The sequence below is a fragment of the Halichoerus grypus genome, chromosome 5, assembly GCF_964656455.1.
Source record: "Halichoerus grypus chromosome 5, mHalGry1.hap1.1, whole genome shotgun sequence".
Lineage (NCBI taxonomy): Eukaryota > Metazoa > Chordata > Mammalia > Carnivora > Phocidae > Halichoerus > Halichoerus grypus.
This window is the reverse complement of record NC_135716.1, coordinates 120,387,065-121,425,159: the sequence shown is the minus strand read 5'-3', so window position 1 is coordinate 121,425,159 and position 1,038,095 is coordinate 120,387,065. Positions and strand designations below refer to the sequence as shown.

The 1,038,095-nt window shown below is 36.8% G+C and overlaps 1 protein-coding gene, 1 long non-coding RNA gene, 2 other non-coding genes and 2 pseudogenes across 26 annotated transcripts; 5 read left to right on the top strand and 1 right to left on the bottom strand.

The window, feature by feature from the left end:
• Positions 1 to 63,319: 63,319 nt before the first annotated feature.
• On the top strand, positions 63,320 to 672,516 carry ADGRL2 (adhesion G protein-coupled receptor L2). Of its 23 annotated transcripts, none has more exons than XM_078072852.1 (28): positions 63,320 to 63,670; positions 161,275 to 161,455; positions 186,701 to 186,769; positions 303,934 to 304,039; positions 453,716 to 453,757; positions 520,094 to 520,266; positions 587,835 to 588,048; positions 616,132 to 616,241; positions 622,393 to 623,193; positions 630,182 to 630,475; positions 631,007 to 631,110; positions 631,990 to 632,175; positions 633,011 to 633,049; positions 635,914 to 636,097; positions 645,539 to 645,664; positions 645,937 to 646,142; positions 647,243 to 647,416; positions 648,588 to 648,797; positions 649,736 to 649,956; positions 651,277 to 651,343; positions 659,848 to 659,939; positions 660,763 to 660,807; positions 661,777 to 661,945; positions 664,538 to 664,666; positions 665,172 to 665,268; positions 666,991 to 667,119; positions 669,729 to 669,781; positions 670,483 to 670,645. In XM_078072852.1, exons 6-27 carry the CDS (start codon positions 520,194 to 520,196, stop codon positions 669,764 to 669,766), a joined length of 3,708 nt encoding a protein of 1,235 aa, XP_077928978.1. In that variant the 5' UTR covers positions 63,320 to 63,670; positions 161,275 to 161,455; positions 186,701 to 186,769; positions 303,934 to 304,039; positions 453,716 to 453,757; positions 520,094 to 520,193; the 3' UTR covers positions 669,767 to 669,781; positions 670,483 to 670,645. The 23 variants fall into 23 exon arrangements, with proteins under 23 accessions (XP_077928978.1, XP_077928977.1, XP_077928979.1 ...); XM_078072851.1 differs by lacking the exon at positions 669,729 to 669,781 and adding an exon at positions 667,967 to 668,018; XM_078072838.1 differs by lacking the exon at positions 669,729 to 669,781 and adding an exon at positions 81,195 to 81,253 and having other exon boundaries at positions 63,326 to 63,670; positions 670,483 to 672,516.
• Positions 207,887 to 208,524, top strand: LOC118525808 (cytochrome c oxidase subunit 7B, mitochondrial pseudogene; annotated as a pseudogene).
• LOC144381913 (uncharacterized) lies at positions 398,072 to 485,184 on the bottom strand. The gene is made up of 3 exons (XR_013448105.1): positions 484,702 to 485,184; positions 400,640 to 400,792; positions 398,072 to 399,621 (listed from the first exon to the last, which is right to left on the bottom strand). It is a non-coding gene; the product is annotated as an uncharacterized LOC144381913 (long non-coding RNA).
• LOC118528597 (U1 spliceosomal RNA) lies at positions 400,632 to 400,795 on the top strand. The gene has a single exon (XR_004912324.1). It is a non-coding gene; the product is annotated as a U1 spliceosomal RNA (small nuclear RNA).
• LOC118525815 (U6 spliceosomal RNA) lies at positions 440,388 to 440,493 on the top strand. Its single transcript, XR_004912326.1, has one exon. It is a non-coding gene; the product is annotated as a U6 spliceosomal RNA (small nuclear RNA).
• A 195,261-nt stretch (positions 672,517 to 867,777) lies between the features above and the next one.
• Positions 867,778 to 868,204, top strand: LOC144381763 (small ribosomal subunit protein eS24 pseudogene; annotated as a pseudogene).
• The last annotated feature ends 169,891 nt before the right edge of the window (positions 868,205 to 1,038,095 follow it).

Sequence of the window (1,038,095 nt, the reverse complement as noted above, 5' to 3'; positions counted from 1 at the left end):
TCTTCTGTTTCTTTGTGGTTTCATGTGCTATCTTTGACTAGGGTCATCTGTTTCAGTTTGTGTGTGTGTAAACATCCCATGCTTTGTTCTCTTCAGTGATGGGCAGCCGGTTTTAAATCTATAAAAGACTATTTTTTATATAGTCTGAATTATTTCTTACACTCCTCTATTATTGTAACTATGAAGGAAATCAGGTGACCCCTACCAGCTACCGAATATCCCAGTGCAGTCTGGATTTGCTGTCATTTTGTTCTTTCTTCATGTACACAACTTTTACTGTTAACCTAATTGAAAAGGAGCCGGGGAGAAGAGAGAAACTGCCCTACACTTTAGTTGTGTAGAGCTACTGTCTTTGCTGTAGTGTGAGGGAATCTAATTTTGTCTGTGAACCTGGGACTACACCAGAGGCAAGTTAGCCCCTTCCAGCACTTAGGAATCCCTCAAACAGCTTATGCTGACCTAGAGTCTGAGTGATTGAATCACCTTAGCCTACAAAAAAACCTGATACAACAAACAAACAAACAAACCTGCATATTTTAAGTAGATTTAAAAGAAGCCTACAGTTTGGGAAACCAAATAAAACTTTTGCGGGGAGAAAAATCCATTTGCCACATAGGACTCTGTAACATCAAGACGGTGTCAGTGCTGTTGAATTTCTTCTCTCAGATCCAAGCATATCATTCTATGCAGAATATGAGCCTTTGGCTGTCTGGGATTCTGAAAATTCTGTTTGTGAAGCAATGAACAGTGTCAAATTCTTTGTTCAACATTCTGAACACCAAGTCTCACATTGTGAATTCTGTTTTCTGGTTTCTAAATCGTGAGTGGTTGCATGCAATATATATGTGGGATAAAGATTAGAAAGATTCTCTCTCTATAAATTCTTACTCCTTCTAAGTATGTGTTTGATTGGGTGAGTGTGACTCAAGTATATCCATGCTCATTTTTTTTGATGAGTAATTTCGATTCTTTGATTTACATTTTATCAAATATACTTTCGACATTAATACACAGTCTAAGGCTCTAATACTGAATATCATTTCTGGTTTAGATTTGGTGTCTTCTAGATCATGATATGACCAAAAGAATCTTCATTAACAAAATGGTGAATAAAACACAGGGATAGATCATGAACACGTAAGAAAGAGAAAACCAACAGTCTTCAATGGTGAGTTTGTTTTTCAGTAAGATTGACCTCCCACTTAGTACAATGCTCTCCTTCCTCATATATATTTCTCTTCAAGGTCGTTTCTTTTCCATTTATACATAAAAATATCAAAAGCTAGAAAATTATATTTCTGCATTGCCGTCTTTAGAATTCAAAATCTTGCCAATTAAAGTCATTCATCCAGCTGTTCAGGCTGAAAAATAACATATAACGTTCTTATAATTTTCTGCATGGTGATTACAACTTCAGAGAAAGCTGCATTCAGCAAACAACAATGAAAAAAGTTGGCTTAAGACTTTTAAATTCACTAATAAGTGCACTTCACAGAATAAATGATGGCAAATATAAAATCAACCTGAATCACGAAACCAAATCTCTCCTCTTTTAAAATGCAAATGTGTCATCTCTGTTTATATAAATGGACTATTACTTTCCCCCTCCTTTGTAAATAGACTTTATTTTTTAAAATAGTTTTAGGTTGGGCGCCTGCCTTCGGCTCAGGTCATGATCCTGGAGTCCCTGGATGGAGTCCCGCATCGGGCTCCCTGCTCGGCAGGGAGTCTGCTTCTCCCTCTGACCCTCCCCCCTCTCATGTGCTTGCTCTCTTTCACTCTCTCTCTCTCAAATAAATAAATAAAAAATCTTTAAAAAATAAAAAATAAAAAATAAATAAAATAAAATAGTTTTAGGTTAACAGCAAAATTGAGCAGAAAGTGTACAGAGTTCCCATAGCCCCCTACCCCCACCCACTCGCAGCCTCCCCCACTATCAACATTACACACCAGAGTGGTACATTTCTTGCAGTTTATTTTTCTATTTGTTAGTGAGAAGAGACAACTCTTGGGTATTGAATCCACTGACACTCTGGTAAAAAAAGAAAAAGAAAAAAAGAAAAAAGAAAAATCCCATCTTTAGCTCAGTTTCACCTTGCTGAGGTGCACTCTTCCAAGAGACAAATAATAATACCCTGAGTGCTGCTAAATTCGTGACAGTAAATGAGTTACTGAGGATATATTGTGTTCAGTGCATGATACAGAGAGGATGCTAAAAGTAACAACTTGGTAAAGATGTCACTAAAAACACTAGCTGGTTTTTAGATGGAAACTGACAAATGCCTGGCCAGAGATGAACACTGTGGCTGCAGTACAGCCATCGTGGAGACTTCTCCTCCTTCTGCTACTGGCAATTGCTTCCACCTGTGTGTGGACAAAAGTCCAGATGTAATCATTCGACGCTCAATCCTGTTTCCTCAATCTGCTTCCTAGTGGGACTATCAAAATGGAAGCTCAGCAAAGAAATTAAAATGAAGTTGCATATTGTCTTAGGAAAAAATAAACTAATTTTTAAGCCAAACAAATCTCAATTTGGGAGAGCAACAAAATAAAGAGCAGAGACTTCAGAGTGGATTGGACCATCTGAAAGAGATGATAAGTGGAAGTCATACATTCTTGGATAGCCTGGGTGTTTTCAGAGTGTCATAAGCTTATAAACATGCTCTGTCTGTAAATCAATGGGGGATCTTTCTAATAGCAATCCCAGGATGGATACCGATTCTGAGCATTAAATACGGTGTGTTGCAGGTGCTTGCTAATGAATCGCAGAGTATTTACCCTGTTTGTTCATCTAGGTCTTGAATATTAAATAGGAAAGCCTTAAAAACTTGGTTCCATAAGCTTTTATTATATTGGAGACAGATGTATATTTAGTGAATTAAGACTATGAGTATTGATTCTATCAAAGAGTTCTGGGAACATTAACAGAAAAGATATTCCCATGACATCATGTCCCTCAACATAATGCGTGCATATAATCCACGTGGGCCATGTATATTTTATAAAATTATTGATGAGGAAAGAGATTCCTTTAAGCCTTTACTCTTTAAATGGTGTTTCTCCACCATCCTCTTATCTTGTTGCTTTGAGGCTTTTCTAAGTGCTTGCTGGTTCATGTATCTACTCAGCTTTCCCACCAGCATCTTCTTAAGAATTGTCCTAAAGCTTCAGCCAGCCCTTATTGTGCTCTCCCTCTATACAGCTTCCCATCTTACCCTAGTCCCACAAACCATTTACAAATAATTATTATTTGAGAGTCAATCAAGCATTCATGATACTCCTACTTTGCAGGAACATTGGCAGTGAAATAGAAAAGCTGATGCCATCATCAAAATATTGTAACACTTATGATGGAGATTTCAATTTCAAAGCCAACAATATATAGCCCAAAATAAGTTATATTTTTTACTTCCTGAAACTACTTTCTTATTGTGCAATATCTATGGAGTGCTAGTGGTATTTAAGTCATTTCTTATAACAACAACTTATTTCCACTTTTATCTTCACCATTTCTTAAATTTTGGATAAGCAAGATCATTGATGTATCAACCCTAACACACAAAAGATGCTCTATCACTACTCATTGTATGAATGAATGAGAGAAAGGTTTCCATTTGGCTTTTGGGGTTTTCTTTTCACAAATAAAGTATTTAATGAAGTAAGTATGGAAAAGCATTACCAAATCTTTATGTGTACTTACCACAAAATACTTGGATGTTACTATTTCTTTAAGGATTAGATGTACTTTTTTTTTTTTCTCCAGTGTGCACAAGATAGTAACAGGTCTTCTGTATCAGCATAATGTTGTCAAAAATGCAAGACTGTAGATAAGAAAAGGGGGCCTTTTCTTCGTAGTGGCGCTCTGACAGAAAGAAGGGATTGGTGGTTTCAATCTGTGTGCTACACAATTGAAGGCAGGCAGTTACTTAGGGCTCATTATGTGTGGTTTGAATGGCTAAGAATAGATATGTTCAAAGCATAGATATCAATGTCTTAAAAGCCACTCATGGGATAGACAACAGCTTCTTCTTTAAGCCACTTAATTTTTTTGTCTCGCAATTAATATTTCATTATTCCTCAGAGCACTTGACATGGTCTTTATGGTTTGGAGATGTACAGCAACCACCATACAAACTAATATTAAGCTGCGTCTTTAAAACCCATCGAGAAGGTGCTACAACTAAATGCTTTCGCACATAACTGCAGTAATTAACTGTGGGAGACAGATTTAATGCTATGATGGTTTATTTTAACCAAGGACAAAGGTAGAGAAAGGCAGGGCAGCAGAAGAGATGGATACAGTGGGAAAGTAAAAAATTAAAGAAATGTCAGTGTTACCCATGTCAGGAAAAGTGGTTCCCTGCTACTTTCTGAACTATCATGTTCAAAGCTGTTGATTTAGGCTCCTGCTGGTAAACAGGTTTTTTTATAACTTCAACTCATCCATATTTCACACAAGAGACTTCATAAAAGAGACAGATTTATAATTTTCTGTCACTGAATTCAAGATTACCAATTATTTCTTTATTGAAAATTTTGCATCCTTTACTAGAATAGGTATTCATAGCTTTATAGACCTTTTCTTCTTTTTTCCTCAGTCACTCAATTTAGATTTATGAAGCCAAAGAGTTTTCTCCTGTAGCAACTCACAAAAACATTCTACTTCAAACTCACAGTGCCTCAATCAATGTCATTATTTCCAGGCACAAGCCACAAGTTTTAGAATTTATATGCTTTAATAATTCTATATTCTTGGATTATGACATGATTTTGCCTGAATGGAAAATAAGGATTTTTGAGGGCAGAATATATGAGAATATTTAAAGATCGCTTTGTAGATTAATTGTACATATATATTTAAAATTTTAACTTTTCTCTGTGTACAATCCAAGATTTAAAACTCTCCAAACCATATCTGGGGCGCCTGGGATGCTCAGTCGTTAAGCGTCTGCCTTCGGCTCAGGTCATGATCCCAGGGTCCTGGGATCGAGCCCCGCATCGGGCTCCCTGCTCGGCGGGAAGCCTGCTTCTCCCTCTCCCACTCCCCCTGCTTGTGTTCCCTCTCTCGCTCTCTCTCTGTGTCAAATAAATAAATAAAATCTTTAAAAAAAATAAAATAAAACTCTCCAAACCATATCAATAGCATACTTTCAGAACACTAATTATGTTGATGTTTGCAGAAATAGCAGAGAATTTCAACTCAAATAGTATACAGTGAAACTGTCATGATGGGGATAAAAAAGTTTATGAAATGTGTGTAATCTTTTGACCCTGAGAGCTTAAGGGCAGTGTCCACAAAAAGATGAACAGCATGTTAGACCATCCTCTGTGGGCACTACACTCTGTCTTGTTGATAGAGTTTTGTCCCTGGTGCCGTTCGAATATGTGGTGGAATTTGTGGGGGTGTTAGAACAATATGAGCAGGCACAGTCCCTGTATTATAGTCTGAGAAATGGTGAGGACCTAGAGGAAAACTATCTAAACTATGTCTTGAGGAACCTGGCATTTCTTAGAGGGCCAAGAATGATGATGCTATTTAGCCTGAGGAGATGAGTGGTGGTCCCAAAGGAAGGGACTCAGAGTTACCTCATTCTTTGGCTTTTGAAGACTGGGAAAAAGAGCCCCCAACTCCAAACAGAAACAGCAGCTCCCTCTCTAGGGCATATTTCCTTTTGAGTTTTTTTTTTTTAGTTTTATTTATTTATTTTCTCCATATTTTTATTTAAATTCCAGCCTGTTAACATACAATGCAATATTAGTTTCAGGTGTAGAATTTAGTGATTCATCACTTACATACAACACCTGATACCTGGTGCTCATCACAAATGCCCTCTGTAATATCCATCACCTGTTTAACCCATCCCCCTGCCCACCTCCCTCCAGTAACCATCAGTTTGTTCTGTATGCTTAAGAGTCTGTTTCTTGGTTTGCCTCTCTTTTTCTCCCCTGATGTTTATTTGTTTTGTTTCTTAAATTCCACATATGTGTAAAATCATATGGTATTTGTCTTTCTCTGACTGACCTATTTTGCTTAGTGTATTTACTCTCTAGCTCCATCCACATCATTGCAAATGGCAAGATTTGATTCTTTTTTATGGCTGAGTAATATTTCGTGTTATACCATATATATATATGCCATATATATTTTTTATGGCTGAGAAATATTTTGTGTTATACTATATAACTTCTTTATTCATCAGTCACTGGACATTTAGGCTGTTTCCATAATTTGGCTATTATTGATAATGCTGCTATAAACATCGGGGTGCATACATCCCTTTGAATTAGTATTTTTATATCCTTTGGGTAAATAACCTAGTAGTGCAATTGCTGGATTGTAGGGTAGGTCTACTTTTAACTTTTTGATAAACCTCCATACTGTTTTCCAGAGGGGCTGCACCAGTTTGCATTCCCAATCAACAATGTAGGAGGGTTCCCCTTTCTCTGCATCTCTAGGACTTACTTCCTGAGGAACAGAGAGAAGCCTGAATCTCATCCCTCCCGGCGTTAAGCACCTAAAGCCGGCATCTCTCGATTAGGTTCCAGGCGGTTCAACAGCGAGGACAGGTACAGAAAGTGAGACCCAGAAACCTATTCTTTCCAGACGTCCCACCTGAAACACTCCCTAATGAACACCTTGGCCAATGCCCATTGCTCAGAATGGGAATATTAAACAAAGGTTTGCAGAATAAATAAATAAAATAGAAGTAGATGTCTATAAAAGCGGAAGAACCACAGATTACTCCTAGGAACGAAAATTATTTGGATCTAATGCTATGTGTCTAGCTAAGTACTGCTCATATAAACTATATATACATGCTTATAGTTGATTTAATCTTCATGTTGGAATCTTCACAGCAACCCTGTGAATAGACAGAGCCCAACATTTTAATCCAAATTTTCATATTAAGAAACAGTATAGTTCAAAGAGGTTAAGTGGCTTGCCTAAAGCTACACAGCCAATTAGGTAGCCCCACAAGTAGAACTCACGGTCTGAATGCAAAAAAGAGACAGTGAGGGTTATTGAGGGTCACATATGAGAAACATAATATTTTGGATTTTGAGAAGATCTAATGGAATGATTATTTTCAGCTTTTGCTGAAGATGGTTGAATAGGAGAGTCCATGGAAATGATGGAAAGGTCTTCCACAGCTGTGTGAATAGTTCTTTTTCTGGTTTCCTTTATCTTTCAGACGTTTTCCAAATATACAGTAACTCACATTGCTGTCACCATGTTTCTCAGTTTGTTTGGTTTGTCCGTGAATGTGTGTGTGTCTGTGAGGGTGTGTGTATAATTTGATGTTGTACGCAGGACTAATACAGTGAAGGAGCTCCAAAATAAGATACAAGAATAAAGATTTAAAAAGAATTAACTTTTTTGGTGAAAATTGCTAATAAAGATTATTATAAGAAAGTTTATAAATAGTATTATAGAATCATTAATGATCATTCTCATAGGTCAATTTTGATAGGGTATTCTTCAAAAAAACAAAAGCAATGAGAGTCTCACATGTAAGTGACTCCTCAAGTCATTTTGTTCACTTGTGTTTGTCCAGAATTTTTTTAATTACATGAAAATCCCAAATTAAGTTAGATGGCCTGTAAGGCTACATATTTTCTTAAAATGTCATGAAATGCAAGTCTTAAAATTCTTGAGATTCTAGATGTAGTAGAAGAATTGGAAATATTCTGTTTTATGAGTGATATAAGTGTACTGTATGTAATGTCAAACAAGCCACATTGCAAATGAGTTGAAATTGTGCAATTCTGAGTTTTTGTTTATCCTCAAGGGTGGATTGTTTTTATATTTTAAAAACATAAATAAAAGAAAGCACAGTATCAGAGCCCCCCTTTATAGAGTCCCATTTAGTGGTGCAAACTCTAAGTTGCTATAATATCAGAAACACAGTGTAACTTGAAGGTAACAAAGCAGAAAAACAAGACAAGAAAAAGAAAACATGCATTTTATATAAAATATTTTGGCTTACAGTATTCTAAAGAGGGCAAAAAAGTGTTGGACTATAACATTCACATATTGTTTATGAACATACTAACAGCAAGATCTGGGATTCGCAAAACCCGTCTCGGTCCATTTATTTTTCATCAGTACTTCTGTCCTTTACTCTAGCCTCTAAACAATATATTGAAAAGAGGGGACATATAATCAGTGGTTTTCAAGATTCATTTTGATAGAAATAAAATCAAGTAAACTTGCTTGTATTTTCCAGTGGTGAACCACACCATATTGTATTCTAGCTTCTCTTAATGTATTGTTGTTATCCCTTGTCAGTGTGGGATCACTTTAAAGAAATAATTTTGTAACTAGTTTTAAAGTAAAAAATTTACATCTCAATTTTCATCTGTTTTTGGTACTTTAGAATATGAAGCAATTTTTAAATACTGTAGAAATGAGACACATAATAATATAAAATGAACAATGAAAGAGAAATCTGGGTAGTAAGAGTTTGATATGTCAATAGATTAAGAACTATTTGGTTTCTGATGCTACATTTGCAGATTTTTTTTTTTTTAGGAGAAATCTTCTCTTACTTTCTTCCTTTCTCTCTCTTTTTTTAATAAGATTTAAGAAATCCTCCCAAGATTCTGCAAGCTCCTTTTGGGGGCTTTTGATAATATAAGAGCTGCAGGCTGTTACTTCAGGTGACTGTGAAATCTTCTTCATAGAAGTCAGTTGAAATTATGCTCATAGTAATCATACTGAATTTACTCTGAGAATAGATAGAGCAAATAAATATGTATAGGATCAATTTTTTCATTCAATTAAATATTTGCATTTTGCTCAAATAATTAACATGAGGATGAAAATGATCTTGTGAAGCACATTATACACATTTATATAGCATGCAATACTTTACCAGGGTTAAAATATTATCATTATGCCTGATATGCACATGTGAAAGCAGATCTTAGGAATGAAGCATTTATAGTAAACATCCATATGTTTTAGTAAACACAATTGCATGCTTCCCAGAGTAAACAAATGTGTGAATTCCTTAAATGGTATGGAAGAATTAAAATAGTCACTCTTTTTATATCCCTAAAAGAAAAAAAAAACAAAACAAAAAACTAAGTAGCATGCTTTGAGATTGCAACAACAAAATAACAATGATGAAAATAGTGGCAAGCACTTATTTGGATTTAACCCAGACACACACACACACACACACACACACACACACACGCACACGACCATCATACCAAGCCTACAATTTAGATCCTATTATCCTCATATTTTCCAGAAGTCACCTAAGAGAGAGGCAATTTAGTAATTTTTAGATGATAACTGACCTAGTAGAACATAAGATCTGGTCTTGAAGAACTAGCAAATTATAACAAAGCTAACGCTTTCAGAGTATTTGCCAATTCGAGACACTGGGCACTTTCCTAAGTGTTTTCCATATATTGATTCATGTAATCTACCCTATTTGGTTGATTCCATTATAGTCTTCATTTTCCTGATGAGGAACCTGAGACATGGAGTGACTAACTTGACAAAGACCTTGCAGCTAGTGAATGACAGTAGGAATTTAAGTGCAACCATTCTAGCTCTGAAGTGTATCTTAACTGCACTTTGGCCTAGATGCAATTTTGTTAATTTAGGTGGTTTTAAACTGATCTGATTCTAATAATTCACAAAGCCTTAATTTATAAATACTCCCCAAAATTAGATGTCACAGGATTCTTTCAGCTGTGCTTCCATAGGGGAAGGAGGATTCTTCCTTTACCTTTCAAGGTCTTCCAACTGGGTGAAGAATTAAATTTACATGAGACAGATTAACAGGAGAAACAACAACAACAAAGTTTTATTACCTGCATACAGAGACCCAATAATGAGATTGAGACCCAAGAAAATGACCGAGTCAGGAAGCTTTTTTATACATTTTATACAAACAGACAATAAATTTGTAAGGAATTTACAGGATAAGAAAAACAGATGTTTGGAAGTTTTAATCAATAAGGAATTGCAAGTGGAATTTGGGCTGAAGTAGTAGATTAGTAAAAAAGGTAACACAGTTTCTTTTTTCTTTTTTCTTTTCATTATAAAACTCAATTAAATTTTTATTTTTTTCCAAACAATCCATTATGTAAAATTTATTTTTTTCTTTTTCAAATTCTTACTTAAATTCTAGTTAGTTAACATATAGTGTAATATTGTTTTCAGGAATAGAATTTAGTGATTCATCACTTATTTGTAACATCCAGTGCGATTTCTATACCTTTCTAGACTTTAAAGTCCCTATCTCTGGTGATAAGAATGTCTTTTTACTTCTTAGCCCAGATAGGGAATTTTTCATATGGGATATTAGTTCCCTGCTTTCAGGGTGACAAGAGAGGCTTTGAGTTTTCTTGCACTGGTTGTTTTTCAAGGAGCTTCAATTCAAAGTAATCAATACACCATTGTGGTACATTTTGGGATGCCTACACTGGGCAGCTAGGCTTCCCTCTCTGTACTGGTATACTGGGATTCCCAGTGGTAATAAAAAGGGTGCCATTTCTCCCCTCTTTCAATTAGGCACTTCATTGTCATAAGACCCTTCACATTTTCAAGACTTCATGATCTCATCAACTGGGGGTAAAATTTTGCCCTTCGTTAAAAGTTTACTTTTGGGGTAGCTGTAAGTAAGGCAAATACTTTTAAATTGTTAGGCTGTCTCTTAGAGAGAGAAATCACAGGGTATACAAAAACATTACTATGAAGAGTAATGAAAGTACTTTGCATGAAAAAGTCACAGGAACTGAACTATGGCTAAAGCAAGAAAAAAGGAACTATTATATGAACTCAATTGCTTCATTAGCATCCTCCCAGTATCTCTGGCCTCGCTGCATCCTTAGGCTAGGAATTAGGGGGATCAGGACTCAGGCAGAAGTTCAGGAATGTACCACCAGGCTCTAGCAATGCCTTTCCTGCCTCATATGAGCAGCAGGGTCAGGATGCAGGTCACTCTCTACACCCTCCCCGGGTAAGACAGGCTCGGGGAGCATCACAAAACCAATCATTTTAGGTCGTATGGGGATTCATTTGTCACATGCGTCACTACATCATTTATTACAGCTGTAGGAACAAACTTTCTTAAATCTCTTTCATGTTTTCTTATGCAAAGCAAAAAGCCTAAAGGAAGAAAATGGCTTTTTTATACCAGTGACTAAATGTCTTCAAGCTTACCATCAGGGCCTTTTGTCCCTGGGCTGGGTTTCATCCATAACTTCCAGCTTATGATTTTTGAATTGCATTCACAATTAGCCTCACAACTCCACACCTTGGTTCCTGATATAATCATTTCTTCAAAACTCAAAACGCTGAAACTTCTTTTTCACTGAAATTCTGTAATACCTTGAGCATCTTTTTAAAATTTTTTTTATTTTTTATTTTTTGAAAGCACCTTTTAAACTGATTAAAGTGGATACTAACTTTTTATATTTTTTAAGTTTTTTTTTAAGATTTTATTTATTTATTTGACAGAGAGACACAGCGAGAGAGGGAACACAAGCAGGGGGAGTGGGAGATGGAGAAGCAGGCTTCCCGCTGAGCAGGGAGCCCGATACGGGACTTGATCCCAGGACCCTAGGACCATGACCTGAGCCTACGGCAGATGCTTAATGACTGAGCCACCCAGGTGCCCCAGGATACTAACTTTTTAAATAGCTGTCCAATTTTCACATTCAAAGAGTGATGTTTCCCCATAAGGAATATGTGAATGTCCTCATAAGAGCAGGAGTACATTGCGTGTTAATAACTGTTGACACAAGCTCCTTCACTCTTTTGCAAATTTTAAAATCTTGGCCAACTCTAGACATTTCTGGTTCACCTATAACAAATTATTTTTCCCGTAAACTGAGGGAATATTGTCAAGCATTGTCAACATTTCTGAGTATAAAACTAAATTAGCCTTCAGGATGCTCTAGCAACTTGGTATTTTTGATGTATAAATACCAAATGTTACTGTCATAGGTTATTAGTAAAACAAAACAGAACAAAAACCTCTTAGTTACAAGTAAAGATAAGATAGGTCTATGGAATAAGGCCTGATTTTTCCTTAATGTTGAGAGGGACATCCTGTACATTTCAGTCAGTTTGAGGCTATGTGGAAAGTCCCTTAAAGCCCACCAATGGGGCACAGAACATTTTTCAAGAATTATTGTGGTAGACTGTATTTATGCTTATCTCAAGGGAGTAAAGTTAAATGGCCCACCTCCATTTTATCTCAAGTTATACTATTTTTTTAAACAATAGAAATTGCTTTTCATGTCTCAGAAGTGTTGTGGACTTTATGGGGAACGCAAGAAGATAACATATCTTCCGAATTTTGAAAAACTTTCCCTTGCACTCCAGCTGCACTCCCCTGACTTTGCATTCCTTGTTTGGTGAAATAACACCATTCACACAACTATTCATGTGCCAAACCTCTCTTTTCTTCTTCTTCTTTTTTTTTTTTTTTCTCTCACATGAGTGAATACTGTCACCTCTACCTATAGATGTATCTCAGATTTACTCACTACCAAGTTATCCAAGCCCTGGTCTCCCCTGGGTGCCTGCAATAGCTGCCTGATTAGACCTTCTATTTCTCTCTGTGCTTCCTTTCTCTCCCTGCCCCACAGAATGATCTTTCCAAAATGAAAATCATATCATAATACTTCAGTGGTCTCAACCACCCATGGCTGCCCATGACACAGAAACCCATATCCTTCCCCATCAGCCTCATCTCCTAACCTTGTTCTCCTCACTCCCTCATGGTAGGGAGTCACATGGCCTCCTTGCTATTCTTAGAACAAACCAGAAATGTTCCCACCTTAGAGCCTTCACCCTTGGACTTTTCTCTGCCTGGAATGCTTTCCCTAGGACTATGGCTTGCATCTTTGCTGCATTTGTGTCTCATTCTTATGTCAGTTCCTCAGAGATCTCTTTCCCAAACAGCCTATCCAACATGCACTCCTGTCACTCTTCATTCCTTTACCCCACTTCATGTTTTTCTGCCTAGCCCTTGTCACTACATAAAATTGTATTATATATTCAATTCCGTAAATGTTTATCAGCTGTCTCCTCCACTACAATCTAAGTTCAGTGAGGCAGGGACTTTTTATTTTATCTCTGTATCCCTCATTTCTAAAAAGAGTTTCTCATGTAGAGAACATGCTCAGCAAATATTTCTTAAGTGAATTAATGTCTATATTTACACTTACACTTAGGTCATTGTTGGGATTGATTTAGATAACTGCCTAATGCCACATTCAGGTAGCAAATTACTGGAGAGTTTCTCTAGAATTCTTACTCATTTGTAGTACACTTGATGCTTTCCTAGACTCCCTGAGACCCAGTGACTTTTTTCCAATCTAGCATGAAACTAGGAGGACGGGGGAGGGCCGATTTCAATTTCTCTCATCCACAGCTAGCTGGACACTTAGCTTTCCTGATTTAATCTTTTATTAAAAAAAAAAAAAAGCTATCTCCTCACAATCTCCCCACTCAGGCACACTCTCAGAGATTTGAACCTCCAACCAAAGATGCCCCATTCATAATTCTGAATGACGCCTATTGTAGCACACTCTTTCCCCTGATTTTGCTGCTCCTGGGGAAGAAAAACAATGTTTAGGAGCCCAAAATTTTAACCAGCCTCTGCTTTTATTTCATATGACACTTTGACTTGCTAGATAGAAGGATTGCAGATTGGAACTGAATTATATTTTAAATGAGCCAAATATATTCCAAGAGGGGAAAAAATATTTAAGAGACATATCCTGGAAAAATCATGCAAATCTAATCCAATAGGAACTTTTTCAACTTTTCAAAGTAAAAGAGTTTGGATTTTTTAAAGATCCATAACCACTGTTATAAATAATTTTACTGAAAATAAGTTGAATAATTAACATCAGAATATGTCATAATAATTGGAAACATGGAGTAGGAAATAGGAGCATTTTATGTTTTTATATTAGTGATGGCAATAATAAGAAAGATAATACTAACTATAATACCATCTGACAGGGAATGTTTCAAGCACTTTATAATCACTCTCTTCAAACTTGAGGCTGGCAGCACTGTCTCTTGTGTGGATTTATTCCAAGAGCTTCACTATCTGGTCTATCTGCAACTGCCCTTGACCCCTACAACCTATTTTCAGTGTAGGTGCCCAATGACGCTTTAAGGAATAAGTCATACCATATCACTCTCCTGCTAAAAACTTTCCTGCTTTGATGACTTTCCATCTCTCTTAGAGTAATATGACAAGCCCTTATCATGTCTTGCTAGATCCTACGTAAGGCGGCCCCCAGGACTTTCCTGAAAAATCTCCTCCTTGCTCACGCTGGCTTCTGGGCTGCTCCTTAAACCTGCATGGCACACTCTTAACCCCCTGGGCCTGGCACTTGGTATTCTCTCTGCCTGGAACACTTCCCCCGGATGTGTGCATGACTGCTCACTTTTCTTCCTTCAGGTCTTTGCTCAAATGCCATCTTCTTCCTAGCACCTTCTCTGGCCACACTGTTTACAAATCGCAGTCCCCACTTCAACATTGTTCTGCCCTCAAGTTTCTTCCCCACTGGCATTTATCACCAGCCTCCATATACATTCACCACTAATTTCATTGTTTCCAGCCTCCACCAACTAGAAGACAAATGGGGGGGGGGGCGCTTTTTTCTTTTTGTCTGTTTCATTCCCTCCTGTAACCCCAGTCCTTAGAACAGGGACTGGTACAAAAGAGCTAATAAATATTTTTTTAAAAAATAAACATATTAAACAACAATAAGATATCATTATCTATCTCTTTGAATGGATACCAATCAAAACACTGATTTGACAAACACAGCAAAAGGTGTGAAACAACAGGATCACTCATTCATAGCTGGTGGGAATGCAAAATGGTACAGCCACTTTGGAAGACAGCTTGGCAGTTTCTTACAGAGCTAAACATACTCTTACCATATGACCCAGCAACTGTGCTTTTATCCAAAGGAGTTGAAAACATGTCCACACAAAATCCTACGCAACAATGATTATAGTGACTTTAGTCATAATCACTAAAACTGGAAGCAACGGACATGTTCCTCAAAAGGTGAACGAATAAAAAAAACTATAGCACATCAACAGCAATGGAACACTATTCAGTGATAAAAATAAATGAGTTATCAAGTCACAAAAAGTCATGGAAAAACCTTAAATATATGTTGCTAAGTGAAATAAGCAAGTTTGAAAAGGCTACATACTACGATTCCAACTCTATGACATTCTGGAAAAGGCAAAACTATGGAGAAAATAAAAATATCAGTGGTCGCCAGGGCTTTTGTGGAGGGAGGGAGGGATGAACGGGTGGAGCCCAGGACATTTTTAGGGCAGTAAAACTATTCTGTATGATATTGTATTGGTGAATACATGACATTATGCATTTGTCAGAACTCATAGAATGGTAGAACACAAAGGATGAATCCTAATGTGAACTATGGGCTTTAGTTAATAATAATGTGCCAATATTGGTTTGTCAGTCATAACAGATGTACCACAGTAATGCAAGATGTTAATAAGAGGGGAAACTGGGGGCAGGAAGTACATGGGAACTCTCTGTACTTCCTGCACAATTTTCCTATAAACCTAAAACTACTAAAAAAAAAATAGTCTATTAAGTTAAATAAAGAAATACATTTATGAGGTGCCTGGGTGGCTCAGTCAGTTAAGCGTCCAACTCTTGATTTTAGCTCAGGTCATGATCTCAGGATCATGAGATAGAGCCTTAAGTCAGGCTCTGTGCTGGGCATGGAACCTGCTTAAGATTCTCTCTCCTGAGGCTCCTGGGTGGCTCAGTCGGTTGAGCATCCAACTCTTGGTTTCGGCTTAGGTCGTGATCTCAGAGTCCTGGGACGGGGCTCTGTGCTCAGTGGGGCATCTTCTCCAAATTCTCTCTCTCTCCCTTGCCCCTCCCATCCCCCTTGCACTCTCTCTCTCTCTCGCTCTTAAAAAAGAAATACATTTAGTTACGAATTTGGTAATAAACAAATAGATTAACATTGTTTAATCCTCACAAAATCACTTTGATGTAGTTTCTTTTTTTTTTTTTTTTAAGATTTTATTTATTCATTTGAGACACTGAGATACAGAGAGAGAGAGAGAGAAAGCACGAGCAGGGAGAGAGGCAGAGGGAGAGGGAGAAGCAGGCTCCTCGCTGAGCCAGGAGCCCGATGTGGGGCTTGATCCCAGGACCCCGGGATCATGACCCGAGCTGAAGGCAGACGCTGAACCATCTGAGCCACCCAGGCGCCCCATTTGATGTAGTTTCTATTGTTGTCTCCACTTTGAAAATGGGGAAATGCCCTTGCCCAAGTTACCTGACTCTTGCCCAAGCTCATATGGCTAAACTTGGAGGCAGTATGTGTGGAACCCAGAATGGATCATCACCAGAAGCAGCACTCTCGATTTTACTCTCACCAAAGGCATAAATCTACAAGACAAATAATGCGATAAAAGAAGAGCTCGAAGACGTGGAGGCTGCAGGGGTTTTCCCACCACATGTGCAGAGATGGTCTGCTCCTTGTGGTCAGAGTGAAGGCAACTGTACGGAGTAGCTGCGCTGAGAAGAAAATTACCATTCAAGAAGGAAGCCTGATAGTTTGTTGTCACTGCTTATTATCTCTGCTGTTGCCTTTGAAAACAATTTGATCGCTGTTGACATACATAGTCTTGATGATAAATAGGAACATTTTCTACAGTACTGCATAGATCTCAGTACAAACAGATTCAGAGACACATCTTTTCTATTTTGAATTTTAATTCATCTGTGGTCCTAGCATGTGTGTGCTATAGGAGGAACGATGGGTTATCTAATTTTTGTAAAGGGCTTTTAAATATACCTGAGGTGACATTTATGTAGAATTAAAAATACGGCAGGACGAGTCACTGAGTGTGAAACAGAATTCCAGTTGACTGATGAGCCCCCCAGGCACATCACTGAGGGCTTTATGTTATTCTTCTTTAAAGCAGTTTCCAGATATTCTGTTATCATGACAATCCTCCTCAAAGTCTGGATCTTCAAAGTGACCTTTTCCCTGCACTGCCCAAAATAGAAATTTCACTCCATCTCTGCCTGTGGCAGTAATAAAACAACCCTGATATTCAGCCTCTTTCCAGATTATACAGTTTATAATAGGATATCATCATAACTTCTTTCCAAAGTATAATATCTATCCAATTAACCTTGAATATTTTTAAAGAAAGCTCACAATAGAAAAGATAATTGCATAGTTGTCAAAAATTATGACTAACCAGGTACAATAGGGTCTGTAAAATAATTCCTATCAAAAGATTAACATTTACCATGTTGCACTAATGAAACATATTGTAAGAGATTTAAAAATAAGTAATTGGAAAAAAATGGCAAGTAGTGATTGCATGCAAAACATACAAACAAAATGAACTAAAAAGGTAGAAAAATACATTCAACATAAAGAAATACATTTTCTATATTTGACATAAGACTATGTCCTGCCATATAGAAATAGAAATTATTCACCCTCAATACTTGTTAAAGAAAGAACATGTGAAATAAAATGCTTTTCTTGACCGTTTGTGGTGTCACGAGGTTATTCTATGAAACTTTCTACCGTATCCCCTTAGTAAAAGTCAAAGCCTTTAAGGTACGGTCCTTGGTAAGAAATAGCAAGGAAACCTTTCACACATATAGAATGGAGAAAATTGCTAAAGAAAGAGAAAAAACCTCCCTTGACAGATAAGCAATAGCTCTGCTTACACAGTAATTTATGGTAATATCAGAAAGCTTTTGATAAAATTTCACACATATTGCAGGGTAGGACATTGGAGAAGATAAAGGACTCAAAGAGATAGGGGAAAATTAAACCATTTATAAGAGGGGGAAGTATTTTGTAAAAAAAAATTTGGCAATTGGTTTTGATAGTCATAACAATTTATGTAATTTCTGTGTGCATTAGGTACTTGCTGCCTGAGAAAGTGGCAGCCTAACATTTCCCCCATTGCTACAAAAAGTAATTTTTGAGAACAATAAATATGGAAAGCTTTGAAAATACACACACACACATGCACACGCACAAAATGATAGTAACACATTCAGGAATGTTTGTGAGCAAAACTTCCATCATTTGACTAGTTTGGGCCTTTTAAACGCTTATCTTTGTTTTATTTGATATCAAATCAATTTTCCCATAAAATAATTTTGCCTTTGGGGTAACATAATGAAAAAACCATTTAAAATATATTCCTCTAAATACCGAAAAGTGTTGTCATACTAGATATACAGTAAATAAATGAAGAAATAGTCACACAAGTTGCTACTTCCCTTCTTTTTATCGGAAAAACATAGTGAGCCTTAAGTTACACATGTCTCCATCAACTCCTGAAGCTCTTATTAGGGTCAGAGCCTGAATATAACGTATTTGTCATTCTATAGAATTTTATACTTTGAATTTTAAAGTACCATTTGATGCTCTGATTTCACCAGCTATACTAAAATATATAAATGGCATCATCAAGCAGTTTTCAAATGTATTTTAAAAATCTTCTTCAACAACCATGTTCAGGAAAGTGACTCTGTCTTCCTCTGAACTACAGTGTATTTTTGACTTCTGATTGTCATTCTTACTCAATGATTTCTCAACTCAGTTTCTGACCACAGCCGCTATGGAGATCTTCACTTTAGGCAACATAAAAGATTCTGTCGTTCAAAAAAAGCATATTATGAGAACTCTGTTCTTTGTTTTTGAAGAATACTAACAGGAAAATTTGGAAGAAGAAATGCCAGCCTGTCTCTGTTCTCCCTAACACATTTCTCCTGGGGCAGAGCTTTAATGAATAGTTCTGGAAACTTCTTAAACAATATGTGTCACTGACCAGAATGGTTGACCCTTTCAAGCTGGCTGATTCTATTCAATAAAGATACTATCAGAATCTGAAGTAACTGCTTTGAGTTTTTAAGGCATTTTGAGGAAATATTTTGTAAGAGTGGGAAGCATATTTGAATGCCATTCCCATGTTTCTTTGAGAATGAAAGCTGATCTGCAAGGGCGTTGAAAGTATTATGGGCTCATTTCATTGCAATTTTGGGAGCTGTGAGGGAGGCTGGGAGAATCAGGAGTTGGGTGGGGGTTCAAGAACATTGAGGTGAACACTATTGACCCTCTGGAAAATTGCTAAGTGCTGGAACCCACCCTAGAAGGCTCATGTTATGAACTTTTAACAACAATTGTGCAGCTCTCTTGAAAATTTACACTGTCATTTTATTTATAGCAGATGTCTCTTAAAGCAAATATTTTTACTTTATACTATACAAATCTTACGGAGAATTGCAAACATAATGTGAGTTTTGGTCATGCTGTAGAAATCTACAGTATTTTCTATAATGGATTGTGAGCAAGGGGAAAAAGCTGATACTGATCTAAGGCTGAAGGATAAAGGGTAATCAAAACAAGGCTTCTGTGGATGCTTTTATGGAACGTGTTTTAAAAGAAAAGGCAAAAGTTGAAACTGTGGATTAAACCAACTAAATTAAATCATCTTGTATTCAAAATACATTCTGCACTTCAGAATAAAATGACCAGAAGTCAGTGTGAGCCTTAAGAAAGAAATTCAGTTGCTTAGATAAATCCCCTGTCTGGGCTGTTTAAAAAGAAGAAGGAGAAGAAGGAGAAGGAGAAGGAGGAGAAGAATGAGGGGAAGTGGGAGGGGGAGGGGAGTTTGACTTGGATTTTCCCAAGTAAAACTTTTATTTGTTTCTTGTGTACATTCAGTGAAAAACAAAATCTAAAAATGCATTTTATTCTTCTAGCTAGTTCTGAATTGTAGTTATCCTGTAACTCAATGTTGGGTATAGGTACTTAAATATATGTCCTGTGGCTGCTTAGCAGTAGTTCAACTGCTGATAAAGAAGTTGTAACATTCGAAATTCAGCTTTTAATATAAAGATATAATGTGCAATTAAAGGAGAAAGTAAATTCTGTTTGGAAAGTCACACTAGGAAATAGAAATAGGAAAAAAAACAAGAGATATTACAATTTTACAGAAATAAATGTCAGCAACTTTAATTTTCCAAGGAATAGTTGATCCAGGTACAAATATTTACTCCTATATTTGTTTTCCTAATTAGCAGAAGTTAAAAATAGAGAATTATATAAATTTTGGAAATTGAAAGCCAGATAAGTAAAACCTGTATTTCTGAGAATACGCTCTTCATTATGCAGGGTTTGTTACAAGACAAAAAGTAAGTCATTAAAGTAATGTGGCTGTTATGTTTTCACAGGACTTTATGAGAGTTTGAACCAATACAACAGCATAATTTCTCTGGACTTTAAAAACACAAATCCGTGACAAGGACATAAGATTGATAGAATTAGTAATCATATATTTTTTTACTTACGTAATAAATTTATCATTTCAAGGACACCATTTGAAATGACACCCCGTGCATTACAATGTGTGGATTCCTATGCTGTTTTGCATTAATATGTGCAGACAATTTTTACACTCTTAACAATCTGCCATTGGTGTTTCATTGGGCTACTTACTATTATTATTCTGGTCACAGATGAGGGTTAAAATATCTCTAACCTTTACAAATGTATTACGTGGCACCATTGACATAGCTTTTATTGCAGATAAAATCTATGACAAATTTTCGGTATGACAGAAGAAGAGCATGATTTCATATTAAACTCTGATGATAGAGACATATTTCTCTGCTTGTACTTCTGAAATGTTTTGGGTATAGTAACAAGGGGCAATACTTGCTCTTCCATTACATCAATAAAATCTCAAAATCCACTTCATTTTTATGGGTCCAGAGCTTCAGTAAGTATTTCTTAAACAGAACTGAAAAACAGTGCAAAAAAATTGTTCAGAATTTGGCTCACTTCTAACCTTGCTGATCAAAACAGACAAAACATTCCTGGTTAGACATAATGAGAAGCAGAAAGAGGAAGCCACAAAAGAACCTAGACATTGAGTGTTGCCATGAAGATGTACAAAAGCTTGAGCAAAAGTTTCTCAAATACAAGTGTCAAGATAATGGCAGGTCCCTCTGACAGTCATTTAAAAGAAATCATAAAGCCTATTATAGTAACTTTATGGAGTTATAAAAGCATTTGAGTTTTAAGGGAACCACAGACTTATAAAATGTTTCTGACATTCCATCAAAAAGTTGGTATTATGACATTTTGTCATAATACATAATCATATAGTCAAGGAATGATTAGAAGTAAATCCATAATAGCAGATTTTTTTTTAAATAAAACAATCTCACATTGCATTCCAGACATCTTTCTCTTCTCTTTCCTTAGTTTTAATGAAGAGAAAGGTAGAGAGAGAAGTCCATTGTTTCTCCTGATCCCTTTCCCAGACAATCCCTTGGAAAAGATGCGACTTCTAATTGGTCCATAATTTTTTCAGGTATTGGATTGTGAAGAAGCTCAAATAAGTCCATGTCTGATGACCTAAACTATCCAATATTATACTGAACACCCCCCTCTTCAAAGTTACCTAGTTAGAAGAATGTGTCCCTTTAAATTGCCAAGATGCCTCACAGCTAGATCAAAAACTGCCTGGATTGTGTTCAAGGTTCTGAGGATGTGCTGAACCTGAGTCTCCATCCACTGCTTTCTCTGCATGGCACTAGAGACTGGCCCTAGACTATTTTGGGAATAGGTCTTTAATCATAAGATTACCTGAAACCAGACTCAAACTTAACATATGGAGTAGCCAATAGTCACATGAACATGAATATGGCTCTCCCTGGCCCCCAAAATGTAACATGTGGCTTTAATTTTATTTAATTTATTTATTCTTGCAATTTACTTAAAAAAAAATCTTTGCCCATTGCCTAAGCCTTTGGGCACATGTGTATAATAAAAAACACTGCTGAACATAAATAATGTATATTAACTTTGTCTATTAGGATTCTCCAGAAAAGTCCATCAAAGTGACTTATTTTATAGTCAGGAGTCTCAATTGAAAATCTATTAGCAAAATAATTCTATTAAGTTGTATGATATTTCTAACATCAATTAATTACATTTATATCCAGCTCTATAGTGTAATGACTTCGCAATATTAATTTCGATTTTAATTTAGGAAGAGAATTTGTAAGTTTGCCTCAAGTTTTAGTGTTTAATGGATTTTGTACACTTAGACTGTCCAGAAATTAAGACTTTTCTCCATTTTTTTTCTACTTGAACAACTGGTCATTTTAAACTTTCTCTTTTATGAGTTTTTTTTTTTCTGAGTTAAACAACTTAATTTGCTTTGGGACAGTAAAGAAACTCAGTAAATAGACAAACTAAAAGTTCCTACATAATAATGGTTCTCTTTTGCTATGTACCTACCACTATGTGACCAGTAACTCATATTCACAAATACTGGAATTTCCTACAATTGAAGATGGACAAATGCAATAATCTGATTTTAAAATAAATATGTCATACCTGACATTAGTTAATAAAACCAACTAAGATGTCTATAGGTCAGCACTAAGTTGATTCTTTCCCACAATAAACAAGTTTTACATCTGGTCATTTCAACCAATTAAACTAACTCTGAGATTACCTGCATCCTGATCCCAGCTCCTCCCTAGGGAAGTCACATAGTTGTCTGTGAATCTTCTTTCTTCATTTCTAACAAAAAAGTTTGATCATGAAATGAGGTAGTAGATGAAAGTGCTTAGAACAGAGACTCCCACAAGAAATCAGTAAATGTTTGTTACTATCATTAACATTATCATTCAACCTAATATTGTTCAAGCTTTCGCTTTCAACGTGTTACACTCCTTGCCTGACATGATCTGCCCTTCCCGTCTTGTCCTTGTAAATTAAATATTTTCTTCATGCCTCAGCTAAGCACCAGTCCAACGTGATCTCCTCTTCTTGGAACTCATGTCGCCCCTCTCTCCCCATCACAGCTTAGGATATGTATTATTCTCTTAACATTTCTTATATTCACAAACATGTACGAGTTGCTTTAAGAAAGGAATACTTGCTATGTTTCTTGTGCCTAAATTTGACATGTAATACATGCTCCACAACCAGGTCACAATTAATGCTGCACGAATCCAAAGAGTTCACTAGCCACTCTTTCAGACATCAATTACTTGTCCTGGGCAAGTTAGAGAACCACATTGTATCAGCGGAAATCTAGCTTGTTTTGTTTTTGTTTAAAAATAACAATTCATGGGCGCCTGGGTGGCTCAGTCGTTAAGCGTCTGCCTTCGGCTCAGGTCATGATCCCAGGGTCCTGGGATCGAGTCCCACATCGGGCTCCCTGCTCTGCGGGAGGCCTGCTTCTCTCTCTCCCACTCCCCCTGCTTGTGTTCCTGCTCTCGCTATGTCTCTCTCTGTCAAATAAATAAATAAAATCTTTAAAAAATAAAAATAAAAAAAATAAAAATAACAATTCATATTCCTTTAATGGCAACTCCATAGCTGCCTTTGGACTACAAAACACAGACTTATGCACTAAAATTCTTTGGATTGAGTCCAACAAAGCCCAAGATGATACAGTTTCTCTCTATAATGCAGAATTTCCAAAATAGCTTATAATGTCTTATGTTGCATTATAGAATAGAAATAGAGATTCTTGGATATATCTGTCAGGATCCTTCGATTCCCTGAAGCCAAAACAGATACGTCCACTATTATTGACTCAGTTCAGGGTTACAACTATTGGGCATAGTGTTTATATACTTGCAATTCTTGTTATCACCAATGGGAGTTTCAAGTATTTAAGATTTATACAGGGATTTCATTTGAGTCCATTAATTGGCTCGGATGAAGGGAAGGTAGTTGTTTCAATGATAAGATGCCTAGAAGATGATCTTTTAAGTGTTTTAATGTCCTCGCATTACTAAAAAATCTGTTTGCATATTAAAATGAGACCACCAAAAATCTGATTTCATTGCTTATTTTGTTTTGTTACTTTGCTAAAAACATAGCTCTTATCTAGTTGTCAATCTTGTCTTCTCATCATAAACCAAGTTCTTTAATTCTTCCACTGTGTCATAAAAGATTCAATAAATTCTGATTTGCATTTCAAATTCAGGTCTTTCTTTAGAAGGACATCGGATTCAATGACAATTACATCACTAATCTCTTTAGCACTGACAGTGGGAAGCCAAGCTCAGGCGCCTGCTGACTGAAGTCCCAAAGATGGAAGGTCATATAATGTTCTTCATCAGTAATAGTGATATTTTTGTGTGAATTCTTCATTTCATTTTTCAATCAATATGTGCTCATTTAAGCCATTTGCTTGGGGTAGATATTTTATACTGTCTCCTCATTTTATTAAGAAATGTGTATCTTATTATTTTTGCTACAGAAAGAGGAAACTTTCCAATATTATCGGCCACGTTAATTTTTTCATTATTTTGTTCTTCTAAAAATATTACTTGAGGAAATTATTTCTATATAATTTTAGGGAGATGTTTTTCCATTTTGGTTTTGTTATTGTTTAAACAATTAAAATGACCAAAAGTTTTAAGTACTCATATATGAATGTGTATATGTTTGTTCATGTGTGTGTACACATACTATCTATAAATATTTTGGCATTCAGTACCAAGGAGAAAGCTAAATTTAGCCCTTGAATAAATGCTCTGTGAATCAGTCATTGCTACTCCAGATTCCATATAATTTTTTCCTCTACTTTCAAACACTTGTCACAGTTACAGCAAATTTTATGGCAGAAACTATACACAGTTACAGAAATTGTATTTCTAATAATAAATTTTTCTGATTCTGTAAATAAATAAACAATATAAATGCACATGGAAGTCATTATAACAATTTAGTATAAATTAATAAAGTGACTATCAAATATAGTGTTATGCACATAATATGGGCAATGGATAGAAACGAGAGAGGAATTTTTAAAAGGAGGTAATATAAATTTCCAAATTATTTAAGTCACAATTTTAAGATGTTTGAGTTATCCAGACAAAAGCTATTAACTAATAAATATTTTTAAATTCTAAATTTTCATCAAATAAGATACTTGCATAAAAAGTTTATTTTAGAAAGCATAGGGATAAGGTTGAGTGGAGAAGTACACCCAGATCACAAAAACAAAAAAGCATAAATGTCATTTCTGTATTTTTAAATCAATATATCTGCTTTGACTGCATTGAAACTTGTAGTTAACCCAAACAGCTATTGCATATGCATATCATTTCAAATATAAAATGGGTACTTAATAAACACTTGTTAAATTAGATTAAAGGGGGGAAAGTCAGTAAATTAACTTATTGTGACAAAAAATTCCATTATTATAACAGAAAAATCTAGTTAATAGCCTAAAGATTTGGTTTTATTCCATAAAATGGGGTGTGTGTGTGTATGTGTGTGTGTAGACTCAAGTTCAGAAAATTTTAGAAATAGTATCAAAAAGAAATCCAAATAAAAAACAAAATCCAGAGGCGCCTGGGTGGCTCAGTCAGTTAAGCGTCTGTCTTCGGCTCAGGTCATGATCCCAGGGTCCTGGGATCAAGCCCTGCATTGGGTTCCCTGTTCAGTGGGAAGCCTGCTTCTCCCTCTTCCCCTCCTTCTCCCTCTATCTCCCTCTCCCTCTGTCTCCTTCTTCCTCTGCCTGCCACTCCCCCTGCTTGTGCTCTCTCTCTCTCTGTCAAATAAATAAAATCTTAAAAAAAAATGACCATGTAAATACTTAGGAAGTTAGAAAGAGAGGAAGAAAATTTAAAAATTGATTAAACAAATAAATATTCATTTATCAAAAATAATATGTTGATACCAATGATGTAATAAACAGTAACTTTTCTTGATAACGAATACTTATAATCACACCAATATAAGACTAAGTAAATGTTTCTTTTGTCCTCCCCTTCCTGTCTAAATGCTTTAATTTGCACATTTTATAAGAAAATTAAAAAATGAATTTTGCAGCTACTATTTTTATATATTACTGCATGATAAAATAAAATAATGTTTATTTGTTAAAACAGTTTTATGAATATCTCTATTACTTAATACATAGAAACTTATAAAAGTACATATATAAATATATACATATAAAGATTTATTGATTGTATGACATTTAGAATAAAAATAAATCCGTGTGAAAAAAATAAATCTGTGTGATCAACTGAAACTAACTTTTTATTTCTTAGAATCAGTCTGATTATAGAAAAATATCAGCAATGTGGTCTCAGTGAATAAAATACTCTCTAGGTGTTAGTAGCAAAGCTGTGACTACTGAAACCAGAATAACTAAATAAAAAAAAAAAGAGAGATCTGTATCATTATTTAAACAATACCCATTCATCCAGATATTAAGAAGCAGTTGTTCAATATCTTCTGATTAAACAAATAATCAAAAAATGGTGTCTTGTCAACTAAATAACTGAATGATTTGACTGAATCTTTCATCAGGATGTTTGGGCATTGTGTGGACATAAGTACTTGTTAAAGACCTGGATGAGTTCCAGAAAGTTGTTTACACACACAAAGATAACGCAGTTGTATATGACTTTATTACCATATATGACGTGAAGAAATTTAAGTCTGGGGGAGATTAAAAGTTTTCTAATTTTTAGGGGGAAATGTATAAGTATATTCTTGTTCAGAATTGTCTCCTTTCCTTCAACCTATGCAGCTACGAAAAGAGACCAAAAAATGTCTCCTGTGGAAAAAGAGACTAATGGGAGGGCATAGTTGGCAAGCAATGGAAGAGATGGTTGACAGGGCATAAACAGAAGAGACCCCAGGGCAGAAAGTATGTGGGAACAGTGTTGCATGAATGAAGGAGTAGGTGGGGATTATACAAATTTAGGGAAGACGGAACTGTACTGAAACTAGAGCGCCTCTAGTTCTCAGACCTAAAATGTGCACATTCACTTGCCCTGGTTTTCTGGAATTTCAATATTCTAGACATAGACATTACCACGCTGCTTTGAAAAAGTGCAGAGATTAAAGCAGAGTATGCATTTCATTTACTGAATTTATCGGAAAGCTTTTGCCTAAATAACTACCCTTTCATTACAAGTATAGGAAAACATCGTTTGAGATGTATATTCTTAGGCAGAGGCAAAAATCAAAAAGCAGAGGTTTGGTTAAGATGCCACGGAATCAAAAAACTATTTTAGGGCGCCTGAGTGGCTCAGTCGGTTAAGCGGCTGCCTTCAGCTCAGGTCATGATCCCAGGGTCCTGGGATCGAGCCCCGCATCGGGCTCCCTGCTCGGCAGAGAGCCTGCTTCTCCCTCTCCCTCTGTCTGCCGCTCTGCCTACTTGTGCTCTCTATCTCTGTTAAATAAATAAATAAAAATCTTAAAAAAAAAAAACAAAAAAAACTACTTTAATGCAACTCCAGCTATTCACTTTGTGATTTTTATGGACATGTAGATTTAACCAGAAAAATAAGTAACTAGAGAAAGAGAAACCCATCGGTTGTGTCTTCAAGAGAATCTGAGAAATTAGACTCAGAAATAGGTTTGTATAGACAGACTACCTTGGTAATTCCTGTGTTTTCAAGGAAGAGTGTTGGAATTACGTGTGTCCTCATCCACATCATATTTCACTCTGTAGAAAGAGGTAAGCATTAAAAACCATCTTTTAAATTCCTGAGCTTCTGCAAATCCTGCCATCACCAACTAACCACCAAGCTTTCCTCCAAAAGTGCTGCCATTGATTTGCTCTTACCAAAGTCTTTATATTTCCTGGGAAGGATCTTTAATTGTATGTAAATAATAAAGAAACACAATGAAAATATGAAATGAAATACAATGTAACAAAGTTCTGTTAGGCTACCCATAACCCTTAGCAACTTTCTTTTAATAAAAATTTAGGCCTTTCCCTTATGGTCTTAAATTCACATTTTTGTACTTAAGATACCTAGGGAAATTAGTAGACAACTGAATGCTCTAAATAAACCCAGAGAGCAGAAAATGTGTTGGACTCTATTGTAAAAAGGTGTCAGAAAAAATTCTGAGAAGTGTGGTTTATCACAGTGCTCAACAGTATTTAAATAAATTAGTTATAAAAATAATAATAATAATACTGAACATATTGAACTGATTTGAGTATAACAGTTTCAAATGTTTTCAGCCAGGCACTTGTCTGACATTCAAGTAAATTTCATAGACTTTGCTTTTTGTTTCCTTTGCTTTTCATACCCCAAGGCCAATGCTTAAAATAACTCCAGACTCAGGTTCCCTATATCATCCTCATCTGTGTTCCCCAAGACATTTCTTCTATCCCCTGTTCTACCTACATTTCTCATTCATCAAAAGAGCTATCCATGTTGTTTTCATTTGCACTACATTCTCACTATGCTATCCTTGAAATCCATTCTATGGGACCATGTTCGATGTAAAAGTGTTATAACAAGATCCTTCGGGTTCATTTGGTAATAAACCCATCTGGATTTGATCCAACATGTACTAGTTTGATAGCAAATCTGACCTACTAGGGCTAGAATTACACTAAGGGTCCATTCCACATTGTTTCTTAGTTAAATTATGATCCAGTCATCAAGGATTTTTTTTTTTTAAGATTTATTTATTTATTAGAGAGAGAGAGAGAGAGAGAGAGAGGTGGGGGGAGGGGCAGAGGGAGAGAGAGAATCTCAAGCAGACTCCCCACTGAGCACAGAGCCCGATGCAGGGGGCTCCATCTCACAACCCTGAGGTCATGACCTGAGCTGAAATCAAGAGTCAGGTGCTTAACCGACTGAACCACCCAGGTGCCCCCAGTCATCATGGATTTTAGGCAGCAAATTATGAAAACTAAGTTTACACAAAGATAATTTAAAGAACACTTTACTAAGTGTGACTTTCCTAGAGCCAGAGACAAAGACAACCTAGTTTGAGGTGTCCTGCTAATTAGAATAGTAGCTTTCAAATTGTTTTGACCTGCACTCATTTCAACAAGGCAAATGGCCCTGAAACTCACTTAATTTTCCTGTTCTTAATTTCCATTGAAAATATTACTCCATGATGACAGTGAAATATCACTCACTGTACAATTAAATTTGGGGGAGGAGGTTAGGATTAGATAATATAGATGATTCATATATGATTCAGAGTACATACCTTAAAGTCAAGTTATTATAAGATTAGAGGACAGAAAATTAGTAGCATAATTATGCTTTAGAGTTATAAATCTCACTATAGAGCACGATTAAATAAATACACAACAATGTTGTTCATGATAAGCCTAAACCTGAAGGAACTTATACATAAAAGCCAAGAATAATAATTGAAAATCATCACCAACATAAGATAGGCTTTGCAATATTTCTACACGCAGCCTTCCTGAGGAAAAAGGAAGGCCACTCATCTCTAGAAGCTTCTCAGAATCTCCAAGCTGTGTGAGACAACCGGACCACTTAGTAAAGAAAGAAATTCAGCAAATATAAGATTATACAAATTTTGGCTTATAAACACTAAATCATGGTCACTCTGAATAAATTACATAGTATTTTACTGGTAAGTAGGCTTTAATTGTACATTAAAATGAAATTCTTTGGAATTGCACGCCATTGCTCCAAAAGAACAAACGAAGAATTTAATATATTGTAGCAGTTCAAGACCAGCAGTGGACCAAGAAACTTAATTTAAAAAAAAAAAATCTGCTGGATTCCTGAGCTACTAAAAATTTAGATGTATGTGTAGTATGGTAATCTAACCATTTCTCAGGAATCATACTGTGAATCATCGGGATGAAAACTCCATAACCAAATACTGTAGCTCACTTTTGGCTCCCAAATACACATTTGTGTTCAGGATGTCACTGGATCAAATTGCATCCCTTTAATTGTCTAAGGCTAATGAGAAATGTGCATCATAGACAAATGAAAGGTATCTTCTCAGAAAAGCCCAACTAATTTCATTTGAAATCCTCAGGAAGATTTTTCTATAATTTGAATATAGAAAATGGTGAGCAAATTAAGTCATAATAAGTGATAAGCTAGTACTGGCATTCCAAACTCAGAAGAGTTTGATTATCATTTAGGTTGTAAGCAGCAATTTAAGTTCCACAAACAACTTCATCTGTCCATTAAATTAATGATCTTAATTTAAATTTTATTAGTTTTGTAGTTTTTATTGGCTTGAACTTATAAAATTGTTTTTCTTATACATAGTTATATAAAACCGATAAGCACACAGAGTTTATACCTATTTTTATGTTTAAATGTGTTTAAGGAATACTATAATAAGAATAATTAAGTCAAAGCTTGGGGTCATTAAAAACCTTGGCTCTTAAAAGGGGCCTGCACAATATGCCCTGATTTGTGGTAGAGAGAAGCAGCTATTCGGCCTACTCACAGTCTGTCTCAGCTAATCCCCAAAAGAACAAAGACGAAATGAATGGAGCAGGCTGAACCTAAGGAGAAAATGGGAACAGAGATTAGGAAACATTTCTGTAATCAGCTGGGAGGATTTTAGTAGGGAACTGCTGAACAAAAAGCTTCCCCATGCCCTCTGAAAATTTCTAGAATATCATCTCCAAGGAAACCCAGCAAACTGGCACTTCCTGGTTCTTCTAAGGACTTCTAAAGGCCCCAAAACATCTTTCTCAAACTTTCAGAAATATCACAGTTTGCAAGTTCCCACTTGTCCTCACATCAAATCAAATCCCCAGCCCCGTTTACCTCTACACTGTGGCCTGGGAAATTCTCCTCATCATTTCCACTGTCATTAACCATGGTCAAAAACAATGATTTCTCCCTCAGGAAAACAAAGGTAATCCCTCCAATGGGTCTTTAATATGAACTCTTCCTCAATTGCAAGTAAATGCAATTTACATACCTTGCAATGTTCCCACGGCAAAGTTCAGATCAGTTTAGTTGCCTGCTCTAAAAGCCATGAATGTTCCAGATTGCCCACTAAATTAGGTATTCAAGGCAATCATCCTAACATTCAAAATCTTTTATGATCTGGCTTCAATCTCTCTCCCCAAACATGTTCCCCAATACATCTAAACTCCAGTAGTAAATTACTAAGTATTCATACCTATCACTTTCCCTCTGTGAATCTGTACAAGCTGTTTCCTTAAAAAGAAATATTCTCCTACCCAAGTGTCATAGGACAGATTCCCTAAAAAATGGGCTCTGAGATTCCAAAATGTATAGATAGGGGTTTAATTGGAGAGTGCCCTCTGGAATGGTACCTATAAAAGAGCAAGGGAAATAGGACTGTTCAGGTAGAGGTTGAAGTTCAAGTTGGATAATTTTGCAACAGGAGACTCAGCAAATCTTACAGAGAACTAAGAATCTGTGGATGCCTTTCAGACATATCCCCAATCTAGGTAGAGGAGCCAGGCAGGCATTTGTACCGCTATGCAAACTGCCCTGGAAATGGGACATAGACTTTAGCAAGGCAGCTTTCTTCAGCTGAAAGGAAGAGAGTGGGATGTAACTAGGTGTAAACAGTCAATAGCCACCAATCAGGTAGATCTTAAAAGCAGATCTGCATAAGACAACACACTCACTTCGGATGACCACTTCCTTGTGCCACTCGGAACTACTTTCTTCATAGAGCAGGTTCATCCTACCTAGGAAAAGCTCTAGAATTCTGTTTGGTCTCTTTTCCTGGGGCAACTCAGGAGAGGCAGGTTAGTGGGACAAAGTGGAGCCCAAGACTACATCTAATATTCATTGTCCTTCGTCCAGTATCTGCTATAGATTCCCCAAACTCTAGTCTAGCACCTCTGCTAGTTTATAGGTTACATGTAGGGTGAACTAAATCCTAATCCCTGAAGAGTCTTGTCCCCCAGTCACCAATTTCTCAGACCATGGCTGGTCTACTTTTTTTTTTTTTTTAAGATTTTATTTATTTATTTGACAGAGAGAGAAGACAGCTAGAGAGGGAACACAAGCAGGGGGAGTGGGAGAGGGAGAAGCAGGCTTCCCGCTGAGCAGGGAGCCCGATGCGGGGCTCGATCCCAGGACCCTGGAATCATGACCTGAGCTGAAGGCAGGCGCCTAACGACTGAGCCACCCAGGCGCCCCTTTTTTTTTTTTTTACCATTAAGTTATGTAGGGGAGTTCCAAGAAATGCCCCAGTGGATGACCTGCTCTATTGTTCCTTACTCACATAGCAGTCCTACCTCCTCCTGATTATAACATTACAACATTATTGCTCTCCTTATCTGTAGTTCTCTTGGCAAAAAGTATCTGATGTGAATGGGCAGGAGCCATCACATAAAAGATTAATGGAATTCATGAGATCTCCCCTGAGGAAAATGTTCCCCCTCTAAGAACTATAATTTCTAGAAATACAGAGCCTAGAGTTACAGTTGTGGGGATCACAAACTCCCCAAATAGGTCCTTGTGAAAAATGGGAAGTAAGACCACTTGTATTTCTACCCTTGATTCCCAGACTTATGTATTCCACATATCAGGGCTAGGGCACCCTATAATGCTAATTTATTTAATTGAATATTACATTCCACGGGGTGGTACATATCCACACCAGGTATTAGCAGCAAATTGGCACCTCTGTTGTACTTTCAAGAGACTATTCGGTCAGCAACAACTGGGTGGTGCAGTATTTGACAGGACCAGTGTATTCCATGACCATGTGCCCACAGTCACACCTCCATGGTTTAAAGAAGCTTCTTTGATCCAAAAAAATGTTAGGATTCTGTGTTCATGGGCCAAATACTCTCAGGTAATAGTGCTGGCTGAGCTTCTGCAAGCTGGAAATAGAAACCCATGCTTGGACTATATCATGATTTTAGGCATATCAGGAACAGCTTCTTCCAGAGTAAAAGGAATCCTGTGAAAGGAAGTCAATCCAACTTTGAAACACATTGAGCCTTTTTTTTCTCTTCCATTGCCTGGTCATAGTCCACCTCTTGTGGACATAGGTGTAAGGTAAGGAAAAGGTGACAATGCAACTGTGATAGATGATACGGGGTCCTGGGCAACCTGTTCAAGCCTCTTCCTTGTACCCCATGGCTCCACTCACACCCCATCCCAGATGAATCACTTCCATCTTATAATGGTCTATGACTTGGCCTGCCCAAACTTATGACTCAGTGGATCTGCCAGAACTCAGCTCACAATGGTTGTCTCTGGACCCATGAATATTTGATGTTTCAGAGTCAGATTCTCTACATCTACCAGAATTCAGGAGCTCACAGGGAGTTGTTTATTTGAATAGTGTATAGCACTATGCTGTAGATGGCATGACTGGCACCAGGTAACAGCCTGTCTCTATTGTGATTCTCTTTTGGAGTTTTACCCACCACAGATACCTATAATACCGGAGGATGGGCCAGATTGTATAACCCAAGCAGCAAGGCTGCTTGAATTGCAGCTTGGATTGCACGGAGCATATTCTTTAAAGGTGGCAGCCTTCCATGTCACTCAGTAAGTGGGTTGGATATTCCTAAATGTGAATATTCTGCCTCCAGAATCTGCAGAAGCCTACCAGATACCATATTTACTTCTAGTGGTGGGAGTATGAGATGCAATCATTTGTCTTTATTTTAGAAGAGATGTCCTGGCATACACTGGTCCCCTAAAAATTTCACTAATGAGTTGGTACCTTGACTCTTTGGTAGATTTCTCTCCAATCTTTCAGAGTTCGCATACTTACTAAGGCCTTCAGTGTACTTGCCATTTTATGGTCAATTGATCTGATTAACATGTATCATCAATATAGTAGTCCAATGAGCTATCATGTGGCATGTATGGATGACATATTTAAATCTAGATCCCTTCTGATTATATTCTGCTAGAAAGCACAAGATATGGAGCAAGACAGTAAGGAAATATTCTTGTCCACCTTATGAGAATTCACCTTGCTTCTAGTCCTCTTTCCTGATGGATATTGAAAAGAGTACACAGTCCAATTCAGTGGTAATATACCACGTGACTAAGGCCATGTTAATCTTTCTATTAAAGACAGCACATTTGACATAACAGTTTCAATTGCTGTTACTATTTGGTTGAATCTGCAGAAATCTGTTGTCATCTTCTAGGTTCCATCTGTTTCCATGGAAACTAGGCTGGTGAATTGAATGGAGGGTATTATGAAGACCACCATCCCTGTATCCTTGAGTCTTTAATACTGGCACAAATATCTGTCATTCTTTCCAGGATACAGTATTGTTTTTGATCGACTGTCTTGGCCAGGGTTTTGAGGGAACAGTTTCAAGGCTTCTGCTTGACCTTCCCTGTGACAGCTTTTACTCCATAGAGTAAAGGAATCAATGTGAGAGTTTTGCCCACTACCAAGTATGTCTCTTCTTGGACCTCATAAACTCCACTCTAACAGGTATCCTGGATATCAAGATCACCTGAGACCTTGTATCCAAAAGTCCTCAAAATGTTCAATGGCATAGGTGTTTAGTTAAAAGAACTAGGGTGTTAGTTATTATATTTACTTGCTATAGTATTTGCAGGGTCTTTCTTCCTGTGACTTCTTTAGTCATTGATGACTCCAGATCGGAAAACAAATGGTCATAGAAATAGAGCAAGGGATATGATTTATTTATGGTAGCTGCCCTTGCAGTCCTGGTTATCAATTCTTTTTTTAAAAAAATTGCATAAATAGACAGTACCCTTGATGGCTGCGCATTTACCTAGAAATAACATTATCTATTAATCATCTCCATTTGTCTCAGCAAATCACACATGGCCTGGTTACACATCCTGGTTACAACACCACCTTACTTTCATCACATCTTATGTTGCTTCCAAAGTACCTAATATTTTGGAATCTTTATATGCCCTTTGTTATCAAGGTATAGTTCTTTTTGTCAGTTAGCAGGCTCAGCACTTATCCACTAGATTTATTATTGTGATTTGACCTTATTTATTGGCCTGGTGGCCAGGAGGGAAGGTAGGGTTAGATCCAGAGGGTACATATGCTGTCTTGCAAAGCAGAAATCTCTGCATCATCTTTAAGCAGAAGCCTTTAACTGAGAGCAGTGGACCACTTCTGTAGTCCCAGAGAGTTCAGAGAATCTAAGGATTCGAGAACTTTAGAACAGAAACTTAGATATTCTTAACCCATTTCTCACCTTGGCATAGCAAGTTTGCTAATACGGAGAATTCAACCTTTACACTTAGCTTATAACTGGCAATTACTCTCAGCCTTCCATTGGCTTACTCCAATATATAGATTCCCCCAAGCAACAGCCATCCAATGCCACAACACTTTTAATTACAATTTTCCTCAAACCTCTAAAACACCTGAAATATTGCACCCACTAGTGCATTCCTTTCCCTCAATATCCTATCCTAAGTCCAATTTACTGTTGGACTGTTGAAAGTGTTAACAACTGCCCTGCTTGTATAGGATGTCATGAGCTATCCATATTCCAATCACCACCAGTGATGGAATCCTCATGTCTATTCAGCTCCAAAATTCCATTTTGTGGTCCACTTTCTAGTACCACTCCCAATACCAACTGACTCAAGTTGGGTCCTCCAGGAAACAGACACTGAGATCCTAAGATTTGTGTGCAGAGGTTTATTGGACAGTGTTTTTGAGAACACCTGTAAAGAAGGAGAAAAGGAAGTAGAACTGGGCAGAAAGGAGGAGTGAAAATGTGATATAATTGCAAATATGGCTTCAGCTGATCCCCTTAGAAGCTCTGAAACAAATGATTTTTAGAAGTTACCTCAATCCAGGCACAGGGGCCTGATCTTTATAATGTCACATTAACTAGTCCCTGGTTGAGGGCTCCCCTCAACCCTGGGAGGTGGTGTAAACTTGGGAATGATGTGGTCCTTTCAGTCAAAAGCAGTTATTGGAGAGGGAGAGGGCTCTGAGCTCTTAGCACACAATACTCATTCACAGAATCTGAGGGAATAGAAACCTTGATCACCAGAGATTTGGATGGTACAACCCAACATTCACTACACCATCTCTGAAAGCCTCCATCAAATTCCATCCTTGTTCTTCTAAGAGGGAAATATCCTTATTTTTCTTCTGAACTCTCACTGAACTTTGCTATATATTTCTTAATGACACTTTCTATCTTCTACTATATTTATAGATAAATCTAACTTAACCTTTTATATTTAAAATTCCTTGGGTGCAGAATTTGAGTCTGATTTATCTTGAGTTCTTTGCTAAGTCTATTTCTCTTTCTCATTGTTTAATCAATATTTGTTTCATCTTGTAAACTTCTATTCATCTTCAGATCTCCGCTTACAAATCATTTCTTCAAGAACTTCCCAGCCTCAGAAAGGTTATCAGCGTTCATAACATCTTGTACATGTCGATCATTGCATTAATTACAATTACACTTAATTTGTCACAGAAGTAGTTGCTGATAGAAAAAAAATCATGAAGGCAAGATCTATGTCTCCTTTGTTCACCATTTTATCTACAGAAATTAGCACAGGGCCTAGTGCATAACTAGTTGCCAAGTAAATAGTTATTGAGTAAGTGAAAGGTTGAATGAATTAATGAGTAAAGAGAATTCCCTTCAGGATGAAAGTCCCTTGGTAAAGAATGGAAATTAACAGTCATTATTGAACTGGTTCATGAGCTTTCTTTCCTCCTAAGACCATGCCAGGATCAGCAGCACCAAGGAGCTGCTTTGATGAGGAAATGAAAAGATCAAAGTATCTCAGGCATTTTGATTTCAGGGCAGAGCTGAGTGAAAGACTCCAGAGAGGTTGGTCGTCTGGAAAGCATGAGGACCTTGAGCCTCTGAGGTTATAGATAAGATAAAGGGACAGTTTGCTATGAATCAGGAATGTAGGAAGGAAAATAATACAGTTGAAGCCAAACTTTGTCTTCTGTGCTACTTGACCACATCCCTCCACCAATAGAGGACTACATTTTAGTATTATTTTATTTTAGTATTTTTTTAACTTATTCTTGTAGAGGATGGACTTTAATGTCAGAATATCTAGGTTCAACTCCTGTGTAGACCATTTGTAAAATGAGCTATTTTTGAAAACTCACTTGGGCTCAGTTTCCTCATTTATAAAACTAAAATTAATAGAAAAAGTTACGTCAGAGCTATTGTAAGGAACACACTTAAGAATCCATACAAAAGCACTTTGTAGGGGATAAGTCACCACCCCGATGATTAGCTCTGATAGTGACGGGCCAGGGTCAATAAAGAACATCAAGGCACTTACTGATAAGGTTATGGACTTCTTTTTTGTGGATACTTTATTTGGGGCAAGTTAAAAGCACCCTCATAATCTAAATGATTATTTTAAATAATAAAAATGCTTTAGAAGGAAGCACTTAGTATTAGCAGGGTGCTAGTAAACTCAATGACTGCCTGCTGACCGATTGGTTGATGTTCATGGGGCACATTTTCAGTTGTTGTCAAGCCAGGTAACTAGTAAAATATCAATTATAATGTCTCATTGTATATTGAGATTTAGGAAAATAATCGGCTTACTTCTCCAGGTCAAACTATTTTCAGAACTTGTCTTAGTTTTCTCATAGCCAAATATAACGTATTTCTTATGTCATTTCTTTATGAAAAAGTCTTGGGGTCTACAGGTCTGATTGTGTTTCTGCTAAAGAAATCTGAGTAAATTTGTGACTGCAGGTAGCCCCTTGCCTTTTTGCCCAGATGACTGTACTATAGAGCACAGGCTGAGCATCAGTAAAGCTCTCTTTTAGCCCTAAATCTTCTAGGTAGCACTACGAACTTGGACATGCCAGGCGTGCCTGTGTTCTCCTCTATAAAATTAGAAATCTAGTTCAACTAATATTTCTCAAGCACCTACTACAATCAAGAAACTGTGCAGGGAAGAGCTTGTGATTCTAGGATGCCTTCGATTGTCACACAGAACCTAATATCAGTGGCCTATTTTTTGAGTCTTGAGGTTGCTTCCTTCCATTTTCAACCCATTTTCTTCACATTTCTCCTCCTTCCATTCACTGCCTTATAATATATATGTACATATATGTGTACATATCTTGTTTTCCACTCAAGTAAGAGCTCCTTTGAGTGCAGGGACTCTATGATAATATTATTTTTACCTCCTATTCTCACCCTTGGCTTTGGCAAAGCAGTTAGACATGGTAGACACTAGATGAACTTATAAATATATAAAAAAAGCAATAGCTATTATCAAAGGGGACCTGGTAAATGTCATAATGGAAGTTTAAGTAATTTACTCTGAATAAGTGGAGTTTATTAAACTTCTAATGCCATTATCTCAGAAGGCAACTCTAACCAAACCAATGTGAGTTCACTTCTTGGTAAGTCAGAAACTGCACCAGGTTGAGTGGTCACACAAAGAAGACTTTATTTGCAGCAAATAAGGAGATCATGGGGAATGGCTTCCAGAGCTGTGACTCCCTGCACAAGGGTGGATGAGTTCCTTTTATCTAGGGTTAGGATGAATATTTAGATAGGGAAGACTTGTCATCAGATGTAGAGGGGAGCATAAGGTCAGGTCACACATGCACCTTAAGGAAACATGCCTATTCATACATTGTATGGTATATAAGTGAGGCTTGTGCTCCTCCTTGGGTGGAGATTTTAGTGTTATAATGAAGTAAAGGTAGTCATTTGTCATTCTAGAGGTCACTCCATGGTCCATCTGCACAGGCATGAGTCAGGAGTTAAACTCAAACTGTCTGGGTGGTCTGGGCCAGCTGGAGGACTTGTCATGGCAGTCAATATTGCTCAAAGGCAGTTTCTCTTTACATGTGCCTGAGTTAAGATATAAGCTGTAGGGTCGCCTGGGTGGTACAGTCGTTTAAGTGTCTCTTGTTTGATTCCATGGTCGTGGGATCAAACCCTCATGTCAGGCTCCTTGCTCAATGGGGAGTCTTCTTGAGATTCTCTCTCTCCCTCTCCCCTTCCCCACCTCCTCTCTCTAAAATAAATCTTTTTTTTAAAAAAGATATGAGCTGGAAAGAAGAGCTCAAGGGAAAATGTAGGACACAGGTGGGTGACTACAAGCAGGTGGGCAGTAAAGGTCAGGTCTCGGCATCTAGTTGGTGACACAACTTCATGAGATAATTAAATATCCTTATCTTGTATATAAAGAATTCAAACTCAGAGTAACCTGATAATTTGTAGATCAATCCTGGATTCAAACAAGGGTTTGTCCAATGTTAAGTCCTATAATATTTCTACACCATCATGTTTTCCAGGGTATTACACATGAGAAAGAACATATCTTAGAGGGAAGGATTGGAAAGAGTTTTCCAAAAGTGATGATATTTGAAATAGATACTAAGATTAGATAGGATTCTGCAAGAGAGATAAGACAGAAACATGTTCACCAAAGGGAATAATACAGGCTGGAAATTGGGGAGCTTGCCATAGGATTAGAGAAATAGTAATCCAGGTGAGCTATAGTTATGGTACATGACTAGTAATCAAAAAATATTGTGATTGGAATATGATGCAAAATTATTCATATACTTTTGCTATTTAAAAAATATATGTAACAAGTTATGTTAGTCCCCTGCTCAGAATGCTCCAAGGTACTTCCATTTCACTCAGAATAAATCCAAGACCCTTTCCACATGATCCCCATGGCTGCCACACCAAATTCAGTAACTACCACTTTTTCTCTCTCACCTACTTAATTCCATTTATACTAGCTTTTTTGCTTCTTTTTCAACCCACCAAGGCCTCACTTCAGGGTGTCTACATTGGCATTTTCTGAGTCTAGAAATTTCTTTCTTTGGACAGTTTACTTAATCTCTTGATATAGCCTAGTTTCTGTTCAACTGTCATCTCCTCAAAAGTTGGCTTACCTAGCCATGCTATCTGAAATAACAGCCTCCTTTACTCTCAAACCATTTACTTAGCCTATTTTCCTTCCTATTAGTTGTCTCTACCCAACATTAAAATAACTGTCAAGGTCATCAGAAACAAGGGTCATCTGAAAAAATGTCACAATGAAGAGGAGCCTAAGGAGACATGACAACTAAATGTAATGTGGTATCTTGGATGGTATTCTGGGACATTAAGTAAAAACTAAGGAAATCGGAATAAACTATGAACTTAAGGTTAATAATATATCAATGTAAGATGTCAATAATTAAGGAAAACTATGTATAAGAGCTCTCTGTACTTTCTTTACAGTTTTTCAATAAATCTAACTAATCTAAAATTAAAATTTATTTTTAAAATAGTTGTGTGTGTGTGTACTGTTTGATTATTGCCCATTTTCTTGGAAACTTGTTCACTGCTCTATTGCCAGTCTTAGAACAATGCCTGACACATAACAGACATTTGGTAAATATTTGTCTAACTAATTCATCAGTTAATTATGTCACTTATACCTCACATGAACCCTATGATGGGCTCAAAGATCTTCAATAATATTTGCAAGGTTATACAAAGAGCAAGAGTTAGAACCAAGATTTAAACTCAGTTCAAGCCAGTTCCAAAGTTCGTCTATTTAACCAGAATCTGGGACTGAAAAGGGAATTCGGAATACTGAATTTGTATTTAGTGTAGGTGCAGTAGGGAATCATGGAAGGTTTTGAGCAGAGATAGTAGCAAAGTGGATCTTCAGAGTGAAGAATGAATTAAGAAGGGTAAAGCCAGTGATGGGAAGGTCAGTTTGAAGATAATGACACTGAGGCAGAGGAAAAGATATGATATCTAAGCCAGGTGGCAATGAGAATAAAAAGAAATAGATGGGTGTAAGAGAAATTTTGGTCTAGGAATATATAGGACTGACAAATGACTCAAGGTAGTAAGCAAGGAGAAAAAATAGAAATTAGACTGAAGTTATAAATCTGAATGACCAAAAAAATGCTAATACCATCAACTGGAATGCAGAATAGTAATTCCTTTCTGACCTTCCTACATATCTACATACTTCATTTGGTTTTCATAAGCAGTAAATGAATATAAACATACAAAAATAAGAAATTCTTTGAAAAAGTTAAAAACATTACGCAAAATGTAAATTATTTTTGAAATGGTTTTCTTTATAGGATTCCTAAGCAAAAAGCCAGAACAGAGTTTATAATGCCATATTAGTATATGTTTTGCTTTATCTGACAGTGTGAAAGGTTTTAATTTATTCATGTCTCAGGTATAAAACTTTGGTAATTAAAAAAAAAACAAAAACCCTGTAGAAAGAATTCTGAAACCGCTGGAGTTCACATCAGTCTTGGGGTTATTAAATGATCATTATAACTATTACTTAGTATCTGAGTCTAACATACATACAACCTACAGAACAAATGAAAGATGTTATGGAGCGGGGCACCTGGGTGGCTCAGTTGGTTAAGCGACTGCCTTCGGCTCAGGTCATGATCCTGGAGTCCCGGGATCAAGTCCCGCATCGGGCTCCCTGCTCAGCAGGGAGTCTGCTTCTCCCTCTGACCCTCCCCCTCTCATGCTCTCTCTCTCTCTCATAATCTCTCTCAAATAAATAAATAAAATCTTTAAAAAAAAAAAAAAGAAAGATGTTATGGAGCAAAGTAATTTTTTTTATGATCAATAGTCTATCATTAGCCTAATGTTTATCTTACACATCTGCAGATTTTTGTCACCTGAATTGTGGTTTATAAGTATTAACCTATTGATTTTGCTGCTCTTCCATCTGCTATAAGAGTTTCTGATAAACATCACTACTTCTTTTTTTTTTTTTTTTTTTTTTTTGTAGGTGAAGGACAAAACAATAAAGCCAACCTCTAGATATCTGATGACTGGACATGGTTATAGGAGATTCAGAATCCAAGGTTGTCTAACCACATAAATTCCTCAAGCTATCCTAAATGCTTACATTTTAGTTTATCCATAAAATTCATGCTGATAATATGTTCCTTTCAGTGCAAATCTAGAATGAGTACAATAAAATAACATACATATTTTACCCAGCATCATGACTTGTGACTTACATATGCTTCATAAATTATCAAATAACAGGCTGAAAATGTACTCAGTCTGTTTCACAAAGATCTACAGCCATTTATTTTCTTTTGTATTTTTTTTTCAAGTTTTAGCAGAAATTTCTTAAGCAAGATATCCTGATTTCTTCCCTGGAAACGTGTGTTTCCATTCTTTGGGGAGTTCATTACACTGGATAGCAATCTGATTTCATTTAGGCAGTGAAGATCTGCTCTTTGAATAACCAAAATAATGTATCCTTAAAAATAATAAAAGAATACATTTACAGGAATCTAAGAAATCCATTACTTTTCCTAAATTTTTTTTTAATTCAGTTTGTGTGCATTTTCCAATAGAAGGCTTTATCTGGTCCATTTTTTCTCTAATTTATTTTGCTAAAGTAAACCTGACACAAGACTGAGTCCTGGGACCAACATTTGAGTTATATTTAATGAAAATTTAGAGCACAAAAGCACTTCAATTATTCATATTTCCTGACTGATACTGAAAAATGGGTGCATATATGTGTGTTCTTTTGATAGGGTTCAAATTAGCAGTGAGCTTTTGAAAACTGGTCCTTAGTAACTTCCACAAATGTCTTTTTACCAGCTTATCTTGAGCAAAACAGAGACTTTTAAATCAAACTTCTATTTCATCTATTTCTTTCTTTATTACTGAAATGAATAAAGTAATTTTGCATGGAAACTTAAATGCTTATCAAAATTGGGAAGCAATAAGTACAACAATAAAGCCATTTGTTAGAGGCTTCATATATTATTATATTATATTATCACGACTAGAATGATACATTTGTCTTTTCATAGGGAGTTACGTGGATTTTTTAAGCTGTGAACCCACACGTCATGTCTGTGCAAGGCAAAGAACCAAAAATTATGTCCAGTTGAACTCACTGAGATTTGTTGATGCAAAGAAACTTTCGAACTAGGAACCAACAGCCCTTCATTTCATCACTTGCAACACAGAGCAAGACTCTCAATCATAGGCTTGACAAATCCACATTCAGGTCCATATGGTCATTTATCCTCCCTATGTCTTTGAAAATAAAATACTGTGAAGGCGGCATTTGAGTTTTTGGTGACAAATTACTTTTCTCAATGGAATCAAAGGCTGTGGCCATCTGCAGTGAAATAGATGAGCCACAGCTGGCTTTCACAATAATCAATCCTGATTGTGGCAGGACCATGGCACTTCCGGATTGATTGTGAGGACCCTCTGTGACAAACAATACTGACCAATTCAGCCACATAGGCAACCAGTTATTTCTCATGTTTAGACGCAGACTCTACCTCATGTCATCAGAGGGGAGGGAAGAGATGAAAATCATCCAATATACTTTGGTCAATAGTGGAAACCCGAAAATTCAGAAAATTCTTAAATCATATTTGGAGATCTGAACTGCCTACAAGATATGCCAATAGTGAGACTAGATGTATGCTATGGCAGTAACATGGGGAATCATAGTTGACTGGGAACTTCCACCATGCCTCCTCAATCTACACATGCATCCTAAAGAATACTTCCTTATGAATAACTCCTGCTTTATGCATGGTAATTCACTTGATCTCATTTTTTCTCTTACGTCCCCCCTGGTGCAGCTGATTCGACCAGGGTTGGACACCAATGAAAAGGCAGGCAGTTCATAAGCATGGTAGTGACCTGTGGCCCAAGCCTATCAGATCCCCTTTTGGGAATTTGGAATGGAGCATCTAAGACACTGTGTTAGTTAGCTGTGAAGAATTAAGCTTAAAAGCTACATAACCTCTAAGATTGGGTAAACTGGTATAGGCCAAGAATCAGTGGCAGAAAAGGAAGAGTAACAACGGCTAACAAATGTTGAATACTTACTCTGTGCCAGACATTATGTTGAATATTTATCATCCACTACCTATTCTAAGCCTTATATCACTATTAAACCTGTTGATAGATGCTGTCTATATCCCTATATAAATGATGAAAATTCTGAAATTTGGAGAGATTAATTAAACTCCCCCACCATGTGGATGTAAAATAAAGCCAGACTGAAATTAATAATTCTATTAGAATTAAATCCTCTTGACTGTTCAGCTATAGAACTGGGAATCTTGGCAGGAGGAGGGGATGGAGAAAGAGAGAGAGAGAGATAAAACAGAAGCAGAAATAGCCTTATTATATATCCTTGAGATAGTGGTCTTCTCTTTTCATAGCTTCTGAGCTGCAGTTCCCCTAGGTCTAAACATTCGTTGATCTCTGTCCTTAGGTCCCCATGGCTCCCCACTGTGTCTCTAGATTCATGTACAGTACACAATACTTTAGGTAGAGCTAATCGAGAGAATTAAAACAAAGGTCATATTTGTCTTCATTTCTTCAGATACCCATATCGATGTTTGGTAATTCATTTTGATTTCAAAGATTTGACTTTAGTATTGTGTGTTTTCCTGAATACAAGATAACCAAGTAGTGACTGTGAGTAAATGTGAAATTTGGTTTTTTTTCAACAATTTCTTACTTTTCAATTTATAAGGAATTCCCAAGACCAAATCAGAAAATGTTTATTTGTTATTAATAATCTACATGATTTAAATATACATGTGCTTCCTCTTCCCTATAGAATCATTTTCATGTTGCGATATATTAAATCTGTTCCAAATGAGGAGATCACTAATGGTTTCAGACTATTGTAATGTTTCAGTCTTGGAAATAAAACCCCAATTTGGAGATAGAAGAGCTGGTCTCTTTCTCCGCTTTTTAGCAACTAGTTAAACTGTTACTCTAAGGTATTGGGGGATTTTTACCCAATATTCTTTTCTCAAAGCCTGGAAAAGAAGAAAGCATGGATGAGTCAGATAGCCCAAAATTTCTGAAGAAACCTGCTTTCTTATGTAGGAGCGACATTCAAAGGAGAACAAAACTTCTTTATGATGTTATGGCTTACATTGTTTGTGCATTTCAGTTGCCTAGATTTTATTATCTTTATTATCCTTAACTTTGTTAAAGATGGGAGTTTTAACTTCATTGCCCAGTTGGGTTAATTCAAGTTTCAACTGTTAAAAGGCAAGATTCTGCAAGGGCTCCAACACCAGCTGCATGGCTCAGTCTGGGCCAGGCCTCCATCCTGTCTGGGGGTCCATCAGCATCTGTGTGCTCCATGTTCCACAAGCAGACAGCACAATCACTGTCTCTTTTCCAGAGAGCCGACTACTGCTATGTTTGGCAGTAGTTAACTGTTTAAGCAAATGTAGAATACTGGAATAGCAATTGAAGATGTATAATGAGACACAGAAATAGTTCCTTAGCATTTTCCACTACTTTCATAATGCTTCGCCATCATTCTCCCTAAAATTGTTTCTCTTTGTTTTATAGGGGGGAGGAAAGAAAAGGTTATTTATTGCAAAAATGTAAAGACCCCTCTATTCTCTTTGATACTGTTCACAAATTCTGTGTCATTATAGACAAATTGTTGAGAAGATTTGCAGATAATCTTGTCCCAATTTTCTTAAACTCATTCTACTGTATTTTTCCCTTAGAGTAATGTCCTCACTGTAACAGAATTTCAAATATATTAGCAGATATTGCTATTGATCTTCCTCCACGTTAAATGACTATTAAATGTATACGTTGTATTCATATAAATAAAAGTGTAAAAATCATTCAAATATATACATTTATATTTTACATAATTCCACTCATTTCTATAGCATATTTTTGAGGATTAATGATCATTTTGCATTTCTTTGAGTTGTAGGGCTTTTGCTACACTGGAAAGTTCACACTGGGGCAGGAAAAAACAATTCAGCAGAGTATATTGAAAGAGAAATTGAGAAGAATAATAAACTTGTGTGCTACTTAAAACCCAACAAGATCCAGCTCCTTCATTATACACATATATTGAAATGTCTAATCAGGATTAAACCAAGGTATGCTGGCTAATTTTATATATATATAAATATAAATATATCATTTTTTTTAAGGATTTTATTTATTTATTTGAGAGAGAGAATGAGAGACAGAGAGTACGAGAGGGAAGAGGGTCAGAGGAAGAAGCAGACCCCCTGCTGAGCAGGGAGCCCGATGCGGGATTCGATCCCAGGACTCCAGGATCATGACCTGAGCTGAAGGCAGTCACTTAACCAACTGAGCCACCCAGGCGCCCTTATATATATTTTTTTTTTACATATAATTATATATATATTTACACACACATACATACATATGCACACACAGATACACACACGTGCACACATATATAAGAAGAGTCTACTGAAGTAATATTACATGTTCACATCGAATGTTTTCAGAAATATTAAAATGTCTGCTTATGATAAGTATTATAAAGATAAGACAGAATAAGAGGGCTAGACAGTGATGGAGGCATCACATTGTCACGCAATCAGGGACAGCATCTGTAACAAGGCACCATTTGAACACCAAACTGCCAAACAGACTCTGTTTTCAGTTTGGGGGAAGATCATTCCAGGTGGAGGATGCAACAAAGTCATGCTGGTTGTGTTCAAGGACCAGTGAGGGGGCTGGGGGCGTTGGAAGGGCTGGAAACAGTAAAGGGTGGTAAGACTTGTGGTCAGAGAAGGACCAGGTCCAACAGTGTCTCACAGGCAATGGAAGGGATTTGCATTCTACTCGGGGAGAGAGGGGCGGATAATAGGAGAGAGTTCTAAGCAGAGGAGTAGCATGATCTGATGCATATTTTTAAGGCTTACTCTCTGATGTTTGGGTTTTTTACTTACTGTGTGTGTTGTGAGCTCGGGCAGGGCATGCACTGCCCAATTGGCTGTCATGTACTATGCTTACTCCATTGTCTAACATGAGGCCTGCTCCATTCATTCACTTTACCTTCTCTTTTATTTTATTGAGGTCAAATTGGTAGACATTATATTAGTTTCAGGTATACAACATAATAATTCAATATCGGTATATACTACAAAGTGATCACGTCAATAAATCTAGTTACCATCCAACACCAAAATGGGATCCCCTGAACCCATTTTGCCCACCCCCCCTCTGTTTGAAAACTACTTATCTCTTCTCTGTATCGGAGTTTTGTTTTGTTTGTTTAGTTTTTTACATTTCACATATAAGTGAAATCATATGGTATTTGTCTTTCTCTGTCTGACTTACTTCACTCAGCATAAGGTCGATCTGTGTTGTCACAAATGGCAAGATTTTCTTCTTTTTATGGCAAAGTAGTATTCCATTGTATAGTATATCACCTCTTCTTTACCCATTCATCCATCAGTGTACACTTAGGTTGTTTTCCCATCTTGGCTACTGTAAATAATGCTTCAATTAACATAAGGGTGCATATATCTTTTTGAATTAATATTTTCATTTTCTTTGGATAAGTACCTAAAAGTAGAATTGATGAATCAAATGGTAGTTCCATTTTTAACTTTTTGAGAAACCTCTGTACTCTTTTCCATAGTGACTATACCAATTTATATTCCCACCAACTGTGTATAAGGGTTCCCTTTCTCCACATCCTCTCCAACACTTGTTATTTCTTGTCTTTTTGATAATAGCCATTCTAACAGGTGTGAGGTGACATCTCATCGTGGTGTTGATTTGATTTTCCTGATGAATACTTGCTATTGAACATCTTTTCATTTGCCTGTTGGCTATTTGTATGCCTTCTTTGGAAAAATGACATTTAGATCCTCTTCCCATTTTTTAATCACATCGTTTTTTCATTGTTGAATTGTTTGAGTTCTTTATATATTCTGTATATTAACTCCTTACCAGATGCATGATTTGCAAATATTTTATCTCATTGAGTAGGCTGCCTTTTCATTTTGTTGATGGTTTTCTTTCCAGAAACTCTCTAGTTTGATGTAGTCCCACCTGTTTATTTTTACTTTTGTTGTCTTTGCTTTTGGAGTCAGATCCAAAAGTTCAATGCCAAAACATGTCAAGGAGCCTGCTGCCATGTTTTCTTCTAGGAGTTTTATGATTTCAGGCCTCACATTCAAGTCTTTAATCCATTTTGAATTAATTTTTATGTATGGTATAAGATAGTGGTCCAGTTTCATTCTTTTGCAGGTGGCTGTCCAGTTTTTTCAACACCATTTATCGAAGGAACTGTTCTTTATCCACTATATTCTTGGCTTTTTTGTCACAAATTCATTGGCCATATATATGTGGGTTTATTTGTAAGATCTCCACTCTGTTCTATTGATCTATGTGTCTGTTTTTATGCCAATACCATGCTGTTTTGGTTACTATAACTTAGTTGTACAGTTTGAAAGCAGAGGCTATAATAACTGCAGCTTGTTCTTTCTCAAGATTACTTTGGCAATGTGGGGTCTTTTGTGGTTCTGTACAAATTTTATAATTATTTCTTCTAGTTCTGTGAAAAATTTCACTGGAATTTTGATAGGGGTTGAACTGTAGATTGTTGTGGGTAGTACAGACATTTTAATAATTTATTCTTCCAATCCATGAGCATAGAATGTCTGCTCATTTATTTGTGTCTTCTTCAATTTTTTTCATCAATGTGTTAATAATTTTCAGTGTACATGGCTTTCACCTCCTTGGTTAAATTTTTTCCTAGATGTCTTACTCTTTTTGATGCAATTGTATACACAATGATTTTCTTAACTTTTCTTTCTGACAATTTGTTATTAGGGTGTAGAAATACAACCAATTTCTGTATATTAATTTAGTACACTCTAACTTCACTGAACTCATTTGTTACTTCTAACAGCTTTTTGGTAGTCTTCAGGGTTTTCTATATATAACCTCATGTCACCTGCAAATATTTCTTCCTTTCCAATTTGGATGTTTTTTATTTCTTTGTCTTGCTTAATTGTTGCAACTAGGACTTTCAACACTATATTGAACAAAAGTGGTAAGAGTGAGCATCTTTGTCTTGTTCCTTAAAGGGAAAGCTTTCAGGTTTTCAGCATGCAGTATGATGTTAGTGTGGTTTTGTCATATATGGTTTTTATTATGTTGAGGTACATTCCCTCTCTACACACTTTTCTGAGTTTTTATCATAAATTGATGTTGAATTTTGTCAAATGTATTTTCTGCATCTATTAAGATGATTATATGATTTATTTTTTTAATGTGGTATATCATGTTGATTAATTTGTGATGTTGAACCATCCTTGCATCTCTGGAATAAATTCCATTTGATCACAATGTACGATCTTTTTAACATATCGTTAATTTCATTTACTAATATTTTGTCGAGGATTTTTGTATCTATGTTCATCAGGGATATTGGCCTATAATTTTCTTTTCTGTGGTATCCTTGTCTGGTTTTGGTATCAGGGTAATTCTGGCCTTGTAAAATGACTTTGGAAACATTTTTTTCTCTTCAGTTTTCTGTAGGAGTTTGAGAAGGCTAGCTACTAAATCTTCTTTGAATGCTAGGTAGAATTTACCAACTAAGGCATTTGCTTCTATACTTTTTTTTGTTGGGAGGTATTTGACTGATTTAATCTCTTTACTCATAATTGGTCTGTTCAGATTTTCTATTTCTTCATGACTCAGCCTTGAAAGATTGTATGTTTCTAGGAATTTATCCATTTCTTCTATGTTATCCAATTTGTTGGCATATAATTGTTCATGATAATCTCTTATGATCCTTAGTATTTCTGTGGTATCAGTTGTAACTTCTCTTGCATTTCCAGTTGTATTTATATGAGACCTTTGTCTTTTTCTTGGTGAGTCTAGCTAAAGGAAACTAAGAGCTAGAGCTAAAGAACCAGCTGTTAGTTTCATTGATCTTTTCTACTGTTTTGTGGTTGTCATTGTTGTTTATTCTTATTTTAGTCTCTCTTGCATTTATTTCCACTCCAATGTTTATTATTTCCTTCCTTCTAACTTTGGGCTTTGTTCATCTTTTTCTAGTTCCTTTTGGTGTAAAGTTAGATTGTTTATTTGAGATTTTTCTTGTTTCTTGGGGGTAAGCCTGTGTTGCTATGAGCTTTCCTCATTGAACTGCTTTTGCTGGATCCTATAGATTTTGGATTGTTGCATTTTCATTTCATTTGTCTCTAAGTTGTTTTTCTTTTAATTTCCCTTTTGATTTCTTTATTGGCTCATTGGCTATTGAGTAGCATGCTGTTTAGTCTCCACATATTTGTTTTTCCAGTTGCCTTCTTGTAATTAATTTCTAACTTCATACCATTGTGATTAGAGAAGATGCTTCATATGATTTTAATCTTCTTAAATTTACTGAGACTTGTTTTGTGTCCTAACATGTGATCTATCCTGGATAATTCCATGTCCACTTGAGAAGAATGTGTATTCTGCTGCTTTTGGATGGAATGCTCTGTATATATCTATTAAATCTATCTGGTTCATATGTCATTTAAGGTCAATGTTTCCTTATTGATTTTCTGTCTGATCATTCACTTTACCTATCTCACCCCCAGTGGCACTTGGATTTGTGACTCTTAGTCCAGGCTCTTACAATTTCTGCCTTTTGCCACATAATAGGAAACTATCCTTAAAACATGAACTCAAGCTGCTACCCTTTATGTGTCATTTTTTTTCTTTCAATGCACCAGTTTTCCTCAGACATTGCCATATTCACATTCTGAATTATAAAATAATTCTAAAACTTCCAAGCCTTCTGGGATTTGCTGTGGCATTCAGAATAGTTTAGGCCTAAAAACTAGACATACCAGAGATCTTGAGCTTGTTGCCAGCTAGAGACCACATTGGTTCTAAAGATCTTTTAAATTTCTCTTGAAAAAGAACTGGGACAGGACTCATACCTAGACAAGGTTAAGGTCATCCCTAGGGAATGAGGAGGTCAGCCATAGTGTCTCATAAAATATACTCCTTGACTCCAAAACATACTGTTATAGAAATAACAGTTGAAAATTCGCTTCCAATACAGACTTGCAGAGGGAAAGAAATATCCAAAAAGCAGACTAAATATGTTTAGAAGTGGAAAGAAAATGGTATCCCTTTCTTCTGGTAATGACATGTGTAAGAGTCAAGTTGCGGGGAGGGAAGGCAGAAAGAACCTCAGGTTTATTTTTCTTACAACATTCCCTCCATTCAGCTTTCTTCTTGAGTACCAAGCCTGTCAGTAGAATTCAGAACTCTCATTACCGTGCACAGGACCTACAAGACACCCCAATTTAACATTTCACAGAAGATCAAAATGTCATATATTAGCATTTAGTTTACCCTCATGGGATTCCTAGCACTGGCTCAACAATACTCTAGAATTGAGCTCATAGAGTCTATAAAATTGTCCAAGCAAATTTAATTTTTATTTGCTCTGTTTAATATGCATTACCAGTTAGATTTATTAAGCATGTACTATGTGTCAAGCACTCTGGGCTCTGGATATTAGGCCTTGGGTATAACAAGATTAATAAAAACTATTCTTTCCTTGATGAATGCATGTTCTAGTAGAGTAAACAGAACTATAAATAGATAAATGGTGATGTAGTCTATTAAGTGTTATTACTGAAGTAAAAATAAACTGAATACACAGAGGACACTATCTTGCTGAAGAAAGATCACATGCAGAATTGAGCACCTCACTTTTCACTTGTCATTTTACATCTTAACTCATACTAGCATCCAGGAAAAAATAATTTCATGTATCACAAATCCTATAAGGTATTTTTTTTATTATTACATTATGTTAATCACCATAATTACATCTTTAGTTTTTGATGTAGTGTTCCATGATTCATTTTTTGCGTATAACACCCAGTGCTCCATGCAAAACGTGACCTCTTTAATACCCATCACCAGGCTAACCCATCCCCCCAACCCCCTCCCCTCTAGAACCCTCAGTTTGTTTTTCAGAGTTCATAGTCTCTCATGGTTCATCTCCCCCTCCGATTTCCCCCCCTTCATTGTTCCCTTCCTGCTATCTTCTTTTTTTTTTTTTTAACATATAATGTATTATTTGTTTCAGAGGTCCAGATCTGTGATTCATCAGTCTTACACAATTCACAGCGCTCACCAAAAATCCTATAAGGTTTTAAAGGTAAGATAGTAGATGGGCTTCAATAACATCTTAAAGACACTGAACTGCATGCTATAGCAATGGGAATCCACTGAGAGTGTTTAAGCAGAAGAGATACTTGATTGTAATTACATGACCTCATTTATATCCCTAGACCAGGCCTCTCCTCTGAGCATCTGATTCATATGTCCAACAGCTTATATTACTTACTTCTCTATTTGAAGGTATCATGGATCTTGCAAACATAACATATTCAAAATTCTTGATTTCTTTCTAATCTAGTTCTTCCCTGAATCTTCGCTGTCTCTGACAGTGAATGACATGACCATCTATGCACTGCCTTAGAAGCCATTCTGGAGTCTTCCTTTTTCCTCATCCTCCATCACCAAGTCCTTTAATTTTTCTACTTCCAGGTTGTAATTTAAATCTGTCCATTCCTATTTTATTTCCATCACTATCACCCTAGTCAAGCCACCCTCATGCTACATTTTTACTATGACAAAGACCTCCTCCTAGGTTTTTCCACTTCCACTTATGCATCTCTCCAGGACATCCTCTATAGCAGCCAAGAGTCCTCCTCTTATTTATACCATAGGGCCTAATTCACATCCTTCATAAAACATATTGCAGCCTATAATTAGATAGATGATAGTAATGCGTGATAGATAGCTAGATAGATAGACAGAAAGGTAGACAGATAGGTGGCTGTTATTTGCTTCTTTAATATCTGACTCCACCATTAGACCAATATACTGCAACCTCCATGGGGTCTCTTTTATCCACTGGATCCTCAACATCAAAGTGCTCAGTGAACTTTCGTTGAATGAATGAAATACACCTTTCTTTTTTTTTTTTTCATCGTTTTCCTTTGAATTTATGTAACTAATTTTCATATACTTCCGAGTTATTTTACTTAGATGTCTAAAAATTCCCTCCCCGACAACTTTTTACTAGGCACAAAGAAGAATAGAAGAGATAACATTTTATCTACCCCTTTTCACTGCAAAGCCCTAAGAAAACAATATTGCAGGGCATTTTCAAATACTATAAATGTGTTTTTTTAAAACTCCCACTGATCACTGAATTTCTTGTTTTCCCATACATGACCAATTTCCAATTTGCTGGAATTGGATATTTAAATAGATATTTGTTTAATCTACCATCAAAATGAAGCAGATAGTTAAGTCTGCTTCTCTATTGTTCTTGTCTTGAGCAAAATAAAAAATAAAACAATTCCACTCAAACATTGCTTAAATATATAAGCATTATAGGTAACTTTTTTTTTTTTTAAAGATTTTATTTATTTGATAGAGAGAGACACAGTGAGAGAAGGAACACAAGCAGGGGGAGTGAGAGAGGGAGAAGCAGGCTTCCTGCCGAGCAGGGAGCCCGATGCGGGGCTCGATCCCAGGACTCCAAGATCATGACCCGAGCTGAAGGCAGACACCTAACGACTGAGCCACCCAGGCGCCCCTATAGGTAACTTTTCATTGCAAATACACATAAACATTTTTCTTGTGTTATTTCACTCCCAGCTTCTAGCCAAAACATTTAAAAAAAGACTATTCTTGCAATCCTTGCAGAATTTCAAGCCTTAGTCAAAGAAGAAAATCCCAAAAATCTTTTCAGAAATCCTATTTGGGCGCTATTCCCAGCCTAATTTTGCAGACCAAGATGTTTGGGCAGTCCTGGTATGCCAGGGATAAGCAGTTGAGGATTTTTATCTGAATCAAACCCAAACTCCAACCGTAATTAAAATACCACAACACTATTAACTCCTTGACTATGTTAGACGTTGGTTTAGTTGAACTAATTCCACTTCTGGAATATAGCCTCTCATTTATGTTCCTGCTGATTGCTTATATTTTCATTTCAGCACTCCCATTGCTTTTCAAACGATAGAAGTATTGTCTCAGTTTTTGTTGCTATGCAAACATCTCTGGAATTACATAAAGAAAGCAAAATTACTAAAGCCGGATAACATAGATATGGTAACAGAAACTTCTGGAGCCTTCTGTTTTATCCATTTTTCTTCCTCTGATGACTGAGAATGGTGCAAAAGATGTCTTGTGACACTTTATATTGTCCTGTATATTTTGGAGAAAGGAATACTGACTATATATATATATATATATATATATATATATATGTATACCTGCAAGTGCATTGATGTTGACATTTAAGTTCATAGTCCCCTGTGTAGGAAGTATGAACTGGCAGGATCAGTGCAAACTCTTTATGTGTTTATACAACCAAGTATATATGTAATTGATGCTTAGAAGTTGCCATTCTGTAAAAATATGCCCTAAATTCTTTGAAATACCGCCAAAGAAAATCAGCAAAGGACACATTCTCTGTCCCTCATCCCAAGACCGCTTTACATGCATATCCACCTTTTGATCCTGTTCCCTTCAATCCTTCTTTAAGCCCCTAAATTTTAACTTGCATTACCTGTTGCTAGCACTGCTGCTATTCCATTACTGTTTCACTGGGAGTTCTGGAGCCTGGTATGAAGTCAAATATAAAGTGACAAGAGAAAACCAAGGGGTTTCAAAGTACAAATTGTATATGATCTTCTTGCCATAACAGAATAGTGTCATTGTCCTGTAAAATTAGAGAATCTATGCTCTTCTACTCCAGAGAATTAGCAGTATGAATGCTATTCGACAGCTAATAGGAACTCTGGAGAGATTTGGAAATGTTCCCCAGTAGCAGAAGTAGGAGTTCCTAGATTTCCCATATACTTTCCTCAACTCATAAACATATCATTTATTAAAATAAACAGTTATTTACTGGCCATGTCTCCTAAGTGCTGGGCAAAAAGCAATGAGAAAAGCTCCCAAATTTCTCTCTTATGGAGCTCATATTCTACTTGAGAAGATAGTTAACAAACAAATGAATAAGTACAATATATATTAGCTCAGAGGATAGCAAATGCTGTAGAGAGAAGTAAGTCAGGATAGGGGGACAAGATTGAGCTGAGAGTGGAAATGTTGGGCAGTAAATGGAATTTTAATAAAGTGATCACTCTCTGCACTCACCACATAAAAGACATTTCATAAAAGTCTTGAGTCATGCAGGCAAGGTATCTGGGGGAAGGACATGCTAGCTAGAGGGGACAGTGAATCAAAGGACTTGAAAAAGGTACATGCCTTTTGTGTTGGAGGCACATCAAGTAGGCCAGAGGTCCAAGTGGAGAAGGTAGGGAGAAGGTGTAGGATATGATTTCAGAGGGGTCAAAAGTAGGAGGAAAGGAGTCCAGGGAGGGACTCGTTGGTCAATGCAAGGACTTTGGCATTTATGCTTTAGTCTGAATGAGACAAGGAGCCCTTGGAAATATATTGGTTTCTAGGACTGTCTTAGCAAATTACCACAAACTAAGTGACTTAAAACAAGAGATATTTATTCTTTCTTAGTTATGGAGATCAAAAGTCCAAAATCAAGGTGTGTGCAGGGCCATGCTACCTCCAAAGATTCTAAAGGAGATTCCTTCCTTGTCTCTTCCTGCCTTTGCTGACTCTAGGCATTCCTTAGCTTGGGACAACATCAACACAATCTCTGTCTCCGTGTTCACGTGATCTCCTCTGTGTCACTCTGGTGTCTTTTCCTCTTCTGTCTCTTATAAGGACACTTGTCATTGGAGTTAGAGCCCACCCAGATAATCATCTCAAGATCCTTAACTTAATTATATCTATAAAGACTTTTTTTTTTCCCAAATAAAGTCACATTCACAGGTGGCAGAGGTTAGCATGTGAACATATCTTTTGTGGGTCCATATTCAAATCTGTTACATGGAGTTCTGAGTAGAGGAGTGGCAAGATCTGGCTTGTGTTTTAGCAGGTTCATTCTAGTTCCCGTGGTGACAATGGACTAGGGAAGAAGGACAACAGTGCAGTAGAATCTGACAGACCATAGGACACAAAGCAAAAATTCAGGTGAGTATGTGGCCTGTACCTGAACAGTAGTAATGGAGGTGGTGAGAAGTGGTTGGATTCTAGACATATTTTAAAAGTAGAGATGACAGAATTACAAAAGATTACATGTGAAATGTAAAATAAAAGGTAGAGTCAAGGGTGAATCCAAGGTCTTGGGCTTAGATATTTGTGAGTTACTTTTGATGGATATGATAGGAATGCCTCTGTTTCTATAAAGCTTTTATATTTGGGGGGTCAAGGTCATTAGGTAGCTGCTAGTCCTCATCCATCAGGTCTCAGGATGGATGTCATTTCCCTCTGGCAGCCTTCTCTGACTTCAGTAGGTTAGATCAACCTGTCTCTATGCTCTGCACATTAAGTTTATCCTTATTATAACTTTTCTGGTCATTTATTTTAGTTTGCTTTTGCAAACTACCCCCAGAAGTTAGTAACTTAACACAAACAAAAAACATGTATTTAGCTCACGGTTTTGCAAATTGACTACTGGCTTATCTTGACCATGCTTCTGGTCTGGGCCACCAACTGCGGATCTTGTCTGGACTTGCTCATGCATCTACAATTATCTAGCAGGTCAACACGAGCTGGCTGACTCATAAAGGCCTCAGGTGAGATGACTGTGATGACTGGGGTCTCTCTCTGTGTGGTCTCTCGTCCTCCACAGGCTGGCCTGAACTTCTTTACAAAGCAGTCCGAGAGTTCCAAGAATGTGAGAGCGAAAGCTGCAAGGCCTCTTGAAGCCTACTACTTTCAGAATTGGCACAATTTCTCCTCCATTTTTAGTCAAAGCAAGTCACAAAACCAGTCCAGCATCAAAGGATGAGGAAATAGACTCCCCCTACCTAACGGAGAAGTTACTAAATATTGGCGCGGTTTTTGCAATCTATAGCGTCATTTAATATAACTGCTTGTTTTTGTGTCTCTCTTCCCTGCTAACTACCCTATAAGCAGGGACACAAGGCTCTCCTGTTCACAGCTGTATCCCAGAACAATAGATGTGGAATACATATTTTTTTTTAAAGAAATGAATGAGTGAAAGAATGAGTGAGAAAAAAAAAATCTGAACTAATGTGGGCATTCGCAAGAAATGGTCAAAATAAGCATTTTTTCTAAATTTTTTTAAACACAATACATATTTGGAATAACTTTTTAAGGGAGCTTGATACTCGTTGGCTTTATATTAACCTAGAACAATGATTTATTTTAGATTGCTTCTGGAATAGTTGTATTTGTATATACAAGTTAACAATACACTTACCTCTTGACTTGTAGCGGGTGTTATAAAGAGCCATTTTTCTTTAAGGGTTAGAGTTCAGGTAAATCTCATCTTTGCATAAGTCACACGGGTCTCCTTTGGAATCCCTTGCAGAAAGCAAAGTTTTTCAAAAGCACTCTTTTGTTCTTCACTGATGTTCATCTTAGAATCTCATACAAAGGATTCATTAATGGTGATGTGCCTTTCTTGTTAAACAATACTATTGTCTGGGAAACTCCAAGTGTTTTACAAATGGAATGCAGAGGCAAGTTGCTACCCTTTTGCAGTGGAAACATACAAATGCCTTGGTGACAGAGATAACTACTGAATTTAAAATCTCAGTGCTCAGTCATTTCCACTAATGACTTCATTCCCAAAGCCCCATCCGTTTTTCTCTGTTACTGCATGCATCATAAAGAATTTACACTACTGAAGGAGAGCAGGTTTTGTCACCCCAAAATGTCTCCTTGGCACGAGGATTATTTTGAGTGAAAGGCAATCAAACCCAGGAAAAGCTCTTTATTTCCCTGGCAACTGCTTAAATTTACATTGGAAAGGGGCCTGTACCAGGAAGATAGCCATCACCAGAGACAACTTTTTTACTGAACATCTTGTATCTTCATAACAGGGCAACCTTTGCTTTCCAAACACCTCCTCTGCCTTCCTGTAATGGCTTTCCTTCTCTTTGTAGCCCCAATCCTCAACTCCTTTCCTTAGCTCAGGATGTTATATAAGCCTCAGTTGCCTGACTGCCTTTGGGACTCACATTTTTATGGGGCTCCCATATGTAGGAAATTAAATTTGGCTAATCTGTCTTGTATCAATTTAATTATTAGCCCATCCAAAGAACCTAGGAGAGAAAAAGGCAAAGTTTTTCCTCCCCTACACTACCTATCTCCCTTACCCTAACTCCTTTTAGACTCTCTTACATCTTTCAAACCTTCCTTAATGTGAACTTCTTTCAGCACTGAACCTGAATGTCTTCCAGAGCCTTATTGATCTAAATACATCAACATGTTGTTTGTGCTGATTGTCTGTCTGCTGCAGTTAGTCTAATAAGCCTATTGGACTGTTCAATTCTGTGTTTGGTAGCATCGTTGTGTTTTGTACTCAGTACGTCAGAGGTGTGGAAACACAGTAGGAATCTGAGAAGCCATTCCATGAGAGCAGCTCCTGGAGAATCTTCAGCTCTCCAAAGAATCTTTTCTTTTTCCAAGAACAAAAACAATTGGAAAGTTAAAACACAGTGAGGAGCTTTCTAGGGGTCCTATCGATAAATGAAGAGTAAGAGTTCAGTTCTTCGGAAATTGAAGGGAATAAGAAATAAGAAAAAAGAAAGAAAAGTTGGTTCTGCATCAAGTGAATACATTGTGGACTATTAGGAACTTGCATCTGCTGCGAAGCGAACACTGAGAGGAGTTGGGGGTCTAAGATGTCTATGAGGGACCCAAGCCTGCGAGAGTCAAATGCCGGGAGAGGCAGGGTTGGGCAGGGAAAGCCTCAGAGGAGTCCTGCACTGGGCAACACAGCCCGGCCTTCAGAGCCCCATTACACTCAGTCATTGTCCAAGAGCTGCCTGAGGAGGGGAACTGGGTGGGTGCTAATGCCCGCTGGTTGTCAGCTCCCTTCCCCCCTTGCTGCAGAGCCCCAAGGTTCTCCCTGACGGGAGATCCAAGTGGCACCCCTCCTTGGCTGCCAGAGAACTGGAAGTAGTTTGAAAATATTGGGGAAAGGGCTGAATGCTGGACTAACCAGAACTCTTGTCACCTCCACTGGGTGGGTGGAAGGCAGCACGAAGGCAGCAATCGAAAGATAATTTAAAAGAATCCTAATGTATTCAGTCATTCTGTTAATCAGCATAATTTTTCAATCATTTGTGGTTTGTGTGCCCTTTTTGGAGGTCTTACTAGTCATTGTGTTTATGGGAAATTGACAGTTATTAATTGTTTTTAAGCTTGAACCAGTCCTTATTAGAATTCAAATATATTTCCCACTACTGGGTCCAATATCTATGTAATCATTTATCTTATAGTGAATTTTACTGTAAGTGTAATATTTACAAGAAGCAATTTGTCATTCTTGGGTTAAGTATAGAAACTTCGATATTTTCTGGATAAATGTGTCAAAATAACTAAGATTCAAGCAACAGAAGAGAACAGGAAGCTTATAATACAGCATTTTAGATTAGAGTTGGGAGGTTTGCTATCCGGTTTGACTCCGTTATCGTTACTGTTTTTATAAATATGATTTTCCAATTATTAACCATCATTAGTATTAATGGCACTAATGCTGGTAATCTGTCTCACTAAGGATTTCAAAGTGCTGTATTTTTTATATGCTAAATGAGTTTCAGGGCTCCAGCAGTGATTCCCACCCTGATTTGCTACATCCCCAAGTCTCCAAACACAATTAATTTTAATTCATAGATGAATATGCCATTCAGCACTGTAGGTTACAGTATGGGGTGGCGGCCCCTCACAAACGATTTCAGAATATTTCAATTCCCTACAGACTTAAATCTCTAATCTAATTGGCAATACATCCCCCCTTTCCTCACCGGGGATAGCACTCCTTTTCATTTAAACGTTGTCCTCTGTATGTGTTCCCAGGGCTGGGGAGCCCGGGTGAGTGCATGCACGAGGCATACGGAGGCAGAGGAGGGACAAAGGTCCAAGGCTGAGGCCCAGAGTCACAAAGGATCTGTCGTGCTTGCGCCCCGTGTCTCCTTCCTGTGACCTGCTCCTCGGTTCTTTCTAACATTGCGGTCACATCTCTCCACGTTTCCCACTCATCCTTCTATCCTCTGCTCTGAGCATACTCAATTGATTTTCCCAGCTGGTTGTCTCTCTCATGCCGCCCTGCCTCCGCACCCGTGTTCACTCGACCTGGCACACACTGCAGCCTCGCCAGCTCCCCTTGCTTGTCCAACAGCGCCCACTCTGCCTTCAGGAGTCACATCAGGCATTGCCTAGCTTGTAAAGGCCTCCTTAATCACTCCAACTGTGCTTTGCCTTCCTTGCTTTCTTCGCTCTGTACTCTTTTCCTTTGTACAGATGTCCAATATTAGAATCAGTCTGTTTCCACGCTCGCTTCCATCATCTCCAATAAAAATGAGAGCAAGGACTATCTCTTTTGAGATAGGCAGCCCTAGCTTCTTGCCAACAAAACACTCAGTGGATATTTGCTGAAGGAATGAATGAATGCACCCTTGTTCCTTGTTCCAGCACACGGGGGCGGGGCTGAGGGGTGGGAGCTGGGTGTCGAGCACCTGCACATTACTCTCTGAGCGCCTGCTGCAGGATCTCTCACATCCTGGCGGATCCAAGCGTGCCCAAGGGCAGCTCTAGCACTTCCCTTGTTAGGATCGCATCCCCACACACTGTCTGGTATACACCAAACGAGCTCTCTCTCCACCTTCATTGAAATCTGGCTTTTCCTTGGCGTTGTTGGTCTTAGCTAGTTACTAGAAGAAAGTATCTCTGATACAATAATTAAAATAACTATGAATTCATGTGTTACTCTAAGTGTAAACTTGTTAATGTGTTAATTCTGCCAGTAGTATGTGCATTGAAAAAGAGAATGGGAAGCCAGTAAAACATAGAAATAAACTTCTAATGGTGGCATTTCAGGAAATAGGAGAGGACAGATGGGAAGATATTTCTGGACCAGGAGCTTCTGGATGCCCTTCACTTTGTACCACACAAGCCATTTCCTATTCCTGTACAGAAGGTTGGATCTGCTTGCTACAACACTCTCTAGCTCTCCTGAGAATAGTACCTCTATTTCTGTCTTTTATAAAAAGGTAGAGGCACCAGTCCTTCTGGTTGTCAGGGACCAGGAAGGAGCCTTCTTCATACAATGGCAAGAAAAAGCCAAGAACAGACAAAGAAGTCATCTTTTTTTTTTCCTACATCCAATAGACACTGTAGTGACACTTCCCAATTCAGAGAGAGACAACCACGTTGAATGGAAACAGATTCAAAATAATTGAACAATAGCTTACACTGATTAGGTATTTACCCAGGTGCTATGCTAAGCCCTTTCTTTTATTCCTTACATCAACCATATAAAAAAGGGATTTTTAAAGAGAGAAAGAGAGAGAGCACGAGGAGGGGGAAGGGCAGAGAGAGAAGCAGACTCCCTACTCAGTGGGGAGCCCGACTCAGGGCTCAATCCCAGAACCCCGGAATCATGACACGAGCCGAAGGCAGATGCTTATCTGACTGAGCCACCCAGGCGGCCCAATAAAAGGCATTTTTTATCCCCATTTTACACACAAGTTAAGTAACTTGCCCATGGACACAAAGGCTGATAATTTTCTGAGTTAGCACTGGTGCCTAGAAAGTTGTGACTCAAATCCTAAACACACTTTCTGAAAGGTACCCCCTGGTATGAGGAAGGGGACACCTAATTAAGCTTCCATGCCAATATACAATCTAACACTACTTGCACTGTTATTATAATCCCATAATTGGCAAGACATTTTCATGGTATTTATTTTATTTCCTTTTATTTCACGGAGGTACAGAAGACATCACAATTTATGAATCCAATTTTTACTTTAAACAACTGGTATACAGAATATGAGTGCTTTACAGTTATTTCCAGTATCTTCTCTGCAAGCATTCACAAAATATCTCAAATATGTAAAGGATACTTTCAAAATATTTGGGGAGATATTTTACTTATTTTTTTAATTTATTTTTAAAGATTTTATTTATTTATTTGACAGAGACACAGTGAGAGAGGGAACACAAGCAGGGGGAGAGGGAGAAGCGGGCTTCCCCTGGAGCAGGGAGCCCAATGCGGGGCTCGATCCCAGGACCCTGGGATCATGACCTGAGCTGAAGGCAGACGCTTAACGATTGAGCCACCCAGGTGCCCCATGGGGAGATATTTTAAAGGATATTATATGGTCCCTGACTCCAAAGAGTTTACAATCTGAAAAGTAATATTAAGACCCCAATAACCTTCCAACGCCAACCTGTGTGCAAGCTGTATCCAAATTGATATCAGAAACCTGAGAACTCACCCATCCACTCAAAGAGCAATCAGACCATCGGATATCAGAGACATAAAATAACTATTGTCTTCACCCTTTTACTTTCAAGCAATTGTTTCCTAAACACTGTTATAGTCACTAAATCTGCACACTTCAGAAATTCCAGATCTTCATGAGATCTCATGAAAATGTGTGTTGGCATTTTCCCTTAGATTTCTTTTAAAGTATCACTTCTGTCCATCAAGGCAGAGTTCCTGGAAGTAAATTGCTTTTAAATTCTTTCTCTTTCCTGACCAGATATGGGTTCCCAACAGCAGCAAAAATCTGACTGGTCCCTTTACTACTCTCTGCAAATATCCCACACATGTGTATGTTGAGAGTTTTAATGTCATTTGTTGAAATATATTTAACCAATGTCATTTGGTTCACATCAAGTTAATAATGGCTTCCCCAAGGCTATGATCAATTCAGTCAACCAACTGGTTTGACTGATTTTTCCTTTGCATTGACCTAATTGCCTGCCTGTTTGGGCATCTGCAGACACCTTTACACAAAGAGAAGGCAGGCTTCACGTTAACTTGCCAACTGAGGGTTATTCTTTTCTTCTGAGATCTGCCACGGACTTACTGAGTGACTGTTGGCAAGAGTTCCAATCATATTCCACTCCCTCTTTCTCATTTTTAAAATAAGAATAGGAATATATAAAACGCTGATGATGCTAAATGGAAAAGCAAACAATCATTGTCTGTTTAAAGATACATCTGTACTGTAGAGAAAGAAGGATTTCTTCTATTCTGAAATGCCAGCAAAAGACAACATGAAGGGGGGAAAGAAAACCCAATTAACAATCTAAGGAGATTAAAAAAAAAACAAAAAAAACAAAAAAAAAACACCACCACCAAATTCCCTTTCAGTTGTGCATTTGGGTCCTTTCAGGGAATTAATCATTAATGAATATTCAATGCTATTTTCTTTTTCGCACTGCAGTCTATAGCACTACCTCTTTAAAAGTTAACAGGGACTAATTCTCTTTCAAAATACACATTCTCCTTAACAAATTGTCTACGTTCCTTCACTGACATACACGTACGCCAATCAAGTCAAAGCTCTGATCTCAGTCAAAACTCAAGAGTTTTATCCAAATGTGTTTACCTGGCTCCTAATAAAAGATTTTTCTACATGCCATCTAAAATCCTGATGACAAAACAGAAAGACTCCTCAAAGGTCCACAAAAACCGGCTCAGCTAGAGCACCAGCTACTCTGGGTATATTTTTCCCTATGATTAACCAGTTCTTAATGACAACATTGCTTATCTTACAACTGTGACATGAAGAGGGAGCTGTAGCTCTTCTGAGACACAGTTCTGCAAGCACCAGCTTATCCACGCTCTCCGATCTCGTGTCTATTTCTCTTTCTCTCTCCCTCTCTTGCGCTGTCCCTTATTCAGTCACTCTTCCATCTTTTTGCCATTGTGCCAGCTCAATTTAAATGTATCCGCTCTGTATCTGTTCAAGTGGAGATAATCCATGCAAATCAGGAGCAGAGGTTTTCCATGCTTGGTTCACAGAGAGGACTCAGCTTGAGGAGGTCACTCGTTCACAGCCGCTCCTCCCATTATATTTTTCCCCTTATTGCAGAACTGCTGTATGTATACAGTGACTGAAAGGACTCAATTTACTGCAGCTGCCGCCTGTCTTTACTTACAACTTTTTTTTTATAAAGGAACTTACCTCCATCTGTCTCTTCAAGGTAGGAAGTCTGATTCTTCTAAAGACGTGTGTAATGCCTCCACTGTCTGCTCATTATCAAATGTCACTTGAATGCTTTATATTGTTGCTGGCATTAGGCACAAATGCTGGGATTCCAGGTGCCTCACGCTTTTGTTACTTAACCGAAGAGGTACAATTGTTTAAGTGTCGGGTATTGTAATGTTTATTTTCCCTGCAGCCAGCTTCAGTTTTACAATGTCAGAAAGATGATAGTGTCCACTCGCTCATCTAGAAATACAATCCTCTCTCAAGTTTTCCTTCTTAAAAAAAAAATAATCTCTCAGTATGTTTTAACTTCTCATGCATCCCGGCCAAGCATAGTCAAGGGTAAAATTCAACCGTGTTAATTTTGGGTTTTTTTTTTTTTTAACCTGGCACCTACCTGCAGCGTTTTCTGTGAAAAAGAACTAACTGTTGAAATGTTTTTAACAACAGCCAGAAAAAGGATAGATTTTACTTCATTCTGCTGCAAAGCAAGAAGCTGAAGGCCTTATTGCTAACAGGCCTGTCAAATAGATTTATTCTTCACAATTTACAAATTGTTATGAGGCTATGCAGAAGTATTGTAATTAGCCAGGATTCAGTTCCTGTGATTGTACATGCGCTTATTTATTGTTTTGAGATTCAAATTAGATTATAAAAAAGTTTAATGTCGCAGGGCTAACAAAAAAGCTTGTTTATACAACATTGTTTGATGTCATTTTTTTAAGGCTGATTTCAATAGCCAAATGGTTACATTTAGATTAAAAATGCACCTAAGAGGCTAACAGAATTGACGATATCCATGCTGATTTATGAAGTCAATTTCTGGGCTTACATGACTTCATATGTGTTTCCTTGAAGTTACTTGTAATAATATTTTAATCATTCCTTAGTCATTCCAATTTTAAAACATACTAAATGCCATAAAATTATAGACTCGAAAATCTCTTTTTGATTAGTACAAATATAATTATAACATTCCAGTTATAATTTAGTTTTCAATAAATGTAATACGTCTTTGAAAGCAGTCCCTATTAATATAATTTTACATTTATTACCTTATTTTCCAGAAGGTTTGACATGTAGCTATGACAAGACCATTTAATCTCTTGTGTAGTATGGAATTGAACATAAACAGTAAACAAAGTTGACAGTCCTGAAAAGAAGAAAAAATGATCCTCTGGTATACTGAATAGTTCTGATGACATAAATCTTAGATTTCATCTTCCAGGTAGATACTTGTAGTTAGTGGAGTTCAAGGGAAAAAATTTATTATCCACATAAAATATCTCAGTGCCAAAAATGTGCGGTTCTTTTTCTTTCTGATACAGACTCTTCTACTGAAGAAAAAAAAAATGCACTCTGATTTTTGAGTACAGTACAAGGCATGAAGCCCTGTCATTGTTAGCATAAAGAAGACATCTACACAAGCATTACTGTGCAGAGGGCAATCTTTCTGTCTCTGGCATTTGTTAGGTTACTGTACATAGAATTTAACAGATGAATATGTTCTGCTTCGTGGCATTTTAGTGATCCTACTGGTATGCAGGCTACTCTGCTAGGATAGCAACAGAAAAAAAAAAGGGGATATATGTTTTATAGCAGTAGTGATAAAAGCCTTACACAGGGAAGAGAAGAAGAATTTGACTTATTTTCTGTGCAGTAATTAGAATTTCTTTAAAACTCTTTGAAATACTGAGTGGTAAAGTAAACTGAGGCTTCTCCAGGAAGGGCTAATTGAATGTATCTATTCGAATCATGTAGTTGCCCATGAATATCTTCTTCCCAGACACTGTCACTGGAGGATTCCATTCACATCTTCAGGATTACAGGGAAAGAAATGGATTCGTCACTCATGGTAGAGGGTGATTCTTTCATATTTAAAACGAGTTTGAGAAGAGCACCCGACACAGGAAAACCTAAACAGATGGAAAGGTGTGTGAGGTTGTCTGGTTGTGTGAACTTGAGACTAGTGCAAAACCAAAGGATGCCCCTTCAGAACAAAGGAATGCCATGCAATACTCTGTCAGCAGTCAAGCTGAGCAGAGATATAAAAAGTGGCCAGGGAGACCTTCTGGGGAGAGAGAAAATGCAAACAACGAGGCATTCTCTTTTCAACCAAATTACCAGTATTTGATAGGTATGACGGCATTCCCCCATGGAATTTCAACCCATCATTTCACAGCTATTTCAAAATCACATATTTTATAGACTTACACATTTGTTTGTAAACCTCCTAGGAAATTCTCCAAAGACCTAATAACTTGTATGCCTTAAATTAGGTTTTACTGTGCATCCTAAATAAAAAGGTCACAGCCTTTAACTCCCATGGGTTTCTTTTGCTTCGTCTGTAAACTTGCCATTCCTTCAGTAACTCATTCAAGCAACTGTTCGAGATAAGTTACATTTTACTCCATTTGAGTGTGCCTTGCAGCAGAATCTATAGAACTGGTAAAACCTGTAGCTATATATAATACCATGTTGTTATTCCCACCTGGCTCTTTTCTGCTGGTTTTACTGAGTGCAGTTTAAAAGATAAATTATCATCTTAAAGGGATACTATGGAGGGTGTTAATAAGTTCTCTGTAACTTCGGGAGAGTTCAGTGGTGCCCGGGAAACGCATCCCTGCTTGAGGAGAAATGATGTGCTTCATCAGCAGACATTCAATGCCTATATCATCTGTAGACGTGCAAAATTCCTCAAGAAGGACTATATCGTGCCATACATATTTTCTCAATCTTGAAACATTGCTGTGTATGGATTGATCATAATTATCAAGTGAACACTCAGCAGATACTAATTGCTTTATGTGTATTAATTTAATCTGCATGACACTGTGAGGTGGATGGGACCATCATCTTCATTTCACAGATCAAGACATTGAGGTATAGGGAGCTTCAGTGATTTAGCCAAGGCCTCGCAGTTGTGGTAGAATTGGGATTTGAACCCATTTATTCTGATACTGGTTTCAAAACATCACACAACAATGCCTCCCTGGCTAATTAGCTCAGATAACTAAATATGATAAGGATACCCCCCCCCACCACCACCAATAGCAAAAACGTTTCTATTGCCCTGTTTATAGTCTTGATTCTAATATCTGATTCCAATTTTTCAACTCTCGCCAGAGCTCTTTACATCTGTCTGTATTACCATTATAGCAGAGGTTGTTTGGTTTTTTTTTAAGTTCTTTCATTTAATGCATGCCAAGAACATTACAGAACATTTGTCTTTTACCTCAAGGAGTTAAGAACTAAATCAGATCTGTAATTGACTGACTTGTCTACTGACAGCCTTTGAAGCACTGTCCCCCCCACCTTTATTTTTCATTTTTTTTTTTCTTGTCTAAAGAACAAGATTGACATCTCTTTATATGTTTGGAATTTTTCAGTGGTGTAAAGTGTTTGGTAATGATGGAAATTAACCTGAGGCTTTATCTAACTACCTTTCCTTGTAACTCCATTGAAGTTCTGGTAACAATTAAAATTTTCATGCAAACAACTGTTCCCATCAGAAAAAAAATACTCTTCCGTCTTGTCATATCACCCTTCAAAATCTCCTGGGTAGAGGAAAAGCCTCTCTTTCTGTTGGGTACATCTGAATGAAAATTTCCCAAGTTGAAATATACCAACACATTAGAAAAGCAGATAAAGAAAACAAATGGAGTGAAAATTCATCTTTAAATGGTCGGACTCTACACTGAAATAGTTATCTGTCCTTGCATTAGAAGGTGTTATGTCCTCAAGGAGAAATGAGCAAGGACAGGTCCATACAGGGAAGCATTTGCAGCTTTACTTCTGTCTGTTTATTTGGGATAGCTTGAACTGTCTCCCAGTGTTTTTCTACGCAGTGTGAGAAGATGAACTATTATACATGTAACTCAGAGGAATCTGATTCAAAGACTGTGTTCGTTTGACCTCTGAAATATCCAATATGTAATGTAAACAAAAATCTGAACAACACCAACACATAATCAAGAGGCAGAAATGTGGGGAACGTGGGTCAGTAGCAATTGAGCAAGCTACACATTTCTCGAGTAACAAATGAAAAATAATTTTGATGCCATCCTGTGATACCAGCATTCTTTTTAGATCTTATTTGAAGTATCAGGCAGATGGACTGCCCTATATATCCAGAACCCCTATCTGCTGCAGGCAGAAAGCCTGAGAACCTAGCTTTAAAGTTATTTTAATATATCAGTTTTGCCCGGATTAGCTAAGTTAGACATCGACCATTGGTACAGGAAAGGTTGGGAATTAATTTAAATTTGAGCTTACTCTTCCATCATCTCTTGCTGAGTGAGTTTCTTAGCCTGTGAGACATTCCTTTCAGATTTGATTTCTCCATTACTTGGTGGATATTCCTATTTTGAAAGAAAAGGAGGGGGCGGGAACAGATCAGGGCATGGTGGTTACGAGCTGTGTATTGATATAAGCAGTCAAGGAAGTTAAAACTGACCTCAAACCATGTGAAGACTCTGTCCCTGGTTGCTAAATTCTTCAGCTGCAGAATTGAATTTCTTATCCAAAAAGATGTCAATTTCCTGAAATTAAAAGTAAAATCAAAAGATTTTTCTCATTGTGGAAAGCATGTGATATGAGCAAAAAATATTCAGATAAATTAATTCTCAAATGTATTAGCACTGACTGGACAGTTAGCAATACATCCGAGCTCAAAAAATAAATAAATAAAAAATAAACAAAAAACAAAACTTCACTGTCTAGTAAGCTCTACAGTTTGGAAAGCAAAGCCAACACTTGTACAAAGCCTTACACCAGGATTGGAAATTCTGTTTCCAGCTGTTGTTATATATGTTACTTTCCTATCAATCCTCTTCCAGAAATATTAGTTAAGTGCCCTTCCCACAGTCACTGTGACCTCTTCCCTGTCTGTTCACTGCGCCTCCAGTTTACATTACAGAATTCAGCCTCTAACTGTGTCCTTTTCTCCTATTTCCCTGGTTGTTTTATGGGTCATAGTCTTGTATCCCCAGTAGCTTGTAAACTACTTAAGGGTAAAAATCATACTTATTCTGTGTCCTTCACAGAACTTGGCTCAGTGTGAAGGCCAGAGATCAGTCTTGATTAATATTTGAATGATTGATGGAATTTTTTAAAAATCTAGTTAGTGCTAAGGTTATATATATATGTACATATATATATATTTTTTAAATTTGTTTCAAGGGCAAAGTGAGGAACATCCATCCATTCAAAACATTTCTTAAGACCTAGCTAGATTCCAGACACTGGACCCATGCTCTGATAGCATATGATAGTTTACTCATGCTCAATTTTAAGAAAATAGCAATAGGAAAGGAGATTATTCCAGTAGATAAAATTATATCTATATATCTATATATCATATACATAGATATAGATATATGATATATATTACATATATGTGTTCTCTCTATATGTATATGATTTCTCATTTTGGAACTTAAAGGTGCAGGTGACTGGTGGGAGAACTAAGGTGGAAGGTGAGAGCAGGAAGAGAACAAAAAAGAAAGAAATAAGGCAGAAGATGGTAGAGAAATGGGGAAGAGAGACATGTCTTGAGGGATGAGGAGGGAAGGGTTTAGAAAGTTTTAAAGAATGCAGACCTTGGCATTTCTTATGAACCACACTTTACAGCTTTTTAATTCCTATCATTAAATCTCCATACACAATAAGTGGAAGAGAAATTGTAATTAATCTCAAAGAGAAATTATTCTTTGGCCTCAAGATTTGGCTCCCTAGGAATGGATATACGAAACGGGGTTGGGGTCCTAAGTAAGGATGAAAGCAAAGAAGATATAAGATGGCTTTTAAAGCAAACTCTAAAATAGTCAATCCAACAAGAGATCCCACACAGGGAGCTTACAACCATAAATCAAATTCTAAAAAGAATTTGGCAAGCCCCGTCTTCCTCAGGCAGACATCAACACCTAAGCAGCGTGGAGATGGAGCCCTGTCCGAGGAGTGGGCAGCTTCAAAGGTGTGACCATCAGCCAGCGTGCTCCTGGAAAAAGGCTGGGGTGCGTGGAGTCAGTCATAGGATTCAGGAACCAGTGCTGGTAGAAGAGAAACAGGAGAAGCAGTTCGGGGGTCACCAACCTGGGGCAAAAGCAAGGTCTCCCATCCTTCTGAGTCCCCAAACCCAGGGAAACAAAAAATCTCCCAGTTCCTCAGAAGATTCGCTGTGATCTCTAACCACATGGCCGCCCCTCCTCACTGGGGTTCTCTGGCCTCCTGTTAGGGGCATTTGGTGGTCTCAGCGCTCAGTCATTTCATCTTTCCGCTCTCAGCCATGGAGATGGTAAAGACTATTTGTGAGATCCTTCCGCTGAGCAAATGAAAAGCCATTGCATCCTGGTTACCGGGAATCCTTTGGCTTCAGTGAGGGACAGAGCAGCCTGCAGGAGACTGTAGATGCATATTTCTGATTAATGAAAGAAATAGAGGACCATGGTTTAAATCAACATCCTTCTTGGAAAACAACAATCAAAGGCATTTAAAATCACGTGAACTGAATTTATAGAGGAAGCATAATGAAACAGAAAGAACACTAGCTTCAGCCCGACAGACCTGGGTTGGAATCCCAGCTTTTGACAATAGCGCTTCATTTCTCTGAGTTACAGCTTCCTCGTCTGTAAACTAGAAATAAAAATATGCACTTCTCAGTTATCTAGTAAAAAATTAAATATCTGCTATAGGCCCCCAAACAATGCTGAGCTTATGAAAGACGTTCCACAATACTTCACCACATTCACTTTGTTTTCTGTCCGAAATCACATTTACATGACCCTGGACCCCTCTCACAGACACAAGTATTTTGATGTTCATGGCTTAATTTTAATTTGTAGCTAGGAAAAGAAAGAAGATTCGTGGGACAACAAAACACTGATCCTGTTACTAAACTAGTATCTAAAGATAGTGATACTTAAAATTCTCAGGTCTTCTCAGAGGGCAGTGAGGCGGATCATAGCCACGAAGAGCAAATGTTTCAAGAAAGATGCTTCTCGTGCTGGGGGTTATATTTATAATTTGAATTGGAATTACTATTTTCACCTACCTCTGCTTCTCAGGTCCCGACTGAATATATCCTTAAGGCCTGATGCCTAATGCCCAGCATGTGTTAATTTTCACAGCGTTTTGAAACGGCCTGCGGGTGAGTGCTCCCAGGCACTCAGGTAATGGGCTCGGGCTGCAAAGTTTGCCGAATTCCTTCTGAGTAGGTTCTGTGCAGACCACTATGAGTTTCCAGTACCCACGCTCAAAAACCAGATTGAGAACTTTTGGAAGGATTGACCATGAATTAGCCAAACCTAAAATCCCTCCTAAGAGGACTCTTATTTTTAGCTTCTTCTGTGTGCAAGATGAGCACAGGGCCCACATCAGAAAGCAAGAAGCATCAGGGACATGAGAGAATCAGGAGGGCATTTCACAGCTTTGTAGGATTTTTCTGATTTCTTTGGAAACTATGTAAATGAATTCCTTAAACACAGGCTGTCATTGATTTTTCCCGATGTTCATTGATCCCCTCATCATTGCTTCATGTATGTGTTCTCCCAAAACATCTAGTATCGGTATTTCTCTCCCTCAACTCTGTCCCCAATCCATTATAAGTATATCATTAAAACCTGTTTAATTTCCTATGAAAGATTATATTAAGTGCACTTTTAGTGTAATTATGTCAATAGTGGAAGATAAACATGTATTAGGCAGTGCAAAATGCTGATTATCTGTCAGGGTAAATCTGTTTATTTGAGATACAGCAATCTGACAACCCCCTGGTGTCACTCGGGAAAGTACATTCTCCTTCCAGGTACGGTTTGGTGGCATCTGACAGCAAAATGCTGTCAGTGGCCTCCTGCTGTGGCATAATCTTGGTCATATATAAACCCATATACATGTGGCCCTAAGTAATAAAATACAGACGTGCGGATCATGTGTTTTAGGCATACGTGATATGCTTACATTTGGGCATTTTTGTACGGGTAGAAAACTAAGTTGACAAGTTCGAGAGGGGGGAGAGTGGGTTACAGGATTAGCCTGCATTTTCATTTTTGCCCAGGGCAGGGTTTGCCCTCCATAATGGCAGCTCAGAACCATCTGCATTAATCCCCAGAAAAAGGAAAGAGCCGGTGCAAAGAAGGGGAATCAAGGAAGGTCGGTCTGGTAGAGGGTGTGGATCCGATTCTCAATGCAAACGTGCTTCTTTGATTCTTGTAACTTTTTCCTTGAGGTATTGGCTTCTAAATATATCCTAGAGATACCACTGCCGGCCAGCTGTGATTGGCCACCGAGTTTTTCTTTAAGGAGATAAAACAGGATAGGAAGGCGACAGGCCGCACGTGCTATGGCTCAATTCCCCCAGGTTTTTGTGCAGCAGAAAATGAATTGAAATGAAAATGGCTTGAATAGTCAGGCACAGTGTGCCAACCCCTCTGAAAAATAATTTTTTCTGACTTTATTACATTGGGATTACTTCCTGAATGCCATAAAAATGCTGAATAGAATAATAAAAATTGATATGTATATTGACATTTTAGTTTTCTAAATAGAAGCTGAGAAAATATAAACAGCATTTGGTCTTTGCAACTCTTCGGACCAATCATTCGTATGCTGACTAATTCACTTACTCTCAAATACCTCATTCGGCCTTAATATAAATGTCTTCTGAAATAATTTCTCCCCAGTAGATTATGCACATCTTCAGTTTGATTCAGAATTTACATGTGTAGTTTGCATATTTTTGCATCAGAGTGTCTGCTTTAAATTAGATAAAGGTCACTGTCATTCATAATCAAGAAGAAGGTGGATTAAAGGTCACAATTCAATAAAAAAAATCTGATTAGATGTAGAGGTTTGTTCATGTGATTCAGTATCATTGGATAAGTGGAAATCATGAGTCAACAAATTAGCCTCAGGATAATGGGTGACTTGCTTCACTGTGATCAAAAACATTCAGATTTTTTTTTTCCCCACTGTCTAACTTGTTTCTCTCTGTGTTGCAGTGACAGTTCCTTCTGTTACTACTCTTACCATTAGGTGTCTTTTATAATGTCACTTGGTTTTAGGAGTGACATGAATGGCAATTTTATCTCCAAAATAAAGTATTAAGTTATAATGAATTAATAATAGACAGATGTGGATTAGGAAGTCCCTGAGGACCTATGGTTACTTCTACCATTTTTCCCCCCGAGGTAGTTCCTTGTGCCTCCACTCTTTTGAAAAGATGGAGATGTCACAACACATTTCTTCCCTTACATAACTACTTTCTACTTCTCACAGACACTGAAAAGCCCCTATAAACCCTTCCAAATTTTGACATCTACTCGGTGTTTCTGTCTGTGATTAGAAGGGATATGTATAAAATAAGTACAGCCAGTGGCAGTCAGGCTTTGTCAACTGGTTGAACTTTTCTAAGGTAGTTTGACAATGACTTGAATAAATGAAAAGCAGTTGGAAACAAACAAATGCTAAGTTGCGGGATATCATTGTTTGGGCCATACATCAATCTGCATACCTGAAGGGGAAAAATTGATAGACTTTTCATATATATTTGGAAGTTTGACATAAGTACTCAGGTGTTACACCAATGCTTCATGTAACCAAACTTACTACCAAAAAGGAAAGAGTCTGACTTGCTCATCTTAAAATATTTCTTTTCCTTTTTGCATGTGCTCTTGACTTAAGGGGAAATCTTATTTCTCCCACTGAATTATTTGTCTACTCTGTTTGCTATATTGGCACCTTAACAGATCATCAAAAAAAAGAAAGAAAGAAAGAAAGAAAGAAAGAAAGAAAGAAAGAAAGAAAGAAAGAAAGAAAAGGAGAAAAGAGAAGAAAGATAGACAAGAAGGCACCACCTTTTTAAAGCACATTGTTTATTTTTCCAAAGAAAATCAAACATTTTTATAGGAACTATAAAGGTTAAATGGCTTAAGCAGATTATAATTAGTTAATTTTGTTAAACATATATTGGATCAATTTTACATTATTTTAATTACCTTTTGGAATAAATGGTTTGGTGAACAAATTCACTTGATGTTCAGGATCAAACAAAATTACCTTTCCTCTGGGTAGGCTTAAGTTTCACAAAATGATTTGGAAATGACCTCCTTTGCTTTCATCTAAAAATATCTTTGGATTTAGAAAATGATTAAAGTTGGATATATTGTGTTTTAAGCCAATCATATTTTATCATTTTCATGGCTTGTTCTTTCTTTAAAGAGGAGTGTAATCAAACTTCACTACACAGATGTTCCCCCTTTAAGGAGACTCTTGTAATTCATGCAATATCATGGTATTTGTAAGGTTGATTCAACTCTTATTTTTGCCAGAAGACATATAATGTATTCTGGTAAGTTTATGAAGTTGTGTTGTTTGTTTGTTTGTTTGTTTCTGATAAGATATAAGAATGAAAGCTAGATAGTCACTAAATATCATGGTCAAATCAGAAATATTCTGATTTCTGTCTCTGTGGTGTATGTGTGTGTATATACCTACACTCATACCCGGAAATAGTCAATCCCTAAATTGTAAATACTGGGTCCCAAGTTGTTGAATAGTAAGTAGAAAACCACGTAACTATCTCTCACCCACCCCAATTTAGGGCATCTAGAGAGCAAATCAGGAGAATGTAAATACAATTTGCCCCCCCACCCTTTTTTTTGTCTATGTGGAGTTAGCAAGTTAATCTAGTGCCCAAAGATAGCTATCTCTCTTTTTGCTTACAGAAGGAATTCTCATTTTTTTGTTGGGCTTGGTGGGGAGAGGTGGGTGTTGGTATTACTAACATCTAGCTGGCAGAGGTCAGGCGTGCTGCTAAGTACATGGGAGAGCCTTCCAAACAAAGGATTATCCTGCCCAAAATGTCAATAGCTCTGAGGATGAAAAACCCTCCCTTGTAAGAAAGAGGGAGATTTCTTCATTATGTATCTCAACTCTACAGCATCTCTTTTCCCATAGCCCAGTGTTCCATCATCCTGACCTGCATCTGGCTAACTTCTCTTCATCCCTCAGAACCCTCAGGGCAGTTATCACTGCATTCTGAATAGCTCTGCTGGTTTGTCATCTGATTATGATTATACACCTTTGTGTAATCACACCACTATATCCCTCTAAACTTGATTGATGCTTTTCTGTATCCCATCCTAGACCATAAATTTCCTGAAAATTGTACTTTTTATTGCTAACATCTAGCATGGTTTGTGGGACATAACTGTCTTATTAAGACTTGGTGTTGAATGAAATCAAGCTTATCTCTAGAAACCATACTGTACAGGGTGTTTGGGTTTAGCTTAAATAGCACTTAAGGTACTACCTCAGGTATTGTGGATTAAACATATAAATTGTAGTTGCTGGCTAAAAGGATAACTTAAAAAATATTTGAAGCACAACCATTTGTAAGTAGGGGGTCCTGCCTGCATATTTACTTATATCTATATAGCTGGATGTGTTTTAAAGCACAATCATGTATGTGTGAAACATGGCATAATTGCATGTATATATATGTTTTTTCAATAAGGTATACATTTTAATGAAGGCACTCCACTATATTATCATATATATACACATATGTAAATGAAGCATACTTCTACGTCACATTAGTAAACTTTCCAAGCTCTAATGACTGTTTATGCTTAATATGCCAAATATTATACTTGCAATAAAGTAGGGAAGAGCACTGTCCACCTCTAAAGAACATGGATGCCTTTCAGTCACTTCTCTCTGTTCTATGTTTTCTTGATCTCTGTGTTTTGGGTCGTGAATATGGTCAATAACAGTATCGAATTATAAAGCTACATCTGTACAATTGAATATTAAGTGTTTGGTTAATTTACTATTATTATTAATCAGTGAGAACCCAGAACTACCTTTACATCTTTCGAAAGTAATATTGATAACTCTGCATTTGGCAATACCGTGCCCTTTTATCATTCCACAAAGAGAAAGAGTGAAGTCAAAATCTGGCAAGTCTCTGATTAATAAATGTCAGCGTAAGTAGCTAATTTGGATAAATAAAAAATTTACTTCCCTAGAGCTTAGAGATCAAGAGCACAGCTTCAGATCCAGAAAGATTTGTGTTCCCTTTCTGGCTCTGCCGTGTAGAAGCTTAAGACCTTAAGCAAGTTGTTTAACTCCCTAAACCTCACGTTCATCTGTAAAATGGGAATAATGCTGACATCTACTAATACCTCATGTGGTTGTTGTATAGATAAATGAAATGATATGAAAGAAAGAATTGGTAGGTGCCCCTAGACACAATAAGTTAGTGCAATAAGTGATGTCTATTTCTAACATAGTAGTAGTTACAGAAGTGACCATCTGGTAATAATAGCAGTGGTAGGGCCCTACAAATCCAGGCTTTCTTTTATAATCTGGGAAATATACCTAACAACACTTCTATAACTTAAAATTGGATTTATATTAGAAAAAAATTACAGAAGAAATACTTTTAATGTTTTCTTCTTACTGCAGTCATGATATCCAACTGCATTCATTCTCTGATGCTGTCTGTCTGCTTTCTCTTACTTCCATCCTTCTGTTGCATGGAACATTCATTTTATCCCCCATCAATTTTAAGATGTTTGCAAGTTTGAAAGAATTTTTAAGAGCAAGTTTCAGACTTACACTTCTCTAGTAAACCCAATGGCATTTTGTTCTCCATCTCCATGTCTTGACATGGCTCACCAGAACAACATAATTATAAATGCAAAACCAGATTTGTTTTGTTTTGTTTTTAAGATTTTATTTATTTATTTGAGAGACAGAATGATGGAGAGAGAGAGCATGAGAGAAGGGGGGAGGGTCAGAGGGAGAAGCAGACTTCCCGCTGAGCAGGGAGCCCAATGCGGGACTCGATCCTGGGACTCCAGGATCATGACCTGAGCCGAAGGCAGTCGCTTAACCAACTGAGCCACTCAGGCACCCCCCCTTTTTTTTAAATGAGGTGCATCATAGTTAAGAGAGGCTGTGAAATATGTAAGTTTTCCATCAAACCAGGAGAATTCCATCGATTTCTCCTCCTCTGATCCCAGAAGGCCAAAGTGTCTTGAGAATAGCATTTCTAGGAGGCTGATCATAGAGGTGGAGCTCAGCAGATGTGTTTAAATGGAACTGGAATGGGCGCCTGGGTGGCTCAGTCGTTAAGCATCTGCCTCAGCTCAGGTCATGATCCCAGGGTCCTGGGATCGAGCCCCGCATCGGGCTCCCTGCTCCGCGGGAAGCCTGCTTCTCCCTCTCCCACTCCCCCTGCTTGTGTTCCCTCTCTCGCTGTGTCTCTCTCTGTCAAATAAATAAATAAAATCTTTAAAATAAATAAATAAATAAATGGAACTGGAATAATGAGCGTTTCTAGGGAATGATTCTGTAGAGCCTAAGATAATCATGAGTCCAATGATCCTGAGTTTGTATTGCATTCATTAATTTTATTTCTTGGAATAAGGCAGTAATTAAAGAGGAAAATAAGACCCATGTACCATTTTTTCTTCTAGGCCTTCTTGGTCAAATTTTTCTTGGAATTATTCTTTGAATCTTTATATTAACATATATAGCTGAACTTCTTCATAGGATGCAGTTATGATTAGACTTTAGCAACTTTTTTTGTTTTTAATTAATTTTAAAATAATGGAGACATAACACTTATTTCAAAACTTAAAGAAAGAAAATGCTTTTGACTATATATTTGGATGAACTACTACCATCTTATCAATGTATTTTAAAAAGCAAATGCTAAAATTTTTTAAAAACTTAAAATAAGTTTATTAAATATATCCATGATACACATTACATAATTTTATGTACATAAATTACATATATAATTTAATGTATTTTTATTTATATAAACATTTTATTTGTATAAGCTAATATATATATAATAAATCAAATACTGGGATCCTTGACCCCTACCTGGGGCTAAGAATGGGCTAAAACACAGAGCTTTATCTTTGGCCCTTGCCTTTGTTACACTGAATGTGAACAAAGAAAATACATTTATCCAGATTACACATGAGACCAACCTGAAAAGGATAATCAGTACTCTATGTGACAACAAGCAATAAGTGTAACTTAGTGTAAGATAAATGATAATTCTGAACATCAGTTAAAAACATCAAATGCACAATTTAAAATGAAGCTCTCTAGCTAGGAACCTTAGTTAGGGAGAAAAAGATTTATGGGTTTTAGTTAATCGTAAGCTTAATATGCACCAATGGTGAGATGGTATGCTAAAACAGCATACCACCACCTTAGGCTAAATTAATAGACATTGTAAGAAGGACATTGGAAAGAATAGTCCCATTAAATTCTCTAATTATTAGATCACATCTAACATACTGCAATTAGTCCTCCATATTTAAAGGAAAAAATTGGAAAACACAATGTGTCAAAAAAATGTGTCCAAGTTGGAAAGGAGTTTAAAAACTGTCATGTGAGAAATAGCAAAGGAACCAAGATGTTTGGTCTAGAAAAGAGAAGACTAAGGGAAATGTAAGAAATAATTGATATAGATATCTTTCAACAAATATTTATTGACACCTTGTTACAAACACTGTGCTTAAGTGTGAGGTAAACAGAGAAAATAAGAAATTGATCTTTTATCCCTTAGTTAATGGACTTTAAAGTCAAGAAGAGGCGACGAGACTTTAAATAATCACACAAATGAACATTAAATAACAAATAGCGATAAGAAAAGAAAAGAAAAACTACAATGAAAAAATAAACTGATCTAATTGGGATGGAGCATAATGTCAAGGAAGGCTCTCTGAAAAAGTGACACTTAAATCAAATAAATAAAGGTGGGGGAGGAGGGAGGGCAGGCTTCGTTCCAAGCAGTGATAATGGCTATGCAAAGTCTCATAATCAGAGCCCCTAAGGAGGAAAAAAGCTTAGCAAAATTGAGGAATGGAAAGAGGAGAGGGTGATTAGAGCATATTAATGAATAAGGAAAAATGGTGTGAGAAGAAACAAGGGCTAGATTGTTGTAGCCCTTTGGAGGCTACAACATTATGTCTTCTATTCTAAATGCCAGGAGTAGCTGTGGAGGCATTTAAGCACAGAGTAAGGTAAGGAGATTTGCCTTTCACAAAAATCACTCTGGCTTTGTTTGGATAATGTATGGGAAAAGGGCTAAAGGTGGTGAAGGATCTACTTCAGAGGCAATTGTGGTAGAAGAGGCAAGAGAGAAGCCTCATTTGACCTACACTGGAAAAGAAGATTGAATAACACAGATTCAAACACATTTTGGAGGTAGTATCAAGCGTATCTGATGATGGATTGAATGTAGGTGCAGAGAACAAAATATGGTACTGAGCAAGATCCCTATTTTCTGATATATGTAAGGAGATTAATTACTGAGAAGTGAAGAAACTTTAAAGCAGTTCAAATGCCTTGGCTTGGCCACAGTAAGTTTGAGAAGCAGGATCAGTTGTTTAAATAACAACAGGGGCTCCTGGGTGGCTCAGTCAGACAAGTATCTGACTCTTGATTTCGGCTCAGGTCATGATCTCATCACCGTCATGAGACTGAGCCCCCCAGGGGGCTCCATGCTCAGTGGAGAGTCTGCTTGAGATTCTCTCTCCATCTCCCTCTGCTGCCCCCACCCCTCGCTGGCACTCTCTCTCAAATAAATAAATAAATAAATATCTTAAAAACAACAAAAACTATAAAGTTTTCTATTATTTGGGTGAATATCTGGTGAATTGTCAGGCAGAGGAGAGAGCAGAATTACTTTGTCTTCTTCAAAAAAACAGATCCACAACCACAATGTCAAATTTACAAGAAGGTCAGGTTCAACGCAGTCCACGAAAGAATGATTTTTAAGAACTAAACCATCCAAAAAAAATGAAGACTGGCTTGGAAGGGGGTAAGTTTCCCCTCACAGTAGGTCTACTGGCAGAGATCAAAGGACTTGGGTCTCTTTCAGTAATATTGTGTTTAATTCCAGGAATCATATTTTAAAACCTTGAGAAGAGGGGTGCCTATGTGGCTCAGTCTGTTAAGCCGCCAACTCTTGGTTTCAGCTCAGGTCTTGATCTCAGGGTCATTGAGATGGAGCCCCATATAGGGCTCCTCACTCAGTGCAGAGTCTGTTTGAGATTCCTCCCCCTCTACCCCCTCCCTCCCCCGCTCACGCTCTCTCCCCCCCCAACTCTGAAATAAATAAATAAAATTTTTATAAATAAATAAATAAATAAATAAATAAATAAATAAATAAAACCTTGAGAAGAAAACAAAGAAGATTCTCACTTAGGTCACTGCTGGTATTCAGTAAACCATTTAATTGCTGATTGCTACTGGGCATGTACCTGGCACCTTTCTACCAGAAGGATTATTGATTACGTAGAGAAACTAGTGGCTGTTTATGGAAGTGTGTGCTTAACTTTCCCTCTTGGGTAAGCTAAGGTCAGCACCATGCCAGAAATGGACTGCATAGGTTAGAATTGGAGACTTCTCTTCTGTTATGACCCTAAAATTCTCCTCATGCAAATGCCACTAATTTATTATGGCTTGCTTTCTTGCTGTACTTAAACTTAGCCTCAAGCATCCTTTTCCACCTAGCATTCCCAGACAATCAATACCTTCTGACTGACATTGTCATTTGAGATGATATCCAACCCAGCTGTCAGGAGTACTCAACCCCAGGACTCACAGCTCTTAAGGGCATCTACCCTCACAGACTCCCCAGGGAATGAGAAGCTATGATGATTTCTTCTAGGACTGGAGCATCTCACTGAGAATTAATGCCACTTGCCAGTCTGAACAGTCTTTTCTTTTTTTCCATTGGTACTGCTTCATTTTTCCCCCCTGAAAAAGCTTTGTAAATTTAAGACCATTCTGCAGTGTGGTCTGTATAAATACATGCAGGTGGACAAATCACTCTATCTTTAGGTTTGTCATAGTAACTTGGTATGTGATCCTGCGTTAAGTGGAGAATGAGAGAAAGAATTGGCCATGTAGCCAGCATCTCATGATAGACACTGTACCTAATCAGAGCGAGAGATTTGAGGCAAAGCACCCCAGTCCTCAGGGGGGAAAAAAAGGCTTATTTTTCTTTTTCATAGACTTTAGCCTTTAGTAATAATTGTGTGCTTTGTGATTGTGGTTCAGGGATAGTACCTATCACATTAGAGTTCAATTTTAATATATCTAGAGCTCTTTAATAAGACAGTCCGTTAAGACTAGGGCACTGACTGATTAATAAGTTGGTTCAAGTAGACTTTCGTTCGGTTCTCAGGAATAAGTGCTCTGTCTAGTTGATAAATTTCCACACTAAACACAAACGTTGTTATTTGTCATATACTAACTGTTTTAATGGGCCATTCTTCATGATCTTTAACAACTATCAATTGATCTCTAGAACTCAGATGTCACACTGCAATCCAGCTATGTTCGAAGAATCTAAGTTTAAGCGAACTACAATATAAAAGAAGTTAAAAAAACATATTAATTTGTTCTAAGGACAGAAAATATATTAAGCACATTAATGAAGATGTGAACAAGCAGTGACTCAGGGCTGTTATTTTCCTCCACAGCAGAAATATATTCATCAATCCAGGCACTTATATCTTCAGATCCTCAGGTTTTAATAAAGGTAAGTCTAAGAATTCTACTTAGACTTTCAGACCATTACATCTTGAACCATCAGAAATAATCAGATATGTTTAAATCATCTGGGAGATAAACTGAGTGATTTCATACTTGTAAAACATAAACTCTAGAGGTAGCTTAATTTTCACATTTATCATTTGTGATCATTCTTCCAGTTCCTCCTTGCCTAAAAAACTATTATCAAACCCAGATTTCCCTTCAGCAGACTGGCAGGACTAGGCCACTTAATACAAATAAAACCCAAAATGCTGAGAAATGAAATGAGTTGTTTTTTTGTTTTTTTTTTTGAAGAGGTTCAGGGCAAACACCTATGCCCCGGAGTACAAAGGGATATGCCTATTTCTTCATCTGAGAGTCTCCAGTGCTGACATTAGCACATCGATGTTTTATGCATTTCATACATAATACGCCTTGTGATTATAAAATCCAGACTGTAGAGCTGAATTAAGTTTGCTGAGAATGGAATGGGGCTGGAGGAAGAACATGTCTATTGAGAAAAATCATCCCATTGCTTTATCTTCTAGGAGATCTGTGGAAGCCTTTCTTTTGGAAAGTGCTCAAAGACAGATCAAATGTGATAATAAAGGTTCACTATCTGAGCAGGTCTGCCCTAGAAATAGTGCTTTAGAAATCTGAGGTGGGAAAGAAAGGCAGCCTGTGCCAGAAACTGATTAAATTTCAGTCATCTATCCAAAGAAGTCCCTAGTTGCTTGTAAAATGCTCCATATAATTACAGTAACGACGGGTTTTAAAGGAATTTACACATTAGCCTTTATCATGGGACTTTCTTTGTGGGTGCATTTCTACTTTAAAATCAATATCTCTAAAATAAACTTTAATAAGATTTATTAATTTTATCTATGTGGACATTTTAAAAGTCAATATCAAATATCTTTCACCAGATTCTTCTTGGCATTTGAAGAAGCTTAGATATAATCAAATGTCATGCCCTCTGTATGTTAAACGATCATTGTTCTATGACTTTGCTCTTGTATACAACGCAGCCCGATTTTAAACTTTGAAAGAGTTGTGAATCAATACAAAGACTGTTTAAAATGTATGGGTCATCCTGATACACCATCTCAGTACTGTGGACAAGGCTCATTAGTTGCTTCCTGAGCTATTATCTTGCTCAGTGTTAGATTTGAATAACCCAGGGAAGGAGTTTGATGGCCCCCATTTGACCCTGCACCATGGTGGCTAAAATCACTTTTTTGAAACATCTACACGCTCTACAAAAAACAAAAAAGGTTTTTATAAAGTTGTGTCCCAGAGAACAAGCTTACTATCTTTCATTGAAAGTAAAGAGCATTTATGGGATATCACAGCTTTCAAACCTTTTCTTTTTCAAAAGAGACTTGGCACTAGCATTTCTTCTCAGTAAACCTTGAAGGGGAAGACTCCCTGCCGACCACACACTCGATGGCTTCATGTTGGGTGGCTATAATCTTAATCCAAAGAAGAGTGGATTTATATTTTCATTGAAAGGAAGACTTCTGAGAAAGTCAAATGTTAAGATCTACATCGATGCCAGAAGAACTCTATCATTAAAGCATAAAGGCAACATCAAATTTTGTTGTCCCCTGAAAATGAAACCTGATTTAATCTTAAATCTTAGATGTTTGTAAACACAAAACTCAGGCCAACTTCCCGTCCCTAAAAAAAATAAAATAAAATAAAAATTAGGTCTTAGTACTAGATTGGAAGCTTAATTATGTTTCCTTTTTTCTGTCTTTACCCTCATGATGTCTAGTTTCCTGAATTATAGTTTCTATGTAATAAATTTGTATACTATCTTGGAAAACTTACTATAAGGTGAATTCATAATATTGAAACCATACTGGTTAGGCACACCATAAAAATATAATTTAGTAATTAGTCAAGGTAAGCATCTTATCTTTCCACTCGGATAACATGGAGAGAACGATATTTCAGTACTTGAACATGGCTAACTGCCAGGGATAAAGATCACTTCCATTTCAGTATCTATAGCTGCCCAACTCAACAATAAGCTATCGCTAGCCACCGTCCCCTTCTTTGCACACACAGAAAAAAAAGTGCTATTTGACACTGCATTGACTCAAAACATCAAAGGGTACAGATGTACTTAATTATCATTTTATAGTCTGCCCTTTACCTCGACTATTTAAATAAGGTTTTTATTTCCTTCCTTATTTGCTAGTAAATGACATTTTACATGATCTATAGAGGATCTATCAACCTATATTAGGACTGGGTCTAGTTATTATCATGTAAAACCGAATTAATAGCGGCTGAAACCACCTAATATTTTTTTCATGCAAAGGAGTCTGGAGTTAGTCTGCCCATGAATAGTATGGTGGTTCCACAGTTACGAGTCACCCATGGTCCTGTTGTCTTTCTGCTCCGCCACCCTGCGTATTGGCTTTCTTTAAGTTTCTCTCCTGTTTGCAAGATAGCACTAACGCTCTAGCCATTGCATTCTTTTTCCAAACACCAGAGAGGGCAAGGGGAAAATGGCCTGCCAGATCATCCTATTGCATTTTTCTCAAAATACCACCACCACTACATACCCAAAGAGTCATATTTATATCTCATTTTCCACCCCTATTTTGAAAAGAGGCTGAAAGATAGTTTTGTAGACATACACTTTGCTCTTCCCAACAATATAGGGATTCTCTTCCTTAAGAAGAGAAAGGGGATATGTATAAGATGGGCAGGTAATAGTTTCTTCCATACTGTCCTGAAATTTGCTCCTTTAAACATGCTTTCAAGGTGGCTTATTTGGGGACCTGTAATCCCAAATCTAATGCAAACTATTTTTCCAAAATCCAGATGGAGATTCTGCTAGCTAAGATCCTTTACCTTCATCTGCCTGCTTGACTAGCGTTGTATTTTAGAATTAAATGTTCCAAATTTAAACTGCAACTTTAAAATACTTTGATTTATCAAACCCGTTCCAACCACCAACTCTTTTTTTAGGTGTCAATTTATTTTTCACTTGTGAAACTTTGAGGTGATAGGCACCTATGGTTATTTTCACAGCTTAAGAGAATCAGAGAGAAAAATTGTTGGTTTTACATTATATATGTTTTTATTCTGTTTCACCTCAAATATGATAGTTACCAGCACATGATTATATTGCTCTAGAAATTATAAACTTCACAGACTGTCATCTGACAACTCTGCTAGTGCAGATGTCCTTCTGTGGCTTTTCACATTTTCGATGATTAGTTTTTATTTTGAGTTAAGGTGAAATAGAAAAAAGAATTTCATTTTGATTAAATTGCTCATGTATAAATGGCAATGTTTTTGGTCATCCAAGAAGCTTTTTAGTTTCTAGTTGGTATTTGCCATAAGCTAATAAACTAGAGCATCGCAAGATTAAAGGGTATTAAAATATGGATTTTCCTGGCCATCACTATGATGAAGACGACCAAAACTCTCTGAAATATGCTGATGTTTTACAGAAAAAGAGGGTCAGAAGATAATCTCAAATGCTGACCCAATAGGGATTAATTCAAACAGATTTCTAAAAGCATCAATGCCACTGAATGAAGCACGTATCACCCGCGGCCTGGTCTATGACATCTGTAGCTGATAGCCGATTAAAAAAAGAGGTTACACTTTTTTATGTTAACGTGTTTGCACACTTCTTTGGAGAATATTCCACAGCTGAAGACCATACAAAGAATGCAACTCTAATTTATCTAAATTTAATCCAAAAATATCTACGATATCTTATTTGATCAGAGACAAAGAATGCTGGGGTTAATTATCTGGAGGGCTTGGATGTTCTTAGGTCAAATATTATTTTAAACCGGGATACCTTTGAAATGCAGTCAAATTAATGGATCTTTCCTCTTATACCGTGACATTACCGCTGAAGTACACACAGCTGTTAACACGTGGTGTACCTGATCATCACCACTCCCTGCTGCCAACAGATGTATGAGTCAACAATAAATATATTCAAATCGTGTCCTGGAAAGAACGGTTTCACACGTTTGGAGGCTGACATCTGCACCATGTAGAAGTGAAAAAAAAGTGTGTAAGATCTGCATTTATTACTACTTGCTGTGTGCATCTGAGAAAACATGTAAGGGTTGCCCAAAGGATGTTTTAAGAACACATGTTAACAACTGTTATTGGTAACATTTTAAAGTTTAACGACATAGATTAATTTGGTTGGTAAGTACATACATGGCTGAATCCTACATTTCATGAATGCCGGAACCATGTCTTAAACTTATTTGCATGTCCCATAATGCCTGGCACAATGCTGGTAAATTGTAAGCTCTCAATAAATATTTGATGATAATGAGTATTTTACCTTATATCGACGTCAAACCAAAACATCAACTGAAAAGGGGAAGATTTTTGAAATTTAGATCTCTTAACTTCCTCATATTCATTTCTCATTTAATTCCTTTTTAAAAAATCAAGTAGTATGGGACTGCCCTGAATAATAAGAAATAGGCAAGAACACTAATGACAATAAATAAGTTACAGAGAGATTTTTACATTTGCAAGCAAAATGGATGGTTTGGGAATTAATTCATGTTACTAGTTTGGCTCTGAAATAATGATTAGGTAAATTTTGACCCTTTGTGGGTATGTTATTTTTTCTTTATATTGGGACCACGGTACCCGGCAATACAAATATAGACAATAATATATCAAGTCACAGGCATAATAGAGCAGTGAATAAGTGCTCATCTTTTTCACGATTATTACCTCTATGTTATATTTATTTTCCCCAAATAATTATTAGCTTTATATAAATAATATACTTTATTCCCTTGCTAGTGGAAAATGATGTTTGACATTAAGGAAAGGTCAGATATCATGAATGGGAAACCACAATGAGGATTGCCTTTAAGGATTATTGAATTAAGAGGTACATATATTTGACAAAGTATAGAAATCAAATAACTGCCATGTTAGCAGTGCCCTTTTATGTGCTATAGATTTATTGACATTTACTAAATGTAAAAAAAAAGTTGAAACTGTGAGTGTTTAGTATGCATTATGATGAAAAACCTAATATCACTTCCCTGAAGATTATATGACAACATTTTAACCAGGGTAAGTTCACTGAATGATTGGACGTCAGATTGGAACATAAATTAAACTGGCCAGTTAATTTTAGAAAATATACACACAAACAAGAGTAGGTAAGTCACTATGCCAGATAAGTTGTAGCTGGTGACCTGGGTACAAGTGAAATCCCTGTTACACCCACATGCACGCATACTTTCCATGGGGCCAGGTCACACTGGATAGTTCAATGTGACAAATGGATTCTGCAAGTCACGAGGGTGCTTACTGCTATAGATGTCATGGTAGCAGCTTTCCAGCTCAAATGGAAAAAAAAAAAAAAATTGTCCAACTCCACACCTTTCATTTAAGTGCAAAATCACAATGTAGATTTTACCTTCAGAACTATCACGGGAGAAGTCAAAACAAATATTTACATTCAAGGTTCTAGAGTAATTCCTCTTACAACTTCACTTCCTTTTCCTTTTTTTTTTTAAGATTTTATTTATTTATTTGACAGACAGAGAGAGCACAAGCAGGAGGAGCAGCCAAGGGAGAAGCAGGCTCCCCTCGGAGCAGGGAGCCTGACTCGGGACTCGATCCCAGGACCCTGGGATCATGACCTGAGCCAAAGACAGGGACTTAGCTGACTGAGCCATCCAGGTACCCCTATTTTTCCTGATAGATAACACACTTTTTGCCCTAAATTCTGGAGTGTCCCATTTAATTATTGGTATATTTGACAGTAAAGGAAAGATTTTTGCAGAGATTAGGGGAAAAAACCTAAGAATCTTTACAGAGTTTTCATAGTTTTTCATATGCCAGTCAAGCTGGATAAGTACCTAATGGGGCCAAATTGATTTATATTCATCAGATTTAGTGCTATCTATATTCCAAAAGTTTAAAAAACATTAAATTTCCTCATGAAAATACAATTTAATCTCAGGTAAATATTTTTATTTGCCATTTCCTGTTGGTTACATGGCCTTTGAAACTTATACAAGCTTGAAATGTAGCCAAAATGTCAGACTCCTCTGAGGAAATACATATTTAAATGCATAGCAATAATGCTTCATAGGCAATCAAACCAAAAACCTGAAACATAAGTGCCTTTGCCTTATTTTCTCTAGTAAAACATTAAAGCAAGAAAGTTTGCTTTAAAAAGAGGGAGGAGGGAAAAAAAAAAAGAAGAGGGAGGGAGGAGTGCCTGGGTGGCTCAGTCGGTTAAGTGTCTGACTCTTGATATCAGCCCAGGTCTTGATCTCAGGGTCCTGAGTTCAAGCTGTGCATTGGACTCCACCCTAGGCGTGGAGCCTACTTTAAAAAAAAAAAAAAAAAAAGAGGGACGGAGGTGGACTTATACATGAAATTTGAAAACACTGAAGTCAGAAGTTCTTGTTTTTGTTGTTTCATTTTATAAAACTGTATGTTTGTCTCTAGTTCTGTTTTGTTTTTTCTCCTCAGAGAAAAATGAACCATCATGAGATTGTAATATTTCACAACGAAGTGACCTTAGAGTCCAACACTAGAAAGAACAGTGGACTGAGAATTAAGAAACCAGTTTCTAAAACGAACTCTACCATCATCCAGTTGTATAGTTTTGGGCACGTCAAGAAACTTCTCTAGCCCTTATAGACATTGTTTAGGATGTTGTAAAGGGAGGATATCGGAACAAATTATTGAGCAGCATTTATTATGTTAGGGTTTTGTTTAACATCTATTGGCTACATAGAGGACTCAAAGAGAAATAACCTACATGCATATTTTTTATTGCCAACTGAGGCTCCTATCATGAACCTGCTCTCTTACTTAGAGAAGGTAGGCTGAAAAAGTGGAGAAATACCAGGGAGCCCTTTACTGCTTCCTTCTCAGAGCCTAAGCCAGCATCAAACCAGAGGACCGAGGCTTTTAGCAGCCTTTACCCCAGACGCCTCTCGTACCTTCTTAGCCTTCCAGAGCTAAGTGTTCCCCATGTCAGCCCCCTCCCCTGCAAAAAGATGTCATTCTCAATCCTAATGGAAAGTGAGAGACAGGAGAATGTTCTGTGATAGTCCATACCCTTGGTACATTTTGACTCTGAAATCTATCAGGAATCTTTCCTGTCTACTTTATGTCCAAGAGCCCCATTTGAGTAATATAAGTGTGGATAGAAGTTTCTCAATATTTTCAACTTGAATGGCATCTTTAGGCATTTCAAGGTTAGAGCAGAATGATTAGATACACAGCTCTACAATCAGCCTGTGCCCTTGTCTCAACTTTGTCATTCATCACCTATCCTACTGAGCAAGTTACCTCATTTCACTAAGCCTTCCTTGCCCCATCTGTGAATTGCACATCATAGGAGACTTTCCTCATAGGGTCTTCTGTAACATATCTCGTCTTTGACCCCATGTAGCCTTGACTCCATAATCCATACTCTTTAATACTATAGAGCTTCCTACCCATTGTGACATACTTCCCTCAATTTCCATAAAAATGATTCTCTTTGACATGTTTGACACTTCCTAGAGCAGAGCATAGGGGCCATATGGAATATACTTTTTTTCTTTGAGTAGATGAAAACATAATCTAGGTTTGGCATACATTTGGTACCAAATAAATATTAGTTAAATTTCCTGCTTTGGGCAGCACCTAGCACAGCACCTCTCCCAATATAGAAATTTAATATAGCTATGGAGATTAAGTAAGGTCTCTACTTCCCTCAAGAATCTCTTGCAGAGGGGTGCCTGGGTGGCTCAATTGGTTAAGTAACTGCCTTCGGCTCAGGTCATGATTCTGGAGTCCCGGGATCAAGTCCCACATCAGGCTCCCTGCTCAGCGGCGGGTCTGCTTCTCCCTCTGACCTTTCCCCTCTCATGCTCTCTGTCTCCCATTCTCTCTCTCAGATGAATAAATAAAATCTTAAAAAAAAAAATCTCTTGCGGAAGGTGGCTAAATGCTGGACTTAACATCTTCCTTAACCACAATGGCTTGCAAAAATCACTGTGGCGTGAGGTATGTTGGCCAGGAATATGGTCAGGAATGCAGGCAGATAGATCTGGAAATGATGTGGGCTTCCAGCACTCATTCATCCACCATCCTTTCATTCATGCAACAAATGCTTACTGTGATTCTATGGGACTGTCAACAATACTTTGGCCATTACAAACATTGTAAGTAGCAGAGACATTCAGTAAACAAGGAAACAAATAAATAAGCCAGTTAACATTGAATAGTAAGTGCTTAGAGGACAGTGTTTTTGAGGTAATGTGAGGGACAGTGATGAGGGTGGAGTGAGGGACCTCACTCAGGTGATGAGGTGGCCTTGAGCTGAGATCTCAGTGACAAGGAGGAGCAAACACAGGAAGATCTCAGGAAAGAACATCCCATTCAGAAAAGCAGCAACAGAAAGAGCACTTGGAGAACAGAAAGAAGATCCACGTCTGGTGCTCAGTGATCAAGGGAGGACATGTGTTAGCAGATGAGGTCAGAGAGTTGCTTAGAGCAAGACTTGCTCAACAAGGAATGACAGGTAGAGAAACCAATGTAACAAAGTAGCCAAAGCCACATTTGAGTACATTTGCTTTCAGATCTCTGATCTATCCTTTCCTAATTGTGAGACCCTGGACAAGTCGCTAAGCCTCTCTGAGCTTCGATTTCCCTCAGTTGAATGGAAATAGAGTAACTGCTCCTCACAAGTCTTGTGAGTGTTGAACGACACAGTGAATGTGAAGAGCCTAACTTGGCACCTCAATAATCAAGTACAATAAGCGCTCAACATTTACAGTAATATATCATTAAAATTCTTACTGTGGTCATGCAGTAGTGATGCCATCATGGTGGATGGCGGCAGTGGTGGTGATTTCCAATTTTCTTTTTTTCCAAGATATTTGTTACCGAAGTAAGTTCAGTAAAATTTGTATGGAAATTTAACCAACTACAAAATGATTTCACTATCTCTATTTATACAGGAAAATATGAAAACGTAAATCCCTTATACTAGATTCTGGTCACGAGAAGAATACACAATACTTTATTAGTAACCCCCATCTAATTTTATCTGGATATGGGTTTGCTTACAATCCCAGCCTCCAGATCTAGCTTTCATGACAGGACTGAAGAAGCAGCAAATATGGAACCTTTCCCAATATCTCAGAATAGCATATGGTTAATAGCACAGGCTCTGGAGCCCGCCAGCCTGGGTTTTGATCTGGTTCCACCATTTACCCGCTATGAGACTGTGCAAGTTGCTCATCCTCCCTGTGTCTTGGGTTCTTCACCCCCAAAAACAATACCTAGATTTTAGTAATCTTGTGAGCATTAATGAGATAATGCATGTAAAGTACATGTTATAGGTTTTTTTTACATAAAATAAATTCTCAAAAATGTTAGCTATAATTATTATGACCCATGAGCCAGTCTTTCTACCATACTAGCTTCATTCCTTTTAAACACTGTTAATTTTAGGATGAAAGGTTAGAAAAGTATTTACATGTTGCCACCTCCCCAAATTTATCCAGATATTACCATTTCAGTGGTTTAAAAGAAACACCAATTTTAGTTATGATTTTCTGGCCAATACATTGGGAAGTTACATGAATACATTTTTCCCCAAGGTCTTAATAAAACAAACAAACAAAAAAACAAAGAAAGTAGTTTGCTAACATTTAAATGGAGCCATTAAATGGTAGTAGGATTTCAGATGACTTTTACTGTATTCTTTTTTTTATATGACCCATTAACACATTTATTTTCCTAGAATTGGCACTTGTAAAAAATGGTTGTTCACCCCTGTGTTAAGTCCTTATCACACATTGATTAGCAGTCAACACCTTAGAGGGATTAGTTGCCAGTCAGAGACAGACGGTAAGAATTCCTATAGGACGGATGTGAGGAAGACAGCGGAAGATGAAGGGCAAGGAAAAGTGTCCTAGGAAAAGGAAAAGAAAAATATCAAAGGTGGCAATTAAAGGAAGTGGGGTCTGTCAAGGACTGAGACAAGGAAGAGCCAAAATATGAAACCAAATAGGTTTGAATCCAAAGCCTTATAACTGCAGTGATAACAAGAGAAAGACACATTTTTAAAAAAAATACTTGCATGTGATTTGTATTTTTAAAAATGTGGGGGGGGAATCATTTCACCTGATTGTAACCAAAAAAGAAGAAAGAAAGAAAGAAAGAAAGAAAGAAAGAAAGAAAGAAAGAAAGAAGCCTGTCGAATATCATTATTCTATTTTGCAGATGAAATTGCAAAGCTCAGAGTGTGCAAGTAATTAAATTTCACATAGCCAGAGCTGGATCTTGAACCCACAATTTCTGACTTAGTCCAGTGTCTTTCCAGTACACCAACCTGCTTCCATTCATTAATTGATTGCATACACAGAATATCAAAATGAAGTCCATAATAAACAGTCCCTCACCCCCAAACCAAAAACAGTGATCCTTGTTTATAAAAACAGATAATTTAGTGTAAGAAATAAAATTTGCACGTACAAAAGAATTTAAGATCCCTTCCATGGAGCAGATGAGCAAATATAGGATTAAATGTAATTTACACGCATGATTCCAACTGCCCCTCACACACTCCTCCCACCTCTATGTTTCCCTAGTATTGGTCATTCAAAATCAATTTTGGAAGAAGGAATATAATGCATGCATTTTTTTTCCACGATCTGTCTCAGTTTTCACTGATTTGGGGATTCCTTCCTGACTTCCTCCATTCTACATTTATTAAATCCTACTAATAGCTACGCTCCTGAACTAAGCCCTGGGGCTACAGACACACAGCACCTTTCCCACTCAGGGAGTCTACCAGTTCTTAACCATGTTTAGTGGAAAACTTTAAGTTCGGTAAATAGTACAATTAGTTGGAGTCTAGATCTCAAAATTTCCTAACCCTTCCTTCTCTTCAGCAAGTCCCTGTTTTAAGTGCAAGGCTGCTTTAAGTGTGGATGTTTGTGAGACAAGAACAGTTACTATCAAAGTCGCATTGTGATGACCTTCGCTTTATCATTCCTTTCCTTCCTGATTAACGTTCAGCAGACTTGTCAGAGTTTCTCCTCTACTGTGCCAATCCACCGCTTCCAGACCTGTTTCACCTCCCTTTCTTGACTGTAACATTCAGAACCGGATTTCTGAAAATTGTTTGTGCAAGCTGTAGTAATGCTACTTTTTAAAAATATACTGATAAAAATAGGTCTGAGACTCTGATACTAACCAAGGATTGGAAAAAGGAATAGTTACACAGTAAGTCATTGCAAACTCCCCTTTATTTCACTCTTAATGTTCAGTAGGAATCATTTTCTAGTTTCAAATATTAGCCAGACACACAACCAGGTGAGACTAAATCTTCATGGAGCCAGTTAATTGTATCCATCTCCTTGATGTTGCATCTGAGTTGGGAATATGTGTTCATTGCCTTGGTAGTTTTCTTGTGCTCATTGCCCAGCTCCCTGAGGGTTGTTGAGATGAAGTGCAGGTGGGCCAATGTATCTATGGCTGTCAGTGCACAAGGTTATTCTGTAAATAGCATAATCCTCAAGAGTGGGGAGAGAACATCCCCATTTGGGGTGTCTTGGTGGTCTGATCCTTCTGGAAAGAGTTCATAAACTTTTGCATGTGTCATTCTAGCACGATGAGATCTCTCATCTAAATATCATTTGTTTTAAACTGGAGGAAACAGCCATCCTTTGGCTTCCATGGCTGCTAATATATGGTCTTCTTCCAAGTTCACCAGCAAGTTATTCCACTGTCCAGATTTATTTTCTTTTAAGATTGCTATTGGTCTATAGGATCTGGTTGAAAACAAACAAACAAAATTGCTATTAACAGTTACCATACATTTTATACGCTGGCATATACTTCTGTTCAAAGGAATTCTTAGAACATAGGACTCTATCAAATGGTCATTTCCAGTCATTGGAGGTTCTATGATGTGCATTATAATTCTGTGATTCTGCTCAAGTCTTCAGTCAGATAATTTGCAAATGGAGGTCAAAATAGGGCCAAAATTCTTAAGTCTGTAAAATATGACTCTCAAATTTCAATTCTTATTTTTTTCAGTAACCTTCTCTAAGTAGGGAAAATATTTAGTTATATGATTATTTTAGAAATTGTCTACCCTGAAGGAATGTTGACTTAACACAATTAATACTCCCCTTAGCATACAGTCAACAAACTTAGTTTGGCATCTAGTCTAGACGAAGCACTAAGATATTAACTCATAGTACAAAGGTTAATGCTCACTGGCGGCTATCTTTGCGTTCATAGTGATAGAAATTAAATGACTTAACTAAGAAAAGGCAAAGAATGCTCAGGGCACACACTATCACAGATGTTACTTTGGGCTAACGCCACCATAAGCCTGGGAATTTAATAGCAATAGTTAATAATTCCATAGCATTCAGCATGCACGATGCAGACAATGTTCTGTGTAATTCCTTACTCCTCCCATGGGAAATATTGGTATCTCTCTTTAGCAGATGAGGAAATTGAGCTACAGAGTGATTATGTCACTTAACTAAATTCAGACAACCTCCAAACGGAAGATCTAGAATTGAACCCAGAGAGTTTGACATCAGTGTCAAACTTCTGACAAGTACATGGTACAGCCTCTCCTTAAACTCCACTCTCCACCTCTGGGTCTTAAAATGCCCTCTTCTTACTCTTGTTTTGGGAGTTTCAACTCTTTTCTTATTCTTTCTTCTCATTACACTATCTTAATGCCTGGAATGTTTTTCTCCCCATCTTCTTTGCGGCACTAACTTACTCATCCTACAAAACTCAGCTCATAATTTACTCTTTCTCTTGAATCTTTAGTCTAATTTAGATGTAGCCTGTGTTCCCGTAATACCTGTGTATGCATGTGTGTGTCATAACTGATATTTACAGAGCATTAATATGTGCCAAGTACTAATGCCTTTCCATGGATTATTTTGTTCCATCTTTGCAACATCACTGTAGGGAAGGCACTCCATTTCACAGAAAGAATACTGAAGTACACCAATAAGTAAGGAATTTGCTTACGATTATAATTAATCAATTAACGATAACTGAAAAAAAATCAGGATTCAACCTCAGACAGCCTGATTCCACACGACTTAAGCACCATATCCATATAGATGCTATACACACACACACACACACACACACCCCATTATAATCATACCACTTGCTATATTGGTTTCTCCCCTTCACTGAAAGAACCCCGAGAGTCAAAGCCATGACTGATTTGATTTTGTCTCCCCACTTCCTACCTTGGTGTGTAGCAAATAAATATAGCTTGAAATTTTAGCTGTTGTAAGTTTTCTGATTCTTCCTTATTGGATCCCTCCTTTTTACCTTTAGTCCCTCACCTTCTACTTAGTTCCCAGGGCTTCAGTCCTTAGAAGGTCTCCTCACTCTAGGGGAGACTCACTGCTGTGGCTGTAGGTCCCACCTGCATCTTGTGATTCCCTAATTCACAGTATGAGGACTGACGTCTCCCAGCATTTGTCCTTCTTCCCACCTTCATACACGCAGACCCTTCCGCCTGGGATGCCTTTCTTTCCTTTCTCTGACAGGCACACTCCAAGTTTTTCTTCTGAATTCAGCTTAACCTTGAGCTTCGTTGGGTTCAGGAGCTCTTTCCTCTGTATTTTGTATTCATGTTTCTATGATAGCGGGACTCGTGATTTGCATCGTGTTACAATTCTATGTTTACCTGGATCTCTTCCTCCTCGGAGACTATTGAAAGGAACTTATTCATTTCAGTACCCAGTGCCTGGAAGAATGGGTCACATAAAGTGTGCTCAAAAATATCATGTAGTAAATGAATAAATGAGAAATCTGAAGAATATACTTTGAATAACATTATCTTTACAAGAGGTCCCTTTTATTGGAAAAGTTATATGTTAGTGTTCTGTCATTTTCTAATGAAAGTAATTTGAAGATGCTGTCACCAACAAATAATATGTTATTAATTCTTATTTCAAAATATAGATTTAATGTAAGAAGATTGATATTTTATTCTGTCTTTTTCATGCTTTTTCAGTATATAATTAACAATAGGAGGACACGTTAACCTTATCGCTACTATCCAAGCCTCTGCTTTTTAAAGAGTCAAAATCTTTTTGCCCAACTTCTGCTTGGGTCACGAGTCCACATCAATGCTTCTGGTACAGAAGCAATCTTTTCTCTCTTCTAGGGTACAGGGTCATCTGATTGGACTTTCCATGGTCCTGGCTGAATAGGAAGGGAATTAAATTGCAGTGTCAAAGGAAATTACTCATTCTAAGAAGCATTCACACATTATCTATGGCCAAAACCATCTCTGACACTCATTTATGATTAAAATTAAAAGAAAAAAAAGAAGAGGCAGTTTGGCAGTGTTTCTATGACAATAAAAATGTGAAGACCAAATTAAATCAATGGTACAAGTCTGTGGTACACCAGATAAGAAAGTGGTTTTCTCAGTGGTGTTTTAGAATTTTGAGGCATACCCAGGAGAAAAAAAAAAAAAAAGAAGAACTGTATGCCCCAGTGTGAGATGGTCTATATAGAACTTCATTCTAGAACAAACCTTATTTAGGATGATGCCTGATAAGTTCAAATCACCCAGCATTCTTTCGTGGGAAGTTTTTGAGGACCAAAAGTCTTTTTAAATGAAATCCTAAAGGTCTTAAAGGTAAAACCTTCTCCCAAACAACCTCATTCTTCACCTTGTCAACAAGCATGTACTATTCTGCTTACTTTTATTTTTAACATAGTCCTAAGCATCTATTTGAAACCTGCTTACGTTCTTAAGGTAATGGGTGGTTACAACAATTGGTGAAAAAGATAATAATTTCTTGATAATGTATCCCTGAAACAACATGGAGCTGAGGTAGAATGCATGTTTTAAGACCAAAATTATACAGCCTGGCTTAAAAATTGTGCTCAATCCTATGTCCGTAGAAGAAACAAAATTGAAATTTTAGATTTAACAGGAAACTTAAATTGATTCTTTTAAGAGTAAAAATGCTTTTTTTTGAAAGGTCATGGGACTATTTTAATTCCTGGAATAAATATAGCAGCAAAGAGAGTTTAAATGAGAGAGGCACCTAGATTTATTTAAAAGACATGTCATCCCTTTGGCCTATTCACACAGGGCAGGCAGAACAAAAATGATTTATCAGCTGGGTGATTTGCCTTTTAGAAAACCATGATTTATTTCTTATGTAGGCCTATTTTTATACTTTTATTTCATTGCTTGGCATTTAAACACTTAAGCGTCTTTTGCTTCAAACATCAGTTTTCTCTACCAACTGAACATTTATATTCTCCTTATAAAAGCAGGTTCTTTTCAGGTTTGAAGTAACGGTTTAATATTTTATTCTGATTCTTAAGCATTTTAATGGAAGTGATACTTATGTTACTTTCATGTGATCCCATTACTAGATGATTCTATATTTCCATAAAAATATGTTTGTAGAGCTCACTGGGAGTTATATACATTTATGTATCCATTATGTAACTATCTGCTAAAAACCATCAAAACTAATGGAGAATTAGTACCAATTACTGTGATAAATGTTAGTAATTATATCTATGCTGGATCAAAATTTAAACTAGAACAAATGCACATTCAAATTTTAAGTTTTTACATTTTCCTGTAGAAAGTGTGAATCGCATGAAAACCAGCTATTTCCTGAGGGAAAAAATAGAAGATGAGTAGTGGTTAATGTTGGTTAGGCAAATGTGTTCCCCTCAAACTGGGTTGCCAACTATCTCCACGAGGGGAACAGGGCTTTCTGAGATAGCGACAGCAGATTTCCTGGACACAGAACTTGAGAAACAAAGATTGTTTTACACCCCACTACATAGCTGGAATTATAATATACCAAGCATAAGTATTTAAGAATAGACAATTTTAATAACAACCAAAATTTCCTGCAATTTTCCCCCTAATAAACTTCTCATTATAAATGCCCAAGTTAATCCACTAAAAAATCACTTAAATGTCCATATGTTATAGATCCTATGTTAAGAGTCTATAGAAATTACAGCAAATATTAAGAAACATGGAGTTACACTGGGATTGATCAAGCCAAATTAGATCTGTATTCTAATTTATCACATGGCTTTCAACAATTTTCTGTTTATTTTGTGATGACTTTGAAAGACACTGATTGGCTTTGTCTGAATTTGGCTGTTCTACTAACTGGTATCAAGCTATGCCTTCACTGTGATTCATGGGTCAATTCACCATTTTACAACAAACGATAGCTAGAAAGTTTCCATCTGGCTATTTGGATATAATTTTAGATAGGTGTCAGTAGAATTCAAATTTACTTGAGTCAACCCCGTCAGCCAGGCTTTAAAAAAAAGAAAATTGAAGTAATATAATAAATTTTAATTTTCCATTAAGTAACTTTATTTTTCCTAATTGAATTCTTAATGCATGTGTTAAGTATGTATTTAGTGTCTTATTTTATCTTTATAATAGCCTAATGGAGTCAGTATTATTGTCCCCCCCCCACCCTATAGATGAAAAAAAATCAAAGTCCACAATGTTGGCCAACTTGCCCCCTGACATACAGCTAGTAAGTTGTGCAGTTTAGATTCGAGCTTAGCTCTTTCTATTTGCAAAGTCTGGATCTTTACCACAACATCAATGTTTTCCAGATTGCACTCTGTTTTTCTAGAAATGTTAACAAGTAACAAGTAAACAAGTAAAATGCAAGTAACCTATTTTTTTCCTAAAATAAAAAAATTAAGGTATATGTAAAGAAAATAACTACACTTATTTGATTATTATTGTACAACAATCTTCTTTTAATAAGAAGTTACTTGTTATAGTTTTAAATGTATACAATAATATTTTTTTTAAGCCAGTAAAAGATTAACAAAAATCAGAACTATAGTTTCTTCATGTCTTAGTCTGCTCAGGTTGCTATAGTAAAATGGTATAGACTGGGTGGCTTAAACAGCAGACATTTTATTTTTTATAATTCTGGAAGCTAAGAAGTCCAAGATGAAGAGGGGCTGGAAAATTCTGTTCTTGGCAAGGGCGCTCTTCCTGGCTTGCATATGGCTACCTTCTCGCCATATCTTCATGTGTTGGAGACAGTAAGGTCTGGTAGCTCTTTCTTTTCTTTATAAGGACACTAATGCCATCACAACAGCTCCACCCTCATGACCACTTCTAAACCTAATTACCTCTCAGACACCCCACCTCCTAAGACCTTCACCCTGAGTGTTAGGGCTACAACATATGAATCTGAGGAGGACACAAACATTCATTCCTTAGTACCTCAGGTAGAAAATAATTACGTGATAGTTTAAGGAAGTAAGACACAAAATGTGTAAATTGTTGCCAATAGTCTAGTTTTGGGGTTCAGTGACAAATTGACCTGGGGTAAGTATATTACAAAGACAAGTAAATAAATAAATACATAAATAAATGAAGGACGTGCATGGATTAATGATGAGGGTGAGTCGAGAGTTACAATTTGTGTGATTTATGATTGATCCAATTTTGTGTGCCTGAGGTGAGTAAGGTTGTAGGGAAGGGAAAAGAAAAAGAGAGTAAAACAATTTTTGCCATATTGAGAAACCCAAATATTCAAATGGGACATCATCTGATTCACAAAAGGATGGTGTTGTTCAATGTTCATATTTAAGCTTAGGCAACCTTAACCAACTAACCTCCATGCTCGTTTATGGGCTATGTTACATATTTTGTCTTCTAACTTTAATAAGTATTTTGGATTGTTAATTATATAACAAATGTTTCCCATGAATTTGTGATTGGTAGAATATTTTAAATGAAAAGAATACTGTGTCTGCAGCAAATAATGAAAATTGGAACAAGTCAAAATAAAAATCAGCAAATTCAGCTTTTAAGTTCTCAGAAATTATAAAGCAATTTTTCTACATGAAACAATTATTTTTGAAGCATCCAAATTCACTGTGCAGATCATGTAATTAGTGATTTTCTTTCCCTTAACACTCGGTACTCATATCAAACAGCTAAATGATGGTTTTTGTAATCATTTTCTCATTAAAAAAAGATCATTTTTTTCTTGCATGTAAAATTTTCCCCCAAAATGCAAAATTAATTATGCTTTTTTTATCTTATCTTTGTTTTTTAAAGATTTACTTACTTATTTTTGAGAGAGAGAGAGAGAGCACGGGGGGGGCGGTTGGCAGAGAGAGAAGGAGAGAGAGAATCTCAAGCTGACTCAGTGCTGACAGCAGAGCTCAACGTGGGGCTGGATCTCACAACCCTGAGATCAAGACCTGAGCTGAAACCAAGAGTCCGACCACTGCACCACCCAGGCGTCCCATTTTTATTTTATCTTGATAAGATTTTTCTTTCATTCTTAAGAAAATATGATGATTTTTTATGTTTTACTGAGAGTTTTTGGCTAATATAAAGTTTGTATGATTATGAGCTATCTATTGCTGCATAACAAATTATCGTAAGATGGCTTATAACAGCAATAAACATTTTTGTCTCTCATAGGGTTTATGTGTCAGGAATCTAGGAGTGGCTTAGCTGGGTGATTCTGACTCAGGCTCTCTCATAGGGTTGCTGTCAAGCTGTTCAATAGACTTTTTTTCTTTTTTTAAGATTTTATTATTTATTTGTCAGAGAGAGAGAAAGAGCAAGCAAGTACAAGCATGGGGGGCATCAAGCAGAGGGAGAAGCAGGCTTCCCGCAGAGCAGGGACCCCGATGTGGGACTCGATCCCAGGACCCGGGGATCATGACCTGAGCTGAAGGCAGCCGCTTAACGACTGAGCCGCCCAGGGGCCCCTGTTCAATGGGTTTTAGTCACCCAAAGCCCCCACTGGGCCGGTAGCAGTGGTGAGCTGGAGCAGGCTCACGCGCCTTACAAAAGAGGGCTCTTAAATTTTCTGAAATTTCACAAGCTAAATGTTAAATAGCCAGTATTAAAAATTAAATTATATTAAAGTTATTGAAGATATATTAAATTATATATTTATTAAATTAAGATTTATAATTAAATTTACCATTAAATTATTTTTTTCAAGAATTGTCCTAAACTTTTTTTTTTTTTATTTTGTTATTTAACATACAGTGCAATATTGGTTTCTGGAGCAGAATTCTGTAATTCATCACTTTCATACAACACCCAGGGTTCATCACAACATAGAAATGAATTATATCAAAATCAAAGATAAAAAATAATCAAAACTAATCACTTTCTAATGTAAATTTTAATGTTTTACTACAATCAATGCTTTTGAGGTTATTTAGTTCTTTTCTATCTGTATGATGGAAATACTATAGAGCTTTGTGCAACTGTGCATCTCTTCCCACGTCCACATTTTGTGACATAAATAGGTAGGTTTTAAATGATCATGGTGTGAGTATTTATACAACAGAAAGGGACAGACCTTATAAATTGGGTCTTGATTTATTGTTTTGTTAACTGCCCAGGCTTAGGAAAGTGGTGCAGAAAATGTTAATAATGCAGACTATATGTAAAAGTGTATTGTATTCATAGCTGTCACATTATTAATCACACAAAAAATATTGAGGAAGTATTTTTCCAGTATTCAAAAACTACTTTCTAATTCATCAGAGAAGTCATTCATGCTATTGATGAACAAGTGAAGTTCCAGCTTATGTGTTTGTTTTTTTGCTTTTGTTTTAGTCATTGATGTAAACAAAAATATCAACCAGCATTCATTTCAAAACTACACTCATTCATCAATGAGTGATTTCTTTGCTGACTTGACCACTAATCAATTTATCCAAAATCTGATTTTGTAAGCCTTGTTGGAGATAAATTACAAAAACTGATAATAAAATTTGCAAGAAATAGGACTGATCACACTGAAGTGTAGGGATATAGAATTTATAATAAAGACTATTTTATATTTTATTATTATTGGTAAAATTTTATACTATAAATTTTTTAAAGATTTATTTATTTATTTGACAGAAGAGAGACCACAAGCAGGGGGAGCAACAGGCAGAGGGAGAGAGAGAAGCAGGCTTCCCACCGAGCAGGGAGCCCGATGTGGGGCTCGATTCCAGGACCCTGGGATCGTGACCTGTGCCGAAGGCAGACGCTTAACCGACTGAGCCACCCAGGCACCCCTATACCATAAATTCTTTATAAGAAACTAATGTGGGTATATGCACATGTTGAAATAAAGATACATGCATTCCTTTTCAGAGAACAGAAAAACATTTACCGGCCTACCATTGAGCTGACTAAACTTCCACTGTGGCTCACTCACTAAGCTGGGAAGTTGATGCTGGTTGTCATCAGGAGGCCCTGGTTCCTCATCATGTGGCCTCTCCACAGGGCTGCTCAACATGGCATCTGGCTTCCACCGGAGTGAAGGAAGCAGGAGAGGAAGAGCCAGATGGAAACTACCCTTTCCATGACCTAGCCTTACAACTCACATGGCATCTTCTCTCTTTCTTGAAACAAATCTAAATCTAGGGCTGTTCTCAAGGAATGTTTGGTTAGATGTAAGTCACTGTTATCGATGGATTGGATGTCTGTGTCCCACCACCTCCCCTCCCTTCAGATGTTGAAGACTTAACCCACAATGGGAAGGCAATAGGAGGTGAGGACTTTGGAGGCACTTAGGTCATGAGGGTGGAGCTTGATGAAAAGTCTGGAGCCTTATAAAGGAGGTTCCCTGGCCACTTCTATCATGTGAGGTTACAGTGACAGGATGGGCCGGCCATGAACCAGACTCTTAAATCTCCCTGCTTTGATCTCAGACTTCTCAGCTGCCAGAACTGTGAGAAATGAATTTCTGTTGTTGATAAGTCACCCCAGTTTATGGTATTTTTGCTATAGCAGCCCAAACACTAAGCCCGTCACTAAGCCTAGGCCACAACCAAGATCTCTCTCTCTCTCTCTCTCAGTCTTATTCAAGGTGATACATTTAATCTCAAGAATAGCTGCTGGATTCCATCAACCCATAATCATTTTTAAAGAACCACACTTTGGCCCAATAAGTTTTGAAAGCCATGCATCCTGCTACATCGTCCCATCTATTCCTATCCCCACAAACCCCTTTCCAGAAGTAATGGGAAGACTAATAGTATTTTGCTAAAATATCAGAAAGAGAGATGATAAGTAAATTATCCATTAATGCCAGAATGAAAAATACATATACAGAACAAATTTCTCTTTATAAATATTAATGTCAGAGAATCTGTACAGCACCTGGAAAATTTAGGTGAGCTGCTTTTGGCCTATTAGCCATAACTGTCCAAGATTTAGAATTATTTAATAAGGGGCGCCTGGGTGGCTCAGTCATTAAGAGGCTGCCTTCGGCTCAGGTCATGATACCGGAGTCCTGGGATCGAGTCCCACATCGGGCTCCCTGCTCAGCGGGGAGCCTGCTTCTCCCTCTCCCACTCCCCCTGCTTGTGTTCCCTCTCTCGCTGTGTCTGTCTCTGTCAAATAAATAAATAAAATCTTTAAAAAAAAAAAGAATTATTTAATAAAAAAATGAGAAAGATAGGGAAAGGCAGAAAGGAAGCTAAGAAGGAAGAAAACTGTAAAATGGTGTAAAATTTAATGCAGGAATTTTTTACTCATATTCTAAAATTTGTTAGTAAAAATCTAGATATTCAATTGAGATTATGAAGTTTGGAATATTCATTATATATTCTATTCACTTACCTAAGTACCATTTCAAAGGATTTGAGCTTTTGTTGGATCTGCTCTTGGATTCTGAATTTTATGAATAAATAATTTTTTATAGTTCTAGCCTCTATTGTTTCACATTTGATTTTCTGTGACAAGATATAATACAGCAACAGTAATACTTTGCTTTTCCATAACACTTTCTGCAGCAAGTTTATAAAAGTATTGTCTGTTAAGCCAAAGCTAAATTGCATGCTGAGAAATGTGACAGGTATTTGGGGGGTGGGGAGGTAAAAGGGGATGGAGTGGAGGATACTTACCTGGGAATATAATGCTTCGTATTCAGGCTTGCAAAATATTTGCAAAAGGAAAGTTATCCATCATATTTATGTAGAAATAGGTCATAGCCACATTTTTGCAGTTGTTCTAATCCTTTGGCTAGTGTAAACACTCATTCCACATTTGTGGCATTATAATGTCATAATCAGAAGGAACAATTTGGCAAACCATCTTTACTTCAAGGATATGACCTTCATTCAAATTCTACATACTCCACATTCCAGATTCTATGACAACAGCATCAGAGACTGCCATGGGCTGAATTTTGTCCCCCTAAAATTCGTATGTTGAAGCTCTACTTCCCAATGTGACTGTATCTGGTGATATGGTCTCTAGGAGGTAATTAAGTTTAAATGAGGTCATAAGGATCTCTAAATCCAACTGGAAGGACTGTGGCTGATAGCAAGAGAAAGAAACCTCTCCTTGTCCCCTTCCTTCTCTCTCTTCCTGCTGTATGAGCACACAACCCAAAAGCAGCATCTGTAAACCAGAGAGGTCTCACCATAAACCAAATTGGCCAGCACCTTGGTATCAGACTCTACAGCCTCTAGAACTGTGAGAAATTTCTGCTGTTTAAGCCACCCAGTCTGTGGCATTCTGTTGTGGCAGCCTGAGGAGACAAAGACAGATGTTTTTACTGAGAAGTGGGGTGTTGTTATAACATATCTAAAAATGTGGAACTGGCTTCAGAACAAGATGGTGGGGAGAGATTGGAAGAGTTTTGAGGCGCATGCTCGAAAAAGTTGAGATGTCTATGAAGGGACTGTTAGTAGGAAAATGGATGTTAAATGTGAGGTGAAGGAAAAGAAGAGAGCTGGAGGGGAAACTTCCATAGACTTAAAGAATGCAGGCATAATCAGAAACAGAATGTTGGTAGAAATATGCACCTTAATGGCCACTCTGATGAGGTTTCAGATGGAAATGAGGAACAGGTGATTGGAAACTGGATGATTGGTTATTGGAAGAGTGATCCTTATTATAGAATGTCAGAGGACCTGACTGAATCGTGTTCTAGTATTTCAGGGGAGGTGGACCATGAGAGTGGTGAGGTTGAATATCTAGCAGAGGCGATTTCTAGGTAGAGTATTATTGAAGCTGAGGCCTGAATTCTACGTACTGCTTATGGTAAAATGCAAGAAGAAAAAGACGGATTGAAGAAGGAGTTGTTAAGCAAAAGGAACCATAACTTGGGAGGCGTGGAAAATTCTCAACTCATCCGTATTGCTAAAAGCCAAGAAAGTTTGATCTCAATTTTCTCCTTCTTCTCATTTGTTCTCATTTTCTCAGTGCTGAAGAAAACACTAAGTGTGTGGCTGAACAACCACTAGATACAGAGATCATGAGTGCAAATCATGACTTGCAGCCATCTGAGCAGAAGCCAGACAGAAAGATTATACCAAGAGAGCCACTGTGAGTCGGAAATGTAGGGCACTGAGAGCGCATGACGCGATGCAGGAAGGCTGTGGGACTTCGGGGATTCTCTAGGACCAGGTCACAGGGCTATTTGTCTGCAAAACATGCCATTTTTCAAGACAAAGTAAAAACAACGCTGAAGCATTCAGAGATTATTCGTGCTGCCACTCCCACCACTGAACCTAAGGGGTGGGGCCACCCTGCAAAGCCATGGAGGTGCCACGGAGGTGCCTCGGCCACCCCAGTGGGCCTAGAGAACAGAGCAGAGCCCCCAAAAGGATTAAAGCCTTGGAGTCTAACAGATTTTACCTTCTTCTATAGCTAAGATTCTAAAACACACACACACACACACACACACACACACACACACACACCCTACCACCACTGTTACCAAACACACACTCATCGCTGACTTAGTTCAGCTACTCTTGGTGTTTTAAAATGGGATCGGGACAGAAGCATCCTTTGGGACTGCAATGTTTCTAAGTGCTATGGAAACCCTAACTTCATCAAAGTTGCCACTCCTTTACATCTGCTCCACTTCTCTGACAGTAAAAGGTATAATTCCTACGTTAGGTGTATAACAAAGACAACTTGATTAAAAACTTGCAATGATTACCCTGAGCCTGGCTAAAAGAAGCAAGAAGTGAGATGCAAATTCTTGAGTTGGAGAGCCAGATTTTAGAAATGTCAAAAAAAGAAAAGAAAGCCCAAGAGCAAGTAACAATAAAAACAGCCACAACAAAAAGGGTGCACAGTGAATAGCTTTCGAAGACTATGCTTTCTCACTGTCATTAAAAAATAAAAACTTTCTAAATGAGCACAGTATGAAATATGAAGTGGCCCAATCAAGCCTTTCCAGTGTAATACTGGGAAACAGTAAACAATTACATTATATAAACCAACCATCTGAGCAGAAATAATAATTAAAGTAATGCATCTGTATGCTTCATTGATTTATGAATTTGTTTAATGATTTTTGTTCTGAGTAGCAAAAACTATCACGCATTCGCTGGTTTTTAAAGGCAAATATATAACTGCACGACCTTTTGTTGCACCAATGGAAGTAATATGCAGTAATACTCCGAGAGATTCAAACGGTCACACTGATTTTTGATTACATTTTAACCCATATATATTTTTTTTCTTCACTGAAAAAGTTTTACGAGTGTGTATTCATAACTATTGATTGTTTTGGAAAGAATCATGGCACCCAAGCAAAACTGCCTCCCAATAGCTAAGGTTAGGCTTAAATCAATGCAAGCAAAGCCATTAACCATGGTGGGGGAGCCTGGCACCAGGCCCTTTCACAGGCCCCACTCCACGGCTGCTAAAGAGATGGCTGCTTGTAACCAGATGCTGCTGGACAAAGGCCGTGATGGGTGGTTGTTCCTATCAGGGAATTTCTTTGTTTATATGGTGTTCGGTCACAAGCTGCTCTTTCTCTTCATGTCTTGTGGTGTAAACTTCCTTGCTTGTTTTCACTTCTTTTTAACCTGGTTGCCAGAGCAGCTTGGCACACAGCTAACCTGAGAAGAAAAACCAGGAACTAAGTGATGACAAGAATGACAGAAAAGTAGGGGTGATATCAGTGCTCTGAATTTTGACCTCTTTAAAAGCTTCCATCTCTCACGTTCTCTCTCTCTCTCTCTGTGTCTCTCTCTCTTTCACACACTTTCTCTCCTCTCTCTCTCTCCTTGTACCAGTCTCTCCAAAAAATGCAAAGAAGGAGATGCTAAAGAGGGACATACTTTGCAAGCTGCATGCACACACACACCAGCTTTCATTCATTCAGGAAATCCAAGCATTCTCTCCTCAGCGTGGCCATGCTTGACTGGAAGCAGATACAAGAAAACTATAGAAACAGCCAATTTGCCATATCAGATAAGACCACATATTTATCTTTTTCTGTACCTTGCTTTGGGAGTGACCAGTTTCTGATGTTTCATAAGAAGGTGGAGGGGGGATCAAAAAAAAGAAATAAATACTTTCTACAAACACTCTTTAGATACTCCTTCCCTAGTTAGGATAGCACTTTATAATCTTGTCTTCTCCTGCTCTTTTATTTTGTTCCCCTGCACCTTCCTGTCCATATCAAATTTAAAATAATTATTGAAAGTATCATCTGAGTATTCCATGAAACATTTTGGCAACCTTACAATTTATTTTGCACCTTTCTTTCATTCCTCCTGTGTTGAGACTTACCCCTGTTGAAAAGCTGATTGTGTTTTTAGGAATTAATTCCTAAGAAAAAAACACTAAGCGTCAAATAACTCTCTTTGATTTTGTTAGTGCATGGGTATAATTTTGCCGCTCACCACTTTCTCATAGGATGGGCTGTATTAAATGATGCACTGTTTACCCTACCTGAGAATGTTCTGACAAAAATACATGGGCTTATTGCTATCAGAAATTTGCATGAAGATGTTTGACGTTGATTCAAGTGAATATTTGCAAGACATTTTTTTCCTATAAGCCAAGATTAAACTGGATCCTCAAGGATTTCAGGAAAAACTACCAAAAATTACTTTGGAGGCAATTTAAAAAGAATTGCCAAGATTTGAATCTAAAGAATAATCGGTAAAGAAGCCGATGTAACAACATCAAATATTGAAGAAAGCCATTGCCAACACTTGACTATAGAATTTCTTTCATAACTCTAAGACAGTTTGGACTTCATTAACAGAATTTTGGGGACAGACTGCATGGAAATACAAAGAAAGCACCGGAGCATAGTCTACTTGATTTTATAGTAATAGCATGGATTTTCTGTCAGCATCTCTCTGATCAGGGAAAGAAGAAATTTGCTCATTTTTATTGACTTATGACTCAAAAGGATGGTTCTAAATAACAATGTCCATTATGTTTTCATTGATATTTATGATTAAATGTAAAATTACAAAAACAAAAATATTTTAAATCTGGGACATATTTCCCACCAGATTATGACAACTTAAAGCTCAGTCAAAATTTGACCCTAAATTATTTGACAGTGTCCCTTAAGCCTTTTAAGGGTCACTTAGCATTTCCATTACAAATCTCGACTTTCAGAGGTTTAAGGCTTGGCAGTTTAAAGTTGCAGGAGTCTGGAACTTATACAAGTTGTCAGACCAGATGTTTTTTATTTATTTGAGATTTTTTTTTCTTTTTACCCTTTCTTTTCTTTCCTGTTGTACTAAAAGTGTTTCTAAAACTGCTGGTACCTTCCAAAGTACACAAAAACTAAAATCTTTAAGCTTTTTATTTTTCTGCACCAGAGCCATCAATATTTTTATTTAAAAATATGATAATATGGAGGAATCTGCTCCCCACACCATGATGAAAGTAAGCCCACCTGATTCCAGAATTATTTATATGTGTTATGATAAAGATGAGAAATAAAAATGAATTTTAAAGACCAATGATAAGTAACAATCTGGTGATATTAAACCAAATGATGAAATCCTACTGAATGGACAAGGTATTTGACAAATGCACAAAGAAAAAAAATGAGTTCAGATTAATTGTGGAAAAGTCTTTGATGTCCTTTACTGAGCGTGTAAAACCTTCAGGTTGGTGGAGGGAGGTCTGCATCCTAGAGGAAAGGTGCTGAATGCTCAGAATCAAGTTCAAGTCAAATCATGTTTTTAGTGCTTACATTTTCTGCCAAAAAAAAAAAAAAAGTATTCGTCTTACCGACTGCACTTGTTTTTTTAAGAACCTGAATGACTGCATAGGTGACAAAGTTATAAACCCCTTCAAATAACTGACAAGTGTCTAAGTCAGTTTAAAAAGATTAAGAGTGGCTCCCTTGTTGTGAAATTATATAAAAGTGCCATTTCACTTTTGAAGCAATTTGAAAGCCATTCATTGCAGTGGCAGGTAGCCAAAACACAAAAGCCAGAGAATGGCAGCAAAGATGTCATACGGGCACATGCGCGTCTTTTCCAAAGGCTTGTACTGCTTCTAACCTCAAAGGCACAACCTCAATAGGTTGCATAGACAAAAGAGTCACAGCAAAGATCTGCGCCAGGTGCACACATGTGTCCCGGGTTCTGGCTTGCCCTGCTTTGCTCTCACCGATTGCCATTTCTTAGCTGAACTCTTGAGCCCGGTGCCCCATTGTGGGTGCCTGGACGCCCGTGAAGTTGCTGGCGATGGAGCAGAATTTGCAACATCTCAAATACCTGATGGACAAAGTCTCAATACACCCGTGAACATGCTGCCGGACCATACCTGAGTTTCAGATTCTGAAATCTTCTTGCAGTGTATTGACCTCCAACCTATCCACTGGAACGACACAACATTGAGCAAAATACGTGCAAGTCATACTCTATTTCTCCTCTCCACCTAATATAGCTGAAACACAACTTTGTACAACAGGTTTAAGCCTTAACTATAAAAACTTGAATTTGAACAGCCTAAATACTATAAAGAATAATTTAAGTTGTAGGTCAGGCAGTGTGCTAGTTCTGGAGGTTCCAGGGAATACTAGAATCCCCAGTGGGGGTGGGCCCAACAAGATAATCTTGGAAAACTTGAAAAATAATGCTGGATTTCATAGTAATAACTTAAATTCTTTTTTTAAGATTTTATTTATTTATTTTACAGAGAGAGAGAGAGAGCACTAGTAGGGGGAGCAAAAAGCAGAGGGAGAGGGAGAAGCAGGCTCCTTGCTGAGCAGGGAGCCTGACATGGGGCTTGATCCCAGGACCCTGGGATCATGACCTGAGCCAAAGGCAGACGCTTAACCAACTGAGCCACCCAGGCACCCCAATAACTTAAATTCCTAAAACCAATGGTGGTTAAATACTGTTGTGTGTTACTGCTGTATGCCCTTCCTCCTAATCGAAGATGTGCCATGTGAGAAAGTGGTGATGTTTTTAAAGCTCTTTTGGTTCATCTTATGTACCTGTCTAGTTCATAGCCATTTCTTCTAGTCATCTAGACCCTTTCCCTGTAGAAAGGAGAAATACATCCAAACAATTTAGTAGAATTAAAGCAGCAGTAGTGGAAGTGAAGGGAAAGAGTATTTACATTTGACTGGTTAAGTCAAGAGAGGCTTCAAAAATGAGATGACATTTAATTTAGTGTTTAATAGGAATAGAAGGATTTAGTCAAGTAAACAAATCAGGTTAGGGAGTGGGATAAAAAGAGAAACAAATGTTTTTAGAATATTCAGAGATAGTAATGGTGGAACTTAAATTGAGTGTTGGGGCTGCAAAGAGGGTTGGAAGAAGTATTGAGAGCCAATGTGTAAAGATTGCTTACTACTTATCTGGTAATATTCTGTGTGTGTGTGTGTGAATTAATCATCACAAGAACCTGATGGCTGGGTGCTATTATTAACCTCACTTTACTTGCCAGGATTTGTACCCAGGTAGTCTCTCTGCCAGACCCTTGCACTTAGGCACCACCCATACCGCCAATAGTAATACTTGAGACTAGACTACCAGGGAAGGATGAGAGGATCATGAGCCTTGTTTGGCATGATGGAAAGTTTAACTGGGTCCTTTTATTCTATAAATATTAGGGAGATTTTGAATATTTTTGAGCAGGTGAATGTCATGATCAGATTTGTTATCCAAAACAAGGACAGATTGATGAGGAGCAGGTTTGGAAGGAGATGGGCCATAGTGTAGGTTAAAGGCTCTGATGACTGGGCCACTGAACACACCTGAATTTAGAAAGATGCGGATTCTTGGGCTCCACATCACCCCTACAAATGACCATTTCTGGGATGATGAGAGCTTTAATAAGTGAAGCAGCAAGAACACTAGAGAAAGGGAAGTGAATTTGCAAAGAAATATGTAAAAGAAGATTTAACAGGACATGATGATTGATTGGAGGTGGAAAGATGAGGAAGAGGAAAAAGTCCAGGTTGACTCCAAAGTTGGTGCCTGAAGGCTTACTTGGGCAACAGTGTCTTCAAATCTAAGAGGGAGAAAAGGATGGACGTGCTGTGCTTTAAATGGCTTTGGGATGACAGTGTGAACATGTCAGGGATGTTGTGGTTTTGGCACTCACAAGAGAAGCTTTGGATGAAGTTACAGATGAGCAGTTGGTAATTGCCAATGAACCGATGGTAGTTAAAACCATTGTGAAAGGAAGAGTGTGTCCCAGGATAAAATATGTGGAGTAAGAGAAGAGGGCCAAACATGTGCCTATATAGCATGAGTAATCTGAGAAGGAGTGTTGGAAAAGTGGTAGGGTTGAAAGGGGGAGAAACAGCACCAAAGAAAGATGGAAGGTGGAAGATAACATGATGGGAAAGGGAACTTTGGAGTCTAGCAGACTGGATTCACACTTATGGGGCAAATACTATAAGCCAAGTACTGTGTGAGTACTTCCCATGCATTATTTCATTTAATCTTCACAAACAGCCCTAAAGGTAAACTACAATTGCCAGTCGTTTTTTTTTAATAAAGATTTTATTTATTTATTTGACAGAGAGAGAGAGAGAGAGCATAGGTAGGGGGAGCGGCAGGCAAAGGGAGAGGGAGAAGCAGACTCCCTCTGAGCAAAGAGCCCAATACAGGACTCAATCACAGGACCCTGGAATCCTGACCTGAGCCAAAGGCAGACACTTAACTGACTGAGCCACCCAGGCGCCCCTACAATTGCCAGTCTTACCTCACTAATAGGGGAAATAAATATTAGAATTAGGAACTTGCTCAAGGTCACTTAACAAGCTACTGATGAAGCTAGGACTCCACTTCTTCCCCCAGAGCCAACACTCCTAATCAATCATATCCTTAACTACCTCTGTAAATTCACACTTCAAATGTCAAAATGTAGATCTTGTTGAACACTGTATTTCCTGACACCTAATGCACTACCAGAAACAGAGTAGGTCCTCAACAAACATTGACTGAATGAAGGAAAGAATAAAGGTTGAAGTGTAACTGTGTCCTTCCTCTCATCTTCTTGGCCCCTTCCAGAATGCCTTCCCACTAACCTTACTGGCAACCAGCATAATTCCCTTTGTGAATTCTTATATCTTGCTTCAAAAAAAAAAAAAAAAAAAAGTCAGGAAACGACAGATGTTGGCGGGGATACAGAGAAAGGGGAACCCTCCTACACTGTTGGTGGGAACGCAAGCTGGTGCAGCCACTCTGGAAAACAGTATGGAGGTTCCTCAAAAAGTTGAAAATAGAGCTATTGTATGACCCAGCAACTGCACTACTGGCTATTTACCCCAAATATACAAATGTAGTGATCCAAAGGGGTACGTGCACCACAATGTTTATAGCAACAATGTCCACAATAGCCAAACTATGGAAAGAGCCAAGATGTACATCAACAGATGAATGGATAAAGAAGATGTGGTGTATATATATAATGGAATATTATGCAGTCATCAAAAGGAATGAAATCTTGCCATTTGCAATGACGTGGATGGAACTAGAGGGTATTATGCTGAGCGAAATAAGTCAATCAGAGAAAGACATGTATCATATGATCTCACTGATATGAGGAATTCTTAATCTCAGGAAACAAACTGAGGGTTGCTGGAGTGGGGGGTGGGGTGGGAGGGATGGGGTGGCTGGGTGATGGACATTGGGGAGGGTATGTGCTATGGTGAGCGCTATGAATTGTGTAAGACTGTTGAATCACAGACCTGTACCTCTGAAACAAATTATACATTATATGTTTAATAAAAAAAAAAAAGATAGTAGGAAGGGAAAAATGAAAGGTGGGGAAATCGGAGGGGGAGACGAACCATGAGAGACTATGGATTCTGAGAAACAAACTGAGGGTTCCAGAGGGGAGGGGGGTCGAGGGAGGGGTTAGCCAAGTGATGGGTATTAAAGGGGGCATATATTGAATGGAGCGCTGGGTGTTATATGCAAACAATGAATCATGGAACACTACATCAAAAACTAATGATGTAATGTATGGTGATTAACATAACATAATAAAATAAAATTAAAAAACAAAAGCAGGCTGCAAGCTTTGCACAGAAATTTGTGTACTTCTGTATTCTTCAGGTCAACTAACCCCGTGCCTTTTACCAGATAGGTCTTAGTAATTGTCTGCTGATTGATTTAACTGGTTAAAAGCAGAATATTAAATAGCACGTAACCCATGGCTATGTCACAAATATCACTATACTCCCTTCCTCTTTTTCAGAAAGATTTTAAAGACGTAAAATATAGATTTTAGCAAAAGCAACTGTATTAGGAAAAAAAAAAATACGTGCCAGACATTCACAGTTACCCTTGGTAATGTTCTTTGCTACTTACTGTTACAGCAGACAACCTTTTGCTATGACTTAATAAATCCCAGTTTTGATGTCTTATGCATTTCGAGTTATATTTAGTTGAAACTTGGCATGCAATTTTAAGCTGCAAATATGTATGTATGCATTCTCGTAATCTATAAACTTGTTTGGATGTATGGCGCAAAAAGTCAATTACCAAGTACTTCAGGTGCCTGGTCGGAGACGATGAAAGTGAGGGCTGTAGCCGTGCATAGAGGGAACGTCGGCGGGCATTTGGGAAAGAAAGCATTGCAGTCCCAGAAAGTACGCTGCAGACAACAGCATGCAGAACCTTTTGTGGGAAAAGAGAGGTGATTAGAAGCAGGTTCATTGGGCCTGCAGCTTTGCCGGCTCTCACACACAGCTTCTGAATTCTCACAGGTGTTTTGCGAGCAATAAGGGCTGCTTTTTATCTGCCATTACCCAGTGAATGGTGACCTACTCCTTCTGGGCCTGACCTCGTCACTGTCTTTGTAACCCCTGGATTAGACTATTGCTTTGCATTTATACAGATAACACTGACGACTGCCTAGGAGCCCCATCTTGTACAAAAATACGAAAATGTTTTCTTATTGCCACCATGACATGTTTTTCTCTCCTGGTATTATTCTTTCTATCTTGGGTAGGATATGAACATTGTTGGCTTAAGGAATCTTGACCAAATGCTTCCCAACTGACATGAAATTAGTCTATTGGGTAACAGTTTAGGTAGAAATAGAAGGACTTGAGAGAGCACTCCAGGACAATTCTCAAATGCCTCCCTCTCTCCCACACCTAATATTTATACAATGGCTTTCCTCAATTCGATTAAAATGAACTAAGGGAAATGGTGTCATCTCTAACAGGAACGTTAAAAAATTAAGCATGCTGAATTCACCCTAAAATTGCACTGAGGCTTAGGCTATCCTTTGCAAAATGCTATCTCCTTTCAGGGGAAAAGAAAAAAGATTCTCAGATTACATTGAAAAAAAAAAAAAGGTGTGGATCAATGAAAATAATATGGGATTTTTGCCAGGCGTGGATTCAACTTATGTCCCCTCTGTTTACTGTATGACCTTGAGCACATTTCCTAAGTTTAAAATTAATTTTTGTTGAAGAGGGGACTGAAAAAATTAGAAAGCAAAAAAAGATTAAGGAGAAAGAAGTGAGAGGGTCACATCCAATTCTCTGTGAAGGAATCTTTGGTTATTTTCTCAGTGTTATAGACCGATGTGTACTAGAGTCTCTTCTGACAGAAACCTCGTAAACATCTCAGTGGGATGCTTCAGTCTGCCTTCAAGGGAGCATTAAGAAAGTTTTCTTTTTGAAGCCCATTAAGAGTCACAGATCTCCTTTCATCTCAGCTGCTGGATATTTAAAGCTCTTCTGTCCAAGAGATGCCCAGATAATAGTTCCTCACATCCAAAGACCTTCTGAGAAAGTGTAAACATAGCAAGACTTGCCTTCCCAAGTTGGCCCTCCCCTTTAGCCAGAAGGAAGAACACTGAGTCTTTGGGCCTTGTTCTTGTTTTGCTTTATTGTTTGGCTTGTGCTTTACATTCACAGACTAGGAGAGACTAATATTTGTGATCAGGCCTCCAGACTCTTTCTCTCTTTGAGTTCTCAGGTTGCAAACATACCACATCTGAAAATACAACACCTCCCCACCCCGCCAACCCTGTAAATATTCATTCTAGGCTCCTCTACGTTCCATTGATTGCTCTGCTAGATCTACTAAAAGCATTCATCTTTACTCTTTGATTAGCTGTTTCTTTCAGAGTCTCCAGTATATTTGTTAGGATGTAACTCCAACAGTTTTTACTCTTGTATTTATTGTTATATAGCATGGTATTATAGAAAAAATACTGGGCTTGGTAAAAAAAAATTCTTAGCACCATTTAAATATATATTTTTTAAATTCAGATATGTCTTGTTATTTGTTCTGTACAACAATGATTTGAGATGAATAACACTCCCATTTTGCAGCTGAAATAAATGAAGCTTGGCAGGAGTGGGGAATGAGAGGGAGTTTATAAGTAAGCTGCCTAAGGTCCTAAAGCCGGTTACTAATAAAATCCATATACAAATTCAAGCTCTCCTGACGCTAATGTGCATACCCTTTTCACTAAACACTATTATGCCTCGGAAGTTATTTAAACTCCTTAAGCCCTAATTCATTCATTTACAAAATGAGGATATTAATCTCTGCATAGCTCAGAATGCTCTTGTGAAAATCAAAGAAGTGAAAGTGCTTGATAAACATTAAAATGTTATAAAAATATGAGGTAATAAGAAAGTAAATTAGCAAATGTGGAATAACAATCATTTTCCTGTAAGTTATTATACATATTAAATAAAAGGCACTTATTAATTAGCCATTTTTACTTAGAAGAATGAAGCCCCCAAGTATGGAAATTAGACCTCTAATTCCCTTTTCAACATAATTAAAAAAAAAAAATCGCAAAAGCTAATTTATGGAAACAGGATAAATTTTACACCTTTAAAACTGTGTGACAGAGGGTGAATTTCCAAGGCAATGTGCGGAAAGACAGATTTTTCATAAGCAGGTATGAGAATATTTTTCCCACATCATGTGAATAAGGTGCAGTGAGAGAAAGCAGTGACCTCACCTCTCTTGAAATGAATGTGCCTTGATGACTAAGTCCAAGATGCCATTGCATGCCCTCTGTGCTCGGGGTAAAGTACGAGCACTGAATCTAGATTTTCTGGAAGCTGATGGTGTCCTAGATTTTTATTGTATTAAATTCAGTTTGAATCTGAATAATCCAATTTAAAAACAGATATATGGAAATGCTGCTTTTGTGTTCTTTAATTTCTTCAAAGATACGGTATATGTGAAATTTTCTTTCTGGGGAAAATCTCATGGATAGGTTTATTAATTTCTGTTGGTACAGCTAAACATCAGCCTGAATAAAACAGCCTGTTTGTTTTTTTTTTCTTGCGTTTTAGAGATTCCATGATTCTTGTCACTTTGGAAATCATGAAGGTATTTGATTTATATAAATGCCTACTGTTGTCCTCACCTAGATACAATGGTGAGCAAAACGGACCTGTTTAGATTATAATGGAAAATTAAGATCTCAGTTAAACAATTACACAAATGTATAACTGGAAATTTTAATAACTTCTCTATAGGAGCATTATCAAGTGATAGAAGAGAGATCTTCTCAGTGAGATCAAGAAAAGTCCACTGAAGAAGTGATGCTGAGGCTAAATTCTAAAAAATTGGCAGGATTAATTAAAGGAAGAGGGTAGAGGAGCAGGAAGAGAGAAAAGAATTCAGAAAAAGGAAAACAGCATATGTAAAAGCCCTGATGTGGAAAGGCCTTTAGTTCTCCCCAAAAGATAAAAATAAACCCCACTAAACAAGTTAAAAATGGCTTCTGTCCACATAAAGCTTAGAGTCTATAGATTCAATCCATCTTTGGTTACCTATGTTTTTTAAAGAAAAAGAAACTCCAGGTTTTGAGGTAAATCCCAAATTTCAATAGTAGCTGTTTAGATGTTACATTTCATTCATTCATTCATTCATTCATTTTGTGTCCTCCATTTTGTGTCCTCCATTCAGGAAAAACTAATGGCTCTGGTTACCCTTTCAAAAAGAAGCTCCACAGATCATCTCTTTATACAGATTACTATATGCACTAATTAACAAAAAATTCTTGATCAATTGAGGTATAATTGTATGTGATGTATGTGAGAGAAAGAGCAATTTAGCAAGCTAGATCTTTTAGTCTAAATTCTAAATTTGTTCATGGATCTGGTTTAATCATTTCTGAACACTCACGATTGCTCTGCCCATTCTTTTCCCACTAGATTACAATTGTGTGCAGAGATCTGGGTGTGAGTTCCCAGCAGGTGTGATAGGAAATCCTTAGGGAATTCGTAAGTGATTTCTGCTGTGTGAAGAGCTAAAGCAAAGCATTAATAATATGGCACTCGTGACGTCACGGTCATTGGAAAGTATTGATTTTTCCTTTGGTTATGAAGTTGTAGGCTGCATTCTTAATGTTTTCCCCAGTCCTCTGCCACTAATCATAAAAGAGACAAGATGAGGAGGATAAGTATGCCACCTCCTCAAGTGGTAGATGAGAAGAGGGTGACTAATCTCATGAATTTATGATAAAGTTTCTATTTTCAGCCTTGATCTTGCCCCTGAGCCCCAGCCTTGTATGTCTACCCGCATCCTTGTCATCTCGACCTAAATATCTATTCCTCATCTCAAACTTAACATACCCATAAGCAGAACTTTTTATGTGCCCTCACCAACTCTTTTACTCCCAATCTATTTCTCTCCTGGTTTTCCACACTCAGAGAGAGAAACAATCATCTTGTTTTTCCAGCCAAAAACTTATGAGTTGATCTAAATTCTTCTCTTTCCCTTAGCAAGTCCTTTGAGCTCTAAGTCCAAAATTTACCTAGAATCTATCTTCACAGCCATCCCTCACCACTACAATAAATAACAATCCTTTCTCCACACGCCAGGGTGACCACACCTAAACTCTTCAATTACTTCCCATTTGAATAAAATCTGGACATTCAATGAGGCCTCCAAGAATCTCTAAGATCTACTCTTTGTTTAGCTCTCCCACTTGTCCTCATACAATGCTTTCCTCCTTTTGTTATCAGCTTCACCCATGTGAACTATTTTACTATTGCTTGAACAAATCAAACAGGGTATTGAACTTGCTGTTTCCTCCACTTGGACCTCTCTGACCCCTGATGTTTGCTTCTTATGTGTCATTCAGTTGTCACTTCTAGTATTAGTTCATCAAAGATATTTTTCCCAATAACAAATATGACATAGTATTTTGCTCATCCAAATCATTCCCTATAATTGTATATAGTTTTGTTTTCTATGTTGTTGTTACTATCTTTTTGTAAATGTGCTTACTTTCCCTATTCCAAGTAAAATATAAATTTTATGAGAACAGGAATCACATCTATCTTTTTCATGTCTATATTTCCGGTACCTGGAAAAGTGATTTATAAATACTTATTTTAAAAAGGATGGGAGAAAGAAAAAAAAGGAAGGAAAAAAATGACAAGTGAATGAACAAATGAAGGGGAAAAGAAAATACATAATTATTGTGTCCAATAAAAACAAGTTGGCATCCCTTATATTTCATTATCAGTCTTCAGTCTAGATATAATATAAGGGGGAAATATTTCTCCCAAAGCATTCCAAAAACATTTTAATGCACCCTGGGGAAAAAGTCTACTTATGTAATATCTACATTTTAAAAACTGAGTAGTAAATCTATGGATAAAACAGAAATGCATATGACAAGAGAAGCAGGAAAAAAAAAGAAAAAAGAAGGAGCTAATGTTGCACTTTTGAGCAGTGTTAGTTGCATTATCTTACCTTCTCCTTAGTTTTATTTTAAAAAAAGAAAGACAACAAACCACAATGACAATTCAAATGCATGTTTATTCTGTTGGGTATCATTCAGTAGATGATACACTGGGCTACGTTCTCAACAATGTGATTCTTCCCTCTGAGTGGAGCTCCATTGATTTCAAAGTCTCAAAGCTGCCATTTTGGAGACTGCTGAATGCAAATATTATAATGCCATTTGAGATACTCTAATGTGCTTTTGGCAAAAATAGTCTCTCAATAATACTCAAACTTACCCTGATTGGGGTTTGGGCTACATTCTTGCTGAGAGAAGATGGCTCAATCTGCTCTTATGGCTTACTTTCAGCACTTTAAATTTGACAAATCATATCAGAGTTCTTGCCTAAGATTTCACTGATTCTACACAGGGTGGCCCAAAGCTTTGAAGAAGTCCTTGGGTAAATGCTTCCTAAGGACAGGACTCTGTGGTATAAATCACTGTATCACAAAGAGGACTGGCACATTAGAGGCACTCACTATATGTTTGCTGAATAAATATATCAATATTAATTTCTGAGTAAGAAAAATGAGCAATCAGCCCTGTTAATCTGATTTTTCCACTTCAGGCACCCAAGAGTGAAATAGAAACTTCCTTCAGAAGTGTCAATAGTATAAACACTTTCTTTTCCCTGATCTTTTTAACAAAACAAACACTTAATAACCACGTGTTACATGCATGGCATTGGAATAAACACACAGCAATTAAGACATTTTCTGCCCTCGAAGAAAACCTATTCAGAGACAATCCCACTAAGACCCATACCTATCTTTAGGAATTCTTCCTGCCTCCCCTTAATAATTCCCTGCTCTAGTAGAGTTCACAATATTTTTTTCAAAAACAAATTCCCTGTTGGTGCTGCCCTCCATTCCTGGAAAGGCTTTGGTTTTTCTGGTCTATGTTTAATTAAGGATATAGAGTCTATTCTTCCTTCAAGCTTTAATAGACACTGTGTCTGGCTTAAGGTATCCCAAGAAGCTAAACATTAAATGATAATTTGGGGCTCTCTATAGGATTGCCTTCTCCAAGATACTTTGTATGGTGTCCTAGGCTTTTTTTAAGCTGTCCTATAGTAAAACACTATAGGAATCTTACCTTGACATTTAATATAGGGAAGTTTTTTGAGCATGATTTTTTTTCATTATATCACTCTGTGTCCCCTCTCTCTATGAAGTGTCACATGAGAAGATTTTTCAAAACTAAGAGCCATGTAAATCGCTGCCTCCCCCGAAGAATCTTTTCATTATGTTCAAAATTAATCTTACAACTTTGGCAGCTTTTTAATTTTTTTGACCAACAAAAAGCTTAGATTTGGAAATACAACTAAACTTTAGTCATTACACTGATTACATTGTCTTTCTAACATTATGCTAATTTCTCCACAAGATAAGAAAATAGGGGTCTCCAAATTTATATGTAAAAAGTTTTTAGCAAAATCTAATTTCAAAAAATACGTTTTTCACTTTTTGAGGGAATAGAGCAGTAATCAGTACAGATCAAAAAGTATCTGTTCTCATAGCATTTATTGTCTTTGTATTTTCCCTTCCTAATTTTTTAACTAAAAGGAGTGGCAGAAAAATGCCCATGCTTTGATCATCAAATGATCACATATGGCTAATATTTTGTTACATCTCCTCAAAATCTGTTTAGATATAAAGCTTTTCTCAGGTATAAAACCTCTTCTAAAATGATCAAGTGATATTCCATTGAGTGGATATGTCTAATTTACTTACCCTATCCTAACATCTTAATTATGGAGGCTCTTTCCTATTTTTTATTCATTGTAACCCTGTTATGTTTTCATGTTATCAACCTATAGGACTTTCTACCACTTTTCTTGTTAGATTATTCCAGATATACATACACTTATTGTATTGTATTCACCACATTGGATTCTTCTCTCATTTATCAGCATTCATATACTTGCTATATGTATTTATATACTGGTAGAAATTTATTAAGCAAAATGAATATCCTGTCATTTAAGTATTTGGATGTAATTATTGACATGAAAAAATACATTGCAATTAGAAGACAAAATTTAGTAATGTGTAGTATTCCTGACAGCTATAAGATCAAGAATAGGAAACTTTGATTTAATCTTGGAAGACGAAGCTCTCTGTGATATTTTAATAATCTTGCTACAGTCAAGCATGCTAAAGGGTAACCTAGTCATTATTCAAATTAAGCTATTAATGAGTCAATCCTATGGGAATCCAACTGAATAATGTTTTCTCTAGAGACGTTTATACATAACAAATTTTCCATAAAGTTTGACAAATTAAAAAAAAAATGTGTTCTAGTACAGAATTACCCTTCCTCTGAGGGGAAGCAGGACTACCAACTGGGTAGAATTCTCACATAGGAGTGGTCACCAAGGAGCTTAAAACTATGCTAACCCTAGGCATAAACAATCGGTTCATTTGGTCAAATAAATAACAAAAGTCATCCAGTATACTGCTAATCAATCAAGTCATTTAAATGTCATCTCTGTGTAGCAACAATGTTAAGAGAGTTGTATTTTATTTTATTTATTTTTTCCCAATTCAGAGAGGTAGCTTTCTTATTTTCCAGGTTAAGAAATTTTCTCAAATGCACATTGGGATATAAATTAATGCCTCCATATACTATAGGGAGGAAACAATAGCTTAATGATAGAAACCTATGGAAACATACATGGTATTTTTCCACCTGTCCCTCTGATAATGTCTACTCTATTAATACACTCCTATTTCTAATATGCAATGAACAATTAAAATTAAACTCCCTTCAATTAAACTGCATTGCAAATGGCTTTTATTTAATGTTGTTGAAAGACCTCTGTTTCTTTGTGAAGGTGAATCGTTTTTACATTCAGTATCTGTAGAGGACTTAACTCGTTCCTCAGTGCTTGTCTCTGCTGTGTTTTTGTTTTAATAATCTATTATTCCAGCTCTCTCTTTCCTCTCACTCTGTCCCTTGCTTCCACCACTCTAAAAACCAACAGAAAGCCAGACAGAAAGAAAAACTTAGAGGGGGGCGGGTGATTTTTTTAATAGAACAAAGAAAGGATGAGCCCTGAAATTTTCTATTTTTATCATTTTTATGGTTTTGTCTTGGCCCAGGATCATGCTTTCTTTTCTTAACACTGGAATGGAAACCCACCAATTATATTTTGGCTGATTTCTATATCCCAAGTACAGTTCCTCATGGGTCATATTTATTTATTTATTTATTTATTTATTTGACAGAGAGAAACACAGTGAGAGAGGGAACACAAGCAGGGGGGGTGGGAGAGGGAGAAGCAGGCTTCCCACTGAGCAGGGAGCCCGATGAGGGGCTCGATCCCAGGACCCTGGGATCATGACCTGAGCTGAAGGCAGACGCTTAACAACTGAGCCACCCAGGCACCCCAGGTCATCTTTGCAACCAAAGATTTAACTTATGTATTCACTCCATGAGTAAAAACACAGAAAAATAAAGCTACAAAAGGAGTTGAAAATTGATCATTTTTAATGTGATGGACCAAAGTGTAGGACAATTAGATTGGCAGATATGGATGTTTAGCTCTGCTGTCTAGACCTAACCATTCTTAACATGAAATGTAATGAAATACTTGAGAGGTTAAGACTGTACCTTCTATTACCTGCAATGCTGTAGTGGGGAAAAGAGGAGTGAAACAATTAGTAAAAACTGCAAAATTCTAAGCAGTACTCTGGTAATCAGTCACCAGAAATCTTCATGTCAAGAACAATGAGGTGCTGGTAATGAATATTTTGAATCTGTGACTTATCTGATACTAGGATTGTGATAACCAACATTTATTTGATTTTATTTGCTTCTCCATCCTATCTGACAGCTGATCAACCTGAGGCTGGAGCTCAGGTGGAGGTATATTGGACCAAGACTTACTGGGCTTCCCACTGGGACATCTAACTAAGAGGGGTATGAAATTTTAACAAAAAGTCCAGTTGTGTGTGGTCATACTGGGTCAAGCCAGAAGCAAGGCAGCAAATAATGAATTAGGAGATGAAGTTGTTTAGACAATAAGTCACACTGAACTAAGGTGGAGACCAAAGCAAAGACTAGTGGCACAGAAAGTAGATATGAGGTTAAAAGTTCTCCAAATATAGGGAAAGTAATTAATAGAATTTATCAATACCAATCTTTCATTTGCACTTCTATTCATATATAATATCTCACTTTCTCACACTCTCCTTCAAATTGGAAAAAAACAATGGTTATATATGCCACCCTCCCTGTTTATCTCATGGCTAACCCCACTTCTGTGATGTTTATTTCTATCAAGTGCTTTCTTCCTTTTCAAATCAAAGAAGTGAGACCCTCCAGCTTTGTGACATAAAAGACATCTCTTCATGGCACTGAATTATTGGTTGGGAACAATACTGGAGAATCTTCATTTGATGACCACAATATCCACAAGCATGATTTCAATGACATCTACATTTTACTGCCCTGATTCAATTTTTACACTTATTCAACCTTATTTGAAATCTGTTGGATTTTAAACCATACCACTGACATTGGGTAGTTTGATTTTAAATGATATCTCTATCACTGACTAGCTATCTGATTTTCAACACATTACCTGATTTTCCCAAGGTCCGGTTTATTCATTGGCAAATGGGGTAAAATATCTTTAAAAAATTGTTTAAAAGACTAAATGCATCTATTAACATATATGGGCACTACTAGCAGAGGGCACAACTCCTCATAGGTTCTTAAAGAATAGTAGTTTCTATTTATTCTCTGCTGCTCCAGTGAATTTCCTTCTCTTCTGCTGAATAATGGAGACATGCAGGATTGTATGTTGGTTCTCAGCAAGTATTCTCACACATTCCTCTGAAAATATTTATGAAAATCTTTAGCCTGGCTCTTTCAGTCATCATAAATTCCCTCTGTTTTCTTACTTTTGAATAACAAGTGACCTGGTTACTACACTAATGTTTAAGATAAGTCATGTAGGTAAAAGGAAACTCATGCATCTCCATTATCTCCCTAAACTCTTTACTAGGGAACTTGCGTGGATATAATACATATGGCTCCAGAAAGAGAAATAGGAAATCCAATTTGGCATGATGTAGTTTTTTTTTTTTAAATCACATTTATTTAAAGAAGCAGGTTCAATGCAGAAATATTTATAGGAACATGCCAGAAATCCTACAAAACCTCAGTTGCCAGAAGGTAGTAAAACAAAGGATTGTAAAATTAAATGTAGAACTTATTTTATACAGATTCTAAGTTTTCTAATTTTCTTGCTTCACTGTGACTGTCTTTATGCTTTTCACTGGCCCAGGATCACATATCCTTTAATACATACCAAGAAGATATTTCCCTGTCAATCTCTTAAACTCTCTGGCTTCTGATTTAACACAGAAATATTTTGCACTAACCTGAATTTCACAGTTAGACTGTGGATTCAACTAACATCCCTTTGAGATAAAATAATATGAAATGTCTCAATATTTAAAGTTTGTCCTTATATATCTTTTTAAACTCTAATGAATTTTAATTACTTCTTTTCAAATCTATGATTCTTGAAAGCCTCCCACTCATTGGGCTCTGTGATATAAGACTCTCTTCATTCTTCTAGTTCTTTGACCATTTCTATCTTTCCTCTTCTATCTATCTTTAAGTGTTGTTGTACCTCCAGTGATTTATCATAAGTTTTATTCTCTCTTAATGCTATTTATTTTCCTGAGATGATCTTACTCACTCTCTGAATGCTTATGATTTATATGTTCTCCTACCTTTAGCTTCCCCTGAGTTCTAGACCCAGACAGCCAACTGATTATCTTATAGCCACACACACTCAAAATGTCAGTAGACAAATGGATAAGGAAAACGTGGTATACATGTACAATGGAATATTACAGAGCCATAAAAAAGGATGAGATCATGCCATTTGAGATAACACAGATGGACTTAGAGGGTATTATGCTAAGTGAAATAAGTCAGACTGAGAAAGACAAATACCATATCATTCTACTCATAAATTGAATTTTAAAAAATGAATGAACAAGCAAAAAGCAGAACCGGAACTACAAATACAGAGAATAAACTCATGTCTGCCAGAGGGGAGAAGTACTAAGTGAAGGGGAAAGAGAGATACAGGTGTCCAGTTATGGAATGAGTAAGTCATAGGAATGAAAGATACAACATAAAGAATACAGTCAATGATATTGTAATAGCAATGTAATGGGACAGATAGTAGCTATACTAGCGCTGTAATGTATAAACTTGTCAATCACTAAGTAGTACACCTGAAACTAATGAAACATTATGTGTCAACTATCCTCAAATGGCTAGCAACTTTCCTACCAGCCCTGTTTTTTCCTCATGTATCTTTTATCTTGGTGTCACAAATTTCCTTATACTTGAACAAACCTGTAATGAGGCAACAATTTTGTATCTTGTTTTTCCTTTCCCCTTACCCAATTATTTACCAAGTCTTATCAATTTTGTCCTTAATGTCTTCCAAAAATTTCAGCTAACTCCACCTCCGTTGGCCATTTCCTTAGTTAAGGCCTCCATATTTCTCCTTGCCCCAGCCAGCTCTACTTACCACACATCTTCTTGAGTGATGAATCTAAATGTACATCTGGATATGTCAACCCAATGTTTGAAATCTTTCAATAACTCTCTGCCAGGAATGGCCAGCAATCCCTGTACAGACAGATCAAAGATGACTCCAAACTTTGCTGTGAAAGAGAGAAGGCAAGGGGGTCAACGCTCAGAGACAAAGACCCTTTGACCTTCTTTGCTCCTGCTTTTATTGGTCCTTCAGGATAATCACAAATCCTTATCACTGTTTCCAAGCATGTGATGTGTGACAAGGGGTCTTACTGGAACTAGAAGGATCTGTTTATGGGAAAGATATGATATGCTAATCTGCGTGTTCTACAAGTTTTGCTAAACATAGCCTAGGGGACAATACATACTTCTCTTAGATCACAGCGGGGTTGTTTGGGCTAAGAAAGCTTCGGGAAGGCAACTCCCCAAGGCATTTCAATGGCAGAGTGGTCATGAGGGCCTCGGCATTCCAAAGGCCCAGGCCCTTCTCTGAAACCTCCACTTGCCCCCAGCAGCCTCTGTGTTACATTTTAGCAAGCCAGGCATTATGGCTGATTTCATGCTCTACATTAACCCCACCAACTCTCATTTAAGATAAAACCAAAAATTTGTATCAATGGTGTACAAAGACCTTTACCATTTGATCCCTAATGATTTCAGCATCTGTCTTTAATGTCTCTTCTTCAAAATTTACATTCATATAATACGGAGCTGCTAGCAATCTGTCCCACTATCTTTATGCCCCCATTTTCCCACCACACTGTTTTGTATCTCTCCATTCCACTGAATGTACTTTACTGATGCACAGAACGTGTTCACTGACATCTCTATATGCCCATCCACTTGGGGAGCTCGTTCTTACTATTCTACTTCTTTTCAGGCATAATTCCCATTCAAAACCTTCTGTCAGTACAAAAAATCCTACAAGAAAATTTCCTCCTCCACCACCCAGATCTGAATCTCCTATGAATTTTCATTGTGATACCTAACATATATTATACTAATGTTTATATTAAATTAATGTTTGCAGGAGTGTGTGTCCGTATATGTGTGTGTGTATGTCAGACAGAGACAAAGAGAGATAACAAGGTAACAAAAGGTAAAACAGACAGAACAAGAGAAATGGGGACAGAAAAATAGAATGCACAAATATACATTCAGGGATTCAATAAATACAATATTTGGCCACAAGAATAAAATTATTATTAAAATATTTGCAGTTTGGGCTATTGTTTCTCCTTGAAACCATACTCTCTGAGGATTCACCAAAAGGAAACCCTTAAATATTTATAATTTTCAGCAGTATAAAAATATTAGCTCATGTACTGATAGCTTAAGTATAGTTTATGTTTTGCTAAGTAGATTTTTTTAAATGAATTTTCCCTTCAAGCAAATTCTACAATGTTTAACTGCATGCATTTTTTTAAAAGATTTATTTATTCATTTGAGAGAGAGAGTGGGGGGGGAGGGGCAGAGAGAATCCCAAACAGACTCCCCCCTGAGCGCAGGGCCTGATGGGGGGCTCTATATCATGACCTGAGCCAAAACCAAGTCAGACACTTAACCAACTGTGCCACCCAGGTGCCCCACTGCATGTATTTTTGACAAATGACAGCTAATATATGGTGATGTAAAGGTATGTTTATTCTTCAATCAAACTAGATATATCAGAGATAAAATAAAGAATGTGGGGGCGCCTGGGTGGCTCAGTCGTTAAGCGTCTGCCTTCAGCTCAGGTCATGATCCCAGGGTCCTGGGATCGAGCCCCGCATTGGGCTCTCTGCTCAGTGGGAAGCCTGCTTCTCCCTCTCCCACTCCCCTTGCTTGTGTTCCCTCTCTCACTGTGTCTCTCTCTGTCAAATAAATAAAATCTTTTAAAAAAATAAATAAAGAATTTGTGTGCTTGTGTGTATATAGATAGATACATAGAAAGATGGATAGATAGATACATAGATACATTTACATATAGCTATATATACATATGTGTGTGTATAAATATATGTGTGTGTACACGCACACACATTAATTGTCTGAGACTAGTAGCCACTTGGCACATTTCCAGGGTTGTTTTGTGTTTGAGTTAGGGTTAAAGGATTTAGCATAAAGCATTTTTTTTTTTTAAGATTTTATTTATTTTTGACAGAGAGAGACACAGCGAGAGAGGGAACACAAGCAGGGAGAGTTGGAGAGGGAGAAGCAGGCTCCCGGCCGAGCAGGGAGCCTGATGCAGGGCTCGATCCCAGGACCCTGGGATCATGACCTGAGCCGAAGGCAGATGCTTAATGACTGAGCCACCCAGGCGCCCCAGCATAAAGCATTTAGATTCAGTCTACTTCTGGCAAAATACATGCCTCCTTATACAAAGCTGTTGTTCTGTTTCTAAAACCAATCTTGCTTCAGCTGAATGGATGACTTCATTCTGACGTGATTGGCTCATTTGAAAGTATATACTTTTTTGTTTTTTCCACAAGCAAGGGAAAACTAGACTAAATGAATGTATCGTTCCTATGGACATGAAAAAGCAAAAGAAAAGAAAAGAAAAAAAAAAAAAAAAAAAAAAAAACCCTGGGCTCAGAAAACCCATGGCAGAAAAACATGTTACATTAAACAAGGCATCATTGAGTTTGAGCATTAATCTGCATGAAGCACTTGTACTCTTATAGGAAGCGCTAGACTACTTTGGTATTGGGATTAGGTATTTTTATTTATTTATTTTTCATTATCACTAAGCTTTTTGGTACTGCAACCCGACAACAGCTTGTACTGATTTCCAAAGCCAGTGGAATAGCCTTGAGAGTTTCCCTCCTTACAGGGTGATGTCATCAGTTAGCCAATTTCCGTCATGCCATCCACTACCAAAGAAGTTCCTCTCTGTATTAGTTCTACCTTCACCTGCCAAGAAAAGAAAACACACAGCTTCCTTTATTCTACAGTGAAACAAAGTGGTTTGGACACAATTTGGAGGAGAACTGCCAGAAAAAACAAAAAAAGGCTTTAACTTAATAATGTTTCCATACATTTAGATGCTCTTCCAGAATATATGACTTTAATTGATTTTTACCTTTTTTATGGAATACAACCGGTATACGAGAAATTGAACTTTGGCATTGACCCAGAATTTTAAAGAAAAGATATAAAACTTTATAAAATCCAAAACTTAAATAATTGCTGGGGGAAATTTTTTTTTTTTTGCCTTTCATAAAATAGCACAATGCTTCTTGTTAACAAAAAATAATCCTAATTTTATCTGAGGTAATGTTTTTGTCTGTTTTATCTGAGACAAAATTTTAAAGAGGGTGATTTATTAAAACCATATTGTGTACCAAAGAAACTGAAATAATTGCTATTGTTTCTACATGGAAATTATTATAGTCACAAAATTATGTGTACAACTAAATATAGGCATCCTAAAGATACTTGCGTGTTTCATTCTCAGAAGACTCTCCCTTGCCAAAAAAAAAAAATTTTTCAGATATTAAGCTCTGAAGACAGTTAAAACTTATCTTACCATCAGAATGCTTAGGGCAGAGTACTTCAGAAATTTTGAATGATTCCAACCCTTTTAGAAATAACCCTGTAGCACTTAAAATCATCTCATCCCTCATTAAATATGATTTTACCCCCTGTGCTTTAAAAAAAAAAAAAACTTCACTTTATGTAATAAATTTTCTTTTGGAAATACCAAGAGAATTAAGTTACACTAAGTATAATAGAATCATTGATATTAGAGATGAGAAAAATGTATTAGGTCTACCCTTTGAAGTCTCATGAAGGACAGTTTTCAATATAGTGTGTGACTTAGTAAGATCTCTAGTCTAGCGTTTAACGGGAATTTTCAGTATGCTAATAAAATGCTTTTAAAAAATCTACCTTTTGGGGCCATGTGTACCCAAGTGAGGCAGGTGTTACTAAAAAGTGGAAGAAGTTCTCATTTTCTGTAGTTCTTTAATATTGGCCATAAGTGGAAAAGCAGCATCTTTACAGTCTCCATCACCTACAGAACCATTAAATGAACCAAGGCAATGAGAAGCAACCACCACTCCCTTTTCTGCCTATTTGGACCACAGCCACAGGGATAAAACCTTAGTGTTCTGCACAAATTGGGGTAGTTATTTCCCCAAATTGTACTTTTACATATACCAAATTAGGTTGAAATAACATAAGGCAGAAAAATTAACCAGAGCTGGAGAAAGGCAATTAAAAGATGGAGAATAGGATAAAGATGAAGGAAAAGTATAAATAAAAAGGACGAGTTTGTGGAATTAAACCTGAACTTCCAAAACTAATGTTTCCATTAAAATTATTAAATATATCTACTAATATTCTCACTTCTAAACATTTGCTTGTTTTGGACATAGAGGGAGAGAAGACTTGTAAAACAGCACCATCAATGATGTAAAACCATCATTTACATTTTACAGTACATTACATTTACATCATTTACAATGATGTAGAACCATCATTAATCATTTTTGTTCTTTATCAATGAAATGTTCTATCATATGCAAGGAGTAACCTGAAATGCAGTGTAAAGGTATAGACTTAAATCTCTGTGTCCGCTTTTACTGCAGTTGTTTATTAGGAAATAGAGAGGTTATTTTTCAGAAAGTATGCCATGATTTTGAACAAGAAAAATCATGTACTTCATCATCCAATCATTCACTCACATATTCAATAAATACTTATGAAACAAATCATCTCTCCAGCATGGTATTGACTACCGGGCACAGAAATGAACAGAAAACCCAGTATGTTCAAATTGCAATGGACGTGGCAGATATAGCAACAGACAAACAAAGAACAAAGGAGCAAGTGTTGACATGGGGGTCTGCTGTAGGGACAGCTGAAGGGCGGTCATGGGAGAAGAGTCAGCACAGGAGGTCTAGAACACTGTGGTCTCTGTGCCCCCCCAGTAGTAAGCTGTGGCGTAGAGATCTTAGATACCACACACCAGTGTGAAACAAACAACCTGTCCATTGTTCATGTGAAAAGAGAAGTCATCCTTGAATCTGCCATGTCATTTAAGACTTTATACACTGTGCGTCAATCAACTAAAAAAGAAACCTAGAAACTATTACAGCAATACTTCAATTAGTGACACATCTGAGAATAAAGATGAATGAAGTCAAACTGTGTTTGTAAATAAAAAGTCAACAAAAGTCTTTGTAAATTATTCAAAGAATATTAGTGTATCATAAAACTCAGGAACCATGTCCCTCTAAGACAGGATGGTGTTGGGCAAGGCTAAACACTCTCATCTTCTGTAAGGAGGTCAAAGAGGGCAAGGAATATCAATACAGTCAAGTTTGCTTTTCTTATTTGTACCCTACTTGCCTCCATTTGCTGGCTCTTGTACAACCTGAAAAGCCTACCTGTTGCTGGACTAACTGATCATAATTTAGTTTGAATCCATTTCAAGATGTTGCTTCATCAGATTTTGGCTTTTTATAGTTATCACCCTCTAATTAATTAGTTGACGAGTTTGCTGTTTGTTACCCCATCTCATCCCAAAAACGTTTTTGAGGTGACTAATTTTCTGATGGCTTAATAATAGATTTTACCCCCTGTTAAAATAATGTACATCAACAAGCAGGTGGAGAGATGTTTTCTTTCCATAAGGAAACCCTTGTAACCAAAGTATAACTGTCCACCTGTATGTATGACTAAACCCCACAGATTACGATGCACAACCATATCATTTTGGTTAGTGACTCCTCTATCCTCCAGAAGCATGTTGACAACAACAGCATTATAACACTCTATTTCCCTACACATGTGTCTTATTCCGGGAGTTCTAAAGTTTAATGTCTATCACCGTAATTCTACAAGGGGACAAAGTTTATTAAAACATAGCTTCAGGAGTTTCTGTAGTTCCAAAACATACCTACCGATTTCCAAATGATGCTGATACTGCTAATTTGGGGATCACACTTTGAGAACCGCTGTCCTATCCAATACTTGGTAACTACCTAAATGGTCGTCACCAAGTCTTACTTCTGTACAGAACCTTTGAGAAAGAGCTTAATCAATGTCGAAAACACTAAATAAATTAATGAATAATTGTACCTCGGTTCCTTTTCCACCTGGGTGGAAAGATCTCATTCAAAATGTTGGCCTTTGAAAAACCCTAAGGAGGATGAGTTTGAAGGCAAGACCATAGTGAAAGCTAAAAACCTACAACTGGAAATGTTGAACAACATTTCAATCTTCAGTTTCCTCAATGATAGACAAAGGAGCTCCATAAATCCTTGGCAAGATTCAAAACATGTTACTAAAGGGATGGGTTGTGAAAACTTAGAAAAGGGAAGCAGCAATGAAAAGAGTCTTATCAGTTCATCCATAACGGAGGCTGACTGGCAGCATTTTTTTCCTTAACAATGTAATTTGCGGAGTACATCAAGGACGTACAATAGCTATAAGGTACCTGGGGCCACAAAAAGGCCTTACTTCTCAAGTACAACATGGAAAAGTAAGTTAGAGGTCCAAAAAATTATATAGATGAATTAATAAAGACCTAGATGAATATATCCATGTCAGCCTAGAAGATGATTTCTAGTGGTATGGCACAGATATGGCACTTCATTCCTTAACCCAAATGCTTGATTTCATCAAGAGTTTGGGCAATGACATGGTGGGTAAGCCACCAAAATTGCAGATGTTTCAAAGGGGGGGGGGGAATCAGCAATTTAGGAGACAGAATATTAATCTGGCAGTATCCAGATAATCTGAGGTAATAAATTGAAGCAAAGATTACACTTAATAAATCTGATAGTCTGAAAAAGTAGTGAGTCCAAAGATTAATTACATAAACCTTAGATTCAGTATACCATGTATGAGAAAGGCTGATAATCAGCAATATGTTCAACAAGAGCCAACAATATGTTATTTAAATATATATGAATATAAATATATATATAAAATATACAGTTGCACATATAAATAGACATATATAATATATTACAAAGATACATATATATATAGAGAGAGAGAGTAGGATAATAGATACATTCTTTAAGATACTGAGATTTATCAGACTAATCAGAGTACTTAATCCCATCCTTTTATCCTATTATTGATTCAAAAACACCTATTAAAACACACAGAAAAGCCCCAATATATCAGAGTGAGGGGGATAAAAATGTTGAATTCCATCATGGATGGAGCTAGAGAGTATAGTGTTAAGTGAAATAAGTCGGTCAGAGAAGGACAAATACCATATATCACTCATATGTGGAATTCAAGAAACAAAACAAACAAGCAAAGAGAGAAAAAAAATAATCAAGAAAAAGACTCTTAACTGTAGGGAACAAACTGATGGTTACCAGAGGGGTGGTGGGTGGGGACATGCGTGAAACAGGTGAAGGGGATTAAGGAAGGCACTTACTGTGATGAGCACTGAGTAATGTATGGAAGGGTTGAATTACTGTATCGTACACCTGAAACTAATAGAACACTGTAAGTTAACTAACTGGTATTAAAAAAACTTTTTTAAAATGTTGGATTCCATAAAATGCAAAACTGCCTTGTTAGGAGACTAATGAAATGAGTAGGGCAAACCCGCCGGCTAATCCACTGGCCGTTCTGGGGATCCTGGCATGCAATTCAAACAGGTGCAGGGTCCAACCATGGTAACAATTGCCCACTCTAGCTTACATACCCACTCTGTTGTCCACACTGGATACCACATCCATTTAGGATCCTGGTCTTTATTGAAAATTTCAGCACAGTCACAGCTAGTTCAGGCATTTCCTGATTATTTGGCATCCATTTCATTATCCCCATGCAGGTAGGTAAGATGAGAGAGTACTGGAGACATGGATATCCATTCTTTGCCTTCCAGTTCCTGAATGGAGAATACTCCTTCTCAGTCAGCCCTCACTGGAGAGCAGGGATGGGTAGAAGACCGTGCCCAGCACCAGTTATGTTCTGTCTGCTTTAGGACTCCCAAGGAAGCCAGCTATCATGGAGTTTTGTTCCAGACAGCATGCTGGCTACCTAGCCCCCAAAGATAAGATGTCTCTATCTTCAGGAGGCTTGTAGTCAAATGAGATGTGAGTACCTATGAGCAGGTTTTGTTTGATACCTGTTTTTACAAGTACACTTTTACAAAGTGTAATGGCAATGGCAACAAGATTGACCACTTAAGTCTGGTTCAGGGAACCGAGGAAGTCTTCATAGAGGGGGTATCATTAAACCTCAAAATGAAAAGATGAATAGGCATTTGATAAAAGACAAGTGATCAGATTTCACCATTGAAAAGCCAGAAGATAAAGCTGGACAGGTAAGTAGGACAAAATGATGAAGGACCTTGAGATGTATTCAAAAGTACCTAAGAAAACAAACAGCAGCAAGAACTGATATCTATCATAATACATGGGGATAAGCAAGAAGAGCAATTTTATTAAGAAGCTCTGAAAGAACTAACTCTAGCAACAAGTATCAGTTGAACATTGTGTTGTCAGAAACATTTGTACAGATGGAAAGAACATGTTACTGCTTACAAGCATACTGGAAACATGACCATCTTAAGGAACTTCTGACATTCTACTACCTGTTCTAGAATTAGGGAATGTTAAAGTAGAATGTTGCAAGGATATCAGTGCGTGGAACGATTTGACATTATTTACTCAGCGTTCTGTCTTGGATGACTCCTCGACTATGTTTAACAGTAGTCCCTGAGTAAGTGGGATTTCTGGACCCCCTTCTGAGGAGACTTGCACTAGATTCATGCTATAATGGAGCGGTGGCCTCAGGGAGAAATTCAGCTCTGCTCTATCAGTTGGACTTAATGATTTTTTTTTTTTTTCAAAATGCTATCCTTGATGCTATTTTTAAAACCAAGAATACATCCTTTGACATTCTGTTAATTAGAACAAAGAGACCTATATTGGGTCCTATCCTTATCATGTTCAATAAAATAAATGAATTCATTTTTTAATACTATAATAACAACATCATTACCAAGATAGCAGTAAATACCAGCTTCCGCTCTCTGGTGGATTGGCCCCTGCCACTCCTGGCACTGGCTTTGTTCTCTCTTCTTTCACTAGGCTGAGTAATAGAGATATCTTTAGCCTTTCTTCACGAGTCAATTTACAATGTTTTAAAAAGTCCGTTTTGTTCAGCTCAAAACTATGAAGTCCAAAGCTGGACATACTGGTTTCTTGCTAACCTATTCCAGAGAACCATCAGGCATTTACCCAGCTGCCTGTGGGATAACTTTTACTTTTCACACTTTTCCAGCTCTGAGAAGGGAACAGCAGAATAGTGCCAACCAAGAAAACATTGCCTTGTGGCTTGGTAATCTGGGATTTTTTTCCAGCCTGCTTTATGGAAGTAGCGCAAACACCATAGTGTTCTCAACGTGCTTGACTAGGTTGACAAAACCTATAGTGATTTCACACAATTGTACGTTACAACTTGTTAATAAGATTCTCACCACTTCCTTTCTTTCCCTCCTTCCTCCCTTCTTCCTTCCTTCCCTCCCTATGTCTGGTGTCCTTTCCTTATTTTCTCCTTTCCATATCTCCTATCAATTATCTACACCCCAATATTTTGTGATTTGGCGTGAGGTCCACTCTACCGATGCATGTTGCAAGAGGCTGAGCACCCCAGGACCTGACTGGCCTCTTCACTGAGACCCAACCAGACCAAATACGAGTTGTGATTGTTGGAGGTGTAGTGTGGTCAGGCAGGGGTTGCCAACACTAATAGCACAGGGCTTGGTCAAGAAAGTAAATGCATGTCTTTTTATATTTATCAGAAACAACCAAACTGGAGCAAAGAGATAAATAGATTTTCAGGAAAAAAAGAGACCAGTCATCCACAAATATATGAAATAAAGGTATTACTGTGAAGTTACTCTGAAAGCTGAATGCACAAGAAAAAAAATGCAGAAAAGTATCCAGTACATTGTCTGGCATTTAATAAATGCTTGGTAAATGGTGTTAGCATCATCCTTACCACATCCCTCATGCCTTAGTTGTGGTCAATATTGAAATTAGTAAGATACTTTTTTAAAAAATTATTTATTTATTTGTTTGTTTGTTTGTTTATTTGACACAGAGAGAGAGAGAGCACAAGTAGGCAGAGCGGCAGGCAGAGGGAGAAGCAGGCTCCCTGCTCAGCGGGGAACCCGAGGCGGGGCTCATCCCAGGACCCTGGGATCATGACCTGAGCAGAAGGCAGATGCTTAAGGCTTAAAGACTGAGCCACCCAGGCGCCCCTGAAATTAGTAAAATCTTAAGGTGGAATCTCTTTTGGTAAAATCATATTCAGATATTAGCTGGATGTTGCTTGGTATATACTCACTCTAAGACAGCAGGAGAGGTGTTATCCCCGAAGCACTTTGGGCAGGAAAACCCTCAGATTCATCAAGGTTTACACTACCTCTGAGATTCCTGAAGGGACCATGTTACACTCATCAGCAGCCCGAGTGCTGGTTGGTTGTTAGGCTTCCGGTCAGTGTGACACATTTGTAATGGCATAACATGTGTGAATATTTTAAATTGCCTGACAGTTGTTCTTCATTTTAAAAATATCTTAAAGTATTATGCCTTAATTTTAAAAAGCTTCAAAAAAAGAAAAATGATGAATTATCTATCGTGCCACCTTTATATAACATCTCTCAGCATTTTTCTGCGTTTCATTTTGGATTTTTATGCACTTTTTAGAGTCATAATAATGTGCATATGCTATCATAGCATGATCTTTCACATTAGGTATATTACAGTGATTAAGACTAGATTTTGTCATCAAAATGTCCAGGTTCAAAGTACAACCCTGTTGTCTATTATCAATGTAATCTTTACAAGTCTTTTAACCTTCCCAAGACTCAATTTCTGCTTATGTAAAAATGAAATAATGGTAACAATAATAATGCATACCTCATTGTGAGAACTAAATCAGAGAATTCATGTGAAGTCCTCCTGCAATGCCCAGAATACAGTACTTGATAAACCTTATGCATTTTAGTGTTTGAGAATAGTCCCTAAACTTTTAGCCAGCTCTGCCTGGTTGTTAATGTCTAATAATGCAATTTTATAAATGATGTTATAGGTAGCAAAATTCCAGGTTCACACCACCCTTTCCTATCAATGAATTTTTTTTTTTACTGTTTTGCTGATGTTACCATGGAAAGATAGTGTCATATTTTATATTTGTTAATATCACTCTAAGCTGTTTATTAAAATTCTTCAATTTAACTAAAGGAAAGAATGTCACGCTTACCAATTTCTCTTCCATCCAAGCTTCCCTTCTCTGTGCCTCCCCCACCGCCCAGCCCCTTGTGCCCAGGACACCTTTAGGGAGAGAGCTGCAGGACACAGCGGGTCCTATGACATGGTTTTCTCCTGCTATTTCACATCTCACCCTGTCCCCAACACAGAGAAATCCAGGGACTCCAACTATTTCTACTCCCCTTCTCTTTGCAGAAGCCTAAGTTACGAAAACAAACTGTAACTTTTCATTTTTTCAATCTCAGTTGAATTTGCATTTCTTTGACTACTAATGAGGTGAACATTTTCCCATATGTTTGTTTACTAGTTGTAGTTCCTCTTTGGTGAATTGTCTGTTCCTGTCCTGTGCCTGATACTTATGAATTTGTATGTTTTTTTTTTTTTAATTGCAAAGTTATTAACCCTTTGTCAACTATAGAGTGAGGTATTCTTTATGAAATAAGGATTTTTTAATATTTATAAAACTAAACTTAGTGGCATTTTTTCTTTATGTTTACTTTTTAATCATTTATAAATTCAGTCTTCTATCCAAAAATCTAATTGTTTTTTTTTTCCAATTTTTTTTCTACCTTAACAATGGTTTGATTTTTTTTTCATTTTCACATTTTAATCCATCTGGAACTTTTTTGGGAATAAAATGTGAGGTAAGAAAATACATGTTTTTTTCTGAGTTGCTATTTACCCTTGACCACTTTTGATTAAGCCTTCTCCTCCCCCATTTTACTGATTTACAATGACTTTGTTACATATGGCCTTTTTACAAAAAATAACAATTATTTTTTAGCTATTTATTCTCTTCCATTCAGCTGTCTATTTTTATACCAAAACCATAAACTGACTTATTATAAGTTTATAATGTGTTTTGTAGTGCTAGTGGTGGTTGTTTCCAATTTACCTTGATAGTCTTGCCTATTTATTCTTTCTAAATGAATGTTATGTTAGAAAGAAAAAAAAAAGTTTTAAATTTCCCCAAGAGCTCCTAAAACACAAATAAATGTGGGAATTATATTACACATATAAATAAATGAGGTTCACTCAGCTCTTCCAGAATCATGTTTTTTATCCTTAAAGATCTCAATAAAGTTTTTAATTTTTATTATATATTTTACTTATAGTGATTATAGCTATATTTGTAATTTTCTTTACATATGATGTAGAGATTTCTTTTTAAGATTATCCTATGTTACTGATATCTTTTATTGATGTTTTGATCGTGAATTCTTCTTTTAATCATATTTCTAGCTTTATATTAAACCCAATTATATTTTAAGTGATTTCATATAACTCTTTGGGGATTACAACTGTCCAATATTTATACTCCATATTTCGTTTCATGTTACATTGGTTAATCAGAAATCCCCAAATAGTAATAAAAATTAATGATGGTAAGGGGGATTGTTATCTTATTTCTAGGTTTAACCATTATATAAATACTGACTGTTGGTTTAAAATAGTGACTATCATGTTCAAGGAAAGTCTCTTATTCCTTTTAGTGTTTTCATAATGAATGTCTGTAGATGTTTTCAGTGTCCTTTTCAGCACCTTTTCATATAAACATATCATTTCCTTCTAATGTATCAATTTGCTCTTCTCTATGAATAGATTTTGTGATACTGAATCATGCTTCCCCTCCTGAGATTAAACCTCACGTGGCTGTGGTAAATTATTTTTCACAACACTCCAATGGTGGACTTATAACCCAGGAATTTAAACAAATAATAATTGTTGTATCAAACATTTCCCTAAAGTCCTGCTCTTACAACCCCACTTGCCTTCCTTTATCCACCAATTTGGTAATCCTACGAAAAAAACCAATTAAGCTTGTCTGGCCTGATTCGTGCTGAGGAAGGTCGTGCCCTCCATTGGTCATGATTCTTTTGTCCAAGAGTGGTTTAGATTTTTCTCCCTGGATATTTGTTCCTCTGTTTCACTAATTTTTGACATAAAAGAATTTCATAGATATTCTTCCCAAGCACTGGCCTAACTGAGCCTTTCTGTGCTTTAAGGTTCTAAGTAAGTCTGGGTATACCGTGACATACATGACATAATCATCATTCCATAGTATTTTCCCAGGGGAGTTATTCTGCTGTTCACCACTCCCTCTCAAACCAAATCACATCAGCATTCATTGTTAGAATGCAGGTTTTGTTCTCCTCTGCCTGATTAAAATTTAAAAATCACCCAGATTCAACATATGGGATTTTTTGTTATCCCATTATTATCGAGACTACTATTGCTATTTGAGTTTAAGATAATAACAATCTGAATGCCCATTATGGACTAACACACAATAGGGGTAGCTGTTGTGAGCTAACCACTTGTTAGCCATATTGTGTACCTGGTGACCCAACATGCCTAAGATAAAAATGAACTATTTTCAATTACATGGCACTGGCTAGACAACTTTATTTAGAACAGTGAAAAATCCTTCAGACAAGAGTTTGTTGGGCGCCTGGGTGGCTCAGTCGTTAAGCATCTGCCTTCGGCTCAGGACATGGTCCCAGGGTCCTGGGATCAAGCCCTGCATTGGGCTACCTGCTCAGCAGAGAGCCTGCTTCTCCCTCTCCCACTCCCCCTGTTTGTGTTCCCTCTCTCGCTATCTCTCTCTGTCAAATAAATACATACATACATACATTCATATATTATCTTTAAAAAAAAAAAGAGTTTGTCCAAGAGGTACAACTTCTCTGATAATTAAAGAAATGCAAGAGATATATTTTTATAAAAATCTAAAGGCTTTTATATTACTCAGTCTTGATCAAGGCTTAGGAAAGCAGAGTGTGGACTGTTGTGAGAAAGCAATGTGGGCACAACATTTTTAAAGGGAAATTTAACAATGCCTATCAAAGCTAAAAAATGTACAAACACTGTCAGTAATTGTACTTGTAGGAAATTTTTTCACATGAAAATTCTCATGCAAATGTGCAAAGATATAAGCGACAATGCACACTATGGCTTTGTTTATCACAGAAAACAACTAGAAACAATCTAAATTCCCATCAGTTGGGAACTGGTTAGACAAATTAGGGTACACTCATACCATGGCATGTTATGGAGCCTTTAAAAATGAAAAAGGTCTAGATATACTATATGTTGGGAGATAGGTTTTGAAAAGTGATTAAAAATAGGTTCTAGAGGGGAGGGGGGTGGGGGGATGGATTAGCCTGGTGATGGGTATTAAAGAGGGCACGTGCTGCATGGAGCACTGGGTGTTATACGCAAACAATGAATCATGGAACACTACATCAAAAACTAATGATGTAATGTATGGTGATTAACATAACATAATAAAATTAAAAAAACTAACGATGTAATGTATGGTGATTAACATAACATAATAAATTAAAATTTTAAAAAAACAGGTTCTTAAAGTATAGTACAATCTCATTTGCACAGAAGATATAGGGGTGTGTGTATGTGTGTGTGAATGAGTAGAAGATACCAGAAAAATATTTAGGAAACTCTTAAAACTGGTGACCTGGCTAGGGAGGTGTTCTGAAGAGGTGGAGAAGGATTCTTATACTTTGTGCCTCTTCCTATTGTTTAATTATTTTAGCATTTTAAATTAATCTTTAAATAATGAATCATTGATTTCTCTTTTTGAGTTCTAGAAAATGACCAGTTTATAACAGATGTGAAATCAGGAGGTACGATTTCCGCCACTGTCACTATAACTCTATACGTGTTTTTGAAGTTTTACTGATGCGTGATCTGAAACATTTGAATGCCTTCTGTATTATTCTGCTGGGCTGTCATAACGAAATACCACAGACTGGGTGGCTTAAACAACAGACATTTATTTTTTCACAGTTCTAGAAGGTGGAAGTCCAAGGTCAAGGTACCAGTGGGGTTCGTTTCTGGTAAGAATATTCCTGGCTTGCAGATGGTTGCGTTCTCACTGTGTCCTCTGTGTGGCAGGATGAGAGAGAGCTCTGGGGTTTTCTCTTCTTCTTACAAGGGCCCTAGTCCTATTGGAGTAAAGTCCTACCCCTATGATCTTTTTTTTTTTTTTAAAGATTTTATTTATTTATTTATTTGACAGAGAGAGAGTGAGAGCAGGAACACAAGCAGGAGGAGTGGGAGAGGGAGAAGCAGGCTTCCTGTTGAGCAGGGAGCCTGATGTGGGACTCGATCCCAGGACCCTGGGATCATGACCTGAGCCGAAGGCAGACGCTTAACGACTGAGCCACCCAGGCGCCCCTACCCCTATGATCTTATTTCAACTCAGTTACCTCCTTAAAGGTCCTATCTCCCAATTCAGTTACGTTGAAGGTTAGGGCTTCAACATGTGAATTTGAGGGGGACATAATTCCACCCATATACCTTCTGAACGTTTAAAACACTGTAAGTGACAATGTATCAGTGATGACTCATATATTTGAAAATGTGGCTTAAAAAGTCTACTTCATGATACACCTGGTAATAGATGCAGGCAAAAGAAACAGCTGCATTATCAATTTTATCCATATTCACTTGAAGTGCAGGAGGTTTCACAAATAGTTTTCAGTTATATATTATCTTCTTTGCTGATTGTTAATGCTTATGAAGAAAATGATTTTACCTTCCTCCCATTTACTTTAAACCCAGTTGCTACCATAAGCTCCACAGTTGTCCCACAAGACATCAAGTTCTATATATGCTGCCTGCAGTCAGGTAGTCTTTGATAAATAGATAAAAAGGGGACATGGTATTCCATTCCTTTGTTTCTCTGCTATACCTGAGGAGAATACTTAAATTTTATCAATACCATTTCCACATATTCTTTTATTATATGGCCATATAAAAGTGATGGGCCTATAAATTTATTTAAAACTCACTATTTTCCTTTAGTGAGATACTCCTTGGGTGAGTCCTGGAAAATCATAAAGCCATGTGAATATAACCCTGGCATGAAAATACAGTTTTTAAACTGGCTTTATTTCCCCAAGTTGAAATATGTTCCAAAGGCTGCCTGAAATGAGAGCTAGAAAGATGTCATATGACTATGTTTGTGAAATGTGGAAATTTATGAAAATTTGATCTATTCACAATAACTGGTTAATGTCAAGTAAATTAAATCCAAGGGAAAAGGCAGATGAAGTGTCATATCAATGAGAAAGAATAAACACAAGAATGATTTAAGCAAGACATATAGAAATATTCCCTGATACGTAGGGTTATTAAACATTGTTTTGGAGAGAGTGGCAAGGAAAACGTCCTTTGCTATTATTCAGTGAAACTGGAATGCCTGCCCTAGAATTACAGAAAGTTATGGTGATCATTTAGGAGAATTGGAAAATAAGTTAACAATGTACTGATAATGAAATATGGGCTTCATGTAATTAATAACTAAAATAAAAACTAAAAATGATCTGCAATATTTATATCAAGATGATTCCTGGGAAGAAAACTAAAGAGAGAATTCTACTTGTCTAATCTAGAATTGCCACAAAGTAAATAAAAAGATTTGCTCAGGAGCAAAAGAGAATGATCCCCAAAATGATTGCTAAAGAAAATGAAAGGTCTTCAGAAACCAGGAAAATAAGTGTTAACTTGAAGTCTGAGACCACATAGCTCAGTATGTTTCTATAATTGTCTAATGTCCTTTAGGAACTTGTGGCTAATTACAAAAAAAAAAAAAAAGACTCCAGAGCAATCTTAATTTGTTTTCTGTTTAAATAGCACAATCTATTAGGTTTCCATGTCTCTAATTTGAAAGAATTTTATTTCTTTTTCCTGAAAAAAGTCTTATTCTTTACCATAAAAAATGACAAGTACAAGGTCAAATTCAAAGGTAATCTAATGACATGTCTGACTATTCTTCTATCTAAATGAAATAAAACAGACATGGGCTCTTTTATAAAGGACCTAATAAGATCAACCTAGTAAGCAGGAAATCATTTCATTTAGTTTAGTTGATTTGGCCTTGGTTTTAAAGGTGACCAGCATCCTTGGTGTGTGGTAAGTTGGTAATTGAACTGGTTTTGTTTGCTAGACTCAATAATGCTTTCTCTCATGGTTTGTTTGTTTGTTTGTTTGTTTTGAATTGTGCACCAAAATATCTTCAAGGTATTTCTTTCTCCTCTCCTCTTTGGTAATCACATGATAGCAGATGCCCAGTCAAGACCAAATGAATGTACTATTACTCACCATGATTTTCTCTGCAACAGCTTAGAAGCATGCATTGTCTTTGTGCTGGTACCCTGTATTTTTGGTGGCCCTACCTTGCAAAAGAATATATATTGGGCTAATAAAAACACATTAAAAGAAATGGTGTGATGTGCATTCACTAGGTTTAAAAGATCCTTGACCAATTTGGTGCAAACAATTGGTGCTAAATAAATAGACATTGAATCAATGGTCATTATGGAGTATAGCTTTGCTACAACTCTCATGAGTAGAAGCACACTTTCAAATTGCACCCTGTTAAATCTTCTATCATCTCTAACTGTCTTTAATAATGTCTTTTTCTACTCTGTTGTCTATCAATTATCTGTCTATATTGCGTGAGGACAGCTGAAACCAATGTTTTGCCATTACCTTGAGGAGTGGTTAGGCAATATGTTACAATATTAGACAGTCGTGGCCTTTTTTGAATTGATTGTAATATAGTCCTAACTTTAATAGCAGGTGAACTTTATTTTCAAAATTAATTTCAGGTAGCATCACTTGTGATTTAATATTCCACAGGAAGTTACCCATTCTCCAGAAGCTGATAATGTTAGCAAAGTCGGTCATGGAATGATGCATATTAATGCATTTTGAACTTGTGCAACAATATACCAGTACTTATTGTTATCATTATTGCTCTTTTGAGTCTGTGCCAAAACTTGTAGAACATTTTGTTCACCAATAGTTTTCTAAAATAATTCAAAATCACAGACAAGCAGATTATACCAAAATGTGTCTATTGTAGAGCTAAACTTTTAGAAAATTGGGAAACTAAATGAAGACATTTTTCATACATAAATGCTTCATCATGAAAATAGTCTTTTTATTTTTTATATTATAACAACAAAGGTAGTTTACATTTATTATGTTGTTTTCCAAGTAAGGTACTATTTCACATGCTTTAAAAACTTACTTCTTTCTACCATCATATGAAGCCAATACTATTATTATCCTCTTTGACTGATAGAAGAGGAACCTAAACTTGGAGAAATGAAGTAACTTGGCCTATGTCATATAACTGAAGGGCAGTCTCACCTGAAAGCCCTCAGTCTTCAGGACAAATTGGTTCATTTCTCCAAAGTTATTTGTTCATTGACTGCTATATTCTAGGCACTGAGTTCTTGCAGTCTGCAGCTTCAGGATGATGTAGGTAGCATGCCTTTCTTTCTATTTGTCCTGCCTGGGAATTTTCTAGATCTTGCCTGTTTCAAGCCTGAGGATTAGTATCTTTGTTCAACTGAGAAAAATTCTCAGCCCCTTTTCTCTCCAAATAAGGCCCATCTGGTCCTCTCAGCTCACCTCTGGGCACCTAAAGTACACTCCAATCCTTCAGTCCTTGCCATACATTGTTACCTTTTCCTATTTCCCATCTTTTTATTTCTCGATGCTGTGGTCTGAATAATTGTCTTGATCTACATCACTGGAGTTCCATGTCTTGTTACATTTGTCCATTGGATTTTAGTCTTGGGTTTCAAAGTTTTCTTTTCTAAAAACAATTTGAGGTGATACTCTTTTTCAGATCCTCTCTGCCACTTTTTAGAGTTTCTATTCTCTGCAGCGGTTCTCAGCCTTACCTTTTACTTCCTCAACTGTGGTGACTGTTGAGTGTCTCTGAATGTCTGAAGTCTGTAGACGTGTCCCTTCTGACTGATGTCACTCTCGGCAGTCTCTCCGAGTGCCTTCTTTCCTGGGGTACTGAGTCATGGGGATTCCTTGAGGTCTACCACGGAGGTGCGTTCCTCCGGAAAAAAAAAATATGTTCATTTCTGCCAGACATCTAGAGGCACTAATTGTTTGGAACCATCTCAAATCAAAGATTCATAGATTGGAGATTCCCAGACTGCCAAAGCAGTGCATAGTGCAGGCTGCAAATCTTTAAAAATATTCACATGTTCTCTAGGACAGGTTATTTTTCTCTTTCCTTTTCTTGTTTGCTCAGTGATATGCCAAACCATCCTCACTGCAATCCTTTAGGAGCAGGAAATGAAAAGGCAGAGACATTGTTCCTGCAGGTTTCCTTGTCCTTTGAGGGTTAGGACCCTTTGGGGCACCAGCTCAACATAAATAGGATGTCCTTTTATACTCCCTTACTTGGAGACCCTCAAAGGATCTGCCAAAGCTAGAGCTCTCATTTGACAAAATACAGAAATATCCTTGGGACACAGGCAACTTAAGTACTCCATGCTCTACTCGCTTTTCTATATCCCCACTTTTTCTTCAATTTTGTCCTGTAGACTTTACTATCTTGTCACCTCTTAGATGCTTTTCAGAAAACCTTTTTTTTTTTTTTAAGATTTTATTTATTTATTTGACAGAGAGAAAGAGACAGAGAGAGCACAAGCAGGGGGAGCAGCACAGGGAAAGGGAGAGGGAGAGGGAGAAGCAGGTTCCCCCACTGAGCAGTGAGCCCAATGTGGGACTCAATCCCAGGACCCTGGGATCACGACCTGAGCCGAAGGCAGATGCTCAACGACTGAGCCACCCAGGCGCCCCCAGAAAACCTTTTAATACAGATTTTGTTTTCAACAAGAAGATTTCTCTGAATAATGTAACCTTTATTGAACCATTCAACATTCAATGATGTAGACATTATTGAAAAGAGAAGCCCTATAAATAATGGGACAAGGTCTTTTTCCTAATAGGGATTGCATTCTAGTCAGAGAATTGTACCAAGAAGGATGTAAAAAGAAAAAGTGATTCTGAGTTAGGGTAAGAACTATGAAGAAAATGCACAGTGAGCTAACAAGGGATATTTAATGGAGGGATGCAGAAGAGTGGATATTGTATAAAAGCTTACTGTTTTTCTTAAATTCAAAGGAACCCAGAAAATCAAAATAATCTAGAAAGGAATTTAAGATTTTATAGAAGTTAAAATCAAATTAAATGCCTTGTAACTGATGACTCAGGCACAGTATGATTTAGGGTATAACAGTAAGAGGCTAGATGGGGAATGAGGTTTCAGGGATGGAACCCATGTGTCATTTACCTGCTGAATAATGATCTTGGAAAAGTCATCTAATCTAGTCAGTATAATTCAACCACTAATTCACTGCATGGTTTCAGGTTATCTAGAAACACAAGGCACTGGGCTTGGCACTAGATGGAGATGGTCGAAGAAAGTGAACATGAAGGTGAGCAAAGGAGGGTTTTTGCACTTCCTGCAATATGGAGCTAATATAAGTCCAAGGGGTGGGGGGGAACAAATTGTATGTATAAAATTTCACGTCTGCTAATCTGAAATCTAATCTCAACACTGTAGTTTGACCTCGAGTCAACCAGATGATCTGATAGTGTAGATTGAGGTGGTGGTTTTCACACTGGGCTCCCCAGAACATTAAGTGTTCTGTGGATTCCCTCTTCCACCCTTGCTCTCCTCACTCTGACCTGAGGCTACCCACAGCAAGGGAAGAGGGGAGTTCTGAAGCTTCGCTCGGAAATCAACACAAGCATTCCCCGTTATCCCTCCTAGTGTCAGGCTTTCCTATAATACTTCCTGAGCATGCACAAAGAATGGGGCAGGTCGCAAACATTTGAAAACCTGCTGGTTTGTTTGTTTATTGATTTTTTGTTGTTGTTGAAAAAGGTAAAAGAGTTATAAGAATTGTGTAAGACTGGTTTTCATTTTGGTGATGAAAGCACTAAGGGGGAATTGCAGAATTATCTCAAAGGATTTCCACTTGGAGGCATGGACGAAACTTCAGCTACCAGCAGAACATATTGGTCTAAAGCGAAAGGGGAAAAAATCTATATATAAAATCTCTATATAAAAATCTATATATATATCTATATATAAAATATATAAAGACATAGATATAGAATATATAATTCTATAATTATAATATTATAAAATATATAGATAGATAAAATAGAGAAAGAGATGATACATACATAGATATGCCATTTCGAGTTTTAAGATACAAATAATTCATGCTCATGAGGCAAGACTTCAAACTGTATGATAAGTTATAATGTGAAAAGTAAATGCTCCTTTCCTATCACATTCATTTCAATTTACTCTATATTCTTCTAGAATCTTTCCGTACTCTTCCCCACAGACTTACTCAGCTTTTCATACACAAAGGAAATTATACTGTACGTTCTGGGCTGCAATTTGATGTTTTCTCTTAATATACCTCGGACATTTTTCTGTATCAGTACATATTGTTCTACCATCTCCCTTTTTAGTACTGTGAAGTATTTCATTACGTGAGTATAGCATAATTTATTTAACCCGTCCACTATAGACGGACATTGATTACATTTTTATAACCTGTCTCCAGTTGTTTCTCTAGTACAAAGATGCTGCCACAAACACCCCTTTATGCTACCAGTTTCGAATAGAAGTGGGAGCTGCTTTGGATGCCATGTCATGTATTTTCTCAATCAAGAGATAATTCAAGTACAAATACTCATGAAAATTTTTGACGCTTAAAGGAAATACTCATGCTAAAATCATTTGGTAACTACTGGGTCAGAAATTCATTTTGAGTTTCAGTTTAGCATATGCTGTTTTGAAGTATAACAGGCAATCAAGTTTGTTAACAAATGAGATAAATGAATGCCCTTATCTGAGACTGATCGAAATTGATTCATTGATGCAGCCAGCTCGTTTTCTGAGCACTTATTCTGTGCTCAGAATTGGTGATACACGAATAAGATATGGCCCTGTGCTTGTAGCCCTTGTGGGAGAGACAGTCCTGTTAGTGTAAATTGCAGTACAATGTGGCAAGTGTTGTCATAGGAGAGCTGCCCTGTGATTCCACTATTTTAATGTGAATGCTGAAAATGATGAACTACAGCTGCTGCACTCTCCACCCGTGTCTGCAGTCACTCTTCAGGCATTTTCAGTAGCTGTTCAATGTCCTCTGTGGAAGAAAACAACAAAAACAACAGAGAATTTGGCAAACAAGCTTCGGTTTTCATGTACTTCGCAATCATTTCCTGTCTGTGGCTCACATATTTTTTCCTCCAAAATAAAGGAGGGATCTATCTCTCTACTCTTACCTCTCTAGCAAGTCCTCTGCTCCTTTATTTTATCTTTATGTGCCCTTCGAGAGCAGCAGAGGTTTCTCCTTGCAGAAGTCTGTCTACGCTAAATTCAGATTAATGCTTAACAATTTAGCCACTTACATTTCACCCTCTAGCCAAACCTGTGCCACGGCGAATGCTATGTAGTCTTTTCTCTGATCAGAAGATGTCCATTTGTATTCCTTTTCTAGGAGCAAGTATTTTACTGTGGTCAATGAGGCTTTGAAATACATCTAAAATAGGGCGCCTGGGTGGCTCAGTTGGTTAAGCGTCTGCCTTCAGCTCAGGTCATGATCCCAGGGTCCTGGGATTGAGTCCTATGTCAGGCTCCCTGTTCAGCGGGAAGTCTGCTTCTCCCTCTGCCCCTCCCCACCACTCATTCTCTCTCTCTCACAAAAAAACAAAATAAATAAAATCTTTTTTAAAAAATGAATATATCTAAAATAACAATAATAATAATATAAATAATAATAGCAACTATTTATTAAATCCTTACCACTGTGATAGTGCTTTACATACTGTACTAAGCACTCTATCACCTTATTTGATTTTCATAGCAATCATTTTCTCTGATTTCCTCATGAGAAGCATGAGGCAAGGAAAAGGTAGCTCATGAAGTCATAGAACATGCAAACTGCAGAGCCAAGATTTAAATCCAGGTCTGTCTATTCCATTGTGCATACTTTCAACCACTACACAATACCTCCAATATTAAAGATTGTTTTCAAATCTGGCGGGTATTGATATTTCTAAACCATGTGCAAAAGCATCAAATGCATACTTCTCACCCTTCATCCCAACCCACCCCCATTACAAAAAAGCAACATTTCCTGGACTTAAGAAGACACTTCCTGCCTGGATGCAATGAATAAAAATAAAGTTTATTTTTGGAGGACAGTTTTGAATATATTTGAGATATTTAAGTTTTATACCTATTTTCCCATGTTACTTTGTTTCCTAAGGGTCTTTATGGATACTAAAGTCTCATCTATTTTTACCAATTTCTACTAAATTATGCTGGAAGAGCAAGCTAATGCTAACAAAGAAGCTAGCTTGACAGATAAAGCCTCAAGGAAGCAAAAAAAAAATTTTTTTTTCTATATTAGAGTAGTATTAGCCTAATCCCACATCCCAAAATACCATACTTGGATTAACCAATCTCTCTTAGATAAGCAGGATATAAATTAGCAATGGAAGACTTGGCCCAACCTCTCTGCTGGAAGCATATTATTAAGAGACCATGCCCAATAGTATTAGGGGGAAATGTGTTTGACTACAATCCTGAAATCCAGTGGGAAAGAGTGCCAACTGGCACAGTTTCTTTTTATTAGTTCAGCCTCTCTTGCTTATATAATGTGGTGAGGGTAAAACTTTATGTTTCATAAAGTCAGTCATCTAGTATAGACCATACCTATCACTGAGTTAGAAAATCTTTTGCAAAACGTCGCTCTAATATAATCTATCTCATCTTATTGATTCACAAGGTTTTTCTGAAAACGGACAAGTGTAACTCCTTGTGCCCCATCCAACCAAATCACCCTTCGATAAAATTGTTTTCCTCTTCCATTGTTTGTACACATTTTTTTGATTGTCTGATAACATCTGCACATGGGAGTGTAAATTTCAACATTGTTGATGTTTCCAAATAGTTATAAGTTCCAGCTGTTAGTCCTTTTCTCTCCAACCGAGATCTAACATTACAAAGGAAAAGAGGAAGAAAAAAAAATATATAACTAGTTCCCTAGTCTCTCATTACAGAAGAGATAAATTGCATGGTAAAAATTTTATTAGCAATTACATTTCTAACAAATCAGAAATTCTCAGCAAGCAGTATATAAATATTCCCAGTTGTCTCTATCATTTTGAGGTGGGGAGATCAGTGATTACAACCTGGGTATGCAGAAAGTTCAGATAAAACACAAAATTCCATGCCCCAGAAAAATTGTTGTATATATGTAGAATTTCATAAAAAATATTCTCCTGAAATTCAAGAATATTTATAAAGTAAGCACCAGTTATTTTGTAGGTGAGGCCCTTGATAATTAACCAGTTCCTCTTCCTATTGCTCTCTACATGAAATCTATTCCAGCTTCACTTTTGGGGAGAGGATTCTACAAGTTACTTCTCCCTTTTCAATTACTTGAGGGTTATCATCTGTCTTAACTTAGCAGTGAGGAAGAAACACCAATAAGAGGCCTATGTGATTTAAGAGGGAGGAAGGCTACCTATTACCCACCTCCATCATGTAAAATCCCTACATGATCACCTGGCCAAAGTTTAATATTGAGGAGGGCTGTACCGAATAGATGCTTGAGGATAATAGATAGGGAATCCACTTCATAAAATAGATACACATCAATCAACCAATTAATAATTGAACACCTTTTATGCCATACCACTGTCCTGCTCGTTTTGAGAGTGTTTATAAAAACCTGACTTTCTAGAAAAAAAAAATTTTTTTAATCAACTTTAGGAAACGTCTTCATCATCCATAAAGTAATTAAACAGCATCATTTTCAACTACCTGCTTGAACCCAATATGCATTCGTGGATTGCCTATTTAGGGGAATAAAACCCACATAATTATGTCCCATTTTTAACTTTTAAATTTAATATAAAGTAAGTACAAATATACATTATGCTTAAATCCCTAGAAACATTCTCTGCTGGAAGGTAGTCACTCGTTCAACCATACAGAAGAAATAATATAACCAGGCTTTCTCTCTAAAGGATTAAAAGCAGATTTAAAATTATTTTTTATTTTTATTTTTTTGCAATTCCAAGGTAGTAAACTGAATGGATATGAATTGGCAACAAAAGACTTAATAGATGGCATGGTTTCTTTGTAACCAAATTAGTCTATCTTTCTTCATTCTCACAGACCAGTGAAATCTGGTCTTGTCTTGACTAAATGAGAAGATAACTATCTCCCTATGCCATAAGGTTATGATAGGATTCTCACTGTTTTCTTAGCCTGGTGCTTTTCCCATTGAGTATGTCATCCACAAACAGACTACTGAGTGTCTTTGGGAAATTGAGGTCAGGAGGGAATATGCCACTCTGCCTGCCAGGCTCCCCAGTCTGTTATTTCACCTGCTGGGTACAGAAACTACTCTCCAGAGTTCAACAAAGAAAGTGCTTCCTTGATTAATCACATACGAGTTCCTGCACCCAAGGGTCAATGGGTGATGATTCCTTGATACATAGCAAAAGAATCCACCATATAAAGGTGATATTACTGTGGCCATCAACACTTCTGGTATACATTGTTCTAACCTGCAGGTTCTAACCACAGCCAGCTTGTTTTAATAAGATTACAGAAAGGGACTCAACTCGAAACTGCAAAACATACTGCAAAAAATATCTTAAAATTCCCTTTTAAACGTCCTATCCTCCTAGGAAAAAAAATAATTCATGTTTTTTCCTTAAAGCAGATCTCGTTTTCTCGATTTTCTTCATTTTTCTGAGTTTTATCTTTCCATATTTACTATTTAAAACAACCACGAGATAGTTTTGTTCACAGAGCATTCTTATTCACACAGCTTCCACCCTGTCACTAACATGCAACCAGTCTTTAGCTGAACTACTCACCACACCAACATCCCGAAACAGCCTTGTCAGAGGCCAGTGACTTTTGCTTATTCGTTTGGTAAACGTTTTACTGAGCAGTTATCCCACTCCGTGCTGGATATCATTCTAGAGTTCAAAGAATGAGCAAACCAGAAGTAATTCTTACATTCATGGAGCTTTCTGTGGAGTGCAGAAGACATTCATTTTTCAATCATTTTTTAAAAATGTGTGATTAAAGTGGTGACTTGTATAAAATAGAAAAGTTCACATAGTTGAGAGACGATCTAACCGACAGGTATAATCTACTCAGAGGAATCAGGGAAGATGTTCTTGACGAGATGACCTTGGTAACAAGCTATTAATTCCAGAATAGTAACAATAAAAAATAAAGTATCTACTGGAATTTGCATGACACTTTTCTTTAATGATAATACCTCCAGTTTCCATATCAAAATTAGTGGTATTGTCAAAGAATTCAATAAGTGTGTACTCTTAGAAAGGAAAAATGGGTTTAAAAATAGTTACCAGGAAAAGAAAACACACATTTAGATGCATATTTGCAGTTTATGTATTTCTGTATTTTGGTCATTATCTACCACTCCTTCCTAAAATGTCAGAGATTGTAGATAAAGTCAGTGTCCTTGTTTTTTATCAGAAGATCTTATTTGGTAGTTAAAAGTTCATGGCTAGATCTCATGCCCTATTAGCTCACCCTAGAGCACAGTGAAGCTTCTGGCCCCTGGAATCAACCTTACAGAATACCAACCCCTTCTCCACCACCTACTAGTTTTGGGGGAAATTACATCAATTTGGGGGACCTCAGTTGTCTTTGCTTTAAAATGAAAACAGTGTGTTGTTTTTTAATCAAAGAGAGTTTCTGTGAGAATTAAAAAGAACATGTTTTAATAAACATTTATATAGTGGTGAGTATGTCTCAGAGTTTCAAGAACTTTCCCAGTATTTATTCAATCAATCCTCCTAACATACCAGTAAGGGAGGATCTATCAGGACATTTCATCACATTTTACCTGTGACCTGACCAAGGTGATACAACTAGTAAAAGGCAACACTCACAATCAAACCCAGAACTCGCTCTCTCTACCATTTCACATGGAGGCACTGAATGAAAGTGCTTTATGTGTATCCATAGGAAAAAAAAATGTGAATTACTATTCTCTTCAGCTATGTATGTATCCATGTTCTGATGAGTAGTCATTCCAACTTGCCCCAGACTACTACTATGTTCCAGATGCAGAACTAGACCTCCTCTTCCTTTTCCTCCACTTCTCCCCCTCACTCTTCCAACAACATTCTCATTCTCTTTCTCTCTTCTCTCTCTTATGGGCACTCTCATTAATTCCTTCTAGGGGACAGATATGTGACCTCTCCTTATTTTTAATTATATTATAATAGACTAATAAACAAGCCAAGAGTATTATAAAATGCTTACGGAAGTCTATAATATCTGAATTGTGTGTAAACACAGCTTATTTAGCAATGATTCTAAAAGCCCATGTTTATATTCTAAGATAATTTTTCAGGCATTCCTCAATAGTGTTGAGATTTCAATACCTGCCCTAATCATCCATTGTCTTCTCAACATAGAAATTACTAGGTTAGTTTATGCCACAGAGCACAGAAATTTCACTGAAATTTATAATGGTTCGGTAACAAGCCTAAAAGAGTTACAAGTACTTTCTGAGGAATGCCCAGTCGGGGGGGGGGGGGGGGGGGTGTGGCTGAAAGCATGCTCTAAATTAAATTTCATTGAGATATTATCACTTGTGACTCAACACCACAAGAAAATTAGAAGGATGAAGTCTTCCTTTGGCATCTGCCAATTATTCTCTGTGAACTTAGAATTGGATGATCTATTCAAGAAAGGACAAAACCTGGACTTAAGTCTACTTCCACACATTCAGGGAACTATTTGGAATATTGAAATATACTATTTCATACCTTAAACAAAATATATCACATCCTCAAAATAATAATAGAGACTATTTTCATAAGGCTTTTTGCAACTTTCCAATATGTTAAAAATCAGTTGAGCCACCTCCTCCCCTCTGCAAAAAAAAAAGTCATTGTGGAATCATGATTATGGCATGTAAGGGAATTGTTCTTATATAATACTTTTATTTCATTTCCTTTTAAAATCTAATAAAATGTTATCTCCTCATGAAAAGTTATAAAATTTTAGTCCTCTTGAAAAAGATTATAATTAATCTGAGGTTTCAGACACATATTTAATCTATTAGTAGAAAAATGTTCCATCTCTACTGTAATTATGTTGAAAAAGTTTGAGATGAGACTTTAAAAAATCTTTACCCACGCATTAAACAATTTTGAATATTGCTCTCTTTTACTGAGAACAGACCAAGAGGAAGTACAATCTTAGCAGCAGTATAAAAGATTTAGGCTAGTGAGAGAAATGGCCTCTGGTAGTTCTCATATCATGGAATTTTTTTATCAGTGGAAATCACAGACCCTCTGTGTTAAGGGCCTCACAATAGAATTTTCACCTTTCAAGTACAATTTAGGTTTAACACTGTTTTGAGATAAGGCGTGAACTGAGTGACATCTTAGCATCTTTTGATCCCTCACCTTGAAGGACTGCACCAGACCATAATAGCACCAATCTTGAGTAGAGAAGTGGAACCGATTTTGCTAAAACATCTGAAATATACTCTTCCTAAATAGTAACACCTGGTCATGCAGAAAAGTCCCAAGGAGTCTTTTTTCCCAGGAGATTCCCCAACCCAGTTTTCTGCTACCCGAGAGGCTCCAGTAATATGGCTCAGGTCAGTGAGGCGCAGCCATGGGTCCAGTCTCTGGGCTCTTCTTTAAATCGAATTGTTTCTCTGACTCTCCTCACTCTCAGGTTTTGACTACAATGCAATTTCAACTATTCCTATCGATATTTTTCTGTTAATTAAAAATAACAAACGACATTGTTGTCTGAGAGGAGTTATGCTCTCCATGGTAGATGCCACCAGAGCCTGAAAATCACTGGCTTTGGGGAAAGCAGAACTCTGCGCCCCAATCAGCAACATCTGCAATATGAAAGGGGACTCCAGAGGTTAAAACCAATTTAAGCTTGTCAGTCTCTAGGCAAATGCCGCAGAATCTTCAGAAACAGCTTGTGATGAGGGCGTGTTGAATGGAAATAAGCTCAATCAACCTTCCGGTTTAGATCATTGGGAACGCTGGGATTTTTAGAAGTGTATTTATTTATTATTATGTTTTGTCGTGTTTTGGTTTTGGTTACATTTGGTTTAAGCTCCTTACTCCTTGTCTGGTGTTACTTGAAGAAATACGTGTTCCTGCGAGATAGATTTCCTCCCGTTTCCAGAAATCTTCATGGACGAGAAGTTCATTGCTACCATCTGTACTTGGTTTAGGAGAGCTTTGATTAATAAGGACCACCCTATTGTTCATTTGTTTGACATGTGGAAATATTTGTAATCTGTTCCTGGTGAGAGAGATTTCAGCAAGGACCTGGCTTGACTTTCAAACCCACATTGCCAATGAAAACCAGCCTCCTGAATCCAGAGGTCAGTGGGGAACAAGCAAAGGTGTTTTATCCGCCCGTCACCCCCTCCCGCAAACACCAACACCTGTTAGAAGTGAGGTTGAAACGATCCTGTTGGAACTCCGGGACAGAGACCCAATTCCAACCTGAAAGAGGCTCTGATGTGTGGTGTCTAATGAGAGCTGGGGACTGCCCACTGCTACACATCATTATCATTCAGATCATGAAAGAAAATGAAATGGTTCAAGCAGATAACAGCTGTTTTTATTCTGCTTTTCAAAGATTCTCTTAAACAACCTGATCTCATTGCTTTTATTTAAGGGTGAACACCCAATTGTAAACATCGGAGAGATGCATTCTCATGATGTCAGTAATAAAAGCATGTATAAAGCAGCATGTGTATTCTGGAAAGCTAACTAACCATTAAAGCCAAGAAACATAGTCTGGCACAAATCTTATTATGTGTCCAAGAGGACTTGATGGTATGCACATAAGAAAATGTAATGAAACAGCGGGAAGAGGAAAAGAAGGGAGGGGAAGGAGCCAGAGGGTTGGGGCTGCGGACTTTTCTATCTGTGAGATGCTAGCAAAATTAGAGGAAGGCGAAGCTGCCAAGATCATCCGAGGAAAGGGTTAGCATAGCAAGTAGCAATGCAAGCAATTGGGTTTCTATTTCATTGTATATTGGATTACAGAATCACCTCTTTGCTTTTTTATCTATTAGTTATAGACAATGAGGCAGTTACACAAGACACGCACAGGAAAAAGGAAGAGGCCCAGTTTTCCTTTTATCAGGCGTTCAGATCTCATTTGGGGCAACATGCATCTATTGTGTTTATAATTGCTCCGATTATTATGATAAGCATCCAATGTAGCTTGTTTGAGGGACTCAGCATCACACATTGGTCATCAGAAACCTTATAAAATTGATATTCATCATAATTCTTCATTTTTGCAAAAATATAGCAAGAAAATAGGCAATCTGTCCTAGGCACACTATATGATGATGGTGCTCACTTTTTAATGATTTCTTATTTCAGCACAATGGGTAGCGTCCTTTATGAAATGAGTCCTGTGTACTAGTAAAAGTAGAAATAGATCATCCCTTTACTATACTTGATAATAAAAATTTTGTGTCTGAGGGAAGCATATGTATGTATATACATACAAAGCTTACACCTAACGTTGGTTTATGACCTGCATAAATTATGACATTTGACCAAAAGATGAGTTCAACAAGCACTTTCAAATGGGAATCTGCTGTTCATATGCTTACGCCTGTGCTTTAAAAAAAAAAAAAAAGTAGAAAGCATTAAAAATGTCAGCTCCGTAGACTTGCTGCTAAAAAAATTCTTGTTCACCTGTGCATAAAATACAACCACCCCCAAGGGTGTGCAATTTTACAAAGGCAAATTAATCTTTCATCTGCCCAACGTTCAAACTACAATATATTTCAAAATTGGAGAATATAAACCACTAAATATGAGATTGTTTTAGATAGCTCTGCCAAAGAAAAACTATATTGCATGGTTTGGAGTCCTGAATTATAGTTGGATTTTCTGCTCTCGGATGTTCATTAGTTTATGTCGGAGGAGGCCAAGGAACTAACGTAGCAATACCTTATACCACTCTATGACTTTCTATTTCTTTGAATGAAATAGGAAATAATGTGACAAACACTGTTTTGAAATGGCATTTCCAGCTCAGTTAGGAACAGTGTTCAGATTTAACTGCAAAAATTTTTCATCAGTGTGAAAAATGCTGATTCCATGGGCTTATGTTAAAATATAGCAGTAATGTGCGTACGAGCATGCACACGCGCACACACACACACACACGAATACACACACACAAGTGATCATTCCTAATGGCTTAAATTGATACTCAAATATTCTATTCATTATCGACTATGGGTATGTTAGTTTTCCAGGTTGTGAGCTATCTGCATTCCAAACTCCTTTTCTTTTTCTTTCCTCCTAAGCACCTGGGTAGGGTCATTCTGCTCACTGGTGTATCCACTACTGAGATGTAAGTGCAAATAAAAGGAGACTATAAAGAAGATACCCATTACCCTGGAGAGGAAACACAAAAAGTATACAGATTTATGTTGATTAGCAGCTCTAAATCTCTGATGAATACATGGTTTTAAAAAATACACCAAAATAAGAATTTTGAATCTGCCAATATATCCTGAAACACTTAAGCTGCATAGGTTAGGCAGCCAGGGGAGGCCAAGGGTATAGCTCTGAAATTCAGAGGATTGTTTCTATTTATGACACATTAGATAGTCACATGGCTGTGAGACATGAAGTTGGTTGCCAAATGAATAACAAGTTTGAAGGCTGAGTGCCAAGTGACTTTAAACATCTGTGAAGTGAAAATATCCTTGAACCAAGGCATGCTACTCTATTGAAAACAATTACTGTTATTGATCATTTTTCTGCTTTAGATAAAGTACATCTCTTTTGGTGGGAGCAGGTGTACTAATGGCTTTGCGAACGGTAACTAATCAAATCACAAATGGACACAACCCACACACACACACTTTTTTGATAAATCCATGCAAACAGAATCACAACTTCTTTGCATCTCAAAGAAAAAAAATTGTGATTTGTTACCAAAGAAGGATAAATTTCACCTTCCCACTTCTCCAAGATTCATAGTAATCCAAAATCAAGTGAGCAGAGACACACTGAAAATCTCCCCCTTTCCCCCCTGCTTTTGGGATATTAATGACCACAAGATGTCGACTGCTTATCTGAGCAGGAAGAAGAACTGCTTGCCAGAGGGAAGGAGAAACTGGGAACAGACCCAGAGGAGCAATAAGTTAGTGGACAGGTCTAAAGAGCTCTCAATATCAGCACGTTCCGGAGCTTAGGAACAAAGCTTAGACTATCGCACAAACTCTCCATCTACGTCAGCGCAAACATTTTCTTTCAATAGGACTTCTAGAACATGACTTCTTTTTCATAAACAAGTATTTTTCTTACCCTGGAATTCATTGTACGATGCTAACAATTAGCATTCTGACACTGCCTACTTTGTCCTGGTCATAACAGGGTTTAAAGAATCAGAAAGAAGGGGGAAATGTGTATGTGAGGCCATGCATTAAATGTAGGTTCCTCTTTAAAGAATGGGGTAGAACAGAAATGCCCTGCTTTCAGAATGCTTATTTTGATTTTGAAGAGTCCTCTTGCCTGGGTGCCATTCTTTTCTTCGCTTGCTTTTCTTTCAGTTGTCTCTCTTTTCTCCACACATCCCTGATGCAGATTAGCACAGGCCTCCAAGCCCCAGGCATCAAAGGAATTAGGTCAGACCCGGAAGAAATCAGGTTGCAGGCCAGAAAAAAAATTTAATAAAATAGAAGCTATACCAGCCTAGTACTTCTGTATTCCTTCAGGCAGACGAAGGAGCCCTGGCCTTAGATGTGACAGTATTAAGTAATAGGGATGCGGGGAGAAAAGCAGAAAAGATACTTGAGAGACCAAAGATTTTAACAGTATTAGCAACATGATGATAGGCCGAATTTATTTAAAGCTAGTCTGTATATACCGCTTGGGTTCTCAGCCTTAAAAACAATATTGGCAACTAAAAATGATTCCAAGAAAGATCTAGTGCAGTATCTGTTTTCCTGTGGTTTAGGTTTTGGAAAAAAAGCTATTTTGTATTTGTATTCCACCTGGGATTAGTGGTCTTCTAAAGCATATATTATCCGTCTACAGGAAAGTCATTTTATATTAGCATGTTTAATGCTTATTTATTCAAATAGCACTATCTTATCTGTTTTGGGGTTATTCTAAGGACAAAAAAGAGAGAGAGAGAGAGAGATTTTGTTAGAAGATGTCCATGCTCAGTTCATTCTCCAGATGACCATTTTAGTTGCCATTATTACTGCCTCCGAAATGACTGGAGGAGTAATCGAATCCAACCTATCCCATTATCCAAGGGCACTCTATGAATAGTAGCAACCAGAGCAAGTTCTGACAAAGCTGCCAGGGCGGCCTATCAAAGTCAGCAATAACGCTCAAGAGTGTTTTCCAGAGTTAGCGAATGCAGATGAGAATATTTATAGGTGATCTCTCAAACTATAGAAAGTATTTTGGGAAAGATATTTTTCACAATCCTTAGATTAGCCATTATGTATTTTTCTAAGCGTTTTAAAGGGGCTTGGGGAGGCTGAAAGAAATCTCTGGGTGCTGCTAGCCACACTTACACATATTATCCTGTTCAGTCCTCCCTGACGCCCCCTGGGGAGATCTTGGTGTCTTTAGCATCTCCTTGTATGATGAGAAAATGCAACACAGGCATTAAGCAACTTGCCCAAGACCCTAGAAGGCAGCAGAGACAATATTTGAACTCAGGGCATTGAAACGAAGCTCCAGTGCCTTCTCCATCTTGCTGCAAGCAGTTTTAAGTTTTAGAAAAAGGCAAAATCTCTTTGGAGTTCTGAATGTAGTAAATCTCAGCTCATGAAAGCTTTCAGACATAACTTCAAAAGGTTAAAAAAAAAAACTATTGTCATTATCAGCACTATTCTTATCAATACGATAATTTTAACAAAGGAAAAATATTATCCTAACTAACATATACTGAGAGATTATTTCATGACAGATATGGGTGTTTTTCTTGTATAAGTTAATTTAATACTCACTATACGGGATATAATATTATTATTCCCAATTTGAAGAAAGAGCAATTGAGTCAAAGAGACGTGGAGTAATTTCCCCCAGGTTATCAGTGGAAAGGGGAAGAGCCAGGATTTAGACCAAGGATGTCTGGTTCCAGAGACAGTATAAATAACCACCATCTCTATTGCTCGATTGTTAATCGAATCATTATATCACATTGTACATAAAGGAGTGGCGTTTCATTAAATGATTATGATGCAAATATAAATGAATACCAATTATTAAGAACATGTTTTACATATGCATGGCTTTTGTCTAGAATTACCTTTTCTCTTCACTATCTACCTCATTCTTCTTACTTATCTTTTAAAATCCAGCTTTAACCTTCGCCTTCCCGGAGCCATCAGCGTGATTTACAAGCCACTCTGTCATCCCAGAGTAGTGCCCTAAAAGCATCTGTCACACTGTGCAGTATTGATACACTTAACTTTTTCTCCAACCGGACTCTAAGCATCTTGAGGGAAGGCACCCCGTCTTTTACATCTTGTAGTAGTGCTTGTCATGTAGAAGGTGCCCAAAACTAGTAGTGCTTGTCATGTAGAAGGTGCCCAAAACAGGTTGGGTTGATGAATGAATGAATGAAAAAATAGTATGATGTGTAAATACTTTGTTGGAATAGAGAGATGACTGGATGAAAGATGGATGAGAGATGGATGTATGGGTGGAAATATAAAAGAATAACTGACATATATATACAGGAAATACATGGATCAGTCCAATGTATGTGCCAGACCTTAAATGAACAGAGCTTCTTGGACATATATCTTTAAAAAAATCCATTTTGCTACTTGACCTTTGAATACCGCTCTTTCTTCTAGTGTTTTTTTAGTAGTCATTAATTATGATTCAGCAAGTTGGTGTGGTAAATTTGCTCCTGGAAATTTTCTCTACTTGTCTGTTATAATCTGCCATTCCAAATGGCAGATTATATTTACCAACCTGTCAGAGCAAGGAAAAAACAATGTTTTCCTCATTAATAATCACAACATTGTAAGAAAACATTAATCTCACCAAAAAAAAACCCCACAGAAATTGCAAGCTACCATCAGTTGCCTTTATGTTACCATTTATGAATATAATTCTCTGTTTAGAATACAATTACAAGAGAAAAATTTCTCCACGAAGGATTTGGGGTTGTTTAGAACAGAGATACATTATCCACTGCTTTGAGAGTTGCATTGGACAATTACTAGTCAAAGCTTAAAAATACAAAAGCAAGGAAAGATTGGCCTTTTACATGAAGTCAACAGTTCCCTGATTTTAGTCAAGAAAAAGAGTTTGCTGGATTTCCTTTTACACCATCAAACAGCTTTTCATTTTTGATCTGATAGACTAATTATTTTTCCACAGTGGTATAATTTATCCCTTCAGTTATTTCTTCAGATTTTGATAGAGAGCCTACCCTTTGTCAGGCACTAAAGTGTGATGTATTTTCTGACTAGTGGTTAAATATCTTGTTTCTCTCTCACTATGTTTTTGCCCTCAATGACCTAGTGTTTATGACTACACAAACTAGCCAGTCAAAGTCTCCAAATAAGATAACACTGGGGGCAAAATATACATGTGTGAGAGTTTATTTTAATTAAGAGCAATAGCAGTTTGCAGCTTACATAATATTAAACTATTAGAGATTTGAGTCAGCTAAAGAACACATAAATTCAAATTGTTGTTGGTTGCTACTGAATGGCAAGTGGGGTAACTGGAGTCTTGCCATCTTCTGGTTATGTAAATTAGAAAATATGCAAAATCTCCATTCTTGTTTTAGCCAAATATTAGTTTATAAAATTTAGGCACTGCCACAGAATGGGAGTGTGTGTGTGTGTAAGTCTGTGTGTGTGTGTGTGTGTGTGTGTGCATATATATATATTTGCATATATATTTTATATATATATATTTTTATATATATATATATTTTTTTTTAACTATGACACTATATATTTGCAGTAGATGTGTTCCAAAACCTATGTAGGATGCAAACAGCAAGAAATCAGAACCACAGTGTAAGAAGTTTGTCCAAGTGGCCTGAAGACAGATGGACTCATACACAAAAGTCCTCACAGTTTTTGAAGGCTACCAACATAATCTTTTAAACCAAATTAAAAATTACAAGTTGGACAATGTTTGTGGGTTATCAAAACATTCTTTATGTCTGGCCTGCTCTGTGCTGACTCATATTCTTGCAAGTCTCATGGGATGCTTCTTAAACACACTTCACCTTTCTTTCTTCAGTTTTAGGGTAGAAAGAGTCCCTTTAACTCCTGAAGACAGCAAATCACAGTTTGTATGGTGGTTCTCAGAAGACACTTAAAGAACTGAATTGGATGCTCTACATAGCACCCTTGCCAAAAGAGTTTGGAAATGACTTCCAGCTTCCCACAGTAATAAAATGGCACTGTTTGGCATCTTTAAGGTAATAAAAGTGAATTTTTTCCATTCTAGCAAATGAGAAGAGAGGTCTGGTTGTTTTAAAAACTGATTAAAATTCATGTGTTTTCCTCAAATTATAGAGCATGATATGAGCACACTTACACGTGAACTTGGGACCACCTCAGAGCATTATTATAGCCAGCTCTCTGAGGGAAACCGGATGTGCCAGTGGGTCAGTGCGAGGGAGCCTGGGAAGGACCCATCAGGTGCTGTGAATACTGAGGCCATGGTTCAATAGGTGGCACTCTTCCCTCTGAATCAGTGGTGAATGCGTTCGAAGTGTGCTCTTTGGAGAATATTATTTGGCTTGAAGGAAACATTGTGGAAGTTCGTAAGTGTTTCTGGCACTGTTAAACAGCTGCTGAGTCTCCTCACAGACTCTGGCTGTATTTTGGTGATGGGAAAAGCTCTAGAAAACAGGTTTTGTGTCTTTAAGAAAGAGGCTTATGCAAGGCATTATCGTCATTTGTATACAAGACATTTTAAATTCAGTTGCTCTCTCTCCATGTTTCAAAGGAAAATCTTTTGTCATTCCTGTGACTCATAGGGTCTAGGAGGAAGTCTGATCATCTTCCATTTCCCATCTGGGTATTCATAAGGCACCTGCATCTCTGGGATTTCTCCTAGACTACACAATGTTACCAACTGACAACAAACATTGTGTAAAGGAAGAGCACCCTTCAGAAAAGGCACCTGTACTTTAGAAGCTTGTTAGCCGAAGGCGCAGGATGTAGCTTTCTCTCCTTATTCCTTATTTCAGCTGTACCAGCAGTAGAAATTACAATTGTGCTGGCCAGAAAACACAAGACAGATACTTTTTACATGTAGGGCAGCCCACATCCGTCTTTGTTTAATATGCTGCAATTACAAGGCTATTACAAACAAATTAGTAGTATCACGGAAGAATTTTTAATGAGATACTGATTTCAATTATTGCCAAATACCTTCATCTAACCGTCACCTTCTTAATTAAGTGACACCAGTGTGTGTGTGTTTACATAATCTCATTGTTAAAATTATGCAGTGGTGGCCTCAGCAGTTAGGGGCTGGTCCATTTATTAAGTAGACACAACCATCAAAGAGGTTTAGCAGATATTACAAAAGAAGCAGGATGTAGACACACCCAGTTGAACAATAGTGGGGAAGGAGGTGTCCTTAACAAAGACATGATAAGAGGAAGGGGAAATATCCCTGCAACTCTTAATGATGGTCTCTAGACACTTGAGTTCATGTTTATTAAGCCTCTGCCAGCTCACGTCAACAAAGACAGAACTAGATGTACATGCTAATGCCCGTTGCTCACAAATACTCCCAATGAGTATGACCCAACTCAGAGCATCCGACTTCAGTGGGTAACCATCTGTGATAAAAAAAAAGGGGAATGTTTCCTTCTGGGCTAGCCCAGAAATACCAACGGAGACAGTGTTCCTGCAGCTAGTCCTTGATTTTCACCTTCAAGTATGTATTTACCTATCAAATCATGTGGTCTCTGAGCAGACTCATCGCAGAGGTTTAAGAAAGAAAAGTGCAGCCCCTGATACACTGCTAATCATCCACAAAATATGACACAACATGTTTAAAGACCTGTATTTGCCCTTATCCCTCTGTCAAGTGATTTAGCCATTCCTCTCAATACTTTGGGCTATGAGATTTTCATGGCCAGGGAACATACTTAACTACGCGCAGAATAGTAAATAGTCAATCAGTAAGTATTTGCTGAATGAATAAGTAAATGAAGAAACATATAAAAGTGAGTTTCTCATTTTTCTCATTGCTAAAATGGAAGTAATCTTACTTGCAGCAACTATGTAAGGGTAAGAACATTCATGTTCTTGATTTTTTTAAGTGTAATAAATTTATCCCTAAATATATAAACTGCACTGTGCTACCCTAAACAACCTTCCTGATTAAGAATATTAAGAGTTAAAAGAAATTAATAGCTAGCAAATTCAACATCTCTCTATCTCTCATGTTAGCAGGAACTTTCTAAAGAGTTTCTAATTATATTTCAGTTTGTCCCCTCATCCCTCACTGATTACCTCCTCTGTAATTTATTTATTTATCTTCTATATTCCAAATATTACTATATACTTGTAGTAGATAAAATAATCAGTTTCCTTTAAACATTTCTAATGGTGATCTTCTATTCTAACATATCTGTTTTGTATTCAATGGATAAAATTCCATTTATCCATTCACTTCACATTCATTGGTTGAGTGTCTACCATGTGCAAGATAACCTACCAAAATTCAAGGATGCAACAGAAAACAATCAGTTTCTCTTTATTCCACATGTTTCAGAGTTCACCTAATCCCACCAGTTTACTTTGATTTGGCCAGTGATCCTAAGTGATCATACAGGCTAAAGACATGCCTTTACGAGAGTGATTCTGAAAGTTGTCCGTAACTAGGAAGCATCTGTGACTATGTAGGTAGTAAAACAGGTTCTGAATTTCATTCCTCTGGAATCAGGCTCAGTAGATCTGGCACAGAGCCCAGAAATCTGTGGCATTTCTCACAAGTAGCCCAGGTAATTCTCAGGCAAATGGTCTTTAGAACATGCATTAAGAATCACTGTTTTAAGAATTAAAGATATTTTTTTTCTTTTCGTGCCATGCTTTATTCTAGGTACAACATGTATCTTCTCTTATTTCCTCATAATATTTTCTCTACAAAATACAATTTAAATGTTCCTGAATTGTGTTCTATAATTACAGAAGAATCTGTTGTGACCCATGAGGACTACTATAGTATTTTTTGTACCTCTAAAAGGGATGGGGATTAATGAGGAGTATTAAATGTAATTTTAAAAAAGAACCTCACATTTTGATAAGAAAATACTTTAATTGCCATCATTCAATTCTAAATTGATAATTCATTATGAGGGAAATGATGAATTTGTGGTCATTAACTTTGACTATCATTTTACAAAATAATTTTCAGAAGTTTCCACTGAGTACTTTTTTTAATGATTTCTTTTGTAATTTTCCCTCAAAATATCCCATTGGGTCCTAATATGAATCTTGCCTAGGCCCTTAGAAGAGAGTAAGAGAAGTACGAGCTATTTTCCTTCTTATGTCAATAATGCCTTACTTCAAACTCTTCGCATGAATTATTTTTCTCTATACGTCCTTCAGTAATATGGCATCATGTCATGAGTTGTGAACAGAAGGACATTATTTAAGGTCAGAGTAGACAGAAAATTTGTGACCAGCCTCTACTTCTTGTATTAGGGTCTATCATCCTCCCTTAGAACCGTTGGCTTATTATTTCATAATTTGAGTTCCAGACATGGTTTTCTTGCTACTAAGGTTGATAGGTCATTTCGTTAAGAAAACCTGATATATTTCTAACCTTTTCTAATTTGGACGGTGTCATTGTGTGATCTGGTGACTTTTTATTTTTTTTAAATTCAAGGTTTTTTTTTTTTAATTCAAGTTTAATTAACATACAGTGTTATATTAGTTTCAGGTACACAATATAGTGATTCAACAATTCTATCCATTACTCAGTGCTCATCACAGTAAGTGTACCCTTAATCCCCTTCACCTTTTTCACACATTCCCCACCACCCCGCCAGCCACCTCCCCTCTGGTAACCATCACTTTTTTCTCTGTAGTTAAGAGTCTGCTTTTTTGTTTGTCTTTCTTGCAACTTTTTTTTTTTTTTTAGATAAGTCAGTAATCCCTAAGCTGCATTAGGAGATTTCAGTTGATATTAGCCTGATGGCAACCTCCGGTCAAACGTGGTACCATCTAGACACATTCTTTACATAACAATACACATTTACTTTTATTTTTTTCCTCCTTTTTTTAAAAAACTTGTTTTAAGAGGCTCACTTGGAAACAGCTCATAGTAACAGACAATTTTGAAATGTTCAGTTTCTTTAAGTGCTCTAAGCACATTCACCTGAATAATCCAGCTCACTAAAGACTGAAATCCATTCTAGCTATTTGTGAAAACATGGTGTCGGACACCTGGCTATCCAACAAGTATGTTAGGGCTTATCAAAATAAAATGAACCATAACATCTTCCCCTCTAAAAACAAACAAAAAATGGATTTTTATTTTGAAAATTTAAAAGACTACATAAATTTGAAATGCCATTTTAAAATATATATTTCCACATGATAATATGCCCTTGGGCCTGGAAACAATTACAATAAAATTTTGTGGAGAAACCCCCCCCCCCACTGTTTTTGTGGTGGCATTTCTGCCATGGTTCCAATTAGAACTCCTATAAATCTTGGAATTGAGCAAATAGGGAAATAAAAATCTCATAAAATACCTGTCTGTTTTCAAGCTGAAAAAATGAATTTGGATAGGATTCCAAATCAAACTTTCTAACTTGTTGAAGTTGATCCATTTATACCTGTTTTCCAATTTGTGGCAACTTATCTAAACAGTTCCAAGTTAAAATCGAATGTATACTTTGATCATTCCTTTTTAAATGAAATCATAGTAATTTTGGCCCAATTCCCTACACTAATGTATTCATTTCCCCACATGGGATTCTGTTAGGACCTACAAATAATAAACAATTGAAATGTTTTCTCCACAAATAATGCTGAGGCTGAGAATGCAGGAATCCTGTGCACTGTGGGCCAGGGCCAGACCAGACAGTGGAACTCAGGCTCAAAAGTAGACAAAGAAACTTTTGATCAACGCCTTTACAATGATAAAATGTAAGGTAGAGCACATTTACACTTTTTTGGACTGTTTCTTTTTCAGCAACCTCATACAGAAAGTCTTCTTTATCTTTTTAAATGTCATAATTGCAGGGGCGCCTGGGTGGCTCAGTCGTTAAGCGTCTGCCTTCGGCTCAGGTCATGATCCCAGGGTCCTGGGATCGAGCCCCACATCGGGCTCTCTGCTCGGCCGGGAGCCTGCTTCTCCCTCTCCCACTCCCCCTGCTTGTGTTCCCTCTCTAGCTGTCTCTCTCTCTCTCTGTCAAATAAATAAAAAATAAAATCTTTAAAAAAAAAAAATAAATGTCATAATTGCATAATTTTAAATTCTACGCAAATTATCTATTATCTATTACTTGCTGAATGACGGATCTAAAATACTAAGCATCATCAAACTTTGGAAAATGCATGAGTATCTCTAGGACAGTATTTTCAAATGATGCATAGAGGTAAATACAAATGCTTTTTTGAACCATGGGCAAAGCCTTTAAAAAAAAAAATCTTTAAACAGGAAAATCCCTTGAGGAGCGGCCTGACTCTCACTTTATGAATGAAAAATGCTGCCAAGAGGTAGAGAGGGTCCATCTGGTAGTTTTAGTCCATCTAACCGCATCAAAGATGACACCACTAAAGTATGTGTCTCACAGTGAAAACATCTCACGGTGAAGGTCTACTTGCCTTCACGGTCTTCTAGGAATATGTTATTGGAAAAGGAAAATATTCTTCGCCTACCCTAAGCAGTGGAGAAAGTAGATACAGTCATAACTAGGCAATGGTTGTTATCAGTAGGCCTGTGATTGTAATGAAAGTTCATAATCCTTTTCTTTTCTTGTAAATCCTCATTTACAGATATTAGAATTATATATGGACAAGGAAAGAAAAACAAAGAAAAAAGAGAGAGAGAGGCAACCTAGCCTATAATCTGCTTTTTAATCACTTACCAATAATGCCAAAGTGAAACAGATTATTAAATTAGATAATGTTTGGATAGGAAAAATGTATTTAAAGCACTCTCTTTGAAAACAATACCATAATTCTCATCAGTGTATTGGATATCATCCTTCCTCCAAAAGACTTCAATCTCATTAGATGTCTATCTCTTATACTTTAGTTTTTGTGAAAGGTTCTTTGTTGTTGTTACGTATTTTGTCTGTCTTCTATCAACAATCCATCCACCTATCTAAATATCTGTATCTCGATATTTACCTAGATACCTCCTAAAATCGGAGGAAAGAAGCCTTTTCAAATACCTTACCAAAAACCTTCCACACTATTAAAAGCAAGTCAAAACTATACGAAGATGAGTTCATCTTCTAGGTTTGAAACAGGAGACACGTCTATTCTTTAAAATGACTTCAACCCAGCATGATTTTCCATATGTTTTCTCAGTGTTCTTCTGTTAATGAGATAAGGTGCCTTGTTTTGTCCTCCAACACTGCAGTGATGTTAACACAAGGAGCTTTGATTTAAGAATCTTTATGTGGCATAATTATACATTCTGTCCTGGACTCCATTGACTTGGGAAGTAAATGATTTCTCTCCTTCGGTGGTCGTGCTTGGTGGAAAGGCCAGATGCGTCCAGTAGCTAAAACTATAAAAGAAGCTCTCCCAGTTCGTTGGTGGGAAGTTCAGTATTATCGCATCCCTAATAGCAGCTGCTTCTGTTTGAACTCAGGGTTATGAAAGATGAACTGCATTAAATGCTAAATCATTACATATCAGCTGAGTAAAAGCACTGTGGTGTGTTCCCTGCTTAAATCACCAGCGTCTGTTCTCACATGCAAAGAGTTGCTCTTTACAATCATGCAGCGAAACACTGACAGAAGGGCCAAGGCTGAAACCGCACACAAAACCTGAAATAGCATCTTTTGGGTTTTCAGTTGGTGAGTAAATGATCATCAGCAAATATTCAGCAGGGGAACTAAGGCACAGCATTGCATTTAACACAGCTATAAAATATTTAGGAATGCATAATCCCTTTAGAGCCTCATTTTTTTTCCTTCTATTACATGTTTATTCTTCAGGAAAAGAAAAACAACTGTTTAAATTATGTCCACCTAATACCTCAGATTTACTGCAAAGCCTACAATTTGCTGGTTTCCTTTTACTATTGATCCTCTTTTTACTTATGGGGATGTGAACATCATAACCAGAGATATAGCTCATACTTATTCAAAACTAAAACTGTACAATAACAGATGCCATAAAGTAAGGTTGCAGGATGTTAGAAAAATTAGACCCTTCTCATCTACTTGAACTAGGCAGCAGAATCATCTCAAATGGCAATTATAGCTGTAATATTCCACTCCCTGCATGGCGCAGCTTTATAGTAGTAAGTACACTCAAGACTGCAAGCGGTGTCCTAAGACAACGGACTTCCTTTTTCTTCATGCCGCATGGGCTTTCCCGGTGCTTTGCCCCACCGTGGGTTTGTCTTCTCCACCCAAGTGTTGGAGCTGTCATGATGGGGTCATACTAGCTGCCAGCATCGTGGCAAGATACTGGAGGTAACCACGGAGCATCTCAACTACATATGCTTTTAACCTCCCCTGAATACACAGTCTACCAATCATTTTTATGATACACTTTTTTTGAAAATGTATCCTGTCATGTCATTCCCACACGTGTCTCTGCTGGAAACATATTACTTTCTATAGACGGTAGAAAGAGGGTCTCTAAAGTGTTCTGAGTAGTTATACTTACAGACTCATTTCACTCAACAGATGAAAGGAAGAATTTTCTTTTCAGTTCTATTAAAAGATGTCATAAAATTATTTTTGTATCGGTTATAAACAAATGAAATTTTGAGGAAAAAAATTTTCACGAATGCCCTACTTATTCTAAAAATACCTGAAAGTTTAAAAGAACACACATTTAAAAAAAATAATGATAAAAAGATGAAAGAACACACATTTTTATATCCATCAAACTTCCTTTTTATAGGAATTGTATTATTTTAAAAGTTATAAAGATGTATTTTATCATAAAAACAAATCTGTCTCTTCATTGTTCTATTGAATGGCATGTACATCCAGTAAGAATATCATGGAATATCTCATACGCACAATGCATTATTTTCTTTAGTGAAAAGCAATTATACTCTTGTAACAAACTCTGAGGACTTGGAAGATCATCTTATTGTGTGACCTTAGGAAAATATTTATCAGCTATTTGCCACCATTTGCTCATTAGTACCGTGGCAATAATAATGCCAAACTCACATATGTGTGAGAATAAAATAATAAAATAAAATAAGTAGTTATCATGATACCTGGCACATATTAACCTCTTAGAATAAGTGAAATGTTGGTTTTGTTCCAAAACACATATAATGTGTTTCAAAACTTTACTGTACAGTTCACCATGTTTCCTGCCGCTTCTGCTCATTCCCTGCTCTGCTAGGCATTTAGTAAAAAGACTCCTTTTTATAGCTTCTCATTCCACATGTATTATCCACTGGAAATCTTTCAGAGACCAACCAGCGAGACCAACTTGCAAAAATATATAAGAGAAAACATATATGGCATGTGGTTAGCTCTTTTGGGACATAAATAGACAAACAGAAAATGTCACTAATGTCACAGTGTCATGTTTTAGAAGAAATATAAATCTCCATGAACTGTTGGACATGATTTTGCTAACACAAAAAAGAAAAGACAACAATTTTCACAAAATTAAACTTAACCCTCTGGGACACGGTTATCTTCATGTTTGCTGCTTTTAAGATTTTATTGGCCTACACTCACATTCAGGTCAAACTGAAGATAGTCAAATATTATTTAGTAGCATTGGAGGGGGATTGAGGGTCAGGCAGGCATGCCCAGGACATTGTCTAGAGCACAGAAGCAGGGTGTATACCAATTATTCAATGCTGTCTTATCACTGTGTTAAAATATATACATCCAGACAACCCAGAATGTTCATGGACAGAAATGAGGCTCTAGAACCTGTAAGAGTTTGTGTCCCTGAGAGGAAGAAACATGAGTCGGTCATAATTTATAACGGAATCCGTAACTCGGATTCTGAATACTGAATGATCTAGCACACTACAAGAATCAGTGAGTGCAGTGTTTCCAATCTTTGTCAATCAACTTCCTCCTATTCTCCTGTCCCCATAATAATGTTCTACATATCCATGTGCTGTATAAATAACAAAGATAGAAGCTTAAGTATTTCATGGTAAAATGCCACCTGAAATGTAAAAAGAAACCACTTAATTAATTCTTAAACCACTTAGACTAATTTCATCAGAGATTAAGTCATTCAACAAGTCATGTCATTACTGAAGCCAAGGTTAAATTGCTCTTTCTAAAAAATATAAAGCCAATCTTTAAAGAGCTTTACAAAAATGAAAGAACTGATTGATCTTGCCTCACTCTCCTCCTGAAAGGAAAGCGATCTATCCATCTACCCAATGTATCAGGCTCTCTATCTAGTTACTTGCTCTTTTTCGTGCTGGTCACAAAGTTTCCAAGGACAATACATTTGAGTATGATAGTGCACATTTCATTTCATAAGGACGCCTCAATTTCGTCTCATTTTTGGAGGAGGATGACTTTCGTCACTGAACATTCCAAACGCATGTTGCTTAAAAGGAGTCAGTTGCTCACCAGCACTTATGGAAATCCCAAGCTTGGGTGTCAGAGGGCATCCAAAAAGGGATGAAGCATCACCCCACAACCGCCATCTGTTGAGTGTTTTCCTGACAGCTGTATCTCTTGACCATCACAAATATAGAGGATCACGAGGGGCACGAAGGGACTGCACAGCAGTCAGACGCAGAGCAAAATGTTCATCTGTGGAACAGCATTGCTTTTAATTGCCCCATAATGATTTTCTAACAGACACAATGGTATGTAGTGCAGTCTTAGAGTTGATTTAAAGCACACAATAAACCACAGTGCAGCTGAAAAACCAATTGAGACTTCTCAGTGCCAGGAAGGTCTTTGTCCTACGTGAATACTTAAGAGCATTTTCACCAGCTCCTCTGTCCACAGTCCACTTTTACCAAAAATAACTGCCTCTATCCTTGTGCTGGGACAGTTTTGAAAAGTAAATGCACATGTTCATTTCAAATATCAGTGAAGTTAAGCTTCGGTTTTATTTTTAATCTTTGAGATTTACAATCCTAAAATAAGTTCATTGGCTAGGTGATGGCCCCAAATCACACTTTTCTGATTTTTTTTTAAACCATCTAATGTTTTTATTCTTACCCTTCAGTGTAAAAGTCCTACTGTCGTCAGTCTTTGCTTCTTCCAGAACATTCTCTGACATAGCAGCTGAGGCGGTATTGAGATGGTGGAATTGGCTCATCAGACACTGAAATCCTTAGCTTTTTAATGGGGGTAATTAATAACAACACTAGAAGCTACCATTATTGGAGGCCCCACTATGGGGCAATCTTCCTCTGAGGACTTCAGAGCCTTGAACTTGAAAGATTCCAGTCAAAACGACACTTTATGTGAAAGTCTGATACTCTGTTTCTGGGAATTCAGTTGTCAGAATATGATGGATTAATCAGCAGAGGCTTTCTAAATCCCCCGCTCCATTCCATTCTGTAGCATAAAAGAAAGAGAGACCCAGAGAGAAAGACAGAAAGACAGAGAGAGAGAATGAAAGGAACTTCAAAGATCAACGCTTTTACACTTTCCATGAATCCCATCATCATTATTATAATAACCGACATATGTTAACCCTATCACATATATACACAACACAAATGTACACACTAAACTCTCATTTTCTTCACCAATTGCCAGATCTCACTTATTTGTACACCATCATGTTATGACCTGTTACTGCTACTCAGAAGTGTGGCACCAAGAGCAGATATTGTACCCAAATTAAAAAGAAAAAAAAAAATCTGTGCAAAGCTTGCATTAGGTGCATTTTGGGCTCATTCTTTATTTTTCGGGGGAAGAAAATCTATGCCAAAATGGGCCCCACATGCCCATAAGTGATATTTTTAGAGAAAAAAAAAGTCAGAGTCACCTAGCCAGGATGGCACGAAAACTTGGAAAATACACTTTTGACACCTACTACCTACATTTGGGAACTCTCCATAATGCATTCCAAAGGCAGCTTTTTCTACAACGCCCCGCTGTTCTTCGTAGTAAGGCCTGTCTATGAACCTGACTTCCTGGTTCTACTACTTCACCGTGAATAACTGTGAGAGACAATAGCTAAATGTGCTATTTACTTTTTTTTTTAATCCAATAGATATTTGCACCCTCATATTCTCTTGTTGTTGGTAAACATTCTCGTTTAAAAAATAATTGCATACACCATCCAAGAGGCCCTAAGGAGCCATGCCTTGACTACATAATTCAGTTATTTGGGGAGGGAGAAAGAGGGTGAAAATACAGCCTAAATATGCTCAAAGAGTATTCCTTGTCTCTAAATCAGTAGTGGGACACGTTTTCGGCCTACCATCAGTGTGTTGCCAGTCCTCAGAAGCACAAATCTCACAGCTGCTGTGCAAAATCAGTTGCCGTTAAAGACCGCATGCGCCAAATGTCTCCTTCCTTCGGGGGCGCCCTCATCTTTGCCTAAAGGACTCTTCGATCCTTTTCTTAAAACAATGGTTTCCGTACACCGACCCGTGCAGGCCCTGCGGACGTCTTCCCTAATACGAGGAAAATAAGGACCATGAAATGATACACATCTATAAACGGAACAGATAAGTACGGAGTGCTTCACAGGTGCCAGCCATGTTTTGGGTAGTGGAGAAAAAGGGGTGAAAAAATGATCTGAAGCCCCCGGCCTTGTGTATTTTATGTTGTTAACGGGAGACACAGATGAGGAGCAAACACTCACTAGCCAGGTAGTCACAAATACTGGGCCAAGATGAAAGCGAAGTAAGGAACTGGAGAGGAATGGAATGAGAGGAATGGAAGCAGGGAGGAGGGTTTGCTGGCTCGGGGTCTGGGGAGTGGGGCTTTAAACAGTGTGGTTAGAGAAGCCCTGCCTCTTGTGGTTGGATTTGAGTGGAGAGCTCTGCCAATGTCCCAGGGAATAGATTTCCAGTCAGTGGGACGGCTGGTGCAAAGGCAAGAAGGTGGAAAGGGGCTTGGCGTGTTTCAAGAGCTGGCTGTTTCTGAAGGCCTTTGTGGTATGTTGGTGTACAAGTTGCCAACTCCTCATTCTTGTAAAAGCTGTCTTGTATTCTAAGATTACGGCTTTCTTCCTTCCTCCCACCCCCCGCTGATGTTAACATGTCCTTTCTTTAAAGAAATGATGTAAGATTTCAATGTTAGTTGTTTTTTTTTTTTCTTAAGTAGCCTAACTTGGCAATATAAAATGTTGGCAACCTTATGTTGTTCTCTTTTTCTTTCCTTCCCCCCCAAACTAATTCATGAAATACAAAACTCTGTTAAGCTCTGGCTTAAGACGACATGTACTAAAAGTGCCAAATCCCTCCCCGCCCCCACACCGTGCCCATGGAAAACTCCATCTTAACGGGCTCCTTCGTGTTTGCTTTATTTTACTAATGTTCGTACTTACTTCTTATTTTCCAGGTTTATTCTGAAAGAGAATGAAAACACTGGGCTTCAAAAATGCACATTTTGTGTGTTTGGTTTATTTTAGTTTGTTTTTAACATGAAAAAGTGGTAGTAAAATTTATCCCTGATTCTTTAATAAAACAGCATGTCACCAGAACAGGTACAGGAAATGGGGCCCTCCCAAGATCTTTTATAGACTGACATCAAAATTAAATTGGGATGTTGAGAACATCTGGGCCTCTCCTCCTTCTCTGTCTCCCCCCCAGGATTTCCAAGGGATATCTATGTTTGTTTTGTGTTTGTGTTTTGGGGGTAAGGTGGAGAGTCTGGAACTTTTTTTTTTTTTTTTATCTTTTTTCTTCAAGGGGAAAAGAGAAAACCAGATATTTTCAAGGGAATTGACTAGTAGTGGCCAGTATAACAAAGAAACCCCACTAAGCCTAACCACAACCTGACAGAATGAAAAGTGATTCCAGAGCTGCCACTCACCACAAATCCCCACGAAACATGCCAGGAAATCAGCTGAAAGCAGTAGAGAGGCTGCTTCTCAAGGGCCACAAACATGACCCCCAGAGAATCTTCTGGTCCCATTCAAATTCAAAGTTGCGAAAGGAGGGGGGGCTGGTGGTGGTGGAAACAGGAGGCAGAGAATTAGCAGCCCTGTGATCACTTTCAGGGTTATGATGGAACTGATTTAAAATGCAAAACCGCGTTCCATTGTAAACCCCGCGACAAACTGGAAGCTGAGAGGAAGTAGGATTTCATTAGTGATTTTCAATTTTAGGATTGAAATGGGGGTGGAAAGATCCACGCTATTTATTTTTCCAGAACTGAGATTGCCTGTTCCTTTTTTTTTTTTTTTTTTTGTAGGATAAGTGAACATGGACTGATATATTACTTCTTTGGGCTTCCATGCTAATAAGGCATACTTCCCACAGAATCTGACAGAAAGGATGAATACCTTGCTCTGCTAATGGTTAATTTGTAGTGGCATGTGTATTTCTTGAATGTACATGAAGTTTTCTAATTCATCAGCACACAATTGGGCTTTTTTCCTCCCTTTACACAGAATGAAATGCCGAGAGGGCAAGAGGTTCAGGGTGTTGTATTATCCCTCAGCCAATGTATTTACTACCCAAAAGTTATTGCTAATTTTTTTTCCACCTCAGGAATAAAATTGTTCTTTGGCAAATAATTTAGTACTGACCACACTTTCAAATGTTTATTACTGTCGAATCTGTCACAGATTGCATCAAGCCACAGAGATGCTAGTCTATCTCATATATTTGAAACTCCTCTGGGAAACATATATTCGGACTTACTGCTGAGTGAACATGACTGTTAGGATTATAGAGACCATACACAGTGAAGAAAAGCAGCATCGCTTTTCTGACTGGAAAGTAAACAATAGGGCGATTGTCGGCTTACACATTGGGGCTAATAGCCCTACTGCTGAGGAGCTCTATGTAAAAACCAAGATCAGCAAGCAGTCTTGATGTTTTCTTCTTGGAGTTGGATGTTGTCAAGGATTCAGATGAGCCACCCCAGTGAGTATGCAGGAAACAAAACAGGATATTCTTGTTTAAGGGCTGCTTTCTGTAATTATGTTGATTTTTTATGCAACACTTGAACTTTTAAAAACTCAAGGATGCATAAGAAGTACTCCAGAGGAGAATAAATGATTGGGATTTTGTCTTAAGTGAAATGTTATCTTGCGTTCTTAACAAAATTAACTTGTTTGTATTTGTGAGTGGGTCTATGAATTAAGTATACTTAGACTATGCCTGTTTTGTCTCCCCACCTCACACACTCCCCCCCACCACCATTTTCAAACAGGAGGTCAAGTTGTCTTTGGAACATCATATTTCCTGCTTGGAAAAGGCACTGGATTGTATAATAGTCTGACAGGAAAGTTTCAAGAGTACCAGGAGTTTCCCCTGGAAAGCTTGAGGGGGTAGATGTGCAGCATCTATAAAGTTCTTTCCTTTGAGCTATCATGAGCTGTTCCATTGTTGTGTATACAAAGTCTTCAGAATGGAAACAGCTAAACTAAACTGTAAATACTTTAAGGAAAAACGTCTTTGGAAATATGCGCTGTGGGCTTGCTTGGAAACATTGTACTTTTATCTGTCCTTCCTTGCTGAGGAAGGACCATCTGGCTCAGCCACTTGCGGGTGAATGCTATCATGCTACAGACATCCGGTTACTCCTTTCCCATCCAAATATCAGTTCTGTGGATTAGACAAGGGCTGTAACATATTTGTATGCCAAGAAATCTGATTTGGTGACAATTATTTGCCTTTTATTTTAACAAAATTACTTCATGCTCCTTTTCTTTAATCAAAATGCCATGCGATTTCCTACTTCACTTGAATAATTCTCATAATTTTACAACACAATGAAAGGATTATAGATTAGCACAGGTCAATCTCCTCCATATTCTCCTTATTTTTCTTAAGATTCCAATCCACAAAAGGTCTTGGACCACATAATACTTCCGGGTCAAGGACACCACAAGGTCTCTTTGAAAAGCACCCCAGCTGAGCAATCATATTCCAATGGCAATGTGCCTTGAGTTTTAACCATTGTGATTCAATGGAGAAAATGAAATGTAAACTAGATGTTAACTGCCGACTTTAGACAGGGACATGCTGAGAATGCTGATTTCACTCTAGGGGTGAGGCTTATAGGATAGAATGTAAAATGGAGCTTGGGGGTCAGCCTGACTGGGTTTGAATCCCGATTATACCATTCGGCAAGCAGATTACTCAGCCTTTCTTTCCTTAGGTTTTCTTCTTTATAAAAGGAAGATCATAATCATTCCAATTATTCATTGCTGCATAACAAAACATCCCAAAACTTGGTTTAGACCAAGTAGGTTTAAACCAGCGATTTATTATTATCTTTCACTTTTCTGTGAATGACTATGCTCCATTGGGTGGTTCTCATTTGGGGTTGGTCATTCTCTTGGGGTCGGATACCCACTGGATAGTAGGTTTGAGGGGGCTGGCCATCCAATATACTTCATTCCCACTGTGGGCTGGCAGCTCACTTGAGGCTCACTTTACACCTCACCTCTTTATGTGGCTTGGGCTTTCTCACAGCATGGAAGCCTTAGTCTGACTTCTTCTCACATGGCAGCTCAAGGTTCCAAAGGAACAAGGCAGAAGTCCATACTTAGTCTATTGTCTCTTCTGCCTCATTTATTCATCAAGCAAGTCACTAAGGCCAGCTCAGACTCAAAGGGAGAGAAGTTAAACCCTACCTCTCAATTTCAGGAGTAGTTAATAATTTCCCAACGTCTTCAATCCACCACAGATACCAAACCTACCACATAGAATCTTGTAAGAATTAAATAATTCATCTACATAAAGTGCCTAGACAGTGTCTGACCCTTGTCATATGTTTTCAATAAAAGTCAGTTATTCTTATGTTCTAGTCCTGACCCCATTTTATTCTTCTTCTCTGCATTTATTGCTATTTGAGCTTACTTGTAATTATGTTTGTATATATGTACATGTATGTTTATTTTCTCTCTCCTATCCAAATATAAACTTTATAACCATAGTGACTTCATTTTTTTTTCCTCAGGGCCTAGAAAAATGCCTGGTATATAATGAGAGTATTTGTTGAATGAGTAAGTGAACAAACCCTTGGCCAATATAGAACTCGGATGTTTGGTTGTGGAAAATGGGAGTGTGATTGGGGTTGGGGGAATATTATGATCAGAGAGAATCAGAGAGAATTGACATTCTGATTTATTTAAATATTTTAGAAATTAGGATATCATCTGTTATCTAGAGCAGCTTTTAACTGAAACTGTCTTAAGAAACACAAGTATATGAACAAGTCCTACTTTGCCTCCAGAATAGCTGACAATTGGCACAATTTGAAAACTGCCCTGTGCCACCCATGGGCCTTAGAATCTGACAGGTCTGGGTTTCAGTCCCTGCTTTGCTGTTTGCTTGCTTACTGACATGACAAGTTTTTGTAAACTTCTCTGGGTTGTAAATATGCAAAATCAGGCAATGAGGAACCTCTTCATGGGGTTCCTATGAGACTTAAATAAAGTTGACAAAGGGTTTCAACACAAGTACAGGACGCAATTGATAAACAAGTACCAATTTCCAAAAATATTGATGATAAACTATCGATATGACTTTTAATATACTTTATGTTAGAGGGGATGGCTTTTCAATTTTTATTTTTCAAAAACTCCTCTTATGTTCCAAAATACATTTTAAAGTATTAAAATAATATTAAGTTCACTTTTTGCAAATTCAATATTTAATCTGTGAGCATATCAATCCGTAAATTGACCCTTCTACTCCACCCAGTATTTGACACAGGAATTGAAACAGAATATTGCCTAAGTCTTAACAACCATGTTAAAAATAAATATTTACATTTATCAAGAAAAATTGTGACATAAAAGGAAGTAAACATCATGTCCAAAGTACACTTCCTAGAATTCAAGGGAAATTCCCCCACCCCAGCCCCTTCATGAGGATGTCCAAAAGTCAGTTACTTAATCAACAGCTGGTACTGGTTGAGAGCTCAAAAAATTCAAAGCACTTGGAACTTTGGGAATTTTTTAAAGGAAACCACTTCTCCTTGGTTTTTAGTGTACTTATTATTTAAAAATAAATTTACTGACCAAGATAAACTGATAAATATAACAATTTTCTTTCCTCAACACACACACCAAAAAAATCAATTCAAGATGGGCAATTTATGGATACACGCACATATTATATAAATTTGTAGTGAGTAAATTGGACAAAATTTTTTTTCTGTTTTATTGTTTTGGAAAAACTCTCAAATATTTCCTACTTTGAAAAACTGTTCTAGAATATGTGAAAGATAGAAGCTAGGAAAAAATGACTTAATAGAGAATCTATCATATGTCTTTGAAAGGACAATATTCAGCACTGATATTACATATTGCTGGCAGCTAAACAATACAGCATATATTCCCTTCTCCAAGGAACAAAACACCAGAGCGTGCACATAGCGAGCACAGCTCAGTACCTCCAACGTGAGAGAGAAGGTACTTGCAAAAGTCACAGTGTGGCATAGTAAAATATAATTGATTTGTTTTTGTTTGGGCAGGGGAGGATGTACAAATACAGGTTTGATACCAGATAGTGGCTACATTAAAATTACATGTGCCTGAGAAATAATAGGTGATTAGTAAGTATCAGTCTTCTTTCCGTCTTTCTTTTGAACTATATTTTCTTTTTCATCTATTACCACAATACCTGAGCTCTGTAACTAAGAGTATAGCCACCTGGGCTAGTATCATCCTATGGTTCTTTGTTCTCAAGTCAACAAACCTAATCTTGGTTAAGCATTAACAATGGCAGGTCAAGGACCAGCGGTTCTGTCAAGAACCAGTATGCGGAAAGCAGAAACCCAGATGAAATAAATATAAATTAAATTCATCTCAGCATTTCCGTTCCATGTTTAGTTTCTTCATAATCCATATATTACAAAGATAAGCAAGCCAGAGCTTAACATGAAAGGGGGAACCCCTGTTTTTCCCTGTCAAGATCTGATCAGATTTATATAAGGCTTCATATGGGCAGATACTGACGTTCATGCCGCCACTGTTTTTACTATACAGATGTGCTAACGGAAAGGAACTTTTGTTCTGTTTTTTCCTCCTTCCACGCTTTACCCCTTCCAGAGAATGTCTCTAATTCTACTCTTTAAAGCAGTAAATCCAAATGGTAAGAATTCTCCACAAAAGGCATGCCTAAACATTTACCTCTTGCTTCTGTATTTATAGCAGTGATCACTAATACCTATAGTTTGGATTATAATTTGCTCAATTTATCCAAACAAGACAAAAGCCCTTTAGGGGAATTTCACTGTCTAGTCTATTATTTAACCTCATGAACAAAAACACTGTGTTGTCTCACTTAAAAAGATTCATTGCAAGGGTTAAGGGCAGATGAGACGGGCGTCTGCAGTCTCCTGGAATCACAAATGTACAAACAAGGGAACTAATTTTTCTCTACTGTTTTTACAAAAAAAAGGAAAGCTTTTTTTCACACTAGGCAAACAGCAACTGGTTTAGTCTCATAAATTTACATCTCCTAAGTAGTGTCAGTATTCAGGCAGATTAGTTTAACAGGCCTTGTGTTATCATCCAAAGGGGAAAAAAAAAAAAAAGGAAAATATATCCAAAGTCATCTGGTTAATTGGAGGAGGTGGGGAGATGAAGTTGCTTCCATTAGGTTCTTTTGGAACAGTTGCAAGATCCACAAAATCTGTTTTTAGCTCAGTCATTCATCCTGTTGGATGTGTGATGTGTTTTCAATTTAATGATAATTGCCCTTTCCATTTCTTTGATAATTGCCCTCTCTATTATCATTTATGGAGATTCAAATTATAAATCAAGACAAGACAGCCAGAAAAATATTATGATTGTCCCTTCTGAGGCCACAGCACTCAAGTAACACTGCCAAAGTCTGAGAGTTTGAGCCATTTTCATTTGCATGTTTCTGAACATTTTATTTTAGGGTCCAGTGATTTTCCTAAAGAGGAGGTTGCATGACAATCATAGGACTGAATGATAATGGATACAGAGAATATAAGTTTAGCTTCAGTGCAACAGTTTTAAATTTGTATTTGAGACCAGAATCTTGCTCTCCTAACTGTTTGAAAGCAAAGGTGAAAAAATGGATCAGAAATGTTTGCTATCAGTTACCTGGTGTCCCCATGGAGGACATTGCACAGGCCTGCCTCCCCCAAGTTCCTCTCTTCTACTCCTTCTTGGGAAAAAAAAAATGCCTTCTTCTCATTGAATATGCTCGATGATCCACACAATAAGTACAAAGACATGAGTGAGATTTTATCTAAGAGTCCAGGAACCAATAATAAAAACCTGCACATAACACATGGTTCTTTGAGGTGGTGCCAGCTTGCACCTGCTCAGGAGTTCCTATTATTAAGTTTTCAGGACTTTGGCAGGCTGTCTGTTCCCCCACAGAGCCACTATTAAAAATTAATTGTATACATTTTGATTTAAATATGTTATATTAAAAACAAAGTCAATAAATACACAGAACTCTTCACTTCCTAATTATTGCAGTACATTGCACTGTTCTCTGTGTTCTTGAGGGTGTTACCGCTTATTGCATTTGAATGTTAAAAATATCATAACATGATGTGATAGGGAGCATCTCTTCCCAGTTCTGCATTGGTAACTTGGGACACATGAGTAGTTTAAAATCCACGATGGCAATTACACCACTAATATCAAAAAATGCTGCAAATCATTGCTTTCCCCCCAGGGATCTGATTGTTAAACATTTTGCCACCCAGCTCTGGACAGTAATAGAGTTTTGTGAGAGGGAGGACCTTGGAGCTGGCATGATCTGGGTTTCCTTGGGGCTCAATTAGCAGCTGTATGATCTCGGCCAGTTTCCTTCAACTCTCTGCGCCTTAATTTGTCACTCTCCTGCTTAATCTCCTTCAATACCTTTCCACTACTCTTAGGATAAAGTCCAGAATCCTTAGGGCCTCCTCTCCCTTATCTTTGCCCCAGATTTCTTTATTCCTTGAATCCTGTAAGTTCCTCCTGCCGAAGAGCCCTCACATCTGGAATGCCCTTCCAGATGTGAAATGTCACTTTCTCAAGGTAGACTTCCCTGATAGCAACCCCCTGTACCTCCCACATAATAGGTTAGGACCCCCCACGTATAGACTTTCACAGAATCCTGAACTTGTCCTCACAACACCTGTCGAAAGTGTTAACAAAACTATTTTGCATGTCATCATTTGCTTAATATGAAAGCCCTCTCTGTGCCCTTGTTTCTCATGCATGTTGCTTTACCTCTCAAGTTCAGCTCTACGCTTTGCTAACCTAACCACTTAAATTTAATCTGTAGGATATCTGTTTTAGTAAAGAGCAACCCTCTTTTCATAATCCTTTGTTCCACCTAAGAGGCACTCCAGCCTAGTGTTAAGGACAGGGCCTCTGAGACTCTATCTCCTATGAGCTGTGTGGCCTCAGCAACCTCTCTGTAGTCCCATTTCCTAATCTATGAAGTAGGGTTAATAACAAAATCTGCTCTCTAGGGGTCGTTGTGAAAATGAAGTGAACTGACCTCCCCTAGAGTGCTCAGAGCCGTGTTGATCACGTAGGAATCAGTATTTACCTGGTATTATTTCTACTTGCCTTACCTCTCTCCCTTCCCCCTAATGACATCATTTCCCAGAACCCCCACTTCGATGGAGGCCCCACTCTTCCATTACCTTTGAGGATTATAGACAATACCACAGCTTTAACTGTCCATCAGAATGACACCCAACTGTCTTGTGCTAGTTTCTCCCCTAATTTATAATCTTACAGTCCCAGCTACTTATTGTCACCTCCATGAGACTTTTTGACACAGAAAACACAAGGTACCACACCCGAATCCATCATTACCCCATCAAACTACTTGGGTCTTTTGACATCTGTATTTCTCTTAACAGCATCCCGATTTCTTCAGTGAGGCTCCACGTTTCTAATTCATCTATGTCTCTTCCCTCTCTTGTACTGCACATCTCAGCGGTTGCCAATTTCTATTGATTGTCTCTGAAATACCTCTTGCATTTTTCTTCCTTTTAATTCCCACAGCTTCCACCTAGTCTAGGTTCTCATTAATCTCTTACTTGTCTAGACTATAACAATAGCCTACTATCCAATCTTCACAGCTTTAGACTCAGCTTAACATAAAAAGAGCATTCTTCTAAAATTAGACACTCTTAAAACACAGGTTTCTCTCCTCCCTCCCTCCTTCTCTCTCAATTGTGTGATGTTTTATGTCTGTTTTCTGTCTGTGAAAATAGAGACCTTGACCAACTAGTTCACCTCTGAATCCTCAGTATCTAATCGTACCAAAAAGAACTATTTATTAAACTTAGTACTACTACTATTGAATATTATTATAGTATGAACAGACTATATTATTAATATAGAATATCATTATTAAAATAGTACTATCAAATGTTAAACACTGTTCAAAGTATTTGTTGGGTTAATTATTGAATAAATCCGTTTTCTGTCCTTGCTCTGATCTATAGTACACACACTTCATCTACTTAAATTGGATTTCTGGTTAATTCACTCCCTTGCTCAAACATCCTCAGCCCTTCCCAATTGATTGCCTACTGTCTAATGTCCCCATCCTGGAATATGAGGCTCCAATTAAGAGGCCAGTCTTGCTTCTATGAAAGCTCCATTCCACTCAGAGTATTCAGAGTTGTTGCTGTTGTTTAAATTAGGGAAAGGATAATATTAGTTGTGACCTCAAAAGCCTCCTCAGCCTACATCGTGCAGCGGAACAGAGAAAGCGGCAGAGCTGATCTTCCCTAACAATTACACTTGCTTCTGAAATCGAAGGTACAGTTAGTTAAGAGTTTTAAGAGTCGATCATCATAGTTCCAGCAGAGGCCACGGAAAAGACAGGACCTCTTTCAATAACAAAATATTAAGGCTGTGGAGTTTCCTCAAAACTTCTCGAAATAATTTTGCCTTATTTAATTGTAAAAGACAAAAAAAAAGATAAGACTAGAAATTTCCCTCTAGTTTACTTAAATTCATTTCATTGCCCTTTTTTCTCTGGATAAGATAGCATTGGATGCACTTTTTCTCTCAACTGGCTTCTTTTCATTCTTGAGCTTTTTTTCATATTGAATTATATCCTCCCTTCTCAGTATATACTCAGAATTATAGTTTCTTCATTTGCATCTTGATGATCAAAATGTTGCTTTCATATTACTTGGAATTTATTTCTTCTTGAATCTCATAGATTTCCCCCTAAAGTATGGTTTAAAGAATACTCATTCTCAATTGACTGGTAAAGTCCTGGCCTTGCATTTTTTTTTTTTTTAAATACTGATACCACCACTACAGCACAGATAAGAATTACTCAGATGTCAGAGTTCTTTGAATGCTATTGTTTTCAAATTGGAAATTTTCCCAAAGAAACTGACTTCAAAATTTAAAGAAAGTACACAAAGAGTAACTCTTCTTAAAGAAGAGGGAAATTTTTATTCAACAACTGTAATAAATGTTGTATTCAAGGGTAACTAGCAAGACCCCTTCTGATATACATAGAAGGCATTCTCAAACTTTAGCAAAAATATTTTGTACATTTGACCACACCTGGTTAATGCTGCCCTCAATAGGTTTGCTCACAAAGTTAATATGTATGTTATGTATGTAAAAGACATATATAAAATTAATTCTATTTCTGTAACTTTCTAAATTATCCAATATGGTATGCATTGAAATTTTAAACCATGTGCCTAAACTGTCAAGAAAACATTGAAAATTTTTTGAACTATGCATTTTCAAATATAAATGCATATTAAAAAAATAGAAGTCTGGCTGTCCATTCAAAAACTGTACTCAATACTACAGTTATCAACAATTACTCAGTTACCTTTGATCTCTTAAACATAGGATAGTTTGATAACCAATATTAATTCATCCTACAAGATAAGCTTCTTTTTTTTTAAAGAGATTTTATTTTTAAGTAATCTCTACACCCAAAGTGGGGCTTGAACTTACAACCCTGAGATCAAGAGTCGCATACTCCACCGACTGAGCCAGCCAGGCGCCCCTAAAATGAGCCTCTTTATTACAGATGAAAATATCTTTCTTTTACAAAATTACATAATCAGATGTCCATTATTTCTATGTTAATTTCATGTCTATTAGCTAACCATGAGATGAAGAAATTGGCAAGAAAAAAAACCTTAAGTGCTACTTTATTCCTTTAGCTTTTTCAACCATGGGGGTCTAAGATATTATGCTCATCTGTAAGTGGACATAACCAAGGACAGTATGAAGCCTGGGAATGAGTCTACCTAGCATACTTTCCTTTGTTACTCATCGTAGAGCCCTTATAGCTATGTGGGACCCTCATCATAAACCATGGTGCTAGGGACAAAAATTCAATATTAGACTTGGTTGAACTGCATCCAAGGACCGTCATTTTGATGCAAGGTCACATGGAAGAAGGGTGTATGTCCATTTTTCATCAACCATTTTAAGGTCAAGCTTTGCAGCGTCCCTCAGCCATCTCATCAAAGCCTTTGTGTTCATAAAACACTTTTTAAAAAAATCCTGCTCCGTTTCCCATCAAACTTACAGTTTGTTGAAAAACTAAAAATGACCAGTCTCCAAAAACTTACTCTCTTGCTCTCTTTTTAGTAATTTATACATATAAAACCATAAGAGAACCATCTTCTTCACAACATACTTTCATCAAGGACACAAATGATATTAATAAGTCCTTTTACATTCAGGAAACAACTAATACCTCATCTAGCCTCCAAAATGCATTATAGTTAGCCCATCTTGGAATTCTATTGTTTAAAAATTCACTAAATAATGCTTTTTTAATAGGCACTCATTTCTTGGTCTGTTCCCTTGATTAAACTATGTCCGTTTTAGGCTGGAAACAGTGCTTGATTTTCTCTTGCAGGTATGACTCACTTGATGGAAAATCCATCCATCTACACACTGCTGCATTAGGAATGAATTTTAAGTATTCAGAACCTTCATATAGTACCTTGATTTTTAGAGCCTAAAGTAAACATAAGAGAGAGCAGTACTTAACAGGCCACGAGTTGGATTTACCATCTCAGCGCTTTGAGAAACTGTAGCTAACTGCTACATCTCACCGTTTCTCTAAGTTAGCATTTCACTCCTTGCAAAATGTTTTTGACTGGAATAGGCATGTTCAACAGAGAGAGAGAGAAAACTATTACTCGTAGTAAAATAAATACTGCTTGGATAGTAATAACTGATAAATAATAAATATGCCTTCCATCAAGTATGTACAAGGTAAATTAAACATACTCATTTTATTAAGAGAGAAATGAATACTTATCTGCTACAAAGGTGGAATGGTGTGGAGTCTTCCCCTCACACGTGTGATGTCGGCTGAGTGTAGTTAGTGTCAGGGGTGAGAAAACAGTCAGGAGGCCCATTTACAGCTGCCGTTTGCAGAGGCTAGAGAAGTAGACACTGGCTTCTGAGGAAAAAGATCCCATTACCAAAAAAATAAAGTTTCTTCCCTGTCTACGAATGGTGAGCAGGCACTTTCTTTGCTTTAGGACATGTGTAATGTTTCTTTTGAAATTTTAATCATTGTCAACTGATACTAAAGTGAGCCAGGTAAACCTTTCCTTATGCTTTTGGAAAAGAATAACTGACAACTGAAAAACAGGCCATGGTCCCCAAAGACCATTCAAGCAAACACAGAAAGTTTGTGTACTCTGTGTGTTTTTAATACACGGCCGTGTCAGATCTGAGGGATACGGTTACCTAAAGAAAGAAGAAAAATCCTTTGAGCCATTTTATTTTTTCCATTTAAAATGTTTCTTGCGTTCACATTAATATTAACTTTATGACCTCCTCACATTGTGATATAATCATCGAAGAGGAAACCACGCACCCTCCCTTCCCTGGGTAAAGACTTGCTTTCTGATTTGCCCTCGCTCACATCCGTGCTTACTGAAGGAACAGATGCTCGGCTTCTAAGTGTCTGACTCTGGCCTTTTCCCTCGTATCACCAGAGCAGAAAGAAAGGGGGATCCCAAGCAATGGTGGCAGCTTTGCAATGGCTGGCCCGTACTTTCACATTGAAAGTAAGCAGGTGGCATCAGTGGGCTGTCTAATGACTAACAAGATAAGAGCACAATTGATCTTTGTATTAACCCATGCCCCCAGGTGGGGGGGTGGGCAGCCTGCTCTTCCCTCCTGGGTTCAGTTACACTGCTCAGTTCCAGGAACATTTTAGACCCATTCGTGTTTTTGTCTGAGCTGATTCTTAAAGCACAGGGGCACCAACACAGATATCCCACGTCATCTAAATTCTATCTTCTCTGAAATGCCGAACTAGTAAATGCCTTTATAATTTGCATCTGACTCAAAGCAATATTTGATGTACATTGAAAATGTATCTTCAATCCTATTGATATTCTTTTCATGCTGAATTTGAACTGTGGGTTTGTTTGTCTTCCTTCTAGGTCTCAGACAACTCACTCTAAACCACGCAACTAGTTCTGAAGAGTATGGAGCCTACATAGATTCATAAGGTAAATGATTAATTTCAAAATATGACATTATGGATTCAATTATAGTATGAATTCCAGCATTGTGTAAATGTGTTGTTTTTCGTTCATCTGTTGGAGACTGGGTTGTGCTGTGGGAACAATAAACTGCATCTGCAGGTTGGCTCTTTCAGTGTCAGGTTATGTACAGTATGTTGCTTAAGGCTGGCTACCTACCTCAATTTTTTATGGAAGTCTTCTCATGATCTTAAGAGGCACCTGCCCTGGGGTATGCCAGAACATCACAAATCACATAGTCGATTGGAAAACGATTCGAGCCGTTATTTGCATACATGAAGCCCAAAAGTATTGGGATGCATTCCTTTGTAGAAGTAGCAGGAGGTACAAAACATCCCATTAAGGCCACCTCTACCACGGGCAAAGTCAGATGAGGAAGTATGTGGTAAAGGAATTTATAGAGGATGGCCTCGTATTTTTGTTTCTCTAAATCAGTCATCATTTGCTTTCCTGCTTGTTAAATAATTGTTTATTTCTAGAAGGTATCGAATCCATATGAAGGTACATACAGGATCTCTGATATCACCTATAGCGAAATGGTGAGAAGACTCGGCTTCTGAGCCAACCTAAATTCAAATTGCGGTTCTGCCATTTACTGGCTATGACACGGTGGGCTTTGATTTTCTTATCTACAAAGTGGGAGAAATAATAGTACTCACTTCCAGGAGCTGTGGCACAGTATAAACAAATGAGTAGATGCAAAACATTTGGAATATTGCCTAGCACCTAGTAAACACTAAATTTACTGCTTAACTAAAGGGCTTTTATTCTACCTCCTCACTTTGTTTCAGCTTCTTCATTTTCCTTTAGTCCAGAAACTTGGTGGTTGTGGGAATTATTAAGGGAAGCAAACTCCCAATTCCCTCTTCGCAACCTTTCTCCTAAACGAGATATATTATACCTTTCATGTAAATGCCAGGAAGGGAAATAATTGGCATCCCGTTGCCCTTTGAATGGGTCCCTGGCTAGCCCTAGGTGGTGGGACGTGGAAAGTGACCTGAAAGCGGGTGCCTGCCAGCTCAGCAGCACAATGGAGCGGGAGATTCAATTAGAAGACTCATAGCCATTTCAGAAACATGCAAACATCAATTGACATAGAGTTTCAGGAAGCAGAATAAAAAGGGATCTACAAAACAAAAACCTTTCAAAGGGATGGAGGCACCATTCTTCCAAATCACAAATGGATGATTATGATCACCATTAGAGCTTAATGAGCCTATATTTGGCTAATGACTTCATCTCTCCAGTAGATTTGCCAGGAGTCTGTGTTTCCACAAATATCTGTCCTTCTCTTCTAATAAACTTAACCATCGTGCTAGTTGGTCAGAACAAGTCCTTGGATTTCTCCCTCCTCCATGAGCAAAAGCGTGTTTCTAAAATCTATCATCCCCCTGTCTGAGGACTGAAAGGAACAGAACACAGAAAAGAAAATAAATAACACCACTGTATGGTTTATAGAACCTTGGAACACCTAGGTTCAATTCTGGGTCAGTAACTGCTCTCTGACCTAGTTTTCTCATCTCCAAAATGCAACTGATCACTCTCCTATTTCTAAAGATAACTTTGAAAATATAAATATGTGCAACTGATCTTTTAACACATACAGGGATATGGTTTATTTTACATAATTTATATATTTCTTACAAATGCCATCATTGATTATGGCCATATTTTTATTTTAATAACCAAAGGTAGAAAACGGTAATTATAAGTTTTAAACAAGTTACCTGCTGAGCTATTTAAAGACTATTGATTTGAATAAGAAGTAAGACCTAAACTGAAGTTAGAATCTTTTTTTTAATTAACCATACTATTATAATATTTAGTTCATAGTGATACTTAGTGTTAAAATCATTTAAACAGGCAATATTTGGCAAAGTAGAAATAATGATGTATCTTTTAAATAATAGGTATTAATAATAGGCAGTCTATTGGAAAAATAATAGATACCATTCCCCATCATGGCTTTTACTCATATGTTGGTTTGAATAGTTCTTTCATTTTCCTATTTTCAAAATATATCCAGTAAATACAGTAGATCTCAATATAGGCTTGAATAATGATCACACAAATATTATTGTCTTAATATAATCTTGAAAAAGATCACACCACTATAATATTGAAAGTAAGGCATGAGGCACCTGGGTAGCTCAGTCGTTAAGCGTCTGCCTTCGGCTCAGGTCATGATCCCGGGGTCCTGGGACCGAGCCCCGCATCGGGCTCCCTGCTCAGTGGGGAGCCTGCTTCTCCCTCTCCCACTCCCCATGCTTGTGTTCCCTCTCTTGCTGTGTCTCTCTGTGTCCAATAAATAAATAACAATCTTAAAAAACAAAAAAAAGAAAGGCAAGTAATAGTTATGGTGGAAGGGATAATACTAGCTATTAAGACAATGCTTTAGTGTAATACTTCAGAAATTTTAAATTGTTTTATGCTAAAATATTCCAGCATAATTTTTCTGGGGTCTTTATGCTATAAATAAACTTTGATTGCTATGGTAATGTAAGAAACATGAATGGATAATGTCTATTCCCTATAACCAGCATATCAGGTAAGTGTCATGGTGAAAAATACATGGCTGGGATAGCATTTTTGAATTCTAGTCCCAAACCTCCAACTGAATTTTCCGAGTGATCTTGAACAATTAGCAATGATCTAACTAAAATTTTTTATATAAAATTTGAAGAAATAAATAAAGGAGTTTCAAAAATGAAGGCTGATTTTTAAGAAAAACTTCCAAGCAACAAAAATGTCTAGCAAATTCTAACAGGCACCAAATCCACATTCTGCTCTCAGGCTTTCCTTCAACCTGTCTGCCCCTTCCTCTTACACACTGATTCCATCATCTCAAGAATGAAAGGGTTAGTTTAAAATGAAGCCTGTTCATATTCACTAGAAACTTTAAAATCACAAAAAAAGTACAAGCTAAATGTATTATTTTAGTCTCACTGACTAGATGTTTAGAAACCTCTTTTTTCTTAAGTTATTTAACTAATTTTATTGGGGGGTCTCTAATATCTCCACAACTGTTCACAACAAAGAGTATAAAAAGAGTATAAAGTGTGACCCCTGCTTTCTGCAGTTTATTTATAAAAGTGAAATCAACATATACAAAATAAACACTATCATCACAAAAAATATATGTGTGTGTTCATCTCAGTATTATAAATTATAAATTCTGTAGGAATTTACATGATGGATTTATGATGGAAGAGGTGGGATCCAGGATGGGGATTTTAATAATGAATAGAGCTTGGATATGTAGTTCTTCTCAAGGCCAAATAACCAATGGTCCTGTATTTATATTATCCAGGGTCCATGGAATGAGCTATTTGACCACTAAAAACAAAGCAAAGGAGTAGTCAGATGAAGGGGCTGGTTCATTCACAGTGAAAGCCAGGTAAATCCCAACAAACAGGTCTTTCACTCTTCCATGCCCACTAGAGAATAGACATCCCATCAAAATCCCAAACTTACCTGGACTATGAGGCTCCCCTCTCACATTGCAATAGTGAAGATTCCATCGTGGGTAGAAAGAATTCAGTCCCCTCAGGAAGAACTAGAGCTATTGTAGCTGAGTTCAAGTCTTTGAACTTGTTGAACTCAAATGTTGGCCTTGGACATAAAGCTTCCTGAGTAACCCCACCTATCCAAAACAGAAATGCAGCGTCTCAGAGCTCATCAAGCATACACATTCTCTCCCTGAGGACTCAGGCTCCTCGGCTGTCCCTGCTGGCCCATCACCTGCTCTCTTTGGGTTTCTGACCAGCCCCAAAATGAACCAATTGAGGAAGAGAAAACTAATACCATTGGCATTGATAGGGAAAGATTTGAGAATACAGAAGATAAGTCCCTGAATTCATTCTATGAGTTAACATTTGCCATCTAAGGAAAAAATGAGATCATTTATATTAATAATCCAAAACTTGATTCACACAAAGAAAATTAAAATTAGATACTGTTCTTGAAACTCTGATTTGCATTATGTTGTGAAAGTAAACTGTGAGTATGCCGATGGCAGTGATAATCATAGCTACCATGGGTTGAGAGTTTATTGCATGTGTGGCATTCTGTCATATGCTCTAATTTATGTATATCTCATTAAATCCTCACAAAGCTTATATATAGGAAGAAGGTAATGTCCCTGGTTTAAAGATAAAGAAATGAGGCTCAAAAATTTAATTTGATCAAATTTAGCAAGGAGAAAATAGCAGAGCCGGGACTCGAACCTATGTCTATCTGAGGTCAGAGGGCATCCTCTTTCCATTATGTGCACTACCTCTCAGACGGTGCTGCCTCACTGTCTAATGATGCTTTTCTTATATACTCAGGTATACCAGGAAGATGACTAAGTTGACAGTTTTATTGCATGTATGTACATTAACATCAACCAATACTTATTATTTAGTCCCATGAAGTCAATGAATGTTTTGCAAGAGATGGGCTACAGATTCAGAAAAATCAATGAGTATTTGACTAAGCAAGTGAATTATGAAGAGTAAAAGCATCATATGTGCTTTTTCTTGGAAGTAAAGGGAAAGCAATGGTGTTAATAAAACGGACCCAATGCTAATGACTTCAAGCCCCCCTCACATACCCGCTCCAAGTAGAAATCAATCTGACTCTAAGGTTGATTTTGCTCATTCCATAGACTTATTTCCCAAAGGAGTTCCTTAATTTTGACATTCAAAATACAGAATCCTGTCGTGGCTCTTTACTTTTAGATTCAAGGCCAGTTTACTTCCTAATCTCTTCTCATTTATTATTCACTTTCATATAAAGCTCATTTTGTCTTGTTTTCACATTCTTCATGTTCTTACCCACTCCTAACTGACAATTCTCACTGTCTGGAAGATCTTCCATTGATCTTACCTTTTCTTCCTCGTGTCTCTTAAGTCTTCACTGTATTCAGCTTCCAGGATCTGTGGTTCTGATTTTGCCTAAAGCTTTCCCAACTAATTAGATATAAAACATTGTAATCCTTCTATGGAAATCATCTTTCCTCTATAGCCAAAGGCATTACCAATGGTAAAATGTACTCATTTTGTATATAACAGTAATTTCAACCACTAGATTATACTTTTCATTGATCTTTTTTTTTTCTGGGTAGAGTAGAAGTGCTATTGTTGATGATTTATAAATTTCAAAACATACAAGGAAGAAAATAAAAGCCATTGTTTATGCCAACACCCCAAGAAAAACATTGTTAACATCTTGTTATATTTCTTTCCAATTTTTTTTCAACACATTTGGTTGTGTTTTAACTTTAATTCTCCCTGCCTTAATATATTTTTATCCTGCTTTGTTTCTCCTAAAATTAGACCCTCTAAGATTTGGATTCATCCAGTTCCCTGGATTCATAAAAGCCAAGTGACCAGTCGGGGGGTTGACCATTAAGAGGTCTAGTGAAGCATTGATTCACAGAGGTCTAGAAGTAGTCTTAATTCTGGGCTTATTTACAAAGATCAGGTCTTGTGTGAAACTCCTGGGTAATTCTCTTTGCTTCCATTATGTGTTAACTTCCTGTTAATTAAAACCACTCTGTTTTATTGCACAGAAGCTAGAAAAATATATTAATATTAGGTTATATAAGACATGGTATTATAAAATAATACATCGATCTTCTTGATTTCTAAATTAAATTAAAGATCTAAAAAACTATTTCGTGTTCATCTAATGTTGAAAATGCCCTCTGTGGGTTTTATCTCCTGCCCATAAGCCCATCTTAACTACATGGAAAATGAAATTTTCTTGTTCAGATATCTAGCCTTTTTATCCCCTCAGCTCATTTTATCAAGAGTGATTCATCAGTTTTTATCTGGTGAACAGACATTGTCTGAAAACTTAACTTTTTCCATGTGACTAACCTGCCTAATTTTTGGGTTCGTTTTTATCCTTTAGACAATTAGGAAGGACTTTGCTTTTATGTAATTGCTAAGCATCTCATTTCTTCCACCTATGAAAAATAATGTTTGATTATTCTGCCCAGATTTAGACACTTAACCCAGTTTGGATTTATTTGATAACCAAACTTGTAAGGACACTAACCAACATTTCCCCAAAAAGCATTAAAATGTGACCTCATAGGAGAAACAGCTTTTCAGTCTTACTGAATACCTTCCTCACCCCCCCCCCCATATAAGGTGTATCCTTAGCAACTAGCACAAAGCATACCATCATCAGCTATTTGTAAACAAATGAATAATACCTTTCAAGGCATCAAAACCCATCCCCAAGAGAACACGACAAAGGTTATGAAGACTAAAAGTTTCCATAGCTTGCAAAATCTTTTTGTTCCAAAAAATATATATACTTCCTTAAATGCTACCTATAAGCCTCTTGCCTGTGAGAATAGCATTTCTCACACCTCTTTTTTTTTCCCCCTCACATTACCTAAAAGAGATATGAGGGACTACCCAACTTAAATCCTGAGTCTAAAAGTATTGAGAAACAGCTAAGTATATTCATGCCTCTGTAGTGTAGATTTTACAGACAAAGATAAAGAAGCGGAGGTATTAGTACCATTGATGAGGCTGAGAACTGAACCCCTGTGGGTGTTGAGGTTTCCCAGGCAATGGGGGTTCAGGAGGATGATCGGGAGTTGTCAGGACAATCAAGACACTACAATATTTTAATCTGCACGCTTTCGGCGTCAGTGTAGATACTGCCCACAAGAGGTCTGTGTTTTATTAAAATCTAAACTAATTCCCCTTGTTTTATGCTACTGAACAGTTCATTTGCTGTGGGACCCTCAGGGTAGTAAAAGGGAGGGAAACAAATTAAGTCAAAACTGCAGACTTGTTAAGACTACATAAGGTGTATCTAGCTCTCTTATTGTTACATGACATGTTGGGAGAAAAAAAAAAAATCTCTGGGGGGCGCCTGGGTGGCTCAGTCGTTAAGCGTCTGCCTTCGGCTCAGGTCATGATCCCGGGGTCCTGGGATCGAGCCCCGCATCGGGCTCCCTGCTCAGCGGGAAGCCTGCTTCTCCCTCTCCCACTCCCCCTGCTTGTGTTCCCTCTCTAGCTGTCTCTCTCTCTGTCAAATAAATAAATAAAATCTTTAAAAAAAAAAAAAAAAAAAATCTCTGGGAAATCCACCTTGATTGATCAAGGCAACCTTTGAAACATGCATTGAAAATGCAGAGAAAACCATGTGTAATACGAAATAGCATAAACAAATCGTTGTCTCACTTTCTGGAAATGGTGTTGGCACTAGGATGAGACATGGATGAAAAAATTCCAAGAAAAGCAAAGACATCTCTTGGTAAATCAGTAAGCTTACTGGTTAATGAAGAGCCAGGCTTTGCTATTAAGGACTTGACAGTCAGTGGTTATGAGCAGATCTTTCTAGAATGGTTGCCACTGACGAGTGCTAATGAGGGACTCGTATATGTGCCTGAAGAAAGAAGGAAATAGCAACATTTATGACTTCTGCACCACCCAGAATACACAAAAACACACCCTTACCTAATCCCTGTCTATAAAAGTTTATTTATGTAGTTGTAAATTGGAAAATCTCAAGCATAAAACTCTATATCTATTAAATATACAGTGGTTTAGTGTAGTGGAGACAGGGCAGCCTGCTTTATTTGTGCTTTTTCTGTCAGCGATGACATGAGATCATAGGGAATCCATATCTCTAAAGCCAAAGAATAGCTCCCAGTCATTTGTGGCTTCATTAGCAACGTCGTGATGTCCCTTAAGGACAAAACACATAAATGTTCTCCTGTCACTTACAATTGTGTCAAGGAGAAAACCAAAATGAACTTGCAAAGTCATGCACCAGCTCAATTTTGGAAGGAAAAAAAAAATCTTCCTTTGAAGGAAACGAAATCAATCCCCAGTTCAAATTAAATTTGGACTATTCTGTGAAGCTCCAATACACAGCTCCAATAACAATCAGTACTTACGGACTTAAAATGCAGGCAAATAATGTTTCATTTAAAAGAAATTGAATGAGGATTACTGACAGAGAAAGTTTTAATGCTATTTTATCATTAGTTAAAGTTAAATCGTGCCATTATTGGCTCAGTCGTAAACATCTCAATCCCCACTCTTTTTTTTTTTTTTTCCCAAATGTTCCTAGAAGCCCTTTGCCTGGTTGGGCTTGTGTTTTCATCTTATTAAAACCTTGTCATGCAAATGTATCATAAGTGTAGCCTGAAGACTTCTGTCTCATGCAAAATTTAGCTTAAATTCTACTGGCATGAGATACTTTGTTATGCACAAACCTTCTGTTTGGTTTGCTGACATTCTTCTTAGTCGGCTCTCATGGTGATTCATTATCTCGTGATATAGATTTCCAAGTATCATCTTTGTATTGATTTTTATATCTTTAATAACCACTCCACAGAAGATGGCTCTATGGTGTCATTGATCGCATCAAAAATTCAAGGCTTACAGAAATACTAGAGGGCTAATTGGTAGCAGAACATTTCAGACTTAATCTTAATGCAGTCTTAATCTTCTGCATTAAACCTACCTGAAGGTTTCCTTTTGGAGTCGACGAGGGGAAGTTTAGTGCTTCGTTGAAAAACACCTGGCGAGAGCCAGCCAGAACAGCAATAAATGGACTACAGACTTGGAAATGTCACTTCCCAAACGCTCAGAAATTAAGAGCACTCCCTTCATCTGGGGCCTTCATCATCGGAATGCTTCTTGCTTTTCTTTTCCCTCCACAGAGCCAGGTTTGTTCATATATTTCTGTGAAAGAAAAGTCCCCATGATTCTAAAGCACATGCGCCGCTGGGATTTGAGAATTTCCCAGTTTACCAGTAGAAGGGCTTCCTCTGCAGAAACTTAGAGTGAACATCCTGTTTGTGTAAATGACTTTAAACAAGAAATTTAGGACTGCCGGTATGGACCTGCAAGTCTGGAGTCCCCGTATATGACGAGGAATATCATACTCCAGCTTCCTTCTCGCACCCTGTGGGTGGAGCATGCAGATGGGCTTGAGATAATCAGAAACCTAACCAGAAGACACAGGAGCTTTCTGCAACACTTAAGGGTAGCTTGATTATAAAGCTGAAACAGGATTTACTGTATTTTTGCCAAAAACTTTTTGTGAACCTACTCTGTGCCCGTCCCTATATCAAAGCACAGCTGAGGAGAGCCTGATAGTTGCCCTAGAGAACCTTAGCTTCAGAAGCCTATTGGTGGAAGGTGGAAGCAAACTAAGGCATATGGGATAACTAACTAGAAGGAGGGATATATAAGGATGTGGCTTTGGAATGGGCCACTCCTGAATTCTATTCCACCTCCAACACTGTGCTGTGTGACTCTCGTTGCCTCCCTGGAAAAGGGGCGATAGTTAAAAGTTTCTTGCTCTTGAGAATAAAAAGTGACAGTGCTTACAATGCTGAATATGAGGCACATCATCCAGGAACCTCAGAGGCCTGTTACTTATTAGAAAACGGTAAAAGAAGAAGCCGCGTGTTGTTGTTTTCCCCTCTGTGTAGGAGTTGGAGGAGTCCTTTAAGAGCAGGTAGAAAAGAGAGATCAATTTAAAAAATTACATATATTCTTCTTTTTTGGCAAAGTTTAGAAGAAAGAACTAAACGTATACGTATACGTTATTTCAGCATTATAGATGTGGCATCAAACACTGAAGGGAATTTGGAATTTTAAGACAGTTGAAGTTCAAGTCAAGGCTTTAGAAAGACTGGGAAGAAAAGGGATGAATCAAGGATGGAGGCCATCGTGAGATTTTCCAAAGGTCATGGTGAGTTTTTGAGGTATAGCATTTAGGTACTTGAAACTTGAATTCAAATAACTTTTAAATCACCAGAAATTACAATCACAAATTTCCAAGTTTCTCATTTTCAGAATGAGCTGTAAAAAAATCTCGTAAACAAAAGAATAAATATATAAGGGTCTAGGCAGTTGATTTCAGTATCGATGCACTGATAGACTTTACTGCTGAGATTATCTTCAAAGTGTAACATTCACAATTTAAGTGTGGATTTCAAGTAATTTACCTAGGATATGACACATAAAGAAATAGAAAATGCTTGTAAGATACAAATTATTTTTCTATTCAAATCATTATTCCTGTTGCAGTTATTCGCCTCACAGAATTTAGTCACGTCCCTGGTCCATAAATACCCATTTGTTGATGAAACTCACTTTACATTTCCATTGCACCCTCTTTCCCAAATAAGCAGCAACTTTCAACCCAGGAGAGTAAAACATTTTCAAGTGGCTTCATTATGGATGTTTTTATTTCATTGTTGTGTTTCTGCCTGTCAAGTTGCCTTCCCACAAAATAGTTCCTGGTTTTACAGTGTTCCAAAGAATTCATCCCACTTGTTGCCTCCTTCTTTTGCCTTTTATTTTCTTCCTTTTTACTCCCTTCTTCCCCTTTCCTTCTCTGCTATCTTTTTTTTTTTCTGTTATCACTGCTTTTCTCCACTTCACTTCTCCGTCTCTGCTCCCTCCCTCCCTTAGTACATTATTACTTGACCTGAAACCCAATGCACAGAATTGTAAGTTTGATTCACATTTTATTTATCCTTTGGATATTTTATTTTATTTTCTACAGTTTTATTTAGGGGGCGCCTGGGAGGCTCAGTCAGTTAAGCGTTTGCCTTCGGCTCAGGTCATGATCCTGGGGTTCTGGGACGGAGTCTCACATCAGTCTCCCTGCTCAGCAGGGAGTCTGCCTCTCCCTCTCCTTCTCCCTCTGCTCCCTTCCCCAATCATGCTCTCTCTCTCTCTCTCGTACTTTCTCTGTCTCAAATAAATAAATAAAATCTTTTTTTTTGCCCGTGCAAGACCTGGGGGAGGGGCAGAGGAAGAGGGAGAAAGAATCTCAAGCAGACTCCCGCTGAGCTCGGAACAGGATGTGGGGCTCCATCTCATGACCTTGAGATCATGACCTGAGCCGAAATCAAGAGTCAGACGCTTAACCGACTGAGCCACCCAGGTGCCCCTATCCTTTGGATATTTTAAATAACAATCCAAGGAGTCCCCCAGTATGGTGCTAAATTCATTTTCCATCTGTCACAAGAGAGGAGTAATGCATGAAAGGGAACAAGAATTCTACGAAACTCATATGCTGCAAAATGCAGTAAGGATAATCTCTTTTTTCCTTAACCTTTACTTTTTTATTTTTCCCTTCAGTGTAACAAAAATTCAAGGTCTCTAAAGTCTTCAGTACAGAAAAAAAAAAAATGCTTCTGCTCAATATTAAGTTAATATGGAACACAAACAGTAATTTTCCATTCTCTATTTTTAAAAACATCAAAATATTACAAAAGGAAAACATAGGTATCTACTTTTAATACACTAGGAAAAAAAGACATTCAATATTAACCAGCTTTTTCTGAAAGTTTTTCTTTATTTTTTAAAATAGTACTATTTATCCCTTACCGTTGTCAGGGAATTAAGTTTTTGTTTATTAATAAAATAATACTGTTAACAGTATTTGATTCTTGACCAACAATCAAAAGATTGGAATATAGTAAAATACCGCTGATAAAAATATACTTGTAATTTTTCCTTTTTATTACATTCCTTTGTAATAATAATAAAAATACCCAAACAAACCTCTACAAAACAGAGTTAACAGAGATATCCAGCCAAGTGAATCTTTTAAAAAAAAATATTGGGCTTATATATAAAATGGCCCAGAGGTGAAATAAAAAAGTTTTGACACTTTCAAAGTGTTCCCTTTCAAGGGCTTTCTTCTGATTACAGCTCAGTACTTGTTACACTCTCCAAATGGAGGCCCTGTATCATTCCACAATGGGAGCCACCTTTGCGATCATTACTGACCCTAGGCCTGAAAGCGTATCACACATGCCTTTCAATTTGCCTCTGTGGAATTTATGTAACTTCAAATTATAAATTGAATGCCCAATGGACAAAACTGGCTTCCTAACTTTTAGTCACATAGTAACAATAACTGCCACCTTTTAAGCAACTATGATGCTTTCACTTGTATTATCTTGAATTCTAACAAAGACCCAATATGAGAAATATTATCGTCTTCATTTTACAAATGAGACAACTGTGAATCAGATAAATAAACCAATGTCGTCGTCCAAATGCACACAATAAATAATCATCCCACATAAACTCTCTGTTCTGTTTGGCAAATAACAATGTCCCGCAACATTGCAGTTTGCCAATGATTAGTGAATGGTGTTGTTTCACTTGGTTTCATTTGTTGTAGTAAGAGCATTTAACATGAAATCTAGCCTCTTGACATATTTTTAAGTGTAAGATACAACAATAGGCACAATGTTGCACAGTAGACCTCTAGAACTTACTCTCTCCCCTAAACTGGGAGCAGGATTGCTGTCTTCAACATGTCCCCCCCTCCCACGGGTTGGATATGCCTTAGGGGCTTGAAGAGTCATCCCTTTCAACTTTACAAATGATGAATAAAATGGTCCGAAATGGGGCTGGAAACTTTTTCTCTCCTGGCTCCTACCGACTCGCCTCTGAATGCCTCTCTCACCAGGCAAAAGACGTGTCAGGACACAAGCTATTCGACACATTTCCATGGCTTCAGTCTTCCCTGCGAAACTGCTGGAGTTTTCGCTGCTTCGGGACCATCTATCTTGCACGCATCAGTCAGGTGTACGTTTTCTATCCAGTTCAAAAGGAAGCAGCAGTACTTCCGCAGATGTATGACAGCATATGGTCAGGATTTAGATGAGTGAATACTTGCACCTGGAAATCAAATACCAGCACGGGCAGCCCCCTCCCGCTTGCCCAGGGCAGCAGCTTCCTAACCGGGCAGGGGGAGAGAGCTGCCAGATCAAACGCAATCCAGATGTCTCTTCCGTCTCCTCCTCTTCCCACACTACCTTCCATTGTTTTCTTTGTCCTTTGGCAATATTTCTACATTTCTAAAGGAGTAAAAGAGCCCAGAAAATCGGAAGAAATATGTGTTTAAAGCCGCACAAACACACCACCCATTGCGCAGTTAAGGCATTTTTGAAAAAATAGTTGGTTTCAGCTTTTTATTAAAAGGTTTGTTTTCATTCTCTTTTTCAAAAGCATCCGATTTTTGTAGTAATCTTTGGTCAAAGATTTAGAAGGAATCCTTAGCTTGATTTTCAGATTGCTCAGGCAACTTTTGTGAATGTGCCATTTTGGATGTCACTGGAGTCAATAATGTCCCAGCCACCTGAACAGATTCTGATGTTTACATATTGCTAACTGTCCACTTATTGCATTTTACTCTGAAATCTAGTGTGTTGCTTGGGGTAGCTCTCTAGTGAAGGATCTTGTTTTATCTTTTCAAAACACTTGTGTTTTTTTTTCCCCCGAGTCAAACCTCTTTGTACCTTAATATCTCTATATATACTTCAGAGATAAAAAGGTAAAATATTATAAATGTGTTGAGAGCTTCTCATCACTCTGAAGCAATAATTAGTCATTCAAAATCTCTGATGTAAAGATAGCTTTATAAAACAGGGTTGGGGGGGTGGACTTGCCCGGGAAAAGGAGTAAATAAAACTTAAAACTAGCCAGTAAATGTGAACTCTTCACAGCATAAATGAATAGCTGATAGCCCTACAGAAGAAGAAGAAGGAGAAGAAGAAGAAGAAGAAGAAGGGGAGGAGGAGGGAGAGGGGAGGAGAAGGAAGAGAAGAAGGAAGAAGTAGGAGAAGAAGAGGAAGAGAGAGAAAGGAATGAAGAAAGGGAGGGAGGGAAGAAGGAAGGAAAGGGGAGAGGAGAAAGAAAGAAAACGTTGGCTTTATTAGTCCATGATTGCTCTTCACAGTATGTGGACAAAATGCCCACTTAGAAACAAACTTCAAGTAATGAAAGGTGGCAGCTTCTGGTGATTAATTTTTTTCCTATGTGATCTACAAATGTGGCATTTGACTTCAAGTTATCAGGTAGTCTGTCTAATTCTTACTCAATTATTCTGTTACTAGAAATAGGCCTTGTTCATATTAGCACCTTGCTCCTGTATTAACTCTTTAAATATTTGATTTTTATGACTTTCTGGTTAGTCAAGATCTAAGAAAGCTATCTATATTCTCAAAAAAAAAAAAAAAAAAAAAACCCCAGGCCGTTCTATTTATTTTGTAGAAAATCATTAAGAGGTGAGAGGGCAGAGAAAATTAACAGAAAAACAAAACAAATTGTATCAACTTTGTATAAACATATTAGCAACCATTGTCTCCTGGATGTGGATGCATATGTAGCAGGGGGAAGTTGGTGTCAGACAGACATAGGTTGATTTCTCACCCCCTCCTTCACTAGCTGCACTCTTGGTCTCTCTGAGGCTTCATTTTGCCCTCAGTAAAATGGTAAAATTGATATAATAATTTTTGTGAAGGTTAAATCAAGCAGGAGAACACAGACAAAGCACTTGGGTACTCGGTTCCCTCTTGTTAAATGTCGTTTCTCCTTACTAATTTTTTTTTCTTCAAAATATTTGTTTCTTATAAATGACGGTTCCCCAAACTAAGAATTTTATTACAAAGCAGTTCCAAAGACAGCCCTGGAAACTCCAACCGGCAGCTGTCGTGCGATTTCAAAACGAAGAGAGGTTCTCCTCCAGCTTCTTTCCCCACCTTGCTGAGCTAGAGGGGTGTTGGGAAGAACTGAGCCTTGTTTTTATTTGTCATAGATTCTCTTCTCGTGAGATAGCTACCTAAATTAGCCCGTAAAATATACAGACAGCAAATGAACCAGAAATGCAATAATCCCCTGCCCAATCAGCCCTGAACTACTTCACGAGGTGGCGCTGAGACTGTCGCAGGAGATTGATGTGTGTGAAAACAGTTGAAGTTCTTTGCGGGAAAGTATCCTTAGTGTCATTATTTCTTACTAGCAGGAATGAAAATACCACCACTGCTCTCATTAACGAACTTTGTATTGAAGCCCACTTTAAACCTGTTTCTCAGATTTGTCCAGATATTGTGGAATTGGGGGAAAAGTTTCTTCTTTCCTTCTTTCTCTCTCTTTCTCTTTTTTAATACAAGCAAACCAAAAAAAAAAAAAAAAAAACCCTATTAGTGCTCCTATATCCAAAGGAAAAGAATCGCAGGCGTGCGTGCATGTTCACACACACACACACACACACACACACACACACAGAGTCATATTAGTAGTATGCCCCATCAGGAAATCTCGAAATGATTGATATTTAAAGTATTATCATCTCAGGTGGAAGCTCCCATCAAGTACAAATTTATACAACAATTGCATTTTTTCCCTTCTCTTTCTTTTCCCAAACCTGCTAGCAAGCTTTCTTTTTTCTCTATTCAGTGCCTTCCTGTGCTCTCCACCCCCCTCATGACCCAGCCCCAATTGGTACACACACTCCCTCCTGCCCCACCCCCACCCCCATCTCTAGTGGTGTGAAAACAGAAAAGCGTCTGAGTATCCGGGCAGCCTATGAGTTTGCCAAGGTTCATTTTAGCTAATCCAGACATCCCGCACAGCAGGGGGAAAACTGCTCTATCTAGTGAAACAAGAGCATGAATAATTAAAACTCTGTTATTAATGAACTTCCAGTCGTTATGTAAATGAAACTGATTTCAAGTCTAATTTGTCAGCCTGAATTCTTTTTCTGTTCTCCCTTTGTCTAGGACAAGAGCTCATCATAATGGACCCGATAATAAAACACTAGTGTACATGCTGTGTGCAGCGCCCATCTGAGTTAGAGCTCTTAGCGTGGCTGATTGATACACTTACTCCCGAACAAGTCTATAAGGCATTTTGTGTGGCTCTAAGTTTTAAAAGCCGCTCTTTTTCCCTTTGACAGGGCCGCCTATTCTTCGCACATACCTCATTATCATTTACCTTTACACGAGGGGTGGCATATAATTACTGCCCAGTAAATAGTTTCTTTTGCAATATCCATGATGTTCAAAGACAGCAGAGTTCAAAAAGGTCCAGGGGAAGGGAAGTCTGTAGTCTTCTGAGAATAACAAACAGCCACCAGGGAGAGAAAATAAAAGGAAAGAAAAAGGAATACTTGACAAAGCGCGAGATCACTAAGTACCAGGGGCCCAGTGTTCCACCATCAAGTGTCACTCATGCTATTTGGGGCATTGTCCAAGTGATACCCCAATGTCTGTGGCTACATATTTCAGCTGCACTGTTTAGGTCCACCGTATTGTTTGTGAAATCGTTCACTATTAGGGTGACAGCTTCAAATTCTACAGTCTGACTTCTTAGAGTTACAAATATTTTACACAACATAAAAGCAATCATTCTTTCGACAGAAAGCAACTCGGCAGTGTCGATTCATTGAGAATTTACTGAGCTGGAATCTGTGCGTTCGAATTTGGAAAATGCTTCTATACTATTGTGAGGGAAATGTGTAAGTTAGATATCAGAATTAATAGTTTGGATATTTGGCAACTGAGTTTATTTCTATAAGACATTGTGTAAGTAAAATAACAGAAATTAACTCCTATTTTGTATATCTGTTACGTTAAAATAATTAATTTTGCTCCATGTTTAGAAGGAGGGAAAAACTCAGAAAAATTCGTTCAGAAAAATCCTAAATCTTTCAAGCTGCAGGTGCTAACTACTACCACGATTCTTGCTAATCCAGTAGATTTTTCATTAACGGAATCATAGTGCACAAGAATATTAAGAACTAAAAAACTTCTTTAGGCCCCCCAAATATTGACGTACCAGCTCCTAGGGAGTTTTGCATCCCTATATCAACATCTGCAGCTCTTTTGCATCACTGAGATTAAAGAAGTATTGCAGGCATTGTTTACTTCTGCTATCTTTTGTTATTTTGTAACATTGCTTTGTTTATAGTACCAAAGAATAAATATTATCTTAATCACTTTTGTCCAAACAAAGAAAAAATGGACATCTCAGCATCTGCCCAAATGATATAATCAATCCTTCAGGAATCAGAGACTCACAACATGGATTTTCAGTCGCCTAAAATATGCCAGACACAGGGTTAAGCAATGGAAACAAAAATATGAAAAGGGAACAATTGTTTTCAAAAAGGGGGAGAAAAGTCAGTTAACCAATATTTATTACTCGTTGTGAAAGGTATTTTATATATATATATAAAATGCATATATATATAGCATACATGTATGGTATGTATACATATGAATATATAGTGTACAAAGAATGTGTAAATTGTCACAAACCCCGAAAGTGAGTTAATTTGCCAGGAAGCCAGGAGACAGTTCAGAGAATACTGTCCTCTCTACTTAGTCTAGTGGCAAAATTTTATCTAGCCCAAGCCACTGTCAGTGTCGTCAAATGCAAGGTCTGGTTTCATTTGATTCCTTTTCTTCTAGATGCACTATGTAACAATCTATGCCTCAATTTCCCAGCCAGGAAAAGGCATACAGTCATTCCAAAACCTATCTGATTTTCACGATGTCAAAGTATAAGTAGAAGATATAGGTTAAATAAATTCAGTCCCCTGCGATTTCACAGGGACGTGACTAGACCCGTGGCATCACAACAGGGACGGCACAATTTAAGGTCGGATGGCGCCCCACTCCAGCATGCTCAAGGAACTGTGCCCCAACTTACAGCAGGCTTGCCTGGGAGAGGTCTCGTGCCCATTGTGCCAGCGCCAGACCTTGCTAAAGCCACTGCTCGCTCTCAAGTTTTGATTAACCCTGGAATTCCTCTGAGTCCATCTAAACCTAAACGAGTACCTACATGAAAAGACAAAAGCAACGCAGTGATAAGTGCAAGATGTGTGATGACATGCAACATAGGATAGCGCACACACGTACACGCGGGCACACACACGTACCTGCCTACTTCCGATGGGTAATACGGCTCAGGGGGCTAGCAACTCTATTCATCCCTAGCCAACTCCAGAAAAAGTCATAAAAATACGTAATCTGGAATTAAAGTCAATTAAACTACATTGCTTCTTCGGAAAGTGAAAAGGAAAACACACATAAGTAATAGAAATCAATTATTGTATATTCCCAGGCCTATTCTTATAAGCTGGAGAGGTAATCGATCACTCTAGAGATTTCTACAAGGTAATTACTGTTTATTCTTTAATGATACTACCGTCTTCCTCTTCTTTCACACCAGCCCCCTGCAGCTGCCCCCTCACAAAGCAAATAAGCTGCAGTTAAAAAAAAAAAAAAAAAAAAGGCTGAAAGAAAGTTGGTGTTCTGCATAATGTGGACAATAAGCCTGCAGACCTTCATCCCTCTCTGTGACCTGAGGCTACAATACTTTATGGCCCATGCTGCATGTACACATCATAACTGCTTTTTAGTAATAAATGTGGCCGTGGCTTTGAGAGAACACTGCTGCATGGGGGGAATTAGTGGGAAATATCCTTCTTGTGGATGTCTAGTCACTCCAAAGAACGAAATGTGAAAATAATAAGCAGCTGAATAAGAACGTGGACCAATTAAGAACTTAAAACAACTAGCATCCAACTAAGAATCTTCCCCCCTCTTTAAAAAGAAGGGGAGAAAAATAAAGAGTAAAAATAAATGCTTCTGCTATTATCCAGAGCCAAAAGCACTAACCAAGAGATTTCACAGCGCTTCAGTCAGAGCTAGGCTAATGAATATAAGTTACCTTAGCTGGTTTTAGCTGACTTTGAAATTAAAGTTCCAAACCCTTGCATGCAGGGAGAGCTGGATTTGAGCAAAATGGACTTAATAAACTCCATTGTGCGGTTAGATCCCTAGTGAGATTTCCTGCCCATCCATGACCAATCGGTATTATTTTTCAGTGACTGGTACTTTTGTGAGCAAGATTGGGATTTCTGGGAGTGATTAGCACTTTTCACCATTGATTGACAGGTTCAAACAGAAATGAGACAATAGGAGGAGTCATTAGGAATTCAAATGTAAGGTTAGTGTTTGCAGGCTTTGCGATTGATTTTAATAGAAAAAAAACCCTGTATGTAAGGAAAGGAATTAATGTTTAAAATGTTAATTTAGGAAGTATAAATCAATCTGTTCAATTTCAAAAAAAAAATTCAGAATTGAAATTAATCAAAACTAATAAGAAGATGAAATAGCAGTGTTTTAGGCATTCTTTCTAGAAATTTCTAATGTCGGCCATGGATATATTTAGTTTTTGCTTTGGATATTTAGGACGAAAGATGTAAAATCTTAGAGACATCCTCAGTAGCAAAGATTTAGATTTGGTTTTCTTGTAGATGAAAAATCTTGTAGAAAAAAAATAAAAATTGTTTTGCTAAGAAAAGAAATATGATGAAACTCTCCATTATATCCAGGGAAGATTCCTTAGGGAAATAATTACGGTGAATGATTCTAGCATTGACCAGTAATTGATAATTGGCCACAAATAATTAGGGTAGAATATCTTTACTGGTGTAAATTATGCTAATAGCTCAGCCTTGTCCCTAGGTGCTGATGTTGGTTTCTTATAAGTAATTTTGTTTTAAATTCACATTATAAATTTAGCATACTATACTTGAAAATTTAATCTTGTTTGGCATCAAAGCAAAGGCAGATAATACAGAATTAAGCAAGCCTAATCAAAGAAGAAAAATAAGATGCACACCATCATTTTTCAGGATGTTTTGCTAAGGGTTGACTTCTCGTGGGAAAAGAAGTTTTCTGTGACAAAAATGCACATGAACTGTGTTTTTAAAAAAGCAAAACCAAATTGGAGCAAACTCTGTGACTTGGAGTCACCTCCCAAATTTGGATAGACTCATTTCCAATACCTCATAAGTTGTTAATATTTAAAGGACGATGGCATAAATCCAATACCCGGTGAACGAAATAATCACTGCATCAGATTTTTATGCATATCCTGTGTGCAGCTCAGCATTCAACCTGCATTTTTTGAATATGTTGTGACTAATTTATGCCAAGTTTTCATCAACCTAGCATTTTTCATTTTTCAATTGACCTCCAAAGTTCTGTAATTTGTGTGCTCAGTATGTTAATATACTGAGATAGTAAGAGAAAATTCAATGCATCACGATAACAAAAATAAACTGTCAGGGAACCTCGGTAGAAGTGAGAGGTCAAGAAAACAAGCACAATCCAGTGAGTGGCTAGTGTTAGGATGTGTGTGGGTCATTAATAATGCACACTTCTGTATCACGAGATGATTTTGGTCATTCTTTTTTAACCAATTCATTCACCATCTGCTCTTCAAATTCCCTCCAAACATTCAGGGCATGCTCTATAAATAAGTGGTTTTCACACTTTGCTGCAAATTGGAATCACCTGCAGATATTTAAAAAATGCAGAGGCGTGGCTCCTACCCTACACACTCTGATTTCTTGGTGTGGGACACAACGTAAGCATCAGGAGATTTCTCTAAGCTCTCCAGGAGATTCTACCGTGCAGCCAAATTTGGGAAACACAGCTGCCAAGGCTCTTTGCCTCAGTTTTCTCTGATTTGGTCTGAAGAGACACCGATGTCCTCTCTTATACATAGTTATAAAAAAAAAAAAAAAATGCTTCTCCATCTTGCCGTTGATTTCAGGCACACAGCTCCTTGATCTGCCGTCTTTTGAGAAGGATCCCATCACAGTGCTCCGTGCTTCTGGCAAACTCACTTACAGCCTCTCATCTGCTCTCAACTTCTTTCTTATTTTCCCTTTATACTCTTTCATCCCCCAAACTACTACACATCAACTGTTATCCTTCTGAGTTTTCAGTTCTTATCCAATTTCCTATCTTCAGCTATCTTTGGTATCTCATTGCCAGTTTAAGCATGAAAACGTTTCCTTTTCAGTGTTACCCATTTCTTTCTCGTTATCTGAAAACCCACAGGCAGGCTCTACTCCTTTCTTCAATCTTCACCCAAGAACGAAGTTAAGACTCAGTGATTTTTTATCTCATTAGAGTGGACTTCTCTGGTTCAGACTGCAGTTTTCTGTCTGTCTCATCCCAAAATGCTCATTGTTTTCCTGTACAAAACGCTACTGTCAGACTTCTTGTTATTTCTTTGCTCATTATGAACACCTCGCCAGTTTGTTTCTTAAACACATCCTATCCAATTGTCTCCCTATTCTCTTTCCCAGAGCCTCCTTCGGTTCCAAGCTAACCTCAGAATTATAGATCTGGAGGAGCGTCTGCCTTGGGAACTGATAGCGATACTTCCTAAATGCTTGTATACCAAATGGATGCATGCAGAGGACTGTTCCACGATGAGGATGACCAAAAGCCTCTCTAGATTTCCTAGAATTACTGTAATCCTTAGAAACACAATTGTTCTTCACCCCTGTTCTTCTTCCTTTCCTCAACTCATTTCATCCAGACTCCCACTGGTAACACTGAGCCAGGATCATCCAAAGGGCCACGAAGGAATACATCGAACTGAGAGTTATATACATCTATGTCTGGGTGAGAGGACTTAGCACGAAGCTGTAGCAAACCAGCCGCTGTAGCCACACTGTTCTGTCTCCAGCTTCAGGATGTTTCCCATGGCCAAAAATACCCTAAGTTGTCTCTGACTTCAAAGCATTCAGCAAACAATGGCAAGGCAGAGCCACCAGAAACGGACTCCTGATTTCCATGACAAATACGGTAATGCTGCATTCGCTAGTGGAGACACTTTCTGTGTTGCTGTATGGGCATATACAGCAACACAAACTGGAATAGAATGGAACCTGTCCCCTGTCGGCAGAGGCACCCCAAACGAATGGAGAGACCAGTAATCAGCCCAGCTGGTGTAATACTGAATTGTTTCAAAACCAACTCATAATTGATGCCAAGTAAAAGCACTGTGCACCCATTAAAATATGGCATGATTGAAGAAATGAAGTGCATTTGGATCCTTAATATATATATATATATGTACATCTATGTCTGTGTTCTATTCTTTGTCAGATTATGCAAATTATACACTTACATGAAAAACTGTAGAAGGAAGGGATGCCCTTTGCCTTCCACCTAAGGGCCTGTTTCCCACTTGAACTGAGCTTCGTAAAACCCATCGTTATCCCTGTTTCTGTCCCCCACCGCTGCCTCCCACCATCTCCTGTCTCATCAGATCCTACACTCAGCTTCTTCCTGGCCTCCCTCTGCCCTTTCTCGTCTCCATTACCCTCTTTCAAGTTCTGCATTCTCGTTTAGCAGGTCACCACCACCTCGTATTTCTCAACTCCCTCCTGTAAATTTACTTCTTGCCATGATGCTTTTCTATGACAGCTTTTCAAAGCAGTCTTCTTTCAGAGGAAAAGAAACAATTTTTTTAAGTCAAAGAATCTATACCAGTGAGGAGAAACCTATCTTCTTTCTGGATGCACTTCGTTTCGAAGTTATTCACTGCACACGTGTCACATGATTAGGAATGTCAATCCCGGATGTAGAAACAAGCTCAAAGTAACACCCAAGAATAATAATGGCTCAAGAATCAATAAGCAAGATTTGGTTGTCACAAAATCACAGAATGGGTTTTTTAAAAAGCGAGTTAAACGATTAATATGATTATTTTTAACTTGTTAATTTTAAAGGAAGTCATTAGCATGTAGATTTGGGTATTAATAGAAGTGTGGTTTCTCTGAGTTTGGACTTGGGAAGGGGATAGATTGGTTTCAAATCCTGACTTCACTTGTGACTTCAGCAAGCAATTTAACCCCTCATGGTCTGTTTCCTCACTGGTAACACAGAGGTGTAAATTTTCTCTCATTTGGAGGATATTTCCGAAATCTAAGTGAGAGGATATCTGTTAACCGCATTGCAGGGCTGGGACGTGGCAGGAGCTCTGTAATGGTTGTTGCTGCGCCCTAGTTGTTACTTAAATGTTACTGTTGATGTGCCTTTAGTACACCTGTTACCAAGTATCTAGGTGTTTTTCCTACTTCTTGAGCAACTGTGATAGGATTCTTTTTCAGACCATCCCAGATCCATCCCTGGCTTTTAACGTATCAACACAAATAAATTGTATACTTTCTTATCAATACCTCAACATTATTCAGTATTAGGTATACTTTGCCCATTTTTCATTTAAGAACATTTTAAATGGAAAACATTAATACTCCATGTGCTTTCAATATAGTATATCTGTTATCAGCCTCTATAGCCACTAGATGTCAATGCAATGTTTATCTGGGAAGTTTAATAAAGACTCATTAGTATCCTATTTAATGATTAAGTAATGTATTTCTTTTGCAAGATATGTTAATATTGAAGGGTTTCAGAACATTTCACTGTCATATTTATGGAAATCACTCCACCAACAAATGAAATGCTTCACCTCATCCAGTTGTAAATAGTTGCTGAATAGAAAGAGTTTTAAACCTGAATCAAATTAAAATTGCTAAGAAAAATGTATATAGGCAGAATATAATTGCCCTAATTGGATTTTCTCCAGGTACTTTGCTTGCAGCAACACAATGAGATCTTTATTATTCGTAACTGGATAAGACCTACATTTTATAGTGTATTTTAAAGGCAGCATCTTAACTTTTCATAGTTAAAATAGTAATTCTGAGAGAAGAAATAATCTAAGGTATTTCTACAATCATTTCCTTCAGGATATTGGCTATTTTACTGTTTGGCTAAAGATCATTTAAATTCCTGTCAAAACTCAGCTTTGGAAGGCTTGAGTATTTACTCTTCAATCTTTAACCCTCAAATTATAGTCAATAACTTTTTCCTGAACATACGAAATAACTATTATTTTTTGAAGCCTCTTACTGATGTAGAGAAATGTAATTCAAATCTCCTTTCCTTTGACATTAGAGTGTCATGACTTATATGCAAATTAGAAAAGGATCTCAAAACAAACAAAAAATAAAAATCAGATAAACAAAGAAGAAAAGAAACCATATTATCTTTATCTGGGAAAATTATTAGATGTGCTTTTTTTCCTCCTCAACTTTCCGTGTTTTTTCTTTCAATATGTCATATAACCTATCTGCTCATTTTAGAAAGAAAAAAAAAAAAGCTAACAAAAAACTTGGAAAATCTATTAACCTAAGACAAATTTTGAGTCTAATCTTTAGTCTCAATATTTCTTGTTGTGTGTCCTGGTAGTATCCTACATTGCTAACCCCCAACCCTAAACAAAATTGTACTGTAATAACATTTTAGGACAGGAAATGAAATTTTAGGACAATATTAGGAAGCTTTCATTTTTCTTTGCCTGTCTTTCCCCATCCACCCTGCACATTGGCAATGTTTTACTAAGATTATAATTAACATATTAAATACTTTAGGAAGAAAGAGAGAGTAAAAACAGTAGGGAGGGAGGAAAGAAGGAAACTGAGGCCAAGGGGGTCCATCTGAGACCACTCATTAATTTCCCAGCCATTTTATGAAAATCCTCTTTACAATGAGGAGCCCAGTGCATGTGTTATGTGATGGATCACTGTAAGCAGAGCAGACACAGGGAGAGTGGAGAAGGAGGAAATGGCCATGTGGAGCATGTGAGGAGTGGCAGAGGGAATGGCGTGGTGGGCAAGAAAGATTTGTGTAGGTTCAGAATGCTCAATTGACCTATCTAATTGCCCCAGTGTATTGACTGTGGTACAAAAGGTGAGAACAAAAAGTGGTACCCCACTTTCAAGGGAGGCACTAGCCCATTGTTGTCCACCATGGTAGGTACTAGGTACATGAGCCTATGGAGCACTTGGAATGTGGCTAGTTGAACTGAGATGTACTGTAAGTATAGAATACACACCAGTGTTCAAAGACGTGGTATGGAAAAAAGAATAGGAACTATCTCATTAATATTTTTGTATTAATTATTCATTGAAATACAATTTTGGATTTATGTGGATAAATAAAATGTAATAGTAAAATTAATTTCACTTTTTTTTTTGATTTTTTAAATGTGGCTCCCAGAAGATTTAAAATTACGTATGGGGTTTGCACTGTATTTCCACTGGACAGCACTGCACTACACTATCCATGAAGGCCTTGCTAACAGATAGCAAAAATGGGTCTGTGACCTTTATACCATCATCCACCCCCACCTTAATATTGTAAGATTAATTAGAAAGCAAAAAATGCTTTGTAGAGGAAAAATTGAGGCCTGTCAGGAGTAGCACTGTGGCATCTTCCTTCCATTGAGCGAGGGCTGTGCTTTCTCCCACTTCAAGTCAAGCAAAGAACTTCAGAAAACGAACCATTTGTTTAGATCTCCTCCTGAAGAGGAGACAGACACCTCACTCAAGGGCTGCTGAAACGCTTAGGCAACTCTCTCCCCTGGTACATGGAGCTGAAGGTGGTAAGAGTGCTCTTAGAAAAACCACCTTCTTACAGTTTGAAGACTTAGTGATGGGAGGAGAAGGGAAAGCGAGGAGGTAGAAGGAAGAGGCTAGGTCTCCTGTCCCTAGTGGAGGTCCTAGTGTGGGCAGGCTTGAGTTGGGGAAGAGAAAGGAGCTTTGAATTGGATGTGAAAGAAACATTTTGGCTTGCACAGAACTGTACTTTTTAATAGCTGAAAGTGACATGTTTAATACATGTAAAAGCAAAAAACCTATGGAATATGTCTGAGTTCCGAAGCAGGTAAAGATCTACTACGTTCCTTGTCTGTCTCCCCCACTAGAATTTAAGCTCCAAGAAGGCAGGATTACTGTGTCTGTTTTGTTTTTTTTCACTTGCATAACCTAAGGGGCCTAAAATAGTATTTGGTCACATAGTAGATAGGCAATAAATATTGGTTAAATGGATGAATAAATGAATCTGACATAATATGATTAAAGGAAGTAATTGGAGAGAAAAATGTTTCCTATTGTACCTATAGAGTCTTGCACATTCAATAAACTCGACACTTGTATTAAGAAAAGCAATGCCTATGTCATTTAATGAGCATGAAGTGGCTATTGGATAAGGGGAGGGATTGCTGGTCAGTTCAGCAAATGCAGTTCATTTTAGAAATTATAGAGTATAGTCAAATCACTGCATGATGCTCTACTATCAAGAACTCTTTTAAATTTTCCTTACCAACAGTCTCACATTAAGGCTTGTGGTGCTTAAAATATTTCCAGTGTTTTAGAGTTATTGAACTTCTTTCAGTCAGTAAGATCCTTAGTGAAATTTCTTCCATCATTCATGGCCAATTACCTTTGTTTTTTCAATTACTGGTCATTTTGTTTGAGATTGGGTTTTGAGTATGATGAACACTTTTCATCATTATTTTATGTAGATTCAAGTAACAGTGAGAAAGATTGTAACTTTGACAAAGATAGATGCTGCCACCTGCACGGTTCCTAATCAGCTCTAACAAAACACCTTGTTAGGTGGCATGTGATTGCTGCACTGAGGACCCAGGGCTTAAAACCAATCAGAGTAGGGGTGCTGGGTTCTTAAGTTTCTAAGACTTTAGTGTTCTATTTCTGTAGTTTTTTAGAACTCACTGACACCAGTTTTTGTACTTCAAAGTCAATAAGGGTATGATAAAATGTTAAACTTCTATTTGAATAAAGTTTGTGCCTGAAGAGTTTTGAAAAATATACTAATGCGCATAAAAATATACTCATGTCGTATTCATGGCTATTATATTTCAAAGTATGTCTAAGATGGTTATGATTGTTTTACCTGGGTATGGGAACTTAGCTAAAAATATGTGTGCATAATCAGCCCCTCCCCCGAGCACAGGTCGACCATCACAGTTTCCATGACTTTGGTTCATGTCCTGACATCTCTTTCTCTTTCTTCATTGCCTGACATTTTTGTTAAAAGGTAACAACCAGCCTTTAGGCTATATAGATGCAATGTTTCTCCAAAGATTTTAAAAGCATTTATGCATATTTTAGAATATTTTATGAAAGGGAATTAGGAATCTCTATTTTTCTATTTATTGAAATAAAAATTTGGCCAATTTTAGTCTAATTGCCATCCTTTCATGGACTGTAGGAAAAGAATGTTGTAATCTTTAATAATTCTGGAAATGATTTCATCTTCCTTAAGGAGAAAAACCACAGGGAGCTGTCATGCTAGAAAGGATAATCTATGAGAGGAGATGGGCAGAGATGTACAAAAGACAAGGACAGCAGTAAGGGATATAGATTGGGGCAAGTAGATCAAATGGATAGAAAAGGAAACAAGTGTAGGGATATCAAATTGTTGTCAACTCAAGCATCAGCTTGCATTAAGAGTGGCTTTCCTGGAGCAGGTTGTTTTGAAAAATTTTAAGACTATTACAAGCTGTGTAGGGAAGAGAGTCTTGATCACAGTGCAGGAAGGGGGGGTTGGGTCACAAAAGCCATGTACTTCCAGACTCACAACCAATATCAGAGAATCCTAGCTATGTCGACATTGGAGAACTAGTTCCAAATTTATTTTGTTCACTGAAAAAAGAAAACTCTTTCCACTAGGCATTTAAATTTAAAACAAATCTATGGTTGGAAAGAACATAAACCAAAAAAGATGAAGGAGGAGGAGGAGGGGAAGGGGGGGAAGGAGGAGGAGGAGGAGAAGGAGAAGAGGAAGAAAAAGGGAAGAGAATAAGATCATTTGGCTATTTTAGAGTAGTTCACATCTTTGAGGTCTCCATTATTATACTTTAAACTACTGAGAGAACTTGAAGAGATGATTGGTGGGCCACCGTAAGTAAAAAGAAAGAGAAAGAAAAGAAAGAAAAAAAGAAAGAAAGAAAGAGAAAGAAAGAAAGAAAGAAGAAAGAGGGGTGGAGGGAAAGAGAGAGAGGAAGGAAGGAAGGAAAGAAAAAGAAAGAAAGAAAAAGAAAGAAAGAGAAAGAAAGAGAAAGAAAGAAAGAAAGAGAAAGAAAAGAAAGAAGAAAGAAAGAAAGAAAGAAAGAAAGAAAGAAAGAAAGAAAGAAAGAAAGAAAGAAAAGAAGAAAGAAAGAAAAAAAGGATTATGGAGAGTACAGAAAGTGTTATAAATCTAGGTATAAGGCAAATATTCTTCCAGTGCTCAAAAAGAGGAGAAAGAGATGAATTGTACTTACCATGGAAAAATGGCCTTTCTCCTCTTCAAAGTGAAAACCTCCACCTGTGTTCCCTCTTGTTGTGCCAAAATCCTTCCTTCTTCTCTAACTAGACAAATTTAGTGAAAGAATAGTTTGCCCAGTTACCTTCCTTAGATGAAAAATGAAAATCTTCTATGACCTCTTAATTCCTTACAGTGGATTCCATTTCATTCCACTGGAATCTCACAAATCTCCTACTTAAAGAATTGCTAACTGTCCAGCTTGTAGTGCATCATTAAATATCTTTAATTACACTGTCTTTCAGGTAACATTGTGTTACTTTAATGTACGAGACCATATGCTTGCCGGTAGTCACCCTATACCTTTCTCAAGTTCCTCATCTGGCCTCTCCTATTCTGACTATAAGTATTCTCTTAGACTCTATCCTCATTCAAATGTTTGACCTCAGAAACTATGTTCATGACAACCATGAATTAAACTATGTTTTTATATCACCAACACTCAAGTCTACCTGCTTAGTCCAGACCGCCTAAATGTTGACCTTGTGTTTCAGCTGCCCACCAGAAATATCCACGGTTGTCCCACACATACTTCAGTTCAACTTGTCCAAAATCAAATATATCTTCTGTGTTCAGAGACCTGCTTTTCCTTTTGTTCTCTAGATTGGTTGACCATTTCTGGTGACCTACTCTTGAACCAATACTCTGTACCCTGCATGCACTTGCTAAAGTTGACTTGTGACATATCATAGAATAAGCACAATCAACCTGTGAGATGGATTATGATAACTATTTTACGGATGAGGAAATGGAGGCACTAACTGGGTAAGGAACTTGCCCGAGAAAATATTAGGCTATCAGGTTGTAGTGTCAGAATTCCTACTGACAATTACTATCTCAAGAGACAATAACATTGTTGTGTGACCCCGAAGGAAACGAGTATGAGGAGACGTGGGTTTATTCTGTTTCTACAGAGGGCAGAACTGGAACAATGAATAGAAATTATGTGACTACGGACTTCAACCAATTTATCAAAGAACTTCTTTAAAAGTGGCATTATAGGGCGCCTGGGTGGCTCAGTTGGTTGGGCGACTGCCTTCGGCTCAGGTCATGATCCTGGAGTCCCTGGATCGAGTCCCGCATCGGGCTCCCTGCTCGTCAGGGAGTCTGCTTCTCCCTCTGACCCTCCCCCCTCTCATGTGCTCTCTCTCATTCTCTCTCTCTCAAATAAATAAATAAATAAATCTTTAAAAAAAAAAAATAAAAAAATAAAAGTGGCATTATAAAAAAATAAATAAATGAAAGTGGCATTATAACACAAAGAAAAAAGTTTCTGGCAAAGTCCAGACTTAGGACTATTGCAAAAAAAAAAAAAAAAAAAAGTCTTTTGGATAGAGAAGAAATTTAGATCACACAAACTCCTAAAGTTCACAATAAAATAATGTTCCCTGCCTCATTTGGATAATAGATTCAATAGTCTGTTTACTAGTCACATGAAAAACTAAACAGATGCACACGAACATTTAATGAATGGAGTGCATATCGGATAATCAATGTACTATGTACTCAACAATCTTAATAATTTTAAGTAGGAAAAAAAGTGGGTTTTTTTTCTTTCTTATTTCAGTGGTTCAGCTGCTTTAGGTCATGTCATGCTTTCTGTCTTTGAAAAGCAGCTCCCACAACTGCTGCAAATATTTCTAAACGCTCCATCCCTATAATGTAGTTCTGGCTGGAGCATCGCACTGTGTGGTTTCAACAGGAAGAGGGGTGAGCAGGGTGAGTGGAACAACCCTGAAACTGTGTTGGGAGATTGAAAAGAACATTCCTTGTGTGTTTGGGTATGATTATTTTTCCCCCCCGTAGGTGCAGTACATCTGCATTTTATGTAGTTTGGGTTTTCATTTGTTTGTTTTTGTTTCTTCAAGACTTTAATCTAGTTTATATTGTTTTAATCTCTGCTTTCAGCAAGGGTCTATGCTTAACACTTTGCATCATGTAGATCATTATCACTCAGGAGAACCGGTAAATAGGGGCAAGGGGTGAGAGGAGTCATCGTCTCCAACTAAAACCATAGCGGGGAAAGTATGAAAGGTGAGGTGCCGGATGAGAAATGCCGGAATTCACACGTGGTTCCCGTGGCCCCGCAGGCCGGGCGAGATGCCCAGGGTTCTCGCTGATTCTGCGGAGACCACTGGCAGGTGCCTACAATAAGACTGTTCATCCCCTTTAATTAGCACCTCATCACTTTCAGCTTGGTGTCACCCAGCTGGCTAGAGCACGGCGACACCTCCAGCTTGAACTGGGCTCCATTCCATTTTCTTGGGGCTTATGGAGACATGTGGTGCTTTCTTCAAGTGCAGCTGGTGCTGGCACTTTCATTGTAAATTTAAATCTCTGTTTGGAAAAAGGTGATAAGAACAGTTTGTTTCAAGACCCTGGTGTTTAAGCCTTAAGCAATTCCCAGCAAATACATTCAAGGCTCCTTCTGGTTTGGTCGGCTACAATTTGTAGTCTTATTAATAGTAGCGGTGTTCAGATCCTCCTTAAGGATATGCACCCCAAAGGAAGTCTATACACTGCCATCACTGCTTCTCTGTGGTTCAAAGTTTGTGCTGATTGCTTTTAGCATTTTTGGTGGTGCTCGTTGATCAGTGCAAGTTATGAGAAAAATGCTGGCATCTACATGCATTTATTTGAGAATTTTTTTTCTTGTTTCAATGGGACAAAAATAGGAGACTTACTAGGGGTGCTCCATTTTATTGCAGTGCTTCTTCAATAACACAGGTGCTGATATCTAAGAAGGAACATGTAAGAACTTTAGGTCTTCTATTTTTCTAAACAGTATTGCACCATCAGCCTTTAACTCCTTTCTTATAAATTATCTTGATGTGTATTGTGCTCGAAAGTTATTACATAAACAGCATTTTTTATCTATTTTATAATCAACCTGTATATCTCTTGGCTTTCGTCCCCAAGATTGGAGTTGTTGATTAAAACATTTGTCTTTTCTTTGATTTCTTTGTAAACCTCTTTATATGCTTTTTAGGCATCAGGTAACTGAACTTTGGAGATAAGGAATGAAATTGCCAAAATAGAGTTACTTCAATTTTTTATATAATATTCTAAGCCCCCTACCAGATGTCTTTATTTATTCTCTCAACTTCACAATCACTCTTTTAAAATGATCATTGCATGTCATAATGATACCTTAAATTGTATGCATAGTGTTTTCTGGACGCTATTTTATTTGGTTCTCATGACAGTTCTGAATGTTACGGGTAAGGAAACAGAAATTCTGACAAGCTAAGTTGTGGGCTGGGGTCACCCAGCTGATGACAGTGTTGGCAGATCCCAAGCCCGGTGCCTGTTCTATAACACAAGGCTGAAACCCACTAAGGAGTTCTGAACGGACCTACTTACCTTCATCCAGAATCTCTTACCTAGTAAACCACCAAGGACAACTAACTAGAAGCCCTTACACATCAGGAAGGGCCTCAGACATTATCAACCATATTACTTTGGCCTAGTAATCGAACTTTTCAGACTCTAGTTGAGTATTTGTAAAATAGAGAAATGCCGTACTCGCGTGACTATTATAAAGTCTAAATAAGGTAAAAGGGCAAATATTTAGCTTGGTAACTGTTAGTTAACTTCATTTCTCTTTTATATCAAAAATCTAGACGCCCAACCTAATATTACTAGGTGAAACTGAAATTGTCTCAGTTGTTCAGCCAAGCACTGTATGATGTTCAACTTGACAATTCGTCCTGAAGCAGTGTGAAATATAAGTTTTATTTCAAATAGAAGATTTATTTTAGAACATATAGTGTAAGACTACCCTGCCTCTGTATAAAACAGATGAGAAATATTTTTCTAAAGAGTAGAAGGTATAGATAAACATACTGGGGAAAGGAAGTACACGGTTTTTAAAACTTTACATAATTAATAATAATAATGATAGACTAGTAGCAATAGCCAACATTTATTATGTAATCACGAAGTGTTTTTTATAAACTTATTTTATCCTCACAACAAAATTATCTGATGTATAGTTTTTATTAAACCCATTTTGCAGATAAGGAAATTGAGGCACAGAGGTAAGGCCATCCAGTGCAGGAATTTACACCAGTCTGATGATCATGCCCACATCCAACCATTGTGATATATAACCTTAAAATAAACTATGACTTTTTAAGAGTACTAACTCTTTGTCAACATATAGATTACAGTAATGAAGAGATGCTCTGAAATCTTAAATTCCCAGATTAGAACTTTTGTGTATTTCAGCATTTATGTCACTTCTTTACTTGTTAACATCAGTCATTGTCAATAGAACTACTCATTAAAGTTGAAAATAGATACAAATTGAAGACATTTAATTTGAACTTTAGATAACACTAAAAATATTTGTTCATTAAGTATTTTCCAGTTATTTCTATCAGTATCTGGTGGCAGTTATTTTAAACATACTAAAAATAACTGCAGATATTAGAAAATAATTTGTGAAAATAATAAAGGAGGTAATTGAGATTTCTAAACTGAGAAACCCAATAAACTGTCAATAGGGAAATAATTTCACAAAATTCAAGCTTTAGGAAACACAACTGTCCTATTCAAATTTTCTGAGATGTAAAATCCCATGAGACATATGTTCCCCATGGAGGTTATGCATTAAGTACATAAAGAGAGAAAGAAATTGGAAGAATGCAATATTCAACATCACTTTCAATGCTCTAGTCATCCTTTGCGGTTGTTTCCACTGTTATTGGTGAGGTTGCGGGGAGCAGTGTGGCCCTTAGCTCAGAAGCCCCTGGGCAAATGGGCAATTGCCCAGGGCTCAACCAGCTCTGTCAGCCAGGAGCCTTCCTCCCCCTGATTTGGAGGAGAACCAAGAGTTGTGTTTTGTTAATCTGGGTAACCTCATTTTCTTCTCATTTAACTAGTGGGAGTTAATTGAACTACCTGCTGAGATCTCTGGCACATAGCTAAATAAGGTGAAATGAGGTTACAATGTTCCCTAACCCACTTTTGGCCCCATTTACAGTATGGACTGGTTTTCAAAGAGGGTCAGAAAACACTTTGAAAAAGGCAGATCCCATCCAACTACTTCGTAGCTATGCCTATATAGACTCCTTGTTTTCCTCCTTAACTCCACCCTCCACCCTAAATATTTAGTCCTTCCCTGTTTCTTCCCTCCCTCTCACCCCTATCCACTTCCCATCTTTCCAAGCCAATTACCAGCGAATCCTTAGGACCTTTCCACATCTCTGTGTCCCACTGATGTTTCCAGACACACTGGGTCCACGACTTCTGTTTTCTGCAGCTCTCTGTCTCCTAACGGTCCTTACTAATCCTTCCTTCAGCCTGCAAAGACTGTATCTATACAAGGTTGAATGTTGCCTTGGGAAAAAAAATCTAACCCATGTACTGCTTATATTATTTTAAAATATCAAACTGTTAGATATTTTAGCAGTGTTATGAGTGCATTAATCAATTATCAATTACTTGGGGTTCAGTAGAAACAGATACTGGTTATTTCTGACATCAAGAACAGAATATAGTTTGTGGCCCAAAAAAAAAGTTTGAATAAAGCATTGCATGTTTCTGCCTTGTTTTCCCTTGGGAAAGTGCTAATGGGGGACTCATTTCAGTATCTCCTTAAAAATGTATATTTTCCTTTTACTACCCAAGTAATGCACGTTTATCAGAAAAAAATTTTTAATTAAAAAATATATAATCACTTTTTTTCTTGTCTTGAACTTGCACATATAAATGGTTATAAAGAAGTGAGACAAATAGCCATTTATACCTTGTTTGATCTGTGTGATTCTGAAGATGAAGCCAAAATGCCTGAAATTTCCAGAAATTTCCACTTCATACTGTAAGAATTCACTGAGTATTCTTCCTTTACTTAAAAAAAATATTATTGAAATATAGTTGACATACAATGTTATATTCGTTTCAGTTCCTTTACTTTTAACCTGTGTTTCCAAGTCCATCACTTGTGCTTTTTGCTAATGGAATAGTAGCAATTATAAAACTGTTAAAATATATCACAGCATGAATATATCTTTACTTCATATTTATGAACCAGCCGATATTAGCTAGTGTTGTCTTTCTAGATGTGACATAAACAGTTCCTTCTTATGAATGATCATTTTAAGCCTTACACCTACATTATACACATCCTTACCTTTTATATTAAGCACATAGAGACTTATTGTATACCATTCTGTTTTTATTTAAATTGGTCACCATCTCCTCCTTGACTTCTCCTGCTCCCTCCAAAATATATGTATGTTTGAATTTACCCAAATTTGTGGGTTATTTGTTAAGTTACCCAAGCTTATTTGGCTTGTCTCCAAACTTACCATAGAAAGTTGACTACCACATGACACCACAAAGGGAAACGAACTGTCATCCTCAGGACCTGGACTCACCAATAAAACAACTCTCCATCAAGTGTTTTATGAAACCTGAACCCAAACTAATGGGAATGTCATAGAATTGTTCCTAAAACTATGTCTGTTTTATGCAGCCTCCCATGGAACAATCTTTAGACCTTTAAGTTCAAGTTAGGAGTGATCAGTGCCTTGCACATTGAATGTTATTTAACCCATTCAAAAAACATTCGTGGTTGTTACATCCTAACAAGATAGGACAGATGAAGCCGTCAGGAAGAGTAAAGAGCAGCCAAGATGAATGCTCAAGCACCTTTGTGCATTTAGAAACATAGAAATATATTGACAAATAACAATATTCCTGGGGTAAATTGAAAAGGCGAAGGGTGGAGGGAGAGAGAAGAAGTGGGAGCAGAACAGTGTATATGGAGCCAATCATAATCTGATAAATAGCTATTTCTATTTCAGGGTAATTCATTCTTTCACTGATAACCCTAAGTAAAACCCAAGCCTGCATAGGAATATATATTCTTTTCCAGAAGAAAAAAATAAGTCTTAGCAATGTGTAAACAGAATCAAGAAACCAGACATAGTGGTCTTACTCACATTTCCACACATACTGTCAGGCACAGAATGATTAGAGTATAAAAATAAGAGAGATGTTGACCAGGTTATTTTTCACATTGGATGTGACTTGAAGTTTGAGCTTAAACAAGGTATTTTCAAGCATGTTTCCTTTCATAAAACTTTTTAAAGACATATGGAAAGACACATGTTTAACAATTACAAGATAAGTTCACTTGAAACTCTTTAGAGTAGGACTGAACTTCTCTAAATCATGGTGTCTCTGATTTTCAAAAGACTAAATCAAATCCCTAAAAGAAAGCAATTGTGATGGAGTTAATTAAGACAACTTTGTGGCTATATTTGATCATTTTTAAAGAGTGTAAGTTTCTAAAGGGTATAGGTTTTCATGTTTTAAATTGTGTGGGTCTTCAGTATAAAAGGGCCAGTTCCCTCACCAGATGTTTGTGTACCCCTGCCGGGGGCTACTTAGACACGCATAATGGGAGGGGACTAAATCCCCTGATGATCTGGCTTTAATAAATTTAAATTTAAAAATAAATTTGAAGATTAATTGATCAAAATCACACAACGAAATAAAAAAATGCATCTACATTTCCTTGCTAAATCTGATTCTTTAAAGAGCATTTTTTTTTTTTAAAGAACACACTCTTAAATCTTAATCTCTTTTCTAGTTCAAAAGACTGATTGGACTACAGAGGAATGAAACAGCTTGCCCATGTCATCAGATCATTTTATTTGGGCTCCAGGTTTCTGAATGAACTTCCACACATGCCCTTGTAGACATTTGAACTCCATAAATCCACAGGTGTTTAAGGAGCCCTAAAGCCTGGGTCAGATAGCAGACATGCTCCACTATGACTCAGTAAGGATTTCATACTGTGTAAACAACACTTGCAAGGATTTCTCTTTACTGTTGGATAAAATCAGTAGCAGGAAGAGCCACGTTTAGTTTTTTTTTCCTTAACTATGATGTGGTTTGGTTGTATTTCCGTTATGAACTCTGTAGAGTAGGTTATCTTGTCCACAGTGCAGACGGCATTTTCGTTCTTTACTTCATAAAGAGGACAGCCTGGCACAAAACCTCTTAAAAGGAAAAAAAAAATAGCCATCTTAGAAGAGAAAATGTATTCTGTTGTCATGATTTTCCATCTTTCCACGTACTATACTAAGAAAACAATTTTGAAATGCCCAAATAGCATTTATTTGTTCTTCTTTAAAACCGGGAAGTTTGCATATCTCAGATACCCTTTCCATAATGGAAATTGGAGTAAAGTTAGTATAAGCAAATGACAGATTATACCCATAAAATGTCTGAAAAATCTAGTTCTGTTTTGTTTTAGTAATTATGCCCAAAACCAAATTTAGAGGACAAATTCAGAAGAAAAACAGAAAGCTTCATAGAAGAATAAATATACAATATGCCCTGAATGATATGACAAACTATAATATCCAAATGTTCCTCAATAAAACAGTGTTAGTTCAGCTTAGGCTAAGAAATTGAGTCTAAAGAAGAAAAGCAAGGAATTGAAATGGGGAAAAATATGCTTGAAGAATGAAAATAAGGTTACCTACCTTAGTGGCATTCAGTAATTAGAAACTAGGGAAAAAAGAAAAGTCATTAGGGAATTCTCAAGACCAGAAGAATTTAGAGGGGGATATATAAAGGTCTATAAGAAGAGGTTACTTGAAAAGGCATAATTACCTCAAATAAAAAGCCTGGAGTGTCCATATTGCTCCTGTTTTAAAATTTTAAGTAATTTCAGAAATCTGTTTATGATAAAAGTTTTCTGTCACATATTAAAATGGTATACTTTGAAGTGTATTTGAAATTGAAGCAGAATAAAAACATGAACATCAAAATGTTCCTTTATATGGTCTAAATGGTATTTCCGTGCCTTGCTTTAAATGCAATGTTTTTATTTTTAAAAAGATGTTTCTAGGATGCCTCGAGAGCAATGAACACAAGTCTCCTAGGGAAATGATAACTTCTTAGACAGCATTCCTGTAGAGTACACATAGGTATCAACAAGTACCAAAGAGTCTTGTGACCTTTCAGCATTAGAAGGTTGCCGAGAAACACTGCCCTTGCCTCCATGATGAATACACAAACATTTAGGAAATAGAGAATCAGATCCACTCAAGTAAACATTGATTAGCAGTCCAGCCTGATTCACCTATCAATGAATCATGTATAAATGATGAATCAAGTGAGCGACTGAAGATCAAAGACCATCAGCACATAAAAGTAAAGACTCAGAGTTAACCTCCACGTGAGATTAGACATCTACTGAGCCAGCACCTCTGCCCTCCGTACAACACCCTCCTCATGCTACATGTGCATGTGCAGCCTCAATAGTTTTCTAATGCCTTCTATATTTAAACCACTGTGCTAACTTTCTTAGGAAAACATGCCAAAATCTTTCCTTTGAACGTCCTCAATGGGAGGAGATTGTAATTTCTGAGAGGACTTTGGTTTTGAAAACAGGTAAGAGTTACTTGTACCCTTGTTCAGTGAATCAGATGAAAAAACAAACCAAATGATGCATGTGTAAACAAAACCCATATGTGCACATCCTTGTCTTGAACTTCACTGTACTTTATTGGCGTCATCTGTTTATAACGCTGATCTTCACTCTAGACCATGAGCTTCTCAAGGTCAGGAATCAAGCTATTGCCATCACTCTGTATCAATTTCTAGCACATGGCTCATTGGTTGAAAAGAACTGATCTGGGTCATCTGCTTGGCTCAGTGGGTTAAGCGCCTGCCTTCAGCTCAGGTCACGATCCTAGAGTCCTAGGATCTGGAACCACATCAGGCTCCCTGCTCAGTGGAGTCTACTTCTCCTTCTGCCCTTCACCCTGCTTGTGCTCGCGCTCTCTCTCAAATAAATAAAATCTTTAAAAAAAAAAAAAAGAACTGATCTTTTTGTATGGTTCATAAATTGCCTCTGAAGGCAATCCAAAAGAGAATAATAAAACATGAACATCTTTGTAATAAGTATTAACTATTTGGATGAAAAAAAAACTATACATGTTATGAAATTTTAAAAGTGAAATCCAGTTATTTATAGATCAATGCAGAATGTCTACTTCAAATTGATAAAACTTCAATAAAGTGTATAGTGCTGATGCAAATTATTTAAAATGCTATCAAGTTATATATCATTATTTCTTTTTTTTCCCCAAGTGCCATGTATAACTCTGAATTCATTTCTCACTTCCAGAGTTATAGAAATCTTCCTTCATTGCCTTTTCTTCCTTTAGACAGCACAGAGATGTGTTTTTCATGCTTTGCCTGAGTTAGAAAACCTACCTCATGTTTGGCAGATTTACAAATGATAAATTTCTAATTTCATTTCTAATTCTCATTTAATTTTTAATTCTAGTTTGTGATTATTGATTCAACAGGGGGAAAGTAACCATCAAAATGTACACCTGTTTGAAAGTATCTTAAGACTTTTGGGGCACCTGAGTGGCTCAGTTGGTTAAGCATCCAACTCTTGATTTTGGCTGAGGTCATGATCTCAGGGTGGTGAGATGGAACCCCACATGGAGCTCTGTGCTCAGCCTGGAGTCTGCGTGGGTCTTTCTCTCTCCCCCTCTCCCTTTACCCCTTTCCTGCTCTCTCTCAAATAAATAAATAAATCTTAAAAAAAAAAAATAGTGTCTTAAGACTTTAGAAAGGAGGGGTGCCTGGGTGACATAGTCAGTTAAACGTCGGACTCTTGCTTTTAGCTCAGGTCCTGATCTCAGGGTTATGAGATCAAGCCCCTGGAGGGGTTCCACGCTGAGCCCGAAGTCTGCTCAAGTTTCTACCTTTCCCTCTGCCCCTTGCCCCCACACACTTGTGTGCACTCTCTCTCTCTCTCTCTAAAATAAATAAAGAAATCTTAAAAAAAAAAAAAAAGACTTTGGAAAGGAAGCAGGATGTGATAAGTTTACCAGATAGAAGTAACGGGGAGGGCTAATAGTTATATCAATTTAAACCTGAATAAATAAATAAATGCAAAATAAAAGGGGCTTAATCACATCTGAAGTTCTAGCAATATAAGTCCATTTAAAGATATATTAGAAAATAGGGAATATTGCTGAGGTAAAAAGGAGCTGAAGTTGTATATTCCATAACACTGTCAATTCCTATGATCATTTAGGGTTATACTCCAGAGTTGAGGCAGAGGTTTTCTGAATAAACATTTACTTGAAAAATGGACAGGCTGTAAGAGATACAGAAAAATGTACACAAATGTCAGTCTAAAGTATATTTCCCTCACAAATACTTAGAAATTGCTGGGGTTTTTTTAGCTACACATGGTAATATCTTTATTCAATTCAGTGAAATATTTTGGTAAAGAGTCCATGCGTTCTGTTTGTTTCCAGGAGGATATAAAACTGCCAATCTCCAGTGGTATTCCTTCCATCTTTTCCAATAATATTTTATTATCTTTACCTAATAGGTTGAAAACTCTCATGACTTTGCATAGGTGATTTGAACTAATTTAAAAAAAGGGGAGAAAAAGATAAATGTGGAACATACATAAAAGGCATTTTTACAAAAATGTCTTTGTAAAATGACCAAAGAAGTGAAGAACAGTTTAAATTCTACTCACTTTTTCTTATCAATTTTCAAGTAGATTTGTGTATCTTTCATAAGTTCAAAATTCAGTTAAATGTAAAGAACTTTATTCTGATAATGACAGTCTATTGACCGAGAGCACATGGGAATGAGAAATGTAATACAACCTAGAAATACTTAGATTGTTGCTAGAGAAAAATGGGCTGTAAATGAGGGCTTCTTAGGCCCAGACGTGCTATAGTATGAATGTGTTTCTAATCATTGAAAATCATCACTGTGCGATATTCAGACTAAGAATGCTTCGTTTCTAAACTTGGAAAAACTGATTTCATGTGAATAAAATCGTCCTCAAAATTGGATATAATGTTCAATAATCTGAGTTCAGAAAGACATTTTAAACAGCAAGGCATTTAATATTGCCATCCAGATACTGTTCTGATGTGCTGAGTGCAGTGGATAGAGTGCGCTGCTGACGTAGTTGGGAAATTTGCTGATGTAGGAACTGATGAATAGACTTCCTTTCTGAATTTCTTCCTCATCCAGAAACAGAACAGGAAGGTCATTTGGGGGGGCGGGGGGGAGAGGCACAATAGAAGAGTATGTGAGTAGTATAAAATGACTTATTTGGATTATGATCTCTTCTGACATTGAATATGTAATGCATATTTTTTAATCTAGAAAGAAATATAAAATATATGTAAGTGATAAAACCTGCAAAGAAGAAATAAAAATTCATTTTAAACAATAGATCTCTATATATAAGCCTAGTGCTAGTGAGAAATACCAACATCTAAATGTTATATGCTCTAATCATTACAAGAGGCAAAATCATCAACATCAAGGAGATCTATAAACCATATTTCAGGAGCAAGCAAACAAACAAAATCCTAAAAAAGTAAATGCAATAGATTGATAGCTAAGCAGATGCAATATCAGGTTGCCCAGCATGTCACAATTACAAGACAGTATATTACAGTAACCAAAAGCTAAACTACTAGCGAAAGAATATTTGCTGTCCATCAAACATAGGCCGAGAAATAAACATTTCTCTCCATATATCACTGGCTACCTGCCTATCTTTAATTTCAGGCCTTTGAAATTTTATCTCATGAAATATTAAGATATGCTTGTGCTCTCCTATTTTTAGTCCTATTTCTCAAAAGCGTTCTATTTGTATAATACATCAAAAAACAGAAGACAGTGGCTGTATGTTTCTTCCCTTTGTTGGGATATGTGGAAGGAAGGGAGTGGAGGTTATTTTGGGCGTGAGTTTGTCTCTGGTCAGCTGAAACACATCAGTGAAGTAATTTCTATTTAAGTCTTGGCTTTGCCACTCAGTTTATAACACGCCAGAACTATCCCACAGAAATCAGGACACAAATCAGTAATGGTTGCCAGAGAAAACAGACAGAATCAGAAGAATTACATTTATAAGGTGGAGGAAGTGGTCAGTGGTCATTCACAGCACAAGCCAGCAGGCTCATCAGAAGTGAGGGTCAGTAGATGCTATATACTTGTTCAAAAATCTCATAACTGTGTAAAAGACAGGGGCAGCTGGGTTGTTCTCCATCTCATTCTTGATGGGGAGAAAATAAGAGGAATTATTGGGTGAGAAGGACAAGACTGAGGCGCTTTCTGAAACAATTTTACATTAATAGCTCTCTTCACTTTTAAATGAGCTGAATACCAAGAGAGTGTCAACATTCCCAAACTCACGTCTCCTTCATGTTTTGACAATGTTCACTGACCTAATAGCATCAAGTTTTGCAAACTCTCTTGCCTAAATGGCAATTCTGCATATTAAGTCAGCTCTGTTTTGCTAGGGGTGTCAGAATCTTGCTGATTTTCACTCACTGAAGTGGAAGACTTGCTTCTATCAATCAGCAACATCCTTAGCAATTTATCCATTCTGTGTAAACTGAAGCAAGATATGGTGTCCCATTTTTAAAATTTCGTCCATACTCATCATTTTTAAAAGTGTAATCAGAAGGCTCGGAGCCCCTCTTCTGAAGGTGGATGATTTATTTGGAAATGGCTTTTCCCTGGGCAAGATCACACGCCCATGGGAAAACCAAATCCATAAAGTAACTTTCCCATCATCTGCAGTGTGTTTCATGGGAATAAATAATATGGTCACACAATTTTACTGGTAGAGGAAACCTTAAATATCACCTATGACATTCATTTCATGTCACTGCAGAGGAAACAGAGGCCCAGAGAAATTAAGTAACTTTCCTAAGATGAGTAAATCACACTTTGGTGGCGGGGTATGAGCGGGCACACAGAAGTCTTCATTCTTAATCTGGAATTCTAGTCTGAATTCCTATAAATGTTACCCTAAAAAGTGTACATCATGACTTCTTTTTTTTACAAATTTGCTCTCTTCTTGCTCTCTCTCACTTTCTCTCCAGTTCTTCAGTTTTACTTTTTCTTCACCTCAAGAAATTTAGAATCAACAATTCTTTTCCTGGAATACTTTGTTTTAGTACAAAGTATTAAAGTTACTTTTTTTTTTCAATGCCTGAGCTCAAGGCCATTAATAACAAAAGTGTTCAGAACTACACATCCCATATAATGAAGGTGCTAACCTGCATTACCATTTTTTACTTAACAAAATTAATCTGCCCATGTAAACCCTGGGTAGGCAAGTTTGCACTCAGAACACATCAGAGAAACACATTTGTGACATAGATAACTATTAACTCCTTTTAAGCTTTCAAGTGCCTCCGAATGTCGGAGCAAAGGATCTAAAAACTGCAGATCGTATTCAAATGAATCAGGATAGAGCAGATGGTTGAAGAAGGCACACAAGCAAGAAGGAAATCTCCTGTTCTCCCTTTCTGATTGCTTTGCCCACAGAGGAATAACGATTCAAAGAAAATCAGGAATCATGGCGGATGTCATTAGCATATTCCCAATAAGGGAGCTTACATAAAAATTCCCAGAGAAAAGGAATGACTGCTTGAAGATCAATGTGCAAAGAGCACATTTCCAGCTGCCTGCCTTCTTCCAAAATGTGAGCTATTTAAGACTTTTAAAAATTAAAGTTTGTAAAAGGTACGGGCAAATACTGAAGGTTGTTTAAATTAATAATGATGATGATTATAAGCAAAATAAAGCAAGTATATTTGCAAGTTGGTCAATGCAATGATTAGAATGCTTTAGTACCTTATCCTTCACATTTCTTGATTAAATTCCATTTGGGCTGCAGCAAAGTCCAAAGACTTATTAAAATATTGAATATCCCTTTTCTTCTCACCCCTGTGTAATGGAGGATTAAACGAACTACAGTGAAGCACCTTCATTGCTTTATCGTGAATCCATGTGGTAAAATGTGTTTTTCCCCCTCTTGATTGATGAGCAGAAATCATTAAAACAACACATCTACTCTAAATAAAAACTTGCATGAAACAATTTTAAAAGGGGAAAAATTCTAATTCAGGTAACTATGGATCTAATGTGTCAATATTCAGAAAAAAACCTTTTGGGAGATGTGCTTTTAATGAAATGCTAAGCAAGAAAACAATAGGTGCTTATTTAGAGTCCTATGCTACACACCTGATCAGAGTTTGTCATTGGTATACATCCCTTGTTGCGTTCTTGTACCGTCCATAGATTTTTAGTTACTGAAGGGATACAAACAGCCATTTTTTGTCAAGCTGAATATTTAACCCTCAAACATGAGACTAAAGTTTTTCCCCTTTATAGGAAGAACAGCGGTCACAAAATATATAAACACCTTAATCATAATAAATCTCCTCGTAAATTAACCATGAGACACCATATTGGCAGGTCTTCTCGTTAACTAGAGAGGACCTAGGTAATGTTATCATTGATTGGACCAGTAGGAGGCAGATGGTTAAATAACACAATAGGAAATGTCACAATAGTTTTAATTTTATTATTGAAACCCAAACTTTCAATGGCGGTAGACAGATTGCCTTCATTTTTCATCCATAAAACAGCCATCTTGAACATTTCATCAAAAAGAACTTTTCTTACACTGGCATTGCAACCAATAAAACCTTTTATGCATGGCAAGTTGGCAGAAACTATTAATAAAATGTCTGTCAACTGCACATCTCTCTTTTTTCTCTTGAGCAAAAAAGGGGGGAAATCATTAATTACAGTTTCTGTCACACACAAAAGACGCAATGATTGTTCTGGTTTCTTAACAGCCTGAATTCACCTAGTGACCACCTCTTCTCTTGCATTTGAAGAGGATTAGGTCCTTATCCATCTAAACAAAAAGCTACAGAGCCATCGTAACACATTGCCTGTGTCTGCCTGGGCAACAAATGTGGTATTTTAGGTTGACTCTGAAAGAAGATTATGAATATGGATAGAATGCAAATACTTCATCTATCTTAATCAGAATACAGGAATTCAAGCTGTTGAGGAAAAAAAAGACCTTAGAATTCCCATACAAGGAAAGAAATTTTATAGTGCTTATTGAATTTAGAAGACAGAGATTAGAAATGAACTTAATGAATCCGTTCATCAGGAGGCAAGCAACAGACTTAGCAACAAGTGTAGCTCAATTACCCTGATGACAAATAAATATAATGAACTTTCAGAGAGGGAAACAACTGTTTAGCACAATTAAAAAAGAAAACGATTTTTTTCCCGCTTTGGCGAATTTGCTCTGTCCTGCCTTTCTACCTGACACAAAGTTTTTTTTCTTCTATTCACTATTTTTAAAACCCTCTCCATCCTCCTAAAATGATCTTTTCTCACACAAGTTTTGCAGCATGTCAGTAGAAAAGAGAAAGCACAACTATGCAATTTCTGTAACAAATATAGAGAACAAAAGGGCCAGGAATGACTTGCATAGGTTCTTTCTGAATTTGCAACAAGGTTTTAGTAATAACACGGTGTAGAAAGCTGCCAGTTTTCTTTATTATTTCAATTTATCTGCTCCAAGTAAGTCAACAAAAAGGTCTAGGTAACCAGGTTCAACCTGTCTGGGTTCCCCATTTCCTTCACATTTAGTGGATACATTTGCTCCAGGCACTGGAGTATTGAAATGCAAGAGCTTTCTCTTTTTTTTTTTTTTATTTAAAGAAACTTTTCGGTTTAGTGCTCTTCTTAATATGAACACTAATAATTATCGGTCCACAATGCTATAGGTTTTTAAAATATACACTATAATTATTTTATGAATTTTATGAATCAGTCTACAGTTTGATGACAACTTTATGTTGTAACAGATCTGTATTCAATTTCCAGCTCCATTTGTTATTAGCTGTGTAACTTTGAGCAAGTTGTTTAACCTTTCTGGGCCTCAGTCTCCTCATCTGAAAAGGAGGAAAATACTAGTAGCTACAGCATGTAAAGATTAAATGATTTAAAGTATATAAAGTGCTAGAACAATACTGGGACATAGTAAATGCTATATAATCGTTGGCCATTATTACGAACCAGTCCATTTTCATTTGATCCAAAGCCAACAATGAAAAGATGTGAACTAAGTTTAACAATAACAAGATTAGTGCATACACTGAATCTTTTCTCATTTTTGACTACTGACGGAATAGGTATGGTAAAAATTCAATAAGAATTTTACAGAATAAAAGTAGGGACTACGTAACTTGAAGGGGATATTGTGAGCAGCTATTACATTGGGAGACTGAAGACCACAGAGGACGATAATATTGGTAATGTTCAAGGATGTGTTGTTTCATTTCTATTAGAAAAAAAAACAGCTGCAAAAACCTGTCCAGTATCAGAAATGATATTATCTTGTTTATAAAATTTGAATCCAAGGTAGGAGGTGACCATGCTGTTTCTTACTCTATGTAACATATGCGTAGGTACATATGATATATATTGATACACACACACACACACACACACACACACACACACACACACAGTGTATGTCATCCCTATAATCTTTTTTCAAAAACCTCTGTTGAATAGAACTTTATTACCACTGGTTAAAAATGTCATATCACAAGAATCTGGCAAGCATTCAGAACCGTTTAATCTTTCATCAAGGTTTAATCAGAAGAGGTTTATATCTCTTTTGTGCATTGTCAAGTGCCCACCACAATTTGTCTCCCCCATACTGGACTGACAGATTGAGCGAATAAGCAAAGAGCCGGAACATTCGAATATAATTGCAGTGTCAGCACTGTTAACTGTATTTATGAGAAGAGAGTTAACACTATGACATTAATAATTTCATCAGATTACACATGTTTGCTTGACAAACAAGCAAGCTATTCTCTTTAAATTATCTGTGACTAGTGCCATTTTCAGCTGGAGAACAGCCATGAATTCCAGCTTAAAAAGAAAAATAAACTCACCAAAACACCATTCAACTTATTTTGTTATGTTTTGGGAGAGGGAAAAAAATTAAGTCTTTAAATATTTGCATTGAGCCAGACTTCATAAATCCTGGTTTCCTGTCAATAAGAATGAAAAAAATGGCTAGGAGCGTACAATAAAAAGGAAGGGCCAGGAAGTACAATAATTGTGTCTAGCTGTACTGTAGTTCAAAAATAGCTTCAGGCAGAGACACGAAGTCTTTTAGTTTGCCTTGACTTTTTAAACCACTAGATGCTCACCTGCAGTGGTTTCTGTGATTTGTGGCAGCTTACCAAAGGCACAGGATAATAAAGACAGTTTGTTACCCTCTAATTTTGGAGGGGTATAACCCATGAAGCTTGTACAGCAATCTCTTACCTACATATTTCACTCCATAAGGGGAAACAATAAGAGAGAACATGACATGTATTAGAGAAGTAAATTACAATGTTATACTCTTTGGTCCAATAAACCATTGTGGGCTGTCATGCTCCTGACTACTGAAGTGTTGTTTTATGCTACAGCTTAATCAGCTGGGTCTAGGCTGTGCTTTCATACGCCAGCGCCTTAGGCAGCATAGATGCTATGATTCACACACATGATCGCAGGAGCCTATGTGGTGAGGTCTGCATGACCTGCCATGAAATTATTGGCCTGGGTGATGAATCTCCTTGCACTTCATTTAGAAGAGGGAATGGACTTGAACCCAACTGTTAAAATTATCACAAAACGTCAAGCTACCTGTTTGTCTTATTTAATAGGAGCATCTTGCTGGTGTTGGTTCTAACAAAGGTAATGTTTCATCATTGGAGCCTAGAATCTATGCCCTTGTGAGAACCTCGCAGGCAGAAAGCATCCGTATTTATGAAGGTTGTGTGAGGCAGCGTAATGTTGACCCGAATGCAAAAAGTTAAAAAGAGGGATATTGATTGCATCACTAGTGAGCCCCAAAACAAAACCCACCGCTTCTACAAATACACACAAAATCAAGCGTCGAAAGAAAGTATTTGGACTACCTTTTTTATAATTATGATAGTAGTTTTATATTCACTTTCATTATTCTTATGCCAGTAAGTATTGATAACATACGAAAAACAAGTAACATGATAGTAATCAATTACACACACATACACATAATCCCTGGTACAACACATAGAGTATTACTATGCTGTCTTGAACAAAACTAATAGATCTGGTGAGAAAGACGGAATAATATATTTTTGGACTGAAAAATAATCTCAATTCAGTATCGGCAACTTAGAAATCATATCTAGAGTTTTATACAAAATGAAGAAAAATATTTATGAAACATAAAGGCGAAGCAAGGTTTCCCACTAAAATGGCCATTATCAAACAACAACAACAGAAAACAAGTGGTGGCAAAGATGTGGAGAAATTGAAGCCCTGTACATTGTTGAAGGGAATGCACAATGGCGTAGCCACTGCAGAAACAGTATGGTGGTCCTCAAAAAACTAAACACAGAACTACTATATGATCTAGCAATTCCACGTCTCAGTATATATGCAAGAGAATTGAGAGCAGGAACTTGAAGAGGTATTTGTACACCAATGTGCATTGTAGCATTATTCACCATAACCAAAAGATGGAAACAAATGTCCATCTACAGAGAAATGGACAAACAAAATGTGGCATATACATAAAATGAAGTATTATTCAGCCTTCCAAAAGAATAAAATTCTGACACAAGCTACAACATGGACAAACCTTGAAGACTTTCTGCAAAGTGAAATAAGCCAGATACAAAAGGACAAATATTGTATGATCCCACGTATATGAGATAACTAGAATAATCAATTCATAAAGACAGAAAGTGGAATAGTGGTTATCAGGGGCTGGGAAGGTGGGAAGGGGTGAATGAGGAATTATAGTTTAATGAGTACAGAGTTTCAGTTTGGGTTGATGAAAAAAATTCTGGAGATAGGTTGGTGGCGATAGCCGGCAAAACAATGAATGTACTTAATTTCACTGTACACTTAAAAATGGCTAGAGTGGTAAATTTTATGTTACACATATATATTTCACCAAAATAAAAAAGTAAGTTTCTTAAAAAAAATAGAGCCCCTACCCCCCAAAACTAGTTCATATTCAGAACTAATAATTTAACTCTATCAGAAGGGAACTAATATAAACGTACTAACTTCAATTATAGTAAAATCTCAAAGTGGTGGATCTTCAATTGGTGGTAATATGTTCAAGCTAGATCAAAAATTCCTATGTATTGGAGTCATCCCTTGGTCCTAGAAACTAGAGATGCTCATTAGTACCCACAGGATTAGTCTCTGGGGCAAAGTTCACTGCTGCTTCAATGTTAATTGTTCAAGGGTAGATTTGATGCCCATATTAGAGAAATGCCAATATGAAAGTATTTATATTTATAAAATTTATTCAGTTCACTTCTTTACACAAATGCAGCATTTTAGCCCTCAAATTATGAGTAAATTTTTATGGGTTTTACCAAAGACATCTGATGATTTGTCTAGAAGTCCCTCCTAATAACTTATTTGTATACTGTTCTGCAATATCTCTGCTATATTATTTTTATTAACTGTCTGGTTCATCTCCTGTGTGTGTTGAGAGTGCAATGTAAGTTATTTCTGCTGCTATAACTTGACATCTGGCTTCAGTAATAGTTCACACTCTGTTCTGAGAGTGTATTGTACGCCTTATCGTGTTTGTATTTTGGTTCACTCATCTAGGTACAGAGCGTGTCTCTGTTTCAACACGAACATCAATTACAACAATGGGATCCTGAAGCCTGGGATTGAGAAACCCTGACTTCTCATTTTATTTTATTTTTACTTTCTTACATCTACCTCAGTTTCTGTTCATTAATATGGGATCAATATCATTATGCCATTTTCATTCAAATCCTTTAGAAAGCACCACATTATGCACAAGATGGGCCTTAATATTGTGCTAAAGATCATTAGGTGGAATGGGTCCTTTCCTTCTGCCTGGGGGAATTTCTGTTCCTATTCTGAGAGATGCAGACTGATGAGCATGCAGAATTATAGGAAACGCAGAAAACAGTAGGTCCCAGTAACCAAGACTGTGGCATTTGTATCAAATACAGTTTAAGAGTAAACTTCTTTTAGTGTGAAATGCAAGAATATAATGAGTCTGGAAAGAGCAAGACCCCAATGGCAGCATCTTTCTAATCAGCCCAAGAAAGGCTGCTTCATAAAATATTAAGAACTTGAAGGGAAGAGGTAGATTTACTCTGGTAAAATGTTCATTTAAAATTCTGTGAGGTCAATAAATTACCACTTAAGATGACATTTCCCAAAATGTGTTCCAAAGAGTACTTGTTCTAAGTGGGAAAAAAAGAGTCCTAGGGTCCAATTGACTTGTACTTTCTATCTCTGTTAGAGATTGACAATGAACATTGAGCTATCAAAGGCCTATTAAGTCCCGCAATAAAGAAGATGGTTGTGTTTTGTTTAATCTAGTCTTTCCCAAACTTCTTTGACCTTCAACCGTTCCTTCTCTTCTCCCGTCCCCTATTCATCAAAGATAAAATAATTTAGAAAGCTGAAAAGTTTACTTTATGGACTTGGGGATACATCCCATTTCCCATTTCCCTGTTAGAAATATTTCCTAGGGGCACCTGGGTGGCTCAGTCGTTAAGCGTCTGCCTTCGGCTTAGGTCATGATCCCAGGGTCCTGGGATCGAGCCCCGCATCGGGCTCTCTGCTCGGCCGGGAGCCTGCTTCTCCCTCTCCCACTCCCCCTGCTTGTGTTCCCTCTCTAGCTGTCTCTCTCTCTCTCTGTCAAATAAATAAAATAAAATCTTAAAAAAAAAAAAAAAAGAAATATTCCCTAGTTCATAGAGGGCCTACGCCAGTCAGGCAGTGTTCTAGGCTCTGGGGATACAGCAGTGAACAAAAAACAAAGACTTTGCTTTGTCAATTATATTATTAGGAGAAGACAGACACTGAGCAAAACAAGTACTATATATAATGTGTCAGAAAGAGTTAAGTGCAATTGAAAAAAAAATTCAGATAGCAAGGGGAAAGGGTTGCTTTTTTAGAGAAAGTGGTCAAGGTTGGGATGACAGGAGGCACAGGTGAGAGGTGCTGATTTGATCAGTTGCTGGGGGACCAATGGCAGAAGCCGAGGAATATGAGAACTAAATACTCCCCTCGAGAGGGAGCCCCTCCGTACTTTCTCTTCAACAGAAAGAGGCTTAATATTGATAGGAAAGTTCTACACGGACACACTAGCATTAAGCAATTCTATTAAGGGACCGATTTTACCAACGTGGATGGGTAAATGGCTTATCTTCTAGTGGGTAAATTAACTATTTGGGGCTTCTAGGGCATTGTTCAATGGCTAATTAATTTACAAATTGTTTGTTCCTTGGCTTCTAATTAGTGACATTCGCCTCAGTGACTGCATGTTCTGGAAGTGTGCTTCTTTCAAGTCCTCCCTTTCACATTGTACAATGGCCATTCATCTTGCTCCTCACGAAGGAGGTAGCACATCGGAGCAACTGGTCATACATTATTTGTCATAACCAGAAAGGTAGCTATCAAGTTGCTGAGCTGTGTTGAGTAGAACAATGACAGGGCACTGACATGTTTGCTGCCTGAGTTGATTCTTGAGACCAAAAGAAGGGGTTCCATTTACTGTTGTTGTGATCAAGATTGAATGACTCCTTCAAAGATAAAAATAATTTAGAAAGCTGGAAAGTTTGCCTTATGGTACTTGGGGACACATCCCATTTTCCATTTCCCTGGTAGAAATATTTCCTAGTTTCAGAGACAGCTACATAGTTTGTGGAGTTCTGTGCAAAATTAAAGTGTGGGCATATTGTTCAAAAAGCAGGGGAAAGTGGTATTAAAGGTCCTAAAATACACAGATTTCTTTTCCTTTCCTCCATAGCCTCATTCTTGTGACTTATGTTGGTGTTTATTTGCTATTTCACGCCATTCTAAGTAAATTTTAAATTAGCATGAATTTTACCATTCAATTTTATATTGCGCAATGCCCATTTTAAATGCAAATATAAGAGCATTTAAGTCACATGGAAACACTGAAATCACACAATTCCTATTTTGTAACTTAGATATGTATATGCATTTTATTCTTACCAGAACAGTGGAAGCTAACTCAATGGTTTTCATTTCACTCCTTGATACATGCACATTCTATAGTCACTCTGTATCTTACTGAAGAGTAGGAAGAGTTGAACAGGAAAAGAACTATGTGTGGCCCTATATTTTAGTTCCGTTCTCTGTCGTCATCATCACCACCACCTCATGTGACCCCTTACCTTGTGCTCACTTTGAAACTCACTGAACTCCCACACATTATGGGTGCACTGGAATTCAGTGCCCACTGGGGCACCACAAATGCTCTACATGCATGGGAGATCAGGAACACCAGACACGTGTACTGCATACATCTCCTCTGGTTTTGTCCATGCTCCATCATTGTGGCGGAGTTCACTTCACACAACACAAGTTCAAAGATAAAATTATTAAGACTTTCATACATCAAACTAAAAAGTTTCTGCACAGCAAAAGAATTCACAGAATGAAGAGGCAGTGGGAGAAAATGTTTGTAAACCATATGTCAGTAAGGGTTTAATATCCAAAATATATAAGGAACTCATGCAACTCAATAACCATTCTCATCATCATCATCTGAGTGAAAGATATGCAACTTGACTAGACATTTTTCCAAAGAAGACACAAATGCCAAGAGCACATGAAAAGATGTTCAACATCACCAATGATCAGGGAAATGTAAATCAAAACTGAGATTTTGATTGAGATATCACCTCACACCTGTTAGAATTCTAGGCAGTTATCAAAACAAGACATAACAAGTGTTCACGAAGTTGTAAGAAAAGGGAACCCTGGTGCACTGTCCATAGGAATCTGAATTTGTATGCATATTATGTAAAACAGTATGGAGTTTCCTCAAAAAAGTAAAAATAGAGCTGCCATATGAGCCAGCAATTCTACTTCTGGGCATATATCTGAAGAAAATGAAATCACTATCACAAAAAAAAATCTGCACCCCTATGTCCATGGCAACATTATTCATAAGAGTCAAGACATGGAAACAACCTAAATGACCATGGAAAAAGAAAATGTGGTATCTGTATATATGACAGATAGATATCATATCTATATACATATATAGATATATATGGAATACATATTGGAATCTTACTCACTCGGCCATAAAAAAGAAGACAATCCTGCCATTTGCAACAACATGGATGGACCTTGAAGGCATGATGCTAAGGGAAATAAGTCAGGCAGAGAAGGACAAATACTGTATGATATCACATATATAGGGAATCTAAAAAAAAAAAAGCCAAGCTCATAGAAACAGAAAATAAAATGGGCTGAATGGGCTGGGGGTGTGGAGAAAATGGGTGGATTTTGGACAAGGGTACAAACTCCCCCTGAGAAGATGAATGAGCTCCAGGGATCTAATACTCAGTGTGGTGACTATAGTTAAGAATCCTCTATTATGTACTTGAAAGTTTAAGAGGGTAGGTCTTAAATGTTCTTACCACACACTAATAAAACACAATTATGCGAGGTGATGGATGTATTAACTAACCTTATTGTGATAAACATTCCACAATAACGTATCAGATTATCACATTGTACATCTTAAACTTACACAATGTTCTATGTCAATTATATCTCAGGAAAAATGGAGTGGGGAATGAAGTTTACAGAAAGAGGCTAAAAAGAAAGCCTAATTAATGGGAAATATGTCCTGATAAATCAAATTGATTCCAATCTTAATAATCAATTTAAATAATGGAATTGGTTAATAGCATCAAATTTGGGTTAAAGAAAGGGAGAAGAAACAAGTTGTTTCAGTACAAGACATTCACTGGCTGATGCCATATTATATCATCTGATTATACCATTCATAATAAAGCATAGTCCACAATTATAAGAAAAAATTAGGAATTTCAAGACTGCGACAGCAGAGCCTTAAATGCTGAGGACATGTGTCCAGGTCGTATACCCTGGAAGCAGGCCCTGCCAGGTTTATCCAGCGCAATGTGGGGACCACAGATGAGGGTACAGACATCTCACAAAAATGTTACAAACTCTGTTCCTTCATTTATTTTCCAGATCTACCTCTGACATAACCTTTAGAAGGTGAAACATTCACCAAGAATATATATTAAATATTAGTTTGAAAATAGCTTTAGGACTTAGTTTGAACAACTAAGCTCAAAATGCTCCCAGCCCATGTGCCCTTTTTCTGGAGGCTCAATTCAAGAAGTTTTTGATCCACTAATGGAACGATTTTTCCACCTTTTAATGTACGCAGTATCATAGCTCCTCTTTCCCTCTTCGCCAGCTAAAATCACATTGTGATTAAAGTCGCCCTTTGCTTCCTCCTTTCTTTCAACCACTGCCACATTCCTTGGGTATCAAATCCCTGTCTTTCAGAATGATTAAAATCTAGAGTAATGGAGGGCCGCAAGTGCCAAAATGAATCGGAGATCGATGCGCAAAAACACACAAAGCCAACAAGCCTGCTCGTAATTCTGACACCCCATTAACTGCATCTTAAGGTCTGGCGGCCTATGCTTCTCTTGGGGACAACATAGCCCTCGTTCAGCTCAAGGTGTATTGTCTTCCTTTCGTGGGAAATCACTTAGAAAAAAATACATCAGTGACATGGCAAAAAAAAAAAAGATGCCGCCTCTCTTAGGAACAAACAAAAAGCTGCTTCCCGGCTCCTTCTTCCCCACTCCATCTGCCGTCCGACACTGTATTGACCTTCTGCCCCATTCACATACGTGCTTTGTCACCAAAGAAGAAGAGACAGCATTTTGACAGACAGTTTCCTATGCATTTACTGTAAACGTGGGGCCTGCCTGCATTGTGGTAGAAATCATATTACCAGATTCCCAACAAGAAGCCTTACAAGGTTAAAAACTGTTAAAAAAAAAAAAAAATGAATGAATGAAAGAGGACTCCTTTGCACGGAGCCCGAGGACCGAGTTCACGTGACAAAGCCCTATTTTCCATCTTTTATGTAAAGCAAATGGATTAAGAACGGGCACGAAGCTGAACTGCCGCCCCGACTCACTGTGCCAGGCAGGCTCTCTATGGGATTGTTTGCACCAGCCATTTCTTGTGTGCAAACAGGAGGAACTTGTCCAGGCAGCAGCCACTCTGAACGGTAAGCGAGCAGTTAGCGAAATACGTGCCCGGGACCGCTTTCTTAATCCTCGCGAGTCTGCCCGACCGAGGCAGTGCCAGGGTGACGGCAGATGAGTGAGACCGCGAGTCTTTCTTGGCACAGACGCTCAAGTCCAGAAAAGAAAGTTCGTGGAGCTTTGTGAGATATTCAGCTTCTGTTCACTCAACAACCACCACCGTGAGGAGCAAACGTGTAACGGCTGATGGTAATAAACAGGCTGGTACTACCCACTGATGAGAGTGTCGTGAGGCCTCTTTGGAAATTAAAGGCGTTATCCTGCTAATGAGCTAAATTAGACTGAACTAGCATTCATGTTAATAATTATTACTTACAGAGCTAGCTGTGTTCGGCGTGATAACAGTAATGTGAAGGCTGAATGTAATACTATTTCTCAGGTGCATATCCTCCGGTTGAAAGCAGATTCGACAAGGACCCGCGCCGCCCGGGTTTGCAGACTGGAGGGAATTTGTTTTCAGAGTATGGACGGTAGGTTAGGTCCTAGGTGAGCAACGAAAAGAGGGCTGAAAAACAGAATTCCTTATTAAAACCAGAAGTGTTAACCTGACAAACACACTCATTCAAACTCTTTAATACTATATACGAAATACATATGGTACTCATTTTCCGTTAAAATGAGCCATAATAAAAAACAATTTTATATTCTCAAGGCTAGAACCAGAGAAGATATGCATTGGTGATAATATTGATTTTTTTTTTAAGTTCTACTGAAAGGCTATTACTAGACATAGGTTATAGTTACAGTGAAAACCAAGAGCTGCTTTTAATCCGCTGGGGGGGAAAAGTTATGTTGGCTCCTTTTTGTCACTGTCAAGGTGTAGAAAGAATGAAAAATACTTTGGTGGGTTTCATTATTAGTACACATGAACAGTTTGAACTCTCCATTATTGGATTGTCTTTTTTCATAGTCAGTGCCTTTTTCAGGCTCCTTTTAAAAAACTGTTTGACAAGGAAAAAATAGCTTTCTGGGTTTGATATGTGAGTACATACAAGTTTTCACAAGTTTTCACAAGAAAGTAAATGAAGAGCATGCCCTGCAAGCTTAATCATATTAACTCGGAACACAATAAAAGCTTCACATCTTAACCAAATCTCAGTGCTTCGTGTGAGTGGTAAACAAAAACTGGATGGAGCTATTTCCTGATCTTGGACAAAACAAAACAAAAAATTAATAAATAAAATAGATCCCTACCCTTCAAAGTAAACATTCTATTAAATCTAAAATAACATGAAATGTCTCAGGTAGCTGCAGCCAAAATAAATGGTCATTGGCAAGCAAAATGCTACCGGTACACTTTTGGCTAAGGGCACAACTAAAGAAGACCACAGACTTTTCAACACACGGATGACTAGGGACTTTACCTCTCAGTCCTCTAAAAGCATTGCTGTTAATAAGTATAGGTACCCTGCACCTTTTACTTGCTTTGCGTAGGGAAAAGGGATTTTTTTTAAATTATTAATCTTGATATTTCCATCAGAGTTTAATTGTTTGATACGATTGTACTTTCCACATGTTTCTTCTGTGCTGCTTTGTCTTTTAAGGCAGGCAAGGTGAAGCAAAAAGAAAAACATATTTCATGTGAATATTTAACTTTGACACTATTTGGACCAAATTATAGAGAAAACAATGTTCTGGAAATGATTACTTTTTGTTACACTTATGAAGTGTCAGGATAAGCCTTAGTGAATCAAGCAAGCACATTTTTCAAATTATTTCAGTAAAGGATGGGGAGCTGTAAAAACAACTTCTTAAATCTCAACACTGTGGGATAGCTTTGTCCATGTTTGTTGTAGAGGAATGCTATCTCTTTAATATGGAGGTGTTTGTCCATGATGCACATCTGTGTGAACTTAGCATGGGTTTTACCTCATCGTGCTAAATGAGCAAACCAAGTGATTTTAAACATGTGAGCTTCCTACGTTTTAATATGTGAGTCTCTAGCCTGCTGTGGGTAGTCAACAGTTTATAGTGTGATGTTTCACATCAGTTTAAAAAAGATTAGAGAATGGGTTACTTGAAGAGTTTGTTTCCTTGTAATCAACTGTAAAGAGACCAAGGTCATGTAACAGATTTCTTCTTCTTTCTGTCTTAGCCAGGAAGACTATGTGAATGCAAATTGCTTTATTGGTGAAGGGAATTAAGATTATGAAAAGCCAGGCTTAAAGAAGTGCAAAATCAGGGCTGTGTCGGAGCAGGGACAACATAATTGTGGTATGGTTTCCCATATGGGACTAAATTATCTAGATTTTAGTAATGTCAGCAGTTCTGTGGAGTTGCTGGAGTGCGGCCAATGTGCCATATTTGCTTCATTTTTTAAGATGGTTCTGATTCTACACAATTTTAAATATGCACAAAGCTAAAATTGTTTGGGTATTTTGGTGGCACTTCTCAGATACATGTCTATGCCTGTCAGGAATTTTATTTGATTATGAAACAGGAAGTGACACTGACGTGGCTTTATTTTTCTAAACAAAATGCCATTTATTATCATTTCTATCTAGGCTATAAAATCTTCCCAGTAGAGGAAAAAAAATACCCACTTTTGTGAGTACACATCAAGGTTGTCTTCCTTTACAGTGTACCATTCAGTGATACTGTTTTGTAGCAACTCAATAAAGCTGATAGTTTTTCTGGGTAATTACCCACAGCCCCCTGCAGGACAAATTAGCATTCATGACCTGAATAATGCTTACTAGAAAGAGTTCAATGGAATTTACTTAATCAGAATCATTGCTTTCCCTTGGCTAATTTTTTTTTACCTTGTCCCCAGTGCCTGGTAACAGCAAATATCTCTCAAGCCAGTGTTTGATACCCGATAGAGGAAAAAAAAAAAGCATGAATCTTTAAGTTTGACATGTAATTGTGGTCTTGGAAAAAAAAATGTATATTTTTATGTGAAAAATTAAAATATCTACCTTCCTTAAAATTTTCTATTTTCTCTTTTAATGCTTACTGGTTTTGGAAAGAGGGGGGAGGTTTTTCATTTTCTAATTATTCCTCAACAATTTCTCCATTTGTTGAGGACAAACCTACACAATTGGTCATGATTTTGAAGTGGATGCTTATAATAGCTCTGTATTCCTGGGCATCAAAAATCAGACAATTTCCCAACAGACTATGGGTGTTGTTTTTGATGATTTAATTTTTGCTCGTTTTTGATTATTCCGTTTTTGAAATCCCGGACAATATGGTTATTAGAATATTCAAAGAAATGAGAAGGAAGAAGTCACACTCACTGAGCTTTTACTATGTACAAAACACTGCCAGGTAAACTGTTCATTCTATTTCTTATTCTTGAAACAGTGCCGTGAAGGAAGCACTAGTAGGTCCCTATTTACAAAGAAGGAAAATGAGCTTCATAATTTAAGGTACTTCTTCCAGTTTTTACATAGAGTTACCAAAATGTGATCCAAAAGCCTCCTGAATCAAAAGCTTCCACTTTTTTTGTTTTGTTTTTGTGTTTATGTGTAACGATTTTGCATTTTTAGAAAGGCAAGCAAAAGGCAGTCTTAAACCAATTCCATGTACTGAATCTCTAACTTGGAGAAGATTTCTAACCTGAAGAATGAGATTTCTAAAATGCAGTTGCACGTCAGTGTCTTTGAAGGACAACCACAGTCCAATAAGGGTAGAGTGGTCCATAGCAGTGGAACCGTCCTGCAAAGGTTATGTTAACCTACTTCTTCTCGCTGTTACCTTTTGTGAATCCCCTGTCCCAGCAGAGTCACAGAAAGGTGTGAACACCTGGAACACAGTTCCTCCATGGAACTTCACTGAGGGTTGGAAAGCAATGCAGTTAAATCAAGCGAAAGGTTTCGGGTCGGAGATAAGATCCCAAATAACAAAGCAAAATCAGGGTGGTCGTCAGTGTTTCTCTGTACTTAACTTGGTGGAGACACAAGAATTTCTGTAGGATTGAGGAAACTTGTCGGGAGGCTCAGTTTGTGTAACAACCTTCAAGTTTTTACTTACGTGGTATGGTTGTTTGGGTTTGCATATTATGTTTGTTTATTGTTTATTTATTGTATGTTTATTGGAGGTGACTTGAGGGGAAGCTGATGGAGATGATATGAGGTAGTTAGAGTCCCAGAAAGAAACCTCTTGGCTCCACCACTGATTAGGGTCCATACTTCCAAGGTACTAAAGCCGTTCACAAGAACTGCAAAGGGAGGGTTCACTCATTCAGGCCCCTGTGCCACACAGTGCTGAACTGAATTTGGTATCTAATTAAGTTTCCTGGGGTGCAAAATGGTTATCCCATTTCTACATCTAAATACATCAAAATGTTTTTTCAACTTTGGGGGTTTCAGAAAACCCGCAACACATTTCTGCACAGATTTTCCTTCCAAACACTGGAATATCGCAAGGAAAATTCAATCCATATGTTTCAGATTTACTTAGAGTTGTATCAAAATCTTGTGTTGCAATTGACATTTGATGTTCGTGAAGCTTTCTGAATGCTTTTTATTTGCCTTTAACTCAAGAACAGAAAGTTGATTTGTCAAGCTCATATGTACCAAAACCCCAAAATATTAAATTTGGGTGGACGACAACAAACTTTTAAAATTCGGCACCGGGCATAAAATTTAATAAAGCATTTGTCTTGCCATGTCTCCAGTGTTGGGGACTTGCAGACACACCTATCCCTGGCCATATGCAGTCTATAGATATACTTTTGATATTGACCTGGTGAAATGAAGTGGGACAAGGAAAAGAAACAAGGTCAAATATATATTTTTTTATTTTGGTATTCCTTCCTGATTTAAATATTAACAGTATATTATCTGTAATGGGAGGCAAACGATATATGCAGTGACAGCCTTTTCCTAATTTTCTTCTGTCCTTCCAACAATCTCCCCTCAGTCTCTGATTGGCACTCGAGCTCTTCGTCTCCCACCCGGATGTGGGAGATGCTAGATTTTCTGGTCAGTGGTGTTCCTCCCTTCACCAGACAGATAAAAATGGGAGGAAGACAGGGGCGCCTGGGTGGCTCAGTTGGTTAAGCAACTGCCTTCGGCTCAGGTCATGATCCTGGAGTCCCGGGATGGAGTCCCGCATCGGGCTCCCTGCTCAGCAGGGAGTCTGCTTCTCCCTCTGACCCTCCCCCCTCTCATGTGCTCTCTCTCTCTCTCTTTCTCATTCTCGCTCTCTCAAATAAGTAAATAAATAAAATCTTAAAAAAAAAATGGGAGGAAGACAGGCAGGAGTGAAAATAAATAATTTAAACTGCAGCATTAGTGTCTTAGGGAAGGTAGTATAAAAGAATCTGCATTTGTGGCTGATAGTGCTATTTTAAGGGCTTCTAAAATGATTGCTTCCCTTTATTCATGGCTCATAATGTGGTTCTGCCTCTGCTTAGAGCATGACAATGGTGCCTTCAAACCAGAAGCCATTCGGAAAGAGGCATTCTGTTTCTAAGGAGCCAAGCACCTCAGGAAAAGAAAAAAAAAAAGTTTTCTGTTAGCAGAAAATGAATCACCATCTTCTGGTGTTTGTTTATGGCCGTGTCTACAGACAGTGTAGGAGTGGGCCTTTCGCTTTGCTGTGTGATCTGCATGTGCGCCATCTTTCATAGTTTTCACTATTTTTACTTCCAAAGTGTCCTCTCTTAGAACAAAACTGATACGGAGAAAAATAATTTTTCAGTGTAGAAAAATAAAATGTATGCAACCAGAAGAAAATAAAAAATTCCCGAAACCTCTCTTCCCCAAATAACTGTTGTTTACATTTGCCATATATATGTCCTTCTATCGTATTTTCTATACACAAACATGCATGCATTCTGTTTTTTACAGAAATGATGTCATATAGCGCATACCACCTTATTCACTGGCCGTACAGGGTAATAGATGATTATGCTATATTTTAAATGTCTCCCTGGTATTCCACTGTTGGAATGAACTATTTAATCATCCAACTATCCAAATATAATTATTCAAATTTAATATTAAAATATTAGTTTTCAGGTTGTTCCAATATATGGGCTACTGGTCACATAAATAGCACAACAAATATCATCTTTACTTAAAATCTTTGCTCGTGTCAATAGTTATTTCCTTAGGATAACTGTCCAGAATTGAAATGATTATTCAAAATGTTAAGGCTTATGAAGCATATTTACAAAAATAGCATGCACTTTTAATTTTTTTCTTTCAAAATGACAATGGATGTAGGGGCCTGTCTCCATGACTTCATCTGATCCTTGTCAGGATCAATCACCCACCTTTGCAAGATGGCCAGGAGGTTGGAAGGTAGGAGGTGGTGGGTGGCCATGAATGTCCAAAGGGGCTAACACAGTGTTGTACCGACACTCCTTGTTGATATTCAGATTCCTGTATTTCCTTTCTTCATCTTCCTGCATTATTACTTTCCTTTACCTTACTCAAGACCATTATCACTCTTTCTAAGTATTACCTGACCTTTAGGGTCTATTTTAAGCCTCCCCATGAGCCCCATGTGTTGTCCATGAATACAGACCATTTTTTTTTTTTAAAGATTTTATTTATTTATTTGAGAGAGAGAGAATGAGAGAGAACACATGAGAGGGGGGAGGGTCAGAGGGAGAAGCAGACTCCCTGCCGAGCAGGGAGCCCGATGTGGGACTCGATCCAGGGACTCCAGGATCATGACCTGAGCCGAAGGCAGTCGCTTAACCAACTGAGCCACCCAGGCGCCTGAATACAGACCATTTTTATAGTGAACCTTGATGGTTTGATAAAATAATAGTTAATTGTAAGGAATGTTTTCAGTGTTCATAAAAATTCATTTTTTTAATTTTTAAAAATTTTTTAAATGATTTTATATATTTGAGATAGAGAGAGAGAGAGCATGAGGGCAGGGAGGGGCAGAGGGAGAGGCAGAGGGAGACGCAGAGGGAGAAGCAGATTCCCCGCTTAGCAGGAAGCCCCATGCGGGGCTCGATCCCAGGACCCTGAGATCATGACCTGAGCATGACCTGAGCCGAAGTCAGACGCTTAACTGACTGAGCCACCCAGGCGCCCTCATAAAAATTCTTTTAAGTCCAGCATTGACCAGCTCCATGTAAGGGCGTAATCCTCTGTGACATCACTGTGGAGTGAATAGGAATGAGGTGATCAGCGAATGCGATCACTCTATCCCTGCCTAGGAGACGGGACAGGAGAGCCAGTGGAGACATATATATACCTTTCAGAAAAAGACCCAGGGTTTACACTGTGTGACTTTAAGCAAAAGGCGCAAACTGTCTGAGCTTCAGCATCCTCTGTCAGAAGCTAATAATACAATCTTCATATCATTATGTAGAAGTCCGTGGTGCTAGCAAAACACCTTGTGTGCAGTGAGTGCTTAATCAATAGTAGATCCTTTAGATATATTTAGACAGGCAAGGTACAAGGTAGTCATCGAAGGCCATTTTAAATGCCTTTAGCCCATTTCAGCCAGAGGTCATATTGATTAAGAATTGTGCTCTGCCACAAGGAATAGAAAAAGAGTAACTTAAATAAATAAGGGACTTATTCTTTCCCACATAATCCCATACTCGGAGGTAGGCCTTGTTGGTGTTGATTAGTGGCTTAAGGATGTCAGAACCAAGCTGTTTGGGATTAATTTAGCCTTTTCCCTCAGCCATAACATATGGTTGCTGCTGCCGCTTTAATCCCACGTCTTTGTTTCTGAAAAGGAGAAGGAAGAAGTGACCAGGAGGGAGGTGAAGAACCCACATGAGAAATCCAGAGCAGACTGTGACTATCTCATGGGCCACTGCCACTCCTCACTGCAACAGAGGCTTGGAGAGCTGCCATTTGCTTTCCTAAAGAAAACCAGAGTAACTGTCTGCCTGCCAGAGATGTCTCTTCCCCTCCCCCCACCCCATCGGTTTTTGGGGGGGCTTTTTTGTTTTGTTTTGTTTTGTTTTTACCATATCTCTTTCTTTTACTTGCTTCCTGTCTGAGACAGAGTAGGCTCAGTTGCATGAGTTGAAAGGTATTGCAAATCCCACCCAGTAATCTTTCCTCACCCACCAGTTTCTGTTAATGTCCTAACTTTTATCATCTGTGAATTAAACTATCACCCCTGTATGTTCAAATGCATTTGTCAGCACATTGCTTCATTTCTGTTATTAATAACTTACATAGTCAATAAGTTCATTGATGAGACCCCTTCAAAGAGGAAACTAATAGAAACTGGGTTTTTAGCTAGAAGAATGGAAAGCTTACTTCTGAGCAACAAGCATGAGCCAGGCAGGCACAGAGCAGGGAAGAGAGCAGGACGGGAGATGTGAAGACACAGAGGGAATGGAGCTGCTATAAAACATTAGATAAGCTCATCAAAGACAAGCGCCACCTTCTCCACAATTGGTCCTAAGGATAGATTGATTGTTCTTTTCTCTTTAGTCCTCAACACCTGCGAATACGTGTGATCACACACAAAAGAAAAGCAGCCCAGCCTACATCAGGTATCCCCTGAGCCCCTGCTTCAAGTTCATGTGGCTGCACTCAGAACCCTCTGTCCAGGGGAAGAGGAAGTGTGGGCTACACAGGTGGCTACTTAGGTCAAAGTCTTCTGATTTGATGTTAAGGTATTAGGAAAGAGGCATTCATCTTAGCATTTTTTAAAAACACACAGAAACAGTATAGCATTGGGGTTCAGCCTAGGCTTTCTGGAATCAAACTGCCGGGGTTCAAATTTATAGCAACTGTGGGAAAGGTATTTAACATTTTTGCACCTCAGTTTCTTCATCAAAATGGTCATAATAATGGTATTTATCGCCTCAGGGTACTTTGAGGATTAAATGAGGTAATAGCATTGAAGTCCTGAGAACTATGTCTGGAAGGCAGAAGTATGTGCTTTATTAAGTTGAAAGCATTCTTCTTTCTTTTTAAATCTCTGACTTTTTCCATAGATACCTATAGTCATCTCTGTATCTAGATTCCTTTACAATTTCTGAAGTGTTGCCTTATATATTTAGTCCTTGATGTGTAGGTAGGCTGTTTCTATCATCCCCATTTTACAGGTGAGTGAAAGGAGTCACAGAGATTATGCTCATGGCCAAGCTCACACAGATGGTGACAAGACAGAAATCTCAACCCAGAAATGTGAAGACAAGTTTAATGAACTTTCTGTTATGCCACACTGATTTCTATTTGGGAAGAAGAAGAAAAAAGGTTTGAAACCATGGCAAAATGAACACATCTCAGGACTGATTCTGTTTGAAGGTATTAATGATTCCCAGAAGCTGAGTCTTCCTATATGTGTAGCCCAGTATTCTTGCCAAGAAAGTATAAGGAGTGTTTGACTTCCTGATTTCTATGTAATTTTTGTGGTATTCCAGAAGGGCCATAATTTATTCCACTAATATTGAATGACGCAGTAATTACACTTCTAGTAGTATACCCAAGAAAAGAATGCTAAATGGGGGGGAGGGTAGTTGTACAAAGGATGTTAATTTTTATTTTTTATTTTTATTTTTATTTTTTAAAGATTTTATTTATTTATTTGACAGAGAGAGACACAGTGAGAGCCGGAACACAAGCAGGGGGAGTGGGAGAGGGAGAAGCAGGCTTCCCGCTGAGCAGGGAGCCTGACATGAGGCTCGATCCCAGGACTCTGGGATCATGACCTGAGCCGAAGGCAGACACTTAATGACTGAGCCACCCAGGCGCCCCAAAGGATGTTAATTTTTAGAGTTACATATAATAACCAAAAAAGCAAAAACTAACCCTAAATATCCTTGGCATAGGATCAGATACATCAACTCAAGGAAATAATAGTCACGATAACTAGCATATATTAAACATCCAGTATGAGCAAAGCATTCTACTAGCTCCTTTCAAATAGCATCTCTTCTGATTTCCTAGGAGTTGGGCATCATTGTCACCCCATTGCATAGATAATGCTACAAAGTCAAGGTCATATTTCAAGTGTGACAGATGAAGCTAATGACTCATCCTTCAACCATTCTGTATCCTTATTGCTAATGGAGGTCTGATTTTGTTTGAGAAGAAAGGTAAATAGCCCCAAGAGATGAATCGAGAATAGTCTAAACTGATTAGAGTAGTCCCAACCTCCTAACCTCCTTTGCAAGTAGTTAAGTCTAGGGTGGGCATATGATATAATTCTGGTCAATGAGATTTAAGAATTTGCTGGGGGCTTCTTGAAAATAGCTTCCTACAACCTTTTTTTACCCCTCTTTTCTGCTTCTTTTCTTCTTGCCTTTATACATTTTTATGTAAGTAGATGATGCTAGAGTCTAAAACAACCATTTGGGGATCATGAAGGGATTAGAGAAAAAAGATGAGAATAACTAAGTAAACAAGGAAAATAATCTAGGTTCTTGCCAATTGCAGTGAGCTGCCAAGCCACACTGGTATTGCCTGCCTGTGAGGATTTTTTGTTGGTTTTGTTTTCTTTTGTTGTTATGGGAACAATACACATCTTTTTGGTATAAACCACTCTTCATCTATTATTTGGCACTGAAAGAATTTATCAGTTAGAATTAGATAAAGCTGTGAGTGACTTAGAACTTGTCCAACTTAACTGGGACTTAAACATGTATAAAAGTCTCTATCAGAAAAACCCACGGTGGTAGGCAGTCTGGGGTAAATATGGCATTCCGCAAAGTCAGCAGAAACCCAAGCGTTTCTAGCTTTGCTCTTGCCACTGGGGTCAAGATGGCTGCTTGAGCTCCAGCCTTCATACATGCATTCCAGCTAGCAGAAAAGAGGAAGGGGCAAGAAAGAGCATGCTCATCCTTGCTTTTAAGACAAAGTCTTACTTTTAAGATAAAGCCAGGAAATTTCATACACCATTTCACTTACATCGTATTGGATAGAACTGCTAGCTATAAGAAGGCAAGAACATGTCATCTTCATCCTGGGAGGTCATATACTCAGCTAAAAATCAGCAATTCAATCAGTAGGGATAAAGTGAAGAACATATAGAGGAAGACACATATGGCTGATGAACCCACATCTGTCTAACTCCTAAACCATGCTATATATTACTGTCTCCCGTAGCTGATTAGACTATATAATGATGGGAGAAGTCTGTTATTTTATATGCTTTCTTTTTAAACTATTTTACCATTCAAATGTACTATAAAAAGGAAAATGCCTTTAATACGTTATGCAGGATAAAGTTTTATGTAGAATATATATGGGTAAAATTATTCTATCAAAATATTTGAAAGAGAGGTTGTGTTGGAATTTAGGAACATGAATGAATCAGGGATTTGTTCCTATACTTCTCTATTTTTAAGGCTTCTTTAATAAGCAAGTAATAATTTCATAATAAAAAGATCTTACACTCATGTATATATATACCATATTAAAATCATATGAACCACACAGAGAACGTTTTTTATATATAGCCACTAAGCAGAGTGTATAAGTGATGAATTTTATGAAGAAGAAAAATGATAAATAGCATGTCATTTGATGCTTCATAATTTTTGGTTTGTAACTTTCTGGGTCACTGATTTCTCAAAGAGTTTTCATTCTTTCCGCACATTAGTTAGGTGATTGAGGAAGGTGTCAGGCTACTGAGACATGGGAAAAGATGATGTGGAAGAATTAAATTCTTCTTTTCTTTTGGCTGAGTATACAAAATGCACAGTGTGATTTAGTAGTCCTTCCCCTGTGTGGGTTCACCTCTGTCCGCTGTAGGCAGTGTTGAGAAGACATTGTCATCGGCATCTAAATGAGATACATCCTTTTTTTTTTTTTTTTAATAGACTATGTGCTGATTTAATAAAATCAACACTAAGGTTTGGTAGAATGGTAAGGACCAAGAAACTTGAGAAAAGGTTAGAAAAAATTGCTGGTTCATTGTGATTAAGGAGTACGTTGAAATAGGGGAAGGAAGAAACATTATTGGAGGAGCCCTGGGACTATGATAAGTCAGCTCACGAGATCTTCATCTCCGTTCAGTTCGTGCACATGCAGTGTTGCCTAAGTGGTAGCAGGGGTGGCCAGCAGCCCATATCAAGAAGGAAGAGAATCCCCAGATTGACCTGTAATAAAAGTGATACACACCTTAAAAATGATAGGTATGTGTAGTTTAAGCAGTGCTTTTCTTGTCTTCTGTGTTTGCTTGCTTGCTGACTTTTTGAGGAAAAAAGGCACAAAATCATAACATTTAAAATGATTAAATCAGTGAGTTAACATGTAATTATAAGAGATATAATCGATATTTTGCCTTGTAAGTTGTGAGAATGATAAAGCTAATTCATGTGTGGTTTGTATCCATTTTCCAGTCCAAAAAACTGAGTATAGAAACCTGACTCTTATCCAATAAGAAGTCTATGGCTCATTTCTAGTCATTTATTTACAATCAAAGGCTCAATAGAAATTTCATCTCAATATGTTCTGGGGAAGATGTCCTACTTTTCAATTTTCCAACTATGTCATTCAAAACCTGTAAATTGTAGTACAATAAAAGTTTGGCTTCTCAATAGCAATAGAAAAAAATCCAAAATATCTGTGAAAAAATTTAACCAAAAAAATGAGCAAACATCGCATGGTGAAACTTTAAAAGCTACAGAAGAACAGAAATGACTTGAGTAGATAGAGAAGCATACAATCTGATGTTCTTTGATAAGACACACATCATGAAGATGTCCATTATCCTAAGTTTACCTATAAATATTGATCCTAATATAAAACATCAGTCCATGTATCTTTGAAACAAGATAAGCAGACGCCAGAGTTCATGTGAAAAAATACACAAATAGAGCCATGAGAAGTCTTTTTTAAAAAATATTTATGTATATATCTATGTATGTAAGCTCTACACCCAACGTGGGGCTTGAACTCACCAACTCAGGACTCTACCAACTGAGCCATCCAGGTGCCCCACATGAAAAGTCTTAAAAAGAAAAGTCATGAGAGGGAACTCCATCTTCCAGTTATTAAAAGGCCTTGTAATGCTTTAATAACTAAAGCAGTATAATATTGGCATGCACATGTATACACACGCAAATACATGAACTTATGCAAACATAAAAAGAACAGTTTTAAAAGTCCAGAAAGATACAAAAGCATAGAAGAATTTAATATGTAAAGATGGCATATCAGACCAGTGGAAAAAAGAGTGATTATTTAGTAAAGGATATTGAAAAAGTAGGATGGTCTTATGAAAAAATAATAATTTGGATACATAACTTATCTTCACCATATATCAAGATTTAAGGGGCACATAGGTCGCTCAGGCGGTTAAGCATCCAACCCTTGACTTCAGCTCAGGTCATGATCTCAGGATTGTGAGATCAAACCCTGCATCAGGCTCCACACCCAGTTTAGGATTCTCTCTCTCCCTCTCTCTTTGCCCCTCCCCCCACCTCAGTGTTCTCTCTCTCTAAAAAAAAAAAGAAAAGAAAAAAAAAGAAAAGATTTAAAAATTGTCCAGTAACTCATGGGTAAAGGAAATGTACTGAAACTTCATAGAAAAGCAAGCACTTTTAAATAAAATGAAAGATGATCAGTATCACTCATAATCTGGGAAATAAAAATCAAAGTCATCTTGAGATTTTTATTCCACATATAACATTAGCAAAGATCCAAAAGTTTGATAATACTGAAACTGAAATTACACATCTAGGAATTAATTTGAGAACGTATTTTAGACTATATATATACATGTGCAAAACCACACATATAAAATGTCGTAATGGGAACTTTGGGCGTGTGTAAAAGCAAAAAATAGGAAATAACCTAAATAGACCCACATCAATAGGAGACAGCCATACAATTTAATACTTATGCAATTATAAAAAGAATAAGGAAGGTATTATCAAACTCAACACCCAAAGAACAAATGATCCAATCAAGAAATGGGCAGAAGACATGAACAGACATTCTTCCAAAGAAGACATCCAAATGGCCAACAGACACATGAAAAAGTGCTCAACATCGCTCGGCATCAGGGAAATCCAAATCAAAACCTCAATGAGATACCACCTCACACCAGTCAGAATGGCTAAAATTAACAAGTCAGGAAACGACAGATGTTGGCGGGGATGCGGAGAAAGGGGAACCCTCCTACACTGTTGGTGGGAATGCAAGCTGGTGCAGCCACTCTGGAAAACAGTATGGAGGTTCCTCAAAAAGTTGAAAATAGAGCTACCATATGACCCAGCAATTGCACTACTGGGTATTTACCCCAAAGATAAAAATGTAGTGATCCAAAGGGGTACGTGCACCCCAATGTTTATAGCAGCAATGTCCACAATAGCCAAACTATGGAAAGAGCCAAGATGTCCATCGACAGATGAATGGATAAAGAAGATGTGGTATATATACACAATAGAATATTCTGCAGCCATCAAAAGGAATGAAATCTTGCCATTTGCAACGACATGGTTGGAACTGGAAGGTATTATGCTGAGCGAAATAAGTCAATCAGAGAAAGACACGTATCATATGATCTCACTGATATGAGGCGTTCTTAATCTCAGGAAACTGAGGGTTGCTGGAGTGGTGGGGGGTGGGAGGGATGGGGTGTCTGGGTGATAGATATTGGGGAGGGTATGTGCTATGGTGAGCACTGTGAATTGTGTAAGACTGTTGAATCACAGACCTGTACCTCTAAAACAAATAATACAGTATATGTTAAAAAAAAAAAAAAAAGATATTAGGAAGGCAAAAATGAAGAGGGGGGGAATCAGAGGGGGAGATGAACCATGACAGACTATGGACCCTGAGAGACAAACTGAGGGTTCTAGAGGGGAGGAGTGTGGGGGGATGGGTTAGCCTGGTGATGGTATTAAAGAGGGCATGTACTGAATGGAGCACTGGGTGTCATACGCAAACAATGAATCATGGAACACTACATCAAAAACTAATGATGTAATGTATGGTGATTAACATAAATAATAAAATTTAAAAAATGTAAAAAAAAAGAATAAGGAAGGTCTTCATATATAAATGTAAAACATTTATCAATATGTATTAACAACAACAAAAGGTGAAAAACAGTATGTATAGTGTGTTACCATTTATGTTTTGAAAATGAAGGGATGGGCTGTATACACTTGCATAGAATATTTTTGTGTAGATACACAACACAGATACAGAAACTGACAACATTGTTCATCTCCAGGGAAGGAAACTCGGTGGCTAGGACACAGAGGTGATAGACTTCTCACAACTTTTGTATCTTTTGAGTCAGAATCTTTTGAGTGTATTAATATTCAAAAAATATATTGTAATATAATAAACTTTAAACACCTTAGCCTGTGACTAACAGTTACACCCCATAACACAGGGTGACTGGTTGCAAGCACATATTTTCTAATTAAAGGGAGAATGGCTCAGCGGTGTGTTGGAGCCAGCTCCCCTCAAACAGGTATGCTTGAAATCTACATACCAATTAGAGAGGCAGGGTTTAAAAAGCACCCAGAAAGAACCTAATACTCTACGCCTGGAAAAATGTCAAAATGGACATCCTAAGTATACTTTCTGACATAATTTATAAAATGTCTTCCCAACTCAGTGTTTCAGTGGCATTGTGTTGGTAGCTTGCAATCGACTCTGATGGAAGCATTTACCCCAAGGAAATCAGCAAACACTAGAAATCAGGGCATTATGAACATCGGGGACAGGGAGAACCAGTGGTTAGACACTTCCCAGCACAGCTTCGACTCAAATGTTCTAACTCTTGCCATGATTTTCTTTGAGACTTTCTAATTACTTGTCATTCTTTCCTGGTAACTGGGTTGATATTTACTTGATGATGAAGCTGATAAGGAAATATAAGCATGGAGTACTAATAATTAGAAATAAATCCTCACCTTGATGCACAAGCAGGGGCGCTCATTGAGAAGAATGAAAGCATGGAGATACTATTCGTTGTGCCTTCCCAGTGTAAATGTACAGAGAATTTTCTATGTCTCATTTTTAAACAAGTATATAAAAACTAAAAAGATAAAATTAAGCAGATTTGCAAGCTTATTTTGTTTCTTTCTATCATATATTGCATCTCATTTAATATTTGCTTGTTTTATTAATAATTGAAAGCAACTTTACAACACATAGGCATGCAGAATAACTTTTGACCCTATGGGAATTAATGTCTAGTGACAGTGGTCCAGAAATGATACAAGTTATGATAATAAAAACCCTGCTCAGCTATTTTGTACTTTATGTACTGTAGATATTTTCCCCACAAGAATGCCCCCCTTCATATGGAATTTGTACAACTAATTTATCTAGATGTAACAGCTTGATAAGTAGCAAACTACTTGTAAATAGATAGATGGCCATAAAATAAAATTAACCCTTTTAAAATAAATGTGATGAAAGAGAAAGCAAAATGTCATATGCATCTTCAAAGGAAAATTACCTTGAATGTGGAAAAAAAAGGAAATGTAATGTTTAACATCATTCTGTGTTAAACTTTTATAAGCCCCAATTAGGACTCCCTTCTACTGAGTTTTTCTCTGAAGTAAATATATGTTCAAGAGGGAAAAAGATTTTGTTTTGGGCGAATGTTTATATTTTTCTTGCTTCAAAAACAGCTCTTGCTGATGTAAATATGCCTACCTTGACATTACGTGCAACAGCACTGCCCAAAGGGCAGTTCATTTCAAATATACAAACTCTCCATATTTGAGAAATAAAAGTTAAATCGGACCTTTTTTCTATTTGTTTGTTACTAAAATTCTGGAGTAAGTTCGCCTAAGGACAAAGCTAATACAAGTCCACCTATTTATACAGCTTAATGCACATACTTACCTTATTTGAAAGAGTCGTTTTGACCACTTTGAGACACCTCTGACAGACATTTCTCTGGCTATCGGGTTAAAGGATATGTTTGGGGGTACAAATAATCAAAAGCCAATGGTCTTTCAATCACTTCCAGCTGTAAAAGTTGCAAAAGCAAAACCAAAAACCCATATACAAAAATCAAAATGTTTTTAGGCAAGAAATTCAAATTGAGCACTTAACCTGTCAGGTACTGTGAGCATCACCAAAAACTCAGCTACCAGGGATCTATCTGCCCTTTAGGAACATTAGAAGACAAAGTAGGTCATTTATCAGCTGCATGAAGCTGAGTAAGTCATATGGCCTCCTAAACCTCAGTTTCCTCGTCTCAAAGTGGTGTTAATGGGATAAAATAAGCAACGTGTGTTTTGTACCAAAATTAGTGATGCTGTGAGTACTGTGGGGCTTAGAAAGGGGACAACTGAGATTCGTTAGAAAAGAAACAGAGCCTTGTTGTTCCCAGTAGTCAAAGCCCTCGGCATAGTGCCTGGCATATAGTGAGCGCTCAGACCACTATCGCAGGATCAAAGCCATCAGCCATTCATTGTTGGTTGATGTAGAAAGAAAATCTATGGGGGCACCTGGGTGGCTCAGTCGTTAAGCGTCTGCCTTCGGCTCAGGTCGTGATCCCAGTGTCCTGGGTTCGAGCCCCGCATCGGGCTCCCTGCTCAACAGGAAGCCTGCTTCTCCCTCTCCCACCCTCCCTGCTTGTGTTCCCTCTCTTGCTGTGTCTCTCTCTGTCAAATAAATAAATAAAATCTTTTAAAAAAATAAAAATAAAAATAAAGAAAATCTATGGATAAAATAGAATTTTAACTCCATCTTGAAGGATGGGCAGGATCTGTATTGATGAGGAGAATAGGAATGGATATCGTAAATGGGGAAAATAGCAGAAACCAAATTCAGGAGAGAAAATGAGGAGAGTGTGTTACAAGGACAATGAGTAAGGTTTCCGGACTAGAATAAAGAGCACGTGGAGCCAAATGTAAACGTTGTTAGGAAAGGTGAAAAGAGATTTATGAAGAGCGTTAAAAACCAAGCAGAGGAGTGTGGGCTTTATTGGGTAAGTAAATGAGCAGTGGGGGAAAGACAGGATGAAAACTGCTGTTTTAGGGAGTTAACCTAGCAGTGGGGGGGGGGGGGGAAGGGGGGAGGAATCCAGGAAGGAAGTTGGAGCTGCTGGCCCACCAGGGGAGGTTGGAGCAGCAAAACAGCTGGTGTGGAGGTGAAGGGCAGTGGAAATGACAAGGGAGGAAGAGATCTGGAAGAGATGCTAAAGTAAGAATCCAGAACATCTAGTGACTTGTAATTGAAGCATGAGGATGAGAGGCCAGGAAGACAGGATGCAACTGGTGCTAATAATGGACCGTAGCAAGAACAGACAGCCTGTCTCAGATGGGTCCTGTGGCACTCTTCGGAGAATAACTGCATTATTTGTTACAATGAATCATCCAATATATATATTGGGCACAATTATGTATTTATTGGATGATTACTCTTTGTCCAGTCTGTACGAGGTACTATGGGGAATATCAAGGAAGTAAGTCAATGACATGGATGTCCTCAAGATACTCTTTATAAAGATGAATAGTAAGACTATTAAGAGCAGTGTGTATTGAGCACATAGTATGGACTAGCTACATTAAACAGACTTTTATTTATTTATTTATTTATTTATTTATTTATTTATTTATTTGACAGAGAGACACAGCAAGAGAGGGAACACAAGCAGGGGGGGTGGGAGAGGGAGAAGCAGGCTTCCCGCTGAGCAGGGAGCCTGATGCGGGGCTCGATCCCAGGACCCTGGGATCATGACCTGAGCCGAATGCAGATGCTTTACCGACTGAGCCACCCAGGCGCCGCCAGACTGTCTTATTTAATCCTCACAACCACTTTAAGAGGAGGTACTACAATTTATCCTCGATATACTTACACAAGGGGGCACCTGACTGGCTTTGTCAGTAGAGCATAAGACTCTTGATTTCAGGGTTGTGAGTTGAGCCCCATGTTGGGTGTAGAGAGTACTTAAGGAAAAAAAAAAAAAAAATATATATATATATATATATATATATATATATATATATATATATATATATATAAACTTACACAGAAACTGTGTCTTACAGTGGTGGGTTAACTTGCCCAATGTAACAAAGCTGGAAGATAATAGAGTCAGGAATAAAATCCCATCAGTGTGACCCCAAAGCTCACAATCTCATCGTGTATAGAAGTCGGTAATGGATGACAAAAGACTGGATATGACTGAGGAACACCTGAATCATGAATTTTGTTTCAGGGCAAGAAGGAGAGAGACAGGGCTTACAAGAGAAGTTATGTAAGTGACCGCACAGAAAGGAATGAAAAGTGGAAAGATTGGCCTGACTGTTGCATGAGAGTGAGTAATGAAGGGGAGACCTGGAAGGTGTAAATTGGGGCCACAGGATGGTTGCAGGGCTAACTGCCTGGAACAGAGCTGTGGCTCAGTACACACTGGAATACATCGACTCATAACTACTCACTGATCACCAGTCATCTTTCCAATAGAGGCAGGCCCAGGAGTTCAGGACGAACAGGGCTCTCCTCTCCCATTTCCTGGGCTTCCGCTTTTCCTGCACATCAGTGCGGGCTCAAGATGCAGTCCATCCTTATTTCAGATCAATTCAAGCTGCTCCTTTCTCTGGATGGCACCAACCCAAAAACATCCCTGCAACTTTCTTCCTCACACTCAACCTCATTGCATTCAGCCTTATTACACTGGGACAAAACCTCCAGAGGAGAGGTGTTTTCAGTATATGGAATGGATCGGAGAGGAAAAAGAAGCAAGTGGCATAAGTGCCTAGCACTCTATCTGAGGCATATCTGGTATGCGATAAATATTTGTGGAAATAAGAAGAAAACTGAAAGAAAGGTTTTCTGATAATCAGAGTTTGAGGAGACAAGGACTTGTGCTAGCAGAAAAGGGGAATTAGGATTGAAACAAAAGACATTTCAGAGGGAAAATTCAACACAAGAGACTAGATATATGAAGGAAAGAAAAAGGTCATGGCCGGTAGGAAGGTTTTGAACTTGTGTATTTGAGAGGAGGTGATGTAACAAACAGAAATTTCAAGAATTAAAAGTTTCTTTAGGGTAAGTTTATCTCTGTGGTTCTGTGTCGTAATCTAGAACTGGCAGCATACTTAATACATACTGGACAGGCAATAAATAATTAAGGCATTGAATAAATAATACACAATACTAGTTTTTAGAGTCTCACTTCAGAGCAATGACATTTACTGCCAGGAATATATGTCTTAATGAACCACTGTTATGGAAGGGACTTTTTATATCCTTTCATAAGTTAGAGCAGAAAAAAGCAAAATAATAATAATAATCATTGTTATTAAAAAGTATAAATTATTATTATTATTATTATTATTATTATTCAAGTACCACCGCCCTAAGGCCTAGCACAAATGCTTAGTGATATTGTTGATTTAAGGTTAGGATGAGAATCCTAACTCGAATGAAGGGCCTGGGTTAGGTGTTATGTGTATTCCTGAAACCAGCTAACTCCAAGATAGATTTATCAGGAAGGTCAATGGACCCCTCACTTGCATGAGCTCCTATATCTAATTTTTTTAGTTTCTTAAATTTTTATAGGCTACAGATCCCACCATACCTGGACCCATCTTTGAACCACAGCCACATATTAGGTTCAGCTGGTGCAAGAAACTATTTGAATATCTCTGTTGCCATTTCATCATCCCAGATAACTGAAGTTTACACCATAGACTTTGGGTTGAGTTAGAACTGAGTTTGAATTCCAGTTATGCCATTTATGAGCTCCATGGCTTTGGTCCACTATTTCTAATTTCCTCATCTGCAAATGGGAATACTAATAAATACCCTTCAGGGTTATTATAAAGCTTAAATGTGCATAAGAGTTCAATAAATTGCAGTTCTATTATTATTACTAATTAGTCCAGTGATTCTTATCCTCATTTTTCCCATTTCCCATTTAAAATTTTATACATAATTGACATTTTGTTATAAATCCTTAGAAGCCCATTAAATAAGATTACCATAACTTTTCCTTTACTTTTCAAGTTCTCCTACTAGGAAAGTTTCTGGATATGTTGACTTGCAAGCGTTATGTATCTAATTCAGAATGCATATTTCCTTTTCTTAAATTTTTGCAATCTCAACATCCATTGAGCCTAAATCTAAGCTTAAGCACTAAACTTTTATGAATAATAATTTGGCCTGCAGATTTTACCCTCTCATCAAGTTATTCCAAGGAATTTTCAGGCTGAACAAAAACTAAAATCACAAAATAATTTAGTGGTCATTCTTACCATCTGGAAACCCAAAAAAGCCATGTGAAATCTATGAATAAAAGAGTATAATTTGTATCACAATAATCACCAACTGAAGAGTGATTAGAATTATTTGCATAATCATCTTTTAAAGAAATGTGGACTACTCACACACTTTTTAAAAAAGATTTATTTATTTATTTGAGAGAAAGAGAAAAAAAGTGTGAGCGGGCATGCATGAGTGTGCAGAGGGGCGGAGGGAGAGAGAATCTTCAGATAAGAGAAGTGAGGTTTAGAGATTAAATAGCTCGTCCAAGTTAGATTGAATTAGTGTCTGAGGCCGATACCTAGGGAGGTCTTCTGATTCTTGAACTCATGAGTTTCTGGCTACACCCCACTGACCCCACTTCTTTAAATCTAGGATTCTAAGTCATGTCCCATCTTAGAAATACTATACATGGTTTATGCCTGAGAATATTTGGTGTCTGGTAAGAACAGAAAAATGCCACTGTTCTTTAAAGTTTTTTCAAAGGTTACAGAATCAAATGCAAGTTATTTTTAAAGATTCTTTATTATTTCATATATTGGGTGAAAGCTGTGATTTTTTTAAAAATTTCATGACGAGAGTATACATTTGAGAAGCTTTTCCCTTTTTTCTCTTAACCCACAATCAGGACTTGCTGGTTCTAAGCTTTTTGGCATCTCTGGATGAATCTTAGTGATTTGAAATCGCCACTACTGAGCTGTTGCTTAGTACTTGAGTTCAAGTCTGCTCTAAGTGTGTAGAGCATAGAAAGAGTTATTTTCTGAGGACTGGGACTCTAAGCTTCGAGAATTGTTGAAGGGTTTTGTTTTCCCAGAGCTGTCAAGTTTCTTTGAAAGAACTGAAAAGAAGCAACAAAGGAAAATGTGAGAGTGATTTTAAAATATTTTAAATATCTCTTTGGTTTTCCAATCTTTTTCAAATTAAAGATCTGTTATTAACCATTCCATAGCTAAATGTCTCTATCTTTGGAATATTGCTCTGTAATAATGTACCCTTCTTTACTGTACATGTGTGTGAGGGTAAGAGTGTGTGTGTTCTGTCCTGTCCTGTCCTTTCCTCTCTTTTTTTTCTTTCAGCCTTTTCTCTGAATGGTAAAGTTTTATCAGAGACCAAAAACTTATCTTTTCAAAGAATTGAATTTGTAGTAAAAATGGTTTGATTCAGACATAAAGATGGAGATGCCATGAAAATATATGTAACATTGGAAAAAGAAGAAGAAGAAACAGACAGCAGACCAAAATGGTACAGCAGACCATGCTTAAGTGATTTACTTGGGGTTATGTGTTTTTAAAAGCAATATATAAATGCATACCAGGGTTTTGGCAGATGAAATTGTGCTGTGTTTACTTTAAGGCACTCGACGATGATAAACAGTTATTTAGTACAAGTAGTATGCCTATGGTGCAAAGAACACTGAATTGGATACAGTTCCTGCAAAGTAGGTTAAAATCTAGAAACAAATTGGAGAGGCAGAGTATAAAATACCCAGTAAAAGCCTAACATTCTACACATGTAAAAACATCATCAGGGGCATTCTAAGTGTACTTTCAGACCTAATTTGTTAAATCCCTTAACTGTACATACAGACATTGTAAATAGAGTCATACTTACACAGATCCGATATGTGCACAGATGTAAGCACATGGATCTCAGATGTGCAACTTAAGGATGATAACGTTTAGCTGTTAACTACAGGCATCCACCTGATAATTGCTGTCTTTCCTGCTCATCTACCTTACATTTTTAATTCTTTCTAAATTCTTTTTTAAATTACAAGTTTGCATTAACATGCAAACATTTGTTGTTTCTGAATAATGTATGTCAAGCAGATATTTGAGTGAAATTTCCTCTAAATAATTTTAAAATTTTGTATTTCATCCCTGTAGTTGCTGTTTTCTTACATTATGAAAATGTTCTACTTTTTTTTAATTGGCAAAATGGAAAATTGAAGAGCTGTTGAGAAAAAAAACCCAAATTCTTCATGTGAACAACTGTTTCACATTGATGTCTTGAAACAAGAAAGATTTCTGCTATTTATTTACCAGAGATGAGTACAGATAATTTCATTGTACATCGATTTTCTCTAAGGAGGGAGGAAGTGTGGTCAGCTAAAACAAAGCACTGAAATGGGGAATCGGCAACCACGACTTCTATTCTCATCTCTATCTTTGGAATTTGCTCTCTTAGAAACTCACTTGATTACCAAGATTCCAGTTTTTTTCATTTCTTTCTTTGTTTCCTTTGGTTGTTGTCTGCGTGTGTGTTTTTAATGGACAAGATCAGACTTATAAATCGAATTCTTTGAGTTCTTTTGTTGGAATATTTTAATTGGTCTGTTCTATAATCAATATAATGATAAAATGGGAGCCAATGCAACTGTACATCATTCAGGAATATAATCACTCAACATTCATGTAACCAAACATTTAGTGAGTGCCTACTGAATGCAAGGCACTGAGCTAGGCACTGCATAAACATATTTGGTCCTTAAATCACAACATAATTATGAAACTGTCATTATGTGAAAATATAAACTTTCTAGTAAGCCAATACCATATGAATTAAGGATAATTACGCCCAAAAAAGATCACTGTTCACTTTAAATACAAAGGAACTTTATTTGTAAAAAATACCTGTTAAACACATAAAAAATTTCAAGTCCCTTAACCTGCTTTTATTCTGTTTTCAAATTACTGTTTTTAAATTTGTGAGATTTATCTATTGTATACATTTGGAAACTTGGCATGGTATTGTATCTATTTGGGGATTTTGGATGCTTATTTATGTATTTACATATGTATATAAATAGAATAAAAACATCATGCTTATGCCTGAAACACATGTCTGTACCTTTCTAAATTATGAATTATAACTCACAGGAACACTATCTCTAGTTAAGATTATTTTATCCTTATAAGAAGTGAGCCTGTTCTTTTACCTATTCTCAACTTTTTTATGCCAGTTCCGTATTCTTGGTTACAGTAAAAGAAAACATAAATTAATTAATTAAACATCATTTTCCAAGTTGTTGGTATTATATTTATGCTGGCTTTTAATTTATCATTGAAAATGTTTCTGGGATTGGCTATTTAACAAGAAATTCCGGGGCTTGTGCTACATTTTACTTATATTTTGCTCTTCATGTCTATATTAGATGAAAATCTACTTAAGCTGTTACAACAACAAAAAAACCAAAACACAGAGGCTCAAACAATATAAAAGTTTGTTCTCTCTCACAGAACAGTTTAGATAGGCAGCAAATGGCCGCTCTGTATCACAATTTCTGGGGACACAGCCTTTCTCTAATTGCTCTGTCATCCTCAACTGTGACTTCTGTCTCCTGACCCAATATGGCTACTGCAGCCCCAGCTCTCATGTCTGCCTTCAGCCAGCAGGAAAAGAGAAAAGGGTAGAGGAATTCATGCTTTCCTTGGAGGGCATGATCTGAAATTTTCACACATAACTTCTGAAATGATTCATAGCAGATGTTCAGGCACAAGCACTAGAAGACACTAAGAAGTAGTGAGATGTTTGAACCTGTACACACAATGTCTGTGAATACAGTAGCCAGAAATGCAGCCTCAAGACATGATACTGAGTTATGTAGAAGCAGCATTCCAGTGGGTGATTTTCTAAGATGGTGTGCAATTCTTAGTAAAGTTTGCAATAAGATAACACAAAAGCTCTCCTCAATTTACAATGTCTTTGCTTTTCTGAAAAAAATCATAAGGGATGTAGATCAGTTCTTCCTGTATGGGGCTTTCCTCTACATTGCAGGACGTCTACCATCCCTGAGGCCCTGACCTCAGAATTCCCTCCTCTATTTATTGTAACCACCCAAAAGAGCTCCACAAATTTCTAAAATGTCTCCAACGGACAGTACAACTCATATACACAGCTCTAAAACTACACCTGGTGTTGGCACCTGGTCTAACTTCCCACATACCACAGATAAAAATTTTAGCACAGATTTTGCAATGGTCTAATGAAGGGTCATCAAATTTCTAACCATTATTATCATTGCCACCCCTCACCCAATGTTGCACAATCAAGAATTTTTTTTAGGACAGCATGCCACTTATAGGTACCAAATCATGTACTTGTTATAGAAAGGAGCCCTAAACTGGACAGATGTTTATTTCCCTCTCACGGACAAGTTTTCCCAGGTATTCCAGGACTAATAAGGTGGATTGATAATTTGGAGATCCAGGATGCTGCTCTGTTTTTGCTCTGCCATTCTCAACATATATGATTTTCATTTCATGGATCCAATGTGGCTGCTTTAGCTCTAGCCATTACATTTGTATTCCAACAGTGAAAAGGGAAAAGATAAAGGAAAAAAGCATAATCCTTCCCTTCAAAGGCAAATCCCCAAAGCCACACAGACAGCTTCTGCTTTCTCCAAAACTCAGTATTTTTATTTTTGAGATTTTAAAATTATAGGTTGTTGGTAACTCTAAGCATCTAATAGATACTGTTCTACCAGACAGGTGGCCTGGTGAAATGAACCCCAAATTAGACACGCTAATTCTGGCCATGCTGCTAATCAGCTTTGAGGTCCCAGGCAGATCATTTCACTTCTGTGATTCTGTTTCTCTAACTGCAAAATGAGAAAAGGGGAGTTGAATAGGTTATTTTCAAATTTCCAAAATCCAGAGTGTACTATAATGCTTAGGACATCTTATAACTAAACTCAATCTTAAAATTCCCCCCCCCAAATTTTCCAGTCCATTCATTGTAGGTTATTGATTTGTATTTTCAAAAGCCATGCCAGTTTTACAAAGTACGTTAGGAAACTAGAAGTTTTGTTTTTTTTAAATGGCCACAGCCCAAGTCCATTTTGATTGGTCAGTGGTGTGCTGGAGCAGCTACTAAATATACTTTAATGTCATCACAGCTTTGTACCAGATTGTTGCCATTCATCTCCAATAGGGGGCTGTTTTGTTTTTTTAAACCTGTTCCCAAACTCAATCTCTTCTCTCCTCAACTACAATCCTAGTTGGAATGGCCACTGTCTCTTCTGTATTACTGCATTAATCTCTTATTCGATTTCCTGCTTCTACTCTTGGATCTTCTTAATTCACACTGCACAAAGTGACCAAATAATCTTTATTTAACCCATTTTTCCCACCTCTCACCCTGCCTCTGGCAACTACGAATCCATTCTAGTTATCTATTGGCTTGTTTCGTCCCTGCTGTTGTTTTGTTGAAGTATACTGGACACACAAGGCTACATTAGTTTCATGTGTACAACACAGTGATTCCGCAAACGTATTCCTTATCCTATGCTCACCACTGCTATAGCTACCATCTGTCACCATGCAATGCTATCATAATATTATTGACGATATTCCCTATGCTGTAATTTTTATCTCAGTGACTTATTCGTTCCATAACTGGAAGCCTGTATCTCCCACTTCCCTTTGCCCATTTTGCCCATTCCCCCACATATATTCTTTTTTTTAGATTCCACATATGAGAGAGAGCATACTGTATTTGTCTTTCCCTGTCTGACTTATTTCACTTAGCATAATAACCTTGAGGTTCATCCACATAGTCACAAATGGCAAGATTGCATTCTTTTTTATGGCTGAGTAATATTCCATTGTGTGTGCATATCATATCTTCTTTATCCATTCATCCATCAATAGACGTTTAGGTTTTTCTATATCTTGGCTATTGTAAATACTGCTGCAATGAACATGGGGGTGCATATATCTTTTTGAGTTAGTGTTTTCATTTTCTTTGGATAAATACCCAGAAGTGGAATTGCTAGATTATACGGTAATTCGGATTTTTAATTTTGGGGGGAACCTCCATACTATTTTCTCTGGTGGCAGCACCAATTCACATTCCCACCAAAAAGTGTTCCCTTTTCTCCATATCCTCATCAACGCTCGTATTTCTCGTCTTTTTGATAATAGCCATTCTAGCCATCCTAACAGGTATGAGGCGATTTATATCACTGTGGTTTTGATTTGCATTTCCCTGATGATTAATGATGTTAAGCATCTTTTCATGGCCCTGTTGGCCCTCTGTATGTCTTCTTTGGAAAAACGTCTATTCAGATCTGCCCATTTTTAAATCGGATTGCATGGTTTCTTGCTTTTGAGTTTATGAGTTCTTTATATATTTCAGCTATTAACCCTTATTAAATACATGTTTGGAAGATATTTTCTCCCACTTACTAGGTTGGCTTTTCATTGTGTTGATAGTTGCCTTTGTTATGCAGTAGCTTTTCAGTTTAATGCAGTCCCCCTTGTTTATTTTTGCTTTTGTTCTTTTTGTTTTTGGTATCAAATTCAAAAAATCATCGCCAAGACCTATATCAAGGAGCTTATCACCTATGTTTTCTTCTAGGAGTTTTGTGATTTCAGAACTTATATTCAAGTCTTAATCCATATTGAGTCCATTTTTGTTCAGGGTGTAAGATAAAGCCTACTTTCATTCTTTTGCATGTTGCTGTCCCATTTTCCCAACACCATTTATTGAAGAGACTGTCCTTTCCCCACTGTATATTCTGCCTCCCTTGTAGTAAATTAATTGACCATGTATGTATAGGTTTATTTCTGGGAGTAAGACAGAATTTAATGAAAAAAAAACTTACTCTGTCTTTGTTGTACTTCCTTTAAACAAGTATGTATTGACCACTTACTATATGCCAGACACTGAATTACACACTGGAGATATAATGGTAAGCAAGATTGGCACAATCCCTTCCCTTATACAGATAAATAGACAGAAAACAATTGTAGTTTATAGCAAGTACAATGAGAGAAATGTTAAATGTCTAAACATGAGACTAACAGAGGTGACCAGCTTTACATAGGGCCATGACAAAAGACCAAACAGAGAACTTAGATGAGAATGAGCTGGCTATGCAAATCGTGGGGTTAAGGAGAGCATTCCAGGCAAAGAGAACAACCTTTGCTAAGGTCGCAAGACCTGGGAGGAGGGGGTGGGGCTGTGGAAAGAAGGACCAGTGGGGCCAGAGACTAATGAGGGGAGAGGGAGAGGGCAAGTGACCCAAGAATGGAAAAATAAATAGGGACCAGATCATACCGACACTGATAGGCCCTAGTACGAAATTTGGATGTATTCCAGTTTACTTCCAAGGAAAAGTTAAGACATTGAAGGGGTTCAAACAAGGGAATTATGTGAATCAATTTCCTTTTCTTTTCTTTTTTTAAAGATTTTATTTATTTATTTGACAGAGAGTGAGAGCACAAGCAGGGGGAGTGGCAGGAAGAGGGAGAAGCAGGCTCCCCGCCAAGCAGGGAGCCTGATGCGGGACTAGATCCCAGGACCCTGGGATCATGACCTGAACTGAAGGCAGTCCCTTAACCGACTGTGCCACCCAGACACCCCTCAATTTTCAATTTAACATCACTTTGCTTTTGGTGGAACAGAAACAAAAGAGAAAGCAGAGAAATCAGTAATCCAGGGAGAAATGGTAGCAATTAAGACAGAGAGGTGGCAATAAGAGAGAAAAAAAACCTTTAGAAAGTTTAATTTAAATGTTTAATTATACCTAATACTACATGCAATCAACCAAAAAATAATCACATTTTGAGGACCCACCATATGTCTAACATGGAAGTGTAAAGATACACGATGTATTGTTCCTGCCCTCTGAGAACTTATAATTTATTGGGGGGGGGAATTAACATATTAAAAAACCTCTATCTGACACCTTATAAAAGGTTATTTCTTTAGGTTAACAGGGAAAATGTGTAGAAATCTGAAGATAATGTTTTGTGTTAGGTCATTGCTGTTGCTTATAATATTTGTAGCCTGAATTTCCTGTGCCAGTAACCAGAATGGGAGTAATGTCCAAGGAGGCTATTTTGCTATTTCCACTTACCGTATTTTTCCTCATTTAGGCCAGGTTCTGGACATGGGGTAGGCCCCAGATTGCAGCAGGTGGTGGAAAGATTAAAAGAACATTCAATTTAGACTTTACCAGTATATGCCAAGCTCTCCCTCACCCCTGCCTATGGAGATCCTGAACTCTGGCTTCCTCGCAAGATCCACTTTTTGCAAACACTTCTACCTAAATAGGAGACTGATGGCCAACATAAACTATTTGCTTTCTAGAAATTATACAAAACTGTTTTAATTGAAATAAGCTAAGATGATCAAATGTAGCAACGATCTCATTTAAAATAATCAGTGAGCGGAGTTAGGCATAACTTTCAGAGCAATACCTTGAAATAAACCAAGTAATTTGCCTCAGACTTAAAGGTCCTAGACGGAAAGGACTATACTTTTGCTGCCTGAATTATTCTTTAAGGCAAATTTTCAAAAATGACTGACGCTGGAGAAATTCTTGTGATAGCCTCACGCCAGCGGTGTGGGAAACTACCCGACTTTTGCATTCCTCACGGTAATCCCAGTTCTCGTCCTCTGAGTCTGTCAGGAACAACTGGAATAAGAGAAAGAAAAAGAAGCCAGAGGTCTAACACTTGTGACCATTATCATTCCCAGAGTGCCTTTTGCAGGAGTAGGGAATGGTAATTCTGATATCCTGGAAACATTTGGAACTGAGTAATAACACTTTGCCTACTTAAATGCCCCCTGTAGTTTCAATTAGCTGGGCATGCTTCTGAACATTCTTTTGCTGTTAGGCGAGGCATGGTTACGGCCAGCATGTATTGCTTCAGCAGTGAATAAAAGGGTGTTCTCATCTAGAACCAACTTCTCAAACCTGTGCAAGGGCAAGAATATAATTTAAACATTTAGGTCCTCATTTGCAAGACATTTTCAGAATAGTAGGGTCAATAATACTTGTATAACGTTTCTACTCCTGGAAGAGGTATAAAATCCAAGAATATAGTGGCCTATTATTTTGACTATCAATTCAGTAAGTGGAATCACGGCATTATTGCTATTGAATGCCTAGTTAATAACCACATGGTAATACTCCAAAGCTCAAAAAGAAATATGAAAGATATTCATATCAATGGATTAGTCAGATTTTAGAGTAGATATCTCTCAGAAAATAATACCAGTTATAGAAATCATATTTTTCTAACTCAACATTTCTCTCACAGAAAACTGGTGTCCTTAGAGATCTTCGTAGATGTCCATCACAACAGTTAATGTTACTTAACAAGTTTGAGATGTGCTGGGTTAAATCAAGTTAAAAACACTTTATTTTGTTTCACAATGCTTTAATAATGTGTTAAGGCTTATTTTGACCTCCAAGAAAAGAGATAGAGTAGGTAGGACTATCTTTTCACAGTTCATGTGATTATAGAACCCTGGAACATATGTTACCATATCTGGTATGTATTTGCACTACTCATTCTCTCTGCTTGGAAGGGTCTCTCCTTGAGGACCACTGCGTTTGCTCTCTCATTTTCTTCCAGTCATATCCTCAAAGGCTACCTTCTCGGCGGGACCGAGTCTCACTCACCTATTTAAAATACCAACATCTGCCCGCACCCACTTAGGCATCCTGATTCCCCTTATCCTGCTTTACCTTTTACCCATTGTACTTATCATCTACATAAGTAAGTAATTTATTATGTTTATTTTCTGACTCCTTCCATTAGACAGGAATTTTTACTTTTATTTTTCTAGAACAGGGACTAGCATATACTAGGTTCTCAGTAAATATTTGTTGAATGAAGGGAAAAAAAAGAATGTTTTCCATATGTTTTTAAAATCAAGATGTGTCATATAAATGATATGTTTTCTTTTTTTCCTGTTAGAGAATTTATGATGTATGTGACAGTTATGTCTTAGAATCTAGGAAATATGTATCAGGGGACCCTTGCATTGTTCTGAACTCATTGCTGCCCGAGTTAATTTAATATCTGGTAAGAAAGAAACAGCTTAATGTCATACATGACTTTTCTTTCTCTAATTTTATCACTTGCCTTCCTCCACCTGAAATTAATTTTTGCCAAGTTGCGAAGGCCTTCCAACTCTATTTCAATAATAACTTCCTCATTAATTTCCGTCCCTCCTTCCCTAATTTCCGTCCCTCCTTCCCTACTAGGAAAGGCACATGGAGGGGGTAGATGGCAACAATCCCGAAGAGGAGGCCAGAACCTTAACATAGGTGGTCTTCGAGACAATTAGACCTTCTGTGGGAAGTGATAGCCACTATCTGGAAAATTTTTAGAAACATCAGAATTTGTAGAAAGATATCTCTGACAGATATCTTATTGGTGTTGGTTCTGACAGTGATGTATCAAATGGCCTGGAGGTCAGCATGATTCTCATTTCTAATTCCATACTAACTCTTGGTTTCCCTTCTCGTGATGCTCTTTCCATCAGTTTTGCATCTGCTTTCTCTGAGGCTACCTAATCCCATCCCAGACCCATTAGTTCTCCAAGAATGTCTGGATATGCAACAAAGACACAGGCTCAAAGACATCTTTATTGCATCTCTTCTGAAATCTTCTGGACTTCTTAACCACACCAACTGGAAGACAGGTCAAGGGAAGAAGGGGGAAAGTGATGAGCTTGACATGTATTTCTTATCATAATCTCTAAATACTCTCACATACTGTGAGTTAGTCCCACTTTACAAAGGAGGGGGATTTAGTTCGAAAAAAAACTTAAATATTTTATGGAATTTCATGTAGGTAGTCAGGTTCAAGCCTAAAGTTGCACCGAAGGATAAACGAGTAAGATTGGCTGATGAACCCATTCTCAGTTCCAGATAGTGTGATGCATGCTTCACATGAATTGTCACATTTCACTTCCAACAACCTCATGAGAAGTTTCAGTTCTTTCCCCCATTTCACAGGAGGCACAAGTTAGGAAGATTCTACAATTTGTCTAAGGTCACACAGCTAGGAGATGGTGTTTCTAAGCACTACAGCCCATTTTATCTGACTGAAGTGAGAAGTCCCACCTGCACTTTATCGATAAACTCCACTCTTTCCAATATTTCATCTTGCCTCCAGTGGTATGAAAAGCAAGGACACATGCTGGCCTGGCCCTGACCTGCACGATGGTCTGTCAGCCTTGGGTGTTGGTGAGCCCTCTCCTCTCCCTGCTTGTCAACATGTCTGGACAGCCGTGGATCATGCCGGTTGTGTGGGGGTGGGGGGGCGGGGATAAGAATAACTCTGGACAGATCAGTGCCCTGAACAGAAAAGGTCTTTTTTACTGTCTCTTTTCCTGTTTCATGTTAACAATTTATATCCCCTACACATCCACCACCATCCCTCCCCTACAACTGTGGGGAAGAGACTAAACTCTAAAGGTTAAGACACAAAAATTAGAGTTGAATTTCAATTGACTATCAAAGCAGAAAGGTCCTCTGCAAACTTAAAAAATTTACCATTATTTTCCTGTCCATCACTGTGGATTACACTGGGGCTGGGCAGCATTTTATATGGAAACTCAGAGACTAGCTTCCTCCCTTTTTTCCTTCTTTAATATTCATTTGGTGTTGGTTCTATAGTTTCAGTTTGGGGTAGAGACATCTAAATTAGTTGTTAATTTGTATCAAAGAAGCTGTTATTCAAAATACTCCATGACACAGAGACTGGAGCAAATAAAGACTTAGAAAAAGTCAATTCCCATAGATATAATGATATAATGCAATAATAATGATACATCAGAAAAATCTGAAATGTATTTTCACTATGCTCAGATGTGCAGAGAAATGAGGATTCTTTACTTCTTTTTAAATGATTGGGTTTTCTCCACAATCCTACACCCACAAAGTAGTTTAGAAAAGTTGTTTTAGTTAAATTGTCAATTCAGTCTTACTTGGTAATTCAACCCCTCTCTTTATGTAACCCAGTTTCTGCTTAGATGAGTCAGGGAAACGCTTGTCAGAGTTTTGCCCTCTCCACCTGGATACCTGTAGGATGACTGAGGTGTACGTAATCTTAGGGGAGGAGGAGTCCTGGAGTGCATGAGGTATCCTCCCAGTTCTCCTGGTTTGGCCTACTCCCACAGCTGAGAATATCTCAGGAGTGACTTGTCCATACCCTGGGCATTCTGATGCGCCCACTGCTAAAAACTGCTTTGCGCCATAATCGGTCATATTTTGTTCACTCAACTCTGACAGTGCTATGGGGCACCATTTCCTCTTGGAGATCGGGCCCTGTCTCCACTTTCACTGACAACGTGTATCCCTGACACAGGACCTTGACTCCCAGTTGGGCCTTGGTCTGTGGTGGATGGCTTCCTTCCCCTTAGGCAACCTCCTTTGGCAAAGCTGCCAGGCAGGTCTTTCAATTAAGTTCAGCTAGATCCTTCTAGTTCATTCCACAGGATGCTTAGGAACTTCTGGATAGCTTCACACCATACAGGAGCTGAAGGAGACTCTAAGAGGCTTCAACTTAGACCTTTCTGTAGAAAACCATGTTAAGCCACTGAATTTAATTTGATGTAACAGCCCCCCAAGTTTAAGCAGAAGCCTATGGGCAATAGCTTCCAGTAGCCTCTTGGAGGGCAGCAGCCACTTTCTCTTCACCATTCCCCTCAACTTCTCTAGAACATCTCTATACTTCTCCTCTCCCACTGAACCCTCACCTCCTGGAATTTCTAAAGAGAAGAAAAACTGAAGCCATGCTTTCCTACCTCTCTGCCTTCCACCCAGACTCCTTCAGTACCTGAGAAGACAGCATGTCCCACTTCTTCCTAACTTACCCTGTCCCCCTCTCAGTTAAGACTCTCTACTGCTGTTTGTCTGGCCAGCTTCTCAATATGTTAAAGAAGAGACAAAGCAATTTAGAAAATCCTTTTCTTTCTTATAACCCAAATTTCATGACTGTTGTTTCAGAAGAGTCAGTTTATGAGATCTAAAACTGATCAATGGCTTCTTTGTTCTAACTTGGGAGAACCCAGCTTCTTTCCTGGGGCTATATGCTCAGTAGGTAGAAGTTTGTAAGGGATCTTGATGTAAGGGAGAAGAGTAAGTACTTTGATTTATTATTTCAAATGATTCAAATATGATTTCAAATGTAAATCCTACTAAAATAACAACGACATTTGTTTTTCACTATGTCAGATACTGTGCACCAACATTATTTTGTTTTCCAGTTAACTCTTACAACAACCCTGTTCTGTCAGTCTTCTGACACATATTTTCAGAGAAGAAAACCAAGGCACAGGATGATACACACAGCTGGTAAGGAGCTCTTGCCCTTACCCACCGCGGTGTAGAATAGTGCTTCTCAGTTTGACTACAACTCCAGTAAGAAATACAGTTTATGTCACAATCAAAATACATAACCAAAGCAGAGTTTCACATAACGATACTTAACCACTCTTTTCCTATATTCCATGCAACTGTATTTCTCTATCTCTCTCTTTCTTTCTCACTTTCTGTCCTTCTTTTCTTTTTAATGCTGGGCACAACCAAACAAATTGATTTTACAACCTACTAACAAGTTGAAATTGACACTTGAAAAATGCTGCTCCAGCACCTGCAATATCAATATTACTGAATTCTAATAGAAATTACATCAAACTATTTAGTCATTTAGAAATAGGCTAAAGTAATTTTTTGTGTACAAGTTGTAATTGGGAGAGCTTGAGTATGAAAGATTTAAAGCAAGTAAAATAGTGAGTAAAATGTCAATTAAATACTGTTAAGTAGCTTTAAAACTACTTAGTAAGAGGAAATCCAGAAGCTGAACAAACATAGATTTGTGGTTTAAACATTTAACATTTTCACAAAGTCTTCTTCAATTTGGCCTTCAGAACTTATATCTAGATATTTTCACCCTTCACTTTGATCTACAGGACTTAATTATTATGCCCCAGAATTTTAATTTTTCTTCCAAGGATTTAGATTAAAACATAGCATTCGTTCCTTCGATATTGTATTCAAAATCTCAAAATAGCTTCAAAAGAGAAAGGCTTTCCTGAGTTCCAAATTCTTAGATGATAAATAATTCGAATCAACGGACATTCTTTACTTAGAATAAGCAAAACAAACATGGACTGAGGATGCCAATGAATAATGTGGGGATGAATGAGTGATATTTCAGGGAAACAGAAGGTTCAGAAAATGTTCAAGAATTTCAAGATCATAAAACCTAGAAAGAGTCAATAGATTTCTGCCTTTTTCAGCAGGAGGATCATTAAAAGGTTGTGTGCTGGAGTACTTTGCTTTAGGCAACTTCCAAGTAAATCAAGAAATGAGCCTTCCCCCATGTTTATTGCACTTTAGTTCTCACTAAATTATACCTTTGACCTCTGAGACATTTGCAATAGCACCAGGATGTGGTTACAAATTGGATTAGTATTGCCAAGCAGATCCTTTCGGCAAGCTGGAAGCTCTAATCCATCGATTATCTACTGAAGCCCATGGATGACATTAGTAGCTCTCAGGGTTAGGTTTTTGAGATATAAACAGATACTTTTGAAAATAGGGAAAAGAAGCTATTCAAAACACAGTAAAGGGTACTTGAATAAACCCTGGAAGACCTGAGTTCTAGCCCTGCAACCACTGCAGGTTAGTTTTGGAAGCCCTACAGAGTTACTTGGCCTTTTAAACTTCAGATTTCCCACCTGTAAATGTCCCCCATAGCTTATCTCCTGCCAATGGTCTCATAGCGACCAATGCGAGGCCAAATATTCAGGATCCATTATTACCCTCACATGGCACATGAGATCGAAATCACCACTGCTGAGTCGTTTTTCTGAATATTTCAGAGAATACTAGAAATAACCATCCTTCTGGATTCCAGCAAATGGAGAAAAACCTAGCACTAGTCTGTTTCTGGAGAGGGTTAAAAAACCCAAAAAGTATAAACAAGATTGTGGGAGGAGAAACTCATATAACCTGCAGGGGGCACTAAGGTACTTTTAGAGAAAGAACCATGAATGGGCATGAGAGGTACCTGTTACCCCAAGTGTAAGGAGGCATATGAGAAGAAAGGAACAGAGAGATATCTCATTTATCATTCTTCATATGATTCTGTTACTCCCTGCCTTCTATCTCGAGTAGACTGCCTAGACACAATCTGTGATTATAAAAGATAAACTGCTAACTGACAGAAGGAAAAAATTCCGAAAATAGAAACTTCTTTCTAAGGGTTTGATAAATGAGCCTTTGCTACCTAATAACTTCAGGATTTACCATTTAATCAGGATTAGGAAATCCAAGGAGAAAATGTTCAGCGCTCATGACATATGATTATTGGCTAAGATGTGGTAAATTACAGAGAGAACTCTAGAAGTCTTGATTCTTCCTTTATAGGGTAGGGTCAAAAGGATATCACAGATGGAAGACTCAAGTCAAGGCCTTTATATTGCAAGATTGCTTCTCAGGAAGGAATGAATCAGCTTAGGAATGATGCCCAGAAATGCCCTTAACGTTTGTATAATACTTAACAATTTGTAAAGCCCTTTTATGTAGAAATTATCTCACTTGATCCTCATGATGACCATTTTATATTTGAAGGTTTAGGGAGGTTAAGTGGCTTGCCCAAAGTCACACAGTAAATTTCAGAGAGGAGTCTTTAATGGAAATATTGATTTCTGGTGATTTTTAACAGATCATTGGGCTGCTCTGCCAACCAAGTGTGTTTCGGGGGACTTATTCACAATGGGAAAATTCTGTTACAAACCCGAAGAAATGTCAGTTTATGTTTTAGAGTGAAAATCAAATGGTAGATAGTCACAAAGCAAAATAAGGAAAATTTCTCATCACATGTTTTGTAGTTCCAAGAAGCTAACAGGATTTTTCACAACATCGTGAAGCCAACACAAATGGCTAATCTTAACAGTACGCTAAATTGGCAGTCATGTCGTCTGCGTGATCAACAATATGCCATGCTGCTTTAAATTTATCCTGTTACAAGTCCTCTGGGTAAAGGTATCATTTCCAAAGGTCCCTGTCAGAAACGAAATAGAATTCTAGTAATAGAAGTTAATAGAAGTAGAACCATGTATGCCTTCCATTTCCCACCCTCCCTGCAACACCCCACCAAAAAAATTCATTACTGTCTATATTCCAAAGTGCCACAGCCCCAAAGCCAAAGGGAATCAGGTGCCAAAACAGGAAGAACAAGTTTGGGCGTGAACTGCACCTGGAAGTCTCAGGGCTCAGGATGAGACATAATGATGTCATGAGCTTAAGGAGGGGCTTTGAAGTCAGACCTGGGTTTGAAATCTAGCTCTGCCCCTTGGAAGTAGTTAGACTTAATGAGCCTCATTTTCATATATGTGAAATGGAAATAAAATACTGATCCTGTAAATTCATGTAAGGATCAGAAACAACACACGTAAATGTATGGCACATAACAAATCCTCCATGAGTGGTAATTAGAATCTTGGGATGCCCAATGCTTGGTGGGAAAGGCGGCAGAGAGCAATGTTGAAAGGCCTGAAGACAAGTTTGACCGCCTCCCAAGCCTACCTAAAGCTAGCCCTGACATCAGGTCTTGGGTGGGTCTGCATATCCTCCAGGCCAAGGACTCTGTCAGTGTCATTTTACATTCCCAGGTGTAAGGATTTATTGTACTTTGATTTGTACTAGTGTTCCAAGATCAAAGATGGATTCTGAATGTTAGTTGTCAAATGAACGAACGATTGTGGAAATATAAAAGCAAAGCAATTCATGTTGCCTTAGGAATAGCTCATTTGCAATATCTAATATGCTATTACATTGACATAGTTCCTCATTTCATCTATTAAATCTTCCATTTTAGTAAAACTAGTTTGTCACAACCAAATGCTACACTTATGGACACATTGTATGTCTATAGTCTGCTTAGAGTGTCTAACAAATGCTGGGATTTGGGGGGGAAAAAAAAAGGAAATTAAGATCCAAAGAAGAATAACAATCTCTGCTTCTCAAATATCTTTGAGTGTGGCTACATTTTTAAAAAGTGCTTCCAAAATTTATAGCTTTCTAAAATTTTAGTTCTAGCACATCAATCCACTAAACTAGAAATTGTTCTTAAAAAAAAAAAAAGTCCAGCTGAAAAAGCTAGGAAGGTAGACATCATGAATTGAAATGCCTCAGGTTAAAATGCAGTTTTTAAATGGCCACTCCTGTGGGATATGGTCCTGGAGAGAGGGACTCACTTTCCTGTTCCCTGAGCTTTTGCTCTAATCCTCCACCCAGGACTTGGCCTATTTTATTTGAATTTACTTGCGTATGGCCTGGGAAAAATGTTTATGTCAAGACTGACCTCTCTCCAGGTCTCTCAGCAGCTTGTTTGTGGTATGGAGGAGGGTGCTCCTTCAAGCTCCTCTGTTCACTGTTGACTAAGACCTTGAAGTGTTCTTCAGCCCCCACTAGGCCCGAGAAGAGCCTATTGAGACTTTCAGCCTTTTTCTTAACCTGCCAAGTTACTTTTTTATGAGGCTGATAAACTCCTGAATTGTTGAAAAGCAGCAGTTCAAAAAAGGATTTCGCTTATTCTCATGGGGTTTCTGGATGTGGGAGAGATAGATTTGTGACTGGGATCCACTGGTCCCCAGCACAGTGAGACATGCACAACCTCTCTTTCTGACTCTAACAAGGTTTCTGGAATGTGATGGAAACATAGCACCACTTTTCAGAGAAAGCCATAGCCACTCAATCAATTTTTTTTCAGTGTCCCATCTCATGCGGATATTTCTGTATAAATGTGAGTCTTTAAAATTAGGATTTCAGTAATTTGATGTTCACCGGGTGAATGCTAACCAGATAGGGTAAATGCAGCTTTGCTAAGAGAAAGAAAGGAAAAGAGAAGGAAAGAGAAGAGAGAAGACCAGGGGAAGGGTGCGGAAGGGAGGACGAGGGAGGGGCAGGGAAGGCAAAGGAGTTAGGGGAGAAAAGGCAGGGAGGGGAGGGCAAGGGAGGGCAAGGAGGGGAGGAGAGGGAAGGGAAGACAGGAAGGGGAGGGCATGGAAGGGAGGAGTAGGGAGGGAAAAAACAAGACAGAAAGCTCAGCCACAGTAGCATGAGTCCTGACTAAGGCTAAGTCTGGTCAGATGCCTGAAAGGGTTTAAACTGTTAATTTTCACATATTGCTCAAGTAAGCAAAACTAAAAGCATTTAATTTTTCTAATAATCTCAGACATGGTTTCCTCCTAATGTACTACACATTCTGTATTGATTACTCTGTCGGTGAGATACGCATTTAATAAACATGTATTCCAAAGTGAAGCGTAAAATCAAAGTTTAAATTACTCTTTTTGAAAGCCACTTTTTTCCCCCAGTGTGTCAAAACAAAATGTAGACTGGGGGGTTGGGGAAGACTTACATTTCAATTGTTTCTTGAGAAACTAATTCATAACAGACATTAAGATGAACAGGGTAAAAACAGGCAGCAGACAACCATAGGAATACATTTCGTACTTTTTCAAAACAAGTTGGATGTAGGGGTGTCATCCATGAGATCTTTTGAGGACAAAAAAGAGCTTAGCTGGAAGTTATAAAGGAAGAATAAACTTCTATGCTTCTGAAAAACAAATAGAATTTTCCAGTATTATTTTAAAATTGTTGAATTGATAAAGGCATTTAAATATTGATCCACTAAATATTCCATTTATATGCATGTAATAAAGATTAGATTATAAGCTTTTAGCATTATTTACAAAGGGCAGTATTTACATATAAGAGCAACTACTTTGTCAAATTTAAGCAACCAGTTTCTGAACTTTTAGTATCTCCCAAAGCAATATACGCAGCTATGCAAAATTTTACACATTTTTAATGCTCTTCGGAAGGGCTCTATAGGAAAGGAAATTGTAAATGTACAAAGTGGTACATAGAAGGGGTGGTTAAAAGGAAAAGCAAATATATATTTGTAGTAGTGGAGGGTACTGTTGTTTTTGATTTGTTATATGCTTTAATCTGGTATGCTATTTCACCCTTCATGACACACATCAATACCTTCTTTATATCTGGCTATTACCACTCATTTAAAAATCTATTTTACGTGGTTCTTTCAGCCAAAAATGGACCATAATGACACAGAATACAGCATGTGCTTCATAAATTCTGTAAGAATCAACACTTTGGCTGGAAATTTGTCAGTCTCTCAAAGTTATGCATCATTAAACTTTACTGTTATTACAGTGGACTCTTCTTCAAAGTTCAGTACCTAGCTCATATTGGAGAGATGCTTTCAGAGCCAGGAAAGGTTGAGAGAAGCAAAGGCTATTCGCGATGGGATAGATACCCTGAGATGATGCTTAATTTGCAAAATGCAAATAGAACAACAGCTATTTTGCTTCTGTATGGATAGGGAGTTTATAAGATTCAGGTTACGTTGATCTAAAGGTCACAGAGATGATATCCAAACAAGTTTGGAGACTGAAGAATATTCATCTACTGAGCAGATTCCACCTCTCTTCTAATACTCTGACAATTTTAGCATACAGGAGAAGAAAGAGATGGCACCTGGACTCTTCCCCCATTTTACCCCGCTCTCTGACTCAACCAGTTATGAGATCACCTTTTGTTTTGTCCTCTGTGAGAGGCCCTTGGTGTTTGTCATGATGACTGGCCTGTGTAGACACCTGCTCTTTAGGCACACCTATAGGCATTCCAGCTGTAATCTTGTCACCTACCAACAGCCTCAGGAGCATCAGAAACAAATATTGGTGGAGTTCCCTTCGTGAGCTGTCTCCTGCTTGCCACTCCACTCACATCAGGCAAGGTCTCACCATTCTAATGAGAATGAGATACTGAAAGTTCCCAAAACAGACCGAGCTCTTGCTGATGGGTTCAAGGCCTCGGCTCCTGTAGTAAATTTCACCTGTCCTGCCCTTTTCCCTCTTAACTGTTACTTTCTTTATGATTTAGAATATTTGTCACCTTCTCTGGGAAGTTCTCCCTGATCAACTTAGATTGAGTTCGGTACCCCTCTATTCTGGTGAGCCCCCCTATATTGCCTTAGACTGTATGTGTACCTAATGAAATATATTTATTTATTGTCTGGCTTCTCTATAACTGTGACAACTTCGGCAAAAACTGTACTTATTTACCATTGTACTCCCTCACCCAGTCCACTGCCTGACACATAGTAGGTGCTCAAAAAAATCATCAGTTAGTAAATGAATGAAGTCTTCCATGTGCCGAGTGAAAGGGTAAACACTAAAAATCTCAAAGAGGTACAAAACTTAGCTCCTGTTTTTGAGGGGCTTACAACAGGGTAAGGAAAACAGAGCACAGACCCAGACTTTTTTTACAAGAAGAAGAAAAGAAACTAAGAAAAAATTATAAAAATGATTTTTATCAGCTTCGAGAAAGTCTTACTTTCTTTGTAATGATAGCCCCAAAAGATTATTTCTCAAACTAGTCATTTAGAGACTACATGAATAAGTAAAAAATAAATGGCCACTTGAATGAAGGAATTATATGAAGCCATAACAGCTTTTGTAAGTATGTTTTCGCTTATTCCCGTGGCTGAAATGTCTCCTCCACTGGTTTGCTGACAATGCCTTCGGGGCCACTTTGCTACATGGGAGACTTGGAGGTACAACAATTCTTCTATATTTATTCCTTTACCCAAACTTGCAGCTCCAGCTCTATTTCCAAGTTGGGTCTAAGCTCTTAACATTTGTTCTTAGGAAAACACCAAAAAACAAAACAAAACAAAACAAAACAAAAACCCCAAAACCTGATTCTCACTTCTTCAATGCGAATATAACAAAGTGCTCAGGATAGTATCTGGCACCTGGTTAACTTGCAATATGTGTTTGTTTCTCTTTTCATACTCCTTGGTATCTTCAAATTACCCTTTCAGAAGCACAGCCTAAGCTTAGAAGCAATACACATGGAAAAGGAAAGGGATCTAATGAACCTTGAAGCCAATTCTGGGACTATTTTGCGCATTTGAAATTAGAGTTCAGAGCTTAGTCATTTGAATTGGCTGCTAAACAATAGGAGCTGTGCCTGGTCTGGGTAGGCGTAAGCAAGCTGGAATCTGGCACAGGTTGGATCCTCACTAGTCCATCATTCTGGCTGTGTGCCCTCTTACTTCCATAATCTTCAGCTCTGATTTTTCTATCAGCCTGCAAGGGGCCTGGGAGTAGGCCATCCTCCCACCATCTGCTGAGAGGGCAGCCTGGCATGGTGGGCTTGGGAGTCAGAAATTCCTGACTCAAACTGGCCCTACTATTTAGCCTCCTCAAACCTTTTTTATGATTTGTGAAGATGCAATTAATAACCCGTCATACTTTAAAATCTTTTGAGGATAACTGCTAATTAATAGAAAAGTAATGGCATAGGTATGCTCTGATCTTGATGAGAGAAAATTCTCTTCTAAGTAGGTAACTGATGAATGTCAGTTGTGATGGATATAAATACTATAAAAAGTTGGTATCATGTACAGTTCAATAGTGTTCTCATGCATTACAGTAAATGGTCTGTGCCCAACAGACTATGGTCCATATTTTTAAAAATATGCCTACCTGGGTGCCTGGGTGGCTCAGTCGGTTAAGCATCTGCCTTCGGCTCAGGTCATGATCCCAGGGTCCTGGGATCGAGTCCCTCATCGGGCTCCCTGCTCAGCGGGGAGTCTACTTCCCCCTCTCCTTCTGCCCCTCTCCCCTGTTCTTGGGCACTCTCTCTCTCTTTCTCTGTCTCTCTCGCTCAAATAAATAAATAATATCTTAAAAAAAATATGCCTACCACACAATTTTGCACTTGTTCAGAATTCAACACGTGTTTTTTAACTGAATAGAATTGATATAATAAGAGATGATCCTAAAAGAATGACAAGAATACACTCCCCAAAGCTTTAGTGTCTTATTACCATTCAAATAATAATTTTCAACATTGCTGAGTTATTTGAGTTCATATGGAAGATTTTGAAAGAGTCTACCAATAAAGCCCCAAAAGGTCTTGTAGAAAAGAAATGAGTTTTTTGACCTACTATGAGTGTTGTATTTTTCATCTCTGGGGAGCAATGTTTTATTTTCTTTTATTTGGCTCATATGGCGGTGTCATGTGCACTGCCATGGACTTCACTAGGGCATCACATCTAAGGGATAATATTTACATTATAAACACCTTTAATATCTTGGCTTTCATATATATTCTACCTTTGCACCTGTGAATACATTTTTGTATTTATTATGACCATTTTCCAGCAATGGCAGTTAGATATCTTGCTCTTCAAAGATCAGAATATTACAGTAATTTCCTGCCAGAAGAAAGTAAAGTATCTTCAGGAATAGACACGTTTTTTCTAATTCACACAAAGATACCATAGAGGCCCGCAGCTACTCTGTCTCCTCAATGCCTAACAGCACTGAGAAGACAGTAGATTGGTAATAAATACTTGGTGAATGAACAAGTGGATAAAGAAAACATTTCAAAGAGTATGGGTACTGTAAAGGATTGTAACAATAGAAGGCAGTATTTTGAATGGTCAAGATCCCAAACCGTGGAGTCAAAAACACCTGAGAACTTTTAGTTCTGAGAAGTTTTAGTTCTTCTATAGCTCGCTGCCTGCATATCTTGGATGGGTTATTTAACCTTCCTGTGCTTCATTTTTCTCATCTTTAAAATGAAAAAAATAATAGCATCCATTTTATAGGTTGCTGGGAGGACTGAGTGAGTTAACGCATATAGAACACTTAGTATTGTGTCATGTTCAGTAGTGGTCCAGAGGACCATATTCTATAGTCAGAGTCGATAGACTAGAGTCTCTGTTTTTTAAATGTGCCTGAAACACAGTTTTTCACACATCAGGAATCCAACACATATTTTTGGATTGAATAGAAATGATGAGAAGAAGAAAATTGTGAAAATACACTCCTAGAACTTTAGAATCTTATTATTGTTCAAATCAAGACAAGTGTTCAGTAAATAAATGCCTTGACAATGAAGGCGACCTTGGTGAAGGAGGAGGAGGCAGAGGAAAAAGAGGCAAGGACGAAAAATTGGTCAATCAGGAGTCAGTCAAAGTCAGTCTTCACAACGGCTTACAAGTCCCTCAAGATCTCTGCCATCACCCCATCCCCCAAACACGTTACCCACCAGCCTATCTCCCTTTCCCTCCTCTTTCCCGCCTCCGTTTCAGCCACATTCACCTTCTCGCTGTTCCTTGAATGTATCACACACACTCCTGCCTTAGGGCTTTCACTGAAGTTATTCTCTCTGCTTCAGATGCATTTTCTTCAGCTATTTGTTGGAACAATTTCCTTCTTTCTTCGCGTCTTTGCTCAAATGTCACTTTTTCAGTCTCCTATTAAATACCAGCTGGGTCACCCCTACCCTCACCTTGCCTCCACACACACTTCCATTCCCTGGCTCTACTTTTTCTTTTATCTTTGGCACATATCACCTTCTAACACATTATATAGTTTATTTGTTATGTTTGTTATTTACTGTCTCTCTCCCTTCACCAAGTGCCCCTCCCCCCATGGGAATGTAAGCCTAAGGAAGGTGGAATTTTTGTTGATTTTATTCACTGAATAATCCAAGGACCTGACACAGTACCTGACTCATAATAGGTGTTAAATAAATATTAGTTGCAAGATTTCTCATTTTTTTTAAGATTTCTCATTTTTTTTAAAACCCTTTTTCCTCTTGCCAATGTTTTTTTCTTTCTGTTTAAATCCAATAAGAATTTTCATTTTGCACCGATATTACTTTGGTTATAGGATTTCCATGAAACAATTAACATTCTGTATCCTGGCCTAGTTCTAATATGAGCAAAGACCATACAGAGCTTAGAAGAGCAAGATTTTGCTTTGCTTTGTTTTGTTACGTTCAGCCAAACTTCACGCCTTTCTGGGCAAGTCACAAAATACAAAAGTTTGCATCACCTACATAAAAACACTCCTGATGCAAATCTTTCTTGAAGAAGCTAAAATATTTTTAAAAATATATAGTTTTCCAGGTACAAGAACAAGTGCATAAATGGCTTTCCAAGGAACCTAATCAACATTCGCAATCATCAATATGTATTTCTGGTTGTAAAGAAAAGTACAATTTAATAAATAATGAATAGAAGATAGGACAAATATGAGTAGATTGGGGAACTTTTAGGAGGGGGTAGTTAGATAAAATATACAGTAATTTAAAACTCTTGAGACTTTTAGGTAGGTAAGCAAAGCAATTCAATTAGAAATACCAGTAACTTTGTTCTGTATATACATTCTCAAGTGTGTGTATATATATCCACTCCATCCACACATATTTTCATTAAAAGACTAGGAAATAATTACACCCAGACTGTGTACGTTTGGTGTACTATATAACTAACAGACAAAGATTGAGAAATTAACCCTTTTTTCCTAATGTGAATGTTTCTCTATACCTACACTTAAATTTTTCTCATGCTCAATAAACGTAAGTAAATTTTATTTGTTTCCACTTAACCCCAAATATTAAATTATACACTGTCAGCTGGAAAATATAATTTATATAGAGACTTTGTTAATTTGCTACTATTTCCTAGTAGATATTTCTATTTAAGAGTTTAGCAAATTTCATCTTTAATTTTTTGTAAACTGTGTGAGTTTTTCAGGTTTTTTTGGTTTGTTTTTTAAATATTTATTTACTTATTTTAGAGAGAATGAGAGCACAAGCAGGAGGCGCAGAGGGAGAGGGAAAGAGAATCTCAGGCAGATTCCCCCCTGAGCATGGAGCCCAAATTGGGGCTCAATCTCACGACCCTGAGATCACAACCTGAGCCAAAACCAAGGGTTAGAGGCTTAACTGACTATGCCACCCAGGTGCCCCTGTTTGTTTGCTTTTTAAATTCTATTTTTAATCTCTACACCCAATGTGGGGTTCGAACACACAATCCCAAGATCAAGAGTAGCACGCTCCACCCACTGAGCCAGCCAGGGGTCCCAAGTTTTTCAGTTTTCAAAAAAATATTTGGTACCATAATTCTGTGAATCCTAGGAAATGTTTTTTTATATTTACTGCCGGTCTAGTAGATTGTTTAGAGAATTGTTTTTCTTATTCTGGGTTAATTGTTGTTTAATTTCTAAGTCCAAGGAGTTAATGCCTAGAAACTTAAGTATTATGGAAGAAAAATGAATTTTTTCGTTAATATTATTTCTATAATATTTCATACAAACCTATCATTCTGGAAAGCATTTCATTCACTAGTCATTCATTCACCCATTCAACAAATATTTCTATATTCCTTTTTACCAAAGCAAAGCTTGGCTTTTTGACTTTGATTTGTGGAAGTTCATTGTTAGGTAGATGCCACACTGTGCAGGATGCTGTGATATGTTGTATTTAGCTGTCAATATCTATAAACATTTCTCAATATGACCTGTGAATGTTAAGCTGTTTACAGTATTTCCTGCAATTATCTCTTCAGAAATGTGACAGAGGAAACGGGTTCATGTCACCCATAGGATTTGAGAAGCATCTAATGAAAATCATTGTCGCTTGGCTTCTATTTTAAGACATTACATGCCAGTTATTATCATGCACGTACATTATTTTTGTGTCTTGCCAAATATTTTAGAATGGCTTTATTGTTATTCCTTGACATCCTCCTGGTGTTTAGGACATTATTATTTACATTTTTAGTGGGAGTTTTTTGATTACCTAGGTTCTTCCTATGCAAAGGAATGGCTTATATGTGTTCATTGACATTTACAAAATGCTAGTGATTGATCCTTTCCATAGGAATAAGAATGTTAGGAATGTAAGACCAAATGGGTAGATGTAGTTAATATCGTTAAATTCAAGTTAAGGGGTAATTATTACAAAAATAGCTAATAGTTTCTGGGTGCCTACTAGAAGCTAAACATTTTTGTTTTGTTTTCATGATCTAGCTTTAACAAGCACCTATGAAGCAGTATAGATAGATAGTTTTATGAATGAGGAAAGGGAGGATCAGAGATACGGAATAACTTCTCCAGTGTCTTAGAGTAGTAAATGGCAAATCCAGACACAGCCCAGATGTTTCTAATCCCAAAGCAATGATTTTATCCACTATGCAGTTTTCATAGTTACTGGCATCAAATCCGATTCCAAAATTAATTCTGGATAGTGGGATGGGCATTGTGTGCATAAAGGGTAGGTAAAGGAATCCTATTAGTGTATTTGTTATATATTGTTATGTAACCAATTACTTCCACAACCGAGAGGCAACAAATACTTCATCTCACAGTTTCTGTGGGCCAGTGATTGGGGCACAGCTTAACCGGATGCTCTGGATCAGGTCCTCACAAGCCCCAAATCAAAGCCATCCCCAGAGCTGCATTCACCTCAGGGTTAGATTAGAGGCTCACTCAGATGGTTGGTGACAAGATTCAGTTCCTCATGTGTTGTTGGACTAGAGGCCTCAGTACCTCACGAGCCATTGGCTGGAGCCCCCCTCAGTTCCTTCCCACAGGGCAGCCTGGAGAATGGCAGCTGGCTTCCATCAGGATGAGCAAGCAGAAAAACAACAGAGGCAGGTAAGACAGAAGTCAGTCTTTTTGTAAACTCATCTCAGAAGGGACACACCATCTCACCTACCATATTTTATTCATCAGAAGCAAGTCCCTAGGACCCTCCTCATACTCCAGAGGAGGAAATTTTACATGAGTACTAGGAGGAGGGCATCACTAGGGGCCATCTTAGAAGTAGCCCACCCTCGTTAAGAAAGTGTTCTCAGAGGATGCGGAGGACCAAAGTCTCGGTTGACTCTTGGTCTACGTCTAGCAAGACTCCTGAAGCGAATGTCCTTCAGTAGCCTCCATCCTAATTCACCCAGAGTTTCACGTCATGCAGATTACGGCAATATAGGCCTCCAGCGTAGCCTGAGAAACAGTATAGGTCTGCCTAGGGGGTCACATAGACCAAAATTCCTTTATTTTTCCAGAACTAAATATTCATTTAAAACATCAGAAAAATAAAATGGTAAGTGTAAGTAACCATTTTTTTTTGTATATTATAATGAAAAGAAGGCCTCTTCTGGAATCTTCTGTCCATGTTTGAAGATACATCCCTAATATGCCGGCTGTTCGAACACAGGCAACTCCCTTACCCCTCAGCGCTTCAGCTTCCGGACTGTGGTTCAAGGACATACTAACTCTCACAGTGCTACTACGAAGATTCAATAAGATGATCTGTACGAGATCATTTTGTTAACTGGAAAGTACAACATATAAATACAAATTTTGTCAGTACTCCCCTTAGTGACAGAACAGGGCAGATTGTTAAGAACAGCGGCTTAGCATATTATTTAACTGTCTTATTAGAGCAATAAAAATCTTTGGAATATGGATGATAAATGGACTGTGTTTTTACCGTATTCAAAGTATCATTAGTAGCCACATTTGTTGTTGAATTACTAAAGAGAAGAAAAAAAAAAAAAGATTTTCAGGTGGTTTTTGCTTCAGAGGCACTTGTGTTTCCAGAACTCGCTTGGCTGACCACACTGCAGAGATTTCAAGGCAATGCCTCAACTTTCTACAGTGTCAAAACAATCTGGCAGCGTGCACTTCCTTCAGCCGTTTTCCTTCATTCTACGCTGCCCCCCCGCTGAAATGTTCTCATCGTGTGTGTGGGTCTTTGCCTTGAGAGAAAACATTTTTCCCATTTCATGTAAGAACTACATGGAGTTTAAGCCCCTGATGGACCAGAAGAGTACATTAGCCTTTCTTCTTTAGTGGCCCCGATTGAAATCTCATCTAATGTTTTCCCATTAGAAATGAGATGGCTAGATATTTTCTGGGAAGTGATTTAGGTATACTAAAACAATCTATAAGGATCTATTGATTAGAAGTAGACTTGACTCAAACTTGATTTGTGTGCAGGGAAGTACCTTGGGAGGTGATGTGATTGACAGTGCAGAATAGATTTGGGCCTGGAATAGTTAAGATACTGCAGCTCTTTATGGGGTACATGGACAGGGCTTATCTGTAGAAAACAAAAACTGAGAAAGAAAAATAAGGAATTCAGAGTACTGAAATACTGCAAACTCTGTGGATTTGGTTGCATATATCAATTCAAACAAAGAAACGAAAAAGGATTTGCATACAGAGAGTTGTAAGAGAAGGGAAATTCCAGGGTATTTCAATGAACTTAAAAAATATTCCTATTCCCACAAATATGTATTGGTTGCCATTAGGTTATTCCTAACTGGCTTTGGTCAATCACATAGCTTTAAAATTACTTTACCAGCAGATAATAATGGCATTACCCATTTAACTGGAATCAAACAAACAAAAGACCTTTAAACTAAATGTCCTGCTCATAATCTTGTAAGACAACATTGTAGAAACTAAAAACAGATAAAATGATGATTTAAGAATTTCACAACTAGAGTAAAAGGATAAGAAGTATATTAACATAATAAGTCAAACCCAGCCAATTATAAAAATGCAGGAGTCTTGCAAATTTTGTTCTTTCCTTTCACTCCACAAATTTACTTGAACTCAAGTCATCATGTAAGCAACATTTAAATAATATGATATTAGGTATTTCCAGGCATATTTTGCCTAAGACAAAGCTGAAACTAATATTTTACTTTTTCGTGTAAGTAGAAAATTAAGATCTGATAGCATTTTATTTATTCTGAAGATAATTCTTATAACTTGTTTGAAGAAATTTTAAACTAATCATGGCCTTGAACAAGACAGAAACCCAGTTATATGAATAAATAATAAATTTGAAACAATTAAATGTAAATTTAATTTTATCTGAGCAGCTCAACTTTTTATAGAAAGCAGTTAAATACATCTTGTAGTGTCTGTATATGCAAAATACCTCAAAGAACAGACATCCCCTAGCAAATTTAAACCTGTAGTATTTAAAAACAACCCCCCCAAAATAAAAAATTAAAAATAAATAAATAAATACAACACAAAGGTTGATGTCTTTAGACATTATCTATGTAGGAATAAGAATGGCCGGAGCTACCAGTGGAGACAATTGTTGTGCAAATGGCTGTTCTTTTTGAAAATCTGGTCATAAACTCACTGTTCCACGTGGTAGCCACTAGCAACATGGGGCTATTTAAACTGAAACAAATTAGTGTAAGTAAAATTAAAAATCTAGTACCTCCCTTGTACTAAGCACACTTCAAGTGGGCAATCGCCACGTGCGGCAGCTGCAGTTTGGGCCAGCACGGGGATAGTGCATTCTCACCACTGCAGGGTACGCAATCGGACAGCACTGAAGTCTACTTCCCATTCGCCATGGCCCTATGTATGGTCTGTGTCATGGGTAGAATCAGAAAACTATGAAGAGCACTTGATATTCTGGCCCAAGTGCTGATAATTAGATAGCATATCTCTTCCTTTTTAAAAGTTAGTGAACACAAAATACTTCATGGCCCAAGGTGTTCCATTAAACTACGAAATTTATAACAAAACGGGTGTTGGAAATACATATCGGGTTCAATGAAGCACTAAAATATGCTTATCAAGTCTCCATTTGTCCTCTGTGTTTGGAAAGCAGTTAATGGAAAAGAGCATATTTGTTAAAATACATTTTACACTAATGAAACAATATTATCAAAGAAAGTTCTTAATGTGTATAAAGATTAGAATGTCACTGAAACAAAATACCTGAGACAGTAGAATCGGGTTCACTTTACTGGGGGGAAAAAAGAAAAAAAGCTTTTTTCCTCCTCATATTCCAATATTTTGTTCTTGCAAGACTTAAACTGAATGTTTTTAAAGATTCAAAGTCATCAATAATAAGATAAGCCATAGTATTTTTTTGTATCTGAGCAGTAGCTATCCGAGGATCTCTAAGTAATACATTGCCTTGCTGTAAAACATTAAAAAAAAAGAAAAAAGTCAGCGTGCCCAATTTTTTCCTAGGCTTCGCTGCTGGTTGTGGTGTTAAGTGAAATACAATGGTTTCACAAAGAAAATCAAGAATTCTGAAACCTCAAATTTAACCATTAATATGATGACTTAAATAGAAGGCAGATTTTTGTCTAAAAAAATATAGTGGTGTTTTTCACTGTTAAAAAAAGAACAGCTGAAGCAATGGCTTTTCTTTGTATAGTGTATTTCTAGAAACAGGATCATTGTCTCTGAACTTTCCTGACCTTAGCCTGTTCTTTTTTGCTAAAGTCATTAAAATGATTAGAACCTCAAGGAGGGTTACAGTGTTCTATTCTTTCTTTCTTTTTAACTTACTCTGAACTGAATCAACCAGCTTTAAATCCTGCCTACACCCTATTAATCCCACCTAGCTCTTCTGTCTGTCTGGATGAGTTTCTTCAACAGATTCCTTAAATATGCGTTAAAAAACATAAATCACTGGATTAAACTTGTAGAGAATGATGAAAGCTAAATTCGTGTATATACATGTGGTGGGACAAATGGACCCTTTTATTATTTAACCTGAATGAAAGCAATAAATTTGAAACAGGTTTAACTGATGATATTGGTAATCCACAACAGATTTCATAAGTGTTTTTGAATGAACATCGGTTTTGTTCAATAATCCCCTGGATTAAAGAAGGGTTAGATAACTCAAACAACCTGCAAAGCATCATATTATTTTGCTATTTATCTTTTATTTTTACCAAAAAAACATTATGTGTGGTTTAGGCTTTAGCAAATTAGACCAAAAATTACATTTGTCATTGTGTTTTTTAAAATTTGTGCTCAGGGTTAGACTATATAAGTTCACCTGTTTTCTCGGGTAGCAGCCTGTTCTTCTTCATCCTCTATTGTTTTTATATGTAATATTATGCAGAACTAATATATATCTTGTTTTCCAATATAATGACAATGGCCTTTTCTCTTAATTACTTGCTTTACTGACCCTTCCCTCATATCTAGTTGAGGTGTTCTAAGTTGTATAAACTCTAGGATGTGGGATAAAAGTCCTTTAAAATTCTACTATGGATTCACTTAGTTGTTAAAAAACAAAAAGAGGTTTGAAAGAATTCTTGCGTGGATACTTGGAGTCCATTCTAATGATAATTAAAAGCAAATAATTGCTAACATTTATGTAACAGTTACTACCTCCTAGGAAGTCTTTTCACTCATTACCTCATTGAATTCCTCACAACAATTCTATGACATAAGGGTAAATTATACCCCCATTTTTCTAAATGAGAAAACTAAGTAATAGAGCTAATAATCTGCCCAAGGCCATGCATCTAGCAAGTGGTAGATCCAGGGTTCAAACACAAGTTGTGTGACATCAGAGCCCACATTCTCATACACCATGTTAGTTATCTTTTTTTTTTTAAGATTTATTTATTGTAGAGAGAGGGAGAGAGCAGGCCCGCACATAAGCACACATGTGCAAGCAGAGGGAGGGGCAGAGGGAGAGGGAGAGAATCTCAAGCAGACTCCCCACTGAGCGCAGAGTCCGATGTGGGGTTCGATCCCAGGACCCTGAGATCATGACCTGAGCGGAAACCAAGAGTAGGATGCTTAACTGATTGAGCCACCCAGGCACCCCTACCATGTTAGTTATCTATTGCTGCACAATGAATTACCCCAAAATTCGTGGCTTTAAAATAGTACACAATTATTATCTCAGAGTTCTGAGGGTCAGGAATTCAGGACTGACTTAGCTGGATGGTTCTGCCTCCGGGTCTCTTAGGAGGTTGTGGTGGAGATGTCAGCAGGAGATGCCATCATCAAAGGCTCAACTGGGACTTGAGGGTATGCTTCTAAGGTGGCTCACTCACGGACGTTAGTGGATTGCCTCAGTTTCCTCATCAGCTGTTGGCAGATGGCTCAGTTCCTTGTCACACGGACCTTTCCAGGGAGCTGCTTGAGCATCCTCCAGACATAATAGCTGGTTCTTTCAGAACAAGACAGAAATCACAATGCCTTTCATGATCTAGACTCAGAAGTCACACTCCATAATTTCCACAATGTCCTATTGATTACACAAGTCAGCCCTATTCTGTGTAGGATGGGACTACACAAGAAAGTGGATATCAGGAAATAGATCACCTTGGAGCCTGCCTATAATATGTACTAAAGTATACTACCTCCAGAGACAAGCCCTATATTTCCAGCATAGAATATTAAAACTTAGACATAAAATTTAGACATTCCAGTTTTTCACATCTATACTTAATATTGAACAAAAGAATAGCAGTGAAATGGAACTCCAAATGCTACTGATTTAGCTCTTTAATGAGGAGAATATTATTTTTATTGGATAAGAATTTCCAGAATAATATTCTCATCACATTCAAATATAGGAACAAAATTATATCCAAAGGGAGATGTTAAATGTATTTTTAGTGATCCATCATTTTGCTCTTACCCAAACTACGAGGGTTATCTATGCTACTGTTATAAAGGTCCAGGTAGTCAATATTTTCAGCTTTGCAGGCCATATAGTCCCTCCTGCAACTACTCAACTTTTCTGCTGGAGCATGAAAGCAGTCACAGACAATATGTAAGTAAGTGTAGCTGTGCCCCAATAAAACTTTATAGATTTGGCCCACAGGACATAGTTTACCAACCATTGGTCAAAACCATTCTTTAAGTGGACTTTTGACCAGTTACTACTTTGATTTAAGGTAGCTAAACTTACTTTAAATTTTATGTGACAGAATCATATTACATGGATTTGTCCTGGCCCATAAAGTATTGTACAATTTCAGGAAAGTTTGCAGCATTGTCAAGATAGAAAAGGTGAACCGCTGTAAAAACAGAGCAAAATAGATAAGACAAACAATTTACACATGAAATCATCACTCTAAAAATATCAAGACATTCTCCAGTATAAACTAACCTGGGGGGGTTGAAATTTTGAAAATTCTTAATTCTGTTGATACCTGTCTGATGAATATTTCATATTTTTGTCTGACCTTGAATTGTCTAGACTATACACTGTGCCCAGCATAGAATAGGCATTCAGTAAATATTTGTCGAATGAATTAAATATCTTACCTCTTTTACCTCTTCTGTACCACACATTCCTCATCCCCAGGCCTTTACTGCCTTTTCGCATCTCTTCAGTAAGTTTCTCAGAGCATATTATGATATATGAGGTTCACTATGAGTCTGCTTTTAAGAAGTCATTCAACAAAAAGTAAAGGGCAGGTAAGAAATAGCTATTGGAAGATAATTGAAGATATAAAGACTTAAAAACAAATTGGAAAATTACAGAATAGAATGAACATTGACTTCCAACAGACCGGCTAACAGGAGCAATGAAACATCAGACAATAGAGTAATTGGTGAGGAATTTACTGGCCTCTGACAAAGCTATTAAAGACCAGTTGAATTTAGTCATTCTCACTTTTACTTCCGTTATTTTTACTTTGAGGCCAAAATTACATTCTAATGTGGTTCTATCCATAACTTAAAAAGATGTCTACTACAGTGTTCATTTATTCATTGGAACAAATATTCACTGAGTGCTTACACTGTACTAAGCACCATGCAAGTTCTGAGATACAATGGAAAACAAAACATGGATGCTGCCCCAATACACTTAGAGGCTGAATACAGAAAAATAGGCATGGCAAACACAGTGACATAAGGTATAAGGCTCATATCTAACTTCAATGAATTGCGCATTAAGCAGACATATTAAACTTTAATATTCTGGTCCTGAAGTCAATACCAACCGTGTAATTCAGCTATTTTTACTCTTCAAAACAAAAACAACAACAACGAAATGATAAGTACTAATACTGGAATCCACTGCTTTATAACTGTGTTCCAGAAAATGCAAACTATTAAGTGTTTTAAGGAGAAAAAAAGTTTCATAGCCATTTTTTTTTTTTTTTTTGTAAAATGCTGGATTCAACATAAATAGGTTTTGTTTTGTTTTGTTTTTCCTGTGAGGGACTTCTCAGTGCCTGTAATATAGTAATAATAAGCATTGTGACTTCCTCAGAAGGCAAATATGATTTGGTGTCTTAAAATGTATTTGATGAGAGCATGCTTTTTTTAAGGAAGCATCAAATATCTAGCAGGATATTAGCGTTTCTTAGAACATAGTCTGAGAAACATTACCACATATAATTTCACACACTTTAATCAAATCATACTTATTATATTCTAGGAGAGAATATAATATAATTCTTTAAGTGAAATATTAAATAAATCTTTTTGTTAGGTAACAAACTGTTGTTGCAAAGTTTTCTAATTCTGCATCTTTCAAATCCAGAATTTGGTTGCTTTGCTCTTTTTAAAAGAAACATTTGCTGGGTGATAGACATTGGGGAGGGTATGTGCTATGGTGAGCGCTGTGAATTGTGTAAGACTGATGAATCACAGACCTGTACCTCTGAAACAAATAATACATTATATGTTAAAAAAAAAAAAAAAAAAAGATAGGAAGGGGAAAAATGAAGGGGGGGGAAATTGGAGAGGGAGACGAACCATGAGAGACTATGGACTCTGAGAAACAAACTGAGGGTTCTAGAGGGAGGGGGTGGGGGGAGGGGTTAGCCTGGGGATGGGTATTAAAGAGGGCACGTATTGAATGAAGCACTGGGTGTTATACGCAAACAATGAATCATGGAACTCTACATCAAAAACCTAATGATGTAATGTATGGTGATTAACATAACATAATAAAATAAAATAAAATAAAATAATAATTAAAACAAATCAATTGAAAAAAAAAAAGAAACATTTGCCATGGTCCCATTAAAGACCATCAATTTTGCTAATCCTCAGCTAATTATGAAACAGCATTCAACGGAGTCCAGCTAGGTAGCAGAGACATTTGTGATCTCAGCCTGCAGAGGATGAGCCAAAGGATGAGTGCATTAAGCCAATTGATGGTAGCCCTCAACTGTGTCCCCATCTTAAGCACCCCTTTTCTTTGCCTTCCTCCAACTTTTTCTCTCTTCTTCTTAACCTCTTTTTTCTTCCTTTTCCTCCTCTGTTGTTTTTGATTATCTATTTTGTTTCATTTCACTTTGCTCCTTCTTCCTTTTACTCACTTCCCTTAGGAGTGACAGGCCCATCTATGGCCACCAAAGGTTTAAATTTAACCCTATGGTGGCCATCACAGCAACAATATTTCAACAGTATTTTATAATTCATATGTGGGAATGGAACTAGTGAAGTAGGCAGCTCATTCATAGTAACGGAAGGGATAAAGACCCTGTCATTATCGGCACAAACTGACATCTGGTTTCCCAATCTCTTCTCTCTGGCTCTTTTGGAAGTTAAGACTGCACTATCTCAGTGCATGTGTGTGGAGGGGAACTTCTTTCCAGACAGGATTTGACTTTCACAACATTTGCCTCCCAATCTGGCACCTGATATTTGAGCTGTTTGTATTTTAAGGTGCTCTCCTCAAACATTTATTTTGAACCATAAAGCACTGTTTGGAGAAGACACAAAGTTGTAAAGATAACTCCAATGAAAATCATTTCCGAATTGTTAAGGAAGACTTTAATTGAATTGGTAAAAACAAGAAACAAAGAAAACTAATGCAGACTATATTTCTGGGGAGTCTTGCTTCATAACTGCAAGTGGTAGATAACGTAAACAAATCTTTATTCAGATTACTTAAAAATATATAATAAGTTATTATATAATGGGGATCAAATGGACACCTACAAAGTGAATTTTTGAAAAAGTTATAAGCACTTTTAAAAGAAGCCTATGGGAATCCCTACAGGCTTAAGCAGGAAAATCATCTAACATGCAGTGAATACTTATAGAAGGGGGGCCGGAGGAGGGGTATGAAAATGAAAATGGTTTAAGCTAAAGAATGAAGGAAAATCAGAGATTGGTAACTGACCAAAGGAAGCACCTGCTTTCCGGAAATTAAAATCATGTATTAGGCAGCTCTGGCTTAATTGCCAAATGGGGTGCAGCCCAGTCTCTAATGTAAAAGGGTCCCAAATTATAATTGGGCATCATGGATTAAAATTCAATACCTGAAAATTTCCTCAGAAATGAATAGGCTACTGGGACAGACTGCAGAGCCCAGTACAATATGCTTCCCGCAGCTGACACTGGCAGGTCACTTTATTTGGCACCAAATAAAGTTCCCAAGTGGTCTTTAAGGGCATTCAGCTGCTGAGTGCTTATTTCATTCATCCCTTATTGTGCTGCCAGTAGCAGATCCAAAGAAGTAGCATGAATCAGCTCTGTGGATGAAATTTTCTCAGGCTGAGTGATGGAGATGCAACTGGACTAACTTCCCTGCTTCAGTGGGACCTCTGACAGCAGCAATACCAGCATTGTGGGAAATGTCTTTCACACAATACCGGCCGTTCAACGGGGAATTCGGGGAAAGGCAGGGTAAATGAACCCTAGGATACTTCCAAACAGATATGGTTTAGTGAGGAAGACGTCTTTTTAAGGAGAAACTTCATATATTTATTTGTGATTATCATATAACTTAGAAAATTGTGAAACAAGGCAGCGGTCCCCCTTCATGTGTACCTCCAGACACACGGGAGAGGCTGACTCCTCACATTTCCTACATTAAGACTAAAACTGTGGCATTCTAGTTAGCTCTATTTAGCGGCTTCTTTTTAAGATACCTAGAGGACTAAGTCAATCCATTCAATGTCTGTATTTTTATATGTGCTCATTTCAGAGCATATACTCAATATGGGAGTACATTTCCTTGTTTCTGACAATTCTAGTAGAATTTTCTAATCATAAAATAATATTGCATGTCTTCTCCCATGCCGGCTTAAGAACTGCAGGAGCTACAGCAATTCCACTGAGGTCATGAACCTGTCTGATGAACTACAGATGAATGTAAAATATTCTTCCAAGCTTAACAGTCCTTATTAATGTGCAATTCCAGTACACATTTTTTATTTAAATTCATGGAAAGGTTAAAAGGCAGTAGTTTTTATTATTGTTTTGCCTTTGGTTTAGGACAAATTCTGCGTGTATCTACAACAGAAACAGTCTGCTAATTATTTCATATAAATCACTGTTAGCAGCAGTATCTAATGGTGCTACTATTACTGAATATTAAGAGTCTTACATTTCCATTAGAATTAGGACCAAGGGCTAATTATTTTAGTTAAAGCTAAATTTGATCTAAACGTGAAGCATATTTGGCATTCAGTCTAGAAACCTAGGGCTGTTATAAAAAGACTGCTTGTGAATGCGGAGAGTAGAAAAATATATACAGATCTTTTGGTTTTTCCATTTTTAGGAGAATAATATAGTTACAGTGGGATCATTAACATAAATATAGTAATATAATATAATTAATGTAAGATGTTCTGTTCTCCTGTTTATGGCCAAATTTTGCAGTATAAAACAAATTAATTTTCCCAAATAAATTTGTACAAGATCTAACTGCCTCTCTAAATTGAATTTCTTTTAAATTTTCCTTATGGAAAATTCCAAATTTACACGCAAGTAAATAGAATAGTATAACGAACCCCCATGTACCCACTATTCAAATTCTATGATCACCAACACATTATCTTGCTTTCTCTCTACCCCAACCTTTCCTCACCACATTTTTCCTCTTGAGCAGACTAGATGTGCAAGACAAATAGTATGGGATTCTACAATTGGTGGGACTTAAGTTTTAAAACTGATGCGTGCTCGGTTTCAACCATTTTACTTAAAAATATACCGTTTCCCAGTTTACCGAGGAAAGCAGTGGTGTACTATATCCACAACATGAAAGGATGGATGAGTGGATATTTAGTAAAATCATACCTCAAACACAAGAAATTCAATGATCTGGGTTTTCATTTCCTGTGAATTTTCTAGGTAGTTGATATGATGCTTTTTTTCGCCACTGGAATTTCTAGTCTTTAAATTCTACTGCTCCTCTAAACCTCTCAGCCTTTCCTTTTTTCTCTCCTTATTTATTTTTGCCTCTCTATAAATCTTAGATAATAATAGTTCCCACATCATAGCTTGTTAGATTTTAATGACAGCCTCCAAGGACAGGTGTCAGTTAAATGAAACATATAATTAAAATTTGTGCTATTCTAAAATTGGGTTACTTGGCAATACTCCAGTCAGAAACTAACCCCATTCAGATGACAGGCATGCAGTACTCATCTGGGTTACAGAATGTGTGGCAGATTCCATCGAAGCTGGTCTTTGCTAGGTGCCAAAAATATGACGGAATGCCTAGTACTGCACACCCACATTTCAGATGTTTCTACCTGGTCCCTGAATAAGGGTTCTATGCCTTGGGACTTTGGTAACCCATGCTCTTGTTCTTAATTAACTCAACATTGGGGTGAAGCTTATATATGTTTACCAAGCAATTAATTCAGGTATAGGGATATACATATATGTATGCAATCACCATACTTATGCAGTAAGTACGATATTATAAAGTTCCTTAACCTCCAGTACTTCCTCACTAAGAAATAAGGAGGCATGGTCTCAGTATCAGTCCCGCACATCCACATCATCTTGTTGGATCCCATGCTTGTCATTTCAGGCATAGTTATCATTTTCCTACAAGGAATATCCCAGCTTGTAGAAGCTCCTGAGACTCTTTTGGCATTTACTCAAAAGTAAGCTCTCTGACTTTGTTACTATCCCTGTTAATTTTGCTCAGGTAACTCTTTAGCCTTTAATTGATTTCTGTATCTTTGGGTTTGCCATTTTTGCCTTGTTCCACTCTGCCAAGGGAGAAACACATACTCTCTAATGAGTTGGAAAAGTCATGATCTTGTCATCTGTAGCCCTCAACTATTGACACCCTGCATGAATCTCTGCCAGGTTCTCATCCTCTTGGCCCCACTAACCATGAAGATGCATTCCCTTCCACTTTTGCATTCCTGAGTCTTCAGTCTGTCTGCTACACATGGTCCTCCAACAAGAGTCTCCTCTGCCTATACAGTATCTCAGACAATATGCCAGAAGACTGGCAGGTCTTCTCAATATTCTCGCCATGCTCCTTGGTGATACACAGCCTGGCAGACACATCAACCGGACTCCGCTCTATTTTGTAGCTGAATCTTGAGTCTCAATGTCTCTGGCCTGCCTTAACTCTTTAGCCTGGGCCTCTGCAAATTAGCAGTCAGACTAGGAAAAGTTCTTTTCCACCCAATGAGGTGTCACTTGCAGGATTATCTTGTTAGGAAATTAGCCCCTTCTCTATGCTCATGTATGCAGTTTCCCATTTCGAATCCTTCCCTTCTCCCATAACTCCAGGCAAAAATTTTCCAGGGGAAAAAAAAGTCAAGTTGCCACTGTTCAACCGGAAACACCTTTATTTTTAAATTATTTAAACGTTCAATCTTCCTGCCTCACTGTGTGTGGGTTTCATTCTAACAAATGCACTATAGAAAAATCTAGATGTATATTTTATTTGACTTTCTTTTGAATCCATCTGGATTTTTTTTTTTTTTTAAACAGCAAGAAAAGGCACAAACCATTAGGAAAGCATTCAGGGTAGATTAATTGCTTATCAAGTTTTCATTCTCCCTTCAAACTATTTTGAACCACTTGTTTTACATGAATTACAAAGGCTGGCACTAGCTTTCACTTCAGGAAATAAATGACACAGGGTATTATATTTTAAGGACCATTAAAACCTTGAAATTGCACAGTGACTTAAAAAACAAGTTATTTAGCCTGGATAGCTTTGTAATGGTTATACCGTGGGGAAATTCATTGTTAAATAACCCTCCCACTCTAACCTCACACACACTGCTTGGCAGGAAGAGGAAGGAGAAAGGAGACTAGCATCCGGGTCCTCAGGCTGTAACGTAAACGGCGTAGGAACGTTACGGGTCTGCGTACTACGTGGCGCGGGGAGCATGCGCCCAGCCTTCGTCAGGACCTTGGGCTCGCCGACCCATGGTTGGTGGTCGGAAACTAGTTTTGCCTGGATTGATGACGCTAGTTCATCGCTGTTGTCATAAATCCAAAGCTCTATACTCTGTTCCAGAAGTTGCTCTTATCTGTATGTTCATATGTTGGAGATAAACAACAGAGGGAAGCTGTAATATCGTTACTGAAACCATTCTAATACATGATTTTGGAATTATAGTAAGTGGTATTTGAAGCTGATGCTTCTGTTGTCTAATTTATCACCTTTCTAACCTTTTCTTTTACACCTTCATTAGAACATCTAGGAAGGTAATGAAACCTAGCTACCAGATCAAAGGCAGAACATGCCACGTCCTAAAATAACAAGAACGGTAACATAAAGAATTTTTTCGAGCAAAATTACAAACCACCACCAACAATAAACAAAAGCAAACCCCACCTGTTTTTATGATGAAAACCAAACTGCATTTGGGTCTATAAAGAAACAATACTTGCTTAACTAACCAAAGTGATACAGTTCATTATTTTTCTATTGCACGTTTATGTAGTTTTTCCCCCTAAAGCACACACACAATTTGGGTGTTTGTTTGTTCTTTTTAATATGATTTACATATGGCACTTGAGGAGAGATGTTTTAGAAAACCATGAAGTGTTCTTCCTTGTAAAAGCAATGTCCTTTCTTGTTAATGCCAAGGATGCTTTTCCCCAAGCTCTCATTCCCTGCTCAAGACAGTGTAGCCACTAATGAGGAAAACACGGCAAGTACCTCAGTTCAGTGTTTTCCTTTGTTTATCTACAGGGAGTTCATTCTGCAATGGGAAGAATCCCTTAGTATCAATGAGTCTGAAAGTGCTCAAATTCTGCCAAAAGGAAAGTTATAAAGCTTTGTGTACCCGCGGTTTAAATTAATCTACAGCAATGGAAAGGAACTCTTATCATCCCAAAGAACATCAACCACATTGTTTCCATTGTCTTCATTTATAAAATATTCCTTCTTATTTACTTACATAGGTCCTATTTTCAGTTATAGGGTCACTAGGCTGGCAATATTAGAAGATGCACATCTAAAATGACAAACTCTGTTCCTGGCACTTGCCACTTATTAAAGGGATATGATGTTTTTCAGTCTATTTGGGGTTTCCAGAGTAGTACCAATTACTGGCAATCAGTCCTTGAAAAATGACTCTATGCCCAATAATAATGAGCACCTTCAGATGGATTTTTTAAAAAGGTGGCATTAATTCAGAATATAAATTAAGAGAATACGTTTGATGGTGAAAAAGTACAAACCTACCCACACATTTTGGTTTCATGTGTAAAATATAAATAGCATATGAACTCTCCCTTGTGTCCTCAGAGAGAGCCGCAGCTTTTTTTCTTTCTGAAGGGTGTTCAAAATATGCTATTTTAAACATAATAATCCATAAATAAAATACAGTGCTTGCCAAAATTACTTTTTCACCCATACATATAGGGCCTTTAGACACTGTTCTAAACTCTGATTTTCTCCTGAGATACAATTTAAGAGCTTTAAAAATGTCTTTAAAAGACTTCCTATGAAATATGCAGGGTTTTTAAAATTTGTGTTTCTATATGGCCAAATTGCTCTGTTGTTATAAATATTGTATGTAAAATTACCAGATTTCCTGGCATTCCATTTTTACAGGGGATACTGCATCATTAAGCATTGAAAGAATATAATATAACTATTGAAACTGCTTAACATATTTTGTAACCATAAATTATTATCCAAAAATATTTTTCAAGTAGATAAAAAGAGTTGTCAATTCTGCATAGTGAATGCCTCATAAGGGGCTCGTTTGTGGTTGAAAACTGAATAAAAGCAGTAAATTAAGACCAGACTTAACCATAGAGAAGCTGTAATCCACTGCAGATTTCCTTGGTGAATGAAGTATTGTTATGTGGATTTATCCTCTTTGCTTGTACAGTTAACCAGTCACATCTGGGGCCAAAGTGCTGTCTGTGCTCACAGACAACATGGGTTCACTAACCCCAAAGAGGTGAGCCCACTCTGGTTTGCATTGTACTGATGGGTGAAAACTAAACTTCACAACCGTTTCACACGGGGGCTGCCTATGCACAGGCAGATAGGATATTGAACTGCGCTATTGTTAAGGATGAGAGGGACACCACGAAATGAGCGAGCCCTGGAAAAACAGCAAGTGACTCTGGGTGTCCAGTTTTCTAATGGAATGGTGTTAGCAGAGGGCCCAGGATGAAACCGAGTGAAAGGTGGGTGTGAACCAAGCACCGGGTGCATCTGGGCTTTCTGAACGCAGGCAGAGTGGAGAACTGATGGAAATATGGTATACATTAAAGAAGCATCACTCATCATAAATATTCAATTTCAAGAATTTAAATAGTTTACAGACATAGAAGCCCTTGATGATTATTTTATCCAGCATTGTTGATTTTCCTCTGTTGTTTGTTGGCAGCCACCATAATTAATGAATAAGACCCTGGAAGTCTTGACAATGAGTCGGTTTAGTCTTAAGTCTGTGTATTTTTCTTTGTGATTACATGCCAATAACATAACTGATTTGCCTTTTTGTAAATTAAACTAGGGGGAGCCAAATAAGTGATATTTCTGCTATTATTATTTTTTTCTTTCAGAGCCCAATGTTTCCAAAGGACATTAACTTTGATTTCTCTGATGAAGGCTTGTGGCTGCCCCTCATGCTTTACAAAATACGACCAAGTCAGAGCCGAAAAGAAAACCGTAAGTGAATGTTATTTCAAGAACAGTTATTTTTCATTATTTAGGAAAAATTTCTCAGATTTCTCTATAATTCATGCCAATAAGCTTACTTGGTAAGAAATGTGGGAAAAGAGGAGAGACAGAGAATACACACATGAAAACCCCTTTTTATGCTATGGAGGATTGATATTTAACAATTATAAGACCCCAACATCTTTTTTAAAACAGTATTTTTTATAAACAAGGTCAGCTTTACAAGAAAAAAAAAAGCTTATTTTGGAACCTGTGCCTTACTGTTCAGGTAAAATGTACGTAAAGTATGGACATACTAGCTTATTCCAGGATCTGAATCCTTCAGATCAAGGGTTTGTGTTTTTTTTTTTTTTCAGCATTTTGCAAAATTAGAATATTGCTTTTCTTTAAGAGGGAAAATACTGAGGCTAATGAAACCTTTAATAGATTCAGTAGTTCTACTAAAGTATAAATAGGTTACCTGCTCCAGGAAAGACCACTGGGACTTAGAGTAACATGGATTTCCTCACATTAGTAAAGAGATCCCAGAAAACATTAACTCTTCCAAATATGTGCTAGATTTGATTTGATTCCTGAAGAATAAAGTTTATCATTTCCAGCTCTATTTAATTAAAGAAAACCATGACTTGATTATACCCATTACATCTTTACAAACATGTCTATTTCTGAGGAAGGCATAATCTTAAAATCTCTAACACTACAGGAGATATATATATATATATATATGTATGTATATATATTCCATCAATAATACTTCAGAAATTTCAGAGCTTTTCCTTCTAGTAGTTAAAAGGGGTGCTGTGCTAGTTGTCTGTAAATTTAGTTCAAATTGCCTGCAAATACTGTGTAAGTGCCTGAACCTAAAGAGGATGTTCTTTAGTCAAATACAACTGTTTAAATCACCCATCCCCTTCCCCCACTACACATACATCCCTTGGAAACCAAAGGGAGAAAACTTCAGTAGAAACTGTTATTAACAGTAAATTACTCTTTGGTGCTTTGGAATTCTATTTTCTAAAATGGTTGCAGCTTGATCAAAAAATAATGATTTATTGTTATACTTTTCCATGGCTTCTGTGTATTGCAACAATTTAATAAAGTAATAGGACTTCCCCTTAAAAGAAAAGGTGCTCATTAGCGTTTGTAATTCCATGTTGTGTGGCGTGGTAAGTGTTGTGAAAAGGTTATGGATCTACTCACTGTAGCATCAAAAGTGTAAAGGTGATAGGTGAGATTCTCTTTGTTGCAAGTGCTGAGAAATAATCATTTAAAGGTCAGTTGCACTCAAAAAAAGGAACATTTGTTTAATAAGTAACTCATTTTGGGATATGCTGCACTTTTAAAGGTTACAGAGTAGACCAATTTGCCAGTGATGTCAGCAAGAAGTACTATTAAAGTCACTGGTCCTGTTAAAACAATCCTTCGTAAAATTCAGATTGTATGCCTTCTCACATAGCCCAGCACACATCAAAAAAGTGCCTAAACTGTTTATCATGTGGTTCCAAGGGGACGTTGCCTTTTGTACTTTACCTTAAGTACTCATCCTTTCTTAAAAGCAACAAAGGAGTATTAGGTGGGAAAATATGTTAGTACACACACACACACACACACACACACACACCCCACTGCACATCAGATTTACTCTGTTTTGCTTCATTCTTTCAGTTTTATTAATTTCTAAGAACGTGCCTATATGTCATGAACGATAAGATTTCTCACTGTATCATATACCAATAACCATCTTGCTAGAAACTCTTATATAAATGAAATAACTATTGAGTCAGCTATATAAATGAAAAACGATTTCTATCCTTTCTTATTCCAAGAGCAAGTTTCCTCCTCAAAAAGGACAAAGAGAATTTGGTTTGGCAATAAAATGGGATATTAATTTCATATGGAGACAAAAGAGAAGTGACAATTATAATATGGATAAAATTTGTTTAATACCAGAAGGGTTTTTTTTTTTTTTCAAGAGCTGAACAAAGGTGGTGGTTTATTTAATATAGCTTTTGTACTATTAAAATCTTTGCCTTTAGGGAACTGATGCACAAGAAATAAAAGTTATTTTGTTTTTATATTTAACACTTTCGAAGTAGTGTTTTAAACTGGCAATAATTTTCTCTAGAAGATTAGCTCTTACCTTGAGATGAGTATATGAATAAAAAAAACTTCAAGAAAAACCTCTGCAGAAAGTAGTCCCTCTGAACACTTGATTGTTTAAGATTTACATTTACTTTTTTACTTTTTACATAGGTTGCAAAGCTTCCTAGTTGTGACATTTTGTTGGTGGTAAACAGTGAGTTCTTAGATTTTTATAAGAAGTTGATTTTTAACATATGCTAAATAAGAAATTAAATTACAGTTTTAAAACAATACATTTCCATACAAACTTCTAAGATTCGTTATTTAGACCAAAGGAACTAGAAAGTTTATAACTCTTATCCTACTGTAGAGTAAGAACTGTCTTTATGTACAGAAGATATTTGCAGTTAGAAGAAAATACGGCACTCTTATTTCAAGCAACTTAGCTAAGAATCAAGTTATTCTCTTCATTTGCCTTGCTTTTCATTTGAAAGAGAGCAAAATCTATTTCCTGAGCAATTTTGCAGAGCAAAGATATTAATACTTTGGGGTTTAATTGTATCCTGTGTTTAAATACACTGTGGGTGAAACCCCAGACCTCTGCTTAATTGCTGTGAGAAAATAGCCTGATTTCTCTGAGATTAGGCACACGCTTATGTATACTTTGACCCAAGAGTGCCTCCTTCAGAATTAATCTTCTAAGGTAGAGGGATTTGCTTTTATATGTGCAGCAGGGCCATTCGTGACAAACGGGGCCTAATAAACTACCTTCACCCCCCAGACCTTGCTTTTGCTGTCAACGTTTTTCTTCATCTATTCATTTCACACATCTCTTGTCCAGTGGCTTATTAGCAAAACACTAAGCTGGGCAAGAGGAATAATTTTAATGGTGTTTTTAATTAGAGGACTTTCAAATTTAAATAAAATACTTCAGAACTAAAATTGTAAAATAAAAAAAACTTTCATTTTTACTAATAAAACATAAAGTGTTCTAAAATAACTCCACTTAGGTAAACAACATAGCCCTGTGAAAAGATAAACAATTCATATTTACTTAAAATTTTGTTCTGCAGCTGTATTTTGTTGGATTCGTCTAATGCATGAAAGCACTTTTTCTTTCCCATCAGCTACATCAGAATTGTTTTTGCAAGATGTAACAGAATGTTCTGGTTTTTAAATATTTATATTAATCAAAGTTAGGGCTGTTTATATTTTTTGGCAATAGGGCTTTTCTTTAAAAGTGATGCACTTCCATTTAACTAAACAAAAGTGTTGAAATGGCCTATCATATAAACTTCAACACAGTACAGTTGGTAATAGAGATTTTGAAGACAGGAAGAAAGGGGCACTAGTTTCTAGGCTTCAGGTTAAACATGGATTAATAAAATGTGCAACACTGGTAATTTCTAAGATTTTCCTGAGGAAATGTCATTCATTGCCACTTATAAACTACAAGAGTTACCTGGTTGAAAGGTTTGCATTCAAGTTTTTTTGCTCTGTTTTCTTGGGGCATTGGCAAGTCAAACCTAAAAACTGGCTAAAAAATGACACACCACTGAAGCTTGGGGCTTACTAAATCATTCAACTCATAAAAAAAACTCCTTTATATTTTATATATTTATAAACTATTTTAGTAATGAAAATTACTTCACATTACTTACCTGCAGTCTTCTCTATGCCTGAGCAGAAATAGCTCAAACTAAAGCATTTTTCAGGTCATATCTCCAACTGTTGTTATTGCCATAGGTTTGATGAGTTAATACAGAACCGTGTGGTCTATCTAGACTCTCATAAGGAAATGTAGTCTTTATTAAAGACATCTAAACAGCAAACCAACCTTGATGAAATTCATTCATAATTAGATATAATTCTTTTGTCGTTTGGACGATCCCAAATATTTTGGAAGCCAGATGAGACACAGCTTTAAATTGATTGGTCCAGTGGGGTTTTGTTTTTATTGTTTTCACTTAGTAGTTCGAATTATATTGATTCACTTCTGTGGACAGTCATCCTAAACAGGAAGAATGGGACCAGAGTACTTAGTTCCTAAAATGAAAGTTATAAATGCTTTTGTTTTCAGGGAATGGTAAGCACCTATCAAACAAACAGGAAGTATTATTATGCATTGCAGGCAGAAAGGCTAAAGGTCTCCTGTTCGAACTTTTGGCCCTTCCAGAATCCTGATCCTTCATTATTTTTTTTAACTTGATGTAAGTCTTGACCAGTAGCTGACTCTGAGAAAACATTCCCTGACATCATTTTCACAGGTGATAAGGGATTATTATGCTTGCCTTTTCATTTTGGGTTGAGAATGAAAAGTCCTACAGTGGTTTCTGGTTAATACTTCATACATGGTTTTTTAATTACCAGGTCAGGCTAATTCATTCGTTTGACCTTCAGCACTACAACTTCATTTTCAAACATCGGTTAAAATAATCATCTACACACACACACACACATTCACAAACACACAAACACATTTAAAGGGGCAAAAATGTGCCATAATGGAACAAAAGAGAAGTAGACTCTTTATAATTACTTCATTCATAAGATAAAGTGTGAGAGAAGAGCAAAAAAGGTCAGGGTACAATAAATATAAAATTTAAATCTCTAAACTCATTTACTTTTTTTATTATACCAGCTATAGCCAATGAAAGTAAATACGTATTCCATTATGTCACACTGCTATGAATTATTATTAGTATCTTGTTTCTAATTTTATGCAATTTTGGTATAATCCAAATCTGTGCATTAGCCTGGGTAGGGGGTTTTGCTTGAGGTAATTGACATTACATAGTCCAAAGGACAGAAAGAAGAAACATATCTATAATCTTTACCCATTTCCAAACAGAGGGGGATAATCAGACCAATTCTTCTATTGTGTGCCCTCCCTCTTCATTCAGAGTTTCCTTTGAAGTCAGAGGGAGCTGGAGGAGCCAGGGCTGAGAAATGTGGCTGGAGGAAAAGAATGAATATTATCAGGTCAGATTCTTATAACCAGTTTTATGCCACATTAACCATTGAGTTTCCTATAATGCAGAGGCTTTTATTATCATGTTTACCTTCTTGTTTATTTCAAAATCACTAAAGCAATTTCTAATAATATACTAGGGATTTTCTTAAGTATATTTATTTAAACTTCCTAGGGTTAGATCCACAACCCAGCCCCTCAAAAATATAAAGAAATAATGGTTCTTTTAAGAAAACTCTGAAAACTTGGCACACCTGGGTGGCTCAGTCATTAAGCATCTGCCTTCGGCTCAGGTCATGATCCTGGGGTCCTGGGATCGAGCCCCGCATTGGGCTCCCTGCTCAGTGGGGAGTCTGCTTCTCCCTCTCTCTGCCCCCTGCTCGTGTTCCCTCCCTCGTTGTGTCTCTCTGTCAAATAAATAAAATCTTTAAAAAAAAAGAAAGAAAGAAAACTCTGAAAACTTAAAAAGCACCATTTGCTGCTTAAGTGGAAATCTAGGTGAATCAGAAACACTAGCCGAACAAACTGGCCTTCAGGATGACTACGATGTAAAGACGTTCTGAAGAAGGTTGGGGGTTATCCTGGTAAAGCAGGTTTCTCTCAGTTCTCCTTTGCTTGCTACCACCTTCAAGGAGAGATCAAATATAGGATTGTATTTATGTCACCGAGCTACATTTCAGGCTTGCTCTTGCCCCTTGGAAGTATATTTCTTAGCCCTGTTTGTTACAAGTCACAGGGAACATGAACTTGTGTGAAAGTATAGCAGGAAAAGTTACATAAACTCATGCAGTAATGGACTGAAGGTGTGGACAGTCGTGTGGTTTAAATGAACAGACAGTTGTCCAAAGACTCTTCAGTTTCCAAATCTCCAACAAGAGGAAAATGATCAAAGGCAAGAACTAGAATAGAACTGACCAGAGGTGCCTGGGTGGCTCAGCTGGTTGAGCGTCTGCCTTTGGCTCAGGTCATGATCCCAGAGTCCCCAGGATCAAGCCCCGCGTTGGGCTCCCTGCTCAGGGGGGAGTCTGCTTCTCCCTCTGCCCCTCACCCCACTCTTGTACTCTCTCTCTCTGTCCCTCAAATGAATGAGTAAAATCTTAAGAAAAAAAAAAAAAAAGAACTGACTAGCCTGTCAGGTTGAGGTTCTTTCTAAGCTATCTAAGAACCAGCCAAGAAAGAGTACTATGCTAAGCAATGTGATCATTAGTACAGATACAAAAACATATTACATGGCCCTTGAAGAATTTTAATTTATGTGGGGGAGAAAGACATGTTAATAAACAATCACAAAAAATCTGACAAGCATCATAACACAGGCGAGTACTTGATGTTAAAAGAGCACAAAGAAAGGAGTTATTAATTCTTCCTGGAGTTTGGAAAAAAGTTCAGAGTTGGTCAATAATAGCTTCACAGAAAAGTTGATAAATAATCTGTGTCTTCAAGTATAAGCAGGTATTCACAAGGAGAAGAGGAAAGAAGAACCATCCCAGGCAGAAGGAATAACACGGATTCAAACCAGAGCATTCCTTATTCAGGGACTAAGATGCTGTTCAGTCTGACTGTCGCACGTGGTGTACGGGCTGTATGGTAGGGGGAAGAGTCTACTACAGTTCAGTTCAAAATTGCAGCCCAATAAACAAAGCCTTGCATGTCATGCTGAAGACTTGAGACTTCATCCAGGAAATAGTGTAAAGTCACTAAGTGTTTAAAATGTTTCATCAGGGTGGCATGATCAGAATTGCATTTTAAAAGATAGTTGACATCAGTATAGAAGAAGTCTTAGAGAGTAACAAGAATAGAATAATGGTCTTCAGTTATAGTAAAGTTGAGAATTGATGAGTGAGAGCCTTTGCTATGTTAATAAATTAAGGAGAGATTTTAGGAGGAAATTTTTTTTAATTGGCAACCTCAATCTATATAACTTTTCATATGCATACTATCCAGTTTGAGTCAGAACGAAATGGGTGAAGAAAAGATTGTTCCAGTGTAGTTAATAGTAGAAGATGGTATCTCAAGTCAGAATTCCTAGAAATAGGGCTTGAGATTGAAATGCTTCTGAAAATGATTTATTAAGGGAGTGCTCTCAGAAGGGGAGCCAGGGAAGCCAAATAGGCAAAAGCACTTAGCCAAAAAGGATGTGGTCTCTGCTGAAAACTAGCATTAGCTTAGCCTTGTCCCTTGGGGGACTCCGGGACATAAATTGTACCATAGGGTTAACGCCTCTCATTCCCAGGAAGGGCAATTCTCAGCTGGGTTGGCACTGTTCAGCTGAGGGCAAATCTTTGTGAAGAGTACAGCCACGAGCTGTTAGCAGCCAAACACAGCCGCTGGTGGATGGGAAAGACGCCAGCCACCACCCCTGCAGTCCATCCCTTAATGCTGCTCAGACCCACTTGCTTCTCATATCGAGCTCACTCCTTTCAGGCTCAGCTGCTTCAGCACTCTGGTGAGCCACATTTTCTGGGCTGATGTCTAAGAGAAGAAGTGGCAGAACAAATGACAGCTTCCCCTGCTGCAGTTTGTTCCAAGGCTGTGACATAGTCATGATCTCCTTCCTTATGGGCTGGTACTTCTGCAGGTCTAAGCAGATTGCCTGGAAAGTAAGCCAAATGATCAGCTCTAGGGTGCCATGCCCTAATCAGGTTGTGGTTGCTCTACTTGCCCACTACAGTTAAATAAGGAACGGGGATACCAAAAATGTCCCAACAGATCACTTGAGCGACAAGCACATCGCTCCTTGCCTCTGATATGTGGCATCACTGCCATCTCCTCATGGTAATCAGATCAGTTTCTCTGCCAATGTAGTCACTTTTTTTGTGGTGCCAGCTTGTCTCCTGGCACAAGGAGCCCAGAGTAATCTGGCAACAGTTTTATGTTTACTGAGACTCTTGCTATATCCCCTGGTGGAAGTTTCCCTCCACTGGGGCCTAGGAGCTCTAGGCTCACAAAACCTAGATTTGCAGAGATGGCTCTCTGGAAGTGATAATGAGTTGGGTCCATTTTATGTCTACCTTTTAATTCCTGGATTCATGTATTCTACCTATTGGGGAAAGAGCACTATATAATAGCTACTGGTTTAAAGTGTATACGGGGCACCTGTGTGGCTCAGTCGGCTAAGCGTCTGACTTTGGCTCAGGTCATGAACTCAGGGTCCTGGAATCGAGCCCAGCATTGGGAAGGGGGGTGGTTCCTGCTCAGAGGGAGTCTGCTTGTCCCTCTCCCTCTGCCCATCCCCCCACTCATGCTCTCTCTCTCTCTCTCTCTCTCAAATAAATAAAATCTTAAAAAAAAAAGATTTATTTGAGAGAGAGACAGAGATAACAACAGAGAGCACGAGCCAAGGAGGAGAGGGAGAAGCAGACTCCCCACTGAGCAGGGAGGGAGCCTGACGCGGGGCTCGATCCCCGGACCCCAGGATCATGACCCGAGCCAAAGACAGACACTTAACCGACTGAGCCACCCAGGCGCCCCTCAAGTAAATAAAATCCTTTAAAAAATAAAGTGTATATAATACCCTGAAGATGGTACCCATCCTCGCAGGATATCATCTCTAAGTCGGTATCTTAGTTGCACCAGAGTATAGTAGGGCCAGTGAACCTTATGCTCATATGTCCACTGCCATACTTCCTTTGCCATAAAGTAAGTTCCTTGGTCAAATTAGCATGATGTTATCCATATAGTGCACACACATGATGTTCTGCAGAATGTCCAGACAGTTCCAGTCCCTTTAGACTATATTTTGACTAAGCTAGAGAATTAACATAACACTAAGACAAGACCATGACTGCTGTTGTTCATCCATATGAATGCAGACTGCTTCTGATCCTCCTTCTTGATGGGTATTGAAAATAACATCTTTACCAGAACAATAACCACATACCGTATATCCAGTTAATTTGCCCTAGTGCATATATCACATACTGCATGGCAGCTGCAATCAAAACTACAACTTGGTTAACTTGGCAGCTTTCCACTGTCATCTGCCATGATCCATCTAGCTTGTGTATCATCTAGACTGCTGAATTACATGGAAGAATGATGGGGATCCTCACCCCTGCATTCTTTAAATCTATGAGAATGGTACTAATCTGTGCAATTTTCCCCAGGATGTAATCATTGATTTTGATTTACTAACTTGGCAGAGAAGATAGTTTCAAGGACTTCCACATGGCTTTTGCTAATGCAATAGCCAATCAAGAAAACAATGGTAGAATTCTACCAATTTCTAATGGATCCACTCAATTATACATTCAAGGACTAGGTAAATGACCACTGGGTGAGCATGTAGACCCAGTTGACCCACCATGAAATGAATCTGGGGCAGGACTCTATTCACTTCCCAGTATTTATATATTCCCACTTTCACAGAGACCCATGAGGTGCTGTAAGCATCAACTCATACCTTGAATCTAATAGTCACAGAAAGGTCTGGGTGTCTCTTTTCCCCTAGTGTACAGTTTCCTGAGTAAATAGCTCTCACCCTTTGGAGGAAGGACTAGGGAGCTATACTTGCCATAATGTTGCAGTTCCTTTCACATGAGACCCAGAATTTCCTTCAGCCAGTGGATTCTGGGTCTTAGTGCTGGCTCAGGTCTGAAGACAGAGCAAGAGATTAAGACTTTCACTCAGTTGCCTGACCTCAGCCTTTGCCCATCTATTTTTTAAAATCTCTTTTGATTATATATACAAATAATACCCTGGATGGCTGCCCATCCCTCTTGCCTTTACATAAGGTAACCATTTCCATAGGTACTTTGGAACACATTCCACCCCACCCACAGGACAGCCATCCCAACCTTGCTTCCCTTTGTGGTGATTGCACTCACTTTGCTTCTGATAATTCAGTGTTGCCCTGTGGTTTCTGGTAATCTGGAACCTACCTCCCCATTGCTATTCAGTGTACTCCAGTCCTGTAACAGCATCTCCAACTACCCCTGGCCTAAAAAGAACTATGCTTTTCCAGTGTTGGAATCCCCTTCATCAACAGATTCCTCACCATGTTAATAAACAGACCGTCCTGCAAGCCCTCCTGAGGAACATAATCAAATATGGATTTTTCAGTCTTACTGAAGGGATCCATTTTTCATGTCTATTTCCTATCTGCTTTTTCCTTCTTCCATAGTCTATTACTAGAGCGCTGGGATCTTTAATTCATTTCATGTGAACCATCACTTTTTCCCAGCAACCAGGAGATAGCCCAGTCTTATATTAGACATATCATCGAGGGCCTTGCCAGGGTGTTAAATTGAGTGTGATGCGAGTTAGCCCTTATCAGTGAACAGTCCATATTGCTTTATATTCTGCCCACCTTGATCCAGATCCCTCAGGGTCCACTGCCAGGCATACATGTCAGCCAACTTGGTATATAGCTCATCTCCTCCCTTAGTAGGCCATTACTTTCCTACTCGAGATACACTGAGATACAACCCAAATTATCAGTCTGACTCCTGTGATGGAAAGTACAGACAGATCCTGAAAATTGTCTTGTAAGGAACCTGCCTCATCTGAGACTTCTTTATAGTCTTCAAAACAGACGATCTCTTTTCCAACAAGAGAGGAGGGGTTTACTAGCAACTGCTGCATCCAGGGGTAAGGTTCTCAACTCCCCAAATACCCTTATCCCAAACTTCAAGATGTTACTCCTTTTCTTTCAGGGCTCTGACTTTGGCCTAAGAGAGTTGCCAAGGCTGAGAATTAAGCTTTTTTTTTTTTAAGTTCTACCACTTTTACAATCATGATGTGAGCCTGATCTTCAAATGTGTCTGCCCTCTAGCTATGAGAGATGAGTGTCTCTTTAAATGCTTCTGATGAACTTTTCTGACTCCCACAGTTTGCTTTAAAGTCTGAATAATAGATCTGAGCCTATGTGGCAGACAGACTCTTAGATGGCTCCCAATGAGTCCTGCCTCCTAGCATTTATATCATTGTATAATCCATTCTCTTGGGTATGTGCTGGCCTTGAGACTTGCCTTTAACCAACAGAATATGGCAAAGGTGATGGGATGTTACTTCCATGATTAGGCTACATCAGATTGTCACTTCCTTCTTGCTAGCAGAATCTCTCTCTTGCTGGCTTTGTTGAATTAATCTGACATATTAGAGAGGCCCATGTAACCAAGAACTAAGGATGGCCTTTAGCCAACAGCTCACAAGGAACTGAATCCTGTCAATCACAGTGGCTTCCAATTGGATGCTTTCCCAGTCAAGCCTTCAGGTGAGACTGTGCCCAAAATGACACATTCATTGCAGTCTTCTAAAAGACCCTATAGCACAGGACCCAGTAAGCCATCCCTCAATTCGTGACCCAAAGAAACAGAGAAGTAATAAGTGTGTATTGTTTTAAGCTGCTAAATTTGTAATCATTTGTTTCACAGCAGTAGTAACTGATAGAGCATGTCCTTTTCTCTCTTCAATGCATCAGTGATACTAGCAGTTACCCAAATCCATAGTCCTCATAGTTTCAATTTCCTTATACCTCGCAAAGCCAGAGACATTAGACTAGCTACAGCATCCCCTTCTACCCGTATTTCAATCCAACTTACCACCATGAATGAAAATTTTAGCCTGGAGTTAGCAAAATTTTTCTAAAAAGGAACTGATAATAAATATTTTAGGTTTTGCAGGCCATTCGGTGTCTGTGTCAAATACTCAGCTCTATCTGACAATGCATATACTAATGATACAGTACAATACTAATGAATGTGTTCCAATAAATAAAACTTTATTTACAAAAAGCAGCAAGCTGGATTTAGCCCAAAGATCATAGTTTGCTGACTTCTGATCTTAATCACGCTGCTACAGAATGTTATCTACCACCAGTGACATAGAGGACTCATCGCCATCCACCTCCAGGATCCCATCTTAGACTCTGCCTCTTGGGACCACTTCTAGTACAATCCATCTTGGCTTGGGTTCTCTCAAAGTAGAATTTAAGAAAAAGATCCTCATAAAAATGATTTATTGAGGCAGTGCTCTTAGGAGAAGTTGATGGGAGGAGCCAGAGGAGGGCAAAGGAAGAAACTAAGCAAGGATGTGTGTTCAGCTGAAAATTGTGAGAGCCTTGTCCTACAGGAAGATCTAGAGCACCAGAGTTCAATCCACTCTTCAATTCACCTTTTACATTCCATATATATCAGTTAATCATGGCCGCTGGCTGCCCCCATGGGGGAACATTCCAAGCAAGGCAGCTTCCCTTCTCAGAAAATAAAGGTAGTTGTGAACTTTTAGTAACCACCCCTCACAGCAGCTGGAGAATGGGAACTTCTCTATTCCTCCCCTGGGGTGAACTTTACCCCAATTAAACTCTTTTTAATAGCTTGGAAACATTTTTCATTAATTTCTAAAATATGGAAATGAGGTGGTTACAATACAAGGGGTTGTAGTAATATGATGCTTAAAAGAATGCAAAAACATTTCTGTTAGTTTTTGTTATATATTTTATAGTGCTGATTATCACTTTCCTTGGCCTTATGTCGGACTACAGCCAACATAGTCAAAGTGGATAGAATTGAAATGACAGTTTGGGGAGCAATTAAGGAAAACATGGGCAGTACCAAGATGCAAAACAAATAGCTCAAAATTCTCATATCATCTGGTGTTCACTATCACATAGTATAACAGCAGTCACCATGGAAACCAGCTGCTTCAGTTTCTCTCCCACTCCATCCCATACTAGCTGTGTGAACTTGAGCAAGTTACCTAAATTTTTGTGCCTCCATTTTCCCATCTGTAAAATGGTGCTAATATCACTATCTAGCACCTATGGTCACTGTAGGGAGAAAAAAATGAATTAATACATGGACTGTTTACAACAGTACTTGGTATGTAGCACACACTTAGTGAATGTGCACGTTATTATTATTGTTGTTGCTATTACATTTGTTGTGACCACTAACTTACCTACTGTTACATTTAAGAAATTTTTCAGTGTACCCTTAATTGCACTGTGTGTTATGGGCCCTATTTCTTAGTCCTGCACTTCAGAATGCTAGGAAAGAGAATTAGATTAGTCTGCTCTCAAGCAAAACTCCAAACCTCCTTTCTAAACCCCAAGAGAAATTCTGCAAAGAGCCATATTCTTGAGTCCCCTCTGTAGAGGAAGAGTTGGAAGTGCCCCCATGCTTCTAAGCGAAAACCAAGAAAAAGTTTTTTTTTTCTCTATCCACATCTGAGATAATTATCCTTTAGTAATAAAACTTCAAGAGCCTCCAATTTTGGTAAGGTAAAATTATGCCTTAATTTTCTTATCCTCATTGTCTGTCTAGCATTTGTACTTCTTCTCTTCATCTTTATAAATCACTACCTCTCTTCATCTTCATAAATCACTGCTCAATAAACAAGAAAATAGGAACCAAGCAACCAGGGAGATTTGGAAGAAAGATCACAATTATTTGACGAGTGAAACATCTGAAAAGGGATCATGGCCTCATTATCTTTCAAAAATAGTTAATGAATCTCTTCTTTTAGTTCACCGAAGAATTGTAAGTGGAAGTGCTTCATCAAACATTAACTAAGAAAATGTATGCCAATGCTTTGGATAAGTCAAGTTGTCATTCTGCTCCATAAATATTTATTCTGCAGATGGTTTTTAAACCAATCAGTTTCCTTTTTATAAGGAAAAGTTAAGTTGGTATATTTATTCTAGATTATATTACAGAACTTTTCAACAGTTGGGATATTTAAAAACATTTATTCAATTCCTTTTCCTATTTAAAATCAGTGGCTTGAATTGAACAAATCATAATGTAGTAGGAATTCTCTAACTTATCAGGTGAAAAATTGGTCTCACCTATTACAAGTCTCACTGTTTCCTCGGCAATGTAAAAATCTGTTTTAAAAAAATTAAAAGTCTTTTGAAATCCTGCTCTTCAGAAAGAAAACATTTAAAATCAATAAGCCATTGGACAGCAAACAGCCTTTGAAAGATAATTAAACTAAAGAACTAAATTATTTCAACCTAAACGTGATTATGCCTTTCTGGTTTAAAAACTCATTCTTTTAATAAGGACTTAAGTATAATATAATAAGGAACAACTGGTGTCATGTGAGCCAACAAACACATTAAACATCAACACACTGCATTGTGTCTATTTGATTCAATCACCAAACACTTATTGAGCACCAACTAAATGCGAGGGACTGTGACAGGTGCTAACAATGCAAAAATGAAACGGTGGTTACTGCCTTCAGGGAATTCGTAGTCTAATGCAGGCGACAGCCACTGCGGCAGCTATCTATAATCCAGTATGACAAGTGCGTACTAGCCGCATCAGCTAAGTATTATGGGAGCGGGGGGGGGGTGGGGGGAGGGGCAGAAAGTGACTGCCCAAATGTGGTTTAAAATTGGGAAATGCAATAAGAACTTTTTAAGAGGCAAGGATCACACACACACACACACACACACACACAAAAGGCAGTGAGTATATGAATGAAGATTAGCAAAAGCCTTCCTGGGAACAAAGAGAGAGGAAAATTCTTCACTGTAACCTCCCAGGAAAAGCGGGAGTAAAAACACTTAAAGAGCCACCAGATTGTGAGAACTGTCCCTATTTTAACACCTCAGGAATGTTTTGATGGGAACTAAATTGTGACTCTAATGACCGACCTCATTCTGTGCAATAGTATTCCTGTAATTATGAATGCGCTAAATTTCACTAAAATCATTAACAATGACAAAATATCATTATTTCAACATGGCAGTCGACCACATGCTACAAGTAAACTAGCACTGTGGTGTATTCAGTTCTGGGATAAATGTGGTCACAATGGATTGATATCCAAGAAAGTTACGGTGTGACAAAAAGGTGACATGCTCAGCTATTCATTCAGTTAATAAAACTCATTTAGTCAGCAAGATATAATTGGATGAACCTGTAATATGAATGTATTGCTTTGGCATTTGCTTTCATACCTTTGTAGGCTGTTAAATAGATTACCAAACACTGTTCTTTATCTGACTTATCCTCTCCCCCATTTTGCTCCCAGAATGAACAAATTTTACTTTTCTTTCTAGACAGGTTTCTGAGCAAGATAGTCAAAGGGTATCAAGCGATGAAAACCTCTGGCTTGACATTTTTTTTTCCTGAAAAATTTCCCGTGCATTTTATTTGGGAGGTAACACACAAGGTTGAATAGTCTTTAATTCTCTACCTCAATGGTCAACTTGCCCTTTGGATGGTAAGAGGCCACTGCTATGTAAAACTGCAGCTTCTTAAACTCTTCCCTCTGTCTATCTCTGAACCGTCTGGTTTTGGTCAGTAAGATATTTTTTTTAATCTTTCTGAATATTTGAATAACATGATTAACTTTTAAAAGCACTCTACAAAATAAAGATTTAAATACAGTCCCTGCCCTGTGAATTTATAACATAATGAAAAGGCACCTTCCAAACAAAGAAAAGATGGAAAGATATTCTTCCCTAGAAAAGTAAGTGACAATAGGGAAAGCCAGTTGTCTCTTTTTTAATCCTTTGTCTTTGACATCTGTCATTTTGGGGAGAGGGTTATGTGGGTGTTGGGTGGTATTACAGTAGTAGTTGAAAAGTTCTCTTCACCTTGTGGTGCTAATTCTCTACCCTTTGTCAATAACTTTCTATCTTACATTATTATTTTCAGATATTTTTCCCTTTAGAACACACCTAAAGATTATATTTCAAATATTTTACACACCTGAATTAAAGTTTGAAAAACACAATAGCAACAGCAATAATAATGATTAAAATGAATGAATTTATTTAGTGTTGCACAATTTTCAAAGCATATATGTATTATCTCATTTGATCCTCATTGATAACTATGTGGCTAGGGAGGGCAGGTACTATTGTTTCCATTTTACACGTGAGAAACATAAATACTTTGATTGGGTTCCCCCCGAAGCTTATTCTAACACAAGGATTCAAGGGCAGGTACAGTAATCGCCCCTTATCTGAGGCGGATACGTTCCAAGAACCCCAGCGGATGCCTGAAACCACGGTAGTACCAAACCTTATGTAGACTGTTTTCTCCTGTACAACATACCTATGATAAAGTTTAATTTATAAATTAGGCACAGCAAGAGATTAACAGTAATAACTGATAATGAAATGGAACAGTCATAACAAGATACTGTAATGAAGGTTATGTGAATGTGGTCTCTTCTTCTCAAAAGACTGTATTGTACTCACCCTTCTTCTTGTGAAGATGTGAGATAAAACACCTCCGTGATGAGCTGACGTGAAGCGAATGACGTAGGCATTGTGACAGCATTAGGCTACCAGTCATCTTCTGACAGTACCTCAGAAGGAGTATCATCTGTTGCCAGACTGCCATTGACCGCAGGCAACTGAAGCCATGGAAAGTGAAACCTGGTTGAGGTGGGGGGACCGTTGTAATTTATTTGGGAGCTGATCCCAGGAAACACTGACAGGGAGTGAGGAATGAGACAGAGAATGGAAGAAAGCCAATAAAAAGTGCATTTCCAAGGCAGTTCCAATTTGGCAACTGGAGCTTAGTCCTGCTGGGGACCCCTGAAGGATGGTGTAGAACACAACTTAGTATCAGCCCAGCCAAGGGGCAAAGAAGCTGGCATATTTATCTACCAAATCCCCATCCATCTTTGGTTGAAATTGGCCTCTGGAGAAAACAATTCTAGGGAATTTCTGGCTTGCTTTATTTGTAAACTGAGCTTATCCTTAGAGCAAAAAAAAAAAAAAAAAAATTTACATCCTCAGCCCCAGAGTCGCAGGTGTTCACAGAAAATAAGCAGTCTTCAGGTGCAGAGGTGGATGCTGAGTGAACATGGGCATGGCAGAACGAAGTCGGCTGACCAGCCTCCGTGAGGGTGGGATTAATCAATCCAAAGTCATACAGTTAGTGTAGGCAAGGCCAGGAAGGGACCAGGTAAATTCCCTGATCCCATCAGATAGATGGCAGTCCTTGTGCTCAAAGTGTAGGTTAGGAGAGAGAAGAGAGAATATACTAAAAAATGGAAAATTATTCTTGCAGTAACCGAAAATTTAGTCACCCTGTACATATAATAAAATTATTCAAAACCTGCAGTTTTTATAGAATGCAAATATCAATATCAATACATGATCCTTTACACAGCAGACATACTAATATCCTGCCAAAATACATTGCCAAAGTTTTCTGTCTAATTGAGGCATTTTGCCAGGGACACTAGAGCCAATTTTAGTATTTACAAGTGCCATAGTACAGTTAAAGGACACGTATAGTGCAGAAAATTATGACACACGAGTGGTTAGGCAAACACCCTGTAGACGAGTCACAGCCAACGTGTTCGTGCCACCACTTGATGGCCTCTTCACATCGGCAGCGCTCGCTCACCGGTAGTAGTGGGTTTGCACAGTTGTGAAATATTTGCATACAGATGTGAAGGTATTCTTGTGGCTTACTCAATAAACCAGAATGGAGCTTTATGCACCCCTGAGTTTTCAATTAATGTTTTTGACAGAATGAATGGCTATTTATGCCTACCAGCCTTTCATGTTCATTCATTGTACACAATACCTAAGTCTTACAGACCTCATCTAAATGCCTCCCCTCTTAGGAGAGGTGCTTATGGATTCCATTGTATATATAGGGTAGCATAAGGTTCAATGATTCTATCTAATCAGCAGAGTGGACCTTATATTTTAGCAAAGCCTGCTGAAGCCTTTGTTCTGCAATGGGGCATTATCCTTCAACTTTTACAATAAGTCGAATATCTGTACAAAGATCTTAGGCAACCGAGGCCTGAACTTAACTTTCTCAAGTATAAATACCCCATCCTCACTATCTCCCAACACTCTGATATTTGGGAAAAAAGATATACCTACACAGGAAAATTGTTTTCCTACTTGTAGTAAATCCTTAGTCTACCCATCTATCTGACTGTGTGACCCAGGGCCGAGCACACAGTTGGAGGCCAATAAATGCTTGCTGAACTTCATCAACAAGCAAGTTGCAAAGCTATCAGCCTTGGCCACTGTATGTTCTAAGCTTTCTGCAACATGGTACAGTTTCTGGGACAGGAAAGGTAAAAGTGAAGAACCTCCTTCACCCCACCCATCCTACAATCTTTTCAAGCAGGGAAAGGAATGTGAAAATGTGATCTGAGAAAGATGTTCATGGTAGATGCATGGAATTCCACCTTTCTACTTGGATTAGAAATGGATAATTCCATAGGGTGTAGTCATTATTCATATATCAATTAAAATCAAAACAATAATTTTCCTTCTATACAGATCTACTATTTTAAAAAGAACTTTCACAAATATATGATGTCTTGTTAGTCGTACATCAGCCCTATGAAGTGACTAAGGATTACTGTCTCTATTTTTCAGATGAGAAAACTAAGTCACTAAGCTTAAGTGATGGCCCCAGACTTACATATTTAAGTAGAAGAAAAGCCAGAATTCCATGCAGATGACATCAGAGACTGGGGTACTGATGTAAGCTTATCATACATAATCTAAAACACATTTTAGAAGTTCAAACTACAGTTTCCTAAGTTTCGAGATGCCACATAAAAAATGCAGACATGTTTGTTTACTTCTGCAAAGCAAATTAAATGTGTAGTCCATGCATTATTGATGTCTATTATTTTAATTCCTAAGAAGTATGTGTATCAAATTGCCTTTACAAGAGAAACTATTAAAACAACTTGTATTTACATGCCTTTTTAGTTTACACTCAAGTATTTATTTTACTGCTAACTTCAGGACAGTGATATAACGTGACACTATTTTCAATATAACGTGACACTATTTTCAAAATCCGATGTGCTGTTTCTGTAGCACAGATCAGTGCTTGCACACCAGGGAACTCCAGCCTGGGCTAGGAATATACAAGGCTGGAGGCTCTTCATTAAGGGTTCCTGGGCAACAAGCAAAGAAGTCAGACCAAATGGTCACCAAAGGCCTTGAACTGTAACCTAACCTCGGAGGATTTTTTTTTTGGTTTTTACATTTGCCCAACATTTCTAGAAGAATCTCAGTGATTCTAACCCATCTGTAACTTCTTATTCTTTGCAAGTATGGTTCATTCCTCTTGAAATCTTTCTCCTGTTCTATGGCCAGCACAGAGAAGTAGGGGCAGACAGGCCCAGCATAGACCCCAGGTCTCTTAGAGCTAATTTAGGGCAAAAGCAGAGAGATGCCTCAGGCAAATATTCACAGGGCTCTCAGGAACTCCAACAGCCGAAGAAATCACTGCCTGATTTACAGTGATACACTATGACTATCAGAATTTAAACATGAAAGATAAATTAGAGATTATTTAGAATAACATATTCATTGAATAGATTAGGAAGCAGGTCTCCGAGAACGTCTATGACTTGGCCCGAGTCAATGGCAAAGCTAGAGATAAAACACCCCACTCAGAGTGAAATACAATATATTTATTTGCTTAAAAACATAAAACATGATCAAGATAGACCAGTGGTGAAGCTGGTGGACCAGACTAAAGAGCACAAGATTTCCAAGTAAATCTTTATTTACTTAGAAGCCTTGAGACAGAATACAGCAAGTCTGTTTGGCCTCCCTGCCTAAAGAATGAGGTTAATATTTATTTCTGAAAAGGCTTAGATCTATCATCTCAAGCCTTAAATCATATCCATTCAATGCCAGGCCTAAGCATTATAGTAATGAAAAGGAACAGCCAGTCTGAAACACAGAGGCTGATGATAGATGCTAAAATAATGAGTACGCTTCCACCCCGTGCATAGGTGATCATTGGTGAGGGAAGGGCATGGCTAGCAACGGCTTTCTCCTCGGTGCTGTGTAGAGTTGAGCGGGATGATTTATAAACCTCAACACATTGAAGACCAAAAAAATAAATCATTAAGTAGCATGGCTCATGATTCAACTTGCTTTTATTTTTTTTCTGACATGGGTAATAAATTGTGTGGGCTTTAATAATTTATAGGAGATGTTGTTATAATGTGAGAATATTAACTTTGGTGGGTCTTTTAATTTGCTTGTGAGGTCAATAGTGTGTCTCTGCCGCAGGACAGCAGCACCGCCGGGGCACAATTGTATTTTGACACTTCAGTCAGGCTCCTGGGGACTAGAGGAGACAGTTCACTCTAACACTGAGCTTATCAATTTGGTGCACGTCCCTCAGGAATTACATGCCACAAAGAGAATTAAACAGAATGGTTTGAAAGCACTTAGAGTCGTATTAACACATTCACATACAACCCTCTCCCCCCACGTCCTGGTGGAAGCATAACCTGACAAAGGCCATTTTATTTCTGCCCAGGACTACTCCTCGGGCAGGCAAGGGGAGAAAAAAATAGATAAAAGAGAAAATTTAAAAACTAACAGAATGCAACGCCAGGAAAGCCACTGAAATATTCTGGATTCATCTGGGAATGTGCCAATCTCTTCCCAGTTAATAATGTCCTTCACTGATTCCCTCAGATGTGTGACAATAGGGACCGTCTCTTATTTCAGACATCATTCCACACTGTCCTGCCTATGTTTTCAGTCTGGAAGGAAAGAGCCATGTAACCATTTAGTGAACATCAGAGCCAGAAAAACATACACACAGAGGAAAAAAAGAGGCAGGAGGAGAGAAAAAGGAAGAGGAAACAGTTCAAGAGATAATGTGTGAGAAAAGAGTGTCTGGGGGACAGGACTGAAGAGGCTGACAGCATCATCAAGGCTCTGTTCCCAAATTGTAACTTTAATCTAGAAGCCATACCATATAAATAAAGACCTACATCGTTTCCTATTTCAAATCAGCATCTCTCAATATATAGTTCTGAGAGATTAAAAATGAGGAAGAAACCAGCAGAATGAACAGCACAGAAAGCCTTGGTGGTGAAGTGAGGAAGGCTGGTGCCACAATATCGTGAAGGTATCAATACCACGTGATGGTAAGAGGTTAGTGAACGAATGGAAAAATGAACAGAATCGATGACTTACACCTTGGTCCCTCCACTCTTTTGTGTTCCTAATGGCTATTCCTGTGTCTTTGAATTTTCATTAGAATATCTTTCCTTTGACCTGAAATATTTAGTTTCTCTCTCCTAACCTGAACCTAACCTGAACTTCGGCTTTTCTCTCATAACCTAATCCCAAGAAATTCTAACCAATCTCAGTTGGCTGTTTGTTCTTTGACCTCAGCACTTTGTCCTGCTTTCGTTATAGGGTCTAGCTCAAGGTTTGGTTCTTTCCAAAGATGGGGCGTGTGAGTGTGTGTGTGTGTGTGTGTGTGTGTATGTAATGATGTGTGCATTACAATATGTTTACTTGTTTTCCAGAAAATATAGATGCATTATCTATGCAATAAATCTCTTTCATAACTAAATCAACTTATAATAACACCAGGTCTCTCTGCCAATGGCCAGGCTGACCCACAGTATACCATACATTTCTGACAGACTAAGAAAAACTTTGAAACTGCAAGCTCTTAAAATTGTTTTCTTGTATTTGACAGTCCTACCCCTTAATCAATCCCCGACATTCTGAAGAATGCTAACATGTGGACTATTACATGGTAACCCGTGCCATCAGAAAGAAAGGGAAAGATGCTCAGGAAGAGGGGACAGCTGGGAAAAATATTTTACAATTACCAACATTTGACTACTAGTGCAGTATTTTTTTATACCCAACAAAAGAAGAGGGAAAAGTGAAGGTCTCTCTGTCAAAGGCTAGTCCTACTCCTTCCCTTTTCTTAAAGGCAGTCTGGCTTATTTATTAAAGTCTAAATAAAGTTAGCAACTTCATTAAGGCTATGGTTCTTAAACTTTGTTTAAGGAACATCTCTTTTTTTTAAGATTTTACTTTTAAGTAATCTCTATACCCAATGTGGGGCTCGAACTCACAATCCCGAGATCAAGAGTTGCATGCTGAACCAACTGAGCCATCCAGGCACCCCTAAGAAACATCTTTTTGCTGGTCAATGTAACATAGAACCCACTATCTTACACAGAATGTGGAGGAGCTACTTTGGTTGAAATGGTGAGAGGAAATCTGGAGCTCTCAGTACTTGACTTCCTGTGGGCAGGGCTCTCCATGGACTCCTGGAGTTCAGTGGGGTACAGTCTGAAAACCCTCAGGTTAGAGCATAGCACAAAGGTAAGCATAAGTTGCATCCCAGCAGAATCAAATAAATAGGTAAAGTCAAATCAGATTGTCAAAGCAACAGGCAAGAGTGCCAACTGCAAGCAACTATCTCACACTGTTCAGCTTTCATGAGCAAGTGCTAAGAAATGAGAAGCAATCAAGACCAGAACTGTGGGGTTTGGGGATGAAAAATTTTCATTGCTAAAACTGGGACAGTTTTGGGCAAATCAAGACGGTTGGTTCCCCTACTGAAGGGACCCTCTATGAGGGTCCAGATAATAAGTCAACTCATGTCTTTCAATATTGAGAGGGTAGAAACAGCAACATCTTCCCACTGAGAACACAGCCCATTAGGATTCATCTGAGCCACGTGTGGTTAGCATTAGAAAGCCCTAGGTTCTCTGATGGGGAAATGGGGGAGGAGGAATACAATGAAAAGGTACCCCTGTTATAAACCACAACACAGAGGGCAGGTATACAAACACACTCATACACTTTGAGAAAGTCTTAATGTGTTTATTCTTATCACCAGTTGGTTCTTCCTGTAACAAATAAATGTGTTGTAATGCACACATCATTACACACACCTGCACACCCACACACACACACTGCACACACACCAAAGACCAATTGGAGATCTTTTCACTCCAAATTTAGTGCCCAGTGTCCTACTAACCACATCATCTGGGATGTGATTTAGGGTCACTGATGAGGACAGTGTAGGGGCAGCAATTCCCTCAGATGCTATAATGTCTGCCATCCAAGGTCAACACAAAGAGCCCTTCCCCAGACTGTAAATCCTTTTGTATCAGCCCTGCCTGTGGAGACCAGGCTCTGCTTAATTACAAGGCTGAATTCTAAATGTGCTTGGTGTTTGTCAAGTCAGGAAGAGAGAAAACTATCCTGTCTGTGATTTATGTGTGCCCAATGACAAACTAGATTATTCAAGTGAGAAGAGCAGATGGCCCCAAAACAAGACAGTTATGGCCCACAATTATAATAATTATAGCACCCAGTGGATCTCCAGGATATCAAGAGAGCAAGGAATCTAACAGTCACCCCAAAGACACTTAAAGGAAAAGGAGTTTAAGCTAAGCCCCAACTAATAAAACATGTCGAGACCCTTCTTCATCAAGATGAAAAGGTTTATTTCCTCATAGTGGAAGATAGCACCATAGGGAGACTGTGCCGTGAGTAGACCATGGCCCCAGGCAGGACTTGCAGTTTCTCTGGGAATGTCATCAGCTACTTCTGTGAACATCAACTTTGTGAGCAAGGACATTGCACTGATTTGGGTTATCTTGGGAGAAACCTAACTTCTCAAGGGCTGATTTACATCAGTCATTTTTGTCCCTTATTTCCATTGCTGACAGTCTGATTCTATTGTCTGTGACGATTAGATTTTGCAGTTTTGAAAATAGCCATGCAAATTACCAAAATGTTTTCCATTTCAGACCTTATACATATTTGAATAAAATCAACTCTAAGCTGTTAAATGGAATTAAATGAAATAGGCTAAATCTGATGACTGAAATTTTAAAATTTCTGCAAGAGGCTCCCCCTATCCCAACCCTTTAATAAATGGCCAATTGTAAATGACTTTCACAAATGGAAACACTATTTGTCACTTTTTTTAAAAACAAGTACTGCACTCTACTGTCTCAACTCCCCCCCACTCAATTTAAGCATCAAGATTTATAGCTCATCGTGAGCTCCTCTGTCTTTCTGTTCCTTCTTTGTACCTCTCCAAATGCTCAAGCAGCTTTTTTTAGAATAAAGTGAAGATGGTTTTACTGAACTCACGCTGAGCATTCTGAGACTTGACTTTCAAAAATTTGTATTCTCCCCCACAATATAGTTTGTGCTCCTTCTAACTCCTGCCCTGGCATCATCATATTCTATATGAGCCTACACTTTCTTTCAAATTTCCCACTCTGTATATCTTTGGTTTTGTTTTGGGGTTTTTTGCTACTTTGAAACCATTCTGTATGTATAATCTTGATTGGCCATTAAAGATTTATTTGCCACATAGCAACCAGTTACAGTAAAAGTTCCAAACTATTTCATTTCACTTCATCTTTCTGCAAGGTGTGACCAAGTTTTGGTCATCAGCAAATTCTTTAGTATTTACTTTATTTATATAGAGGAGAATTTTATCAAAGATTACAGACTTCTGATACAACGTGTGCATAGGTCAATAACACAGTACACTACCAAGAAATGACTCCTATGTACATAAACACACACACACATCTGAGGCTTCAGTTTAGCTTATATGAATCAAGTATCAGTTTGCTTTCATTTGGTTAATTTATTTATACCAGGAACCCAAGAATTTGACTATGAACCCAATTTTTGCTCTCTCTGCCTATCTCTTTATTTTACTTTTCTTTATTTCTTCCCTCTTTCCTTTTTCTTTTCATCCCTCTCTATACGCCCTAATATAGCTACGCAAACACACATGCAAATGAATGTCTCAAGAAAAAGAAAGTGTGTGTATGTAACCTAGATCTTTCATCTATTTGTTTATTCATTCTATAGCTTTCACATAAGTATGTGACCTCTACAGTCACGTGACTAGAAAACCACACAGCAAACTGTACATTTCAAAGAAGCAAACATCTTGAACAATGAAATGCCTCTCAATCATCTTAGACTTCCAAACCAAAAGCAATGCTTTCGTGAAGTGAATCAATTTCTACAAACTTGCAAAACTCAAGATTACTTCAAAAACTTCATCTCTTAAGTTTTTAATTTCTAATTTCCATAATTCTTAAACTAAACTCTTCTTTGAGTTCTGGTTAAATTACCCTGGAGCCAATCCCAGGAATAGATCTTTCTCTGACGCTAGTAGATATATGAACATGGTTAATATTTATGCTGATGTATGTTTTCCCAAATGCAATTTTGGATATCAAAATGTAGGTTATATTCTAGTTAAACCTAAACTATAGAGTCGACCAATTTATTAAGCATCTATTTTCTGCCAGACAATTCATTAGGCTCTGGGGACTAACCAGTGAATGAGGTATATGTGGTCCCTGACATTTTGGAGTTTATAATCTAGCAGTGAGTGGGCAATTAAATACACAACCAAATGTGATAAGGGAAGTTACAATGGGGACAACTGACCAGGTTCTTCTAGACTAGGTGGCTGACTCAGGGAAGACTTGTCAAAGTAAATGTCATCAAAACCGCAGACTGAATGATGAATGGCAATTAGTGAGACAAAGATGAGACCAAAGAGCTCCTGGTGGAAAGAAAAGCACATATGAAGGTGGGGGGCTAAGAAAGAGCACATTCTCTTTGTTATTGTTTTACCTTTGCACACATTCATAGGTCCCTGGTGTTATTCAAACATTTAATGTTTAGTTATATGCGTTTTGGGGTATTTATATTTTAGGAATCTCTCCCAAAATATATTTGCTTAATTCTCTGACTTGATTTGATTCTGTTAACTAAAGATAATAAGAGAAGGAAAATGGTCATCTTTTTTTGGTACTTACTGAGTTTAGAAAATTTAATTCAAATGTTTTAGTTGCAATATTATGGAAAAGAGATAGAGACAAAATCCATTAAAAGTAGCTTTTCTTTTCCTCTCTCTCAATCCCTAGAGTTTATTCTCAAGGGCATTCTCAAGGCCATAAACTCATGAACCCTACTAAAGTGAAACACCTTCATAATATTTCTCCCAGGGCCAAGAAAAGGAAGCATTGAGCATGTGTGAGTATTAGGCTGATCTTTAAAAGGATGTAGTAAGTGGGTTTCACTGTACTGGCAACTCTCATGGGTTCATTTTTTCTGCTACACTGGGTAGCACGTTCATATCCGATTTTCAGTGCATGATTGCTTCTAGTTATCTCTCCGTATTCCTGCTTCAGGAAGGTTCAGCCATTCAGCCCATCTTCCTTTCTCTGGGTGAAGGGTGGGTCAGAAGGTAGAAGTAGACTGAGAGCTGTTTCCCTGGCTGCTTCAGAACCCAGTAGCAGATGCCCTCCATGCCTGAGGTGCGTGGAAAGGGAAGGTTAGACCCTTGCCCCAGAGCTAGCTTCACAGGATAATGAAAGCACTGGTATTTTCTTTGCCAGTTTCCTATCCACCACCTTTATGTTTTTCTAAAGCCCTTTTCAGAGTTTGTTAATAAATGTCACAGAGAAAAAAAGAGTCCCATGTTCAAATAAGTTTGGGAAGTACAGGGTAAAACAAAGTTAACAAGGTGTTTTGTTGTGTGTGTGTGCGCCTCTGTGTGTGTGTGTGTCTGTGTATTGCGTGTGTTCCCTAAAATACCTCTCAGAGCCTTTAATATGCTCATGTGCATGTAGATATTTGAGGGAGAGGTTTATGTAGTCCTTATCAATCTTATTGAACTACTCAATATGTTTTTCCTCATAGCACTTCACCGCGCCAGTATTCCACGAAACACATGTTGGAATCCTAGCTCTACTACTTTTCTCCATTGTCTGTTTAAGGCTAAGGACTCTTTTGTCCTCTCCATACATTTATTCTTCATTCTTCTCCCCGGTTTTTCGTACCCATTTCTCTGTTCTATTCTCTTTTTTTTTAAGAGGGAGAAAGAAAAAGAGAGTGTGAGCAAGCGGGGGCAGAGGGGGGCAGCACTAGTATGGGCAAAGGGAGAGGGAGAGAGAGAATCCCACGCAGGCTTCACCCCCAGCACAGAGCCCAACTCAAGATTCAATCTCATGACTCTGAGATCATGACTTGAGTAGAAATCAAGAGCTAGACGCTTAACCGACTGAGCCACCCTGGCGCCCCTCTGTTCTATTCTTTTTACCTTTCCTTCTCCCTTCCCTTTATTCTATCTTTGGAAATCTAAAATAGCCATTGAGTGACTGAAATAGTGACTCCTGGGTCCCAGGTTCTGGTCAAGGCTCTGGGAAGAGATCACCTAAGACCTCTGCTCTTGGGAAATTTACACTGGAGTCAGGGAAGCGGCAGAGGAGATACTAAACAAGGAAACAAACATGCAAGTGAATTTTATCTTCTAATTCTTATAAACCAAGCCAAAACCCATCTGGGATGCACAAGTCTTGGGCTCTCTTTGATAGATCGCAATTACCATCATAAGCTTTGAGAGAGATAAAGGTGAGCTACTCCCTCTACAACCTTGCTGTTAGGTTATAAATGAAAGCAAGATTCACACTAACTCCTATCACACACTAAGGACTTTATTAAATAAAATGGATTAGGAAACAGGCTTCCCACAGTTAATGAAACCTGTTCTGTGGCTTGATGGAGTGCCACCTCTCTGTCCTTTCAGATATTCCCATCACTATCTTCCATTAAAGGTTTCCTCAAGATAGATATGACAATATCCCAGAGTCAGGATTCTGCTGTCCTCATGATCAGCAGCAGGCCATCAAGTCTTCTAAACCAATAGCTAAACATGGGAGATTTCAAGATCAGGTTCTGCATTCCAATTCCAAGAAGAAAGTGTTTTCTAGGTTTCTATGCCTTGTGCAAGCCAGATTGGGGGATATAACCAAAATGTTTTTGGCACATCCACCTTTAATTTTACCAGTGAGAGTCCATCTCTAGCATTCATCATGTTAATTAACAAGGCACTAATTTCACCAATAAAAATCCACTTCTCGGGACGCCTGGGTGGCTCAGTGGTTAAGCGTCTGCCTTTGGCCCAGGTCATGATCCCAGGGTCCTGGGATTGAGCCCCGCATCGGGCTCCCTGCTCTGCGGGAAGCCTGCTTCTCCCTCTCCTGCTCCCCCTGCTTGTGCGCGCTCTCTCTCTTTCTCTCTATCAAATAAATAAATAAAATCTTTTAAAAAATCCACTTTTCCCATTTACAATCCTAATGAGCAAAACATCTTTAGCGTAAAGATAGTGAAGTGCTGGAAGTAGCCTTCTCTGGAGTGTGGACTTTCTGAACAGTGTTAGCTAACAGCCTCCCACCCTCCTCTGGGAGAGTGAATTCCTGATGAGTGTGCTGTGTGCACCTGGAGTGTAACTTCCACTAACTCACCCTTAGATCACAACACCTATTCAAATACATTTTGTGTAAATTACAGTGTGGCCTCTCTCAGTCCTAGAAAGAAAACAAAACAAGTTAGGGACTTGGAGTTTATTTGAGAAGGTCCCTGGGAGGAGAACGGGTGATACCTAAAGATACTCAAATTAGTATCTGAAGGAAGAAGGCAGCTGGACTTAAGAACATCTTGGGGAAGTGCATACCACGCAGAGGTAAAAGAATACAGAGTTTCCCATGCAAAAGTAAGCTTGATGTGTTCGGAGCTGACACAAGCCCAGTGTGACTAGCGTGGGGAGATGCTGTTTGGAATGAGGGGAGAGGAGGTGAGAAGGACCAGGAGAATCTGGATCATGGAAGGCACATGTTAAGGAATTTGGATTTTATTCCAAATATAATGGGAATTCATTGCAGAGTTCTAAGTAGGGGAATGACATGAGACTTACATTTTAAAAGAGGTCTCCTGGCTAAGTGAGGAGAATGGACTGCAGGGGGGCAAGAGAGGAATCTGAGAGACCACAGTAGCTTTTGCAGTTTATGAAAGAGATTATGGGGGTCTAATTTGAGGAGGAGGTAAGAAAGGAAGGTGGAGAGAAATGGAAAACTGTAGGATATATTTGGACTTTGAGCCAATTGAACTTAGTGATTAATAGGAATTAGGAAACAGAGTGAGGGTAAAATGAATAAGAACCTTAGTTTGGACTGTTCAACTAGGCTGCTTGTGGTTCCATTTGTTAAAATGGGGAGGGCTGAGGGAGAAATACAATCTTTTGGGGAGCAGATGGGAAGCAGAATCAATATCCTACAATGAGATCTTCAACATATAGATCAGGATCTGCCTGTAGGGCCACAAATTCTAAACCACTGGTTCTCAAGCCAGTTTCTTCCACTGAGCCTGGCAGATTTTTTTAAGGTTTGTGGAAATTGCTGGAGGCATACTAAAGCCTTCAGCAGCATTATGCTATCCATTCCAGTCAGCAGTCTTGCAATAAAAAATCCTATCCTTCTTATCTAAAAATCTAAAAGCTTTGTGAAAATGAAATGTAGTTCCTTTTCATATAAAGACTAGAAGTCCTACTGTGACAGTCATAGGCCACAAGGCAGTTATTGAGGAACTGAATACATCATGGCCTTGGGATTCAGGAGATATGAGATCAAATTCTGGCAAAGCTCCTGATTCACACTATGACTTTGGACAAGCCTGGCAGCCTCAATTCTCTCATTTGTAAAAAGGAAGTAATCGACGAAGTGAACACTGAATAAAATAATGTATGTGAAAAAAATTTTAAACTTAGTAAAACTTCTATATAATATTAGCCATCACTTTTATTACTATAAAAAAAATTCCCAATAACGCAGGCCTCCTTTGTGAATGTAATAAATATGAAACTCACTCATTGAAACTACATCGAAAGCCCTCATTTTACAAGACTTTGCCATGTATAAATTAACAATTTTAACAAAAATATATTCTCCTGAGCCTCCAAGAAGTGAGCCTGGATAATAAATGACATTATCTCTTACCTAAAATCATTTCAGTGGTATACAGAAATTCACTGCAGCAAAATCACCTGGGGAGCTCTCAAACACGCTTGCCGTAACTTGCAGAATCCAAATCTGTGAATGGACCCCAGGAATCAATATTTATCAAATACTCCCCTGGTGATGGTGATACAGCTGGTCCACAATCCAACACTTGGGAAGCCAGTTTATAGGTAAGATAACTGAAATTAAGAGAAGTGAATGACCCAAGAACATGGTTGGATTGAGAGCCTTCTTTTCCAGTCTAGACAAACAGGCCTTCCACTGCATCTCATGGGCACCATCCAGGGCCTGGGTCTTGCTGATCCTTCTAAATAAAAAAAACCTTGAGAGGTAGCAATAGTAAGAGCCAATCCTCTTCAGTACACGAATCTCTCTGTTTCATTTAATCACAAAAGTAAGCAGGTACCCATGAGAGTAAAGCTGAAAGTGAATTAGAATGGGCTCAATAAAGTAGATCCACAGGCCTAATGAAAGTTAGAGAGCCTGCCCACGTTTATCCATATACTTGGTCTCTCCCATGCATGTAAGTTGGGGTTCATTGGCAATTGTTGGAGAACCTACAGACATTTTATGCCTACTTCCTGTCAGATGAGAATGCAAAATGGTACATCAAAAAGAGTGGGGGGCTTTAGAGACAGATCTATATCATCTTAAAAATGTTTCTCAACCCTCTAAGCCTCAGGTTCTCCCATAGAAGCTAAAGATGATTTTACCCACTCTGCAATGTTTGTGAATAATGCACACAAAAGTACATGTAAATTCCTTAGCACACAATCAGCACTCATTAAATATTAATTATCTTTGTCCGTGTTATTATTATTATTATCAAGCTGTGTGTACTACGCAAGGTACTGTAGATGTTAGGTGATCATGACATGGTCCCTGGCCTCAAGAAGCTTACACAAGTAGGGGAGACAGACAAGGAAACACATTTTTTTTTAAGATTTATTTATTTGAGAGAGAGAGAGAGAGCAAGAAGGGAGAGGGGCAGAGGAAAAGGGAGAGAATCCCCAAGCAGACTCCCCGCTGAGCTCAAGCACAGAGACTGACACAGGACTCTATCTCACAACACTGGGATCATGACCTGAGCCGAAATCAAGAGTCAGATGCTTAACCGACTGAGCCACCCAGGTGCCCCAAGGAAACAAATTATTTTAATAGTATAATTTTTTAAAGTATGGACTCTGGAAGCAGTTTGAATCCCAGCTCTGCCACTTACTGGCTTTGCAATCTTGGGCAAATTACTTAACCAAATATGTAATTTTCTTATATATAAAACAGATCATTATATTTGCCCCCTAAGATTATTGTGATGATTACAAAGACAACGCATGAATATACATAGCACAGAGTTTGGAACATAATTAAGTGAGAAGTGGGCAATGTGTGTGATGGCAGTGCCAAGGAACAAACCAAACTCAGGGCTGGGGATGGTTTATGTGCACAAAAGCCCATGAAAGAAGAGAGGCCAAAACTGAATCTTGAAGGTCATATGGAGATAACCCAGAAAAGAGACAGGAGTAGAGCGTTGAGCAGATGGTGCAGTTAGTAATAAGGTGGGATGCAATCAGGGAGCTACAAATAATTCCGCCTGGAGGCAATAAGGAGTGCAGAGCAGACAGACATGTGAAAGAGACCGGGAAGATGGACAAAAATAGTGAAGGAAAGGTTCCCTACAGGCCTAAGGAGCTTTGATTCCATCCTGTAGAAAACCCAGAGCCTTCCAAAGATTTTAATCAGGGGCGCCTGGGTGGCTTAGAAGCGTCTGACTTCGGCTCAGGTCATGGTCCCGGGGTCCTGAGATCGAGCCCCACATCGGGCTCCCTGCTCAGCGGAGAGCCTGCTTCTCCCTCCCCCACTGCCCCTGCTTGTGTTCCTGCTCTCGCTATCTCTCTCTCTGTGTCAAATAAATAAATAAAATCTTTTTAAAAAAAAAAGATTTTAATCAGAGGAATGACATGATCAGATTTGTATTTTAAGTGATAAAAATAAACAATATAATCCAGTGGGATAAAAATAGCTAGGAGTGGGGAGGGGTTAGCACTTATAAATGTGAGCAATGCCTATGAACATTTTCTGAGCTAAATGACTTTTAAAACAATTTCCATTGCTGATTTAAGATACTTTGCACAGATGTGAAAGCGCTTTTTTTTTTTCTGACGGAATCTCATTTCTGCTCTAAATTCTTTATATCCTTTTGTTTGCCCTCATTTGTGTTTACACCACCTGTCAATTTAGTATAATCTGTGATTTTAATGTGTTTTCTCCCTCTTCCAGATCATTATTAAATGCGCTAAATAAAACCAGACCCATCACTGCCTCTGGCACTTCCCTCCCTGAACACTTCCACCTAGTTCAATATGCTGATTGTTATTGACATAATACTTCTAAACTCCTTGAAACTTGCTTAGTCCACTCTAGTCCATACCTATGAACAAGATAGATAGATAGATGTTTTCTCTTTCACTAGGCAAGACCAGGGCTCTCTGGCTTGGTCCTATAAGGTTTGGCCCTCTTGATTTAATCTCAAACAAGGGTACATATATGGAGTCCAAAAAAGATGTTACTTGATGATACACATGTAAATCAATAGGTTCTTGTTCTATGTGGTCTTCAATGCAAATGTCCTAATGGATAGACCTAATCAATATCTTCACTCCATAGTACAGTGATTGAGGAGTGTGTGTGTGTGTGCGCATGAGCTTCCGAAGCCAGATTTTATGGCATCAAAATCTTCTCTTCTTTGCAGAGAAGCCAGGTTTCTCCCCAGTGGTCCAGAGATTTTTTTTTTTTAATGTAAGTCTGGAAATGCTTGAGTAAGTCACAAACATCTTCTTAAGCATTCTGGTCACCACTGCCTCTCCATTTCTCACGTCCACCTCCAGTTCTACTCCTAAAGTCCAATTCTTTTGGAAGTCAAAGCCGCCAGTGTTTGTGGACATACTAGGATGGCATAAGAAATGATGTAAAAAAAGAGTAGAGGTTGTCCCATTGCAAGAGGCAATTCTAAAAACAGATATCAATAAGTCAAAAGGCAGTAAACATAAACACAGAATACTGCAGACCATTCTGCAGACTGCTAGATTTGGCCTTCCCATTCATCCCTTCAACAAATATTTTTTGAGGCCTAGTCTAAGTGTTAGGCCTGGTGTGTGCTCTAGGGACCACAAAAATGGAAAAATCAAGATTGAAAAATGAAGAATAGTTGGTCTCTAGCATTAGGAAGCTAAATCTAGCTGGGAAGAATGACTAGGGGAAAGCAATCCAGAGCTTATATTTTTGTGCATTTTAATTTTTTTCCCATAACCAAAATGGCATCTCAGAGATGATCCTATTTTAGACATGCTTTCACTGAATGAAGTTGGGAGTTTCAAAGCAGGCAGCTTTAGATTGCATATGCCAATCATTCACTCCACCATGCTCATGCCTTACCTTATTGCATACCCATACCTAATAATTTCCCACTTCCAACCAAAGTCAAGACCTGAAACAGTCAACCTTGCTCACTGGTGCCATAGTCACCTACAAAGCCACCCTAGAGGTGTTTGGAGCCTGGGCATCTCAACCAACACAGGGCCTACCCCAAATCATCAAGAGGAAGCCATACTGTAGACAACTCCTACAGGCTCCCTAAGAAACTTCTGCAACTGAATTTTAATGAAGTTCAGAAAGAAGGAATAAGGTATTATGTTTCCCCTTTCCCCCACTTCTCTTCCAACAGACAACAAGCACAGGACACAGGGAAGCTGCCTCAGTTGCCCGAAACAAGAGGCAGGTCCGATCATCTGAGTTCATCAACAGTATTTGGAATTTTGCAGTCTGGCTGTTTCTAGTCTGCGGTTGCCTATTTTTCTCTTTTTGCCTACATTTTCTCTTTTCAGGTCCTGTCCCTTCACATTCAGCTCAGTGAGGGTAGAGGAGTTTTTTGAGGAATTGTGCTTTCATAGTTGTTTACTCCTTAAGGTCAATTTGCCTCAAGTGCTCTATTTTATAACGCTACTACTTCCAAGTCTTCAGCACTGTGAGTCCTTTTACCTTGTGAGGATACCTACGCATTAGTACCCAATTCTAGTTTTCAGAGAGGTCAAACACTTACTACCGTGGGCAAGTTCACTGAACATCAGTCTACAGGACTGTTGGAAAGATAACAGGCAATACCACCCTCAGGCATCCTCCACCTGGGTTACCTACTGCCAATGTCCCAAATGACCCCCAGAGTAGTTTCTTTACTGGCTTTTGGTAATAAACTTAGTTTTTCACTTCCCATTTTGCTTTTAAGTACTTAATCTCCACCTGGGATGTGAACAACCATGGATTTACAATTATGTCATTGATAGGGGGCCCACAATCCACACAAAGAAGCTTCTCCTTTTCAAGAACAAACTTGGCTTCTTAGGTGTACCAGGAAGGTAGCAGAGCTCAGATGCTATGTCAGTGTTTCTTCACATGGTGTTTTTCGTTGCAAGCTCCGTTCCTGCAGCATAATCTAAAATAGTCCTTGTGGAGTTACCTCCACGAATAAACACACTTCAGTAAGTAGCCCTTTGCCAGGGTCATTGCAACTAAAATGAACAATAAAAAAATTCCACCCACTCTGAGTTCTGATGGTGACCTAGTATTACCCTTGAAATGTGGAAGGAGCAACACCCAGAGCATAACCTTCGTTGGTTATGGACCTTTCCCTCTGTTATAACACTCCTTTACTTTCAGTTGCTGAATTTTTACAGCTACATAACAAAAAGCTTTATGGTTAAAGGCCATGTTGCCTGTTTTCCCTTCCAATTAGAAAGATTATAACTTTGTCTTTGCAGCATAGGAAAGGTAGAGCGAGTAAAAGAGCATTAAGTAGGTATATTAAGGGATTTATTTTTATCATAGGTAGTTTGGATTATGGCACTTGACATTGACATTTGACTATATCAAAGCATCCAGAAACAAAGCTTAAATAGTAAAGTTTTAGTAGAAAACTCAGTTCTGGGTCACCATATAATAGTTTTGTGGAACCCTTGCCCCTGAATCCCTTGCCATCACTCATAATACACTGTTCCCAGTCCATTCAGAGGCTACTGTCTAAACAAGATTGACTATTACAAGAGGAAGAACAGAAAATTTCCCATGTAATGTCACCAATTTTTTTTTTACATTCTGAGAATCCTTCCCCAGGCACCAGCACAGTTTTAAAGGCAGAAAGGTGACCATATATTTATGACAGTTTTTTTTTCCCTTGGTCTGAGGTTGGAGCACAAGAACAAAATAGCTCTTTTTGTTCATTGTACCAAGAAATTCCCTCCTGGATCTATCAAGTGTGACTGTTCACCTAGCAAATAGCTTGGACATATCCAGACATAAACACCATATGAATAAAACATGTTGCAATTGTTGGATATAGTTATGTTTTTACAAAGACAAGGTGTTCTGCTCTACCTGATCTCCAGAAGTTCAGGGTAATCATTCTCAACTGTGACATTTTATCTTATTAACTGAATAAAAATACTTTTAATTATCTCAGTTAACTCTGTTTATTGTGACAGTATATGCATCATTAATTTGGAGGAGTTTTTTTTTTTAACTGTTACTGTAACATAATGGCGCTCTGGGTTGGTTATGAACTAGTTTTTTTTTAAAGGCTGAACATTTGGTTTCCACATTTCCACTGAGACATTTATTTATATATTTTCTTTTCCATTAACTTGAAATGAAGTCCTTTAAAATGAAAACTGTTTGGAGGGGAAGGACCATTAATTAGTCATACCTTGTTGTTTTACTGATAATCAAAAGGTCCAGAAAATAAACAATTCTGTCTAATCCGAATTGCTGTACCATGTCTAAGGAAAATATAATCCCTAAAAAAAAATTAATCTGGGCCACACAGTGATGTATAGGCTGAGATCAGCACTTTGATTTGCTCGACCAGGCTGAAGAAGCCAGAGCATATCACCATTTATGAGTGGACCGCCAGAGCCCAGCACAGTTGTGGATTTTTTTTTTAAGCCTGCCTTCAAACCACCTGCCGTGCCTTTAGTACCTCATTGCCCTGGGCACTGACCCAGTGGAGATTTCCCTATTCACCAACAATCTAAAGCAATTTGCACTTATTGACACCATAGCAACTAATTGGTCTTCATGACCTGCAAACTTTCAGGAAGGTCAATTTAAGCCACCTTTGTTGTGTCAGGGATCAATGTAAAATTCCTCAAATCAGATGCACTTCTGCTCTCTAACCCCACTGGAAAGTTGTCTGAAGTTGTTTTAGTTGCCTCCATGAGAAGGCAACAGACATATCCAGTCTAAGGCTTAAAGATTGATATAACACATTTTGTGATCCCTACATAAGGATGAAACAAAATATACCAATCTATCTTCTAGAAAGATCACTAAATTGTACTGAATTCTTTCTATAAATTAGGTCTGGTGCTAGGTAAGGTGTGCGTGCGTGTGTGTGTGTGTGTTGTATTTTGCTTTGCATGTAATCTTCATAATACCAGATTAAACCAGGGAAGCAGTGCATGAAGTAGTTAAGGGAACATCCTCTGGAGTCAGACTGTCTGGGTTCAAGTTCCGGATCCTTGCTTAGCAGGTGTGTGATCTTGAGCAAGTTACCTAACTTCTCTGGGCCTTCATTTCCTTGTCTGAAAAAACAAGGTGGGTAATGACATAGGATTGTTTGGCGGATTTAATAAATGAATATGTATAAAATACTTAGAGCTTTACCAGACACATAATGCTTAAGGATAAACACTAATTGTTAGAACTATTGTCCTTATCTTGTATTTTACGGCTCAGAGGGCTAAGGTCTAAAAGAGATAGAGCCAGATTCTGAGAACAGAAGTGTTCTGCACTATGCAAGTAATTCCCCACAAGTTGGTTAAGCACTGTTGGTGGGACAGGAAACATCTGTAGGTGGTAGGTGGATGATACTTTATTTCAATATTAAGTACTTTTCCTGTGAAGTTGAAAAATGTAAAATGTGTAAGTAGCCTATGAAGTACATGGCTTCAGCATACTAGTGTTTAGGTTAAGGTCAAGTAAGATTCAATTTAAAGAAAAATATTACATAAAATGTAGTATAAGAAAAACACAAATGCGGTCCCCAAATTAACTCATTATACATCAATATCTAGAGTTCAGGAATACTCCGCTATAACATACTGTTATATTCTCCTCAAAAACAGTAGTGTTCTGAATTCGGGTTAAGGACCACTATGGAAGTGAAGTACCTGTGCTCCATCCCTATTTTCTGAGTTTAACCAATTAATGAAACTAAATTATACACTTGTGATATACTCAGACATCTGGTTTATAGTAATGTAAGAACTCTGTCCTCGAAGAAGGAATACTTTAATTGAGCAGAAAAATCCAAAAGATGTGAAAGAGAACTTATAAACTGCCTAACCTGTGTGGTGGTATTTGTAAGTCAATCTTCAAATACTGATGTTCAGGGTAGGGAGACATTAGTATGCACTGGAGTAATCAGAAAAGGCTTCATGTGAACACGGAAGCAGAGTGGGGCTTGTAGAGGCTCTAAATATGTAAATGGAAAGGGTAAGTCTTTCTGCATGTTAGGAAGCATGGAGAAGCTCACCAATATTCACTGTGGAACTTTGAAAAAATGGAAATACCAAGGTTGCACTCCAGACTTTTATGTCAGAATCTCCCAAGGTGTGAAGCAGGATGTTGTGTATCTTTTTTTCCTATGCCCTGGTGGTTTTGTTGTAGATGTGGCTATGTCATTTTCTGATTATTCTTGCTTTCTGAAGGCTGAAGAGCTTTTTCTCTTTGGCTTCCGAGGAGAGCAGCCCCTACCTGAAAAGGCCTGAGGAGGGAAGAGACTGGCTTTGGGGTGAAGTCCATTTTTCCTGCTCTTTCTCTTATTGTTTCTTAGAGACTTCTCAGTGTGCTTTGATTTGTGTGGTAGGCAGAATTCCAAGGTGGTCCCCTGATCTCCATGCTCTGGTGTTATGATCTATCTGTCCTTCAGTGTGAGCAGGACTCTACCTTGCTTCTAGCTAATAAAATATGTAAACTTGATGGCATGTCACGCCTCTCTAACATTCTGTCTTAGCAGATTAGAAAAAGAGATTTTCCTAGAAGCCTTAAAGAAGCAAACGGCCATGTGTGTGCTCCCTATGGAGAGAGCCATGTGGCAGAGGACTGCAGGTGGCACCTAAGGCCTGAGGGCACCCAACTGACAGCTAGTGAGAAGCCAGGGTCCTCAGTCATATAGCTGCAAGGATGAATTTTTCCAACAACCTAAATGAAATTGGAGTAGATTCTTCTTTAACTGAACCTCCAGATGAGAATGCAGCCTAGCCAACACCCAAATTAAAGCCTAGTGAGACCCTAAGAAGAGAACCCCAGTAAACCATGCCTGGACTCTTAATCTACAGATAACCTACAGACATATGAGATAAGAGATGTCTGTACTGTTTTAAGCCTCAAAGTGTGTGGTGATTTGTTATACAGCAATAGGAAATTAACAATCTGACTTTAGCCTGAATAAATGGAGGGACAAAATCACACTGGTATCTGAATCAGAGACACCACTTGACTCCCTCTGTCTCTCTCCTCTGTGACTAGTTGTAGTTCACCATACATTGACATTTTTTCTTTGGTGACTTGCAGGAATGAGTAATTCTGGGGAGCATATCTGGCTCAGTCAGTAGAGTGTGCCACTCTTAATCTTGAGGTCATGAGTTTGAGTCCCACGTTGGGTATAGAGCTTACTTAAAAAAAAAAAAAAAAGCATAGTTCTACCATAGGTCAAAATGGTCTCCCTCTTCAATTACCATTTTAAAATACATCCCATTCCCAATATGCAAATAAACCTTAAAAAGTAGAGAAACATACATTTATATGAGGATTTTTTATAACTTCTCTTCTCCTTATTACAGAACAAATATGTGTTCATTGTAAGAAGTAAATCCTAACAGGAGAGGAGTCATCTAATACAGCAGCATGAAAAATGTCCACTGTTAATATTGTCCAATATTCATCAGTCCTTTCATATACGTCTGTACTCAAAATTGGCACCATGTATCCTTTAGAACCAGCATTTTTAAATTAACAATATACCATGCATGTTTTCCAAGTTATTTAACAATCTTTGACATCATTGTTAGTTTTATAATGTTTTTTATATGATATTCCACTTTACATATTTGATTTAACTTATTTAACCAATCTATATAGAAGTAGATTTGAAGGAACTTTAAAATTTTCCAAGGGCACCTGGCTGGCTCAGTTGGAAGAGCATGGAATACTTGACCTTGCGCTCATGAGTTTGAGCCCCACATTGGGTATAGAGATTACTAAAAAAATAAAAATAAAAAAATGAACTTAAAAAAATAAAATTTTCCAACAAGTAAAGCATTGGAAAAATATTAAATGGGTATCAATTTTATCCTGAACCACTTCAAGTTTGTCAGACTTTAAAGAACCTCACCTGGTGATCTCATTAAAATGCAGATTCTAGTATAGAATCAGAATCAGGTCTGGGTGGGGCCAAAATTCTTATTTCTACCAAGCATGTAGCTGAAACTGATGATCCCAATCCTTGAATCACACTTTGAGTAGCAAAGGACTAGGTAAGGGAGAGACTAGAATCGATAACTAACTTGGAATTAAAGGCCTGGCCCAGGACAGACACAGGGCAATGGACAGTAAAAGAAGTTGATGAATATTGCAAAAGAACAAACAATGCAACCTCATGACAAAGTGAATCTAGAGCGTAAGAGTGGTAGAAGCATCATAATCAAACACTTCAAGATTAGTGATACCATTCAACAGAAATGAAGACAATTTCAAAAGACTGTAGTGAAGTTCATTTGACCATGTTGAATATGACATAAGAGTAGGTTATTGTTGTGGGTTGAATTGTGTCCCCCCAAAAGATATGTTGAGGTCCTAACCCCAGGTACCTGTGTAAATGACCTTATTTTGAAATACGGACTTTGCAGATGTCGTCAAGTTAAGATGAGGTCATACCAGATTGAAGTGGGCCTAAAATCCAATGACAGGTGTCTTTCTAAGGAGACGGAGATTTGGAGACATGGATATACACAGGGAAGCAGGTCATGTGATGACAGAGCCAAAGACTGGCGTGACAGAAGCTGCAAGCCAAGGAACGCCAAGGATTGCTGGCAATAATCAGAAGCTAGGAAGAGGCAAAGAAAAATTCCTTCCCAGACACTTCAGAAGGAATGCTGCCCTACCGACACCTTGATTTCAGACTTCTACCTACAGAACCATGAGAGAATAAATTTCTGTTGTTTTAAACCATGCAGTTTGTAGTATTTGCTGTGGCAGCTCTAGGAAACTAATATGGTTATCTAACTGTTAAGGTGTGAAAACAAATAGAAGTATGAGATTGAAGAACACACTTGTCAGAGATAGTGGTGCCAATTTTAGAAACTTTAGAATAGAGATTATAGTTCAAGCTTAAATAGTTCAAGCACCTAAGAAAAGAAGCATATAGAAAGAAGAATTGACAGCCTAGTCTTGAAAATCACTCACAGTTGAGGAGACTGAGCAGGGAAGTACAGTAACCCCAAAAAGTCATTTAATGTCTCTAAGTCCCACTATCCAATTCTGCATTAAAAAAAAGGGGGAGGGCTGAATTCAACAGTCTGTGAGTTCTTTTGCAGCTCTATTATTTTACATCCATCATTAAGCTACTACTTCGGCTAGACACTGGGAAGCTAAGAAGCAATAAGAGGGAGTACAGAGTATGTTTGGTGATAATGACAACAATAGGAATACTTTGTATTGTGTCTTTCTGGGGAGTTCAAAACGTTTTTATCTATAATATACTATTAATCCTAACACCTTCACTATGAAACAGAACAAGCATTATCATCATTTAAAGGATAAAGAAACAGAGACACGGGAGAGTTAAATGAAAAAGAGTCTTCAGTGTAATATATTGCGTGAATGAGGCAGAATGCTTATCAAGAGAAAAACTAATGACAATATAAAGAGCATAGAAATATTGCTAGAAGACGCATCGCAATCTCCCGCCCTCCCCCCACCTTCCTTCTCTTCTCCCTCCTCCCTCCCTCTCTCCTCTGAATTACCTTGCCCCTATTTGTAAAAATAGATTTTCGGTTACAGAATATTTGATACTCAACAAAAGAGAAATAATTTACATGTTGGGTGATCTGGGAAATAGGTATTTTTCTTCCTGGTTATTTCAAAGGTTCTCTTTCTTAGGGTTAATGAATAAAGAATAGTTATGTTAGATACTCTCTCATTTCTGTAAAGCTGGTCAGTTTTCTCCAGTCTTTAAGGACTGGAGCCTCTATCAGTGGTATTTTACTTATGGAAAGAAACTACAGAGCTGCCAAATCTATGTCGTGAGAGTTAGGCCTCATTTTGTTCTTTAGAAAAATTCAATTCCTAAGCTGTCTCACCCCTTCAAAAGAGACATTCCTGATGTGCTTCAACAAAGTATTAAAATTTTACCCTTTCTTTCTATAGTTGCATTCTTTGGGGTGCTATTACCTAAAAGTTGAAAAACAACAACCAACATCAAACAATTCGTATTAAAACACACAGGCCACCAGCAACCATCACTTCCTAATGGCAGAACCATCTTTTTTTTTTTAAAGATTTTATTTATTTATTTGAGAGAGAGAGAATGAGAGAGAGAGAGAGAGCACATGAGAGGAGGGGAGGGTCAGAGGGAGAAGCAGACTCCCCGCCAAGCAGAAAGCCTGACACGGGAATCGATCCAGGGACTCCGGGATCATGACCGGAGCCGAAGGCAGTCGCTTAACCAACTGAGCCACCCAGGCACCCCTTGGCAGCACCATCTTAGGAGTAAATTACACATAAACATAAAGGCATGCCTTGCATGAGCTAAACTGTGGACTAGATACAGTTAAAAGTTCTTTGTTTAAAAAGCTGTCAGAGAAGAATTTTCATTCTTTCATTTGCCTTTGAAGAGTGACTAGCCTGCAGCAATCTCAGCTATATTTTTTCCACTATGACACAATAACAATCCCAAGTGATACACCCCCCGAATGACTGGAAATTGGGTTAGGCTGCAGGAACTTGAGACCCAAAACACAGTGGCTTAAACATCCTGCCACAAAGCCCCAACAGCGATGGATGGCTTTCTAACATGGTTTTCTAGTGGTACTTCCCTGGAAGAACTCCATTCTTTTCCACCTCTAGTAAATACCAACGACCAACAAACAACACCAAAGACCAAGGTAGTGGTGATGCCCACCAATCAGTGAACTGTTGAGTCAGGGACCTGCTACACTTTCACAAAAGCTGTAAAATAGGACAAGTGTTATCATCATTTAAAACACGTAAAAACTGACACATGGGAAATTTGATTGAGAAGATCCTTCACTCTAACGTAATGAACTTGCCAGAGGAGTGGACCTAGGAGACATTCCAAGGCCTCTGGACTAGATGGTCCAAGAAGGAATATTTTTCTTCAGTTCTTTGACCAGTCCCTCTGAGAACGCATTTAATAAATATTTGCTGGTGTGGAAATGAAAGCACTTGTATCTATACTTTATCAGTAGGAAGAGAAAATTGGCAGTTACACAGTTTAATGATTCCTTACACACTCATGAACACTGGAATGGTGAAGGGCATGGTGGGTGGAGGGGCAGGGAGAGCTGAGTTAAAGATGGGGGAAGGGACAGCTCTGCTCTTTTTGCTTTGATACTTTATTCATTACAGTGATGCCAAACCAGATACACATACTACTCAGAGGGTTTTTGTTGTAACCTTTAGTAATTATCAGTAAATGTTAGCTATTATTCTTATTACTGATATTATTATTCTAGAAATGGGTAATGGGTTCAAAAGTCATGAAAACTGAATCCATCTTTCCATAGCAAATGTGACTACAAAGGCACATGACCATTAAAAAAAAGTACTTGAATGTATATATCCAGTTTATCCAACCAGTGTGATGCCCTTAATGGCTTTCTCTTCTCCCACAATATGAACTCAGAACACTCTATAATAGGTTCCTTACCCAATTAATAGTTGTCGAGGATCCCCTTTTTGATAAATAGGCCTCTACTTGAGCTGTGCACAGAGGTAGATTGGGCTGCTATGAATAATAATAATAATAATAACTATAACTTATTAAGAATTTCCTATGTGCCAGGTGACCCATTGCCCAGTCTATTTTCATTATCTTATGTAATCTCACAACAGCCCTACTGGAATGTACTATTACTACTTCCACTTTCTATAAGGAATCTGAGGCTCAAAAAGTTAAACAACTTTTCCTGTGATCATCATGGAACTGTCTCATTCTGAGTAAGAGCAGACTCAGATGCAAGGGCAAATTTAATATAGTAAGACAGAGAGCTTGAACTGGATGAGAACTCTAAGACCAGACATATCTTAGCTAAGACAAAATCTGAGCATGGAGCCTTGAGAGGTCCCTTAAAGCTCTAAATTTATACAAGTTCCCAAGCCTCAAGCTCTAAGGTCTTGGCCTCAGTATACCACAAGATTTCGGAGCCTGGCTCTGGCCTGCTGCTGGGGTATGATCCTGAGCAGCTGGGAACTGTCCTTGGCTAGTTGATGAGAATTACCTTCGGTAGTTTATATCTTCTTTACTTCTTGGCAAGCCAAGCTGATAGCCTAACAATCATGTTAGTTGCAGAGAATCAGAGTATTTTTCAGAGTTCCTCTTTCCATGTTGCCTTCAGGTCCTGTATCATAATTTTTTTTTTAATAACTTAACCTTTTAAGGTTGAATTAGACTTTTAGAACCATGTAAAATCATTGAGATCTAAGTCTGATGAGAAAGGTACAGCTGGGTAAATACTGAATAACATCAATAGTAAAATGTGACTATGAAGTAAAATTTCTTCTGAGGGCAATTCCCAAAGTGGAGTTTTGAAGATGTTTGGAGCGAGAACGTCATCACTGGACTCTACCTGTGGCATCTCTGAGCTACTGTTTGGCTATGGAAGTCTCCGTGGGTATGTTAAATAATCAGAGACGTTTCCTATGGTTTTTATGACTTGTCTTACCAAGCACGCTAAATGTCCTCTCTTGATGAATCTTGACTGATGTAAATGAACATTTACTGAGTGTCTACTGAGTGATAATGAGCCAGACATTCAATGTATTATCATATATTTTTCTCACAACAACCCAGTGAAGTTAGGATTATTATCCCAGCTATAAATAAGGAAACTATAGTTCATAAGCAAGCCCTATGCCACACACTTCTTTGGTAGAATTAGCATTTAAATCCAGGTCATGCTTAGGAGGATGCTTTCTTTCCACCACTCACAACTGTTTCAGCCTTGGCCTTTCTAAGTCCCTCTCCAGGAAGAATTATTTGTAGAAGACACAATACTTCCTCATTTCTCAATCAATCAAGTCCAAACATATGTCATAACCTCAAGAAGAAAATGATTTTTTTAGGCTTAAAAACTGAAGTTCTTTTGCTTCACAAATATTTATGGCCTATATTAGGTATCTTTACTTCTCAAAGAAATAACAAGAAATAATGTGATTTATTTTAGATAAGGTTTTAAGATTGTTTAAAAGCTTTTACATTTAGAGGATAGTACCCGAACCACAGATTGTATATTATTCCCAGGTCTCATTAGAGTTTTCAAGGAGAAAGTCATCCTTATATCTACCAGCCAGTAGAGTATCTGCCAATAGAATTTATAGTGCAAGAGTGACCATTAACTCCTACTGCTTTAAAGCACATTTTCTCTTAGAGACCCTGTCAGTTTAGACATAGAGCAAAAGCTCCATGTATTGACTTCTAGTTGAAGAAGATGAAAAGGATATTTTTTAAAAAAATACTAATAAAAATAAAGGTTGAATCATATAAGCCTTCAAGGAAGAAGATAATAATACTATGCATATGTCAGTTATATATTTTTTCTTTCATATTATTATATCATATTAAATGCCTGAAGATATTAACAAAAACATCCTTAAAGCCTATAAAATCAGGCTTGACACTATCTAAGGCAATATTTTCAAACTAATGGTTACAAGTCTCAAGCACATTGTTAAATCAATTTAGTGGGTCGTGAACAGCATTTTTTTTTTAAAAAGGAAGAGAACACAATAGAGTATAAAAGAAAATATTAGAATAGAATACAGTGTATAAGCCTACATAACACATGGTAAAGTTAAATTTTGTGTTATAAATGTAAACTCCATTTTTACTGCTATTTCCCCATCAAATAGAATAGAGAACAGTGCTTGGCACATAATAGGCAATAGATAAACATTTGTTGCTAAATGAATGAATATGTGTGTGTAGGTGTATAGATTTTTATTAATCTTCTATACTGGATCAAAATGTAAAAAGGACTTCTTAATGTAGGGCAGGATAAAAATTTTGGAAAATTTTGTGTGTTATAAATACACACACATACGTATACATGCATATACATACACATACATCCATATAATACATGATAGTCAGGCATACAGTGTCTTAGATCAGATTTCCCAGAAGCAGAGTCTGAGACAGGAGATCCTGGGCAAGTCATATATGGAGACTGTTTTTAGGAGACACCTATGAGGGAGGAGGATGAGCAAGACAAGGAAGTGGAGAGAAAATAAGGCAAAGCTGTAGTTTCAGAAGTCTAGCCTCCCAGTTTTCTCTAGGAAAGGCAGTTCCCATCAGCCAAGGGCAACCCCCTTCCAGAGAAGGAGGCAGTGATAAGCTCCCAGGCAAAAAACTGATAATTATCCATTCATTTATTCAACACATACTTACTGAACACCTACTCCACGCCAAGAATGGTGGTAAGTTCTTGAATCTGACCCCACCTCATCGAGATTATAGTTTAGTAGGTCAGTGCCCAATTGCATTTTTTGAAAACGTAGGCTACTTATGATAAAATACTTTATAATAGGAAAGGGGGCCATTTATATCGCAAATCAGACTCCTTGGATAATCCTCACATTTCTCTCACTTCTTAGTTTTCCTGCATTTTCCTCACCCTTCACAGTGAAACTAGCACATGCATTTAGAATGAGCTAACATGACTGTGAAGGTATATATTAAGCTTGATTAGCAGCCTAGAGGAATTTCTGAATATACCAATACTTCCTTAAAATATGTAAAGTGTGTTACAACTTTAAAGTTTGCAATTGTTGAGGGGCGCCTGGGTGGTTCAGTTGTTAAGTGTCTGCCTTTGGCTCAGGTCATGATCCCAGCGTCCTGGGATCGAGCCCCGCATCGGGCTCCCTGCTCAGTGGGAAACCTGCTTCTCCCTCTCCCACTCCCCCTGCTTGTGTTCCCTCTCTTGCTCTGTCTCTCTCTGTCAAATAAATAAATTAAGAAAGAAAAAAGTTTGCAATTGTAAGAATAGTTATATGAAGTGGCAAAAAAAAAATGTCAACTACGCTATTGACATGGAAATAAAAAGTTACATTTCTGAGGAAAAGAACTTAGCAGCATCTTAACAAAGCTAACCAAGCAAAACAATTTCTAATCTACGGTTGGCTTCTACATATTCTCCTAATTTTAGGTGATGTTTTTAATATTTGGATGATTAAAATAATAAGCTACACAACCTAATTCTGAGACTTGTGGACATACAGTAATAATGAAGAATAGTGAAAAAAATTACTGCTTATTCTGATTCTTATACTAGCCTTATCTCATTATTGTTTTTTTTTCAGGAGTGCATCAAGAATTTCTACCTAGTCAATCTGAGCCTAAAATACAGATTTAATCATGTCACTCACCAGCTCCAACACCATCACTATCTGTGGCTCTTTTACAGTCTGGAACCAACCTACCTTTCCAATGCCATCTCCCACCAGTTGTCTCACACTGGATTTAAACCTTGCCTGGATCCCTGTTCTTTTAACTGACCTCTTCTAGAGGTAAAACCATTTGTCCTCCACTTGAATGACTCTTATCCCAAACCCACTCCCAGGCTTTGGATCTAACTCTGACCTAAATCAGAAAGCAGAGTGAACATAGCAGATTTATGGTCCTCTAATTGTCCTCAGGGACTTGAGGGTTAATGACCTTATCTCCTGCCTGGTTCTGATCTTGTGGTCTATATTAATGCTTCTCAAATTTCAATGTTCATCTCTTGTTAAAAATGCAGATTCTTATTCAGGTAGAGAGGGATGGAGCCTTCAATTCTGCATTTCTAACAAGTTTTAGGTAATGCCGGAGCTGCCAGTCTGGGGACCACATTTTGAAGAACAACCGCCAGTTTACTGATTCTCAAATTTGTCTGCACCTTGAAATTACCCACTGGACCTGGGTCCCTCCCTAGATATCCTGACTCTATTGGTATGGGGTGAAATCTCATCATGGAGAGTTTTAGAAGTTGCCCAGTTGATTCTAATGGACAGGAAAGTACTGATAGTTAGGTCCCTGATTGTTCCACTTTGCCTGAGATCTAGTTTCAATAGTCCACACAATATGATTACTCCCATTCTTTTTTTTTTTCAAGATTTATTTATTTATTTGAGAGAGAGAGAGTGCAAGCGGGGGGAGAAGCAGAGGGAGAGGGAGAGAGAGAATCCTTAAGCAGACTCTCCACTGAATGCAGAGCCCAAAGAGGGGCTCATTCCAAGGACCCTGAGATCATGACCTAAGCCAAAACCAAGAGTTGGCCGCTTAACCCACCGAGCTACCCAGGTGCCTCTGATTACTATCATTCTAACTTCCTCCTTCTCCAACCCCTACCCCTGGATCAGACACTGGAGCTCTTTCCCTAAATGGCTAGTGGCAACCCACTAAATTCTGAGAGATTTCCTTGCTGATTATAGGGCCTGCTTGCCTAGATCTTTGAATCTAGGCTCTAAGATTTCCTATCACAGCAGATTTCTCCTACCCATCAAATATTTTTTATGTGGCTTTCTATAACATCCCATAGTCACATAAGAAATATTTGATAAAAAAAAAAAGAAATATTTGATAATATAAATTTTAAAAAGAATCATTTGTTCATTTATTTATTCAATTAAATCCTTACCAAGTATCTTTCATGTGTCAGGCAATTTTCCAGGAGCTGGAGATACATCATTAAACAAAATAGACCAAATAAAGCCCCTAGCCTATTGATGCTTATATGCTAAAAAGAAAGACAGATAATAAGAAAATAGATACATAAACTAGGCTCAAGTGGTGATAAAGTTATGAAGAATAAACAAAGAAAATTAAAAAAACAATGACAGAGTCTGGTATTTCACATAGGGTGATCCAACGACCATCTCCTATGGCAGAAATATTTGAGCAAGACCAGAATATTTGAGCAAGGCTAGGGGAAAAGCCACACACATATCTGGGAGGAAGAATGCAGGCAGAGGAAGCAACAAGGGCAAAGGATCTGAGTGGGCAACTTGGAGTGCTTAAGGCAGTTAGGAGACTATTGTAGGTATAACTGAGTGAGGAAGGGAGCTGTGCTGGAAAAAGGGTGTAGGTGGGCAGAGACCAAGATTGGAGATAATCAGATCATATATAATTAGGACTGTTATTTAAATAAAATGGGAAGTCTTTGGAGGTATTTGAGCAGAGGATTTAAAAAGGACTGACTTGGGGCACCTGGCTGGCTCAGTCAGGGGAGCCTTTGACTCTTGATCTTGGGATTGTGATTTTGAGTCCCGCATTGGGTGTAGAGATTACACATACATAAATACATAAGACAAAACAACAACAACAACAACAACAACAAAACTTAAAAAATAAATAAATAAAAAGGACTGACTTGGCTATCATAGATTTTTTACATCAAAATCTATTTGATAAGGATACCCTAATGTTTTTGGTGGCTAACCTGCCTGTGAACATTTTAGGATATCCTGCTTGGGAGTGTTTATCAGCCCATATCATCTTCTACACTTTCCCAAGTGTTTAATAGTTAGACAACTATTCTTCAGTTCTGAGTCCCAATATACAGAGAGAAGCAGAGAGCCTTTATTTTAAATCATTCTAAAATCCTCATTTAGCTTTTAGTTTTTTTAAGAATTATTCATTTGTGAGAGAGAGAGTTTGCACACGTGCGCCGGGGTGGGAGTAGAGGGGTGGAGGGAGAGGGAGAGAGAGCATCTCAAAGAGACTCCCACCGAGCACAGAGCCCGATGTGGGGCTTGATGTCACAACCCTCAGATCATGACCTCAGCTGAAATCAAGAATCAGCTGCTCAACTGAGCCACCCAGGTGTCTCCTCATTTAGCTTTTTAAATACAACTATGGATGAGGGAACCTCTCCTTGAGATGGAGCACTCCAATACCTCACACATCCTATTTGGATGCCTAACAGTCATCTCACACTTAATACAGTCAAAACAGAACCATTGATTTTTCTCTACTCCTTTCCATTTCAGTAAATAGCACTATTGCATATCCAGTTGTTCAGGTCAAAACTAAGTTGCCATCTTAGATTCCTCCTGGTGCTCACATCTAATCCATCATTAAGACTTGTGGGCTAAACCTCCAAAATGTTTCATGAGCCAACCACTTTCACCACCTCTACACTTATAACCTTAAGCCCTACCACCACTTGCAAGGGTGAGTAGAATCAAGGGTTCAGTTTTTGACATGTTAGGTTTGAGGGGTCAGTCAGACCCCCAAATGGCAATGAAGCTGGTAGTGATGTAAATGACTCTGGAGTTCAAGAGAGAGGTCTGGTCTAGAGATATACATTGGAAAGACTTATGGGTGCCAGTGGTATTTAAAGCTGGAAAACTGCCTGAGATCACCCAGGGAGTATATGAAGATAGAGAAAATATCCCAGAACCGATTCCTGAAACACTCCAAGAAAGGAGACTGGGGAAGAGTGCCAAAGAAGTGGTGGAAGAATCCAGAGAAAATGGTGTTCTGGAAGCTAAGGCAAGAAAGTGTTCCAAAAGAAAGTGATCAATTATGTCAAATACTGTTTATAGATTGAGTAAAATGAAGACTAATAATCTACCATTGAACCTGATTGACTATGATACTTGTCTGGACTACTGCAATGGCTTCTTAATCCATCTTCCTGCCTCTTGTCTTGCCTCCTTCTAGGCCATCCTCCACAAAAAACCCAGCTCTCTCTAAAGCTTGATCTTATCAGATCAGTTCCCCACTTCAAATCCTCCAATAGCTACTCCTTGCAAATGGACTTAAAACTGGCAAAGTTATACATATCTAGCTTCTGCCTACCTCTCTGAACTCATTTCCCTTCATATCCTCCCTACTATACTACAACCAAGTTATCCTTGACTCATACTCCGTGAATGACAGACACTGTTGGTGCCCTGCCTCATCCTCCCTGCAGCTGAAGAGTTTTCAGCATACTGACAGTTTCCTAACTCTTAGCACCCATGTTTCTCTTTTATTTGCCTGAGGACTTTCTTTAGTTCTTTAGGAGTTTGCTTGATCTCCACAGGTACAATCTGAAAGTGCAAAAGAGTGAACACCCTGAGGTTAATAGCCAGTGGGAAATGGGAGAAAGCAGATACATGGCCCAGCCTCCCAAGCTCTCTTGTTAGGATGATTATGGGGTGAGTTCCAAATGATTTCTCTAAAGGGCTCCACCCCAGGGGAAATAAGCCCCCATTATCCATAGCAGTGAACCTCTTCTAACACAGCCTCTACTGGTTTTTCTCTCTCCTTGCCCATGTTCTCCATTTCCTCTCTGGTGCTTTTTGGGGTGACCTCCCAAATAAACTTATACCCTGTCCTTATCTCAGGGTCCACTGTGAGAAACCCGAACTAAAACACGTATCAAGCCACTTTCCATCCTTGGGCTTTTGCAAGTTGTTCTGCCTTCAACTTAAAAAGCTCTTCACTCAAACCTTTGCATAGCATCCTTCTTATCAGTGGGCTTCAACCTGAATGCTTCATCCTCAAAGAGCCTCCCTGACTGTCTGGCTCCAATAGCTTCCACCAGTCACTCCATCACTGTCATATCTTCTTCACAACATTAATCAGTGATAAAAGTTATCTTATTTATCATTTTATGAGTTTATTGGCTCTCTCACTTCTCCCCTCCTCATGCTCAGCACACAAACCGCCCCCCATGCATCCATGACACAAAAGGCTGTAAGAATTCTTTAAAGGCACAAACTCTGCCTCCTTGCTCAGCTCCAAAAACAGTACCCAGACTAGAGAAAGCAGTCTGACTGACAGACTTAAGGCCTTCCTGCTCACCCTGGAGTACATGTCCTTCTCCCATGTCTGCTCGATATTGTACAGGGAGTCTGTGTTTATATATCCAAAAAGCATGAAATATGACACATCATCCAGGAATATAAATTAGATCAGAAAAAAGTACATGTATATATATGTGTAGGAAAGCATTAAATCATTTACTTTTCAATAATTAAAATTTTTATTTTTATATTTAAACAAACAGATACCTTATGAAGTAACATGGGAGGGTCTCATGGGCTTTCATGATAAAATGAGTGTTCAATGTCCCTTGCTTTAGGGGTACTTAGATGGGAAAGTCTGAAAGCCTTCCTCTAAGGGATCCATAATCTAATTGGAAAAAGGGAGGAAACTCTAATGGGAATGGACGGCTACACAAGCTATCCCTACTTTTTTTTTTCCTAAGCTTTTCCCCTGTTCTCAAGAGCCTTAAAGCCATTACCCATACTTCCCCATTTTCTGGCCCAGTTTTCCCCAAACTAAGTTCCCTAGAACCATTAACTTATGTTCTCTAGAGATTAAAGAAAATCTGTGCTCAAAGAAGATTGGAAAACACCACATTAAGTCTCCTTAGAACCTTTAATATACTAATGTGCATTTTCTTATACCAAAGAGAGGGACTGAGTATGTGCTCTTCACCCAAACTTACTTGACCCTGAAATCCTTTTTAGAGTTTTTTGAAATCAGGTTGGGAAACACTGTGCTGACCCATGAGGAAGAAGATGGTATTTCAAATCCTGAGCACATTTCCTAGTCAGGTACCATGCTAAATGCTTTTCATAGGAATTTGTATACCTGTAAGGTAAATGAGTGACTATTTCTCTTTCCTTTAATCCTAGAAAAAAAAAAAAAAAACCCAAAGCCCTTCAAGATAGGAATTATAATTTTCAATTTCTGAAGAGAAAATTGAGAAGTAAAATAATTCGACCCAGCTAGTAAGTAGTGGGGAAAGAATTTGAAACCATGTTGGTCTGGTTCCAAGGGCCCTTTTTTCTATTTAGCATTGCTGAAAAAAAGAGCTGGAAGGAACTTCTACTGAAGCTAAAGAAGAGGATTTCCAGATGTTCTCCTCAAAAATAAGGGACTTGGCAAAGGGGAGGTGGTGAATAAAAAATTTAATATTTTAAAACTATTACTCATTTCAGCTGATATTTTTATTTGCTGTTTGTAAAATATTTGCTTATGTTATATTCTTCCTAAAAATAATTAGTTTCAATAATTTCATGGAATTTTGAAGAAAAGTCAAAATTTCAGTTTGAATTTATTTTATATAATCAGTCCACACATAGTTTGTACATTGAAAATTAAATTTTTCCCCCTATGGAAGCATTTAAGAGTGAAATCATGACTATTTCTAAAGTAATTATAAAAATATAAACTTAAAATTAAACATACAGTAATGTAACTAGCGTAGGGGACAAGGGCAGGCCACCCCAAGATGGGCCACTTTGGCATGAATATTATTTTGAGTTAAAAGCAATCAAAACTTAGCAGATGCAGGAGAAGTTCTTTACCTCTCCCTCAACTACCTACCTGCACTAAAACGAGAGCTATTAACAGAAATTTCTCTTTACTTAATAAATTTATTTGCATAATAGGGCAACCTTTGTTTTCCAAACATCTCCTCTTATCTTCCTGCTAATGGTCTTTCTCCCCTTTATATCCTCAGATCTCTACTCCTCTCCTTAGCTCATATAAGCATCATGTTGCCACAATGTCTTTGGAATTTCTATGTCTGGTGGATTCCATTAAATTTTATTTTCTCCTGTTAATCTGTCTCATGTCAATTTGATTCTTAGTCCAGCTTGAAGGACCTTGAATGGTATAGGAAATTCTTCCTCATCAACACTAGTGAATGTCCTTCGTTGGCCTAAGGAAGCACCTTATGAAAGGTACCACATTTGTCTACATACCAAAGTAAGGAAGCACCTTATGAAAGGTACTACATTTGTCTACATACCATAGTTTATTATCATATACATGTTTTTAATTCAAATTTTTTAAAAGTCCAAATAATTTTTTAAAACTTCACATGCTCTGTATTTTTTTTTTCATTTTACCAGAAAAAAAAGCTAAAATATAGGACTGTATAATTCTAGTTACTGAACATCTGGCAACCCTATTGAGAAAAGCTAATTGGGAAATTTTTTTTTAAACATGAAGACCAGTTTTCTGATGGTAGAATAAGCTAAGTGGCATCACTGAAACAGCCCAAGTTCCATTTCCAAGTCTTTAACTTTTCTTCTTCCATTCATATTTTTAACCTGGAGACCTTGAGGTAGATATATCCCTGCCCCTATTGGTAGTAGTAGCAGTAGGTCAATTTGATGATCTAACAAAATGTTGAGGAATTGATAGCACATTGTTGGGGTAAACCATACAATCCTCTCACTCACTGAGCAGCCATTTATACACTGTTTCACAGTTGATTATTTTCTGACATCCTTTAGGGAAGCAAATAGGATGACTACGTTCTTACTTTCAAAAGAAACTATCACTAAACGTTCTGAAAAATAAAGCAACTGAGTGAAACTGTGGAGACCTCCCTGTCTCCAACTGAGTGACTTTAGGCAAGTCATTGACCCTCTCAGGCTCTCCATTTCCTTCTTTGTAAAAGGAGGCTGTTGGAATCACTAAAAATGTATCTAAACTTCTATAAGTTCCAAAATTCTACGATTCTTTGTCTCAGGTCTCCAAAGTATGTTACAGCATCTCTGTTATCCCCTCTGTATCTCATCTTCCTCTTTGTTTTTAATTTGCAGAAGTTCTCACACAAGAGTACTGAGGAATGGCATGACAGAGTTCAATTCAACAAGAATTTATTGTGCACTCTTATCGATGTGGCAGCTGTTGTCAAACATTTTATCATATTTATTTTTACCAGCAACCTGGATAAGAAAATATCATTCTTCCTATACTATATTCAGATTTTTCATGCAACTTTTAAGGGGCAAACTGGGATATAACCCAGATTTCCTTATCTGGAATGCACTTTCCACTACATCACAATTGAATGTCTTTTAGTTGTTTAATTAAACAAAATTTAATAAATTTTCTTTGCAAAAGCCATTTTCATTTTGTTGCTATCAGAGCTTAGGCTGGTATTATTAAAGTGGAAAAGCCACAAAGAAGACATCTAAGAGCCATTCTTTTGCCTTAATCTCCCACACTTCTCAGTAGTTCCTGCTCTTATAGTTGAAAATTTAAAAGGAAGATATAAAATAGACTCTTCTAACTGGTCTGAAAGTGTGTGAATCAGATTGTCAGCTTTTGTCCTTGAAGTCACCCTTTCTCAAAAGTTGTTCCTGCCCTAACCCCTCACCCCATTTCCATAAGAGTAATAGCATCTTGCATTTGCACAGCAGGGAATTTTAGCAAGATGTACCGGCATTCTAAGAGTGAGCCCCAAATTGTAGAAGAGGTGCTAGAACCAAAGTCAGGAGATCCAAGATAGCACTCCATTTAAAGCCCTAATAAGCAATGTGACCGTCAGCAAATTCTTCATACTTAAGAATAAAGGGGTGGCTTGTGCTTAAAGCCTTTTGAGCCCCTTATAGCTCTCACATGCAATGATTCATTTTTGATTTTTCAGAGTGCCTATCAATTAGGTGTTAATACACGTACAGTGCATTCCTTCCTTTTTAAATATATGAATACATTCCAATAGAAAAATCGAACATTACAGTGCTAAAATCTCCTTCAACTACTACTCCCCAATTTTAGACCTAGAGGTCATTACTTTTATCCATTTTAAGTATGTCTTCTAGTATATTTTTGTGCATTTCCATATATATATATACAGATATACATACATATATATATATATATATATATGTACACACTAAGGTTTAAGGGAGAGATGTCATTTTTTTTAAAGATTTTTGTTTTATTTATTCAATTGACAGAGATACAGAGAGAGAGAGAGCATGAGCAGGTGGAGAGGCAGAGGGAGAGGGAGAAGCAGGCTCCCCACTGAGCCAGGAGCCTGATGTGGGGCTTGATCCCAGGACCCCAGGATCATGACCTGAGCCGAAGGCAGATGCTTAACCATCTGAGCCACCCAGGTGCCCCTGAGATGTCATTTTTTAAACTTCTCAATATGTATTAACTATCTTTCCATATCAGTATATATTGATTGTCTTTATTCTCTACAACTACTACCAAGTATGTCATAATATGAATGTACTCTATCCGTGAAATTATTCTTCCTTTGCTGGACAGTTAGACTGTTCCTTTTCTCTTTTCCTATAATAAAGAATGATGTGGGGGTGCCTGGGTGGCTCAGTCCGTTGGGCGTCTGCCATCCTGGGATTGAGCCCCACACTGGGCTTCCTACTCAGTGGGCAGTCTGCTTCTCCCTCTGTCCTTTCCCTCATTTGTGCTCTCTTTGTCTCTCTCAAATAAATAAATAAAATCTTTTTTTAAAAAAATGATGCATTGGACATCCTAGCATATGTGTCTTTGGTCATATGTATAGTGTATATCCTTTGGTTAGATATTAAGATGAAATTTATTTTTAATATACTGCCAATTTATCCTCCAAAGCCACTGAACCAATTCACTCTTCTCACCAGCAGAATCTGAGAGAACTCCATACCCTAGCCAGTATTTGATGTTATCAAACAACTTATGTCAAACTAAGGTAAGAATGTTATCTCATCCTTGATTTCAACCATTCTTTTCTGTTCTGATCTTCCCATCACAGTTTCTGGTCTCTATCTCTCCCAACTCCCCTACAAAGGTTTGGTTAGTGCCCTTCTAGTAAATCTTTCCTCAGGAAAGAATCTGTATCTCTTGCCTTCTTACAAATGTAAGTCAATTAGCTACTATTCTTACAGATATTTGCATTCCAAGTTTCATATCTAACTGCAGAATAAAAGACTGTACAGCAATTTTTAAAATCGTATAAGAGGAGAATTATTTCTTGGATGAAGGGGTTTTCATAGCTCCAGAAATCACACTATTAAAGGTCTTAGACAAGATTCACTAGGAATGACTTACTGATGTGTGGAAAATCATGATGTTCTGGTTAGAAAATGCTTGTTTATGCCGATTGCTATTCAGATCATCTCAGTATCAGAGAATTTTTCAAGTAGCAAATGCACTAAACTCTCTTCTGAAAGGCAACGTGGTATGGCTATTGAGGGAAGATGAGATGCTAGAATTCTGCAACAAAATTCATTTATATTAACAGGAACCCCATTGAAGTGCGGTTGTATATTTATAGATCAGAAATATTTCCTCCAAGTTTATAAGAGGAAACAAACATTTCAACCACTCAGCAGATGCATTCTTGGATTAATAAAGCTCTTCCAGGGGGCACCTGGCTGGCTCAGACAGTAGACCATGCAACCCTTGATCTCAGGGTTGTGAGTTCAAGCCCCACTTTGGGTGCAGAGATTGCTTAAAAATAAAATATTTTGAGAAATAAATAAATAAAGCCTTAAAAGTAAATAAAAATAAATAAAGTTCTTCTGAATCTTTTGTTAGCAAATATGCTGTCTCTGAGGACTGCCTTTGGATCTAGGATTCAGTTTGAAGAAATGTCTGACTCCAATCACTCTAGATCTCAAATTTCTCTTAAATGAAGGTAAAATGCCTTATCAGCCTCACAAGGTGGTAAGAGATTAAAATGCTATGCAATATGTGAAAGTACTTTTATCAACTGTAAATAGGGGTTGTAATTATTATTAAGTAAATAAACAGGTAAAACAATATTTTTGAATACCTACACATACCTAAGACTCACATTTATATTCACAAAGATCTTGTGAGATAAATATTGTTGTTCCCAAAAGAACGTGGAAGCTCAGAGAAATTGAATATCATGTGTAAGGTAAATCTGCACCAACAACAAAATTTACATAAAAATCTTTCTGAGTCTAAAATCTAGATTTTACCCAGCACGTAATCTGCCTTCATCACTTTACAGTGTATCACACCTAGTAGGTTGAATAACTGTATTTTAAGTGAACACATAAATGAACGTTTACATTGTGTTTAAATGCAGAACTCTGAATGCCATGAGATTTCACTTCATTTAAATATGCAAGTATCTAAGTTATAACATTAGTCATATTAATGTTCCTCACAATGCATAAGTTTCAAGGTTCACTCCCAACAGAACGGCATCTATCGATAGGTAAGGCACTGGAATTTGGGCTCACAAAACGGATGGGAGGCCTGACAGAGCAACGAGGAAGTTGCTATTGCACACAATTTCCCCAGGCTGGTGCCAGTACACATTCTGGGGAGATGTGATAACAGCGCATTTTACATCTTCGTGTGTTGAAACCAATAAATCTTAGTCCTTGCAGAAGCACAGCCCTGCTTTGGGGTGAAATTGCAGCCACTGATCTACAGTTCAGCTATGACTTCACTTTCTGCCTTTTTTTCTTGTCTTGCAACCTCCACCTATTTAGATGTGGGTCACTGGGTGGCAAAATGCAAAGCAAACCAAACGTGGGGGATGATAAGAGCAGTCAATAAGTTAGCATGCGGGGATTTCTGCTTCTAAATAAAGGCTGAAAGAGAGGGATTTCAGAGCAAATGCTTGTTATATCCCAGAACCAGCTGTGAGATCAGAACCAAGGGGCTGGGGCTGCTAATTTAAAGCTGAACTCAAAACCACCTTGATAGCAAGGATGACTGGATCACGTCAACTCAGAGGATTAGAACCACAGACCAACCGAATCTGACTCCTTCATTTTATAGATCAGATAGCTGAAGTCCAGATAGGAGACACAGCTGGGATTCAAACTCTGGGCTCAGTTCAGGGACCTCTGTCCAAAGGTGCTGCTTTCAGCTACCCACCTCCTTCTTAGCTGTGGTTTCGCACCACTGATGTTGGAACCTAACACTTTATAAATTATTTCTTTTTGCTGAGGCAAAACCAAGGAAAAACACACCTTCCTTCTCCCAAAAGATTGGGCACAAGATCGCACACAGATGCCGTGGTTAATTGCAGTTAAAATGTAATATCATGAGGAAGGATTGCAGTAGATGGGAAGAGGGGAATGAAGAGTTAATATGCTCTAAAGAGAACCTATTTTCTGATCCTACTTGAAGGATGGGTTAGCTGGGGGCTTCCCACAGCTCTTAGGATACATGTTACATAGTGACATTTCCATAAGCCTCCAGTTTCATTCTAACCAAAGCTTTTAGTAGTAGTGGGGAAGAGAGGTACTCCTGGGCTTCCTAGCTTGACATGTTTCAGAGAAGATATGTAAAGGTATAATTTAAATAATGAATGCAAGCAGGTTTCAGGGAGAAAATCAGCTCCGCACTCCCCAGGATTCTGATTCATCCTACCGGACAAGTGTCAGCCCGCACAGTCCTTGGACACTTGGGACCAGGGTGTTGTGCTGTCCTGGAGGGTTTGCTCTGACCGAGTATCCCAGCTCAGGCATCAGCACCATTCCAGCAGTGCCAAAGGCAAGACAGGAGATGATTTTTATTGACACCAAGTAGTTAACAATCTCAAACTCAATTGCAAAACAAAGGAAGTTTGTTTAGTTTATTTTGAGCTCTCCCACATTTTCCAGATTCTTCTTCCCTCTTTTGGAATGCCCTGCCTCTTATCACCCAAGCACCTGGGGCCCTCAGGCTTCCACCGCCCTGGCCAGAAGCATTCTACCTTCTATCCAGTTCTATCTCTTCTAGATCTACCCTACCCAAAGTGCACGAAAACCCTCTTCCTTCTCCTTGCTGTGCAGGAGATCTCAAATAAGATATTATTTGATTAAAATAATTTATAACAGGCCAATCACAGAGAAACACTATCCCTTTGCTCCTCCTACCCTCAAAGATCTGCATTTAAAACATCTGTTGACTTATCCTAAAGGAATCTCTCAAAAGGTGGAAAAGGTATTTTTGTGCCGAGATCCCAGATTTCCTTGGACACCCCTATTCCCAACACTTGTTCTGACCAGGAAGATACACCAGCGGTGAATTTCCATTTCTCTTCTCCTAGAATATCTCGTTTCTTTTATTCCACTCACCTGAACTTTCTTTGTTTTTAAAGAGTTCTGTAAGAAAGTTAACCAGGTATTTCTGATCCTGCTGGAAGGATGGATTGATCTAGCCTAGTTAACCCTTTCTGAGTCTGGATTTTGTACTAAGCACAAATCTTTTATTATTTACTTTTTCCCCTGCAACCCTCTGAGGGATAGTCTATCATGATCTCCATTTTAGAGAAAACAGGCTTAGAACCATTAAGTAACTTGCTCAAGGTCATGGTAAGAAGCAGACCTGAGTCAAAACTAAATCCTTCCGATCCCAGAGCCCATGTTCTTAACCACTGCACCATCGTGAGAAAAACACTAACTCCCAGTCAGGAGACCCAAATTTTAGTCATAGCTCTGCTAGTAAGCAATGATAATCACCAATTTCCTTAACTTCTCTAAAACTCCTTTCTAATCTGTAGAACAGGCTAATAACAATACTTATCACGCTGGGCTAACGTGAAAATTAAATGTGAAAAGAGATTTACAAAATGGTGCCAAATTCTCACTGATATAAATATGGTATACCTCTTCTTTTTTTTTTTTAATCACCTCTCCCCAAAGGAATTATTTCTATGTTTATGTGAATTCTACAAAAGATGGACCTGGAACATAGATGATAGTATCCTGAGACCCTCTCTGTCTTATTCTTCACTCAAGCTCTTCACTCAACAAATACTGGCTAAATAAAGGAATGATTGATTCTTGCTTGGAAAACAAAAGGGGCATGACAGGTGAAGGGAGAAGGTTTTCTTAATTAAGAAATTGTCACTGGTATAAGGAAACACTACTGACTTTTATCAAGCCCTATGTCGCCAAGTAGTAATAAGATGTACTCTGATATCACATTAAAATGAAAGAGATCTTGTGTTAGTATTTATCAAATCAACAGGGTTTTCAAGGTTTGACTTGTAGCCCTACTTTGACCTGTGTTTAGCCCCATTTAGGCTTGCTAAAGCTACCTTAATCCTACTTGAACTTTTGGACCCCCTTTCCCAGTGATTTGCAAGTCTTTAAAAACATGGCTGTATGAAGAGTGTGTTTGTTTAGTCCAGTTCCTTTCCCCACCCCCACCTCCATTTGCTATTTTCGGCTTTCACCCTCCCTTCTTGTACCTGGCATGTTTCCCAAGAAGTGCTTCAGTTGCAAAGAAGGAAAATACTGACAGTGCATAATTTAAATGAGAGAGATGTGCCATGCCACATTTTCATTAAAATTACAGAAAAATCCAAGCTGTGTGGAGTTTAAGGGAGATCAGAATAGAGTCCAAAGTACTATCATTACATTTTGTAGTGTTTTTTTTTAGCTCAATAAAGCAGCTGTCCTATATTTGCAAAATAGCTTAGAAATTGTTGGTCGTAGAAAAGGAAAGATGCACACTGGGTTTTTTTTCTTTCTTCATTTCAGTTTAGAGTTCTCTACTAGTTACCAGAATTAGAAAAAAAAAAAAAAAATCCAAGTGCACAATTCCTACCATCTCTGTTAGCTTCTAAATTTCAAACCAAGAATATGTTGAAAACAGTTTGTAAAAGTGGATTGGGACAGAGCCTTGCTAACAGATTAACAAATTCTTACTCCCAAATCAAATACTCCTCTGGTCAATAAGCTTAATAAAACACCGACACTTGTTTATAATGGCATTTCAGGAACTAAAATTTTCTGTGAACTTACACAAAGCAACCAAATAAAGATGTGATTTAAAAGACCTGAAGCAAATGTGGAAAATAAAGAATACTGAAACAATACCTATTTCCTCAGTCATGGTAAGGATCCCCTACTCTTGAACTCAATCATCCTTTAGAACTGAAGGCTCATTATACCAGGCATCAGTTTGTCATATTTTGGTATTAGTAAGAATAACAGAATGCTCCTGTTATCAACCAGGAGATTTTCATCTCAATACTTGATAACTTTCCTGTACGCAGCCAATGCCCATTTTCTCATACTATCTTAGGATCTAGACCCAAGCATCAGAGATATCAAATTAAAAAAAAAAAAATTCTGAGATATTTGGGAATCCAACAGAAAAAAAGCAAGACTGCTTAGGATTATGAGAGAAAACAAACTTACAAGCTAACTCATTTCACTGGTTCTGGAATAAGCTACATTTCTATGGTTTTCTAACAGAAAATGTGTAATTATGTGACTCTGGACACAATGTCCTTATTTATTTATATAAATATAAATCCATCTTCAGCTTTATTAATAAGTGGGATTGCCACTCTAACATACATTTAGAACTTCCATTCTGCCAAATCACCCCTATGTCCTATGTTTCAACTTTTTTATCTTTTAATGTTATATTTAACTACACAAATAGCACATGAACACATTACTGTAAAAAGAACAAGCAACATGGAGGGAGAAATTTATCACTCAAGTGGTTCCTTAAATACTACAATTTAAGTGTTGCCATTTTTGAATTTTTGAAGTCTCTTTAATCACAGTTCCCTTCCAACTCTCTCTTACTCTTTTTATTATTGTAATTTGTTGAATAAAATAAATAATGTAATCATTTGTCCTAAACAGATGCCCCCCAATTTGGATTTTATTGATTGCATTCCGGGTGCTATTCAATATATTCCTCTGTTCTCTGTAATTTCTATAAATTGGTAGTTGATCTAGAGGCTTATTCAGATTCAGTGCCATGCCAAAAATATAACATATATATATATTATATATATAATATATATGTATTACTCATTCAAAATTCTTTATAAGTTATGGGGTATTCTTTATCAAGGCATTGTCTTTCTTGGGGCACCTGGGTGGCTCCATCGGTTGGGCATCTGACTCTTGGTCTTGGCTCTGGTCTTGATCTCAGGATTATGGGTTCAGGCCCCATGTTGGTCTCCTCATGGAGCCTACTGAATTTTAAAAAAAGAACTTGTCTTTCTTGCAACTTATTTTTTTACTTAATATGTCTTGCAGATTCTTACCCTCTCAATATATGTTGGTTTACCTTCATTCTTTATTCCATAAAATGATTTATCATCATTTGTATTGTCTTCTTCCTGATAGACCTTTATGTTATTTTCAGTTTTATCAACAATGCTACATTGAACATCCTTATCTACATACCTCTGTGCACATAAGTGAGAGTTTTATAGGGCAATGAGGTCTTTAATCCTTTTTCTTCTGTGTGCACTAAGAGACTCTGAAAAGGGAGATTTTCATTCATAGGAGAAGGAATAGTTTTATTCATTTGTTCATTTTGTTCAGTGCAAATGCATTCAGGTTCCTTCCCAACACTGGAAAGGGGTTGAAGATATTGCTGTGGTCTCTAAAATGAGGTATATGCCTATCAGAGGGTACTCAAAAACATCCATCGGGGCATAGGAAAAATATTGGAATTTCTATTATTTTCAACATGCATCTTTTATAATGTACAATAGTATATGCAAAGAATTTATCAATAAATATATGTGTAATACATATATATATACAGATATGCATATATGTATGCATATGTATACATTATGTAGATATGTCTGTATAAAGCAAGTATGTGCTCAAGATATTTAATTGAAAAGGACGTCCTGAGGAGAAAAGTTAAGATACTGTTGTATGTCATATGGAGCTGAGTTCCTGCAAAGCTGATTGCCTTCTGTGTATCTCCACCTCAATGATTTGTCATCACCTCAAACTCAGTCTGTGAAAAAAAGCAGTCATCATTTTCTCCCTCAAGGTCCAGTTTCTCCGTCCGATCTGTTTCTATTGGCGATGTCAGTTGCATGCTCCCTGTCACCCAGCCTGGAAACCTCAGTCATCTTTTGTTGGCCGCACTTATCTCAGTGGCTTCAGTAGCTTTTCCAAGTGTGTTTCCTCCATCCTGCTCCACGGCCACGGCCCTTTCTCAGGCCCACTTAAAGACTATTGCAATAAACGTCGAATTGGTCTACGCTCATTCTCTCTTGTTTTAAGCTAATATATCCTAAAAGGTTCATTTTTCGGAATCATGTTTCTGATCACATCACAAGCCTGTTGCAACTCCATATATAACTAAAAATTGCCAACTGGAAAATGTCAAAACAATCCCTAAGCATGGTATTCAAGAGCCTTCATATGGCTTGGCTTCAAACTCTCTCTCTCATTTTTAATGCTATGATTCATTCAATTGAACCCTCACTCTGTGCCTGACACTTCACTAGTGTGGGGGAAGAAGAATGCTCCTCGATCCTCTTCGGGTCTCTGGCTGGGTCTGAAAATTAAACTGACAGAAACAGATTAACAGGAGAAAAGTGCATCATTTATTTAATATAAGTTTTACACTCTGTGGGAACCTTCATAAGGAAATAAAGACCCAGAGAAACAGACCTGAGTACATTTATGCTAGGTCTGATGAATAGTTGGCAGTCGTGTACAAATATGATAGTTTAAGGAGAATGAAGTAAGTGTAATAAACTGGGGGAAACTTAGCAAGGCCTAATTGCCAGGTTCTTCTTGGCATTTCTTTGCCTTATGAGATAAGGATGCACCTTCCCTCTGGGCAAAGAGAGGGCCCCTCCCATGAGGGTTTTATGACCTGTTTCAGGAGAAAAGGAGGTTGGGGGTGGGGACTCTGACCTTCCTGCTTCTGCCCATTTTCTCAAGCTCCTTCAGCTTAATATATTCAGTTTGGAGGTAGCCTGTCCTGACCCCATCACTGAGCCTATCAGGTGTTGTCTCATTTAATTCTTGCCATACTGTATGAGGTAGATGGCTGGACTTCTAATAACTAGGGGGATTCCAAAACCAGAACGCCTGGATTCCAATCCTTATCTTATCAACTGTGAGACAAATGACTTGTTAGACAAGTTTGTTAACCTCTCCTGCCTCAGTCTCCTCACCTGCAAAATATGGCAGTGATTGCATCTACTTCGGAGGATTCTTGTGAAGACTGTGTTAAACGCCTTTAAAATGCTTAGACCCATGCCTATGGTGCTCAATAAAGGTTATTGTGTCCATTTACTATTACCATGACTGTTATTATCAATATTAATATCTCCGTTTTCCAGAAGAGGACACCGAGGCTCATAGAGGCTAGGTCTATTGCCCCTGCTCACACAACTGCTGATTGTCAGAACAGGAACTCTAACCTACACCTGTCTGGCTCCAAGAGCCATGTCTTCACACAGTGTTTCACCGCCCCCAGTTTCCAGACCCATCTCTCCTACTTCCTGCACATCTGTGCTCACTGCACCAGTTGAGTTAGCTTACTTACACATCTCAAAGATGCTTTGTACTTTTTCCTTCCCTTTTCCTTCTTTTCATGTTTTGCCTTTCCTCCCGATATGTTTCTATTAAAATGCATTTCATTCCTCTCCTTCCTCTTCAGTGGTGATCTCAGCCTTTTAAAATCCTGCCCGTTCCTGTGAAAGGCCACCTTCCCTCTGATACCATCATTGACCCTCTTCTGCCCTTTTCCATGAAACAAGCAACTGTGTGATCTCAATCTCTGTCTGAATGGACCTATATGCTCTGGTTGTTATCATATTCATGCCTTTTAGTACAGATATTTGTGTACCTACAATAGAAACCTGGATTTTGTGTTTGAAAATCCCCCAGAGATCGTCTTGCCTGATGACTGTTTTCGTAGTTCCAGGGTTCAAAGGAGGTTCAGAGGAGGACAGTCCAGGACGGCCGAAGGCGGCTGGGAAAGCCGGAGTGGGCAGACATGTGTGACCTTACACACACCCACAGCCCTTCACACAAGAGTGTCCCCTTTTTATGTTTCGCATATTGGGGTAAATGTCTAAACACCTCCTATAATAAGTTATTGTCTTCTCTCTCCCACTACATCTCCAACACTTTGTGGGAGGAGAGAGTCTTACGGGAGTGTGTCTCCAGCAGCACCTAGCTCAGGGCCTTGACAGACTGCTCATTCAAGGCAGGTCCATGGAGGGAAGAGACTCTGTGCTCAGCACTTTAGCAGAGCCTGTCTCGAATATTTAACCTCCAGACAGTCATGCAATGTAGGCCTTCTCTCCATTTTAGAAATGTGTAAACGGAGACTAGCCTCACCAAAGTTAAGAAATCTGCCCACGTTCACACAGCTAGTGAGTGATAGAGGAGATTTCAAACCAAGATCTATCTGGCTCAGATTCTGAATTTGGATGGACCAAGATTCAAATCCCTGTCTATCTCTAGCTAGCTCTGTGATCTTGACAAGGTATCTGAATCTTACCTTTACAACAGGCATAACCATACTTCTAAATACTGTTGCTAGGATTGGATTCTGTATGCCAGATGTCTGGCTTTCAACCAAAGTTGGCTAATGTTATTTCACTGTACCATCTACCATAACGTTTTCTGGGAAAACACTCAGTATCTTAGTCTCTGAATCTTCTTCAGCAACAGGTACTAAAGGGCAGCATTCTGAGACATTTTGCCATGTACCCTATGTAATTTTAAAACGTTCAGAGAGCCATGCCATGTCTATCAGGGGGAGGCAGCAATTCAAGACTCCAATATGAACCAGTGATATAGTGAGTTCTGTTTTACAACACAGCTTGAGGTCTGGTGAATCTGGTCTGCCAATGGAATTCCCTCATGGTTAAAATATCCTAAGAAAAGTAGCACTTCTGCTCTCTTCCTACTAAGCCCCTAGGTAGCCAGAATCTCAATTCTCTTGCCAGGAGGAGCAGTCAATGGTGAGAAATGTGTGTGTGTGTGTGTGTGTGTGTATGTGTGTGTGTGTGACCTTAGTGCATGTGTGTCCTTATTTCACTGTTGTGAGGATGGGTAAGTTACTTATAAAGCATAAAAATAGAAAGAATGGCAAGATGACAGGCCTATCTGTACCTGACAGAATGTTCTTGTCTATTTTTAAATGCTTGCTTTTTTATTTATTGAAATTCAATTAATTAGCATATAGTGTATTATTAGTTTCAGAGATAGAGTTCAGTGATTCATCAGACTTATGTAATACCCAGTGCTCATTACATCATGTGCCCTCCTTATAAATGCTTGCGTCTGATATGAAATTTGCTTTATTAAATGTTTATTAGTTACAATTTTGAGAAGACAGTGATGAGTATTTGTTGCATCTGTCCAAAAAGAGCATGCAATGGGAATGAAAGAAGTAAACCTTGAACCAGAAGGGAACTATTCTGCAGAAGAATTTAGTATAAAATTTCTTTCCTGTCTAAGTCTTCCACTCCTAAAATCTGGATTTTCCACCTTTCTGAGAACCCAGTAAAAATAAAGCATTCTTTTTATCAACCTTCCCAGAGAACATGTTCATTTTAAAAATGAACTGACTGGCAATAGAAAAGGAAATTTGAAAAAAGGGATTGACTGGAGTGCCTGGGTGGCTCAGTTGGTTGGGCATCTGACTCTTGATTTCAGTTCAGGTCATGATTTCAGGGTCGTGAGATCGAGCCCCGCATCAAGCTCCCTGCTCAGCACAGAGTCTGCTTGTCCCTCTCCCTCTGCTCCTCCCCCCATTCATGCTCTCTCTTTCTCTCTCAAATAAATAAATAAAATCTTTAAAAAATAAATAAAAATAAAAATGGATTGACCATAGGATGAGCAGCACCTGTGACCCTAGAACATTGCCATGTGTGGAAGAGCTCTTAATAAGTATAATTTCCTATTGCTGAATGACTAACAGGTGGCTGTTACATGTCACTGTTAGCTTCTTCATCATGCTTTCTTTTAAAGCATCCAACTGGTTTACCACATTTTAATAGAAGTTCCTATAACTGGGGCGCTTGGGTGGCTCAGTTGGTTAAGTGCCCAACTCTGGATTTTGGCTCAGGTCATGATCTCAGGGTCGTGGGATCAGGCCCACATAGGGCTCTCCCCTCAGGGTGGAGTCTGCTTCTCTCCCTCTCCCTCTGCCCCTTCCCCTGCTGGCATGTGTGTGTGCGCGTGCGAGCTCTCTCTCTCTCTCTCAAATAAATAAACAAATCTTAAAAAAAAAAAGAAGAAGTTACCGTAACTTAATTTAACAGAATGTATCAAAAATATTTCTAAATTACTTTCTTTTCCTGGCATTAATTTAGGTAGTGAGCCATGAATCAATGTTTATTAGAAAAACATAATTTCACATACAATGAAAATGTGCCTTTGTGTGTGAGAAAGCACATTTTTGCAAAGAAAACCATTATTTCCATATACAAATATTTTCAGAATCTATCACCCCGCAAATGCCTAATGTGATCACTACAAATGATTTTCAGATTGATCTTTGCCGTTTTGACAGTCCATTATCAATATCACATGGCCATATTTTCTTCCTACCAAGCCCAGAGTCCGGTAAAGAATTGGATGTATTTTCAGAATTTGGATTTAAAGTTTCCTTCACTATGTATGCCCATTTTGGAATTGTGGTCTAAAGGGGACATATGACAAAGGGACATTTCCTAAATTGACACTTGTTCATGGGTTCAATTTCTTTTTTTAGCCCTCTGCAAAATAAGAAAGTGCTGTCTTTTGTGTACGAGATCTGCCATCAGCTGCTTGTTTTCCAAACTGTTAATAGGTTGTACTGAGTAATCTGCACTCTCTTTGTGACCCAAGAGAAACCACGGAGCTTAGAGGTACAGTCGGTGACTCTGGGGCAGTTTCTCTCTGTGTAAAGCTAATAAAACCTGCACTCTTACCCTTATTAGTGCTGTCCTCTCACCAACTGAGCTAACACCTCCAAAAGCAAATAGATGATTTGCGCAGAGCCATATTCACATCCAATTTCCAAACCAGCTCTTCCTGTGTCGCAGTGGAGAGGTACCCTACAGTGAAAATTTATAGAACTTTTAGTAGTTTTTATAAGCTTCCTTTTCCAGGTTTAGTGGAAAGGGGATCGTTGAAAAAAGTCAAACACAAAATTCAAAAGAAAAGAGAACCTGGCAGAAACCTAACAGAGAGGATTAATATTCAAATAGAGATGTCTTATTCTGTCTTCCTAAGCTTGTCATCAACGTGAATATATTTAGTAAAAAAATATTTATTGAGTATCCACTTCAGGTCAGACATTGTAATTTAATGACAGATAAAGCACAGTTGGGTCTTGCAAAGCACACAGTCTAGTTGGGAACATAAATAAACAGTAACAATTAAGTGCTACAAGGGAATTCAGGGGGAAGTTACAGGATTCTGGGAAGGCTTTCTGAAAGTGTGAGCAAATTATCAAGTGCTGAAAGTTTTCCAGTCAGAAAGACCCACTTTTCTTCCATTTTATTTAAATATATTTTTCTGTACTCTTTTAAACACTACATTTAATTCTGTGTTCTAAGACTCTTTACTTCTCCTCTTTTGCCTTCTTTATTGTTACAAAGCTCTTGAAAGTAAAATATTTAAACTTAAACCTTTTAGGTGTTTTTAAAGTATTTCCATAAGCCCTCCCTAGGAAATTAACAAGTGAGCTTATCACCTTTGTAGCAATGAGAAATTAAAGGCACAGTGAAAGTAGGCCCTACTTGGTGCTGATTTTAAAGTCAGAACAATATTCCAGGTTCCTTGACTCCTAGTCTAATGGTCTCTCCATTTGGCTTCAAGCTTTCTACATCTTGCTTATTAATCATTACGAGTTTTTTGGTTGCCCAGGAAATTGTATTACTATAAGAGTTTTAGATGATAAGAGCTTTTAGAAAAATAAAAGTGAAGAATCCTGAACTAGTCCTTGAAAAAAAGTATATAAATACATGTCATCTAAACCAGAGAAGATAGAGGAGCAAGATGTTTTGAGTCAATGACATGATTTTCAAAGACAAGCTAATCAATTATGTGATCCAAACTTTAAAAGCCTTACCTAAAAATAAAAAATAAAAAATAAAGCCTTACCTTACACAGATTGTATACAACTAACTTCACCAATGTGTCTTGACTAATTTTAAATTGTCCGGTTATGGCTAATTATTCATAGGCTGATCTTACATCCCAGTTTGCCTGGGATAGTCCCAGTTTACACTAATTGTCATAATTGAAAATAGCACCCCCTTTCACTTGAGAAGCACTGAGTTTCAATAATAAATCATACAGTCACCCTAGTTATTCACCGTATTCTGGTCAAATGGGTTGAAAACAACAGGATTGTGCCTCCCTAACCCACTCCAGCTCTCCACTGCCTATCTTCTTATCATCTGTATATAATTTTGAATACCTGCCAGATAAGTATAACCTAATTGTGATAGAGTACAGGAGAAAAAAGAAGGAGTGCAGTCTACTCAAATGTTCTTCAAGTATTGGTGGCAAAATTACTTCCAAATCGTTTGGTAATAGTACACTGGTCTAATTCTTTAACTAATCACTGTATTTTGGTTGCTTTGCTAAGTTAGTCCTGATTGATTGCAAGATGGCGTGGGCAGGTGGTGAGCATTTGGCCATTTGGTCTTGCTGTTAAATGTTCCATTTGTAGGGTGCAGACATTTGCTAACCATAGTAATTGTTAAAGTCAAGTTTAGAAGCGTGATAAGGGAAGAGAATATGTTCTTTAAGACTTGGCTCCTTATTCTCATAGTACTTCCTGTATGTGATTTATAGGTTTTTTTCAAGTATGGCAAATAAATTTGGTAGATAAAAGTTGAAAATAAAATATTTAAACTTAAATATTAATATGGTTTTGATTGTTGAAGGGGGAAGGAAGAATGTCCATCTTAGGATTTAGGTAATCATATGTTCACAAAGCTAGAAGGATCATTGGTAAATTGTATATCCTGCTGCCCTAAAACACGACTGCAGATTATAAAATATCTCAATTGTCGTTGGAAAATACTGTATCTAAAGAAGCTTTTTACTTACCATTCTATTTTGTATTTGTATTTCTAAATTATCCATATCTAGGAAATCTTTATATTTTCCAGTGCCCAGCATAATGCCTTATAACTAATACTCAAAGAAATACTTATCAAGTGAACAAATAAAAGGATTCTTCACATCTTAACAGGTACCTCAGATTTCTAATATATATAATACAGTAAGGTAAACTGTATCCTGGATTAAAAATATTTTCTTATGTTTTCATAATTCAAGGGTATGTTAAGATCTGCATGTATATGTGCATTCCTCTCATAAAAGCAGTAAAAATTTTTCAAGCAGAAAAACCTGTAATTCCCTTCTGGTTCCACTATAGTAATGCTGATGTGCTTTTTTCTGAAATAATCAGTTCCTTTAAACAACAACAACAACAACAACATGTAGTGATTAGAGTATGCATTCCATGAATGGTACCAAACCTTTTTGTGAATCAAACTCTTTCAATTCTCAAGAGTTTCCCTAACCAGGCATAGATTCAAGAAATTTCTCAGTGATTGCTTTGCTTACTAGAGAACGATTGAAAAAGAACATATACTAAGCCTCCAAATTCCGACAAGCGTTCTAAGGGCACAAGTAATTGAGACAATTTAAGAAACCTCTTTTATTGGGGCACCTGGGTGGCCCAATCAATTGGATGGCTGGCTCAGGTAGTGATCTCGGGGTCCTGGGATCAGGTCGTGCGTCAGGCTACATGCTCTGTGCGGAATCTGCTTGTCTCTCTCCATCTGCTCCTCCACCCTCCCCCACTCGTTCATACTCTCTTTCTCTCTCTCTCTCTCTCTCTCTCTCTCTCTCTGTCTAAAATAAATAAATAAATAAGATCTTAAAGAAAAAAAGAAACTATTTTCATTTTAATCCCTGAATGAGAATATCGCATTATCATTTTCTTCTCTCTGTCCCTCTACAGTCCTAAGGTATCCATAAATATTTTGTCTTTGCCTAAGCTCATTTAATTTGTTTATTATATTTATTTGGGTAGAACTTTAGTCTGAAACGGATTTGATAAATGTGATGTTCAGGCCACATTCATTTATTTTATAGGTATTTATTGAGTCACTATGTTGTACCAGGTACTGAAGTTGATGTGAGAATACAATAAAAAATGAATCTGACATGGCCTTCCCATAAGTATATCATAGTCAGAGAGGGGAGGAGTGTCAATAAATAATTAAAATAAATACTGTGTGGCTCAGACAATAAGAAAGAGTTGATCAAGGCACAGTGATGGCACAGAAAAGAAAGTGATTCATAATGAACTTTGTGTGGAATTGTAAAATAAATCTTCAGAGATAGATAGGTCAACTAAATCTTTGAGAATTAGTAGAGTGAGCCAAGTAAACATAGTTCATGAAACTATTCCAGGTAGTGGACATTCAAAGGTACACTATAGGAAGACCCTAAGTATCTGGAAATCACAGAGGAAGTATTCTAGTGTATAAGTAGCATTTTCTTTTAAAAATTTATATCTTATGTGTTTTCTATGCAAATGATAAAACGTTTGGTCCTTTTTGACCATTCTCTTTAAATAAATTAACATCTAAGCTGAGAGGCACTTCATTTCTTATTCAGCAGTGTAGGCAACAAATTCTCATGAAGGAATTCCTAATCCCAACTCCAATTTTAAAATGTCATTTTTCGTACAATTATGTTTGTCCCCAAAATGAGTAGCCAGAGTTGATACTGGGTCTCCCACCCTTAGGAATCTTAGTCTACGAAATGGAGGTTGATATTCCTTTGAGAAACATGTTACATAAATATCGTATTCTCCCTGTATAGGAACTTCTGGATGTTATAAGTCGTCAACCTCTGAATGAGATATTGTATCTAGAAACCCTCAGTATTAACAACAATGCAGGTATCCCTCTACAGGGAGATGTTTAAAGTTTCTTCCATTTCTTGCACACCATGAACACCATGTTCAAATTGCTTTATGAATCTGTGGAGGGTCTAGTTCACATCAGTAACCTCCAGGATACCCTGTGATACTCCGAGTGCTCAATGTAACCCTCCATACGACACCTCATGAAGTCAGCTGAATGAAACAGAAAGAATTCCTGTGAATCATGACCTCACTTGTTAGCTCATGGGTTTCTTTCTAGTCAGAAAACAGTTTCCTGCCTAAAGCTGAATGGCCAGGCTAAGTCAGGCAGGGTTGTAGAAAATCCCTAAACAGACAAAGAAACAAGCACAACCTAGGAAAGCTACTGCCCTGCCAAAATGGGATGTGTCTTTTTAAATCAATTTTGAAATTAGACTCTCAAGAAAAGGAAATGTTACTGCATGTCCCAATATCTGCTAAAGTGCATTTACTTCCAACAGAAACAATGGGACAACTCCATGTGGCACTTAGCTTACTGAAAAAGGCCAAATTGCTGCAAACAATTGAGATACTATAAATAGACACGGTAAACGTTTGTCAACTCCAGTGGAGTGGTTTCTGTGGACTCTGCACTTTTCTGTGCCCCCTCCATCTCCTCACTCCTATAATAAGTAAGTAAGTAAATAAGCAAATAAACAAAACTACTAAAAGGAGGGAACCTGAATATAACCTTTTCAGCAAGAGATAAAAACATATTGATTGGTGACTGCTGAAGGACATCATTAAACTCTCAATGTTTGATTTCATTTCTTCTTCTCTTATTTTATTTATTTATTTATTATTTGGTCCCCCGCAGGCATCTCTGTACTGACTGACCCTGCTAGTTCAACTATTAAAGAATTTCCCTCTCCAAGGAGGCCTGATGTAAACATGATAATCTGTTTGGCGGCTCCTATGATGGTCCATGAATAAAACATATGACAACCCAGTTGGAGTTCAAGCAGTTCACTATTTGTTACCAAAGAGAATGTTTGGAAGCTCATGGAAAGCTTTACCATGCTTAATCCCAGAGGCCTGGAATCCTATTCTTGGTTCAGACTAGGCCACAAGAATTGTGACTTAACTATTGGCCTTATGGTCAACCACCCTACGATATCTTACTAAACAGACCTAATGCTAGCGATTGGATTTGAATGTGCCTCTAATTGTGACAAAAAGCAAGTCTCTGCTTTTAGAATGTATATGCTGTATCTGTGACAACAAAAGAAAATATTGACTAGGTGAGATTTGGAAAGAGAAGTCTGAAAACCAAAATGAAAGAGCTAGAAAGCAGCTCTATCATATTTGAGAGTGCACACACTGAAATCAGAATGCGAAGATACCTACATGGGTCTTTATAACATTGCAAAGAAGTGATTTGATATTTTTTGCCCTTGATTACCGGTATAACTATAAAAAGAAAGGGTTGTGCTATAATCACTGCACTAACAAATCAAAGAGGCAAAACCTGTCCCTGCTTGGGTGGATGCTGTTGGGTGGATAAAATCAGAGAGGAATTATTTAATGTGACCTTTCCCACACAACAAGAGAACAATTGTTGTTATAATTCAGGTTTGTTTTTAAAGCATAGTCATTAAAAAACTGCTTATAACACATTTTTTTCCTGGAAATCTCTCCCATTGTGCATTGTCTCTGGCCATTAATTCTCTAATTATGTTCCTGCATATATTTAATTTTTGATCTCCTGTAGAAGGAACCATAAAGTGAACATTTTATATAAAGACAGTTTTATATTGCAATGTAACCGCTGCTATTGATGAAACAACTTTCCTGGGACTGTCTTTTGTCTGTCAACAAGTTCTCCTTATCATCTCTGACATACTTTGTACTTTTTACATGGTTGTCATTATTCTTATTTCAAAAAAAAAAAAAATTAAATGCAATTCTGGATACTAGCAACATTTGGAAATTTAAAATATACTTTTGTGTTCATAGTATACTTTAAAGTAAGTGTGATTTTGAGGGTGTATGTGAGTGTATAGTTTTTGTAAAATTCAGCATTCTATAAAGAGCACTGCCAACATACAGGGGCATAATTAATGTAAAATTGTAAGTTAATGTCCAGGACACTTCTACTTTTAAAATATTATAAATAATAAAATTTGCATCTACTGCATATGTATAAGATCTATTCTATATTATTTATGCACCTCCGTTGTAAGATTTAGGTAACATAATTTAAATATGCTGTCTAACTCTCATTAAATCATTATTGGAAAAAAAGTTGGATTTTAAAACTTTGAAATCATAATGAAATCTCTTTCCAACAGTTCTTTGAAAAAATCAACATCTAAATATTCCTTAGGATATTCGGTGAGAAGGGGCACCTGGTTGGCTCAGTAGGTTGAGCATCCAACTCTTGGTTCCGGCTCAGGTCAGGATCTCAGGGTCCTGGGATCAAGCCCCGCCTCAAGCCCTTCCTCCAGCCCTGCCTAGAGCCCCACGTCGGGCTCCACACTTGTTGCAGAGTCTACTTGTTCTTCTCCCTCCCCCTCTGCTCCTCCCCCCACCTCATGCTCTCTCTCTCTCTCAAATAAATAAAATATTTAAATAATAATAATAAAAACAATAATAATATTCAGTGAGAAAATTGCAGTAGTGCCTAATTTATCGGCTTCACCCTGGAATATGATGTACCACACAAACACATTTTTCTGACTATTGCAGTTTAGCCCCTCCTTTTTTTATGAAAATCAAGTGAGATAAAATATAGTAAAGTGCTCTATAAACTTTAAAATGCATTACAACGGATACTGTTATTTTTATTATACTACAAACTTGCTTTCAGATAATTTATTTCTGAAAACTTTCCAAAATATTTACTTTCCTGCCTTCTTAAGCAGCATATATGGAATACAATTTTCCTGTATTTTCTAATGGAGATGTATAATTATCACAGTAATTGTGAGATTATGACATTTTACAAAGGTACCGTCTGCAATATCTTGCCCCTGATAATGGCTCCACATTGTTACATTCTTTTTGTTGTTGTTGTGATGTTCTTTCAGTTCTTTTATCTGTAGTGTTCTATCCTCTCACTCTGTGAAACTGTCCGTCAAGTTGGCTTTTTTCACCCCCTCTTTGTTCTCCTCCCTTCTTTTTCTTTCTAGTTTACTACTTGGGTCTGTGATAGTTTAGGAAAGGAGATAAACAATCCCCTTAGTTGTGTCTAAACAGTAAATTGGTCTGGGTGAGGATCCAGTAGTTTCCTCTAAATTTTGGTGGATGTGTTTTATTATACAAGTTTTCGGAGTTTATATTCAAGCTACTAAATATGAACTTACGGAACAAGTACATACTGAGTGGCCAGTGTGTTTCAGGTACTTAATTATACAGACGTAGTCCTTGTCTTCAGGAAGCTTACAATCTACTTAGAGAGACAAAGCTAAAACACATGATTAGCCAAATATTTAATCAGACTGGATAGGTGCTATGGAGAAGAAATGCAGGATGCTCTAAGCACACTTACAACAGGGCACCTAAGCTAATCTAGGAAGGCTTCCCATTTCTTTTTTTATTTTTTATATGTTCAGTTAGCCAACATACAGTGCATCATTAGTTTTTAATGTAGTGTTCAATGAGTCATTAGTTGCATATAACACCCAGTGCTCATCACAACACATGCCCTCCTTAATACCCATCACCTGGTTACCCCATCCCCCCACACCCTCTCCTCTGAAACCCTCAGTTTGCTTCCGGGAGTCCAGAGTCTCTCATGGTTTGTCTCCCTCTCTGATTTCTTCCCATTCAGTTTTCCTTCCCTTCTGCTATGGTCCTTTGTGCTATTCCTTATGTTCCACATATGAGTGAAACCATATGATAATTGTCTTTCTCTGCTTGACTTATTTCACTTAACATAATCCCCTCCAGTTCCATCTGTGCCGATGCAAATGGTAGGTATTCATCCTTTCTGATGGCTGAGTAATATTCCATTGTATATATGGACCACATCTTCTTTATCCATTCATCCGTTGAAGGACATCTTGGCTCCTTCCACATTTGGCTATTGTGGACAGAGGGCTTCCCATTTCAACAGAGACCCAGATGAGGGGTGGAATTAAGGGTGCCAGATGAAGAAAATAGTGTATAAGGAAAGTGAGTAGTGCTCAGAAAATGTTTCCAGAATCTTCTAACTAAGTGAAATGGCTAATTTTAAAGACCTCTTAATAAATGGTTAGCTTACTACATAATTTCTTTCAAGGAATTTTAAAAATTCCTTTGATGATTGGCTGTATTTCAACTTCCTTTCACTTGCTTCTCCTTCTCGAACTTGGGGGAATTCTTCTCTAAATTCTCAATGCATTTGCTATTTAACTGTGGAGTATGGCTCTTCTGGAACCAGCCACTTATGCTGCCTTCCCTTGAGGACAAATGTCCAATTCTAGGCTGTACTCAGCTCTCAGTCTGATTGTAGAACTCCCACTGATGGCAGTGGGCGCCGAGCCCATATATCTAGGAAAGTACCCTGCCCTCTGTGTCACTCTCAACCTCCTCTGGCACACAGCCTGGAAGCCCGAGCATCCATGTGAGTCTCTAAGGAAACGTTGCTCTCGGCGGTGCCACACCAGCAAGAGTGTGAATGGAAGCAGAGAAAATAGATGAAAAGGAAGGGCATGGCATCAGGACTAGCACCCGTGATTCTGCCAACCAGGGCAGTAGGAGGAGGGGTGGAAGGAATTGCAAACATTTTTTTTTTTTTAAGACTAGACTCTCTATTTCATATAATCGGCAACTTACAGCCACAGATTGATTTTTAATAATTACCATACTCCCTAACATATGCAAGGCCTGGGCAAGAGTACAGATGGAGGCCTGAACTGGGGACAAGCCCTACCCCCTTCCCACCGCCGCTCCGTTCAGGAGCACAAGGGGCCTACTAAACGTCTGTGCGGCCTCCATCTCTCGCCTGCCCCCACCCCAGACAGCCACACCCTTAGGAGAACTGACCCAGGGAAGAGGCCCAAATTGGCCCTGGAAGCGGGCTTCAGGCCATTTGGACAGGGAATTTCTGGAAATCTCTTAACCACTCACTAAACTGTACTGCCCTTCAATAATGGGGAAATTCATAATGGTTTGAAATTGAAGATGCGTGGGTTTTAAGGATGAGAGAGGGCTGTGCAACTTTTAAAATGTGCTTTCAAGTCAGTGCTTCTCAAACTTAATGTGCATGAGAATAATCCAGATATCTTGTAAAAATGCAGATTCTGAGTCAGTAAGTCTGGGGTGGGGCTCCAGATTCTGCATTTCTAACAAGCTCCCAGGTCATATCTGTCTATAGCCCACACTCCGGGTAGCAAGGCCTATGAGAATATTAGTGGTTTCAGTTGTGTATGGGTGTGTTTGTGTGTGAACATGCTGTTATCTTGGGATGGGAAGTTTTAATACTGAGTGTAAAAAGGAAAATCATACGGTAGCCTGAGTTTAAAAGACACAGCTTTTAGATTTATCATTATTAAGACTCTCGTCTCCGATGAGATCCCAGACAACAGCCTCTCATATCTATTCCTCCTCCCTATTAATCTGATATCAGTGATGTCACCGAGTCTTATCTTTGAACTGGGCTCTCAAGTGTCTCTGTAGCAGCCTTCTAAAACCTTACAGATTGCTAAGATACGTATCAGAGCCAATGCAAGACTAAATGTCTCTTGGTGTAGAAAAGAAATTTTGATTAGATTAAACAGCTGTCATCTCTGAAATTTCCCTCTCTCAATCATTTCCTGCTCTCAACAAGCTCTTGTATGTTGCTTTCTTGGATGGATGCTGCTCTTGGTACCCTTCTAACTACTCACGTTAACTAGGACTTGTAGCATGGAACTGATCGATACTTAAGAATAGCTTCCCAGCTAAAACGCCGTGGCACTTGGCTTAGAGAGATTTTACTCTGGTATCTTCTTTTCCATAATAGATGTCACAGGTTGCACTGCTAAAGGCAGGTTTGAAGCCATCACGAAAGTTGTCACTTTTCGTTTTACTTAGATGCAGTGCCATCTAAAGTACATACGTTTTCAAAAACAACTTAATCTCAGTGATCAAGGTCCCCGGAATGGTGAGACATGGCAATTTAAAAAGGTCACATTAACGAAGATTACATAATGGAAAATTGACTAATGTTTTAGGGATAAATATATTTCTAGATTGTGTTAGGCTCCATTTTTAAAATAAAATGTGAAATATTCTGCTGGGGAGTGGACTAAAGCCTCGCCCTGAGAATTTATAGATTATTAACTGAAATGGCAGTTTTCTTGTTAGCCATGATCAAAGTGATTTGGGAATGTCTAAAAACATGTGAAAGTTGATTACACATTTTATTACTGGCACCACATTGACTGGCCACCCATAGGATGGAGCAATTGTGACTGTGGATTAGTTCCAACTAGCCTCGGGGAAAGAGCACACTGAGTTGAGACCTTTAGAAAGCATTTATTTGCTTGCCTCATTTAATCGAGTGACTTTTATAATTTTCCAGCTTTTACCCTTATTTATTTCACATGAGAGAGAAAAAATATCTTATTTCTGTACTTTAAACAAAAGATATCCACCCTTCAAAATTTCATTTCAAGACACAAACACCTCTCTTTTTTCAAGAAATGTATCTGTTTTGTTTTTCAATGAGACAAAGACATCCTTAAACAGAGGAATTCTACTTGATCTTGAAGTACCCATCATTTGTCTTCAGAGTCACACTTACCTATCAAAATCTTATCCATGTTTTGAAGGCCAGTAAAATACCTTCTCTTTTAGGAGATCTGTATTCCTCTAGTCAGAATTACTCTCTCGTTCTTTTGTATTCTGACGGCAGAATTTATGCACAGGTAATAATAAGTCCTTTATATAATCTTTGTGGAGTGCAACTAGATATGTTTGGTACTAGAAGGTGAGCTCCTGGGGAACACTAATCAGTATATATTACTTATTTCTTATTTAATGTATTTATTTAAATGTATTTTTATTGTTATTTTTCCAAAAGAGCATAACCCAGTGCTTTCTCATAATAAAGGTATAGTGTATAATGCTTGAATTAAATCTTTCTAATTGTCAATGACTATGGATGAGTGCATTGTGAATGAATTCATTAAGATCACCCAATCATCATATTGACTTTTTAAGAAATCACCTAAGGTAAATGATTATTATAAAGTATTAGAGCCCTGGCAATAGTTCAAAATTTAATATTTGAATACAATTTGGATAAAAGAAAATCACAGTTTAAAATATGCTTTGTGTCTAATGAATCTCTTTAATATGGAAATTTTAACCATTTAAATGGTGTTTTTCTTATTTTTAAAAATCCATGGAGCATTTACCTCTCTTGTCTTGAAAATAAATAGAATCAAGTATACTCAATGTATAGCTCATAGGATAGCTGGTATGTCAAGATCCCTCCATTTGCATTCCAAATAGTATTTGTAGTTTGCAAAATAGTGTACTACTCAAACTAACACATAAATAAAAAAACACATCCAATGAGCATTTCTGCATACTGTTTACTATTGTAGGAAACTAAATAAGACAGGCCAATAGAGAATCAGAGCCAAAATTAATGCTTAACCCCCCGCTCAAGTTTTAACTTTCATTTATTGCAATAAAATATATGGGTTTATATATTTTCTTTTCTGCTTTCCTTTTTCTTTTAATGGGTGACCTTGGCAAATCTTCCATTTTCCCTATTTTTAGAAAATTGTTAACAAGTCCACAGGCATCAGAGGAAATATACTCTCTGGAGTATTAGAACTCAAAAAATGGTATAATGATAATCTACTCCTTTAATTCAGAGAACTCCTTTACAGTGGCATGAAGAGGATTTCAGATGAAAAAATATACAAATTAGTCATTTAAATTCAGGCACTGAAATGAGAAAAACCTGGGTTTACTGACCAGTTCTCTCAGTTACTACTTGAATGACCTTGAGAAAGATACTTCATCTCCTCCAGCTTCAATTCCCTAATCTGAAACAATGGAGATGATAACAAGACCTTTGCAGGTTGGTTGGAGGATTCTAACTCATGTAAAGCACTTACCACCGTGCCTGGCACAGAGCGCATCCTGAAATCGGGGTGACATTGTGTGGTGGGAAGATCTCGCTCCTGACAGCCAGACCTTGCCATCCATCAGCTAGTCAGGCACTGAGCTCCTGAGCCTGTTTGTCTCTTCACTGAGTGTTTCTGTTTTTGTTTACTCCCCAGCAAAAGGGGACACCACATTGTAACAATTAGAAGAGAAAGTGAGAACCCTCAAAGTCAGAGAAAGAAAATCAAAGCAAAGACTTAGTCATTAAATCTTCCAGAAGGAAGGAGAAAGAGGAGCTAAAGCTTGATGGATTACATTCTGAATGCAGTTTCTTAAAAGGAATTTTTTGTGGTAAGGGACAATGGAAAGATACCAAGTTACAATACAAACCAAAGGGCAAGCCTTATGGAAATCAAAGAAAGTGACACTAGGAGCACATTGTAGAATAAGGGAATGTTTGAAAAGAGAGGGCTATGTATTTACCATTTTGCTTGATCTACATATCAAAAGCATCTTCCCACTGTGTATAGAAGATCCTCGCAGGAAAATGTTTCATATGAAAAATAAAAAAATAAATAAAATAAAGTAAAAAAGAAAGAAAGAAGAAAGTGCTGGAGGCCATGTCATTTTTTTTTTTTCATCGTATTCTCTTTCACAGATTTCAGGCCAGGTGTGACTAGCTCATGCAAATGAATACCTTCCCAATCGCCACAAAAGCAAAAGAAGATACTGGGAAATACAGCATCCCCTGTACTTAGAATGAGATAACCTAACTGAGAAATGGAAATGACTGAGGAAAATTAAGTGGCCTCAGCATGAAAAAGCACAGCTTATTTTTTTTTTCCATCTAATAACCTATTATGTAATAAATAAAAGTCCACCGTGCTTGTTAGGAAAAAAGAAACTTTTGCTTAGCTAACTATAGAAATATTTTTATTCGATAATATATTTTCCTAAGTATTTTGAATCAGTAATATTGAAATACTGAAAGTCAAATCTCCAATGAGTTGAAATCAAGTGATTAGCTATTTGAAAACCCATTATTCTACCCATGTATTAGGCCTCATCTCTATAGCAGAACCCTTTTTGGCAAAAATTTTTCCTTAGCAAAGAGATGTCAATTTTTTACTACAAGCCAGTTAATGGGAGTTTAAGTTTGTTTTCTGTTATGTTGTTGTTTAGCAGGAAAAAAAAAAATCTAAAAATTTTTAAAAATTAAAAATAATAATAAAATAGTCTGGTATTAGAAAAAATAAATTATTTCACTCAAAATGAAAGTCCTAACACTCATGAGTCAAATTTGTGATTTACTTTGATTCAAAATTCATATCAGGGTTTTAACAGGGAAATTTCGTTAATGCTACCTGCAGGATTACAGAAAAGTGTGGAGAACACACTGGCTTTTAGAAGACGTGGATTCCAATCCCGACTCTACTGTGTTCTAGTTGGGACACTGGGCAACTGTCTCACCCGTCCTGAGTTCCATATAAAATACTGATATAACTGCCTATTGTTTATGTCACATTGTTATTGTGAGATTTGAATAAACTAACAAATGGAAATAACTCATTACCGTTCCTGAAATATTTGGAAGAAAAGAACATGTTAATATCATTTCCCCACAAGAGCACCGCTATCTAGACAACTGTTCAAGTTAACCTCCCTCTTCCAACCTATTGTATTAGTTGTGTTAGTTATTAAGTTCTTACTTTCTACCTCCTTTCTCTCCATTGCATCTTTTTCATCTTCTCTTACACTTCCCAAAGAAATACCCTCATTGCCTTATGCCTTGACTAAAAGGATGACCATGTAATTCACCCTTACTTACAGACTCAACTTCTGCCAACCCATTCTTTATGCAGAATTCTTTCTGGTAGAATAAATATAATTATATTATTTTCTGCTTAAAACTCTTCATGACTTCCTGATGCCCATAAAACAGAATTTAATTTCCCTAGAGTGATAAAAGAGGCATTTACGATTAGGTAGTTCAACATCAACTTCTACTTATCATATACGCTATGTAATAAATGCACTATACTATCCTTTCCCATGGATTTCTATCTTTGCACTTGCAGTTCCCTTTGCCTATGATGTATTTCCCACCCTCTGACAGTGGACAACTATTCGTCTTTAAGACACAGCTGAAATGTCATCTCCCACATGTCACCTTCTCAGAGCACATAGGAAGAATTTATCATTCCTGTAGGACTTATTTCCATTATACCACACCATATTTTATTAATTACTTGTTTACATGTCTGTCTCTACACTAGACTATGAGCTCCACTGTACGGCATAGAGCCAAGAATGTGATAGGTAGTATTTGATAAATATTTATTGAATTAATGACTGGGAACAATAATAAAAAATCGATGATGTTACAATAGGTCTGCTCATGAATTAACGTCCCGATTTTGCAAGTGCCTTCTTATTTTTACTGTATATTTGTAGCCTCTGTCCATACAGGGGACCAAAAGAAATGGAATTGAGATCATTTTTTAGGGAAGTCTAAAAAAAATAAAAATAAAAAAATAAACAACTTTTGAGTCAATTATATTGATATTACAAGCAAATGTATCTTTGGCCTAAATTGTCTCACGTTGAAATGTCTCAATTTACTCTGCTTGTTTAGACACAGCATGAACACAGAGGTATTTTTATTATTCTTAGAAAACACAAATTTGAGATAGTCTATTCTTTCCCTTTGTGGGCAAGCACCAAGGGAAACAGGACATGCATGCAACAGCAAACTGATGTTTATATATGGCTTCATCACCGAGTCTCAAAGAGTTCTCATTCAGCACACTTTGTACCTTGGTTCCCCTTTCTACAAAAAGTACCTCTGCCCTGAAGTCAGTTGGTCTGAACAGCGACCTTTAATTTCTCTATTCACCCAGGTTGCAAATTAATGAGGGGTGACCAGCGTGTGATCACACTCACCAGCAGCTGAGTATTCGAGTGCTGAGCACTGGCGTGCCTTGGGGTTTTGGGTGCTGAAGTGCTGAAGGTTGGTGCTCGGCAGTGTGGAGTTTTAAAGCAGGTGGCGGCAGCAGCTCAGCCCCGGTAGAGGCTGTTTTCCTGGAGAACGGTCAGCCATGCCGCAGCAGGGATAGAATGCGAAGTTCCAAGGACCAGTGGCCACCATCCATTTGGACTGATAACCTAGGCTTCAACAGTTGGTGTGGAAATGATGCTTACCTTGTGCTGAGATTCAGAGAAGCCATTCTTACCAACAATAGAGCCAACAAATATGTTTGGCAACCTTTTTCTAGGATCCAGGCACTCTTGGTGTCATTAAATTCATGAGTCTTCTAGCATTGCCCCTTGCCCAAAGGAAGTTTCTCTAATTTTTAATATAGTCCAAATTTTTTCTGTTGGGTGAGGGTTTGAGTTCTTTAACTGGAAACTTAATTCTTCCCAAAATTCTTATTTCCATGCAATTACCATAAACATAAAAAAAAAGTACCTCTACCTTTAGGATGCTGTGGATTTTAATGAGAAGATTCAATGGCAACTTTTTTTTTTTTTTTAATCAAGAAAATAAGAGAGAGGGTGCCTGGGTGGCTCAGTTGGTTAAGCGTCTGCCTTCGGCTCAGGTCATGATCCTGGGGTCCTGGGATCGAGTTCCACATCGGGCTCCCCCAGCTCTGCGGGGAGCCTGCTTCTCCCTCTCCTTCTGCCTGCCACACCCCCTACTTGAGCTCTCTCTCTCTCTGTGTCAAATAAATAAATAAAATCTCTAAAAAAAAAAAGAAGAAAAAGAAAATAAGAGAGAAAATGAAAACGTCTTAGAGGAGGCCGGCCTCAGTAATTAACTTCATTTAGTGCCTAGCATAGTGCTGACAGTGAATAAATGTTCCTTGCTGGTGATGAAATACTAAACATAAGAACCTGTGTTTCCAGTTCTGCACTGTCTTAAAGCTGCTATTATTCAGCATTTATTAGGTACCCACAGAGTCTGAGGCATAAACATGACAAGTAGAAAACACACAGTCCCTAACCTCTAAATTACAAAAGACAGATGCACAAGAAAGTAGGTGGACCTCGAAATTGTTTCCAAATGGCTGTTTGTAGGAGGATTTAGAGAGTAGGAAAACCGAAGGGTGGCAGGGTGGGGTGGACAGGATGGAGTGTTAGGAAATGGGAGGAGTAAGAGGAGTTAGTGTTTTCCTAAAAGGAACAGGGTAGGAAGTCAGACCAATTTCCAGAAGCATGAGAGTGAACAGGAGAGATCCACTGGTGATACTGAAGAACCCAAGGGAACAATGAGGGAAGAGGTTTTTCTATTGTCTCTCCACGTCCTCTTTGCTAGTAGGGACTCTTCGTCTAGCTTCTCTGATTGGCAGCAAGAGAAGAAGCATGATCATTTTGAAGTAAGACACTCCCATGCTAAATGAATGGGTTTGCCATTTATTGGCCTCAGTTCCCTCATCTTTAAAATGGAACAGTAATACTTCAAAGACTTGACCTAAGAAGATGAAGCATGTAAATGACCCACACTGGTGCTTTGCACATCCTTCAGGAAGCAAATCCAGAGCCCCTGGACACTTAGGCTAGTATTCTCATCTGTGACATCCCAATTTCCTGCTTTGTTTGCTTTCTCCTTCTCTTTGTCAAAAGGAGTAAGATTATCTTTTAGAAAGACAAGATCAAGTTTAAACAAGCAATATTAGTAAATATGTAGACGGGATTCATGTTAATGCTAGGCTTCGTTTCTTACTGAATTTAGGGCCAGTGACATTTTTAACCTAGTTAGTAATTTCTTTTTGCCAGTCAGATAGAGACAAAAAAAAATCACAGTGGGAGCCTTGTAAAATGGCTCTTGGGGCCCTCAAGGGCATTTCTCTCAGTCTTTTCATCAACAGAGCTGGTCTATATCGTAAGTCTTATTTATAAGGAGGCTTTCAGGCAATTTCACACTGCTTTTCTTGGATGCAGCCCCCAAAACATGTAAACCCAAGGGATTAGTAGCGACTTAAAGGGAAAATAGTGTAAAGTTACACCGTGAACTGAGGCTGTGCAGTTCCCCTGGGCTCCTACCGTGAATGAAACTTATCTAAGTGGCCCAGTCCACTCCCACACTGCCAGACCTGCAGCCCTTTGTTACAACGTGCGGGAGAATTGCTCAATCTCAGGGGGCAGCCGAGTCCGTAACGACCTGCTTTGTAGAAACACACAGGAGTTCTCTATCTAGGAATGAAAACTTAAACCTCCTTTTATATTTCTTTGTTGACAGTTGCAAGCAGGGCTGTGTAGTAAACAAAATGTTTATTCTGGCAGTGTTGCTTTCCTAGGCGGTTCAGATACATTTATTGAATAGGGCAGCAGCCTGAAATGGAAATGAAATGGGAGTATCATCTGAGGACCATGGAGAAGTCCTGAAAAAGGCTGACTGTTCCCCAAATGCAACCATCGTGAGGCTGGCATACTTACACCGATGATCTCATCCGACCAATAATTAATAAGCGTGAATTAGGCTAATGAAATCAGATAGGGTAATGCAAGGCAGCCTCCTGCTTGTTAGCATTGCTATTTTCTTCATTATTTAATCTCTGACAGAAACCGAATTTGCTGCTCGAGGTCTAATTGGGCCTATTTGACTTTGAAACAATTTTTTTAAAAGTGTTCCAAAGAGGCTTTACGAAGGTATAATTGTGAAAATATTAAGAATCTATAGGATAACATGCAACATCGGGAACATAGATCAAATCAGAACAACTGCAGGCATTTCCTGATCCTTTGATAAGACTAAATTGCAAGTAAAGGAAATGATGAAGCGGAATTTTTTTTCAAGGCTGGGGTTTTTAAAAGGCAGAGATCCTCCATCCCCAAACACCAGCTTCTTTAATTTTTGACACGCACAATTTAGTAAATAATCAAACTGTAACATCTCTCTCTCTCTCTCTGAGGGTAAGCACTATTGTATGATCTGGAAAAGTAATGGGGATCCAAACTGAGTCCTTTGGCCTACAGAATGGAGTGAAGACTTGACCTGGAAATGGAAAGGGGAGACCACCTTCTGTGATGAGAATGTATCAACTGCCACTGTATCTTAAATCTGCAAGAAAAGGGTGGCTGTGAGTCTGAGGTGATTTGGTTCTGACTTGAGGCTCCTCTTCCAAAGAAAGCTCGAGAATCTGCAAAAGGAATCAAGGGCAAAGGAAGCAAGCATGTGCTTTGCATTCTTCTTCCCATTAAGCCGCATGCGATTAAGGGGAGCCCCGTGCTAACTGGAACTGTTTGCAGGCCATTCCAGTGACTTCACTTTTTCTCCTGTCTTCCGTTTGAGTACACGTGCCAAAAAGGAGACAGGAAGTATGCATTTGTGAGTAAGGGGTTAAACCCAGCAGGATGTGTGATAGAATTACAGCATATTTCCTATGTGATAATATTGGATCTATTTTGAGATTACTTATCAGTTGGTTATTGTGCTAATAATTGCCATTAAAATTAATCCTACATTTTGGGAATTAGACAACGAGCTAACAAGTTTGCTTTTACACAGAGCTCTCCAAAAGCAATCTGGGTAACTTGTTTCTGGAATGCAGCTGTGTAAGTTTTCATTAACATCTTGCAGGTGGAGCCTAATTTTAGTTCAGCCTTGAGAAGGGGGAATTGTATTCCTCACGATAGGCCCAGACCACAACAGCAGCAAGGCAGGTGGGGCTTCACCGAGCACTTGTTTACTTTCCTGTTTTTTAAAAAAAACAGATGATTCATGTCGTTAATCATACAGTTTCTACTTGATTTTAACATGTCTTCAACAGAAGAGTCTGGAGTACATTTGACCTACAGTTACTCAAATGTGAAACAAAAGCAATGAAATGGAAAATGATAAGAAAATGAGCATTGACTCCTAAATATAGTGGAGGAGAAGCCAGTGAATGAAGTAAAATTTAGAAATACATCTGTTTGGCTACAAAAGCTTTTCAAAAAGCAACCTTCCAGATTCCAGTTTGGCAATTTGAAATTGGCTCAGTTAGAAAGTTCAGTATTTTTTTTTTTTTTCTGCCATTGCAAGGAGGAAACTCTTAGGGGAAGGAAGCAGTTGCTGGGGAGAGGGGAGATGAGGGGTCAGAAAGGACAACTAAGATAGGGATTGTTTTCTCTTGCAAGTTTCTACCCCCCCCCCCCCCCAAGCAATCCTTTGCATCTCAGGGAATGACTGGTAATCAGCTTAAATTTTAGGTCCAAGGAAAAAACATTCTAGGGATTCAGAGAGTGATTAATGACAGTAATTCCTCTTCTAATTTGTTTAGGAAATATCTTAAGCTCATGTTAGACTTCCAGGGCACAGCCCCCGTATCTTTGCTTTGTTTAATGTGTTTGAGCACAGTGAACCTACTGTGTGTATCTCTTTGGGTGTGACCACGGTGTGATATGGCCACAATACTGCGTCGAGTCTCCTGGTCTTCTGGCTTAAACAAGCGCCTTTGAATTCTTCTGCCCTGTGGGGTGTGCATGAAAATTCCATTACCTCCACAGAGAGGTGGCAGCTCCGTGTGCATATTTGTTTCTTTCAATTCAGTCTCTTGGAATGGGTGGAATTTGTGATTATGTTGTATAGGCGTCTATTGTTCTAAACCTTAAAATAAACCTTTTTTTTTTCCTGAAAGCCCTCTTCTGGACCCTGAAGGTCACTGTTCAAGGGCTTCGCCTTTCTAAAAATTCTTAACCTGGGATACAGGTTTGTCCATGAATGAGCTTCAGGGTACTCAGGAACAAAGTTTCTTGTGTTTTTTTTTTTCTTTAATAGTTTTTTTGAATGTGCATTTTTGTCTCAGGACAGAGTCCATAGCTTTTCTTGGGTTCCCAAAAAGAATTTATAACCCCCAAAATCTTAAGACCTATTGCCTTATACAGAATGCTTTCAAATAAATATAAATCCTTATTTAATATGAAGGAAATACGGTAGCTTCCTTGGACTAATGATTTTAACTAAAATATACTATTTGTCAGCCTTCCTCATATAATGAATCTCAGTCTGAATTAGAACTAAGCTCACACTATAAGTCTGCCTCGTTCCCTCCCCTGGGATATCATCATTCTTCCCTTATCTTTAACCTGTAACTATGCTAAATGAGCATCTAAGAGGCTATTACATTTTTAGATGTGTTTCTTTATCCAACATATATTTGTGAAGCACCTATTATATTGATTTCAGAAATATCCTACAGTCTCTCTCTTTAGGGTCCCAGATCTGTGGCAAAAACAATCAACTAGGAAAAGAAACTCCACTGACTGATATGTTCGTAAAAGGGGAAAACATTGTGTGAGGCTTCAGATTTTCAAAACATGTTGTACATCCTCCTTTTGAGACATAAAAGCAAAGGTTAAAAACAAATGACTGTGACCCTTTGACAAGAACCATACCACACCCAAACCTGTTTGTTCTGCCATCCCATTCCACCCACCCGCAGACTTGGCAGGGGAGGGGGCCGTGTGGGTGACAGAAGGGAGGAATGGACCTTTAGAAGTGGCTCCCATGAGTGGAATGGGAGGAAAGGTCATCAAAAGGCAAGGAGGAACCAGTTTGTTGGAGATTTAGTCTAAGTAACTATTTTGGACTGATTTGATCTTACGGATTGCCTAGAGTTCCATCAGATGGTGATTTTGCAACTGTCTTGAGGATCGTGCTACTGGAGATTTCACACAAACAGAGGCCTTTCCATTTTCTCGATAAGACCCTATATTTGGATGAGATCCATCTCTCCTGGATACCTGGAAACTCAGACTTTGCTGCTGTTTCTTCCATTCCCCAACCTCTGAGGCTCTTCTCACTCTGTCCCCAATTTTTCTTTGACTCCAACATATCCACAGGAGTAGGAAGACAAAGAAAAAGGGAAAGAAGTTGATAGGAAGCAGGAATGGAGTACTTCCAATTCTCTCTGGTGATGACCCAGACTACCAAGAACAGATGCCATAGATTTGATCTTCTCAATATTCAGTTTGCTTTTAGCCTCATTCAGAATGTAAAATTCAGTACCCAACTTCTATTCATCATGAAATCCAGGACTATCTTGGAGAGGATGAAATGGAGTTGCAGCCCTATTTCCAAAAACTATAAAAGGTTGTTTTGGCTATCTATAGAGAGGGCTCAGTTTTTGAACATTCCTAGTTAAAAATCATAGAATTGGCAAGCTGCCTTCCTCATTTCTAGGTTTTTCATTTCTTTGTAAATTTTTCCTACACTCCTCTCCAGGCAAACCTACACTTTTCCTGCTGAGATTCCTTAAGTCATAGAGTAAAATGTCACCTACAGGAAACATGTGATTCATTTCACTCTTGCTGGTAGGTACATTCAGGATTCGACTTCAAGAGGGTTATTTCCCTTTTTTAATCTAAACCTTATTGTGCTGCCTGCAGTGGGAGCCTCAACCACAGCTGCTGAAATAAAGTCTTTATAGAAACACTTAAAGAAGACCTGTTTGTTCTGGTGCTGCTTCTGAAGAAGTTCCAATCAGCAGCAGGGTAAAATTTATGGGATGCTTATGAGATTTTGGTTTCTAAAAAGAGCACACATGCCACAGAGAATCTGAATATATTCTATGAAAATTGTACAGACCTCTCAACCAGCACAAGGACATGCACAGAAAATTGGAGAGGTCACGGTTTGGCAGGACCACACTCAAATTGTCCTAGACAAATGAGATAAATCCTGTTTAAAGACTTAAAGGAAAATAAAGAGAATCTGCAACTTCAACTGGGAGCCCTGCCAGCGTCAGTGTTATCTTTAGTTCTAGGACCCCGTCTTCAGCATTTATTGGTATCAGCTCTGTTTATTTTCTTTCTTTTTTTTTTTTAGCCTACAAATTGGGTAAGGATAAATGAAACTTTGGCCCAAAACTCTGTAAGTACGTGAGAATCTCTACTTTGTAGAAAAGAAATAATAATATAAAAATAGAGACTATTTTGATAGCTCATACCAATATGTTTGGGTAGGGTCTACTCTTAGTTTTCTTTTTAGACTTTTGATTAAGCAGGGTTATGTAGGTTGAGACAAAATGGCTTTCATATACATATACATATAGATCTTTATAGTGTAATCAAATTTGATGATATATTTTAAAAGTGTTTATACCCACCCTACGGCCAAAGGAAGAGCCGGTGCTCAACTAACTCAAATCAGGTGGGATAACACATGTGCCAACCCACGTTCACCCAGCAGTCAACGGTGTTGGATGCATTCCTCTGATGTCAGGCTGTGGTGTGCCGTGCTCTTTTTTGGATTACTGTTAGATAAAAGTAAAGATGGGGTAGAGTAAAATGAGACAAATATTGGCTTGTTTAAAAAAATGAGAATTGGGCGGCGCCTAGGTGGTTCAGCCGGTAAGCGTCTGCCTTCGGCTCAGGTCATGATCCCAGGGTCCTGGGATCGAGCCCGGCATCGGGCTCCCTGCTCAGCGGGGAGCCTGCTTCTCCCTCTCCCACTCCCCCTGCTTGTGTTCCCTCTCTCACTGTGTCTCTCTCTGTCAAATAAATAAATAAAATCTTAAAAAAAAAAAAAATGAGAATTGGTTGGGGCGCCCGGGTGGCTCAGTCGTTAAGCATCTGCCTTCGGCTCGGGTCATGATCCCAGAGTCCTGGGATCAAGCCCCACTTCGGGCTCCCTGCTCAGCGGGAAGCCTGCTTGTCCCTCTCCCACTCCCCCTGCTTGTGTTCCCTCTCTCGCTGTCTCTCTCTCTCTCTCTGACAAATGAATAAATGAAATCTTTAAAAAAAAAAGAGAGAATAGGAAATTTACATCAAGGCTTATAGAATGGTAATAGGCATTATTTTTGCCAGTATAATATTTAATAAAACACTAAACTAGTTGTCCATACTTTAAAAATTGGAGATTTCACCAAAAACAAACAAACAAACAAAAAAAACTGGATAGCTGATTTCTCTAGGGTAGTTGAAAGTTCTACTACCAGTGGCCACCACATGCCCCATGGCAACTCAGTACCCTGCTTCCTGTTGCCTTGTTCCCAGTCTCCTCACTCATTAACCTTTACTTACTGGGCTTTTTTAAGCATTTGTTTTTTGCACCCATAGTGCAAAAAGACTTTTATACGGCCGTCTCTTGAAGTCATGACAGAGGTAGGCCTCCAATACAGGTCTACTGCTGCATTTTTTTTTTTTTTTAGATTTTTTTTAATTTATCTGACAGAGAGAGAGAGAGCACAAGCAGGGGAAGTGGGAGAGGGAGAAGCAGGCTTCCCGCAGAGCAGGGAGCCCGATGCGGGGCTCGATCCCAGGACCGTGGGATCATGACCTGAGCCGAAGGCAGACGCTCAACGACTGAGCCACCCGGGCGCCCCATAATGCTGCATTTTTTAATCATAAAATGTTCACGCTGGACCGTGTGGTTAACACATTCTTCTCTACTCCAAGGACTTCCTGCTCCACTGAACTTCCCACAGTGACCTAAGAGGACCTGTGCCCTGTGTCCCCATGTGGTTGGTGTTCCTGTATTTTGCACACTGCCTGCTTGCCACTCTCCCCTCTTTTTTTTTTAAGATTTATTTATTTGTTTGTTTGTTTGTTTTTAAAGGGGGGAGGGGCAGAGGGAGAGAGAGAGAATCAAAAGCAGACTCCCCACTGAGCACAGATTCCGACTCAGGGCTCAGTCTCACGACCCTGAGATCATGACCTGAGCTGAAATCAAGAGTCAGATACTTAACAAACTGAGCCACCCAAGTGCCCCAGCCACTCTCCCCTCTCTTAACTAAATTTTATTCTAGTGTTCCACTCAAAAGTCTCCTGCTCTCTGCAGCCATCTCAGAGCCTGCCCACAGCTTCCCCCCTCTCTTCCTGTCATGGTTTTTTCAGCCTCTCATTTATTCAATAAATGTCAGATGAGTGGATAAAGAAAGCAAAGAGTACTATCATGGCAATGCACTAGTTTGCACTTGACTTTCTCTTCTTCCCAGGTCTATGTTGGGGTGAAAACACAGCTTCCTTCTCTGTTTAAACTATGGGTCACTTTACTTAATAATAAAGACTTTTGGGAAGAATGATATTGAGCCACATCTATCACAGGCACTATGGTCAAACTTTAGGCAACTTCTCTTTGGGGTAATCCAACACAAAACTTGTTGATTCGGTATTTTTAATATGTTTATTAAGAGTACCGCTAGCTTGAGCAGAGAAACTCATGTTTCCTTACCACTTTGGTAAACAGGAGAAAACATGAATTCAAAGTGTAGAGAAGGCAATACCCTGCTTTCCCCCCAGCAGGAGACAAATTGGTGCCTGGCAGGGAAAATTATGTGTCGAAAAATGATGCAGAAAAGATAAGGGCTAGCCCCAGTTATTGATTCATTACCCAAATGTTTGTTAACAGCTATTGCATTTCAGCACTAAGCTAGGCCCCGCAGAGAAGTAGATATGTAAGTAAATAAGAGCCGTGGATATTTTGGGTGTAAACAGGCATCTGAACAGGGTACAGGGGATACAGGGGAGACAAGGGAGACAGCACTAGGCCCTGCTCAAAGAGATCAACAAAATCCATAAATAAGTTGACCCTGGAGCTAGCCTTAACAGATGAAGTATATTTTGCATTCACTTTGAATAGGATATATTTTATTTATTTATTTGTCAGAGAAAGAGAGAGAGTACAAGCAGGGGGAGGGGCAGAGGGAGAAGCAGGCTTCCCACTGAGCAGGGAGCCCAATACAGGGACCTGGGACCATGAGCCGAGCCGAAGGCAGCCGCCTAACCAACTGAATACTCAGGCATCCCTTGAATAGGATATTAAGGACTGGTTAGCATTACAAAATAACTTAGAAAGATGGATTCTTCTTTCATGAGGGTATAGAGCATATGAAAAACACTTAAGAACATAATGGGGACATAGAGAAAGCACACAGTGGACGCAAAATAAATGAGTAGTATAGTCTCCACATTCTACCTGAGTTTTGTCCTGGCTCAATTATTTGCTAACAGTGTGACCTTGGACAAGTTGCTAAACTTCTCTGTGCTTCAGTTGCTCTCTGTTTTAAAAGGAGATGATAATATTATCTACTTCATAAATTGTGGCAATAAATGAGATAATGTATGTATTTAGCACAGTACCTGGCACACAGCAATAAAAAAGTTAGCTATTAGAATTATTATAATATAATGCAGTGTAAGCCCATATAATATGTTGCTTTGAAATAGCCAGCATCAAAGAAAAGATCATGTATTTCAAAGCACTTATTAATGAAAACTTAGATAATTAAAACAAAAAAGAAATCTAATACCTAATATGCTTTGCATCATTTATGTTTCAGTTTTGCATTTTATTCTCCCTCATCTTAGATAATGAAGCCATACCAGGGCTCATAATTGCCCTTCTGCAACTAACTGTTCAGTATTCAGTTTCTTGAATTTTTCAGCAAGGTTCATCTTCCAGCTGTAATGCATTAACATAATACTACTGTGCTGATGCTTCCAATACTGCATATTACCAAAGAGAAACATTCTCAGCAACAAATTTTTACTTTCAAGCTGATTAAAAATTGTGAAAATTTTTTTGTCACATACCCACACATATATACACGTATCTCTTTTAATAATGCAATATATACATTATTTGATACTCCCCATCAGAATTAGTTTTATTATTAAACATATTTATTAAGAATAGTTTAGGAATATTGAAAATAATATTATATGTGTACACGCACAATGTTCTTCTGGGGGAAAAATGGTCTTAAGAAGCCTTTTACTTCCTGACAATTCTTTGGTTATTTCTGTGAAATTCATATTAAACTGATGCTTTAGTCTTTTCTAGCTAGAGTAAAATAACATTTTAAAGAGTCTTTCATATCGGAGGACTTGACATTCTCTTGATAACTTATCTTCCTTTCACTCTCTGCTTACCCACCAGAAATAATCTTGGGCTTTTCTATGTAATAAAAATATATAGTACTCCATGAAAGAATGCAACTCTTAAAAATACAGTGTAATGAAAGTACAATTAGGGAAAAATTATATCGTAGAATATTATAAGAAGATAAGGGCTTTATTATTTTCTAATATCCACTCAAACTGGAATAACAAATGTTATGCCATAGAAGTTCTTTCCTCTTTCAAAGGTATTTTTCATTTTACAAAATTGGGATCACCCACTATCCTGAAGAAAAGGACGCTGTCCTCTATTAATCATTTCCGTATCACCTCTTGGGCTAGCACAGCCATGTTTTGAGATTTGTGTGTAAGCAGCTTCAGAATTCTTCCGTCTGTGTTCCTCTGTTGTGTTCTGGGCTTTCTGCATGTTCTTGGGCAGCACCTCATACCACTACACTTTCATATCTCTTCCCTTCTGCCCAGGTCCAAGTTTATTTCCCAGACTGACAAACTGTTCATAATTTTTTATAGGGAAATTTAGCCTTCCCTTTATCTAATGTTGCCCATCAAGCTATGCCCAAAAGGACCTTGACTTTCTCAACTTGAATATCTCATCCAGATTTATCTAGTTTTTTTTTCCTTAACAAAAGAATCATTCATGTGTGATATAAGTGTTGCTCCTCCCAAGAAGGCAAAAAATAGGGGTCTTCTTTCTTTTATATAAAACAAGATTGTAGGGCTTTTTTCCTCTCCACTATGCTGATTTTTTTTCCAACAAATATTTAAAAGTGTGTTCAACATGTAAAACTTGGTGCAGAACAATTCAGTCTTTATTTTCAATAACTCACTTTACAGGACCGAACCCCAAGAAGGTGAAACAGATAGCTACATAAATATGTTCTGGTGTCTTCAGGAAAGAAACAACTTCAGATGTGTTTATAGAACCTCTGCCAATTATTTCTGAGGTATCATGGAGAATGGGGAAGAATCAAGAAAACTGAAGATGAGTCTATGCTGATCTGATTTTATTAGAAAGGAAAAAAGGTTCTGTGAACTGCAAACCAATGAGTTTGACATCAGTCTCTAACAATATGTGGACAAAATTATTAAAGTAAAAGTGAGCATTTTGAGATGATGTCAGTGACTATTAAGAATCAGTATGGGTTTGGGGCGCCTGAGTGGCTCAGTCGGTTGGGCGTCTACCTTCAGCTCAGGTCATGATCTCAGGGTCCTGGGATTGACCCCACTTTGGGCTCCCTGCTCAGCAGGGAGCCTGCTTCTCCCTCTCCCTCTGCTGCTCCCCCTGCTTGTGCTCTCTCTCTCTCTGTCAAATAAATAAATAAAACCTTAAAAAAAAAAAAAGAATCAGTATGGGTTCACTAAGAACAAAGTAGCTCCAGGTAAAGTATATTACTTTTACTCTTAAAAAAAAAAAAAAAAAACAGTATAACTGAATTTTGGTAAGTCTTTTAATCAAAATTCTCATACATTCTTAGAAGATAAGTTAGACTAGTTTATAGGATGGTTAGAAAGTTTCCAAAAATGGCAGAATTACCTCTTTAAGAACGATGAAGAATGAATTTTGGAGTCTCAGAACCTCGTCGGTTCAAATTGAAGCCCTGCAATTTATCAGCTATGTCAATTTGTGCAAGTTGCATAAACTTCCTGAACCTTAATCTCCTCAACTGTAATGAGGGATTAAAACTATCTATGTCATAAAGATGTTGTGCTTCTTAAATGATATAATGTACATGAAGTGCTTTTTACCTATCTTCACATAAGTGCTCAATAAAAATGATAGGTGTTATATTTTATTCTCATGAGCTAAGGGTGATGGAGTGTCAAACTGAAGAGAGATCTCTGAGAATTGTACTATCATTTTTTTTTTTTTTTTTGCCAGTGATTTGAAAGAAAACATGGAAGTCATAATAATTATATTGGCAGTGTCCTTGCTTTGCTGTGAGCTTTTTCAGCAAAGTGACCGTGTCTCTTTGCCTTTGGTATCATCACTGCCTGATATCGTGCCTGACCCATAGTAGCCACGCAGATGTTTTTCCAAGAATGACACAAAATAAAATATAGTAACTAAGATATCGGGTAGTAAAATCAGGATTCAAAAATGCCACAAAGAATTAGAACAATGACCAGTACCAAATATGAGCTGTAGTATGCATGGATATAAAGTCCTCTATTTCCAGGGGCACCTGGGTGGCTCAGTCGTTAAGCGTCTGCCTTCGGCTCAGGTCATGATCCCGGGGTCCTGGAATCGAGCCCCGCATCGGGCTCCCTGCTCCGCGGGAAGCCTGCTTCTCTCTCTTCCACTCCCCCTGCTTGTGCTCTCTCTCTCGCTGTCTCTCTCTGTGAAATAAATAAATAAAAACCTTAAAAAAAATAAATAAATAAAGTCCTCTATTTCCATCCAAAACTTCAACGGCAATAAGAACACGTCGCCAGAGGCTGGATTAGAAAGAATTTGGTATGAAAAATATTTAAACATTTTAGTTTTGTAAAAGTTCAAGAACTAAGAATATGATAATGATGCCAACCCCTCCTCAGAATGCATTTCCTGCCTTCATAAAACTCTAAATTATTAGAAATAGAGTGCAGAACAAGACAGGCATCAGTATCCACGTACTTTGCATAATTAGACCATGTCTCAAGTAATGCATTCAGTTCTGATGCCACATTTAGAAGAGACAGGGACAAACTGGAATCTATCCAATATGATGAGAAACCTTAAAAGCCATCTCATATTAGAATGATTAAAGGAATGTTCAGACTGAAAAAAAAGTAGACTTAGGGAAAAATGATAGCCATTTTTCAAATAGTTGGATAACTTTCATGTGGAATAGGGATTAAATTTATCCTCAAAGCTTCACGAAACCTCAGAAAAAATTCATACCAAAGAATAGACAGTTCAGGAAGATATTGGTCGAAAATAAGGAAGATCTCTATCTAAAATCAGAATGGATCATCTTAGACTTACTAATGTATTCTCTTCAAAGTTATTTAATTTCAATTTATTTAGAAAATGATTACCATTCGCATTGATATGCAAACCTTGCAGAAGCCCTGTACAAGAAGGAAACCTTCAAGAGTTTGCAGGTTAGTTGATTTATATCATTTACAGTGTCCACATACACAGTTATAAATGTACCACTATTTACTTAGCAAAAATCTATGAAATATCATTATGTACATGTCAGTTTTGTGCCAGCTAGTGGGCAGGTTGAAGAAAAGGCAATATTACATAAGAAATTTTTCCTTTGGGTAGCATATTGGGCCAAACTTTGATATTTGAATTTAGATCAATCCCCCCTCCAAAAAAAGGAAGAAGAGTTTTCTTGATTTAAATGTCACTGAGGGGGATACTTACCTGGCAGGGGAGATACCATGATCACGAAGGTGGTTTTCCCAAGGCGAGGCTTATCCATTGCACTCCGGATGTGCTGACCCCTGCGATTTCTCCAAATGTGGGAAACTCGACTGCATAATTTGTGGTAGTGGGGGACTGCGTTCGCGCTTTCCCCTGGTAAAATAAAATAAAATAAAATAAAATAAAATAAAATAAAATAAAAAATAAATAAATGTCACTGAGGAATTGAGGAGTCTAAAAAATTAATAGCCCACCACTTCCAGAGTATACTGATAAAATGGCTAGAAATTTTAAGTCAAAGACATGCCATTTATATATATTGAGCTCCTTATTTTCTAGACTTTGTTGTGATCATGTTATACTTACAAGGATTAATAAAACATATAATGCTGTCATGTTTCTAAAATCTTCTCTTGCCACTTACAAACCTGAATTCCATTTATACATACACCTATAAGGAGATATGCAGTCGATCAACTTTTTTTAAATACCACCATTAATTTAAAAAAAAAATTGAGTACCAGCTGTCTATTGTTCCTTAAGGTGTAAAAGAGTCCCTTTTCTTAAGAAGTTTACAGAACACTTCTCCTATATCCTTCTCCCATAAGACGTAAAAGAATCATAACTAACAAATGTATTTAATTTGCTATCAGAAAGTTTAAGAGCAGAAAGTACAACATATGCAGTCATGTTCATTTTAAAATTGTTTGGGGAACTTCAATTTTCTTTGCCTTTTGTTTTGCAAGTGCTTGTTTAAAAAAAAGGTTAAAATATAGTAATTCTCTATGCTTATGAAAGCTATATTTTTAGGGAATGAACATCAAAAAGAATATATTTTTACTAAATGGTTAATTAGAAGAGGATGGTTTCTAAAAAGGAAACAAACAGAAAGCAGTAGAACCGCCTAGTCCTGCTCAGTGCAGCCCAATCCTGATTCAGCAAATAGGTATTTGCCAGTAGCAATGAGCATTGTGTACTACAATGACGGTGCTGCTTAACTCGATACTGTTCCCACACCTCTGTTAGTCGGACCCAGTGCGTGGGTAACTCATGAAGTCACTGGGTACCTGAGCGAAATTTTGAAAGCATGGAGGTTATGAGGGTTTAGAGACAGGTGGAACTGGCTACATGATCACAGCCACGCCCACCTCTTAAACTGCACTTGGCAACGAAATTCATGCCAATATGACACCTGTCTGCGTAGGAAATTCATGACAAGACAGAAGGGCAGGCTTCGGATCACAATAATAGTGACTGTGATCTCCCCAGAAGCCTCTCCGGGAAAAACTCAATACTCCTTTCTCACTTGTATGCCAACTGGAATTTGAAGGGAGCTTGCTAACTGATGTTCTATGTGGACCCAGAAGTACTACTGATAAGGTAAGGGCAATTATATCTCTTGGTTTGATCACTAGAGATTGATTATAAAGGGATTCCCTGCTCGATCTTTCCTTTCAAACGTAGATTACTGGGGCAATCTTCTTGGCAGTGTATTTCAGGGTCTTGAACTTGAGGGATAGAACTGTTTGGTGCCTGCTCTAAAAAGAGACACCCAGCCCCTGCGAATAGTTATCTGTGCAGTTTCTGGCTAATGGGATACAGAGGAATGAGGACGATGGTGAGCTGTCGTTGAGTGTTAAGGAGTGATTTCAGAGGAATGTGTCAAAGCAGCTCATCTCCCGGGCACTACATGACAGTGTTTTTTAGTAGCCACCTGTATCCAGAGATTTAAATTTATGAAAGGAGAATCGTAATGATATCTTAATTGCTCTAAGGATGTCTTTTCAAAAGAATTGTCACAGAAACAGTTCCTTCAAAGGAACTGAGAAACCAAAGGGTGATGGCTTTATTATGGAAGAGCTGAGGAAACCCTCGGCCCCTAGAAGTTAACGTTTATGGATCTCTTTGGCAAATAATAGTCTCCGTTGCAATACTGCTGTGTTTGATGAGGATTCAAAAAGTCTTAATCAAATCTAGCAGTCATTCCTGCTTCTTTCTCTCCTAATCTTCCTGATCCTGAATTATGAGAGCCTTATCTATGAAAATAAAACACCATTTGTTAAAGCCTTTTCAAAATTAAGACAAAAGCCATCAAAACTAATTGTTTGCTACTATCAAACAAACAGATTTTTTAAGTTTGATGAATTGTTTGTAAGCACTAATCAAGTGGGTGGAGTCATAAAAGAGGGAGGGAACCAACTGAGACAATATATGTAATTTGTTTGCATTATTATTTGAGATAATTACAAAGCAGGCATTCAAAAGCTGTTCTTTATCTTCATACCAAAAGGGAGAAAAATAGGGAGGAGAGGAAAAGCACAAGAACACCCAGCCATTGTCAACTGCAATCTAAAATATTGCGGGATTCACAATTGTCGAACATTAGCATTACTAAGAATGCCAGGGACAGAAGTGTCACGTTGAATGTGGAGTGATGACTTCATAGGAAGGCAAAGCTGAGGATATGACCAGTTTGCAGTCACAGAGAAATCAGCTTTAATTAATTTGAGTGCCAGCTCTGTGTATAATTACACAGCATGAGAGTTTGCATGCAAATGCGGAAATGCTGATTGTTCAAATACTTGCACTTGCTCATTAATACGTTGGGACTAAGCAGGGCTGGCAAGCAGACCGGGTACAGCACACACACAGTGCCTGCAGGCTAATTTGTATTATACTGTAGTTAGCAAACAGATTTCAGATGTTTCTCCTTTCTTTAAATAATAAGCACAAAAATATGTGTGTCATTTTCATCTGTGACATACCTTGTTTTCTTCTTGATTAAAATAAAATGTTTTGGGTTTTTAAAAAAACTGTTGAGGGTACACTAAACATTGCTGAAAGGCCGATTTATAACAATTGGATGGCAGTAACATTTATACCGGTTAGGCTCTTTCTATTTGACATTCATGTAATTATCCGAAGAGGTCATTTTTCATAATTGGTGAAACTATATTCAAAAAAGTTTCATTGATAATTAAATCCTGGGAGGAATAAAGCAGTGGTCACAGCTGAATTGTCTACTTGTCTACCAAATCTAGTATCTTGTGGCTAGCTTCAGCTAGGGCTAGAGGCTTCAAGAAAAGGACTGCTTTCTTCAGGAGAGCATCTAACCCTAAAATGTACTGAGGTGAGATTTTCCAATCGGACCACTGAATCTCTTAGCAGAGATCAATTTCAACCAAATTCCTAACTTCCTTGACAACGCCTCAGGGAAAAATCTTAAATCACAACCCCAGGAATATGTGATACTTTCTTCAGAAAATAGTATAAGAAAATAAGGAATTTGCCAAAGTCCCCAAAACCTGGTACTACTATCAAGTGCTACCTATTTCCTTGGCCACATTTCATGCATTTCAATTCTACAAATATTTAGGGAGCACCTCTTTCTGTCAGAGGATAAGAAGTAAGGAAGATAGACAAGGTAACTGCCTTTGCCGTCTCTCTTCTCTCGGGAGTTGTACAAAGGAACCTAACTCAGTTTCTCTGGGAAATACATGCTATTAGCAGTTATTACCTTGTGGAGAAGCCCACATTACCGAAACTTGAATCTATGGCCTTCCATAAAGAGAGTTCTCATGGCCTTTCTGGGAGACTAACTCCCTTTCTGACTTTTCTTTGACCCTATTGTGTTAGATAAAGGGAACTGCCTCTTCCCCCAGGGCTGAATGGATACGGTGATGGATCTGTCAAACAGTCTATCAGGCGAGCCCCAAAGTCCATCTATAGAAGAATAGATTGAAGAGGAAGGCTGTCAATATCCTTTTCTGAAGGCCTATATCTGTAAGAATAGTCATTTCTCAAGGAGGCAAGTTGGACACATCCCATGGACGGATATAGGACACTTCACACTATTTGGTCTGACCAAAAGTAAGCAGTCATCTACTTGTCTTCTCAGCTCAGTATATGACATGCTGGGGATAAAGTGTTCACTAATACGACCCTTCCTTCCTTCCTTAAAAGTCTGTTCAAATACCCCACTGCCAAAGATTTCCTACAGATATGAGATATGTATATGTATAAAGAAAAAAGGGGAGAATAAAAACATTCATACCCACCACCGAGGCTCCCGCTTCACTTTGGGGCCGGTCATAACCCTTTCATCCTACATATAAAAAATGTGCAAGGAAGGAAGGAGAAAATCCAGAGTAGTGCAAGAATTCAAGGGTGTCCCCATGATGTGTACATGGTAATCTGGAAACAGCAGTTTTCAATGGCTAACTATAAATTCCAAGTACCCTGAGCTGAAATAACTTTTCCTTGAAGCTCTATCATGGTCAGACACCCATAAATCAGAAAGCAAAACAAAAATAAGCCAAAAATAAATTCCCCAAATATATATACATTAAGAAAATTCTATCTGGCTGGGATGAAAATATTATATATATATGTGTATATATATATACACATACACACACATATATTTGAGATGTGGATATATTGGTATCTTTACCAAGGAGAGCAAAAAAGTCTTAGAGGATGTTACCTTCAGAAAACGACTTCTAGTGTGGGGTTGTGATGATATATGAAAAGACCGCTATTGGTGGATGATGCAAGTGATTTCATGCAACAATTACAGGGTCAGAAGGAAAGAGAATAAATGTGTAGAGAAGAAAGAAGAGGACTTACTATGGAGATGGAAGGTGTTCAGGAAATCTGAGGAAGCTCTAGGCTGTAATAGTCATGAAGAAAGCTCGTAATCCCGTGTAGAGGCACAACACACCAGGGTGATTCAGAATGGTCTACTGTGCTGATTATTACAGACTGAGAACCATAGATGGGCTGGCAGCAGCTAATGATTCAGCAAGGCTTAGGTCAACAAGAACTGTTTCCACAGATTCATGGGTACAGAATACATCCTTCAAGGGCATGAGAAGAATGAAGGTGACAATAACTAGAAACAGAAAATGTGTGGAATCTTTATTCAAAAAGTGAAAGGAAAGAAGTGAGGCAAGAAAACTTTTCTAGGAAAGTGGAGAGTTGACCATGCTTGTAGAGGAGAAAAGAGCTGCTGGAGCAGGAACAATTTGGAGTGCAGGAGGAAATGTCTCCTTAATGGGGCAGGAACTGGGAAGAGTCCAGCTTATTATGCTAGCTATAGAGATTTGTTAAAAAAAAAAAAAAAAAAATCTTATTCCAAGAAAAAAAAGGAAAAGAAGATGGTGATAGAAAAAATCTGGGGTGAAGATGAGGGAAGTTTCGAGACTATGTGCCAGATGCCTCTGATCCTAGTGAAGACGTTGGTGAGATCATCCCCTGGGAAGGTATGAGAAAGGATGGACATGACAGGGAGATAACAATGACTTTACTTTCTTATTGAAAAAAAAAAAAGGTACAGCAAAATAATTGACAATGAAATTAGCTGAAGAAATGAGGGACAATGGAGAAATGGAAATGGGTTATTGTAAAAGCTTCACTTAGACATGAACTCGCCCCAAGGTAAAGTGAGTAATAGGACTGGACTTGTAATTACCTAACAATCTATAAGTTTACATTCTCCACTATCAGTACGCTTAGAGTAGTTGTTTACAGTGTAGCACTCTTATATTCCACAGCGAGAGAGGAGCTGTGAGGAAGACGTGCACATGAAGTAGAAGAGACATTTAATGCACAAAAGAGCTTCATCTTTGGGAGAAAACCTATCATCTCTCTGGTGTTTCCCTTTCCCTCTGCTCTCCTGCATCCTTGCTGGTGACAGTCAATGTATTTATTGAACAAAGGAGAAATCTGTATGCGACTGCCCAAGTTCCCCTTTATCGTAGTACTTTCTTCCCACAGAACCCAGATTCCTGTTGGCTCACACCCCCACCAGCAGGGCAGCATCTTCCGAAAAACCCGTGTTTAGGACAGTACTCATGTATCACTTGGCAGACAGAAGCCCCAAAAGTCTAACTCTCTGCTTGATATGTCTGGAATGACCATCAGCATTTCAGGACAGGTGCATTCTTAGGCTTAGCTGGCTCTTCCAGTTTTCCTGCCAGAAGACAGGAGCACAGCACATCAGTCATTGAGTGGCTGCCAACGGACACAGGGCATTCCCTGGGAGTGGCAGGCCTGGGTGTGGTATAACAGGGGTACCGAGCATTCTGAGATTCCTGGAGAGATTGGTGGTTGTGGTATGTGCATGTCTGGGCCCCCAAGGACCAGGCGGCACTCAGTAGGCAAAAGAACAATATAAACATTGTCTGAGAATGCTTCCAGCCTGCCACTTGCTGGGCTTCTCTCAGTTTCCTTTTTGCTTGGGCCTCTTCCCCTGCCTTCTACTATCCTCTTGCCAAGCTTTCCCAGATCCCAAATCTAAGGGTTCGATTGACCAGGTAAAAGTTCGTGGGGTGTAACAAATAGGGAATGTTGAACTAAACAAAGGAGTGATACTAAACCCAACCCCCAAATCAAAGATTTCGTGAGGTTCTACTTTATGTCAGTCACTACAGGGTATGTTGGAGATTTGAAGTAGACGTATCAGGCCCTTTACTTACGGAGCTCACTATCAAATCAGTCTAACCTGTTAGACTAGAATACTTAATGATATAAAGGCACCAACAAGAGAGAGATTTCTTCTGTAGGGAAAGAAAAATATTAGCGAAGCAAATGACTAAAGCAAATGCCTTTAGATAAGGAAATGTATATTAACATGAAAAAACTCTGTTTTAAAGAGAGCTTTCTGGGATGCCTGGGTGGCTCAGTCCATTGAGCATCTACGTTCAGTTCAGGTCATGATCCCAGGGTCCCGGGATCAAGTCCCGCACCGGGGCTCCTTGCTCAGCAGGGAGCCTGCTTCTCCCTCTGTCTGCCGCTCCCCACCCCCCCCGCCCCGGCTTGTGCTCTCTTTCTCTGACAAATAAATAAATAAAATCTTTAAAAAAATGAAGAGATTTTTCTGGCAGCAACATATAAAGTGGTTTGAATGCAGAAGAGCCTAAAGAACATCTATGAGGCTATCGGGATAGTCTATAGAATGGGTGGAAAAGAGGATGTAAATGGCAGCAATATCTCAGAGGAAGTATTGACAAGGTTTTGCAAATTATTGTGGAAATGAGCAGGAAAGTGGTCATACTGACTTTGAGATTTCAAACATTGGTGATGACATTTAAAAAAAATAGGAAACATGAGGAGGAGATGGAAATGTGAGAAGGAAGACACTAAATTCAATTTGGATAACATGAGTTTTTCAAGGTGCCGGAGCCTATCTTTGTAGAGAAGTGTACAGGTGGACATCTGTATCCAGAACTCTGGGGAGATGACAGAACGATGGCGGTCACTTGCAGTCAAGGCCCAACTAGTAGATGAGATTATTAGGAAAGAGAGAGAACACGCAAGAAGAGGGCTGAGGAACAAATTTTTAGATCACATATATGAACGTGTGAAGAGGAAGGAGACAAAAGCTTCAGTCACACAGTTAGAAAGAAAACTGGGAGGGGCGCCTGAGTAGCTCAGTTGGTTAAGCATCCGACTCTTGATTTTATCTCAGGTCATGATCTCAGGGTCGTGAGGTCAAGCACCACGTCGGGCTCTAAGCTGGGCATGGAGCCTGCTTAGGATTCTCTCTCTCCCTCTCCCTCTGCCCCTCCCCCCACTGAAAAAGAGGAAGGAAGGAAGGAAGGAAGGAAGGAAGGAAGGGAGGAAGGAAGGGAGGGAGGAAGGAAGGAAGGAAGGAAGGGAGGAAGGAAGGAAGGGAGGAAGGAAGGAAGGGAGGAAAGAAGGAAGGGAGGGAGGAAGGAAGGAAGAAAAGAAAGAATGAAAACTGGGAATGTCCATAGAGAGGAAGGGTGGAGAGTTTCCAAAGGAAAGGACTGGTCAGGTGAAAAGGAGGATACACAGACACGGAAGATGAAATATGAAAACACTGGATGTCACAATGAGTTAGTCATTGATGCCAATAGGAGAGAGGTTTCACTGAAATTATGGGAAGAGAAATCATATTGCATTTGAAGATATCCAAATATCTTCAGTGTATTTGAATATTGAAAGTAAAGCAAAGCATTAAGCTTTCTAGGAGTTTACTCTTAAATGAGAGGAAGAAGAGATAAGGATAAGAACTACCTCAAAGAGTGAGGCAAGTGACACCAGTTTAACTTGGTTGGCTGCACCATTTTACCCAACCAGAGGCCTGTTGTAATTCTAGTTTCTCTCAAGCTCTTACTTCCTGTTGTTAGGTGAAGGTGGGTGGCAGTTAATGGGGAAAAGTTGATGATGTTCAAAGATGACTAAGGCTGTAAAAGACAATCAGGCTCTTCCTACAATTCATGCTTAGGAATTAAAAGAATCCCCCCACCCCCAACCTTCCAGAAAGTCATCTCTACTCCACCCACTGTCCTTGGCTTATTTTATCTTTTTGAACACAGTTTACCCTTGTAGATGTGGGTACTTGTCTTATGTGGCAAAACCATTTGAAAAGACCTTGATAACAACCATTTCATTTAAAGGTGTGTTCTTCAGCTACTAGTGATTTCTAAAGGCTACAGAATTCTCAGAATAGCTTGGCTATCCAAGTAGCAAACTCAGTGATCAGTCTCCCTACCTGATTATGCTTCCCTTAAGAAATAGGCTAATCTAGAAAATCCTAAGTGAATGTACATCTTTCCTTGGCTTTTGCTTTGTTGTATCCACATGTTGTAGTGCTCAGTGCTCAGACCTATACAAAGCAATCAGATAACGAATAGTGCCATGGGAGTAGAAAATTATTTTTAGGGCACCTGGGTGGCTCAGTCAGTTGGGCGACTGCCTTCCGCTCAGGTCATGATCCCGGAGTCCCGGGATCGAGTCCTGCATTAGGCCCCCTGCTCAGCGAGGAGTCTGCTTCTCCCTCTGACCCTCTCCCCTCTCATGCTCTCTCTCACTCTCTCTTTCTCTCAAATAAATAAATAAAATCCTTTTAAAAAGGAAAAAAAGATTATCTCTTGCCCTATTCAAACACTTTTATTATGAGACACCCACAAATCATCTTAACTATATACTGATGCCTGTTTAAGTGTGCAGCTGAGGTGTGGTATCTAGACTGTTTGAAGAGAATATAATTATGTGTTTATTTATGTAATCTCTCTGTTACCAAAGAGTTATGTATGGGAAATATGGATCATTTGTGTGCCATATTATCATAGTGTTCGATTGCACATCATTTGTGTTCTTTTCAAAATACAAGTAGCTATGTGATATGTCTAGCCTTTTTCTATATTTTTAGTTGCAAGAAGATCTCTGTCTCACATAATTCTACAGGATTTTTCTTTGTCTACATATGTATATATATATATATATACACACACACACACACGCGCGCGCGCGCGCGCACGCACACACACACACTGTCAAGCACTCAGGGAGGCACCTTCATAAACTTGCCCTGCATGGCTGTTGGTTTATCTGTCAAAGAAATTCATTACCAAGAGAATGCTTGCTTTATATGCTTACTAAATTTTTAAAAAATGTTTTTCATTATATTTATGCAAACGTACCTTGGCCAGCTCATAATTTACCAAATGTGAGCATTTGTCAGGGTTATTTCCAATCACTCAGAAAAATGTGTCTTTGTGTATTTTGATTATTTAAAGCAATTTTGTTTCCATTATGCATCTGTGCGGCCAGAACAGCATGACTGTCTTGACTGAGGAAGTGGGAATGCTCTTAATTTTCATACGTGCATCTGCAGAAGTACTTTTGATTGTTTAACCAATGTACAGATAGTGACATGGGCATAAATGCTTTTGCACACATTTATTTTCCTTGGCACTTCAGAAGAGAAGGGTAATGCAAAAGAAAATTACATATGCTGTTGTTTGCATTAAAAATATATATAACCGATTGTAAGCTGAGGATAGGTTTAATATTTTGAAGCATAAATATTAGGATACACTCTTTATATAGAAATCTCTGTCTTGTGATCACATCTTATTTATACATTAGCTAAACGTCTGGAATTTTTTTCCCTTTGGGCTTGTGCAAACTTTATACCAAACTCTGAAGTTCTCAGGGATCAAATAGTGTCATTCAAATTTGCTTACTTTGCCTTGAAGCAAATCAGCTTATTTGCTCATTAGATGAGAAAATAGTGGTATTTTCCAATGAAACAGGAAAGGGAAATAGAACCAATTCAAGGCATTAAGGACCACTATCCTGACTAGGGTGTCACCATATGACTGTAGAATCAAGTCTTATGTGGTTTTCTGAGATACTATGTCTCATTGAATTTAAAATGCTATCAATAGTAAGATGCACCAGTATTTTATATTGTACAAAGAAAATTTAAAACTATGCCAATGAAACTATGATATATCATTGATTGAATAGCCTTATCCCAATTTCAGAAATGTTAAAACAAGGGGGAAAAATGTATCTCACAATGAATAAAATAGCATATAAGAAATAATTACAGAGCTTTAGATCTTGGGTATAGTATATTAACTACATCAGCACAACTAAAAGACGTTCTTTTCTTGGCAAGAGAAGATTTATTATCTCCTTCATTCAGGGGGCCAAAAATATGTACTGTGTATTCCAAACTGTTTCTACTTTTTCTCATTCATAGAGTTATCAAGAAGATACTCTCTCTTTTGAAAGACTTGACTTTTTTTTTTCAGGTTTATTGAAGTATCATTGACTAAATGATACTTAATATATACATAAATAAAATTGTAAGCTATTTAAAGTGGACAATGTGATGATTTGTATAGTGAAAGGATTTCTCCCATTGAGTTAATTAACACATCCATCCCCACACATATTTACTTTTTCTTTCCCTTTCCTTTTCTTCTTCTTCTCCCCCTCCTCCCCCTCCTCCTCCTTCTTTTTTTTTGGTGAAGACTTTGTCTTGAAGGAAGCAAAATGTAATACAAAAAGGAAAAAAGAAACCTTACAGTTTAGAATTTTTTAAAAGTTCTGACTTGATTCGTGTGAGACTTTAGTCTGTAAATTAATTTAGATGAGACTCTGTGTCCTCACTCACTCTGCCCCCTCAGGTTTCTGTTTTTCTGTCCATCAAAGCTCCCCCTCCATAGCAGTCTAGGACTAATAGGTATTCAAGGTTTTATGACAGGAAACTGAAAAAGAGGTGGGTCCTAAATATTCCTTAAAGCACAATGATAAAGCAATATAAAAAACAGTCAACCAAAACTTGTTAAAGTCTTCAAAAGGTGTTAAAACTATTTTATCCCAAACACGTTGGTTGTAAAATATATAAACAAGTAAATTCTTTGACTTGGCTGTCAAATAATGAACTTTAAGAAAAATAAACTATTTCATTGTCCCTCTCATCACCACTGATATCCAACCTAGAGACAGGCAAATGGTATTTTCCCAGTAGATGTTTGTTGAATAATTTAATTAAATGATAAATTATGACCAAAGAGTCTTTTTCCTTATCTCAGTTTTGGAGAAAGGCATTATGAGGCAAGAAACAAGGGTAGACAAATAGTAATAATAATAATAAATTGCACTGTAATTGATTCCTTACATATTGCATATCAAGATATTTTCTATTATAGTAAAGATTTTTTTCTGGCATTATATACAATATTCAGTTACTTTATCAACCATCTATCTATTGAATAAATATGTATAAAATACCTAGTGAATAATAGGCATTTTGGATAGAAAGATGAATGGTGGTGTCCTCTGAAGCAGTGATTCTTACAGTTTTTGGTCTCCGCATCCATTTCCATCCTCAAAAATTATTGAGGATCCCCAAAGCTTTATTTGTTGATTATAGCTCTCAATATTTTTCACATTAGAATATCAAAAAAGTTTAATATTTATTCAATTAAAAATAGCAATAATAAACTCATTGCATTTTGGCATAAAAACACATTTTTGGGGCGCCTGGGTGGCTCAGTCAGTTGAGCGTCCAACTCTTGATTTCTGCTCAGGTCATGATCTCAGTGTCTTGAGATCAAGCCCCATCTAGGGCTTCATTATCAGCAGGGAGTCTCCTTGAGATTCTCTCTCCCTCTGCCCCTCCTCCCGCTTGTGTGCTCTCTCTTTCTCTCTCTCTCTCTAAAATAAGTAAATTTTTTTAAACAACCATATTTTTATGAAAAATTTTTGTTTTCAAAAATATAGTCTGAAAATTGACATCATTTACCTTTTTTTGCAAAATCTTTAATATCTGTGTTGAAAGAGGACATCCAAATTCTCACATCTACTTGTATATCAATCTATTGCAATGTATTGTTTTGTTTGAAGTATATGAAAAAATTCAGCCTTACAGATATTAGTTGAAATGAGGGGGAATTATTTTAATAGCCTTTTGAGATAAATGCGATATTCTTCGTTGGTACTAAACTAACTATGAAAGCATATTAAAGAACATTTTAAAATCTGTTGCATTAAAACACATTGGTTTAGTGTAGTGTTCCATGATTCATTGTTTGCATATAACACCCAGTGCTCCATTCAATACGTGCCCTCTTTAATACCCATCACCAGGCTAACCCCCAACACTACATCAAAAAATAAATAAATAAATAAATAAATAAATAGGGAAAAAAAACCCCACATTGGTTTATCTTACATTTTTTTTAAAGTAATCTCTGTGACTAACGTGGGGCTCAAACTCACAACCTCAAGATCAAGAGTCACATGCTCTGCCAACTGAGCCGGCCAGGCGCTCTGGTTTATCTCACATTTTGCATAGATCTTTTACCCATGCATTACTTGCATGATTTTATAACATGATGGAAAATACTGTTTCACTGAATTATGCAGATTTCCCAAAAGTCGACATAAGTCATAAAACTTATTTTTTTTTTAATCACCACTGTTAATATCACCACCAAGCTTACCAGAAAAGTCCGTAAGTATTGGGAAATTGTCAAGTTCACAGTAGCAGAGACAAATTGTTCTTTAGATTATAGTTTTAGCAGGAATGTTTGAATTTTATCATTGGCAATAAATACCATCGGTTGTTTTCCTTGAATTAACTTGCTTGCTTTCATTCATCTTTTGAAAAATATCTGTGAAGTACCCAACTCTGAATAACCATGTTTTGTCTCAGTTACTTTTTAAAGTAAAAATGGTATGCCATGAAAAGATGCAACCCAAATATTTATCTCACAAGTGCTTGACAATCACCATCCTTCAGTTACAGTGTGAGTGTTTTTTATATACATCCCATTTTGGCACACAGAATATTAAAGATGTGTATTCAGGAATTTGGACTTTATAAAATGAATGTTAATTTTCATTGTTTTTAAAAGGGCATTGTTAACTGAAATTGGTATGTTATTTTTTGTTCTTTGTTTAGTATTATTTTGCTTTTGTGTTATTGCAAGTGTTAGGTGATTAATATAATGACTACAATACTACAGTTTGATGTACAAATTATACACAAACTAGTTTGGTGCCACTTAATTCAAAATGTTACCAGTTTTATACACCAATGCTTTTCGATCCTCAGTACATATGTCAATAGAGTGAAATAGACAACTAATGTCTTAGTATTATTTTGAAAGTAGATTTGACTTTGCAAATCCCCCTGAAAGGGTCTCAGGAAACTTGAGGAGTCTGCTGATTTCACTTTGTGAACAGTTACTCTAGAGATTGAAAGGTTAAGGGAGCACATAGATAAATGAACATTAATTTTCTGTGGTTTGTAATAAGTACAGTGATAGAGGAAAGCACGGAGTCTTTGAGGAACATTTCCCAAAAGAGAGAGAATGTGTCTGACTGGGATCCTGAAGGACAACTAGGTGTCAGCCAGGTAAAGGATGGAGTCTGGGTGATTGAATCCTGTGCCTCACAACATTGTTTCTGTTTTCATTTTACTAATGCTCTTTGTAAAGTCTAAAGAGATCTCAGCCATATGGTTCCTATATGGCAACTGGATTCCAAAATCATGCATGCCTAGTCAAGTAAGGTCATTAATAAGCTATTACCACTCAAAGCTGAGTTACTATGGGAATTTGAAAGAGAGAACCTGGATAGTTGCATGAGGCTCCATGTTGTGTTGCACAGACATTTTTATGTGTTAAGCCAGATGTCATCTATTTTATGTGCTTTTGGGCTCTGTGTCTCCACAGAAATAAATTCAAACTGGTCTTCATCAATGTGACCTGGTTAGGTATCATGAACCATTTTAACTAACACAAAAAAGAGTGTAAAATAACTGACATGGATTGAATTCCTAATATGTGAGTTAGTGGGCTTACCGACATGATCACATTTCATGATCAAACAATTTGATAGGTATTTATAGTATCCCCATTTTTAAGACCAGGAGACTGAGGTTCAGAGAAATTCAGTAGTGTGCCAAAGGCCATAAAGTGGGTAAAAATGCAGAACTGGCTTCTAACCCAACGAGGGGGTCTCTGTTCTTTCTCAAACTGGGGTAGAGGTAACCCCGAAGCAGGCAGAAGGGTATCAACAGTGTCAGGAGCACACATTACCCATCTCACCGGAGCACAGATTTGCCTTGGGCAAATTTTTAAAACATATTAAAATTCAAGACAAAAACAGGTATGTAATGAAATAAAATGGAAGCCACTTGAATTTTGAAGAATCAGATGGAGACTTCTAAGAAATTTTCTCTCAGGAGGGGAGAATCAGGCATTTTCCCAGATGGTCCAAAAGTCAGAGATCATACTCCTCTGCCTTGAGGGCACTTCTGAGATGCACTCTGAGGCACTCATGCCTATATCAAAATGAACCAATGTGTTGCCCCAGGAGCTAGACCAAATGCTGCCCAGGTAGTGTTCAACACAGTCTCAGTCTAAAGTGCTCCTAATTCCTGGTTGTTATGGGTACAAGGCAAATTTCTAACCATCTTCCACACATGTGACATGAGTACTAGAAAAGGTGATATTAGAAAGAGAGAAGAAATTAGCTCTAATATTTACAAACAGCCTCTAATGGCAGACGATAATGATGATCATGAGAATGAGTGTGACGAAAACTGTATTTTTGTGTATTTACCATGTGCCAAGCACTATGCATAAATTCATCATCTTAAGTTAACGGCACAACAATCTTATAAGGTGATCTTATTATCCCCATTTGTGTATGTACCCAGACATAATACTATAGCATTCATGTTATCCCAATAAGTCTATGAGCTATTATTATCCATATGCTGTTGATGACAAAATTGGTCTCAGAGTAGATAAGTAATTGCCCGAGTATACACAGTAAGTAAATGATGGAAATATGCACAGACCCCCATGGGCTTGTCTCAAAAACCTCAGATCTTTTCATGCCATGCTGCCTTGATATTAGGTAGGCATAACTATATAATTTTGATCTAAACTTGGATGCCTCTGAGAGTAAAAGGGATGCTATTAATAACTGTGCCAGAGCAAGAGACATAAGTTGGGATTGCCCAGATGAGGGATAAATGGTTACCTTATTATTAGGCAAACATAGGGGCTATATGATATCAAACTTCTTAAAAATAAATGCATTTTGATATTTCTTTGTTTTATAGTATTTACTAATCATTTTACCTTAAGCAAAGTTTTGTAACTTAGGGGCAAACACTTTTGTGTACGCTATAATTTATAGCTGAGAAATAATTTTTACCTAGCAATTTAAAAAAGGACAGTAGAGTAAAAAAATATGCATAATTTTTGATACATTTTTAAACACAATGAAACAGAAGTCAGGCATAAAACTCTAAAGGGGATAAAGAAGATTTAGAAAACTCTAATTCAGTATTAGAGTTTAATGAATGTGGCACTTGCTGTGTTCTGAAATGTTATAACTTACTGATTGAGGGAGAAAATTCTGGGAAGTATGTTGCATACTTGAGTATTTTCCTATTTCAGAAATAATCCTGTAACAATAACTTGAGATGGTTTTACATAATTGTGGCAGGTAGCTACTCCACCTTGATCCACATACAGGTTTGGACATTTTTTTTTCTTTTATAGTTGCTTCTACTCCAGTGTATCATAGGTACAAGTCTTAATTTCTTTCCAGTAAAAGAAGAATAGCATATAATTTCTTTTGTTTCTTTTTCTCTGATGCAAGAGTTCTCTCCTCCCAGTTTTTAACCTGCTTTGTTCAGTTTCTTTTTTTCTGCTTTCATTTTTTTTCCTCCTCAGTAGATTTACATAAAGTTAAATGACTTAAGCTGTTTATAATATTATTTTTGGATTTTACTGCTTCTTGCTTTGACTGTTCCTGATCATATCCAGATTTGTTTTCTAGAAGAAGCTAATTTAGTAAGATCTTTTGTTTTGGGGGGGTTGTTTTGTTTTATTGTAAAATAAGTACTATAAACTTTCAACCAAACAGGCCACTCAAAAATACAGATACATTCACAAACAGATGAATTTTTCTTTTTTCTTTTTTTAATTCTGAAGAGACATACGTATATTCTTGAGTGATACAATATGTACCAGCTTTGAACAAACATTTTATGCAGACTTTAGGTCTAAACAAGAGAAAGAGCAACAGCTCAAAGAGTGTATTTTACCCCTGTGAGATTTTGCTCTCTCTGTGTGTGTATCTTGTAAATTTTTGTGCTTAGAGTAGCCTTTCAATCTTTTTAAATCATCCTTATGAATCTTTGCAGTTGGCTGGACATAAGAAAAGAAGGCTTTTCTCTTGAATGAATACGAGAATTATTATGTTAAGCATTGAGTAAGAGTGTGCTGAGTACTTAATGCAACTTGACATGCATGGTACTCCCCACAAGCTTACCTTCAAAAGGATGAGACAGAGATAAATACAGATCTGCATACATGTCAAATTGCCAAGTGCTGGGGAAAATCTCTCTTATCCCCCCTGCTTTCTCTTTCATTGTTTCTTCATGAAACCAGGGGCACATAACATAATGAGGAACAGAAGTCAAAGGAAGCAGAGTTCTTATGTCCAGTGTACACATTAGTAGAACCTGGTATTATAATTGAGAGCTGAGGTTTTGAGACCAACTAGGTCAAGGTAGGCGAGGCATCCTGTACCCACAGACACCAGTAAGCTTGGCAATTCTAGAGTTAGGGATGGTTTGTTTCTTCCCTTCACTTATGACAACCACTGCCAGACATCCCAAACTCCACAATATCACAATTGTTCAAAGTACTGAAATATATAATATCATTTCACATAAAAATGGGACAAGAGTGGACAGAAGGAAGATGCAAGTGATAAGGGAAGAAAGAAAGAAAGGCAGTTATGCTATTGTATCTTTTCTTTTAAGATTTTATTTATTTATTTGAGAGAGAGAGAGATGATGAGCAGGAGAGAGGAGTAGATGGAGAAGCAGATTCCCCGCTGAGCAGGTAGCCCGATGCAGGACTCGATCCCTGGACTCCATCCCAGGACTTGATCCCAGGACCCTGGGATCATGACCTGAGCTGAAGGCAGATGCTTAACCTCCTGAGCCACCCAGGCGCCTATGCTATTGTATCTTATGCTAATGATCTTCACTTTTTGTCTCTAACAGAGTTTGTCAGATCCTAAAAGTTTATCTCTAGTCTAAAAGAATGTAGCTTGGAAGAATTAATATTCCTGGATATGGAAAGCACAAGGTCATGGAGACAGAAAGATCTATGTTGGATCAGTTCTGCTATAGACTTTTTGTAATCTTAAACAAGTTCTTTAAATTGTTTGAGCTCCATTTCATTATCTGTAAAATGGTTACAATAATACTCCACAGTGTTGTGTGAGTCCTGAATGAGTTTCTATACCCAAAGCATCTAGCATAGGGCCTGATATGAGTGTGCACACATTCATTGGCTATTTTTATTGTTGTTAAAAATATAATTATATTCCCAGAAATTACATTTTGTTACTGTCAGAATCATATAGACCAATAACAAACAGAGGAATCTCTATTTTCTCTTCCATATATGGTCAGCAATTTTAAAGAAAAATCTCTTAGAGGGAAATAAGAGCAGAACCAACTGTAATTGGCCAGGGTCATACAAAGAGCTGCATGCTCCCACCAACAACAACAAAATCATAATCTAAGACCTAAATTAAACCAGGTTAAAAACTATCAAAAGCAGCATAAAAGAATAAAACTAAAAAAACCAATGTATATCCCAAAAAGTATGTATAAAGGGCAAATTACTTTCTTGGTGGTGGTGGTGGTGGTGATTGTGTTGGGGAGAATTGAAGGGAAAGACAGTATTTAAAGTGGTTAAGAATGTTTAAAATCCAACTCCACTACACAGCATTTGATCTTCAGAAAAATAGAGTGCTATATGGTTTTAATCCTCAATCTTCTCATCTGTAAAATAGGGACAATAATAGACCTACTTTATAGGATTGTGCAAGGCTTATATGGGATAATGCATGTAAAGCAATCACTATAAGCCTAAGTAAGCACTCAATATTGCTATCTGTGCTTGTGGGCCTTTTGCTTCTGTTTAGCTAGGTCACATTGCCATTTTCTCATCTGGCTGTTTCTCTAAGTCATTAGGACTTCCCAAAGCATAGTCCTGGACTGTTTACTTCCAGAACCCTTTGTGCATTTGAGAGCTCCATGAGAGTGAAGCATTTTAAAGTGTAAATCATGAGCTAGTCATATATGATTCCCTGCATAGACCCACAGGAACCTGAGGCTGGGCTTCTCTTTGGAGAAAGGCATTGCATGGTTCCCAAAAGGCTAACTACAAGCCAAAGGTCATGCATCATGTTTTGACATTTCACCATCAAAAATCATCTATTAGTGAGACTCAGTTCATATGACTAATCTTGTTTGATTTGGCAATGAGGTGAAATGTCAATAGGCTTCCTATTTTGACTGAAATTGTTGAATATACCAAAGGGAATATTGCATGTGTGTTAGTCATCCCAGAATAAAGATGAGCATACTTTCCTGAAAAGTTCAGCTACACTAATGGGATAGTGGATCACCAGAATACTTTATATTTGAAATGGGTACTTTGTTCACATTCTTGCTTCACTTGGAAAATTGTGTCATTGTTGCCAAAGTCTTGAGTTTCCTTTACCCCATGTCTGGATTCTCCATTGACACTAATGGGAATTTCACCTTCAAGCACAGACAGTATATGGAACTAAAATGACAATAGCAGAAGGTAAAGAATACATTTTATACATTGTGCTACATAATATTTTTCTTGACGGTTTCTGTTATAGTCATTGACTATTGCTAAAAAAGATCCATTTGGAAATCTGAAAACATATTGTCTCTAGGGGCTAGTCTTTTGAAAACACACTTTTACCCATACATGTCATCACAAATTATATAAAAGAATAATTATAGATCAATCTACATAATTTTAATTTTGTGGTTAGTTAATTACAAAAGCATATCCCTCTGGCACTGCCATTTAGTCTATAAGGTATGTTTGATTTTTTTTTTTTTTTCAATTTAAAGGAACGACATTTTGGAGAAAAAAATTGTCCATATTTTCTTAAGGAAACATAATGCAAAATTTGCCACTTGCTGAAATTTAAAGTACGATGAACTCTTTGTAGTTCATGTTCACACATGAGCAATAACCTGTAGAGCTATGAGCTGTTAGAATGTAGCATTAAAAAAGAAACCTATATGAAAGGAGAAATATAAAGCCCATTTTTATGAGTGACCAAATGTCAAAAATGTATTAAAGCAGTTTACAGGCTATCCTGTTCATTATTTTGCTGACTTAGAAAACTTGAAGTGTTTTGTATCCATTTCATTATCTGCAAAAGTATGAACTGTAATGGAATTTACATAAAAATCCTGCTAGAGAGTGGGGACTTTACTGCATAGTCAGCTTTGCCTCCTAATCCAATCTTCCCCAATGCAGTTGGTAAGGCAGTTGCCAAACTCAAACAGCAGGATCTCTTTTATAAAGAAAAGTATGAATTTGAGCTGTAAAATGAGCACAACTATTTTTCTATTACTCTGGATGCTTCCTCTTGCTGAGTTTACATAAGAAGTCTAGCAGGAGGTGTTATTAAATAGCCACAGAAATTAGCCCCAAAACAATTATCTTGGTTTAACTATGGAAAAAGACACAAGAGACTTAATGAAAAGAGCATTTAAATTTTTGTGATTGAATATCTGTTGGACACCTCTGTAGTTATTAACCCTTGTGGGCAGCATTTCAGATTTTTTATTATTTTTAATTGAATTGTTTTTGGAAAACTGCAGATTAAAAACCATTTTCTCCCCTATGTTAGTCAGAGATCCCAGGGCAAACTGTGAAATAATGGGTTCTTTAAAAGTTTGGTTTAAGCCTCACTGCATGGCAAGGAGCATACCCTTGTTCAACATAAATTTGAATTTACATATTATAATAGATTTGTAGAAATACTAAGTAGGAAAAAAGATCTCCGGTCGTATCACTCACCACTCATTCCTTACAATCATCTTCCAACACCCATGGCTTTCTTTGTAGTTAGAAGTAAATTTGCCATGAATTAAAGCTTCCTACAGTCTCCTTAAGAAAATATTTCAAAAGTTACTATTTGTGTTTGTTTTTCATTTTCCCCATACATAGCCAGAATTTTGGATTTCTCAGTATTGCTTATTTTCCTGCGGTCTTTTGTCATTCCAAATAATTTCTCTGTCTCAAGTCTCTGTCTTAGTATTTGCTATTTTAAAATATTTGTTGGCTCTTATCATGTCAGATCTTAAAACTTACTTAGTCAGTTGCTTTAATCTTTCCTCCCAAACCCCCCTCCCAACCTCACCTCCCTAGTCACTTCGTCATTTTTTCCCCCTCTTAACTCTCTCCAATCTTCTACATATTTCTGGAATTGAGTTTATCCAAACTGAATGCACTTTTCCAGGTGCATCATATATCATTCCCTAAGTCTGGGATGTGATGGCTTTTTGTATACAGCCCAAATGCTAGCAGAGTTTGTTTTTTTGTTTTTTTGTTTTTTTGGGTTTTTTTTCCTGATCACTGTCAGTACGTTGACTCAGAGTGTTTTTTTGAATATTTCCCACCGATTCCTGAGGGAGCCTTTCTGAAAATGGGCTATCTTCTACTTGGTTAGTCTATTTAAAGGATATGAAATGGGAGAAAATGTAATTTTGTAAACTGTGTTAGAAAACATGTCCGGTTACCCCACCCAATCCCCTGCCACTTGCAGAAACACATCTATTTTCTTGGCATTTCCCTCTTTGTTAAATATATTTCATTATGAAAATGGAATGGAAGCATATGCAAACAAATTGCTGTGAAGTTCATCAGAGCAAAAGGGGAGAACTCAACTCAACTTAGGGCATGATGATTCTCCTAGCTGTATTACAGATGTTTAAAAGAGAAAACAAACAAACAAAATACTTGAAAACGTCTGCACAAAATTAAAGCATTCTTTATGTAATGATAACAAGTTGGGTCTTTACATTTTCTTCACCTATTCCGTACAGTTCATTTTAACTACCTTTTCTGACCTTCAAAGCCAGTGATAGTAGGTATAAATTAGGGGAGAGAAATAAGAGAAAAGAAATATAAAATTAAATATGGCACATCAAAATGTTAGCAATAAATTACACAAATTTCTTTCTGTATCATCATAAGAACTATGACTAAATATGAAAAGACTTATGTGTAAGTCCTAGTGAGCTTATGTATCCAATTATTGGATAGAAGCAGGCTACACCAAAATGAAACACAAGCCACTTCAAGCAGTCCACAAAAGATCATAAACACCTATGCATCAGTAAAGCAAATCTGAGAATGTATGAGCTGATGAAGATGGGGGAAAAGTTATTGTCCTCCCAATGTTTTCTATATTAACATAAATATGTATCATATTCGTAGATTCTAAGAAGCTATCAATTATAAGAATCTACTCCCACTGATTTGATAACAGCTTTTCAGAAAATAAATGACGTGAAATTTACACACAAGACTTCTGTTTGCTAAATGGCAACAGCATACATATATCTATATAATTACGTATCACTCTTGTATTTGAATTACATAGTTTGACTCAAAATCTTTTTTATATCCTTGGAGTCACTTTTGAGCCTTGATGGTGGCATCAAAGAGACAACCATGATGCTTTTCAGTTAATTCCCCTTCAGTTATATATCTCAGTCAATACTCCTTCAGTTATATATCTAAACAACCTAGTAGCCCCCAAATGATCTTGAGCAAAACGGAAAATTATTGGCTTTTGTAACTTAAAAACCTGTAAATAGTCTTTAGGCACTGCCAGTTCATGGACTCCAGAAACATCACCATGATCTCATTTCTCTCTTCCACGCGGTTTCCATACTCAGCAGGGTTGTCCCTTGTGGAAACTGCACTAGCTCCAATTTCAAATCCTATTTTATTCCAATAGAGTCACGAGAACCTCTCTCTTTCAACCCTTACAAGAGTCCTGGTCCTGGCTCTCACCAACCTGATTGGATCATGTGTCCTCTGAATTCATCACTATGGCCAGGCACATGGGATTTCCTGAGTTACTTAATTCCACATCACAATTCAAAAGAACTTCCTGTGATGATGGAAATGTCTATAATTTACACTGTGCAATGTGGTAGCCACTTGTCATGTGTGGCCATTGATTACTTGAAATATGCATGATGCAACTGAGGAACAAAATTTTAAATTTTATTTTAAGCAATTTAGATTTAAAATAATAGCCACTACTGCACTGAACATCATAGCCCTAGAGTTCGGTGTGTGGGCCAAACCTACATGGATCACATGAGCTGAGAAGGGGTTCCCCAAAGGAAAGGTTTTTTTGTAGAAAGCAGGTCCTATTTTCCAGAGTGGGAAATACAGATGCCAACGTGTAAAAACAACAGATGTTCACTATAATGTGCCCTAAAACTTGAACTTTTTATTAACATCTTTTGGACTGACAGTTTAATTTCATATTATATGGCTTGCATTATATGACTTACAGTTGTTCTATTTTCGATTGTTTTGTTTGTTTTCCTTAACTAAAATGCATACAATGGGAACTTTGGACACAGAGCTATTCAGGCTTGAATGAGAAACTATTGTTAGGGATCCACTACCTTTATTTATTTATTTATTTATTTTAAAGATTTTTTATTTATTTATTTGAGAGAGAGAATGAGACAGAGAGAGAGCATGAGATGGGGGAGGGTCAGAGGGAGAAGCAGACTCCCTGCCGAGCAGGGAGCCCGATGCGGGACTCGATCCCGGGACTCCAGGATCATGACCTGAGCCGAAGGCAGTCGCTTAACCAACTGAGCCACCCAGGCGCCCTAGGGATCCACTACCTTTAATTAAATTGTCTTTTAGGTACACTGTGCTCATCTTTTCAAAGGACATTTTAAACAATATATATGGACACAAACAAGTTAAAATTCATGTGGCATTTTAGAGACAAATAGCTCAACTGGAGGGACGAAAGTATTAATGAGCTTATAGGCAGCCTTAATGTCAAACATACACAGTGACAATTGTACTACAATGTACTCCTTTGTCTAAAGGATGGACGTTTTCTTTTTGACACGATCACATTCATTGATGCAACTAAGTTTCTAACACAGATTCCTGCCCGCATTGAGCTCATGATTCTCAATCTTAAAAATACAAAAATGTGAAACATCATGCATCTTCCACTTGAAGAAAACGATATCAAATTAATACAGGTTCATTACAGAAAATCTAGAAACATGGAGACATAATATGAGCAAAATTAAAATTATCTATAATCTCATCATACAGAGGCAACGACCAATACTGTTTTCTTATATATTTATTTTGATTTAAAAAAGTATATGTGTGTGAGTACTCATCTCACTATTTAAACTACTTGAACAATTTTTCATAAGGATGAGAACCTACTGTAGTTACTCCTTTATAACCTAATACTTAACCTAACATTATATTCTTTAAAAACATGTGTTTAATGGCAACATAGTATTCCATTGCGTGAAAAAAATACATATACATATATCTAAAAACTACCACTTTTAGGTTAAAAGGATATGTACAGCTTTAAACTTTTGGAAAAATACGTAGGTTCCATGCAGGCAGATTTCTGTCTGTTTTGTTGACTGCCAAATTTCAGTGCCTAGAACAGTGTCTGACATCGAAAATACATTCATTAATATTTGTTGAATGAATGAGTATTGGTATATTTCCTATTATAACTCCAACACCCAAGTGTGAGATGGCCCATTTCCCTAAACCCTCATCAACTCTAGGTTTTTTGGTTTTTTTTTTTTTCTTTTTTTTCAGTTTCATAGACAGAAGATGGCATCTTATTACAGTTTTTCTTCTAACCTCTGTATTTCTACTAGAAGTACAAATTGTGTCACATCATGCTTACTTAGGCAAAAACACATTATGTAGAGGAAGAATTTGCAGCCTAATTTTGGATAACTGTTTCAAAATCTTAAAGTTTTGACTAAGCAAAATCTAATAGGAGGATTATGTGTTTGGAAATCATATTCCAGTCCACTAAGAATCTGTATGACCTGGAGAAGTTACTAAACCTACTCATTCCATTATTATGTGTTGACATGTAGCGAGCCTATAAATGTAGGTATTGTGTTTTAATAAATTACCAAATAGAGTAACTTAAAAGAAGAGAAATGTATTGATTCTGCTTCATATTTACTTCTCCCCCTAACTTCTGCAGAACCTTGCCTTTTCTCCATGCCCTAAATTTAACTCATAGCATAATGTTTAAGCAAATTGAAGATTATCATAAAAACTGTAAGGAAAACTCCCAGAAACCCAGGATGGGGACTCCAATCAAACCTCATGTGAAACCATAACCATATAGAACAAGAGAAAGTTTCATGGGGGCAGTCTCTCATTGAGTATCTGCTTTTCTCGTGTGCGTACCCTCTACCTTTCTTGCTTTTGCCCCTCAGTCTCTCTCTCTCTCTCTGCATCTCTCTCTCTTCCTCCCTTTCTCTCAAGTGACTTTCTCTGCTTCCACACATGCACATGCTCAAACACAGCCCTGCACTGACTTCCCATCCCTTTCCTATCCCGCCCTTAATTAACTGTGCTTCAGTTCCACATTCTCTAGAGAGAGAATCAGCTCTACCCATGTTAGGGCAGATCTTTTTCACTCTGTCCTCAGTCCTATCTGCTATGATGACAGGGAAGGATCACCTCGTTCAAATACGGGACCTAGCATTCACTATAGAAATGGGACTAGTTTTCGAAGAAGAGGATTAGGACTAGTAACCATCCCAAAAGGTATACGTCATATGTGCTTTCACGTATTAGATGCTGGGATTATAAATGTAGTAGAAAGTGGCCCCTATTATGTAATAATTCACTCACCTAATTTGAATATGTAATTTTAAAATATCTTCCAATCTTCACCATTTTAAAAATCATTTATGATAATCAGGGTTTTGTTTTGTTTTCAATCTAGTTTTAATTCTATGGCTAAGCTTCTTTACATTTATTTCTTTTTCAACTTAAGTGTTTTGCCTTTTGTCCCTGCTTGAGATCTTTGATTCCTTAGTAACAAAACTTTTTTTTAAGTTTATTTTTTGTTCTACCAAGGATAGCTTACTATTTGTAGTTATTTTTAACTGGGATGCTGTGTCTAGCAATTTTGGTAACTTCTGCCGTACTGTTTTTCTCAAAATTATCTGACTTTGCAAAAAATTTTTAAAGATGAACAGAATTACCTTTTGCAATGCCACATTTTAAGCATTTTTGGAGATAATCCATTATTAACTGTGCTCTCTACACTAAGCAAAATGACTCATCTGAACTAATGACTTGATGATGTGTGTATTTCTTCCATATTTTCAGTTTCTTTGCATTTCATAATTTTTATATTTTTCTCCTTCAATTCTGATGTAATTTAAATCTGTTATGAGATAGACTAAATCATTTTCTCTTTCTTAGTTAAGTAATTTCTGACAGTTAATCTTCCCAGTCTCAACCGTGGTTCTTTTGAGGAAAAAGGAAATAAATTACACTTAAGTTACACCTGTGGACAATAAACTATTTAAATCAAGCCATCTCCATCATTAATATCCATCACCCTGGCCATCGACTCTAGATCTTGTAATATGTGATAAATGGCTAAATTTACGGGATTGGCCATGTTGCAGTTTCATTGCTTCCACTATTCAGACATGTCCTCAAATTATGGCAATATGCGTGAAATGACAGCCTTCCTTAATGACTGATGGGGATGGTCTCATCATGGTTCTGGCCACTGTGATGAGCATCAATCACAAAGACAGCCAAAGATGTCAAATCTGCTGAGATGCTCTTTAATCCTGTGATCCTAGAAAGTCACAACTGTCAGCACAGATCCAAGCAATTGTCTAGCTCGATGGTCCCTAACCTTTTCCAGTTAGAAGAATGTATTATACCAGAAAACATTGTTGAAGAATTCCACTTTTCGTTTTGTTTAAAAAAGCATACAATAGCCCTAACCAGGCACATTGTCACAAAGACCCTTTGAGATGTTTTGCATTTTGCACTGCCTTAACTAACCCCTCTTCTCTGAGAACTGCTCCCACATCTACAGAGGTGGTACTTTGTGCTATATTTGAAGTCAGAAATATTTGTAAATGAAATTTTGATTTTCGAAGTATCATAACACTTACTTATTCCAAAAAAAGTGTGAAACATACTATTTATTCAGTCAACAGATAGTGCTTATTTTGTTTTAAACAAGATAAGAACCACTGATCTAGAAAATGTACTCTTTATAAAACCCACTCTTACCTTAATGATTCAGGTAATTGAGGGAGAAGTTTTGTTTTGTCATTTTATTCTTTACTCAACATTATTGATTGACTTGGTTCTCTAATTCACCTACACAGCCAAAGCCTGTGATTTTATAGAAAACCATGTCTAAGGTATCACAATTACTCTCTCATGATTCAGGGAAGGGTAAAATTATGAGTGTGTTTCCCTAAAGTGCAGTAAAATAGTTTATTTATTACTACTTCCTCAATGTCTCACTCACAGGTGGTTAGATTTTGAAAGATTATTAACTGGGCTTGTGTAGGCAAGTATAACAATTTGACTTCAGGAAGCCATCATCTGAGCCAGCCTCCCTTCTGCTAGGGCCCAAGGATATTATTTACAGAAATAAACCATTGTATTATGCTTAATACATTCTTAGAACATTTATACATATACTATATCAAATTTTCCTGTTTCTCTGTTGTATGAGTTCATTAAAAAATTTGCCCACATTATTCTGTCCCTCAATTCCATTAGGCTTTTCAAGTTCCTACAGTGGCTTCCTAATCTATCAATTTTGTACTTCTTACCAAATGAGAGTTCACACTTTCTTCACAATTGGACTGAAAACTTATTTCCTCCAAGACCTTTCACAATATATTGCATTTGATTTTGCATTTCCTCTAGAGACTTCCTAAGATTTCAAATGTCCTATCATTGGTGGTGGGGGGAGGGTTGGGGAGGTAACAGCATAGGTACCATGTTTATATATTCTGTTTGAACTGCTTGATGGGTTGTGAGATATATGTAATTGCTGTTACTTCCTTATTTCACAGATGTGTGTCTGTGCTTGTTCCTCTCTCTGCATCTTGATAATGCTTTGCTTGAGCCTGAGGCAAAGTGGCCTATGTGTTTTTTGTTTTTTGTTTCAATTCCGCCAGATGGAGTTCAGTACCATTTATCACTGTTGACTAAGCAACTAATAATATTTTTCCTAATGAAGAGTGGTGATACATTTTGCAGTTTGCTCATTCACTAATTTACCCATTAAAAATTATTTATTGATCACCTCCTGGGTGCCTGGCACTGTGCAAGCGCCTGGGAAGCAATGACAGAAGAGAGAAACAGTTCTAGACCAAGAAGTCTGTTCAAAGCACTTGAATCCTGATGTTTTCCAGGATCATTCCAACACTCACATGTTAGCCAAAGAGATTAGAGTATCCGTAGCCTTGTCTCCCTTGCTTTTCTCAGTACCCTATTTATTCATGTTAACACAGTGAAGAAACATGTAGATTACAGTAACGGCGAGAAATCCATGAATTTTCAGAGGGAACTGAATGGTGGATCACATATTCATTGTCTTGACCTTGGAGCAGGTCAGAATAGACACAGAGGAAAGGAATGCTACCTGCTGCCAACTATTGTTAAGAGAGTACAATGTGAGATTCACCCCCAGAGTACTGGTTGATGTATTGCCCTAAAATCTCTAGATATGCCAGTCATAAGTAATACGTCAGATAAATATCTCAACAATAAATATATTTGAAATCATACTTGTCAGAGAAAAGCTTAAGAGAACTATATACGCTTCTTTAACTTAATCATTCTGGCTTTCTGTTTTAGAGGTTGACGATATCATTATTAATATTTACCATTAATTGTTTATGTATATTATTTGAACACCAGCATAGGCTTACAAATGTGGTGTTTTTAATGACAAAGATAATGATAACTGAATTGGTGATTAAAAATACACTATAAGCTTAGCACCTTCGTAAAAATCCCAAAGCTGTTTACAAAAGCAATAGAACAATGAACTAAAATAACAGCTGTGCTAATCATAAGCTAGTTAAAAAAGATAACACTTAGGAGTTTAGGGTTTTTTCAAGCCCATAAATTAAAAGATGCAAAGTTTCATGCTCATGAAGGCTATTTTTAGAATTTGTTAATGGAAGATGGTATAATAGGTAACTTAATATACAAGTGAAATGGCTCTTAAGTTGAAATGGGGTAAAATATCATGTATATGTCTGAGGACTTTTATTTTACTTTAATAACCAAAATTGTCAATTAACCAGATTTTTTTTAACATTTACCTTGCAAAAGGAAAAGGTAGATCACAAGAAAATAAGCTTATAATAGTCCTCTTTAATCTAAATCCTCTATACCTTCTAGATTTCACAATAACCATACTATTCATTATGATGGTCTGAGATACTACAGAATTTTAGTTGTCAGGTACTTGACTATATTCACTGTGCTTCACTTAATTCAGCTACAAAATCAAGCAGAATTTCAGTAAAGTGGCACTACCTACTGTATTAAGTAGTATCTGAGCAGGATACTACTCACATTGTAAGGTTACTGCAAACAAGGGATTCATGAGCACACTCTAAGAAGTCAGATTCCAAATGATGAATCACTAAATTCTACCTCTGAAACTAATAATACAGTGTATGTTAATATAAAAAAATTAAAAATAAATACTGTAGTGAAAGTGAAAAACAGAAAAAGAAAGTCAGATTCCATGTGTAAACTGCTAGACCCCTAAATAAACCAAAAAAAAGGGGCACCTGGGTGGCTCAGTCAGTTGAGCTTCTGCCTTCGGCTCAGGTCGTGATCCCAAGGTCCTGGGATCAAGTCCCGCATCAGGCTCCCTGCTCAGCGGGAAGTCTGCTACTCCCACTCCCGCTCCCCCTGCTTGTGCGCTCTCCTTCTCGCTCTGATAAATACATACATACATACATACATACATACATACATAAAATCAATCTTAAAAAAAAAGAAACCAAAGAAAGCAGGCCCCTCCTTAATGTAATGTATTATGTTAATTTGTGAGGGCGGCCTAACAAAATACCACAGACTAAGTGGCTCAAACAACAGAAAGTTTCTCCCAGTTCTAGAGGCTGCAGGTACAAGCTCAGGGTGTCGGCAGGTTGGTCTTCTGAGGCTTACCAAATGGCGACTTTTTACTGTGTCCTCACACAGAGCATGCTTTCCTCTGTGCATGTGCATTCCTGGTGTCTCTCTTTGTGTCCAAATCTCCTCCTGTTACAAAAACACCAGTCAGACTAGATTAGGGCTCACACTAATGGCCTCATTTTAACGTGATTACCTCTTCAAAGGCCCTATCTACCAAATGCAGTCACATTCTGAGGTACTGGGGGGTTAGGGCTTCAACATACCAACGTGGAGGGATACAATTCAGCTAACCACATGTTTTGTAGTAGAGTGAACTATGTTCCTTCAATAGATACGTCCACTCGGAACTTCTCAATGTGACCTGATTGGGAATAAGGATCTTCGCAAATGTAATTAAGGTAAAGATCTCCAAATGAGATCATCCCAAATTAGAGTGGACCCCAAAGCCAATGACATACGTCCTTATAAGTAACAGAAGAGGAGAAGACACACAGAGCCACAGAAAGGAAGGCCGTGTGAAAACAGAGACAGAGAGACTGGAGTGGTATGTCTACAGGTCAGTGATTACCAAAGAATGCTGGCAGCCATGGAAGCTAGGAGAGAAACATGGAAAGGATTCTCCCTCAGGGTCTCCAGAAGAAACCAGCCACGCCGACAGCTTAATCTTGGATTTTTTACCTCCAGAACTGTGAAAGAATAAATTTCTGTTGTTTGAAGCCACTCAGCTTGTGATAATTTGTTGCGGCAGCCACGGGAAATGAATACCGATATTGGTATAGGGAAATAATAAAACTATCATGTACTGATGACTTCCATGTGCAAGGCCCTATCCTATGTATATATCATCCCTTAAATCCTCTCATCATCTATGTGAGATGGGTACTATTTTACCCATTTTACAGTGGAGACACTGAGGCTTAAAGAAGTATAAGTAAACTTCCCAGGGAGGCACAGATGGTAAATGTCAAAGCCAGAATTCAAACTGATACCGGTTTGACTCCGCGTTGTGGTCATTCCATTATGTTGCATCAAACTGATAGGTAAGAGTATCTTGGAGCTATAATGAATTAAAGATTTTGTGCTGAAAGGGCTCAGTTTATTGAGTTTAAGCAGTGACCCATGGAGGCAGTTATAGAGAAAGGCAAGAGACAGGCAGAAGAGGTATCATAGGGAATTGATATTGATAGGGAATATTGTAGGGAATGCCTTGCCCGAGCATCATCCCAAAACTAAGGCAAAGGAATGAGGCCATGCTATATCAATTGGGGTTCCTATGCTTTATTTCCTCCCTCAAAGCTCTGCTGAACTCAATATCACCTACAGTTCACTGTTGGGCGAGAATGTGCTCTTCCTTGACGTGGGTCTAAGAGGCCATATTCAGTTTGCAATCTTGGCTTTCTCTTATACCCAGATCTCTGTGCTTAGTAACCTCAGTCTGATTCTTAGTTGCTTCTTCAGTGTTCTGGACTCTGCATATCATGAACAAAGTAGAAGTGGTCACTGAGGACAAATTTATCAGGAATAAAGATGAGATAGCAGCTGGAGTTTAATGTGAACATTCTTGCCCCATTCATTTATAAGATTTTGTTCTTCTCCACTAATAGCCCGGAGAAGCCTCCCTCAATCCCAATCCCTCACCCAGACTCCAACTGATGACTTGTCATGTTGATGGAGCCGGTTTTTCTAACTTATAAGTCTGAACCATTAAACAGGAAATATTTCCGTAGCTCAGATATTTTCATGTATTTACATACTTTGAGTCCATAGAATACGTTCATTTTCCATTTCTTCAAGAGCCTGTGATACTGTCAACATGATCTGAGTCCACAAACAGAAGCTGACTAAACAACAAGCAGGATACCAGCCATGGAGCTTTTAGAGTCATCCTGGCAAGTGGAACCTTTCAGGTCTGACCTTTAAAATTAAAACAATGTATATCTGTTTGTATTTATAGTTGCAAAATGAGAAGATTTCCAAATTCACAACCCCAAATATGTTTAACCCATAGAATATTATCGTTGAAATTATCAAACTATCCTTTGATTCACTGGATATAACTAAAGACTTGAGAACAAACTGAAACCCAGGTTAGAATTCAAAATTTGAAACCATCTGCTAAGACAGATCATGGTGGCCTCAGAACTAAATTTAAATAAGTAATTATGTCATAAACAAACTCTATATATCCTACAATGCAGGAAATGTATCAATGTTGCCTAACTATGTCTTTAGGGTGCCCTAAAATTTAGCAGGATCTAGATTTAGGTCAAGATTGAATGCTGAGCTAACTTATAAACAATATACCAACCAGTGTCTCCCTTACCCAAGGTCCTAATTCTCATGACTAGAAGAATGACAGATTCTCTGAGCTAGCCCTTACTCTTCTATAGTAGTTTCTAGTATGATAGTAGCTGTTTGAAGAAGCTCTTCAGTCTCAGTCTGATTCTCCATCAGAAGCAATAGTCCAACACAAGGAAGGTCAATGAAAAAGCAGAGTGGAAAATGAAATCTTCCCACACATTCCTAGGTGTAGCTCTACCGGTTTAGGAACCTAGAACTAAAAGTGAGAGATTAGTGTTCACCATCAGAACCTTATAGAAAAAGTAGGTAGGTGAGACACAAAGGGGTTGCCATAGTAGCTACAGATGCAAAAGGGACCCCACCAAGTGCGGCGGACTATGCTTGCTCTGTTACCTGGCAGTTTAACCTTCCCCATTCTACACAGTGAGCCTGAGCTGTGCTGTGACTTTTCTACCCCTGTTTTCCTGATGCAGTCTGGTATTCTAACACCTGTGTTTTTGACCTCATTTCCCTTGTGCTCTCTTAGCCTTACCTCAGGCCCTGACCTCTGTGTTCTTTAGCTAGCACCCTTAACCTGGTGACCTAAGTGATCATTTCTCGAGATTCTATCTTCACAACAATTAACCTGGTTATAGAGCTGTAGCCAGCAGGACTTGGGCTACTTCTATCACTCCTTCCAGTGGGTGCTTCTCTATACCTGCTGCCCCAGGGACCAGTGACCTAGTGTCCTCCTGATAATGCTGGTGTTTTGCTTTTGGAATAATCAGCCCAAGAGAAAGAGCTTCACCCAAAAACAAAAAACAAAACAACAACAAAAAGTTTTGTGCTGGCAACTGCAGACAAGGCAATCTATTCAGCATGATTCAACCCAGCAAAGTAAGCCTGGCAGACAGAAAACAAAACAAAACAAAACCACCACTTCACACAACAAGAGTTGAATTAATTAACTCAGTTACCCTAGGACAACCTTACTTGTTGAGAGGGCAGTCTCCCAAGTCAGATTGCGGGGTTCCATCCCTGGCTCTACCACTTGCTGCATAACCTTAGACAAATTTTTTAACTGATTAGTGCCTCAGTTTCCCCATCTGTGAAAAGGAGATAGATGTGTTGGGAGCCTGAAAATGAAATCATTTATGTAAACACCTTCAAAAGTGCTGGTACATAGCTAGTGCTCAATAAATTATGAGTGCTTTGATAGATCCATCGACCTATTTCCTCTACCTTAGACACAAAACCATGAGCTCACTAGAGAAAATGCCCTGGCCTGAAACACTGAGAAGGAGCCAGGGAAGGAGAAGGCCTTGTAACTGTTTATATTAGGATATAATATAAACTAATTTCTTTCTACCCCAGCCCAGCCCTGTGGGCTGAGAAAAATCGAAAAAGAGCCTAAATTGTTCATGATGAACAATAAATATTGATTGATAAATAAAGGAGGTAAGTGAAGTGGGAGATACTCACCTCAGCAGAGGCCCTATAAATATCAAGCTTAGACTCACCCCCCCCGCCTGCCAAGCAAGACTCCATGACACTACCAGCGTCTCTCAACAGAGGAACTCTTGGGGGTGAGGTCACTTTAAAGAAAAGAGTGTGGTTCATGTGTTTTTCTTCCAAATAATTCTCTGACAAAATTCTTATTATGCCGTTTCCATCCATTTAAACAAGGGTTTATTAAATGCTACCGAATACATAGCACTATCAGATACATATCCACTTTAAAAGGGTTATTTGATTAAGAACAAGGCACAGTGAATTTCTGGCATCCTTGAATATGATTTCTAGTCTATTTAATAGCCATGTCTGAAGTGGCATCTTATTTTTGAGCTCTGAGTAGTTGTCATGCACACAATATAGCTTAAAATCTTTTTCTTTTTTTCTTCTTTTTCTTCTTCTTCCTTTTTTTTTTTTTTTTTTTTTTTTACTTTTTGTTATTTTGTGAACCTAAGTCAAACTCTGGCATGGCAGTATTTCTAATACAGCTTCAATGCCTTTTGGTCTGAATGACTGCCCTGAATAACCCTAACAAAGTTGAGACAAGCACATGATTATTCAGACAAGATATGGAGTCCAGACATATACAGGGAAATAATTCAGAAGTTTTGAGCCCCCATAGTGCTTACTGTTCGTACTGTACACACTTGCCACCTGGCACTCCAGCCAACATTCACATTTAGTATTTGAAAGTGAAACCACTTGGTGGGTTTTCTCCTCTATATCCCCTCCCTGGATGAGCTATCTAGAGGGTCAGCTGCCATGAACAGAAGTGGGGAGTTTTTGAGAGGAGATAGGCATGCAATATAGCAGAAAGGATGAAAGAAGTTCAGATCTCAAAGAGAGTAATAGAGAAGGAGGGTCAAAACCTGCAAATTGAGTGTGGAAAAGCAGAGTGATGGATTATAGAACAGAATGGAGAAAGACATGGTTAAAAGTTTCTATTACCACAGAAAGAAAGGCTTCAAATGGAAAAAAATATATATTATAAACAGGAGTGTTATGTTTTCAGTACACGGAATGGTCTTACCCCCCTTTTGTATATTATAGGTTAGAGGCTAATCTCAGGTGAAGATGAGACAAGGGAATTCTAAGAGAAGTGACAGGTTATAGAATAAAGGTAAAGAAAATTACAGTGAAATGAAGTTGAAGAGTGAGGCCACAATAGATACAGAAAATGGGAAAAAAGGAATCAGTGATAAAGAAAAGTATATTATAAGGAAAAGAAAAGCATACAAAAAATAATTTTATGATTTCCTTTGAATTTAGAGTCATCTTACTTTTAGAAAACAGACCTTTTGTGCAGTATATTTTAGCATTTTGAGTACTAACCACTAAGATACTGAAATTTTGTTCAGGGAGATGTAGTCTTTGAGTTTCAAGATCCATATCCTTAGAACAACTTTAACAAAGTAATGATCATACTCAGAACATGATAATTAGATACATTCAATTAAATTTCATTGAGAATTACCTTTACTTCTCACAAGACTTGGGATCTTTTGCACTTAAAATTTAAAGGTGCATGTGAAGTCTACACAAACCTACCCACTTTTTCTCTGAAATCTAACACACTACTGCCCCTAACTGAATTCTCCTTAGAAGCTGCATTTTTCTAAGTAAGAAAAATCAACTGAAGACAACTTTTAAATATGTCTAACCAAGAAGACTGCAATATTCAATCAAGTTAATGTTATCAGTGTGGTGATTATTTGAATATCTTTGATGTCAAAGCCATGCCTCAGAATTTCAAAATTCACTTCACTTTGAAATCAAAGTATACATGAGTTTTTCCTACTGTAATATAAAATATATATATTAAATTTTTATCAAAAAATTGAACACACAAAAGGAAAGTGCAAACTTTACCAAGGATTTTGATAAAAACTTAATTTGTTTTCAAATATCTTATTATCTATGAAATATATAAAACATAAGCTAACTGTGAATGTGGTATATATTTGACTATTTGTATGGCAAAAGACTGCTGGTATACACTAGCATGTCCATTTTTAAAAGGCAGAAGTATGTATTATAATTTTTAAAAATCGAACCAGGATTTGGAAACCTATGTTTTAACCTCAATCCTGCTTTTGTCTACTAGCTATGCCACTTGTTTAACTTTTCTCTTTTTTTCTGTGAAAAACATCTTTTTTTTATTTTTATTTTTTATTGAAATAGAGTTGACATAAAACTTTTTTCTCTTTTAAACTGGGAATAATATGTTTCCTACCTAGTTTGTTGAACATAGAAAGGTAGTTTTAAAACAAATCTATAAAAACATATGAAACATAATTTCATTATTTAACTGTAATTTCCTTAGGGGTCATAAACAACTTCACTCACTAAACGTTTGTTATCCAATATATGGCGCTCTCTCTTTTCTTCAAATTGTCACACTCTTGGACTCTTCTTTTACTAGTAGAAAAGGTAGGAAAAGGAAGGGAGAGATGAAAACATTTTACTTTTCTAATCCATCACTTTATTATCATAATTTAAACTATTCTAGTTGAAGCTTTTGAGGGAAATGACATTGAATTCAATACTTAAAGCACGTGTTTGATGTCTTATGTGTACCTTTTGACTTTGAATGGTATCATGTGAAGAGTGAGGCATGGAAGCAAAGAATGCAACAAAAAATAACTTGTTCCATAAATGAATACGCCAGAAAATAGATATTTTACTGTTAGGATCGTTATTATCATTCCAGGCTCTGGTGTAGTAGAGGATCTGGGATATTTATTATATGAATGAATGTCTCTATCTTTGCAAGAAAAAAAATAATTTCTATTCTTCTTATACCTAATTATTTGCCATGGAGTTATTCTTACCGCAAATTTTTCTCTGTCCCCATGTAATTGCTTTTCCCGGGGTTTCTAAATTAGGATTTGTTGCCATTTTATCAAATGTAGGACTTATAGTCATCCCTTAACTTGTTTGGCAAGTTCAGTGGTAACACTTATTTCTTCTCCTTAATCAGGAGGTGAGATTTCCAGAAGCATCTCAAAGACAGAGGGACAAGGCTTAGAGAATTAAAAAAAAAAAAAAAAGACACTGTCCTTGCAAAGAGTGATGTAAGAGGCAAGGAGGTTAAGAGACAAAACTGAACAAATGAGTTTGGGGAGAAAGCTAGCCTTTTATAGGGTAAAAGGAAACAGAAGTACTTTCGGCCAGCCTAATGAAGGGTTTTGAAATTGAGGGTCCTTAGAGGAAACCTGGAATTAGAACAAGTTAAAAAAGTAAAGAATGTAGGGAGTGAATGGAGAGGGCTTGTTTGTCTAGAGTTGGTGCCTTAATAGAAAAACGGCAGGCCAGCAGCAATGCTACAGCTGATAAATTGGCATGTATAAGAATGGGGACAGGAAAGCACAGTGCTAATGACAGTTAGAGATTTTTTTTAAAGGAGCACATGAACTAATCCAAAGGAGTTACTTAAAATTACAGTTTGCTCTTTTTTCTCTCTCTCTCAGAATTGTTTAAAGAGAAGAGGGAGAGGAAAAGGGAAGGTGTAATTTATAGGATGTACCTTAGGAACTATTATTAGAAGAATAAAAAAGAGAACTACTGGCAAATGTAAGTGCATTAGAAATGCAGTAATTAAAAGGTTCTACAAGAAAAAAGGAAAATCAGAGCTAACAGTCTTCTATTAACCTACTGTGATTTATAACTCACATTCTACTTTTTTCTCCTAGTACAAGTTCTCTGTTACTGTGTATAATATCCACATGCAATTTTCTGTTGTGGTAACCTATATTGGTTGTAGTGAGTGGATCTTAATTTGTTTTTAATGTGCCTCTAGTTCATCAGCTTCAATTTCAGGGGAAAATTTCTCTGTGCTTCGAATAGCACCCAGTGTCGCTACTCTGTATTTACAACTGATGTCTATTTTGGTAATACAACAGTTATCAGTAAATAAGAAGAAACAATGAAATATGTTACAACATTGAAGGAAAGGACAAGGATAGATATAACTGGTGATGAAGTATATTTATTCTGGAAAAACTGAGATGGTATGAAATGTTGGGAAGTGGGAAAAGATAGATTAAAGATAAATCTAGAAAATAAAGTGAGAATAAGATAAACACAAGGAGTGTGATGAATCATTTCTTAAGGAAATTAACCTAAATTCCTGATGGATGGTTAAGCATTCTCTGAACACATGAAAGCACTTGTGTTTCTAAATGTTAAACTAAGATATGCTCAAAATTTCATGAGAAATCAATACGTATTAAAATGCTGAGCATGTTTGGCAATGTTCTAAACATTACGAGCATTATCCCACTTAAAATACTTCTAAATTATATAAGTAGGAACTAATATATTCCCTATGAAAACCTGATGTACAGAAATATGAAGAAACTTGCCCAAAGTCACACAAGTAGTTAAGTGGCAGAGATTTCAAATACAGGTTGAGTTTGGTCTCATACACAGGCTGACTCCTGAGTCAGGCACTGCTAGTTACTAAACCCTCTGTGTCCAGGAGAACCATAAAGATAAACTGTTACTGTTGCAGCTGAAATTTTTACAAGGAAACCACTAATGGAATTTAAGTACTTCATTGGAGTAGTACACCTAGCACATGTTGCTAACAAAGATCTTCATGTTCTCTGTGCCAAGGCTGAAGATGGTCTCTCCTAGCCTTATTGTAGGGCACCAAATGCTCAAAGATGATGTCTCAAAGTGCCTAACTTATACAGGGGCATTGATGAAAATAGAGCAGAAGAGGGGGAAAAAAAAAAAGAACAACCAGTTGTCCCTACTTAGGTTCTTCCTTCTTCTGCCGTGTATGCTTTCTAAAATGTCCTGGTTCCAGCTCAAATTAAATCACATGAAATTTTGTTTGAAGATTATTTTGTGTGCTACTTGAGAAATGATAATGTTTCATGAATGTTTTTATGTTATCTCCAATAGCCCTTGCACCTCATCTGTCCCAAGGACATCATGGAAAATAATTTGAGAACAAACCAAAGTACTTTAGCACCTTAATCATTTAGCATTGGGTTGATAACAGAAAGGGCAGGGATGGATGACTGCAGTCGCCCTGTCATTTTGGATGGGAAACATCTCAGAAGAGAGTAAATATGATAGCCTTTTCATCTTGATAACTAAAGGCATCATTTCCTTGTAATCCTTGGTTATTGGAGAATGAAAGACCTAATATGACTGTAGGAAGAGAAGATTTTATATTAGCAGCAGAAATAGTTTAACATTTTAGCAATATGAAATGTACAAAGTACATAAGCAGATATAATCTCTTTTGATCTAACTCCCTGAGAGGCAGGTAGCTGTGTATCCTTGGAAAAGTTGCTTGTTCTTTCTTAAACATCAGCTTTCTCAATTGTAAAATGAGAAAAACAATGATTCTCCTTAGGCAAGTTACTTAACCCCTCTGTTCCTCAGTTTCTTCATTTGTAACATGAAATGATAGGATGAGGTTGCAATAAAATTCTGCTGATATTCAACTGTTTTTTCACCTATAGAAATGGCAATTTCTTATGCTTCAACCTAATATTTGTAGTGTTGTTGTGAAGATGAATACACTTAAAACAGGGGGCGCCCGGGTGGCTCAGTTGTTAAGCGTCTGCCTTCAGCTCAGGTCATGGTCCCAGGGTCTTGGGATCGAGCCCCGCATCAGGCTCCCTGCTCTGCGGGAAGCCTGCTTCTCCCTCTCCCACTCCCCCTGCTTGTGTTTCCTCTCTCACTGTCTCTTTCTGTCAAATAAATAAATAAAAATCTTAAAAAAAAAAAATACACTTAAAACAGGACCAAGATCTTAGTACACACATTTTATAAATATGATCTCAATTCATTCTTATAATAGCCCTGTGACAGATAATTGGGTTCCACCTTTGGATATAAATTTATGTGAAAAAAACATATACTATTTATGGATTTATGAGGGGGGGGGGAATGTAGCTTTACAGCAAATACCACTGCAACCTAACCCTTTGTCTTGTGCTTTCTAGGCTGCTCAGTGTATGTATATTGTATCAGCCAGCTAACAAGGTCTCTGAGCTGCTTTTTCCTTCCATCCAAATTTGCCATCCACTGAATACTTCACTAGTTTTGTAGCTGAGGTTTTAACAAATACTCATGTGACTTTGTTTAGCTTATAAAATGGCTTAAGGCCAAAAAAATGAGTATTTTTTTTAAGATTTTATTTATTTATTTGACAGAGAGAGACACAGCGAGGGAGAGAACATAAGCAGGGGGAGTGGGAGAGGGAGAAGCAGGCTTCCCGCTGAGCAGGATCCTAGGACCCTGGGATCATGACCTGAGCCAAAGGCAGACGCTTAATGACTGAGCCACCCAGGCACCCCAAAAATGAGTATTCTTATGCTCATCAATTTAGGTAGGGGTGTAAAAGCATGTCAGTATGTCAGAGGAAATTTTTTAGTGGATTCAGGTGCTGCTTGGTTAAAAAAATAAAGTAAATTATAATGCACAGGAAGAAATAAAATCAAAGTTCAGAGTTATTTGTATGTTCTGATTATTTTGTGGAAAGTTTTTCCATTTTGGTTTTGATTTCTAAAATACCAATCATAGCACACATACTAAAAATTGGAATGATACAGAGACGATTAGCATGGCCTCTGCACAAAGGATGCCATGCAAATTCGTGAAGTGTTCCATATAAAAAAATAAAATAAAATAAATAAAATACCAATTGTAAGGTCCTTGCCAGTGAACATTGCACCTTTGCAAATATGTGTATATAATATGTATACTAAATTGGTACACATTAAAAAGGAATAATTCATTAAAATCGAAAATATAGGATGCTAAATATTATGGAGGCAAAATGAGTAAAAGAAATACATTTTTGAAACTGTTTAATCTGTATTTTATAAAATGCCTTTGAAAATGAACTAGGAAAATCACATGCATATTTTGTAAAGTATTCTCTACTGTGAATAAATGTACTATATTTTTAAAAGCCAAGGTATTATTGTGGTTAACAAAACTTATTGGATTCTTTTTTCCAATAATTTAAATAGTACAATAGTTATTTTGGGTCCCCTTCTCTCTGAGAATGAATAAACTAATTCAACCTTGTACATTATTATTATTTATTTGAGAAATAGTACAGAATGTATCAGGATTTTTTCCATAAAATGTATTTTTGCACATATGCAAAGTCTAAATGATTGAGACATAGACGTCTTTTGTGAACTCTATGAAAAAAATAAAGATCAAAAGAGAAATATAATGTAGCTATTTCTCCTATCCTTATTTTTTCTCAAATATAATCATTTGAGAGGATTATTGTAATTTTTGAAAGGATCGAAACTAACAGAACAGTAATCTTAGTGAATAGGAATTTTAATAATTGAGTATTCAACATATTCTCTTATTTGACTGAAAAATAATTTTTCTTTAGTACTGTATGTGTGTGTATAGTGGGAGAAGGTGTGTGTGTCAAAACATATGAGGCTGGTACTTTTTTATTGGTTTTGTTTGTTTTAACTCTAGGATTTTGTTTCTAAATGGTGACTTTAGACACAAACTGGCATCATCTTCATTTTGCCAAAGAGAAGACTGGAGATAAGAAAGTAGGATTTGTTTGCCCAAAGTTACCTAACAAGAACTAGGAAGAGTTCAAATCAGGTCTCAAAATTCCTGTCCAGTGATCTTTCTTTCACATACAGATGCTACTGACTTCTATTTACTAATCTATCCTAGAATTTACTCACTTTCATTTTCTTATTTTTCTTTCTGTTAAACTGATATTATCAATTCTTTACATTTATAACAGTACCATCGGAGTAGACAGAAATCTTTTGAGCTAAGGAATAAGATACCAAATTTTGCTTGAGAATAATAGAAGGGTTTTGAGCCATATCCATCATTTAAATTATTAAAGTAGAGTGACCATTTGTGGGAGTTAGTAAAACATACATATCTGGAAAGTGGCTAATGAACAATAGAAAGATTTACAGATTTTTGTCTTTCTCAATCATTTCATTTTCCATTCATTCTTGTTCAGGATACATAAGCTCTATCAGCATACTGTTTGAAGTGGAATTCAGCTACTGTGAAAATATTTTTTAACAAAAATAGCTTTCAAGCATCATGAAGATATCGTAACTCATGTAGAAAACCTAAGCAATATACGGGTTTCTTTTTTAATTTAAAAATCCACTCAAACTGCTTCCCCAAATAACTCTTTCTTTCCCTTTTACCTTTCCAATTTGCCATCTTGATTAATATCTGCCCAGTCTATTCAAAATGATGTAGATACAACTAAGAGTTTACTATAAATTTGACCCAAACATATTAAAGAAAACCAGCAAACAAATATGAGAACAATGTATTTCTCATCTTGAGAAAGAGAATCTCATTGGATAAATGACAAACTGATGGCAAGGAAAAACTAAACTAGCTATCTGTTTAAGGCAGCTCCCCTAGCTTTCTTTATTTTTCTTCTTAGCACTTATAATACCTGGAATAGCACATATTGACTGTTTATTATCTTTTTTCCCCTCGCTAAGATGTTAAACTCCATCAAAACAGGAACTTCAATAGATTTTCTTAAACAGTGCCTGACACATATAGATGCTTCCTAAATATTTGTAGAATGAATAAATAAACTAGAAATTGGTTGTTTGGGGAATATAGTTTTATGGTTAACAGAATAAAACAATATTTGTTGAAAATATTTCTAACATGTCTATAGTGAGCATGGCAGTATTTAGATTGTGATTGAGTTTCGTATTCCCTTTCAGGGTCATAATTCTGAATATCACATCTTATATAGTATAATATATAAGTCATGTGAATTACAGTAAAATCCATACTGACTTTATGACTGACCTTGTTTGGAATAAATCTTCAATTTGGATGTGATTTCTTATAATTGGCCAATTTCCCTGAAAAGCAAGTAAGTAAAATATATTGATTAATTGAGAACTGCAGTTAATTGGGTTTTTACTAAAATTTATTTATAGTGGCACAGAGTAGGTACTTAATAAATATTTGTCAAATATTTGAAGTCTAGTTAAAGTAGACTTGTTATTTGTTTCTTGTTACTCAATAAAAAGAGAACTTTTCAATTAAATATGTAATATGCAATGGCATTAGAATCCACAGAGCAAACAAATAAGCAATTTAAAAGTATTACAAGTTCTTCTCATTCTCTTTTTTTCCATCTTCCTTTGCATCTTCCCTTCTCTTTCCTTATCCTTCTCTCCTGAACAATTTAGTCCCAAACTCGTTACATGGGGACAAGTAAGGTTAGCATCCATAGAGAGTGTAGGTGGGGAGAGCCTCAGCAGCATGAAGAGCAGAGTTGGAGCTCAAGAAGGATGAGAAGAGCATCTGGTGGGGGGAGGGAGGACTGGGATGTTTAGCAGCAATAGAATATTGGTTATACATGAGGAAATAGATAAAATAAATAAATATATTAAGGATAATTGGGAGATAGGGTTTTCTTTTTTAGAGAAAGTAGTTATAAATATGAAAAGAAAGAAACTGTTGGATCCTGTGGTGTTGGTTTAAAAATGGATATATCAGTGTGAACTCCTAGTGTGTGGATATAGATATAAGATATACGTTAATATGTGTATATATGTAAAATAGATAGATAAGTAGATAGATGAATTTCTCCTACATATATTTCCTTAGTTTCAAATCCTGAGAACAATGACACACCCAAAACAATGGGCACATCTACCTCCCAAATCTTGGTTTCTAAATACCATTTCTGAATAAAAGAAATTAGGACTGCTTGGAGAAGTAGCTGTTTGCAGAGCTGGGGCATGAAAAAGACGAAAAGAGCCTCTCTTATTGTGGCAAAAATATGGAAGTACTCAAAACAATGCCAGAGACATGTCAAAGAAAGAAGTCAGATTAAAGAGGATCACACTGCCCATATCTGAGACTATTGGAAGATCAAAGTGAACAATAATAACAGCAGATTATAACCTATTGGATAAAATGGATATCCATGAGTTCATATTGATATAAGTAAATCAGTAAGTTGAAAGTTAATGTACTTCTCCACAATATACTTACAAAAAAATTCTTTTACAGTGATCGCCTTAATCATGAGTTAATACTAACATCTCAAGTAATGATAGGATACTATGAGATGTACACAAGATCACTTTCACAATTCTTCAAAGACAGATAATTTAAATCCAGTAATAAGAAAGCAGAAGATAAACCTCAAACGAGGAGCATCTTGCAAAATAACTAAATTGTATTTTTTTAAAATGTCAAATCCATGAAAATAATGGGAAAATTGAGGAAATCTAGATTAAAAGAGACTAAAGAGGCATGGGGCGCCTGGGTGGCTCAGTCGTTAAGCATCTGCCTTCAGCTCAGGTCATGATCCCAGCGTCCTGGGATCGAGCCCCGCATCGGGCTCCCTGCTCAGCGGGAAGCCTGCTTCTCCCTCTCCCACTCCCCCTGCTTGTGTTCCTGCTCTCGCTATCTCTGTCAAATAAATAAATAAAATCTTAAAAAATAATAATAATAAATAAAAAATAAAAGAGACTAAAGAGGCATAATAATGAAATGCACTGCTTGATTCAGGACTGGATCCTTTTGCTATCAAGAGTATTATTGAAACAAGCAGCAAAACTTAAATGCAGTCTGAGGATTATATGGTAGTGGTGTATCAGTTTTCTGAATCTGGTGGCTGTATTTCATTTAAAAGAGAAATGTCCTTATTTGTGGGGAAAATATGTTCAAGTATTCAGTTGTTACTACTCTCAGATCATTCAGGAACGATATTATCTGTTCTGCAGTTGCAACATTTTTGTGATTTGGAATTGTTTCAAAGTAAGAAAATAACTTTTAAAAAATCCAAATTCAACATCTCCCTTGAAATTTTGTCATAATCCTAAAATAATGTTCAGGTTATAGAAAAGTCATTTATATTTTATGAATTTGTATAATACAATCTGAGATATAGAATGCAGCCTCCCCCCTTTAAAAATAAAGTAGAACGACAATAAAAAAAGAACAATATCCTCTGCGGGGATTCCAGTGAAAACAATTAAGACTTCTCAGATGTTTGGTACTAACGGCTGTAGGGATGCTTTCAGTTTTCTTTTGCTTAAATGTTAAAGGCCTTTTTATATACTTTAGTAGGAAGGGGCCAAATCTCTATGATAGGTATTAAAACATCAATGAACATTATCTAAAAGGGAAATTATGAAGGGCGCCTGGGTGGCTCAGTTGGTTAAGCATCTACCTTTGGTCAGGTCGTGATCCCGGGCTCCTGGGATCGAGCCCCATTTCGGGCTCTCTGCTCCGCGGGGAGCCTGCTTCTCCCTCTCCCTCTGCCTGCCACTCCCCCTGCTCATGCTCTCTCTCTCTCTCTCTGTCAAATAAATAAATAAATAATCTTTAAAAAAAAAAAAGAAAATTATGATACGTCCTGAGGGGCAGAAAACTTAGTAGAAATAGTATGTGGATAGATAACATTTTTATATTTACTTACATTACTATAATACAACTATTTTTAAATAGTATGGCAAATAATAGATTACAATGTTCCCTCCATGTATGGACTTGAAGTAAATTCCAGCAGGAACTGGCCATCCAGGTCATGGATGAGGAGAAGCCTAAGATGGAGCTACAGATACGCTGCATCTCTTCAATGTTATCAATGTCTGCGTGTGCAAAAGGCACAGACAACTTTAGAAGAGCAAGTAAATTTATGAAGTGGAAGTTGAAGTGCAATCAAAAATGGATATGCTCGGGACCCCTGGGTGGTGCATTCGGTTAAGGGTCGGACTCTTGGTTTCTGCTCAGGTCGTGATCTCCAGGTCGTGGGATTGAGCCCCATGTCGGGCTCCATGCGGGATTCTCTCTCCCTTTCCTTCTGCCCCTCCTGCTTGTGCTATCTCTAAAATAAATAAATCTTGAAAAAATGGATATGCTCAAAAATATATTGGTGTACTTGGGCAAATTAGATCATTTTCTTTATAATAAAATATGAAAGTGCATATTTTCAGAAGTTATGACGTTATCAAATTTAAATATTAAAAATTTAAATTAGAATATTAAACTCGTGTGGCATAAAATATTCAACTTATATTTGAATGCTTGTTTATCTGGTCAATCAAGTAATAATTTTTATCGTATCTGGCATTTAAAATATCTGAAAGATTATCATTATTAACCTAACAAGGGATCACAGAGGTCCACTATATTTTCCTAAAGGCAAAAAAAGTTTAAAGGAGACTTTCCTTTGAATATTCCTTTCCCTGTTTTGGAGAATACTCATTCTTTTGTGGAATTGAGTTGTGGGCATGAGGGGTTTGGAGCATGACTGGAGAGGTGAGGTGTATGGGGGCCCCAGGTTATCTGAAATTTGCTATGCTTTCATAGAAAAAAATGTCTTCATGTCTAAATGTCTGCCAGTCTTGGGGAATTCCTCCTGGTCAGGCATTGTACTGTACTCATAGAAGCAAAAATATAACAATAAGACCTCTTACATTTCATGGACTCTTTCTTAACTTGTGAGAAAATTAACTTTTCACAAGTATTATGATTTGAAGAAATTTATGGTGTTCACTTATGAAAAACTTAAGAAAATACTCAGAACTCCATGTTACTAAAGACAAGTTAGGCTAAGATCAGTAATACAGTGTAGTGGGCTCAAACTACAATTCTGCTCTGTAAATATGGAAATGTAGACAAATTATTAAATATCTTTGTGCCTCATTTTCTTCATATGTAAAACAAGGGTAATAATTACACCTAAATCATAGGATTATTATGAGTATTAAATGAGACAAAACATGTAAATTGCTTAAAGTAGTACCTGGGACATAAGAAACACTCACAAATTCCTGTTATAATTATTTGAGATCAAATTTGCTATCAAGCAAAAATGGAAGCTACACTAAGAAACCAGTGATTTCTTAGAACACATCTTGACTGATCATTCTCTGAATAAATATATTTATTGGCATGTAGCTAACACCATATTAAAGCATGTAAGTATTCTTTTCTTTTTTCCATCTGTAGAAATGGGGATGATAATAGCAGTCCTCGCAGCATTTTTATAAGGATTTAATTATAAAACTTAGCAATTTGCCTGGCACTCCTAATAAGCACTCAAAAAACACTAGTTGTACTACTATTGCTAATTATTATTATTATTACCTTTATGATATAATAAGATCAGAGTCTGAGACATACATCTGAGGACATGATTACGATTTTATAGTATGATAAGAACAGAAGAGTTAACATTTCAACTATTTTTAAGAAGGAATGTAGTTTTTCCAGATGCAGAGGAACAGAAGAGCCTTCATGAATTCCCCATGTGTTTTACCTAAACTTGACTTGTTTTCAAAAGTCAGTGGGCCCACAGTTATTCCACTGAGAAAGTACTTTTGAACTGACCATGTCCACACAAACTAATCAATCAACAGGTAATTGAAAACCAAATCTGTGAAATATGCAGATAAAGTGTAAGACAGCCTCCCAGCTGGTTTTCCTATATCCACATTCTCTCCTCCTTAGCATACTATTCATAAGGTTGACACACTAATCTTCTTAAATGCAGTTTTCATCATGCTGTAACTGCTGGAGAACATAGAGTAGCTTTCGAATGACTGCTGTATGAAGCCCAAATGGCTGTGTCTAGCTTTAAGAATCCTCCACAGTCTTGCAATTCAGAGTATAGCACGAGCATCAGCATCACCTGGGAACTTGTTAGAAATAGATAATCTCACACCTCAATCCAGACCTACTAAAACAGAGTCTGCAGTTTAACAAAATCCCCAAGAATGCATATTAAAGGCTGAGAAACACTACTATACAATATCCATTAATCTAAACCAAACAAAATCACTAACCCATAACACAACCCGTGGTCCCATCAAGAAGAATGAAATCCTTTCATTAATATCCCTGCATCCAAACAATCCCTTTGCTCATAATCTTAACACCACTAGAAATACCTTATTTCCTTCCCCTCTTCTATCTAAATCCTATCTACTCCTGAAGCCCCCATGGAAAAACCCCGTATCTTCCATGAAGCTAACGCCATTTCAAGCCACACTAACCTTGCTGAACGTTCTTGCATTTAGGTCAATACCATTTCATTCCTCTTATTATTCACTCATTATTCATTGAATAATCATTTTCTAAATGATTATTACCAGGCACTGTTGCTTTGGCCAGAAAGCAAACAAAAACACAGACTTTTCCTGCCTTCATTAAGCCACAATCAAAGCAGTAACAGGGTTCAGTAAAGATACCTTATGCTCCACAGACACAAAGTATAAATGGGTAGATGTGGAGGTGCAGGGCCATACCGGGTAAAGCAACATTTTTGTGCTTCTTTGTTGTTAAAACTATTTAAATGAAGGAGGTAGTGCTGTTGAAATATATTCAAACCTTCTGTGGCATAAAATAGATTAAACATTTTAACTGATAGAGACAAGACTGAGATATTGTGCTTTGTTTCATGTTAATTTTATAATCCTATAGATGATTAAGGTTTTTTTTATAGGACAGCAGTATGTCTTTCTTCATTCATTCAACAAATAGCAGAATTTTAATTTTATTTGTCTTTTCTGACTCTTTAAGCTTCAGACATGGTATGCACTAAATAAATATTTGTTGATTGGAGACAATCTTTGATCTCAAGTTGGGGACTAGGTTTACACCACACGGAACAACCACTGCACAAAAGCAGCCCTTTCCTCCTACTGCTTTTCATGACATAAGGAAATGTTCATGAATTTGCAATGACACTTTGGTTTATTAGTAGTGTCTTTTGGATCAAAAATTTCCTCCAGGGTGCCATGGAAGTTTCTGTTTCTCTGTAGCTAATGTTTTTGTTCACCAAAGACCGTTTTGGAGTATAGCCAACCAAATGGAATTGGCTGGTAAAAAGCTTTTGTGGGTGAGCAGTTTGGAAACAAGTTTCAAGACCATTTGCCAGCAAAACCTCAGCAGGTAGAATTTTAAACAACATAAGTTAATACAAAGGCTTGATTTGAAGAAGACTGGAGAAGCAGGAGCGAGAACATAAAGTAGGTAACATCCCATATTCTCTGAAGGTAAAAATTAAAGTTAGCTTCTCTTATAGTTGCGAAACTACCCATCAACTCTTTGGATAGAAACAGATGCTTCTGGAAGACAGTCATTCTTCAAAAGATCTCATGCTCCAGAAAACAGCCCTAGAGTACATTAAGGTTAGGTATTATGCAAGACCTTTTGTGAGCCTTTGGTTTCCTTCAGTGTGATTTGAAAGCAGGATCACACAAGGAAATTTCAAAACCAAACTAAGTAAAAAGATTATTTCCAACTAACATAAACTAGAACTTTATAGGATCTGGTATTACACAAAAAGTGCCCATTGCTTTGACTCAAGAATCAGCAATTTCCTTATATTTATAATCTTCAAATTAGTTACAACTTTCCCTTATCTTATTCAGCAATCTTGGTGAAGATGAGCATTCCCACATCATGCGCAATTCTCTCTTCAACTTTTAATTTCTCTGGGTACAGAAAAAACTCTGGACCCTTAATTGAGCAATTATTATTTCTTAAGTGAATACGGAGTTTGAGGATAGTGCCAACATCTTCCTTTCATCCAGAGAACAAGTCTAACACAGCGGCATACATCGTCTGGCAACACCCCAGCTTTAGGTAGGAGAGCCAAGTGAAGACTGAATGGGAAACTCATTCTTCACCCTTAGTCACTCCTTGGCATCTACTGAGGTTCTTGAAAGAATGCCAATTAGGACCGATTTACATGTGTCGTTGGAGGTTTTAGATAACTCTTCACTAAGAACTGTTTGTTTTTCTCATTTAGACCATTTCTCCAGAGTAGGATTTGCAAACTTGCTGCTGCATATGCCATTTGCAGATCATTGCTAGGTTCCCATACTGACATAAAGGACTGGTACTTGAAAAATTCATTAAGAAGTGACTCATCTGAACTCCCAGATCTAAATCTGTGGAGAGATTCTACCACGTTTTCTATGATGTTGTCCCAGAATTAAAGCAACAGAAAATGAAGAGTCTATATGCAAACAGTTTATAAAATATGCCTTGACAGGAACTTACTGCTTCATAGCTTGAGCCATTGTTTGAGCAATTCTAATTGTCTTAAAATTTTCTTTATATAGAACTGGAATCCACTTCTCTGAAACTTCTACCATTTCTCTTGGTTTTCCAAGATACTCACTGTCTCCTTTGCATAAGAAGCCCTTCGAGTATTTGAAGATAGGTTCCATGCTTCTCTTCCTCTGCAGGGTTCTCTTTAATTAAACTACTATTCCTTCAGCTACTCCTAAGGTTATATGGCATCCAAACTTCATCATTAATGAGTAGATTTTGAACATAGTCTGTTAATAATCAGCTCAATTAAAGTTAAAAATATGTACAACTGGTACCTTAAATAATCTTTTTTATGTTTGGTTAAGTTTTGATTGAATGCTGTATTTAGTGGTCTATAATACCTAAGATACAATCTAGAAATTGCTATTAAAATGTCAGAAACCCAGCTACAGAAAGCATCTTTTTGGTTGCTTCTATTAATGAAAATTTTACTAGACACTAGTAAGTAGTGATTGAAAAATCATGTTGAAATATTACTGTTAGCTACTGGTATAAAATTTCCCTCCAGAGGACTATCACAACTTTGGGATAAAATAAATACAAATTTTAGCAGCCCCTAAAATTGTTAGGAAGACCTTAGATCACTTTGCTTCTTAATTATTATTTCTAAAAAAATTTATTATACAGTATCAAATTAAAATATAGTTACTATTTGAAAAATTCCAAGCATTTATGAAAATATAATAAGCTAACCCTTTAAATCAGACTTGAAGACAGTTTGAATATTCCTTGTATGCCCACAAAAGTTTCTCTAGTCTTTTGCAAAATGCTAAAATGATGATTTGTCCAACAATGTAGATGGTTAATATTCACCCAAGTGACATCAACAATTTAATGCATCATGCTTTTACTTCTCATTAAAATTGCTATTACTGAAGCCTGACTAAATTTCCTTCATGCTTGGCCCTCTAAGTCTGATACCCTACAGTTTTCCTCCTATTTCATACGTTTTGCTTTGTCTTCAGTTATTTTTCTTCCTTCTCTTACCTGCTTTCAAGAAATAGAGGCTCTTTGATGTGCCAATTCCAAATATATTCAGATAAAATGCAAATAATTCAATAGGCTTCTTCAGGAGGGCTGACATTTGAATGTGAGAGATTGTTTCCCTTACTCATTGGCTCTCCCACTGAGGTTAGATGACCCATGGTAGTGACTTGCTGGAGTGAGTTTTGAATTGGTAAAAAAAACTTCTAATAAAGGAATGATGGCAGAAAGAGAGAAAAAAAATCAATGAAATAGGAAAGTCCAAATGTATGTTCTTATCAAGTCTTATACTTGTCCAATAGTTACAGGCCTCTCTGAAAATATTTATATGTGTGGGTGGAGGCAAGTTGCCCATTAAATTGTAGGAAGTGTTATCAGATTCATCAGGACTTGGTTGTAAATTTGACTATACAGTTTTGGCTCATAGAAAAATAAGGGGGAAATATCTGATTAAAGTGTGCATTGCTGCTGAGGCAACTGAATGTTGCCATAGCAATTGAGATGAAATGTGCAAGAAGTGAGATAATTAAATCTAACCCCTTTAGTAGTTTTGACAGTCAATGCACTGCCAATAGGAAAAGTTATCTACAGTATTAAGATAAAACACATTCCTCATGGAAAGTCTCCTTACTAGTATTTTGTTGTTCCCTTTCTAAATACATTGCTTTAGGTGTCTAATTTGAATGTTCTCTTTTAATAATCAAATACAGTTTTGACCTTGGTCTACAGCTGCCTAGAATTTCTGCTAGTTTATTGTATCATGGGAGCAGACATCTATAAAAAATATCCAATTTTTTTTCCCCTCAAATTCTTAAAAAAAGTATATTAAAGCCAAAGCTGTCAGATTTGAGCTTAGAATTCAATAATATCTAGAACGTGCTGCCCTCTTCAGGAGCTGGTGCTTAAAAATACTTTGCTTTTTTTTTTTTTTTAGCAGTTTAGAAATTATAAATATGAATTATAATATCAAAAATTATATTGATAATTATTTGAGAATAAGCACCACATCAGTGAAGTATTTCTAAGTTAAAGAATTTTTTCCATTAAAATATTTCAATAAAAATCAATAAATACAAATTTTGAAATAAATTATTAATATTTATAATGAAATATGAAAATAGTTTTCTTAAAAGAAACTACACTCATTGGCAGAATTCCTGAATCACTACAGAATTTCAGACTTCCATGTTTTCTACCCAAATGTTTCTTTGAGAATAAAAATACCTAAAAAATATGTCTTCAATGTCAAAATCTAAGTAGGACACGCTTCAAATCTTAATTTTATTCTCTAGAAAAAAGTAAATTTTGTGAACCTCAATATTTGTCGTTTGAGGGGCGCCTGGCTGGCTAAGTCAGTAGAGCATGCAACTCCTCATCTCAGGGTCATGAGTTCAAGCCCCATGTTGAGCATAGAGCTTACTTAAAAATATATATTTGTCATTTGAAATTTTAGCTAGTTCTCATTTGTAGAAACATTATCTTTCTTGGAAATAATGATTCAGATTACATTAACATATGATAATTTTTATTCAAAATTACTTCATTCAAAAATAATCCTGAAGGGTCTGAAATATCATTTTCCAAAACTTCAAGTAAAAACCCTTTTCTGAGTGTTATCCATTAAAATTTCATTAGCCATCATCCAGTTTTGGTAGAGTGGTTGAGGGAGATGAACTCATTGTGGTTAAGTTTTTAAATTAAATTAAGTTTTTGATATTTAAAAAATAAGTAAGTAAAGGAACGGAAAACGACCAATATGTAATAACATTTTTCAGGATATGAGAAAAGCATATTTTCTCACATCTGGACATGTTTCTTTCTTTTTTTTTTTTTTAAAGATTTTATTTATTTATTTGACAGAGAGAGACACAGTGAGAGAAGGAACACAAGCAGGGGGAGTGGGAGAGGGAGAAGCACACTTCCCGTCGAGCAGGGAGCACAATGCAGAGCTGGATTCAGGACTCAATCCCAGCATCCTGGGATCATGACCTGAGCCGAAGGCAGATGCTTAACGACTGAGCCACCCAGGCGCCCCTGGACATGTTTCTTTATGTTAGAACTATTGACATTAAGAAAGGTTATTTTTTACTAATTATTAAATGTGAAAGTGTTAATTAAAAAATTTTAAAGAACACAATAAATTCAAGAGCAAATGCCTTTTTAAAATATAATTTTGTTCTAATTCTTATCATGTGACACAATTAAAATCTTGTTTTGAATCAACAGAAAACAATAAGAATATAAATAATGCTTTATTATCATTTATTTAGTGCGAAAAAGTAGGAGCTTGGATTCCTAATTTTGTTTCTCAGTTCCTACATCAGATTTCCAGTTCAAGATTCCAAACAGGAAACTAATTTACATCTTAAAAAAATGGTCATTAATGTTGACTTCAAGAAAGTAGAGTGACCCTCAGTTTTCCCTTAAAAAGTTTTAGGCATGGCTGTCCCATCTGTATCATTGAAAGATTCAACTGAGCGAAAGGGGACAAGAATAAACAGTTCATTGACAATATTCTCTTAATCCTATAATATTTGTTTGGGGAAAATAAAATGTTTTATTTCTGACTTTGAAACTACTTATCACAACAATTGTTTAATCTTAAAGTAGCTCTGTCCAAAGGCATGCAATATGTGTTCAATAATTCTTAGAACACTGATTCATGTTTTCTGCAATAGATTTACTTCATTTTTGTTTTGCTGCTGATGCATTACATTTGGCGGTTAGAACCCCTGTGGATGGAGGTATAATAAATAATAATATTTTCTTTGCTTTCCAGGGTATTTATGGCATAATGATAAATTTCATTTTTCCCAGAATGGTAAGTAAAGAGCTCTTTCTATATATGATAGTACTCAACACAAACAAGAAAAAGTGAATTGTTATAATAAAAGTGGAGTGGCATTTGCTAAATATATTGAATGATCTGATAATTATAAGGTAGCTTATACTCTTGAAATAAATGAATGCTGCATTCAAATTCTATAAGCATTCCAAAATTCTCACCATATATGCTCCAGGCTCTTCAGAGGGAATATAAAGTTTCTGTTTTCTTTGTTGTATTGCATTTGAACACAGTGTAGTCAACATTTTGTTTTCTGGGGTAATTTATTTTAAAATATACACAGATATAGAAATAAATGTGGTTTATATTCTATGAGCATAAAGAAAAAGCATATCTGTGATACATATTGAGAGTGGGTGAGTAAGAGTCCTTTGGAATTTTTACTGTTACATAAAAACTGATTGTAATTTATGTTTGACCAGGGCTTTGCAGCATCTGTGAATTTAAAAATGTTTGTTTTTTAAGAGCATATATCATGACTTCTCCTAGGCAAGCTAGATACTGTATGATTTTGTTTAAACACATAGTTTTCTTGCCTTTATGTTTTTATGATGCAAGAAAGGTAATATTTAGTTTTAGTCTTAATCATAACCTCTTTACAATTCAAATAACAATAAAAATTAATTTTATTGAATGGGAAAGGTCAATGTAAAATGATATTTCTCAGCAAGTTATTACTGTCTCCTATGAAGTTTTTTTTCCCCTCAGTGGTCTTCGATATTCCCTATAAAAAGAAGGAATTTCTCACTGTAGGAAAAATTCTCTTTGAAAGAAACCAATCATCAAAAAGTGTTATTAAGTGAAAAAGCACAGCACAGAAAACATACATTATATGTTGTGTACATGTGTGCGTGTGTATCCAGTGGAGAGAGAATTGAGAGCAAACTGGTGGTAAGCTCAGAAAAAGTTTTACAAAAGATGCACAAAACAGTGGGAATATGGGTGGTTTAATAGTCTTCATTCCATCTTCATTTCCAATAATAAATATGTATTATGGGGTGCCTGGGTGGCTCAGTCAGTTAAGCATCTGCCTTCGGCTCAGGTCATGATCCCTGGCTCCTGGGATCAAGTCCCGTGTCAGGCTCCTTGCACAGTGGAGAGCCTGCTTCTCCCTCTCCCTCTACCCTTCTCCTCAACCCCTGCTTGTGCTCTTGCTCACTCACTCTCGCTCTATCTCAAATAATTAAAATCTTTAAAAATATATGTATTATTTTTATAATCAGAATGAAAGTATTATTTGAATAGGCTACTCAAAACTGTATATTTATTATTAATGAAATATAGATATATATAATAGAGGAAATACATCTTGTGCCAATTGCATAATCAAAATGATCTTATACAATTTAAAAAAAGCAAAAACAAAAACAAAAAAACCCACCTAATCACAGAAGGAGCCAAAAATATAAATTGAAGATTACTTGGATTAAAAAAAAAAAAAAAAAGACAATGAAGGATTTTAAATGAGGTCTAGTCTATCACTTTTATTAATTTTACTACAATACAAAAGTACTCCTAGAATTCAGGCAAATGTGTGTGAAAAAAATAAACATTTTTGATATTTTAGGAACTTTTTCAGAAGAAAATGTCTAGGGGCACCTAGCTGACTCAGTCAGTAGAACATGTGACTCTGAATCTCCCGGTTGTAAATTTGAGTCCCATGCTGGGGGTAGAGATTACTTGAAAATAAAATCTCTTATAGATAAATAAATAAATAAATAGATATTTTTTAAAAAGGAGAAAAGGTCTAGCTAGGGAAAGGCTAAAACATGAAGGTAAAACTTTTAAAATAACTCAGACTTTAAGTCAGTAAATCAAACTACTCAATAATAACAAAAACTTTGATCTAAAATCTGTGTAATTTACTCATCTACAACCAAATAGTCATCTTTGCAAGTTTAATGTGTAGAATTATTTTAAGGTACAAGATTGAAAGAAAGTATAATAGACAACTAGGCAATTATAAGGAACTTTTAGCACAAGATACCTTAAAGATAAAGATATCTTTAGTATATTTAGATATAACATCTTTAGTTGTATCTTTAGTACAACTGACATATCATGACATTTTAGAAAAAAAACAAAATTAACTTTCCATCCATAAGCTAGATTGGGTCAACATAACAAATTATTGGATAACTAAAACATCTGCTCATTCCAATTATTTCTTTCTGATTTGTAACTGCAAATTTAAGCAAGCCACTCATTTTCTGTATTACATGAACTGAATTGAAATGTAAATATATATTTTGTTTGACATGTATCTATTCAAACTAGCTTTAAAATAAAATAAATCTTCAGCATTAACAAGTTTTTCTAGTAGATTAGAGATAAATGCCAACTATTTAAATAAAGCAAATTTCTCAGTGTAATTAATCTGCACTTCAACAAAATAGATCTTTCCTCTCATTCCCAATTCTGACTTAATGAACAAAGATTGAATGCATATTTCTGTGAATAGTCACAGCATCTAGTCCTCAATGAATAATAAAATATATTTTATTTCTGAGAACATTAATAAAAATTTGTTACTTTATTTCATTAATGACAAAAATTTCATATTGGAGTTAACTATAGCCAATAGTCATTTTGCCATTTATCTTTTAAAATTCCACAACAGTTTCCAATATATCAGATGTCAATTTTTAGATCAGATGTAGTAATAGTAAAGAATTGTTAATTGGCCAACAGGTTGATTAGTTTTAAGATATTGAAAAAAGCAAAGATTAAAAACAGTTCTCTCCTTTTCCTTCAATTAAAATTGCATGCAATTATTCTTGTAGATTATAGATCTCTTTTGGGATTTCCGGTTTCATATAACTTTTTGGTTCATTTCACAGGAATAATAGTCATCTTAATTAGCAAAAAACAGTTGATGGGCTTTTTATAAGAGGGAGTTCACTCCATGCACTGATTACTGCCACTAGATTATTCTGTTTAAAAATAATAATAATAAAGCTCTGCTTTTAGAGCAGTTAAATATGTTATCTGTTAATAGCCATTGTCTTTGAAGACAGGATGTCTTTCTTTTTTTTTTTTTTTAAGATTTTATTTATTTTTCAACAGAGAGAGAGACAGCGAGAGAGGGAACACAAGCAAGGAGAGTGGGAGAGGGAGAAGCAGGCTTCCCGCCAAGCAGGGAGCCCGATGCAGGGCTTGATCCCAGGACCCTGGGATCATGACCTGAGCCGAAGGCAGATGTTTAATGACCGAGCCACCCAGGCAGCCCAGATTTTGCTTATTTTGAGAGAGAGAGAGAGAGGGAGAGCAGGAGTGGTGGGGAGAAGCAGAGGGAGAAGCAGACTCCCCACTGAGCAGGGAGCCCAATGTGGGGCTCAATCCCAGGACCCCAAGACCCCGGGATCATGACCAGGTGCCCCAATTATTTCTTTTTTAAAGTGATGGTTTCTAACATTTGTTTCTGATACATGGAAACACAAATTTTTGTATTTTTATTTTATCCAGAAAACCTTCTGAACTTTCTAATTAATTCTCATAATTTATCTGTATTTTCTCTTATATTTCCTATGAATACAATGATTTCTTCTGTGAGTAATTTCATTTTTATTTCTTCTAGTTCTTATACCATTTCATTTTTGTATACTCCACCAAGTCGACATCTTGCCCAGTATTGTACAGAAATGGTGATAGTAGACAACTTTGTTTTTTCCTGATTTTTAAAAAAAATGCTATGAAAATTTCACCATTAAATTGTAGGGGTTTTGTAGATATCCTCTATCAAGTTAAGATATTCTCCTTTTTTTTTTTATCTTTGATGGATATGAAATTTTACCATTTTTTTTCTACAGTAATTTAGAGGACAACATAATTTTTCTCACAAATGTTTGTTGAACACTGAAGTATTTCTTACCTTAAGGACATTTACTGAATGGGGTGAGAAAGAATTTTACTTTTCATGTTCTTGCTCGTACTAGAAAAAGTGACAAAGCCCAAGGCTTAGTGCTAGGATCCAAAATGGATATATCCTCATCATTAACCTGGTCTACAAATACATCCATCCCATAGAGGACTGCAAGAAAAATTGTAAGTCTTAAATGCATAACTAAAGAGAAAAAAAATTCTCCTCTGAAAATTCTTAATCATAAACCAGCCTTACTTTGTTTCTAGCAAAAATTCACATAATCTCAGTGGTCTAAAGACTCCAAGATAAGAATTTAAGCTGGTCCCTAGTTGTGCCTTTTGGGCTCAGTAAAATCAAAAGAAAATCCACTCTAGAGAGCCCTTTATTCCATCACTCCGAGAATTTTAACAGATAAAATTCCATTAGTATAAGCCCACAGTCAGAAATCACAAACACACTATTAAAAAAACAGAGGGGGCAAATAATCAAGAATCAGGTGAAAAAAGATAAAAAGCAGAATCAGACCCACAAAGACTTCAAATATTGGAATTACCATTTTCATTCTTTTCTTTTTTATTCTCCCCTTCATTGATGCACATAAAACTAAATTCAAAAATATTTTTTGGATTTAATTTCCTCATGAATAACATAAACTTTCCTTTCTATAATGTTATAAATTAGTAATATAGTCAAGTTTAACTTGCAAGCTAAACCTGGTTATATTGAAATGGAATTTGATCACATTTATTTACCAAGCCATAAGAACTTTGGGAAACAAAAAAGAGTAGAAATAAGAATATGTACTTTTCTGTTCAGCTTAAACAAACCAGTAAGATGGTAAATACTGTATTAGAATAAAAATACCAAAATATATATTGATGGTTATTACAAAAAATCTATTTTTCAAACTTCTTTGTAGACAGATTCCATTTAGCTAAATACTCAATATGATAAGCATATTCTAAATTTTTAGAATATCCTTTATTTGTGTAGCATGTTATTTTCACCCAAAATCTCAAGGACTTCCAAATATTTTTAAATTTGTGTTTTGAAAATTTCTAGAAAGGAATTTATTCTCACTTGACCTTGAACTCCTGATTGGTCTTATGGTACCCACTGGCCAAAACTGAGCCAATCATAATCTGCCCTTGTAATTTTTTAAACTGGAATTATGGAGCCGATTTGTAGGCAAAGGGAGAATACATGGGTTTATGGATCCCAAGGAAGGCTGATTTTGAGACTGAATTCCAGTTATTAAACTTTCTAGGGATCCATGAACCAGTAAATTGCTTTGCTGAAGCTTATTTGAGTTATTTCTGTAACTTGCAAACAAAATGGTCCTGATAACTACACTTATATAAAGAAAATTAAATTCTGAGATGGTTTCACTGCATGCTGATAATCATAGAAGGCAATAGATGAATAATACTTTTAATACCTTTTCCACCACAAGGGAGGGGAATTGGGAAGAGTCCTGGGTGAGTTCTTTTGAAGCCCTGCCTTGACCAGAATGTACTTCTTCCCTCTGATTTATTCTTGAGGCAGGTCAAAGTTAAAAGGATTACCTAAGCTTATTCCTTATAATAAGGTTTAAGATCCCTATTATTTTGACAATTAAAACTTCTGGTATCTAGGGGTGCCTGGGTGGCTCAGTTGGTTGAGTGGCTGCCTTCGGCTCGGGTCATGATCCCAGAGTCCTGGGATCGAGCCCCGCATCGGGCTCCCTGCTCAGTGGAGAGCCTGCTTCTCCCTCTCCCTCTGCCTGCCTCTCTGCCTACTTGTGCTCTCTCTCTCTCTCTGTCAAATAAATAGGTAAAATTAAAAAAAAAAAGGTTTCTTAAAAAAAAAACTTCTGGTATCTAGAGGGATTCTATCATGTAGCCCTTCCTAGGTGTATTATTTTCCAGTTTTCTATTTGAGATTTTTATATGGCCTGAAGAGAAAGGGACTGAAATTTAAGGGAAGAATGTAATATTTATTGAGCATTTGATGTTATATTAAGGACCTGGTTGGTCCATTTTAATTCCTTTCCTAGTTGGGTGTTATGAGCTGAATTGTGCCTCCCCCCCATTCATGTATTAAAATCCAAAACTCCAGAGATGTCTGGTGAACTCTGTCAGTGGAATATGTGACTCTTGATCTTGGGGTCATGAGTTCAAGCCCCACGGTGGCAATAGAGATTACTTTAAAAAAAAAAAAAAATTCCAAAATTCCAGTACCTCAGAATATGGCTGTATTTGCAGAGAGAACCTTTAAAGAGGTTACTGAGATTAAATGAGGTCATATGGATGAGCCCTAATCCAATATAAGGGCTCCATATAAGAAGAGATTAAGACACAGACACACACAGAGGAAGACCATGTGAAGATCCAGGGAGAGGACCACCATCTACAAGCCAGGGAGAGAGTTCTCAGAAGAAATGACCCTGCCTGACAAATCTACTCATAAAATGTGTTGCAAAAATGTCTGCTCTACTCTCTGTGCCCACTGTTATTGCCTTAGTTTAGGCTTTGTTTTTCTTACTTGAAATATTCTAGCAGCCATCAGCTTCTCATCATTCTAATTTAAACATTCATAGTCATGCTGGCAAACCCACTTATTATTGAGAACAAGTTCTGCTCTGTAGTCTCTTCTTATCCCTAGGGTAAAGCCCATGGTTCCTGAACCTGGCTGTGCATCAGAATTTGGGGTGGCATTCTTTTAATTATAGATTTTCAGGCCCCAGACAATTTCTCTTGATTCAGAATCTATGGGCATGTGGTCTATAAAATGGTATTTTTAATATGTTCCTAAATTGATCTTATGAATAATGGAATCTGTTACATTTATTTGCCCATCTTTTTATTAATGATCATATGACAGCTTCCCCCAAACTTCTGACCTCAGCCTTTTGAAAATATATTTCTTACTATACCTTCCATGATCACAGTGTTTCTTGAATAGTAAATGTAATTACACCTTTTTGAAGTAAACTGGTGATTCCTTTATATTAACAATTCAATTTCAGATATTTTCTTGTTAAAGGTCTATACTTATTGTAGGTTACAATATGTCTGTCTTCTGAGAAGCTACAAAAAAAGTCATAAAGATATTTTAATACGTAGAATAGTAAAAATAAATGAAGCCTATCTAGTTTGTTCACTGTAAAACCCTTCACTACTGCAACTATATGAAAGGACTTGCAGAAACATTTACTTCTCTTGTAGTTAGTTATTCTGTGGCCTGGCCCTATTCATAGTGATACAAATTGTGTGGTAGGAGGACCACAAGTGAATGTGGGTTTAGAGCTCACCTGTGAAAAGGAAGTAAGATCTCAAACTCTAATGTTGTCCTCCATATCATAAGCTCGATTTACGCACTTATCATTTGGCAAAAATTGACAACTTTATACCCCGAAAAGAAAAATCATACTGCTTTTCTTACCTTAAATTTAAAAAAAAAAAAAAAAAAAACAGTTTCAAGGCTGAAGCAGTGGGTCTTTGCATCTACCCATAGATAGCATGACTTTTAAAAAAAAGGTAACAAATAATGGCAATACTTAAAAGTAAACTCTGCAATAGTCTACACTTGAAATCAAAAGCACTTTTTCTGACCATAGTTAGATAACAAAAGAAAAATTTGCTGAATATATCTGCCAAACCATTAATTCATGTGTTTTGTGTTTTTTTTATATCAAGCATTTATGATATCAAGCATTATATAATATAGAAATATCAAAACAGACATTGATTCTTGATTTTGCGGAACTTTCAGTTTAGTTAATGGAAGTCCTGGTTTAAAAAAAAAAAAAATGAGGGCGCCTGGGTGGCTCAGTCATTAGGCATCTGCCTTCAGCTCAGGTCATGATCCCAGGGTCCTGGGATTGAGCCCCACATCGGGCTCCCTACTTCAGCTGCTTCACCCTCTCCCTCTGCTGCTCCCCCTGCTTGTGCTCTCTCTCTCTGTGTCTCTCTGTCAAATAAATAAATAAAATCTTTAAGAAATAATAATAATAAATGGTATTCTTACAGGAGCCTGGAATGGAGGCAGAGAGGGAGAGTGTGTATGAGTAGAGGTCATGCCCAAATGACACTTCCTGGAGGGACCACTTATTCTGTACTCAGATGCCAACAGCCAGGAGTACTTTAGAACTTGAGTAAACAAATGAGCATGCCCTCTTTCAGTACAGTCTTTGCTATCTGCGCACACTTGTAAAAAGGCTGGTACAAAAACTATATATTATCCATGGTCTACTTTTCCTGTTCTAAATGTGTACATTCATGTATTCATTGCACAAATATTTTATTACAAGTACCCATGAAATAAGGTTTCTTAAGCCGACTGAAAGGCCTCAGTATGAAGTGACATATTCACAACTACCTAGTCCTTGGCTTATTTTTTTCCTGGCTCATATTTCTAAAATGGTTGATCCTTCAGATTGTAATCTTAACCACATAGAACAATAAAACTGTAGTGTTTCTAGACTTGGGTTAGCATCTCCAGAAGCAGAAAGTTCACTATTTCTACAATCAAGATACTGCATCTTTGAAAAAATCTGACTATAAGTGGTTCTGTTTTTAAACTGAATTGTGCCTCATTATACCTTGCAGCATCTTAATTCAGCATCTTGGGACATTCAGAATAAAGCTAATCTCACTTTCACATAATAATGTCTTTAATTCAAAAAATATAGGTGAGACTTTCATGAAATTAGGATAGGGTTAGTCAAGAGAACTTGGAAATTAAAAGAAGTGGATAAAAGAAAGAACTAGCCATATTCTCATTACCCAAGACACCCACATTTAAAATGTTGATGTTCCATTTCCAAGCTTTATACTGTAAATAGTTTGGATTCTCTCATTTTGCATAATTTTACCAACACATATGTAAACACACACACACACACACACACACACACACACACACAATATGTAATTGAGTTTCCATGTAGTGGGGGGAATCTGCCGTAGAGGATAAATGGGCAGGCACTGGAGAAAGACAAACCTGGGTTCAAGGTCAAGCATTATCTTGCTAGATTTTATAACCTCAGATGTGTTACTTAATCTCTCTCAATCTCAATTTTCTAATCCATAACTAGAACCTACTTCTTGAGGTTGTGGCTAGCATTAATTAACATAGAATGTTTAGCACAGTACCTAGCAAATAGTAAATGGTGAATAACGATTAAAATTATTATATTTATGTTTATACTATTCTAATAAAGCTATCAAATATAATAACTTTCAGGCCAGAAGTTCCTCAATTCTTTTAACCTTTTCTCATGTGAGATGTTTTAAGTCCCCTTACCATGCAGGCTGCTAAATTCCAGAAGTTTTGTAACTTTTCCATTTGTATCTTCCTTAAAATGTTGCTCTGAGATCTGATTTTGGTAATCTGAAGAGCTTGAAAGACAATCAGATTATATCCTCCATTATTCTATGCACATCCTAAATTTATTAATGCAGTCAAAATTATTTCTTCTTCATCTTCTTCTTTTTCTTTCTCTCCTCCTCCTCTTCCTCCACCTCCTCCTCCTTGTACTTCTTCTGTAATCATATTATCCCATTGATTCACTGCCAAGTAAAGCTCTTCTTTTTTTTTCATAATGCTGTTAGTAAATCTCATATCCCTCAAATTGAATTTAGGCAGTTGGTGTTTTGTCCCAAGGCAGGACCTCACAATTATTCCAACCAAATTATATATTGTTAGATTTAGCCCATTTTTTAGTTGTTAAGAACTTTTAGATCCTGATCTTGTAATCTAATGTATCTACTACTCACTTTTCCTATCTCATGTAACCAATTTTTGACAAGTATGCCTTCTTACAGATTTATCTCAGTCATTGATAAATATGTTTACATCAGACAAAGCCAAGGCCAAGACTTGTGGTATACCACTTGAAAAACCTTCCTCCAGGCTGACACAGATTCCTTAAAATTGCCATTGGGGGCAATCATTCAGCCAGTTATGAAAATACATAATAGTACTATTCCTAAACCTATATTTCTCTATCTGGTCCACAAGGATATAAAGAAAACCTTATTAAATGACTTGCTAGAATCCAGATGTCTATTTCTATTGCCCTAATATACTGGTTTATCAATTTTATAGAAAATAATATATAAGATTGGGCTGAATAACTTATTCTTGTTGAATTTATACTTTCTCCTAATAGCCACTTAAAAAAATGCTCACAAAATTGTCTTTTGTGATTGTGATTTGTAATTGTCTTTTATAAATATAATCTAGGCTATTCTCTCCCAAGCAACATTAGTTTCATAGATTTGAAGTTTGCAGACTCTGCCATTTTTTTAACATAGAATATTCTTCTCTTATCCCCTTCATTCTGTTTCTCAAAGGTAACCAGGTAACCACTCCATAATCTCACTTAGAAGGTCTCTGGTAATAATTCAGAGGGGTCCAGAAACATATTGGCACCTAGACCAGTCAGGTTCTCCTAGTATATCATGTAGGTGAAGTGCTCAAACCATGGACTTAACCCTTGGCTCAAATCCTAGCTCTACACCTGTCTAGTTGTATCATCTGGGACATTATCAATCTGATAATGATGCATACTTTGTAGTGAGGATGATTAAATGAAAAAATGCAAATAAATACATAGGTGTATGACACCTACTGGGTCCTCAATAAATGTTATTTACATTAGAATCACTTTAGCTATTTTGTCTTTCAATTTTTGGCCAATGTCTAATGGTCTTTACTTCATTCATTCAACAAATATTTATTGAGTGGTACTTGGTACATACAAGGCACTCAAGATACTGTACTGAACAAACCAAAACTCCTTGCACTCAGATAGCTTACATTCTAGTACAGGAGAAGAAGAACACCGAAGTATGTGAAATAATGGCAGTCAGTGATTGGAAGAATAAAAAGCTTAAGAATCAGAGGATGTCAGAATTATTTTATAAAGGGTGGTCAGGGTCCACTCTGAAGAGATGGCATGTAAGCGGAGATACGAATGAACCAACAGGGAAGAAACATAGAGAAGTAAAGATGCTTTCCTTTCCTTTTCATGAATAAATGTTATGTCTTCAACTTAAAAAAAAAAATGGGCCTATTCCTGTATTGATCTTCTTCCTCATTTCATGCTAAGGAAATAATTTTTGTTTTCTTTGGCATCTTTCACAAGCCCCAGCTCTTTTTGTGCTTTAGTCTCACTGATGTTATTTTTATAGATCTATGTTACCTTCCCAAATTTGTGCTTGATTATATGCCCCCTTTTACCATCTTTTACACATACTCTTTTAAATTCAGAGCCTGTCAGTTGGTCCCTGTGATGCACACTGGTTACTTTAGTTTCCTCCCCATTTTCTTGCTCATTAGAATCATTTGTGTTTGCATAGGCAGAACACTGCTTAAATCAAACTCTGAGAGTGCATGGTTGCTTTTCTCCAAGGTTCCCATCATTTCCATCTTACCTACTGATTTCTGTCAGAATTGGGTTCAGAGTAGGAGTTCCCCTTACTGCTTACTTTGCTGTCTGGGAAATGAAATTATCAGCAAGATCGGTCAAGAAATTGTCAGTGTTTTGCTTTCTGAGGAATAAAAGTTTCTGCAGATACTTTGAGACCGAAATCCCAAACGCTAAGATATGTTGCTGCCCTGAAAATTTTGTGGTCTGCACTAGAAAAACATCCTTCTGTACAGGAAGTCTGTGGTGCAGTCACATAGTGCTATCACTTCTTGTGGCTCTTATTTATATTCATCTAGATTTTTCTCCAGTGTTTCCCCACCCACAGGTTCTTGACTTATCATGTGGGTTCACAGCTTTTAACCATTCAGGACTATTCACCTATATTTTCAATAGTTTGGTCTAATTATAATTAAACATAAATTAGATTAGAAGTTAAATTGTTACATGACCAAATTCTATGCCTAGGAAACCAGGAAGTTTCCCTACAGCTTAATATTAACAAGCAGCATGAAATCATAGAAGGCTTTGGAATAGAAGGTAGATTCTATTCTTGACCAAGCCATATAGTATCTTGCAGAAGTCAGAACTGAAAGGCCCTTAACTGAAGGATGAAAGATCTGGACTCTGCTTTTACTGAGGAGCAAACTGTCACCTACCATGGTTAGTTGACTTGTCCACAGTCTCACTACTAGTTAGAGATAGTGATTGCAAGATAAGGTGTTTTCCCTTAGGCCAGTAAATTTCACCCCACCAGGTTACCTTCCATGAATAGCCCAGAGACTTACTTCCCCTCAGTGAAAGCCAAATAATGCCTGCCCTTCCTACCTCAAAGAGCTGTTATGAGAGGGAAGGAGCTAATAGGTGTGTAAAGACAGTGGCTGTGTAAAGTGGTATTATTATGATAATGATTTTAATGATTTAATCCGTTGGTTTCTGTGGGCTTTCCCCCCACTTCTTATTTAAGAGATTTGCATTTTAAATTTAAATCTGTGGTAAAATGTGCTTACTTTGTTAAAGATTTACCACAAATTGCAGGCTGCATCCTACGGAAGAGACTCTGGGTTTTGGCATCCCTGGGACCAGGATGATAATCCTTATTCTGACACTCAGGGGATGCATGACAATACATCATCTTCTTAACTTCTCTGATTTTGGTTTTCTCATCTGTTAAAGAGCTAAACATTCCCATCTCTTACAGTTGTGAGAACTGATACGGAAAGTCTCAATATTGGTGGTTGTTTTAATTTGTTTGTTTGTTAATTTATTTTTCCTGTATTTTTCTCCTCCCTCAGGCTATGAGCTTCTTGACGGCAGACAGTATTTATTTATCTTTGCATTCCTAGAGTCTGGCAGTCAATAGTTACACAGTATGTTTGTTGAATAAATTATTTACCAAGGTGAACAAGAGTGGGTCTGAGGGAGGCAGCATTTTGGAAATTATTGTTTTTCCAACTTGATCTTAAGAGCACTAAGTTTCAAAGAGGTACTTTGGGCACTGCTCAAAGTAGAGAAGGTGTAGCTGAGCGTGAACTCTTAGCCTTCATCTTGCTTTAATCAGAGCATACATTAATTGTTTATTAACTGATTGGGTTGCTATGTAAGATTGTTTTTAGAGAAAAATGTTTTTCAGCTAAAAGAAAGTTGAAACAAGATGTGCACGTTTTAGAGTCTCAAAGACACATCTAATACTTACCTTACTATTAGCACCTTAGACAAAGTAACCTTCCTTTGTCACACTTTCCTCATTTATCATAGAATTTACAGCATTTCAGGTTGGTTATAGATGGGCAGGAAGATAGCACACGCACACCTGCCATTTCCCAATAGTTAGCCAAAAATACCAAAGTGGATTCCACCTACATCCAGGTGGCCGTTTGTATCAGAAGCAGGTGCACGCAGACACAGTACACCTTGGCTTCGCTCTTCTCTTCCTCTGGTTCCCTACGGGCCACACAGCTGCCAGAGACACTACTTCCAGGGTTGAAAAACACAATTTTTTAAACTCAAACTTATTATTTTAGAAGAATTTATACCCTAGGCACATCCATGTAAGAAAATGCTTACTGATAGTGGGCTCTCCCAGTTCTAGAGCCAAACTAGCACACGCAAGAAAACCTCCTCTGGGCATGATGGGCACGAGCAGGCAAAGTCAGGGTCAGGGGTCCCTGAATAGTATCTCTGCCTCCAGCTTCCAGGGTTCCTGTCTCCCAGGAGGTTTATTTTGAAGATTAAATAGAGTAAGGGTAACACTAAAATATTTAGCAATGTGTAAATGGTTGAGCTTGGGCACTAATAGATCAGAATAGATGCTGGTCATAAACTACCAGCAAGCCTTGCTGGAGCTTGCCAGCTGAATGCCAGCCTTAAAATAAAATAACATTAAAACGTCCTCATGATATCTGACACATAGAGATGGTGTCTGATTAATGTTAATCTCCTACCCTGCTTCACAACTTCCTTTTGAACAAAATCCAGTAAAAGCAAAATAGCAACTCCAAGAAGACATAGCCTCAAACAACCAGACAAGTCAAGTTTATTATTTTATGAGTACGGTATATTACTGGAGATCATGTCTCTCCGTACCAATAATACCAAAACTCACTCTGTGCTCTACAGTAAAATGGATATACTTTAAAAATATATTAATTGTAAACCATTCCCTGAGTTAGAACCCTGCTGTTAACTAGTACTATATCTTAGTTATACCCAGTGGGGCCATTGTCTCTCTCTCCTCCAAGTTTATCATTTCCCTACAAGGAAGGGTTAATTCATTAAATTTAGTTAGATTCTGTAGTTGCTTTAAAACAATGTTTCCCAGGGGTTGGCAGTGGAAATGGGGAACACGCCACCAAAACCATCTAGGGCTCTTTCTCACCACTCCCCAAAGTCCTTCCAGAGATTTTGATGCCTTCCTTTCTATTATGAATCTTCCAGAATGACTATTTATTCAGAGTTTGCTATAGCAGATAGTCAGTCCCTAAGACTTGCATTTGGGAGACTCAAAGTCAGGGTGGGGTGGGGATGCTTTATAAAGAAAAAAGGGGAAGGCTTCTAGTAAGCACTGATTGGAGGCTGCTGGTATGGGGAAGCTAGAAGTCGGTTCACTAGAAGTGAGTCTTGTGTGATGGTTTGGGAAGCACATTTGTCTTTTTCTGGTTGTCTTGAGTTAGAAGGAGGATCAAAAAACAGGGAAGCTGATAGTCGCTGATCTAGTTTGACCATTCTGTGTTGATTGCTGCGGAGCTTGTGGGTCAGAGTTCTGTTGTCATATTTAGTTTGCCTATTGTCTATTTGTGTATTCAGTCTCTCGGACAACATGAACATATATGTGGAAAATCAGGAGGAATCTATTAAAGAGTTCTAGAAATAATGAGTGTAGCAAGGTCTCATGCTATAAGATCAGTACCTAAAAATTAATTCTATAGGCAAATCCACAGGAATAGAAATAGATTAGTGGTTGCCAGGGGCCGTAGGAGGGGAAATGGGGAGTGACTGCTAATGGGGTTTCTTTTTGGGGTGCTGAAGATGTTATAAAATTAGATAGTGGTGATGATTGCCTAGCCTTCTCAATATACTAAAACCACTGAACTATATTCTTTAAAAGGGTGAATTTTATTCTACGTGAATTATATCTCAGTAAAAGCATTAATTTTACTTATATATACTAGCAAAAAGCAATTGAAACTGAAAATGTAAAAAAATATTATTTACAGGAGCATCAAAAGATATGAAATACTAAGGGATAAATTTAACAAAATACGTGCAAGACCTGTACACTGAAAACTGCAAAATTTCTCTGAGAGAGAAATTAAAGAAGACCTAAATAAATGGAGAAATATTCTATTAAAAGAAAAAAAAAACTGCCAGAATGAACCAATCGAAGTATGTATAGGATTCTCTAAGTAACTTGGCTTAAAAAAAAGTTGAACTAGCCTTTGGGGAGGTTTTGTTGTTATTGGAACAACAGAGGAAAGAAGGAAGGACATCTTTGTAGCAGAGGCAAAACTGAACTATCAACTTCAGTAGTGAAGACAGGATGGAGGGATGGACCAGAAATAGAGATGGGATGGGAGGATAAGTAATCGACCAGTATCACCATTTAGTCAGGGTTCTCTTGGGTCTCATCATCAGGTCATGCATTTGCTGGGCATTGGGAAACTTGAAACAGCCCTTCTCTTTGTGTAGCTCTTAGACTAAAGGCAAATCTAAAGCTGGTGTGCATATAAGCATACCTTGCCTACATTGATTTTCCTGCTATTTACTTTCCAATCTTTACTTTGTCTTTGCCTTGTCATTCTTAGTTACTCTTATTACTTGTATTTCTATTTATTTTTAAATATCCTTAAATTCTTTTGGAATATGAAAGATTATAAATTAATAAATAAAAATTAAGGTGCCTAATAGACAGCTGTCATCAATTGTGTTCAGCTATTTCAGAGTATAATAAGCTTAACCAGATATTCTTCTAATGTTATGGATTTATGAAAGCACTAGGCACTTTTTTTTATATGGAGAGAAAAAGAGTGCACAAACATGAGCAGTGGGGAAGGCCAGAGGGAGAGGGAGAGAATCTTAAGCAGGCTCCACTGTGGAGCTGGATGTGGATTCGGGGCTCGATCTCACGACCCCAAGATCACGACCTGAGCTGAAATCAAGAGTCAGTCGCTCAAATGTCTGAGCCACCCAAGTGCCCCCAAACGAAGCACTTCTGAATAAAAAAGAATGAAAATCATAAGCTGTGAACATAACTAAGAGTGAGTGGCTTCTTCAAATTGTTAACTTAAAGCAATCAAAACTACCAGCAACAACAGTGGCATACATGTGACAAAAAATTTCATTTAGTCAATATAAAGCTGTATGTTTCAAAACGTACTTCTAAAATCTTTTGCTATAATACAACCCAATATGTAAGAATATATAAGAATGGTCAAAATTGTTTCACATTAGCTCATACAGTTTTAGGCATTTATGTGGCAGCATTTTGAAGAGTTGTCAACTGCTTTATGCTATTAATGTACCAAAATAATAGTAAATATTTGAGGACTGACTTACTATGTGCTAAGGACTACCTGTATTAATTCATATAACCCTCACGACAACACTATCAAATACACATAATTATGATTCCCATTTTAGAAACAAGGAAAGAAAGAAAGAAAGAGTTAATTTAAAGATGAGCCTCCATAACTTGGGCACGTTATGAAGGCCTCAACATGGTAGAGCTGAGACTACTGGTGGTCTGGTCCAAATTCTAAGCTTTTAGCTTGTGTTGCTTTTCTAAACAGTTTTTTCAAACATCTTAAAATTAACATTAGCCAAAGTTAAGTAAATTTATACTTTATGAAGCCCTTTACAGATCTTTCCCAAGATAAGGTAGAAGAAAATGTTAATCTTCAATATAGTTTTTATCTTAAAAAAGTCGGCCTGGGGCGCCTGGGTGGCTCAGTTGGTTAAGCGACCGCCTTTGGCTCAGGTCATGATCCTGGAGTCCCGGGATCGAGTCCCACATCCGGCTCCCTGCTCAGCGGGGAGTCTGCTTCTCCCTCTGACCCTCCCCCCTCTCATGTACTTGCTCTGTCTCATTCTCTCTCTCTCAAATAAATAAATAAAATCTTAAAAAAAAAAAAAAAAAAAAAAGTCGGCCTGTGGCTTTTTTGAAAGGATATGTCAAATGCTCCAGTGGCGGTGTTTCAAAAACTTTTGCAGAGCAAAGTGATTTAAAATGGTATTTACCATGGGGCGCCTGGGTGGCTCAGTTGGTTAAGCGACTGCCCTCGGCTCAGGTCATGATCCTGGAGTCCTGGGATCGAGTCCCACGTTGGGCTCCCGGCTCAGCGGGGAGTCTGCTTGTCCCTCTGACCCTCCCCCCGTCATGTACTCTCTCTCTCTGTCTCTCTCTCTCATTCTCGCTCTCTCAAATAAATAAATAAATCTTTAAAAAAAATAAAATGGTATTTACCAAATTGTAGAATTTTAAGTAAGAAGTGAATATAAATGATTTAAGCTAGGTATAGCCTCATGGGATGCTTATTAAGCATTAAGAAAAGAAATTCTACTTCTCGATGTATGTGTTCTGTCAAGAGTCAAAAACAATGATAAAAATGTTTCATACTTTTTAGTATGGACACAGATTAAGTTAATTGGCCAAATTAATTATCCAATTTTATGAATGGAATATATCTTTTATTTCACAGTTTGGCAGGAAAAGTGAAAAGGGAGAAAAGACAAAATTTCTGAAAAATAAGTACTATGATTACTAGAAACAATTTTACTTTTGTTGTTATAGAAGAGCTTTGCTTAGTGAAAAAATACTGAAAATTTCTAATATGAAAAGGATCCAATCATATATGCCAATATCAGTTTCTAAGTTGCATGGGAAATTTGAGATTTTCTTTTATATGGTGTCTGTCTCAACAACTGACATATATAATTGTTCTAATAAATTTTTTTAAAGATTTATTTATTTATTTGAGTGGGGAGGGGCAGAGAGAGTCTTTTAAGCAGACTCCCTGCGGAGTATGGAACCCAACGCTGGGCTCCATCTCAGGATCCTGAGATCACTAACAGCCAAAATCAATAGCCGGGTGCTTAACCTACTGAGCCACCCAGTTGCCCCTAAAATTTTATGAAACTTAAATAAGGACAGCAGTATCTCAGTAAAATTACTACAACGAGCACAAAAGGCTCTTTTCAGAAAGTGTGTATTAGGATTTTTTTACTGATACAAAGGATATTCTGCAAACTATAATTTATAGGACTTTTAAAAAACTAGTATTTTTAATATAGGTGATTCTCACTTTGTGGAGTTAATTCATTATGATCATATTTTCCAGTTCACATACTTACATAAAATTGAGTTATATTCATATGGGAAAATGTTTTGACCTGTAATCATAATAAAAATTTTGTATACAAAAATACAAATTATAAAATAAAAATAGGGATTATGATAATAGTACTAATAACACTCATAAATAAGAAACATAACAAATTTGGGATAATAAAAAAAAAATATTCCTGACTCAGGTTCAGTAGATAATCTTAATTCTCTCTTTGAAAAGTACACCCTTAACAAAGAATATTTTTTAAACATATCTGAGACTATCAATTGCTTTTAGTATTTTTTAGTAAAGGCTTAGCTTGTTTGCCTTAAAACATTTTGCGTTTAGCTTTTTCTGCTGTATTAGTGTGTCATAATTGTTTTAACTATTAAGTCTTTTAAACCCTGTGAATTAACACTTAAAGGGTATTTTCTTCCATTTGTTTGTTTGGTTGAAAAAGACTGATTCCTTTCATGTGTCCTCCCTTGGTGAACTACACTTATGGGACATTAGGTAATACAAAAATAATCAAAACCATCATTTGTTACTGTCGAGTTACCTCGCCATGTAGGGGGAAACTGAACAGGTTACAGAAAGAAAAGAATATGCAAGAGTAAACATCAGGGAAAGAGTGCTAGAAAGTGTTGTCAAGTGAGGAGAAAAAGAAAAAACTGGTGAATATAAATATAAGTAGAGAGAGGATTGAGCTAGTTGGTGAGAATGGGGGGTGCGGCGTTATAACTTCAGTGTTGAGCTACACAGTTAAGTGCACAAATGAGGTGGTATATATACATACCCTTTGAATACAGCAAAGCACCATTACTACTATACAAGACATTTCTTCGTGTCTTTCAATATATATTGACAGTATAATTCACGCATTCACTCACATACAAGTTTTTGACCACTGGAGCTCAAAAATTAAAATGTTTATAGGAATAGGAAAGAAAAAGTGAGTGATGGGCAGTTAGGTTAAACATATAGTTCTCTAGATCTATCTTTCTATTTCTCACTTTACAAAGATATGGGTGAAGGGGCGCCTGGATGGCTCAGCTGGAGGAGCACGGGGCTCTTGATCTTGGGTTCATGGGTTTGAGCCCTATTTTGGGTGTAGAGATTAATTAATTAAGTAATTATAAAACAAAACAAAACAAAAACAAAGATATGGGTGAAGATATATTTCACTTTCCTTTAATGACACTTTTAAGTAGAACACAAAACATTATCACTGATTAGGTGATTCATGGCACAAGATACTTTGCCTTGATTTTGAGGAGGTCATAGGGTGGTACTTGTTTTCATTAAAAGGAAAGGCCTCTCCGGTTGAATGCTGCTATGATGTAACATCCACCCAATGTTGTTGGACCTTTCCTTTTTTTTTTTTTTTTCCCAGAAGCTGGAAATCCATGTTTTGATCAAAACCTCCTAATTTTAAAACTTGACAAATAACTGTTTAAAAACAAACAAACAAAATACTATGTAACCCAGGATCCATGGAACCAATAAATTACATTTGTTGGCTAGATTTTATACAGGCCAGCAGTTCGTGACCTCTGTTGTATGCTGTGCTAAGAGCCGGCATAGAGAGTTTAGTGAGATTTTAAGGAGCTTACTGTCTAGTGCGAGAGGAGTAAATCAATAAATACAATGATGTGTAATAAGAGCTGTGATAATCAATGTTCATTTTTATGGTTCTTCAACACTCAAAAATTGCATGTCATCAAAGAAAGATACAATAATATTCACTATGATTTCCTTAGATAGCAAAGTACTATACTAATATATTTTGAAAAGATTTTTTAAAAACTAGGAATATAAACAAAAAGAAATAGAATTTAAAGTGTCAGCAGAAAATGAGATCTTCCTTGGAAATTTTGATAAATTTACTCCTTAAAATAATATTAATAAAATTTGCTAGTGATTTGGCAGGAAAAAAAATGGTTAAAATGTTTTTTGGCTCTTGGATGTAGGGTTCCAATCTTTGACTGCTTAGTGAATCATAATGAGCTAAGATGGAAGTATGATACTTTACCATAATACATGAAATATCAGATGTTTTGTGTTTGAATAAAACCAAAGTACTGGGGTACAAAATAAAACCCTTGAAATGCTTCATGTAAGTCTCATTGATTCTAATTTCTGAAGTTCCCTAAACACATCGTTATGTTATATAAGTTGTTGGGACAGAAAAGTAGAAGGGAGAAAGCTTGTTCTAGGTAATATAGAACAGACAGCCAACTTTTCAACTTCTCTGAATTAAAAAACTCAAACATATTAACTTCCTGCCTTCCTTGAGCTATTTCCCACCTCTCAAACACACACACACACGAAGATAATAGTGCTATATACTCCCTGAACAATTTTGTCTGTATCTGTGATTCTTTACTTAAAAGCACACTCACACACAAATATTGTTATTAAATTAAATTTTAGAAAAACACTCAAATTTTCATTGTAGTCACCAATTTGTAAAGGTAGTAAAATATTTACATATGGTCTATAAAAATATTTCAATAAATTGACTAAACAAATGTGTTAAGTAAATTTATATATGTGTGTTTATATGTATACTTGTGATAAGTATATTTGTATAAGATTTCTAGGTTATTTGACTTGTAATATCCATATCAGCAAAGCAATGCTACAATATTTGGATAAGAAGTAGCCTTATTATTGAACTAAATATTATAGTAGTATTCATGATTATAGGATTCTGACTCATATATTCTATAAACACTTTTCAATAACGAACTATAGCTCAGGTCCTTTGCTAGACACTAAAGGGGCCATTGTTCTTCAAAAATCTGAGAGTAGGTAAAGTGTTTAAAAAATTACTTCACCTGATTGGTGTGTACCATTCTGAACAGTGTACTATTACTTCATATATATAAATATATATATATGCTTGGAGGTATTTTGGGGGCTATTTCCACTTCTTGATATAAGACTGTGGGCAGGGAGAGAGGAGCTTCCAGAGAGGAAGTTCCAGATAGGAGTTTTGGGCATGTAATGAATTTTTGAAAGACTATTGTCTCCCCAAGAGTTCATGATGCTACACTGGTATAACAAGTACCTTTAACAGTTGTATCAGTCCACTGAGAGCTTTTCATACCTTCTTACTAAGGTTTGAGTATTGTGGGTAATGGGTATAAACCATATAGTGTTATAGCTGGGATTATGGATTGTTGGGTAAGGGAGAAAAGGACTGGAGAAAATAGAACCTACAAATTTTACTAAATGCCACAAACATAGATTGAGATTTTAATATACATAAAACTAGGACCTCTCTGGTAAGTAAAGCTAAAAGGAATTTGTTGAAAGGATGAGTCACAAAATTGAAATAAAACCTGAATAAACCCACCAAAACCTAATAGAATGGAGACGGGTACAGCATCACCAAGGAAAAACTGGATGTAGTTTCCAAAAGAAAGATGACTAGAAAGTAAAAACTATATATATATATATATATATATATATCCTGTTTCGTTCTGTGTAGGAGATATTTAGGTGAAAGCTTATTTTCCTTTTTTTTTTTTTTTTAAGATTTTATTTATTTATTTGACAGAGAGAGAGAGAGCGAGAGCAGGAACACAGGCAGGGGTAGTGGGAGAGGAAGAAGCAGGCTTCCTGCTGAGCAGGGAGCCCGATGGGGGGCTTGATCCAGAACCCTGGGATCATGACCTGAGCCAAAGGCAGACGCCCAACAACTGAGCCACCCAGGTGCCCCGAAAGCTTATTTTCCTGCATGTTTAAAAATAAAATTGGGGAGAACCTTTCATAAATTTATTCTATAACCTTACCAAACCTGGGGAAATATTCCAACATTTTCATTATTTTTATATGTAAAAATGCATCTTCGGGGAAAAAGAATAATAAGATCTATTTGAGAGAAAATTTTATGAAGTAATAGTCTGTGAAGAAATAGTATATAGTTAAAATTCCTGAACGCCATGCATATTAAGCATATTATATAAATCTTTATGCCCTAATTAGTTTTGTGTATTTGTTTATAAATTTTTGTGTACATTCTTACTTATTTTCCATGTATATTTGCCCTTTGTTTCCACACATGATTTATTTCTCTGGGGAAGAAGTATGTTTACCACTTCCCACTAGCACCTAGAGCCCCGAATTGAGGAAAGCAAGTTTTCTATCAGTGTTGAAGAATTGCCTTTATTATCCTTACATTTTGAAAAATATGTCAGCCTGCAATCTCAGTAAAAACGCAAAATTAAAAATGAGTATAAAAAATAACGTGCACATTTCTCTGACATTAAACCACCCTGTTGTGCCAAATGTAGCACAAATGGCCCTCTAACAGGGGTCTTATGCAAACAGTGGGTGATCAAAGAACACTTTGCAGCAACACCAAGTCACACCGGTGGTGTCAAGGACAATGTATTCTGAATTCTATTTCGTATTTCTTCTGTGATATTGTGCCAGAACACAGATATATAGACACAGATATATACATATACATGTGCATATATATTTTACGGAATTTAAATAATTCATTCAAATAAATTATTTAAATGATTTAAAAATTCCTTTGTCAAACAGATTAATGGAACCTTGTTATTCAAAAGATAAATCATTTTATATGAAGTGGCAAAGACTTCAAGGGCTAATAAAGGTTTTATGAGAGATAAACTTTTAATGAATTAATACTTTTGCATGTACTTATTTTCTATATACATAAATATACACACAGATGCTTACAATGATATTTATATCAACATTTCTGACTGACTTTTAAGGAAACAGTATTCACAGTGTTTAAAATAAAGTGTTTTTATAGATCTGATTTTTAGGAGCTGATGGATTATAATTCACCAAGCTAAGTAGAAGAAGGTTTAAATAATAGTCCTGTAAATGTTATAATTTGTGTAATGAGATAAAATAGACTTTTTTTCTATATGTAATTTATATGACTCATTAATCCTGAACAGTTTTATATATGTCATTTTCTAGGGTTGTAATGTATTTAGCACTTATGCCCTTTTGCTGCACAGGTCTTCATCAGAAAGATGCTTTGCACTAGAAAATTATGGTGAACTACTATTTGTATAACAAGACCTTAAGACCCTGGGAAAAATTTTTAAGGATTTTTATGAAGCTCAGTACACATTCTTCAGCTAAATTTTGGCATAGTTTCAATTTGAGACTCCAGTGAAATTCAATTGGTTTATTTTATAATTAAAAACAAGGAAATCATAGTAACAAAAATATATACTGTATAGCACTCATGTTTATAATAGAAACATCCATAAAGAAAGAAACATGTTCTAACTTTTCTCATTACTCCAAAGAGAATTGCATCTTTAATCACAGAAAGCACAACTGCTTTCTAATTTTGTTTAAAGTGTTTCAATACTTACAAAACCCAGATCAGGTTATTGTAAATCTAGAGCAAATTAGAATCATTGGCCTCTGCTTAGCTCTATGTAAGGGTTCTATGTAAATCATAAATTTAATGGCATACTAAGACACACATCTGTTTCAGTTTTGTAGAAGTTAATAATCTAACTATAGAGTATTTAAACACTTCTTTCATTAACTGGAAAACTAAGGCAAAGGTAGACTTTCCTTAGTTATAAGGTGTAATATTTTATCTACCAATTTTGATAAGCTATAAACTTACCTAAGTAGTTAAAGGTAGTTTTCTAAATATTCAATCTAGTATCTATTTTTGACATTATATGATTTCCTTCTATATAGAAATATTCATTATAAACGAACAGGCTAGCATTATCATCTCAAATCTATACCTGCATAAAATACTTTGATTTATATATATCATATCTTAATTCATTTTGCAATAGGGCATTGGAGAGAAAGTAAATATTAAGTAATTATATGAAATGTCAAAATTCATTCTTTTAAATATTTTTCAGATTCCTTATTTGATTACCCATAGTTTTTTTTAAATGATCAATGATTGTCTTCTGGGGATCCATATTATTTAAAAATAGTTTATATTCTTGAATACTGAAACATTTATATTTTATACCTAGCATTCCTACTCAGCATTTTTCTAATTTTATTTTAACAAGTTTTAAATATTTTTTCATGTTATTTCCATGACCTATTTCTTTGAGACATGCTACTTCATATATAGCAGTAATCCAGTATTATAATGAATTATTGTGCTTCAATTATCATTAGATAATAAACAGGAAATTAGTTTTTCTTGTAGTGTATTCTACATTGTCTGAACAATGAAATATATGTGGTTTGAATTTGGGTCATTAATTCAGGTAGTAAGGACATAGTTCTAATTAAATTGGTGTCATAAATTACATTCCCATAATGAAGGGGGGCACTCTTTTAATGCACTAAAAGAGTTATTTGTAGATATGTGATTTTGGTAACCAGGACAGTTGGATAAGAGGGTGGATGGTGCAACACATCTCCATCACTGAAACAAAACCATTCAAAGAATATATTGTTCAAGTGACAGTTCAGCAACTCCTTTTTTAATGTAGAATAGCTGGAGAGGTTATGTGTTCTTATTTTTTAACCTAAAACAAAAATTTTTCATTGACTATAGCTCCACAAAACCTTATCATTTCCAAATCATTTCAGTATTCCTTTAAGATATAAATGACATTTCAGGCATGATTCTAAATTTGGATGCTTATTTTAAAGAAAACGAATTCTTTTCTAAAGCACTTTTACTTATCAAAAAACATATGCCTATTACATCATTGTTTGGTCTAGGTCCTAAGTGATTGATTTCATAGTGACCTTAAGAATGCACTGTAATGAGCTGCAATAAGTTGAAACTTAATTATAAAGATTTAAATTATTCTTGAAAATAGAGATGGCTACATTCTATTATCTTATCAAAAAACTATGATGAGAGCTAGGCTTAGAAGAAAAATCTTTGCAAATTGCTATTCTATTTTCCACATGCTCAGACAAATTTATGTTTACTGAAATATACACAACAAAGAAAGGCCTTTAAAAAATAAAGCAGGTAAGTGGAGTTAAAAAATAACTATCATATTAGAGAACAAAATAGTGAAAAATGTTAGTAATAGGTAGTGTATATGATCAGAAGGATCAACCAAAGTCAAGGTCAAACATCTCACGTTATACAGTTTTACACCGTATTTTCAAAACTGCAACAAAATAATTTTTTGTTGAAAAAATAGTGAGATCATGGATTACAATTATTATTTTATTATTTTATGCTTAACGTTAAGAAAATTATAATGTTTTCTAATAGGAAAATATTAGAAGTGTTATATAATTATACCTTTGACTCACCTTCTAAGATGCAAGAGGTATTTGTGAGTTTGTTTTCTGACTCTTAAAAGCCGTTTGCAAGTTTGCTGTGCTACAATGAACTATGACATGAATAGTCAAAATCATTTGCAGAGACACTAAAAATTCTATTTAGACTTCTCTGAAATTGCTATTTGGTTATCTCTGAGGGTTTAGATTCAGTAGAGTGGAGTTGCCTCTACTATTAACCATTGACTTGCTTTTGTTCTCACCCAAGCTGTACATGTCTGCTTTACGAAGAATTGCCCATCCAAATGTTTTATATTTAAAACAAAGAGTTGTGATTTAGGCTACTCTTAGTTTAGCTTCAATACTTAAAAAAAAAAAATAAAGAAATTTCATCTCTATTGTTGATAGAGGTTTTCTGCATATATTAAAAAGGGATGGGGAGACCTATTTTTAAACTATGGACTTTAATAAAATATTTGGTTGTGAGTACAATGAACAAAATAATTATTATAAGAGGTCATAGAAAGCTTTGTATAAAATGAGTGTTATTATAGTTATACTTCATGGTTTGACAGAAACATTGATAGAAAAAGATCTATAAGACCCAATTATAGAAAATCCTCAAAGTGCAGAGATTAACAGGAGTAATGGGAACAATCTATGGGAAAGAAAGACTAACTTAGAGTTGTATAAGACTCAGTGGAACAATGATTACGTAGGACATCTTTTTTAATTTGCTTACTTTTGAGTATCATAATGGCAATGGTATAAAATTTTTATAATCTTTTATATATTGTTATACATATAAACACTCTAAGTGCACAGAGTCATGCTACCAGTTGTATTGGTGGATTTTTAAAAAAAGTATTAATTATAAAATGATAAATATGTAATAATATATGTGGTGATTATATACTTCTAAATAATATCATTAAGCACAGTTCACTATAATCATATGCATACTATTGTTTAAATGTCATTGATTTTGGAGACTGCATCTCTACATTTTAGATAGAGTTTGGCTTTCTTGGACAAAGATTTACTCAGCCTGAAGAGAGCTGGGAGAATAGTTAAACTTCTTGGCTTTGCCAAATGCTTTCATATGTTTCTGCTCTCATGGAAAATGAGTTTTGATTTCTTTTCAGCCTACATGCATGGCAAAGCTAAAATGAAAAATAAAGCTAGCAACTTTCAACCAGTTCTAGTTAAGTTTGGTATTCACATATTGCTTTGATCTGCTCTAGAGCTTTAAAATACTTTCTAGAGTAGGGAAAGCTAGTTTCAGCACTAAGCATCACTGAATAGTAATGATGAAAAAATGGGAACTGGTTAACTTTAGGATGAAATCTAATTTTATTTCTGTTTGTGTATTAGAAACCAGACCAGGTTCACCTGTTACTTGTTTACTTGTTTTATTTTAGAACTAACATTGCTCTCATACAGGCAAAATATACTCCCCATAATGAATACAGCCTACTCTCCTTAATAGTTCTCTATAGCTGTGTAGCTCAAACTTAGAATTTTTGGCCCAGTATGAAGTCCCCAATCTCCCCACTCCACCCCAGCCCACCTCCATGTAGCCCCTTTTAGAACTGTCTTATCTATATCCAAGTTTGCCAGAGTGGGACAGTGAAGAAGTTCCTTACTGTTCTACTGGCTTGTGCTAATCATAATTATTTTAAAGCCCATTTTCCTACTTCTTCAGATTCTTTAATTTGGTAACCAAACTATTGTTATTCATACTTGTATTTTGACAAGTACCTCATCACTTTCCTTTAAACAAAGGTGCTTAGATGGTAATAGCTTCAAAAATTAGCATAATTTCTGTATCAGAAATATGTGAACTCACAGAATAAAATAATCTAGTTTTTTAAGGTTGCTTAAATTAAAAACACGAGTTTCTACAGTTGGAAAAAACATATATGGTTAAAATGTTTGAAGCCCATCAATCTCTCTAACCACATAAGCTAATGAGTTCCTTCTGTTTTCTTTGAATGAAATCACCATGAGTGGTTAGATGTTGATTTAACATAAAACAAATGGAAATGGGTGTTTCCTTTGTCCTTTGCAGAATTTATTTTTAAAAACAATTAGCAAGTATTCTGAATAAGTCAATGATTTTGCCATTACTTAAATAATAATACAGAATGAGTAGTTAATTTGATTGGATTTTAGGGAATGCATAATATACTCCAACTCCCCTTAACTTGCTAACATCTGCAGACATTATTAAGCTTCTCATTTCATTTTTTTTCTGCCATAACACCTGTATTGTTATAAATTATGTTTTGAATTGTCATGAAGTGTCAGGCAAATTATGTTTTCTGGATGTGCGTGTCATTTAAGGGTTCCTTTGTAATGGCAGGTTTGTGACTAACAGCTTAAACCTGAATATATCAATGCAATTAAAAGCTCTTTTTCAATTCTTCTTTGTGGACACAAAGAAGGTTGAAGCATTATTATGGGTAAAGTGCAAGGAAAGAATTAAAAATTCTTTAATATTTAAAACATCCTAGAGAAGGAATACATTTAGCTGTAATTTTAAAAAACATAGCAAGCTTATTATATTCTTCACAAAACGTGTTGAACCCTTTGAACTCTATAAAATACACCTCCTATTGAATTAAAATTAAAAACTTGTATGACACATTTTCCACTCTTTATAGTTTTAACCCACTTCTGACAATTTCTTCCCCCTCCATGCATCCTCCTTTTTTTGTGTGATGTAGTAGTCTCTTCAGGAACATAGTAGAGAGTGACTCATCTAGGTCCAGAGCATCAAAGAATGTCAGACCTATGAAATGTAGACAGTGGTTTCTTCCAGAAATTCTTTCTGAGTTAAATAAATAAGTAAATGAGCCAACATATGGCCTGCTTAATTCAGTCAAAAATTTCTATTGATTACTAACTAAGCTCACTAAATAAAAACTTCAGCCCAGGTTTTGCCTCCCAAAAGAAAATAGGATTAGACTGATCTATGCACTCATTGGGGCTTCTTGTGAATCATGCCGAGATGAGTCAAAAACCTTCAAAGATGAACAAAGGAAAGGGCTAAAATTTTTCAGTAAATGTAGATTATTATTACTTTGACATATTTTGGTTTATAATCTTGAATAAAACAATTTTAAATTCTAGAAGAGACCATGATATAAATGACCTCTGAGGTGTGAGAATTTTATAATTTTGCCTCTTCAACTAAAGTAGCCTGATTTAATTTTCCTAGGTAGATCTGTTGTACGTATAATTTTGACAGATTTAGAAACCTTAGGTACATAGTAAGGTTTCACACCAGCTCTTTTTTTCCAGACTAGGCTTGTGTCCTGCATCTATAATATTTGAATTACGTTATCTAAGAAATTCCAAATGGGAGTGTTTATGTAGTTTAAAGTACAAATGCTCTGAGTGCCTACTCTTATCTTTTGGAATGGCGAGAATATTAAAACATCAATACATTAAGTAGAAAGAAATTTGATGATCAAGGATTCTTGTTTTGAGAAGTATAATGAATCAACCAAAAGAGTACATTTCGGTTATTTGCACATGTGTACTTTTAACTTATGATTCTTTACAAGTTGAGAACAAACTTGACCAATAGCTGTTTTTACTTTAGTACTACAAATACCTCGCTCTGTGACAAAATACTGATAGGTATTTAGAGGCTTCAAGTCTTTTGAACAATATGCTGTTGACATTTTAATAACATTGTTGTTTGAAATGATTTCTTAAGTATGATGACTGTAACATACCCGCAGCAACAAAAAGTACATAGTTTCTGAAAGCAAAGAAGCTCAAGTTTCATCGTATTTTCTAGAGGTTTTAAATCTTGATGAATCGGTTTCTCTTGAAAACCAATGGAAACATGCTTCTTTAATTGAGGGCTGCATTCATTAGTTGTATCAGTGATTGAGAAGTACATCCTAAAACTTAGTGACTTTCAACTTAGAGATTTTGTAATTAAAAAAGCCCCAAAACCAAAAAAACACCCAGTTTTGATTTCCCTGGTATGCAGAGGACACTTAAACTGGCTTTAACATATTTTTCAAGGGTGATTTGTCCCGTCGTGGTCTGCTCTCTTCAGCTCAGGTCCATCGTTGGCGCTGCCTAGTTGTTTGCTGACACTACCAACAGAGAGGTGGCAAGGAAGTGTGGTCAGAGGACGAGAGCAAAAGCAGTTTCAATGTAAGGAAATGAGGGAAACAGACCTAACAGCACGATGAATGCACTTGCAAGTAAAGAGCCTTGTAGTCTCCTTTCCTTCCTTTGCTTATCCTGGTGGGTTTAATCAAAAACAAACAAAACGCTCTTGTGAAATATAGTTAATAAAGTCAAAGTTTGGCGAGGTCTCTGTAACTACAAAGAAAAAGTCACCGCAATTTTTAAAAATGTAACTTTCATTAACGAGCGCGCCGGAAATCTCAGGTATCAAAGACGCATTAACCCTGGAGCGTCCCCCGTGCGCGGCAGCCGGACGGAGGCAACCGCGGCGAACAGACGTTCTTTTCTCCTCGGAGCAGTCACACAAAAGGAGGGCTGCGGAAACTAAAAGTTTCGAAGCCTCCGGCTCGCTGCGTGGAGAAAAGAGAAAACCTGGAGACGGGGTGGGTAAAAGACGCATCCTGGGCGCCTCTCCGAAGTGCAGGCAAGGAGAAAGCTCCTGGGCCTGGAAGGAAGAGGGGAGGGGGGCCCCCGAGCCGCTGGCCAGCCCCCTGCGCCCCGCCTCGGAGGCCCGAGCGCCGCACTCCGCCGTGCTCTCGCAGATACCCTTCACCCCGTTCCAGAAATAAAATAAATGTTTTTAAAGTGCGTGTGTGTGGACAGGATGGAGAGCGCGCGCCGGAGGAGCGCGCGGAGGACCTAGCGCGCAGTGAGTGGAGTTTGGGGGTGGGGGTCGGGGTGGAAGGGGTGTGTTGATGGTGGGAGGGGGAAGGCTGGATGCGGAGCCCCGGGACTGAGCGGGGGGTGGCGAGCCGACAGGGAGGCAGAGGAGGGGCGCCAGCCGCCGCAGGCCGCCTCCGGGGCGCGTTCCGAGGCCGAGTGCGCGCGTCCCTCGCCGCCGCTGCCCGGACAGCCCTGCGGCCGCCCCGCCGGCGGAGCCGGGGCCGGCCTGTCCTCGGGCGGCTGCTCGGCCACCGCCGCCGCCACTCGAACTGCTCGAGCCCGTAAGTGTCCCCTTTCGCTCCCCTCCCTCCTGCTCGGGCGCACCGCCGCCGCAGCTGCTCAAATGGAGTGGAAAATGGCCATTGGGCGGCAATGAGTTATAGATTATCTGCTCCACGTTTTGTACTTTGCTGCCTGTAATCTTCTTTTGAGTTTGCCTGAGCCCCTTGCTGGAAAAATCAGGAGGGAGAGATTTGTCCTTTGCCGCTGTACACGCTAATATGTTTATATGATTAGTCGAACTCCGGAGGGGGGGTGGGTAGGTGGGGATTTGGGGAGGAGGAGGCTGGAGGTGACTCCAGTTCAGACCTCGCCGAGAGTCTGTGTCAGGACTTCGCACTCCCCCATCTCTCTCCCTCTCTCTCCCTCTCTCCCCGCTCACACACACTCTCGCAGAGGTGCCGGAGCGAAATCGGGAGCTTACCGGAGAATTCCTTGGGATTGTTGGGGGGCATCTCCCCTCCGTAGCTGTGCGTGGCGTGGCTCTTCTGTGCACCTCCCTGCTTTCCCGAGCCAGAGTCCTCGCCTTCAGCCTTTCGTGGGGCAGCGGCCACCGCTCAGCCTCGGCCCAGAGCCCCGAAATGTGAGGAGGGGCCGCCGCTGTCTCCCGCCCCAGGCCGCAGGGTCGGCGCGAGGGATGCCAGTCCGGCCGGCGCAGACCGCGGGCTGAGGGGCTTCGCCTGACAAACTGAGTTGGCCTCGCGCCGCCGGCGTCTGGCCGCCCCTCCCGCTGCTGCCGCTCCGAGGGGACTCCCAAGTCTGCGCACCTCTGTCGGGCTTTTACCTCCGCCACTCCTTTCGCTCTGATTTCCGAAATTTTTGATTTTTCTAAGGGAGCGTGCGGTCTGGGGGTGTGCGCGCGTGTGTAAAAGACCCCTCTCGCGGAGCGGCGTGTGGGAAACTGCGGGAAAATGTTGACCTAACCCCAGGAGCCGCCCGGCGCTGGCTGCTTGGCTGGAGGAGGCGGCGGCGGCGGCGGCGGCCGAGCAGCGGCGCCGTGTCCGGCCGGCGAGCCGCGGCGCTGCCTCCGGCGCGGACTCGGCGGCCGGCGACCCGCGCGCGCAGCCGGCCTCGGCCCTGACCGGCCGGGGTCGCCGCTGCCCTCCGCTCCTCTCCCCGCGCGGCCCCCGCGCCAGACGGCCCGCCCCCGGGGCGCGCTCGCAGACCGAGGTAAGAGCCGCAGGAGCGAACAATGTGCCTCTGTGCCGGGCTTCGGAGACCTGTTTGCTTTGCGCCTCCTGCCCGGGGGTGGAGGCTGGAGGTGGAGGGAGCCGCGGGTGAGTTGGGGCTCGGCTGTTTGTTTATGTTCGGCCGGGCCGAGGGGGAGACCCGCGCTGGCTCTTGCTGCTCCCCCTCCCCCCACCTCCTCTCCTCGGAAATCGATACGCAGAACTCCAGTCCCGTCCAGCCAGCTTCTCCTTTTCTCAGGGAGCTGTTGTAACGCTCTCTAGGCATCAGTCTGTTTGCAGGGGGCGTGGGGGAGTACGATCGGGTTATGCGTTTTTTGATTTTCTGAAAGCTTGGGTTGGAAGGTGCTGCTCGCCCTTTTACAGCCCGTCTGGGGAGGGGGATGTGAGGCGCGCCCTCCGTGGGGCCGCTCTGCTCGGGGTGCGGGGCCCGGGGCCCAATCCCCCACCGCCCCTCCCGCCTGCAGACCTGTCCCGGGCTGTAAGTGGAGCAGGGAGGCCGGGCGCCCGGAGCGAGTTCAGGGGGAAGTGGAGGTGGGGGGAGGGCTTGGGTGAGTTGTTGCGGGTTGTTGTTTTTTCTTGTTGGTGGTTAGGTGGTGTGGAGAGGCGAGGATGACAGCAAAGCGCAGCCAGATGTGGCCAGGCCGGCGCGGGGGCTGGCAACGATTAGGGGCGGCCCCGCGGGGTGGGCGGGCGGACGGGTGGCGGGGCCCGGCACCCGGCGGGCCCTGGGGAGGGCAGAGAGCCTCCCGGACCCGCAGTGAGAGGGCAGCAGCGGGCCGCGCTGGGCCTGTGGGAGAAGTTATCGACCGTGGGCTCCTGGGGTGGCTGTGGGGCTGGGAACCTCGGGAAGCCTGGTTTGTAGGATGGGGGTGCCGGGTGGGGATCCGCGGGGAGGAAAAGGCGTGGGAGGAGCGCGAGGAAAGGGGAGACCCCCCGGGCTAACCGAGCCTAGGCTCCTTGATTGGCTGGGGTGACCCGACCCCTGCGGTAGAGAGGCGAGGGCGGGCGAAGCGACAAAAGCGTCCTAGCATTGGGGAGGCACGCTTGCAGGACTCCTTCACTTGGGATCAGTAAAGTTTGTTCCTTTCGCCAAACTGCGGGGCTTGGGGTAGGGAAAATCGCTGGCAGCTTTACTGTGCCCAAAGTGTCGCTGGTCGGAGGCTAAAGGCTAAGGAACGTATGTCTTTCGTATATATATTTATTTTTATTCTCTCTTCATTCCGTCCTCTAAAAACATAGTTGGAGGGAAAAGTCCTGCGGTACGGCTTCTTTCCCGGTCTTCTACGGACTCCTCCCCCCTCATCCTTTCCCCCTTCCCGGGCCCTCTCCATCCGATCTTCCTGATGCAAACTGTGTTGTCTTGCATTCAGACCGAGGAAATGTTTTCCTCCTGTTTCTTGAAAGGTGTCAGGCTGCTGAGCAGCTCCCTCAAGCAGCCTGGAGCGTCTGAGCCGCACCACCGACCAGATGGTTCCCGTTACAAAGGCCGGGTTCTAAGGCACTCTCTTCCCCGCCCCCGCCCCAATTCTTAAATTTTCTCCTGCCGCCTTTACGGTGTGTGTACTTCTCTCTTCCCCTTTCCAGAGGCATAGATTTAACGGACGCTGTTGGTTCATTCATTTCCCTGTCAGTGTTTGTATCTGGAACGGGCCCCACCGAGTTTGCTCTTTGCTCAACTCGAGTTGCACAATGAAGAAAAGTCACATCCGTTTGGTAAATAATTTCCTGTTGGGATGTCTCTTACTAAATCAAGTTTGATCTTGGGCAGACCTTAAAAGTTGGGTACTAGGAGGCAATAGGCGTCCACAGCAGAAAAATAGAATAGTTTCTGTAGTGTCTTTAACAACATTCCAAATTGTTATGGGACTTTTGACCCAAGTAAAAGGTAACTTGGTAACTTTAAATTTAGTATGTTTATGATATTTGGAAAACCTTATATAAGAAAATCTACTTCTGTTCAGGTGTGTTGTGGAACTTTTTGTTGTCCCTCTCTCCACCCTCCAGGAAATTTATGCATGATAGAGAGAATACTGCAGAACAAATGTTCTGTTGTTTAGTTCCTTCAGACATTCCGATTCTCTCCTTTTGTTGCTTGCCTCTAAAAGAGGTGCCATTTCACATCATTCTGCACAAATTGTTTGAATTAATGCAAGTGTGAATTCTTACCGTTTGAAGGGGACTATTAGCATATCAAAGGTTTCTTAGCTTCAGCTCAATTGAGAAAACTTCAGCCTGTCTTCCATTTGCTTCCAAGCAGAGGCCCAAAGGGCAATGAGAATTGTAAAGGGTAAAAATAGAGAGGTGGATTCAGGCTGTGTTTCTGAACTTTCACTGTTTTGTAATTATGTGAGCGAAAAACATTGTCTATTACTGTGGAGCCCTTGCAAATGGCAAGACAATTATTTTCTATTGATAAATGGTTTGTTCCTAGAAAAAAGGTGACCTTTTATTTAATGATAGTCACTGTTGCCTGTCTTTTGGGGTCCCTTCAGTGCAAGAGAGTGAGAAAGCTTTTCCTTCTAACTTAATACTTTTCTAGGGCCTACACTTTGTTATATTAGTAAAATGGGGAAGAAAGCCTTTTAATTAGTCTATAAAACAATAGAAATCTTGTGATAAAGGGACACTCATTTTTATGCCTAGGAAACTTATTTTTAATACCCTTGCTAAATTAAGGGGAAAATCAATGGAGGGTTTGAATATTAAAAACTCAGTATGAACTTTGTTAAAGCAACTTCTGCAAGTGTAAATTTGAAAAAGGGTTCTAGGTGATACTCAGAATATTTGTGAACTCTAGTTAGTAGTAATTCTTTTTGAATATTGATTTTGTCTCAAAAGTTTTGTATTTTATCAAACACTGTAAACTGGAGAATTCAGCTTACAGTTGGTTTATTTTTCCTAATATTTATAGCATATTTGTTAATGCTTTTTTTACATTTGCAGAGAGATAAGTTCTTTGAATTTCTTTTAACAACTCAGTATCCATGAGTGAAGAAACAAGAACAAGTACTTGGGTCATTTGGGTCATTTTATGGCAAGCAGAGGGGTCAAGGGAGAACTTTTTTCATCAACTTCTGCGGAAGTGTTGGTTTTACTTATTTAGCTCAAGATTTCCTAAAGCCTAGTCTTAAGATGAAAATGAACCTCAGAGAAGGTTTTGGAGCCCATATTTTTTATACTTTTACCTTTGATGGTTAGTTGATTTTGAACATAAGTTTATATTCTTTCATTAGAAGTGGACTTTTTTTTTTTAACTAATGTTCGGACCTCCTTGTTTTTTATTCTAATACTGAAAATTAACTCTAATGAACAATTTGGGAGGGAAAAATATCATTACATTAATTGCCTAACATTTTTGGTTTTTAGTTTAGTAAGATACTTTATTCAGATTAAGAGATGTTTTTTTTAGCGCCATTCAAATTGTATATCATGCCCCTGAAATCATTTTATGATAGTTTATTTATCTGGTCCCTTCAGTTGTCTAAGAAGTACTTTTGAGGTAAAAATGCACACGTTGATGTAATTGCTTTTATTGCTCTTAAGTTGCTGTTAACTAGTCTGCTTTGAATGCAGAGTGCTATAAAGAAAACATTATCCTTTAGAGCTATTAGTGATAATCTAAAAATTGTCTTGAAAACATTGTTCTTCATTTTATATGATGGTGCTCCTGAATTCAGCAAATCTCTGAAGGTGTAAAATGCAGTGAAAAGATTTTTCAACATTTCAATGACAAAATTGGACTACTTAGAGAAAAATTAATGTGTTGTAGAAGCACTTCAGCTGCCATTTTCAATCACTGTGGGTTACTATGTGTTGGCAACAGAAAATGAATTTAGAAATGCAGATAGCTCTGGGAGCAGGTAGTTGGAGAAATCAGAATATTAAGTCATGTGGGGTAGAACAAACCAATTACTTCTGGTTTTGACTTGAGAATTTCCAATAAATAAAAATTTTTCAGGCTTTTGACTCTGCTTTAATAGACTAACATCAAAGCAGACAACAAAACTTCCAAATGTTATAAAAACTAATATTAAATATACGTATCTCACATAGAGTAGTACTACAAGTCTTAATTTTAAGACAAGCATTGGAGTTTTTATTGCTGCGATTTTCACAATCAGCAGAAACGTTAACACCAAGCTTCTGGGTGTTTCCTTTCTTAAAATAAGCAAGAGGAAAGCTTTAAAACCAAGGTTTACTTAAGGTTAGATCTTTATTTGATCATTATTGAAGCTTTCTGTGTTTTATTAAAAAATCTAACATAATATTTTAATGTCTTAAGTAATATAGGACTATGTGAGCTAAGATTGAGAAATTGGGAAGGTCAAGAGGTAACTGGAAATCTGTACACCATAGTAATAAAATGTTTATTGCTGTATTTTCTATCAAAATATTTATTTGACCTAACTTGTGAATAAATAACTCAAATCACGCTTAGTTTATTGACAGATGTAGTATGAGATGAAGAGAGAATTACAATTTAGGTATGGGCTACACACGCTATACATACCTGAGAGAAATGTGTTCTCATTTTAATAAGAATCCATACCACTTGCCCAATTGCTGATATTTAAGAGAGCAGATTAACTGTATTTAGATTAGGAATGAACATTCTTGGAAATTTGAAGAATTCAGTAATTGAAGAATTCACGTTTGCTATTTTTACGAAAAGTCTCCTCAAAGACTGTACACTTTGCCTCTTCATGTCCACCGTATCTGATTTTGAGTCTTGGAGAGGTACACATTTGACATCTGTCTGCTTTTCTGTGGAAAAGGTTCATGTAAAATTAAAGTGGAATTATTTTCAAACTAATAAATTCTAGAAATAAAGTGCATGATTATGAAGAAAGGTTCATCAAATTATTTGCAAAAATACTTAGCTAAAAAATTTTGCAAATTGATGGTTTAGATCAAGTGTTAAAAATAGCAACTTTAGCTCCTAGACCTGAAAAGGCCTTGAAATCCTGTTTATGTTTTGGTCATATCAGTTCTTAAGGTAATTTGTTTAAATATTAGTTCATATTACCTAAATAGATAACTGTTTTGTAACTATTTTCAAGAAAGATTAAAACATTTCTATTTTAAAGATAGATTAAAATCATAGCTTAGTTAACTTCTCTCTTACATAACACTAATTAGTCTATAGCCCCACCTAAATATTCATCTCTTCAAATAATTCTTGATTGAAGGTTGAAAGGTTGAAAAGTATTTAATCACCCCGATTACTGTAATCAGACTTGATGTTATCAGAAAAATTGAGACTGTTCTCTGAAATCTTTTTGCAACTCAAGATTGGTCAAGTAGTGATTTTTTTTTAATGCTTTAAGAAAAACTCTTAAGAAATGGGTTGTTTAACATAAAGATAGTTAATGATTGGAATTAGAGAATTAGAATCCTAAAATGGTGACATTTTTCTTGACCTAAGTGTGAATAACTTTGAAAGGAGAAACTATATAACTGGGGGTCTGTAATTCCTAAATTTTATTCAGGACGTCAGTGTGGTATTTTGACTTTATAGGTTTTATAATGTGTATATTATAAACAATGAAAATCTCTTTATGCTCTTTTGACATAAGTAGAGTTTTTTTAAGTGGGTCACTGTGTCATAAAAGGTCTTAACCAAAAATACTTAAAAATCTTTTTACGTCATTTATCTGATAGACTAGAGTAGGCAATGATTTGCAGATATTTTCTAATATATTCTTATGCAATGATTTTTAAAGTTATTTCTTAAGAAGAAAATAACTTCCCATATATTGCCAATAAAAATTATCTTTAAAAAAGGTAGATCGAGTGAAGGAACCTAGCGCTTAACACCTGCAAGTAAAGTGCAGCTTACAGCAAAATACTATTGATTGCTTTGAAGCACAGAGCAAGTTTAAATACAATATGTTTAATTACAACAAAAATGCAGTTTTATGAAGTAATATAGTTTGTCTTCATAGAGAATTTTATGGCATTGTGTGGTGGTAAGTAATATCCCATCACAGTTGTATAAATTTGTTCAATTACCAGAACGGCTAAAAGAAAAAAAAAATCAATTTACGTTGAAAAGCAACAGAAATTAGATTACCTTGGTTAGTAGGAACTTGCCAGCAATGTCTAAATTGCTTAATAATATCAAAAGCTACCATGTTTCACAGTGTAAGGATATTGGTGCCTGTTTTAATATGCATATATCTTGTTTACTTGGTGACTTTTGTTATGTGAACTTTTTTTCTTTTTGTTTTCCGTTTTTGTTTTTATGGAAGCTGTTACATTAAGTCCAAGAAACTATTTCCACTTGCATATTCTTATTCTTTTTAGAGATTTGCTTTTTGTTGTTGCTTTTCTGGATTTCTAGAATTTGTGATCAGCTGATATTTCAGATGAGTGTCATGAAATATCAGATGTAATTTTAGGCATCAAAAGAAATCTGGCCCATCAGTATGGATAGCTAGGTTATTATCAGCAACAGAAACACATTTTAGAAATTTTTATTACTGACTCTAGAATTATAAAGAATTTTAAGTCTTAAATTCTTGTAGCAATAGGGTGGCATGGGATTCATCATAGCGGATAGCTGGGCACCTGTTTTATTACCACCTTGATTCATTCCGGCACCCAGATTTACCGAAGTGCAAGAACAGGCCACAACTGCTGCTCACAGCCACCCAGCTGTTTTTAGGTCATGAAGTCAACTTCCTGGAATTTCTGGGGAAACCAGTTGAAAAGGGAGGACAAATGTCACTTTAAATAGAGATGTTTAAATCAGATTTCTGCCTGAGGGTAAAATTTAGGTCTGTTTTAGCCCGGATGTAATGTCTCCCTCTACAGAGTACAGCATTAATCACTACCTGACAAGAAAACCTATGCTGAGCAAAACGGGCCCCTGTTGGTCTTGTCATTGATTTTTCCAATCTGTGAGGAGTACGTTATAAACATTAAAATTCACACACAGGGATTACACCTTAATCTCTGAATTTCAGTATTGAAATTAGTTGCCTTAAAAGAAGCCTACTTAAAGCTAAGAAAGAAAAAACTTTGGGAGACTTTTTGTAAGGATAGATTGAATATTTTTATAAAAATAGAAATATTAAAAAGCAGGCAGGTTAAGCAGAAGTTAACATCCTGAAATAATGACTTAATTCTGTTTAAGATGCATTAAGTAACTTCAAAAATGTGTGGGGTTTTTTTGTTGTTGTTGTTGCTGTTGTTTTTAATAAATCTGATAGTAGAAAAAAGAAGATAAAAACGAACTATTAGTTCTTGGCCATGAGAGATGGAAGAAGTTGAAAAGATAGTTAACTTCAGACTTAGATCGGTTCAAAGGCTTATTGTTTTGTTAGAACAAAACTGGATAAATCTATTTCTAGATGAATAATAAAATCTTTAGCCATTGTAGTGAAAAATGTGTAGTGAAAAATGCACCATGAAGTTCCTCATAAAATAAAAAGCATTAGTTTTGCTCTTTCAATTATTAGGTAATACTCTAACTCCTTTCTTAATCGAATAAATATATACACACGTACATATATAAGCATGGAATTTATATCCTGTTCCTTTGTATGTATCAATATTTATGACTGTTACTGGCTAAAAATTACTGCAAATATAAGTTTAAAATGTAAAATATGTATGACTAAAATAACTTTTTAAACCGATTTTGAAAATGATATGACTTAGTTAATCTCTATTTTGTTCTCAAAGGTATTTACTATCTTTGGATCACGAAATGCTTGTACTACCCATGCTTTGCATCATTTTGTAGGTATTTTTACATCAGCCCATGCCTCAAACAGATGATTGCCCTGGATTTAGATGACAAAATAATCTAACCCCAATTATTGTCAAAAATGGTTCTTGGCTGCTGGGGGTGGGCTAGGTGGACCTTGCTTTTGACTAATGCTTTCTATTGTAGAGGACAGTAAATAGTGTCTATAAAGAAAGCAAAAGAGAGTTCTTTTTTGTTTATAAAGTAAATTCTAATTTTAATCGTTTATTCTTAAAATAGAATACTGTGACAGCAATTCTCCATATATTGAGGGAATCATTACAAGATTTTAGAAAAGGTCTTTAGTTGATATATTTCTGTTTTATGTAGATTATATTAACTTAATCAGTTCTCAACTACAATTTACATAGAAAGTCATGTCCTAAATGATTTTCCTGTTTTTTTTTACTTTGAAACAAAGTATTTCTATTAGGAATTATTATTTCTTATTCCATTGGTACTTTCCATATAGAAATTTTATTCCTTTGCCTTAAAAGCCTATCATTTTTTCACTGGTTATTGCTGTGGTTATTTATTAGAATTTACAGAAAACATATTTTTATACAATATTTTCTCCATTCATCTTTGTGTTCTTAATCTAGAGATGATTATGGTATGTTTTAATTCTTAAGAGTCCTGGTCTTCCTGGGGTTAATGTCCAAGAGAGTTTGGGAAACATTAATTTTGGTGATGTTGTAAGCCTATGCATTTGTATCCCAGTGATTGTGCATATTTTTATAGAATTTGACAAAGCCTTAATGTATTAAATGAAGAATTGATGCACTTTATGTATCTTGTCTTACATTTAAGAAAAGATGGATGTAATTCTGAAATGTTTCATTTTGCTTCTTATCCATCAACAAATAAAAATTATACTAAAATTTTGATGTCCTAGACATTTCATTTTTACTAAGGACATTTAACTCTTTCTGTCCTTTTGAGTAATAGAGATGTCTCCCCCCACCTTTGTTTTTTCTGCTGTAAATGCTGTGATACCCATAGCCTTCATGGACGTCACTTTTCATATTATCATTGGTTTTAAACTAGGCCTACAGCCTGAATATTTAAAGATACAAGTGAAACAAAATTTTATTTTTCTCTAAAGTGAAAAACTCACTACAATGCTGCTTATTACAAGTTGCCTTTCCCCTTAACCTTGTTTTCTTTGTTTAAGTAGAAAAGAAATTTAACTGGTATCTCTGTATTGGTATTTTCGTATGTTTAGCATGAAAGTGAGCATATCTTTTATAATTTACATGTTTTTAATTAAGGATCTTAGTTTAAAAAAACACTTTATAATAAAAGCATATCAGTTCATTTATTGGTAAGTCAAATTGAATGCCTCAAATTTCTAGTCACTGCTTATATGCTATAAGGTGGTGCATACATGTTTGAAGGGAAAAATCAGGGGACATCAAATTGTCCAGTAATAATTTTTGGTAACACATTGCCCCTAAAACTTTGAAAATATTCTTTTTTTATTTTTTTATTTTTTTTAGATTTTATTTATTTATTTGACAGAGAGAGACATAGCGAGAGCAGGAACACAAGCAGGGGGAGCGGGAGAGGGAGAAGCAGGCTTCCCACAGAGCAGGGAGCCCGATGTGGGACTCGATCCCAGGACCCTGGGATCATGACCTGAGCTGAAGGCAGACGCTTAACGACTGAGCCACCCAGGCGCCCAAGACTTTGAAAATATTCTTAACTTTGCCTTTTTCCCCCCGCTCCCTTGTCAGAGATGTACCTTATATCTGTATTCACAGAGAAAGGAATATGGTGAAGAGGAGAGTGTGCAAACACAAATCTAAAACAGATTTGAAAAAAATATGATGGAGGGGTAAAGGGCATTTTGCAAATCAAACCAGTTTTTCTTTTTCTTTTCATATTGAATTAATGAAAATAAATTTATTGTTCAGAAAAATACTTCCAGATTTAAGTTTCAGAATTTTTCTAAATTCTAAGAAGAAAATGGTAGTAGTTACTACATTTATTTAAAATTTATCTTTATCTTTCACTGTAAGTCAATCCTAAAATATCACCTTTGATTGTTTACTTTGGGATCAGAAGATGCATCAGATAAACAGGTTGAATAGCTTTGATTTGGGTGGTCTATCATTTCAGGCTGGTGCTGTGTAAGCAAGGTAATGTTTTCTTTTCCTTGAAATACACTTTGTAAGAGTAGCTCTTGGGTGACTTTGAAAAGTTTGTATATCCTGCCTGCTCAAGCTGCATTCTTAACCAAGCTGAAGGACAAGAATAATCATGTTGAACCACAAATTTTCAGAAGTAGTTATTTTAATCAGATAATTGGTAAGGAGGAGACTCTAGATAATAGTATTTTCATACAATGGTGACCTGCATCTTTACCAGGCAACTGCCTACATGTTTCAGATATTTTTGCTAACCCTTGTTATTACCTGCAGAGGGAGCTTGTATATGAGATAAAATAATCAAAGCAGTATCAATTGGTATTGCTTTTTTGAAAATTATATATTTTAACATATTTTTTATTTTTTTGAGAAAAATTGTTCTAAGGAAAATAAAGCATTTGGGATTAGCCAAATTATAGTGAAATTTAATATACTAAATGTCCAGGTATTTATCATTTCCTGTATTCACAGATTACAAATGTGCTTTTTACCTTTCCTTAATTAGTAAAGATAACTTGAAAGGTAATGAAGATAATGAATCAGACTCATTTTGAGATGCTAACTAGTTTTATGATCGGCCAAAGCTCTGGATGACTGTAGAACTGTGTCTTGTTTAAATATTGAATAATTAAAAGAGAGATCGGATTTTTTAGAAAATTTTCCAGATTATGTAAAATATTGTAAAGCGATCACTGAACAGTAAGTAGTAAATTACATTCCTCTACATTTAATTAATAGATCAAAGTAGATGAGTTGCATTTGCTCTTTTCTAAAATCAAAAACGATCACTTTGGATTAATGACTTTTACTTGCAATAACGGACCGATTAATGCAGTGACACTTAAAAACAGGGAAACCACCAGTAAAGATCTAATATTAAATGGTTTAGAAAATTGCTGAGTAACTTGGAAAAAACTGAATACAGGCAAGATAGATAGTACTTAATTAAAAAACGGAATTATATTTATGAACACTGTGTCAGCTAAATTTCTCAGAAATTATAAGCCAGATACTCAGAAATACTTGAGAGTTTTCCGATCAGGTGTTTTGATAATCAGGGTTAAAATCCTTTAGAAGCATTTGGTTCTTTTCAGTGAGCAAAATTTTTCACATCATATGCATAATTGTGCCAGGAAATTTAAGGATAAGATATTATATTAAGTTATCCTAAAAATGAACCTTTTTATTTTTATTTTTACGTTTTAGTATAAAAATGTTATTTCAGAATTTGCTTGCTGGAAAAAAAAAGAAAGGTTATCCTTTAATGCATCCTTGAAAAGAGATGTAATAGTTCATTTCTCTTCCTTAGTTTACCAAGGAATGATATGACAAGTAAAAATATTTATTTGGTATTTTAAGAAGCTTTGTTTCTTAATGAAATTCATTGTTGTAGACTTACTGTTTTATTAGCTAAGCTTTACTAATGTGAAAAGTCAGATTGTTACTGTTACACAGAATGACCCTCTAAGTAAGGAAACTGTTGTCTAATAAAGAGATTTATGGTACTGGCATGGGCTTTTATATAAGTATTAACCTCTCAGCATGGTCATGTATTATCTTAACAAGTCTATGCTACATTTATGCAGAGCATTTTCATACCAGGGTAAGAATATTAGCAACAGCAATTACACTTCAATAGGATTCTGTTGGTATGTTTTTACAAAAGTATACAAATGCTCCTTTTCGGTAGAATTATTTATAAGCATCCTGTACTGCCAACTTCATTGTCTTAAATAATATGATAAAAAAAGATTTCTTATCATTGTTGGTGCTAACTATGATCGGCACCAGAAAATGGAATCTGATATTACAGTTCATTACCCTTTTCCCTCGAATATCACACCTCCCTTCACAGAGAGGTAAGGGTTACTAGAGAATTCATTCCAGGAAGATGGTTACGTGAGGAACAGTAACTGTCACAGAGTGCATAACTTCTGTGAGGTTATTGGAAAGGCACAGCTAGGGTAAGTTCTATTTGTTTTGTCTCAAATTTGGAGGTAGACTATTGAGTGTTTTTTAAAGTAGTGAAATTTAAATCCATTGCAAAGAAAATGTTTCGTTGACAAGTTAATTAAGTTACTCTTGTAAAAGTGTTATTGGTATTATATTGGGGATGTTTATGATAAGGAAGTTAATTGGCGATGTTTTACAGTTTAAAATAACCCTGGCATTCTTTGTAAGTTATCAGAGAAATTTCTATCAAATATTCTTGGATGAATAATAAAAAATATTAATTATGATATAATATCCTCTGCTCATTTGTATATATGTTGAGTAAATGTGTATGTATTAAATTGTTTCTACATCTGTTTGAGCAGATTGGCTTTTTTTTTTAAAAAAATAAGCTACATTATGAGTAGAATATAATAGGAATAATTCTCGAGATAAGGGCAGTATGTGTTATGAATGCATATTTGAAATAATCTTTTTAATATACATTTTATAAAAATGGAAGTTTCTATTAAAAAACTTGCTATGTTTTATTCTCTTTGAACCGAGTCAAATATTTTAACAGGTTAACATTTTAAATGGAAGTTAATAAAACATGTAAAAAACCCTAAATAATATTTATTCAAAATTTATGTGTACCTATATGAAGAGTCTGGAATTCAAAACTATGAATCTACATGTTTTAATAACTGTTGGAAAAAATATATTTTATATTGCTTTATTAATTTAAAAACTAAATTTAAAATTTAAAAACTATTGCTTTCATTTTAATTCTAATAATAGATAAACAATATTAATGCCTTTTTGCTTTTATATTTTCAAAGGCATAGATTTAAAAGACTACCTTTTATTATGTACATTTTATTATGGCATTCACAGGATATTGCTAATTCAAAGCTGCACTGAAGAGTAAAAATGTTAAAATCTTAGAATATCAAATTTCTATTCATTTTTAAAAAGAATAAATTATAAGATTGAACATTTTTTTCTCCAGTAATTTAAACATGATTGTGTTACCTATGTATAAGAATAAATACAACACCTAAGGAAATAACTGAAATTCACAATAAAAATATTGATGCTTTCTATTCATGGATAATCTTGTCTCATATTTGTATGGTTTTCATACTTTAATATAAATATGATTTTAATATAAATTTAAATAGCCTTTTTGAGACTTATAATTAAGGAAAAGAAGCCATTTACTCATTGAATTTTTATGTAATGTTTTTTAAAAATTAGTTTATATTCAATGCTCTTTAAATCAGAATATTGACTTGAAAGGCATTTTTGTTTTGACCAAATACCAGTCAAAGCAGAAAAGTAGTTGTTATTGCTTATATCAGAGGCCTGAAATAAAAATTTAGGTTCAAAGAAATAGCTTAACCGTAGTATTATATTACTTGTCAGAGCATCATAAGGGATGCTTTGTTATCTCTTAGTAGTAATTACTGGCCCGTAGTAGCTGTTGGCAGATGCAAAAATAAGTACCTGGATCTTTGAAATTATTTGAGTTACATTCAAGAAAATCTTTGTTTTAGATCTTTGCTACGTGGGATTCAGATAACAGCTGAAATATGTTAAAGTATTTAAGAATACACTCTAAAAGCACTCTTCTGTCTTGGTCCTCTTCATAGGAATTTTGGGTTGATTAGTGCTTATAAAATATTTTGTCAAATTATGGTGACATAGAATTACAGTGAACTTGATGGTCAAACATAACTCTTACACTTTGCCTATTTTAATAATGTAGTACTCTCCCATACCTCCCATTTGTTTTATTGTTGTTTTTTTACTAATTTTCTTATATTGTGTTACTGATATGTTAAGTGCAAAGTTCTCCTGACATTTCAGCCTGAAACCTATAACTGGTTTCATTACATGAGAAAAGATATTTTTTCAAAGCATTTATTATTCAGTCACTAATATTACATGATTAAAAAATCGAAGAACAAATCTTAAGTATATTAGAATTCACATTTTCCAGAATTGGCTTTAAAAAAAATATTTAGAATTGATTTTTAATAGCTTAAGTGTTTTTAAAAATTAGAATAAGAACTCTTTAGAACAATACTAAATTGAATAGCCTTTAGTACAACCATTGCTTAGGTATTTGAAGAATATTGAGAATCTTATATATTACATACACTAATAGTCTCATTCCCTAGATTGCCTGTTAAATCTGGGAAAATCAGGAACATTACCAAGAAGGTTGCAATTAAATCACCACAATGTTAATGTTTAATTGAAAATAAATTAAAATATAGGCTTAATTTGTTAGCTTACTTTATTAAAATTGATTTTGTCTGTTTCTGAAGAATAAATCACCAACTCCTATTTTTTTAAACTGGTATTTTCAGATGTTTTTGTACTTAACACTTCTTCAGTATTTTGTATATTGCTTTATAATATTTTTGATATTTCCTCTCATAGAATGTTTTTGTTCTTAATAATTGGATATTATTCATTTCTGAATTGATGGCTGAGGGCCTTATTTCTCTTTTTTAAAAAAATTAAATCACATATTTTTTTCATTTGACTTCCCAAGTAACATGCTGTTTGACCTCTGAAAAAGAGCAAGGTATAAATTTAGTGATTAGTATCAATGGATAAGTTTTTTATTTAATGTGGAATCATGTGGTGGTGGTCTTCAGATTGTTTTCATATGACTGAATATATATTGAGCCCTCCATAATTAAAAAAGGGTATCTCCCATACCTTCATGTTTGGCATAATTTAACTCTTGTAAAATATTTTTTTAATGTTTGGTCTGATAATCCATCATTCATTATGATATGAGTGATTTTTTTTACCTGCTTATTTTTGTTCAGCCTACAAAATGAAAACTTCAGTCCATGTACTTTTTTTCTCAAAGAAAATATTGAAAATTTTTATTGAAACATCTTAAATGACAGTTTGAGGAATATATATATATTTTGCCGTTCTATAATTCGTGTTATGAATTAAATGATTTTAAAAGAAAAAAAAGACAGTTTGTCTATAAAGAAGGATTTGTGTGGGCAACTACATAGTACAATTGATGCCTTTGATTGACCTGCCATTCTCCTTTGTTTTATTTATATTTGCTTCAACCAAAATATGGTAAGGCAAACATGTTTATGTTGTTGGCCAAGGATTCAGCATTGTCTTGATCTCATTTTTGGCTGAAGATTAGGCTGTCTGTTCTCTACACTTAGAAATTACGGCATTATGTCTAAGACCTAAGTATCTATTAATTTTCTCTCCTTACCCTTTTAGAACCTAAGAGTTAGATAAAATTGTAATTTTACTTTTTTAATTTGTTGACATTTTATTTATTGCATAAAAAAGATTTAAACAGAGTGAAAGGTAGGCAACTCTGTATAAGGGTAGGAATTTAGATAAGGAACTATATATAATACGTATGAATAATTCAAGTAGTTAGAAAGTTAAACTAAAAATATTAGGAAGGATTCCAGGAAACAATATATAATTTTGACTAAATAGTTAAAATTTTCATTAACACTGCTTATAAAGGTTAACTTTTGGACAGAATCACAACTATACCATTCAGGATTTCTAAAGCTCCTCTAATCTATTTGAAAATTAATTCCTTACTTATTAAATTGACTTTTTAATGCTGAGTACTCATTAAAGCTTTAATATTTTACATCATTTTAACATACAATTACAAGTTGTTGAAATTGAAGTGTTTAACATCCAGGTTAAAATGTTTTGAAATCACCTGTCACGGTGGTATAGAAACCGCTTTAAAGGTGGGACTTAAGTCCATTTTTTTTATTATTGCAAGATTTGTGAATAGATTGAAAAATATTTTAGTGAACAATTCAGTGCAAATTAAAAGCTCCCTATCTTTAGTAGTAAGCTTCCTTTATATGGACTTTGAGTTTTATTGATTCTATTCAACAGATAAAGAATTAAGTAATAAAGCTAGAATACCACAGTTTTTGGTTTAATATATGTAAATATTACAAATTTTAAAAAATTGAAAATTGTTCTTATTTCTAAATATAGTAGTCAGAAATTTATTTGTATCTTTCAGAATATAGTGCATTTGATGTATTTAGCTGTTTAGGTGAAAGGCAGATTTTCCATCTTTGGAATTGTATTCAAGACTGTATTAGTCTAATTATAACTCCTTAAGCCAACTTTTCATTTATAGGGACATTTATAGGCTATAGCTAAGATCATAAAGGTAAATTTGATGAAGTAAATCTTAATTTTTGGTGGCCTTGTCACCCTTCCATGTTGTGCAATTTATAGTTTTCTCAAGGCCGGGGGTATTACTAAGCCAGAGCGATTAAATTATTGCCACTATCCTACTTCTCACTCCCAATTTTGATAAATTAAATTGTATTAAGATATTCAGTACTAGAGATTTCTTTATAAAAGAATTCTTTTGAGAATTCTTTAAAATAAAGGTGAAACCCAAATTATCTTTTGAAAAAATCTGATATTTCACATGTGGGTACATTCTCTTAAAGTCCATTATGCTTCTGTAGTTGAGAGCGGTCATTCTTGACAATGTTGCATGTGTATAAGTGACAGGTGAGGGCTTGGATTTATTTAATAATTCACCGTATTTATGCTTTGGATTTTACTTTCAAGATGTTATTTTTGGTTTCCTGCAATGCCACAGAGGTTATTATGGCAGCACATGTGGTTTTTAAAAATGTGAGAACTTCTAGTACTGAGTTTGCCAAAATTGCCAGACCAAAAGTACGCATTTGCTTGAATTGGTCTTAAAGTCTGTGTTTTACAATATTGATTGTATTTTATCCTTTACAAGAACAGTTTTATCTATAAGTGCATTTCATCTAGTTATCCATTAACTTCTGGGCTTTAATTTTATTCATTTTGGATCAACAGCCATTTATTAAGGCCCTGCCTAGAAAAATGTGCTGTGTTAAGGACTGCTCTGTAAGAGGCATGTATAATCTCATGAGAGAAACAGACATTTCCACAAATAATTACAAGGCATACTATAGTGACGTGTCAAAATGAAGTGTAGAGGAAAGGCTGTGGAATATAGGGTAGGTGGAGTGAATTCAAAATGAGAAGTATGGAGAAAAGAGACTCCATTTAGGTAGAGAAAAGAGACTCCATTTAGGCAGACCTGAAGGCAGATAATGATTTCAGCAGATGTAGGGTTTTTGAGAGGCGGACAGGTCAGAGGTAAAGGCACTGGAAAATAAAGGGAGAAATTACAGGACTTTCAGGAAAATGTGTATGGAAGGTATGAATCGCACAGAAAATGGAAGGAGATGAAAAGGAGATGTTAGTTTGGGACATGATTATAAAGAGCCTGCTCCGCTAAAATTAGACTTTACATTTCAGCCATAAAAAGCTGTTAATATTTTTGATTGAGAACGTGTTATATTTTTAATTGCTAACTCTCAAGATGGTGTAAGCGATGAACTAGAGCAGGGAAAAAATGAAGGAAATAGAACTTTAGAAGGTGTGGATGACAGTCCAGGTGTGAGGCAATGGCTATAGACAGATGGGAAAACTTTTGTAATGATGGGATGGAATTTGGTAATTGAATGTGGGGTAGAGAGAGAGCTAGAAATCAGACATAGGTTTGAAACATCATTCATTCCTGCCATTAGCTTGCTTGACAGCAAGGAGAAAGAATGAGTCCATTTTCCTGCCCGTACTTTGAGGTGCATGCATTATGCCTAAATAATACCAGCAGTCCAAAAAAAATTGCTTCAAGTTGATAACGCATATTTTTAATGTTGTATTTGGGAAAATATAATAATTTTGCTTCCTTTACGGATGTTCCTAAAAGTATTCTTGAGTATATACCTATACATGTTTTAAATGATATTCATGTTTCTTCAAGTGCTGAGTAAAGTAAAAAATTTTATTATGTGGATTGGAGGCTATAAGTTTAGGTTTTTGGTTTGTTTACTTGTATTTCATGTGAAGTTTCTTCTAAGGTAATCAAGACTTATAAAAGTCAGCTATTAAATTCTGGTTAGAGAGAAATCTTTTATTTTGTGAAAGAATACTTTTGGCTTTGTTGAGGGCCATTTTATTAACATTTTTAACAGCTCTTTCACAAACTAATTTGATATTCTTAGGTTTCCTGAGATACAAGTCTTGTCACTTTTTGGAAAGCTTTAGGAGTTTCTGTGCCCTCAAAGATCTTTTTTGGTAAACATACATATTTATTATCTTGGTACCTAGAAAATTTCCTGGCTACATCTTATTCATTATTAAGAATTATGAAATTATTTCCTCAATAGCTTTTCAATTCTTTAGACCCAGCGATAACTTTTAGGTTTTATAGCTGGTTAATTATGGGTGACAAGGCTGAACAATGACCACAAGCACCTATCAGCACCTATCAACAGTTATTAACTCAGAGTAGGCTCTCAATATATTTTTGACTAAATAGTTGTCATTTATGGTAATAAAGATCACAGTAAATTGGGCTAGAACCTAACCAGTTTCAGTTTCCTCTCATGGATATAAGAATGAAAATGGTAGTAATACAAGAGTTAGTACTGATTTTTCAGTGGTAATCTGAAAGTATTCTTACTTCCATATAATAGAGAAAAATTGTGTGATTCAGTTATCAGAGTTTAATAGAGCTTCATACATGGAAAGCTCTCAGTAAATGCTTATTATTATTATCATTATTGTTGTGGATTAAATTTGGCTCACATATTTAAGTGGCTCCTGTTGTTTGGCATCCATTTTCACTCTTTAGATTGGTTTTATTTTTTCCTCACTTTTGTTGGGTGATTCTTCCTCCTTTCTTAAGTTCTGCTCAGAGTGTTCTGTTTTGGTCGGTGTCTTCATTAGGTGATAAATCAGTGATTGACCTGATTTGCCTTTATCAAAAAATTGATGTTCTGATACTGAAAACAAGAAATGTTGATGTCTACCCACCCACCTGAAAACATCTGCTTCCACTTTTACTGTGTGATTAAATAAAAAGATCAATAATTTTCCTCATTTTACTATAATCTGGTATCTGATTGAATTACCATATGGAAAAAATGCAAGTAGGATTCTTTTTTGTAGTTCTCCCTGACCAATCACAGCTTCAAAATCCCTGCCCCCAACTCATCGCAAAGATTAGGATCCTCCCATGTACTAACAGTTTTAAAAGGAAGACAGTAGAGGCTACTGTCAGAGCTGTGCCCTGGTATGAGGCTGACTTCTTTTTTCTACTGGTTGGTTATCAGTTATGCTGAAGATAGATTTGCAGGTAATCAACATGAAATAAAGGGAAGTTAACTAAATGTGGGTGTTGATACTGTAGTGTGAATTTTGGTTTTTTAGTTGGTAAAGGAAACCATAAAAAAGAATAGCAATGTTTAAAAAGATATTTTAATGGTCATGAAATAAAATATATAAAGAAAAATTGTGACAAAATATTTTAACAAATCCATGTTGTAACCATCTAGGCATTTAGCAAACTATGAAAAAATAGCATTTAATATCTCATATAAGTTTCTAGTAAGGGTAGCGTAAATCTGAGCTTTAGAAACATTTTCTGGTATGTAAGGAGCCATTCCACAATTCCTCAGTGGGTATCACAGGTGGATAATTTTTATCTTTTAACTGTGAAATGATAGTTTTTTTGGAGGGGGGTGGTGGTGGTTGTTTACCTTCCAAAATGTCTTCTTGTGACTAACACTAGATTCCGATTAAAATCTCATTGTGTTCTTGCATTTACAGCAGAAGACTACTATAAATCGCATTATATAAAACTGAATAATAACTATGGTTTGATTTAAAGTATTAATAAATTCTAAATTTGCACATTGTAGCTTCAGGGTTTCAAGATTTTAATTTAGTGAAATGCCAGAACAATTTCTTGTGTTTAGTTTGATGAGTGTTATGTGAGAAGTGCATCTTCCCAAATTAGGACAGACATATATATTATACAATTTGCAGAGTCTAATTATTAAAACCTGTTAAGTTTCATATTTAATATTCAGATATCTTTCTGCAAACAAGCTGCTTAGATTTATTATCAATGCTTGATTCGTATATTAAAGTCTCTTAAATTGCAAATGCAGGTCTGAGGAAGGGTGGAAAGTTAGGCTTTGAAAGTAGCTGTGGTTTTTCAACAGCCTCAGCAAAACATAAATACCAAAAAGAAATAATCTACAATGCCGCATGTTTTATAGGCAATATCAGATACCTTAATTGCAAAGTAAGGCTGAAGTGTAATTCCTATTGTGAAATTTACTGTCTTTTCATTTAGAGGTGTGGTATAAGCCCTCAAATTGGCAGTGAATTGGAGTGCTAATGTCAGTGTCATAATTTTGGGGGAGAAAAGAGGTGTGGATTTTAATTTTTCCATTCTTTGTTCTGAATTGTGATAAAACTATGTTGTACCCATGTGTTGCCCTCTATTTAAAAATTTTTACTTTTAAGAGAACTTTTACAAAAAAAAAAACAAAACCCAAAAACCCAAAACAAAAACTTTTACTGATGGAAATAGTATTTTCTCCAAATCCCAAATATTGCTGGGCAAATGTATAGATGTGGAAGCCTACCTTGTCAAAAAGTTTTGCAAAAAAAAAAATTTCTTGTATTTTTAATGTACTTTGAAAATAAATGTCAATTTCTTTAAATATACCCAGTTTTATTTTTATCTAAAAGCAGATGTATCAGGCATTTTTAACATAATTTCATATAGCTTTGTATTTTGTAATACTTAAAAAAGTTTTAAATTATTTAGAATATTTGAAATTACCAATTGTTTTCATAGATTCTATTGAATTTTCAAGTATTTAAAGATTTATTTATTTATCTTAGTGAGAAAAAGAGCAGAAGGGGTTGCGGGGGTGGGGGAGGGGCGGAGGGCGAGGGAGAGAGTCTCAAGCAGACTCTGTGCTGAGCACGAACCAGACGCAGGGCAGGGCTCGATCCTAGGACCCTGAGACCATGACCTGAGCCGAAACCAAGAGTTGGATGCTTAACCAAATGCACCCATAGGCACCCCAGATTTTCAAGTATTTTAAAAAAAACTTCCATCAAGGGATTATTTTACTGGAACTTGGTTTTGGTTAGAGCTGAGCTGTAGGTTTAGTTTCCCCATTAATTGTGACCTTCCTGCTTCATTCACTTTTATAATAAGGAGGCTCAGTTTATTTGACTTCTATAAGTGATAAAAATGATAAGGTATTTTATGCCAAACAATGGTAAATTAAGCTTTCTGAAAAACATTCATTTTTTTTATTTTGTCTTTTAAATAGGCATGCTCAATATTTAATTAAACATTTAATTAAAAAGAGTCTTTTGTAGGAAGAAAAATCCTTGAACATCCCTATTCTAGGGGATCTTAAATTTGTTTCTCCTTTTAAAATACTATGTTTCTTTCACACATTAGTTTCTGGATCCCATTCAGTTTTCTTTATCCACCATTCATGGTCTTTACTTTGCATCTGTAGTCAGTTTTTTCATTCACAGTTTTCTCCTTTTTTCCCTGTTTTCCTTTCTCTCTGTCAAAAACATTTGTTATGTGCTATTTGCCAAGCATTAGGCAAGGCTGCCTAGCACTGAGATTATAGATGTGAAAGCTGTGGGTTCTGTTCTCAGTCAGCTTACAATAATTTGAGATGATATTTTAGATACTATGTGATACGGCACGTTGTGCTATGGACGCAAATGGTAGTGCTCGGGGCGCCTGGGTGGCTCAGTCGTTAAGCGTCTGCCTTTGGCTCAGGTCACGATCCTGGGATCCTGGGATCGAGCCCCGCATCGGGCTCGCTGCTCGGCGGGGAGCCTGCTTCTCCCTCTCCCACTCCCCCTGTTTGTGTTCCCTCTCCTCGCTGGGTCTCTGTCAAATAAATAAAATCTTTAAAAAATAACAACAACAAAACGGTAGTGCTCTTTTGGCGTGTGGGGTAAGGTTTAGGGGAAGGAGGGAGTTAGATAGTTTAGTGACAGACCTAAACTGAGTGTTGGAAAAAGAGTAGTAGTTGGCCAAAGAGAACGTGGCAGAGGGGATTTTAGGCAGAAGGAACATCGTTAAGTATGCCAAGAAAGGTACAGAGGTGAGGGTAAGCCTCCTCTGGCCCAAAAATTGAATCTCGCTAATTTTTAAAGAGGAAGAACAGGAAATGAAGGATGGCTATTCTCAAGCTTGGATGTTAGCTAAAAAAAGGAAATCCGTTAAAAATGGTAATTTCCAGAAACGTGTTTAATTTATTGTATATTCACTGTATTAATCACCAGGATATTATGCTACGTATCAGACTCTATTAAAGCGGTGGGCAAAAGCTATGGTCTGTAAGGACCACTTACTCTTCTTAATTACATTAAAGTAAGTAAAGTTATTTGTGCCTTTGTCTCATTTCCTTATCTTTGGCATCCTTGTATTGCTTGCAGTACCAGCCTCAGTGTCTTGAACAAAGTATGTATATTGGAAAATTTTTGGTTTGGTTTGAAGAGACTTATATTGAAGAAAGATAAACATGGGAAATTTGGACAAAAGAGATTTTAAAAATAGTTTCAAAGCTTAATTGAAGAGGAGTCCTAAGATAACTCAGGGTCACCTACCATAAAAATGATACAGGTGATGACTATAGGAATTTGTGGAAGGAGAGGTTTTTTCACCTTGAGGTGGTCAGATTGTCTTTATGGTTTAGGTGGTTTTTAAACTTATCAAATCTGTATAAATTTCCTTAGGTGGAAAGGAGGGTGATGCTTTGTATATGGGTATCTTGGTAAAAATCAGTTCGAAAGGCATACTCAGAATTACTGGGTAAGTAATTTTGACAGAAGCAGAGCGTTTAAGTATTTTTTAAATTAGATCTATTTGGATTCTATTCCTAGTTTTGCTTTTTGCCACTTTTTATTAAACTCTGCATTTCTTACTCCTTCAGCCCCCGGTTGTAATTTCCCTCTTGTTAAAATAGAGATACTAGATTTGTTGTGATAATTGAATTATAGCAAGATAATATACGTACTTACGGAAAATTTAAAAATCAACAGTTCTGTGATCTGCCTTTGTCAAGTCACAACCCCAAGTGTTTTCTTTGTCGTATGTATGAAGTGATCTCTGGGATTGTTTCCAGTTTTACACATTTTTATGTTGTAGAGTGAAATTAGGAAGATGAGTCCAGTGGAGATTAGCAAGTTGGACGGAGGGTGAGGAGTCATCTAGGAGGTTTTTGCACAAAAAAAGGTGTTAGGGCCCTGGGAATGAAAACAGTAAGAGGGGATGAAGACGTTTCAGAGAGAGTCAAATCAACTGTGAGTGAATGTGTGCCACCTTACATTGAAGTGCCTTTTATATTTACATAGCATTGGTTTATTGAAATTTGCCATGAGTAATGCTACCGAGGATTTTTGGTTTTAAAAACTATATTAGAGACTGAGCTAATTTCATTTGTGTGTATATATCTGCAAATGCACACTCAAATAAATTTAGTTAAGTTTGGTTCAAAAAAATCTGTTACTTCACAGAGAATGCAATTTTTTTTCTTTTACCATTTCATACTAATGTATTTCTTTGTTGTAAGTCACCAATTGAGGGATATATGTATAATTCATGCTAAATCAGTATATTGGTCTAGAAGGATTTTTAGGAGACTAATAATGGAGTAGAGGCTTCTTTAATACATATGACTATATAAAACATTATTAATGTTAACAGATGTTGCACTTTAATCCCCTAGAATGATTGTTTGGTACCAGCAGGAGATTTATTAAGCCTGAATTGTGTGAAATTGTGTGTGCATAAGCTGCTACTTAGATTGTAAAAACGCTATTGAAAACTGTTAAAAAGTTTTAGCTATAATTGGCAGAGAAGTATTAACTGTGCTAAAAGAAGTATGTGTGTATGGTTGGCCCATGCGCCTTAACCTTTTTATCATTTATCTTCTTGTATTAATGTCACTGAATTATTAATTCATGAGCCAGAATGGGAAGGGTGAAGGCACCATTTAACTGTGTGGCAAATTTATCCTTATCGCTAGAGACGTGAAAAAAAGTCATTTTGTGTTATCTGTAAAAGGAAAGGACATTTTAAAATTTCATTTACAGTAATCCACTTCACTTCCAGTAAAACACCTAGATTATTACTACCATAATATAATGCTCTTATTAAAAATTTGTAACCTTCTCCACTCTTTTGTCTTATATATAATATTGATAGACAAGTTTAGCTCTCATGTATTTTAATGTGATACCTATTAATTGTAGCTTAGAAATGTTATTCTTATGATATGTTATAGCATGGCTGTTCAATTTTAAGAAATATTAGATTGCAGAAAATAAAAATATTTACTGCATTAGTAACATTCAAAATACTTGGATTGGGGAGAATCTAGATACAGGGAATTAGAAAGCTGTAAAAATACTTGTGTTCCAAAAGAATTGTGTGCATTTATTGTGACTTCATAATTTTTTGGAATAAGATTGGTGATTTTGGCCTTGTAGTATTTTTAGCTTTCTAGCAGAAATTCAGCAAATTAGAATTTAGTAGTTTCCTGCTGAATACAATGTGGAACTGGGATATATCCAGTATTTCATACGGGTGAGTAGCAATGGTGACAGAAATTTCAGGAGTTTGAAGCCACTTTTACCAACAGCTATTTGAAACCATCATGCTAATGGTAGAATACCTCAGGGGTCTTGTCCAAACCTCATTACTTTTCAGTCTTCCATTACTTACTGTTTTGATTGGTTTTACATTCTCTCCTGCCAAACAGAGTAGCAAGATAGGTTACTGTGGTAATGTCCTTTATTTTCTTTTCTGGAGTTTCTCCCTAGACACTGCAAGCTGTACATACGGCTTTGTTATATACACACAGTGAAACGCTAATTTGTTTTGGTCAGTATAATGTTGCTTTGTTTTATTTTTCTCATTCCAGCATGGTTAATTTACCTTTACATTAACATTTAAATTAATTTCTTAAAATAACAGACTAACATTGGTTTGATTATGTTGGCAGACATTGATAGTTATTGGTCAGTTCATTACTTGACTGAACTGCATTTAGTTATCTTCATCCTGTGCCAGTTCATCTCTAGCTGGGGTTGGCAAATTGTAGCTGGCTGGCTGTTTTTTGTAGTAAAGTTTATTGGCACACAGCCATGCTCATTCATTATTACGCATTGTCTATGGCAGGTTTCATGCTATGATGGCAGAGACTATAGGGTCCTTAAAGCCTAAAATATTTACCACTTGGTCATTTATAGAAAAAGTTTCCTGATACCTGTTCTGTAATATCAGTCTACACAATCCCTTGTTTCTTATCTTTCCAAACATAATGGAATACTATTGATAATTTTTGGTTTATGAGATTTGAAGACTCAGTAGTTATCAGTGGTAGTTATTAAGTACGGCTTTTTGCTTTTCTTTATATATGGCCTAGTAACAAGGAATATATTTTCCTCAAAGTTTTCTGAATTGGTAAATTTTTAAAAATTGTTGAAATATTACAAAATACATTAGTCTTTTACTAAAGAAGAGAGTCTTGGGGCGCCTGGGTGGCTCAATTGGTTAAGCCTTCTACCTTCTGCTCAGGTCATGCTCTCAGGGTCCTGGGATCGAGCTCCCGGGCCCTGCGCATTGGGCTTCTTGCTCAGTGGGGAGTCTGCTTCTCCCTCTGCCCCCCTCACTTGTGCTCTCTCTCTCTCAAATAAATAAAATCTTTAAAAAAAGGAGAGAGAGTCTTGGCAAGTTAATTCAAGCTTCTAGTCAGTTTTTCTCAGCTTTTTGTAACCTGTATTTTTTATTAAACATTCTTTTATTACCACTTTAATATTATTTGAAATTTTAATAGAGGTCATAAAATTATATTTTAAAGTTGCAAATCCCTTTTCTAAAAACCACATACCTCCCCCATTCCATGATTGAGTAGTTAAGAAGCACTAACACACACAACCTGATTTTAATTTTTTAATGAACTAAAGTTTTTATTTTATTTTATTTTTTGTATTTAACAACCATTCAGAACAACCCAGTCCATTACTATTTCTTAAGAGTTTGTCTGTGATTATTTTTCTTGCCTTCTCATCTAAGTCCTAATGTTTGTTAGAGGAGCCATACCAACTACACACAATGTGTCTAACGATGAAGAGTCTTTCCTGTTCTTACACTACAACTTTATTTCTGATGTTGGTATTCAGAAATAATTGATACTTTTTTTTTTACAATGCTGTTGTCTTGAGTTTTGCTTGTAGACACAGATTTATATGGTATGGAACCTAAGGTTTAATGGAAAGCAACCCTGGCTAAGGCACAAGAACTTGCTTTTTCTGGAAGAAGTCCCTGATGTCATCTTGCTTTTTGATCATGTGTAGTTTTCCCATGAAGTCAGAGTGTGGAATATGTGAGCTGAATAACTCAGGTTGTTATTATTATTATGGCTGCCAATGCAATCATGTATAAGTAGGTTTCAAAAAATGTTTTTCTGAAATAGCAACTCCTTTAGATACAGTTTTTAGAATGTGAATTATTAGAATAATTGCTGAGACATATTTTGAGAGAATGGACAAGCCCTTAGTGAAACATATTGCAGTAGCCCCTAAAAATCTTCTTTAAGATTACTTACGGTGGAATCAGGACCATAAATGTATAATTGGAATAATTGGGAAAATAATGGGATAGTAGATTTATTGTCTATTCCTACGCTCATATATAGTTGGTGGACTTGGGGACTACACGTTTGTGAATTGTATCAACCTTCGTAGGTTAAGACAGGATTCCAGAGTGTGCTCTGATCTCAATTTTGGACTCTTTCTATCCAGATGATGTTGGTTGATCTAGGTATACATCTCAAGAAAAACACAGGTCCAGAAACTGCGTTTATTTCTCTTCTCTCTCATTATTTTGGTATGAAATACATTTATTACCATAGAGTTTTTGGGGAGTACAGCAATTACTACATTTATTACCATAGAGTTTTGGGGGAGTACAGCAATTACTAATTAATGCATATTTTGGGTCTTAGTCATTTTCTTCTATTTCTAATTCTCCTTAGAAGATTATTAACTTTTTGAAGGTGGCAACCATATCTTAATCTGTATTATAATTCCTTTTGAACCTAACATGGGACCAATTAATAATATATAAGGTAAAAATAATTAACAAGTAACATTCCTTCCAGTACACAATATCAAAAATATCTAGAATGTAATCACTAGATACTCATTGGCCTAAACTGACGTACATGCAATTATAGTGTTAATATTACCTACTTTATTTTAGAAGTGAAAAATTTATTTTAGAAATTTAGATGACACTATATATATTGACATAGCTTGCAAATGAGTTGTATCATTTATTGATTACATAAGGCAATGTGCTATACTTCACAAAATTTTCTTCAGCTTCTTACTGTGTATTCATAGTAATTTTTCATATTTATTTTTAAGATCATTTGACATAGTTTACTCAGATTACCTAATTATCTCTAAGAAGCCTCTGATGGTGATATTGATGATCTAATATACAACATATCCTGGGTCATTATTATTTCATTTAGTGGTTGTATATATAGACCAAGAGGGAATCTGAATATTGATTCAGGGAATGACTAGTAACAATGATTTATGAACAAAGGATCCAGTGCAGTGAACCAAACACAAGGTTGAATCTGATGAGCAACCTTGGATTTTTTCTTTTCTGTTTGCCTGAACAATGAATGATTAGTCCATAATATTATAGATATTAGTGTGAAAACATTCTTTCCAGGACTGTTAAGATTCATTGTTAATTATAATTGGAGGAAATACTTAAGTTTATTGTTTGACTTGTAAGCAACTTCTCAGGTATTTTGGCTGATAAGATTTATTAGTTTGAATAATTTGTTAATTTAGATAGCACTATCAATGAATGAAATTAAGATAGCTTGACTGGAAATAATAAAAATTAAGTTAACATTTAGCTATCATTACCTAAGGGATGTTAGTTTTACAAATGTAAACATTTTAAAAATCAACTCATTATTCTTTTGGTATTTTGTCATTTTCACAATCCCAAAATGCCTTTGTTTTACTTCCATTTTTTATTCTAAAGGGAAAGATGATAAAACATAAAGTAAGTTTATCTGAACTACTTAATTAGTGGCAATAGTGGTTTTAGAACATGGGTTTATATCCCAGCACTGGTATTTACTTACTGTCCTTGAATAGGTTATGTACTCTCATTTTAAGGCAAAATGGAAATAATAATATATATTTCTTCAAGTTGTGAAGATTTCATGAAGTTCTATGAATAAACTATTTAGACCTTACAATGGACCAGGCAATTATAGCTTTTTATTAGGAAGGGTTATTTTTGAGCTGGAATGTAATCTCCCAAGGGTAAGAAGTTTTGTCTCTTTTGTTTCTCAGTACCCACCACATAATAGATGTTCAGTAAATATTTGTTGAATGAATAATGTAGTGACTAGCAGAAAGAATGGCTTTGTAATTAGCCTTGATTAGAATTCAAGCTCTGCTACTTGCTAGCTGAATAACTTCAATCGAGTTATTTTTCCTCTCTGAGGCTCAGATTTCTGACCTTTATAATATTGACCTCATGAAGAATTAGTGATGTATGTCTAATACAGTGTTTCACCCATAGTAGGCACTCAGGAAATAATTTTTGGCTATAGTGCCCATAATTTACATTTAACTAAAAGAATTGCATAAGAATTCTAGACTATTAGAAAGTGATGAGGAAATAGAATGTCTTAAAGTTGAAGAGGACTATCATTTAAAAATACCTTCCCCTTTCCCCCAAGTGGGGAAAACACTAACTTCTTATATTGTAGGTGGAGTATAATTTAACAATAAATATAAAATATTTTAAACAAACAGATTTACAATTTTTTTTTGGTAGAAAAGTTGAGGAAGCCATCAACTTTTTTATGATATGTAAGGTAGTATTTTGAACTGGGCATGTAACTTTTTTTTTTTTTTTTCTTTTGAGACTTAATTTGCAAGTTTATGTTCAGTCATAAAATGTCCCCTACATTGGTTTGAAAATGACAGCAATTTGTTTTTATTATTTCAACTGGAAGGATTTTAATGAAGAGAATGGCAGACTGCCCTGCACTGTTCCTCCCATGTCCACAGCTACAAGCCTTTTTGCATGCTCAGCATGGCTGGTAGATGTTATAGCGGATGGCTGGTGTAATTTCCTAGGAGCATTCCTGAACTCTTCTCCTTTCCGCTCTAAGACCTCTCCTAGAAGAATTTATTCCCTCACAGTGCAGAAGTTTCAGTAAAGGGTAAGACCAGTAATGAATATTAAGGGGACTTTGGCGTAAATAGTTTAATTAAAGTACTCTGGACTTGATACCAGTGTCCACAGAAATGAAACGGAGAGAGAGGGTGGCGACTGGTTGTTGGCCACGTGGTTTTAAAATCTCTGTCCGCATTCCCAGCCCCAAACTATCTTTGTGAAAGAAAAAAAAATAAACTGAAACACAAAAGAATGTTGAATGTCTGGAGCTAAAATAAGCTCACTGATTAGCGATAGCAAGAGTTTACTTAGACAACTTACTGAAAGAAAACTCCCAAGGGTGTCAGTGTTTTCTCCGATGTTAACAAGAAGGGGGAATTCTGGCCTGTCTGGCCCACACATAAGATATTTCTGGAAAGTGAACACCCCGAATGAGATTTAGATTGAAATGAAACTGTAATTTATTTTTCATTTTCTAAGACTTTGCATGGGGGCCTAATGGGGTTAGTATTACCCTTTTTTGTTGTTTTGTTTGTATGGGCAAAATGTAGAAGAGCAGTTCTCTTTTGCTAGTAAGTCCCATTTCGTAATTATTATAATTTTATAGTGCAAATAAGATTAGAAAGACTGATTTTGTAGAAATAGCTTCTTTGGCTTTCATTTAGCGCTGACATACATTTAGTACGTAGAATGAAGCATTAATGTTTCCTTTTACACAGCTTTAGTGTATAATAACAAGGATGGGTGACTTTGGTAGGTCTCATACTTAGATGGTGCTTTTCTTTCCCTGTTTCATTCTTTTAGTTGTTTTGGGTTTATCATTCCAGTGGTCTTAGTACCTCAGAGTCCATAAGTAGAAATCAAAGACAAAGCTTTGGATATGAATCTTTATGTTGGCTTTACTCCTAATAGAATATCAACCTTAGTTAACCAGTTTTAGAAAACTTTATCTTTTCCTCTTATTAATTTGAAGCATGATCTAGTCTACCTCTTTCATTGATACTTACAAACAAACAGGTTTTATTTTTTTCTATTTTTGCTGAACAGGCACATGTTTCTGATTTTATTAAGAAATGAACCTTGACTTAGCATTAAGAGGAGTTTGATCTGTGCACTGTGCCTTTATAATCACAGTTTTTTCTTCACCAAAGTTCTTGGAAAGAGGTTTTCCAAAAATCTAAGGACAAACTGGTTATTAATATGGAGAATTACTTAATCTTTTCTGTTCATCGAAAGGAAATTTAATGGCTTTTTTTCTGATTTTGTTTTTTGTTTTTGTTTTGCATTATAAGAAGCTTTTGCTGAGCTTCATTTTGCAGGTAAAGAGTTTGGAGGAGTCTGTTAGCTAGCTACATTTATGCCTGTGAGTGTCCTTTGGCTCCACTCTGATTAGGAGCAATGTTTTCCTAAGATTAGTTTCACCATGTTTGATTATTTATTCATTCTGTTTTTAACTGATTGTGGTTTGTTAAGTGTTTCAATTTTCATTGACCTTTTTTTTTTAATGGAAGGTTCTTAATTTGGATCACAACAATAAAATCTTTTGACTTAGTTTTCAAAATTGTATTTAAAGCTTCAATTTTTGTAAATAATTTTATTTGATGTGAAGATGATTGGATATAGATTGTAGGATGAGAAAAAATAAATTTGATATTCTTTTTACTTATTGCACAGATGGACATAAGCTTTATTTGCATGAAGAAAACCATGATTTTATTACATTCCAGAACCTGTTTCCGTTTGTTAGAAATAATCATCTATACTAAGTCTCATAATTAACTACAGTGTAATTTTAAAATTGTGTTTCACATTCTCAAACCTTTAAATTGTGTTTCACATTAAAATCCTTAAGAATACACTTACATTTTAGTATAGTTGAAATCAGTTCATGAAATATCTGTCCTTGCCACCGACCACAAAAGAGGTCTTGGTTGTGCGGTTTCCTCCTCGTTTTCCCCTTACTAACAGAGGTTTTCCTATCTTGGCCGCTGTTTCCTACAAAGCAGTCATCAGTCTCTGATTTCTTCCTTCCCTTTCTTCCCACAAACAAGGACTCTTTCAAATAGCAGATGACTGAAGACAGACTGATCTTGGATCGCTTTAAGAAAGTAGAAATGTGTTCAAGAGTTGTGTGCATGTAGGCAGGCAGCCTGTATGCATGTCATTGAAATGAAAATACTCATTACAAGCAGAACTTGGACAGTCAGAATTCTTTGATCAAATCAGGAGCGTTCCAGAGGCTGACTTAATTTTACGTGTACTAATTAATGTGTCATGTCCACACATTAAAATTATTCTGACTGCTTGATTGGATCATTGAACAATATGGAGGATATAAGAAGTTGTTTCTTGATTAGCCTTTCCAATATGACAGGTCATGAAATTATCTGACTTCTCTTTTTTTTTCTCTCTCTCTTTCTAATTTTTTTATCATCTGCATTTTATTTATTTTTTATTTAAATTCAGTCAGCCAATGTATAGTACATCATTAGTTTTTGATATAATGTTCAGTGATTCATTACTTGCATATAACACCCAGTGCTCATCATATCATGTGCCCTCCTTAATACCCATCACTGAGTTACCCCAGCCCCCCACCCACCTCCTTCTGCAACCCTCAGTTTGTTTCCCAGAGTCAAGAGTCTAATATGGTTTGTCTCCCTCTCTGATCATTTCCCATTCAGTTTTCCCTCCCTTCCCTTATTGTCCTCTGTGCTATTCCCTATGTTCCACATATGAGTGAAACTGTATGATAATTGTCTTTCTCTGATTGACTTATTTCACTTAGCGTAATACCCTTCCAGTTCCATCCATGTCGACGCAAATGGTAGATATTCATCCTTTCTGATGGCTGAGTAATATTATTAGATGTTCCACGGCAGCATGTATGGACCATGCTGGTTCCATGGTTCCATGTACCCTAGAGTGAATCTTTGCTTACTTCCCTATCATTTCCTTAGGCTAGATTTCTAGAGGTAGCTCAAGGAAGACACACATATTTAAACCTCTTACTACATATCAACAGATTGTTTTCCAGGAAGATTCAACCTGTTTAGCTCTTGCTCTGAGCGAAGGATAATTTCCTTTTTACCTTTGCTGATGAAACTCTCCAACTCTGGCCAGAGTTCCATATTATCTTGAGAAAATATTTGCCAATTTGATGAGTTAATAAAAGATACTTTGATTAGCATTTGTTTGATTAGTAGTGGGATTATTTTTTTAATGTATTCTTATTTTTTTGTGAATGCTTTATATAAAATAGCTTGCAGTTTTAAGGCAGGTACTTTGCCACTGCAGTTGTAAACTGCAGGTTTATTTGGGTTTTGTCTTTTGAACAGTCTTTGGGAGTTCAGTGTGAAAAAAGAATAGAAGCCAATTCTACAAGGTTGTGTGCCATGTTTCCCCATCAGATTAATTTTTGATATATCATTCTTTTTATATTTTTGGCATTCATTAGAGGAAGTTTGTTCTTTCCTTTGTTTTTGTCTTATTTCTTTAGGCATAGAATCATCTGAAGTGTTCTTAGAACTGGGTAGTACCATTTCTGACCCCCTTTATCATGATACCTAAATGTCTTCAGTAGTTTCAAAGAGAGCTAAAAAAATTGGGCTGTTCTGGGTCATGGAGGGATGTATAGAGAAGCAGTTTTATCCTGAAACTCTAGGCTTGATAAAACAAACTGCTTATTACGGAAATATCTTGCTAGTTTCATCTGTGATTTTGTGGATCTTTATATTTAAACACTAGATAATAGCTTCAGATTAATTTTTTACATTCTTTTTGGTGTGGTTGTCAGTGAAACAAGACAGTGACTTTGTAGGGTGATAAGTGTTCCAAACTATTTAGAATCTGACTGCTTTTCCACTGAAGTTAAAGCATCGTGAACTGATAATAGAATATAGTGAACTGAGAATATAGTAAACTGCTAATAGAATCATATATGATACATGAAGCATGCAGCAAATGCAGAGTAGCTTAGATAATGTGAAAGAGAGAACTTCTGAGTTATCTAGGAAAAGTTTTCTAAATTTTCTTTATGCTTTCATGACAGCATCTAAATTATATAAGAGTTCCTTTTTTATAGATACAACTTCAGAATGAGGGATATTCCCCCCCCCACACCCCCACTTTAAGAACTCTTTACCTGCAGCAGTTTAAAGGTAGATTGAGAGAACTTGGTAAGAGTATTATTTAGAAGAAAATTACAGGAAGTTAATATGAAGAAACTGTTAAGATATCCCTTTAGGGGCACCTGGGTGGCTCAGTCGGTTAAGCGACTGCCTTCGGCTCAGGTCATGATCCTGGAGTCCCGGGATCGAGTCCCGCATCGGGCTCCCGGCTCAGCGGGGAGTCTGCTTCTCCCTCTGACCCTCCCCCCTCTCATACTCTATCTCATTCTCTCTCTCAAATAAATAAATACAATCTTTAAAGAAAAAAAAAAGATATCCCTTTAAAGGAAAATTTTGTAGTTTTTCTACCCTCAAGGCTAGGCCAGGAGGCTGGATGTATTTGAGAACTGTCTGTATTTTATGTGTATTGTAAGGCTAGTATTTACTCTGATTCCTCATGTTAACCTAGGAAGTGAAACACTTCAGTAGAACCTAGCAAATAACCTGGTCTTATGTCCTAGGAACTGAGAAATTCTGATTAAGTCATGCTCCTGAAGTTTTTGTATCCTCTCCAGTTGAAGAACCGGATTCTTAAGGGCTAGTCAGAATTAAAGTTGGTTCCAGGTTTTATATTCTTTACCCATCTCCCAGTTTTTAGAAAAATATTGTTACAACCTTGGAGATACAGTCATCATGGTCTTGGGGTTTTTATTTGGGTCTAGTGGATGGACCAACCTGCTCAAGAATATAGGTTTAATCTTACTAAGTTATACTTTGCTGTGAAAAAAAAAAACCCAATATATGAAAATCTAAAACTTTAAAATGAAATAGTTAAGAGACCCTTTATTAAACTGCTCCCTCTATGAATAACTATAGCAACTTGATATGTAGTGTTTAGGAATGTGGTGTTTTTGGAATGCCATTATTATATAAATGTACATTATTATATTAAAGTAAACCCATGTGTTAAAAATTGTACATCCTTGTATAGAAAAATAAACTGCTTAATTATATCTCTAATCTGTCTTGCAAGATAACAGGATAAAATAGTAGATAATATTGCTTTTACCATCACTAGAAACAAACAAAAAAAGTATATGTATTTATAAAATTTTTTAGAGGCAATATATACTAAAGCTAGTAATTTGATAAAAAGACTGATATGTGGCATAGAGAGACAGATGTATTGTTCTAGAATGACTTCCTAAGCTTTTCAAAGAAAAAAATCATTAGGGATTTATATAGCTGTTCTACAAATTCATATGTATGGTTATCTATAAATGTTTTTTGAGCTTTGATCGTTTTCTTTATATTCTTTTAAGGCTCAGATATCCAGTATGTAGGAGCAGCTCCCATATTGGATATAGAATCAAAATATATACCATTTATTTTTTTTTATATTTAGGAGATAGAGGGAGGCAGGGAGGGAGAGAGACACTTGTTATTATTTTTGCATTTTTTTGTGACATAACAGAACCATAAGAGTAAATGATGGATTTGTTTGTTTTTCAGATATGAGGATCAATGATGCAGACTGCTGGGTTCGATGAAGCTGGGCATTTATAACTAGATTCATTAAGGAATACAAAGAAAATATTTAAAGGAATCAATAATGGTGTCTTCTGGTTGCAGAATGCGAAGTCTGTGGTTTGTCATTATAATCAGCTTCTTACCGAATACAGAAGGTAAGATGCAATTTAAATTTTATTTTTCAAATCTGGGTGAACTTAGTTTAAACTATGCAATCTTCTCTATGTAGAAGTGGCTAGAATGAGTTTTATTTTAAAAAGTAGCTCTTAAAAAGATTTCCCGAATGTCAAATTCTTTTTTTGGTGGCTGAATTTATTTTCATTACAACACAGCTATAGTATGGAAGAAAGTGCTAGAAGTCTGAATTTATGTTTCACATAAATTTGTAAAATATTATTGTTAATAATCCTGAGAGAAGTAAATGAAATCTTTGCTTTGGTATATATTTTACACTTATCGACTAAATTTATTCCAGTAAAATTGAAAGTATTTCGTGTCAATTTTTTTACTTCATCTTTAGTTTGTTTGCTTACGTGGAGTCATAGTTTGGTTCTAAAACTCCTAAATAAAGTTTTTTCATATCTTCTGGAAATGTTGGGGTGGTTTTTTTTTTTTTTTTGTAGTGCTTCCTTTTGAATGTTATTTATCTCTTTTGGAAGATGGACCTGACTTTTAAAGAAGTAAATACACTTTTGAGGCTTAATGAAATAATTGGAACCATCATTTACTAATTATTGTATGGATTTCTTGGTATCTGTTATTTCTTTAATCTTACGTATTATTTCCATGTGAAAATAACACCCTTTCAAGTGCTTTTTATAGAGCAGGTCAGAAGTTAATATGGAGCTAAGATATGTTAATTTTATAGCTACTTGATAATGGTAGTTATGTATTCAGCGTGAAACTATATTAATCTTGTAAAATCTGTGAAGAATACAAAAATCTCTGAGAAATGCATGGATTTTATTTGTCCCAATTAAATATTCTTGAAGAAAATATTTTAGAATTTTTAAATTGGTTTTATATGTATTTTTAAGTGATCCCATTTAAACCTATTAATAAAATGATAGGTGGAGGGGAAAGGCAGCTGTCAACTAATAGAAGTTTATTATTCCAGCATCTTTGTAATAAGCTTCAGTGTTAACATTTTAATTTTACTGAATTTTATTTGAATTGCTATTCCAAAATAATATTTCATCATTTTCTTCTTGCCTCCCCAGCCCCCTACTTTCAATATATTGACATAACGTGATAATATAATTCAAACAAATGACAAATTTAGAAATATTTTAAAATAAGAAATTCTGTATTCGGAAAGTAAATAATGTTCACTTGGATTTAAGTCAAGCTTGAAATTACAAATGGGTTAATATTCTATTTTTAGAAGATACTGCTCTTCGCATCAGAATTGAGAGATACATCAAATCTAACAGTAAAATGTAATATGTCTGAATGAATAGTACCATAATGATAAACAACAAGCAGAAACTGAGTTTAAGAATATGAATCTCTGGCTTGGATTGTTATGAAAATCTTGTGTATAGTCTATAATTTTGCATCTGTTTTTTTTAGGGGGGGAACTAACTGAATTCCTGCTGTTAATGTTTGAATGTTTTTATACATTTAAAAAAGATTCCAGGTGTGGACCAATGGCTCATTAGTCCACATAATGAAAAAATTTCCAATCAAGATAGAGACTACTTTGCTGGCACAGTAACTTAAGTCAGCGGGGGGGGGCTAGCAAACAGAGACTTTTTCATGAGATACTGCAGTTTTATTTCTAGTGTCACCTATCAGGTCAGGATTCATATCTGCCGTTAAGAGAAATTTCATTTTTGGCGCATCAGGCCAGGGGGTGTTGCTTTTGAAGCAGTTCCCTCCTACGGGTAAAAAGAACCTAGGAGGAATCACATTGCTCTCTGTGAGAGTAGTCACAGTTCATGCAAACTGTTAGAATACTGATCCAGCTCACATGGTTTTGTCTTAGAAAAGTTTTACAAGACATGATAGTCCTTTATTGCCAGAAAGCAGATAATGTTCTGTGAACACCTGTAGAGAAAACCAATCAAAGTTAGGTATGAGAACACAGGAAAGGAGTTATAAATTCAACCATTCAGCCGTTAAGTTTCTTCAGAGCCCCTACATGGTGATTACCTTTTCAAATCTTACAGAGATGAGCACTTTTTGTATTAGTGTCTGGATTCTTATAGGTATAATTTAGATAAAGTTTCCTAGGTAGGTTCTTCCTTTCTCATTTATTGAGTGATGAAATTGAGCCAGGTGCTTAGGATTCTGAAATGCATAAGGCACAGTTCCTGCTCTTGAGGAGCTCGTGGTCTTGTGCAGGGTCAGAAACCGCAGGTACCTACTGGGGCCAAGCAGGCCAAGTAACTTCAGTGCAGCAGGCCAGTGAAGGTCTGCAGTAGGCAGGGAAAGGCTTGCCAGAGGACCCATGATTGCCACGCCAGCATTTAGCCTCGTTTTGCCAGCCTTCTGACTTTTCAGTAGAAATCAAATGTGGATTTTAAGTAATAGTAGCTAATTAAGATCAAAACAAAACGGAACAAGCCTGCGTATTATATTCAGTGATTGACTTGCCTTTTTCAGAGCTTTTATTTTTCCTCCTCTTTACATTAGTGTTTCACTTTAGTATATTATTATAAAGGCCAAACATAATTTTGGATTTATTTTATATCTATACACATGAGAGGTAAATTTCCACATTTGCAAGGACTTACTTGTTTTATGCTCAGAGGAACGTTATAAATATGTCATGTTTTGTGTACACAGTAAAGAGCAAACTACTAAACATTTTTTTAAGTTTTTACCACAGTAAAATCTAATTATATAAAGGTTTAATTGTTAGAATTAGCTTCTTTCCCTTTATCTCTAACTCCGTCAACTCGTATTGAACAATCAAATCTCACCCCTTAAATTTACTTGTTTTTGCAAAATAAGAACAATGTTTTATTTATTCTTAGAGTCTCTTTTCCCCTGTGTATTTTTGAAAATTGCTTTTGGAATTTCCAAATAAAAAATGATTATGAAAGATCAGACTTTCAAAATATTTTGTAAGTTTTTCTTAGAATTGATTTTACTCCTACAGAACTAATCTCAAACCCTTCCAAAATCAGTTTTGTTGAGAAACTGGTGTGCTTTGATTCTTTTGGCCAGTTTTTATAAGCAGAGTAACCACTGTGGAATCATGTATCAGTAAGTAGGAAAGTAAATTGAGTTTTTGTGTCCTAGAGAATTAAATTATGCTATATAATGGAGCCCTGGCAAGCATAAGTCAGACATGTGAAGGCTTGCTCAAGTGACAAGTTACAAATAATAGCAGTTCTTCAACAAAGTCGGTTTTAAAATGGGTTTCAGGTTGAATTCTTTATGCAGTGAGTATTTAATTAGATTTCAATAGTCAAAATTTTAGTTAATTAGTTCAAATTATGTTGTTGTTTATCCTTATTTTTAAAAAAATGTTATACCCGTATAAATGCCAGCTATGCAAGATACAACTTTACCTATCAATTTTACATACATCAAGAAATTTTAAGAATACCGCTGTAGAAATAGGGTCTTGCCAGTTTTAAATGTACTTTTAAATTCTCTAAGCATATTTTACAATGACTTTTGTATTAATGATATCTTACTAAAAAGTGATGTTTGGCTATAGGGTCTTTTTGCTAATAAGTGGCAGAAAAAAGATCTAGGGGTTAAATATGAATTAAAAAAAAACTGTTTTAGGCATATAAATATTTCCTTCAGACTGGTCCATAATTTGGAAGGAGTAGTAGCTTTTCATCCAAGGTTAAACTTAAGAAGGATTAAAGTAATTCAGACCTGTATTCATTCTTTCTTTTATTTACATACACATATAAGAAAATGTATAAAATTTATATTCATAAACACACTATGTCAGCATCACAAGGGCAACAATTGTTTTTGTTTCTTCAGTTCATCAGTGTGTCTAAGTGCCTAGAACAATGCCTGGCTTATAATAAGTACTTATTTTATATCCATCACATAAGTAACCAAAATCTTTGAGAGGATAATGAACAGTTGTAATAACAGGGTGGTAAGTGCCATGATGATGATATTCAGAGAAGCATTGGGATGAAGGGTAGGGTGTGGGTGGATGTATGTCAGGAAAGGCTTCCAGCTGAAATGATCATGATGCTTGAGCTGACTCAGTATGAGTTGAATAAACTATGAAAGGCAGTGGTGAGCATGGTGGTGGAGATAAAAAAATCAATGGAGAACAGCATGGTGTGAAATAAAGTACTGTAGTGGTTCTTAAGAGCACCAGAATCACCTAGAAGTCTGGGATGGGCATTGCATTTCTGACAGATTTGGGGGATGATGTGGATGTCCCTCAGCATCACACTTAACCATTGTAGTATTGTATATGTGGGGGTGGTTGAGGTGAGGTGTAGAGATGAGTGGATATGGATATAAAGTAACTTTTTTGAAAGTGTTCTTGAAAAGAAATTATGATTTAATTCACTGTGATCCAGGAATAGTAACCAGTTGATTACTAGGAGTTACTATCTATATCTTTTCATATGGCTTTTTATTCCTCTGATCAGGCTTCTTGGTCATAATTTCAGGCTCTAAAAAGGGATTTTTTCCCCCTTTCTCGACAGTGTATTGAGAAGAAAAAAAAATGGAAAACTTGGCTCCAGATTGTAAAAAACAGGACATATTTTCTGTAAAGAGTAAATGTTACATTTTCAGAGCTCCTAAACCCTTGCTTCAATTTGTCTCTTCATTGTGATAACCTTGTTCCTTTTCTTGTTGGGAATAACTACATGGCCGTTGCTATGAAAATGCTGATTTGACTTACTGTAGGGACTTGAGATTTCCCAGTCTAGCAAAATTGACTACTTTTGTTCATTTCAGTATATTTTTGATTAGTTGAAAGCTAGGAAGTAAATTTTTAGCAAGGTTTGTGGAGATTTGGCCATATGACTCCTATTAAACTTAATGGGAGTCACAACTCCCATTAAATTAATAGGAATCGTACAGCATATCTGTGTTGGCTTCATAGCAAATGTAACCTTATTTTTTAAATTCACAAATTATGTAAATTAACATTGGTTTAAAACAATGCATTTTTTTAAATAATGATTTTATTTATACATTTAGTGCAGATCAGTGTGATTTGACTCCTTGAGAAAGTACCCAACTATATATATTGCTCTTAGGACACTTTATTGTATTATATGAGTGTAATGTAATTTGATTGCAGTAGCTTTCCTCTGCATAGGTAGTGATGTAATTCAGTTTTAAAAATATAAATATTAATGCCATTTACAAATTATATAATGTTGCGTCTTGTAAAAACCAAATGTGTTACCGTATTACTATCAGGATTTAAGAATAAGGTTTATTTGTTCAGAATATGACTCAAAATTGAAAAAAATAAGACTAAACTTACTAGGAGACACTAGCATCTTTTAAAAAGTCAGTTTATTATTATTTTTTTGAAGATTTTATTTATTTATTTGACAGAGAGACAGCGAGAGAGGGAACACAAGCAGGGGGAGTGGGAGAGGGAGAAACAGGCTTCCCGCGGAGCAGGGAGCCCGATGCGGGGCTCGATCCCAGGACCCTGGGATCATGACCTGAGCCGAAGGCATACACTTAACCACTGAGCCACCCAGGCGCCCCTAAAAAGTTAGTTTAGAATATACATTTGTCATCTCATGTACCAATATTCAGTGTCAAAATATGCCATATTTCATATATTGAAGATTAAATTCCAGTGCTTGATTTCCCACTTTCTTCCCACTTTTCTTCCCACTCTCTACCTTATTCCATGCTCTTTTGTTCTTTTCCAGTATTAGAAAAGGTTTGTTTATCCACAGTCTATGTTGATTCACAGGTAGGTCTGTTGCTAGTGGAAAAGTGTTATAAATCAGAGTGTCACACACAACAGCCACCCAGCGGACCTCAATAACATTGTACTGCTTGGCTGTTCAGTTTTTACAAGCCTCCGTTTTCTGACAAAAAAGACTGCGTCACATGCTAAATAAATAAATCTGTTGTTATGAAATAATACTTTGCTAAAAGTAAAGAGGTTATGAACTTGTCCATATAAGAGTAAATATTTGAAGTATTGATTTTACATCCATATTAGAAATTTATCACAGTTGTTATATTTTTTGAAAGAACAGTGTTATTAAAGGTAGCTTAATTAAAAGCATAGGAAGCATGTAAATCATCTTAATTTTGCCAAACAGTAATTGTGTTCATTACTCCTTACTGAGTAATTTCAGTTTTGATGAATCTTTTGCTTCATTTTTTGAATTAATACACCTTTTCACTTTTTTATATGTTATATACTTAGGTTGTGGTATTAGAGAATATGATAATACAAATGATTGAGCACTTCTGAGTATTAACGTAGAACTGATATGTCTCCAAGAACCGATTTATCTGCCACATTACTAAGGGAGTGTTTTCCTGAAACGTATGCTTGGTACCCTATGGTACTCTTTATTTTATTTTCACCTCCTGCATGACAGAGAATGACATATGACAGCCGTGTGGTCTACATGTATTAGACATCAATGTGGATTAGTGAATATCTCATGACATCTTTCAACCCTATTCTTGAACTCCTTTTGTCAACTTGACAGAAGTGATTCCAGGAGAATACCTAGTGCCGGCCCTGGGATCTCTTGGCTAAAATGTAAGGCTGAGAAGGGAATTCCGTATCAGAGCTTCAGGAAGCACAAACAACATTTATAATCCTCCTTATCAGCATGGGACTCTACTGGGTTTGACTTTTATGTCTGCCATTATTCTTGCTTGGAGGGCTTTTTTTTTTTTTTTTCCTTAGAAGTACTTTTCCCCCCTTCTGATTTTGAATGTAGTACCTTCTCATGAGAAAAGATAAAAAATTAGGAAGTTGAAATAAGCATTTAAAACTGTTCATAATTGTAGGACCTTGATATAACCACAGCACATCTCTTTTTCTTTTCCCAACATACCTGATTTTTTTTTTAAAGATCTTATTTATTTATTTGAGGGAAAGCGCGTGAGAGAGAGAGAGAGAGAGAGAGAATGAGCTGGGGGAGGGTCAGAGGGAGAGGGAGAAGCAGGCTCCCGGTTGAGCAGGGAGTCCGATGTGGGGATTGATCCTAGAACCCTGGGATCATGATCTCAGCCCAAGGCAGATGGCTTAATCAATTGAGCCACCCAAGTGCCTTACTAACATGCTTGATATTATGGATAAAACAAAATTATGATGTGTGAAACAAAATTAGGTTCTTCATTTCCATATACTTTTATATTCTGATTTTTCATTTATACTATCATAACTTGTATTACCATGTCATTATATATTTAGATAATGGATTTTAACACCTGCATGGTAATTTATCATTTATATGTCAAAAATGATATAATCCCCTGTCTGTACTCTTTGGCCATTTGAACTTAATTTCTTTCAAATATAAGTAAAATAAATATCTATGTAAATCTTTTCCTTCATATTGGTTATTTCCTGAGACTGGAATTCTAAAATTCTGATCGCATGTGGACATCTTCCAAACTGGTTTTCTGAATGATAATACCACTGTTCATTTTGATTTCCAGTGTGTGGAAGTATCAATCTTACATACTTTATCAGCATTGATTTTAAATTTTTAGAAGAATTGACACTTTGATATGAGAAAAAGGGTATCTGTAAGTTAAATTTATAATTTGGGGCTAATTGTGAGGAAAAAATTAGTTTTCGTGGATTTATGTATTGGCTAGTTGTAATTTTGATGTGAATTTTTTTGTGCACTACCTTTGTCAACTTTTCTGTTTAGCTTTTCTTATTTTTAAGCTCTTTGCTAATACCGTTTTGTCATTTTTATTGTGAAAAACATAATGTGTTTGCCTTATAATTCATTTCATTCTGCTTAATTTTTTAATGAAAATTTCAAATAGGAGAAATTTATAAAATAACAATCACAGATTTAACAATTATCAACATTTTACTTCATTTGCTTTTATCTTTTTCTTCTTTTCTTACTTTTTGATATATTGCTATTTTCTTTTGTGAGATCTTCCATTATTTTTATCTTAAAAGTCCATATCTTGAGATTGGTTAAATATTTATTCACTTGCATTTCCCTGTAACTCTTAAATGTTTTTATTTAATTTTTTAATCCATTAGGAGTTAACTTTGTTATTAGGTAAGAGCTCTAAACTCTCAGTCAATTAATTTAAAATGAAGTGAACTAATATTAAATCTTTGGTGTGAATCAGATTTTAACTAACAAAAGTAGATAAAATTGGGACATTACCCATATAAAAAAAGGGTAATGGACAATAAGAAAAAGAAAGAAAAAGAACACAACTTTATCTATACAGATTGAATTATGGATGAAATGTAGCTGTTCTGATTCCAGTAATAGTGCTCTTCTCTGCTTAGATTTTTTTTTTTTTGGTGTCTAGTCTGTTTAATAAATTTTATTTTTAAGAGAGAATTTCTTGTGAGAGCGAGCGAGAAGAATGAGTACAAAGCATGACAAGAGTAATTAAAATACCTCATAGTAAAAATAGAGTTTGCATTTTAGGAATTCTGGAGTGTCAAGAAACACAAGAAATTTTCTGGGAAAAAAATAGAGGAATTCAGAGATAGCAGAGTTTTGTTTGGCATAGGGGTGTAATCTAAGAGATTAAGTAAAATTCTCATTCATTTTGTCGGTTATTTGTAGAATGCTTCTTACTACTGTTTTACTATTTCTTTGGGTGTGTGTATGTGTATGTGTGTGTGGTAATCATTAGTTCTTTCTCCCCTTCTTTATTTTTTCTTTGTGGTATTAGAATCTAAACCGTGTGGTAGACATAACAAATATTCCGGTTTTGATTAGAGGCAATATATTTATGAGTCATGGACTTCATAACTTAGTCAAACACAATAGAAAGTATGACTGGGGTTGTTGCTGGGGGGTAGTAGGGAGAGAGCTGTCTGGGATTTTAAGAGAACCACTTTTACATGGCAGAATGCTGTGGGGAGGTGGTGGTGGCAGGGGATTCAATAAGTAAAGTAAAGGAGACAGGTGGTATTTCAGTATACTCCATTGTTTAAGGAAAGTACTTTTTATAATTTTCTTTTTTAGTTGTTTTTAGTAGATAGGTTGGGTACCTGAATTTTTTTCCAGGCAGAAAAGAAATGGGATCCAGTTCAAGGACAGGAAGGCTTTTCATCTAGGAAAGGAGAATGTGTATTATGATCCAGGGAGAGGAAAAGTAGGGAAGAGATGTGTTCGGGAGAAGAAGAGATTTAAGGCAGACATGCTGGATGCTTTTAATCTTCTTGTTTATCTAGAACAATGCCCCTCAAAATTTAATGCGCACATAAATCACTTGGGGATCTTGTTAAAATGTAGATTCTGACTCAGTAATCCGGGATGGGCCTCGAGAGTCTGCATTTCTAATAAGCTCCCAGGTAATGCTGAGGTTGCTGGTCTGTGAGAAGACATCTGTATCCAGGAGTTTCGGTTATTAAAATGTTTGTCTAGAAAATCAGATTGTGCACGACAGTGATTTCTACCAGGGCAAATCAAGGTTTGTTTCTAACCTTAACAGCATAGGTGAAATACAGAAAAAATATCACTTTCAGTTTTGTAATTTCTTTTATTTAAAAAGGGACTAAACTATCTTGAAACGTTACTGAACATTTTTATATTTTGTTACACTTGTAATCCAATTTTATATGCTTTCTATTGACCTTTTATCTCATGATTTGTTTTAAAGATCCCTCAGTAACAATGCAGCCTGACCCTTTCTCCCTAATATTGCCTTCTAGTCCCCATTGATCTGTCCTACTTTCATTCTGTGCTATGTGGAAACATTATTTTTAATAGCATTTTACTACAAATGTGTTTATTACTTAAAGTAACATTATAAAATCATGTAATGCAGGCCATATATTTTCTTAACCTATTTGGAAAAAGTTTATATTTTACTAATTTTTCAAAGTCCATGAATTTAAAAAGAAACTAAGAATTGTTGCCATTTCCCCTTCAATATTAACACTCTGACACGTTAGCCCCGTAAGAGAGTAGAGGATAGACGTACTGGAATATAAACTGGTTATCAAAAACAACTTAAAGATATTTTATCTGCGTACGGTTAATTAATGATTTTTCTACTTTGCAGTATTACACATAATCAAAGATTTTATTCATTTTTAGTAGTGCACATAATCTCCTTCTACTTTTCCTGTCAGAGAGAAAGATACATTATTGATATGATTTACTTCAAAGTTATGATAATACAAATCACAAATTACATTTATTTCTTCATGAAGTTTATTAGCTTCTTCAGCTTTTTAAAGCCATCTGAAAAGTAACTAAATAGCAGATTTTAAAGAGAGAGAGTTTTACATAGTTATCTTAGGGGTCAGAATACTTTTGTTTTTATTTTTTGGTAGAACTGAAGAATTATAGACTTAATATCACAAATTGAGATTAGTAGTTATAGAAGTTTTCAATTAATAGATGAAGAAACTAAGAAAGGTTTGCAGAGCTCACCCCTCTGCCAAGCTCTACTTATTGCCAGTCCATTTTTCTTTCTGAGAACTTGATGCCTAGCCTCAGGTCACTGGTGTATTTTCCTACCTCATGAGGCTGTCAGATATACTGTATATTAGATATACAGATATACAGAATATTTAAGATATACTTTAAAATATATTGTGTAACATTGTTTAACTTAATGTCTGTGATTAAAAAAAAAATCCTGTATTTCAGTTTTTTTTAAACATTACCATTGCAGATTAAAAACAGTATTAGCTAATTCTGCAAGTTTCAAGTGATCTTGAGAAGTTTACAGCCACAGGCGTATATTTTTTTTAAAAAATCAGTTTCTCTTTGCAAGTACAAACTATTGCTAAGAATGATTTACTGCCACAACACTGAAAAACTGAAATATGAAACAGTAATTTTAACTTCTACTATATTTAGTTTATCAGTTCACACTGATTAGCAGTCACCAGTAAAATAGTTGAAGGCAAGCCTTTGGAGCCCCTCCTTCAAAAATGGGGTTTAGACATTATCTTTTTTCTTTTGTTTGCTTACAACAGGAAGTTCATTCAATCCTTTGCTTTGTTTTAGAGTTTAGGCAAATAGAGACTATCCTTGTTAGCTTTCAAAAGCTCTTACTTTTCCTGCATTAATGGCACTCAGGGTACATTCTGTGATCCCTCTTTATTTACTAGAAAGCTTGCCTTTGAGAGCTGTCACTCCATTCTTTCATCCATGTTGTTAATTGACTGATAGCGAAAATTGTGTGGAAAACCTTCAGTGACGAAGACTGGGTATAGGTGTTACTCCAATCTAAATAAAGGCTGGTGAATCTTTGCTTCTTGATCCCATTTCTGTTTGTACTAAAATACTAAATATAGACTAGAAGAACAAAGTACTTTTAAAAGCATTCAGAAATGTTAAGCAACAATAAAACTCCGTAACCATTTAAATGACAAGCAGCTGACTGTTTGAATTAACTTTGTGTTTGGCTTAATTTGGGGCCCTAATTATTCCTAACTTACGTGAGTAGATTTCAATTATAGTATCCTGCAGGGATTTGTAGCTAAGGCAACTAAAAGAATCATTTTACAATAAAGTACTTTTGTTCAACTGATTAGGCAAGTTAAAACGTAATGATGTAAAATTGAAACCCTTCTGACAGGGTCCAAACAAATGTTTCTAGTAATTTTGCTTAAAAAAAAAAAAAAAAAAAAGATTGAACTGAGTTTAATTTTAAATAATATTTTGGTCTTTTGGGAAAATTGACTTCATTGTGATACTGATAAATATATAAAAGTGCCTTAAGATCACGTGTTTTAGTAAAGTAGTAAAACATTAAAGATAAATTTGTCATAGTGGAAACCTTCGTAAGCAATGTCTGTTTGCTTTATAATTCTTGATACATGGTTTTTGACAGCTTCAAATGCATAGCTTTAGAAGAGAAATATAAATTAATAATTTGAATGACTAGCACTTCTGTGGTTTGGAATTCATTTCAATTGAACACAGATCAGAGACTCATTTATAAATATAAAATGCTATATACCCATAAACACAAGGACACACAATATGTTTGACACTGTGCTGCAGTCAGTAGACAACTTGATATTTAACACACCCTTCCTAAATACTCTTTCTCCACCCTACAAGATTCCACCAGAATTTTGAACAACGTTACCAAAGTAAACTTAACTTCATGGCTGTTTGTGGTGGATGCTACTTTGGTTCCTTACTAATCTGTGTGCTGGAGCAAAGTATAAAAGAAGCATTTGCAGGCATCAATAGATCATTCTGAGGCTTAACTGTAACATTTCAGTACAGTCTTATAGCTGTTTAATATTAGTCTAATACAGTGAACGTAGTTAAAAGCCAGCAGTTCTGTTCTCTTTCTTCTTAGCACCTTTGTGGTCCTCTTTGTCCTCTTCCTCTCTCCTGACCCTTTTTACCACTTTACCACTAAGTCTTTACATACTTATATATGCATTATTTCCTTTAATCATGTCAATTCTGTGAGCAGTTTTTCACTGAGTAAAACCAAATCTAAAAGGCATAGCATAAAATTCAAGGACCTGAACTTTGATTTCCAAGTGAGGTTTTCTTCCCATTGCTCCAGCCAAACTATGTTACTAAGTGTTCCTTAAAAACAATGCCAAGCTTAATCTTAGGAAACAAACAGGGTTGCTGGAGGGGAAAGGGGTGGGGCATGGGATAACTGGGTGATGGACATTGGGGAGGGTATGTGTTGTAATGAGCACTGGGTAAAATATAAGACTGATGAATCACAGACCTGTAACCCCTGAAACAAATAATACATTATATGTTAATTAGTTGAATTTAAATTAAAAAAAAGAAGGAAAAAAAATGCCAAGAAACCCAGCCTCCCACCTGTTTGGTTCCTATTTGTTCCTTAGGATACTTTTCAAAAACTAGTACCTTTAGGATGCTTTTTCTCATATAAACAGGAATCCTTTGAATTTACATAGCAGCAATCCAGTAGAGTCAGTCACTAGCCACAGAGGTTATGGAGCACTTCAACTATGGCTAATGTGATTGAACACGTACATTTTAATTTAATTGTATTTTATTTTATTTATTTTTTAAGATTTTATTTATTTATTTGAGAGAGAAAGAGAGGGAGCATGAGAGGGGGGAGGGTCAGAGAGAGAAGCAGACTCCCCGCTGAGCAGGGTCCCTGATGCGGGACTCGATCCTGGGACTCCGGGATCATGACCTGAGCCGAAGGCAGTCACTTAACCAACAGAGCCACCCAGGCTCCCAACATTTTAATTTTATATTAATTATTTTAAATTTAAGTAGCCACAAGTGGCTAGTAGCTACCGTAATGGACAGAACAGTTTGTAGGTACTTCAGTTTTCTTTGTTCACTTAAGGCTTTTTTTTTTGGTCACCTCTTCTACCTCTTTTATATGTTTTAGTGAATTCCTTGAGGTCAGGGAAGATGTTTTACTTATTTCTATATTTTTCAATGTGCTATGGTGCTTAGAAAAATATTTCAATTAGTTGAGAAATGCATTTAAGGTGTATTAGTACCAAAGCAGTGGTTTAAATATATACTTCATTCATAGTATAGCAGTTTCACTATCACCGAAAACAATGTGACGAGTTTGTGAATTTCAAAAGCAAATGTAGCTGTATGCATAGTATGTAGCTTGCTGAAATGGAGTCTTTGGGATTAACAGCTGAGTTTAAATATATTTTCAGACATAATGGTAGCAAACCCTAGTTGCTGACTGCAGTCTCAGTTCGTACATGATTTTGATAGTTCTTTAAATTATCTAGATGGTAATAACCTACATCTAAGTTAGCTAATGTTGATTTCTGTTCCCTGATAGAGCTTCTTTCTTGAAATCCAATGATGAACTCAGCTGATATTGCCATTTGCTTTCGATAGTTTGAGAAAATGCTTTGGAGGATAAGTAATTATGAAGGCATCAGCTTAAAAATGATGAGTAATGTAGTCATTTAGGAAATTCTTGTGATCTTGGCTTGTGAATTTCTTCTTCTAGTAATTAGAAAATTCCTTAATTTTAGCTTAGCTGTAAGACGGAGGGAATTTTATTTTTATGATAAATAATGGTGTTTAATTATAATGACATTTTACATAGACTTATACATCACATTTGAAAATTATTACTATTTTGTTTAATATGTTCTTAATGACTTATTATTAAAGTGTTTACAGCTTATTAGAATTGATGGCTTTGGTGGGGAAAGCTTTATAAAATGCCTTTTAATTATATATGTATAAAATAGACACATATGTGTGTGTGTATATATCTTTATATATGTGTGTGCCTATGTATACTGGCATTCAAATTTATTTTTAAATTTTTTTCCAGTTTTATTGAAAAATAATTGCTATATATTACTTACAAGTTTACGTTTAAATTGATATAAATTTGGGGTGTTTAAATTGATATAAATTCGGGGTGCCTGGGTGGCTCAGTCGTGTAAGTGTCTGCCTTCGGCTCAGGTCATGATCCCAGCGTCCTGGGATCTAGCCCCGCATCGGGCTCCCTGCTCAGGGGGAAGCCTGCTTCTCCCTCTCTCACTCCCCCTGCTTGTGTTTCCTCTCTCGCTGTGTCTCTCTCTGTCAAATAAATAAAATCTTAAAAAAAATATAAATAAATAAATTGATATAAATTACTTATATATATTACTTATAAGTTTAAGTTTGGTGGTTGATTACCATATATTGTGAAATGATTACCACAATAGGTTCAGCTAACATCCATCTTCTCATATAGATACAGTTTTAAAAAAGAAAAGAAAAGGAAAAGAAAAAAAGAAAAAATATTTCTTCTGATGAGAACTCTTAGGATTTACTCTCTTAACAACTTCCCTGTGTATCATACAGCAGTGTTAGCTATAGTCATCAATGTTGTACATTACCAAAATTTCTTATTCTCTCTTTATTTAAATAGCATTTGCAAATGGATGTCTGATTTAATATGCTGTCTGTTTCTGTCTACCTATTTCTCTCTAATGTAGGAAAATGACAGATTCTCTAGTTAGGTAAATGCACAGTGCAACTAGAGGAAGTATTTTTTATATTCATTATTTTTGCAGAAGAAAGTATTTCACTTAGATTGGTGATTTTAAAAAAGTACTTTATTCTAGACTTCTAAATATTCTAGCCTTAAATACTTTGTAATTAAAAGGTTTGCTCAGAGAACTTAAGTTTTCATTGACGTGCTCTGCATTGATTTGAGGTTTTTGGAGTGTTAGTTTATGAGCCTTACATTTAATAGTTCATTACCACCCTTGTTTTATAACAATAATTGTGTCTCTCAGATCGAAGCATTATTTTATCAACTTCATTTCTGCATGATTTATATTTATTTTAGCAAGTCAGTCAGTTCATTCTTAAAATGAACATTTGGCATCACTGAAAATAATTGAATAGAATCTGTTGCCATTTCATACAGCAGATATAAGAGGAGAGTTCCAGAAATGCTTGAGCCGTGTTTTATTATGCTTGTGTCATTAGAACAAATGAATAATCCTCCAGGTGACTACCTGGAAGGAGAGGTATACTTTATTTTGGGGAGAGATATTTTTGAATATTATCTGGTATATATATGAAAAAAAACCACATATAGTAGTACTTTATAGGTATAGTTCATGTATTTGCCATTTAAATATGGAAGGAATAAAAAGAGTCTAAAATTTATAATTTCCTGAATATAACATTTGACTTAATTATCTTTATATAGTCATTTTTCAAATTATGCTCATATGAAAGTACCTGCATGGATTTAGGTTCAAATTTCTCTTTATTTTTTATTTGGTATTTGCAAATAAATATTTGATTACCATGCTGTCGCTCTGTGTCTGTCTCTCTTGCTTGCTTGCTTTTGTTCTCTTTATATCAATTTAGAAAAAAAAAATTAGTACATTGTGTATTTAGTAGAAATATGTACTTTCATGTTGTTTGGCAGCTGAGCAATAATACTGCACTATATAAATTAAGGTATACTTACACAGTGAATTTTTTACAACTTCATTAAATTATTTTTCTTAACTGTGCTTAAGGACATTTTATTGGTATTTATTCTGCATGAAGATCTGATACTTTAAATTTACTCTATAAATTTCAATTTTTTGTTGTTGGTATACTTGAAAAAAGTGCCCAACTGTCAGTCCATTCCAAGAGTGAAGAAGGCAGATGTAGCTGGTCCAGAGGAGAGAGGGTCTAGTTGGTGCATAAAAAATTCATGTCAGCATTTCGACACTGCATTCTTTTGGGGTATCTGTTATCACTGAATAGGAAACTGTTTCAAATTGACAGGCAGACAGAATGTTGTGCTGAATGTGTAAATTGGAATTATCACATCTAGCAGTTCCCTTCACCAGGTGCCGGCTTGGAGCTCCATTCTGCACTAATGTCGAGAGAGTGCCAGGAATAGTTCTGTTTGCTAATTATCCCTCATCTTTTCCAATGTCTAGTTTTTTTAGTAAACAGCTTGCCCAGGTGTTTTTAGGAATGTCTAGCAGGACAATGCAAGACTGCAGGTGCTATGTGGCAAGAAGATGCCATACAGAACACTGAAAACATCTATATCCATCTGTGTAAAAAACATTATTGCTTTCAAGGGTTTTACTCTCTAATGTACTGAAAACAATAGTTGTCAGTACTTTGTTGGCCCTGAGATACTGTGTGGGCAAAAAAGTTGGGGTTGGTGTTTTTAGGAATGCTAGAACATTTAATTAGGCTTTATTTTGAGTCTCTCAAAAAAACTTCATGATATGCAACCTATGTGGATAAGCAGTGAAGTTTTCAAAGATTGTAAAAAATGAAGGCAAATTAAAGATGATTTTTTGTTTCTTCAAACTTTTTGCTCTTTACTACTACATATAATTCTGTTTTTTTCTTTTTTAAAAGAAATTCTTGTGCAATATATTACTATGATGTTTGAAAACAAAATTTAGAATTTTTATGCTTTATAAATTTATATCAAGCTGTTGCTAAGTATTGCTCAAATTAATTTGTGCTTGAAGCATTTATAATAGTGTTACTTTTTTTGAAATTTAATAACTTGAATCACAAAACTATCCTTTAATTAGTTCTTTTAATTGTGTTTTCTTGGCTGTCATAAACATTTTTCTGAGAGTTTGTGATCTATCTTTTGTCTATCCTGTGGGCATCGAATTTTCTTCCCCATTGTAGATTGCTTTTTCATTTTCTTTTTTTCTAATCATTTTTCCATTATGGTAAAATAATGAAGTGCTAAGTGCTCAAAGTCTGAAGATTTTATGAAGTTTCCTCTAGTTTGCCTAGGACTGTGAAAGTTGTCATGGCATTTTGACAGCCAGTCACATTTCAGTGATACTGCTGAACATTTCACAGGATTTATCCTGTCAGCTTTGATTTAGGATTAGACATTATTATCTTTTGTATTGACTTGGTCTCTGTTTCCTTTCACTGACATATCCTGTAGTGAAATTACATTTATACCAGAGTTTCCCATGGGAGTGAGAAAGGGTATATATTCAAAGGCAGCAAGTTTTGGTGTAAAGTCCATTGGTTCAGATTCTGACTCTTAACTTACCAGCTGTGTGAACTTGTGCAACTTATTTAACTTGAGTTTGCATTTTCTTATTTGCTGTCAGGTTGGGAAAATGCCTACTTTTTAGAACTGTTGATGCTTAGAAAGGAGATGATTAAAAAATCATTTTTTCATCAGTTATTATTGAACACTTGCCCAGCGCTAGGACTGTGCTGTGTGGTAGGCATGGTTTTTGCCTTTACTGAATTTAGCAGTAATTAATGTACAAAACCTACAAGGAACCAGGGAGCGATGCATAGGTGTCATACCCAGCTGAAACTGGATATGTCAAGAAACACTTTCTGGCAGAGATACCTGAATGTGTAAGAACTGGGCAGCTGAAGAAGAATGAGGCATTCCAGGAGAGGGACTAGAGTGTGCAAAAACATTGCCTCTGAGAACTGTGGGGAATTATAGGTGGTCAAATGCATGTTTAAGGTGGTGGTGGGGGAGGGTGTGTGACAAAAGAGCACTGGATGGAGAATAGCACAGGTCATATGAAAGAGTTTAGGGTTTTATCTTGTAAGTGACAGGATAATTACTGCATAATTTCAAAGGTGATTATAGATTTTTATTCTGGAAGCATTTATTTGCGTTGGATGGGATTGACTACTGAAAGCATAGAAAGAGAATGTTGAACCAGTTTCTGTGGGGCCTGGCAATTAACATAGAAAAGTGAAGCAGGCAGAGTATGAAACAAAACTGGAAAAATGTATGCTTGTCTATAGCTACTCAGCTCCAAGTGATTATTTTCAATGTATGTTGTCAGTTGATCCGATTTATTTTCCCCAATAGAAGTTAGAAATTGATTTTTTTTGTTAAGATTTTATTTTTAAGTAATCTCTACACCCATCATGGGGCTCAAACCTATGTCCTGAGATCAAGAGTCTCAGCTCTTCTGACTGAGCCAGCCAGGCACCCCAGAAATTGATTTTGAATGATGTATTTCCACAGTTTGAAACATTGGCAACTAATTCAGAACACAAATTCAAATATGGTGGGGGTGGCAAATGAAATATACCTGTGAGTAGGCATTATCCTGTTGTCTGCCCATTTATACCCTTTTTCTTAAGACTTTTGCAGTAATCTAGGCCAGAAACAATGAGAGACTGGAAAAAAAATTGCAATGAGATTAGATAAAAAGGAATGAATAGATGAGATTTCAAAGGTAAAATAAAAACGTGAGTTGATTCTGGTAAATCACTGATGAGGGATAGGCTGATTTATTCAGGTTTATTGGTGGTAAGGACGTGAAATTAATGGATGTTTGGGAATAAAATAAACTGGACTCTCCCAGGGATTCAGGGGGAGTCATACTGCCAGGTTTGTCCTGTGGAGGCTGAAAGATATAAGGAAACTGGTCATATCCAGCACCAACCCAAGATCAGGAGCAGCAGTTTTGGGGACTCTCTTTATTTGCTGTGGCTTCCCTTTGCATCCACTTGCCCTTCTCCCAGATACCAGGATACCAGCCGGCTATCTTTTTTTCCCCTTTGCCTTACCCATGATTGCTCCTCCCTCACAGTTTTATCTTTAGGATGACTTTAGTATACTCCACCCAGCCTTGTTCCACCTTGACAGCTTTAGCTCTTTCTTTTAATTCTTTTAATTCTGGAAATGCCCCAGTTTTCCTAATTGAGATCCTTGAGAAAGAGAGAAATCCATGGGCCTCACTCCTTTTGTATGAAGTCTTGTCATACATTTCTGTTGGGATTACAGACTAACTGCCCGGGCACTGAGGAACCGTCTTTTTCAATCAACTGTGTCTGGTTGCCCGTAGGATCTCATAGTCAGATTGACTTTGTCTTCTCGGCAGTGCTTATAAGCAGAGCATTTTTAGTTAACATGAACTGAGTGCTGGCAAAAATGGCAATTAATATTTAGATATAGTAAGTGATGAATGTGGGGAGTCACGTTGGATCATGAATTCACTAAGATGAGAAATATAAAAAGAGAAGTGGGTCTGATGGGTAATTTGTGTGGTCAGTTTAATGAAGTTGCTAATGTGGGAAACAAAGGCAGAAGAAAAATTATTAAATGTCTTTACTACTTACAGTCCATTGACAAGTCCTTGAAACGGGCAAAGTGACATTCCTCTAGGAACTTAGCTGCCTCGACGTTAATACTTGTTAAGGGCAAAAGGCCCAACCCCAGGATCCTGTAAGTCTGCTTTAACATATAAAAATTCCTTTGGAAAATTCCTTTATCTCTATCCCCCAAAATACATGTTGGCAATTATCCTCCAGGCATATGACCCACTGATAATACATCTGAAGGGTCTCATGACTGAGTCTTTATTAAACAGTAACAAATGACCTTTTCCTAACAATAGCTAGTCCCCTCAAGGTCCTGGAAACCTGTTTCCAAAATACCTGGGAGGCTTACACTATCCATAATCACCTCCCAACTGGAAAGTAAATAATGGGTCACTCCTCATGACCCTAGTACAGCTCTTGCTGCCCCTGGGTCCTGTCCCCATGCTTCAGTAAAACCACCTTTTTGCACCAAAGACGTCTCAAGAATTCTTTCTTGGCCATCGGCTTCGAACCCTAGCATCTTTCCTACATCAGTTGCTACCATTAGAAGCATAATAATAAGCTCAGACTTAGACAAATGTGTAAGTGAGGCATACATCCAGAATTAAAAATATATTATTAGGGTCTTAATATTTCACGATTTATAATCCTATTAATACAAAACTTGCCTTAATAATTAAATAATAAATATGAGTAAAGTTTGGAAAACTTTGAAGTATAGAGACAACTAGTTTTTAATTTCTCTAATTTGTGCTTTTAATTTAAATCTAAAAACAATGGCTGCCCTTGGATCCTTCTAGATATCAGAGACTACACTAGATTCTTTCTATTCATTGTGCTGGATAATGTTCTCAACAGCTTTATGGGGTTTGTATTTTCTCAAAATGTACATGAGGAAACTTACGCACAGATAGGTGACTTAGACAGCATTAAATCAATAATAAATGCAGAGATGAGATTCATTTGTCCACCAGGACTGTGTGACATGACTTCTTGATGATTTTTAATTTGCATAATAATGAAAACCCACTTTCATTTTCAGTTTTGGAATGTTTCTAGATGTATATAGTGTGGTGCCTGCGATTAAGCCATTTGTATTTTAAGCAATACATATGTATAAAAAGGAAATGACTTGTAAAAGGTTCATTAATGTACATGCACTATCCAAAGTCAGGCTAGGTCTGTTTGACACCAGAAAGCCTATTGAGAAAGTGGAAGATGTAGGCATTCAACATATGCTTTTTGTCTCTGGTGCCAGACATCCTACTTAGCTTTATTTTTTTACTTCGTTGACTACGTATTTTGGCATTGTGTTGACACATCAGTAGAAAAGCCTCTATCAGCCCACAGATGATTCCTTCTGGTAGCAGTTCTCTCAAATTCACCATCCATTGACAGCTTATATGCAGAGAGGGGCTGTTCCTAATCAATAAATATGCAGTTGGAAGATTATATTGTGATTTGAATGTACCACTATTTTTTTATTTTAAATTTGTGGGTTCTTGGTATATTATAGTATTTAAATAAGTAATTGAATAAATGAATGCAATTTTTAAAACCCATATTGTGACTTTAGAGAGAATATTATTGGCTCTATACCATTGATACAACCATTTATAAGACCTCTTAGAAGAATTATTTTTGTGCTTATATAGCAGTTAATCTTTACTCTCACAACTGTCATTTAAATCTTTACTGTTCTACTTTGAGAAGTGGCCCTTGAAAATGTATAGGAATGGTAAAACATTTGATCTTAAATGGAAAATTAAAATTAGCGGTTAGTTTGCACTAGGGAAATAAGGAAATGTAAAGATAAAGATTGACTACATTTGGACTTATGGAGATGAAACTGGATCAGGGAGGATGAAAGTTAAATATTATAATGCTCTAACTCTCTGAGGTATAAGCAGTTAGTTCTAGCCATTGAAACCTACAGTTACTCTCCTAGATTCAAGCAGTATTGGTTTAAATGAGGCTTCATGTAGAAAATTTGAAAGTCTACACATGACATGTTAGAAGGGAGAAAGCCAGACCTAATGACGTTTAGGACAGAACTAATGCCATTGAGCCAATAGTACTACTACTCCTTGACTCTGTTTATTCATAGAGTCATTTGTCATTTCATTGAGCAAATGATACATTTATTGAATTTTTATTATGTGCAAGTTTTTTGTGGTTGGTGTTGTGAAGAACTGAAACCAAGAATTTTACCTGTTCCCATAAACTTTCTCTTAAGGCAAGAACAAACGTATTATGAAACTATTTAGAGCTAAGACCTAATACAGTATTTTCCTAATCTTTGCTCTTTTGAAGCATGACATGTTCTTACCTCTTTAGAGATTCAGCTTGAATTACAACAGGGTCAGTACTTGAGTTAGCATTTTACTTGCTAAATTATAAGAATTCAGGATGATTACTTAGATGAGGGCCAGTTAAATTTTAGCCCCCTTTAAAAATGATAGCAAATGGAGAAAGACCTGAAGAAAAATCATTTACAAAACCTAAAAGACACATGAAATGAACTGTACACACATTAAACACACCCCCCACCATGTAATAAAGAGTAAGTGTGCTGTTTGTAATTTAGAGTGCTTACTTTCTATTGGATATGGCTTATTTTCAGCTTGCTATAGAGTTTTTATTTTAACATGCCATGAACTTCATAGTCACATAATGTATATCATCATTTATTTTTCTAACGTTGGAAAATGTTGATTGAATAGTTTTGCTGTGTACCTCTATGAAGTTAATTGTGCAGAATTTAAGTAACTATGAACATACATATTTTAATAATAATTGAGAAGGATTGAGAAGATACTACCAATACAAGTTGTAAATAACTGACACAGTTTAAGACAGGAAGTAAATTATAGTGACTGAGTTTTACAATATTTTAATAATTTGAGCATCTTATGATTTTAAAACGTTTGCCACTTTAATTGTGATATGATTGTGTATAAATGTTCTTTAAATTTATGAAAGAAATTGTGTTGTTTAAATCATTTCTGTCAATTCACCAGTATTACTTTTATTTCTACTGTGTAGTATTTTTTAAATGTTTCATTTTTCAACCTCTACATGATTTGAAATTCTCTTAAGTAAAAATGACCAAAAAAATAATTTAACTATACTCTGAAATATTATTTAATAAATGCTCACTTTTGTGTGTGTTTGTGTGTGTGTATGGGGTTTTTTTTTGTTTTTTGTTTTTTGGTTTTGGTCATTTGGACTGTCATATTGGGTGAGACTTTTAAAAAATATGTAATAAAGGGTTTTAATGACTTTATTGAATTCTAAGCAAATTTAGACATCATAAAAAATTAGAAAGAAAAAAAAGGATTTGAAATCCTGATCTCAACAAACTGATGTTTTCTTGGAACATCTGTTAGTGAATTTTTTTAAATTAAAAAAAAAAGCACTTCTTTTTCTTTAAAGATTTTATTTGTTTGACAGAGAGAGAGGGAGAGAGATATAGAGAGAGAGAGAGCACAAGCAGGGGGAGCCACAGAGGGAGAGGGAGAAGCAGGCTCTTTGCTGAGCAGGGAGCCCGATGTGGGACTCGATCCCAGGACCCTGGGATCATGACCTGAGCTGAAGGCAGACACTTAACTGAGCCACCCAGGAGCCCCATACACTTCGTTTTCTATATTTTAAAAAACAAAACAATATGTTCTTACTTTAGACTTTTTTTAGTGTACATTAACATGTTAAATGTGTATTATCTCTAGCCAATTTTATAGTCACGTATGTCAGTTACTTAGGTCTCTGTATTAGCTGGAAAAATGTCCCATAGTCACATGACACAAAAGGTGCTTTAGGGAAAAAAAGTTTCTAGGAATACAAAATTTTGGTTCTTGGTCTAACTCAGAGTGTAGTTAGTTAATTTCTCTTCCAAATTTCCTAATACCAAAAGTTAAGAAATTTAATTGGAAGGGGGCCAGTATATATGCTGATTCTAAACTTTGAAATAAAGTTAAGTCTACTGGAGCAATATATTTCTTTCTAACTTTGAAAATGTGCTTGCCTTCAGTATACTTTTTACTCATTGATGTTTTTGATTTTTTTGTATATTACCACTTCTTTCATGTGATAGGTGATTGTTCTTAAGCATACAGCTATTTTCCAGTTGCTTAACTCATTTTCATTACATAGCCGCATTAATTTTAGAACATGTGCACATTTCACTGACATTTTAATAGGATGATAAAGTATTTTACCCTAGTTAATTTTGCAAAGATTTTAATGTTTTCAATAATATTAAATCAGTTAAGAAACTTATCTACCACTTGATAAGAGATGTTAGAATGTCATGGCAAGTTCTGCATGTTGGTTTAAAGGTGTTGCTATGCACTGTTGACCAGAGAAATATAAATTTCATTGATTTATATATTATATCTTACTGATTCTATCAGTATCACTTCAAAAATGCCTTTTAACATTTGCTATTGTTATTTATCAACAAACCCATGAATGTGTTTGGTTTAGACCTTGGACATATTCTATTATGTGGTATTTTGTCATAAAAGAATTTAGACTGAGTATTTTTGTCTTACATCAGTCTGTTTATGTACAGTTTTGTCATTATAGAGTACAGCAGAAGGCAGTTTGTGAACAAGGAAATCCTATATTTATCCTGGAATTTTATTTCCCTTGCCAAAGTTAAAACTAGCAAAGTTTGTAAATTAAGAGAAAATTAATAATGTGTATTCATCATACAGTATTATCAAGGAATTTTTTTTTAAAGGAATCTAAGGTGGATGAGAGGGAAAAAAACTTAAGTTTTGAAAAGTAGATACTTTTTTTAGAATAGATTAACCATGTTTTTACATTATCCCTGTTGGTAAATGCACCAGAAAAAACATGAACTAACCCATAATGAGCCAACACCTTTAGCAACTCTTGCTTCCCTTTTAGTTTGTCACTAATTTTTTAACTTTCTTTTAGCCACCTAGTAGCTCCTATAAATTTTTTTTTTTTTATCTTCCTCTGGACCTCACTATTCCTCTCTGATAGTAACGAGGTAACTATAGTCTTTTCATGTAATAAATAGATCTTGTTTGAAAGCTAGTTTTACTTAGCTTTATTCTAGCATTAGGAGGGCCGGGATAATGTCTTTTGCCAGTGTGGTTCCCAGACCTCAAAAAAGGGCAAGGCACAACAAATATGTTTTAAATGAACAAATATTTGGTGAATGAATGACTAGATGAATGAATGAATGAATGAATGACTATACTAACAGAGCAGATGACTATATTAATAGAGCTGAGTAAGCCTTTTTTGGACTGGATTCACTTTATTTATAAACTCTAGAGAAAGGATATTAATTTTTCGTAACAGTTTTATTCTTTGACCAGGCAAGTGCACCTATCACTTTTCACATCTACTGATGTCTCCCATGCAACCAGAGCAGTGTATGTCATAGAGAAGATACTACTAAATAAATACTTGTTGGAAGAATGAGTAAATGAATGATCCCTTCTCTAGTCACACTATTGTTAAAAAGAAAAAATAAAAAAAGACCAGACCTTGTTTTGGTGGAAAAAAATTTTCCATGAAATCAGATAACATAAAAACTATGCTAGTTTGTAAGTACTCAGTCACAGAGAAAAATAAGCAAACACTGGAAGGCTGGGAATATGATTTTTAGTGTCATAATTATACTTTCTCATCGACAATATTCAGTATAGATTTTACAAAGGCAAGGGGCCTCCATTTTATGGGAATTTAACAGTGCAGTTAATTTAGGTGATTTGTTTGTGATCAACAATTGGAGATAACTGGTGTCAGAACACGAATTAGAAATTGGTTTGTATGATTCCCAGGCTATTGATCTTTGCTGTGTGTAGGGTTGTTTCCTTTATGGTTTTAGGCCCTGTTCAATCGAATAGAGGATAGACAGCTCATGTTGGTCTTTATACTGTATTGCAAGCTTTTGAAGTACCTATACCACAGTACCCATTGGATGTGACTCAGGGTTGCTTGGTTGTAGTATTTTCCTGTTGCCTTCTAAGTATTGCCTTTGTGCTTGAGGAGCCTGGGGTTTTAAATGATAATCCCAGAAAGAATCTTCTCCTAGAAACTGAAAAAATCATCTAAAGCCATGTTTGACAATCCTTTTCCACCACTCGTGCTGCCGCCCTCACCCCTTTGAAGAATCTGACACTTTGCCGTAAACAACAGTGGCTCTCTCCTGTGATGATTCTTAAGTTGCTAATAGTGGATTACAGTGAACAGATGAAAAGATAGCAGATTGGGTGGGGTGGGGATAGCTCAGTCTCTTGCTGTTATTTACATTTGATTTAGTATAAAGTGAGATTTAATTGTTTATATTAGGGCCAATTAATGGGGAAACCCAAGAAACTGGTATTATATATCGAGAGCCTGCTAAAGAATGAGGAGCATGTTTTCTCACACAAAAAGGTTAGAGGTAGAATTATATACATTGTATATAAAATAAATAATGATGTTGTCTGAGAAGATTAGAAGTTAATACATTTGACCCAAACTTTTTGAATTGTGTGTCACAAGTATTAAATCACCTCCAGACTTTTGTAGTTCCTTAGTACTGGGAATTAAATTTATATGGATAGCAGCAGATATTTTGTTTTTAAACTGCTTTAGGTATTTATAGAAAAAAATGTTAGAAAGCAATTGTAATTTTCTGATATAAGTAGCAGCAATCTGTTGTGGAGGAAGAGCTAAAAATTCTGGAATTAAATTTTTCTTTATTATATGTCACTAAAACTGTGAAAACTTACATTTTCAGCATTTTGGGTCTTTTAATTTTATACTTTAGTATGCCCTTATTTACTGTAAGTACGGATCAACAATGTTATGGCAACAGTCACAAACATTCCAAAATAGTAAGTCATCACAATATATTTCATGGCTTAATTCTGTATATCCTTCTAACAGTAAGGTACTCAGTGTGAGCCTCAGAACTATCAAGCATGAAAATTTGGTTGTATGCAAAATGAATTGCCAAGTGATGTGTCTGAAGGCAGCGTATCACTTGGCAGATGTGTACTAAGTGAGGACCTCCTTCTGATTCAGAAAAAATTCAGTGTGTTTCCTATAGCACTGAGACAATGCGTAGAGGAATTCTTTTTCCTTTTCCTCCAAATAACAGCCATTGACATAGGTACCATATTGCACAAGTGAATGAATTGGCAAGTGGCTTATTAAGATTAAAATTACATATGTGTATATATATATTTACATGATTATTGCATGATTTCTATTTAATTTGACAGCCTCATTTGCATTTTTGTTAGTATGAAAGTTTCAGTCACTATAAATATATTTACAGTGAAGTAGGAAAATTAGATTTTCTCATCTCCCTGGATTTGACTATCCATTTTACTTTATTTCTAAAACTTGTGAAGGCTCGCATATACTGCTTTGCAGGTAGCAGATTCTCCATATGTGTTAGTATCTCGATCCTTTTTCTCTATTTACTATTCACTCTAAACAAACAGGTTTAACTATTTTAAAGGATAATTTAGCAAAAATGTTCCATTGTCTTTTAACTTCCTAGATATATTTCTAAAAATGTAACCTTTTTGTTTTTCCAAAGTTTAATTTAATTGCAACTGTAGACAAAACCAGTTGTGGAGCACTGGCCAACATTTTTTTTTTCAGTTACTTCCATGCCATCTTTCTCTTATGACTTGTTAGCTAAAATACATGGAAATAGGGGCGCCTGGGTGGCTCGGTTGGTTGAGCGACTGCCTTCAGCTCAGGTCATGATCCTGGAGTTTCCGGGATCGAGTCTCGCATCGGGCTCCCTGCTCAGCGGGGAGTCTGCTTCTCCCTCTGACCCTGCCCCCTCTCATGCTCTCTCTCTCATTCTCTCTCTCTCAAATAAATAAATAAATAAATAAATCCTTTAAAAATAAATAAATAAAATACATTGAAATATTGCGAGTTGGTGAGTGAGCCATATCTGATTCCCTAATCAGACTTTTACTGATACAAAGATAAATGTGAAGTATTAAAACTGGAAGAATTTTAACAACTTCACTACATTGCAGCTATTTTTTTTAATCACTTTTATTTGGAAATATGGAACGTTCACATCGTATCTATTTTAATGATTATAATTTACTCAATTTTCCTTCCTTCCAATATGAAGAGATCACTTTCCTCTGAGCACTATAGATTAGGAGCTACCTGTTCTAGGAAGTAATCTCCAATTCTTCCTGGTTTCTTATATTTCCTCAAATGTGGGATTAGTAGTTTTAGCTACTGGTTTTGAGCCAGTAGTTTGTTTCTTCTAAGAAATACCCAGGGAAGTGTAGTGGCCTTTGTAAGTAACCTTTGTTGTATGCCGAACAGACAGAACTGAGAACAGAACTCCCAGGAGACAGTTCCTCACCGTAAAGGGAGGGAGAAAGGTTTACATCATAACTTTCTGTGAAAACTTAATTAATTTTTGAGGAGCATTGAAAATTTTGTTTGAAATATTTTTATTTAAAATGTTCTGTACAGATTGTGAAATTTAAAAAAAATAATTGTGTTTGTTTAAAGTTCAGAAAGATAAAGGTGATACCAAGAAGGAACAGTTTATTGGGCATTTTTTGTTTGTGGAAGATTTTTTGTGCTAATGGTCATAAAATATGGATCTTATTTTCTATACTGTGTAGATTAGGGAAAAAATGTCTAAGTATTTTGGTAATTTACTGTCCAAGATCACATAATTTTTAAGTTAGTACAGCTGAGATTCGGATCCAGACTTTGCTCCAGAGTCCCATGTTCTTACTGTTAAGGCATGCTGAACTTAGAGGAATAGGGAAGAAATATTAACATTTCATACACTTGCCTTCTTTCTGTTTCTGGAACATGCCATATTTTTTCTTGTGCCTGGAACTCATTCCTCAGGTTGTCACATCACTGATTTTTTTCTTATCCTTTAGGTCTTGGCTCTAATTAATGTCAACCCCCCAGAGAGGCTTTTCATAACTATCTTATGGAAGGCACCTCCCAAGTTACATCATCCTATTTATTTTCTTCTTTAACAGTTCTAGTATCTGTAAGTACTTTTATTTGTATGTCTTTCCCACCATAAGCTCTAGGAGGACAGGGATCTGTCATTTTCCCTTTTGTTTCCTCAAGTTTTATTTCGCATAACAGTACTTGGCTCACATTAGCATATTCAGTAGCTATTGGTTCAGTGAACAAATACAACTTTTTATATATCTGGTTCCTTTTAAATATGTAGAGATAAAGAATTACTATTTTCTCAAAAAGTTTTAAAGAAATAATTAAAACTGCACTTCAGTGTTAGTTTCCAGTTTTACTGTGGTAGTCAGAAGATATTTAAAAAAAATAATGTTATATGTAAATTTCCATGAAAATTATTGGAAATTCTTATTGAAACTATACTGATATAAGACATTTTGTAATCTTGCATTAATTTTCCATACAAGATCCACTTCTGCAAGCATATTTTAATTATTAAGTTATTAACTTGATTGTATATCTTACACAAAAGAAAGTAATCTTTCACAGATATTTGGGATTTATGTGATTTCAGTTTTTGCATGAAATAGGTCCTCTCGAGACCTTGTGTTTAGCATCAGAATCCTACACAAGTCTTAACAAACATTAACCAAGGGTGAGCTCAAAATACAGAATTGTAAGTGGCAAGTAAATGCTTTCATTGCTAGAATGCAAGTTGCTACCTTTGGTTACAAATAAATTATACTAAGTTATTTAAGAATTGCATTATGTTTCTAGACAAAAGAATTTGAGATCTATGTTACATAGAATAGTGATTTCTTTTTAAACCATGGAGAGTAGGAAAAAAACCCCACTAATTTAAGTAGTTTTTCTTAAGTAAATTTAAGTAGGAGTGATTCCTTTCTAGTCTAATTAGCTAGACAGGATAGATGAGAGATAGAGTAACCTTGTAAAATATTTCTAGTGATCTTATAGTAGCCAATTGATTCTGCTTTAAAAATTATAATATTTTCATATCTCAAAATTCTTACACATCTTACTTGATTTTGGCAATAAGCTACTATTATGATTAGTGTTTGGTGATTACTGCAATCTCAATGTTTTGAAATGTCTACTTTCCAAAAATAACAAAACATAGCTTGGATATCATAGTGTTTTGTGAAACTAGAGGGCAAGGTAGCGTTGTTGCTAAGCCCCATGGGAAGAGGGGAGTGCTGTTTTGGGTGCCTATAAAAACAAACCAAACTCCTTCCCGGGAGTGTTCTGACTTCCTTTGCTATGTGCACATGGGCCTGTGCCATGTAGCTCTTTTTAGATATGTACCAGAAAGTCAAAGAGTAGGAGGTAGCTCTACTGATATACAAGAGAAAAAACAAAATTGAGGCTGGTGAGTGAGTTTTGTATTTAATTCTATACTTGAAAGTAACTGATTTTAAATAACTGTGTAAAACAATATCTGATTATCTGCAGATTAATACTTACCCACAAACATTTTAAAAAGTGTGATTGTATACTGCTTTTCCTTGGAATTGCTAAAAATGAAGTACCTGAATGAAATACAATTATAAAGGAAAACTAAATATTTAATTGCAGAGTCAAGAATAAGTAATGTTTTTAAAAATTTTAGTTTGTATGATATTTGCACTTCATGTGAGTATCAGGAATTAATTTACACATCTGTGAAGAACCTAGATTCTCTTCATTGTTCTCTCTATGTCCTACGACAACTCTACCTTCTAGACTTATGGTGAGATACAGGCTTCAGTGGTTCTTAAAATTTTGGAGCTTCGGGAACCCCTGGAGAATCTGATAAAAGCTGGACAACACCTCCCGGGTAAATACAAAGATTGACACAGACACAAAGTATTAAACCCTTAGAATTTACTTAATAATAAAGCTCCACTTTGGATAGATTGTGTGTGTGTTATAAATATTTTACTGTCTTTTTCTTTTTCTCTTTAAGGGTTTCATTGATTATATCCATCTTTGCCACTTGCTGTATCCCAGACACTGATGATATTGTTGAAGAAAAACCAGACAAGTTTTAACTTACACCTAGTTAAAATCTAGGGGAGACTGCATTAACTGATAAATTACAAATGGGGTCGATTCTACAATGATGTTTTCTTGGTGTAGTGGCCACTTTCATCTGAGTCCCCCACCCCCATCCCCTTTCCCTGTTCTTTCTCCATTTATTCTTGACCAGTTAGCAAAAATGAGCTCTATGAAATGTAATTTGGGTCACTTTCTTTCCGTATTCAAAATTCTTTGGTGTCCTCAATTGGTGTAAACCCCTAAGTGATGTAACTTAGGGTTTTCTCTCTGGCTTTCCATGGAGCCACTCTTGGACAGACTCCCTTGTCTTCAGGCTTACTAGTCTTATTTTAGTTCGTGTAAACATCTGAAGCCTTTACACATATAGTTTCTTTGCCCAGAATCATTTTCCCTCACAATTACTTCTTTTATATTTTTTAGATTAAAATTTAAATATTCTTATGTCACAGAAGCTACCTGCCCAAATAAAACATCCTCTTCTCTCACAACCTCCAGACATACAACACTTTAACTCCTCACCTATTTCTTTATTAGTACCTTCTGCAGCATGAATGTGTGTGTTTATTTTACATCTTTTGAGAGAGAGGTAGGTACCTATTATTCACACTAATTTTGGCTCCGTGTGGCTGGGAATCCTATCTTTGTTTTAGCCAGCTCCTTGTATATTGTATGCTGTCATCCTTTAATAAATAAAAAGAAGAGTTGGAATGTAGGTGGGAATGTTTGACCAAAGTAGGGGAGTCATGTTATTCTTCTCTGGAGAATTGTGAAAGGTACTTGGTACATTTGACTAATTGAAGTAAAGTATAGAGATCTTGTGTTCAGACCAAGTGGGACCCTGTGGCCTATGTTCAGGATTTTCATCTTCATGCTAAGAACTGGTAGTAACCAGGAGCTTGGCCTGATCAGGCTGTGTTTGGAAAGGTCATGATTGCTGTGAGGAGAAAGGCTTATGAAGTAGGGAGGTTGGAACTAAAATGAATGTGAGGAGATTTGAGAAGATGTTAGGAGAGTTCCGGCATCAAAGATCAATAAGTGGATTATCTTGCGAAAAGTAGAGACAAAGAAAAGGAAAGGCATGAGAAAAATAAATAAAACATTAAAACCAGCCAGAGTTTGAGGTGGGAAAGCTGGTGTCAGGTTGACTCTTGGGTTTCTTGCTTGTGCAACCTGGACGAATGTGGGTGTTTTCGGCTGAGATAGAAGAAGACCACATTGTTGTCCAGGTACAGATATAAATCTGTTTCTTGTGTTTTACTCTAGGTCTCTTTTTTCTTTCACTTTCATCTTCAAAGTGTGTTTTCCACTATTTTCAAAGACTGTAGGGGTAGAAAAATAGGCCACCCCTGTTATTAGCATTAGATTGCTATGTATAATGACTTCCAACGATGGTAAATGCACTTGAGCCTACATATAAAAGTACCGTAATAGAAAATTACTAACATATAGGTATACTTTGAATACTTCAACTATTCTCTTAACAGTTTATAAAGAAGTATAATTTCTCACTGTTGTGTAGAGAGGATGAATGTCAAACTGATCATCAAAACCATTGAAAACAATTGGTTTATTAAGTGTTTATGAAATGTAAAGTATAATTGTGATTTCTTAAAATTGGATAAGATACATTAAATGTTCAAATCATACTTTCTGTTTACTTAGGTTGACATGTTAGCTTTTTTTTTTTTTAAGGGAGATTTAAATGGACTCTTTATGAGGTCAGGTTTAATTTTGAATTCTTTTGTATTTACTTATTAAGTGTCCATATCTTTGTATGACAACTTGTTAGTCATTTGAGCTACATTGGCAAATATTACAGCTACATATCTTGAAAACTGTAGTGTTACACCATGTCAAAATTGAACAGGTAGGAAATGCACATTTTCCTGTATGAAGCAACAACAAAAAATTAGTAACACTCATTATGAGAGTTGTATGAAATTAAAGACTTGGTTTGTGCCAGACAATTATTCAGAGTTAATTTCATACATATTGTGTATCTGCACATAAAACTTTTTATACATATTCATGAGAGTTTTTTAAAAAGAGAATAAAATGTGGTTAATTTATTAAAAATACATTTTTTGATAACCTAACATTTGTTGAAGCTTATGACTTGTACAAAAACTTTTTTTAACTTCTAATTACCTAAATTGGAATAATTAGATTCCTTAGATCTTATTTAGTACATCTACTCAGTCTAAAAACAAGGAATTACCAGTGTTCTTTTCCCATTTGTACTTGAAATGCTCTCATAAGAAGTAAATACTCTGTTTATCCTTTCTTGCAACATCTTGATATATATTAACACAAAGTAAGACTTTATAAGGTAACATTTCTAATCGAAAGAATCAGTTTTCAAGTAAAACAGAGGTAGATATGGGGACTTTTCTCTTTGTCAATTTCAAATAATAGCTTCATATTTTGGAAAATACCCATAATGATAATTTAATTGGGCTATGAAATTATTTTCAAGAAAGAGGAATATAAACTACATTTTAAGTTATCAGAATAGCTAGTCCTAATGAAAACATATTTACATTTATTTGCAGATAGTATTATGCATCAATCAAGGTTCTGGTTTTTATCGGTGTTATACTATCAAAAATAGTTTCTATTTGTACTTGATTCATTTACATGTTAGCATAGTTAAAACAACCAAAACCATACTTTTTTTTTTTTTAGGTTTTCCATTTTTCTGCTTATGAATACTTTTATACACTTATATTGGTTGGTACTTATATAAAACTACTTTTAAAAACAATTTGTTCCAATTTACCTAGTTAAAGTTATTACCTAGTTAAATCATTAGTAAATGATAATCTTTTGCCTCTTTTGGAGACAATATTTTTATTGTCTGGTTCTGAACTATATAACATAATTGTAAATGACTGTGTTATTGGTGGAAAATGAAAAATAAAACTGTACTTTTCAAGTTAGTGTTTTAATATGTCTTACTTCATTTCTCATTGATTTTAAGTATTAATTTGTCACTAGACACTGATAGCTAGAGAGATTAAAATTGTTTAAAATTAAATTTAGCATCTTTTTTAAAAGATAAGGATGTAGATTGGTTTGTTCCCAACTATTTTGTATTCTCAAGGAAATGCATGAGGCCAAAATAGTACTGAAAAACTTAAAAGTCAGACCATAACCTTCTGAGTTGTAAGTTTTCATGGATATGGAGACAGAGTTCCTTAGAAATCTTGACTTTAGTCTGAAAAACTGCAAGTAGTAGAATCACTTCCCCTACCTCAAAGGATTCTTAGCAATTTTTACAGTTTGTGGTTTAGATCTTGCACATTTTTATTTTGAAGGCGCTTCTGATGCTGATGATTTGAATGTTCCCTGTAACCTTTTTGTATTGACATATTCTTCTCAGAAAGACTTATTTATTCACCCTGTTAGTACTGGTGCTGACTGACTTGTGTTTTAGTCTGGCTCTCCTAATACTCATGTCAGATTAAGTAGAAGGAGGCATATGTCCTTAGAAATTATATTAAATATTTTGTACTTTTGTTTCTGAAAAATCATTGCCAACAGATGACACTAAGATATTTTTATAAATATGTAGATATATTCTGGATATCTTAGGGTTAGTACGTAGTCTATATAATCATGATTTTCCTATTGTGTTGGTGCCACAATTGTTTTTTATTTAAAAAAATTTTTTTACAGTCCCACTTTTTTTTTTTTTTAAAGATTTTGAGAGAGAGAGAGAGCAAGAGTGAGAGCACACGAGTGGGGAGGGGGGCAGAGGTAGAGGGACAAGCAGACTCCCCGCTGAGCAGGGAACCCGCAGCAGGGCTCAGTCCCAGGACCCCGAGATCATGACCTGAGCCGAAGTCAGTTAACTGACTGAGCCAACCAGGCGCCCCTAAAAATGTTTTTTTAATGTTCATCAGTAAAAAGGAATGCTGGCAAGTCTATAGTGTGCAAAAATAAATACAGTAAAATAAGACGATCAGAAACACTTGTAATTTATTACTATATCGTTTTGTTAGCTTAAATGCTTAACTCTTTGGGGAACGTGAAAGATTAAAATGAGCAAATTTATGGTATGAAACCAGAAGGTGGAATGTAGATTAAAATAAACTAAGTACTGTGTTTATTCTGTATTACTGCATCTTGTAGAGAAAATGATGAAGTTAAAGCTCAAGTTTATTTTTAATTCAGGGTCTTGACTGAAATGTAAAGGCACTTTAAGCCACCTAACTATTTCAGAGATGGTATGGATAGACCACCTGCTGTTAACACGCTGTAAGGAAAATGGAGGGATGTAAATGAGTTTTGGTGATTTGCCTGCCTCTGAATATAAATGAAGCTGAAAATCTTCTGTCCTATGTTCTCAATAGTGAACTACTAGACTGTTCAAATCTTTGTGCAAAAATGAAGGCTGTTATAAGGGATTACCATTAGCTTCTTTTATTTTTTTTTATTATGTGAATACTTGTTAACTCTGGATAATCAAATATAATTCGGTTATAATACTTTTTAATATGTCTTTAAATATGGTACTTGGTGAAGGTGCTTTGACATATCCTGACTGAAATGTAGGAAAAAAACATTTTATTTGAATAGCATAAATGATAGATCAGAGTTATGGCTAAGAATGAAAGAAAATGGAGTAGCCAAAGTCAGCCTAGCTAAGGTAGTAAAAATATTTTTAGAGTTCAGATGCCTTCTACATGAGACAAGACTGGTAAAATTTGCTGAGTATATTAGATGGCGGGAGGCTGGAAATTTTTTGAAAACTTGGGTAGTATATTCTATGAATAGTATTTTTTTTTTTAAGATTTAATTGATTTATTTAATTGACAGAAAGAGAGAGAGAGACAGCGAGAGAAGGAACACAAGCAGGGGCAGTGGGAGAGGGAGAAGCAGGCTTCCCGCCAAGCAGAGAGCCCGATGTGGGGCTCGATCCCAGGACCCTGGGATCATGACCTGAGCCAAAGGCAGTCGCTTAACCAACTGAGCCACCCAGGCGCCCCTGAGTAGTATTGTAATATCTGAGTAGAGAATGAGGGAACTTGAAATAATCACGTGATTCTTAATTTCTCCCCAATATGGAAATACCTAATTCTTACCAGTGAACACATCCAAAGTGCTGGTGTTGCTGAAAAGAATTTCAGTTTTGTTTTAGTTATCTATTGATAAAGTTTACTATAGGTTCACATTCCTTCTGATGGTTATATATTAAGATGAGAAAAATGTACAAAGCTGTCTAATTTTAGATGTAGGTAAAAAGATGGATTAGTGAGAAATTATATTTGTGAATAATTCTTTATCTCCAGGTTTCTGTGTGACATTTGGGTGGTTTTATCCTAAGAATCCATAAAGAGTTTCCTAGATCTTTTCCCACTCATAAACTTTCAAAACCACAAAACCATGCTTCATTTTGGATGAGCAGCTGCTCCAACATGCCCTCTTTATGCTCATCCATGGCATCAAAAACCTGCCATTCCACTCTTTCTGCATACCTCTCTTTGGAAGCAACTTAATTGTATGAGATTGTCATAATGTTGCTTTAAGTCCTTCTGAAGATCATAGGTCAAAGTGAAAATTAAAGGTGAGCCTTGCTTTATAGTGTCAATTATACCTTTTGGAGCATTGGTGGAATATTGATCAAACATTTTAATAATCCGTTTCAGTCTGGATTAATTTATATATTGTGTAAAGTTCATTAAACGTAACAATCAACATGGAATGAAATTGTGAAATTTTTGATCCTGGAGGTCCCTGCCTTATTACCCTTAATGAAATTAGTCATAAATGAAATGTTTATTGATATTTAATATAAAAGAACCTATAGCATTATATCCTCAAGTTTTCCAAAAATGTTTCTCCAGTTGCTGTTTTCCAGATCTGAACTCCCATTGTAAAATAGCAGAGGAACAACATCTTAGTATTTATTAATACGTGCTTCTAAATATTATTTTGCGATTAAGTCTTTTATACAACTGTCATGTAAATTTAAAGGAAATAGGACTTATGGAAAAGTCATAATTTCTGATATAGGTTTAGGTTTTTGAAATTAGTATTAAAGGAGAAATGTTTGACTTGCTCAATGAGCAAAAAACTTTTTCTGTAGTCGTGATTTGCTCATGCTACCAAAAGAAAAATACCTGGCTTGCTTATGTTCTAAACTCTTAATTCTATAGGTTGCACATCCTTTCTTCACAAAATCCCTTCAGTAAGTGACCTTGTCAAACAAAAGTGGGGAATAATGGGAGGCAGCCCAGGGACAGTGGCTCATTTACAAGCAGCTGTTTGCTGCTGTCAGAACAAAGGCAAATCAGAGTTGCATTAAAGGGATGTGACAGGCAGAGTGAACAACTGTCCCAACTGCCAGCCCACTTCCCTAATAATACTTATCTTTTACTGTTTGGTTGAAAAATTCACTGGCTTAAGTAGTTATTCATAAGGGGATGGGGTGAAAATGGATAAGAAAATAAAGATCCAGTTCTGTCATTTAAAAAAAATACAGAATTATGGAGTAAAATTTATTAAAGCACCTGTATAATGCTTTTGAGTGACAGAAACATTATGAATACATTCCATTCCATAGACTTTTAATTGCATTGTTTCTTGTTACATAGGATTTGAACTATGATACCATTGAATTTTTAATATTGTACCAAGTTGTGATTAGATTCTTGATGTACTTTTATAAATTTGGAACAACAGTTAAATCTTATTCCTTAAAAGAGTAATTGAGCACAGCACCCTTCTTACCATGTTCACATGGGAAAAGATTTGCCTTTTATTTGTGTCCTGATATACACTCTCCCTTTTTGTTACTGTTTTTTTTGGGGGGGGACTTTAGGTTTATTGTGACTTGTGTGCTGATGTGAAATGGGGAGCATTGCCTGTATACAGCATTTGCATTTTTTAAATAGTGCTTTTAAAATGTTCCAGAGAGGTACATTTTCTTCCACCCTGCCTCTTTAATGCAGTTAGTAATATGTCCTTCAGTTGAACTTTTCCCCCATAAATCAATTATGCATTTGTGATAGTAGTTCAACTTTTTAAAGTGCATAAAGGAGATTACTGTATATCAAGGGCTTGTGAAAGAAGTCTTTATTCATTTGAATAAGAATCTAGACCTTGAAAATTTTCACATTTGTGTGTCTTTCACTGAATGGTGTAGGTAGTTGAAAAGTTGACACTTCTAAAAATTAGCACATTTGAGCTAAATTTTTAAATATTTAAAGCTAAACTATCAAAATGCTTTTCCATATGACTTTATAGGATATAAATGAATTCAAAAATATGAAAAGTTTTTAATACCTGGCCAAAGAGGAATTGAGGTTGGTTGTATCCTATGTTTTGAATATGATCTTGAAATATTTTTTAACGCAGATACAGGTCTATTTTCTCATTTACTCGTATCATTACTTTGTATTCTACCTTGAAATATTTAAGAATCCCAACATTTGTTAAGGCTATACCTTTGTTATATTGTTTTTCATTATTTTCCTGTAAAACTCTTAATGATACTAAAATGGACAACATGTGATCTTTTGCACTTATTCAGATGTACTACAAAATGACTTTTTTTCATTGATTCTGTTAGACCATTTTGGACCATGAGAGAAATCCTCGATTTACACTTAACAGAGCTTTTCATGTAATAACAAGTAGAGTTACCTGACTATCAATAAATGCTTGTTTAACTTGAATGATAAAGATAAAGACTGCAGAATTTAGAAAGGACTTTGGAGATAATTTAAATCCTACCCTTTCATTTTTTACTTGAGGAATATTTCATGACTTGATGTTTGTTCAGGATAGCAGTAAGTTAGTAGCAGATTCAAAGTGACTCAAACCCTCAGACTGAGAGAAAAAATATTTAAAAATTCTTGACTTTCATTGTTATTCCCTGCCTTTGGTTTTTACACAGCTAAATCTACTGATGGAAGCTCAGCTTCTAAAAAACTCTCAGCCGTGGTTTCTGAACTGTGGACTGGTGCAGGTTATATATCATCAAGCTCAGTCTCTTACGTAATGGAATTGAAAGTCGAATTGATTTCCTTTTCTGAAACAAGATTCCCTGGGTGCTCATCTTAACCACTCCTGCTCAACCCCTCATTCTACAATATTGAGTCTTAATTCCTATTCCTGTCTCCCTAATCACCCTTTTTTATAGTTCTTGTTTGTTTTGAGTGCCAGTGAAGTAACAGCATTTTGTTGTGATAGATATTCTCATTTTAAGATGACATAGATTCTCAGGATTGATTTTCAAACTAAAAACTGTTTGCCTTTTTCGCTGTGTGTCAGAATTTATTGCTGTGATTGACATGACTAAGGTGGCATGACAGTGCTTACGAGCATGGTCTGGGGCCGGAGTGGTTGAGTATGAATTTCAGCCTGTTCAGTCTTAAACAGGAGTGCTCTCCTGTACGTGACCTTGGGCTGCTTCCTTAACCTCTCTATGTCTGGTTTTACTTATCTTTACATGAAGATTGATTACAATAGCACCGTTAGGAGGATTAAAGAAATTAATATTTATAAAGCACTAAGACATTCTGTTTAAAAAAAAAACTTGGTATTTTGGGGAAAGAGGTTTGAGATAGATCTTAAAAGAAATTTTGCCACCAGCTTAAACAGAAAGCTATAGGGATACTTGCCCTTAGAAGTTACTGAGTGTGGCTTACCTGCTTAATAGCCATCAAAACCACTGGAAATGTTTACCACGTGTTAATCACGAGTCAGGCTGACAAAGGCAGTTTAATTGTGTTTGAAAGACAAATCTCTGTAAATCGTGTTTACAGATTTAAAAAAACAAACTAGATGGGAGTATTTATAAAAATCTATAATTTTCCATTTGTTTTACTATATTAGAATATTATGTAGTTTTAATGAATAAGCATTTATAGTTCCTGGTCCTAAAATTGTACTACAGTATGGGGGGAGGTTTGTTCTGCTCTGGTAAGCTTCCCTAGAGATTCAGGGGATCCATAGTTTTCCAAGTGAGTAAGTCTCTTATGTTCAAAGTCCATCCCTTAGGCACAGGAAGACTATATAGTGGCCTGCCTTGTTCCTCTTCCCTAACATAACCTGATATGACGCGGTTTCTCATTAGGTACGCATCTTACATACTTGTACAGGTCCCATACTACACATACATAGAAATTACCATAATAGAGATCAGAAATCTAGTTATTAATTGATTTGACACTCTTACAATTATTTATAAATAAATATTACTTTATCCCACTCACTGAATACCGATGACACATTTTTGGAAAAATGTTTCAAAATATATGAAAATATAGCGGCATATAAAATTTAAGTTATTATGTGTATGTTTTTAAAATTATATGTTTGGGTGATATTTATGTTGGGGCCATAGCCTAACTATGTATGAAGAGATGGTGAAGACATCACATGAAAGGAAATGATAAGAAGTTTGATTTTTAGTTGTTTTGTTATTCTTTTTTTTTTTAAAGATTTTATTTATTTGAGAGAGAGAGAATGAGAGATAGAGAGCACCAGAGGGAAGAGGGTCAGAGGGAGAAGCAGACTCCGAGCTGAGCAGGGAGCCCGATGTGGGACTCCATCCCGGGACTTGAGGATCATGACCCGAGCCGAAGGCAGTCGCTTAACCAACTGAGCCACCCAGGCGCCCCTGTTAAAGTATTCTTGACTTAAAGTAAAAAATAGACTTTAGAAGATTTATTTATTCTTTTCATTAAAGCAGGCATTTAAAAATTACTCTTTTGTTTGGAAGCTAAAGAATGAAAAATGCTTTTTACATGGCACTGAATCAGTCTGTTAGTCATACTTCTTTCCTTCTCATAGCAGAGGAGGACATTTATTCATTACTTTGCTGAATAGTACTAACACACTAGCAGATGGTATCTTTCCAAGGAGTTTGTCTTCAAAAAAGAAATTAAAATATTGTAATACCAGAGAGAGATGTTGTAATGTGTCCCTTTTAAATTAACTGGTTATTCTTTCCAACTCTTTTAAAATTATGAACTAGCTCAATGTCACATAAAAGGCTAGGCTAAAAACTAGAGTAAGTGGCATTATGGGAAACTTGAAATAAATACAGGTTTATAGTTCTATTCTTGAACACACTAGGATGTATTTTCTTAAAAAGATAGCATGTTATATACTATAATTGACTCATATAAGAAGTTAGCAGTTTTAAATTATAAATAAATACACATTCTGAAAGAAGATACTTCCCTAAAACCATTTAATTAAAACAAATTTGATAACCTAACAATGAAATTAAATATGAAAATAATTTCTCTGTTTCTTCCTTTTACTCATACCTGGACCCTTTCAAGGAATGATCTGTACGTCTGATTGACTTTGAGACCATTGAATTATTTCCAATGCAGGACCAGACTGTGGGATTCTGTAGCACTGTAGGATTAGAAATGGGTCATATGGAGAAGTAGATTCAGAGTCCGTGTGATTAGGAAATATCTGGAGGAACGGAACTGTTCTTATAACATAGAGTTATTATTGAAGAGACTTGGGAAAAATCTCAAAATACTTAACAACTAAATGTTTGAAAAACTAGAATCACAGTTGAAAATAAATCATTTGTTTTGACCTTTTCCTGCCACTAATGTGCCCCTAAACATATCCTTGGGCAGAGACTTATTATTTCTGGACTATCGTTTCCTTATTGGAACATTATCCAATTGGATTAGACAGTTCTTAAGGTGTTTTTAAAAGCTTTATAACTATTTGATTGGTGATTATTTACTCAACCAAAATAAAAGATTTAAAATGAATTTGCCCAAGTGAGACAGGTATATCTGTAATGACATGTAAGGGAATTCTTATAGTGACTATTCTTCATACTTGTGGTAAAAAATCAAATGTTATGGAAGCTAAAATATAAAACAACTGAATTTGATTTCCAGTTCTTTTTATTTTAAAGATTTATTTATTTGAGAGAGAGAGAGAGAGGGAGACTGAGAGAGCACAAGCAGGGGGAGAGGCAGAGGCAGAGGGAGGAGGAGACTCCCCACTGAGCTGGGAGCCAGACATGGGGCTCGATCCCAGGACCTGGAGATCATGCCATGAGCCGAAAGCAGACGTTTAACCATCTGAGGCCCCCCAGGTGCCCCTGATTTCCAGTTCTAATTTCTAGTACTGTGAACAAAAACAGCCTTATAAATGTGCTGAGATTTGTTTCCTCATCTGAACGCTGAAGATAATACTTCAAGTTACCTCACCGTGTCTAAAGAAATTCCTTGATGTTTTTTTTTTTCCTTTTCCAAGAGTGATGGTTTGAATATATTGTCGGTGCCCTTGTTAGAATGCTTTCTATCATATTACTTAAACCTCAGATACTGCCAGGGGAGTTATTTTTCAAGTACTTGGACATTTCCTGTCTCTCTGAGTAAAAGACATGAAACGGCCTCCTCTGATTTTTACAGATAGATGATTAAGTCAGCCTTAAGTTCTTTCGGCAATGAGAGTTTTTTGTAGAAAACAATTTTAAGATCTCTTAGTCTTACCCCTTCAAATCCTGAATTTAACCGATAGCATCTTTCAGTCTTTAACATTGTGGTGGGATGACTCCCTTAGGCCCCCAGCTTCATTTCTTCATATATTTCTTTGAAATACCAGTGTACTCAAATTCCTGTATTATGGGATTAAATAGGTTTATATGTTAAGTGTGAAACTATATATTATTATGAAACAGTATGGGGATTGATGGATATGGCACTCAAAATAATGAGTAATAGAACTTTTTTGTTGTTGTTGTTAAGGTATTAATTCCTCTGTATTTTAAATATTAACCCCATGCTAATGATTACATTGTTCCTGTCAAATCACTTTTGTTATTTTCAGTGTTGTTACAAACAGCACATAAGAGAGACAGACAGACATAAGAAAAGGAAGGGAGGGAGGGAGGAAGGAAGGAAGGAAGGAAGGAACCTACCTTTAAGATTGTTCTTAACTCCTGGTTGTCATCCTTTCTGTATTGTCTCTCTGATCATCCTTCAAGGTTAAAATGAGATTTCCTCTCTTCATAACATCTTATTTCACTATACTAGTTCTCATTTATCTTTCTTTACTCCCAATTTTTATACCATGTGCTGCATAATTGAATGAATATATATGTATAGTCTTTGTATAGATCTGTTTCTTTGCGCCCCAAAATTATCCAAGGTGAAGACAATGTCTTGTCTTCATCTTGCCCTAAATCCTCCTCAGACTGTGCTAAAGCACCTAAGTGGTGGTCAGTGGATACTTGATTGATTCACATTTTCTTTTTTTTTTTTAAGATTATTTATTTATTTACTTGAGAGAGAGAGAGAGAGCATGAGCAGGGGGAGGAGGCAGAGAGAGAGAGAGAAGCAGACTCCCTGGCTGAGCAGGGAGCCCAACATGGGACTTGATCATGAGATCATGATCTGAGCCGAAGGCAGATGCCCAACCAGCTGAGCCACCCAAGCACCCCGATTCACATTTTCTTTTGGGGAGGGTGAAAATTGTTTAGAGACCTACCCATTTTTTCCTGAGTCTGCCATTTCAGCTGACCTCCCTGCTTCTCTGATATGGCAACATAGATAGATGTGCTGTAGAAGCCTTTAGGTTGCACAGAATTTGTGCAATTTGTCTTCTGATTTTAAGTATTAGGAAAAATGATGGAAAAATGGTAGAAAAATGATTCTAACTAGAAATGAGAAAGGTGATCAAACAACCAAAAATTAGGGTGGAGATGATTTTTCCCCCATAATCCTTGCGGTTTGCAGAGTTTACTGGTTTCTATAATATAGCTAAGAGACTGCTTTTTAGCAAATCTATTGAAGGATTTTGATTATGCCAAATATACTACCAATAATTAAAATGTCCTACATATTTTCTTGGCCCTTTCAGTATTCATCAGAGTGAAAGTTAATTTTATCTAAAAAATTTTTGGTAAAAACTTTTTTTTTTTTACAATAAAAATTCATGCTTCCTGCAAAAGCACATTCAAATAACTAGAATTGTTTATATGGGTAATGACATAGTAAACAAATGTGAAAGCAGTTTGAAAAATTACAGCATTGTGAACATATAAAGTAGCTTTATGGTTAGAAGATACCCCTGAAGGAGAGATTAAATGCCTTTTGTAACCATAGCATCTTTTAAACTTAAAAATATAGTCTGTTCTCATAGTTTTTAAGGGAGATGCTCTATTTACCCCTTTCAGCTAGTTCTGGTAGATAATTAAGACCCAACACATCCATTATATGTAATGAATCAACTTCTTTCCAATGCATTTAGAATAGCAGAATTGGGAAAAAAGACTCTCAATCATTTTATTTAGGGCTTTATTCTCTTGTGGAATCCTTGTTGAGAAAAGCTAAAAAATTTTTTTAAAAATCTCTTTTAAACTTCTTCTGCATAAAACATTTCCCCACAAATATGTTTCTGTGAGCGTTTCCCTTCTAGATTATTCTTATTTGACCCAACTGGTTAGTGGTTAAGATGTATTGATATATACAAATCCGGTTGGCCTTATTTGTTTTTCAGAGTTTTAAATGTTGTATCCATGTTTTATTGACAGCATTTTTTCTACTTAATTATGTCTTTTGTTGACAGCTCAAACCGTCTCTATTTACTCTTATTTAGAATACAGCTGGTAACAGCATTTTGTTTGTGAAACCAAAGCACGTAATTAACTTACCCAGTTAAGTTATGGTGTGTTTCAGTGGGACAGAAAGGACTTCATAGGGTGTGTTGCTTTAGTCTGAGAAGTTATGCAGTTTATTTTCAGGATGGTGTATTTTATATGAGAGAACTTAAGCAGAGAATACGAATCATGTGTAACATCCTAACACTACTTGAGTACTAACTAAAGTACTACAAAAAGTACTTTGATTTTTTTTTTTTAAGTTTATCAGTTGCACCAAGAAAATCAGATACCGATATTCAGTGTAAAGTTGAATTAACATGGTGTAGCCAATAGGAATGTTTGGGATCGTGTTCTTTTCACATCTAGTTGCATGATTACTTAAGCTTTGACTATATTGCTTTGATGCAGATTTTTGAAGAAATGTAAATACCTTCCTGCTCTTCCTATTTTCAAGGACACTTTGTAGTTACTAATTCTAAAAGAAAATAAGTAAATCCATTAATTTGAAATAAGATAAAAATGAGGAGAAAATATTTAAGCAATAAATTTCATATTGTGTGATTTCTTAACATCCTTGCTACTTGCCCTGGGTTTCTCCTGATACTGTACCAAACTTTGATTCCAGATCCTTTTCTTTCAGGTATCAGCTAGTTCAACTTTATTATTTTTCCATTTCTAAAGCTCTGCCTGAGTTCCCATAATTATTACACTTTCTTCACTAGTTTTATTTAACTAGTTACTTTCCATGCTTAGGCAAGACAAGGTTTTCTTTCTTCCTTTCTCCTTCCTTCCTTCCTTCCTTTCTTTCTTTCTTCTTTCTTCTTTCTTTCTTTCTTTCTTCTTTCTTTCTTTCTTTCCTTCTTCTTTCTTCCTTCCTCTTTCTTCTTTTTCTTTATTAAGATTTTATTTTTAAATAATCTCTAAACCAACATGGAGCTCGAACTTACAACCCCGAGATCAGAGTCGCATGCTCTACCAACTGAGCCAGCCAGGCGCCTCTACCTGTCTGGCATTTTAATTTTGAATTGAAAATGGGGAAATTCCTAATGATGTTAAAAGCTAAAATTTATTGAATGCTCTCTGACTAAACATGCATTGAACAGAACTAAACACTATGAATGCATTCTTTCATATAACACTCAGAAACTCTTAAGACTTCTTATGATGTAGTAGTCAGTGTTATTATCTTTATTGCTAGGTTAAGTGACCAGCTCTAGAGAAACATACTGAGTTTAAGTAAATAAGACAGAAAATATTGAGGACACTGAATCATGGCAGTTGTTCTCCTGATAAGAAGATCATTTTGATTTTCAGTATAGACTGATAGAATTTAAAGATAGAATGGTAATATTGCTTTTATACTATTTAGCGGTTGAAGTGAGTAGAGAGAAGCTCAAAATTTGAAAACGAATAGAATTGTATTAGAAAACAAATACTTTTAAGGAAATAAAAATAATAGAAACCAGTGGAAGCAATGTATGGAATTAGGGACATAAAACTGCCAATTTATTTCAGCATTTTATTTTAAAATAGTTATTATTTGAAAAATGACCAATATAAAAAAAAATAGGAGAGATGAGTTAGGTAGACCATTTTGAGCTGGTTAGGTAGACCATTTTGAGCTGGTTAATACCTATTTGGCATTGCTTTTATGTTTTACTAAAAATACTCGGTTTGTCAATATTAAATGTACTGTTTTGGTATATTTGTGTTTATTTTATACATATTATCTGATCTTTATTTTCAGAGGAATCAGAAGATGATATTTAACTTTAAGATATTAATGATTACTGGTTCACAAACAGGTCTTCTGATAATAAATTAGTAAATTAGTGAAAACTTCCTGTAAACACAGCTGCTGAGACCTGCCAAGACGCCTTGGTTCCATTTCTTATCTAAAGCTTGATAGGAATATACTGCTGTTCACTAGTTAATTACTGTCTCTAGATAGAAAAGGAAAGGCCCTGAATTCAGCGTTTGTATGGTCGCATGGCCCTGTTCAGTCAAGCTCAATGCATGTTACATGATTGCCTGAAAGGAATAGAAAAGCTACTCTCTCAGTCTCTGACCAGAATGCATGATAAGGTTTGGTGTCAAAAAGGACAAGGTGGGGATCACAGCAATTATGGCAGAGGCAAAGTAGTTTCCTTGACAACCAGATTGAGGATTCATTGTGATTTATTATTTACTACTTCAAAACCTCATTCTGTGATTTAATTAAGCATTGGGATTTCCATAAATTCTGTCTTTTCCAAATTTGAACATCCTGTTACTATTGTTAAAATGTACATTGAAACAGTTCCAAATTGATGTTAGTCTAAAACAGGGACAAATTAGGCTTAGCCTGTAGCTTTGTGAAAATCTAGGCAGGTCACTTAGATAACAGTTAACTAAAGTTAAATAGATCTTATATTAGGTGATGTTAATCAACACTCACTAATAACTTAGTAATGACCTCCCTGGAAATACTCAGAGCAGCATGGTTGCAACAAGTGAATTTTATCTTTTTTTCTTGAAAGCAGCTTTAAATAATTTGTACATGATTTGTATTTCAGTGTATCATTTTAGATGTAAACTACACATTACTTCTTTGCAGTTACAATCATAATTATACACCTTTTATATTGTCCAAGTTATAGTCTTTTAAATTTGGTAGTAATCAGATGATTTTTACCCAGAAAGCCGAAGTTCAGCTTCTTAGAACAAGTTAACCATAGATAATTTTGTATTTCCCAAATATTCCTTAGATACTTATTATCTTTGCAGATGAAGCTCTTGGTTGACTACGTATTCTGCATTATTAATAATCAAATGCGATAAGCCTTTAACATGTGGTTTTTATTTAAACGACAAAACCTACCAAATAAAAATAATTTTAAACCTTCGTTGAATTCCTATGCAAAATGAAATATTTGCATGTACTCTTTTTAATTAAAATAGCATTTGCTTAGCTCATTTACATTCTTTCTGTCAGAATTTCTGCCTGAGGATTCTATATATAATTAATGTAAGAAAAACAAGACGGTAATCCCTTGATAGAAAACTGGTAATGGATTAAAAGACCATAGCTCTGAAATTCCAGGAATGTGACATACTTTCTCAGAAAGATGCACTTAGTCCTAAAGTCTAGAGATTTTGAAAAGTGCCCCCTAGTGTAATTAGCCAAAGATAGACATTCTGAGTATATATTGTTGTACGTTTAAGAGGGATTGTTACAAGTAAATTTATAACTGCTATAAAATGTGATTTGAGGAGAATCATTAGTATGTCATAGTAGAGCTTTGAGTATTCAGTGGAAGCCTCAGATTTCTTACTGAACCAATTGATAGAATACACAAATATGCATGCTAAGAATGTGTAGAACGGTTGCCTAGGTTAGTATGACCAGGATCTTAGAATATAGTGTCGAACATTAACTAGTTCAGGAACCTCAGGGAATTCACATAACAATCCTGAGTTCCACTGCTTAATTTAAGGATTTACACTAGATCAGTGCTTTTCAGATTGTAGGTCGCCACTGATTAACAGTTTGTGAATACAGTATTTGGTCGGTATGATTAGCACTTAAGTGAAAGAGAATGACAAATAGAATGCATTATTATGTGAAAATATTTTTCATGAAATTTGTATTAATTGTATGTGAACATAAGTATATTATGTCTTGATACTCTCTTATCAATATGTATATATATGAAGAAATACTGGGCTGAGTGGTTCCAAAGTCTGTCCCAGTTCATCCCCAAATGAAATTTTAATTGTTTAGGCTTTTCTGGGATTGCATTTTTTTTTTTTTAAGATTTTATTTATTTATTTATTTATTTATTTATTTATTGTGTGTGTGAGAGAGAGAGAGCACAAGCAGGGGGAGCGGCAGGTAGAGGGAAGAGTAGGCTCTCCGCTGAGCAAGGAGCCCGACACAGGACTCCATCCCAGGCCCCTGGGATCATGACCTGAGCCAAAGGCAGACACTTAACCTACTGAGCCACCCAGGCGTCCCATGAGATTGCATTTTTTAAAAAATAGAACTTATCACAGGCAGATACTTTTAGGAATTAGAAGATAAATAAGAAAGATATAACAGTTCATATTCTGAAAGAGTAAAACCTATATAAATTGTAATTATTCCTAATCTCTAAGTGTGATAATTTAGGCCTGTATGAAAGCTATGAAAGCATAAAGAACAAGTGATTAGTTCTGATTGTCAGGCTCAGAAAATACTTCATGACATTAGAATATATCCTTGAAAGATGAGTATGATTAGATTCATTTTAGGTAGAGAATTGAGAGAGATGAGTCTGGACACTTTGGATGTGGCTAGAAAGTCAAGAGGCATTGCATGCCATACTTAGGCATGTGAAGTTTATTGTGAAGACCAGGGAGAGCTGCCAAACCTATTAAGCCTGCTACAATTAGATCTGCTTTTATTTTTTTTTTAAGATTTTATTTATTTATTTGACAGAGAGAGACAGTGAGAGAGGGAACACAAGCAGGGGGAGTGGGAGAGGGAGAAGCAGGCTTCCCGCTGAGCAGGGAGCCCGATGCGGGGACTCGATCCCAGGACTCTGGGATCATGACCTGAGCCGAAGGCAGACGCTTAATGACTGAGCCACCCAGGTGCCCCTAGATCTGCTTTTAGAAAGAAAAAGGTAGTAGAGTGGTGGTTGAACTGAAGTAGAGAAGATCAAAGTATGGAGATGATAGGTTATGGGAGAATTTCAGAAGGGCCATTCATGAATTGATGAGGGTGGGGGCTGTAGACAGTGAGAAACTCCTTTTTTGATAAACAATAGAATTGATTAATTTTACAGTCTTTATACAACACACTAATTGAATTCTATTGAGTTTCCCAGCACATTGGGTTTCATTTTATTATTTTTTTAAGATTTTATTTATTTATTTGAGAGAGAGAGAGCACAAGCAGGGGGAAGGAGCAGAGGCAGGAGGAGAAGCGATGATGGGTTTGATCCCAGGACCCTGGGATCATGGCGTGAGCTGAAGGCAGATGCTTAACCAACTGAGCCCCCCCAGGCGCCTGAGTTTTATTTTAGTATTTTGGAAATACTGGAGCAGTTTTCTATACCTTTGTAAAATACCCAAACAAACATATGAAATCTTGAATGACAAATGACCACCTTTGTTGGTTAAACAAAAAACACAGTGAGAAAAATTTAGTTAGTATTCATAGGTTAAAAAATGAACTTGATGTGGTCTTTCTCTCATTTCATTTCTGGTGAGATCCTTACCTGTTTGAGTTTGTGTATTGTTGTTATTGGGGTTTTTAAAACATTGCTTTCCCTGAGGAACCTTCCTCGATGTCCCTTTTGTCAAAACAGTTATCTATCTTTTATGAAGTCATTCACCTTTCTTTCACTGAATGATGTGCTCCCGCTTCATACTTTTAAGACTGAGCTGCTTAAAACTAGAAACTGAAAAATTCATTTTAGTATATGGTATGGGTATATGTACCATATTTATGTACTTGTATATGGTGACCAGTCAGTAAATGTTTCAGTGGTGAATAACTGAGCTAACAAAACTGAAATATGCAATACAGGTAAGGGAATAAATAGGGAATTGAGTTTAAAAGATTAAAAATAGAATTATCTCAAGAAATTAAAATTTAAAATTTGATCTAATAACATACGGACATATGATGGTTACTGATGGTATGTTAACATGGATTTATTAAGTATCCACCCATCTTATAGATGCTGTGATTATGATTGTGAATGGAACAGAAACTACATAATACCCTCCTGTAGACTTGCCTTTTCATCTTTAGTCAGAAAGCATGTGAATGCAAATTGCAGCATGATGGACACTGAGAAAATGTCATAAAAAATTCCTAATTATACTTGAGAAAATAGTGGAGTTGCTTATTAAAGGTAGTTACATAATTTCTGTTGCAGCAGTTACTGACATATTAGACGTTAGCACAGTATCTCCTATTTTTGCAGACCGTGTAACATTTAACATTTTGAGTCTGAAAAAGTGAATGGTAAGACTGTTCAGAAGTAGTGGGTGCCATCTGATTATTTTGGTTCAGGTAAAATTGTTAGTGAAATAGGAGATTGAGATACAGGGGCTCAGGCAAGATGACAATTCCTACATAAAAATATAAGCACATATTTTCCAGCTCCAGAAAGCACACTCCACTGGGCTCCTCTTAAAGCTCTGTATGGCTTAGGAACACTATCTGGGCTTCCTATATAGAATGATCTCTTTCTTTTTCATATCCACAGAGGGTATATCTATATAGACTTTGAATATATACTCTCTACAAAGTAATGTGTAGGCAGGCATATTTCCTCAGAAATAATGAAATGGATTTTTAGTGAGATGATTAATTTATTCAACAAACTGACTTTGTTCTAGCCACTATGAAAGCAAAGGTGACCAAGGCAATAGAACAAGATATATAGACCCTTTTAGTCTAGTTCTTTTGAATCCTGCAGAGGTTTTATGCTCTTTGATCATTTGGTTTGGGTAATAAGAATTGCTGACATATGAATGTTCAGAAAAAAATTGTAGTAATGTTATGTGTAATGAAGTTTTCATCATTATAATGTTTGTTACTAATGTTTGGATGACTTCGAGATTTTTCAGATTTCCAAATAAATATTCTACTTGTATAATACACAGAAGTGTTACTAGGTGAGAGAATTATATATTCAAACATACAGTGTACAAAACAGGTTTAAAATAACCTATGGAAAATCTGAAAAAAAGTATCAGTGTGTCCCTTTAGTGTGTGTTTGATGGATTTAAATTAAAGGTCTGGGAAAGGTCTTGAGAGACTTCTTAGGATTGCAATGATGCCCATGGTAAAATAGATTAAAAGAGTGTTGAAGTGAAGTGGCTTGGAATCCCAAAAAGTAACTACTGATACTTTGACAAGGTATCATGGTATATAGAGAGAGGAGCATTACAGCCAGGCGTCAGAGTTCCTTTGCAGTGATGTGACCTTGGATCAGTACCCCAGAGCCTCCATTTTCTGAGCTGTAAAATTAATATCACATCTATAGTAAGTGTTTCCTATAACCAGGCACTCTGCTAGATGCTTGGGATAAAAATAGGAGTAAATATTCCTGCCTTCAAGGAATTTTTAGTCTTTGAGAAGAAACACATCACTAGATAAGCTTGAAGTCATGTGATAAGTGCAGAGAATGCCCATGGATGCTTAGTCAGATTATGATACAGTTAGGAGGTGAAGTGGGAGAGCATGGTTATATGGTCAGAGGAGGTTTTTCCTGTCTCTAATGTTAAAAAGGGATGAGTAAAAATTCACTACGTAGGCAGTATATTCTGTGGTTGCAGCCAGGGTTATTGTGATAATTAAGTAAGATAATGTATGCTGTGTCTAGAATATGTTTGTAAGTCCTTACAAGTCCTTTTTTCCTGACCCGTCTACCAATGTACTCTGTGCACACACACTTGCGCACACATGCAGTTGAACACGCGCGCATACACACACAATTAGCAAGTGAACTTTGTGCCCTCAAAGAAACTATTGGGAAGAGAAATGGGAAGGACACGGACTAGCTTATTTCTAATTACCTATAATTATGATTTCATAATCTGCAAATTATCTACATATAATGAGTTATTCAGTCATATCTGGTTTATAATTTACCAGTTATGCTATTTCCTTAGTTTATTGGAGGTGGAACCCAGAACCTATGACTAGGTATTATGCATCAATCACTTTTTAAGAAAAGCGTGTTGGCAAAATTGAGCACTTAGAGTTGCCATGCACTGTTTTTGAATACTTTACATGTAGTAACTTACTTAGTCCTCACAAAACCCTATGAGGCATACGAGCTATTATTATCTCAATTTTACAGATAGGGACACTGAACTACAGACTTTTCCATCTCAACAACATCACTCAGCTAATGAACAGAGGAGCCTAGGTTCAAATCTAGACAGTTTGTGCTGGGCAGTGTTCATCTGAAAAATAGCATATGATTAAGAAGTTCCTAGAAATAAGCCTTGTCCCAGAAGACTAAGACTTTCAAGATATGTGGAACCAACAACTATGTTTTAAAGCACACAGGAAACAAGCAAATTAGTCAGCTTGTGGGATATAAGTGGATACTTTTCCTACAAGATCATGTGGCTGATAAGCTTCCAGAATACTTTTGCAAAGCAGAAACTGTAAGTCAAAAGTCACCATCATCAGGGTGGGTGGAGAGAGCATCTCACTAAAAGGGCAGAATTGGTTCTTTGTCTCTGCATTCTTGGGGAATCCTGAGGAATATGGATGTATTGGCTCTACTCTTTGCCTTTTCAGTAAGACTCATTGTACAGAGCGCATGTGCATGTGGGTCACTATGATTCCCAGTGACCCCTCCTTTAATGCTCTTGTTCCTTTGGCAATAAATTCTCTTTGAAAAACCTACCATTTATTAGTGTGATTTTGGGAGTCTTGTGAATATAATTTGTATAAATATGAAACTTACTATCCCTTTTCTGAATCAGGTGTGCCTTCTGTTGGGTTCTGATGGTTTTATACCGTATCTTCTGCTAGGGAAGGCTTTTAGAGGAGGGAGCTCTTGCGCCCTAAAAGAGGGGGTGGCCAGGAAACTGGGCATATAGGAAGGAATTCCAAGAAGGGAGAATTGTATGAAAAAAGTTACAAAGTCAGGAATGCACATACTAGATTTTAGACTATAAATAAATTATTTAAGTCTCCGTTCCATAGTGTAAACAGATTAACTTTGTACATTTTAATACATTATATGGAATACATAAATTATTAGAATTTTCTACATAGCACCTTGATGTCACAAGTACCATTTGCTTCTTTCTTTTACATGAATAGTTAATTCCATAAAAATAGATTATTCATCCACCTTTCAGCATGTAAGAATTAACACAAACAATAGCAAAGTGGCCACCCTGGGATGTACTTGGAGGAAGTCTGGATAGAGTTGCAGGAAATTTGGAACAAATGGCGAGAAGAAAGTATGAGTTGGGAGAGGTGGGCAGTAGGAAAAACCCATTCAGTCTATAGAAGACAGGCCCCTGCATGAGCAAAATATTTCTTACTGAATAAGTGTGCTTTGGCATAGATTATCCAAGAAAAATGTATCTCAGATGCAGTGAGGGAATTGTGATGTAGGGAGTAGGGATATATGTAGTCTTTGGAAAGACTACCAGGATCTCCCATGTCCACATAGGCCTCTGTTATGCATAGTCTGGTAACTCAGAACCAGGAAGGTCAGGGAAGCACTTCACTTCTCACGCTGAGATATGGTATATTTTCAGATTGTTCCCATAAAGGAGAACAGGATTTCTGTTATCCTCCCAGGCTGAGTGTTTTTTCGTTCACCTGTTCACTTTAACCTGAGTTCTGCTTCTTGGTATCTCAGGGTTGGTGGCCAGTTTTCTTCAGCTCCCAGTTGGTTACCATAATGGTCACTGCTATGCCAAAATGGGTTTCCACTTACTGGATTTTTTCCCCCTATACATCTGTCTGTCTGTCTATCTATCTATCTGTCTATCTATCTATCTATCTATCTATCATCTATCTATCCACCCATGTTGAAGTAGATTTATAATTCTTTTGTACAGTTTCCTGGGAATACATTCCCAGGTTATTATTATTTATAATATTTACTGTTAGTTACTATATTTATAATATAATATTGTTGATTAGGTTTGCATCATATTCTATTTTATCAGTCAACTTTTAAATCATTTCCCTAATTAGGATCTTTAGTTTGTCTCAAATTTTTCATTATTACAAATATTCAAATCTTTGGCAAATTTTTGGGTTCTTTTTAGAGCATATTCTTACAAAAGGAATTTGATAAGTTTATTTTAGAAAGATTGTACCAATTTGTAAGGCCTCAGAAATATATGAGGCTGTTTGTTTTATAATACTCTAACAAATTTTTGGTAATTTATAGGAGAAAATTTGACCAAATTTTAATTTTTTGCCTTCTTTTTGTTCTTATCTGTTAAATTGAGCATTGTTATATGTTTATTTGCTACTCACATTTATTTTCTTTTCCTTTCTTTTTCTTTACCTACTTTGAAATTAATACTCAGGGGTTTGTAAGCACTGCTTATATAAGGTATTTAACCTTTGATTATTTGTTTAGACAGTTTATCTTGGGAGATGTAATTTTCCTGAAACATTCCTGTTGTCATTATAAATCAGATTCACCTAAACTTACTCTCATTTTCTGATAAGAAGCACTGCTTGTTTTTGAGATTCTTATCAAGCTCTTCTTCTGTTTTTCTTTTTCTTTTTTTTGTTTTTTGCCTTAAATAGTAAGGGAGTTTTTTTTTTAATCTGGTAAAAGTTCAACTTCATAAGGGTGAAATGACAAGTATTTGAGGTTGCAAAGGGAAATAAACATTTTTTTTTTTAGAGTTTATTTATTTGAGAGAGAGAGCACAGGCAGGGGGACGGGCACAGGGAGAGGGAGAAGCAGACTCCTGGCTAAGAGTGGAGCCCGACACTGCCGGGGCTCCGTTCCAGGACCTGGAGGTCGTGACCTGAGCCGAAGTCAGACGCACTTAACCGACTGAGCCACCCAGGTGGCCCCAAGGGAAATAAACATTTTAAGTACCAGGGAAGCGGTATTAGAGTAGTACACCAGGGCATAGCAACACTGGTTCAAACAGGGTTTCTTAGAGCCTTTTTCCTGCCATTCCTTATAATTCGTTAGAATGTCTGAGTCCAGAAGTTGGAACTGCTCTGTTGTCTCTGCACTGTTGGTACCTGTAGGGAGCAAGTATGAAAGACAACAATGGGCTATATATGTAGGGGCAGGGCCTGTGCTTTTGGATCTGCTACCATGCTGTTTCTTAGTTCCCTTGATGTTTGGTTTGGCAGTTAAATATGAGAAAGGATGTAATTTTAACTCTGCAGAAAAGTAGTGGTATTTCTTTTTTAAGGCAACATTTTATAACTTTACAATGTCAGTTTAAGTTACCTCTCTCTCTCTCCCTCCTTGCTTCCCTCCCTGAATGTTCTGGTGACTCATATTTGAGAATAGTCTGTGTGTTCTTTAAAACCTCATCTTTCATTGAAAATTGAACAAACTTCAACAGCCCAACACAAAAATAATAGCACCAAAACCAACCATGAACTCAGTGATATTGTCATTTAAGGAATTATTTGACAACCTTCATAGCATTTTGGGAAGCTGTCTCTGTTTTAACTAATAGCATCAGAGTTAGTAGGGGAGTGAGTATTTCTGTAAGTCATCTCTTTACCTCAGGGAGGACTTTTACCACCATGTGGGTTTTCTGTAGTTTGTAGAAGTAGTGGAATTGCCTCCAATCTGAGAGTTGTTAGTTCCTTTTGCTTATTCCAAAATAGTCTAATGAAGGAATTCGAATGTGCTAGAGACACAAATACATAATGGATGAATGAATGAGCAATAAAGTGTTTGGGTGAGGCTGCCAAAGATGTTAGTAAGAGATAACATTACAAATGCAATTTTCATTTAGTGGTGCTTTTGATTATTTTGAGTTTGCATTTTGAGGTAAAGCTCACAAAATGGGCTCACTACTGCATTTAGTTTCACTCATTTTGTCATTTTGCAGTTTTTAATTTGTCCAGGAACATTCATTGAAAAGAGTAATAGCATAATAGTTCACTGGAGTAGTTTTGTTTCTTATAGATAGTATTAGCCACTTGATTAGTTGTTTCCATAAGCTCCATATATCCTTTAGAAATTTATCTTTCTAAATTGTTCATGAGATAAAAATAACCTTCAGCTATAAAGGAATTCTTATATGTTAGGAATGAGAGTTCAGAATTTGGGCTAAAAAAAAATTCATGTAGGGGCCCCTGGGTGCTCAGTCCGTTAAGCGTTGGACTGGATTTTGGCTCAGGTCATGATCTCAGGGTCCTGGGATCAAGCCCTGCATCAGGGGGAGTCAGCTTGTCCCTCTCCCTTTGTTCCTCCCCCCATGTGTGCATGCACTCTGTCTCTCTAAAATAAATACATAAAATTTTTTAAAAAAGAAATTCATGTATGTAGCATAATTTAGAATAAAATTTTAAGCATTATTTAAGAGAAAAAGGTAGGAAATTTTAAAAATCAACTTTGGTGTCATGAGTAGCTTTTTTGAGGTGGGAAGGTACTGCAGTAAGCATTTTTTCCCCTAGGACCTTATTGGAAGATGCTTTCTCACTCCTAACAGAAAAGCCTTTCTATCATCTTCCATAGTATTATTGTGTTCAGTTAAAAAAAAAAAAAAAAAGTTCTAACTTTCAGGAGTCCTGTGTGGTTTTAGGGTAAGAAGAGTACCTTTTACAGCATGTAGAGGAAAGACATGAAATTTCTCCCTTCTTCAATGGGAAAAAGGTTAAATGGCTGACACTTTTTAAATGATCGAAGTGTTAGTGTGGGTGACAGTTTGTGAAAAGTCAAGATAACAGTTGAGACTGGTTTCAGGCTGCATTAATCTTTCCTACCTGAAGTGAGAAATAAATACATCATAGGAATGTATAGGGAGATATAATGCCTTTTCCTTCTAGGACACTTGTTTGAGTCACCTGTGGTTGCATGTGATTACCTTTGGATTGCTGTTTGGGATTGAGAGAAATGAGTGGGTGGTTTCAGTGCAGTTTCAATGTAGTTAACTCAAATAAGTTTTAGAATTAGTATTAATTTGGCCCCCTTATTAGATACCTTTAATGAGGAAGCCAGTTGTTACACAGGTAACTTCTTCACGGCTTTATAGAGTTTATTGTTGTCAAATAAAGGTAATTGGCATGGAAATCTTATATTCATTTACATTGTTGTCCCTCTTTGATTCTACTTAAATGTACCTTTTAAAGAATGAAATAATGACTAGTAGTTTTTTGTGGGTTTTTTTTTGCATTTAAAAAATATTGATTATGTTTAAATACACATAACATTAACAAAAAGACTCAGAATCCAAATGTTGACTCTCCTTGATTTGAGAGACCTATCTGGGGAGTACTTTAAATGAGGGCTCCGCCGTAAATAGTTTTATTTGTCAGACTAATAAAGTGACAGGAAAGGAATAGAATCTTAGCTAGTATGGCTTGGGGTAAGTCACTGAATGAGGGAAAAATCACAGTTTTGCATTTTGCTTCTTGTTTAACTGCTTTTAAGAACAAACTCTCTTGAGACTTGGTGGGGTGGGAGTTGCTATGGAATTTATAACAAAATAGTAAGAGAAATAAATAAAATTGTTAGAAAGTTATATTAATCAATGTGAAAGTAGAAATGAATTGTTGTACCTGAGGAGATGATGGAATTGTTGTTTTGTTACTTCTTCTGTGATTTTGTTGTCAGTGAATAAATTACACAGAATTATTGAAGACTTTTTTAATTGGATGATCCAATGTGAATGACTTGAGAATTGCATTTCTGATAGTAACTTCTTAATGTTAAACTGGTATTAACTAGTTATAAAAAGTAATAAATGTAAAGAGTGTTTCCTATTTACTGGGGTAGAGGAAAGAGAGAGGGATAAATTTGTTATTCTGTAATGTTTTTATGTGGATTCCTGGATGTTTGTGAACTCCAGCAGATGGTCGGTCATTTAAGGGTGCATTTCATAGTTGAGGCCCACTGATTTGGGGACTCTAGTGAAGATGTCATCTTTGTTACATTTATATTTTTTATTTTCTGATATCTGGATTTTTAAAACATTTTAACATTTATAAAAAGATACAGTTGTGGTGTATGTTTTTTTCCCTTATAAAAACATCTTCATTTTATGTTCCTGGGAATATTTGACATCTTTTTGATTGAGGAATTAAGGTATAAAATACAGCACAAAATAAAATTAAGTAAAAATTGAATGCCTATTGTGTGTTATGCATTGTGCTGGAAACCAAGGATACAAAAGTAAATAGGATTCACTTTTTTCTGTTGAGTAGCTCAGAGTTCAGTAGGGGAGGAATATTAAGTAAGGAGACTGTTAGAAGCATGTTGCTTCCTCTGACAGAGGAGCTCATAATTGTTCATGCACTTAGTTCATTCATACATCCATTTATTTAATATATCTTTATTTCATGCCCTCTATAAAGAGAGCACTGTCAACTGACTGTTAGGTTTTGGCATTATAATGGTGAACTAGATAGATGTGATACCTTACCTCAAGGAGAACTCACTACCCCTGTAAATCACCCAGGCACAGGGTCATTGTCATGTTTCTTCACTGTTATTTCTCAGTGTCTAGAAGAGTGCTAGGTACATAGTACGTGTACAGTAAATATTTACTTATTGGAAGAAAGAAAATAGATGACCCAAAACCTGAGCTCAGATTCTCTTTTCCCCATTGTTGGAGAAGGCCTGATAGGAGTTTGGAGAGTAATTGTTGCCTAAGAGAATAATGAGTAGAATATTCTATACAGAGGGAATAGTTTAAACATAGGCAGTGAGTAGTAAGGGTAATACTGAGGCTTAATACAGAATTCACTAATTTCTTTAAGAAGTAGATCAGAATTAAAGTATCCTATATTTCTGAAATTTGAAGAAGTCATAGCTTTTGTTGAAACAGACATCTCTTCATGTGGCATGTATTATTTTAATAGACATGCTTATCAGGAATTTTTATTTTAGGGCTTAATATTAAACTGATAGTATTATATAACTAAATTGCTGTATTTTAGTGGCACTTGTGACTTAATCAGTGGAAGATAATTTACAAATTTTTAAGGAAAGATCAGTTTATTTTTAATAAGGAATTTAATCCCAAAATGTTTTGAAGGATTCATAATGCATACTTTTCTCCTTAAAATATCCAGCGGCTTTTCACAAGTGGTAATAATTGAACCTAATAGCTGATGGCATTAGAAAAGTACTTTTACCTTGAGTGTACAAAATGTCCAGAATTGTGTTACTCTTAGCAAGTCCCAAAGGTAAAGGTTTCTTTTCCCTTTTGTTGTTTGTATAATTGGATTTAATTATGTATTATTTTTTTTATCCCACATTTATTTGTTAGGATTTTTCCAATGTAAGTCATAGTGTTTTGGATATAAGTTGGATATAAATAAGAAAACTATAAATATACTTCTTAAAAATTTTTCGTTTGAAATGTCTCATAATTTAAAATATATCCCCCCCTAAAAAAACAGCTTGTAAGCCAAAATGACACAAGAATCTAAAGCATTTCATTTATAAACGGTGAGATGATTATTTTGTAGTCTCATGATCTTATTTGAACACTTTCTTTTACAAGAACTTTATTTTTCTGTAAGGATTTGATTTGTGTTTCATGCTAATAACCAAGTTTACTTACACAAAAATTGCTACATTTTCAAAGCCAATGTGCTTATGCTAGAAAATGACACTACTTTGCTTTATTTTCTTTATTCTTAGCATGATAAGTTCAAAGGTGAAAGTTTTTTGTATTCTCTGCATGGCAGTTTTAGTTACCTCACATAAGATGGATAGGTTAAAAGAATTATATTTTAATAAACATAAAAATATTAGATGTTTTAGGAGTTGATTGGTAAAAGTTATTTCTTAAATGGACTAATAGAATAACTAAAACAATAGAGTGATAATCTGTAAGCTTATGTGAAATGAGTTTTTAACACATTGCCTTTTCATATACAAAGTTTTTAAATTTTATTTATTTTTAAAGTAAACTCTCCACCCAACATCAAGCTTGAACTTAGGACCCCAAGATCAAGAGTCACATGCTCTACCGACTGAGCCAGCCAGGTGCCTCTACCAACAAAAACTTTTTTATACATCCTTGATTTTTAAAATTTTGTTTTGATGACCTCATGAATATTCAGAGAGAAATAGAAATGTTGAACCATTGGTGAAGTAAGTTATCTTTTAGGCTTATTTTTGACATTTTCTTTTCATCTAAACTAAAATGAAATGGAAAAAAGTTTTCTGGAAGCTTGTAAGCTGTAGGTCAGCCTGGTTGAAATCATGTCCCCTCCTCATTAAGTATTTTATTCTCATTTCCATTTTAGGAAAAAAAAATCTCATTAACATATATAAACAGAAATAAATCAGATTTCAATATGCCAGCGCTCATAGTAGGCTGTGGCTTGCGTTAATTGTTTCAGTAGAGCTTGAAGTCACAGCCTCAGTTCCATAGAGGTCCTTGATAATCAGAAGGCATGGTGCTTACCGGGACCCTGGACAGCATGAGCATTAGCGTCCATGACAGGGTTTAGTTCAAAGTCATTAAGAAAAACAGTACCAGAAAAGTTGATGTTTTTATATTACAGCTTAATAAGACTTTTATAGGAATGTGTGATTTTACAGAAATGTATATAAAGGGCAAACTGAATGGAGACAATATTAGAAAAATAAAGTTTTCATAATCAGTGCCTAAAGTTTATCACAAGTATAAACTTGTGGCAGAATATACTGTTGTGAGAGTAGCATATATTCTCGCAAAAATGCTCATATGATGCAAAATCCAATGACAATTTCAATTCTGGTCTTACAAATTTCCATCTCAGAGCGGTGCATCTGTTTATTGGGAGTTATCCTCCGAATGTGAATGATTTCAGTCCTAAGTCACTGCACCTGTTACCAGGAGGTATTTATTCCAATCACTAGCCTAAAGCACAGAGAGTTATTGCTTGACATTTTATAGCTTGGGGGGGGGGGCTGTCTTTTCAAAATCATTTGTTCAGAGTGGAGAAAATGGAGCAAAACAGTTCATTTTACTCTAAGCACCGCTATTTGGCGGTATTCACATTTGCACAGCACAAAGCTGCAATATTGATTTTTTGCTCACAGGGCCTCCTACAAGTTTTTTCTTCGATTGTCAGGGCCACAGGATGGATTGGATTACACTTTGTTTGTTGGGATGCTTTTTTTTTTTCTTTGTTGAAACAGAAATAGATTGAAAGTACAACTTAGAATAAATGTCATAGTAATAGTACGATTAAAGGGCTTTAATTTGGGAATTTCTTTATGTTGATTATGTTGATTGGACAGGTTCATTGAAAGCTTGGCATACAAACACACTATTACTTCCTTTCTTGTTCTTCTTCCCCTGAGACTGGAAAGCACCCAGGACACCTTATTAACTATGTCCTCTGCAACAAGGGTCTGCAAACCTGCTTCTAACTGAAGAGGCATTAAAGTAACATTTAAGGATATGAACTTGGGAGCTGCATTAATGTATCTCAAACCTTGATTTCATTCTTACTGGATGGTATGATGATGGAAAAAGTAATTTTTCTGTGCCTCAGTTTCTTCCTCTGTAAAATGGTGATAATAGTAATACCACCTATTCAATATGGTTGTTTTGAGCATTTAGTCAGTAAATATTCATAAAGTCCTTAGAGGAATTTCTGGAGATGATGGGGTGAAGAGGGTGGCAAATCCTCTCCCAAAACAAGTATAAAACTGAACAAAATTGTGAACCACAACCATTTAGGGCTCTGGAAATTAACCAGAGCCAAATAAGAAATTGGGAAGCATTTATTTATGAAAAGCTATAGAACTTCTGATATGAACAGTGGAAGTTCAAAGCCTTCTAGCCTGGGGTTGCTCCTACCCTCCACCCTCCACTCTCCACTCCTTAGCTAAGTCTTTGTGGTAGTTTCATTAGGGCAAGGCTGGCCTTGAAAGTCAGTGACTGCTGCCAGAGAGAGTTGGCTTGATTTGGAGTGGAGGATGGAAACCCGTGCCCAGCAGTGTTGCCAATAAAAGTAGTAAACACTGTGGAAAACAGATGGGAAAGACTCACAGCTCTGCTAGCCTGAGATTGTGGTCCCTGTTGGGGAGATTGGAGGGCCAGTCTGAAACAAACCCAGGAAATCTTTGAAATGAAAGAGCCAAAAGTTCTCTATGCATTCTTGACTAAGTGGGAAGCTACACACATGCCAAAGAGATGTGAGAGGAGTTGGCAGAAAGTAAATAACCGAGGCTGGCTTGAAAACTGCCTGAACTTCGAGCACTCTCCCTAACACACACACACACACACACACAGACACACACACACACACACACACACACACACAAAACTGCCTGAACTTCGAGCACTCTCCCTAACACACACACACACACACACACACACACACACACACACACACACACACACACACACACAGCAGCGGAGACCTTGTTATGGGTTTATGGTGTTTATGTAAAGACTCTGCCCAATCATTGGCTGATCACTAAGCTATGCAGACCCAGGCGATCCCTAGAAAGCCAGGCTAGAAAATAAAAATTAGAATTAAAATAACAATAGTGAGCAGAGACTGCAGCCCCAGGCTGAGGGAACAGATTCTGTAGATTAAATCCAGTCAAGATACTAAAAAGAAAATATTACAGTAGCAGCAATTCTCTGGGGAAGAAAATCCAGATCCGCAGTTGCTAACAGAATATTATTTAAAATGTCTAGTTTTCAACAACAAAAAATTTATAAGATATGCTGAGAAACAAGGAAATTGACCCATAATCAGGAGAAAACGCATTCAATAGAAACTGTATCTGATGTGGGCCCAGATGTTAGATTTAGCAGATAAAAATTTCGAAGTGGCTATTATGAATATGTTCAAAGAGTAAAGTAAAGCTACAAGTATATTAGAGAATTAAGAGGAAATATGATGGCAATGACTTAATAAATATGTAATCTCAATAGAGAAATAAAAACTATTTTAAAAAGGCCTTGGAGAAAGGCCTTGGAGAAATTCTTGGCACAGATTAGTTGTTATACCAGTGTGTTGCAAATAAATTAACATTTTTCTTCCCAAATACAGATACCCAGCTTTATCTGAACCCAGAGATTGTGATTCAGTAGGTCTGGATTAGGGCTTGAAGATCTTTTTAAAAACATTTACCAGATGACTCTGATGCAAAATCATGTTTGGGAATCAATTATATAAGTCCTGGCAAGTGACTTTAAAAAAAAAGTCCTAAAAATACCCACTTTAAACAGTTCAGAATTACATCATATACAAAGGAAGAAAGTGTGTTTAAGAAATAGTAGCCATACCTGTGATGATTTATTTCTGTGATTCAATATAGTAAGTTATTAACGTGATATAAATAAAGGAGTAAATAAATGTATTTAGGAATAAGATTTGTTCCCTTTTTTCATCACATTTACTTAGTGAAAATGTTGAATTTTTAAAAATTCAAAAAGAAGGCACAGCAATTTACATTTTTCTAAAAAAATTATGTAAATTTTTCTTGTGATTCCCATGATTGACCCATGTTTATTTTAACCCTTTCACTGTCTTTGATTAAAATAGTTTATCCAGGAAGATGTCATCACATGTGCTTTCCAGAATTACCTTGACAGAACTGTATAAGCTACATGGTTACACATCCATTTAGCCTTCTCGTGTATGCTTATATTTTAAAGAAATAGAGCAAGTAATATATTACTTGGTAATCACTTGAAAATGTTAGAATAGCATGTGTTACCTGATAAAAAGGAGGTTGCCTATTTAGAATCATAGACTGATGAAATTTGATGCAACTTCGAAAGGACTTTAATTCTTCAGAAAAAGAAATTAAAACCCAGAAACATAAAATGACTTAAGCCAAATTCACAAGGCTGACCCAGACACACATACTTCAGTATTCCGTGCTCTTGCCATGTGTACATATTTGAACAGCGTAGATTGTGCTCTCTTTATATTTATGGCACACTACACTACATTTCCAAAAATATAATTTTCGTTATTATCTATATGTTTTGTGACCCTTTCCCATAATTGTGTCCTGTCAGATTTACTAATATACATTGGTGGATTTCAGACTGCGTGAAAATTTATAAAATTATTATCAATAAGGTGGCTTGAGAAGACACACCATACTTTTTCTGTTTGTGGCCACTAAGAAGAGCATGAGCTCAGAAATCTGAGAACCCTGTGTGCATTATAGTCAAACTCATAGTAATCCTTGAGCCTCTGAACTTTATGCCTTGGTTTCATACTCTGTAAAGTTGGTATTATAATAGTAACCTACTCCATTGTTTTTTGTTGTTGATAATGTTGCTTAGCATAAAAAAAGTGATCCATATAAAGCATTTAGCACAGTACCAGAACGTATTAATTGGTGTGTAAATGTTAGCTATTATAACTTTTCTGTGTCCCTATTTGAATTTTTGTGTTTCTGATTGGAAAAACAGGGTTTAAATAAATGAAAGTTCATAAGCATGTTACTCACCTATCTTTATGAGAAACACTAATGAACCCAGCAGTACCTAGAAAATAATAAATTGGCAGAATTTTTTTTCTTTTTTGAGGATGGCATATCATTTTCATTGATTATAAGTGGTTTATCTGTTTCTAAATGCTAACTTTTTATTTCTGTTACCAAAGGAAATAGGTATTAAGGAGGGGGAAAAATTGCAATTTTTTATGGTTTTAACAAACACTAGTTTGATTTAGCTTTGGTTTGACAATACTGGTTAGAATTATGTGTCATGTACCCACCTAGGCATTGGAATTATAACTAAGAACTCTGTCATCATAGTCTAGCAGGGAAGATATAAATTAAAAATGAATATGCATAGTACGGTATGGTAATAATAAGCACTTTAGTGAAGATGTATAAAGTTCAATGGAAACAGAGGGGAGAGGGCAAGAATTTATAAAGGAGAACACTTATGATTCAAAACAATAGACACTGTAGCATTTAATAAGGCAATATTCACTATTAAGAACTCATTCAGTTCTCTGCAGTGAAAGCATAAGTACCATGATCTCTCTTCTCCAGAAGATTCTACATTAGAAATCTAAATTATTAAAGTATACTGATCTTTCTCTCCTTTTCCTTTTCTTTTTTCTTATTTTACTTGTTTGGATGACTATGGCTAAGGTTTAAAAATCCTCTCTCTGAATTACCAAAACAGCAGGACACTCAACAATACAATTTCTTAAATATCTTTCAAAAGCAGAGGAAGATTAACTTAGAACCATAACTGTAATCCTGCAAACTATCAAGAACAACAAAAATTAAGGGCTTATTTTAAAAACCACAGTGCTTCATAATCAATCCTATATTTTTGACAAGTAGTGAAAGTTGTGAAATACGGCTCCAAGACAATCTTCTAATAATGTGTTCTAACAGTCACAGTATTTTCTAATAATATGATTTATTCTCATTTATTAAAGATTTAAAATTACAAAATATCTCTGCCTTTAAAATAGTCTGTGCTTCAAAATTTTGTATGTTGCTTGTTTGAATTCCCACAAAGCTTTTGCCATTGAAGTAAGTGAAGCTCTAAAGCATATATATTTTTTTTATTTATTTGAGAGAGAGAGTGCGGGGGCGGGGGTCGGGCAGAGGGAGAAGCAGACTCCCCGCTGAGCAGGGAGCATGGGGCCTGGAACTCCAGGATCATGACCTGAGCTGAAGGCAGACACTTAACTGACTGAGCCACCCAGGCACCCCCTAAAGCGTATTTTCTACAGAAACAAATATAAGAATACTAGTAAAAAAACCCCACTAGTTTAAGTTGAATTATAAAGTCAGTTTAGTACAGTATCAGGAAACAGAAGAAAGCAATAATAAACGTGTAAAAGTTTATTTATGAACTTTCACAAATAAACTTTTTAAAAGTTTGGCCTATATTTGTCTTGACATTTGTTTAGCTCTATTTTTTTTAAGATTTTATTTATTTATTTGAGAGAGAGCACGAGTGGGGGGTGAGTAGTGGGGAGGGGCAGAGAAAGAGGGAGAAACAGACTCCCCACAGAGGGCAGAGCCCGAGTTGGGGCTCAATCCCAGGACCCTGAGATCATGACCTGAGCCAAAGTCTGACCCTTAACCAATTCAGCCACCCAAGAGCTCCTGTCTAGGTCCATTTCTGTATTCCTTCTTCATAGAGCACCTTTCCACATACCTGTAGTAATCTCATAAGACCATAAACCTTCTTAGTAAAAACCTCCCAAGTTTGGGGTGGGCCGCAATCCTCTGAATATTTCTGTTCTCCAAGTTGCGTCCTTTTTTGCTCTCTTCATCGCAATTACACCTTTAGTTTTCTCAGTAGAACTGAGAGCTCGGCCGCGTCTGAGAATTGGTGATTTTTTAAGTCATATCAAAGTGTAACCCAGTCACCCTTCTGGAGGATTATTTGTCTGTTAGAAAGAAGGTGCATGTTTTACCAGGTGACTTTTTTCCATTGAATTAGTGAGAGGCATTGTACAATACAGTTAAAGAGAACAGGTTTTGGCATTGGATTGACCTGGATGTAACCCAGTTTTATGAACTTGAATTTCATAACTTGGAACTGTTTATTTCTGAATGTCAGGTTTTTTTTCTATAAAAGGGACATAAGGATAATTTTTTCTATAAAAGGGACATAAAGGATAATTTATGTGATGCATGTAATTGATAGAGATAAGAAAAAATACTAAAATTATTGCTGGTCTTTATAACAGGAATGTTTGAGATGGTGACAGGTTAGAAAATTGAAATACAAAATTGAGGTAATGTTGAAGTTTTTGACCGTGGTAGCTAATCATGGGGTAGAACACCAGCACAGTGAGGATGGACTTCACTCGCACATACTGCTGGCTTTCTTTGTGTTTACCCTTTGTCCTGTGCTGTGTTACTACTACCTGGGTCCCCTGGTTGAAAACTTAAAATTCTAATCTTTTATTCCATCTGGGAATCTTTTTCAGCACTCATGAACAGAAGTTGTCTATACTCTTTCTAATACACCGCACTTAAATTCATATGGCACTTTTAATTGAGCACTGTTATGTACATGATCTTATTTTAGAGTCACACAGGTAGGAAAAGTCACATCACAGGTGTTTCATCTCAGTTCTCTAGATGACAAAAGTGACCCTTAGACAAATTTTGCCCTTCCTGGGTTATTTCAGCTTGTTGGACGCTGTTGGAGCTGTGCTGGCGCCTTTGAATGCCCAACTGCTGCATGCTTCCATTTATGCCAGTTTTAAATAAAGTGTCTATAAATTGACATAAGCTGTTGTGCCATAAGTATGTTATTGTAATAGTATCAGTTTTTTTGGGGGGGGAGAACTGCTAAGACAAAAGTATTTTTTAAGATAATGCTACTAACAGCAATTAATACGTCTACATTAAATGAGACCTTAAAGTCAGTGTATATCAGAGCTTTTATTCCACTGCCTAAATGAAGATGGTTTCTTGATTAGTTGTTAAATTCTGTATTTGTAAAACTTGTCATTATTTATAAATCCATTGATTAAATTGGCCATTTTTCTTTGGATTTACTCAGAAAGAGTCACTTAGTTTCTGATTGTGAGTAGATTATACAGAACATATTTTGTTTGAGTAGTTTTAATTTGTATTTACAGGTGAATAGTTCAGCTAAAGATATATATTTAAAAAACTAATAAATTCTTGACATATAGTAAGGAGTCAAGGAATTATTTAATAAATGTATGAATGGATGACTTAAAAAACATAATTTTTGTGACACCTCTTGAATATAGACATGAATCATATTACTTGAAAAATGCCTTATTAAAATAATATATTTCATAAATGTGTTGATTTTAATTTCTTTTTTCTTTTCTTTTTTTTCTTTCATTTTTAAGGTTTCAGCAGAGCAGCTTTACCATTCGGGTTAGTTAGGCGAGAATTATCCTGTGAAGGTTACTCTATAGATCTGCGATGTCCAGGCAGTGATGTCATCATGATTGAGAGCGCTAACTATGGTCGGACAGATGACAAGATTTGTGATGCTGACCCATTTCAGATGGAGAATACAGACTGCTACCTCCCAGATGCCTTCAAAATTATGACTCAAAGGTAAATACTTATTTGTTAATATTCCATTTAGCTACTGCATCCAAACTGGTAAAATTATTTTAATAATTCTAAAGTCGATGAATAGAGTCCGTATCTCAGCCCATTTATTAAACTGAATGAGGCTTTTACCTACTAATGTTGATTTCTACTTTTAAGCTTTCGATATTTAAATCTCTGAATCATTTTTATATAGTTTGACATATCAGAAGGAATATGTAATACCTATCTTTGATTTTTATATGTCATAAAATACAGAGTAAGAATAATATTCCATTGTAATCTTCTTTTTTATGTCTGCAGAATTTTGGAATATCTTTGTAACATTAAAAATGTTTTTAACTGTCTGGGTCTTTGGCAATAATTGGTCCTTAATTTTTTTAAAAAGATTTATTTAGGGGCACCTGGGTGGCTCAGTTGGTTAAGCATCTGCCTTCGGCTGAGGTCATGATCCCAGGGTCCTGAGATAGAGTCCCTCATCAGGCTCCCTATTCAGTGGGGAGTCTGCTTCTCCCTCTCCCTTTGCCCCTCCTCCCTGCTTGTGCTCTCTTGCTCACACACACACACTCTCTCTCTCAAATAAATAAATAAAATCTTAAAAAAAAGATTTATTTATTATTTTAGAGGGGGGAGGGGCAAAGGGAGAGGGAAAGAGAATCCTCAACCCGACTCCCTGCTGAGCATGGAGCCCAACACGGGGCTCGATCTCACAATCCTGAGATCATGACCTAAGCCAAAAGCAAGAGTCAGTTGCTTAGCCAACTGAGCCACCCAGGCACCCCAGTCCTTAATTTTTTGATTAATATATTTACAGCAAAAATAAACAGAGAAAGTACAGAGTTACTGTAGTCCTCTTGGTACATAGGCACGACCTCCCCAGTTATCAACGTCCTGCATCACAGTGGCTCATTTGTTACAATAGATGAACCCACATTGACACCTCATTATCACCCAAAGTCCATAGTTTACGTGAGGGTTTATTCTTGGTATTGTGTATTCTGTGGGTTTTGACAAATTTATGATGGTGCGCATCCACCATTGTAGTATCATACAAAGTAGTTTTGCCATTTTAATAGGTATGTGGTGATATGTTATAGCTTTGATTTGCATTTCCCCAATGACATGTCATATTGAACATTTTTTAATATGCTTACTTGCCATTGTATATCTTCATTGGTGAGGTGTCTGTTCAGGTCTTTTGCCCATTTTTAATCAGTTGTTCATTTAAGTGTTCTTTATATATTTTGGCTAACAATTCTTTATCAGATAGGGCTGTGGCAAATATTTCCTATCAGTCTGTGGTTTATCTTCTCATTCTCTTGAAACTTAGCTTTAAAAAAACAAACAAAACAGCAAACTCAAGTTAAGAAAACATATAGCGTGCTTTCTGTCTTTCTCTCCTTCCATGTATTTATCTCATTGGTTAATATTGTGTTTTTAAAATGATGTGTTGGAGGGGCACCTGGGTGGCTCAGTAGGTTGAGTGTCCGACTCTTGGTTTCAGCTCAGGTCATATTTCAGGGTTGTGAGATCAAGCCCGAGTCTGTCTCTGAGCTCAGCATTGAGCCTGCTTGAGATTCTCTCCCTCTCCCTCTGCCCCTCCTGTTTCTCTCTGTCTTTGTCTCTCTCTCTCAAAGAAATCTTAAAAAAAAAGATTTTCTAAAAAAAATGTGTTGGAAAGTGTGTTATAAAATTTAAAATGTGTAAATGATATCTCTTAATGGGATAATTGCCTTCTTACATATAGATAGAATACCAAAAAACTGCTGAGGATGGGTATTGCTTTTCCTCTGCCTTAATATAGAGCACCTAACTCCTGGCCTCTTTTATTTTCTCAATTTTGCTACACTTGGCATCTTAATTAAAATTTTCTTATATATAAGATATTAAAATCGTGGTTAGTTATGGTCAAACTATACAATAATATCCAGCAATTGTAGTTATTTGGAACATAGAAACTCTCTGAAGGAACGTTTAAGTATCACAGAGTTTATTATACATTATTGCTTTTGTATTTTGTTTACTAGGAAAACCCTTCATCTTTCTATTCAAAACCTTCACCCTCTTCTCCTGCCTCTTTTCCCCCTTTGGACACAATATTCTGTCTAACTTTCTAGCTTATTTATTAGTGTACCTTAAAGTAGAATAGCAAATTTTCTAGACTGGGGTCTGGTTAGTGTAGGAAAAATGAAAACATCAAAAGGTAATAAGAGGCAATGTAGAAAAAAAATGGAAAAACTATTTTTAAAAAATCCATGCCATAAGAACATGGGTACAAATTGCTGTAAAATTTCTGATTTCACAGAGAATATGTTTTAGCCATATTATAAGTAGCACATTTATGTAGTTTTTCTTTAATGTTAATACTGGTCAAGATTGTTTTTTAAGAAACCAGAGAACGTATACAATACTTTTAAAAAGATTTCCATCAAAATGTTTTTATTTTGGGGGCACCTGGCTGGCCCAATCAGTAGAATGTGTGACTCTTGATGGTCAGGATTGTGAGTTCGAACCCCACATTGGGTGTAGACATTACTTAAAAAAAATAAATAAGATCTTTTTAAAAAATGTTTTAATTTTAGTTCTTAAAGTGTTCTTAAAGTTATTAAAAAGTTATGGCAAAATCTCATTTGCATCAGTGGCACTTGAGAAAGGTTTTTAAAATTTAAAACAGAAGTTCGCTATGGATTGTGTAGCATTTGGAATCTGGCCTGTGAAATAAACCATAAAACATAACTAACTTTATTTGGAAGAATAGATTCTATGCTCCAGTAAATTGTAATAGAACAATTTGCACATAGTGTTTCAAAATTGGGGAACTGCCCATGCTAGGGAGACACTAATAATGGACCATTTATCCATTCTTTACATGTTGAACTGTTTAATTGTAGTGATATTAGATGAGTATTTAGGAGTATGCCAGAGGGAAGTGGGAAGTAAAGAATTATTATGTGCAATTACCTGTTTTTACAAAATTGACAAGCAAAAATCAGAGGAGTTGGTACAAAGAGAGGGTCTGGAAGAGCAGCCTTGAGGAGTTGTACATTGTAGGTAACTTATCGTTGTATGTGGATGTCTACATTTAAATACATTGTTCAATATCTAACAAAATGCATAAGTCTTAATCATATTTGTATCTATTAAATATAATTACATATTATAGGAAATGTACAAGATAAGTTATTTTCATTGTTTCATTATGTTATAAAAGCAGGGCTGCATTTTTGATAATACTTTAAAAGAAACTAGAGTTTTGGGGGTATTTAAATTCTGTGGAAGAACACAGTTGTTCACTGTACCCTTGTTACCAAAATCTCCAAACAATTTATGATGTATTAGTGCAAATAAGGGGTTAATTCCAAAATTAGCTGTAGAATCCCCATTTTCAAATTGTTGTATTATACTGGTGGCTTATAATTATTTAGTCAGCACAATAACAATTTAAACAAGAACACTTTAGTGACAGGAAGACAATGTTAAAAGGACTTAAAAATGAGTTTCTCAGTGGTGGCTTATAAATACTTCATTCTGCGTATGTCAGAATATAAACCTTTAAGGAAGTCTGCCATATTTGACTGGTACGCAGATTCAAATAACTGTAAGAAAATATGTAGACAGTATTTTTGCTGCTGAATTATTACTGAATAATGATTGAGTGCCCTGTTTTTGTTTTTGTTTGTTTTTTTAAAGTAAGCTCTGTGCCCAATGTGGGGCTTGAACTCATGACCCAGAGATCAAGAGTCTCATGCTTCACCAGCTGAGCCAGACAGGCACCCCATTTTTTAAGTATATCCCTGTTTTTTTATTGAAAAATACTCTTTCAGTGTTTACAAATAAAGTAAGAGTTATTTTTACCATATTCCTAATAATTTAGCAAATTTTCTATTTATAATTGTCAGAAAATGTGATATTTGATAATGTAGAAAAAAGAGACTTTTTTTAAGATAAAAAAATTTCTCTCTAGAAAGCTCAAATAAAAGCACTTGAACTTTTCTATTAAATTTCTAAATTATAATGATGGAGATAAACACAAATTTCAATACCATTGAAATTAAAATATGTTTGTATTGTATTTCAAGGCTTTTTCACCCCCTCCCTCACTGTCACACTTCAACACTGAGAGTCAAGTAAATAAATACACTTGTAATTTTGACTGTGGCGGTGGTAAAAGTATTAATAATTGTTTTTCATTCTTCACTTTCTATTTCTATTCATTCAGAAGTGTGAAACGAAGGATCTATTAGAAACTGACATGACACTTGTCTTATAAGTACAACAAATGGCTCATCCGAGAAAGTGAGAAATGAAATTCTTCCCTAAAATGCTATGTATTTTAATACTTTATAAAATAATCAGCTTGTGCTTTCTATCTCTCTCTCTGACAAATAAATAAATAAAATCTTAAAAAAAGAAAAGAAAAGGGACGCCTGGGTGGCTCAGTCAGTTAAGCATCTGCCTTCGGCTCAGGTCATGATCCCAGGGTGCTGGGATCGAGTCCCACATGCTGAGCAGGGAGCCTGCTTCTCCCTCTGCCTGTCGCTCCCCCTGCTTGTGCTTTCTCTCTCTCTCTCTCTCTGACAAATAAGTTAAATAAAATCTTAAAATAAACACCATTAGAGATAATGATTTAGGACTTTGAAGATAATTATAGTGAGGTACCTTAAAAAATTGTGCAACAGTTTTAGCTCTTTGATTTCATTAAAGCAACACAAACAAAAAACCTTAGTACTATTCTGAAGTATTTGATGAATAAGAAATTAGAATTTTGCTAACAATATCGGGTTTCTGCGGCACACTCAGGTACAGTCTAGTTTCTTAAAGTGATGTGCTAAATTGTATCTGAGATCATCTTCCAGTGTTATTTATGACTGTCCCTTTGTTCATGTTCTTCACTCTGAGAGCCTGCCCATTCTGATCAGGGTAGTTTGCTGCCTTAAACAATGCTTTATAATATGCCCTTACGTTTTTAGCATTTCGGTTTAGAGATCTGAAAGTAAATATGTACTTTTTTCCAATATTTAATGTTAGGTTAATGGGCATGGGTAGGTGAGGTTTTACAGTGGATGAGTTACAGAGTTAACTCCTACTATCAGATATGCATCAGTGTACTTCTATCAGTACAAAGAGGTTCTGAAATTAATAGGTATTCTCCTCAAGAAGCTAGAAAGAATACATTCCTCAGTGTTTTCTTATGGTGGGAAAGGTATATTTTGTGTAATTGATTCAAAAATAGGCTGTTGTTGTTTTGAAATTACCCGAGGACAATAAAGGACTGCCCTAGACATGGAGAACTAGCTCCTTTAAAGCTTCTGGCCGGGGCGCCTGGGTGGTTCAGTTAAGCATCTGCCTTCGGCTCGGGTCATGGTCCCGGGTTCCTGGGGTCGAGCCCTGCATCGGGCTCCCTGCTCAGTGGGGAGCCTGCTTCTCCTTCTCCCTCTGCCTGCCACTCCGCCTGCTTATGCTCTCTATCTCTATCAAATAAATAAATTAATTAAAAAAAAAAACAACTTCTGGCCAAAATTTTAGCCCACATGTAGACAGCATGAACCTCATAGCATAACTACATGATATTTCTTATTAAATAAAGTTCAGTATATTTTTGGCTGTTATACTACCCATTTAAGTTTCTTTAAGTTTATTTGGGAACAAGCTTGCATATAAAGCAAGCAGTTGTTTATACAGATTCGGCACTCACAAGAGTAGTGAAAGAACGTATAGATGAAGCAAACATAAACGCAAAGTTGACAGTTGCTGGTGAATAGATGATGTCATTCACAGAGGTTCTGTAGTTTGAGCATGCAAAAACTCTAGAGAACACCTGAATATAAGGGACAGAGGTAAAGTTGCCATCAAGGGAACCAGGACAAGCACAAGAAGGTAATGTCCCATAAAGCTAATAACAAAGTTAATAGTAATAGCAATAGTAAAATAATAATAGTAAAGTGTAAAAGATGTATACTTTTTTTATTGACGTTGAAGATTTTTATTCCATCTAGACAGCGCAAATAAAAGAACATGCAGGGTTTTCATGATAGAGTTTCAGAATAGAAATCAAGAAAACGTCATTCAGCCTTGCCTAGACCAGAAGAATTAGGTATTTCCCTAGTCACAGAGCCCACAATGAATAAATACATGACGTAGATTTATAAAGTAGGGGTACAATTCAGGGACTTTTGTCTTAAAGGGGAAAAAATCTGCTTCTAGACCTTGGGTACAATTTCATTAAATTAAGCTAAATAAGTAGGTGACAAAACTTATTTCAGAGCCTAGATCTTTTCCACATTGGTTGGGATGATGGAAGTAAGCTCAAATATGTAGGAACCAGATTAATCTATTTTCATCCTGTATCCCATTCAGTAAATTTTCTATCCGTAAACTTCCCTTTTCTAAACCTATCAGTGTCCTAACCTATTATCTCCGAGCATAATTACATTGTATTTAACATGTCAATCCAACAGCAACTCAAGTAGTGACAGTTTCTTGTGTGTATGAGAATTTGAAGCAGTGTATTGTTGTCTATGTATGTGCGTTACTTTTTCTGTTCAATGCCTCATTCCATAAATGATGGAATGTAGATGGACAGTAGATGCAAAGTGAGTCTCGAAAATGTAGTGCATATTCCCAGCATGTAGTTAGAAGTAAGGCTCCATGGAAAGGACCATGCATGCCTTAGTCTGGAATAAGCACAATGATCTTTCCCTCTACCTTTCCACCTCCCATTCTTGCTACCAGTCAAGGCACATACCTAGGGACCCTCTGTGGGGTCAAGGCACATACCTAGGGGGTGGGGTGGGTGGTGGGGACATAGGCGATTGTTTCTATTTTAAGAGAGTTATTGAATAACATGCTTAGAACTGCTGAGGAACTTGGGACTCATCATATTCTAGTTCCCTTTCATTACATCGGGGAATAAACTATCATTGCATTCAGTACATTTTGTCCACACTGCAGTATGTATTTTCTCCTCACTTATTTTGAAAATATCCGTGGGAAGGTGTGACAACATGATATCCCTCTTTGCACTTTGTGAACCTTTGGAAAGGTTAAATTATTTGCTATAGGGGCTGAAACTTCAATTTGTCTATACCTAGAATCTCATTAACTAATATCTTAGTGACATGAAAATTTATTATTAAGTAATAACTAATAACTAGTTTAATAATTCTGTTATCTAGGTTTTAAAAATACACTTCTGCTATTTTCAAGCATACTGATAAGATATTAAGTGTGTGTAAGATATTTAAAAGAGATACTTAAATACACACGCATACATGCAAAACTTTCCTATGGGAACTGATGAATATTGGAAGCTTCTCAAAATTTAACCAAGAAAATCCATTAGAATGCAGTCACAGTTCTGCCAGTATTCTCTGGGAGACTTCATGATTATAGATTTCGGTGTGAGTATATTTTCCTTGACATACAGCCCTCTCAACTTTTATATTGATCATTCAGTCTTCGTAAAGAAGCTTTGTATCCAAGTCCGAGCCATATGAGAGTTTAATTATTTTTCTGTTTTGATCTCTCTTTATAGGTAACAATACACTTAAAACCTGTCTTTCTAAGATATTCATATCCCTGCCTTATTAATGGAACTTTTTTAGAAGGAAAAAATAAGCCAAACCTGCCTTTTCACCTAATTTGATATTTTATAATATTTTGGGGTTTTGTGTATTTTCTTCTTGCATTGTAAATACTGGTCAGGGATACTTTTCTCTTGCTTAGTCTGTTTATTCATTGAAACTATTCATTCTCATAGGATTTAAGACTGCCATTTCTGAAGAACTACATTTTTACCTTTGTGCTGTTTATCCCAAGTGCTTTTATCTATCTGTGGTGTCAGATTTATCAGCCATTTGTCCATTAAGATGAAATGTATCTGGGGAAAAATGAATAACTCAGGTGCTACTAACTCATCATCTCTGTGCAGTATACTTAGGTTATTTTCTGTTAGGTGATGGATTTCCACTAATGCTTACTCTTGGCCGAGTTGCTTTAAGACAGCGAACTGGAATTATAAGCATCTCTCTTTGGCCAAGGATTGGGAGGTTACTAGTATAGACCCTTGATCCTTAGTATAGTAATAAATAACCATTAAAGCTCTAATTGGTATATCTAATTGGACACATACTTTGCATGTCACTTACTGATGGGCATTTAAACCAAAGCATTCATTATAGGAAAGGGAGACTGTTGGCAGTAATAAACATGAAACATATTAAACATTCACATTTACTGTGCAAGAAAGACTAATAAATTGTAAAATGGCTTAGAAGACAAATAATCTAAATATCCCTTATGACCCTGCTTATCAAATGTAGAAGAAAGAAACAATGTCACATCAGAGATTCTGCCCTACAGGGTCCTCTGTTTCTCCTTTTAAAATGAAAATTAGTAAAACAATTCTACTGGATAATGAGGACTGAGAGAATAAGTGTGAATTGCCAGTTTTATCTGGTACTTCTGGTTAATATGTGGGTTTTTAACCTTTTATATTATGTCTTTTGGTTGAGGAAGCCAGGACCAATTTTTCTTAGGACAAAACATTACTGATCTTCACTATTTCCTAAGGATTATTCAGTGAAGTAAGAGGTTTGAATAATACTTTAAAAGTTTGAATTTGATTTTGGTTTTGGATTCTGGTCAGATAAGGGAAAAGGAAGTTCGTTTTCAAAAGGAAAGACATATCTCATTTCAACTCTGGTGCTTTTGCTTCAGTTTTTATTTTTAGAAGTTGTCTTTATTTTTGAAACCAAAGTGGAGAGGTGAAGAAATAAACGTGAACATCGATTTGACATACAAATTTCAATATTATTGTAAATAATCTGTTCATAATGCTTTTCATAGTCTTAGGTATTATTTACTCCAGCTTTCTCATTTGAAAGATGTTTCAGATGAGATTACAATGGTATCTCAACAGTACATGTAATGTCATATACCTTGTAGTTTTTACTCAGAACATTCCTGACTTCATCACGCTAAAATATTGGCTTCTCTTTACAAAGTCAATTAACATTAATTATGTTAATTGACAGAAACCAAGTCCAATTTAGTGTTATATTACCTAAATGCACTATATAATCAATATTAAATAACTAAATGAAAGCACACTATATCTGCTTACATAAGACTAGTTTCAAATACCCAACTGAGTACTTTGTTTTGTACCTAAGTGTGATTTCTTTTTAGTGTATAGCCGCTCTCTGATGGCATGCTACTGGTGTCATATATAAATATGGCTTACAGGCATCCTTTTAAAAAATGTTATACTTTAAACAAATAAAAATAGATGCTTAATCAGTTATAGAGAATAGAAATGAAATTTTACTAGATTTTCAAATCAAAACATATTCACTATTTTTTCTTTTTATTTGGCTTTCTCTTCCCTTTCCCCACCAAAAATTCATAGCCAAATGCTACTGAAATGCAATGTAATACATATTTTCTACCCTTATAAAAAATAAATTATGAATTGTAAATTCATTTAAAAATTTGGAGTTATTTTTGTATGTAGTAGAGCTTCTTATCAGCATGTTTATTACCAGAAAATTAATACATGTATTCATTAAAGCTTTGGAATAATTTCACTGTCTGAAAATACTGTTTATTATTTAATACCTTTTATTATGCAATAAATAATGATAAAATACAATTTTGAGTGAAGATGAGAATCTTCCATTCTAACTATCCTTTTTATTTTATTGAGATTTTTAAGTAAGTAAAAAAAAAAAAAAAATTATCCTATATGTTATTTGGTAGAGAAAAAAATCCTTAGTCATTGTTTTATTCCAAATCCTTACTTTATTTTCTTACTAGCGGTTGAGGAGCTCTGCTTTGCCACTCAAAAGCAGGTAGCAATTGTGAATCAGTATCATTTATAATACATTTATTGGCTAATTTTATCAAATGAAGAGAGAAAAATATTTGATATTAAATTATTTTCAAAGTGCTCAGCTGTCATTTATTATGGCCTTACTAATTTTTCTATATATCACATAATGTAATTGTACCTAGACTATATTAGCAATAGCAGCAGTAACAAAAAACACTGGTATCAATACACTACTTTGTACGTAGTCTGAAGAAGATTATTGTGGTTAATTAGGTTTTTGATAGCATAATGAATTTATCTGTCTTACAGGTTTTAAAGACCTATTCTTTTTACTTTGCTATGTATTTTCTTGAAATACCATATAGCAATTCAGTTATAGTTCTTAATGCTGCTTGCTATTCCACAGTAGGTTTGGACCTAATATTTCTTAAGTTTCTAGGAAAAATCAGGTTTTGAAGAAATGAAAAGAAGTGAGCGATTCTGTAGTCTTGATATTTATTTCATATAAATCAGTCAAATATATTGTTTAACTAATACATTTCCCCGTTCTCCCAATATTTCTTCACGTCATATGCAGCCAACACAGACATGCTTTTAGAACTCACCTAAACACACTCCCCATGGCCTTAAAGAGAGTGTCTGAAATGATAGTCACTCTGTATAAGTTGTCTTGAGATTATAGCAGTGGTCTTTCTTTTCTTTTCTTTTTTAAGATTTATTTATTTATTTTAGAGAGAGAGTGGAAGGGTCAGGGAGAATCTCAAGCGGACTCCACGCTGAGTGCAGAGTCTGACTTGGGGCTTGACCCCATGACCCCAAGATCCTGACCTGAGCCGAAACCAAGAGCCGACGCTCAGCCAGCTGAGCCACCCAGGCGCCCATGCAGTGGTCTTTCTGTTCATTTTTGCAGACCAGAGATCTGTCATTGTTATTGAACTCACCTGTAATTTGTGAAAATATTCCTGTTTCTAAAATTGGATTTACCATGAAGCTAATGAATCTTAAATGTCAGAGCTGTTCACTTGCACAGGCTCTTCTAAGGCGTTGTTAGGGCCCCTAGCAGTGTGCTCAAAGGGTCGTATGTTTTTGTAAAGTTTGCTGAAGTATGATATTTAAACAAAATCTTTTAAGGTTTTGATTTCATTCTCTGACTTCTTCTCTGTTACACTTCCCCTCATTTATGGTCACTTAGGAGTAGCCAGAAGCTACTGGGGTTCTGTTAAGTAGAGATTCAGTTGGTGATAAATTCAGTTTGGATATGGTGGGGTATTTTTATGTGGTCTGCAGACACTCGTGTACAGTTTAGTTATTGCTAGCTATTCTGGTGAAGAAATGGCCTCTAGAATTACTCCTATTATTCATTATATTGCCTTACTGATTGTGACATAAATGTGCAAGGCCAGATGTCATGTTACAATTTGAATGTGTCCTATGGCACCTGAAATATGTGGCAAGTGGAGGAGAAATAGTGTTTGATATGTATGGAGCCAGGAGCTAGTCTGTGGAATCTGATTTTCAGTCATTAAATGTGTTAAACAGTAAGTGGGGGATTTGGTTCTCACCTATAACTAATCAAAACAGAAGTTCTCTCCTATATATTCTTGGGGGTACATAGACAACATTATCAGATGTAGTGCTTACAATTATAAAGACAACATACTGTTCCCCTCTTTCAATGAGTATCAGATAAAATAGAATTTATCAGAATACCTGTATTCGTGGGGCATAGGCTATAGCAATTCAGCAAACATGAGCACCTCTGACATTGTACACTTTATGTATCCCAACCATCAGTAATAAATAACAAATTGTGAGCAGCTGTTCTAGAGGAAAACCAAAATTATAGAAAGTGACACTGAAATTGTATATATGAGACAATGGTAGGATTTGTGGTAAAAAAAATTATTAAGGAAAATATCATAAAGGAATGCTGGCAATTAATTTATTAAAATGTTATTTCAGTTTTCTGGATTTTCTTGCTTGTGATACTTGTTGGCTTTTAAAAATGAGTTGTTTGTTGTGATTTTTTTTTCCTAAATAACTATTCACTTTGGTACCTAATTTTCTGCTTGTAATTTTTATTTTGCTGTTTTTTGTTTTTTTTTCGTAAAAGTGGTACCCCTAAATTTTATAAGCTTTGGACCTCACAAAATTTGAATCTACCCTACCATTTTTATTTATAATGTGATGATTTTAAGAGAAATTGGCAGTGTTCTACTCGACATTCATAGCTTGCTATATGCATTTCAGGACATTTCATTGTATCTTTTTTATTTTATTTCATTGTGTCTACATTATATTCTAAAGGTTCAGAATTTGGGATGAGAATTTGAAAAATTAAAAATTTAACAAATTAGTGGACATTAAGTAGATAACAAAACATTTATTCATTAAATAAAAGATTTAAGGTAAAAAAAACCCATTTTCACAGTTTACGTTAAATAAATGCTTTGTTTAAAACCTTTCTGTTATGACGTAGGCTAAACTAGGGGAGTTTTAAACTAAATGAGGTTTAAACAATTTTTTAAGAAATTGTACAAATGGGCTCTGCTTTTACACTTTTCTCCATTCTCCCCACTCCCCATTTTTGGAAGTTTCCTTCACCCTCACCCCACAGTCCTATTATATTATAGCTTTTATGTGGAGAAAAAAATATTTTTAAGTTACTTTTCTTTAGTAATCATTTCAGTGGGTTTCTATAAGATCCATAATCAAAAATTGTTTTAGTAAATCAAACCTTTTTTTTTTTCCTTATTACTTTTGAAACTTGCCAAAACAATGCCACAAGAAGAAGCAAGAGAAAGTATGCCAATTTTTCTAGGATATGTTCTAATTTGTGGCTTTTTTTTCATACACTAAATTATCTTATGACCCAGTCCTAAGATGTTCTCATTGTTAATTCATGGATTTCTGTATATATAATTTAAAAAAATGTTTATAAGTAACTTTTGAAATCTATTTGTGGGTTGTTAGGTGAATGAGACTCTGCTATTTGAAAAGGTATATAAACAGGTATGTTAGACAGAAAGATAAATAATGGTCATTACAAATACATTATCTGATAAGTTGTTTTGAGACCTTTATATGTGCATTGCCATTTATTTCAACCCTTGACGAGCAGACCTTTATTAAGCTGTGATGATTACTGAATATGCAATGTAACCAAGATTATTTTTTATTCAAATATAATTTAAATATTCATCAAAGAGGAGTTATGCTTGAGACTGACAGAGACTATTAACATCAAAAAATATAATTAACTGCATTGGGTATCATGAAGTGGAGTTAGCCAAATAGCCGAGAGGTCTAATTGCTCTAGAGTTTGAGAAGCAATGGTTTTATTTTATGCGGTAGCTGTGGAATTAATAGTAATGCGCTTGCCTATGTGGGCCAATTAAAAGCTGCCTGTTAATGTTCATTGCTCTATAGGAAACCCATTGAATATCGCTTAGTAAACAGGATTGACATGTCAGTGTGTACAAGAAGAAGAAATACAATAAAATCTGTGAAAATGAGAAGTACCATTAAAAGAACTGTTTTTGAAAACAATTCATTAAACTCTTTACAATAACAGTGTGTTAGGCGATGTTGTGGTATGCCCTCAGATTCTCCATTCAGGACCAGCCACTCCTTCCCCCAGCCGCCAAAGGAGTTGCCGGCTGATGGACTCCCAGTGAGTCCCCGCCCAGGACTGCCGTGGGCTGAAGGGATCTGAAACCCTTCCCCCCAGAGGCAGCCTTCATTGAATGCCAGAGTACAAAGGCTTGGCCTCCTCATCCTTTGCTTCATTTGGAGACAGCTCTGAAGGGCCCTCCCAACTCCAGAGCTCCCTCCCTGAAGAATTTGCGGGGCCTTTATTGCAGCCGCATTAGACTTCTCCCCAGTTCTGTTTCCCCGATAGTTCCAAGAGCACCATAAGCCTCCCAGAGATCTCTGCCACAAATTCTGCTGCCCATGTTACCTAACCTAAGAAAGGTACTGATGATAAATATGAAAACAGGTCCTGTCCATGGGACTGGCTACATACATTGTAGGAATCTGGCAATTTAAAAACTAAGATAGTTTTAACCTCCCCCCCCCCCGCCCCCACTGCCCAATTCAGGTCTACAGATAGCATTTTATCTTTGTTATGTGATCCTTTTTCTTTAATAAAAGTAATATTCTGACCTTTGTGGTGCTATTATGCTTTTTAGCTGGATACAAAAAGAAAGCAGTCCTGATTGAACTCAGAAGATTTTGCCTTGCCCAGGCTGTAGAGATTTAAAAGTGGGCCGACATTCTCATGGCGTTTTGACATTAATGAGGTTGTTGAAATGGAAAAGTTGAAGGGTCAAAGATATGAACAGTAGCAAGCTCTTCTAGTGTTTCTTTTTCTTAATAGTGTCATATCAAATATACTTAATAAATTGACTGTGATTCCTAACATAAAATATGTGATGTCATGTGTTAAATGTAGTACTTTCAGGATTAGAAGACTTTTTTTGCAAATAAAAATAATTCTAACACTCCCTAGCTATAAATTACACAATCTCAAATACAGTTTATTAAATTAAGATAATATTATATATATCTGTAACTTTTATAAGTTGTGTAACAAATTTTAAATAGCTTCATAGATCTTAACAGGTAAAATGTAATAAGGTATACATTGTGTCTTTAGTCTACAGTGATAAAGATGTTTTCCTAGTCATTCATTATTGAATATGCTTACCCTGTTTGTATCTGTGGCCTAAGACTGCATGTCAGCTTTCAGAGGAGTGATGTTGCTGCTTCAGAGCATACAGCCCTGTATTCCCAAGCCTGTACATGGTGTTAGTGGTATTAAAAGCTCTTGAGTCTAACATTTTATAGGTCACGATGAACTGAGCCTTTCAGACAAGTTACTGTTATGAAGCTAATTCAGGCTAGGAATATAACATGGAAGGTAAGCCTCTGCCTGCTTTGTAGTTTTTAAAAACTTACACAAACCATGTAAATCAGAACAGTTTTAATTTGGTTTCTGTCATATGGGTATGGAACTATGCTTGACTTCTGAAAGTTATATCTTATCTTTCATTCATTGATTTATGCTCCCAAATAATTACTGAGCTATATGATGTACAAGCGAATGTGCCAAAACACTGTGAAGGTATTTATGAACAACTGGTAAGAATATATATTTGCAAGTCTACAGACTGATGTTTATGGAGTTAATAAATTGTGGAATAAGGCACAGCATTATGCACTGCATGTTTTCAGAGATTCTTAAAGCAGGCATGAGCCCCCCAAAGATGTAGTCTGGTGAAGAAGATGAGATGTGTGCAGAAAGAAATATGATAAAATCTCTCATCACAATAAACTTCTAAAAACTGCTGGAGAAGGGAAAGTGATGAGTAATGTCCTGAGGTGGGAAGATGTACTATACGTTGAGGGAATGCTGAGTAGGTCTGTTAAGGGAGTTATTCAACTTCTGACCTCACCCTTTCAAACTTTCTATACCATGAAACATCTCATCAGCTTTCTTCTTCCTTTCAGGCACTATAAATTCTTTTCTTGTACTTAGGCTAAGGAAGAAAGGATCTTTCAAAGATTGTGTTCTTTATGTTTCTCAAAATTCTATAAAATATATTTTAAAAATAATTTTTAACCCAGTAATGTGAATATGGAAAATAACACTAGGACTTCAGGTCCTCTATATTAATTCTGAAACAATGAGTTCACTCTTTTTATGGCAGAGAACTGTAATACATAATTTCATATCCATTCATTTTCTTCTGCATATTGTTTCAATGTGGTATATTTAGGGTATTACTATGCTTTTAAAATTGTAGGTATTTCTACACCTAGAATATAGCAGCATATGTCTTATATTGCTGTTTCTAGTGCCAGAATCACAGGTGGATATAAAATTTTCATTTCCTTCCTCCCCTTCTCTTGCCCGCCCCTCCCTTCCTTCCTATTTGTCCATCTTTCTGTCTATCTATGTATCTCTCTCTCTATCATCTGTCTATTTTTAGATAATTTCTTGCCTTTGAGACTGAGATGCAGCAAGAGGACACTTCCCTTGATCTGTGCTTTTTTTTTTTTTTTTTAAAGAGCACTTTGGGTTAGTATGCTGACAACTGAATGCTTATGAGTAGGTGTTCAGTTATTGAGAATGCCATGAGCAATGCCTTGTTACTTTCTTATCAGCTACTTCCTGCTGTCAGCTTGGCACTTATTTCAATAGAAAAGGATTTGCATCAAATGTAATGCCTTATTATATACAGCTAACATGGGGTTTTTAATTGTGCAAACACATGAGACTCCTGCAGTGATAGTCAATTTGATAAAAGGATTAGATTATGAATATTTTGTCATGATTAAAGATTACTTCTGATTTATCATAAGTAAGCCAGTGAAATTTGCCATATTATTTATCTGTCAGGTGAGACTCCATTAATTTTGAGAGTGTATGAACCACACAGTATCCACCTCTTTATAAAGAGCCTCTAATGAATTTGATTATTTATATTCAGATTATAGGTATTAAGGATTGTTTTTAGCCTTCCACACCTGCTCTTACTGCTAAGAGTATCCCAAGAGTCTATGGTTCCAGCTTTTTGTCTTTATTGTTTTTCATCTCTTGTCTTACAGAACAGTTAGGTAAACATCTATACAAAATCTCCACAGTTTTTATTAAAGAAATGACAAATGGTATGTATCAGGACATTTTGAGTTGTCCCTTTGATTAAAAGAAACCTTTAATAAAATAATAGAAGAATGGGAATTCTGATTTAGAAAGTATTTATTGAGTGAATACTTCTTGCTGTAAACAGGACTAGGCATTCTGATGGATTTAAAAGAAGCTGGAGAGATCAGACTAGGGCCCTAGCAACAACTAAAGGCATTGAATGAGACCTAATACAAATAAGTGCTCGGCTCTCTTAGGGGTGTTTGGGAAAGAATGTAAACAAAAACATAAGGAGTTTACCAGTTAATTCTAAGCATGGAATATACTTGCTGAATTAAATAAAAACTAAAATGCAAGATATACAAGAGACGCCACAAAGCAGAATATGATTAATTGCCAAATTAGTTATATAGACAATCCCTGCTATAGGGAAAAGAGACAAAGATCACTTCAGGTTCCATTAATCAGGGATGAATATAATCCTGTTTGGCCAGCCTCATTTATGTGTTGGCTTTCTTTATTACCTCCTCGTTAGCTGATGCTTCCTGCAAATGTGTATGCCTCCATCACACCTAAGTACATGGCAGCGAGTTGCCTAGAGAGAATCACTTTAAGATGGGAAACAACAGTTCAGCAAACTAGTAGCCTAGTGTCCTCAGCTCTAAAAATGTTCTACCTCAGAGACTTAAGGTCCTTCAAATGGTCTACATATTAAGAAGGAAATAGTTCTAGAAGTATACATAGTCATTTCTGTGAGAATTCTGTTCTGATGCATTTTTCTAGATGGGAAAGAACGACATAAGTAAAACACAGATAACAGTGTTTATGGGGTGCAAAACTAAAACGAGATAACTAATAGAAACATATTCATAACTTCTAGAATAATTATGTAGCACTTTATTTTCGGAATGAGAGTGTTTTCACTTTCTTGACCCTTTGGGGAAATATTAACTCTACGTATTTTCCCTGTTCCAACATTACTGTATTAATTCAAATCATATTATTAAGACACTGCTCAGTCATACTTTTGCATCCCCTTTACACAAGGCATTCCTTTATTTTTGTTTATGAACTATGTCACATATTTTACTACCAAATATTTCACAAGTTGCATGAGGAAAATAAATTACTTTAAAACAAAAGCTATATAAGAAAAGTGTATTGAATTGAAGAATTTTGGTGAGAAAATAATAGTAGTGAAAGATGTGAAAGATTTTATGCCAAAAGAATTCACTTCAGGTAAAGAATAGCTGTGCTTTCTTGCCTCTTGATTAAAAACCAAAGCAAAACCCAGGCACTTATAGAATATACTCATTTTAATAAAAAAATGAAAAACTTCTCCCGAGTCAATTAAATACTTCAGCAAAAAGTTGTATTTAGTCTTAAGTTTTGCATAGATGGAAATTTTTTAAAAGCCATGCTATCAAGTCTTACGATTTTATTTCTTTGCTTGCAGTTCGATTTGTATAGGAGTTCTGTGAACATTTGTTGCTGTGCTGTAATCAAAGTGAGGTCTGTAAAAGCTGAAATTATATAGCCGTCAATTAGATTAGATACTCGTTTGTTTTATATGCAGAGATCTATCATACTGACCAAATGATGCCTCATCAAACATCTTGGGAGGCAGAAAAATATATTCATGGCATAATTTTCTTGTTTTTCAAAATCATATCCAAACCAAGGGAGTAATCTTTTAAGGTGAATTTAAATAACAACAACAAAAATCTAGTTGACTCAGTGTTGTCCTCTAAAACTCCTTTTAGTTGCAGATTCTTTTGCATTATTTCAAACTCTAATCCTCTAAGCGGGTAATTAACGGACCAGAAAAGCCATTTGTGAAAAAGAAGAGCCATAAGGGTGGAAATATTTCTTCACCGAATGATCTTTAAGAAGTAAATAATTACAAAAGAAAAAGATTTGGGATGACCAATCTAAATCTGAAGATAATTAGAAGGAATAGAGTATGAAAATCGAAATGCTTGGCATGTACAACAATTCTCATATCATAACAAGACTAATTAAATATTTAGAAACCAAAAATCCCCTCACAATTTGAAGAAAAATAACCCACGACAAAAGGGTCTGCAACTTTGCAGATAATTAGCAAGGGTTATAGGAAGGAAAAACATCACAGATTGGCTCCAAGGCTCTGCAAGGTCATGTCTTATTACTCTGTGTCTTTTGTATGGTCTGGTAACAAGTTTCTTGCTAATTTAATCTAACTAGGGCATCCCATAGTGATTTCCCATTTCCCTTGTTAAAAATGTGATAGTTTCTGCAAGTGCAAACTGTAGTAGGTTAACATTTTTATAAATAATTGCTCTTAATTGATACAGGTCATAATAATTTTTTGAATTATTAAAAGCAGAGGTCTTGAAAATTTGGACGCAGAAATGATATTTTTTAAGTATTTCAAAATTTTACAGTTTTTACCCCCACTTAAATTTTCTTACTCCTTTCATTAAGTAGTTAGACCTGATGACCCTGTGAATGAAACTTAGTCTCAGTGGCATGCTTTGTAAATAAATACTTCTTATTTTGCTAATAAAAGCAAGCACATTTATGTTGAATGTGCATTTCTGCAAACAAGAGAGTCTGTACTGGATTAATAAGGCTCTGAGTGAGTCAAGCCTAATTTGCATTAAACTGACCCCAAGGTCCAGTAAAAACTGCAAGGAATTTCAGAGGTTTCTAAAACATAGTAAGTTGTTTTTAGCCAATCAGCATTGCCATTTCAAATGCTTATTTTAGTAATTAATGTGGAATTTTTGAGGATTATTAAGTTTCTAAGATGCAAATTTAACTTGCAAATATTAAAGTACGCAAACTGTCTGGTTATAATTCCTGACAGAGTATTTTATTCAGACACAAAATGATTGTGGAAGGTATCACTTTTATGTTATTCCTGTTTTTAACACACTGAAAAATGGAATGACAATATTTTGGACATGGGTTTAAATAGGATTTTACTGTCAAAGCTTTTGTTGACTTGCTGTAGGTTACCTGATATTTGGTTTATTTTGGCTTTCTATTTCTGTTATATACTGTACACTTTTTCAGTCAAATAAGTTTACGTTTATATATTGACAGTACTGAAAGAACTTTATTTTGTATTTTTGCTTATGGTTATTTAATTAATAAATTGTCTTTTTCTATACCTTTTTCTTTCAAGTACAGTTGCAAAGATGTAATCACAGTTGCAGTTTTTTTGGAATCAGGACTGTATTTAAAAATTTTGAAAACACCAGCATATTGGAAACTGAAGGAACAGAAATTGTTATTTTTTCCAAATTATGTATTCATATTATGTACCAATACTCACGCATATTTTCCTAAAGATTCTACTAGTAACTTTATTTCTATAATTCAACTTTATTTCAGTGATTTCAAAAATAGTTCAAACAACACATACCCTGTAATGCTTTGAGTATAATCTTAACATGCCTAAAGAATTAAATGCTATATGATGGATAGAAATCTACTACAATACACAAATTATTAAATAAATTATGAGAACATAGTTATGTGACAAACGGGAACATTACTATAGAACACCTCTTCTTTTTCCATAATAATTACACACCATTTAGCTTCCTAATGTTATGTTTACCTAGCAATTAGTTAGGCTCACAAATCATCATTAATAAATATTTAAAGAAAGCGGGACCCACTTTTCTTAGCTTTACAGAATGAAAGTTTAGATGCTAAAAGAGCATTATACAATAAGAAAATAAGAGGTTTGCTGTAACATTCACCTCAGTTTCCCTCTTTGATTTTTGAGGATGATTGTCACCTTTTATCTTGAAACATAACTTCTTTTTATCCCCTCAGTTTATTTGATTACTTTCCTTGAATAAATCTATTCGCATTAGAACTTACCTATTAGTATTTTAAGGTCATTTGCTATGTGTGTAAAAATTTATTCTAAATTTGGACTCAGAAGGTCAAGGGTTCTAGTGCCTAGGGTACTGTACGTTCGTTCCTTGGTCATTTGGAATTGTTAGTGTATGAAGTGATTTGGAAGTTCAAAGGGTACTTTTTTCCTCTGCCTTTAAATAGCCCCTCTCTTAAGTGCTGTATCATTGGCTTTCATGATACAAAATTATGTCCAAATTGACAGAATTCTCCCGGAATCAGGTACAGCTGATTAAAGCAGAATTGGATGTCTGGTATTTATTTTCTCCTATCTGTGTTTATTTATAAGCAGAAATAACCAGGCTAACTATTCATCATTTATTTCATTCATTCAAAAACAATTACTAAATTTCTCTTCTGTGCCAGGCATAAAATCACCTCCAGTAAAAATGTAGAGGTTGACAGTGTCTTTTTTCTTTCATTTCTTTTTATGTTTTGCCCTTTGAGGTAACATTTCTAACTTTTTAAAACTGGTTTACTTGAGTAGAATAAAATTTACTTATAGACATATAATAGGTTTGTTTTTTGTTTTGTTTTTTAGTAACTGAGACTCAGGAATGAATATCATTTCTATTTATTAATGAGAGAATGGATTCAGTTGCAGTAATTGAACTGTAGCTGTTGCATTCATTAAGAAGAAATAATCCCCCATGTGTATGTGGCTTAAACTCTTCCAGGGTACTCTTGTGAATGTTCTGCTTATATATGGCACTTTGGAAAAGAGTGTCATTGCATGATACCCTGGTACCTTGAAAGCATGTAGTTTGTCTCCAAAAAAGTAAGCAGTTTTAACTAAGGTAGAAGATTACTCAGGAAAGAAAACAGACCTATTATTGCTAGTATTTTATAATTGAATTTTAAAAATAACAGATGCCATGAAGAGACTGAAATTGTGGAAGCAATCTTCACTGAACCTACAGGCTCAATAAAGAATTGGACTAGTTCTAGAGGGTGACTCCAAATTTCAGCAAACATTAATTTTTAGTTTCTGTCATGATATACTGAGCTTTTCTGTTGAATGCTGGAGTATTTGTTCAGGTTGGTAGATTTTGCATTTTTAATCTTCCATAGAACTGTGGTGAATAATGGCCCCTGGCAGGAGATAATGAAATTTTCTTAATTTATATTTTCAAGCAGAAGCTTCAATTGAAAATGGCATCCTATGGCCTGGAGACATAGCTCTAGTGCAAGTTTCAGGGGAGATGTGATAATAATGCAGTGCCATCGAGACAGGGAATGAAGGGACAGTGAAGAAGTAATTTAAGGAAGAAAAGAGAATGTACCAAAGCTTTATTGTAGTATATCTAATGATCTGCTGAAGATTCCCAATAGTTTTTGGAGCATGACTGGAGAAACTAATGTTATCTTGCCAAAACAGAAGCCCCTGCTTAATCAGCAGAACAAGACTATTGATTAAAACACCTCTCACAATAGATTACACATGGAATCTCATCTCCATACTTTGCACTTGGTAAAGTGTAATAATGAGCATAAGATAATCAAAAGAAGAGTAAAAGCAATTTGTTGGGCATGGTACAATTCAAGATTAGGGTTGGGAAGGAAACGAATTTACATGAATAGTTGGCCTTTTTTTAAAGTTGTACACAGGAAATCATAGGTGCACTATAGGAACTACTCTGGACAATAAAAGATATTCTGCCCCTTTAAGATTTGCAAATCTATGCCCATCTTATATAAGGGAGTACTTATCATTATTGATGTCTTTGGTAATTCATGTTTGTTGAGGCATTGTGCAGAGTTTGCTGCATTATCCCATCTAACCTTAAAGACAAACTTCGAAAGAAGGCTATAAGGTTTAATACATGGCTTATGGGCTCATAGTTAAAGGAAACAGACAAACTGGAATTTAAACCCCAGTTTTTTCTGATTCTAAAGCCTCTGCTTTTAAACAGTAATCTTCCCAAATAGCAAATGATTTTGCTTCTGAACAGAGTCAAATGATACACTATATTGTTCATTTTTACACAGTTTATTCTCAGATTATAAGTTATGTGTGCATTGAGTCTTCTTTCATTGACACTTTTAAAAGATTAAGGAAAAGCAACATATTAATAGTTTGTTTGCATTATTAATATTTCATTAGTGATGAATCAGTACTGTCCCCCTAATAAAAAAGATAATGTTTCTTCAAAGTACTGCTAATTTGTGCATGACAATTTCTAAGGTAATTTCCATATAAGTATGTAAATTAATGATAATACCCATTTATAAAATGCCTTTTCCATTATGCATTTTTGTGGCAACGTTTAACTTAATTTCAAAAATGATTGTGGATGCCTTAAAAGTTAATATTGAAACCTGAGAATATTGATTACATCTGGAAGATAAAATACACAGTTTTAATACCTTTAACTTTTACCATATGCTAATTGTGATGGTGAAGAGATTCATTAGATATTTTGTAAAGTATTTTTCTTTTACATATTATGCACAAACCTAGACAATATCAATGACTTCAAATGTTATACTCTAAATTTTGCTGAAAAGCAAAGATATTGGCATTCCCTTATTCATAGGAAGTAAACTAATAGGCATTAATCTCCAAAATTATGCGGTTTTATTTCTTCAGCTTTTGAGATGTACATTTGGCTTCATTCCCAAATAGATTTTTTTTTTCCATTTAGAGTAGAAAGACTTGCAGGAATGAGTTTAAACTAATTTTTAAAATTCAGGTTTTTTGCCCCATTTAAAACAGCTTTATGACCTATAAAGTAGGATTTAGGATTTTCTTCATTGTAGATGTTGGGCTTTATGATTAAAATGTAAGTTTTATGAATATTAATGTCAGAAATAATACTTTTCTTCTGGTGTTTGAATTTGATAATGTTACAAAGCATTTATTATTGGATTTATTTTAGTTAACATGTGGAATTCTCAAGATGAGGGTTGTACTCTGTATATTTTAGATTAGTAAGAAAATTAATGGAAAAATTATTTAAAATGATAGAAAGTTGTAACCTGAAATAATGTGTAGAAATAATACATAGGTGGTATTTTTGATAGTGGTTTTAACACAGTGTTGTGAAATAATTAGCCTTTTGTCTGTATGTGCCAACTTTTGGAAATTTTTGGAAATGTGCTTAAATATTAAAAATAATTGAATGCTTAGAATTTGAGACTGAGTGCTTATTAGCATTTTACATTTATTTACTAGTTGGTGTTAAATCGTACATTATACCCTAGAGATTGCTTAGACATTATTTGCTAGGGCTGCCTTTATGCCCTTGAGTTCTAAAAATGATCATTTTCTTCCTGTAGTTGAGCCACTTTATTAAAACTTATTTTAAATAAAGAAGTCAAAGGTTGAACATAGAAAAATTTGCAGTGATTAGAGTGGATCTTTTTTTGTTGTTATTTTTAATGACATCCTCCTAGGAAACGTGGTGTATTTTCACAGATTGTCAAAAATTTTATTTCCAGATTTATTTAGTGTTAGAAATTTTCATTAGCTAGCAAATATTTAGGAAAAGATTATACTTTCCTTCTGTTGTTAAAAATGGGCATACATGCGATGTACCTATTTTAAAAAACCGTATTATTCTGCCTTGTTCTCATTCATACTTAATTTTTTTATGCTTAACATTTAAGAAAAGTGTAGATTTTTAACAATGAATCCATATAATACTACCAAAATATACCGATAATCTAATAGTTAATAAAAGCCATACCTTTACTGATAAATCTTTTTCTGTGGGGGAAGAGGGAGAAAATCATGCCAGGAAGTATGCCCAGGACTGAGAATACAAGCAACTGAAGGCCTTTCTTTTCTTGGCTTAGTTGTAACTTTTCATTTTCATTAGGATGAATACTTGAAGCAGAGCAGTTGGTGAGATTTACTTTGCTTCTGTGGCTAATTGCTTTCTCTTTCACTATCATCTTAAATGATAGCAGTTTACAGTTTTACAATCTTAATAACAGTATACTGTTTAAGGAATTTTCAGATTTTTCTCAGTCCTAACAGCTCACATTTGGTATTTTCTTTCCCCTTGTGTCCCCACACTTACTGAATTTGAAAACTTCAGGCTCTCGCTTCATTCATAACTGAATGTACATAATTGTATCATTTGGTCCTCCAAAAGCTTAGGTATTCTTTCCCATGAAGCAAGATACTGGTATGCAAATCTGATAGTCTTATGCTTCTAGCAATTGTGTTCCTCTTCTTGCTGACCCTTTTCTGTTTTAGCCCCCAAATTCCACTTTTTCTCAAGATCAATTTCTAGTATTTCCAATATATAAAATGAACATTTTTGACATCTTGGGAAGCTATGAATTCTAGAAATCTATATAGTTTTATTTTCAGGAACTGCATTAAGTCTCCTTACCTTCATTTTACTTAAGAATATAGCCCTATAACACTTTTTTGCTGTCATAAAGTGTTTTGTACAATGTGATTATTAAAAGAAATAAAAATCATCTGGTTGATATAAATTGTGATAATTGCTTTTGACATTAATTTGAATTTGTCGTTTTGGTCAGATGACTAATGCAAAAAAAATTCAGAAGAAGTAAATATGAACAATTATTTTTCATTTTATGGTGTTGGTCTCTTTTAAACAAAATGTAATGGAAGAAGGAATACGTATCCCTTGTATACTTCTTGCAAACATCCTGTGACATTGAAAAGTATGAAATAAAAGATATTTTTTTAAAGATTTTATTTATTTGAGAGAGAGAGCATGAGCGGGGGGGCAGGGGCAAAGAGAGAGGGAGAAGCAGACTCTCCGCTGAGCAGGGAGCCCAATGGGGATACTCAATCCCGGGACTCTGGGATCATGAGCCAAAGGCAGATGCTCAACTGACTGAGCCACCCAGGCACCCAAAATAAAAGATATTTTTGACCCCATATTACATTCATATTTATCTGATCATCTGGGGGGAAATGGATAATTGTCAATGTATTCTTTTTTTTATTTTTTAAAAGATTTATTTATTTATTTTGGAGAAAGAGAAAGAATGCATGCGTCGGGCAGGGGAGCAGAGGGAGAGATAGTCTTAAGGAGATTCTGTGCTGAGTGTGGGAGTCTGACGTGGGGCTCAATCTCAGGACCCTGAGATCATGACCTGATCCAAAACCGAGTTAGAGGCTTAACCAACTGCACCACCCAGGCATACCAATATATTCTTTATTTATTTATTTATTTTTTTTTTTTTTTTTTTTTTTTTTTTTAAAGATTTTATTTATTTATTTGAGAGAGAGAGAGCACATGAGAGGGGGGAGGGTCAGAGGGAGAAGCAGACTCCCTGCTGAGCAGGGAGCCCGATGCGGGACTCGATCCCGGGTCTCCAGGATCATGACCTGAGCCGAAGGCAGTCGCTTAACCAACTGAGCCACCCAGGCGCCCCTATATTCTTTATTTAAAAAAAAAATGATATAAATTCCTAAATCCTTTGGGCTATATCCTCCTTCACTTTGGTCCAAAATCCTTCACAGTCTTGGTCCATTTCAACCTTGAGTACCACCCCCTTACTCTTGCCATGTTTTCCCATGGCAAGGTTTTGTTGAGTGGCTATAAAATGTACACTAAGGGAGTATATAAAAGGGATGTTTAACTCACATGAGTTTAGAGTTTAGATTTGTTTCTGAAAGGTGTGGGAGTGAGAAAATGGGAAGATCCTTGCAGGTGTATATAAATATAAAGAAGGAAATAAAAGCACTTTGGTTTTTGATAAGGACCAGGTGGTGGTTGAGGATTCCTGGGAGATCAAGAAACTAACAAAATGGCGAACTTTCTTATTGTAAAATTTAAGAAAGAAGAAAATGAAACATTAGTTGAAATATTAAATACTGATCTATTGACAAATCTTAAATTTATCTGCTGTTTAAAATTTTAAGATATAAAATTGGTTCTGTGATTTCACGTTAAAATAATTCACTTACCAAATGGAGAACCATTGGCAAATTTCTTCAAATGACTGAACCAGTTTAAAAGAAATACAGATAACGGGAGTAAAACATGATGTTGCATAAGAATGTGAACAGTGCACCCTTTACATTGTCCATGCTTTTGAAAATTATTCTATATGGTATGTTTTTAAAAATATATGGCATACAGTATTCTAGATAAATTGTGATAAAACTTATCATTAGTTTAATATCTGTACAAGCAATATTATAGTTTATGTAATATTTAAGACTTTTGTTGGAAGTTTATTATATATACTTTGACCTATAAAATTTACCCATTTGATCCTGTAGAAGTTTTCAAGTCTTGCTGCTCTTCAAGGATGAATCCACCTGGTTTGAGTAGAAATGGCTCCAAGGATGCATGACTTAACGTACCTACCCCTCTTTAATGCATGTCTCCTTCCCCTGTCCTTCATTAGCTGTCCTGCTAAAAGAAACTGAGCTGGTTTTACAGTCTTTATTTGCCATTTTATAGTCCAGTTATTTTATGCACTATAGAATGTCTGGTATTCAAATTGTTAAATAAATTTTGTTACAATGCTCTTGTTCTTCTTGCTTTGCCTTCTTAATTTATGTACTATCAGAAAATATAATAAAACCCTGCAAACATTACATTCCTTTGAGTTGCAATGAAAGCAAATTATAAAGGAAAATGGTTCTTGCCTTTATAAAGCTTATAAAAAGATCATTTTGAAAAATTCGTAGAACTTAAATAAATATCATCTCGCCTAAAATTCTACCTTAATCCTAATAATCTTGATGAATAAGTGACAACACAAAAATAAAAAAGTACTTACAGTAGTAATAAATAGGACATTCTAGGCATCATGTTAGGGCCCGTCTTTTCAACATTTTATTTCAGAGAGTATTAATTTAGAAGAATCTAGGTTCATAGTCATGTCATATTTAGTATAAGCACATGGTGATCAATGAACATAACAAGAGTAACAACAGTCTTAGACACAGTATGTGCCAGGCAGTGTGCTAACTGCTTTATTTTTTTAAAGATTTTATTTATTTATTTGAGAGAGAGAGAATGAGAGAGAGCACATGAGGGGGGGAGGGTCAGAGGGAGCAGCAGACTCCCTGCCGAGCAGGGAGCCCAATGCGGGACTCGATCCAGGGACTCCAGGATCATGACCTGAGCCGAAGGCAGTCGCTTAACCAACTGAGCCACCCAGGCGCCCTGTGCTAACTGCTTTAAACGTGTTCTATCATTTATCAAGCCAGGGCATGGAAGGTGTGATCTATTGGTTTGGAAGAGTGCAGAAAGTCCCTGTAACACAAAACTTAACACAAAACTGGATTTAATGGATAAACTTAAAAACCTGGCTCCTTCTTTGTTTTAATGTGTTCTCAAAACTTACTTCCAAGCTATTCAATTTATGACTGTTTCTGTTCAATCATAGTATCATTTTTAATTGTTATTTTAGTTCTTAAACATGGCAAGTGTACTGTTTTTTTTAGTACATGTTGAATATGCTAAAAATTCCAATTAAATGTATAGTAGAATAATAGAGAACTGTTATTTTCTTTTTACTTTGAGTGAAAATTTAGTGTGGCCCATGATACAGAAATAGTACAACATAAAATAGGATTTTTATAGCTCTTTATTTAATAATGTGGAGCAACCTAATATCAGTTGAATTTTTTGTTTTACGGTACTAGTTGCTTAAAGAAAATATGAATCAGTTCTGTATTAGTTTTCTTCATTAAAAACAAACAAACAAATACACCAGTTTGATTTGTTTTGTTTTCTAGGTGCAACAATCGAACACAGTGTATAGTAGTTACTGGGTCAGATGTATTTCCTGATCCATGTCCTGGAACATACAAATATCTTGAAGTCCAATATGAATGTGTCCCTTACAGTAAGTATGAAGTTTGTGATTTTCACTTTCTCCAGCATTCCTCGTTGATGCTGAAAGACTACACATGTGAAAGAAGCATATGTTTATGGCCTACGAAACCATTATGCATGCAGAGCACTAACAGACTTGGGCCTCCAATTAGCTTCATGAAGTGTGGAAGGAAGCCATAGTGTGATGCTGGCCAAGTGTCTGTCTGTGTTCTTAAGTGTTTGGCTTTTAAGACTAGTGTTTTTCCAGAAAACAAACTTGAATTAGCTATTCAGTAGGGCAGATCGAAATCTGTACTTTTGCCCAATACCAGTTGCTGACAAATTGGTTTGGCTCACAGTTTTCTAAAGAAGGAATTGACTTCGGTTTTAATCGTGAGCTACTTGAATGAATGGCTACCTGCTGTTGTGGTAAAAGCTACCATTGTAGTAACTGAGGCGAGTGCTTTTCTTTTTGTTTCCTTGTCCTTACAGGAGCATTTCTTTTACCAGATTCAGTGTTGAAATCTTAAGAATAAATAAAATAGATATAACCAAACCTTACATATACTTCTATTTTTAATTTGACAACATCCATTAGATCCTGTAGAGGGATATTTAAAATTCAGGTGGAAGTTTCGTAAGTAATCTTTAGCTAATGCTCTAATTCTGTGTAGTTTTCCTCCTAATCTCAGAATTCGTACTGCTAAATTGTATCCTGCACTTTCAGTAGAAAAAAGCATTTTAGACAACCAAAAGTTTCAGTATGTTAGGTAATTTTCATAAGCTAGTTTGTTTAATAGTGTTCTTGTCTTCTTTACTTTTTTAAATTGGAAAAAAGAGGCATCCTGTAACCTTGATTCATGGGCATTTGAATTGAAAGTTTTTCAGCAGCAATTTTAATGATTCGAGAAAGTTTTGTACACTTCCCTCCTTAAAAAGATGGATTTAAACTAAATAATGAAATTGCCTTTTCCAGAACCTCAAAAGCTAGATCACTATTCCTGATAGATTTCTATGTCCAAACTATCAATATTTCTTAAACGAAAGGGCTGAATTCAGAGAAATATAATATGTCCATTATGATAGTAATATATTCTTACACATTCTGTGAAGGTGCGGTCTCTCTCTTCTCTGCCCACAGTTTTGATAAATTGGCTTTTTGTGGGTATCAGTTAAAGGCCAAACACAGATTATCTTTTCTTTTCATCCCTGCTCTCTGTTCCTGTGTTACTGTGAAATGGATGCTTTTTATGTTTTCAGTATTTTCTATACCATTTGTAGGATTGGAAGCCTACTGAGTGCACCGATCTTTGTATTATTTCTCTTGTATGTAGAGTTGGTGGCTTACATAATCATTCTCCTGTGCCACTAGAGGAACATTGTATTCTTTTGAGCTAACCAAAATTTTGTTCCTAAAGTCGCTTTCATTTGAATTTATCATGGTTTTTGTCCTCAAATTAGAAAAGGAATACAGCATCCATTCCCAAACAGTGGAATCAGTCAGAGCTGCCAAGAATTGTCTTTCTGGAGCCCGTTCCTGTAACCTAGTCTATAGACCAAGAACAGTGTTAAGCAAATATTATTTTCAGACTCTTAAGTTATTTCTTGTGCTGTTTTAGAAAGGAAAATGTGGATATCTTCTGGAACATCTAACTTTCAAAATTTTACTTTTTCAGTTCTCCAGAAGTATTGTATATTGTGCACTAAACTTGCAAATAGCTATACGCAGAGAAGTATTTGTTCTTTTTAGTTTTTGTCCTTAAAAAAAACAAAAACCAGTAATTAATTTGCTGTTACCTTTCTAGATGTTTGCACGAGGCAGAAATAAGTCTGGCATTTTTTTTTTTCAAATTATTCCATGCTAAAGAATAGAATTATAATTCCTGTCTACTGTATGGTAGTGACACACTCTATGTTACATGATTTTCACTAATATTAAAATTTAATGCAAAGGATCTTTTTAAATTGCTTTGATATTAGGCAGAATTGTGTAGTTCCTTATCTCTTTTCCTCATTTTCCTCTCCTTTTGTTTCTTTATGTTTCTGTTATACCCATCCCTTATACTTTCATTTTAAGCCTGTATTTTTCCCTTCCCCCTTGTTTTAATAGTGTTTTTGTACTTTGTGTCATTTGCAAACCCCTTTTAAACTTTATGTATTTGATAAAAATTGTCATTATAACATTTATTATATGTCTTTTACCACCTGGCTTTATGCCAGTTTCAATCCAGAGCAAATGCTCTAGGAGTTTACACATCCGAAAAGCATTTCCTCCTTCTTAAAAAAATACCGAGATTTCCCATGATTTTTGAAAATTATTTAATAAGTTAACAGAATTTATTAGAAATGCCATTGTTTGTTTTACTTTTTATGTTTATAGACAGCGCATGTAATACTACACGTGACAGTTATACCTACCCGGATAATGTCTGTGTCAAAACGTGTGTATCCTGGTTATCCTTATCATTAACAGAAGTCTTAGTAATTGAATGTGTATGTGTTTAAAAGAAGTCATAAAGATCGTACAGGATAAAGGAAAATAATTATTAGAATTTCGTACCTTACAAGCAAGATTTGGTTTGATATTTGTGCCCTCTTTTTCAAATTATCATTAAATTCTAAAAATTATACCATAATTTTAGCTGTAAGTTTTGTTTGATGAGAAGAATAACCATTACTATTAATTGAATATTTTTAATGAATCAGTGTGAAATTATTCAAAGTGAAATAGTGTGTCACTTCAGATACAGAGGATGTAGGCTTAAGTTTCTTTGGGTCGATTTCGTGTCTTGCACATCCATGTCGTCCTCCACTGATGTTAGTGGGTCGTGTATTTATGTTTGGTCTATAGAATAGTAAATGTATTGTTATGAATTAATTCATACAGTCTTTTAAGACAAGTTGCAGTATACATTTGGCATGGGATGAAGAATGCTAATTTCATTAATTTTATTGTATTTTTATATTCTTCTGGGTTGATGGAGTTTTGGCTGGTTTGACAGATCTGTCCTTTGGGTTTTCATAAAAATCATAATGTAAGGACTTTTGTTTTCAATATCCATATCTTATGTGATTCATCAATCATCAAAGGTTTTAATTATTTTTTATTTTTACATTTGGGTGTTACTCCTGTTTTCATCAGAACTATAAATTATATACAATTTCTATACATTTTCTTTTCTTTAAATGATTGGTTAAATCACAAAGGAAGACTTCCCTATTTAATATTTTGCCAAGCAAATGCGCTGTTATTTTAGTGTATCACATAATAAAGCCTGGCCATTTTCAATTAATGGAAAACAAATATGTTTTATACATTCTGTATTGAACTTGTTTTAAGTTCTGTTTTAAATATGTAACATATTTTAAAATGTATTATTCCCATGCTTTACATTTAATTGATTTACTCAGTAAAATCATTCTTTCCTGAGAAAAAGAATACAGCTGTATATAAATATAGTCTGAGAAGTCACAACACTAATGATTTCTCTTATCCTTATTTTCCCACCACGCCCTTCCGTTATTGATTCTAAGCAGGTATAATATTGCTCTTCATTGAGGAGTAGTTTTAGGCCTACTGGTTTATAAAAAAGAACTGTTTCATATCAGTAACACTGAACTTATTTTTACTGGATATAGTCAGAATTACACATTATAGGGCAAGTATGTTTCCTGAAAGTGGTCAAATAGACCAAGTTGGATGGGGAGGTGGTGGCTTAATGCAGAGGCTTGTATGCTATTCCTCTGGCAAAAATATTTGTATGGTATTTCTCCCTGAGGTATTTCAGGTGGTCAGTATTTAATCTTGATGAATTACTGTAATTTTTAAAAATTAATCAAACCAAGACATCTTAATGAAATGTGCAACTACGGTATCTTTGAGTAATCAGTTTGGAGATAGAGTATTAGCACACCCTAATGCATTTTAATAAGGAAAGAGGGAGAATCACAGACATCAATCTGGTCACTTTATGAAATTCAGGCAACATACTTCAAAGCCTACATACGATCTAAAATAGCGTTTTATGGTTTGTAATTATTAGAATTCTATTTACCAGCAAGAATCTTGTATAGCACCCTTCCTAACTGTGTAATCCATGTCTTTAGACTTCTTGGAGGGGAGGATTTTCTTTTCTCATTTAACTGTACTAATCAGGTTTGTTTTATGAAAGCATTTACCTTTTATGAGGTCTGTGGAGTCAAGGTATTTGCTTTGAATGCTCGGTATGATTATTGCATGCATGCCAGCTTGCTTTCTGTGTACATTGATGATGGTAGACAATGTCATAATAAGCTAACCATAATTCTTTCTTCCTTTTTCTCCTTGCCTACTGTGCTTGCTTTTTCCTTGTATGTATTTTGCTTACTTTTTTTTAAAAAAATAGACTTACTGTTACAAGTTTGAGATATGTAATATATGGAATTTAGTAAGAATTTTATAATGTAAAGTATATATATACCTAAATAAGGAATTTACTAATTCTTAGTGGGGAAGAAAGGCACTACGTTACCCCACCCTTCAAAATCCCTACTGGGGTTGCAGGGGAGATTTATCTATTCCTGCAAAGGAGGCATTTTTTCTTATGATTAAGATGGATTTTTCTAGAAATAGAAAATAATAAAAAAATTGAAAAGTACTAAGATGCGTAATTATATATTTATTCTTACATAAATATCTTTGGGGGAAAATGTTAAAATATAACCATATCAATATTCATTAAATTTGACCTAAGCTCCAAAATTGAGTTGTCATTTTTGTAACATATTTTCCTGTTATGCTTACCTGATTTTAGTCAATTTAATAATGAGTTCGTAGGATAAGATAGGATGGGGATGATACACCTTTGCATGCATTTGTGTCTGTAGCATACATATATAAAGTAAAACTGGATAAAAATGCTGAGTGACTTTGGAAAGGCAAGAGTATATATACCATGCATTAGTGAAGAGTTTCATTATTTATTCAGGTACACTAAGTGAAGCAACATGCCAACATATTTGTATTGCCTCCTTAATCTACTAAAATGATTGATCCATGTTCTTTTATGTAACTTTAGAATCTTTCTCCTGCTAGGTTTTCCCGTTGTGTGTTTCTCTTTATCCAAAGTAGTACAGCTCTTATTCTTCCTATATTTAGCATCTATTACGAATTCGGTCTTAGACTAATAGTCAATTTATTTTAATCTTTTTTCTTTTTTCCTTGCACTTTTTTTGTTTTTCTTCCGATGCTTAAAATAGAAGTGGAGCAAAAAGGTAAATAACGTACACAGTCTGAACCCCAGCTCCCTGTTATGTGCCTTATGGCTGTCACCTCCTCCCTTCCCTCCCCCCACAACACTCCTGATGTTAAAATAATCAGCAGGATCTCATAAATGCACCTCATAAAGAAGTTGACTGTTTACAATGAAATTATATGACTGCTAAATCTGGTGATGGGGTAAAAATTCTGAAGTCGGCGAGGGGGAGCTGCTCCTTTCCCTGTTTCTTTTTCACCCTTTATCTCTTTTTCTGACACCCTTGGATATTTTATTATTAAAGTGTCATCTTGCCTGGCTTCCAGAACCCTCTCCATAGCATGCCATGGTTACAGGGTCTCCTGGTCGTTTCATCACTGCTTTCCTTGTATTTACTTTTCTCTGTTCCTAATTACATTTTCTGAGTATTTATGTTTCTTCAAGTGAAGCACCTTTGTTTTCAGTCTAACTTTTATAAAAGTTCTAAATAAGCCTTCACATTGGGTTTTTGTTGTATTTCCTTTATTTTGGTGTTTTGCTTTTGAGGGTTTAGACGTGGGCTAGGGGAGGGAGGGTACAAAGTTGGTACTAAAATAACGTACTTTGTACACTGTTATGCACAAAGCTCAGAGTTTTAAAGTATAAATTACCAAATTATAAGATTAAAAACACATAGCAAAAAATGCACATTGTCAGCTCAATTATGAATGATCTTAAACTTAGGTTTGTATTTGTGAAAATCAACCCCAGCCAATTTGTATGCTGGTACATTGATTATTGTAACTTGAGGAAAGAAGGGGTGGTACTTGTATTAAGTATAAATTTTGGTAAAATCTAATGTTAATAAAACACATTTTCTCTCTTTTGATTTATGATCATTAAAATTTGTGTTTGCCTGTTTAATTTTTTAACTTGGCTTAATTGTTGTCTTTTCTCTGTGACTGTTAGTTTTTGTGTGCCCTGGGACCTTGAAAGCAATTGTGGATTCACCATGTATATATGAAGCTGAACAAAAGGCAGGTGCTTGGTGCAAGGACCCTCTTCAGGCTGCAGATAAAATTTATTTCATGCCCTGGACTCCCTATCGTACTGATACTTTAATAGAATATGCTTCCTTAGAAGATTTCCAAAATAGTCGCCAAACGACAACATACAAACTTCCAAATCGAGTAGATGGTACTGGATTTGTGGTGTATGATGGTGCTGTCTTTTTTAACAAAGAGAGAACAAGAAACATTGTGAAATTTGACTTGAGGACTAGAATTAAGAGTGGAGAGGCCATAATTAACTATGCCAACTATCACGATACCTCACCATATAGGTGGGGAGGGAAGACGGATATCGACCTAGCAGTTGATGAAAATGGCTTATGGGTCATTTACGCCACTGAACAGAACAACGGAATGATCGTTATTAGCCAACTAAATCCATACACTCTTCGATTTGAAGCAACGTGGGAGACTGTGTATGACAAACGTGCTGCCTCAAACGCTTTTATGATCTGCGGTGTCCTCTATGTGGTCAGGTCAGTTTATCAAGACAATGAGAGTGAAACAGGCAAGAATGCAATTGATTACATTTACAATACCCGATTAAACCGAGGAGAATATGTAGATGTTCCCTTCCCCAACCAATACCAGTATATTGCTGCAGTGGATTACAATCCTAGAGATAACCAACTCTACGTGTGGAACAATAACTTCATTTTACGATATTCTCTGGAATTTGGTCCACCTGATCCTGCCCAAGGTAAGAATGTTTGCTTGCTAATGCTGATGTCTTTAAGCTTACTTTTAAAAGACTTGGGAGTCCTCTTCCTGCCGGTTTCCTTCTCCTTTTCATAGCTAAAGCTCAAAGGATAATGCTGTGATATTTCATGCTGTCACATAATGTGTACCTTTTAGCCTCAGTTTGGCCTATTTTCTTTCTCTGAATTTTTTCATTTAAATGTTGACGACGAAAAACTGTGGCATCATTGGTCAATTTACTGTTTTTCATTGCTAAAAATATAATACCAGCTACAAACCTGTTAGCTTTCTTTTCTTTTTTTTTTTCTTCTACCTGACTTCTGAATTGATTACAATCTATGTGCAGACCTTTTAACTTCTTGGCGCCAGTGGTTAAGGGAAATGTGTGTTAGGAAGTCCCAGGAGAATTGCTAGGCTTGATGTACAATGTCAGGCGTAAGTGTTCTGAAGTTTTGGTGTCTGCTGTCTGGGTAGGAGAGGGAGTCATCCAACATCTTCCTAGTAAAATTATACATTTTTATTTCCTGATAAATTAGTGATGGTTTTAAGTAAATATTTCTGTGACTTTAACTGTCACACATAGACTAAGCATTAAATGATCCCCAGTGATGATTTATGAAGATGGATCAGCTAACATTTTCGATTTGTGTTCTCTTTAGGTATCTTTATGGAGGATCATTACTTTAGAAAGTAATGTAGAATCTTTGGAAATATATTTTAGTTGATCAAGTGAATTCAGTTCTGTGGGAAACAATTTATGAGGATAAATTAAATGAATATTTCATTAAAACAAGCTTACCTCATACTCATGATAAAAGTAACCTATTCATATGTTGTTACAGAGCTTGTACTAATTATAAGTCTTTTGTATTTGAACAGTAATATTTGTGTTTTAAAGATCTGAATATTTAAATTTACTGAGTTAATTGGAATTTTCCAATTATTGAGTTACTTGAAAATTTCAGGAACCAGGAAGTTCTTTGGAGTGATTAAATCAATCCCTTCAACAAGGTGAAAAAAATTAGTATCTTTTTCTGTCAAAGCAATACATATACTTTGTACACTAAAACATAATTACATGTACCTAAATGTATTTTAAGATAAACTATTACTGGGCACCTGGGTGGCTCAGATGGCATCTGCCTTCGGCTCAGGTCATAATCTCGGGGTCCTGGGATCGAGTTCCGCGTCGGGCTCCCAGCTCAGCGGGGAGCCTGCTTCTCCATCTGCCTGTCTCTCTCTCTCTTGCTCTGTCTCTCATGAATAAATAAATTTTTCTTTAAAAAAAAAGAAGATACACTATTACTAAGTTCTAAATATTGTAATATGGTCAGGACCTTAAAAGCAAAAGTCACAGCTTCTTATAGTTGAATTTCTAATTTGAGTCATTATAGTATACCAAAGTATGTGATTTTTATTTAAAAAGTAAGAGAATGACATATTGACTTAATGCAAGACCCCTTTAATTCATGTATGTCTGGAATTTTTTGCCTTAAAATTACAGTAGTAATATCCATTGTTAAATTTTGCCTTAGAATTACAGTAGTAATATCCATTGTTAAATATCCAACAATTAAATCTTTTAAGGATAATATCATAGAATTACTTACTTTTTAAAAATTTTTTTAAAGATTTATTCATTTCTTTTAGAGAGAGAGAACACAAGCGGAAGGGGCAGAGGGAAAGGGAGAGAGAATCTCAAGCAGACTGCGTTGAGTGCAGAGTCTGACATGGGGCTCTATTTCACGACTCTGAGATCACGACCTGAGCTAGAACTAAGAGTTGGACATTTAACCGACTGTACCACACAGGCACCCCAGAATCATTTACTTTTAAATTTAGACATATCTTTTTTTCTCATAAGACCAGCAATTTGGAATGTTTCCTGTATGTCAGCTCTTTTTCTAAAAGCTAGTACCATCCTTCATCCTTTATCCTACAGGTTTGTCAAAGGCAAACTTGAGGAACTGACAAAATTTGACATTGTGTATTGATTGTTGTGTTAATCTTTTTTGTAACCTGTGTTACTCTCACAGCTGTTACATTTGTTTTGGGCGGCAATAAATCTCTTCCCCCTCCATTAGGATAAAGAGAGATAAAATACTTTTAAAAATGGAAATTCATAATCAGGCAACACCTGAGAGATTGTGAATAAATTGAGTACAGACTCAATTCAACAAAGAATCATTGCCCCGTCTACTTGTCACAAAGTACTTCATGACTACAAGATGAGTAATAATGTCATTTTCCATATGTGGCTTATATTCTAGTAAATAATTTGATCCATTTCAGATGAAAAAGTCTTTGATAGTTTAGATATTTTTTGAAAGAACAGTTACCAGCTTTGAAAATGGGGAACTTAGACATATTTGGTAGTTGTGTTCCTACAACCGTGTTTTGTTATCCAATATAGTTAGCCATTCTTAAATATTCCCAGAAAGTAAAAAATTCATATTGGCCCCTTATTAAACCCTTAGTGATACAGAGTTTTATATGACCCTAAATCTCTCTTGCTGCTGTTTGAACCATATTCTCTTTCCTCTCCTGTGTAATTTATCTTCATGTGCTTTTAGAGACTCCTGTCTCATCCAAGATCTGTGCTGATATCTATATGCATGTAGATGGGGCCTTGCAGAACTATTCTGGCCCATCAATTTAGGTCAAATCAATAAGCCACTGTCAGCTTTTCAGAAGCAAGATCCACAAAACTGATAGAACAGAGCAATCAGAGAATTCAGGTCTTCAGCCGTCATAAAGCAATGATTAACTGGTTTGGCTGTAATTTAGTCTTATGTCCTGGATTTTCTACCGTGTATGTTTCTAAGGTATACGTCCTGCAGTAAAATTATCATTCCTTTCATTTTTTGTTGTGGACTGTTTCATAGGATATTAGCTTCAATACTTTTCTCCATTTATAAACCCAAACCTTTTCTTTCCTAACAGGGCAAGTATATTAATTCTTTGCTCTAATCATGATTTTCAAATACATCTTTTTTTTTCTTTCAATCTTTAGCCTTATGTTATCTCTACATAGTTCAGTCCCTCCAATTCTCTAAACTAGTTCTTTTTTTCCTTTTACCTTCTCCCTATCTAAAGTAGACTTAGGAAAAACCCTTTCGGTCCTATTTTAACTCTTTTCTGCTTCTTAATCTGAATTGCTTTGTATTTACTTTGCCTGCATATTTGATGTCCCAAATATTAGTTTTCTTAAAGATTTTATTTATTTATTTGAGAGAGAGAGAGCACACACAAGCAATGGGGAGGGGCATAGGGAGATGGAGAAGCAGACTCCCCTCTAAGCAGGGAGCTGACATGGGGCTTGATTCCAGGACCCTGAGATCATGACCTGAGCCGAAGGCAGACACTTAACTGAGCAACCCAGGTGCCCCTCCCAAATATTATTGAAAAAATATTGTGTCTTGGGTTTTGACAGTTCCTGAATATTTGTCTTAGGGTAATTATGAAGTAAGACACTTCAATAGTATGAAGAAAAATTTGTATCAAGAGAACTACTAGGTTTATTTATTTGGGAAGTGTTGAGCATAGAATACACATTTCTTGAAACATCTTTCCACGTATAACGATTGCTTAATAAAAGATAATCATTATTTTTAGATGTTGAATAAAGGTAAATTTAATGAATACATATTTTTGCCTTCCCGGGCTACAGACTCTTTGTAACTAGAGTTCATTCAGTGAACAATGAGTGAGTTCTTGGACCTGGGTGAGGGAAGTACTACCCTTAGCATAAATGGATTCTATTGTTAGTAAGCACTACCATAGTAAATTGAAGCATTCTATATGTGTTTGTTGAAATTTTCAAGGGTAGTTCTTAAATATGTTTATTAGCATTTTATTAGTGCTGTTTTGGGGTCTCTATACTCAAATGTCAAAGGTAGGCAGAATGCTAAGTCACTTAATCTGGATGCTTGATACGACACTCTGATAACTCTGGGACAGAACTTTGTAAAATAAGGTTTAGATTTGAGATACAATTCTGTTGTGAATTGCCATGTTTTCTAGTACCATTTATAGGATAGTCTTGAGTTTTGAATCTTTTGCCACATAAGTTACATTATGAAACTTTTTATCATCTGTTGCTCTAGTATTTTATGTTATCTTCCCATACCTTTTCTTGTTTTAGAGATTTACACAGAGAGGAATCAGTTAAAGTTAAAGGCTCCTAAATAAGGGCACATTGCTTTGTGGGATGCCATACTTTTCCAGAGTCTATGAAAATCTTGTGCCTAGAAAAGTAAGATCATAACATTCAAGAGTATGGCCAGGTGACCTTGAATAAATTGCCTAACCTTCTCCATGGCTCAATTTTCTCATCTGTAAAAGGAAGATAATCATAGTGCCTACTTCCTGGGGTTGTGGTAAAGATTAAATAAGATGATCCGATGATCCATGAATGGTGATTAGCATAGCATCTGGTACATAAATGCTGAATAAGTGTAGCCTTTTATCATTATCAGATGCCCTGTTGGGACCTGTCTTCACTTATGGAAGAAATGTTAATTTTGAGAAACAGCCTCTGTGTTTATGGCTTCATCGTTAGAAAAACATGCCTTCTGTAAAGTTGCTAAACTTCAGCTTTGCAAAATTCCAGAAATTCTGATTGTCTTTCAAAAGGTTTTAATTTTGCCACTTACAAGTTTACTTTCATGTTTTTCATGATGTCCCAATATTTCATTGATTTATCTTTGAAGAAGATCGATTCCCTTTAAACTTTTGATGAACAAAAGGTGAAAAATGTGTGAAATTTACTATCAAAAACACAAGCAAACAGGCTATAGCATGTTGCAAGAAATTTTGTGCATATGCTAGAGGTCATTTTATTACCTACCATGACTCAGTTATTATGAATCTTTCCTGATGCTTAGCTAACAGATCACTAATTGTAGTATTGTTAAGACCTATTTCAGTGGCTAAATACATACTAATTAGTGCAGTGTCGAGAGATAAATAAGATGGTGTGACTCTAAACCATGTTGCTCTGTCCTTTTCGTTTTTACTCCAATTCCCCACTACTCTCTAAGATTTGATTCAGAGGCAGTCATTTGACACTTCTGTAAAAAGAGTGTGATGCTTTTGACAAATGTTAATTGAGAAAGCCCTGAAAGCCTGGCTGCATTGTAATCAAAAGAAAATTACAGAGGTTTAACAAGATGTCAGGCAAGTGCTTTACAGAGAAAGGTAGACAGGTTTGAATAGGTTTCTGCAGCAGCTGGCTAGGCATGATGTTTGACTAATGTGCACAGCATCTCTCATATGGTCAATAAATTATGCCCTGGAAATAAAACACATGATTAAGAAATTTCTCTTGAGATAGAAGGGAAAAAGGTGTAGAAAGAGTATGGTATGCATTTATTGACCAGAAGAAGTTTCTCACTCCTAAAGAACTAGAAACATGTGCATACACTACTTTTTGTGATGGACTTAGGATACTCTGTCAATAGTGATAGCATTATATAAACAACTACTTATGGACCAGAACTTAAAATGATAAACATATTAGTGATAACATGAACTTGTTTTCTAAGTTTTAATGTTCTGGTTTGTTTCTTACATTATAGAGAAAGCATAAAAAAAGGTAATGTTTTTATCAGACTACTTGAAAAAATAGTTTTTTTTAATTTGCTGTACTCTATTAGTTTAAATTTAAAGCATCACAGATAGAAGGTTTCAACAGCCAGTTTTCTATAAATGTTGATAAAACTTTAGTGTGATCACCTAGTAGATTTTAAATGATAGCATTGAAGTTTTACTGACAGAATTTTGGTTGTTTAAACTAATTAAATGGCAATTAATGAAGGAAACATTAAGCTACATTATTTTTTTTTATTTTTTTTTATTTTTTTTTATTTTTTTTATTTTTTATTTTTTTAAAGATTTTATTTATTTATTTGACAGAGAGAGACACAGCGAGAGAGGGAACACAAGCAGGGGGAGTGGGAGAGGGAGAAGCAGGCCTCCTGCGGAGCAGGGAGCCCGATGCGGGGCTCGATCCCAGGACCCTGGGATCATGACCTGAGCCCAAGGCAGACGTTTAACGACTGAGCCACCCAGGCGCCCCTACATTATTTTTTTTTAACCTAGTAGATTAAACAGTTTGAAAGTAATGCTGGAAATTTTTTGAAAACAATTTCAAATGTGTAACGGTAGTTCGTTTTACGCTCTCTATAAACCGTCGGTATGGTTTGTAAGGTTGGTTTCAAATTAGGCCTGATTTGATCTAACCTGTTATCTTGCATTATAATCCTCTGACCAGAACTAGTTGCTTTTTCTACTACATTTTCAAATGTAAATATGCCTAACGAAGCCTCAGATGTTTTCTTACTAACACAGCACAAGCATGCCGAGCTTATCTTCTGTTTGGATCTAATCAGGCATGCTCAAAAATCTCTCAAGCAAGAATGGCTGCTGGGTGGAAGGATGTCACAGTATTTATTTTCCTGCAAGATGTAGAGTGGGTGACTTTAAATTTTCTATTGTCCTAACTATATGTAATTGTCAGATTTTTATTGATGCTTTGAATATGATTATTTACAGGGTATGAACTTATATTAAAAAAGAATTTTTCTGTGTTGTTTCATAGTAACATATACTGGGTATAGACACTGAAACTATTTAAAACTGTCCTTCGGTTTCTGTTGGATGATAAATGATGAAATATACTTAAGCTGTATTATCAAGTATGTCATTGAGATGTAGACTTAAGACAATGAGAGTCATACAGAAAACTCTATAGTAAAGCCTAAACTTCCCTTACTTAGCCAACAATATGAATATATTGGAACAAATGAAGGGATTTATTCTTTCTCCAACCTTACTGGTGTTCTCACTAATTCTCATGTTGCTGGTTTGGGGGTAGTTGGATGGGGAGGGGTTTTGGGTTGTGTGTGTGCCTATACATATTCACGTGTGTGCCTGTATGTGAGTGCAAGTGTGTGTTTGAGATTAATATACTCATCTTTTCTCCGTAGTGCCTACCACAGCTGTGACAATAACTTCTTCAGCTGAGCTGTTCAGAACCACAGGATCAACCACAAGCACTACTTCACAGAAAGGCCCCATGAGCACAACTGTAGCTGGGTCACAGGAAGGAAGCAAAGGGGCAAAACCACCTCCAGCAGTTTCTACAACCAAAGTTCCTCCTGTAACAAATATTTTTCCCCTGCCAGAGAGATTCTGCGAAGCCTTAGACGCGAGGGGGATAAAGTGGCCTCAGACACAAAGGGGAATGATGGTTGAACGACCATGTCCCAAGGGAACAAGAGGTAGTTCTTGTAAAATGCCAAACGTACATTTTTACATTTTGTGTGAATAGGTTCTGAATTACACTGAAGTGACTTCGAGGAAAGAGAGACATTTACGATAGCTAATTTTGTTACTGTTTTTGTTAACTTTGGTAATAGAGCATTGGTAGATAACTTAAAGGCTCATAAACGGTGAAAGTTATTTAAGGTCAGGCCCTGAAGTACCTCTCCCTCTTAAAGACCTAGGTCAAGCCTGACATTTTTTGCCCATGGACTCCAGTGAGGCTTCCTTACAGCTGCCTTTCTCATTACAAGTACCGTTTTGGATGAGTCCCAAGAAAATCAAGGGCTTTTTGTTTGTTTGCTGTAAACGTCTGATATTTCTATGCTGACTTTATATTTACTGTTTATAATCTGCATTATACCCTACTCTTTGTCAGTTATTGTCAACCACTTCCATTAGCGTTTATTCAAAATTTAACATGCAGTGTAGTATCATCGTAGCTGATTTCCCGAATGCATGCAGAAAAATGGTTTCAATTTCTGTTGTAGGAACTGCCTCCTATCTCTGCATGGTTTCCACTGGAACATGGAACCCTAAGGGCCCTGATCTTAGCAACTGTACCTCACACTGGGTAAATCAGCTGGCTCAGAAGGTTGGTTGGAACCTTTTAATATGATACACATTGGTGATTAAGGGCTTTAACGTCTAACATAAATAATTCAGCTTTGTATGTTAAAACCGGCTTCATCGCTCTTTGTTCAGTGTAAAAGTAAAAAATTATGCATAGTTTTGTCTGTAAACTATTTATTCAAAGTTTCATATGTTTTGGGGCATGCTGTTTTCTATGTTAAGCTTTTTAATGAGTAGATAGTTGCTTAATTTCTTTCTTTTTTTTTTAAATTTCATTCATATTCAGTTTGTTCTGTTTCTTTTGATGTTTGTAAGACAAATGGTCCATCGGCCTAATAAATCAAATACCATTAAGTTTGAAACTGAATCCACAGAATGCAAGCAGATGTTTATATCACAGATGATTATGATAGAATAAGTAAAAACGACTTTAAAAGGCATTAGTAACTTTAATATTACAATGCAATGCAGTGACATTTTAGTTTCTCCTTCGTCATCTACCTTTCTGAAATGCAAGCAAGCAGTAGATAATAACTCCCAGTATCGTACTGATTACATTCTGATTTAAATTTCTGGATCACTGGAAAAAATAAATAAGATTTTTAAAGAGCAGTTTCAAATGGTGGCAGTGAAATGAGAAAGCTATCTGAAAAACTTTAAAAAGGATTTCTGGTTTTCTTCTTTTCTTTTAAATGTCTGGTTAAGAATTTCTTTTGTGTGCTGAGAATCTAAGAACCTTTAATCATCTGAAATGAGGAGAAAGTTATTGGTCTCAATTAGTTGCAGATTTTGACATATTTGCAAATGTTTCTCTCACCACAACAAAGATACTCAGGAAAAGAACAAGAAGCCGCAAACAGGGCAAGAAATCATACTGAGATAATATAAATTGTCATTTCAGATCAGAAGTGGAGAAAATGCTGCTAGTCTTGCCAACGAACTGGCTAAACATACCAAAGGGCCGGTGTTTGCTGGGGATGTGAGTTCTTCAGTGAGATTGATGGAGCAGTTGGTGGACATTCTTGATGCACAGCTGCAGGAACTGAAACCTAGTGAAAAGGATTCCGCTGGACGGAGTTATAACAAGGTAGGTAGGAATTTCCTGTTATTTAATCAGACATTTTGTATGGCAGCTCTTGATTCCTCTAGCAATGGACTGCCAAACCTCTGGCCCCCTTGACATATACTCAGAAACAACATTTCTAATTTGGTCAAATTTCCCAAGAAAGAATTAACAGCTGAGAAAGGAACAACATGACAAAAAAAAAAAAAAAAATTAAAATCTCTGAGGGAGATTTTAGTTGGTGGCAGACATTGCCTGATTGTGTTCAGTACTCCCACTGAAGAATGCATTATCTGCACTTGGAGAGATTATGTGTTATACATCTCATATAATCTGTACACTAATACATGCAACTCTTATGTTTCCACTAAAATTGCGACGCATAGGGGAATGTCAGCCACTGTAATACTGCTTTCAATTGCAGGTTTTGGGAGAAGGGCAAGTTTCCCTCTCTAGGAGGATAGTGTGTTAGTGCTATTAATTTTTCCTAATATGACAAAAATTCGGTAGTTATTTTAACCATACTATAAAATAAGCATAGGAGATTCATATTAAGCCAAAATCCATGGCTAATACAGTGTTATAGGGTTAAAAAAATAGACATTTTTGTTTCTTTTAACCACATATTTTATCTCTGGTTTTATTGTGATACTTTGGATTAGTACACTTAATAAAATGCAGCTATGAACTATAAACATGCAGTTTTGGCAATCGGTATAAACTCATAAAAATCCAGAGGACTACCATGCATAATAAACTTTGAAATCAGGAATGCCAGCCTAAGTTTTGAGGATTTCTTTTGTCCTCACTTTCAACAGATAAAATCTAACCTCTGATTTTCTTTTCTTTTACTAAAAAGCTCCAAAAACGAGAGAAGACATGCAGGGCTTACCTTAAGGTATCTCTCCTGTGCTGTCACCCTGCTTTCTCCCTTCTTCAGCTACCTGCCACGCTTTATCATCTTGCTGCATGATCCAATGTGTTTCAGTCTTTGATAGTTATGTAATGTGCCCCATATCAGCTGTACAAATGTTGGCTCTTCTCAGGTATATTACTCTCAGAATAAGCAAATAATTTACCTTTATAATTTTTGCTCTTTTTCCATTCATCCAAACATACAAGAATTTTAATGAAATATCCTCTGAATTGGAAAGTAATCATGTAGTCTCTCTGTTTCCTGTTGTCATCTCTGTGGATTAAAAAGCAACTTGAGTGAAACAGCTATGATATATTCTTGGCAGTTTATCATATCAAAGACTGCATAGTCATAATGTATGTGCATGAAAAAGTCACTGCTCTCTTATCTCTGTGGTGTACTCTTAAATAAAATAGGCTTTGTCCTGAAATTTTTAGGAGTCATTTTAGAATCAGGTTGATGTGGGGATGGGTTACTAGAAATGAAATATAAATAATGTGACAGTGTTATCAATATATGTTCTATGTTGGTTTTCATCAGGCTAATAGAAACAGAAAGCCACTGCTGGGCTCAGAATCCTCGTTCACTCCGGCCGGTTTTTCTCCCTGGTATATCCAAGTGATAGGAAACATGCTGAGGCCAACAGTGGACTATGCCATGCTAGTTCTGTGGGATAGATCAGAATAATATTACCAGCTTGCGTTTTGTTTTATTATGTGAATTTTAGACGTTTCTTTTGGGGGGATAGTTATTTTCTAATCGTTCTCATCTGAGGACCATATCCTTAGTAAATCCAGCCTTAAAGAACTTACCTGTATACATATGACAACAAAACAAAAGAAGCTTGTAGTTTTGTAGAGTAGAGGTTATTCAAAAGCCATAACCACCAGTTTTGGTTGGCAAGCTCTAGGAAAAAAAAAAAAGAACGGCCTGTCACTAGTTTGTAATAGACATTGTTGGACCTGAGAACTTTACAAGAAAAGGTGGTGGGAAATTCTGTTTTTAAGTAGTAATATTCTGAATGTTCTTTTTAGCCTGTTTAATGAGGGCAAAGAAATAACTGCTGGAGTGTATAGAATTTGTCATATTGAAATTTTCAGTTCACCTTTAAGGTATTAGTTAATGTGTGAAATGTAATAATTGGTATGTTGCCCAGGACATATAGCTCAGTGGGAAAAGAATAGCTTTTTTTCTTTGGCAGGGAGAGACTACTTAAGGAATATGATTAGGCTAATGATCATTTTTGATTCCACTAGAAAAGTACAAATGATAATAAATAAGGAGTGTTTCAAATTAATAAAAAGCATGTCATCAGCGAGTTATGTGTATATGTAGTAAGTTTCAGCATGACCTTAATTTCTGACCAGTGTCATTTTCAGTATCTCTCAAATGAGCTTCTCTGCTGAGATAAGACTAATAAAACTCCTTAAATTACAAATCAGAAGCTGACTTACACTATGCAAATGAAGCGAATTCCCACTTTGTGACAGAGGATTCATTTGTAACTTAGATTAGAGACTCCAGTCTGTATTTCTTGGTGACTAATGAATCTGGCCTCGGCAGACCAATTTCTGTTCCACTCTAGTTAATGGCTGCATCAGTATCACCGTGAACATTTTGACTATTCTATCTCCCATTAGAGAGACAAAAAAGCCTTTAACGCCACTTGGAAGTATCTTCGACCTGCCAGGAAGGTCGTGGTGGCTCACAAGGCAGACAGAACGAGGATATTAAGATGGATTAAGATAATTAATCTTAACTCTGACAGTAGCTTCAAACAACTTTTCCCTCTGCTTACTTCAATATCATACCTCAAACTAGTAATTTTTGTTGTTGTTCTTTGCACAATGTATGTTATTTTCCCTCAGTGATTACCAATAGATCAAAACAATTTATATATGGTCTTAATGACATATTATAACTAGGTAAATGGGATAGAGTAAATAAACTTAGTGATTTCAGCTATGCAAGGCATAGTCCATGAATAACTATAGTATCAGTACAAAAGCCTGCCTTCAATTGCTTAACTGACTGGGTTTTATTTTTTATTTAATGTTATTTTGCATGGTAATAAACTAAACCTACAAATATGAACATGTACAACTTGGATGTTTATGAAGACTTTATTCTACTTTTTTTAAATTCATTAAAATCTTTCATTAAATTATTTTCATTAAATTATTGGTATAGGCTTTAAATGTTTCGATCTCTTGATTCTTTTAAAAACAGATCATTGTTTATGAACTAAGGTATACTCTCAAGTGTTTTCTAGCTGGACAGGGAATTAGGAGAGTGAAATATTCACAGATAATATAAAAACTTTGAAATCAACTTGGTTTTTTCCCAATGGTCATAAGTAGACAATGTTATAAGGCATAATTCTGGTTATTATTTTAGTTCAGGTTCCAAAAAACAGTATGGTGTAACTTTCAAGCATAGGTATCAGGCTATTCCAGAGACATCAGTGTTTTCTATTTAGAACATTTAAACCTTGAGGTTATAAATAGGAGCGACCGTGCATGTACCAGTAATACCTCAGGGTAAGAGCTGACATTGGTTGTGCCTCTTTGACAATCGAGATATTGTTAGGTAAGTATCAACAAGCCATCTTTTCACATTTACCCTTTATAATCAAATAGCAGTCTGCTAATCTGCAGTTAGTTTTATTTTGAGATGGTAAGATATGTTCCTAGTTGGCCAGGTATAGGTGTTCAAGTGTTCTTCCATCTTGAAATAAGAGTAAATCATCGTGACAGATAAATATTACAATTGTCACTAGTCAGTGATTGAAAATCAGCTTGGTACTAAAGCAGTCGAAACTAATGGTAGTTTTCTAATGGATGCAGGCAATTGTGGACACAGTGGACAATCTTCTGAGACCTGAAGCTTTGGAATCATGGAAACACATGAATTCTTCTGAACAGGCTCATACGGCAACAATGTTACTTGATACATTGGAAGAAGGAGCTTTTGTCCTGGCTGACAATCTTGTAGAACCAACCAGGGTCTCAATGCCTACAGAAAATATTGGTAAGTGAATACATTTGTCAGGGTTAATTTTGATTTAGAAGATACATGCGTAAGAGAATGGTGCTTCCCTTCTGAATCTGTTCTTTCCCAAGGCCAAACTTCTCTTTTGTCAAATTATTATTGATCCCACTTCATAAAATTAATGCAAAAGCTGAAATCTGTCTATATCTTTTAAAAGTTGGTTTTATGTAGGTTTTTTTCCCCCAACTGAAAAATCATTAAATGAAAGAAACTTAGAGTACTTAAATGCCAGAATATGGATTGCGTAAGTAATGAAAGTGCTTGCTATGGAACTGTAGCAAATGCTTTTCCATTTTATATAATATGTTCCTAATGAATTTAAATTACTTTCTGGAATGTGTTCTCCCAGTCAAATATTTTAGGCACACAGAATTTGAGCCAAATGTTTATACTAAACACAACTGCCTTCAGGTGAAAATGTGGTCAGCGAACTACATCTCCCATAATGCAGACTATACATGCTTCATAGATTGCAAAATAGCTGCAGATAGTTTTGAAGCATTTAAATTTAGAATTTAAATGCTGGCCATGAGAGGAATTCAGTTTTGATGATATTTGAAAAAAATACAGTAAGTACAGTACAATTATATTCATTTAGGCTTGACTGATTTAGAATTGTTGGTTATTCAGAGAGGTTGAACTCAAATGAGATTTATAATATCTTTTAGTAAAGTAAAAAAGTTTCCCAAGCATTAATGTAAAGAAAAGAAAAGCCAGAAGGGAACACAGACGACTCTTCCCACCAAAAGAGTGCACTGGCACAACAGATACTGAATGAGGTATTGCTCTGTGAGATACCGTATCTCATTGCCTGATTGTGCCTGCCTAAATCATGGGACTTTGTATTTTAAAATGCAGAAAATAAAGATGTATAGAATCAGATTATGATAACTGAATTTAAATTCAAAACCTTAAGTTTATTTTAAATAACTGAATTTTTAGAAAGAAAAAAACTATTAAAATCATGTTTTTATGTACTGTGAGTTTTGGGGATGATAAATAACTCAATAACTTCAAATTAAATGAAGTCAAGATACATAATTTGGCTGGCTATGATCTGGGATACCAGTCATAGGGAAAATGATGCTCTACCATAGCTTTAGTAGTAATACAAAATGAATAAAGCTCCCTGTTTCTGTCTAAAGCTTTCATTATATTTGGTTAATTTATTTGCTGGTCTCATAAAATTCCTAGGATGTACATTGAGCAGTTCTTCTCAAATTTTCCCAGCGATATACCTGTAAGGATAAAAGAGTATAAACTTGATCATCTTAGAGGATGAATCATAGAAAGTATTATCTGAAGTGGCATGTTTTGGCCTACATTTGTTTTCAAAATCTTCCAATGGCTATTTTTAAAAAAACACCTAATATTTCCCTCCTACGTCCTCTCAAAGTGTGCAAGAATATTTGATGGGCCAGGGTGACATGCTGTGCCCCCATCAGCTTCACATATACAGGACACACTATTATTAGATATCTGAGATATTTCTACACCAGTTTGAGACAGTCTGAAAATGTAAATGTCCAGGAATACATTTTTTCTAAAACCTGTTTTTCAGAATTCTAAAGGATCAATCTTCACACTGATTTTTTTAAAAATTTTAACAAAAAAAGATGCGGCACCTGGCTAGGTCAGTCAGTAGAGCATGTTACTCTTGATCTCGGGGTTGTGAGTTTGAGCCCCACATTGGGTGTAGAGATTACTTAAAAAACTAAAAGAGTCTTTAAAATTTTTAAAAAGAACATTGTGAGTAAAGATTCTTATAGAATGTAGTACACATTTTACTGACTTCTCAAAAATAATGCCCTGAACTTACCATATGCATGTAGATTACCCAAGAATTATCAGTACGAAAGTCATTTTACATTTTCTAGCATAGTTATGTCTTTGTTTTGTTTGTTTCTAAAATACAGTTTTGTGGCAAATATCATCCATGATTTAGTATGAGGAAAGCATTTACCTTTTTTCCTAGAACTTGTTTTTTTTTTAGACATGAGGACTAAAATAGCCTATTACTCCTTTATCTCCTCACTTTCCTGAAGCTCTTATCTAAATTTAGGGCATGGCTACAATATCTTAGGTTATTAAGACAATTTGATTTACTGCTTAGTGATTTCTCCCTGAATCCCTAGTTTAATTCATTGTGTGATTTACCCTTATAATACATGACCTCATAAAAATGGTACAATTATATCTGTTATAAATATATCTGATTATAGCTTTTTCAAGTCAACTTGGAGATATAATCTATATACAATACAAGCAGTTGTCGTTAAGTGTGCAGTTGATGAAAAATGCACACTATGTGACCAACAGCATGGCCAACATTCTGTCACCCCAGAGGAGCCCTTTATTCTCTTGCTGTAGATCTCCTCATACCCCCAGCCCCAGGTGACCACTGATCTGTTTTCTGTCACTGTAATTTAATTTTGCCTTCTCTGGACCTTTAGGTGAATGGTATCATACAATATGTACTCCTTTTGATCGTGCATTTTTACACAGAATAATGTTTTTGAGATTCATCTGTGTTGGTAGGAGCATCTGTAGTTCAATCCTTTTTGTTGCTGAGTAGTATTCCATTATAAGGAAACACCACTATTTGTGTTTTCACTCTATTAGGCGCTTACATCATTTCCACTTTTTCAATGTTATTTGTAATGCTGCCATTTTCCCAAGTGGTTGTACCATTTCATACTCCTAACTGCTGTGAGACTTCCAGTTACTCCACATCCTCACTAACATTTAGGATGGTCAGTCCTTTTAATTTTAGCCATTTGAGTGGTTTGTAATGTCATTTCATCCTGGTTCTATTTTGCATTTATAGAATTGCTAAGTTGCTTATTGCTGATAACTATTCAACTCTTACGTGCTTATGGGCCATTCATGTATCTTTTTGTGAAGTGTCCATATATTTTGCCCATTTCTAATAGGGCTGTTTTTCTTCTTAATAATGAGATTCTTAATATATTCCTTATATAAGTCTTGCTGGATATATGTACTGTGAATATTTTCCCTCGGCACGTGAAGTTTCTTTTTATTTTCTTAATGACATCTTAAGAGGAGCAGAAGTTTTTCATGTTGCTAAAAAATTACCCACCTTCAACAATGTCTAGTTAATCCTATTTCACTCATTCCTCTCACCATTATATTTTAAAGCAAATTTTAACATGGTATTATTACTGTAAATACCTTACTATGCATCCTGTGCTTTAAAAAAAACCACGTCATTTTCATACTTTTAAAAATTAACAAAAATAGGTTCAAAAGATAACAAAAGTATGTTTAAATTTACTTCATTTTTGTAAATTTGTTAATACTTAATTTGCTTTGACCAGGATACAGACAAGTCCGTGTGGTACATTTGATACGTTGCTTAAGTCATTTCTCTCCACATCTTTTTTTAAAAAACGTTTTCCTTTTTTTAAAGAAATTGAGCAGATGATTTGTACTATGAAATTTCCCACATTCTGGATTTGGCTGTTTTCATCCCCGCTATATCATTTTACATGATTGATATATACTGTAATTTGATCTAGAGCTTGATCAGGTCAGGTTTAAGTTTGTTTCTTCATTTGTTTTCTCCAAGAACTTTCCAATGCATCCTGCAAAAGAGGCACATGTTAGGTTGTCTTTCTTTGTGACCTTATGATTGATTAGGTGGTTTAGGTGTTGTCAGCCTAATCCATCCATTATAAAATTCTCTATCATTTATTTTCCCAGTGGGCTTAGCAGCCAACATGATTGTCAATTTAGACTTAGTTATATTGTGGTAACAAAAACCCCAAAGTCACAGCCGCTCACAACAGCAAAGGCTTACACTCCTTCAAGCCACGTCACCATTGAGGCTCGGCTTTGGCTGTGGGACCTGTCATCTTTAGTCAGCTCCATATTGTTTGTACCTTGGATTCAGGCTGATGGAGCCTACCTAGAATGTTGTGGATCTTCTGGCAGAGGTCATAATTTTTCCTATATGTTCTCTTTTCTTCCTCTCTCCTCTCATTGCAGCCACTACTCGGTAATGAATTTGAAAAATACAAGGACAGAAAAATATATTAAAATACTATCTACAGCATTGGTTGTGAGGGAGGCTTTCCTATGAATGAAGTGTATTCAGTGTCAGGAAATCTGTTGTACAAGGCATATATTATTTCAAGCATACAGAATATATAGGTACAGAGAGTATCATAAATAATCTGTATTCCAGTCACCCAACTGAGCCACATCTTAGTATTGTACCTTATTTGCTTCACATTTGGGGGGAAATAAATAGTTATCGATAATGTCTGAGTCCTCTGGATCCCCTCCTACTTGATCAGATCAAGAAGGGTGTAACCTTTCCTTAGGAAGCTTTTTTTTTTTTTCCTAATTTTGCTCTACAACTATGTACATTTAACAATTGCTTTTTGTGTTCTTAACATTAATGATTTCACACTACAGATGTAGTTGTATAATTGTCCCTAGCCATTATATTTTTATACTTATGCATGTTAATATGTGCATCTCTAGTTCATTCTTTCATTTGATCTAAGATACATCACAATTATTTAACTATGCCAATGATAGGTTTTTTAGTGGCTTATGCTTTTTCGCTAATAATAGGGAAAACAGTGAAGGTTTTTGTATGTCTTTGTTCTCATATGTATATGCCTTTCTAGACATATATGGATACACACATCTAGAAATAGAATTTTTGAATGATGGAGCATGCCCACCTTCAACTTCATTAAATACTGCCAAGTTGCTTTCTAATATTGTTTACCAATTTACATTCTCACCTGTTAATACCACTGTTCTCTCCCCATCAATCTCTTTGCTAAATAACACTTTGTTATTGACATATATGTTATCGTTCTAATGGGTTGAATTGATCACATTATTGTTTTAATTTACAGTTCTCAGATTACTTAATGCCTTTATTGGGTATTTTAGATTTCTCTCCTGTGAGTTTATTCTCCACGACTTTTACCTATGCATCTGTTTCTCTGTAGCTAATGCATTCTGGACACTAATTCTTTGTAGACTATATAGTTTGAAAACGTTTATTCTGTGCATGCCTTCTTTTTTTTACTTTGTTTATGGTATCTTTTGTTTTACAGAATAATGAAGTCAAATTTATCAATCTATTCTCTTAGGGTAGGTGCTTTTGGTATCTTATTTAAGAAATACTTTCCTTTTTGATGTCCTCAAGAAAATTTTCTCTACAGTTATACCTGTAACTTTATAAATGATCTTATATAATCCTTTAGAAATGATAAAACTTTGCCTTTTTATAATTATGTTTTAATCTACCTGGAAATGATTTTTGTTTGTGGTATGAAGGAAGAAACTAATTTGGTTTTTGTTTTCTGGGTTTTTTTTTTTGTTTTTGTTTTTGTTTTTGTTTTGATAATACGTTGTTTCAGTACTTTTAGTTCATAATTCATTCCTTTCCCCAGTGGTTTGTAAGCATATCTCTTTAGTTTCTATACATGTTAGAAATGTGTTATGCATTGCTCCTTTTGTTTTTGTTTTGATAATATTATTATCTGGTGAGTTCTTTCATTTCTGCTGCTGGAGGAATTGCCTTAGCTGCTTTTGGCCTGTCTTTTCTGTATGAATTTTAAAGTCAGTTGCCAAGTTCCACAAACTCAAAAATCTTTTTTTTTTCCCCAAAAAGTCTTGCTGGAATTTTTATTAGAATTAGGTTGAAGAGAGGGTAACACACCATAAGAGACTCTTAAGTATAGAGAACAAACTGAGCATTGCTGAAGGGGACGTGGGTGGGGGGAGATGGGTTAAATATGGATAATGGACATTAAAGAGGACACTTGTGATGTGCACTGGGTGTTGTATGTAAGTGATAAATCACTAAATTCTACTCCTGAAACCAATATTACACTGTATGTTAACTAACTGGAATTTAAATAAAAAATTGAAAAAATAAAAAATAAAATATTATAAAAGAAGAATTAGGCTGAGTTTGTAGATTGATTTTGAAAGAAATTTCACAGATTTATTTAGCTGTTGAAGTCTCCCAAATAAGATCTTGTATAATTCTCCATTTGTTGTTAGGTCTTCTAATAAAGTTCTGTATTTTTCCCATTAATATCTTGCACTTTTAAAAATCAGGTTTATTCTTAGATAACTTGCAATATTTGTTTTTATTGTAAAGTATCTTTTTTTTTAAATTACATATTCTAATTGTTTGTTGCTTGGTGTATAGGATCACAGTTGATTTTGCTGATTGCACCCTTGTTAAATTCTTTTACTTCCAATCATATATAGATGCTCTCTCAGAATTACTATGTAGTTAATTATATCTTCTGTAAATAATAAGTTTGCTTTTTTCTTCAGTCTTTACGCCTTTTTTATTTTCTTTTTTTTAAAGATTTTATTTATTTGAGAGAGAGAATTAGCAAAAGCATGAGCAGTGACGGGGGAGGGGCAGAGGGAGAGGGAGGGCTCCATCCCCAGGGCCCAGAGATCATCACCTGAGCTGAAGGCAGACACTTAACTGACTGAGCCACCCAGGTGCCCATACACCTTTTTTCTTGAATTACTGCAAGGTCTTTTAATACGATGCTAATAAATAAAACCCCTAATAGGAATCATCCTGACTTTAGAAAGAATATTTCTTGAGTTTTTCACCATTGTTTGCCTGTAGGTTTGAATAGATAAACTTTATTTGATAACAAAACCTTTACCTGGGCAAGGATTTTTTTCTTTTCTTTTATTATTTTGTAAAGTTTTTTTTTTTTTTTAATTGAATGGGTTTTGAAGTTTGTTGAATTCTTTTGGTTAATAATTATTTTGTTTTTAATTTCTTAATTTGGTGAATTATATTAATATATTTTCTAATGTCCTTTTGAGTTAAACTCAGTTTGTTCAGGATATTAAAAAGTGTACATATAATTTATTAAATATTTTTGCATCCTTTTAATAAGAGAATATCCTATAATTTCTTTCCTTGTGCTGTTTCATTCATCAGAATTTTGCAAGTCTTATGAAATGAGTTGAAAAGCATTCTTTCTCTATTCTAGAGCAGTTTTTTAAGATTCACTATATATTTAGCTATCAGTTTATTTTCTCTAGTGGTCATAAACTATTAGGGTTTTTAATTTACTTTTGTCAGTTTTTTGTTTCTTGGAAGTTTTCCCTTTTGTCTGTTTTTAAATTTACTTATTGATATAAATTTATTGATTGATTAATATAAAGTTGATTATTGATTCTCTACAAAGATCTGTATTAATGATCCTGTTAAAATTCAAATTAATTTTTTTTACTATGGATGTAATTTTTAAGCTTATGTAAATATACATTGAATGAAATTAAAGTTTGATAAGTAAATATTTGTTGAATGAAATTAACTCTTTGAGCCTGCATGGCTCAGTCCGTTAAGCGTCTGCCTTCGGCTCAGGACATGATCTCAGGGTCCTGGGATCAAATCCCAGATTGGGCTTCCTGCTCAGCAGAGAGTCTGCTTCTCCCTCTCCCTCTCTCTCTCAAATAAATAAATAAAATCTTTAAAAAGAAATTAACTCTTTGTACATGTATGTCTATATTTGGAACTTTTCATGAAAACTCAAAAGATTTCAGTCTTTCACCCTGTCTTCCGTCTTGCTTTAAGAAAAGTTAATTATTGGGGAAAATAAAAGAAAGTTAATAATTGAGAGTCCCTTTCAGTGTAAGAGTGAGGCATTCATTAGATGTATATTTTTCTCTTTTCTTCCCCCACTTTTCCTCCTTCCCACACACATGGAAGAGGAGATCACCTACCTACCCACCTGCTTAATCTTTCAAAGCATAGACCAATAACATAAACATTTTAACCAGCTTTTGCAGCTTACAGAATTCTAAGATTTATATGACTCTCATTATAAACTTGCATTTCAGGTGCTTGACATGTGGTCCGATAGCTTATAAAAAATCTTCGAATGTTATGATTTCATATTTACAACTAAATCTACATGTACTTTACAGAACAAATTTGTAAAAGATTTAAAAGAATAAATTATTATCCAAAAGTTACTATAATGGTATAAGTCCATATTTGTAATAAGAAAGAGGGCGGATGAATTCATCTCATGTGTGTGTGTGTGTATGTACAAACACATATACACATATTTGTCTAGGTATAGAAACAGCTATACAAAAATATATACCAGTAGAGTGAAATTTAGAGAAAAATGTATGAACTGTATGTATTGAATTATTTAAAAAGTATTTGTTACTTTTAGAAATCCTAACATATGAAACTAATGAATTTTGTATATAATTCCTCTAATTTCATCAACAAAATGACATTTTCTAATTACTAATATAAAATAGCTGACTTTAGTAGAAACAATAATACTTTTCCATTCTTTTTAAAACTTAAATGAGTATTGATGAATAGTGATGTAAAGTATTATACTCTTTACTGGAATTACAATAGACATGTTTATGTTGATGACCATTAAATATATATATATATTTGAAAAAAAGTTTAACAACATTGGTCTTGTTGATTAGGTAAATGTTCTTAGTGTTATAGGTCAACCTGTTTGCCTTTCCATGATTTTTGAACTTTGGAATAAAGTATAGTGGTTGGTAAACTTTTACCATTAAGGCCTAAATAGTATATATTTTAGGCAATTATACCACATGGTCTAAGTTGCAAATACTTAACTGACATTATAGCACCCAGGCAGCCATAGACAATATGTGAATGAGCATACATGGATGTATTTTAATTAAACTTCATTTACGAAAAAAGGTGGCAGGCCAGATTTGGCACACAGGGCCTGTTTTGCCCAACTTAAATATATAAGCATTTATAGTTACTAGTGAGAATTAATGGGAACATAATGCCAAACATTTTCTCATAAATATGCTGTGCTGGTCTCACCGTGTTGAGAAATTAGAGAAAATCAAGTATTGCAAAAAATTGAGCTGCATTATGCAATCTCATTATCTGTTAAAATGTATCATATACAAAGAAATAAATGTATACATGCAATAAAGGCACTCAAATTTATACTTCATATTTCGTTTTGCCATTGTCAAGGAATATTCATTGAAGAGTTATTTAATGTAAAAAGCTAAAAAATTCCTTTTGAAATATGTTTATTTTAATGATATAAAGATATAAATGAAACTTTGAAAGTTGTGCGCTTTCAGCTCATACACTTTCATATTCGTAGGGTAAATGTCTGGAATTAGTTGATGACAAAAGATACAAAACTATGAAAAAGTGTTAAAATTATTATATGAAATTTTTTAGAATAGTCAAGGTTTAAGACCTCCTAATTTAGTTTGTTTATGATTTTGTTGAAATGTAACAGTAAGGTTTTCTAAGTAGAAAAAAAGAAGCAGTGGTTTTCATGCAATTATCATTTGCCTCTTTGTAGTTTAAAGAATGCTCTTTTTTCCTCCCACTTTATTCTTTGCCTCCTTCAGTTCTGGAAGTTGCAGTACTCAGTACAGAAGGACAGGTCCAAGACTTTAAATTTCCTCTGGGCATCAAAGGAGCAGGCAGCTCAATCCAACTCTCTGCAAATACTGTCAAACAGAACAGCAGGAATGGTAAGATGGAGCAAAGTCTTTTAAAAATTGACAGGTTTTTTGTTCATTTAAATCTATTAATCCTAAAATGCTGATATTTGACTCCTAATATAACAATGCTGCTTATCATTTAAAAGCAGATTTAAAATAATGCTTTATTTACTCTTTCCCAAGAAACTTAATCTAAATAAAGTCCATAAGGATTTTTTCCCTTTTATTCTTATTTGAATGTATCTTATTTTATTCATAAGCATATTTCCTGTAAAGGCATGTGACTGTTTTTACTTTCCTAGGGCTTGCAAAGTTGGTGTTTATCATTTACCGGAGTTTGGGACAGTTTCTTAGTACAGAAAATGCAACCATAAAACTGGGTGCTGACTTTATTGGTCGGAATAGCACCATTGCAGTGAATTCCCACGTCATTTCAGTTTCGATCAATAAAGAATCCAGCCGAGTCTACTTGACAGATCCTGTTCTTTTTACCCTGCCACACATTGATGTAAGTTATATATGCTAATGAAGTAGTGGAAGGCTATAAAACCAGTGAGGAAGGAAAGCAAAACTTGACGTGCTGGGGATGGGGAGAGAGGGAATGGGGAGATGGCAGAGAGGAAAGAAAAGACCTTTCCATTTGAATTTCAAATGTTGGACTAGGTCAGAGACATAAGTTTATTTAAGTCTGTGAACATAAAATTAAATGAGCCTGGTTCAGTGATTATTAGAACTTAAGTGTATTCTTAATGAAAGCTAATTCAGTAATCAACAGGAAAATGTAAATGACTGTAATTTGTTTTAGAATGAAAATTAACTCTTACCTTAACAGCAGGATAGCCGAGTATTAACTGTTAGGACTCTGCCTTTTTGGTGTGGCACACCTTTTGTTTTTGTGTTTGTTCTTTTTTATTTTACTGATCATATGTGACACAATTGTTATCAAGCATTGGGTTTTTAAAAATCTAGGCTTAAAGAGATGTGATTCCTCTGCCGTGCCTTAGAATGAAGTTGGGAGTTAAATCATTACACTGTGTTGGAAGGTTGTCTGCAGAATCTTGGCTTTCCGTTACAAGCAGAGTGAATAAGTGCCCACAGATAGCCAAGTGGATCTCCAGAATTGGCAAAGAAAAATAAATTTGTGCAGTCATTCTCTTACATCTGCTGCAGTTGGTTCACTCTCTTAAGAACCTTGATGTTGCTAACATGTCAGTCACTTAGAATAAAAATGGGCCCCAAATCGATTTTAAAACACTTGGTCCTTATAGAATTTTCTCAGAACAAATTCATGGGTCTAATTTTGTCAGAAAAGAAAAAAAAATGATTCCAATGTACCATCAGTATGTAAAATCATAAGACGGAAATTGTAATTGTGTAAAATGGGTCTTTCATAATTTGGAGTACACTTTAGAGTGTTTCAGACTATAAAATCCCTTTTAAGTTAGATATCTGCCTTGTATAACATAGTCTACAGTTTTGCTGATGAAAAACTTTATAGTCCGAAACATGCAAAGTTTAATCTAAATTACCTTTTACACATATTAAACAATTGCTGTTGCCATCTTAGAGTGTAAAACCCTAATTTTATCTTGTCATTTTATTTCCCAGCCTGACAATTATTTCAATGCAAACTGCTCCTTCTGGAACTACTCAGAAAGAACTATGATGGGATATTGGTCTACCCAGGGCTGCAAGCTGGTTGACACTAATAAAACTCGTACAACGTGTGCATGCAGCCACCTAACCAATTTTGCAATTCTCATGGCCCACAGGGAAATTGCAGTAAGTATTTGCACTTCTAATTAGTAGCAGAGAAAAACCTCAGAGATTCAAAACAGCTTGTATAATAGTCCCTTCTTTAGGTGCTTATCGTAACTAAAAAGCAAACAAAGTAGTGTGGATTTCTAATTGTTTCTACACTGTCCATATATTTTAGGAAGTCTTGGCACTGTATTTATTGTTACATCTCAAAATCATGTGTTTCACAGACTCGTTCTAAGTTTTTCTCCTTTGGGCAGGTGTTTGGCAGAGGCAGTCCAGGATTTAAAAAATGAACAGCAGTAGGTCCTACAAAAGACTGAGGGCTCTAAAGTTTAACACACCCTCTTGAATGTTTGAATCTTGTTTTACAGCTTTTGTTTTAAGTTTTCCTCACAACTTTGCACACTGTGCAAAACTGCAGATTTTGAAAGGTCAGGATAGCTCTGGAATGTTTCTTCATATTCCTTTCTGTGATTAAGGGAATGATAGCCAGAAGATAAAAATATTTTAAGAAATAGAGCATGAAGGGCGCCTGGGTGGCTTAGTCGTTAAACGTCTGCTTTCAGCTCAGGTCATGATCCCAAGGTCCTGGGATCGAGCCCCGCATCGGGCTCCCTGCTCAGCAGGAGGCCTGCTTCTTCCTCTCCACTTCCCCTACTTGTGTTCCTGCTCTCACTGTCTCTGTCTCTGTCAAATAAATAAATAAAATCTTAAAAAAAAAAAAAAGAAATAGAGCATGAAAACTCGCAGATCTATTGTGTATTTGACGCTTAGTATTTAAATAAATATCAAAACTCAAGGGGAAAATGAAAACTTAAAATTTTTTTGTTAGCCAGGAGTCATTAAGATATCAATTATTTTAATCATAACTGAGTATCCTTTATTCTATTATATAAATATTTGCTTATGTAGGTAATTATTTCAGCCGTTATTTTGAAATAATTGGATTCTTGCATTATTTTCTAGATAAAATCTTCCACTTTCTTAGGTCATTCTTTGGATATAAGATAAGATTGAACTCTGTTACATAGATCAGGTTTTTTTTTTTTTTAGTTTTGAGCCCTGTTTGAACACTTAAGAATATTCATAGAGTTTGGTATTAAAAGATGAGCTACCACATGTGAAAGCTATCTTACCTTTAGTTGATACAATGCAAGAATACTAATGTTCCTCATACTATTTTTATTTTCAGTACAAAGATGGAGTTCACGAATTACTCCTTACAGTCATCACCTGGGTGGGAATTGTCATTTCCCTTGTTTGCCTGGCTATATGCATCTTCACCTTCTGCTTTTTCCGTGGTCTGCAAAGTGACCGCAATACTATTCACAAGAACCTTTGTATCAACCTTTTCATTGCGGAATTTATTTTCCTAATAGGCATTGACAAGACGAAATACATGGTAAGCACCCCTTCAGCTTATTGTCCTTGGATCTCTGAAAATTATTATAACAGGTGTGACTCCACACATGATGCTCATATTGATATTTGACCTTATAACTTAATAAAGTTGACAATGGCGATATTGGAGGATAATTTGTAATAAGTTAAAAGACAGCACAATTGTTAGGTATTATTATTATTATGAGTTAACTCATTTCTTGTACAAAGGTGCATTTGCATTTTTCTGGGTTGTTATTAAGACATGTAATTTGAATAGAAGAGTGCCAGAGACACTGAAATGAAAAGATCCTATTTTTACAGTTTTCATTTTGCTTACATAGTGATTCTGACCAGTGATCATTTCTTCATCTTCTGAGCAATTTTTTCATCATCATGAGGTCTCAGTGTCAGAAATAGTACTTAATAAGTAGTTAGTGCTTTACCCTGTATTCATCTGCACTGGGATGAATTTAAGAATGCTCTGCATATGACAGGAAAAGAATGCTAGGAATTAGATCCAGGGTATTCGTCATTAAAGTGAATTTTTAAATTCTGTTACTGAAAAAATAAAAATAATATATTTGGAAACAATTGTTCTAAAGACAATGGAGCAAATAATCTGTAAGTAGAATGTTCAGATTTAATAGTGGATAATTCTAGATGAGAAATTAATATATGTTTTTTTATTTACACTTAATTTCACTAAAAGTAGTTGTGTCTTATGGTGAAGAAATTTCTAGCACACCTGCCATTATACTCTATAAGCATTAAACTCTTCAAATTTGTCAATGTTTAGAACTCATTTCCATTTGTTAAAAAAAATTTTTTTAAGAAACAGTTTAAATAATGTATTTTAAAGACAATCATGAGCACTGTCAGTGAATACGGTCTCATTTTGGGGTGGTCTGCTTGTATTCATGTGTTCTCTTTTGTGCTTCTTGTTCTTTTCCTTTCTAGATTGCTTGTCCAATATTTGCAGGACTTTTACACTTTTTCTTTTTGGCCGCTTTTGCTTGGATGTGCCTAGAAGGCGTACAGCTCTACCTGATGTTGGTTGAAGTGTTTGAAAGTGAATATTCAAGGAAGAAATATTATTATGTTGCTGGTTACTTGTTTCCTGCCACCGTGGTTGGAGTTTCAGCTGCTGTTGACTATAAGAGCTATGGAACAGAAAAAGCGTAAGTAATTGCAAGCGACCTGAGTGTTTTTCAAGTGAATAATTTTTTAAAGCCTGTTAGCTGTCAGTGAGGGTCCCTGACAGACTAAAATAGCATCTGAAAGCTTTATTGGTAAGAGAATGGGCATGCCGTGCACAAATTACAATCAAGTCTTTTGTAATTTTCTAGGTTCAGGGGATTTGTACTCTGGCGAGGCAGACTCTAAATTATGGACTTTCTTTTTAACACAAAAGATTGACCTGAAACAAATTGAAAAAGTAAATAACTTTTTGGCCTTAGAAAGATATTAAGTAAAAATTCTTCTGAACTTAAAGCATCTGACAGGTTTAACCACTCAGTTTTAACCTAATGCTTCATTAGCTCTCTTTGTGCATCTGACCCTCTAGCTAACTCTCATTCTAAATTGTGACAGTAGCACATTCCATCCCATATGTTCTACTTTGATAATATTTTATCAGGCAGTTTGAAAGGATTAAAATAAGGCACTGTCTTTCATTTATAAAAAATATAGATATTTATGGAAAATGACAGAAGGTAGACATAGCCATATTTCTGAGGATTTTATTTGCTAGGAGCATGAATTTGCCTACAAATTCTGTTTATATTTGCCTTTGATAAAATTAGTTATATAAAGATTCCTTGGACTAAAGAAAGCTTTTTGACTAAACAGATGATGAAAGACAAATAAAAGAAATTCATTGGGGAGTCAGTGTTATATGAAAAATGAACCACTAAGTAAAATCTGTCTTAATAAGTTTATGCATCATTTACTCTAATACTATGAGTGCAATGCTTTGATTTTTTTTTTTATCTCGTATTCATCCATTCCCAGTTGAGGTATTGTATTTATGCTGTACTGTTTTGAAGCAAGCATAACAGCTGAACATTTTGTTTGTCTGTTATGTTCCATAGGGTTGAACACTGTAGCTCAGATACAGATCTGAAAGGCAAATTTTGAAGATAAGAACTTTAAAATGATGAGACAATTTGGAATATTGAGTTTCAGGTTTTTCTTAGTAAAATCATAGGTCTTAAGATTTAGGGATTGGGTGTGGTGGGGTTGTTTATCCCATACGAGCATAATAACGTATGCCTTTACCAAATTTAAAACCTGTAATGAAAAACAGTAGGCGGAAGTAAAGAAATTACTACTCTTTACATCACAGCCCACTCAGAATCATTAAAATTGTTCTTACCCCTGGTAAATGGAATTTCAAAGGCAAATGTAAAGATAGTTTTGTTAGATTTTTTAAATTCTATATTTTTTGTAATGTTGAGGATCCACTGAAACTTTAATGCATGCTCTTCTTTTCGTCATAGTTGCTGGCTGCATGTTGATAACTATTTTATATGGAGTTTCATTGGACCAGTTACCTTCATTATTCTGGTAAGCAGGTGCTGCTTTCCCTTCGTTTTTAGCTTGCTGCTTCTGCGGTGCGACGGAAACAAAGATAATTGGTTTTATTTTTAATTTACGCATCCAAGGATTTATAAATGTGTCTAGCCTACAGGATAAAACTACGTAGTATACCTTAAATGTTATACCATTATTGAGAGTTTATGTACTTGCTAATTAGTACTATTTCGAAAATCCTCTTTCCTCTAAAAAGTACTTTTTCTTATCTAATTTAGTTTGCTACAATGTCATGTCATAATCTAAAAAAATATATTGCATGATTTGGGCTTAGTTTAATAATTAGGAATAACTGAAATGTATAGTGTATTTTGTGTTTGGGTAGTGGAGTTTTTTACCAAGAGTTGTAGTTCAGGAAGTATGTCTTCAAAATCTGTACTATTAGCCCTTTACCAAGCTATGTGGCATTTGTAAATTAAATGACTGTTTTGTGGAATTGAAATAACATTAGCTTGATATTTATAATATTAATTTCCACGTAGTAATTTAGTACTTTTAAATAAATGCCCACACCCTAAATTCTTTTTAGGGGAAAAAAATTTTTTTAAGCTTAGATTAATAAGCATTAAATCAATTTTAAACTCATTAGAAATAAAATTACTTTTCTAAGACTTTAAAATGCCAAGTGAAAATACTGGTCTTCAAGAAACTTTTTTAAAATAAATTTGATGCAAGTTAAATATAGTGACATAAGTTGTTTTTTTTTAACTGCTTACATTACCATTAGTCAAATATTTGAAATATAGTTGAAATAAAAGGATGTAGCTAAAATATTTGGATTTCGGGATTTACAATTTTCACTGAGTTTTAGCATTCTGTTGTTACAGATAGATGCTATTGACCATTATAAGATTGAAAAGGAAACATAAGCAAGTTTAAATATTGCATATATCTTTTAAATACCTATTTTAAGGATTTTTTTCTTTAAAAGAAGTGATACACATGAGCTTATTAGGATATTTCTATAGTTAACTAGTGTTTCATAAAATTGAGGAAAATATGTTAGTAGTTCAAGGAAATTTAAAACCATTTCAAATGTATGTACTTTTGTCCTTAAAATGAATTATACACTTACACAAAGCAAAATGAAAATTTGAGGTGAATGCTTGTATGAATCAAGCCAGTAAAACATTCTCAAGTGTTCCTAGAAAAGCTAATTTCTCATCAGAATTACTCAATCCAGATGGTTGCGCTAGTTTTTGTTCTTGGTTTATTTAATTTAACATAGCCTAAGCCATTCTCAAATTAAATGGTAAGCAGCTGATTTGAAGTGGCATGATCCTTAAAGACACAGGCTTCTCTTTTTTTCCCCGAGCCCTTGGCTAAACGTATTGGTAACTTTGAAAATTGTAAAGACCATTTTAGAGATACCTAGTCTATAGAAGTATCGTGGTAACTTCTTTTGTACTAGTTTTATTTCCATCTAAAAATAAATACTGACTTTAGAGTATTAAAATTTTTTTCACTTGGCCGAAAGACTTTAATGTTCACATATATTCAGCTTCTAGTAAGAAAAGAGGTGAAGGACATTTTATTATATTGCCCATTTACAGTGTGGGCCTACCATTATTTATTAGTCTTGTCATCATTGCTATCCTGTACCAAATCATTTAGGTTGAAATGTGAAGGGCTTTGGGGAACAGTGTTCCCAACTTAAAAAACAACAAAGAAACCCAGCAGGTTGGGGCGCCTGGGTGGCTCAGTCTTTAAGTGTCTGCCTTCGACTCAGGTCATGGTCCCAGGGTCCTGGGATCAAGCCCCGCATCAGGCCCCCTGCTCAGCGGGAAGCCTGCTTCTCCCTCTCCCACGCCCCCTGCTTGTGTTCCTTCTCTTGCTGTGTCTCTCTCTGTCAAATAAATAAATAATATCTTTAAAAAAACAAAACACAAAAAAACCAGCCGGTAGCTGTTTTGACAGTACAGATCCTAGGAGTAATTCTCCTGCAACTGCTTTGCCCTCTAATTCTCCCAACACAGAGAGTCAGAGAGTGGTATAGAGGTGTAAAACATTGTGCATAACCTAAATTGAGATCTAATATGATTGTTCAGCATATTTGTTGAATGTTAATATATTTATACCACATACATCCTTCCAATGAGAAAGGATATCTAAAAGTCAATTCAAACACAAATCTTAGTAATATAAGTTATATTTATATATTAATTTGTTTATATAAGTATTTTATTTATACTTATTATAAAAATATATTAATATATAATAATATAATTATTTTATAAATATATTTATATTTATTTATATAAAAGTTATTTATGTGTATATATATATTATATATACTATATAATATAGTACTCCCTTTTAAGGAGTACTCTTACAACAAAAAGTACTCATTACCATTCCTGGAAAGTGTAGTTTTGCATTTCCAACTTTTCTGAATGGAAGCCGTTTGACTTAATAGTATTAAGTAAGTGTACGTTTTTAATAATGTTCTATGAAGAAAAATAACATGCTATGGAAGATAAAACTTCCTGCTTCGGTATTTTTATAGACTGTCTTGCCTACAGGCACTAGAGTTATTATATCTATGAGAAAAGTGCTTGTAAGTAATGAGCAGTGGGAAACCATTAGTATGCCTGAAATGGTTTAATGAAAGCTTGGATCATGACACGTCAGGAGCTGTTCTTATCATTTGGACAGCTCCATCTGCATCGTTAATAATTAATTCAGTTCAGTAAGAGTTCAGCTCACACACTCATTTAGAAGTCTTCTTCAGAGAACACCTCTCTGGCTGCTAGTCCCAGGGAGAAATAGGCTTCTGCTCGGCTAACAGCAAAGATCTGGAGATACAAGTGCAGTTTTAGAGTTGCATTTGCCAGGTAGCAAAAGCTCCAGGGAGGACAAAAAGGGTCAGAACATGTGCAGTTCAGTTAGGTTACTTCAGAGTGGTGTTTCTGTTCTTCTGTCTTATCATATCCATGTCAGCACTGCAAGCTGTGGAGTGAATTTTAAGCTGCTAAGCTCAGACGGATGTGATTCAATTGAGCAGGTTGATGACTCTAAAGCAAACTGTGTGCTCCTGTAATAGCTGGTACCCTCTGCTTTCTTTTAACTTCTTTGTATTTTCGTGTCACCAGTGTGGGTGACAGTTAGCTCTGCCATATCATCAAGTAGCAAATTCTATCAGCAAATTATACTGGCAGATTATTTATACAAGAACTCATGAAATTATTATTTTGAGATAGGTATAAAAGAGTATTATTTGTCCTTAGAAGAGAAGGAATGCCCCATTTGACAATTAACTCTATATAGCTGAATAGGAAAATCTGTTTCTTCTGAATTTGCTGTCTTTCACATAGAATTCTATTAAGAGATGCCCGTCTACCTATTTACCTATGTATACACACACACACACACACACACACACACACACACACACACAGAGCAGAGATAAAATCTGATTAATCCCTGGATGAGTTGCCTCATCTCTAAAATTAATCATCAGTGTGGGCATTTAGGCTGGTGGGTTGGCATTCAATATTTAGCACAGTCCTAAGACTAGTGACTTCTCTGTGAATGACCGAGTAATGACATGCACTTTCCAGGTTTAGACAAATCTTTGGATACACAGTTGTAACTCCGTCTTTTTTCTTTCTCACTGATGCATAGCACCTTTCAACCTATCTCAAAATATGTACTATGTTTAAGCTTAGTAGTATTTATGTTGGGAAGAAAAAAACAAAACAAAACAAGTGGACAAAAAATGGCTGCATTGGAATTTGAGGGGAGAAAAGCAGCACTTGAACGGTAGAAACATTCTTCTCTCCCTGGCTTTTTGCCTGCTTTCCTGGAAGAAATAGGAGAAATTTCTTTGACAGTTGGGATTTCTTTTATTTTTAAAATGCATACCAAAGGCAGGAAAATAAATTGGGAAGAAGTAAAAGGGAGGAGAAAGAAATCACTTCCTGTGGTTAGAAAGGGAAAAAAAAGAAGCCCAAAGTTTATGGCTGGAAAGAGCCATTTATGTCATGGGGAAAATGCGAAGAAGGGAGAACTCAGATTTGCAGTCAGTACTTCATTTGAAACTAACTTTTTTTTTTGCCTGTAAGTGACTATTTTGGATGATAGATTTAATCAGAGATATTTCTATTTGCCCTTCAGTTTCTTGTTCTGATTCCCTTAGTTACATTTTAAGAGAACAACAAAGGAGAAGAGAGGGGAAAAAATATTTTACTCTACAAAATCATGACTCTTTTATGAAGAGTGTATCACTTCCTGAAAAAGATCACAACCATTACAATATTTTTTCTATGAAAATAAATATATTTACATTTTTTTAGCAGTAGAGAGAAAGAAAGAACTCTAAAACTTCATATTAAAATTTTTTTTACACTTCAGGATTTGTTCTGTTATATATTTCATTTCTGTTCTGTTATATATAAGCATTTCACTGTCTTACATATTGGTGATAATATATAAAAATGTTTAATACCTAAATGATATAAGTATCTTTTTCACTTCTTTAATAAGGCTAATAAACACATTATCAGTGAAATTTTTAATGTGGATTTGGGGAAAAGAAAAGTACCTTATGTTTAGCATTTTCTTTTTTTGCCATTTTATATTATGGTTCACAGTATGTCTTGTGTGCCTTTTTTCATAACTACCTTGTCTTGAGATGATGGTATTTTGTCCTGTTGAAGATACCATTGCTTCATTATTTGTATATTTTCAAGTCATATTTCAAAGTCTAAATTAGTGTTGGATTTAACTATAAATTTCTTGGCAACGTAAGTATTAGTGCACTGGTTATAATTCTTCCATTTAGTTTTTTGAAATTGGAGAAATCACAGACATTTGTGAAACAATCTGAGTGCAAGAATCTTTCTGTGGTTTTATGATTATTTTTCTAGTAGTTTTAATTATTTTTAAAGAGATTCACTTTTAAAACATCTTTTTGAAACATTCAATTCTACGTATGTTAGAAATGACAGCCCTTTTTTGGACTCAATTTGAGTTTGTGTGATGTTTAGTTATATGAGTGGAACACACACAGGTTTGAGAAAAGACACTAACTGTTAAACATACTGTTTGTCTAGTGGGAGTAGGAATGTGTGGACATTTTAGCCATTTGCTGATTATGGGATGGTAGTGTTTTCCAAAGAAATAGAGAATTAGTTATTCTAGCAAGTCGATCAGGTAGAAGTCATTTGAAGAGCACATCTCTTATGTTCAGGATTTCCTTGAGGCTGTATTTTATATATTAATTAATTTATTATTTATCTTCAACTCATTCATCATCTCTGAGTGATTTCTAAAATGGATTACTCTTTATAGAAGTAGAATCTTTTGTTTTTTAAATAAAAAACTAGTATGTCTTTGCTTTGCTAGAGACTCTTAATTTTCTCGCCCAGAATAAACTGGTTAATTTTATTTGTGAAGATGCTGGGCTATGGACCCAGCACACAGTATATTGAATCTCAGCACTGACATTATAGTAGCTAAGTAATCTTTGGCAGGGTACTTAACATCTTAGAATGTAAATTGACTCTCCAAGTGCTCCCCGTTACCTCTGGACATAGGATTATAGGTTGTTGCTGTTTTTCTCGTAATTTTCTGAACTTGTTTGTATTGTGAATATACTATATTTGTAACTAGAAAGAAGCACTAGATGCATTTATAATGTTAAAAAACCTCAGTAGAGTGAGGAGAGAGGAAAGGGAGATGTATCTACCAGTCTGTTTTTTAAGGATTAAGTAAGATAAGTTTTCTGTGTCACATTCAACTTGGTTAATCCTCAGACTAAAAAAAAGAAATGGCTTTGTATCATATTTAAGATGTAATTCTATTCTTCAATGGGTAGATTTCATTTTCATTTCAGTTTTGTTAGAAAATGTGTTAGTTCTGAAATAACAGATTTTAACCTGGTCCTCTTCATTGAAAAAGTATGTTGGTATGTTCTCCTTTCTGCTCATTTTCTTTCTGCTCATTTTCTTTTCATAATATGATACTTTATACATCCACATTTTTTCACATTCACATTCTTTATTTTCTTGTAATTTATACATTATAGTGGATAACTTTTTTCCTTCCTGGAGTGTACTACTACTACTATTATTTTATTCCTGAAGGGATAATTAATATGCTTAGAAAGTGATGAACACCAAATTGTGGCCGCCCTATATGCTTTAGGAAATATTGTAAGTAAAGGAAGGGGGAGGAAACAACCCTAGGTCCAGAATTATGGAATGAAAGAAATAAATGGTTATATTAGGACATTCAAAAAGAAGGGTCTAGAGATTTAAAGGATTTTAACTCTGAATCTACAAAGCAGCTTTTCTTTCCTAAGAGTTGTATCAGTTTGTGTGTTTATTTGGGTTTTGTTTTGTTTGTTTGTTTTTAGGATATTTGGAGTTCTTATTTGTAACCATTCTCTAATTTTACTAGTTAAGACCTACTGTTGCATAAAATAAAAAGTAAAAACACTATTGAGTTTGCCTTTAAAAAAATTAGAGATATACTGTACCATCATTCTTTAGAAACTAAATCAGATATTTACCGTACCATCAGAAGGATCTCCCTAACTTCTCAAAGGTAGAAATTGTATCTTACCCGCAATACAATAGGCACATTCTTGTGTGGAGCAGTAAGGTCAATAAATATTTGTTGAATAAATGGCATTATACTGTAATGTCTCTGAAAATGTAAACATTTATTTATATCGTGACCAACTGGAATAATCATTAGAATATAACGCTAGAAAATCTATTTGCATTTTCTCTGGACAAGTATTTTAATAAGTTAATTTTTAAGTAGGTTTTTTAAACAGCGAGCTTCTTTTGTCCTTCTTTTGTTAATGTTAAGTAATTAACATGAAACGATAGAATGCTATCTGCCAACACTTGCAAATTATACCCATTAACCTCATTTTATCCCTTAAGAGGAAATTCTACATCTAAGAGAAATAATAAGGCACAGTAGACAAAATGAGTGATAAACAGCTTAGATTAAAGCCTTCACTCTGTTCCTAAACTCATCATTAGGAAGGACTTGGAAATTTTATTTATTGCCCTATATAATTTTTCCTAATTATAAAATCAGAAGTAGTGATGAATGAGTAAAATAGCATTATCATTTTATCAGATGGTATTGTGACTCAGTAAAAATGATCATCTTATTATAACAAAATTATGCTGAGTGCTTACCATCAAGGAATTGCTTTTATCCCTATTTGCCCTTTTCTGAATACAGCATTTGGGCTTGCACTCTCTAAGCCAAGTAAAGCTCACAAAATATAACTTTGTTGTGTCTTTTTAAAAGTAATAATCTGAAGTAAATAAAATGTCAAAGAAATCCAGGAGTGATCAAGCTTAGTTCTGTTTTTAGAGCATAAAAATGGAACTGCCTTTCCTCTGTCCAGCATTCTGCCAGGTTTCTGTAGAAGCAGATGCTAAATTGCAAATATTATCTCTCTTCAGTCAAAACATGTCTTTTCTTCTGAGTTCACTCATGTTGGCCCCCCAAGCCTGCCCTCCATGTCAGGTTCCATCTTCCCTTTTTTTGCTTTTGTTTGCACCTCGATTCTTTGCACAGCTCAGTGTTTAGAGGGACTCAGAGCAACCTTTCTTCAGAATTTACCCACACCCATACAATAGAGAGGCATAAGGACAAAAGGACTGATGATGGCTTTTATTTTTTTTAAAGATTTTATTTATTTATTTGACACAGAGAGAGATAGCACAAGCAGGGGGAGCGGCAGGCAGGCAGAGGGAGAGGGAGAAGCAGGCTCTCCACTGAGCAAGGAGTCTGATGCGGGGCTCTATCCCAGGACCCTGGGATCATGACCTGAGCTGAAGGCAGACGCTCAGCGGACTGAGCCACCCAGGCGCCCCTGATGATGGCTTTTAACCATTTAACAAATGGTATATAACAAATATATACATATTTTAAAAGTTTGTCTTTCTAGAACTAATAAATATTTTTCATATATTTTTTCATTATTTGTCATTTATTTTATTTCATTTGATCCTCACAATTACCTTACAAATAGATCGTGCAAATGTTATTATCTTCTTCTAATCAGTCAAAATCAAAAGCTAGACTCTCAGCTAAATCTTAGGGTCCCAAATCCAGCAATTCTTATAAGCTACGTGATGTAAATGCCCCTTCTAAAGATTTCACTTTAGTGTTTCCATTAGATGGCTTTTAGGCCCTGGAGTACCTCTAGCTAAAGAAACTAATTTAGGTTTTCTAATTTATTTAATCATCACCACATGATGCTGATTTAATGAGGTTGCAATTTCATGTCAAATGATCTATTAAAAAAATCGATCATACATAGCTGGAGTATTTTTATTTAGACTCAACTTGATCATTGCCTATGTAAAATTCAGTCAGTGAGTGTCTACTATATACTCATGTCATTGGTATTTAGGTGCATTAACTTGTTAAGTATATTTGCAAAACTTACTCATTTTTTACTCTGTGGTTATAGTGGTCTAATTCTTTATTTGTTATAACAGCTCAATATTATCTTCCTGGTGATCACCTTATGCAAAATGGTGAAGCACTCAAACACTTTGAAACCAGATTCTAGCAGGTTGGAAAACATTAAGTAAGTATTTAGTATTTTAATTTTAGTGCTTGACAAACTAAGTGAAAGATACTCTCCACAGAGAATACATGAATGCCTTCTATCAACTCTAGAAATTATTCAGAATGAAGTTTTACTGATCAAGGTTGAGTCTCAGTGTTAATCATGTCACAGACATTGGTCAAAAATCAGATAATAGTTTCTGTCTTGATCTAGAGCCAAGAAATTGTTTTAGTGGCTTTGTGGAAATTCCGTATCACTGTAGCAATTTCATTTGAGTTTAAAATGTGGTTCAAAATGATGTTGCTGTTTGCATGGCTGATATGATTATATTAAGTTTGTTTTGTTAAATGACTTTTTTGATTTAAGGATTCTGAGCAGTTTTCTATTTCTAATCCTGTTTTCCTGAGATAATTTGCTCTATTACTATTGTTAACTTGGAGATTATCTGTTGTTTTCATGATAATTAAAGAAATGTTTATTTCAATATTGAATAAAAACTATAATATCCTATCAATGGAAAATGCTATCTAATTAAAAAATTTATAGTTGTTGATTCATTAAGGCATTCATGGAAGCATTTTCAGAGTTATCTTTTAGATATGAGTTAATTTAAAATTTGAGGAGGTATTATTCAAGTTGGTTACAATGGGATTGTGAAGAATATTTTTAATGTAAAAAATGGCAGATCTATAATAAGGGTATTTTTTTTTTTTTAAAACTTAGCTGTTTTAGATAGGTTAGTGCCAGCTTCATTGCATGTTGCATGGTAAGAGAGAGAGCTAATCTTTAGCATCTCTCTCTTTTCTTCCTTTTCCTCTTTCTGTCTTCTCATCTACACCAGTAATTACCGTGTTTGTGATGGCTACTATAATACGGACTTACCTGGGTAAGGTAGAACCCTACATTAACAAATTTATGGCATGATTTATATTTTTTATAAATCCGTCAATATCATGAATTGCCCTTAATTTTTATAATTATTTTGGAATATCTAAGTTGCTATAGTATTTTTAAACTGTAATATGCCTTTATTTTTTAATTGCTTGCCTCTGCATTTTGACTTTCTTAATTTTGACTAATTTATAAAATATATAAATGCTTTCTTACTACTTTCTATTTTAATTCTGTCTAATAATTTTGTTTCTCTTTTCTGCTTATAATGCTTTCTAGCTATGAAGATAATAAGCCATTTATCAAGTAAGATCATTAGTTAGACATGGAATGCACTGACTTTAAATCCTTTCCATTCCGTCCTATTTTCTACAGTTCTTTTCTCCTTAAGCTATTCATGATGAAATCTCTCCAAAATTATTTTATTTTGAAGTTCTCATATTTTTGTCCCATTTCAGCGAGGCTTCTTCATGCTTTAGTTAAAATACCTTAGGTTCACCTAAGATTAGTTTATTAGAATCTGCAGTTTAGGTGTTAAGCGATTATCTGCCATTTAACCTTTCTGTATGTGTCGCATTATTCAGTGTCATGAGTACACCACAGGAATAAAAAGATAGGAGTAAACTAATTAAGGACTCCTTAATTTCTTTTACTAAAATGCACATAAAAGACAATAAAGTCATGGGGGATGTTTTACACCTTGTATTTTAATATAGTTTTGATACCTTGTTAATGCTGGAGTAAGAAAAGGTCATACCTGCTGTTGCTGTTTTCACTGGAGGCTGCAGTACTAAATGCTATTGTTCTTTCTTTAATCAGTGAAAGGTTAAAGCCAAAATGCTGGTTGAATTTGAATGTGAACATAGAGAAAGTCAACTGCTACTACTGATAATGTTAATATTTAAGTGTGAGATACGTTGTTCTCTCATTGAACTTGTTAATAAAATTCACTTTATTTTTTCAGGTCTTGGGTGCTTGGCGCTTTTGCTCTTCTATGTCTTCTTGGCCTAACCTGGTCATTTGGGTTGCTTTTTATAAATGAGGAGACTATTGTGATGGCATATCTCTTCACCATCTTTAATGCTTTCCAGGGAGTGTTCATTTTCATCTTTCACTGTGCTCTCCAAAAGAAAGTAAGTGAAGACACCTAGAGGCTCTAGTTCCTTGTTCTTTGGTTTGAAAATCAGAGATGAAATAGAGAAGATTTTACAGTTTTACAGCTGACATAGTACTAAATAGAATCGTTTTTAATCATACACTAATTGTAATAATGCATGTCTGAAAATTCGGGCTTCACATATAAAATAAGTCAGTACCAGTCATCTTTTTGGATCTCACTTTGGGAATATTAGAAACTAGACACTCACGTTGAGATTTCTTCTTTGCTAGCGGGGTCTACAAACGTGCTTTGTGCAAAAGGTATACAAGATAAAGAAAAGGTTAAATAATCTCATTTTTTTGCTCGATAAAGGGAATGCAGTGGTCCAAAACGAAATTGAACATAAGGATAAATGACCTTGATTTTAAAAGCACCAGACATACAAAAAATTAATATTAATGTTACCTTTTGAGCAGTTGTGGAAGATCTAAAACCCAGTAATTTAATATCTCACATCTTATTATTTTGTCCTGATTTTATGTTAACTGGAGTCAGCAAAAATGATTCAAAAATTAAAGATGAAAAACTTGCAAGAAGATGTAAACCTAAGAGGAGCTTAGCCACCTTTTAACTAGGTATCACATCCTTTCTCTGTCTGCATATCTAACAGAGTATTTTTATTTTGTTATTACTAGTTGGTCACTAAATTGAACAGAGAAATAGAATTTTGAAAGTGAAAACTATTATGTTTTCAGTCTTGACAAGATGATAGTGTTGTTACTTCCATCAGTTGTTGAGTAAGCTATAATTTTGAGATAATGACAGTGGAATGTGCCATACAGACAGATAATGTACATTCACAGCAATATAGGCATTAGGCAAAACCAACATTGGAGGGTAGTATTTGGATAGAATACCATTTTGATTGCCATTGTCTTGGTCATACAGCATTTCAGAGCAGTTAATAGCCATTAAATGTACAAAAAAAATTTTGTGAGGTATCAGGTGTTATTTAATAACACTAAACTTTAATTTTCTAAACATTATACAGGTATAACCTTGTAATTACTTTAGTTTTTACTATTTCTTACACAAATGAGCATTTTGTATACATGCATAGGATCACATAGCATAATTTCTTCCAAATGTGTTTGACATAAAGCAGAAATTATTTCCTCGTAGAGGTATGTGTATTAATTGAACAAAGAGATTGTGCTGTGCTTTTTAATTAACAATTACATTTTTGAAACAGTGTGCTGGACTTCCTTTTGAACACATTCTGCTTAGTCTTGGATATGTCCTGTTGGGTGCTGCCAGGATGAATGGCTAAGAATATGATATAAAATGATTTAGTTAAAATCACGCTTCTTACTGCTTGAGTGAGCATATTTAAGCAAAGAAAATGCTTTGAAAGTTCAAGCCCATTGTTACTTGTTCTAATAGGTGTAGTTAAATAAGGCTAAGAGGATGAAAATGCAAGTGCACTTGGATTTAAAAGGTCATCTAGTACCTTTAATGCTGTAATTTTTCAAGGAGTAAGTGTCAAAGTCACGGTCTGTGCAGGCAGATACTGAGCACAGAACTGTGTGTGTATGTGTGGGGGGGTCTTTTTGAGTGTTTTTGGCAACCTACTAGAAAGTAATTTCTTATGCAACTTCTCCTTCTTGTCTGTTCTAATTTCAGTCTGGCTCTAAGCCAGAGCAGAACTTGTTCATAGGCCAATAGAACTGCACAGAATCCAGCCCTCCTCCCCATGCCTCCCAATTCTGCACCACCTTTCTAGGTGGGGCCCTATTCTTTAGCAGTTGTTTGGACTTCACTTTTTAAAGTTTCCTTTAAACTTTCTTTAGGCCTAACAGCTTTCCTGTCTATTCATATATCCAAGCTTCAGGGGAAAAGGGAAATTACATGGGTAACTCATTAATGTGAATGGAAATTGCATAAATAGTTCCCTTGTGTGCTAATGAAGTGAATAGGCATCTTAGACGCTCTACACTAAATGTGAAAGCTAGACACATCAGAAAATGAAGAAAACATTCCATCCTAATTAATAGCATATGTATCAAAGTCCTTTTTTTCTTTATTCGTGTGCCAAAGTAGTCTTGTCATTATAAAGAGGTTACCCACAAAACTATGCAATCCAGTAAAAGAAGTTTATGTATTGACCTACCTAAAAGGACACGAAGCGTATAAAACTCAAATGACTGAATTATGAGTGGTTAATGTCATTAAGCAAGGAAAGTACTAATTTTTTGTCCTTATTTTCTTAGCATGAAATATAAAATTGGGGTTGCTAAGTATATAGATAGAATGAGGCTTTAAAACATTATTATGTGTGTATTAATAACATTTGTATAATAATAGGGCATAAAGCATTTCTACATATTACATCACATTTTGAAGATTTTTACCAGCCAGCCTGGTAGGCAGAGAGATTTTTCTGATTACTATTTCAGCAGTTTCCGTCGAGCTTGATTTTAGAAATTCGATGTATTTGCTCCACAGAAGAGTGTTAGTGGAACTTATTCTTCTCAGTTATTTCCACTGCTCATTTAATTATAGAGAGAGAGCGAGAGAAGCAGGTATGTTTTTGTTAATCTCTCGGTCTCGTGGTTATTCAATGCAGGTACGAAAAGAATATGGCAAGTGCTTCAGACACTCGTATTGCTGCGGCGGCCTCCCGACCGAGAGCCCCCACAGTTCAGTGAAGGCATCAACCACCAGAACTAGTGCTCGGTATTCCTCTGGTACACAGGTGACAAAGAACTTGACAGCATCTTTAATTAACCTTCTTTATAAAAAAGCCTACTGAGACGTGTTGTGTTCAGATGCACTAATTGTCTCCTCATTATAATGATCTAGGTAGCAAATACTTACTTTTTTAGTATTTTGGTCTTAATTTCTTCTTAAGTATTTATTCAAGGTGTTTCTTCAGGTGTGAACATCATTTTTGAGAGCTCTCCTTCTTTAAGAAGTATATGATCATCATTTGAATACCCTAAGTTCTCATGGTGGGCACTCACTGAACATTTGTTGAATAATCAGTCACCTCCACTTTTTAAAAGCCTTTTTAAGAGTGGAAGATGAAATATTCTTTAGTTCTAGACTTCCTTAGTTTTAGACCAGAATCGACACACATTCCTTTTTAAAGGCCACCAGGTAATCCTACACAGGTTGTTTAGTGTAGGCCTTTATGTGGCTTTCGGAAGGTGAGCTTGGGGAAACTAACATAACCTATGTTTGCTATTTTATGTTAATAGAGCCGTATAAGAAGGATGTGGAATGACACTGTGAGGAAACAGTCTGAATCTTCTTTTATCTCAGGCGACATCAATAGCACCTCAACACTTAATCAAGGTCAGTTACTAGGGAAATTGGAGCCTACAATATAAATTTTGTACCTTCTGCCAATTTACAATAATTCTAGAGAAAATACTGATTTATTTTTCCCCCTCTCGAATGGGTTTATATCACAAGCTCTTAATCCTGCTGAGTCAACTTTTATCCTTTATAAAAGTACATATAAATTCGTCTTATTCAGTAATGTAATGCAAAAAGTAGAATTTTAAACTCCACAGTAACAGAACAAGGCAGGAAAAAGTAATTACTGAGAACATACTTTGCCACAGATTAAAATGTTTTCCTTTAGTGAATACAGATTTTTCTTTTCTGAGACATTTGTGAACATTTTCTTTTTAAAACATTTAATATAGTTAGAATAACTCCTGTTCACATTAAACAGTGCCAGTTTTGTGGCGAAAATTCTTATTTGTAAAATTATTTTATCTTATGCTTCCTCCCAAAAGTAAAAAATAAGTGTCAAAAACATTTATAGTAAATCTTCATAAGCAAATAATTAAAGACATGAGAATCTACAAAGCAGTTTTTTCTATTTGAATTACTATTTTTAATGTGTTTACAACTTTAAACTCATATGAACAATATAATGCTTACTTAAAATAAGCTGGCAAATAAAATAATTTAGCAGGATAAGGACACAAGTGCACATAGACACACAAAATCCTGAGTGCAAGCTTAGTTAATTTGAATTTGGTACGAAAAAATCATGTTATCTTATGTATACATATCCTTAAAAAGGTAATTTATCCAGGTAATTTGTTTTGATACACTGATTTGTAATATAATAGAACATGTTATATTTTATCACAAATATTAAAGACATTTTCCACTGTTGACATTGTTCTGATGAGATTCTGGTTTAAAATGAAGAAAGGAGTATGTATGGCATCAAAACCAACTTGAATTTTAAAATATTTTTAGTCAAATTACATTAGCGATGCAAAACATATGTTTGATAAGTATTGAAAGGTTTGTAATTTGTCAATTAGAATGAGTGAAATGTGTGTTTATTCCATTGCTCTGATGTTTTACCTAATTCGGTTAAGATGACTATCAAAAAGGAAATGAATTATTCAGTGATTCATTTTTGAAACCTGGCAAATAAGATGACAGAATGAAAATTCTTACTGTATGGAGTTTGTGAATGGTCTAATAATTGATTATACACACAGTCTCTTTCTCCCCCCCCTCAGCATGCGTGCTCTTGCATTTACTAAGAGAAGCTTTGTGCAGTGTGTCATACTTTTTACTTGTTTGTGGAAGTTGTTTTTCCTCCTGCTTGTGTCAAAGTTGGTATTAACACAGATGTTTTCATGAGGGATAATCCCACACCTGTAAATTCTGAAAGTTTGAGATTCCCTCTTCTGGGCCTCAGTGGTTAGGTTTTTAATATTAAGCAGTAACATCTTGAAACATAATGTTGATCTCTGTGCATTTAATTGCCATTTTTGTTTAAAAGTGATTTTGTATAAATTAGTAAATGTCATCCTCAGCAGTTGTTTACTTGGGGGACTTAGAAGGCACCTGTGAATTACTGAAATTTACCTTCCCTCTCCCCTTTCTCCTTCAAATTAGTAGTTCAAATACAGTCAGAAAATTTCAGCACATTATCCGTTGCCAACTTGTCCGCTACCCTTGATGAATACAAAAAGTACTTTACTGCAACTGTAACACAAAAATAAGAGAACTGATGTATTTTTTTCTGTTTCTTTGCTTTAGGAATGACTGGCAATTACCTACTAACAAACCCTCTTCTTCGACCCCACGGCACTAACAACCCCTATAACACATTGCTCGCTGAAACAGTTGTATGTAATGCCCCTTCAGCTCCTGTATTTAACTCACCAGGTGTGCTTATACTTACGAATAAAACTACCTTTCTTTGCTGCTAAACAGAACTCTGATCTTTGCCCTTTTTCTAGAATACTCAAGTTGCCATATATTTATTATTACATCTTTAATTTCTCAATTTAAAGAATTATGGTATTGTCCATGCCAGGCTTCTAAAACTGCACTATATTATAGTAAAAATTCAGTCATGATAGTATTTACCAATAATTATCCATGTTTTTAACACAGGTGGCATAAATCTTAATATATTATTACAGGACTGACATCACATGGTCCGAGAGCCCATCTTCAAGATTTATATCATTTAGAGGTATCCTATCTATGTAATATACTGTTTAGTTTACTCTAAAGCTTGCAGACAGAATTTGCTTCTGAAATGAATTAGCTGATAAAGATAATTTGGATGCCTAGGTATAGAAAACTACATCCAGCATTATCAATGTAACCAAACTATAGTATAGTGCAGCTTTATGGTAGTGTTTTTTTTTTTTTTCTTAAAAAAAAAAACTTTGAGAATGAAGTTAATATTAGTCAGTTTATGCCTTTAGTTTTTTATTGGGGGAGGGGGAGAGATTGTCACTAACCCATCCTGTATTACTATGTTTTCTAATAGCTTATTAAAAAAAAAAAGCATTTAATATTAACACAGTTTTCAAGATTTCGGTGAAAGTTATCACATAATTACTGCTAGCCTATGATATTTATTTGTGGTTGATATTTGCCGCTAAATTAAACAAAGGACTTTGTTTCCGTTTTTTTTTTTCCTTAAAATTCTTTTTTAACGTAACTGCAGTTTCTCTTTTCATTCTCTTGTTTTTCTTACTTTCCTTATGCTTTCCTCTAGCAACCTACAGAGAGACAAGTATGGGAGTCAAACTTAACTTTGCCTATCAAATGTAAATTTTTTCAGCATGATTTTTAACCGGCACAATTAAAACATAACTAGCAGTCATGAAGTAGACTCAGCGGGCAAGTGGTTCACAATTTCCAACTAAACTGTTACCAAATTCAAACAGTACATCTGTCTGTACTGCCCTTTTTCAGTAATAGAGGTCTGTAGCAAATGCTGTCCGTACTTAAGTATGTGCAATGCTGAAATAATTTGCTCTTTAAAGCCTGAGGTGCTGTCAACCAGAATGCGTAATAATTGACTTACCATTTCTGCATTCCCACAGTAATCTTGCTACAGGCTGGGGAAAGTCTTCAAGTGAATTGCCTGAACTTGGGCAGAAAAAGTTGCCTCTTCAAAACCAGTCAAAGATGTGCTTAAATCTGCAGTATATCATAGAAAACACCTTTTGCGTTATCCAGTATATACTTTTATATTCATTAAGCAATGATAAAAAGAAAGAAAAATGGCAAGATCGAACCTTGAGAGGGGAAACAAATACTTAGCAAGTGATCTATGTGTCACCTGTAACTTAAAACACCAGATGTTTTCTAAATAAAGATGGTGGCACATGCATGAATTTAGCAAGCTAGACCATTATGTCAGTCAAGCTAAAGGAAGCCTTACAAATACTATTGTAACTTCATTTTGTTATACGTGGAGCCTGATAAAAATGAAATTGTCAGTTTTTCCAACGTAGAAGTTGGATCAGAGTTTTTAAAAGAACACGAGGCACCAACAGATGACACTCCCCCCCCCACACGCACGTTCTCATTTTCTGCTAATGAGGAGTTATTGAACGATGCCCACGTACTTATTGGTCACGAAACCGCGTTTTCTAGGATAATCTGCAGCTTTAAGAGTGGAGTCAGCACTAAAAAGGGAAATTTCCTATTTTTTCCAAGAATGAAATTTTTCCTCGACTCCTCCAAGCCTTGCATACAATGCAGCAGCCGCACAGTGGCCAGTCTCATTCAGTAACATCATTTCATTCTTTTTTTTTTTTTTCCAGACCTATCTGTAAACAAGTGATTTTTTTTTTTTTCTCTAGGATTTTGAGAATGAATAACCTAACTTTCCATGGTGCAGACCATTTAATTTTCTTGAAAACTTTTTATTTCCATTTGCCTGAGAAGCACTGTGATGTCTTAGTTTACATGTTTATGTGTCTGTAGAAAATACAACTCTGATTCCAAGAGAGCATGTTACCATCTTTTTTTTTTCCCTTCTAAACCTCTTTTCATATCTTCAGCAGACTTATCAATCTTTCATTCCTTTAGAGATAAAAAATATATTAGCCAAGGCTGACACCCTTTTCCCATTCCATAGTTAATATCTCTTATTGGTTTGGTTTCTGTGACCCATACTTAAGAAATCTCTAACATTTCCGCGTCTAACCTTCATGCCCATGGTGTCTGTGGGCCAGTCTCGTACAGTAGACTTTGCTGGTTCATTCGGTGCTGTCACTGTGGCTGATGCAACTGCAGGGCTGCAGGCAAACTTTGACCATTAGGAGCCTGGGGCCATTGCGATTAGAGAGAGTATTAGTACCAAAAGAAAAAAAAAAATCAAAATAATAAATATTAAATGAAAAAGCAAAAGGCTGCTATTGCTGGTAATCTAATTTGTTGAACCCTTGCTCTGACTAAGTTGCTGAGAAGCTTAGAAATTCTTCATCATGTTACAATAAATCATTTTACTTTCTTTTATATATCAGCTACTCTTAGGCCAGATAGCCTGAGCAGACAGACATGATGTGAGTTGTCCAAAGTGAGTCATTCCACCTGCTGTCTATCGTGTTGTTGGATGGTGCTTGTGGGCCCTTGGTCCAGTCAGTATGAGAGATGGCTGTCTTTGTTTCACATGAATTCTTTGTCTCTGTCCATTTTTTTTTCATTCTTTTTTTTACTTCATCTCCAGAAAGAGGAAATGTTAGAATGTTGTTTAAAAAGTTGCTTGCCAGTTATGTGGGTTTATGTTGTACATTTGCCTTCGGTTTTTGTATGTGACTTATTCCTTTTTAATTTAGTGTTGTTTAGGACAAATTCTGTTAATTTTATTTTTATAAACCATAGTCTCGTACTTTAAAATGTAAATGTCACTAATGAATTGCTTTGCATTAACTATGCAAGGGCATGGAGTGAAGTCTTCTTTGTAAAGAGTGTCAGAGAGTTGACCAAAAAAATCAATCAATTGATAACCACCGTCTCCCCGAAATTGATGATGTACTATTCTGTATGCCATCTTCCCTCCCTGGAAAATAGTAGTATTCTTTCACACTTTTTCCTATTACCTCAGGGGTCGCAACTGTTTACAGTTGGGAATGCGGGAAAGCCTGGCACTGTTCAAGGGTTAGCTTTCAAATACAACTTTGTCCTGAACGACATTAAAGAGTTTTGTACGAAAGAAGTAAAGATTCTTTGGGAAGGAACAGAGGCAGTAACGGACCCCCCCCCCCTTTTCCGTTCCAGGACATTCACTGAACAATGCCAGGGATACAAGTGCCATGGATACTCTACCGCTAAATGGTAATTTTAACAACAGCTACTCACTGCGCAAGGGGGACTATAATGACAGCGTGCAAGTCGTGGACTGTGGACTTGGTCTGAATGATACCGCTTTTGAGAAAATGATCATTTCAGAGTTAGTGCACAACAACCTGCGGGGCGGCGGCAAGACTCACAACCTGGAGCTCACGCTGCCAGTCAAGCCTGTGATTGGGGGCAGCAGCAGCGAAGATGACGCGATCGTGGCCGACGCTTCCTCGTTAATGCACGGCGACAACCCGGGGCTGGAGCTCCATCACCAAGAGCTCGAGGCGCCGCTCATTCCTCAGCGGACTCACTCCCTTCTGTACCAGCCCCAGAAGAAGGGGAAGCCCGAGGGGACAGACAGCTACGTCTCCCAGCTGACCGCCGAGGCTGAGGACCACCTGCAGTCCCCCAACAGAGACTCTCTTTATACAAGCATGCCCAATCTCAGAGACTCTCCCTACCAGGAGAGCAGCCCGGACATGGAAGAGGACCTCTCTCCCTGCAGGAGGAGTGAGAACGAGGACATTTACTACAAAAGCATGCCAAATCTTGGAGCTGGCCATCAGCTTCAGATGTGTTACCAGATCAGCCGGGGCAATAGTGATGGTTACATAATCCCCATTAACAAGGAAGGGTGTATTCCTGAAGGAGACGTTAGGGAAGGACAAATGCAGCTGGTCACGAGTCTTTAATAGTGCAGCTAAGGAATTCCAGGGGCCACAGGCAAGTATTAATAAAGACTCCGTTGGCCCACTGCAGCTCCCTCACACTCTGCTCGGAGACATGGCTCTGTTGACCGGTGGTTCTCTCCAGTGTAAAAAGATGACTGAACCTTGAAGTTCTGTGAATTTTTATAGAACGTACAAAAACTTTGTATATACACAGAGTATACTAAAATGATTATTTGTTACAAAGAAAAGAGATGCCAACCAGGTATTTTAAGATTCTGCTGCTCTTTAGAGAAATTGTGAAGCAAGCAAAACAAAACTTTTCCAGCCATTTTACTGCAGCAGTCTGTGAACTAAATCTGTAAATATGGCTGCACCGTTTTTGTAGGCCTGCATTGTATTATATACAAGACGTAGGCTTTAAAATCCTGTGGGACAAATTTACTGTACCTTACTGTTCCTGACAAGACTTGGAAAAGCAGGAGAGCTATTCTGCGTCAGTTTGCAGCTCGCTGCAAATCTTTTACATTAAGGCAAAGATTGAAAACATGTTTAACCACTAGCAATCAAGCCACAGGCCTTATTTCCTATGTTTCCTCAACTGTACAATGAACTATTCTCATGAAAGATGGCTAAAGAAATTATATTTTGTTCTATTGCTAGGGTAAAATAAATACATTTGTGTCCAACTGAAATATAATTGTCATTAAAATAATTTTAAAGAGTTTGAAGAAAATATTGTGAAAAGCTCTTGGTTGCACATATGTTATGAAATGTTTTTTCTTACACCTTGTCATGGTAAGTTCTACCCATTTTCACTTATTTTCCACTGTACACAGTGTTCTGCTTTGACCACTTAGTCTTTATTCTTACATTTGAATTTCTTATTGCCAAAAGAACGCCGTTTATGGGGAAAAAAACTCTTCGAAGCCAGTTATGCCATGCCTTGCACAAATGTGGTGAAATCTAGAAAAGAGTGTGTGTTACCCCTCTGTTTATTCTTGAACAGAGGACAATGAGGGCACTGGGCACTTCTCACAAACTTTCTAGTGAACAAAAGGTGCCTATTCTTTTTTAAAAAATAAAATAAAACATAAATATTACTCTTCCATATTCCTTCTGCCTATATTTAGTAATTAATTTATTTTATGATAAAGATCTAATGAAATGTAAATTGTTTCCGCAAAATTCTGCTTTTCTTTTCATCCCTTTGTGTAAACCTGTTAATAATGAGCCCATCACTAATATCCAGTGTAAAGTTTAACACGGTTTGACAGTAAATAAATGTGAATTTTTTCAAGTAGTTAATGTGCACTTTTATGTATGATACCTAATTGGCTTTAACACACTGGCACTTCCCCCCACCCCCACCCCCATGGCATATGTAGGTCCCTTCATAATAATAACCCACGGGTATGAGAAAGAATACAGTTAAGCTGCCTGATGGTTCTGTGTGCTGTCAAGAATATATTTGTATTCAAACTGCCCATTACCCACGCACAGAATCTGGCAGAGAAGTTTCAATGGAGAAATCTACTGAAAATACTTATGCTTGTTGCATTGCATCGGAACTAAAACAAAAATTAAAAAAAGAAGAAGGGTTGGAAATTCTACAATCAAATTTGGGCATCATAAAAAAAAATTGATTTTTCAGCAGAATTGAGAAGAAATTCCTAAAGCATACTTTCACAGTTTGAGGATTATAACTATCCCTATAGGCAGCTGCGAATGACAATATTTGTTATCATGGAAAAGTTCAAAAATCATATAATTGAATCTCAACAAATAGATTTTTCCTGTCTACATCATAAGCATGTATACCAAATTCTTCTAAAGGGTAGTGGTTCTCAAGTGCTTCCACTAAGTTAGAAATAACTTTTTTATGTGAACATAGTTCGTCATGCCTATTGAATTGAAAAAGAATAATGAGAAAAACTTTTTCAAGTATATATTCATATATCTAAATGCAGACATAGTAAGGCAGACACTATATAATAAAGTATCAGTATTTAATAATAGGGTAACAACAGAGGGGTGTATTCATAGAAGAGTTAATATTTAAGTTGGAGACTGACCATAAGAAATTGTATTAATATTCAAACAGATTTAATAATCCTCTGAGAAGGGTATTTTTATTTCTTTGGCTAAAATTCTTCAGGAATTTACAAAACTTTATTTGGGGGCATTATATAATTAAAATTAACGTTTTAATTTATTTTGTTATACTTTTTTCCTATCAAGCTATACAGTGTTGTGTGATACGTACTTCCCAGCATACAAGCTAACTAGGGTCGGGCTGGTTCAGTGATGAATTACCAAAAAAAAAAAAAAAACAAAACACTGATTATTCAGTTAGTACTATTTCTTTCTCTTGAAGCAGTTCTTAAAACTGATACGATGTGACCAGGTACATAAGTACATAGTACCTAAATGGTTACTGTTCTCTTTAGAAATCGTAATTTATGATAAGTCTGTATTAGAGAATACGGTCTGGAATCTTTCATCTTTGTCACCAAAAAAAGAAGCATTTTTAAAAGGGATTTCTTTTTAAAAGTATATAAATGTTGCCTTAAATTCCATTCAGGATGTCCCCTAGTACAAATTAATTTCTTATGTTTAAAATTACTAATCTGTTGACTGACACATTATTCTGTTTATTAACCCAATGGTTTCTTTGGGACTTCTCGGACTTCACCTGGATATAGAATTTCCACATCCTTGATTGTTTCTCTTTGCAATAGTCACAACTGTGAACTTTTATTCACATTAGTGTACCTATTCTCAGAGACAGATACAACTGGTCTACTAGTAATAAGGAATTTTTTTTCCATTTATTTAGATGCAGCTTGATACAAGTTAATTCAGATTGACCTCCTTTATTTTATTTTAAAACAGAGGCTTGGTTTTGTTCTTTTCTACACACACACACACACACACACACACACACACATTCATAGCTCATTTATCTTACAGGCTTTTAAAATCATTTAGGTATAAGGAAGAGAATCCATACAAATCTATAAATTACTTAAATAGTTGTCAATTCAATCTCATCCACATTCATTTGACGGTAGCTATATATATAATATTTTAACCAATAAAACAACAGCTGCACGTGTGTGACAAAATCACCATCACTATCTTCTCTCCACAGAGAAAAGCATTTTGCACAAATTCATTAACAAATGAAAAAAAATGCATGTGCACTTGTTAAAGGGGTGTATTCAGGATGCCTGCTTTATTTATTTAAATGAGAAAGGAGAAAATGTATGTTTCCATCAATTCAACTTTGAACTTCAGTCTTAAAACTGACCTTCAAGATGCTCTCATAGGATAGAGTGTTTGGTAAGAATTTTAACTCAGTAAAATTTTTATTGGTTTTAGCCTAACTAGAAAAGCTTGAATGAATGCATACAAGTTGAATTTCTGCAGTGAAAACAGCTCTCCATATTTGGTTGATAATGAAATTTTCTTTAAAGACAGTAGTCCCTGCAGTGTTTTACAAGTAAAACTTAGTACCAAGTGTTCACACAATCCTGTGTTCCACATATTTCTCTTCCCATGAAATTGTTGCATTTAATCTCACACATTAGTATGAAGAGTTATTAGCATGTTGAATACAGATGAGGATTGCTTCACAGGATAATCAAATTGGTGTGCTTTTTGGTGAAAATGCCGTATCTCATGCTTCCTGCTAGTAAGCATCAAGTTGATTTTGAGTAGTCCTTAAATAGTATGCATTGGCAGACAGGAAGCATTGGTGGTTTGCAGATTAATTCATGACAGTCTTAATTATCATTTGAATGGTATGGAATGAGGATTTTCTGTTATGTCACTTTGAGTCTTTCTCCAAATGATCATAGAAACACATTATGTTAGCTAAATGCACCAAACAGAAAACCTAAATGTTTAGGAGATCACACGCTTAACCAACATGTACTTTGTGCATATTACTGGTACTTCGTTCCAAAATGCATGGGACTGGTGGAAATTCCTGCACATTATCCAAGTTCATTTCAAGGCACTGTGGCCACCGAGCTTTCAAGGCCAGGGTAACATCTCTGTCAGAGTGTATTAATAATAAGCTGTAGGTGCACCATATAATGAGGCTCGTTAAATCTACTATAAACTTTTTCAAATATTGGCAATAGATCACCCCTCATCTCTTAATAAGGTTTCTCTGGAATCCTCGTCCTTTTCCTGATGGCTTTACTGTTTACTGAGTGTGCAGTTTCTGAGAAAGAGGTCTTCAGAGGTCAGTTTGATTTTTAAAGCCTATTGTTTTAACTGGTAAAATTTTTCTGAATTAATACATTGTGGATGCTGTCGGGTATACTAACATTTAACATTAGAGATCACTGTATGAAATAAGAAACAAAACAGATAACCCAGTACAACTAACTGAGCTGACCAAAGTCTTTACTTGCTACAGCAAAAAAAAAAAAAAAAAAAAAAATACTGCCCCATTAATCTTTCACACATTTCTCCTATTATTTGCTTATTGAAACTCTTAAGACCAAAATCCCTTAGAGATGTTTATTTTTTTTTTTTTTTTGAAATGTTTAAAAGACATAGTCTTAAGCAAACCAATGTTGTCTGAGCATAAGAGACCGGTGTTGAATGATCATGGTTTGAATAGTTTTCTGAATGTTTTTCATAGGTATTTTTAAAATCATATGTCAGAACTAAGCTTTTTAAAAAGCATTTTGGCAGTCACAGCAACATGGTTTTGTTGATTTTATTAGGCATAAAATGACCGGTCTTTTGATATTCTTTTAGAAAGGCTGACAGCTACTATATAGAACACCCAGGAATAATAATGATAGGTATCAGAGATATTGATTAGATGAAAGATTCATTTATGTTTTTCTGCTGAAATATCAATCCTAATAGATAGCTTTTAAACCAAAACATAGCACTAGCACACAGTAAATTCAACAGTATAATGAAGGAACTACAAAACAAGAATCGCTGTGTAATTTTTAAAAGCTATCTCAGCCTCAATGTTGTCCCCCATTTACTAATTTTACATATTGCAACAATAAAAGTGCTAGCGCCTACCATTTAATAGGTGCTGCATATGTGCCAGGCTTTGTGCTAAATGTTACGAGTTTTATTTGCACTCCATCCTCTCAACACTCCTCTGAGAAGGTACGGTACTCATTATCCACTTTTGCAAAAGAAGATAAATAATTTGCTTAAGGTCTCACAGCTGGTGAGTGGCCAGACCTGCGCTGGTGTGATGGTTGTTTGGCTACAGAGTCTGATCATTTAGCCAACATAGGTCACTGTGGTTTACTCGGAGTTCCAAGAATATTCTTTTTTTTTTTTTTAAAGATTTTATTTATTTATTTGAGAGAGAGAATGAGATAGAAAGAGAGAGCATGAGAGGGGGGAGGGTCAGAGAGAGAAGCAGACTCCCCGCTGAGCAGGGAGCCCGATACGGGACTCGATCCCGGGACTCCAGGATCATGACCTGAGCCGAAGGCAGTCGCTTAACCAACTGAGCCACCCAGGCGCCCCCAAGAATATTCTTTATACTTCTTTCTCTGGCGGTAATCAGAGAGGGTTGGCTTGTTGGTTGGTTGGCTTTGAGTTTATAGGGCTGTAAAGGAAAATGAAGTAAAGAAGTCAGTTAATTAAGTCAAAGTGTTCAGAAGAAGATAGCCAGATAAAAGATCATCTATTTACCTCAATTTTTAGCAGAAGTGGGCACATTATCTGAGTGGTAGTCTAATGTAAAGTTTACTGGTTACTAATTTACCATTTCCCTTGGAAATAAAAGGTCATCCTGAGGGAGTTGTGATAGGAAAAAGAAGCAAAAGATTTTGATTGAGGATTGAGGATGTTGAATTTCTAGTCCTCACCTGACCAATAAAATAATACCGGCTTACTCAGTCAACAACCACAAAAAATGAAAAACAGTTTATTCAAGTACATGCTTTTTATTTTCCTTCACAATCAAGCCATAATAACAATGAAAAAGCCATGTGAAAAATCAAATTATTTGAATTCCCTTAACTCTTGTAATAGTTAATATTGTTTTAAATTTAAATGTATATAAGGTGGTGTGTGTGTGTGTGTGTGTGTGTGTGTGTGTGTGTGTGTGTGTGTATTTGTATTTAGGGCTTTTTAAGTTCATAATCTAGGATTTTCTTTAACATTTGGCCAGAGACCTATTCTTTCCCTTTGAAAAATGAAGGGTTTGTTGGAAATGTAGTCCACTAAGGCAGGTATTATCCCAAGCTTTCTGATTTATTGCATTAATTCTCACAACTGTTGAAGGTAAATATTCTTACAAGTGAGGAAACTGAGTTAACCTAAGTACATCAACTTAGCCAACTGCAAGCGGTGTGTGGGAACTGGAACTTAGCTTTATGCCTGAGCCCAGGCCCTTAAGCACTGTCCTGGGACGGTCAGTCACCTCAAGCCACCCCCACCTCCGTCCCAGCCGTCAGGTAGTACCAAAAAGCCACGTGCACTAACTTTTCTGCTCATTAAGTAGCTGGTCTTGGGGTGACAGAGGTAAGGGAAGAATACACAAGGGATCTGAGACTTTGTCCTGTGGGCTCCTGTCCACTTAGACACTGTCCCTTCCCTGTCCCCCCGTGCCCCCCACCAGCCACTGCACTTGAGGGCTGTCTGAATGGCCTTCTTTGTGCTACTCCTACTGCAGGCTCCTGCTTACCTTCCTTGGTACCCTACTCTCCCTCCTGTATTTTCTCTTCAAGCTTTTTGGGTTTTGTTTTTGTTGGTGGTTGTGGTGGTATTTATTTTATTAAGAAAAACCATTTTAGTTCTTAATCATATCTACTTTTATATATCATCTTTTCATTTCGTGGATTTTAGCCCTCTTCTTACTAGAGTATATATTTTAGTGTGTGGAATTCCTCTTTAATCTCATTGTCTTCTAGCTTCATATACATTTTTAAAAATCTCATATATTTTATATTATTTTTTAGTATTAACTTTTCATCTTTATTGGAAATAAATTGCTTATTTTAAATTTCTTTTTAATTTTACTTTTTAATTTCCTCCTAATTTTCTTTTTGCCCTTCACATTCTTTAAAAAACAATAAAGACACTCTGTTTCTTTTTAATTTCTTTTTTGTTAACTTTCTTTTCCAGTAGTCAGCCAGAGTTATGGCCACGAAGATGGCAGCACTGAAAAACATTCTCCAGCATGTCAATCCTAGTTGTTATTCTTACATATTTATCCCAATTTTAGTGTTTATTTTATATGGTAAGATATTCATATAAATAATTTAATCAAATAGAGGTATAATGGTTATGGAAACTTTAGATTTACATAGACAGAGGTTTAACTTTGCTCTCTCTTGGGCAAATTGCTTAACCTCTCTCAAATTGTTTCCTCCTCCGTAAAATTGGAATCAGCCTACCTTGCCAAGGGTTGCTGTACAGATTAGAAGTAATGTATGTAAAGTGCCTTTAGTGCAGCATCTGGCACGTGATGGGCACTCAATAGATGGTGGCTTGCTTTCTCAGGAAGATATTGTGAGTAGCATAAACATCTCCTGACTTTAAGTCTTACGAAAATAATCAGTCATCAGGACTTCAACTGGATTGTCATTATCTGCCTCAAGCCACGCGGCTAGGATATATCAGTAACACTTTACGCACAATGCACGGGCTTCCGCCTATGAGAGATGGGTGACTCTAGGGAATGCTCAGCTCTCTGCAGTGATCTGGGTTAATGAGAGCAAAGGGGAGCCGGTCTCTCAGTCTCCTTCTGGAATATTAATTTAGCTAATTAAAAAAATATTTATCTTATGCAGAGAAGTCTGTCACTCGGTTTTCCACTTCTCTACTTTTTCTTTTCCTTCCATTTGCCTTCTTGTTCTTGCCTACAAAGCAGTAGATGAGTCTCTTGCTTTATTGATTTCCTCTTTCTCTAATGATACTGAGTATCTACTATGTGTTTTATGTATAGAAGTAGGTGGGGGAACACAGAAATGAAGGATGTCTCCCTTTGAATTAATGATGGCAATAACTAACATTGACCACCTACTGTTTGCTAAGCTCTGTATTTAAACCCTTCATCAATATTATTTCATTTAAAAATTCTAATTTTTGTAACTTTCCTATGTTACAGAAACTATTATTACCTGCATTTTTGTAAGCGAGGAAACGGAAGCTTAGCAAGGTGAAGTAACGTGCTGAAGATTAAAAAGCTAGTCACTGGAGAACCTGAGAACCTAAGTTCCTAGGGATGTTGTTAGGATACAACTTACATAGCTTGAAACCAAAACATATTTAAAAGGATAATTACAACATAATAAGATAAAGGCTTAACTATTGTGAGAGCACAAAGGAGAGAGTGCTTGACTGAAGGGAATCCTAAGAAAGGCTTTATTGAGGAGATAGTGTTGGAGCTGGGTTTTGAGAAATAAGTAGGAGCCTACTAGGTGAACAAAATAGAGAAGGAACATTCTAGGTAGATGGAAAATTATGTGAAAAGCAAACAAGTGTGAAAAACCGTGAGATGATTTGAGGGAGAAGTTCTGTGTGGCTGGAACAATATAAGTGTGTCTGATGGAGTGTGGTGACCAACAATCTGGGGACATGGATTGAGACCAGACTGAAAGGGCCTTGAATGCCCCTGAGGGGCTGGAACCGATGTCTGTTGTTCTACGCCCATGTTGGAAGGGAAGGGAATTAGTGTTTAGTGAGATCTCTCTGTCCCTTATTCACATTATTTCATTTAATTCTCACAGCCATACAAGGAAGTATGTGATTATTATTATTATTATTACTCAAAGCATATAAATGATAAGTGTAGCTTTTAACTAAGTTTTCACAAAATGAGCACTGGCTAACATAGCACCCGGAATGGGAAACAGACTATGAAACTCCAAAAGCTGCCATGTGTCCTCTCCCGGTCATCAAACCCCCAAGGATAACACGACCTGACTTCTAACACCATAGTGTAACCTTGCCTCTTCCGACCTCTGGAAAGTGGAATATGGCAATATATCATATGTTGTGTACAGTTTCTTTTCTCCAACACTATGCTTGTGAAATCCATTCAGGCAGGCATATGCAGCTATAGTTCATTCCTTTTCATTGATGCATAATATTCCATTGATGACTACATCATAAACTCATTACCTAGCCTCAGAGGAGCTATTATTAAAATGATTAAACTTGGGTAGCTTAAATAACTAGGGTTTTTAAAAGATTTATTTATTTGAGAGAAAGCTAGAGAGGGGGGTACAGAGGGAGAGGGACAGTCTCAAGCAGACTCCCCACTGAGCACAGAGCCTCATGTGGGGCTCCATCTCTCCACCCTGAGATCATGACCTGAGCTGAAATGAAGAGTCGGATGCTTAACTGACTGAGCCACCCAAGCGCCCCTAAATAACTCGTTTGAAATCACAAAACTACAAAGTAGCAGAACAAAGACTTTGACCCAGTACCATCCCATTCGAAAGCCTGAAGAGCAGTATAACATGGGGTATGAATCATTCAATCTCTAGTCAATACCTTATTGAGTGCATTACACAATAGTTTATTGTGTGCCAGGTACCCTTCTAGCTGCTGAGGGTGTAGTAAGGAATAAAACAGGTTCCCTCCCAATAAACATTTAGGTAAGAAGAAGGTAGCACTGGCCGCTCACAGTGCTGTGAAGAAGAGAGTAATAAACACGTATCCAGTATGAGTTTGTAGCAGGCCCTGTATTACTTGTTTATTTTTCAAAACAAATCCATGAGATAGGTACAATAGCTATTCTCCCAATCCTCTTTTTACAGATGATGATGCTGAAACATGGGGAGTGCAGGTCCTTTGGCTTAGGTCCCCCAGTTCGTAAACGGAGGAATCAGAGTTCAAATCCAGACAGTTTGGCTCCAGAGTCTGTGCCCATAACCACGGAGCTATGAGGGGTGTGAGGATAAAGAATATGGCGGTGAGAAGGCTGGTCTGGCTAGCACGTGGCCTCCCAAGGGAGGCAGGTCTGAGTTGGAGAACTGAATAGTGAAGAGGCATTTGTGTAAAGATCTGGAGACAGAACGTTCCAGGCACAATGAACATCAAGTAAAAAGGCTCCGAGTCAGGGATGAGCTCAGCATGCTTAAGGTCAGAAAGGAGGACAGTGGAGAGGAGTGAGGCCTCAGCCAAGGACAGGTTAGAGCTATAGAGACATGGGTTCAAATGTCACCTTCAACACATACCAGAGGCCATTTTTCTTTCTACACTGCTGTTTCATAATCCACTGCATTAGTCTTTCTGTGGTGATCCATAGAAAGGCTTAGAACACCGACAAGGCAAGTAGTAAGTGCTCACAATTTTGTTTGCTCTTGTTCGGGCTCTCCCCTGCCATCCCTACCCGAGGGCAGTGGTGCAACGGGGAGCTGCCACAGGTCGTCAGTAGCTCGGGAAAGAAGGTGACGGACCATTTTCTCAGTCTCCTGTCTGCCCTTTTTCACTACCGAGTGTATATCGCCAAGTGGGGCTTGGAGCTGTCATGAAGGGCCTCTCAGGTCAGAATCCTTGTCACATTCGTGTAGCAGATGTAGCAAGGGTCAGAGGGGAAAGGAGAAGGCGCCACAAGACCTGGAGCCTCAGTGAAACCGGCCCGGGACACCTCTAATGTCCAGGACTGCATTTCCCGGACCGCGAGAAGTCTGTCAGGGCGCATTTCCAATGAGAAAACTGCCTCTGTTTGCCATTAGTTCTTACTTCTGAGAGAGGATGCGCTGCACTGTTTCAAGGTGAGACAATGTTATGTGCTGCTCGTCGGATGAGTCGGTTCTAATTACATGCCTCCTTGATTATTGTTCTGCAGATTGATTAGAACCATATTCAAGACATTTGTAGATCATAGTTCCTGGACACTTCTATATGTTAGCAAATCAAGTATAATTTATCCCTGGAATTATTGGTTAGGGACGGCTTCTTTTTTTCAATGCATGTTCTCTCTAGCTTATAATTTTAATTAGTGCTTGCTCCCAGTTCACACGGAGAATAGGGATGATTGTCACTTCGGCACTGATGCACAGCCTCCACTTGTAATGCAACTTTGACTTCTGCATTCAGATTCCTTCATCAGTGCCGGATGGAGGATGAGGGGACACAGCTGAATTAAAGTTACAGTGCAGTAGGAAATGGACGAGCCCTGCAGTTTAGGAAGCGAATTTGAATTAGATTACTGAGAGGCACAACTAGATCTGACTATCCGGGTATCCTTATCAACCATGACCAACCTTGAGCAAAGATCATCCTCCTCCCACACCCACACCCAACTGTGAGGGACTCGAGCCACACGCGGGAGGGGGCTCCGTGTGCCTGGGGAGACTCCGCTGTGGGGCATCTCGGTGGCCCGCAGCATCTTGGGAGAGTGAACTGTGGGCTACTATCGCTGTGTGATTGCGAAGCTTTTGCGGATCAGATCGCCTCATCATGCGTCCTTCTGCCACAGAGAGACGTGGGATTTTCTCCCCATTTTCTTTTACACCGAGGGAGGTAAACAGAGGCTTCCCTGCACTCCTCTCTCTTTTGGGCTGTAGCAAATGTCTGCGTATGAGGGAAGGACCGTTACATCCTGAAAATGCAAAATAACTGTAAGAAAAAACCCGCTTTGAATTTCTGATTACCCTCTTCCTCCCCAAGATACTATTGTATTGTTTCTTGAAAGATCTGGTATCTTGAACAAGATAATTATATTCCTCCTAATGCTCAAGTAGAATTTTCCCTCTGTGAAATACAAGAAAGCTACCTATTTCGGAAAGTAAGTTTAAATGTAATCACTCTGTCTCTGATCTTCAAGTGAAATTTAATTATCATTGTCTTGACGTACACTGACTAATGTACAAACAGTGCCAACGAGTGCAGAAAAATGGCAATGTGTGCTGAGGAAAATGAAGAGTTGAGAGGAGTTTGACAGAAGTTTGGAAGTGTCGAGAATACAATCTGATTCAGCAAGTTCAAGCTCTTGCCTTCCTAAAAATGCAATCGGTATTAAAATGCAATACTGCTTGGCAGTGCAAATTTGAATATTTAACAGTAACAAGCTGATGCAGTTTAAATGTTCCTGGGCCCCGGTTTAAGAGAGTTTTGTGAGGAAGATTTACTTTCATGAAGTGAAAGGAGGTGTTTGCAATGAAATAGAATATCCTTGAGGATTTTTATCACCCACTAAAGCTTAAGGAAGGCTGTTTCATCATAGAGTTGAGTTTGATCATCAGAAAACCAGTAGAAACGTTGCCCTTAACAAACCGGCCGAGGAAGGAAAGAATTTTCCCAAGGAAAGTTAAGGTTTTGATATTTGTTGTATTAGTTGAAGTTCTCCAGAGAAACAGAACCAGTAGGATGTGTCTATGCATGAATAAAGCGATGTGTTTCAAGGAATTGTTTTACACTACTGGGGAGTCTGGCAAGTGCAAACTCGGCAGGTCGGCAGGAAACGGGGAGAGCCCGGGGTGACCCAATGCTGCCTCTCAAGTCCGAAGGCCGTCACCTCAGGCTGCAGAATTCCCTCCCATTCAGGGGAGGTCAACCTTTTGTTCTATCCAGGCCTTCAGCTGGTTGGAGGAAGCCCACCCACAACTTGCTTTACTCCAAGTCCACCGATTTCTTTCTTTCTTTATTATTGAAGCGTAGTTGACATGCGGTGTTACATTAGTTTCATGCCCTTTTTGTGGCCAGAGTCAGGAAGAGCCATGGCCTTGGTACATCCTGCAGACTGTTGCTTTTCCAGAATGCTGTCAAACCGAAACAACAAAGGTCTTGGTATTGCCTGGTCTTGCCTCAGTCTAGGAGAGCTCCTTCCCAAGAATACACAGTCATTGGGATTTGGGTTGGGAATTATTTATATCAACCTGCCCATGAGCTGAGGATCTCAAGGGATTGCCCTCGGGAAGGCACAAGACTGGGGCCAATGTCAATCACACACCCTATTGAGTAAATGAGAAAAACGAAATGGCACTGTGACAAAATATTATAGCAAAAGGGAGAGAAAATATCAGCCTCCTCTCTTATTGGAAAGTGATGTCAGTTTTGGTGGTTCAAAAAAATTCTGGAGATGGATGGTGATGATGGTTGCAGAGCAACGTCAATCTACTTACTGACACTGAACTGTATACTTAAAAATGGTTAAAATGGTAAATTTTTTTTTTTTAAAGATTTTATTTATTTATTTGAGACAGAGAGAATGAGAGAGAGAGAGCACATGAGAGGGGGGAGGGTCAGAGGGAGAAGCAGACTCCCTGCCGAGCAGGGAGCCCGATGTGGGACTCGATCCAGGGACTCCAGGATCATGACCTGAGCCGAAGGCAGTCGCTTAACCAACTGAGCCACCCAGGCGCCCTTAAAATGGTAAATTTTATGTCATGTATATTTTGTCATAATTTAAAAACTTATCTGGACTATTTTTCCATGTTTAATCTCCTGTTTATTATAAAATATCAATTATTTAATTAAACATTTATTTAATCTCTCTACAACTGGTATAAAATAGACCCAGAGACTAACTGAAAATAGTTTTTTTCCTACAGGAGACCTTTGGTCTATATGAGACCTTAATGTATTAAAAATAATATTTTACTGTAGGGAGTATTTTACTCTTGGAGAAAAAAAAAATGGATAGAGTCTTACCTGAGGTGACATAAAAAAACAAACAAACAAACAAACAAAATCATGAACATTAAAGAGTTAAAAATAAAAGTTGGTATTTTTAAAGTTAAAAAATATAAAGAGGCTTAGATATAGAAAGATTTTATAATCATAAGAGCAATGAAGGAAAAACTATATAAATATGATTAGATCACATGAAACATAAAACTCTTGATAGAAATAATGAAAACAAATACAAAATCAATATTTAATAAATATATTAAAATATATTCAAGTTTACTAGTATCAAACATATAAATTTTTATCTGGGAGAACTCATCAGTTATTAAAATAAGCACTTACAGCATCATAGCAAAGTATCTAACTGAAGAACCTGAGTTACTATTCTTACTGAATTTGTCAGTAAGTGAAACCACAGTTCTTTGCACTGTTTTGACCTTTACAAATTTATGTAGGACATTTCTGAGCAAGCTCAGTGAAGAAGCACAGGGATGATTAGATTGTAAGACCTACGTAGCAAACTCAAAGAAACTGGTATTTATTATATCTAAGAAAAAGAATTGCTTAAAACAGTAAAAGTAGAATTATTATTATATCAAAGGGTACTAACTGGATTCATTTTTATAGAAGAAAGAAAAACAGGAAGTAGTACCCACAGGATAATTTATATTACAGTTGAGCATTTTGGATATTCTGAGACAACAGTTTCGCAGTAGGTTATGAAAGATGGTTGGAAAATCTTTTCAGATGATATTTTAAAACAGAAGAGATTTTCTTCTATCTCAGGGTGCTTCTGTTTTAGGTTGGAAGCTCTACTAAAAACCTTCTCAAGGACCACTCTGGAGTTGTGATGCCAAATCCAGACTTTATGCAAGATAGCTTTTAAAAAAGCATGTTTTAAATAGATCTCAATGCTCAATAAAACCAGCTTTCATGCTCCAGGCTAAAATATTCCTCTACCTTTACAGAGTCCACTTACACATGATATTTGATTTGTTACAATATCAAGCAAACAGAGCAAGTTATTCTCTCCACCAAAAGAACCCTGTGGTTCTGTGAAAATTAAGTATTCTCTCAGGTCCATCTAAAGCAGATTAAATAAGGTAACAATGTGAACAATGTGAAAATGCCTCACCCAGAGTCTGATTGTGGGAGTCACTTCAGCAAATAAAACTTGGTACAGTAGCAGAACATATAGTTGAGAATTAGGAAATATATATATTCATATATTCAAATATTCAAAGCTGGGTTAGATTAGTGCTACAAATAATTATAATATTAATGTGGAGAATGCTTACTATGTGCCAGATACTTACTTAATCCTTCAATAACCCTCTGAAGGAAGTAGTTTAATTGTCCCCCTTTTTTTTTTAAGATTTATTTATTTACTTTAGAGAGACAGAGAGAGCACGTGCGAGTGTGGTGGAGGGAGGGGCAGAGGGAGAGGGAGAGAGAATCTCAAGCAGCCTCCATGCCAGGGCAGAGCTGGACACAGGGCTCGATCTCATGACCCTGAGATCACCACCTGAGCCAAAATCAAGAGTCGGTCGCTTAACCAACTGAGCCACCCAGGCGCCCCTAATTGTCCCTTTCTGCGATGAAGAAACTAACGCACAGAAGGGTTAACAGAAATGTGGAGATGTGAAGGGACATGGGGGCAGTGAGGTTGGAAAATAGCCTGAGGGTAGACTATGGGAGATTTGGGATACTGTGATACACGTTTGTATTTTATTCAAGGCAGGCCTTTGTGAGTTTCTGAGGACAGGAATGACTACCCATGGATGTGCTTATAGCATTGTGCGTAGTTCTTATTCCAGTGGTGAATATATGCCAGGGTGAGAAGTGTAGTCTTGAGGTATTGAAGTGGCTTAGATACTAGGTAGGGAAGAGAAGAGTAGGGAAGGGAAGGAGGTCTTCTTAGTTTGAAACATTATGGAGAAAGGATATATAGAACTTGATTGCTAATTGTATGTCATGGGAGGGAAAGGAAAGTCGAGGATATTTTCTTTTTATTAATTTCATAAAAAGGTAGGATTGCATCTCGTGAATAGTATCTGCACATAGTTGACCATAATTTCTGAAATGTGTTAATTATCCAGGTCATTAACTTTCATAAGTTTTTAATTTGTTTATTCAGATTTTAAATACCCTGCCAAAACCCAGGTCTCTTAATACATGAAAAATGAAGCCAAGGATATTTTTGAATTTGTGACTAAATAACAAAGAGATCTGAATCAACTCAGGCAGTTAAGGGAATAGATTATTTCAGTAAATGTTTCTCAAATGAATGGGTCAAGCAGGTAAGCAGACCTTTTCTCCCAGATCTTTATGGTAAATTGTTCTAAAGTTGAGGACTTTTTGGCAACTCGTCTGAGTCTAATCAAAAGTTCAAATGACGAAACACCAGTCACAGGATTTGGATGCTCATAACTCCAAGAAAGTAGAGGAAGAAAAGAAATTTGAGAAGCAGTACCTCCAATTGTACATGCAAGGAAATAGCACCGTGTATATTGGAGTGTGAGCAAGCAGGAAGACTCCCTCATGCCTTCTTCTACTCCCTCTAGTTATTCTTGGCATCCTTTACCCATTCTTCTCTCTCCTCCCATACTACTCTCCTTACCACTCAGTTCAATTTTCCACCCTTCATTCAGTTTCTGCTCTCCTTCATTCTGGAGACAACTCAATTTTCTTCTAATTGCATACCTTTATGCTTTCCAGCCCCCGTGTCTACAGTGTTTCCCCTTCTTGAATTTGCCAGATACCTTCCCTTATTGTCTCCAAAGATCTCTTTCATTTCCCTTCCCCCTGCAGCCCGTCAAGCCTGAGTGTGTGACCATGAATCTCTCCTTTATTCTAATGCGCTACTTGCTCACTCCTCAAAACCCACAACTGCTGAACTCAAAACATAATGTAATACTTACTTAGGATAGGCTTGCTTTGGCACTAACATTACCCAGGTTGGATAATTCTATTTGACTACATTAATATAGCGTGGTCTGAAGTGTTGGCATGTAGACAACAGGAGTTGATTTTATTTAGCTTGCTTAGAAAAGCACAAGCGTAGCACAACGGGACCCACTGCACTATTAAGAAGTACTGCAATGGGTACCACTTTGTAGCACTGATAGGAGGAATCAGGCTCAGGCTGTGTGCAGAATGGCCATAATCTGGCTGTGTACATTTGCGCTTCATGATACAAGGTTTGAACCTTGAGGTCAGAGACTGGGGACAAGAAAAAGGAAAAAGAAGATGAAAATCACATGTGTCTTCAGGGAACCCCACCTAACAAGCCTGCCCCCTCATCCCAATGGGAATATGTTAGTTCTCCCTGAACCTGGTTCAGGCTGCTGTTATTATTTCCTCCTATACACTCTCCCGTCTGCTTCATTAGCTAATCACAGAGCAGGAGCCGTTCCACCAGCATGCACTGTTTCTTCTAACTCTGCGAGTAAAGCTAACACTCACTGCTTAATCACTTTTCTCTCAACAGGTAAGGATAATAAAACAGTGGGGAAAATGACAAAATTTGGTGCACCATTTTCTGTGTTAGGAGTCATGCACTAACTTTTTCTTTGACATTCCAGCACTTATTGGAGCACAGCGAGAAACGCAAGCAGGTGCGACCTCGGCATCGTCATTCTGGAAATCGGAATGAGCGGCATCCTTCAGTTCAAATCCTGGGCGGACGGCGCCCGCAGGACTGACTGCAAGATGGCAGTAGAGGATTGAGCAAAAAGCCTTGGCCTGCCTTTTCCTAGCGCGTCCGAAGTGCCCAGTGCAACTGAGGCAAAACGTGTGAAATGGAAGTTCCAGATGGGACACTAGTCCCATGTCCCGCTTGCAGATTAAGAAACCAAGGCCCATGAGGTCGAAGTGACTTACTTTCCCAAGTGACTTTGGGTATTGAATAATAATGGGCATTGAGTAATCTGACTCCTGTGACAGATTACTGAATTAAGTAGCATCCGTGAACTCTGATAAATATTCCAGATTTGGGTTTATTATGCCCCTGGTTAAACACATTTTTTAACTTAAAGCATTGACAAGCAGTAGCTACCTCAGCTGTGTAAATTATAAGTAGATTCTGGTAGATTCTAGTGGACAATACCAGTGTTTTTCATTATGAACTCTCTTCAGAGGACCACTGAAAACTACTCTTCCCAGCTTCTTACAGTTGGGTGAAGACATGACTAAGAGTCATGTGTGTTCCTTCTGAGTGGAGGCAGTGGACATTCGCATGGTTTTTCCAGCTGTCTCTCTCTCCCTCTTCATTGTCTACAGTAGAGGCAATGGGTTGAGATGGTGGAGCCACAGGACTGAAGCAGCCTGAATCCTTTAGTCATCACACGGACGATTGACTGCTATGGAGAATTGTCTGAAGCAGAAAAATAATTTATGTTTTCAGTAACTGAGATTTGGGGATGGTTTGTTACTGTGACAAAAGGATAGCCCATTCTAACTAATAGAGAGATATTGGTATTTTTATGAGTTTGTTTGCTATTATTCTTTAACATTATGTTATAAGACATATATTATTATACAAGAAAATAAGCCGAGATAAGCAAGAAGAAAAGAACTGACATAAGTAATAGGACATATCACTATAAATAGTGATCCAAAAGAAATCTTTCTTTTTTTTTTTTTTTTTTTTAAAAACACATCAATCATTCCTTATTCTTCTTTTTTTTTTTTTTAAAGATTTTATTTATTTATTTGGCAGAGAGAGACATAGCGAGAGAGGGAACACAAGCAGGGGGAGTGGGAGAGGGAGAAGCAGGCTTCCCACGGAGCAGAGAGCCTGATGCGGGGCTCGATCCCAGGACCCTGGGATCATGACCTGAGCCGAAGGCAGACGCTTAACGACTGAGCCACCCAGGTGCCCCTAAAAGAAATCTTTCTTGACATATGATTTATCTTTTGTGGCGTACTACCAAATAGATTATTTGCTTACGATTCTGGGATTCCCCATCCGGGCTGTTCTTGATGGCTTTCTCTCTTAGAATGTGTTTTCTGTAAGACAAAACCCGAAGTGAAAGCTTAAGTACTAGTAGTTTATGGAAGTGGAAACCCGGGGAAGTAGAAGTGAGGTAGAAGGGAGGCAAGGCCAGGAAAGGAAAACGGATACTAAGGCGGTAAATTACAGAGCGGGCCATAGCTTTGTGTACACTGTTTGGTTTCTCAGGATGTCTTCAGAGAAGCTGAATGAAACACATGGAGGACAGACAGGAAGAGAGGAAAATATATCCTCTCACCCCCATCTCACATTGGTTAACAGTTGCCCCATGGGATTTGAGCTCACAGACATTTCTTTTTTTTTTTTTTTTATTTATTTATTATTTTTTAAAGATTTTATTTATTTATTTGAGACAGAGAGAATGAGAGAGAGAGAGCACATGAGAGGGGGGAGGGTCAGAGGGAGAAGCAGGCTCCCCGCCGAGCAGGGAGCCCGATGCGGGACTCGATCCCGGGACTCCAGGACCATGACCTGAGCTGAAGGCAGTCGCTTAACCAACTGAGCCACCCAGGCGCCCTCACAGACATTTCTGATTTGCGTATGCATGGGTGTGGCAGAAGCTCATGCCTCAGTGGTGACAGGGCAGTCCAGGGGCAACAGACGAGGCTGCTGTGCTGTGAGCAACATGTGGGGCCCTGAACAGGTGCCCCAGCAGACAGCAGAGACCAGCTCCGTGATGGTGGAGTAGCGCTCCGCCTTTGCTTTGGTCCCACCGGCTAGATGGCATGGCCAGCGAGCAGACCTTGGGGGATGCATAATCTGAATTGGTTAGAGTTTTATAACTCTAAAAGACAATAATATTATAGCTTATGTAAGGATTAAAAGATATGATGTATGCAAAGTACTCAGCATAGGGCCAGTCACAAACTAACTGGTAATTGGAGCTCCCCTCCCCCAACAATCTGGTAATAGTATAGCTTGCTAAGTGTACATAGGACTTTTGCATATTTATTATTTATTGTTCTTTTATTACATCCCTGAGTAGAAAGGGTAGCTCTCATTCCTATCTTACTGGGGGGCAGGGGGTGGGAATAAAAGCAATAGAGGCATTAAATTACTTCCCAAGGCCAGTCGGGTCTGAAAGATCCAAGAATAGCAGCCCAATTTCTCATTACCAATAGGTCCAGTTCTCTTTCTTTTAGACTATTTTAAGTCTTAAGTCTTATTTTTTCCTAGAAACTTAATTGAGAACCAAAGGCGCTAGACAAGCAACAAAAAAACAAACATAACTGTTATGCTAGCATTTCATCCTGCACTTGATACCTGGACTTTTGGTAGCTATGAAGAGCTGAACGCTCCTAAAAAGAAAGAATTCTTCTATTCTTTTTATAACTTAAGAAAAGGTCGGCCATTGGGGCGCCTGGGTGGTACGGATGGTTGAGTATCCGACTCTTGGTTTCGGCTCAGGTCATGATCTCAGGGTTGCGGGATCGAGCACAAAGTCAGGCTCCACACTGAGTGTAGAGTCTGTTTAAGATTCTCTCTCCCTCTCTCTCTCCCCTCCCACTCATGCTCTCTCTCTCTCTTAAAAATAAAATAAATCTTTTAAAAAATACGTTAAAAGGGAAGTTGGACCGTCAATTTACATCTGATGTATAAGGCTGAAGTATCTAGAGAGCTTAATAAAATAAATATTGTGGAAAAGTAAAATTCAGATTTATTTTCCAATCACTTTTTCATGAAAAAATATGTAAAGAGATCAATAACTATTGTTTTGAGCAAGTAAATAAATGGAAATCCTGGGTATCTGAGAAAAATGGGTGATGAGACATTTCTCTCTGGACTGTGGACATTTCTAAATAATTTTTTCACAAAATAAGTATTTTGGCACTGTGGACATTTCTAAATAATTTTTTTCATAAATGTAATTTTTTGCTTATAAGACATATATTATTATACAAGAAAATAAGCCAAGATAAGCCAGAAGAAAAGAATTAATATGCAATCTCAATAGGCAGAATTAACTTTATTTAAAGATCTCAGAATCATTTTTCCTTCTCTCTCTCCCTTCCTTTCTTCCTCTCTCCCTTCCCTCCCTCTTCCCCTCAGTCTCTCCCTCTTTCCTTTTTCTTTCCCTTTTTTCTTTTTTCCATATAAAACTATTCTGTTTTAACTGGAATTTTATACTCAACATTATAGATTCTAATAATATTTTGAATTCAAGGGGAAATTTTATTTCTACAGATTTCTACTGCTTTAGCAATTCTACCTAGTAATCCTCAGAACATTTCTAACTAGAGGATTCCACTTGACAGTTGTACATGCTACACTCAGAGCTTGTTTTGCTAAAAGTCACGGAGGCTGATATCCTATGAACTTGGTTGCATGAGCTCAGACAGAGAGAATCATCAGTTCAATTGGCTCCCCCATCTGCACTGCGGAGTGAGTGATCCAGAGGCATTGGCCCTAGTCACTCACCATTAGGAACCACCCCAGCGATTTATATTCTTCATCATGCCCAATCACAGAATTGTAAAATCACAGGTGTGTTATTTTCAGAATTTCAGAGATTTCAAGGATACTACTAACATTGATTAAATAGGCTAATAATAAAAAAAAAAATCATACCCTAGGAAGATTTGGTTAGTAAGAGTCATCAGCCCTGCAGAATGGAAATCAGGGAAAAATCCCCAAATTAAAAAAAAAAAAAAAAAAAGGTTCCTGAAATTAAATTTGGAATAACACATTGTCTTCACTATGTTTGTAGCCTGTGCCATTCTGTCTGTGGTCTGTGCAGACAAGGAGCATCAGGAGGAAATAGCTCTTACATTGAAAAGGTGCAGAAGTATAATTTATGACACCTTTGCAAACACACTGGGGACTGGGACATCATTTCACTTTCAGCAACTAGCGTGCAGGAAAAGCAAAGGAAAAGTATTAATGTGATACATCATTGCCTTTGGAAATTGGGAGAATAATTAAGTTCCTCCCTGACTCCCATTAACACAGTTTGCCATTTGCTATAACCATCCAGTCCCTCCATACACCTTGGAGTGATACTTTATGAAAGAAACAATGAGAAATCCCAAAACTTGAGGCAAAAATTCTACAAAATGCAACATGGGAATGCCATTAGTAGCCCAGCAACATTTTTGGTGGCCCCCACTGTATATCGCTTAATGGTTGCAAACTGCTAATGTGAATTGCAACTGGATTTTGTGTAGTTGATTCAATCAGACATGTTGTTAAAAAAAAGCAATTTAATTAAACAATGTTGACAATTCTGCAAAATGAACCAGTTATAAATATAACCACAACCATGGTCATATTTCTTAAGGTTCTCCTGCTATGTGTGTTACTTGGAGCAAGGGAAGGCCAATTCCAGAAGCATTTATCAAATGCCTACTGTGTGTTCAAGCTCTGCACAGGCATATCTCAGAGATACTGTGGGTTTAGTTCCAGACCACCACAATAAAGCAAGCATCGCAATAAAGCAAATCAAATCATTTTTTTTGGTTTCCCAGTGCATATAAAGTTAGTTTACACTAATTATGGTCTTAGTGTTCAATAACAGTATGTCTAAAAATATGTAGATACTTTAAGTAAAAAATATTGCTGAAAAATGCTATCATCTGACTTTTCAGTGAGTTGCAATCACTGATGACCATAACAAATATAATAATAATTAAAAAGTTTGAAATATTGTGAGAATCCGCAAAATGTGACACTGAGACATGAAATGAGCAAATGCCATTGGAAGAAGGGTGCCGATAGACTTGCTTAATGCAGAGTTGTCACAAACCTTCCATTTGTAAAAAAAAAACCCTCAGTATTTGTGAAGTACAACAAAGTCAAGTGCAATAAAATGAATGACACCTGCACTAGTAATAGAAGTGTAAGACAAACTGTCCTTGAGAGGCTTTCAACTGATATTTAACAGAGGTGAAAAGGTTATGAAGAATACAGTGCACGAGAGAAGGCCCAGATAGTGGGAATGCTGGAGGAATTTAGAAGCATGTGAGGACCGGCCCTGTGAAGTGGTCAGAAAAACTTCACAAGAGAGTGAGGCCTGAGAGGTGGTTAGGCTGATCCTAAAATTCTGACTGTAGGTCAGGGATGAAAAATAACAGTGGGGAGTGGAGGGTAGAGCAGAAGTCATGTGAAAAAAAAAAAAACAAAAAAAAAAAAACAAGAAAGAACAAGGCATTTGTTAGTTTTCTCATTTAATCTGGCAAATATTTATGGAGGGAGGTCTATGGGTCCCACATTCTGCCAGGGGCTGGAGAAACAGACTAACAGGGCAGACGTTGTTTCTTTTCTCATTGGAGATCTCAGGTAACCTAGTGGAGGGCATGCTGGCTGCAGAGTAGAATTGAGATGAAGTTGGAAGAATATCATAAGAGTCAGGACAGAACCTCATATCATATTTCATCCCCCCACCTACAGCCAGGTAACACACGCCTGAATGGTTTAAAAAGCATTGAAATTGGGAACAGACCCACCGTGTCAAGGCTCAGTGATGTGTGTATGTAGAATGTATGGCTTAAGGTGGGCATCTAGAGTCATAATCTCACATGAGCAGGTAGGCCCCCCCTTCAGGTCTGCAATGGTTGGTGAAGGTGAAGGAGAGAAGGGTTTTTTTGACTTACTGTGTGCAAGACACTGTGCTGGGTCTCTCATCCTCACAGCAATTTAATTAATGTGATTACAGTAAAACTATTATTGCCATTATGCAGATGAAGAAACTCAACTTTAGAGAGATTTAGTAGCTTCTCCGAGAACATACGACTAGTGAAATGGGGGAGCCAAACTTGTAACTCAGATACAATTAATTCCTCTGCTCATTGTCTTATCCACAATTACTATTCTGCTATATTGCTATTGAGAAAAATGAGGGCGTTAGGATCAGAAGCCATTTTAAGAAGGATTATAATGAACTTCAGCAAGAGAATTTAGAATCCTATTCTCTGTTCTCAGATATAAACTTCTGGTGTAAGGGATCTGGGTTAATAATAATAGGTATGTAAGAGGAAATAAAAAGAAAAGTAAAGACAACCCTAAGGGTAGTAATAATTAAATTTTAACAAGAAAGGCCTATGTAGACAGAAACCAATTACATTTAGCAAAATATACTTGTGCCTTTTGAAATGATTTCGAAGTATGGTTTTGGCTTTGAACAAAAACCTAGGGAAGGCTATTTATTTTGAGTCTTCTTCTATTGGCAAAGCCATATATGGTAGGCAGACTAATGGCTCCCCAAATATGCCCATGACCTAGTCCCCAGAACCTGTAAATATGTTAACTTACATGCAAAAGAGACTTTGCAGAGTGATTAAAGTAAGAATCTTGAGTTATCCTGGATTGCAGGTAGGCCAAATGCAATTATAGGGGTCCTTATAAGAGGAAGGCAGAAAGGCCACAGTCAGAGAAGGTAATGTGACAATAGAAGCAGAGTGCTGGAGGAGGTCGTCAGAAGGATATGACTACCGGTTGACCTGTGAGCTGGACCTGGGCACTCACCCCTTCTGTTCTTGGAATGTGCATTCGATTTGCCTTCCCTGTGTTAGAAGCTACCACAAGGACACAGCCTTTAGATAGTGATGTATTGTTGAGACCATCTGGACCATATACATGACTGAACCCAGTTAAGGCCTCTATATAAACTTATAAGGTTATGGTGGGTGGGTGCAGACATCTACTAGTCTTGTGGTCATCCAAGACAGGCCTTGTTAACTTCCCTTGTTGATTAAACCTGCCACCTACCATTCTGGACTGGTCTGCCTCTTTCTTCCATCTTTCTTTGCCTTCCATGGATGGGGGTCAGTTTGCAAAGCAACACAGAGGGGTTGAAGGAGATATGATGATATTATGAGGCAAGGAGTGCCGGCCTCCTCTAGAAGCTGGAACAGATAAGAAAATGCATTCTACCCTAGAGCCTCCAAAAGGAATGCAGCACTTGACAACTCATTTCAGACTTCTAAGTTCCAAACTGTAAGATGATCATTGTATTGTTTTTAGCCATTTCGTTTGTGGTGATTATGACAGCAGTAATAGGAAACTAATACATTATACGAAGTACCTAGTAAGTAGTAAATTTGGGGCTGCAGTGATTTCTGACACCAGCTACTTGGACTTGGGTCAAACTTCACAGCTTAAGGGCATAATCCTCTACAAGACTGCCCCTACTTCAGTCGTAAGCTTGGGGTCCACAGGCCACTCTCACTTCTGACCAACTAACAGCAGATTCAGGGCTTCACACTAACACCTCAGTTTTGCTAATTTGCTAGAACAACTTACATAGAACTCAAGGAAGCATACTATGACTACACTTTACTATAGGAAGAGGATACAAATTAGAACCTGCTACAGGGAGAGACGTGCAGAGTGAGGCCTAAAAGGGTCCCAAATGTGAAGCTTCTGCTGTCTTCTCCTTGTAAAGTCAGGATGCATTACCCCTCCAGCACATGGATATGTGACAATAGCAGAATATTGCCAATCAAAGAAGCTCACCCAAACTTCAGTGTCCAGAGTTTCTGTTGGAACCTTACTATACAGGCACAACTGATTGAATCACTGGCTATGTGGTTGACCTTAATCCCCAGTGGCCTTCCTATCCAGAGAAGTTGGGCTAATATCCCATGGCTCAAAGCCCCAATCCCCTAATCTTGTGGGTGGTCTTTCTAACATGGCCAGCCTCCATTCTGAGGTGTCTTGTTAGCACAAAATGATCTAACGGCCAACTATGAATCATTTCATTAGCATAAACTCAGGTGTGGTCAGGCCTACCATGAATAACACTCCTCTCACTCAGAAAATTCCAAAATTTAGAGGTTACTTCCTAGGAACCAGGGACTACGCCCAGCCAAATTATTTATTATGCAGGAGCTCTGTCTAAAATTTCTTCTGAAATAACTAAGGCTATGTCGACCTGGGGATGAGACAGATGCTATGCCTATAGGGTTTGGGACAATGTTGCACATGAGTGATATTGTACCTGTCTCGGGCATACTGAAACTTGGTTTATCGCAGCAAGATTAGTTCTTGAGCTGGGGAGCTCCCTGATCTGCCTGCCTTGGTGAGGACTGGCTAAGGGCTCAGTAGGAAAGAAATGAAAAATAAAATCTTTGGTAGCTATGATGTGGGCATATAGAACTATCCTAACCCACTCTCCATCTTACATATCAGTCATTAAAGATGAATGCCTTCTTGAAAGTGTCCTGAGATTTAAAGTAAAATGCAGTAAAATCATTCAGTGGTAAACTGCACAAGTAAAAAATGTTGAATACTCTTTATTTTGCCCGTTTTGGGCTCATGAAAATCTTTCAGTTTGAACAAATGCTGTAGATTTTTTCCAATGTGAGTTTTTTCTTTGAAGAAGCAATGACAGCACTTTTAAAGGACTTGTCAACATGGGAAAAATGTCCTAGAACAGTGGGGGCTTCCTGATATCTGAGTGAAACCCAGACTTACGAAAAAAATTTTTAATAAAAAAAGAAAGACAAACCTCTCAAACCAACCTAATAAGAAAAAGATGTTTTCAAGACAGATGGGGGGAACAAAAAAGAGGGGGCATGATTTCAATAGGTTCTCCTGAAAGATCCTGTAACAAGAGACACACGTACTTGCAAACTGCGAGGTTAAATTTGTGCCAGAAGAAGAAACCAAGAGTAATTGATGCCCCAGGACATCAGCAGTCTGACGCTGGGTTTTCTTTAACAAGGCTGTGACAAACATAAATTAAAGGGTGCACTTCTCAGAGCTCTTTTTTCCCCAGTCACATGGTCACTTGTGATTGGGACCTGGCAATGGCATCTGTGATTCAGTGTGTTCTAGCCCCTATCCCTGCAATAACAGTAGAGAATAACCATTTAATGGGGATGAGTGTATGAGTAGAAATCCTTGGCAGGCGACTGTAGCAGGTTGACTGGTGGCCCCCCCAAAAGATAAGCATCTGTTCTAAGTCCTGGAACCTGTGAATGTGATCTTATTTGGAAAAGGGATCTTTGCAGGTATAATTAAGTTAAAGATATCAAGATGAGGCTATCCTGCATTATCTGTCAGGGTGCCAAATCCAATGACAAGTATCCTTATAAGAGACACACAGAGGAGAGAGGCACAGAGATGAAGGCCATGGGAAGACGGGCAAAAATTGAAGTGACCTGGCCACAAGCCGAAGAATGCCCAGAGCCACCAGTATCAGAAGGAGGCAAGGAAGGACTCTCCTCTAGAGATTTCGAAGGGAGCATGGCCCTGGTGATGGCTTGATTTCAGACTTCTGCCCCCTAGAACTGTGAGAAAATAAACTTCTGTTGTTTTAAGCCACTAAGTTTGTGCTAATTTGTTATGGCAGCCCTAGGATTAGATCTGACTAATACAGTGACCATAAAATACATGAATGCAATGGGTTTTTAAAATATATTCCTCTTATACTATAAAATGTACTAATGAATTTGCTTTCACAGATTTCTGGTGGCAGTTACCCTTTTGGCCCTCGCAACTCTTTATATTATAGTTATTATAAACAGCACAAAGAACACAATGTGCTATCAGTAATGAAAAGCCAAAACAGTAAGACAAGACGAATAAGTCTATTGTTTGGTAAGCACTACACAAGATGTTACTTTTATATTATTTTTAAAGAACTTAAAGAGAATCATTAGTAGCTTTGAATTTCCTTCTTAAACATGTTTTTTAAGTGTGGAATAAAGGACCAAGGCTTATTTACAAATTAGTAATGTATTTACTTTTCAACCTTGGAACTGGAAGTAATATTTAAAGCTTGTTAAAAATGAAGCTTTAGGGGCACCTGAAGCTTTAGATGGCTCAGTCGGTTAAGAGTCTGCCTTAGGCTCAGGTCATAATCCCAGGGTCCTGGGATCAAGTCCTGCATCGGGTTCCCTGCTTAGCGGGGAGTCTGCTTCTCCCTCTCCCTCAGTCCCTCCCCCACTTGTGCTCTCTCTCTCTCTCAAATAAATAAAATCTTTTTTAAAAAATGGAGCTTTAAAATTCACAATTAATATAAAAGATAAATATATAAATCAAAAATAAGTATGATTTTGGCAATTATTTAATAAGCTCAAAGTAATACTTGAATCTGGATAATTAATGCTGCCAGAAATATTTGGGTTATTTTGGTAGCCCAAATTATTCAAATTCATTATCTACTTGAGCTATGCTTCTTTTCTGACTTCTAATTTCATATGTCAATTAATTATTTTTTCCATTTTAACATAAGCAGTAATTGCTTTCCATCTTCTAAATCTTTTTTAAGTGTCACAGATAGGGTTTACCGGCTTTCTTCTAGGGCAGCCTCAGAACATTGCCCTGCTTTATGATATATTGTCAATTTCAGGTCATTCCATGCTATGGCAAGTGACAGAAAACATCAAACCCTATATGCAGAAGAAGAGAAGTAGATTAGAGGATAATCTTCATTTTCACTTAGTATGAAAAAGAACCCCTCATTCCCTAGCTTAATATTGTATTTAAAATTTTGAATTTTGAGAAGGTTGTTATAATTTTTGGATGATGGGTGTACCACTAAATAGAGGCTCAAATGATAGTTTTAGGAATATGGGATGGGCACTTTGGCGATTTTGCCATTGATGATCCAGGTTGCTTTGGGTAAATCATTAAACCTTTCTGTACTGTAAAACGTCAATAACAGTACCATCTTCCTGCCCATGACTCTGTTTTAAGGCTCAAAGGGTAGAATGAGTGTGACAACAATATTAAATATTAGAGATTATTTTCATTTGACAGCTAATCTGATTGTATAATTAAAATGCTGTGTATTCTCCCTCAGAACACTCTCTGTTCAGCAGATTTGGTTCATTCTCAGGTGTGATGATCTTTTGTATTTAGTAAGTCATTTGTGGTTCATTTAAGAGCTCATCATAAGCACCTCGTTAATTTTCCTTTAAGCTATTGCTGATGTCAGTGAGTGACCAAAATTCTAATAGGGCAAATCAGGTCTTGAATGAAAAGGTTTTTTGTGTGTGTGCAAAATCTGTGGTATCTCTGGTTCCTCACTGCCTTTCATATTCACTCTCACGTTAGAGTCCATGGGTTTTTCAGGGAAAGTCTGGGCCTTCTCAGTGTCCTAGTCCTGCTGGATACATGAACCAGAGGAGGCCAACCCAACTGTCACTGCAGATGCCTTCTATAATCCCAGTCGGAGGAAAGGAGAGTGGACCCTGAGGCACTCACTCTGTGCTTTGTGCATCTTCTTCATGGGGTCTCATTTTCCCCTCTTCCATCTTTTGAACTGTTGTCAGTCCATCAAGGCTCAGCTGTGACTGCATTCCTTGCCCAGTTTTTGCTTGTAGAATTAGGCACTCATGCCTCTTGATGTTCATATCCCTTCCCATGGTACCCTGGTAGATCACTCACCCACTCGGAACATGATTACAGTTGACCCTTGAACAACACATGAACTGCATGGGTCCACTTAGACACAGATTTCTTTTTGATACATACAATATAGTACTGTAAATTCATTCTCTCTTATGATTTTCCTAGTAACATTTTTTTCTTTAGCTTACTTTACTGAAAGAATACAGCACATAATACAAATACAAAATATGTGTTAGTCAACAGTTTATGTCATTGGTAAGGTTTCTGGTCAAGAGGAGGCTATTAGTAGTTAAATTTGGGGGGAGTCAAAAGGCTCACGGAGATTTTCGACTGTGTTGGGGTTGGCACCCTTGACCCCCTTGTTGTTCAAGGGTTAGCTGTATGTTTCCATTGCTGTCTCTCCCCTTACTCTTGAGCTCAGGGCTGTGTCCTTTGTTTATGTTTTCCCCATAGTGACTCTCCAGGGATGAACTCAATCAAAACTGAATGCTGAATGCATGAATGAATGCCTTCCATTTTTAAAGTAGCAATGTGTTAGGGTGAATTTTTGACTTAGGTTTTGTTCAAATTTGTTTAATGAAGAGCTAAATGAAAACATTTCACTGGTTTCTGGTATTTTTTAATTAAACTATAACTATGGAGGCAATTTATCTAAAAATCAATGTAGTACAATGCCCCAAAGTAATGACTTTGATTTTCTGATATTTTAGATTATAGCTTCAAAAATAGCTAATGCAACTCCTTAATTTCTTCAGCCAGGAAGGAAGGTAATTTTTATCCCTGGTAAATTAAAAAAGATACACAAACAACAAACACCACCACTTTATGCTCCCCCAAAGTAAGATAAGCTTTTATTCTAGCCATGGAGAAATTGTTTGGAGGCTGAGAATTCGGGCAGTTTTCAGGGCATGTACAGAGTGGAATAATCCTTTTAAACCTGTTGGCAGCCTTGTCACTGGCTTGAGGTCTTGGTAGACTCTTCTCTGCCTCCCTCCCCCAATGGCTCTGCTATGCTCAGTGGTTGCCACCACTGTTCTGGGATCTGGAAGATCTCTTCTCTCTCCTTCTTTTTTAGTTATATCCTGTGTCACTATCACCATCCATCTATCTTCTCCATTATTCATTCTACCCTGTCCTTTCTGGCACCTGCATTCAGGTGCCGGTGCATAGGCACAAAGCTCTCAGCCTTAGGACTGCACCTATCTGGAGGGACACACATCGTCTCCCCCCCCCCCCGCCCACCCCCCCAGTGGGTGGCTCTGGATGAATCCATGGGTTGACTCAGATGGAGCCAGGGTTCTAAACGAGCTGCCCATTTGCTCTCTGAAATACAAAACCCCAATCCACGAAAGGCAAGAATATCCTAAGAACCTAAGAAATTTCTCAAATTTCTCAAAAAGTGGGCACATTTTCCTAAACTTCTGCTGAGCTTACTGGAAATGTGTATAAGCCTGTCTTAAACCATTTGGAACATGCCATTCCCATCTCCTAATAGGTTTTTAACTCAATTTTCACATTAGAATGTATAATATCCTATAGGAAAAAGGCAGCCTTGCCAATATAATTTCAAGGTGACTGCATCTTTTATGTAACATATGCCTAATGCCCTGGGTATAATAGCTACCACTGTGTAACATCCCTTAAGTTTCCATGGGTAATTAATTGATAACTGCTCTATGGATGTTATATAAATCCTTTATTAAAACACATAATTCAATAACAAGAGATTTAAGTCCAAATCAAGTGAAGGACAGCATTTGGTTTTCTTTGCTTCCACGTGCAGCTAAATTGGGGCTACCAGGTTGGGACTGTTGCCCTCTTCAAGGATGGGGTGATCATTCTTGGGGAAAAGAGAGAAACAACCAGCCATCAGTCTTTTCATGTAACAACCTCAAATTAAACTGTGAAAAGCACAGCCAGTCTGGAGGCCTGACTTCTGGCTGGGGTTAGCCTCTGTGGTTGGCACTTGGAACTTTCTGTAATGAAAGACAAATTAGCACACTGCACTTACAAACAGGGGAATCAATGAAACCAAAAGAAGCTGCCACGGGAAAATAAAAATTAAACGGGAGATAAAGAATGATGTCCTCAAATATTGGAAATATTGCTTGCCCAACAAAAGGCTCCTTTGTATTGTTTTGCTAAAGCTGACTGTACTTTCGATGTTTCATAAAAATTTAAGTGGAGATTTTCTTTCCGTGGTAGACATAAATCTCCTGGAGGAAAGATTTTATATGTAATTCCAATTTTGTGGTGCTAAGAAAACAAAGAACAGGTGAAGATTTTACTGCAGGTAATTTTGTAAATTATTAAAGAAAAAACCTCCCACAGCCATGCCATAAACACGCTCTCTATCAAAAACTAAAATAGGAAATCAACAATACCTTTTTTAGGCATAAGGCTCAAACCCTAAACTAGAAATAAAACTGCCTATAAATATTTACTGGTGAGATGACTCTGTGATAATAAATAGCTCTTTCAAACCAATACAGAAAATACCAAAATACTGAAATATCCCTGTGACTAGATGGGCAAAAGAAGGGCAGCACATACCAATGTGTATATTAAGGCCTTGGTGAAAACTGCATCTTGGAGATTTTAAATTATTTCAGGGGCATGAAATACCTCACTACAAATCTGTTTTTAAGAAAGTACAGGATTAGATGTATAATGGGTTCATTCATAAAGTTTAGGAGGCAAGTTTAAGAAATTTTTTAATCAATTTTTTTAATATGGCTTGTGTGCAGCTCAAGGAAGTTCTTTCCCATGTGTGGGAAACAATATCTACACTTGGCAGTGTGCTAGCTTCCACCTTTCCAAAGAAAGTAAAAGAAAACTTGGCATAAAGAAATATTGCTTGAAAGAAATGGAAAGGCTCTGTGACTGGTTGATCCACATCTTTATCTTTTGACACAAAAATTTATTGCAGTAGATTGTTTATTCCCTCAATTTTTAGAGAGCCATAAAAGGAAATTCTGTTTGAGTCTCATTTTATTGCTAGAAATAGTTTAATTCTGAGAGTGTGTGTCCTACTTTGGTCAAGAACCCACAGGCACTTTTCTATCAAATGAAACCATTATTCCAATGACCTAAACCTAAAATATTTTAGAAGATTGTGGCAGAATTCTGGAGAAATTGGAAATACACTGAGACAGAGAAAAAGAGTCCAGGGAAGGCAGAGTGATAGAGAGAAGACAAACAGAGAGGCAGAGAGGGAGACAGGGAAAGTAGGCAAAGAAGAGCAATGGATGAAGAGAGACAGAGACAGAGACTGGAGTGGAAAAATCTTCCTGGTGTGCTACCAAGGGTCTAATTGTTGCTTTCAAAGTTAATTTAACAATCCTTGCCAAGGTTGCATGAATTTAATGTAATTGGTGGCCTGATTCCCATTTTTGGTTATCATATGATTATGAATACATTTTTGGGGCAATTTATTATGTCAGTCTGTCGCTCACCATTTTTCATCTTTGGATTTATCTGCACAGCAGGAGTTTAAAAGACGATGGAGGGGTGCCTGGGTGGCTCAGTCCATCAAGCCTGTGCCTTCAGCTCAGGTCATGATCCCAGGGTCCTGGGATGGAGCCCTGCATGGGGCTCCCTGCTCAGCGGGAAGCCTGCTTCTCCCTCTGCCTCTGCCTGCCACTCCGCCTGATTGTGCTCTCTCTCTCTCTGTGTCAAATAAATAAATACAATCTTAAAAAAAAAAAAAAAGATGATGGGAATTTAAAAATAACCTCACTCTGCTCCCCCTGCCACCGCTCCCCCCAAAAAACGAAGCACATTGCTCAGTGGTTTGCCTAAAAACCCAGAGGCTGAAGCTTATTAATGTGAAATCAATCTAGTGCCTGGTTCACTCAGTCAGGCTCCTGGGAATCTCATCAGATGTTGGCAGCCATGGTGTTTGAAGAGAGTGCTGCAGTGCTTCTGGTAAGGATCCCATAGAGCCTGGTGCCAACTTCAGTTAATCTGCCCGTCTTTTCCTCCAATCTCGGGTTACCTTTGGAGCATCCTAATTGGGGTACTTCACCTCATTCTTTCTTTCTTTCTTCCTGTCACCTGCCAATGCATAGGTTAGCCAAAAGGCCAAGAGGAAGTCCCACTCAGGACAATCTATGTGGAGCTGACTCTAGAGCACGTCACAGAGTAGCTAGACACTGAAGTGGAATTACCCTTTGAGCACTCTAGAGGAAGTAGTTTAGAGTCTAGAAATAGGAACTGCTACACTATATACTGTCCTTACGGATATTCCCTGGTTCCAGTAATATGTTCATAAATTCCAAGGGACACCCCCAAAACCAACCCAGCCCTTGGCTAAAATATCAGGGTACACTGGTGCTATAACTAGGGGTGCAGACTGTGAGCACAGTCAGTATTTTTTACTACGAGAAAGAAAATCCTGCTCCATGCTTTCCGTATAGACAATGCTTTTTAACTTTATTCTCTGACCAATTTTACTGGAGGATTCATTTGTTTTTGTTTTTGCTTTTCCTCATACAGATTTCACTATTTTATGAACAGGCTACTTTATGTGGGAAAGGCATTTGAAAAATTTCTCAAGTTCCCATCTAAAAAAATGGCACCCAAATCCCACACTTTTCTTTGAAACTTGTATTCTAGAAATCTAATCTGCCTTTGCCCACACTGCTTTGTCTCTAAAGCCTTCTCTTCTTGGCCTTTGTGGCCACATTTACTCATGTTTGAACACTTGGTTTTGGTTTTGCCTTTTCCTAATATCTGTTCTGACCAACCTCCTCTCTAGTTCTTGACTGGTAGCACAGACACTTCTACTTCCTACACACTTCCCAGGATAGAGCTCTTGATTCCCCAAGGCACAGAGTGTTATCTTAGAAGGATTTGCATTCCCATTATATGACCAGGAATATAGCAGGTGTTCAATAAAATGAATGGATGAATGAAAATAATGGAAAGAGTTCAGGCTTGGTCTTAATCAGATCTGCGTGTGAAAATCTAACTTTATCTCTTATTAGCCATGTGACTTTGGGCAAATTACTTTAGGTTTCTGAGTTTCACTATAAACATTTGTGAAATGGGGCTAATAATAATACCTGCTTTCTAGAGTTCTTCTGAAGATTAAATAAGATAAATATAGCAAGTGTCTAGGACATAATAAGCACTAAGTATAGTCCTCCTTCCCCTGTGAATATATAAGTGTGTGAATTTCCGTTTGTGGGACAGATATTGAAATAACCAAGGTCAGTAGAAGGAAGCATCTATAAACCTGGCATTTTGATCTTTTCTAGAAATCTCTCTTTCCTATCCTCCCTCTCAACATGGGGTGCTTTTTCTCATTATTTTGTGCAATGTTTGTGTAGTTGAATAAACTTTTGGATTTAGTGATTTATCATTATGCTTGAAAGAGGTCTGATTGGCCTTTCCATTCTTAAAATGGTGAGTTAAAAATTAATGTACTTAACTGTCTTTAGTCATTTATTTCAAAGAAGGTATTTGACTATTATGTTTTTAATTTTACAAATGTCATGATCAATTTTCTTGTAACCTCTACAACTTATTCTTTCATGTGTGGCTTCTGGAAATGTTTATTATTTGACTGACAGTATTTAGAAGGTAATAATAATAAGAAATAATCAGTAATACTCAAAATGAAGCTAAAGAGGGAATGTTTTAAAAGTAACAATAAAAAAAGAATCTGAATTTTAAAAATGTTTTATTCAACAACTAAGGCTTTATCCAAACTATCTGAGAGATTTAATGGCTCCTCTTATAGCTGCTGAGAAGAAAGACATAATCTATTCATATGTGGCCCTGAATACAGAACAGTAAAGATACAAAGCTTTATAATATTTCAAGCATCTTTAGTTTGTGTTCTGGAAGGCAGAGATGGGGCTTTATACTGTTCGTCGAAAATGGGATTTTTTTCCTTTTTATTAAAATAATTTTATTCAATTTATTTAAACTAAAAAATCCCAATTCACTCTCCTCCCCCAACCCTTGCTCCCTACCCCTGCCCCTTGCAACTATCAGTCTGTTTTCTGTATCTATGAGCTTGTTTTATTAGATTCCACATATAAGAGAGAACAAACAATATTCGTCTTTCTCTGAGTTATTTCACTTAGCATAATGCCTTTTGAGTCCATGCATGTTGTTGCAAATGGTAAGATGTCATTTTTTTTTATTGTTGTTGAATAATATTCCATTGTGTGTGAGAGAGACTGTGAGATATATACCTCACAATTTCTTTATACATCCACCTCTGGATGGACACTTAGGCTGTTTCCATATTGTATTCTTCACTCTGTTGACTTCTATTTGGTACTTTCTTATATTTCCTACCTCGAAGTTCTCATTTTGTTTATACATTCTTCTCCCCAGTTCAGTGAGCATCTTTATGACCATTATTTAGAACTTTTTATCAGGTAAGCTATTTGTCATCATTTCATTAAGGATTTTTTTTTTCTGGAGTTTTATCTTGTTCTTTCATTTGGAACATATTTTTCTGCTTCTTCATTTTGCTTGACCCTCTGGATTGGTTTGTATAGAGTAGATGAAACCACCACCTCTCCCAGTCTTGAATGGATGGCCTCAGTCAGAGATAAACCTTTTTGTTCAGCCCCACTCCAGCTCTTGATCATTTCTCAAACCTCTGTGCTTGTCCAAGTAGCCTATTATATTTTTAATAGTTTCCAGTAGTTGAGGATGTGCCAACACTTGTCAGTATCCCAAAGGGAAGGGCCTTGGCACCTAGATTCAGGTTGACTGAAAGACAGGCACTCAGGGAACAGCTTTTAAGAGGCTACAAATATCTATCTATCTATCTATCTATCATCTATCTATATATAGATATAGATATAGATATAGATATAGATATAGATATAGATAGTCCAGAGGGGCTGCAAGTCTACATCTCACTGGCCACTACAGCCAGGGGATCTGGAAGTTTCCCCTTGCATCAACTGCAACAATTGGGACTCCAGATGAGTACAGAAGCTCCTTCCTGGGAGATACTGGTGAGCTGCAGCAGGGCAGAGGAGTGTGTCAAGATGGCACCCACAGCCTATGTTCTTTTAAAGCAGCTCCGTAGGCCACTAAATGTGTCAGACCTGAAGCCTGCTTCTCAGTCTGAAGCTCCAGGACAAGACTGTGGGGTGTGCCTCAGTCAGCTGTCTATGCAGTGTCCTAGGGGTGCAGCCTGCCAACAACATCAGGCCTCTGATTGCCACAGTCCCGTGGGACCGAGCAATGCAAGCCCCATTCAGCCTCCAGAGCCAAGCCATCAAGGGTGTCCCCTGCGAGTCAACCTCAGGTAAAGCTGCCTTCCAGGAGACACTGGCACTGTGGCAAGGCGGAGGGTGAGCGGAAGATAGCGCCTGCCCTCCCAAGTCTCTCTGGGAAGGATTACAGGCAGCCCTGACATGTTTAATAAGAAGCCCACGCCTCAGGTCACAGCCATGATAATTAGTTAATAGGTCTTAGGTCTCCTTCACAGGAAGATCAAGCTCTGGGGTCTGTTGACACTTTTTTTTTTTTTTTAAACAGATTTTATTTATTTATTTGAGAGAGAGAGCGCGCGAGAGAGCATAGAGGGAGAGGTAGATGGAGAGGGAGGACGAGCAGGGAGCCTGATGCCGGCTCGATCCCAGGACCCTGGTATCATGACTGAGCCCAAGGCAGACACTCAACTGACTGAACCACGCAGGAGCCCTTCGGGTCTGTTGCCTCTTGCTGTGCCTTGCCCATAGCGGCTGTTTAAAAACTCTCTCTCCATTGGTTACAACCCTGTGAGACCCAGGAGCATAAACCCCGTTGGCCACGAGAGCCAGGCAAGGGGGAGGTGTCCCCCGGCAGTCACGAGAATGGGCGCACCACACAGGGGTACTACGGGTTCCTTTTTGGGTGACCCCGATTATTCCAGTGTCCTTACCTGAACGCAAGCTCCCCGAGCTTCCAGGGCCAAGCACTCCAGAGGCTCCCCCGAGCCGCAGGCGCTGCGGCGTCTCCCTCCTGCCGAGACAGGTGCTCAGGCGCAGGCGCGGGAGCCCCAAGATGGCGCCGGCCAGGTTCAGCGGGGAGGCTGTCCCAGCAGCCTCCCAGATGTGTGTGCTGGATTAGACACCTGCTCCTCAGTCCACGGCTTGAATATAAGCAGGTGAGCCTCCTTCACTTGAAGTCTGGGTGTGATCAGCTACCTCTGAGTTGGGCCCTGGGGCGGGTGAGTCCCAGCATGTGAACCCTTTACTCAGATTGTTACGGTGTTGCAGGACTTGAGATAAGAGACCGAGGTCTTCAAAGTTAGATATTTTGGGGGGGCTTGTCGCTCAATTGCATGTCTTAAATTTTGGGGTACTCGGTCTGGGGTTCAAACCTTTTGCTCCTTAGAGAGAAACTGTGGGTTTTGAGTTTCCTCCCGGGGTGGGTCCCTGCGCCAGGGGTACCGTTTATGGTAAGATTCTGTTCTAGTCCCTCCTACCCGCTTTGATGTAGGTTTTTTCTCATATGCTCCATGTGTGGTCATCACTCAGCCAGCATTTAGTTGTTTTTTTTTTTTTTTAAGCTTTTATTTATTTATTTATTTGAGACAGCTGGCATATGCATACCGAGGGGGAGGGAGAAAAGGGGGAGATAATCCCAAGCGGACTCCCCACTGAACTTGGAGCCCAGTGATGTGGCGCTTGATCCCACCACCCTGAGATCATGACTTGAGCCAAAACCAAGAGATGAAAGCTTAACCTACTGAGCCACCCAGGCACCCCAGCATTTAGGTTTTTAAAGAGAAAATTGTTCCGTATGTAGCTGTAGACTCAGCATATCTGCGGGAGGAAGTGAGTTCAGGATCTTCCTACATCACCATCTTAAACTTTGCATCTACAATGGAAAATACTGGAAAACAAGAGTCTGAATAAAAAGAATTGATAATAAATTCTTACAATTACAAAGCATCTTTCATTCCAACATCCTAAGGAGTTTAGTATTTTTCCCAAAGGCATTGTTTAGTGCCCCTCTCATGCAATTGACTTACGGCACACTGACTTGGTGAATCAGAAGCAAAATAGCACTTAACATTGAAAGATTGAGTCACTGCGAAAAGACCAAACACAAAGCTCATTCTAGTAAACTCTGCTTTTTTTTTCCTTTAGGAAATATTGTTTTTTAGAAGCTGATAAAGCCAGCGAAAGCTTTTAGCCTCTTCCCACAGTCAGTGCTTTGCAACTTGGACTAGCACTTTTTGTTGCCACAATAAGTCAAATTCTTCATTTTTATGCATAATCATGGCCCTTCTCTTTGCTGGCCCACTGGGACATATATTAATCATTTTTTAATAGCCCATTAGGTGTAGTCATATCCTGTGGCAGCCAGGTCTCTATTAATTTCAGTCTTTAGCTTTATGCAGCATATCTAATAATACATTTCTCCATCTGCTTGGTTAAAGAATGAGCTTGGAAATAATGGTCAAAACAGTGTTTTTTAAGTTTTCATTAGATCATATGCTTTTTCTGGGGTGGAAGGCAATACCTTAAACTGTATGTGTTAACTCTATAGAATATAATAGGATCATTATTACAAGTCAATGCCAGTAGACTACTCAAATCATAGTGGCTAGGTCACCATCTATGTAATAGATACAAAGTATGAATAAATATACATACATTATGTTCCCATTTAGACCTTAGTAAACCTGTTTCTAATAAATAACAGTCTTGCTGCATCTAGATGTCTCCCTTTTTCTGAAACCTGATTCCTAGACTGCATACTGCTTAATATTTACAAATGGGATATGGTATACATTAAATTTGGACATGCTAGTAACAATTTGGTTCTAAAGAGAATTGGCATTTATTGAACATCACTATGCCTGGCACATCATTTCAGATAATTGTCATAATGAGAGGTTGGGATTATTTTCAAAATCTGAGATAAGAAACTTGTTTCAGAGCAGCAAATGATCTAATTGACTGTATGATGTGCCCAAGATGATAAATTAACAAATTAAGACTAGCTGAAATTGTTCTTTGTGGTCAAGAAATTTCCTAACTACAATATAATCTAAAAGCAGTAAAATTTAACCTGTTTAATCTAAATTTAAATTACTTTAGACTAGCACTTTGCTATACAACTAGTCTGCAAACTCCAAAATAGCAAGGATTGTGTCTGTCTTATTTATCATTGTATCCAAATGCCTACCTAGTACCTGGCACAGATTAGGTGAATAAATATATGTAGAATAAATGAATGCCATCTTTTATGGTCATGCCTGTCACCTTATAAATGACCACACATGTAGACATTTCCTAAGTTGAGTTATGCCTTGATTTTATCCTCTAGGGAGAAATAAAGTTCATTTATTATGTTAGAAATATCAGAACAAATCAATCTTCATAAATTAAATGAAACATTGTTGCTCTTTTTGAAAAGGCTTACCATGTTTCTGATGGATTGCACTCTAGCACAATTTTGATTTCATGAAATCAGCAGATACTGCTTTATTGCTATGCTGGATGGTAGATACATAAAGATGAATAAAATAGTGGCCCTATCCTCAGTAACTGGCATGACATAATGGAAAAACAATTGGATGCAGGGATCAGAAAAAAAAAGAAAAAGGCACTAGGAACCTGTGACCTTGGGCATATTATTTAGCTTATTCCAGACTTGGTTTTCCTATTTCTCCTATTAACTGCTTACTTTCTGTTTTCTTTCCTTATGTTTTAGGAGTATGTTTTATAAATTGCATATATTTGAATTTTCTTTTAATCTGTTTGATAACATTTTTATTTTATTTGGAAAGCTTAGGCAGTTTACATTGGTATATTTGAATTGTTTCTAGTTTTTATTTTGTGTTTTCCATTTATCCCTTTTTTTCTGTTACTTTTTTAAATTAAGACTTTTTTTCTTTTTAAGAGCAGTTTGAGGCTGACAGAAAAATTCAGGGAAAGATACAAAGATTTCCCACATACCCCTTGTCTCCACACATGCATAGCTTCTCTTATTATCAACATCCTCCACCAGAGTGGTACATTTGTTATAATTGATGAACTTACATCGACACATCATAATCACCCAAAGTCCATAGTTTACATTATGATTCACTCTTGCTGTTGTAGATTCTGTGAGTTTGGGTAAATGGATAGTGATATGTGTCTATCTGTTACTTTTTTCCTATCCTTTTTTGCCTTAATTTTGTTTGTTTATTTATGCCGGATGAGTTTCCAGCCAGCCCTGCCTTCCCTGTTCAACATCCCCACACCCCAAGTCTTTCTCTTTTCTTCCTTTAGAAATTGTACAGTTTATATTTATTCCCTTAGTGGTTTTGTTGCTATTTTAAAATGCATACTTAACTAAGTCTAAAATTATTTAATATTTTACCCATTGCTCAAGCAATAAAAGGATTTTAGAAGGCATTAACTCTTATCAGCTCCTTCCCAATATACCATGCCTTTATTTGGAGTATTTTCGATTTAGCTTGTTTCTTGATGCTTCCACATTCAGCAAATTAGTCATTATCATTTTTTAATATAGTATTTTATTATCCTGGGTTCCCCAGAAAGCAGAGACTGAGACAAAAGTTTACAAGCAAGTAGTTTCTCTGGGAGGAAAGTGAAATAAGCAAGGAGGGAGAGACAGTATAAAGATGGGATGTTGAATTAACCACTATTAGAGGTAACTGGGTATGCAGTCTTTTAAGACCATGGGATGAGCCTTACTGAACGAGTCTCAGATTGTCCATTTTTGGGAAGAAGTAGGGGCATTATTCGTTGGTTCCTAGTCCCCACTGGTCAAAAGTTCCATTTATCCTTTGAGGCATTAATTACTTGCTACTCCTGGGTTAAACAAGTATAAGAATTCCCAGGGCAGGAAGTGAAAGGTGCAGTGTTGTCAGGCTACCGGTGGGTGAGATTGATTAAAGTTTGCATACAATTGGCTGGTGTAGCTCTGGCTGGAATAAAAGGTTTGACCAAGAGTATTTGAAGAGGCACACAAGAAATGTCCAACTCAGCATTTCTTCTTACTTCTTGAATCATTTCCTTCTATTTAAAGAAGATCCTGGGCACCTGGGTGGCTCAGTCGTTAAGCGTCTGCCTTCGGCTCAGGTCATGATCCCAGGGTCCTGGGATCGAGTCCCACATTGGGCTCCCTCCTCGGCGGGAAGCCTGCTCACCCTCTCCCACTCCCGCTGCTTGTGTTCTTGCTCTCGCTATCTCTGTCTCTGTCAAATAAATAAATAAAATCTCTAAAGAAGATCCTTTGCAGTTTCCCTTAGTGAAGGTCTTTTTGTGGTAAAAAATGTCAGTTTTTGTTTTTCTAAGAATGTCTATGTCTCCCTCCTCCCCAGTTCTTGAAAGATTTCTTCCATGTTTCAACATAGAGAAAACTCTGTGCTACAAGTTATTTTCTCTCAAAGCATCAAAGATATTATTTTACTGTCTCTAGATTCTATTGGTGATATGGAGAAGTCAATTTAATTGCCTTATTTGTTTGTAAATGAGTTGTCATTTTTCTCTGGTTGCATTTAGGTTCTTCTTTTTCATTTTGTACCCTACAGTTTCATTCTGATTTATCTAGGTGTGATATCCTTATAATTTCCTGTATGGGATTTTTTTTTTGGAGTTTTCTGTATCTGACTGCTAGTGTTTTTTCATCAATTCTGAAAATTTCTCAGCCATCATGTCTTTGAATATTGTCTCTTTCCTATTTTCTCTATTAATTCCATCTCGAACTTTGATTATATTGTCTCATTTTTATCTCTGTGAATCTGTGTCCATATTTTCTATTTCTTTGTTCCTCTAGAGTATGTTATGGATAGTTTTTTTAAAATTTATCTCTGGTTCACTAATTCTCTCTGCAGTGCTATCTATTCTTTTGTTTAATGCATCCATTGTTCCTTTAACTTAAGTAATTGCATTTTTAATTTATAGAACTTCTGTTTTGATTCTTTTTCAAATATATTTGGTCATCCTTTTTGATCACTCATTCACTGATCAATTTTCATGTTTTTCTGTCTTTTTAAAAAAATTTAAGCACATCTGTTTTTTTCATTTTCTATGCTGTATATTATTGTCAATTTCTGAAGTCCTTATGGGCCTATATCTTACCTCTGCTAGTTCTTCTGATTCTCGTTCATTGTGTCTTCTCTTCAGGTGTGTTTTGTGATTTGATTTTTTGTTTTAATTTTTACTGTGGGTGGTCTATTTTCCTTACATATTCAGTGCTATTTTCCAAAGACCAGGTTGAATTTTAATTCTTTTAAAGAGGATTCATATTTGCTTCTGGGAGTCATTTGTTGGCACTAGCAATATGGATCACTTTATATTAAATTACCCAATTTGATATTTTATGATCATATAGATAAACACAAATTTGGATCACTAACCTCTGTGTGGGACAGTTGCATTTACAAATGGTAAGGAGAAATCTATTTCCTCCACACAGAACCAAGGTCATGGCGAGAAAGTCTCTTTGTTAACCACCACTATACAGCGTATTTCATTTCAAGTTAGTCTTACGTTGAGGATAGAGACCTTTGGGATTCCATTCAATGCAGGCATCTTCTACTAGGTCATTCACCTTGAACCCTCTCCAATTTTATTTCCTGTCTGCTGCTTAGACTGTGTCTGTCAAAGATGATGAACTCTTGGGGCAAAAGCCAGCTTTATTCCAGGGTCCTGTTACTTTGTTTTTAGTTCTATGTTTGTTTTTTTTGTTTTTTTTTTTATATTATGCTTGCTTAATAATACATTAAAACACTATTATTTTATATTTTATCTAGCATCTTAGTTGTTTCAATCAGGAAAATTTAGAAATAGGAATATATTCTTCTTATTGTTGTAAATAGTTGTTGCCTTCCATTTTTTCCCTCTCAATGTGTCTTTTAATTGTTTAAACTCAATTTGAGCACCCCCATTCTCTTCTGGTTCCTTTTCTTCTTCAGGTTGTTCTTCCTTTCTTTCCCTTCTTCGATTTCCCTGCTTTTTACTAACCTTTTTCTTCTACAGTAAAACAAAAATTGGAAAGAATTTAGTGTCAACAATTTACACTTGGTGATAGATTGATTACATTTTAATGTGGTTTTAATCTTTCACTTACCTTTTACATATCCTTTTCTGTTATATAAAAAGAGGACTTTCTTCCTCTTGTTTGCTGACATTTAAAATTCTTTTAATGGGACAAATTGCTTTTGGACATGAATACTATTGAATCTCATTTTCCACAAGTCTGTGCTGATGGTAAATGGGATTTAATATTTTTGTTATAATAATAGGTCCCTTTTATTGAACACTTGGTATTTGCTGGGTACCATGTTAAATGCTTTACCTACGTATTTTCAAATTTTCAAATCACCTGGTAAAATAAATACCTTTATTTTATTGATGAGGAGGACTAAGGCTCCAGCAGGTGAGGTAATTTAGCCAAGTTTAGACAGTAAGATTCTCACTCTGGCTTGTCTGCTCTCTAAGCCTGTTTTCTCTTTCCACTGTCTTTCACTCTCTCTCTTGACTAGTTGGACTTAGAAAAACTGCCTCATGATTCTCTCCCCTTGGATGACTGCTAACTTTTATAGGAAAAATGAGAAGGCTTAGTTATAGTTGTTTCTGGGTGACTTATTTCTAGGTTCTGAGTAGAGCCCGGAAGTTTTGAGATGAGGATATTGGGCCATATATATTTTAGCTATACATGTTTCTTCTAATAACTGTAAGTCTATATAAATTTTCTGTTTTTAGACTTCCTCAAACCCAAATTTTGCCCTCCTTTTGCCATAAGGTCTTTGAATCATAATTTTATTTTCTAGAACATGTGATATTATTTCAGTTAGTGTTGATGATATGATCAGACCATAATTGGCTCCGTTACTGACATACCAGAATATATCCCTAATGCCTCATATATTTTAAGCTCTGCTAATAAAGTTTCTGACAATAAAGTGTGCTGTTTGAGCATAACTTCCTCATTAATAGAGGTATTACTTTGCTTCCCTAACAAAACCCTTTTGGATGAAAGCCAAGATGGACCAGCCCTGTGCTGAAATCTGCTATATTCACTCCAGTGTGGTTTCAGAGCACTGCTTTTTTAACTCAGTCGCTGACTCCTGCTCTCTTTTCCCCTCAGGCAAATGATGGCAATGCCTTGCCTCTCATCCCCTAAAATGATGAGTGTGTGAAGAGGGTAGATGGGAAAGCCAATTAAATGCTTTGTATTTTTCAGACAAACTATTGTAAGCCAAGCTACCCTGATTATAAAGAAGTTTATTTGCATTTTGCAAAGAACACATTTAAATAAAGAGTAGAAATTATATTTAGCATGCAGTTTATATAAATGCATTATTAAACTATGTGTATATAACATCTGTATAATAGAAAAAACTATATGGTTGCAACTCCCTTGTTTTAGAATAACATCTTTTAAACTGCTTACCTACTTAGCTATTTTCTGCCTTCTAAGGAATGTGAGAAAGAAGAATCAAAGGCGGGAAAACTTGAGATTAGGCAACAGGAGAGCATTCCCTGAGGGGCCTTACGTGTGCCCCTTTGTGTTTTCAGCAATCACGTACAAGAGTATTGGTACAACTCTCAGAACAAGCAACAATTAGCTGACATGGCAAATTTGGCTCTGCAATATTGTGGTTGTCCAAGATGTATGTTACTCATTAATTTGGGAAGAATTAATGGTGTACATACTCTGTCTTGGCAGCTGGGGATTCAAAGATGATTAAGATGCCATTGTTACGAAGGGAGAGATATGGCACTAAGTTACAATGAAGTGGGGTAAGCTCTTCACTAAACTGTGGACAAAGACTCAAGAGAGGGTTGAAGGGAAAATTCTATCCAGGGATTTTAGGGAAGGTGAATGCAGAGTACTATGAGTAAAAATGTACTGTAATGCTAAAATCAAATCCCCTGCTGTTTGGATGTTGTACAACTGGGTGCTGCACCTAGCAATAAACCCACATGTAATTCCCTTAGTTTCAGTGCAGGGAACACAAAGGAAACAAAATCAGCTATAACGAAAAACCATCAAAATTCAAACCCAATGTGTGTGTTTGGAAGGAGGAGGAAAACTCAGTCTTCTCCAGCCCTCAAACTTCTTAAATGGGAGTTCAGTCTGTACAAAGAGGTTGAAATGTGGCACATGTGACACTTCTTCTAAACATAGACCGAGTGACCAGGCTGTGAAACCAAGCATTGCAGGCATTTGACTCGTTATTGGCATGCTTTCTCTGCTGTGTTTCCACAAGGCAGCTCCTCTCATTAAGGCAACATCCACCCACATCAAAGGTAGAAAGAAAGTCCTTGACTTTTCACACATCTTCCTGAAGGGCATCTCCTCCTTTCTATTCCAGTTCTGTTTCTCAGTTCTGTTTTCTCAGTTCTGTTGAGCTAGGGGAAGCCTTGCTTCACTGACCAGAATTCCTCAGTTTGGTGGATCATATGAGTTTTTCTCCGTTCAGATGTCTGGCAGGAAATGCATTAAGCTGGACTTTATGGGAAGTCGGCCAAAAACACCTTTTTTTAGTGTAGGGATACTTCCAAGAGGAATTGAAGCTGCTAATTTTAGCCCATTTACAAGTGAGCATGTTTGCAGGGTGATGGCCCTAGATGTCTCTTTATAAAGCAAAGGCAAAGGGCTATTAGTGGTCCGAGTGTCAGGGTTTTGCTACACTTGTGTTGTGGCCTGAGCTGGGGGACTATCTTCTCTTAGATGAAATTGACATAGTGTCTTGTATCTCTGACTGGAGGAGACCTGGAACAGGAAATGACATTACAGGATATAAATAAAGGTCCATTTATCAGATATTTATTTTCAGAGAGATCCTTGAGACAGTTCATTGCTTGTCTCTGGAGTCCCGGTGTCTTCTTTCAGCAAAAGCTGGGTGTTTGGATGAACTTTAAAGCTTCCTGAGTTTTGATGCAGTGCTGAAACAGAAGCTTTGATGCTTCAAGCTGCTGACTGCAGAGGAAATGCAGGGTTTAAAGCTTATCAGCAGATGTACAGACCGTGCAATATCCAGAAAATTTTCTCTCCATAGTAGAAACACTGGGGATTCCATAGGTTCCATGATAGCAAAGGGCAGACTAAATATGTTACACTGAGTGCTCAAGGGCTGGGCTCTGACTCCCTATTGTGCCTCAGCTCCCAGCATTCCCCTCCCCTACACGTGGGTTTTCACCATACTGAACTCAAACCAGCCATGGGGAATGTTTTATATCAAGGCATTTGCCCCTTTGATTTTCCTTAGCTGAATGCTCCTTTGTTTTTGTTGTTGTTGCTGTTGTTTGGTTTGGTTTTTGGTTTTTGGTTTTTTTGTCCTGGCATATTAGTTTCGTAGGGGTGCTGTAACAAAGTACTGCAAATTGTGTGGCTTAAAACAACAGGTCTCTATTTTCCCACAGTTTTGGAGACTAGAAGTCTGAAATCAAGGTGTTGGCAGGGCCCTGTTCCCTCTGAAACCTGTAGGGGAATTCTTCGCCTCTTCCTAGCTTCTTGTACTTTGTTGGCAATCTTTGGTGTTTCTTGGTTTATAGATGCATTAGTCTGATTCTGCATCTTCCCATGGTGTTCTCTCTCAGTGTCTTCACATTACTTCCCTGTGTGCCCATCTCTCTCTGTGTCCAAATTTCCCCAGTCACATTGGATAAGGGTCTACTCTAATGATTTACTTTTAACTTGATTATCTGTATAAAGACTCTATTACCAAATAAGGTCAAATTCTGAGGTATTGGGAGTTAGGACTCCAACATATCTTTTTTTTTTTAAAAAAAGATTTTATTTATTTGACAGAGAGAGAGACAGCGAGAAAGGGAACACAAGCAGGGGGAGTGGGAGGGAGAAGCAGGCTCTCCGCTGAGCAGGGAGCCCAACTCGGGGCTCTATCCCAGGACCCTGGGATCCTGACCTGAGTGAAGGCAGACGCTTAATGACTGAGCCACCCAGGCGCACCCCCCCCCCCGAACATATCTTTCTTAGGGGGACACTATTTGACCCATAATACCTGGCTGGTATCTTCTCTGAGAACTCAGCTTTTAAGCAGTCTTTGTGATCCCCCAAGCTGAGGTTAAATATCTTTTCTGTGAACGTAAGGTGCTTGGTATTTCCCCTATGATGGGACTTAGTATGCTGTATTGTCTGCTTAATTGTTTGTCTTCTACAATAAGCGGTCAACTTCTGGAAGCTGAGGACTCTGTTTTGTAACTCTAATAGTACAATGCCGAACACATAGGGAGCACTCAGTAAATTCACACCAACATGATATGAAGTGAGAAAAATTTTCTACACTTGTGAGTTGGCAAAATATTTAGCATTTACAGTGATATTTTGTATTAAATAAGAAAACAGCCTGCCAATTTACTAACTAGATTATTTGATCTGAAAATGACTCAGTGACTATAATTGGGAAGGAGACTTTGCAATGAGTCAGAGTCAAATTTGAGAAGTGAGAGGGGTGGTTTGAGCATTTCCACAGCCTGTGTCATAGAAGATGAATTGGACAGGGCTCTGGGACAAGTGTCTTCTCTGTAATAATGGGGTATGTGGGAATGAATGTTGTTGAGGTGATTAGAGCATGGGGCAGCTAGTCCAAACAGCTGGCTTCTCTTCCTGGCTCACCCTGGATTCACTGTGACCTCCGGCAAATCACTTACCTTCTGACGCTCTTTTAAGTGAGCTTTAAAATTAGGATGGCAATTGTGACCATGTAACCAGATGGGATGTGATGAGAACTAATTTTTAGGTTAGGATTTAAAGAGGTTTTCCTGAAAGCTATTATTTACTTTAAATGTTATGAACAGTATGAACTGGCAGACTGGTAATGTTAGCTAAAATTTAAAAAGGTAAGCTAATTTGAATGAGTAGATTCAACTTCAGTGAGTTTAGAAGCAAATGTCCTTCTTCCCCCCTCTCCCACTCTGGTAAATAAATCCAAAAGTATAGAAGGCAAACTGTTTTATAGGAAAAAAAATAATGATTCATCCCAAACTTTTTTTTTCCCCTTGATCTGTTTTGTTTCTTTCTATAACATGTTAACTGGAAAGTTGATCCTTGAAAAGAGGATGGGAACCAAAATAGAAGTGGGGAGTAAGGGAAGCAGAGTTGACTTCACCAGTCCCTGGAGGATTTTGACCGTGAAAATAGAAGTAGAGACTACACTTTATTATCTGCATGAATTTCAGAGGAAAGTAGCAGAAGCAGCCTCACGATTTCTATCTGTGAGGCTCAGTGGTGGTACTGTTGTTGGAAGGGGTGCCAGTGGCCAGGATGCTTGAAGTTGTGCGTGTGGAGAAATTTATGTTAAATTAGAAAATTCAAGTTAGACATTTCAGAGGATGATGGGATGGAACTGATAGAGATTATGGAAATGTTCCGAAAGGCTTCAGTTTCTCTCCTTAGACCCCCTATAAGCTGCCAGTGGGTACTAGGGCCAGTAGAAGGAACTAGGGCCAGGAATACGTGCAACAGAAATGTGCAAGTATGTATACAGATACATCTCAACTGGGAATGATGCTCACTCCTTTCTTTTGGAGCATTTCGAAGGAAATAAATAATACCCTTGAATTTCTACAACAAGGTTGCTGATTTCCTCTAGACCTATGAGTCTAGTCATTTGATCCATACATCTAAATGTAGGCATTGACCAACTCCTATTTTCCCTACAGTGTGTTGAGTGGTGTGGGGCTATTCAAAAAGTATGAGACATTATATCTGCTATCAAATTGTTCATAGTTGGCTTATTGGGACTAGCTGCAGTAGAAAGAAACAGTTGTCAGATAATACAGGAAATATAAATTCTGTGATGAATTCTGAGACAGTAGTACATGTTGTAGCTGGTTATGAAAGGAGAGACCTCATGGAGAGACCTTTATAGAACCAAGAAAATTATGGAAAATGTGAAACTTCAGCTGAACCTTGAGGGAGATTTGAGTTGGCAGAGGGAAGGGGTAGACTGGGGATAGCAAATACATGTTCTTTGCACAATTACTGTCTCCTCCTTTGTCCATGGCAGACATTATTAATCAGTCATCCCAGAACAGATCTGCCTTTCCTTAGAGAACTATTTGCATACTGCTTTCTTAGATTAATTTAAGGCATTGGTTAATTTTCCTATCACACTGCAGTCTAAAGTTTAAGCCTTGTTTATCTCTGGATCTAAGTTAGGGACATGGAAGAGGGTCATTGTGGCAACCTAGAGGTGCACTGCTGTTTCTGACCTCAATAAAGAACTTCCCCTTCAGCCGTGAGGAATAGTTAGCTGATAATTTCCAGTTGCAGTGGTTTAGGGATCTGCCTCCACTGCAACATTTGAGCCAAGGCCAGGCTCTTCTGTGCAGCCCCCAGTCAGTGACTGAGCGTGGTGGGGGCACTGCAGCTGCTCGTCCACTTCTGCTGTTTGCAGGACACCTATAAAGGGCAGTGTTTGCTCTAGAGCTCCCCATTAGGTTAGGTTGGCTGAGTGTCAGGTCTACAATGCAGTCTGAGACTCTCTGCCCAGTCCTGCTTCCTCCCCCTTTATCTTTCACAGGCAGTATCTGCCAGGTAACCTCTTGCACTCCTAATGCAGTTTCAGTGTCTGCTGGCAGAAGGGTTTGCATTGACTCTGCAAAAGTCTATGGGATTGAATTGAGTTGGTGATAGTAGATCAACCATTTTGTTACATCTAGTTCCCAGTCGAGACTTCATTCTTTCATTTTACAAACATTCTGAGCCCAGACAAAGTTTTGGGCTCTGAAATACATGTTGGAAATTCAGAGATGACTAAGGCTGATCCCTATCTTTGATAAGACAGACTTGTGTACGTAGAAACTGAGACTTAAGAGATGAGTAGTTTGGTGGTGCCTGGGTGGCTCAGTCGTTAAGCATCTGCCTTCGGCTCAGGTCATGATCCTGGGGTCCTGGGATTGAGCCCTGCATCGGACTCCCTGCTCCGAGGGAAGCCTGCTTCTCCCTCTCCCACTCCCCGTGCTTGTGTTCCCTCTCTCGCTGTGTCTCTCTCTGTCAAATAAATAAGTAAAATCTTTAAAAAAAAAAAAAAAAAGAAGAAAAGAGAGATGAGCAGTTTGTTCAAGACCAGTCTCTTAACTGGCCAGTTGAGTTTTTAATCCAAAAAGGGGTTTTGGTTCTAAAGTATGAATCTGTAACAGATAGAAGAGAACTGGTACAGTTAAATGCACTACATTACTTTGCCCTCATTCAGAATTCCCATAGGGAATTCTTTGGAACACTAATCCCTCAGGTGTGCTTCATGGAATGAACATGTTTAATATATTACAATAAGTTTCTTGATTGCAGTTTGGGGGCTGTTTGATATTTTAAGGTGCATTGTGCATTTGTAAGAGCAGGTCAAGTAGCCAAGGTTTCCAAACTTATTTGGTTCAAGAATTGTTTTACAGTATACCTTTGAGGAATGCTATGCTACTCAGTTAAATCGGTTGATGGTATATTGCTGACTACCAGCACAAGCTAACATCCATTCAACATTTTCTATCTGCTAGCCACTGCAGTTCTGTGAAGGAGGTATTATTATTGATCCCATTTTTCAGATGAGGAATCTGAGGCAGCCGAGGCTTAAGTCACTCGTCTAAGGTACACACAGGTGGGGCGGCCAGCGGAGCCATGCCCTGCCCCACTACCCTACACTCTCCTGCCTCCCAGTGGCTTTGATGTGTGGAGACCAGTGAGCCTGCCCCTTTCAGAGGGGAGGGGGCATATGTCACAAATTTACTAAGGACACAGAAAAGTGCATGTGAAAGAATTACAACTGCTTTGCCCATTCACAGGGACTGTGGGTTTGGGGCAATTCAGTGAGACATACGCACAAAAGGTCTGAAAAGAAGGTTGGTTTGGATGATGTTTAGTGGGAGGGCTGAGCCGGCAAGCATTAATGCTTCCATCTGGCAGTCTGGCAGAGGGCTTCTCCCTGCCGAGGTAATGTCTAGCGCCGGTTCTCTTCTCTCCAGTGCCCCTCCACCACCTTTTTCATCCTCTCTTCTGATTTCCAATGGCCCAGTCCTCTGTTCCTTGTACCCCAACACACACCATCAGATAGAAGCCGACAGAGCAAGAGCAAGGGCTTTCCAGTTAGACACCTGGATTTAGATCTTCACTGTATCACTTACAAATTGTTCAAGTTACTTAATCTTTCTAAGCCTCAGTTTTCACAAGTAACAAGGTGCTATAAAAAATGTCTACATCAGAAGACTATTGTAACGATTCCGGAAAATAATATATGTAAAGTACTTAGTACATTGTGGCACTTAATAAATGGTATTGGCGGTAAAGTCTTCTCTCTCTCTAGCTGTTTCTGAAATTAAATAGTGACCTCTTAAACTGAATATCCTTCCAAATGTAAGAGGGAAAAAAAAATCTAATTTCAGGCACCATGCAGGTAGTAGGGAAAGCGGGGGATATTTTGCAAGGGGGTGGGTGGCTTTTAGACCCTTGCCAAATAAACTCCCTACATGCATGATTACTGCATATGACTCTCCCCTGTAAAAGAGAGCACAGCTTTGGTTTATTTTGTGATGACTTGAGGCACCACAGGACCAGGTCATCTGCATATGCTTAGTGGGTTTGCTGGTCCTTGGCTTGTGTTTTCTTAAGATTTTCTACTGTTACCTCAATACCTTGCTGGTAATTTGAGTCTTTGAAGAGGCAGACAATGAGGGTTTTAGTTAGCTCTCATGTCTATTCTGTGGCTTTATTTGCCTCTTTCCCAGAGATTGAGCATTTGTGTCTATGGGCATAAGATCGATTACTGCATTGTGTGGTGGAAATGAAAAGGAAACGTTCTTTCTTTCCTCTCGAGCTCTGCCGGGCATTGGCTACAGCCCGCGGCCTTGTCTGAGTGGGCATATGCCATGAGCGCATGGACACGGCAACTGTAATTGCACACTTATCTTGGAGACAAGAAATACATGAAGTTGCTATCGAATTTATTCAGATGGCTCTCCAAATGTAGCATTTCATGTACCGATTTGATGTCCAGGAACTAGAAAGTAACTATGAATGCTTTGTTAGGGAAATTACTTCAGCACAAAATGAGTCCTCTTTTTTTTTTTTTTTAATCCAGCCACAGTAACCAATAGCTTAAGATATAAGATAAAAATAATGTATTTTGTAATTAATATTTTAATTTACTAAGAAGGGAGCTAAATGGTGACTAGACTTCTCTTCCCCTTGATAATAATGAACCCAGGCAATTTCAAAGGAGAGCAGCCAGGAGTTTAATACCTTTGATTAAGAACATGTTTCCATAGTGGCTGTTATGTTCCTATTTAAAAGAGCAAAACAAAACTCAGGCTTATTTTATTTTGGAACTGCAGGGGGTCTTATGGCATCAAAAGAAGAGGAGAAAATGTTTAAGGATAATTAAAGGCAATTTGCCTCATCAGGCCTTTTTCCTCCTCCTTTTTCCTCTTCTCCCCACAATACTTGCTAATTGCTGCTTCAGTGACCTGAGGATTTTTTTTTTTTTTCCTTCAAGTAACTTGCCTATTTGGCTGTTGCCCACACTTATAATTGACTGCATAAATCAATGAATCTTCATTAGTTCATTAAAAAAAAAAAAAAAACAGAACATGCATTACTCCCTGTCTTATCATGCTGGGTAGTTTAGACATCAGGAAAGCCAAAGGCAAGAAATGAATTACATGTGTTAATTCATTTCATCTCCGAAAGAATGCCATGAAGTCCCTGAGATAGAATGGGAAACCAGAGCAGCTTGCTTAGGGTCCCACTGCTTAGGGTGAGATTGGAACCCTAAACTTTGTTTTTACTTTATTACCTCCTTAAATTAAGCTCTCTGTTTCTATGTTCATTTAAAAACTTTCCACTTAGAATTTTCATTGGTTCCTTTAGTTTGAATGCCCCTGGCATGCATTTAAACATATAACACTTAGGTTGCAAAAAGTGAACTTGGCGACTCTCAGAAAAGCCATTGTGGAAAGTCATTCACAGCAGCTTCCCCCGGGACTGAGAAAACTCAGTCACCTCCAGGAAATTTTTAGCTAAAGTTTTAAAATAACAAAACCCAGGATAGGAACAGAGCTCCTAAAATGCAAAGTGTTTTAATTTGGGATTATGTTTTCAACTTTGAAAATGGTTAGAAAATGGCATCACACTCCCAAATCAAGTGACCTCCTGGGAAAAAGAGTGGTCCACAAACTTTTGACCTCAAAGTTTGCACAGGTTTTCTTTGAACTCAGGTGAATTGAACGAAGTGGACCCAAGTATCACACGCTAAGTAAATGCCAGAAAAATGCTGAATTAAGTAATGGGTTAAGTTGTGTTACAGTAGGAAAACCCACAATGGCCATGAGTCCACTAGGGTGGTTGTACTGCTGGTTTGGGGAAGGGGCAGCATAGGAGACACAAAGAATAATGGTTACATATTAATTCTTCAGCTAGATAGAATATGGAAATAGAAAAGGGGAGGTGGAATCCCAGTCTGATAAATATGTGAGCCTCAGAGAAGTAAGAAGTAGTGTCATCCCTCTTTCAGGTTTGTTTTCTGCCAGCAACTCCCTGCCATCCTCAAACATCCAGCCACACAAACTTCTGACCAATGGATGCACAGAAGTTTCAAGGTTTTCTACTTTTGGTTTTATAGCTTTGATTTTCAACTGCATTTACACACAGAAACAGCCAACTATTTGCATATAAAGCACATTTACCCTAATTCTAATTTTAAAAGAACTTAAAAGAGAATATTAGAGATAAAGGAAGGTTTTGGGTAGTAAAATAGACAAGAGGACTGGGGGAATTCCTAGAATGCCCTGGGGTAACCTCTCCTCCTTAGATTCTAGGGATAAGGAGGTAGGGCATAACTAACTTTTAGCTTTAACATCCTTAGAGAGAAAACAGAGCGAACCAGATCCTAGCTCTGGTTCCTCCACCATCCTTTATTGTATGTCCTAGGAGATGTTTTCAATCGCTACAATCCTGTAAAACATTTTATATCTACTGAGTTTCTGACTGGTTGGATCAAAGTTAACACAACCATATTTTCTTTTTTTTTTTTTTGAAGATTTTATTTATTCACTTGAGACACAGAGAGAAAGAGAGAGAGAGAGCATGAGCAGGGAGAGAGGCAGAGGGAGAGGGAGAAGCAGGCTCCCTGCTGAGCCAGGAGCCTGATGTGGGGCTCGATCCCAGAACCCTGGGATCATGATCTGAGCTGAAGGCAGATGCTTAACCATCTGAGCCACCCAGGCACCCCAACACAACCATATTTTGAGGAAATATTCAAGACACTGGGATTAGTCAGAATTTTAGGTAGACTTGTGGAATGAGAAGTTAAGATACTCTTTGAATGATAAACTGGAAATGAAATAGAAAATTGTAAGATAGCATTAATTCTGAAGTCACGTGCATCCTAAATTTGATGTGGTTTTGGAGAAAAGTATCAGAGTGGTGAATCCATTCCTGCAGACTGGCTGTTTTCTGCCCCTCCAGCCCCATTGCTTATGATTCTTCTTTTTACTCACATCCCAGTCCCATTGGCTATCTTTCTGCTCCTCCAACACGCCAGATTCCTTCACACCCAGCTCCTTCACACTGTGTCCTTAGCTTAGGACACAGGCTCTGTGTCCTCTGGGTCCCTGCAATTCTCTTTTAGGGTCAATTTCTGCTCATCTGTCAGGTGACTAATTAAAATGTTCCTTGTTTTGTTCTTGTACCTTTTAATATGTTTCTTTACAGGGCATACAAACATAATTGAAAATCACTTGTGCAATTCCTGTTTTAATATCAGTCTCTCTCTACAGATTATGAGAGTCATGAGGATAGAGGCTGTAATTATATTGTTTACCATCATATAGTACTTCCAGGCCATAGCCGGTCCTTGGTAAATCATTACTGTATGAGTTAATGTATGACTGGTATTGGACTTGAAGAATAGGATGAAAACTGCCTGCGGTGACTGACATGGAAGCCACATCTCAGTATTGAGGATGAACCAGATTTTAGGATTGTAAATGCTAAAAATGGAGGAACCTGGATGTTGATCATAGATTGAATAGTGAGGAGTGCTAGGGAGACAGAAAACAAGCAATGCTGACTCTCTGATATTTTTGGCAGAGAACAAAGACTAAGGTTTACCTAAGATCATTACATGGAAGGTAATGGGAGGGGACTTGGTGGGCTAAATCAGCTTAACGCTACCTTGTTGAAAGCCTCTGGTATCAAATATGCTATTCGTGGTGACCCAGGTCTGTCAGTGAAGTAATTTCTTGACCATCTCACAAGGCTGGGAGCTATGGATTCACAGTTATTTGTCCGTACATGTAGAATGCAGTACTTCTCATCCTTCTGGATTTCTCCGATACCTAATATTCTATAACCTTCTCCAGGAAATTTTCTGAGTCATGTACCCTTTCTTTTTTTTTTTTTTTTAAGATTTTATTTATTTATTTGACAGAGACAGAGACAGCGAGAGCAGGAACACAAGCAGGGGGAGTGGGAGAGGGAGAAGCAGGCTTCCCGCTGAGCGGGGAGCCCGATGTGGGGCTCGATCCCAGGACCTTGGGATCATGACCTGAGCCGAAGGCAGCCGCTTAACGACTGAGCCACCCAGGCGCCCCCTCATGTACCCTTTCTTTGTAACCCCAAGTATCTGTAATTGCATATTATTGTCTATTTGTTTCCTCTACTAGACTGTAAGCTTCTTGATGGTAGTGATTTTCTTATTTGCCTATATATTCATGACTAGGTCAGCGCCTAGCATTAGATACCTGAGTAATATTTGGCAAACTTAATGGAATTAAACTCATTTTAATTAAATAATTGTTTCCTTTTGCCAAGTAAATACATTGGTTGGGAAATGGTTAAATATATATTCACATAAGGGTGCCTAGCAGAGCAGGTCTTGTAGTCAAACTTAATAAAGTTTGTTGTTGGACCAATTTTTGCCACAGATACTTTGGTAGTTTGATTAAAAAAAAAAAAATCACATCATTACAGTGTGTTTTTGCAGCATCTCGCATCAAGAGTCTCTCTACCCAATCCTTTAATCTTGGCTGGTTTTAGAATTTGCTTTGACTAATAGAATGTGACAAAAATGATGGTGTGTCAGTTCCAAGCCTATGTCTTCCCTCTGCTCTCTTGCCTTGTGAACAAGTCTAGGCAGCCATTCCAGCTGAGGTCATCCTAGACCAACTGGTTCCCAGCTGACCTGGCAGCTGAGCACAGATGGATTGATTGAGTCCAGCCAACACCAGAACTGCGCAGCAGCTATGCTTAGCCCAAATTGCTGACCTACAGAATTGTGATCTAAATAAATGGTTTTTAAAAACTATTAAATTTTGGGGTTACTATGCAGAAGTTAATTATTATAGATATGTTACTTTTAATTTGCTAAATTAAAATAGCTTATGCTATATTTTGCTAAGATGATAGGTGGTGAGATCTGACTTACACATAGGGCATTTCTTGAAAAGGAGAGTCCTAGATGGAATGACCTGGGCACTGGAAGACTTGAGACATTAGATACCTTGAGTGGGAGATGGAAAGTGACAAAAGAAAGTATCTTCCTTAGGGAATGAACAATGACTAATAAATAAGACAGAATTCATGAGGCATCTCGTAAAGAGTGAAGCTTCCTCAAAATTAGAGGTGATTTCAGGGGACGGATGAACCATACAGATGAAATGACTGATGACTTGACATTCAGGGTAAGCAAGCCATGCCATACACAATGTGGGAAAGAACCCGCATGCATTAGTGATAATTGCAGTCTGTCGATATTTGGGAAGAATAAACATCATAAGCAAATAATTATAAGCCATGGGATAAAAATTGGAATGATTTTAAGAAAAGAAGAGAATTAAGAAACAGCATTTAGAAGGATGAAGAATGTAAATAGCACTTTCAGTGTGGAGGTCTGAACTTGTTTTATATTACTAGCACTATTTGGCTTTAAGAAAGTCAGTGGGCCTTGGATTCTTCAAATGGAAATTTGGTTCCTGTAACTACTTCATAAAGAAAGTCAAACAAAATAACAAACAGGAACACATCTAATTAATTTTAGAGAGCTAGAACAATGGTTCTTAATGTCTAAGGTTGATATTGGAAACTATAGGTAATTTTGAATGAATGATCAGCTCAGGGACAGTCATATAGGATTTTTTTTTTTTTTAATCCATAGCTTCTGTCATTAATGTCAGCCTCTCCCATTGTCCTTCCCCTCATCTCCAGAACAACCTTGCTTATTGCAGAGAGTGGCAAAGCCTTCTTTTTGCTGAAGTTGGAATGTTCACTTACCCTGGAATCAGGGTGATGATATAACTTCACCTCTTTGAGAACATTTTCGCTTTTATATTCCTGTGACATGCTCCAGGCCACAGGATTGCAATGCTATGTTAGAGAACAGAAGTGCTCAATGCTATTTTGTTACCCAATCTTTTGGAATTAATTTTCTTTTTAAAATTTTGGGGCAAAGAAGGCATGATTTTGAAACTTTGTCTTCTGTATTTTTAATTCCCTTTAGGTCATTGGCTTTATAGTTCTGCCCATTGAGTCATGATATCCATTGCTTCAGGCAGAGGGCAGGACCCAGCTAAGAACAAAGGAAACAGTGTTCAGTTTTTGAATTCCAAAACATGCTCTTGAAGCTAATTTCAGAGACAACAGTTGTGAAAAGCCAAGGCATTCACTTGCAATACCTAGATTTATTGAGAAAGAAATCAGAAACTTTGCTTTTAAATATTAACTATTCCCTTAAAATATTAAGAAGTTACAGGACTGAAGGAAGAAAGATTTACTATAAGCCACAGAATACAGAATATGCAGAGGGTAGCACAAAGTTCATTTTCCAATACCCTGGAAAGAAACAAAACAAAACAAAACTGATGGGGAGGAGCCTGGAGAGAAAGAGTAAGAGGAAAGCACGAATCCTGAGTCCCGAATTGGGTCCGGTTCCTGGCCCTGGGTGGGTCAGAGACCCCACATGACCTTAACATCATTGATTAAAGGGAGCTTGGTTCTCACATCTTGCTTTGAGCTCTGAATGGGGATGATCTCCTTAAAAGGGGCATCCTCAGTAGAGCAGAAATTTGGTGTTATGTGTGTGTAAGATGACCAGGCCAAAGCTGTCCCATTCTCAAGCTGTCAGATTCAGAGAGGAGATCCAGGGAAGCTCCTAAAATTCTTAAAATTTGAAGCAAAGGACAGTATTTGAGAATTAGAGAATAGCACGTCTGCCAGGAGGCTGCCACAGCTTAAATTGGAAACTGCAGATTGGATAGTCCAAAGCAGGGGCCACATGTGGATGGATGTAGCTAAATCTCAGAATGTCAGTTGTGTATGTTAGTGGTGAGGTGAGGGATTGAGGCTATTGTCAGAGAAACTGAGCTACCTGAAAGCTATCACCTCTCTGCTGAGGAATCAGACCACAGGTATTGGCATCACACAGTTTGGTGCAGTAATGGTTGTGGTTGGTTCTCAGATACCAAGCAAGAGCCAGATATTCTTTCTCTAATGACAGGACAATTTTTTTTTAAAGATTTTATTTATTTATTTATTTGACAGAGAGGGGTGGTGAGCACAAGCAGGGGCAGTGGCAGGCAGAGGGAGAGGGAGAAGTAGGCTCCCCACCGAGCAAGAAGTCCGACGTAGGGCTCGATCCAGGACCCTGGGATCATGACTGAGCCGAAGGCAGACACTTAACCGACTGAGTCACCCAGGTGCCCGTAATGACAGGACAATTAATAAGCCCCTTAGGGGTAGGAGAATGATGTTGGGGGAAAACGTGGAATTTGACTATCCTGAAGAGATTAAGCTTAAAAAAGAAGGGTCTAAATTGCTTTGAAATAGGAAGATCTAGTTTTTGCTTCTGTTATCAATGGAAATGAAGCCTCATAAGTATGATGAGTCTAGTTTTGTATCATATGTAAGTTTTGACCCCACAGTTTGGGTGCATATGTCATTTCAGCTCCCTGATATGGGTTAACACCTTCTTTCTTTGTGCCCCATCTAAAACCACTCTCTGCATTGCATTATGTGTGAATGTGTCTGTCTCCACCACTTGACTGTAATCTTTATAGTGGCAGGGACCACATCTCATCCCTTTTTATATTTTCAGCTGCTGGCACAGGGTCTGACATTTAGTTATCTCTCGAGAAGTATCTGTTGAATAAATCCAAAGTCCATGATGACAAACCAATCGGGTAAATTGTGAACATTTTTACGAAAAACTGTCTGTAGGATTCTAGAAAGTCTGATTATTCTTGCTTTGGTTTATCAGAATCAACTGACCGTTTTGTCTATGCTATGAAAACATATCCCATTTATTAATTATGAAATGCCTACTATGTGTAGCACCTTTCATGTAGAAATTGTTTAATACTCCCAAGGATCCTATGATGTTAGTCTTCCTATCCTCATTTTATTGAGGAGGAGACTGAAACCTGAAGAGTTTAAGAAACTGACTCAAGATTCCATGGCCACTGAGTGGACCAGCCAGGTGTAAGTCTGGCTCTAGCCTGTGTTCTCAGTTACTACATATATATGTCTCTAAATGTAACTGAGTGTCCTCATATAGAAGTGGTTAGAAAATTTGTACAGATGGTCCCCAACTTAACGATGGTTCCGCTTAGGATTTCTTGACTTTATAATGATGAAAAGGCTGTATGCATTTAGTAGAAACTATACTTCAGATTTTGAATTGTAATCTTTTCCTGGGAGAGTGATACACAGTATGATACTGTCTCATGATGCTGGGCAGGGGTGATGAGTCATAGCTCCAGTCAGCCATAGGATCATGAGGGTAAACAAACAATATACATATTTATACCCATTCTGTACCCATGCAGCTGTTTTGTTTTTTGCTTTCAATACAGTATTAAATAAATTGCATGAGGTATTCAATACTTTATTATAAAATAGGCTCTGCGTTATATGATTTTGCCCAACTATAGGCTAATATAAATGTTCTGTGCACATTTGAGGTAGGTTAGGCTAAGCTATGATGTTAGGTAGGTTAGGTGTATTCAATGCATTTTTGACTTAGGATATTTTCAACTTATGTGGGCTTACTGGGATGCAACCCCTCTGTAAGTAGGATTACACTGTAAAATCTGTATTAGTGAATAGTGACAGTATAACATTCCCCTGTACAGTGCATATGATTTCATGAATGTGTATACTCCAACTATTGTTTTAGTCTTCCAACAAATGATAAGAGTTCTCCCCAGCAGTGTGGAAAGGACTGCCTCTGTATTTCTTTGAAATAAAAAGTACCACTAGGTTACAATGGACCAGATTATCCTAATAGATATATTCAGGACATTCTATCCAGAAACAGCAGAATACTCATTCTTTTGAAGTACACATGGAACATTCTTTGGAATAGATCATATGTTAGGCCACAAAACAAGTTCCAATAAATTAAAAAAGATTGAAATTGTATTATGCATCTTTTCCAACTATGGTGATATGAAACTAGAAATCAGTCACAAAAAAATATGGAAAGAACACAAATATATGGGGGCTAAATAACATGCTACTAAACAATGAATGGGTCAAACAGGAAATCAAGGCGGAAATAAAAAAATACATGGAGGCGAGTGAAAATGAACAATAGTCCAAAATATTTGGGATGCAGCAAAAGCTGTTCTAAGAAGGAATATTATGGCAATACAGGCCTACCTCAATAAACAAGACAAATCTCAAATAAACAACCTAACCTTACACCTAAAGGTACTAGGAAAAGAAGAACAAAGCCCAAAGCCAGTAGAAGAAAGGAAATAATAAATAATAAATATTAGAGCAGAAATAAGTTAACTAGAGCCTAAAACAACAATGGAACAGATCAATGAAACCAGGAGCTGGTTATTTGAAAAGATAAACAAAATTCATATAAACCTTTAGCCAGATTCATTAAGAAAAAAAGAATGAAGATTCAAATAAATAAAATCAGAAATGAAGGAGAAAGAACAACTAACACCACAGAAATACAAAGGATTATAAGAAAATATTAGGAAAAATTATATTAAAAAAAATGGACAACCTAGAAGAAATGCATAAATTCCTAGAAACATATAACCTTCCAAAACTGAATCAGGAAGAAATAGAAAATTTGAACAGACTGATTACTAGCAATGAAATTGAATCGGTAATCAAAAAACTCTCCCAAAACAGAAGTCCAGGATCAAATGGCATCACAAGTGAATTCTACAAAACATTCAAAGAAGAGTTAATACCCTATTCTTCTCAAAGTATTCAAAAAGAAGAGGAAGGAAAGCTCCCAAATTCATTCTATGAGGCCAGCATTACCCTGATACCCAAACCAGATAAAGACACAACAAATAAAGGCGCTACAGGCCAATATCTCTGACAAACATAGATGCAGAAATCCTCAACAAAATATTAGTAAACTGAATCCAACAATAAATTAAAAAAATCATTTATTACAATCAAGTGGGATTTATTCCAGGATGGCAAGGGTCGTTCATTATTCACCAGTCAGTCAACATGATATGTTTCATTAACAAGAAAAAGGATAAAAACCATATGATCATCTCAGTAAGTACAGAAAAATCATTTGACAAAGTACAACATCTATTCATGATAAAAACTCTCAATGAGAGTATAGAGGGAACATACCTCAACATAATAAAGGCTATGTATAAAACCCCACAGCTAACATCAAGCTCACTGGTGAAAACCTGAGTGCTTTTCCTCTAAGATCAGGTACAAGGTAAGGATGTCCACTCTTATCACTTTTTTCAACATAGTACTAGAAGACCTAGCCACAGTAATCAGACAAGGAAAAAAAACATAAAAGGCATCCAAATTATTAAGGAAGAACTAAAACTTTCACTCCTTGCAGATGACATAATCGTATATATAGAAAACCCTAAAGACTCCACCAAAAAACTACTAGAACTGAATAAATTAATTTAGTAAGTTCTCAAGATATAAAGTTAATATGCAGAAATCTGTTGCATTTTTTTCACACTAATAATGAAGCAGCAGTAAGAGAAATTAAGAAAGCAATGCCATTTACAGTTGCACCAAAAATAATAAAGTACTTATGAATAAACTTAGGAGGTGAGAGACCTACTTCAAAAACTATAAAACACTGATGAAAGAAACTCAACATGACACAGATGGAAAGATATTCCATGCTCATGGATTGGAAGAACCAATATTGTTAATATGTCTATACTATGCAAAACAATCTGCAGATTTAATGCAATCCCTATCAAAATACCAATAACATTTTTTACAGAAGTAGAGCAAATAATACTAAAATTTGTATGGAACAACAAAAGACCCCAAATAGCCAAAACAGTCTTGAGAAATAAGAATAAAACTGTAGATATCACAATCCCAGATTTCAAGATCTACTACAAAGTTGTAGTAATCAAAACAACATGGTATTAGCATAAAAGTAGACACATAGATCAAACACAGAATAGAGAACCCAGAAATAAACCCACAATTATATGGTCAATTAATCTATGACAAAGGAAGGAAGAATATGCAATGGGGAAAAGACAATCTTTTCAATAAATGGTGCTGGGAAAACTGGAGAGTTAAATGTAAAAGAATGAAACTACTTTCTAAAACCATGCATGAAATAAAACTCAAAATGGATTAAAGAGCTAAATGTGAAACTTGAAACCATAAAACTCCTGGAAGAAAACATAGACCATAATTTCTTTGACACCAGCCATAGAAACATTTTTCCAGATATGTCTCCTCAAGCATGGGAAACAAAAGCAAAATTAAGCTATTGGGACTATACCCAAAATAAAAAGCTTTTGATCATGAAGGAAACCATCAATAAAACGAAAAGGCAACCTACTGAATGTGAGCATTTGACATTTGACATTACTGAATGTCTTACACTATTATCTGCAAATAATATATCTGATAAGCAGTTAATATCCAAAAAATATAAAGAACTTATACAACTCAATAGCCAAAACACAAATAACCCAATTAAAAATGGGCAGAGAACCTGAATAGACATTTTTCCAAAGAAGACATACAGATGGCTAATAGACACAAGAGAAGATGCTCAACATCACTAATCATCAGGGAAATGCAAATTAAAACCACAGTGAAATATCACCTTACACCTGTCAGAATGGCTAGAATCAAAATCACAAGAAATAACAAGTTTCACAAGGATGTGGGGAAAAAGAAATCCACATGCAGTTGGTGGGAATGCAAATTGGTGCAGGCACTGTGGAAAACAGTATGGAAGTTCCCCCCAAAATTAAAAATAGAATTATCATATGATCTAGGAATTTCATTACCAGGTATTTACCCAAAGAAAACAAAGACAGTAATTTAAAAAGACATATGTGGGGCGCCTGGGTGGCTCAGTCTGTTAAGCATCTGCCTTCAGCTTAGGTCATGATTCCAGGGTCCTGGTATCATGCCCCGCATCGGGGTCTACTCAGCAGGGAGTCTGCCTCTCCCTCTGCCCCTCCCCTGCCCCACTCATGCTCTCTCTCTCTCAAATAAATAAATAAAATCTTCAAAAAAATTAAAAAAGTAAAAAGACATATGCACCTCTATGTTTATTGCAGCATTATTTACAATGGCCAAGATATGGAAGCAACCCATTATCCATCCATAGATGAATGGATAAAGATGAAGATATATATCTATATCTTCTTTCTATCTATCTATCTGTCTATCTATATCTTCATGGTTAATATTACATATATTATATATATGAATGTTATATATATATGAATATTACCCATAAGAAAGAATGAAATCTTGCCATTTGCAACAACCTGGATGGACGCAGAGGGTATAATCCTAAGTGAAATAAGTCCTAGAAAGTCAAATATCATATGATTTCACTTATGCGTGGAATTTAAGATCAAAAAAAAAAAGAGAAAAAAAACAGACTCTTAAATATAGAGAACAAACTGGTGGTTGCCAAGAGCGGAGGTGGGATGGGGGAGGGGTCAGATAAAGGAGGTCAAGAGTACACTTACCTTGATGAACACTGAGTAATGTTGAATTGGAGAATCATTCTATGTACACCTGAAACTAATATAACACTGTATGTTAATTATAATTTAAAAAAAAGTAAAAAGTATTGAAGTAAAAAAAAAAGTACTACTAGGATCAATGTCAAGTTTGGCTTGTTTGTTCTTTCAGAGTTGGGATGTCTTAGTGAGGTCAGACAGGGACACTGAGCCCTGTTCTGTGGTTCCTTCTGTGAGTTTCCTCTTGCCTAAAAAATGTCTGTGGGCTCCTACACCACCACCATTGTGGGAAGAGCCCTGGCTTTCTGTTCATTTAGTAGGACCCTTTTAGGAGAGAAAGAAGGAGTAGGGAACCCATGAAGGTAGAACTGTGGAGTTGGGTTGCCTGCCCCTGCCCCAGGCCCTTCTGGGAATATACCTATCAGTGGAGAGGGGCTCAGAGTGGGGCTGGGCACTTGGATCTTCTGACTTCTTTGCTCCTTAACAGAGTGTGGAGTGGAGTGAGTATCTTTCTCTAAGGATAAATCCACGGGTAGCCTGTCATTTTGAGGGACTGTTCTGCTTTTGTGCATGTTGAGTCTGACTGGGACAAGGAATGGTGGCCAGAGCCTTGGGAATCCATGCAGTAAAAGACTATAGGGGCCTTCATCAAATTTTTGAGATGATTCTGGAAAACTAAACTAGCTCTTTGGATTTATTCCAGTACAAAGTAGAAAAATGGTCTTTAGTATTTGGGGATTACCTCAGCAGGTCTTTGGGCTGTGCCATGCCAGTAGGCACCAGTGTGAATGTATTCGATTTTTATGTGGTTTGATTGGTCTGTGTGGGTGCCACATTGGCTGTTTCATATGTTGAATGTCACCCCTGGCCTCAGGAGAAGAAAGAATGTTGCCAAAATGAACGAGTTCTATGAGATATATTGAGACACAGTCTTTGTTTTGCTTCTAATTTCTTTTTTTCATGATTTTTCTAGCTTCACTGTAGGAAGGTAATAAACATCAAAGCTGGCATAGTCAATGATCCCTTTCCAGAGATATGACCAGACAAGCCTCCTTTCATTGGGCTCTTGGGGAAAGCACATTCCCAGGAAGGGAGAGGAACATTAAACCATGTGTCACTCATTCTGCAGGAATGGAAATGTTGGTTCTTCTGGTTGTAATAATTTAGAGATTAAATGTTGGACATGTGACTTCAGGAAGGCTATAATTTGTTTTTTACATCATAAAATCTTGTTTCTATTCCTCATCCCGTATGCATCTCCTTTGGAAAGCCATGTAACTTGTCCAGCATGCCATTGTATGGAATTGTGTCAGCAAGTTTGTGGTTCTCTCCATAAATCATGTCACGTAGAGACTACTTTCATAAGCCAATCCCCCACCTGGCCACAATGCCCTGAAAAAAGAATGTGCTTTGTTACATGTGATTGGAAGCTTCCAAATTGGTCTTGGCTATTTTCTATTACTTAGGTCCTTCTAACTTTCCCTTAGCTATTACAGAAAAGTTGCCTTTACTAGGCTCACCAGCATCTAGTGCCCTGAAACTTTATCACAGGGAATACTCACTAATCATTTTCAATTGTGTGAAGGTTTGGGACCTGACTTCTGATAACCTGTAATACTCAGTACTACAACTGCCTTTTATTTTCCTGCCTACTTGTCACATCCTACTTGTTGGAACATAATATTTGTGGCTTGCAGAATCCCAAACCTAACCAAGTGATGGATGTACTGTCGATGATTAATCCACATCTCTATGTAGTTCTGGGTCTATTGCTTTTCGATTGATTTGTGCTGAGGTTTAAGCAACTAACTGAATGGCTGCTAAGGCTTGATTCTTAACTGTAATACTTTTCCTAGGTGTTTGGGTCTAAATTCTCTTGAACCTGCTGATGGTCAGAGGGGCTATTATTATAGACAAAACAAAACCCCACATAAACTAAGAATATACAGTCTAGTTAAACATGTTGTCATGGCCAGAGAGTGCTACCTTTCTCTCTGTCTTCCTCTGCCCCCTCCCCACCCTGATCTCAGATGCTAATTATATTCCTTGGTTCCTAGCAGACAAACTAGCATCTGTTTGGTGCAGAGAATCTCTTATTTGTTTCAACTTTATTCCCTTTTATCTCTACCGCACCCATTCCCCTTAGAGTACAGGCAGCCAGAATGGAAGAGCTTGCAAAGCTTTAGTTTAGGCATTTTAGCTCCCACAATTCTGGGCCATCAAAGATAGTACACAGAGTAGTCTGAATGGGACTCAGCGAATTCTTGTACTATTTGGATATTTTGTTGAAAGGTATTAGTTCCATTACCATAGACAACTATTTTCTAGTGCATCTTTTTGTTTCAGATTGTGTTTTATTGTTTTGTATATACATATTTGTAATTCATGTAAATGATATGGGATGTTGTATCTCTCATTCTGTTTTTCTTTATTCTTTTTTTTTTTGGATCTATCCATGTTGCCTTGACCAAATCTCATCTGTTGCTTCTGATTGCCACATCATGCTGCATGTTGTTCATTCAGCACCTTGATTCATCCATTTTTCCAGTGATGGACACAGGTTGCTTCCAGTATCCCCTTCCCATCATACCTATCACTGCAATGAAGTGACCAAGGTAAATATGTTTACCAATTAACTGATAGGTTTTCTTCTTTAATGTGTCTTTCTTATGTTTATGAAAAACTGTATGAGATAAATTTTAGTTTTTGTTTCAGTTCCTTTTTACCCTTTAAAAAATCATTTAATATTTTACATAATGCTCCATAGTTTAAAGGTTACTTATAGATTAGTCACGCCCTTTGCTCAGAATTGATCTGTTTTCTCTTCTTACTTAAATTCACAATTATCATAGTTTTCTATTGTGCTCACTGGGTGACTATATGTTTGAGAGAATAAGTTTGCATTTTTGTCATGGTAACAGTACCATTTCTGTAATAATTCAAAATGTAAATTAACAAAATCCAATACTACAACAAATAGTGAAAATCTGTAGAAGTTTGTAGGTGCCACTAAAAAATTCTAGGAAAAAAATTCTCTGCATGACAGAGATAGAATGGCTAGAAGATGTGTTTCTCACATATTTTTCTTTGTCTTAAAAAACCCATCTGTTAGCTATGCCATGGGTGGCTACCCTATGGTTCAATATTTTCCTACTCTCTAGAATACTAAGCCAACAGTAAACTGAAATAATGAATGTAGCTCTATTCATGGAAAAAACATTCACAATACTATTTTGGAGAGGAATCCATGAAACCCTGAGATTTTGCCTCACCCAAAGCTATCTTCTGAGCTAAGCTGCCAGAGGTGAGTTATGGAGCACAAAGTGTCATTAAGAACTTCAACAAGTCTGGTGGGAGGCTGTATTGGGATTATATGCCTGACCAAGGCAACGTGTGCAGATTGAGTTGTGATCTACGAAGGGACCCCATTTGAGAACTTAGTTCCAAAGAGGTGCTGCAGTTCCAAAGAGATGCTAACTGGACCCAATTAGATCATCTGGATAGGGGTTCTTAAGCCACAGAGAGAGACACTCATAATGGAATAAAAAGAAGCAGCCGATAGAGAAATAAAGTAGGTTAAAAAGAATAATAGGTTGATTTAATTTCTGTGGCATCCTAAAAAAGATTCCAGCTTTCTTTAGACCTATTAGAATATTGAGACAGTTTTTTTCTGTGTGACTCTATTCTTAGAACATACATTAAAAAAAAAACAAAACAAACACATTCCAAATAACAACATATAAGAAACCAAAACCCAAAGTTGAAGGTGGTAATGAGAACAAAGTAGATTCTAATTTTAGTAATTTATATTGTAAGTATAAATAAATAAAGAGGTTATTGAACTAATGAAAATATATTGGAACTCTGAGTGGCTATAAAGGGAATGACATATTCAGCTCTGATTATGTCCATGTGTTGAAAATGGAAGGAATGATTCACTACTAATTTTTCGAATACAACAGCGATTGAACTCTGCACTTGGGACACTATGGGCTGCTGATGGAAGGTAAGGATGTTGGCCAAGGTTGAAAAGCTTCAAAGAGGTAGAAGTGTGTGTCACAGGCAGTAATACTAACCAAATATCTCTGTACTCCGCTATATTTTACAACCTCCTTGTGGTTAGTTTACATAATGAGTTCTGATCAGTGGCCTGTGGATGGATGTGAGATGTGTCATCTCCAGACATTGATAGTCACGATCAGTTGTGAATGCTTTCTGCTCTCTCTTTGCTGGTCTTGGAGATCCTGGAAGCCATGTGGTCAGATGATGGAGTCACAAAACAGAGCTTGGGAAGTGAACTTCCTTGGAAAGTATCTAGACTTGCAGACGGTTTGTGAGAATGCATAATAAACTTGATATGTTTAAGCGACTGAGATTCTCGTGGTTGCTTATTGCTTACTACCAGGCTCATACTGAGTAGGATTTGAATCCTAGGCAATCTATTTTACTAGAAATGTTATGTTCTTCCCACTGCATTAAATTGGTTTTAACAGTGGAAGACTCTGAGATAGAGTTTCAGCTTTGTCATCTCAAAAAATGGGGAAAATGAACTGCACCCAATAGGAGTGTTATAAAAGCTAAATGAGGTAACTTTTAAAATGTTAGATTTTATTTTTATTCATGTATGGTGGGGCCAGCAGATCAGGTTCTGCCACTGAAAAGATAGTTTGTTACTTACAGTTCCCAAGAGGAACAGGTGCATACCATGCAGGACCTCATGGGGAAGCACCAGGGTTAGTCAAGCAGCAGAGGGAACAGAGGGCAAGAGGCTTTATTTACAGGGTGTACTATCAATCTAATGTACCTCTATAATGAATAGAGATTCTTCAAAAATGTGTCGTTGATTATGTTCACTTCTCTTTTTTAAAGCCCTAAATTAGTTCATGCTCTTCTCCCTGTTTGCCTCACTCTAACCTCCACATTTATGAGAATTAATCCTATTTTATTTTGTAAGTCTCAGTGAATGACATTTCTTTTGGGAGATGCCTCCTTAGTCTCATCCATCTCATCCCCACCCCGTGCCCCTTCCCCCTCAGGCCTGTGTGGAGAGCCTCCTATGCACCCACATATCACTGTTGACATGACTCGTACCTGGTACTGGAATTTCGTATTTATCTGTACACACTCATTAGCCAGGAAGCCACATGAACGTGGAAACATTTTGAGAACTCCCTCCTCTAGCCAACATTAATTCCCCTACTATAAGCTCTCACAGCACCTATATTTCTCCTTTGTAACTCTGACAGTTTTTTTCATGATAATTCATTCAGTGTTTGTCCTGTTTTCAACTCTTGGCTCCAAAAGGGTCTGTCTTTTTTATTGCTGCAATTCTAGCACCACAACACATGGTCCGTGCTCAGTGCATGTTTGTGGAATGTCTGACAGGCAGGACTTGAATCTGTCTTATTCTTCATAGTGCTCAAGGCTTTAAAACAATGCCTGGCCCACTACAGATGCACAGGAAAATGTGTTTGAATAAAAGCAAGTATAAATCCTCATAAAAATCCTGTAAGGCACATATTGTTATAAGAACTTTTAAGGGTGAGCAAATAGATACTCAGGAAATGAAGACTTACTTGCCTAAGATGCTCAACAAGATGGAAGCATAGTTGGGACTCATATGAATTCTTCCGACTCCAATGCTTGTTTTCCCTCTGATGATGCTCAGTCTTAATTAGCAGGTTGATTTGACAACAGTGGAGCATTTCAATGCTTGTTGGACTTCAATGTGCATAGAAGTCATCTGAGAATCTTGATCAAATGCAGATTCCGAGTTAGTAGGTCTGAGATGGCTTCTGAGATTCTGTATTTCTAACAAGCTCCCAGGTGATGCCCATGCTGCTGGTACAGTGACCACATTTTGAACAGCAAAGATAAAGATTGCCCTCAAATTAATTTTCCTATCATATATGCTTATAACTTCAACAGAGAGGATAAAGTAGAAATAAAAAAATTAATCAGTGTAAAGACTTCTTATTAAGGGAAAGAGTATTCAAACAATATTAGTTGTCTAAATTGATAAAATTCAGAAGACAATTGTTCAACTCTACCTAATTTTGCTGCTTGGGAAGAGAGGGTGTATAATTCTAAAACCAGGCCCTTGTTTTTGTTTCATCTTCAATAAGAAGTTGAAAATAACACAATTTCAGTCAAAAGGAACTCTAAGATTTATAATGGGCTTCTCATGTGATGGTACAGTTTCATTGCCTTAGGATGGGTGCCCCGGGAAACAGACTTTGAGACAGAGATTTGCCTGTAGGAGGTTTACTGGGGAGCAAGGGAAACAGGGTGGGTACAGGGAGAATTTGAGCATCATGTATTTGCAGCGGAGTCCTGGCTGATCCTATCGGCAGCTCTGGAAATGAAATGGCCCTCACAGCTGTCCCAAATCACAGCACGAGGGCTGGGTCTTTATACCCCCATAGAACCAGTCTTTGGGTGCAGACTGCCACCCCAGCAGGGTAGTGAGGTGGCTCTGAACAAGGGCGATGCACAGAAAGGGACTCAGAGTGGGCAGTCAGCAGCCCTCACATCCAGAAACAGGGAATGGGAGCATTAGCACAGAGGGGGTCCCACAGCATCATACATTGTTTCTAGTACTTAGGCAGTTCTAACAAATATCTTCAGTACCATCTCTGGGTTTTGTAAACACTGTTCTGCAGACTCTCCAGAGAAACAGACTTTTTTGATGCAGAGAACTGGAGGTCACTAGAAAAGAGTGGGGCCAGGGAGAGTGAGCTAGGGAGCAGTATTCTACTACTTAGATCTATTGTTAGCCATATTCAGAGCTCTCTGAAATAATTACGACTACAAAAATTTCATTAAACTCACACCATGTCTATGGGATCCACCCGCATGTCTGCCCGTTATATTTTTCTAACTTCTCCCTTCTCGATTTCTCCATTATAAAATGTGGACTTTCAAACAGATGATCTATAAAATCCCAGACAGTTTTTAATAAAATTCTGATTATATAACTCTTTCTCCTTCTAAATCCCTGCCCTTATCAACTGGCTCAGAGAATAGAAACTTGGCTTAATCCAAAAATGTTTTTTTGCCCACAAATATCTATTCCAAGAAATACCTAAAAAGAAAAAGGAACAATTGGAATAAGTGTGGGTCCTTTTATATCACACATCTCTTTTGAACTAAAATATCAGATTAAAATTATTTTAACTTCATAGAAAATTTGTAATATAGAGAAAACAAAAGAAAACTATCTTGCCTTTTAACATTTAATTATGTTTTCTCTTTTTCCTTTCTATATACTTTAATCATACAGATGCAATTTTGCATCCCATTTTTTTTCATTTAACATTGGATATCCAAAGAATTCCTGTATGTACTGAAGTTTTTTGTAACTAAATTTAAAAAATAAATTAGAATTTACTTAGCACTTCTAATTTGGGAGATTTCTCTTATTGTTATTTTTTTATTTGCTTAATGTATATAGCTTTATTCACAACTTTTTCCTAAAATTTGAATGATGTCTTAGGATAGAATCCCAGAAGTAGAAGATGAAGCAGGTTTTAAGGTGAAAGGAAAGCAATTAAGATGATCGGAGCAACAGAAGAGATCAAGCCCCAAAACATACTCTTTTATCAACAGAGTCTTGTCTTCTTCTCTATGTCAGTTTGAAGATGACATTTATTAATGACCAGACCACAATCTGATTGTTTTACATAGTCCAAGAATGGCAGTAAACATAATAAAACAATATAGAAGAAAAGGAAAGAAGGAAGGAAGGGAGGAAGAAGTTACAAAAGAGTGAACAAATCTCGATTATCCTTACACATTTATGGGTTTTGTAAATTGATCTTCCAGTTTCCCCTTAACTAAATGACACTTACCTCATTTGGGGGGAACATAATCAAACAATATTGCTTTGTACTCTATTTTTGCAAAAGTCTTTGTGTGGTGAACAAGGAGGCGGATTATGGGAGTCATTCTACACCTCAGGCAGAATATTATTATTGTAATATGTGGTTTGGAACTGGGGTGTGAAATTCTCCTTCATTGGAGACTTAGAGGAGAATGGAATGTTATTTCTCATTTGGGAACACAGTTTTGGAAGAAGAATGATCAACTTCTCAAAAGAAAGCCTCTTCCACTTCTAAAAATTAAAAAACTAAAGCAAAAGGACAAACTCTTAGATTTCATCTTTTTTCTCTTATCAAAACTCCCTTGTGTTCTACTAAACGTCCTTTTTTTTTTTTTTCCAGAATGTCTGTGTCCCTATTTCTCAGTTACCTCATTTCTCTCCCTCTTCTTTTTCTATTTGTCAGAGGTGACCAGCAATAGCAGTTAACCTTTGAAAAATAGTCTGGGAAAATTTCCAAGGTGCCTACCCATAGATAATTTAATGGATTCCCTCTGCCTACCTGGTAGAAATAACAGGTTAAACCCAGGAGCACTGGGTAATGTCTAATTGCCTTTTGGCATAGCTCACCAAAGCATGAACACTCTTAGTAGAATTTGGACTTGATATTCACAGATGAACAGTTTCTTGTTCATAAATATTCTCAATTCAGATTAATGCAAGTCAGCCCAGAGAAATAAAATTAGTATCAGGAAAAAAAAAAAAAAAATGTGTGTGTGTGTGTGTGTGTGTGTGTGTGTGTAATGGTCAACTATAGCAGTTAGTGATCATCCTACCATTGACTCGTGTCATTCTGTGGCTTTTAGAGGGATAGTAGGCTCAAGCGGGCTAAGAAAAGTAGAGTGCATGATTGAGTTCTTTTTCAGCAGCTGCAGATAACTTCCTTTGAGCAGAGCACTTAAGCCCTTCGAGTTTCAGTTTATGGCTCTGTAAAAATGAGTCCAACAATACTAACTGACCTCTGAAGTGATTTCGTGCAGTACTAATAAAAATTATGGAAAGCAAATATCAAGTGCTAGACAAACATTTAAGGATAATTTTCTCCTGTTTAATGGTTTTGAGTTCTTGGGCTTTTCTCTTTTTTGACTTATCTTTTCCTTTTCTGCATCCTCCTTTGTATGCCAAGGGCAGTGCCTTAGCAAGACTACCTGAACCTTTTGTGTTAGGGATCCTTGCTCTTCTTCTGTAATGTTTCTAGTATACAGCCTGTAACATGCCCATGAGTGACCTAATTCACTGTTACAAAACTCAGGAGTGTATATTTTCAATAGAGCAAGTAGTACAGGCTCAAGTATCCACAGACTTTGCTACCTATATGAGACAATCTAGAAAAAATACTTGAAATTGGTAATACCACATTTGAAATCATTTGGATTCTAGGAAGTGCTTGTTTCTGAAGCTCTCATTGATTTATTCATTCAACTGTTATAATATTAAGCTTCTATTTGTATTCCTTGCTTTTCAGTTATAGGAACTGAGGATATAGCAGTAAAGAAGAGAAGTAAGGTCTGTTCTCTTAGTTGGGAAATGTATACATTATCAAGAAAACAAATTATACACCAATTTCAAAAAAAGCCATTAAGTGCTATAAAGATAGTAAAATGGGGTTGTATGGGACCCCATGAAAGGGAGAGCTCCTTAGAGTCAGTGGTCAAGGAAGGTTCTTTGAGTGGTGGCAGCTGCTCTGAGACCTGAGTGACAAGAAAACATAAACCATCAGATGAAATATTTTCATGTGGTGCCATCACCCCATCTATCCACCTCATGAACTCTGCCCTCCTCCCTAGTGCTGTGGTTGCGCCGCCCCCCCCCCAGCTTTCTCCCTCACTTGTCAACTGGATTCCACCCTCTCTTTCCTATTCAAGGGAATCAGACAGTAATCATTTCTTTGATCTACTGCAAAACCAAATTTTCACTTTCTCATGGTTCATTCCCATTGATACGTAGGCAAATTGTAATTTTTTTTCAATCTTAAGAAATGCTCTGACTCTGCATCCCTCACCAGTTACCACCCAATTATCCACTCTCTTTTATTGGAGATGCCTTAAAATCTTTCCTCTTTGTCTTTGCCACTCCACTTTTGGAGCCACTCCAATAATGTTTTCACCCTCAGCACTCATTGAATCCGCTCTTATCAGGTTCAGTGATAATCACAATGTTGATAAAGCCTGTGATTATCTAAACCTGACCTATCAGTAGAGGTTGACAGGGTCGATCGCTCTCCTTCTGGAAACACCTGCTTCACTTGAAATACAGGATACTGCAGGAGCCAGAATACTTGCCCCTCCACACTACCTGCTCCTTTCCACATCCTTTGATAGCTTCCTCTTTTCTTCTCTAGATTTTGGAGTTCTCTGTAGCTCAATGCACACATTTTTCCTCTTCTCCATCTATAATTTTATAGATTTAAATTCTATCTCTGTATTGGTGACTTCCTAATATATCTCTCCAGGCTGGAGGCCCAAACTCTTATATTCAAATGGTTGCCTGATATGTCCAAAATGTAAGCCTAAGAGTATTTCAGCTTAACATGTCCAAAAAATCCCCATAGCCTTAGAAGGTGATTTGTCCCTTTGACCAAAAGGGGAAACATGGGAGAAGAAACAGTTTTGTGATAGAAACCAAAACATTCAGTTTTAGACCACTGTATCCAGGGCCATTGGTTCATGTTGGGGGAAATTTCAAGAGACTGCCAGGGCCAGAGTTAAAGAATTAGGGGAATGTTTCTAATTTTCATGCAGTATAGCTATCAGAGATAAGAATTTGTTCTCCTCTAACCATCTACCAGTGTGATCTTGGGAATCTAGAACAAAAGGTTTGTTGTTTTTCTTGTTGTTTTTGGTGTATTTATATTCTGTTTTTGAAATAGCCTGTGTCATTTGGTGGAGGCAACATATGATAAATAGATTTGCTTATCCTATTTATATTGTAGTATAAGCATTTGTGTCATTTATACTATTTTAAGTATTTGTTGAATCCAAATAATCACTAACATTGTAAAAGATACTGAAAAATCAAATACGTTGATGTTGTATCTGATATTGAAAAGCTCACCATCTCTTAAGACCTATAAAGCAAGTACCATTATAAGCAGAAATAGTAGTAGATATTTCAGACACTTTACCAAGTGTGGTTTGATATGAATAAGTTTTAGTCCTAAATAATGATAATGTATCGGGAGGCTATGCCCTTATATTACTTGAAGGGTGTGAAATTTGCGATTGTAAGTCAGCTTAACTAAAACATCTCCTAAAATAATTCAACAGAGACAAAAACTGTCTAATATGCCAAATTTAGATATTTTCTTGATTCATTATAAAAATTAAATTGCTTTATATTGGTTAGATTGATATTGAATATGATATTCAATTTGAAAATGTCAGGGGAAATTCGGAAAATCAAACTTGTAAGGCATACATCCCATGTAATTCTAATTAGAGAATTGTTTTGTATCCTGTTTCTATTTAACACAAAACAAAACAAAGAACATTAACAGTTTCCTGCATGAAAAGATTTAAGGTAAATAAAGAAATGAGAAATTTCTACATAGGTGAGCTTGCTCCTTTTAATTATAATTTTTAAAGGAAAAAGGCAATTAGAGTGCATTGAGCTTAGAAAAACCAAAACATTTGGATACCACACTTGTGTGTGTTTTTTAAATGCTTCAAGTTACCCAAGTTTATGAGCCCAGAACAAACACAATTAAAGCCACTGGGGAAAAACACTTAAGGAGTTATTTTGAGATACACACAACTTTTAATAAGTCAGCAATTGATATATTTGGGATAGTTAGCTTATAGGGACATATGGTTTTAAGGGGGTGAAATGGGGAATGAGGAAATGTGGGGATAGAAAAGTTTATAAACCATTGACCAGCATATGCATCACTCCTGTCGTCCTTGATAATGGGTCCGTGGTTTATATTTACAACGTTTTGGCCACTTGGCTAAACTGAGAATCACCAGCTGCTAAATCACGTACCCCGTCTCATTGGCTTTCTGGTGGAATCCTCATTAGGTTTGTTTTCTAGGGGCAATGTACCTTCTTCTCCCCTATTCCTGCGTCTCATGGGTGTGCAGACAATCCTGACTTCTCCTGGAAATGGTTCCTGTAGCTGAGCCAGCAACGAGAACCTTCAACTTTCTCTTGTGATAAATACCTCCCTCGATCCTCTTTAGTGACTTTTCATCTCTGGTGCTCTCCTGGCAGCCTCTTGACATCTGCTTCAACCCGCTGCTTCCTGTCTTAGGAGGGAAGCTGGGAATTTTGATTTGTAAAGGGGTGCTTTTCATTGAAGCCAGAGTTCCTTTGTGGCTTTCCTCTACAATCTTATCTGTCTCTGGAAATGTGATCTGCATGATAGATGTGAACAAATGAGTTGAGTGATGTGCAGTTTCTTCTCTCTGGGTCATCAGTTTTTCCCTAGTTGAGTGGCAGATTTGCAGATTTCTACCGAGCTGAGACTTGCAGTGGGAAAGGAAGAAGTGAAGTTTCAGCCTATGGCTGGCTGGAAGCCTGTAGTGGGCCAAATGTTACAATACATGTTGGAAATGCATAATACAAAAGCAGAAGATTCTTCTTTCCAGGTTGTGCTTTTATCAAACTGCCATTTGCCTCTCCCATTATCCCTGTCCCACTTCTGTTTCAAGCTCTATTTTTGTCCTTCCTCTCATTCGTCCCAGAGAGACATAGTCAAACATCATGAAAAAGCTTTGGGAAATAAAAATGCCTTCAGCTGGGAGGGCTAATCAGCAGGGATCCAAGATTTCAAATCTGCCAGGAAGTGGCTTCAGACACTTGGAGCCTGAAGATGGAAAATCCTAACCCTTGGTGTTGCTTTAGGTTCCAGCAAGTAGGGAGGGAGTTCCCATAACACTGAGTGGCGGTCACCGCAGAGTGCAAAGGGTTAAATGGGCCTGCCCGCAGTTGGCCAGCTTGCACGGCTCCTCCCATCTCCAATCCTGGTGATTCACGGTCTGCTCCAAGTCTCTCCTCCGTCCTTGTGACTTCCTCTGCTTAAATGTAAATTATCCTTCCTTCTCTCCTTTTCCATTTTCCTTGTGTCAGTGAACCGGTTCAAAGAACAGTGCCGGGACTGAGCTCCCACTGGAAAAAGAAAGAGCAGCGCTCAGTGCCTATGAGGGCCCACTCATGCTGGGCACTGGAACTGGTGACATTAGGGAGCTTGTTAACTTCAAATCTTCTTCGTTTTACATTTTTTTGGTGATACATTTTATAGAAACCCACCCTGGGGAGAGAAGGGCCAGTTGCTTCTTTATTACACTGTAGAAGAGCCACATTAGCGTTCCAGTCTATATATTATGAAATTAAGTGGATACCCTTGGGGTTAATTCCTTGTTGTAATTGTAATGAAAAGAAACAATTTCTAACCCTCCATTTAAGATCTATAACTATTAAAATCCACTAGTCTTAGTGACTCCTGGGGCCAGTGGAGTGCATCAGTGTGTATGAAAAAGGGCAGTCCTACAGTGTCCAATATCAGTAATTTAAGAAATAACAACCTCCAAGAGGGAAAACTAACAAATGAGTTTTCCGTTTAGCCCCTCCCTGCTGTTTACCCATGGTGTGTTATATTCATCAACTGTGTGAAATTATATGCATATTAAAATTACGGGCCTGGGTTCTAGGATTTCGGTTGGACCAGTGGAGGGAAAGAGTACATACAGCATGATGCTCTTCAGGGTAAAATTTGGAGTGAATCATCATAAAGGATGGAGTTGAAAGAATTGGGAAAAAGGACCATGTTCCTCCAAAAAAAACCCCAGTACCTTCCTTGCTCTTCTGCCTCCTCCAGAGCCTCTTCTGCTTATCTTAGAGTAGTTTCAACACAAGCTTTCAATTGCAAGTGGATACACGTGTTCCTTTATAGTATTTAGCCTGCTATAATTCAATTTATTGTTAGCGGCAAAAAACATACATTCTGCATATGACATCTGATTTAATTTCTTTATTAGAGCTATTACACCATTAAAACACCAAATTTACTAGTGTATTATCATCTGACACAGCGTAAATCACTGGTTAGTACATGCACAGGGGATGATGACAATAATTTAAAATAAAAGAAAAGGACGTTTCAGTTCATAATAGAGTTAGTGTATGAAAAAGAATGACTTTGTGAGGCTTCTAAGATTTCTGGTGGGGGTTCTTCTTAATAAATGTATTTGTTCATTTGTGGTTGACATGATCATAGCTCTTTTTATTTCTCTCCTTTCACTCATCATAATATGAACTGCTTCAGAAGAAAGGAAAAGCAGTTGCATGCTTGACAGAAAAGGAGCAAACTAAGAAATAATTGTATTAAAAATTTTTATTCTGTTGCCTCAAGAAATGTGATGAAAAGTTCCATTTAGAGATTTTTCTTTTTGATAATGCATTGCATTGCATGTCACAACTTATTGGTGAAAAGTTTTATTTTGGGTGAATAGTCCCTGTTAATTCATGCAGCATAGCTCCTGGTGACTTTATGTGTGTGTGAGGTGTCTCAGAATGCTCATGAAAAGTCATTACTCCTCTATTGTTCTCATGCCATTTGCAAATCTCATTGTTCCCAAATTTGTCTCCTATGTAGTCATGTCAGAATGCCAGCAGAGGGCTGGTAATGGCCCATTATGTTTAGGTCACTGGCTTGTATCCGAACCAGGCAGGTGGTCTGAGTGAAATTAGCAGGCCTGTCTCACAATTCAGTTTCCAGCTTTCCCGGGGCCACTCGATCAAAACATTTTGCCAGTCTTATGACTGAGCTTCCCACTTGTCCCTAATTGGCCACTTTGGAGAGACGCTTTTGAGATGCTCAAACATGACTACGGCACGGAAAGGGAGAACTGCTTTGCACTGAGTCTACCTGGGAGTGCCTAATTCCTGATATGATAGATTATTTTTCACTTTTAATTGTTTATTTGGAAACAATTTGAGACTTACACAAATTTGCAAAAACCTTACAGAAAGTTCACCTATACCCTTCACCCAGCTTCCCCTAATATGAAAACTTACTTAACCATGGCACAGTTGTTAAAACTGCTATCATGCTATTAAATGAATTGTAGTTTATTTAATTTTTTTCTGACTCAGGATTATTCAGATATCATCAGTTTTTCCTTTAGTGTCTTTTTTTCTGTTCCAGGATCCAAGCCAGGATACATACCTACATTGTATTTAGTTATGATTTCTTCATAGTCTCCTTCAGTCTGTGACAGATCCTCACTCTTTCCTTGTCTTTCTTGACCTTGACATTTTTTTCAGAGTACTGGTCAGTATTTTGTAGAATGTCTCTTGAATTTGGTTTGTTGTTTTAAATTCAGTTTTTCCAACATCAGATTAAGTTTATGCATTTTGTGCAAGAATACTACAGACATGACATGTGTGTCATATAGAATACATGATGTGGCTAAGTCTCGTTACTGATGATATTGATCATGATCACTCGGTTAAGGTAGTGTCTTCTGGGTTTCTCCACTGTAAAGTCACTATTTTTCCTGATATAGTAATTTCAATATTCAAAATTTTAAACAGCTTGCAAGGAGGTTTGTGTTTGTACGTGCATTTCAAGGAGGAAAAAGGAAGAGCTGCCCTTTTCTCTAGGTTTTATGTTTAAGTAACCCCCTAACTTATTTTTTCCACAGTTTGCCTTTTGAAATCCAGTTAGTATTGCAGAAGCTCAAATAATTGATGTAAAATCATCCTTGGTGCTATGGCCCTACAATAAGAACTGTAATCGCAGAACACGAGAACAATACAAGCTTGTGCCTTGTACTTGGAGGCAAGGAATCTATGAACCTGGGCCAGGCAGATGAGTGAAATTTGGAGTGATTTGAGCTGTATTCCTGAGATCACTTTTATTTCACGAATTTGTGTAATTTTTTTTTTTTTTTTTTGTATATGTCTATTTCTCCCACTGTGTTGTGAGCCCTAGGAGGATGGGGATTGTAAACCAATATAGTCCATGACCTTGTAGCATAACATATCCGCAGGTTCCAGAAAATAGAATGTGGAAGCTTCCCACATTTATTGGGGGACTGAGTAAGACTAACATTGTTAGTAGGAGACTAACAATATGAGTAATAGAAATAATAGCAGGAGGCAGTGACCTCTTTCTGTTTTTTGAGGGCTTGTAACATGCTAGGTACTTGTGCTTGATATTTTACATGTTATATATATGATGGGTTTTATTCTATTTTTCAGATGTGGAAACTAAGGATTGGAAGGCTTATATAGTTGATCTTCATGCCTAACTTTAAAAAATTTGGTCTAATACTTAGAGCAAAGAAAACAAATAGGATGGTAAGGTTTCCCTCTAGCTCAATCCCCTTTCTGCTTTTCTGTTATCTATCATCTATTTCTATTATCTGCTTCTCTATTAAACCATAGCCGTTGAAGCCTTGGAATGGTAAATCAGAACCAAAAGGTAAAAATAGCCGTGGATAGATCAAACAAACTGTAATTTGAGAAAATAAAAATAAAAAAAATAATTCTGTTAATATTTTAAGTGACAAGATACAGATGAGAGAAATAGAAACACTGAACTTCCATCTCAGGGGTTGTAAATCTTCAACAGTCATGTTTCCCTCTTCAAATTACATAGGTCGCCTTGGAGCTGGAATAGATCTAGAACTGAATTACTAAAGGAAGTTAATTATGAAATTAATGTTATTGCAATTGATTTTGTTAGGCCATGGGAAGAAAACAATTCTGAGAGATCTTAAATTCAGAGAAAGCTATAACCACATTAAAAATTTGCATCAAATTGTGGGGCGCCTGGGTGGCTCAGTGGTTAAGCGTCTGCCTTTAGTTCTGGTTGTGATCCTGGGGTCCTGGGATTGAGCCCTGCATCAGGCTCCCTGCTCTGCGGGAAGCCTGCTTCTCCCTCTCCCACTCCCCATGCTTGTGTTCCTTCTCTTGCTGTCTCTCTCTGTCAAATAAATAAATAAAATCTTAAAAAAAAATTTGCATCAAGTTGTTATGGAAACTCCTAGAAAAGCTCGCAAAGGAGGTTACAACCATAGGATCATGCAGTTATTACAACTAAAGTTATATTTATCAGGGTGAGCAAAATTTTCTTCCTTTTGGACTAGAGCACTGAAACATCATGACTTCCTCTCTTAGTTTTTCTGGTTTTTGCTGGGCTATGTCTTCTATGTCTACCTGGCACTATTGACATCCTCAGGGGCTAGCAATTGGTGAAATCTATCCAACCACTGAACAAAGATCCTTCTGAGAGCAGCTAACAGATTATGTGTCAGATCATTCCTGCCTCTGATATTCTGCCAGATCAACTGTATAGGGAACTTTAGATATCTAAAGGCTGCCTTTCATTCGTGGTCCCTTTATTCAGGGCATAATATTTCTGACATCTATTTCAGCTATTGGAAATTGTCTCAATTTCCAAATACTAGGGCTACAAAGTTTTCTTGCAATTTTCCTAACTGCAATTTATTCCCCAGTGTGCGTGTGTGTGTGTGTGTGTGTGTGTGTGTGTGTTTAATCTTCAGATCTTCTTAAATGAAACTTTTGATATTTGGCCTTTTTTTATATTGAAGTTTAAACACCGCTTATGCATAATTTAGATTAATCCCCTCTTCCCTTTTCACATGTACATGTACAGCTTGTTTGATCTTTAAACTGGCTACTCCATTCAACAAAACCAAGTGGTTGATGATTATGCTTTTCTAAATTGACTGGCCAATTCAGTCAAACAAGATTATGTTCACTGTGCATGCAGACACTGCTCAGCACATCTATAAAATTAAGAGAGCCAAACCCTTCTTCTATGCAAAGGTGACTGTATTAATCAGATTTCTCCAGAAAAAAACAGAACTAATAAGATGTAACTAATAAGATGTGTATATATAGACACACACACACAGAAAGAAAAAGAAAGAGATTTATTATAAGGAATTGGCTCATGTGATTATGGAGGCTGGCAAGTTCTAAGATCTGCAGGGTGAGTTGGCAAGCTGGAGATCCAGGAGAGCCAATTATGTAGTTTCAGTCTGAGTCCAAAGGTCTGAGAACCATGATAGCAGAGGTTGTTTTTCCCATCCAGTGGGTGGTAGGCTTAAGACCCAGGAAATGCTGATGTTTCCGTTGGGAGTGCAAAGTCAAGAAAAAAAGCCAGCGTTCTAGTTTAAAGGCCATTAGGCAGGAAGAATTTTGTTACTCAGGGGAGGGCCAGCTTTTTTGTTCTATTCAGGCCTTCAACTGATTGAACAAGGCCCACACACATTCTGGGGCAATGTACTTTACCCATTCTGTTGATCCAGATGTTAATTAATCTCATTCAAAAACACCCTCACAGATACACCCAGAATTATGTTTGACCGAATATCTGGACACCCATGGCCCAGTCAAGTTGACACATAAAATTAATCATTGCAGCATCCATAGGTTATTTTAAAGTGTTTAAAAACACTGTATTTTGCCAGTTATGAAGTCAATTCCAGGACACTGTCCAAGGAACTCCCTTTTTTTTTTTTTTTCGTTCCTTAAACCTTAGAATGTGTGATAGGGTTCAGGTAACATCAGTGATTGAAGGGACAATGAATGATAAGACATTTGCTTCCTTATTCTACATGAATCTCAAGGACTAACACAAATTTTGCTCTGCTTTATTAAAACCCCAGAGGCAGAGTATCTGGCATCTGTGGGCAGTGATATTCCCTGGTCTATAAGTCCTTCTCAGGGTAGCCCTGTATTCTTAATGAGCGGCATTTGCATGGTAACTCTCTCTGGTGCCTGGAAGTCCGCTTGTGTATGCCTCTGCCTGTGACTCCATCAGCTCATGCTGCTGGCTCATTGTCATTCTGTTGACATCTGAGGAGAGGGCAGCATGGATCCTGTACCTAAATGCTGCAGAAATGATGATTAGAGGGAGAAACATCAGTGAGTCATTGTGGAAAATGATCTTCCTGTAAGTAATAAGGGGAAATGTGTTGTTGCAGTTTATAAACCCAACCATAGCATCAAGACCCCAACTATTTAAAGTACACCTGCTAGTTTTCAAAAGAAGAGATGAGCTCAGTGGGATTCCTGGGTGTTATACATTTGATTTTAAATGGATTTTTTGTGGGAAAAAATACCTTTTGGTTATTTTAAAGGGTTTAAGGTGCCAGGGAAAATAAATTTTATTTGTAAATGCTTAAACTTTTGAATATTCTGTCTACATTTTCAACATTTAATTCATTTACCCTTATTGATCAACTTATCCTCTTCCTTATTTTATTAGTGATTATTTTAAAGCATTAAAACCCACTTCCCATAATCCTACCACCCAAACACAATTAACTTCTCTTTATGATCCTATCAAAAATTTTATTTGTATTCTGTATAATCCTGTATAGCGGTAGTAAAAAGTCATATCTTTTCAAGGCATTATTTTTTCTTTATCTAGCCCCATTGAAAGTCTCCCCTCTTCCTTTGGGAAAATTTTCTGTTCTGTCGCCAGTCCTTATTCAGTGTCAGCCACGATGATATGGTAAAACTGGTATGCAGGATAAGCAAGCATTTTCTCAGTATCTACCACTATTTGAAGTATAAATATTAGGTGATGAATCTACTGTTGTAGAGGTGAACAAAATACTTTGCAAGACTCATTCAGCCAAATAAGAAGTTTATTGAGCTAAGCAAAGTAATATTCTTATAGAATATTACATATATGTGCATATATACAATATAAAATATTTTTAAAATATACTTTTGTGGAAAATCTGTCATATACTGAAGTTTCTTTTGGTTTGGCCTTTAAGATGGGCTATTTTAATGCAAAACTAAGTTTTTAAAAATAGTCTTTTAGAAAGGAATATGGTAGACCCTGTGTTTTATTTTTAAGACAGTGCTGTTCTGATGACAATTATTAAATTCTCCAGGCCCAGTGATGTTTCTGTGCTTAGCAAAGAAAGACACGTGTGTTAATGCCTCTAAATTGGCAAATGTATTTTAAATAAAACAAATTCTGATTTTGGAACTTGGTGCCAGAGGATGTCATTGAAGGTAGAAACATATGGCCATCACCAGAATCCGGATAACGGCCCTGAAGTTTTAAAATCCTAATGCTTCCTGCATGACTGAACTCTGAGAGGGGAAATGAAGGAATTATCCTTTCTTGATACCCTAGAGTACTGCACTATCATGTGCATTATGGTGGTTTTATACCTCCTCAAGAGGATCATTAGTCTATTTCTCTACAACAATTTTTATGTTTTTTAATGTACATCAGTGTGGAAGGAGTATCTAACTAACCTATTTATAAGGATCATAAAAGATTGTTTTCCCTCTTAAAATTACATTATAAAAAATGCATCTTTATTGCTGGATGTGTTTTCAAGATGTTTCTTTTTGTGAAACATTTATTTTCTCTTAAAAAAATATTCACCACTTTACTTGTCCCTTCTCATTAATGGAAAAAGAACAATTTTAAGAGTGGTTCGAAAAGAGAGCAAGCTCCCAAATTATCTCCAGACACAGTGATTTAACCCTAGTCTACCTGAAAAATCTAGTACAAACTACAATAGGAACAGTTTTCCTATTCATAACTAAAGATAAATCTCCATAGTTACAGTGTAAAAGAATCACTAAAAAGGTTTAAAAGTTCTAAATTGGCAGTAAGCCAATCATGTAAAAGACTCATTCTTATTCCTATTCTAAATCTGCCTAAAATGCTTGATTTACTCCCATATTTTAAGTACATTTTGATAAATACACATCCCCTAAGGAATTAACTTTCTGCTGTGACTTTTGGAGAGTTGCTGTATTATTAAGTGATAGATAATGTGTATATATGTGCATCAGCTATGATGCTCAAGTTACGTTGTCGTAACAAACAATTTCAAATTCTCATTGGCTAAATATATCAAAGTTTATTTTTCTCCCAGTGCAGGGCAACAGGGAGCTCTGCTCATTGTAGTCACTCAGTAACCAGGCTATGGAGGCTTTATATCTACTGTGTTTCCAGTGCCACCCATGCAAGATGTAATCTCTGCAACCATGCCAGAAAGCAAGGAAATGCTAAAAGAAACAGAACAAAACAAAAAACAAAAAAGGATGTTGGGATAGTCTAAGGGGACACACAAGAGTTCCCAGTGGCTAAAGGTGGAATAATTTGAGCAAAACCAAAATTTTTTAAGCATTTCCCTACTTTTTGGATTGTTGGAGAGATTAATCCTCTAGAAAGTTGAGTTAGCTGTCCATATTTTCCATCTGCTGAAATAACTACAATTATTTCAATTATCATGTTTCGCTTTTCCATTTTGCTGCCTGGTCTTTACTTTTCTGAGGAAGATAGGAAGGTCTTGAAATGCCTGTCAGATAAGTTGATCATTTAAAACTGCCACTGACGGGGCGCCTGGGTGGCTCAGTCGTTAAGCGTCTGCCTTCGGCTTAGGTCATGATCCCGGGGTCCTGGGATCGAGCCCCGCATCGGGCTCCCTGCTCTGTGGGAAGCCTGCTTCTCCCTCTCCCACTCCCCCTGCTCGTGTTCCTGCTCTCCCTGTCTCTCTCTCTGTCAAATAAATAAATAAAATCTTAAAAAAAATAAAAAATAAAAAAAATAAAACTGCCACTGACTTGAGGTGTAGTGAACAACAAAAATCCTTTTTCCAGAAGAGACTACAGATTCCAAAGGGAAAAGATTGATAATGCTGAAAGATCTAGTTTGGCTAAGATAGTTATTTCTTCCCTGTAAAGACTATCTTCTTGCCATGGTTATTTGTAGGAATAATAATCCCCTGGTTTCTTCCACTGTCTAGAATGTTTCCAGGAAAAGGGAACCTAACCTGTATTAGGATAGTAAGTGTACTGATTACTCTTTTTCTAATATAACATGCTGTTCTTTTAATTTAGCTTCTGTATACAATGCATCAGTACTGCAATTCAACATGTTATGCATTATAATGATAATTTTTATATTTGCTTTGGAAGGCTAAGGTTTAAAAAAAAATCATTCCACCATTTTTGTCATATGACACTAGTAGAATGCAATCTCTTGCTCTCTCTGTTACAAAGAAACTAATTGCTAAAGCTGTTCATATAAATGAAAGGCTCTTTATCAAGTGTGCTCTGTGATTTGGTTTTGTTGCCATTAGCATGGACTGTCACTATCAGCTTGGGTCATAAAGCCTTTGGATAACTGGTAGACGGTAATCGCCACCAATCTGGGCTAGATGTTTTAATTGTCAGTTCAGGCCTCGAGAGCACTGACTTGCTCTCCATCTGCCAGCAGATCTCCTTAGGCATGGAACTATCACTGCTATTGGAATACATAATTTCTCATGCAAAAATATTAGAAGTATACCAAAGAGGCATGAGATAAAGTGCCTTTTATTTTAACTGAGATAAGGGACATTGAATGGAAACAGTGAGGAATGGTCGAAAACAGTGGGGTTTCTTGTTTACAGGCAAAAGAGTTCAGAACTACTTCACACTGGAGAGTGCTCTTGGAATTGGATGAGAAGAGACAAGAGCTAGGAATAGACTCTCAGGCCTGCAAACAAACATTTTCTGGAGAGATTTAGTCTTCCATTTGTGCTGTAGAAAAGTGAAGGGAATGTTGCAGAACATACACTATCAGTTGGTTTCCTCCATAGCTGAATCCCACATCATTAAGGGCCTTGGAAATACAACAGCATTTTATATTGGCTGCTAAGTTGTACTTGTAGTCAGCAAAGGGAACAAAGGTTTTGGGTAAATGTGTTCTTGGCGGCATATGCTGCCTTGTAAGAGGGTTGATGTTTTCCACACCAGATAAAAATTCTCTGTGACCACCTGTGCCATATGCCATTACCAATCCCCTTAGCTCGAGGACCCCTTTAGCCAGTACAAAAGACCTCTTTACTATCATTGGAATTCAAAAGACTTGAAAGGCCTCCAGGAGGCACTATAGAGAATCTGCAGTTAGAATTAAATACCTTTTAGTTGAGGAGAACCAGTTTCACACTGGTCTCTGAACTTGGAAATCTTAGCATTTTTCCCCCGGGAGATAGGGTATTGAAATCAGATTGCTGAAGCTGTGTTACATGAATGAGAGCTTAAAAAAAGATTAAAGAAGTTTAAGGCAAAGTTCAGATATATCTTTACTATCTTCCTCAGCACATTGACACAAAGGATTAAATACAGTTTAACAGGAAAGTGGAAAATGATTTTAATAGAATATGGTCAGAATTTGGGAACTCAAGGATTGTTATCTATATTCCTGAAAGTAGAATATTTTCACATAAAATTGAGAAGTCATTGAAGTTGTATTCTTCTATAATGACATACAGAAAAATCCCTATTTATTTTGACCTGAGAGAAGGAGTTAGGGAAAAAAAATCTCTCCTAGGAACCAATATCTTATTTCATTTTCTTCCTGACTCACAATCACACCTGATTTATTGTTAACATCTACTGGTGGCTGAGGTTGTTAAACACCCCTGAGCTGTGCTTGAAGTATCGTTTATAATAAATACAAACTTTGTATAAAATAAATATTCCTAACTGATATTAGTATAACTGGGCTGAAAAAAAAACACCCCAAACAATTGAAGATAAAACCCTTAATATCTAATGCATATATGATCAAGAATTTAAATGAATTTGCTTTTCTGGTACTTACTATTAAAAATTAAATTAAGACCAAGATGACACTTTAAGACATTGTACTTTGACGGTACTTGGTAGAGGGAAGAAAGGTTCCCCAAGTGCCTAACTTGAAGAGCCCCATGAGATTCTGAGAAATATACTTTTTGAATACTTCAACTTATAGTGTCTTTTCAGTACTCAATTAGCATAATTTGACACAATTATAGGTATAAACATTTTATAGGCACTTGGTAGCAGGAGTGTCAAAAAAGTGTTGATTTCCATCCACTTATATTGGCAACACTCACCTAGTTCTAGCATGACACTTGAATGAGCAGTGAAATATGCTCCCTACTATTAATAAAATTCAAAGCATATTTCATCTTGACACCATATCACAAGTTTGACACTGCGGTTCCTCTCTGTGGAATTTTGAGTCATGGAGACATCCCCTTGCTACATCCCCATCTCAACTAGATGATAATTTGATTCAGACTATTTCAATACATGCCAATATGTATATCTCCCATGCAAAATGGAGGCATACCCACAGAGAAAAGAAGGTATAACTGACAGGTCAACATCATTTTTGTGAAGTCGTACCTTAGTGGTTTAAAAAAAAATATTTAAGTATGACTTACTTTTACCAGTTCTCCTCTTCTCACGCTTTATCAACAGGACTTTCAAGAATATGAAGTTGCATGAAACAAAGAAATTATTCTTAACTGTCTTAATAAAATTCTATTTTTAATGAATTGCTTTTTAAAATTTCAATCATGGAAGAGATAGGTTAAGCAACTGTAAAGCAGTTCCCAATTCAGCAGCATTGGGATTTATTGATACTGGCAACTTCGTACAAGTGTTTGGTTTGATTTGTTGTTTTCTAAACAGCCAGACTTCTATGTGTATGTGTATTACCAAAATGCTTGAGGAAGAAAAAAAAAAAAATGAATGAGAGTACAAGAAGTATGGGTGAAAGAAACTCAATTATTAGGAAAAAGAGAATAAAAATGATATGTGACATTCCTTAAGCTCTATTTTCCTTCATTGTTAATCATTTCAGGTTTCCCAGAATTGAGATGAGGTCCATTTGTTTTGGCACCATTTTACCTGTGATTTAGCAGCTCTGATTAGAATTTGTGCCTAATAAAAATGATCTGATTCATCTAAGTACTATTGAAAATAGAAAACAAGGTCCATCTCAGTTAAAAGTATTTTTGGTCATCATAATTTAACTATACTAGTCATTCTAATTTTTCAATGTTTTTTTTCTAATATTTGTACTTATTTTTATTTTTTTTTATTTTATTTTTTTTAAAGATTTTATTTATTTATTTGAGAGAGAGAGAGCACATGAGAGGGGGGAGGGTCAGAGGGAGAAGCAGACTCCCTGCTGAGCAGGGAGCCCGATGCGGGACTCGATCCTGGGTCTCCAGGATCATGACCTGAGCCGAAGGCAGTCGCTTAACCAACTGAGCCACCCAGGCACCCTGTACTTATTTTTAGAAATTGGTTTTTAGAGACATATTCTCTCAAATTTCCTCTGTACAGTCAAATTTTGCCAGAGCTAGGGGATTTTTTTCTTTATTTCAAATTTACATTTCTCAGTCTGATATTGAGAATAAAAGCATCTTAGGGATTGTTTTTATTTAGTCCTTTAAAAATAAGAAGAGCAAAATACTGTGAATATTTGTTCATACCTATACAGTGATGTCTAGTTTTTGAAGTACTTTGATGTTATTTCAGTTGATATTCGCAATAACACAAGTAGGGAGGACAGTTCTCAGAGTATGTGAAGTTATTTTTCAGTATTTGGAAACTGAAATATACTCTTGGAATTCTGACCGTATTATTGAATTATATCATATATTTTATATACCTCTTAAGGTTAGAATAATTATTATCCCCACTTTACAGATGAAAAAGCTGAGGCTTGGAGTAGTTAGATAAGTTGACCAAGGTGAGGAGGTAGTGAGTGTCAGAGTTTGAAGTTGAATTCAAGTCTCTTTGATTCCAGAGTTCAAGATTTTAACCTGTACTGGAAACTGTTTCTTTTGAGAGAAGCTCACTTAACTCTTTTTTTTTTAATAATTTATTTTTTAGCACAGTTTTAGGTTTACAATAGAATTGAGAGAAAGGTACAGTAATTTCCCATATACCTCCTGTCCCCACCCATGTAGAACCACCGCCATTTTTTAGAGTGTCATATAGTTAGAATCATTTAGTATGTATCCTTCTCAGAATATCTTCTTTTACACGGTAATATGTATTTAAGTTTCCTGCATGTCTTTTCATGGCTTGAGAGCTCATTTCTTTTTTAGTGATGGTAATATTCTATTGTTTGGATGAACCACATTTATTCATTACCCTACTGAAGGACATCTTGTTTGCTTCTAAGTTTTGGCAATTATGAATAAAGCTACTATAAACATACATTTGCAGGTTTTGTGTGTATGTGTGGATGTAAATTTAAACTCCTTTGGGTAAGTACCAAGGGGAATGATTGCTGAATTGTAAGAGTATGATTAGGTTTTTAAGAAACCACCAAAGTGGCTGTCCATTTTGCATCCCTACCAGCAATAATTGAGAATTCCTGCTGCTCTACATCCTCACAAGTATTTGGTCTTGTCAGTGTTCTAGATTTTGGCCATTCTAATAGGCCAAACTCTTTTTTCTTTTCTTTTCTTTTCTTTTCTTTTCTTTTCTTTTCTTTTTTCTTTTCTTTTCTTTTCTTTTCTTTTCTTTTCTTTTCTTTTCTTTTCTTTCTTTTCCTTCTTCTTTTTCTTCTTCTTCTTCCTTTTTCCTTCTTCCTTCTTCCTTCTTTCTTCTTCTTCTTCTTCCTTCTTCCTTCTTCCTCTTTCTTCTTCCTCTTCTTTTTTAGATAAAGAAACTGAGTCCTAGACACGGAGTTTTTGAGACCCAGTTCTCAGCCATTTAGTAGAAAAACTAGAGTTCCTGCCTTGATGTTAGGTAACTGATGGTACTGAATTTCTGTGGCTACATTGTTCTCTCAATTGTACAACCTTATACATGGATCACTGCATAGGTGAAGTAGTTACTTAACTCAAATATGTTTGATAATTAATGGCAACTAGAGGTGATTTCGTACCTGTGCATCATGAATGAGATATTTCAGAGCTGACAGTAGTATAGATTTATTCCCTAGCTCAAATGGGCTTTCAGCTTGCCATGATCACTCAGCTGTATGGATCAAATCATAGTTTCTAAATGCCATCCCCCCTTAATGTGCTGTCCCTTTACCTACACTGATCAATGGGCTTCTGGTTATAAGGATAGGATTGGAAGTGTTTTTTTTTTTTTTTCCTTCTCTTGATGATTTCAAAAGCATTAAAGGATACTACTCCTTTTGTGGGCCCCTGGGCTAAGGGTGAGGCAGTGGTGCACATTAATAGCCAGCCACGGCCAATCCTGACCTTTCTTTGCTCTTCCTTGGATGAGATTTTGAAATAGACAGAGATAAAGTGGGAAGGACAAACAGTAGAACAATATAGCTTTTAACATCTATGATACACTTTGGAAAGATCAGAGAGGAGCTAAGGCAGAGGGAGGAATAGCAACAATTTTTTTTTTTTTTAAGAATAAAAGATAGTAAATGTAGAGAATGAAGGGAAGGAGGATAGCACAATGGGGTGAGATGCCAGCATGATCATGTAATTAACTGAGGTCCTCTTATAATTAAGTGAGATGACCTTTTCCTATCTTTAAGTCTTTTTGGTCTTGTTCTTTTCTGGGAAAAGGTATGTGATAGTACAGAACCAGTATTGAGGTATTAGTTGCCTTTGAGGTATTAGTTGCCTCATAATGAGACCCATGCCCAAATGGAAAGACAATTTTTGCAACTGAGAAGTTTGTATCAATGACTTTAAAATGGATGATGGACAAGAATTACTTACTTAGAGTGCTGGTGGCTCTTAAGGATTGATTGATTGGATCCCTTTTGAAATTCTGATAAAAGCATGGAATTTTTCCCTATGAAAATCAACATATGCCCATACTCCAATTTTTTTAACATATCATCTTAGATTTGTAGGCTCCCTGAAGGTGATCCCCGAACCCCTGTTAAAGAATCCTTGGTTTTGACAGTCACACCAGACTTCATGAGGAGAGCAAGAGAAAGTGTGAGAAGTTGAGTAAATTTTAGATAGGTAGAAAGATTCAATGTGAGGCATGTAGAAAGTACTCAATAATATTGGTGGAATAGAATGGATGATTGAGCTAAGAGAATTTTTCCTCCAGCTCTTAGACCCTCTACCTCTTTACTGTTCCACTACTTAAAGATGCAGTCACGTTGGTAAAGATCTGTGCCCTTCCCCAACCCTTCCTTCCTTTTCTTTCCGTATTCACCTCTAAAGATCGAAACTCTGCTAGGAACTAGCAGTCAGACTGGAAATGCCTTGGAGGCTAATGGCTACTTATGTCAGCTGTGACAATAACATGGTTAGAACGACCCAAGTTTCTGGGAAATGTGTATTCAGCTTTAACGGAACAGCCCATCTTTTAGGCTGGTGCTTCTCAAACTTGAATGTGCATGTATCTCCCTGGGGATCTTGGTAAAATGAAAACTCTGGTTCCGTAGGTTTGGGGTGAGTTGGAGTCTGCATTTCTAACAAGCTCCCAGGTGATGCTGCTGCTGCTGCCCCATGGACCACACTATGAACAACAATGCTGTGGTCTTCCTAGGAAGCTGGTGGAACCATTCTCATCATTGTGGCTTTTGTGTGTGGGTGTCAAATAATCTAAGCTTACTCTCCCAGAAAATGCTAATTTCTTAATATGACCCCATAAAAGAAGATTTTGAGCCAAGAAAGGAAGTAGATAATTATTTAATCTTTGAGAAATCTAAATTTTCCAGACAATTGAAAATCTATTTTTTGACCTAATTAAGTGGAAGCTGATATATATGTAACAACATCTCCTGTGGCATAGTCTGGGGAGTAAGAATAGTAGAAATACCTGTCCACTCTCCCTGTGAGTATCAGCTGGAGAAACCAGAGGATTCTTATTCTACTTGCGTAATAATACATCATTTGCTGATATGTAGTTGTACATAAAGGCTTAGTAAATTTTTTGGGAGGGGAGGGGCAGAGAGAGTATCTTAAGCAGGCTCCTGGCCCAGGGCGAGTCTGATACAGGAATCGACTCACAAACCTGAGATCATGACCTGAGCGGAAATCAAGAGTCCGAGGCTTAACCAACGGAGCCACCCAGGGGCCCCGAGGCTTAGTAATTTTTTCTTTTTAAAGATTTATTTATTTATTTGAGAGAGAGCACACACAAGCAGGGGAGGGGCAGAGGGAGAGGAGAGAGAGGCAGAGGAACAGACTCCCCTCTGAGTGCAGAGTTGGACTCGGGGCTGGATCCCAGGATCCTGAGATCATGACCTGAGCTGAAACCAAGAGTGGGAGGCTTTAACCGTCTGAGTCACCCAGGGGCCCCAGGCTTAGTAAATTTTACAACAAAATGGAAGCTATTTATTTTAAGGGGTAAAATAGAAAACAAATTACTATATTTGATTGGTTCTAATGCACATTGCCCCCCCCCCCCATTTTAACATAGTTTAAATTAGGATGTGTGTTATACTTAATGGAGTTTTACAATTGCTGTTGACCAAGTGGCAGTTGTAAGGAAGGTGTCATTGTGTGTGCATGTGTGAGCTTAATTGTTACTCCCTGTGGCATGGCTGGACAGTGGGAACCTCTTGACATTTCAGTCAGAAACCATCAGGATTATTTGAGGAAGGAATATGAGTGCAGAATGGGAGTCAGCAGCTTGAAAGAAGAGGCGGGGGACAATTTTAAGAAAGGCTGCATCACCAGTGCTCTTGATAGCATAGAGTTTGCTATCATGTAACATAGTATCTATGGCTCTGAGATGCAATGTATCTCAGGAAAGTTGTGTTCTACATGTGCAGAAGTTTTTAAGCTATTACAATATATTTTGCTTATATTTTTATTTTAACCTATGAATGAGAATAATGCGTGATAAAAATCCATATGTAAATGAGTTTGAAAGAGCTCCTTCACAAAGTATGAAATAAAAACCCTATGTAGTAAGAAAGCATTGTGTCCTAGTTTGATTGCCAGCATTTTGTTTGATTTCCTAGTGGTGCATCTTACAATGATGGCAACCTGATTTGATGAAATAGTGCAGTTTAAAAATTACATGTTGGGGAAATAAAGTTATCCCAAATTATAAAATTATAGAATCAAAGGTAAATTCAAGAAATTAACTAGTGAGTGTCTAAATCAACCAGGACACATGAGGTTCAAGAAAAGAGTGGAGAAGAGTGGGTGTTCCTATGAATTAGAAAATCTGAGCAGTAGATTTGGCTTTGATACTGAGCCCCTGTGACCTTGGGCAAATCACTTCAGTTCTCTGGATCTCTGATTCCTAACCTATAAAATGAAGAGTTTGTCTTAAATAATCTCCATTGTACCTTTAAGATCTTGGATTCTATATATTCAAAACAGAAGTGTGGTGGATAAAAAATTAAGTTTACCCACTACCTATTATTTTATCTCCTTTCTCCTAATGGAATTTTGCCTGATGAGCAACTGATCTTCCTTACATTTTAGCTTAATCTGAACTAGAGTTCATTTAGCTGAACTCTGTTCAGTTCCTAGGAGGTATGGGGAAAAACTGGTCAGCCAGCCTCTTCTTACCAATTCTATGCATACTTGAAAAACTTATGTATAGATAGCATGGATTTCTCCTTTCCTAAGAAAATAATCTTAAGTTCTTTTCAAAAAGAATAAACTTTTTAAAAAAGATTTATTTATTTATTTGAGAGAGAGGGAGAGTGTGTGCACTTGTGCAAGCAAGGGGAGGGGCAGAGCGAGAGGAAGAGGGAGAGAAGCAGACTCCCCACCGAGTGTGGAGCCCCAGGCGGGGCTCAATCTCACGACCCATGAGATCATGACCTGAGCAGAAATCAAACGTCAGCTGCCCATCTGACTGAACCACCCAGGCATCCCCAAAAGAATAAACTTCTTAAATAAATTGTTAAAAAATTGTTAAACTCTATAATAATTTCTGTTATATCAGTTCACCATCTTTTTTTTTTTCTTTCCTATCCCCCAACTGTGCTCTTTCTGATCAGTGCCCTGATTTCTTTCCAGAGAATGACCTCTCTCCAGTCTGCAGGGGCTGTGAGTAAGGGTCTCTGCACTTCCTTAGCCTATGTATATTTTTTTCTTTTTTTGAGAGAGTACTGTGAATCTAGAACTGAGAGCTACAAAATGCAAAAGACAGTTGGAGTTTACTCCTGTGTAGTATCCTGAAGAGACTGTTAGGGTGTCCTGCAACCTCCACGTCCATAGCTGGCTGGTTGCTGACTGGATGCTAGGCTGACTCCAGGCTTGGGCTCAAAGTCTCTTTGCCCTTTTGAGTTCCCTGAGACTGCTCCAATAAATTCTCCTTCCAAGTTAACGAGAATGGGCTTCTGATGCTTACAGTAATGGAGGCCTAACAGAGACTGAATTTGTGTGTGGAGTTCCAGCATTCCAGTAATCACCAGCCTCCCAGTGTCTTAATGAATGAACTGTGGAGAGGTTGGAGGGATACTCTTAGGATTCTGGTATCACACACTCTACATGAAAAGGATTCAAACTTCTTGACCAGTATCAAATATACCTAGTATAAAACTAAAATATCTGTGCATACTGTTTTTACTTTTCCTTTGGATTGTCCAGTGCCTTTTGGTTGTGTGATGGGCTTTGGTTTTGACAAAAATTACATCTTCAAATAGAATTTTGAAATGCACTTTTTAAATATGTCCTTCTGTCCATAATTAAAAGTACTTGTGTCCCTTCCTTGACTGATTGCCAAAAGTAGCATACAAAAAGTTTAAGAAGGAAGGCCGTTAAAAGTCTGTGTTATTCTGTTTGAGTGTCTTTTCACAGAAGAGAAAACAAACTATGAATCACTAAATTCTACACCTGAAACTAATATTACACTGTATGTTAACTAACTGGAATTTAAATAAAAATTTGGAGAAAGAAAAAAGAAAGAAAACAAACTGGTTTGTTTTTCTTTCTATGCTGTGGTGGTTCCATTTATTAGTTATAACATTTGTTAAATCTTTCCCAGTCCAAACTGCTGTTCCTTTGGAAATCCATTACCTTGCCTCTACTCTTCCAGATATTGAGAACATTGGCTATTTAAATGAAAAGAAACACAGAGGGGAAAAAACAAAACAAAACAAAAAAACGTTTAAAGAAAGTAACTCATGACTCTCTGAGTTACTTCTTTGGAGATATAAACCCTGGAGGATTGAACATGCCTTCACATTTCCCTCCCCTCGTACCCTGCCACTTCAAAATAGCTTTCTCTTCTGCCATATGAGGTTCACAGGAAACATTCCTGCATATGTTTAGGGTACCAGTTAATAGTTTGAGCTCTAGAATTGCATTTCTTGAGTGTTAGTACTAGATACAGTAAGATGTGAGGTCGGGCAAATTAATCAATGTCTCAAAACTTAAATTTCTCCATCTGTAAAATAGGGTTAATCAGAATACACTCCCCTCTGATCATTGTAAATCTCCTATGAAGTAACTGATGTAACACAGCATTGCACCTGGTACCATATTAGACCCTTGATGCTTGTTACTTGTTATGATTACTTTTTTTATATATTAAGCAATGGACAGATGCAAATACATAACGAAGGCAGAGTTTTGAATGAATCAGATGGTGTGGTGTGTGGTGGATTGCAGAGGCAACAAGACTAGTTGGGATACTTTTGCAATAAATCTGATGTGATGTTCAAAGGGCTGGATATGGTGGGTGGGAAGTAATGATACACAAAAAGGGACAATAAAATGAAGAATGGAAGGGGCTTATTGATGATCAGCTGAAGGTATCAAAGGGAAGAAGCATTTCTGAGTGATTGACTCAGGAATAGTAGGGGGTTTTAGGAATTGACTAATAGATTTAGGAAGAAAGAGAAACATTTTGTTGAGTGCAAGAGTGGCATCCAGATAGAAATGTCCAGCCAAGATGAGGGAAATCAGGTTGAAGCTTGCAAAGGGCTGAGCTGAAATCCTTGGTAAGTCTTTCGTATGAATAAACAGGATATATTATCTTTTTCTTTCCTATGAGATATATCAGAAAGTTATGGGAGACTAGTGCCTTTTGAAAAGCACATAGCCTTATGGAACCTCAGTTTCCTCTTCTCTAAACCTGGTGTTAGATGATCCCTATGGGACAGCTCCCAAATGGAAACAGATATGCCAAGTGTGAATTTAAGGATTAGCTGTGTTGAACTGAGAATTATAGCATAAAAGTATATATCATATTATACTTCACCCAGCTTCTTTTTGAATTTTAAATTTGAATGTTCTAGATGTTTAAAATGTTTAAGATATTATTGAAAAAGCATCATGTTCAAAAGTTAGAAAACCTGTTTCCTTCCTTACTCTACAGTGCTCCCAGATCTGAAGCAGCGCACATAGATATACAACCAAAAAAATTGACAAACAATAAATGCATAGTCCAACAGCCTAAGGTGTTTATATAATATATATAATAATAATACAGAAAATAAGATTAACTTCAAAGGAAATCTATACAAGGGGATTATTTGTCTGTACCAGAAATAGAAACCATAGGTGTAAAAACACATATGCATGAAAACTTTACAATTTATATGTGTGTGTAAACGATTCTCCATGAAATATAAGTGTGATGATTAAGCATGTAAATTTGGATTGCAAGCACAGATTGCAATTGTGCTCACCTAATCATCCATTATATACATAATTTACTGATTTGCACGCACAACTAGATAGGATCAAATATTATCTGTCACTTAAATGTCCATGGTTTGTAAGTTTAGAGTTGTTCAAAATAAAAAGGTTCACTTCTCTCACTGGCATACCACTTTACTTTACCCTGCGTACATTTTAACACAACCAAGTGCCCACAGCTTTTTTTCTAACTTCTTTTGCCTTTAATTCTGTAGAGCTAAATCTGTTACTTTGTGATTTACTAAAAAGAAAATTTATTTTAATAATTGCTGTGCTGATCATATTAAGCCATTATATCTCTACTTGTTCCACACGCTATGGAGTTGGCTCCAGTCTTTGAACTCAACTATATTTTAATAGTATATATTTTTTTGATAGCTTAGTTTGTAGAATTTTATCTCTCTATAGTGGGGCATTTGAAACTTCGAGGAAGAGTTTTATATTAAAGATTAGATTTGAAATTTATACTCCTTGCCCATTTTTCATCATCAAATATTTATTTTGGTATGTGTTATCTTTGGTTCTGAGGTCCCATACAGCTGAGTGCATGGTTCTTGGCAGAAAATTTTGGTCGAAGAGATGTGCAGGAATGGACTTATGATTAGTTGTAAGGATAAATAGGAAAAAAATCTGGAAATGGGTGTAAATTACAGTGTTCTCTTTAGACATTTATACAAGAAGAGCTCTCCTTTTGCTGCACCAACCTGAAGTATTTCTTTGGAGTTAATTATACCTACCCCAAGCAGATGTTGACAGCATAGTGGTCAAGAGCTCAGTCCTTAGGGTTCAGATATGTAATCACTAGCTAGATTTCATAATCTGTGTATACTTCAGGTTTTTAATTAAAAAAGCTGTTAATCCCATGATGGGTGTATAGTGTCGATGGTGCAATGCGTATGAAGCAGTTGGAGGTAGCAAACACAAATTTGTTATTTTGAGAGTTGCCATTTCTTCCTATATATGTCAGTGCTTCATCAAAATTTTCATGGCTTAGCCAAATGGTACCTTTTAATCAGAGGCAAACCTATTAGGATTCTCTTTTCATAGCTCTTAAAAAGTTTTAAAAATGCTTAGAAATATTTGTTTTGAGAATATTCATGCACACACACACACAAACACACAAAAAACAAGTAATACTACTGGGGAGCCTTGGTCTTGCATTAATGGTCCATTCTCATAGGAATATTTACCATGTGCTTTTCATGAAATACATATTATAAATCTTAAAATAATCTGCAAGGTGGATGTTAATATTATTCCCATTTTATTGATGAGAAAATTAAGACTTGTTGAGGTCAAGTATCTTTCCCAAGGTCAGAGAGGTAAAAAATTATGCATTCTAGGATGTATCATTGTACAAAGACTGGAATTTTTTGTGTGTGTTACATGAAGTTGCTTTTTTAGTTGCATTGAAGAAAAAAATCACAACCATTTTTGAATTAAAAAAATACCAGGAATGACATCTATCTACTCCCAGCTTCTGACAACAACTCTAGGTTAAGCATATTTATTGATCCAAAATATTATGATATGCAAGTCAAATGAGGTACATGTGAAAACAATCCTTCATCAGTTTTGAGAATATAAACATTCCTCTGAAGAGGAAAAAAAAAAAAACAAAACCCTACATTTTTCAAAATTTAACTACATCCTTTAAGGAATTTTCTTCCTTAGTTTCTTTTGCTTACTCACTGAACTGTTACTAGGTTGAACATCACTCAAATAAATAAATAAGCCTATTTCTTTCCATTAACTTGCCAACATGTAAAAAGACTAGGAGATTGATTTGCTTTCAGGAATCAATTTAGAGGGAATTCTTTTAGATCTAGTGCAACTTTTGATTCTTCTAGTCTGTCAAGCCAATAATATCTGTTTTGTTTTCCTGGCCTTGAAATTCCTTTCCAGTGAGCTTCAGTGACATGAACTAGATATATTTCTACTATTTGTTTTAGCAAAAAATATTGTTGATGAAAAGGAAAAGTAGAAGATATAATAACAAGAAATTGTTCAATTTTCATTAGACTCTGCTCTGTATGACATGTAGAAAAATGGAGAAAACACAGAAAAGTCAATAGTAGAGTCTTTCAAGGTAAGTTTGATTATCAAAAAAGCAATAGTGAGGTTGCTTGGGTGCCTCAGCCAGATAAGGATAAGCGTTTGCCTTCGGCTCAGGTCATGATCCCAGAGTCCTGGGATCGAGCCCCACATCCAGCTCCCTGCTCTGCAGGGAGCCTGCTTCTCCCTCTGCCTGTCTTTCTCTCAAATAAACAAATAAATAAATCTTAAAAAACACAAAACAAAAAAACAAAAGAACAATAGTGAATATATAGTGAATATATATAAAATCAGAGGTATATACGGGAAGAGAGAGTGAGCAAGAGAGAGCAAGATACTAAAATTGAGAGAGAGGGGCGTCTGGGTGGCTCAGTCGTTAAGCGTCTGCCTTTGGCTCAGGTCATGATCCGAGGGTCCTGGGATTGAGCCCCACATTGGGCTCCCTGCTCCACGGGGAAGCCTGCTTGTCCCTCTCCTACTCCCCCTGCTTGTGTTCCCTCTCTCGCTATGTCTCTGTCAAATAAATAAATAAAATCTTAAAAAAAAAAAAAAGAGAGAGAGAAAAGGAAGGAGAGAAAATACAAAATAAAGAACTATGTCCTAGAAGCTGGACTTTATTTGTAGAAGAGCCCCTACCTTTATTACTCATATATATGTTAAACACTGTAGCAGAAAACTGCGCATGCTTGCAAATGGCCTACCTCGGCAATATAATATCATATAGCCATTTCATTTGATGTGTGAGTTAAGAAAAAAATCTTATCCATCCAAGTAATCTTTTTGTAGCCATACCACAGATGTTATAAAACTCACTCAAAAGATGGCATCTTTTAAAATTTGAAAACATCAACTCTGCCAATTTACTCATTACTATTAACAAGATAAAATCATAGCAATATCTAACTCAGCAGGCATTTATTTATTGTTGTTGTTAAAAATGTCTGGTACTACAGAAAAAATAGGGCTTGTGAAAATAATAATACAAATGACAACAACTCACTGGGAACCTACTATGTGCCAGGGTTTTATAAACAGTATCCCTAAATACAACAACTCTGCAGTGAAGAAGTTATTTTACAGACAAAGAAATGGAGGCTTAGAGAATTTAAGCCCTTTTTTTTTTTTACAATTATATAGAAATATAATTGTAAGTCCCAAGTGAGGGCTTAAAGTCTTACCTGTCTGGCTTAACAGACTTTACTTCCTTGCTCTCTATGCTGTGCTGTTGTACCTAAAATAAAATTGTGTATATATGTAAAAGAATCATACATAATGCAAAAATCATATATATAACCGTATTCATATCTATATCTAAACAGACACACACCTATACCTACCTCTGTCAATTTCTGTATCTTTGTATCCCTATATTTCTCTCTGCTCTCTCTTTATCTGGGAACTAATGATATATCAATATACAAATAACTAAAAGTTGTATTACACTGTGATATGAACAAGTAAAGTCCACACTGAACTGAATAGAATGTGAAAAAATAGTCAAGAAGGGAAATGATAGAGGTTGTTGTTTGCATTTACCAGAAAAAAAAATGTTACTTTGGACTTAGTCTTATTGGAAAAATGGGGCCATTTGTGAGCAGGAGAGAGAGAGAGAAAGAAAGGAACAGAACATGTTTTTATTGAACACTTAGTATGTTCTAAGCATTGGAAAGACAGCATATTTTTTATACTGCATGTAATTACCTTGTTATCGTCACTTTACAAATAAGGACAATTATACTTCAAAGAGATGAAGCAACTAACCCATAACCCAGCAGAGGACTTGAACGAAAGTCTGTGGGGGAAGCAAATGCTGTGTGTTTTTCATATTACCATGAGATCAACAAAATGATACTAAGTGAAAGTTGGTCTGGAAACAATATTCAGATAAATTGGAAGGGGGAAGAGACTGGGAATGAAAGGAATTTTTGAGTTTAATAAAGTAAATCCAGAGCCAAAAAGAAGAAGCCTTAACTAAGGTGACACACGGTTAGACAGAAGAATAATGTGATTTTATTTCTTCTGAGTGTAAGTGATGCTTAGTCTCTTAAATGCTTATAGTTTGCAGAAGTTCAAAAGTCACTTCAGGTCTTTCATTCATTTGATAAGAGAAAGTTCATCTAAATTAATCTTTGGAAGTACTTACAAGTGCATGTAGACTGTTACATAATTTAAGAGTTCAGAAATGAGCAAATTTGGTGTGCAGCATTTGCTGGGTGTGTAACAGATCAGGCTGATAAAATAGAATGGAACTCCATGGTATTAGGTTAAGCATTTCTCACTGTGCTGTTATGTTGCAGGTGGAGAGGGGAAGATCCTAGTATTTTTAAATGAGTTCGCATGTACTGATTCAATGGAATTGTTCTGAGTGATCTTGAGAGTGCTCAAAAATGAGATTGCTGAGCAATTTTCAGTGATTTTATTGTTAAGGAATTCTGGAGACAAGGATTCCGCAAACTGGAGATAAGCAAATATCACTCAGGGTTTTGAAAAAGGGAAGAAATATTTTGCAAACTATAGAGCGACCAGCTTCATTGATCTCTGGCAAGACCAGAATGAACTAGAGGAAGGTGGTTTCACACTTTTATGAGACGAAAAGGTGGTTATTAGGACCTAGTGTGGACTCACTGAGATCAAAGCATGTGAGAAGAATGCATTTCATTTTTGAATGGAATTGATTTTCTGCTACAACAGACCAATGTGGTGACGTTTCTCTAGGCATGTCATCCATCTAGTTGCATGATTATTTTACATCTGCCCTGTCTACAGATCTGCAACATCCCATCTGCATTTCTCACTCTTACTTGATGACCTTAATTCTTTTTTCACTGAGAAAATGAAAGGTACCAGAGGAAACTTCTGTGAGCTTCTTCCGCCAGAATGCTGCCTCTTCCTGCATTTGTGCCCGCACAGCCTACCTTTCCCCAGCTCCTAGGGATGAACTGTCCTGCTCCAATGTAAATTTACCTCCTCCCCTTGTGCTCTGCATCCCATTTGCTCTTGCTTATTCGTGGCCAGCACACCAACAGTCGGCCCTTCTTGTTCTGATGATATAAACTTCTTTTCTATTGGATCATACCCACCAACACACAGATGTGTTAGAGTAGTTCCCATCTTAAAAGACAAATGAAACCAAACACTAACCAAATAAAACCTTCTTTTGTCTATGAATCTACTTCCAATGATTATTTCATTTATTCTCTTTGGACTAAACCTCCTTGAAAGAGTTGCTTGTATTTTGTTTCTAATTCTCCTCTTCCTGTTTTCTCCTGAACCCACTTCTTTCAGGTTTTGGTAGGTGTAGTCCAGTGGAGCTGCTCTTGTTAGTATTATCAATACTGATGCCCAGAGGTTTTGACTTAATTAGTTTCGGATGGGGCCTGGGACCTGTTATGTTTTTATAAGTTGTCCAGTTGATTACAGATTGTCGCTGGGACTGAGAACTGGCCCAGACCTTCCAAGTAGGGACTAAATCCCTTAGCATGCTCACTCCATCATATTGCTGGCTGCCTCACAGGGCTTGCCTCAGACATCCAGTCGGCTTCTCTCTTTGGCAGTTTCGTAGATAAAATAGGGTGATTATTTTGAATTATTCTTTGTAAGAGTTACTGCAGAGTGTCCTTAAATAGAAAGCTTGCAATGCATTTTAAAATAATATTATGATTTACAAAAAATTGATTCATTCCTGAATTTTATGAAACATAGCTGTTGCATTAGGCCAGGTACGTATTTATTTCTGTCTTTTGCAGATGCTTGTATGCCTTTATAAACTAATAATCAGAAGAAATATGGGACATAAGCAAATCATTATAATAACTTTATTTTGTCTTGTGTGAAACATCTCTCAAGCAATTTAAAGTATTTTACATCTTTGTAGGACAATACTTGACATGTATTTTTGAATTGAAATATTTGCCCAGACTACTAAAAATTCATAGATGACCCTAAGCTGAGGGTTCTTTGTGTGCACAAAAACCTTTGAGGAGTTAAGTGTTATGTATTGAAAATGTAATAGTGGGCAAATTTTCTATCTGTCAATCTCTGCGTCTGTCATCTACTTCTACAGTGCTTATCACCATATCATCTATTTGCTACATATTTTCGCAAGATATACAGTTTGTGCTTTTTTCCATATTTATGGCACATAATGATTTTTGATGTTTATTTATTCTTATTTCTATTTTGAGAAAGATCAAGATAACATCAGTGCACAAAAATGGAAAGAATGAGACAAATAGTTGACTTTTCAACATTCCATAAAAACTTTGAAGATCAAATCAGCAGTTCAATAATCTGAGAAGTTTTACAGGCAATCACAGGAGTAAGACAAGATCAGAACTGGTACTGGACTGGGTTTCCAGTCTCAGCTTGGCCACTAATTAGCCACGTGACCTTAGAGGAGCCTCTAACTGTTCCAGGCTTCAATTTCTTCAGCTCTTAAAGGAGTTTAACTTTTAGGTTACTTCAAAATGCTTGCGATTGTATAAAGCTTTTTGTAGCTGTACCTGGGAAAACAATAATCTATACTTTAATAAGGATTTTATTGTTTAATAAAAGAATGAGAATAAGGTTATATTCACTAAGAATAAGCCCCGTTTTAGTGAGTGCTAAAATAAATGAATTTGGTAATTTTTCTTTATGAAAATTGTTAGAGATATTAGATCTGTCTTTGAGCACAAACACGAGAGTCAGAAGAACAGTAAATGTAATTTCAATTTCATTCATCTTTTTTCAGAGACTGGAGACAAACTTGGAACTTTTCCAAAAGACCCAAGTAAACAGAGAGGAAATTTTGGGAGATTGAATCAGAGCCAGAATAAGCCAGGATTTCTGTTTAGGATGGATATTACAAAGGGATCTGAAAAACAATTCAGGGAGATACATTTAGATCTGGAACCAGGCAAAGTTGTTTTAATTAAAATTTTTAGAATTAGGAAATTAACTTGTATCAATAATTAATCTGTATGAGAGACTACTAAGGATATACAGAAAGGGCATTTGACTAATAACACATTTTTCCTCCTTAGTATCAATAAGATGATGATATGAGATACCTTCTTGGTATCAATTAAGTGGGGAAAAAAATCACATTAACTCCATGTAATTGTTAATATAGTAAAATAAAATTTGTATTTTAAAAAAATTAGAGTTTTGGTTTTGTCCTTAAGAATAAATGAAATAGAAACAATTCTACTTCTTAATATAATTTTAGAAAAAAATGTAAGTTGTAACAAAGGCACTCAGAACAATGTAAAGGAAATAGTGATCAATAGGGTCAAAATACTATTAAATTAAGTCTTGATATCTGATGTTTAATTGGCACAACAGAAAAAAAAAGTAGATTGATGAGCTTATCCAGGCCATGGCAGAGTTCTGAAGGAGCCATCCTTTACTCTTACAGTGAAAAGTGATCCTAATTATTCAGGTTGTCTTTATTACTTGTTTCTGATCAGATTTGCTTAGAGTCATTTCATGTTCAGAACATGTTTTCTGTCTTGTAAAGCCTGGTCAATTGAATAGCAATTTCAGTTTTACATAAAGAATTGAGTTGTTACCAATTTTGGAGAATTATAGATGGGTGGGATACTATATTTGAATGAGATCTTAGCTGGTATCTAATCTGATTTTTTTTTAAGATTTTATTTATTTATTTGACACAGAGAGAGAGTGTGTGAGAGAGCATAAGCAGGGGGAGCGGCACAGGGAGAGGGAGAAGCAGGCTCCCCTGAGCAGGGAGTGCAATGTGACATGGGCCGGATCCTGGGACTCCGGGATCATGACCTGAGCCGAAAGCAGACGCTTAACCGAATGAGTCACCCAGGCGTCCCTGTATTCTGATTGAATAAGAATCAGAAAATTCTCTTGATTTTTAGGAAAATGATAGGAAATCTTGAATAAACAAGATCCTAAACAGCAGCAGAAAAACTTCTCATTTTAATACCTCAGCATGTTAGGGGTATTCTGCAAAAACTCTTGTACTAATGAATAGCACACTATGATTTGAATTCTGGAGTACTGGAAAGTAATAGAACTTTTAAATCTGTCAACTATTCAACTAGCTAGAGAGAAACTAATCAGATAAATTATTTTGAGATATTGGAATTGTCCCTTTTTAAACATTTATTTAAAATTTTAAGGTTTTAGCTAGATTTTATAGTTATTTATAATAATTTTGATAATGTATGTCACCAAAGTTACCTTTAGTGAAATGTTACCTATTTTATAGAAGCAAATGTGAACCTCATTCATTTATTCAGTAAATATTTACTGAGTGCCTACTCCAGTGAGGTGCCTTATTAAATGATGAGTAATTTTCTACTCTTTCCAGTCTTTACTGAGTATGAAACTTATATTTTATTCTTCATTACTTTCCATTAAATGTGTTTTTGGTTTTATGCTCTCATCAAAAATAAATGCTTTGGGAGGCTTTTTCAAGATACATTCTCATTTTTTAACTTGTACTTTGAACAGCATATTGGATCATCAGTTTTGTTGGGCTTCTCTAGAATTCTCTTTGACTCACCTGTTCTGTTGACCTCATATGCAGCATTGCTCATATGGGAACAGAAATATGAGGCTCTGCAAGGGTCACCTGGAAGCTTGATTAACCCCAAATTCCTTCTTCCATAATAATGTTAGAGTTCAATATTCTGTCCTTTGTATGTGTATCCCTTAGCAATGAAAATTAAATAAAATGGGAGTAAAAAATACTGGGAGAAAACAATGTTCATGAATTTGTTTGCCTCATATATATAATACCTGTATAATTGGCAGATTGATGTTTTATAATTTTGCAGCTAGAGATTAAGGACTCATAAAAACACAAAATTTCCCTGGCTGGACAGGATTGTGGCAAATCCAACCCAGTATTTGTTCTCTTTTAGTACTAAGAGTGTAAGTTAAAGGTGCTTAAAACTACAACAGCACTTAGATTTGTCGTAACACAAATCTGGGTTTGAATCCTGGCTTTACCACTTACCAGCTATGTGGCCTTAGGCAAGTTATTTCATTTCTGTAAGCCATGGAAAAGATTGGTAAAATGGGCATGATATTTCTACACCATATAATTATTGAGGATTCAATGGAATACCGAAAACAAACTATCACACTGCTTAATCTGTAGCTTTAAAACTTACCGAACAAATTCTATCTTTGTTGGCATGTATTCATAAATGTCATCATGAAAACTTTTTTGGCACCTTTTATATACCAGGGTCTCTGCCATGTGTCAGAGGTATAAGGTTAAGCAGTGTTTGTTGTAGGGGAGAAGAGATAGATTGGTAGTTATGATTGAAATTACACATACACGAATCATACTGAATTTCATTGCATGTATATAATTCCAATTATGGGATGGAAAGCACTTTCACCTGTTTTCACTTTCTTTTATTTTTTTTTTTTTTTATTTTTTTTAAAGATTTTATTTATTTATTTGAGAGAGAGAGAATGAGAGACAGAGAGCATGAGAGGGAGGAGGGTCAGAGGGAGAAGCAGACTCCCTGCCGAGCAGGGAGCCCGATGCGGGACTCGATCCCGGGACTCCAGGATCATGACCTGAGCCGAAGGCAGTTGCTTAACCAACTGAGCCACCCAGGCGCCCTTTCGCTTTCTTTTAAACACCTTTCTTGGTAAAGCCATGCGAATCTTTGTTTTATACTATGATATGTACAAAGACAAGATAGCAAAGAGATTAAAAGCAGAGCTCTCAAATTAGACTGCCTGGATTTCTGTTCTGGCTTTAACACTTACTAGCTGTAGGACCTCAGGCTATTTATCTTTCTTTGTCTCCATTTCCTCAACTGAAAAAGGGGGATAATAATACTACCTGTTTCCTAGGATTGTTGTAAGATCTGAATGTTAAAATGTATATAAATTCTCAGAACAGTTCTTGGCTCATAGTGAGCACTCAGGAAGTGTTGGTTATTCCTAACATTATGCATCACATACTATTTAAATATAGTTAAAGGTGTGTGTGTGTGTGTGTGTGTGTGTGTGTGTGTGTGTGTTAGGGCTTAGAACTATGAAGTATTATATCAGGCAAAATAATATCAGTATTCTGTATTCCATACATTTGTCTTTACCAGTTTTAATAATGTAGCCAATAACTATCTATGTTCAGTAATATTATATACAGTGGATAATAGTGTCAGGTATAAATGGCACAATTAAAAATGCTACAGGAGCTAAGTCACTCAGAAAGTTGCAGTGCAAATGCTCTTTCCTAAAGCCTTGCAAATACACAGTGAGAAAGAATAGGGGTATCTTATTTTATTCCCTGGTGGGAATCTATCCACATCAAATACACTACATAACTCTGTACATGGACAATCTCTGCTGAGACTCCCTACCTCATCACACAGGCCTTCTAGAGAAGGAAATTGATGGATACTGATTTCATTTTGAAAGGAATCAATCTACTATAAGTCTAAGGTAAAAGGAGAAGCATATCATATGACATAGAGATATTTTGAATATATCTAGTTTAAAGGTACTAATATTGAAACACACTTGGAGTTGTTTACAAATCACTGTGAAATGAAATTTCTCTTACATCCAAAAAATGTTTCAAAATGACATTTATTCAGTTTATTCCAGGACTGTGAAATTCATTCATTCATTCATTGAACAATTATTTAGTAAGTATTCATGATAAATTCAGCACTTTACTGGGCACTGAGATACAAACCTGACCTCAAGGAGTTGACTGTTTAATACTGGAGAAAAGGAAAGAAAAGGACTTCTTAATAGAGGGCACTATGTTAGATTTATATAGAAGAATTGAGAGGACAGAAGAATGTTTCTAATTAAGACCAGGGTAGGCGTCACCAAAGGCTTCAGAGAGTTGAATCTTTTAAGTGCTGGCCTGAATAAGCTGGTGCATATATATATTAGGCCATGTGGTATGCATGAGTGGTGGGGGAAGACCAGCATATTCTACTCAAAGGGAACGACTTGTGTAAAGGGACAAAGGTGTGAAAAAGCATGCACTATTTGGGGAACACAAGTGTTCCTGTGGATGGGGCACAAGGATTGATGAGTTTATGGAGACATTTCCAGGGTCCTCTTGCAGGCAGGTAGAAACTGGATGTGGGTGAGGCTGGGGGACAGTGTCAGGGGAGCCTGGATCAGGAACTGTGGCTGGAATGTCCCTTGCCCATGGGCCGCAGTGTGCAGCAGAGCACAAGGGGTGATTAAAGAGACCATACTTTGGAGAGATTGAGAAATTGAGAGCAGGAAGATCTGACATCTAAGGAGGCAATCAGGCAGTGTTCAGGTTGGAGGCAGAGAATGAAGGAAAACAGGGACTTGACATGAGAGCAAAGGCTCAAAGCTGTGACCTGGGTGTGATGTGGAGCTTGGAGGAATTTCCTGAGCAGCTGGAACATAGCTGCAGCAGATTTTTATAGGGCACTTGCAGCCTCCTAAATTGGTGAGGAGGGAGCTGTTAAGGGCACTGATCTGGCTCAGGCAGAGGGCCTTGAACTAAACTGACGAGTTTGAACTGTATCCTGAAAGCTTTGGGGAGTCATCGCGAGGGTTTAAGCAGGGCAATGGCATGATTGGATTTGCGTTTTAAAAGATCTTGTTGGCTGCTGTGTATGGATAGATTGAAAGTTTGTGAGCCTGAAGGCGTGGAGATCAGGGAAGAGGGTTTCTACTCAAGAGAGATGGTGGAAGTCTGGTCTAAGGTGCTACAATGGAAATGAACTATGGAGGAGACATTCTGGGGAGACCTGGAAGGTGGAGAAAAAGACTGGTTCAGAGGAAGAGGAGAAGAGGAAGAACAGAGTCTAGGAATCTAATGTTTCTGAATTGGGTACCTGGGATAGAATTGGGTACCTGCCATTCTCTGCAGCAGGGACCCCCAGAGGAATTACAAAGCTGATTTCACAGATGGAGGTATTGAGTTTGAGGGTCTTCTGAAATGCTGGCTGGGGGACAATCTAAAAGGAGTCATGTATAGATCTAAAACTTAGAAAAAAGATCTGGGCTAGGAATAGGGGTTCATTTTTAAGGGGTGACTGAAACTGATGGATTTGAATGAAGAGTGTAGAGTGAAAAAGGAGAGAGCTCTGATAGATACTGACATTTAGGAGACACAGGAAGAAAAGGATTCATGAAATCAAGAAATAATGGCCAGAAAGGGAGAAGGGAAATGAAGAGACAGTGGTGATACGAAAACTATAGGAGGAAATAATTTCAAGACCAAGAAGAGGTACAGAAGAGTCAGCATGATGAGTAAATTCTACTGTGAATGTAAAGGGTAAGACAGCAAGTGTACTCACTTTGCCAGATACTTTACATGTGGTAGCTCATTTAATCCTCATAGAAAACCTATGGGTTATATGCTGTTATCTTCATGTTACAGATGAAGCTGCTAACACACAAAGAGGTTAAGTCATCAGCCCCATATGATAAAACAAAACAAATATTCATATCCACACATTTGATTCCCTAGTTCAGATATATAAGAACCAGCTCTGACAGTGCTGAAGAACTAAAAAGCCAAAATATAAAGCTGAATTGCAGTGAGATGAAGAAGTATGGGGAAATTAGGAAGTAGAAATGATGAGTAAATACCTTTCTCAAGGAATTTTTATAAAGTAAATTGGAGAGGTCCTGGCTGGAAGGGAGGGGAGGTGAGGCTGAAGGGAGAGTTTTGTTTTTTTTTTTAAACTGGAAAGATTTGAAGTTATTTATGCATTGAGTTACTTGAGCAGGTAAAGGTGTGGATAAATGTGGAAAACAATGAAGTGAGTCCTTGAAGGCATCAGAAGGGGTTAGAATCAAGAATAGAGGTACAGACATTAGTAGTGAACAAATAACTTATTGAATATATAGTACATACTTGTCCCTGATAGGTGTTGGGTTTATAAAGATGTTTAATATATATATATACACACACATACACACACATATATATGTGTATGTAAAATATATGTGAATATATCTTTATACACACACACACATACACATATACATATTTGGTAATTTGCCATCAAAGAGCTCAAAGTTCAGTTGTAGGCAGACAGTTATAACAGTGCATTATGACATCATGTGCTGTTATGAAAGCAGCTGCTGATAGACTGACTTCCAGAGGATGGGATCCAGAAGTTTAGGAGTGAAAGCTCATGTCCTACCACCTTAGCCCAAGGGTTTATGCTCCACTCACACTGGCCTCCTTTTAATTCCTGAGCAGGCCAAGCTCTTCCTGGTCCCAAGGATTCACATACCTGGTCCCTTCTCCTCTTCAGGTTCCAGTTGGAATGTCACTTCTACTGAGAGTCCTTTCCTCACCATGTATCTGCAGTCACATTTCCCCACACTTTATTCTCTCTCACATCACCCCATTTACTTCATGGCCATTTTCACAGTTTATAACAGATCATTCCCGATTTACGATGGTTCGACTTCCAACTTTTCGATTTAATGATAGAGTGAAAGCAATACACATTCAGTAGAAACCATACATCGTGTTGTGAATTTTGATCTTTTCCTGGACTAAGCAGTATGTGTATGATCCTCTCTTGTGATGCTGGGCAGTGGCAGCGAGACTTAGCTCACAGTCAGCCTCGCGATCTTGAGGGTAGACAACTGTTACCCTGACAGCCATTCTTTCCCCGCACAACCATCCTGTTTTTCACTTTCAATAGAGTGTTCAATAAATGACATGAGATATTCAATACTTTATTATAAAATAGGCTTTGTGTTAGCTGGTTTTGCCCTACTGTATGCAAATGTAAGTGTTCTGAGCATGTTTAAGATATGCTAGGCTGAGCCATCATGGTCAGTAGTTTATTAAATGCATTTTTGATGTAAGGTATTTTCAACTTAGTGGGTTTATTGAGTTGTGACCCCATTGTAAGTTGAGGAAGATCTGTAATTATCTTGTTTATTTTTGCATTTGTTTATTGTCTTTCTTCTTCTAGAGGTCAGCTCCCAGAGAGTGGGGACTATCTTGTTCACCATTATCTCTCCAATGCCTAAAGAAGAATTGGCATATAGGAGATGATCAGTATACTTTTGAATAAATGAACGAATAAAAGAAATGATATTTGGGCAGAGTCTTTGCGGGTAACCATTAACAGTGTAGATGGGGTAGAGCAGGTCATTTTAAGTAAATGGGAAAGCATGTGCAGTGTCCTAGAAGCATGAGCCAGGATGGTATATTTAAGTAGCAATCAGTAATTTGGTATGTTTGTAGCATCGCATGAAATGGCTTAGTGGCAGTGCTGGTGAGGATGGAGGGGATAAAGGAAGTGATTGGCAACAGAATGGTACATTTTGACCATATAAGGAATGGCTTGGTATGCCAAGTCAAATAATCTGTTGATATGGACAACTCATTGAAAAAATTTCTAATACTGTGGAAATTAGATGTTAAAAAGCAATTCCAAACTTAGCTATTAGCATTTATGCCTAACCTCTGAATAATTAGAAACTCTTCTGTTTATTAAGTTCTATATTGATGTAATTATGATCACACAATACAAACTATTGACCTAAATCCTTTATTAGAAGTTAGATTTCTGTGAAAAATTAAGGATTTCTGTTTAGTGTGTATCACATATTTCCTTGTGATCATTGCCTAGTAATTCAGCAGCCAGAGAATCAAGGGCTTTGTCATTATATGAAGACATCCATATTCATTAAAAGAGTTGGGCTGATCTTTGTAGGTATGATAATGGAAATCTGCAAACTTGTTTAACCAAAGATCAAACAACCTAATTAAATGTTAGTCATTAATAATAATAACCTCATTTTTTACTTTTTAATTTTTTTTTTGGTAAGAAATGGCAAATGGTAGAAATACAGCACAAAAAGAAGGCAAGCAACATTCACTGAGAAAACCGTTCTTTGTTTTTTATTAATTACTAGATTAGGGAAATGACATTTACTGAGGAAAGTAACACATCATTTAATGGAATTGCCAAAGGTCTTTTGAACCTCCAGAGAATTGAAGAAATGAGCTAAATGATCAAAACTAATGCTGGGAGCTAGGACTCTAATACTTGCTAACGTTTTTGCTAATTTGATAAGTTATATGAACTTCTAAACAAGAGGATGAGAGCAGTGAAGGAACTGTAATGGGGGAAAATATTCCATTTTACACATCACTATTTGTTGTCCTAGTTACCTGAGGTTATTTCCATGAGGTGATAGTATTGTCTTCATGGGAACTTTGGTAAGATAGACATCATTAGGTATATGTAAAGAGATAATTACTATTTATCCCTTATTTTTAGTCACTTGCCTAGAGTAATATATCAATGTATGAAAATATAACTTCGCAATTTGCATAATTACTAACCAAAATAAAAACTAAGTGCGCAAGTATTATCTTTTCAGTTTTCTAGCACATTTAGTAAATATAGTTAATTCTGTTTTTGAGGTGTATGTCCAGCTTAATTCTTTCCATTTGCTTATAAGCATGTAGCTGTTTAAAATTGGTACAATTATCCCAGTCACCTACTAAACTGAAGGCATCTTATTTTGAGCTGAAGGCTGTAGTATCTTAGCACTTGGGGTGTCTTTCCTTTATTTAGCACAGTTGATAAAACTAGACCATCACTGCTGGCATATGTCTTTTCATGTCACAGCAAAGTTTAAGGAAACTCCTCATTGCTCCCTGAAGACAAACCCTAATGGATAAAGATGGTGAATTTTCAGCTTCTATTCCTGGGAGAATGATCATGCTTCTATTTCAGGGGTTGGCAAACTATGGCCCACTGACTAAATCTGGTCTGCTGTGTTTCTGGAAATAAAGTTTATTGGCTCACGGCCACGCCTCTTCATTTACATATCAATTATAGTTATTTGCATGCTGCAAAGGTAGAGTTCATAGTTGCTACAGAGATCACTGTGGACTGCAAAGCCTAAAGGAATTCCTATTTGTCCCTTTAGAAAAAAGTTTGCTGACCCTTGCTCTACTGAAAGGTTACCCTAAATATTTCCATATGACAAGTGTTAAAGGGGATTTTAATGGGTGGGATTAGTCAAAGGTCAGATAGTTAAGGAAACAATTAAGCAAATTAAATTTTTCCTTACTGCAGGATTTCTCCTGATTAGTGTACTAATATTCATTTTGACCGTTTTAGAAGGAAATATTATGTTAGTATTTTCCAAAATTACTATTCCTACTACTCATACTATGTATGAGCTTAGTGATCTGCAACACACACTTTGAGAAATGCTGAAATACATGAATTTTCTTCATGATTGTCTGTATCTAAATTCTCTTTACTGCTTGAGAGGACTCTCAATTCTCTCTTTTCTCCATAGTATAGATATTATAAGAGTTATTTAACTTAATATAATGTGTACCTTGCTTCTACTATTTCAACATGATCCCAGTATGAATTATTTTGATGTGTGACCTCATTTTTAAAGGAGTATTTTTTTTCATTCTTTTGAACAATTTTAAACTCAACTCGAACACAGTATATGTTGAACAGTTATGTTAACTCCATGATTTTTCTCCACACTGCTGCACTTAGAAAATATTTGAAAGCCAGCTATATAAATTAGCTGCTCTGGAAAAATTAAATGTACATCTAGCATTTTCTTCACAGTTGGACGGTCTAAGTTAATAATGTATCTTTCTTTAGGTAGAAGTAATTATTTGCAAAAAGGAAATGCACATGGACAGTGTATTCGGTAAAATAGTGTGATATTTTTCCCCTCCTAAGTGTGAGTTAATTTAGATCAATAAAAAGTAGTGATTGCAGATTATGTTTATGTCAATTAAGCTGATAAAAATTGGGGCTCCTGTTTGTTTCGGGTTTCTTCAGTCATATAATACATGGTTTCTCAGAGCAGAGAATATGGTATAAATGGAAGGTTTTCAGTGGGTCATTTCAACTAGAGAGTGGTATAATCATGAAGTGGTGAAGAAGAGTAGTGGATGTGGTGGGTGTGCATTACATGGATAATGCAGTTTATTCCTAATGTTGCTAAACTGTTTAATCTGTGCACAACATATATAGATGACCAAGTTTGGACAATTCCTATGGGAGGATATAGATTGTAAAGTGTTTCCAAGAGTATTTCAGCAGCATTGGTCTACATGGTTGGAAATATCATGATATTATAACCAAATTTAGAATTATGGCTCAGAATGGTAAATGTAAACTCTCCCACCTCTATTCTTTGGCAAGTATTGTTCACTCTGGGGAGAATTAATTCTCCCTAGTCCCTCTTTATTTGCTATTGTTGCTATAATAAATTACCACAAATTTAGTGGCTTAAACAACACAAATTTATTATCTTAAGTTCTGGAGGTCAGAAATCTGAAGTATATTTCACTGAGCTAGAATCAAGGTGTCATCAGGGCTGTGTTCCTTCTGGACGCCGTAGAGAAGAATCTGTTCTCATGCTTTTCCCAGATTCTAGAGACTGCTTGCACTCCTTGGCTTGTGGCCTCTTTCTTCATCTTCACGCCAGCAGCATAGCATTTTCATGTCTTTTTCAGATTTCGGATTTTGCTGTCATCACATCTACTTTTTCTCTTACTCCCCTCATCCTCTCTCTCTCTCAGTCTCTCTCTTATAATGATCCTTGTGATTATATTTGGATTACTTGGATAATAAAGGATAATCTCCTCATCATAAGATGCTTAATTTAAATCATTTTTGCTAAATCCCTCTTGCCATGAAAGGTAATATACTCACAAGTTCTTGTGAATACCATGTGGACATATTTGGTGGGACATTAGTTAGCCTTCCATATATAGCAAACTGAAATATATTCTTCAGTTTAGACATTACCCCTACCACCCAGAATGCATTGCTTCACATGACCTCTACCACACCAGACTAAGTTGTATGTCCCCTAAATGGGCCCCACTAAGAAAACCTCATGTTTACTCCTACTGTATTACTTATACTGTATTATTCATTGCCTGTTCCCAACCACTTCTAGTAGACTGCGAATTTGTTTACTGTCATATCTGCAACACTGGGTACAATGATAAGAGGATCGTGGATATTCAGGAACTACTTGTTGATGTCTTCCAGACATGTTTTGACCTAGGCTGCAATTGTTTAATTTACTTCATTACAATTCCTCTTACTTGGAGTCTCCAATTATTTCCTCAGTTGGCCAATTCTTGGGTGGGTCCAGTCTGATTTACTTGCCTTCTGTGCAGCCAGCGTTTGACTCTTCCATGTCATCATTTTTTTCTTATTTTCTTTATATCTCTTTGACCATTCCTATTATTCCTTTTCAAGGAAAACTCTTCCTTCACTTACTCCTTACCTGTAACTATTTTACACGGTTCTATCCACAAATCTTGTCTTTCTCCTCTTTGCATTCCTGGATTATTTACCAAAACCCATGATATTACTACCTGTTTTTTTGGTAACCATGTTAATCTGTTCAGACTCCTACCCTGAGCCACATGTCCAATCCTCTACTAACCATCTCTTCCTAGAGTGCCACAGAACTTCAGACTCTTTACAACTTGCACACCTCAATCATCAATCATTTTTTCCATCCAAATCTATACACTCCTCAACTTTCCTGTCTGGATTAATGAAGTCAAGACCCATTCTCTTCCCACTTCTGCTGCCATAGTTCAGTTTTTAGCATTTATTTTTATTTTTTTTTTGGATAGGACTATGACATCGGTAACTTACACTCCTCGAGTCTATCCTCCCCCTGTCTTTAGAGTAATCATTCCAAAACATATTCATTCTTTCCAAAACACAGAGCACTTCAGTGGCTCACCAGTGTCTGTAGTGTAGTCCAATATCTTTGCCACATTATACAAAGTTCTTTGTGATCAGTGAATGATGTTTCCGAGAGTTGTGCAGAGTTATTACCTGTGTGGCTGTGGGCAGTGGTCCTGACATAAATGTTTAATCCCTGGAAAGAGATTTCTTGGATTTAAATCCTGGATCCATTACCTATGAGCTGTTTGATCTTTGATAAGTTACTCTGTTTTCATCTTCCTTAATGTCCTTATATATAAAATGGGGACAATAATAATACTTGCCTCAAAGAGATTTAGTAGAGATTCGATCATATAATTTATAGAAATTCTTTAAAAAGTGTTTGGCGCAGCATAATTGTTCAAGCAAATGCTACATACTATTAATATTATTAATTTACATTAGCTTTATGCTCTCATCAAACTTTATATCTTTTATATTTATTCTATATTTACCTGTGGTAAGCACCTGGAGGGCAGTATAAGCTAGTGGTACAGAGCACATGTTTGGGCATTAGAAAGATCTGGATTCACACCTTTACCTCTGACACTTAATATCTCATGTTTGAAATTATGAGGATATTATCTCTTTGCTAGAGCTGTGTGAGAATTAAATTTGAGAATATATATTAAGCAATTATTACAGTATTTAATGAATATAGTAAATATCCCCAAAGTGTACCTATTATTATTTCTGTATCAATAGTGCTTTGCATGTATAAAATATTTAATGATTGCTAAGTAATTTACCAAGTTCTAATTTAGAGGAAACTAGTTTGACTTGAGAAGATATAGAAGGGTTGTGTCATTGTGTCTTTTCTTTTTTTGTTTTTGCTTTTGTCTTTGTGTCTTAATAGAAGTAATGTTCAGGATCCATGGGATCCAATATGAGACCATTACAAAATTCAATCAAAATAAGGTCAAGATATTAAAATACAGAGTAATTATATACATCTTTCCATCTGCTAGTTCTAGCTCCATCTTTACCTTTGAGATACTAGTCTGAAATTTTATTCAGTTTGCTCAACTTCTCCATATCATTAGAACATTTTGATTGAAAATGTAAAAATTTTAATTTATAATTAAATGAAATAAAACTTCGTTGAAAAATCACAGTTTTAGTTAATTTTTTGAATTAAACTAGGTATTGTGGTTGATGGGCTTTATTAATTTATTTGCATGAGTTATTTATTCATGTCTGTTTCACAAACTGGACCATAATTCCCATGAGGGGGATTTGCTCTATTTGTATTATGTGCTTGGTTCCCAGTAGGGTCTCACTAATATTGAGTGAATTTCAATTACCTCTTGTAACCCTTTTAACTGACCTAAATAAGGCAGAGGTTTAAAATTCATCCTACATAGGTAAATGTATCTGTATATATTGATTTGATTTTGTGATCATTTATATCATTTTGTATTTTATATCAGATCATTTTGTGACCATTTATATTGACATTTATATATATATATATATATATAGGCCACATATTATATGGCCTACAGCAAAATCTGGCCTGTTGCCTGTTTTGTGAGGCTTGTGAGTTTAAAATTGCTTTTATGTTTTTAAATGTTTAGAAAAAAATCAAAAGAAGAGTAATATTTCATGATATGTGAAAATTGTTGGAAATGAAAATTTTGGTGTTCATGAACAGTTTTATTGGAACACAGACATGTTCATTCATTTCTATATCATCTATGGCGATTTTGCTCTAAGTGGTAGTTACATAGTTGCTCTGCAGACTATAAGGCCTACAAAGCCTAAAATATTGACTACCTGAACCTCTAAAAAATCCGTCAGCATCTGCTCTGAAGAAAACAAATAAAAAGAGACACTCCGTAGTTCATCTTGCTTTTGATTTTGAAAGAATCAAGATAAATGACCACATGCATATTTTAGTCCTCTACTTAACTATAAATTATACTTAGATAATTTACTGTCAATCATGGTTATAAAGTGATAAGCTATATAATTTTTAAAACCAAGTTTCCCTATAAGGATGTGAGCCAATACTGATAAAATACATGCATTGCTTAATATCAAATTTAGTAATTCTTGTTTCAGGGTTTTGTGTTCCCACTCCCTTAAAAATGACTCATATTTGTGTATGACTATGAGTCATTTTGAAGGTAAAGCATTTAAAACCTAAATTCAGACTTTTTTGAGTTATAATTCTATGAATTTCAGAAATATTCTTTCCTTTTTATATATCTCTCTTCCCCTCTCTATCTTAGCTCTCAAGCTTTAAGTCAATAGCTATCACAATTTGAAAAAAAAAACACAACTCTGGATAATAATAATGATAGTAATAATAATAACACTTTACATTTCGATAGTATATTATATTTTTTTAATTTCTCAAAAACTTTCACATACATCAAGGGAACCTACGGGACTTGGTCTAAAATCTTACAAGTTAAGACACTGTATGTTTCACTCTTGGAATTGGTGTGGGGCTTACCTATAACAGAGGTGAAGAAGTCTTTGACCCTGCTTTTTGTTTCCTAGTTGATTAATTCTTATACTAATATCAAGAACTGTTGACGTGAATAAATAGAAGATGGAAGGCTGGTTTTTAATTTTAGTAGTTGAAAACAACACCATAGGTATTTGGAATTACATTTAAAAAGATTTTGTAAAGACATTCAAATAATATATGTTCATTTTCCCATTTTTTTGTGTGAAGTAACTGCATGTTAGCTATCGTTAAATTTGTTATGATGTGTTTTGTAGTTCCAGCCATGTGCTATTTCTCATTTGTTAAGTATTTTCCATCACCACACCTACCGTTTTTTTTCCTCCCTAATAGGAAGTATTAAACTGGGTACAGGCTAAAATTCTCTAACAAAGAGAATCCAAAGTAGTGGTTTACAATGACAGAACTGTCTGTTTCTCTTACAACAGTCCAGACTTTCATGATCCAAAGCTGGTAAGAAGATGCTTCTACCCTTGCCCCATACCTGCCTTCTCTGGGTCCATAGTGGCTGCTCCAGGGGCTATCATTTCCCAGCCAGAGAAAACAAAGTGCTTGGGAGTACATGTACAATCTTTTTTCGGGGAGAAACCTCAGATTGGCATATATATATGTATATATATATATATATACACACTCTGATCTTATTACTTAGAACCTAGGCAAATGGCCATTCTATCTAGGCCAATCTAGGCAAATGGCTATCATCTATAGCTGAGAGGACTGTTGCCAAGCTTAGTTCAGTTCTATTGTCAAAAAAGGAGAGAGTGGATATTGATAGATAACTAATAATCTTTATTACAGAAATGGTGCTACTATAAATATAGATATTTCTTCCTTTTATTAAGAGAAAAGCTGTGTAGACATAAATTTGCTCGGATTGACTTAGTTTTTTGATGCCAATATTTCTACAGCATTGTACACAAACCACTAAATATCCCTAAACACTCTTTCTATAAACTATTATGTGACTATTTCTTAACCTTGAACCATTATTCATGAAACTGATTTGAATAGAGAACACCTCAGATTAGAAAGTATCCAGTTATATTAAATAACCCTTACTGGTAATATTTGCTAAGTTAAATGTAACACTTCAGCACAGTTATTTTCTATTATAAACAACCTAGTTTAAAATTTGCTAGAGGGCTGAAGGTTCTATAAAGAGTTAGTGACTGAATTCTATTGGGTTTATTTTCAAATGTTATTTGAAAACTGGCTTGCAATATTTAAGAATCCCAAGATATTGTATGTCTAATTAATACACATTTTAGGTAGCATTTTGGTAATTTTCAAGGATAAACTCAGTTAGTAGAACTCATTAATTTCTAAATTTTAAATGATTTGCACTGGCTATGCTTCTTTCTTGGATGAGCAGTTCCTCTAGGAAGTACCCTAATATTAGACTTGTCTCTTGAATTTTTAAACCGACTTATTAAAAGAAAAGGCTTGAGTGAGAAAAATCATACAATTACAAAGCCATCCTTTCCACTTCCTATTAAGCTAACAATCTAAGCCTAATATTTAAATGTTATTAACAATGCCCCAAGTCAAAGGTTTGTGATTAAATGAAGAATACAAAAAGACTGCCATTTTAAAAACATCACTTAATTTTTTTTTAGAAGAACGTAAATCAAAGACAAGAATTAAAGCCCAAGAGAAAATTTTATTTAAGCATATTTGAATTTCTTTTCAGTTCATTTCAACCTCAGTGTTTTTTTTTCTTCCCTTCTGATAAACTTTTGCCCTCTGGCCTGCTGTGAAAAGAACAACGAAGCAGCCACCAATGTCCCCTAAACTCTGTAAGTGACTCTTTCTGAATTATTATCCTTCGGCTTCTATAAGGAGCATGAAAAAATCTCCTTTCTACCTCTCCCACCAGGAATCTGAAGCAAAGCATTGCACTTGATGTCCTATAGAGCGGAAATCAAGAAACATAGGGCCCGTCTGTGTACCTCTTCCATGCTGAATGGAAAACATCATCACCATTATAAATTAATGAGAAACCTTTATCTGGCCAAGGCTCTTTTCCCACACAATGTAAATAAAGTGGCAAAGATCTGAGACTTCGATGAAATGCCTGCCCCAGTCTGGCCTCTTCTAGTGTTAAAGAAGAATGGAAACCTGGACAATTTTCAAGGACTTATTTAGGCCATGAATCTGCTTGCTGGGCTGGTGAAACCTTTGTGCTTTAAGTTTTCAGCTTTTCATCAAAAGAAGGAGAAAGGCAAAACCAAAAACAAAACACCCCCCCCAAAATAAAAATAAAATAAAGTAAAAAATAAAAAAAATTTAAAAAGGAGAAAAAATCTAAAGCAACAATTTTAATTTCAGGATTGAAGATTTGATACTGATTTTTTCTCTCTCCCCCTCCTTTTTTGTTAAGAAGCCAAACTTATTTTCATATATAGTTTCTCTGCTTCTTTGTCAACTCATTAGCCTGTGAATCCAGAGTAGATTTTTATCTGAGGAATCAGGCTTCAAGTCCTAAGGACATCTGTGATTCTACAGGTGATAAAACCCTTATCCAAGCCCTGCATACTGCCTTCTAATTAGCTGTTACTCTCCTTAGGAAATCCCGAGTTTTTCTAGACACCATTGGTCTTAGATTCCTAATGTAGTATTTATTAGCATATGGAGTCATTCATTATTTGATAAGAAGCAGAAGGTTATGAATCTAAAACAAAAACGGGAGGAGAAATATGTATTTAACCTGCTTACCAGCAAAGGTGCATGCTTTACAAATGATGTATCTGGATATCTTCTGTGAAAAATACTTTCCGACTTTATCTTGTGTCTTCTACCCACATACCTGCCTTCTCTTTTTAATTAGCCAAATTCCCATTCCCGATCCTTTCTTTTTTTACCCTGTTTACCTACTCTGGATGCATCTTTTTTCCTCTGCCGCAGTAAATCCTTGAAACTACCTCCTAATTAACACATGGTAAATCTCCTCTATAAAAATATGTATTTACTAAATTGTACACAGGCATTTTGTTCTGTAAATCTTCAAGGTGGTGAAGGGTCTCTATTATCTGTCACTTATGTGACAATGAAGTTAATTACAATTGCTACATCACCTGTGGCATTGTTCTATCGATCATTATTAGTTATTTATTTACATCCATGCTATAAATTTCTGTGGATAAGCCCATGTTGTTTTTCTACAGCATTGTACACAAACCACTGAATATCCCTAAACACTCTTTCTATAAACTATTATGTGACCATTTCTTAACCTTGAACCATTATTCACGAAACTGATTTGAATAGAGAACACCTCAGATTAGAAAGTATCCATGTTTTTCTTTCTGGAAAGGAAGGTGCCAAATCTCTGGTATTTCTCTTCCTACTTCGTACTTTTCTTATTTTTCATCTCCATCTTTCTCCAATTTCCAATTGAGATAGAAATGAAAAGATTAAAAAAAGTTCTTTGGGGGTGCCTGGGTGGCTCAGTCAGTTGAGCAGCTGCCTTCACTCGGGTCAAGATCTCAGGGTCCTGGGATCGAGCCCCGTGTCCTGCTCCCTGCTTGGTGGGTAGTCTGTTCCCTATCCCTCTGCACCCCCCCCTCATGCTCTCTCTCTCTCTCTCTCTCAAATAAATAAAATCTTTTAAAAAAAAGCTCTTTGAATAAATCTATTAATTTACAGGCATTTCTCCCAGTGGTTTTTTTTTTTTTCCCCCTCCAACAGTGGGTCATACTAAACATTGATTTAAAAAAAGAAAAGCAGCTGTAATGGCATCTGTAAATGTTTTGCACCATGATTTTGGCTCAGAATTTACAGCTTCCGTAAAAGTTAATTATTAAAATGGCAGAACTTGTAATGATGTTGCTTAGTGAATGTGGTATAGACTGACTTAGTTTTCAGATACCAATACTTCTACATGATAGAAATGCATAGACCAGTGAATATCTGCAACACTCTTTATATAAGCTTATGATGGCAGCCCTATAAATGAATATAACATAATTGGAATTTCACATCATATCTTCATGATCCATAATTCTGTGGTTGCAGAAGTTTGGTTTCAGCATTATTCTTATGTGTTGTTTTCTCTAACTTCCAAGGCATGAGTAACCCAAAATTAAATGGCAAGTACCCAAGGACTTGCAAACCAAAATGAAAGAGGAAGGTGATTTCCATGTAGCAAACTCTGTAAGTGTGAAATTATATTATACATATAGGTAGATATTTCTGTTGCTGAAGTTGTTCCCTCAAAGCTAAGCTCCTCACTGAATGACAGACTTGTTTACAAATATTAACCTACCTTGGAAAGTTCAGTTTAAGAGTGTTAGGGCCTGCAACAAATACCCTGTGAAACTCAAAGCATATTCTTTTTCTGGTTGAAAAACTTGTAGTGATTTATCCCATTCTTTAACTGTAATATAATATTGATAATATTGCAGTCAAGTTTTGAATTTGGTTTAAAACCTACATTTTTAGGACAAAACATACATTTTAGCATGAAATAAATAATATTAACATTTGATAGACATAAACACCCTATTTAAATTTTTTTTAAATTGTTGTTAAAATTATAGTATTTTAATTAAATAAAAAGTGCCAGAGGAAGCCATAGTGTGATCATAGCATATTAGCAAAAGTATGGTCTGTAGGTTTCTTCTTTTTATGAAGTAATAAAAAATTCTAAATTTATATTCATCTTCTCATGAAATTACTTACAAATTACTTTTTTTTTTTTTTTTGTGAGAAGGAGAGACAGAGAGCTCAAGTGGGGAGGAGGGGCAGAGGGAGAGGGAGAACAAGAATCCAAAGCAGGCTTGTCGCCCAGCACAGAGCCCAAAGCAGGGTTCAGTCTCACAACCCTAAGGTGGTGACCTGAGCCAAAATCAAGAGTTGGACGCTTAACCAATTGAGCCACCCGGGCAGCCCCCAAAATTACTTTTAATTAAGGCAAAAGCTAAATATGCAAAACAAATCAGAATAAGAATTTGAAATTATGGGGCAAATTTTAATCTCTCTTATAGGCTAATAAGTTTGCCATATGATTAGGTTAAAAAATGAATACCAAATATACGATATCTATTTCTAGACTTATTTTTAAGCAGAAATCCACAAATAAATCATATAAATATAATTAAAATATACATTGCCCAGAGTATACTGGAGAAAATTAAAATCTATTAGCTGTTAAAGATTTGAAGGTTGTATAGCCCTGGAAAGGAAGTTCCATGGTTGCAAATCTTTTTATTTATTCCTTAAATAAACAGGAAGTATGTATTGATAAAAATTATTTGATATCAGAAACTTTCCCAAAAGAATTTTAACAAATCAAGTGGATAATAAGGAGAGAGTCTTCAAAAATCATTTGTGCCTCCTAACTCAAATGGTATAAGCAAGGTTTGGTCTAATTTAACTACCATTATTCTCATTTGGGTAGGAGATTAATGGATAATAATGGTATTATTGGAGGATTGGCAAAAAATACCTGGAAAGTTCCAAATTAATAAATGTGATTTTTATAAAAAATAAGCCATATGTATGCTTATAGCTAAATCTATATATGAGATTAACTTGTTTGCCCTGGAAGTGATTCATATTATGTTTTCAACGTCTCATAAAATGCATTTTAATTTCTCCTTAACAGGTTTTTCTGAAAAGATGCAAAAAACTCTTAAATACCTTAACTGTAATAAAAAGATCTATATGTTAGAAAAGTTGCTATCTTTATCAAGGCTGATCAATATTTGCATGGATGGGATTTTCTTTTCATGAGTAAGTGAGCAGTGTGCCTAAGTTTTGGAAAGCTCTGCTAAACTTTACAAATAATTACATAAGAATAATGAATAATGATGTTTTGCTCAGATGCACATTTACCAAGCATCTACTATGTACCAAAAACATTATTCCCCTGCCAAGAATATATACAGTCACACTCTTATTGAAACATGGTCAAGACCAATATTTTATGAAATCATTGTATGAAAATCAATTTTAAGACACTCGAGTTATATTTCAACACCCTCCTATAATAATAGGAGATACTTTTCAAATCAGATATTTTTATTGATATAACTCATACAACATCTTTTTACTTTCAAGAATCATGTTATTTATTTCTGTTAAGATTCTTAGGCAGTAGATCTAAAAACAAAAAGAAATTGTTCCCCTGTATGGTCTGCAAAAGCACTAGATACGGACTTAAGTGCTCTGAGTTAGTGATGTACAACTGCCACCTACTCCTAAGCTATCTTAGGCAAACCACCTAACCTCTAGTTCTGGGTTCCTTGTCCTTCAGATGAAGATGTGTAATTTACCTCACATGGTTATTGTGAAGACTTAATGAGAACATAGGTGTTAGAGCATTTTGCAAACTGTAAAGGGGCTATTTGAATGTGAAGTCTTTTAAGTGTCTCGGTTGTGAAAATGTGAAAGATTCCCAACATTTATGGGGAAAAGTGTTGCCTTTGCTGAGATAAGGGTGTGTGGAGAAGGGAGTATGAGGCTTTGCCAGTTCTGAAACTGGAAATGTGGTTTGTGAGCCAAGACTTCTGCATAAGGGGGATGACAAATGTGAAAGCAGCAACTGGCAAGAAAAAGCAAAATATAGTGATGAGATTTTATTTTATTGTTGATAGAATATCATTTTCTTAGGAATTAGGTTCATCTTCTCTCTATGTATGCTGTACTCTCATAGAGCAGGTATTTATACAAATTGGCTAAATTACAAAGACCTCATTCTGGACCATGACGACTTAAAGGGAACATGAGAAAGTTGGAGAGATTTCTAAGGAGAGTCATAAATACAATTAAAGGGCTTGGGCATGAGACCTGTGGGGAAAGGTTCTGGGACTATTCAGTTTGCTAGGGATAAGGCTAAATGTAGAAATGTGGGAATGTGTAATATACTAAGGATAAAAGAACATCTGTTTTTTATGTCTAAGAAAAATCTAAAAGGAAGTGGCTTAAGCTATAGAATAACAAATTTAAATTAGCAACAAGAAAGAATTTCCTGACAGTAAGGGTTGTTGGGCATACAAGGACTTGCTGGAATCTCCTTTGCACATCTTTGAAAAAGTGTTTCCGTTAAAATAGAATGGTGTAGGTGTTGACCTTCCTGAATGTAGAACAATGGATCAGATAATTTTTAAATAACATTTCTAATCCCCTGATTCTTAAGTATTGTTACTCTGGGTAAAACAAAAGAGAACTCTGGCAAAGATTGTCCAAATTAAAAAGGGTTTTTATTTGTGTAGAACAAGGAGAAAATGCATTTTGATTATAGTTATCCTATATTGTATCATTGTACATGACTAAACTGTTGCTTGGAATATTCTAGAATGTTTAAAAAGAGGTAATGGAAGACTCCTTAGAAATTCTGTGCATCTGAATTCTTTCAACTCTGGAGTCACATGGAATAGGGCATACAAAGCATGGGAAAGACCATTATCTATTCATCAAATACTATTTCTTATTTTTCCTGTGCTAGACTATATTTCCCTAACTCTTTTGATCTGACATGTAACAATATGTTCGAGTTCCTCCAATGGAATATGAATAGGATGGATGTTATGTGTGCCATTTCTAGGCCTTTTAAGAAAGGGTATGCCCACCTTCACTCTGTTTCCTTTTCTTCCAGCTGTAAGCAGTCCATGATGAGGAACTAAGGGACAGCTGAGCCACAAGTTGGCAGGAGCCTGGGTCTCTGAGTTACCATATGGTGGAGGGGGGGGAGGGTGTCATCTGCTAACAGGAACATCTGTCTCAGTCTTTTATGCAAGTAAGAAAGAAACTTCCCTTCTATTTGAATTATTCTGCATTTTTTAGATTTGTTTCTTCTGCAGACTTGGATGAGACATTGAGTAGCCAAGCCCATCTTATTGTGTTTATTTCTTCTCTGATCTTGGACAAAGACTTTTCTTCTCCTTATTTTGGATTCTATTCCATAAAATAGTGAGAACAATGAACTCACTCTTGTGTGTGTGTTTGTGTATGTGTGTGTGTATTGGAATGATGAATGACATCGCATCTCGAATTGTGGTTTTATTATTTAACCTAAAGCAAGAAAAGATTTTTCTAGTAGATGAATAATATCAGAATGCATTTGTTATAATATGAAGATTTATAACCCACTCTATCTTCAAAGAAAAACAAAGGAAAAAGCTTTAAAATATAGGAAGAGGGCCAAAGATTTACTACAAAGAATTGTTTGCAAGTGACTTCTTCAAACTCTGGCAAGTGAATTCTTCAAACTCTGTTAAAAATATGTTGTCTTTATTACTAGAAAGATTTTCTTCAGTATGCTTAATAACAGTTATTCATAAGAAAGCTGTATTTTAGTTCCACCTGTAAGTTAGAATTTTAACTTTCATTCTTTTCTACCAGAGACCATTTCAACTAATACCTGTAAGAGAAAAACCTTATTTGTATGACATTTAACTGTGTTTCTGTGAAATTGAAATATAAACTACAGGAGATTAGGTGAATTTTCTAATTTTTCTTCCTGTCTATGGACACTGGAGGTCTCAAATGTGTAGAAATATTTTGTGCTAATTAGTGGAATAGATTCCTCTCCCATGTCTTGCTCTTCAGATTTTGAAAACTGGCAATAGAAACTTAATAAATGTGGGTCTTTATCTAATTCCAGATAAAGATATGGGGACTTGTCTTAAGATTAAAGTATATAATAAGTCATCTCTTAATCTCTTCTGGCTGCCTACCTCTATTTGGAATCAAATCATTCATTCATTTGGAGGTAATATTGTGTGTTATTAGGAGTTTGGGCTGTGGAGCTAGAATACCTGAGTTTACCGGCTCTGCTGTTTACTGACTGTTGGACCTACAGAAGCATTTCACTACACCTCTCTGTTCTCAGGTCTTTTATCTTTCCAATGAGGCCTGTAATGGTAACTATTTTACATAGTTTTGTGTGAAATAACACCTTAGGGCCTGGTACACAAACAATCAAGAAACTATATTATTCAATAAGTATTTCTTGGTGATCTGCTATAGTAAAATCTGTAATATATTAAATCTTATTATAGGGCAGACAATGTACTTGACACTTTAAAAGATGTCTAAATAAATTCTAAGAACCGCTCCATGCGGTAGATATTATTATGTTAATTGCACAGGTGAAACAACTTTGTCTCTGAGAGGTTAAGTAACTTGTCCAGAGTCACACAGTTAGCAAACGGCAAAGCCAGAATTTGAAACCAGGTATGCTAAATTCCAAAGCATTCTCCAGTGAATAACAGGGGTGGGTACAAAGATAAAAATGATGTAGCCCAGAAGAAATCAGTTTAGTCATGGCAGAGATATTAAAAAGTATATATCTTGCTAAGTGTTAAAAATATCAATGATGTACTATGGGATACAAACTAGGATAAAACTAGGGAAGAAACCTAGTTTTTTTACATTGTAGTTATTACAGAGTGGTATATTTTCCTGACTTGGTTGGTTAGAGATTGTTGCTAATAATATAATTGTTGGGGCTTAGTCATTGACTGGTCTACTTTGTGTTCTCTGATACCATTCTGTATGTCTGCCCTAGCCCTGTGAATTGTTTCAGGAGTATGTGTCTTGGGTCCAAGAAGAACAATGTAGGTATCTGTGGGTGGAAATGAGCAAGAACATCACAGCTATTGGAAAAACCATTCAATATGGACAAGTACGTCAAGACTGGAGTATTCAGATGCACGTAGACTTGTCAGTTGTCACCCAGATCTGGCATATCTTTGGCTAGACTTTACATTGGGACTAACATAGATTCTAGATCAAGATGACAGTTATAGTTCTCTGCTTACACGATCCTGGCTATGTACAAAAAACTTCTTGTCACTTGATTTGATCCCTCTGCCTGCAGTTGAGCTAAGATAAATTTAGTAATTTCTTCAGCTAAATTATTCAGGGAGGTGAAAGTGTTAGTGACATTAGTTAATCATAGAATTATAAAGTCAGAAAAGACCTCAGGAATCGTCTGATCCAGTGTCCTCACAGTACCAGTAAGGGAACTGAGACCTAGCGAGAGTCAGTAGATTAATTTGGGTCATACAGTCTGTTGTGTACAGAGCTGGATATAAAAGTTACATCTTCTCATCATTTTGCTCACATGCCATATCAAATTAGGCAACAAGTCCAGTCATTGATTTTACTTATTATTTCTGATATCCAAGACCTCTTCTACATTTTCATAGTCTCTGCCCTTATTTTAGCTGCAACAGGAAAGCCAGCTGGGTGTGGGTTAGAGAGAACAGAAATGGCTAAAATTAGCAAGACTCATTTGGTTTAAAAGTAACAGCAGTTCTAGCTTCATCGTCAGCTGGCCTTAGCAAAGCAACTCCCTCTCCTGCAGCCAGACTTTTCTCCTTTGGATCAGAGCTGGGGCTTGGTTCTAGCTCCAATCAGGCTCTATGCACGATCTGTTACCTCTGGAAAGATTTAATGAGAGAAACTGCTTTTACGACAGGAGAAGGAATATGATGAGGAGAAGCTGAAATAAAGTTTCAGAATTTAAAGCTATCAGGAAACTTAAGATCAACTCGTCTAGCTGTCTCATTTTACAGAGGATAAAATCAAGACCTGGATGAGTTGGGTGACTTCTGAGGCCTACAGAATATGGGCTAGAATTGGATTCCTCATTCCTAGTGATTCCTTCATTATAATAGAGCCATAGTTGGTAAATTTATTAAACACATACTTTGTGCCTGGCATTATGGTAATGCATGTGTTATATGCTATATAAGAAAATATATATTACACCATGTAGCATTAAACACTTAAGGCTGGCCCCACCTGACAGTGGAGTATGTATCGATGCTTAGCGAGTTTAAATTACTTTCTTAACATCATATAATTCATAAACAAAAGAACTAGGATTCCAATATGGGCCTTGTCAAGAGCTATGAAGTATCTGGAACTTTAACTTCCTTACAAGCTGAACAAGTTAGCCTTGTTTTATGGATGCTGGCAGAAGACTTAAGGCTCTTGGATTAGAGACAAAGGACTTGACTATTCCTATTAATAATATTACTCATAGTGTCAGCATTTCTTTGAGCTCCAGTTCCTACAGAATGGTGAGAAGAGGTATAACGAGCACAAGCAGTGAGCTTCATTATAGGACAGGACCCCTGAGCCAAGGAAACTGATCTTTTATAATAAGCAGTAGGTATGGCTACCTTTTACCCTGGAGAGAAATGCTATCTCAGTCTTCCAAGAATGTTTGCTATTTAATCATGCTTGAAAAGATAGTTCAGAACAAAGTCAGTCAGTACTGTTGCTTGAAAGACATGCAGAAATGTGAAAGACCCATGGAGAATTGTCTCCCAATATACTTTGCCTGTAAAACTCATGTTACACCACACTGACTCAGTGGCAATGCAGTCAGCAGGAAAACATGTTGAAATGGTTTGCTTTTGGAATGAAAGCATTTCTGTAATATAAATTTCTTCCATTGAAATGACACTGGTAGTCAGGCCATTGAACCTTGGGATAAGTCACACTGAGTGAGGTGGTATGGAGCCACAGGTATATAATTAGGGCTGATTTTCTAAAATTTCTCCTGTCTGTAGGCATTTTCCCCCCTTACTTAGCAGCCTACTGGAAGGAAGGAAGAAGGAAGGAATGAGGGAAGGAAGCAAAGAAAGGAAGACAGATTGTAAGCTCAGTTGGAAGAGAAGAGCATCTCTAGGCTTTACATTGTGTGCAGGTGTCATTGTGTGTCAGTCCTCACGGCTTGTTGCTGACGCCACTTGGGTCTGTTCATAATATCAAAAGGGATGGTGGCCACCAAGGTGGAAAGGGCAGTGGGGTCTCCTGAGTTTAAATAAATTCTGCTTACTCGCTGGTGTCCTTGGATAAGTTTCACCCCTGTCTATGGGAGTTTCATTAGCTCTAAGATGAGGGTGACCCTTGTCAAACTCATAGGACAGTACGTGGCCAATAATAAGCAATCAGTTAACGTTAGTTATTATTATTAAAAGTAGCAGAAGTTTGACATGGCTAAAAGTAATACTGAAGGATGCTTTTAATACCTGGAAACCCCACAAGAAATATCACTTTGAGCTAAAACCAGTACAAGGAGGAATTTTAAATTGACAAGGTGAATTTTTATTATTTAAAAATGTAGAAATAATATTTGTGATGATAATGTTAATGCTGCTGCCTTTAAATCCCAGAATGAAACTCAACATCCTTCATTTATGCATTCCCCCAAAAAGGAACTCTTTTGTTAAGCCTCACTTAGTCCATCTTAAAGCATCTTTCAGTCAAAGAACAGCTTCTCATTAAGGGAAAAATGATTATTAACATCCTCATTTTGCTTCCTCTTGTGAATTATTTGCATTCAGAAATGGCATGGCATTAGTTTCAGGGTAAATGCAAATATTACAGCGGGATTTCTCACCAAGCTCTTTTTTATTATTAGCTCTTTTTATGTACTCCATTTTATTATTCCCTCATCATTTTTCACATTGTATTAAAATGTTAGATTTCTTAAAATAATAATATTTCTTTCATTTGGTAATTGTCTCAGCCCTGTCTACAACAGTCTACATCACAGAGTGCCCATCTATAAGTTGGAATGGCTTATAATGACTGTTCGTCTTTGCTTTGGGGAGGTCCAGGAATTAGCTATCATGGTAACTGAATTCCCTCTCTCCCACTGAGAATATGATTACTCCAGGTGAGGTTCATGGGCTTGGGAAAGAGGGCGGTGGTATGAGAAAGGCTTCTGCTGAGTGCTGGCAGTATATTTACAGTCTGGGGCTTGAAGATGAATTAAGATTTTTTTTCTCCTCAGCTTTGAGCAGTGTCCATCTCCAATGCTTTTTAAATACAATAGCTCACACTTTATTTTTCTTTTGAGGTTGTGAAGTCGTTTTGTGAGAAACCTTTGTTTGCTGTATCCATGTCCTCCCTGTGTGGAGTGAATGAATTAGGAGGCTAAGTATTCTTAGTCCAAGGGCATTGGTTGTAGCTTGGCTGGAGTGGAATCAGGGAATCGGGTATACTTTCCACCAGGGTCTGCCTTGATAAACTGATTATAATTATTTTGTTTTTCCCTGATCATAAAAAGAAAAAGGTAATAGATCTGACTAATAAAATGAAACTAATAAAATCATTTGATCATTTTGATTCACTGCACTTCACTGTACAAAGCTTCCCTGTTGACTCACAAATTGTTACTGTCAAATCATTTTATATTTGTTTCTTTTGGATATGACTTAACGTCTCCTTTTCTCTCCCCTTGTTACTGTCCATCATTTCCCTTCTTCCTTTCAGGGATCAGGGGGATGATCAATGATCAAGTCTCAAAGCAAGCTAAGCTATCCAGTAGATCATACAAATGTGTCTGTTCTTAAAATGGCATACTATATAACGTGTAGATATTTGTAAGGCTTTTACCATAGGATCTGCTTCTTGGTGCATTATGAACTTCAGGATACAGTAATTAGCTTTTGTACTTTTGTTGTATGCTATGCAAATTTTTACTTTGTAGAGGTTGAGATGAGAGAGTATTACCTTCACCATGACCTAGAAGTCAGTAACAGGAGCAAGCATCCAGCTCAGAACTTTGCTGGTACAGGCCTGCAGTTAGACTAGTTCTTCCACATATTTAATAATGCCTACCTTGCACCAATTTTATTAAAAATCCCCTAGTGAGTAGTGGGTTAGCATATACCAGCAATATTTGGCAGGAGGGAAAATGGGGATAAAATGTTTCTCACAACTGTTAATGGGCTGTTGGGCGGTATATATCATTCAGCCTAAAGCAGGTAATGTTAGTTTTGAGTGGTTATGATGTGCCTAGCACTTTGCTGAGTACCCTACAGACATTTCATTGGTTGAAAATCAAAGACGTTTATCAGAACTGTCCGACTTTATCAGAACTGCCCGACTTTTTCAAGTCCTAGAACACTGAGAATATTACATCTGTGTGGCACACTGAGGAAAGCAGACAAGGATGCTTGCTATTAGAGCCAATCAACCAAAGGTTCTGGGCAGACCCGTGTCTGGGCAAACCTGGAACCCTTTCACAGCACAGCAGTGTGCATATGACGGGAATTTGCATGTCACCATTACTGGTGAGATTTTTCTTTTTTTGGCGGGGGGTGGGGGCGGCTGCTATTTGTATTCCTTCTGGAATCATCAGTTCCTATGCTTGGCCTTTTTTTCTCCCTAAAGAGAAGTTCATTTTTTTTCTCTAATTGATTTGTAAAACTGATTTTAGGGTATGGAGAGGACCAGATGACAGACTCTGGATTCAAACTTCCTGGGTTCATGTACTGGCACTGTTCATGCACTACTCTTGTGTTCATATTCTACAAGTTACTTATCCACTTTTCCCTTAAGTGATCATTGGAATTGAACTACCCCTTGGATTTGTTATGAAATATTACCTGTAAACCACTAAGAACAGTGCCTGTTGCCTAGGAAGCACTCAGAAATATAAACTATTTATTATATTATGAATATTAGCATTTTGTTACTTATTTACAGATTTTTTTTTTCCCAATTTATCTTCTCCTTGTCAACTTTGTGAAGTTTTTGATATATATAACTTTTGGTGATGAATGACTTTGAAACAAATCCATAAAAGTTAAAAGTAACTTTCAAATGCTTGTGTAAGGGTGCCTGGGTAGTTCAGTGGGTTAAGCATCTGCCTTCGTGATCCCAGATCCTGGGATGGAGCCCCGCCCCCTTCCCAGCTCAGCAGGGAGTCTGCTTCTCCCTCTGCCCCTCCCCCTGCTCATGCTCTCTCTCTCTCTCTCAAATAAATAAAAAAATTCTTTAAAATGCTTGTTTAAAAATAGGTATGCAGTTAATAGCAGTGAAAAAGTGTATTTGTAAAAAGATAAAACTGTTTTGATGACATTTCATTTCAGTCTTATATCTATATATCCTAATGATCTCCTACAAAGCAAATAATCCATGTTACATTTACCAGTTAATTTCTTCAGGTTTTTCCCCTTATCCACGTTCATCTTTTGACAGTCTGGAATGGAAAAAGCATTTTGATCTCAGAGGAACAGCAGGGCTCAGAACTGTTTGACTTTGATGTCCTCACCGAAAGAACCACCTTCACTATGAGGTACTCAGTGTCATCACTCAAAACCTTGGCCAATTGCATTAGGAACCTAGCGCACAGGGGTTATAGCAACTATTTAACTGCCACCAGGCAAACACCCAGGGGGACTGGGCCACTAGATTGAGAGATGAAACTGCTGTTGAAGGATGGTCCTTCTATCAGTGTTGCTATATGTATTACGTGAAGGACAGGCTAATACAATTCCTCATCCACAGAGAGTTGGTAAGAAAAATATACTCCAAATGGAACCAGTAAGAACCATCATTTGGTCAGAAGATAAATTACCATCATCTTTTTAAACCTAAAGTAAAGGTCTCTTTCTGATTTATATATATATATTTTTAAAAAATAACCACTCAATTAAAAAGACTTGACAGAATTGTCCTATTGTTTTGTAAGCCATACTATATATGATAATTTTCCTATTTGGAGTATCTCGTATTTGACCTCTGAGGAGAGGTCCAGGTCCCTCCTCCCTACCCCACAAATGGAGGAACTCCACAATGAAAAGCATAGATACCTCAGATCTCTGCAAGTGGTGATCATGTTGGCTTGCATTTTAGTAAAACAGTTTATTCTTTAGGGACCCCTGGGAACTTAAAAAGGCTCATATCACCCCAATATCCAGTATGGTACACTTAACAACTATATGTGCCGATAAAGAAAACTGTATATGCCAAAGTTTTACATGCCAATTAAGAAGAGTTCCACATTGGGACAATTTTAAAATATACTCATAATAATTAAATGTATTCAACCAACAAATAAAATTAATCAATGTTTGGAAGCCCAGGAAGTTGTCCATGTGTTCTCAACTCTCTAGGTGATTCTGGCGTTATTGATCAAACTCTAGGCCAAAGATTCCTTCAAGTCACATGGATCTGCCAGACAGGAACTGGGCAAGGATCTCCTCACTTTGTCATAGCCTGGCTGAAGACCAGTGTGAAAAGCTATATGGATAAACATATGAGTAAATCTACTGTCCGTTTCAAAAAAGGATAGCTACGATCAGTATAATTTTGGTCCCTAGGCAATGCCTGAATAGTGTGGCTAGTGTTCAGAAGGATATTTGGCTGGTCGTGCAGTAAAATAGAGTCATTCATATATTAAGAACTTAAGAGATGTTATAATTATTGAAATAACACAATAAATATCCGTCTGGATTGATATTGATGCTTGCTGGTTATGCACATCTCAGTTAAATATAAACAGATCCCCAAACCTCTAAAAGCTTAATATGAGTGGCACGTGCATCAACAGATTAGCAGATACACAGACAAGTGCCAACAGCAACCAAAAAAGCAAATTGAACCAAATACCTATGTGATATACAATTGTTTGCACTTGCTTACACATTACTTGGAAAGTGAAATTTGAGACATGAAATGTGCCTATCAGAACTGCTATTGAGGGAGAAATAATCTCATGAATTCCAGTTACTCAGAGGATATTCTAAGGCAATAATTTCACTCTTCCCTCTTCCAAAAATAAATCTTTATATTTTGAGGAGCTAAAATGGCATCTGGACTATAGAAGATGCTCAGTAAAATTTTTGTGGAAGGAATGAAGGAAAGATAAATTTAGAAGGAAAGAGGGTTTCAGGTATGTGTGGTGAGAAGATTTAAGACCTAGGAAAAATGAGGGCACCTGGGTGGCTCAGTCATTAAGCATCTGCCTTTGGCTCAGGTCATGATCCCAGGGTCCTTGGATCGAGCCCTCCATCGGGCTCCCTGCTCGGCGGGGAGTCTCCTTCTCCCTCTCCCACTCCCCCCACTTGTGTTCCCTCTCTCGCTTTGTCTCTCTCTGTCAAATAAATAAATAAAATCTTAAAAAAAAAAAAAGACCTAGGAAAAATGAACAATTTGATTGAAGGTCCTGAGAAAATATCTTTGTTAAACAAAACAAGCAAAAAACCAGGCAAAGAACCTTAGAGTGATGAGAGGTGGAATGGGAAAAAGAAAATTCAATTTTAGTTAAATGCTTCTCAGACTTTGATTAACATACTTTTCAGCTTGATTGTATAAAAACTTGTATTTGACAAACATAATTATGATTAATTGATTAATTGTAACAGATGGAAAATAACCATAGAGTACTTACCTTCTTTTTATTTTTAATTTAAAATAAAATTGAATTCTCACTGGTTTGGAAAGGAAGAATCTTTTTGCTTAGGATGATATAGGAGTGATCTCAGGATCTTCAGCTCTCTCTGTCTGATGTCATGGCTATAGGAAAACCTATCGGAAGGAGTCATAGAGAGCGAGAACCATTAATTTTCTCTTGTCAGATTTTACCTTTGTTGTGATGTGTAAGAGCTTTGTTCCACACTACTGGAATCATGCACTGTCAGGTGGGGGAAGTTTGAATTCCAGAAGGATTGTGCTCAAAAGGAAGTGTGGCTAATCGTAATGCTGGGGTTGTGTTGAGTGTGATGTTGAGACATTTAGCCTGGCCAGACAATAAGGACCGTGAAAGCTCTGAACTGTTTGGACTTGTAGGTTCCTTCCAAACCCCCAAAGGGGCATAGTAAAAAAAAAAGTAGGAGAAAAAAAAAAGTGGAGGGAACCACCATAACCACTTTGAAGAAAAGAAAGAAATCACAAAAACAAGCCAATGACATGGCATTCTGATTACAAACAAACAACAAAATCCCACTCCTCAAAGTAGTTGTTTTGAAAACCATGTATTTTATGATCTGATTTTTCACTTTCTGCTGTTTCTTAGATTAGGTTTTTGGTATTCTGTAAAGGAACTGATGTGTAATACAGGACAAGCCATTCCCCACCCACAGAAGCTTGTGACCTGCTTGAATTAAGAGAACATGGTCTTTGGATTCAGACCTAAATTTAAATTCTAGTTTCGTTTGTTACCAACAATGTGACTTTAGGCAAAGTTACTTAACCTTTTAGAGTCTCTCTTTCCTTTTCTGTAAGATGGAGATGATAGGATCTATCAAACAGGATTATTGCGAGGATTATAAAATCACCTCGCACTAGCTCCTGCAAAATGTTAGGTTCTCTTCCAATAAAGAAAGTGGGGAGTAAGAAGAATCTATTTTTGAGAGAAAGAACAGATTACTTCAAGTTTCTATGCATTTTTATAGTTTCAGAAATATAGTGAAGCTCAATAATAAACCAAATCTGAAAATGTAGCCAAAGGATAGATAGAATCCTGATATTGTACAAATATTTATCTAAAAGAATGTTATTTGTAGTTTTGTTCATAATGGAGAAAATTAGAAATGATCCACATATTCAACATGGGATTGCTTAAACAGATTATGGCAAATCCATTTGATGTAATACTAAGACGCCATTAAAAATATCTCATATCTGGATACTTAAAGTTCTGGGATTATTTACAGTGTTTCACTGGAAAAAAAAAGCCTAATTTCATCACTAGAGGAGTCCAGTTTTAAAATTGAAAATAATATACGTATTAATAAAACAGAAAGTAATACACCTGCATGTTAAAGCTGTTATGTTTTGGGGGTGATATTGTATGTGACTTTATTTCTTAATTTTTTTGTCATTCTTGGTGTTTCCTGATCAACAATAGTAAGAATTTAATTTTGTAATGGTAAAAATATATTTAAAAATAATAAGTCTTTGGCTTATACTTTAAATAATAGTATAACTGATTAGTGTCTCAGTTCTCTAAATTGTTAAGAGTCAAAAGATAATAGTGAAATAATTATTTAGTAGATTGTATTTCCACATATGTTTCTAGAAAAGCAGGTAAATTCATAGAGTTGATGACATAATAAAGATATCTGTCTTATTTCTGGTTTTTACAGATATTTTTATATTATACCTTTCAATAACCACAAGCATTTTCATTTATATTAGAATAAACTCTTCTAAATGGATCAAGATAAAAAGCTTAGGTAAAATACTTGGTTTTCATTTGGTCATTTATACAGAGAGATTTTTTTTTTGGTTGAGAATGTTAAGAAAATAGGTACTGCTTTTATATATTTATTTATTTATTTATTTATTTTAAGATTTTATTTATTTATTTGACAGAGAGAGACACAGCAAGAGAGGGAACACAAGCAGGGGGAATGGGAGAGGGAGAAGCAGGCCTCCCACAGAGCAGGGAGCCCGATGTGGGGCTCGATCCCAGGACCCTGGGATCATGACCTGAGCCGAAGGCAGACGCTTAACGACTGAGCCACCCAGGCGCCCCGGTACTGCTTTTATTTAGAAAATTAAGTACATGTGAAATCTAACACAGAGGCTAAATGATTAATACATGCTACTGAATCTGAATTCAGTAGAAAATAATAGTGGTTTTTAAAATGCATTAATCTATCTACTCATTCATTTATTCTCTCATTAATTATACCTTTCTTCTATTCAAATGTAGCTGAAGTTTAAAAGCATCTAATAGAACATTTAAAATATAGTTTTAAGTGTAATAAAATAATCTGGGAACAACAATATTCTTACTATTTTTCAGCCTCATTTTGAGACTAATTAAGTCACACAACTAAAAGAAAAAAAAGTAGCTATGCATTTGCTTAAAATTCATTCCATTAAAATTTTATAATAGTGGCCTTTGTTGTAAGGAAAATATTCCGTGAGTCCTATTAGGGTAGTTAATAATTTGGAGAATTTAGAGGACCAGATTTCATTATGATACTAAAGTTATAAGGTCTCTCTTTAATTTGAATCTGGAGTTAGCTGATATACAGCATTATTTGTTAGTATCACTGGGTCAGTATGTTAGATACTTTGCCAAAAAATTTGTCTTCACAGTTGCTGAATTGATTATTTTTAGTTACTTCTTTTTCTAGGCAGTGTCATGATTTATTTTTGCAGAATCACTTTTATTAACTCTGAAGTGAATCTGATTTATCCACTTGGAAGATTGAAAATGGATGACCATTTTGAAATTCAGTACATTGGTGTAGGCCTTGAGATAGTGATAAAGAATACACAGCAAGGAATGTGGACGTGGCCCCTAATAAATATCCTATCTCATCATCCTTTGATAGTTGATACAAAAACAGAATTCATGGGGGACATACCTCTTGACTACAGTTGATTTCAGTTATCATAGATGTCTTTGGCTGATATCAGGTGTTTGGTGGACAATTAAATACATTGTAAAAATTATTGAATTTTATATATACACCATATATGTATATACACAATAATTAATAATGTGTATTAAAATTTAAAGGTTACTTCTTTTGAATTTTAAAAGCAAAATATTCAGATTTGAGGAAAATGGAGAAATACAATATAGTATGAAGAAGAGAAATATTAAAGGAAAGACAGTAATCATATAGAGGTAATCTGTTAACATTTTGGCATGTCCCTTCAGTCTCTTCCCCCCATAAACAAACAAACACATGCACACATGCCTTTACACACAGTCATCAAACTCATATATACATTTTAAATAATTCAAGTTATTCTACATAGAATTGTAATTCCTGCTTTTTATTCACATATTATATCATTTGATCCATTATGTAATATCAACCCATACTATTGGATACTTAAATATGTCATTTTCCACTAAACGTCTTTTTTTTTCCACTAAACATTTTTAATGGCTGCTTATTAGTCCATTATATGGGTAAGCTAAAATTTACTTAACTATTATAGTTTGACATTCAGTTATTATTCATTTTATTGTTATGAATTATATTCTGATAGACATATTTGGCCCAAATCTTCATATATTTCTAATGATTTATGTGTCAAATTTTTTATATGTATATAAATTTGTTTAAATACATTCTCAAGGTTTAAATTAATCTCCCTTTGAGGCATGACCAACATGGGATACGTGTGAATCACTTTTTCAAATATTTTTTAAATTTCTTTTTTGTACTTTAAATGTACCTTAAAGAGAATGATAATGCTCTTCATTCATTTAAATGTCTGTTGAGTACCTGCTGTGTTAGCACTGTTCTGGATGCTAGGGGTCCAACTTATTTTTCAGTACTAGTTTATCCTGAGGCTGTTGAAACTGCTTTTGTCAAGGTCACTGTTAACTTGTATGTTGCAAAGTCCAGTGATCAGTTTTCATATTTTTCTTACGGACTCATCAATAACAATTAGACACAATTACTTAACCACTTTTTTCAGAACACATTTTTTTCTTTGTATCAGAGACACCACTCATTCTTGGTTCCCCTTCCATTTCATTGGCTGCTCTTTCTGTGCTTGTTTGTCTTCCTTTTCCTGACCTGTACCTACTCACGTGACCCAGGGCCCATTCTTTAAACTTCTCTTCTCTATGGTATTCACAACCCAGATGATCTCATCTTCCCCAGAGCTTTAAACACCATCTATTCTCTAATAAGAGCCAACTTTATTCTCTGTCTCTAATTTTTCCCTACATTCCAGACATATACTACCAACTTGATCCCTCCAGTTGAATATCTTGCAGGCATTTCCAATTTAACATGTCCAGAACTGAACTATTGATTCACACTCTTCCACTAACCAGACAAACAACATGCCTCTGCAGTTGTTCCTGGGGACCTTTAGTAAATAGTAACTTCAGTCATCTAGTTTCTCTGTTCAGAACCTTGGAGGTGGAGGCACCATATTTATTCAACAAACGATTACTGAGGGACTATTATATTTGCAGTCTCTATTATCAAGGCTGGAGATCAGATAGTTGGACATACACACATACACACATACACCCTCTCAAAATAGTTTATGTTCTAATGAACTTGACTTCTGTTTCTCTTACCCCTATCATTCTACCAGCAAATTCTGTTGATTCTGCTTTCATAATATGTCCAAATCAGACCACTTTCCATAGTCTATATCCCTTTCCATCTAGTCCATGCCATCATCGTCTTTCTCCTGGACTGTTGCATTAGCCTTCTAACTGGTCTTCTTTACTGCTCTTTGCCTTAGCAAAGATTCTTGTCAACACAGCATCCAGAATGATCTTAAAGCCAGATCATGTCTCTCTTCAATTTAAAAACCTTTCCATTTCCACTAGTTCAAAAAGATATATGTGCCCCTATGTTTATTGCAACATTATTTACAATAACCAAGATATGGAAGTGTCAAATGTCCACTGACTAATGAATGGATAAGGAAGATGTGGTGTGAGTGTGTGTGTGTATGTGTGTGTGTGTGTGTGTGTGTGTAATGAAATACTACTTAGCCATAAAAAAGAATGAAACCTTGTCATTTGCAACAACATGGATGGATCTAGAAAGTATAATGCTAAGTGAAATAAGTCAGCTAGAAAAAGACAAATATATGATTTCAGTCATGTGTGGAATTTAAGAAACAAAACAACTAATGAAGAAAAAAAGACAAATAGAAAAATAGACTCAACTTTAGAGAACAAACTGATGGTTATCAGAGGGGAGGGAGGAAGGGCATGGGTGAAATAGGTGGTGGGGATTAAGAGTACACTTATGATGTGCACTGAGAAATGTACAGAATTGTTGAATTACTATATTGTACATACACCTGAAACTAATAACATTTTACGTTCACTATACTGGAATTTAAAAAAAATCCTTCCCATTTCAAAACAAAATCCAAAGTCCTTACCATGAACTCCTTAACCATAGTAGCAACTCAAGAAATATCTAGTATGAAAGGCTGGATGTGTGGGTGAAAGGATATGACCTTCAGGCCCTATACAGACAGCCTCCCCTCTCACTCCCACTTCCAAAGCCAAGGTCAAGCTTATTAATATGGTTGTCTGTGGTGGAGGAGGTAGAGTGCACGGACACAGAGGTCTGAGTATTTGACTGACAAAGAGTCAACCTAATTTTTGACATTAAGACCAATCTGGTTAGACTTGGCCATGGCTGCTCTAGGAAGAAGAAAATTCTCAAACTGAATCTTTTCAGTTTGGAGGAAGGAGATTGATTTGACATAAAGGCTTTACTCTTAGCCTTTTACCATCCTCTTTTATGTGGCATTGAAGTACTCTGAATTCAGATGCTCAAGTTATGATTCAATCTATCCATATAAAATTCTTGATTTATTTGAATCATATGTATCTATTGCCCAACAGTTATGGGTATCAGTCCCTCTGCACCCACCTCATCTGTTATCGTTAACAGTAATCGGTTGACCAAGCTTGGCAAGCTACCCAGACTTTAATCCATAAGTGGAAACAAGGAAAAAAAAATCAATTCTTTTTGGTTTGTATGTGTGAAATTAAAACACTTCTAGTTTAAAAACTCTGCCTGGGCTAAAAGAACTAACTTTGCCTCACTATCATTTTTAAATAGAACCATTTGTTACAGCTTTCCTGTTAATGTGTTGATCAGTAGCAAATTTCTCTTAGTGGTATTCAATATTAATTTTAGTAGCTAAAATTAGTGGCTCTCCTTACTAAAGGGCTATTTGCTGCTTTCTTTCTTTTAAAAAATGGGAGCAATTACTTGTGCTTATGAGAGCGATGGGAGCAACCAAACACTAAAAATAGAAATTATGAAATTAGCCACAGGCAAATTACAGAGCAGGGACAAGCCATGAACATTCCCCCGGACTGGACTGCTGCTGACCTTCCTCTTGAAGTGGACAGGCCATTTACTTGAATGGATGACATGTTGGAGAACCATCTTCTCTCACCTGGTTCCATGTCTCTTTAGCGCAAAATGCCAGTTGAGGGCTTAGTTTGATGCTGCACTTTGGTTCCAGAGACAAACCTATTAGAACCATAGCTGAGAGTAGAAAATGCATTTTGTCAGGGCCACTTATTAAATTTGAGCTATAACCTTTGGACTGGGTGACAATTTTGTGGTTTTTGATTCTACTTTCATGTCTTTGAACTTAAAGCTGTTTCTGTGCAGAGTTACTCTCAGTTGATATATTTAATGCAGGAAAATGTTTTGAATTGGAGAAGTGCTATTTATTATTACTACCGAAAAAATACATATCTATACTCTCCATCCCTTCCCGCCCCCCACCCCCCATAACCAACAAAAAAGAATCTGATTCATCTTTGGAGAAGAGAAGGAGAAAAAAAAAAAATAATACATCGGGGGGAAAGGCTCTAAGCAAAATCACATTTAGTGATTAGATTCTCTGTTTTCTTGGCTGCTGTTGCCAAGGCATCTGCAATTATTATCCTTTTTGTATCAGGATGAACACATGGAAGCAAACAGAGCCTGCACGTAGCGAATGAAATACAAGAATCGTTTGGGTGTAGGTGGAAAGGAAGTGATAGAGTTCAGAGGAACAGATGTTCTAAGAGTTATTAAAACTTTCCAAAATGAGATCTCGTGCCCTGTGTCTAATTATTGCATTGCTCTTCTTGTATCCTGATGAGGCAGACCTATTAAAAATCTTGGGGGGAGTGGAGAATAATGGCACATGGAGGCCAGAGCAACTTGTACCACACCACTGATGACTTTCAGCCCAAGCCGTGTTGACCCGCTGTTCAGCTGAGCATCTGCAGTGGCATAGCACGGCCCACAAAAATGCCAGAGAAGAGCACTTCTGGCTGCATGTTTTGTATCCTCCAAGTACATTGTCTGAATTCCTTCTCTGAAACCCCCCCGTTACATTATTGTTCTCGAAATAAGTGCTCTTTGATTTGTTTGACTTTGTGTTTGCAATACCCTAAAACAGATTTCATTTTGTTCTCCAGTGCCAAGTTATCTGAGCATGCATTTTCTTTCCATGCAGAAATAGGCTTTCTGCACCCATAGATTGGAAGCTAAATGCTTCATATTTATTATCTTTAAGGTGCTGTGTTAATGAAAGAATTTTAATCATTGACATTGCTCTGTGAATTATGTATTACAAAAACCCCTGCTGGTGAGTTAGACAAAATTAACCTACTGTAAGGGGCATTAAAAAAATCACAGCTAATTAGTAAACCAACAGGAACAAAGAAAATGTAAAACAAAGATGTTGAGAACAAGACATTTAGGTAGGACTGCTGTCTCTGCTTCAAATGTGGCTCTTTCATTCGGGCTACATTTGTAACACTGCCTGCCATTGCTGGAATCTTCCTTCGATCTGATATGTTCCATTAGACTTCAGCATTTTTATGTTTTGTAATTAGTTTTCTAAGCTACCGTCTCTTCCCTCTTTCAAACTGTGGAAATCCAAAGGCTCATAATAGAAAATGGAAGATATTTTTAAATGTTTTTAAATTATTTCCCAGGCGATCTATATTAGAGATGTAAGGCAATTCACAGGGATTATAATGGGAAATGATTTCCATCGCTTTTTTCCCCTTAAATTACTCTGTATGCTCATCATATATCCCGTATCCATTCCTGTATTCTAAAGTAGCAAAGCTTTGTCCAGGCTCCCTTCCTGATGCAATTCCATGCGGAGCGGACAAAGGCAGGCATGGGTTTAAATCATAGGCCGCTTGCCTCCTCGGTTCTTCCTCATGCTGACATCCAGGGGCCATGCATCACTCTGCTGGTGCGGGAACTGGGGAGGAGACAGTTGACCCTGAGAGGCTGGCAGAGAGGTGCTCATGCTGGGCTCCATTTGTTTATAATTGCTCTTTCTAAGTTATAGGTGGAGATAAAGCAACCAAAATGGGACAGGCAGAGGCAAGAGATGACACTAATGTCTATTTCAATGTTTCCCTGCTCAACAGAGGCCCCAAGCATTAAAAACGATAGGACGATTCTTTGACCTTTTGTTTTCTGGATTATTTCTTTTTATTTTCTTCATGTTAAAATTTCTCCCCTTGCCTAATAATATCCAAGACCATTGTCTTTCTGATGAGAATCTGATCCGTTGTTCTTTAGAGGAAGTGTCATTAATCCTCCTTCTTCCATCCTCCTAGCTTACTGTTGGAGTAACCTCTGACTCTTGGATAATTTTAAAACAAAAGCAAATGGAAAAAAAAAGCAAATGGAATAAATAATTTTGTAACAATCTTGCCTTTATTTTAGGCAGAGGGAAATGGGCAAAGAATGCACGACAAGGAGGGGTTCCTACTTTAAAAGTGACATAAAGCATAGAGGATGCAGGATGTCAGCGGCAGGATGTGAGCCCTTCGTGTGGGGATTTTGGCTCCTACTACATTCAACTTGGAGTAGCAGGCATCTCTTTCGTGTTACTCTTCTTTTGGACTTAGAGAACTTAAAGGATTGCTCTACCTTCCAATTCAGATGAATTTTCTCTTTTATTATAAGCTCTGTGAAAACAGGTTGGGATACTGTAGTAAATTTGAATTTTCTTGAGTCTGAGAGAGCCCTCTTCCCACAGTTTTCTGCTTCCATCTTCATGGTTAGAAAAGGAAGCCTCAGAAACCTACCTTTCCCATCACAGCCTCTCCACCACTATCTGCCTTGAACCCATCATACTGTTTCCTGATTATGTCAGTCACCTCAAGAGCCCCCAGGTACAGGTCATCCCTTTCTACCATACTTTAATCCCCACAAGTTCACCTATATCCCACATCCTTTCTGCAAACTCCTGGCATTCTTCCAATGTGATTCTAATCTAATATTAGGGAAATATCCTGTGCTCCCAACTTTATCTCTAAATGTTCCCTTCACAGTTTTATTTGAATGGAAATCTGGGTTGTTCTAAGGACAGCTTTCCTTACATCCCTCTCAAGTGGGATTCTCTTTTTCTCCCCAGAGCTCATGCATAATGTCTTAAATTGTATCAGACCCCTAGCCAGTTCATAAATATGTTATGATTTTTTTTTTAAGATTTTATTTATTTAGTTGACAGAGAGACAGTGAGAGAGGGAATACAAGCAGGGAGAGTGGGAGAGGGAGAAGCAGGCTTCCTGCTGAGCAGGGAGCCCGATGCAGGGCTCGATCCCAGGACCCTGGGACCCTGACCTGAGCCGAAGGCAGTCGCTTAACGACTGAGCCACCCAGGTGCCCCAATATGTTATGATCTTTTAAGCTTTCCTGAGTACTCCACCACCTTATAGCTATGTGATCTTGGGCAAGTTGCTTGACTTCTGTACCTTAGCTTCCTCATCTATAATGTAAATATATTATACCTACATCATTGGATTGTTGTGAGGATTAATTGAAATAATATCTGTAAAGTTTTATTACTTGAAACATAGCTGGGGCTAAAAAATATTGGATAATATTATTACCACATTTAATTTTTCAGGCCAGTAGTTCCTTTTTCCTGCTTCTAGAAACTCCTACTTATCTTTAAAGGCCAGGACCTAATTTTCCTTTCTGAAGCACCCTGTGCTGGTCTTTTGTAGTAGGTATCACACTGCATTATAATTGTTTCTTACATGTCTAGCTCCTCAGCTAAAGTGTTTCTTCCCTGATCACGCTTCGTATGTCTCACTTAAATTTGCATCTGGATGCTCTAGCCTAGTGACTGGCAAAAAAAAAAAAAAAAAAAAATACATGCTAGTCGTGTGAATAAAAGCGGTAGTTAATATTTCAGCATAACATAATACTTCTCCTGTGTCTAAATATATTGCCAAAATCGTTCTTAAATTAAAAAAGATTCCTTTTCATGAAGAATTTTTTGAGAACAAAGACCACCGTAGAATCTGAATCCTGTTCAACATCCACATACAGAAAAATCACATCTAGTTATTCCAATAGTTGAATAGGTTTATCAGTTGGAAATGTAATCTGCGGCCAGCTCTGAGGCAGGACCTAAGACCTACTTTCTCACTCACGGCCCTGTCAGACTGGCACAGTCTTAGGCCTGTGGGTGCTGCAGTGCCCGTGTCAGGGCTCGGCTGTTCCCATGTTTATTCTGCAACAAACATGACGCACCAAGACGTGAATTGCTTCCCTATATCAACTCAACTTGGGATGTCGATGTGAAGGATATCTATCTGTCCTCCCTATAGGGGTTCTATGATGTTCTTTCCTTGAAAAACTCTCTGCTCCTTCAGAGTCATCCAGGATTATGATGTTAGTAAATTAAAGGTTTAGTTTGAGGCCAGCTGGGAAAGGGGTATATCCTGCTGCTATTCTTTTTGATGTATTTGTCCTGTAAATTTTTGTCTTTACCTCTTTAAGAAGATTAATTAATAAAAGTCATATGAATTGGTGTTATTGTATGCATTTAACTGATGAACTGTGACAAAAAGAGGACTATGTTGTTTGCCTTCATGTAAAAGTAAGCCATCCTCAGGTCTGGGGATAGTTGTTTCAGGGCCTTAACACACTTTCCCTTGCTGTTCTGAATTTTCATCACTTGGGACTTGACTCATGTAAGAAAGAACTACTATTTCAAATTTATGTTTGGACATACCACCTTTTTTTTTAAGGGAAGGTGCAAGAACAACGAATAAACTGTCTGTAGATGTTGTCACCACTTATAAACAGTTTTGCTGAGGGCATTACAAGGTGCGAAGAACTGTCAGCTGAAAGAAGATCTATTGGTTCTCTGGCTTTCCAGCATCTGGGAAAGAACTGAGCAGCCAGTTGAAACCTCGTACCATGCAAAATTGTATTAGATTTTTCATAGTTCCCTCACTCCCCTTCCCCTTCTAAATGGAGAACCCCTACAGGGCCTTTTCCACTCCCCCTCCACACCCAGCCTGATGGATCATCTGAAACTCTCTGGGGCCACTTCCTTAAGGAATTACACAAAGAAATATTGTACAAGTAGAAATGCTAGTAGGGGACCACGCAAATATCTGCACGCCTGTCGGAACTTGAAAAGTTGGGGAAACCTGTTGCCTAGACTTGAGTCTATTAAGTTCTAAGAAACTGACTAGTCCTTATGGTTTCTTATCTGTGTTTAACAGTAAAAAAGCAAGCAAAAGAGCAAGTAAGTCTCTACCAAGGCAGTCCTTTGTTTTTTTAAACTACCATCTTTCACATTGAAACTACAGTTTGTGTACAATGAGCCACAGGATGACAAAAAGACCAAGACTGCTAACCTTGGGCAACAGAAATGCAAAGCAATAGCACAGACATCAGGCCACTCATCCTGACACTTAACAATGAGAATAACGTTATTACTAGCAACCACTGTTGTTTACCAACTGAGTTCCAAGTACTAGCTCCTGTGCTCAACAATTAAGTGCACATAGTTATCTCTTTTAATCTAAGAACGCTGAAAGGTTGCTGTACTCTTACGACTTCACAGAAGTGTAAATTGAAAACTCACAAAGGTTAAGTCACTTTCCAAAGTCATGTAGAGAGTAAGGATGTGTGATACTGACCCAAAGCCTGTATTTGTAGCACTTTTCTCTTTCTACTTCTCCAATCTACAAATTTTAAATCTGTTCCCAAAGCTACAGAGTAGTTGCTCCATGACCAGGAAATGGATTTGGGTAGTCCAAAGTAGCAGATGCCCTCATGAGATTGTACTCACAAGCTGGTAAATTTTCATGTCTGCAAACATTGGGACTGAACAAATATGTATTGGATCCTTATCACAAGCCCAATAATGTGCTAAACTCTGGATGAGGATAAATGCTTATGGGTGTGGAGAAATTTGGATCACTCTATCCTTTTTCTCAGCCCTCTGCCAAAGAGCGAAGAATTAAGCTTCCCTTCCATCCCCAACCATCCAAGAGCATGTTTCCCATCCCTGAAGACCTAAGCATTTATTTGGGTAGGGGGACCACAAATTCCAGTTTTCCCTGGTGGCATTGGTTTGCACCCATCCTTTTGGTATACTTAATAGCACCTGTTAGCACTCTCAAAAGTGTTCTGATTTGGACAATAAGTTATACAATCATCTTAATTTTGGTATTTTTCACTAGTATAGGGAAACAAAAAACTTAAAAAAAAAAACCTTAAAACTCATTATGCTAAGGTAATGAGTTTTTCCCACACATTGTCTTGTCCCTGGAAAACTTTGTGGGAAAGACACTGTAAGTGTTTGAGGACACTTGGAGTCCCTGAACAGCCTGCATTGCTGGGTCCTCTTCTGCCCCCTCTGCTCTGTCCCCCTGGGGCTTGCGCCCTTGGCTAATATGTGTGAGGGCGTAGGGAATTGCGTGCCTTTTAGCTTTCAAAGATCTGCGGGGGGAGAGCTATTGTCCAACTAAGGTGGGATATTTTGGTTAAATGAAATTCAAAGTACAGTTTCTGATGAACCATGCAGGACTCCAAATCGACGCTGAAAACCCTTTTGAATTTGAAACTTTGGCAGCATCTGTGCTCTTAGAAACAAGCAAGCTGGTACACATCCACCCCTTCCTCAGAGCAGCTGACACCGCAGCTGGGTACACGCATCCTGCCTTGGCCTCCCATGCTGGGCAGTGGTGTCAGATGGAAACACTTGTGGGGTTTTCAAGATACCTCTCTCCTTCCTTTCCCCGTGCAGCTACCCGCCCCTAGTTCTTCATAAAACTCTGAGACAGCTTGAAAGAAAGAACAACTTATTTCTCTATTCAGAATGAACATAGGATTTTTTTTTTATTTTAAAAATGACTTAAAGAATTAAAACTCAGTTTGTGAAAGTCAAAAATAATCATGGTTCTGCCAAAATGCCACCTTCATCGGAGGCTTAAGTTGAAATGTCAGGATTCTGTTTGTAGTCTGGGTGAGTATTTTGAACTGTAACTAAATCACCTCTGTGACTGTTTTAATGTGTTTTTGTAAAGCCTGGCAAAATTATATAAATAAAATGTCTTCAGATTTTCGTCTTTGCTCAGCTGTTGTTGCAAAGGGGTAATCGGACCCCATTGTAAGCGCTATGGAAAAACACAGCTTAGCTGACAAATTAGTGGTATTTGGTGCTAATATTACTAATTCAGCATTTGGAAGCGTTGCTCACTGGGGAAAAATAACATGTTCTATAAGTCACAGGAGAAACTAGGGAGATAGTTAATGGGTGTTGGCTCCACTGCACATATTTTGCTCACAATACTCTTCAAACTGCTGCTGACTTTCTGCCCATAGACGTGGAAGTAATTGTCAACAAGATTTATTGTTACTTTCACATTTACACAGTGAGAGAGGAAAGGTTGAAAGAGTTCTGTGAGTTCAGTACTGACTTCTACTGAACCATAGCAACGCTCCCTGATTATCACTAATGTATGCCACAGAAAGAATTTTGCATCATTTGAAGCCCTAAAATCATTTCTTGTCAGGACAAATTCCCCTACCATCTCAGTAATTTCTTCTAAGATCAACGAGCTGAGTGTCTGTTTGTTTTGTTTTTTTTTGTTTTTGTTTTTGTTTTCCCATAGCAAAACAGTTGTTTTGCACGTGGGGAAAGAAAGCAGTGTCCTTCAGCTACAGAATTAGGAGCTGGATTCAGACTGTGACCAACTAATCCCATGCTATGGAACTAACAAAAAACCTAACTCAAGAAAGAGAAGGGAGATACTAATTTCGAAATGGGAGGTTTTGCTTGGCAATTTAGAAGATGTCCGTGAAGGAATGAGCTTGGTTAAAGAAGCTAATGAATATTCAAGAGCTTCTATAATAACCTATTCTTTCCGTTTCAACTGTTCTGTAGGGATACCTGGTTTGCATGGGCTTGTGAAGGAGTTTATCTTTCTTCAAGTGGTATCTAGCTGTACAAGAGTGAAATTAAGATTATGAGATTACATTTCCTGTGACTTGGATAGATTTTTCTAAGAGCAAGAAACAAACCTATGAGTGTCAAGAAATATATGTCAACAGAGTGTAGGCTTCTCAAACCATGCATACAATTAAACCCACACACACCACTAACACACACAGATTATCTCTTCCTTGGCTTTCAGATGGCATTTCCAAGCACAAGAGGCACCTGTTGGCAAAATTTCTCTCTGTAATGAAGGCCATCTGGATGGGAGACAAAAGTAGGGTGTGAGGATTCTGGTTAAGTAGAGAGAGAGCCCCTAGTACTGACTGAGGCAGCAACTGCTCTGAGAACTGTTAACAACTGTGGGGGAACAAATACATTGGACAAGGAGTCATTTATCTAAGCAGTATTTACACAGGCAGCAAGCATTCAAAAAGGAATGGATTTGGATCATGAAACCTCTGTTTTTTTTTTCCTATGCAAAAAATAGGCGTGATGTGGGAAATCTGAAACCTCCTGGCGTTCCCCGTTGCCATTTGAACATTTACCATGGTGCTTGTTTTCATAGCATTGAGTGCTTATCCTGTGATTACTTTTTGGAGAGGGAGGAGAATCGATATAAAGGGACCTATCATTTTAAATGCCACCTTTCAAAATGTAGATAAAAATGGGGCAGAAGCAGTATTATGAATATCGCTGGTACTATTAGATGTCAGAGTAGAACATAGAAACTTGCTGTACTGAATCAATGACGTGGCCTATTCAGCTTTGTATTTTGTATCTTAGAGCGGCACAAAGAAGAAGTATTCCCTGGAGGCCATGGTGGCTTTGCATGACCGGAACCTTGACGTCGAAGTAAAACCTTCTGAGGATTAGTCATCCAAGAATTTGTGAACACTGTTGTTGTTTGTATATATATTTTTTTTCTTCCAGAGCTCCATACCTTTACTAGAAGATATTCATTAATTTATTTAACAAATATTTATTAAGCACCTGCTCTGTTTCAAGTGCATTGCTCCAAGCACTGAGGAGACCCAATAAAAATCTCTTCCCTCCTTGGGCTTATATTCCAAAGGAAAGATCATCATAATAAAAACATTAAAATAAATGGAGATAAGTGAGCTACAGGGCAAGGGGCAAGGAGAGCAGGGAGGGTGGTGTTTGGGGTATGGGGAGAAAGAGATGACAGTTCTAAATTGGGCTGTCAGATAAGGCCTCATTGAGAAGGTGGCATTTGAGTAAAGCCCCAGAGAAGGTGAGGAGTAGGCCATGTCCATGTAGCATCTAGGAGAAGAATGTTCCAGGTTGAGGGAAGGGGAGATGCCAAGGCCCTGGCGAAGGAGCAGGCCTGGTATGTTCAAGGAAAAGCAAGGAAGCTGCATGCCGTGGAGGAAGCAGGAGGTACCCGGGTGCCTGACTACGCAGCGTCGTGTTGGCCATTTAAAGGACTTCGGCTTTTGCTTTGAGATGGGAAATCATTTGACGGTTTTAATAAAAGACTCGTTTTAAACAGTTCATTTGTCCTGTTGAGAAAACCCTGTAAGGAGGCAAGATTGGCAGTAAAGTGATGAATTAGGCTACTGAAATGACTCAGGTGAGAGAGAACCGTGGCTTAGACAAGAATGTCAACCATGGAGGTGATGAAAAGTGGTTGGGTTCGGAGAATACTGGAAAGGCCATGGGCCAACAAGGTTTGCTGATGTATTGCATATGGAGTGTGTACGTAATGAATCATCCTTGTACAGCTTCTAGATGTGGACTCGTTTGCCTTTATCTATAGTTTTCTTGATCTTTTAAAAGATTTATTTAATTATTTTGGAGAGAGAGAGCGCTCATGCGAGCAGGGGGAGGGGCAGAGGGAGAGAATCTCAAGCAGACTCCCCACTGAGTGCAGAGCCCAACGTGGGGCTCAATCCCAGGACCCTGAGATCATGACCTGAGCTGAAATCAAGAGTCAGACACTCAAATGACTAAGCCACCCAGGCAGGCATGCCTATAGTTTTCTTGATTTTGTAAACTTTGATTGAATTTCCCACCAAGGCCTTCACCTTTCTAGACCAAAGGCTTTGAACATTGTTCTCCTATAGTAACCTTCTATCCTGACAGGCATTCTGCCTGCCCTCCTCTTGACTTCTTTCAAGTTTGTTATGATGGTGTTTAGTTGAGTGCAGTGTTCCAGGTGAGCTATACAGTATCTTGATGAGCAAATTCATATTACATCTATCTAGAAAAAATGTATTACTACTTCTCCCTCCTAGTTCCATGTTCCCTCCTCCCTCCAAGGCATAGGCAATGTATTTAAATGTAAAGCTGATCAGTCAGTGTCAGTACTGATGATGCTTTATTTACTTAATGAGTACTGTGGGCATTTCTGTCAGTCAGGATTCCTTCAGTAATTCTAATAATAGTAATTTTAAATTATATTTAAAAAGCCCTATTGGTAGCAAGGACCTGTTTGAGTGCATTTATCCTTATTTTCTCATTTAAATTTCACAGCCATTCTCTGAAGTGGGCACTAATGAAGAAACTGGGTTTTAGAGAGAGTAGGTGCTTTGCCTAAGGTCAGACAGCTAGTACGTTTTATCTCTGGGATCTGCAAGTAATTCTATATCTACTACATTCCTACCCTCAAGTTTGGTATCCTTGGTGTGATAGTTAATTTTATGTGTCAACTTGGAGGGTGTTTTTGGATCATATTAACATTTGAATCAGTGAACTTTAGATAAAGCCAATTGCCTTCCATAATGTGGATGGCAGTCATTGAATAACTTAAAAGCCTGAATAGAACAAGGGACTGGCCTCCCTGAGCAAAAGAAAATTCTCCAGCAGACAGCCTTGAGATGACCTGGAACATTGGCTGTCCTAGGTCTATGCCCGTCTGACTTTGGGCTAGAACTGCACCACTGGGTTTCCTGGGTCTCTAGCCTACGGGCCCACACTGTGTAGACTTTGGACTTGCCCCAGCCTCCATAATCAAATGAGCCAATATGTAATTTCCATATATATTTTATACACACACACACACACACACACACACACACGCACGCACACATACACACATCCTATTGATTTCATTTTTTTCTGGAGTACCCTGACTAATACACTTGGTGTAATTTTTTTTTAAGATTTATTTATTTATTTGAGAGAGAGCGCGCGCACTCGCGTGAGAAAGAAATAGAGGAGAGAGAGAGAGCATGAGTGGGAGGGAGGGACAGAGGGAGAGGGCAAGCCGACTCCCTGCTGTGCAGGGAGCCCAATGTGGGGCTTGATCTCAGGACCCTGAGATCATGACTTGAGCCGAAATCAAGAGCCTGACCCTCAACCGACTAAGCCACCCAGGTGCCCCTGGAATTATTTTTAAGTTTTGACTGGGTAAGAGTTACCTTTTAAAGTGCAGTTATCACCAGAGGTTCAGTTTAGGACTATTGAAGTCTAATGGCAGAGCATCAGCGACTTGATGGGATGTAGGATTTCTGCCCATAGAAGAGCAATATCTGCTTCCTCTCCATCTTGTTCCTATGCTATTTGGGTCCAAATTATGAGGCTCTCATACCGAGTATGACACCATTTCCATCCATTCTAATGATGACCACTTTGCATAGCACCACTGTGTTAATTAAGAACAACCCATTTCCTTTTATTCCTTTTTCTGCTTAATGACCTATTATGCATTTCCCTTTCATCAAGTTGATAGAACATTTTCTAATAGTTTTTTTGAAGAATAATAAAACTGTGGTTAATTCACTATTCTGGAAGTGTTGTATGATGTTCCAACTAGAAAACTCAAGCCATGGTTTCTAATTACTATTGGATATGAAACTGCAAAATTTCCCTTTACAAAGTTTTTAGATAAAAAACTAATAAAACAAAACTCTACCCCCTAGGGGATATTATCCTTTCTATAAACAGGTATCTGGTTATGGATATGGTTGCATTCCACCCACCATTAAAAAAAGAAGTTGCAAGTCTAGATTTTCAAAGCAGATCTTTCAGTGGTGACCAACCCTGGATATTCTCAGTAGAGACCAACAAGTATTGGAATAAGAGAAATTAGGAGGGAGAGTATGAGAAAATGGTAAGGTTCTGTATTGTTTTAAAAAAGATTCTGTTACAATTACAATTTTTATTTGTACAACTATGCAAGAGAAAGAAGGCATTTTTCTTCATAGTCATAGATGATTAAGTAGTTTAAAGTCTATGAATAAATTAAACTTAATATAATCTATCAACCGTATAATGAATAAATACACTTTCGTACAACAAACAAGTAAAACATACATCATAACCTTGAGATTAACAATATATAACAGTGCAGCTTAAGAAGTCAGAATGTCACAAGAGAATTGTCTTACAAACATAGCAATTAGGATTTAATTTCATAATGCTAAAACACAGATTAAATATAAAACTGACGGAACAAGACTTTACACCCAGCCGAGCTATTAATTATATCCTTACTGTTTTGCAGTATCAGACTGGCATGCATTCTCCAGCCTTCTTTTTTATTCTTATGACAAGATCGGTCAAAGACCAGCTCAATGCTCTGTATTCTAAGTATTTTGGTCAATAATTCACTCTTCCATTCTCTCAAAGTTACTGTTATTAAAACCAATTATCTCTGGTTACAACCCTTTAAAAGAAAAATATTTGAATATATATATATTTTTTCAGTTTCCATAAGAGCTGTGTCCTTGCGTATCAGGAAGAGTGAGATGCCGAATGAAAGCTTGTAAACAAACTACTTGGGTTTAATTTTTTTTTTTTTTTTTTTGCTTTGTAACTTCTCCATAACTTATTTAGTGTTTAACTCTTGTCCACTTGATCTGCCCAAGCCCCCTTTTTTTTCACCTCTAAGTGTTGCTGGGAGAATTAAATAAGATAATTTATGTTGGGATAAAGTGGCAGGCAAATTGCAATGATTCAAAAACAATTAGGCTTGTAAGATTATGGGCTACTATAAACCTAGGATCCCAGGCTATGGTTTGGGATCCTAGGTTTCTGGCCAGGGATCCATTGGCTGGGATCCAAATCCCATCTGCTGCCTAAGTTTGTAAATAAAGTTTTATTGGAACACAGCCTCACCTATTCACTTATGTCTGTGGCAGCTTTCACACTTCAAAAGCAGACTTGAGTAGCTGTAACAGAGACTGTCTCACCAACAGAGCCTAAACTATTTACTGTCTGACCCTTTATAGAAAAAGTTTGCTGGCCCCTGCTAAAACTTGTATTAAGATCACCATTAAGTAAATAGGTAGCATTCTCTTTCCAAATTGTTTGAAGATTTTGCAAAGTTGGAAATATATTGATATTTGAGAGAAGTTCTGTTCCTATGTCTATAAAAACTGCAGGGAAAGAAAGATAAAACAATAACAACCTATCATAAACTAAGAGCTCCCGCCCCCAAACTCTATGGCAGACTAGAACATGTAAGTTGCTAGAGGCAAGGGAACTCCAAGCTCACTAAGTTTGGAACTTGCTGTTAAATTTGGCATCACTAATTTTCAGGTGGTTCCAAACGCAACAAAATGCTTTCTTCCATAATGATATATATGTGCCTCTTTGCCTGAACTGCATGATGAGTATTAATTAAGGTACTTTTCTGTGCAAACTTGTTCCTCAGGGAGGAAGTGAACACCCTCACAATCATTTCACTATCCTGAGATTTAAAAAGGAAGTGATGAGCATAAGGGTCAACAATCCATTTCATTAGATTTAAAGCTGTTTTTATCTATACTTCAGACCAAAAATCTTTCTCCTCCCCCAGCTTTTTTTTTTTTTTTTTTTCCTTTTCCTTAATCTACCATAGCTGAAGTACAGAATAGTGGTTAAGTACACAGACTTGCGCCCAGCACTCTGGTTTTCATATCCTGCTTCCGTCACTACTAGCTGTGTGACCTTGGGAAGTCACTTAACCTCTCACATTCCCGCTTCCTCACTCATTAAACAGGGATAATAATGGTACTTTCCTTGTGGATTGGTGGAAGGATGACATGAGTTAATACATGCAAAGTGCTTTGAACAGCATTTGGCTCATAGAGAGTACCAAACTGCAATTTGCTATTATTACCATCATTGTAGTGCTTAGCTTTCTTTAGGAGACATTTGTTCCAAAGCTTGAGACACTTCAAGTTGTGTTCTTAGGTAAGATATGGCTCACACTTTTAGTGAGAGAAAACAATTACACTCCTGTCAATTGATATGAATTCAATTATATGAATATCCATATAGTAGATATTATTTACTTAATACTATACCAGATTGCTGGAGATTAAAAAAAAGTGACACCAATCCTGCCCTCAAATAATTTACAGTGTCGTAGAAGAGATAAAATACACACACAGGAAACAATTAGAGAGAAATTCAGCAGTAGCATCAGCCTCATTATCTCATCATCCAACTTCTAGTTATTGATCACTTACTCTTGCCAGATTCTATACTTGCTGTTTTACATACATTACCTCTGTGAATTCTTACACACCAATCCTGCAATGAGATGTTATTTTTCCTGTTTAACACATGAAGACATTGTTGTTCAAAGCAGTTCTATGACTTGTCCAGGGTCACACATGCAGTAATACCCTGTGCAGACAGCCATTAAACAATACGATTTCAAAAAATTTTCCTCCCCAGATATCTCAGCAGTGTTATAAAAGAGATACTGTTAATTTTGTTTTAAAGATGACTCCTGGTTTTTTTTTTTTTTTGAGTGTTGTTGAGGAATATTGAAGAGTGTCAAGGACATGTAGCCTGTCCCTTTATATAGACTAATTATAAAACTGAATTTAGTCAGCTTCAAAATAAGTAACATGAACTAATGCTATGGGCTACACGCTTTGGAAGTTAAAAATAAGAATGTGGAAGGTTGGGAAAAATTGATGGGCAGACTTTGTGAAGGTTTTAGTGATAATTTTTGTGATTATTTTAATTCAGCACCATTGCTATTTTTGTGTTCAAAGACCTGCTCTTGAAGATCAGACGTACATTTAAATATACCCCAAAGAGCCTGTAAATGTCACTCTGTTATCCCATGTGGATATATTTTGCTTTATACAATAGATGTCTTTTTAAAATAAATTGAAACATGATCTCTTGGCATATAGTGGGTGCTTAATAAATAGTAGCTAATAAAAAGAAAGAATGAATATATTTACATTGAATTTACATTCTAATTTCAGAGCTGCTTTATTTTCATTTCTGATTGATATTTAATTGGTTGTGGCCTTGCCACTCTAACTTTAATTATGTCTGTCCCAATAGACCCTATAGCAAGTAGTATTAAGTGATACACACGTGTCTGAGAACTCAGTATTCAAATAACTCCAGAGTATATCCTTTTGAAAAATAAATACTTGTTTAAAAGACAAAACAAAACAAAACATACCTTGATTTGTCTAGTCTCTAGCTTCAGTGTTTTTATGAGTTTTATTTTCTTCATATCTGTTTTCTGGAATATTGGAGTAAGATTGAGCAAGCTTGCTATTAAAATGGGGAGAAATAGAAAGGCATATTTGTGCATGTGTGTGTAAGAGCACAGTTTTCTTAGCTGTAAAAGAGTATGTAGGGAGAAGATATGATATTTAAAGGAATCTATAATCATTTTTGTAATGTTACTGAGAATTTCATATAAAATGGAAGCACCATATTATCAGTTGTTCCTTTAGTCCTGTGCTTCTCCCAAGTGAGCTTTGAGACTTACTCCCATGGGGATCACCTGGGACATCTGTTAAAATGCCCCTTCCTGGCCCTATCCCAGATATATCGAATCAAAATTTCTGGGGTCAGGCCAGAAAACATATTTTTAACAAGCATGCCAGGATATTTTTACACACATAATGAGTAAGAACCACTTCTTTAGTCCTAAAGAAGGCTGAAAAACAAATTAGCTGGACTCATTAAATTTTCTGAAACTGATATTTGAATTATATGTTTAATAATATGAAATCTTTATTATACATATATATTATATATTATATATATATATATGTCCAGACCATCAGAAATCCTTCCTAACTAAAAAGTTGACACATTAAATAGAATATGGGATAGTCAGTGAAGAATGAAGAACCTAATTGGAATGAGGGTGCACTGGTTAACATTTATCTCTAAAATTAAGATATTGTCAAGTTTTGATTTGTGTATCTTTACCATTGCCAGGATTAAACGTGAGGGGGTAAGAAATTTAATTCTGGCAGGTGACAGAATTAGTAGTCTTTAACTCCTATAAAAGCTGCTATATTTCTTTCTTTAAAATCTTCAAACATATTTGGCTTCTGCTCAATATGTTCATGATTATTATGTAACATTTTAAAGAATAAAAATGGTTGTAGTGGTACAAATAAGGTTATAGGTCAGTGTCAGCATACAGTATTCTCTCTTATAAGGCCTGACTTCGGTGATTTTGTTTTATTTTCACTGACACTTAAAATGATTTTTGGCAACCTCTCAAAATCAAAAGAGACAATAATGCTATGTTTATGTTAAATAATAGTACCTGTTGGGTACTTATGTTGCATCAGGCTATCTGCTTTGCATATTTTGTCATTAATGCATATTTTTTTCAGTGACTTCTGAATATGAGTTTCCAAGTAGCTATTACTACTAGGGCTTGCAGATGAAGAGATGGCCATTTAGAGAGGTTAAATAACTCATTTGATGTCACAAAGTTCCTCAGAGGCAGAGTTGGGAAACAAATTCAGACACATCTGAATCTAGAGTGTGGGAGCTTTAAAATGCATCCTGCCATGCCTGATAACCTATTCATAATTTGGTGACAGGATAGTGGCATGGGACTTTAATGAACTAAAATAAAAAAAACCTATCTCCCCTTGTGCTTAATCCCTTTGTCTGCTATTTTCACCTCATTAGTCTCATTGGCCAACCTGGAGAACTTGTCATATTTGACGTACATATTTGGAATCTAACATGCCTGGGATTTGCAGACATGCAATGGTGCGTTTTTATCATCTAGAACTATTTTAAGGAAGAATTGAAGACTAGGGCATTGACATTCATCAGGGCAAACTAATTAGACCATAAATGATTTTCAGGTCTAGGGTAGACTCTGGAATCTGTCTATGCTACAAAAGTGCCTAAATTTTGGAAGGCTGAACTTCAGCAGAAGTGACATAACGGTTGTGGCACTGGGCCTAGTTCCTATGTCGTTCTTGCCTTGGACAGGCTCAGTGTTCTATTTCCTGTCACAATGTTGAGAGGGGAAAAAAAAAAAAATCTCTTTCTCAGGAGTGAAGTTTTCAACCAAGTATCTGAGTAATAATCCTGACATTTTTCCAACTGGAATGAAAAGCTGACTGAACTCCAGCGGAGTCAGAAGGCAATTTGAGGGAGGAAGGTTAGAGGAGAAGAGCAGAGAAAGTCATGATTTCTGGAATGGAAAGGGTCGGGACAGGCAAACTTAGCATAGCTCCGTATTCTGATGAAAACCAGCTGAGTGTGTGACCTGGAATGGGGTTCACGCTATGTACAATTAAAATGAATATAATTGAATAATTAAGAGAAGAACGATAGGTAACATAATAATACCCAATGAGTGAGCAAATGGAAACATAGAGCATGTTGTATGAAAGAGGATTAAAAAAACCAAGCAAACCAACCAAACAAAAACAACAGAACACATCAGAAAAGACCCAAAGGCAGATTTTTCTGAATTATGGCAATGTATAAAATGAGGTAGAAGCTTTCAGTGGCTTATGATACAAAGTTTGTAGGGTTTGAACACTAACAAATTAAATGTCGGTAGCTTTCCAACACCATGTAACTGTTAAACCCAAGATGTCATTTTCTAGGACTAATTTCTGTTCACCAGAGAATGTAAATTTCCTGTAATGACACTCAGCAAAGACAAGGTCTGCCCTTTGGAAGATCATATGAGATTTTCATTGTAGCAAGCATTCCAAAGAAGCAGACACGTTTCTATCAACTTCTTTGATTGGGTAGTAACTTGAGGTTCAGGACCACAGTTTAACTGAAAGACCAGGCATGCCTTGTTCTGGAGGCTCCAGTGGACTTATTTATATCTTAGAGAACCTTTAAAACAGTAGCTACCAATGACTTTCTCCTACTACCCAAGGGGCTTGACCTAGAGGATCAGGGCTAATTTAACAGGAAGTTTTTTTAGGGAAGTGAGTTGTTCAGGATCAGTCTTAGTGTGATCCTTTGGCTAACATTATCTTCACTTATAAGTGAATTTGCAAACAAAGTCCTGCATGTGAAATTTGTCTTCATGGAGAAAAAAAGCCTGTTTTCTTTTTAAGTAAATAGCTGTAGCTTGTTCTACAAATAGAATTTGTACTTTCTAGAAAGATTGGCTAAAATGAAAAAAAACCAAAAAACCTGACTCACCTATTTATATGTTTTAATTATGTATTGACACTAGGTAAAGGACTGTATTTGAGAAGCAATTATCACAATAATCTGGGGAATTTGCCATTTGAAACACACCAAGATATCATAGATGCAACATGTTATGCTCAAAGATAACTTAAATGTGTGCCAGGTCATCTGGATGATTAAATACACATTTCTGTAAATTCTCACTCAAAAGCCTAGCACCAGTAAAGGAATTATTAAAAAAAATAAATAAATAAAGCACACAAACACATGAGAGAAGGCAATAGTAGACGATGAATTTTGGGGAGATAGAAGATTGAGGACTGAATCTGATTTAGGCAAGGTGCAGCAGAGGATACTGTAGAAAGAGGATTAAATTTGCTCTGCAGAACTCCAGAAAGGAGGCACCAGCTACCTTGGGAGACATGAAAGAGGCATGACAATGAACACGAAGGGTCTGCATATGGAACAGTTAGGCTCCCTGGGTCACCTTCCCAACATGGCCCCCTCAGTGACCCCCATTCTTACTCTCCACACCCCCACCCTCTCCCCCCCACCACACACCACCAGCTAATCTGTAACTTTTACTCATGACTAGAGGTTCAGCTTCTTTTGAAATTGGACTAGAACGTGTCTGATTTTAGGTACTCCAGACCCAGTTGGGGGTAGGGTCAGGTTAAGTGATGAAAATAAGATAAAAGATTGACATCTGCATATTAAATGGTGAGATAGCCAGCTTGGGAGTCTGCTCTAATGTGCTTGCACACACACACACACACACTCTCTCTTTCTGAATCTCTCTCTCATTCTCTCATCTATTAGAACACAGAGAATCAGAAGGACACCCCCTCCCACCTCCTACCCCCAGGTAAAAGTCTAGAGAACTTTTCTCTGAAAAAGCAGAATGGCTCTAAAAGAATAAATAATAATCTTTAAATCTTGATATTGGTGGGATCACCCACAAAAAATTTAGCTTGTCACTCAAGTTTCACCAGTTAAGAAGACCCGCCCTAACACAGAACTTCCCATGAGTGTTTTAAGTATCTTACTCTTAAACATATAAAAATGGACAGGGAAGGTAAATAGCTAATGGAGGAAAGTCTGACATGAAATAGAAAAAAACAAAATAATCTGTAAAATTAGAACTCTTAGGAAGCAAAACCATAAAGGAAGCAGAACATACTTTAAAAAAGACTCTGCCATAATATTCTTATAAAAACAACCAAAGATATTCTATCTATGAAGCAAAACAGGATTCTAAAAATAAAGCAATAAAAAAGAGGCTTTAGATATATAACATTTAAAATAAAAATTCAGTAGTCTGTAAAGATAAAGTTGAATACATCTCCCTGCAATTAGAACAAAAAGATAAGAGATGGAAAATAGGAGGGGGGTGGAAATAACTAAGAAAATTATAAGACCAATTTTGGAGATCCCACAACTAGTTCCAGAGAGAGAGAGAGAAACAGAAAATAGAGGGGAGGAAATTATCAAAGAAATTATACAAAGATAGATTTCACTATTGTTAAAGAAAGGTCTCCATGTTCAAAGAGGCTACCAAGTGCTCCCAACAATGACCATGAATAAATTTATGAGGACAAAGGTATTACTTTGCATACAATGTTGTTGTATTTTGCTGCAAAGGCTAAAACAATAGTGGCTGAAATAAGATGGAAATTTATTTGTCTCTCAAGTATTAGTCCAAACACAAGCAGCATGGCTGCTTCATGGTATTGTGAACCCAAGCTCCTTATATCTTTTGCTCGTGCAATCCTTAAAATGTGGCTTGCTCTCTTGGTTTGATGGCTACTTTAGCTCTCACCATCACATCTGTTTACAGCTAGCAGGAAGAAGAGAAATGGAAAGTGAGGCCATTTCCCCCTCTTTTTCTCAGGGCCCACTCCAGAAGCTGTATATAATTTCTGCTCATATCTGTTTGGCCCAAAGTTGGTCACATGGTCATCCCGCCTACAAGGGAAGCTGGGAATGACAGTCCTTAATTTGGGCTGCCCTGTGCCTAGTTAAATCTTAAGAGCTTGAACTACTGAAGGAAGAACAGAAGACTGCATTTAATTAAGGAGCAACTACAACCTCTACCACACCCAGAGATAAAGAAAAGAACTTAGAAGCTCACACAGAGAAACAGCAATAACAAGTAACATAACGGGTAAAGGAGAATGTTACTTGATTCCTCATTAGCAGCACTTTAAGCTAAAAGATAATGGAGTGATTCTTTCGATGTATAGAAGGGAAAGCATTTTCATCCTATATATAAAAAAATAAACAATTAGGTATGAGAGTTGGAATAAAGATATTTCCAAACCTGCAAATTCTCTAAGAAATATACTAAAAGCTGTTTCAGCACAGTGATAGAAAACTTAAAAAAAAAAATGTCATGTGGTTTAGAAAACAGGAAAATCCAATATAGGAGAATCATGAAGTGAAAGCCCACCTGAACAGGAGGCTGGATAGTAATGAGTCCAGATTGGAGCAAGTCTGAGCAAAGGATTTATTTTAAGCTTTAGGTGGCTACAACTCAAGATAATGGTGTAAAGCAGTTTTCACTGCATATGAGAATGGAGAGTTCCTAAGGCTGAGAGTTAGAGCCTTGAGCAAGGGAGAGATTTTGTGGGAATGAGACTGGAGATGGAATATGGTTAGGTCCTTCAGGGATCTGGGACTTCAGAGAAGGGGTTGGGAAGGTAACAGCAAGGGAGAAACCTCAGCGGGGCTGAGAGAAAAATCTGAAGTAGAGAGGTCTTGTTTGGAATTCTGGAAAGACATACAGGCATGTGAGAACAGTAGAACAGTCAGAATTTTGTTTGTGTAGGCAAAGATAGGGCCAAGCCCACCTCAAAATTTCCCTCCGGAGCATGGAGGGTAGAGTAGAACAGCACATAGTTTTCCATGCCATCCCTTTGAGGGATGCTGAAAGTAGTGCTGGAGGGTGAATTTACTTAGATGACTTGGCAAGGCAAGAATTGAAGTCCTTTGTGCTTCAGGGGGCCTTCTAAGGCAGGGTCTTAACCAGGATTACAGCCAGACCACAAAGTATCTCTTCAGATTTAGTCAGCAGGTAATGTGCTGAATTCCCAGGATGTGTGGCTGGGTCCCTTGGAACAATTATGGCAGTTACCTTTTTAGAGAGAAGAGATCCCGAGCTGAGTTTGAGAGAATTAGGTATGTGTGTTTGTGTGTATATGAGAGACTCTGTGTGTGTGTGTGTGTGTGTGTGTGTGTGTGTGAGAGAGAGAGAGAGAGAGAGAAATGACCTTGAGGAATGACATTGAGAAATGACAGAAGTGGGGAAATGAGCTTTTTAACTTATTTACCTTTGTATCTCTAGTGCCTGCCATAGTGTCTGGACCATAAATATTTGTTAAGGAATGGGAAGGAGCACAGAAAAGAGGCTAAGGAGAAGGACCTAGAAAGAATGCTAAAGATGAGAGAAAATAGTTGGGCAACATATCCAGTTTATGTTATTTTCTGATTTTGTTATTAAGAATGTATTATGATGTTGCATTTTTACAACATTAGGCATACATGGCAACATTACTGTTTGATATTTGACCCAAGAACTAGATAAATTAAATCCATGCTTACTTGGATTCAACTTTTAAGAAGGTGATTTCCTGTTCCTGCTGTGTATATGCTAATTAGTTAAGCAAATGTTGTCTCTACTTGAATGTGGATTAATGGTCTGTGAAAAATTATATAAATCATCCTTCATTGGATTTAAGAATGACAGTATTAAAAGATGGAAGGAAAAATTTTGTTATATGTGTGAAACATAGGCCCTAAAAAGCTAGGATATATGTCAGAAAAATACTGGCCTGTATAAAGAAAAAAAAAAAAAAGTATTCTCCTGAAAGATTAAAGACACAAAGCAGTGTTAGGATTGTTGATTGAAGTACAAATTTTAACAATGAGGGTTTGGAGAGAATAGAATTTAAGCTAATAACTCAGTCTAGGCAATGATCTTAATCGTGTATGCAAGAAAAAGAAAGAAAAATGTTACTATAGAATTTTTCTCTCAGTGGAGACTAAGGAACCCTAAGGATTTTATGAGAAGTCTACTTTACTGAGATTTTTTTTTTTTTTTGTCTAAAGAGTTTGCAACTCCAGTCCCATTGAGATTTGCTCATCAGTAGTTGTTAAGCCTTCAATATATTTTGACAATAGAACACAATAATAATTATTGTATTATACGTATTTGTAGCAGCCTCTACTATGATATACAGAAAACGGGGAAGAGAAGCAATCATTTTGTGCACTTTATTAACTCATTCATTATATGAGGTGACACTGGTTATATCAAGATTGTATAATAATAGTCTATTCTAAAGTATGGATTTTTTTTTCATAAAACAGTATGAGTGTATCATGCCAGAGTAATATGAATGTGAAAGAATATCCATCATAGAATAATAAAGGAAGGATAAAATCATTTTACAAAATGAGACACAGAATTCATTTGCTCAAGTAGCTGCCAGTTGGTTGTCTGATAAAAGAGCTAATGCTTAAGAGTCAGGCTACAGACCTATGTAGTAATAGTCAGATGGCATTTCAGTCTTTGTGGGTGGTATGCCACAGGCACTACACTGTGTGTGGGGGAGTGGACTGCTGAATATATCAGCTCTGCCTGCAGTACTGGATTCTAATTCCAGTAGCTTCCCTGTGCGAGCCTGACTATTCCTAGCATTTTACCTCTGTAGGCTATAATGAGCCATAGTTTCTTCATCTGTGAAATAAAGGGGTTGGACAAAATCTTCTCCCACTTAGAAAATATTATCCTACTATGACTTGAACAAAAGGAGAGACATAGTTAATAACCACAGCTCTAAGGACTGACTATCTGCTGATCAATTTCAGGAGCTCAATCTCTACCTAATAGGGGGGGTCCTATGGAAAATGCTTACAAATGATCGTGTAGAGGATGTTTAAAAAGGAAAGATTCAGTGTCACTGACTGCTGGCTATGTGAAGATAATAGGGACTATTAGAATCTATTGGTTAACCTTGGCAGTGTTATACTGTGAGGAGGTCATTTAGAAAACTTTCCCTGGATTAAAAAGCAGGAGGCAGAGGATCTTGTAGTAGAGAAAGCTGGGTGAGGGGATGAGAAGCTGAGCGCAGAGTGTGTGTACATGTGTGTGTGCATGTACGTGCAGACGGCTACCTTTCTGTGTACACACGTGCATTCCCCACTGAGAGATAGACATCTAGCTAAGCTATGGTTCCTTTGCTTTCCCAATATTGCTCGGCAGAAGTTTTACTTGAATACTAAAAGTTGAAAAAAAGTTCAGGATTTTTTCTGGTGAAGCATAGATGCAGATAAAAGTTTTCTATTGATTTCAGACCATTGTTACAATTGCAGGATTTTAAAATCTTGGGTTTTAAGAATACAGTTTGAAATCTGTCAATCTTTTTTTTTTTTTTTTTTAAAGATTTTATTTATTTATTTGAGAGAGAGAGAATGAGAGAGAGCGAGTACATGAGAGGGGGGAGGGTCAGAGGGAGAAGCAGACTCCCCGCCGAGCAGGGAGCCCGATGCGGGACTCGATCCAGGGACTCCAGGATCATGACCTGAGCCGAAGGCAGTCGCCCAACCAACTGAGCCACCCAGGCGCCCATAAATCTGTCAATCTTTTAAAAAAGTTATGTCTCTATGTCCTTTCTACTGCATTGGGCAGGTAAAGTGTAAAGTTAAAATGATGATGCAGAAAAAATATCTTTTAAAATAAATGATAGCCTGCAACAGTGGACCAAGTCAGATGGAAAATTTAACTCCTGAGCAATTAATTGGTCAGAGATACAGTGAGCTAAAGATTATGCAAGTTTGAAGGAAGAGTTATGGAGTTTGAGTTATTAACATAGATTTTGTATCACATAGATATAGTTTGAATTCTCTCCCTATCCCGTTACCAACTATTTGACTTTAGGCTATTACTGTTTTTAAGCCAAAAATTTCCCATATGAGAAAAGAGGATTATATTTCCTGTCTCATAGTGTTGTGAAAAATGAAAAGATCATGCATGGAATGCACTTAACCCATTGCCTGGCACATAGTAAGTGGCTGATAAATGGTCATTACAATCTTTTTTAACACTCATTCCCACACAATAGGTGCTCAAGAAGCATTTGCTTAATGAATGTTTCCTATAGTCACAGATTAATGAAATAAAAAAATGTCATGTTTATTATTGGCATGGTTAATTGCAACTTCATAAAAATTGTTAGTCCCTTACCAGTCCAACAAAGAATAGCATCATTCCTTCTTCTGTTGGGTCCTCTGGGGGTAAACATACACCGTATCTCATGAAGTGGCTAAGAGTTCTGGGAAGGAAAATTACAGGCATACTTCCAAGATTTTGCAGGTTTAGTTCCAGATCACTGCAATAAAGTGAATATCGCAATCAAGTGAGTCAAATGAGTTTTTTGGTTTCCTGGTGCATATAGAAGTTATGTTTACACTATACTGTAGTTTATTAAGAGTGCTATAGCATTATGTTTAAAACAAAAATGTACATACCTTAACTAAATAGTACTTTATTACTTAAAAATGCTAATCATCATCTGAGGCTTTAGGGAGTCACGATCTTTTTGTGGAGGTGAGTCTTGCCTGAGTGTTGATGGCTACTGACTGATGAGGGTGGTGGTTCCTGAAGGTCAGGGGGCTATGACAGTTTCTTAAAATAAGGCAACAATGACGTTTGTCATGTCAATTGACTATTCCTTTTACCAACATTTTTTTCTCTAGCATATGATGCTGTTTGATAACATTTTACCCACAGCAGAACTTCTTTCCAAATTGGAGTCAATCTTCTCAAACCCTGCTGCTGCTTTATCAGCTAAGTGTATGTGATATTCTAAATCTTCTGTTGTCATTTCAACAACCTTCACAGCGTCTTCACCAGGAGTAGATTCCATCTCAAGAAACCACTTTTCTTTGCTCATTCCTAAGAAGCAACTCCTCATCCATGAAAGTTTGATCACGAGATTGCCGTTGTTCAGTCACATCTTCAGGTTCCACTTCTAATTCTAGTTTTCTTGCTGCTTCTACCACATCTGAAGTTACTGCCTCCGGTGAAGTCTTGAACCCTCCAAGTCATCCATGAGGGTTAGAATCAACTTCTTCCAACCTCCTTTTAATGTTGATATTTTGACCTCTTCCTGTAAATCCCAAATGTTCTTAATGGCATCTAGAATGGTAAATTCTTTCCAGAAGGGTTGACTTTGCCTAGATCCATCAGAAGAATCACTATCTATGGCAGATATAGCCTTAAGAAATGTATTTCTTAAATAATAAGACTTAAAAGTCAAAATGAATCCTTGATCCATGGGCTACAGAATGGAGTTGTGTTAGGAGGCATGAAAACAACATTGATCTTGTGGTACATCTCTATCAAAGCTCTTGGGTGACTAGGTTCCTTGTCAATGAACAGTAATATTTTGAAAGGAATCTTTTCTTCTGAGCAGTAGTTCTCAACAGTGGGCTTAAAATATTCACTAAAACATGTTATAAACAGATGTGCTGTCATCCAGGCATTGTTGCTCCATTTCTAGAGCACAGGCAGAGTAGATTTAGCATAGTTCTTAAGGGTTCTAGGATTTTCAGAATGGTACATGAGCATTGGCTTCAACTTAGTCATCAGCTGTGTTGCCCTAACAGGAGAGTCAACTTGTCCTATGAAGCTTTGAAGCCAGCATTGACTTCTCCTCTTTAGGTATGAAAAGTCCATCTTCTTCCAGTATAAGGCTATTTTGTCTACATTGAAAATCTGTTGTTTAGTGTAGCCACCTTCATTAATTATCTTAGGTAAATCTTCTGGATAGCTTGCTGCAACTTCTCCATCAGTACTTGCTGCTTCACCTTGCACTTTTATGTTATGGAGAAGGCTTCTTTCCTTAAACCCCATGAGCCAACCTCTGCTAGCTTCCAGCTTTTCTCCTATGGCTTCCTCATCTCTCTTAGCCTTCATAGAATTGAAGAGGGTTAGAGAGTTAGGGCCTTCCTCTGGATTAGGCTTTGGCTCAAGGGGATGCTGTGGCTGGTTTGATCTATCTAGACCACTAAAACTTTCTCCATATCAGCACTAAGGCTGTTTTGCTTTATCATTCATGTGTTCACTGGAGTAGCACTTCTAATTTCCTTCAAGAACTTTTTCTTTGCATTTATAACTTGGCTAGCTGGTGTAAGAGGCCTAGCTTTCAGCATACTTTGGCTTTAGACATGCTTTCCTCATTAAGCTTAATCATTTCTAGCTTTTGATTTAAAGTGAGAAATGTGTGACTCCTCCTTTCACCTAACACTTAGAGGCCATTGTTGATTTATTAATTGGGCTAATCTCAATATTGTTGTGTCTCAGGGAATAGAAGGCCCGAGGAGAGGGAGAAAAATAGGGGAATAGCTGGTCAGTGGAACAGTCAGAACACACACAGTATTTATCAATTAAGTTTGCTGTCTTATATGGCGTGGTTGTGGTGTCCCAAAACAATTACAATAGTAACATCAAAGATCACCAATCACAGATCCGCACAGCAAATATAATGATAATGAAAAAGTTTGAAATAGTTCGAGAATTACCAGAATGTGACACAGAGACAGGTTGCCACAAACCTTCCATTTGTAAAAAAGCATATCAGCAAAGTGCAAAAGAAACAGAGCACGATAAAGTGAAGCACAGTAAAATGAGGTCTGCTCCTACAAGAAGAGCTCAGGGTGTGGAGACTTTGACAGAGAGCAGGACTAGTGGGAGTTGGATGGTAAGAGAGGGAGGCTTCAGAAGCAGTGGAGGTAGAAGCTTAAGAGAATTTGAGTCTGACCAGTCACACAGCACCAGTTCAAGACACATTCTTTCTCTTCTTTCTGTCCTTCCTCCTTCCCTTTCATCCCCTTTCCCTTGTCTCCCTCCCTCTCCCCTTCCATCGTTGCCTCCCTTCTCCCCTCTCCCCTCCATACCTTTCCTTCTCTCCCTTCCTTCTTCCTTTTCATGACCTTTCATTCTCCTTATGCCTGTTCTCAGCAGGTTATTTTAGTTGGGAAGTGACAAGCCAAACAGTTTGACTATGTCTTATGTTGGGCTAGGCATTTTGGGGATGTAGGTGTACTTTCAAACTGCTTTCTGGGAAACCTCAGGTTTCTACAAGATGCTTCTATAGAGTTTCACATTTAATTCAACTAAAAATTATATTTCATTATTTTAAAAGCTGTAACCAAAACCAAAGCGAAAATCTAAAGCAAAAACAACAGACTCTGCAATGTATCTGCCATTTTTTAGCACTTTAGAGACTATGGAGCATATCATGTACACAGGGTTTGTCTTGTTTTCATGCAGATTTTAAGCTATGGTTCCTTTTGCTTATTTATGCATATATTTGACCTTCCTACAAACATGTAATTTAGTACAAAGGAGGGTAGAAAGGAGGGAGCGTTTCTCTGGTCTTTCCTTGAATTCAAGCCTGTACATGTCTGCTCATGTAAAATGATACAAATGAGTTCACTAGTTCAGCACATGTGTGCTGTGGCAAAGCTCAGGCACATCTGCTCGCTCATGCTCTTAGGGCTTATTAGACAATTGTGCAATAACAGGTGAACCCTACACACTGCGTCATGACCATACTAACTTCTAACGAAGTGTCAGATGTGACTTGCCTAAATTAAATATACACATAAGTGTAATTGTTAAAATTGAGGTGGGATAATTGCTGTTCAAACTAGAAATCAATCACTAATTAAAAGCAGGAAGTTTCAAAGAAAATAGAATTTCATGGCTAACACCATAAAAATTATAAGGATCGGATGACACAAGTCAAGTTACACCAACCCCAAATATAGTGTCCTCTACACAAAGTCCTCATTGTGTTTGTGAAATTAAAATGTGCCAAGTTCTTTGTTCTGTGAATTCTGACACGTTCTGAAGTTCTGAAATAAAAGATTGACTATAAAAATAAGTCTCCTAGCATCTTTTAGTACAATTTGAATCACCACTTAATGTTCTTGAAAAAGTACATTTAAAAATGTAAATCTGTCAATAAAAAAATATTTATAGCACCATTTGAAGTTATCATGTAAGGGGAAAAGCACAAGATATCAGGAAAACACTCATTCAACCCTATGCTATTGATTTTGCTACAGTCATGGTAAATAAGCAAACAATGAGTATACACTTACTGCCATTCCTTTAAAATACTATGTGAAAAGGATACCAAGAAGCTGCTCATGAGCAATTGTTTATTTCAAAAAGTGAATTATGTGAAACCATTATAATTCAACTGTTTCAAGGTATGAATACTATGCATTACACCAATTTGTTGGTAAGATAGAACCAAACAAATAAACACAAAGGATATACATTACTGAGTAAAATCCTTCAAGCACATACAACAAGGAAAGTGTTTAAGTTTTTTTTGTTTTTTTTTTACGATTTTATTTATTTATTTGACACAGAGAGAGAGATGGAGAGAGAGCACAAGCAGGAGGAGCGGCAGGCAGAGGGAGAATCAGACTCCCCGCTGAGGAGGGAGCCCTGTGCGGGGCTCGATCCCAGGACCCTGGATCATGACCTGAGCCAAAGGCAGCCGCTTAACCAGCTGAGCCACCCAGGCGCCCCAAGTTTAAGTTTTATTTTAATTTAAAAAAATTCCATCAAGTGAGTTGTCAAAAATGGATTGGTGTACAAGTAGCACTGAGAAAGTAATGGCTGGAAAAACTATAGGATTTGTAATATAGGAGCAGTTGCCAAAATGAGTTCAAATAATTGTGGTATATCGAGTAGACAATCACTTGCTATGAAGCAGATTAATGAGCGTCTTTCAAAACTGTCTTTCATTTTTTTGACAGAAATTGCCAAATTTTAAAGGTGTACTCTTTGTAATGCAAAATTTTTAGCATTATGTGTGGGTATATATATATATCCACACACACACACATATAATGCATTCCAAAAATTCCATTTTCAATTGAAGTTACTTCTGCCAAGGCCAAGTGCTGATACAAATCTTTCAAATGAGACAAGAAATCTTTTTTTTTTTTTTCCTGGTAATAGCACCATTAACAAAGCCTCTCTTAAAACATGGTTTTGTCTGCTTGTGTCTTTTGTTGACATTTTTAATAAGCTGAAGAAACTCAATATGACAATGCTAGCCTGCCATGTTAATCTCATTTACAACTACCTATAAAGTTAGCAATAAAATTGAAACTTAAAATTTGGATTCAATATAAAAACAAAGTAAATTTGATTTTTATAAAACTCTGAGTAAATATGTGATAGAGATGGGCATTGAAATGTACAAAATTCTTCAATGACATTATTGAATGTCTCATAATATTTCAAGATATGTATATAATGTATATGCACATATATTTTTATATATATCAATACAATTTTAAACTTGTTGAAAAAAACCCATCAAATTAATTCTGAGATATTACTAGTCATTCAAATTGCAAACACAAATTTTGTACTACTCCTCTTTCAAGATTCTGGATGTCTTTAATTGAGGACTTCTGAGGTTACAAAGAAAGATGTTAAAATAATTTACTCGTCATCTGTGTAAATCAGGATTTTCTCTAGCCTGTGCAACCAAAACAAATGCAGAAATAAATTGGATACTCATGCTGAAATCAGATTACAACCATCAATTGTGCCTGGTTTCAAGGTTTCATGTACAGTCCAGTAATCTTATTTTCTTATTGATTGTCTTCCTGAGTGAATATTATGAATTCAAACTTATAAAATAAATTCATATGGAACATCATTTGTATATTTTTTATACAGGAGTGTCTGCCCAGTATTTCATTTTGTTTCATCTCACTTTTCTCTTTCTTTTCACTTTTATGGCTGTGCTGTCTTTCATTTATATTCATTGAACATCTATTATATGTTCTACGTTCTAGAGATTTAAGAGTGAACAAACCAGAAAAGATCCCTGATTACATGGAGACTATCTTCTTTTAGGGGAAAAAAATAAAACTGCTATTAAATTTTTGAAAACTATGACCCTCTACTTTCATTTCTACAAGGAGGATCCAACCTGAATCTGCAAATTCTTCCTTTCCTATAGATTCTCTGTGGAGCAGACTTCTTAGAGATGTTTGGAACTAAGCAGTGAGCAGACTTTAGAATAAAGGCAGAGAGAGCACTGGATATATTTGATTCAGAGTGAGTTGCTCAGAACCTCAACCTTAAAGTCTGAGGTTTTCTTTGTGTGCGCAGAAGGAAATAACAAAACAAAACAAAACTCTATATTATTTGCAAGCTTTGCAAGTTCCCAAAGCACACATGCAGTACAGAACATGACCTAGAAAGATCAATCAACAAGCATTTATTAACCACCAGCACATTCCTAGGTATTCTAGGAGAAATAAATAAGAAATATTAGATATTTTCTCTATCCTTTAAGAAGTTTGACAACTAACTCTAAAAGAAAACTAACCATTCATCACACCAGGCACAAATAGACAAAACTATCTGTAAAGTGACACTTAGAATGGAAAGATAAATCAGATGTTCCTTTTCCTAAGGCTGGATGTAGTCAGAGATTACTGTAATACAACATGGATTATAATATGGCTTGAAATAAAGGATTTCAAGCAATGTGCCATTGACTTTAAAGCCATAGGTATTTTGAAAAAGGAGAATTTGTGGGATGAAGTGGTTGGAAGAAAATTTTGTGGAGGTAGAAGGGCACCATTGGGTCAGTGATATGCTGGAGCTGGATCATGCCATCTCCCAAAGGTCAACAATGGGTATTTTTTCCCCAATTCTGCATTGAGTGTTGACATGTTGGTAGCTGAATACTGGTCACAATGGAAAATATTTATAATGTGGAAAATGGCAAATACTACAAATCATGCTTTTCTCTTTGTTTTTGTTTTGTTTTTGTGTTTTAGTGGAGAGTTGCTTGATAAACATTAACCAGTATACTATTGGTCTATTTGGATGCATAGTAGAAGGATAGGTAGTGGTTAGGGAGTGGAATTCCATTTGCTAAATAGGATCATTGATCTGTATTAGTCACTATTGCCTAATAAGCTTAGCAAATTGTTGTGTGTGAAATGGATAAGTTGAAAAAGTAATAGGAGAAGAAATTCTTAAGGCCAGACCCACTCTGAGGTATTCAATTTCCCATGAAGATATTCCCTTGTGCTTAGATATGTAGTGCCCCTATATTTCCCTAAAAATGTTCAGAGCCATCTGCTCCCATCTATGTTCCACTCAGAAGTGCCTTCCCTTCACTCTTCCTCATCAATTGCCCCTTTCTGAGTCCCTTCCCCTAAAATGTTTGTTTCATCATGTCTTATCAAAGTGTCAGTAGCTTGTAAGGGCTCAATGTGGGAAGCATTTCCTTGGATTATACTTTAGCATCTAATAGATTTGGGCTCTATCCTGGCTCTATTTCTCATTTGCTCTGTGACTGTGGGCAGCTCGATAAGGTGAGTTGGCTTCAGTTTCCTTATTTGTTAAGTAGAGTTAGTAATATCTTCATTAGGCTAAGAGGCATAAGTGAAATAATATATGGGTGTAGAGAATCTAATGACATTACTGGCAGCCAGTAAGTAGGAGCTATCATTATTTTGTGTGGTATTAATACAAATATAAACATATAAACACATCTTTCTAGCTCTTCTGGCACCCCAACTTTTTTTCTTTTTTAAAATTGAGATGTAGAGGCACCTGGTTGGCTGAGTTGGTTAAGCATTTGACTCTTAGTTTTGGCTGGGGTCTGATCTTGGGGTTGTGGGATCGAGCCCCATGTGGGACTCTGTGCTCAGGGCAGAGTCTGCATGGGTTTCTCTCTCTCTTTCCCTCTGCCCCTACCCCTTCTCCCCTCTAAAATAAAATAAATAAAATCTTAAAAAAAATAAAATTGAGATATAATTGACATATAACATATTGGTTTCAGGTGTGATTATTCAGTATTTATATATATTGTGAAATGATCACCACAGTAAGTCCAGTTAATGTCTATTTTACACACATAGATTCAATTTTTTTTTCTGGTGTTGAGAACTTTTAAGATTTATCCTCTTAGCAACTTTCAAATATATAATAGAGTATTATTGCTGTAGTCGCTATGCTGAAAATTACATCCCCAGGACTTACTTATTTTATATCTGGAAGTTTATACCTTTTGACCCCTTCACCCATTTTGCCCACTCTCCAACCCTGCCTCAAGCAACTACCAATCTCTTCTCTGTATCTATGAGTTTGGTTGTTTTGTTTGTTTGTATTAGATTACACATATTAAGTGGAATCATATAGTATTTGTCTTTCTCTGTCTGACATTTCATTGAGCCTAATGCCTTTAAAGTCTATCCATGTTGTCACAGATAGCAAGACTTCCTTTTTTAAATGGCTGAATAATATATATATATATATAATGAATATATGAATATGAATAATATATATTATTCATATTGTTTTTCATAGTGGCTGCACCAATTTACGTTTCCACCAACAGTACACAAGAGTTTCCTTTTCTCCATATCCTTGTCAACACTTGTTATTTCTTGTCTTTTTGAAAATAGCCATTCTAACAGGTGTGAGGTAATATTTTACTGTGGTTTTTACTTGGAGATATTGATCATCTTTTCATGTACCTGTTGGCCATCTGTATATCTTATTTAGAAAAATGTCTATTCGGATCTTCTGCCCATTTTTAAATTGGATTATCTTTTTTTTTTTTTTTGCCATTGAGTTGTATGAGTTCTTCATATATTTTGGATATTAACCCCATATTAGATATATGTTTTGCAAATATTTTATCCCATTGGTAGGTTGGCTGGCCTCCCAATTTTTAAGGAAGGGTTTATGCAAATTTGTTATCTAGCTGAAGATTTCTTTTATGTTATAAATATGACACAATGACCTATTTACCTCCATTGAGTTTTAGAGCAGCAGGAACAGTCTCATTTTTATTGAGATATATGTGGAGGGGAGGGCTGATTGACAAAACATTTGCCTGACCAAAAAAAAAAATTTGTAAAGGGGTTTAAAGGATAATTTTTGAAGTAGTTTTTCCAAGTTTAGGTTTAGAGCTGGGCCAAAGTGAGATGATATCCAGAATGAAGGCCGTAGGAGGGTGCTGCAGTTTCTGTTTTCCTATACAGTCAGATTTACGTATATGCTTATATTTTGATGCTAGAGTTTAAGAGTTGTGCATGCACTGTAATCTGGGATCACTCTTAAAAGACCAATGGAGCAGTAAAGCATCATCATGCACATTAATGCAACTGTGATAATACTTCTGTGATATTAAACCAATGTATTTGTCAGCTTAAATCATGTTTCCTTTTAGCATTCCATTCCTAAGGCTGAGAGGTGAAGCTTATTGCTTTAGGGAATGAGAAAAATGAGAGAATGGTTCCTTCCTGGAACCCATAAGGTCATTGATGTGCTTTGAATCTTAAGGCTGGCTGTTGTGAGTACAAGGCAGTAATAGTGATATCCAGACAATCTCAAAAAAGAAAAGTGTTTTCCAATTTCCTTTGGCCCTTATTTACAAGATCCAGACATGCATTACTAGAGTGTAGAGGTTATTGTGGGTTTTTTTTTTTTTTTTTTTTTTTTTTTTTTTTTTTTTTGCTTTTTGTGTTTTAATGTGTCTGGAGCAAATAAAAGAACAAGATATAATAAAGAAGTAGAAGATCTACCCCTTCCCGTGCTCATGAGTTATGGGAAAAGTTAAGACCAAGGTAAAGCAAAGAATTATACTTGGTGTTTTATTGTCCTTTTTTGGAGAGGAAATTCAAGAAGGAGTATCACAGAAGTATTTACATGTTACGGAGGAGTCCAGGAGCATGTCTATGAGTATATGTTTTGTGTGTGTATGTGTGTGTGTGTATGTGTGTAGTAGCATAACTTCCTTGGGTATGCACCTAAAGATTGCAAACATTTAGAACATGGATTAGCAAACTTTTCTTGCTAAAACTCAGATAATAAATATTTTAGGCATTGTGGGCTACGTGGTACAACTCTGCTGTAGTAGCACAGAAACTGCCATAGACAATACATAAATGGATGGGGGTGGCTGTGTTTCAGTAAGACTTTATTTATAAAATCAAGTAGTAGGCTGGATTTGGCTTTCAGGTTATAGATCACCAACTCCCACTCCACAAATATCAGATGTGAATATTTCCAGCATGTCACAGGGCTTCTGTGAGGGTGTGCAGGGGTGCTGTGAGAACTGGTAGACCACCAGAGGACTGAAATCAAGACAGAGAGGCTACTGTTTTTAGGGAATGGTGATAGGAAATTAATGGTGTGCAACCCTCCAAAATTCCCATTCCCAAACCATACTTTGATCCTAGAGGAGGAGCATTGACAAGGAGAGACTAGAAATATTTTTCATTTATTTCCACAGCCAACAATACTTCGATGAGGTTTACTTTTATCTTTAATATTAGAAATAATTATTTTTTTCAGGCACCTGGGTGGCTCAGTTGGTTAAGTGTGTGACTCTGGATCTCAGCTCAGGTCTTCTCAGCGTTGTGAGTTCAAGCCCCACATCAGGCTCCATGCTGGGTGTGGAACCTACTTAAAAAAAAAAAAAAAAGAAAAGAAAAGAAAAAAGAAATAATTATTATTTTCATATTTCAAATATTGAACACAACTTAAAAAAAAAACACTTAGTTTTGATTCTGATACTCATCTGGGTATGTCTTTCTTCCATGATATTTAGTCATTGCTCCCCACCATGTCTTCCTTAATCTTTACCTACTCTCCCCAGTGCTCAACTGATGGAGAATCACTTATCTATCTATATACTACTCAATCAAGGGCAGGTGATATTGCATGGTGGAAAAATAATTTTCTGGGAAACATACTTGTATATGAATAGATCCTTCATGTTTTGGAAATAGTTTAATCCCTGTTATGGGTTGAATTATGCCCGCCCACCCGAAAAAAGATTTTAAGTCTTAACCCCTAGTATTTCTGAATATGAATTTATTTGGAAAAAAAAATCTTATTTTGCCAATGATCAAATTAAAATGAGATCATTAGGGTAGGTTCTAATCCAATATGGTTGGCATTCATATAAAAGGGGAAGTTTTGACACAAACAGTTATAGAAGGAAGACAGTCTGAAGGCTCAAAGAATGCACCACCTACAAGCCAAGAAATATATAAGACAAAAGCTAGCAGGGAGGCATGGAATAGATTCTTCCTTGCAATCCTCAAAGACACCCAACCCTCTGGCAGCTTGACTGCACAACTGTGAGACAATTCACTTCTGTTCTTTAACTCAACCTGATTTGTGGTACTTTGTTATGGTAGCCCTGGGAAACTAACAAATTTCTTCACTGTTTCCCTTTGGAGAATATTCAAAAGTTAAAGAGCCAAAGCTTCCAAATGAGCACACATGACTAAGATGTCGCTCTAACTCATCCTGTAACTTCTGGTTGGTTCTTGCCAAACATCCTATTGAACACACTGAACTAATCCTACAGATTTCTATTTACCTCTAGATAAAAATTCATTTTTAATTACACTCTTATGCAAGTATATTTAGATCATAAATGAAAAGAATCATCAAATGCCTTCTGGTTTTTTCAAGGCAGGACCTCTGGTCCTCAATCTGGCTTTTTTTTTTTTTTCTTTAATGGCTCAATCTGGCTTTTTGATGCTGGCACCCAAGGTAATGTAGGGAGGTCCTAATGCTGATAACATTTTTTTTCTCTATTAAATTTTAGTATTTCTTGGGGCGGCTAGGTGACTCAGTTGGTTAAGCGTCTGCCTTCTGCTCAGGTCATGATACCAGGGTCCTGGGATCTTGTCCACATCAGGCTCCCTGCTCAGTGGGGAGCTTGCTTCTCCCTCTCCCTCTGCCACTCCCCCTGCTTGTGTTCCCTCTCTCTCTTTCAAATAAATAAAATCTTAAAAAAAATTCTTAGTATTTCTTCCTGGAAGCCATAAAACAAAAACTCTGTGTCTTTAGAGTAAAAGAGAAATACAAAGTGGGTAATTATCCTGTTAATTTTAAGGGCATAATTTTAGACCCCCAAGGTGAATACTTTTATTGTAATTATCCAGTTTGGCTGGATAGAAAAAGCCAAAGAAAACACAAGCATGACAGACTTTAGTTTGGTTTCAAATTTGTGGCTTCTGCCCTCTCAGAGAGTGATTGGAGCTTTGAAGATGAATTCCTTGAATTGCCAGGTATTCTTTTAGTGTACAAGGATATTTTTGTGCTGTTCTGTAGCTTGTATGCAGTGGTATTGTGTAAGTTATACCATAGGGAGAAAGACATGATTAAAAACATTTGTGGCTCATCGTTAAATATAGAAATCATTATAATTGGATTAATTTAGGAAATACACAATGATGCCTGAGTTTCCCCTTGAGAACCAAATATACATTGTGAGCTACATTTTCAAAAAGCACAAAGTTGGCTTTCTCGCATAAAAAAAATACAGATTCATAATTCAGACTCCCTTAATCCCAGGCCTCACTTAAAGAAAGTGTAACATCTGCATACCATGTTAGGTGATATTTTTGCTTGAGTCAAATCCATCTCTTGAAATGGTGAATATGGATTTCTGCAGGTGAATATAGCAGTGCTCAATGAAACTTTGATCCTAGAGGTACAACTGGAATTTTGCAAATGTCACTGGAAGCAGTCACATCAATCCAAGTAGGAGAAAGGAGAGTAGCAGATGTAGAAAATGTAAGTGATGGAATAGTCCTATAACAAAATACTTTCAGCATATCTTTTGTTATGTAACATTACCCATGACATGCCTATCAGTAATATTGTCAGAGGCTGTAATTGAAGAGATGTATTAATTATTATCAGTCACCTCCAGTACTCTTATGGATGGTAGAGTGATGTCTTCATAAAATAATGACACTGATGTCTGGTGTGCGGGAGGCTGTGGAGACAAGATTTTTTTTGCTGTAGCTAAAGGTTCTCCAGCTTGAATTTCCTTTTAGCACCATTCCTAAATTCCTGGACTGAAAAACTACTGGAGATGTAACATCCAACTTTCCTCTCTCTTTCCTCTCCCTCCTTTTGGTTCCGCTCTGGGAAAAGAAAAATTAAGGGCACAGCATGGTTAACAAGCCCAGTGCCACAGGCTGGGAGGAATAATGTAGGTTCCAGCTCTTCAGCTGGATTCCCCCTTCAGTTTGTCTGAGGGCGTTAGCTGCCTGCCTCTCAGGCTTCTGCCCCTCTCTGGCGATGTGTGCCAGTACAAAACAGGTTTGGACAAATTAAGGCCTTCGGAGCCTGCCCTTATTTTCACCATCTCCTTGCTTAGAAGCTGCAGTTTTGTAGAGGATAGTAGGGAGTTGTTACCAGAAAGCAATAGATATCCCACAAGTTGGAAAAGATATATATATAGATAGATGATAGATAGATATATGTGATATATATATATATGTAATATATATATATCTACACACACACACACACACACACACACACATATATATATATATATATATATATAACTGTTGTTTTTAATTGGAATTGGCAGAATATGTTCTGCCAATATATGGACAGAACATTGCGTGTTGTGACTCTTATTTAAATCTTCATATTTAACATTCTGACATATATATATATATATATATATATATCTGTTGTTTTTAATTAGAATTGGCAGAATATGTTCAGAATAAAACCTGATTGTTTTCACCTTCATTTTGTCCCCAACAATTTGAGATAGTACCTGGAATTACAATAGACTCTCATATCCCCTGTATGGGTCAGAGTCTATTTGGCAAAAGTGGGAATCAAAACAATTCTTTCAAACCTGCAGCAACAGTGGGACATGAGCACTGCTGGAAACATTTCCCCAAATTATGTGAAATGATTCCAGCAGGGTGGGATGAAAAATAGAGATGCGCTGCTAGAAGGAGTGATCCCTGGAGCAAGAAACGGGAGGGCAGACTGATGGGAAAAATCTGTAAGTTTTCTTTAGCAGATCCTTTCTGTTTAGGTGGATGTGGACTTTTCTGGCATCACATGTATGTCATTACCTTGGGGTTGCTCCTGAAATTTTTCAATTATTGAAAACTCAGATAAATAAGATAAATAGATTTGGAGGTATGTGTTCACTTTTATTGTATGAAAGGAGATGAAGGAGACTGGAGACCAAAAAAACAAAACAAAACAAAACAAATCAACTAACAGTTGGCTCATGACTAGTACTTGATGACAACTTGGTCCTGGTTAGGTATTATCTGACTTCCCACTACTGGTACTTTTATTTCATTTGGTTGTCAAAATTACTAGCCTAGGTTGTTAATCTAATTACAAGATTATTATATTATTAGAATTTGATCTTCAACATCTCAGGCTATTTTGAATTATCTATCAAAAGTGTATTTTAAAAAAATTCCAGATTCATTTATTTTTGAAGGAGTAATTTTTCTCCTGAAGATTATATATAAATGTTGGAGAGTCACAGATACCTTCGCAGTCATTTGTGTGTGTCTGCAGGTGATCTCAGCATAGAGCTGCCATTCCCTTCACACAGCTTTCTCTTTCCTCCCTCTCTGCCATCTCCCCCACACCCACATGCAACAACATACTACCTCTCAGGGGTTGTCATGTTTTGCTACTTTTGGCCTAGAGTCTCCCTGGCCGTACAGTGTTTTCATGCTAAAGTTCATCATTCACATAAAAGAAAGGAGAGTGTGAGATTTTCCCAAGTATTTAGTATTGAGAAGCTTCTTTTCTGCAGTCTAAATTTTCTAGTGAGATTTGTTCAGTATCATCTTTTTTTTTTTTTAAGATTTTATTTATTTATTTGACAGAGAGAGACACAGTGAGAGAGGGAACACAAGCAGGGGGAGTGGGAGAGGGAGAAGCAGGCTTCCCGCTGAGCAGGGAGCCCGATGTGAGGCTCGATCCCAGTACCCTGAGATCATGACCTGAGCCGAAGGCAGACGCTTAACGACTGAGCCACCCAGGCGCCTGGGTTTTGTTCAGTATCATTAAAAATATTAGCCCACTGTAATCTTTCATGGCTTCCAAAGGAATTTGGAAAGTAATTATGCTCTTCAAAAACCTCAGAACATTACATGTTGTAACTCTTATTTAAATCTTCACTGTAAAACTCAAGAAATTGAAAAATTAAGTTGCCTATGCTATTTTTTTTTAAACTTGTTTCCCCACATGAATGCCTCTTCTTTTCCACAATACTCTTGCCTTTTATGGACTAATTTCTGCCAATACACAGTTTGTCTTAACTGAATGTAATACACCGTTTGAAAAATTTTGAGCAATCATAAATAACTGATTATAGGGATTCCTACATCCTTCACTCTCAATTCCTGGTTTTGTAATGTTTCCCACCTTCAAATTACATTATGGCAATTCAGTAGGGCCAAGAGGGAGAATAGTGTAATGGTTAAGAAAATGGATTTTGAGGTTTGAAAGACCAATTTAGAAATGCTGCTCAGTTCATCTTAGGCAAATTATTTAATGTCTTTCTTTTTTTGGTCATCTGTAAAAAGGAGGATTATAATATCCGTTTCATTGCCATGAAGATTAAGTGAAATATTATGAGTAAAGTGTATCACACACAATCAGCACTCTGATTGTAAGACATTAACAAGAGACAGGTTTATCACTAAAAAGGTGCTAGAGATTCTGTCCAAAACTAGAAATTTCTTTGTTGGACACATTATTTTATTTTCCTACTATATTTACTATTTTATAACTATTGTTCTAAATTAATACACAGTTAATCCTGATTTCTGATATGTAATGGTGTTTTCCAACTATAATGGGGAAATTGCAATGTGCTCAAAGGTAATTGGATGACAAGGGACATGAGAGATCTCTGAGGGAATATAGATGAACATTTGTGTGAGATTTATTTATTTATTTATTTATTTATTTATTTATTTATTTATTTTAAGACTGTAACTTCAGGGGCACCTAGGTGGCTCCGTTGGTTAAGTGTCTGCCTTCAGCTCAGGTAGTGATCTCAGGGTCCTGGGATTGAGCCCCACATCTGGCTCCCTGCTCAGCGGGGAGTCTGCTTCTCCCTCTCCCTCTGTTGTTCACCCCCACCCCCGGCTCGTGTTTTCTCCCTCTCTCTCTCAAATAAATAAAATCTTAAAAAAAAGGTTCTAACTTCAAATTCTACAGTTAGCTTTTCATGCTCTGAAGTGGGTGAGCTGGGATTTCTGAGACTCTTGGATCATGAGTCTGCAATAAGCCATCTTGTAGAGATGGGAGAGAATTCTGGAGCAGTGGAAAGTGCACTGAGCTTAATTCAAATTCTAACCAGTCACTTATTCCATGTATGGGCACTTTTGGACAAGTTATTTAACCTCTCAGAGCTTCAGTTCCTAAATCTATAGATTAAGTATTACTACCTCATGGTGTTGTTTTTAGAATTAAATATAGTTACATTTGTAAAATTGGTCAGAACCATATTTGGTATCAGTAAGATTTTAATCAGTATTAGTTAAATTTAAAAAAATTGTCTGCTCCCCTGGGTCCATTGGTGAATTGCCTTATCTAAGTTTTTCCTAGTGATAAGTAAACCTTGTAGCAATTAGTTGTGTGCAAATACTTTTGCAACTTATCTTTTTGGCACTTGGACTTGGCTTGTGTCATTCTGTGGGCATGGGCCTGCTTTGGATCAAGGATATTCATATTTGGTAGCTACTCAGAGAAGTCTTGTGTTAAGACTCTCTGTTGCTCACACTGCCATTGTCAGAGTCTTCAGATCTCTTTGGAAACTGTGGAGAAAACATTTGACCCATGTGTGAATTGCTGTGCCAAGCTCAATTGATTAAAATTCATTTAATGATTTAACAAATTTTATCAAATCTAAGTTGATTTTTATTATGAAAAGGCACCCCGATTTCAGAAAATATGCATTGTAGATTCCATGAAATATGGTCAGCATCAGTTTTCAAGGATTTATTCTCTTTGCGAACTGAATATGCTTTGCAATTGAAGTTCTCGTTCCCTCCTCATCACCAGTCTAATGGCTGATTGGCACTTACAAGGGTGAGAGTGCCTAGGAAACAAGCTTTGACAAATATTTGTGGATGCCTCCATTGGCAGATCCAAAAAAATCCACATCATTTCTAAGGCACCTATTTTAATACTACATTGGGGTAATTTTATTTTTTTAAAAAGGACAGTATAATAATCCCTTCTATTAAATATAACGGGGTGTAGTCATTTTTTTTTGTTAGAGTGTAGAATGACTCAAAATAATTGATGATGCATTTTAATAAAAATACATTTGATAAAAATGGACACATTATATACAAAAATTGTTGTGATTATAATGAGCTGTTTGTATAATTACTTGGAGTGCTTTATTGTTACATTACTGTTAAAGTCGATTATTCATTATAATTTTAATAAAACATATAATAAGTATATATATGGTATCTCTTAGCCAGTCTCATAAATGTATGAAAGTACATATATTTTTAACAGCTTAGTTTGATATGGATGAAAAATGCATAGCTTGTATGGAATCTGGGCCTTTGGTTTTACTAGTGCTTATGGGTTCCAGATCTGAAGCTCTTGTCACATGGAGTTCCTTTTCAATTCGTGATAGAAATCTGAGTTGTGGATACTTTGGCCCTCAAACTTCTCTATTCAGTCTCATCTAATCTGTTGCTCCATCTGTAAATTTAAGATGACCAGTGATTTCGACAAATTGGCTACAGTCTGGAAAACAAGTGCATAAGGCATAGGGAACTGGATATTTTTGGTAGAATTATAAGCTAATTTGTTGAAAATGATTATAAGGGATAATATTTAACTACATATATACACACATACATGTGTTTATACACATAGAAAATATATTTAATATCACATGTCAAAGATGGAACAACTATTTTCAGAAAAATAAAATATTAAAACCACCTTGATAGAGAGGGATCCTGTAAGATGGGTGTTAGGGCATAGCATAGCAAACATTGTCCAGGCTTTAAATCAGACAAATCTAATTGAAAAATCCTACCTCTTGTTGAGAATTAGCTGTGATCTTAGACAAGCCACTTGACCTTTCTGAATCTCAGTTTTCTCATGTGTAAAAAACTAGTAAATACCCTTCTTACAGATGTGTTAAGCAGTTGATTGAGGTAAAGTATGTGAAAACAATTAACTCCACCTCTCAGACTACTCAAAAAATTGCTTTGGGTTCATTCTTTCAAAATCAGTATTGTGCATTGGTTATTGTGTTAAAACATCTACATATGTAAAAAATGCAAATGCACTTAATATGATTCTCTAATCAAGAAGATCAAACAGTAATCATATGTACATAATATAGACCTTCAGTGCCCTCTCCCATTTTTTGTGTCTCCATCAACAGTGGTGAAGAGACTCAAGACCCCATTCATTCCTCAACTGTCTGTCACTGCAGTCTCCCCACCATTAGCTGCTCTGAGACCCACAGATCAAACCATGTTATACCTTTTGTTTCTGTTAAGTTTGTCTCCATTAAAAGCCCCAGAATCCCAGGCCATGCTTCATCTCCTACACTTTAACACCCTCTATTAGTTCAGGAAATCCTGCCACAGGGCCCTGAGGAAATCATGGGTAATTATCCACAGAATTCCCTGTACATTCAGCACCTTCTTGAATACTCACCTCACCCTCTTCCTCTACTGGCCACCTGGTTCTCAACATGGCTACTTCTGCAGCCCTCTCCAAATGGATGTTCAATTTTCTCCCACTCCACTTACATATCTGTATGGAAGGTATCCACCCTGTTCCTCAAGACTGTTTTCCTTTTCTCCTCCCAGCTTTGAATCCCATGTCATCTGTCATTTTACCACCTTTGCTTTGTTGAAGTCAGCTACCAATCTTGGGGTCACACCCCTTCATTACTTAAAGACTTTTGCTCCTGGCTTGTTGCTTCTCAATCCAAGGCCATCCTCGATCTCAGTGATTTTAATATTCTTTTTGCACTGAGGGGGAGAGAGAGAGAGAGAGAATCTTAAGCAAGCTCCACACCCAGCACAGAGAGGGACGCTGGGCTCCATCTCACCTGAGATCATGACCTGAGCTGAAATCAGGAGTTGGACGATTAACTGACTGAGCCACCCAGGCGCTCCAGAGATTTTAATATTCTTATAGGTGATAATTCCCATAATGTGGCTCTCAGTTCCTTAACCTCTTCCTTTACTGATTTTGTCTCCCACCTGATTGTGTCCATTCATTCACTCCCAGGGTCACATCCTAAACCTTCTCATTACCAAAAGCCTTCCCATGAATCCTAAATTCATGTACCCCACACAGTGACCACCACCTCCTATATTCTCAGCTCAATTCTTCTAGCAGCTTCACTCCAACAATTTTTAACTCCTGCTCGAATCTACATCCACTGCTTCTCCTGTTTTTACTGTCCATTACATATCTCATGTTCACACTTTCCTCACTAGACAGATTTAATTTCATGTTCAATTAATAAAATTATCTCCTTTCATTCACCCTCAGCTCTCTGACTGAGTTATGAAAAGATTGGTCTGGTAGACTTGAGGAGATGTGTTGCTAGACACATGTGTTAGATCCTCCTTTGAGAAACAAATTTTCTAATAGTGGGGAATAGAGTTGGCTGATAGTCTCTAGCTTTTAACATCTGTGGGTCTGCTGTGAACTCCTTGGAGTGGTCCAGTGACTCCAGCCAATGGCTGAGCAAATGATGGTCTCCAGGTCTAGCCATTTCCATTCAATGCAGGACTTCTCTAATGGGCTTCCTATTCCACTGGCGGAGTTTGTCCATCTGTATCAGAGTCTGCCAGATCCCTCTTTCCAATCTTGCTTCCTTCTCTTTCATTCAGAGGCATTATTTCCCAATAAACCTTTTACACTCCAAATTCCATCTCAGCATATAGCACAGCTGGCAAAAGTACAACCATAGTTAAGTTGATCTCTCTACTGATTTTGTACCTACACCTGGACTTTGCTGTCAGTCTCACTTTAAATTTATGATCAAGTAGGTAAGTGGGCCCTTTGTGTTGCTAGGCAGTCATAGTAAATTTTCTTCGTCCATTTACTGTTTAATTCTCCTACATCATTTTTTCACATTCTCTATTTTTCTCCCACTGTCTATGTATTGACAACTCTCAAATTTGTATCTCTGGCTCAGTCCTCATTCCTAAATTGTTGTTAAAATGTGCAACTTTGTTTTCTACCATATTTCAAATTAATTGCACCTGTCTGGCATTCCATATTCCCCTTTGATGCTTCAGTTTACTTCATATGACTCATCACCATCTAGCATCTTTTCTATTTTATTTATCTTATTACGTGTCTTTCTCCCCAGACTATCAGCTCAACGAGGGTAGGAATTTTTGCCTGTATTCTTTACTACTCTATTTTTAGTACATAGAACAGTGATGACATACAGTAGGTACTCAAAATATTTGATGAATACTTATAGAATAAATGAATTATATAATTCATTGTCCATTTTAGGTTTCCACCATCCTGTTCATAGTTCTAAGGACTAAAAAAGAAATGCATATCTAGTTTATGCCTTTGATCTTTTTATTACTTAGCTGGACAATTTTATACTGTCTTTACATATACAAGTGAATTCATATTTTATTATAGCCCCTAATAACAGGGGTTTAGAAGTCATAAGGATGTTAGAATTACAGGCATATTGTCCACCTTTTGTACCACAAAGCACTTATTCTTTAGTGTCATGCCTATTAGAACTCAGTGATGTTTAATTCAGCCTTTCAATTTATATGATTTGTCATGATTATTTAATAGCTTCATGTGGGTAATTCTCAATTCCAAAACAATAACATAACAGTCTATTTGAAATCAAAACTGTGTTTCTTAATCTAGACCAAAGGATATTGCAAGCATCCAGATTCTTGAGTATTTGAGTTAATTAAAATTATTTTCTGTAGTAGCAACTCTGATTAAAGCAGAAGGTCTAAATAATTAGCTTTCAGCTTGGAAATTTAAACAGAAAACAATTCATGAATTTCCTTATTGCACTACTACCATTTATATAATTATGACTTTGCAACCTTTATCTCCAGCCTACATCCCTTCTAAATGCTTGACTCAGACTCATTTACTTTACAGGCTCCGTATGCCTGTAGCTCCCTTTATTTCTTGTTTCAGTGACTGACATCATCATCTACTCAGTTACCCAAGACTGAAATTGGGTGTCTTCATAGAATCATCTCTATGTGTGTAGTACTATGCTAGATGCTGACGGTGCAAAGTTGATTAAGAGATAGATCCTGTCCTTGAGTAAGTTATATCTAGTAGGAGAAATTGACATAAAATTATAATTTCACTTTTATTGTGGTCAGTGGTAAGAACGATATAGAAAAAAAATCTTTTTAAATTGGGTTAGAAATTTATTGAAAAATTCTTTTTGCTGAGTATTGAAGAATGGATCTTGAAGTTGAAAAGTAGGAAGAATATATCAAGGAGAGAGACCAATCAAAGCAAAGACAGGGATGAATTACAAAGCCTCAAGACTGAAGTGTGGTATGAGCTATTTGTATAATGTATAACACAACAAATACAATGTTTATGGCAGTGAGGGTGGTCTATGAAGTGTGGGTAGATACCAACATACCATGCTAAGAAGCCATGGGCAGTGGGGAACCACCGAAAAATTTTAAGTAGAGGAATAGATAGGCAGACTTGATTTTAGATCTGTCACTTTATTGTTGTGGGGAGGATACAGCACAAAGTAGGAAAAGCCAGAGAGAGATGCATTAGAAGACTATTGCTTTGGTTCAGAAAAACAGGGACTGATTTGGATCAATGAAAATAAGAATAGAAAGCAGTTAATATATACAAGAAATATTCAGGAGGAAATTCTAAGTATTAGGTGATTACATGGTGACTAATGAAGAGGGAGTAGGAATGGTAGGTTTTTGCTTTGGAAATTGAAGAAAATTTTATGTTAATATCTAAGAGGAGAATTAGACTTATTGGAGATAAACACACACACACACGCACACACACATACACACACACACACACAAACCCCCTTCAAGTTAATATCCAATTCTGAAACAGGAAAAGAGAAATAATTGTTGAGATGGAACCCTGAGGGAAAATCAGGATTTGAATAAAATAGAAGCCCATGAAGGATATAAATAAGGAACAGTCAAACAGATATGGAGAACCAGGAAAGGGACTAGAATGTTTGATTACTCACTGAGAAGCTAGTAGAGCTAAATCCCCAAGTATAGGTTCACTAAGATGTAGGCTGAAATATGTCCATTGAGTCTGGGATTAGAATGTATGGATAAGTTAAAAAAAAAAGAATTGGATTATTTTGACAAGAGTAGTTTTAGTTGGAAATGGCACTTAGATTTTTCATATGATGGATTGATTATATGAAACTATAGAAAAAATGAATATAGACTATTGACTTAAGAGGCTTGGTTGACAAGAAATTATATGAAATTGAGTTTTGGTTAAGAGGGATTCCAATTTATGAGCATCCTACAGATGAGGAAACCACTGCATATTAAGGTCAAGTAGTTTTCCAGGAACACCTAATTGTAAGTGGTACACCCAAAGTCATAACTTTGATTCCAAAAACCTATTCTTGTTTTGAACTGAATAGATGGAGCAACATCAATAATGTAAATAACAAGGTGATCAATACTATCATACCCTAATATCCTCTCCTTTTTGACCATACCACATTTCCTTGCAGCTGTATGTGAACCTCATTTTAGAATGATAACAATGGCAAAAAAGGAGAGGATGGATCGAAGAGGAGAGGGACTGTAGGCCACAAAATGGAAGCTGGGAAGAAGAGTCATCAAAGATGACTTCTGGGTTTGCAGCTTTGTTGACTGAATTAAAGGTGATGCTGTTAAAAGGAGAAGGCGGACCCAGCAAAGGAGCTATATGTTGGGAAAGGAAGGCGGAAGGGGGTGTAATGGAGAAGATTGTGGTGAATTCTTACAGTTCCTTGGCATCTGCCAGTCTTGATGTACTGAACATTCACAACAATGCATTTGGGAATTCTGCAACAATGGACCAGTTTTTCATTAGTGAAATGAATTTCTATATTCAGTGTGTATCAACTAAAAAATGAACCAAAAATTAAAATTTATCAGAAGCTGGCCAATTTGGAACCAACTTAGCTGGTTATTGGTATCACTTGTTTGCTAAGATTTTAAGTGGTAGATGGTCCCGAAGAGAAAAAATTGTAAATGAAGTCATTTTTTTTTTTTTTTTGGTCTACATCTATCTAAAGCGATTTTTGTACAAAGTAATGACTTTGTATTTGTACAAAATGACTTGGTTGAAATCACTGGGGAAAATTGTATGTTGCCTAGTCACATGAAAACCCTGTTTTTCCCTCTAGAGAGAGAACCTGGATACTTTAATTGTCATGTTTATCAGAGTGGAACTATGACATGGAACTCCTTACCTGGAATTAGTCTATGTGGCAGTGGGAAATTTGCAGAAAATAATTAAAGAAGAATGACAGATAACTGAAACCATATAATTCGAATCCACTATTCCATCAATACAACTGGAAGTTAATTTTAGAGTTTCTACCCATTTCTTTTGAATCTTGAGCCTTGAGAAATAGTTATCCTTTCAAACCCTTTAAACTGAAAGGCTAAGTAGAGGGAGATAAAGGAAGGATATGCAGTGCCATTAAATTTTAAAACAATTTAAAAATTACTATCTCTGACTTCACAACTCCATTAATAGATGCTTCAGAAATCACAAAGTGAAAAAAAAAAAACTAAAAAATGCAACACTAAAATTAAGAATATTTCATAAGTGTACTTTTTGCATTATTAACTTTAATTGGGGAAATTGCATTCGAATACATGGTTCCAACGTCTTAGAAATGAGTTTGAATAAATCCTGATATTTTCCTTACGTTTGTAAACTGTTTATATATCCTGGCAGCAACATCTGTACTCATGGCCTTTATTTCTATTACCCTAAAGGATCAAGGTCAGAACAGGGGCAGAACTCATCTGTAAGGCAAAACCTGGGTTTTTAAAATTTTAGCTATGCATTTGCTCTTCTGATACTCTGTCCTAAAAATTGGTATGAGATTTACCAGTAAAGAAAGGGTCAGTATTAATTACAGCAGGTTTAGCTTTCCTGCATATTGCATGAGACACGAGGATAATAATAGTCTCCTGGCTTCGTACTTTTGCATTATGTTAATGATCGTCAGGAAGGCAATGTGCCAGGAAGACTACCCAGCCTTCTTCTTCTGCCTGAGGTATCTGTGTTTTAATCCAAAATATCTATGTTTAAATTCAAATCCCAGAAGAGACTCAAATGAGTCTACTCTGTCTTATGAAACACTTACTTGTGCCAGTGAGTGGATTTTCACGCTGTGGTGCAGTCAGACACACTTCAGTTTTACAACAAGGGTTCCTTACAGAGATGCTTCTGCTCTTTGCTTCCTCACTGGATAGAGCTTTGGCAATGGTCCAGTGAGACTGTGAAAATACTCTCAAATTAGGCACAGACTGGTGATAATTGCTAATTATTGAATGTCAATGGGTGAGAAAAGAAAAATCCATGTAATGGCAAAGAGATGGCATGTAGAAGTGCCAACCACACTGTCATAGTATTCAATCCATCAGTCTTTATAAAAAAAAAAAAAGGTAAATTCAATTAGGCTAAATAGATGCTTATTTAACAACAGTCAATAAAATATTTCTTTACCGTATAGTAAATAGGCTTATATTTAACCATAGCTTAGTATATTCCAATGTTAATACCAGGGCAGTTTGTTTTCATAGCTTGATCTAAACAGCACTTTATGTTGACACTTCTATTGCGTATTTAATGAACTCATATCAAATATGCATGGCAAATAAATACTATGTTCCTGGTAAACCTTTATTCCTTCCCCACTCTCTTGATCTTTTCAAGTGAAGTAACGTGCTTTTCACAATATATTTCTTCTCTCATAAAAATGCGTATCACAACAGTGTAACTAAATCTTATTTCAATATTTTTGCAAGGCAGAAAAGAGAAATCTAGATCATTGTAAGTGCAGACTTGCCACTGTTTTAAAATGCAGCTCGGAACTCTACCTCAGTTGGCCTCTGAGCAGCCAGTCTACTGAGAAGTACCCTTCTGAAAGAAAGGACTAAGGCTTCCTGAAAGTCCTTAATCTGCTGCCTATATGGAAAAACTCTGTAGCAATGCGTATGATGCTGCCAGTCAGCATCAGGGCTGGCAGTGATGGCTGCCCTTAGCTTTGTATGTATGAGAGCACCTAGAAAGTGGAGCTGCCGTGTGTCTCTGCATCTGGGCATGGGAGCAAGGTATTGTGAATCTCTCCCAAGAACAAAGTCAGGAATATTGGAAGCAAGAAATTAGGGTGGTTGGACAGGTGTCTTTACTGTCATGAGACTCTTACAAAATAGTCTTACAAGTGACTTGGATTTCAAAGATTTGAAAGGGTCACGTAATTGGCAGGTCCTTGAGTCTCCTATCTAATCCATATGTAAAGCACAAGTAGAGGCTGAATGGTGGAATGAGATAGATGAATACATGTACAATGTACTGCCTCATGATTTCTGGCCAAGTCATGTTCCGATTGTGGTCCTGCCACGATTGTCACTTTCACTGAGGGAGGAGAGAATGGCAAATTGCTCCCCAGGTTTTTAGAGATGGCATGTTGGTTCAGCTAAACAGAGAGCAAAATAGTGATTTCTTCCTTTTTCTGCAGACAGATATGAAGGCAGAAACTGCTTTGTAGTGTTTGTCTTGCCCAGAGACAGAGTGTGCGATCTGTAAAGGTTTTCCTGGTAATTAAATTTTGAAAAGGATATGAATCCCTTTATTTATATTGGGTAACTTTGAGACCAGAAATAACAAATGTTTGATTCTTTAGCTCAATGGACTTTGAAATAAATGCTTATTTTTGTTCATCTCTAGCTTTGGGTATTTTTTGAAATGCAGCTTTAAAGCTAGCCTTCCTTGTAATTCACTATGGGATGTCTTTATACACTGCTGACAGTAATACAACTCATTTTGGGTGATTAACTTAACCCCCAGTATTGCAAGTGTCGTGCTGCATTAGCATATCTTTCAAGGAATAGTTGCAGTGTGAGAAAATTGCCTGTAGGATTATTTGCAACTAGGAACCTGTGAAATGTAAAATAAAATTGAAGACTATAAAGTAAAACATCAAAGCTACCTAAAATATTAATAGCCAGCACTCTAAAAAGTAATTTAGAAGATTGCATGAGGTAGTGAAAATTACTAATTTAAAAACAGAGTTAAAAAAAAAATACAGGCAGGAGTTTAGAACAAACAACAGACAATAGAAATTCATTTTGTTCATACTATAAAAGGAGTTCAAGAGATATTGAAACCTTATCAGTGGAGAGGGTCTAAAGTTCAATATTTGACCATCCTGAACTTAAAGAAATATGAAAGCAAAGCTGACATTTTCTCCACTTCAAGATTGAAGGGAAAATGTACTGTACCCTTAGTAAAATATTGTAGTGGATTGAAAGAGCATTTTCAATCCCTCCTGGAAATTTTGTTTCACTGAAGCATTTGTTTTTTAACTTGTTCTGTGATATCTGCCTGTGGTTCAGAGGTCGTTGATTGGCTATTTCTTAGGCACTTTCCAGGTTCGAAGCCAATTCTTCAGTATTCTGTCATTCTCAGTAGGTATTTGTTTTGAGAGGAAAAGTGTCAAGTGACATGGTGAGTGTACTTCCTTTTCTTAAAGTATAGAATTGGCTTTGTAGGCAGAATGCATGGATTTTGGAGGCATACATGTCTGGGTTCAATTGTGCCTGCCACCTACCAGCTGTGTGACCTTGGGTAACTTATGTAACATCTCTAAGTCTTTGTCAATAAGTCAGAATATCTACCTGAATATGTTGTCAAAGTTTCTATGAGATGACACTCATAAAACTTTTAGAATATTGCTTGCTAAATAGGAAACATTCAATAAATGGTAGTTACTTTTATGATTCATTATTCAAGATGGCCGTTTCAGAGGTGGCCGTTAAGGCTCTGTGTAAAGTAATCATGATATGGCAGACCTGAGGTGCATTTTATGGTACTCTTCTACACTGAGAACAATTTTTCTCTGCTTGGATCGGTGATGGAGCTAAAGGGAGAAGGGGAAGGTGGAAGAGAAGGGGTGCATGGTGGAGTAGGAGAGGAGGATTATACCTCTTGCATCTAGGAAATGGGGACTCAGTGCTCATGCTGGGTGCCTACATTTGTTGAACATCTTTTAGGTAATGCCTACCTAATACAGATAATATAAGTTAAAACTGGGCATTTAAGTAAAGCCCATAATGTTTCCAAGTAGTTCAAGATGTCTGAGAAGTGCAGAAGTGTACTCAGTAGAAGAGTGAAGTTAAAGCAAGACTGGAGCAAGTGAATGTATTGAAGAAAAAACAAGAGGAAAATAGAAAAAGGAAGAAAAGATAGAAAAGAAGGAAAGGAATCATACATGTGAAAGAGGTTAAAAAAAGAACTAAACAACTGGGAACAAAGATGATGGAGGTACTCTTAATGATGATAATACCATTTTATGAATACTGACTATTTGCTGGGCTCTGTACTAGGCATTTTAGTTTTAGGGGTTTTTTTCTTTTCTTTTTTTCTCTAATTCTTGAATTCTGAACAAAGATCTTATTAATTTCATTTCTAAGTAGGGAAATGGGTTCAGGAAATTTATTTAACTTGTCTAAGATATATAATATTTAGAAAATCAGGAGTTTGGGAAATATGATGAAAATGATTTTTTAAACCATAGGCATCAAATGAGATCATGTTATACCTTGAAGAAATCAGAATATAATCATAGGAAAAGTCACTGTGAAAGTCATTTGAAGTTGAAATTAAACCATATAAAGTCCATTGAATTATAGCAGGAATATTGTTATTATAGCATTGTACTAGGACTTTGTGTTCATGAAGGAAGAAAATTTGTGATCTGTGTTGTCACTGAGCTCATAGTTTAGTTTGGGACCATGACATACATAAAACTCTATAATATAAAAATATTAAGAAAACAAATAATTATAATAAACAATGTGAGCCAGTCATTGCTGGAAGAATTCAAAACCAATCCTTCATGACTGGAATATTTGGGGAAAATTGTTAATAAATGTTAGAAACTAATTTGTAAGAAGTCACGTAAAAAAAAGTAAAAGTACTAAAATGAGACATTGAAAAATTCTTCGTAGGAGTATGAAAGGTCTAACTCTGACTGAAAATATAGAAGTCAAAAAAGTAAAGATTTACTATATAAGAATGAAGACCATCTGCAAAGTAAAAAAAAAACAAATGCCTTAAGCAAAGGTAAAACTCAATGGGCAAACAATTGGTCAGTACAACAGTATATGAGACAAAGGGATCTTTCAACTACAGAGAATGCTTATAGAAATTGTTAGGAAAAAGACAAATGACCCAAAAGAAAAAATGGACCCAGATTATGAACTGACAGTTCATTGATGATGAAATACAGCATAGGAAGTTTTGCTTAACCTCATTTATGACACACATACAAATGTAAAATACACTGAAATACTATTTTTCCATTATTTAAACTAGGACTAGAACCCCAAACAAACCACACGGACTAGTCAGAAAGGCAGAATCTCCAAAGAAGTTTTGGTGTAATGTCATAGCAAAAGGGGAAAGGATGCTGGGTAGAAGAAAAAAAAAAATCAGCTATCTTGTATATATGCTAAAACTACACCATGTCATTATTTTACTGGGAGCATTTTATGCCCTGGTTGTTTCTAATGAGGAAGTTATGTATTGTGTAAAGGTTCAACATATTTTGTGTATTCAAATATGTTTGATAGATCTTAAAGATCAAGATATTTTCAATCAAGATGGAGTAACAGGACATCAGATTTATCCTTCCCAGTCTAAATAGCTGAAAGAGTAGACAAAGTATATTCGAGTTTTCAAGAACTTGAACATTAGAGAATGAAGGGCAGCAATTCCTAAGAGTCAGGTAACATATGAGGTGAGTCTTATAATTGTCCCAGCTTATTGGTGTAAGAGGATTTCCAGGCTGCAGTGCATGGAGGGGAAACCCAGGCAATGCCTGGCAGACTTTGTGATTTGGGAGGAAAGGAGCTGAGAGTCTTGGGAGACTGAGGTGCACAAAAACCCGCCAACCAACCAAATAAAAAATACCTGTAGGTATCTGTAGGGAGTCCTCCTGGAGTAATTAGGAAAGTACTGCTCAGCAAATATGTGTGAGAAAACTACTGGAGGCCAAGGGAAGAACTAGCTGATAGCATTAACAGCAACAGTAGTCAGAGCTCACACTAGGCCAAGAATATTGCTTATTTCCCAGCCAGACTGGAAAATCATGTAATTCAGAGAATTGGGTAAATACTCAGAAGAGTCTTGCCTCAGTAGAGGGGAAAAATGAGATGTTGACTACTGTTTTACTTCAGCCTAACAAATATTAAGAGCAAGATCCAAAAGGATCAGACTGTTTCCAAGTTACTTAACTGGATCCCAGAACAAAGCTCAAGAATTTTAGAGGAATATAAAAATATCCAGCACCTAACAAGGTATGATTTATAATTTCTGGCATATAATCAACAAATTACCAGTCATGAAAGGAAGCAGGAAAATAAAATACATAATGAGGAGAAAAATTAAGCAATGAAAAGGAGCCCAGCTCTGAAGCGGAGGTTAGAACTAGCAGACAAGCACATTAAAACAATTATTATAACTGTACTCCATGTATTCAAAAAGATAGTGGAAAATAGAAAGTGTTATACAGAGATATGGAAGATATGAAAAAGACCAAAATCAAACTTCTGGAGATGAAAAGTCTAATGTCCAAGATGAAATGTGTACTGGATAGGATTAATGGTAGACTAGACATTGCAGAAAAAATGATTAGTGAACTTTAAGATCTATCAGTAGAAGCTATCGAAAATGAAAAGAGATGGAAAAGACTCAAAGAAAACAACAAAACCAGATCATCAGGGAGCTGGGGACAACTTCAGGCAGCCTAATGTATGTGTAATTAGAGTCAAAGAGAGGAGGACAGAAAATATTTGAAGAAATAATGATGACATTTTCAGATTTGATGAAAACTATACACCCACAGATCCAAGATGCTCAATTGAACCCCAAGTAGAAAATTATGCTAAGACCCCAAAAATCTATTCAAAATGAGTGATGAAATAAAAATCTTAAAAACAGCCATGTGATCTGCAGAGGAACAAAAAAATAAGGATGGCAGCAGATTTCTCTTCAGAAACAATGCGAGTGAGAATATAGTGGAGCAACATTTTGAAAGAAAAATAACTTCAGGGGTGCCTGGGTGGCTCATTTAACATCTGCCTTTGGCTCAGGTAATGATCCCAGGGTCCTGGGATTGAGTCCCGCATCAGCGGGGTGTCTACTTCTCCCTCTCCCTCTGCTGCTCCCTCTGCTTGTGCTCTCTCTCTCTTTCTCTCTCTCAAATAAATAAAATATTTTTAAAAAGTTATTTATTTTTATTTTTATTTTTATTTCATTTTTTCCTCCCTGGCTGCTTGAAGCCCGGTCGCCATCATGAATGACACAGCAACTATCCAGACCAGGAAGTTCGTGATCAACTGACCACTTCAGCGGAAACAGATGGTCATTGATGTCCTTCACCCCAGAAAGGCAACAGTACCTAAGAGAGAAATTCAGGAAAAACTAGCCAAAATGTACAAGACCACACCAGATGTCATATTTGTATTTGGATTCAGAACCCATTTTGGTGATGGCAAGACAACTGGCTTTGGCATGATTTATGATTCCTTGGATTATGCAAAGAAAAATGAACTCAAACATAGACTTGCAAGGCATGGCCTGTATTAGAAGAAAAAGACATCAAGAAAACAGCGAGAGGAACGCAAGAACAGAATGAAGAAAGTCAGGGGGACTGCAAAAGCCAATGTTGTTGCTAGCAAAAAGAAGTGAGCTGGAGATTGGACAACCAAAGGAGTAAAGATGCTGCCATGGCTTTATTTGTGGTGATTGTGCAGATTTTTCATGAGAGGATTCATGAACTAAGAATGTTAATGTGAAAAAAAAAAAAAGAAATAACTGCCAAGGAAGAATTTTGTAACCAGGTCATCTTCTATTTCAGCTTAGAGATGGAGAAACCTGGAGATAATAGGAACATGCAACATGCAACAGGAAAATGCAAACTGCAAATTAATGATGTTTTTCGAATGTACCAGAGAATTGCAATGGGAATTATTGGGGTAGTAAGACAACTTCAGAGAGAAATAGGACCCAAGTATTTGCTTACCTGGGGCGGGCACCACTGGCTGCTTAAAAGATGGTAAGAGGATATAGCTAAAAATTGTTAACAAACTGCTAAAGATGGAATGAAGGTTGGCATCAGAGTGGAAAGCTCTCAGGGACTTCAGATACTAATAAGATTCTCACACTGTTACAAGAAAAGCCTTAACCCCACAAGGCACTAACAGGCATGGGAAGAGTCCTGAGATAGGTTTCCTCATGGTTCTCTTTGGGGGAAGGGAAGGACGGCCACTGCCAAAACTCTGCCCACAACTGTTTTTCCTATTTCTCTTTCTGATCAAAAGCCTTAACCTTTGAGGGTGGGTAGTGGTGGTGAAGAACAACAAAAATGTGTTGTTTTAGGGCACTGGTGGGAACCCACTGCAGTTTGGAAAAGGGAATTTTTTAAAAAGCACCACCTTCGGGGAGGAACAGATCAGTTCCAGGTTCAACATTACAGTAGGAAGAGAGGCAGGAGTGTTTTGAAGGACCCCAGCTGGACTCATAGATAATGTATCCAACCTAAAATTAAGGCAAACAAGTGTTGAGTAAAAATAACAGTAGAATATAGCTGAGAGAGCTGCAAGGAAGAGATTCTGTCTGGGGAGAAGTACACTAGGAAACACAACACCAACGGGGGGAGCACACACTTTAAAACCTACCTTGGCAACCATCCCACACCCTAAACCCAAGATGTCACTCAGGGAATTTGAAGCCTGTGGTGAATCCAGACCACTCATAGCAACAACAAATCTCAAACACAGCCCAACTCCTGACTAGATTAACATAAACCCTTCACTAATTGGCTATAATAATAATTTTTTTTTAAAGTGTGCTTATTTCCAAGCATAAAAATATTTATCTCAATTATCTAGTGTCCCACACAAGATGTCTAGCTTTCAACAAAAAGCTGTGAGGCATCCAAAAAGACATGGGAAAACATTCTGAAGAGACAAATCAATCACTAGAACTAGATTCAGTATGACACAGGTGTTGAAACTCTTTGACAGAAATTTTAAAATAAATATGAATAATATATTAAAAGCTCTAATGAAAAAGTTAGTTTGCAAAGTAAGATCAGATGGGTAATTTTTTAAAAATTTTTTTTAAAGATTTTATTTATTTGCGAGAGAGAGAATGAGAGACAGAGAGCATGAGAGGGAGGGAGAAGCAGACTCCCTGCTGAGCAGGGAGCCTGATGTGGGACTCGATCCCGGGACTCCAGGATCATGACCTGAGCCGAAGGCAGTCACTTAACCAACTGAGCCACCCAGGAGCCCCATCAGATGGGTAATTTCAAGAAAGAAATAGAAAGTAGGAGAAATCAAATGGCAGTGCAAGAAGTGAAAAACTTGCTAATAGAGACGAAGAATGTCTTTCATTAGTCCATCAGTAGACTTGATACAGCCAAGAAGAGAATCTGTGAACTTGAAAAGCAGGCAACAGATCACACAAACTAAAACACAAAGTACAAAGAGTGAGGGGATAAAAAGTAAAACAGAATAGAGCATCCAAGAGCTGTGGGACAATACAAAATGGTTTAAAACAGCCATAATTGGAATTCCAGAAGGAGAAGAGAGAGAATGGGGTAATAGAAATATTTGAAGAAGTAAATGCTAAAAGTTTTCCAAAATTAGTGACAGACATGCAAACTAGTCTAAAAAGATAAGACAACGTAAAGTAGGATAAATATCATAAGGCCACACCCAGAAATTTTCTGTTTAAGCCACTGTAAATGAAACACAAAAGATAATCTTGAAGGCACCTGGAGGTTAAAAAGATATATTACATATGGTGGAGTGAAATAATAATTACAGCAGACTTCTCATCAGAAACTGTGGAAGCAAGAAGACAAGTGTGTAACATCTTTAGAATGCTGCTAACAGAAAAACAAAAACCTGTTAACCCAGAATTCTATGCCCAGCAAAGATATCTTCTATAAGTGGAGGAGAAATACTTTCTCATACACACAAAAATGGAGAGAATTCATTCGGTAGACCTACTCTACATAATGTTTTAAAGGAGGCAGGGTTTTTTTGGTTTGTTTTTTGTTTTTAAGGAGGTTTTTCAGGCAGAAGTATTATGATATCAATCAGAAGAAATGAGGCATATTGAAAATGAGTAAGTTAAGGTAAAATGAAATTTGGATTTTTCTTACAGCTTAATATCTCTAAAAGATATTAATAATTTAGTCAGAATTAATGATATCATGTGTGCTTAGTGTATATGTTTTAAAAATATGGCAGTGGTGCAAAGAATATGAGGGAGGGATTGGGGATGTAGTTTTATAAATCCAACATTACAACTTAAGTGGTAGATTATTTGAAGATAGATTCAGATAGTTTGAAAATGTACATTGAAAAACCCTATGGCAACCACCAAAATGGTTTAAAAAGATACAAATTGTAATTCAATAGAAGAGATATAACGGAATCAGAAAAATTGATCAATTAACCCAAGAGAAGGCAGAAAAAGTAGAAAAAAGAACCTGAGGACAATATGATCCAGTTGTTCAACCTCTAGGGATTTATTCAAACAAAATGAAAACATATACCCATGGAAATATTTGTATACAAATGTTCATAGCTGCTTTATTTGTAATAGCAAAAACCTGGAAATAATCCAGATATCTACCAGCAGATATATGGATAAGCAAATTGTGTTATATCCACACAGTGGACTATTCAACAATCAAAAGGAATGAACCATTGATACATACAACAATATGGATAAAACCCAAAACAATGATAAATGAAAGAAGTCGGTAAAAAAAAAAAGAGTGTGTTTTTGTTTGTATAAAATTCTGGGAAAGGCAGACTAATCTAAAGTGACAAAAATAGACTGGTGGTTGCCTAGAAATGCAGCACAGATGTAGCAAGAGAAAACTTTTGGGGGTGTAGGATATGTTTATCTTGATGTGATGGTTATGTGTGTGGATGAAAACTTAAGCTATATCCATTAAATATGTGCAGTGTGTTGTATGTCAATTATATCTCAGTAAAGCTGTTGAGAAAGTATGTTTTATACAGATTTATTATAGCACTTTCCAGTTTGCAACAACTGTATTTTAATTTCCTTCCAACTTCACTGTGCTTCCATAAATTTGTTCTTATACTTTCCTGATTCGGGATCAGAATATCACACCTAACTTCATTTATGCAAAAATTATGGCCCAAAACTATCAAAAATTTGCCCTGCATCATACACTACTACTAAGTACCACAAAGTCTAAAACTCTGACCTTCGATTTCCACCTTCTGTTCTTCCTATGAAGTCATCTTGTGGCTAGCTGCTCACCAAATTCTTTCTCTCATCTTCCTGGGCACACAGCTATATTACATTCCCTATCCTCCTTTTGCAGTTAGATATGGCCATGCAACCCAATTCTAGCTAAGAGAATGTAAGCAGAAGTGATAGGCACAACTTTCAGACCTGATCCTTAAACATCTCTTGTGTGTGATCTTTCTTGCCTTTCCCTGAGGATCCTTCCAAGACCCTATAAGAAGGCAGAGCCACAATATAAAATGCCTTTGGCTGTAAATTAAAATTTAGAAAGCTGCATGCTCACCAGGGACAGTGGAATTAGACTGTTATGTGACCCATGAATTAAATTTTATTGGGTTAAGCCATGAAATTTGGCAGTTGGTTTGCTACAGCATCCATATCATAATAACTAATATACGTTGCTAATTTTTACCAGCAGTAGTGGAGATAATAAAGGTGACCCTTAATGCAGCAGTGTCTTTCCCTGCACAAATCTTTTTTTTTTTTTTTTTTAAAGCTGTTTTTGTACATTTACTCTGGGGCCAGATTCACAATAGATATTTAATAAATGCTTTTTAACTTTCTTGGACTTATTTTTTTCCATTGTCTTTTTGGAATACAGGAGCAACAAAAAAGAATATACATTTATTTGTTTCGATTAGTATTTCTATATGAAAAAATTAAAAAGAAACTTTTAGAAGTTTTGTCAATACAGATGTCTCACAACTATACTGTCACACAGTAGCTTTCTCTATTATCTGTAATAATAAGAATCATAAAACATTGTGATTGAGAGAAATAATTACTATTGAAATAGAGTGCATATAAAGCTTCATATAAGTTACTTGCAGAAAACTTATTCACACTTTTGATCAAAATTCCACTATGCAATTCCAAATTATGTTTTCAAAAACAAGTTACAAAACAAAATACTTTTCTTTCGTACAAAATCATCTTGTAAAAGCATTATTTTCATGAATCGTGATATTTCATTTCAATTTGTGGGTGTTATTTCTAAAGAAACTAAGTGGCTCTATTTCTCCACAGGATTTACTAAAACAAACTTGGCTACATGAGTACAGAAGAAATAAAGACATTTGGTTCTGATGTTAAACTAACTGATGATTGTTAAAAATGCTACCTTTGGCATGCCTTTTCTGGGTAGATTCAGAAGATGTGATACCACCTCCACAAGGCTTACATGTGGCATAACCACTGACCCTGAAGTGCACACACCCCAGAGGAGGGAAAAAGGGGCTCTCTTCTCAAATTGCAAGAAATAGCCTTTCTAGAGAAATGACTACAATCATAGAAGAATTGCTGTTTCCTTGAGGAATAAGAAAGGAATGTGTGTGGGCATTTGGGAGTCTGGAGTTTAGAGTGGGAGATGTGAAATGACTACCCTAACATGTAGAAAAGCCCTTCCTTGCAGCACATTTTTGAATCAAGCTCTTACTTGACAAGTACAGATGGGCTAGGAAAAAAATGTGAGCTAACTCAGTTCAGAGGGTAGTGTTACCTGGGGGCTATGTACTTTACACACTGAGATCACAGATGTTCAATGAGCATGAGATATTCTTGATGAAGCTCTGTCCTTATTGCTTTATTTGCTTATTTATTAAAGATACCTATTAATTAGTGAAGTAGGCACATGTTTGGTAACGAATAGACTTATTCCATAAATACTGAAAATAAAATCTTCATCCAAAGAGTGGAGAGCTTAAGAAAGAGCTTGAAAAGGTTGGGAATACCCCAAAGAGAGGTTGAAGAGAGAGCCTTGAGGCAGTTCACAGGTCATAGACCTTCAGATGAGTGAGGACTCACTCAAAACCCTCGTCTATACCTTATTCAAAATATATCAATGGACTTAATGTGAATAAATCAACTCCATTCCTCTGCCTTGGAAGATCATAAATAGAAAATCAAAGAACTAAAATCAGAGGGCTAAGAAGGACTTAGAGAAGTCACAGAGTTCACCAGTTTGCCTCCCAGCATAGGATGGCATCTAAGTCTAACAAGGCAGGTGATGAATATTCTTAAAGGTGGCTGGTGGTTCACACTGTTCAAATGGATGTCCAACTACCATTTATTAAAGGAAAGAGCTTTTGTTCCCCCACTGATATCAGTGGCAGAACTGTTCTAACTAAAATATGTGTTAAATATCAGAAGCCATCAATACACTTATAGAGGATTGTATTTTTTGGATTTCACAGTAACATTAGGCAGTGTGATTTAAAATTGTAACTTTGAAATTAAAAAAAAAATTCAAGTTTCTTCACCACTGATAAAATTGTGATTTTATTTTATTTTTTTAATTTAATTTTATTTTTTAGCTGCTCAGTTTGATTCTCCTTGGCTCATCTACACTGAGGCAGAGGGTGTGCATGTGGCGGGTCTGTTGCTCCCTCAGTCCTGCCTTCATGCTCTGGTGCATCCCTTCTCGGACCCCAGTACCAGTGGTAGCCTAAAATTGTGGCCTTTAAATCTGTGCACTTATGGGACAGATTCTTTAAAACTGTTTTTGCCTTTACTTTTCTCCCTGTCCACAAGTAGTTGTAGCTGGATTCTTTCTAAATTTCTCCTATTTTCCTTACTTCTCCCTCTATGTGAATCCTGAGACTCATGATTTGGACTTAGAAAAATCCAGTATAATGGAGAGAACCCTGGACCCCTGAGAGTTGTCTGAGTACAGGAGGGACAAGTAAACAGTTTTAGGATAGTGTGGTAGAGGCTTTGATGGAGTCACGTGCAGCAAGCAAATCACCAATGGGCTCGTTAACTCTTGCTGGAGAGTCAGGGAAAGTATCTTTGAAGTGATTTGACCAAGAGGAAGGATGGGTGAAGCGGTGGTGGTGTTCCATAGAGGAAACAGCACACACAAAGTTGTGAAGCTGTTAAATAGCATAGTCAGTTCAGTGTGTAGTAATCAGTTAGTCGTTACTGAAGTTTAGAGTGGGTAGCATGGAAAACCAGAAGGTAGGTATAGGCCAGGACTTGGAGGGACATAAATCATTACGGACAAATTTTTGGCTACTACCACTGACATGTTATTAAATCTTAATCTTTCCGGCTGTTTCTTCTTCCCATGAGAGTAATACAGTAATTCACTAGCAGAAGGCCCACAAAGGCTAAGAGGGGCTACTATGAACATAGCTGGAATCAGAGTGGTAGAGAGGGCTACAGAGAAAGCAACCTAAGAAAGACACTTTTATAACCCTGCCCAGCTGCCTTTTCTTGCAGTGATGCATTCTGATGAAACTTCCTGCTGGCCAGAACCACCATTATCTGTAAGGCTTAAACAGCTATGTTTGTCATTTAGATTTTGGTGGTAAGACCCCACTTTAATTCAGGTTAAAGGTTGACCTGAACTTAAGGGAAAGAAACAAGGTTGTGAGATAACCAGAAAACTAGCTGGCACAGTTCTGTTGTCATGCATGGAAATGTCCACTGCTTTAGATCCCAAGCCATTCAAGAGACTATGTTCTCCTCCTATTCCCTACCAGTACAGTGCGGTTTAGTATTGCACCACTTCCTTCATATGCTGACAAGGGTCACATAGCACTGATTCATTGTCTGAACTGTCCTTAAAAGCTGATCTGAGCTACACAGTAAGTTCCAACATTATTGGAACTTGTCTCAAGTTGCAAAGTCAATCTCCCTTTAATTATGGTGTATTTGGATAGCATTTATTCCATAAATAAGAATAAAAAAAAAGTTGAAAATGAGTTTCTGAGAGTTCATGTAGCAAAGAAGTGGAAGCCCAAGTGGATTTCTTCATTGTTATTACAGCAGCAAATATGTTGAAAGTGCAGGTCACTATGTGAGTTGGTTTCCATCGTGCATTCGTTCATTCATTCATCTTGCAGTCCATCTTGTATTCCAGGATAATGTAAGAGGAAGGCTCTCAGGTTAAGCAGGGACCTGAATAGTAAAGAGTAGAGCCGTGTCAAGGCTTGTCTGGATCTTCCCCAAGATTTCCCTTTTCTCAAATATAAAGGTGTTGTGTTATGTCAGTCTGGCTTCAAGCTTAATAATGAAAACAAGACTGACTCCTTGTCCTAAAATATAAATAGATAGATAGATGATAGATAGATAGATAGATAGATACATTTTAAAAAGAGAGAAAGAAAGAAGGAACCAATCTCCAGCCTGGATCCCAGCTTCTCAGAATTCTGGCAAGCCCCAGTTTAAGCCTGAGTTTCTGTTTTACTACTCTTGCTAAGTTGCTGTTCTTAGTGCCATATTCTGCTACATGTTAAGGGAGCAGGTTTTCTTCATCCTATACTGTCCATAAATGTCTAAAACACAACTGGATAGGAATGAATTTTCGGGACAATGGAATTAGCTGGTGTAGAGAAATATTTGTTGCCAACTGTCCCATTTCCTAGCTTCATTCTTGCTCAAGTAGAGAGGCTAGTACACAACTGTGGACTCTTCCTATATATAAACCCCTTTCTGTGAATCTCTTCCAAGCATGTCTGGGTCTCTGGAAATAATGAGCATATGCAGTGGTGGATCTGAAAAAGGGAAAGGTCTGGTTTGCATGGGAAGGTGTTCCAGATTAAGAGCCTGTTCAAGAAGGCTTCGTTTCACTTCTTACCATGTAAACAACAGGTCAGTGAATTTTTTTTGAAATTAAAATTTATTGTCTAAAATCTGTTCCATACAAAATGATTCCATTTGAGATCATATTTTAGAGTTCATATTAGCAACTTAAACTAATAATTTTAAGATGATTTTTTTTAGCACTGACGTTTAAGAAACACATCCTCTTAGCTTTTAATGGGTATGTCGTGTTCTTTGATACTTGATTTATAAGAGGTAAGTTATTTCCCATATCACTGTAGTCGTCTTCAGACATAGGATCAAAGTAAAATTCCTTCATTTTTAAGACTGTGGTTGTTGCCAGTAAGATTTATTCAGTTAACTTTCAGGTTATTATTTCCGTTAATATGAATTTTCACAAACTAAGTGGTCTGAAAATAAGTTATTATATAGTGTGACAAAGTAGGTTTGTACATTTCTCACCAAAAGTATTGTGCTGAAAGCACAATTTTCATTTTGTTTTTCACATGTAAAAATTAAAGGCAGATTTTAGGACAAATAACTGCCTTGACTTCATATAGCTTTCTTCTCTGTTTGGGGCTCTCATTGCCTATGACAGATGAAGCAGGTTCAGTAGGATGGTTCTGTTGTTTAATTTGATATCCTGACATCCTAATGGTTGCATCACGACATTTAGTTGTTCTAGATCTCTTTATGCTGTTTTCTGGGAGTGACAGAGTCAAAAAAAATATGCCTCTTGAAGCTGTCATTCTGCTTAACTCCTCCTCTGCAATTACATTTGCATGCATAATACATCATAACAAATTAGATGTCGCAAAGACAAACAACAGGAATTATGTGAGCTTGCGGTGAAAACTGTGGCTGATGTAAGGCGAGGAGGAAATTGGAGGGTGAGGGAAAGAAGAAAAAAAAAAACTAATGAATGAGAACCACCATAGAAGATGGCAGCTGAAATTTATCTTCTCATCTTTTTAAGGCCAGTAATCAATTGCAGAAAAGTAAATGAAAAGGGAAAATTCAAAACCAATTTGGTTACTACCAGTCTGATAGGAGATTAAAATGAAACAGTGGTATTTTGTTCTAGAGGGGAAGATATTCATTGGTTTGGAGGCAGTAAAAGTAACTATGACACAGAGGAAATCTCTTTATTTCACATGTTAACCTGGAAAAAAAAAAAAAGAAAGATATTGAGGTTGTAATTCAAGCTTATTGGAAGTGTTTTCTAGTAGACTGGAAACAATCTTCTTGACTGAATGAACCTAGGCTGAAATTACAGCAATAGCCATAAACACCTCAGCCACTCTGTTTGGCTCCTACCTTATAATGACTGGATTAAAGTGTTTTTCTTATGTGATTATATGTCTTCTGGCCTCCTGACACACAAAATTGGCCAATTTAGAAGCTCTAGTACCTGATGGTCATCGCAAGGCCATTGTCCCTGAAGTGCTATTAGTACATGTCATACCTTGGCCAATAACTGGCACAAGAACCAGGCCCTTTTCTAAAAGGCTGGAATAGCCACTTTCAAAATGATGAGAATCAATCAATATCAGCTGATGATTTTAAAGGTTTTACTTAGTCCGACAAAAGAAGGAGAAACAGGAATTGGACTCCTGGTTTCCTTTGTTTTTGTCCTCCCCCCCCATCTATTTCCATCTTTCATACTCATTTTCTGTCTGTTTTCTACAAATACATAAGGGAAATAATAAATTTTCAGTAACATGGAAGTTGGATTAAATTCAGGAAAAGCCCAAAATATTAGTGCGGTTACAGTACATGCTGTAAATCGTTGCTCTCTGTCCTGCTGTCCTCGGCTTCTATTTCCTTAGCTTGCTCCCTCCCAGCCCTCTTGCTTCTCCTCTGATCTCAGGCCAGGCATCCCACTCTGCAAGGAGGCACGTAACAGATTGCTTCAGTGAAGCATTTGCCATTCTCCAGGTTTTTTCTCATCATTCTCTTGCAGCCTTTTTTCCAATGCTCCTGACAATGTGGGAGAACTCCCCAGCCAGTCATTTCTGGCATTCCATTGGTTCCATGGCGAGATCCAAGGAAGCCCATCAGCCTCTGCTAGGCTGATAACCATCATTGCTTCTAATGTGTGCTTCGGCATTTCTCATCACAGCATGCATCTGTTGGGGAGATAAAAGGAGAGATTTACAAATATATAATCAGCAGATGTATGAAGGCTGTCGAAGCAAAGTAGACTAAGAAGGAAGCATATCCACATTTTCTTGGGGGTAAGAGTAGATAAATATGCTGGCTTTTGTATGATTAGGTCATTACTAACACCTGGAGGCTGTCTCGGTCCTTGGAGGAAAACCATGGAGAATATTTGGTAACGAACACATTTGGTTCACAGAGGGGGTTATTCTGAGCCAGACTGGAAAACATTTTAAAATGGAATATTGCCTGCATAAAAGAGGCAGATATCTCAGCTTTGCTTCATAACAGGAGTTCTCTAGTGGATCCTTCTGCATAATGGAGCCGTATGGTAGGTCTACGGAATATCACACTCTGATGTCAGAAAAGCATACATATCCTCAGCCAAATGTTTGCATGTGCATTAGAGCATATACAGTATTATTTCATCACTGTCTCCTGGGCCCTTGTGTATTAGCTCCCCAGCCCCAATTGTAGAAGGAACCTCCCTTAAAACCAGTGGGGTTTTTCAATACCAGTGAAGAGTTTTCATAACTATAGTCCTTTAAATATTATTTGAAGTCTATCTCTTGTTAATCTTTAATATTCTCCTCCCCGTAACCCCAGAAGTTTCCTATGTGAGAAACATGGAAATTTTGGAAACTTTTTGAATAAATGTCAAGATTATTTCATATTTGAGGCTTGCCTTTCACCTTCACTAATATAAAACTGATAGGTATTATTGTCTCTCTTCATAAAACACATTTTATTGATGACTTTCTCCAGCACATGTGTTAGAAGCCATAATTTTTTTAAAAAGAGAAAGAAGACAGATCGTAAACTTGTGGGGAAGGAAACAAATACCAAGAAATTAATTACTTAGCCTTTGCTTGACAACAAGAAAAAATTAGTGTGGTGATTTCTCACCATGGACCCAGATTTCTAGAAAACTATACATAACCAAGAGAAGCTCTGGGGGTCACACTAAGTCATCAGGATATTGGGAGGTTGCATTAGGATGACACTGTCCGACAGAGAGGAATTGCTTGCTCTGGTAAGAGATTAAAAATTTAATACTGTAGGATATTATATCATTCTAGTCCTCTCTCTGTTCCTTTCCACTTTCTCTCTCACACTGTCTAGTCGTTTTCTCCTCTCTGCTCTATCTATGGTGAATACTTCATGCTTAAAAAAATTTTTTTAGAGGGAATCTTTCAGCTTTCTCCTTTGGAAACTTTAATTTTGTGGGCTACATTTTCTTAAATACGAAGCTTTCCTTTTTCTCTGCTGGAATTAAAGGAAAGAAGTAACGTGGATGCTGAATACTATGTCTTCAGTAAAGCAAAATGGCAGTGATTTTTGGATGGAATAAAATTAATAGTTAGAGACACTAAATGAAGAATGGCACAGGAGAGTGTCAATGCCAGCATCTCACATGCAGGCTTCTTTGGTTGAACATCACCTAAGCTATTTTAGAACACAGCTACATGTCTTTAATGATTACAAATCTTCTTTCATCTCCAGAGTGAGATGAAAAAGAAATTATATCTGTTTTTCTTCATTGTCTTAAAGGTATATGCATAATCTATATGATAAACATGTGGCAAGCAACTGGCACATAAATAATTCACTAATGTTGAACAGGGGATGCATTCCAGAATGCCATTCCACACATCTCACCTCGCCCTTCCCCCTTCCTGCACTATTGAGTACCAGCATGACCTCCATCAAATAGGTATGTTCAATTAAATCTAGGAACTCCTCAATTTCTGTTATAACTCCAGAAACAAAATGAAACAGAATGAAACAGAATACTGTTTCATTTTTAAAGTACTATATTCCCTTTGTAAGAGATGAGTTTACCCCTCTCCTAGTCAAATGATTTTGAAAGTCAGATAAAGCTGAAGTTAGAGAGGATTTCTCTCTCCCTACTTACATCCTACTTCATAGAATTTCTATGAGTCATATTGTTTTAAGGGTTCATAAAAGAATGCACTTGGTATTGTACCAATTTAATGTTCCAAAGGAGACATTTGCCCTTGAGATTCTTCTAATACGCTGCATTTGGATTCAATGAAAGAGTTTATGTGCATAACTTTTGCTGTCTTATGGGTTTTTGTGTGGTCTGTCTGATGGCGATTTGGGGATGAGAAAGGAAATGAGAATCAATATTGTATTATCAATTTCTGTTAATCACCATCAGCCTTCTGCCCCTCCCCCAACACATTCCCATCCACCTGCACAATATTCTCCTTTTATGGTATTAGTATATTGATAAAACCTTACTTTACAGCCTAAACATAATATTGTGGAAAAAAGGAAAAAAAATAAGCCATTTCAGAACAACTATTGGTTTTGTAGCCAAACTTTTCTTCAGTTCTTGATGCAAAAAATACAAATTATAACAATTCCATTTTTCCCATACAGTCAATAGCGAGTCACATTACTATTTTATGTGATAGATATGACTATTCTGTGTGATCAAATGACTTTTCAATTCTTAATTTGGACATATCTTTTGAACACTGAAAATAAAATATTAAAAATATTCAGAAGTTTATAGTATTGTAACATCCTCTATGCATGCAGCTTTCCCTCTGTGTTGGTATTGGTGAGCAGATACTAACAATAACACTTGGAGAACTTTATTATCCAATTTTGTGTGCATTCAAAAGGATTATGAGTTTTTGATCATACAAATGCAAAAGAATTTTGGCAGTAGCAGGAAGCAACATAGTTCTAGAAGCAAATTTCCATTTTATTAATCTGAGATAGAACTACTTTTTTCCACATTGCTACACAGCTTGAATTATCCATTCAGCTTTCTCTGTTTATTCTTTGCACCACTAACCTCAGAATGTTAGTGGTTTATATAAATTCACAATCCTATGAAATCTGGGGGACTAGAAATCTTTGGATGCTATCCACACGGCTAAGATGCAGCCAATAAAATTTTTAGCTTTCTTTGTAGGTGGTCTTTGTTAGTCTTGGTTAGTGACCTGTGTAAGTTAGAAGCGATGAAGACGACTCTCGAGATTTATTTAAGGTAAATAATTTTAACAGCTCACAAATTTGCTAGAAATTTCTCTAATGTGCCTTTGAAATCTATGTTGAAATCCTCCTCTGTATGAGGAACTCTTAAAGTGAGGTGTCTCATTTACTTCAGAAACCCATCCAATTTTTAATTCTACCCGCATTAGTAATATGGATAGCAAGATTCTATTACAAAAAGGTGAATCTGGAGCTCTTCCGCAGAGGGCATTCTCCTGACTCTCCCATAGCCTCTTTCACACTAAGCCACATTTACACAAAATACCCTGAGGCTCATGCTGTCTGGATGAGCCTCTGATTATCATCTGCTGTGCTCTGGTCACCACATCTTCTTCTTCTTCTTCTTTTTTAATTCTTTATTTAAATTCAATTTAATTAGCATATACTGTATTATTAGTTTCAGGGGTAGAATTTAGTGATTCATCAGTTGCATGTAACACCCAGCCACTCATTACATCAAGTGTCCTCCTTTATGCCCGTCACCCAGTTATCTCTTCCCCCCACCCACACCCCCTCCAGCAACCCTCAGTTTCTTTCCTGGAGTTCAGCGTCTCTTACGATTTGCCTCTGGTCAGCACATCTTCTTCCTGAGAAAGTTGGCATCATCTCACAGTTCTCCTCCCTACTCCCACCTCGGACAACTTCAACTTCCATATGGAGAATGCACCTGACAACTAAATTCAGTGTTTAAAAAAAAAAAAAAATTATTTTGCCTTTTAACAGTCCTTTCCTGGCCACAACTGGCCTTTGTCAGTACCCATGACTCTTCCATTCCATGAACCCACTCATTGGCAACAACAAAACAACGTATTAGCCTCCCCAGTTCCTTTGATCCCTGATCCCACTAAAATTTCTCTTCCATCTCATTAATATCTCCAGTTTTTCAAGAGGCTATCATTATTTCTTTGACTGCAACTTCATGTTGCAATAACATACAGGCCTCTCCTGCTAAACCCTCAAATTTCACTCATCTTGTTATTTTGACAAATCCATTCTATACTTCTCCAACCTAAGGCAGGGGTTGTAGCTGCTTGACAGCAACGTTGCCAATTGTAGTGTGTTCTGGCTCAGTTCCTGTTTTACTAAGCTAAACTGGAATGAAGATAGCAGCAGGAGATTTCAATAATGAAGCTTAATCTTAAGCTTTAAGCCTTGATGACTGGGTTAGTAGTACCACTGGTAAAAATAGAAACTTTTTGGGGGGTGGATGGTTGTGATGGAGTGGGGTGGAGAATTGTCAGCTCAGTTATTAGAATTTGAGGTGAATGGGAATGTTCTATTTGAAATGTCCCTTAGAAATTAAGAAGTAAGACTAGATATTGCTGGAAAGATGAGGACTGCAGACAGTAGTTTGAATAGTTGTCATTTCACAACAGCAGCAGTAAAGGAGATGGACTCCACAACTCCCATGGTTCATATTTTGTCACAGGTTCCTTTATAAACACTCTCTCACTTAATCTTCATAGCAACTGAAAGGGAGAATATTGTCATTCCTATTTTATAGATTAGGAAACCAAAGCTTAGGGAATCTGTGGATAGAACTAAGGTAATGGGAAGGTGTGGAGGGAACAGAGTCCAAGCGACACAGACAGTATTAGGGCACATAGTTGCTCAGCAGACACTTGTTGGTTAATTGATAGAATCACAACAAAACAAAACAAAACAAAACAAAACAGGGAATTGAGAATTTAGAGAAAAACTAGGTGGCTTTCAATGCTGAATGCCAAATGTTCCAAGGATGATGACTAAGAAGAAATTGTTGGTTTAATATTCTGAGACCACTCACTGGTCATCCTGAGGAAGCAGTCTCAGAAGAATGAAGAGGACTGAAGTCAATTGCATGACACAAGGATGACAACTTGGAGAAATATGGCAGTGAGTGGATGGAGAACTTGAAGGGTCAGGAGGTTTAAGTGAAGATTTGCCTTAAATTAGTTTTGTGGGTTTTATTAGTTGGTACAGGAAAGTAGCCTTGGTGAAATCCTATTGGGTACCACAAGAAAGTGACCCTTTCAAGAAGTCACTTCAGGTGGTAACACCAGGGCAGCCTCATCCATGCAGCCTTTCAGCATGCCAACTAGCTTCCTGGTTGCTCAGGAAGCAGAAGAGAGATTGTGGGGAACTCACAGTTAGTCCTAAGTGCATCAGACCATGGTATCTCTTCAGCTTCCAGCCTGATACCCTGAAGAGTCAGTGGCCCTAATGTACCTCAAGGGAGGCTGGAAAGTGTCAGGGAGCATGTACTATATTTGGTGAGCATGCCTCTCTCTACTTGAGTGAAGGAGGCCATGTTGACTATTGAGATATTAAAACAACAGCATGCAGGTTGGGCTTTACAGCTGTTCCTGGACTCTTTTAGTCAGAACCAGGTGATCCTGGAATGGCTTCCAAGTTCCATGTGGAAATTTCTCCAAGTTAGGCATCCACACGACCTTCTGTCTATGCTTTCCTCCTTTAACAAGTTAAAACTAGGAAAAGTAATTTTGAAAGACTTTTATGCACAAAATATATGGTAACATTTAGCAGCTTCGTGGATGCATGATTTGGCATAGAATTGCCAGCTTGCTGGACTGGGGAGGGAGACGTCAAAAGCTTGCATTCCACCAGGAAAGAGAAAGGTAAATAGAAAATAACAAAAGGACCAGCAACCTGGCTCCCTCTGGAGATTCTGGGATTGAATCCTCTGGGAATGAAGCCTTTACTTTATCTTCTTTTATTACCTTGTACAGGTTTGCCGAGCCCACATCCATTTTGTATTAAGGTTAGCCTTCATTCAGCTAACCTGAGGGACAGAACATAAGGTGGGTGGGGGAGGGCAAGGCTGTGTCCTTCCTACTTCCTGTGAGCCAGTGGGCAGGCACTCACACTGTTTCTTGTCTGAAGACAGAGCTCAGCATCCAGATTTCTCTAGTGTGTATTACAGTTGTTATTCCTCTCTCCTCAGATCTCAGAACACCATCAACCATCCTGAACAAAGCCCTGGAAGCGCAATAAAAAGGTTTTAAAACCTCAGAAAGGAGAGCCTGAGGAAGTACCACCACAGTCAAGGCAAATTAGTATCACCCAGTGGAAAAAGAAGGCTCTCTTCCATACAGAGGGTACTCACAAACCTGCCTTCTGAGGCATCACAGATTCCCCGAGGCCCTGTGGACTAGTGAGGTAGGCCCCATTTTAAGACAAATGATCCGATTTAATATGATAATACGTGTACAAGAAGTCAGCAGAGAAAACAGCGATAAGCTCTCAGAAAACAAAACACAAACTCCGTGGCAGGGGGAAGAAGAAAATGCGGATGAAGGCCATAAATAAATAACCTTATTGCTCATAGAAGATGGTAACTCTTTCTCTCCCCTTGTCTTCCTGCCTTTCTTGACTTTAGAATCCTTCTTACAATGATTCTTATGTAGAACCAATATATAAACTAAGAGTGAGCCTGCTCTGGCTTTGTGGCAGGGTGGTTTGTGGGTGGAACAATGTGATGTTTTTGGCCCATGACCCTCCTCCCAGCCTTCCTTTCTGTATCTAGCCCACCTCAGGTTCCTGCTGAGGCAGTTCTGGAGAAGTCTAGGCTTTTGGAGAACATGCTGTAAACATCACTGATAACAGGGTGAAAGGGTCTAATATTAAATAGCACCTTTTTAATTTTGTTGCAATAACACCTTTTTAATTTTGTACTCAGATAAAAAGAAATCATGAGTTTATATTTACAGGCTGGATTGCTTTCTGTCTGTGTTAAAGATTTTAACACTATCCCTATGGAATAGGGTTTCTATTCCATATCCTTGATGTCTACACTCCTGTGGGATCTTACCTTTCCCTACATTTTTAATGTTACCCCCAGCTCCTTTCTGCCCCTTATATGCTGTGTGTCAGGCTCTCATCTGTTCTGCTTTCTGACTGCAGTCCTACTTGTTGCATGTATCTAGGGTAACTCCTACTTGTCCTTTAGGTCTCAGCTCATGTCATTTCCTTAGAGAACTTCACCAAACCCTTAAATAGAGCTTAGACCTTGTTTTACACTTCCAAAATGTACTCTTCTTTCATAACACTTTGTCATGATTTCAGTGATCTAATTATTCATGTGATTATCTGCTTAATATCCAGCCCTCCATTAGACTCCAAGCTCCATGCAGGAAAGTTTATGTATGACTTATTTATCACTTGGTAACTGGCAACTAACAAAATAATTGAGGAATGATGAGCGTTCAGTAAAAGTTTGTTGTATGAATAAATGTTATAACCAGAAGAGGCTTCCCGTTAGCTTCTCTCCCTCTTTTTTTAATTGAAGTGTTGTTGACACAAAATGGTACGTACATCAGTTTCAGGGATACAACATAGTGATTCGACAAGTTTATATGTTATGCTATGCTCACCAAAAGTGTAAATACCATCCAACACCATACAATGTCCATTAGCTTCTTGTTAAGGTCAGATAAAAAGCGTATTTGCATTTCAAATATGCTAGTATATGTTTCCAGTTTAAATCTCATGAACATTGGGTTGATGGTCTAACAACCAGATTTTTTTTTTTTTTTTTGGCATATGTAACAGTCCTATGTATTTGGATGGTGCTTTTATTAAAGTACCTTTCCTCGTATGGCAACATTTAATCTTTATACCAACCCTGTGAAGGATGTAAGCCAATAATCATTATTATCTTGTGCATGAGGAAATGAATAAATCACCTAAGAAGCTGTATCTTGCCTTTGCTTCTAAAGCTAGCTAGTGACAGAACTAGAACAAGACCCACAATTCCTGGCGCAGTGGCAAGTTTTTTTTTTTTTTTAATTATATATATAGGAGCATCCCAACTGGGAGCCCATTCGTGAATAGTTCAAGAAACCAAATACATATAATATATTTAAATTAAAGTTGGTACCATTGGTTCACATCTCCACTTTAGGTTCTGGCTTCTCTAATGGAATGAAATGGGCCCCTCTTCAAGAGGATTTCTGGTTATACAGTGAAGTTGTCATTTTATATACATCTTTATGTATACAGAAGTAGATTGTTCTGTCTTTACAGATTTCAATGAGGCTATGCAAAACTGGCTCTTTTCTTTTTAAAGATTTTATTTATTTATCGGAGAGAGAGAGAGATCACAAGCAGCAGGGAGGGGTAGAGGGAGAAGCAGGCTCCCTACTGAGCCCGTAACCCAACACAGGACTCAATCACAGGACCCTGGGATCATGACCTGAGCTGAAGGCAGATGCTTAACCGATTGAGCCACCCAGGCGCCCAAAACTGGCTCTTTTCTATAATACATGACAATAACAATTGGGACATCTTATTAAATAGCCACATCTCAAATACTTGTACAGAAATAAGATTGAGGTGCCTCCTATGCAGCTACTCTGTTAAATGGAATTTCAGTAACCAAAAGGGTTAAAAAGTGAAAAATATTCAGAGGAAGCCTTGTTAAAGGAATTAGTAATGGGATATGGGAGCATGTTATCTTTAATTTGTGGGCAGGAATCCAAACCCAGTTATTAGTAACCAAAAATCTGTTGCATTTGGGAATTTTAGAAGCTCTGGTGGAATAATTTAGGTTGGAATTCGTCTGCTTAATGGATCATTGTGCATTGACATTTTTATTTTTAAGAACAACATTTCCATGTGCTTGTGTTTTCTTTTCTGACTCCTTTTGCTGACTCCTGAACAGGTGCTTCTCATGACTTACTCTTCTGACATTGTTTCATGCTAAAAATCATCTGTTCACAATACATTGAAACTCTACTTTAAGACTATTTGCCTCTGAAAATACTTTTATAATTAAAGCAAATCCTTTTTGGATCCCATCCAAGAGAATTTAATTGCTAAAACAGCAATTACTTATTATTTCACACAGTCTTATTCCAATAAGATTCCAAAGTCTTGGGACTCCAAGGACTGCTTCGTAAGAAAGTGCCATCAAATTCTCATAATGTAGCACATTATGTACTACATCAAGATAGAGATGATTTTGAGCTTTCTTATATTACTGGTCCATCCCCTAAAACATTTACTGTTAGGTGGGAAAAGGGTGCATTCTGCCAAAGGAAAGGTCAGAAAGAGAGCTCGGAGAAAAATAAGGCCAGGCCAAGAAGAGAGCTGTTGGCATTGGCCTTGCCCTTGCCATCCTCAATACATAATCTCTGTTTTAGTTGCAGGGCATTGAGGAATCCCTAGACTGATGGCTCTGCGCCAAGTACAGAAGGAAATGAGTCAAAATTGTATGAGGTAATGCATTAGAGAAGTAATATATTTATTTCCAGGCTTAGCTGATTCTGAAAAATTACCATTGTAGTTGGTCATTTTACAAATAATGTCAAGGAATAGACCAAGACAGGCTACAGAGGCTCAATTTTATTGATCCTTAAAAAATAGAGCATCTAGATTAGCATACTCGTGGAGTTTGGGGAAATTTGTAATGCCTTAAAAGCCACTTCCTCTGTTGCACCTGTTCACTGGTGAAATAGAGGACTTCACTTAGGAAAACAAGCACCTTCCATGAGCACTCAGTTTAGTTGTTTGAAAAAGTAATTGGAGAAAAACAAAGAGATTCTTGTTCGATCTGAAATTCAGAAGAAACTCTTGCCAGCTTTATGAATGATGGGTGTTCCACTTTCCATGTCGAAATTGCTGGCCCTGTTGCTGATATCCATAAATTAAGCAGCTGGGTTGTTGTTGTTGTTGTTTTTTTTTTCTTTCCTTTTTGCAATTAAGTACACAGTGCTCACAATGCACAATAGGTCCCTTAGAAGTGCATCTAATCTGTCTACTCCCATTAAAAAAAAAAAAAAAAAACTGGCTACAGGATCATAAACAAACAGTCAGTTACAGTACATCTGTACGAAGCTGGAGAGTTGAGTTCCAAGAGGATTTATATTGGGAAAATCCCCAAAGCAATAAAAAGAGACAAGCACAAACGTGTCCACACTCCAAATAGTGAGGCAAAGCCTGCTCCCAAGCCAACATGCTGATTCAAAGGATTGGAAAGCTTGTGTTTAATAAAACAGAATTCAAATAGCCGTGTTCCCAGTATCAAGGGTTGCTTATAACGATTGTTCCAACAAGGAGGAGGGGCACCAGAAAATTATTTTCTAATGCAACTTGCTAATTTAAAATGTCCACATTCTTGCTATGATGGCATGAGGATTTGAAGACCATATCAACCAGCAGAACATTGATTTCCCCCACTCCAGGAGAGTTTCTGAAGAGACCTCTAACTGAAGCTGTGAGACTCTATGATAATGATAGGCCTTAATCACCATATTATCCCTTTAAATTTTAGAGTAACAAGCACCATTAATATCCTCGTGCAGGTCTAACTACTTATTTAGCAAAGAAGTTAACAGCAGCCGGAGTCATGCGGGCTGGGAGTTACGGGACACTCTGGTTCCACTTCACCTTCGCATGACAGAACAGGCAGTAGCCTGGAGCATTTGCTGGAGGATGAGGCTTGGCTGTGTTTATAAGTAACACCTGTGTTTGTCTGTGCTTTGAGGTGCCAGATACCCCTTTGTCAAAAATAGCAAAGCTTCCATCAATATGCTAGTCATTTCTGAGGAGGGCTTATAGTATCATTTTATTTTCCAAAACATCTTTCTTTCTCCAGCTTCCTACATTTAGTTAGGTTTGAATAGAATTAGAAGTGTTCAGAAATCAGTCATACTGGGGCTGAATTTCTAAACCTAAGTGATCGAAATAACAATTTAAAAATGATAATCCTCTTAATTTATTATGGAAAGAGATTCCTTTCTTCTTTATCCTCATTTTCTTTTCCCCAAGCAATCATGCACATGTTTTTGGAGGCATAACCGCTCTAACGATCCAGGAGCAGACACATTGCAATGCTTCACTATTGCGATTGCAGTTCAGGGTTTACTTTGGACCTTGAGCTCATTAGGGAAATACTTGACATCTCAACTCCAATTATTTAGTAGTCACCAAGCTGCAAAGGCCACACATAACTGCCTGCAACTGGTTATAATTGGAGAGGATCAGAAGAATGATAGCAGAGGACTGCATTTCTCTTAATCTCCAAAGACAACAATACCTCAGGTCATGGTTCCTTTCCAAAGTATATTGAAAGGCTGGAAAACAATAGAAGTCCTTCAGCTTAGAAGCAACCAAAGTATTTCTGCATATTAGAAATGTTATAGAGTCCTCTCAGAAAAGTTTTATAGATCTTCATTTGTCTGTTTCCCTCTCTTTCTTTCTTTCTTTCACTTTGTGTAGAAAGCATTCTTAGTTTTTTTCTGAAAGATTCAGTTACTGAATAGCTCTCTGGTTCTTCCTCTCCTTTGTTCTCCCCATCTCTTCCTTGTCCACATTTCAGTCTTGATTCTGAGTCAGTCTGTCAAGGTGTTTCATTACCAAGGGCAGATATTTGTTTCCCAAGGGTTTTATTTGTGAAAAGAAACCATTTCTTCACTTATAATATTTCTCTAACAAATTATTCTTCTCTTCTAGTGATCTGAGTTGAACTATCATTATCAACATACAGCCTTCTTTATCTTCTTGAAGGTTTTACTTTACTAGTACCTGCTTTACTTTCATGGACAAATCCTCATGGTTTCTATAGGTCTTGTGCAAAGGGTAATGTTTATGTACCAAGGATTGTTTTTTTCATTATAAATATAGATCCTGTTTTTTTTAAAAGTATTCATTCTACATGAGTTCAACTATATGGCATTTTGAAAAAGGCAAAACTATGGAGACAATAAAAAGATCAGTGAGCTGGGGGGAGGAAAGATGAATGTACAGAGCACAGAGGATATTTAGGGCAGTGAAAATATTCCACGTGGTATTGTAATGATGGATCTATGTCATTATACGTTTGTCTAAACCCACTGAATATACAACACCAAGAGTGAACCCTTAGGTAAACTATGGGCTTTGGGTGATTACGATGTGTCAGTATGGGTTCATCTTTGGTAACAAATGTACAATTCTGGTGAGTGATGATGATATACGGGGAGGCCATACAAGTGTGGGAGCAGGAAGTTAATGGGAAATCTTTGTACTTTTCTCTCAGTTTTACTGTAAACCTAAAACTGCTCAAAAAAGTTAAGTCTTTAGGAAATTATTCACTACGCCCATTTTGCTGTGTTTCTATATATATTTTTTCTCCCAACACAAAGCTGTGTTTCCTTTCCTTTAAAACTGTGGTTTAAGAATTCCTCTAATTGTTTTTAAAGAGAGTATAATGAACTCATGTACATATCACTCCACTTCTACAGTTATCCCAATTTGACCAATCTGTTTTCATCTCATTTTTAAACCTTATAAACACAATGTAGTAGCTACAATACCATTTACATACCTCTTCCCCTATTGTTGGATATTAGATTATTTCTAGTTTTCCAAAATTAGGACAAATGTTGTGATAAACCAGTTTTTTTAAACACGCTTTGCCCTCTCACATTTAGGTTTATTTCCTTGAGTTCAAAGGCTACTTCCCATAGTCTTGACACATATTACTAAACTACTTTCCCAAAAAGCCTTAGGAAATTTATACTCTAGACTACATTTTATTTTACATAATTAAAAAGTTATTGATTAAAGATGGTTTCTCTTTGGTTTACTTGATTTTTTTTTTTTTTATTAATGGAAATCCTAAACAGTTTTGAACAGTTTTCCTATGTTTTCATTCTAGTTGTGCTTCCTCATTTGTGAACTGTCTTTGCTCTTTGCTCATCTGTTTTTTGGGTTCTCAGTACTTCTCAGGTTTTTCATATGAGATTTCTAGAGGATAGTAACTATTTGAGAAGAGTGATTTTTTTAAGGACAAAACTATACATTTTTTTACACTCTACATTTTTTTAAGTGAAAAGTTTTTAAACCTGTAGAAACTTGACTTGGCATGGTTTAAGCAGACGTGGGTGAACACAGTGGGTAGTTTCATGGCCTCAGCAGTGTTCTTAGAGGTAATATTTTTTAGGACTCTTGATAAATCTTTTATTTCTTGACACTGGAATGCAGATATATGAGAATATGTGGGCAAGCTTAGAGAAAACTATATAAATTTAACCCCCAATCTTGAATTTGTTATTAAAATACATTTGAAAATAATACATACACCAAATAACTACCCTTTTTTTCATACTCTATTTAAATATAGGGTGGTTCGGGGGAGTTTTCAGAGAAGAGCCTGTGATAGGTTGTCTGTGATTCCAGGAGCTGTTTCCGTACGAGCTGTGCTATTACACCTGGCGCCAGTCCTGGACCTGCCTTTGATATTTAGGTGACTGTTTACCCACAAATATGCAATTATTGTTTATAAATGGAAAATGTACCTTTAGCTGCCACTTCCGCTTCATTTGCTCCCTGTTAAAAGCGTGATGGAGAATAGAATTTGAAAGAAGGAAAGGAGACAGAAAATGTGCTCTGTAAAATCATGTATGGGTGGCATAAGAAAGAACCCCATAGGACTGAAAAGTCTAGTGTCACTGTGGGGAGATAGGGCTCTGCTGAGGACAAGCCGTTCCATGTACTGTAGAATGTGAAAATATCTGTTTGATTACAGTATTTTGTGCATTAATGTGTTCAATGGCCATTTCCATCAGCTCTGAGAAGAACCCTGCAGATTAAATTCAATGTATGTTTTAGGAAGACCAAACTTATGAAAGCTCTTAACCTTTCCCTCCTCCATTCTCTAGTATCAAACTTACCTGTTCTTGTTCTGGGTGATCTAGTTCTTCAAGTGCCTGCTAGATGATTATAGTTAATTAGTTAAACAGGATTGTAAAATGATATTAATGACTTATAATGACTGAATCTGATACACCCCAGCCTCACACAGTAGTTTTAACAAGAGTCTTTGATGCCTCAACTCAAGAATATGACTCATGGTGGAAATTTAGGGAACTGTGAAATCCTGGTGATGAGTATGGTGATGGTCGCAGTGTGGTCAGAATTTTGACAGAGGGTTTATTCTGGTCTTTCAGAGTTTCTACAAAGGAAGTCACCTATTCATCAATTGAGCAATGATTTGCTTAATGTGTACATATTTATATATAGTTTCTCAGATTTCTGTCTCTCTCTTTCTCTGTGTATATACACACATATATATTTATATGCAAAAAATTATGTAGGCTAAAAATGCCTGTAAGAAAATATAGTTTTAACTCTCTTTTACTCTAGTACATATAATTTTTTAAAAGATACTGTTGTTAATTTGCATTAAAATAGACCAGTTCATTTATTCTCACTTCAATTCTAAGGCTAATTCTCTATCTGTGTGGAAAAATAGATCTTTACCGAAGTAGAAAAGAATTGGCCATTCTGCCAATACCTAGCTTATAATCTGAGCATATCCTTTAATTCCTCAGGGCCTCAGTTTACTTATTTGCAAAAAAAAAAAAAGGATCAATGGTACCTATCATAGAAGATTGAGAATTGTCAACATGGTAAATGTTATTACACTATCTACATTTTAATAGGCTTCTGATGGCGTAATTGATGATAGAACTGGCATGTGAGAATTGCAATTTAAAAAAGAAGAATTTGGGCGCCTGGGTGGCTCAGTTGGTTAAGCGACTGCTTTCGGCTCAGGTCATGATCCTGGAGTCCCGGGATCGAGTCCCACATCGGGCTCCCTGCTCAGCAGGGGGTCTGCTTCTCCCTCTGCCCTCTTCCCTCTCGTGCTGTCTCTCATTCTCTCTCTCTCAAATAAATAAATAAAATCTTTAAAAAAAATAAAAATAAAAATAAAAAAATAAAAAAGAAGAATTTGGAAATTCTGACACATTGAATTCTGTTTACTATTTGCTGCAAATAATTATATCGAAGGTGCTAAAAACCATAAGGCTAAGATTTGTTAAACATAGTTGGTTGATGACCTCCAAAGGATTGAAGGAATAGTTTTTTCAGGGATTTCATTTCTTGTATTGTGTTCACTGGAATATTATGAGTTTTTTTTCTAGTATCTCCCTGTCAAGAGAACTGACTTGTTAACAAATTTCAGGGGCAGCTGTGAAGACGAAAGCTGTCAGTAACTTCCCATTAAGTTCCAAGCTTCAGTCTAGCATGGAGAATGTGCTAGTCTCTGTGATGGATGATCCTTCCCAAATGCTGCATTTCAAATGGCTTTCTATTGTGAATGGTTAATCTTATTGAGTTCAAATTGAGATTTTCTCAGAATTCGCATATCATTTCAGTTTTGAAGGCTTATCCATCTATAGCTGGGATATTTAGGACTCAATTTTTAAAATCATACTTTTTACACTATTATGGAAAGAGGTGTTTGTATAAGACAATATTTTCTCATTTTGCAGAAAAATAAATTATTAATGTGATTTTAGATGAGGGCTCTCTACCAGATCAGTGAATCGATTTTAAGGACAGAATTATTTCATTGTAAACACTTGAAATAATGCCCCCAATACAGGGAAGTTTAATATTCTACTTTACTTAATTATTGTAGGTGTGGGCCTCCTTAATTATTTTGGTTAACTGGCATTAAAACAATCTCTGCGAAAAGTTTGACTTTTCAGGGAAATGGTCCTCATTTGAAATTGCATCAGTGGGATATTCCTCACATAAGTTTGTGGAGTTTTTCTGTCATGTCTATGATTTAAAGAGTAAAATTTTTCATATACTGGATGGATCGCTGTGGTCCGATTCTGTTCACCAGGTCAACCGAGTTACAATCTTTTCATTTGAGTGAAATGAGTTCATCATTCAGGTCCTTTGGAACTTAACTGGTAGAAGAGCTGTGTGCAGCTTTGGTAGTGTGCCCGTCGTAGGCAAATTCTTAATAACCATGTAGTGGTCAACTATTTCCCTATACCATACAGTGGAATTCGAGGTTTTCTAGATAACATTTGCTACAGTGGGTAGATGAAATGATAGGACTTACTGGAGACGATCCTACAACTCTTGAGATTTAATAATGGGTAGAAATACATGATGGTTAAAGACTGGGGCTTTGGATTCAACAGGCTTTGGTGCAACCTTGCCTCTATCACTCAGCTACTGAATGGCTTTGGGCAAATGGTTTACCACTCTCCCTCTTTGTTTTTGTGTCCACAAAATAGAAATAACAGTTCCTACCTCTGAATGTCTTTAGGATTAAATAAATTCACATAAAGTGCCTAGTAGAATCCTGAACTATAGTGGCATGTAATAAACTGAAGTTTCTTTATGTATACATTTTCTTAAGTAAACTTTTTCCTTCATTTAATAATTCTCTTCCTTTTCCCCACTATTACGGACTGCCAGAAAGAATGCTATTTGGGGTATAATAGAAAATCTTTCTCAGAGTTTCCTCCCACAGAGAACAAAGAATATAGCAAAAGGACCTCTATTCTTGCGCCATCATTATCCTCAGTGCCTGACTGACGTGGAGCAAATGCATGGCCATATTTGAATGCCCCACTATTTCCTACAGCAGCAGTCAAGGTCAGAATGATAGTATTGGCCATCAAAAAGTATAATCTGTTGGATCTTGAAAGGCTTTAGCTAGAAATTCTTCCCCTTCTCATATGCACCATCCTAAAGGCCAGTCTCAAAGCTTTTTAGTTTCTCTTTAGACTTTTATTTTTGGTCCTGCATGCTGTAAGTGTGCCTTGCCTTGAACTATTTGAGGTTCATTGTTTACTTTCTTCTTCTTTGGAGTGTCTTTCAAGCATGTTATTCTTAGTGGTCTTTTGTTAAAGCTCTCAGAGGCCTTCACACTCTAAGACAACAATGAATTAAAAGTTAATGTGTTATTATTTTTTACTCACTATAATTCCATCTTAGTATTTGAAATGGCTTCACCTAGGAGTGCAAAGCTTTCAAATGTTTGACTCTAAACCTGCCACAACACTTCAAATGTCTCTCAAAATTTACAAAGATCCCTAAATGAACCAGCAGAATGATTTCCCCAATGTTATAGAGTCTGAATCCTGAAGCTTTTAACTCCTGAGAAGTTGTACAGGGAAATCCTAGGCAGAATGGTAAATGTTGAACTTTCCTGGCACAGTAATGTCATTTGACAATTGATGGCTTCTTTATTATTTGCGTATCTCCCTCATTGTATTTTTAGTAAACTTCAACTTCCTTATCTTTCTTAAGAAAAAATAAATACTCCTTCTTTAAAATTTATCTCCAGATACATGTGACACTAAAGAACAACCAATTTTTTAAAAAGATTTTATTTATCTATTTGAGAGAGAGTGAGGGAGAGATCACAGAGGGAGACCAAGAAGGAAAAGCAGACTCGCCACTGAGCAGGAAGCCTGACACGGGGCTTGATCCCAGGACCCTGGGATAATGCCCTGAGCCGAAGGCAGACACTTAACCCACAGAGCCATCCAAGTGGCCTGGAATAATTTTCTGTAAAAACTGGTCATTCTTGGGGCACCTGGGTGGCTCAATTGGTTAAGTGTCTGCCTTCGGCTCAGGTCACGATCCCAGGATCCTGGGATCGACTCCTGCGTCGGTCTCCCTGCTCCGTGGGGAGCCTGCTTCTCCCTCTCCTCCCTGCTCTAGCTCTCTCTTGCTATCTCTGTCTCTCTCTCTCTCTCAAATAAATAAATAAATGAATAAAATCTAAAAAAAAAAAAAAAAACTATTCCAACCTGTAATACTATAGCATGTTTACATTATAGGACTTTTGATTCAGATGGTTCAGATATTATGGATAATTTTGTGTACTACAAAGTAGCTTAAGATTTTTTTTAATGTTAAAAAAAACTCAGAAAAAGGTAGGAAGAGAATTTGTTGTGATTGTGGCCGAGGTTGAGGAGCTGGAATTAAATTGTAACTGATTGTAATTATAACTAATTGTAACTGATCTATTTGTGATGAGCGCAAGGCAACTGTGATTAATTCTTTGCTCTCTTCTATAACTGGCTGCCTTCCTCTCTACTTCATTTCCAGATCTAGACCAAATGTTCTAATGAAACTTCTTACATTATATAACCATTAGCATGCAACCCATCTTGCAATGGAGTTTTATAAAGGTCTATAAATTGCAACCATTGGTATTGGAATATTAATGATTCATTCACCTAAGTAATTACCTTAAATACATCCCCCTCGTAGTTTTCTTTATCTATGTGTTCAGGTCTTTTTTGATGAGGAAATTTAAGAGGTAATTTTGCTTAAATTTTATACAATCAAATACTGTTGTAGGCAGAGTCAGTAGACTAGAAACCAAGAATCTTAACAAAGAAATTTGCAAATAATGTTTAGTTTTGTTTAGGTTGTTTAGAGAGCAAAGAAAGGGAACAGAGATATTTGAAAATTGCTCACTAAATAATAGTTTAATGTAATCTCATGAAGAGTTGGGAAAACAACTGTATGCTCCAAATAGTTGTTTACATAAGACTGTTAGTTGACCTGTTATTTTTCTTCAATGGTTATATATTGCACTCTACTTTATACATGAAATAAAACACTTGAAGACATGCATAAGAGAAAAAGCATTGATCTCAGCTTTTACACCACTTTCTAGCCTATTTGAGACTCTGTCCTCTACTTAGACATCGGTCATTTGAGATCTGTGCCAGGTAAGTAAATTAATTGAATATAAATGTGTAAAGCCTTTCTATCACCTCTTGAAAATAATGAAACTCTAGAAGACAATAGAACTTGCAGCAGTAACAGTGAAATGGCTTACTAAAGTGAATTAGAAGGTTGCACCAGATTTCATCTAGCTCTTTAACATATGTTTATCTATCCAGCTATCTATTTATCTATCTAATGTGTGTGTTTACACACAATGCATAAGTGTTATGCAAAATGTATATAGAAGCAGATGCCTCACAAAGATTAAATGTTATTTTTTATATGTCTCTAAAGTCTGTGTCTCATATTAATACAATGGATTGTCAGATTTTTCCATTGTTCCACTTCAAAGCATGCAATTATATTGCCTTAATTGGAAGCACTGATGTGTTTTCACCAAGGATGTTTATTTGTATTCTGACTACTGAGATATAAATATGGGACCATTTGCTATTTTTAGTTTTCCACTAGCATTTTTTTAACTTTTTATCTTTATAAACAGACACGTTGAGTTTATTGTCAGTTCAAAATTCTGAATTTATAGTGGATTCACATAAAAAAAAATCTTACCAGTTGTCATACTGAAATGAATCTTTATTCAAGGGTCGTGATAATACCTGGCAGAAAGTATCAGACAAATCCAGGGACTTGCTGACTTATGTATTACCATAAATCCAACTGGCATGGATTTTATCCAAGAAGCTTTGGTGTCCATTTGACCAGAATATCCGTAAATATTTTGTTATCTCTGATCAGTTTAGTCAGCATGGATTTAAAACACTTTTGATAGTCACATGTTGCTAGTGAAAATATAGTTTCCTCCAAAACTTTTTGAGGATATAATCTCTGCAAGGATTTCAGTGGAATGAAATTTTTGTCTTGTCAGGTAATGTGTTAAATTATACTAATTCTCACTAAATAGAAATTATAGACTTTTCTTTAACCCAGTGTATGACAGCAGGGCTCTGTTGATCAGTGCTGCATAGATTCTGCCTTTCCCCACATCTGGATTCAGTGAGATGAATTAATCAGTTAACTTGAAATTGTCTTTGCTATAGACTGAAGTATCAAATCTTTTAGCACTGACTGTGTTCCAGGTACCATTTCAAGTACTTTGTGTGTATAAACCTATTTAATCTTCATAATGTACACAATGCACATTTGATTGGTTTCCTTAATTTATAGTTGAGGTAACCAAGGCAAAGGGAGGTGAAGGTACTATGTGCTCTTAAAGTGTTGAGGCTACTGTTCTCTAACTAATGAAAATACTACCACAGATAATTACTATATATTGATGACTCAGTAAGAGAACCCTCATAGTACCAACATTTCATTTATTTTTTCACAATATCTTTCTTCAGAGCTAAGAAAAGAATCAATGCCTACCAGTACTTCATCTAAGTGTGAGTGCAACCAAAGGAGCTTCTTAAAAACAGAGGCAGTTGTCCCTGAAACTAATAATACAGTATATGTTACCTAAATTGAATTTAAAACAAAACAAAACAGAGGCAGTCATGAAATGACAATAATTTGTTCCTTCCTTCCTTCCTTCAACAAATACCATATTTATTTTATATCTGCTATGCACTAGGTACTTTTTTGGATGTATACAAAAGATACAAAGATCTTCAACTAGACTATATTATAATACACAGCCAAATAAATAAGATTGTTACAGATTGTGGTGTGCGTTCAGAAAAAAAAAGTAGATGCTAGAATAAAAAGTACAAAGGACTTCCTTTAGGTAAGGCTAGTCAGAAAAAGCTTCTCTGAGGGAGTAACATTTCCGATGAGACCTAAGGACAAAGAGTAGTCATAAGAAGAGCCAAGAGAAAGGTATCCATAAGAATATGGGGAAAGTGAGAACTCAGTATTCCAATTTAAGGAAGGCCAGTGTGGCAGGAACAGAGCAGTGAGCAAAGGTTATACATCTAAGATGAGACTCAGAGGGTGAAGTGGCCATATCTTGTCACAGTAGCAGACGCAGCTTGATTCAGTACTCTGTCAACTACCTGATGGGGTCCATCAGCACAACACGACCTCAATGGCAATGACTTTGTTCTTGGTTCTTGGAAGTGGCAGGAACGTGATTTACCAGATATATCTTCTGTGGTAGTACCAGTTCTAGGTATTTTACATATATTTTTTTCTCATTTGATGCTTACAATCCTGTAAATAAACTGCACCTATATTTACTTAGGTAAACAAGCAAACAAACAAAAAGCATCCAGCATAGTAAAGTAACTTACCCAAGGTTACATGGCCATGAGAGAGTAATGGAGTCTAGACTGAACCCCATACTTGAAGTCCTTCTACTATGCCAAGTTTCTTCCCTGTGATAGTGAAAAGGCAGGATGGAGAGGATGAAATTGAATGATCCCCACAAAAGTGTCTGATACAGAGGAGGCAGGAAGTTCCAAGACAATGTGTTGTCTCCCTAGCAGAGATTTGTTGGACACGAGAGAATTAGTCCTGTCTTAGACATTTGTGGAAAGGAGATGCTGAGACTTAGAAAGCAGGAGTCAGAACTTCTTTGGACCAGTCACTTTGCTTATTTCCCTGGGGACAGTCACTTTGCTTATTTCCCTGGGGCATATGTCCCTGGACATTGTTTGTTAGCAAGCATGGGGAGGAGTGGCAAGTAAATATGGGGTATTATCAGTGCAGCTTCAATGAAACTAGTCTAGGTCTCATCCTGATTTTCATATCTCTACTTCTGACCACACAAAGCTATGACATACATGAGTGTAGCGCAAGACTCAGAGAATGTTGTAAGAATATGACGTTGGTCTGTGTGTAATGACATTGAGAATAGACCGAAGGAACTAAGTGGGGATTTCTTGGTTTGAGACTAAAATGGTGGAAGCTTTGTAGTTTCCCCTTGTTATTAATGTAATCTCCCCTTTTGTATTCAAGTTACATATGCATTATTATTTTTTAAAAAAAGTAGGACCACTGCTTTCTCTCTCCAGAAATCTGAGCACTGATATCATATTGTATTTAGTTGTTTCATGGGAAAAGATGGATTACAAGACTGAATTCAAATAGTGGCCGATTGCCGTTTTTTAAATCACTAGCATCCCAAATATTAATTTCACATGTGCACATCTTAAACCATAATTAAGTTGAACAGCAATCTGGTGGGAGATTCCATCTTGGAGTGCACAGACCTTATTCTCAGACTCCTCAGGGATGCTTTATTTTTCTTTTCCTATTCAACATTCTTTATTTGATAATACTTTTTTGGATTACATTTTTCCATGAAGTTATTTTAATTCAGGAGTGTTGTTTTTTTGTGGAAATGGGTTACCCACTTTTGGGCCAGTCTAATAGGATGAAAAAGTTGTGTAAAGAAGTGGAGTAAGAGGTGCAGGGAGCCTTTTTAAAAACAAAAACAAAAAACAACAAAGTTCCTGGCTGGTGAAATACTGTGTGGATTTATTTTATTGATTCTTGTTAACTGATTGAGTCTAATAAAAGAAAAGGGAGAACCAGAAAGAGAGAGAATAATTGTGTGTCACAGTTGTATACTTCCATTGTTTCTTTTTCAAACAAGTTTTTGTGTAGCTGTGAATTGAAAAAGTCCTTCAGGCAACTACAGTTTCCTGGGACATTGGCAAAAGAAGACATCAGTCTTAGGGAGACCATCAGGTGAAGAGGAGTTAGGATTTGGGGTGAGCATGTCATCAGAACCTTCCAGTAATCCAGCAATGATATAAGCTAGAGTAGTAATTCCCAAATAAGGACCACACCTAGTAACATTTCTAAATACAAAGTCCTGGGATCTGCGTATGAAATTCAGATTCAGTAGGAATGGGAGGTGGGGGGTGGGGCATAGACATCCAAGCAATTTCTAAAGCTTCCCTGAAAATTCTGAATTACTGAGTAGAGGGCTGAACTGTCATCCTGTCATTAGGGAATCTTCTCTTTTTGTCACTCAGCTCTCCCCTATAGAAGGGGTCAGGGGCCATGGACCACCTTGTAGATGAGAGTGTGTCCAGGCACCGAAGAGGGGTAACTCCCTTTTTCTACTAGGACTTTTTTTGTGGATTTCTCTTTCTCTTCATATCATTCATTTGCCTTCTTTTTTGCCTCCCTGACTCCATCCTGGTTACTTTTGAAGAAGGTAAAAGGGATTTTGTTCTATGGGAGATTATAGGAATACTATGAAATTTGGGTAGAAAATGTACTATGTAGATCAAAATAATATTTTTAAAAATCAAAATGTATTCTTGTGAGAGGACTCTTTTCTTCCCTTACTGAATTTATCCCACAAAGGCCTAGTCTACTCATACACTTTTTCTTGAGCCTGGGTGGGTAGGGTGAGCCTGTATCTTGTCTCCAGTTGACAGATAGTGTACCACTAGCCAACTCCTGTCATTCTGCTTCTCTTTACTTGAAGCCCAACATTAATGGACCTTCCGAATCCTAAATGCTAATGTCTACTGTTTTCATGGAGTCACTGGCACCGAGCTACATCATTTTAGCACCAGTCGAATACCTTTCCTCTCCATACCATCTCCTGCTGTGGATCTCAGCAATTCTACCATCGCTAATCCACCTGACACTACCCTCATGATTCAGTTCCTTCTGAGACGCTACTCTCTTCTGTTTAGTCCCTGTGGTTATGACCACATTCTGGACCTCATTATCTCACTGATCTGGAATCTGTTGCCATCTCTGGAATATAGCCTGTTCACAGATTGTTTCCCTTTATTTTCAAAAATCTACTGATACCCTTTTTTATTAGGGCCCCTGGGCATTACAGATATTTCAGTAACCTCAGTTTAGAATTCTGCATCCCATATACTTGAGTATCTATTTAATTTAGATAACTTAGTTGAATTTATTTAGTTCAGCAAACACCAGTGGAAGGCTATTTGTGCAGTGCATTATGCTGGGTGCCATGAATCAAAAATAAATGCCACACTGTCCTTTTATTTGAGTATTTAAATTCTGGTTGGAGAAACATATAGGTGGTTTTAATATCATACAGTCTATACTATGACATAATTATGCACAGAGAGCTATGGAAACAGAGACACACGCACCACACACACACACACACACACAAAGTCCAGCCTATGCATGTAAGGGAAGGATTTCTGGAGAAGAATGATACTTAAAATGAGTCCTTAAGGATATGAAAAAATTAGATGAAAAGGAGGTTAGAGTGTACAGGGGCAGAATTAAGTGCATCAATTTTGGCGTGGAGGTGTGAGAGAGTTAGGTTATGGAGGAACCTACTGGATGGCTGTGGCAAATGAGATGGAGAGATGAGACTGGTGGGAGTACATGAAGAAGACCATCAACACGATGCCAAAGTGCTTAGCTTCTTTCCTTTAGTTGATAGGATTCTGTTGAACAGTCTATGCAGGGGAGTTTGGTTAGATTTGTGTTTTAGATCAATCAGTAAGGCTTTCTATAGTGAGGGGACTTCAGAACAGCAAGACTGGAAGCAGGGAGACCAGTTAGATCAGAGTGATGGTCTGGGACCTTGATTAGAGTAGGAGTTATTAAGATAGAAAAAAAAAAAAGATTTGAGAAATGTTTAGGAGGTAAATTTGTAAGGTTTAGATCACTTATTCACTGATTTTTTTTTAAACTAGCATTCATTGCGTGCCTGTTATATGCCAGGCACCAGTCTAGGTACTTGGATATAGGAGGAAACAGCACAGGCAAACATCCCTGCCATCATGGAGGGTACATTCTAGTGAGAAAGATGCATAATAACCAAAAGGTAAATGTGTAGTGTATTACATGATGATAAGTGCTATGAAGTGGGGTAAGGGGATAGAGTTATCAGACGTAGCCAAAAAAAATACAGGACACCTGGTTGAATTTGGATTTCAGATAAACAGCGTATAATTTTTTACTATAAGTATATTCCATGCATTTGGGGGGACATGTTTGTACTAAAAATTAGTCATTGTTTATCTGAAATGGAAGTGTAACGAGGTTTCCTGTATTTTATCTAGCTACTCTATGTATGGGTGGAGGTACTATTTATAGAGGATGGTGAGTAAGTCTCTCTAATAGGTAATCTTTGAGTATTGCCCAGAAGGAAGTGCAGAGCAAGTCATGTTGCTATGTCTGGAAAGAACATGCTGACAACAGAACAGCAAGGGCAAAGGCCTGAACCAGGAGCATGATGTCCTCCCAAGATTGAAAGGAGCCCAGTTTGCAGGAAAGGAGAAGTAATCATAGTTGTAGAAAATTCCAGGTTTACGGGGAGACTGAAGTGAATACAATTATGAGGATTCTCTTTGAAAAAACTAACAAACTTACAAAAATTAGGTGTGATAAAATAGTCCACAGAAAATCACAAAAATAAAAACACACAAAATACTGTAAACATCACTATATCCAAAGAAATAAAACATTACTTTTATTAATTAACTGCCTGACACATACCTTTGTAATATGTTTTTCCTACACTTTTGGCTATGTGTATTATGATCATTTCTTCCTGTGAAAATAATATTGTAATGTCATTTTCTGTAGAGAGAGAAATGAAAGATAGTCTCTCCTTTACCATGATTGATCAAAACTGGAGCTTTATTATTGATAATTGAGAAAATATTTTTTTCAGTTAAACAATTTATTAATGATGTTAAGTGAAGTTTAAGATTTTTGTCAAATTTGGGCAAAAATCTCTATCAAGCTTTCTTAAGATCTCAGGACATTTCAAATTTTCTGAGGCAAAGACTGGTCTTCAATATATTTTTTTTAAGATTTTGTATTTATTTATTTGTCAGAGAGAAAGAGCACAAAAGCAGGGGGAGCAGCAGGTAGAGGGAAAAGCCTCTTCTCTGAGCAGGGAGCCCAACACAGGACTTGATCCCAGGAGCCTGGGATCATGACGTGAGCCGAAGGCAGATGCTTAACTGACTGAGCCACCCAGGCATTCCATCAATATTTTTGATTCAGCAATTCTTATGTCCTCACTGTAGTAGCATATTATAAATTGTGTGCTATATTTGTCAATATCAGAATTGTGTTGCATTATAGAGTATATTTTGAAAACAAGGACAGTATTTTGAGTAGGATTTGATGAGAACTGAATCCTCCATGTATAGTTTACTAACTTCAGGCTCTGTACATTTCAAACTCTCTTTCTCCACCATGTTCCCAGTTCTTGGCGCCCTAGAGCCTGTTCCTATGGCAAGCAGATTTCACCCTGCACTTCAGGTGTGCCCTGTGAGTTGGCACAGTAAGCAGTAGCAATAACAACTGAAAAGGGTGGCTAGCACATGGAAATGACAGCAAAGTACATAAAGATGTCCCTCTAAACCCAAACTCAATGTATCTTCATCTCAGTTTCCCTTACAAATATGATTATGACTAACCAATCATGAGGAGTAATGTGACAGATGATACATGTAAACTCAGAGTGGAAAGGGCCTGTGAACTTAACTGGTTTCAATTAAAATACCTTACTTTTGCAATTTTTACGCAAAACATCATCGTGAAAACACATTCGTAGGTCCCCTCCGCTCGACTTGAAGGTACCCATTCCCAGTGAAGGGTCCTTTACTAAGTACACAGTAAATTCACCTCTGCAGTGATTAGCATCTGCATGTATCTAATAAGTATTAAATATATTATATTTAACCAAATGATAATATTTTGACTTTTATTAATTCCACCCTGCACAGTTTAGCATATCTAAAAATTAGGACCATCTTACAATAAATGGTGTTTTATAAATGTTGTTAGCCAAGCAGCAATTCATAATAAGATTGTCATTAGCTATGTGAGCATGAACATCAACAAATGCCAGCATCATGAGGTACTGGAGGTATTCTATAACTGATTCGATAATGGCTACACAGGTGTATACATATGTAAGGAACCAATGGTGTGGGAATAAAGTGAGGTAGTACAGTGCATGTATTTAGTAATATTCCCAAAAAGGGAGTAAAAAATATAGGCTAGCTGTACATAATGCAAAACTAAATTAAGAGACCAACATCAAGGCCTTTTAGTATTTTGAGCATTCTTTTATGAAAACACCACCATCAACATTCTGGTTGGTACGAAGGATGACCATATGGAAAAACATGGGTAGTAAGACTCAGTCAGCCAAGTGATTTGCAACAGTCAGAATCTGAATCTGAAAAAAATTAGGTGTACCTTAAATAATTTATTTTGTTTATATTTTCCAGCTGAGTGAGAGTAATGCATGATAAAACCTATGTCTGGTTAATTCTGTAAGACTTCTTTCAGCAAAAAGTCTAAGTGATGAAGTTTTGTGTCATAGTTTAATTGGCAGTATTTTTCTTCCTTAGTAGTACATACAATGATTGCATCTTAAAATCAATGCCTTAGAATGATAAAATACAGTAATTGTATTTGGAGGATGGACAGCATGGCTGCCCATATGGGTGGGTGTGAGTGGAAAAGTGGTGAAAATGATGTAAATCCTCTAGAAGGAAATTAATGTATATTGCCTAAATCTGAAAAACAAAGAAACAACAATGCAAATGTATTATTTGGAGATAAACAAGTTTATTTTATTGGTTTGCTAGGGAAGCCATAACAAAGTATGACTGACTGGGTGGTTTAAGAATAGAAATTTATTTGCTCACAGTTCTGGAGGCTAATAGTCCAAGATCAAGGTGTCAGCAGGGTTGGTTTCTTCTGAGTCCTCTCTCCTTGGCTTGTAGATGGCTATCTTCTTTCTGGGTCTTCACATGGTCTTCTCTCTGTGCTTGTGTGTATCCAAATTTCCTCTTCTTATTGACACCAGTCATATTGGATTGGGGCCTACCCTAATGCCCCAATGACCTCATTTTAACTTAGTTAGCTTTTCAAAGACCCTATCTGTAAATGCCAACACATCCTGAGGTACTAGGAGTCAGGACTTTAGCATATGAATTTGGGGGGGACAAATTACATTTATAACATATAAAACAACTCACCTAAATGATATAAAATTTCTTTTGACTCAGGAGGAAAATATAGGGTAGTGTTGTATTCTTAATAAATTTTACTTATCATGTACAACTTTGATAAAAATAAATACAAGAAAAAGTCAGAGAAGAAGAGAATCCAGAGAGAGAGAGAGAGAGAGAGAAATTGGAGACAGTAAGTAGACTATCCTTTGAGGGAGGAATGTATAAAGGGAATGGAGAACAGCAGTAACTGGAGAGGTATGCAAGGAGAAGTCATAGTTATTTCTTTTCTTCTCTTTTTTTTTTTAAGATTTATTTATTTGAGAGAGAGAGAGAGAGAGCACAAGCTTGAGGGCCAGAGGGAGAGGGAGAGAAAATCTCAGGCAGACTCCACACTGAGCACAGAGCCCGGCACGAGGCTTGATCTTAGGACCCTGAGATCAGGACCTGAGCTAAAACCAAAAGTCAGATGCTTAACCAACTGCACCACCCAGGAACCCCCATAGTTGTTTCTTAATAGTAGTGAGTATGTTTATGGGAATAGTCCAAGAGAGAAAGAAAGTTGATGATGTAGGTGATTGAGCCCTCCTCTGGAGAAGAGAATGGAGCTGGATGGGTAGAGTGACTGGCTTCAGAAGACGCAGTGAAAGTGGGTCCTGATGCAGAGGGCAGATGTGGAGATAGGAACTTGTAGAAAGTCTTTTGGATTGCTTCTATTTCTCAGTGAAATAATATGCAGATCGCTTCTATTTCTCAGTGAAAAAATATGCAAAAATAATAATCAGCTGAGAATGAAGACCAGAGATGGATCTTGGTAGTTTGAGAAGGAGAAATTGTGAAATAGTCATTTAGGAGAGAGAGTGAACTGACTGGCTAGATGCTGTAGGATTGCTAAGAGCATGCTGGAGTTTGGTGGTCATGAATCTGTAGTGAAGCCAGTCAGTATGTGGTAATTAATTAATGCAAGGGATGAGAAATGTGGAATGAAGAAAGGAAAGCACCTGGAATGGTTCCAGAATCTTGCCTCGAACAATGGTTAGATATTGGTGTATTGAATTGGGATGCAGGTGGAGACCCAGGCATGGATTAGGGAATAGAGATGGTATGAATTCAGTTTTTAAGATGTTAATGAAAAAGTGCCTATAGGATATGCATATAGACTGGTATTCAGCCAGAATTTAAATATGTAAGTTCTTAAAAGCAAAGGAAGATTTTAGGCTCGGTGATATCAGTTCACATCAGCAACACATGTAAACATGAACTGAAGGCCATCGGTCAGGTGTAGTGTTTAGAATGAGCCTAATTGTGATGTTTGTTGGTTGTAAGATGTCTGTTGAGGAGGCTGAGTTATTAAGGAAGGAGACATGAGGAATGGGGAGGCACAGAGAAGTTTACTGTGGAAGCTGCAAACACAGGGGTTTGTATACTATCTGACTGATGAGCTGAGCCCAAATATTGGACTGACAGCACCGTGTCGTTGATTGGGTCCACTGATCTGACAGCTACTCTGTACTTGTGCTGCTTTATTTATTTTTTTAAAAGAGACCTATATTAATTTATTTAGAAAAATTTTTATCAGAGTCAGATGTCAATTGAACAAATACATAACTGAATATTCTTCCAGCTTACAATGCATATAAAAATATTTCTATTATATAGAAGATACTTAATATACATGTGGTAACTGAATGCTTGAAAGTACAAAGAAAAATGTCTACCAAATCTGTTATGTTAAAAGTCTATGACTTTATTATTTTATTTTGAATGAAATATCTCTTTTGAGTGTTCCATTATAGATGTTTAAAACCTGATTCATAAATATACCATTTCCCTTGTTTCTCAGATTCTTATATTTATTTTCACCTCATTTTTTAAAAACATCAGAATTAGAATAAATTACAATTTATAAATACTTCTCTGGTCTAATTACGGGAACATTCTAAGATATCTAACAGTCATACAGTTTGATTGTGTATCACATACTTAATAAAACTAAAATCTTGAAATGTTTCATAGTTAAATAATCCAAAAAACAATTACAGAAATCAATAGTGTCAAGATAATGTTTAGAGAATAAATTAAAGCATTCGGTCATATGCCCAATAGCAGAGAAAAAAATGTTTTAAAGGGAACTATGTTAATACATTTTTAATAGTATTCTACATCATAATATGTAGTATTATGAAATTGATCAGATTGACTTCATATGGTAATGCATTTTACATACTTTTATTAAATTATATTCAAATTCAGTGCCTTATAATAATTTAAAACAGAAATGTCATTTTAAATTTTATAATGTGCTAAATAGTTAAATAATTTAATATGAAAAATTTAATGTACCATTTTGATAATGTATCAGGATTTACAGAAAATTAGTTTCTTTTATCTTTTATTCCCGAATCCCTAAAATAAAGAGTGTCAGCATAGGAAATTCAATTTGTATTTTCTTTTATAAAGATTAATCTTCAGTAGATTTAGAATACAATACTTTTGGGGATTAAATAAATTTTTCAACTTTGAAAATTAAAATGTGTGTGTTTACGGTTTTCTGATCGATATATACATATATTCTTTTGTGCCATATTGAGAGAGGGACTTTATTCAACCTCCAGGGTAGGTCATGCACAACACAGTATTGAAATAGCCTGAAATTCCTTGCTTATTTGTTAGTGTTTGCTTGTGAATGCTTTTTTTTTTTAAGATTTTATTTTAAGATTTTTTTTTTTAAGACCCAACTTGAGGCTCGAACTCACAACCCTGAGATCAAAAGTCACGTGCTCCACCGTCTGAACCAGCCAGGCACCCCTGCTTGTTTATTTTCGTTTATGTTTGTGTGTGCATAACTATGGTTAATACAACTTCACATAATCTAATTTGTTTACATGTACCCCTTCACTATTATTAGATAGAGATAACCCCTGCTGTATTTTGTATACATTTTTTTTCTTCCTCCTGATGCACCACCTTTGTACTACAGACTCAGTGTATAATTATTGGGCAGATTCTTTCTTTTGCATCTGTATACCGATACAGCTGATCATCTAGTAAATTTTGGCTCACTCTATATACTCCAATAGCTTTGCTGTTAACAAGGCAAGATTTTTAGCAGGTCAGAACACAAAACAAACTTTGGATTTAGATAATTTTTAGTTCACTCTGCCTTTTTCTAACAATGTGATTCTGAGTAAATGAGTTAAGCTCCCTAAGCCTCACTTTCTCATTTGTGAAATGGAATAATGATACATATAAGGATCCCTACCTCACAGGATTATCATCAGTATGAGTTAAATAAATAGGTAAAACATCTAGCAGCATGCTTTGCTTATAGTAATTGGTTATTATATTACCATTATTTTAATTAAGTTCAGTTGAACTAGTTTCTGAGACCTAGTCATGTGTATCTACTTAGATGTTGTGGACATGACTTGGAGTGTCTTATTAGCAAAGTGTAATATCCCCCTTTCTTAGAGGTCCAGTTAGTCAGAAGTGCATCGTGATATGGCTTCTTTGATCAGAATCAGTCAGACTAGGAATAGGATCTACCTGATTCAAGTTATGCCGGACAAGGTCCCAACATAGACGTTTTCAAACTAAAGCAGAAAGAAAGACCTTTATTGAATCTGTCTCTGAGGGCAAAGCTAAAAGCTGTGATGCTCAAAAAGTCCTGGCAGTTTGTACCATACGACATGATGGGATCAGCTTGTTAATTAGAGAGAATATGATTCAAAGCAGGAGGAAGCATTGCTTCAGTCTTTTATTCTGTGTTTGTTGAGCACCTGTTTGCTGGATAGTGATAAGCATTAAGGGCACAATGGTGAGCAGAACCAGGCAAGTCTCCTGTTTCTTGGAGGGCATTAGCTGAGGAAATGTTCGGTGTTGGAGGCAGGCACTGAAAGACTAACTACAACCATGAGTGACTGATTATACACCAAGCGCTATGAAGGGAGGAATAGGGTCCAGTGACAGGATGGGACTAGAGGGTTAGGAACATCGTCTGTGGGTAAGTCACACTTGAGCTGATACAATGAATCAGAAGTGACGATCGAGGCAAAGATGGAGAGGAGCATGGCTCAGGTGGTGGAGTGGGGAGATGTATAAAGAAAGTGAAGAGGAAGAGGCAGTATTTAAAAAACTAAATGAAAGCTAAATTATGGAGTGGTGATTCAGAGTGTAGACTATGGACCCAAACTACTTGGTTTTCAACAAAGAGCTACCAGTAACTAGCTGTGGCTCTTTGAGGAAATTATTTAACCATGTTCTGCATTAACTTTATCAAATGTTTAAGGGGATCCTACAAGTTACATAGCAACCTCAGAGTGGTCGGTGAGGACTAAGTGAAATGATATATATAAAGCACTTGGCACAATGTGTTCAGCATATGCTAAGATTCAAATGTATATTTAGAGGGTAAATATGAAGAGGGTAAGTGTAACTCAAGAAGAGGCTGAGAGGTAGCCAAGAGCATGAGAGATTATCTGATTCCTATTATGGAAAGATCTCCAAGTCTTAGAGTAGAAAAGATTTGACAGAGATATGATTAGATGTTAGGAAGCAATTCCTATGCTGCAAGCCTAGGTGACAGGAGCTTTGATGCAGTGGTGGCAATTGTGGGGACAGATTTTAGAGTGTTTGGGAAGTGAAATCTATAGGACTTGGGCATAAATTGGAAATGAATGTAAAGGAGAAAAAAGTATCAGGAGTAGCAAGGAAGTTTTGAGATGAGGAGTTAGAAGGACAGGAAATACACATAAGAACAAAAAATATAATGCAGGATAGTAAGTCTTATCGGTCAGATAGGAACAAATTGCTAAGATTGCAGAGGAGGGCATATATTTGTAAGCAATCTGAGGATCTTTGGGAATTTCCATTATAGAGTTTGGGAGTTTGATGCTCTTTTTTTTTTTTTTCCTTACAAGCAAAATAGGGAGACTGAAAATAATATTGGGATTATTTTCCTATACTTTCCTCTGAAAAATCAGGTCGTTACTCACACAAAGCACAATTTTAAAATAGCTGTTGAATGGTTTATCTTTGTTTTATTATTTTATCAAAATTCTCCTATACATTGAAATACATTATTCAGTGCTTATTTCCAAATACAAAAATAGAATTAGAAAAAGTGAACATTTCTGGTAGGCAAACAGTAGATATCGGACCCTCTGATCTCACCAAGCAGAGAAAACTCCTCTCTTCTTTGGGGGAAGTATGCTGATGGGGAAAGGGAAAAGGGTATTCACTCCATGCTCTTTGTTTTCTTCTGGGAGAGAAGAATTTCCTTTCTGTCTATGGAAGCTTGAGGAATAGGGATGAACTCCCTGTGGAGGCACAGCTGATGATGTAGCAATTTGAAACTAAATAATTCATTGAAGTTTCTGGAAACTGAACTTTTGGATATGTGGGTGCCATATTTTATTTTGATTAAAACAACAAAGATGGGACGCCTGGGTGGCTCAGTCGGTTAAGCGGCTGCCTTCGGCCCGGGTCGTGATCCCAGGGTCCTGGGATCGAGTCCCACATCGGGCTCCTTGCTCAGCGGGGAGCCTGCTTCTCTCTCTCTCTCCCTCTGCTTGTGCTCTCTCCGTCAAATAAATAAAATCTTTAAAAAAATAAAATAAAACAACAAAGATATTTGATATAAGAACACTTTCTTTAAGAATTAGAGTATGCCAACAAAAATCAGTAATTAATGAAAATTTCTAAAATAAAAAAAATCTGCTAATAATTTACAGCTTTCAGTAAGGCTAAAAAAGGCAGCAGATAGAAGCAAAGGTGAAGATCAAAACAGAACAAATTTATAGCAAGTGTGTTAAAAGAGAGAACATTTTAGTCATAAAAGAAATCATCAAATGGATAAAAACCATGCTATTTAACTATCATGGCTAGAACAGCATTAGCTATATATATATGTATATATATATATATATATATACATATATATATATATATACATATATATATGTGAATTTTTGAGAACCTACTAGGTTCTGGGCTAATGCTTATAGAATATAATAAGACAAGAAGTTCTTTCCATGTTATAAGAGAAAGAACATGCTAGGAAAGATTTTAATACTAAGTCCATAGTAACTGGCTGTATGACCTTGAGCAAGTTAATAAACTCCCCTGAACCTATGTCCCCATCTGTAAATGGAGTATTAATACCTAACTGTAGAGTATTAAAAGTTATTGAGATAACATATATTAGATATTATGCTTTTAATAAATAGTGGTTATTACTATTATTTGGTCTTCACATTTTATTTTCTATAAGATTGCATTACAGTCATAGAACTCACATCTTTGGTTCAGAGTGAGCCTACAGTTAATTAAAACTAGACCTTTTTCACATGAACTGATTCAAGTATTTCTTAAAATTTATTTAGAAATACATATCATTGATGAATAAAGATAAGCTATAGTATTAAGCTATAGTTTTATTAAAATGATAAAGTTCTTTGGAGGAAATAAAAGAGAGGAGAGCAAGATCACTCAATCTTTACTTAGGATAATGAAAAAAAAAATCACACTGTGGGCTCCCTTGTTATAGTTGAATATGCAAACCCCTGCTTTCATTTTTTTTTTAAAGCTGTGGATTTTTTTAATTGCTTACTTATTTGTTTTATATCATGAGTTAAGATGTCAATTCTTAAAGAATTTATTCTCTAAAATTTTAGAATTTCAAAATTCTAGTTCATATCAATACCATGAGGATCTACAGTGAAAGTGAATTTTGATCATTTTAACATTCACTGACTAATAAGTATTTATATTGTATATATAAATGCAGTATAGTACTAGTTTCTTATTGATGCCTTAACAAATTATCACACACTTGGTGACTTAAAACAACGCACATTTCTTATCTCACAGATTTATAGGTTAGAAGGCCAACATAGTGTCCCTGGGCTAAAACTACAATGGCAGCAGAGTTGACTTCTATATAGGTTGCTTGTTGGGGGCAGGGGGGAAATCTGCTGTTTCCAGGCTCATCTGGGGTCTTGGTAGAATTCAGTTCCAAGCAGTTGTAGGACTGAGATCACCATTTCATTGCTGGCTTTTGGCCAAGAGTCCTTTGCAGTTTCTGGAGGCTGTCCAGATAACCTTCATCTTCAAAACCAGCAAAGGTGGTTGGGGCCCTTTCGTATTTCTCACCGACCTCCTCTGTGGCTTCATCCCTTCTCTTTATTCTTCTAAATTTCTTTGACTTCATCTGGAGAAAGTTTTCTGTTTTTAAAGTCTCATGTGATTAGATTGGGCACACTTGGATAATCCAGGATTATGAGAATCTTCCTATTTTAGGATCCATAACCTTAGTTACACCTATTAAGTCCCTTTTGTTATGTAACAATGTTACATGTTCACAGGTTCTAGGGATTAAGGCGTACACATTTTGGGTGGAGGCATTATTCTGCCTACCATAAATATGTATTCTCAGATAGTTATTGGTGTGAATTTTTGGTGTGCCCATAGAATCTTAAATTTTTTACTAGTAAACAATTAAGAAAAATATGTAACATATGTACTGCGTTTTCATAAGGAAATTTGTAAATCATACTTATATTAGCTAACATTGTTTTATTTCTTCAATTACCATCAAATTACACAAGTTTGGTAACTCCCTTTGAAGTAAATGAGCAACATTTATTCTCAATAAAGCTTCCATTTTAACTAGGCACATTAAATATCATTAGCACAAATTCATTATAAATTACATTCCAGATTTCATACAGGGTTTATTTACCCAGCACTTGTTATATAGGAAAAGTTAACTAAGATAATATTAATATTAGTTTTAGCAAATGCCCTGCAGTTAACTAGAATCTATTTAATATGAGAAGAAATTCTTGCTTTCTTTTGTAATGTTCACAATGGACAAAAATCTAATCCATGTTTAGTTTATACTTATTAATCTAACCATTCTACATTTATTTTTGTTCTAATGATACATGTAAATTCAGAAGCAAATTTGAAATAGATGGACTTTAAATTTCAAACTTCAGTGTTTTATGTCATTGATTATGTTAAAAGATACATAGATGCTCTATAATTACCCAGCTTATCACTATTTTAATGTAACATCTTTTAAAAATATAATTTGGATTTTTGGCATTAGTCCTTGATTCTTATTTTATCCAATCACCATAGTCTTGGATATCCCCTGCAGAGATGGATCCATTCCTAACAAGGGTCTTTTTTTTTTTTTGGAACTTGGTAGTGACTATTATACAGATGACAATCCCTGTCACTCTTTTTAGGCGGTAGCTTTTCAAGGCAGAGTCGTGCTCCCTGATCCTTCTTAAGCCCCTGTTTAAATGTAAATTAGAAGAGACCAGTTTACATTACTTATTCCAGGCATCCATACGCAACACCAGATTGAAAAAAAATATTTGTAAGAAGCTATCCCTATATTTATCTTATGACACTCATCACTATGACATTTTAGTGCTTAAGCTGCCAAACTAGAAGCACTTCAATTATCTACCTAAGGGAGAAACCATCCAAAACAGACAGACCTTTGTCTGTTTCAGAGCTACATTGAGCAAGTGAAGAGCAAGTGACTTTTTAGTGCTCTTGGTCTAATTAGATAGCAGTTTGGTCAAAGGGTTATTTGCATCTTTTCCTGAATAAGAGAAATTAAATGCCCTTAACTGGATTTTGAAAGGCAGATGGGACCTTACATGGCCTAATATCACCTTCTCCACTGGAGATTTTAATTTAAAAAAAAAAGTTCCATCTTTAGGTAAATGAGAGGACAGTAACATTGGCAGAAGGTAATTATTAGCAGCATTCAAGGGCACAAAAGAAAGAAAAGTCGCGAGTACCTCCTCTTAGCCTTTTAATGGAAGGTAAAAGAAAGTGAAAAACAAACAAAAAAAGGAACTTTACCTATGAAAGGAGAAACGTCCTTCCTCTAAATTTCCATTGAATTTTCTACTTAAACTTGGTGATTTGGTGTCCTATTAATTTAGCATTTGGCTGTGGAAATGTTTTTCTTATCAGCAGAAGTGCAGTTATTATCACCAAATATCATTTGAAAACAAAGAGGCTAGAAGAACAGAACACTCTCCTTGTTGGTATTCAATGAATACATAAAGTCTCATTCATATCACCTACGTAAGATGTCACTTAAAATCCTTGGGATCAAATCTCTCTGCTTTCCCATTTATAATCTGTGGAATTTTAATTCCTTTGAGCCTAACTATTCTCAGCTGCAAAATTGGATCAATATTGCTCATTTCACCGGTTTGTTTTAATGGCTAATTGAGATAATGCTTGTGAAATCTTTCGCATGTTTATTATCTAAGTGCTCAATAAATAAAGATGCTGTTATTTATTTTACTTGATGCTCATGGCAAAGCTGTGAAACAGGCAAGGAAGGCATTATTATTATCATTTCACAGTTGAAGAAACTGAGAGAGGAGTAGTCAGAGGATTTCTTGTACATAATGGAATGTTCATGATTCTTTCCACTACTCAGTGCTGCTTCTTAGCCATGCAGTTGCCCATCTAGATGTGAAGGATACATAATTTAGAGTGTCTTCTTCTTCTTTTTTTTTTTAACATTTATTTATTTATTTGAGAGATAGAGAGCACAGGGGGGAGGGGCAAAGGGAGAGAATCTTAAGCAGACTCTGAGCTCAGTGTGGAGCCCCATGACCCTGAGATCACAACCTGAGCTGAAACCAAGAGTCAGCCACTTAACCAACTGCACCACCCAGGCACCTCTAGAGTATCTTCTTGATGTGAAGATGTGCAGTAACCTATCATGTGCACAGCACACTGTTACACACGCTGAAAGAAACAGAGAAGCATAATTGCTTTACACACTTCCTGTTCAGTAGAGAAGAGGTCTGTGCTACTTGGTTCCTGGTCCTTCTTGGCTCAGAGAGTTGACTCAAAAGCATAATCATGGGGTTGAGGTCGCCATAAATATAATGCTGCTGATAGCATGTATTCCCTTACATGTTAAGGACTTGGTGTTAAAGCTGGCTTCCTTCTCTATTTGATAATCACTTCTCATTGCCCATTATTTCCCTCCCCCCTTTCTTTTTCATCTAATAGACTTTTATTGGAACACAAGCAATTAAGCCTGACCTCTCTTATAGATGAATGCATTATTTCCTTCATGTGTTGTGTTTAGTGTCTCTAAAAAAGAGATTTTTTTAAAGTGATGGTTTAAATTAAGGGGATGTTAGATGGCTTTCTTATAAAATTTTTCTTCTATAGCTTTTACAACACTTAAAAGAAGCTAGCATTGTCTTTTGAGTGACATGAGGACATAGCTGGAAGGTCCCTGCAACCTGTGTATGTTGCCTCAGATCACATAACATGCTGACATGTGATGACTGGTCTCAACAACATAAGGATATAGGGAATAAGCAGGTAGACTGAATAAACGTTTGTATGTTGGAGTGTCTTCTGTGTATGTGTGTGAATTAGGTGAATTAGAGCAGAGGAGGTTAAGAGTGGGAGAGAGAATAAAATCAAGATAAAATGGCTCACACAAAGAATCCAAATGCTCCAAAACCCTAAGCCCTGATTTCGGTCAGAATCCAAAGGAGCACACGCTTTTTATGTCTCTTGCTGTGCTTTTTCTTGCCCTACTTATCATTCCCCTGCCATTCCATTAGATCTGGTTTAAATCTGTTGGGTAATAAGACAACTCTACTGAGCTGTATTTTTTCCTCCAGTTTCATTTCAATACAAGGTCTATGTAACTGGAAAAATCTGTTTGGAGGCAAATAGCATGACCCATAGCATGAGAATATTTCTGAATGATAGAGAACCGGATTTGTTAGAGCAAATTCCAACAGCTGTCTTTTCTGAGTTGGTTCCTTATAGCTCAGTCTTAAAACATTTATCTATTTGCCAAAGGGACAAGGGCTAGTTGTCTTCTTGTTCTCTTTTTTTCAAATTGAAATTGTATAGGAATGAGACAGGAAATGGCTAGAATGCCCATTCAGCATGTAAAATGGGAACAAGACATCAAAACCTTTTGAGATATACCTCTGCAAATTATTGTGAAAACCACATGAGATTGTCTTTATTCCTAATTCTAGATGTCTATTATGTTTTACAATCCAAAAAATCAGACAGAACGCAATGTGCTACTTTGTCAGGATATCTCCATGGGATCATAGGGAACATTTTCCTCTCATGATAAACTGTGACCATACATCTGGATTTTAGAGTTGGAAGGTGTTTTATACACCACCTAGTTTAACCCCCACTTGATAGATAACAGAGACATGGTAACTTGCCTAATTTTGCACAGCAAGCTAGTGAAAAGCTCTGAATAAAGACAAATGTAAGTTTCCAGCAATTGTATATATTTGAAAAATCTAGGCATTTTGAGGGGGAAAAACATGATAAACAATCCTAAAATTATTATTGAATGGATGACAATGCAGATGCTCTAATTTGATTCATCTAACAACAGAAGCAATCCAACTACTCTTTTCAGACCTCAGTGATGAGTGGCTTTCTGATAATCCAGTTCTTTCAGCTGTACCTCCCCAACATGCCTCTTTATGGTGAATGTCACCTCACAGCTGAAGCAAGTTTATGGGGCACTGCCGTTCCCCGGGCGCTCTTTGTTCAGTGGAGAACCAGAGAACTTCAGTCTCGGGGACTGCGAATCCACCAGCTTTCATCAGTCTGAAATGCATTTTAAATCAGTGTCAGGCTAGCTGCAAAATTTATGTCGCCAACTTCATAGTAACTCCAGCTGTCCCACAGTCCTGTGAGTACCTATACTAATTACATATGATAAAACCCAAGAAATGAGCAGAAACAGTGGTTTTATGCTATGTTTGAAAAGAGAGATGAAAATGCAGACTCAAAAACAGTAATCCTAATCAGTGCCCTAGAGAAAAAAAAACCTTCTGGGTATATTATCATGGATGTAAAGAAAATATATACATGTAGAAGCTTTATGGTACTATACATACCAAAGTGAAACTATTAAATGTTGGTGTCTCCCCTTGAGAATACTGAAAACCTTTCATTTTCTTTTGTCTGGTATTTCTGAAGCCATCTTTTCTCACATCTGAGTTTGGTTAGTCACTATTTCAAACATTATTATACTGAAAACGTTATTATATTGAAAATTCAAATAAAATGGTTTTGCATTTAGGTCTCAGATTCCACACAGAATTCTTTAATTATTAGTGAAGAGGGTTTGATTTTTTCCATATTGAAACCAGTCTCCTTAATGCTTCTAGGACTGAAGTATTTTTGGTTTTAATTTCATGTCACTAATGTAGTCATCAGAATTGGTACATTTTGTCCTTCATGATTTCCCTGATTGGCAATTACCTGACCAAAAATGGTAAAGTACTTCATGAAGTAGTGCTTATCAACAATTTTTCTGAATGTACAATTTTGCTAAGTGTGGTTTTGCTATATATATTGACAAATTGGAACACGACTTCATGGCCTGATAATGTCCGTTACCTAACTGGAATTGCTGGGAAAGTTACAGACTGTTTGGTGTGTGGGAAGATGCTTTAATATTGTCCTAAGTGAACGGGAAAGTAAGTGCTGTTTATAACCAGAGGAGAAAGTAATAAATAAATAAATCAAGAGGAAAAAGGAAATGTGACTATCCGAGAAAGGGAGTGGAAGCCTAGTTTCACATCCCTTGTTCAGTTGCTTGGGAGACAAAGGGAGGGGAAGTGGAGAACGGAGTTTTGTTCAAAACATCAGGAGCAACAGAGGGCACTAGTTAAACATGTAGGTTGTGGAGCCAGAATTCCTGGGTTTAAAGCTTATTTTTAACACTTCCTGGTATGGGAATAATGGCAAACTGCTTAATCTAAGCCTCAGTTACTTAGTTCTGCAATGGGGCTAACAATAGCACCTACCTTATAAATTCATTGGGAAGATTCCATGAGATAAATCATGTCTTGATCCTTAGTCCAGAGCATGACCCATTCTAAATGGTAGCTGTTATTGTTATTAAACCTCAGGAGTTTGGTATGGTTTTGTATGGGGGGAGCTCTAAGGAAAACTGTAAAAGCAGAGCCAAAGAATATAAAATTAGTTTTGTTGTTAAAAGGGATTTGATAAGACATATATGCTACTCTAGCTACAATGTAAACTTGCTGGAAATAGCTTGGAAAGAGTGTGGGATTGCGACAGCTGATTGTAAGTTGGAAGAAAAGCAGAGTTATTATTTTTTAGGTCCAAATAGAATTGCCTAATGGATTCCATACATTAGTAATGTAAGACTATATGCCTGACTTACTTTTCCCTGGCTCCATTTGAAGGGAAGGGAATGAGAGATCTAGTAGAAGGTGACTTGGCATACAGAGCAGCACAAGCTTATGCTCATTGTCTCCAGAGATCCTGGTGAGACAAAGAGATGCGGAAGTTTCTGGAAAGGAGACAGCAAGTTTTTATCCATTCCTCTTAGGCCAGAAAAGTCTTGAGGCCATGATTCATCACCAAACTCGGATTAATTTAAAAGCAGCTTTGGATCCCTTAGCTTTGGTGGTTAAACTGTTTTGTGGAGACTAAGTGGTAATATACAGGGGCACTTCAAATAGGGATAGATGGGCAGATTTCCTTATAGGTTACAGTTTCTACATCTTTAAAATGGTTATAATCACAACTTTCTCACAGGCATGTTGTGAGAATTAAAAGATATGACTTATTTAAAAAAAAAAAAGCTACCTAACACAATGTTTGGTACACAATAGTTGTGCTACAATTGTTAATTTCCTTTCCTTCATCTATTTTAGAATTTCTTCATGATTCCTCTAGATGCTTTCTCGCTTCTACCTATTGTGACATCCAGTTGAGAGCATGATGACTTCTCATTCATTTTTCTTGCCTGTTTAGTTGATAACCTATTGCTTTTCCTTGGACATTTTACATTTCCTTTGTCTACTTCCTTCCTTGGTCCTCTGACAGATGTTATTTTCAATTCTCTTTTGTGCTTAATATCTTCTGTTGGCTCCTCTAGATTCATTTGCCTTCTTCTCTACTTTGCTCTGCTTTAATAATGGGCTGCATCAATGATCCCCATGTTTTCTGGCTTCTGTATGGGTTTGGCCAGTGAGGAAAGGGTGCTGGTGGAGATCCTTGAGAGCATGTGATACTGCTTGGCCCGTGAGCTGAATCCCAGCAATCAGAAGCTCCCTACCCCCTCCTCTGTCCTTGGCACGTGTGTTCCACTTGCTTTCCCTGTTCCCAGAAGCTGCCCCGAGGAGATAGTGATGTGGTATTAAGATCACCATGATGGTATATGTGACTGAATCCAGTTAAGGGCTCTAAGAAACTTTAAAGATTTGGTAGGTGGGTGCGAAGATCTATTCTCTGTGGCTGCCCAAGACAAGCATCTTATGTAAGTTCCCTTGCTTATTAAACCTGCCACCTACCAATCTGGTGTGGTCTGCCCCCCCCCCCCCACTTTTTTGGTCTCCCTTACCCTCTGCACAAAAGGGCTAGTTTTAGAGTATATGAGGTGAGCTCCTGAGGAAGTTGTATCCAACAAAGGGAAAAGTGACTGAGGAGTTAATTTCCTCAGTTCCCTTCCTATGGGATCACCAGGTCTGGTTGCATCGAGTTAGGTGGTTCTCTCCACATGGCTCTGTCTCCTCATTCAGGCCTAATACCTTCTCTCCACTTCCCATCAGACCTAGGGGTAGCTCCTCACTGTTACTAGCCCAAGATCTTCATAAATGTCTCCCTTTTAAACTCTTCTCTAATTACCCAATTTGAACGTGCTATCTCTTTCCATCTAGGATGCTTGGAAGGATATAATGCCTCTGCTCTTGAATTCTACCACTCTTAATCTTTTTTTCTCTATATTAATATAAGCACCTATGTTACATCTAGAAAATTTCAAATTTATAAGAAAATCAAAGCACATTTAAATAATACAAGCTCAGTTTGGATCACTAATTATTAGGTGCCTGAGTGGGTAATCTGTAAATAGACACTCACATACATTTTTCATGTCTTAATATATAAGCTGGAACCTGGCTAATGAAATAATACATAATACAAAATAATACATATTTTGGAATTTGGAATTTGATATAAAATGGTTTTCTTTCAAGGTCTCTTGTTTAGATAGTAGTGGCTAATTGTCAATGGACTTTATAAATATGAGGCTCTTAGTTATGGACCTCCAGGATAGAATTATAGTGAGGTTTTATGTTCCGTGTATATTTGTTTAACTATACATTTATATCACTAACCCAAACATTAGATAAAAGGTTAGGTTATTTCAGTAAATTGTAGGTGGAATTTGTTATTGTTTTAATTTTTTCATCACTTAAATTTCCAAAGATCTGAAATCAACACCTCAGTAGAAATATATTCAAGAACATAAAACATACAAAGAAAGGAGGTTTATTAGAAATTAAATGTACTCTTTAATTAGGTCTGGTGTTCACATCTGAGGAAAATCAAATGGCCTTTAGCAAATATTTTACAAGCATGGTTTTTGTATAAGGAAAGGTAGGTGACATAATGATCAATTATGAGACTGACATGCTATTTTCTTTTATCTTTGACTGCTCTGCTAAAATTCAAAGTACTGGGTTATACTACAGCATATCTTTTAGGAGCCCTATTAGATGTGTATTGTGTTTGCTAATTAGTGTTGGTAGTTCCTCAATTTGTAACCAATAGGGCACTAGGCATTGGATCAGAAAGATATCAGACATGCACTGACATGTACTCTTGTAAAGCAAAAACTAAATGTATTGTATTTTCTATTTTTATAGAGAGTAAAAAATTTTTTTTCTTTGATTTATATGTATTCTCTGGGAAAGATAAATGTTAAAACAGAGTCTGACACTCTGGTGTACAAAGAACTGTACATCCTTGACTGTATGATCTCTAATATCATCAATATAACAAACTTAGGTAAAATTCCACAAAGGTTGTCCAAGTGCTATCTTGTTTGTAAGTGCAATACTGCATATGTAAAATGATATTTGTGTTAATCAGTTATGTGGTAAATTAATGTAACATATGTATGTTATGTTATGCACACATATGTATCCTATTTATTGATTTATTCAGCAAATAGGTATTGAGAATCTCTAATCTGGGCACTAGAGCGGCAGCAGTGAGTTCAACATGGTCTCTGCCCTCATGAACATTACATATGATTAAGCATTTGCTGTAGATGTGAACAATTTTCTCCACAAAGAACGCACCCACTTAGAACAATTTAAAGACAGCAATGGAAAAACAGAAGAACTCTTGTTAATTGAGGCCTTTTTAACACAGTGGAGTGCCTCTTAAGTGTAGAAAGAAACTAATCTCAAATAAATTTAAATACCATGTCTCAGGGCATCTTTTTTTTTCATTCCTATTTTGAATCAATATCGTTCTCTCCTGCTAACAAAAGTTGAACTTCTCCTTTCCGCTGATCCTTAATTTATAATTTTAAAAATATATTTCAGCTGCACTGTTAACATTATTACCATCTCTAGCATTATATGGTTTAGCTCTATTTAGATGTCATTAAATAATATCTTTGAGGTATTTAGTTTTCACATATTTCTTTATTTTTCCTAGAAATAATATTGGCCTTTTTAGGTTGCCAGGAAAAATGGTTTCATTTTCTCAATACCATTACCTGGCTGTTAGATTTATATATTATGTACAGTTAAAAACAAACAAACAGTGAATTGACTGAGTCACCCATTGTCCACTGTTAAACATGCAGGAGATGCCCAAATAGGACCTGAGCAAGGTATGCATCATGACAAGCTTGCAGAGGGCAATTCGTGAGCCCTCTGGACCTCCCAAGACAATGTCAAAGATTTTATTAATTTTACAACCATTATAAAAAGAAATGAGAAAACAATAATGGAAATGTAACAATTATTATAATGTGATAATGAAAATAAAAAAAATAAATTTTTAATGGCACAATAAAAGGAAAACATGGTAGAAAAATGTAATAGAACTACATACAATATAACCCATAACCGTACATTTAAAAAGGCATTACATTGCAACTCTTCCCAGCATGGTCACCCAAGTCGAATATCATGAAATGGCTAATGGTTCACTTGATACTTCCCAAAGTTTAGAGAGCAGCAGGGGTAGAAAAATTCATTTGTCATTTGAGCCTTTATGAATGCCTAAGAGAATTACGTTCTCCTCCACATTCACCGTGCTGCGGCAGGAAGAGTGGGAGGCGCACGGTAGAGCCTGTGACATCCAACGCGAGAACTGAAAGATGTACAGCTGTTGGTGAAGGAAGGGAATGTTGTCATTTAGTGTTGGCAGAGAAACACTATCTTCTGGAAGGGAAGACAGGATCCTGGCAGGAAAGAATTTTAGATCACATAATACTGAAATCACTGATGCTGAAAATAGTACAGAAGTAGCTTTGAATCTGCTCTGCAATAATCAACCCAACATTGGTTCTCCCCATTCCTCATGCATATGTTTGCAAAACCACAGTGCCACAAGTAGAAATTGGTTAGCAACTGTGGCTGCGCATAACCGTTCACAAGTATGGGAGAACAGATTTCCTCTGAAAGAATTTTGCTTAACTAACCTGAAAGATTGTTTTGAAAAACTTTACAGGCCACAAAAAGTTACAGATATGATTGATAACAACTTTAACAAAATTTTCATAAAGCCTTTAAAGATTAAATAGTGAAAGAAGATCAGAGGTTGAAGGTACTGTTAGGGATTTAAAAACCACTTATCGAAGAAAAAACAAAAAAATAAGACGCTATGGGCCACTGTCTATATGATGCGAGGTAAATGGATACTCTGAAGACTGTAGTGTGAGTAGAGTGGTTCAGTATATTTATGATCTGGGGGCAGGGGATGGAGAGAGAAGGAGGAAGAGAGGAAGGGATGAATTGCAAAATCTGCTAGTAATAAAAGACTATTTAGACTGAGGATTGGTAAGAGCCTAGAACCTAATTTCAGATTTAAAATATATATATATTTTTTTTAATTCTTAAGATATGTAAAGAGTTCAAAAATTCTTGAGAGTGCATACACGTAAGAATAATTTTACTGCTTACCTTATTCGGTAGTTATTATATTCAATCTCAAATAGGCCAGGGTTTTAGTCACTGGCCAAGAAATTTCTGTAAAGTTTGTGAGGTACAGAAATCCTTGGAATGTATTTTACTGGGTGCTTTAAATGTAACATATAAAGCATTAGCAAGGAGAAATTATAAAAATTATAACCCTATAACCCTTTCAATTTTAAAATGAGTTATCTGTATATTAAGTGCTGATGGTGTAAGTTAAAAGTACATAGAGAGAGCTTAAATATATGAGTAGGGCACAGAATGAGTGCCCTTATTTTTCATGTTCTCTGGCCACTTTCAGGCATAATACAGATCAATTAACTTTCTAATCCATTAATAAGGACAGGTTCTCATCTGAATGTGCTCAAATGAAAGTCTAAAAATATCCCAGTTCAAGACTGCAGTGGTTTCGTATTTTGCCTATTTGCGTTGACTCACAATTTATTGCTGAAATAAAGTCATACTCTATCCAGGTGTAACCCTTGTGTCCTGTATTCGAGGGCGTAAACTTTGTATGTCTTCTTTTTTTTTTTTTTTTTGACAGAGAGAGAGACAGCGAGAGAGGGAACATAAGCAGGGGGAGTGGGAGAGGGAGAAGCAGGCTTGCTTCCCGCCGAGCAGGGAGCCCGATGCGGGGCTCGATCCCAGGACCCTGGGTTCATGACCTGCGCTGAAGGCAGACGCTTAACAGTCGACTGAGCCACCCAGGGGCCCCTGTATGTCTTCTTGAAAAAAAAAAAAGTGTTGTTTTTGTGATTGTGGACTTTGTGACACTGGCAAATTTATCCAGAAAGTTTATAGTAAAAAGGCTACACAGATTACTGGGTGTCTAATGGAAACATGATGCAACATGGAGTGTTAAATGTGCTGGAACCCAGAAGAATCACTTGCTGAATGTGAACGTTGCAATGTCGGTCACATGCCAGAACTAACTTCTGAAAATAAAGTACTTGTATCCATTAGAAAAACAAAACGATGATAATGTACTAAAGGGGTGGAATTGTCCAATTAAACGGTATTATTATGAACAAATGATGAAAGAATTCTCTAATGTGCAACTTCTCAGGCATTTCTGCCAGCTGTGATGGAAGAGAAACTTGAAGAAATCATGTGATACTCTTTGAAAATAGGAATCAGGGGCGCCTGGGTGGCTCAGTCGTGAAGCATCTGCCTTCAGCTCAGGTCATGATCCCAGGGTCCTGGGATCTAGCCCCGTATCGCGCTCCCCACTCCGCGGGAAGCCTGCTTCTCCCTCTCCCGCTCCCCCTGCTTGTGTTCCCTCTCTCGCTGTGTCTCTCTCTGTCAAATAAATAAATAAAATCTTTTAAAAAAATGAAAATAGAAACCAGTTTTTAAAAAGGAAAAAAATAGAGAAGAAAGCTAGGAGGAAAAAAAAAAAAGCTGGGGACTAGTACTTTTAAGATTTAAGTGCTAAGATTTAAGATTTAAGAGCTAAGCCTTGTCAGTTTTTATTGCTTAAGAAGATTGAGGAAATAGGTGGCAAGTATAGATGGTAAAGAGACTATATTCTGGATACAACCCTAACAGCCTTCAGAGTGTATATCTTTTCATGATATCCTTTTTTTCCCCCTTACTTGACACTTTCTCAGAGGATTTAGTCCAGTGTTTGAAGTTTAACTTCCACCTGCGTCCTGACGACGTCTAGATAAATATCTCCAGCCTCAATATCTCTCAGAAGCTCCAGTTCTGAATTTGACTGGACATTTGCACCCAGATGTTTTAAAGGCATCCCAGACCTAACCTGTTTGTTGCTTTCCCATTCCCTCTATTTCAGAAATTCCTGTGTTCATTAGTGTAATTAATGCACCTGCCATACACCCAATCGCCCAAGCTAGAAGTCTCTCTTGAAGTCAAGCTTAACCCCTTTCCTTTCATAGTTTGCTAAATCCAGTTTATCAGCAAATCTTTTTAATTATATTTTCATAAAAATTTACCAAGCCGACTCTTTCTGTTTTTTTCTGACGACATTGCTCTAGAGACCTTTATCATTTATTTTCTAGACAATTGCCATAGTTCCCAGTTAACTATATTGAGTCTGTCTCTTTCTTAGGTCTGTGTTCCACATTACTCCCAGGAATATTTCTTAAACAGACACATACATGTCTCTACCCATACTTTGCAAAAACTTTTCATGGTTCTTAGATTAGTAGAGAAGTAGTCCAAAATCCTTAGCTTATACTCTACACTCCAGGAACATTGGAGTCAGTGGTTATTTCATGAGAATGGAATTAAAAGATTTTATGCCTCATTTTCTTGCTCTAGAAATTCCCTCTGCTTAGAATTACCTTCTGTCCAATCTCTTCTTATGGAACTTGTAAAACGTATGGTTATCTTTTAACTCTCAAACCAAATACCACCTCTTTTGTCAGATTTTTCTGACTCTTCCCTTACAGAGTTCTTTATTCTTCTGTACTCAATTTGCTTAGTACCGTTGTTAAAACATGAACCAAATTGTATTAGAGGTTGTTTTTGTTTGTTTGTTTGATTTCTTTATATTCTTCTCCGTTCCATTATTTCCCCTTGATTTGTTCTTTTAATCCTGTTCTGTTCCTTTTGTGACACTCTGAGATCTTTGAAGTCAAGGACCTTTGTATAACTAGTGCCAAGCACAGAATTAAACATGCAGCAGGGCCTCAGTAAAGGTAAAATAGTGAACTCAATAATCTTAGAATGAGAGAGAAACATGAAAATAGGAACCTAAGAGATTTGAGCAACCACTGCAGACTATGGGGAAAAATTGTTGAATAGAATCAGTAACATAATTTTTGAGTGATACTGAAGTTCACCTGAAATTAGAGACCTTTATTGTGGGTGTAGTCAGTGCTGGAGTAAGTGTGGCAGAACAAAAAGGGGAGAAAAGAGAATTTAAGGTTTTGGTAACAATGATATGGTCAAATGATTGTCCAAGAGGTGCTAGATGAATCAAGATTGACCAATTGATCAAAGTGAGCCTGAGAACATGAGCATTCTCCGCTTGCATCAGTTTCTGGAGAAGAGGCACCATCTTGGGAAAATTAGTCCTCATGTAACGTTAAGAGATAGAGGTAGTGTTCTAGGAGAAGACTCTAATGATTTCCAAATTTGTTAGCAAACAAATGGGGGTGCTTGTAAAATTGGTGGCAGAGAAGCCAGAGAAAAGCATGCTTTGGATTTGGACTTTTGATGATTGGACTGAGTAAATTAATAGGTAGATAGGAGCAGCGGTAAAAATGTAGTTCACAGGGGAGGGATGGGCTCAGTGATTCAACTGGGAGTAAATGTTACTGATCTCTTATTTTTTTTCCAACTGGACCCTTCCCATTAGCATAAAAATATCTTTTTCACAAAAAAATCTAATTTGTCTTTGTTTATTTTAAACTCTCCATCTACCACCTCATTTCTTTCCTTACTTTTATAACAAAACTCCTTGAAAAAATTACATTCACTCTGTTTAATTCTTCTTTTCCATTGTCTTTTGATCCCAAGATTTTGTTCCTATGACTTCATTGCAACTCATCTTTTCAAGTTCACTAAAGACCTTTCAGTTACTAAATCTAACTCATAATTTTTTTTTAAGATTTATTTCTTTGATAGAGAGAGAGTATGAGTGGGAGGGGCAGAGGGAGAGGGAGAGAGAGAATCTCAAGCAGACCCCATGCTTGACTCCCACAACCCTGAGATCACCATCCCAGCCGAAACCAAGAGTTGGACGCTCAACCTACCCCACCACCCAAGCATCCCTAACTCATAATTCTTGGTCCTCTTTTTAACTAACCTACCTGACAAAGTTGATCACTTGATGAGATGATCACTTCCTCTTTCTTGAAATGATTTTTTTCACTTGACTTCTAAGACACCACATTTTCTTGGTTTTCCTTCAGCTTCGCTGACTGGTCCTTCCCAGTCTCCTATGTTTGTTGCTCATTTCTATTGTAAACCTTTGAGCACTCCAGGGATCAATCCTTGGATGTGTTCTCTATTTCATTAAATTATGCTCATTTCCTAGATTATATTATCTATTCTTGTGGTTCTAATTGCTGTCTATCACTAGTAATTCCCAAGTGTATATTTTTAGTCTGGCTATCACTTTTAATTCTAGACTCAACTGTGTACTTTACATCTTAACTTAGAGAATCAATTGACATCTCACACTTATATCGAAAACCACATTTGCAATCTTCCTCCTCAACCTATGCTTCTTATAAATGGTTCTCATCTAATTTAATTATAATTCTACTTTCCAGTTGCTTAGGCTAAAGTTGTTATATAATCCCTGGTTCATCTCTTTTCCTCACACCTCACATCTAATCTGACAGCAAACTATATTGACTCTAATTTAAAAATATATCTAAATCTTACCACTTGTTACCATTTTGCGACTCCCTGTCTGATCACAGCCACCAACATCTTTCATCTGATTATGTTGCAGTGGCCTCATAAATAGTTTCTTGCCTCATTTCAAATTATTTTCAGTATCATGGCCAGAATGAACCTGTGTAAATAACAATCAAAAAGCCTAATACCCCTGTGCCCCAAACCCCCCACCAGCATTTTATCTCCCTCTCTTATTTCACTCTGATTTGTCTAATGTGCCTCTCATGCTCTCCCTAGATACATTGACCTCCTTAGAGTTTCTCAAACATACTAGACAAACTCCTGCTTCAGTACTTTTGTACTAGCAGTTTTCTCTGCCTAGAATGTTCTTCCATAAGATATCAAAACAGTTTGCTGTTTGACTTCTGTCAACTCTCTGCTCAAATCTCACATTCCCAGTGAGGCATTCCCTGGCTACCTGATCTACAATTCTAAAACCTCATTCCTTTCCATCTTCCCTGCTTTATTGTTTCACTTAGCACTTATCTCTTCAACAAGGACTTAGGCAGGATTTTCTATGAGCAAGTCACTGTTCTAGGCTCTGCAGAAAATATTAGCTTATTTAATGATCATAACAGCCCTTTGAGCTTGGCAATATCATTAGTCCCATTTTACAGATGAGAAAACTAGAACCCGGATTGGTTAAGTGACTTGTCCATTGTCAAGGTGGATTCAAACTCTGGTCACCTGGCTCTGTAAGCCGTGCTCTTTACAACCTTATTAGGCAGCCTCTTGCCATGTATACATTCTCTCTATATGATTTATTGATTTTTTAGATTCTCTATCTCACCGAGTGTTGGCCAATATGATGTAGGCTCAAAGTGATGGGTACGGCTTCCAAGCTGGGTCCAAAACAAAAACAAGACAAAAAAACACAAGGAAATACAAAATTCCCGATAATACTTTTTGTCCTCTCTTTTTCTAACAGAGGATCTAGTGAAGAATTCTGAGGTCTTCATGGATGGAATGGGACAACTGTGAGAGAGCTGACCCAGAGAAGTGACTGACCAGGAACATCTGGGTGGGATCATAGCATGAGCAATCCAAAAATTTAGGGGTTTGCCTTCCATGAATAACACAGGAATTATTCCTATAGAAGGGATGGTTGACAATAGTGATTAAAACCATTGAAAGACTCAGAAGGAAAATTGAAGAATAAAGAACTAAGGGCAGAGTCATGAGAAACACAGCTGAGGAACATAAGAGATTGAAAAGCCAACCAAAGAGGAAAAAGTAAAAGTAAGATTGTTCATTGTCACTGAATCAAAGCATAAAAGAATCTCCAGAAAGGAGTAGGTCAAGATCAGTCAGAAAATGCCATTTAGAATTACTAGAAAGAGGTTATTTCTAAATTAATGGAACATAATTGCTAGAAGTTTACTTAAAACAATAGTAACCTTTTTAAATTGGATTTTTGGGGGTTTTTCGGTGTTAAATTGTAGGAGTTCTTTATATATTTCGGACATTAACTCCTTATCAGATATGTCATTTGCAAATATCTTTTCCCATTTCAAAGGTTGCTTTTTGTTTTTGTTGGTGGTGGTGATTTCCTCCACTGTGGAAAAGCCTTTTAGTTTGATTTAGTCCCAATTGTTTGTTTTTGCTTTTGTTTCCCTAACTTGGGAGGGAGAGACAGATCCAGAAAAATATTGCTAAGGACAGCATCCAAGAATTTACCACCTATGTTTTCTTTTAAGGGTTTTATGGCTTCAGGTTTTAAATTTAGGACTTTAATCCATTTTGAATTTATTTTTTGTGTATGATGTAAGAAAGTGGTCCAATTTCATTCTTTTCATTCTTTTGCATATAGCTGTCTAGTTTTTGCCAACACTATTTATTGAAAAAACTGTCTTTTTCCCATTGTATATCCTTGCTTTCTTTGTTGCAGATTAATTGACCATATATGTGTGTGTTTATTTCTGGCTAGAGGACTTGAATAGACATATCTCCAAAGAAGATCTATAGATAACCAACAGACACATGAAATGCTCAAAAATCACTGATCTTAGGGAAATGCAAATTAAAACCACAATGAGATATCACCTCACACCAGTCAGGATGGCTAGTATTGAAAAGAAATAACAGATGTCAGCAAGACTTTAGAGAAGGGGAATCCTTGTACACTATTGATGGGAATGTAAATTAGTGTAGCCACTATGGAAAATAGTATGGAGTTTTCTTCAAAATATTAAAAATAGAAATACCATATGATCTAGTAATTCTACTTCTGAGTATTTACACAAAGAAAATGAAAGCATTAATTAAAAAAGATGTGTGCACCCCTATGTTTATTGCAGCATTATTTATAGTTGCCAAGATATGGAAGCAATCTAAGTGTCCATTGATAGAGGAATGGAAAAAGAAAATGTGGTATATGCAATGGAATATTACTCAGCCATGAAAAAGAATGAAATATTGCCATTTGTGACCACATGGATGGACCTAGAGAATATTATACTTAGTGAAATAAGCCAAACAAAGACAATTACCATATGATTTCACTTATATGTGGAATCTCAAAAACAAAACAAATAAACAAAAAACAAATAGACTCATAAATGCAGAGAACAAACTGGTAGTTCTGGGGTGGGCAAGGGGTGAGGTAGATGAAATACGTGAATGGAATTAAAAGATACAACTGTCTAGTTATTAAAAACAATAAAAAAAGAATAACCTGAACCTTTTTGAAGATGGAAGCATAACAGCCAATATGGAGAGGTTAACTAAAGAAATAAGGGAGAGAGCTGTGCTATTAAATTATCATAAAAAGTGGGAAGGAATAATGTTTATAGTATAGGTAAAAGGTGTAAATTAAAAGAGGAAGAGAGAAGCTTTCTTTGAAGGGGAAGATAAGAGAACAGAGAACCATCTTGATGCAAAACATGTCTTATGTTCTATTTTTTTCAAGATAATAAAGAAGCAGTGTTCTGATTGAATTTGGGAACGGAAAGTAACACTTATATTGGTTATTATGGATTGGAGCTATGCTGTGAAAGGGTCATGAGAGAATTCTAAAGTCTTGATGTGAACTCCGACAGTTTCCAATTACAAACAAAAATGTAGAATTGAGGAAGAAAAAATGTACATGTGCCATAATATATTGTGGAGCCATTTAAAATACATCCATCTCTTCCAATTCTAATTAGGCAAATAATTTCACTTGGTTAGCTATATTGGTGTGAAAAATTGTGGACAAGTAGTACAAAAGACATTTTCTCTCAAAATGTCCAATGAATGACAATGATAAGCAATTCTTAACCTAATGTGTTCTTATTCAGGCATAATTAGTTGATGAACAATAATTAACCTTGTTTATCACTTATTGTTGTATTTTTCTTCTCGGAAAACCTCTTCATTAAGCTGCTAGTAAGATTAGGAAAATCATGTGTTTGGTAAAATAAAGGCAGAATCAGACAGAGACATTTGGCCTCTGGATCTTAGTTTACCAGTGTAGATTCACTAATCACCAAGGTCCACTCAAGGTATAAAAAAACAAAAACAACAACAACAAAAAAAACCCACAACTCTATAATTCTAGAAGTAGAGCACTTTTCATTTATTTTAAACTTATAGAAAAGATTACTCAATCAGACAAAAACAGGTAAGCAGGTGCCCATTCTCTGATGTTAGAAGAAAGAAGTATAATACAGCGTATTTTCTAGACTGATAAGCATGAGCATCGGTAAAGTCTCCTTCTCCTCTATTCCCCCAGACAAGGACTAAAGGCTACTTCCTTCATATCTTAAAATGTCCAGCAACAACCTAAATGCTAATCCTGACTTTGAAAATGTTATTATTTTGTTTCTCTGGTTAATACTGAATGACATTTAGGAAAATGCTGTCAAGAGGAAAGACGCAAGTTCTTTGTTTATAGACAAGGATCAATATGATAAATGATGTCGCATTTGTTTTCTAAGTAACCCCTGCAGTGTCTTGAGTGATTATACAATTTCTGTGCAAACTTGGGAACTAATAGTATTGGTATTCATAATACAGCACAATGTCTACTTAAAGCCTAATAGAATTTCCAGTAATATTTTGCATGTTATAAGGAGCGTCTCAGAAACTGACTCGTCTTTTACTGTAAACTAGCTATGTCAACTCCAAGACTCTTGTTTGTGTTGATATAGAGGTCATACCATCTTAGTACAAACTAGAATTTTAATTGTAATCAGTTCACATAACTGCAGCAATGCATTTCAGAAAAAAATATTGTGTAGCCTGAATAAAGGAGCATTTTGTTAAGAAATTTTGTAACAATAAGCAGAAATAACGCTGTGATTTATTAAATAGAAATCTTACAAGATTTGGTTTAGCAGTAAAAAAGTATGTCAAGTCAGGAAAAACTGCAAAGGGGATGACTTCAGCCTTGATCACCTTGTTCTGTTCTTTTTGTGGTTTTGAGGAAATGAAATAAACCCTGGTAGGGAGCAGATCAAAAGGTTAGCAAGAGGAGGTAGCATCATTCTCTTTCCTGGTTAGTCTATGAGGCAATTAAGGAAGAGCTATAAAGTAGAGTTTTTCTTTTCCTCTTTTTTGGGGGGGAAAATATGGCATGTTATATAATCACAATCCTTTTGAATGCTGTTTTACATGTTGAGATGCCTAAGTTCCCTTACTAATTGGGATACCTTTGCATGGGACTCATGTTGGGATGACATATCTTGCTGAGGGGACCATGTGGGGCAGTAAGATACTTACTTACTTTTATAATTTCTCTGTGCATTCTAAGTTTTGCATAGGTCAATTAACTCCTCCATCTATTATTAAGCATTGGTCAGATCTGATTTTATTTGTTAATTGTACTTCGTATCTGACATTATAGATCATATGCAAGGGGTGGCTGCCTGTCAGATGCATGAGTCTGTCTTTTGGCCCAGTGCCGTGGGCGAGGGACCCACATGGGTAGGACACAGGAATTTTTTTTTTTTTAAGATTTATTTATTTATTTAAGAGAGAGAGAGAGCAAGTGGGAGGAGGTGCAGAGGGAGAAAATCTCAAGCAGACTCCTCACTGAGTGCAGGGCCTGACTCAAGGTTCAATCTCATGACCCTGGACCCTGAAATCATGACCTGAGCCGAAATCAAGAGTCAGACACTTAACCAACTGAGCCACCCAGGCACCCTGGGAATTTTTTATTCATCTGAAAATTACTACATCAAGCCAGGGGAAAAAACACGTCTGTTTCAAAACGTGTTTAGGCTTGGTCTGAGTCATTCCATTTCCATATCATAAGGTGGAAAAAACATTGGTTTGGATTCAGGAGACCTAGATTCAAATCTTGGCTCCATTATGTAAAAGCTAGACAAATCACTTAACCTGCCTGTGCCTCGGTTTTCTCACTTGTAAAGTGAGGATCGAGTCCTTAGAGTTGTTACGAAAATTAAAGGAGGAAATCTGTAGAAATTTAATTAGCACCATACTCATCCAAAAGATGCTCAATCTGACTCCTGAGGAATTCAGACTGAACTTCCATTTTCTGGAGCATATATAATTATCTGGCTCACCTAAGACATAGGCCGAGTTAGCGTGCCAGCAGGGGACCCCATTTATAGAGCTGGAGAAACTGTAGTCTATGGGATATGGATGGGAAGGCTGAGGCCAGAGTGGAAGCCATAAGCAGATTTTGATCTAACGAGGCAGGGTTTGTTCACCAAGTACGAGTTCAAACCAGGCAGAAGGACATCGTTAAAAGGAAACAGGAGGACTCTGACTAGGAACCTGGGTACAGATAGAACTGACAGCGATTCAGTGGATCTGTAAAGATGCCGAAGTATCACTTGTGATGAGGATAAGGGCTTTCTCACCTTTGTTGTGCTTATGAACAGCTCTCGTGGGGTAGGGAGGTTAAAGGCTGTGGGTCTAGGCTGTGCAGAGATGGGATCCTGCCAGCACCAGCCATAACAAGGAAGGCTGTGTACTCTGAGTGGTTTTCCCAGTTGACACAGGCTTGGCAGGGCTCTCCCAGTTTTCCTGGGATCTTACGTGACAGAGATTTCTGAATTAGGGGGACTAATTCTGAATTAGAGGCAAATGACCTCTGACGTTGTCTCTCTGGAAGATCCTCTTGTCCCTGGTGTTAAGTGGTGAGTGGCTGCATCTCAGGAAACAGTTTGGCATAAAGCTTGAACAATCAGCATGAACTGAATCAACTACAATCAATAAGTATTAACTAATACAATTTGGAAAGTGGAACAGACATATACAAAAGATGACTATCCATTTAGTATCCTCTCTTCTTTAGATTCTACAGATTGTCAGGATAGGATATAGGCATTCCAAGAGCTAGAAGATGCTTTCTCAATTGTTCAGTGTGTATTATTTAATGATGCATAATGTGATCTCAACCGTATTTCCATTTGCCTTCAATAGCTCGGTGTGTACTGCATACAAACATATCTATCTAGCTAAATTGTCCTTGTCAGTACCGACGTTAATTGAAATATATTTTCAACGCAATTAATATTGTTTTCTTACGAAAAAATGGATTGGTTACAATGATAAGGGTGAAGTTTACTGACACATTTGCTCTCCTCTTTTCCTTTCTTCCTTCAGAAGTTTTATAAGCATTCCTATCAGCATGAACCAGGTAAGGACGCCACTGGGCACAGAGTAATCCTTGCGGATAAATGGTACATATCGAAAAATCTGTTGACTTATCATTTAGCGACAGCTGCCCAACTACCTTTCTGCCTACTGTGAGAGTCACTGGCTGAATCATCAGAAGTTGATTAATAATCAAAAAAGTAGAATCTGCTAGGGTGTAGGAAATAGGCACTGTCATGCACAGTGCAGCTGAGAACAGGCACCAGTTTTTTCGGGAGAGGAGTTGGTCTACATATTAAGTATTTAAATATGGTTACTCTTTGACCTAGCAGTATCATATTTGTGACATTATTCTAAAGAAACAATCAGATAAATGTGCAGATTTATGAGTGCAAGGATGTTCACTGCAGCATTGTTTATAATAATGGAAAATTAGAAACTATCTAAATGATCAATAAAAGGGACCTGGTTATGGTGCTTTTATTATGACAAAATAATATGTACACATTTAAAAATGTTTTAAAAATGGCATAATGATATAAGAAAATATTCATGAATTAATGTCAAATGAAAAAAGCAAAATAAACTGTATGTTTAGGTAACATTCTATTTTTGTAATAAATATTTATGTTTATATACTTACAAAAACCTACAGTAACATGTATCAAAAAGCACAAGAATTGCATTAGTGCTACTAAATACTTCTTATGCTTTTGTGTCATAAACATGTTTTAATTTTGTAATCACTTAAAGGTAATTGTGATATCTAAACCATCCCTTTTTTCTAGAATTGTAAATGACATCAGCAGGGATTTTTATCTCTTGTTCATTGCTATATGCTCAACACCTAGAATAACTAACTATAATTAGGTGCTCAATAAATATCTGTTTAATGAATGAATATTCTGTTCTGTTATTCTCAAACATTACTGTACCAGAGATCTAGAACCTTCTTAGGACAGTTGTGTTGAAATGAATAGGAGCTCAAAATGAGCCAGCTCCCGAAAGAGCCTTAATATCTAGAAGAATCCCAGAGATTGAAAGTAGTATTTTAATGCTCTAAGATACCCCAGTGTAATGCTCTAATGCCCCAGTTTAGTTTATATTATTTGTGTAGTCTAAGGTGGGGACCAGGAGTCAAAACAAAGCAATAACAAATGGCTGTGCATAAAAATGTAGTTCCTCATTCATTTGTATTTTTTATTCAACAAAAATGATTACATGCTTATTTGTATGGTGTGTACTGAGAAAAATTTTGGGATTATGACAGCAAATATGTAAATACTTGTAGTTTATGTTCGTTGCAGTATTGTTTGCTCACATCTCCTGGGTACCCTTTTTATGTTTAGGGAATCTCTCCCCTTATGAAATCTCAATCTCCAAACTGGATTCCAGATACTTAAATTTTAAACTGCTTTCACTACCAGAGCTCAAGAATTTGATGTAGATTTCTCCTATCAAATGTTTCCTAGCAAGATTTTGATTAGGAGACAAATTGCAGGAAGAAAGAAGCAGAGTGCAGTACCTATTTTTTTGGTGAGGGTAACTGAGAGATAACTAATGTCTTATGGGTTCCAACAGTTGGACCTGGGGATCTATAGGCAGCAAAATCTGGGGTTCCCAGCAGCAGTGGAAAATGATGTCCTGTGAGCAATTGTGTCACTGTAATTTGGCTATTTTCCTGGTTGGATAGCCCCCAATGATTCTTCGACCTTCCCAAAGATCCTGTGAATTGCCTACTATTCCATACTGTCCCACAGTATGTTTCTCCTTCTAAGAGGAATAGAATACCCAATAAAATGCTTCTTATGATCTTGTCTTCTGACTCTCCGCAGCTACCCACCTCCATAGTCACACCAAACACTCTGCCACCACCAAAGCCTCAGTTTGAGGTGTCCCATTCCTTACTCACCAAGTTTTTCTCCAGGATACTCCTTTAAGTTCTCTGCTTCAATAATTCTTTGAACACTTGGTGCTACACTTTTCATTGTTTATTGCTACCACTATGTTCTCACTTCCTTCCTTTGTTGGTTTATTCTATAGTTCATAATTATAAGAATCATTTGCATTCATTTTTACACATGTTCATGCTAATTGATCTCACTTTATACACAAAACCCAGAATATCAAAAGTTCCCTTAGTGCTGCCCAGTTAGCCTAATATGTCTTTGTTCAGTCAACCACCTCTTGCACATCTGAGATGGTTTCTTGCCACGTCTCTCTCCTCTCTTCTCCCCATCTAGAGGATGTCTATATAGTTATACCACAAAATCTACTACCCCACCTGTACCTGCAGCCAAATACTCTGCATCCCTGGCCATTACTGTAGTTGAGCTATCTGTCCCTGGTCCACAAAGGCCACCTCATTTTTTTGCATCCTGGATCCCACCATCTCTCACCTACTAAAGGACATGGCAGTTAGCTCCTCTCAACCCTACATCATCAACATTTTCTTCTTACCTGGATCTTTCCCATTGGTGTAACGTGTGCTGTAATATATCATAGTGAGACTTACCCATTGATCTCACTACCCTCTTCAGGGAATTAACCATTTTTCTTCTCTCTACTATAACAAACTCCCTTAAGAGTTGCCAGTGTGCATAGTTTTCACTTCCTGCCTCTGCAGTCATCCCAGGACAAGCTGCCACCACCAGTTTCCACTTGGACCAACTCAATAGCCTCTTCTACGTCTCTTTGCTTTCTCACTGACAAGCAGGTACTCCACTCAAAGCAGCCAGAGTGAGATTTTAGAAATAGAAATAAAGTCAAGTCACATCTTGCTCAAAAATTCGCAATGCTTTTATCTTACTAAAATAAAAGTTACAAGTCCTTGCCAAAGCTTACAAGAGCCTGAGTTGGCACCTGGCTACTTTCTTGACCTTATCTCCCATTTCTCTCACCCTCTCCCACTCCCTCTGTTCCTTCTTTTTTTCTTTAAAACTTACAAATCTGCTTTTGTGTTCGCTGCCCCTTCTTCCTTGGATATTCTTCTATGTATAGTCACTATCTCCCTCATTTACTTCTGAGATTTGCTCAAAGCTCCACTGTCTTGGAGGATTTTTGTCCCCACTTTATCTGCAGAAGCAGCCTTCTACCCCCAACACTCTTTCTTACCCCGATTTTTTTTTCCTTAGAGAACTTATTACCTCTTCTATATATCATGTGCTTACTTGCTTATTATCTATCTGCTCCCACTAGAATATTATCTCCATGAGAGCAAGAATGTTGTTTTGATCACTGCTGTCTTCCCAGTGCTTAGAGGCATTAGATAAATACTTGTTGAATGAGTGCCTGGGGTCTTATGAGAGCAAGGAGGAGGGAATGTCTTCTTTTTCCTAGGGGGTTCTTCTCAGTGGAGGTGATTCTGGAACAAGTATTGAGTAATGGGACATATGCCAGGCAACAAGTAAAGGAGTGAGGAGAGGACATTGTAGAAGAGGGATGGTATGTTCAAAGGCACAAAGAAATGGCAGTTTTAATTCTTTATAGCTAGAGCCTAAGAGTAGATGGAGTAGGGGGTATGACGGAGTTTTCAGAGATAAACTTTGAGTGGTAGACACTCTGATAAATGTGTTAGGCTTATTCTTCCCAAGTTTAGCAGTATAACTTCCTGAATACTGTACCATTCCAAAGATTTTCTACATTTTTCATACGCTTATTTTATTGAGTATTGGAAAGAAAATTAAACCACTCTATACTGCTGTGGATGAAATGATGCAGAAATAAAAATCCAATTGCCTAATTTATGTCTTCCTTTCTGAAAAAGCATCAAATGCTTTTAGTATTTTTCAGCCTTCACAAAGTGGTATAGCCTTGTATATAGTCTATGTATATGAGCTATGCTTATATGAAGTGGCAAGTCAGAGATGGAATCATTCTTTATTTGAATGAACGTTTGTTGGCTTGTGTCAGTCTGATTCAAAAATAGTAAAGGAAAGGATTTATTTTCTCATACATAGTAGCTCTTAGTCCTTTGAGACTGATAAAAGTTATGGATAGTCTACCTAGAAAAATATGCATAAACGCACATAAGCAGTTTTGAATAAAATTTCAGATGGTGTCAGATGCAACCCTGAGGTCATTTATGTATCTTTTATGTCCATTGGCTAGGTTACTATATACCTTTCTAACACATATACCATGCTACACATATGGTAGTTAAGTCAAAGAAGTATGAAATGAGTCAACTAAATATTTTCAAAATTAAACACTTTGGAGAGATTATTAGCATATGAATGCTTTTAATATATTGGATGTCATTATTTATCTAGTGTGTTTCTGAGTGGTTTATAAAAACATTGGAGTCTCTAAATATATAAAAAATCTTGGAAAATAGTCCCTCAATAAAAAAAAACACAATAGGCATAAAATAGTATTTTAGATTCACTGGATAAAAAAAAACATAGGCAGGATTAGAATATTCCTAAATTATTGGTAAAGTGGTAAACAAAAATCAGTTAAGTGGAAACTTAAGATATTTAATCTCAAAAGTTTGCCCTGTAGATCAAATGGGGATTTTTATTGGTTAGGATATGTTTGGCTGCAAGGATGAAAAATATATCTCAAAATGCCTAACTCTAGAGAAAGTTTATCACTTTACATGTAAGTCATTTGGATATAAGATGACTCCAAGGTCAAGTAGTTCAGCAGCTCAAGAGTGTCATCAGAGATTAAGGTTCTTTCCGTTTTCCCACTGCCACAATTTCAGGGAGCTGCCTCGGTCCTCAGGCCAGCCACTTTTATGGTTGCAGTATGGGTGCCACAGATCCAGCAGTCACATCCAGATACGTTCAACATCCAGAGGAATAAAATGGCAGTCTCTTCTTTGTGTTTCTTTTGATGAGTCCCTCCCCTTAGACTTAGGAGATCTCTCTTTAGAGCTCATTGGCCAGAATGGGTCATATGTCCATTGTAAACCAATCATTGTTAAGGAGAGTTGTATAAACTTGATAGAGGTAAGATGTTCAGGATTTGCTCCTGAGCTGAGAACAGAAATATATTTTCTAAGGTATAGGTACATGTATAAAATTGGGGTTTCTTTGATAAATAAGAGGAAATTATGGGTGGATAACCATTAATTACTCTTTCAAGAGTTGAACAAAAATATGAAAGAAAAATATTTTCTCAGCAAAATAGGTTTAGAGTATGTGTCTACAATATTGGCTTCAGTGGGTGGTGGAAGAAAAATGTCATGAGATCATTAGTTTGTAGGCATTGATTAATATGATTATTGAATACCAGTGGAAGCAATCATTTTTCCCCCCAGAAATATTTATTAATATTTAGGAAGTATTATGTTGTGGGGTCCCTGGGTGGCGCAGGTGGTTAAACGTCTCACTCTTGGTTTCGGCTCAGGTCATGATCTGGGGGTCCTGAGATCAGCCCTCATTGGCTCCATACTCAGTGCAGGGTGTGATAAGGTTTCTCTCTCCCTCTCTCTGCTCCTCCTCGAACTCTCTCTCTCTCTCTCCAATAAATAAATAAATCTTTAAAAATCCTTTTCGGTTGTGAAAGAAATAGTGGTTTTCCATTATAAACCAGTACATGTGTGCATATGCATGCACACACTCTACACATGTATCTACACAAATACATATATATAAAACAGATATAAAACAATTAAAAAACATAATTATTCTGTGTGCGTTAGTTCTGATTATTTTTTGTTAAATTTCACTAAAACATTTATTGCAACCTATTAAAGTGATCTCATGAGCAATCAAGAGGTTGCGACATAGTTTGTAGCACACTATTGCTACTACTAGTATAAAAACAGTGAAAAGGAGGTAAGCTAGAGACTTTGGGGCTCTATCCAGCAGAGGTCCTACAGATGCGTTTTGTTAGGGTGGGCAGTATTTTGTTGTTGTTGTTGTTATTATTGTTTTGTTTTTTTTTATTAGCCTAAGCTTCACCTCAAGTACTGAATTCTGATATCTAAGATAAGGCCTGGACATACATATTTTAGAAAATTCTCACAAAATAAACACAACGTTTTAAATATTTTGTGAGTAATTGCATCCAATCCCCTGATCTTCCAGACATCAATATTCTACTGGACTGGATATATCCATCAAACTCAACATGTACTAAATTGAATTTATAATCTCCAAACAAACTCATCCAACCCATCCCTCCCTTTCCCTTCAATGTCCCCATGACCATATATACATGTTTCGTTCTGTAAGAGTTTCTAGGTTCTACATTCCTACTAGTGGAGGACATCACCATATACTCAGCAGTAACCTGGTTTCCTTTCACTCATCTCCCCTCCACAAATGAATTAATTAGCATTACTCATTATTTCTGCTATCAATGCCCCTGTTTTAGTTCAAGGCTTCCTCATTCTTTACCTGGACTATTGCATAATCACTCTTAGCAGGTTTCCTTCTCTCTCCTTATTCTCTTCAAATCAGTTCCTACAAGCCAGAGAGATCCCCAGAGTCTTTGCTTAAAGTGTTTAATGGCTCTGTTTCCCAATAAGATAAACTCTAAACTCTTTTTGGCAGCGAAGAGCAAGGTCTTTATGACTAGGCTTCCATATATTTATTTCTCTCACTGTAATCCCTGCAGCTCCCCTTTTTATGTCTCTTTAATTTATCATGTTCCCAATATGTACCGGGCTATCTCATGCTTCTGCACCACTCTGGACCACGGTCAGAGCTCCCTCATTTGACCCCCAGCTCTGGTCTTTTCTTTCAATTCGTATTCTGCACATCCTGCCTGTTTTTGGGGAGACACACCTGCATTCTAATTCTGTCTCCGTCCCCTAATCTTTGTTGTGATCTTAAGCAAGTTACCTTGCTGTACTTTAGTTTGCCCTTTTGACTTCCAGGGATCTTGCAAAGTTTAGACTTACGTGTAAATTCCACAGCACAATTTCTGGACGTCTACACAGGCATCTTCTAACCCTTAATTTCACGTTTGTGAAGTTAAAACTAAGTTTTATATAGCAAAATTAACACACTTAAAATTATTTGGCTCTGAACAAATAATGTATTATCTAAAAATACATATTTAATTCTGTGTTTATTTATTGAATATCTGCTTTATGCCAGATCTGGAGGTAAAAGTGAATAAACTATTGGTGCTTACAATCTATATTTTTTGGCATCACTGACACAAACTCTAAAACATTTACTAGATATTTATATACTTCTGATAATAATCATGACTTGTGTAAAATATTTTGTAGCATGGTATCTTTTTTCCCCCTTCTTTTGAGTGGCCTCAAAGCCAACACTTGAAAACTGGCTTAGCTTTGTAAACAAAACATCGCTGTGCTTTAAAACGGGATGAATTGATCAATTTGAAGAGGTAGTTAGTAAACTGTAGCATTAACTTCACTCACAGTGAAAAAATCTTTAATGATCTATAAAGGGGAGTAAATAGCATTTTAATGAAATTTGAAGACAATGCCAATATTTGCAAGAAAAGAAGAATCATAAAAACGGACCACACTGTCTTAGAACAGGAATACCTCTAAGTAAGATTTAAATGCAAAGTAGGACAAATCCATCAGAAACCTAGATATTCAATAGGTAGAAATGGCTTCTGGGGTGAAGAGAGATAGTTTCAGGGGCTCATGGGCAAATCTGTCCCTAGTTTATTTTTTCATCTTTAAGATTTTATTTATTTGACAGAGAGAGACACAGTGAGAGAGGGAACACAAGCAGGGGGAGCGGGAGAAGGAGAAGCAGGCTTCCCACCAAGCAGGGAGCCTGATGTGGGGCTCCATCCCAGGACCCAGGGATCATGACCTGAGCCGAAGGCAGACGCCTAACGAATGAGCCACCCAGGCGCCCCAATCTTTCCCTAGTTCAGCGAGCACTAGAATCAGGGTGGCTGAGGAGAGGCGTTGCCTTTTGCAAAGATCTTCTGGACATTGTCCTAATGTCACCCTCTTGGGAAAGCAGTACACGCACAGCAGTTGGCACAAAGGGAGATATGTACTTGCTATATAGAACCAGCCACTGGATTTATCTTGGATGAGTAATAAGAACCAGGGAGTAATCCAAGGAATATTAGAATAGTATAAATATACACAGCAGAGAAATTTTTTTATACAGGATCCAGGGAATTTGAATGAGAGAGAGGTAGAAAAAATTAGCAAAGTCAGATTTAAGTTCTGCCTTTAAGGGAAAACAACTAGCATCTAAGAACTCTGCTATTTCAGAAATAAACTGCTATGAAAAGCGGTTGAAAGCTATGACACAGAGAAGGCACTAATTTCCAGATGACAAAACCTAAGACGTCTCTTCTTTCTTGCTGCCTTTGGAATACAGCCACTATATTAAAAAGTCCAGGATAGGGGGCGGAGCAAGATGGCGGAGGAGTAGGAGACCTGGATTTCGTCTCCTCTCAGGAATTCAGCTGGATAGGGATCAAACCATTCTGAACACCTACAAACTCAACAGGAGATCGAAGAAAAGAATAGCAACAACTCTCTGAACAGAAAAGCGACCACTTTCTGGAAGGTAGGACGTGCGGAGAAGTGAATCCGAGGCGATATTCGGGAGGATAGACGGCGGGGGAGGGGCCTCCGTCGGCCGCTTCTGGCAAGTGATAGAGCAGCAGAGCACAAAATCGGAACTTTGAGAAGTCTGCTCTGCCGAGGGACGTCACTCTGGTGGCGAAGTGGGGGGTGGAACCCTCGCGGGTCAGTGTGGTCTCAGGACCCTCGGGGTCACAGAAAGACCGGGGGTGCCTGAGTGCGGCAGAGCTCCCAGGTATCGGAGCAGGGAAGCCGGCTGCAGAGACAGAGCCCAGGCGCGGGCTCTCAGCTCGGGGTTGCTATAAACCGTGATCCGCGGCACAGTCGGGCCACTGCTCCTCCAGCAGGGACCCAACAAGCGGCAGATCCGGGGAGACTCACCTTCTTCCCCCGGGAGGAGAGGTGCGGGAGCGCACCGCGGGGATCTGCTGGGTTTGGAGACTCCACCCGGGGTCGGGTGCCAGATAGAAAGGCGCGGTCACAGGCCGAGTGAGCGCGGAGTGTGGCCGGAGACCGGGGAGACGGGAGTGACTGACCGCTTTTCTCTGGGGGCTCGCTGAGGAGCGGGACCCCGAGTTCTCGGCTCCGCCGGGGCGGAGACTGGGAGGCCGCCATTTTCACTCTCCGCCTCCAAAGCTGTACGGAAAGCTTGCAGGGAACGAAAGCTCCGGAGAGCAAACCCGAGCAGATTACTTAGCCCGGACCGGCAAGGGCGGGGCAATTTTGCCTCCGGCAAAGACATTTGGGAACCACGGCAACAGGCCCCTCCCCCAGAAGATCAGCGAGAACAGCCAGCCAAGACCAAGTTTACCGATCAATGAGAACGGCAGAACTCCAGCGCTAGGGGAATACTGCACATAGAATTCATGGCTTTTTTACCATGATTCTTTAGTCTTTCAAAGTTAATTATTTTTTTTAACTGTCTTTTTTTCTTTTTTCCTTTTTTCTTTTTTTTTGAATTTTTCTTTTTCCCTTTTTCAACCAACATCTTATCAATCCCTTTTTAAAAAAAAAACATTTTTATTTTTCATTTTTAAAGTCATATTCTATCCCTTCATAGTAGTTACCCGTATTTTTGGCATATATATATAAGTTGTTCTCTCTTTAAAATCTTGAGATAGTTTCTTCTAACAGATCAAAATATAATCTAAATCTCTAGTGTATGGTTTTTTTCTACTCCCCTGCCTGATCACATTCTCTCCATTTTTTCTTTTTTTTTTTTTAATCCTCTTCTTTCTTTTTTCAAACAACTTATCAAATCCTTTTTTAAAAAAATTTTTTATAATTTCCATCTTTACAGTCATATTCCATCCCTTCATCATATCAACCCTTATTTTTGTACATATACAAGTTTTTCTTTCTTTAAAATTTTGGGAGGGACTTTCTTTTAACAGACCAAAATACACCCAAAATCTAGTGTGTGGCACTGATCTATAATCCAGCCTGATCATATTTGATCACATTCTGTTTTTGTTTTGTTTTGTTTTGTTCTGCTTTTGTTTGTTTTTATCTTTATCTTTTTCTTTTTTCTTTTTTTCTTTCCTTTTCTTTTTTCTCTCTTTCCCTTTCTTTTCCCACTGCTTCAGGTCTTTTCTGATTTGTTTAGAGTATATTTTCTGGGGACGTTGTTACCCTGCTAGCATTTTGTTCTCTCATTAATCTATTCTCCTCTGCACAAAATGACAAGACGGAAAAAATCACCTCAACAAAAAGAACAAGAGGTAGTACCGACTGCCAGGGACCTACTCAATACGGACATTAGTACGATGTCAGATCTAGAGTTCAGAATCATCACTTTAAAGATACTAGCTGGGCTTGAAAAAAACATGGAAGTTATTAGAGAAACCCTTTCTGGAGAAGTAAAAGAACTAAAATCGAACCAAGTAGAAATCAAAAAGGCTATCAATGAGGTGCAATCAAATATGGGGGCGCTAACTGCTAGGGTAAATGAGGCAGAAGAAAGAATCAGTGAGATAGAAGACCAAATGATGGAAAATAAAGAAGCTGAGAAAAAGAGAGATAAACAACTACTGGATCACGAGGGCAGAATTCGAGAGATAAACGATACCATAAGACGAAACAACATTAGAATAATTGGGATCCCAGAAGAAGAAGAAAGAGAGAGAGGGGCAGAAGGTATAATGGAGCAAATTATAGCAGAGAACTTACCTAATTTGGGGAAGGAAACAGGCATCAAAATCCAGGAAGCACAGAGAACCCCTCTCAAAATCAATAAAAATAGGTCAACACCCCGACATCTAATAGTAAAACTTACGAGTCTCAGAGACAAAGAGAAAATCCTGAAAGCAGCTCGGGAGAAGAGATATGTAACCTACAATGGTAGAAACATTAGATTGGCAACAGACTTATCCACAGAGACCTGGCAGGCCAGAAAGGACTGGCAGGACATATTCAGAGCACTAAATGAGAAAAATATGCAGCCAAGAATACTATATCCAGCTAGGCTGTCATTGAAAATTGAAGGAGAGAGAAAAAGCTTCCAGGACAAACAAAAACTAAAGGAATTTGCAAACACGAAACCAGCCCTACAACAAATATTGAAAGGGGTCCTCTAAGCAAAGAGAGAGCCTAAAAGCAACATAGACCAGAAAGGAACACAAACAATATACAGTAACAGTCACTTTACAGGCAATACAATAGCACTGAATTCCTATCTTTCAATAGTTACCCTGAATGTAAATGGGCTAAATGCCCCAATCAAAAGACACAGGCTATCAGATTGGATTAAAAAACAAGACCCATCGATATGCTGTCTGCAAGAGACTCATTTTAGACCCAAAGACACCCCCAGATTGAAAGTGAGGGGGTGGAAAACCATTTACCATGCTAATGGACACCAAAAGAAAGCTGGGGTGGCAATCCTTATATCAGACAAATTAGATTTTAAACCAAAGACTGTAATAAGAGATGACGAAGGACACTATATCATACTTAAAGGGTCTATCCAACAAGAAGATCTAACAATTGTAAATATCTATGCCCCTAACATGGGAGCAGCCAATTATATAAGGCAATTAATAACAAAAGCAAAGAAACACATCGACAACAATACAATAATAGTGGGGGACTTTAACACCCCCCTCACTGAAATGGACAGATCGTCTAAGCAAAAGATCAACAAGGAAATAAAGACTTTAAATGACACACTGGACCAAATGGACTTCGCAGACATATTCAGAACATTCCATCCCAAAGCAACGGAATACACATTCTTCTCTAGTGCCCATGGAACATTCTCCAGAATAGATCACATCCTAGGTCACAAATCAGGTCTCAACCGGTACCAGAAGATTGGGATTATTCCCTGCCTATTTTCAGACCACAATGCTTTGAAACTAGAACTCAATCACAAGAGGAAAGTCGGAAAGAACTCAAATACATGGAGGCTAAAGAGCATCCTACTGAAGAATGAATGGGTCAACCAGGAAATTAAAGAAGAATTAAAAAAATTCATGGAAACCAATGAAAATGAAAACACAACTATTCAAAATCTTTGGGATACAGCAAAGGCAGTCCTAAGAGGAAAGTATATAGCAATACAAGCCTTTCTCAAGAAACAAGAAAGGTCTCAAGTACACAACCTAACCCTACACCTAAAGGAGCTGGAGAAAGAACAGCAAATAAAGCCTAAACCCAGCAGGAGAAGAGAAATAATAAAGATCAGAGCAGAAATCAATGAAATAGAAACCAAAAGAACAGTAGAACAGATCAACGAAACTAGGAGCTGGTTCTTTGAAAGAATTAACAAGATTGATAAGCCCCTGGCCAGACTTATCAAAAAGAAAAGAGAAATGACCCAAATCAACAAAATCATGAATGAAAGAGGAGAGATCACAACCAACACCAAAGAAATACAAACAATTATAAGAACATATTATGAGCAACTCTATGCCAGCAAATTAGATAACCTGGAAGTAATGGATGCATTCCTAGAGATGTATCAACTACCAAAACTGAACCAGGAAGAAATAGAACACCTGAACAGACCTATAACCACTAAGGAAATAGAAGCAGTCATCAAAAATCTCCCAAAACACAAAAGCCCAGGGCCAGATGGCTTCCCAGGGGAATTCTACCAAACATTTCAAGAAGAATTAATACCTATCCTTCTGAAACTGTTCCAAAAAATAGAAATGGAAGGAAAACTTCCAAACTCATTTTATGAGGCCAGCATTACCTTGATCCCAAAACCAGACAAAGACCCCATCAAAAAGGAGAATTACAGACCAATATCCCTGATGAACATGGATGCAAAAATTCTCACCAAAACTAGCCAATAGGATCCAACAGTACATTAAAAGGATTATTCACCACGACCAAGTGGGATTTATCCCTGGGCTGCAAGGTTGGTTCAACATCCGCAAATCAATCAACGTGATACAATACATTAACAAAAGAAAGAACAAGAATCATATGATCCTCTCAATAGATGCAGAAAAAGCATTTGACAAAGTACAGCATCCTTTCTTGATCAAAACTCTTCAGAGTATAGGGATAGAGGGTACATACCTCAATATCATAAAAGCCATCTATGAAAAACCTACAGCGAATATCATTCTCAATGGGGAAAAACTGAGAGCTTTCCCCCTAAGGTCAGGAACGCGGCAGGGATGTCCACTATCACCACTGCTATTCAACATAGTATTGGAAGTCCTAGCCACAGCAATCAGACAACAAAAAGAAATCAAAGGCATCCAAATCGGCAAAGAAGAAGTCAAACTCTCACTCTTTGCAGATGATATGATACTTTATGTGGAAAATCCCAAAGACTCCACCCCAAAACTACTAGAACTCATACAGGAATTCAGTCAAGTGGCAGGATATAAAATCAATGCACAGAAGTCAGTGGCATTCCTATACACCAACAACAAGTCAGAAGAAAGAGAAATTAAGGAGTCGATCCCATTTACAATTGCACCCAAAACCATAAGATACCTAGGAATAAATCTAACCAAAGAGGCAAAGGATCTGTACTCAGAAAACTATAAAATACTCATGAAAGAAATTGAGGAAGACACAAAGAAATGGAAAAACGTTCCATGCTCATGGATTGGAAGAACAAATATTGTGAAGATGTCAATCCTACCTAGAGCAATCTACACATTCAATGCAATCCCCATCAAAATACCATCCACTTTCTTCAAAGAAATGGAACAAATAATCCTAAAATTTGTATGGAACCAGAAAAGACCCCGCATAGCCAGAGGAATGTTGAAAAAGAAAAGCAAAGCTGGCGGCATCACAATTCCGGACTTCCAGCTCTACTACAAAGCTGTCATCATCAAGACAGTATGGTACTGGCACAAAAACAGACACATAGATCAATGGAACAGAATAGAGAGCCCAGAAATGGACCCTCAACTCTATGGTCAACTAATCTTTGACAAAGCAGGAAAGAATGTCCAATGGAAAAAAGACAGTCTCTTCAACAAATGGTGTTGGGAAAATTGGACAGCCACATGCAGAAGAATGAAACTGGACCATTTCCTTACACCACACACAAAAATAGACTCCAAATGGTTGAAAGACCTCAATGTGAGACAGGAGTCCATCAAAATCCTAAAGGAGAACACAGGCAGCAACCTCTTCGACCTCAGCCGCAGCAACTTCTTCCTAGAAACATCGCCAAAGGCAAGGGAAGCAAGGGCAAAAATGAACTATTGGGACTTCATCAAGATAAAAAGCTTTTGCAAAGCAAAGGAAACAGTCAACAAAACCAAAAGACAACTGACAGAATGGGAGAAGATATTTGCAAATGACATATCAGATAAAGGGCTAGTATCCAAAATCTATAAAGAACTCATCAAACTCAACACCAAAAGAACAAAGAATCCAATCAAGAAATGGGCAGAAGACATGAACAGACATTTTTCCAAAGAAGACATCCAAATGGCCAACAGACACATGAAAAAGTGTTCAATATCGCTCGGCATCAGGGAAATCCAAATCAAAACCTCAATGAGATACCACCTCACACCAGTCAGAATGGCTAAAATTAACAAGTCAGGAAATGACAGATGTTGGCGAGGATGCGGAGAAAGGGGAACCCTCCTACACTGTTGGTGGGAATGCAAGCTGGTGCAGCCACTCTGGAAAACAGTATGGAGGTTCCTCAAAAAGTTGAAAATAGAGCTACCATATGATCCAGCAATTGCACTACTGGGTATTTACCCCAAAGATACAAAAGTAGGGACCCGAAAGGCTACGTGCACCCCGATGTTTATAGCAGCAATGTCCACAATAGCCAAACTGTGGAAAGAGCCAAGATGTCCATCAACAGATGAATGGATAAAGAAGATGTGGTATATATATACAATGGAATATTATGCAGCCATCAAAAGGAATAAGATCTTGCCATTTGCAACGACGTGGATGGAACTGGAGGGTATTATGCTGAGCGAAATAAGTCAAACAGAGAAAGACATGTATCATATGACCTCACTGATATGAGGAATTCTTAATCTCAGGAAACAAACTCAGGGTTACTGGAGTGGGGGGTGGGGTGGGAGGGATGGGGTGACTGGGTGATGGACACTGGGGAGGGTATGTGTTCTGGTAAGCGCTGTGAATTGTGCAAGACTGTTGAATCTCAGATCTGTACCTCTGAAACAAATAATGCAATATATGTTAAGAAAGAAAAAAAGAAGAAGAAGAATGTAGCAGGAGGGGAAGAATGAAGGGGGGGAAATCGGAGGGGGAGAAGAACCATGAGAGACAATGGACTCTGAAAAACAAACTGAGGGTTCTAGAGGGGAGGGGGTTGGGAGGATGGGTTAGCCTGGTGATGGGTATTGAGGAGGGCACGTTCTGCATGGAGCACTGGGTGTTATGCACAAACAATGAATCATGGAACACTATATCTAAAACTAATGATGTAATGTATGGGGATTAACATAACAATAAAAAAATTAAAAAAAAAAAAAAAAAAAAAAAAACCTAAGACGTATTGCTCTAGACTGATCCTCTGTCAGAGCAAGATTGAATGGATAACCTATTTGGTCTTTTCCATCTCTAGCTCTTTTTCATTTCCACTTCCATTATTCTATGAATATACAAGAAAGGGAAATATAATATTGTTAAAGCTCAGGTATGATTTATTGACTCACTGTATCTTTAAGATAACACATGTACATTGTGTTGTTATACTTGATAGTACATTCATTTTAATGAATAGTTGTGAATAGAGTAAACAGACTCATAAAGCCCATTTAAAGTGTCAGCATGTGAGTTACTGCCCGTGGTGTCTTGGGGCTGCATTAACTTATACACGTAATTTCTCTTCCTTCCTCTTCCCTCTCTCCTCCTCCTTTTAATTAATAGGTTTTCTCGTTCATGAGCATTTAGCATCACCCTGTTTGCTTGATGCAATTCCCTTTGGGGTTTCCCCTGTGTATGTAGTAGAAGGACATAGGGGAAACAGTTCGATGAATCACAATTTGTTGAAGGCAGTTATGGTAGCAGCAATAGAGAAATAGAATATTTGCAAAATGCCAGAGGTGAAGGAATAGGACACACATGATTAAAGTTGCCATAAAATCAAAGCTGTCAAAGCAACAAAAGCCGTAAAAAAGAAGTATTCTGGCAACGTCAATCTCCCCACATATCCAAGGGTGCCATGAAGCATATTACTAAAGAAAGTCCATTAGGAGTAGAGGAAGAAATTTTTCCCATTGACTATGAAAACATGTGCTGAACTATAAATATTCTCTGCCCCAGGTATTTTAGCTTGAGCATCTGGGGACTGCAACCTTAAAACACCACTCGGAGAGCAAACACTGACAGCACTATTTGAAAGGGCTGAAAAAAGAAGAGGGGAGGAGATGAGGTAGGAAGGGTGAATTGAGGAAGGAGATTCAAAGGTTGGGGCTGATTTGGGAGAACTGCGGTAGAGGATCCTGAATCTTGCACTGAAAAGCACCTGTGTTGTCCTTTCATAAGGATAGTATTTACATGGAGCCAGAAGTATGGAAGATGCCTCCCTTTCCTTCCCAGAATCCACAACTAGGGGCCAGATGGAATCTGCTGAGTGATGTGTGAAGTGTATGTTTAGAGAACAAAATGGTAATTATTCCTTACCTGATGAGATCCAAGCTACTTTGGGGTAAGTGGTTGGTTAGAAAGGGAAATGATCTGTAAACGTCATAGAGGAACCTAAGGACCTAGAGAGGTACAGGGAAGAGACTGCCATGTTTTTTTTTTTACTGCCTTTGATGGAAAAGCACTATCTGCCTGATTGTGAGGTAGACTCCCAACATGAGAAATAAGTTCTAAAGTCATGGTCAGGGTTTGAGTGGGACAACAGAAAACTAAGCAGCTAAGAAAAGAACAGATCTGTAGTTTGGTTTTAAACAGAAGCAAACTGTTTTATATAGCTCCTGGCATGGAAAGTATATATATAATTTTTATAAAATCGCACTATTTCTGCCAGGCTATTAGTGGTATAGTTTAAAATACTGTTGTGAAGACATAAAAGTACAGTGGTCCTCATGTATCCACGGGGGATAAGTTCCAAGACCTCTAGTAGATGCCCGAAACTACAGGTAATACTGAACACTATATATACTATGTTTTTTCTTACATATACACACTTATGATAAAGTTCAATCTATAAATCAGGCACAGTAAGAAATTAACAACATGTAGTAGTAATAAAATAGAACTATCACAGTAATACTGTAAAAATGTTAAATGAATGTGGTCTCTCTCAAAATATCTTACTGTACTGTTTTTACTCTCTTGTTCTTGTGATGGTGTGAGATGATAAAACACCTATGTGATGAGATGAAGTGAGGTGAATGATGCAGGCAGTGTGCTACCATCGACCATCTGACCATACGTCAGAAGGAGGATCATCTGCTTCCTGACTGCAGTGGACCACAGGTGACCGAAACCAAGGAAAGTGAAAACATGTGTAAGGGGGAACTACCGTATTCCTTGGATGCTTGCTGAACTTCACTGCATTCAGAAAACATTTTTACACTATGAACCCATGACCATTTTCTAATGAGGCACTCATTTTCCTTTCCAACAAACTTTTTTGAAATCTCCAGTAGGAACAGTGATGAGAGAGAGAGGATAAAAATGCAATGCTGGAAGAAATTGAAAAACCCACTTGGGGTTCATGTGCTGTCCTCCCAGAGGGGCATCCCAGAAGACTGAAAATCAGGAAACACTGCTGAAAACCAGTTATTGGGACATCAGATGTGCCTTGAAAACCCTCAAAGGCTTCAGTCCTCTGCAGATTCTTTCTGTTAATCGCTGTCTTAAACTTCCCAGGAAGATTTGTTTTACTGACACCTATGACTACTTGGGACTATTTGATTGCTTCAAATCTTACAAATAGTGACCAAAATATAATAACCTCTCTGAAGACTGGCTTTATTCGTAGTGTGGAGTTCGTGCATCCAAAGAACCCAACTTCCTATGCAGCTCTCTGTATATGGCAGTCAGGGGGAGAGGCTCACCACTTACTAGATGTTTGATCTTGGAAAGTCACCTTTGATTTGATCATCAGCTCTCTTCTTTGCAAAACAAAGGAACTGGCACCAGACATTTCTGTAATGCTTCTTCTCATTGAAAATCTTAACAATTTTAAGTAAATCACTTTCTCTGAATTTGTTTTCTTATCCATAAAATGGGATATTAAAATTAATCCATCCTGGGGTACCCTCCTACACTGTTGGTGGCAATGCAAGCTGGTGCAGCCACTCTGGAAAATAGTATGGAGGTTCCTCAAAAAGTTGAAAATAGAGCTACCATATGACCCAGCAATGGCACTACTGGGTATTTACCCCAAAGATATAAATGTAGTGATCTGAAGGGGCACCTGCACCCCAATGTTTATAGCAGCAATGTCCACAATAGCCAAACTGCCAAACTATAGAAAAAGCCAATATGTCCATCAACAGATGAATGAATAAAGACGATGTGGTGTGTGTATATATATATATATATATATATATATATATATATATATAATGGAATATTATGCAGCCATCAAAAAATGAAATCTTGCCATTTGCAATGACATGGATGGAACTAGAGGGTATTATGCTAAGCAAAATAAGTCAATCAGAGAAAGACAATTATCATATGATCTCACTGATAGGAGGAATTTGAGAAACAAGACAGAGGATCATAGGGGAAGGGAGGGAAAAATGAAACAAGACAAAACCAGAGAGGGAGACAAACCATAAGAGATTTTTAGTCTCAGGAAACAAACTGAGGGTTGCTGGAGTGGTAGGGGGTGGGAGGGATGGGGTGGCTGGGTGATGGACATTGGGGAGGGTATGTGCTATGGTGAGCGCTGTGAATTGTGTAAGACTCATGAATCACAGACTTGTACCCCTGAAACAAATAATACATTATATGTTAATAAAAAAAAATTAAAAAAATTAAATTAATCCATCCTTCTTCCTACAGTTGTTGTAAACCATCCTGTTGCAAACTTTTATAATATTACATAATAATAAGGAATCATTATCATCAGTATCATAGTTATCATCACCATTGTCACATTGTCTTTAACACTTTCCTGTAAATGTAAAAAGTTCCATTTGGCAATCTGTTCACTTTCTTTGAATGGATTAAAAGAAAGCAACACAATGAATTAAAAAAAACATTTTGTAAGAGTTTGCTTTAATTTTTTTCTTTATAAATATCTGAACTCATCTTGCAATAAAATATGTACTTGTATGATTGTAGTCATTTCCATGGTAGCAGATTGGGGGTCACACACAAAGGTCTGAGACTTGAGTATAGGTTCAAGCAGCAGGAGAAACTGGTTTGGGACCAAATAAGCTCTTATTCAGTAAAACTGTCGAAAAACACTGCCAAGGGAATACAGAAAATAACTGGGGAAGGAAATTGCTTTTGGAATAAATGTTCTGTTCTTTCAAGTTTGCTCTGGTAGAAAAGTGCCTCTTTGAAGAGACTTAATAGAACCATTAGAAGGACCAAACATGCAATATCTCATGAAATCTTAAAAGGTTTATTTTATAACCATTTTTCCTAAAGGTGTATGTAGAAGAAAAAGAAACCAAGGAGATAAAATTTGCACTCTTGTACAAATGCACAAAGCTATTTGATGTAGAACAATTACTTACATCTAAATCTATTCCAAATTCGCCAACTGATCTCTGCTTTGCTGTTGTTTATGCATTCTCTGCTACCCATATGTCTAGACATCAAACTGAAGTGCTTGATTTTTCCTTGACTTGCTCATTCACTGAAGTTTTGCAGTTACACATAGCTCTTTAATTATAGTCATTTGAAGTTCTCTTCAGTTTCGGTGAAAGTTTTGACATAACCTGCCTTTCTCTTATTTATCAATTATTGAGCATCTACTATGTACTGGATACTGTTCATTTGTTTGACAAATATGAGTACTTGTTCTAGGCCTTGAGAATAAAGGAATGTATAAAATACATTCCCTGCTTGCAAATAATTTGCAGTTAGGAATTTTAAACTTAGACCATTTGAATACAACAATAAGGAGCTACGGTGTCTGTCATCTACGAGAAACAACTAATTCAGCGTTGCCTAGAGGAGGGGTCAAGATTGTTAAGTGAATTAATAGTTTCACTGAGGCATGAAAGACCAGCAGAAATCCCCCCACTGGACAGGGGGGAGTGCAGAGAGGATGCAGAAAAGGCGGAGAGTGGTATTTCTAGGCTCAGGATGGAAGAAGGGTATATTAGTCTGCTAGGGTGACATAAAAGAATACCACAGATTAAGTGGCTTAAATAGCAGAAATTCAGTTTTTCACAGTTCTGGAGGCTAGAAGTCCAAGATCAAGGCATCACCTGGGTTGGTTTCTGTGAGGGCATTGTCTTTGGCTTGCAAATGGTCACTTTCTTGATAAGGTCCTCACATGACCTTACCTCTGTGTGCATGGACTCCTGGTGTCTCCTCCTTTTCTTATAAGGATGCCAATCCTATTAGATTAAGGCCCTACCCTTAAGACCTTATTTTATCTTAATTATCTTGTTAAAGTCACATGGGGGGTTAGGGCTTCAACCTAGGAATTTTGGTGGGGGTACAGGGGACACAATTCGTCCATAACAGAGAGGAAAAGACTTATTTCAGCAGTTCAGTATCTCTTAAGTCTAGTCAATGAAGTAAAGGAATGGGAAAGATCATAAAATGCTTGAATGTCAGACTGTGTGTCTAAGTTAATAAATCTTAGGGCACTGGGGAACCACTGAAGGATTTTGTCAGATGGGCTACAGTGATCAGATTTGCCCTTTGTGGGGATCATTCTGGCTGCAAGATGAGAGATGAACCAAGGCGGGTCAGTGGCAGAGAGGAGATCAGATGCAGAGAGATTGGTTAACAAAGTGTGGCAGCCAGCCAGGCCAGGGACAATGATGGCCTGAGTCAGAAGTGGATGAATTAAGGAGAACTTTAGGAGGTAGAATTGATAAGAATTGATGATTAAATTGTGTATAGAGAGTGAGGAAAGGAAAGTGGTTGGTGTAGACTTTGTAGTATTTGGAGTAACTAAGTAGATAATGAGATAAATACAGTAAAAGTACTGGGATTTAGGGGTTAGGCAGGAGATGATGCAATCAGCTTTGACATGAAGAGTTTAAAGCCCGTAGAACATCTAAATGGAGATGTCTAGATAGATATATAAGCCTGAATCTCACAAAAGAGTTCTTGGATGAGAACAGTTTGAAGATATTTAGGAATATGGGCAAGAGTTAAGGGTGTTAAAGAAATTACCTAATTAATGTAAACTGTGAAGACAGCAAAAAACACCTCACACGAATGTAGAAAGGTAGGAAGCATTGTCATTTAAGGTATGAGTCGAGGAAGACAATTCCTTCCTTCTTGTTGATGGATATAAAAATGTAATTCAAATAATACCCTAGTTGTGAATTTGACTCAATTCTCCAAATAAATAGCAAATTATATTTGTATTGTACAAATTACATTGCAAAGATTTATTTCCATTGTACTTAAATATTTTTACTCCCTTTGATTTAAATTTCAATCTGTGATTTGATTTTCAGCTTCAAGTCTTTAAAAACTAATCATGGGATGCCTGGGTGGCTCAGTCGGTTAGCATCCAACTCTTGATTTCGGCTCAGGTCATGATCTCAGGGTCGTGGGATCGTTGCTCAACATAGAGTCTGCTTGTCCCTCTCCCTCTGCTCCTTTTCCCACTCACACACTCTTTTTCTTTCTCTCTCAAATAAATAAATGAAATTTTTAAAAATAATTTAAAAACCCAACTAATCATTATTTTGGTTGCAATAAGTTTCCTAATCTTCCAAGTAGTGCAAAGATTAAAACCTAAATCCCTATTGGAAAACTTCCTAATGGAGTTTTGAAATTTTGAATAACTCCCATAATACATTCAAATTTGGGAAAATTTGGCTATCTAAACATGGCATCATTCTGTGCTTTTGACTTCAAATTGCATAGCTTTAACAGCTATATCTTAAAAGAGTATCTGGAGATGCTAATTCATATTTTTGGCTGGGATATTCATCACTGTCGTGTCCCATTCATAATAGTCACACACACACACACACACCCACGGTATATCTGCCCAAGGATATTTACTATGGTTGTATGGTTGGCTTCAGGGAACTGGTGAGACCATGAGGAAGGAAGAAACCCAAATAGCTGGTAACAGTGATTCTTGAGCCTTGGCGCATTCATTCTTTGTGCATCTATTTACTGTTTCAGGCACTGTCCTAGGAGCAGTGAATACAGAGAATAGCAGGAAACAGAACTTACACGAGACCTTGTTCTTTTAGAGCTTACAACGTATCTACTTGTGAATGTGCCTGAAAATACTGCTATAAAACCCTTTCCCTACAGTATAAGAATGGGATGGCACAGCACTTTTGCTGCAGCTGTTTATGGAGCCTTCCGTTATAACTCGGCTCTTTAATTCCATCACCTGTTGTTGAAGGTAGCTATTCTGTATGCCAGATATTCCCTCACAGTGGTGTAAGTAATGGCTTGGACCAGGATCAGCAGCCATGGAATCATTTGTCACTGGGCCCAGTAGGATAGGAATAAAGATAGTCCTTGGGTTTTCTTTGAATCATGTTTGCTTCCAAATTTCTGTTCATGGCTCTACTTCTCCAGCCTTGAATATTCAAGAGTATAGGAGGTATTAGATGAGGCAGGAAGAAGTGTGAGGTTGGTTTTAGTTAAGTAAAAATGACAGCCTTTTGAACTCTACAGACTGTTCAAGCGATTCACCACCACTTGATTATTGATTTCCACAGATTTTTGCATCATTGTTTTAAAAAGCTAGACTAACTTAAGGTAAGCAACATTGTCTATACTACATACTTGTCTTTAAGGAAATGTAATAGTGTTGACACATAAAATGGAAAAGACTTTTAAAAATACGTATTTTAATGCAGTGGTTGAGCTTTTAAATAACATTTGTTGTGCCTCCATTTAGAATATTTGGATAAAGAAAAGCCTATAAATTTTTCATATTAGTTTTTCTTTCTTAACATGTGAAGAGAGAGAACCTTTAAGTAAACATACAATCATTTTAATGAAAAATATTTCCAAATATCGAATGAATATTTTCATTGTCTGTTATTTTTCATTTTTACCATGCAGTAGACTAAAAAAAAAACCACACTTAGAAAACTTAGAAATGATTGAAACTGGAAATGCATATTGTCATTATACTGGCCTAAGAATGTCTTGATTTTTCCTCAGGGGCTCACTAGCACACTTCAGTACCTTGATAGATCATAGATGTTAGGTTATTATCAAATGCTGACAGAAAAGGATGTGATTTGAAAGCTTCCTTAAGAATTCTATCTATAATTTCTGTTAACATTTGACAGAGTTTCATGACATTAGAACCACCAAGTTCATTGAAATTCAACATTGGCTGAGTTTCTTGCATATGCTTCTCATTTAGAGATAACACTTCTGTTTCCTGACACAGAGATTCAAAATGAATACCTCAAGAAGGAGAAAAAAACAACAACAAACAAACTACAAAAAAACTCATTTCAATATAAAATCAAACGTACCAGAACAAGTACCATACTGAGAAACGTGGTTTTTTTGGGGGGGGGAGTGGGGGAGGAAGGAGCAGATTTAATTGGTAGAAAACAGACTTTTACACTCAACTTCAAACAACTTATCTTTTCTGTCCTGTCAAGGCAGTACCAAATATTTTGGAAAGTAAATAGTAATAACTCAAATTGCCCTAAGACTGTTTTGTCAACCTCAGTAGTTCTAAAATTTATGATTAAAACTATACCTATCTCACAAATATTAGCCTTTCAATAGCTTTTGCCACTTGTTTCAAGATACATATATGTAGGAATTTTCCAGTCTATTGACTTTCCCCCCTTGCTGTCCCCATGTGAGCATATTTATTCAATTTATATAAGCAACCACTTTAAGGTAAACTGAGAAAAATTGATTCAATTTGACAACTCCTAAGTATGGTCTTATGTACATTTGATATCAGGCTGAAAAATAGTCAGAAAGCCTTCCCCCACCCCATGGTGTTTTGGGGAGAAAAGAAAGAAAGAAAAAAAATACATATTTTAGATACTACCTCTTCTGAATTAGTCACATGGCCAGAAAAATACCACGAAAACTCACTGGACCAAGATATGAAGTAGACAATGTGCCTGTTGATTTTTAGAAATTATATTTTGTTGGGGCGCCTGGGTGGCTCAGTCAGTTGAGCGGCTGCCTTCGGCTCAGGTCATGATCCCAGGGTCCTGGGATCGAGCCCCGCGTCGGGCTCCCTGCTCAGTGGAGAGTCTGCTTCTCCCTCTCTCTCTGCCTACTTGTGCTCTCTCTCTATCTCTCTGTCAAATAAATAAATAAAATCTTTAAAAAAAAAAATTAAAAAAAAAAAAAAGAAATTATATTTTGTTAAACAAAGATGGGCAATATTATCCACAAAGTTAGGCAAATATTTATTTGATGGAGCTTATGAAGAATAAAACATCAAAAGTTAAATAAGGTCCTCTTAATGAGATTCTACCCTTTAAAATTGCTCAGAACATGTAGAACATTTTAATCCGTATCATTATTTTTATACTTCCTAAAAATGACAGGGTTTTCTCTGTTGGGGAGACATGAAAATTTATACAACGAATACATACTGCATGCCTATTATGTGTCAGGCATGATGCTGTTCTTCTAAATAAAAATTTAAAACTGGATACATAGTCTGGGAACAGATCTTTGTGCACTTTCCATGGTCTTGCAGTTTCCCATATATCAGCTATAATCTCCTACCTTTAAATATGCAATGAACGAGAAGTTAATTTTCAGGTTACAGATACCAATTGATAGTTGTATTCTGAATGTCAGACTTGGAAGTTCCAGATGAAATAATGGTTTATATTATGGGAACAAAAGGATAGACCATTTGCAATTGTGACTGTCCTACACAAACTCAAGACCTCATCCCATTGAACCATCAGAAAAAAATGCCCTTTAAATTAGTGTGTGCCCCCCTCCCCCATCCCTTTATGAATGTTAGAATTGTAACAGAAAGGCCACTGCACCTTTGAAGTGTCTGATGTGAAAGAGCCCCGTTTCTGGTTTCTATTTTGCACTTCTAAGTGTTTTCTAGATCCTTTGGAATGCTTTGCCTGCAATGGCTGTGCCGTTCTTGCAACTTTATTTCTAATTAGTTGTTGCCTTCTTAGAGATGAAAGCCCTCTTGCACCTTGAAGGGCGATGTGAACTTAATGAAAATATGCTGATACAAGTTAAAGATGTTTCCTTATGCGAGTAAGGGCTTGAAGGTTAACCCTGACCTTCTCAGAGGAAAATTGCTGTACTATGTTTCAGTTAAGATTATGTATTACCATATTTCTTTCAGCGAAACCAGGCACATAATTTCAGGGTGAAAAGAGTTGTTTTCTTTAGAATCACCTAAACACAAGTTGGCTTAAATGGATAGCTGCAAAAATAAATCCTTGGCAGCAATAACAATACTAAGAGAGAATGTGGAGTGTTATCAAGAGTCACATCCGTGTAGAGGATCTGCCTTCCCATTTGTTTTTCTTTGGCTGGGGAAATAACGTCCCCTCTGGCAATAACTTCTGAAGTTTCTTTACGTATTTTGAAGCATTCATAGTGGACACTGTGATGTGCTGCCCAGATGCCCCTATAAGGGGCACTTGTTAGCCCAGCTGCTGGGAGTGCTGCCGACAAAACGCTTTCAGGAATCCCCTCTCGGGACTGCCTCAGGTGGAGAGTGACCCTGCTCACGCCATGCTTTTTTAGGTCAGCCCCCATCAGATGACTGATAATGTGGATGGAGGGACATGAAAGCCTGGTCACCTTAGCCCAGCTTGGAGCAATTTCGAAGGGCCATTCTAGTCTTAGAGTTGCCTGTGAAGAGATAAAAGTACAACGAACAGGCCTATAAGCATCTCTTAAATTCACCCATTTACCACGTTTATCTTTGTATATATACATAACATGTGCAAATTGCTAGACTTCCAGAAGAATGTCTCAGGCATTATGATGCATCACCCTGTAATACTTCAACAATTATTTTCCAAGAAAAAGGATATTCTGTGTAGCCATAATAATATTGTGAGTCTCAAGGGATGTAACATTGATACTATACAACTGTCTGATATACAATCCCTATTCTTATTTTCCCAGTGTCCCAATAATGTCTTCGATAGCTGCTTTTCCTCACTGAGGATCCATCAAGGATCACAGATTGCATTTGTCTCTTTAAGTCTTCTTTAATTTACAACAGCTCCCCCACTCTCCTCTTTTTTAATCATATTTTTTAATAGTTCGGAAAATTGTTTTGTGGAATGTCACACAATCTGGGTTTGTGTGATTGTTTCCTTATGAGTAAGTTCATATTCAGCATTTTTGGAAATAATACAAAATAGGTGATACTATTGCATTGCATCGGAAGTCCATAAGGTAATTTTGCCTCTTTCCAGGTAACGTTAAGTTGATGACTTAGTTAAGGTAGGGTCAGTGAGACTTATTCACTATTAAGATATCTATTATCCTTTATAATTAATACATAACCAGTAGGGAACTTTGTTTCACTAAAGCTTTAAGACTTTGGATTTTATATTCTCAATAATCTTCTCTAATGGTTTTAACATCCACTGAAATCCTTGCCTAAATCTATTTTTACACTGGCATTTGCAAAATAGTGTTTTTACATTTTTCCTTCTACATTTATTAGCTGGAAGTCTTCTGTAAAGATGAGCCTTCCTTCTTTCCTTTTTTCTCTTTTTTTTTTTTTTTTTTTGGCAGGGGGTAGAATTCATGGATTTTTAAAATTTGATGTGTTATAATTTACTAAAATTATTTATCTATATATGCTTTAATTTCCCTAAATTTAGTCAGTGGAAACCTCTTAAATCCTTTGATAGTTTTGGGGTACTTTCAGACATAAAAAGCTATTTTATTTCTTTGCCCACATTTGTGATCAGTTATTTCTTCAAATGGTATTTACAAAACAAAATGGCATTTACAGACCAAGATCTGGTGCCAGTTTGTTTGTTGTTACTGGGATTCCATTTCTAGGGCTTTTCTTTGAGCAGAGCCAGGAAATAAACAAAAATAAAAATCATGTGTTCTTACAGAGACCTCCAGTTTTTTCCCATCTTTCTTTCATATTTTCTTCTCTCAGTGAGAACTCTGTTTCTGAAATAACATTAATCTATTTACTCATTGGCACTCTATCTATCTATCTATCTATCTATCTATCTATCTATCTATCATCTATCTATCTATCATCTATCTGTCTATCATCAGTCATCTCCTCCTTCTCATCCTTTTCCATCACCCTCATCATCTTTCACTTATTAATTGAAAGACTTAAACAAAATTCTGCAAACCACACCCTCACTCAGTAAAGATAAAGCTGTTTTTGCTGTCTTTGTAGTTAGAATATATTCAGGATGTATAGCTGAAATATTAGGGTCAAAAGATATTTAAATTCATTCTGTTATTCCTATGTAATTATATTGTCCATTTGATATGGTTGCATCCATTTGTTTCTGTGTGTAATTAATTTTGCTCTTTTATTACATCTTTATTGATTTATTTTTGAAAATATAAAATGTTTTCATTGCTCAAAATTTATTTTTCTTTTTTTTTTTAAAGATTTTCTTTTTAAGTAGTCCCTACACCAAATGTGGGGCTTGAACTCACAACCACGGGATCAAGAGTCTCATGCTCTTCTGACTGAGCCAACCAGGCACCCCTAAGATTTATTTTTTCTTAATCCCTGTTCCTTTTATTATTTTATTTAAGAATTGTTGTTGGTGGTTTATTTTCAATTTCTTTTTCTTTAGGTTACATAATATCCAAGTTTGACTGCGATTGTGTTTGGGAGTAATTAACATTGTCCAGAAATGTATATCTATATAATGAAGTCTTTGTGTTTAACCTTTTAGGGGAGGAGAGAAGAGTCATATTTGAATGAAGGATAGGTACATAAAATGTTAACACATTTTATCGAATTCATGAAAGCCTAAAAATGTTACTTCATTACATAAGATTTCACATGTGTTTAGAAATGTGTGTATGGCCGTCGAGTAGCCAAAGAAGTGGGCTGCGCTGGCTATTGTCTCTTAGCTCCAAACACCCCTTCATGTTCTCTGTGATGCCGGCACTTTCTAAACCATATGTCACTCTTGCCACTTTCTGTCCTATTAGGTTCTACTCTAGGGTGTCACAGGAGACTGGAGAAATGAAGGAAGATGGAGAAAGGACTTGTTTCTTCTTGTTTATTTGTTCCTTTCTGAGTTTCTCCAGCAACAACCCCTTGTCCAGACAGTGGGAGATCTTTCTAGTAATAGTTGTTTCAGCTTATCCCTTCTTCCAATACTTTTAGACTAACCACTAAGAACACTATTTTTTCAGGGGTCTGAGTCCCCCCAGTTTCATTATGCCCCTCCTCAGAGCTCCTGAGGTTCTAGCACCATCTGGGGAGTGCCCTGTGTTCAGAAAAATGAGTTCCAACTTTGCAAATTTCCTCCTTCAGTTTCCTTCCTTTTCTCCCAGTTTTTTGGGTAGGAGCCACTTCAGGCAGTTATAATCTCTATGTTACCTCAGTGTTCCATGGTTGCCTTTTCATTCTTCCAACAGTCATCTAGATAAGCTCCTAAATTATATTGTCAGTATAGTTTAGATGGTTTCTGTTTTCCTAAATGGATGCTAACACATAGGTATATCAAGAATATTCTTACTCATTCCCTAGCCTTTCTATATCCACACACACCTGTAGGTAACCGATTTTCTACATTTCAGTATATCCTCCCTATATTTTATTTGGAAAAAAAAAAAGATGTTTATCTATATTTATAATTAAATCTAAACTTACTTGCCTTTCGAATTTGCTTATAGTGGTTTGTTTGTTTTTTCCATGCAACATGTTTTAAATAGTCAAAACTATTAATATTTTACTTGACAATTTCTAGATGCCCAGATATTTGGTTAGACATTATTCTGGATGTTTCTGTGAAGGTGTTTTTGGGATGAGATTAACCTTTTATTTTTATTTTTATTTTTTTAAAGATTTTATCTATTTATTTGAGAGAGAGAGAGAGAATGAGAGAGAGCACATGAGAGGGGTTATGGTCAGAGGGAGAAGCAGACTCCCTGCCGAACAGGGAGCCCGATGTGGGACTCGATCCAGGGACTCCAGGATCATGACCTGAGCCGAAGGCAGTTGCTTAACCAACTGAGCCACCCAGGCGCCCGAGATTAACCTTTTAGTCAGTGGACTTTGAGTAAAGCAGATTGCCCTCCATCATGTGGGAGGTTTCATCCAATCAGTTGAAGGCATTAATAGAACAAAGACTGACCTCCCCCAAACAAGAAGGAATGCTGCCAGCTGACTGCTTTGGGGCCCAAACTCTAACTCTTCCCTGAGTCTCCAGCCTGCCAGCCTACCCCATCAAATATTGGACTCACTAAGCCTCCACAATCACATGAGTTAATTCCTTAAAATAAATCTCCCTCCCTGTTGGTTCTGTTTCTCTGGAGAACCCTAACACACAAACCTTATCCATTTGGAATTTATTATGATGTTCGGCGGTATGCATCCAGTCTTATCTGTTATCCAAAGGGTTATCTAATATGTCAACACTATTTATTAAAATGTCTATCATTTCTCAGTGATTTGAGAGGTCACCTTTATCATATATAAACTTTCATATGTACTTAAGTCAATTTCTAGATAGTCTGTTCTGTTCCACTGGCATATGTATTCTTGCAACAATAACACATTACTTGATAAATTTTAGAAGCATTATAATATGTTTTCATTTCTGGGAGGGCTATTGCCCTTTGCTTTTCTCCCTTCACCCCCAATTTTGTCATCTTATCATGAAAACATTTCAAATGTTAAGAAGAGTTGAAAAAATTTTACAATGAACACCCATATACCACCACACATATTCTAACATTAATTTTCCTCTAAGCTCACTTTATTACATATATTTATTCATCTATCCATCCCTCTGTCTATCCATCAGTTCATCTTATTTTTTGGATGCATTCCAAAGTAAATTGCAGACATCACTATCATCCTCCCAAATACTTCAGTATCCATAACATCACATAGAATTAAATATTAGTTAGAGTTTTCTCTTTTTTTAATAGTAAATTTTCATACACTGAAATGCATAAATCTTTAATATAGCATCCAATAACTTCTCACAAATCCATATACCTTGTGATACAGTAAAGTTCTCTCATTCTCTCTCCCAGTAAATCCCCAGTCATACTCTAAAAATAATTACTATTTAGATTTTTTTCCCACAATAAATTAGTTTTGCCTGTTTTGGGGATTCAAAAAATTGAAGTAAACTTTTGTTTCAAGTTTCTTTTACTCAGCAATATGTTTTGATAGTCATCCATGTTGTGTGTATGAGTAAATCATTTCTTTTAATTGCTGAGTAGCATCCATTGTATAAATATACCATACTCTGTTTATCTATCTTTTACTGATAGACCCTTGGACTGTTTCCCATTTTGGGCTATTATGTATAAAACTGTAATGAACAACTTTGGGAGAACGTATGTTTCATTTCTCATACCTAGCAGTAAAATTTGGGGGGCATGGGGCAGGTGAATGTTTAGTTGTATAAGGAACTGCCATTCTTTTACCTAATGTGTGTGAATTTCAGTTGCTCAAACTTTGGTTTTGTTAGTTTTTAAATTTCAGTTAATCTAGTGAGAGTGCAGTAGCAGTCGGGTTCTTCTTTGTTAGGTTTTATTTTTATTAGTTTTTCTTGCATTTTTTTCCCAAATGAATTTTAGAATAAAGTTGTCTAGCTTCCAAACAAAAACAAAAACTGTCGATATATTTTTGAGAGATCATTTTAAATCTGTATCATTTGGTAAAGATAAATTTGAAAAGTAATCCTTTCTAATGATGAGGAATGCTTTCTATTTGTTCAGGTCTACTTTTGTGTCTTCAGGAGTGTTTTTACAGTTTTGTTCTTTTTTTCCCACACTTCTTATTAAGCTTACTCCTAAATATTTAATTTTTGTGCTGTTATTATAAATGACTTTTCTTTTCAATCAGTTATTTTCTCTCTCTCTCTCTATGATTTTGTATACTAATGTGTAGTGTTAATTCTCTTTGGTTTTCTAGATATATTATCATGCCATTTGTACAGAGATAATCTAAGAGCCTTATTCCCCCAAATTCTTATGATTTTTAATAGTTTTCAGTTTTCTGATTTGCATTGGCACTTTTTCTTTTTGCCCTGAATATAACCTTATCTGGTATTAAGATTGTTAACCCTACCTTATTTTTCTTTGCATTTTCTTTGTATGTCTTCCCCTATCATGTTATTTTCAATCTTTCTGAGACACTTTGTTTTGGTTTGTGTTTTTATAAGCTTTGTTCAAGCTGAGACTCCTTTTTCTTTTAATAGGAGTCCTTAGCCTATCTGTATTTATTGAGGTAACAGATTTGTTTGGACTTAGTTCTTTCATAGTCTTTTATATTATACTTTCACTTTTTATGGCTTCTTTGATTGTTTTTGTATTATTATATGGCAGTTTTTCTCCTTGGCTTTGTCTTGTGTGTAGATTCTTTCTGATAAATTGTAAGTTGTATTTTTATTGTCAGTTCTTTTAGTGATTACATTTATACCATAATTTTATATAATACACTTACTACTCTCTGTCTTTAGGTAGTAACTATTGAATTTCCATTTTGTGCAATAACAAAATTGCTGTAATTCCCCAATCTCTTCTTTTTATTTCCACTTTGAAATTACAGATAAATAGCATCTTTTTCTTAGTCTACTCTGTACCTTTACATATTTAAACACAGTTCTATTTCTATTATATTTTTATCCATTTTTAAAAATATGTTTTAATCACCAGCTTAGTGAGGAAGAACTAAAATACTTATATTACTCTCTATCTTATTTCTTCCTTTTGCTTCAAATTTTTTGTTTGTATATATTTGCTTTATTTTTGTGGTTTATGACACTTTCTTTTGATTTTATAACCATAATTTTATCAAATGTTTGTTCTTATTCCTGCAGTTGAATGAATTCAAAGTACTAACCCATCGTTTCCCATAGTTTCTTTATTAATCTTTTCCTTGGCTCCATTGGTTTCCTTAAAGAAGGACTCATGGGAGTTGGAATTCCTGCACATGTAAAAATGCCTATCTTCTGCCTTTGTTTTCATCCACAGTTCATTGATTATAAAGTTTTTGTGTTATACTTTTTCCCTGAAAACATTGTAGCCATTTGCCAACCTCAATTACCATTGAAGAATGCTGAACAGAAGTCTCTAAGGCTGACCTGAATCTTCAGTTTGTTGGTGACTTTATATTTTTGACTTGAGGCCTAACAGAGCTTTTCTGTTTTGTTTTGTTTTGTTCAGAGAAGACTGGCAACCGTATGGTCTATGTTTTAGCATTGATTATTCTGTATCCATGTTTTCCTGGATAGTGTATACCCTTTTACTCTGTAGGTTAGTCTTACGATTCTAGAAAATATTTTTGAATTACATTTTTGAATATTTTCCATCCTGATCATTGCTACTGCTTTTAAAACTCATTGTTTCTATATATAGTACATTTTTTCTTTCTCAATCTTGACCTCCATTTACTTGTTTTGTCTGTTTAGCATGATGTTTTCCTTTGCACTGTGATCAGTGATGCTTCAACAATTTTTTTTTTTCTACTCAGCTTCTTTCCTGAGCTCTCTCTGCTCCTTTTTTCTTTGTACCCATCATGTATGTTCCTTAAACCCTATGTACCATACTACTGTACTTGCCTTGAACTCTTTGGAGATTTTATTGATTTAAAAAGTTGTTTGGCATTGTGATTATTTTTGTTTTCTGTTTTTTGGGTTTTTTTTTTGTTGTTGTTTTTGTTGTTGTTTTCTCCTGGTTGTTGTTTCTAGCCTTCATTTATTGCTTTCTAGTGTGGGGGAGATTTTATACTGGTTCAGTCTGATTGTTTGAGTTCTTCCTGGCCTGGCTTTTTGCAGGAAGTTTTTGTGAGAAAGGGATCATGGTAGTCCTGTGGGGTGGTAAGAATTCACTTTAGTACACAAAGAAATCCAAGATGAATGTGTGAGAGATTTATTTTAGTCATGACTTCTCCAGAGCCAATAAAGATCAACAGTTACATGAGGCTCCCAAATCCCCAGTTTCTCTTCTCCAATCCATCTCCAATCTCTCCAATCATGCCAAATATGTTTGTGTGTTTCCTTGTGGAATTCCTGTTACATCATGGTGCCATATGGCATTTTCCCACTAGCCTGGCATTCCATTTTTTTGTTTGTTTGTTATAAACAGTAAAAATTTTAAAGATCATTGCTTTTGCTCCTTAGATGAAGTTTTTACTTAAGAATAACTGTGCTCTGTTGGCTTTGTTTGGGATCTGCAGACTTTCTCATTTGGTGTTTTCCCACACCTGTCCTCTCTTTGCTACATTTGGCAGTTCTTCAGCAAATATTAAGGTTTAGGGTTACAATGTTCTGTAATTTTGGAAAGACAAAAGTATTTGTAATTCTATTTCCTCAGTTATGCTCGTTGTTTCTCAGTGATTTCTAAGAGGAGGTAGAAGCAAGACTGTAAGTACTCTGTTCCTTGACTTCTTAATCCTGGAGGACTACAATAAATGTAATGAATCTTCACTAATATAAAGAATCCAACAACAAGGATGATGCTGAGATCCTGAGGTATTTGTAGCATATGAATCTGCTGTCAGCCTCAGAGGTGCTTGAGGTATGTAGCATAGACTTTGAGGAATAAACTCAATCTTGGCCTCTTGTATGTGTTTGTGAGATATAATTTACATACAAGAAAATTCACCAGGTCCTAGTTTTATCTAAATCTTTGCTCCTCACAATTTTTCTTTCTCTCTCTTATCTCATAATCCCTGTTTACTTTTATCCTACTTGCTACTGTGTGTTGTATCAAATAGGAAGTTTTGACCACAAGTAACAGAAAGCCCAACTCAAAATGACTTAAACCAGTAGTTATCAATATTTAAGGGTCCATTAAGATCACCTGCCCAGAGTTTCTGATTAAGTAGGTTTGGGGTGGTATCTGGGAATTTGCATTTCTGACAAATTCCCAGGTGATCCGGATGCTGCTGACTTGAGAATCATACTTTGAGAATCACTGAGTTAAACAATTGGATGTATTATCTTGCTGTAAAGGATGGTAGGATACTTCAATGGCTCACTGATGTGACATTTCAACAATAACATTATTCTTTCTTCTCAGATACATGGATCATCTTCCCTCACGGAGCAAGCTGGTCATAGCATCTCAGGGCACACCAGTCAGTGTTCAGAGTCAGGGGGAAAAAATAAATGCCTAATCTTCTTGTGTCTTTCAGAGCTACCTTAATGCAAAGCCCTCTCATAGGTAAAAATTAGGCAACACAATCTTTTTAATGCCTATTTACTACAAGGAGGCTGTAACTCATATTCATTGTTAGATTGGACTAATCAAGACTTACCTCCTGGATCCGGCCCCAGTCTAGATAGCCAAATCAGACTAGAGCTGGGGGCTGAAAATGGTGGAGGTTAAGTTGCCTACATGGGGAAAGTGGTGATGCTGGAAGTTAGTGCATGCACAGGTTCGCTGAGGCCTTTTTACTAATGTTTTGGGCCCAGTTTTCCCAATGTATTTTCATCTGTTCAGGGGCTAAAATCTAAGTGTTAAATGCCACATTAACACCTCCTTGTTAATTAGCATGAACAACAATGTCTCAATTGATTCTTTTGAATTCACTGGTTCTATTCTTCCTTTCTTCTAGAGGAATCAAACTCTGTACAGTTTTCATGGTATAGTCGTCTTCAATATTTACCTTACTTTTTATTTTTCTGTCCTGTTTCTGTAACAAATATAATTTTTTTTTTCTGATTCTGGAAATATTCTTGGAATAACCTTTCTTCAGCTGAAATACTATGTTGCTCTTTTTGTTGTTGTTACAAATATTTCACAGCTTCATTTACTCATGATTAATTCACAATGACCTGTTCTCCCCAGATCATATGACTCATTGACTCATTTGTTTTAGAATAAAAGGGCCAGAGAGTTATGTAACAGAACTCAACATATGTGAAATAACTATCATATCTCATTATATCGGCATTTTACTGAAATACACACACACAAGTAATTAGCTTGATAAAAAGTGAACATACCCCTTTTACCACCAGTCAGATCAATAAATTGAACATCGCATGAATCCTAGAAGCTGCTTACATATGCTCTACTAACCAGTATCTCTTCTTCTCTATGCCAAAGGTGACATAGAACAGTTTTGCCTATTTTTGAACATAATACAAATGAAATCCCATAGTATGAACTGTTTTGTGTCACGCTTCTTTTGTCCCATCTTATGTGTGAGATTGATCCCTGGGTTTTCATGTGGCTAATTGGTTGCACAAATTTACACTCCCAGTGGCAAGTGGAAGTTCCACCAGCTCCATATCAGGTGAACACTTAACTATTTTCTGTCTTTTTAATTTTAACAGTTCTGTATCTAGTGTGGATAGCACTAATTTTGGTTTTAATTTGCATTGTTCTAATGGCTAATGAGGTGAAGCTTTTCATTCCAAGTTTAATGTCTTTAATACATATAAAACTATTCAGATTTCTGGGGTTTTTTTCATCAGTTGTGCTAAGTTATGTTTTTATAGTTATCTATCTTTTGATCCTAATTTTCATATATGTTGCCTTAAGGTTGTGTGTAACTGCTTCTTTTTATATTTTTAATCTCTTTAAGTTCTGTATTGATGTCTCGTTTTCACTCCTAATATTTATTATTTATATTAGTGTGTTTATTATTTTTTGCTTTTTTTTTTTTTTGCTAGAATCTTGCTATTCTTATTTGTCCTTCAAAGAACATAATTTGGCTTCATTAGTCTTTTTCTTTTGAGTTTTCTTTTTTACCTATTTCACTTTCCTTATTTTCTCTTTATTTTCTTCTTTTTACTATCTTTGGGTTTAAGTAACTGCTTTTTTCCTAACTTTTTGTGGTAGATACATATATAGTTTATTATCAGCCTTTTTTTCTTCTTCTTTCAATATGTATATTTAAGGTTTAAGTTAGTTTTGATTTTCATTTAGTTAAAAATATTTCTAATACTCATTAAAATTTATACTTTATCCATGAGTTATTTAGAAGTGTAGTGCTTAATTTCCAAACATGTCAGGATTTTTTCTTTACCTTTTGTTATTGATTTCTAGCTTGATGCCATTGTATTCCAAAAACAAATGATGTATAATTTCAACTCTTTGAAATCTGTTGAACTTGCTTTATGTCCCTGCATGTGGTCAGTTTTGGAAATGCTCTGCTGTTGTAGGATGCAATGTTCCATACAACAATTATATCATTTGTGATTCATGTTGTGCAGATTTCTATATTTTCACTGATTTTTATTTGCTTGTCTTATTACATAGTGGGAGAAGTGTATTAAAGTACCCTTTCAGGATTATATATTTTTGATTTCTTCTTTTATGTGTGTCAAATTTTGTTTTATGTATTTTGAGATCATATTTTTAGGGCAATACAAATTAATGTTTTCTATCTTCCTGATAAATGTAGTCTTTTGTTATTAATAACTCCCTACCATTACTGTTTCTATAAGAATTTGCATTCTGCATGCCAAATAATTAGGCTATAAACAACTTTCAATAAAGAATTTGGGTGCTATTCCACAATTTTCCAGGATTATACACAAAGGAATTGTGCTCCAGGTCTCTGGTGATAATTCAGCTATTTCCTGGACTTGCTGATTGCAAAAGTACCTTAAGTAAAATCCTTATGGTGAATATTTGCCTTTGAGACCTTCAATTTCAAATCAGTCGTGTCATCTCATAAGCATCTGTCTTAGTCTACTTGGACAGCCATAACAAAGTACCACACACTGGGGGGCTTAACAGAAATTTATGTTCTTACAGTTCTGGAGGCTGGAAGTCCAAGTTCAAGGTGTCAGCAGGTTTGTTTTTCCCTGAGGCCTCTGTCCCTGGATGACAGATGCCGCCTTCTCACTGTAGCCTCACATGGTCTTTCTTCTTATGTGCATGGATCCCTCTTCTTTCTTTGTGTGTCCAAATTTCTACTTCTTAGCAGAACACCAGTCACGTTGGATTAGGGCCCACCCTAATGGCTCATTTTAACTTACTCAAATCTTTGAAGGCACTATCTCCAAATACTATTACATTCTGAGATACTGGGGGTTAGATCTTCAACCTATGAATTTTGGGGGAGCACAGTTCAGCCCACAGTAGCATCATAGTACACTATATCTACTACTTAAGTTAGTAGGAAGAAATTTTACCATGCACTTCCTCAGTTGTTATATGTCTTATAAGCTAGTTTATATGATATCCTTTCTTATGTAATACTTTTGTGTAATTAAGAAATTTCTGTCTGTATTTTAGGTGCATTTAAAATTTTTACAGTATCTTACATCTAGATATCCCATGATATTTACTCTTGTAATATTTAACAACAAATTTTTTTTCAGTAATCCATATGTAAAATTCATTGACAATATTGAAATGAAATATTGAGATAGTTGCCTGTGTCAAGCCATTAAGACAGACCTAAATAATTAGAATATTTTCTTAAATTTTAGATAGTTTAGAATCCAAATTGTCACCCGTCTTGATTTAGATCTACTTGTTAAAATAATGAAAATTATAGTGTTTTCTTATGAGGCTAATAAGTCAATTCTCAATAGGAATGATGCTATGATTAATAATATAGACATCAGTTTTCATCTCTTCTTGCTCATATATTATGTTTATCAAAAGTTGAGTGCTATAAATTCTAGCCTGAATGAAAAAACACCTTAGATGGTATGGCAGATCACTCTGTGTTTTTTTAAAAAAATAAAGCACTTTTCTTTCTTCCCAGCCTCCCTTTCAGTTGGATGGGGCTCATGTGATTGAATTCTAGCCAATGGAGTTTAGACAAAAATGATGGACACTGCTTCCAGGCTTAACCAATTAAACCTTCTATAGTAATCCTCCTCTTTGCCTGTTCTTTTGCCAAACGGAGAGTGCCCTATGGATCCAGAGGAGGGCAAAACTGTAATACAGGAGTCTGGCTCCATGATTGGCAATATGGAAGGCTGTTCACTGACCAGGAACACATCATTTATGTGAATAAAAAATAAACTTTATTGTGCTAAGCCACTGAGATTTGGGGTCTGCTTGTCACAGCAGCAACCATTTACTTAATGGGTACAGATGGTCAAAGTGCAATTTGATATAACTCATGTAACATTCACTGCTGAAAAGCTTTCTTTTTGAATGTCTTATTAGAAAGCACTTCAGAGCACTTTTCCTTAAATTCTTTCTAGTTGATTAAAATGCCATCCATATTCTATGTGATGTTCATGAAAAACTAGATATTTCTCCAACTGCCCCTTCTCCAGTCTTAATATTCTTTACTTTGTTTTACATTATTTTGCCTCTAGTTTGACCAATTTTTTCCATTTATTATTCTTCAACTATTCAAATAATTCCCTCCTCTATACATTTACTTTCCTGATATGTCTTCTCCCACATTCTTATTAAAGCCCTGCATTATCTGGGAAGTTTTGTCACTCTCCTAATCCTCAGTGAATTTTTGTGATCCTTATTTTCTGAAAGGTTATTTTGGCACTTACCAAACTGATGCATGTTGTTAGGAGAAAAGAATCTAGTCTTTATCAAGTGCATCTAATATACTACTAAGTATTTTAAATCTATTTAATGGCTACAATCAATTGAGTGCTCACCATGTGCCAGATGCCTGGTAAACAAACTCCCATTCAATCGTCAGAATAACATTATGAAGTAGATGTTTTTCACTCCCATTTTAAAGAGGAAGAAACTGAGGGATTAAAGAGGTGAAGAAATGTATAAGCTGGTTGGAAATCTAACTTCAAAGATTAAGTTTTCCCTGCTACATCCCATGCTACTTATCTTTTATCAATAGTTTATTTTTTTAATTAAACTTAAAACACGTCTTTTTTTCTGTAATCAGAAAGTGTGCTGTGCACTTAAGTTGCTCAATAAATATTTGGTAATTAGTAATTCATATCCATTCATTTCAGAGCGAGTCTTTATTTGAGGAAAATGTACTTAGACTTACCCCTTTACTTGACCTCTGGGTCTGCTAAAGTGAACGTCAGTGTCCAGATGCACAATACTGTAATTCTTTAGTCTGGAACCCTGGGACTCCCAACAGGAATTTCCGTATATTGTAACCCAAATTCCAGATCAGGTACTGGAAAATAGAGATTTCTTGGGATTACCCCATTTTTTAGTAAAGGGGTCAGTATGCACCTGGAACAAATCTCGACCCGGACTACACTGTTAATATTTGTTGAAGTTCAAAGCTCATGTATCAATCCATCTCAATATTCCAACCTCTATGAAATAATAAACCCCTGAATTTGCCTGGTTGATTATCTAATCTTACACCAATTTCTAATCTATGTTTTTCTGTAAAAGGGAATTAGAAGCTGTTTAAATGAAGATCAAAATGAAGAGAATCTAATTAGGCCTACATCCAATTACAATCCTACTTTACTTATTTAACATTATTTGAAAGCTCATCTCATATATTTTGGCTGCTGAAAATACTGAATTATTTTAATTCTTAATAAATATTATGTTCATGATCTGTTATCAGGTTTTCATGAATTTTACATATATTTATTATTTTATGCAATTTATATATTTTATGCATTCCAGTTTTCAGCAGAAAAATGGGTTGTAAATAAAGTAAGATAATTGCTAATATATATTCCATGACTTTAATGGCCTTTTCTTCCCTGTGGACCATTATTAGTTTTCTCCTAAAACCCTTTTAATTAATCAAAAGAAAATGGGAGATTTCCATTAATATCTGAGCATCTTTTTACCTTAATTTGTTCTGAAGTGCATCTGTGTGATGAATTGTGAGTTTCTGGGCTGACAGGGAAAAAGGGAACCTCCATGTTTTCTTACATAGGTAAAAGATGGCCATTTCATGATCTGATAGATTATAATAGTGTTTTTGGCCTTTCTTGTAGTAAAACGTTTATCCAGGCTTCTTTGCTCTTTTGCTTGATAGCCCTTGGGAACAGAGTGCTCATACATGTAACAATAACAGATTCACTGACAGATTTTTAGAAATTATCTAAACCAAAGTCATATCATTTGAACATTTCATTTGAGTGTCAGGAAGAAAGTAAGCATGCATCACCAAGAACTTCACTTTAGAGTGTATACTCAGCCTGCAGAACTACAAATAAAAAGAAATGAATGTCATTAACCTATGGATTTCAGAAAAAGAAAACAATAAATGGTCTCTGGGGTTTTTGTTCATGGGAAGGATACTTTATTTAAAATTAATTCCTTCTCCTGATGCCAGAGTTACAAAAAAAGTATAAGGAACCCATTGAGATACTTGAGAATACTGAAGATCCAAATGAAGTAGCTACACTTATATGTGTTTTTCTTCTTTCTGATTTTAATTTGTATAGTTCCCCAAATATAAGAGATATTATCACTTAAAAATGTAAGTGTTCAGGTGAAACAAAATCCCAAATGAGGAGAGGTTATGGAAACATCAGGAGAGTAGAGTCCATTGTCACTGGGTATTGTGCAACCCACAAACGAAATTACCACTAACCTATCTTATATCCCAAACTGAATTCACTGGAATAGCAGAAGACAAGTGATAGTTTTTCTGATTTCCTGACTGGAAAGATGAGTGTGAGTCTGTACCTAGAATCTAATTACAGGCAAGCCACTAATAAAACCACAAGATACTTGACAATATGAGAGGGAAAATTGTACAAACAGAAAATTTATGACAGTGATCCACAGCACCGCTGCAATAAAGGAATCTAGTTTGAGTGACACTTCCTGAATAGTAATAAAAAATTAGAAGCCCATTCAACCACCCGGGATATTATCAATATTTACTTCTTCTTTGGTTGTCAGTTTCATGTCATGCCCCCAAACTTCCTTTAAGGGAGAGAAAAGAAATGTAGGTTCTCCTCCCTACATAAATTTAAAACATAAGTCTTTAGCCTTTAGGACTTTTTTTTTTATTTTTTCTGTAGGCAAAGGCAAGGGATTTGCTTTTGTTACTCTTGAGTAAAGCTGCTTTGTAGTTAAGAACACAGTTTTAGAGACAGATAAGCATAGATTTTTATTCCAAATTTTCCATACGATAGAAGAATGTAATCCTACCTGTTTACGTATTGATTTTCTCACTTTTAGTATGAGGATGATAATAATGACTTGAGGAAGTACTGAGAGAATTAAACTAGATATTATACTAACTGTGAAGTACAATGTCTTACAAATAATAAACATTCAGTACATGGTAGCTAAAAGAGACAGAATCATTTAATTCTGGTTCTGCAGCAACTTTTCAAACAATATGGTCTAAGCATTATCCAAAAGATCTGGTCTATTTAAAGCAGAAGTAATGGATTACTTTATGAAAAGTTATATGTAAAATATTCATTTTTCTACATAGAATTCTAATTTACTACTGGTTTAATTACATAGTTTTAATTTAACAACTCCATAATTGAAGATTGATCTTTATTGTTATTGATCATCAATTGTTGAGATTCCTAAGAACATTTCCTAATTCTAACAGGAATGTATAAAAGTAAAAAGTTAGATACACTGGATGGAATACTATGTAAAATACCTGTTTTGTGCAATGAATAATCATTTCTATCATTTCGTGAAGAGCAGTAAATCACTGGTTAACATTTTTGTTCTTCAATTACTGAGAAAAAAATTTTCCCCCAAGTGGATTTGTAAATTCGTATCTCTTCCCATTCTTGGCCAAGGTTGAGACCAAAATCAAACTTCTTCAAGAAAATGGCATCATATTAGGTTTTGGTAGAATTTTAGAAGACTTTACTGACTGCTTAATATTGGGAAGTAGTATCACTTTTGATAATTGATTGAATTTCAGGAGGCTTTTTTGAGGACTAATATCATGGGGTGTGTAAGAAGTACAAACCCCTGGTCAGCAGCAAAAATCTAGAAAATTCCAAAGTGGTCTAACTGCAGGCTGAAGTAAAGGTACTTCCTGATATACATGGCGTTTAGCATGTAAAAGCCAAACAAAACAAAAACGAACAAAGTGATATAAATTAGATCTCATCCTCCACTTAAATATAAAAGCCATTCCTACAAACTTTCACATGGCATAATAGGTAGATATATCAATTAAGTAATAAGCAAACAATTAATAAGCAATCACAACTTTTTTTTCCCCTTCTATACTATACTCATCGTGCTTGGCTAATGGGAGGGAATAATTATAAAGAGGAAGGAAAGACTCTGAAAGAAGAACAGTAAAAATTCATAAATTTCTTGTTTTTCCTTTTTTCTCATCAATAGGTGGAGAATGAGGCCCCACAAAACTATCACTCAAGGAATGTAGCTAAGACCTGACTTAGTCCTCAGTTGTTAGATATAAAATTAGTTGTAGAACTCTATCTCTGGACCTCTGCTTTCCTCCACACCATCCTTGAGCCTCAAGTGGGCTACAGTTATCTTCCCAACCACATGGAAAAATAAAAGTAGAAGTCATGTATTTAGTTCTTTTACCAAATGACTTGCAATTCCATACACTATTATTCCAAAGGAAATTGGGCTATCATTCATTCTACTGTTTGCTATTGATGTGATTTTATTTTACTTCTCTCTAGTTCTTTATTAAAACAGAGAACCCTTTACATTCCCCAACTTGGAATGTGGGATGTAAGGAATAGTTTGGAAACCACTACTATAAAATTTCTTGTTCTTCTTTTTAATGTTAGAGGGGAGAAAATTTCACAGTGTAGATTGATATAAACCAATCCCAAATTAGAGGTATCTCTCTAGAGATCTAATCTCTACTAGATCTACTTATACTAGATGGCCCTTCTCTGAAGACAGAAGGATTCTGGCCTTGCCCTCCTGGCCCTAGCTTATTGAGCTGGGTGGAAATCTGACCAGGCTAGATCAATCAGATTTGATTGAGAATATATTTGGAATTAGGATTCGGAGACTTTAGATAGGCTCTGGTAGTGCTAGTTCAAAAAGATGGTCTTGATAATTCAGAAAAGCAGGAAAGGGCAGCAAACTGTTTTTCATTAGAGCATGTGTCTTTACCTTGCTTATCTAAAACTAGAGAAAATTGGGGCACCTGGGTGGCTCAGTCGGTTAAGTATGCAACTCTTGGTTTCAACTCAGGTCATGATCTTGGGGTTGTGAGATGGAACCCCGTGTAGGGCTCCGCGCTCAGCATGGAGTCTGCTTGAGATTCTTTCTCCGAGGACTCCCTCTCCCTCCCCTCTGCTAATCTCTCTTTCTCTCTCAAATACATATAAAGAAAATCTTTAAAAAAATAAAATAAAGAGAAAATAATCTTAAGAGTTTTGGAAGTATTTATATTTTGGTAAGAGCTCCCAAATTCTTGCATGGATAAAACATGCTAAACAGAAAATGGGTGTGTTTCTACATAATAGCCATGATGTGTGAATACTGAAAATGGCCAATGTCGGTCCACAGGAGGGAGGTATGATCATTAAAGTGACACACCAGAGTTCTGTTTCTATTTGAATTCTTAAGAGTAACATATTAAAGAAAGGTCTTTTGCTTTTTTTTCAGTGTCATTCACAGCTGAAAAGTGCCAATGCAAAAACAAACTGACTTTTATTTACAAATAGTCGATAATGGTATAAAAAAGGCAGATAAAGCCTTCTAAGTTAGGGAAAGAAGTCCTCAAAGGCTTACTTGAGAAGTTTTATCTTGCTTATGCCCAAATCCAGATATGAATGTTAAATAAAATATGGGCCATGAATTTGATAATCATTCAGGTCATTTGCCTTTGTCTCTGATATAGCATAAGATGATATAAACTCTGATATAGCATAGATATTAGGAATAGTCAGCCTGTATTATATATGATACATATACACAGGAAAATAGTTGTATAGATGTGTATATGTGTATATATAGTATGTATATTAATGTGATACATATATACATGAATATAGATAATATTTAGATATGTTTCAATTTTTTTTCCCAATAAACATATAAGAATTTGAGATTTTGGTGTTTTTTTATTTGTAAAATAAATTTGGGAAGTCTGTAGGGTAAAGCAACAGAAGATGAAACATGTTATCCTTTTTTAAGAATAGCAGACTAAATTGCCATAAAAATTTTCTCTGGCATAGCCTGATTCAAACTGATATAAGCAGATTGATTCAAATAATTCAAGATATACAAGGATAAAAATAAAGATGCCCCAACATTGTGTTTTCCTCAAAAGTAGTTAAGGATACCCTTCTCCCCTCCTTAACACCTTTTGAAAATATGGTATTTGAAGAAACATAGCCTAGTGGCAGATCAGTAAATTCACCAGTGGAATTCAAGAAGGTGAATGAAAAAATGTAAAGAAGACATGGAAGCAACAAAGAGGAACTCTGCTGGGAAAACTGCCTTGTTGAGAATCCTGACAGAATCTGGAGGTTCTCTTCTGAATATGGGGCCTGATTACCAATCCGTTCAATCCCACCTTAATCCGCCACCGCTGGGTTGGACCTAGAGCAACACAGATTTTTCTGTACCCCCTGCCAAGAGTCTAATAATCCACATCCTTTCTTTTGAAGGGTAGAAATCTCAATAGGGTTGGAAACAAGTCAGGAAAAGGTGCCGGCAGGGGGCTTGTTTCATTATAATAACAAACCAGCTCCTGTTCAAAGAGAAATCACACTGAATTCCTTGCTGTCTTGTCCTAGTTGATTCTTTTTTTATCCTAAATATTTACCTTAATCCTTTTAAACCAAGGCCTTCCCAGAGGGATAGCTACACTTCTTCAGTATCTGGAAACTATTGTCTTTTGTGGGATTCCTTTAGTGGTTGCTATGGGTTCACTCTTCTCTTTAGAGAGGTTTTTGTTGCTTCTTTACTTCCTGGCTCTACATTTAATTTTCATTCTAAACTGTTAACTTGAATTTACTTTTCTTTTCCATGTGGGCTTTTTTCGAAACCTGAATATGGAATCCTTCCGATATAGACCATCTGAAATAGCTAAGTAGGGTAAATAGTTATCTATTTTATTGATGTAGATTTTGGTCAAACCCTGAGAGAATAAGACATTCACACTGGGCTTTCTGCTCACGTCATCCTTGATTTAGCCACAGAATCGTTGTCATCCTCATGCCAATCAAGTAACAACTGATTCTAGTAGTTCTGAATTTTTGGCATTCTTTTGGGGACCCTGCTTAGACCAAATTGTCCTTCTGTGAAGATGAAGTGAATTCTGGCTTTGCCATATTGGCTCCCAGCTTACTGAGGCTGGTAGACATCTGACCCAGGCTGGATCAATCAGAGTAGATTGAGAAGACCTTTGGAATTGGGATTCAGAGATGCTAGTTAGGCTCTGGTGGTCTTTGAACTGAGTGGGAAGGCTGCCTTTCTGGACAGCTGTGTTCTGTGCCTGGTGAAGCAGTGAGAACTGATCTGAAAGGAAAGAAAAATTAGACTAATATTCAGAAACTAGCAGGGAAGAATGCAGGGGGTCCCTCAGAGACACAGAAGAAATCAGTTATAAACTTGTGATAGTACCAGTGTATAGTCCTAGTTCCTGGTGAAACCCCCACAATTCTTTACTTTGGGATCTATGAGATAGCCTTGTGTCCCTATAATAAACCTACCTATTTTATTACACTCGCTTGATTGGGTTTCTGTTACATGAAACGGAATACCTAGGAATAAGACAATGGGTTTCATGATGGTCGTAGAATCATACTATCTCTTAGCTAGACAGACAACAGATATCTCATTAACCCCCCCCCATTTTGCACCTGAGAAAACTGAAGGCTGTAAGTAGAGTCATGTGCTTATGGTTGAAAAAGATAATTCATGGTAAAATGGAGAGTAGAAATACAGATGAGTGGTAAGAAGGGCTGGCAACACACAATGCAAAGCATGACTGGGGAAGATCCCTGAAACTCAAGTCAGAACGTGAATGCTAGACCTTTCTTAGAGACTCAGTAGCTGTGTAAGCTCGAGTTTGTTTTTGGAGCTTTGAATTTTTATCTGTTAATAAGGAGGTTGGGATATATGTTCTATCTGGTCCTTTCTAACTCTAAAATCATATGATTCTTAGCCATGTCCCCAAACACAAAGTGAATTGGGTATCATAAGTAATGATCTAGAAAATGTGAATATGAATGTGGCTGCTTGGGGAGGAAATAAAGCAGTTCACACAGGTGAGTGTCCAAGTGTTGAAGTGGTAGCACTATTTTATAGTTCAAAACTTCCTGCTCAAGTCAATCAGGGGGTCCCCAAAGTTGTAGTTTTACTTTTTGGGTTTTTCATATCAAATCAAGTAGTAAACTGATTATATGTGCAGTTAGTGGGTTTGTATGGAGAATCTGTCTGGAAAGCATCCAGAATCAGATGCATGCCAATTCCTTCTTCCAGATAGTAGGGAAATTGAAATGTTAACTATAAATGCATTTGGGCTCCTTGCTCTTTGAAGAAATAGAAGGAACAGTTATAAACCAGTCTTTCTCTCTCCCACCCCTCCCTCCTTTCCTTCCTTTCTCATTTCTTTTTCCTGGCTAGCGATATGTTTGTAGAATGAGTGGATGTATGAGAGCTTTTCTTATTTTTACTTATGAAAGATAAAGAACAAAGAGATTGTCAACGGAGTGAGAATTTTCCACCTCCAAAATGTTAAACTCCTGACAACACATAAAATACATGCTCATCAGCATATACATGGGTCCTGGTACAGCATAAAATTACCTCCATAATATATACCATATACCTTCAAATCCCCTCCTCTGGCATATCGAGATAATTTCCCAGTTGGTTACATCTCTGTCTGATTTCCTCTCCCTGCCCCTTCCTGAGGCCCTTCTCATCTGTCTCATGCTTTGACTAGTCTACTGAATTGTCTCATTTGTCAGTCAGTAATAAATCTCTGAGTTACCACATTCAGTAACCTTTCCTCAGGTCGAATTTGCCTCATCACATTTGCCAGTTTAGTACATTTGCCTCTTTTCCTTCTTAGAACTCTTTAGCTTGTGCCTCTTTGCAATTTCATAATTCAACTAAATCTGACTACTCCTCCTTTCTGTCTTCATTGATCTGTCTTCCTCTTCCTATTCCCTAAATATGGCCGTTCTTAAAAGTTTTCCCTTGTTCTTTTCTACCCCTATTAAGCTCTTTGGCTGTTTCATCAACTCCTGTGATGTATCTTCACTATTCAGTGAAGTGTGGAGGAGACTGGGTATACCTGGGAGAAAGAGCAGTGAAGAAGATTCTGCAGACCAAATATCTTACTCTTGAATTTAAAGTCTTTGGAAATCTTCTTTCAGCTATCTTTAAATTGTATCTCCTGCTACCTATTCTGTTTTAGAAACTATATCTCCCTTTTTCATTTCTTTAATATGTCCTGTGTTCTTACACATATTGCGCTTCCTTAGAGTCCCCTCTCTGTCATCTGCCATTGAGAAGTCCTACCCCTTCTTGAAAATCCAATAAAAACAGGTTTCTTAATCGTTCTACAAACTCTTTAAAAAATGCTTACTATGTTCTAGACTTTGTGCAGTGTGCTGAGGAAACAAATTAATGGCATTGTCCCTATTAAAACAAATACACTATGTGATGTAATATATAATAGGTAACATATAGCTATACACTACAAAACGTATTATCATGAGCTACAGTAGCAGACAGCCTAATCCAGCCTGGGGCAGGCCCTCTGGAAGCATGACACTGAAGGAAAAGTAGAAGTCTACCAGATTGGGGAAAAAAAAAAAAAGCGATTGGGGGGGTTGGAAATTTTTCCATGCAAAGAGACAGCAAGTCTATTAAAACACATGAATTATATGAAAGAGCACAGAATTCTAAGAGTATATTAAGCAGTTTGCTCTAGGCAGAAATGATCTTTTCCCTTGCCCAAGTATTATTCATACTGCACATAGGGCATTTTTAACGTGCTCCTTGCATTTTGGTTTTGTCTGTTTCTCTCTAATTCTCATAAAGGCAGCGATTATGTTGTGTCATTATGCATGTTTCTCTTCCCAGCATAGCAACATACACTTCGTAGATGTTCAATATGTGACAAATATCAGTTGAATGACTAAAAGGTGGCATCGACTGAGTAGGTTAGTTGTCATTCACAGGTGTAGTTTTCCAACTAGTCCCCCCACAACACACACACACTAAGGAAAATAAAAAACTGACCTTTCCAGGGGCACTGTGTCACTCAAAGAAAAGTGTGAAACTATAGGCAAACTTCATAAAAAGAAAAAGTGGAGGTTTTTGATGGATTTTTCACTTAAACAAGAGGGCACTTCAGAATCTGAGGATTTTTACATGGAGCATTTTGGTTTTTTCCAGTACAGGAAATTTAAAAGTTATGTAGAAATTTAAAAGTTATTGTGACTGCATCTTTTTTTTTTTTTTTTTTTTTAAGATTTTTTTTTATTTATTTATTTGAGAGAGAGAGAGTGAGAGAGAGCAAGCACATGAGAGGGGGGAGGGTCAGAGGGAGAAGCAGACTCCCTGCCGAGCAGGGAGCCCGATGCGGGACTCGATCCAGGGACTCCAGGATCATGACCTGAGCCGAAGGCAGTCGCTTAACCAACTGAGCCACCCAGGCGCCCTGTGACTGCATCTTGAGAAAGAATGACACCTTCAGGATCCTCTTAAGTGTAGGAATGTCATAATAAAATTTCTATTACTGGAATGCTGTAATTTTAAACTTCTGAAGTTCTAAAGGTTAGGAAATTCATACAGAAGGCTGACCAAGCACCTTAATTCTGCCACTTTGGCCACTGTTTGGATTACTTATAACCCACCTTTGGAGAAGTCAGTGCCTATAAAGCTTATTTTAGGGTGTTATGAAAGTGAACTGAGGTCCTCCTGATATATTGTTTTGTTAGGTATCTGACATTTTCTCTTCAGACCAGAAGAACAAAATATGAAAGCAGAACAAAAATGGACATTTTATTGTGTTCACATTTTTCTCAATTCTGCCACCAACCCTCCTCACCACCACCCCACTGAAGCTGTGAACCCAATGTCAACCCAGGACCATATCCTTGTCTTCTGGCTAGTGTTTTTAAGGCTTCAGGGTCCTAAGGGCCCCAGTTATTGGTAATTGATGGCAGCTAAACTTGAAATCAGTAATTCCTTTCACGGAGGAAATATAACTTAAAAATTACTGAATGGGAAGAAATCAGAGAGGGAGACAAACCATGAGAGACTCTTAACTCTAGGAAACAAACTGAGGATTGCTGGAGGGGAGGTGGTGGGTGGGGGGATGGGGTAACTGGGTGACGGACATTAAGGAGGGCACGTGATGTGTTGAGCACTGGGTGTTATATGCAACTGATGAATTATCAAACTCTACATCTGAAACTAATCATGTACTATATGTTAGCTAATTGAATTTAAATAAATAAAAAAAAAATTCATGGACCCATGAATTGGTAGGCTAAAACCCAAAAAGTCAAAGAAGGATATAAATGGACGTCAAATTCTGTAAATGATAATCTTAGACTATTTTCCTCACATACATACAGAATCTGAGCAACTAATGGTATGACTACCTTAGATTTCAAGTCTGAGAGGCGAGTGTGTAAGAATCTGAAAATGTATAATGCTATTTTAGAGTGTGTCTGCTTTTCAACATCATATAGCAAGTTTTATTGCTGTTGATTTTTTAAAGATACTATCCACATATTTCCTGCTCTGCATTTGCAGTTATCGAGAGCTCAATCTATTGGATTTTTGATTGTTCATTAAAAATCTCTCTTCTGTCGCATAAAGTAAGAGCAGTGTGTGCAAGTTTGTCAATTTTACTTGTATCCTATTTGTATTCCAAGTCAAGGTGTACACTGATCAGCCGCCATCACTGTTTACCTTCTCTACTAGGCTAAGTTGTCAGGTTATTACCATCTGTTAGTCTAGGATTCCCATTCCCTAAAATGTTTTGATTATCTAAGACTTAAGTTTAAGGTAATGTGAATGGCAGGAGGGCCCTACCATTTCCATTCCAGGTTGCTAACCATGGAGACTCTAACTGTTCAACTCCAGTTCCCTAATTGCTTGGCATATTACAACATTCCCTTTATTTGTTATTTAAAAATCAATCCTCACTGATCACATTGGAGTTTTTCTTATAATAATATTATTCATAACTGTGGTTGGAATGCAAAATAACGTAATCATAATTTTTGTCTGTTTTTTAAAGAAATACTAATCTATGAAAAATAGGGAGAAAATGCCACCAAATAATTGATAGAGTAAATTATAAAGGTTTAAAGAGAATAATCTTCTTTATGTCTTAAAAGATGATAAGAAATAATATCCCTTCAAGTGTCTATTGTGTGTCATCTACTTCATCTCTAATTCTTGCAGCAGTCCTGAACATTCAAGGATAATTACTGCTGAAGGGTTAGTGGTCTGTAAGGGGTTAGGGCGCAGAGCTAGTATATGCCAGAATCTCAATTTATTCTCAGGTATGCCTGACTCCGAAGTTTGTTCTCTCTCCATCATGGCATACAGCCTCTGTATGTCTCATTTTCAGTCAAAATGACCTTAGAAATAAGGTCAGGCCCCATCTAGTTGGGCTCTGGGTTAGGGGCACGTTGACTGCACACTCTCCTTGTACCATTTCCATCATTACCATTAATAGACACACAAAATTTAAGTTTCCTTCTTATTTATTTGGAATTCCCCTTCTTTCTTTTCAGAGTCTTTAACAATTCCAAATTAAAATCAACAGCAAATGCTGTTACCTCTGAAGAAAGGATGGATATTTGGGAATGGTTAGAAATATTGTAATATTTACAAAGGAAATAAATTCATGTATTAGTTTGTAATTAAAATGTTAAACATAAAAGAAAATCAACAACAAAAACAACAACTTTTGCAGAGAGAACTTTGAAGTGATTTGGTGAGCATATGGCAAAGTAAACCCCCTGGGCTATGAGCAGTTATTACAAAAAGGAATAAATAATTTTTTAAAATTATGAGCACAAAGGCATAACCCTGAAAGTAGCATAAAATATTTCATTAAGTAGATTTTTGAGTAGTAAGAAACCCGAACAGTAATAGGTATTGTGGTAATCCACAGGAAATGGAAATATCCATGTACTAAAGCAAGAATAACTAGACTTAAGACTTCACAATCTTTATTCCAGTTGTTCAAAAACTAAATCTGTATAATCATTATGAATAAGGTTTTGCAACCTCTTAAGTAAATAAATATATAAATACCTTTAAGTTTCATAAATTAATTTTTCATTAATAAAAGCAAATGGTGCCAGAGAGGAAAAAAAGAGAACTGAAATTCTGTCCTAAGACTTATATTAAACTTAGTAAAACATATTACAAAACCCTGTGTAATGGAATCAGGCTACCTTTGGTATGTTTAGAGATCAAGGTCAAGATTTTGACAGCATAAAATTATGAGACAACCATCCCACTTGTCTAAATCAGACTTTTTTTTTTTCACAATACAATGTTTCCATCTATGCCTTCAGGGATCAGAAGAGTTTCATGGCACAGTCAGGAAATGACATCAATTGTATTCAGTGAGAGGGGGTCATGAGCTAAAGAAAGAAAAAGTTATTCAAATTATTCTCTCTTTTCTGAGTTTAGCACAGTGCCTAGTGACAGGGTAGGTACTCCTTAAATATGGGCTGAATGAATTAATGAATAGTGGACATCTATCATGTGTCTGTCACTGTTCTAGGAATTGAGACAAATTAGAAAGACAGTTACTGACTTCAAAGGGCTAATAATCCACTCTAGGGAATAAAAATATACCATAAAATATGATGCAATATGCAATTTATGATAAAGTTACTCACAGGATACTAATGAGGGAGGAAATTTAAGTAACCCAAATTGCAGAGGGAGTCTTGGAATGGTTTCTCTGTGTTTGAGCTGAGTCTTAAAAAAAAAAGTGTAGGTATTAACAAAAGGGAGGAAATGGGGGAAAGCTGTCCAGATGGAGGCAAGAATGATCAGTGTGTTTTTGTGTGGCAGGGACATAAGTGTATGTTAATGAACAGCCAGAGATGAGCTTGAAAGGCAGTCAATGATTAGATCATGAAAGAAGTTACTAAGAAAAAAAAGAAAAGATTTTACTTTCAATATGATTGGGTAGAATTGAAAGAGGTAAATTTTGTATCACACATAGATCATTCCCTAGGCCATTTGTGGTGTTCTGAGTTCAAGACTCGAGAGTGAGACTTCTGAAATGACCTAAGGGAAAAATCATATGTGTCTTCTCTACTAAGGCAATGGCAAAATATAGAGTGGAAAAGCTAGATTTCCCCCTATAAAAAAAGTGAAAATCTTTGTCATCAGTTATTGAGATTTTGGGGGTAGTTTTGATTCAGTTTAAACTAACACACACTGAATGCTCCAGAAGTTGGTGTGAAGAGTGGAGTGCTACTGAAATAAATAAAAAATTAAGATCCACATGGGATTAGTTTGATGTGGGGGCAGTTTGCAGGTGTCAGGGAAACTGATATCAGAGGCTGGAAGAAAGGCAATCCATGTTTTGTGATGATGGAACTTTGATAGTATGTTATTTGGGATGCCAAGGGAAGGAAGATAATAGACCCCATCAGTTTGCAGCTTTAAGGGAAAGAATTGGTATTAGAATGATACATTGACTGCTTTTGGTGGCATCTGACAAGATGGTATGAAAAAGAGACAAGCTTGGAAAATAACTGCTCAATTTGCAAATAGGACTGGAAGAATATAGAGAGAGTCCAGAAATTAGAAGAGACAATTCTTTTTAAACTGCAAACAGTAGGGGCACCTGGGTGGCTCAGTCGTTAAGCATCTGCCTTTGGCTCAGGTCGTGATCCCAGGGTCCTGGGATAGAGCCCCACATGGGGCTCCCTGCTCTGCAGGAAGCCTGCTTCTCCCTCTCCCACTCCCCCTGCTTGTGTTCCCTCTCTCGCTGTCTTTCTCTCTGTCAAATAAATAAAATCTTTAAAAAAAAAAAAAACTGCAAACAGTAAAAGCCAAAATTGAGAACCGTTTACACTGTAAATACCTATTAAAACTCATCCTAGAAACAAGGATAAAATCAAGGACATGGTTATCAAATCTATGGTTGAAACTTCTAAAGGGATTAAGAAGTGCCCAATAAATCTTTTCAGTTTTGAACTGAAAATCATTTTGGGAAGGAGATTAGGGTGTGGCTCTATCACCAAAGCCATACAACTTGCAGATATGTGCAACTAAGTCAAGACAGTGAGACATGCCTTGAAGGGCAAGCTGGAGCAGCTGTTGGCGCATGCAGCTATTGAGCAAAAAAGAGAAAAAGACACCAGTGAATAAGAAACTAGCACCTGGATTAACATGATTTAATGACTGCTTGATACTTAAGATGACCCTATGGCCTCCAACTTTCAGTAGGTAGGAAGAGAACCAGAGAAGCTTCTTGGCCTACAAGTGTGACTTGTTCATTGATGCCTACTTAAAAATGGCCAGAAAGTATAATGGACAAAAATCAGATCTAAGAGCCATGGAGAACCCTGAATTAGAGAACCTTTTCCAGGGGAAGAATTTTGGCCTGATCAAGAAGTATCCCCCTACTCCAGGGTAGGGACTGTAGATCAATGAATGTCTGGTGTGTGTCTCTCACTTCTCCCCTTTCTGAATACGAGTGTTTATTGCCATTATCTTGTTCCTGTTCCAACATTTCATATTGGTTGTGGAAGATATGGATAACTTGCATTTTTCATGTATAGTTCTTCAGATAAAGAGAAGGCCAGCCTGGATATGACACACGTTCTTGCATATAACCCCATTGTAGAAACCACCATATAGAGCCCAGAGCTTGATGCCATGACTACATGGAATTTGGAAGTTTTCTCACCTATACTGAAGATGAACATATTTTTCTGCAGAAAGAAGGATGAACCAAACATTTGGTGACCCCAGAAGGGTAGATTGTAGTGGACACTGGTGATATTTGTTAAACATTACAGGTTCTCTTTCCTTCTGAGTACATCCTGGCTCCCTTGTGATTGCATTGCCCCACATGACCAGTCCTGGCTAATCTGTTGTGAATGAAAGAGTAATATATCATTTTTAGAGTGAAGACCCTTCTGAAGACATTTTTTTGTCCTCTGACACAGTAAACAGGAATATTCAAAGTGTTCTCTATTTTATCAGCCTGAATCCCAGAATGAAAGGATCCAGAGCCTCCAGTCATGGTGGAATTTTAGCATGAATGTGCAATAAAGCTTTCTTGTTCTAGGTTACAGAGATTTGGGGATTCTTTGATACCACAGCATAACTCATCCCATCATCCCTGGCAGACACTGGGTCACCAATACATGTATTGATTTCACTTCTTTCTTTGAGCACATAGAAAGGAGCCAACAAATACCTGTTTGAAAGAATGAATGAATGATGACACATGGTTGCTCTCACATTCACTTTACAGGGTTTGATATTTTTGATATTTTTCTGTGGAATCGTGTTTAGAATTACAAGTTCCTTCAAGGGAATGTTTCCTTTAGTTGGTAAGTCCTCTTGAAAAATAGGAACTGACCCGTCAATTTTTTTTTATTATGTTATGTTAACTACCATACATTACATCATTAGTTTTTGATGTAGTGTTACATGATTCATTGTTTGCATATAACACCCAGTGCTCTATTCAGTATGTGCCCTCTTTAATACCGGTCTAACCCACCCCCCTCCCCTCTAGAACCCTCAGTTTGTTTCTCAGAGTCCATAGTCTCTCATGGTTCGTCTCCCCCTCCGATTCCCCCCCCCCTTCATTTTTCCCTTCCTACTATCTTTTTTTTGTTTTAACATATAATGTATTATTTGTTTCACAGGTCTGTGATTCAACAGTCTTACACAATTCACAGCGCTCACCATAGCACATACCCTCCCCAATGTCTATCATGCAGCCACCCCATCCCTCCACCCCCCACCACTCCAGCAACCCTCAGTTTGTTTCCTGAGATTAAGAATTCCTCCTATCAGTGAGGTCATATGATACATGTCTTTCTCTGATTGACTTATTTCGCTCAGCATAATACCCTCCAGTTCCATTCATGTCGTTGCAAATGGCAAGATTTCATTCCTTTTGATGGCTGCATAATATTCCATTGTGTGTGTATATATATATATATATTATATATATATATACAATGTATATATATATAATATATATATAATATATAATATATATATTATATATATAATATATATAATATATATTATATATATAATAATATAATATATATATATATATATATATAATGTGGTATATATATATATATACCACATCTTCTTTATCCATTCAATTTTTGAGATAATATTTGACACAATGATGTCTGTTTGAATAAAACATTGTCCCCTATTTTTCTTCCTCATTTTCTTGTGCATCTGACTGATGGAGCCTATGGCACATCTAGAACACTGGCTGAAATGGAATGGGAGATGTGATTTTAGCTGGCTCAGTGAATAAGGTACCAAAGTGAGGCTTCTATATAGTTGAGTAAACCAAGCAGCTATATCGGTGCCAGTGTGAAAAGGCACAGGGTAAAAAGAGCTCAGTATGGCTGAGAACTGCACAGCTGCAGATAAGAGGGAAGAAAATTAGTGAGGGATAAGATGGAGAAGCATCAGGGGTGATAAAGTGGGTTCAGGAGTTTCATATTTGTCTAGAGGGCAACAGGGGTCACTCAAGGACTTCAGGTGGAGAAGAGTGGCAGGTTTCAGACTTGCAATTTAGAAAGATGATGCTTACAGTGTTCTGCATATTCAGCACCTTTTCTACCTTCCAGACACCACCTCCTCAGATTTATTTAACACATTAACTAAGTGCAAACCTCCTGGAAAAGGAGTAAAGACGATGGGCCCTGAGTCTGCTTCTTCAGGTATAGTATCCATTAAAAGTGCTACTGCAAGTCTCAATCTGGATTTTAATGGTAGCTCTACCCTGATTCAAAGTCACAGTCGAACAATTTGAGAGTTTGTTATTTCCTCTCATTTGTCAGAAAGTGAGGCATCTGAGCTATCTGAAGCCAACCCTTGCAAAGAAAATCGCTCCTTTATTTTGTGTAGTCATGACACTGATTCTGACACTGTAAGGACTAGTTTACAAGAAAAAACGGATCCTGTGGGACAGGGTCAAAGATGTCTCAATAATGTGCTGCCTCTTTATTGTGTTACAATGTGGAGGCAGAATATTATAAACTCATTGCAAATCTCATTTTTGGATTGACTTGTTATGGGTCATCCAGAAATTTAAAATTTAAGGTTGTGGTTTACTTCCTATAAACTGTAAATTGTGCCAGAAATCTCTTCTACATGCCAAATTAATTTGACAGTGATTTAAAAAGCAATTGAATCTAGACCAAGCACCTGAATATTTGTTCATAGAAATGAAATTTCAATAGAATGCCATCAATTAATTTGGATACTGGTTCTTGGCATATGGAAACTGGCTTGGTGCCTTTTGAACCCAAACCCTTTTAAGGCAGTAGAATGAACTGAATGTTTGTGCCCCCACCCCCCAAAAAAATTTCATATTAAAATCTAATCCCTAGGGTGATATTGCTTGGAGGTGGGGCTTTTGGAAGGTGATTAAGCCATGTGCCCTTATAAATGGGTGATAGTGCACTTATAAGATACTCCAGAGTACTCCCTTTCCCCTTCCAGCATATGAGGACAGAGGGAGAACTCAGCCATCTATGAACCAGGAAGCAGGCCTTCAACAGACACCAGACATCTACTGGTGCTTTGATCTCAGATTTACCAGTCTCCAGAACTGTTGAGAAAAAAAATCTCTGTTGTTTATGAGCCACCCAGCCTATGGTAGTTCGTTACAGTAACCTGAGTGACTAAGATAGTACTTATAGTTTCTTATATGCAATGATAGAAAGAAAGGAAAGGGAAGGGAAAGGGAAAGGGAAAGGGAAGGAAAGGAAAAGGAAAAGAAAGGAAAGGAAAGGAAAAGGAAAAGGAAAGGAAAGGAAAGGAAAATTATCCATATTGCACAGCATTAAATAATATAAAGATGTTACTTGTCAGAATGGATGTGAAGGACAGCGAGTTTTGGGCAGTCTTGAAGACAGACTATCTGGGGAGTTGAACTATCTTGGATGGAGAAAATTGTGCATATGCTGTTGATAGGTAAGCCTGTTCACTGATAGGAATACTTTGTTTCTACAAACTGGCGTCTGTGGAATTCTCACTGTAATTTTAACCCATATGAAGTTGCTGGATGAATTCAAGAAAGACCGATTTATTACCTAAGCCCTGATGTTCAGTGCAAGGATTAGAGCTTCTGCCATAATATAAAGGGCCCTGGACTAGGAGAGGGGAACCATGTTCTATTATTCCCTCTGCCCAGTATCACCAGTGCATGAATTTGAGCAAAGCTTAAACCAACCCGGACCCTAGGATATCATTCTGGACTCTTTTTTTTTTTTTTTTCCTTTTTCCTCCCTTAGCCCTTTCCTCATTCTTTCTAGTTCATAATTTGAGTAGCACCTAGGAAAAAAGTATTCTCGGCAGGGGTTGGCATGGCAAGGTTCAGCAAATCATCTTTTCTTCTCACGATTAAAGTCCTGACCTTAGGCAAGTCTCCTCATATTGTCTTTTTTCTTAAACTGAAATAACCAGTGCTCAGCCCCAGAATAGCTTAAGATATTGAATATGTCTCTTTCTCCTCCACTTAGTGCTGTCAGGACAGAAGTTCAGGTCTCACTGTCCCTTGCACGGTTTCTGGCCCAATTAGTGCAGCACAGTGTAAAGATTACAAGTCCCTGTCCTGCTCCAAGTGTCAGTGATTTAATCAGCCTCTTCAGGTGGAATGCAAAACCACAAATTCAGTGGCAGACGGTGGTGGGGGGGGGGGGGGATGCACCCATTGATTTCCACTTATAAAAATAGTTTTCTTTGGAGAGTGACCCCTTAATTACTCTGTGCCAATGTCTAGTAGACCAGCTTCCTCATGACAGATTAAATTTACCACATTCTGTTTCGACACCAAGTGAAAATTTCTGAGTCATTCTGATTATCTTTCTCCTTCTTTCTGCTGTGACCCTTCATTACCCCCTGTGGCCTTTCCTTCTGTTCTGTTTGCAGGTGCTTCAACTTTCTTTTCCTACAATTTTCAATTATGCTTCCACTTTTTTTTTTTTTTTTATGATGGAGAAATACAGATGTTGCCCACCAATTTCTCTGAAAGCTTGACAGGACAAAAATAGACAAGCTCTTTGAAATAATCTCTTAAAAACATGTTTAAAGTTGACAAATCCAAACTAACTCTACCCTAGCACAACTTTTAAAATAGTAAAGAAATAAAAGTTGGGACAGAGCTATTATGTCATTGAAGCGTCAGTTAACACCTTCCTCGTTGGAGAAAGAAGAGCTTTAGAAAATTGTGTTTTACGAATATTAAATCAACTACAGGCTGAGAGACTAGCACCTCTCTTTTTACTCTCTTCACTTCTTTTCCATCTTTCTTTCCCGTTTGGACTAGGAGCTCAAAGCGACTGCATCCGACTTCTGGCTATGTCCCAAGTGGGACTTGAGATCACTAAACCTTTCTGGGCTTCCTTTTCATGGTTTATAAATTGAGAAAGTTGGAATAAGCCATTTCTGGCATGTCTCAGAGCAGAAGCATTTGGAGTTGAAAGAAAATTCAGATCACAGAGAACAGTTTGTCCCAAGAAGCACACAGTAGGCCATGACATGGCAGATTTTGATACATAACAGCCTTGATGTAAAAGTTGTTTTTTTCTATAACAACAGATCAACAGTAGTAAAGGTATATGAGGTTTTAATAATACTTTTCCCTTCTTGAATTCAGTGAACTATATGCTGAATAACTCTTGAATTGTTTCTTGTTTCATTCTACTTGCATGCAACAGGAGGCTCATAGTAAATTTCACATTATTTGACTTGCTCACACAGTAATTTATCACATTGGGGAAAACTGCATCTAGCCTCAACAAATTAAAGCCAAATTTGATTTAATCATTTTCATTTTAACAGAAGCCATTAGCATGGCAGGATTAAGAATAAATTCTTTGTTTTGATTATTTGTGTTGAATAAATTTATTGGATTCCTTACCAAATTACTCTTTACATTCTTTGCTGCTCCGGCCATGATTTGCTTATTAATGATTGAGGTCACCAGTTTATGAACAAAAGCATCTGTCCTACTCACAATACCTCTCATGAAAATTCTTGGTGTTTATTGCCTTGTAATGAAAGCACTGATGGTGATTAGTGTCAAGTAAGCCTCTAAATATTTATAGATTTGATTCATAAAAGTATCCAAAGGGTGGGTTTTGTGAAATTTGAGCTCTTGCAAGCGTTCTAGTTATGTTTTTCATAATAGTTATTTTCTGATGCCCAAAATGCAGTTGGGGTATACTGGATGTTGGAATGGACCTAGAGTGGATATCAACTCTTAAAATTCATTGAGCATTTATTATGTGCCATGCATTATTCTAAATGGTATAGGTGCATTAATTTATTGGATTGTCACAGTGATCCTGTGAGGTGTGTATTTTCTTATGCCCAGTATATAAATGAAGAAACTAACACCCAGGTTAACTCGAATAATGTCCAATAGTCAATGAACAGAGAGCCAGCAAGTATTGCTAGGCTATCTGGTAATAGCACTTGCTCTTAACCATTCTACTATGCTGCCTTTGACCTACATAAAATCCTAGCTGTACCCTTATAACTCTTACTATGTTCTGGGAACTCTTCAAAGTCTTTCAACTTTAACCATCACAACAATCTGTAAGGGAGGTATTATTATTATCTCTATAGATAAAGAAACTGAAACATAGAAAGTTTTATTAACTTGCCCAATGACACACAAGCAAGCAATGGAGCCAGAACTGGATGCGTCTAGTTCATCTTCTGAGCTTGTGTTTTTAAATACTAATTTGTTCAACTTTTCATAAGATGCAGATGTTTTTTAATTTACTAATTATGTGTAATTTTGAAAAGTGTTTTCTCACATATAAATGGTCATAAAATACTTCGTTCACAAGGTTGCTATGAAGATTATTAAGTCATCATTGATATATTACAGGGTTTTGGAAAGCACAGAATGAGATAGTGAACTTGGAGACCTCTTGGTTCCACTCCTGGCACCCCCTCCTTCTATGTAGATGACCATTATGAGGCATCCAGTCCAACCTCTTAGGCCTCTGTTTTGTTGTTTTTCTAGTGAGAGTGCTTTCTTTCTCAATGTTTCTCTGGGTCTTCTCCAATCTCATGAATGCAAATACCATGTGTATATTGATGCCTCTTAGTGTATAGTTTTTGCCTGGACCTTTCCTCTGAGCTCCAAAGCATGTCTACAGCTGCAACTCAGTATCTCTGCTTGGATGTCTAATGATCCTCTCAAACTGAACACTTCCAATACTGAGCTCTTGATAAAATGTGCTTTGTTCACCCCTCACTGCCTCTCCCTACCTACACTGGACACCTGCCCCTTTCTCAGCCTTCCCCATTTAATAAGTGACACCTCTACTTATTTAGTTGCTTAAGCCAAAACACCTAGAAAGTTGTTCTTGACTCCTCCCTTTCCCTCATACCCAAGTATTGATTGAGCACATTCTCTCCCCCTTACTTTCAACAGATACACTGCTTCCAATGACCACCGTTGAACAAGTACAACCACCCTTGTCCAAGCTGCCATCCTCTTTCTTGCACCTAGGCTACTGAGCTAACTATTTTCTGTTGTCGCTATAGACCTCTTCAAAATGTTAAATGAAGTCATCGCTTTCTTGCTCAAACTTAGACCAGCTTTCTTACCTACATGGCCTTACATAATCTGAACCCTGCCTCTCTCTTCCACCTCATCTACAACTCCCTGCCTGGCTCATTCTGCTCTAGAAAACTGGTCTTCCTGTTTATGCTCAAACATGACTTTATTTGTTTTTCATGGGTTTTCTCCTTTTGTTCTATTCCCATTGATATTCTCAGGTCTAGTTTTTTAAATTTCATTCCTATCTATGCTTGAATGTCTCTATCTCAGAGACATTCTCCTTGACATTCTCCTCTCAAAGTCTCTAAGCTTCCCATTCCATTATTTTCAAGCATTGCTCTTGGCACTAACTACCATTGAACAATGTTTCATATATTTATTTTTCTATTATCTGTCTTCTGTAGCAAAACATAAGCCTTCTGAGGTCTGGACCTTTGTCTTGTTCTTCACTGTATGTGTAGCAGCTAGAATACAATCAGGATACATTTGTTAAATTGTGTGAGTTCTTTGTAAGGTGTAGCATAATAACTCAAAGTTTAGCCCAGGATGATTGTGTACTGTATAGGCTGTCAGGGGGAATGGGAAATGCCACTTGATTTGTCTGGTGCTCTTAGAGCACTCTCATTTGCCAACTTTCACATATTCTCTAGCATCATTTCTGATTAGTAATTCTGGTTTCACTCATGGATTGGCTATCATCCTGAGTTTCAATTTCTGGCTATGTTCTCTGGCTTCCACTCCTAATTGTCCATTTGTCCATGGCATCTCAGTGGCGGATAGAAACCTCCCTATTTGGTGTAGCCCCAGACCTCCTACCTGGAATATTGATTGCTCACACAGGCAGCTCCTGCCAAGAATTGCCAGCCCTTCTGTATATCTTGAATTGCTAATCTTTTGACTTCTAGTAAAGAGGGTTTAATAAATCTTAGTCTCATTTTTTTTCTGGATTAAGATAAATTTTTAAATGTCTTTGTATCAACACATGCCAGTCTTTATCTGCTTCATGTCTGAAGTCTCTTCCCTAACCGATGTTTGCATCACTGAGAATAAAGTACGTTATCTTATTAGGAACTTTAATCCCAACAATATATGTGTTCTGTTACCTTCCTCTAGTATTCAGGATGATTGTTTTTTTTTGCTGTTTACTATTTATTTGACCTTGGGAAGATCTCATCATTTCAGTTTTCTCGTCGGCAAAATGGTGATTAAAAATATTTACCTATCAGAATGAGTGTAAAGATTAAATTGAAATTGATATATTAAAGATGTTTATAAAGGTCAAAGTCATGGGCTGTGAAGACAGAAAGATTGGGGTTTTAGTGCACACTCTGTCTCTTACTAGCTGTATGTAGCATACATTCAGCTTCATAAGTTTACTACTGTCCCTCCCCCCAATATTGCGAGAACCAAATAGGAAAACTTACGCAGAACACCAAAGTGATCATCAGACTTCGTCTTTCACCCCGTATGTCCATGCTCTGACCCTATTTCTGATTTGCATTCTGGTCCCCTGGGAAACCTCCCCAGGCAATTTATTAGACCCTTGCTATTTTCCTTCTCAGGGAGTTAGACCCTGCTCATATATCTCCAGCCAGCTTTTGGATCTTTTTTAATTCAGTCATCTTGGGTTGCCTCATAATTTAGCAAGAATTTTCTTTGTCCTTAAATCCCTACTTTTGACTGCTTTCACAACACTGAACTCATATGTCATTGTTCACTCATTTCATTCTGAAGTTAGCTATATCCCTGAACTTTGTGGTTTTGGATATTCTCCACCTTTCTCCCCTAGCCACAGGGAAAAGTTCATGTATCAGGTTCTTTCACAACAGCCAGGGAAGCCCAGCATGCCACATGGATGTACCTATAGGAAGCATAATTAAAACCAGATATTCAAAAGATATCCAGGAGAAGTATAAAAATATCTATTTCACTTTAAATTTTGCTTAATTTATTACTCCTTTGTGCAGTGATTCATAACATTTTAAAATTGTGCCCATATACATTTGAGAATAAAGTTCTTCTCTGGCATTGTAAAGGGAACCTATTGGTAATTTACACTTTTGGGTATGATACTTAGAGCAATTATCTAGCTAATCACTTAGTTTTAAAAATCTAAGATTGCATTAATTGGATACTTCCCTTCACTGGAGCAGGATGCCACAGAGCTACCCCTGGAAACCAACCCCGCAGATGCCTACTTTTCACATCTGTTTTGTTGTTTTTTTTTTTTTCCCTAGAGTCACTACCCCTTTAAGCCTCTAAGTTTGGAACTGTTTGGAAATTATGTCACTGCCAATTACATATAAACGTTATTGTGGTTAGTCTATAGAAAATAAATTGACGACAGTGAGAATGTAGTGTTTATAATAAACATTTTACTTAAAAGTTTAACTCCTGGAAGGTGTTCACAATTCTTGCAGAGGGGGCAAATGAATCAGTGGCTTTGGGGGTTTAGAAGTATAGGTAAAAACTTTTGTTTTCCCTGATGATGTTTTCTTTTTCTTTCCTTCTCTTTCTCCCTCTCTCTCTCTCGGTATATTTTATTTTTAGGTTAGTTGGCAAATAATATCGATCAAGAGATAGCCTTAAAAAATACTCAAAAGAGGGGAGTCTGGGTGGCGCAGTCAGTTGAGCATCCGACTCTTGGTTTCTGCTCAGGTCGTGATCTCAGGGTCATGATCTCAGGGTCATGAGATGGAGCCCCACTTCAGGCTCTGTGCTCAACACGGAGTCTGCTTGGATTCTTTCTTCCTCTGCCCCTCCCTCCCCCCAGATAAATAAATAAATCTTTAAAAAAGTACTCAAAAGAATTTAAATATATTTCTGAGAAAAAAATTATACAGAGAACCTTGATTATTTTATTGTATTTATGCATTTAATTGACCATTTTCATAATTTGTTCTAAGTAATCCTAAAATCAGTACCCGATTTTGGTGTACAGCTTGAAAAAAAATAGACCTTGGAAATTACTTGCAAAGAATGCCTTAAAGTAACATCAAATTGGATAAAGTTCATTTAAGATCTATGGTTTTGAGATTATAGTCGCATTGGTACTATTTACCAATGGCAAGACAAGAGGTTAAATCTTATGTAGAAAATCTCTGCCATACTTCAATTTGACAAATTCAGAAACTAAATAGAATTACAACCTAAAAGAACTAGATGCATATTTTTATCTATAGTTAATCTCAAAACAATAAAATATAGGAACAAAATAAATTAATATGTTTGCTTTATGGGGAGCATTTTAAAGATTTAAAAGAAATTATTGAGTAATGCTTTTAAAATTCTCATGGGAACTGTAAGTCATATGAATTACTCTTTTGAGATACTAGTATCATTAAAGAATTGCAAAGATAGTATCGTTATCTTACAGAGGAGATAATATATGGAATAAAATACATACCTGTCTTAATGAATAAGTTAGTCAAATTAGCTTCTTATAATTATAAGAATCTCCTTAAGTGTTTTTTTTTCTCCTTTGACCTTAGTTTTTCTAGTACCACTCACTTTCATGAGACAATGATCTTGTCTTCCTAGTGATGAATAGATTATTTTGTGCTTACATCATTCCTTTCATCGGAACATCTCAAAGTCTATTTAATTATCCCATTTTACAGATGGAGGATCAAAACTCTTAAAGTGTAAATGGCTTGCCCAGGCTTACAGACAGTCAGTAGCAGTCAGCTGAAGAATCAAGAGTGGAAATTTGTTGCATTGGTCCAAACACAAGAGATAGTTATCATTCTCAATAAATTTCATGTACTATACTTAATAGGGCAAAATGACCCATTGTGTTTGACAAACTGCAATGCACATATAATCAGTATTCATTCACAAGAATTATTTGGTTGTCAGTGGAATGCTGTTCTATTTGCATCTGCCAGAATCACAGCTGTAACATATGTAGGAAACAACTAAAACTTGAATCAGTCTATATCTCAGAGAATGACAGATCCGGTATCATTTAAGTGGACAAGAAAGTATAAAAAGGAACACATTTTTTTCAGGGCTGAAATGCTCCCACTATACATCCTGGAAATTTTCTGTAATCTCAGGTTAGTTAAAGTGAAGTCATAGTCTAATTGACATAGGGTTGTACACATAGACTTTCTCACACTACTGCTAATGTGCCTACTGTCCCTGTTCAGGGACTAACTTGGCCAATATCAAAGGGTAACAACACTAAGACTTCTATGTAGCCCCAATCTCAGGAGAGATTAGTCTGCTCAGTGGAACTTGTTTAATTAGTTTTCTTCCATCATGGAAAGGATAGCACTTTGACATAACTTGAATTAAAACTTCTGAATATGGATTTGCTTTTGCTGCCCACAATCCTCCCATAATCACCATCATCCATTGATTGTTGAAATGTCTTATTCAATATCATGGTATCTTGTCCAACATTACTTAGGACCAAAAGTTACATTTTACATTAAAAGAAGGATTAGCAGCAAACTATAGATAAAAGGGGGATGGATGGAGAAGAAACAAAAGAATGTAAAAGAAGAAATTACTATATATTTAGAAATATTCATATCAAAGCAAGGAGGAACTACTCATAACTATTACAGCCCTCATTTATGGTATTTATAACCTTTCTTTTCCACTCCATATTTCCTTTGACCTTGGCAAGCACCTCAACTGGTTATGGTTCCTTGCCTATTGGGTGACTCAAAAACTTCACTTCTGAATAGTCTGTGACATCAGTGTTCTTACCTATTTTCCTGCCTGTTATTGAAGTTTTACATTTACTTTTATCATAAGACGCTGGAATGCTTACAGGTGCCCAAGATGTTCTGCTTTCAGACATACTCCTCCATAGCTTCATTATGTAGAAACGACACCATCTCCTATTAAAAGTCAGAACCAATTCCAAATCCAGCATAATAACACCCTTTTTGCCCTTGATTCACTAACATCAGGAGCCTACAGGTCCCAGTTTAATGGAATCATTGTTGTGTCCCCTGGCAGAAACATATCATTCCTGGGAACTAAGACTTCCAAACCAAACAGAGCTGTAAACTGCAAGAATGAGAAGTACACATGTCATTAATGGATAATTAAGACTGATAGTGGAGAGTTGCTCCCATTTCTATTCTTTGATTCCCAGACATGGGAATCTGAGGTATGAGCGAAATTCATACTTTGGTTACTGATTCAGAGTGTAGACCATGTCCTGGGGAAAATTACCCTAGCTCTGCAAGCTACTGTCATCCATTTGGTGTTGTAATTAATTATTCAAGTGGCCAGTTCATCATTCTGTCAAATTAGCTGCCTCTGGGTGATGGGAAACATGGCAAGACCAGTGAATCCACGAACATGAGCCCATTGCCACACTTCATTTGCTATAAAATGAGTTCCTTGTCGAGAAGCAATGCTGGGTGGAATACCCAGATGGTGAATGAAGCATTCTGTAAGTCCACAGCGGTGGTTTTTGCAAAAACACTGTGGGCAGGGAAGGCAAATGTATCCAGAGCATCTATTCCAGTGAGAACTAAGTTTTGTCCCTGCTATGATGGAAGTAAGTGGTCAAATGTAATCTGCCTGACACTTGGTAAATAGCTTGAGGATCTCTACCATGTGGGGAAAGTTGCCATATGGGGTCTTAGTGTTGGCCTCTGCTGTTGGCCAGATGGACACTTGGCAGTGCCTTTAGCCGGATTGGCCTTGATAAGTAGGCATTTGTGTTTCTGCGCCTATGTGTAGCCTCCATCCTGCCACTGTGGGTGCTTTGTTCATAATCCTATTGGGTGAGAACAAGGGTGAATGGAAAAGGTATATGATTGGTACTCACACAGGTTACTGTGTTTATTTGAGTATTAAGACTTTCCTCTGCTAAGTTGCTTTTTGGAACATAAATATCTTTATATTCTGTGACTAATCAGAGAGCTCTGTGCTCATATCATTCCCTCAAAAACTTTCTTGCCACTAATTTTCCAGTTGTGTTTCCTTTAAGTTTCTGACTACTCAGCCATTATATGTGAATCAATGTAGATTCATACCTCTTGCCATCACTCCTTGCAAGCAAAAGTAACAACCAGGTACACTACTTGAAGTTCTGCTGACTGGTGGATTTTCTTTCACAACTCTCCTTCAAAGTCATCTTCGAGTGGGACTACAATGCTGTGGGCATCCACATTAAAGTAATGCCAGCATATCATGTCGATCCATTTGTAAACCAGGCCTGAATTCTTCTTCTTTTGTCATTTGGTTATAGGAAACTCCCCATGAAGTCATAGGCCTGGGTTGAAAGAGAAGAAGCAATGCAGTAGGGAGGGACTGTGAAAATCTGAGACACTTATTCATGCAACTTTATTGTGCTTTTGGGATTTGCTTAAGCTCAATCTTACATAAAACACCTCTTCTTGAGGGTGCTTGCCCAAATAGCTGGTTGGGTGAGACAACACTGAGTTCATAATGGGGATCTCACATTGCACTGTAACTTGGTGTCCCATGTTCAAGTATTGAGTTTCTACTACATCTCAGTAGGAAACCAGAAGCTGTTTCTTAAAGGAGAATAAGTATGTGCAGAGCGTAACTATGCTCCAAAATCCTAAATTTGTGAACTGTGATTTATCTATAGAAGGAGGGCCAAAAGCTTACTACCTTATTGCTATCTGCCATAGACACTTCATATACCTTCAGATCTGCTGGATCATATGTGACACTCAGGGATGTATTAAAAAGCCCAAGCTCGTCACATAGAAAGAACTACATGAGAAAGAGAGACAGAGACAGAGAGAGACAGGGAGAAGTAGATATCTCTGTTTTCCATCCACTCCAAGGCACTGGACTTGTAGTGAAGCCATTTTGGATATTTTTTTCCCCAGCCACCGACTGACTATAACCTCATGAGTGATCCCAGTTAATACTATATGGGACCAAAGAACTGCCTGGAGGAGTCCTACCTGCATTCCTGGCCCACAGAATTATGAGAAAATAAGGGTTGTTGTTTTAAGCCACTAAGTGGTAGTGCAAAAATTAGGGCCTTAAGCTAATTTATTTTTTGGCATGTTGATGAATTCCATATCCATACAACAAATACCTCATAACAAATTTTACTCATATGATATCAGCCAAATCCTGATTTTTCCTATTTACTCCTACTATCAAATAGTCTCACGCATTGTGCAATGTGTCAGCCTGTCAGCCTGTCAGCCTGTTTTAGTATTTCTTCCAGAATATATGCTCCCCTTCAACTCTAGTTTTGAATGACTTGACAAGATAGTAAAATGTAGTTTATTAGCTAATCATTTTAAAATGGAATTGATTATTAAAAAATGTCCAAAGTATTATATTTTTATTTAAATAAAGCAAGTATAATAAAATGATGATTCAAAATTCAATTCATGATAACTTAAGTACATATTAAAAAAAAAAAAAAACAACTCCCCTTGCTTTAATACATATTTTCAGCAAAAAATTCAGAGAGACTCTATATCCTCATCTTTACCCAGGTATAGATTGTTCTCTACCCAATCAGGTGTCTTAAGTGTTCTAAGTATACATTACTTGTTTGTATGAAAGTGGCTTAAAGACACTTTGGATAAGCACAGTTGCACACTTAATAAAATTAATTTCATCAGAAGCATTATTATGAGAGTGTGGCCTGTTCACATGAAAATTAACTTACGTGGAATTTCTTCATTGTGACACAGAAGGCTCCACCCATTTTGCTGCGCTGCATCCAGACACAGTCTCTATTTACTCAAAAATGAGAATGCAGTAGTGTTTTCCTATGGTAAAATTATGCATGCCTGTGATAATTAGTTAAGAAAATTTTTTTTTTTAAGAATTTAAAAATCACCTACAATCTCTCCAGGGAAAGTTAAGTAATGTTAACATTTCTTTTTTTTTTTTTTTTTTAAGATTTTATTTATTTATTTGAGACAGAGAGAATGAGAGAGAGAGAGAAAGCACATGAGAGGGGAGGTCAGAGGGAGAAGCAGGCTCCCTGCTGAGCAGGGAGCCCGATGCGGGACTCGATCCTGGGACTCCAGGATCATGACCTGAGCCGAAGGCAGTCGCTCAACCAACTGAGCCACCCAGGCGCCCAATGTTAACATTTCTATAAGCCTCTTTTTTTTGTGTCTATGTTTATGCACACAGAATGTATGTGTACACACACACAATTTTACCTGCTATATATATTGTTCTATAACTGCTATTCTCACATGTAAATTTATTAAAAACCTGTTTCTTTGCCTTAAAAATGTACATTTTATTTTAATTGCTGAATAGTACTCTGTTGATTTGATATACTATCTATACTATATTTTATTAATTGATTCCTTATGAATGATATTTAGGGTGTTTTCAAATTTTCTATTATCAAATTGTTTCAGTGAGCATTGTTATAAACATGCACACATACACGTGTAAATATATAGATATATGTGTGCATTTGTCCAATTATCATCTCAGGATATATTTCAAGGGAAGATATTGGTGGTTATTTAAACATTGACACATGTTACTAAATTCTTTATCAAAAGCTTGTGCCAATTTAGGTCCCATGGAAATTTCATGAGAGTGGTGTTCTTTTTAGAGTAAGACATTTATTTAAATTAAAAGGATATTAAAATGGAAAGCTTTTCAAACCTTTAAGAACAGAATTGTTTGCTCAGCTTCTTTCTTTCTTTTAAACTAAGAAATTCTTTTAAATGTAGAAAGACAATAAATAATCTTATTCCCTAAATGGCTTTGATATGTGGCTAGAACCGGGGTAGATTCAGCATGTTTCAAACATTTTTTATATTTCTCTATTTTTTGGCACTCTATAGGGATTAACAAAACTTTTAAAAATGTAATTGCTAAGTTTCTTTTCTTGGAGAAAGAGTTATACTCTGATTTTCTGGTAAATATCTGAAGCTTATCCATCTATTCCACATCATTTAATAATACTCAGAGGCACTCTTATCCATAGATATGATGGAATTGGATTTCTAATTCAGCAATAGGAACTTTTGAGATAAACTTCTTTTCCTAGAGCTGAAACCTGAAAAAAAGAAATGCCTACGATTGTGAGGATGTATACATACTATGGAGAGGAATAAGTGTATATAGAGAGTAAAACCATAGGAAGAAGTACCCTGAAACTGTCAAGAGGGAGTAACAAGGAAGAAGAGTGAGGGGAAAAAAGTCACCTTTCAGACAAAGGCACAATGTTTGCATAATAAAACAGTGAATTTACCTGAAGTTGTAATAAAAGAAGTGAATACATTTTCTGGAACAAAAGTGAGAACTGCATGTTTTTCAGATTTGTCACCATTGTACTCATTCAAGACGAGGCTGCTAAAGATATTTGACCAACTCCTATTGTTACGATATCCATTGGTCTTTTTCTTCCTCTTATGATTTTGTAGAAACAAAGTAGTGTTTTCAAGCCACTGCTCACTTAAAAAACAGTAGAATATTTTGTTACTTTTAGCTTAAAAGATCATTGTTTTAACATGGAATAATTTATACTGGCAAAAATGGGTGCCATCTTGCAGTGGTCTTGGCAGACTGTCCCAAGTCCTACTTTCCCTAGACTCTTCTTGCCGAGGCTCCATTTCCTGAGAACCCAAATGTCGTTCTGCCTGCCAAAAAGAGACCCCCAAGGCTGGTGGTTAGTGATCAGAAAATATGTGCCTCCATAATCACTATCTCAGACACTTCTCCCAGTTTGTTTTGTTTGTTTTTTTATTTTCTAGAAGGCTGTCATTTTGAAATACTTAAACCCAAGCACAGAAAAATGGAAAATGCTTGGACAAGGAAACAGGATGACTTGGGCTAGGACGACCTGATTTCTTGTCTCTCTTTCTCTCTGCTTACTATTCTCTGTTCATTCCTCTCCTGTTTTGCTATCTCAGTTCTCCTTCCCCCAACCTTATTTGTATCTCCACATTTGACTCTCTGTGACCTTTCAGCTCCAGAGCTTATAAGAACAGACTAAATACAGTCAGTATCTGCAACTCTACATTCATTTTTCTCAAGAGAGGAATCCCATTGGGCTGACTTCCAAAGTAGAAACTTCCCTGTTGCTGAAAGAATTCAAGCAGAGACAGGTTGGTCATCAGTCAAAGTAGTAGAGAGAGTTCCAGTTTGGGCATGGAAGATGAACCAGATGACCCCTAATTCCTTTCAGCCCTAGGATTCGAGTAATATATCTTTGCTTAAAACCCTCTCCCTAGAAAATATCTTCCAAAATAAACACCTACATCATTACTCTTTCTTCAATCTCTGTCAGAAGATTTGCTACTGTCATTGTTGAAAAACGATGTAGAACATTCCAACAATTTCAATTCCTCAAAATGCCAGATGTTATGTTATTAATCATTTATACATAAATATATATGCATAAATATATATGTATTTACATATGTGTAGTATGAGACATGCATAGCTCTACAGAGCTAGATAAATTCTTTCAAAGAAAGAACTTTGTAGTGTGAAACATTTCCATTACAAATTAGTAAAATCCTACATGTAGTCCCCAAGTAATAATCTAGGCAATATAGCACTCTGTCTCTGTGTGGCTACTATCATAAGTTTGAACTGGGGGCTTAATACCTAGGGGTAGCATTGCTAAGGAAACCATTCCCTTGGTATCCATGTGTGATTAGCAAGCTTTGTTTTGCGTTTGTGTCTGACTTAAAGGTACTATATATTTAAGATAGGATTAACATGAAATTTTAAAAAACAACAAAAGAAAACAAAACCCCAAATACCTTTATTTTCAATTAACTACCCTTTAAAATGTAGATTAGTGCAAAAATTTAATGAGGTTGCTTCTGTGTGTCAAGCTTCTGTCCCTTCACCTACAATCAACACCAATTGATTAGACTTGTTCTGTTTTGTTTCAGAGAAAAGTAGTTCTACTATTTTTATTCTACCTTTTGTCTCTAGAGGTAAAAGGATGATGTCAAGCAGTGTGCCATATTCTCTGGGGGTGGGGTTGGGGGGGAGGGAGCCAACACCCTCTTCAGTCTTCTTTTTGTTCTCTCTTTCTGGTCCAAGACTTTGGGATCTACCTCTATAAAGCAGTAAAGTGTTTCTTCAAGAAGCTGTTATGCAGCTTTAAAAAAACATTACCTTATTTATTTATATTTTTTCAAATTGAGAGCTAATTCACAAACAACAAAATGTAGAGACCTCAAAGATTCAGGTGGATGCATTTTGACAATTGTATAGTAAATCAACTTTTTTTTAAGTATCCCTTTTTTCCTCCTATATTAGTTTTTTTGCTGTACATGTATTCTTTTTAGTGATTTCTCTAGAGATTTGAATACTCACCTGACCTTATCACAGAGTACCTTCAAATAGTATTTTATTATTTCACAAACAAGGTAAGAGCTTTGTATCCATACACTTTCCTTTTTCCTCGTCCTACCACTGTTTCCCCTCTGTTGTCATTTATTTTTCTTATATACCCATTGTTATTATTTTTACTTGAACTGGCCAATAGTCTTTTAAACAAGAGTCCTATAATTTTCCCATATATTTACTCTTTCTGTTGCTTTTAGTTTTTCCTGATGATCAGGTCTTTAATGTGTCATCAATTTCCTTCATCCCGAAGCGCTTCTTTAACATTCCGTGTAAGGCAGTTCTGCTGCGAATTCTCTACGCTTATTTCTCAATATTTAAAAAAATATTTCTGTTTCATTTCGTAACGGGTGGATATTTTTTGGTGTTTGTGTAATTTTAGGATGTTTTTTCTTCCTGCTCTTTTTTTTTGTGTTGCTTAGCTTTGTCCCAGCCTCACTGTTTGTGATGATAAGTCAGCCATCAGTCTTCTTGTTGTGTCTCAGTATATAATGTATCTTCGTCTTTGGGTGAAGTTTTTGCTTTCTTTTTTACTCTGATTTTCAGAATTTTGATGATGAAATCCCTAACTAACTGTGGTTTTCTTTAAATTTGTCCTGCTTGGTGTTCACCTGTGCTTTTTGGATCCTAGGTTGATATCTTTAATCAATTTTGGAAAATTCTCGGTCGTTTCATTCTCAAACATTCTGCTCCACTTTCTCTTTCCTTTCCATCTTAGATTCCAATTCTTCATATATTGGACCATTTCATATTTTTATATTGTCTCACAGATCTTGGACACTCAGTTCTGGTTTTTCATTTGTATTTTTCCTTTGTATTCTGATTTGAATAATTCCTGCTGCTCTGTATTCAAGTTCAGTGATTATTTCTTATATTAAACTTATATTAAACTCACTGAATATATTATTCATCTGATAATGTATTTTATATTTTTATATTTCTATTTGTTTTTTTTTTCTTGTGTGTGTGTGTGTGTGTATGTTCTTTTGCTCAAATTCCACAGCTGTTTATGCATGTTGTCCACTTTCCCCCCAAGGTTCTTTAACATATTTAAATATAAGAACCTAGGATTTGAAATCCCTGTCTCATATTTCCAACATCTTTGCCATTTCTGGGTCCACTTCTATTGCATCCTCTTTTAATTATAGGTGACATTATGTTGATTCTTCACATGTCTTTATACTTTTTAATTATGTGCCACACAGTGTGTGTAAAAGAACACTAGAGACTGAAGTAAATAATGTCTGTTTCCCAGAAAAAGGCATAGTCCCTTCTGTCATCTGCTGGAGTGTCCGGTGGTGTGAATCTAATCAGATAATTGATCTGGGTTTGGGCTTTGTTGCAGCTTTAGGTAGTTGTACATCAACACCAGCTTCAAATGTTTGAGGAACTCCAGAGATTTCTTCACGTTTTAGGGTCCTTCTGCTGGCTTTCCAAATTCTAGTTGTTCTCTGTCCTGTACACGCAGCTGTTTGTTTTGTTAGTCACTGGTGAGTTCTTTTCTCCATCCAGTTCTACCCTTGGCTTTCTGTACCTCAGGAGTACTTTCTCCACTCCGTTTTCCTGCACTAACCTTTGGGAGACCTCTGCATTGCACTAGGTCAAGGCTCTAAGTGTCTGGGAGGAATTTTATTTTGTTTTCTTCAGTCCTCTAGTTCTTTCTCAAATCTTTCGTATCCAGTGACTACACTAGATGAAGGCTCTGAGTGTGTCCAAGAGGGATTTCCCACTGTTCTCCTCCACCGCCCTGCCATTGACTTACTCTAAGGGAAGTCTCTCTCAGAGCTCCTGCTGGGCCCCAGCCATTGGCATATCATAGCTGTGTGTTTGGTAAAGTGTCATGGAAAGAGCTGGCAAGTAGATATAGACCCCCTCTGTGGTGGTAGTGATTCTCGTCCATCACACCAGCCCACATGTGGTCAGCACAAGTTTGTTCAAAGTTTGGCAGGTTTACCCTTCCCAGCTCCTCTCCTACTCTACCAGTGCTGAAAGCAGCCAGAGTTCTCTTCCAGAAAATTCATCGCTTTCTGGAATTTGGTTTATTTTTGTTTCCCCAGCTCTCATATTGTTTAAAAAAAAAAAAATCTATGATTTTGTAGTTTAACTGGCTCATTGTTAGGGTGGGAAAGTTTGTACCTTGCGACTTTCTATATCCTGACCCAAACTGGATGTCCTCTCTTGGTCCCTTTTTAATGTCATTAAAGAAATGGACTAGTTATTTGAGACTGTAAGTGACCATGATATTTACAGTGTAATTTTATTTCTTCTCTTTGTTACCTAGCTGTGGGTATTATGAGGTGTAAAGCTAAAATAATGTACAATGAGGTGATTAGAGGCCATCTGCGATTCATGTACATCTGTGGGTGAATGTTCAGCATGTCTCTTTCTATATGGTAGCCCAAGCCAAAAAACTCTCAAAACATAACAAACACACCTAATGAGTGTAGAGCAATTCCTAATAAAATAAAATGAGCTATAAGCATGGGGTTCTTGTCCCCAGTGATTCTTGTACAATGTCAGATGTTATCACCTGTGCTATAATCCACAGCATAAGAAGTAAGCTGTTCTTGCTTGAATAATGGCAATGGCTTTCTTATAAACCGTCTTGCCAGTAAAATAAGATGTCGTGGCAACTTCAGAATGGCCCTCTCAGAGGAACATCTTCTCTTTGTGTGAATTAGGGGAAAAAAGAGAGCATAGGTTGAAGGCATATGAGTAATAAAATCTAAAATCTGTGATTTCTTAAACATAAACAAAAAAGACAAACAAAGCACTAATGTTACAGCTTGAAAAGTTAGGGAAACATAAAAAAGGATGGGGTCACAAACAAACACTCCACCGGCACACAGGAATCAAAAGAAGTGAAATATCGCTTCTACCACTTCTGTCAGTCTGAATAGGAAGCCACAGAGCTTTGCATGTGTAGAAGAGTGTGTAGAATGTGGGCCATTTCTCATTGTCATAGTTTCGAAGAGATTGGAGATGATGGATACTTTTGACGAAAAGGGGCAAAAATTTCCAATAGTAAATGGCTTAAATGAGTGAGCGGAAGCTGTGTATGGAGCCCATGGTAACAAGAAATTGTTTAAGTCAGAGAATATGAATCAAATGAGATGCTTGCAGACCTTTAACTATAGCAGTGCTAGCAAGGCCTCTATAATACTTAACACATAAAACAAATTATAACAATATCCTTAAGATTACCACACAAGCAATAGTGCTATATAAAAACTCATAAAAACGAAATGTATGACTACAATAACCATATTAAAACAACTACACTTTTCTCTTAAATAACCATATAACCCATGCTTGGAGGATATTATGCTATTTAGTGATTACGCTCAAGAAGCAATGTCTTCCAGCCATTTGAAACTGAAGAAGAAAACAAAAGGCCAGTTTCTTCCTTTTCTCTGGGTACAGGGATAATGACCTCAAACGGGGAGTGAGAGGAGTTGAGGGGAGCAGGGGCAACATAGAAGAGCAAACTTCTCTTTGATCATTTCTTTTCTGAAGATAAGAAAGAGCAATTCTTTTGATGAAAACCATAAACACACACACACACCCCAAAACCAGTAGAACCATTTAAATATATGAGCAGGAAGACTTTTATTTTTAAGGGAGTGTACAGTGAAGGACTGCATAATTACAAAGCACAACAAATCTACATCACTTACTGAGTATTTAATCTCATTTTTTTCTTTCTCTGACCTTTTCTGATTTGCTATTGGTGTAGAAGATTTGATCTCTAAAATGAAGATATTTCTGTGCTTCTGGCAGAGAAAGTAAGCAAAAATAAATACACGTGATAGTCATTTGCAAGCACAGCTCAAAGATATTGTGTGATAATCGCATTAATTTGCATTTGTAGGATGTTGGAGTTTTGAGGGAGGCTATTAATAATGTACCTCTTCTGTACCCAAGTTTGGAACCATATGAGAAAGAAATAGAAAAATCAATAAGATAGAAGAAAAATTAAGTTTTGTTACGGCTGAAACCTGAATATATGTGTGGCCACAGTAGATTTGCTAATATTTTACCTTCTAATTAGACAAAGTTCCTTCCAAGTCATGGCATGCCTAGATGGCTGCAGGCCTCTGCCCACTGGGGCCTTCTCTTTAAACTACAGTATGGAGTAGCAGAAAATGTATGCATCTTATAATTGGCTGCTTCCAAGAGAGACAGGGAAGGATTGAGCAGAATGTGGTCACTTCTTTCTCTCAAACACCTCAACTGGGTAAATTACTCCTCCTTCCCGGATATGGATGAGAGTGGGAGAGAAATAAGAGTGATATTCTAGAAGAAGTCTCTTCTCATGGAGGTATGGAGGTTCCCATAAACACAGGTCATTTAATACACAGAACAAACTTACGAGCGAAAAAAGTTTCCCCTAAGTTATATGTGAAGAAACTGAAGCTAAGAGACACAAAATGATTGGCCAGATTAAAAGAGCTAGAAGGATACAGAACTTAGACTTGGGCTGAGGTATTTTCCTTCTACACTCTTGAAAAACAATCATTTTTGACTTGTTTTCAGAGAAACAAACATGTCTGATGGCCTTAACTACACTTTCCAAAATATTCTTCTCAATTTGAAAAGTGATACTTAATTTCTATCTTCTCAACACATCTTTTGTTCTATGGATGGCTTTGGATTCTGTATGCTATGTCAAAATATAATATGGAAATCATGGATTGGGGGAAATTCACCTTATATTATCTGATGTCAGTGAAGAAAAGATCTTTGCCGATTTTGATAACTTTATCTAGCAAGAAGACAGTATAATGGGGTAGAAAGCATACATGACATGCAGGTTTTATTGCCGTTCTTATGACTCTTAGATCAACTACAGTTTCACAAGCAGCACTGAACATCGCAGGCCTCTCCATGCAGGGACCTGGCCCTCTTAAAAGTAATGGCATGGGAGAACAAAGCACATTCATCCTACGAGCAGCCTCTCAAAAGCAAGGGAAGAGGAAGAGTGTGGACTGAACTAGTGTAGTTTATTCCCGTATCTAAGCCATCATGAAGTAAATTCCATCTCCTCTTTTGGGAAAAATGAGTAAAGGAGACATGAGAAGCCAGGAGTTTTATGTTATGTGACTTCCTCAACAAGGAAGGAGTCCTATGTGTATGTATAACAAGGCACAGCTCTGATCACATCATGTCCCGACACAAAACCAAGCTCTGTCGGTTCACAAGTGAAGTTTGAAATCCTTATCTTCTGCAATGCAGATTTTCCAGGTTTATATTGCGAGGATCCATTGGTAAACTCAAGACCCTGGATCCCATTGCTCATTAAACATTTCATGGGCTTTCTCATGTTTGTGACCGTGCTCTCATTAACAAATATTTATTGTGCATCTAACATGTGCCGGGTACTGTTTTCGACAGTTGAGATAAATTAGTGTGAAAAAACATACAAAAATCCTTGCCATTGTGGATTTTATATTCTAATGGGAAATGGATAATAAACAATATATATTGGAAAAATAAGCTTACAGTATTTTAGAAAGTGATATGTGCTATAAAAATACAGCAGGATAAACAAAACCAGAAGTACCAGGGGCACCGGGGAGAGGAGGAGACATTTTTAAAAGGGTGGTCAAGGTAAGGTTCATTGAAAACTTGGCATCTATTATTAGTTTCCTAGGGCTTCTATAACAAATTACCACAAAGCCAGCAGCTTCCAACAACAGAAATTCATTCTTACACAGTTCTGAAGGCCAGAAGTCCAAAATCAAGGTGTTAGCAGGATTGCACTCCCTCTGGAGTCTCTAGAAGAGAATCCTGCCTTGCTTTTTTCAGCTTCTGGTGGCTCCAGGCATTTTTTGGCTTGTGAGCACATAACTCCAGTCTCTGTCTCCATCTTCATATGACCTTCTCCTCTGTGTGATTTCCTTCTCTCTCTCTGGCTCTCTTTCTCTCATTTCTCTCATTTTTTCCCTTTGTTCATTTGTTTTGTTTCTTAAATTCTACATATGAGTGAAATTATATGGTATTTGTCTTTCTCTGAATGACTTATTTTGCTTAGCATTTACTAACTCCATCCATGTCATTGCAAATGGCAAGATTTCATTCTTTTTTTGTGTCTGAATAATATTCCATTGTGTATGTGTGTGTGTGTGTGTATACATATATATATATATATATATATATATATATATACACTACATCTTCTTTATTCATTTATCACTCGATGGACATGGGCTGCTTGCATATCTTGGCTATTGTAAGTAATGCTGTTATAAATATAAGGGTGCATGTATCCCCTTGAATTAGTATTTTTGTATTCTTTGGGTAAATACCCAGTAGTACAATTGCTGGATCATAAGGTAGTTCATTTTTAACTGTTTGAGGAACCTCTATACTGTTTTCGACAGTGGCTGCACCAGTTTGCATTCCCACCCACAGTACATGAGTATTCATGGAAAGAGCTTATTTTAGATTCATCTTTGTATCCCCAATAGGATTTAATATGGTGCCATGTACATACTACATGCTTCTTGGTCAATATTCACTAAGTAAATAAATGAACCCTAACTATGGACATATGACCATAAATTCTACCTAAAAAACAGTTCTATCTTCTTTAGGTACAGAGCATTGTCAAGCTAAAGCAAACTATTCTTTATTTTCTAATTTACTCACTGTGGAACTTTGCTGAGAACTCTGCTTCAATATTATTATATTCAGCACAATCTTCAGAAAAAGGTTTTTAAAAAGAAGGTATTTAGGCATGTAAAAAAAAGAAGAAAAGAGATCCTTCCTTTTCATTAAACCTCTTGGGTTTTGTCTTATGGATGTCATAGCACCAAATCTATTCTGACCATTTTTACTACCAGAGAGGAATGGTGGCACATTTCCTGACATACAAAATTACAGTAGTTCTACTCATAGTGTGTCGAACTATAACAATCAAGCACCATTTGCTTATAGTAAAATTATTTGTGGTTTCTCATTTTGTGAAGGCAGAGTGTGATGTTAATGAGGTGACTGGAAGGGGAGTCCCTATGGGATGGTTCTGAATTTATGACAGTGTAATCACTATCTGCCAAGCCAGGACAGGCAAGACCATTTTGGGCAGATTCAATGACAGTGATGTCTGTGATGCCCCAAGAGGGAGAGACCTGGCATTATTCTCATGGTACTTGTTAAATCATAAATCATGTTTGACCCTGTGTCCTCAGTCATTTTCAATAAAAAAGCTAAATTCTGCTTACTGTGTTAATTTTCCTATTCCATCAGAATAGAAATATTAGCAGAGATTATTCTTTTTTATTCCTTTGCCCATGTTTGTTCTCTTATCTCACAGCCTAACTTTAAAGACAATATAGACAAGTTTGCAGGTACTTTCTCTCTGATGTTGATTGAACTTCTATCCAAATAGAGTCCCGAAACAAAGTCTTCTTCTACTGGGGGTAATGCTTGGTGAATGAGCATTCCTCTGTGCTGGGATGCTTGAACTTCCTTTGTCATTTGGGATTGTTACCTGTCAACTTTGCATTACTCCTCTCCTCTCTCTTCCCTCTGCGAGGAAGATCCCTTCTTCCCTCAGCTTATGCTACCCATAATATTCTCTGTATGGTCCCCAGTTAAAGTTTGACAACGAGAAGGCAGAGAGGAGGAGTTATTCTCAGAAGTTATTCTCAGAAGATTGTGCCTATCAGATGTGATTGTTTCTCAGTCTGTGCCAGGAGCTCAACATTCATGGTCAAGGTGGCCAGACATGGCAGCCTCTCAGATTCCTATACAAGCTCCCATTTGTCCCATGGTTGTTGCATCTTCTCAGAGTTCTCTTTGAGCTCCTGTACTTCCATCTGCTGCAGTGCTTCAGGTGAAAAAGTCCCGAGTGCCTGTTTCTTTAGTCCTCCAGGTGTAGGTGCAGCCTTCTAGAACTTCACGCCCCACATTCATGTTATTCCACTTGTTATATTTAACTCCTTTCTCGCCATAATACCTGTCATTTCAATCTCTCTCTCCCTCTCTCTCTCTTTTCCTGAATGAAACACAGACTGATATACTCATCTGATAAACATTTTCTTAGTATCTGAAGTGTTTCGAATGCTGGGCTGGACTCTGAGGCTGCAGAGCTAAAGATATGGTCCTGCCCTCACAAAGATGAAATCTAATGAAAAGACTGAAAAATGAGCACAAAGTGTAAATAAGATTTGTAGGAAACTGGGGCCCCTGGGTGGCACAGTCGGTTAAACTTCCCACTCTTTGTTTTGGCTCAGATCATGATCTTAGGATCACAAAATAGAGCACCACATTGGGCACTGTGCTTAGCAAGGCGTCTGCTAAGGTTTCTCTCTGCCCCTTCCTGCACTCTCTCCCTCTCTCAAATAAATAAATATATATTTAAAATTAAGGGAAAAAATTTGTAAGAAGCTTACCTAATGCAGACTGGGGAGGTCAGGAAGCACTCTTAGGAAGAGGGAAGACCTACACTAAAACCAGTTAGGTCTCTTACTACCCATTATTCCCATAGCAGAAACTAAACTAAATTTTCATCTAAATTTTCAAAATCAAAATATTCTGATCTATCTCTCTGAATACAATTTACTTGGGATGACTTAAATGTAAATGTATTTGTCAGTAATAGCCAATAATAGCACTTTCTCTAAAATCATTCTGAACACAGAGATACTTGAGCATTTCATTTTTATCTTTGCATGCACAGAGTTTTGGAAAATTTCCACACCAAATGCCTGAATGTTTCCTTGCCTTGTTGAAAACAATTCAGTTTCCGTCCAAGGAATCCCTGAACAGGGCTGCTTCAAAGTTCACTCAGTGACTGAACACTCCCACCCAGGCTTGTATCATCAGCATAACGATGCACACTACAGTCAGAACACTGCCTTGTCAGCTCATTTATAAGATCATAAATAACAATGGTCCAAGGATTGATCCCTGAGGAACCTCCATAATGACATCCATTAAATCTGACATGACACTGTTTAATAACACAAGTGGTGTGTGCCCTCTTAAGTAGCTAGCACACCAATTAATTAAGGATGATGCCATACCTAGTCTATTCCATTTATCCAGCAAAGAAGTATGCACTACCAATTAGGAAATAAAATGATGTTTGAAGCAACACTAAGTTATTTATCTAAGAGAAGATCTCTTGACTTGAGCTGTAACCCTGTGATATGACTATGTGCACACGCCCTCCCCTTCAGAGAGCTGTGGCTGGGTTGACATCTTATTTTAGTATGGAAAGAGAGGCATGATTTTATCTTGGAAATGACCCTTTGACATCACATCCAGGATCTTCTCAGTGAAGGCATACTTAGACATAATTGCAGGAGATGAAGCTTTGAAGTAATCATCTTGCATGCTCACTTAAATAGTTAATAGGACAATCTAGTCCACTGGTACTTCACAGGAAGTCATTTCCACATCTTTACAACATTGAATGAAATGTAAAATGCTGTCCAATGCCAGCTCTCTTTGCCAATTTATTTTCAGTTGAGGAGCTGTAAATAATTGCTGGTAAAACAAATAGAGGGAAGACATGAGCGAAATTGCACTGGCAGTATATGGTATTGGGGAACAGGGAGGAGAAAAGAGAAAATAACTTTTTCTCTTGTATTCAGACACAGGGAAGTGAATGGTGAGGATAAAGATCCTCTTATCTTGGGAGCTGTGGGAAAGAAAGAGAGGAAGGGAGGAACATGCTTCAGCATCTCCAGCCGCCCGAGATAATGATGATGATAATGCCACATGATTGTACTTAATGATGTTGAATCAATTTATGATGATGATGATGATGATGATGATGAGTTTTAACTCAGATCATGTAATGTCCCTTTATTAGGAGGAAGAGAGAAAGAAGGGAATAGTAAAGAGAAGGGAAAGGAAAATGGAAAAAGAAGGCAAAGGAAGAAGAAACAAAGCAAGTAAAGAGGGAAGAAGAGATGAATTAATTTAGTATTGTCATTGTCAATACTTTTATTATCATATTAGCATGGACATATTTTTCAAACCTTTGTGATGCATTTGGTAAAGGAGATATTTTTCTAGGAATCATAAGATTTCATTGTATTTATTGGGGAAAAATAAGAAAAAAATAAGTAATGTCTTTATCCACTTGCTTTTCCTTAGCTAAGAGTCCAGAAACAGGGTCAGATTAGAGAATAAAAAGACTATGGCAGAAATATGGTCAAAATGTTCTCCTTCTTGCAGTAAAGGCCAACTGAAAAAATGACTCTTTGCCTCCTGGGTCAATTCAAGCCTGGTCAGAGTAAATCCCTTTTCTAATATCAGAAACTCTCCCATCCTTAGACACAGCTGCAGCAACCTCTTTAGTGGAAGAGGGGGCTCTGTTGAGTGCTTGACATTTGCAAGCTGCTTATTTCCTCAAAAACTTCAGCCTTCACAAACAGAAAAGTCAAAAGTTTTCTATAATTACTATCTGGGGGCAAGTGTGAATTGGCTATAGATTGCAGAATTGCTTCTGCTAGATTTGGTTGATATTACAGGGGTTTTAAAAATAATAACAAGGACGCTTGTGTGAAAGCACTCTCCATGTTAGGATTTCAAAAGGTTTTAGAACATTAATTGCATAATTAGGGACCTCACCCACCATTAAGAATGAACCTAATTATCAAGCTGCGCTAGAAAATTAAGGATAGCTATCTTAATGCCACATAAAGGGAAACTGAGGTGCGTAGAGATTGAGAGATTGCTGTCAGATGTCTCAGCAAACCACTAAAATTAAGGTCCCTGGTGACCGATTGCTTGTGATAAACCTGCATTTACAGGAAACCTAAATGTCCATGATATGGTTGCATATTTTGGATCGGTGCTACTCAGGGTGTGATCCATACACCAGCAGAATCTGCATACCTAGGAGGTGATAGAAATTCAAAACCTTAGGCCCTGCCGCAGACCTACTGAAATCAGAACCCTTGGTACTGGAGCCAAAAAATCTGTATTAAGCCCACTTTTCTGGTGATTCTGATGTTCACTAAACTTTGAGAGGCTCCAGACATATTTTAACATATATTTACTTACTTTTCTCTTTCTTACTACTGTTACTTATTACTATTACTTATTACTCGTACTTAGTGGGTTTTTTTGTTTGTTTGTTTGTTTTGGTGTGGATTGCAAGTTTTAATATTCTTAATTTTTTAAAAATTTTTATTTAAATTCTAGTTAGTTAACAGACAGTGTGATATTGGTTTCAGGAGTAGAATTTAGTGATTCATCACTTACATATAACACCCAGTGTTCATCATAACAAGTGCCCTCCTTAATCCCCATCACACATTTATAAGTGCCCATCCCCCACCCACCTCCCTCCATCAACCCTCAGTTTATTCTCTATTGTTAAGATTAGTATTCTTTAACTACTCACATCTAAGTCTCCCCTAGAATCTGAATTATCTGTTAGTGTTTGGGAATTTCATGGACGCATCTTCAATATAGTCCCTTTTTTCAAGGAATTGGTTTCTGTTTCTGATATGTTTTTCTGCTGCATGTATGTATTTCCTACCTGCACCTCTACCTTCATTCAGTCATGATGTGTACCCTTGTATATCCTCAGAAGTGAGTTCAGTCTTGGCTTCCCCCACCCCACTGGAGATTCCTAATGACAAACCTCTGCATATTTAACAGACTTCAGTCTGTCAGTAGCTTCATTATCAACTGTCAGTCTACTCTTCTCTCTTTGATTTCCAAGACTAGGATGAGACCTTCCCAAGGATAGCTCACTTTCGTTTCAGCGTGCTCAAGTGCAATGCTCACACGCAACCTCTAGCTCCCACCTCATCCCTGTCCTCACCAGCAGAAGACAATAACGTTTCATCTTGCGGCTTCCACAGCGTTAGACGCAGAGCTCTTGTAAAACCTCAGTAGCATTTCCTTCTTTTTTTCTTTATCACTCCTGACTTGCTAGTGTCTTTCTATTTCTTAAAATCATTCTTTCCGCTCGCATTACTGAACCGATCTGATGCCCTCAGCTGTGGGCAGAAGAAATGAAAAAAATCACCCCCAGGCTTTGGTGATGGGTTACCATCCTGTGGGAGGCCTGTGACCTTTCTTTGCCATCGTTGGGGTCGCTGTGCTGCAGTAAGTCCCTCTTTAGAGATTTTCTTTAGTAGGTTTTCAAAGATTCACTCAGTGGACTGAAATTGTCCCTGCTCAATAGAGATTGATTGTGAACACTGATTCTGAGAGGCTAATACAGGAGAGAGCCCCCCTGCTGGGAAAGCGATGTCCTACTGGGGGAGGCGTATTGGCTGCTATGATATCTGATCATTTTCCTTTCCCTTTTTGATTTCACAGAGGCAAATCCCTACACTTGTGAGGCTGCTTTTAAACTTCTCTGTCCATGGGACCTTTATCAGTTTTTCACCTTTGCTGGTTTTACACATGTCAGAGTTAACACGACTCCCTTCTATTTTCCATTCTTTTTCGATATGTCCTATATTCTTTTTCCTTTATTCCTTCAATCTGTAGCGAGGAAATATCAAAGGGCAAATATTTATATTTTCTTTCTCTTGCACTATATTTAAGGAAATTGGATCAAGAGGAGGATTTAACGTTTTGCTAAGCAGATGGGTGAGAATTCATGTGAGAAAAGTAAAGAAAAGGTGAACGCTGGTATAGAAATAAAAAGGTGTGAGGTGGGGATAGACAGACCTGGAGGTAGTCCAAGGGTTCCGGGGGAGAAGAATAGGGGTGGAGTAGACCAAGAAGGAGCAGGACCAGGGACGGGGTTTGGGGGGGGAAGGGATGCAGAGAGAAGGGTTATGGTGGAAGAGTGAGAGAGAGAAACTGAGCAAAATGAGCAAAAGTTCAAGGAGGTGTTTAGGAAATCTTGTAATTGGATATAAAATAGTGGACATTCCCTACTCCATTCTGCGAAAAGATCACTAAAAATTTAATTTACTTTTCAATGCTTTGGACTCAGGGAAGTTAATTTTTGAAGAGAATATTGAGACCTTCCTCAGTTATATTTGGGTTTAAAATTTCCCTTTCCATGGAAAAGATGTGTAATTTAAAATAAAAAGACACAAAATATAAATTGAATGCATATAAAACTGTGTATAAAATGGTTTTAGATGTGCTATTTCCAGTGAATTCTTTCTTCTTTTACCTTCCTGAGGTCTTTCCCAGGAGATTGCTTGTTCCTAAGACATGCATAAGTTTTAGATTGAGAAATCTGTTATAAAAAAATCTAACATCACAAGCGCTACCTACACTAACCAAATAATTGTAAACTTCATTACTCTTGGGCAATATAACATCCTTGGTGTCTATGCGAATGCTGTGTAACATTAGTCCCATAGAAGCCAATGTGCAAGTGACGGCCCTATGAATATCTATTAATGTTGATAAGAAATTATAATTTTACAGTTCATATGACAATTGCCATAAGTGAAGAACTGCTGCTGAAATAATTCAACATTGCATTTTGGGAACAGCAGCATGAATGAGAACATGTGATTTCAGTTTAATTTTTTAAAGCGTCACTGTTTTTATATAGATCCTTAATATGAAAAGAAACCAATATTTTGACAAATTGTTTATTTAAAATATCTGTAGGTGTTAAATTTTTAAAAAAATTTAACCTTAACCTTACTCCTTAACCAATCAATTACAGTGAAATATATGAAATCCACCAGTTCTTTGGTAATTTTTGGAAAATATTGGTGCAGATATTTCTAGATTATATTTATGGATTCCTTTCCATTGTAGGCTGGCAGTGTTATTTTTAAAGATATTATTCATTTATTTTGAAAGAAAGAGAGAGAGAGAGCCTGAGCACAAGTTGGGGAAGGGGCAGAGGAAGAGGGAGAGAGAATCCCAAGGCAACTCTGCACTTAGAGTGGAGCCAGCCCTGGGCTCTATCTTACGACCCTGAGATCGCGACCTGAGCCAAAATCAAGAGTCAGATGCTTAACCAACTGAGCCACCCAGACAACCCTCGACTGACAGTATTATTAAGATTATATGTTTTAAAATAAATCCTGATTTGTTCCTAATATTTTGATATGTGCTTTGATTGGAATTCTAACTCTTGAGAGCCATATTTCTTAATATAGGGCTATTAAAATTATCAATTTTTTTTATTTGAACTCAGTGTCGAAGTGACTCGCTTATGATACTTCTTTTTTAATCCTCTTAAATTTGCTGCCAGCATGTGCAGCCAGTTAGCACTGGTGGCAGCCAACAGCAACATATATCGCCCTATTAGTGACTACCCATCACTAAATGGTGATTCACTGGACCAGGTTTAAGGCCCCAAGTCATCTAGATCAAAGGGAAAACAATTGCATCATATGGATTGCTTAAATATACTAGAATTGTATTTACTATGAGGTAAAGAAAAGAGCATTTTATTTTTCCCGGTCTGAAAGTTTTCTGCATCTTGGCTCTGCCTTCCCAGCTCCCTAAATAACCTTGTCAAAGTCATTTAACCTCTTAGTGTTTGTTTTCTCAGCTGTAAAATGAGGATAATTATAAGGATGTGTTCAGATTAACTAATTAATGATTAGAAAGTGCTACAAAAAAGTTCGGTTTTATTAAGGAAAACCGAAGTATTTTTTTGGTGCCCTTGGGTAAGAGCGCTACTTAGCAGAAATGACTCCCAACGAGTGTTTGATAGCCGGCTAAGCTGCTAGCTCCCTCCCTGAGGACAGATGACTGGTCCTGGGACCTTGTCCTTCACTGCTGCCTAGTTAGCTGAAGAGCACAGAGGCTGCCTCTGTAACAAAGAACCCTGGGGTCAATGATACGTTTCCTAACTCTGACACATTCAAAGAGCTGCCAAGTGATAGCAAGATATGCCACTTCAACCTGAAGAAACCATCTCTAACTACCTATTCAGAACACAGAAATGCCTGTGGGATGTGGTTATAATTGCAGCTTGTACTATACCCTTATACAAAATGCATTCAGCTGTGGATTTTCTTTACCGGTTAAGAGGTATTTGTTTACTTCTTTAGAGTTTACCTTTTGCTGGGCAGACTCATCAAGCAATGGTTTTGTAAGGTGTTTCTTATTACATTTTTTACATAGGCATCCGTGGCACAATGGGCCAAATTGCTTCTTTCACCCGATCTTTCTGAATATTGGGTCTCCTGGCACTAAAGAGTGAGAGACGTCCCTCAGGGCTTTGCCTAGTTCTTTTCTTGATCTAAGGATGTTTCTAGATTCTATGCACCCCTTTCTTCACCCATTTTCATTGCTCTATTTGGTGTTTCCCTCTCTTTCATTGGTCCTCTGTGCCATCACTAACTGCTCTCCCTGTTTCCAGTCTGTTCTCTATACAGGCACCCAGTTTGTTTTCTTTAAAAAAGCCTATTGTTTTACTCTTTTGCTTCAAATGTAAAGTGCCTCTTAAGTGGCTCTCCTTACCTTTTGGGACAAAGGCCAACCTACTCAGGATGACAGCTGAAGTCTTTCACATACAGGCTACGATCTACCTTTCAGCATCACTGCCCACAACTCCAGAATTACTGATGCTAGAACCTTCCATTTGTGGGAACAGCTCTACACAACTAATGGTGTTTACTTTGTCTGAAATGTTCTTTCCTTCTGAGTTAAATGCTATTAGTCCATGAAGAATTTGTTCTAACGTCAGCTTTTCTATGAAAACTTACCATCTTTTTCACTTAGGACGTGCAAGATCCATTTTTCTTGCAAGATCCATTATACTTTTTAGGAGAAATTTCACTGGACTTCAACCCATGTCTTCTGTTCTCTTTAAAGTGTGTGGTGTTGAGCACTCTCCTTGTCTCAGCTTCCTGTTATATTAATTGATGCTGTCAAGGATAATTACTTACCTACTAAATGGGTTTGTTATTAGGATGAAATGAAATGAAAAAATGCATGTGAAAATTATTTGCAATGTATGAAATGCTATACAGATGTAAGTTATTATTATAGTACTTACCACTTTGTATTGTAGTTAGTTGTATAAATGCATGCTTCCCCTGATGGATTATATATAATCACATCAGAGAGAGGAAATTGTTTTGTAATTAAGCTTTGTATTCCCCAGCATCTATAAGCATGCCTGGGATAAAGTAGTTGTTTGATAAATATTGGCTGAATGCATGAGAGGAAGCAAGAAAGAAAGATAAAAATTCTGTGCTTCTTTACAGTTTTAGGGGGATTCCACTGCCCTCACTTTTTCTTTTTCATTTATCCATTCACCAAATACAGTGTGCAAAGCATTATCTGTAAGGAAAGGAACATTGTGTCATGTCTTTAACAGATGCTCACTTTACCTTGTTACATACCTAGAATAAAGAATAGATTTAAATTTTTTTTTACACTGAATCATTCTTGGGGTTGTAATGACAACTGCTTTTGTGGCTTCCTTATTTTCAGGGTATAATTAACCTATAAAAATTACTTGATCAAAAAAAACCTGTCACATTGATGGAAAAATAAATATTCACTCATCATCAGATATAATCAACTGAGCAAGTCTTAACAATGCAGTGAATAAGACTGTTTAGGTCTTAGGAGAATTGTTGATCTTGTTCCAATATCTAGTGGGCATAAAAAAAATCCTTTTGGCAACTACACTTTTCAAATTACCAGAGAAGCTAAGGGAGAAAATGACACTAAAATAGAAACTTCCTTTTTTTTTTCCCCCTGGGTTCTATTTACAAGCTTAGCCTTAATCATAGCACATAAATGCTTTAAATTTTAGGTGGTAGCAAATGGAAAAATAATTAGAATATTCCATGTGTGTAACTGATTGCTTTTTTCTACTGTTTTGGGTATCTTTATTTGCAGTATTAAATTTTTTAAGTTGTCAACAAATGTGATTAATATTTTTGATATCAACTTTATTCAAAAGCTTGTCATGTTTTAGATAATGGTGACTTAGTCAACATATCATGGGAATTATTAAAAAAAAAAACTCAGAAAACAGGTTTCGCACAAGGGGAAAAGTTACTTGGAAATGTGTTTCTTAAAACTTAAAGAATTATATTTTGCATAATCCGAAATGCTACTGAGTTCACCATTTGTAGGGCTACTGACAAAGCATTTTTTTTTTTTAAGATGGAAGAGTAATTAAAACTTTTCATTAAAAGCCTTTTCAATCTCAACTGAATAAAGCCAGCTGTTCTTTTCACTTCCTCTTCTATAGCAGCACATCATAAACATTGAGACCAGAGTTCTGGATGACACCAAAACTGCTTATCCACAACTGTCTCCTTCCCAGAAGTCTGACAGACGATAGGAGCTGGCAAAAGATACAGACAAGATATCTTAATCAGAGCTCTGCTAGTTGCTGGATCTGGAGGAGTTTACCACCTGTGAATAACAAAGCAGTACTGTTTTAAAAGCAGTGTTTACTTGGTGGAGAAAAAAAAAATTATCCTGTATAGCAGTAGTTCTAGATGCTTCTGTGTTCTTCCTAGAGCCTCTGGGACTACCAAAAACTAAAACTAGAATCCACAATTGCAACCCCAATGAGAGTGGCAAAAGTTCATTTCCTATCCTCTCTTATCACTCCTTTTGTCTGTTCCTTCCTTGTCCTTCTCTGGCTTCTCTTCACCCACCGATCTTCCTAAATGAAAATTTTCTTTACGGATCCACCACACTGTTCCCTTTAGTGGACTCATCCTTTGCAAGACTTCAACTGTGATCCCTGAGAATGCAACTCCAAAAATTTTTATTCTCTGGACCCTGATTTTTCTTTTTGGCCTCTAGCCTTGTCTGATTCACTGTCTTTTCGATCTCTCTTCAGTGTCTCCTCTGGTCTAATCCATCCACACCCTGCTGTTCAGTGTAATCACCCTGAAACATATCTCTGATAAAGTCACTTCCCTGCTCAAAACCTCAAGGTCTCTTTACTGTTCAAAGAAGAGAATCCAAATGCTCTAAGAGAAGATTCAAGATGCTTCTCAATTTGTCTTCTGCTTTTTACCTCCAATCATACTTTTTCTCTTTTATGTATCGTCTAGGACAATGCTGTCCAGTGGAAATCTCATATGAGCCAGATATGTGACTTGGAATTATTTAGGAGCCACATTAATATAAAAATAAATATGAACAGGTGAAAATATTTAGTAATCTGTTAGATTTATATAATTTACATATATTGATATGTATATAACTTACATTCATGTTTTATATTTATATTTAAATTTATTTTATTAAATACATAAATGATGCAAATCATACAGCCAATATTAAAAATCAATAGTTTTATATATATATACTAGCCGGCTTCCAAGATGACCCTTATTGATCTCTGCCAAGATCAATGGCTCTAGATTACTTCTGTGTAATTACCTTCCACACTGTAGCAGCGTTGGTTGGTATGACCAATAGAGTATGCAGATGGTATGTTACCTCTCAGGGTAGGTATATAAAAAGCCTGTGGCTTCTGCCTTGCTGCCTCTTGCATCATTCATTCTGGGATAAGTCAGCTGCCATGCTGTGAGGGCACTTAGGCAGGTCTGTGGAGAGGCCTATAAAGAGAGGAATTGAAGCTTTTTGCCAACAACCAGCGAGGAACTGAGGTGTCCTGCCAATAGTCGCAGAAGTGATCCATCATGGAGCAGATTGTCCAGCCACAGTCAAGCTTCAGATGACAACAACCCCAGCTGACAGCTTTATTGCGAACTCATAAGAGACGCTGCATCAGAACAACACAGCTAATTCACTTCCATATTCCTGACCCTCTGAGACTGTGTGAGATAATAAATGTTTGTTGTTTATAGATACAAAATTTCACAGTCATTTGTTACACAAAAGTTTAAACTAATGCAGATCTGGGTACCTGCCAGAGGAGTGCTATTGTAAAATATGATAAATAAATAAATAAATAAATAAATAAATAAATAACATTTAAAATGTGGGAGTGGTTTTGGAACCAGGCAGTGGGTAGGAGTTAGATCTTTAAGGACAGTATTATCAAAAGCTCAGAAAGCCTTATAAAATCTTATCAGAAACATGTTATCCTTTGAGGAGCTGTGAATGAGAGCTTAAGGGAAGTTGAGGAAAGGCATGTTATATAATGTCAGAAAGTTGATCAACACTGTTGCTTCCAGTAATCTGGAAAGTAAAAATTGTGCCCAATGAATTGAATGATCTAGCTAAGGAGATTTTCAGGCAAAGTGGTGAAGATGCAAATGGGGTTCTTCTTGCTGCTTGTAGTAAAGTGAGGAGGAGAGAAACAAAATAAAGGAATTACTTAAACAGGAAGGAACAGGAACTTGATGCTTTTGGAAATTCCTAGCCTACTCAGAGGGTGAATGATGTGAAAGTTAAGAAATGTCTTATGAGTGAAGATCCAATCCAGGATCCTGTCAAGAAAATATGGTTCAAAGATGTTGCTATGGATGAGACTGAAATCCTTTGTGAAGACCTCAGAAAGATCACAGGTATTGCCTCAGAGGCTAGTACCGTTCAGTCCAGACCAAAGTCTCTCTCAAAGGCTTCTGGATATACCCCATAGAGCCTCTCCAACTGTACAGCTTCTAACACCTAGGGATCTTGTCCCTCATCCATCTCAGGGGAACCACAAGATAGAAAAGGACTCATTTTGAAGGGTTTGTGGGCATGACTTGTCTAACGGAAAGAATGCCAGTAAGAATCCCAGGAGGTACACAAAGTTTTAAAGACAAGCAGATTCAAAGAAAGACTGCCAGCCTGGACTAAAAGATACAGAGATAAAATAAAATAAATAGGGACCGTTCAACTCCTGGAATTCTACTGGTTGGGTGGAGCCTGAGAAATGTACATGGCTGAAAACACAGGCTGCTTTCTTGGAAAAGGAAGGATGAGTGACTGAGTAGAACCAAGAGGCCAGAGAATAGAGCTGAAAGCCATGGACAGTGATTCCTGGGAAGGAATGGGACCAAGTCAAGACACATTCCAAATATGCCTGGCTCAATTTCAGGAATGTTGTAGACTCATGACTTCTTTGTGCTTCTTCCTCCTTTTTAAACAAGAATGTCTCTCCTAGTGAAATTATGCCTGCCACACCATTGTATGTTTCCAGAGTGGGGGCCATGGAACTTGTCACTTGTTCACAGGTCTTCTGGTAAAGAAGGACTGCACTTGAGGAGCTCTGCTTAAGAAACTGGACCCATGTAGCTCTGTCAGCACCTACACATGATCTGGAAGACAAGAGTCTAAATTTAAGCTGCTACTGTGATACGATGAACTTTGCGGACCCTTGGGAAAGAGTGCACATGTTTTGCATGTGAGAAGAATATAAATAATTTGTAACCAAAGGGTGGACTGTGTTCAACACATCTCTTCTTTTTAAGAGGTAGAGCCAAATTGCTCTTTGCTTGAGTGTGGACTGGACTTAATGAATAGTTTCTACTGGATAGAATAAAGCAGAGGTGATGATGTTTGACTGCAGAGACTAAGTCATAAATGGGGTAGAGAAGAAAAATTTTTCCTCCTTTTTAGGTTTTTTGGCTGGTCTAATAATTCAGTTGACATAAGACACGTTAACAGAAGAAAAACAAAGTTAATTTTGTACGTATGGGAGCTCGTAAAGATATGAGACTCAAAAAAGTGACTGAAGCAGGGAGCTTTTATAACCAATCACACAAAGAACAACACATTTGTGAAGAATTGGCAGGACAAAGAAGTTGGGGTTGGTTTAGCAAATTAATGAAGAAGTATCAAGGTTTATGTATATAGTCTTCTCGGCCCTGAATTCCCAATCGCTGGTGAGAATGATACTTTCTACCCTCCAGGTGCTGGGAAGGTACCTTTCACAAGGGAATTTATTTCCCACTTTCAGGGGGACAGAGAAGGGTCAGGGTATCCTTGAGCGGGCTATTTCTTAAGTAACTTTAATTCAAAATAATCAATATGCCAAAGTGGCATATTTCGGAGTGGCCTGTCCTGAACCCCGTCAGAGGTACTACAGCTTCCTATTTGCTTTCTCTCTTTGATCACTCACTCTGTGGGGAGTCAGTTGCCATAAACTGAGGATTCTTATCTATGGTGATGGTTGATGGGGCAAAGAGCTGAGGTCTCTGAGCAACAGCTAGCAAGGCACCAACAGCATTGCAAATAATCTGCTGGGAAAGGGATCCCCCAGCCTCACTCAGGCCTTCCCAAGTGCCTGCAGCCCTCATTGGCATCTTGTTATCTCAGGAGAGTTCATGAGCAAGAATCACTCTCAAATTCCTGTCCCACAGACCTGTGAGATGCTTAATGTTCATGTTTTAAACTACTAAACGTTTCGAGTAACTTGCTGTGCAGTACTGTATTATAATACACTTTATAGTCTTTTAAAAATACTTTTAAAAATCTCATGTATATTTTACACTTAAAGCACATTTCCATTTGAATTCACTTTAAGTGTTCCATAGCCATATGTTATTGGTGGTTACCATATTAGACAGTGCAGCCCCAAAAGAAATAACTGTGTGTACATGACTTTAATACACTGAGAATTTTCACATTTCCAGATGGAGTCGTCGTCGTTGTTGTTGTTTGTTTGCTTAGAGTGTCCTTTTATCCCTTCTCCATCTGGTTACAATCTCCTCATTCGTAAGATTTCAGCCTATTATTAATGTTTTTATCATTTCTTTCAACCACTCAGAATTAATTATTCCCTTCTACTCTCTTAGCACAGTGCTTATAATTGGTGACATGTGTCTCTTTTCTTCTAGACTGTGAGAATCTTGAGGGCAAGATTTATGTATTTGGTTTTTTCAAAAAAAATCTTTGCATGTGCTCGGCTGACTGCTTACACTTAGTGTTCAGTAAATATTTGCTAATACATAAATGGTAGACACTACACAACTACTTGGCAATGATGTTGCCAAGTAGTCTTGCCTGCATGACAGATTGACCTGCAAGATTCCAAACAATTGTCAGTATCCTATAAAATGCATCATAGAGACATGTAGCTCCTACCAGAGGGCATCTACACAAAGGGCATATTTTTCTCCCCCAAATAATTGTGTGCAGGTTGGTTATGCAGAGCATAAATAATTGAGTGAAGAGGGTTGCCCATTAGTCACAGAAGACTGCGTCCGTGAAGAAGGTCCTGTTGCACAATTCCATCCCTCTCTCCCTAGGAAGTGGCCCTAGTGCCAGAATGAAAATTCTGCTTCAGGTCTTCCTATGAGCTGAAGCCTCTACTAAGCATTTTCAATATTTTATTGTAGATGCTTGAGGCAGAAATCAAACAGCACAAATCGTAGGTCAGGAGAGAGTTACTTCTTTGGTTTATGAGAAAAAGATCTAATTTTTGTTTTCTGTGGGTGAATATTCTTCAAATGCAAGGATAACTTATGAAAACAAGTTAGAGAAAATGAACCCAGTGTTTCAGATATAGCATGACTAAGCAGGATGTAGAAATTATAAGAATGTTACCAGGGGATTGTATATCAGTAAATAGATACTTTCCTTTTTTTAATTTTGCAGAGACAGGAAAGCAGATGGAGGCAAAGATATGAGTCTCATCCTGGTGGGTTATTGTTCCAAACAGTAGCTTGAGAGTACTATCTGACCACTTGAGCCGTGAACTTCCTCTCAACATTGTGGGATGACCCAGATATTGAACTTTTGTCTCTTGCTTTTTACCCCTTTTCTGGAAAAGATAATGCACTTTCAACTCTGAGATGATAGTGCGACCTTGGGGGGTGTCATCAAATGGATTGATTTTCCTGGCAATTTTTACTAGTAAAGTACAGCTTCCAGATTTTTTTTTTATCTCCCCCCAAAGGAAGGATGCCAGAAGCAGCATATCTTGTTCTTGTCATGTTAGTGAATCATAGAAATATTAGCATCCTGGATGAGAAAGCCATGAAAGCCAGGGGCTGAAAGCTCAGCGATCCGTATGGTTTACAATATACACCCTTAGGCAGGGCTTGTGGATTGTGGTTGTTTAGAAGAAAAAAAAGTGGGGGGGGGGAACCTAAGCTAAACTAAACAAAGAGAGAAACATGTGAAAAGTGATTTTCTTATGTGGGAAATCAGGGTGGGGGACTCTGTTCTTTACAGCTGATTTCCTATGCCTGCGGTGCCCATAAGCTTGTCACCCAATTACTCATAGAAGGAGTCTGCACAGGCTCACATGGGCGCCGCCACAGGAAGGCAAACTGCGAGCTATTTCCGTGTCCACCTCGTATTAATTTGTACAAGGGAAATTACTGTGGACTAATGGAGTACCTTCTTTCCATTTGTGGCTTCTCTGTCAGTTTTCAGCAGGGAAAGCATAGGACAGGAAATTTGCTTTATGAAAACCACCTAAAACTTTTCAAAGTACTCTTAACTCCTAGTGCTTAGAAAATTAAGATTTCTTTTTCCTATAAGTTCATGTTAGCTTGTTTTCAAAGAAAGTTCAAGTTTTGTTCCTCTCTCACTGAAAATTTACCATCGAGATAATACTGAATATAGTCTACTCCCTGTCAAAGTTAGGCTGTGATAGAATGATAGTCTTGCATAGTGGATTGTAAGTTCAATAACACCATTTGAATTTCATATCATTAAGGTATGAATTTATACTTGTACAAGTAGCATTACTGTCTAAATTTATGTGAGAAAGAAAAATAAAAACATACTTAGATATTGTATAAGAGACTACTGACTAAGAATATGTAGGTTCAATTACTTGGTCATATGAATATGATCAGTTTATCTAAATCTATTTATAAAACCCATCTATGTTTTGGAGATACTAGTACTTACTATGCTTCTTTCTAAAGATTATTTTTTTGTTACAGTTCCTACAGTAAATGAAGATTATTTATGCTGTTGTTTATCCAGACCTTTGAAATAATCAACATTACATGATTTTGCCCTTCAGTTTCAGAATATCTTAAAAGTACCCTTTTGTTTTTCTTTTCACAGTAGTTTTTCTTTCATATATGATCTTGCTTATCTAGACTGGAAAGTTAGTTTGGAAGAAAAATTAAACCACTGGACGAAAACCAATAAACACATGAAGGAAAAATAACCATGTATTTGCCAATTAGTGGTCTCTTGAGATCCAGGTAGCCCTTTGCTAATCTTGCATCTAAAAATTGGTTAAATCAGTCTGGAAAGTTCATCAGGCTCCTCTGTGTTTTCTGCTCGGTTTGTTTTAGGATAATTTTCAGCTACCGGATGCCTGTGGCCTTCCAGGTCTCCTAGAACCTATTAGGTATTTAATTAATGAGGATCATCTTGATGATCATGAGGTTAATGAGAATTATAGGAAACTTCACATGCCATAAGGGGAGTCCAAGGTTAATGTACGACATATCTGATCTTAAAGATCTTAAAGCAGTTGCTATAAGAACCTGAAGCAGTGGGTGATATCATATAGAGTCCTAGAACTAATCCCCAAAAATCCTGCCTAGTTCCTTCATCTTCATAAAGAATGGTTAGATATGTTATTATGCTTTTTGAAAATACATGCAATCCTGCTTACATGTGCATGCATATCAGTTAGATATGTGTCAATTCTCACATATGAGAACCAGAAGAAAATATACTATCAGCTGACTATAAAACTAAATCTGAGTCCTGGAAATTATTTTTTAATATGCATTTTAGACTTACTGAGATTAAAAAAAAAATGTTTTCATTCGTGTGCCTTGATTTTCTAACTTAAAATAGACCTGATTTGTTTGTTTGTTTGTTGGTTTGTTTCAGGAGCAAATTAACTTCTTAAGCATGAAAAGAGAAATTCCCTTTTTAATTTTTGATATCTTGATTCTTCAATATGACATAAATCTGAATTCCTCCCATATTCCCCAAATGGAACAATGATATTATCACTATCTCCCCAACACCTTCCCACCTATACCTGTAAAGTAAAGAAAAGTCACATTTGAACCAGTTGGTTAAGGGCCAGTTCCAGGCTCTGTAGTGAGCCTTGTCCAGTTGTGGGGAGAAAGATGCTAGAAGAGCTCCAGATGCTGGAAGAGCTCCCTGAGTGGGCAATAGGACTTCTCAATCCTGATGCTTTCAGTGTCTGAATGGTATCTGGGCACTGAAAACCGAGGTTGGACGTCTTCAATTTTATCCCCCAGTCCAACTCAAAACAGGAAACACCACTTATCATATTACACTGAAAGAATTATAGGATTTTTGTTTACACAAATCATATGTGTTTATATAATCATTTTTTTAAAAAGATTTTATTTATTTATTTGACAGAGAGAGAGACAGCGAGAAAGGGAACACAAGCAGGGGGAGAAGGAGAGGGAGAAGCAGGCTTCCTGCCGAGCAGGGAGCCCGATGCGGGGCTCGATCCCAGGACCCTGGGATCATGACCTGAGCCGAAGACAGACGCTTAACTGACTGAGCCACCCAGGCGCCCCTATATAATCATTTTTATACATAGCAGAGAGTTAAGAGTTTGCTGCAAAGTTTACAAATGATTACAAAGAAATCTCTTATATATGTATATGTATAAATCTAGTATAGATTTTTTTCTTTCTTTCTTTCTTTTTTTTTTTTTTAATGAATTCAATCCTATAAACTTTCAAAGGGTGGTGGAAACCTCCTCCCTCTCCCTATTGGTCTCTTCTTTCTGACTATCCTATTTTTGAGATTGCTCTCCCCGAATCATTTACTGCATATATCTGGAGTGTGATTTGGGCTCTTACTAGTGAAGTTGGCTTCCAGGTTTTATAAATGCCTCTCACTCATTTTCTCCTTGTCTCTTTACAACCATTTTAACACTCTTGTTGGTGGGTAAGTAATGATGAAAGGTAGCAGGCAAGTGACCTCTTATATATTTCTGGAGAAGTAATTAGTGAGTTGGACCCCCAGAGACATGGGTGATATATTATGGCTTGTAGGTGGTTTGGCACTGCAGATATTGCTCCACCCACACAACTCTGATTAACTTACATATTTTAAAGCAGAGGTAAGACAACAGCAGCAGATGGAAGAAAATGTCTTTATAAACAATATATGTGTGCTTTCTGGGTTGACACAGAGAATCTATATACATTCATTACATACTTAATGTCACAGTGACAACTGATGGTGGAAGTAGATAGATTTCAGTAAACCCTTTAATGTATATTTCAACAAACACTGATAAGGAACTCTGAGCTTAGATTTCACAATAAGAAAAAATAAATAATGCAAACTAGGCATACTCACTCTTCACCTTCCCCTAAGGGTAGCCAGACTTGATATTATCTCCAGAGACATTTACTGTGGCATAAGTGTGACCAGAAAATTGAACTGCAGAGCAGTGTATTACTTAGAATAGTAAAGGTAGCAGCGCTTATTTCCATGCAAATGTTCCATTTCCTGTTGACAATGTCAAGCTAAATATTTAATTGATCTCATTAAACATGTTAAGGTATTTTTACATCACAGGTTGTGAATTTAAAATGAGACCATATTGATTAAGATAAGGCACTAGAATAAAAATTCTTCTAACCCTGTCATGAGCTCTCATAAATATCTTGGGTGAAACCACTTAGCATTTCTATATCTACAGTTCTCAGGCCAATTTCCAAATTGTTAATCAGGAATGATGGACAGCGTGTTTGGCCTGGGTAGGGAGCAGATATTGAGCTCCTATTCCAAAGAAATGTATTTCTTAATCCTCTAATGGGAATGAATGGAATGCTAATTCAATCTCCCATACCATCTTCCTATCAACTTTCTGGTTTCTGAAGAGTAAATGCTAATACCTAACTTGCATTCCACCAGTACCCATTCAAAGCCTGACTCACATCACTAATTGATCATAGCACTCTTGGCTCTTTGACTCAGGTGTGATGTCAGAATCCTTGACAACATAGATCTTTAAGAAGCCACTCTTAATAGTTCAGAACTGGCTCCTGCGATGAAATCTATTTCATCATTGCCATTTCAATTCTAAACAGCCATACTGCCTTCTTTACTCCTCATAGACAGACCTTAGATCCCCACGATATATATAAGAAAAGCCCAAATGGACCTTCCTTGACTTCTGAATAATAGGAAGCAGATTATTGTCTGTTTTTTGTTTGTTTGTTTTCTTTTCTAGTAGAGGATAGAGTCCAGGGTATCTTTCTGTGCTTTGAGTACCAACCTGCTTCTTAGTCCAATTATTAGTACCAATAAAATAAAATAGAAAAGCTACTGTTAAAGGCCAAAACATACTCCTTGCTTTAACGTCTGTTTACCCTGATAACTATAGTTATAATCACCTATAGATCTCACTTCAGCAGACGGTATCCATTGTCTACCGTATGCTTCAGTTCTCCAGTGTTCTGGTCTCATTTTTCTTCTCTGAATAACAAAAGTCAAAGAAACAAAAATCACCCATGTTTTGTGGGGCTGGGAAGGAGCATTTAGGGAATGAACAAGCGAGGAGTAGTGGTGGCCTCAGCTTAGTTTATATTCATCCATCCACTAACTTATTTGGTAGCTATCAGGCATCTGTGGTAAGCCAGCACTGGTGAGCCTAATGAGAATGCAGCAGTGAGCAGAAAGACTTAAAAAAACTCAGGGTTTAAAATGGAAGGGGAAAATTAATCAAATGACACATAAATATGTACATACAGACTGTGATAAGGCTGTGAAAGAAAAGTAGAGGGAAAACAGAACAGATCTAGTGTGGCAGGTGAGAAGAAGCTTTTCTGGGGAATGTAAGGATGAAACAAAAACTCTGAAGACTCAGTAGGATGTAATCAGGTGGAGGGTAGATGTTGGAGAAGTAAGACGACCTTTGCAGGCAGAGGGAATAGATGTGCCAAGTCCTGGAGGCAAGAAGATGTATGGTACCTTTGAAGAATTGAGCATAAAGAGAGAGCGGAGTGACGGGGAATGCCAGTCAGGGGTAGAAGATGTAGCTGGAGAGTTAAGCAGAGCCTAGATGGGCAATGGAAGGCTCTGTGGATCAGGTCAGTGGGTGCAGCTTAAGTGTTTTAAACAAAGATGTCACACAGTGGGGTTTTGTTTTTGTTAGTTGTTTGTTTGAGATCACAACAATTTAGGGGAATAAATTGGAAAAGAACAGAGTGAATATAAATAGCCAAGTTAAGAAACAATTGCATTGTTCCAGCTGTGACATGATAATAGCTTGGACAAAGGTGAAGGTGATGGAGATGAAGAGAAGTAGACAGATTCAAGAGATATTTAGAAGGAAAACTCAACAGGTTATCTATAAGATGCTGGGGGTAGAGGGAATGATTGGAGAAGTAAGGGTTAGTGATGATTTTAAAATACTACTTTGCACCTTTGGATTGAGTATCTTCCTATTGGCTAAAATAGGATGCACTGGGGAAAGACCAGGTTTTGAGGATTTGGGGCATAGATTTTGTGTAACTGATGTGCCACTGAGTTTTCCAAATAGAGCTGGCAAATAGACAGTTGGATATACTGATCTGGATCACTATGGAAGGAAATGTAAATATGAGAATCATTGACATATATCCCTTCCTTTTCTGATTACTTCCAGAAAGATTCATTCAACTCCATTAAGACTTCTTGCCTAACTTACCATACATAGGTTTGGTTACCCTATTACAGATGGCTTTTGTATTTTGTAAAGGTGGGTTGGTTTCTAAATGATAAGGTAGACGTGGAGGTGGTGGGAATGTGGGGAGATTTACTGACCTATGTTGAGCAAACTATGTGTCAAGTACTAGATTAGCTACTTTACACGTATTATCTCATTTAATCAATCTCACACCCAAGGAATATGCACCATTACACAGGTGAGAAAACTGAGGCTCAGAGAAATTGAAGAACTTAAGTCCCCTAAGCAATTAGAGTGTAATTCTCTTTCCACTGTGACAAGTTCTTTCTCACAGGCTCTAAAACTGTAAATGATTGTATAACAGCAGATAAGATATCCAAATGCAATGTTTCAGATACCATCATTTTTTCTTCTGCTTAGAATATAACTTAATGTTGAACCATATTTTAAATAAATTTGCTACAGAATACAATTTATCTGAGTGTCAATTTAAAAATAGTTATTCACCAAACTTGTATTGAATATTGACCCTATGCTAAGGAACTATATTACTAGTGCACTGAGAATACAAATATAAACAATTGAGGCTCCATGCTCTCAATGTACTCCTCATTTAGTAGGAAAGACAGAGAAATATGGCAGTGATATTTATTAATAGCTATCTAAGTGTCAAGCTTTGTGCTAATTATTTTACATGGTTTTTCTCAATTAATCCTTATTATATAATTATATTCTCTGTGTTACAGATAAAGAAAATGAGGTTCAAGATCACACAACAAGTAAGTTGCCGAGCTAAGTTTTAGATTCAGTTCTGTTGGGGTCCATATCCCAAATTTGTCATTAGATTATTCTCCCTTTTTCTCTCTCTTTCTGTTTTCCTGTCTCTCTCTCCTTTAGACTAATAGTTGAATAGACCGTGTAGTGGGTTATCCTAGTTACCTGTACCACGTAAAACAAAACAGAACAAAACAAAACAAAACAATGAAAGATGGAGTAGTCATGTTAATGTTAATATCTGGAAAGGGAGAAAATATTGAGTTCTATTTTTTTAAATGTTTTAAAGTTTACTCTTATAGGGAGGAGATAAATGTATGCATTTACTAAATGTTGATAATAAAATCTTATACATTTCCCATGAGATTGAGAACTGAAAACCATTGTAAGAAAATGCGTTTTAAATGTACTTACTAGTTCAGAATCTAAGGAGGTTTCATATATTGCCTTCCCTATGAGGACCACAGTTTATTTTATAGGCTTTGTGCCACCTTTTATTTTAATTCAGGCTTACAGATTTTAGAAGTTTTCCATATTTATTTTCTCTTGAAACTAGATATTGTCAAAGCACACATCAAATTTGAAAATGATTTTCCTTCTACTTACTGGGGGTAATTTTGAAACAAAAGATATTCCAGTTTAAATAGCTTATATTCTGAAGTTTGACTGTTGCTTTGTTTGGGCTGTCAGTGGGAAAGAAGAAAAGCTCTCTTTATATTAGGTTGATCACCTGGCTACAGTGAATTTGTATTTCTGAAATACAAAGGAAAATGTTAGTAAAAGAGGCCAAAGTTCTTATAATGGTTTACAGATATGGCTTTTTATATTTAAAAAGTTCAACATTAATGCTTCATGAAATTGAGTGTTTATACTATTTAATCATAGTTTGAAGTTAAGGGGAGATTCTAGTTGCCCTTAACTGTCTTTAGAGCCAAAGCAACCATATATTTGAAAGTAAAGTCTTTCACCAGTAAAGCTTTCTGCTACCTTCTAATATTTTGAATCACATGCCTCAATGTACGGATATGCCACATTATTCAAAACAATTTCAGACTGCATAAAGGACCACTGTGCATCTGTACGTTGTACAGCTGTGCATGGGTACTTCACTAGGCACCAGACGCTGTGCTGAGACAGTGTCTTCACAAAGATGGTGGTGTGCAATCTGGGTTCCAGAAGCTCACCATCTATTGAGGGAGTGAGGCAGATAAAACGAGTGCTCTGATACTGAAAGTTAAACAACCAGTCAAACAGCATGACTTAGTTGTGTATGATACATAGAAAGCAGAGAACCTAAGGGTAAATAGAGGGAGAACAGAAGAGGGACAGGGGGAGGAGGAAGGTAGGCAGGAAGCTAAGAGGGAGAGAGACCTACGGAAGCACAAGTATTACTCCCACCCTTCTCTCCAAATAAGTATTTATTAAGCTCATTCATGATCATGTCTGCTTTGCACCTACATGTGGGTGTCTTTGGGGTACATTCACAGAAGTTAAATTAATGGGTTTTAATATGCAGGCATGCTTAATTTAACTACCACCGGGTTGTTTTCCAAAATGACTGCCTCGGTTTGCAACCCAATAGCAAACACGGCAGCAAAAAAGTTCGTATTTCCCCATTCTGAGCAGCACTTGCTATTTTTATTATTTGAATTTTATTTCTCTTATTTCTTGTGCAGTTGCATAGCTTTTCAAACACAAATTAACGCTTTTTATTTTCCTATAGTCACTTGCCTATTTGCATCTCTTTGTTAAATTTTCTTTTTCTTTTTTTTTTTCAAAGATTTTATTTATTTATTTGACAGAGAGAGACACAGGGAGAGAGGGAACACAAGCAGGGGGAGGGGGAGAGGGAGAAGCAAGCTTCCCGCGGAGCAGGGAGCACAATGCGGAGCTGGATGCAGGGCTTGATCCCAGGACCCTGGGATCATGACCTGAGCCGAAGGCAGACGCTTAACGACTGAGCCACCCAGGCGCCCTTCTTTGTTAAATT

What these genes read in the sequence shown, in the direction of transcription:
- ADGRL2 (XM_036076672.2), top strand. Translation starts at nt 520,194, where the DNA reads ATGGTGTCTTCTGGTTGCAGAATGCGAAGTCTGTGGTTTGTCATTATA. An exon ending in CTTCTTACCGAATACAGAAG is followed by an intron (nt 520,267 to 587,834) that starts GTAAGATGCAAT and finishes TTCATTTTTAAG; the next exon opens with GTTTCAGCAGAGCAGCTTTA. An exon ending in TTACCCTGCCACACATTGAT is followed by an intron (nt 646,143 to 647,242) that starts GTAAGTTATATA and finishes TTTATTTCCCAG; the next exon opens with CCTGACAATTATTTCAATGC.